At 40.8% G+C, this 1153433-nt stretch overlaps 6 protein-coding genes and 2 pseudogenes across 21 annotated transcripts; 3 read left to right on the forward strand and 5 right to left on the reverse strand.

The window, feature by feature from the left end:
- Positions 1–236456: 236456 nt before the first annotated feature.
- On the reverse strand, positions 236457–425727 carry DIO2 (iodothyronine deiodinase 2). 2 transcript variants are annotated; one of them, XM_081148465.1, is made up of 5 exons: positions 425579–425727; positions 369946–370076; positions 310320–310428; positions 249066–249337; positions 236457–240894 (listed from the first exon to the last, which is right to left on the reverse strand). In XM_081148465.1, the coding sequence occupies exons 4-5, from the start codon at positions 249285–249287 to the stop codon at positions 240319–240321; spliced, it is 798 nt and encodes a 265-aa protein (XP_081004591.1). In that variant the 5' UTR covers positions 249288–249337; positions 310320–310428; positions 369946–370076; positions 425579–425727; the 3' UTR covers positions 236457–240318. The 2 variants fall into 2 exon arrangements, with proteins under 2 accessions (XP_081004591.1, XP_081004592.1); XM_081148466.1 differs by lacking the exons at positions 310320–310428; positions 369946–370076; positions 425579–425727 and adding an exon at positions 249625–249987.
- A 21153-nt stretch (positions 425728–446880) lies between these two features.
- On the reverse strand, positions 446881–736066 carry CEP128 (centrosomal protein 128). Of its 7 annotated transcripts, none has more exons than XM_081118224.1 (25): positions 735908–736052; positions 733662–733817; positions 717598–717759; positions 715960–716046; positions 706082–706208; positions 704898–705016; positions 702106–702197; positions 698356–698428; positions 690207–690323; positions 667092–667175; positions 664520–664594; positions 662783–662915; positions 658046–658197; positions 641562–641912; positions 632524–633174; positions 626400–626564; positions 612403–612579; positions 608724–608783; positions 603658–603850; positions 511015–511064; positions 492763–492786; positions 470664–470741; positions 466643–466756; positions 455460–455568; positions 446881–447652 (listed from the first exon to the last, which is right to left on the reverse strand). In XM_081118224.1, the coding sequence occupies exons 3-25, from the start codon at positions 717742–717744 to the stop codon at positions 447525–447527; spliced, it is 3306 nt and encodes a 1101-aa protein (XP_080974350.1). In that variant the 5' UTR covers positions 717745–717759; positions 733662–733817; positions 735908–736052; the 3' UTR covers positions 446881–447524. The 7 variants fall into 7 exon arrangements, with proteins under 7 accessions (XP_080974350.1, XP_080974351.1, XP_080974353.1 ...); XM_081118229.1 differs by lacking the exon at positions 733662–733817 and adding an exon at positions 498779–498868 and having other exon boundaries at positions 446887–447652; positions 735908–736031; XM_081118225.1 differs by lacking the exon at positions 733662–733817 and having other exon boundaries at positions 446882–447652; positions 735908–736066.
- A 5525-nt stretch (positions 736067–741591) lies between these two features.
- On the forward strand, positions 741592–823807 carry TSHR (thyroid stimulating hormone receptor). The gene is made up of 10 exons (XM_081141332.1): positions 741592–741955; positions 783418–783489; positions 784793–784867; positions 790646–790720; positions 793328–793402; positions 794761–794838; positions 796679–796747; positions 803985–804062; positions 817554–817742; positions 818103–823807. The coding sequence occupies exons 1-10, from the start codon at positions 741765–741767 to the stop codon at positions 819508–819510; spliced, it is 2310 nt and encodes a 769-aa protein (XP_080997458.1). The 5' UTR covers positions 741592–741764; the 3' UTR covers positions 819511–823807.
- On the forward strand, positions 771263–771934 carry LOC308557347 (cytochrome b5-like; annotated as a pseudogene). Its single transcript has 2 exons — positions 771263–771568; positions 771836–771934. The product of its transcript is annotated as a cytochrome b5-like (transcript).
- A 22377-nt stretch (positions 823808–846184) lies between the features above and the next one.
- GTF2A1 (general transcription factor IIA subunit 1) lies at positions 846185–887528 on the reverse strand. Of its 3 annotated transcripts, none has more exons than XM_081141351.1 (9): positions 887032–887528; positions 882517–882618; positions 872817–873021; positions 870785–870849; positions 866737–866812; positions 865435–865568; positions 862999–863319; positions 861374–861463; positions 846185–851072 (listed from the first exon to the last, which is right to left on the reverse strand). In XM_081141351.1, the coding sequence occupies exons 1-9, from the start codon at positions 887059–887061 to the stop codon at positions 850965–850967; spliced, it is 1131 nt and encodes a 376-aa protein (XP_080997477.1). In that variant the 5' UTR covers positions 887062–887528; the 3' UTR covers positions 846185–850964. The 3 variants fall into 3 exon arrangements, with proteins under 3 accessions (XP_080997477.1, XP_080997479.1, XP_080997478.1); XM_081141353.1 differs by lacking the exon at positions 887032–887528 and adding an exon at positions 884883–885784; XM_081141352.1 differs by lacking the exon at positions 887032–887528 and adding an exon at positions 884604–884848.
- On the forward strand, positions 886081–890863 carry LOC308559104 (small ribosomal subunit protein eS27-like pseudogene; annotated as a pseudogene). 2 transcript variants are annotated; one of them, XR_014000614.1, is made up of 2 exons: positions 886081–886125; positions 888550–890863. The product of XR_014000614.1 is annotated as a small ribosomal subunit protein eS27-like pseudogene (transcript). The 2 variants fall into 2 exon arrangements; XR_014000625.1 differs by lacking the exon at positions 886081–886125 and having other exon boundaries at positions 888664–888766; positions 888848–890863.
- Positions 890864–908435: 17572 nt separating this feature from the next.
- On the reverse strand, positions 908436–1021346 carry STON2 (stonin 2). 4 transcript variants are annotated; one of them, XM_081141297.1, is made up of 7 exons: positions 1021203–1021346; positions 994602–994872; positions 992554–992829; positions 980133–980330; positions 923440–925278; positions 917578–917780; positions 908436–915896 (listed from the first exon to the last, which is right to left on the reverse strand). In XM_081141297.1, the coding sequence occupies exons 2-7, from the start codon at positions 994687–994689 to the stop codon at positions 915813–915815; spliced, it is 2688 nt and encodes an 895-aa protein (XP_080997423.1). In that variant the 5' UTR covers positions 994690–994872; positions 1021203–1021346; the 3' UTR covers positions 908436–915812. The 4 variants fall into 4 exon arrangements, with proteins under 4 accessions (XP_080997423.1, XP_080997424.1, XP_080997425.1 ...); XM_081141298.1 differs by lacking the exons at positions 980133–980330; positions 992554–992829; positions 994602–994872; positions 1021203–1021346 and adding an exon at positions 961627–961731; XM_081141299.1 differs by lacking the exons at positions 980133–980330; positions 992554–992829; positions 994602–994872; positions 1021203–1021346 and adding an exon at positions 961615–961731.
- A 17169-nt stretch (positions 1021347–1038515) lies between these two features.
- On the reverse strand, positions 1038516–1083572 carry SEL1L (SEL1L adaptor subunit of SYVN1 ubiquitin ligase). Its single transcript, XM_081135464.1, has 21 exons — positions 1083371–1083572; positions 1077981–1078018; positions 1076900–1077131; positions 1065911–1066078; positions 1063995–1064100; positions 1063035–1063197; positions 1060566–1060619; positions 1060414–1060473; positions 1058427–1058508; positions 1057909–1058063; positions 1055481–1055537; positions 1053127–1053195; positions 1051701–1051778; positions 1050586–1050648; positions 1048910–1048997; positions 1048444–1048592; positions 1047492–1047657; positions 1046863–1046937; positions 1045945–1046117; positions 1044678–1044806; positions 1038516–1042631 (listed from the first exon to the last, which is right to left on the reverse strand). The coding sequence occupies exons 1-21, from the start codon at positions 1083438–1083440 to the stop codon at positions 1042422–1042424; spliced, it is 2385 nt and encodes a 794-aa protein (XP_080991590.1). The 5' UTR covers positions 1083441–1083572; the 3' UTR covers positions 1038516–1042421.
- Positions 1083573–1153433: the final 69861 nt, after the last annotated feature.

Here is a 1153433-nt window from a genome sequence, read left to right on the forward strand (position 1 = left end):
CAGCATCCTTCTTGCCCTGAAAACAACAGGTGGCCCAGGTCTGCGGAGAAGCGCAGCAGCCAGGGTTACAAGCAGGGGGGACACTTCAACGCAGGGCGCCGTGAGGCCGAAGAGCTAGGACCTCGCGGGTACCACAGAGTCGTTTTCAGGGTCCCTACCTCACCCAGGAAACGTGCTCATGCGCACCCATGGGTGTGAGAGGCCCTATCGGCTGGGATATCAGATTTGCAATGCCAGAGCCAGGCTGGTTATTGCTCATAAACTCGGCGAGCGGGGAACCGGGGGCAAGCCGAGGGCAGAGCAGAAGGGCTGCTCCTGAGCAACCGAGAGGTTTGCAGTTGCTCAGAAGGTGGGTTCAGAGTTAGAGAACCGAAAATAATAATGAGGCCTCTCTCTCCCCCACCTCACTCCTCTTCCCCTCTTCCTCCCTCCCTCCCATGCCCCCCCAATTCCAGAAATAGTGTCTGATGTTAACAAATAAGCTCTGAATTTGCATACACTCTGCACTTCTTTTGTAAAAATGAAAAAGAAAAAAAAAAATAGGTGCCTGTACTGGTCTAGTAATAAGTTCTAAAATGCTTCAACTGTTGTGCTGGCCTTTCTAATTTTTTTCCTTTTTAAATTTAAAACATCCTTAAACACTGGTATGATAAACATTTTTTCCTAAAATATTTTATGGGACCGTGAGTCACATGTCTGTGTAGCTGAGCAGGCCTTCCTTCACTTCCTCACTGGGTAGGTGACAACCTGCAAGTGGATAACATATAAATGCACTAGAGCAGTAGCTTTTTGTTTTTTGTTTTGATGAATCCTATTTCTTTCCAGCTTTATCGAGATATACTTGACATGCAACATTGTGTAAGTTTAAGGTATACAGGTGCTGATTTGGTGCACATATGTAACGCAGGAGGATTACACATCCATCACCCCACATAATTACCTAAATTTTCTTTTGTGGTGAGAACATTTAAGATTTACTGTCTTAGCAACTTTTGAATATACAATACAGTATTTTAACCATAGTCACCAGGCTGTACATTAGGCCTCTAGAACTTGTTCATCATATAACTGTAAATATGTACCTTTAGACCAACATCTACCTATTTCTGCCACCATCTCACCCCTGGCAAATACCAATCTACAATCTGTTTTAATGAGTTTGGAGTTTTTAGGTTCCACCTATAAGTGATATCAGATAAAACTTTCTTTCTCTTTCTGATTTATTTCACTTAGCATAAAGCCCTCAAGTTTGGATTTCCTTCTTTTGAAGACTGAATAATATTCCATTGTATATATGTACCACATTTTTTTCCCATTTATCTGTCGGTGGACATTTATATTATTTCAATGGCTTGGCTATTATTAAGTATGTTACAATGAATGTGGGGATGCATATATCTTTTTGAGACAGTGATTTTATTTGTTTATATACCCAGAAGTAAGATTGCTGTATCATATGGTGACTCTATTTTCAATTTTTTGATAAGCTGCCATACTGTTTTCCATAATGGCTGTACAAACCTAAATTTCCATCAACAGTGTATAAGGGTTTCCTTTTCTTCACAGTACTTGTCATCTGTGGCCTTTTTGATAATAGCCATTCTGACAGGTGGGAGGTGATATCAGAAGACAAGTTCAGAATCAGAGCATCAGAAATAATGAGGTAGGTGAGTCAATGGGGAAAAAAGCGACATGTATAATACTTTCAACAATAAAGATAAATTTGAAATGAAAATAATAATGAGGTTTTTCTCTCCTTTCTCTCCCTCCCCTCACTCTCCCCTTCCCAAAATGTGTACTTTTATTTCCCTGATGATTAATGATGCTGAAACCTGTAATGTACTTGTTGGCCATTTGTATGTCTTCTTTGGAAAAATATCTCTTCAGGTCCTTTGATTATTTTTTAATCAGAGTATTTGTTTTCTTGACATTGAGTTGCAAGGATTCCTTATGGATTTTGGATATTGATCCTCTATCAGATATATGATTTGCAAATATTTTCTCACTCTCTAGGTTGCCTTTTCATTTTGCTGGTTGCTTCTTTTGCTGTGCAGTTTTTAATTTGATGTAGTTTTACTTGTTGATTTTTGCTTTCGTTGCTTGTGCTTTTGATGCCATAGTCAAAAATTTTGCCAAGAAAACAGCTTTTCCATGTTTTTTTATAATAGTTTTACAGCTTCAGGTCTTACATTTAATTAAGTCTTTAATCCACTCCAAGTTAATTTTTGTGAGTGAAATAAGATAGGGGTCCAATTTCATTCTTTTGCATGTGAATATCCAGTGTTTCCAACACCATTTATTGAAGGGACTACTCTTTCCCCACTGAGTATTTTTGACTCCCTTGTCAAATACTAGTTGAACACATATATGCAAATTTCTTTCTGGACCCTCTATTCTGTTCCATCGGCCTATGTGTCTGCTTTTGTCAGTACCATGCTGTTTTGATTACTATAACTTTATAATATAATTTGGAATCAGGAAGGAAAAGTTCCATTTATCTGTGTCTTTGTAATTTATTTTATCAATGTCTTATGGCAGTGTACAGGTTATTTCATCTCCTTGGTTAAATTTATTTCTAAATATTTTATTCTTTCTGATGCCATTGTAAGTGAGATTGATTTCTTATACAGATAGTTTATTGTCAATGTATAGAGACAGAGACTTGATGAGATGGAACTGATGAATTATTTAAGTCAATTTTGTTAAGCTCTGAGAAAGAGATTCCTGAAAGCCATACCCTCACCAAAAAGCCCTCCATATGTACATAAGCAAGGGAAAGTTTCCGTAGCCCAAGCCAATCAAACCACGTTCAGATAAAAGATGGATTTTAAGGGCTTCAGTTAACAAGACTTCCGGTTTCCCAGCCAGTGGGCATTCAAGTGTTGGCTTTGGCAGGCAGGAGCTGGATGACACACAGAAGGAGCCCTAAGAGGCTGTTTCCCCTTACACCACCTCAAAGAAGTTGGATTTTCAATTTATTTTTTAAAAGCAGATGCACAGTAAACATCGGAATGTGAGTTTTATGCTAAATACATTTTGGTTTCAGAGCAGTTATCTCTTGCTGCCAGAATAGCCCTAAGGATTAAGATGGTTTATTGGGATCAAATGCCTGGGAGATTTATTATAGTGTTTACGTATTCCCATCAAAATGCCCATTGTGCTTATTTCCCTGCCTCTCTCCCCCCTCCTTCCCTCCCTCCTCCACAACCCATATTCTATTATTTTATTTTCCTGCTTTAAGATGAATCTACTTTGATTTCTAATCTTTATCAAAATGGAGTCCTTGAAAACGCTCCAACTATATGCGGGCCAGGGAGTAGCAATGGCCCTCATGTGTAGCTCATTAGGTCTTGTGAATCCTGAGTCTCAGAGCAATAAAGAAAAAACCAAAACCCTCCACTATTTTCAGGGACTGTCTCTGATGATTCAAGAGAAGCATGCGCATTTGGATTACTTTGTCACGAAGGTTCACAAACACCCTAGATATAATAATCGCCAATTGAGAGCCATGTAGGAGCAAAGATAATTTGCTGCCAGGTACATGCTTTCCTTGGATAAAAAGGCAGATTATTTAATAGTCAAATTCTATGTAAAACATTCAACAAAGCAGATGAGTTTACATACAGTGTATCAATCAGTTCTCACGAAAACAGACATAAGACATTAGAAAATATGATCACTTAAGTAAGAAAGCTACAGCCCAGGAAATAATAGTAGAGGGCTTGACAATGCCTCTTGTAAACTAGAGTCTATTAGGCTGTATAGAATGATTTTATGAAAACTGTGGCAGGCTGGGCAAATGCTTGATGTACCCTAATAAAATCATCTTAAATACTCAGCGACTGTTACAGCGCCTGGCGTGGAAGAGACCCAGTGAACTTTTGTGGAATTAACAATGAAATATAGCCAGCCCACTACTCATGGGGTCTTCCAATACACTGCGATCATTTCCTTTTATTATTTCCTGGTACTCTGCTTATCGTAGCACCAGAAACATCTAGACCAGCTCTTGTCAAGCTTTAGCATGCGTAAGAATCACCTGGAGGCCTCTACAACAGAGATTGCTGGGCCCCACCCCTGGGGTCTGATTCAAGAGGCCTGGTGTGAGGCCTGAGAGGTCACACCTCTAACATACAAAGGTGATGCTGTGCTGCTGGGGCGTGGACCACATTTTGAGAACCGCATAGCCTGTAAAGTGATGAAAGAGCAACTACACACTTGAGAGCAAGGAAGTGCTCATCTCTGCTAATTTTAAAAAGCATGATGCGCATCTATCTGACAGACTTGGAGCAGTGACTGTTTGCTGCTCAGATTTCCACTCCAGATGCAAGAAAAAAGTGTCCTCACGCTTCCTGGGCACCTGTCCGAGTGTGGCAGCCAAGACGGAGTAGCGGAACCCAGGGGAAAACATGGTCTAACAGGGAAAACATGCAGAGAACTTCCGTAACTCAGAAACAACTTCGTAAGCAGCCAGTACCTGAGAAGAATCTAAAATCTGAGTTTAAATGAGACATGTTGGAAAACGATTCCCTTACACCTTCACCTTCTGGTTGATCCCACTTTTAAAAACAAAATGGTTAAAAGGAATTAAATCAAAAGCAAAATTTAAAAAGTTTAAAAGCCCCAAAAGCATGATTTGAAGTCTTTAGTTATCTAATAGCTCAGGTGCCTTCCAACTTGAAAATTCTTTGAGTCTCTGATGAATTATTTGGATTCCTGTTGACATGGTTAAGAAGGAAGCTGCTTTACTTGAGGCAAATGATAAAACATAAACTGAAAAGAACACTGCGAATTGAGCACTCACTGCTTGTGACACTCTCTGTAACCTCTATATATTCATTGCCCCATGCACTCCTCACACAATCCTTCGAGACCAGCACTGTGTCTCTCCCTGTGTCACAGCCGAAACAAGTCAAGTCTTGAGAGTTTAATTACTTTGCCCAAGGTCACACTGTATATGCCACCCTCCCGTTAGTCACTTAGCAGCCTTCTCAGATTTCAGATCCACTGTCATTGTATCTTAGTGTCTGTGTTCAAGTAACCCTTATTTTACTAACTAATGATCCCAAAGCACAAGAGTAGTGATGCTGGCAATGCAGATATGCTAGGAGAATATGTAAAGTGCTGGTTATGTATCATCAGAAGATCAACAGTAGCTTAATGTCGCATCACAGTGCCTATGTCATTCACCTCACGTCATCTCACTAGACATTTCATGTCCTATCATCACAAGAAGAAGGTTGAGTTCAGTACAATAAGATATTTTGATTTCTTTTAAAAAGTACATATTTTTCCTTTTTGTTTTATTTATTGGGGTGACACTGGTTAACAAAATGTTACAGGTTTCAGAAAGATAATTAATAGAGAAAGAAACCACATTCACATAAATTTTATTGCAATGTATTCTTACAATTATTCTATTTTATTATTTGCTATTATTGTTAGTCTTTCACTGTGCCTAATTTAGAAATTGAACTTCATCATAGGTATATATGTATAGGGGAAAATATGTATGCATATAGGGTTTGGAACTATCCATATTTCAGGCATCAACTGGGGGTCTTGGAACATATCCCGTGAGGATAAGGGGGACTGCTGTGCACGCTTCCTCTTTGCAAGGCCTTGTGCAAGGCCTGGTTCCTCCTTTTAAGGTGCTTGAAATTGACCACAGCAGATGTGATAAGAACTTAAACTATAATAGAAGAGAGAACTCATAATGACCTTATAAAAAAGTGTGACAATTCTTTAAAGGGAGATGAGGCAATTTCAGATAGGAAGATGAGAAATACGCTGAGAATGGAGGGTATCCAGTGAGTTGGATACATGAGATCATGGTCAAGGCAGCGAGGGAAGCTGGCATCTGAGGGGCTCTGAAATCTGAGCAGTTAGTAACAGAGTAAGAGGTAGAAGAGGCACCCATTCATAGGAAACAGGATGTGAAAGGCATACGATGGCAAAATAAATAGACCCATCCAAAATAACAGGCTGTCTGGGTCCTGGCTGACACATGGAGAAATAAGAGGAAATCTGAAGCCAAATGTGGCAAGCCTTGGATGCAAATGCGTTTGTAGGGGGTGATTTGTTTCAGTAATTTTTTTTGCATTTGCTAATTCATGTCCACCGGCCAGCTACTGTGAACCAGCCCGTCTGGGTGCTGGGGAGAGACCTGGAAGAGAAATTGCTCCCGCACTCAAGCAATAACTCTTGCGTGTGAAGGCGTGTGTGCTGTGCTTGTGTTTATACCTAAGTTCTCCAAAGGAAGTGTGAGTACGATCTATAAGGATCACTAGGAGCACAGGGAAAGGAGCCTCCTGATCACCCGGGGTACTCAGCATTCAGAAAAGGCCAACAGGAGATGATGCCACCAAGGAATCGGATGAGGTGTAGAAGTTTATCAGGGGCGTGGGAAGAGCACTCCAGGCAAAGAAAACGAAACATTCAAAAGCTCCGAGATAAGAGAGAACATGGCATATTCATTCACTCATTCACTCATTCATTCATTCACTCATTCATTCATTCATTCATTCATTCTACAAATTGTTGCCGGGTGCTCACTACGTGCTGGCCACAGGGCTGGCCATCCTCGGCGTGCCAGTGACCTTTCAGCATGGAGTGAGGTGCTGCTTCCAGGCTGTCAGCTCGTGAGAGTGAGAACTGTATGTGTCTTACCCGCTGCTGTGCCCAGTGGTTACTATCTGCTAAGTGAATGCATGCGGCAGCAGGGCCATGGATGTCCTTGGGTTCTCCATATTGCTCTCACCCAGCAGAGGACAGGAAAACAAATAGCCAATCCGCTAGTGCTCAGTAGCCAGAAAGCTCCTCAACTACCAGGAGCAGCTTTTATTTCTTATTGTATTTCCTGCAGTTCTTAGCTCAGAGTTTGGTACCTACTAGGTCACCATGCTCAGCAAATATTTGCTGAATAATTTCATGTATAAAGAACACATAAGTGATACGTTGGCAAATTCTGCTTATCGCAGAGAGTGTCACCAAGGGCAGGGGGGTAAAACAGTCACAGTAAAAGGTGGATACATCTTGGAGGAAAAAAGATGGATATATTTTGGAGGAAATGTTTTACTGTGCCACATTTCATACATAATAGCCACTGTGAAGATATATAAACCGCGGGTGATAAATGACTGAGTAACAAGTAAATGAATGAAACGTTAGGTAGAAAAGAAAACGTTCGACATATATTCAACTTTCTGAATTACTGGGTAATTTTCATTGTCAAAGGACCTCGCTGGTTGTTGCTGTGCATGCTTAGTCTGTGAGTCTGTGTATGTTTATCAACATGGGACCTATAGCCATTTGCTACATGTTTTGGGATGAACTTAGCAAAACTGACTCTAAGCCATCTTGAAGGTAAAATGCAAAAATGCACCTAGGAGTGGAAGCAGCAGGTCACTCTTCCCGCCTCACGTTTCCTTACCCAAAGGAAGTTGATTGTCAAAGAGTGTCACCTCTCCACTTGGGATCCTTATTATTCAGGAGAGGGTGGGGAGCATGGTGCCACCCAATGTTGCCATTCGGTTGACACACTCAGTAACTGTAGTAATTGCTATGTGGAGGCGGGCACAGATTGCCATGATTTCTTAACTTGGGTGGAAAGCAGTGCTTGCATCGTGTAATTTGCTTTGTGGGTTGCTGAAGTGATTGACACTGTGGGTTACATCATGTCATTTTACCTTTTGTGTGTGTAAGAGCACATAATTCTAGGCCTTGTGTTTGCCAGCTTACAGCACATGGCACTAGCACTCACCTTGGGTTCTCTTTTCTAAGCTCCTCCTCTTTAAAAAAAGTAGCAGCACCTCTCTCTCCTCAGCCACATAACCATTTTTGCTTTCTTTTCAGAAGAGAGTGCACTGAAATAAGTACCAAGAGAAGGGGATTCATTCTATTAAAAAAATAAGACCTGCTGTATGGACTGTAGTCGGTGTTAGTGTTTCCGTACTGTCCCTTATAATTTGTTTACTACAGCAGCCAACACTCCACCCTTGGACCAAACACAGCAACAGCTAACCCTCCTATAAAGAATCAAAATCATTTGTAGAAAAGTATTTTTTTCCCATGCAAACATCCATTTTATGTTCTAAAATATCATTAAAATTTTAGGTAGATGTAGCCACAAGGTCAGGAAATACATTCTCAATTGGAATTAACTATTATTATTTGGTAACTGGGTGGATAGTCACTGGTAACACGTGTCACTGATAACTCTCCACCTTGTGCTACCTTGGTGGAAAAGTAGACACTTAGGGATAAGTTTACTGATTAATATCTACAATGGTCTCCATTCACAGAAGAGGCAAGAGAGCCATTACCTGAAATGTTTCCTGTCTGATGGAAATACTCAGTTATGGCTACACCAATAGAGACAGAATTTCTAGAAACTAACTGTTTTCAAAACAGGGTTAGTTATTCCATCTTGACAAGGGCAGATCAACTGATTATTAAGAGTCTTTCAGAGAAATGGCCCAAGAATTCCAAATTGGGACACCGAGTCACTGTATTTTAGAATGCTAGGAAAAGTGAACAAATAGAGCGAAAATGAATGTCTGTAAGGATACTGTTAATATAAAACATAAAAGACAAAAGTTTGTGTACCGAGTAGGCTCCATTTAATGCTTAGGCATTTCCTAGGGATTTTAAAAACAAAGCCAGCTTGGAGAAAATAATACTACATAACTTATTTCAGTTTCCCTCTGTTTATAGAAATAATAATCTATTTTATATTTCCCTTTAGTTACTCAGAATATAGTTTCATGAAAATGACATACAATTTTTCCACAAATTTTTTACGTGTTCCCATTTTTACGCTTAGTTGAAATTCTCTCTTACAGGAGATAAAGCTGGTTGTCACGCAGATTATATGGCAAGGAATGAAGAAATAACATAGAAGAACTGTCAATAGCAAACTCTGATTTTTAAAAAAAATGTTTTTACAGATTTTAGAGAGCGAGGAAGGGAGAGGGAGAGAAAGAAAAAAACATCAGTGTGAGAGAGAAATATCAATTGGCTGCCTCCTGTACGCCCCCTACTGGGGATTGATCTCGCCCATCCCCGCCTTCCCTCTAGATCCCTCAGTCTGTTCCATGCTTCTGTGTCTCTGGATCTATTTTTGTCAATCAGTTTATTTTGTTTATTACATTTGACATATGAGTGAGATCATGTGATACTTGTCTTTCTCTGACTGGCTTATTTCGCTTAACATAATACTCTCCAGTTCCCTCCATGCTGTGCCAAAGGATAAGAAATCCTTCCTTTTTAGAGCTGCATAGTACTCCATGGTGTAAATGTGCAACAGCTTTTTTATCCACTCATCTATTGAAGGGCGCTTGGGTTGTTTCCAGAACTTAGCTATTGCAAATAATGATGCTATGAACATCAGGGGCATATATTCTTTCTGATTGGTGTCAGGCTTCTTAGGGTACATTCCTAGAAGTGGGATCACTGGGTCAAAAGGCAGCTCCATTTCTAATTTTCTGAGGAACCTCCATCCTGTTTTCCATAGTGGCTGCCCCAGTCTGCATTCCCCCCAGCAGTGCACTAGGGCTCCCTTTCTCCACACCCTCGCCGGCATGTTGTTTGTTGATTTGTTGATGGAGCCATTCTGGCATTTGTAAAGTGATACCTCACTGTGGTTTTAATTTGCATCTCTGATGGTTAGCGACGGTGAGCATTTTCTCATGTGTCTCTTGGCCATCCCTATGTCTTCTTTGGAGAAGTGTCTATTCAGGTCTTTTGTCCATTTTTTAATTGGATTGTTTGTCTTCCTTTGGTTAAGTTGTATGAGTTCCTTATATATTTTGGATATTAACCCTAAGAAAGGCTCTCTTAAAAAAACAACACAAAAATCAGTTGAAAATAAAAACTTGTCAAAATATATGCATTCTTCTGCTGATGTCTTAAAAAATTGGCATCAGTTTGGTTAATGTAAGTAGGATTTGACCCAAATTTACAGAGTTTTGTTGATGTTTAGAGAAAAGTAAAGGTAACAAGTGTCCTACTCAAAATTAACAAGATGCATGAGATGTAAGAAGATATCTAATACGTGAGATCGGTACATACACACTTAGAGATTCAAGGATCAATTATCCTTTTAACTACTCAGCACATTAGGAATCAGATCCCAATTACCCAGACCATGTAAGCAAGTCTTAATTCTTAAGGCAAAAACGATCTGGGTAGTTGAAATAATTAAAAAATCACAGATAATCCCAAACCCTTACAGCAATAATTCATTCAAGTCTCCTCCCTTAGATAAATGGTTTTAGGAGAACTACAAATCATTACAAAACTGTCTGGCTTCTGTCTCCTCTCCTCTTACTATCCCACCGCCATCTCTGGGGAAGGCCACTCAGAGCCCTGAACAGGCCCAGTGTCAGGAAAAGATGGGGAAGGGAAGGAGAGTCGCGGAGAAGCCACAGAACTCCTTATGGACTCAGGATAAAGCACAGGCTTCTGGAGATGAACCCACCCTGCAGACCCGCTGGAAGCAGAATTTGCAGCATTTTGTTTAAAACAGCGGTGACCAGCTAAGCGACGCAGGAGGGTGTGAGCAGAGCCAGGTGGCAAAGCCCCAAAGTGGGACACGAACAATTTCTAGCTTGGTAGCCTGGTGGCGGGATGACGTTTCTGTCCCCTCACTCTCTGCCCCCTTCTGTTCGTCTCAGTGATACCAACACGCCAGACGCTGACACACTCAAGCTAGAGAAAATGGCAATATCCACGTATTTACCTCCTTCTTCCTCCTTGCTGTTTCTTAACCCGCATTCCTGCGGCCTTGCCAGTCACAGGGCTGAGCTATAATTCATTACAGGCCATTTTTCTAACTTCAGGAAAACTTCTAACTTCAGATTTACTGAGTTTCTTGATTAATCATTACTTTCATGTTCAAAACTTCATTATACAAAACCTAGATAAATGTCTGCTAGGTCCTGTCTTCATGCTCTCTATGCTTTTTTATCATTATTGTTAAATTTATTAGGGTGACAATGGTTAATAAGACTATATGGGCTTCAAATGTGTGGTGGGCACATTTTCTCTCTGCAGCAAGAATCTAGAAGACTCTGAGCAGGCCTCACTGTTCTCTCATTTTTTAGCAGTCTGTCAGAATTTATGTTTGTGCATGAACTTGGCAGTCATTCTCATCAGGATGTTACAAATATATTTCCCATAATGAATAAATGAGATCATGCTTGGGGGTGCCAAATGAGCACAGTGATTCATAGGCAAATGACCCAGAAGGGGTTTCCTCTCTCAGAGGCGTTCTCTCCTGCCGAGCGTGCAGCTTGTAAGAGAAGCAGGTGTGGACAACGCACAAGGAACAGGGAGGCAGGAAGGGCTGTGGGCCCAGCTACCAAGATAACCATCTGGGCAGTCAGTACGCAACACGTACGACAATCTCACTGCTGATGCATTCTGAAACCTTGCAAAAAATATTCCCTCCCTCCCTCCCTCCCTCCCTCCCTCCCTCCTTCCTTCCTCCCTCCCTCCCTCCCTCCTTCCTTCCTCCCTCCCTCCCTTCCTTCCTTCCCTCTTTCCTTTGTTCTTTATTTGCTCCCCTTCTTAATCCCAAAGTACTTCTTAAACTCTACTCCAAATACTATGAGGAAATCCTGATCAAATAGTACGGAAGATAAACCCAAGCTTTGACCTGGAGCTTACAGTCCAAGAGGAAAGTCATACAATTACAACTAGGTTATGCGTGTTCTTGACGTTATTATGAGTAAAACATAACAAATGAGGGCCTTGTATGAGCCAGTGACAGCAAGTTTCATACACCAAGGATCATGACGTATTCAATTCTGAGCATATAAGGTCCAAAAGAAGAAAGAAAAATAATCTTAAAGGCTTTTGCAAATCAGAAGGTTTGGTTTCTGAAACAGGTGAGATTTATTTATTATTGACGTCTTAGTTATTTGCTTCACTTAGCAGCTTTACTACCCTGAGGAATCACAGGGATTCCATGGAGTAAAAGAAATCATTACTGAGAGCAGAACAAGAAGTTGCCTAGTATATGAAAATATGATCTCATCATTAATGCTAAGATGTTTAGATTTACACAGCCAAGGACTTTTCATTTAAGTAGAATTATAGGGTTTTCACGGATCATCTTAAATATTAATAAATTAACACATCCCATATTTTTCAAAAAGTCTGAGATAGAAAGATCAGTTTGCACGATTTGCTACTTTCCAGTCATTTATCTTCAGACAAAGCAATGATTCCCGTTTACTTGTGGGAAGTCTCAGTTCATATCATTCACCATTGCCTTACAAAAAATTCCTATAAATAGATCTGTTAGATCAAAGGACATTTTCAAAACTTATCTAGTACCAACTGTCACCTGGAAAAGTGTGTGCAAACGCACAGTCCCACCAGCAGTGAGAATGCTCCCACTGTAATCTTTAAAAAGAAACCATGGTGAAACAAACCGTCAGTAGCTGAGCTGCTTTTTGTCCAGATGTGGTTGGTTCTAAGGTACCATCATGTCTAAGGTTACCACAGAAAACAAACGCGTGAAGGCACTGAGAACAGAGCGCTAAGTCCTGCACTGCTGCTTCTAAGCATGGGAACCAGTACATGTGGAAACTGCCCGACGTTTTCTCTGGTTAGGAAGCTTTGTGGAAACCCCCAGGAGATAAAATCCCCACTAGTTTCCGTAGCCAAGGTAGAGTCAGGGCAGCTCCGAGTGGGACCGCTTTGCAATCATCACCCTTTGGAGACCGCTGCTGGTCTCTGTGGGTTACGTAATTTTTATATGAATTTTTCTCACTTTTAAAAGAGTTTACTTGCATTCAGTTCTATTTGTCTGGTTTTCCCATGTTAATGTTTAAATAATTTAAAAAAATTTCACAAAGCCCTTAGTTAACTTTTACGGAACTGTAGGGTTTCAAAAATTTAACCACACTATAATCATTTTTCATCTCTTCATTCAGTAAATCTTAGGAAAAAGGCACGCTACTTTGTTATTCAAAAAGGAAAGGTGCAACCTTTTTATCTTATTTAATGTTTTGTTTCATCGTCAATTGCAACGCATCTTTGCTTGGACATCCCTGGCTGAGGTTTTCTGTGACTGAAACACATTGATACGGTGCCGAGGGTGAGGGGCATAGAACAGTCTGGAACCAGGTACCTGGATTTGGTTCTCTCTTTATGAAGCTGTAGTTCCTTCATCTAGTGTGAGGATAAGAGTAACTGGGCTTTTTAGAGTTTTATAAGATAATATATCTAAAACACTTAACAAATGTGTATATATCACCAAGTAGGTGCCGGGTGCTGTTCATTTATCATCATATCACCATCACCAAACCTATGGTGGGAAATCTTACTGAGTCATTTAAAATGAGGATCCTTGGGCTCCACTCAGAGATTCTGACTTGGTATGTGTGGGGTGGGGCCCGGGGGAACCTGATGTAAGGGGGTAACTGACCGTATTTGAGTAATCCTGCACTTCTGACTTATTCAGGAGTCAAGGCAAAGAACTTAGCTCTCACCTATATTTTAAGTTCAATCACACAGAAGTGGAAACCATCAAAAAAACTTTCAACAAAGCAATTTGTTTCCAAATTGACTGTCCCATGTTAAATGTGAATACTGTTTATAGTCTATCAAATAGTATAGGTCTTTGGGGGTAGTTAGCCCCCTGGCTTTCCCTCCTGACGCTCTCCTTCTGGGAATCCCCATGCCCTGTGACACCCCGGGGGGCGGGGGGCTGGAACCGAGAGCGGGGTGGGCCCAAAGCCACACACTCACCAGAAAGCACCAGAGCAGTGGTCCAGACAGGAAACGGATGCTGCGCCAGGCGTATGCTCCAGCTTAATCACTCAGCTTCACTCTGGCTACTGCCTCATCTGTAAAATAGGGAATTACTAGTATCTAACTTAGGGCATTGTTGCAGATATTAACTTATGGGGCTTTGAAATAATATGATTAAAATTAAAGTGCATTTTAATTAATCATCTTTGTCCAACCATCTTTCCCCCAAAAGGTTGGCAGTCATTGATCAAATGATGTATCATATCTCTTCCTTTCCCCAAAGATGCCGCCTATGATACAGAATACAAATTATAAAAGGAAACTTGGAACACTGGTCAAGCAAAACGTATTGCTCTTTCTGCAATTTGCCCTTGCCTACTCCAGATATTAAAAACCAATCCTCTCAGTTATTCATTTGCTGGCAGAGGTGATTAATTTAATCTTTATAGATAAAGTAAAATGTTTGGATGAAAGAAGCAAATGCTCTGCTGAGGCTAATTGTAAGGCACATTCGGGTGAATATTTCATTGTCTGCAGTATAATGATATCATAGATGGTTGGCCAAGAACAAACATCAATTCTATAAAGAGAATTAAACCAAGACCAAGTCCATTTGGCAGCAGAAAATGAATATTGTCCTCGCAGCCAATGTGGATCTTGTTTTGGTAAATCCTACCAGGGCCCAAGAGGATTCTATTGTTACCAACCAATTAATGATAACCAATGATTTGTGCTTTTTTTTCTCTCAGTATTAGATTTTCCACATTAAGTAAAATAGGTAGAGTATCCCCTGGTGCTTAAAAATGTATTTGAGTAAGACAGACATTGGAAAAATCTCAAAGTGCTACAAAGCTTGGTGGCCGTGGGCATGTGACTTAACTCCCATGAATTTTAGTATCTCATCAGAAAAATGGGGAAAACAAACATCAAGTAGTTGTGAGGATAATATAATTTACATATGATTTATGTAAAGCTCCATTTAATATAATGCAGGGCTTATGGTAAATACTTGATCTGGGAGAAATATTGAGATATGTTATATGTGTACATGTGCATATTCGTATCTAAACATATACACATTATAAATAATATTTTTATCAATTTATTCTTTTATCATTCAGCCACTGTCACTCTCACCACCCAGCCCTGCTCATTTCTGTCTTTTTACAAGGTACTTTCCTTTCCTTTGCACATTTTATAATCTTCATCAGCAAACACAAAAAGAAAACAGATGGAAAGTTTCTTTTCCTCATTAGTAGTTAAAAATGCAAATTATAGCACCCTGGAAATGAGGATTACAAAGAAAGAAGAGAAAAAGTGCATGTGCTGATGTGGCTAAGATACACCAGCTCCTTGCTCACAATACTGTAAAATCTTTTTATGAAGCAAGATTGCAAAAGTAAGCCAGTAAATGTGCCCATAGCTAGCATCCCTTCTCTAAAAGTCTATCCCAAAGAAACAGTCTGCCAGAAGCAAAAATTTAGTAAAGCAATTAATATCTCCATGGATATAAATCTAAAATAAAATGTTGAAAAACTAACAGCCCAAATGGAAGGTTGTATAACTTAGAGCACAACCAAACAACAAAATGCTACATAATTATTAAAAATGGTAAAACACAAAATGTGTATAAATAAAAAAATATTTATGACAATGTAAATACAAAAAAATATAATAAGTTCTATATCATGATTATGACTATTTAAACTGTGATATATGAAAGGTAATTTTTTTAAAATGAGCTTTCAATGAGTAATTCTTACAAGCAATTTTACGATTACAATTTTAAAATGCATTTCTATCTTCACTTTTTCTTTACTGAAAAGTGAAAATTAACATCTGATCTGCGCGGTGAAATCATATGCATTTCTTTCTCTTTCTAAAAAGAATACAGTGCCCGTTAGTTGCAGTGCTTAATTCTGGGCCTTACATATAATGTTTTTATCACTTCTACTTCCCTCCCATGTGTTAATCTCTTCCCAGAAATCCTCTAAACCCTCTGAGGACAAAGGTTGGGTAATTTCCATTTTAAGACTATCTAACTATACCTAGCCTGGATCAGGAATTCAGTAAAGACAGGTTGAAGAGAACAGGCAATAAATGTGACTGAATCACAAAATTATTACTAATGTACAAGTCAATTTGGTCAATTTGAGACCTGTTAACCAAAGCAGATTGTTCAGTAGGTGCCTTCATATGGTTCCCAATATAGAGCATGGGTAGGAAATGATTTTGGGGCTCCATTCTCCTGATCCTGTAAGGCTCACCTTCCTCTCTCTGTTGAAACCTGGTGTCACTAACGCATTGCGTCCTGGAGCTGTTCTTTCCACCCTAGTCATTCCTTCCAGTTCCCCAAGCACCATTTATACCAGTCATCTGCATGGATATCAGACTTACTGAAGACCTGACAAAACAGATACACACACACAAGGGAAACTTTTCAAATTGAGCATTAGACAGTCCTTGAATCAGTCAGTCTAGTCAGGAAACCAGAAGCACACAAGATGTTTTAATAGAGAGAACTTAATATAGGGAATTAACTGAGCAGGCCCTGGAGGTGAGCAACCGAATGTGGAAATGGACTATGGCTTGTCCATTTAGGACAGTGGAACTCTCACCTTCAGCCTCTGTAGCAACCAGAGCCGAATGGCCACGACTTAACCCATGACTACCAGCTTCCTGACGCTTTTACCGCCGCCCCCGCTTTGGGGAGCACATCCCAAGCCAAATATGCTCCCCAAAGCAATCCCCTAAGACACCCTGCTTCTAGCTGGCCTGCCTCCAGCTTCCCTGTTCCAAACTCCTCCAAAGCAGTCAGAGCACAGCTGAAACATCTCCCTTTGACCACTAGGAAGATTCCCCACTCTCCAGTCTGCCTTTACTCCGTCTAAGGCAAGCGACGGTGGTGGCCTCCCAAGCTATAGAAAGCTCTGAATAAATAGCCTCCGTTTTATTGCTTGTTTGGTTTTCTTTTCAATTTTGGTCTTTTTTGTTTATTTCCACATTGGAATTTAAAAAGGGGAGGACAATATCAGAGCCCAGAAGCTCAGACCCCACGTTGTTGGGAGTGACCTTGGGGAGGGGCTGCCGGCAGGCTGAAGCTGTGGAGTCGGATCTGGAGGCGGCAGGGCCCGAGCTGGGGCTGAGGGAAGGCTGCCGGCTGGTGCTGGCTCATGAGGGAGGGCGCGATGAGGCCGGCTCTGGGAGCGCCCAACGGGCACCGAAGCCGGCTGCTGCCACTTGAGCGAAGGTCCTTGTCAGGGCGCTGGTTGTAAGGATAACAAATGGGCTCCAGGGACAGGACAGCAACCAAAGAGAAAGAACACGTCCCCGGACTCATTCTGGCAAAAGCTAGCAAAGGCAGCTGACAGAGGGAAAAGTCCTTGACAACATCCAGGCCTCAGCATCGCAAAGCGGGGCACCGAAGGGCAACAAAGGGGAGACAGTCAGGCAGTTAACACTTCTGTCCTTTAAAGAACGTGCCCCCCAAAGGCACCCTTCTGCTTTGTCTTCCCGAGTTCTCCCCTCATCCCTTCCCGGATCATCTTTCTTTCCCCAATCTCACAAGCAGCTCTGCTCTCTCTTTCTTACATCGTATCTGTCCCAGGGGTGCCCTGGGAGCCAGCGTTTGCCCCTGGATCAGCCGGGGGAGGTGCTTTACTTTATAAAACACCACGGGCTACAGGGGAATTAGGCCTCTCCCTTGGGGCGGCGGAGCAGCTGCTGCCTGTGGGGTTTCTAAGGGCGTCCTGCCCTTGTTTCCCCTGTCAGGCGTGTCCCCAGGGTCCCGCACATGAGCTGGCAGATGCTAGGGCGGCTGCAAAGGTGAGGTTTCTGGAAGGAGGTGGGCGTTTTGCAGTGCCCCACGGTGGGAAAGTACCTGTTTAACAAAGGTAAGGGCGCGAAGGTGCAGTGGCTGGGGAGGGGACATGGGCGTAGAGACAGGCGGTGAAGTCAGGGTGGGAAGCTCAGAGATCCCAGGCCTGCAGAAGAATGTTTCCTCCTACTCACTGTTTAAGGGAATTCATGCTCGTTTTAAAACAACAACAAAGCAAAAGAGCATTTTAGAATGGAAGGAGTGTGCCTGGCCAGGGTGGCTCAGCGGTTGAGCATCGACCTAGGACCCAGGAGATCATGGTTCGATTCCCGGTCAGGGCACATGCCCGGGTTGCGGGCTCGATCCCCAGTCGGGGGCATGCAGGAGGCAGCCGATCAATGACTCTCATCATTGATGTTTCTCTCTCTCTCCCTCTCCCTTCCTCTCTCTGTAATCAATAAAGTCATATTTAAAAAATAAATAAATAATAAAGACATAGTTTTAAAACAAGAATGTAAGGAATGTAAGGAAAGCCTCCGTCGCGCCCCATCCTTTCTCTAGCCCGGGTCTGCCCACCTTGTTGCGTGGTGTGTGCTCTTTCAGGCTTTCCGCGGGTCGTCCCATCCCACACCGACTCTGGGATGGGCCGCATGAAACGCTTTAGTCAGTGAGTTGACAGCAAATCTGACACAACTAGGAGCTTAAAAAGCACCCGTGCACTGGGATTTGCCTGTCTTGCTGCTGGTGACCTTTTGGCATCATGTGAACGAGCCTAGGCTGCCTTCCCGGAGGAGAGACCACTGGAGAGAGGCCTCGGTGGCCCTAACACTGCCCGCCGGTCCAGCAGAGGCCCGGACCGGAGGGAGGTCGTCCTAGGCCCCTGTCTTCAGCTGAGCCGACACCAAGCCACTGAATCATGAGAGTTCGCACATGTTGCTTTAAACAACCTGGCTTGGGAGTGGTTTGCTCGACAGTAGAAGTTAGTTTATAGACATAGGTAGGTTGACATGGAAAGATCCATACAGGGATATGAATAGATTTGTCCTAATGTGCATAGATAATAGAGGTTTTAAAAACATTTTTACTTATAATCACCTGAGTAATATATGAATGCATTCTTTCAGATTTCTAAGACTGCTCTTAAGGCGAGGGACTCCTTCCGCAGTACTGTCTGTCTGTCATCAGCGGGTACACGGCCCTCTGGGTCTGTTCCTGCTTTGTGAATTAGCAACTAGAAAATCTGACTTTCCTCACTTCTATTTTCTCCGCTCAACAACGCATCTCAGAGATATCCCCGTGCCAGTGAGCGTAAATCTATTTCTACACGCCCACACCATACCTGCTTTACCTCCTAAACCTTTATGATTTGAAATGTTAGATCAAGTTACTTAATTCATTCTTCTTCAAAACTGACTTTACTTTTTTCACCTTTTTTTTTACTTGAATTTTAGACTCAAAGGTCAAGATAGATGTAAAATATTATGGGGAGTTTTGGGGGATGACTTTAATTTATTAAGTTTGAAAGAATTGACAGCTTTATTGTATTTCATCTTTTCACTCATGAATATATTTCTCTTTTACTTAGATTTTTAAAATCACTCTCAGCAAACTTTTATAGTTTTCTATACATTACTATACATTTATTTCTAGATTTCTTTCACATTGCTTTGTATTTATTGTGTCGCTATCAGAAAAAAAGATCTTTAAATCTATTAGGTTTCACAGGTATATAGGAAAGCTTTAGATTTTTTTATCACTTATTTTTTATCAGGCCACAGTGCTGGACTCTCTTTTCATTCTAATAGAAAAACTAGGACAATCAACTGACAAACTGTATAGATAATCTTATCACTTAGAAATAACAACAATTTTGCATCTCTCTTTCAGTATGTATACTTTATATTTTTCCTATTAATTTTCAACTCCAAAGCAATAGTGAGTATTGAAAGCATTAGCAGGCATCTTGATCTAGTTCCTGACTTGATGGGAATGTTTTTAGTGATTCACTATTGACACGATGCTTGGTGTAGGTTCCTGGCAGAAATCTCATATTAAATTGAGCTGGGTTTTTGTGTCTTTTTTTAATAAAGACAGGTATTAGATACCATCAAATGCTTTTTCATCAACCATGGAGATCATCATATATTTTTCTTTTTTACTTATATGCTACATTCTTAATAAATTATAATATTAAACTCTTGCATTCCTGAGGTAAATCACAATTATGTTGTATTATTTTCAAATATATTGCTATGCTCTGTGATATTTTATTTTACATGTTGTACTTCTGTTCACAAATGAAATCATTCAATAGTTTTATATTCTTATTCTCTCCTTACTTAGATTTGATAAGAGATTGTACTGAGTCCTTTGTCCTTGGTGGTCTAAGTCTGAATATATTTCTAAATATAAGGTATTGTGTTTGTATGTGTGTTTATATATGTGTGTGTGTTTTGTTCTTCCAATGACATATCTATGCTATTAAATTCAGGCAAACTCTTCTATCTAATCAATCTATCATATATCATGTATTTATCATATATAAATATGTCATATAGACCATTTATCAATCACCTAGCTATCTATTTATCATCTATCTATTATTATTGCCTCCTCTGAGTAATTTCTGTTCTCATCTGCTAAAACAGCTACTGAAATTTCTAGTTCTATTTTCTCCCACTTTTCTCAGCTTTTGGAGGTAACATTTGATAATGATGGCAACTACTTCTATAGCTCTTTATATACAGGTGCTGTTCTCCATGCTTTATATGTATTAACTCAATTAATCTTCTTAATCACCCTCTTCTGGCTGAATATGCTAAACTATGTCAACCAGGATTAATTTAGAAAAGCAAAAGCACCCTAGGTATTTCAGCAGAGAGGACTTATATAGAGAATTGGTTAAGCAGGTATTGAAACATTGATCAAGCAAAATGAGAAACTGAGTTAACCTAGATGCACATGGAAGAAATTGTGGCAGAGGTGGCTACAACTTCTCTGTCTGGGGGAACTCATGGAAGATTATCAGAACCTAGAAACTCCATAGAATTGGAGTGCAGAACTATGAGGAGGGATGCCGCTCCAGGTCAGGTAGGGTTAGGAGGGGTCTCTGGGGGATGAGGCCGTGCCCACCACACTGATACTGGTGAGGGAAGGGGGAGAAGACTGCTCCGGGATCACAGGTGAAAACAGACTAGAACCACTGACTGCTGTTGCCAGGATTGCCTCCTGCTGTTAGGACATGTTGACAGGATCTGCAAGCAAACCAGCAGTTCCTACCCCTCCCTCCTACCTCTTAGTTGTGATTTTGTGCCCTCTGTTGGCATAACTTTATAGGAAACACATTGACAAAAGAAGTAAAATTTTTGAAGTGCTAACCTCAGCTTCACAAATTGCAGGATACATTTGGAATTTAGAGCAAAAAAAGCCTAATAAGGAGCACAAAGCATTTAAATATGTTTTCCCAATGTCACACAGCTAGTTAAGGACAGACCTAATTTTCAAACCTAAGCAGTTTGTTCCAGAGTCTTTGCTCTTAGCCACCACAAGGTGCTGCCTCTCCAGTGATCTAAATTCTAGAAAATTCCTTGGTTCTATATCCCAGCTCACTAGTTTCTCTTGAACTACGGCCTTTCTTCTGTTTTGCCCAACTACTGCGTTTTGTTTCAATCATGACAGTTTTTTAAAATTTTTATTGTGGTAGAAACACTTAACATGAGACCTACTCTCTTAAATTTTTAGGTGTACAATAGAATACAGTCATGTGCCACATGGCGGCATTATGGTCAGTGACAGACCGCATATATGATGGTGATACACCATGTAGTCTAGTTGTGTAGTAGGCTATCCTGTCTAGGTTTGTGTAACAACACTCTATGATGTTCCCACAAAGACAAAATTGTCTAATGACACATTTCTCAGAATGTATCCAGGTCGTTAAATGACATATGACTCTTTTGTGGTCAATAGGCACAATGCTGGACAGCAGGTCACTAGAACTTATTCTTCTTGCGTAACTGAAACTTTATACCCATTGAATAGCTCCTTCCCATTTTCTACTCCACCCACCCCTCCCCAGCCCCTGGCAACCACCATGCTACTCTCTGCTTCTCTGAGTTTGACTATTTTCAATACCTCATATAAATGGAATCATGAAGTATTTGTCCTTCTGTGACTGGTTTATTTCACTTAGCATGATATCTTCAAGATTCATACATGTTGTGGTATATGACAAGATTTCCTTTATTTTTAAGGCTGAATAAAATTCAATTTTATTTATACAACACTTTTTCTTTATTCATTAAACCATCAGTGGACATTTCCATCTTTTGGGTCTTTGTGAAGAGTGCTGCAATGAACATGGGAGTGCTAGTATCCCTTTGAGATCCTGATTTCAACTCTTTTGGGTAAATACCCAGAGGTGGGATTGCTGGATCATATGGTAATTATAGTTTCAACTTTTTCAGGGCTCTCCATACTGTTTTTCCATAGCAGTTGCACCATTTTACGTTCTCATCAGCAGTGTGCAAGGGTTCCAGTTTTGCTGCAATAGTGATAGCTTTGATTCCCTTTATATAGTAGGTTGATTTTATTATGGGTCAGATCTCTTCTTTTGTTTCTAAGGATATAAATTATACTTATTCTAAACCTCCTGTTATGCGTATTCTTCTATGTCTCTGTCCTCAAAATTAAGTTAATTGTCTACTGAGGGATAATAAAGCATTGGCTTTCCTCCAATGACTGGTGAGCCTTGATGTGCTCTCACCTTTGTGGCTGAGATACCCTGCTGGATTGACTGGTGTGTCCATTTTTGAGGAGAGGTGAGATGAGCTGCTGTGGCTTGTGCACTGAGCAGCTTTCTTTCAGACTAGGGAGGCTTAGGACATGTCATTGGTGCAATATTATAGCCATTAGCACTATCACAATTCTTGGACGCCCAGTTCTCACAACACAACTCCTCCCATATCACCTGAAGTCTGACACCCCTGTATCTGCTCTCTGCCCTAAGAAAGTGGGATGTTCAGGGCCTTATCTGTTTGGTTCACACTTCTGGTTACCCAGTTGTTTACTCTCGGGACCCCTTGACTCCAGTATCCACTAGTCTTCGTTATAAATCTCCCTTGGCTATAAAGCTCCCAACTTTTGTACCAGAAAAATATGTTCTATAGTTTAAAAACTTATTTTTCTAATTTCATTTCTTTCATTTCAATTCCTTCAAATTCATTCAAGATTTTTTCATAGGTCTGGTCCATCTGGGTTGTCCTTGATTTACATACTAGACATGAATTTTAAAAGAACAATACATGATCATATCTAGATATTTTGTATGGAATGGGGAAGCTATGACTGTGAAGTCTGCCATCTAGAATAAAAATATATCTTTTTAAAAACAAAATAGGATTCTGCTACTCATAATGTTCTGTAAATTGCTTTTTTTAATGCACCAATAGAACACGGGCCTATTTACATGAAAGTAGATAATGTTATTTTAAGGCTACAATAGTATTCCAGATATGAATATACCTCATAGACATTTCCCTATTGTTGGCAATTTTAATTTGTTTTCAGTTTTCACTATTACAAACAATACTATAATGAGCATCCTTGTACACTTTCAAAATTATTTCTAAAGAATAGATTTTTCAGTGTAAATTGGATTCATCAAAGGGAATGCTCCTAGGATGTGGTTTTCACAAAATAGGTAATCTTTCTTCTCCATGTTTTTGTTAACACCCAGTTGCATTGGCTCAAGGTTCTCATAGTTCTGGCTATTTCAGGCCAGGTCCATCATTCATAATTAGGACATGTCATTGGTGAACCATAAGGCCAAAAAGAAGCATCACTTATGTATTTCCTTAATATTAAAAAAATAATGCTACAATATCTGTTGATAAATAATTTTTTGATAAAAAATGCTTACTTGGAAATATGTAGAAAAATAAATAGCATGTCCTGAAGTCAAGTAATTTCTAAAAATCCTCAAAAACTTTACATACACCAAGAAACATTCCATTATGTTTGGCAAAGAGGTCTTTCCATCATATCCTAATCCTTTCCCTCAATAGACTCAAGTCCCAACATCTGTCTTCATTCAACTTTTAAACACTTTTTTACCTCTGTTTTGGACTTCTGTCCAACAATTAACACTTCGAAATTCTGTTGCCATATTTTATCCTCAAGTATAAACTCCAAAATGCCTGTGTCAGAACAAACATCTGGTAGACCTAGCAGAATACCAGGAGGGACAGAAGTTATTAATGTGCAGTGAGCTGATTCAGAGCAGACGACCAAAACATCACTAGAATTTACTAGAAATGTGCTCCCCACGTGTGACTTGCTATTTTTCATAGAAACTGTAAGAAAGCAAAGGAATGACAAAAGAAAGAGTAACAAAAAGAAACAATTACTGTGGTAGACTCCGTTTTCCAAAAATGTTTCACAGCCATGTTTCCCGTCCCATCATCTCAGAACCTTGACATTTCTTCTATGAAAAGGCGGAGTTGAATTTCCACCCCTAGAATGTAGGTCCGCCTTGTGACTGCCCAATAAATGAAATGCATAGGAAGAGACACCCTGTGACTTCTGAGGCTAGGACACAAAAGGTGATACAGCTTCCTTCTGGCTCTTTCCCTCCGGGGACGCTCACTTTTAGATCCCAGCCACCGTATTTTAAGGAGTCCCAAGCCACAAGGAGAGGCCACTCGTAGGTGATTTGGCTGCCAATCCTAGCTAAGTCCCAGCTGATAGCCACTATCCGTTACCAGACATGCAAGTGAACAGCCTTCAGATGATTCCAGATCCCAGACATCCATAGTATCTTCCAGATGCGGGTCAGAGACAGGCCATCTCTCCAATGTCCTGTTCAAATTCCTCGCACAGAGAATCTGCAGTAAATGGTTGTTTATACCACTAAATTGGGGAGAAGTCTTTTATGAAGTAGTAGTAGAAAACCCACCCGTATCCTTAGACAGTTGGAAGACTTGCTGTGTTCTACTGAAATCAATATTGGAAGATCCATGTTTTAAATTAAAGCATTAGGCGTGAGCAGAGCTGGATACATGCACACCCTTCCACGACCGATGCTAGTTCTAGTGTAGAATTAATTCTCTTACTAGAGGTGAGAATCAATATTGATGGATCTTAAAAGTTTCAGGTGGGCACTTTTTCCCATCCTTGAGCATTTTCTCTAGTCCATAGTTGGGAACATTTAAAATTGCAGTAGATTCTCCTAATGTTTATTTAAACATTTTCCTTCTTTTTCTGTCTAATAACTTGTCAGCTTTGACACTCCCATTGCATTCTATACACTCTTGGCTGAGATTAATTTCTCTTGCTTGGCGCCTGTATTTACTCACTGTTAGGCTTGGTAGAGTTGGATAAGAATTAATAATTTATTCATTTGGAAGAAATTGATAAGTTTATTATTTAGCAAGTATATTTCAGAATGCCTTAGGCTCGTCTAGTAAGGATTCCTTCTCCTTTAGCTTGTTAAAAACAAACATTAAGGGCTTTACCCAAGCTACTTATTAGGACATCCCTGCAAAGAAAAATGAAATTGGTTAAGACCTGGTTTTGTTTTTAGTTTTACTGTGGGAGACTTTTTTCTTGAATTAAAAGTTGGATGTAACAGTGAATGGTAAATTCTGTCTCCTTCTGATAATGCGCAAAATTATCGCAGAGTTGAGTGTGAGGCTTATATTCAATCAGAGATTAAAGTCCACGTTCATTTATGGTATCTTCAAACCTGTTTCGAAAATGAAATTTAGTACTTTAAGAAAACTTACACTGTAGCTAGTTCTAATACAATTGCTATCTGACTACATTTATAACCCATACCATAGCAGTTATGGATAAAATAATGAAATTTCACAGAAGATTAATTTAATGTTCTCAGAGGAATTTTCTATATCTGTTTTTCCTTTAATTACCCAATAGAGCTGTGTGAAGAAGCGGGGGAAAGACTTGGGGAACTAAATTCTATTGCATTGCTGGGGTTGGATCTAAAGCAGCTAAGAGATGTTTCTTTTCCAGGCTCATCAACTGGAAAACTTTCTATTGATGGTCCTTTCTTTCCCCAGAGGAGACACAGGTAATGGATACTGCTCCTCAAGTTGAAAATGGATATATTAGAGAGGTGCAAGGATCAAATAACAATTTGCAGTTTGTTGGGTGAAATAGTCTAGTATTACTTTTAAATAACTGCCACACAAATAAGAATGGCCAAAATGATTACACATGGGAAATAAGCAGCAATGATAATCTACTCACTTGTGTCTTGAAAGCCAGACCTGGTCACTGCTACCAGCTACTTTACGGTTTAGGTGTTATGTATGTATACATGGGCCTGTTTTTAAAATATAACAAAGACCAGAGAAGTCTATTGTCTGAGAGAAGTTTTATAAAAATAGAAAAAGCTTCTACCCGTGGGGTTATGTATAACCTGTTGGAAGATGTCGTTAAAAGGATGCGACCACCAGTTGACCTGAGAACTGTACCCAGGCAATCAGAGGATCCTTACCCCCACCCCTGCCCTTGAAATGTACACTCTGCCCACCGTCCCCACAGTGGGAGCCTTCTCAAGGACACAGCCTTAAAAGAGCAGTGTTGTTGAGACCATCTGGATTGAATATGTGGCTGAACCCAGTGAATGCCTCTATAGAATCTTTTAAGATTCTCGAGGGCAGGTGTGGAAATTTACAGGTCTTATGGCCGCACAAGAAAAGCTTCATATGTAAGTTCCTTTGTTTGTTATACCTGCCACCTAATGACCTATGACAGTCGCCTTTTTCTTTGTCTTCTCCTTGGCCTCTGTGTATTGGGGCCAGTTTCAGATTTCACCTGGGAAGCCCCTGGGGTTTTGAACTGACATAACCTTCCCTCTAGTCCACTTCAGGATGTTTTCTTCAGAGAGTTGTAGAGATGAGAGGGTAGGACAGAGCCCATAACAGGATGTTACACCTGCTTCTTCTTTTGTTTGTTCTTTAGTGCTCATTAGAGGATATTTTTTCCATTGATTTTTTTTTTAGAGAGAGAATGGAAGAGAGGGAGGAAGGGGGGTGGAGAGAGAGACATTGATGTGAGAGAGACACATCAATTGTTTGCCTCCAGAGCGCTCTCCAACAGGGGCTGGGAATCAAACCTGCAACCCAGGTATGTGCCCTTGACTGGGAATCAAACCCACGACCCTTCAGTGCATGGAGTGAGGCTCCAACCACTTAGCCACACTGCTCAGGGCTACACCTGCTTCTTCTGCCCCTTCAGAAGTAGACAGTCATAAGCTTCTGTTGGGGAGAAAGAATTTTCCTCTACCCTACAAAGTTTCTCTCAGCTAGTCTAATAATCAAATAGACATGAGACAGATTAACAGGAGAAAAAACAAATTTAATTTTGTACATACAAGAATCCCGCATACATAAGAGGTTCAAAGACAGAAAGGTAAAGTTAAGTATATAGGCTATCTTGTGCCAAGGAATGGAATAGGGGCCTGGGACTTTGGGGTGGGGATTGGGGGGAGAAGGGTAATTTACAGAATGAGAAGAGCAGATGTTCAGTAATTAGATGTTTGCCCTGACATACAGATAGGTTATAAAAATTTATTTTTGGTGATGACTCTAATTATGGCAAGGCCACAAATTTAAGTTTTTTAAGGGAGAGGTAAAAGTTTCTCTTGAGCCTGCAGTCTCAATTGCCTGTAGCTCAAAATAGTTTTCATGCCAAAGAGGCACATCTTGGAAGCTTGTTCTGAATCCCTTTGCTTCTTGTCTCTACCAGTCTTTCTCTTTGGCAGTTACCAACCTTTCTCCCACCACCAAGACACTATCATGTAGGTATGAGACACAGTGGACATGGTTGAACATAGTGGACATCATTGAACATAGTGGACATTGCTAAAACATCTTCATTCACTATATGCTAAAATATAGTGGCTCAAAACACATACATGTGCTCATGAAATGTGTATTTGTATTTGTATTTTGTATTGAACTACGTTTTCTGATTCTGGTTGAGCTTCATATTCTAGTCCATGGAAGGCATTTTCAAGGTGTTTTTATTAGGCAATTAATCCAGTGCTTTCTACTCATTGTGATAGAGTTTTTGAAATGGCTATGTATTTTTTTCTTCCTCTCTGGGCACCACTATAAAGTATCTTCCACCCAGTCAACACTTAACTGTGATCTGTGATGTGTGACTGAATCTATTGTTGAAGCTATCTGTCCTTTCAAGAAGTAAGTGCATGCAGACTTTGGAGATAATTAGTTTGTACGCCATAGTTACAGTTATTTTGTGTAAAGGAACTCACAGTATTATCCTCAGACCATTCAGGTGGCAAGTTTTTCTGGCATTCTTTTCATTAACAGCAATAACCACCATTAGTTCTGGTACCATCACTTTTTTTGTGGGTACCTACCAGGTGTCAGACACTGTTCTAGATGATAAGGATATGTTACCTTCTTAATCCTTGTGAAGTAGATATGAGCCCTGCTTTACAGATGAGGAAATCATAGTCACATGCATAGTAGAAATAGCAAAATTATTGGTGTCAATTAGATTTGGACTCACTCTCTGCTACTTTGGACCTATATTATGATTTTGTAAGCCATTGGATTTCTTTGAATCTCAAGCTAATAAAATATAACCATGTTAGCTTTGAGGCAATCTCATAGCAAAAATAAAATGAAACCAAAAACAAAAAAATCAAACAACAAGCATAAAAAATAGGTAACCTAAATTTAAAGACTTTTTTTTTTTTAAACTCCAGGTGCCTAAGCTATTGTAAAAATGAACAACAGTTATGTCAATGGGGTGAACATTAACTTCTGAAAAGAAATTTTTTGAATTTTAATATATTGGTCATTCTCACTGATATGCTGAGGCTTTCAACTAATCAAGGAATGAATTCTATGTGTGTGTTTTTATGTGTATTTAAATTCTAAACTGCCTAAAATATGATTTGTGCTCTCATTTTAAGCTTTCTAGAAATGATGACTGAATCTTTAGCTAATCAACAGTTTTGCTCTTTTCACTTTAACTCATTCTCTTATTGAAGAAACCTGAAGTATTTATTGGGTTGGGGTTGATTTTAAGTCATTGTGCCTCTTGGCACCTTCTTTTCAAATAAAGTTCTGTTAGCTTTTTCACTGACACGTTTAACTGACATTAATCCAAAAATAAAAAGACTCTATGGAAGTATGCGAAGCAATTTTTAAATCTCTGCTGTGAAAAGACAATATGCATATCCAGTCTTCCAGGATGAATGCATGGTCTGGAAGACATCAGTCCAGATGTACAGTGCTTCTTGGTAGGACTTAAAGCTTTCATGTGGCCCAGGGTACGAGGAATCGTTGAAGCTTCCTCCGGGGCAGAAATACATGCAATAAAAATATCACATCTGTCTGCCCACAAGAACTTCCTAACCTTCTAGTTTGGCCAGATCTCTGTAATATCCTGTGTCCAGAAAGGACAAGCTATGTATTGATGTATAATAAACACTTTCCACTACCAAAGAGACTTCTTATTTCACCTTCTGTTCTCAGAGGATCACAGTAATCCAGGGAGAACATTACTTTGTGCACAGGGAATCTTTCTCTCTGAACACATCAAAGAGAAACTATCATGAAACCTGACTGGCAGCCCTTACTTGCCTCCAAAACCCAAGTGAGCAGATGAGTGGTGACTGTCTAAATGGCAAAGGGCTTGGCCACTGACAGAACCTAAACTTGGATTCTGAACCTATCCCTTGTCGTGAGGATGACATGGGGATATATTTCATACTAGGGTGGTTCAGTAAGAGAGAGATGTTCTCCAACTGTGGTCAGGGTCTATTCATCCAAAAACACTCAACATGTACTTGTTGATTGTCTGCCTTGTGCAATGTTGTCCGTGAGCTAAGTCACTCTCTGGGAATTGTTCCTTCAGTGGAAACAATAAGCCTACATTTATGAGCAAGTTCTTAACAGCTATGACTTTAAAGGCTAGAAGTGTGGTTTTACACCAAAGTTTTCCAATTGGAATTAAATGCTGGAAAAGGCATGGGAGTCAAGGACACAGCTAATTCCATACTCGGTAGAGGGATTTAGAAGACTTAATTAGAAAAGACTTCACTAGGAACATGGCTCACCCTAGTCTGGAGTGTCTCAAAGGGAATTGCTCACAATTTCCCATGGAGCCCAAACCACAGCCTGTTAGAGTTGGTACCCTCCTGTTGCTTTGAATTTTAAAGACAGTGCATTTCTCTCCCTTTTCAAAGAACTCTTCACCTCCTCTTATTTCCTTCTGAAGTAAAGTTTATTCTGTTCTATTGTGATTTTCATGTAACTGGTTTGGAAGTTGATACCTAAACAATTTCTAAAGAGTTGGCTAAGTACCTTTCTTCCCATAGAAGGTACCTTGATGATGATCTCAGACCCACCAGAATGTCTGTGATTTATCACATATACATGAAGAATAAGCACATTTTTGAGATAAAACATAAGGCTGAGAAAGCCGTATTTAAATAACCCTGGGTGAGTCTCTTTCTTTTGTAATCAATTCTCTAAATTCTTCCCTTATGAAAATTTGAGGTAAATGAATGCACCAAGGTTTTCTGCCACTTTGGATCATTAATTATCTGCTGTCCTGTGCTATCAAATAAAAGGAAGGCTTCTGTCTTGGTTTTCTTTCATTTATCTATTGAAAGAATGGTTTGCCTGCATACCTTTGACACATTGCATTTCATATCTTGCTTAGACTTTCCTGTTCAAGAGAGCTTGTTTTTTTTCCCCTTAAAACATACATTTATTTACTTAGAGACAAATTATATAAAGTGATTAACAAATGTGGCCTTGAGTGATTAACATGTGCCTGTGCTATTCAGGTGCATGTCCTTCGATCCATTATAAATTAATTTTTAACCCATTAATTAAATCATTAGCTCCTTAAGGGCAGAGAGCATCTCTCTGTCTCTGTCTCTGTCTCTGTCTCTGTCTCTGTCTTGTCTCTGTCTCTGTCTCTCTCATGGTGCCAGTAGGGTGATTGCACCAAGTAAAGGGAGCTGGCTTACTTTGAAGACATATTAATACAATAATAATAAAATCTTCCATTCTCTTTTCTGGTCTCCTAATCTAAACTCTGTATCTTTCTATCAATCACACTTATGGTTCCTCTTAGCTCCCTTCATTTCAATTGCATTCTTTCTGTAAGAAAATGAACAAACCAATGTCAATTTTCAGGTGGCAATCTCATGCATTTCCATGGCTTTATTTACCATGTATGCAGGTGACAGCCAGCTCATTCCATCAGTCATGGAGGCAAGTTCTCATGAGTCCCCAAGACGCCTCGATTTATTACCCCTGGACTATTCCCTTTGAGAAATTTGTCAAAGAAAGGGTGTTTCAGAGAAACCCAACAATCCTTGAGTTGAGGTGTGTACTCAGTCATTCAGACAGTCTAAGGAATCACTTTTGTGAAGACTCTTGGTGTATAAGATAATGCAAAGAGCAAACAAAGCTCACCCCGATCTTGCACTAGTGGGGGCGCCAAGACTTGTAATGATTAAAGACACAGACTTTCAGTTAATTCGGTCCGGGTTCAAATCACAGCCCACCACTTATTGCTGCATGATGAGGACCAGTTCCCTAATCTCAGATTCCTTCTTTATATGTAAAAAGAAGCAACAATAATCTACCTCATAAGACTGCAGAGAAAGTCATATGAAACATAGTGCGGTGTCTGGAGTATGTTGTATTCTCCTAAAACTGTAACTATAGTGATCTTGAAAGGCCCCAAAATGGTCAATCTCGTTATGAGGAGGTTTGTCGTTTCCATCCCAGAGATCCTTGTAGTTAAATCACATCTTTCAAAGTATCTCCATTGTACACGGTAGGGTAGCACATTTTATCAGACAGCAGCAGCCCTATCTTGCCAGCTCATCATACTGTTAATTTGCCAGAGGTATTTAAAAAATGTATAGCTTGGATCATAAGCTATGTGTTAATCAGTGTAAAAGCCAAAGGAGTACTTGGTTTTAAGTTCAACTTGAAATTTTCCATTTATTTCTCAGTTCAGCGAAATAGTAATATTAATAACTAATATTAATGGAGTGATTACTCTGTGCCAGGCACTAGATTCCCCAGCACAAATATTTCTCAATTTAGGGGAATGTTCTGTAGAGTCCCTGGGACAATAATTCTTGACTAGGCATTAATTATCATGCTTTCTCCTCAAATGAATCAAAATTTAAATCAACTTCTCCTTTGACTTCGGATGTGCCAACATCTGGCAGCTACTTTGACATCTTTGTCTCACAAGGCCATTCATAACTCTCAGATTTTGTCTTTGCTGTGAAGGCCGTTTTTTTCATGAACTCCTCACCAATATATAAAGACTTCAAAGTTCAGTGGATTTTCATAGTCAGATGCAGATTTCCAGGGACCAGCTGGGCTTTCATGATGGTGTAACAGAACAGAAACTTCATTTTTTTAATATGACTATTTCTCCTTTCTTTCCTTTTGATTCAACTGGCCTCATCCAGCACCTTGACCCACCTGCCTCCTTCTCTTTTGCATGACCCTTCCCTTAATCATTAAGCACGCAGGACAGTGAGGCCCTTGTCAGCAACAAACAATCTTAGGAACAAACCCTCTGGTCTACTGATCAGAGACTGAGTTTCAAAGTAAAGATAACATCTAGGCCTCAACTGTGTTTTAGCTCCAGGCCCAGAAAAGCTGAGAAACCAGAAGAAATTACACCATGACTGACATCAGGACCAGATGCACTGATTAATGACCCCCTATCCTAGCTCCAACCTGTCAGTAGACACCACGACCCTGACCACAACCCTTACTCCTTTAGTCCCCTACATATCCCGTCTGTCTGGAGCTATTGAAGACAGGACCTCACCTGTGACTCTAGGTGTGGCACCATTTCCTCAAAAATAAACCATTACTTTCTTGGCTGCAAACTCCTGTTTGCGTTTGATTGGGCTTTGGTGCATGCAGGCAAATAGACCCCTTTAGTTCCATAACAGTGGTCATTTGCATCACTAGGGCATTCCTTATTGTCCAGTTTTCTCTTAGCAATAAAAAAACAAAGGAAATACTGAATAGTTAATACTGTTAACACTGAAGGATGAATCAGAACACAGCTTATAAACAGGGTATCAAAGGGATTGCCCAGGGCTGGAAGCAGTAACTTCATTGCAAGGAGAACATGTAAAGGTCTTATTTCAAATTCTGATGATGTGGCAGATCTACCCACCATCATTTGATAGTAATGGCTGAGCTGCCAAACAGTAACCAGAAATCACTGTCCATGACACAGGTGACGATCTATCACAGTAAATGTCACGACAGGGAAGACCTTAAAAGCCAAAAAACAATCAGACAAAGCTCTTCCAGTTGTACTTTTCACTTCAGAGGAATTAAAAATTCAGATTATAAGGGAGTGGTATCAGCTCTTTACAAGTTCTCAAAACATCCTCTAGCTCTGGGTGGTATTATGGCCTGCATGATTACATAGCACGTCCCCTTGCACAGAGGCAATCTTTACATGACAAAGAGATTTCCAGCTTCTAATGATGGCCCATGTATCTCAAGCTACATTCAAGTTGATAAATTTTCAAAGTAGCACCATTGATGGAATTAGATATATCCTTGAAATCAGTAGTAACAAAATTTAACTCTCAAATTTATTTATTTTTGCAAATAATAATCATCTTTCAAACCAGAAAAGTAGTCAAAAGATGTCAAGCTGAATATATAAGCTTTCCTTTTTATATATAATATCCTTATTTCTATCAATGACATGATAGAAATCTCCTATTCATATTTTTTAAACATAAAACTTAAATGCAGCACTCAACTGATTAAAAATCTTCTAGGACTCTTGTTCCAGAAATAAAGCCTAAATCATTGGCAGAATATGAAATCTTTCTAAATGACCCCAGCACTCAGAATGTCATTTGGGAGTCAATGGACAATAAATAATCATGTTTGTTCTGATGAATTATTCTCAGGGCTGCTGGGTACCTCTGTGCAGGTTAAACACAGCACAGCTCCGGGGGCCACAATTCAGATAGACTGTGATGCGAATGGGAGCCCTGCAGTTGTGAAGTGCACACCATAAGCAACCGTCCATGGCAGCCTGTCAGTCACCCCAGCTAAAATTTTTATATTCCCTCATGCTAAATTTTCACATGTTCTACTCATATTCTCCGCCATCAGTTGCCAAACTCTGATAAATCAGCATAAGCTAGGTTTTACTGCTGCAACAAACAATTCCATCATCTCATTAGTTTGACACAACAAAAATGAATTTTTCACATCCATGTTGAATACAGGTAGGGAGGGGAACTCCGCTCAACATTGCCTCTCGGAGAACTAGACTGACACAGGTTCCACCGTGGCCCATGGATCCGTGACCCCTGAGGCATTAAAACCAGGATGTGGCAGATCATGTACCGGCTCTTTGAGCTTCTGTTCATCTGTGACACATATCACTTCCAATCACATTTCAGTGGCCAAAGAAAATCAAGTGGCCATACCTAACTTTAAAGGGGCCAAAGGAAATGCAGTTCTACCACATGCTCTAAAGAAGGGGAACATGTTTATAAATCAGAGCATCTCCTACTTCTATTCCATAAAACTAGTTCAGCTACCTCCTACTTCATCCTTGGACTATCATGATAGTCTTCTTGGCTTTCCTGCCTTCTTTACTTTCCTCCAGGAGTCCTCAGCCCTTCTCCCTCTCACTGAGAGGCGAATCTCCCTAAAGCACAATTCATTCTTCTTCTTCCCAGAAGAGGTTTTTCATTAAAAACCTGTGTGATTTCCCACTGACTACCAAATTAGGCTCCCATTTCTTCACTTAATCCCTCTTCCTTCATTTATTTTACAAACAATGTTTGAGTGCTTAACGGGGGTCAGACATCACAGGAGAAACTGAGGAAGCAAAGAAAAATAGTCCCTGGACTTAATAGAACTTGCAGTTCGGCAGGGGAGCCAGACACAAGGAGAAAATGAGCACATTTCAGAGCGACCAGTGTGATGCTACAGTGGCACAGTCCAGTGGTACCATTAAGACAGAAACAACTTGGATAATAGGTGAGTTAGGGCATTTCCTTGGAGGAGGAGATTCTTAAGGTGGTTCTGAGATTTTGAATTCATGTTTTCCAAGCAAATACAGTTGGGAATGAGAACACGTGGGTGGGGAGAGGGCCCTTCTTTGAAGAGGGAGTAAAATGGATAAAGATGGAGCATGAATATTTGCTGTGATGTAAGAAATGTAATTGGTCCCATCGGCTGGAATAGAAGGTGCTCACAGTGTTGAAATGGGAGTAGTTCTGAGGGGCAGGAGCTACACCTGAGAGAGGGATTCCAGGTAAGAAATAGAGAAGGCTGAGAGGTTGACAGTAAGGAGTTTGGCCTTCTGTCTTGGGGAAATATGGAAAAATTGATGGTTTTAAAGCAGGAAATTATATGATATACTTTGTACTTAAGAAAATCCGTTCTAGTGGTGGTGTGGATGCTGAATTAGAAGGTGAGGGAAATTTATTTTTGGGAAACTCTTACTGCCTGTGATGGTTAATTTTGTGTGTCAGTTTGCTTGGGCCATGGGTGCCCAGATATTTGATCAAACACTGTTCTGAGTGTTTCTATGAGAGTATTTTGGATGAGGTTAACATTTCAATGGGTAGTTAAGTGAAGCAGATTGCCCTTCACAATGTGAGTGAGTCTCATCTAATTAGTTGAGGGCCTGAATAGAACAAAAAGACTAGCATGCCCCGAGCAAGAGAGAATTCTCCAGCAAAATGCCTTTAGACTTCATCTGCAACATTAGCTCTTCTGGTTCTAAAGCAGCCTGCCTTCAGACCCAAGTGGAACATTGGCACTCCGGAGTCTCCAGCCTGCCAGCTCACCCTGCAGATTTTGGACTATCCAACTCTTAATAGTGTGATCTAATTCTTTATTAAAAAATTAATTTCTCTCTAGATATATATAGATAGATGATATATAGATATAGATAGATATAGATACATAGACATAGACATATTTATATATACCTCTATTATCTATCTATCTATCTATCTATCTATCTATCTATCTATCTACACACACACACACACACACACACACACACACTAACATACATTCTATTGGTTCTGTTTCTCTGGAAGACCCTGACTAATACAGATTTTGGTACTGAGAGTGTTTCTAGAGGAACAGAACATTAAGGATGAGTTTTCTGAACTGGTCTGGGGTTGCCAGAATTGACTATATTATCTGATTAGATTTAAGGACATTCATGGTTCTATTTTGAGTAGTACAGAAAGCACTGATAGTCCTAGTCCATGGCGCTAATCTGGCAATAGAGATATGTATGCAAAATATTCGCAATGGAACATTTTTGTCAAAGTAACAATCTTAAATGTTTAGCATTTGACAAGTCTGGAAATAGTCTAAGAAATGTTAATTGATTTGCCCAAGGCAGCAAAACATGAAGTGGAACAGGTATGTCTTAAACTCACATTTGCTAGTGCAGTATCTTATCTGATATTTTCACCCATTACTCCCCAAAACTGAAAGAAACCCTTGATTTCAGTCCATGAAATTTGCATTTGAATGATAACTTGCTCTTCTTTGGAAATAGCTTGTACTTTTCAAGATAACCATAATGCAGATGCTGATGAATGATTTGCTAACAGCAGAGGTGGACTTAATCAGATGGGATTAATCAGGCGTGGGTCATATTGCCCCTTAAGTAGTTTTCATAGACTACGCAGAGAACCTAATTCTATAAATCGCTCCAGAAGTCCCCAACTGACCTTCTTGACAAGAACTAACCAGCAATAATGAGTGAATCATTTCCTCGGACAAATCCAGGGTTGACTCAAATGCTACTCGAACTTGAGTGCTGTGATGGCTGATTGGGGGCTATACCATATTGATTCAAACTCCTTGAATGGGCCGATGGATAAATTCACTAGGAAGTTAAGGAAAAAGACAGCTGTTTCTGTATGACCTAGCTTTACATTTATTAAAACTTGAAGTGTTTCTCAGTGTTGGTAAACAAACTTTAACTGGCAAGAAAAACAAAGTCACCCAGTATCTTCTAGTCAAGGAGGCTTAAAAGGCTGTGAAACTATATCCAAAGCACAAATGTTATAATTACAATAAATATTTGTCCTTTCTGTTTTCACCACTAACTCAAAAATCCTGGAGTCTGTGTTTGGCACATTCAAGAGATTACAGCCATCTGCCGGAGACAAAGCTGTCAATTATAAAACAATCTGGCTTTCTATTTCATTCCATTTCCAGGTTAAACATGGCCCAACTGAGGTAGGAGCTTTTTATTCTGCTTCTTAAAATAAAAAAGTTTTTGATGCCCCTCTGCCCTGCCACCCTAATCTTCGGATCCCGAGAGATTTGAAAATCTTTGAACTTGGAGATTCAAATTCAAGGTCATCAAGTCTTGCACAAGCCATTCAATTAGAGGAACCACCCTAAGGTGAGGCTCTGAGCTCTTTACCCAACTAGAACAGAAAATGGTAGTTTCATTTAATTAAAATACACTTCAGGCTAAGGACAGGAATTGTGGCAAGCAGAGACTACTGAAGGGAGATAGGGGTGTCTTCTGTCAGCCGGAGTAATGAACATTAAAAGGGAGGCTTTGAGGTTAAAGAGAAATAGCCTGATGAAGCATGGAAGGAAAAATGGCCAATTTAATGACTTAGGATTCAGCACCATTGAGAAGGGATGGCTCAAAACCATAGAAGAGACATTGTAATGGAAGAAGCAGTGGCCCTAAAATTGTGGCCATGAAAGACCTAACAGAAGTGAGTTAACCTTAGCTTTGGCCAGATTCCATGTTAGAGAATTCACCCTGCTTTCTTGGACTCTTCCTGCCGTTTTACTGGAAACAGTTATCCTGTGTTTTGTCTTAAGATACTTAAATTGCCTCTTAATAGACTGTTCAGAAGCTCTTCTATCCCTCAGCAGCTGTGGAGGAAGAATTGACTTTTAAACAGACACCTTATAGTATAGAATAAAATGCTTCCCACCTAGATCTGTGCATGGGTCAGAGGGGCCATTGAGAGCCTAGATTAAGGCGCTATTTACAGAATGCTGATCGTAGCATTTTCTGGAAGAGTTATTCCTCAAGGCCATTAGTGAGCAGAGGGAAGTAAAAATGAGTTTGAATTTTCCCAAGAACATCTGATTCCTCAACTCAATTCAACAACCATAGTTTGCATTTCATAGAGGTGACTCAATCTTGGTCAATAATTGCATCTACTAACTCTTGAAATCAAGGTCAAAAGAAGAGAAAAAGACTATGTTTTATAGATGAAGAGGCCACTGAAACCCAATTCATAAATTTGTGAAAACCTCTCAGTTAAATATAAACACGCTAACCTAAAAGGCTTCAGTTTAAAAGCAAACTGGGTAATATTTAAGGGCATCTGGCTGTAACCCGCAGAAGTGAATTTGGCCTCCTGGTTCAGGGAAAAGGTTAAGTTGGATTTCAGAGCTGCCTTCTTTCCAGCTGGCTGTGTCTCCCCTTATGATGACCACTTACCATAGCAGCCTTCCCATTGCTCCCCTTTCCTTTTCTCTTCTCTCTGCCTCTCTGACCCAGCCATCAGTGTTTATGTGTCCAGGGTCTCATTCTGTCACCTGGATTCAGTGTAAACCCCTTGTTAAAGAACAGTTGACTAATCTCACTGTCTAGTGCAGCAGTTCTAAGCTGCAGCATCATAATATATTACTGGGCCACAGTCACCAGTGAGGTTTATTATAATTAATTTAACACATATACAGAGAGACTCCCTACTTAAGGATTTTCAACTTCAGAACTTTTGTAGACAGAAAATTCCACTATAAAAGTGTCAGCTTTTCTGTCCTCAGCAAATGGTAATATATGGAGGATCCTGCAGATAGGTGTTGGTGATCAAGACACGCCACCCCAAAATATGCCATTTTGATATAGGAATTATTTTGAGCTGATAGCAATTAGAATCAACAGATGTAGGAAGCATCCTCTGCCCTCCCCGTATCTGCTTAAGAGCTGAGCCTGTTTCCCTTTGTGAAGGCGGCTCTATTGTACCAGAAAGAGAGCAGGGACTAGCACCCAAGAGGGAGAAGAGCCAACCCCAACATGAGTTTGCACAAACAAACCTCGCTAAAATAACTCTTACCTTCCATTAGCTCCCTCATATATCTTCTAGTCGCTTCATCACAATTTATCATCCTTTGAAGCCAAAAACCCCTTTCCTTTGTTAAAATGATGTTTAAGCCCAAGTCCAACCACTTCTTTGAGTGTCACTTCTGTTCTATGAACTCCTGTGCATATAACTATTAATAAAAATGCCGTACCTTTTCTCCTCCTAATCTATCTTTTATTAGTTTAATTCACAGATTCACCCTCCACCAAGACTAAATATAAGAGGGCAGAGGAAGAGTTTTTTCTCCCCACTAGTGTCCAGAAGTTAAGTTTCAACACTGTATGCCTCAAGTTGACACAGGGGGAGGACAGGAGCATGTTTGAGACTGGAAATCCTACATGTGGTAGCATTACTACTGATGCAAATTCTCCTGGGGACCATGGATGTTGGTTCCTACTCAAAGCAATTTGCATCTGCATACCATCAAGGTCAATGGTAAGAAGGAAAAGAAAGACACCCAACAGAGTTTGCGGAGCTCATTAATTATGTATGTGGCATCCATTCCCTGCTTGTTAACCTACAGTATCTATTTTCCCCTTCTTTTTTATTTATAAGTTGAATTTCTTATTTATAACCCTTAATTCCTTATTAGCTTTGATTTTATTCAGGGCAGCAGTGGTTAACTGTTTAGGCCAATTCAAAGAACTTACCATGGCCCTGGCAGGCAGCTCAGCTGGTTAGCGGGTCGTCCTGGTACACCAAGGTCGCCAGTTCAATCCCTGGTCAGGGCACCTACAAGAAGCAACCAGTGAGTGCACAAATAAGTGAAACAACAAATTTATGTCTCTCTGTCTCTCTCTCTCCCTCCCTCTCTCTTTAAAATCAATCAACAATTTTTTTTTAAATGAGTTTAGCACCTCAAATCTCCTTGCAACTAGGGGATTATGTAGCCCAGTTGTGGATAATGGGAGGAGTTTTCCAAGTGGTGATTTTGAGAATACTATTGTTTTCCTTTCAAAGAGGGATAAACTCAGCCTGTTTGAACCTATCGCCATTTCTTCTTCCCTTTTCCTCTTGCTGGAATAAAGATGCAATATCTGGAGTACAGCAGCCATCTTATAATCATGAAGTTAAGACACAAGCTAAGAATGGTGGGCCAGGAGGTAGAAGGCGCCTAGCTCTTTGGTGACTTCCTACAGCAACAGTCCCCTTGTGGGCTGCCCACCTCTGGAGTTCTGGTTATGTGAGCAAAGTCTCTGCTTGGTTGAGCCATAGTCAGGATTTCTTTTGCGTGGCACCATCACATTTCTAAGTGACAAACAGCTTTAGCAGATTTTAATATTGATGAACGTGCTCTATTTTGAAAAAAAAAAAAAAAAAATCGTGGAGAACTAGCTCACCCCTCTCTACCAGAAAGTGTACTGGATAAGCAGGTTAAATTTCTCTCTTTAACTACAGATTTACAAAAGGAGGGATAAAGTAAAGGACTTACAAACAGACCTTCTGCCTGTTCGCTTTCTTTAATCATCAAGAAGCCAGCACTAGTAAATCTTTTCTCTTTGTATGAATGAACATGCATTGGATAACATCCCTACAATAATGCCTCGCATCCTTGCTGGCCCACTGAAGCTCGCTGGTTGTGACGGAAGAGCCAAGTCTAAGGAGCACTCCTGGACTTGGGCACAGCCCAGGACACACCCCACAGCCTGTCCTCTATGAGAATTTCCTTGGGTCTGTTTGTCACAGAGAACTATTTAAAAGCCTCTAGAATGATAAACGTAGCTCTGTTTAGTTTCCTGAATTAACACACTCCCGTTTTAACAATTCTTTTTGAAAACGCAGTCTAAACGCAACGCAGAGAATGAGAAGGTGGGGCTGGGGGACTCGGGCCTTTCAGGAGTCCTCAGATCTGCTGCACCCCTGGAAGGATAAGCTGGGGAAGAACTAAAGGCACAGAAGAGAGATGGCACTTTGAGTATGGCCCTTGTGCTTTTCTCAGCAGGTCTGTGTGCAGGGCAAGATTTAGCCTCGGGCTCCCTCCACCAGGCAGATTCCATCGTCAGGTTTGCGACATGCAAAGGGGCCTGGCTGCCTGCCTCGCTCTCCCTAAAAGGGACCACGTGCATCAATCGCCATCACTTCCCCAAGGCTCTGTTTGCGATCAGAGACCAAAGGTTTCCTCGTTGACAGTGACGCCAGCGACACATCCCGCTCGAAGGGGATCCACATGGAGGCTTTGCCAGCATCACATCCTCGCCCCAACATCCATGTCATGAAAAATACACACTCGTTGTGTCGTGTAGAGTGGGGCTCGGCAGCTGTTTCGTGGCTGTACAGCAACCCCAGGCGGGACTGAAGAGCAAAGGGAAGAGCAGATGGGACCGAGCCCGCCGGGGGAATCCCAGGGGGCAGAATGCGAGTCCCCGAGTCAGGGTGCTGGGGCTCAGCAGCACCTCCGCTCTCCTAGCTAACCGGTGCCCAGGATCCTTACCAGCCGTCGATGGCTTGGATCTTAGCTTTATAGCCGGGAGCGGGAAGGAGGCAGCCCTCCAGCAGCCCAGCAGCCTCCTGGTTGGAGCCGTTTCCCATCCGGCAGCACCTGCCGGCCCCTCGGCCCCCGCAGAGAGGCCCCGCTGCAGCCAAGCGCGGGCCTGTGAGCGCGGCCAGAAGCGGCAGAAGGTGCTGGCTTCCTGTCCCCTCGCGCAGGCCATCTGGACCCTCTGACACACCTGTTTGGGAGGCTTTCCGTGGCTTGGTTTACAAATACAAGTGCAGCTCAGAACATTCCGGTCTGGTGCTGAGCACTCGCCTTTTCTTTTTTTGGGGAGTTAATTATGCAACAAAATCGTTCCTGTGCCCATTTCGCCCCTCCGTTATAAACTTTAAATGGCAAAAAGAGATGTGCTTCCCAGTATTGTTTTAGTGCAATGAACAGATGTAGAAGTGCTTTCAATTCCTTAATAAAGGTGACATTAGGCCAGATTTGATATTACACTATGTCTCACAGAACATTTAAAAATGAGTTTTTTCAACCATAAAATTACTAATTGATCTGTCTTGTAAAAAGATAAAGGAAATGAATGCCTGTTTGAGTTTCATTTCTGTCAGGCTCCCGATTCCTCATTTTATGTCGCGCAAAATGAATTTTAATGAAGCAGCCTCCGAATTTCAAAACAAGCCGTCACCCTTCTGGAGTAATTGGCATATTTGGCTGCCTCTTTCTTTCTCAGAGTCTGTCTGACTTTCTGATCTTGAAGTCAGTGTTCCATCCCACATGTTCCTCCACACACCATCTCAAAGGAACAAATTAATACAAAGGGAGGGGCTACACCACTAAGCATTCATTCACTTCACCATTCAACAAGTATTTAGGGAATTTCTGATGTATGTCAGGCACCATTCCAGGCGCTGCAAAGAGACTAGAGCACCAAGTACTCAAAAATCGCTGCTATGGTAGAACTTCCATTTTAGTGGAGTGAGACCATGTAATAAACACACAATATATAATATTCAGGTCATGATCAATGCTAGGAAGAACAATAATAAATGTTAATGGGGAGCGAAGGACAATGGGGAGAACATGCCTAGGCTGCTATTTTTATGGAGGAGCCCAGATGAGCCTCTTTAGGAAAATGGGGCAGAGATCTGAAAGAAGTGAGAGTGTGAGCTATTTGGGGCACGAGAATCAGCAGATTCAATACCCTTTCTTCTGTCTCCCATTGTTTGCCTACTTGTATACACAGAGGGAGGAAATGATTTCCTTAAAAAATACTTCTAGTTGCTTTGTCTAACCTGGAAGCTACAGAAGGGATGAGGGGGGAAGCCAATTTTGGTTATTATTTGTGCCAGAATATATATATTTCCACATTTTTCATCAATCTGTATGACAACCCTTTAGACTGATGTGATCCTCACTTTACAGCTGGGGGAGCAAAGGCTCAGATACATCAGGTAGCTTAGTGGTTGAATGGTCCAGTTACTTATTGGCGCATTACAGGCTCCTAAATGTTGTAGCTTAAAATAGCAACAATCATTTATTTTGCTTGTGCATATGCAATTTGGACAAGACAGAATTGTGGCATCAGTTGGGGAGCACAATTTAGTGCTGGGAGATTCGTATCCAAGATAACTCACCCATTATGGCTGGAAAGGTGGCGCTATTCACGCAATGACAGATCAGCTGGGTCTGAGGGCCTATGGGCGTCCATTTCTCTCCATGCAGACTGGGCTTCCTCACACCATGGTACCTGGGTTTCTAGGACAAGTGTTCTAAGAGAGAACACAAGACAGAGGAACATGACATGACTGATGCAGCCTTGGGATGCTCATAAACCCAGGTCTTCATCTTACTAATGCTGGGTCTTCAGCAACCTGGTGTCACAGGACCCCCAGCAAGGACATTTTCCCCAAATAAGAGATTTTTCTGCATCCATCCAGCTAGTCAACAAGCATTTTGAGTATCTCTAGTACAATAGTTAGAACTCCCTGCTCTGGAGTCCAATTGCTTGAATTTACATCTTAGCTCTCCCACTTGCTTGCTCACAAAATTTAGGAGATTTGCTCGATCTCTCTGTTCCTCAGTTTAATTAAATGTAAACCATCAGGATTTAAGGACAGCCCAGAGAACTGCCCATGCCCCTAATAAAACCACTAATCCCATCCCTCTAATATTACCACCTCCATCCTATTGCCTTAAAAAAAAATCAATCCCAAGAAGGAAGGTAAAATTAAAATTAATGCCCCACCTTCTCCAAAAAGACTGCCATTTCTTCTATCTCCACAAAAGGTCCAAGACCCGGATGCTGTCCTTTACAAGGGCTCTTGTTCCCCTCTGGTTCTCTATAACCCTGAATCTAACCAACCCAAGCCCTCATTCCTCCCCAAAGCACCAAACTCTTCCACTTTTCTCTTTGGAATTCATGGTCTAGCATCAGATAAAAAACAAAACACCCAGAAACATTTCCTAAGTGATCCCCTCACCTTCTTTCTCTGTGAGAAGATGAATGGTTTGCTAATGCTTTCTTCTGTGATAGCTGTTTCTTTCCACTACCATCACCCCACGTGCCACAAGGCTTTGTGGTAGGATAATTGGGCTGCTGCTTCTCTGTTATTACGTCTCAATCATTTCTTCTCTCAACACCCCCAGATTCAATGTCCTTAGAAGCAAATGGCATAAGACTACACTGCCTATTATCTCTTCAAAAGGATGATTTAAAGCAATCAAAAGAAAACTAAAATATTTCCTCATGATCACCTCTAGTCACCTGTCTGCATTTTTATGCGTATCTTGGCCTCTCCGCTCCTATTTGACTCTCCCTGCTCTAATTTAATATCAATCTTCCATGAACGGGCTCAGTCCCACCCTTTCTTGCCTGTTCTGTGATTTTCTTATTGCAATGACACTTGCTCCCCTGCATGCTTTTTCTCTTCCTACTTCATTGCTAACACCACCATATAAAAATGTAGAAATCTCTCTTATGTTAAAACACACACACACACAAGAACATCCCCCCTGGACTTAGTTGTGGTACAGTGCTGTGGCCTTACCCTGCACTGTGCCAGAATTTGCCGGGTAAGGCATAAAAACCTAAGGAAGTATCCATGCATTCAATGTTCAGTTCAATAATTTGAAAATATTAACAGTGACAAGCTGAAATTAAAGTTTTCTAAGTGAGTTCTTTTGGGTTTCCACATCAACTAGTAATTAATACAGATGCTTCCTTCTGCATCCCCACCAACCTGCTCTTAAATCCCATGAATTCCAGCAGCACTGCCCCATTTCTCTGCTCATCTTCATAGCAAAACTCCCCAGAAAGTTGTCTATATTTACTATCTTTGCCTATTTAATAGCTATTTCTTTTCTTCAGCCATCCCAGCCAGGCTTTGTCTCTATCATTTACTGATGGCCCACTTCTCAAGGTCACCATGGACCTCCAATATGCCAAATCCAATGAATAATTTCCAATTCTCAGCAGCATCGAACACAGTTGATGAATCCCCTGTTCTTAAGATATTTTATTTATCTTCTGGGTCACTTTACTCTCTAGTGTGTTCTTGTACTTGTGTCTGTTCTTTTTCAGCTTGCTTTGTATGATTCTCCTTCTAACTGACCTCTAAATTTTGGACTTCCTCAGGGCTCAGTATTCAATCTTCTCTTTTTTATCAACATTCTCTCTATAGTTGCGCTCATTAGTCCCAATGTTTTAAATCTCTTCTTTACGCTGGTGATTCCCAATTTTAGATTTCTAGTTCTGACCTATCTCCTGAGCATTAAACTCACTTACCAATTGCTTTCTCAACCTCTCCACTTCGTTTTCTAATAAGGTTCTCAAAATTAGCATGTCTAAAATAAAACTCATGCTCTCCTCCATCTCCTCTCTCCCTCCTCCCCACCACAATTCACCTCTCTGTCTGTTTCATCTTAGTCAATGTTATAAGCATTCATCTAGTTGCTCAGATAAAACTTGTAGTAGCCAGGGTTTTCCACAGACCAATAGGATGTGTAAACATATACAAAGAAAGATGTTTTAAACAATTAGCTCGTGCAATTGTGAGGGCTGGAAAATTTGAAATATGCAAGGAAGGCCAACAGGCTGGAGATGTGGGGAAGAGTTCATGTTACAGCCTGAATCCAAACACAGTTGGAGGCAGAAATCCATATTCCTTGGGGGACCTTAATCTCTTTTCTTAAAGCCTTCAACTGATTGGCTGAGGCCCATTCACACTATGAAAGGTAATCTGCTTTACTCAATGTCTACTGATTTGAATGTTAACCACCTTGTCTAAAGATATTTATGCAACATCTAGTCAAGCTGACATAAAATTAACCACCATGGTCCACCTGTTGTCAACCCCTGCTCATCCCCTTAAACCATATTTAATCTTCAAGTAAAGGCCACAACAAGGTCATACTTAGGGGTTTGTGACTCTCTATTTTTATGATCCAAGCTTGACTTTTGTTCCTTTAACCTAGAACTCTCTGCTTATACAAATAAAGTAAGAATTTAGTAGACTTACCATCTATTTTACTCCTAGAAATACCACAATCAACTAGCCAATCCTGTAGGTCTCCTGCAAGTCTTACTATTCTGATTGCCGCCCACATTATCTTTGGTAATTAAATGGACCCACTTGACCCCTGACACCTTGGGATCTAATTACTTTCATTGCATTTAGTTTTTCAATTTAGTGACAGAAGTTCCACTACAATTTATGACCAACAAAGAACAGTGATCACATGGATCTTCAAGAATGTTGGAGCTCCCCTCACAAATTTATTTCTCATGGTCATGGTTAAAGGTGTGTCCTCTGAACCCTCTTAGGGTGGGCAAGCAGATCTTAAATGATAAATCTGCCTAACATTCCAATCTCCCTAAGCTTTGGAATCTCCTCCTCTATAGTATATCAGGGCAGTTCTGGCATTTCAGTTTATTTAGTGTAGGCCACTTGTTGGTTCATGTTTCAGTCAGCCAACCAACCAAACTATTAGAGCTTTTTCAAATCCCCTAATTGCAACATTAAATTCAGATGTCTGTTTAATAGGCCCATATCAATAAATTCTGCCTGATTTAATTTTAAGTTTCCTCCACCACTGTGCCACACCTTTAATATTTACTCCCACACATTTATGTGTTGATGTGTGTGTATATAAACTGGAAAATCATGTGGCATGTCCTGTACTTCTTCATGGGTCGCACTGTATACTTCACCTTTGGGGGCCTACAGGAACTTGAGTCTAATGATAGGTCTGGAAGCAAAGAGGAGTTATGGGGGTGGGTTCTGAGGAGAGTCAGCAGCATCTCGCAAGGCAACTACTGCAGGGGAGGTCATTACAATTTCCTCAGGCAAAGCAGGGTTATTCCCCTCAGATGGGGATGGAGCAGCTGCTTCTACTGGCAAAGCAGACTCATCAGAATGGAAGGGTTCAATGTCCCCAGCTTCATCAGGATCTTCCCATATGTCCCCATTCCAATTTTCAGGATACCATTCCTTCCCAATCAATGCCCTCACTTTCAGCAGACACCCTGTGAGGACGGAAATTTAATTTGCATTGTAATTCAATCACTTGCAGGATGAGATTCTGGGCTTGGTTTTCAGCAATCTCAGCTCTTTGGCTACAGGTGATAAGAGTTTCTTTCAGGACAGACGCAGAAACTTGTAGTCATTTATGCAGCACATGAGCTGGGAGTTTGAGTCCCTGAGCTCATTCTTTTATTTCCCCACTCTGGAGCAACGTGCCAATCTCATATTCATTATTTTGACAAAAATATTCTAAGATATCAAATACATGGTTACTCAGAAACTTGCCTCTTATAAGTATTTTATTAGTATCCAATGGTGATATTTTGCAAATTTCTATTGCCAGTCACACCATAGACTGTTCAAACTACTTTACTAATGGAAATAGTCATCAGTGCCTTTAAATCTAACCAGATTAGAAAACTAATTCCAACTGGGTACTGTGGCAGCCAAGTTATCACATAAAATTAACCATATTAAAAACCGTCAAGCCATCCTTGATGTCTTTCACTCTCATCCCCCATCAGCTCCACTTTCAGAATATATCCTGCCTCTGATCATTTATTATCACATTCAGAATTATCACCTTCCTAGTCAGAGTTACCATCATCTCTCACATAAATTCTCTGAATAATCTCGTTTTGCTTTCTTTGCTCCTATCTTCCTCCTATCCCACTGGCCTCCTGCCCTCTGAGTCGATGATTTATGCAGCAACCAAAGTAACTTATTTAGGACCTAAGTCTAATCCCTCTACTCACCAGCTCAAAAACTCCGGTGGCCCCCATCAGTCTCAAAATGAAACCCAAACTTTCTATCATTGTTTACAACTTGTGTAGTCTGGCTCTGCCTCTGTCTTTCTCTGATTTCATTTCCACATGTTCCAGCATTTTATTAATTCCCTAATGTCCAACTGAAGGTGTTTTGGTTTCTTTTCTTAAAACCTTCCCTCTTAGATGCTCCTATGGCTCCATCTAGATCATTGCTCAGGAGTTACCTTTCAGGATCACCCTTAAAATGAACGCCATTATATACTATTCTCCTATCCTGATTAACTTTTCGTCATAAAAGTTATCACTGTCTAGCATCATATTATATGTGCATTAGTTTAATGTTAGCCTTCCCAATTAGAATAAAACTCCAAGAGAACAGGGGTTTGCATGCCTTGTTTCCTGCCAATCCCAAGGCCCTAGAACGAGATCTAATACACAGTAATTCGCAATCCTATTTGTCAAATAAATAAATGGCGATAATAATAGTACTCTAGGGTTAGTACTCATAAGGTTGCTGAGAGGCATAAATTTGATAATGCACGTATGCCGAATACTGCTAATTATTTCCTAATGTCACTTATTCCTTCCTTCCTAATAGAATCTTCAGTTTTTATTAGAGCACATGGCTTCCCAGAATAAAGACTCCATTTCCCACCATGCTTTTTAGTTAAAACTGATCATGTGACTGGTTCCAACCAGTAAGGCATAAGCAAAAGTGCCAGATGCAACTTCTGAGAAGAGATTTTAAAAGAAGTGGGTGGTAGGCCCCAGCCGGTTTAGCTCAGTGGATAGAATGTCGGCCCACAGACTGAAGGGTCCTGGGTTAGATTCCTGCCAAGGGCATGTCCCTCAGTTGCAGGCTTGATCCCCAACCCTGGTCGGGGCAAGTGTGGGAGGCAACCAATCAATGTGTCTCTCTCACATAGATATTTCTTCTCTCTTTCTCTCTCTCTCTCTCTCTCTCTCTCTCTCTCTCTCTCTCCTTTCCACTCTCTGAACAAGCAATGGAAAAAATATCCCCCATGAAGATGTAAAAATAAAAATAAAAAGAAGTGGGTAGCAGAGAGAAATTTGCCCCCTCCTCTTTCCCCGAGGCTGGAATTCGGGCGTGACGACTAGGTCTTCATAAGTTCCAGCTCCATCCCGAGACGGCCTGAAGGGCAGAGAGTAACCTCGGAGGATCGCAGAGGACAAACAGCCTGGGCTCTCGCTACACAGAGTGACAGACGCATCATGCCCAGACCTAAGGCCTCTGAACTTCCTCATCGGGAAGGAAAAGCAAACTTCTAGCATCTCAAACTCACTGTTGTTTTGGGGTTTCTGTTCCTTGCACCCATACCTACTGCTAACGACTTTAACATGTAAATTGCCCAAGACAAACTTCGGACCACTGTAAGCCTTCAGTAAATATCTCCTTTACTCCCTATTATTGTCATTGCTTTCATTTGTCCCTCCTGTGTCTTCTGGTTAGCACTGCTGTTCCTGCTGTGTGCAGGAGAAGTGCTGGGGATAATGGCAAGAATAAGACAGAGCTTTGATTTAAAGAACATTGCGGTTTGGGAGGGTAGATATAAAGTTACAATACAATGGGAAATGCCCTTTAAAGTTTTAATAAAAAACACCTAGGAATGAAAACACCTAGGAAGGAAGGAGAGCACATGTCTTCCAGGAGGAAAAGAGGTAGATTCATTGCAGAAGACAGGTACCTGGAACCCAGACTTGAATATGTATAGCAGACCGTGAGGACACGGGCAAAGGGAGGGCAGAGGGAAAAGCAAGAGGAATGACTACCTATAGGCTTCCCTGTTGGGTCAGCAGAAATTATTTGGATCTTACAAAAACATAACAAAATACACACACACACACACACGCACACACACACTCATAATACAAGGCTTTGTTGCCCCTAAGAGAGCCAAGACTTTTATCTCACCTAATGCTTCAATGCAAATGTAAGGTCACTATACTAAAAAAAATCATTAGCACCAAACACTGTGATTAATAGGGAAGTTGATATTTTAGAAAGCAACAAGGTTATTTCTAGGTAGTATACATAAAATCAAGATTATCAAAGGAAGGCATAATAACACATCTTGGGTGTGGGCTTGTTCAGGGGGATAAAAGTGGGGGAAGGGAGAGAGATGACAGGAAAGAGTATATAAACATATAAAATTAGAAAGGTCTCCTGAGGGAAAGATAGCCAGTTAGGAACTTACAGCAACAATTTTTAAAGTAGTTTCTAAAATTTAAACTGTAAGTAGTCCCTATTCTAAGCCTTACATTGATGGACAATAAGGAGCTTAGGATGGTATTCACTTGGCTTTAACTTTCAGAGCAATGTTTTTACATAAATTTCAGAATTTTTACCTGACCTCCACTATGAGTGTTTTTGTAGCGCAAGTTGAAGATCGAGGGAAGAAGCACTAAGACAGCAAGATCAAGATGGACACTTTGGGATTTCCTCCTTAGGGCCTTCCTTCTGCTTTCACTTCTGTGTTTTTGCTGATTTCTAATTTAGACCCTAAGGACTCTTGACTTTGTTTACTTAACTTCCTGAAACTAAACTGACCTTTGCGTGGGTCCTGAACTTTCCTTTTCCCTCTAACACTAGGCTTGGCATCTACTCGCAGCTTCTCTGTACTTACTCTTGATTTTCTATCTTGATACCTTCTAACATTAGCAATTATTTTAAATGTAATTTCTAGCACGTCTTAGAGCCAAGCGTATTTCTATGCAAACAGACCTCTGAAAATATAATGGAAGTCTATTGGAAAATGTTCTTTGACTTACAAAAATCTGATTTACAGATTTTAAATTTCAAGAACAACTGTGTGATAAAATAAATAAATAAATACAACAAACAAACAAAAATATCCTACGGAGCTAGTTCTATAGGAATTGACTTCTGGGACTGAAGGGGGAAGAGAAAATAACATTTGTTTCATATTAATCTATTATAACGTGTCCATCGCCAGCTTCTCTTTGCCACATTCTGAGGCAGCCACTCTTCTCACTGACTTAGAATAATTCAGAGCTTTCTTTGGAGAAATCCGCAATAGTCGGTAATCTCATGCATTCTAAAGCATCTCATTTTATGCCCCCCAAATGCATGATTTAGTGTGAATGATAAATGTAACTGTGAACCGGAGTGTTTCCCGCACTCACAGATCAAAGGCGACGGGGAGGAATAAGTCAGAGGCACCGTGACGTTTTCGATTCCCGCGCACTAATGTTTGCCTCGCACCGTGTGTCCCAGCATCACGAGGATGTGATGAAGGACAACAGCCCAGTGCTTTTCTCTTCCAGCATCTGGCCTTCTGGGGAAGTCTCGCACTTCAGGGATTCGTGCCTCAATGCCCCCATAGGTAGGGTGATCAAATGCCCTGGCGAGAAAGCAAAGGGAGTGCTGGAAAGTCATCTTTTCATCGCAGAGTTGGCAGCGCGGATACTGTGATTATCTCAGCGGAATTAAACGAACAGGCCTCGCAGCCCGCTGCGCCCTCCCTGAAAAGCCGCACACAGTGCCGTGCTCAGGGCAGCGAGGGCGACCAGATGACAGCCTTTTAAAGGAGGCCATCCGTCAAGCCTTCTGACCCTTCGTTCTGTCAAGGCGGCTGGCCCTGGAGACACCATAGCTACCTAAGGAACAGTGGCAGCACCGTGTCCCCAAAGCCCAAGGACCAAGACCAAGATCACAGCAGCTGAGCTTGGTCAGTGTCCAAAGACAGAGACCAAGGCCACAGCAGCTGAACTGACGGGATGCACAATGCAAGCTGCCTTGCCGAGCCTTTCAAAAAATCAAGGGAAAGACGTGCTTTTCGATTTCCTAGCCCCCTGCAGGAATAAATTGGCCACGTTTGTTCTCCATTGCCTCACACACTCCTTGTTTTGGACCACCCCACCGTCTCACAGACACTACCCACTGGGCTCCCAAACGGCCAACGGGTAAGCTAAACACCCATGCCCTTTTCCATCTTTATCTTGCTTCACCACAGCATTTAACATTATCAAATGCTCTTTTCTCCATTAGAACACTCTTCTTTTATTGCATTTAATGTTACATTTCTCTGCTTTTCTAATGACTTTTTCTGTTATATCTCTACTTTTTCTAGACCCTCAAAATCGGATGCTTGGTATCCCAAGTCTCGGGCAGTGACGCAAACATACACAGTAGGTATCCCACCAATATTTGTTCAATTGTTAAATTCCTATAATTCCTGTGCAGTAAAATTACACACCGGAGCAGGTAGTTCAGAGCTATGGGATGGGCCTTCATTACTGAAGTAACAAGAATACCTCCTTAAAACATGTTCTGAGGCTGAAAACCAAAGGATGATTGTTTTTTTGTTTTTGTTTTTTTAAAAATATATTTTAAATATATTTTTTATTGATTTCAGAGGGAGGATGGGAGAGGGGGAGAGAGATAGAAACATCAATGATGAGAGAGCCGTCATTGATTGGCTGCCTCCTGCACGCCCCCTACTGGGGATCGAGCCCCTGACCGGGAATCAAACCGAGATCTCCTGGATCCTAGGTCAATGCTCAACCGCTGAGCCATGCAGCAGGCAAAGGAGAGTTTTAATCAAGCACCACCACAGTCAATGTTAAATGACCAAGCAGGAAAATGGAGTAAATTTTCCATCAGAAAAATAAAATACTGAGGATCATTACTCAGATAGAATCAAACTTATTTTTAAAACACCATATCAACTCTACCTTGTTCCATTCACGAGCCCTTCAGGTTTCACCTATCTAAATAATAGAGTCCTTATTGTCAACAGGGACTTGAGCACAGGGAGTAGAAGAATTTGACTGGGTTTGCTGTCATTTTTAGTTATGTCAGAGGTGCCAGACAAGGGAGGTTGTTTAGTGCTACTTTTTGAGTTTATCTCTTCATAAGTCAAACCTGAGAGTTTCAACTCCACCAACAAAGTACTTCCTGAGTGAAGTTGAGAAGCCCTGTTAAAATTTTATGAACCTCAATCTAATTTATTGGTTCATTCAGCTTTCCTTAGAGCTCCTAAGGTTGAGGTAGTCCAGCTGAAGTATGGCATGTGGATTTCTTAATGAATAGTGAATTCTGTAAGTTTGTGGGTATGTGAAAAAGCATATCTCCTAGCCCAATTGCACGTGTTAAATTTAGCTAGTATCTTGGAAACCAGAATTTCCTTGCCATTTGGGGCATCACAGTTTGGCATTTCATGAATGAATTAGTCCTCTCTAATTAAATAAAGACTGGTCATGGTGTTAAAATGGTGAATATAATTTGCATTAAATTATATTCTGAATAGTCATAGCTAGAAAAATCAGCAGCCTGATATAACACAGTAGTAGTGACTTTGTACTTGGTGACATCAATGATCTGGTCCAATCTTGATTCTTTCGGTATAAAGTCACATATCTGACATTGGTGTGTGTCCTATGATATGTCACTAGGATGCTATCTTCAGAGAATGGAGAGTACTTGAATTTAGCCACTTGGAATAAGGCTTCTTTCTTACTACATGCTATTTTCCACGTCCAAGGCTTTAAGTGCATTTGATGTTTATTGTGTCAAGGATATCTCTATGATAGCTAAACCTTGCACATTTTTAAAATAATGAATCTGTCCACACCATGTGGCCACCTCACAAGTGCAGAAGTCCTCATACAAGGGCATAAAACTCTATCACCTCATCTGAACTGGAATTCTTTTTCCAAATGTGTTATTGGAATTATATTTTTCTTGAGCACTGCAGGCCCTTGCTCTGATGACTAACAATGCCTTTCTGCCATCACATGTGGCTTTACCCCCAGCTACACCCTGCACATATCCCCTCATGCTGTACCATGCTTCCTCTAGCCATGTACATAATACTCTTAGCTTTAGCCATTCAGATTCCTATACCGTACCATGTCATTAGCCCTGTAGCCAGATTTTCACAGTCCAAGAAATGGGAAATCGGATAATAATAAAAGAAGTCAAGTTTGCCTTGGGTGTTAGCCAAGAGCTCTCTGTTCTTCATCCATGGTCCCTTAGTACCCTGCTTTACAAACTCTTGGAGATATATTGATCCCATGATGGTTGCTCTTGTGGACTTCTAAGTCAGAGGTTCATCTTTTGCAAAAGTTTATAAATGTTACAGAATACTTTCTCCATCATCAAAATGTTTTATAATTCTCTCCCTGTTCCAGTCTCCCATTACCACTGAAATTAGAGGACTAATTAGTACCACTGATACCTGAAACACAGATTTAGAGATAATTGTCCTGGAAAATCTCTTGCAGTTCAATTTTTGTTTGAGCTGATAGAAATCTGATTTTCTGTTACTTGTAAATAAATGATTTCTAGCAAGTCATTAATTGAATGTTTCATCTCAAAGAACCTATGTTAAGAGGCAAGAGAAGGAGACAAAGGCAAGGGGTAAGGGTGGAAAAGGAATTTGACTGACTAATCTAGAATTTCTTGTGTCTCTGAAACACCAAAGTTGTGTCTCACAATTTTGTCACAGTAAATAAACATCCTCAGGTCCTGGTGTTTTCCGGTAGCTTGTCCAGGTAGCCATGAAGCAATCATCAAATCGAATCAGTATGAAATAAAATGATTGTTTGTAAAGATCCTTAAGTTGTCTTAATTCTGAGCATTTGGAACTTTTAAAATATATGCAAAGAATAAGTTGTTCTTGAGTTTTGATATGAATTAGGAGAAAAGAGACTTCGACCCTGACCTAACTTATTAACAAAAAGATTTGAGTATCAGTGAATAAAAGTGGAGGGTATAAGGATGTTTGTTATATTTTGAAAAGAAACACTTTTAATTCATTAATCTTTCTAAGCAAGAAACATAGTCAATTATCTCTAAAAGAAGGCAAAATTATTAATAACCATGACATTTTGAAGAATTTGAAAGAGAAAGAAAGCATTTTCTGTTGGAGTTCAAAATGCAAGTGAACTTGATCTAGTAAAAACATTATGAACTCAGGCCTTCTATAAATACATAAATATAATTTAATATTTACCTTTTAATAAAATATTGAAGGTCAGAGTGACAAAATACACTGTAACTACCGGTACCATAACTACCTTTAGGGGGGAAAAAGATCATACCTTTCCATGTTTTCTTTAGATGGACATTGAAACAACTACACAATAGTACACAAATCAGTATGTGCTATATCCATAGGCCTTGACACTAAAAGCGTGCTCATGGTTTGGTTGGTCAACATTTCTCTTAATTAAAAAAAAAAATAAAGCACAAGAAACACAAGCAATTTTCTCTCTTCAATGGTGACTTCCAAAATAACATCTGTATAGTGCCTTCAGGGAAACTTGGGAATTGGAACTCTTTTTCAATTAGCAAAGGAAAATCAAAGAGAATTTCCAGTAGTGACTCAGTTAATGCAAATACAGCAGGGAGTAAGTACATCCTGATAGTTGGAGTAAGAAACAGACAGAGGATGCCTAAAATACATTTCCAGTCCCAAAGCTTGAAAACTGAGTGACCTAAGGCAATTCCTCTTCCTACCTGCCCATTCGGTTTCCTCATTGTAAAAACAAGTGATATTCAACTTTGTTCCATCATATGTCAAATGTTTAGGACAAGTACATGCTCTATTAACAGTGTCCATGGAGCAGACCAAAAAAGGGCCTGGAGATTGACAAGGCTATTAATTGCCTGTTACGTCCTACGTCAAGTTTGTACTCCTCAGGTCTTCCCCGATGTCAAAAATATTTTCACACTTGTCTTCATTCCCAGATATTTCTACTTTTCTGGGTGGGGAGATATTTATCAGTGTAGCTGAGACAGCTTTGATAGTATCAACTTCAGCTTTCAATCTCTCTTGAGAGGCACTTACTTCTTGTAGGTTCGCCTAGGCTGGTTCCCAGGAAGTCTCTTGAGTAACCATCCTCAGGTCATATGCATGCATTTTAGCTCCTAGCTGAGATTCCACTGAGTTAATAGTTTGTTTAAGATTGCATTAAGAGAAATGTTCCAGAATGGCAAGGCTCCAGATAACATCTAAATTATCATTTGTGAAAGATGGAGGGGAATGTTGCTGTCTACAGAGCATCCTTCCCGTAGGCCAAGGCCATCCCTGACAAAGCACAGGGTGAAGCTGTCATCTCAGAGGAAGGACACAACACCCCCTGCAGCTCCATCCCAGCAGCAATATGGCCATGGAGCTCCAGGGTGACACAGCTCATTGTGACAGTGGATTTTTCTTGCTTCCTCTTGACTGATGAAACAATACCTATCTTTTCTTTTTCCAATCAAAATGCAGATTAAATTTCATCACGCACTACAGGTGCTTTGAAAGTAAAAACTTGTTCTAAAAAAGCCATACTAAGAAAGAACATTAGTCTATGTTTATTGCTATGTAGAAACAGCTTTTCTCTGACTCTTTCCACTGTTAGAAATGCCTTTCTCCTTTGCCACCTGGATAAAGCTCAACTCTGAAGGAGGGAAGCCTTCCTTGGGAAGCTTGCCACCTCCCAGGTAGGTTGAGTGCCCACCTGTGGGTAGCCAGGCCCTCCTGGGGCTCATTTCCTTCTTCCACTCTAATATGACGTTCAATTCCTTCTGGACACTAGACTGTGACCTCACTGAAGCAGAGGACAGAGGGAACCTCTTGGTATCTTCAGGGTCTTCATGTTCAGTGGCTAGCACAGAGGTATGCTAAAATAAGCATTTTTGTTGAATGAATATACCTAGCGCTGTCCAGCAATAAATACTCTCAATAACTAACATAATTTAGATTTACATATTCCACATAATTACTTTAGCACTATCAACACACACACACACACACACACACACGCAGATAATGGGCTATCTTTCAATGCTTACTTTTTCTAGGTTGACTTCTGACTCAGACATGCTTTCTGGAGCCATACTTTGTTCACGTTTGTCTTCTTTTTTAGACCATAGGCTCTTTGAGAAAAGAGGCTGTATACTGTTTCTTGTGACTAGCAGGCACAACAATAAATACTTTTTGAATAAATAAACAGTCAAGTGTGAAAAGGTGTCTGATGATATCCATGGCTAAGCAGAGGGCATGGCCAATGTGGGTGGACTCGGTAGCTAAGAAGCGAATCAACAGAGGCGATAACTGGAGTTGGGAAGGAGAGAGCAAGGCTGGATCTGGGGTAAGGAGAGCTTAGGAAAGGAACAATGAATCCCTTCCACAAACTAAGTAACACCAGCCACAGTTAGGGAAAAAGAAACTATCCCCTATATAAAGGTGCTGCCACAGAAATGGGGGATGTGGCTCTATGCTAGAGACGGGCTAAAACCTTGTGTACTAATGAAAGAGGTGTTTTATTCAGCTGAGGATTAGAAAAATAGTTTTCAGCTATCTCAATGCAAGGGATGGCAGAGAGCCAGTCTAAAGCACACATTTGCAATAGGCAGTTTCCCAAGTTACAAAATGTTGCTTCTGCCCAGAGTGGCTCAGCTGGTTGAGCGTCATCCCGTGTGCTGAAGGGGTGCTGGTGAGGTTCCTGGTCAGGGCGCGTGCCTGGGCTGGTTAGGCCCACAGCTGGGGCCTGCATACAGAGGGCCACCAATGGACGTTCCTCTGTCACATCAACGTTTCTCTCCCTCCCTCTCTCTCTCTCTCCCCCCCCCCTCCCTCCCTCCCTCCCTCCCTTCCTTCCTTCCTTCCTTCCTTCCTTCCTTCCTTCCTTCCTTCCTTCCTTCCTTCCTTCCTTCCTTCCTCTCTTTAAGCATTTCCTTGGGTGGGGATTAGGAAAATATATATATGTTGCTTCGACACAGGGCATAAGGAAAGACATGGGGACATGATCAGTTCTATTCATGGACAGCTGCCTGAGGATCACAGAAAAGTGAGATTGGAAAATCCCTTTCTACCAAACAGGTATATTAATTTCCAAGCATCTTGGCGTCTTTTTCAGTCCTGGCCCATTGCCTTTTAGAATAGGGAATGATTTCAGAGGCCCAGCGCACGCAGCCAGATGCTTTGCCCATCCTGGCATGCCTCTCCATTTCATCAAAAGACCAGACATCAGAGCATTTGTGTGGCATCAACTGGAGACCAGCCCCTTTATCCCGATGCTTCTGCATTCTTAGGATACACAACCCCTTATACACAAACACTTGGAAACCATGTAAGGGAATTACCGGCCAAGGTACCACATAATGCTGCCAGCCATGATTACCGACAGAGCCCTACTAATACCAGTACATGTTTTGCTGAGAAAAATTAAAAAGCTACTCAGCTGTGAAAGCCATTTCCCATTCGATTGTTGCCAGCCCCAGATTGCAGTTACGTAGACCCAAGTTAGCAGTAACACACACACACACCCTTCAGTTAACGCTCCGGAGCCGTGTGATTTAGCATTGAGTCCAAGTGAAGAGCTAGAAACGTTTTTTCTTTCCTCTCCTTTCAGTTGGCTGATTGAGCCTGCAGTCAGCTCCATCAGAGTGCGGATAAAAGAGCGAAAGACAGAAAGATGTTTGTGTCTCCTCAACAGAGCATCTCCCGGGAAATCGGCAAAGGTGGAAACCATTTTTCAGAATTGCTGGAATATACTATCCTTCATCAAAGGTGCTTATATGATAGAAATGTACTAACAAAATTTCCACTTGAAACTTTGGAGTTGGGATTGTAAAGTGTCCTTAGAATGGGTTTGTACAAGATTACAGAGCATCTATTGCCTAGATCATGCCGACCCAATCAATCATCCATGCATTGAACCTTTGTATCACCATATTTTTTTCTCTCTACAATCTTTATGACCAGAGAGAAGTCAGATCAAGCCTATGTTCAGGCACGTGCCTCTGCTCTCTAAAATTTGAGGGGCATGGTAAAGCCTATGGTGGTGATGGTGAGGGGTGGGGTGACTTCAAGGCCATAAAATGGCAAAAAATAGGAGTCTAAAAATTGAGGCGGTGCTATATAGTGGGAATCACTCATGACCTTTCTCATCAATGGGATTTTAGCAACAATGAAGAACAATGATCTGCCAAATAGTATATGCCATCATTCTTAATGAAGACATTAACTAACGTGATTCATTATTAATAGGTATTTAGGAAGATTGCTAGGTTTCAGGAAGTCAAAATCATCTGTTAGTCTTTCTCCCATCTTAAAAATCATCTCTAAATGGATAATTTCCTCGTGTGTGCCTCGGTTTCCATCTCAGTATTTTCATATGGGCATTTTCTGTTGCAACATTTCCTAAGCTCTGTGATGGATTCTGGTGATATGTGGTAGTACAGGTGGTCCTCCTCTTCATGAGTTGCCCTTGCCCGTTTTGAGCATCCCTGCCACACTGCACACACCTTTCATACTGTCCGGGACCCTAAATCCTACAGTACTGCACTCCTGGCAGCGGCTCCCACTGGACGCCTGCTCCTGCACGTCCTGACTGGGCCTCACTTGGGGATGAAACCCTCATCTAAGAAGAAGGTTGTAGAAGTTTCCTGATTGGGAAAAGAGGTGAGCTCTGGTATTACAGTCTCTTTCTTATTTCCTTGGCTGTGGCCATTATTTAACCAACTTTTGTTATTTTCTCTTTTTGCAACATCCTGTCCTTGTAGACCTCCTGCTATTATTTAGGTTGTCAAATGACACTTCTGACCCCTCAGAGCATAGATTCCAGAGCCAGACAGCCTGGATTAAATTTAGCTCTAATCATAAATAGCTCTGTGACCTTGGGTAAATTATTTAATCTCTCTCTGCCTCAGTTCCCCCATCTGTACAATGCAGTTAAATACACTATTTTTATTTCATAGGGTTTAGTATGAGAATTAAGCTTCCTGGGTTTCCCACAAGCCCCACATTTGTTGTGTCCTAGGCCCAAATGCTTCCCTCGTTACATACCTAGCCCCTAATGATATTTGAATTTATATTTAAGCATTTTCAGAATCCTCATTGCCTCCCATAAACTCAAGTCTAAGTGGTGTCATAGAAGACATTAAGATTAAACAGATAACCAGTAGAAATAGTTCTAAATACTAGAGAGTCTTCTCTCCAAGTTTATCATGAGAGATTTGGAACCAAAACCACCAGATAAATCTTCACTGTCCTCTCTGTGTCCAGCAAGGGAGACGGCAAAAATGCAGAGCTGGCCCTGGCAGACTTGTAATTCCATTTTTCCAATGAAGTATGATAAAGCATGCTTTTTTAAGGACCATAAAGACTAAATGTTTCAAAACAAATTTTATATTAGACTATATGAATAGTGTGAGTTCAGGTGAGAATAACCATGATGAGTTACATTGGCCAGAAAGTCTCATGGCCTCGCCCAAGTTCAAAAAGAAAAATGACAAAGCACCCCAGCAGAACAAGTATGGGGACGTCCAGGGCAGCATACATAGTCGTGCAAAGTTTTGGTCTAATTGAATAAACTTTTGCCCTCTGAAAAAAATGTATAATGCCTGCTAGTTCCAGATTTAAATTTGAAGAACTGAAATACACACACACACCCTTCAGTGCTTGCTGACATGTCCATTGAATATTACAAAAAACAAACAATGGAAATGCCTAAAGTTACAATATTTCACTTAGTGGCTGGAGACAGGTCTACCTTCAGGAATATCATAAATTAGAAGTTTGCGTTTTTTTTAAAAAAAACAAACCTGGCTGATGCTTTACAGACTCATTTACAGTTTGATGCTACCTGCTACGTGTCTCTAAGTGTTTCTGCTTTCAGAGATTTTCTACCCTTTATAAGTCTAGCATTGGCCTTTTCTCTCCCCTTTAATATTTATTGCTTTTTTGAAATTTTGCAAGCTAAAAGGATTTCACTTCAAACACTTGCAAATGCTTTTGCAAGTCATCAATAAAACCATTAAATAATTTAGTATCTAATTGAATTGATCTGATGACCTCCCAGGGAGCAGCTCCACTTTCCCCTTCAAGCTCCTTCCTGCCCCGTCCATTTCCCATTCCACACTCTGCCGTAGGTTGCTATTCATCAATGTTTATGTAGAAAACCTGTCAAGTTATGTTTGATTCATATGCTCACATATTTAAAGAATAGATATCAGTTTGAAATTACCTTGTAAGATTGAAGAGAGGAGGAGAACCAGAGAAAGCCTTTACCAATAGATTAAAAGAGACTCCTGAGGGTATGGACCAGCATTTAGACTGTACAGAGTTGTGGATGCTCATTGGGCATTATTTTGTGAAACAGGAAAACAAAACATATTTTGCTGAATTACTTATTACCACCTCTCCTCTCTCTTTCCATTTTCTCTTCCTTCCTTTCTTGGTTTTGCTTTTTTTTTTCCCCAGACTAAAACTCTCTAAACCCGGAACCTTCCTTGGAATAGATATTCATTATTTATTATGGTGATTTATAAGAGTGCCTACTCTTTGTGGCAATTATTCACTGAATTATACAATTAAACATAAACGATGCAAGTGAGTGGCGATGGGTAGGATCACGCTAACTGCTGCTGCTACCACTGTGCATAGATTGACCTGGCAAGCTGCTGGGAATGGGGGGAACTACCAACCAGCCAAAAGCTAAACCAAATAAATGTGCTTTGTCCTGGGACCCAGTGCACACAGGTTTCAACAGGAATGACAAAGATAAAGTGCTTTTGGTTTTGTTAAAAGGGCTAGAACCCTTTTTAGGTACCTGTGGCCATTTAATACCCCAGGATAACTCAAATAAGATAAATATTGATGTGTCTCTCAGAAACTTAAGGAATTACAACAATCATATGTTTTATACCATATAGGAGAGAGGAGAGCTATCTAGTTTATTGCATGCATCAAAGGCAAACTTTCCAAAAAATTATATGGAGATTTTGGCTTCCCAGTCACATGGAAGAATTATAAGATTTGCTCTCTGGTGTAAACAACTGGAAAAGTAAGCAAAATATATGAAACAACTATTTTCAGACACTGAGCACCAGGCAGCTCTGGACTGTAATTCCTGAGAGAAGAAAAACAAATCAGGTTTTCTGTTTGGAATCACCATCCAGATTTTGATAGGGAGAGATAGAGCTTAGACAGAGCACAATGTTTTTAATGTACTGAAGAGATAGGAATCAGAGTTCAGGGAGGATGGACATCTGAACTGTGGACAGTGTACCAGAGAGAAGAGAGCTACATAGAGGCAAAGCTTGAGAAATCTGCAGAGGGTACCTTTGATTCTGCTATTGAATATCAAGTTATACATCATTAAATGAAAATTCATAAAGCCAGACAAAGAGTTCTCAGGGAGCTATAATCAGAACAATTCCCAGAGCTCAGAGGAGGCTGAGGGATATTTGAATTTTAATCAGCCAGAGCGGGGGAGGGGGGTGGGAGACGTTCAGTAGTCAGGTAAAACTAGGTGTGCAGTAAAGACCACCATAGACTATTAATAACAAAGCTTAAGAAATGATGGAGTTAATATGCAAGTAACTCTGAGGCCTGCCAAAAATTTTCAACATTCTTTGTAGGACAAAAAAGAAAAAAAAAAAAATCAAAAAATCAGACCCTAAATAACAACGTTTATAGTGTCTAACATTCAAACCCAAAATTATTAGGCATAAATTTTTTTTTTTTAAATGTGAGCAAGAACCAGGCAAAAAAATCTATCACTGGAACTAGAAAAGAAAATGATGGAAATAATAAAATTATCAGAGGTTTTAAAACTGCTAGTATGAACATGCTCACTATGTTCACAAGTTAAATAAAGATTATAAAGGGACTCTGAAGGAAAAGGAAAAGATGTCATCAAGCTCCAAGAAGAAATTCATTTTTAAAAACAGTATTTTTATTCATTTTCAGGGAGAGAGAAACATCAATGTGAGAATGCAACATTGATCAGCTGCCTCCTGCACGCCCCCCACTGGGGTTGAGCCCAGGATGGGCCCTGACCGGAACTGAACCAGCAACCTTTTTGTGCGTGGAATGATGCACAACCAACTGAGCCCCACCGGCATGGGCTCCAGGTAGAAATTCTAAAGAAAAAAAATATAATATCAAAATAAAAAATTTGGTGGATGGTATTAACCTCGGATTAGAGTCTGGCAGAAACAAAATCAGTGAACTTGAAGACATTGCAATAGAAACAATCCAAACCGAAATGAAATAAATACAACCTCAGTGACTATGAGACAATATCAAGTGGTCTAGCTATGTCTATACAGAGTCCCAGAAGGAAAGAAAAAGTGTGTGTGTGGAGGGGGGTGGGGTGGGTGAAGAAATAATGCCCATCCCCATTTTCTAAATTTGATAAAAACTCTAGATCTATGAACTCAAGGAACTCAATGAACCTTAAGCAGGATGTGCGCACACACACACACACACACACACACACACACACACAGAAGTAAATCAAAGCACATCATAAATTCCTGAAAACAATGATAACATTTTAAATCTGCCAGAGGAGAAAAGACATAGCACAGAGGAATGAAGAAAAAAATTACTACAGACATGTCAAAAGAAATGAGATAAGCCAAAAGAAAATGAAAAACCACCTTATAGCTGGTAGATAAAAAACAACTATCAAATTAGCATTCTAAATCCAACACAAACATCTTTCAACATGAAGGCATAATAAAGACATATTCAGACAAACAAAAACTGAGAATTTCTTGCCAGCAGCCCTGAATGTTAAGAAATGATAAGGAAGCTTTTCGGGCTGAAAGAAAATAATTCCAGATGGGAACTTGGATCTAAAATAAATGAAAGGTACTGGAAATGACAAATTTGTGGCAAATATGAAAGGCTTTTTTAGGCTCATGTTCAACTTTCTTTACAAGTTATTGATTCTTTAAAGCAAAAATGATAACAATGAAAGGTAGGTTTTATAACATGTGAACTAAAATATTTTACATTAGTACAAATGATGGGAAGAAGGAAATGAAAACTTACTGTCATAAGTTTCATGTTCTATGTGAAGTGTTATATTATTTGAAAGTAGACTGAGGTAAGTTAAAGATAAATATTGTAAATCCTGAAGCAATCATTAAAAGCAAGCACACAAAGAAAACCAAAAATATTGGTGCATCTAACAAACCAACAAAGGACAAATGTTCTCAGTCATTCTCTCTGGGGTATCAGGTCTTCAGATGACCCAAGCTCTCGCCCTCTGTCATTAGCTTCAGTTATATAAAGTCTATGTGGATGGAACAAGACTTATGGAGATAAAAAGTGAGACAGGCGATGACTTTTAGATTGAAAATCCATGACACTTTAGACACCAAAGCATTTGGAAATAAAAATTTCTATCCAGATCAGTCTAAAGAAGCAAGTGAAATCTTTCATTGTTGTTATTACTATTATAGAGAAGCTGTTTTATAAAACAAAAAAAGTATAATTAAAAATAATTAACTTCATTGAACTTCCACCTACCCATCAAAGCCCTTACCAACTTCTTCTCATGGCCTTTCAGCTCCTTCATCCAGAAACCAGGTGATCTATGCTGTGGTTAAGGTAGTGGGCATCTCTTTATTGAACAAAGTGTTTGAGCTCCCAATTTTTACCATACAGCGTTATTAGGGGAGGTCCTTTCTCCATGTATGCATTTTCCATTGATTCCTCAAGCTCAACATCAAATGTTTTCTTCTGTAAGGCTTTTCTCTGGTCACAAGAATCCTCTCATCATAATGCCCCTGAGATCTATCCAAGTTGTATGAATAAATAGCCAGTTCCTTTTTATTGCTGTATAGTATTCCTTTGGATGAATATAACAATTTGTTTAGCTCTTCACTCACTGAAGGACACTGAGTTTTCACAGCTGCGCTAAACATGCATGTGAGTATGTGATAAAAGGTTTCATTTTTGCCCGGCTGGGCGCAGCTCAGTGGTTGAGCATCGACCTAGGATCCAGGCAATCGGGGTTCGATTCTCAGTCAGGGCACATGCCCTGGTTGCAGGCTCAATCCTCAGTCAGGGGCATGCAGGGGGCAGCCGATCAGTGACTCTCTCATCATTGATGTTTCTGTTGCTCTCTCTCTCTCACATCCTCTCTCTAAGATCAATAAAGATATATTTTTTTAAAAAAAGGTTTCATTTTTCTGGGGTAAATACTTAGAAGTGTTATTGCTAAATTATTTGGCATATATGAAATTTTATAATGCAACTTTCCATTAATTTTCTCACACTCAAATTTTTGTTTGTTGTTGTTTTTTACAAACCACATTTCCTAAATAATACCATGTCTGTATTACCCACCAGAATATGAGTCTTCCAAGGTCTGGGTCCTGTCTTGATAATTATTTCATACCCAGGGATTATGTCCACCACAGGGGAGATAGAAACTAATGTTGCTTGGTCTATCCCTCACAATATCCGAGGTTGCTCGAAGTCATACTGATGGATCAATCACTCGTATTTACCAAACTAAAAAAAGTCAATCACTAACCTTTACAAAGAATTTACAGAGTGAAGGGAGCCTGTGAGGTGCCATTCTGAGCAGCAATTACCTGGGGCGAGAATTCTCTGCCTCAAAGCAGCCCTTTCGGTTCATCAGAACCAAAGCCTGATTTCTGCCCAGTCTCCCTCTGCATATCAAGTATAGCCACCCGGTGGGGGGTGGTTGATTTTGAATCTTCTGTTAGAAAAGGCAAGTCTTTCACCGTATCAAGGGAAGTAAAGGACATGGTGCTGCCATAGAGAACAGGGAGAACACGTAACCACAAATGAAAACATCCCTAAGGGCCGTGAGAGAATTCAGCTCCTCGGAATGTGCCAATTGAATGAGTCATTTGATTAATAAAGAACATAATAAACTGATGAACAAAATAGATTCAGTGACATTGAAGCATGAAACAGGCTGAGGAATCTCAGACGGAGGTGGGGTGGGTGAGTGCGGAGAGATGAACTAAAGAATCTATGTGGTATGTGCATAACCCGTGGACTCAGGCAACAGTGTGGTGCAGGCCTGGGCGGGGGTGGAGGGGGTGGAGGGGGTCAACAGGGAAAAAAGGGGACATCTGTAGCACTTTCAACAACAAAGGTAAATTTTTTTAAAAAGGCAACTAATAATTTAATCTTTCCCTGGCTGAGTATTATTTTTCTTGAAAGAGCGAAGTGCTATCTTTTGCTCTTGCTACCTCCAAGGTTCCCTTGATGGCCCACCCCTTTGCCGAGTCAGGAATGACACAGAGGCTCCCTCCCAAGCGCTAATTTGGGGGGGTGTGGCTGTCTGCAGGATAAGAGGCCCTCATAGGGACGCCCCGTGCGCTGCACGTTAAGGCCCACTGAGCGTGCCGCGGACGCGAAGGGGCCCGGCCGCGGCTGCCTGAGCGCAGGGAGAGGCTCCTCGTGCCGGCTGAGATGACCCTGGAAATACTGCCATCACGGGACCAGTTAAAATGCCGCAGTGTTTCCTATGTGTCATCCCGGTGTGGGAGCTGGGGAGATGAAGTGGGCGAAGGGATCGGGGAAAGGAAAGGACGGCTAGGGACAGTGCTGGGAATTAGCATCTCGCCGTCCTTTCATAGAAGAAAACCATCTCTTTCTTTCTTTCTCTCTTTTTCTCTGAAATTGCATGTCACATTTCAGTGCCTTTTCACTTGAAGTGGGCATTAGGGAAGGGGTGCCATTGTCAAAATGTCATACAAAGGCAGGTTCAACTAGATTAAAGGGGAAGCAAATAAGAAACCAAAAGTGAACTCAAATCTTTCTATTTTTGAAAGTGGTAGTTTTCTCTCCCTGTGTCAGTCAGGTTGATTCAGACACAGAAAAGCAGACTTAACCTTCCACTGAAATCAGACTGATTCCCCTATGAACACCCCAAAGCTTGGGTGTGTTGTTAGGGAAGACTGGTTTTAGCTGCAAGTGACAGAGAGGCTCAGATAAGAGCGGCTTCAAATGTATTGCTCTCAGACACAAATGATTCTGGGGATAAGCATTTCGGAACTCATATAGTAGTGGCTCCGCGATTATTATGAGACCCAGGCTCCTTGTATTTTATGGTTCTACCATCTTCAATACGTAGCTTCCACCCTATTGTCCAAGGCGACTTAAGTGCCATGATGTCCACAATTCTGTAGCAGGATGGAGAAAAATCTTAAGAGTTCTCAGCCCCATCTTTTAAGAAAATGTTTCAGAAGCCACAGTGACACTTCTCTTTATATCTAACTGGACAGAAATGAGGTACTTGGTTATATCTAGTTTCAAGGAAAGCGGAGGAATGTAGTTCATATTTTGGGGGGTTGTATACCCAGCTAACATAGAGTGATTCTATTATGAAAGAAGAGGGGTGAATGAGTCTTGAGAGATCAATAGCAGCCTTGGTTACAGGTTCTATACAGTAGTGAGCTGTCCTTTAGGGCTGCCCCAAATCCTTTCAACATGCTGTTCAGTACTTCTTTTTTTTTTCTTTCTATAGTTTCCATCATTGCAAATTCCTAGTGAGAATGGTTGAGAGGCAAAAAATGAGACTGGAGAGGGGGCAGAGCTCTAACTGTGGAGGGCCTCATGCATCTTGTTAAAGAGTTTGGATTTTAGAGGGATTGGATTGGATTTAGGTTTATCTGGAATTTAGATATAATGGATGATAGACAGACAGACAGAAATATAATGCTTTTGATTACCAACTATTTTCAAAGCTATTTTAGTCTGGAGGATGGGATTAAAATAAAACTGACATTCATTGCTCTTAAGGAGTTTATCATTTTGTAGACAGAATATGTCCATAATTGAAATCCAATGCCAAGTAATAAAAGTTTATAGGTCCTTTTAATTTACAGAGAACTTCCAGATAAATGATTAGGTAAATGATTAAAGCAAAGAAATGGAGTCTGTAAAGGAAAGGATATTTGGGGAAAATAAATGGTTTGTTTTGTCTGAGTGGGAACATATATAGGGGAACAATAGGAGAGACCTAATAAAAGAAATTGAGAATATACTTAGGAATATATTCTCCCCATTTCTGATCACTTAGAAATAAGAAACATAAGGCCTGAAAGGGTTTCTGGTATGTACATTGAGGATTGCTTGCACTTATCAAATCTTTACTAAACTACATACTCTATCGGATGCTGGGGATTCCAAGCCTCAAAAGATCCACTGAGCCTGACCGGGTGTGGCTCAGCGGCTGAGCGTTGACCTAGGATCCAGGCGATCGGGGTTCGATCCCCGGTCAGGGCACATGCCGGGGTTGCAGGCTGTAGTCGATCAATGACTCTCATCATTGATGTTTCTATCTCTCTATCCCTCTGAAATCAATAAAGATATATTTAATAAAAAAAAAGATCCACTGAGCCCCAGGCATATACATCTCCAGAAGATCAGCTGTGTGAGGTCATAGGAAGCTGTGACTATACTGCTCCAGCCATTCCACTGGCTCCCAAGTAACAAGCTGGAATGTTTGCAGTCTGTCTCTAAATATGCCTATTGTTTCTGTTATCTATTACTTTGTAACAAACCACCCCAAGTTAGTGGCTTAAAACAATTACAACATATTATTTGTCAAGATTTTGTGGGTCCTTCTAATTCAGAGTGACAGCTAAGGCCGCAGTAGGACTAGAAGGCCCACAAGGGCCTCACTTACAGTGCTGGAAGTTGGTATTGACTGCTGACTGGGGGCTCAGCTGGGGCTGTCAGCCCAGAGGCTCAAGCTTCATTCTCTTGAGACTCTCCTTGGAGCTTCCTGGGCATCCTCACAGCTTGACAGTGAGGATCTAAGGAGTGTTCTTAGTGGCAAAGAGGAAAGTTATAGATCTTTTAAGGACCAGCCTCAGAAGTTACACAGCATAGTATCTGCCTTGTTCTTTTGTTCAGAAAATATCACAGGGGCATGCCAGATTTAAGGAGAGAGGAAATATACTCCATGGCTTAATAGGGGAGCAGGAAGGTTATATTACAAAGAAGTAAATGACATAGGAGATACTGTTTCAATCATCTTTATAAAAATAATCTATCATTATCCTCTGGCGAGAGGAATTAATATTTCTCCCACATAAGAAATATATCTACTCCATCCCCACCCCAGCCCAATTTTAGCCCACGTCCCAGACTTAAGGTCCAAGGTTTTTTCATCTAAAGCAGGCCCAGTAGAGAATGATTCTTCTTGGGTGCAGAAACCTATGAACTGTCTACCCCAATCTTCAGCCCAACAAACAGTGGGGATAATGTAATCATAATAGACATTCCAATTCTAAAAGGGGAAACAGGTAGCACTTAGCTGTCACCGTTTATAGAAATTCCAATATCCAGCCAGACACATGGTGCTAATCTCCGTGCTCTGGCATCAGGAAATGGACATTGATCAGTACCCAATTCTGCCCCCTCTGAATGATTTTCCTGGGGTTTTGGCTCTACCTTCTGCACTCTAGGCTCTCCCTACTAAATCATCCCTTTTCCATAAGGAATGGTCCATGTTTGTAGTTGAGAAGTTCTCTTTTCCTGCTTCCTGACCACAGAATGTTAGAGGTCCAGAAGCCTTGGTTAAATTTGAACGATTGCAGTCCTTTAGTCTAAGCCATCATTGCTTCCTTCTGCCAATTTGCTTACAAACTCTGTAGGTTTCCTATGACTCTTATTGGGGTTAACATCTTGGACAGAAGCCACACACACTTATTAGGGTTAGCATCCAAACCCACACACACTTAAAGATAGGGTCCTTCTCCCAAGCCATTATGGTCAGTTAATATTTGACAAACAAACCAAGAGCATACAATGGAGTAAAGACAGCCTCTTCAATAAATGGTGCTGGGAAAATTGGACAGTTACATGCAAAAAAAGTAAAAATAAATAAATGAAACTAGACCACCAACTTTCACCATACACAAAAATAAACTCAAAATGGATAAAAGACTTCAATATAAATCACAAAACTATAAAAATCCTGGAAGAAAACATAGGCAGTAAAGTCGCAGACATCTCACGTAGTGGAATTTTCACTGATACATCTCCTAGGACAAGAGAAACAAAAGAAAAAATAAACATGTGGGACTACATCAAACTAAAAATCTTCTGCACAGCAAAAGAAAACAGCCTCAAAATACAAAGGAGCCCCACGGTCTGGGAAAACATATTTGCCAAGGATGTATCCAATAAGGGGCTAATTTCCAAAGTGTACAAAGAACTCATAGCACTCAGCAAGAGGAAGACAAACAACCCAATTAAGAAATGGGCAAAGGACCTGAATGACACTTCTCCAAAGAGGACATACAGATGGCCAAGAGACACAAGAAAATGCTCACCATCGCTAATCATCAGAGAGATGCAAATTAAAACCACAATGAGGTATCACTTCACACCTGTCAGAATAGCTCCATGAACAAATCAACAAACAACGTGTTGGCGAGGGTGTGGAGAAAGGGGAGCCCTAGTACACTGCTGGTGGGAATGCAGACTGGGGCAGCCACTATGGAAAACAGGATGGAGGTTCCTCAAAAAATTAGAAATGGAGCTGCCGTTTGACCCAGTGATTCCACTCCTAGGAATGTAGCCTGAGAATCCTGAAACATTCATCAGAAAGAATATATGCACCCCGATGTTCATAGCAGCACAGTTTACAATAGCTAAGATCTGGAAACAGCCCAAGTGCCCAGCAGTAGCTGAGTGGATAAAAAAGCTGTGGGACATTCACACCATGGAATACTACGCAGCTGTAAAGAAGAAGGATCTTGTACCCTTTGGGACAGTATGGATGGACCTAGAGAAAATTATGCTGAGTGAAATAAGCCAGGCAGAGAAAGACAAACATCACATGATCTCGCTTATATGTGGAATCTAAAGAACTTAATAAACTGATGAACAGAATAGATTCAATGACATGGAAGCATGGATGAGACTGACAAATGTCAGAGGGAAGGAGGGGGGCAGGTGGGTGGAGGGGGAGAGAGTAACCAAAGAATTTATGTGCATATATGCACAACCCAAGGACACACACAATGGTGGGGAGAGGGACTGGGGAGGGGGGGAGGGGAATGGGGTGGAATGGGTCATTGGGGAGAAAAAGGGACATCTGTAATATTTTGAACAAAAATAAAAAATAAATAAATAAAATAAAGATAGGGTCCTTCTGACATTGAGGTGAAGATTGGAGTGCTGACAAACACTGCCCCCCCCCAATTTTGCAAATTCTTTTCTCCACCTGAAAGAGTCTATAAATCATGCTTTTAAAAACTTTTAGAGGCTTTTTTTTTTTTTTTTTTTTTTGTCTATCTGAGAGTATCTAAGAGGTACAGGCTTTCATTTTTATGAGGTCTTAATAATTTTATAGACACATCCTTGACTTGGCCTTGACCAGAGACCACATTATACAGGGGTTGGCACAAGTAAGTTTACAGTTGTTTGCACTGAACAATATATACAGGTTATGATGATTGCAATAGCTTTATTAACTCAAAAGAATGTCACAATGCAACTGTAAACCTACGTTTGCCAACCCCTGTAGTAGCATCACCCTGGGTTTGATCTTTTCCAAGTGTCATTTCTTATTTTGCCAACTTTCTGCCATCTGGAGAGGTTTGGAATGAGAAACAGTTTTATTGTCCAACCTGGAAACTTTTACATTGGAAAAAATTTCTCTAAATTCCGCTTGAAGTCCATGTTGTTTGTTTAGGCGGTCTCTCTCTTCATCAACCTATTATCAGCAGTTACAGCCAATTGACACTTTCAGCATTCTGCCTGGAATTGCTTTTGCCAAATCCACAAGTTCATTATTTGTATTTTCTGTTACCCACGTTACAATTGGTGACAGTATTGTCAAATCTTGTATCACTGTGTGACACTGGTGGCCTCCCGTACTAATCTCCTCATTGCCTTTCAGCCTCTACTAAGTCTCCTTACTCTTTAGCCCAATCTCAAAGCCAATGCCATGCATTTCAGGTTTATATTATGGCTGTAATGTAGTATACCGACTCCCCTCTATGCTGCTCTAAAATTAATTGCTTAAAATAATAACAATTTATTAAGTGTCAAGATTCTGTCCATTGACCGCATGGTTCCTCTGTTTCCTACGGTGTGAGTTGGAATGCCAGGGACAGTCCTACAGGCCAATGATTAGACTTTGATGTGATAAGAGCCATGATAAAAGTAAATACACTGGTAGGTACAAGGAATAAGGGATAAAGGAGAGATGACACTACGGGAGTGACCTCTGGGTGGGTGGCCGCTGCACCAGGGCATGGATGCAAGTGCCAATGGAAAGTGGAATAAAAGATGGCCAACGACACTCATTGAGATGAGTCACAGAAGTAAACGGGAGGAAAGTCCAAGAAGTAGAAAGAGAACCAGCCACAGAAGTCAAGGGAAGATGCCATTTCCCAAAAGGCACCCCAACTGTGGACAGAGACAGCTCTGAGGACTGAGAGGAGGTCGGGGGCTTTCATGGGCGACCGATGTAGGGCAGCCAAAGAGCATGAAGACCGAGAAGAGATTGTTTTATTGGGCTGGAACTGAGCTCTTTCTTTCTGTTTATATGGAAATCAGATACACTATGATAATTCAATCTTCCAAAGGCATTAAAATGACTCCCAGACAAACAAGTATATTGGTTATATAGCTCTGTGATAATGAGTCGTATCCCAGGAAGGGATAAATGAACTATAAGCTGAATGAGAAAGAAACACTTAGCTAAGATAATTAAGTTAGCGAGGCTAAATTGAGGGTTCAGAAGCTCCAAGTTTTGGAATGAAATGATAGAAGATAAGCTTATTTTCAAATATGGAAGGATAATTTCAGATTTAAAATGCAAGAGGCTGCCCTGACTGGTGTGGATCAGTGGTTGGAGCATCATTCTGCACACCAAGGGGTTTCGGGTTCAGTCCCTGGTTGGGGCAGGGACGGGAGGCAACTGATTGGTGTTTTTCTCTCACATTGGTGTCTCTCTCTCTCTTCCTTCCTCTCTCTCTAAAATCAACAAAAAAAACATATTCTCAGATAAATTAAGAAAAAAATAGCTAGATGTTTCGAAAGTACAGGACAACCATTCATTTTTAAACTTTCTGTTCTCCGTAAGAACCTTTTAACCCAACTATAAGGGCATTTGTAACAGCATGTTAAAACGGGGCTTTTCTGTCTCTGTTTCTGCTAAAACCCCAAAGACTGAGAATAAAACAATAGTTGCCAAATATCTCTACAATCTAAAATAAGAAGACAGGCCACATACGCAAGACTTGCAAAAGAAACATTCTGGAAACTTGCTTTGAAAACCCTTAGTATAATGACTGTCTCAAGAATATTTAGAAGGTTGGAAAGGCCAAGAAAGCAGCTATTTTTAGAGTGAATTTATTTGGAGAGAATTTTTGGAATGCTCTGGAATTCACCATCACTTCTGGCTCAAACACACACACCTTATCACCATGAGGGACAAGAGAGGTGTCCTTACCCCTTGCCTCAGGCCAAGTAAATGAAGATGAGGCAGACTGCTCGCAGCATTTGATCTCTGTGCCTAGAAGTCTGTGAAATACATGGACTGATACCATATCCATTTTAAGAAATGTTCAAGTGTGGGAAATGGTGAAGGCTGCCTTGGTAAACAGCAGCACTCAACCCTATGTTCCCTATGGATTAATAGCAGGGCTCCAACCAGGGCCCAGCATGGAACCCAAGAGGGCTTCCTGATGGGAAGACAGGATTCCAAGAGAAAGGCCTCTGGCTGTCCACGGTCTTGGGAGGAATTATAAGCAGACACCTAGAAAAGAAGCATTGCCCTAATCTTATCAATGTAGCTGGAGGTTCCCAGTGGGGAAATCGTTGAGAAACACATAAAGGCTCCCCAAGAGATAGAGTTAGCTTTGCCGGCTCACAGTGTGAGCCATGACTGTCTGACAGTACTGGCCATGCTAAACTCTTCCTGCCCTTAATCTGTCTTCTACCTCTCATTCTTCCCCTGCCCCTCCCTCCCAAACTACTCCCAAATTGGACTAGTCAGAGGCAATTTATTGTTGCAGGGTGGAACTGGAGTTTTAACCTCAACCGAAGCTTAGAATCTTGATTATGACTGTGGGCTGGTCATTTTAATTCGGAAATGGGATTGCTATTGCATTTAGATGTAGGAGAGAATTCTTTATATTAGCTAAGAGCCATGAGACTTGCCCAAGCTTTTATTGAAGGCCCAAGCAAGAAAATAGTCTACACAGATGTTTTAAAGGGGTAGCAGGGTTTTTGTTTGTTTAATGGTTTTTTGTTGTTGGTTTTTTGGGTTTTTTTTGCTTTCTTTTCACTCTAAGGAGTCTCTCTTATTCCTTGTAATGTGTATACCTAGATGGTGTCCTTTTTAGTACTATACATGTACTGTATGATTAAAATGCCACTTGTGAAGTAAGACCTTCTCGATTCAAATGCCATCTCTACCATCTACAAGTTGTGTGAACTTGGGCAAGTGACCTAGCCATTGCAAGCTTCCTCTCCCGGAAAGAGGGGATAATGATTATTGCTACATCATAGGGTTGATGTGAGGGCTAAATAAAATTATGTAGGTAAGTCACTTAGTGCTAGGCCTACCATAGTTAATACTCTGTAAGTAGTAGCTATTATTATTATTTTTTTTTAAACAACAGTCATAGTTAACCTCTTTGTCTTTGTGCCCAAGGGCTTATTAGTTGACATTTGTCTATATAGACTATTACTACTTTCCCTACTACTCAATAAATTCATCTTTTGGATATAAATTTCTAGCTCCCTGTGAAGTAAAAGTGTGAGGTCATTCCAAGCCCCTCAGCAACACTTTAGGATGGGGAAGGAAAAGTACTCCATCCAAGTGAAAACTGCAGGCAGAACTTGAGCGAGCAGAAAGTGATTACTTTGTCTGGCATCTCTCCCATTCCCTGCAGAGTGAAAAATCCTCTGCACCCCTGGTAGGAATGGCCCAGGATTTTGGAAATCTTCTGGGCTCATCATAGTGATTTTCTTCCACTTTTAAGAAACTCATTTTACTGAAATCATAGTTGCATGGGGCACATGGCATTCTGCTATTTTAAAAGATTTCAACTTATTTTATAAGGATGGTTGTCAGGTTTCTTCTTTATGGGTGGGGAGGGAAAGAATCAACATATTTTAAGCTGAACATTCCTGAAAATTGGAAGACACTCATCTTAAATAGCACTAGGTAATTGCTGTTAGGTGTTTATTCTTTCTCCAAAAAATTTAAGAGAAAATTGCTCATTAAAACTAACATGCAATAATAGCCAGGGGAACTTGCCCAAAATTTAAAAAAGAAGAAGATTGTCACAGAGGGAATAAATTGTGTGCATATCCAATAGCTATTGTTTCTTCTAGTCATATCTGGGCATCACTGTGCTACAGGACTTTATCATTAATAAATAAGAAAATTATTTAGTGATCAAAGGATAAATGCTATAAAGAAAAAAAATGCTAAAGTAAGGGGGGCTCAGTCAGCACAGCCAGGGGTTTAGTGTCCACCTTTGAACAAGGTAACGGTTGGATTCCCGGTCAGGGCACATGCCCAGGTTGCAGCCAGTATGGGGCTTGCAGGAGGCAGCCCACCTATGACTCCCTCATCATTGATGTTTCTCTCTCTCCCTCTTTCTTTCTCTCTCTGAAATCAATAAAAAAAACATATAAAAACTTTTAAAGTAAGGGGGATTGATAGTGAGGGGCTCCAATTTTATTTTATTTTTTTAAAAAAAATCTCTGTATTGATTTCAGAGACAGGAAGGGAGAGGGAAAGAGAGAGAGATAGAAGCATCAATGATGAGAGAGAGTCATGGATCTACTGCCTCCTGCACGCCCCTTACTGGGGATCGAGTCCGCAACCCGGGCATGTGTCCTGACCGGGAATCGAACCCCAATCGCCTGGATCCTAGGTCGATGCTCAACCACTGAGCCAAGCCCGGCCGGGCAGGGGGTTCTAATTTTAAATAGGGCGTTTGGGATTAACCATTTTTTATTGGTTTGCTATTTTATTTCATTACAGTGTAGGGTGAAACCTGCTTTCTGGGTCTTGAGCTTTCTAGGCAATCTGTTCCTTCCAGCTCTTAGTAACGGGAGTTTCCAGGATCTGGCCCAGACTTACCAATTCTCCACAGGGTGGTATATTAGAATCCTTGGGCTGCTTTAAGAAATAACCACAAACTGGGGAGCTTAAAGAAATAGAAATTTATTCTGTCATAGTTCCGGAGGCTAGAGTCAAAAATTAAGGAGCTGAGGGTCGGTTCCTTCTAGAGGTCCTGAGAGAGAAACTGCTCTGTGCCTCCCAGCCTCTGCTGGCTGCCAGCAATCCTTGGCTTTCCTTGACTCAGAGAGACTTCACACAAGTCTCTGCCTCCACCTTCACATCACTTGCTTTCCTGGATTTCTGTGTACATCTTCTTCGTTTTAAATAAGGAACTTGTCATTGAATTTAGGGTCCACCTAGGTATTCATGGGTGATCACATTTAGAAAGCTTTAACTAAACAACATCTGCAAAGACCCTTTTTCCAAATAATGTCACATCCACTGATCCCAGGAGTACATATCTCTGAGGGGGTCCACCATTCAACCCAATAGATGGGTTTTTCGATTATGGGATAGCTCCCTGCCGGCAGTAATAAATACCAGTAGTCATTAGTTGTTACTAATTTGAGGACAAAACTTGGCCTTCAAGATTAGGTCTCTCAATGGTAAAAAAGGAGGCCAATGCAACACCAACCTGTGACTCGACTCCTACACCATTGCTAGTCAAAAAGCTATTTGTTACATTTCTGTGAGATTAGGATAGAAACTAACATAAGCCTTTAGAAACGTCTATAAAAATTTGACATTCTGTTGAAGCCAATAATTTAAAAATGGGGCTTATGTTTTGTGTCTATTAAAATTTATTTTATCTTATTTTTTAATTAAGTTTATTGGGGTGACATTGGTTAATAAAATTATGTAGGTTTCAAGTGTACAATTCTATGATACATCATCTGTATATTGCATTGTGTGCCCACCACCCAAAGTCAAATCTTCTCCCATCACCATGTATTTTACCCCCTTTACCCTATACCATCCCCTTACCCTCCTTCCCTCTGGTAACCACCACTCTGTTGTCTGTGTCTATGAGTTTTTGGTTATTTTTCTTGTTTGTTCATTTCTTATTCTAGTAATTCATTGTTATTCTATTGAAAAACATATTGGCTGGTAATGAATTAAATAAATAAACCTGATCTATTATTACCACAGATTGTGTGAGAAACACTGGTATAGACTATTGTGGGTAACACTGTTTAGAAAATAATAATATATTTCCACAATTTTGTCTGTCCACAGGACTGAAAACTTTCAGCGCTAGTAATGGCGGGCTATGTGTCACAGACGATGTGCCTTACATCACAGATAACAGTTTCCAATTGCCCCCTCAGGTACTTCAGCCTCTAGCTTTGATGTCGTCACCATTACGGTACCCACGTGTCCCAGGCTGGCGACATTAACGAAAACCCCACATACCTACAGGTCGGGAGAGCTGGGCCAAGCTCTGGCTCAGGGGCTGCCAGCTCATGACTGTAGGCAGCTCACTTTGCCTCTCTAGTCAAGTTTCTCACCCATAACATGTATTTATTTTTCTTCCACATTGTATTCAGCACCACCACCATCAAAAATAAAGTGTAGGACAAAATGGGGACTATCTCAACTAGGGATCAGCAGGAGCAATGGGCTTTTTTTTTTCCCCCGCAAAATTTTTCATAAATGAGGCAAACTTGAACCAAGTTAATGATAAAATAGGAATTGTTCCAAGTTCTAAAACTGTTTGTTGAATTTCAGTAAATCCAAACCCTATCAAGATTTTAAACATTACTGTCAACCCAGAGACAACCCAGTCCTGACTTCTCTACCCTAGATTAGATATTCTAATTCTAAAAACTTCATATACAGGAAGCAACATGAGATGTTTTTTGTGTGTAAGGCTTTTTTTTTTTCCCTCTCAACATGATGGCTTTGAGATTCATCTATGTTGTCACATGTAGTAGTAGTCTACACTTTGCTCAGTAGTATTCCAGTTTATGACCATGTATGAGTACACCACAATTTTTGAAATTTATTTTCCGATGGATGGACTCTTCGGTTTTGGACTATTATGAATAAAATGTCTGTGAGCAGGCGTATACAAATCTTTTTGTGAACTTGTGTTCTCTCTCTCGATTAATTTGTGCTGTTATGTTAATGTCTATGATCTCTTTTGAGTTGACTTTTGTGTAGGGTACAAAAGTAAGGATAAGAGGGTTCGTTCTTTCCGTCCGGGGATCTAGTTTTTCAACACTGATTCTGAAAACACTTTCCTCCCCCTTCGCCCACTGAATTTCCTTGGCGCCTTGTTGACCGCTAGTGGACCACATATGGGTTTTATTTCTGGGCTTTCTGTTCTGCTCCATTGATTTCTAGGACTACTCTTACACCAATACCACACCGTGTTGGTTACTATGTCTTGATAGGAAGCCCTAATCTTTTTGTTTTTCTGTTTCACAATGATATTTTCACTCTTCTAGATTCTCTGCCTTTTTGTATAAATTTGAGAATTAGATTCTAATTTCTGGGAGGAAAAAAAGCCTCCTGGAATTCTGATAGGAACTGCATTCAGTCTACAGGCATGTTTGAGGGAAAATATCTTCCTAATGTTGAATTTCCATTCTGCAACTAAGGTCATCCGGTGATTTTAAAATTTCTACTATTGCATTTTTCAATTCTAAAGTTTCTATTTGTTTGTTTGTGGTTTTTTTTTTAATTTCTATTTTCATTTCTATTTTCATTCACTATGAGCATATATTTCCCTTTACTTTATGGAGTATAGTTTTGAGAAATGCTTAAAAAAATTGTCAGGTACCTCTGACATCTGAGTCAATCACCTTGGGGTCAGTGTCCATTCACATTTTCTGGCACCTTCTTATGTCAAGTAGTTTTGGATTGTATCCCATACGTTATGCAAATTGTGTTGTAGAGGATCTGGATTTTATGCTCCCCTAAAATGAGCTGACAGTTTCGCTTGTTGTGCTTTTATAGGCAATAAACTTGGTCAGATTTCACCTGCAAAGACTATCCTTTGGGTGCTAATTCAAATTTCAGTTCCACTCTTTTATTCTCATTTTATTTTATGGGCGTCCACATCGTACATGCATTGTTCATGCGTCAGGGAGAGCTTTGGCCAAGTTGATGCCTAGAATTAGCAGCCCTGCCTCTCTGCCTCTTTCCTTCTGGGGTCCCCTCCCAGCCCCCACACCACCACCCGCCTAGCTTGCCAGAGGCCGAAATCCCTCGACCTGTCCCCTGTGTTCAGGCCAGAAAGGCTGTGGCTCCCGTTCAGCTCCCTCCCGCCCTGCCTGGCCCCATCTGCCACCTGCCTTAAGCTAGAAACTGGTTTAAGAAAAGACAAAAAGGGAAAAAGAAGACAAGGGAGGAGGCGGAGGGAGAGGAGGCGAGGAGGAGGGGAGACTTGGGATTTATCCAGCGCCTTTTCTTTCCTCTCTAACCCTCACCTGAGGATACTTTTCCATTGCTTTTCAGAGAGAGTGGAAGGGAGAGAGAGGGAGGGAGAGACACATGGATTGGTTGCCTCTCACACGCAGGGACGTGCCCTTGGCCAGAATCGAACCCGGGGCCCTTCAGTCTGCAGGAAGCTGCTCCAGCCACTGAGCCAAATCTAGCACCTTTTGCTTCCCCCAGGTGCCGGCTCCCCTCCGGGCCTGGTTATGGTCATTCTCCAGGGCCTTCAGGTGCTTGGCTGTGAGCTTGTAGTTATCTGTGGAAGGACGCTTCAGGTAGCAGCTTCCCTGGCCTTACCAGAAGCGGTGAAAAAGAGCGAATTTAAAAGATGCCTGTTGTTAGAGCCTATTGATAAAAAGAGGGCAGCATTTCTCCTAAAGAAAGAACCCTTGGGGAACACTTGAATGGTCCCCCTTGCTTAGCTATGTGTTAATCCCAGGGCGAGAAGGGGTAAGAAGTATTTCAGCAAATAGGACCCAAAATTGTTATGAGTAATAAAATAACAGGAATCTAGTTCCCCGGGGGGGTGGCTAAGATAAGATAAGGACGGGGAGAAGGGTGGCAGTGGAGCACCAGAGCTTGGCTGCAGGCAGGCCCTAAGCAATGCAGCAGCTAAGAAAAGAAAGGAATCCCAATGAGCGAGGGGACTGTCTGACCCCTCCAGTTAAGGTGTATCCATCTCTGTTTTTGTTCAAATCTTTTTATCCCAAACCTGTGGTATATCCCACTGATTATAAAAGAGAAAAGGGAGAGCATATTCTACTCCTCACCTGATTACTTTCCTGTATTGATTAGGTACTATTTGTCTAGCTGGTATATTATCTGAAAAAAATCATCACTAAATTAACTCTGGGACAACAGCTTCCTAGAAAGATTAATGATATATAATTTACCTTTATGAAAGAAGCAAGCATCCAATAAATTAGAAAATGCATACCATCATCCAAATAAATTGTTAAATATCCCAAGTGCTTGCCTTATTGAGTATTTGACAAATGGATTTCACATTCATTCAATTACATCAGTACTATTTTCATGTCACTTGCTCTATTGTTTGCTTAAACGTATCTCTTTTCACTAGCAATGTTATGTGTACTCAACTCCATTCACACAATGTCTAGGAAGGATATTCAGCAAGGATGCTCATTTTGGGACATTGAATAGGCCTGGTCATGTGTCACTGAGCTACAGTTTCAGACTCCTAGATTTCCATGATAGTCTCATTCTATTGAGGACAATAAACGTTTAAATTGTGCTAGACCAAAAAAAAATTTCTTTATTTCTTACACACCCCATGTTTTCATGTTTGGAAATATTTGGTTCCAAGTAACTTTCTTTCTCATTTAAGTTGGGGGAAAAAGCATAATTGGAAAGCAGTTTCTGCCCTGGTAAGAACAACTAGATTGAAATAATTGATTGAAACCGAAACATTTGTGGTTTAGTTAATCCGGTCACAGTTTCATAGATAAATATTCACTATTTTCTTTAAAAATAATGAAAATAATCTGCAAAGCCTATACTAAGATACTTGCTTCTATGTCCTGCCTCCCCTAACTTCCATTCTTCTGGTGACCATAACTTCTGTTCCTTTAATAAAGAACCTCTCCACCTGTATTAGTTTTCTAGGGTGACCATAATAAAGCACCACAAACGGGGTGGCTAAAAACAACAGAAATGTATTGTCTCCCAGTTCTGGAGGTTAGAAGTCCAAAACCAAGGCGTCAGCAGGGATATGACCCTTCAGAAACCTGAAGGGGAGAGTCCTCCCTCGCGTCTCCTAGCTTCTGCTGGCTTACTGGCATGCGGTGGTGCTGCTTGGCTTGCAGCTGCCTGACTCCCACCTCCCTGCCTCCACCGTCATGGATGTTCACCAGCTTTCTCTTCACATTGTCTTCTTATGAGGGCACCAACCATTTTGCATTGAGAACCCAACCTACTTCAGTATGACCTAATCTTAATTAATTACATCTATAAGCACTTTATTTCCAGATAAGGTCACATTCCAAGGTACTGAGGTTAGGATTTCAATGCTTTTTTTTTTTTTTTTTTGAGACACAATGCAACTCATACAAGCACCAGTCTCAGTCTTTTGGATCTGACTCCACATTTGGCTCAAGAGACGGGCATGTGGCTGAGGCCTAGTCAATCAGAACATCACTTTCCTGCTCAAGCTGCTTGGTTCAGGTCTATGCATATGCATGAACAGAGTGAATAAAATACAATGGCCATTTTGCTGGTTTGTTTAGTTTTGTTTTGTTTAATTTTTTGTCTGTTGGATTGAAACCTGGTAGTAGAAAGCCTGGACTCACTACTAGCAGCACTTCTGCCATGAATGGGTGCCAATGCATGCAGGAGCATGAAGCTGCTATTAGTCAGGGTTCTCTACAGAAACAGAACTAATTGGAGAGATGATAGATAGATGATGATAGATGATGATAGATAGATAGATAGATAGATAGATAGATAGATAGATAGATAGATGATAGATAGATTCTATACATCTATATCTGTTTGAATATAGATTAATTAAAAGGAACTGGCTTATGCAATTACAGAGGCTAAGAAGTCGCAAATCTGTAGTCAGCATTCTGGGGACCCAGTAAAGCTGGTGGTGTAGTTCCAACCTGAGTCTGGAGACCTGAAAACTGGGAGAGTAGACAGTATAAGTTCTGTATGAAAGCTGGCAGGCTTTATACCCCCAAAGATTATTTTTTCAGTTCATGTCCAAAGGCAGGAAAAAACTGATATTCCAGCTCAAGTAGTCAGGCAGGAATAGTTCCCTCTTACACATGAGAGGGTAAACCTTTGTGTTGTAGTCAGGCCTTCAACTGATTAGATGAGGCCCACCTTCACGGAGAGGAGAATCTGCTTTACTCAGTCTACCAATCCAAACATTAATGTCATTGAAAGACACCCTCACAGACAAATCCAGAATAATGTTTGACCAATTATCAGGCACCTCATGACCCAGTCAAGTTGATGCATAAAATTAATCATCAAAGAGAGAAAGATCAGTTTCCTTTCCTATGGCTTGAGCTCCTAAATTCAGCCAGGCATGCATAAAGCTGTACCCTCGGCCTTTCCGAGTAATGACCAATGTATACCCGTATTTCCTTAGCCATTTCAGTTGTCCTCTCTAATCCAAGTCTCCATTATTATCTCCATAATATCAAAGAACCCAAGTGGGAATCACTGGCAAATACCCCGTCTGAGATTATATTCCCCGTCTGTCATCATCCTCAGGCTTTTGGGGCAAACTATAGCTCCAAGATCCACTTGGCTCTGGGCCAATAATTTGAACTATAGTCACCTGTTCCTTCAGCAAACAGAAATAACATGCCGTAGTGTTGCTTTTTGCCTCCCTAAGGAAAGAAACTCTTCCCTTTGTTTAGAATATGCTTGCTATTTGTGCTTTTCCAGAAGTTTTCTATTATTCATAGTTGTATCCCCAAACCAAAATACTTCATTGAAAGATTAAAAACACAATCAACTAACAGTCCAGGAGAGCAGCTAACCTATGTCTTAGAATAGAGCTTAGAGGATTTATACAATCCAAGCAGAGCTTCAGAATTCTCTGCAATTTCATGCAGCCTATAAGTTGATATTTTTCTAGCCCTTGAGATGTCTGCATTTATGACTCTAGAGAGAGAACTCAATCAACCAAGCAATACAATCAGACTGTTTGCTCTAACACACGCTTTCTGTAAAGTTTTCTGATTGCAATGACACACAAACATAAAAAAAAATAGCTCCTCACAAGACAGAAACTATATGAACTCAAGGATAAAATAAATCATCTAAAGGTAGTAAGAGCACCAAGGGTTGCTAAACAGATTCATTTTACTCAGAGGATATCTGGAAGTTTGCCCCACCCCGTGTGGCTTCATTCTGGGCCCTGTGTCAGCTCCTGCATGTTAATCTCAATAGTCAAGTACGGAGTTGAATTCCTGCATCATGTGATCTCTGCCTAGCCAGACATATATAGATGTTTCTGGAAAGTCGCTTATAAATCAAACCACGTCAGAGGCTCACTAGAGGAAATTATCTAAAGAAATTACACAAGAAACCCTTTTGTAAAAGCAAGGCACCTGCTTGGCAAAATAAAATGTCCTTTGATTTGATGTTCATGTATAAATTTGTTTTTTCTTATTTTGGACTTGCCTTAAGCAAGGTATGTCTGGAGTTGTCTGTTTTGAAATTCATCACATACCAGATGAAACTGAGCCATCAGAATACTGAAAAGCACGCAAGAGCAGACGGGGGTTGGACTTGGCCACTGCGAACGCTGTGTAAGTGAAATTAATTTCTCCCTAGCCTCCTTTTGAGGAGCTCAAGCCATAGGAAAAGAAACTATTTAAAACAGTTCCATTGAAATTTTCAATATGGACAGGAAGGGGAGATTTTCATTTTCATAAAACTACAAGAAAAGTTATAAGAATAAAGAAAATAATTTTACACGGGGAGTTTTCTACTTATTCTACTGCAAATGACGAAGCCCAATTCAAACTAGCTTGAGAAAAAACATACAAAAAATACAACATTTACTGATTCACGGGGATCCTTAGTCGGATAGGAATATCTAGTTGCTCAAACCCTTGCTGATGGTGAGAACCGCCAACTTTTCAACTTTTCGTCAATCTAAACATTTTTAAAAATTCCTTCCCTTGATTAGTGATACTGGAGGTTTTCTCATGTATTTATTATCTAATTAATTTATTTTCTTTTGCCTATTGCCCATTTGCTTTTTGAAACTGAAACATCCACAGCAGCCCCAGCGGAAGGGCAGAGGTGCCGAGGGGATCCCGGCATCGGCGCAGCTCGTGCTAGTCCACGGTGTCCTTACGAGCAGCGTCCTCGCGAGGCGGCCCGTGCTCTCGGGCTCTGCGCAACTCGCTGTGTGTTCAGCCACCTCCTCGGCGGGACTGAGGGTGTCCAAGCCAGTTATGTTCCCCAAATGCCCACCTAACTTTACACAAAGGCGGACACCCCATAAGAGCGATGACTCAGAGAAGGTTTTGTCACGAGGCGGAGGACAACAGCCAAGAGCCCGCACCCGCAGAGCGGGCCCGCAGGTCACATCAGCCCGGGCAGGAGCGCAGAGCTCCTAAGGGGCCACCAGCCCCAGGGTTCTGAGAACACAAGGAGACAGGCCCTTGGCGGGAGCTTCGGAAAGGACACAGACGTGAGAAGGATGGGATTGGTGACAGACTCTGCTTAGTCAGTATTTTGGTCAGGGGAAGCCCCTACTCATTTTCTAGAAGGTAGGAATAGAAGCTTTCACCTATGGTCTCACATTGGTGAGTCAGCCATGGCCCTGGAACTCATCTTCACTATATTAGAGTTTTCCAGAGAAACAGAACCAATTGTGTGTGTGTGTGTGTGTGTGTGTGTGCGTGTGTGTAGAAAGAGAGATGTTAATTGGCTCACGCAGTTGTAGAAACTGGCAAGTCTAAAATCTGCAGGATAGGCTGGAGGCCTAGGAAAGAGTTGCTATTGAGGTCTGCCGGCAGAATTCCTCTTCCTGTGGGAAGGTCAATCTTTTTTTCCATCAGTACCTTCACCTGATTGGGTGAGGCCCACCTACATTATAGAGGGTAACCTGCTTTATCAAAACTCTACTGATTTCAACGTAAATTTCATCTAAAAATACCTTTACAGGAACAGCTGTGGCCTAGCAAAATTGACGGGTAACATTAACCATCACATTCTCTGTGGCCGCTGATGGGGAAAAATCCAGTGGTTTTAGGGCCGTATCCTCTGACTCTGTCTTGCCTAACAACAACAAAAAGAGGGGAGAGAGGGAACTCTCAGGATGAAGTTTTCAGTTATTCCTCTCAAAAGCTTTGATCATAGAAATGTGACATGCAATGAAGATTTGGCAAGATGATGGCCTTTGTCTTTTTCAGGGCAGTTCACTGAACCACGTAATTTGAAGACATAAACTATTTTGCCGCATGTCAGAAGTAATTCAGCTCACACAGATGTCAATTTCCAGTCACTGGGGTACAATAATTAATGCTCAATGATCTGCTGACAGGCACACACCTTGCAGATTATCTGAAGAAAATGGTCGCTTTTATAGTCACATTTATTTGTTCGCTTAGTCAGTAAAAAAGGTTGAGTATCTATTACGTGCTAGTATGTGCTCTAGATACTAAATATATAGAGATTAATAACCTAGAAGTCCCTCCCCTCACAACTGAAACTGAGAGGCAAATCAATATGGACCCTTCCTCCCCACCGAGGGAAAATACGTGTTTTGGAAGGTCCTTGTTCCACTTTGAAGGGGTTAGGTAAGGGAATGATTTTTTGAGGTGATTCCTTAAATGAGGCTTAACTGAGTAATAATACTAATTAATAATGATAATAAAACCAGCAAAGATTCCTTGAGCAGCACCTTTTATGTGCTAGGCGTGATTACAAGCACTTTCCTGGGGTGGGGTGGTGTTCCAGGGGAAAGGCATCGGATGTTCAAACATGGTAGCCTGAGGGAGGTGGGCACTCTCTGGGAACTGTAACTTAGAAATCGAGCACAGGGCACCTATGCAGCGCATCGGTAAGCGAGCCTGAAGAGCCTGCCTCCTGGAAAGCCCTATCTGCAGGCATTGTCGCCTCTGCCTCCGGCTCCAGCCACATGCTCGGTGCGTCAGACCTATGCAGTGGAGGCCTCCGGGTGGTCACCCAACAGACCCGTTTACTCACGATGTCAATTGCCTCAGGATCTCAGAACTCTTTCCTTTGTTAACTGAGTCAAGTAGGAGCACCCAAAACCATGGCCACCATCGTGGCTGCCCTGTCCTTTGGTGCTTTGGGTTATGGAATCTTACTATCTTTCCTCTGTCATTTGGAGTCTCTCTACTTTCTCCCATTAAGGGATTCATCACAAATTTTGGGTTGGTGGTGGTACCTTTATATGTTTCAGTATTATTCTGATTTCCTCTCTTATCTATGTAATCTGTAAACATGTATATATCATATCAAAGAATTTGGCGTAGCAGAAGAGGTGACTACATGCTGATTCTACCATTATGATAATTTTGGATACTGGGCCAATGACTTAAATATTCCCTTTTTTCCCCTCACGTTTTCCTGATGGCTTTGGTTGCGCTCGCCTCATGGGAAATACTGGAATCCTCTTGACCTTGGAATTAATGACCCCGTTTGTGTCTTCATCTCAAGGCTGGATAGGCTGTTTATTCTGTCTCTGTAGTCTGAGAGGGCAGGGAGAGACAGCGAGCATCTGAATATGCTGACTGTCCCCCAGGACCATAAATCTTCCTTCTGATGGTGTTTTTCTAGTGTCCTTTCAGAGACTCTCCCTTAGTCCCACGCTGAGGATCAAAGAATATAACAGAGTGGCTTAATATGCAAACACGGTAGCTTATAAACTGCCGACATCCCAGGCGAGAGGCCCTTTTGGGTACTTTAATTCTTACTCTGCTCTATGTGACTTCATTCTTTGTCAAGGTCTGGGTGGTGGCAGGGCTAAAAAACTGTGCAAAAGCTCGAGGACTCAGATACATCCTAGAAAACAGAGGAAATTCTGAACTTAGAGTGAAATTCATAATGGAAAATTGGAAAAACCTAACTATGTAGGTCTCTAAGGTTAATTATTACAAGGAACAAAAGGTCTAGGCATTTGAAGTGGAACTACTTGTAGGATATGGCAGCAAAGCAGAAGATCAGCACAAAGGTCTCCGGTTTTTCTGAAGTGATTTGGGTTTTCTATTCGAATGTCTCTCTTTTTGCCTGAGTGTAGTGCCCTAGGGTTACTGAAGGACCCAGGCATCATCTCCCCTTTACCCTCACTTTTTTCTTTCTTTCTATGATTCCTGCTTATTGTTTAAAACTTTATTTTCTTGTCCTGGCCAGGTAGCTCAGTTGGTTAGAGCATCATCCCCATGCCGAGGTTCGGGTTGGATCCTTGGTCAGGGCACACACAAGAAAGAATCAACCAAAGAATAGAAAATATCAACCAATGAATGTATAAATAATTGATTGGAACAACAAATTGATGTTTCTCTCTCTCTCCCTCTCTCTTTCAAATCAATCAATAAATTTAAAAAACACTTTATTTTCTCTCCAAATTGTAGGAAAATTGCCTAAGTTTCCAGTAGTAGTTTTTAAATAAAACTTATTGCGATAGAATTCATATACCATAAAATTCCATTTTTTAAAGTATACAATTCAGTGATTATAAATATATTCACAGAGTTGGGCAACTATCACCACTATCTAGTTTCAGAAAAATTTCCTCACCCCAAAAGAACTGCCATAGCCATTAGCAGATGTCCCCCATTTCCCTCCTCCCCTCAGCCCCTGAAACCCCTGGGTCTACTTCCTATTTCTATGGGTTTTCCTCACTCTGTGCATTTCATGTAAATGAGTTATACAACATGTGGCCTTTTGTATCTGGCTCCTTTCCCTTAGCACAGTGTTTTTAAGCTTTATCCACATCATAGCACATGTTAATATTTCATACCTTTTTATTGCCCAATAATATTCCATTGTATCAATATGCCACTTTCGTTTATTTGCTTTTCAGTCGATGCAGGTGTGGACTCTCCCACTATTTGGCTCCTGTAAATAAAGCTGCCGTGAACATGAACACTCATGGGTAGGTTTTAGTGTAGACATCGGTTTTTAGGTATCGTGCGTTCATACCTAGGAGTGGCGCTGGAGGGCTGTACGGTCAGTCTGTGTTTAACCCTTTGAGGAACTGCCAGGCTGTTTTCCAAGGAGGCTGCATGTTGTACATTCCAAGCAGCAGTACCTAGATTCCTATTCTCCACATTCTTGCCAACGGTTCTTATATATCTTTTTGCTTATAGCCATTCTACTGTGTATGCAGTGGTATCGCTTTGTGGTTTTGATTCACATTTCCCTGCAGGCTAGTGATGTTGACCATCTTTTCATGTGCTCATTGGCCATTTACATGCCTTCTTTGGAGAAATTCTATTAAAAGACTTTGATGATTTTTTAATTGGGTTGTCTTTTTATTGCTGTGTTGTAAGTTATTTATATATTCTAGATACAAGTTCCTTCTCAGGTATATGATTTGCAAATATTTTCTACCAATTCAGGAGTTGTTTCTTCATGTTTTTAGAGTGTCCTTTGAGGCACAAAAGTTTTTAATTTTGATGACATTATGCTTCATATTTGGTTCTTGATATGACTGCAGGGTTGTTGGAATTTAGAAAAACCCGGTTTTCCATGTGTATCATCTGGCTTTAAAGATTGCTCTTTCATCATGGGCATATGAAGGCCAAACTCAAGGCTGATCAATGACCTCTTTGTACTAGACAAAGCTGCAATAATTCTTTATGAAACATTTTCTATAGGAGTTAAGAGATGGAAGAGATTGCTTCTTGCTCAGGCGGACAAAAGACATATCAAAGACATTTTTTTAACTGATGTAGGGTTTAGATGTGTAGAAAGATGTAGGTGCCTAGGGCATCACAGACCTACCCCAAAAATACAAAGTTGAAAGGGTTGGTTGAAATCTGAGTCAGAGATGTGGTGAAGCATTGAATGGTGAGCCAAGGATGAGTTATATTCTCTCATGGAGGAACCATTAGATATTTTGGGGGACATGATTCCTTCTGAGCTTCATGAATGTTCATCAGAATGTAGTTTAGAGAAATCAATGCAAAAAGAGGACACGGGGGAAGAACGCCAACAGGAATGTACGGCAAGAGACGAGGTGAGCTTTAGTGCAAATCCGAGCCTGGGTGGAAGCAGCAGGACAAGAAAGGAAGATGGAACAGAGGCTGTGGGTGGATCTGCCCAGTCCCTGGCAGGTGCTGTGGTGCAAGGTGGGGGTTGACAACAGGAGCAAGAAAACAAGCCGGTTTCAATGGGGAAAATCTTTCTGATTAAACAGATAAAGAACCATTTTGAAGCAAATGCAGAGCATCGTTCTGATGTACCAAAGGGCTTATAGCTTCTTCAATCAGAAATAATCTAAGCCTGGCCAGGCCTGGCTCAATGGTTGAGCGTGAACCTAGGATCCAGGAGATCGCAGTTCGATTCCCGGTCAGTGCACATGCCTGGGTTGCGGGCTCGATCCCCAGTCGGGGGCGTGCAGGAGGCAGCCAGTCAACGACTCTCTCATCATTGATGTTTCTATATCTCTCTCTCCCTCTCCCTTCCTTTCTCTGAAATCAATAAAGATATATTTTTTAAAAAATAATCTGTTATATTGTTCTTGAAAAATATTCCTGCAAATATTTTTTTGGTCCCCAAGACAAGATACTTTTGAAAATGGGAATTTATTCATTTTGCTATTTTGATGCTAGCTGTAATGGAGAGAGGAGCCTGAACTCTATTTTCAGCTCCTTGTGGAAACATCTTCAAATTCTCATTTCTCTATGCAAATTAAGTGTACCTTAAATGGCCGTATGTGTTTCCCTCTTGAAGACAGAAAAAAAATGTTTTATATATGTGACTGCAATAACACATGAGGTGGTGTTCCTCAGCATTATACTTTTATACTTATGTACTGCTCTACTGCAGGCCCTGGGGGTTCTAACAGATATTAAATTTGTACAGCAAATCTAAAGGAGTGGAAGTTCATTTTTTCTGGCTTTATTTCCCATAAACCCTAATAACGTAACCTCTAAAGAGCAAAGATAGCTAACCTAGCTTTGGGTTTAAGGAATTCAGGAAAAGATAGGCAATATTATATATATATATATATATTCTAATTCAATGAGGCATTATTTACCATATTTCCCACAAAGCTGTGTGATGAAATCTTCTTTAGAGAGAGTTCTAATTGTGTGTTAGGTGGCAGTTTTTTGTTTGTATGCTGGTTTTGTTTTGATCTACTTTTGTCTCAGAAATTTTAGGAAATGTGAAAGCTATGGACCCTTTCCCAGAAAACACACTACATTTTGCATACAGTTTTAAGGGGCATACAGATTTCCTGAAAACCCAGTCTCAGTCACCCCCAGTAGCATCACACCTGAGTGATGTGGACACTCTTAGATAATAGTCTCAAGGTGGTCACATTGGCGTGACTGTCTAAAACCATGAGTACAAACTCCATTAAAAGTGATAAGTAAAGCCTGGCCGGCATGGCTCAGCAGTTGAGCAGCAACCTAGGATCCAGGAGATCATGGTTTGACTCCCAGTCGGGCAGATGCCTGGTTTGTGGGCTCAATCCCTAGCAGGGGACATGCAGGAGGCAGCCGATCAATGGCTCTCTCATCATTGATGTTTCTATCTCTCTCTCTTCCTCTCCCTTCCTGTCTCTGAAATCAACAAAAATATTAAAAAAAAAAAAAATAAGTGAAATAATCACAGAAGAAAGAGGGTGTCTTGTATATCTTAATGTAAAGGGTTGAGTCAATAAGAGAGTGGGTAACTTCTCATGTTTTAATTATTGAACTAGAATCATGGTGCAGTCAATTCCTTATTATTCCCAATACTGTAATAAAGTTATATATTAGGACATAAATCACTGAGATGGGATAAGCTGTCCTACTTTGTTTGTCTTCCCAGAACCAGCTTGGTATAGAGTATATGCTGAAATCAAGATCTACCAAGTATGATTTTTTTCCCAAATTTTTACTTGTTTTGTCCTTTGGTTTGGTGGAATTAATTACATGCTTCAGCTCACTCAACTGCAGGTAGAAATAGTGTAAAAGTGCTGGCCCTCCTAGCCTAGAGTAAAATTGGGGTGTGTTTGATCAAGCCTTAGGTTCTCATTCTGGTGACAAGGCAGCCTGGACATCATGGTCGCTAGTGTTGTCCCAGGGTCTAGCTCACAGGCGTCTGATTAGGTGAGCCCAAGACTGGAGATCCCAGCCTGGCTCCCATGGCCTCTGATGTGGAAGGGATCCAGAAGCAGCACATACCCCTCCAAAGTGAGAGGCTGCTTCACTTGGAAGCAGACAACATGAAAATCAGGCCAAGCCCACAGCCGAGGTCATGGCAGCTCCCTTCTAAGACAAGACCCTACCTTGGGAAATGAAAAGTGGGGAGGTGGGTCAGCCCTGGCAGGAAATGCAAATTTGAATTACCCGAACATTTACCCAAATGAAAACGATCGACCTGAAAGGTGCGAAGTCCAAGGTGCTCAGCTGTCCAGTTTGTGTCCCTACTTCCTCCCCCGCAGACACGCACCCTGCCTTCGAAACCGGAGAGAAAGTTTCACGTAGGAGGCAACACAGAAAACACAGAACCCTACCGTCTTCGCGTGACTCGGTATAAAGTGTAACTTTTTGACTTGTGTGCCGCATTCCCCCTGTGGCCTGTACGCCTCTCTACCGCGTATTTACACATTTGTTCACATTTTCCCCGAAGCTCTCCAGAAGGCTCTGTACACAGAAGATGCTCCATGAATTTGCACAGGAAGTGTCTCACAAATAGCCTGGGATGTGATGAGGCGTGTTTATTTCTTCCACCAGAAGATTGGCTGCCTTTTCAGACTCCAAATAACTTATGTCTTTGTTTTTATCACATTTTACGTCTTTGTTGTCAATGTTTTGGGTTTTGGCAGGAAAAGAGAGAAGGCAAACCTGTTAGTTATGTTATCTGTAATACATACACTCAAATGCTGGCACATCTACAAGCTAAGCCTGATAGCAATCTGTTCAACAATCTTCCTGAATTAGTTCTTTAATCCCACGAAAGGGGAGAAATACTGGGAGGTGAACAGAATTCTTGGAAGACGCTGGCTTTGCAATTCTCAGAGCTAATTCTGAAGATTTCTCTAATCAAGCTGGAAATAGTGAGGCTTGTTCCTCCTCAGAATTCTTCTTTCCAAAGCAATAATACTACACTTGCACTCTTGGCTGTGCTCTGTAATCTCTTTAGAGGATGACATTAAGCTGTCTTCTAGCTTTTGTTTGTGAACGTTACCTGTGATCCATCCAGACAGAAAAAAGCTAGAGTAGGTACCAATATGAAAGCCTGTAGCGATTGTCTGCCTGAGATATACAACAGACCTTGACTGTAATACTTTGTTAAAATACCTTTTGAAATTTATTGATTTTCAAAAATTATGAGATATCTTTTCCTTCCAAAATGAAAATCTTTATTAGTCTTCTTTTTTACCCCCCAATGCTTACATTGGAACATTCAATAACTCATGCTATATAAACCGCACTGCAATTTCTGTTATTACATTTCTGTTTTTCACTGTGTATATGTAGCAACATGCCAGGGCCCACATATTGCCTTCATCTTTTTAAAAGGATGTCTACTATTACATTGTATAGGCCCCACATAAATGTCTATCAATAGAAAATGGGTTAGTGCAAATTTTACTTTTTTAGTGCTTTTTACAATCAGTTCTGTAATGAACATCTTGAACTTAAATCTTTGTGCATTTCCCAGTAAATTTCTCTGCGTTTCTACAAATAGAATCACCAAGTTAAATTGGATGTGCGTCTAAACTGTTGCTCTGTATGGCCAAGCCACTCCATATAATTGCATTGCTCCAGACACGAACCCCATCCTTCTCATCATTTTTAAGTCATGGCACAGAGAGGAAATGATAGCATTTGGATGGCATGAGAGTAGAGAGAGGAAGGTGCTCTCCTGGGCTCCTGCTAGGCCTAAGGCTGGACTTAACAGTAACTCACAGCCCATTTTTGAACCACCATTTAGGAAGTCTGTGTCCAAGGTTATTAGCACCATATTTAAAATCTCCAACTAATCCTCAATAATTTCTCATTTTTAATTTTGTTTTTTGATCATCTGTGATTTGAACACCTTTTTCTGTGCAGATTACTGTCTGTATTTTTCTAAAATTTTGCCCTATGTGGCTTTGCCCACGTAGCTCTGACATGAGCCACCTGGAGATCCCAATCTCCACACTTCTGAAATTCTCTCTCCACTGGTAATTTCCCTGCCCACACCTTCTGAACTATAGCTGCTGAGAATTTGGCACATGGTGGGGTCGGTTATGCTCGCTGGCTCATTCCCGGTGGCTGTTGTCCTATCATACACCGCTGTCCCCGACACTGGCCACCACCCTCTTTTTTAGTTCTGAACATAATGTTAACATAAGCCTGCTTTGAGTGGTAAATGTTTAAGGAATTTCGGAGACGATAGGTGCTTACAACATAGAACAGCCAATAAACCAACACTACGGGTCAGGCTTCACTGTTCCCAAGGTTCCTGCCCATCCCCACCCAGGGGAGACTTTCAGCTCCTGCCTGGCTCAGCCCTGGGCCAGGCCTCTCTTAGATCTTGGGCCCTTCTTCTGCCTGTTCCTGCCCTTCTCAGAGTGCCAGGTTCTACCATCTCTCCAGAAAACCTCCATTTCTGTTAGAGGACGTGCAAGGCAATCTTGACCTCACACCTAAACTATAGGCTAAACCCGAGGGTTTTTTCCTCAGAATATAAAGTCCATCAAGGGTTTTCCTGTACACCTCTGTGACAATGACAAAAGTACTTTTCTTCATTTCCATGGTCCTTTTAAAGAACATCTCTCATTTCTCCAGTGGGATGTTTGCTTTTCTTATCTGTAAACATCCCTTAGATCCCATTTCTACCATTTACAAGCTGTGGGTCTTGGATAAGCATTTCAGCTTCTCTGTGCCTCAGTTTCCCACCTGTAAAGTGAAGCCCAGAGCATGTACCTCACGAGGTTGTTGAGTAAACGATTTAATAGAAGCTTACTACAATGCCTGACACAGTAATGACTGCATATGTGGGTTCCGAATGTTACACTTATATCTAGGAATATTCAACTTTTTCATATATTTTAAATAATCTTTCCAGCTAGTAATGGGTATTTTAAAATTTGACAATGTCTTTTATCAGGTGAAAATTCTGTGTGATCTGTTATGTATTTTCATTATGGTTTTGAGCTTTAACATCAGGCTAAGAAAGACTTCCCGCACCCCAAGTTTATTTTCCAAGATGTATGTGCACTTTCTGATTTACTGTTATGTGATTACACAACCCAGAAATATTTGTTAAAAGGGCCAGAAAGGGGATACACCACCCCCACCCATCCAAATGAATATTCTTATAGCCCCAGACTCTAGGAAGGGGTTCCTTGAATTCTAGATTGAGTAGAGACCAAAAAAAAAATTCATCCTAGAACAGCTGAACTCATTTCTTATCCATGGCATGGGTGAAATAAGCCTAAAATAGGTCTGATGTTATAAACCAGTAGCTGGGTTCTTTCTTTAGCTCCCACGCCTCCCCCAGTCAGGTATTTGCGCAGCATGAGCCAGGTTGGCGGGGGAAAGATCTGCTCAGAGCTTTGCTTTCTCTCCTCCTGCTTCCCAGTTAGCATGACCCCCACCTCACCCAGGGCTCCCCGCTCTCTTAGTGTGAATGTAGAGCAACTGCAGCAGCAGGACTTCAACTCCTTTATGTTACTATAAAGTCCTTGATGCAAGGGGATAACTAGTCCATGCAGAGAAAAAACAGGCTCTTCCTCAAACTGCTTATAAAGACTGTCTCCCCGATTCTCCCAGCAACTGATCCCCCGATAATGAAACCTAAAGAGATGTATCTGTTCTTGCCATAAACTCAGCTACGTTCCTGCTGCGGCTGCCAGTTACTCAGAAACGGCTTTGGTTGCTCTGTGCTTGGTGTCTCTCGGTTTGCATGGGAAGAAATAGTAGGGGAAAAAAACAGTTTCTAAGCCAGCTCCCATGGCTCCATTCAGCCCTGCAGGAGCCAAGCCACTCTCTGGGTCACCCCCCCCCCCCGCATGGATTCTAACGCTTGGAGTTCACTGCAGAGCTGTCTGGTGCCCATGTGGGCTAGAGCCCATTCTCCTGTGCGGGGTAAAATTTGTACAAATTCCTACAGCATCAAACCCGGCCCTGGGTGCAGGCAGAGTGAGCGTCTCTGTAACGGAGAGATGAAAAATTGCTCTCGGATAGATGCCTGCAGAGTGTAGAACTCCATAAACATCCTTTTTAAAGGTGGCCTTCTTGAGAACACACGTGTTTGTGTTTAAGTTCGGTATAAATATTTTTAAATTGTAAATCAGGAAAACTTTGTTTATCTAGTAAATCTGTGCCTGTTAAAGCAGTAAATTAGTAAAAAAATATTAGGGTAGTGACCACAAGCAGGAGACAGGAGTGAAGGGTGAGGAGAGACAAGCTATAAAGTGCATTGAAAGAGTGCTGGGTTGTAGTTAGAACACTCAAGTTCATTCATTTATACAACAGGGATTTAATGACCACTTAATAGGTGCTGGGCAGCGGGCCTGGCAGGAATGGACACTGGTGAACATGACACACATGGCCTTGGCCTTTATGGAGTTTACACACTGGTGGGAAGCCCTATAAGAAGATACAGAATTATAAATAGCAATACCTGCCATGGGGGCAAAGGAGCAGGATTGGGGAGTTTTTCATTAAATAGGTTTCTCCGGGAAGGTCTCTCTCTGGAGAAGATTTTAATTTAAAACCCAAAAGATGATCCAGGACCAATATGTGGATGAGCCAGACAGAGAGAAAGTCCCATGAGAAGACCCAGAGAGGTGAGGTGTTTAGTGGGTTTGAGGAACTAACAGGGATCTGGTATGATTGGAAAACACTGGACACAGCAAGATGAACATAGGATAAGACTGGAGGGGTGACAGGGGACATACCATGAAGGGCCTTACTGGCTACCCCAAGGAGTTTGGGTTTATTGGAGGTGCAGTAGGAAGCCACAGGGAGGTTTTAAGCAAGAGAAGGTGTCATCTGATTTGTACTTTAGGATTATTTTCTGGCTGCAGGATGGAGAATAGACTTGTCTCTGCCTTAACTTGCTGTTAGATCCACATTGGTAGGTTGTAAATGTTCTCTAAGTTCCCTTTGAGTTGTAAGATCTTAGACTCTTCCTAGTGATGATAAAGAGCTATGACCAAAAGTGAAAGGAAAGAGCGTGTGCTCTTAATGGTGGGGGTTTGAAGAGGACACTTTAGGTGCTTCCAGGTGAGGACTTGTGGCAGGATGGAAGAGTAACAAAGTCAGAAGTCTGTTGCAGGTTTACCCAGAGTCTGTCCTGCCCTCAGGCCAGAGCTGTAGCACATACCTTTGCTTCCCACAGCTTGACCTTGTGTCCTCTATTTATGTTGAATCTAGTTCAATAGTCTTTTGTACACTCATTTACCAAATTTTTATTGAGTGTTTCCTGTTTACATGGTAAAGGGAGGGATACAAAGAAGGCAGTGTGATCTGATGGAAAACGTGGGCCTCAGAGTCAGTTCTGAGCTCGCACCCCAGCCCTACCATTTACTAAACCCACAACACCAGGTCTCGGAGCCCCAGTTCTCTCCTCTGGGAAGTAAGAATGACAGTACCAACCGGAATGAGATTTTGTGCAGGAAGAGGCTAATTTTGAAGTCTATCATTGAACAAACACTCAATAAATGTGTATAACATTTTAGGGTCTCAAGGATTGTTTCTTGCCAGGCAGGCAACTTAATATGCAGCATATTCTTCCTATATTATCAAGATTATAAAGTCGTCCCTCAGAAGTTCCTAAAACCCCGTATTTTTTTTTTCTATTTTTGAAGGGAAGCAAATAGTCACACTGAGAGTAGTCATCTGGCAATGCCCATTCCCTGAAGAAGGGTAGCCCTTCAATGTTTCTCTTAAGAAGTAGATGTACACAGATGGTTGCAGTTTTGTTGAAGTTGTGTATTGCCCACCCTCCCATAGCTCACGAGGCAAGTGCAAAAACAAAGGAGGCGCGAATGCAAAGCCCTGGATTATTAGATAAAGGATCCTGAAAGGTATTTTTACACTGGGACGGGAGTCTCTCTCTCTAACGAATTTCCTTAAAATCTGAGACCTTCTCCTTCAGACACAAGAATCAGAACCAACTTACACCGTTGACTATAGGAAATGGCGCAAGTCACTATAGAATTCTCCCTTTTCATTTGGGCAGAAGATCCATCAATTTAAGTTGGGTGCCGTAGGAGCAGCAGGACTGACTCCCCCTCTACCATTCCTCCTCCCTGATGCTAAGTTTACAAAAGAGGTGAGTTCTGAAAGTTGAAAGGAAACCTAAACACCCGGTTATAGCAGCAGAGAGACCGATTCCCTAACATGGGTCTGAATGTGAAGGTTTTATCATAAGGGTACAAACATCGTGAAGGAGTTGTGCGTCTTTGCAGTGCAAAGCGGCATCCTCTTTGAAATGGAACCGAAGCAAAATAGTCACTGCGCCAACACGCCCAAAGGGCGATGTGGCGGTGGGATGGGGGATTAAGGGCTCGATGGCAATTTCTCCTTAAGGATACGGCCATGGTCAAGAGTTAATGTCACTTCCACCTCAGCATCCACATACGGGGCTCTATAGCCCTGGTAATTCAAACGCAGGGGTAGCTGCCATGGCCTTAGCCTATCTGACACATTCTTTCCCAGGTGGGGTCCCCGCTGTGACATGGAGCTCACCCCGGCAGCAGCCAGCCTCGTGGGGGCAGCAAGCGCAGGAGCTGCTTCCCTTGCCTGCCCTTCCTTGGTTATAGAATCTAAAATTGAAATTACTGCCCGGCCGGTGTGGCTCAGCGGTTGAGCGTCGACCTAGGATCCAGGAGATCACGATTCGATTCCCGGTCAGGGCACATGCCCGAGTTGTGGGCTCCATCCCCAGTCAGGGGTGTGCAGGAGGCAGCCGATCAGTGACTCTCTCATTATTGATATTTCAATTCTCTCTCTCCCTCTCCCTTCCTCTCTCTGAAATCAATAAAGATATATATATATATATTTTTTAAATTGAAATTGCTGCTGGCTCCACCTGTGGTTGAGTGTCCTACATGTTGTTCTTTATAAGTTAAACAAAAAGCAGTTATGAAGAGAATTGAAGCCCTATCCTACTATTAACTGTATATAATTTAATATACAGTAACGTGTAAATGCAAAAATTCGTGTGAGGTGGACTGTAGTTCTGTGCCTTTCTTCCTATTCTTTATTATTTTTTCCAATTACAGCTGACATTCAATATCATATCAGTTTCACATGCGGTTAGACATTTATATAACATCCCCATTCTTGTGATTCTCACCAACTGCAATTTGTTCTTTTTGTGCTGAGGATCTTCACTGGTCTTTTAGCAAAACGCAAGTAATCTCTAGGATATTTTTATGAGACTATCAGCCAGTTATTAGTGTGCATGTACTTACTACAAATATGTTCACCAGATTAGCATCTCAGAGGTAGCTGAGGTTTGGGCAGGTATGAGATACAACATAGGTAAATTTTGATGAGGGTTGAAAAGAGTGTAAACAGTTTCAAAGCAAGGGACTGCCCAGAAAAGGTGGGGAGACAGACTCCTGTGGATCCCATGCAATTAGGAGAACACTGTGAAGGCCTTGGGGACTCAGTACAGGCAGAAACGGGGTAGCCTGGAGTAAGAGAGAGACTCTAAAAAGGCTGGTAGGAGTTTCCAACCTGCTGCTCATTTCTTCATAGTCTCAGATGTGACACTTTTGTTCCACGAGTGACCCTAGTTTGGCACATAGTCTGGAAAGGCTCTCTGGTCTCTGTCTCTTGATCTGTTATGTGACAGCACTAGAGCAGATGACAGGAAAAGTTACTTTCTACTTAGACATTCCATGAACTCAACCATCATTGAGGAAGGTGGAGGGAAAGGGAAGCGTTTTGCATTCGGCGTGACTACAAGGCCACATAGATAGCAAACTGCTTGCGCCGAATCAGTGCAAACTGCAGAGAAACCGGAGTTTCAAAGCTCAGGTTGGGAGACATGTTAGAATAACATTATTCTTTCAAGAGATCACCCCGATTAAGATGAGAAGTTACCAGGGGCATGGAAAGAGCTGCAGGAGAATATTTTTGTTTGTCTGTCTTGAGGCTCTTAGCTGGATTCCTTAGCTGAATTCTGATCGTGTGCTTAAGCTACAGAATCAGGTGGAAACAAAGGCGCTCTTGAGATCCTCTGCCTCAGAAAAAAATCTGGGGGGAGCTTCGTGGAGTCAGTCGTCACCCTTCCCCCTTCCCATAAAAATGACCGGCTATCATTGCTTCAGGATGTTGTCTCACCAGAAAACGTGTCCACTTCGGAACCGCCCACAGTGCCATACGGACGTATTGGGGGGATCAGGAATGAAAGGGAATTTTATCTCTAATTAACACTGACATCCGCACTCTCTTTTTTTCCTGGAAATTTGACAACTGCAGAAGAGAAAGATTCTTGAGGCTATGAAAATGCTGCTTAGAGGAGCCACCAACGACTTCGTTTTAATTCAACCCCTTCCTTTGCTCTTGAAACTCACTGTGAGCCTCTTCAGGGACAGAAGGGCTTTTTGTCCCCCGTCTTCGTTTACAGAAGCGTGCGTCACGCACAGGACCGCTGCGGAGAGCCAGAGGCTCTCTTTTGTTTGAGGGGAGTGATGACGAGGGTCCCCGACGGCCGAAACCAGTCCCCAAGTTCTCTCGAGTCAGCTCCAGGAATACCTCTTAAGTAAATGAAAACCAGTTTGGGGAAGGAGTTTCTTGGCTAAATTATAGGCTTAAAGTAGGAAGTCTTTTTTATTTTTTAATGAACTCAGAATAAAAGGAAGTTGGAAAACTTATTTGTTGAGATACAATGTGTCTGTACACACTAGCCCTTTGTTTCCCAGGAAGGCTTTCAGAAAAAAGATACTGAGGGCTTCAGTGCCCCGTTTTCTTATCACTGACAACAAAGGCTAAACGTTCTCCTGTTCCCTGTCTCCCTGGCAGTCAGGTCCAGATGGCCGTGTGCCCAACAGGAGGCTGTTGGGCGGCGGAGTGAGGAGGGTGCAGGCCGCCGAGTCAGACGCGCCTTGATTAGCATGCTAGCTGCTCCGTCCTCTGCTTGAGTCCTTACCGCTCTTAGACCCAGAAAAGATCCTGCCCTGGGCGCTTGAGTATCCGAAACATGCAAACTACAAAACATACAAATTATGTGCACTCACAAAGCCCCGGTTCCTCCGTCACTTGGGATCCTGCACTGGGCTCTGAAATCACCCTCAACCCCCGTTCTCACAATGAGCCCGATCGGGACCCAGATAAATGCTTCCCACACCTCTTGCCCTGTGTCCTCAAAGGAAAGTCACCTCCTCTTGAAACCATAAAGGTTTGCTGGTTGTGCCCCTGGGGACCTCAGAGAACATTGCTTTGGAGGGGAGGGAGGATCGGAGCTGCAGCAGAGGCAGTTAGATAAAAGACAAATTAATTAACTTGTCAAAACTTCCGCGCAGATAGCGTAAATGCAATAAAGTCCTAAATAATGAAGTGTCATTTGCAAGTTGTACAGAAACCAATGGCTCCAAAGGCACTCACTAATTAGAGCAGTTTCTGCAACGGTTCTGGGGAATACTTTGTAATATTAAACATTAAACAATTCATAGGACATTCAATGTACAAATATGAATGTGCATGTTGAGATGTTACCTATGAGGAATACGATGCCATCTCTTTACATTTGTGTTTAAATGGGTATGGACATTAGAAGTGAGAATGGCTTTATTTTTATAAAAGCATTTAATGAGATTCTATTAAATTTCAAAAACTAAAAGAAACATTTTGGCCTCATTGAAATTATTTTAACATTCTTTAAATATACTTTGTATTTGACTCTTTAAATTTAGTAATTTAAGAGCTTTTAGAGGAAAATAAATTTTAAAACAAGATTAATTTGAAACAATGTTTGATCCTTTATGTATTTTTTATGGTTTTGATTAAATATACTTAATATACAATATTTGAATATTGGTTAAATATATTCAAATGTTGCATACTTTCAATCCAATTATGCTTTATTTTTTAATTCTTTAGGTTACTCCAATTGATAGGATCCAAATTATGTGAAAAATCTTGTTTATCGTATCATATTACTGATGACAAAATGAAGACAAGAAAAATACATTTAAAGAAATATATATAGTAATAATTATTTATTTTTGACAGAATACCCAATTATGTACAAAATTAAACTTAATTCTTTTTAACATTCCATGACATTTTGGTGATTTAAAAAACAAAGCTTTCTACATAATTTTCCATTTTGTTTTTATGAAAGTACATGTGTCAGGGTAGAGGAATGGGTCATATTTATTCGCCACTCTGATGGCTTGAACTTTAACTATGAAATACATGTCACCATCGGTATGAAGCCCTTTCTTTAGACCCCTTTCCAGGCCCTGCAAGTTCAATGAGTGGGTCTGCATGGACGATCTTCAGAGTTAAACCTCTTGGCACTTTAACAACACCGGCCAAGATGTTGGTGGAGACGATGGGAATTAAGTCCACGAAGCCCTTAGCACAGCGAGAGGCGGCGAGGGGTCAGTGCTGTGAAAGCTCAGTCACGGGCTTTACGGTCCTTATGTGAAGTCACATCCCGCCAGGTTCGGGCACAGCCTGGGCAGGTTGCGTATTATGTAAGCAGCCTGTCGTCCTGCTACAGAGGAGCTTCAACATACTGGACGCTAGAGCTACACTTGATTTTACTTTTATAAAAATATTCAATGAGCTGTTATTAAATTTTAAAAACGAAAATGAACATTTCAGCTATAATTCATTTTGAAAACACTTCCTAAGATGATGGCAAAGATAAAATCAAAGATCCGCACACAGCCTGTAGCACAGGGAGTGCCTGAGGCTGCTGATAACTCAGCTGTGGAGTTTACTAGCCCCTGGCACAGAGCAACTTCTACCTACCCTACGAGGCAGCGCTGCCCTGATCAACCAGATGTCCCAGCCCAAATCAATATTTTTCTTTTTGCACAAATTATAATATAAAAAATATGTTTTGACAAACTTCAGCTGTTATGGGACATGGCTGTTTTAAACTGAGGGCTTTGTTACCCTTTCTTTGCAGAGAGGGAGAGCACAGGTGGGGATCTTGGCCTGGGGGATAATTAATTTTTAGAAACGCCTGCTTGGCTCCCTTGGCCCACTTTCCTTTTCTTTTCCATCATATTGTCGGCCACGGAGCTATGACTTTTAAAACACCCAGCACAGCACTAAGTGTAGGAGTTCAAGAAATATTAATTTTTGAGTACTACGAAGCACAAACTTTTATTTGGTTGAAGCCTCTTCTTTGAGTTGGTTAAAAAAGAAAGAAAGACACCCACTCTATGTTCTTAAACCCTTAAACTAAAGGCTCTACCTAGGCATCTCGTGGATTTCTGGTCGTGCAATTGATGGCTCTTGTAGTCCTCACGGTGCCTTACTGACTTAAAAAAATCATGTTAGAAATCGTAGAAATAAAACAGAGCTCAGAAACCCAAACAACTCAATATGAAAGTCAGATGAAAACAAAGCATCATAAGAACGATGCCTTTAGCTTACAAATACAATAACTTGAATAACTCTAAGGTTTTGAAAACATCACCAATGAGCTCATCTTCTACTAAATGATGGAACAGAAGCAACGGACACATGCCCCTTATGGGAATTGTCAAGCAGATGTACTACTTTATTAATAACAATGAAAGTCGAATCTAAAACTAGATTTACTATTCTAATTAATACCAAAGCTTGACCAGGAAGCTTCCCTAATACTCACTAAACTACCCAATCTAGGCCCAACTTTCTTATCATCTGTACAACTCAAATCCATTTAGTTCCAAATTCTCTCCACTCTGCTCCCATGGTCAATTTCAGAAAGTATATAGACTGTCCCCACAACCTCCCTTGACTCCCCATTGCCTTATTCTGATGTTTAAGATCATAAAAAACACAATTCCAATCATTCATACTATCTTGCTTGTATCTTCCATGTAGACATCCAATGATTTAAACAAACTGTACCTTTCTTTAAGACCTGAACATGCTGGGTCATTTTGCTTTCGATTTCTACCGGAGATGACAACCTGCGTCCTACCTCCTGCAGTAGAAATCCAGCCTATCCCCCGAGGTTCATCTTATCTTCCAAATCCCTAGCAGAGCTATTCCTCCTTTAAACCATTCCATCTCCATCCCCAGAACACTTTGACTATGCCTTGAATATTAGATTTTGTTTGTTTATTTTCTAGTTTTTGTTTTTCAGGGGTGAGAGACATTGATAAATTTACTTTCTGGATTGTTTCTACTTCAAAGCAGAAGCTGGGTGTTACCCATCTTTAGAACAATGGTAGCTCTCAGGAATCTGTTGAGTAAAAAATTTATATTGACTCCTTTTCCAGATAGAGGCATTCCTAGATATATCCGAATTTTTGAATTTTGGAAAAAAACACAACAAAAACTAAGAGATGCTGGCTTAGTTCAATAATTTGATTCCTTGTGTAGAAACATGCTTAAGGTTACTGCCCAAATTGTTTGTTGTAGTCTTAATACAAGGAGCCACCCACTGGGTTTCTCTTTGATTTCTGTAATCAGGAAAACATCACTGCAGCTGTATTTGCTTACTTATTTCCCCCAACATTGTAAGCACCTACTATGTGCTAGGTTCAACCAAGGAAAAATAAGAGAAAGTTACACATTTTGGTATATGTTCATTTTCGACACAAAACAAAAGCCAAATTCCTTTCCAACGTGACGGAATCTACTTAACACTGATGCCCCAACACCTGTTCTTTTCATTCTCACTGTCCTCAAGTGTCTTATTTGGCACTGTTTAAATCTGTAAGTTGTCGCGAGTCTCTGAATTTAGGCGAAGAACAAATAGTGAATACTAACGACTACATCTGCTAGTCATCCGAATGTTTCAAAAGTTCCCCAGGTCATATCGACACCTACAGAAAGCACTCTGATCTGTGTCCTGCTTCATGAGGAAATGCTGATAGATAAGATAACCCCCCGTTTCTTTCTTCCTCACTGCTGTGAAATATCAAGAATTTGGGCACTGAACACGCTTATTCATTAGTGGTCTCAGAGCACAAATTGCCCCAAACGCGATGCTCATGAGCAGACACCTTGGCCAGGCTCCAAGGTAAGGAAGGACATTCAGCCCCCTGAAATTCCCAGCGCAGTGAGAGCGGGAACGGGGTCTGTGTCCTGCTCGGCTGGACTATTAGGCGGCGTCATCATCTGGCCATAAACAGCTGTCCACTTCCGTCTAATTTCTCCCACTTTGAGCAAGCGGAATGGTTCTGTACAAAAGTTTTTGAATAGGAACTTGGACAGATAAGACCTAGAGAGAGATTCCTTCCTATTTCTCCAAGACTCAGGAATATTGATGCCAAGAAAATTTATTAGCAGAGTTACATAATCTCAACATTACAAAGAACCTAGTTGCAACATGCCATAGACATATTTAAAATCATCACGGGGAATTCATTTTTCATCATCTTCTTATCATCAAAGGAAAGTCAGTGGCATATTCCACAAAGACCCTTATTTCAGTCTCTTCAATGACAATTAAAATTTATGCCCCTTAGATGGAGCACTTTTCTTCATGTTATTGTTTAACCAATGATCCTAAACCTAGTGCATGAGCCACTATGCTGCCTGTTACAGGTGGTTCTTAGTAGCATTATAGTTTTTTTAATTTTTCTTGGTTTTAGGCCAGGATATGTTTTGTGTGTTTTTTTAACTTCTAGAATTATAAAATATTTGCCATTTATTATTAGATGTTTCGGTAAACTAGTATTGAGGAAACTCTTAACACCTTCCCTCATTTCTAGATACTTATTTTCTATTTTTAAAAGCTGCAAAAGAAATTGGCTAAGTCTTTGATTGAGCTTATTGGTGAAAGATTAAGAGAAAATGAAGCAACATCTCTCAAAAAGAAGAGTTAAAAATTGCTAGCATTTATAGGGGAACTTCCCATGTGCCAGACACTCCTGTCTTAGGGATGTATATGATCTCATTTAATTGTTGCAGTAACCCTGTAACGTGAGTGGCTTAGTGTACCCAGTTTAATGATAAGGTGAACCAGGATTTATAGATAAATAACTTGCTTAATATCAGAGGCAGATTGGGGTGGTGAACATATAATACAAGATACAGATGATATATTATAGAATTGTACACCTAAAATCTATATAATATTATTAAATAAAGTCAATAAATAATTCTTTTTAATTAAAAAAAAAAGCAATGACAAAAAAATAATATCACAGACCAGGCAGAAATTGTCAGGATCAGAATTTAAGTCAGGTAGTCTGACCCTAATTACATAATATAGATGTTCGGGAAATTTCAAACATAATAGTATCTTAGAATAAAAACAAAATTTATGAAATACTGTGAAAGAAACTAAACAAATCCCTCAAGCTCTTTGCAAATAAAATTGAAATTAAATGCCGATCTCAATTTTTAAATGGACAAAAGGACTAGTCACACACATCAATAATAATTTCTCTACCAAGGTTCCAAGTACAAGGGCACTTGAGCAACTTTGCTTCCCACAGCTGGATCAAGCAAAGTCTCTCTTAAACAATGCATTCAAATAATCTGTATTGTTTTTGTGCTTAGCTTTGAGCCAAAAGGAAAAAAAAAAGAAGAAAAAGAACAGAACTTATTAAAACAATCTTTTAGCGAATATTTCTTCATTACCCTAAAACAATCAGTAATACTTGGGATAATATAATGAGAAGACAGACAGCACTTGCTCTTGCAAAAAAGGTTCACTTTGCTTTGCTGAGACATTAAAGTGAGCGAGCAAATGCAATCAAACACTTTTGTTTGAACCCTGTTGAAAATCTAATATGTATTTTGTTTTGGGTTTTCTTTATTGTTGCTGCCGCTGCTGTTTAACTGTTAGTTCTCCAGGAAATTCATTATGTGAGATGATTTACTTCTTGGGCATCCAGTTAATTCAGGGTTTGTTGTATTACCCAGTGAAAGAGAATGGAATGGGAGACCACACTACCAACCTCAGAAAGTGCTTGTAAAGTGTACCCCTTCCCAGGAGATATCTGTTGAATGAATTAAAATGTGCCAGTGTGACCATCTTGAATAGAGACGCTTTTGACAAATGATTCAGATGTACAAATGATTCAGATACCTCCAGTCACTCATCACTTCTGGGTTAATGTCAAGCTGTGACTTTATATTTCAATCAGCAACTCCTCCTCTCCCCTTCTCTCCAATTTCCAAGGCTCGAAAACTGGGAGTCTTTGACCCTCTGTGCCTATAAATCACCCAGTCTTATGAAAATCTCTCTATCCTGGTCCAGGCCATATTAACTTCAACCTAGAGCATTATAACAACCTCCTATTCCGGGGCCCTCCCTTGTTTCTCTACTCTTTAATCCATTGAGACACTGTCACAATACAAATTTTCCTAAAGTGTCATTTGATCATGCTATTAACATGCTGGCAAACATTAATGACTCATGTCCAACTACTGAATTTAAAAAGATGCATATAAAACTATCACTTATAAGATATTTTTAATAGTAATAAAAATTAAAACTATATTATTTGCAGCAATTCTAACCCAAATCATTACTGACATTGGAATTTGGGGTCTTTTTCTAGCTTCTACAATAAATTTTATGTCTCCCCTATGGTACTTTTGCTACCAACCTTCTGGGAATTCCTAGGAGTCAACACCATGTGTTACATTTTGATTTACAGAAATTAATAAACTTGTGGTAATAGAATCAAACTCCTAAGATCACTCCCCCCCTTTTTAATGCAAAACACCACAGCTGCTAGTCTAATGAATTAGTCCAGCATAGAGCCTAATTTTTCCATGTGCTTTTTTCTCTTGAAAAATACTATTTATATTCACTTAAGAAATCACATAGTAAAAAGGCAACACCATATGAAATTAACTGTGACAAAATCTAACCATGAAAATAAATATTTATAAAAATCAATAAAACTTCTGGACAATTTTAAATAAATGTGAATCTCAGCTTAGCACTATGTTAGGTATTCCAAGAAATAGTGAATTTTCTCCCTCAAATAGGTTAGAATAATATGGGGAACAAAAGTAAGAGACACAAAATAAAAGACAATCTAAAACCAAGTACATACTGAAATCAAAACATACAGTACAAATGTGATTGCCACAGGTCATCCGTAGAAGGTGAGGTAAGAGAGCCTTTAGTAGCCTCACAAGTGGCTTTTATTGGAACAGCTGTGCTTTGCTATAAATTTTGATTTATAGATGAAAAGAGGACAGATAGAGAACAGTGGAAGTATTCTGGTTGAAAAAAATCTAAGCTAATAAGAAAGAAGTGACCACCTAGTGTTGTTGGAAGGGAGGAGAGAGCATGCCAAACCGAGGTTTAAAAGGTGGGTTCAATCCATCAGGAAGAAGGATGTTCCAGGGAAAGGTTATGACCAAAGAGCTGTGAAAACAGGTTTCACTTGGTGTATTGCCAGGCATGTAGGATGCCCAAAGCCAGTGATAATAAGAGGAGGCTTAGAAGTGAGACCTATTTTGAAATGCCTCAGATGTAGGGTTGCCAGATTTATTAAATAAAAACTCCTGATATTCAGTTTATGCCTTCACCTTGTACAGTCACCACAGATGCTCCAAAAAAGGCATGGCCATGAAGGGTTCACCATCTAGAAGGTGCCAGACTGATGGAGTAGCCTACTGAAAGCTCTCCCAAAGAGCCAGCTCAGAGGCAATACTCAGGGGGGATGGACAGCCACTCTCTAGGGAAACGTATCTGAATTATATCAAAGATGTTTATAGGGTATCATGCCCACAATGGGTGAAATAAACAGATCCAGGAACTGAGGGGCGGTAGCAGGTATGGTCCTACCTAGAGTTACTCCCAATGACCCATTGAGGGACTTTATACTTTTCATCCTCATGGCTTAAAGGCTCTTAAATGGAACACAATTTTGCTAGGGTCCCATTGAATCATAAGTATAACTGCCATCTGGACCCTTTGGGCTCCTTGAGCACAGGGACCAGCAGGTAGGAAGTAAAGTAGCCAATGTGCCACGGACAATTGACCCTGATCACTCGGAAGAAGTTACCTTGTGGTTACACAGTGGGGAGCAGGTGACCTCCTTGAGTGCATCACTGTAACAACTAACCCAGTTGTTACTGTAATTGGTCAGGTACAGTAACTAGGTCTCAGAAGGGCATGGTGACAAGGGATTCAAGGATGAGAAGCTGGGTCACACTACAAGGTAAGCCACCAAGCTCAGCAGAAATGATAGCTAAAGGTGGGAGAATATAGAATGGATAGTGAAGGAGAGGATTGGCAAGTATTATTCGTAGACTAAAGACCAAATGCAGTTGTGGGGGCTTGTCCCACTTGGCTCCTTCTTCTAAGTTTACTCGCATGAGGAGAAGCTATCGGAATCCTAGATCTCCCAAAACATATATGAAGAATGGACCTGAACAACACACTGGATGGATGTTGGTAGATAGGGAGATATGTTGCCTAGAGTCCTCTCCAAGGAAGGAATTGCCACTCAACTTTGAGCAAAGTAGCCACCGCCTCTGGTGTCTACTTCAGCTTCAGAGAGCCACCTTGTCCAAGGTCACGCTCTTACCAGGCAGCCCATATCTGGTGCCTAAATGAGGCATTGGCATAAAGGCCTGGGTATCTGGATCCACTGTGTGACAACTTTAATGCATAATATTCTCTCTAGAGGGCTCCATTGTGTTGGGTGAGGATTTGTCAGGGTGCATTGCAGTTTAATTTCTCCCTCTGCCCATTAATGATTCTCCCTCTTCCTACCCCAGAAGTTGATCCCTAATAAATATTTTGCATCCTAAACCCAATCGAGATAATTGGTAAAGGATTTGTAAGAATTTGAAACTGGGTTTCTAGAAATATTGGGACTTACATTCCCAATATTAAGTTCCCAATACATTGGGACTTATCTTCCTCCAGGACCAAGCTTTTGCTAATAATTAACAAATACGTTTGTACCCTAACAATCACCAGATGGAACAGTAGACAGTAATAATTAAGTCTCTCTTGAGCCAGAGAACCTGAGCTTGAATCCTGACTCTAGATCAATGGTTCTCAGTTGGAGAGAATTGCCCCCTTCTCTCTGAGATATCTTACAATATTTGAGAGCATCTTTAGTTGTTACAAATAGAAGGGGGTGCTACTAGTGCATAGAGGCCAAGGTGACTACTAACCATCCTACAATGAACAGAATAGCCCCTGCAGCCGTGAAATCCCATCCAAAATGTCAATACTGTTAAGGTTGAGAAACCCTGCTGTAGAGGAATAACTCTGTGGGAATTACCTACTCTTACTAAGTTCATTAGTTTTCTCTTGTCTCTGTAACAACCAACCACAACCTGGATGGCTTCAAACAACACAGACTGATCCTCTTACAGTTCTAGAGGCCAGAAGCCTAAAATCGGTCTCACTGGACTAAAGGCAAGGTGTTAGTAGGACTGGTTCCTTCCGGAAATTCTAAGGGAGTATCCATTTCCTTCCTTCTTCCTTCTTCCTTCTTCTAGAAGTCACCTGGGTCCTGGTCCTTCCCTGCATCACTCCAACCCCTGCTTCCATAATCACATCTATTCTGTGTATCTCGGCTCTACTGCTTTCCTCTTGTAAGAACCCTTGTGATGACAGCAAGACCACCTGGAAAATACAGATAATCTCTCCATCTCAACATCCTTAACTAAATTACATTTGCAAAGTCCTTTTTGTTATATAAAGTAACATATTGACAGGTGTCAAGAATTAGGACATTGGGGCCTTTGAGGTCCCTGTCCCTCTATCTATTGCACTAAACCTCAGTTTTCTCATATGCAAAGTGGACTTAATGAGAGCAACTGCCTCCCAGAGTCGTTTCGGGAATATAGAGAGTGATTGTATGCATAGCTCTTAGAAGAGTATCTGACACATAATAATCATGGCTAACATATCTCGCCCTCACAAATGTTACTTAACTAAGGGGTACACTATTTATATCACAGTGGACAAACTATTTATACCCTAGCACCACTGCCATGACCTCCAGGGCTTTATCCATGGTGGCAGGCACAGAAAATGCTTCCATGTTTCTAAGGGACTTCTAGCCTGCCTCTGCCTTTGGCAGTGTGAAAGATTTCAGCTGGTACATCTTATTACATGGGTGGTCAAGTTATTGAACTCTATTGACAAAAGGCTGGATTTTCCAGCAAGATGGAGCTTCATTAAAATTCTGCAGAGACTGAAAATTCAATAATCTTTCTTGCAATGCACTGCATGAGCGGGGCTGATTAGGCAACTTCTTTCTCATTCCATTTCTTTTGCTAAAAGCATTGTTACTTCTTGTTTGGTACAAAAAGACAATCATTAAATGAGCATTCGCTATAGGTAATTAGGAAGAAAGTTTTAAAGGTGCACTGACTCCGTTCTCAAGGCCTAATTGAGGGTTTGAAAGGGGAGGAAAGACAAATAATAAAACAAAGCAACATTACCATGTTCTGGCCTGAAATGTGGAAAGCATGACGCTAAGAAATACTTTGCAGCTTCTTTCTTTTAGGCTCTTGATAACCTGTTTACTCAAACCTGCTGCTTCTCTGCCAACCCATTGTCTTCTCTCTCCCACTGCCAACCCTCTTTCTACTCTACTTTTTCCCCCAAAAGAATGAACTCATGCTAGACATAATACACAATTGTGCCCAATGAGCCTCACAGTTCCCTGATGAAAACCACCACAATTATTGGAACTGACAGCAGATAACACCAAACACCTCTTTTTCTGTTCCCTATTAGTATCGAATATCTGATTGCATTAATGGAGTAGCTCTAGAAACGTACGTAAAATTTTAGGAGAAGACTAAGGAGCTTCCCCCTATCATTCATTCATTCACATATGATCTCTCTCTTTCCCTGTCTCACTCTCTCTCTGTCACTCTAGCTCTCGCTTTACATCTGTCTACAGTTTCTCTCTCAGTTCTCTTTTCTCTCTTTATTTTAGCATCTTAACAGAAATAGGCTTTGTCACAGTAGCTTTCTCTATAAAATATAACTGACTTTGCCATTAGAGCAAAATTCTTTTAAAAGAGTTTTCTTCGCTGATCTATGTCAAGCACTTAGCAGAGGGTCAAGCACATCGTTGTTCAATAAGTATTTGCTGGATAAATAAATGAATTAATCCTGAAGGCAATAACAGGTAAGACCTGTCCTGTGCAGATGCCCCCACCTATAACAATAACTTGATAGGGTTCTCCAACTGGAGTGTCTATAAAGATAGGAAAAGTATTAATTGAAAATACCAACCTATGCTGTGAGAAAGTAAAGCTATATGTGGGTTACTATCTATTATTTTGTGCTTAATTATATTTAAGAAAAATGTCAATAACATCTACTGGGGTTCTTCTAGAAAATCTCCATTGCTCTTACTTAAGGAGCCCTTGAGAGATCTTTACTAGGTACTTTTAGGAACTTCCTTTATAGTCCAGTCCGAAGTTCTCCTCTTCACTGTCCAAGTCCTGCTGGCCCTGTCAAGCTCAAGGCCACTCTGTTCCTGTCCCACAACAATTTGCTCTAATATGCCACTTTTTTATATCCGGCCTTTTATCCTCAATATTTTATGCAATAGTCTAAAGATCAGATTTTAAGTAAAAGGTCTTTATCCACTCTATGGCAAAGAATATTTTCATTCCAGCCATGCCTCTGTCAAATGCCTACAATAAATTACTCACCTGGCCAGTTTCCAGTAGGTTCCAGATGGACTCACTAACCCGTAAGGTCCTGCCCCTGTCTTGCAGGTGTTTCTGCAAGGGGAAGGGTATTTTATTCTGCTCCCTTTGAACAAAAGAGAAACAGGTATGTCCTATTACAGGTGAAATCCCTTATATCAAACTCTATGGACCTCCCAAAGCATTCGGTTATAGGGGAATTATAAAATAAAAACAAGCACAGGTCTTATCTGCAGGTCCCAGAGCTTGGTCTCCCGTGTTATGACTCTGCAGACAAAGGAAACTCTCCTGAAGGCAGCGTGAGAGCCGGAAGCGGGAAGGCACACCCCTCCCACTCCCTTTCTTCCCCAGAGCTCCTGAATGAGTCTCTGCAGGCTGATACTGGGTTCTGGGTGTGGCCTGAGACAGCTCCTGGGTGGACGGTATGAAATGACAAGCAGAAAGGGCAGGCTGGGTGGAAACTCATTACAGGACAGCTGCACTGCGAGCCAAGACGTAGAAATCGCAGGCAGGGAAGACAGAGCTACGCTTTAGATTCCCAGGGACTGTCTGAGCGCTGCGATGATGCCGCAGGCAGCTGGGAACTGCCACGGCTGTCAGGCCCTGACGCGAGCCCGGCCTGCGGGCGAGCTGAACCTGCTGCCTCTGAGCAAAGGCTTCAGGTCAGTCCTGACTACGGAAGACGGTGGAGAACACAGCACCGTGCGTGGGGGTGTCAGCAGAGCAGGCACAGAAGATGACTAATATTTACTTCATTTTAGTCCAGTCGGCTGAAAAGCAACAGAATCAGCAAACCTTCTGACTAAAGGACCCGAGCTCCATGCTCCGTGCTCTGTGCAAAATCATAAAAACGTGATCACTGTATTCAGCTCCTGAGCCAGCACTTTCATTCTCTTGGCCCATCTCCCTTTTCCACTTTGGGATTTCATATCCCCTGGAATTGTCCTCACCTCCCTTGAAAGTCCCCACTCTCAGACCGCTTATGAGAAGGAGTCGCCTATGCTCTGCGCGAGTGTAGCCTTTGCGTCAGCAGACAGAGAAGCAGATCGCCCGAGCCTCAGTTTGGGTGGGCACCGTCCAGCCCACTGAGAGCCTGAATCGAACAAAACTGCAGAAGAAGGATGCATTTCCTCTTTGTTTGACAGCTTAAGCTGAATATTGACCTTGTTTTGACCTGGTTCTCAGAACTTCGGACATGGAGACTGAACTATACCACCAGCTTTCCTGGGTCTTGGGGTTTCAGGTAGAAACTGTGGGACTTCTTAGCTTCCAACATCACTCGAACCAACTCCTCATAATCTCTCTCACTCCCTCATCCCTCTCTTTCTCTCCAAATATAAAATGTTATCAAAGATTTCTGATTTTCTTTCTTAAATAGAAAATACTGATCTTAACATTTTCCCTTTACTACTTAGAGACAGTATTATGAGCATTCATTTTCGAAAGTGTTCTGCAGTCATTTTTGAGACTTTCTGCCTTTTCCCTGAGGCTCATAGTCATTGTCTCTTAGAGATATGAGGATGCCTTTCTCTAGTGGAAATAGAGTTGACAAAGCTACAAAGACATGAAATAAAGCTCACAACTGAACTTTATCTGAGACTCAGTTTTCTCATTCATAAAATAAGGGTAATCACTGTCGTAAGAAATTAGAAAAAATAGACACAATCAGAACACGCAGTAGGTACTCAAAAATGGTAAATATTAGCATTATGATAAAGAGAAAATTGAAATAATAGCGTGTATAAGAGAAAGCAAGGGCATGAAGGATAGTTAAGGGGGTGAAAAGATAATACTGGAGCTCAGGAATATAAGAACTTCCATATCTTCCCACTGTCCAGTAGGCTCTACTCTGCCTGTTAACTCCCACACATCTGCTAAGGCATTGCTCAAACTCTTCACCACCAAGAATCCAGAATTAACCCCTATATCTCTTAGGGTTCAACCAGTAAAAGAGATGTAGATTACAGCGTTTATTGTAAGGAATTAGCTATCCAGTTTTTGAGGATTCCTAGGTAAGTCAGGAATCTGTGGTTTCCAAGGGCTAATGGTGAAATACTTCCAAAGATCTGTTGGAATGAAGAGTTGATTAACATAGTTACGGTTAACCAATTCTCCTGTCATTCACTCCCCAGCCCTTCAGATCAAAACCCTCAAGGGTGGTATTACACTCCAAGGAAACTGTCTTCTTTCACTGCTTTTCCAAGATCTAAAAGATGAAACCATGACCAGAAGAATTGACTAGTGGAGTGACAGCAAATGGGAGTGGTAAACAAAAGATCTCTGGTACCTGGAGATCTAATTCCATAGGTTCATCCCTTCCCCATTCCTTAAACCTATTAGGTACTAACACAGATTAAAATTTTTTGCTAAATTCTTCTCCAAATCTCATTAGCAATCAGAATAGCTGATGCCCCAGGGGACATGAACTCACAGTGATAACAACTAGATACCAGAGGAGTACAACTACCTCAAAAGGTACACAAGGTCTTGAATTATGTATATACCACATCAAATTAAAATGTTAGAGAAAAGATGAATCAAGATTTCAAACATTTCAGGAGACATGGAAAAAATAATCATTATAAAACAAGAAAACAAAATCATTGAAAAACCCACTGGAAATAATTGGTTTAAAAATAGTTTGATATCTCTATCTGGGCGTGGAGGAGTAAACGGAATCAATTTCTTTCAATGAGGAACAAACAGAGAAACGGAGTGTATATCACACACACAATCCTCAGACATTTAACAACAGGCAGTGAAGTTCCTAAGAGAGGGAAAAACGTTACCGCCATGATTTCCCCAGATTTCTACCATAAGGCATTTTTCAGACTATGGCAAGAAGAACATAACCGATCTGACTTGAAGAGTGGAGACTGGAAGCTGAGGAAGTTAGAATTTAGGGGCAGATATGTTGAAATGAAGAGTAGCTCCAGAAAATGGCAGAGAAGTCTACCCAGGCCTTCGGCTGAACACTGAGCTGAGGGTTAAACTCCATGAGTTGAGGCAAAGAGCCACCATAAGCAAAAGAATTCCCAGAGCTCACAGAGGGTGGGCAGCGTTCCAGCGCTAGCCTGCTGACCCGGGACACCGCACGAAGATTCGCAATACTTAGCATCAACCTCATGATTGTCGCGCTTTATTTGTAGGGCTAACCTAGACAGGAGCCATAGTCTCGACCGGCGGCCTGTGGAAGCCTATGGGAACCTGAGGCTCTCTCAGATGGTTCGTGACATCAAAACCATTCTCATCATCATCATCGTAATGATATCACCTTCCCTTGCACTATGCTGCCGTTTACATGAAAGGCACAAAAGCAATTGTGGGTAAAGTTACCGATGGTGTAGCATTAATCAAGGCGGTAGCACAGAACTGCATTCATTAGTCACTGTATTCCTCAGCTCAGCGCATGTGTGGTGGGGGAACAAAAGCAAGATTCAATTATAAATGTTCTTGATGAAGCTGTAATGTATTTAATTTTGTTTACCCTCAACTCTTGTTTACACTTATTTTTCCTATGCGAGGTGACAAAATGAGAGGTGCGCCCGCAGCACTCGCAGCATACGGAGCGTGGTAACTGTCTCAAGGGAAACCACTGCGCTGTCGTTTGGGTGACCAGATGATCTAGCCGCTGTTTTTTATGGAGGACAAGTAGTGATTTCTCAAAGTTAGCTGCAATGTGGAATCGGAAGCCGTATCAATGAACAAACGTTTGTACCCTAGGAATAGGAGGGAATTTTCTCAAGCTATAAAAACTACAAACCTACAGCCAACATCAACAACACACTGAACGATAAAATAGTAAATTTTTTCCCCTTGAGATTAGGAACAAAGCAAGAGTGCCTGCTTTCATCACTTCTATTCACTATTATGTTGGAGGTCCTAGCCATTGAAATAAGGTTAAAAAGGCATAAATATAAGAAAGAACTAAGTTGTACCTAATTACAAAATAAATGATTGCTTACATAGAAAATAACAAGAAATGTCCAGTTAGGCTGGAGTGGCTCAGTTGGTTGAGTATCACCCTGTACACCAAAAGGTTGCCAGTTCGAATCCCGGTCAGGGCATATGCCTGGGTTGTGGGTTCCATGCCCGGTCAGGGCATGTATGGAAGGCAACCAATACATGTTTCTCTCTCTCCCCTTATTTTCTCTGAGCATGTCCTGAGGTAAGGATAAAACAAACAAACAAACAAAGTATCCAAAAGAACTACTAGAACTAATAAATAAATCTAGCCATGTCACAGGATATGAGTTTAATATACAAAAATCAATTATACTCTTAAGTATTATGAAAAATTAAATATAAGATATTTAAAACTTGTGTTTTATAGTGCCATAAAAATGACACCTAGGAATAAATTCAATAAAGACACCCAAGGCCTCTACACTGAAAGCCATACAACGTTACTGAGAAAAAAATAAAGATGACTTAAATAAATGGAAAGCTGTTATCTTCATGAGTTATATAACTCAATATTGTGAAGGTGGCAATTCACCAAAAACAATGACCTATTAGTTTAGTGCATTCCTAATAAAGATTTCAACAGGTATTTTTATAAACACTGCCAAACTGATTCTAAACCTTATGTAGAAATTTAAAGAACCTATAATAACAAAAACATCTTTAAAGGACACAGAGGACTTAAAATATCAGATTACAAGACTTAAATATATAGTTGGTAAGCAATAGAGTTAAGCATTTGTCGAAAAAGAGAGAATCATAGAGATCAAAGAAATTGAGCCTATGTGTGTAGCCCCAGCGGGTGGTCCTGTGGCTGTTGAAAACCTGCTTCTTCATTCTCTGTTGTCCTGTGGGACTCTTGAATGCAAACCCTGTTGGCTATCAGAACTAGGTGATTGGGGGGCCTGTCCCTGAATGGCAGCTTTAAACATTGGGGCAGCAGATATGTGGTCCAAATCCTTCACTCCTTGGGGAAAAGATGCAAGTAGGGGGTTCCCTCCCTACTGAATGGCAGTGTGCTGGGGGTAGGGTGTATGGCAAGAGTGTATCTTAGCCTTCCCTCCCCATTTCAAGGTGGATATTTTCTCAGTTATCTGATATGTAGGAGTCACTCCGCTAGCTTCTGGATTTCTTTCAGAGAGAATTGCTCCACATGTAGCTGTACATTCATTGTGTCCATTGGAGAAGGAAAATTCAGGAGCCTCTATGTCGCCATCTGGGTCCTGTCTCCATGTCACAGTCTGCAACTATTTATTTGAAGAGACTTATCAACTAATCACAGTGTATAGTCTTGCCTCATTCTGATTTAAAAGAAAATAACAAGTCAAACAAAAAAATTATATAAGATATTTGATAAAATGTAAACACTGATTGTATTTTTGATGATATTGAGATATCTCTGGCTTTATCTATTGTGATAGTAGCAATTTACTTATGTGTAAAAGCAGAGTACTAATCACTTACTTGATCAACCTACAGAAATACTTAATGATAAAATGCTATATTTATTGGGAAATTGCTTTTGTAGTAAGGGAGAGATAAGTGGATGGAGATATATTTGAACAAGATTGGTCATGAATTGGTCATTACTGTACCTGGGTTATAGATGCATAGAGTTCATTATTCAATTATCTGTACTTTTGGAGCTCCTGTAAGACTGTCAGCTGACTTCTCAAAAGAAGTTTTGCAGGCCAGAAGGGAGTGGCAAAAAATATTCAAAGCGATGAAAAGCAAAGACCTATAATCAAGATTATTCTATCCTGAAAAGCTATCATTTAGGATCGATGGACATATAAAGACCTTCCCAGGCATGAAAAAGCTAAAGGAGCTCATCACCACCAAACAAGTATTATAGGAAATGTTAAAGGTTCTTCTTTAAGAAGAAGATAAAAAAATATGACAATAAAATGGCAATAAATACACAATTGAATCTACAAACAAAATGAGCAAGCAAGAAGAACAGAAACAGACTAATAGATACAGAGAACTTTTTGTTAGTTACCAGATGGGAGGAGGTTGGGGAGATGGGCAAAAAAGGTGAAGGGACTGAGAAGTACAAATTGGTTGTTACAGAAGAGTCAGGGGGACATAAAGTACAGCACAGGGAATATAGTCAATAATATTCTAATAACTAGGTGTGGTGCTGGATGGGTGCGGGATTAATTGGGGTGACAACTTATTAAGTTATGCCATGTCTGATCACTGGGATGTACACCTGAAATATATACAATATAATGATGCATGTCAACTGTAAATTAAAAGAAAAAATGATTTTTAAAAATTATCTATATTTTTGATAGGTTTAAAATTCTTTATATTAGAAGTTTTAAAAAAAAGACTTCCCTAAATGTTAGCTTACAAAAAAATTCTGTTAACTAATGTGTTTGGAAAATGCTATGTTAAACAAATGTGGATCTTTTTCTTAACTGCAGGATTTCTTAGTCTTTAGTATGTTCGTGTACATGAGTCATCTCCACTAGGAAAATGTACATATGGTTTTCCTAGGCTCATGTGTCCACAGAACCCCTTTTCACAAAATATTTGACAAGATGGGTGCTCTTTTCAGACCCACTTTGGGAAACTCATGGAATCTTGGGTCCTATCAGCCCAAGCAGAGTTAAACGGCCATCGACGTGAGTGGTCTGGCATGTGCACTGGCTCTGTCACACCAGGAAGAGTATATTCAGTTTCGGGCTCTGTACTTTGAGAGAGAAACTGGAATAATGAAGATAACTGAAATCAAGTCATAGGAGGAATTAAACATAATTAAGTTGGGGAAGACACATTAGGAACAATAGCATAAGTGTCTCCAAGGATCTGAAGGGCAGTCATGTGGGGAAAGTTTACATTGGTTGGGTAACCACAGAGGCTAAAGTAAAACTAATCAATAGAAGTTAAAGCATTTAGCTAAGCAGAAATACTTCACTAGTCAGAAAGAAGAGCTTTGTGTGAGCCCTGTTGCCCAAGGATGGAAGGGATTGTCCTGACAGGTAGTAAACTATTCGTGACAGGTAGGATAATTGAATTAATCAGGAGTTGGATAACCCTTTGCAAGGGCCTCTGGAAGTGATGGCTGTGGGCTAAATAATCTCTAAGGTCCTTTTTAATCCTCAAACTCTATGATTCTAAATAGATTTTGTCCGTGTATCAATAATCTTAAAACTAAGTTATTCCTGGGGTTCCCAGGCCTCCAAATAATCTTTTCCATCTCTGCACTGTCGTGTTTCAGAGTGCCTCTCCTCTCTCAGCAATGTCATTGTGATTGGGCACTAACTCCATCATGGTAGGAGAAGAGAAGCTTTAGAACAAAAGTAGGAAGCCTGTGTCCTGGCCACAACCGAAACCACATGGATGACTTTCAGCAGGCCAGGAAGTATCTCTTAGCCTCAGTTTCTTCATCCACAAAATGGGATATTTGGCCCAAATTATTTCTGAAGTGCCTTTTTCTAGTTATTTGAAGTACTATGCAGAAAATGACCAAATTTTATCTACCAAAAACCAAGGCAGGTGTTTTTTAATGGAAATATAAGGGAACTAATATTTTCTAAGGGCTAGCTCAATTTTAGATATTGTACTCACATTATGTGCTCATTTGAACTTAAGAAAAATCAGGAGTTTCATGATCTACATAAAGGTTACCAAATAGTTCAGACACAGAGAGGTTAAGTCAATTGGTCAGGGGGTCAGGGTCACACAGTTAAAAAAAGGTATTTTCTTTCCATTACATCATATTGTGCAATTCTCTAGTCTTGTTCCGCAAGGCTTTGGCCTCCTGGACTTGAATGTTTATTAATTATAATGTATCCAGGTCACTCATGTTTTGTATTATTGCTTTTTCTACTTCTCATTATTGTTATTAAGTAGGTATGAGACCTAGGCTTTGAATATATACAAATGGTATTTTCTTCATCTTTCATTCACTCCTTGAACCTCAAATTTATAGGATTATTCTTTCAAGAAATAATACAACTTTCAGAAGGAGGATTTTGTCATATCTTTTTCTTTGAAAAGAACATTTAGTATCTTCCAAGCTATATAATTATTTTTTCAAAACGAAGTGTGAGCTGTTTAGCAAGTACTTCATATCACCCAATTCCCTTAATAATCTCAGGTGCCTGTCTGGCTGATTTATAAATGTGCAAATTCTCTAAATTCTATAGTCCCTCACCTAATTGTTGCCAATAGCTATTTCGCGAGGATTTCATTATATCCTAATAGTTCAAATTTGTTTGCTTCATTTTTTCTGTTAAAACTAGAGTCAAGTAACACATTTACTCTCTCAGCCAGTTTAGAACCCTCATCAGGCTCATCCGCCCCTCACTGATTAGCAGCCTGCATTTCCCGAGGCCTCTCCAGTGCCCCGAGGATGCCGATGGCAGCTTTTTGGGGCCCTCCACAACCCATCTGAGCAACAGTCATTCCACCACCTTCATCTTTGTCTACCAAGTCTTCAAGTGACGCGGGCCATTTTACCCCACGCTCTCCTGCTGGTCATGGCAAGCGACAACCTTGCTCTCTGCTCAGTCCTCTGTGAAACTGCATTGAAAGTGTCATGCAATTGACATTGTCGTTTTTCAGAAGAATCGAAACACCGCCCTGGTCATCTGGGCTCCAGCTCCACTTCTGCCTGAAATGTCTGGCTAATCGTAGCCTGCGTGGTTGTGTGGAGTTTCCTTCTGCTTGAATTGTCCAGGTAAATGGCTTTAATTCTCCACATTGTTTTACAGATAGAGACCCAAACACAAAGCAGATCGAGAATAGGGAAGATCTGGGAAGCTTCGTGTGAGATCTTTATGCTCTGAGGGCTGTGATCTTATCTATATCACCTGCTCATCGGAAAGGGATGCCTGCAGGTGCCCCGGTGCCTTGCCTGCTCTCCTACGTGGAGTATTGCTCTCTGAGAGCGCCCATGGCTTCTCACGTAACCCAGGCTATTTTCCAGTTAACCTGACCTGTGCTTTTGATGAATCACAATGCCTCAGAATGTCTCAAAGGTACAAGGAGCCTAGACTATCAACCAGCCTCCCTCCACGGCCACCACCACCTTACAGGTGTAGTCAGTGAGACCCTAAGGGAAGAAGTAACTACACAAATTCCCTTAGCAAATCAGCACAGAGGGAGAACCGAACACGAGTTATAAGTTAACTGTAGACCAAAAAATCCAAATCAAAAAAGAACCTCAAGTTGGTTTTACTTAATTAGCTTTCTCTATGCTTATGAAACAAAACATCACAATGTAGTCATCTATAAAATATGATTTGGGGAAGGCTGGGATGAGTGGCATCAGAGACACCCCCCCCCAACTCATGTGTTCTCCCCCCTCTGCTGGGTAATGCAGGGTAGAAAAAGGAATAGGAGGGGCCCCAGTATTTCCTCCAGAAGTGGGCTTGTACAAGGGGGCAAGAGCTATGTTTCCATTCTCTTCCCCCTGCTCTGGAAGGTGGGGCAAGAAGCCAGCTGACACCTTGGAGTGAGCACAACACCCATTTTGGAGACCACCAGCACCTAAATTTAGGCTGGACATCAATGAAGAAGATGAGGCCTTCCTATGGCTACTTCCAATATTCCAATGACTGTGGAAAGAGGAAGGTGAGTGCAGCCATCAGGAAAGTGGAAAGGCTCTCTGAAGGGCACCCTTTTCTCTCACGCCTTTGTCTAGCTTCTGGGGAAGATTCCATGTTTCTACCAACGTTCTTCTGAACAGTCAGAGAAAGGTGCATTCCTACTTTCTCCAGGCCTGTTGCATGTGCATAGTGTGTGTGTGTGTGTGTGTGTGTGTGTGCGTGCGCGCGCACGCGCACGTGTGCGTGTGTCCCCATATCCTTCCCTTGCAACGACCCATCTTTAAGTGGCCAAGCAAATGCTTGGATTTTTCCATTTTATCCTTCAATCTGGAATCCCCGCAGAAGGAATTGCTGACAGTGAACACTGCCCACCACTAGAGAGCAGCCAAAGCCAACATTTTCCTGGGCAAAAACCTCTGTTGAATAAGTTCTTTTCAAAGGAGCCAGGTTCTTTTGGTCTTCTCTTCCTCTCTTTTACCTTTGGTCTTTCTTTAAGCAAAACACCCCACCAGTCTCCTTTGCCAGGGGACAATAGTGCGTCTATTCAGAGGGTCTGGGTACAGTCAACACTCTGCTCATTGGGCCAGAGAAGCCACTGTCAAAAAACATTTGTTCCTGAATTCTCCATGTTTTTTACCCCATCAGCACAATCAAGCTAACCTATGTGAATCATCACATCTTGAATATAGAGATAATTTTTCAGTAAAAGAATGAATCATCTCTATAAATTCAGGAGGAAACCAAATCAGATCCTGGTTGGTTCTTCCAAAAACCTCCCTGGAGGGTAGACAGCCTACACATCTAAGTAGGGTCCTTAGTGACTTATTCCTGTGGACAACACAATTTTCCAACTTCAAGGAAGATAGTAATTATGCCTCATTTCTCAGATTTCATTAGGTTCATGTCTACATTATTTAGTTTTGCTTTAATGAACAGTAATAGAAAATAACTGTTGGTGAGTTTGTCTCTGTGCAGAAAGCATCCTCTACTTTTCCAGATTGTAATGAAAACAAGAAGACAAAGAACTTCTGGAAGATTATGTGGCTGAAGATTCAGGGTTGTGGACACTGGATTCAGTTTTAGATTTATGTTTGAAACCCATCTCTGCCACGTGCCTGAGGCCAATCTTAGGCAAGTTACTCAAGCTCTCTCTAAACGTCAGTTTCTTTTTTTGTAAGGCAGGGGTCATAACTGTTTTTATCAAATAGGGCTGTTATGAGGATTAAAGGAAACCATGTATACAATGTACTTAAATAAAAGATTAGCTATTATTTTTCAAAGGGCTCACCATGTGCCAGGTTCCCTGCTGACCTCTTTCTGCCTTATTCCACCACCACTTTATCTCCATATAGTCCATTTCCATTTTAATTTTGTTAAATATTCATTAAACACATGTTATATTCAAGGTATAATTCTAATCCTCAAGAGGTTACAATGTAGTTCCGAAAAGAGATAAAGAAATATGAAGGAACAAAATACAAAGAAGACACACCTCACAACATTTGACTCTAAAGGGGACATATGAGACAGGAGTTGTATAATGTCAACATGACCCTCAGGAGTCCCAAGTGACCATAAGTCCAGCTCTGCCTTCATGAGGTCTTTTTAAAGTCTTTGCTGCCCAGTGTTTCTTTGGGTCTAAATTAACTCTCAGCATCATCCCTGATATTGGTATCGCCAGCAACTTGCTTGACCACTTGAATAAGTGGGACATATCTCAGTCAGGACAGAGAACTCTAAACCTATTCACACAGTCCTTCTGAAGGATTCACTGGCAAACTCCTTCGGGGTTGACTGCATTCATTGCCTGTAAATACAGATGATGAAAGAGCCATATTGCCCAGTGCCTTGGGTTAGATTCTTTCAGCCAGTGCCCTGAGCAATGTGTCTCCATTCTAAGTGCTAATGGAAGTTCAATCCACCCGTTGTTCCAGCACCAAGGAAAGTTTGAATGACTATCACATAGGGCATTTAGGGAAGGATACAGAGAAGATAGGGTTGGTCTTGAATGATGAGTTGGATTTTTAATAAACAGAGAAAATGATGAGAAAGAAGAGGGGAGCCTCCAAGACCAAGGACAGAGCATGATAAAGGCAGTGAGAAAGAAGGGAAAGTAGCATTTATTGATTAACTCCTAGGTAAACTAGTTAGACACCTTGCCTCCTTTAACTTGTCTCTTTGTCTCCATCAGCCTGAAAGGTTTATAGGAATAACCCCATTTTTTTTTTTACCAATTGAGGAAACATCACAGGATATACCCAAAAACAGCAAAACCAGGCTTTCTATTCAGATTGACAGAATTCCACCTATGTCCATTATATTACATTGCCAGAGGCATGAGGAAGTATAATTACCGAGGAGGAAATGCTGAAATAAAAGCAAAAACGATCCCATTGTCTCCTTAAGAAGCCATGAGCATTTTAACAGGGTTCTCTATTTTATTAGAAAGGGCTTGCTAAATATTAAAAATGATCACCAAAAATTTTCTGCTTTTCCCTCCTGAGACTGGGATTTGCTTGTAGGAAATCACTAGCCCTTTAACAACCACTGTTCCTTTAAGGGGCTAGCAAAGGGAATTTTAAAGTTAAATAGATTTTTAAAATCACAAGCTAGTTAGAAAATAATAGGTGCTGAGAGGGAAGGAAGGAAGCTGTGGGTGACAAAAGAATCCGATCATTATGAACATATAAAATGGTCAAATGTTACTGTAACTCATCTGTTGGAAATCAGTATATTTTCTTTCCCAGGCTGCTCTGCCAGTAACTAAAGTTTCCCCAAGTCTAAACTCCACCCCTTCCTGAAGTAGTGACAGAGATCTAGTTTTTCAAGACAGAGCTCAAAAGCCACTTCTTCCTGGAAGCCTTATTTAATCCCTTAGAGCTGGAATTCATCTCTCATTTCTTTGAATCCTTAGGAGAATTTGTGTTTGTGTCTGTTTTGAGTACTTATTGACAGTGTATCTTTCCTGCCATGGTAAGTATGATTCATGATCACATGCCCAAACCCACTTTATTGTAGTAAACACTCAGAATATTTGTTGGGTGGATACTGCATGTGCTTCGAATGGGTTAGCATCAGTTTTTCAAATCAAACATCATGCATGCATGAGTTATTTTCAGCATGTTTTTTTTTCCCATTAGTTTTGCATGGTTACTGAAGGAATCATAGGTACAACATGCCAGGTGTTAGACTATACTGCCGAAACAGTAAACTTACAAAGTCAAATAAAATAAAAACAATACAATTCTAATAAAAAAACAATAAAGCCAGAGGTGGATTTCCAAAACCAGAAATGACTTGAAAAGATCACAATTCTGCATTATACTTAGTTATAGGCAAAATATTCATTGCTTGATGGTCCAACAGTGATTGTAGCTTTTGTAAAAGCCACCTAATGAAACTTTTGGTCAAAATGGTTCCATAATTTCAGGCTTCAATACGCTCCTAGCAGTGACATTTAAAACATGAAAAAGAGAACCAATGGGCATATTTATGGTGAAAAACAAAATAAATAACCATGTGGAGAAAAATTCAAGCTCATAAGTGAGGCTGAAGTGCAAGACTCCTGAGGTTTGTGGCCAAAAGCAGACTGAGCCAGTCAGGGATCTGGCTCCCAGAAAGTACCAGTGACTGAGAGGGACACACAAGAATCTGGGAATAGGTCACTGCTTGGAGCAGGGAAAGGTGGCTTCACCTGGGGGAAGCATAGGTATGTGGATGTTGGAGGAGGCCGTGGCTACCTTGATATATTAGCTTTTTTTTTTGGACAGGCATTAACTATTTTGAGAGTTCCATTTTACAGGGAAATTATAAGAGGATTACATAGGACTCTTATATAAACTCCATTAGATTCCCCAATCTTTAACATTTTACTAAACTTGATTAACCATTCTCTCTAGATATGTAAACAGATATCACTAGTTTTTCTGAACCATGTGAAAGTTGCAGAAACATCTTTTTATTCCTAAATACTTGCATTTCCATAACCACAGTAGAATGATAAGCATCAGGAAAATAACAGATACAACACTATTCTATAATCTACAGAACTTATTCAAACTTTGATCGTTGTGCCAATTCTGCCCTTTATAGCAAATAAAGAAGAAATATGCTTCAGAATCCACATTGCATTCAGTTGTCATATCACTCTCATCTCTGAAACTGGTCTCTTATAGTCGGCCTTAAGGACATCAAGACTCTCCAAGAGTACAGACCAGGTACTTTGCGTATGTCTCTCAGTTTACTAATGCCTGAAGTTTCCACGTAATTAGATTGAGGGTATGCCCTCTTGGCAAGAACACCACAGAAACGATTTTCCATCATCTTTGAGTTTACATGTTTTTTTAATGAAAAGTCTGCTGTAATTCTTTTTTATTCTTTCTTTTTCTCACCAAAAAAATGTGGGTTTTTCCCTCTGGCTGCTTTTAGGACTTATCATTTCCTTATCACTGGTTTTCATGAATTTAATTGCCATGTTGCTTGGTGCGGTTTTCTCTTCGTGTGAGTTTATCCCTCATGGGATTATTGAGTTTCAGGAGTTTAGGGTTTTCATGCTTTTCATCAGACTTGAAATTTTTTATGCCAGCATTATTGCAAGTATTTTTTTTTTCTGGCTTTCCCTCTCTCTATTCTTTCCTTCTTATATTCCAGTTGTATATATGCTAAATCGCTTGAGGTTTCTAAGTCTCCTCATGTTTTTCAATCTTCTCTATGTTCTGTTCAGTTAGAATAGTTTCTATAGATACATAATTAAGTTCACTAATCTTCATTTCTGTAATGTCTATCCTGGTCTGTATTCCATCTAGTAAATTTTCCCCCCAGATATTATATTTTCATAACTATGTGATTCTTTCAGTGCTTTTTATATTGCCCAATTATCTCATCATATTCATGTTTTTCTTTAATTCCTTGAGCATGTTACGCATAATACTTATTTTAAAATCCTTTTCTGATAATTCTATTATCTCATTTTTTGTGTCTGTTCTATTTATTTATTTTCCTCTGCTTATGTCACATTTTCCTGATTCTTGACATCGAGTAATTTTTTTATTAAATATTGTACCTTGTGATTAGTGAGTCTTTGAGTACCTGAATTTTACTGTTTTCCTTTAAAGTTTGTTGGTCTGTGCTCTGGTAGAGACTTCATTTACATCGGATTAGGTAGATCCTTTTGAGGCTTGGTTTTAAACTTTGTTAGCACAGGTCTAGAATAGCCTTCCCTCTCGGATTTGTTGAGCCCTACTACTAAATGTGACCCTTCTAGGGTATTTATTGATTGTTCCAGTGATCAGTGAACACTCATATTTCTGGATGTTTGGAGCTTGAACATTGCACCACTCTCTGTGTGCTCCAGGAATATTTCAGTTTACAGCTCCATGGAAGTGATTTTTTGTTCAGTTCATGGAATTTCATCTTATATATGTAGGGCTTAATAATCAATAAAGGCTCAAGGGTGCCCTTACACAGATTTCTGGAGCTGTGTGTGTGTGTGTGTGTGTGTGTGTGTGTGTGTGTAAGTAGTAGTCCTAACAGCAGCAGCAGCTCTGTCCTTTCTTTGGATATCTGCCCTAATATTTCTGTCTCCCTTACCTCTGCTTTTTATTTCCATTTACTCAGTGAGACTGCCATGTTCTTCTTGGTATTTCCTTCAACTCACTGTGGTTTAGACTCTCCCTCCAGTCAGAAAATCAGGCTAATCATAGGGCTCACTTCCTTTATTTCCTTGTCTCTCTGGGTTCCCTGTCTTGTGCTTTCAATTGTCCAATGTCTGTAATCAGTTGATTCATATATATTTTGTTCCATTTCCTAGAAATAGAAAATGGTCCTTTCCTCTTTATTTTCTTGTCCCCCAGAAGCATTGCCTAACACAGTGTTCCAGGGCCCCACATACTTTCATGTCAGTGCTCTGGTCTACCAAGACGATTTCTCAGTATTTTTGCACTTCTGGTAAACGTTACCTTTCTGAGTATGGTTTTACTTCAGTCTTCTGTCTTCTGCACACTTCTGCTCTTCCCCTCTTGCTCTCCAAAAAGACTTGTGGAAAAGAAAGCACTAGCTCTCTTCAAAATTATTATTTATTTTTCTACTTACAGGTAACTTGAAGTTTGTAATGTTTTTCTGTTTTCTAGTTATAATGAAGTTTGGGATTTGTATGGTTTTCCTTATTGTTCTTGCTATTTTTATAGTTAATTTAGGATGTATAGGAAAAACATAGGTGATTGTCATTACAATGACTTCCTGGAAATTGTGGCTATAGGTCTAAAAATAAGGGGTGTTATATTAGGACATAGAAGGACAATGTAGAAGCCTGTAAAACTGAAATGATTGCTAATTAGATCAGCATTATTTTTTATGTCCCCAGAGAGCAGGAGTACCTAAATACCATTATAAGACCTAGACCTTGTCTTTAGGTCTTTGGAGGTCTAGGTAGAGACTATTAAAGAATGCCAAATCTGTACACATGCAGGAGTAGAGGGAACTTGCCAACAAAAGAAAGGCAGCCAACAAAATCAATAATCAAAACAAAAATTCCCTTTCCCACTCAAAAATAATTAATTTGTGGTCCAGATTGAGAGAGGCTATATGTTTTAGGATGCTCAAAGTAATAAAAGGAGGAAAATTTCACATTAAAAACATTTAAAAAACACAAAACAAAAACAGGGGGAAAAAGGAACATGATACCAAAAAAAGAAATTTTGGAGATAAAAAAACATATGCTTGGAAATCTGGACTGGACACTGTTGAAACCTACTAGCCAAAGGCTATCAGTCACACACCTATAGTCAAACAATCAGAAACACATGTCGTCAAAGTTAGGGTTATTAATTTTTCTACAGCAAGGGAAAGTGCACCCTGGAGGAATCTCTGTGAAGGGATTTATTTATTTTTTATTTTTTATTTTTTAAAAATATATCTTTATTGCTTTCAGAGAGAGGAAGGGAGAGGAAGAGAGATATAGAAACATGAATGATGAGTCAATGATGGGCTGCCTCCTGCACGCCCCCCACTGGGGATTGAGCCCCAGCCCAGGCATGTGCCCTGACCGGGAATCAGACCTCGATCTCCTAGATCCTAGGTTGATGCTCAATCGCTGAGCCAGCCTGGCCGGGCTCCGTGAAGGGATTTAGTGTGTGTTTGGGCATTGCCTAGATTATTCTAAAGAGGGATTAGAGAAGCGGGGACGACTTCTGAATGGCTACTGCTAAGAAGGAGGGACGCAGTTTAGCATCTGGTACGTCAGAAATTGATTTGTTCACAAGGTGGGAGAACGAAGCAGCGCTGTCCTATCATTGGGAAGAAAACAGCAATAACAGAAGAAACCATTGTCCCCCATTATTACAGCTACAGTGTGACCTTGTAGAGAAATGGTGCTTACTTGCCCTTGTCTATGAAAATATTGTTTACAGCCTATTACCAGCATTGCTGATTTTCATGGCCTCTGAGAATTAGTGAGTTAGAATATGGTTTAAAAGTACTCAGAATTTAACATGAAAAGTCAAAGATATATATATATATATCGAGAGAGAGAGAGAGAGAGAGAGAGAGAGAGAGAGAGAGAGAGAGGTGAAAGGCTGAGACAAAGAAGTTTGATCCAGAGTCTCCAAAGGAATAATTGAAGTGATATTTAAAGAGATCAAAGCTCTTTCCAGAGAATTTTTCTGGAACTGAGTAAAACATTATCCCTCAGATGAAAGACTAGACATTAATAACAAGATGAGAAAAGGATAGTCCATGTAATTTTAAAGAGTGTTAAGTTCCTTATCATGATTTGGAGTGAAAAAGAAACATGTAGTATCTTTAGATTTGTTAGAATAAATTACTATAAACAAATATATATGTAAAAAATTAAGATTACCATTAATATAGGGTGGGGCAAAAGTAGGTTTACAGTTGTTAGTATGGGAAACACAGAGTTTATTCTTGTATTATTACTTATTAATTGTTGTATTATTTTCCATATGAACGACTGTAAAACTACATTCAGCCCACCCGGTATAATAGAAACATTATAATTCCAAAATATGCAGAGAAAAAGTAAAGGAATCTTTTAAAAAATTATCATTTTAAGAAAAACAAGGAAATGAGAAAAATGAAAGCAAAGAAGAAAAGAATAAACATTAAGCTTAAGCTAAAGTTATAGAAGTAACTGCAAATATTAGTGATTATGGTATATGTTAATTTGCAGGTCAGGAGACAGAGTATCCAAATGGACTTCTAAAAAATATAGCTCAACAATCTCTACTTAAAAAAAAAAATCACAAAAACAAGTTAAAATCACAGGGCTATTAAGTTATATCAGGCAAGTAACTAATTAAACCAAAGCTGATGTAGCTATAATAATAGCAGACAAGTTAAAATTTAAGGTAAAAATCAATAACAGTGATAAAGAAAAAATCTACCAAGAACATTTAATCATCATAAATGTAATATGTACTTACCAAATTAAAATTGAAATACAGAAAGCAAAAATTGGCAGTTACAAAGAGAAACTGACAATCCAACAACTGAGCGGGGGATTATATCACTCTTCTTTCAGAAACCAGTATAGGAAGTCAACAGAAATTAGTAAGTGCACGAACCAAGGAGAGGGAGGTGAAAACACCACCTTTGCTGCTGGTAAAGCTATTGGAGAACCTGGCTCAAAAGTGGAGCCGTGACAGGCTCCCTGGTGTGACACCCAGGCTTACCACGCGTTCCCAGGCAGAGCGCCGGCAGCAGTGGGCGAGGGAGCAAAGCACCCAATGGGGAGGCAGGCTCCAGGGGAGGAGGGCGGGAGGTGGAGGGGCGGACAGCATGCTCACTGCACTCTTCTAAACGGATCAAGCAGAGAAGAGACCGTCTCTGAGCAGGAGTAAAAAAAGAAGGGGAGTTAGGAGTGGTACTGATGAAAGCTTTTCAGGTTAGAATCCAAATCTAATCGTTAAGGTGAAAAAAGAAACATCTCACTTTTCCGTTTCCTTTGGTAATCAGTAAGTATGAATTTATAAGTAAACTATTATTCTGAGAGTGCTTTGTTGTTTCAGCTCAAAAACAAGGTAACAAGTATTTAAACTCCCTCTTAAGACTCAGGGGCTGGGGTACTGGGCCTGCCTAGAGTTTCTGGAGGCGGAGCTGGGCAGTGTGGGGAGGGGCTAAATGGCATGGAGCTCAAGATCCCCACAGAGGGGGACTCAGAAAGCAACACAGTTGAAAATCCAAGAGATTACTGAGAGACTAAAAACAAAATATAAAGAGAAATTGTGCAGTAGACGCAATAGAGAGTTCTTGTAGCATGATTACATAAAGGGAGTGGATCTTTTGTGTAGCCTCATCTTAAAGTGAGAATGTTTAAGGTGCAAAGTCAGTTGGAAAAATATGGAAGACAAAGCTAGCTAAAGAGTGGAGTCTGGAATTCTAGTCACAGTCAGTTGAGGCGCTTTGAGAAACTACTTTTTTTCTCAAGATAATCTCAAGAAAATTATTTCCTTCTCAGTTTCCTCATTTGTCCAGGACAAATTCATCATAGGTTGGCTTCCAGTTATAGAATTTCCATGGACTAGTACAATGTTCAAAGGCCACAATAAAAACTAAAGACAGAATTTTGAACATTTACCAGAAAGATTATTGAAATATGCTTGCAGGAAGGATTCCATTAAAAGAAAGATTATTTTATTTAGTAATTTCCATAGCTATGTATTCCTCAGGGTCAAAAATTTGCCAGAAAAATTTTTGCATGTGTGCTCTGGGACAATGCTTTCAGGAAGGTATAAATGTGATTATATAAATTGCTAAATCTTAACCAGAGGGAAGACACCTTCTTAAAGAGACTATCAGTATTCCCAAGGTGCCTTTATAATTTGAAAATTTATTTCAATATTATAATTTTTATATAATTTGATTTGCATTTTGAAAACAAAAATAACAAATAGTCCGTTGAACTTTAACAAAATCTTGACAGGTAGGATAGACTGAATAAACACTGAATTTCAAATAGGAGTGTTTATCTTGGGTGGGAACCTAAAACAGATTTGGAGAGGGCCGAACTGAGGTTAAAAAAAGGTCAAAAACATATATGCCTTAGGCTTGGTTTTCCCTGAAAATAGAAACTGGGAGAGTACTCGGTAAATTTATTTAGGAATAATCCCAGGAATTAAGAAAGAGGAAGTGGAGACAGTGAGAGAAAGGTAAGAGAAAAAGCCAATATCAGGATGCTTTCAGCAACTGGAGCTCAATTCTGTTGTGACCTCCTGCTCGTTTTATGAAATACCTCTGGAGTAGGGGAGGCTGGAACACTTAGCCCTGGACTCCTTTCCCCATTGGCTAGGGATTGTCCCATGGGCAATAACGCCCCTTCTTTCTGGTGTGTGTTCCTACAATGATGTAAAAGGCCCTGAGAGAGAAAACCAAGAGAAACAGGATGTACATTTAAGGTAGGCTAAGTGATCATGAGGTGAGCTGAGCTCCCACAGGACTGACGACCACAGCTGCTGCACCAGAAACATTTATTGCAATAAGTACTCCTGGCCAATATTTACAACTTTTCCTGGTTGAGTGAAATGATTTACTGTAGAATCAGATTAGCTGGATAAATGTCTTCATTCTACCCAGGGGCAAGCATCCAGTATGTTTTTTTCCCCACAACTAAGCTCTAGTTCACTTTCCCAGTTGACCTTCCCAATCCCAAGTCTATTTTTTATACTATTTAAAATATTAATTTGCATATTTCTAAGATCCTTTGTCTCTATTTCATATATCTCTTCACTTCTTCAACAAATGTTTGCTTTCCTATTTTATGCCAGAAGGTGGGAGGCTTTGTGCTAGGCACAGCATTAAGCACTTTACCTAAGAAATCTTATTTAATATTCTCAACAATCTTATGAAAGAAATATTATTACATCATCACACTTTTAAAGAGAAAATTTAGATATGAAGATGTAAAGTAACTTTCCTAAGGCCACATGGCTATCAACTGCCTGATCCAGATCTATAAACAAGACACTAAGCATAGTCTCTGTGCTCAGGCTAATTTGGGGAAAGTAGTATGGAAGTTCACACTATTGTCCCCAACACTACACCACTTCTACATCTACACCCTCTGTCATTTCTGAGGACTGAGCTGATCCTTGGACTAGAGGCATGGCATATTTCTGCATCTCATGAATGTTGGGTCTGATCATATGATTTAGTTGGCCAATGAGTGGAATGCCTGCAGACATGATGGAAGCAAAAGCTTGAAACTGATGGAGCAGCTGAGCTATCAATTTGTCTAGCAAACTGATGGCACAGCTGAGCTGACACTTTGTCTATCACCATGAGAAGAACATGCCAAGGTAGCCCCCTAACCCCAGATCTGAACCTAACTCAGAACCTAAAGCCAAGCCTTGTAGACCCAGCCTGAATTAGATGAACCCCAGCTAACTGGCAAACACTTAGGTGAGAAATAAATGCTTACTTTTGTATTTATGGTTTGTATGTATGAGTTTGTAAGTATAATTTTATTTTGTGGTTGTTTGTTATGCAATAGCTTATCAGAAAATAGCTGACTGAGACAACTGGCAAATAGGCAAAAACAAAACAAAAACCCTTAATACAATGTGGTTGGTGGGTGCTGGTTGACCAGCGATCCTAATCTGTCCGAACTGAGGGATTTCCCAGGAGGTGGAAATTCAGTGCTAATACCGGGATATTTCTGGACAAACCAGCATGTTTGGTCACCCTAGACTGAAAAAATATATATTATAATGGTCAAGTAGACTGCTGTTCTTCATCTTTCCACTTGCTCATTTTATTTTCATTTCACATAAATTTTCAAAATTTAAGGAGAAATTAGTAGAACCTAGGAGGTCATGGGTGCATAAAAGAAAGTACATTGATATGTGTGTACTTTTGCTATCCAGATCCATGAAGGAGTTTCCCTTCATAAAAATTCCTCTCCTGCCCAGCTGGGCGTGGCTCAGCGGTTGAGAGTAAACCTAGGATCCAGGCAATCGGGGTTCGATTCCTGGTCAGGGCACATGCCCGGGTTGTGGGCTCAATCAATGACTCTCTCATCATTGATGTTTCTATCTCTCTCTCTCCCTCTCCTTTCCTCTCTCTGAAATCAATAAAGATATATTTAAAAATAAAAAAATTCTTCTCCTCAGATTATAGCTCCACAAATGTAATTATATGTTTTGCTCACCTGAACACACATTTCAAGGGTAGGGAACATCTCAGATAGTAAGAATTGCTCATATGGGCAGTGGGTCAAAATAGAGGAGAGAGAGGCATACAACAACCTAGAGAGAGGCTGGACTCTGATATAGCAGCATAAAAAGCTCAGTAAATATTCTGCCCACAAAAAAATTATAAAACTGGAAAAAATTTCAGAGTTGTGGAAATTGACCAAAATAATATACCAAATTAAGAAGTGTGTATTCTTTTTGAAAAAGGAAAAGAAACATGAACTTTGCGTAATAACAGTGAAGGCCTGTGACATTTCCCCCTGGAGCTACTCTCATCCTTCACCTCAGCCCAGTCTGCACAGTGATTCATTGTGATTAAGTGGAAAATTTCATCTAAATGTACAAGAGACTCAACAAATCCCAAGTAGGATCCAAACCCCCAAATTTTATACCTAAACACATTCTAGTAAAAGCATTGAAAGCCAAAGAAAAGAAATTGAATTAACAATGAAAAATCTTCTAAAAGCAGCCAACATCTGAGTATTGCCAATTTCAGAGAAAGAGAGAGAGAGAGAGAGAGCGCCCTGCATGGGAATGGCAAACCCACTTTAAAAACAAAAACTAAACTTTCCACAAAGAAGAGCGCAAGCCCAGATGATGTTACCAGGTGATTTCCAGTAAATATTTTAAGAAATAATACTAAATATTCCCAAATTTTTCTGAAAATAGAGAAAGAAGGTACAATTTCCAACTCATTCTATGAGGCCAATATTATCCTGATATCAATGCCTGACAAATCACAGCAGCAGAAAAGGCAGGCCAATGGTTCTCATAAACAGAGATGCAAAAACTCCTTTAAAAAGTTAGCAAAATGAATCCAGTAACATAGTAAGAAGGATTATCCACCATGACCAAGAGGGAGTTATCTCAAATTCAGTTTAACCTTCAAAAATCTCTTATTGTAATAAATTAATAGAATGAAAGAAAAAATGATCATCTCAATAGATGTATAAAATGGCTTTTGACAAGATTCAACCATCATTAATGAGAAAGACTCTCAATAAACCAGTGACAGAAAGGAGCATCTTTAACCTGGTAATGGGGTGGGAGTGGCAGCAGGAACTGACGTTCAGACAAGGGAGGACAGGTTTGGTAGATGGAAATGTTCTAAAACTACGTCATGGCTATGGTCGCACAACTTTAAATATTTACAGAAACTCATTGAATTACACACTTAAAATGTATGCATTGATGTTACATAAATTTTGCCTCAATAAAGCTGTAAAAATTAATAGCCAGCAAGGGGTAGGTGGTGAGGAGGCATAGATGAAACAAGTTAGGTAATATTCTGATCAGTGTCAAAGCTCAGTTTTAGATAATGGCAGGTTATTATATGATTTCTTAGACTTTATGTATGTTTGAAACCTATCATAATTTTAAAATTTGGGTTTTTTAAAAAAAAAATCAAAATATCAGGGATAAAATTAACTGGGGGCTTGGGGAGGGAGCAAGTGAAATCCAAAGCCACCTTCTGGGTCATTCTGACATTCTGTCTTCCACTCCTTTAGGAGGCACCTTCTTAGGTTTCTAGATGTTTTACATAGTTTTCCCATTAGTTAGTGCATTTGATCCTAATATTCGTAGAGAGAAAGATAGACATTATTATCTCTGCAATGTAGATGAAGAAAGCACAATCCAAGGTGACAAAAAGAGGATGGGGTAAAGCTAAGGACAAAGTCTGGGTGCTCAGTGCTCTGTCTATTTGCACACCAGTCCTAGGACAAGGCTAGACACAAATTAAATTGGGTAGCAGATACAAGTTGTCTTCAGTGTCATCACAATTGCCCACCCCTCTGAAAATTCTCTCTCCTTCTTTGGCCTCATTGGCATCTCTTAACTTAGCCCTACACACTTCATCCCCCAAGACAAACACACACATTCTATTTTGATAGTCTTTGAAAAGTAGTTCTTTCCAGTTAGCTTCCCACACTCTTTTCCATCTCACCTCTCCTACTCCATCAGCACCTGCTCTTTCAATTCTTGGTTGAAAAGACTTAATAAAATATTTACTCCAAATGATTATTAGATTGATGCTACTTTTATCAGAAGTATTTATACTTAACAGAGACCCAAAAAATCACAAAGAAATACTTGTCCTACTGATAAAACTTTAAGGTTCTATAGAATATTGACAGGGAGCATATTTGGGGGTTAGGAAGAACCTTTTTGGGTCCTGGATATTATTACCTTCTAGCCCATACATTAGGCCAATTTTATGCCACATTCTCATTAATAAACATTGATGATGATGAACAAATAAGCATCAGAACAGTAAGCCAAGATTCTATTTATTCACGGTGAAAAATAATCTTTCACTTTTTTAAAGAAGATGGAAGCAAATGGATCTGGTGTGGGCATAGAAAAGTAGTGGGTGGTGGGCAGTGTTTCGGATTTGTCTAATTTAGGGTCCTCCTCTTTAATGTGGGGATATTGAACAACACTAAAGATCACTTTTATCTTCAAATGTGTTTCAGTGAATCAGGACATTGGATATTTGGTTTAAGATGGATATTTTTCTCTGAATTCTCCCCACAATTCTTTCCAGTTGAGTCTCTGCCCTCTGATCCACTCTTGTGAATACTTCATTTGAAGCCACCACGTTGCACTGAATATGTGCATATTTGTTTATTCATGCAACAAACATTTTTGAGCACCTGCTGTGTCAATATAATTCTGGGTGCATGAGAAACCAGCAGCAAACAAAACAAAGGAAGACCTTGCCTTGTGGAGCGAGGAACTAGTAGATGGTAGGAATGATTAGCAGTGCAAATGCCCTAAGATTGGAGCATGCATGGGGTGTTTGAGAAGCTAGAGAATCATGAATAAGATGGGGAATGGGTGGGGAAGAGCAGTGGGAGATAAGGTCCCTAAGACTCAGGTTATGTGGGTGGTAGGCCTCTGTAAGGCCTGACATTTCCTCTTAATGAGATGGGAAACCATTGCAGGTTTTGAACAGAGTGGAATCATCTTATACTTAATAAGAATCACTTTGGTTGCTATGTTGAGATTAGGAAGAACTATAAAACACAGAAATTAATTATAATGTTTTTAGAAGAACCCAGGTGAGACAGATGGTCCAGGGTGTCATAGTGGAGGTGGGGAGAAGTGTTGTTATTCTGGATACAGTGAATATAGATTTAAGAGAAACTCCTTCACCAGGATATAGGTTTATCTCCCTCACTAACCTGGGAACTGAGCATTTCTGAACACACGTTGTGCTCAATGAATGTGTGATTAATGAACTAAGAAATGAATGAGTGAATGAATGAATGAATGTTGGGCAGTTGTGATCCATCTGAAACAGGGAATACAAAGCCATTTCAAGACAGCATGGCCACACTAAACATCATCTGTGGCCACAAGCTGATAATTGTTCTAAAGAATAGCTATAATCATCTTTGGGTACAGAGGCTACTGGTAATTTTCATTTGAAAATATCTGAAATAGATGTTTCCAGAATAGAACTGGAAAGTTTTCTGCCCAAGAGTTGTCCTCAATAAATGCATAAAATGAACCTTCCTTCATTCAGCAGCTGTTATTAAGGAAATATGTAGAAACAACATACAATTTTAAACTGCTATTAAGTTCTTAAAATATGATGAGTGGTTAACAGGCAAGAGCAATAGCCTTCTCACTCTTCCCTACCTCAGCCTTCCCTGCTTCCCTTGACCTCCTGGACCACTCCCAGGGCATCCTTTCTAAGGCACACTTCTGCTTAAAACCTTTGAACAACTTTTTAAAATATTCTGTTTCTTAAATTTATTGGGGAAACTTTGGTTAATAACATTATGTAGGTTTCAAGTATATAATTCTATGATACAACATCTGTATATTGCATTGTGTGTTTACCACCCCTTTAATTATCTTGTCACTTCAGAAAAATTTTCTTAGCTTTGGTATCCAAGGCACTTCAAAATTTCTAGCTTTACATATCCAACCATTACCTAAACTCAGGACACGGATACTTATTCCTGAGAGGAACTGAATATTGCATTAAGGGGACAAGTTTTGAAGACATGCTACCTGGGTTCATATCCCAGCTGAGAACAAGAATTAGCCTCTTTAGTCCCAGCCTCAGCCTTTGGGAAACTGAGTTTTCGTTAAGTCTTTCCTGAGTCCTCAACTGGTCTTGATTTTACTTTGCCTCCACAAGTCCATGCTGATACCTCTCTTATGGCTCTAATTAGAGTCTGCATTTGATTTATGCTAATTTATGTACTTCTCTCCCTTACAAGCTTTAGAGCACCTTTTAGTGCTTAGTGATATATCTTACATCATGGCTGTGTCTCTTACTGTGCCTAGTTGAGGGTCTTACATAGAGCAAAGTCTCAATTAGTATCTGTTGACTTGACTATCAAAGAAAACAGCCAATCAGCCAAGTACTCTCACCAAAGCCTGTTGGGGCAAAACTGGTCTCCAGTATTATTGCCCAGAATTACTTTGAGGCCATCTATTAAGCAACAAAATACTAAACGGAGGAATGCCAACTGTGACTCCCCACTTTGCAAAGGATGCTGCCAGCCTCCTAAATAACAACTTCATGGAGCAACCATCCAAAACACCATCTGAAGTACAGGCAGAGACTTGTATCTTGTTGACTCCCAGAACCATAAATCTAGAGCCTTGGCTAATCTTCATCATGGTCAATGATGACTGTGATCTATGGCAGTTCAAAGATAGAGATTCTGATTAGACATAGGAAGGAAATTAGATCCTGAGTGAATGGAAACATTATTCATTTAAATCACATTTGTTCTAATACTTATTTTATACCAGACACTGTGCTTGGCACTTAGGAAAATAAAAGTAGATGTAAGATCCAATCCTTGTTCTCGATGGTACTTTTCCATAGCAGGAGATAGAGCTGAAGGGAAAAGACACTGGTGGATGATTCTCTGTTCCCTCAGTGGGGAGAAGATATTATTTAGCTCCAGCATGGATTGCTGTGTGACCTTGAATTAATCAGCCCACATTCCTGAACTTCATGTTCTCTCTCTGGAAAAAAACTACTACTTCTTTTTCTACAAAGAATGGTGGATGGTTTCTCTACTTCGGAAGCATAATAATTTCTCTGCTTTTAAATAATTTGGGGCTTTTTTATTTCTCAGTTTTCAGAGAAATAAATGAATTGCATTTCAATTTGCAATTTGGGGAAGGAGAGAGGCACTGATGCCTCAATAAATGAACAAATAACTATAATTTAAATAACTAATTCATATATTTATCAACGATGATTTATTAAGCACCAATTAAGAGCAAGGCATTTTAGATTGTATAAACCAGTGGTTCTCAACTATCTATGGTTTTGCTTTCTACAGTTTTAGTTACCTGTGGACAACCGTGGTTCAAATATATTAAATGGACAACTTCAGAAATAAACAATTAAAGAGTTTTAAATTGCATGTTGTTCTAGTAGCTAGATGAAATCTCATGCCATCCTGCTCCATCCTGCCAGGACATGAATCATCCCACTGTCCAGTGTACCCATGTATACACTATCAGTCTGTAGCCACATCATCATCAGGTCAATAGTAACCTAACACTACATCACAATGCCTATGTCATTCACCTCACTTCATCTCATCACATAGGCAAAGTATCATCTCTCATCATCACAAGAAGAAAGGTGAGTAGAGTACCATAAAATATTTTGAGAGAGACCACATTCACATAACTTTTATTAACGATGATTTATTAAGCACCAATTAAGAGCAAGGCATTTTAGATTGTATAAACCAGTGGTTCTCAACTATCTATAATAAATCATTGTTGTAATTGCTCTTTTATTATTAGTTATTGTTGTTAATCTCTTACTGTGTCTAATATAAATTACATGTTATCGCCCGGCCGGGCGTGGCTCAGCGGTTGAGCCTAGGATCCAGGCAATCGGGGTTCGATTCCTGGTCAGGGCACATGCCCAGGTTGCGGGCTCGATCAATGACTCTCTCATTGATGTTTCTATCTCTCTCTCTCCTTCCCCTTTCCTCTCTCTGAAATCAATAAAGATATATTTAAAAAATAAAAATAAAAATAAATTACATGTTATCATAGGTATGTATGGACAGGAGAAAACCTAGTATATGGGGTTCTGCACTCTCCACAGTTTCAGGTACCCAATGAAGGTCTTGGAATGTGTCCTCAGAGATAAGAGGGAACTACTCTGTGTTGTCCTTTAAGGAACATGTGCCAATATCTGGAGATATTTTTGGTTGTTTTTTATATGTTTTATCTTTCTGACAAATAGGCATTTTTTTATATAGTTTCCTTCTCTTGGAAGATTTTTCTTAGAGCATCTATTCTTAGCCAACTTTTTTCTATTAAAATAACCATGACAGTTTTCAACTGGGGGCACAAAGGAGTCATGAAATTTTAGGCTGGATCATTTTTGTTGCATGCGGCCTGTCCTGTAGACTGTAGGATGTTCAGAAGCTTCCCTCACCTCTACTCATGAGATGCTGGCAGCACTTCCCTGGGTGTGAAGAGCAAAATGTCTCCAGAGCTGTCAAATATCCCTGGGGGGAGGGGCACAATCACATCCTGGTGAGGACTACTCCAGTAGGGGAATTAGAAAGAACTAGAGAGGGTGGTGACATTTCGTAGAAATAGACCCTGTGTTCTGGGGAGAAAAGCCATTTTGCATTCTTTATCAAAAACCTTATAAATGCTCATGACCTTTGAGGTGTTAATCCCACTTTAGGGAATCTATCACAAGGAAATATTCCTTAAAATAAATAAATAAATAAATAAATAAATAAATAAATAAATAAATAAGGTGGGGCAAAAGTAGGTTTACAGCTGTTCATATGGAAAATAATACAGAAATTAATAAATAATAATACAAGAATAAACTCTGTTTCGTGTACTCACAACTGTAAATCTACTTTTGCCCCACCCTGTTTGTGTGTGTGTGTGTGTGTGTGTGTGTGTATATTTAAAGTACCTAAACTCTAATTTCTCCTGTGTAAACAGGTAAGTAAACTTGTAAAATAGCTATATTATGGAATATTATACAAATACTAAAATGTGTGTTTAAGAAGTGATTTCTCTGATGTTGAGTGAACAGGGAAAAAAGCTGGTTGCTAAACCACAACTATGTAAACAATACCTAGTAAAAAGCAAACAACAATAAAACTTGAAGGTAATATATCAAAAAATTTAATAGCATTAATTTAAAATATGGGACAAAAATGGTTGTTTTACCCTTTTTATATTGCATATTTTAAATTTTTGTAAGTGAAGTCAACTTTTAATTGTAAATGTAGTCAGTTTTTCCCTTTGATAAGCCCAAGTCGATGTGAAACACTAATGTGGGTGTCATCGGCAATGTCTCCGGCAGGATGGATTGAGCATTACAGTAATTTCTTTAACCCTCTTATGGCATTGTTTTGAGAAAGAGATGTTGATTCTATTATTGGCATCCTGTTTTTTGGTAGAAAAAAGCAGATGATCTGTAGATAGTCCTTCTTTTGCCCCCAAATTTGGCATCCAAGGCAAACCACTGATGAAATACATTTGCATGTGAATCATGTCCACCCAACAACCAACCCCAGTGTCTTCCAAAAGTTTTTCATGCTCGAGGTAAGTTCCTGTTCACTTTGTATCAATAATGGAAGGAACTCTCTTCAGAAAAACGTCTTCTAGCTTAGCAGAGTGAGGAAAGGGCCTGCCAGGAGAAAGTAGTCACTTTATGAACAGAAAATGCTCATAAAAGGGTCAGCTTCAGCATCTCACTCCTCAAAAGAGAGGCTGGTGGGGAGACTCCAGAAACTAGGGTTCAGAGGTGTGTTTTCTAATGCTTGGAGCAGGCACCATTTCATCAAATGTGGAGCTATTTTCTGTAATCAGACATTCTGTTTTCTAGATGTTCATTTGTAAACAACTTGGAATCATGTGAGGAGATGTTTAAAAACATAATGTTATTGTGTGGGAGTTGTCTTTCTAATCCACCAAAATTTCTTTTCCGTATTAGATTAAGTGGTGGGCAAAATTACTTGAAAAGAATATGCACAAACACACTCACACACCCTTACACATACACACACCAGATGTGACCTGCTTCAACAAGCTACTCTTGAAAATACAACTTAGGGCTTTCTTTGTAGTCATGCCTCATTTACTCCTTGCAGTAGTCCTTTGAAAATGGATCTTTTCTTTAGCTATGCTGACTGTGTATGTGACTGGACACATCAAAATATCCGTGTTTTTCTTATATGCCACGTGAAAGTGACAACATCCTTCCTTTGTGGTTTTGGTTAACATCTACACGTCCTTCCCAAAACTCCACCAGAGAATGTTATTTCCCCGATGGGAATGCAGTGATATGCTTCACGTGTGACATGCTCTACTGAGGATGCGGCCCCAGACAATCAGAAAGTCCACTGTGAAAGCAGTAAGTTATTTTCAGCATGAAATTGCATCCGCTGCCTGGATTCGTCCCCTCTCTGAAACAGTCATGTGATTGCCTCTCCTTTTTCACATAGAACTTATTTTGAGGCCCATCTTTCTATCCAAAGACATTTGAAAGGTGTGTTTCAGCACAGGAATGAAGGTCAGAGTCATTTTGGACTACTCAAGAGGAGCATTACACACCCATCACTCACTGAACTCTTGCCTGTATAGCAATAAGCGCATTGCTAATCTGATGGTTTATGAGATTTAATCCGTGAAACAACTTCACAAAACTGACTCTTTTATCCTAGTTTTATATATTCAGAAACTGGCACAGAGACATCCAAGTTCTTGTAGCCATAAGAAATGGGATAAGCTGGAATTTTAAGAAAAGCTTGTTGGATCTCTAGGGAGATTTCTTAACCTTGCTGGGTCTCTGTAAAAAAATTCTGAAATAATCTAGAGTTTATAGCTATTCTGTGCCTCCAAAGCACCATTCTCCTTGGGTAAATTGAGTAAGGCCTTTACTGCACTTGGTTTTACATCCAAATGCCCTTTAGCTCTCTGAAAGGGTCCAACAATGCCCCTCCAAAGCTGCGGCTATATACCAAGGTTGTAGTATACATTCTACAAACTAAAGACGTGCCTCCAAGTAGCCAAAGAGGTTATACTGAAAAAAGAGCCACATCAGAAAAAGAAAATTCATGCCCACCTGGCATGGCTCAGTGGTTGAGCGTTGACCTATGAACCAGAATGTCAAGGTTCCATTCCCCTTCAGGGCACCTGCTCTGTTACGGTTAGATTGCCAATCGGGGGCGTGCAGGGAACAGCCAATCAATGACTCTCTCTCCTCATTGACGTTTCTATCTCTCTGTCTCTCTCCCTTCCTCTCTCTAAAATCAATAAAAACATATATAAAAAAAAGGAAAGAAAAATTCGCAAGTTTGAAACAGTGACTGACATCTGAGACATTGAATATTACCATGAGAATGTCTGTGACTCTGAGCTGTGGCTCCCAAGATTTATTCACAGTGCAAACTTTACCAAAATATGAAGTAGAGGTATGACTTTAGCCACCCATTCTTGTCTCCTCTTTCTATTTTAGTATTTTCCTATTTCCCAAATTATTCTTACCAAGACATGAAATTTCAATGGTGTATCACTTATACAAATATTTGCATTTTAAAAATGCATGTGATAAGGCACTTTTGAAACAAAGGAATACATTTTTAGCAGTGAGATTAGAGGCATCTGGCTGGCAGATCGGGGACAAGGAATTTCCTAGGGCTTTTTAAATTACTACCTACTTAGACAATGCAGAAAAGCAGAGATGACTAGACTTTCTATGTTCTCTTTCTCCAAAAAAATGGTCCTTAAGAAAGTTCTTAAGAAATTAATCAGCCACCATATCTTCATCTCCAGCCTTCAAACTCTCCTGAGCACCTGACTTACATGTTTAACTTCCCACTGCAAATCTTTACTTCAAAACTACATAGATGCCACACGTCCATGTACCAAAACTGAACACAATGTTTCTGCCCCTAAACCTGACCCTCTTCTTGTTTCTCATCTTCTGACCATGCCACACAAGTCTTCAACTCTTCTTAGGCCCCTTGGAAGACTCAAACTGATGTTTGTCAGTTCTACTAAAAAAATATCTTACATCCTACTGTTCCATTCGCATTGTCAAGTCTCTGATTTAAGCCTTCATCGTGTCTTGCTTGGATTGCTAAAAAGCTCCCTACATAATGTGTTTTCAAAGTCTCTTTCCTGCCCAGTGGCATGGCTCAGTGGTTGAGTGTCAACCTATGAACCAGGAGGTCACAGTTTGATTCCCGGTAAAGGCACATGCCCAGGTTGTGGACTCAATCACCTGTAGGGGGCATGCAGGAGGCAGCTGATCAATGACTCTCCCTCATCACTGATGTTTCTACCTCTCTCTCCTTCTCCCTTACTCTCTCTGAAATCAATAAAAATATATATTTTTAAAAAGTTTCTTTCCTTCAATTCATATCACATATCACTATTAGAAAATATTTAAAAAATAGAGCTGATCACATCACACTCCTGCTTGAAAACATTCTGTAGGCCACATCAAAGTCCAAACTCCTTCCTCTGAGTCAAAGCTGTTTAAAATCTGACCTCATTCATTTCTCTTTCTCACACTCTTTACTGTCTCAATAGTCCACAAAAACCAAGTGTGAAAAGTTCTCGGTTTTCTTTTTTTCCTATAACTGAATTTAGTTCTTAAGTGACCATTTTCACTCTGTACTAAGTCTTGAAATTTCAGAGTAAACTCAATTACTTCTGGGATTTTAAAAAATTCCATATCAGTAATTTCTTAGTCACACTCAATTTAAAATGTAATATAATTTGAAATTTTCTCCCTCCTCAGTTCCTTCAAAATGTTCTGTTTCCCCTCCTCCTGGTCCTGAATATAAACCTCTGGGGTGTTCAACAAGTCCCCTATGTTACTGTGTAGTAAGCAGCATGCTTTTGGGGCTCTGTGGTCATGCTGGCATTTGTATTACTGCATCTTGTCTATTTCCCAGCTTTGGTGATGTCTAGTGCTTGTTTGGCAGGTAGCCACCTACCCATCTTTCAAGACCCACTATAAATGTCCCTTCCTTTGTGGAGTGAAGAACCAGAGAGCTATAGAAACCTCTGGGGTTGATAAGTTGCATCAGTGGCCCCAATTCCTCATCCCTTCCTGAGTGCTCATAGTTTGCCTTGTAACCTTGTAGTGTGCTTTTGTTCTGACTTTGGACCTGATCATGAGACTTGCCTTAGACAATGAGATGTTAGCAGACCTGATGTAAAGAGAGGCTTGAAAAGTACCTTCATAGTTGGCTTTCTCCTCCCTTGACCTCTGCCACTGACATAAAAACACGTCTGACTAATCTGCTGCAAGATGAGAGACATATGGATCAGAGTCAAGTAGCCCAGTTGTCCCAGATGAGGCCTTCTTAGATCACCATCTGCCAGCAGACATTCAGACATGTGAATGAGCCAAGATCAGCAAAGCCACCCAGGAGACCTGCAGCTCACTGCAGATGCATGAACCAGCCTAGCCGAGATTATCAGCTTACTCCAAATCAGAACCCTGTAGACTCATGAACTAAATGATTGTTTATTAATGAGTACTAATAAACTTTTGTGTCAGTAGATCATTAATATAACCTAGAACTCTTTCTGTCTAACCAATATTAAAATTTCATGAATAGTTTGTTTTCCTTTATTCATTGTTTCTATCATGGCTTCATTCTTCTCTATTTTTCCAATCTTTTGCCACAACCAAGTCAACCCAAAAACCAAACATCAGAGGTCTAGAGGGCTCTTCGATGTAATCCACATGTCATTGTCTGGGGCAGAGTGAACAGCAAAGAAGCGCAAGCAGAGAGCATAAAGGGGCAAGCAGAAAATGGCCATGAAAAGCGGTCATGCTGTCACGAGGCCGCATGTGTGAGCCGGTAAACTCCTTTCTTCCGAGCATATTTTCATATGGCGGGGGGTGGGGGCTTGGAGTATGGATATTGCCAGAATCAGGCACCTTAAAATAGAGAAAATAGAGTGTGAAAAAAATAGAGGCAAAGAGGAACATGTCTCAGTCTCATCCAAGGAGGTGCCTTTTATATCCCTCTGGTCACATAGCCCAAACAGGCTGCATGAATAGGCTCAGGAGAAAAAGCCAAAAGACTATAACAGAACCCAGGTACAAACCATCAGATCGAACACTTTCTATAAACAGGGTATCCCTGGCCTGTCTCAGATGCTAGCACAGGGCTTTATTAATCACCAGTTAGCCTGTCATAGTCTCTTTGGGCTACTATAATAGAATTCCATACTCTGGTGGTTTATAAACAACAAATTATTTCACACAGTTCTGGAGTCAGGGAAATCCAAGATCTAGATGCCAGCAGATTTGGTGCCTGGTGAGGGCCCACTTCCTTGTTCCTGGCTCATAGATGGCTATCTTTTTTTCTTTAAGATTTTATTGATTTTTAGAGAGGGGAAGGGAGAGGGGAAGAGAGAAACATCAATGTGAGAGTGAAACATCAACGGACTGCCTCCTGCACCCTCCCTACAGGAGATCGAGCTCGCAACCCAGGCATGTGCCCTGACTGGGAATTTAACCTGCAACCTTTCAGTGCACAGGATGAACTGAGCCACACCAGCCAGAGTGCTATCTTTTCGCTGTAACCTCATGTGGCAGAAGGGGTAAGGGATCTCTCTGGGGTCTCTTTTATAAAACCACTAATTCCATTCATAAGTGCTCTGCCCTCATGACCCTATCACCTCCAAAAGGTTCCACCAGCAAACACTATCACATTGGGGCTTAGGTTTTAACATGAATTTGGGGGGGGGGGGCACAAACATTGAGTTTATAGCAGTATCTTGTATTCAAGATTAGCCAAAAGACAGAACTATGGCTCCAGGAACCCCCAAAATAAATATAGATTTGCAACAGAAAAGCTGAAATTAATTCTGTATCAACATAATCCAGTCCCCGAACCTTGGCTAACCTTTCTTAAGTACAAATCTCTCATCATCATTCTTCTTTCCACATCCTTTACGATGTTTATAAACAAACACGATAGACCCATAATAATTGGCCAAATGTCATTTGAACGGTGTTGAATGAGGACTCTGGCCAGCGGTTTGACTCATGTCTTCCCACAACCTGCTTTGAGTCATCCCTAGTTTGCTGTCCCATTCTTTCAGTGATCGTTTGACAGTGATATGCCAGCTAATAAAACAGAGGTGACAGTTAAGAAGCATCTCCATAAATTCTTTATCCTCACTTGAGGTGAGAATGACACTGTTGTTAGGAACAGTAGTAAGTGGCAGCCAGCATGTTGCCTATCAATGGCAAAGGCCTATGATTCTTGTGGCAGAACTGTAAGGTATACTTCTGAGCATGCTGAAGCATTTTGGGAAGAAGTCCAGTATAATTAAGAAGTTTTTCCTCTGAAATCATTCTGCAAAGTCAGTTGAGTTCTTAATAATGGTATATGTGAGTGTATATGTGGATGGATGTGTGTGTGTTTGTGTGTACGTGTGTGTTTGTGTGTGCGTGTGTGTTTGTGTATTGACCCTTTCTAAGAGAAAGACAGGTCTTTATCAGCCTGGCCTTTTCCACACACATTTATAGGCTTTTTTTGATATAAGAAATAATTCCAGAAATTAATTCAAATAAATGTTTCATTCCAGGAAAGATATTATGCACCTCTGTGTATCTTCACAGTTATCCCACCATAAAAAAAAATGCAGAGGCTAAGAGATCACTGCCCTTTTTAATGTTTCCTGTGTAAATTCTTAGGGCTCTTCATACTAATGTTAGAAATCTGTTCATTATAATTTGCCATCAATTGTCAAGACTTTTAAAGTGTACCCTGTTCCATGAAACATAGACATGTAGGAAAATGTGGGTTCTAAATTTGTGCTAATGTATTATTATTCAACAGTAGATTGAGTTGTCATGGAGAACCAACTTGTTGGGATCTTGGTGTCCTGTGGCATTTTAGAGCAACATACATTTCCAATGTTCCAAGAGGTGAGTCATGGTTAGAAATAATGGTTCATGTTTATTGTAAAAGTACTAGGACAGACTCAGAATTCAATAACTGCTTTTCATTCCTGAGAGTGCCACAATCCTTTAAAGTCATGAGTCAGTGCCATCAAATGTTTTTTTCTATTAGGTGGTGAAGAGGCCAGGGGCTTTGGATACTTGCTCCCCAACTGAAACACTCTTTCTTGGTCCTAAGAGCTTATAGAAAGTCATTGGATTAGGGATTGAGGAACCTGGACTCTTGGCCAGACTCTGCGTGTTCCCCATCTGCAAGATGTTTGGAAAGTCAGTTAGCTAGCTTTCAGATACTTTAGTCTCTCCATCTTAGAAAAAACAAAAAATGAGACTAACAAAATATTCAGTGTTTATTTCAAAAGGTTGTTATAAAGCTCTAAATAAGGTGATAAATGAGAAGGCACTTAACAAATTGAACAATTGTACTAATGCAAGTCATTGCATTGTAGCAGACGCAGGGGCACATTAAAATTCTCCAAGTGGTCAAGGGACATTAATGGTCAGAACGTGACAATACGTATATTTGTCCTGGATTGGATTAATGATTTACTTGTGACCACCTTCCTTGGGGTCATAGGGGGGAAAAAAAGGGGGAAAAAAAATAGTTTTATGCTCTCATGAATTCTGGCCAAATATTTTTTTAAGCCAATTTTTAGGAGCAAAGAGCAGAAGAAAGCTAGGACACTCTCCAGAGCCCCTGGTGCACATGACCTCCTTATCATTTTTATTCCCACCCTGCAATTCTGCTCTGTTCAGGTCACAGATCTATGTGCTCAAATGTCCTGGGATGTTGAGTCCTGCTAACTCTCCTTAGAACAAGATTGATCTCATTACCTGGAAGCCAGTTGAGAATGCAACAGATGAAAGAGGCTTTACCTTGTATTTCATTGGGTACTTTTGGATTTCCTATGAAGGTACTCACTTACTTTAGCAAGCCTGTCACCTCCCGGTCCTAGGTTATAGATCTATGGCCTTGATGTTGAAAGGGGAAAGAAGGGGGAGCTGTTTCCATTTTCAAAATGCCTCCCTTCATGAGGAATCCACTTGCACGGGGATGTACAGAAAACATTAAATCAAAAACAGCCAAATTGTCCTAAATAGGCAACTGTACAAAGTTTTCATGAAGGCCTTGGAGGCAGTTTCCTAAGATGCTATTCTCTTTTATGTGCATAATATTGAGTATTAGGTGGCTTGGATTTCCTTATTAAGTCAGGGGTTTGTCAAATTAATTCCCAGGGAACTATAATAAATTTATTTTCTTTCTTTTTTCCTCAACAAAATTTCAAAGTTCTTTCCCTCCCATATTTCTATTTGCCTGAGGAAGTGACTTTTTGCCCACACTCCCACTTCCCAAAGAAGGAGCTACTTTTCTTTATTATTAGCTGGCACTCACTGCTGTAAGGGAGACAGAAAGTGAGAACGTGGAGAGAATGGACAGGCATTCCAAAGACCACAACGAAGACAGTCCAAAATATGACCAGGGCTGGACCTATTGCTACTCTCAAGATGAGTAACATGAGAGTCCGAAGAGAATATTTGGTGACTACAAAAGTCAACTTTTGAGCTCATAAATGTTGGCCCAATTACATATTTCCCTTCAAAGTTTTCATATGTTTATACTGCATCTCATCCCAGTGGCCTGAAAAGATCTACCTTATTTCTATCCTGAAAAGGAGGAGTGGAGTTTACTATTCTAAGTCTGTATATGCTCCAAGTACAAGAAGACATCAGCCTCTTACAGTTTAATCTCGTCCTCCCACATCCACGCCCAATAGTAGTCATAGATAACCACTGAGCCACTTTCCTTGGAACTAACCCTGTGCTTGTGAAAATAAAGGAAACAAGCAATTAATGTTTTCTGTACATGGAGCAGCTACTGTTCCTCCTGATTAAGGAATATACATTGAAGACATGTGATCTGCTAATGCACATCTGCAAGTGTCCTGCCCACCCTCTCCCTAGCTGGCAGATTTCCTTGATCGATATGGATTTCTAATTTGGAGTTGTTTTATTTTTTTTCCTACCTTAATTCCCCACTAAGGAAGAGCAAACTTTTTAGGAAATAAGTCACCATGTCTTTACCTTTGACTTCAAAGTTCATTCCAAAATCAGAAGCATAAAATGTAGAAGTTCAAGCCAAACTAAAGCTACAGGTAAAGGTCAAGTTCACTGAGCTGCCTATTGGCAGAGAGAATAATCCTAAACGAATTGACCTGCCCGATAGAGTAGGTGCAAGCGGTAGTCAGACGGAAAGTTTAGTCCACAACAGGAGGGAAAACCAAATGACCAAGTTATCTACCCAAAAGTGGGATTCAAGATGTTGAAATTACATATCCAAACTATAGCAGCCTGAAAACAACAGCCATGGTGAGCACACAGTACAATATACAGATAGAGTATTATAGAATTGTACACCTGAAACCTATATAATTTTATTAACCAGTGCCACCCCAATAAACTCAATTAAAGACTTAGAAAAAACCACCAGCCAAAGTAAAAAGCACCAAGTTGATGATGAATATCAACCATTTTGTTGTTAATTAAAAAGCATTTCATACCTTTTTTTTGCTTTTATAGACTTTAAGAACCAGTTCTCTAAAAGGATTTATCCCTCACTCTCCCTAGTTAAAAACAACCAAAAAAAACACAAACCCATAACCCTAAACAAGCTATTTAAAAAATGGCCTTACAGTTTCCAAGACAAAGAGAGCACCAGCCTCCAGCACGGGGAAAGCTGGTGGAGGGCTTGGCTGCTGTGGTCCTGTTCCCTGTGCAGGTGGCAGGAGGAGTCCTTTTGCTTCCACTGTGCTTGTACCTGAGAACATCAAGTTGTTCCCAAGAGAGGACACAGGCACCATCCTCCTAGAAGTTCTTGGGATACACACCTCACCTAGACAACCCCGTGGAAGGCTGGTGGGCTAGAAGATGCTGGGCCTTTGGGGAGGGTTGGGTCCCCTAAGCTAAGTGTCTAGCAGTTGGGAGAATGGTTTGCGACCATTCCTCCTTTTCTCGGGTTCCAGGGTCAAAGCTCATTAGGGAATCCCACCCAGGCTCACACAGCCCTCACCCCGATGTCTCAGGAATCACCCATGCATTTCGGGAATGTGTACGCAGGAAAGGATATGGGATCTAGGGCACTCATGGGAAGCCTGTCCTGTTGCTATTTGAACGGTCATAGCTGTGTCACAGAGAGAGAGAAAGAGTGTAAGACAGTTATGAAGGGAGTTTTGCCCACAGAAAATTACATTAATCTACTAACATGTACATTTCCCTCCCTGTTTGAGCCAAGAGAAGCATCAGTATAGGGACGCTGAGGATGATACCTGCAGAAGACAGTGGATTTTTTTTAAATTATGGAGAACTGTGTTGGCCAACAAGGAGAGATCCGTGTGCCACTGAGAGAGAACAGCTCCCTTGTCACAGAAGGACAAGCAGCAGCTGCGAGCGCTGGGGCTTATGTAAGGCGCTGCTCTCAGCCCTGCGGCCGGTGCTCAGCCTCCAGCCAGGACCCAGGGGTCGGCGTGCCAGGTGAATGAAGTCCTGCCTTTGTTTGACTGCCCTGGAGTCTCTCGCTGGGACGTTCCGTGCAACAGAAACCCAGACACACTTATTATACAGAAACCGGGGAGGGGAAGAGGAAGGAGGCTGGTAGGTAGGTGCCAAAGGCAGTGGCAAAAACTGAATAGGCAAGAACTTTCTCCCGGCCAAGTCAGCAGAGTGTCCCAGCCTCAGAGATTCCACAGTCCCTGAGGATGGGAGAGAGCGTTCGAGAAAAGCAATCCAACTACTATAACACAGCACACACATTAAAAATCGTGCCATTATTAAACATAAAGTTATGTACAGAGGATTTTTTAAGTGTTTTAAAAACAGTTTTATATAGGTTTCTAATTGTGTTAACTACATTGAAAGTTGTTGGGTGGGTCCCTACTAAATAGACACGACAGGCTGTGTAACAATAATGATATCATTGATCCATCAAATTAATAAAATAAAAAAAGCAATTAAACTTTTAGGTGATGTCATGTAAATTGTATAATTATTTTTGTTATACAAGTAGTAGAGAAATAGAAAATAAAGGAACATATTACTTACAATATCACTAATCTACACCATTATCTACAAAACAATTTTAGGGAGAAGATATTTGCAAATGATACATCCGATAAAGGGTTAATATCCAAAATACAAAGAACTCCTACAACTTAACACCAAAAGAACAAACAACCCAATTAAACATGGGCAAAGGGCCTAAACAGACATATCTCCCAAGAGGACACACAGATGGCCAACAGACATATGATGAGATGTTCAACATCACTAATTATCAGAGGGATGCAAATTAAAACCACAATGAGATATCACCTCACTCCTGTCTGGATGTCTATCATCATTAAATCAACAAACAACATGTGCTGGTGAGGGTGTGGAAAAAAGGAAACCCTGGTGCACTGTTGGTGTGAATGCAGATTGATGCAGCCACTGTGGAAAACACTATGGGGACTCCTCAAAAATTAAAAACAGAGCTGCCGTAGCATCCAGCAATTCCACTTCTGGGTATTTATCCAAAGAAAACAAAAACACTAACTCAGAAAGATGTATGCACTACTGTGTTCATTGCAGCATAACTAGCAATATCCAAGATATGAAGCAACCTAAATGTCCATCAATAGATGATCGGATAAAAAGATGTGGTGTAGGTTTAGACAATGGAATATTACTCAGTGATAAAAAAGTGTGGAATCCTACCATTTATGACAACATGGATGGCGGTACAGGGTATTATGCTAAGTGAAATAAGTCACACAGAGACAAATATGGTATAATCTCACTTACATGTGGATTCTGAAAACAGAAAATAAACTCATAAACAATATATAGAGAACAAGCTGATGCTTGCCGAAGGTCCAGGTGTGGGAATGTGGGAAAGCTTGATTGAGGTTAAGCTGCTTGCATTTGAATTGTCTGTTCTCAGTCCCGACTCTCAAGATGTCAACAACAGAAAAGAGTGTGTTCTTGGTTTTCAAAAACACTCCCACTGATATAAATATGAGAGGAGGCATAGTGAAGTTTTAAATCCAGCAAAATACCAGATAATTTTTGAAATCCTGCTGCATGCCTGATACTGTAGCGGTATTATTATTATTACACATCAAATAACCTGTGGCTCCCACCTTCAAACAGAAACAATACGATAAATTCATATTTGCAAGGCTTCCCTGTTTTTTGTTGTTTCTGCTACGTGGTGGAATACCTGAAGATACACCCTCTCGTATAAGTTTATAGTTTCACAGGATGGGGCCGAGTTTTAACATGAGATGTGAAACTCAAAAGTCAGGCAGGCAGTAATAATATTTACCAAGTTTCTACCCTACGAACAGCAGGGGCCTGTAAATCAGCTGGTTAACAAGCGGTTTCTGACCATCTACTCACTGTGCAATAGACTAAGTGCTGTGGGAAATAAAAGAGAACATTGAAAGTCCATGCTCTTGAAGGATTTTCTTCTAAACACAAAATCCACACATGGGAATCGACTTAGGGGCACTTGACAAAGAAACATGGGAAATTAGCATACTTCAAACTGACTTTAGAAAATACACATAGAATACATCATTGAAGAGCCATCAAGGTCGGGCAGGGTTTGTCCCGTCTGTCAGAGAGAAAGGAGAGGGGGAGGGACTTGCTAATTTCATTGGGAAGTCACATGCTTCACTGCACTTGATTTCCGTATTTCAAAGGTTTAATTTTGTTTTAATTGCAAAGTTAAAAACTTAATCTGAGAGCACCATTCTCTGACACTGTTGGAGATTAGGTTCTGCGTCAACACCTGGAAAGAAATCTTAAGTGACAACACTGCTGGCGGTAATTGTCATTCCTCCTACATGGCTCCAGAGTGACTCAGGAGGCCTGTTTCATCGTGATTGGTGGCACAGGAAAAGAATGGTGGGATTTAAAAGTGCTAAGAAGTTTGTTTGGTTTTTTCCTCTGGGATAGCTGCCATTTTAAAATAAATAAGAAATTTGCCAGTGGTTTTAGCTTTAATTTAATTCTACAAGTGTATATTGAATTGGTACCATGGGCTCTGGAGGAGACCATCTGGAGATGGTCTGTGATCCATTCCAGCTCTTTGATGGACAAATCTCTAGTAAACAATACTGGGATTATCACAGGGCAGGAGTCCATGGTACCTAAGGTCTTCCTGGAGCCATCTGCAGAGAAGCTCTCCCTTTCCTTGCAGAGTAAGAGGACAAGATAGAGCCATCCCCAGATTGCTGAGAGGAGAGGTCAGACAGGGCAGGAGGGGTTGCTGGGGCCAAGGATGAGAACAGACTGGCTGTGATGAGCACCAGGCAGGGGCCCTGGACACACACTACTCAGCAAGGACTTTGTAGCCTGGTGGTTAGAAAGGCAGCACCACCAGTGATGTCACTGGCCCTGGACCTTTACAACCAAATGTCACAGTCCTTACAATAGAGGTTCTCAACAGGTTTTTCCTGTGTCTGTTTATTTTTTTACAAAGCACACACACACAAATGATATACTTCCATGAGTCTATTCATGGTGCTCACATTCCATTTGGAACTACATTTTTTTCAAAAGAATATTCCAGAAAATGAGGGAGAATGATTTATATCCTTGAATATGTTCTAATTTGATGTTTTAATTGAAAAATTCTTTTTTAGAGACATAAATTAAACTATATTATCATACATAAAGTTATTAACAATTATGTCCATAGCATGTAAAATATAATACAGTTGTTATTCTATGTTCAGTTACATATATAAAATAAAACACCACTTTTATATAATAAAGTTCAGTTATATAGAAATAAACTTGGAATAAACATTTTAAGAATTTAAGACTTTGGGTAGCAACAAAAAATAAAGCATACAGATGCTGTATTATAAAGTTGTATACCCAAAATTCATATAATGTTATTAACCAATGTTACCCCAATAAATTGAATAAAAATAAAATAAAATCTGTCCTAAAAATATCAAGAATATTAACTTCATCACTTCTGAAAACTACTTTTTTAAACAGTAAAAGCCAGTAACTGTTGAAATCAAATGAGGAGAGAAGAAACCTAAAAACCTACATTTTCTTCTTCCTAAACCTCCAAAACATCATATGTACCATTGTTTCCAGCTTAATTTGTATACTTCTGATTTCTCTTCACAACTTTGAAATAATTCCAATAAAGATTGGATTGTTGAATTACAAATTGTTTCTTCTCTGATAAGAAATGCAATTCTTCAATTCCATGCTCTACTTTAGACTCCTCTCATTTGCATTTTTAAAAGGGGATATTTACAATTCTTGGTACTTTATCCATTAGCAATTACAGTTGCTAATAGCTCATAAATAACAGCAGTGCACTGAGAACCACTGTTTTAGAGGACTGGGCTCCTCAGTCCTGTCCTGAAGGGCAGAAAGCCAAAGAGAAAGAACAGCGTTGAGAAGCAAGAGAGCTTAGGTTAGCCTGTTTCAGGAGCTCGGAAAAATATAGATGAGCCCAATGCCCTGAAAAGGCAGCAGGAAATATATGCAAATAGCATAGTTTTGTGTGTTTTTTCTTTTAGAAAAAGAGAAGTGACACCCTTTTAGCAAATTAATGCAATGTCTAGCATGTGTTTGCACATAGAGACAGAAACTGAGGTAAGGCAACAGAGTAATAGCTGTGATTAAGGCAGAAAGTGATGTATATGAAACAGAACGTAAATTAGAGTTATCTAGTTTCTTCTAAACCAATATAGAGAGATATGAACCCAATGGAAGAAGACTAAAAACATAGAATGAGCGTGGAACAAATGCAGCCAGATTGATATTGAAAACCTATTCCTAGGGGGTTCAATAGTTCCTTATTGAAGAAGGAAGGATCTGTGATTAAATTAAAATCACACTTCTATTATTCTAATTACAACTCGTTGCATAAAAGTTTATATCAAATGCTATATTTTTAAATCTAGTATAAGATTCCCTTATTTCCATACAGTATCTAATTTTCAAAGTCATAATATTTAAGGATTATAAAAACTCTTGAATTTAGGTGAGTCTAACTACCAATGGGTCAGACAAGTTTTGGTGCTCAGACAAGATATACACTGATTAAGTTTTTCATAATGGTCACTTATATTTATAGACTGAATTATATATTCATATACTCATTTACATTTTCATTCCACAGATATTTGGGGGAATGAATAAGGCAGGCAAGTTGTGCCTTTATCTGAACCCTAAGTAGAAACATTCCTCCATAGGGTTATGCCAACCCAGGTTGTTTCATCTTGCAAACTTCTGCAGTCCCCTTGGGTTGTAACTATCTTAGAAACATATCCCCATGTGTTAAATCAGATTTCCAACACAGACTTCGAGCCTGGGTATACTGGTTTTGTTGTTACATCTTGATTTTAGAAGAGAGTTACAATAAAGGTGTGAACAAAGACTTTCTACCCTCCTTGAACAGGGATTCACCCAATGCCCAAGAAGCAATTAGGTGGATTAATTCCTTCTGCTCTGGCTGGATAATTTTTTGTGACCTCAGAGTGAAAACTAGGAAGCCAGAGAAATGGAAGAATGCTGACTAGACATTCCCAAGCCAATCTCCTGCATGTCCTTGTTTTGTCTTTTTGTTTGGTTTAGTTTTGTTTTTGTTGAGTTTTCAACTGAAATCAGCAAAGGCAAACACTAAAGCAAGAAATATCAAAAAGTAAAAAAAAAAAAATTTGATAAAAAACCATCAGATTTTTATAAGTTTTCCATTTATTAACCATCCATAGTCTCCTCAAATAAAATATTCTCATTGTTACACGATAGTCCAGGTTCTGCTTTAAATTGTGGGCAAATGACCTTTCAAGGAATAAATCTTAGCAGCACATAATTTGGGCAGCATTTGTCTCAACACACAATTGGAATGGGAATTGTCTTCATGTTTTTGTGTTTTCTCTGGTAACTGGATTTCTTTGTTTTTTTATAGGCCTCAAACTTAGGGTAACATTAAAGATAATTGCATGTTCACCATTTTTGTTTGTATAATAGATTGGTGTTGAGTATGTCTCTGGAATGATATAAGGGCAAATCTCTAGAAATGAAAGTACTGGGTACTGAAATAAATATTTTAGACTCGTTATTGAGCCATAGAAGTAATTCCTTACAGACATTGTATAAGAAACAGACTTTGTGACACACATATAAACCAAAACTAAATAAGTACATGGAAAATAAAGTGCTTTTTCCTGGTATCATCTTAATAAATAATTGATTATCAACAACTTGATTTGTTCTTATCTTTGAACTACCTATCAGACACATCAACAATGTGTGTCAGAGTGTACTGAGGCTGAAATCCAAGCCCCTTCTCTCATAAGCAGATTATTTTCTCTCCTTATTGCCAAACGAAGGTTAGCAAATTCAGAATTGGCTTGCCCCCACATTCCCATACCACACCCCTGACAGCAGGAAGGAATTCTGTGATTGATGAGAGCCGTGCAAGCTACAACTCTCTGAGAAGATTTCAACATAGTTCTCTAGGTGGCCATGACCAATCCATTGGAGTGGCCATAGAGATGAACCCTTTTGTCATCAAACAAACAACAAACCAAATTGATGTGATGAGTTAATAAATGAGGTTGGCAAATGCTTCTGCCAGGAACATTCAAATAATTATAAATTAGTTATTTGGTAAGCATTTAGAATATCCTTAGACCTTTCACTAGTAAAGGCAAACAACAAGAACAACAATTTTTTTTTTTTTAAGTATATGTCTGGTCTAAGACAATAGTATTGTAACCTAAATGAGGAGGCAAGGTTAACATGTAAAATAAAAACGTGCTACCCATTGCATAGGTACAAAGAAGTGCTAAAGAAATTTTAAGCAGGCTGAAAGCAGCAAAGTCTGGAAATGTGAGTAAAATTTTCATCAATGAAATTTAAAATGAAATTTAAGCTGAATAAGTTTTAACTAGAAAAAGGGGTTAGAAGAGCTTCCAAGTCAGGGATAGGGAGAGAATCTAATAAAAAGCAATGATGTGGAACTATGTATGCAATAGTCATCAGCAAACAAAAAGACTAGAATCATTAGGGAGAAAGAGCATGGCAGGAAATCAAACGGTAGGTGGGAAGTAAGAGAAAATGGGTCTAAAATTGCACCAGAAACCCAAGCTGGTGTATTTAGAATTGACATAGGAAGCAAGGAGCCCTGAAAATGTTTTCCATTTCAAACGAACTTAATAAGTTTTTATAAGTAAACCCTGGTACATGAATTGGAATCCTGACTCCCCACTTATTAGCTCAAACTTTAACCTCTGTGGTTCAATTTCTTCATCTGTAAAACAGGAATCACATTATAACCACAGAATAGAGGAGAGGAATAGAGGACTTAATGTTTCTAAACTTCTTAGATCAATGCCAGACACGTTGTAGGAACTATACGGATATGTTAAGTAAATGCAAAGCAGAGGGGTTTTCAGAAACAAGAAGGGATCTGAAATGGACTTGATGGAGCCTCGCCTAGGGTCCATCACCTTTTCCCTGATTTTGTATATTTGTTTCCTACTCCACTTGACAACAGTGTCAGGGAAGCACCCTCTAGCTGAGAGTGTGTGACTCCTGGGTATGAGGACATAAATCAGGCTCCCATAGACAACTGGAGGGCTGAGGAATGGGACACCCCCTTACAGTGGTTTCAAAGGACACTCTGTTCCTGGAAAGGAAGGGGAGGCGTAAGCAAACAACCAACCAAAATAACCTTGGATTTCACTGAATTTGGAAATGAGTCTCACATACGCTGTCTCAGTTTCACACGCTATGAGATATCACCACACCAACCACAGAGTCTCACAAGGTCAAAAGCTCCTGATTTTTGTACAGAGTCTCAAAATTTAGAAATTAGTTTGCATTAAAAGTGGCTCAGAACAATCCCTGCAATTCCTGTGAGGCGAGTGGCGAGGATTCTCTTGTCCCATTTTATAGATTACAAAAACTGAAGCACAAGTCACAGGTAAGGGGTCAGGTCTGCCATCTCCTAAACTAAGGCTCTTATGTTCAGCCATTCTACCCCTTAGATCTAGTTCTTCTCAATGTATTCAACATGTGTTCTATTCCCTGTCACTTCCAAAGAGGTTATCTTGGGGACAGCACTGGGATGCCCTTCAATTTTGTCATCCACCTAAATTTAAAGGAAGCAACTTAACCTTGCAATAGTATTTCCATTTTGGCAACTTCCAGTTGGAAACTGCTTCAGAATCTTTCATCAAACATCTGAACCAAATGGACATGCCCACTCACATTGGGTGGGTGGACTTTTCGACTAGCTGTCATAAGACTATTCTGGGTCAGGTAGGGACCCACCTGGGGAGGCTGAACACGGTGTAGCATAGTGGAAGAAACATAGGCTTTGGCTTCAGATAGATGTGAGTTTGAATTCAGCCTGTAGCCCTATTATTTAGCTCTTTACTAGCTGTGTAACCTTGGTCAAGTTACTTTATCTCTCTGAGACTTCGTTTTCAAACACCTATCTTATGGGGTTATAGGGAGGAATACATGAGAAGATACAGATATACGGAGAGAGAGAGTTACAGAACCCTGGTAGATGCTAAATAGCTCTAGCTATTTATATTTCTTTAAAGCTCTTTGTCTGTACAAGCAAAATAAAAGAGGGTAGATTGCCAACAAAGAGGATCCCTGAGTAAGTCTATTCCAACCTCCCGTCTCACTGCTCAGTCACTGAATACCTAAAGCCAGAGTGACATGTGGTCAGAATTCTAGTTCCCTCTGTCCCCATTGCACTGAAAAGTAGCAAACATTTGATCAAATAAAACGTGACAAACATCTCTGCCAGTGGCTCGCTTCCCTCCTACACATGCTTGATTTCCCTCCCCATCAGCGCTCACCTGCCATTTGTGGAAGTGGCCAACTCAGTTATCTAACTGATTTAAAGGAAACTCTTACACTACTTTCTATCTTCCTGACCATTAAAGGGACAGGGCAAATAACCTCACAGAGAACCCAATCTCCAGTTTCACTTCAAGCTATAAAAGTCTGGGGCAAAGTACCAAGGTGGAACAGAGGAGTCCATATCCATCTAGAGCTTTGAAAAGTTGTTTAATCATGGAGGATCTGATGCAGGGAAAGACTCACCCTGCCCAGACCTGATGAGTTCAATTAGACAGGCAGTTTAAAATTTTACTAAAGAGAAATAGCTCTTTTTGGTAGTGAAATCAATTTGACAATTCCAAATTCAACAGATATTTATTGAGTACCTAATATGCACAAAGCAATACTACAAAGATACCATCCTTACTCTTAAGAAGGCTACAACCAAATATTGTATAGAAGACACTTATATCATAGACTAGGTTATGCTGGAATATAGGATCCTGATGAAAAAGTAATAGGGAATAAGCTTAGAGTCAGACTGTAGAAGGCCCAGGATACAGATAGTAACTCTTTTTCGAGTACATATTACCTAGTAACTAGTAGTCATTTAATCTTTGCACTGATCCCAGGAAGTAGTTATCATCACCTTCATCTCATAGTTGCAGGAACTGGGTTTTAGAGGAAGTAGGCTGAGCTGGGATTTGAACCCAAGTCTCTTTGATGCCAATGCTCATGGAATTTCCACAATGCTTCCTTTCCTCCCCAAATAACTGCCTAAGAAATTTTTATTAAAGCTTAGGCAATTAGGTATCATTGAAAATTATTCAACAGAGGAGTAAAGAATAGATTTAGGTTTTGAAAGATCAATTTGACATTAATTAGTAAAATAGATTAGAAACAGGGGAGAAATAATAAGGGAGACAGAAAGTTATTTTATTTGCCTGGATAAAGGAAATGAAGAGCTGATCTACATCAGTGGCAACAGAGTGGAAAGGAGGGGGCGGAGACAAGCAATACTGCAAAGTTTAATTTATTAGATGTGGTAAGTGTCTAGCTATGGAGGAATCCAAACTGAAATGAGATGAGTCACTGCTGGCTGAAGCCAGTACTTCTATGACAGAGGACACAGGAAGGTACACTGACCTTGTGCTTGACCTCCCAATGAGATGAGCTCCTTTTAAACTACGATGTTCCATGATTTTAAGTAGGGTCTAAATAGGGTCTATTGGATGAGAAAAGCATTGAGATGGACACCAGGGTCATCTCAGTTGGCCTGAATGCATGGTCTAGTTCTTCAAAAAGTTATTCAAAGAATAGCACTTGGTCTCAAATGTTCATTAACCCCAACTTAAAATATGTAGGACATGGTTGTCTTGTCACAAAGGGTCAAGGTGACTAGGGGTTCTGGTCCATTATCAGTTGAAGTTAAGGCCCTAAACTCGTAAGAAAACTTTCAAGCATTTTAAGATACTTAACTTTCCTTTTTTTTTTCAAACAGAAAAATTGGGGAATAGAGGCAAAAAGAGGAGCTGCGTTTCAAAAGACGCTGTTTTTCAAGACAATTGCAATTGGAAAGCTTTATAGACACTCATTTTAGGTGGCACTTATCTGTTTTTAAATTAACAGAACTTTATAGCTCCAAGAATATCTCTGGTTACCTTGGATTTTATTTCACATGTTGTTAGCAAGTGGTAATATATAAAAGACAAGATCTACTGTTCAAAATGTTTGTAATAGCAAAGTCCTTCCTGCCAATTTTAATAGCATTAAAATGATTGCACACGTCTAGTAAATCTGCTGGCTTTCAACAGCTGGAATCCGACCAGATTCACCTTCTGTCTGCTGCATGGAGCCAGAAGTCTGAAGACAGGGAAAAAAATCAGTGGTATTAACTCTGACCTCTTCATCTATTACCCCCATTAGACTCAATTCATGAAGCCCAACTTTTCTATCATTCTAAAAAAGGGACATCTGGACAGCAAACACAAAAGTATCTAGGGCCTTATAAAATCACCAAGATGAAATTTCAGAGAGTTATAAATGAGGCAGATGTCCCCTCTGTTATGCACATGGAAAAGAGATCAAACCTCATGAAAAGTAGTAGGTACACACTGAGAAAAATGTAGGAAAGGCCTTCCAGGGCACTAGAATGGAAACCAGATTATCTAGAATGGATGAGAATGCGGTGGATACCTAAGAGAAAGGACTAGAATGATAGTGGGCACCCAAGGTAGAATAGGAGGGCTAGGTAAAGAAGAGAGAGCCATTTCTCAAGGAAGAGCCTGGTCACAGCAGAGTAGGCTCCTTAGTTACCCATCCATACGAAGTCTGCAGCGAGGAAATCACAGAAAAGCAGAGAGCTCGTTGGAAATATAGTGGGATCCATGCTGAGGCCTCTGGGTGCTCATCCTGATGAGGTTAGTAATTAACTTGAGCATGTTGTTTAACTTCTCTACGTCTTAGTTTCTTAGCCACAAAGATGGTTCCCTTCCAACTTTATGGCTTTTTATGTTTAAGATTTAAAATCTATGAATTTCTAATATAACCTCTAGAAGTTCAAGAATTGGAAGAGTTTTTGAAATATTTGAGGCCAACTCTTATTTCTAAGACCTAATAAGGGCATGAAAGGGAGAATGGAATTTTGAGATTATATGATTTTCATTACTCAGTCCTGTGTGGAACATGTTCATAAGTATAAATTAATTTTAAAACTCTATCAACATGTATATATAAATTACCTTTAAAGTTTCTTTGAATATCTCTTAAGACCTGAATAAAAATTATACATGCATCTAGCTTTAGGAAAAATTGATGTGACAAATCTAAATTTACAAAACCAATAAGTTAAAGGGAAATTCCTTTACAAAGCAATTTACCTTAGGAATCTTTCACGTGGAAATTTTCTTTTCCTGGAGCATTTAAAACATTTAAAAACTGAATTTTGTAGAGCAAAAACAAATTCCAATAGAAAATTTTTGTATAAAGCTAAATGTCCCCAACATATAAATATATTCAGATACTGAGAGTATAAAATGTTTTGTTATCAGGGTCAAGTTCTGAAATTACAAAAACACATCTGCATTTTGTTATAAATATTTTACTAAAGATCAAATCTCACTGAGAGTAAAAGTCAAATTCCGTACAATGACCTAAAGCTTTACAAGGTCTCTCCCTGTTCCCTCATCCCACCGGGTACTATGCATCTTTTTCTTCTACCCCCGTCTCCCCTCCACCCAATCCTCGTTGTTTACTTCTCTCTGGTCACACCGATCTTGCTGCTCCTGTAATGTGCCAGTCATGCTCCCACTCCAGAACCTTTCCACTTGCTGTTCCCTCTGACTAAACTGCTCTTCCTGACAGATATGAATTACCTTTTCCTCTCGATGGAGTCATCCCTAGAGAACCTCTTAAAAATTTCAAAAGACTTTTACAGTTTTATTTTCTTTCCTTAGAACACATCACTATCTAACACAGTAGAAACTTATGTGTGATGTTTATTATAAGTTCTCGGTCGGGTGTTTTATCTATTTTGCTGCAGCTTCAACACCTTGAGCGGTAGTTGGCATAGAGAAGGTATGTGCCTAATAAATATTTGCTGAATTAATGAATAGTCAAAAAGTATGGCATTGTGGCCCTTGTTTATTTATTATTTTTTTAAAAGACAAAGAGATGGCTAAATGGCACCTCCCCTTTGATTTTATAAACTGTCAACAGTAAGAGGACATGGGTGACCTCATCTGAGGGGATTGTTGTGAATCATGATTAGAAAAATGCATATTTGTGGAGTCCTCTCATTTTTTACAAATTACCTATCTTTAGTCATAATTCAAAAAAGTCCAAAACAGACTTTATCATTTTTATTTAGACAAATGGTACAGTTAAAGACTAGCTGTAACTATAGATAAACTTTTATTAGTCACCATGTATATTAGTATTTGATAAGTTTAATTATTCTCAAGAATTCTGGGGAGTTGTTTTAAATGGAGAAACATCTCAATTTGAGCCAGAAATTTCTAGAGCTCTGGGCTTCTTATTTGGTCCCATAAAATTCCAGGACCTTGTGGCTTATTAAACATTGTTTGCTTTCCTTTCAATTATTTCCTCTTAAAACTTATCTCCAAAGATAGTGCCTCTTGCTCAATGATTGAGGTATATCTAGAGGATTGTCCCCATCAACGGCAGCTGAAAAATTTTCTAACTCAATTCAAACTGATCAAAGTTTGTGAATCTCTTCCGAAAGTTTTCATTTCCACCCTACAAAGTGATCCCACTGAACTCACTAGACTTTAACAATGCAAAATAAGGGCAGTCCATAGACATCAGCTTCCTTGACCCAGTATGAAAATGGATGCAAGTACTTGAATAAACCCAGAAAGCTCTTGGGCATGGGTTGGGTGGAGGGGCACAAAGGAGGGGAAAATGGGGGACATCTGTAATCCTTTTTTTTTTTTTTTTTTTCCTGAAAAATGAATCAGACCTTCTTCTTTTGAGAGATTAAAAAAACTCCATAATGTTCTGGATCTCCTTTCCCCCACTTTTTAAAGTTTTTTGTGTTTAGCTACCTTCAATGTCAACCAGAACAGAGAACAACAACTCTATAAAGACTTCTTTATTCTAATGTACATTGTTGGTTCAGGGTAGAAAACATAATCTGTCAAGCTGCTTCTTCATACGAAATAAAAATTTATATTTTTAGTTTGGCATCTTCCAAATATCCCACAACCTGCTGATCGTTAAAGATGTGGATATCAGGAAAATTCACAATCTTGATCCCTCCCTTTACCACATCTGTAATTAAATGAACTTGGGAAATTTAGTGCACCCTTCTGAAGAGGGATGTGAACAGAGCCAGGAAACCAACGTTCTTTTTGACTTCAACATTTGTAACTTTCCTTTTTCCTATTTCATTATTAAGCAGAATCAGTTTTTCTACGCTTAAGCTAAACATCTGAAATTCCTTACTAGTGGGGGGTTAGACCACACTGGTTCACATGCACCAGCTCGTCTGATAAAATCTTTTGCTGAATTCTCAAGCATGAAGCACCCTGGGGAAAGTACGTTGGATTGAATCTGTGGACTGAGTTTTGGAATAAACCCTGGGCTATGAGTCAGATGACCTGAGTTCCTGTCTTGTCCTACCAGGTACTAGTTCTGGGAGTATGGACAAGCCATTCAACCTCATTGATCCTCAGTTTCCTCTTCCATGTAGCAAAGGGGGGGAGGGGAATACTGTGTGTTCCCTTTTTATTTCATCATTAGAAGGCTATCTGAGAATTAAATAAAACAATGTAGTTACAGTGTTTTCTAAACAGAATGATGTTACATAAATGTGATAAATTATTACAGCTGTTCCAACTGTTGCCCTCTGAAGTTTGGTCCATGCCTCAATTCTGACTGGGTTCTGTCCGCCTTCATCACTTGGCCACTCCCTTCCACAATCCAAAAGCTGAACAAATTATTTTGCTGTATTGGACATTCATGATATTTTCTATTTTACTGAAAATAAATAGCTTTGAGAATGCTTTTTGCTCTGAGATATCCTTGTGATTTTTTTTTCCATTACCAATCCTAGGCAAAATTATGCAAAAGTATTTTCAGCACGACCTATTCCTTTTCTGGCAACACCATCTCATTCTTTTCAATGTCCTTCATTTTTTTCTAGAGTCTAATGTTTCATCTGGCTCTAGTGCCAGAAGAAAGCCTTAATCCAGCAACAGTGGCTTTCCAGCCTTGACTGTCCATGTAGGTAGCAGCCCACTGGTCTCCCATTCTCCAATACACGCTTCCAAGTGCCTCTGGCTAGAACTCCATTCTTGACACATAGAACCAATCTGATTAACTGATTAGTACTAACTGAATAATGAAAATAATGGCTTTATATGTTTTCTGTACCCAGGTTTAAATTTTACATTGTAATATGTAGGTTTTTTTAAATGCCTTACCTCAAAGGCCATAGGGTGTTTCTCTCCTTCGAGGGGGAGCTGCCCTATTGTCTTCCCCTCCTTTGCCTGGTTAACACTTCTTGTGCCTTCATTACTATGGGGGAAGTCTTCTCTGATCTCTCTTAAATAAATTAATTCCTCCCAATGTAATTTCTATGACATTATGTATTTTTTCTTCATGCCATTTATTATAGTTGTAGTTTTACATTTATTTACAGATTTTTAATGACTTTCTCTCAACTCTATTCTAAGGTCCAAGAAAGTATAGATCATCTTATCTTTTACTTTTCATCTTCACTCCCCAGGGCCTAGATAAAAGCAGGTACTCAATAAATATTAAATGAATTGATAGGCTCATGTATAAAAAATTCTTTTTTATCAGGGATATTTGATTTTTTGATTTCCTGTGAAAGGTGATTTGGGAAGGTCATTGGGAGTTCTTATCTGCAAGCAAAACTTGACACTCATTCTGGCTATTTCAAGTAAGAGTAGGTTTATTTCAAAGACTTTTGGGGTAATGGTAGCAGGTACTCATTGGCAAGTCAACTGGATGCTGGGAGATAAGGCTTGGAAACAGTAGAAAATAAGAGAACTCTAGATGTTTAAAACCAGACAAAACAAAACACAACTATCTCATGGGCAAGAAGAACTGGTCCAAATGTCCCTCTGTTGCCACCTGCAGTTTAGCCTCTCCTTCTACTCTATTTCTCTTATTCTCGTGTTGAAAAGAAACTCTTCTCCAAATACTACCATCTTCCTGTGTCACTAAGGAGTCAGTGTGTGTCCAGCCTGTCTGGGCTCATAAAAGCTTGGAAGGAACAGAGTGAACACTTCTGCCACACTCTGTTTAGCTAAGCTTAGGTCACGTGCCAGACAAGGGTCTTTAGACGGAAGACCATAGCAGACAGGTACCAAGAATTACAATCCAACCCAGATTGTTTCCATTTAAGAGAAAGAATTCCATGGCAAAATGAAGGGGATGGAAGCTGGGCATCTAAAAGCCTCACCAACATCAACTACAAGCACGTAAGCAGCAAAAATAATTCCAACTGTTTATTTTAAAGTAAATAAATCTGAAAAAATTGCAGAAAAAATAAGAGAACATTCAGAATCCTTCCCACGCGTCCAGGAAGAAGTGTGAAATGCAGAGCTGGTAAAGTCCCCACCGATTCAGATATTAAGATTAATACGGACAGTGCCAGTCTTTCTACATCAAAATAATCACTTAGGAATTAGAATTCCAGTAAGGCTCTCTGTTTGGTGGCTATAATCATCCACCACTAGCCAAGATGAAACAGTATCTTCCCCAAATAAACCTATTCCAAAAGTCAAAGGTCTAAAGTTAGAGCAACAAACAAAACTCCCAGCTCTCCTCATTTGATTCCTCTTAATGCATTCAGATTCTAGTCAGTTACTAGAATGCAATAACGGGATGTTACATCCATGTGTGCAATATGCTGGCCAAGAGAAACAGATTATTGACTGTCAGATGCTGCTCTAAAAAAACTTCCATAATTTCCCGACCCTTCCATTTAAGCCTTCCCCACATCCATACTCTGTGTGCTGTTTCTTTTTTCTTCTCACAAACATCTCCTTTCTTTTCCCCTTTTGTTGTTTATGTCTTTTCATCTACAATGTCCTTTGTATTCATTAGTTTAGCTATAAAAAAGGTAAAAACAGTCAAACAGCTAATACCAAGTATTAAGGAGGCACACTTTCTCCTAAGTCCTAATGACTCCTTTCTGCAGAGGGATCCAAATTCCTGTAACACTTGGCCTCTGCTTCATGACTCACTTGCCCCGGAAGGTTGGACTTATCTGGAAAACAAACCTGGCTGGGTTTGTTTCTTCTTAGGAGTGTGCTGCTATCCCAGCCACCTCATTCCCCCCCAGCATGTGCTTTCTGCTGCTCTTCCAGGGCAGAATCTTGCCCATGATCAGTGTTGTAAAAGACTCAGAGGTACCATAGTCCGGGAATCTGAGCTTTCATAATAAGCTCCACTGGGAACATGGATTAATTTTATGATGCTCTGTCTTGCTCCACTTGCCACTCCTTTGTTTCATTTTTAATTATTCAAAACCTAAGTGGGAAGAGGGATTCTATTGAGAGCCCTTCAAAAAACAACAAGCAAACACTTTTCGCCTAATTTTAACTGAACAGTATTTATAGCTCCATATTTGCCTCTTGCTGTGAAATCTAGGGGAGAAATAAGGTAACCAGGGCTCTTGTCTGAGGCTAGGGGATAAGGCGCATTCCTGTGGTCTAGAAGGTTCTTTTGTGCAGTATCAGTCCTGATGAAATCACAAGAAGAGAGTTTAAAATGAGAACATCTGCAGGTGGAGTCCACAGAGGTTGAAGAACTGGTGCTCATCCCACAAGTGCCATCACCGATGTTATGAGGAATGTTTATTATCTTGTATTCTCCAGCATGCACTGCAAGCAGGCACCAGGTGTTCCAGTTCTCTTCCGTTGCACAATTAGTGGCAAACCATGCATGGAGCACAATTGCTTGGCCCCTGAGTGATTCAGCTCTCCTGACTGAAGAGGCCAAGAGCAGGCTGGCACTTTCCCCACCACTCAAATCACAGCTGGCTACTTGAGGCACAGGACTTCATTCCAGCCTCATCTGCGTGTGTCCAGCCTGTCTGGGCTCATAAGGATCTTGGAGGGAACATGGGGAAACATTTTAAGTTAATTGTTTTCAGGCACAATTCACCACACTGATCATTTGTCTATAAAGGGACATGGCAATGGGTTCTAGATTTTATTTTATTTGCAGAGGACTTTTATACCAATAAGGTCAATAGCTCAAAATAATATTGGAAAGATGGATTTACTTTTTCCAGACTTTTAATGGCAAGAATTAAACAGGAAAAATTCTTATGTTGAATGAATGAATCAGAACCTAGGGCTCAGAGTGGCTTTGCCCATTCATCCACATGATCTCTGAAAAAATATAAATCGGATTATGTCATTCACTTGCTTAAAATCCCCAGTGGTTTCCTTTGTACCTAGAAGAATCCAAACTGTTTATATGTCATGTTCATTCCTGCCTGAGGGCCATTGCTCTGGCTCTTCCCTCTATGTTGGACTCTTGCTTCCCTCTCCCCCAACCCTGGACTTGATTGACTCATTCTTATTATTTGGTTCTCAACTCAGATGTGACCTCATCAGAGAGAGACTTTCTGACTACTTCATTTAAAGAGGCAAACTTCAACCCTGGTCATTCTTGAGCTTGGTTTGTTTCCTTTTACTGACTGTATTCCTCACTAAAGTATAAACTGTATGTGGCATACTATGTCCCATCATCTTTTTTTGTGTCTCAGTGTGCTTTTTGTTTATATATGTATTTTTTGTTTTTGTAAATATTGTTTTAATTTTTCAATTACAGTTGGCATACAATATTATATTAGTTTCAGGTGTACAATAAGGTGATTAGACATTTACATAACTTACCAAGTGATCGCCCCAATAAACCAAGGACCCATCTGACACTATACACGGTTATTACAATGTTATTGATTATATTCCCTATGTTGTACTTTATATCCCCTTGCTATGTCACATCATCTTAAAGTGATGCTATGAAACACTTAGGTAATGGCTATCCAACAAATTATGTTTCCATTTCTTTTTACAATTTCACTGAACTTTTGAATAATCTACTTAAAAAAAATCAGAAAAATAATTTTCATATTTCAGGTTTTTTTGGCTGTCTGAATTTTCCATTTTTTAATTCAATGTTGGTTTGTTTAGATTAAATCTTAAGTGTCATGCATCAGATTTGAGACAGGACCTATATTAAACTCCAAGTGTCTTTTAGCAACTGAATTATATCAGTATGTGTATGTATGCATCACATATAGATATGGGTTATTTTCATGGATCCTTAAAACACCTTTAGTAGACCATAGAAATATTTTTATTTTAGAGTTTCTCAAGTTGTATTAAGGCTCTTTTAGTTGCAAATGATAGAAACCCATGTAAAACTAGATTAACTTCATGCTGAAGGAAATGTATCAGTGCATATAACCAGGTAGTAAATCAAGATACTTCAAGGAATCAGGAAAAGTGCTCCAGGAACAAGAACTTGAGGTTCTGGAATGGAACTTGGAATCACAATGCTGTCAGGTCTTTCCTACTTTCCATCCTTCTACTATTCTCTGCCTTACTGTTTCTTTTTTATATGTTGGCTAAATTGTTTCCTATTACAGAGAAGCCTCCTCCATGTGGCAGTGAATGTAGCACCCATCAGCTTAAAATTAGCACAGAAAAAGAAGTCTTTTCTTTCTCCCAATGTCCTTATCTCGATTCCAGGGAAAGATTCTAATTGCTTCTCCTTTACTTAAATGCTGACTGTTGTGATCAACGTTGACAGAGTCCATTAGGAAGAAGGGAGATCTCATTGGGCAGCAAAAAAAAAAAAAAAAAAAAAAAAAAGCTATTACAGTAAAATTCAAAGGTTAAAAATCAAAGTTTCTTCCCTTTTTTATCATTTACTGAGTATTAGGCATTTGACCATGCATTGTCAACACAGATACAAGGCATATTCCCTAGCACATTACTTTACATGCATGCTTAATGTCTTTCTTGCATTGAGCTAGAATCTCAAGATACAAAATTAGTTTTTATTTTCCCCCAAGTTGACTCACAGGCCAGGCCATAGGCATTAAGTCTACTTGGGAGCCAGGCCATAGATATTAAGAGAGTCATATATGATAGCTTATAAGTACCAAATGAGATGTACAGTTAATTAATGCTATAGAATTTTTTAAGGGAGTCAACATTAATAGGGCTAAAATAATCTGGGATATGTTCATGGAAAAGATAGGACATGAGTTACTGGAAGATCTCAAGGAAAAGACAGAACCCAGATAAGCAGAGCCATCTTCTCTTCTAGAGCTAACCTTTCCATGTTATTTAGATGTGCCAGTTATGGCTGAGGTCTGTGAAGGAGCCAGAATTCTAAGGTCCTTGTATAGAATTTTCCTCTAGAAATTCAGAGTTGGCATTGATCCTCTAATCCAACCACTCACACCTCTAGCTTCAGGGTTCTGGCTAGCAGGAGATATACATAAAAACAAATTGTGAAATCAGAATCTGAGTATTTGCTTCAATATGGTCCAGGACAGGGCTCTTTCATAACTGCTAGATTGAAATGGGATAGAGTTGTTTTTTCCACCTTCACCTGTATACTAGTTTCCTAGGTCTACTATAAGAAATTACTACAAACTTGAGGGCATAGAACAACATAAAGCGATTCTCTTACAGTTCTGGAGACTATAAGTTCAAAATCAAGATGTTGATAGGACCACACTTCCTTGAAAGGTTCTAGGTAAGAATCTGCTCTTGCCTCCTTCAGCTTCGGGTGACTCCAGGAGTTCTGTGGTTTCTGGAAGTAAACTCAATCCCTGCCTCTATATTTACATGGCCTTCTGTTCCATGTCTCATCTCAAGTCTCCCCCTGCCTTTCTCTTATAAAAACCCTGCCGCTGGATTTAAGGCCAACCCTAAATCTATACTAGTTCTATTTCAAGATCCTGAACTTTATAACATCTACAAAGAGCTCTTTTCCAAAATAAGGTCACATTCACATGTTCTGGAGGTTATGACTTGGACGTATTGGGGCAGGACACTTTTTAATCCACTATACACTGTACTGAAGATATTTGGCTCCATTTGACTTATCTACCTAGCCTCATAAAAAACAAACAAATAAACACAGAGATTGTCAGCCCCTACTTCCACCCGAGAGAGCTTAATGCCTGGGAATCAGAAGAAAAGGAGAGAACTAGAGCACAGGTGCACCTTCTGGGTCTGAGCAGATTTTAATCCAAAAGATCAAGACAAAGAGACACTTTTATTTATGCATAGTGCTCTCCCTAGAGAAATGTGGCCCACAGGAAGTGGAGTTTTCACCATGCATATTCATGATTCCTGAACATTTGGCAACTAGTCCGAAAGGAAGGCGAGCCTGGATGTTCATTCCAAACTACTCCCCATCTCCTGGGGATGTAAAAAGTCAGTTCTCTTCTCTACAGAAATTTATAGAGAGAGAATATAGGCTCCTGCTCTAACATCTATTCTGGTGTTCAAAAATAGATACATTGGGATGAAGAGCTAACCGTGCAAGTCAGTCTAAATGTTTGAAAAATTGGCTCCAAACTGATACACAGATTTATTCATTTAGTCGTTTATTCAACAATGTAGACTGAGCACCACCTAGGTTCTGTAAGTACAGTGGTAAATGAGGCATGGGTGGTCCCTGCCCAAAAGGATGTATAGTGTAGTTAGTGGGAACACATACTATCTTATAGTTGCATCTTCCATTGTCTAACTAAGTGTTGTGATATGAGAGCATGGACCAGGGAGCATGTAACATTGTTGTGAAGGATTAAGGGAAATAGTGGCATTAAGACTTAAAATCAAAGAGAAAGTGTCTGGGTAAAGGGAAGCAAAATAGTGTAGATGACAGGTAAAAGAGAACCTAGAACTGCAGGCAGCTGGTGAGACAAACAGAAATTAGAACAAAGAGGCCTTGTAAACATGCTAGGTGTTTGGACTTGTTCTACAAGCCCTGAGGAGTCACTGAAGAGCTAGTGACATAATCAGATTTGCATGTTGAAATGCTCACTCTGACTGTAGCATGAAGAATTGATTAGTGACTAACAGAGGTGCAGGGGCCAATTGTGATAAAATATGGGTGTTTACTGGCATGCTAGATGCCAAAATAAATCAAAATCTCCTGTGGTCCTCTTATTCAGCTGTCCTCATCTATAATTCCCGAGTCTGTCCATGACAATGGCCAGTTTAGGGTAGAAGGAATTAAAGTATTGCTGCTTGAACTTCACTGAGATACATCTTGGGCTTCAAATCAGAAGTCAAAATAAGACATCGTTGGCCTTTGTAAGTAAAAATTCACTTCAGGGAGAGCTGGATCTAGGGACTCAAAGAATTTCATCAGGACTTGGTCTCTTTCCCTTTCTCCTTCCATTTAATTCTGCTCTCCTTCATGTTGGCATCACCCTTTTGGGCAGATCTTCTCCAAAGTGGTTGTCCCCTACATTAACTCAAGGTATATTATCTTCCTAGTTCTGTCATAAGTAGGAAGACTGCATTGGGTTTTTTTTCCAAATGGTTGAGACTAAAGTCTTCTGATTGGTACAAATTGGGTCATACACCCAACTCTGAACCAACTAGTATGATAAGAAAATAGAACAACTCATAGGGTTGGGTCTGGTTAATGGCCCAGCACTATTGTGGATCTCTGAAGGCATGGTGTTTTGGGGTTTTTTTCAGTTTACTGCTGTATAACAAACCATCTCCTAAAACTTAGTGGCTTAAAAAAGAAATCATTTTCTTTGTCCATGATTCAGTGAGTCAGGAGCTCTGTCGGGCACAGTGGGGATGGCTCACATCTGCTTCCCAATGTATGGAGTCATTAGTTGGAAGGCTCAAATGAGGGATGGCTGAACAGGAGCCATGTGTCTGGAATCTTGGTTCCAGCTACTGCTCAGGTTCCTCAGGTCACCCTCAAGGAGCCTCTGTTCATGGCTAGCTTGGGCTTCCTCACAGCATGATAGGCTCAAGATAAAGTTTCTTTTATGGCAACTGGGTTTCAAAGAAGAACATTCCAATAGAACAAGACATTGAATATCCAAGGTGCTGGTACAAGGGCTTATTAATCATCTACTGAATCATGGTTTCTGATATCCTTTCAGCCAAAGCAAGTCACATGGTCAAGCCCAGAGTCTACATGGAAGAAGATACAGCAAAAAGTCATGAATTTACTGGAAAATGAGATTCTCAGTGGGGGGGGTGGGCACTAAAACATCAAGTCTTCTGTAGTCTTGGACAGTGAATTTCTCGCGAAGATAACGAGCCTTCCTCAAGCTGCTCCTTAGAGACTCTAGGAAAGTGGTAATTCATTGATCAGGAAAGAAAAAGCATGGCAGCCATCAAAATGTTGTGGCAGCTAAAAGATTTCCTTGCAGATACTTGGGCACTGTGGGAAATAACTAGAGTTATCACAAAGAATACTAATTTTCTACTTGAGCTTAATGCCATCGTAACTTGGGTGTAATAGAAATGAAACTGCCTTTTCTAGTTAAAATCTGGGGAGTTCTGGGCTTCGGAATTACATAGAATAACAACAATTATAAATATGTGTGGTATTTTAAAGCTCAGACTATTTTCTTAGCTTTCACCCAATGTCCCCACATGATGAAACCACGTAAAAACTTCATTTTTTAAATATGACCTTTGCTCCTTTCTTTCCTTTCAATTCAATCTGGCCTCATCCAGCACCCTGACTCACCTGCCTCCTCTCCCTTGCTGGACCACTCCCTTAATTATTAAGCCCTCGGGACAATGAGGGTCTGGTCAGCATCAAATAATCTTAGGAACAGAGCCTCAGGTCTGTCGACCAGATACAGAGTTTAGGTCAAACTAGAGATAACATCTAGGCCTAAATTGTGTTTGAGCTCTAGGCCAAGAAAAGCAGAGAAATCAGATGAAATTACACCATGGCTGACACCAGGACCAGATGTACTGACCAACAACCCTCTACCTTAGTGCCAACCAATCAGTAGAGACCATGCCCCTGACCACAATGCTGACCCCCTTAGCTACCATGACTAATAATTTTCCCCCTATATAACCCGTCCCCTGGAAGCCATTGCAGAACCAGGTGTTTGAGCATTAGTGCACCTGAGTCTCTGGGCATGGGTCACTTCCTAAAAATAAACCCTTATTTTTTGCTACAAACTCCTGTTTGTGTCTTACTGGGTTTTGATGCATGCACACAAATGGACCCCTTTAGTCTGGTAACAATAAAATTCATGTCACATACAATCACTGGTCCCTATAATATTTTAGAGCAAACTAACCAATACAGTATGTACTTCTACATGAGGAAAAAGAAAATTTGACTTGTGATTTAAAAAATCATAATTACCAAGGGGGCTCAGCTATACTACAGCTTATCAAAGTAAATATCTTTTATCTTTTTTTCTCTTAGTTTAGACCAATGTTGGTTGTATTAGTCAGCGTTCTCCAGAGAAACAGAACCAATAGGATATTTATGTAGATATATAGAAAGAGACTTATTATGAGGGATTGGCTCATGTGGTTATAGTTTGGGAAGTCCCACAATCTGTAATCTGCAAGTTGGCAGCCCAGGAAAGCCAGTGGTTCTGTTGTAGGCAGTGGGAACAGCACCAGGTGTTAGACCTGAGGGGTCACACTGGACCTGGGTTTAGCAATCTTGGTACTTTAGTTCTGGCTAGGAAAGAATTTAGAGCAAAGACTCCAACTATAAGAGAACATTTATTTATAAAATCACAGAGGTAGAAGTGATTTCTAGAAGAAATGGGCTTAGGAAACAAGTTATAGAGGCAAATGAAGGGCCCTTGGTGCTTGGGAGTGAGGAAGCTAATGGTAAGGACTCTTAGGGGGGTGGGGGGAGGCACAGGTGTGCTCCCAGGAGGGAGAGGGAGAGAAAGCACACTGGGTCCTACACCCTAAGGGCTTTAAGAGCGGAGATTTTGGAGGAAGTCCCAGAGGAAGACATCAATAGAATGTTCAGCAGTTTTCCAGGTGTGTCCTTTTAGGGTTGACTAACTGATTGGTCAGCACCAGGGTGGGGTCATTATCCAATGCAGCTGGTCCTGAGGTCAACCATAGGGTTGCTGGTCTGGTTTTGCTGCTTTCCTGGGCCTGGAACTGAAATACAACTGAGGCCTAGATGTTATCTCTAGGGACAAAAGGTCAGGGGTTTCAAACTGCATGACCAGCAATATGCTAGAGGAGGAAAGGCCACTCTGGTGGTGAAGTGCCACCCTACAACTGTCCTTTGCTAGGCACCTGGGGCTTTCCACCCTGGTGACCTTCTGTATCTGGCCATCGTCCTTGCTCTGCTCCTGTATGTCTAACTGCCTACCACAGTTCCAGTCTAAATTTAAAGGCCCAAGAACCAGGGGAACCAATGTTATAAACCTGGTTCCCAGACCCAGTCTGAAGGCCTGGGAACTAGGAGCACTGATCTTTGAGAGCAGAAGAAGGTGACATCCCAGCTCAAGAAAGGAACAAATTTTCCTTTCTTCTGCCTTTTTGTTTTATTTAGGTACTCAATGGATTAGATCAAACCCACCCACATTGGTGAGGGTGCTCTTACTCAGTCTACCAATTCAAATGCTAATCCCTTTCAGAAACACACCCAGACACACCCAGATATTTACAGAAACACCCAGAAATAATGTCTTACCAGCTATCTGGGCATCCTTTAGCCCAGTCAAGTTTACTTATAAAATTAACATCTCACTGGTCAATGTTATAAAACCTGCTTTTCTAAGAAGAAATGCTTCCAAATAGCTTTAATTTAAAAGTATAAATGGTATTCTCACCAAAAAAAAAAGTGTTGATGTAAGAAACATCTAAACCTGTAGAGAAAGTTTATGAGTTTATTTCAGCCCAAACTGATAACATATGCTGGGAAGCAAGATCTCAAATGCTCTCAAGAATAACAGTTTTGTGGTTTCTTTTATGCATTTGAGATTAAGAAGGGAACATAAAGATTACATGAGGGTGGGAGAAAGCAAGGTGGGTATTGGATTACAGGATGGTTAACAAAATTATTTGCTCTCTTAAGGCTTATTTTGCTTAGTGCAAAGGTGTGTTAACCTAGATACACAGAAACAATAGACAGGGCTTCCTTAAGGCAAAGTTAAGCCTTTGATTTTACACAAAGAAGTTTTATGCCTGGGGTGGGACTACCTACCCTGACCTGCCCAGTTAAGAATTTATGATCAGATCACCCTGTCAGATTACTTCCCATAAAACCCCTTTTTTCTTTTTGTCTACAGCATTAAAAAATAGTCTTTGACTTTAGTCATCCCACACATTTCTGTTGCATATCTAGTATGCACTATGTACTAGGATTACAAGTGTGAATTACACTTGCTTAAGGACTTATGTTTATGTGCGTCAGAGGTAAAACACACAAGCAAATAATAAGATTTTATGTACCGATTAGTGCTATGAACAAAATAAAATGATGATATAATAGCAAGTGACTATGGGAAGGAAGACGAAATGGGATAATAACAAGTGCTGGAGTCAAGGAAGGGAAGGTTGCTTTAGCTAAGAGGATGGGACCCATCACTCTGAGATCACAGAGTTGGTAAATGACTAGTCTGAGGTCACAGGTGGGCAGGCTGGGACTACCACCTAGGTCTCCTGACTCCATGATATTTATAGTGACTATATAACTTATTGTTGCTATGACACTGTTAAATTAGCATTTGTTACGTGGAGCACAGGGGGCCGGTGATGAGTTCCAGTTCAACAACAACAACAAAATCACAAAAGATATTGAAATAGAAAAGTTATTTTTGTCACTCACAGGTCCTGGAGGAAGTAAATGGCACACCTCAAGGAGCTACACAAGGAGGTCAAGGCAGAGTACAGACAGAAAAACAACACGGGCACATGCCTTTATTAAGGTCAGTGGTAGAATGCTCTAGGTTTCCCAGGCTAAGACTAGATTTGTCCATTACAAACCAAAAGAGCAGGGTTTTAGTCAGCTCCACGGGGGTCTTATATAAGGGGCAGATCATGTATTCGGGCACTGGGAGGCAGGGGAGATTGTTCATCACAAGGGCTATTGCAGAAGTCTTATAATGGACTTAAATTTGCTTGTGACTCAGCAGGCTGTTATCTAGGGCCTGAGCTTGCCTGAGGGTGCTAGTGTCAGTTTAAGGTGCCTCCAGGATCCCTGGCCAAACAAAATAGATGCTCAGGGGGCCATACCATGAAGTAGTTTAGCTAAACTCTCAACAATTGTCCAAACTAGTACATTTCTGAGAGTGAATATGTTAGGGGCAGAGATGTTGATTATGCTCTGTTACTGTGATTGTTAGCTATAGTTATAAGAAATATTAATAATGTTCTCTTAACTGTGCTTATTCTGTTCTAATTAGAAAAAGCACTTTCTAACCAGGCTGGGAGTTGTATGCCCCAGGACATGAGAATTACCCTTGGAATGCGGTCCATTCTCCTTTTCCGAGAACTGCCTATCATCCTGGAAAGATTAACCACTTTGTTCCTGAAACAATGGAATCCTGGAGGTACCTGCCCTCTGCAACCCCCAGCCCATATTGCCTGTAATCTGGTCCTGGAGGCATCCACCCTGGAGTCCCTGGGGCACCAGCCCTTTGAAAGCCCTTTGGGACTCCCAGCCCACCTTGCCTATTTCCCCATGCCTGTAATTCCTACTTTCCCATATAACCTTTGTCCTTCTACCCAATATAAGCAGCTACCTTATGAGGGGTAGCAGAGCAGATTTTATGTGGACAAATCTTTCAGCTCTCCCAATTTGCCAGCAATATCGGAATACATGCTCAAGTATGATTCAGTCCTGTCTCTGCTTAACTCTAGTGGTGACAGGCACCTCAGACCCATTGTTGTCTGGTTTCAAATAGAGGATACTACTAATAATTACTCCAGGACAATAGGCATCATAAAATAGGATCATCTCAGGTGAACCAACACATGTAGTTCACACTAAATTTAGTGGGGAAAAAACACTTCATTGTCATTCATTATAAAATAATAGTGATAATAGCTTAAAAAGGGCATTTAACTCAGGAGGTATTTGGGTCCTTTCATGTATATTATTTAATTGATTTATTTGAGAATAAAAGGTCTTTTCACAAATAAGAGACCTGTTCTTGTTTGTGAATTATTCACAAAGATTTTAATAAACACCCTTACATTTTACAAATTTGATGTGAAAACTTTAGGGGCCCTGTTTTAATTAGATACAAAGGATTTCAAAGGGAATAAATATGAACATAAAACCAGTAAGTATTTGCTAAGCACATAAAAAACCCTAGGCATAGGGCTGGGTTCTGGAAGACAAAGATGAATGAAAGATCATGGTCCTGGAGAATCCCTGTTCAGCCAGCTAAAGAGTATTGCCTGCAACTAAAATACTTATGTCAAAAATAAGTAAAGACTGCCTGGCTGGTGTTGCTCAGTGGTTGAGCATCAACCTATGAACCAGGAGGTTACAGTCTGATTCCCAGTCAGACCACATGCCTGAGTTTGGGGATTGATGCCCAGTAGGGGGTGTGCAGGAAGCAGCCGATCAATGACTATCTCTCATCATTGATGTTTCTATCTCTCTCTCCCTTTCCCTCTCCTTTCCTCTCTCTGAAATCAATTAAAAAAACCCACATATTTAATAAATAAATAAATAATAAACACCATGAGTGGTTTCTGCATTTGCTTTCCCTGTTGTTGTATAATCCCAAAGTAGGAGGACTTTGGCTACCTTTGGGTGTGCACTGCTGACTGGCCACTTGTGCTGTTGTTCCCACTGTATCCATGTGTTTCTGCAAAAGGAAAAGAATGATTCCCATGACCTCCACCTTTGTAGCAATGTTATGAAGACAAAGGAGATACAGGGATGAACACTATTTTGAGAAATCTATCTGTGGGCAAACCTCGAGGATGACAACTTCTCTGGGTACCTCCAGCTTCTGGCTTTCTTCCTTTCTTCCTTGCTGTAGACAGTAACCAGTACCTATTTCTAGATTCCCTATCCACTATGAAACCCTGATTCAGAAATGAATTTGATTTATATCCACTCAAATCAATTGGCTTCTTGTCCCTGGGTATTTGTGTTTCCAAACTTATTACTGCCCTGGCTGGTGTTGCTCAGTTGGTTGGAGCATCCTATACACCAAAATGTTGTGGGTTTGATTCCAGTCAGGGCACATACCCAGGTAGCGGGTTCGATCCCTGGTGGGGGCATATACGGGAGGCAACTGATTGATGTTTCTCTCACACATCCACGTTTCTTTCTCTATCTACCTCTCTTCCTCTCTCTAAAATCAATAAAAAAATAAAAATAAATTTAAAAAAAAATTTAAACCTTATTACTAATTGCTAAAGAGAGGCTTTGTCTCTGGAATTTCATAAATTTTGACGAGAAGATGAACGAGGAGTTCTGAGAGGCAAGGTGCCTAGTCTGATGAAGTGCCAAGCCTAGAAAAAGGAAAAGTCAAATTTAAGATATTCCAGAGAAAAGAATATTCTAATATCCTAAAAGTGCTGAGAAAAAGTCATGCCTTTTGGGAGATAGGCATGGGAGTGATGGTGGAGAGAAGGTAAAAGGAAATCAAGGTTGACATTGTGAAAAATTTCATTTTCTCCCATTTGTGACCACTGTTAATGCAGTAGCTGGTTCCAAAATTTTTCTAAGTCACTCAGTAAGCTGGCTTGGCTAATAAATGAGGAGTTATAAAGAGCTAGTCTTTATTTTCCAAGAAAGCAATAGAAATCCAAATTTAGGAGACGTTTTACCCAATTCATTCCTTACTGACAAGAGATAATGAACTGAGACCTCCAAGGCAGCTGGGAGAACAGCAGCCTGCCCCAGCCTGTAAACCCAAAGGCTTGTGGTTCAAAAATGATCTGTGTCACTAGCCTGGCCTGACCTCCTGCACATTATATAACTCAGCTCCCTTGCACATAAGTTGGGGAAACAGTAGAAATCCAATCAGAGGGTGGTTGTAAAGATCTTGTTAAGCCAAGTGCAGCAGTGAACATGCACTGAGAAAAGTCAATATGCATTTGTCAACTGGCTTGAAATGAAAGAGAGTCACAGTGGGAAGACTGTGGTAAGTTGTAACCTGCCCAGTCTTTCATTTCTGTGAAGTAACAGACAGAACAGTGGGAGAGAGTGGTCCAATAAACACCCTGATGATAGCACTTCCTCCTTGTAAATCACTCCAGTGAGACCTCCCAGGTGGATGTAAATGAGAAGAATCTCATTGCCAAAAGAAGGGGGCCAACTTGTGGGATGGAAAAGGAGCTCAAAGCACAGCTCAAACATTACATTTGTGCCTCCATGACACCTACATTATTCATTCATTTTTCATGCATTCATTCATCAAAACAGTAAATATTGAATTTCCACTCTGAGCCAGGCATTGTGTCGGACATGTGAACTCCAGACCATGTTCCTGACCTCAAGTCTATGATGCAGTAGGGGAAGGCAAACAGTTCAGTGATGTAAGTATCTTGACAAGGAAAATGAAGAGATGCTGTGGGAGCTCAGTAGGCCACCATCCAGCCCAAACATCCAGAGAGGACCAGGTGAGGTTTCCAGAGGAGCTGATGTCTAACCTGAAACTGAAAGCTGAGTATGAGTTATCCTAGCAAAAGGGCCATGAATAACATAGCAGTGATGATGGGAGAGGCTTTCAGAAAGGGGAACAGTGTGCCTGGAGGCTCGGGGACATTCTTCCTAGATTTGTGGATTGGCCCCTACAAGGCAAGCAATATACTAGGTGCAATGTGATACATTAAGATGAGAAAGATGCTACTGCAGTAAACAAGGAACTTAAAACCTAATGAATAGGATGGTTTTGATGATAGTTACAAGGCAAGGTGTAATTTAGATGCAAAAGACTTTTTAGGCTTGGTCAGTTGAGTTGATTCAGTTCTCTAGTCTGCTCTCTCCCAGTATTCCAACCCCAAGAAACTAGTTAGTTGTTGAGATGTGTGTTAGCCAAATAACTATTTGATGATTTTCTTCTTCCAGTTTTCACAATATCATAAGAAGGTTGAAGAATTAAAGTCAGGCTGTTTTTGTACAATTACTTGAAAAACAGCCAATTCTGTGGTTAAAAGAAAGCCCTATCGCACCCCAATGAGTTGATATTAGTTTATTCTCATCAGTACAGTAATCTGAGCTCCTAAAGTTATTACCACCCTATCCTCTTTTTCAGTATTTATTCTCAGCTACCTTATGTTGTAATGGTTAGGGGTAACAACAATGACCTCTACCAACCAGAGTGCACTGAAAAGCCTTTATGAGAAGAGCCTATGGCCCTTAATTTCTGTGTTCTCAGCTCAGTACCTAATACAAGACTTCTAAATTTCAGGAAATATTTACTCCTCCATTAATGGCTTGACCCAGGACATAAAAGTGCCTGAAAATGAAGAAAGAATAAATGTTTGAAAGATACAAACACTAATGAGTAAGGGCAAGCCATTGGTAATAATTTAAGAACATAGAAGTCAAGTGGTATAATTAACCCAGGAATTGAGCTCCTGAATGTCTAGTAATGTTTTTAATCCGGTGGGCTGTGACGTTTTCTTCCAAGAATTACTGAAACTCTTTCAGGCCCTCTAGATGCTGCCTGGAGAGGAAATCTGAGGGAGTACTGTAGTCTTTCTCTGGCCCCTGGTAAATGAAGCAGCTGACTTGGTTTCATCTTTTCCATCTCAGATTTCAGTATGATTCAATTGGCCTTGAGCTCCAATGAAAGGCAGTGTGCCCTGAACTTTGGTGTCCTGCCTCATGGCCTGAGGTCTAGCTGCCAAGTTACCAGGGCAGCTCAGATTCCTGACCTTCTGGCTTTTCCTTGTCAGAATCTGGTCATGTAATGAAGTGCAGCCTCTGCTCTCCTGGCAGTTTCCAGTGTCTGTTCCATTTCACTTACATTTACCCCACTGGCTTTTGACAGGTCACTCTCTACGCGAAACCACAGTCAAAACTAGAATCTGAGGAGGCTCTGAAGGGCTCTCTCTGGGAATGAAAGAGAAGCCAAAGAGAAACACACAAACCCTTGAAGTAGAGCAATTAGGAACAGTGGTCCTGGTTGTGATGTTCTCTTTATGCCATGTCATTTTCTTTGCTCTGCTCATCATGACATCTTCCCAAGGGAATGCTAACTAAGCAGTGCAAAGAAATGTTAAGTACAGACATTGAGAGCTTGAGGAATATGCAACCTGGCGTATGGGCTCTGAATACACGGGAGGTGTTTTCATAGCTATATTTGAAAATTGGTATCATCTTGGTTGATCCAAATTCTCCTTTAAAGTGGAGAAACTAGGGGCTTTCAGATTCTCCAACTAGAAATTACAAAGTTATATCTCTGCCTATAACCAGAATGCATAGCCTTTACTTCAAAGTCAGAATGCCAGCAATGCATTCTAGAACACTCCTCAAAAGGGGAAAGTCACTGTCATCTTTACACCCCAGTCTCCCATTATTATTATGATTCTAAACATCACTCACTCTCTCTTGCCACTCCAGCAGTTAAGACAGAAACTAAATAAGAGCAAATCTTGGAAGAACACAGGATATTCTAGACTAGTTCCAATGCATACTGTTGAGATAACAGATTCTACCATTATAAGAGCAAGCTACAAAGGCACTTTCCCCATGATTATAGTTTCCCTAAGCTAAAGTTACACTTTAAAATACAAATATCCAAAATATAAGTGATGATTCTCTTGTGGCCAGGTTGTGAGAAGGGTAGTTAAGTTTGGTATTATTACTCTCTTTGGGGTTGTTGTGTCCTATCACTGGGGATGGCTGAATTGCTAAGCTCACTTAAGATTAGAAGTGTTTCCAAACTGCCTTTGTGCACACAGGTCAGAATTTGTCCCCATGGGACAGCTGGCTCTTAACTGCAACTCTTAATCAGGCTCCTCTGGGGGCACGGTCGTGTCACAGTTTCAAGAACATCATTATCAAGCCTGATTTTTGCCCTGTGGCTGCAACATTGGACTTTTGACCTACTACATGTTTTAACTTTCAGAACCAAGTCATGTTTTTCCAGGTGAAATTTTTGGAAACATAACATGGACATTTCCCCCAAAATCGTTATGCTAAAACATTGCCTTGACCTTCACCTTTCCTGAGAATATATGCTCTTCTTCTCATGGGGGGGAGGTGACCACCAGGCTCCCTGACATAGAGGAACTTTCTAGGTCAACCCTAGGAGCCTAGGGGTTGGTGCTTACAAATTGCAGGACTGTTCAAATCCAAATCCTAGGAAGGAGTGGGCAGAGGAAAAAGAGCTCCCTCCTCTGCCAAACTTATCCCTTCGACAAATTCTCACTTCTTAACAGCACAACACCTGGTTGAAAGGACGAATCCTGTTTGATCAAGGAATATAGCCACAATATCTAGTTCTTCCTTGTCTTCTAATAAGGACAACTACCCCATATATTCAGGCATATTTTCAATCTCATCTTTACAAAGATGGGAAGCTAGTGATCGGGCATCAGAGCAATGAGTAGCTGGGCTGGTGTTCAAACCATGACATCTCTGTCCTGAGATGGGAGAGTAAAGAGGTCAAGTTGGGGGCTGGAGCCCAGAGTTTTCAGTGCTCAGAAACTCTTCTCCAGCCACACCCCTGCTTATACACTTACCTGGGGAAAATGATCCAATTCTAGATAGGACAAAGCGTGGGGTGTCATATTGTTGGGAGCTGCTGCAGGTGGAGGAGAGGACAGTGGGGGAGGGAGATGTGGTGCATTGGACCACTCCCATTCTAAGAGCATTTAAGAACATCTGATGGCTAGCGATACCCTCTGCATCCCACCTCAGGAAAATGATCTGGCCGAATCATTGTTAGCAAGACATCTATGTAATGTATAGGAATACAGCCAAAATTGATTTTAAGAAAATTCCTCTTAATTTATAAAAGATACTCCAGGACTTTTGAAGTGGAAAGAAAAAAATAATTAAGCGAAAGTGGCTCTGCTAAGAAAGTCACCAGGTATGGGATAGCGTCTCAGACATGGACAGTTTGGATCATGTTAAAAGAGCTGTCTGTCCTTCCCAGAAGAAGATTAGAACAAAGGTGAAAACCTGAGAGTCCAAAAGCTGAGGAGGCTGCGAAAAATTATGATATTCCTTTTCTACTAAAGTACATATGGTCACCATGAGACTAACAGGTATTTTTTAACTTTATCACCAAATTTCTTCCTCTCTCTTGTCTTATCCTTATTTGGAAAATATACAGACATACTCTAATAATATCTCCATTTGAAATTAAAATCTCTGTGTGGTTATATTTCTATTTTCTGCTCCCCTCCAAAGGAAAACCAGAAAATTGCCCATGTGCTCTATTTCCTTACTACTTACATTTACCACCTGTTTTCCTCTTAGCTCGTAAGTCCAACCTGGCTTTAGTCCCATCATTCCACTGAAACTACTCTTGTCAAATTCAGCAGTGACCTCCACATTGCCAAATTCAAAGAACACTTTCTCTCTTTCATGAAAATCTCCTTCCTTGACTTCTGTGACAGTACCCTCTTCTGGTTACTGGTCATTTGTTCTAACTTACTGTTTCTTGCTTTCCTTCCATTACCTGCACTTAAATAACAGTATTCCTCAGGGTTTGGTTTTGGACTCCCTTCATCTATCTTCATACAGCTCCTTCTAAGTGACTTTATGCATTTTCATTGCTTTAATTATTATCTCTATGCTCAACACTCCCTCATTTATATTTTTGGCTGATGCCTCTTCTCTGAGCTCTAGACCTCTTCGCCCAGCTGCCTGCTTGACAGCTCTACAGCCTCATGGTCTGAGAATTAATATTCCCAAGGCAGAACTCTTACTTCCTCCCGCATCTCCCTTCTCCAAGTCAGTAAATAACATCATCAGCTATTTAACTGCTAAAGCTAGATATCTAAACGTCATTCCTTACTCCTCTGTGTCCCCGTCACCCTCCACATCCAATGCATCTAAATTCTGATTAGTTGATCTCTAACATGAATCTCAGCATTGTCCATGATTTTACATCTCCACTGCCACTGCCCTGTTCCAACCATCAGACTCTCCTGTCCTTATGACCACAGTAGCCTCTTGGCATATCGCCCTGCTTCCTCTGTCATCCATCTCCTACCAATTTTCTTTACAGCAAGTAAAATAATATTTTTAAACTCATAAATCAAATCACATTGCCTAATTCATTCCTTTTTAAGTTCCCAATGCATTTAGAATAAAATCTGGACACTTACAAGGCTCTAAATGATCAAATCTTAGTCTATCTCTTTGTTTTAGCTCATTTCAACCTTTGTCATCATTACCTTCTAGCCATCAAGTACATCCTCACCACTATTTTTCACCATACTTCTCTGTTTATTTCCTTCATAGGGCATGTGGTAAGCCAAAAAACAGCCCTCCAAAGGAGATTCATGTTCTAATCCTGGAACTTCTGAATGTTGCTTTTTATGGCCAAAAAAAAAAAAAAAAGTTTGCAAATATGATTTAGTTAAAGATCTTGAGATGGAGAGATTATCCTGAGTTCTCCAGATGATCCCTAAATGCCATCACTGGGACTCTTATAAGAGGGAGGCTGAGGAAGATTCTGTCACAGAAGAGGAGGCACTGTGAACATGAGAGCAGAAATTAGAGGGATGCAGCCGCAAACCAAGGAATGCCAGTAGCCATTAGAAGCTGGAAGAGTCAAGAATGGATTCTCCCCTAGAGCCTCCAAAGAGAGTGAGGCCCTCCTGACAACTTGATTTCAGCCCAGGGAAACTGATGGACCTTCAGAAGTATCAGGGAATAAATTTCTGTTTAAGCCACCAAGGTTGTGGTAATCTGTTATGGCAGCCAAAGGGAAATGATTCAGGCTTATCATAATTTGTGATTACTTTACCTATTTATTTGTTTAGTTATGCTCTCCCTTACTAGTTTGTAAGCACTACGAGAGCAGAGATTACATCTATCTCTATTGTTTGCCATTATATGACCAGTACGTTGCTACTGGCAAATATATTTTGAATGAATGGATTAATTTCTTTTTCAAACTACTAGAATCTCTTTCTGCACTAGTGAAAACCCTTTCTAACTGGTTTACCTACTTTCCCTTTTCCCCCTTTCTAACCGGAGCATTACACAGCCATCAACCATTAGAATGACCTTGTAAAATGGATTTTGTCACATAGGCTTATGTATAAAATCCTTCAGTACCTTCTTTGACCAAATTTCTTAACATGTTCTACAAAGTTCTTTACTATCTGTTCACTGCCACTTCTCCAGCCTATCACTACTACAACATCTACTTCCTACCTCTCTACAGTAGCACGGAGGCTTCTTCAAGTCCTCATTGTTTATCTTTCTCCCTTCTACCACAAAGCCTTGGCACATATTTTTTTCTCTATCTCCATTTTCCTTAGTTTTATGCACTAAATATTGGTGTCTGCCCCAAATCCATATGTTAAAGTCCTAAAAGCCAATGATGATATTTGGAGGCAGAGCTTTTGGGAGGTGATTAAGTTTAGATGATGTCATGAGAGTAGGGCCCCTGTGATAGGATTAGGGCCCTTATAAAAAGAAGAAACCACAGCATTCAAGTGCTCTCTCTCTCTCTCTCTCTCTCTCTCTCTCTCTGACACAGAAGAAGGCAGCCATCTGCAAGCCAGGAAGAGTGCCCTCACCAAATCTGCCAGTGATGTTGGATTTCTCAGCTTCCAGAGCTGTAAGAAATAAATGTCTGTTGTTTTAGCCACCTAGTCTATGGTATTTTGTTATAATAGCCCAAGCTGACTAAGATACTTGGTTCTTATTGATCCTTATTGCTAGACTGTGAACCCTAAGAGGGCAGGAGGGTAGAAACCATATATATTATTACTATATTCACAGAATTTTGCAAAGTGTCTAGTACTGCAGTAGACTCCCCCCAAAATGTTAAATGAATGAACTAATGATGATTTAAGTAAATTGTTATGTGACTTCAAATACTTCAAAGTGTTTTTACACACTACTGCATTTAATGCTTTTAGAGATCCTGTGATAAAGACAGAATAGGCAATCTAAATTTTTTCCATTTTTTAAGATGATGAATTAGGCTCAAAGTTTTAAATGACTTAGTCACAACCATATTGCCAGTAAATTTTAAAAGTAAGAAATAACCTGCATTTTATGCCTAAGCATATACATAAAACATCTTGGGTGCAGCATGTCAAGCAGTATGCTAAACATAGCAAATGCATTCATTCATTCAATTCAGAAAACAATTCTAAACGGTAGGTGCCATTGTATTTTCATTTCAAAAATGAAGAAATTGATCTTTGGTTATGTAACTTTCTCAAAAAACACAGTTATTACATAGGAGAACCAAGACTTAAAATTAGGTCTGTATTGGTCCCAAGTTCAGTTTTTAACTACTCACCTGGGAGATGCATTTTTTAATGCTGAGATGTTTCAGATGTACAAAAAAAGTATCAAAATAATGTAACAGAATCCATTGATTCATTCCTCAGCACAAAAATAAAATATCACAGGTACAAGTGATGCCTCAAGTTTCCTGTCATATTCCCTTCTCTCACTGGTAGAGTTAACTATTTACCTAAATGTATTGTATCATTTCCATGTGTGCGTTTATACTTTTACTGCATGTGTATGCATTCCTAAAGAACATGTGGTATTGCTAGCGTGTTATATGAATGTTATCCTACTACCTATCTCCTTCTACAACTTCCTGTTATTGTTCATGACATGTATCCTTAAAGATGTATTTGTCTTATTTATGCCAACAGTAATTTCAGTATAAAATTAGGTTTATACCAAGAAAAACCAATTAACCTTTTGAAGAAGGAAAATTTCTCTATTGATCTAGTCTCTGCATGACAAAAAAAAAAAAAAAAAATGTGAAGGGAAGAGTAGCTGTAGCTCCCACAGGCCCCCTGCTCATTAGACCAATGCAGCATTTAGGTTGAAAAATCAGGTAACTGCACTGTTCATTGTCAAGCCTCCTCCACTGCTCTTGGTCATGAGAAGGTGCCTTTAAGTAGCCCTTTGGAAAATGCCTTATAATTCAGCTACTTTGCAAGGTCCCTCTGATGTAACACAAAATCCCTCCTGGGAACAGAGTACTGTTTCTGGCATATCTTCATCTCGCAGCAGGTTAACTCAAACTTTGAGATTTGGGATGTGGAATTTTTCAGAATACTTGGAAACTAAACCTTTGAGAGAGTGAAGCTTCTTTGTCGATTAACTGGTTTTGGGAAAGAAGTAATTAGTAGAAATACCACACCACTTTTTTGACAAACTAATGGAAGTTTTAATACAAAGAAGACATGGTTACAGAATTCATTGAACACTATTCGGGCATCGCCCTATTTAACTTGGAGAAAGTTTGCAAAAAAAGAAAGAACAGCAGATGGTTGTTTTCATGACACAAATGTATAAAACATTTGGTCTTAAATGCTTTTTCAACAGCTGGTATTTTGAATCTGAGCTCTGGGTTGTATCATTAATTCAAAAAGCTTGTGATACTGTTCAGTGCAGTATCCTGTGGCCATTGGCTATAAAATTATTCCAAGTTCTGCCTGTTGGTGGATGCAACTCCTTCACAGGTTCTTCCATATTCTAAAAAATGTATACTGTTCCTACTAGGCCTATTTAATTGAATGATTATTACATGTCATTTTGTCAGTGAATTGGACTACGGAGTCACTCTGTAACCAGGATAGGTCTCTATATAGTTACACATTTGTAAAAACATAAAGAAAATGGGAATATAAAACAAATAGTGCCCTTGCTGGGTCCCTCAGTTGGCTGGAGCATCATCCCTATGTGCCAAGATTGTGGGTTTGATCTCCAGTCAGGGCACATACAAGAATCAACAAATGAATATAAGTGGAACAACAAATCTATGTCTGTCTCTCTCTCTTTCTCAAATCAATCAATCAATCAATCAATCAATCAATCAATAATAATGAGCAGTTTTTCTTAACTACAGGCTTAAATTGAAAACCCTGTTCGTTTTTTTTTCAAGTTAGTTTTCTACTCCTTTTACATAATAATATTAAGTTTAAGTTGAGGGCTGCTCAAAAGAAAAACAGAGAGAAACAGGAAAAAGGGAAATTTTCATCTATCCTCAGTAAATTAATACCAGTGTAAGAAAAGTCCAGTATGAATATTTCTCTAAGGAAACTTGCAAAAATTGCTTTTTAGTACATGTCTCTGGAAAGGCCTTTTATAAGAAGTTCAGGGCAGACTGACCATGGGAGTGGACAAGCCATTTTGGAAATGTCAAGTGGACCTTACTAAATATCCCCAAACCCAATAATGGGAGTACTTGGTTCCACACAGCTGCAATGAAACTGTGTTCTGACATTGGGCACCAGTGTTTGCTCTTGTCTGGGATGTTTTCACACTTAATTTCCTCCCTCCTTCCTCCCTCCCCTCCCCTATTTCTCTTCTTTTCCTTCCAGGCAAAAAAGATTCATAATGGAATGTTGACTTGGTGATCTCATTCCAAGGCCCTGTCTATTTAGACACAATAATTTGAAGGGGAAATAAAACTAGTCATATTGGGAAAGGAAAACTAATAAAAAGGTTTCAGTCAGTCATTTAAAAAGAAGAAACTGAATTCAATCTCTGTTTCATTCCCAAGCTGGTTTGGGCACGGAGGCCAAGCCTGGGTAATATCTCAAACCCACCGAATTAGGGTTCAGTTCCTGAGAGACGCAATATGCAGCTGAAAGGCCCTCATATCGGGGTCCTTCACTAAGAGCTGATTTTCAGTCATTTCTGGGATGGAATGTGGCAGCTGTCTCACAGCTGGCTAACATCATGGACTGGTGATGACACTAGGAAGTGACAAATAGCCTTTTGAATTTCAACTGTCAGGTTGATGAAGGAAGAAGAATTCAGTCCAAAAATACTTCAGGTTGGAATCTGGCTAAAATTTTGTATTCTACATTCTCAATATTAGTCAAAAGGGGTCAAGGAGACCAGTTAACCACAGAAATTCAAAGTTATATATTTACCCCTTCAGGAAACTGGAGTTGCTTCCCCAGTACATAATGTTAAACCAACAACTCGGGCATGATAACTTCTGACAAAGAACATATTTTTAAATGAAATGTAGCTTTCATATATATTTATTGGCAGTTTAAAAAGAGAAACAGAGAGAGGACTAACATTTATTTAACACCCACCCTGTGTCAGGCATGGTACTGGGAGATTTACATACGTAACCCCATTAAGTTGCCACAATAGTCCTATGAGCGCCTGCAAAGAGAAATAAAAGCCCTTAGCAGTGTTCCATTTTGGAGTCAAACACATAGAAAACTAGGTTACTTTCCAGCAGCACTAATTGAGATTAATCTTGGCAATAAAATGTAGTAGAGAATAGGTAGTTTTCTCATCTACCCTAGACAGAAAAGAGCTTTCGAACTTGAGCTGAACTCTAATGGCTTTGCTAGTGGGTGAAATACCAGGCAGCTTTGGAGGGACAAAAGGATTCTCCATAAACGGTAATAAGGAAGAGGTTATTTCCATGGAAATACTGCATGAATTAAGCAGATGGTCCCTCTAATAGGATCCAAAGAAGTTGATTTGGAATTAAACTAATAGATAATTCTGACTCCTAAAGATATTTGCCCTTTGATTTTCAAATTTGGATGAAAGTTCCATTCAACTAAAATTCATGGAAAACTATTTACCATGTGAGACAGTGGGATCTATAATTATCAAAATGTGGTGCTTTCTTTTGAATAACTTGCTATATAGCCATTTTTTATAGCAATGTGGGGAGGGGTAGAGTAAGAGGAATCTGAGGGAAGAACTCTTGACCACCATAGCAAATGTTAGAGAGTTTCAATCAGCTTCAAAGAAGTAACTTTTAACCATCCCAGTAAGTTTTTCCATTGAACTTTTCTAATCAAACAAGACATCCAGTAATAATCTCAATATTTAATAGATAAGGAAAGTAGGACTCAGAACCCTGAAGTGACTTGCCCGTTTTACATGGCTTGTCAGAACCAGGCTTCTCTTTGTTGCCTCCAATGTGATTTCTCTGATACCACTTGCCTCATTGTGCCAAACTATTTCTCAACCCATTCTGAAACATAATCAATTAGTTAAAACTATGGTTTAATGTTTTTATTTACTTATGGTTTTAGTGGGCTGACCAATTGTTTCAGTGACTGTCCAATGCAGCCCAAATGGTCAATCCTATAGCCTTAGGTAGACCCAAGTCCCAAAAGTTATCTCCTCATGGCATTAGGAATGATGTCAATGTGCAAAGTTGTTTGTCAAAGGTCAGCATGAACTGCCAATCAGCCTGTTTGGAAAGATTCTAGTGACTAAATCTGATGATGGTGTCAGTGTTTTGGCAGCATGGCCATGAAAAGTTACAGGTCAAATCCAGCCCCTTTTGGAGTTATTACCCCATCTAAAGTTCTCTGATGAGAGAGGGCATGTTGTGTTGCCATGCCCATATGAGATTAAGATAGTCATTTTAACAGTAAAAGACCAAAGGCATTGGGAAATATTTATTAGTTAACTATTAAGCAATTTCTACCTTGGATTTTGGCCCGAGTGTTGCATTGTCATTAAAGTATACCTGAATTATATTACTTGGATATTTTGATATTATCAAGACAGTCATGTATCTTGTATATTGTGTTGGGACCACTACCCAAAATCTATATATGTTAATCTCCCCCAAAGTATAGAGTGATATACATTTATAGACTGAGAATTCTGAGAAATGTTCAGGAAAAAAACATTTGGAACTCCACTGAGCGTCTCCCTAATATCCTTGAAACTTTTCATTGACTCATGGTTTTGGAATATAAACCAGGCAATCTTGTTCCAGGAGTTGATGCCTTCTGAATAAGTTGGACAGGAATTGTTTATCTTGGGTAATTATCTCAACAATTAGCAGCCTTTGATATCATTGGGCCTAAAGTCAAACTAAAGTGACTGTGGTTTTTGGAAGAGATGGATAGATTTAATTATAGTGGTTCCTTTTGAATTTCTTGGAGAAAATCTAAAATGAGTAGCTGGGAGATTAGTTATCTACCTAAAAGATCAGTTTATGCCTCTCATAACCATCACAAGCATGAAACTCTTAGGAAAGAGAATGGCACAGTGTCTCACTGAGTAGCAAATACAAAACTGACATTGCCACATAGGACTTCCTACCTTACATTCTGCCCTTCGTCTAATACACCATTTTCCTCCAAGTCTACCATATACAGTCACTTTCTCCAAAGATCACTAGAAATTTCATCTTTTCCATAAAGTCTATAAGTAAAGTGTGATGGTCCTGCTAGGTAGTCTCCTTGGCTAGATGAGTGAGCAATGTCATTTTGATTCTCTCTGAATAATAACTATTAAAGTATATATATTTTAAAAGTATTTAATTAAATATATCTTAATTAGTTATATTTTATTAAATATACTTGCTAAAATATAAAAGTATATTAAAACAAAATATTAAAAATATTTTAAAATATCTTTGTAAAAAATATCCTTAATAAACAGATAATGATTCCCTTGTTTAAAGTGCCTGGTTTCTCAAATTTTCCTGCCCTGAAGTGAACAGAGCTTTAAAAAGCATCTATAAAGCTAAATAAAATGGCAATGTGATTGCAATCCATGGTGGCATGTAAGGAAACACGATGGCCTCCTGAGGTTCCTTTAAGACACTTGTGTCTATGGGTCAATTATATAATCATGTTTGTCATGGATCAATCAGCTATTCAAGTCTCAGTTTTCATACAACTGTGGTTATTGATTTATCACTTGGCTTCCAGAGCCATATTGCCCGGAATTGAGATCTACTCCCTTTTCTTTATAAGCAACTGGTTTTAAGCAAGTCAACTATCATCCCTGTCTAGATTTCCTCTTTTTCAAAATGGGAATAATAGTAGTGTATACATTGGATTATTATAAATTAGATAATATAAATTATTATAAATACATATAATTGTATTAATACAAGTGACGTGCTTAGAATAGTGTCTGGCCCAAAGTCAAACTCAAAAAACAAGGGTTATTTTTCTCTTGGAACTAGTTCACCTTCACCCACCTCAGTTCAGCGCTTTTACTTTCCATCTACTTCATCTTGCTGCTAAATTCCTCCCTTGATTTACCCATGCCAACACCTCACCCTGACTCATAGTATCACAGAAACTCCTTAAAGCCAGAGACCACATCCTTTACTTCTTTGGGTTTCCATATAGCCTAGCATTGTATTCTGCATATTGTCGGTACAAATTAAGCATTTATTGAAATAATTTGCCCTGGCTATCCCCTGACAAGAAATTTTCAGCCAGGCCTACTTTCTTCTGTGGTGTCTTAGAGAGATAACTCAAAACCACTCTTGAGAATTATTCAAGAGATGGCCTGTAATTAAGCCATTAAAGTAAGCCCTCCCGTCCTATAGGGTGTGATCTGTGCCATATGCATTACTTTGTACTCATTGAATTATGGGCAAAAGCACAAAGGTCAAGAACACACATGAAGCTGGGTGCCAGCTAATACACTCTGATATTTAGGCTATGAACTATGATGATCAAGTGATTCTTTCTGAAAAGATAGCTATGTTATTAATAAGTGAGAGGCTGAAGAGGAATCAGTTTACAAATTTCACTGACACATCGCCAAGAAACTACCTTACCTACTTAGCTGCAAGACCTGAGACAATAGCCAAAGCTAAACGTTATTAAAACATATGGACAATTCAATCACAGCAAAAAATAAATGAAAAAATAGTGTTGCTCAGCAAAAGTTATGTCACTTTACCATGGTCTAGTTGTTGTCTTTTTTTCCCTTTCTCATTTACACAATGTGGACGACAAAGGGCTCTATAGAAAGTAACCACACAGGGTGATGTGACAGTGGGTCTTCAGGCCCAGGCCTATATAAAAGTTTATCTTTGTCTTAAACAAGGCCTGTCCAATGCTCTGGTACATCTAAGTTAACACACCTATGAAACGCCAGAGTAATCCTCTTTTCCAGGCACCTTGGAGGCATAACCAGCTTTGAGGAAACGCATCACCTTAACCTGTAACCTAATGCCCACCTTGCTTTTCCCCACTTTCATTTAATCTTCCTTATGTTCCCTCCTTAATTCCAAATGCATAAAAGAGACTGCAAACCCTCCTCCTAGGAAGCATTTTTCTCAGTTTGTTGAGGTCTTGCTTCCAGGAATATCCTCTGTTTGGCTCAAATGCAGTTTTATAAGAGTTCTCTGCAGATCTGGCCGTTCCCCAATCAACAATAGAAACAAGGAAAGGCAGACCACTATGCCATATAGAGGGTGCTCCTTCCAACTTAAGTGTTCTATGATTCGAAGGGGAGCAGATTATTCACCTCAAAATGTGCACTTGGGCGTGTAGATTATTTTGAGCTGAAGACAATCAAGACCAAGGAGAATCAAGAAAAACTTTTACTCTCCCTTAACTGCTTAAAGAATTTAGATAAGGGGCCTGGCCCAGAAAGGGAGCGATCTCAGAGATAACCTTCTCTGGGAAAGAATTACCTGTAGGGCAGGGCAAACATCTAATTATCAAACGTCTTGTTTTCCTGTGAATTGCCCTTTTGAAGCTCCAGGCCCCTACCTATTCCTTAGCTCAGGATGTCTTATAAGCCTCAATTCCCTGACTGCCTTTGGGACTCACACTTTTTATGGGGCTCTCATATCTACATAATTAAATGTTTTCTCCTGTTACTCTGTCTTATGTCAATTAATTGTTAGACCAGCCAAAGAACCTAGAAGGGTAGAAGGAAAAGAACAGAACCCTGAGTCACGCATCTAGTACAGATCTAGCAAATGACTTTAATTACACCGCCAAAAACAAAAATAAAAGAGGAAACCTCTTATTAACCTTACCTCTCTAAAGGTTAGCCAGGTATCTTTATGTTTAGTCCAGTTGACAGACAAATGTGAGAAGCACAAGGTATACAATCTTTAATTTAAAAAGGATAGCTTTTGAAAGTTTCTATCTAAATCCATATCTGATAAACTCAATCTTAGTTAAAATGTGGTAGAAGAGTTTCATGTTTAAAGGAACTTTATAATTTTTCCACATAGCAAATGACTTGTGGCCCGTGTATATGATTGATACATTCACTTTTTTCATTAAGCAGAGTCCATTTCTACCAGAAAATGAAGTGCCAGGGCTTCTTATCAGGTGTACTCCCACCTTTGTTTTGTGAGCATTCAGCAAGTTGTCGTAAGTAAGTCCCTTCGAACAGAACCTAACAAGTTGTAAGCACTCAAGAAACGTCAGCTATTGCTTCTCTTGCCGTTTCTTTTTCTGGTAGCATCTCCATAAATTCCCAACTATTCCCTAGTGGGGTGGGTTCGAGAAACTTTTCTTACTCCTTTCATATAAACCCCCCTCACTAGCAAATTCTCCCCCAAGCAAGTAAAAGCTCTAACTGGAAAAACAGGATTAAGTAAATTCTTTAGAGATTTCACAATCGAACTTAGCTCAACTAATGCATAATTCATCATACAGGGTTCATGTTTTGGCTAAGATAGAAAGTCAGCCATTAGCTGAGGTGATATTAACTTAAGTAGTAAAATCACACTTGGGTTTCCATTTAACCTTCTCCTGTCAAGTCTAATTGCTTATTTGTTTAAATAAGTTCCTCTGCCTTATCACTTATGAAAATTAGGTGTTTTGTTTATTTTTTTTCATTTTGTTCTAAATTTCACAAATGCTTTTGAATTTTGAAAATTTTACAGCTTAAACCCATCTATATATCTTTACATGCTGCCAGTTCTGAGAAAAGGTACAAAATGAGGATTATAATGTAAAATTAAAAGATGGGTTTTGAAATGAGACAAAATTTAGCTCTTCCTAGTTTTGAGGCACATTACTTATTTTCTTAAAGCTTCAATTTCTTCATTTCAAACATAGAGGCAATTATAGTTTAGAGTTTGTGAAATTATTGTGGGGAATTAAATAATTTAAATGCCAAGGACCTTGTACATAGCAAATTCTCAATGCTTATAATTCTATAAAAATCGCAGAGGTGGGCAGAATCTCAGAGGCCATTAGAGTAGCCTTTAAACAAAAAAATTATTAGCCTCAGCAACTATTCCTTTTAAAAAGCAATAAATAAAAATATAATACATACACTGTTCTTTATGAATATTTACTTGAATCTTGTCCATTAATATTCAGTGTCATCTAAGCACACACACATATTTAGGTAGCTATGTGTACTTTATATGTGCATTTATATAGACAACATGTATATTTTTGGTCTGTAACTTCTGTTGTACACAATTAAGGATGCATTAACTGAGTCTCTTCTGAACTCAGGATTGGCTTAGTTCTCATTGAATCTCAAATATTTTATGATCTAATGTTTTTCTATAGATTTTAAATACTTATCAATGTATATTCTTAATCCATTATCTGTTTGCAGTTCTTAGTACTTTCTGTTTAAATCTGGACCACCTATCAAAACTTCAGGAAGTGCATCCCCTTCTCATAACCATTTCCAACCCATCAATTTCCAAATACATTAATCATGTTTCAAAGTCACTTCCAAGACCTGCCGTGTTTACTTGGACAGTACCAAAACTCTCTTGCTAAAGATAGATGAAAATCACTCAGGAATAGGAAAGCATCCAATTATTTGCCCATTAATAAACACTGGTGTTTGATCATACAGGGAATAAAAGGTTGAGTAACTTACTGAAGTTTAGCAAATAACAATATTTTGTCCTTTGTAACAATGATGCTATCGACTTATTTCACAACACAGGTGTTAGTATTTCCAGTGTAGTGATGGATTATATGAACTGTGGATATTCTTTTTAAGTAAAATTTGCCCTGCCTGCTCCCCACCCCCTGCAACCTCCACTCCATTTCATTCATGACCAAACACACCTGGAATAGGAGTAACTAGGGTTGAGAGTACAACATGAATTCTCCAGTAGGTAAAAGTTAACTGGTTCATGTTGAGCTCCTGACCCTGACTTCATTAAGAGATTATACTCATTAATGGAACTAACTGGCCTACATTAATTGATACTAATTAGGTTATTGAATAAGTTGAATTAGCCCTAGTATGGTTTCAATGCCAAGTGAAGTTATATTAGTCACATGCCTCCCTGTTGCTGACACTGAGTTTGGGGGCTGAAATAAGACAGTCTCTGAGTCTCCAGGGTCCTATTTTTTCCTCTAATCTTTGTTTTTTTTTACATTTGTGTGTGTGTGTGTGTGTGTGTGTTAGCTGTCATTGCCTTTAGAATTATTTTAAGCCTAAATCACATTGTTTCTTCTTCCCTTTCTCTCTCGCCCTTCATCACATTATGTTAAATGTTTCTATATAGTATCACATTCCTGGATTTTCTATGAAGTTGGTTGTCTCTCTGTCACTTTTTTTGCCTCTCTCTCCTTTTAAAAAAATACTTTAACTTACCATGTATTTTCCCTTTAAATTTACTTTCCACTTGTTTCTGAACTTTCAGCTAAAGAAAATGCTATTAGGGTGAAATTAAGACAAAGGATGGGAAGATGTCAAAAATAACAGTGAAGAAAGGATTTAATGCAGTGTAAGGTATGTATTAGAGAGATCCACAGATAGACTATATCAGGCCAGTTTATAGTCTTTACCTTAAATAATGTAATAACTAATAATAAATTTATATTACTATAATAGCATAAAATAATGTACTTAGAATAATTGAAATCATTGCTATGATAAATAGTATAATAGTTTTATATTATTTATAGTACATATTTTCATACTATTGATTTCCTTATTTATATGATTAATTCCAGGTGCACTGGCTTTTCTGTTATGTTCAGTTCTACTGTGTTACTTGGCAAATCTGAGTAGGCCTGAGCAGATACCCATTCATTCATTAATTTATTTATTCATTCAATTAATAGGCATCGAATACTCTTCTGTGGGCCTCATATCTTGCTAAAAACTGAGGACACCGCTTAGAACAAGGTAGAGGAGCACCTTGCTCTATGTGAATTGCAGTCTCTGCAGTAATTCTTTTCTCCTCTGCAGAGATGGGGGACTTACCTGATTGGTGAGTCTAGGAGCAGGTCCTCAACATGCCTACCTCAAGCCTTGCATTTTCTTTCTTCCTCCTGGCACCAACTATCCTCCGAAAGCCCTCTCCAAACACTACCAGTCTAAATGTGGCGTTAAATACTAGGAAGCTCTTATTAGCGCACATCTAAGTCATTTCCTCCAGTTCAGCATTCAGTGATGAAGCTAAAATGTTGGTCTCCAGGATTCGTTTTGAAGTCTTTGTCTTATCACTTAAGTGGTTTCAAACTCAGTTGGCAAAAAACGTTGCCCTTCATTGGGTTTCCTCAAACACAACTCTGAGATGAGAAGAGACAAGGGGCTGGGTCTAGATGGGGGGGGGGGCAGGAGGGAGTGCTCCCCACCCGTGTTTCTAGACCTCCTCTTCTTCCAGACAGGAAAGTCAGTCGCACTTCTCGGCCCCTTAATATTTGGCCTGGCCATGTGCTTTAGCCCTGGCCAAAGAGTAGAGGACAAGCGTGTCGCTTCCACATGGACGTATTTAGGAGCTGGTGTGCCTGCGGATTCGCCACCTTCACTGTGATTGCAGAAGCACGTGGAGAAACGAGGCAAACACCTGCCTAGGCCCCTGAATGGCTGCGAGGAGCAGAGCTGTCCCCGCAGAGCCACTTGAAGTGTGAATGGAAAACAGACCTTTGTTGTTTTAAGCCACTGAGATTCCGAGGTCATCAGTTATGGCTGCAGATGGTCAGATCAAGGTACATCTTTCTGATTAAGTACAGTGACACTGAGGCTGATGCTAAAGATAAGAAAAAGCTGGCCTCGTGCATAGTAATGGGAAAGATTTTAAATGTAACCTGTAATTTTAAAAGAAACTGAAGAAACAGCCCACACAAGGGACGTGAGGAGGTAAGGAGCCTGGGATACTCAAGGCCCTGATGGAATTCCAGCTTGAACGGGGTCTGAAAGCGGAACACAGTGGCTCAGGTGTTACAGAGGCCACTCACCCTGTTTTCTCTCTCCTGCGAGGGGCACGGAAGAGACCATCAGCCCAGAAAGTCAACATCTGTGATCATTACTGACCTAGGGCACTACTGCTGGCTCCTGATTTCCCTGCTCACTGAGAAGGCAGAGATAAGAGTTTTAGGAGAAAAGTAGAGAAATATAACTTAAAGAAATCATTTTCTCCCTAGAATATCGTCATTATTTGACTCCATTATATGCTGGCCTTCCTACTGAGCATAGATATGGTCAGTCGGGGCAGAGCCAAGCTTTGTGGTGTCTGATGTACACACATTTTCCAGGAGGGGCCTCTTTAGGGCTTGGAAAGTAAAGATCTTAGGAGCTTAAGCTTCATTAACTTCACTGTCAATTCACCTCCACGTGTTTTTATTTTTCTGATTTGAAACCTGTGGTGGCTTCTTGTTACCTACTACAGCATTTCTCAAGCTTTTAAAAACTTGTTTCTTTTGCGATACGCAGAAATCTCATGCCTCTCCTCCCCTATCACTGTGGTTGCAATAAATCTCTCATGCTTTCCATCACCAGCCGCCCACCTCACAGAGGGCCAAATCACTTACATACAATTCAGACTTTGTTTTTTAAATCCTCACCTGAGGATATTTTTTCCATTGCTTTTCAGAGAGAGAGGAAGGGAGAGAGAGAGAAACTCATTGATTGGTTGCCTCCTGCATGTGCCCCAACCAGGGCCAGGGATTGAGCCTGCAACCAAGCGTCGTGCCCTTAGCCGGAATCGAACCCAGGACCCTTCAGTCTGAGGGCCGATGCTCTAACCACTGAGCAAAACCAGCTAGGGCAACTCAGGCTTTTTTGGAGCAACAGTATTGTCCTTTCACAAGTAGACCCCAGTCTTCAATTTCAGGCCGATTACCTGAACACCCACCAGACAGCAGAGCAGGTCCTTTGGTCAAAACTCATGGTTTACTGTGTACTTTTAACTCATGCTAAGCTGATTCTTAGGCTGTGAATTTCTAACTCCCTCATTTTAAATGACCGGCAAATTGATCTTTCTTTGAGATTTAGCTCAAATGTCTTCCACTATATTATCTCTAAACTTCCCAGACTTATTTGTTCCATTGATCAAATTCTTTTCTATGCTTCTAAATATTCTACTTAGCACGCACTAAACTACACTATTGTTGTTTGTAGCAGTGTCTCTCTCCACCAATGAAATATAAACTCCTACTGGGAAAGCAGAACTTGCTGGGGGTTTGACAAATGTTCGCAACTGGAAGGCTTGAAGGAAGGAAGGGAGGGAGGGAAGGAGAGCTAAAAAGGAAGTAGAAAGCCCAGCAGTTGGGAAGTGTATGATTTTTAAAATGAAATTTCCATCCTATAACTTGGATTTTGCCTCCTTCTAATAATTTTTTTTCTTCCCATTTCAAAAGTGATACAATTTAACTATAGAATTTTTTATATAATTTAAAGGGGAAAAAAACAAAAAACCTCCTGCAAGCCCCTTAATATTTCTAATAGTGTTTTCATTTTGGTCTTTTAAATTTCCTATATAACTTGAAAATTCATTTCTGTGCAAGATGTGAAAAAATTTTTTTTATTGTTGGAGATTTGTTCATTTAAAAAACCAAACAAAAACTGTAGAACATATCCTAAATTTTTACATGATTTGACTTTAAATTGTCACTGTACTTTTTGGTAAGAAAACATAAAAATGATGAACCTATGCTATGTTCTCTCCAAAATTTTATGAATTCGACTAGCTTAGTTAGAAAATAAAATTTGATGTGTTATGTTATTTTTAGCCATTGCTTTATAATTAATTATAAAATGATAGCATTATGTTTTATAGTGGAATGAAAGTCAAAACTTAGCAAAATTGGCTGAAAATATTCTTTTAAAATGAAAAGCAATTTTTATTTTTTAAGTTAATTTTAAAAGTTAAAAGTTAATTTTATATGCTCATGATTAAAATTCAGTCAGAAAGATATAATATGGATTGTATTACTCAGGATATAACTAATATAAACAGCTTATATCCTTTCAGAATTTTCTGTTTATAGGCTTTTAAAATCAATTGTATACTATTAAAATTATCTGCAATTTACTTTTCAAGTAACAGAATATTTTAGCCATCTCTACATAGCAGTGCACATACCTATATATCTCTATCTGTGTTAGATGTATGGGTGGATGAATCAATGGATGGATAGGCTAGATGATAGATTAGATAGGTAGACAGATGATAGATATCTTCTTTTTAATCCCCGTGGTGTGGATGGACTGAAATATGTTTTACCTTTAAACTAATTGAAATGTATATGTTTTCCTGGGTTTTTATATTCTAACAATATGGATTGTTTGTTTTTTGTCATTTGTTTTAAAACCAAGTTGAAAGTCCTTTTTGCTTTTAAAAGATAATTTTATTTATTGCAGCCCTTTGTGATAACAGGCAAGTCGGGTCTTAAAACCATTTATGTGATATGTATTTTAAAAATGTCTTTGTTTTCTATCTAGTGTTATATGGTGCTTCATCTACTTTGTTTTTACTTTTCCTTATAGGTTTTCTTAGTGATTATATTTATAATACAAGCTCTATTTCTTGATTTTTCAACTTTAGGCAGTATTTATGCTGTGCAATATTTCCAGCTATGAAATATGACAAGAGTTCCCCACCTACAGACTCTTCCACTGTCAGAAAGTTATGCACCATATTTTAATTTTATGCTGTTAGGGTTTTTAAAATTTACATTCAGTTTGTCATGGTAATCCCATTGTTGTTCAAACTATGGCCCATATTTAAATTGATTCTGTGATCCTTGGCAATTCATTCAACCTGCAGCCTGTCTTTCCATAGTCATTATTTAATATATCCCTTGAGAGGCTGGGATTTATTCATTAAGGAAGTGTTTTCATTTATGTTTTTGTTTTGTTTTTTCTATTATTCAAGAGGGGTTCATGAGTGCTCTATTTCATGAGTCCTCACTTGCTTGAAATGTCATTTTGTGGCATTTATATAAAAAACAAACATCTTGGCTAGCTGTAGAATTGTGTGTGTGTGTGTGTGTGTGTGTGTGTGTGTGTGTGTGTGTCAAACATCTTGGCTAGCTGTAGAATTGTGTGTGTGTGTGTGTGTGTGTGTGTGTGTGTCAAACATCTTGGCTAGCTGTAGAATTGTGTGTGTGTGTGTGTGTGTGTGTGTGTGTGTGTGTGTGTGTCCCCACGCACATTGCATACAATGAGGAAGCTCTAAGACCAGATCACACTTAAAGGTTAACTGCTTTTCTCCACAGGGTTAATCTCCCACCCCCACATCCTAGAAATTCTTGTTTTTTGTTTTTTTTTGATTTGTGAAGATTTCTATTCTATCTTTAAAATATATTTCTACTGCTGTAAGTTTTACACCTCAGATACCTCTTTTATCTTTCAGATCTAGCAGCTCTCTAATTATATTTTCCTTTTTGACATCCTTGAGCCTAAATATGATGTCACTGACCCGATACTTTTGAGGTTTGAAATGTTTTAATATCCATTCTGTTTTTTGCTGCTGCTCCTAATGTAGTTTCTATTTATGCAACAGTGTTATTTTTTTTAACCCCTTTCCTGAGCTTTGCCAATACTCTTTCTATCTTCTTAATACTGTTTTTCAATATCTTTTAATTTTAAAAACTTAATAAGATAAAGGTGATTAAATGATAAGTCTTACAATCATTTATCTTATTAAATTTTTTTTTTCCAAAATATCTCTGTCTCTAATTCTCTGAGGATGTAAAGAAATATTTGCCTGAAATTTTCAATTTCCTAGGAACTTTATATTTCTTCTAACATGTACTTTTTATCCGCCCTTTACCATAAATTACATTCTTTCACCCTCTTGTTTCTGCAGCAGCTGTGCCAAGTTCCTGTTTTGGAGCCCGTCAGCTTATCATTCATCTTTGCACATTAGCAATTCTAACCTGGCCTACTTTTTCCTGAAGAACAGTTTGAACAGGCAGGTGTTTGACCTGTGTCAACTGGTTTGTCATCTATGAACTCTTTCTCACTGAATCTGCTCTTTTTTCTGTCCTGGGGAGATCTTTCTGCAGCAGGTCACCCAGGCAGGTCCATGGGGCTTGCAAGGAAACATCTTATCACGAAGGTCTTTTATGTGGAGACTGAGTGTTTATCTTTAGTCAGCAGTACATGCCCAGCAATCATGTTCTTCACTTTTCTCATGACCATCCACACCCTGGCTCCTTATTGTTCAAAGTAAAAAACAAATCAGTAGACGAACCCATCAGGACCCTCACTGACTTTGAGAGGAATCTATACTCTGTAAGACTCAGAGAGGCATCCGTTGGTTTTCAATGGCTTCCATCCATTTGACCTAAGTCCCACTGTATTTGATGGATGGTTACAATTCATAAACTATGTTTGGGAATTTTAATCATTTCCAACTTTCATTGCAAGTAAGAGTTTACATTTCCAAATGAAAGTCTTGTGTTCATTAGGTTTCTGGCATGGGGCAGAGGTAGGAATTAAAATAAATATGCCTTTACTCTACCATGTTTTTCAGGAAGTCCCTTCCCTTTTAAACTGTGTGACAGCAGGTCTGTTTTAGGGGATTTCTTCTCACACATGTCAATCACAAGGCTGTTACTGAATTTAATTCAAAATGTAATAGTATGAATTACTGATGTCTACTATCTATATTATATATCCTATATATCCATATTTCTGGTTGTGAGGATATTTTAAATATTTCCTACACTTAAAATATCAACTTTTTCTCAGAATTTAAGTAATATATGTCAATTTCTAAAAATTTTTAAAACATGCATATATTATAAGAAAGATAATTTAAACCATGTATAATTTCACTACCCTATAACCAGTATATTTGATTCATTATAAGATGGGCATTTTCTAACATTTTAATATTTCCAAAATGGTGTAATGCCTTATCATTGGTTGCATGTCATAATTTAATTAGCAGAATATTTTATTTCTTAGAGGTATATGAAATTATGATTCATCATACTTTTGATACCATCTGAGATTTAATGAAATATGGTATGTTATATTTTCTTCTAGATATATGTACTATTTTAAACCACGTTTAGGGTCATATTTATATAATTTTTGGCCAACTTTAAATAAAATGCAACAATTTGAGCACCCTGTAGAATAAAATAAAGCAGCATCATGATGTCATGATCTTTTAAAATGTTACACAATTTTATTAGTGGGTGAATCTAAACACTTACGTAACTTAAAGAGGAGAAGGTATGTTTCAAAATCCACAGGTCACTTAACTTCTCTCTAAGTCTGAGTTTTGCTTATCTATGCATTGAACCTACTAATACTTGTGCCTAGAGAAAGAAACTGGGATAATTCAATGAAGTGCTCACCTAAACAGAGCCCAAGTTAAGCACGCAGGAAATATGAGTCATCAGTACTAATGTTACCAGTTGCAGTATCATTAGTGATGATCCTTCGGCCAATGGCCCCTTTGCATTTGCCTCAAAGGACAGATGGTTGATTTTGTTCTACTCAGTTGACCTGCTTACCTCATGCCAACACCCGCTAGGCCCTGGGAAGATGAGGCCAACCACAGCTCTTGCCCAGGACCCGCTATGAGCCAGTTTACTTTCAGCATCTCATTCACTTAATTTGGTTGAATAGATTGATTTTCTCTGAACATTCACTGCTCTTCACTGTCCACAGACCAAATCTCTTCCATGCACTCTATGCTCTCATGGAAACTTGCCATTCTCCTCAGACACCCTTTGTCACCCTATCGCTGCAATCCTACTATATATAGTTCCCTCTGTGTCTGTAATCATGCTCTTCCCCTTTCCTCTCTCCAGAGGCCCAAAGACCTCCGAACCCAAAGGATATTTTAGAGTTAATTAATAGGTTCCTTATCATTTACATTCTGGTCAAGTGGAAACAGAGAACCAAGAAATAGAGAAGAAACCGGCTCACACCGGGTATTGGGCAATGCCGCTCACATGCAACTTTCCTCGCATCCTTCCACACCCTGCTACTCTGACGTCTTGCTCCTTCCTCCATACTCCCCAGGGCACTATTTGCATGACTTCTTATCACGGTTTGCATCAGAGTGTTTGTGTGCAAGTCTTATGTGGCCTAGATTGTGAGGTCCTTGAGGGAAGTAATGTTATTTGTCTTTGTCTCCATAGCATCTGACACACAGCACATGCTTAATAACTGGTTTTTGAATTGAGTTACTTTAGTCACCTGACTCTTAATTAAGATCATTATGAGTGTTATCTCTTGAAGTAAATCACTCCATTCACTTATTTGAAAAGAATAACAATCGATGTCTGACATTTTCATATATATATATATTTTATCACATATATGAAAATGTCAGAGTTTTCCAAGGCTTTCAACAAAAACAACCCTTTGGTGCTTTTTTCCAGGTCTCATCCTCAGAAGTAAACATTTGCAACTCCTTTAGATGTTCCTTCCCACTTTTTTGTTTCTTCATGTCTCACAAAACATGTACAGTGCTTTCTCTTTTTAAAATATGTGGGTTGTTTATTTTTTAGTTTTCAGAGGGGGAGGAGGGGAAAGAGAAAGAGAGAAATATCCATGTGAGGGAGAACATCGATCTGTTGCCTCCCTCACACACCCCGACCAGGGACTGAACCTGCAACCTGGCCAGGAATTGAACCGGCAACCTTTCAGTCCATGGGAGAATGCTCAACCAACTGAGCCACACCGGCCAGGGCTACAGGGCCTTTTTAATGAATCCTGTGTCATTAAATGAAAGAACAATGATTTTTTTTACATGCCTTCCCTTCTCCCTGGCATATTTTGCCTCCTTCCAAACTCCCAATTTAGTGCAATTTAATTCCGCTGTGGGTCCTCCGCTGCCTTGTTCCATCCGGACTGTTAACCTTGAGGTCTGTTTCACTGCTGCTGTGCAGGGATCTTTCTCCACCATCATGTTGGCTAGTCCTTTCAGTCCTCTCCTGTGCTGGTTTCCAAGTTTCCTGGACCCCAGATTCTTGTAGTTTTGTTTATTTCTTACTTTAGTGCATCATATATTCAGCAGTTTTTCAAGAAATCTTTTACCAGCAATAATATTGACTTGTTTGGGGAAAAGTTACTGGAAGCTTGATGTATAATAGAATTCTAGGTTAGAGACGACTGTCCCTCAGAATTTGGAAGGCATCGCCTGCCTGAAGGGATCCTGTTGAAGTGCAGGTAAAGGGTCTCTAGGATTATGTCAAAGGTGAACTATTGCTCGTCTGTGGGATGCAAGACACAAGGTCAGGGAAGGTAATGGCTGAGGCAACATTGGAGTGGGGGAGGGGGAGACGGGGCTGAATCGAAAGCCAGGTAGATTTTCCAAATCATTGTTGATTCAATGACGACAGAACACAATAGAAAGTCTGCTTAGAGTGAAAGGAATGAAAGTAGAGACTATGATTTGGAGCCAGAAAAAAAAAAAAATGTCCTGCTACAAAAAAATAAATACGCTATCTCCAGCCACTTTCAACTTGGTGCCATCAGCTGGCTGAGAGGGAGCCTCTCCAGGGCCTGACCCAATTCTTGACACCCGGACACTCTCCTACTGTGATATCATTTTCTTAGATGAGGATTGCTCAGCTCTCGTGAATTCCTATATGACCCTGAAACATAAAATGCAGTCACACCGGGGCGCAAAGCCATTCATGTTTGCTTACAATTGAGGATCTTTTTAGTCCAACTGCTAAGGCCAAGAACAAAACAGCTCGAGAGCTTTTTCCAATCATCCTGCTGAAGAGGGCCCTTTAGTTCTACATCGTTAGGCAGCTGCTATCTCTGAAATGGGGAGGTTGGGGGTGTTGGCCAGGCAGCAGCAACTGGCTGGCTACTGAGAAGCCTGAACAGCCACCAAATGCAGAATTCTGAGGACACAAAATTCCATCTGAGTCAACACCAGCAAATGAGTGTACAGTGGCTTCATTATGTACTGCTCCACGCTGCTGGTCATTTTCCTCTTCAGCTCTGGTGCTAATGCACTGCCTGGCCTTCCATGGTAGTAGTGCCAGACCTTCAGGATCATTCCCTAAATGGTGCCTAAGGGTGCCCTCCCCATGCTCAGTGCAATCAAGTTTGCTTCTCATGGATGGTGGACATCAGATATTAACAGGCGGAGACTATGACTATTGCTATTAAGTAAGATATGCTTGGATCTCTTGCCTCTTCCAAAGCAGGTGTACTACATATCTACTCTGAGAAAGAAAAACCCTTGTATGCAAATCCCTCACTTAAACCTTTTTGCTTAGAAATAATACTTATTTAACTTTGGATATTTATGATGCTAAAAAAGCATTGGGGAAAGAAATGCATCCCTTTGCATCTCATGGGAGGTAAAGGAAAATCTGGAGGGATGAGAGTACTCTCCTGCCGCCCAACTCCTCCTTGCCTTTTCTGAAAAAGTTACAGGTTTCTCCTTCAGGCCTTGATTTGCAAAGTGTGGTCCACTTGACAGCGGCATCAGCTCATCAGGGATCTCACTAGGAACCCAGACTCTCAGGCCTCATCCCTCCTCAATCAGAATCTGCATGTTTAACAAGATCCCTACGTGATTTCTATAAATGTTAAAATGTCAGAAGCACTGCCTATAGGGACATTGCATAGTATTAAGGGACACAGTCTGTCAATGAGTTTTATTACTGGTGACGTTACCTTTCATCATTTGGATGAGGTGGTGCCTGCCAGGTTTCTTTACTAGAAAAATACTTAGTTTCCCTTTGCAATTAAAAAGCATTTTATGCTGAGATACTTTGAAACTACATTGAGTGTTATATTGCTCTTCATATATTTGCCCACTAATTTTAATATCTATTGACCATACGCAACAATTACTACTATAGTATTTACCAAATGATTTAAAAAAATTTTCAGACTATTTTTGAACAATTTAAAAATATACATATATCCCACACCTACTTTCCCCTATAACTAACATTTTACATTAATGTTTTTGTTTTAATTCATCAGCCAATATTGATCCATTATTAAGTAAAGTCCATAGTTTACTCAAATTTCTTTAGTTCCATCTACTGTCCTTTTCTGCTGCACAATCCTGCCCAAGATGCCACGTTACATTTAGTTGTCGCATCTCCTTAGGCTCCTCTTGGTTTGACAGTTTCTTGGGCATTTGTTTCCCCACCAGGCCTTCCTCTTTTCTTCACTGGAATTCAACTTAAAGAGCTGCCCCTTCTCCACCACTTATTTATTTATATCTGTATGGACCCACCGGTATTTATCTTAGGCTATGTATTTTAAGCTATTGTTACCATTACCTTGTTGGACCGCACAGATCGCCTCAGGTGTGTCACTAGGTGCTCCTTCCAGTCGACCCCTTGGCATGCCCCTGTCAGCTTTTGAGCACTTCCGTGTGACCTGGCATCATAAAAGGTTCTAGGCCCATCATGGACCTTTCCTGACCCCAGCCCTGGAATCAGACATTTTTCTGAGGCGTCTGTATCCTTTAACTGGTGAATGGTATTAAGAAACCAATATTTGGGGTCTGGGGTTCTTTCTACTGATTGAGTTTTAGAGAGAGAGGAAGGCAGAGAGAGAGGAAGGCAGAGAGAGAGAGAGAGAGAGAGGGAGAGGGAGAGGGAGAGAGAGAAACATCGATTCTGTTGTTCCACTTGATATGCACTCATTGGTCGATCCTTGTGTGTTCCCTGACGGGATGGAACCACAACCCTGGTGTATCAGGACAATGCTCCAACCAACTGAGCTACCTGGCAAGGACACAGGTGCACTTTTTGCTTCTGGGATGTCATTACTTCTAGGCTCTCTCAGCGGCAGAGCTAGAAATATGTGGATGTATTCTAACCCATACATACGTATACACCTATGTCTATTTCCATGGATGTTAAAACCCACAGTTCTCACTGTTACTCTGATTCCAATCCAAAAGTACAGCTTTCTCTCCAGCCTTCCCCTTCACCTATTTGCAAGTGCTTTTTTCTGACAAAAAGAAGCCTGGCTTTCACGATCATACCATTGTATTTACTTATTCAGTCCTCAAATACAGACAAAAAAGTTGCAGAATTGCTCGTCGATATCTCTGTGAACAACAAATTTACTAACTAGAGCACGAGACCCACGTGCAGCCCTTTCCCTCTTAAGCCTCACAGTTTTCAGCTGCAAGGCTGTTCCCCAGGATTACTTCTTCCCTCCCCCATCTCTTTACTGGGGTTACGTGGTTTGTTTGTAAGACGGCGAGGTTCATTTGTCACTGTTCCTATTCCATCTTGGGTCCTAGGGAAGGGGAATGTTTTGACTATTCAAGTTTCCCATCTTTGACAAAGAGTTCAAAGCAAAACAGAGAATATTCCACTATTCCCTGACCTTATAAGTATTGACTAGGAAACAAGGCACAGTAAACCTCTTTGGTCAGCACATGGTTATCAGTATTTTAAAATCCCTGTTTCAATACAATCCAAAGAAGCAAAGTACGGTCTAGTTCAGGAAAGAGAGATGTTCCTAACTTAGGTTTGCTCTAAAAACAGTGTGCCTTCTTTCTGTAATCTAATAAAATTTCTAACCAGAATTCATACATCCAAATAAAACTTGGGAGGGGGAGGAAGAAACGGCACGTCAATAAACCATTGAAGAGAAAACATATTAGGCACTTATCATAAAATAAGACAGGAGTCAAAAACAGTGTCATAGAGTCCACAAGGCACTGACTATATAGCAGCCGAGGCACAAATAAGTATATGTTAATAATTTATAAGAATATAATACTTTCCCTTTGGTCTGGACATCTAAACATCACTTTAACATTCTGCAATTTTTTTAGAAAATTCAAAGCAGAGGTTTAGGGTTCTAAGTCCTATCAAAGTATTAATAGAAGTATCTTCCTTCCCCCTCCAGGAAGGTAGAAAAACAGTCCTTAACTCGGGCCCAAGAGATAAAGAGCCATGTGACCCCCTGGCTCTTACCCAGTGCCTCTCAAAGACCTTTTCTCTGTGTTCTTTCCCACTTGCTTCTAAATCCCAATAATTTTTTCTCCTATGAGTAAAATTTATGGCACTTGATTTGTCCCAGTCTCCCCACCAATTGGGAGAAGACTATTTAATAGCTCTCTAAAAGCAAGTAAACAGACATTGGTAAAGACATTTTAATGCCGGTCTTAGTTGTTTCTGAAGGGGCCCAATTGCCTAACAGCCCTCCCCACAACTTGGTCAGTCCTTTTTTCTTTCTGTTATGTGAGCTACCCCAGTGTATTCAATGATTAATACTATTCCAAAATTTTAGTGGCTTAAAACTATATATATATATAAAATTTTACTCACACATTCCATACTGGTTGCATCTCTCCATTAGGTGGCTTTTCTTTGAGCAGTGACTCGGAGACTCAGGCACCACTTTTCTCTGTCTTTGGAGCTTTGTCCACTCGGGAATAAAACTGGGGGTGGGGGGATTAGAGTATTGATTACACATGAGTAGGATTCATGAGTCAGGTCGGGAAGTGGTATACATCACCTCCCACATTTAATTGGCAGAGCCCAGTCACATGGGCAGGCCCAGCTGCAGGGAGAATGGGAAATGAGTGCAGCTGAGGGCCCTTAGGAGCAATGCAATAGTTTGTTAACAGCCAGCCTGCCTCTACCACAGCCAGTCAACTCCCGTCTAATAGATTCCTATCTGTGCTAAATGTGCAACACATTTGATTTAATATGTTGTCACTTGACCACCAGGGTACAGACTAATACAAATCTTAGGTATAGAAATATAAGTTCAGACAAGAACAAGTCCTAAATCCCCCAAATGAGCATTCAGGTAATTGCGTTATAAATTTCATTGTTCATTTTTGTTGTAAACAAATAAGAACATAACGTAAGAGATGAAAGAGATGGTAAACACAGAGATCATCAATCTAGGTTAGGGCCTGTATTTATTTAATACCTTAAGGTATAGGAATAGATGTGAATCTTATCTTAGTAACAACTATATATTTCCTATAGTTCCCCAAGGTAGATTTAAAATTTTAAATCATTACAATATTGGGTCATAAGGACCACATGGAAGATATCCAAAAATATCTGTAAGAATAATTTCCATAAAACTGATGGTAGGCACTTTGAATTTAGAGATGTCCCTGGCTGACATGGGCTCTGCAAGCTTCATGGTGCAAAGTTACTTGATCTGAACCCTGGTAGGTAGGTGGACTCTGATGAGAGGAAGATGGGAGAGGCCATTTCAGATAAGTGGAAGCAGAACAAAGTCATAGTTGGGAAAGTACCAGGCAGAGTCAAGGGGATAACAGGCAGACCCAATGTGGCTGGAGAGGAAACAGCAAAGGAAAAACACAAGGCAGCACAACTAAATGTTAAAGTGTGCACTCGGAGCCGAAAGTGCTATGGAAATTCCAAAAGGAGAGTCATTTGGTTAGAACAGCCAAAAAGACTTCATGAAGAAAGCAGAACTTGAGCTGGGTCATGAAGGACAAGCAGGATTCCGTTAACAGAGAGGGAAGGGGAATCATGGTGAGCAAGGATTTGTTGTCCAAATTCTGCATTTACTAGTTGGGTGGTAAGTCTGCCTATTCTAGACTGTACACTCTCAATGTTGGTCTCCAACTTTGGCCCCTCTAGATGTAATGTTCATTTTCATTCTCAAGTGAAATTCAGTCCTTGGCTCTATTTTTACTGTTTTTGACCCAGCCAACTCCTGTGGTCTCAGCATTTTTGTTGTCTTGGATGAGGAGCCTTGTCTAGCTTCAACAATTAGGTTGACCCCTTGGCTGGGCCAGCCCAACTATCCCCAAGGTATAAACACACAACACAGGCAACTCTTGCAGGCAGTAAGGACTAGAACAGAACTGATATCAAATGGTAGGGCACAGGGGAGGGCTTGGAAAGCAAAGAGGATTGTCATATACATAATATACATTGATACATACCAAAGACAATACAGGTCCAATATCCTAAGATAACAATATGTTGAGATGGGTTTCAAACGAGATTCTATGAGTAACGTACCATAAGCAAATATAAATGCAAAATCCTCTCCACTTTTGTTTACTTCCTCAAGTTATTAACAAACAAATTATTTTCCAGGACAGGGAGGCACACATTTAAAACCATGCTATCAATTGCCCTGTATAAACAGAACCACATGGAATTCAGCCTCTTATTCCACTACTGCAGTCCTACTTTTACCCCCCAATCCACAGACAAGATCAGGTTTAGGATATTTTTAATTAAAGTGCTGTCAATAAATAAATAGACTGAGTGGTACTGGATGGTAGCAGGGACAATTAAAACAAAGTTACCTGGTGTCCTATTTATCTGTCATATGGGCTGATTTATAAGCTTCCTGCAAGAAGTAATTTAATGGCTTTTTAATAGAAAAAGGCTTGATAAAATGCCAGCAGATGGTATTGTGGGTAATGACCCAGCTGTAATGATTTTAATAATGACTTGTCTTATCTCTTTACCTGTGCTCAAATAAAGGCTGGAGTTGCATATATGCACATACATGCGCATACATTGTCTTATGGTGACTAGGCTGCCTAAAAGCCTTTATTAGAGAAATGTAAACAGACTTAAATGACTAAAATATACACAATTCAAGAAAAGAACAAACCTAGAGAAAATAACAATAATAGTAATAATAATAGATGATGATAATACAATCTAAGCAAAAACTATTTTGTATCCATTCTGACTTGCCTTGGATTTGCACCAAGAAACATGTGACATCTTCCTAAAGTGCATGCCTTTCATTACTGCCAGCAAGTTTCACAGAAATCTTGAGTTAGCTACTGCTAAAAAGAATGGATGGAAATGGCTTATATCCCTCAAATAGCCCTTTGGCATCCATATACAACACAGGCAACTCTCAAAAGCAGTAAGAATAGCACAGGGCTCAATGCAAATGGCATCTCTTCTACTGATTGTCTCTTGGTCCTGCTGTCTCATGTACAGATCTGGCAGCTATGGCCATATGCTAGATAGCTTTCCCTGAACTTGCAGGAGCAAGGGTATAACTGGGAACTTTCCTTAGAATAAAAGACCAGGTCAAGTGTAATGGCATCCTAGGTACTGTTTTACTTTAAGTATTGATAGTGTATGAGGGACATATGGGTACAAGTCAGAGGGTCAGTCAGGAGCAGACGGTTGGGTCATAAGAGGAAATATCCCCAGGGACTGGCACTGTTGGCCATCCTAGACAATGGCATCAAGGCACTTCCAGGAGTTCTTATGCCTCGAACACAGCTGAGTCAGTTTTGGGCATGGTCTATGACTGGTCTCTATGAGGGAAAAATAGCAGCTCATTATTTCAGGGACATTGAGCTCGTCTCTGACCTCTGCTCCTGGTGCCCCAGACAGCACTACTTGCCTCTGGCCAGGATGAGACGGTCCATGAGCTCATTTCTGGGCAAGGTTTCTATGAAACAGAGACAGGGTCCACTGGGGCTAATATGTGAGGGAAATTTCAGGGCCCTGTTTCCTAAGAGAGCTGGAAAAAACATTATTAAGTACTGAGAAGAATGGCCAGTGGGCTTTTTAAATCAAATTAAAAGGAAAGGCAAAATGAGAATTTTCCCAGGAAAACTTGACTTGAGCATACTTTCTGTGGGTGGAGCAGCAGACACCGGCATTGGCCTTGCTGGCCAGCCTTGGATACAATCAGGATGTAAGCAAAGCTCATCCTCTGAGCTCCTGCTGAGTACCCTGTCTCTGCCCTCTCCTTGCTGCCCCAGGGACCTTTCCAGGTTTACCCTCCCAGGGAGTAGCCCACCCTGAAAATTAACAAGTCAGTGGTTTTCTAACTTGTCCAGTACAGTAGCCAGTAGACACATATGTCTATTGAGCATTTGAAATGCAGTTAGCCTGAATTGAAATATGCTATAAAGCATAAAATACATAACAGAGTTCAAGGATTTAACACAAAATAAGAATGTAAAATATCACCTAAATGTTTTTATATTGATTACATGTTGAAATGACAATATTTTGGATATATTAGGTTAAATAAAATATAGTATTAAAATTACACTGTTTTTCTTTACTTTTTTTTAAAAAAAATATGGTTACTTTAAATTATAAGATTACATGTGTGTCTCACATTTTATTTCTATTGGATCACACTGCTTTCCATCCTTAGGGCTCTTATTTCTAATATGATAAATTTAACCTTGACAATGACAAGGGTGAGCTTTTTCAAATAGCATATTTGATTTTAACAGGAGTTAGTGGAGAAAGGTACGTGGGGGAACAGGTAATTCGTTCCCTTGTCCTGGAATGTGCTTCCTTTTCTTCATTCTGGAAAACTCTGTTTCACCCACCAAGATCCAATGAAATGTCTCCTCTACCAGGAAGCTTTCCATAACTCTCCCAGGCAGATCGTCTCCTCTGTGCTGTCTTGGCACTCCATGCAAATCTCTATGGAAACACTCTAAATCATGCCCTCATGTGTTTTTTTAATTTACATGTCTCCCCTACATTGTGAACTCCTTAAAAGAACTGCCTTATTAATTTTAATGATAATAATAATGCTTTAATAGTCATAAAAAAGTGTTTCTTGATACCTTAATTTATTCATTTATAAATTTATAAACTAATTTATAAGTTTAATGCATCCTTAAATCAAGCCTTCTGAGCCATTCAACCCACAACAGGGGTCTGCCCACAGCCCTTTCTCTTCACAGAGCCCTTAATTATTGACCTTGTAGTGAGTTTTCCCCTCATGAATTGCCAGCCTAGCTACTTCCATTGAGTTCACCTAGAAAAACAATCTCCGTGATAATTGAACACAGGGTTTCACCATGTCCTTTGACCGCCTATGTAAGGGTCCTAGGTTTATTCCTTGTACATCTTACACATGCTCCAACCGAGGCCAGCTTTATGCCCCGCTCTCTCTGCGCTGAAGGTGCTGCTGTGAGCTGTCTCCTTACCTCACCCCTATGAAAACTCTCCTGCTTCCAAATGCAGTGTTTGTTACATTGCTTGGGTGCTGACTCTTCTCAAAGCCAGTGGAATATGGGATTCATTAGGAAGTGATGAAACTGTGCTCCAAAGACTTAACGATTTAGAAGAAGTATATCCTTTCTTCCACCAGCTGCCAATCTGAGAGCTGACAAAGCTTTCTAACATCCAAACTAGGCTGCTGATTCGGTCCCACCTGTGACTTTGCTATTCCTTGTCATGAAGACAGGTGTCCTCTGTGCAGCAAAAGGAGTCAGAACTTTGCTCAACTGGTTGGAGGTGGTGTCCTTCTGCAAAACCACCCCACGGAACCCCCAGGAATGGGCCTTGCTCCTGTAGGCAGAAGCCCTCTTTCCAAAGGCCACTGCGTGGGCAACCCATCCCACTTGGCTTTCGAAAAAGTAGGCTCCAGCCTTTGTAAAGGGTGGCCTTGAGAGAGGAGGCGGCCACAAGGTTCTTGTGAAAGGGACACAGCCAAAGCTCTATCTTCAATTATCACAGAGATAATTTGCCACTATCATAGAGACATTGCCAAATAATTATCATTAAATTAGTGAAAAAACAAAGGCCATTTGAAAAGTGTCAAACTTTCTTTGCTCTCGAGAAGGCAGTGAGAAGACACTTAATTTGATTCTTATTAATTTGATCCTTAAAGAAAAAAGGAAATCTAATTGACACATATCTTCATATTGAAACAGGAGATCACACAACTGTGGAAATTCAGTTCTTAGCTTCCTTGACTAATTTCTACTTGTCAGGTCCATTGGGATACTTAGCGATAAAAATGAGATCTGCCTGGAATGCTCCCAGCCCTCCCACTTTGCCTGAATAACATTTACCACTTCTTCCTTCCCTTCTCAGCTGGGACATCACCCCTGCCCTGATCTCCCATGACGGAGAGGGAAGTTCACTACCGTGTGTCCAGTTCTCAGCACAGTGCCCAACCCACAGAGGTCCTAAAGAAATGTTCGCTGAGTGAAGAAATGAATGGTAGCAGGATGCAGGCCGAAAATATTTGACGTGGAGGTCAAGTACTAGCTCTACCATTTACCAAAGTCATTGACTTTTTTTGAGATTTCTGTGCTCACATGTAAAAAAAAGAGAAAATAGTATCTACTTCATAGAGCTTCCTGAGAGCAAGTAAGCTTGTGTGTGTGAAAGTAATTTATAAACTGAAATGCTTTATAAGATTTGACACTACAGCTTTTTTCCCCCCTTTCTCTACATATTTGCTATGAGGGTTGAAATATAGTGCAACATTTCAGCACATGAGCCAAAATCATTGAAAAGCAAATGCAATTCCACGGTGGACTGCATTTAACCCGTGGTTGATATGCGGATAATTCCTCCGGGCAACTTCGGCAGCCCCACTCAGAGATTCCTAGAAATCAGAAGAGGAACAGACACAGGACAAAGATGCTTTCATGCCTCTCATCACCTGTGACTGTCCACGGTGAGGGTCGACTGAGTTTGGAGACCTGAGATCAGGGGGAGCACTCTGATGTCTTGTTGAAATGTCCAGTGTTTCAATAGCTGTGCCAAATGATTGATTGGGTTGAATATGAAATTAAGTATAGTATCTTGCCTTCCCAGGGAGCAGTTTCAACCAGTCAGAAGGGTGAAAGAGATGTATACAGAAACTTTGCTCACCGACCTCTTAATTCAGCATAACATTCAGAATAAGCTAAGACCGAGGACAGACTGTAAAGTAGAGGAAAACTTAGGCAGAAAAGACTGAATTTGCACATTGCGCCAAGGGGAGTGTGGATATTTTTGATAAGGTGCTGATCCCATTTCAATTGTCACTATTTATGAAGTAGAACTGAATTGTAGAACAGAGCTTAGTAAGAGGACAGCCAAAGAAAGAAAACCAAGCCAAGGTTTCTCACCCAAATCTACTATCAGTTTTCTAAGTGACCCTGATAAGCTGTTGAACCTCTTGTGCCCCAACATAAGATCTTATATGAGAGATGAAAGGTCAATATGGCCAAATCAAATAGAGTCAACAACTGAAGCTTAAGGATCATGAATTAAGTTCAGTCAAGTGTGGTTGACATATGTGTCTTTGCAATGCTTTGTTACAAGGAATAGATACCTAGCATAGCCTATAGAAAATATTCGCACTGTAAGAAAGCACAAGAAGTTTTATAGGCAGCTGAGAAAAGGAAAAGAAAAGCAGGGCCACATAAGGGCAAGAACTGGAACTGGGAAGGCCAGGAGTGGGGCAACTATTCTGTTTCTCTTGAGCATCATGGGAGTTTGCATCTTGGCCTCTCTCCCCTTTTTATCTTGATTGGCCTCCTCTGGTTGCATATGGTCTGATATGGCATCTTAGGCAATCTATCATTGCTACTTTCTAGTATGTAGGAACATTGGCTCAAGTGCCTTCCCTTTGATCCAATCATCTGTGTTCATTAAATTCAGGGCCATATGATAGAAAAGGGCAGGAGGGCTCTGTGTAGAGGCAGAGTTTTCAAAAAGGGGATGGAGGCAGATATACAAGTCACTTAAGTGGCGAAATATACTCTTTGAGAACAGTTTGGGGCTTACAAATGGTGCTAAGGATATAGAAGGAGGCATAGATTGAGGAGAATCATGAGGAAAATGGTCTTCCTTTTTCACAAACCAGGCCAATGAAGCAGAAAGCCAGAGTAGGCCAAAGTGTGATCATCTCCTCTCTTTTCTCAAGTTTGCTCTCAAAAGGAAATGGTGATTTTTTCGGTCTTCTGTGACTCACAAAGGGAAGGGAAACTCTTCAAGTGGGACTCTAATTTTGTGGTTTAGAAGAAATGCCTTATAAAAAGCCTATGTCTAATTTTCCCCTTACCAGCCAGTATACTCAGCAGATTAGCACCAGTGACCAAAATATTAATAGATTTTAAATGCCCTTTATCTGTCCTGCACATGATCTCTGCTTGCCCTCTGCCAGGTGTATCGAGTGATTCAAGGCAAAAGTACAAATGAAGGCCCCATATTGTGGCCCTCTCACCTTCTTCCCCACATCTGCTTCCACCTTTCATCACAAAGAGCCTTAGCTATCTGGAGTATTCCTCCTCCAAAATAACCCATAGTCCTCCTTCACAGCAGTTGCCCCTTGGCCACCCCAAGTGGGTCAATGGAAACACAACAGCATAGCTCCCTCTTGGGGGCACAGAGTGGGGAAGAAAAGTGAGTCAGCCCTGAGAACAGCATCTCAGGTTCCCAGAGCTCTACAGGAGTGGGGAGGGGAGGTGTATTGTGGGGGAACACCCTCCCTCCCAGGCTCTGCCGACTTCTCACGCCCTGTGGGAGAGGCTGATCTATGAAGTGCCAAGTCCAATGCAGGGACATTAGTTGCCAAGGTCTAAGAGCAGATCTGGCTGGGAATGATAGCAATCACCTAGGGACTCTTTGACCTAGGTGGGATCTTTGCTAATGGGGATAGAGCTGATTCCAAATTCAAAGCAGGGGCAAAAGCTGGCACTTGTGTGGGTTGTTGGCCATAGGGGGCTGGGAGCCTCTGGGTCTTCTGCCATGTGCTGGCAAAGAAAGGAAGGATCGTTCAATGAGACTATTAAAGCTCCAAAAGAGTATTTCCTACCTGGGGTGCAGCCATTGAAACCCCAAAGCCGTGATGTCTCAGCAGCAACAGAAATTTATCATATTTGAAATCAAATTTGACATCTTTTTTTCTATACCGAACTCTTCCTGCTTCCCTCACTATCCTTTCCCTGCTAAGAGCATCAGTGTTCTCCCAATAACTGTGCCTCCGTATTTCTTTGGTTTCTCTCTTTCCCAAACTCTAACATTGAATGCTGTCCCCAAGTCCCCTGGACTGTTCCTCTCTATTACATCAAATGTCTCTCCTCTTTTCTATTTGTGCTACAGCGATGTAGTTCTGACCCTATTACTTCCTGTCTAGACCATTACAATAAATTCCAGTCAAAATTCCACTTGAATCCAATTTAAACAATAACAATTCTTCTGTCTTAATCTTCTCAAAATACAAATCTGTTCATATCACTTCCCTTCTTAAAAAACTTCAGTGATTCCCCATTGACTAAGAATGCATCTAAACACCTTAATCTGCTATTCCAGTCCTCCACAGCACAGCCCCAGCCAAGCCCTCAATGGCATTTGTTTGTTTTGCTATAAAAGTAACCCTAGGTAATTGTAGAAAACCTGTGCAAAAAATATGAAAAATTATATGAATCAATCTTAATTTCACTACTCAAAGATATTTTGGTCTATCCACATATGTCCTTATTTACAAAAGTGGAAACATGTTTCAATCATTTGTTAGTATAGCAATAGCACTTTTCCGTACTTGAAAATAATTTTTAATTACTTTAATAGCATTTGCTGCAGTGACTCAAAAATATCAATTATTTGTTCTTATCATGAAATTAATTTATATTTATTCTAAAATGTGTGTAAAATATAGACAAGCATAAGTAAGTAAACAAGTAAACTTATTTTATACTTAGAATACAGAACTAACAATCGTGGACATTTTAGTATATATAGTTACTGCTTATTTAATTTAATTATTGTATCATGACATTTATCTGAGGTGATCTCTTCTCTAGGGATTTGGAAGGTTTGCATCATGTTTTCTTCCTAGCAATGATAAAAAGGTTACCTTCTATTTTAAAAATATTATAACCTAGTTTCTCTAGTAACTAATATCAACAATGAAACTATCCATGTATTTTTGTGGTGTATGTTAAGATATAATTTTATTTTATCACTCTTTTATTTCTTCATCAGTTTGACAGGTTTTGTGTATGTAATCTGAATATTTAGACCAAATTATTATTATCACTTTTCTTATCATGAATATTTTTTCTTAAAGATTATTTTTTATATTCAAAATATTTTATCACCCAAAACGTAATTATTGATATTCAAGTAGTTTTATTGTTCAAAACCAAGCTTTGTTTTCTTAACTATGACTTGAGTTTATTATTCTTGACTTTGTTATTTTGTTTTAACTGTAGATTGTCTTCCCAGGATGTGGGTTCGAGTAATTTTTTTTTTTTTTTTCAGGAATGTACAGTGATGATATGCTTTCCTAGCCCCTGCAAATCTGAAACATCTTTCCCTCACCCCAAAACATTAATGACAATTTTGCTGTGTATAGAACTGTTGCATGACCATCTTTTAGAATCCAATGCTCTTTTGCTCAGTCTCCATTATTATTGTCTTTAGTATTTTATTTTGGAGAAGTTTGATGCCAGCTCCATCTTAGATTTTTGGTTGTGTTTTTTTTTTTACCCAATCTATTTCAATTAGCTTCTATGCTTTTACGTTTATTTATCTTTATTTTTTAAAATTCAACAAGTTCTATTTAGGTGTTGGTATGTTTCCATTAACCTTACCTGACAGTTGGTGAGACCGCTCGATCCAAGACTTGGATCTTTTTTCAGTTCAGAACAATTTATTTTTTTTGCTTCTTTGCTTACTTTTTCTATTCTTCCTTTCTATTCCTTGCTGATGTCTATCCTATTATATGTAGATTTTTGTCCTAAATCTGTGTTCAATTTTCTTTTTTTTTCTCTTAAGAATTCCTTTTTTTTAAATCCCACAGGTTCTTGGAGATGTTTTCAAAGTTTTGAACATCGGTTTTCAGTCTTCGGCGTAGGCAACTTTTCACTGCCTTCTTTTAATTAAGCATTTTTTAAAATTCCCATGAACTCTTTCATGCTTTCCGAATATCTCCCTTTCATAACTGCTTGCTCAGTTTTCACAGCTGTGACAACTCCTTTAATCACTTTAACAACAAGAATTAAAACACTCCTAGCTTTGCCTCATCCTCTTGAACACAGCATCATTTATGTGCTTGGTGATATTCCTGTTTCCATGTCCTCAGGTAAGGAAAACAATTCAGTCGTACGTGGCCTTTGCCAGAACAGGAGTGACCCAGTGAGATCTGGCCATCTCTCCATGTGAAACGTCCAGTCCTCTAGTTTTTGTTTCTGTGACCTCTTACCCCAGGCCTGCCGCTTCGCCGAATTAGAGTCCCATCAGCACAGTTACCAGAGTCTCCTCTAATCTCTACTTCCCCAAGCAGAAAGCACTTGCTCTTATAGGAGGAAAAGTTTTAGGTCACTCTTCTATGCTTTTTTAAAACTCCCCTTTAAAATTTTATTTAGCTAAACTTTCTTGACATTTGTAGAAGGTGGATTTCCCAATTTCTTGTTTTCCCACACTTTTTGCATGACCTTGGCCATCTCTGTTGGAATCTGGTGATGGGGGAGTTGAATGCCTCTGCTAACGGCACCATCTAAAACCTCTATGTCCAATATTTTCTCTTTTCTGTTCGCATTATATTTTCCACAAATATGTTTACTATATGTCCTATGCTTTTTGGAAAATATGCTTTTGCTTATACTATTTTCTTCCCCTGCAAGATATTTCCTAGCATCTCTTCCTGATACACCTCTTCCTACTGAAATGATTGACTCTAGGAATTTTCAATGAAGAGCATAATAAAAGCATTCACAAAGGAGCTCTTACCTATGCTCTCATGCCCTCTATTAATACACACACATTTGAGTCTACTGTGCATAATAGCCACATATAGTTATACTATATTTCCCTAATTTGAGCATTCAATCTTTGAGATCAGAAATAATGCTTATTCATATTTATTTTCTTGATAGGGCACAAAAAGAAACTTTTACAGAGGAGGGGTTCCAAAGAAGAGTATGTGAAATTTAGTTTAAGCTTGGCCATTATTTACTATGCTCCATATCAGTACATGTGTTATTTCTATTTCCCACAACAAGCATCACAGGTAAGTCTTATTTTTCCCTTTCTGTGGAAGAGGTATCTGAGGCACAGACAAGATGAATAACTTTAAGGTCATACAATTAGTGACTGAAATTAGGTTCACACCCAAGTCTCACTCCACTGTCCATGAGATTTTCTGCCACACCATTCTGATTCAGTTAAATTTTAATTAAGTTTAGATGACGTCACCAGACATAAAACTTGTAGAAGGAATATAATTGGGTTACATATGAAACAGCATTCCTCCCTCACTGAGTTTATGTTATGTCGTCTTTCTTTGCTCAAAAATGGTAAGGTAAGCACACTCCAAGGTTTCTACTAAATTGATGGGTGTAGTACTTCTGAAGCCCCTTGTAGACTTTTCTTCACCCAAATAATATGACAATTCTCTGATTAGGACCCATATGAAATAACTAGCCATATCACACCTTGGAAATCAAGTGAAATTTGACCAACCAAGACATCGTCTTCCCTATGTCATAACTACCGTGTCATCCTGGAACACTAAACCCACACATATTATGATCCAACTCTACTGGACTAGATCTATGGTTTGTGGAGGCAGCATGGAAATAATATGCAGCAGCTGTTGTTCACTGACAAGTAAAGGAGTTATTGAAAATAGTAAGGACAGAAAAAAATCCTTTAAAGCATAAACTGGCAGCCCATGGGCCAAACCCAACCAGCTGTTGTGTTTAGTTTGGATTAAACAGTGTTTTAAAGCTATTGAACTTTGTGGCCGATATTTCAAAGTTTGAAATTTTACATAAAAACCCAGATTTATGGTTCCTTTTTAAAAAATATAAAGGTTTCATCACACCAGACTTGCATTCCTGCATGAAAACTATCCACTTGGGCTGAGTAGCAGCAGGGATGGCCTGTGCCTCCAACTGTGGACCAGTGAATTCGGAAAATGCAACATATATGGAGTGGGTATCAAAAATGTAAGAATTTAGAGCTGGAAAGGACCTTAGCAAAATTAAACCAGCCTCTTAATTTAAAATAGGGGAACTGGACCAGGAAAATGATTATTACTCAAGGTCACAAAGCTGGTTACATACAACAAGAAGCCAGGTATTCTGGCCACTCAGGCCACCAGCCTGTTTACAAACTTCATAATGTAATAGGGCCTCTGATGAAATCACATTATTTGGTACTTAAAAAGTGAGGGCATTTGAAACCACCTGTCTGTTGTTCCCATGTTCCCTTAAACCCTCCCTCTTCTTAATTTGCATTAGCGCGTTGCCTTATTGAATGAAAAATAAATCCTTTGAGAAAGGGGTGCCAATTTATTTGAGTGACAATATGTCAACATAGTTCTTGAAAACAGGGTACTGTGCAAGGTCCAGCTTGTATAAACAGAACCTTCGGTCCTACATTAACCTTAGTATAAATATACATTATTTTGTTCATTTATTCAACAAATATTTATTGAGCATCTACCATGTTCAAGGAACCGCACTGGGCATTCACTGGGGATAAAAAGTGTAAACAAGGCAAATAGGATCTCTGCCTTCATAGTTATAAAGTAGCAGTACCATCTGTAACAGGATCTCCAGCAGTTAATCATCTAAATATGTGATTCTCCAGACCTAAAGGCAGAATTTCTTTATAGTAGTTCATAGAGAGAATAGAGCAAATATAACACACATAATCCATGATTTTTAAAGCTCATTATTCTCAGTGACAAATTAGAATCAGAGACTCAACAAAAGGCAATAAAATAATGGATTGAATGATAAATCGAATTCTCTGGAACTAGGTAAAAACATTCACTTTTAATAGTCCATATTTCTATCCAATAATTTGATTATTTGTTTGAAGCTGAATTTTAAGGCATACCTACAACGCAAGAATATTTATATCGGAAAAAAAGTCTCCAGTCACTCATCAAGTCACAGAGTAATTATCTTCTAAATTAGCGTGTTGAATCAGAGACGTCACTGCAGTTGGTGACAGATGTGGGTGGAATGAACTACTTTTCTGTTTATTTCTCAGGGAACAATCCTCTCTGCAAGATTTAGTCCAATAAACATGTACTGAGCACTAACTATGAATCAGGCATTATATGTATCACTGGGAGGTTGGAAAGATGACTCTATAATATTTACATTCCTATATAAACATTGATTAAAGATGGAGATTAAAGGAAATAGAAAATAGGTGATGTTTAGTTAGCACATATTATTTTATAAAGTTGTTCAAAAAAATAGAAAATGAATGTAACAGGTATCCAAAAATTGGAAAAACAAAATGAAATGGAGGATCCCACGCATACTTCATGGGGACAATGAGTCTTGAGAATTAGGTAGTAACTACAGAGTCAAGAAGGAGGGGCGAGTCTCAGGGCCCTGTCAAATCGAAACCTCACTGAGGGTGGATAATCAGGATTCTTTTTATTATAGAAATCAAACCTCAACTAGACCCCTCAAAGGAAAATGAAGGCTGGCTAGAATAAAATGTTAGATTTCTTTTTAAAAAGTGAAAAAGAGGTTAGCAAGAAGCATGTAAAGAAAGATTTTAAAAGGAAGGAGGGGACTTTCTTCACTTATTTAGCTAGACTATATGGCTAGATGTAGGTACTGAAATGATGTCGTCAGTAAACCATCTCTCTCAGCTCTGCTTTTCTTTATGTTGCCTTTGGTGTCATTCCCTAACTCCAGCAAACACTGAAAGCTCTTCTCTCTTGTCCCCACCCATACATGTATTACTTGATCCAGTCGATCAGGCATTATTACATTTAGTCAAAACTTAATTAAATAGTAATATATGTGAATTTATTTATTTGTTTTTAAATCTTTATTGATTGCAGAAAGAGGAAGGGAGAGGGAGAGAGAGAAACATCAGTGATGAGAGAGTCATTGATCGGCTACCTCCTGCATGCTCCCCACTGGGGATCGAGCCCTCAACCTGGGCATGCGCCCTGACCAGGAATCGAACTGTGATCTCCTGGTTCATAGGTTGATGTTCAACCGCTGAGCTATGCCGGCCGGGCAATATATGTGAATTTAGTAGATAACCCCTTTTATATTAGTTGTTTGAAACCATGACTCTCAAGGAAAAGGCCCAATAATATGTCTTTTGTATCATCTGTGGCAGCTTACACACTACATTTTACAAAGCAGATGATCAATATGTGCTAGATGCATTGAAATGATATCAAATTAATCTTAAGATGACTAAGGTCATATATTCTTGGTAGGGATTAGAAATTATAACTTATAGATATTGGGGCAAAAAAGAGAACATGGTGACAGATTGCATACAAATATGAAGGTAAAGTAATTATTTCTAGTATTTTCAAGGTTTATAGTAAAAAAATTAGGAATTATTTTGACTTGTTAAAGTAACAAAATAGAGAGGGAGAAACAAGATGGCGGCGTAGGGAACAGCTGCACCCGCCGCCTCCCGCAACCACATCAAAACTACAACTAAATACAGAACCACCATCACAAAGAGCCTCCTGAGATCCTGCTGAAAGAAGCCCCACAACCAGGGGACTGAAGAAGCGCCGAGACCGGGAGGAGGGGCGGAGACGTGGGTGGTTCGGGGCTGGATCACAGAGACGCGGCCTGGGGCCCACACCCGGTGCTGCGGGGTAAACCCGGGAGGGAATCTCGGCGGTGGGGGTTTCCCGGAGGAGGGGGGTCTCAGCCCCACAGCAGGCCCCCAGCCCAGGGCTCCAGGGCCGGGAAGAGACGTCCCCAACCTTCGGGCTGTGAAACCAGCGGGGACTGTCCCTGAGAGTCGCGGAGGCCGCGGGAGCCCCAGCAGCTCCTCTAAAGGGCCCGGCACGGACTCACTCGGACGCTCCCTCTGAGCCCAGCGCCGGGAGCAGCCTGAAAGGACCCGGGACACTCGGGGAGGAACTAACCTGCCTGAGATCCGGGCGAGAGGCGGAGGGCGGCTTCCTCCCGGGCAGAAGGGCTGGCAGAGGCCATGGCTCCTTTGGCGAGTCCTCCCCGCACACGGCCGGCAGGCAGGCGCCATATTTGAATCGCCAGCGCCTGACTCACCTCTGGCCCCGCCCCGTGATTCCCGGAGGCCCCGCCCCTCCCCACCTGCAGCTCATCCAGGCCATTTCCAGGGGCTTTTCTGTGCAAGTGGCCTCTTGAGCCTCATGCTTAGGACTTTCCTAAAATCTCTCAAACAAGCAGCAGCAGGCCCTACACAGCTTGATAAGTGGCCCCAGGCCTGGCACTAGCGGCAGCTGCACTGGCTCATAGCTTGGCCTCTCCTGGGCACCTCCAAGCCCAGCACAAGGAGCAGCCAACTACGGTTTGCTGTGTAGCTCATGCTGGGTGGCCCTGGGCAAGGCACTGGCAGAGGCTGACTTTGCCCCTCCCGGGAGGGCCCAGAGACAGTGCACCTGGTGGTCAGACTGGACCAAGCTGGATTACAGCCCTACCACATCCACGAGTGACACTCAAGGACGCACTTGGTGAACACCAAAGCTCCACTGAAGTAAACCCTGATCCATAGGGTCTCCAGCACAGCAGCTTTGTCCTCACTGCTGATTGGCCGGGGGATCAGCTCCTCCCAGTGACGCCAACAGCAATCAAGGCTCAACTACACCAGGACAGTGCACACAGCCCACACAGGGGAGCACCTGGAAGGCCCAGCTCAGGTGACAGGGGAGGCTGAGCCACTGGACTCTACAGGACACCTACTACAGAAAGCCACTCTACAAATTCCAGGAGACATAGCCGCTCTACCTAATACATAGAAACAAACTCCTGGAAGCAGCCAAAATGTGGAGGGAAAGAAACATGTCACAAAGGAAAGAACAGAAGAAATCTCTAGAAGAGGAACTAAATGAAATAGATCCAAGCAAGCTAACAGATACAGAGTTCAGAATTTTGTTTATAAGGATGTTTAAGCAGACTATTAGGGAAATAACTGAGAAAATCGATAACATAATAAAGTACCAATTTGACATGAAGGCTACAGGAACTGAAATGAAGAATAATTTACATGGAATCAAAAGCAGAGTAGAGGACGTTGAGAATCAAATCAGCAATTTGGAACATGAGGAAACAAAAAACACCCAACCAGAAGAGCAAAAAGAAAAAAGAATACAGAAATATGAAGATAGCATAAGGAACCTCTGGGACAACTTCAAGAGGCCCAACATTTGTATTACTGGGGTGCCAGAAGGGGAAGAAACAGACCAAGAAATTGAAAACCTATTTGAAAAAATAATTACAGAAAACTTCCCCTACCTGGGGAAAGAAATAGACTTACAAGTCCAGCAAACACAGAGGGTCCCAAACAAGAGGAACCCAAAGAGGCCCACAGCAAGACACATCATAATAAAAATGCCAAAGGCTAAAGACAAAGAGAGAATCTTAAAAGCACCAAGAGAAAAGCAATTAGTTACCTACAAGGGAGCACCCATACGACTGTCAGCTGATTTCTCAACAGAAACTTTGCAGGCCAGAAGGGAGTGGCAAGAAATATTCAAAGTGATGAAAAACATGGAACTACAACCAAGATTGCTCTACCCAGCAAAGCTATCATTTAGAATTGAAGGTCAAATAAAGAGCCTCACAGATAAGAAAAAGCTAAAGGAGTTCATCACCACCAGACCAGCACTACAGGAAAAGTTGAAGGGTTGAAAAGTTTAAGAAGAAGCTAATGAACAAAAGAATCTGATGAACTAAATAGATCCAGAGACATTGACGTATGTAACAGACGATCATATTTCAGACGAAAGAAGGAAGGGGGGTGAAGGGTGGGAAGAGATTAACCAAAGAAGTTATATGCATATATGCATAACCCATGGACACAGTCAATAATGAGGTGAAGGCCTGGGGATGGCGTGGGAGAGAAGTAGAGGAGGTCAATTGGGGGGAAAAAATGGGACACCTGTAATACTCTCAACAATAAAGATATAAAATAAAAAAATAAAATAAAAATAAAATAAAATAAAATAAAATAAAATAAAAACAAAATAGCAACATTTGATAGGGGAATCAATTTGTGGAAAAAATAAATTTCACTTTGTGGATACCTTGATTTTTAACAGCTGATGAAATATTCAAGTTGCTAGTTCATACTAGCAAATGCCCATGGGAAATAGAAAGCAGATGAGAGTTTAGGTCTGAAGATGTAGATTTGGGAATCACTGTCCTTAGCATAGAATTGATGATAATAATTATTAGAATGGATAACATTCCATAGGAATGAAAAGCAGCAAGTACTGCTTTCAGTAATAGGGTTGGCTATATATTCCAGAAAATACTTTTATGATTATCTCTAATTAATTCTGGATAATATAAGACAAAATAGACTTTAAAATGCATAGATGATCACTTGGCTGGCATGGCTCAGCAGCTGAGCATTGACCTATGATCCAGGAGATGGTGGTTTCGATTTCAGTCAGCGCACATGGCCTGGTTGCAGGCTCGATCCCCAGTAGAGGTTGTACAGGAGGCAGCTGATCAATGACTCATCACTGAAGTTTCTATCTCTCTCTCCCTCTCCTTTTCCCTCTTTGAAATTAATAAAAATATGTATTTTAGAAAATAAATAAATAAAATAAAATGCACAGATGATCAACCAAGAAAGTAAGATAAATTCAGATTAAAAAAAAAAAAAGAAGCAGAAAAGAGCCTGAAACTGAGTATAAGCAAGTATTGAAGTTGCAACTGCCCAGGGGCATGTCCTGACAACAGGTATCTAGATGGTTAGATTTTAATGGTCAAGACCAGGTAAGGTAAGAAATACCTCAGTTTGGGTCACAGTAAGAAATCAAACAAGAAGAGAGTTGGGTAACTGGAAGGGATGTTTCCACAACAAAAATGTAAGGCAGAAAAAAATTTCATGTACTGGGAAAGAGAACAGCAGAGGAACCAGTTTGCCTTAGATTTTGGTAGAAAGGAAAAATAATTCTTCCCTGGAAATGTATAACCAAAAAATTTATATGCATATCTGCATAACCCAAGGATACAGACAATGGTGTGGTGAGGTACTGGGGAGATGGGTGGGGAGGGGTGGAATGGGGAGAAAAAGGGACCTCTGTAATATTTTAAACAATAAAAAATAAATAAAATAAAATTTACAAAACAACAAAACAGAAGAAGAAAAAAAACCTGCCTTCACATGGGTTAGGGACTTGAACACTTATCTTTGCATTCTACTAAACTGCAAATAAAATCAATTTTTAAGGACTTTCAGGTTATTAGTTGCCCAGGACACTTGACAGAAGGAAATACTGATCCTATCTAGAGGAACAATCCTCTTAATGTAGATTCCTCATAATCTCTATAAATTAATGTCAGCCAGAAGGAAGAATATAAAATTATCAAAAATACAATTAAACAAAGCAGTAACAACAAGAGTCATACTAAAGGATATACTTTAGGAAAAGAGAAACTCATCTCACAGGGTACACCTGGTATTTAAGAAGGACTGGTAAGCAAATAAATTGGTCAACATGTAAGTATATAGAAATAAACAATGTGTATAAAATGGTAGTAATTTGAAAAAGACAGAACTAAAATGTTTTACCAAAATAACATGTCAGAATGTGTGAGATATTTATTGAGGAATTACAAAACTGTATTGAAAACCACTAAAGAATATTTAAATAAATGGAAAGATATACCATGTTCATGGCTAGGAAGAGGCAATACCATGTAGATGACAATTATCCCACAAAATAATCTATATTCAGCAAAATTCCTATTAAAGTACTAAAAGATGTTCTTTCTAAGAATTTGGCAAGCTGACTTTGAAATTATATGAAAAAGCAAAGTGCCAAAAAGTAACCAAGATGTTCCCTAAGAAGAAAAGTATGTGTGACAAAAGTAGGAGGAGAAATTTGTAATAACAAAGCTTACTATGAAACCATAGCATTAGTTTCAGATCATATGAAAATAACATTTTTATAGGTCAAAAACAAATATTGGTAACATTTCATGGTTCAACCTAATAAAGATCTAGTATACTATTGGTTTAGAGAAAGACAAATAGAAAATCCAGGAGAGAGAGCATAGGGACAGACCCATGCATGTATGGAAACCTATCAGAACTGGCACGATAGATCGTTGGGAGAAAAGGAATAAAGGATGCTGCAGTAATTATCTCATAGGAAAGTAAAGTGAACTTAGATTTCTTACCTAATGTCATAAACAAAATTAGCTCCAGTTCAATAAAATGCATACTTATGAAAAGGAAATATTAAAACTGCTAGAAGAAAATATAGGCAAGTATCTTTACAAATATGTTTTCCCTTTGTACTGTGATAGATTTTTCAGATAGGCACATGGGTGTGCAGTGTAAAGACTACATTTTCTAACCTTCTTTGCAGGTAGGATCTTCTTGTGACAAGATGGGATATAAGTAGAAATGTCCACAAAACAGTTTCTAATACTCTCCTTAAAAGATGGCTGGTAGACACATCTTTTACCCTTTTATTCTGTTCTTTCTTTCTTTCTCTACCCTTCTGCCTGGTGTATGAGTATATAAGGACTGTGAGGCATCATGAGGTTGGCCGGAGCAGAAAGCTGGAAGGAGCCTGGCTTTCTAAGGAGTGCACAGAACCAGGCTTCCATACCTGCTGCCAACTGCCTACCTCAGGCCTTTCACATGAGAGAGAAAACCAAGCTTCTTTCTTGTTTAAGGCATTATTCGTTTAGGTCTCTGCTCCTCACAGGCAAACCTAATGCTAACCACAACTAGTGCAATCTGCAATGACATTTCCTCTCTGCTTATTTCAGAAAGTGTACAAGAAAGAAGACAGAATACATAGGAATAATCCTATAGACACACCTACTTTTAATAGACTAAATGGGATGAGGGAACAGTAAAAGAGAGAGAAGCTGTAAGAGTTAGAAGTGCCAAATGCTGTGAAATATAAAGCGAGGACAGAAAAAATTTACCTCTGGAATTGTCTAGGTTAGAACGTCACTGGTGACTTTAAAGGGCTGTTTCCAAAGAGTGACTAAGAAGCCGGTGAAGCAACACAGCACTCAAGGGATTATCACCACTTGGATGTTTTTTGGAGGCCTCCCAGCTCCACACAAACCAGCATGAAAACACGTTTGGTGTTTCTGGGCTACAGGTGTAACTAGATGTACCTGAATCATTAAGAAACAGAAATAGCCCCTACCCTGAGTAATTTCTTTATGTCTTTTTCATAATCACGGCACACCCAGAAGGAACATGCCTAGTCTCTTCTACCTGGTCACTAGGATGGCAACTGTCAATTCAATTGGGGTTCAACCTGTCTCTCCCCTTAATTATATGAAGGGGATTCTCTTTTCTCTAGGGTTTAGAAGGTAACCATTTCATACCATGGAATGAACTACATAGATGACTATTAGTAATATATCTATGGATGGATACATAAATGTTGACCAGTAATATAAAATAACAAATCTCCTAAAGGTATAACTAAAACGAGAACCTGGTATCAATCACCGATCTGTGTGGAAGCCCTGAGCACCAGGACCAGGGATGAAATGGATGCAGGCCAGAACTTTGAATTTTCCAAAATATGAGTCGGCATTCCCTGATGTACCCAAGGGAGGTGCTTTTAACAAACACCAACTGAAAACACATATACCAAAAGAAATTTTTCCATAAGAAATGGTGGTAAAGAATGAATTTAAAGGGTTTCGGTCATTACAACATATAATAGCCTATACTTATACATCCTTAATGCATAATAGGGCGCACATTTAAATGGATAGTCAGTAGTGGAATAATTAGTGTTGGGTTTGGTGAAGGAAAGCGCAGCTATTACAAAAGCAAGGGAAGTTTGTCTCCATAGAATGATGACAGTTGTAAATGGGGGACTTGGTTCTCCTGGTGCCTTCAGAGAATGGAAATTACTAGAATTTCCCTTTGGATTTTATTCACTTTAAAGAAACTTTACTCTGTCAAACATTTACAATGCACTCCTTCCCCCATTAGAATTGGTGGAGCACCTAAACCTGAAACAGTTAAAAAAAGCAAAGGTAACCTAGGAAGCATAGGTGAGCAGAAAGACAAGAGGCAATGAAAACTTGGTGGCTAAAGCAGATAAATAACCTGCAACACTAAGTGGAGATGCCACTGCCTGTGGGAGTGGACTATGAGGATTCCTAGGGCTGTGGTCTGCACACATTCTCATAAATTACCTAAATTGCCTCATAGGTGTTGTCTAAAATGTATAAATCGAGATTTTTTGCCAGAACTACACAGACTTTATTAACTATACAATCTGCTCCACCCTATCTCATTTCCATGCTCACTGCATTCAGGTTAAAGTTCTTACTTTTTTTGAAGAGAGTTGGAAAATATGAAAGGGATGACAAAGGCAAGAGAGGAAACAGAAGTTCAAGTCCCTTTTCAGAAGCAGGAATGGGAATGAGTGGGCTCCTGGACCTCTAGCATTCCTTGGTCTGGGCCAGTTAAAATGAACACAAAAGATACCTGGGATCTCTGTCACTACTCTAGAAAACCTAGGCAGCTGCAGGACCCAGAATTGCTCCCCCTGGATATTAAAGCTACAAGTTGAGCCAAACTGTAGCAGAGCTATAGCCCACCTTGGTTCTGGAAGGTAGGCCCCTTGAATTCCCAATGTCTAGATGTGCAAGCTCACCCAGGATATCTTACTAACTTCACAATAACAGGTCTTGCATTTTCCTTATCACAAGTTTTTGCCCTAGTGTACGTTGGGGATTTATTCTATGCCTCTTACACTAGCATATCTTCCTTTCGGCTATTGCACAAACCTAGGACATAGCAGCTAAGATGACTAAGCCACAGTGAACCTTAACCCATGTGGAAATTGGAAAAGGGTTCTGAATGCCTTTGCAAAGTGCCCCAGTACAGTGCATTATCCTTAGGAATTTTATGGCAAATTTTCCTGGAAAATCTTTAAGGGCTCAATGCTCCCTGGAAGATTACCTTATTTTTAAAATACCCTTTTCTACATCCCCCCCCCCCACTCCAGTTTCTTCTATAGGTCCATCTAGACGAAGTTAAATGGAAAAACTTCAAGGTTCTAAGGCTCAGTACGTTTGGAGATTATATCTGGTACATTAGATATTATCATGTTTAAGTGTTTCACTTACCAACTAGACTGTAAACACTTACAGTATGAGAAACCTTCTCTTATACCATCTGTATGTACACCCACTGAATGTAGTGTTCAGGTGGCTAGTACTTTATTTATGACTTAATAGGTGCTCAAAACATTCATTAGTGATTGAACTTTAGTGATTTAAATCTCTGCTCACCCAAGAGAGGGAGAAACATAAAGAAATATAAAGCATAGCTCCTATCCTCAGTTCTCTCAACTCTTACTGAACTGAATTGAATTATCCTATCTAAGGATGATGGATATATTTAGTGTCTTATTTTTTGACTGATTTGGCCTCTTTAATCACAACTCATGGGCACTTAGTAAATACATACTGACTTCCAAAGTGGAAAACAGGCCATCTTCTTCCCTATCTAAATCCTGCCCATCCTCCTAGTTCAAGTTTGTTTGAACTCTACAAATCACTCCTGACAGCTCTATCTATACGGCCCCTTCTTTTCTGAACTTGTTCTTTTTATTTTTTAATTCTCACCTGAGGATATTTTTTCCATTGCTTTTCAGAGAGAGTGGAAGGGAGAGAGAGAAAAAGAGTGGGAAAGAGAGAGAGAGAGAGAAACATCAAAGTGAGAGAGACACATCGATTGGTTGCCTACCGCACATGCCCCAACCAGGGCCAGGGATCAAACCTGCAACCGAGGTATGTGCACTGAGCAATACTGGCTGCGACTGACCTTGTTCTTATTTGTTGTCATATCACTTATTGAGGTGCCCTTGTATCTTTATTTAAGTTTTATTATCAGGAAAATTTAAAATACTGCTCACTCAGAGGCTCTGAACAGGCATTTTTCCAAGGAAGACATACAGATGGCCAACAGGCGTATGAAAGATGTTAAACACCACTAATGATTAGGAAAACGCAAATCAAAACCACAATGAAATATCACCTCGCATCTGTTAGGATGGCTATTATCAAAAAGACAAGAAGTAACCAGTGTTGGAGAGGAAGTGAAGAAGAGGAGCCCTCATACACTGTTGGTGGGATTGTAAATCGGTGCAGCCACTTTGGAAAACAGTATGGAGTTTCATTAAGAAATTAAGAACAAAACTACCACATGATCTAGCAATTCCTCTTCTGGGTATTTACTTAAAGAATATGAAAACACTAATTAAAAAAGATATATATATATATATATATACATATATATATATATATATATATAGAGAGAGAGAGAGAGAGAGAGAGAGAGAGAGAGAGATAGAGAGAAACACTACTTAGCAATAAAAAAGATAAAGTTAGGGAATACTGTTAATAATGTTGTAGTAACTATGTGTGGCATCAGGTGGGAACTAGACTTATTGGGGGATCATTTTGTAAGTTTTACAAAAGTCTAACCACTGTGCTATGTGGATAGATCTTGACGGTACTTTGCCAAGTAAAATAGGTCAGATGGACAAGTACAAAAAAATACCTTCCACTTATATGTAGAATATAAAACAAAAAAGTAACAAATGAACTAAAAACACACACACAAACTTAGAGATTCGGACAACAGAATGGTGGTCAGCAGAGGGAAAAAGGGGTGGGGGAGGGTGAACGGGTAAAAGGGGTCAAATGTATGTTAATGAAAGGCAACCAGACTTTTGGTGATGAGCGTGCAGTAGAGTACACAGATATTGAATGATAATGTTATACACCTAAAATGTATATGATGTTATTAACTAACATCACCCCAGTAAAACAAAAATAATAATGGTCACGGAGTTAACTTCTGATACCTTTGTATTTTCCCAGCACCTCTTGCTCTCCTTCTGGTAACAGACCCTCCTCCCATGGCAACAGAGTGGGCGTGTAACACAAGTTAGTCCAATTCAGGTCCTTCGCTGCAGGTAGGGCCAAACTCTATCTGAGCCATCTTAGAGTTAGAATGCAAGTGAGACGCTTTGCCCAACCAGGTCAGCCAACATAAGTCAAAACCAGTCTGAACAAAAAAGCTGACACCCCAAAAAGAGACGAGACGAAAGACCTAGAAAGCACTGAGTGTTTCTAAGTCCCTGGATCCAGTTGTCCCTGAGGGAAGTTTCATCCCAGTCATTCCCAGGGTTTGGTTACATCGGCCACTAAATTTGCCATTTTGTTTTGTTTTGTTTGTTTTGTTTTGTTTTGTTTTGTTTGTTTTGTTGTAGACTCATTTGAGTTTGTCACTTGCAGTCTTGATGAATGGGTAACAGGTTCCTCGAGGAAGTCATATCTTTATGAGTTTAGTTTTACTGCTTTTGCTCATCCAATTGCACCTAGCACAAGGCGCACCCTACAAAGACTAGAAACTAAAGCAATAGTTGTCAAAGTCATGGTTCTTTAAATTTCCATTAAAATTCAGGAAAAGACACTACAAATATTAATGAAATTAGTATGTGAGGGAATCATGAGCAAGAGTCTCAACACATACTAATACTTTGTTTAAGTCACCTGTTTTCAGGAACAAAAGGCACATATTTAACCATGTTGCGAATATATCCTTGTCATTAACAGACCATTACCTCTGTAAACCATTCATATGCTTTATACCTTCTCACAGTGGAAAGTGCTTAATATAAATGTGTTCAGATGATGGTTTTTTCTTTCCACATTAATGTACTGACAATTATATAATAGATTATATGTGTGTATATATATATATATATATATACATACATACATATATACTTAACACACACACACATACATGCATACACACACTATGTGTGTGTGTTTTTTTTGTGTGTGTGTATTGCTTTAACCAACTTCCTGGAAAGTTTCTTTATTACACTTAGAGAACCTGGGGTGTAAATATAACCAAGTAGAAGTTTGCTGCACAGTCTCTTTAACAGGCGCCTTTCCACGAATTCTGTGTGCAACTTGTTCATGAATATGGAAAATATCTGAAGATTTTCTTTTAACTTGTCTTGATTTCCTTGAAGACTCTGGCACACAGCAAGAGATTAAAATAACCTGGCCTTGCTGGCAACTTTGCCCACAAATACCAAGGAATAAATATTAGAATGATGGATTCTCTTTCCCTTGTCAACCATGAATGTGTTCCAGCCAAGGACAAGGTCTAGAGGGTAACTCAAAAATAAATAAATAGAACCAAAGAGTAACTTTATTCTTTTATTCAAAGTTTATTAAAATACAAGAACAAATTGTAAAAGCACACATACCACTCAGCACCAATATAATTACACTCTTTCTACTGATAGTCTCCAAAGCATTTCTGTTTCTGCAACCAAGGAGCAGATACACTCATGCGTTCTCACCACATTTACCCAGTACTCCAGGCATCGTGCCCCGAATATTCTCCTTGCTGGGAAGACAAAGATGGGCAGAGGCAAACGAATGTGACTACATCCAACCACTAACTGAGTCGATGACTCTTTCGTCAGCAGTTATCATTCGCACACTGGCAGCCTTCGCACATCCCAATCTCCCGCTTCGGGGGCCCGATTACTTGGGCAAGTGATGGAGTCTGGTGATAATGTGATGCAAAACTAAACAAAACTGGCCAGCATTCCCTACCCAATATCTTTTCATTGCTTTGGTTGTAAAGTACTGGACACTTCTGCATTCACATTGCCCAATTCTCACACACGTGAAAACCACACCCACCAGTGACGTGGCCTGTAGAAGCCTTGAGAGAATTTTACTCATTTACCAACCCCTTCTGTGGGCTTCTTTCATTTCTGTGTTTACCTGTTTGTTTTTTGGGGGGAGGGGAGTTTTGAGCCAAAATAATGAGTTCATTAAACATCGCCTGGGTCTTCGAAGTCTCCTCAATAAATATTAAATAAACTCCCTGGAGCTCTGGTGCTGCTGCCCAAGACAGGCAGCGAGCCCCAACTTGCATGAGCAGTCTTGTTTGGATGTCTGCACATGTTTGCTTTCTGTTGGTTCAGACTCACTGTGGAACAGAGCTGGGTCTCTTAAGTCTGAGGCCTCGCTTCTGGTGCTATCCAGAATGTAAGGCCTTAGGAAGTGGCCCTTTGGCTCATCCTAGTCACTCAGTGACACACAGCCCTCCTCCAAAGGTGCGAAGCTTCTTTTAGAATCTTCCCAAATCAGCAGACCAGGCCCTCGGAGCCCAGGTCTTCCCAGTTAACAGCTTCCCGAGTCCCCCAGGCCCCGCCCCTTCTTTCCTAGAGGACCTCAGGACACTGCAAGAGTGCTAATGGCCAAGCAGAGGTCGGTCCTTGTGCCCCATTCTAGACTGGCACATCAAGACTGGGTTTAGCTTCTATTTTTAAGATAAAGGAGGAAGCAGGGAGGAGGTTTGAATATAACAAAAAACCACTTTAGCTCTGATTTTTGGCAATATCTTTTTTTTAAAAAACAAAAAAGCTCCTAGATTAAAAGGCTCATTGTTAATCTCCACTGCTGGGAGATACCACACTGGGCATGTTCTGAAAAGCTTTAAATGCTGGTAGAGGTTTTCATTAATTCTTCAATGGGACAGAAGTTGATGTCTGTGTTTTCCTCTTTGCAATGGCCACGTAATTCTAATTGAGCTTATTTTTCCAAACCATCTGTCAGAGGTCAAGTGGAATAAGTGTCCAGGTCGGCCCTCTTAGGATTTGCAGAATGGGGAGTCCTGTACATCAGTGCATTCCTCTTGCTTTGGGCATAGCCCATAGGCCATGCCGAGGCTACCTTGTATCCAGCTGGGCGTTTTCCCGAAGGCCTAGGTACTGCCTTTCACCTGCCTCTCTGGGGTTTTAGGCAGCCGGGCAGTACTCAAGCATGACCTCACAAAATTTCCTAATTTTTATTCAAGAGCCCAGCTGGTGAAATATACTCAAGCGAAATGAAAGGCAGCCGTCTTGTCTTTTCTCCTTGATCATAGAATAGGCATTTCCTGGTTAATGGCAGAATTTAACTAAATCAATACGCCATTTAGAAGTTGATATTGCCAAAAATCAGGGGTACATTCTATAAACAAGGTGAAGACATAGGACCGGAGATCCAAAATATAAATATAAAAAGTCAGATAAGTTAAATGACTGTCACTTTAGCTATACAAAGCAAGAACGGAGGTTCTAATCTGTTTCTAAAGAGGTCAGTTACATTTGAATGCCTGTATCAAATACGTCTACATTACTGTGCAGGCATTTCATTCATGCCCGTTTAAAAAAGTCGTTGTTGATTCCACTACTATTTTCAAATAAAATAAAATAAAAATAAAATAAAGTAAGTTTTGAATAGTTCCAAGACATAAGTCTTTCAAACACTACATGTTTGAGAGAATCCAGATGCTATGAGAATACCTAAAATAGCTTGGAAACTATTTCAATAACAGACGAGCTAATTCAGTTTAAAAGGCTAAACTGATAGCTCCATGTAAACACAGGGGGAAAAGATGCTTAGGTACTAAAAACAACTCAAAGCTTTCCATATAAAATTTTAAATATATACATATATGTAACATTTTGCCTTGTGAGACTAAGAACTACAATTTTCCAAAGGAACATTCTTCATAAAAGACAGGATTGGTTGGGTGGGTACTGACAATCGAATAATTTCTCTGAGCATATCAGCTAAGCATCGATTCCCCTCTATCTCAAATAATGAGTTCTTGTTAAGTTCATAAAAGATACATCACAGGAAATCATGAAAGTTCCTATTGAGATAAATAGGTTACACAATTACAGGCTTATCATTCTGATAACACCAAGCCATGCTATATATTGCAGGATTCCTGAGCTTTGTCAATTCACGTTCTCCTTGGCCCCCCAACAGTCCTTCTTCCAGTGACTCTTCTATGTTCTATCGAACATATCGTTTTCCCTGATATTCAGCCTATGCCTTTGTATGTCTACTTCCACTGCCTCATTTCTCCATGGGATTATCCTCAGAGAGAGGAACTGCACACATGCAACTTTCTCTTTCTTTAAAAAGGGATCACAACTGGGTGATTGTTTATTTGTCCTTTCCCCAGACGACCAGCACTAACTGCCTTCGCCAAATCTCATCCCCCCACCAGCTTCTCTAACATCCTGTTCCATTATTGCACATGTAGAACAAAGGGGGAGTTTAAGGACAACACGGTGGTGGGTTGCAACCAATTGTGCTTTTATGTACCACAGAAATCTCATCACCATTTTGAAGATAAAAATCAATGGGGCCCATGGATAAGCTTTGAGTTACAGAGTTTAACTATTTAACTCCAAAATAATCAATTATCAATGTGACTTTCCAGAAACTTGTTATATAGAGACCCATTTTCAAAATCTGCTTTCTTTGTGGGTATGTTTTGTAGAGTTTAAACTACTGAGAAGCTTCAATGTTGCTGTCAGTTAAAATGGTCCTTTAATACCTACACAATAAACTGACTAGTAATAGGATTACTATGTTATTCCAATTTTAAAAAAAATAGACTTCTGGTTTTTGCAAACTCAGTTCCAACATCTTTTTCATTTAGGGCAACTAGTTCAGAAAGATATTTTCAACTTTAGATAGCTTTTTCTACTAGTTTTATTTTATGATTCAATTACTAACGGAATGGTCATAAGAGCCTTTGTACATATAAACACAACCATACACCGTGACTTGATAGCATCCCTAAATTTATGATACAAAATCTGTAGGCCTATTCTTTTGGAGGTTATGATATTTAAATATTACTTATGTTACTTATAGGTAAAACTATCATGTCTTCATTTTAAAGAGAAATATGGTATAGATATATTAAAATAACTTTATATTAATGCACTATAAAGGCCTTAGATTACAAGACCTCAGCTAATAGCAAAAAAGGAAGACCCAAGTCCAAATTCAAATGTCAATGGGAATTCCATTTAACCAAATTCCATGCTACTGAGGATTGCCTCATATCAAAGCCTCCAAAATTACTGATGGGAATTATTTCAAATTAATTTTCTCTTCCTCTATTTTGCAACTGAAGAAACTGTGTTTGTTTGTACCAATCTTTCATTATAGTTCACCTACTTAGAAAGAAAAACAGTATTTCAGCCAAATGGGGAGGGCACATACCTCCCACAGCATCTGAGAGTGACTGTATACACATATTTTGAGCTGAAGAGCTCAGCATTGAGAATACACTTCTACAGAGACTGAGATCATGAGTGACTAGGGCCACACCATAATTGTAGGGATGGAGAGAGACAGACCAGCACTACTGGACCCACTGGTTTTACCTTTAATCAGTATCGTGGGGTGTAATTCACCCACTGAGAATATACACATCATAAACATGTTTGAAAAACTAATTATTTCTCAAAAAAACTCTCAGAAATATAAATATTAGAGTGTGGTTTTTTCTCTCCCAATCCCCCTTTTCCCCCTCAATGTAGGACTATATGATAAATACATAAATTTCCTATGTATATTCTCTATGCTACTTTTCATTGAGCTTCTTTTTTTTCTGGCTTTGTGTATGTTTCCATGTTTCTGTGGGTATGAAATAAGCCCCACTCTCAAGGTGACATTCTATGAAGCTTCCTAATCCTTCTGCCTCTTTTTCCTAGCTAGTCAACTTGGTTTTCTTCTAGTGCTTTCCTTGCCTGCCTCAAAAGTAACTCTCAGATTTCAGATGATCATTCAAACCCTCCAGGTAGGAATCGTTCTTGATACCTACAAATGCACCTGTGAGTTCTGGGATGTTTAGACTGGCAAAGAGCACTACATGGTAGAAACTAGGACATCAGAAACTAACATATTAAACACCAAGGTCCTAACCGCATGGCCTGGGTTCAAGGCCTCATTCTAAGTAGATATTTAAGGATTTTCTAGTTGAACTCTGTTCATGCTGAATAAAGCCTAGGCCATACCCCTCATATTAATAAGAACACTAGCTTCCCTAACATGGTAGTTATTCAGGTATGTCTTTCCTTCAGGCCCCAAAACATGCATCAGCTGTAGCAAGCAGGGTTTCTTCCTCTCCATCTTGGGATCCTTTCCATCAGAAATTTTTTACAGGGTTTTTTTGTTTTGTTTTTTCTAGAAAGAGAAATGATGGGGCTACTGCTTAGCCAAATGCCATTTGAGTGGTGAAAGAAGCATTGAGATGTTAGAGGTTTATGTTCTTCTGACATATAAGTTCCTATCTTTCAGAGAGGCAATGAGATTCAGTTGAAATAGTGGATTCAGTTCTTAGTTTCCTTCCCTTTCCATATATATATTTAAAAAAAAAAAAAAAAGCTCTATTGCAATCATACCTTTAACCAGCTAATCTAGATTTCATCTCTTGTTGAAATTCTTCTCCAGCCATCGCCGGACTTCTTGAAGGTTGTAGAAGAAAGGGCCCTTTCCTCCCAGATAAGCAATTTTCTGTCTCTGCACAATGCACACGCGTTCAAAGCCTACCCCATAAGCTACGTTGGCATTGTTGTCCATGAGGTCGGCCACCACTCGGCACTGGGGCGGCAAGGAGAACCGCTCCAGGAGCTGGTGGGCTGCCGCGCATCGGTCTTCCTGGCTCCGGTGCTTCCTCACCTCGAACGACAAAGAAGAACCCCCGGGCACCGCCCAGCCATCTGAGGGATGAGCCTCATCGATGTAGACCAGCAGGAAGTCGGCCACGGGTGAGAACTCCTCCACCAGTTTCCTGAAGGCCGGCAGCTGCTTAGTGAAGGGCGGTCAAGTGGCCGAGCCGAAGTTGACCACCAGCGGGCGCTCGGGGCTGGCGAAGTCCAGGAGGTGGCACTCGGCGCCATCCACTGTCTTCTCCTGGGCACCATTTTCACCGTTGTCGCCTCCTTCGGGATTGGAGACATGCACCACACTGGAATTGGGGGCATCTTCACCCAGTTTCACCTGGTTGCGAATGAAAGAAAGAAGAGAAGACCGCCTTTAGCGCATTGTCACTTCAGCTCACGCTGTATAAAAACAAGTGGCTCTAATAAAGCGTGGTGAACATATATTGATCGGAGCAAGGAGGCATCATGGCAGGCAAGGTAAAGAATGGCCCCACGGAGCAAAAACGTCTTTTTCACTCTGGGTAATCGCTGAAGGTAATTATTTTTATCATTGAAGGCACTGCAGTTAACTCTCCATAATGAAGTTGACCCTTACTTTGCTGTCAGTGCTTAGCACACGTTACATAACGAATGATTAACTGACTTCATTTAAAAAGCTAAATGGTCTACTTTAAGACAAATTATCAGAGTACCTCTTTCTGAATTCCCACTTCTAAATTCTAAAGTACTAAGAAAAAACCTTTACTTTCTTGCGTGACGCTAAGTCATTTAATCTCCCTCAATGGACAGTGATACCAATGGGCTCTGTTCCTGGCCAGAGCTAGAAAATGTGGGGCCCATCCTTTATAAAAAAGAGCTAGTCCCACTTAACCTCTTCAGCACCTCAACCTTCCCATCTGTAAAATGGTGACAATAATGCCCGTCTTCCTCATATGGTTATAGAAGGATACCATAAAGAAAATAGCTCTTTGTACATGATCAGTCACTGCGAAGGTGTAGGCTGTCATAATTAGATGCCACCCAAACAGAATTGCCACCTTTCCCTGGGCAATCGTATGTTTAAAAAAATGCCCATAGAAATCATCTGAGCTCTCATCAGTATGACACCCTTCCTGGAGGTTTCTATACCTACTGCCTACTTTGGGTTCACATGACTAGAACCTCACAATTTTCATTAAACAAACAAATGAACAAATGAAAGCATAAAACGATTCCAGAATTCTATTTTTAATTTCGCATTTTTCATGGGGTTTTTTCGTCTGTATACTTCCCTCTTTTTATCTAGGAAGTCACAAACCATTTACTTTTCTCTCATGCATTTTATCAATAAGCTCCTCCGAGTTATAAAATTCTCAGGCAGAAGAGCTACAGAAGAAAATTGCTCCATGTGTCCCCTTTGCACATGGTTTAAATAGTTGAACACAGACTGAAAGAAAGTTTGCTGGCCTTTGGGTCTGTACGTTGATAATAAAAAACAGGCAACATAAAAGAGCCAATTACTTCAGTTTGAATGAACACAACTGGATCTTCCCTTAGAATGGTTTAATCAAAGCCAATAACATCAGGGGCAATTTATGGAAGTACAATTGATTTTTCTACACTATTCTTAATATTACAAAACACTTCCAACTGGATTGACTTAGTCTCCTCATATAAATACAGCCACATATAAAACTGCTGTTAATTGCAGTCACTTAAAAGTGAATTGTTAAAGATTCAACAATCCAAACTGAAATAAAACACTCAAGGGCTTTTATTCAGAAGTTTCTATCTAATGTGAATGCATAACTCATTTTAACTGTAGAGGAAGAATTAAAGAAGTCCTGTCTCCCCCTTCTGAAAAATCTTAGCAGGCCAGGTTTAAAACAAGCACTATTAGCTTTTTAAAAGAAATCTTAGAGTAACACTTTTCTTTCTTAGAAAAACAAGCTGTCGGTGTGATTTAAATAGGTACATTTGTTTTCAGTCACTATCAGGGAAAAGGTTATTTTATTTATATTAATTTTCTTGGTTAATCTTCAAGTGACACCAGATAAAGAAAAAATAATCCCTTGAGATGGGTTATTTTATTTATTTTTAACTTTTATTGAATTTACTGGGGGAAAATTGGTTAATAAAATTATATAGGTTTCAGGTGTACAGTTCTACAATACATCATCTGTATGTTGTATTGTGTGTTTACCATCCCAGGTCAAGTCTCCTTCTATGACCATGTATCCCCCTTCACCGTCTTCTACCTCGCCCCACCTCCCTTTTCCTCTGGTAATCACCACACTGTTTGTCTGTGTCTATGAGGTTTTTTTGTTTGTTTGTTTGCTTAATCCCTTCCCCTTCTTCACCCAACCCCAAACCACCCTCCCTGATGACAGCTGTCAGCCTGTTTTCTATCTATCAGTCTGTTCCTATATTATTTGTTAGTTTATTTGGTTCATTAGATTCCATGTATGAGTGAAATTATATGGTTCTTGTCTTTCTCTGGCTGGCTTACTATTTTATATAAGCCACACTTGTCTCTGAGGCATTAAACTGGACTTAAAATTTAAAAATACACATTTTAAAGATATTATAAACCTATAATCTATAGGTGCCTTTTGTACTTTGTAGATTTAAGTAACAGGTATCATTACCATCACCTCACCATTAGATCTTTTCCACCTAAAAGAGCAGTAACGATTCTAGCACAGCGGCTTCTAACCACAGTGTTGTGCCGAGTTCCTCAACATACTTATAGCATCAAGATCTCAATGCATTCGATCAGCCTGAATCCATTAGCTGCTGCCCTTTATGTTAAGTGAGTAATCCATACACAGGAAAAAATTCATGTCTGGACTGTACACCTGTAGGTTCTTGGTAGATGAAAATATCCATCTGCCTTTAAGAGTCATTTTTAAGACCAACCAACAGTTGCGTGGTGTTGTGAAGCGGGCCTCTGGTGTCCTTGGCTCGCACCCAAGCAGCACTGCTGCTCCCTGCCTTATTCCTGCTTGTTCGACCGAATAATCTAATGTGATGCTTCAGCCACAGGTGACTCTTATTACCTGTAGTTAATTTTCTTGGAAAGTTAAAGCACTGTCTCTTTCTTCTTAGTGACAAGGTATAATTCCTTCCAAAATACAGGCACACTTAGTTTACCTTAGAAAATTTAGAACAAGTACAATACCTTCACTCTAAAATTAAAAATTAAGAAAGTTACCAAATACATAATGTTCTTGTGTATGGGGGGGCATTTTGTTAAGCAGGGAGATCATATATATATATATATATATATATATATATATATATATATACGTATATATATACATATATACACGTATATATATATGAATGAATTATTGAATGAATGATAGTTGTTATAATCCTAGGTAGGGCCCAGTGACACATTTTACACTTAGTAATAACCATGACCTGCAATGAACGTGACCGTATTTGGGTGTTGAACAAGCTCACTGAGGTAGGTAGTTTAGAAATGTAAATCCGGGCACCCCACCGTAGAGTTCTGCCATAATCAACACCCGTTGCTGTTGATCTGTTCTGGATTATCTCAACTGGTTACTGTATAAAATGAAAGTAGTTAATCCTCTTGATTTTGTTGGGCACCTATAGGGACCCTACGGCAGATTAGAATGTCATAAACAGACATCCTGTTCGTGAGAATGACCAGGTAAGAGAAACGCATCGGTAAGATCAATGCTATTAATCATACGACGCGGGGGAAACACACACCCAGGATTCAGGATTTTTAAGTAGACCGGTAGCCTGCTTTTATAAGTATCATATACTAATCGCAAAATTTGTCCATCTTGGCTAAAGACCTGCTAATGGGGGATAATTTAGCAATAATAAAGAAAAAAATTAGAAATTTAAAATATTCAAGTTTGCTTTAAACTACAAAGAAAATCTTTTAAAAGGACATTATTGTTCATTTCTCATTTTCCCATTTGGTCACCATGAAAATTAAATTGCTATTACGACCAGAGTTTCAAATGGAGAATTTCTTGCTTTGCTTGGTCAGGCGCCCTGCTGAGATGGAGCAAGAGCATCTCCATTGTCTTTGGGGATGGAGAGTCTTTGCTTTCCCCAGGAGCAAAGCATTCCTTGACAAAGAGCCAAAAAGATGAGGAAAATAAAGTTGGTCGCGTAATAATAACATTTAGGCAGCAGGGAAGAAGCTCAACAAAAGCAGGTTATCCCCTGATGCTCCCAAACTTTGTTTTCATTTCCCACAGTGACACAGAAAGTCTCCTGGCCACAAGTTACCTATCATCTTCATTTCTCCTTCTTAGAGGGTTTGCGTTTGGTTTTGTCCTTAATGAGACACATTTGCCAAAGAGGCATTCAAAAGGCATTTTTCACTCTTGCGTGAGAGTAATTAGGTCGGTACCTCTTTCCCTGCCAGCGTCAGCCGCTCTAAAGAGAACCCTGCCCAGTATTTAATGCCCAAACACAAGAAGCATCGTTTCCACTAATTGGTCTTGAAGTTCCGATGTTCCCAAAGGGTCCCTTTATTTTGCGACGATCAGAAAGGACATACGTAAAATGCAATATCGTCATCACTGACTTTTATCTCTCTCATCTACACTATCACAATGGCCCTTTCTCATGTTTTTTTTGTAATCAACGTCAACACAGCAGCAACAAGGGAGGTAAGGGGTTTGCATTTTTACAACAGGGAACATCTCTGGGCCAAGCTCAAATGTCCTGAGAGCCACGTTTGTAAATACGAGCAAGAGTGCAGCTACACGGCATGTTTATAAATTGGATTCCCTTGATGACGGGCTCCTTTCAAGGACTGTGTCCAGCACGCGGGGAAAGGGGAAAGCTGCTTGGGCATGAGGACTGTGAAATGCAGGCGAGAGGAACAAAGAAAGGACCGCTCGTCAAGTAGAAGCTGGACACGGGGCATATGCCACTAACCTTTTCGTTGTTGTCTTTTCCACAGCCTGGGAAAGGCTTCTGGACAGAATATCACCTCGCCTCATGATAGAAAGTAAAGCAAATGATAAAAATAAGGGGAGGGTGTGTGGCAGAGTAGTTTTTACACATCCCTCTTCTTTCAGAGCCCTGGGATGGCTTTATTGACTATCTGGAAATTTCCAATTCTTTGACATAACGACCAGGCTGCACCAACGTCCTTACAAACAGGGTAAGTAATTATTAAGCAGCGGTTTAACCGTTTATATTCAAACTGGCCAAATAAATCAGTCAGAGAATAAGCTGCCTACTCTTTCCTCTGAATTCAATTCCCTCGTGGCCATTCTCTCTTTGATCCCTACCTTGGAGAGGTAGCTCTGAGCTCTATCATTTCCCACCATTTTAACCAAGTGATGGGCAAGCTCTGGCTGTGGCCTCCTTTGTGTTCTTTTGAGAACGACGCTGTCTTAAAAGAGCCATTTTCCATTGTGGAAACGGGTGTCAAAAGCCTCGAGGTGAACGAAGAGGAGGAGGGGAATGTTAAAGAGACCCTTTCAAAACCAAAATGACATGTTCAGATGAGTCTGTTTTCTGTAGCACTGCCTGTTAACCATGAGGAGGCTAAGCTGCTCCTCGGCGGCTGTGTTGTGTGTTTATTTTTGCACTTCAATTAGGTAGGAGCTAGGCTCCCAGACAGGGCAGTGTGCTCACCGGTTGCACTTTAGTCTTTGAGCAGAAGGATGCATGTTAGATGCAAGGATGCTGACTAGAGAAACTTAAATGACAAATACCTATTAGTCACCTTAATCTCTCACAAGTTAATGTAGACTCACTTTTTCATCAAAACATTGCATGGAACTCCCTCTAACCAAAGCCAAATTATCTTTAAAAGCTTCCCTACAAAGTTCATTTTGAAATCCCATTCAACATGTCATTTTACTTTGTTCTGATTTCATTTCTTGGTTTCCCCTTGTCACAGCCAAACCCAGGGATAATAACACTTTTACTGAACTTTCTCTTAAAATCTTCCCGAGTGTCTGAGATTCCACAACGAGAATTAGAAATGACCTGCCTCATCGGATCACATGTGCACACACTCATCCTGGAAAACTCTGCTTCTGGGGCGGCAGCCTCAAAATAGTGCAAGTCAGGATTGTGAAACACTGTGATGCCATCTCAAACAGAACCAGCGTGTCCCTAGAAATGGCTACACCCTGAGACAGTGGCACAGGTGACAACAGCCTTCAGGAAAGGGATTCAACCTGCTTCAGGGATTCTGAGTGACCCTCAAATGCCACCCCAGCCACCACCACCTTTGCCATACTGGGAAACAGAAAGAGACCTAAATTCAGTGCCAGCTGTGTTTGCCACGTTTCCATTCATTACACACCCAGTCCAGTCATGTCTCTGGATATGTGGGTTCTTGGGTTGTTTTTTTCTCATGGGGGTAGCTATTATATAAATCATTAAAAGCAAACTTAATAACATCAGTCATGAACTTGGTCACTAATCAAATCAGTAGGCAGAAACAATACAGGGGAGGAATGCACAAACTACACACACACACACGCAAAGAAAACAAACCACTCATCCTTCTCAATTTCCTGGAATAGGAACAACAAAATATTGCAACACAATGGAACACTATACATTAATGAAAAGATAAATAATAAAGTCTATTACAGAGGCATTTGTTTGTTTTTCCCTTTTAATTCCAATAAGTTGCTTAATAGGAAAAACAGCCTCACTTATTATTTGTGGGCAACATCATAACCCTTACGTTTTATGTGACAGACAGTCCCATAAGTATACACGCATATAAGTAAAATTCTCCCAGGAGGAGACTTTTCTTTTATAGGCAAAGTCAATTCATTTTTTAAAAAGTAAGTTTAATAGGCTGAGATTAAACCACCGACATTGCCATGTCATCTCCTAAGACCTATAAATACAAAAACATAAACATTTCACATGCTATGTGTACACTTATGGAAATGAAATGATCCCCTCAATATCTTCTTACCACATCTCCCAATGGCCCCACATACACAATATACATGAGTTTTACTGTTAGAACTTTGAGCATCATTTCAGATTATTATAAAAGAGTTTTTCTTCATTGGCAAGAGTTCTAACTATTCTCTTGTCTTTAGAAAAAAAAATGCAAACCTTCTGCAAGTTACTCTCAATAACAAAGACACGTGTTATAGGAAAACTTCCCTAATTCACAGTGGATGTTTTCCTCTTGAACACTTTGATTTTCAGTGGAACAACCCTACTCTGGATTCTTCATGAGTACAAGTTACTTCCTTTCCTTTCCCGGTGCGCAGGTTTAGTTTTCTAGTGTTCAGTTATGGAGCTCTCATTTCTCCCCCCTCTTATTCTGAGTTTCATCCCCGGCTCTGAGGTGCTGCGTGCCTACGGTGGACCACTTCCTGGGCTTCCACAGTCCTCACAAACGCCTGCCCTGGCAACTGGGACAAGGTCCCCCAATACTATTAGGCAAAACCGAGACTTCTGCACTGATAGCAACTTTTGCCAAATGAGTCCATTCTTCTTGCTCAGGGACCTTCAGAAGTTATATGGGCACAGGGGGAGGGGACAAATTGACTAAGGGCCAATGTGAGCATGTTGCGCTTCGCTCCTTCAGATGAGCTGAGGATGCTCCAAGCAGCAAAACGCCAGCATCTTCCACTTAGAAACAAATCTCCAGACTCTGGCTTTGCGAGAGCAGCCCTGGGCCGTGACTTCTGCAGGTAAGTGAGGTCGCTGCTCCGGTGCTCGAGGAATGGGTTACAACAGCTTTGAAATTTAACGAACCACAGACCTATCTGCTCCTTCCAAGGCAACTCATTTTACGTCTGAGAACCAAAGCAAGTGGTTCCCCTCACAAAGCCTGTGGTTCTGACAGTCGGTGCTGAGATCTTCCTTTTGCAAACTGGTCCCTAGTAACTGGAGACATGGGGCCTGATGACCCCTTCAAAGGGGTTCAAATCAGAATCAGTGTCAAGGGTGACGCTGACCACGGGCTTGCTGACATTAACTCTGACCTCTCCCAGAAACGGCGCAGAGAGCACGGCGACCGCACCTGCTGTGGCCAGTTCGTGCAGCCTTGTCCTCTCCCTGAGAGCTTAGTAGCAGTTCCTTTCCTTCCCTCGCTTTGGCAGTGCCACCCACTGCGCTGTCCTTCCCAGCCCAGCTCACCCAGCGTCTCACCAGGCAGACCGTCCAAATCCCAGTGCACAACAAGAGCAGCTGAAACGCAGCAGCCTCCCCACGCCCTGCATCCCCAGGCTTGTCCCAAAGTCCTCCGCCGGCACAGACACCCTCTCCTCCGAAAGCGCAGCAAGCCATCCAGCGCCCCTTCTCAGAAAGACTCCTTACTGGGTCACACAGGGTCAGGAGGGCTTACCACCTGTCACCCCCCAAATCTAACTTGTGTGACAGGTGCAGAAAGTCAAGGCAGGAGCTCCCATGAGCAGAACCACCGGTCCCCCAGCTGGGGCTCCTGCAACCTGACCCCGGTGCTCCCCGGGGCGGCCAGTCCCAGAGCTTGCACCCCCCTGCCCGCTGAGCCAAGCAGCCCCTGGGCGAGCTCACCTGCTTGTAGGCGTCCAGGAGGAAGCTCTTCCAGATGCAGCGCATCCCCTCTGAGGTCAGCATGCGCCTCCACTGGCCGCGGGCGGCCTTGGAGCGGCTCAGGAGCAGCACCACGTGCCTGAGCAGCACCACCGAGTCGTAGAGCGCCAGGAACAGGCAATTGGAGAAGAACACGGGCAGGATCTGCAGCGCGATCAGCAGGTCCACGCTGAGGATGCCCATCTTCTCGGCCTCCCAGCCGGTCCCGTGTGCGCTGGCTTCCCCGTCACCCTCTTGTTTAAAAGGGGGTGGTCATGGGGGGGGGGGAGGCGAAGGGGAAGGGGGGAGAAGGAGAGAACTAAATTAAAAGGAAGCCCAAGACCTCTCCTCTTTCAAAGCAGCAGAAATGGCAAGACCAAGTGCAGCCTCTCCAGCCCAGCAGTTGGAGTGTGCCCATCAATCCATTCAATTCCGAGCTGCTGCTTTTTTTTTTTTTTCCCAGGATTTAAGATGTTAAAAAAAAACACACAAACACACACACACACACACATACAAAAAAAAAAAAAAAAAACTGGCGTACCGGTCCCTAATCCAGTTCCCCTCTGGTCTCAGAGTCGGTTAAAGTTAAAGCAGCTTCACTTTCATTTCCAGGCACCTATGAGCCTGTGGCAGAGACTGCAGGATTTTCTTTAGCTTTTCATTGTCTCTATGTTCAGATACGTAGCCTGTTTCTTTCTTGAATTGCCAGAGTTTTAAAAATGTGCTTTAAGGGTAGTTGGTTCCCCCCCCCTTCTTTACTCCGTTTTTACACACACTTTCTGTGCTCCTTCCCCCAGCCTGTCGCACTCTTTCCCTTCTCCTGGAGCGACTGGCTCCTCTCCTCTCCTCACTCCCTCTGCCTTGCTTCTTGCTATCTGTGGTGCAAAGTGCTCTCTCTGCAGCCCAGTGAGTCTCCCTGAAGCCTTTTATACATTCCCTGGCTAATTGCTGCAATAGAGAAATGAAAGCCTAATCTTGGTAAAGATCTTGACGTCATTGAGAAAGAGGGCTTTACTTTGGCCAGGACTGCAGTGAATAGAAAAGTAAAACTCAACAACTTTTTTTTTTTTTTAGACGTGGGGGGGTGGGGGGAGGGACAGTGGAATTTTGCTTTGTGATTTAAAGAGAGAGACAGGAAAAAAAATTTAATACCTCTGACAGTTTTCAGGAAATGCTTTCATGCTTTGGGAAAAGTAATTGACTATAATGTGTAGATTTGATAAGTTAACACTCTCTCCTCTGATTATTGTTGTGACTGCTATTATTACTCATTTATGAGAGGGGCTAGAAAGAAGGGATGCTGGAAGACAGGTAGAGAAGAGGAAGAATAGATGATCTTTGCTCTATTTATTGGAAGATGGGAATGCTTAAATTTGGTCTTTATACCTATATGCTATGGTTGTCTCTCATTAGATCTGTGACCTAGGTTCCTTAAATATTCTTCAATCAGGATTTTATTTAACAAAATTCAGAGTGAGTTATCAGACAGAAAACTTTTCAACTCTCTGAGTACCATTTCTCTAAAGTTTCTTGCTGAAAATTTATACAAGTATTCTTTTCAGTTTTACAGAAGCTTCCAATGCAAAAAAACGAAAGAAAAAAATAAAAAAAAAATCTTCCAGACATGAAAGCAAGCTAGGTGTGACCAGATCTCCTTTTAGTTCCATTTTGACTATATGCAGATTAAATTAAAACTTTCCATCAAATGGCATTAAGATGCCATGTGGCTGAGAAATAAATTCTTTATAAGAAAGCTCTTTGCGTTCTGCACTTCCCCTGCTTCTGTTAGCACAAATCCTAAGAGACCTGACACTTTAAGGGGATCTACCTTTTTGCTTGAAAAAAAAATTAATTAAATTCGTAGGCAGTTAGGAGCAGACTTTAAATTGGTTCAAGAGCCACACTGACCACTGCTCAGTGGCCTGCCTCTTCCATTGGTCTCCAGGACCCACAGGTATTCAGGCGGACAATGCTTTGGCAGAATGTCATGACCCCATCTCATGACATTCTGGTTTTCCTTCCTCACTTACCTCACAGATCACCTCTAGGAATTGTGTTTTCTTGGAAGAAAGAGTGGCAAGTATACACTCTGGAGTGGGGATATAGAATTGTAATTAAAAATGAATTAGCTGACTTGTCTATGTATGCAGAGCCCTCATTAAATGTGAGCTAAGTAGTGGGTGCTAACCTTCAGTTAGTACATTTCTGGGTTTTGTCCCTGCGTCTAAAATCTGCAAGATCACAGAAATGATTTAAAAGACTAGATAGAGCAGGGTCATGAATCGGTGGACCAAATTCTGCGTGCAGATGCATTTTATTTGGTTTGTGTGGTGCTTTTAGCCTTTTAAAAAATAACTGAATGAGAATGCTTTAGGTTCTTTGAGACCAGGTATCCCTGTTTGTTTTGTCCATTGCTGCTGCCCAGCAGTTAAAACCATGCCTGGCACACAGCAAGTTCAAGGAAGATGTACTGAATGGATGAATGGGTAGGGCATGCACTGCTCCACACTAGAGGGCACCATTCGCATACAATATGACATGACTGGGGTGCCCCAGAATTATGTATACCATGGTGGACTTGAGTGTGGCCCTCACCAGTGACACAGTCCTCACCACTCCCCAGTGTCTGAAAAATCTGATTCTTTCATTTTTTATCATCAGTTTAGCCCATGATGAGTTTTGGATTTGCATCCCATGGACTAAATTTTTAGAGAAGACTTTCAGAACTTAGAAAAATGAACATATACCCTATCGAAAAATATTTTCCCTATGGCTAGCATACATTGTTAGCAAAAGAATAGTATTCTTATGCATAATATATGTTTACTCCACCCATCCTCTAATTTTCCAATGTCTTTATGGAAGAAAACAAAGGATGGTGACAGCATGGCACTTTAACTACTGGTGATGGGAAAGCTACAGTGCCAGGCAAAGTCCCAGCCAACAATGACAGAAGAAGGTGTGGACCAGGAAATGATGCTTCCACTTAGTGCCCAAGCCTTAAAATCTCACTCCTTCTCAGGCACTCATTTTGTCCTGTTTGAATTAAACCAGTGTCGTTTTGAGGGAGAGACTTCAGCATCTATAAACCAATTCTTCCTCACTTATTATTTGCTTTCAAGGAGAGAGGTATTTTTGGAAGTGGTGAGCTAAGGACGGGGATTGGTAGAAAATCAGAAACACGCTTTCTTTTTAAATGCAAAGTTCAAGGCACACCCAGACTACAAATGGTTATAAATCAGAATGACATTTTTCTTCTTTTTTACTTTTCCTTTGTTGCATTTTTTTTTTGAAGTCAGAAGTGTCTGAGGAATTTTTAAAAATGGAAGAATAGGCACATAGCCATCCTGATTATGTCATTTCTCAGATTTCTTCGATCATTTTTTTCTAAATGAATAAATAAGTGAATCATAACACTGAGAGTCTTTCTTTACCTGTTAGACAATCTGTCCATTATAAAAATTACATTTCTCCAAAGCTACTTCTCCTTTTACATTTGGTTTGAAGTTGCTTGTTTTAATTAGTAATAATATTTAGCACTTTGATCTTCAAGTAACCTTATATGCATTAAGTAACAGAAATAACCCATAAGGTGGTGACAGAGTATGATTTGTCTCATCACATACATGAGAGAAAGTGGATCGTCAAGGTTGTAGAGTCAGAGCTGGTACTGGGATATTTTCCCCAACTCTAAACCTCACTTTTTTCCTACATGACTGTTTTGTGGGTCCTGGTCACTACTCTGAGATTCAAAACCCTTGCCCAACGTGGTTGTGCTAAGTAATTTTACCTTCTAAATTGCAAAGGGTATCTGGGATTTCACATCTGTTTAATATTGACCCAATTCAAGCTCCTCATTTAGATTTCATATGATCATTTGAAATATTTTGTTGGTCATGTTAAGTGTTCTTAGTAGTCAACACTGCAATGAGTTAAATGCAAACTGATGTGTGGTGTATTAGCTGAATTTCTCCAACAGTGTAGTACACAGGTTTTAAATTCCAAAGAGAGGCAGCCTAGGGCAAAATGCTCTGGGCTTCTTAATAAGTGCTGAACCACTGTAAAATTGTTTAAATTTTTTTTCTTTCCAATAGTATAAGAGCTTCATGTTCTATCATTGCCTCCTTCTGGTTGGAAAAAGAATGCGTATTATGAATGATAAGTCTTCCTTTAGTCCACTTTTTGACTCTTAAATTGAAACTGAGAAAATGAAGTTGGATAACTCGAAAGCAGTCTTGGACATTTCAAGGATGGAAGCAGCCACTACTATTTCCTTATCGTTTTCTGAAGGACCAAAGAGCATTACAAGAATTTGAAGTTAATAATCCATTCCGCATCCCCAGCCAGTATGGCTGAGTTGGTCGGGGGTCCTCCCCTGCAGAGAGGTTTCCAGTTATATTCCCAGCCAGGGCACGTGTCCCAGTTTCAGGCTCAATTCCCAGTAGGGGGCGTGCATGAGGCAGCCCACTGATGGTTCTCTCTCATTGATGTTTCCCTCTCTCTCTCTCCCTCTCCTTTCCTTTCCCTCTAAAGTCAATAAAAACATATTTTTAAAAATAATAAAAATATCCATGCCACAGATTTTCAAGCAGTCTTAGTGTTGTACCATTTTACTCATTCTAATTCAAGTGATTTTTTTCAATTTAATTAAAAATGGAGTTTTATTTCTATTTTATTAAAAACTTGTGAGATAGATTTTAAACCCCAAAAATGCTTGGTCAAGATAGGTGTGTTGATTTGGGGTTTGGGAAGATGACTGCCGTACATATCCACCCCCCGAAATGTCACAGAAGGGAATCTCAAACTGTACAACCTCCTGTCTCCAGCAACTCCTGGTTGTGCCCGAGAGGGAGTTATAATGAAGGGTTTATACCACAACTACTGAATCACTTAAAATTCCCCTCGGGCCCATCCATTGTACAAACACAGCCATGTTCCCTGCCTTGTGATGAAAGGAGAAGCTCCATGGATAAAATAGACAACCCCAGAGTAAACTCTGACACACCCTGAGCAAAGCAACTGAGGGCTGGGGCGCAGGCGAGGGCGCGCTGTGGGAGGTGAGAGTGTCCCATCCCAGGAGCCTTGGGCTGAGGTCCCTCTGCGAGCCCTGGCACAGAGCCCGGCCGAGGTGTTAGCACATTCTTCCCTCTGGAGCCGCTGCTGCTCTTTCTTTCTCTGGGCCACCTACTGGCGGAGGAAAGGGAAAGGGAAAAGACCAGAGGAGGAAAGCAGAAAGGAGCTGCCAGCAGGAGGGCCTATTCATGCCAATTGTGGCAGTGATTTCTGCGAGGAAGACAGCTGTCCAGAAACTGGATGGAAGCCACCACCTCCTTTCAGAGGCCACTGAGCAGCTGTTAGGAGACAACAGCCTTCGCCTGTTAGTGACCTGGTCTAGATCTAAATGGATGGCCGATCCCCCCCAGCCATCTGCCCACACCTCTTCGGGTGCCCTGAGACTCTCCGGGTGTTACTCAGTTTTGGGAATAGTTTATTAGCCTCCAGAGATGCCTGAGGTTGGGGGGAGGGAGGGGCACAGAGGAGAAAAACACTGTAAAGTTATATGTGGTGAGTTCCTTCAGGACAAAGACCCTTCAGAATAAACAAGTTGAACTCAACCTCTTTTTTCCTATAATTTGACCCAATGTCTTCATTCTCCCAAACTCTTCGGCCCAATGCGGTAGACCAAAAGAAACAGAGAACCCTGGTCCAAAACAGTCATCCTCTTTGGAAAAACTTTTCCTCTGTTTTATTCCACAGCTCGGAGGAAACCATCAGGTGATACTAAGTTTTAAAAATAAAATAGGTCATTCTTTAGAAATTGTTTTACAGGCACTTTTTTTAAAAAAACCACTTACATATCGCCTCACTCATATGCTGAGTACATGAACACAGAGCATGACAAAATATATTAAGATACATGCTGGTTCATGCCACCCGGAGGTAACAGTACAGTTTGTTCCCACTGAGAGCAAAGGATGTCATACCTCCTCTCTCAAGAATCCGTAGATACTAATGCACAGAGAAAGTAAGCTAGATATTCTATTCCAAACTCAGTGGAGATGGTGAAGCTAATAGAATTAACTGTAGGATAAAAAATCCATATTTGATACAGGGATAAAATACCTGCAATGAGGATGATTGTGCAATGAGATAAGTTACCAAGGGAGGTTATGAAAGTGTTATTAGCGGTGCTGTTTTCAAGGTAGGGAGGAAGGTTAATAAGATAATCTCTCCAAACCTTTCAAAGCCTGTGGTGCTATTAAAATAAGAGTTTAGAGTAAGTTAATATATAACACATACATAAAAACATCCAACTGAGCTAATGGCAGAATACCATAATCACAAATTATTGCTCTGTTTCCATTTCAATTCTGAAGACTAATTTTTTGTGCGATTAAGTAAATCTTTATGTGTTCCCAACAGGCAGTGGACAGGAAAGGATTAGCATGTGCTCCAGGGACAAAATATAATGCATGAAATTCAAATCTATTTTTAAAACAGAGCCTCATCCAGTAGATGGACGCTGGTAGTCTTCTACCAACACACAACCACTTAGCCAAATGATTATTTTAAAAGTAGATGTATACATTTTATATACATGGATCACATTTTCTTTATCTAATCATCTGTGGAAGGACACATCAGTTGTTTCCCTGTCTTGGCCACAGCAAATAATGCTGCAATGAACATAAGGATACATATATCTTTATGAATAAATGTTTTCAATTTTCGGGAGGGTAGATACCCAGAAAAGGGATTGCTGGGTATGGTACCTCTATTCTTAATTTTTTAAGGAAGCTCCATACTATTTTCCACAGTGGCACTACCGGTTGACATTCTGACTGTATACAACGGAATGCTACTCAGCCGGAAGAAAAGATGAAATACTGCCATTTGGGCCAACATGGATGGGTCTTGAGAATATCATGCTAAGCAAAATAAGTCAGGTGGAAACCTCAAGAACCATATAATTTTACTCATGTGAGATATAAAACAGAAAGCAACAAATGAACAAGCCAGACAAATTTAAAAAACCTCATAGACACAGACAAGAGTATGGTGTTACCAGAGGGAAGGGGGTGGAGGGGAAAAGAGGGGAAAAGGGGTGAAATACCTGGTGACGGAAGGAGACTTGCCTTTGGGTGGTGAGTATACAATGCAATATACAGATGATGTATTCTAGAATTGTACATTTGAAACATATATCATCTTATTCATCAATGTCACCCCAATAAATACAATAAAATTGAAAAATAAAATAAAAATAAAACAACAGAATAAATAAATAAAACAGATGTATATAAATTTATAAATAGTCTTATTTTGTTTTCTCACGGGGATTTTCTGTCATGTTTTAAAGACTTAAAATCCACCTTCCCAAAATAATGATTTTTGTATCAGTAATGAGCTAAAATTATGCACAAATCTAAGACCTCAAAATCCTCAGAGCAAATATATCTATTGCTTGCTGATAAATGTTAAATAATACCAGCTCACTCAGCAAGCTGGCATTCATTTTTTTATCAAGAGATGTCTTGTTCTGACAGACTTTAGTTATCAGACACGGAATCTATTTCTAGGGCCATACAGGCCCATATGACCAGAAGCAAACCTCTGACTTGATTTTTCTACCTGGAAAATGGAGCTAAAAATGTCTTCCCGTATTTATCTACTGTTAATGGCTAATGTATTCATGTTTTTAAGGAACGTGGTCTTGATATAACACTACTAAAAATAAAAAGTAATCTTGGCTAATTAGTTTATTTGGACCTGTCTAAGTCAATACATTTCCTATAATAAAACATTCTTTGGGGAAAAATGTTCCTGGCAGGCCAGAAATGATAATAGTACGAATTTTCAACCTGCTCCACATGACTTTAAGAAAATTTTGATTACTTAGTGGAAAACAGGCAAGATTACCAGTAATTGGGAATAGTAGGGATGGGCAAATTTTGCCTAAAGAAAAATAATGATCAGTCTGAATCTTTGTCCAAACTCAACCCTAACTGAGCCTGTTTGAGAGCCTGCTAGAAAGGCATGTTTCTTAATTGTAAATTATTCACCATGTAACACTTCTGAATCTTCCATGATTCTAGGGAGACTATAAAGAAAAGCTACCCAAATATCCCTGATCCTAGAAAACAATTTTTCTAATTTTTCTGTGACAGAATGACTCTTCTAGAGAAGTTAGCAAGCAATGGGGCAAAAAAAGCAAAGAGAAAAGCAAAAAGATGGAAGATGGGGCTGGATTTAGAAGAATGAAGATAATAAGGATTTGGAGGGGCAGTGCAAGGTCAATAGCATTTGATGGTTTTGATCACAAGATATGTTAAATAATGGGAAGACTGGGAAATATAAAGACTGTACAGGTTGGTTCAATGAATGGATATGGAATGGGAAGTCAGTAGGTAAAACACTTTCATTTTCTATATGTGGCCCCAGTGAAAGGATATGGGAAATGTAAGAAAGAGGGTTGGTAAAGCCAAAGACATCTGCTTACATTATAAAATTAGCTGGAAATTACTCAAAAGATTAGCCATTAGAAGGCATTTATTGAGTTAGCCATCCACTTACAACAAACATTTATTGAAACCTACAAAGAGCTAGTCACTGCTGGGCATTGAAAAGGATCTCTGGTCTAAAAAAATGTAGAGTCCAGTAGGGGGAGACAGACATGTAAGCTAAAGAGGGTGTTATAGGAGCTATAATAGAATTGCAGTGTACCCTGTAGTATAAAGGAAGGATTAGCCAATTCTATGTGTAATAAGAGTCAAGAAAGAGTTAATAGAGAAAATACACAGATCCCATTAATTATAGTACTGCAAAATCAAATTTAGAAATGTGGTACTTTATAAAGGAACAAGTTTAAAACAATGGTTTTATATACATCCATTTCTGTCTGTTTGTAATATTTTATCATTAATCTCTGTTAGAGGAACTTAAATAGTATTTTTTGACCTTGGGACATAAATTACTTAGGAAAATATAACCTTCCTTCAATAAACAAAGTTGTTATAGTTATACAAAATGAAAAATAAATTGCTTAAAGCTTTGTTTTGACAGATGTTGTCAGTAGCAGCAAAGGGACAGGGACCTGGATATATATATAGCTATATATATACATATAGATAGATATATAGATATATATTTCTTCTCTCTCCTTTTCAATCGACAGAAAGTAGTAGGTCCAAGTTCAATCCTAGCATCTTCATGTTATAGATAAACCATGAAAGCAAGGAAGCACTTCTTGGCAATGCTGTTCACTTCTAGTTAAAGAATACATCACTGGCAGGGACAGCAGTGGCCAGATTAATTCTAGTTCTTCAAAACCACATTTGTATGATTTGGGGCCATTCATTTCACTTTGGGCTCTCCAGATGCCTCACCAAGGTAAGCTTATAAAACACATTGAGATTACAAATGAGTAACTAATACAGAGTGGGGCAAAAGTAGGCTTACAGTTGTTCATATATAAAAGACTACAATAATTAATAAGTAATAACAAGAATAAACTCTGTTTCTCATACTCACAACTGGAAACCGACTTTTGCCCAGCCCTGCATTGTACACCTGTATACTGCCACGGGAAAAAACATGGGTCTAGTAATTCAGCAGGACTTGAATCCACATTCCATTCTTCCTGTTCTCTTCTGTCTACACCTTAGGGCATCTCTCTTGCTCCTTTATTTGTGATTTTTGTTACCTTTGTCATCTCAGGACAAATCACCTGACAGTATAGGGAACAGGGTTAGAGACGTGGAGGATGTTTGCTTGTTAGGCAATTTTATGAGTTTGCTCAAGAAAAATGTGTGAACCAAAATTTTATGGAAATAGTATATATTTATGAAATACAGAGCCTGTTGTGTAAGTGCACAATGAACATTCTTGTTTTCCTATTTAGAGTATTAACTCCTGCTGGGAAATAGTCAAATCTTACGATTTTAAAAAACTGTTTACTATGGAAAAATTCAAACATTTGCAAAAGTAGAGCAATGAGTAAAAGCAGAGCAATGAGGTATATTTGTTGGCCAGCTTCAACAAATATAAACTCAAGACCACTCTTTTTTATCTCTACCACTCCCATCCACTTCCCTGCTTCCCATGTAATTTTGAAGGAAGTTCTGGTCAAGTTTTTTGATTCTCCAAAACATCTACATTGTCTTTTGCCTACAGAAACCATCATATAAATTAGCTAGCTAATTTATTTATTCTCTTATATCTCCCTTTTTACTCACTCTTTGACTTATTTGTCAAGCCATGAAGAAAGAAAGAAAAAAAATACACATTTCTCCCCATCACTTCTGAGCTTGAATCCAATCTTTCATCTAAGTACCTTATGCTATGGCAAAGGTGTTTTAAAAAAATGCATGGATAGATCATAAAACTGTAACATTTTCCATAAATTACTGCACCAGAGTCATTTCCTTACTCTCATTTGTTTTTACTGGTATATAGTGCACATGCTGACTCAGAGTGAGATTGCTTTTTAAATTATGAGGTGGTCTCAGTTTACTCATTTACATCCATCCCCAGATGCAATGTACTACAAGATGTGACATGAAATAGCCAACTAGGTCATAAGAATCTGACAATTCTGACAGAACAAACACTCATAAGAATTCATGAAGGTGATCAATGACAAGCTAATGTGTTTCTTCATGTAAAATTTCTCATAGGGAAACTTCATGGATACAAGAAAATCATAAAATTTACCATAAAAACAGATATCATATAAATATAAAACTTAACTTCTTAGTGAAACCTATAATAATAGGTCTCTATGCTTATTCCCTGAAGTCATTCCCTTTCCTTGAGTCATCAAACATTTCCCCAAAGGTAATAATCCCTCCATTAGAGTTCTGGCATCTTCTTAACTACTTACCACTCCAGAAAGACCCCTAGCCTAAGAATTGATAAATGGATGTTTGGGAGGGTTTATGGAAAATATAATACCTTTCCCAATATCACTGATCACTAAGGGAGAGAGGATGGAGAGTGGAATGGGAGAAGTAGCTGCAGCTATTTAGTTCTCTGCATTTTCCACAAAAGAAAGTATAAAACCTTACCCGATGCTACTTCAGAACAGTGTACTTGAATATGCGTGTACATTAAATTTTGTAGGTGTGCTTTGCGATATTGGAAAACATATTCCAATAATAAATCTCAATACATGAAAATGACTTTCTTTTCCTACAGTACATAAAAACGCCAGGGCAATCTGCTTTCCCTGTTCAGACACCAAAGAGCTAAACATTGAGCGATATCCAACTTTATGAGTCACATAAAAATGAAATAAAAATGGGTAAGAAGATAAGCATTTAAAGAGATAAACATTGTCAAACAGAAATGATTACAAAGTTTGTAACAATCTCCATTTTTCATTGTTTTCTGTTTACCTAGCTTTTCCCACTATGAATTTCTCGCACTCATTTCCCTTCTTTTAATAATGTACGTTCCCATGATCACTGACATTAAAGGATGTGAACCATGACTCAGTTTATATTTACTGGAATAAATATACGTAACTTGAAAATGCAAAATTTCCTTACATGCTTAAATGTTTCATCTAGCTATTTTCATTTAATAGCTCTGGAAAACTGAGCTCCTTTGTCACAGGGTACTGTTTACCTTGTACCATGTGAAACCACCACATTCAACCTTTCTTGACCTACAAGAACAGCGATTTTAGACTGTTTAACCTAATAGTATTTTAAGTAGAAAAAGGTCTACAGATTGTCATTGCACTTGGGCTACGTATGGTTATTTTTTGGTGAAATGTACAGAGACAAATGGAAGTACTATTTCCATTAGTGCACCCATGACATGATTACTTGAAATTTCATTGTTTTAAAATCACATCATGTTGAAAATAAAAAACAAATTACTATTATCTTTCCATTTGGCCTGTCAACAACTCTGTCACTGGCCTAATGTAGCCCCTGGAAGAAATCACTTGCCCTACCAATTAGTGTGTACAATAGGCAGAGTAGTTGCTTCTTCAAAATGATGACACCTAAAAATGTACATTACAACATAGAATGTCAATATTTATAAAACCTTGTAAGACCTTTGAGTAAAAAAGGTTTTGTAGACATATTGATTTGTTACTAACAAACATGTTTGTGCTACAGTAAAGATGGGCAGGAGGACAATTTAATGTTTAAGAAGTAGAAAGGCTAACCTGAGTAGGAGACATGAAAGAAGTCAAGTTCTGTAAGGATAGTACTCAGTTTAGTAGAAGAGGACTTCTGTTAAATCTAAAAGTTTGAGATTTTACTTATGTTCATAAAAAGTTGAAAAGGTGACTAAGACATTTTTAGAACATAAAGGGAATAGTATGTCTCCGCTACTCCTGAGGCTATTATTCTTAATGGGAATTTTTATAAAACTTGGTTTTTTAGTTGCCTACTCAATTTTGGGGTTAGTTTAGTCTGCCCCTGTTGTAGACAAAGTTAAATAAACTCCACAAAGCAAATCAAATACATTCTTTGGACATCAAGTCACTACCTCAACTCTGTGACCCACCTTCATTAAATTTGTCAAAACAAAGTAAAGTAACAGTAAAGAAATGTAGATTATATCTTAGACCATTAAGCAAGTGCCAATTATCTTTTCACATAATCTTTCTTTTATATACATGATAATATCAACACAAACAGCACCAAGTAATGGTAGCTGACACATGTTGAAAATTTATGTACCAGCCACACCTCTAAATGTCTTAAATCATTTAATCTCCATAACAATCTTATGGCATAAATGCCATTATTAGACTTATTTTGTAAGTGAGAAAACAAAGGTTTAGGGAGGAGTAAAGCAAATTGCCAAAGGTCACAATCTTTGAATCACAAAATCCCAACATATCCATGAAGACCTCAACCAGTTTATCCCTCAATTTGTGTGCTAAACTAAAAATAATCCCCTCTTCCCCTAAAAGATAGTAAATCCTAATCCCTGGAGGCCGTAAGTGTTACCTTATTTGGAAAAACAGTCTTTGTAGGTGTGATGATATTAATGATATTGAGATGGGAAAATTATCCTGGATTATTTCGGTGGGTCTTAAATGCCATCTCTTATAACCTTCTAAAAGGGAGGCAGAGGAAGATTTCACACACACATACACACACACACACACAAATAACAACAAGGAGAAGGCAGAGCAAAAGGCAGGTGATTTGTCGATGCTGGCCTTAAAGACTGGAGTGACATGGTCACAAACCAAGGAACATCAGCTGGAAAAGGCAAGGAAAGGATTCTTACATAGAGACTCCAGAGGGAGCAGGATCCTACCAACACCTTGATTTTGTCTCTGTGATACTAATTTCAGACTTCTGGCCTCCAGAACTGGGGGAGAAAAAAATTTCCATTGGCTAAAGCCAACCAGTCTGTGGTAAACCATTACAGCAGCCACAGGAAACTAATACAGGCTGCAATTCAAAATGTATTTAAACTGTTGAACATAATTTAAATGGCTTTTGTATTTATTTATTTATTTATTTATTTATTTATTTATTTATTTTTAGAAAGAGAGGAGGAGAGAGAGAGAGAGACATCAATGTGAAAGAAAAACATCAATTGGTTGCCTCCCCAATCAGGGAACCAATCTGCAACCTGGGTATGTGCTCTGACTGGGAATCAAACCAGTGACCTTTTAGTGCATGGGATGGCACTCAACCTACTGAGCCACACCAGCCAGGGCAAGCATTTTTTTGTTTTTAAAAACTCCAAAGAAGAGACTTTAAATTTTTCCTTCTGTAAACACTACATTAAACCATCTCACTCTCAGGAAATAATCCCTTCTAATTTATAAATCTTTTACTTCTTTTTGCTCCATCTTCTAGAACAGGGGTAGGGGGCAGCTTTCTCCCAGACAGAAGTGCTGGCAGAGACCACTGTTCCTTTGATGAGCCCTTCCCCCACAGAGTCAGCAGAGGGGAGCCATATATGAGACCATCAACCTGGCTATCACGGTTTGCCCCACCCTGGTGATTCCCTGAGACTCTGCCCCACCCAACTTTTGGGCACATGCAAGCTGTTTCGATGGTTTTACTATAGGAATGGCCTGTCTCAGCTTATGCTTCAAATTTTTAAAAAAATCTCTCAAACAAGCAGCATCTGGCCTCAGTGAGCCCCATACCTCTCACTAAGTGCCACAGGCCCAGTACTAGCAGCAGCCACTGGCTGACCTTGGCATGCACTTCCCAGGAGGCCCCAGAACCAGCACACCCAGCGGATAGCTTCAGACCATGGTCAAAGCACCACCACCCAACTACCTTCAGAAGTAACACACTCAAGGGATGGACTCAGTGGGTACCAGAGCCCTGCTGAAGTAAGTCCTGCTCTGAGTGGTGGATCCCTGCACAGCTGATCCTCAAAGGTGGTCAGTGGTCACAGCCCATTCTTGCAGCTGATCAGCCTTGGTAAATCTCTCCCATTGATATGCCAACAGTAATCAAGACTCAATTACAGCAGAAGCATGTATAGCCCACATGGGAAGCATACCTCGAGTGCCCCGCTGGGGTGATCAGGGAGGCTGTATCACTGGACCCTACAGGGCACCTACTACATTCAGCCACACTACCAAGTCTAGAAGATGTAGCAGCTCTGCCTAATACATAGAAACAAATACAGAAAGGTGGCCAAAATTAAGAGACAAAGAAACATGGCCCAAATGAAAGAACAGAACAAAACTCCAGAAGAAGAACTAGATGCAGAGTTCAAAACACTGTTTATGAGGATACTTAAGGAACTTAGTGAGAACCTCAACAGCATAAAAAAGAATCAGTCAGAAATGAAGGATACATTAATTGAAATAAAGAATAATTGACAGGGAATCAATAGTAGAGTAGGTGAAGCTGAGAATCAAACCATCAATTTGGAACATAAAGAAACAAAAAACACCCAATCAGAACAGCAAAAAGGAAAAAGAATCCAAGAAAATGAGGATAGTGGTAGGAGCCTCTGGGACAACTTCACGTCTACCAACATTTGCATCATGGGGGTGCCAGAATGAGAAGAGAGAAAGAGCAAGAAATTGAAAACCTATTTGAAAAATTAATGACAAAAACTTCCCTAACTTGGTGAAGGAAACAGACATACAACTCCAGGAAGTTCCGAGAATCCCAAACAAGATGAACTCAAAGAGGCTCACACCAAGACACATGATAATTAAAATGCCAAAGGTTAAAGACAAACAGAGAATCTTAAAAGCAGCAAGAGAAAAGCAATTAGTTACCTACAAAGGAGCACCCATAAGACTCAGCTGATTTCTCAAAATAAACTTTGCAGGCCAGAGGGATTGGCAAGAAATATTCAAAGTGATGAAAAGCAAAGACCTACAACCAATATTATTCTGTCCTGAAAAGCTATCATTTAGAATCCATGGACGTTATAAAGAGCTTCCCAAACAAGGAAAGCTAAAGGAGCTCATCACCAAACCAGTATTATAGGAAATGTTAAAGGATCTTCTTTAAAAAGAAGATAAAAAATATGAACAATAAAATGGCAATAAATACACATCTATCAACATTTGAATCTACAAATAAAATGAACAAGTAGAACATGGGGGAGGGTTGGGGGATGGATGAAAAAGGTGAAGGGATTAAGAAGTACAAATTGGTTGTTACAGCAGAGTCATGGAGATGTAAAGTACAGCATAGGGAATATAGTCAATAATATTTTAATAACTAAGAATGGTGCTGGATGAGTACAGAATTGATTGGGGTGATCATTTATTATGTTAAGTCTAATCACTTAAACTAGTATAATGATGTATGTCAACTGTAATTGAAAATAAAAAAAATGATTAAAAAATGAATAAAATAAAATGGCCTTGCTTTAAAGGAAATCTTATAAAGTTTTAAGCAGTCCAACAAAGACCTTCCCTTAACAATAAAGATAGACTTCTTTAAAAGAGCGGCTGAGAGTTTATTTTTAATCAGGCCAAAGGACAGCTGGTTCATGTTCCATATCTCTTCAACTGTTTTTACTTTAGGTTTCTGGGAATGAGGATTTTAAAGTCAATGCTTGATTACATGGATTACACTGACACTCAGGGCAGGTGTGCATTCGCAGCAACTCTATTCATATATGTATCTGGAGCACACAGAGGTGATGTTCCTGCATTAGACATTACCAGTTTCATTAATTTAAGTGGCCAACAGGCATAATTTTAATTCCCTGGGAGATTTAGGAGTAGAGGTAAGGAAGAAGTCTTATGAAAAGGTCAACTGAGATGCCATCCCCATTTTGCTCAAAAAATAGTTTCCTGTTCTTTCCATAGCAGATAAAAATAAAAATAAGTGACATTGGTCATGAGGTTCCGAATAGTGATAACATGACTTTTAAGGGAATTAGAAACTCCTGAAACAATTTAAAGCCACTTATTTTCAAAATAAATATATAAGGACACAATTTTAAAAATTCTTCAATAGAATATATTTTTGTGAATATTTGTAGGAGTGACACCATCTGAGCTGTTAGAACTCTTAGAAGCTTCTACTTGCACTGTAATTTCTCTTCAAATCATGTAGATACTTGATATTTTTAATAATACGGGTTACATGATATTCCTTAGATATCTATCCCATTTGCTTTTGGGTGAAAACATCCCAACTCAGCTTTCAGATCTAAATAATCCTCACAACCCGAAAAGATAGTTCATTACTCTTCCTCCTGTTACCAAGTGAGGGCAAAGCTTAATGGCTGGCTTTCATCTCTAATATCTTCAGCCAGCAGTCCATTTCTGCCCATCCCACAAAGGTAATGCATGTACAAACAAATATTGGCATGCATTTATTGTTATTCTTTTTAACCAGACACCACTTGTGAGAATACACAGGCAAAGTTGTTTTAACCTTCTTGCTCTTGGCACCACAACCACTCCCTATGAAGGCAAGGATGCAAGCCCTACCCCAACTCTTGTACCAGCAAGCCAAGGGCTTCTGCTGAGGATCTCTTTCACAGTCATGCAGAAATGAGTACAAGAAGCTCTGTAGACTGAAAGTAAATGGGGCAAGTTCTTGTTGTCAGAGATGCATTCCTGCCCCTCCTTCTGATTAAGTGTTTTGCTCTTTTGACTGAGGGAGTTTCAGTGGGTGAGGAAAGCTACCCTTGAATTGTCATCTCTCACGAGGAAGCTGACAGTGTTAATAGTTCAAGCACGGGTTGATTGATGAGACTGTCCCAGCCTGAGAGGCTGGCAATCTCTGTCATTGTCAGGATCAGGTAAGCAGTTTCACCTGCCAAAATTCTGGTCTCCCCCCCCTCCCCCTATCCTGCCCCCAAAGAGAGAGGAGGACAACTGTTCCTGAAAATAGAAGTCTCATGTGATTTGAGTTTGTTGACTTTGCAGATCCAAGGACTTTGGCTTACAAATTAGGACAGTCCTCCACCAGCAATTCTTAGTAAATAATGCAACATAAGGGAGAACACAGGGGTAAATCCAGGTTTTATAAAAATCTCAAGTTTCTAAAATTTGGGAAAGCTTTCTTTACAAATAAGAATACGTAGTTATATGGGAATGAGGTACAAAAGTGAACTGCTATTCAGAATGCTGAAAAAAACAACACAATAAATTAAAATTTTTAGATTAACTATGATACATTTCTTACATTTTGTGACTATATTTTCTTTGATCACCTCTTCATAATACAATAATATTGTCATTTAATTTTCTGTGAGAGGATAAAAAGGTTAGTCTTTTCTATAAGTCTGCTAACAGAAATACAATTTCTATGATTATTGATTATTTAGAAGATTTTATTTCAGCTTTGCAACACATTTAGGTCAATGTAAAATTTTAGGAGGGATGTCAATTTTTTCTTCATATGAGAATTTAAGACTGCATTTTCCAGCAATGAACTTCTGATTTTATATATTTCCAAATTTATTTTTCCTCCACAACCACATTTCTCAGGCCTCTGGTCCTGCACCTTGCTGTCACAATACCAGTTGATTTGTCATGGAGGGCAGTATTCCTAAAAGCAATCCCGCAGCAGGACAGCTAGCGATAGCTTAACTGTGCACAGATGACTGCAAATAACATAAATACATCCCATTAAACCTGAACCAAATGCATTTCTACTGAAAAAAATAACTGCTGCTCTCCAAAAAATAAAAAACAGGATGTAAAGAGACTGGTTTTAACCAATTGTGGTTAAAACACTTCATTTGTGTAAATTTTGCAAAAATGTATACGGCCATGTGAAGACATTGCAAGTGAAGGGACTGTAGGTGAGTGTCATGAGCATCCCACAAATCTGCCGTGGGGAGAACTATAAAGCCTGTACCCTCGGCCCACACATTCCTATTCCTCCCTTATTTTCCCCTACATATTTCACAACCCCTTATGCCACAAAGTGATTGGCAAGAAAGTTAGTTATATAGCTTCCATCAGGGTAATGTCAAATACTAGAATGACTATATTAATTGTTAAAAAAAGATATCATGAAAATTAAGATTTTTTTCCTTCATTCTTCCATTTCTGTTTCTAATGAGGGTCCTGGCAGCCACCTCAGACCCTGTGACAAACCTGACAATGGAAACCATATGCAAAGTCTGATAGAACATAAACATAAAAATATCCTGGGTCCCAAATGACCAGGGATGTGCCAAGTAAACACTGGGTGAATAATTTCTGGACTTCTTTCATGTGAGAGAGATACATACTTCTCTCTTGTTTAAGCCACTGGTTTGAGTTTGCTGCTCTAAGCATCCAAATTTAAACTTTGCTAACACAATACTTATTTAAAAATTGTGAATCTAATGAACAAAATAAACTGATGAACAAAATGGATACAGAGATAAAGAACCATGAAGCAGTCGGAAAAATTTCAGAGGGAAGGAGGAGTGGGGAGTGGGGGGTGGGTGGGAGGTGAGATTAATTAAAAACCTTAGATGCATATATGCATGACCTATGGACACAGACAATAGTGTGGAGAAGGCCTGGGGGTGGGTGGATGCCAGGTGGAGGGGATCAGTGGGGGAACAAAGGGGACATCTATAATATTTTCAACAATAAAGATAAATTTTTAAAATTGTGTCTGGTGATATTGTCAAAAAAGGTATAGATGCCTTTGACTTATGATAGGGTTATATCGTAATAAGCCCATTGTAAATTGAAAATATTGTTAAGTTGAAAATTCATTTCATACAACTAACCTACTGAACATCATAGTTTAGCCTAGCTTAGCCTACCCTAGATGTGCTGGGAACACATACTTAGCCTAAAGTGGGGCAAAATCATTCAACACAATGAATACACTGTAGAGTATTAGTTGTTTGCCCTCATGATTGTCTAGCAGACTGGTAGCTGTGGCTCGCGGCTGCTGCCCAGCACCACGAGTGAGTATCCTACCACATGTTGCTAGCCTAGAAAATAGAGCAAATTTCAAAGTACAGTTTCTACTGACTGTGTACCTCTATCATACCATTGAACGCGCAAAAAATCTTAAGTCGAAGTCAGGGAAAATCAGAAAGTGAAAATCATCATAAATCAGGGACCACCTGTAATTCAAGCAAATCCTCCCACTGAAAATAGAAAAGTTAGACAAAGTATTTTTAAAACATTTATTAAAGATATGAGACCTGGCCCCGGTGGGTGTAATCTCTGGCCGTCAAAATTCAGGAGGTGGGAATTTTGTTGGTGTCTTGTTGGGGTTTTTGTTGTTTTGTTGGGGTTTTTGTTGTTCTCTTCTGTCAGTACTGACAAGCTAATGTTAAAATGAAGTAAATATTCAAAGGGTAAAAGTTGGCCAAGGCAATCTTAAAGAACAGAATTAAAGGACCCTAACAGATGCTGAGACTTATTTTAAAGTCCCAGTCATTAAGAGAGTACGGTGTCGCTAATGGAACAGATGCCTCGATGAACAGAACATAATAGTGGATTAACACCCTTCCCTATGCATGGGATCGGTTCATGACAAAGGTGACATTGCAAAGCAGCCCAGAAAGGACAGGCACTCCAATCAGTTATTCTGGGTCATATACAGAGGCACACCGAAACAGAAAATCAATGCAGAGAATAACAAAGGGCAAGGGGCAGGTTTTGGCAAAAAGAAACACCTGCAGGTAGCTTAGCCTTGTGGAGGGTGGGATGTTAAAGAGGGGGGTCAGTCGCAGATGGGAATGAAGCCGAGGCTGAAGGTATAGATCTCGGTCTTCCCAGCACAGAGCTGACAGTCACTGAGAGAACGGGGAAATGTGGAAAAGGAAATGGTACGGAAATGTGGATCGTAAATGAACGTGCCAACTTTAATCAAACATAAAAAATGTTGATATTAAGTAGATCATCTGCTTTGAGAGAAGCCTTTACTTTCGGATGTCGTCATTTTAATGTTTTCATTAACTACTGCAGAGGATGTACATCGCCCAGCACTCTGTTGCATACACGGTGGCTTTTAAGCAAATGTTTGATTAATCAAATAAGCTCTTACCAAAGTTTCCCATCGTACAAATCTAGGAAATAAAATAAATACATAAATGTGAGAGTCAGAACTGAAAAGATCTTAACAGGCTGGAGCGATGTAACTGAATCCCAAGATGAAACGTGAAGTTCCAAATGCCATTTCAAAACAATTAAGCTCGCACGTTTAGGATGAGAAAATCCTATGACGTAGGCCTTTCTGTGAAAAAGACTTGGAAGTTAAAAATGATGAGGAGCCCAATATAAATGAATGAGGTGTTCCAGGCTACGGAATCCCAGGTCAGCTCTAGGCTATGTCAATAGATGCAGTGTCTCGAAGAAGCGAGCGAGTGGCCTCATCAGACGTTTCACCCGCCAGGACAAGCTCGAATGTCGCGCTCGCTCCTGGCCGCATGTCCAGGGGCAGGGGGCCAAAGTGGTGAGGTGTCTGGAAGCCTGACTTAAGGATGGTTGGTTTTTGGAAGCGAAGAAATCTAAAGGGAGACAAGACAACTGTCTTGGAGTACTTAGAGAGCTGTCATTTTTCCCTGAAACTTTATAGACCAAATCAAGAAGTGCTGAATACTTTGGCTTAATGTAGATTATAAAGCAGACATGTCAAAGTTAGAATGGGTCATTCGTGAGAATGCTTTGTCACTGAATTTTTTTATTATTATTATTATGTTAAAACATTTGATAAAGTGGTACATTAAACAAATCTTAACACTTTGAACAATAATAATATAAAATTCCGTGTATTTAGGGCTAAGGTTAGGGCTACTGTATGTCAGAAGGGTTTTAGAAGCCACTTTGTCTTATAGTTTTACCACCCAGGCAGGTGGCCCTAAATAATGTATTGTTGGTATTGTACTTTGTAGGAATTAATCATGCTGCGTATATTATTCTGCCTCATGGTTTTTTCCCCTCGGTTTGAAGTTTTGCTGTTTATTGGTGCTGATGTCAATGCTCAGGGAGGTTCATTTATTGTTACTACTGCATAGTACTCCATTTATGTGGATATATCCCAATGTATCCATTGAGGCACATTTCAGTTGTTTCCAGTGGCTCTTATGCACGACCCTACTAAGTGCATGCTTGTTTTGTATGTTTCCCGGTGCACAGTGAGGGGTTTCTTGGGGTTCTAGAGCAAGGAGAATACACATGAGTTCCATAGGTGATGTCAAACAGTTCCACTGTAGTTGAGCCAATTTAGCTTCCTATCAGCATTGGATGTGAGTTGCCATTGCTTCAGGAATTTTCAGACTTTTAAAGTTGCCCATCAGGTATATGTGAAATGTATCTAATTGTGGTTTTAATCCCTTACTCCCTTATTATAAATGAGGTGGTGTGGCTTTCAGATGTTTATGAACCTTGTCTTTAATTTTCTGTGTAAGACCTATTTATTTATTTTTTACTTATTTATTTATTGTCTATTTCTCTATGGACTTATTTTTTTCTTTATACGCAGATATTAATCCTTTTTAATTTTATTTTGGTTGTTTTGTCTGTAGTCATCTCCTGAAATATGCCTTGCTTGTTTACATTCTTTATAGAATTGTTAATGATCATTTAACACCTTTAAATGTTAATTTAGTACCACTCATCAGTCCTTTTTTGTGGTTTACCTTAATGTAATTTTTTTAAAAGTTCATTTTCTGCCAGGCTGGCATGGCTCAGTGGTTGAGCGTTGACCTAGGATCCAGGCGATCGGGGTTCGATTCCCGGTCAGGGCACATGCCTGGGTTGTGGGCTCCATCAATGACTCTCTCATCATTGATGTTTCTCTCTCTCTCCCTCTCCTTTCCTCTCTCTGAAACCAATAAAGATATATTTAAAAAAAAGTTCATTTTCTGCCCAGCTGGCATGGCTCAGTGGTTGAACATCAACCTATGAATCCGGAGGTCACGGTTCAATTCCGGGTCAGGGGACATACCCTGGGGGCTCAATCCTCAGTAGGGGGCGTGCAGGAGGCAGCAGATGGAGGACCCTCTCTCATCATTGATGTTTCTATCTTTTCTTCTCCCTTTCTCTCTCTGAAATCAATAAAAAAAATATTTGAAAAAAATTATTTTCTACCTAAAGTTTAAGAATATATTCTTCTTGTCTCCTAAAGTTTTCCTTAGTTTGGGCTTTGACATTTAAGTCTTTATTCAACCTTGAATTGATATTTGTTTATGGTTTATGATAGTGATTCAATTTATTTTGTCATTTTTATGTAACAATCACTGATGTAAAAGATTATCATTTAATAAATTGTTTCCATATATGCATGGGAGATGTGAGTACTCTCTTTTCTGTTCCATTTGCCAGTGAGTCTACCCCTGCATGTGTATCATATTTTCTTAATTGTTAATGGCTTTTTTACTCTTAACATGTAGCAGGGCAAGACGACCTCATACACACACACACACTCTCTCTCTCTGGCTTTCTCTTAAGAAGTGTGGGGTTGTAGTTTCTTGGACATTTATTCTACCACATCCATTTTTGGACCAACTTATTAAATTCCATAAAAACAAAACAATATAAGAAATCTCACTGAGGTTTTGTAGAGGATGCCTTTTAACCTATAAATCAACTTGGAGAGAACTCATAACTTTATACCACTGAGTTTTCCTGTCCAAGAACAATATTTAGGATTTTTTATTATACCTAACAATAAGCTTATTGACTTTTGTATTTAGCAATATTGCTAAATTCACATTAATTATAATAAAATTTCTATAGAATTCTTAAAATTTTCTATGCAAACAATTTTTTACTTCATCCTGATCTAAAAGGGGATGCTTTCAAGATTTCAGTTAAATATGATGCTTACTATAGAATTTTTATAGATCTTTACATTAGATTAAGAAGTTGTTATTATTGACAAGAGTTTAAAATTTTTTTTTTATTATTATTGATTTCAGAGAGAGGAAGGGAAAGGGAGAGACAGAAACATCAATGATGAGAGAGAATCATCAATCAGCTGCCTCCTACACACTGTCTACTGGAGATTGAGCCCACAACCCCAGCATGTGTGCTGACCGGGAATCAAACCGTGACCTTCTGGTTCATGGGTCCACACTCAACCACTGAGCCACACCAGCCGGGCAAGAGATTTCATTTTAAATGGATATTCAATTCCACCAAATGCTTTTTAAAGCCTGTTTAGTAATTTGACATTTGATTTTCTCTAATCTATTAATGTAGTAATTATTTAATTGGTATTAGACTATCAATAGGATAAGCCCACCTTGGTCATGATTATTTCCTTTATGCATCACTTGATTTAAATTGCTATTATTTTGTGTCCATGTTTAATGATGAGATTGGCCTGGTGCTTTTTAATAGTCTTGCCTGGTACTCAGTATCAAGGTAATAGTAGCCTTATTAGATGAACTAGAGAATGATCTTTTGTCCTCTTGAGAGTTTTTGTAAGTTTACAATTATCTTTTCATTGAAAATTTAGTGTAACTTGCCCACCTGTAAAGATAAGAGCTTGGTGCTTCCTTTGTGGAAAGATTTTTATGCTCTAACTCAACTTTCTTAATGATTATATAATTAGTCATATAGTATATTTCTTTTTTAGTCAGTTTTACAAGTTGTATTTTTTTAGAATTTATTTACTTCACCCGGGGTTTCAAATACTTTGGCATAGCTTATTGATAGTATGCTGTTAATTTGCATAACATCTGTCCCCTTTTTCATTTCTAATACTAAAGCAGGACTGCATTTGAACATCAAGATGACAAAAATCATGACTACAAAAGAAATATAAAAGTTAGACATAAACAATAAAGATATTAAAATTGTTAAAGATTTTGCTTGCCTTAATTCTGTCATCAATACAAGCTGCAGCCAAGAAATCTAGAGAAGGCTGAGACTTGGGAGGGCAGCAATGGAAGAATTAGGAAAGATCACCAAGAACAAAGATGTGTCATCAGAGACCAGGGCTATGATTATCCACACCCTCATGTTCCTAATTACTATGTACGGATGTGAAAGTTGGAGAGTGAGGAAGGCTGATAGGAAAAAATTGACTCATTTGAGATATGGTGTTGCAGGGGCGCTCTACAGATATACTGGACCCCCAGAAAAACAAACAAGTGGGTCCTAAGGCAAATTAAACCTGAAATATCACTGGAGGAAAAAAATAAAATAAAAAATGGCAGAATTGAAGTTGTCCCACTTTGGGCACATCAGGAGGCAGGGTTCTATGGAAAAGGCAATAATGCTGGGAAAATAGAAGGCAGCAGGGAAAGAGGAAGAGCACATAGGAGATGGACTGACTCCAGAAAGAAGCCACAGGCACGAGTCCACAGGAGCTGAGCAGGGCTGTTGAGGACAGGACCTTGTGGACATCACTCATAGGGTCTCCAAGGAGGCAGAGCTGACTCAGGGGCACGTCACACACATTGCTTATTTGTGATTTCCACCAAATGTTTAAGGATTAACCTTCTCAGAGTTTCATCTAATTAATCAGTATTTTTCAAAGAATCACCTTCTAGTTTTGTTGATTTTCACTATCTTTCCTTATTTTTTATTTTATTACTTTCTGTCCTTCTCGTTTTCTTTCTTCTACTTTTCAGCATGATTTTGCTGTTCAAACTTTTACAATGGAATGTTTAAGATGTTTATCTCATTCATTTTGAGCCTTTCCTCTTTAAGGCTAATAACTTTGTCTAACTAGTTTGGCTACATAACAAAGTTTTGACAGTAGAATTTTCATTATTATTACATTTTAAGTATTTTATAAATTTATGATTTATTCTTTGATTCATGAGTATATTTAGTGACATATATTTTAATTGTCAATGTTTTATTTCTTTTTTAGGGTATTAATGATGTGTAACTTAATGGCATTGTAATCAGATAACGTGGTATTTATATTATTAATCTTTTGAAATTTACTAAGGCTAGCTTGTGGTTCGTTTTCAGCACATGGCCAACATGTGATCAGTTTTTATACAGTTTGCGCTTGAAAAGAATTTTGGTATCCAATTGTTGGATGCAATGTTTCATATAGGTAAATTATACCAAGATTTTGGGGTTCAAATCTTCTATGCACATAGATATAAAAGTGTCTTAGCTAGCTTGTATTGTGAGATAAGAAATATATCTCCAGCAGTAATGGTGTTTAGTACATATTTCTCCTTGCATTTATGTAAAATTTTCGTTCAAAATTTTGAGGTAATTATGTAATTATAAATTGAGAATGCTTTACCTTCTTGGTGAATTTAGCCTTTTATCATTTTCAATGTTTCTTGAAACATTGAATCTCAAGTAATTCTTTTTGTCTTTGCATTTATTTTCCATGATAATGATATTGCTGTGACAGCTCTCTTTTGGTTTGTATTTCACCTGAAGTCCAGGGTGACTGAACGACAGGCCCGAGTTTCCTCAGAGAGTTCACAGAAGTACACTAGGACCCAGACTTCCTGACTCCCAGTCCAGTACTCTTGCCAAGTGTCCTAATAGAATGAGATTGATGCGGAGTAGAGAGCAGAAGAAAGCCAGATGGAACGGATGACATGAGCAGAGGCACAATGGGAACTAGCAGATACTTCTATGGAGGAACACTGGCGGACAAGCAAAGCCAGGTACAGAGTTTGAGTTTTATGACAAGGTGCCATGACAAAATGGGAGTGAAGGGAGCTTATAATTTTAGTAATATTCAGGAGAGAGAAAGAGGAGAGGGAAACAAGACACTTTAGGAGGAAACAAGACTCGTGCTCCAAATCCCATATAATGTACTGAGGGCCTGACTCATTCATGGGAATGAAGAGGAAAAGGTAGAGTCAAGAGCCATTTTATGGAGCAAATGACACCAAAATAACTTAATGGATTTTGGAGATGAAGAAAACTGTAGAGTCAAAAATACTACCCCATTTATGTCTGTGGTACCTGACAGTGCCATTATTTCTTAGGTTTCCCAACAGAGTTGGGAAATAGTAGTTGGCCTAGAGGAGAAGAGAAAATAATGAGTTTTCTCTTCATGCAGTGAATCTCGTATTTCTAGTAGACAAGTGGAAATATAGGACTAAGAACAGACACAGATATGAAGACATTTTTATGCTGATAATGATGAAGGCAACTTGCATAAGTATGATAGCTGAATCTCTGGATTAGGCTCTGTGATTCTTAAACATATCTGTTTCTTAAACACCAAGAACCATTTTTTTGCCTGAATTTTTAAATTAAAAATTATCAAAATTTATTACTGTCATCTTTTAAAAGTCAATATCAGGGATAACAGCTTCATGAATAAACCTCTGGACAACCCAGAGAGCCTTCTTGGACACCCAGTGTACTCCAGGTCACTCTTGAGCCCCACTGTATGAAAAAGTAAGATTGATTGCTGCAGACCTTTCAAATTCCTTGTACCTTCCCCTTAAAGTATCGACAAGGCTCAACCCTATTAATTCACAACCGTTAAGATCAAAGCACGAAGTGGTCATCTGCTTGTGTCATTACCAGCCACGCCAGAAAGCAACTTTGTGAATTTGGTCACGATGAACTCTGAGGGAGTGTCTGGAAAGGCTTAAAGTGCTTTCTCCCCAGAAGTTTCAAAACCTATACTCAACCCAGTGAAGCTTTTTTCAGTGAGCTGGGCTTTGTTTTTTGTTTTTCCAACTGGATATAATAAAAATGTCTGAGATTTTGCTACATAATACGATCTTTTTGGAAAGGTCAACACTAATGTTTTAGGCCAGTTCAGCAGGCTTGAGTTCAACTCTGGAAGTGTATAAGTTCCAACAGGATTCTAACAAATCCACCCCAAAAAGCCAGCACTTGTCCATAGATTATTTATGTTGAGCCCCTCCGCTAGTAGGACAGGGAAGCCCTGGGGGAATCTCTGAGTTGTCTGAGCATCATGGTAAAATACTTAGAGGCTCTGAAATCATACATTCAAATACCCTAAGGCCCACTCAGCCTTCATTATAAGGTACATTCATGGAGTATAATGCTGTCTTCTCTGAGGGGGCCTTAGGCAGAGCACAGAGAACATTGGTTTTAAAGATTCCATGTCATTTTTGATATCAGGAGAGGCTTGTCTTAATGTTCTTAGCCAAAATTTCTGGCCTCGGCTGAAATTTTGGAGCCATTGAGTACTTGGCTATATATAGGTAATCTCAGATTAATAATAAAAGACATATTTCTTTATTTAAAATCTCAAAATGTAATTATATCTAAAGTAAACAAAGTGCTTCAGAAATGTCTCCCTCAAATACAACTAGAAGCATCTATAATGGCCAAATTTTCACCTCCGAACTTTATAAAAAACCATCAAGAGTTTCCAAAAATTTCTGTAAATATAAAGTTCTTTAAAGCTGTTTGGGAAAAGAGATCTTCTTGTGTTTGTTTCACCATGAAACCTGCTACCTGTCTATGTTCCTCTTAAAACACCATCTCTCGTCCTACTTTCATTCACTTTTCACTGGAGAATGAATGGGGTGTGAATGAGATCATCTGCAGTGCTCTAATGTCAACCTCTCTCCCTGCCTTCCTCTGTCTTCCTCTCTCTCTCTCTCTCTCTCTCTCTCTCCCTCCCTCCGCATTTTCATGTTGTCATGAGCAAGGGACAATCCCCGAAAGGAGTCACTCACACATGTGTCTTTCCACAGTGCCAGGTTTATTACGGGAGACTCACCCAAAAAACTGGCAGGTTACACAGAGAGAGAGGGAGCTTGTGCGATAGAAGCCAGTAGGACGAGACTCTAGCACAAAGTCCCTGTCACTGGAGGCACCAGCAGGTGGAGAGACAGAGATAGGTCTCAAGTCAGGAGGCTACAGTAGCAGCACACACCCGGGGGAGTGGGAGTCTGACAGGGCTCTGAGAGTGGCCCGTGGTAAAGCCAAGCTTGAGCACTGGGTGGTGGGAGCTCTGGGTGGTGGGAGCTCTGGGTGGTGGGAGCCCTGGGTGGTGGGAGCTCTGGGTGGTGGGAGCACTGGGTGGTGGGAGCTCTGAGTTCTTATAGGCCCCAGGGATGGCCGTCCCACTCACACCGGTGTCCAGGTGGAGTTCTTAACCAACTGTCAGACTTGTGGTTTTGCGCATTTTGGGCCCCTCCTAAGGGCGTTCCTGTTACTTCCCATTATCTTAGCCTTGACATAGCACTTGACATAACCCTCATGGCTGACAGTGACTCCATATCAGATCATCAAGGGTGTCCAAAATGTCCACTCTGCTCTTGCTCTATACACATGTGTAGCTCCTCCTGCATAGGTTGACCTTTTCTACACTGTTTTAGATCCGAAGAATCCTTTAGCACTCAGCAAGCTATCACTTCTTCCAGGAGTCTAGAAATTCGAACTGTCTTTTCCCACTTTAATCTCCTCTCCTTTGACTAGATTGGGAACCTTCCCCTGACTTCCATGGTCAGGGTGCTCCTTTTTGTCATAACACTTACCTATCTATCTTTCCTTCCAGTGAGAATCCCTCAAGTACAGACTGCCTAATTGGTACCTTTAATCCCAGGACCTAGTTTAAATTTAATAAATATTTATTAACAAGTGCATAATGGAGCTCTGATAAACTACTTTTTCATGCACTTGGCAGAGATACAAAACTAATGTGGATCTTTCCATTTAAAGATGTTAACAAACTACCTTTATTTATTAATCCATTAAAGATATTTATTGAGAAACTGTTAGGTATCTGGCGCTTTGGGTACAGAAAAGAGAGTGATAAACAAGCTAAAAATGGTTCCTCTTCTCTGAGCTTATATTCTAGAGGGAGACATACAACCAAGCAAAGCAACGCGAACAAGCTAGAAGTAGATCTGCAATATGATGCCAATTAGTGTTATGTGCTATGAAGAAAAATCACTCAGTCAGGGACAGAAAGTAAATAGGTAGGGAGCAAGTGGGGGGCTCAAGGAAGCCCTTTCTGACCTGAATAAATGTGAGTGAGAGCAAGCCATGAAGGGAAAAGCATTTGAGTTGGGGGAACAGTAAGTGCAAAGAATTTACTGTGCAAGAACGTCAGATATGCATGGAGACGTGCAAGGAGCCAGTGTGGCTGGAGCAGGGGAGTGAGGCAGAGAAGGCAGAGATGGGTCTAAAGGTGGGCAGAGTGTGACCATCCAGAGGCCTGAAGGGACTCTACATGGGTTACACATCATGCAAGTGTGAGGGGGGCTCATTGGGAGGCTCTGACAAGGGATATAACATGGTCTGATTTATGTTTTAGAGGGAATACTCTGTCTGCTTGGTAGAAATGGAACATAGGAGGGCATGGAATATTCTTAGGAAGTTCTCAGAGTTATCTGGGCAAGAGATGGTGGTGGTAACAGTGCAGGTGGTGGGTAGTGTCATATTTCAGATTACATTTGAAAGCAGAGCCTCCAAAATTGGGACTTAGCAATGTGAAGTGACATTTTAAGTATACTACAAAGTAAGTTAGGATCAGGCTAATCCTATTATTGATCACAACACCAAATATACACAAACACACACACACCAAGCAGGTATAGCTAATTACACAAAACACCTAAAGCCCTTGGTTCGGTCGGGTCTGAGGCTGAAGACACTATTGTTAGATGCTATGGGTGATTCAGGATTCACCTCACAACTGCTGAACAATTGCTCTAAACGAGCCTCCTCTGGCTGCCTCTCCCCAGCTCACTAGCCCACAACTAGGGTGCGTCAGCATCCACTCTGCAAACGTGTTTCCCGATCTAGCCTGAACGTCAGGGCGCCCATGAGGAATTACTCCTCTGCTGTCACAAAACGCTTAGGTGGTGCCTGCCCGGAAACACTGGGCTTCCCCAAGCTCCATTCCAGAGATTCACACAGTGGAAAGAGTTTGAATCTTGACTCTGCCTCTTACTGGCGGAGTAATCTTGGATGACTTACTTAACCTCTCCGAACTCATTTGTCAGAAACAAATTTAACAAACTTGAAGACAGGCAACAGCTCTTCCTTCCCCTACCTCCTGTGCTTCTGGACCTTGTTCAGAGTCTTATCTGGACAAGTATGACATCAAGGGTGCAGCAGTAAAACCACCAACAGGGACGCCCATGGCATGTTCAGTGTCGCAGCTGAGTGCAAGGTCAGAGTCTGCTTCTGCTCCAACGACCTTTGTTGGGATCCATTCCCATCCACAGTAGCACCACTGGGGCTGCTTGCGGTCTCTGCAACAGAATCCAAAGACAGCTTCCAGTCTCGAGTTCCCATTAAAATCCTTGGCACTCTTGAGGGTAATAATACTGTCGGCACGGCAACCTACAAATACAGATGATCATGATATCTCGGAAAGGAGGCGTCACACCGAGATGTTTTTCAAGATTTGGCAACTCTCTCTCTCTATGCCGCGCCTTTGGTCACTGAAGAGCTGAGGCCGCCTTCATTTCATTCATGTGAAAGTCCTGTTTTAGAATAAAAGCTAAAATTGCTTCAGTGGGAGGGAAGGAAAGAGAGGGCAGACAGGAGCCAAGGGTTGAGAGTGGAGCAACGTGTCAATACAAACAATGGAAATCGTCGGCAGACACTGAAGGCAAATTACTTTCATATATAGAAATTATACTGCAATAAAGGAGACTGATAGATGCTTACACAGCTGTGGTTATTAGGGTAACATAATAGTGTTTGTTCAAAGCAAAGAATGGAGTAGCAGCAGGTTCATTAGGACAGGTTTTCAGGCCTTCCCAGCAATAGAGATGGGACAAGTAGCAGATAAGGCCATAAAATAATCAGGGGGAAAAATAATAAAGATGGAGCCCTGGGTTGATGTGATGAAGCGGGAGTGATGCGAGGAGGGTGTCAACAGGCCTACTTCTCTGGTATATAAGGTTAATTTTAAATATCTAACAGGTTAACAGACACTTTTCAGACAATTTTACAACCTGCGCATAATCAGGCTGGTCCTGGTGAATTGCTCAGTTTCTTTCTAATTGAAATTTTGACTGTGTGATAATGGCTGTCAGAAGGGAGATGGAACATGCAAAGAGGTGGCAATTTTTCCTCTAGAAGGAGATGTCTGTGGGCCTCGGTCATGGATAATGTACAGTAACCTAAAAAATGATTTCTGCTTGAGAATATGTAATGTGGATAAAAAGTATTATTGGAAATGGTGGTAAAGAATGAACTAAAATAAGTGTGTCTCTTGTTAACATCATCTCTTAATCCAGTGTCTCAACTAAAACTTGGATCTCTGTCCTCAAGAAATAATATGCTCTCTTCCCTTCCTCGGACAAATTTCACCTGCGCAATAGCACTTGGGTTTGATAAATATACCCCTTGATGTCATCACTACCTTTATTTTCTTCTTGTCTCAACCTGAAATGCAGCTCTGGAATACTACTTGTCGAAGGTGCCAAGAACAGGGACAACTTTAGCTGTTACAGAAAACTGAACATTATCATAGAATGATTATTATATAGTCATTTTTACAAATGCGAAGCAAAAGGCAGAATCTGTAGTTACTGTTAAGAAAGAATTGGTGTTATCAGCCAACCAACTCTAACGCAAGGAATGCTGTAGCCCACTGATCAGAATCTCCTTGTTATTGCTTTTGCAAACTACGTGTCAGGCCCTACGACACACTTAGAAATGTCTTCTTTTTTTGAGCCTGAGCCCACTGGTCATGGAGGAGTTAATCATGTTTGTAAAGCTTAAAACTTCACAGTCTCATTTGTTTCTTTTTGTTCAACAGAAAAAAGCCTTGAGAAAGTTTGACTGACACTTATGATAATTACATTCTGAGATTAAAATAATTTAGGGCTGCGAAAGGTTGAAAATGTATCCACCGTATTGGACCTCACGTGATTATGACTTCCTTCATATCATTTTAGTCGTGGGTTGAAATCCATTTGATGTGAATGTAATAGTCATTTTAATGGATATTGTTAATTCCTTGTTTTCAGCACTGGAGATAAAGGGGAATTTAATTAAATTCATTGTGTGAGCACTTATCGGGGTACAAAGGTTCACAGAATTATTTTTCTGGCATGACATGTAAGGAACTCAGCAAAAAGCAGGGAAGAGCAGTGTCAGAGCGTAGCTGGCGTTAGAAGTCGGGCCAGTTTCATCTCCCCTGTAGATGACACAAAGGTCTCAAACCAACATTAAAACGGGGTGCCATGAAGCTATAGTTTTCATAAGGGACCAGCAAGATGTAGCAGCACTGTTTTCTTTCTTCTTCAAACCTGTCGGGGCTCTTTAAGGTCAGAGTTTAAGTTTCCCCAAAAGCCTCAATGGAGATTCAAAGCTTAGGTCCCATAACAGTCAACTAGAAATATGGTAAGAAATGGCAAGAGCTTTTGTCCCACGAGTTTCACCTCCTGTGCCAGTTCTGAAGACCAGAAGAACAGCTCTCCCTGGGGTTTTTAGGACACTCTGGGTTACAATCCCATCCAAAAGCCATCATTGGCCTGGATACGAAGCAGCTATGACATCATGGAGGGTAGCATTCAGGGAATCAAAGGCCCACCAAGAAATGCTGAGATGGTGAGTTTATTTTGGTAGGAAAAAAAAAGCCTGAATTATTTATTCTGTAAAATTTTTACAAAGTATTATTGATTGACCATCTCTTTTGGGGTCATTAAGCCAAGAACCTCTGCCCTCAACTTGCTCTTCAGAAACATTTGTCATAAATGTCTCAGTGTTGTTAGACTACATTCAAACAGCATAATCATTAAACATAGAAATATGTTGGGAGCTTCCACTGGGAAAAAATAGTTCTAAGCATTTCTAACCAGTTTAATAGCAAATGAACTCTACAATAAATGAACCCACTACACTCTTACCTAACCTCTAAAACTTTGAGTTAGGATGCTAAAATTAAGTTATGCAATAGGCATATTTATTCACATATGCACACATAATGTGGATTTTCTAATCATTTTCTCTGGAATTACATGTGATTTTCTTTTCTTTTCATATTATAATGATATACAAAGGAATTACATGTGATTTTCTTTTATTTTCGTATGACTATATTATAATGATAATGACTGTGCATTACTTTAAAAATCTGCAAACGCCTTGAAAAATTGAAAAAGTAACTAAGTAACATATATTAAGGTCTCTCTTTGTGTGGACCTGTGTGCCTGTGTGTGTATTACTTTTCCCCAACCAAACCCAGGTGGATGAAAAAGGGTCACATACTAAATCCGAGAAGCTGAGGGAGGCCTGCATGGCGGCCTTACAAACCCAGAGCCTGAAAGTAACCCCATGGGGTGGTCTGAACATAAACATTCCTAACTAAAAGAAGACATGGAAGGTAGTCATGCCCTAGGCCTATACTTTCTTGACACAGGCCAACCTTTACCTTTGCAATTGTCTATTGTCTTTGTGCACCTAGGGTAACATACCTTTGAAATGGCAGGGTGCTTTCTTTCCCAGACCCCTCAGTGCACAGCCGAGGCACCAGAGCACAGGGCCACACTGTGGCCTTGTTGCCCACATGCCATCTCCCTGTACCGTAAATGTTTACTATCCTGTACCCACCAATGCAAAAGATACATGTGTTTTATTTTTTACCCAATCTCAGAGGTTCCCCCACTTTGCTTTTTTTGCCTGCCTCCCTAATCTATCACCAATGGATTTCATATAACGCCCCCAACATCATTTCCTTTGATTCTAAAAATAAAAATAAAAACAAATTAATAAATGAACGAATGAAGCTGCAAAACTGCCATTCTCAGGAGCATTTTCTCAATCCGTTGAGATTTTGTTTCCTGGCAGTTGTCATCAGTTTGGCTCAAATAAACTCTTGAAAGATTTTTTCTTAGGCTGGCCCTTGTTTTGTCAACACCCAGTTCCTTCCACACCCGACATTTATCTTAATCTCTCCAAGATGCAGAAGTAGCTGGTGTGGAAAGAAATGTGCAAATGGTAACTACACCACCACACTCCCTACCCTTCCCAAAGTAAGTGGAAGGGGTAGCAGTTTTAAGACGCACTCTTTGGGGAATCAAGGGGCACCATTCCCCTCTCCTCTGCCCTCCAGCCGCTCACGTGAACTCCGTGACACTCTTCCTTTCGTGGTTAAACTCCCAAGGGGACTTCTTGCCTCAGCCTGCTGGCCACACATTTCTGTGTTTGTCATGTGGCTTCCACCTCCTGACCACTAATTTCTTAAAACTCTTCCCCCAAAAGTTACTACTGACTTCCTAATGGCCCAGTTAAAGAATCGTTTCTCTCTCGCCTCCTCCCCCGTGATTCTTCTGCTTTATCTGAGTTCCTTCTGCTCTTTGAAAACCAAAAGCAAACCGGTTTTATTCCTCGGCGCCCTTGTCGTTTCCCCCCCTTAATTCCAGTGTCTGCTACTGTCGCCTCCAACTTGAACAGCCACCCTTTCTTCCTTTCTTTCCATCACCAGGGCTCATCCTTTCCCTGGCTCTGCCTTCTCCTCCCACTCCCCATGTGCAAACCATTTCCAAGTCTGTTTCTAATCTTCATGCCACTTTATTTTGGCAAACATTAATTACAAACCTGTTACATATTTGACACTGAGGGAGGCACTGGGTGTGGACCGAAAACGGAGTAATGCACAGAGGAGAAAGTGGCAGATTCTGCTTGAGCATCGTAAGGGGGAAGAGGGACGAGGCAAGGGCGAGATTTTGCATGTCCTCGTAGGCCACGTGCAAGAGTTTCGATTTTACTCACCCAGCAATTAGAAGAGAGTGGGGATTTTAAGCAGCAGAGTTGCATAAGACTAACATTTAAAACAAATTAGAAAACCTAAATAAATAAAGTCACCCAGTTAATACTAAATGGTAGAGCAAAAGATTAAATGCTGGGTCTGATGCCTGCCATTTGCAGAAAGTTTACAATCTCAGTCCAAGTCTGTTAGCATAATCTGAAAGGCATGGTCACCCCGGCTGGATTTTGGGTGTTCTCAGTTCAAATTCTCCTGCTTTTTGTTCAAACTCAGAGACTTAGCTGAGCATCCTGAGTGGCATAACTTTCTCTTTGCCATACGGAACCCTAGGGCTGACTGTCCAGTGATGGGTGCCTTCTACATGAGCCTTTAGCAAAGGCAGGCTTGTCTGCCTTTCAACTCAGTGTCATCCCCCCGAATGACAACTGTGGTTTAACAAGGTGTTTGGGATGGTGCGGCTACTGTTAAAATCAGGCCCATCGGTATTGCAGCTTACTAGAAACACATCTTAGCTAACCAAAGTCAGGTTAGGGAGATGGAGCCCGATTGCCTACGTTCCAAATCTGACTTCACCATTTATTCGCTGTGTAACCCTGGGCTAAGAACTCTGAGCCTATTTTCTCATCTGTAAAATGGGGATGGTGATAATAATAACAGTTCCTAACTCATACACTTGTGAGGATTAAATGAACTATTAAATATAAAGTCCTTGCAACAGTACCTAGCACAGAATAAGTGCTGTATAAATGGTATCTGTTTACAATAGTTATGAAGGCATTCATAACGGGGGTGTTTCTTAGGAAAAAATGCATATATCTATTTGTAATCATTGTTTATAAAAACACTGGCCTTTGAAGGAAAAGTATCCAAAGCAAACAGACATGTTTTTTCACATGTCTGATGCAAGATGTACAGCTTGGGCTTGCCAGATCCTTCATGACCACTTGTGCGCCTCTGTCCCTACCTGAGAAGTAGAAAAGCCCAAGCGGGTGGAGTCTGTTGCCATCCAGAGTCTGTCGGAAGGTTCACCTCAAAGCGCCACCTCTGAAAACACAGTGCTGGCAGCATTTGAAAGCCACCCAGGTACCTTCTAAGTCTCTTTCTCGTGATGATCAACAGCCACCACTAAGGAACAGAGACAAACCCTAGAGACCATGTCGGATTGAACACTGCCCTAAGGCAGTAAGTCCTCAAGGCTTCTGGACTAGCTACGAGACAAGGCACCTGAATATTGACAGCTGGTCTCCACGCCTGATCCCGGCAACAGAGAATGCAGAGCTGATAGGAGAGGGCCCCCCTGATCCTGTCGCGACATTGAAGGATGAAAGGCTCTGAATCCACTGCTTATATAAGTAGAAGGGGCTCCCCCGGTTTATCGCTGCCCTGTTTTGCCAGATGTTGAGATCTAGCCCAGGTGTCCTGGGTAATCTTAGTTGGGGTTGGGGAAGGGGTCGTCCTGAGGAAGGGAGGGAAAATAATGCATAACTAAATACAAACACACAATTTTTACATATTACAGTTAAAAAAATTATCTAAAGAACAAGGAGGGAAAGATGCTGGGGAAAAAGAGACAGGCGATTCCCCCCCAGGTTCACCCACTGCCTGGGCGAGGAAGGGGGAGATTAGAGACTGGCTGATAAGTCAAGTGTGAGACTCTGCTTCCTGCTTCGGGAGTCCAACCTCCAGCCCCCAATTTCAACTTCCTGCTTGGAATGTGGACATGAAATCTAGAATTACAGCTGCCTTGGGATTATACATATATTTCTGGCATAGGAATAGAGTAGATGGCAAGTACATATTTTTGCACATTTAAAATATTTTCTAATAAAAAAAAAAAGTGTTTGGGAGGGGACTGAAGTACCATTACATGAAATATACCCATCAATTACAAGATGTTTCACAACCCCAAGAATAGTAACACAAGGGGGGGGAAAGTCTGAAGTACAAGCAAGAAACACAGTGTTTCTGGGCTGCCTCAAGCACTGTAACAGTGAGCACAGCAACACCTAGAATTGTGTATCTTTTTAAATTAGTGTTTGGGTTTTTTTAGAGAAAGAGGCCTCGGCTCATTCCTCTTATTGCCTTTATGTCAGGCAGCTTCTTTCAAACATAGTTAAGTGGTGAATGAGTTTTCCTCATGGTTAATTTGGAAATCTGATACAAGTTACGGACAAAACATTGAGCTAAAAAAATCAGAACACGTGTATTACAACATCTAGTCCAAACTAGAAACAGGTTGGAAAAGATGAGCTGGAAAATGCCGGAGGATTCAATTCCTTGTGTGATTTGTTGATTTTAAATTGGAAAACATGTTTTAAAAATTGCAGTCTTAATATTTTTAATTACTTATTTAGACCACAAAGCAACATATGTTTATTATATAAACTTTGGCACTCCAGACAAAGTTGAGGAAAAAATTAAAATCTTCATTAAAACGTCAACCCAGATGATCATTGTTAACCTTCTGACATGTATGCTTCTATTTTTCATAGATTTATGTAAATTTAAATAAAATTGGAATTATACTTTATACATTGTTTTGTAAAATAACCTTTCATTTCAAAGTCTTAAACACTTACCTAAATTATTACTTTTCTAAATAATGATCTTTAATGGCTGCATGTAATCTGCTCTATGACTATATTCTAAATTACTCATTCAGTAACTCATTGTTGGTAATTTCAATTGTTTACAATTATAATAATGTTGCAATAAACGTCTTTGACATAATTTGGAAATATATCAGATTATTTCTTTAGACTAAGTACAAGGAAGGTGAGTTATTAGATAGAAGGGTATAAACATTTTTAAGATGAGATATATATTGCTAACTTGTGCCCATTAAGGTTGTACCAATTTGTCTTGCCACTAATGTCTAAATTGACTAAAAAACAAAATATAAATCTTTAAGTCAAAGCTAAATAGGAATTTCTGCTTCTAGCTAAAACCAAACAAGAAGAGGGCAAGAACAATAAAATTATAATAATTAAAAGAAGGAATCCTACCTTTTCTTAAATTAGTGAGTATATAAAATTTACATATTTATTCATAGGTTCATTCTAATGCTCTCTACACCTTTTCTAAAATCTCACATAGCCCTTTAATAACATTATAGAGAATAACTCAGACACCCTTTAGAGTGAGAGAGAAGTGAGTTCAAGTCCTAGCTCCCTATTTGAAAATTGTGGGTGATTTACTTGAATTTTGTGAGATTAAATTCATTCATGTGTAAAATGAACATAACCAGGCACCTCAAGACTACTGGGAAGACCACCTGAGATAATGAATGGAAGTTGCCTAGCACAGTGCTTGGTTCTTAGTAGGTCTTCACTCCTAGAGAACCTTTCATCTTCTTTAAACATGTTCTATTCATGGCATTTTTTTTTAACATGTAATGGGAATATGCTGGTAAGTTGTTGAATGAATCTAAAAAGTGTTATGCCCTTTTTTGTTGTTGTTAATTTGGTTCCTTTCAGCAGAAAATATTAAGAGATAGGCCATAAATCCTGACATGAATACTTAAAAGAAAGCTTTATTTGTTCACTGTTTTAAAATTTTTAAATGACCAAACTGGGGAAAAGCAGGATCTGTCCAGCAAATGCAAACTGCGCAGGCTACATCTATTTAGGTTCCTCTTTCTCCACAGCATCTGGGTACTTATAAAGGCTTTTTCCTCAAGGGACCCACCCACTAAAACAGACATTTTTGTCCCTTTGTTCTCATTGCTTTCACATGTTTTTCAGATCTTCTCTGATGAACAATCTTTCCCATAAAGCCCAGGCATCCTGATTTCTTCCTTTCTGCTCCATTTTGTGATTTAAATTCCATCAGGCAGTAGAGGTGGGGGCCAAAGAGCTTATAATGAGAGACACTAAAGAATAAAGTGGTAGAGACTTGTCTGATACACTGATGAATAGCTGACATAATTGACTCAAGCATATAACAAAAGAAAGGCAGGGGAACTAAAAATGTGTGGGCACTGAAATGTGTCATAAAGGGGGGGATCAGCCCAGGGAGCCACAGAACCACCCTGTCTGAACATTAGAACATGGGTCAAGAAAGGAAAATAAGTGAATTTCCACCTTTTGCTCTGGAAGTTTCCTTTTCTTCCATTGTAAATAAATGAAGCTCTCACATTTTTGGAATCCTGATACAGAGAGTGAGTGTACATGTTGACTCATGTCATCTTGTCCGCATTCAGTGTTCACTGCAAAGTTACCCTCGTGGGTCGGCACCACTGAAGAAAGCCATGAAGTCACCAAATGTTCAGGTTGGCCTCTGTAATGGCACAGGGTCGAATGTATATCGAGGGAGGATGCTGAGCTCTTCTATCCTTTAGATTTATAGGAAATTAAGGGATTTTTTAAAATAGAAAATTATTAGTTGTTGCTAGAGATGGAATGTTTGTTCTCCAGCCCCTCCCCCCCCCCCAATTTGTACGTTGAATTCTAATCCCCAGTGTGATGGATAGTATGGGGAAATGGGGCCTTTGGGTGATAATGTGGTTTGGATAAGGTCCTGTGGGTGGAGCCTCAAGGATAGGATTAGTGCCCTTATAAATTCATGAAGTCCAGAGGAAGAAGAGAGCTGATTGTGAACAGGAGGCAGGACTTAGATTCTTCCCTGTAATATACAGGGTGCCTGTCGGTTTGTCTTCCACTAGCCTTAACTCCTTACAAATAAGGGCTGTACTTTGTTTCATCTCTCTTTCCTCAGTACCTAGAACATTGTCTACTTGGTTAATTACACTGTTGGAAAGAGGGAGTTATGACTCTAGAACACATCCCCATTATTAACACAGCTTCATGGCTCTTACATTTAAATACCCTGATACCAACAGTTTGGACTATTCACTATTTCCTCTCCAATGTCCTTTTAATTTAAATACAAAATGAATCACTTATATTTTTTAAGTAAATGAAATCATCTGTACAGTAGTCCAATATTTTAGACTACTGCCATTAGAGCATCTGCCATGAAAAGAAAATTCTCAAACTTATTTGGATAAAAATCTATGTATTTATAATGAGATATACAGAAAATTGTTGGTCCACTTTTTGAGCAGGTTTGTGAGAAGAGAAATTGAGTAAAGAAGACACTGTGAGCATTGTTTAAAAATAATAACAAGAAAGGGACATCTGTAATATTTTGAACAAAACAAAAAGCAAAGAATATCATACTATTAAAAAAATAATAACAATAGTAATAATAACAAGAGCTTCATTTCAGTAAAGTCTAGTTTGAGAAGGTGCCAGATATTTTGGAAGCAGAATTCACAAAAATTCATGACTAATCGGAAATAGGTAGAGAAAGGCATAAGGAGAATACATAAAGATGCATTAGGGTTCTCCAAAGGGATGGATGGATGGATGGATGGATGGATGGATGGATGGATGGATGGAAGGAAAGATGGATATTATACAGAACTAGCTCATGCAATTATGAAAGCTGAGAAGTCCCAAGCTCTGGAGTTGGCAAGCTAGAAATCCAGGAGAGCCAATGTGCAATTCCAGTCCAAATGTTGGCAGGCTTGAGACTCAAGAAGAGCTGATTTTGGGGCCAGAAAAGACCAATGTGCAGGTCAAGCAGTTGGCCAGGAGAAGTTCCCTCTTACTCAGCTTTTTTGTTCTCTTCAGGTCTCCAATTGATTGGATGAAGTCCACCCACATTAGGGATGGCAATCTGCTTTACTCGGTCTACCAAATCAAATGTTCATCTCATCCAGAAACATTCTCACAGACACACTCAGAATAATGTTTGGCCAAATGTCTGGGCACCCCTGTGGCCCAGTCAAGTAGACACATAAAATTACCCATTACACAGGATTCCTTCATTTAACAAATATGCAGTCAGTGTGTTAAATGTCTAGTCCGTGTTTGGAATAAATCTTTCTGTCAACATCCCTGTAATAACTGAGTTTTCATCTTTCATCAAACTATTTTAAAAATAAAGTGATCTTAGAAATTATGTTGTCCAGTGGAATCATTTATACAGGTAAGAAAAACAAGGTCCAGAGATACTAAGTGCCTTGCTCTAAGCAACACAATTTTACTGGAAAAGGCAGAAGTAAGACTAGAGCCAAAGTCAAGAGCAAAGCTCTTTCCATTATACTGCGCAGTTCTCCATTTCCTTCTCAGTATTTGAATGTGAATCTCAATCCCAGAAGGGAAAAGAAATGAAGAGATACACATATAGCCTTGTAGGGTGTTTATCTTGTTACAGACACATACACACAAGCATTTATGAACACAGGGAGAGATAAAAGCTTTATTATAGCTTCCAAGCAATAGTAAAACACTTTTTAGATATAAGAGACAGGATTCCCTTAGATAAAAATGTATCCTTTTCTAGTTTTTTATCCATTAGAGAAAAGTATAATAAAACACCCAATTTCTATTCCTGAATCAAGCATTTCAGGAGTTTAATTTTTCTTGCTAGCATCCAAGTAACCCAATGATGTTCACCTAAAAATAGGGGCAAAAGGTATTAAATTCATCAGCATATAAATGACTTTCCTAGATGTAAAGATGGATCATAGCAAAAGATATCCATGATTTCAAATGTTATTAACTTGCCAAGGAAAAATAAATAAAGTCAAGTTTTTCACACTATCACTTACAATCTATTTCACAGAACTGTTCTTGATGTTATCATTTTCTGTTTTATTATTTCCCCCCAGAGAAACTAACTTTAAAATGATGTGTGTAACTCAATATTCTTCAGATTCTTAACACATTTCTTTTCTCATTGTTGCTTTAAACAATGCTGTTAGCAACAACAACAACAAAAATCATTGGTAATTGACCCACACCAACTGAGTCAAAGTGGCACCAGCTCAGAGTGAATTTAACAAATCTGTCATCTACTTTCCATTTCACAGGAAATGTGATGGAATCACGAAGACAGATTATAGTAGGAATAAATGCCAGCAAATGCTTGCATACTCTAGCTGCTTTAATTTTAGTACACAGATAGTTCTGGACTATTATTTTATGATCTCTCATGAACTGTTAATGAAAAGCATGTGAGCAATTAAAAATCCCTCATAAATTGAGCAAAATTTAATTGCTTATTTACTCATTCAACCATTTACTCTACAAACATCTATTGTTAGTCTAACAAGGGCCTGATGCTAAGCCTGGTACTATATTTTGGAAGCTGAATTCATAAAACTTAATAACCAATTGGATATGAGCAGAGAAAGATAAATTGTATGCATAATATATGCTCCTACCTTTAAGAAAGGCACAGTGTATGGGGAGGCCTAAGCAAATAACAGAGTCCAGGGTTATTACAATAACCTATAAAAGCAAGGTGAGAGAGTAACTACGTGCCTGACAAAAGTCAAAGCGGCTACTCAAAGGAGATGACACCTGAGGCCTATCTTTTTCCAGCAGTGAAGAGGGATGAGGTTATTACTGAGAGTGTGACAAATAGGACAAGGCCTGGAGGTATAAAATAACAATATAGTTTTTGTTGAACACTAAGAAGGTTTGTTCAAAAAGAAAATAGTGTGTGTGGTGAAGGAGACTGAAGTTTCGCCTCCCCAAAATGTGGCTTTCGGGATATTGATTTTTAAGCTGGTTGTTAAGAAACAAAAGGCTCAGAAAGAACCTCGGACCCTCCCCCTTTCCTGTCTAAGAGATTAGGGTGGAAAAGCCTGCTGCAGGAAGGGAATTTTAGGATGTTCATCTTAGCATTAGAGAGGAAGAGTAGCAAGGATCCTGGCAGGGGCCTATTAGATTCCCCACTCTGTCCCATTGTTTCTGGTTGCCTAGAAAGAATTGGTTTGCCACATGTTCAGCTCTGAAAATTGCCTATTTCCCCTTCAAATCTCAGACCCCTGCCTCCCTCTTTTCACCTTTGTTCAAAATGGCATATAAACCTCAACTGTCCATTGCCCTTTTGGGTTTTCATATTCTATGGACCCCAAAATATTTTTTTGTATAATATCTTGGACATTTTTTCCTGTTAATCTGTCTGTGCAAATTTGATTTTTAAACCAGGTATAAGAACGTAGAAGGGAGGAGAAAATTTCTTTTTTTTTTTTAGGTCCACATTTTGGAATGAAGGATGGGACTGGAAAGGTAGGTTGGGGCTAATCTATATGTTGTGCTGATTCATTTAAATATATTTCTTCACCAGTGAAGTCAACACTGAAAGGTTTTATATTGCAATGTGAATAGATCAATGATGGCTTCTTGAAAACAGTAGAAGGCGGAATTAAAGAGAGATGTGAGTCAATGATAATAGTTAGGCAGATACTATAACAACTCAGGAAAAAATTATGAGCATCTGAAATAAACAATGGAGCTGAAGGAATGAGAGTTAGATGTACAGTTGATCCTACTTCCAGTGTCTGCATTCGCAAGCGTGCCAACTCACTAAGAATTTTTGGTAAACCCCAAATATATACATGTGTCACTTGTAGTCATATGCAGACATGCACAGAATGGTGAAAAATCTGAGTTGCTCAATGTGCATATTCCCAGCTGAGGTCAGACAAGGCAATGCTCTGCTTTCCTGTCTCAGTTTTCATACTGAAACCAAGTGTCCTTTCCACGGTCTCTTTAGTGCCATGTTTTTCACATCTCTGTCATTTTTTTGGTGATTTCACTGTTTAAAATGGCCCCCAAATAGTGCTCCTAAGTGTATGAAGGCTGCGATGTGCCTTATGGAGAAAATACGTGTGTCAGATTACTTTATTCAGGCATGAATTATACTGCTATTTGTTGGCTATGATTCTAATGGTAATGGATCAACAATATATTTTGATTAAGGTGTCTGTAAACCAAACACCCAAAACAAGGTTATGCATTAATCACTCGACAAAAATGTCATCATGACCAGAGGCTCATGGGAACCTAACCCTATATTTCCCCTGGGAGCAATGATTCACTATTCACCAATTTATTGCTCCAAGTGACTTTGTGGAACATAACTACTGTGAATAATAAACTTGACTTTATTTTAGAATTTATAGGATTCGGTGGCTGGCTGGATGTGGGGGAGAAAGAAGAAGTCAAGAATAAACATTCATCTTCTCATTTGAGTATCTAAGAAGATGGTAATGCTTTTACCTAAAATAGGGAAAATGGGAGATGGCATTCAAAGAATTGACATTGACTTACATTTTGAATAGGCTGAGTCTGAATATGTTCAGTCCTAAGAATATAAAGGTAAAAATATTTGGAAAGCTTTTGGGCATAAAGGTGTGGGACTTGAGGGTGAGGTTTGAATTGGTGATGTAGACTAGAGTCAGTAATATGGAGACTATTATAGTCAAGAGAATGAATGAGTCACAGGAGGAAAGATATGTAGTAAGAAGAGAAGTGGGGTTGAAGAAGACCAGTTCTCCCTGCAACGGTAAGCAGAAAGAGGTCAGAAGAGGATCCCATAAATAAGTAATAATTTAAAGGAGAATCAGGGAAAAGGGAGAAACAGAAGCCAAGGAAAGAGTTGCTCAAAAAGGAGCAGACTGAGGGCTCTAGGAGATGAGAGAGAGAGGGAGTGAGGAGAGAGAGGGGGAGGGAAGGGGAGGGACTAGGAGGAAACCATTGGATCTTCTAAGTAGGAGGCCTTTGGTGACATTAGGGAGAGGAACTCCAGGAAAATTGGCAGGTTATAAGCCAGACTGCAATGGTAGGAGGAGGTAAGGAGGCTGATCCATCAGCAAAAAAGTAGAGGCAATTTGTTCTTTCAAAGAATTTGTCAGTAAAGGAAATAAGAAAGGTAAGTGCTCAGCTTGAGGATTAGGTACAAAAAGAAGAGAGGAGTTCATAGGGTTTGCCTCCTGTGATTATCTGGAAGTTTTAAGTAAAATAAATGTATCCCTCTATCAAAGATATCTAAAAAACTGGATTTAAATTACTATTGTTTAAAATTTATCTTTAGCATTGAAAGAAATACAGATGTCCCCTTTTTCCCCCCATTGACCCCTTCTACGCCTTACCCACCCACCGCCCCAGGCCATTAATTTTATTTTTTAATTATAACCATTACCAGAAGCTTAAATTGACATTTATTGTTCATTCAGTCAGTCATTCAACAAATTTTACTGGCACCTACTGTGTCCGGCATTAATCTAGACTCTGGGGATATAGCAGTGAACAAAACAGAAAAGTCCCTGTCCCTGGGAAGATGACATTCTAGCATACCATGGCTGCCAGAAAGAGACATGGCACTACCCAGGTCTAATGTAAGCCTGGAGATGATCTATGGAACTCAGAAAATTAACATGGAATGAAATAAAAAATAGAGTGTCTTCTAGAATCATATTAGGAATAGGAATGGAGTTTCTCAAAAATCACAGTAAGGAATAACAAGAATGGCCTTAACTATAACAAATAAAAATAGCAACTGATGAGCACTGTGGCAGGTTTCTGGTGAATGGAATGGCAGGGAATGTTGACTCACTATCTGCTCAATTGAAAACTATAAAGTATAATTTTCAACTGGTACACGGTCTTTTGAAATATCAACTATGTATTATATTATTTTGGTAAACACCCATCTAGTTAAAGACCTAAAGGGCATCCTTTTATGCCCCACAAGGATACCTAAATAATAAGAAACGATGGTTCTTATTTCAAAATAAGAGAGATTTACCCATCCTACCGTGGCATGGCTCTGGGCTTGAATTCTAGTGTAAACATGAAAATGTATCCTCAATCTCTAAATTGCTTGTCCCTAAAGTGACAGCTGAGACACAAGACTGACAGACCTGCTAATGGATTTTGTAACATGGTTAAGTATCTAAAAACACATTACTAATAGTGTAATGCTGTTTGGCAGTTATAGCAATGCATAATGATGCTTAATTGATTTGTAGAAACTTAAATCGATTTGCACATGTTATCAACCTATATAAATAAGTTGATAGGCAAATAATTGTTTTGTTTAGAAGCAGGCAGTTTTAATCCTGGGAATCTCTGAAGATTAAAGTGTTACCAAACATTTTATTAATTAATTCATTAGCTACTCATTTTGAATTTGTGATAGATGAGAGACTTAAACAAAGGGGAGATGGTACATTAAGTCACTAATATGCACGGTGCTGTAAATTTTATGTTTGACTAGAAAAAAATAAGTTTTATTTTTTTTATCAATCCTTAAACAATTAATGTATTATGAATTGTTCTTATCCATTCACTTTTTTAGAAATTTAGCAAATTCCTACATGACCTCTGACAAATACTTTAGTGACCAATTGTGTAGTATATACTCAGAAGATATAAAATTAAAATTTTAATAGTAATAATTTAACCTTATATGACTCTCTCAATAAATCTGAATTAGTAAGATTTAACATGATTTTTATCTAGCTGCTAGTTAATAGGGCCCTATTTTTCTATACATCCTGGAATCTACTAGATACATAGTTAACTTTTATTAGTTAATATCAGTAATTTTACTCATTTGAGATCTCAAACTATTTTGACTTTCCATCTCCAAAGAAGCAGACTGTCCAAATCACTTATATTAGTAAGGCAGTTTTCAAAATAACTCAAAATCATTAAGCTAGATTTTTAACTCCGCAGAGACAATCATTAATTTTTTAATACCAGGACATGGGAATCTTGATGCTTACCGGAGCTTTTGAAGTGTTTGCCAGGAAAACAAAAGTGGAACCCGGACAAAAAATCTACTATTTTATTTATGGATAAAAATGTAAATGAAGAATTTTGATGTAAGGTAAAAGAATAAAGGGAATTGTGTGTTGTTGATTTTTAACATGAGCATCAACCTACCCAAAGGCAAGGACATCTAGACACACATGGCAGAGGCCACTGAGAAACCATTTAAAAAATGATACGAATTGATATGGCTACACTTACTACCAGGACAGGTAAAATGAAAAGACAGAAAAATAACAAAATTGGTGAGGCTAATGAAGATGCAGAGCGATCAGAACTCACACGCACAACTAGTGGTGTGGAAATTGGTACAACTATTTTGGAAAACTGCTTGACAGTATCTACTAAATCTGAATAGATGCTTACCCCACGGCTAAGCAGTTCTTCTCCCAGGTATAAACTCAACAGAAAGGTATCCATATGTTCACACACAAAAATGCACTATAATATCCACAGAAGCACACTTCATAACTGCTCCAAATGGGATACTCCTCAAATGCCCATCAATTGTGAAATGGGTAAATAAATTACAGGGTACTCACACAATAAAATACCACATGACAATGAGAAGGAACTACCTACAACTACAGGCAATATGGGTGACTCTTACAGAACAAAAAACAAACGAAATAAGCTAGTGAAAAAAGCCAGAGACCAAAGAGAATATATTGTATTATTCTGTTTGTATCCAATAAAAAGGAACAACAGGAAAATCTAACCTATGTTCTTAGAAGCCAGGATAGTGGTTAGGCACGCAGGCGGGTAGTGGTTGCAAAGAGTTACATGGAGGGGGCTGGTTTCTGGTATGGGGGTCAGGTTCTACTGCGTAATCTGGGTGATGGTTATGCAAATGAGCTCAAGTTGATGAGAATTCATCAAGCTATATAATTAATATAATTATGATCCGTGAGAGTTTTTAAAATGGGAATTTTTAGAGCAGTTTTAGGTTCACAGAGAAACTGAGGGGAAAATAGAGAGATTTCTCATATAGCTCCTGATCCCACATATGCATAGCCCCCCCCATTAGCAACATCCCCCACCGGTGCGTGTGGTACTTTTTCACAACTGATGAGCACGCATGGACACATCATTGCCACCCAAAGCTCACAGTTTACATTAGGGTTCACTCTTGGCACATTCTGTGGGTTGTGACAAATGCAGAATGACAAGTATCTATCATTACAATATCATATAAAATAGTGTCACTGCCTGAAACATCCTGTGCTCAGCTTATCCATCCCTCCCTTTTCCCAGCCCCTGGCAACCACAGGTCTCTTTACTGTCCCCACAGTTTTGCCTCTTCTAGGACGCCATATAATTAGAGTCGTACAGTATGCAGCCTTTTCAGATGCGCTTCTTTCACTTAGCAACATGCATTTAAGGTTCCTCCCCGTCTTTTCATGGAATGAGAGCTCGTTTCTTCTCAGCGCTGAACGATACTCTGTTGTCTGGATGCTTTGCAGTTGATCCATTTACATACTGAAGGACGTCTCGATTGCTTCCGAGTTTCGGCAATTATGAAAAAAGCTGCTATAAACACCCTTGTGCAGGTTTTTCTGTGGAAATACGTTTCAGTTCTTTGGGATAAATACCGAGGTGTATGATTGCTGGATTATGTGGTTAAGAGTATACTTAGTTTTGTAAGAAATGGTCAAATTGTCTTCCATAGTGACCATACCATTTTGAATACCTCCCAGCAATGAATGAGAGTTCTTGTTGCTTCATCTCTTTACCAGCATTTGGGGTCAGAGCTCTGGATTTTTACCCTTATACTTATTTGTTTTTTTAAACATATCTTTATTAATTTCAGAAAGAGGAAAAGAAGGGGAGAGAGAGAGATAGAAACATCAATGATGAGAGGGTCATTGATTGGCTGCCTAGCCCGCAACCCGGGCATGTGCCCTGACCCGGAATCGAACCCAGATCTCCTGGATCCTAGGTCGATGCTCAACCACTGAGCCACACCCGGCCGGGCTACCCTTATACTTAAATTGGCGCATAGTGATATCTTACTTTTGTTTCAATTTGCATGTCACTGATGATATATAATGTGGAGCATCTTTTTATATGGCATTTGTCATCTGTCTTTTTCTTCATTTTGTTTTATTTTATTATTTTATTTTATATTTTTTCCATCACCTTTTATCCCTACTATGCATATTTTATTTGGTGAAATGTCTTGTAAGGTCTTTCACAGGTTTTTAAATCAAGTTGTTAATTTTCTTATTGTTGAGTTTTAAGAGTTCTCTGTATATTTGGGATATCTTTATCAAATATATCTTTTGCAAATATTTTCTCCCAGACTTATCTTCTCTTGCTCGGGAATCTCCATATTTTTCAGTGCTCACATTATGTCATTTATTTTATATTTAGCAGTTTACTATAGTTATTGTGGTATATGTACATGACACAAAATTTAACATTTAACCTTTTTTAACGGTACAGTTTGGTGGCAGTAAGCACATTCACACTGTTATACAACCATCTCCACCACCCATCTTCAGAAATGTTCCATCATCCCAAACTGAAATTCTGTGCCCATTATAGAAATACTCCCCACCCCCCTTGCCCTCCAGTCCCTGGCAACCACTATTCTACTCTCTGTCTCTAAGAATTTGACCAGTCTAAGTATCTTATATAAGTGGAATCATAATATATTTGTCCTTTTGTGTCTGATTAATTTCACTTAGCATAATGTTTTCCAGGTTCGTCCATGTAATAACATGTGTCTTAATTTTATTTCTTTTGAAGGCTGAGTAATATTTCATGGCATGTCATCATTTTTAACTGTCATCTAAATGATCATTACATCAAAGCCATCAGGCCAAAATCCTTGGCCAACCAGCCGATAGCTTGTAAAATACCATGAGCAAGTTGGCCCAAATCCTGTCTAGATGATGTACATGGTCACCTCCATGATATTATTTAAGGGAACTTAGAGTGTTTCCTGTGCCTGCAAATGTCTCCCTTTCACACCTCTGACATGTTATTTAAAATTCTACACAGGCTATTTCTAAATTCAAAAATTCCTGAAAAGGAATAACTTAAGATGATAACATCTTAGGGTGGTTTAAATGTATTGCTTTCTTTTATGTCAGGAAAGACCTTAAGAGGAAAGGAAAGGAAACATATTTCTGTTTCTAGTACGTTATTACATTGTGTCATTGCATGCTCATATCAGCTCCATAAAGTAGGACTGATAACCCTCCTCCCGAATGTGAGGAAATAGAGACTCAGACAGGTTCAGCAACTGGGACCAGACAAACAACTTCAGTGTGGGAAACTGGATTTCATTTTCAGGTCTGTGCTTTCCTAGTAAACCATGCTGCCTACCAGGAAGAGAGAGAATTCAGGAAAGAAGAAAAAAAGAAAGAGCACACCAAAGAAAAACCCTATCGACTTTCTAATTTTGTCCAAAGTTGGCCTCGGTTGTCAACCCCAACTGATATATTTCACTTGAAGTTATTCTTAATCATGAAATGACTGATGTGAAACACATCAAATTAATTCTATTATTTAGACTATACTGTGGTTCATTTAGGGAAGTCCTCTGTCTCTGGCTATTATGCCCACAGTGACTCACTCCACAGATTGCTTTTTTCCCCTAAGGATAAGAGAACACACCAGGCTTACATTTGGTAAGTCATTTCAGTGTTCGAAATCCTTGCTCTCAGGAATCCTCAAACAGCAAAAAAATTATTCTTGCTGGTCTTTAGAGGTACTTCTCAGAGTAGATGGAGACTATCCTACAAATACTAGAAGATTCTCAATAAGCTTTCTTTCTCCAGGTGAAATAATTCTAAACCCTTTCACCCTATCTCATAAATTAGTCTAAATTTTCTTGTACTTTAATAAGTAATGTCAAGACTGAGAAAGCAACAATTCATCTGAGTCTATTCAGTATCAGCTATGATCCATAATTGCCAAGTGTGTCTGTTAATATTGAGTGTAAACATGAAAGTGGTTTTATTAGCTTAGTGTACATTAAACTAAGCCTGTTCAAATCCTTTGCCCATTTTCTAATTAGGTTGCTTGTCCCAATATTTAATAAAACAGGGGAAGAGCTAACTATGTTCCCCAGATTTTAAGACATATCTTACTATTGTGTTTTAATTGTATAGACTGAATTATACAGATATACATACGAATAGAGACAGAGTTAGGAAGTGGTAGATGTAAAAATAGATGTAGAAACAGAGATGGAAATCACAAAATTAGATATATTCAGACAATTTCTGAAGAAAGTATGAAGCACAGATGCTAAAGATCATTATAAATACAATCATGAGAAATACTCAAATGCCACTTCGTTTATTGCATTTTGGAGATTACCTCATTTTTAACAGCTTTATTGATATATAATTTACATACCACAAAGTTCACTTGCTTAGAATATATAATTTAAAGGATTTAGTATATTAATAGAATTGTACAATCACCACTGTTATCTTATTTTAGAACATTTTCATCACTCCATAAAGAAACTCCACACCCACTAGCAGTCACTCCCCATTCCTTACGCCTTACCTCTTCTCCCATCCCTAGGCAACTGCAGGAGTCCTTTCTGACTGCGCAGATTAGCTCATTCTGAGCATTTCTTATTAGTGGAACCATACGATATGTGATCTTTTATCCCTAGCTTCTTTAGCTTAGTGTACTGTCTTTGAGGTTCATTCATGTCGTGGCATGTAGCAGTACTTCATTTCTTTTTAGGAATTATATTACAATCATGTGCCATTGTATGGCTATACTACCCTTGGTTTTCCACTCATCCATTGGTGGGTATTTGGGTTGTTGCTACTTTTCTGTGATTATGAATAATGCTGCTGTGAACATTTGCATGCACATTTCTGTCTGAAGATATGTTTTCATCTCTCGGGTTGATACCGAAGAGTGGGATTGCTATGTCATATGTGACACTTGACACATGAGGAACTGCTTAACTTTTTGAGGAATGGCTAAACTGCTTCTCAGAGTGGATGTAATTTTGACAACCCCATCAGCGATGTATGAGAGCTCCAATTTCTCACAGCATCACTAACAATTATTATTGTCTTTCTTTTTTATTATAGCCGTTCAATGGGTATAAAGTGGTATCACACTGTGGTTTGGATTTGGAATTCCTTAATGACTAATAATGTTGAGCACTTTTTTCATGTACTTATTAGACACTCCTAAAAAATCATTTTTGGAGAACTGCCTGTTCAAATCCTTTGCCCATTTTCTAATTAGGTTGCTTGTCTCATTGAGCTGTAAGAGTATTTCATGTATTCTAGATTCAACTACCTTATCAGATATGATTTGCAAGTATTTTCTCCTATTCTGTGAGATGTTTTTCACTTTCTTGATGATGTCCTTTAAAGCACAAAAGTCTTTAATTTTCATGAAGCACAAATTACCAGTTTTCTTTTTTATTACCTGTGCTTTTTTGTTATTCCTAAGAAATCACTGCCTAAGCCAAAGTCACAGAGATTTAGTCCTGTTTTCTTCTAAGAGCTATTTAGTTTTAAATCTTACATTAAGTCTACAATCTACTTTTAGTTCATTTTTGTGTATGAAGTTAGATAGCAGTCTAAATTATTATGCATATGGATATCCAGGTGTGCCAATACCATTTGTTGGAAATCCTTTTTTCCTCTATTGAATTAAATCGGCCCCTTTGTCAAAAATTAATTGACCAAAAATGCTAGGGTTTATTTCTTGATTCTTAATTCTATCCATTGATCAACACGTTTATCCTGTGCCAGTATTACGTTGCATTGATTACTATAGTTTTGTAGTATGTTTTGAAATTGGAAAGTGTGAGTCTTCCAACTTTGTTCTTCTTTTTCAAGATTGTTTTCACTAGTCTGGTCCCCTTGCATTTCCATATGAATTTTAAGAACAGCCATCAATTTCCCCCCAAAAAAGCAGCTGGCATTTTGATAGGGACTGCATTGAATCTGTAGGAGGTTACTCTTTAGTACCTTTCATTAGGTACAAACTATCATGATTAATTATGCAATAAATGAGTAATTATTGCAAATTTGATGAAAAGTTAAAATTATGGTTACTCATTATAAGCACTTATCAGCAATAACAGTCACACGTTAGAGAGAAAACAATCAATTGTGAAACATGGGAGAGATAGAAGGAAATAACCTTGGATTTTTTAAAATGTATTTATCTATTGGTATAAGACTTGGGGACTACAAAAATGTTAAGGATAGCCCGGCCGGGCATGGCTCAGCAGTTGAGCGTTCACCTAGGATCCAGGTAATCAGGGTTCGATTCCCGGTCAGGGCACATGCTCAGGTTGTGGGCTTGATCAACGACTCTCTCATCATTGATGCTTCTATCTCTCTCTCCCTCTCCTTTCCTCTCTCTGAAATCAATAAAGATATATTTTTTTTAAAAAATGTTAAGGATATAACAAAAAATCTATTGGCTCCAATATATGAAAAGAAAGCTGAAAATTTTAAATGTATAAATGTTCCATTTAATATCCAAAAATGTAATTTTATGTTGAAGGGGTTCAGAATAAGCGTTCCCAAAATGCACCTCTTTGACTTGTGGATTATTTTGAGCTGAAGGCAATCAAGACCCAGCAAACTCAAGAAAAACTTTTACCTCTCCCTTAATTATCTAAGAGAATTGAGATAGGGGGCCTGGCCCAGAAAGAGAGAGAACTTTTATCTAAATGATCTATCAGTATAGCAGGACAAACACTTAATTACTAAACACCTTCTATTCTTATCATTCTGTAAGTTACCCTCCTCCTCTTTGAAGGCCCAAGCCCCTATTCCATTCTTGTGCTCAGAATGGCATATAAGCCTCAACCGCCCAACTTGTTTTTGGCTTTCATTTTCTTTGTGAGACCTCATATGTGTGAAATTGAACTTATTTTTTTCTTGTTAATCTGTCTTAGATAAATTTGATTATTAGACTAGCCAACAAAACCTAGAAGGGTAGAAGAAAAAATTTTCCTCCCCTACAATGACGACTAGTCAGTTGCAGCTTGATTCTTGAAATGGTTATCTATCAACATAGCAACATTGTCATAATAATATGAGTTTATACATGACAAACCAAAATTATAAAAAATGTAAAATTTGAGTGTTTGTGATAATTCTAATTTTAATACATTAAATATTACTTGAGGCAAGACCTGAAAAAAATCAGAAAACTCATTGTCATTAAATGTCCTAAAACACCCTTGGAGTCAACTGTAAAGGAATCAAATGATTTCTAATTCTGCAGAATGAAATAAAGTATCTTATGTGTCTCTTTGAAATATAAACAACTCACATGATATCTTTGTTGTATTCTGTTACTCTACAATATAGAAGCCAAGCAATACTAGATCATACAATATTCTAAGAAAACATACTTTTCCCTTGGACCTAGTTTCAACAGCATTTTCCCATGGTTTTGAAAATGACTAAATATGCTTGTAAAAGTGCTGGATCAGGTCGTCTACTCTTAGTAATGGATTTTATTAATTACCATCTTGTCCCTGTTAAAGTAATTTTTAAATTCTACTTGGACAAAAATGCTTTATTGTATAAGCCTTCTAATTTCTCTTTGACTCACTAAATGATTGTATATTGGCTGTTCAGGGAGGTCTCTAGTTATGTTCAGCTTTTGATTACGCCTTTTAATAGGAACAGAAACTTTAAAGCTATTCCCACAGCTGAACATGTATCATGAATTAAGAAATTTGTAATTTAACTTTCCTTGTGACACCCTTAGTTATTCCAAAAATATTTAAATTCTGGAACAACCATTTTCTTTAATAAAGACTATGTTTGTTATGCAAGCAAGATTTACAGAAGGTAAATTTTTGGCCAGCAACAGCTGAATGAAAAATGTTAGCCATAATCCTTAGTTCTATTAAGACAGAAAATATTGGCAGAGAGATGGTGATTATTTCCTTTTTAAATTGGTTGGCATTTCCAAGCTCCAGATGCACTAGAAATATGAAGCAGACTGGGGAGAAGAAATAATTTCATGTTCTTTATCTAATAAAAGGTTCAGTAGTCCTCCTCTTAGAACTTAAACTATACCTTAAGTTGATGGGCTAATTGAATAATAAAAATCTTAGGGATACATTTGCAAATATAGTATATTGCTATTGCCATTGCTATTTCGTGTTGTATATATTTGGTGTTGGAAATGCTAAATTTACCAATATCTAAAAGATTATACTGAAAGAAACTGGTAAGTTGTTTATCCTCTTGGTAGTTTAATAATAATAATTTTTAAAAATTGACTTTCATACATAGGCAGTCAATAGAAACTACTGGTATGAATATCTGAATCTTATGGAAACTTATCAGATTATTCGCAATTAAAATAAAAATTAGAATATCCACACACTTCATTGATTATTACGAGTATTTCTTATGAAAGAATAAACAAACGTACTTTTATCAAAGCATCTTCCTTTTGGTATATTGTAGAGCTAACCATGTTCTGTAAAATATTAAGCCAGGAGAAATATTACTTCATTAAAATCAAGAAAAATATTAGCTTTAATAGGCAGTGCTGATTTCTACCGGACCCTCTCACCCTGTTTCTCTCTCACCTCTTTCACCTGTCTCTGTGGGTCTTTCACGATTCCCCAGGGAAAGGGTTTAAGGTGAGAGCACCTAAGTTTCAGGGAAGTTATAAAAATTCACTGAACTCACAGTGCAAACAATGACAGAACCTTGACTCAAGTTCAAGTGGCTCTAACTCAGAAATTTTATGGACCTCCCCACTGTACCATGATTTCCTCCATAGCCAGTAGCAATTACTGTCACTGCCTTTACCACCATCCCTGTGACTTTGCCTCCTTCTTGAAATGATAGATTGAAACCCTCACACCAAAGTACTGTGCATGCCCTTGGGCAATTTAAAGTAGAATTCGGGGTTCTGGGGGTCAAAGCTTAACTTAAAGGTGACTTCAAAGCTACGGATGAGGACGCATCTGACAACAATGGATGTCAGAGTATAAGGGACGAGGAAAGCCAGAGCATGGCCTAGATGTTCCCAGACGCACCAGCTCTGGGCTAGCTCTGTGTCAGTGGTCCCTCTCTACCCCATAGTTCTAAAGACTTCCTCTATACCAACACATTCATGAACTGCACATCCCTCCAAAAACCTTTGAAGGCTTCCATTAGACTTTTTTTTTTTTTTCCAAATCGCTACCAGGATTTCCCTTCCTCTTCTCCTTCACTGCATGTTGCCCAAACTTGCCGACTCTCCTATTCCTTCCCTAGTTTTCTCTGGATCTTCAAATGCCCCTCTCCTTTAGAATGCTGAAAATTTCAGCTCTGCCTCAGGTATTGCCCTCAGATTGCACCCCAAGCCCATGACGCTCAGACAAATAAAGGCCTTCTCATTTATATCACCCACCTTCCACAGGAACCAATGAGAAATGATAGTATTTTTGTTTGTTTGTTTTTTCTTTATTGTTGAAAGTATTATAGATGTCCTCCCCCCCCTCCTTTTTGGCTATCCAAAATCACAGTCTATGGAAATTATATAGACTGATGTTACTGTCTATATGTACTGTGCCTGTTCCCATGTTAATTCTCGCTGCCCTCACCTCAATCCAACTCTCACCCTCACTTTCTGTAAATCTTGAACCTCAGGTGTGACTATTACCAAAATCAGAATGGGCCCTACTTCCAAAGACATTCTCAATAACAATCTAGCACAGTCCCATTTAATTATCATTCCCTATGCACTTGGCAGTGTGGTGAATACTTTACAAATAATTGCATCTAAACCTCCCAACAAGTCTATCAAGTGGATGTAACTTTTTACACTTGCCCCTTGGCCTTTCCTTTGTCATGAAATAAAACTTTATCTTGTTGGGAAAGACACTGTGCTCACTAAGCATCCAGGAACGTGTTGCTGAACAGCTGGGGACAGGGAGGGAAGAATTATTCAGTATTGACCTTGATCTCACATCAAAATGATTTAATGAGACAAAGAAAGCATACCATATTTAAATTTAATTCACTGAAGTTATGTAGTGGTTAATAACTTCTCGAGTGGTGTCACCTGCATAATCTTCCCTAATTTTCATAACAACCCTGAGAGGCAAATATTGTTATGACCCCATTTCCACAGATGAGGAAAGGAGACTCATATGATTGAGAAACCGACACAAAACTCGCTAGCAAATGGCAGATGCAACAGCTGCCTTAATGTCCTTATCATTTCCCTCCAGACATTACGTACTTTGAACAGTATCATGACTATATGTAAAAATGTATGAATATATATCCATACACACAAACAGTAGTGTGCATATCACAGTATGTGTGTGGATGTGTGTGTGTGATTGTGTATTTCTTAAAGAAATAGCAAGTGGCTTCCATGGTTGAATTATTGAATGCAGAGACTAATACCTGCTCAACGGTTGCCCCTCTAAATAAATAAGAAGTTCAGGGACAGTGAATTGATTCATAAATTTATAATCATAAAAAATTTTTAAAAAACTAATTTAATTTCAGCACTTAAAGCTCAACTTTCTCAGCTGTAAACGAGAGGTAATTATTACAGGATTCGGGGTCATTTCAAAATATACTATGTTGTTTTGATTTGAGTAGGGGCTGGTATTGGGGATGATGGTACCACAGTCTTTTCAGAGCTGAGGGCTTCTAAAATTCTGAACCTAGACCTGATAATATGGAATATTCCTTCAAGTTACTTGGCAATAAAAGGAGGAAAATAGACTGGAAGCTGGAACAGGACGGTGTCAGTGAACAGTCGAGTGGGTGGGAGCACTGAGACCGGGACAGTGTAACACACATGACAAGACTAGGACAGTGTAAGACACATGACATACATTCCCAAGCAGACAGGAGCTACGAGGCGCAGACTGTGTTTCAAACACAAGAGAGGTGAGAAGGGAAGTGGTGACAATCATAACAACGGGCCACATGTCTTTAGCACACACAACATGCCTAGAACTTGACAAGCATCGTCTTGTTGAATCCTCACGCTGACTCCATGAGGTGTTACGGTCATCATCTGCGGTCCGCAGATAAGAAATGAAGATTTAGAGAAGCTCCGCAAGGGTCGAGAGTCACCAGCTTGCGAGTGGCTTTAGCCGAGGTTTCCAAACTGGGGCCCCCGCAGCGTCTTCTCAGGCACGAAGGGCAGGTGGCGAGCGAGAGGAAGGGTAGGTTCTGGAGCCGCCAACCCATGGGATTTTACGAAACCAAGGAATTAGGGTCGTTTCCAAGTAAAATGTTGAAAAAATTAATTTATGGCAGCTCATACATTAAAGATTGAGGAAGTTCTGTAGCAACATGGGCGGAATAAAAAGAATGAAATTGACTTCATGAAGCAGATAAAATGTATAATTTAGCAAAGGTGTTCAAGCTGCTTCTTCCTGAGTCGCAGCTATGTGATGGGGGGACAGGAAGAGGGGGGAGGGGAGGGGAGGGGAGGGGGGGTAATGGCAGAGAAGAAAGGAAAGCCACTGACTCATCCTGAGAGTAATGCCAGGGAAAGGGGTTCTCCCTGAAAGCTGTGACAAGAACACAGGCAAAGCTTAAATGTCACGAAAATCTACAATATTCGGGCAAGCATCGGACTTAATCGCTTACGGTAAACTGTGGAAAATGATTCCTTAGCTCATCCCTTCTTAGAAAAAACAGAGCAACATTAAGGCAGTGGGGCACAATCATCACAAGAGAGGTTTACACAAAATCCCGTTTCTCAGAGCCCCACTGTCCCTCTTGCCATTTACGTTACCAGGGCTGAGCCAGAGCACGGAAGCCAAGAGCGGTGCGGAGGTGAATAAACAGTAAACACGCGTGCTGGGTTTCTTCCCCTCACCCAGGGCTTTCCGAGGGTGTTCACGATGGGAGTCGCGGCACACAGTCAGTGCATTGCCCGTGGGCCGACTGTGCGCCGCCCTCCCAGGAAAGCTCCCCTCCCCGGCACGCTCACCTCTATTTCCCAACCCTGAGACCCATGAAAGATTCATGAGGACGATGCCAGTGGAGAGGTGTGACGTGTGAAATCCCCAGGGGAAGATGAAATTATTTTCATTCATTGCTCAATCACCGTGTGTTTTCTATAATCCAGGGTGGCAAGCTGCATACATGATCAAAGCTCTATCTTTACAGACGATGGCACCTCACACTGTACTTTTCATCTCTACAGAGACGCGAGTAATAGCTCACCCGGGCCGAATGCTGATGAGAGGCAGAGGCGGTCAGGCTCTGAATAGCTCCCACTCCATTATCCCCGGGCTCAGACCGCAGGCTCCCACATTTCATTCCGAGAGGAGTTTGTTAGACTCTCACTCAGAACATTTGTACCTTTATTTTACACACAATTCTAAGAAATCTGGTACAGTACAGGATGAATCTAAATCTAAACTTCAGGCTCTTCCATATCGGAGCTCCCATGCATTAGCTGATAAGGGATTGAATTTTTCAAAGCCTCTCTTTTCTCACTTGTAAAATGGGCCTATTTTATAGGATAGGCATGAAGATGTAATCACATTCACGTAAAGTATAAACACAAAGCAAGTGCCCCAGAGTTTAAATACAGATTGTTTTTTTAATAGAACCTGGTACTGCATTGTAAAACCAACTCCCTTCTCTGAGTCTCAGTCAAAGAATGAACAATTCTTTCCAGTAAAAAAAGGAAAGTGGGCTATTCTGGAATTGCTAGAGAGAGGGATTATACACTCATCTCCATAGTGGTAGCTTCCTAGGGGGCTTAAAGGGTGACTTTAATTTATCTCATTGTCTTTTGTTGCTACATTAATATCTTCCTAAGAATTCAAAATGCAAAGTGCTCGGAACCTCCCTCGCACAGGGATAAACAGCCCTTCCCAACCTCAGTGCACCACATTCTAGCAACGTGCAATAATCAATGTTCCTAATGATGAACTGGGTCACCAAGAAAGGATTGTATGTATGTTCTCGAGTGCTCTGACAAAGAAGACGAAGTAAACACAAATGTTTGGAAAGATCACATATTCAAAACTAGAATTTTTAAACAAAATTTTTTCTGGAAACATAGGCATGGCCACTCAGCCAGTCAAGGAAACTCATTTATTCAAAAGAGAGCTAATCACAATGCTCCAATACAAGACCACAGTCTTCCGATTCACATATAATACTTTCAGCACTTGGACTCAAGAATACCAAAGCGAGCATTCAAGTGAAAAGAGTGAGCCACCTTTCATGACCTTTGCTTATTGTACTAAGTCATTTATCTTTCCTTATTGATTTGTAGAAGCTCTTTACAAAGCTACATAAGGATATTAAGGACATTAGCCTTTGTTTCTGAATTGTAAATAAATTTCTACAGTTTACCCTTTGTTTTATGGTTACAATTTGGGGGGGCTGTATTTGCTTGCTTGTTTGTTTGTTTGTTTGTCAAATTGAGGTCTTAAATTTTAGCATAATCAAACGTGACATTTTTCTTTTATGACCCCCTTGAGCTGTTACCATAGGAAGAAAGCCTTTTCCCAATCCCAGATCATTAAAATACCCCTCCATACTTTCTCTGACCCCCTCTGTGGCTTTAGTTTCACATTTAAGTCATTAACCCAATTGTAGCTTATGTTTGTACATTATACAAGGCAAGCAAATTTCCAATAAAACACCATTTTTAAAAATATAACTCCTGGCCTCTTGATTCATGTCAATAAAAGTATGGATTTTTATACTACTCCTAGGTAAAATAAATGTAAGAGATATTCCATGTTACTCTAAATGATCAAACATTCACACCTGTTGAAATGAGTAAACATTGTGGTGGTATGAGAAGGAAAGGAAACTAACAAAACTTACCTAACGTGGGCTAAGCCCTCTTCCGGACGCGCTGTGTGTGCATTCTGCCCAATCCTCATGAAGATGAGGCGCAGGGAGGGCAATGACATACCCCGCAGTCACACAGCTGACGTGGAGCAATGCTTCAGCCCACTTTGTTCTAACTTCTAAGTGCATAGTATTTCTGCAGAGAGACACTGAAGTCCTACCACATGTCTAAGGGATGCATGATTATAATATTTAGGGGTTAAGGTTATTTTTCCCCAAATGCTAAGTAGCCCATTTAATGCTTTGAACAACAGTTATTATCATTATGTTGTATCTGAGGATAGAAACTGAGGGAAAGTGGTAATATAAATGGACCTTAAGTACTGGGTAGATGAGGGCTAGAAAATGCACTGTATTATCTTTTTTTTTCTAATTTTGCTTTCTGAATTTCTAGACTAGAACTTAGTAAAGATTGACATGATAATCCACTCAAGTTCTAGGCAGATGGAGAATTTTGTACTTCTCAGTATAGCTCCCAACCTGCTACACTCATCTAGAATGATTAGGGACCTAGATATAAACAGAATTGTGAAATAAAATCAGAGAATAAGTCAATCCTGCTCATTGCTTTCAAGTAGAGCCCAATAGAAAATTTTATGTTAATGTTATGCACACTAATTTTCCTGTTATTACCATATCAATACATAAAGCTTATAGCAATATATCGCATTAAAAACATCACCACATGTATCATCACAACTGGTTCCCACAGTCACCACATGAGGAAAGCAGCACAGGCATTATTTCCCATTATTTACTACAAGGTGACAGGGCTGCACTACTTACCTAGATCTGAAGGCAGGGAAATGAATGAAGGAATGAATGAATGAATTAGCAGGGGCTACAGCTCAGCTCTTGGCATTCCTAATTCAGTTTTTCCCACCATGCTGTTTTCCTTTAAAAAAGAAAAGAAAAACCTGCCTTTAATTTTAAAATGCAATGAAAGCCTAATAAAATAGTTTTAAAATGATTTAGTTTATGAACAGCTGCTCTTAGACCTACCCTGTTGTAAAAAGAGATGTTGTAATCTCTTCCCCTAGTGCTATTTAAGTTAATAGGACAAGTATCTGTCCTTGAGGATTGAAAAAAATAACAGGTAGACCAGAAAGTCTGCTGGATTCTATTCTAAAACAGTAATTAATATTTCTAAAAGATTTACAACCACTTTCTTGTCTTCTTGGAAAGGTTCGATTTCTCAGATGTAGAGCATGACTACTCTGTGCAGGGCATTCTGAAGGGTACTAAGGAAATACAATGGAAAGAAAGATGCTTATAAAAACCAATACTTATTATGGCTATCTCTAAGAATGTGAGATTTTTCATGTCTCTATTTCCAAATTTTATGTAATTAGCATGCATTTGTTTGGGAATGATAAATAAATAATAGAATGCATGGAAAAGGAGATTGTGCAGTGTTTTATTTTCTCCATGTCGATCTCCTTTGAAAATGCTATGCCGCCATGCTGAAAGATAGGGGAGGCCCACATTGATTGAGCAATTACCTATTCAGGTCTTTATTAGATGGTTAGAAACATGAATCTTATTTACATCTCAACACAACTTCTCAAAGAAAATATTATGATGATTTTATAGATTTGAAAACTGAGTCTTAAAGTGAGGCTATATGACTTTCCTATGGCCACACAACAATGTGTCAGACCCCAAGTACAGCATTCTTTTCACATTGACATAATACCTTTCTTTTCAATCCTGCAGACATTAGGCTTATCCTTTGCTGAGAATCCCAGTCTGATTTATGACAAAAATAGAAAAAATTTATGTGAAGTCCCCAATAGCTCCATATTTATTTTTATTTTAGCTCCCTAATATACCAAATCTCAATTCCTGTTGGCTTATCCCTAGGTCCAATAAACTTCTGCTTCAAATTCATTATATCCAATCAATTGTTTTGCTTGTTGACCAAGTTTTCACAATGTATAAAATGGAAAAAAATTGTCAAGTACTTGTTTTAAGCTAATGTAACTCAAACAATTGCCCTGAGTGTTTCATAATTGATATTGACTACTTAATACCATCCTGAAATTTTAATTTGTACATTTCAGATTAGAAGCAAACACAGAGTACACAGAAATGATTCAAGTTGAACCTAAAGAATTTCACTCAATAAAAGAAAAATTCTAGAATTATAAATTAGCAAAAGGAAAATGTCTTTTAAAGGTCAACAATTAGTCAGGAAAGTTCAAATTGAATAAATATTGATCATCAACATGCTAAAGATTCCAATATATACAGAAAGACTAATGTTTACAGAAAAAAATAAGTAAAGTGAGTAGATATTTAGACATTAGCTAATTATTTTCTCTTTTGAAAGGTTTAGTGACTGGAATTAGAAAAAAGAGGGACTTCTCGGGTATCAGTGATCTCAGTATTGGTTACATGATGACGCTCAGTTTGTGTATTTTCTGTTTGTCTATTACAGTTCAGTAAATATTTCTAAGAAATGACATTGAACAGTGAGGGCTAAAACCACCCTGAATGGTTTTTAAACGATGATTTCTGCATCTTTCCATTATAGCTTTTTTTAAATGACAATGGTCATGAGAAGAGCTTAGGCAGAGTAGATATCTATTCTTTTTCAAAAGAAAAAGACAAAGGAAAATTTCTTAAAACCATTTCACTAATGAAAAAAGAAAGACAAAGTCTTTTCAGTCCTCGTATTCCATAAGTACTTGACCTGGGATACGAAGGGGTGATCTAAAATCCACGTACACAACAGGCCCCCAGTTAAGTCTCCTTTATTCTATACACATGTGCATATAGACACAAACACACACACAGCTATTCTAAACCATGTAAACCATCTCTGAAAATAATTCTCTGTCCTACAAAGAGTCACTATTGCGGACTCATAGACTTACATTTCTAAGGGTTAACTGTAGGATAATATCAGTAGCATCATAGCTGAGAAGCCAAAAGTGGGTTGTAAGATTATTGCTGATTCATAAAATCCTTATCTTTAAAATTGGCTATTTGAATCCCCTATTCTATTTAATGCCTATGAAAAATAATTTAAGAATTGCACACTTAACTTCCACAGAAGCTAATCGTTCTCAAACTTTAGAATTCATAAGGGTCACCTGGAACATTTGCTAAAATCATGTACTCTTAAACTTTATGCCGGAGACTCTGATTCAGTAGATTTTTAGGGACAGCCCCAGGAACCTATGCTTTCCACCAGCCTGCCAGGTGCTTCCGAAACAGAGAGTCAGCACACCGCACCTTGAGAAACACGGCGACTATGAGAGCCTCCACTGTTCACAAGTTCCAGGCAAGCTCGGCAGGAGGTTCCAAGAGATCACAATCCAGGCCGTGCGCACGGACCTGAATAACCAGTTGGTGTTCATCCTGGAAACCTAAGGATCAGTGAATTAAGGCCGTGCTAGAATACAGCAGGGGGAAAGGCACCGCGGGACAGGTGACTTCACCGTGGACGCCCAGTGAGCTTTCACAGGTGTGCCCTGGCTGACGTTTTATACATTTGTAAACCTCGGCCAGTGCTTTTGCAAACCCTCATCTTGTGAGACGCAAAGGCTGATGTGAGGACGAGGGCACAAGTCGCCCTGACCCACAGTTGGCTAAGGCCTAACAAAGACGCTGGCTAACTCGCAGGCAAATCTTCTATTCTCAGACCAGCGCCATCCATGGAAGTTGTGACTCAACCTGTGACAATGAGCGTACAAACATTACATCTGGACTGTCATGGGCTGTCACTCACAGGGTGGCTTACTAATTTTTCCAAAACCCAGAACCTCATGGTGCCAGAAGCAGCAGCTACCTTGTTTACCCTCTTCATTGGGCAATCTTTCTCTGCATTATCGTTTTGATCATTAATGTGCTTGCGTTGACAAGAGCCAAAGAAAATTCAAATGCAACCCAGAAACAACAGGAATGTGTCATCCTGAAACAGACGTGTGAGCCGCTCAACCAGGCACCTGCTTCTCGTGATGACTAATGCCAGATGTGTCAGGGAAGCGTACAGCCTCTCTTGCACATCTGCTTCGAGCAATTGTGCAATGATCCATCACGAGGGACTTTTCTTTCTCTGACCCTGAGTTAGCCATCAGTTGTTAGTCATCAGTTGTAGCCTAATATTTCAAGACATCAGCCCTTGAACTCATTACCCTTTCATCCTTTCCTGCACTCTCTCTTCAAAAACACAACATAAAGAAATTAGTATTTGTCCAGTATGTTCCCTTGTCAACTCTGGACCAAAGCAATTATACTTGTAGACAACTGTATCTACTTTCCATTAAGAAGATGGCTGGATATTTGACATGAGGGCAATATTTGTTGGTTACAGCAGGTAAATGAGAAATAGCTCACATCTGCAAATAGCTTGGAAACAAAAATCACTACACTAGTGATGCTGAAAGTTGGCATTAGGAGGCTTTCAGAATCTGTATGGCTAACTGAACATAATTCAGGTAAAACTACAAATAACTAGCAGTAATTACAAGGATTATAAATACTAACAATTTCTCCTTAATTATATACACCTGAAAAAATTCAATAAGCAAGAAGCGTAACTATGTTTACTCAATGGCTCAACAGATATTTATAGAGTATCTTCTCAGTGCCATTCACTGTTAAGTACTAGGGAAAGTCAAGGGTTTTACCCTTACACAGTCCAAGAGGGGAAATGGACCTTGGAGGACATTGTATGTTATTGTAAAGAGTTTGGGTTTTATTTTAAGTGAGATGGAAGCCACTAAAGCACTTAGAGTGAAAAAATGATATGAGCATACATTTTTTAAAAACTTTTGAAAAGTAAACTTTTTATTTTAGATAGTTTAGATTTATAACAAAGACAGTTCAGGAAGTTCTCCTATACCCAGCTCCTCCTATTATTAATATCTTACGTTAATATGGTACATTTGTCACAATGAACCAATACTGATACTTTAATTAACTAAAGTCCATACTTTATTCAGATTTGCTCAGTTTTTACCTAAAGTCCTTATTCTGTTCCTGAATCCCATCCAGGATATACATTACACTTAGTTATCATGTCTTCTTAGGGCAACTCTTGGTTGTTTCTCAGGCTTTCTTTGGTTTTTGTTTTTTAATTTATCTTTATTGTTGAAAGTATTACAGATGTCCCCCTTTCCCTCCCATTGACCCCCTCCACTCCCCCCACCCCACCCCCAGGCCTTCACCACACTATTGTCTGTGTTCATGGATTATGCATTTGTAAAAAATCACACTGAACGTAAAGGGAGAATACAGTGAAGGAGGCAAAGAAAGTGTGAGCGCTCTGTCATCATAGGGATCTTCTACTTTAAAGTGCACACAAATATCTGGGGATCTTGTTAAAATGCAGATTCTAATTCTCCAAGTCCAGGGCAGGGGAGAGGTTCTGCATTTCTAGCAAGCTCCCCGGTGATGCCGATGCTGTGGTCCCCGGACCACACTGGGGATAGCAATATATGAGAATACTCTTACAGTGGTCCAGACTTTTGCCTGTTGCAAGATGGTGCCTTGAGCTAGGATGAAAAAGATGCTGATAAAGGCAATTCAGGTTCAAAATATATTTGGGACTTAGAACAAACAGATTCTCTGTAGTATGCCTCTTAACATTACAGCAGAGGGAATATGAAGAAAACCTCTAAAACCAACATTTCTGAAAGCAAGGGGATCCTGAAGTTTGTGCTCCAGCACTGGGTATGGATGAAAGTAACAGCCGGGGAATTAAAGGCAGAGGTAGACACTCTCAATGAGTCGGCCAGAATTTAGCTCAGGGGATGAGAGAGGGTTCAAGGTGGTAGTGGGTGGAACAGAAACATTGCCTGTTTGTCTGACAGCCAGGGAGTTAGCAGCAGTGTGCGAGTAAGAACAGAAGACTATACAGATGCTCGGGAAATTACCTTGAACCTCGGAGTCAGGAGCTTCAAGTCTTAGTTCTACAACATTCTGTGTCTCTGAAAAACAACAGCAACACTAGTCTCATAGCTTTTTCCTCATTTAATAAACATGATGTGATGAGGTCGTGCACGTGGAAACACTGAGCTGGTGCCCATTATAAGAAGGTATCAATAAAGACCAATCAACTTACACTTAGGCATCTTAGTGGGGGACCACTTTCTGCTTCTTCTAAAGATATAAAAAGAAAATCTTTGATGTAGTCACAGGAGGCAGTGATTTCATATCATGCAGTGTGCCCCTATGCAAGCCATGTAACTTCTGCTCCACTAAAGATGTTTACTGACAATAAAGTTGGAAAGCCTTTTCTTACTTAGAGACAATAAAATCACACTTATATTCAATATGGCCTAAGCTTCTGCAAATGCCACAAAGGTAATTTCCAATTAAATGTAACAGCAGGTTAAATACAGAACTTAAAGAGCTCATCCAGTTCCTCAGCCACACCTGAAGGGATCCCTACAAGGTAGTAGACTCTTATTGAAACTCTTAGGAGAAAAAAGAGTTTGGCAAAACCGAGGTGGGCTTGTTCAAGTCTCACCACAGTAGCCACCAAGATTGTTTCTTGATGATCTGATATCAGTCTTCTACTGTTTGTCTGTTTGTTGTATTATTTGTACCACGAAAGAGGCTCCCTTGCTTTATCTTTCCTGGTTCCATTTAAAGTCATTCCTCTTTCCCACACTCACAGAGGGAATGGAAAACAGCTGGTCATACTTTATAACTCAGGTCTGGTGTGAAGTTAGGCTGACTTCAATTACTCCTCTTTTGTAATTAACAGGAAATATTTGCATACAAGCAAAGTTCCAGAAGGCCCCCAAAGCTGTTTGATCTCTAAGTAGGTGAAACATGACCCCTGTAAATGTAGTCTGCATCATTAATTCATAGTGATTATAGACTTCCCAGCGACACAAAGGCATTCTCAGCCTTTCAAATGATAAATTCAAAACAATGAGCTTCTTTACTCTATAATCTTAAAAGTCATCATGGGCTTTATAGCTTTCTCACAAAAGGGAAGAATTTATAGAGTACATCTCGTATAGCTCTGTGGGTTTGTTTTCTTGTTGAATCCTATGCCTGAAATGATCAACCAGCATCTTCACCCTAGCCTACTGTATCTACCCCAGGCAAGGTTATGTAGTCTCAGTCTGTCTGTCTGTCTGTCTGTCTCTCTTCCCAGGAGAGTAATTCTCAAATCCCTGAACAAGGTCTCTAACACTTCCCTTGGCAATCCGCTCTGGTAGAAATGAAACAATAATTTTGGTCGTCATCACTGTGCACACACTGTTAGGCAACATTTAGGATCATGCCCAAAATGTCATATGCAGCTCTAGCCCTCTGTGAGAATGTCTCACAAAACATTCCCGAGTAAGCAATTTCTCAACTGCACCGAATCCCCCAAACTCAGAGGAATCGCCCAGGTATTCCCACCCCTGCCCCATGACCCTGTCTTCCACTCACAGCAGGACACACCATCCGGGAACCACACAGGCCATTCCGGCCACACAGGCTATTCAAATCCTGCAAACCGGCCACTCCCTCCACCTGGTATCATGAGAAATAATGCCAAGTGTTTGGGTTTCACAGAAGAAAAACCAAACCCTTCGAAGGACTTAGGTATTTATCTCTTACCTGCACTTCTGCAACGGCCTTGCTCAGGCTCTTCCTGCTTCTAGTCCAACCCACTTAAATCCATTCTACACACTGACCCCAGAGGGAGACATCCAAGATGCAAATGTGATCATGGCACTTGGGGCCATGGGAGAGCTTGAATTTAATACATCAGGCCCATTGATATTCTTGTCTGACTCCCTCACTAACCTATAAAACCCTTAAGGCAGGGAACAAATCATACTCAACCCGTTACTCCCACAAACCAGCACCAGGCATGGTATTTAATAGATGCTCCATAAACGCTTGTTGAACTAGTAAGTACTCGTTTTTTCAAAATCACAGATTCCCAAAAATGGAGATCAAGGAAGAAAGTGGCAAAAACATAGGACATGACAAAGATGCCAAACTACAGAACTTCTGTTACATCTTCTTGTTCCCCAGAGTAGTTACATTAATATGTGAAATAAACACTTTATGTCACAACCACCTGCCTCATCCAGAGCCTCTAGATCACCATCACATCCCAAATGAGATGCAGGGAAATTATACTTCACACCAACACATTATTACTGAAACCAAGCAGAGCTGTGCTCTAGGTTTTATGTAAATGGAACAGAATGATGTTTCTAAACACAGTTTCACTGAAATGGATTTGAGTACGTATCTTCCAGCAATAACATCTCAATACCCACATCTGTCTCCCTGTGCCCACCACACACGCACAGATGCTACAGAAACACATAAGGTTTGTGATACGGCAAATCTCACTGATATACAGGGGGTGAAACTTACCCTTAACTGCCATTCCTCCTCGCCCCCCCAAACTGCATTATAATCACAGTCATTACTGCCATAATAATAGTAATAATGTTTTGTGCTTCTACAGCACTTCTCAGATGATCTCAAAGCATGACTGCATCATGGCTGTAAAAATTAAGAATGTTCACCTCCTCTGGAGATGTTTATAATAAGGGCGGTAGCTCAGACTTGCCTGACACTCGCAAGTCAAAATTATGAGGAGGCCTGCACAGATTTGTTTCTTTTATTTAGCTACAAAAGGGTGATTTTATGGACACAGGTCAAGACAAGTCTCCAGAGGGGCCCATTGAAGAAAGACCTATTTCCTATCCAACATTCGCTGACCTTATCAAATACTTTTTATACTGATAAGGAGGAAGAAAAATTGTAGTGATTCCATGGTTTAAATATGCAAAGTGCATTTCAAGCCATAACAAAAAATTAACCAGCTGCCCCATCTAGTCTTGTTCTCTAGCCTCAAGCCAAATTTTCTGTATGACTCAAACTTTTCCTTGTCGCCATTTCATGTGATTTTTAACAGCTTCCCCAATATATCCCTGAATGTACTTTATGATCATTATTGTAATTATCTTCCCACGATCCCAGAGAATCACCCAGGAGGCTAGAAAATAGAAGGAACTCATTTCACACTTCATGGGAAAAGACCCACCTGTAAGACGTGTCCTAAGTCATGTGAGGCCGAGGTATTTCTGTCGCAGTCTAAATTAGAAATTTCCCTTCCCCACCCTTCCAGAATATGTTCAATATCTACCAAGTAGCTATGACAGACCAGGATAAGGCAAAGCCCTGGGAACTATATGTAGAGATGGTTTCTCTGCCCTTGAGGAGCTCATATTTGTTGTAGGCTAGAGATTATGAGAGGGAAGAGATAATTAGTCTTGCTTGTGCACTGTGGCTGACCCAAGAAATTTAGTCTCTGCATGGCAGCAGAAAAATGAATTGAAAATACAAAGCAATCAGATTGCTCACCTGCTCAAAGCCTTTTTATAGCTTCTCATCACATTTAGAATGATACCTAAATTCTAACCATGATGATCTCCAAGGGGAGGGCAGGGGGAAGGGGTCCCTGGTTCTCTTGCAGCCTGTTTCTCCAGTTTCATTCTCTTCCCTGTGATCCTTCCACATAAGGTACAGGGATTTCCTTCCTGCTTCTTTAAGAACCTACAGTTTGATCCCACCTCAAGGTTTCTGTACTTCCTATTCCATCTTCTAACACTGTCTCCCATACCATCATCTGATTTGCTTTCTCATTTCATTCAGGCTTCTCCTCCAATGTCAGCTTCTCAGAGAAGCCTTCCTTTATCACTTCTAAAATGGCCATTCCAATCTGTGATAGTTTATGTCTATCTTTATAGCCTACTATACATTGTTTTACCATACTTATCCATATCTGACATTATAATGTATGTTTATCTGGTTGGTTGATCACCATTGGTCTCCACCAGAATGTAAGTCTCACACAGACAGTGATTTTTATTGTGTTCATCACTGTAATCCAAGCACCTAGAATAATATATGTTGATAAATGAACAAGTAGTGGAGAGGTTCTCTATACCCACACTTCACCTAATAATACCATAGGATTACATATTTGCTCCCAAATACCCCAGGAATTCTTTCAGTTCTTCAAGATAAGAAAAGAGAAGGGAACGGGTTTTTACTTGTTAAGCTCAAACACACCAATGTGGGCTTCAAGTATTATCCACGTGCCTGAAGCCATCCTCTACTGCCCGTAATCTCAGGTTTCTCTCTCCTTAACACAGTAGGTATTATAATTATGATTTTATGACTGGCGACTGGCTGTCCAGTCATCAGGAAGCATCCTTCGTTGCTGTGTGTTAACCCATGGACATAGATAAGCCCAATAACTCTGCTTCTTTGTCTACAACTGCTCTTATTTCTCTTGAGGAGACTTGGACTTGTTACATTTGCATATCCCAAGAAAGTTTCCCCACGGAAGCAATAACAGGAACTAGACTGTTTTCATAGAGCTTCATGTCAATCTTTTTAGCCTCTAGAGGCCAAATTTTAGTGTCTTGCTTCCCTATTGGGTATTTCAAACTATCAAAACAAGCTTGTGCAACCAAAGAGCTAGTCGGTTGAATTCACCAATAGTTTGGATGCTTATCTATAAACACAAACAATTCTCTGTGCAAAATGTTAACGAGCAAAATGTAAGGGCACAAAAGTTCAAGTCTACCAAAATGAGCACACAAATCATGAGATATGCCAAATTGATGCTTTTAAAATTCTGACAGGTTCAAATAAGTCTTTGAACTTGGTGTCAATGTCTCATTCATAATTGCCCCTAATTCTGTATGAAGCTGCCTCCCCAACAAAGATTACTCATTCCATTCTTCCTAATACCCCCCAAATGCCTAATAAGAACATTGATTCCCACTGCCAGCAGGCACCACAAGTGCTCACTCTACAACATCTGAGAAAACAGGCTGATGGCACAGTCTTTAGACCTTTTTTCTGCTTTAACAATCATTTAACAGTTGGCTCAGTCTCACCCGGCTGACTATAATACTAATTTAGAAAATGTGGTTTCCAATCACACAAAACAAGCCTTGTTGTCTCAGCAAGTATTTCATGCCATCATCTGTCTTTCTAGAAAATGAGGCAAAACACTGCATGTTTTACCAAAATGTTTAATAAAAGTCATTATGTTGTGTGTGTGTGTGTGTGTGTGTGTTTTTAAATGTACTGGGCTGAGCTAAAGAGAATATCAAAAACTGCTTTTCCAGCCCTGGCTGGTGTGGCTCAGTTGGTTGAGCGTCATCCTATGCACCAAAAGGTAATGGGTTCAATTCCTGGTAAGAGCACATGCCCAGGTAGCAGGTTCAGTCCCTGGTCTGGGTGTGAACAGGAGGCAACCATTCGATATTTCTCTCTCACATCGATGTTTCTCTCTTCCCCCCCCTTCCTCTCTTTAAAATCAATAATAATAAATAAATAAACATATATTAAAGAAAACCCTGCTTTTCCATTTCTGAACCTAAAAATTCATCCACAGCTATAAAGCTACACATCCGTATGTTCATTCATCTGCCCCCTTGAACATACACTGGGCAGATAATCTACTCTAGGGCAGACTCCTCTAGAACTGGAGCTGTCAGTGCTAACAGGACATGATCCTTGCCCTGACTCAATTATCTAAGTTAAACCAAAGTTTTTATTTTCAACATAACACTAGCTTGTAGGTCCAAACATATGTAGTCTAATGTTTCCCCAATTAATTTCTCCTTCATGACTCTCTACCAAACCTTTCATTAAATCCTATTTCCTTGATTGATTACTCATAGCCTATAATTTACAAAGGACTTTCACACATAGCCTTTTGCTAATCCTCACAACAATCTGTGCGGTAGATGTCATAAACCCCGTTTTATTGAAGCAGCAGCTGAACCTCAGGGATGCTATGTCACTTTCCCAAGATCGTCCATGGTCTTATTAGCAGAAATGACATTTCTGACTCTGCATCCCTGCACTGTGGTTTCCAGTTGTAAAATCTAACATCTCCTTCTAGTCTTTGGTCAGACACTCTAGTCTTTGGTCAGCAAATATTTATTGAGCATCAAGTCACATATTCTGTCCTTGCCAGTTTGGTCAATTTCTTCAGTTCTGAAATTGATCAAAAGAAGTTGTTCCTCTCTGTGTTCCCTGAATTTAGAACTAGTCTCCTCCACAATTTATAAACAAATGTTGAAAACTATCCCATGGAGCCTAACTTTTCAAGTACATGCTCATCTTAGCCCCATATAAAAAATCAAAGATTTCTCCATAACTAATATCAATTTTTAAATTCTTTTTATTTCGAATAGTAGTTCTTATCCCCAGCACCTTTCCACCATGCCCCACATAGAGAGAAAGATGAGTAGATTAAAAGAGAAAGGGATAAGTAATATGGTATTTCTTGTGTGGTATTTGAAATGCACAGGTGGCTGAGCAGCTAGATGCACTGGGGCCCACGGCACATGCAGATGGAAATCCATCAATTCAAATGACTCCACCAAAGCCCAGGTTACCTAGATAGTTCTGTAATTTCTGTCACTTTTTAACCAAAGTCACTGCCCTCATTAGCTTCATCTCCCATTTGCTAGTTGTTGAGCTACTTTAAACCCTAGTGCAGAGAGAGATGGCCCTTAGGATAGAAAAAAAAATGTGAAATTAAAAGCAGATGCTTCAATGTACTGGGGTCATGTCTGGGTCTGGAAGTGGAAAGAGAGACAGCAGGTTTTTATATTCTCTTGATCAAGTCCAGGACATTCTTTAAAATGAAACAGTCAAAAAAAATATAAATATTTCCATTAGTCAAAGGACACCAAACCAAGGTTCATCAAATCAGTGACTGTGAGAACGTCTCTAAATGGAAATATTTACAAGAAGACTGAGGCAATCATTGTTACCAAGAACTTTTGTGAGACATACACACCCTTCTTTCTCAGATTCCAAGCAGACAATATCAGGGCATGAAAAGATAAAGAAAACAAGAAAAGAATTAAAGGGCACAGGAGCTGAGCAGAAAAGGATAGAAAACATGAAAAGAAATGATAGAGGGTGGCTGGTGTAAAAGAGAACAGGTTTTGAAATCAGATGAGTGTCGATTTAAATTCTGACTTTGCCATGTGTCTTTGCCCAAGTTGTCTTATCCCTAAAGGGCAAATGATTATACTTACTTTGTAGAATAAATGTGAACATTAAATGAGTTATTGGATGAAAAGATCCAAATGGTGTTTGACAGAGCATCCTCTCAATAAAGAGAGGCAGTAGTGATAGCTATTGTTTATTTTAGAGTAAAAGATTGAAGAGAGAAAAAGTGATATTTTCACAAATAACATTTCATTCTCAAACCAGATTTTTTTAAGTTTTTTTTTTAAAAACACAGATTTTTAAGAAATTTCTATTTTAAAAAGTCTATCTGGATATGCCAGAATTTTTAAATTGACTACTAATTGGACTATTCTGATAATTCTATAACATATGGATAGAAAGGTAAAGCTGCCCAAAATAAAAATTGAAATTTTATTTTGAGTGCACTGTGATTCTCAATCCTGGATGCTTATCAGGATCACTTGTGCAGCTTTTTAAAAAATTCAACTCCCCAGGCCTCACCTCCACAAATCTGTTTTCAGTAGGTCTTAGATAGGGCTCAGACACCTGTATGGTTTTTAAGTTCCACAGATCTTCTGATGCCCAAACAAGGTTGAAAATCACTGTCATAAAAAACTACATAAGGGTGGGCATTCTGGAAATGTAAGGCTCCATCTCACCACTGTGCTGAATCAGTGAAAAACAGCAGGGAAATAAATACACATTCAACATAGTAGCATTCTTTATCAAATTAAAACCTGCGGTTACAAGGTCTTTTATTTTCCGCAGCTATTTACCGAAACTTCCTCTGCATTCATATCCACCTGTACAACCAAGACGTGCCCTATAAGAAAGACAGTGGAAACACAATAAATGCTCCTCTAATATGGGCTCCCGGTTTTAACCCATCCTGCACGGGTCTATACCATGACGTTGATAATTCAGTGACGTCTACTTCACATGTGTGAAGGAAGGGGTGGTAAGAACGTCATGTTCTCTACAGCGATGGGGATAATGTTATGTAATTTGACATTTTGCTTCCATTTGCTTGGTCACCTTCCTCTGCACAAGCATTGATGGGTATAGGGAGATGAGTTACTTCATTTCAGTTAGGTCTACAGGGAATTAAAACAATCAAGTGAGAACTTATTTGTGAATCAAGGCTACAACGTACCAAGTTCCAACAGAAGACCAGTCATTGTCCACCAGTGCTTTTGAGGTGCACTTTCCATTCAAGATTACAGCTTTGATAGTTTAAAATACCATCACTCCCACCGTTTCAAAAGGAAAATAGTTAGAAAAATACAAAGCTTTTGTTCTTCTATCACAAAGTTAACCACTTTGTAAAGCTTTGTTTGCAAAACCTAAAAGAGCGCACGATGCCTTTGTTTTTAAATATTCAACAAAAAATTTGTTCCAAATAAATTTTTAAATGAAATGCCAGAAACTTGGGAAAATGCACGCAGTGGGCCAAGAAAACAAAAACAGTGGATGGTGATGAGAGTCTCCCTTCTCTTTCATCAGGTTTCACTTAGCTAAGGTCAGTCATGCAATTGCAGATAAACAAACAAAGGAACTTACATTTAAACATGGTACATTCCTAACAGGACTTCTCAGCATGGGGGACATAGGCCATCTCAGGGCCTCCCTAGCTCATGGAAGCACCAGCTGCTCCTCATTGCTTGGGAAGCAAGTGTGAAGAACACCAGTGACTTATAATTAAAGAGAAGAAATTCCATTCAGATGTCATCATAAAGGGAAATGACAGAGACACCAAAGAAACGAACACATTAAAAAAATATTAAACCCACTAAACCCTTGAAGGCCTGAAGTGACCTCCAGTTATAAGGAAAACAGATTTCCCTTAAAAGAATTATCTTTTTGATAGGAAAGTCACATAAAGGGAAGTGAATTCCGGGGGGAAAAAGACCTTGTTGGTTAGAAAATAACAGATAGTCATTTTAAAAGCTTACCAGTGTAGATGAGCTGGTGAAAGAGGAAGGGGAGCTCTCAAATCCTCTAACTACTTACCTCCTTTAGAACACTGGGGCTTTTATAGGAGTTTCCGACACTGAGTTTCCCAGACAGTCTTAGTCTTATCAAATAAGTTTAGATAAAATCACTCTGAGGTGCCCTGGATATTTTCTCTTTCTTATAAACATTTAGATATGATGAAAGTTCCTATTGGTTCACTTATTTTTATTCTTTTTCTCTTTCTTCCCTCCTTTCCCCTCTCTCCCTTTCCTTCTCCCCCCCATCTCTCTTTCTCTCTTTGCATAAAGAGAAAAGGTCCAATGTCTTTTTCACTATGTTCCCAAGACATCTAAACAGAAACATGCCCCCTGAAAAAGATTAATCTTTCATTGAAATAGTCCTTTATAGATTTTTGAACCTGAAAGGAAATTACAGAAAACAGTCCAGCTCCCATGGGCATTGTGATTCAAACAGGGTGCCATCCCAAATATTTGCCTGGGCTCTGAGTTGAATTTGAGTTGAATTGGTACAGTGTGGGCACATGGCAAAAGAGTAGCCTGCAGTGGAAAAGCAGAGGAAAAAATCATGTATCAAAGATATGTGTACCATTTGCTTGCCAAGTTACCAAAGTATTGGCCTCTTATAGGCAGCAGAGACATCTGAGACTCTTCAGCTTCAGCTTTTATATCCCCAGACCTAAGTCACTGCTCCTAAATTGACTCTTACCACAGAGGGGTAACTTTACATAATAAACAGCTAGTTCTATAGTTTGAATACTTGGAACCTATAGCAATGCATTCAATGTATATATGTTACTGAAAGACTATTAAGAATTTTTTCTTTTTACCAGATTCTATCAGCTTATTCTTAAAACAGCATGTTCATTAGCCTCACTCTTTAGAAGCAGCATAAAATAGTGGAAAGCACATGAATTGAAGGACTACAGAGGTCCCATTTTAGACTCTGCTCCACCACCGGCCATGAGACTTTGGAAATGACAATTACTAACATTTACTGAGAATTTAGTATTTCCAAGGCACTGTTCTGAGCACCTGACATGTATCAAGCCATGCAGTCTATGAAATAGTTCTATGAATTAGATATTATTATTATTATTATTATTATTAATCTTAAAACAAATACAGAGTGGTCAGATGGCTAATTAGTGAAGAAGCCAGTATTTGAACCCATGGTGCCAGCTCTTTGGCCATGCTCTTGACCTCTACACTATACCTTTATTCAGCATTATTTAATTTCTCTGTCTGAGCCTTAGTTTACTCATCTGTGAGAATGAAAAAATTGTGATAAAGATTAAATAATACATGAAATGACCTTAACTTTTAAATAGTACTATCTTTAAGTGGGTAACTTCTAATACCAGTCATGATGAGGTAATGCAGACCAAATGTCTCTTCCACCTTAAACAACAATAAAACTTGATGGTGTTGGGGGGGGGAGAGGATGTGAAATAATGATATTCAAATATTTGACAACTGGCACCACAGGCCAGTGATTCCTGAGAGAAGAGAAACAAAGTGAGCTCTATAATTGCCCCAGATTACTTCCTGGAGAGTGTCCAGGCTGCAGTGCAGAAAAAGGAAACCCAAATAGAACCAGAGCTCTTTCTGAATGAAGGAGACAGAACTTGGAATTTCAGGCTGAATTAAGGAGACAGAGTTTGGAATTTGAGAAGGCAAAAGCAGCTAGAGTTAGTGAGGCAGAGTACAGTCGAGGAAGGAGTTCCACAAAGAAATATCCCCCAGAGGCCTGAAGAGAAAGAGTCTTTGAGTTTTGGGCTGAGTACTAATGTGCATGCGAGTGAGAAGAAACTACCCAAGGCCAAGGAAAGAACAAGATGAACAATTCCTGAAGCTCTCACAGGGCTGAGAATAGTTCTGTTTCAAACAGACTGAGTGAAAAGACCTCCAAATACATGGGAAATAGGTAGAGTCTTCAGTATGGCATTGCCTAAAAAGTGGGGCTAAATTAGTCTTTGGCTAAAGAGAGAGTCTAGGTCTGCCCTAAAGAAACTTAAAAGCAAGCCTCAAAAGGATCAGATTGATTCCAAGTAATTTAACTGCAACCCAGAACAAAGTCAAATAATACTTAAAGGATAAAATAAAAGTCAGCACCGAAGCACATAAAAGTTACAATGTTGTCATCCAGTCAAAAGTTATGAGGCAAAATTAATCAGTAGAAAAAGATCCAGAAATAAAAAGATGACAGGATTAGTAGACAAGGATATTACAACAGCTACCTTAAATATGCTTTGTATGTTCAAGAAAAAAGAGGAAAAAGCATGAGCATGATGGAAAGAAAATAGAATATGCAAAAAAGAACCAGTCTCTAATATGGAAAAGTCACTGGATGGGATTGACAACATGTTAGATAATGACAAAGGAAAAAACTAATGAACTCGAACACATAGTGAAGGAAAATATTTAAAATAAAACAGAGTGGAAAAGAGTACAATATGAACAAAGACTAAGAGACAGTGGGACAATACTAAGTGATAAAACATGCACAAAAGGGGAGGAGAAATGCTTGAAAAAATAATGGCAAACATTTTTCAAATTTAATTAAAATTTTAAACACATAGATCCCAGAAGCTCAACACATCCCAAGAAAAAAAATCACGAAAAAAAATCAGTCTAATTCACATCATATTAAAGTGGCTAAAAACTAGTAATAAAGAGAATCTCTTAAAAACAATGAAAAATACATCACATATAGAAGACTGAGGTAATGAGTATCGCAGACTTCCTTTGAGAAATTATGAAAACAAGAAGACAATGAAGTGACATCTTTAAAGTACTGAAACAAAAACACTTTCAATTATTCTACACCCAACAAAGATATATATCAAAAATACAGGTATTGTCTCAGCACTCAATATATATCAAATTATTTCACCCTCTCAACAGTCCTATGCAATAGGTACCATTTTTAATCCTCATTTTTATAGATGAGGAAACAGAGACCCTTTAAGGTTACATGACTTTCCCAACATCACACAAGATTTAAAACTACACCTTGTGATCTGGGGTCTCAACTCTTCACCACCACACTACATGGCCTTTTACCCCCAAATTTAGGAAGCAGAGCTCAGGAAACCACAGGATGTCAGCAGGCAACAAGCACATCTAGGACCTTTCAACTCTTGCTTTTCATGTTCCCAGAGCTAAATTGCTGCCTCTGTACTAACTAATATCACAGGCAGGGAACCACATCAACAGCTGGTCCCACTGCCTAAATATTCAGGAATACAAAAGAAAACTCAGTTGACTTATGGTTACCTAGGCTCTTCATTGGCAGAAAGAGACACACAACACACACACAGATCCTTGGAGTGCTCGTGAGAGTTCATTCCACTTGTCAAGAGAGATTTGTGTGGAAAGCGAGAACACTTGGATCACTCAGGCTTGTGCCCCTTCTTCTCATTCTGTCTTTGCAGTCACGGGGCCCCTGAAAGCATGCCACTTTGGAAAATGGTCTCTCTGTTGAAAGCTTGATGAGTACATCTTATTTTTAATGCTAACTAATTCCTGCTTGCAGATAATCCTCTCTGAGTGATGTTTACATAAGATACAGAGAAATGACAGGGTAAAAATAGTTACTATGAAATTCTCTCCAGGCTACACACATTTTAACTTTTGGCAAAAGGACTTTATTATTTACATACTCGGACAAATATACATCACATTCTCCTCGAATTATTAACGTTGCTCTGCAAATAACTGACATACAGAGTGTGTAAATATACCAACTGAACCCCTTCCTGGGTCTTAATTAATTCTAGCCATCTTGCTCAGAGTCTTGTGTTTTTGGTTTATCTTAGGATCATCATTAATATATGTTGATAATACTGCAGTCAAAGATCTTTCCTTGCCGTCTTAAAAAACAAACAAATACAGTCAGAGTGATTTATTTCCAATGATAGATAATGTCTAACTCCAAAGTCTCAAGATTCCAATCCCCCACCGTCAAAATATCCATAAACTTCAAATATATAACATCGACTTGAACACCATAATCCTAGTGGAGGGCACAGTGGCAAATTCTAACTGAAGTGAGGAGCATACTGGTTTACATTAAAACAGTTCTTTCTCTGTCAAATCCTCACAGCAAGAACGGAATCTCAGTTCAACTTTCTTAGGCCAAATGAAGCATCATGTTTATAAATAAAGCCTTCAGCCCTTTTCCTCGCTAAGCAGTAAATTCTTTGCAACCTCTGGCATTTGCAGCACGAACATTTGTCTGATTTAGTCGCAGGACAAAGGCACTCTGTTATGGAAAAAGGAGCATTTTGGCTCTCACCCATATTCCAAAACATTCCTAAAATATAGGTGCCCTATGGGGTCTGTGGTCGGTGGAATAATGATACCCAAATGTGACCAAGTCCTCGCCCCTTGAACCTGTGACAATGCAACCTTATGTGGCAAAGGGGACTTTGCAGATGTGATTAAGGTTAAGGGCTTTCAGATGGTGAAATTACCCCAGATTATGAGGTGGGTCCAATCTAAGCATATGGGTATTTAAAGCAGGAGAAACCTTCTGGACTGGGTGTAGAATCAGAAAGAGAAATGCGAATCCAGAAGAATGTTCAGGGAGATACAGTGTTGCTGGCTTTGAAGAAAGAAGAAGGGTAAGGAACAGGAACATCCTCTAAAAGCTGAAAAAGGCAAGAAAACTGATGTCCCGTAGAGCCTCCAGAAAGGAATGCAGTCCTGCCAACACCTTGATTTTGGCCCAATGACACCTGTGTCACACTCCCAACTTACAGAGCTGTATGATAATAAATGTGTGCATTTTAAACCACTGAGTTTGTAGTACTTTGTTACAGCAGCAACAGGAAAATATTTTCAACACCATCAACTTCACAAGGAAAATGATTTCACCTTCAGAACAGGTACCTCTAGCATTTGTTCATACCATAGGAAATGTCCTGTGATGGTTAATTTTATGTGTCAAACTGACCAGCCAGGGGTACCCAGATTAAACCTTATTTCGGGGGGGGGGGGGGGTTTGAGGGTGTTTCTGGATGAGATTAGCATTTGAATCAGTGGACTCAGTAAAGCAGATTGCCCTCCCCGGTGTGGGTGAGCCTTACCCATCCCATTGAGGGCCTGAATAGAACAAAAGGTGAAAGAGAAGAGAATTGGCCTTTATTGCTTCCTGCTTGCCTGCTTGAGTTAGGACATCTCATCTCATCTTCTCTGGTCCTCAGGCTGAGATCTTTACTATTAGTTTCCCTGGTTCTCAGGCCTTTAGACTCAGAATCAATTGCGTCATGGACTTTCCTGTGTCTCCAGTTCATAGATGGAACATCCTAGGACTTCTCAGCCTCCATAACCTTGTGAGCCAAGCCAGTTCCTCATAATATATACATATACTGGTTCTGTTTGTCTGGAGAGCCCTAGTACATGAACTTTCTTCCCTTTACACAGAACCATGTATGCTATTAGGACACAAGAACTTCATTAATCTTCTATTTTCCAGAAATAAACTAAAAGATTGTTCTTAGGTACTAAAACCAAAACCACTGAACTGCTGACCTCAAACTTCAGCAATTTCTCATGTCTCTAAGGTTCAAGATCCCCAGAATTTCCTAACAATCAGCAACCTCTGATTTTTCTGAAATTTTGGGTTCTCCATCTTCAGTTAGTCTTCAATTGGTTATTCAAGATGATTGTTCTATAGTTTTGTTGTAATTCCAGTTTGGTCCTGGGAGGAGGTGAGTGTAGCTTCCACCTACTCCTCTGCCATCTTGGGTTCTCTCATCTCAATTCAGTCTTTCAATAAATGTTGTCTTCCTAAAACAGGGTTTCTGATAAAATGTGCACAATGATCTCTTAGTCCTTTTGGATACACTATCAAAAAAGTATTTCTGTAGCCAAAACTATTGGGAAAACACAGCAAATTATATCTTTTTTTTTTTTTTTTTTGGCTTTACAATACAATACATATTAGCATATTAAGAGTTATTTGAGCCCGGCCGTGGCTCAGCGGTTGAGTGTTGACCTAGGATCCAGGCAATAGGGGTTCTATTCCTGGTCAGGGCACATGCTGGGTTGCGGGTTCAATCCCCAGTCAGGGGCATGCAGGCGGCAGCCGATCAATGACTCTCTCATCATGGATGTTACTATCTCTCTCTTTCCCTCTCCTTTCCTCTATCTGAAATCAATAAAGATATGTATATATAAAAAAGAGTTATTTGAATTATTGCAGTAAAAAAAAAAATAAATAAAACCTATTTAACTTTGTTTAACCTAGCTTGTCCCAAAGCGTTTAGCTTTACAATACTTATTGGTATATTGAGTTATTTGAATTATTGCAATAAGACAAAACAAAAACCTGTTTAACTTTGCTTAACCTAGCATGTTCCATATTTGTTTGAAAATTAAGCTGTTGGTGCCATTTTTCTTATATAATACCTACCAATACTCTAAGAATAAGTGTTTAAAGAATGTTTTTTAGTAAATGCTCCCCTAAATCACAATGTAACTTTACTTTTCCTCTCCTTCAAAAAATTGATGGTTCAGATCTCTGGATTCAATCTTTGTTTTGAGCCTGTGTTTCTTGCACTCCTCACCCCCAATCCACCAAACCCTCATGACTCAGCCACTGTGGACTAGTGTCCTTGACTCACAAATACACTTACCTCCTCCCCTCCTTGCTCTTCCCCTCATGCTTACTTAATTCCACCTATCTTCCATATCCAACCCAATACAGCATCATCCATGATGAGGTACCATTCATTTCTTTCAGAAAACATCAATTAAATATCTACTAGTGCTAGGCCCTGGCATCTATTCCAAGAAAGCTCCAGTTGGAAATAATCTCTCTTTTCACAATATTCCAATAGCAAGCTTGGCCTGTTATTTTTTGCCGACGCTATGTTTTATGTCTACTAAAGCATTCACGTCAAAAGCTAATCCACAGATAGATGGGGCCCTCCTGCCTGAAGTTCACATTTGTTCCTCCCTTTCCCGGACTATCTGTATGACTGCTCCCTTTTGACTTAAATAGGGGCTTCTCAATAAGGCCTCCTCTCACTGGTCTTTAATATTGCAGCTCCCTTCTCCCTCTTTTCATCTTATTTTCCTTCGTAATATTTACCATATGGTGCAATGTAAGTTTTACATCAGTCTTGTTCACTGTAATATGTTCAATGCCCAGAAGAAGGCCCACCTCTTAGTGGGTGCAATGGATACTTTCATGTGCCAACTTGTCTAGGCTGTGGTAACCAGAAATGCGGTCAAACACCCACCTCGATGTCACTATGAAGGTATTTTTTAGAGGAGATTAACGTTTAAATCAGTAGACTTTGAGTAAAGCAGATGATCTTCTATAGTGTGGGTAGGCCTTGTTCAATCAGTTGAAGATATTAAGAGTAAAAACCTGAGATTCCCCAAAGAAGAGGGAATTCTGCTTTCAAATGACACTCAAGCTGCAGCATCAACTCTTCTCTGGGTTTCCAGCCTGCTGACCCGCCCTGCCAGTTCCATACTTGCGATCTTATAAGCAAATTCCTTACATTAAATCTCTCTATACCTATCTATCTAGATAGCTAGATATTTTCTGCTATATATGGATATAGATGTAGGTATAAATATTTATACCCATCTATGTCTATATCTCTATCTATTTATTTATCTCTCTATCTTTCTATCTAGAAAGAAAAAGAAATATATCCTACTGGTTCCCTTTTTTCTGGAGAACCCTGACTAATACAATAGGCACTCAGTAAATACTTGTTGAATGAATTTAATGAATAATAATGATTTATTAATAATTATTTAAAGATCCATTTCCCTTACCAGACTCTGAGCTCACTGAAGGGGCTATAACTTTAACACTTATCTTTTGTTATACTTGGCTTTCTATTTGTTCGGTGCCTAACACCATCATTCACTCATTCATTCAACATATATTAGTTGATTGCCTAACTAGTATGACGCATTGGGCCCATGCCACAAACATGCCCATACTTCCTACCCTCCTGGCTTTAGAACCCCCACCCCTTTCCATTCACATATTTAATTCCAACTACACTTCAAAATCCAGCTCAAGTATAACATTTTCCATAAATAAGAAGCCATTCATCTCTTCAGCGAACATCAATTAAATACCTACTATGTATAAGTACTGGGTCATGTTTTGTCGAACAAACATATGAGCTTTTAAAAAGAAAGAGTTATATGAAGAGAAATCTGGCATCATTAGGAGGCATATACCCATTAAAACTGAACTTGTTAATGAGTCTATACATTAATAGCATCACAGACATCAAATATAAATTGATCAATTAATTGTAATCACTTTGGTCATCTCTGAAATACAGTCCCCAGTCAGCCAAAAGACCACAGTGCTAGAGCATTTAGTACAGAAAAGTAGCACAGTCCTATGAAATCAAAAGGTCATGTAAATGCAGGCACTGGGGAGTAGACAAGTTGAGACCGAGCACAGCATGCTGGGGGTAATAAGAAGGAAGTGGCAAAGGGTTTTCAAAGGAACATCATTTTCGCACCTCATCCATATTTCCATCACCCACCCAAGGTGATTAGTTCAGGTTGAGTGTCAGCACCAGCAAGTTAAAGCTTTATGTATGAGGTGAAAATAGTCTTCTTGGCTCCTGCCTTGCACTGAAATGATTTATGAGTATAACAGAGATTGACACATTAAAAAGGTCACTTGTCCAGTCAGCTCGCCACACCTCATCTTGTTTCCATGTCATAATAAACTTTCCTTGCAGATCCTGTCTGAGAGCACATCCATATGCCTCGGATACTCCAGGCGCTCAAAGGTCATTTTGGAACTGAGTGCCTCTCAGTCACTGTGGGTGCTCCTGGTCTCCCCTCACTTGCATATTTTTGTGTTTGAAGCCACAGGCAGGTAAGTCTCAGTCTCTCGCTCAGCCTGTCAGTCTGGGTCTTCACAATAAATTACATTTTTCCATTTTACAGTCAGAAAAATCTCTTCGATGATAATAAAATCAACAGACCAGATTCTGCCCTTCGTTACTAATGTGCAAATCCTGCTGAAGTCAGCAGAATTTCAGGGCGTGCAACTTGGAGCAGAGTGTATCCCAAGTTTGTTTTTTTTTCCTTGCTGGATTTTTATTACCTGACATCTTTCTGATTCCTCTGGATTGCACAATAAGGGAAGGGTGGCCCAGTTTGGGTAAAATAAAAAATGACCCAAACCACTGACCTAAATCCTGCCTTTGAAATTTAAAATTACATTTACTAGGAAGGAAAATAGTTTTTTTGAGTGTGTGTGGTTTTCTTTTTCAAAACCCATTTTCAAATGTTGACCTCGTGAATGTTATCATACCAGTTTGGATTGGAAAACACAAGGGTAGGTAAACATTTTTTTTAAACCTTGGTGGGGGAGGTCATACTGTCTGAATTCATTATCTGCAAAGAAGCAAGAAATACCAGGAAAATCCCCCCCCCCCCAAAAAAGATCTCCTAGTCACATTACCAGATTTGACTCCAAAAGAAAACTGTCCCATTTTGTCAACTATAGAGACTTTCTGTTTTCAGTTTCTTCAAAGGTGAACTCAGCTGGTGAAGCAGCACAGGTAGGGCAGCTTTGCTTGGGACAGGGATGAATGGAGGTCAGGAAGGTTCATCCTTTGTGCAAATAAAGGGGCGATATGCACAGTGGCCACAAAGATGCCAGCCCATGTGATTTAATGTAATAACTCAAAGACTATCCCACCCTCAACCTCTCGGCTCTTTTCCTTGTACCTGAGATGCCTACAGAAGTCAGTCTTTTCAGATAAGATGCCACCTCCAGAAGCACTCTGTAAAATTACCTGGATATAGAACTCCAGCACATTGTAACCATACATCTAATTATTTACCCATCCCTGTCTGAGATTAGAGCCCTGACCACAAGGAACATGACACCGACCAATTTTAATGAGGGAGGAAGGATAGACTTGATAATGGAAGGAAAGATTTGCAGTAAAGCTCTCTGTGCACTACATTAACAGTCATCCTACTATGCTATCATTCTTTGCATACATAACTATGCTTGACCTAAATTCATCTCCTTGAAATTGGGGCCTTTTGCCTCATTTATTTTTGTTTCCCCACTTCTTGGCACAGGGCCTGATAACGTGGAAGCAGTCTAACATAGCGCTTTGACTTGATAGTCCTTGACTTGAGTTCAAATTCTGCCAATCACAAGCTAAGTGACTTGGGGCAAGATATTGCAACTCATGAAGCCTAATCTCTAAATGGGCATAATTCCTTCCTCCAAATAGTCTTCTGAGGATTAGATATACTTCTAAGTGCTTTTCACAGTACTTGGCACAGAGTTTGCAATTAGTAAAAAACCATTATTATTATTATACATTCAAAAAGTTTGTTGAGATATGAATCAATCTACCGACTAATGAAGAATTAACAAGGGAGCAGCAGGGAGGGGTGTATGAGTGCTTGGTCACATGAAGATACGTAAAGGGTGGGGGTGGGCAGTGTCTGAAGAAAGCATGAAGCTTTAACCTCAAATTTTCTTTGTTCTCAGCACATTTTTTAAAACTCATCACATTTGGTGGGACATGTGAATAGAAAATCTCAGAACAGCAGTGTAGCAATAATTTAGAATAACAGTGTCCCACAATGTCAACAGCCTACACTGGCCACCTTTGTAGTTGTTTCTGTATGGCTGTGTGCTTGCTCTCTTAAATTCTCATAGAGCAAAGTCACCACATGTTTCAGCAAACACCTACTCTTTTTCAGGCTGACATGAGGTTAATTGGGCCTCTGACCTCATTTTGATCATGTTACACCTCATGCTACATCGTAAAAAGTAACGGTTATTGAGAGCTTGCTATGTACTCAGCACATTTCTAAGTACTTTACATGAGTCAATTTATTTAATCCTCACAAGTCCACGATGTAAGTACTATCTATGTGGAAATTAGCATTACCTTCTTCATTTTACAGATAAGGAAACTGAGGCACATGGACTCAAATAACTTGCCAAAGGCCGTAACGGTAGTAAGAGCTGCAGTGGATATTTGAACCCAGACAGGGAGACTCCAGAGCTCCTAACCACTATATCATATGCCCCACAAGACACACTAGCTCCAGCTACCTATTACAGGCATCATCACAGCAGTGTTTATAAATGACATTCTATCTAAATAAATTTTCACATTTCAGATATATGGCTGTATACCTGGGGATGCTCTGCACACAGTATGGGACCTGCTGGCAGAGGTACTGTGTCCTACAGACATATTATGTTTAACTCACAAATATGCCAGGGGCCTGCATGCCAAGCTGAGGAAGTGGGAAGCATGGACCACCTTCCCCAGTATGGAATTCCCAAAGGAAACACAGCCCATCCTGTGCTCTCAGCAATAACTCCTGTTTCCACACTTTCTAAGTTTTCTGTCAATGGGCCAGACCTACAGATGGCATCTGGGCAATTGTGAGGCATAGCCCGAGCTCCCTAAAGCCTCCCAGCTAAAACCATAATTCACCAGCAGTTCCTTTCTCATGGTAATCTCTGCTTAATAATAAACTTGAGCGTGACAACCACTGCAAGGAAGGGTAACGATTATTGAAGCTGGTCACCAACATGGGGAACATAGAATCTTCCTTCCTTTAGCCTGTCTTCTGGGCACCTATACACCTGTAGGTCCTCTCAATCCTGTTCTATAGCAAGTTACTGCCCTCGGGAATTTTGCTCACACATATTTTTATATCTGTGCATGAACTGGTTAATCGAACTCTCTACTTTGATTTGTTGCCCTCGGATTGATTGTATCTAGGTGTTAAGATTCAGCAGGGACATCCATGTTCCATTTTCTGGACAATAGCAAGATTCAGTAACTCCTGTTGAACTGAAATTTTTAAAACCGTTGCAATTGTACACTGTATTGCATCCAAATAAAATGTTAGTTCTGTCCTAGAACAGGAGGATTGGATTACATATTTATTAAAATTTGGAAAACAGTCCAAGGACTTGGGGGAACTCAACTTTGTCACCCCCGGGATCGTTAACTGTCACAAGCTACCTCTCTCCTCAGCTGGAACAGTCTCAGCCAGTAATGGAGAACCCGGAGGCTCCTCTGAGAGCTTCCAATGAAATGTTCTTAAATAGTCCTTAGAGAGCTTTCCATTCTGCGTATCACCTTTCATCTCTAGAGCGGTCCCTGCTGGCTCACTCATCCTCTCCTCTGTCTCTAACCCAGAAGAGGCTGTGGCCTGGGAAACGAGAGCGCCCCCACTTGGCAGGTGAAGAAAATGGGCATCTGATTGGTTCGTCGCCTGCCTGCAGAACCAGTGATCCAGAAAATTATGCAGCGCAGACAGGACCCATGCGATGAACGGGGAGTGCCACTCACAAACGACCCTCACCCTCAGGTCCCACTAAGGTTATCAGCTAGACTAGGAATAGTATTTCTGGTAAAATAAATACTGTAGGGCTCTACGATTGTTACTAAGCTTCAAATATCCTCACACTGCAGCCCAGGAGTGGTGGCTGGTGGAGAGAAATGTCCTTGGACTGCCACCCCTCTTACAGCTATGTGCCCTTAACAGTAATCTGCTAGGTAGTCAGCGGTGGGTAAATAAAGTCAGGAGAGGACATCAGTCCCAGTTACCATCAGCTCTTACCTGGGCATTTATAACACCTTCCCCGCCACCATGCTTGTGCACCCCAATTCTTTCTCTTCCTATAGACCAGGGTTCTTTTTTAGAAATACTATATCAGATCACATCCCTGCCCTACTAAAGGCCTTCGATGGAGTCCCACTGTCCAAAGGGGAAAAAAAGCAAAGCCCTTAGCATGATCTCCAAGGCCCTTCATAACTGGCCCTGCCCACCTGCACGACCTCCGCTTCGGCCCTCTTCCGCTCCCATATGTTCCAACCGCGCTCGCCTCCCTTGCCCTCCTGGACCACGTCGAACTCTTTCCCAAATCAGAACACACACTTCTCCCCCTTCCCCGACCACATCCCTCCCCTCCTCCTGCCCCCACAGGTGACTGCCCTCATGCCGATTCTTCCCACAGTGTCTTATTTTTATGGTCTACATCTTATTGTTCATCCCGAGACAGGCCTTTTTTATTAACCTAGGCCAGCAATTTTCAACCTTTTTCATTTCATCGCATGGTACACAAAAAGTAACTACTAAAATTCTGTGGCGCACTAAAAAATACATTCTTTTTGCCAATTTGACAAAAAAAAAAAAAAAAAAAAAAGAGCTATAATTTTGATTCATTCACACCAGACAGCTATTGTTGTGTTGGCTGTTGTCATTTTTTAATTTGATGATCTAATTAAATGAGCTTAGAAGCGGAATCTTCTCCAGAGACTGCAGATACCCACCCTCTTGGGGCCCTATGCAGAGCGCGCAGTCGAGCCCACCTGGACTCTGGCCTAGGGCTGTGAGATGCAAACAGCTTTGTTTCAAGCCACTAAGTGCACAGTCATATTATACACAGCAGCAGAAAACTAGCATAATATTACATTATGGTGAGAAAGGGCAGGAGAGACTGGGAAGAAAGACAAGTGAGAATGGAATGGAGAAAGCAGCCAGGTGAAAGCCAGGTAGGAGAGAGAGCTACCCAAGGAGGAGCGAGGAGAGACGTGTGAAGCTCTCCTTAACCCTGTCTCCTGGGCAGAGCTCCGACAAGCTGACATCTCTTCAACTGTCCCGTTTGCCCAGAGTGATGACAGTGGACTTGACTACAAAGTGCACAACACTTTATACAATTGAGTGGAAATCATGATCCAGATACCTAGGAAAAGACAACCTAATGAAAAGGGGAGGGTGGGAAGGGAAAGGAGAGAAGGGACGGAAGCTATAAAGGAAAATGGGTTTTGGAGGAATATAAAATTATTTATTGGAAACTGGACCCGTGTGTGTCAGAGACAGTGGGGTATCAAACTTCTCTTGAAACTACAGAAGCAGGAGAGAAAGTGCCGTTTCCATGCTGCCTCTTTGGCCATTTTGAGCCTCACGAGTCGCCTGGCTGCTTACCCGGCCTCCGGTGCCACCAGAGGAAGCAAGGGCTCCACAGCCATGACATTAAAAAAAAAAAAAATGCCTTTACCTCATGTAGGTATTTCTGAGTCCAGCAACTATGAAAATACAAAATCACATCTGTTTCAAAGAGATGGGAAGCCAATAGCAATGTTAGACATTTCCAATAAAATTCAGTAATTGAAAATAAGTTTTATTAGGAAAACATCACTTTCTGGACATTCCCTCAGCAAGGCAGAGAAATTACTCTGACATGGGCAAATCCCAAGCAGTTTTTTTCCCCAGTGTCCTTCATGGCTCTATGGCTCCTTTATAGGACATGGGGACAGTTCACCCCGCTTTCAGTGCCCAGTGACCCAGACCAACATCAGTGTGTTGAAATCAAACACAAAGACCAACGTGGTGTAGAGTTTATTGTAAAAAGGACTAGTAAGGGAGCCGAGGGGCCAGGCAATGAAACAAGCACACACACACTGTACACACACGAGCAAAAGCTGTGCGTGGAGTTCCACGGCTAGTTTCATATAGGAATTCCTTTATTTTTCAGTGGAGCTATTAAACACTAAAAAACAAAGAATTGAATACCTAGGACAAAGTTAAGCTATACAAGCTGACATCCAAATAACGTATTAGAAGAAGGCAGATATTCATCTAGCAACTTATGGTCTGGGTTCCAAGGAAATATCAGCTCTATTTTCCTGGGCTGTGACTACCAATACTATTTACAACACATTCCCCACAAGTTGGTTAAGTAAGATCTCTTCCAGCGGGAAGACAGACCTCTAATGGAAGTATGCCTTCGGTAGCTCCTCCGGCTACACTCAGGAAATTCTGCATGATTATCACCATTATTTCCTCCATAGATGACTGTTATATAATTGTCTATTCTCTGTCTTGTGGCCTTGGGAGGACTTCTGATGTGATGGTTGATGACTAGCCAAACCCCGAGACTGTCAAATGACCCAAAGAGTTGTTTATGCCAATCTCAGGGAGGAAAAGTACTACATAATTACAAAATAGCATATTTAGACAAGGGGCGAGCAAACATTTTCTGTAGAGGGCCACAGAGTAAATATTTTAGGATTTATGGACCATATGGTCTTTGTCACAGCTACACAAATCTGGAGTAGTGTGAAACAGCCAAAGAGGATACATAAATGAATGAGTGTGGCTATGTTCCAATCAAACTTTATTTGTGGGCAAAAATTTGAACTTCTTACAGTTTTCTTGTCATAAAATATTATTCTTATTTAGATCTCCTTCAACCACTTAAGAATGTAAAATCATTCTCAGATCACATCTATTCAAAACAGGTGGTGGGCTAGGGTTGCCAGGATGGTCATAGTTGCCACTCCATATGTATATGATTTTATGTGTTTCCAGAATATATCACATGATTATACTTTTAGATTAAATATCTGATTTAAAAAGCATAATAAAAGTTGATGATTAAAGTTATATACAATCGGCACCAGATGCACATTACTGAATTTTGTAAAATATTAATAGAAGCTAACCTTTTCTAACATACTATAGTTCTAAATACTTGACACTTTTAGAGCTTCTAGTCCATGAATAAAATACAATGCAGAACATCGGAAAGTCCCCAATAATTTGAATACCTACCAGTAACTATTATTTTGACACTGAAATAGTGAGTAATGTCATAAAACCCCAAGATTTGTTGTCCAGAAGACAGAAGTTATCTCAGAATTATTTGGCTGAGAACCGATGACTTATCATGCACAATAACACAATTACCAACAACCTATAGGCAACATCTGCCTCGCCCTTCGTCCCCTGATATCAGTGATCAAATTCAATGACTAAACGCAAAGAATCAAGCTAAGGTTGACTCTAATCGCAGGCCGTTAGGGGTGACTCCAGTGGGAGCTTTACTGTAATTATCACTACTGTCCACACAGTGTGATTCAGAGCCCAAGGCAACACTAGCCAGTGTCGCTACGGCACTATCACACATATGTAGGCTCTTCACGGTGTATGGCCGCACATTCTTCGTATTAATGCTGAAGAGCTTTCTTTCTCAGTCCTATTAATTCATTAATCAGCAAGTATCTGCCAACTCTGTGATTTATCCAGAGCTTCACGAATTCCCTTTATGCCTGCTTTCCTGTAACTTATCACTGAAGTTATCTAGACTTCTGTTCAGTGGATCTGACAATTACTTTTTCCAAAGCATCACTTTCCCTTACAACATAATTGAATTTAAGTTTTAAGAATGTGGTTAGGCTCCAGTACCACACGAACATGAGTGAAGTGTTTCAAAAAGAAGACAAACCCTAACTCAAGGCCTTCGTTCTCAATAGGAGCACAGACATTCTCCTTGGCTACCGAGAAGAAGTGCCATCATCTTTTGTCTTTAATTTCTCTCATTTATTTTCCTCTTCCCTTCTTAACTGTCATTTACTTCCTTCCTCTATTTTCCTCCCTTCTTGTGCAGTTCCCAGTTTTTTTCTTTCCTTTCATATTTCCCAGTCTTTCTTCCTTTCTTCTTATAGTCACAAGTTGGCCATGAGGTCCTGCGTTCGGCACCAGAAATACACTGCTAAACAAGACACAGACTCACGAGATAGATGGGGGCTCCAGATGCACAAGGAACAAGGTGTGGCACGGGGCTCAAAGCCCGCACCCCTCTCCAACTCTGAGACCCTATATGCCACATTTTCAAGAGGCTCCTGCTTTATCCCCAGTCTCTTGAGAGCCTTTAAGCTCTCCCTCTGTTTAAGCACCCTCTAACCTCAAATACAATTAGGCCTCCTCAAATTGAAAAACAGTCTTTACTTTCACTTCTATGCTTTAATAAGATATTCTAAACTTATATAAAACAGAGTAAAATAACCATCCACCACCTAAGTGAACACGTTAGTGTTTTGTCTTATTGGACTCAGACTTAAAAAAAATAGAGCATTCCAAGCACAGCTGAAGTTTCCCATTCTGACCAACATCTCTTCCAACCCTCCCCACACTGTGTAACCACCATCCTAAAGCCTTCCCAGTTTTCATGTACTTTTGCTACAGATGTGTGGGCCCATGTAGTTTTACTACATGTTTATGTAGTTTTTTTAAAATAGTGTTCTCTTGAATGTTTTTTTAAAGCACATTATATCACACTATCCTATTCTAAACTTTGGGCATTAAAAATATTCTATATATTATTTATATCCTTGAGGTGTATCCATATTGATGCATATGGTTTCATTTAGCTTACCCAATGAGTACTATTCACCATATAAATAGGACACAAATTATTCATCTTTCCCTCACTGATGGACATTCACATTATTTCTAATGCTCACTACCAAATATAATGATGTCTAAATGGACATTTTATTAGGGTGCATCTCTTTGTGGACATGGGAAAATTTCTCCAAGGTACTTAGCCAGATGTGAAGTTTCTTAGGTCAGGTGCCTTCTCACTCCACTAGAAACTGTAAATAGCACCCACTGCCTCTCCACAACAGCTGTCTCAATGCGCTCTCTTGCCATGAGTGGATGAAGGCTCCCCACATCCTTGCAGCAATTGGTGTGTGGGATTTTTGCATTTCGTACTGCCCGATGGGTTTCAACATATTTTATCATTGCTTTCCAATCTGGTTTCCATCCTTGTTTAGATGTAAAACTGTTCTATGAACATCTAATAATCACCTTCTTGCCAAATCACAAAGACTTGACTTGCACTCATAGTTCTGTTTGACCGCAATTGCATTGGAGTACTGATAAGGTCCAAACCCAAACTTTCCCCTCCCTTTGCTTCCACTGAACAGTATCCTGAGAAAGAAGAGGCAGAAAATAAGCTGTCCCCTTAGCAGCTCAGACTTGAATCTGGTAGATGACTCGAGGAAGGTACTCTTCAGAGAAATACATTTAATAATAGAACTTCAAACTTGGAAAATTAAGAAAAAATACTGGTAGCTTTCACAATATGAAATATATGAAATTAATATCAAAACAAATACTCTTAGGTTTGGGGGTTGTGCAAGAAACAGCATCAGAACACATTCATAATAAAGCACCACATTTAATGTAACATATAATAATTATTTCTTAATTATGTTCAATGTAGTTTATGTGTGTGATGTATTTTATATTGATAAATGTACTGCCTATTAAAATATTACAAATGTTGTGTGTTTTAAAAATAAACATAATATTTGAATCTACTAAAATGTCAAAAATGGGACTATGGGTCTAATGAAAGCTGTTAAGGATGCATTTTCCATTTCCTTTCCCATAGTTCATTTGACTATGCAAGCTACAATGCAGATTAAAAACAAGGCCATTTGGCTCTGACCCTAGGAAGTTTTTAGTGGGTCTAAATGGGTAGCTATGGCCAGAAAATTATCTAAAACATTGCTGATTGCAGCTCAAGCATAACAGAAGTGGTCAACCCCACTATTCATTGCCCACCATTGAAGTCACTGATGATGTTAAACAAATATTCATTGAAGAAATTCACCCAACAAATATTTTCTGAGAATTGACTCATTGATTCTTCTAGGTGAAAGGATTGAGCAATGAATAAGAAAGTCTCATCCCTCACACAAGTTAGATTCTAGAGCTCTGTGATGGTAATGCCAGGCTCTGGTCAGCAGCTCCTGCTTCTATGTTTTTTGAGAGATGAGGAATGGGGTGTTTTTTTTGGGGGGGGAAAGAATAGGGTAGCTGTCAATGTTGGCAAAAATAAAATTTCAAAATGTGATAAGGCCGATGCCAAGTAAAGGGTCACAAACATTGTAAAAAGATGATGTCCAGACTTCTCAGTATCACCCAAGTCTAAAAATACAAAATAATGGCACTCTTGAATGACATTTAAGTAAAAGAATTTAAATAAAAAGCATACAAATCTTTTTTTTTAAAGGCTGTTCTCTGCCTCACAATTTAGTTGGAAATTACTAAAACCTATAACCAAGATTCTTCAAAGCCTGTAAACATTTTCTGTGAAATAGCCCCTTTAATTGCAAAAAGTAAAACCTTACTTCCTTTGGTGACTCTCATTAAACCTTGTATGTTCCCAAAACTTGTATTAAAGAAACCCTATGTTTCTTTACGGAAGAAGTCATGTTCTTCATTAAATAACTTTATGGTGTTTCCTTGTGTAATTTATGCAGTTAATCCTCAGGCAGATAGCTCAGCAGAGAATAACATATCTGAAATTTGGCCAAAAAAAAAATAAAAAAGCAATCATTATCTTTGATTTTCTTTGGCTGACTTGGGATGGCTCTACCAATGGAAGAGTCTATTCAACTGTTCGTTTATTCTGAAATTTTAGCTAAATATTTTATGGACTAAAAATGTTCTATTTCCAAGCCTTGGAAATTACCAAAAGGATGAATTATCTTTATGATTCTGTCAAAGCTTTTCTAAACAAAAGAGCAGAATTAGGAGGAGGAGGATTGTAATATAAGCTATTGCTGTTCTTGAGATATTGGGTTGGTGACCGAGATTGCTAGCAAAAAATCGGGAGAGAAAGAAAAATCATCAGATGTCCTGTGCCATTTGTTTCCAAGCCATGATTTTTCAAATGCTGCCAAGTTCTCCTAGAGAAGCATTCACCTCACTTATGACATAATCAATGATGAGACTAACAGTATACAAAACACTAGATTTTTTTTCTTTGCTTTGTGAGGATATGTATGTGGATCAAAACATGCTTGTGTTCCATGGTGAGGTTCTTTGGTTCTCAAAAGGAAATGTGCTGGGCTAAATTTATGAGCTGAAAGGCCAAGTGACCTATTTTTGGCATACCAGAGAAAAGACCAACTGTGTCAAACTTGAAAAAATTATAACTGTCAGTGGGTCTTGGCTGTTTGGCAGATCTACTTTAGGCATTGCATATACTGAATCTGAAATTTCAAGAGAGAATTTCCAGCCTCATTTCTCATTATATTAAATTGTAAGCATTTATAGCCACAACCCAGATATGGGTGCAGCACAATAATGCTAGAAAAAGTAATTGTCTCAACTTGGTGAAGATTTCAAGGACGATAATCTTAAACATTATTTAAGTGGAAAATACTGAGTCTCATCCACTCCAACTGCAAGAAAAATATGGATGGCATCTTTCTTATTTGACATTGTGGCAAACATCCCTTTTGGAAACTCACAAGAAATATCGTCTAGGCTTGGACTGTACACAACTGCTCAGAATAGAGATTTTTAAAATTACGTTTCACTCAGCTTCCAAAATTAATTTTTATATTATGGTGAGTGGAGTAAAATATCACCCCAGAGGAAGTCAACTGGCTTTACTTGTCACTATTCAATGTTCATCAGCATACACATGACACACATTTCCTTCGCTTTTGGCAAACAACGAAAATAACTGTACAGTAGATTTGCTACTTAGGCACTAGTATGCCTTTAATTTTCCTCATAGCCTATCATATAAACGTTTATAGCAACCAAGTGTACTCAACTCTCAGATAATCAAATTTTCAAAACTGATTATTTGAGGATTCAAGAAGGCTTTTTTCTTCTAGAACTACCACTGAAATGTTATTTTCACTGACCATTTTAAAACTGTAGAAAGCGTATGCATCAGAGCTACTACCTTTCTGATCTGTGCCATTTCATTTTGGGTTCCTGGTCTTATTCCAATTCCTCACTAGATGTTCCAAGATTTGGCTCTTGGTCATTTTCCTTCTTCCTTTCTTTGTGTGTGTGTCACTTATTTAAAAAAAACAACAAACAAAAAACACACAAAAACATAATTTCCACAATTTGAACTATGACCTCTGGGCAGAGACCTTCCAAATCTGTGTTCCCGACATTTAAACCAAATTTTTTCTTCCAACTCTCCAACATATATTTTCCAGAACAGCCAGACCACTCTCCTCACTGGTCACAAAACATACTGAAGCCTCCCCACCGCTGTATTCCACACCTCCTGGAACCTTCCCCCACCAGTCGCCCCCATTTCTTCTCTAACTGGCCAGGCTTCACCCAGTTGAATGCCAACCTGCAGTACCACCTCCTCCTGAATTTTTCTTTAACTCTTCCAGCCAACATTTAGACCTCTCAGAAAGCATCATGGCACTTATCACGTTTCCATCAAATGAGAATATTTTATCTCATTTAGCTTTTTAAAAAATGAGTGTATTTTAGCCCTGAAACTAAGTTCAATTTCTTTAAAGCTGGGCCCCTGATTTTTTACCTTTTCTCTTACAGCTCCTGACATGATTGTGTCTGTCTGAAGGTTAACATTTTAGAATGACTTGGTCTTGGACAGATTTAGATGTGCCACAGTCTAATCGCATCCTCCGAAAGCCATGCACAAGTGAAGCATCACGGGAGATGAACCTTTTATGAAAAGCACAGTTGCATCCCCTTAAAGCAATGTTTTAATGGGATTCCCCGCATGACTACATTCCTTCTGTCTGTATCAGTTCTCAAATCAAAGAATAACTTGGGGCCTCCATACATACCATTTACAGTGATTTAATCAGTAGGGCTTCCCTGTCAATTGTAAAAAATTAGAAATTATTTCCCATCTTTTAGTGACTGCAAAGCAAATGCCAAGAATTACATCTTGATTTGATGTTCTCTTTGTAAGCGACACTTTGGCATTTGGATCTATTAACTGAATTATTATGTAAAAAACCTTTGGAAAGATTGGCGATCCAGACAAGTTTATAAACATCATTTGCTTTCTGCACAAAGGAGCAATGGGGAGAGTTATAGATTAGGAAAAAAACATCAGATGCATTTGCTGTGACTAACAGCACTAACACGGCCCGGTTCTTGCTCCATTACTGTTTATTATCTGCTTTCAACAGTGCTCTGCATTTTTTCCAAAGATTCTGTTTTAGAGACGAGCAAGCAAGGACGTGCTCAATGTGCAGTACGTCGATAGCAAAGTGCTGATGGACATTATTCAAGAATTTCCATACGTCAGGAACTGGACCCCCGTGGCTCATAAACGGGAATCAATGCAGCTATTGGATTGATTTGCCGAGTCCACACTTCACTTTCTCGTCTGGATGACAGTGCCAGAAAAGACAGAGGTCCTCAGCCAGTGCCTGCCAATTAATGTGTTTACAGTCCCTGTCATTCTGCTAAGCAACTTGTGCCTGCAAGTCATAGATAATTCTGTGGTCAGAGAAGCCCCACCTCCCCCTGCACCATCTTTCCAAGGAAAATAGGTGTCCAGTTGGCCAGTAATGCTTCTGAATAGACTCCCAAGGATTTTTGAAAAGACCATGGTGTTAAGATCAGCACGATCTAAAAGCAGAGAAATCTGGGCTGGACCAGAGCAAAGACAATCCCTAAGATACAGGTTTTCAAGAATTTTACATTAAGGAAAAACAGGAAGCTTTATTAGAAGTTATTTTTTTTTTCAACAGCTTTATTGAAGTATAATTTATATAGCATAAATTCACCCATTGCAAGTGTACAATTTGATACTTTTTAGAAAATTTATAGACTTCTGCACTCATCACCACAACACAGTTTTAGGACATTTTCATCACCTCCAAATGAGGGGCACCGTCCCTTTGTGCCCCTAATTTGCAGTTAATCCACTGCCTAAGAACCACTGATCCGATTTGTGTTTCTATGCATTTGTCTTTTCTCAATGTTTTATATACATGAAATTATATAATGCATAGTCTTATGCACTTGGATTCTTTCACTAAGGAAAATGTTTTGCAGTTCAGCTATGTTGTAGCATTTATCAGTAGCACACTCTATTTTATTGCTAAGTAGTATTCTACTATATGTCTATCCATTCACCAAGTGATGGTCATGGATTATTTCCAGTTTGGGGGCTATGTTATTACGAATATTCATACGTATGACTTTGTATGGATATAAGTTTTCACTAAAATTTAAAATAATCTTTCTCCCTCAAAATTAGTTTTTTTCCAAAGTGCCATAATTCTAAACTCTACTGGAATAGTCAATAATCATAGAAAATAGCAACCCCAGCAAGATTTTAAAAGAATGAAAAGCTGGACCTGATTCGTTTCACTCGGCTAAATTCTTTACCTGACTGTTTCTCAGCTAGATTCTGTGTCCAGCTACATGTATACAGAGAAATGACACAAGATCAGCGCAAAATGCTAGAAAAGGTGGCCTTTATCAAAGGTTACGAACTTTTTTCTTCCAGATGTACAATAGTCTAAAGAACACAATAAAGACTTCTCTGATATCAAGTCTTTCAGTGCCATAGATCTTGATATAAACAGAACAGCATATCTATTAAGACTTGATTCCCAGTTTACATAATGTATATTCTAAGAAGTACTCACCAAATACTCTTTCACTTAAAATAGAAAAATTTGCTACCCACTTATAGATATGCAGAGAATTTTCCTGGCCGGTAGACGATCCCTCTTACAGATTAAATGCTGTGTCTCCCCCAAATTCATATGTTGACATCCTAACTCCCAGTGTGATAATATTAGGAGTGAAGCTTAGGAAAGTAATCAGGCTTAGATGAGGTATGACGGGGATTAGTGCTCTGATAAGAGGAGACCAGAAAGCTTGCTCTGGCTCTCTCTCTGCCATGTGAGGACACAGCAGGAGGGAGCTATCTGCACGTTTGGAAGAGGGTCCTCACTAGAACCTGACCATGAAGGCACCCTGCTCTCAGACTGTGAGCCTCCAGAGCTATAAGAAATAAATGTCTATTGTTTGAGTCACCCAATCTATGGTATTTTGTTATGGCAGCTGGAGAAGAGTGAGATGATCCCTTTCAATGAGCCTCACCCCACCCTGAACTCTTCCTTTCCCAACATAAAACAATACAAGCCCTGGCTGGCTTTGCTCAGTGGTTAGAGCATCAGCCTGCAGACTGAAGGGTCGTGGGCTTGATTCCAGTCAAGGGCATGTACCTCGGTTGTGGGTTCATTCCCCGGTGCGGGAGGCAACCAATCAACGTGTCTCTCTCACATCGATGTTTCTCTCTCTCCCCCTCCCTCCCTCCCTCCCTTCCATTCTCTCTAAAAAAGATCATGGAAAAGATTCCTCGGGTAAGGATTAACAACAACCAAAAAGCAATACAAATAAAACTGCAGAAATTAAGATGAACATTAGCTTGTTGTTTGATTCTATTATATCTTATCCTGAAACATGATGAAATTTTAAAAAGATTCCACAAGGTATTTTACTTATTCCTGGTATCTTGTGGGTAATTTTTCAGAGGCCCTTCTTTCATAATAAATATGTTACTGCAGAGGTTTTCACATTAAAGAATGATTTTAATTTGCTTTAGTGCCAACATTTTTAATGAGGGCACACATCTCTGAAATGATCAGGTTAATCACTAAGAAAATGTGATTTTCTTTACAAAATGTGCTCAGAATGATCCCTGAGATGCATAACCCTTGGTAAACTGAAGTTCACCCACAATGCACGAAATCGCTCTGGTGTGTGTAGCTTGAACTGAGGTCTCTGATAAATGTCCCTTGCTTAGTTGCCAAAAGATGCATAAGGAAAAAAATATATCATCATCATATGCCTCTTGGGACATTCTGCTTCATGATCCTCAATTATGACAAGCATTGAAAACACGGTGGCCATAGCAATGATTTTGTATGTGATAAAATAGAGAAAAAGCATATAGAATATTTTCCACATGACATATCTTTGGGACAATCAATAATAAATAACTCGAGATGGTAGGAATACCTCTTATGAAGACATATGGTCAGACAAAAGGGTACTGGACTTCAGTCATAATGAGCAGATTTACCTTTCAAAAACTATTCCTTATAATTACAAAAGGCTACCATGTGTCTGCAACCAGAGAACATTTATCTGAGGAATAGAAGTTGAACAAGGAGATACATCTGGCTACCGATGCCATCTTCTTCGTTGTCAGAAAAACAAATGGCATCCTTTTTGTTTTGCTGGTAGAGAAGCAATGGGGGTTCAGGTCTTATTGAATCTGAGGGGGCCGTAGGGTATCAGGTTTGGTATCAAGATAGTTGGAGATACCAGTATGGAGTTCGAAAGAAAAATCTGGCTGGAGAGTTGAAACTTTAATTCATCCACATCAGGATGCCAACTGAAGCATGGCAATGCATGAGCCAGTGAAGGAATGACCTGCTGACTGAGTAGAAAGCCAGGAGAACCTAAGTGCCCATGTACCGTATAAAGATCATGCAGAGGATGGAAGGTGTGCAAAGCACATAGGCTGTCTCAGAAGCCAAAGGAAATGAGCATATAGAATGCACAGATGAAGAGGGTATTCCTGTGGTGCTATATGCCACAGAAAAGTCAGGGATGAAAAATCCTGAAAAGTATCTTTTGTTATTTTTAAATATGTCTTTATTGATTTCAGAGAGAGGAAGGGAGAGGGAGAGAGAGACAGAAACATCAATGATGAGAGAGTCATTGATCGGGTGCCTCCTGCACACACTCTCACTGGGGATCGAGCCCACAACCTGGGCATGTGTCCCAACAGGGAACTGAACCTCGATCTCCTGGATCTTAGGTCGATGCTCAACCCTTGAGCCATGCCAGCTGGGCCTAAAAAAATATCCTTTTGATTTAGTAGTTAAGAGGTCATTAGTCATCTTAACCAGATCACAGTGGATGGAGACGTGGAGAAGCCAAAGAGACACAACCAGTGGGGATTATTTTTTCAAGATATTTGACCCTAAGAAGAAGGAAAGAGACATGTCACTAATGAAGGAACAAAGGACATGAGGTTCAAGAAACTTATTTAGTTATTTATTTAGGTACCTCAATAAACTAAATGAGCTTTGGGTACTAATGAGAAAGAAATAGAGGGAAAAATAGAAGACTCAAGAAGAAGAGGGATTCTGATGAATTTTAGATACTCTGCCAGTAATGAGCTTAAGAATGAGTGATCCAGATTGGCACCGCTCCATTTCAGATGCAAGGATCCTAGAATTAATAGACATTAGTTCATTTGACTAGTTATGCTTCTAATAAGCAGCAAAAGCAAGGCTCGATGATGGACCTACCATTTTACAGCCTTTGCATTTCCCACTGCAGTCGATTTAATCCTAAAGATCTACCTGGTGTATCTTCCTGTTGTGATATGGTGGATTCAGAAATGTCAGTAAGATCTGAGGAGGACACAGCCCAAAGAACCAAAATTCCTGGTTCCTGATACAACCAGGAGATCTAACAGCTCACCCTTTCTGAGACAGGTGTCTCCTAATTTTCAAGGTCTTCTTACCCCAAATCATTGTGTCAGTTTCTACTTGCTCCTCAATGTGTCTGCCTTGGTTGGACCCATGGCTCTGCCTTCACATCTGCCCTTGTCATATTCCCAGGGTAAGGTTGTTAGATAAAATGCAGGACGACCAATTAAATTTGAATTTCCAATAACCAGTAAGTTTTTATCTAGCATAGATACGTCCCATTCAATCTTTGGAAGATACTTATGCTAAAAAGTTGCTCATGTTTATCTGATATTCAAATTTGACCTGGCATCCTGTTTTTATTGTTTGTTTTTGTTGGTGGTAGTGGTTTTGTTCTGGTTTTTTTGTGTGTGTGTGTGGGTGTGTTTTTTCTTTTCTAAATCTGGTAACCCTACCAGATAGCAGTCCTTCTTCCCATCATTCCTACTCTCCCTTTTACAGTAGTCGGCCCTAATCCTGTTCCACAAAACTGTGACCTGAGGCCCTGACTGAGCAGTATTCACATGCTCTGCTGATCTAGGAGTCTCCAGATGCCTGACAAACCCTAAATTAGATATTTGTCTTAAAATGCAGTGTAGGGCTGTTTTTCTTAGATTTGCTTCCTTCATCATGTGTAGTCCCAATAAATATCAAAACTGCCTAGTATTCCATGAGCAAACACTAATTAATGACAGATAAAGCCAGTAGAAATTGGAGGGAGGAGAGAAAACTGCTTCATATTTTTATTTTTCCTTGGATTATCTACAAAGCAAATAAGGAGCGATGGTCACATTTAATTTCTCCTAATTGGTGGATACATAAGGTGCAGTTTAGGCAAGAAAATCTGGGTTGTATCCACCTCATCTTGTCTCAGATGACTGCCTGGAGGTCAGCAGCTGTGAGTTGCTGACCCAACATGATGGCTTAAATAATAGATTCAATGAAATAAGGGCTCAGTTAATTTGTGCAACCCTGCCCTGATCTGCTAACCCAAGTGTATACTAAGTGCATATGGGAAAGAGTGGTAGCCCATGGTATTTACTCTTCAAAAAAACCAAAAGCACATTTTTCCCCAAGTGCTTTTCCCCTTCATTTAAAAGTTAAATGGTGTTTTCAAAGATAAATCTAAGCCATGTGTCTCACGTTTTTCCTTTAACAGCTAACTGTTCTGAAAAAAGCTCCCTGTCATATCAAGGACTTCCAGGTCATTTTCATTCCAAATGAGAAAACCACATTTTCCCTAAACCACACAACATTTAATCTCAAAAGTAATACATATGGTTCCAGTTCACATCTCGTGAAATATAATAATAATCTATCTCCAGCTGATCAATTTATACCCTTTCTGAAGATACTTGCCATCTGATCAATACCATAAGGAGTTTAACATTTATGAAGAGCCTACCCTGTGCCAGACACTAGGCTATGTCCTTTGCAGTCTAACCTCAATGACCCTGGTAGGGACATATTACTAACTCATTTAATAGATGTAGATATTAAAGGAGGTCATGGCATGTGTGAAGCCAATAAAAGGCTAACACAGGTTCCGCCTAAGACAGAAGACCATGGTCTTTTCATTTTCCCGAATAGTAATATGTTCCCATATAGGTAAGAAAAGCTAAATCAACCCTATTTTCTACAAGTCAGTGGTCTTAAAAGACAAAAGAAAAGCATATTGACTGACCCGTATTTAACTCAGTGGAGGACAATGCACTAAAATGGTACATGAGTGGGTCTAAAAAAAATCCATCTTTTACCAAAAATTAGATCGTAAAATTCACAAAAACAAAATACCCAGATTCTCTTCGTGAAGAGGCATATAATAAATCCTGTCTCCAGTGCTCTCAGCTTTTTTGGAGGGCTGGAAGTTAAACATAGATTCTAGTATTTGCCACTATGGTGCACACGATACAGGGAGCCAACAGGGAGGAGGCCCTGCAAATACGGGTTCTGGATTCCGGCACTCCTCGGTTCCAGACCAAGTTCCACGGCTCACTTTTGGTCATTCAATTACCGGGCCTTTGCTTAACTCCTCTGCACCTCAGTGTCCTCACTTACAAACTGGACATAGTAACACCTATTTATAGGAATGTAAGAACAATTAAGTGAGATTATATTTGGAAAATAGTTGGCCTGGAGCCTGGCTCATAATAAGCATGCTGGAAATGGTGGTTGTGGGATCAAGCAGAAAACTTTGGCAGCCATAGCAGAGCCATGGAGGCCAAATGAGGCGACATTTTCAAACAATTACAGGCCAGGGTAGGAAAAGGGGAAACCTAACTAAGGGCTTGGCAGCGTGGGAAGGGGAAGGGGGGGGAGGCGGCTGTCAGAACTGGCACGAGGAAGACACCAAAGGGCTTGATGATAAACCTGCTATGTATCACAAAGAAAGGCAGGCTACTACATTTTTTTTTTTTTTTACCATAAATAAACTCTGTCTAAACGTTTCATACAAGGAAAAATTAAAGACTAAAACACTAACGAGATTATTTTTATTGGATTAGGAGAAATAAAAATTAGGGGATTCAGAATTGATGTGGCTTAGCCGTAGAAATTAGCATTAGCCCCTGTGCCTCTTGACTAAAAACAACTATATTATTACTAACGGGAATCTTTTAAAAAGTGGAAACAACAATTAATTGTCACAATATTGTGTTTGTTTAGTGATAATGGGAATCTGCCTTTGAGGACAAAGTCTAAATAAATCCGCTTTAAGTGATTTTTGCGTTTTCTTAAAGTAAGGGCCTGCAAACTACAGCCTATGAACAAAGATGGCCCTTGGTCTGTTTGTTTTTTAAATAAAGTTTTTTGGGGGACGGGACCTCATTCACTTTTTTACAGACTCCCATAGCTGCTTTTGTGCAAAAGACTGCATGCACTCCACAGCCTAACATATTTACTCCACGGCCCTTCGCAGCAGAAGGGTACCGACACCTGTCTTACAGCAGCGAGGTAAGTATTTTGTCTTAGTCAGCTTGGGCTGCCTACAAAACATCGCAGACTGAGTGCCTTGAAAAATAGACATTTATTTTCTCACAGTCTGGAGGCTGGAAGTCTGGGTGCCAGCATGGCTGGTTCCTGGTGAGGGCTTCCCTCCTGGCTTCTAAGAGGCTGCCATCTCCCCGTGTGCTTACATGTGGGGCTTTGGGGGACAGGGAATGGGCGGGAGGGGGAAGAGTGGGCGCGGCTCTCCCCGAATCTTCCTTAGGACACTAATCCTGTTCTATCGGGGCCCTGCCTTGCTGCAGGCGTGCCTCGTTTTATCGGGCTTTGCTTTATTACGCTTCGCAGACATTGCATATTTTACAGATTGGAGGCAAGGACCCCCACCAGCAAAAAGGCTACCGCTCACTTTGAGATGCTCGCTTCGTGGTAGGAGCCTGGAACTGACCTTGGCCAGACTATGCCTGTAGCGCGTTTAACCTTCTCACAGGCCCTGTCTCCAAACGCAGTCACACTGGGGGTGAGGGCTTCAGAATAAGGATTTGGGGGGGGGCACATTTGGTCTATAGCATATTTCAAACCTACAAAATATGACTTAATCTATGATATCCAGGGCATTTTATCCCCAATGCACCTCCAATGTGCCTTTCCAAGCGCGTCTGGAAACAAGGTTGGAAACAAAGTACAGTGGAAGCCTTCCCCTCTGACTATGAATAAAGAGGCCATCTCGAAACCCTCCCTCAGTGTTGCCCTTAGCAAAGCATTTGAGCCTGGAGGAAAATAGAGATGAAATGGCTTTTGGAGGGCGGAACAAACTCTGCCATTGAGAAACTGCAAGGCACCTATTAATCCATTCCCCAAATGGTAGTTTTCATCACGCGGATGCCTTTTCTCTTGCTGAGGAAAACAGCAGCAAAAGTACTTGGGAAGGATCGGTGACCAAGTGGGTTTACAAGATCCAAATAAGCACTGACGGGTCAAAGTCAAGTTGTACTGTTTGCAAAGAGAATATAACTCTATTTCTCCAACCACCACGGAGTATTTTAAGAGACACTACCTCATTCATCTCCTGAGTGCCCTTTGAAGTAAGTGTCCCATATTTTATTTCTGTTTTATAAATGGAAAAACTAGGGCAGGGAGCAGTTATATGCCTCTCCCCAGAGTGAATCAATCACTAGGGGAACTAAAATAGAACCATTTTAAATCCCCTGTTCTCCATGCATTCAACCACGAGCTGGTGTCATAAAGGCCTCTCCATAAATACAGCGCCCTCCGCTCACCGGGTAAGGTATCACCTCGCCGTGTGGACGCGGTGTGTCTTTCCTGCTATGCCAATATGGTGCGTGACGCTCCAACTTTGGCACTTTTAAGGATCCCCTTTCCCAATTATAAGGAATATGAATATCAATAGGAAATAAGTGTTAAACCAAAATAGGTTATGGTCAAAGCGCCAAAAGTACTACTGGATTGAGGTCCTGGCACCATAGTGGGTCATGACATAGCAACAGGCTTTAGCACCATCTAGTGGGAGGCCAAAGTAACTCACGGGTTACTAAGAGGGTTGTTTGTCAGGCTTGGGGTTCCCTGCGTTGAGAGGTTGGGATTATTTCTGGATTAAAATTTCCTGAGGCTTACTCTTGTATAGGCAAGTATATCTTTTGTTGAAGTCAACGTGGAAGTACACCGAGGGTCGGACTTGGGTTACCTGTCATAGTTTTGTTCCCAATGACACAGAATAAACAAGATAAAGACTAGACGTGAAAGAGATGAGTTTAAATCTATTCCACCAGCAGCTCTTTGGTTTTATACAAATTACCAGATCTCTCCAAATTCCTATTAAACTCATCAGTATGATGAAATTAAGGGTAGTTGTGATGATTAAGTGAGATCTTTAGTTTATTTATATCTTTACACAGTGACTCTCAACAAATATTAGTCTTCTCTTCCCCCTCAAAGATTTCTGTAGGATTTCCATAAAGCACTGTATTAGTTTATTAGGGCTGTTCTAACAAAGTATCACAGATTGGCTTAAACAATAGGAATTTATTCTCTCACAGTTCTGGAGGCTGGGAAGTCTGAGATCAAGGTGTCAGCTGGGTTGGTTCCTCCTGAGGACAAGAGGAAGGTCTGTCCCAGGCTCTCTTGGCTTGTAGATGAAGATCTCCCCATGTCTCTTCATACTCTCCCACCTCTGTATGTGCCTTTGTCCAACTGTCTCTTCTTATCAGAATGCCAGTCTTATTGGATGAGAGCCCATCCTAATGGCCTCATTTTAATTTAAGTACCTCCTCAAAGACCCTATCTCCAAACACAGTCCCATTCTGAGGCACCAGGGGTGAGAGCTTCAACATACGAATTTGTGGAGGAAGCACAAGGTAGCCCAGAGCCAGCACCACAGGCAGACGACCATGCGGCAAGCAATTAGCGGAGACAGGATAAGTGCCCAGCACTCGCCCCGTGCAGCCCAGCCATGCTGCCTCCAGACAGTGGTAAGTAGGGAGATACACTTTTCTAGATCAAGTGAAAGATCCCATTTATTTTTGTTTAAGGCAAACTATGAGGTCTTTCCCCTCTGGGTTCATAGGTTCCTGAGATAAAAAGGACTCTACAGGTACAACAATGTAGAGTTAATTACAGCAGGCCCCTCGGGTACCCTCCACAAATAAAGAGGTGCAGTCAAAACATTGATTCTATCCCCTGAATGGATTGAACCAACAATTCCTGAGTTATTATGTGACCTACCAGTGCTATTCAGCTGACTCAGGAAGGGCTTTTTGTAACTTCCAGCTAATCTATAGTTCAATTCAAAACCTTCAGCTGCTAAAAAACTGCTCTCTCCAGTTTTTATTCTGAAAAAAAAAAAAGTGTCTGCCAGCATTTTCAAAAAATGTATTTTGTGAGGTGCACATATGTTAATGCAAGTATAGCGAAGATTGTCTACCTCGCTCTCCTATTAAGCAGATTTCCCTTTGCAATCTCCCAAACAGCCAGCCCTGCCCTTCAGGGGGAGCGGGACTGGAATTGCAATGCCTTCGCTGCCTGCTCTACCGTGACTCTCACACTGTTTTCCCCTCCAATTTCTCCACCGCAGCTATTTGCATGCCTGGGATCCAGTCCCTCTCTGCCTGGGACAAAATAAAAAGTCATAATAATAAAACACAAGCAGGAGCTTCAGAGTCCCAGACAATCGCGCTCTCTGGTTATCATTATGGTCATTACCTCCGCCCTCAGTGACTATCTGGGTTTGCTTTGTAAAAAGAAAACTCGGTGCAGAGAGAGCAACATCGCGCACTGTGCGGTTCGGGAAATCTAAAGGAAGCTGGGTCTGAATCAGCTGTGGACTTTTCTAGTGAGATCGCAGATCACGCTCAGTGTCAAAGGTGGCGTGTTATATACGTATCTCAGGGTTTCATCGTCAATTTAAAATGCCGCTGTTGAGTCGCGGTGCATAGTCACGTACAGAGCTTCACATGGGTGACCCAGTGGGCGCCGTGGTGAACTCCAGCTTCAACACATTTAACCCTGAGCCATCATCTGTCCCAGTCCCTTGGTTCCTTTCTCCTTTCTTCCACTTGGCAGATCACCCCTTAGTTTCCCTCAAGCTGACACATTCCTACTGTATCAACATTACTGCTTTCACATCCAGCACCTAGATCTTGGTTTCTAACGCCATTCTCAAAAAACAAATAAACCAACAAACAAAATCTGGGGCAGATTCTGGCCTGGCACAGGGGGTGCACAAGAGGAGCCTGGAGCATTTTGTAGTGCCAAAAAGTAAGAAAGTGCTCAATAAAAATGTTTTCAGCAGTAAAAAACGATGGAGCATGTCAAAGGAACAAAAAGACCAAGCTTACAAGAGCTCCAGGGACCAAAGCTGGGACAATGAAATGACATAGAATTGGGGTATAACACAAATATGAAATAAATATCCATGAGTCCATACGGATATCAATGAATGATTGATTGAATAAATATGTGTAAGAGAAGAGGCAAATACAAAAAAGTTACAAATAATATCTATAGATGCTCTCCCCTCATTGGGGACTGAATGTGTCCCCCCAAAAGTCATATGTTAACATTTTAGCCGCCAATGTGATGGTCTTAGGAGGTGGGGCTTTGGGAGGACTTGATGGAGCCTTCATGGATGGGATAAGGCCCTTACAGAAGACACTCCAGAGATCTCTCTGCTCTCCACCACGTGAGGACACAAAAAGAAAACAGCCGTCTATGGCCCAGGAAGCGAGCTCTCACTAGACACTTAATCGTCCAGTGTTTTGATCCTGGGCTTCCCAGTCTCCGGAACCGTGAGAAATAAGCATCCACCGGCTCCTCCCACGCGGGCCCCAGCCCGGTGCTGAATCGGCAGCCTGGGTGCGTGCCCTGACTGGGAATCGAACCAGCCACCTTTTGGTGAACGGGACGACACTCCAACCACTGAGCCAGCCGGCCAGGGCTCCACCAATACTTCAGATTATCTTTTTATGATAAGCATCCTAATGGGCATAAAGTAGTATCTCACTGTGGTTTCCCTTCCTTTCCCTGCTGGTGAATGTTCTTGAGCATCTTTTCATGTGCTTAGTAGCCGTTTCCATATCTTCTTTGGAGAAATGTCTATTCAAATCCTTTCCCCATTTTTAATCAAGTTATTTTTCATTTTATGGTTGGGACATACGTTATTTTATATATATTCTGGATACTAGACCCTTATCAGATGTATGACCCTCTCATTCTGTAGGTCACCTTTTCACTTCCTCGATTGTGTCCTTTGATGCACAAAAGATTTTAATTTTGAAGAAGTCTGTTTCACTTATTTATTTTTTGGTTGCCTATCTTTTGGTGTCATATCTAAAAAAAAGTATTGCCACCTGTGAGAATGGCTCCATCAACAAATCAACAAATGACATGTGCTGGTGAGGGTGTGGAGAAAGGGGAGCCCTAGTACACTGCTGGGGGGAATGCAGACTGGGGCAGCCACTATGGAAAACAGGATGGAGGTTCCTCAAAAGATTAAAAATGGAGCTGCCTTTTGACCCAGTGATCCCACTTCTAGGAATATACCCTAAGAATCTCAAAAAACTAATCAGAAAGAATATATGCACCCCTATGTTCATAGCAGCACAATTTACAGTAGCTAAGATCTGGAAACAGCCCAAATGCCCATCAGTAGCTGAGTGGGTAAAAAGCTGTGGGACATTCACACCATGGAATACTACGCAGCTGTAAAGAAGAAGAATCTTGTACCCTTTGGGACAGTATAGAAGGACCTGGAGAGTATTATGCTGAGTGAAATAAGCCAGGCAGAGAAAGACAAACATCACATGATCTCACTTATATGTGGAATCTAAAGAACTGAATAAACTGATGGACAGAAATGATTCAATGACACAGAAGCAAGGATCAGACTGACAAATGTCAGAGGGATGGAGGAGGAAGGGTGGGTGGAGGGGGAGAGAGTAACCAAAGAATTAATATGCATATATGCACAACCCGAGGATGCAGACAATGATGGAGGGACTGGGAAGGGGGATGGGACAGGGTGGAATGGGTCATTGGGGAGAAAAAGGGACATTTGTAATATTTTGAACAAAAATTTAAAAAATTAAAAAATAAATAAAATTTAAAAAGTATTGTCTTATAAAGACAATTACTCCAAGGTGATTACCTCATTCTCAGCTGGAGTCCTGTTGGTGCCAAGCTTCCAATAAGCCAGGGACTGTTGGGCTGGGGGCACTAAGTAAAGCTCTAGCTTTACTCACAGTATAGTCACTTTTTCACGAAGCACTCATGACCACAGAATAAACCAAAATAACCGTGAGACAGGGGAAGAGTGAGAAGGGAAACTACCACATCCTATTTGAGGTTTTGTTAGTTTTATTAATTAAAATATTCATGGGCTCAGATGCATTGTAGTAAGTTTTAATTTTATTTAACTGAAAATTAGTAAAAATTCTAGTAATATACAAAAGACAAAACTCAGCAGCACAGATCATTCATTTATAAGATCCAATGTCCTGGAATTATTTGCGTTGGAAACCTTCATAATACGACAGGGTTGACTTCATAAAAGTTTTGAGGAAAACAAACAGAATATTTTCCAAATCAAAGAATAACAAAAGAAATGGAATTTTTTGAGTACAAGTAAAGAAAATGCTGAACCTCACTTTTGCCCAATTTATGAATCTTACCTTCACCTTGTTTGGGAAAAGGGTCTTAAATTTATCGAATGGGTGAAGACACTAACTTGCTATTGGTCTAGGGCCCACTAGGAGGCTGAAGTAAAGGATATGACACTCACATCCTTCAGGCGATACTTTTAAATACAGGATTCTTCCTGCCTTAATTTTTCCAGCCCATTGAAGGCTGGAGTCATGCTGACTGAATCCCCATCAGCCCTATACCTACTGCCAAGACCCCGCCTTGCTGGACCACTTTGACACTGACTGGCAGCCGAATTGTCGTGTTCTACAAAAATCACGTTTCCCTGCTTGGCTGGACATCTTCCCCATCTGTTTAGAAAAATTCTAAAATGCCAGCTCCCTGCCCATCCACCCATACACCTGGGTGGGCAGATCAAGCAGTAGGAACTTTGGAGCTAAGTCGATTTTCCTGGTGCCTAACCCTCCTGGCTATCAGGCTGCCTCCTGAGCTCAAAATTTCCTTTTCAAATGTAACCCACACCTACAGGCACAGGCAGAAACCCAAATGGGATTACCACTCCAAACTCAAGAATCCCCTACATAAGCTCAGTTACTGATTCTTTTCCAAAGTTTATAACTTTCTATCTGGTAAATTTAGCATTATCTAAGTAAATGGGTCTTAGAACTTTTCACTATGGTGACATAAAAGTAATGGCTATATTCCAATTATTTCATTGAATTAAATTTGAACATGTGAACATGCAAAAAGTATTTTATTCAATTAGTCATGTAGTATTCAGAAGAGAGGTTATTCCTGAATTCTGGATGATGTTAAGAACAAATGTCAGAGTAATAATCCAATAGCTGTGGCCTTGTCAACTGAAGACAGGTTCTTGGAGGTCAGGGTTGAGGTATTTTGGCAGCCAATGCCCATGGGCCCAGAGATCACAATCTCCCTGCCCAGGCTTGAGTCACTCTGGATAGAATATTAAAAGAGTAGGGGATGATGACAGGTATCTAAACATGAGTCTAGAATGAGCCAGTTAATGATTGTGTCTTTTCAGTAAACAAGAACAATTTATTCATCTTCTGAAAGACAGTAAGATGGGACACTTCTTCAGAATCCAAATGTTTGTCAAAAAATAAAAACATTTGTCTTTCAATTACCCTCCCATATCCACACTCCTCTCCCCCTTCCCAGTTTTGCAGGCACAGCAAGAAGTTTCCCTTGACTCATACTTTGGTAACCAATGTAACGTTGCCAGAGAGAGAGCAAGGGGAAACCAGAAGGCTAACTGGACCAGTGTTTGTCAACATAACCACTTCAGAATCCAGTTTGTGAAATCGTTCCCAAACTCCATCTGAGACCAACTCAGTCCATCAGAATTTCTCGGGGTGGGTTTGAGGAGGCTATATTTGGGGGGGATGGGCTTCAGGAAGCAAACCTTGCTGACTCTAATAGTACTATTATTAGAGTGCTAATAATTAGTAATAGATACTTTAGAAAAGACAGACGGAAGCCCCAGAGGTGGAGCTGGAGTTGGCAGAAGGTAACTGACCTTGGCAGATAGAAAGGTTCAAGAAGAATTTAATGTTTGAACTGAGAAGAAATCATAATACATCATCTTCTTCAGCCATGAAAAGGGGCCTTTTCCTCATATGTGCTTCGGAGCCTGAGGAAGTCATGTACACAGTACCAGAAGCCTCGCCCTTGGTTTAGAGCAAGGCTCCTCAAAGTCAAGGTCACCAGAGAAGGCCTGTGCTGGGAGAGGGCAGGAGGGGGCACAAGGAATGGCGTCAGGGAAAGAGGGATGATCTAATAGAATATAAGATGTATTTCCTTTGTGGCCATAAAGTGACTACCTAAGGAGTAGACAAATATTGGGTTTATGTGGCATCAATGCACAAGCCACATGGGAAGAACGCGAAATGAGAAGAGCAAGCAGAGAAAGGGGATGTGTCCTGGGCGAGGCAATAAGCCCGCCGAATGCTGTTCAGAGTGGTCACGGGCACCAAAGTCAGGGGTCTCCTCTTGGTGTTGGCAGCAGGGACGGGCTTCCACAGTGATGTGACAACGCTATTGTCTATTGTGCAGGCAAGGTGACATGCATGGGGGGGGGGATTTTTCAGTGTGTGTTAATAATTAACCCGCTCATTAGGTTTATTAGGCAGCATGAGTCCTTAATTGGGACAGAGCAGCCGCGAGGCAAATTATTAAAATAACAGATAGAACTTTCTTGCATAAAGAGTTTGGCAGTTGCTGATGTTTCTCTGTCTAGTCGGAGAAAAGGGTGGAGAGTTTGGGGTCTTGAATTTAGGAGGTGAGGCTGCTTCGATGCACTCGAGCAAAGCCGGGATTCTCTGAGGACTGGAGCGGGTTTAGCGCAGGCACCGTGGAGAGAGGATATTTTTATATTCTATATCAATATTTTATATCAATAGATATGTTTCTCTGGTGGGAGATGTTAATGATAGCATGGTTGTGACATGGGGGCAGAGGGGCAGGAGTATATGAGAAGTCTCTATTTTCCTCTCAATTTGGCTGTGAACCTAAAACTGCTCTAAAAAGAAAAAAAAATGTCTTAAAAATCAGGTGTGTTTCTGCATTTTCTGCATTTTCACATAAGAAATCCTCTACCCGGCACATGGGGACACCATGTGGCTCGTCACTACTGATGCCACATTTGTTAAGAAGACCGCAGCTGTGTGTATGGACATGAATACATTTATGCAAGTGAACTTTTTAAAACTACATTTGACATGGCTTTGGTGTCTTGAGGTCCTACAGATTTAATAACTAAACGCTATCTTTCAAAAAAATCCATATTTGAAATTTTAAGCTAGGAAATGGAGGAAGAAAAAAAATTGCCAAATATACAAAGAAGTGATTTTAAAGATGATTGCATCTAATATTTTACCTTACCTTGTCACGCCCATCCCAAATATTAACAAATACCCTTAAAGCATTATGAACTATAGCCCAGCACGTTTTTAGATTCTGGGATAGCTTTGCTGATTTACATCCTAGAATATTACAGGGAGGAAAAAAAAATCCAAATAACTCTTTGAAAAATGCCTAGCTCCATTGATTTTGTGGAGAGGCTCTTGCTTGGCTGAATTTAATTTAAATGTAGTTCTTTGTTATTGCTTCAAGAGGACGACAGTCATTTCTAACAAGCACAAATTATTCAGAGCATGACCCTAAATGCTGTATTTCAAATAGCAAAAGAAAACAAGCTATCCTCTAACCTACTTCGCTTCTCAGGAAGAGGAGCTGTGTGAAAAGAGCTGAGAAAGGACAACCTGACCCAGAGAGATTAGCCCTCACCAGGGCCCCCTCCCACTTCCAGTGAGTCTCTCTGGATGGGCCAGTTGCACAAATACAAGAAGATCAGGCCAGCATCCTGGAAGGGGGCGGGTGGGGGGGTTGGTATCACCCTTCTTGGAGAACTGTGTGCCAAGTTCTAGTTAACCCAGTTACAGTAAAGCCATTGTGGACTCTTTAGTAGAGCAAGCCTCAAATCGACATGGCATTCACGATTTTTCGATGGCCATAGCCACAGCCAGTAACTGCAATTTAGTGGCTCATGCATTCTCATGGAAGGGGGCGGGCAGAGGCTCAAGAGTGTATTTCATGGCAATAGGAAACGGGACACATTTTGTGCAGTCGCCAACTCCTTTGCATTTCTGAGGATGAAATGCCCCCTAGATCAAAGTGACAAAGTGGTTAGGATATTCACGGGACAGGAGACAAAGGGAGTTCATTCACTGCCAAGAAACAGCCTTCTGTTAAGTATTTAGAAGTTTAATAACAGTACTTACATGAGAAGCAGAATGTAGGAGAGTAGCTGGAAAGTGTGCACAGCTGAGCAGAAACTGGTCATTCTTCTGCACAGAGGCGGGCAATCGTGATGAGGCTTACCCCCATTCATTCATTCACTCACTCATTCATCACACAAGCACTGAGTGTCTGCTGTAGCCACTACTGACCTCCTACTACCCAGCACCGAGCTCGGTATCATCAGGAATATACTATGCTTAACAAAAGCCTCTACCTTTAAGGAGTTTGCAGGCTAATTAATATACTATAATATACAAAATATGCACAAATAGAGGTGTCAGGCCACCTCTACAGCAACTGCAGAGGAGATAGGTGTATGTAGAGCCTCATCAGAGTTAATTTTGTTCTCTGCGGGGTTCCCATCCCACTAGGGTGAATGGGTCCATGTCTTTCTAGGAGCCAGTTCTAGATGAGAGTCAAGTTCAGCCTAGGCCTCACTCTGCCATGTTCCAACCCCACACCGGTGCCTGCAGGCCTCAGCAGAGGGGCCTTCCTCTGAAAGCAGGAAGCTGAACAGAACTGCTACTAAAAGAATCTCCTCCACTTGGCGACACATTCCTTTATTTGATCATGGAGATAAAACCAAGTAGCTCCAATGAAACACCTACCTGGTTACCCCCTGCCAACTATGCTTTCAATGGCAAAAAAGCAATTTTTTCCACATCATAAATAATAAAAAAATATGTACTAATGAGATTTATACAATATTAGAAAGAAGGATTATGAATATGTAGTTACCCTTTTAGGAAATTTACAGATTTCAACCAGTTAAGCCCCCGAGTATGATTATCTCATTAGTTCTGTGCATCAGAATAAATATAGAATCGATTGTGACTAGTGAAAACCATGCTTTGCCAAAAACTAGTGAAGACCAGGCTGTGGATGCAGAAGGGTATGTACCAAGTGTTAACCTAAGTGGAATTCACACTTATGAAAGGCAAGCAGCACCTGGCAGAGCCAGCTCCTCGTGTCCAGAGCCATTCACATAGCTGCCGCGTTGCCAGGCTCCCAAACAAACCATGTTGTCTTATCGCCATCCTGGGCCTCCACTTCTCAGAGTACTCCGTGTTCTTTCTATACCTCATTGAGACTGCTGAGCTCCTCACCCTCAGGCCTCCTCCGTGGCCTGCTTCTCTAGCTGTCCCTGGAAATGGATTTACTCCCATCCACTCTGACTCCTGGCAGGCACGCGAGCAATGTGGAACTCAGACCTGCTGTTCCAATTTGACCCTGTTCTTAAAAAGTGCTCGTCAAGATTGAGAGCTAGGCAGGGCAAGGGGTTCTGCTTGAGAGAAACACTCACTGAGCAAAAAGAGTGAAAAAAGAAGCAGCAGTTGGTCAGAACATTGCCTTTATCAGTAATGACTAAAGTCAGCCTTGGCGGGTGTGGCTCAGTTGATTGAGCATGTACCAGGAGGTCTCCAGTTCCATTCCCAACCGGGGGGCACATACCGAGGTTGCGAGCTTGATCCTCAGAAGGGGGCGTGCAGGAGGCAGCCAATTGATGTTTCTTTCTCTCCCTCTCCCTTCCTCTCTCTTTAAAATCAATAAAAACATTTTTTAAAAATATATCTTTGCTGATTTCAGAGAGAGGAAAGGAGAGGGAGAGAGAGAGAGAAACATCAATGATGAGAGAGTCATCGATCGAGCCCACAACCCGGGCATGTGCCCTGACCGGGAATCGAACCCCGATCGCCTGGACCCTAGGTCGACGCTCAACCACTGAGCCACGCCCGGCCGGGCAATAAAAACATATTTAAAAAAAATAATAATAATGACTAACATCAAATGATGTTAAATAGCACAGGCACTGTTCTAAGAGCTTTACCTGTATCAACTCATCTAACCCTCTCAACATTCTCAGGACACAGATGTGCCTAGACACTCCACGTACACATAGGCAATGGAAGCACAGAGAAATAAGGCCAACCATTCAAGATTAGAACGTTGGAGCCAGACAGTCCTGCTCAATAATCATAATAAAATTAATTGGACGCTCAGTTGGGTCCATTCGTGTTAGTTCTGAGCCAGGCGCTGTGCTACATGAGTTACATGTATTGTCTTATTTAATCCCTACAACAACCCCTTGAAGAAGGTAGTATCATGATGTTTCTTTATACATCATCCTATTTTCCATCCAAAGTGCAGAAATGTTAAACAATGGAGCCAGGATCTAAACCACAGTTAGAAAAAAGAAACATCTGTTTTTCCTCCTCACTATTGCCTCTATAAAGTTATCTACAGCTGGTGCCTACAGGGAGTGGGTGGGACGCTTAAGAAGACTTGAAGCGCCCCACCTTTGGAAGTATTCAAACAGGGGCCATTTACTCGAATGGGGCAGCCTGTTAAAGTCGTTTCTGTATTTCCATATACCTGGAGATATATGTTTATATCCATTCACATTTTTTCCCGTCTTTCTTGTCTTCTTTTCCTACCAGGTGTCTATGTATTCACATTGAGTTTGCAAACTACTTTTCCCTTTTCATTTTTAGTTTCTCACAATATCTGGTGCCATATTCAATAATTCTTACCATTGCTGCTGCTGCAGCGGAGGAGTTCAGGATTATGAAAGGCTCTGAAAAACAAGCCTGAATTGTCTTCTTACAAAACAGACATTTCCTTGCTGCATGTTTACTGCCCAGAGCGAGGCTCACACTGTTCAGACTTGCAATGGACTGGGTGCTCCTAAGACGGCAGCACCACCACGCCCATGTGTTACCTCGGGGATGTTTTCTTTCTCTTCAGATCTGGATCTGCAGGGTTCTGGCATTCTTGGAACTTCGTGATCAGTCACAGATTAAGACAAAAAGGGTTCCATGGTGATGGAAAGTCATCGGATTCTGAATCCATTAGTGCAATGGATTCAGTTTCTCCGAAAGGGAGCACATCAGATAAAGTATAACAACAATTACCTGATGTTTATTAAGCATCGACTAGGTGCCACTTTACCAAGCACTTCACATCTATTACTCTGTGTAAGCCTCATACACAAAAGAAAATTGGAACATGAGATCCATCAACCAGGTTATAAATAGGAAACTGAGGCTGCAGAGTCACACAGTTGTGAGAAGTGGAGATAGTATTTTAAAACCACCACTGGACTGTGGGAACCACAATCCAGCATGACCTCCAACTATCCAATATGATGGATTGACACAGCGTCTCAATGTTGTGCCAACACAAGAGCATTTAAGGATGCTGCTTCCTAGAGCTTTTATGAGGACTTTCCATGTGGAGGTAAGATCTTGCCTGAGCTACATTCCTGCCACACTGATGGCTTGTTCAAGATGGCCTTGACCCAACTCGACATTTACTGGATGAACTCCTACTATACTTCCAAATGCCATCAAGTCCATACACTGTAGATTTAAATGCACAGTGTGTGTCTTGAAGCTCATCTTCCATAAGAACTTCCTCTCTCCGTATGTGTTTATTGATTTATGTCTAGGATCCTCTGAATTATAGTTTGAAGAACTGGAGGTAGGATCTTACATATATTCAACCAGGGTCTTGCTTTAGAATACACTGATCTTTGTTGTTGTTGTTGTTGTTTGTGGGGAGAGGGCTAATTTTATTCTATGCCATTGAGGCTTATCTTTTTAAGGTATTTAGCTTCAGAAACATAACAAAATCAGTGTGCGTGTGTTTTTAAATTTTGGCCACTTGCTTTTTATAAAAACATTTAGGGTACATTTTGTGGCACTGACACCCTAAAACCATGGAAGTGAGAAAAAACTTTAAATTATATATAAAAACACAAGAACCAATTAGATAGAGGTTTACACATATAAAACACTAAGACTATTGAGGCAGATGCAGGCACTAAAGGTATAAGGAATTGAGACTCTACATTGGCTTGAAATGACTATATTATGGAATTTTGATCCCAAAACTTCCCTAGATCTGAATGACCCCATTACACACACTTCCCCATGAGTGTGTGGGGATATGTTGTTTGAGATCATGTGGGTTGTCAGGACTAGAAGCAAGGCCACATTTGGTAACCCTTTCTCAGGCTTGTCACTTAGCCTTACCACTTGCATTTGGTGTTTCCTATTTAGTTTCACCCCTGATCTTCTTTCTTTCCTCATTTACCAAGTGATATTTTTCCTTCACATGCACTGTGGCCTATTTGGCAAAAGATCCACACTCAAGGTCCACCCCTGCTGCTAAGTCACCTTGAGCCAAACCATTCTCCCTGGTGCGGACCCCTTGCTATAACTTCTCTCACCTGCTTCTCTCTCTGTCTCCCCCATCGAACCCAGAACAGTGGCAATGACTGCACCCCTGATGGGGGTACCCTGGCGCACAGGCTGTGTCAACATGGACTACTGACTCGCTCCGAGTTTTACAGTTTGGGAAGCCCACGTATCTTGGCCAGTTACTTTCTTAAGCACCTGGAAGTCCTAGGAAAGTGATGTAACATGTTCTGCTGATAACATGCCAGAGATAAGATTAAATATTGGTCTTTCTCATGGACATCCAGCCAGAAGTCAAATACTGCCTTCCTCCTTTACTATGGTGAAGTGAAATATTTGGGTTGGATGGTTCCAGTGTGTTTCATCACCCCGTTTTTGTGTTGTGTTTTTTTCCATAGGAACTCTTCTGTCAGAACAGATCAATGGTGCTCATCAGCTGATGTCAGGGTTCTAAGTAGCCAGTTTGAGATATTTCCCTCAATGCTCCTCTTGCCTCCGCTCACTGGGGGCCCAGAGGGGGACTGCTTTGCACGTGCCAGTGAGGAGGGAAGTTTTTGCACCCTCTGCAGACATCAGAAGTCTTCTCATACTGTTTCACACAATGTCCCTAACTGCCACTAGAGATGGCACGGGGAGGGGTGCCAGCTGGCAACCTACTTGCTGGCTGGCTCTCTGAAACAGGTTTAACTAGTTAAATCAAAATTAATCACCAAGCCAAGATCATCCTAACCCCATATCAGAGAAAGAGTGAAACCCTGCCACTGAAAGGAGTTGCCAGGGAACACGAGGAAGTGCTTCTGGGCACAAAGATTCTGGGTGAGCCCATGTGTCTTTCATTCTATAGAGGTGTCCATTCAAGACTCATCGATTGAAACCCTAACCCCCAGCACCTCAAAAAGTGACCTTATTTGGAAATAGGGTTACTGTAGATGCAATTAGTTCAGATGAGGTCATACTGGGGAAGAGTGGGCCCCCATCCAATATGTCTGGTGTCCTATAAGATGCAATTACACAGGGAAACACCACGTGAACATGAAGGCAGAGAGTGGGGTGATGTTTCTACAAGCCCAGTGATACCAAAGATTGCCAGGAATCACCAGAGAGAGGCATGGAAGAGACTTTTCTCTCATAGTCCTCTGAAGGAACCAACGCTGTGGACACCTTGATCTTGTACTTCTAGGCTCCAGAACTGAGAGACAATAAATGGCTGTTGTTTAAGTCACCCCATTTGTGGTACTTTATTATGGCAGCCCTGGCAAAACTAATACCATAAAAACATAATATAAAACTCTAGCAACCTGTAGATCACAGTAATAAGTTTCTAGACTAGAAGAAGGTTTATACAATTCATCATAGTTAATATTTCTCCTTATTGGGTGATACATAGTCTATTTCCACCCAACAAATACCATCACTTGAGTGTCTCAAAATAAACTAAAACAAACAAAAAACCAAACTCATTAATAAAACTTAGGTCTTTCTGCACAATCCTTCCCAAAGCAGAGTTCCATTTCCAATACGTAGTTGAGACCAGCTAAGGCCTGTGTGTGAATCAACTGGTACACTGGAGATGTACACTCTTTCCTTCCATACAACAAATATTACTATGTAGCTGCTGGTACCAGACACTCTGACAGGCATTTAGAGACCCAACAGTGGGCAAACAGGTAGCCATGATCTTCACCGTGGCCTGTGTTCAGTGAGGAAGACAAATACTGACCAGACAATTACTCGAACGTATACAGCTCTTAACTGTGAGGAGCGCAACACAATGCAAAAGTATCACCACTCTTCATAGGCAGCTATTCTCACTGAAGACCTGTGGGCAGGCAGAGCTGGGCTTACTCTGTATTTCATATAGAGGCTGCAATATATGAGTTTTCTCCCATCAAAAGAAAACACCAAATATTGCATTCAGGGAACCAAACTACTGCCAAAAAGAATCATCTTAATATAACATAGGACCCTAAAGAAGGAGGGGATCAGAGCTGAAAGTGGTAAAGAAGAGAAACAAGAGGCAAATGGGACATGGTGAGAGTTAAAGAAACAGGAAGCTCAGGTCAAGATGCTGACATCAAGTGTCCCTAGCCCCTTTCAGGATTCCAGAAGAAGAGAGTGAAGACACATGCCCAGCGCCACGAGTGTGGCAGTGGTGAATGGCATGTGGCCGGGCATGAGATTTTGTGCAGTTGAAAGGATAGTACCCAAAATAAACGCCTACCTTTGTTCGCAGCTCTGTCCCTTTAAACTGGAACATCACTGTTGAGAACGCTCCTTGCTGTGTGCAGTGGTGAGCGCTGGAGCCTGCTGCCAAACGACGTAGCTGGTCGCCAAAGAAGCTGCTGGACGCTGCTGAAGATGGGGAGAAAATCCATTGAATTAGCCCTGAGCCTTGCAAAGGCAGCCGCCTCTCTCAATGACTTTCTCAAGTCCATTATACTTGTAGCTCTGATCACATGCAAGGATTTCCCACCTCTAGGGACAGAGGCAAGATCGTCAAAGTGCTGGCATGTATCCCCCAGGCCACTATGGGCAGATCTGCAGCTGCTGTGTCACTTGCCCTTGATGGAATTTAACAAGATAAACTGCTTCCTTGGCATTTATACCACACTTAGCATGGGTTATATTTACACCTCTTGCCTGTTGGTGATGACCAACTTGATGATCTACTTTGAGATCTCCCAAACAACGGAGGCATAACTGATTTGAAACGACTTTGGAGACAATAAATGCCTCACTGTATGAAAATAGGAACCCTGCTGTTTCCCCAAAACAAATGTTCAGGGAACACCTCTACTGATAGCTGGAGGCTGGGTTGCTGAGCAAATGACACCATTGGGGTGAAACACTCCATAGTGGAACAGAAATAAGCTTGGTCCCCAGAACAGAATTCTACCATGACCGTGGACTTGTCCTTGTCTGTTTGAGCTGACATAATTCACAACTGGCTGTCATCGTTGGAGATGACAAACCATTCTGAGGAAACCAGTTGCATCATTACAATGCCCAGGTGAGTAATATGAGAGGAAAGCTATGTATTTTGAAAGTTATTAAGTTACATGGTAGGCTTACGCATGTTTGGCGCATTTAGCACCATATTTAAAAATGAGAGGGGAGCCCAGCAGGCGTGGCTCAGCAGTTGAACATCGACTTATGATCCAGGAGATCATGGTTCAATTCCCGGTCAGGGCACATGCCCGGGTTGAAGGCTCAATCCCCAGTAGGGGGTGTGCAGGAGGCAGCTGATCAGTGACAACTCTCTCAGCATTGATGTTTCTATCTCTCTCTCTCATTCTTCCTTCCTCTCTCTGAAATCAATAAAAACATAAAATAAAAAAAATTAAATGAGTGGGGAGAGATGATCTCAATAGAGGAAAAGAGACTAGAAAAATATTGTCTTCAAACAAAAGAAAAATGGAATGTTCTGGAATGGGTGGGTGACGGTAGTTGGTTAGAGCAGTAATTCTCAAAATGTGGTCCTGAGACCTGCCACATCAGCCACACCCAGGAACTGCTTAGAAACACAAATCTCAGGCCCTGCCCCTGACCTACTGAATCAGAAACGCTGTTGGAGGGGCGGGGAGCCCAGCAAGCCATCGTTTCCCACGCCTTTCAGTGATTCTGAGCCGTGCTCACATTTCTGAGCCACTGAGTCAGGGCATGAAGACCAACACACAAGCAGGTAATCCTGCTTCCCCTGAGCAGGGTTATCAGAGCAGAATTTCAGTGTCTCCAGGAAAGAAACTCTGCTCCCAAATCTGTAAATTATTAGAGGGTCTAACAATGTAACCAACGATGATAAAGAAATAAATAATTTACTAAAGTAGACTGACTGTTAAATGGTTCTTCAGCTGAGTAAGTGACAGACAATGATTCCTGTCCTTGTGATGTTTGCAGACTTTCTACGAGTTCACTACAAACAGCATTTTCATCCCCAAGCCCTTAAGCAACTGAAGTCACCCTTAAAAGCCCAGGCAGCTGAAGTTTTTGTGGTCTGGCAAGTATTTGCTATGACTCCCTTCACCTGAATCTGAGCATTTTCCTTCTGAATCATTCACTGAGTGAGGAGCATTTGAAAGGGAATTAACAAAGCACATTCTTTGAGGTTGGAAAATTACAATCTCCCATGATCATAGAACAAGCAAAGGACACACAGATAAATACAGAATGCTTCTACATTGTGCACTCTTCCTAATTGCTATATATACCTAGGGAAATTCCTACAAGGTCACTGGTCAAGGGAAATGTTGAAAGGATTGAAAATCTGGGAAAGGGAAAATGCACTATCATAAAAGTATAGAGTTAATGTGGTTTGTGCAACCTAAAGCTAAATGCCAGAAACATTTCTCCACTCTCCTCACCTCCCCAACACTTAACTCTGGGATATTAACGAAAAAGAGTTTTATGTGAAAGGAAGTGGGTTTTGTGTGTTTTTCCCTTTAAACTCTTTCATGTAGCATACACCAAAAAAGACAATTGTGTGCTTATTTTTAAAGTGACATCCATTTGCTAGTTCAGTTCCCTCAGGCTAAGAAAGCAAATGGATGTTTTGGCAAAAAGTCCTAACTAGCACTCAGGCTGGGTATCCCAGCCATGCCTAAGGAACATTTTATTTATTCAGTGTTCCACCATAATGGAAAAATGGTGCGATATTAATTTGGAAAATACTAGGAATATTCTAATGAAATTTCTCTTTTGATATGCCTAACATTTTTTCAAATATTATTTTGAACCTCATATCTCTACCATAAATAAACATTTCAAAGGATCCTTTTAAAAGGATACCCAAAGGTATTAGCCTCAGAGCCATCAAATCAATTTAATTCCAACTTATAGAAATTATTTCACTGAAAAACTAACATTTGCTCTGCCAGACCTGACTCTATAAGTCCAGATACTGAATTCAATTTTCTCCTTTAAATACTCTCTCACTCTCTCTTTTTTCTACAGCAAGGGCGGCAGCTTCTATTCATATCTCTGCCAAAACTTTTGAGGGCATTAGGAAGAAAATTACAAAAATAGTAATTTAATATTTTCCACCTGTAGCTATAACTCTCCTTTAAGACTCATTGGTCTCATACAAAACTCATAACGCTTTGACGTGCTTGAATTTTGGAACTTTCGCAATCTCCTTTTACTCACCACCAAGAATAGACTAGATGGTGCATCTCCTGTTTTAAGACAATGCAGTTTTAGTCTGGGACACCATATCAGTTCTACAGATCATCCACCCAAGGTTAGCCTAGCTCACCCACCAGTAGTTTTCAAAGCTAAGATGTAAAGGAAACTAGTTCGCCTACTCCAGACCTCATGACTGCTACTGATGGGAAGAACCCCTCTAAGAAGCACCAGCCCAGAAGGTGTACAAAAGAGTTCAAGCGTTTGGCTGAGGCTCCATTTCCTTGGGCTTTAAAAGCCGACCAGTTATTTGAGCTGATGCAGCCAGCTTTGCTCTGACCTGTTCCTTAGACTCAGTAGGCAAGTAGCTTTGCTTGACGTTAAGGAAGTCAAACACCTCAAGCAAAGACTCAGGTAGCCAATGAATCAAGGTTCTGCACACACACACACACACACACACACACACACACACACAGCCTAGGAACCCAGATTCCTATGGTGGGGTGTTTCACAAAGGCAAAGGCACGGTGCCCTTCACTTTTGTATCCCCTTCTTTCCACAATCAACTAAACGGGCTTTGACAGTAATTGGAGTCATGTGGATTTTATGCTTCAGGTTTTGTCAACTGTATAAAATCTATTTTCCACTCCTCACCTCCATCTAATTTTTCACGTATACCATGTACAAGATAGATGTCAAACCTCAGTATAGCCCTAGCCAGTGTGGCTCAGTTGGGTGAGCGTCATCCTGTGCACCAAAAGGTCACTGGTTCGATTCCTGGTCAGGGCACAGGCCTGGGCTGTGGGCTCGATCCCCAGCAGGGGGGTGCAGGAGGCAGCCAGTTGAAGTTTCTTCCTCACACCGATGTTTCTCTCCCTCTCCCGTCCTCTCTCTCTAAAAATCAACAAAAACATATTTTTAAAAACTCATTATAATAGAAATCTTTGAAAGACAGACATTTCCAAAGCTCTTAACCATGATTAACATCTTTTTTTCCTCAGATAGCACATAATGCAATTGGTTTTTCTTATAACAAAATTATCTGGACAGTCCTTGGGAGTTAGTCTGAATGAAATTGATAACTACAAGTAAACACAAATAATTTAAGATACCAAGTCTTGTCATTGTACTCATTTTCTTAATATCATTCCATAAATTCTGATTATTATATACTGATTTACTTGGAAATAGAACATACAGGAATGCTTTCATGTACACTGCATGTTGCCCTCCAAACAGTCTCCCGGTTCCAACACTAGTTTATATACATTGTTCAGTCTGCCTGGTGTAAAATGAGGTGGTTTGGCCTATGTAGTCACTAACCTCCTTTCTAAGCCTTAAAAGTCTCTGAGTCTCCTCTCAGAGGCCAAAGATTCAGATTCTTCAGGATATTTCAAGGACTTCCCCTACCAAGCCCAAATTACTCTACTTAATTTGGTTTAAGTCGGTTCATTCATTTAGTCATTTAACAAATATATACTGAGCACCTACTGTGTTCCAGGCAGTCTGCTAGACACTATCCTTAAGAGGCTCATAGTCTAGAATTTTACATGTCAACATATAAAATTTGATATTTGATACATACTTATTTTTTAAAGGGCTACATATACTCTTATGCAGCACATATTCCATATTTTCCTGTGTGTCAGTGTAGATATGCCCAGCTTGGTCTAGCACCCTTGAAATTAGAGACAGCTTCAAGTCTGGGAGAATACTTGATCAATTTTGACCCCTTTAAACAAAGAGGTTAAGAGAAAACCTATGTAATTAGTGTAAAAACAAAACGATAACAAATAGTTTATTCGAACAAATTAAGGAAATACTATAGATATTTTTCTTGAAATTTCCAGATAAAGTAGAGATCAACAAATCAAATCCCTGGTTGTGAAAACAACTGGAATGAGACTCAAGTGAGATTTGAGGAGTGTTTTTACCAGCAAGCTATTTCTCACTAGTCCTTAACTATTACCAATTATTACTTAAACCTGTATAGAAAGCTAGTATAAGGTTCGATCGATTCAGCAAGTAAATTTAGACTTCTTTCTGATAACACCTTTATTAAATTCTATAGGCCTCAAAGTACACTACTTAGATTTAGAATTCTATTTTGATAGCTATAAACCCTGTGCAGTGAGCCTGTGAGTTAACTGATCAGCACTCCTAAGTTTGCCAGAATTTTATTTTTTCCTTGACCTCTGTGCTGTATCTTAGGAAACATAGAGCTGTTCATAGGTATAGAAATTTTAACTACACCAGATTTAGGAAGCACTAGACAAATTGCCACACCTTGGAATATCTCCCCAACTGACGTAAAATCATCTGAATTTCTCCATTAGATGTGCCTTCTTTTGGGTTCAGACACTGCATCACCAAGAGTGGCCTGATTGCAATAATGATGTCCATTCATTGAGTCCCTAGTCGATTTGAGACACTGTAATAGGTGCTTTACATAGTTATTCCCCAAACATCCCTGTGAAATAGAATTCTCTCTTTTCCTCCCCGAATGAAGGAGTAAAGTTAGGGTGGTGACAGAGTTGGTAACCAGGAGCAGCATTTCATCCCTGTGCTCTTGCACTCTGCCACCATGGGCACTGTGTGGAGCCATCATCACTTTTGGTGGTCCATCATAAAAACTGATTATATTACTCTCCCAGATGGCTGAAAATTGTCAAGCCAATATTTGTAATAGCAGAAAAAAATCAAATAACCCATCTGGGGAATGGTACATTTCTCAGGGTGATAATAGAACAAGCTATACACACAAGGCTGCAAGATTTAAAGAAAATTAATATAACAATAATTATTATGGCTAGCATTCACTGAGGACTTAACAATGCACATTCACTATATTAAGTGCTGCATATATATTAACTGATTTTAACCCCCAAGATCAGATTTGGAGAAATCACAGGGAAACATGGTGATAGGAAAAACAAGATTTGCCAAAAACAAACAAACAACCTTTGTCTCAAGGACATTCCTTTGCATAGATGGCTACCTTGAAAAGCTACCTAGTGATGATCTGGACACATCACACTGTTCTAATCTAGGACCTAGAATCTTAAAATAAAAAGTACTTATGTGATGAACAGGGACAGATCCAGTTTTGTTAGGCCTAAAGATTATGCAATTTACAGGTCCTTCTTTAAAAGAAAGAATACAAAATTGATTGCAAAAGTACACAGTGATTATAACTAACTGTTGTTAGATTATCTTATATTTTCAAATATTACAAAAAAACACGTGATCGTGTGAACACATTACAAGAGCTCTTGCCAGAGAGTTGGAAGAGGCTTGTGCAAGTGAGAGGCCTAAGAGCTTGAATTTCATTTGATTCACAGTACACCTGCCTCTGACAGTGAGCAAGAGCGAAGCGGACACATTTATCAGGATGTGGGAAAAGAAATCCTCGATGAAGCTGAGAATTGAGGATATCTTTCACATTAACCACCAACAGCCCAACTATCAAACTACAGAAACTTTATAACGTGGAAACAACCAAGGCGCCACGGGTAGCTGACTGAATTCAGAAGGTGTGGCACATGTATGCAATGGAGCACTAGTCCGCCGTAAGAAAAGAGAGCATGCAGTGAAACGAGTCGGGCGGAAACAGTCAAGAGCCATGTGATTTCATTCGTAGGTGGAAATCAAACTGAAAGCAATAAATGAGCAAAGCAAAGAAACAAAAAACACGCATAGACATGTCAGTAGTATGGTGGTTACCAGACGGAAAAGGGGGCATTGGGGGTGGTAAAGGGTAAAGGGGGTCAAATATATGGTGACAGAAGGAGATCTGACTTTGGGTGGTGAACACACAATACAATATACAGAGGATGTATCTTAGAACTGTACACTTGAAACCTATATAACTTTATTAACCAATGTCACTCCAATAAATTTACTTTTTTTAAAAAAAAAAGAAAGTTCATAACTGCTAGATCTCAGGAATTGAAATAAACCTCCCAACTGATCATCCAACAGGAGACTGAGATATATGTCATCAGGTTCAATAGCGAGGCTAAAGGTCCTTGCCTGGCAGAAGGACAGAGTGGCATATTGTTACACTCCCTAAACCCCTTCTGGGAAGCAGCAACCACCTCTCCCTCCTGGATGTGTCAAAACACATCAGAGCGTTAGACAAACAACTCAGACATGCACTGCATTTCCATTCTTGTCTATTGACCCAAGGGACCGGGAGGGGCAAGGCCTGGGAGGCAGTGAGCATCCTGTTACACATAATCCGCCCAATGGTACAGAATTCATTTCTTGAATTGCTATCACACCCTGGGCCCCTTTGTTGCTCAATAATAGACGGTCTCATTTTACTTTCCACCTTGTAAAATCCACTTAGAAGGAATTTGATGCAGAGAGCATTAAAAAATTCCTGAGTGGGACCACCCATTAAGAATGTTACCCTAGAAGAGATAAAGAAAAATAAAGCGAAGATAGAGAATCAGAGCGATCAGGTGAGCAGGAGCCTAATGGTTTTCACAGAGAATGAGCTAATGAAATGAACTGGCATGGTTTTCCTTTCAAAAGCAATCTTGAAATGAAAGGAAAATATCTTATGTGGGATAACACATACATTTTTAAATGATAGACACAGACTGGCTTCCTTATTTGCACCCTTAGATTTTTCAGAAGGCTGGAAAGATTGAACCCTTCGCCGATGTTTGTTTGATTTGGTCTGAGTTGAAGCCAAGAGATGTGGTGATGGAAGCTTGGAAAAACAATTTAAAAGAAGTGTATGCAGTGTTTTTTCCCTGGGATCCTAATTAACTGACCCACTTCAGGCTAACATTAGGGAAGTTGTGGGCAGAGATTATTATCTCTTTAAAGTCCTAATTAAAATGTCAAACTGTAAGGTAGAATGTCTTCAAAGCTGCGTGTAATTTGATTGTGTTGGCTTATTGGAAAAATGGCCTTGGAAATACAAATAAACCAGCCACTAAAAAGATCCCAGAAGTCCAGGCTTTATTCCAGAAGTATAATCTGTGGGACCAGTAGTATTTCATAACTAACCGCTCACCAAATGGTAGACATCCAAATGTCAAAGCCCGTTTCATAACATGGTAACAGAGCATGCTGCACAGGAACGCCTCGCCATGGCACCCTCGGGCTCCGGGGGGGTTCAGGCTCAGTTTCCTTACACGTGCTGATCGCCAACTTACAGTGTTCTCGTTCGATGAGTTTCAGCAAGAGCCGGCACCCTACCCACTCTCTAAATTCGTCCGCTAGAACTTGGGAGCTCTGAAAGAATCCCCGCACGCGATGGCCGACTTCTGCGACCCTCGGCTATCAAGATCCCGGTGGGACAAAATGCCTGTCACATCTGCGCGCGGGCATCGGTCAGGCTGCCCTTTGCTGGAGAACGTGACACGGGTGTGATACTTTCAGATGCAAGTAACAAAAGCAAAAGCCAACCAAAACATGACTTCAGACAGACATCTGCTGTATAACAAATACACTGGTAGATTAATACAACCTCTCGATGACATCAGCAATGACCCCCCTTCTCTCCATTTCTCCATGCTGTCGCTCTCGGTGCGCCAGCTGCTGCGCGAGCTCCAGCATCGTCTCCTCCTCACCGCATCGAAAGAGAGAAGCAGGGCTATTGCTGTCCGCGCATCGTCTACTTTTATCTCCTCCTAGACACCCCTCAGCAGACTTGCCTCTGCCTTTCATTGACCATAATTGGTCACATACCTAAACCGTCACTGAAGAGAATTACCAAGGCCGGATTAGCTTTAATCAAGGCTCACCTCCCACCCCACAGCTAAGGGGAGACCCAGTCTCCCCTGATGTACGTGCCATGCTGTAAAAGAAACCATACTTCTATTTGCAAGGAAAAAATGAAAGGATGGTTGCTGAACAGGCAACCGACAGTGGCCACCCAAGTAGATGACGGTCTACTGCACCACTGTTGGTAGGTCCTCTACGCTGAGTTGCTTTTCCGATGGTGAGCAGATCTGTAATGAGACCTTTCTACACATTCTCTCTTCTCTCTCCACTTACGGTAGCATTTATGTAAAATACCTGCCAAGACCCCTGGCTATGAATAAGACGAAAGACTGTTTCCACCTTGGAATTCATACATTTCTTTGAGACGCCACTGCGTGCCGTGGATTACTAGTAACTAATTTCAGCATTGTGTTCAAGTCCAAGAACATGCCTAAACCAGTCCTCAGATTCGCATTTGGAGTGTCCGTTTCCTGGGATCACTTGTGGGACCAATTTTTGGATCAGTCAGTGTCCAAGCAGGAGAAAGAAACCATATCCATTATTTGAACAGAGAATCTAACATAAAATTTTTTAGTTCCATGAAAACTTGTTAACTAAAAATGCAAGAATAGAGCACTGTGACAGGGTTCAGGAAACTGTATGTACACGTAGCCAGAGAGTAAATATTTTCAGCTTTTTGGGCATATGGTTTCTACCATCACCTCTTCCCTTATAGAATAAGTAGCCATAGACAATAGGGACACAAATTTGCCTACTACTGCATGGAGCTATTATGGAGGTATCGATTGCAGAAGGCAGCCACACTCCTTGGCCAGGGAGAACAAAGGGTAGAGGGTGATATGTTTAAAACTTAGAGGTCTGGAGGAAAGACCCAGCGGAGCTGAAACGCGAACTTCTCAGAAGGGTGTGCTAGCTGGTGCCGATCCCTCTGAAGTGGTGCCATAACCCAACTCCGCAAGTGTTGGAAAAGCTGCAAAATAAATTCTGCTGTTGTTAGAGGAAAATACTGCTGATGCTAAGGTGAAAAGGTAATGCACAGTCAGAAGAAACAGGCAAGAAACAAACAGGAAGGAGAAAATCCATTCTCCCTCCTTCAGCCTTGTGATCTCCATTGGCATAGCTCAGCAGGGAGCCAGGTGGCCATGCTGAAATGGGGTTTGCAAAGTCTTTGCCTCAGCATCACAAACTGGACTTTAGAAGAGTGGGCTTGGAGTTAAGAAACAATAGCTTTCTAACTGGCACAGAGGTTGGTTTATTCGTTTCACCGGAATACTGAAGGATATGCTGTACATAAAAACAAGTTAAGAAAGAACTGGCTCCATTTTCATTTTTTTGAGGACCCTTCACACCAGTGATTCCACTTCTGGGGATTTATCTGAAGAAACCCAAAACACTAACTCGAAAAAATACATGCATCCCTATGTTCATTGCAGTATTTATGATAGCCAAGCTATGGAAGCAACTCAAGTGCCCATCAATAGACAAGTGGATAAAACGCTATGGCACATATATACAATAGACTATTACTCAGCCATAAAAAAGGAACAAAATCGTATCACTTACAATAGAATGAATGGACCTAGAGGGTATTGTGCTAACTGGAATAAGCTAGTCAGAGAAACACAAATACCATACGATTTCACTTATATGTGGAATTTAAAGAACAAAATAAACCAAAAATTGAAACAGACTCATAGACAGAGACCAGACTGGTGGATTGCCAGATGGGGGGGGCTTGGGGGACTGAGTGAGAGAGGTGAAGGGATTGAGACTACAGATCGGTAGTTACAGAATAGTCATGGGGATGTGAAGTACAGCACAGGAAATACAGTCAGTGATATTGTGATAACCATATATGGGATCAGGTGGGTACTGGAAATATCAGGGGGAACACTTTGTAAAGTAAATGATTCTCTAATCACTATTCTGTATACTTGAAATCAATATAAAATAATCTGAAAGTAGGCTGTAATTAAAAAATAAATTTTTAAAAAAGGAAAGAACTAGCCCAACTTTTCATGAACTCGAATTACTACATAAACCCATTAAGTAGTCTACATAAACTCTTTAGTAAAAATTCCTTTTTCACCACATTCTAAAAAAGGATTGAGAAGTATCATCTTCCTTGTTTTCAGTTAGTTTGAAAGAAGATAAAGAACTGTAACTAATCAGTAAAGACAAGGACCCCACCCACTCAGGTCATTTCTGAAACAGTCTCCAAAACTGAGGCAGGTTCTCCTGCTCTTACTATTACTGCTTGTGGGCATGCACAGATGGTTCCATAATCTCTTCAAAACCTACTGGGAAATTAAAAAGAATACGAAACCAATTTAGCGTTTTTAATAAAATAGTAATGTTTTTTAATGGAGTCCTTCATTGCTATGGGTGGCAGGAATGGACTGGAGACAGAAGAGATGATAATTAGTAAGCTATTTTAATTTTGGAAACTAGTCCCTGGTCAAAAGGACCACACATTCTTTGCCCTTGGATCATCTCCACTATTAATAAGAACAGGGATTCTGAGGCATCAAAGAAAACAAAGCACCCTCCAGGTCGACCTGCCATAATTGGAGGGCCCAGCAAATATTCCAGGTTCCATTTTCCCAAGGGGGTCCGTACCAAACAGCACAGTGGACCAGGTAATATTCGGAATTTTTCTTTCCTATTCCTTCCTTTCATTCTAAGTCTTTGAAGAAAGAAGACACAGAAACCTCTGCAAAATTATATTAACCTTCTTTGGAAACGATCTCTGACAAGTGCCATGCGACCTTTGATCGCTTCCCTGTACTTTGCACCCTTGTAACATTTCATCTCACTCAGCGCCACCTCCTCGGTCACGAGCACAGCACGTGCTGCTCGGTGACTGCCCGGTGCCCAGGCGGCCCCGGGGGCTGTAGGATTCTCAGAATGGTTTCCATCATCGAAATGCTTGCTCTGTGGTCAGGGACGCAGAATGGAAATCTGAGACTACTGCACTCAACAGAATGGTAAATGAGGCCATGTCTTCCTCAGCATCTTAGTTCATAGACTTACACCTCGGCAAAGAGAAAACAAAGAAATACCCGTGAGCTGAGGTATGTAGCCTAAGGTTTCCAGTTAAACATAGGAATTAGGTTGGGCCTGGAAGGACGAGCAGAACCTCAACCACTGAGGGAAGGGGGCTGAGAAAACCGCTGAGCAAAAGCACAGAAGCAAAGATGGAAATTTTGAGCGAGGTGAGGCAAGGGCAAAAGATTTGAGAAACCAACTGTGTGAAATGAAGCTCCTAAGTGTTTGTGAAATAATTAGCAAAGCGGGAACTTGAAGCAGGAACTCCCAGCGGGCAGAATCAGACAGGCTGAAAGTGGGGGCTTGAAAAGACTGATCATCAGAATAAAGAGTGGTTAAGCAAAAGGGGGAGAAGGCCTTGTAAGGGAGGCCAAGCAGGGGTGCTGTGTAGTGGCCCAGGAGTAGGTAGGCCGTAACCCTGCTAGACGGGAAGCCATGATAAAGAGGAAGGCTCTCGGAGACCAGAAGCTGACATCAAAGTGGAAGATGCACAGCGGTACCTGATCACTTGGACAGGGTCTTTCTCAGCCCCCTGGGTCCCCTTCTAGCCCATCAGTCTTTGCTATGTCCCTTCCCCGCCTTTTGTGGGGACTGCAGCAGGATCCAAAGCCAGCACCATGCTCCTGGAGGAGAATGCCCTCTTTTGGGGGTCATGCTGATCCACAGCTTTCAGGCCTTTTATTTATTGCATTTCTCCCCCTACCCCCCTGGCCCAAATACAGTGTTTATAAAATCTTCCTTTCCCCCCCCAAATGGAGGGACAAATATGCTTCCTGCTTTATCACGTGAGGGGGAATAAAGGGGCACTGGAGACGCTATCTGACCACTTCCAACTTTCTCCTCAAGCCCCCATCTCATCCAGAACATTTGGCTCTTTGCCCAACAGGATACATTCTTGTTTCAGCTGACTTCCCCAGCCACTGCCCGGGTAGCTCCTCTGCAGGACCTCCACCTCTTACACAGGTTCTCGATGTTCAGGTTTGGCCCAGATCAGACATACAAAGCTGTACAGTAGACTTTTATCCTGCCTGACAGTGAGCTTGTGCTATTTTATTTTTATCTCAGGACTTGGAATCTAAGATCTCCAGTCCAGACAGCATTGCCATCCGCATCTCAGGAAATAGTAGTCAAATGAGCAAATCTTCTGCAGGTTTGCATTCCTTGCTAAGAAGCTGGGGACGCAGATGGAGATGTCTTGATAAGAAACTCCAGAATTTCTAAACTTGAACAGGCATGGGCTTTGCCAGGTGAGTAAAATTTCACGAAAGCATCTTTCCCTTTTAATGCATGAGAAAAATCATATACAGACATGAAACTCAGGCTTTGAAATGTCACAGTGTGAAACAGCTCTTAGAGCATTCCTTGGAAAACAACTTTGAAATAAAACAGAGCCCAGTATGAGGACGATCTCTCTCTCTCTTTTTAAACAAAATGTCATTTATTCTTTAGCACAGTGATCCCCAAACAGTAATTTATAGTAAACTAATAGCATGAAAGCTCAGACTATTCACAGTTAATAGCCATTATCTTTTCCTGTTTGATTCAGCAGGCACAGGTTTTCATATATTTTCTTTGGCCCCTTTCCCATTCTCGCAAATGGCTCTTTCCCTCCCATTCTGTAACTTAAGTTGTTCCGCATGGTCTTCTACCTCTCTACGCTGCCTACTAAACACACCTAATTCCTCAATCAACTGGTGTGTATCTAGTTGCAACATTTTATTGTTATTACATGTGATGATTGTTTAGACAAGTTAAAGATACTCATTCGATCCAGCTATAAGCTTAAACTAAACTTTTTACTCACTATTTACTCACCAACCCTGCACTGTTTAAACACTGTATTCTGAAGGGCCAAGTTCCTAATACCCCTTCTCTGCCTGGAGTAGAAAGAGATGGGGGAAGAAAAAAAAAGATCTGAACTATCTTTGATAATTAGACGCTAAAGTAGTGAAAAGTGAAAAATAAACTTGGATAAAGAGAACACAAAAATAATTTCATGTTATCAAAAGGTGTGTGTGTGGTATTTTATATAATAAAAAGCATCTGAAAGGAAAACAATGAAAACATCTTAGATACAATGGGGAAGTTTAAGGGTAAATGATTTGTTGCAAAGAGATAGCCAGTCATTTAAATATTTTCCCTAAGCATCTTCAGGTGAACAGTACATTTTAGGTCCTATGGAAGATACCCAGAAGTAAAAGCTGAGCTCTGCTCTAGAAGGAGCTGACAATTAGTTGGAGAGAAAACATAAGTATAATACATATTCAATTGAACTGGAAAAATCAATGACAGGCCCATGCCTTTTGACCCAGATATATACTTCTCCTATTTTAGCTTGAATGAACAATCATGGATATAACAACATGCATTTATAGAATAATTTTTAGAATAACTAACCTCAGAGAAACGACAAGAGAATCGGGGTTGAAGATGGCCACATGCAGGAGAATGGGGTGCGGTCATTACAGTGGCATGCAGAGACTGTGTAAGGATGTGGAGAAATGTTTGTTATATATCAGGTGGGAAATCTGGCTAAAAATTAGCAAGCCTGGCGTGATCGCCTTGGTGTTAAGAATATATTACCAAAAGGTCACCTACATGAAACTCACAACTAACATCTATTTGATGGTGAAGATCAGAAATAGACAAGGGTGTCCATTCTTGGCACTTCTACGCAACACTGTAACCAAGGTTGGGAGAGAGATTAAAAGCTTCTGAAAATTTACCTAGTTGAATTTTCATTGCACCACCAATCCAGAGGACTGGGGTGATAGGCACAACAAAAATATTGTAGAATAGGCTAAATATTATAAATGGGTTGCATTATTTGTCCAATAAAATGAGTCCCTCAGTCACTAATTCAGAGGGAATTCTCTAATTGGGAATTTATTTTTTTTCTAATAATAATTTACTTACCATTAAGGTTGTTGCTCTCCAGCAAGGGAATGCCTCAACCCGAACAAATCATAACTAACACATATTTATATCTTTGCAACGGTGGCATTTGGATACGATCTAATGGCTATCCTACAAATGGATTGAAAGGAGGAGGGAAACGCCCTTGGGACCCGTGGAATGATTTTCCAGGGTTTTATTCTGAACACACAGAACATTTGCTATATACTTTACAAGCTACACTAGCAGTAATATTGTTTACTTCATGAAATCATCTTTTTTAGGACCCCACTGTGTTAGCTCATGTACATGTTAAAGCACAGGCAATTGAGTGCCTAGAGGTAAGACTGGTTTCTGATTGGGACCATATCCTTTTTGGTTGTCACATCTTCTCTTCTGCACTTGCCTGTTGGAACTATAAGAGTCTTTTATTGATTTAATAGAAAACAAGGAACATTCCTGGGTCTGGATAATTTGGCTGTTTAATGTTGCCTGTCTAGATGCACCATCAGCTAAATAATTCCCTTTTGCTTCCATGGTGGCAGCTTTAGAATATCCTGGAATTTTAATAGTTGCCAATTGTTTCCATTTTTGTATGACATCTAATATAATTCTGCAACCTATTTTCCATTCTTTATGGGCTTCCCTGAGAACGTTAAGGAGCCTCCTGCTTCCACAACATTCCAGAGTTCTGAACTACACCAAGGGCATAGCTACCACCAGTGTAAATATTGGCTACTTGATCTTTGGCCAGTTGACAAGCCTGAGTTAGAATGATGAATTCAGCCTGTTGGGCAGCTCTTATTCAGGTAAATAAGAACCTTCAACTATGTCCACCATGGAAGTTACTGCATATCCAGTTCAGCAACATCCCTGTCCATCTTTCAAGGATCCATTTGTAAACCAAATTAAGTCAGTATTATCAGTAGGAGTTTCCTGCAAACTATTTCTAGGAACAAGAAGGTGGTCAGTAAGCAAAACGTAATCATGGATAGTTTCATCCTGCAAAGAAAGTAGCCAAGTTGCTGGGTTAAGACTGTTACATCGAGTTCAAGCAATAGTAGGTGCAGAAGGCAAGAGCCAATCGACTGACAGAAGTGCTGAATGTGATGAGAATTCAGTGGAGACCCAATGGAATGAGGAACGTAAACAAAGGAGAGCCCACAACTATATTTTCTGTTTGTTTGCATAGCGTGCCTAAAGCAGAGATGGCTGTCATGCAGGGAAGGGGCCTCCTGGACACTGAGTTTAGTGCTGACCATAATCTAGCCTATCGTCTATGATGATCTTTGTTTTTGAGTTAAAACTTCTAAAAATATTTCCTTTATTTTTATGTATAAAAAGTTAGAAAGTTTATAATGAAGGAGTCTCAGAGCAGGAGCTTTAGATACTTCTTTAGAGATTTTATGGCTTGTTTCCCTTCTGGGTTCCACTGAATTGGATCAGGTCAATTTGATTTTAAGATGACACTGAGAGGCTAGGCCATTAATAAAAATTTAGAATGCAATTGTGACAATATTCAGTGAAACCCAGGTTTTTTTGTTGTTCATTTTTAGAAGAAAGGATACAATTTTTATGAGGTTAATTAGGGTTAACTAGTAGCCCATCTTTAGATATTAGATAACCAAAGTATTTTGCCTGGTGTGAACAGAATCAGAGCTGGTCCTTTGATATCCTATGTCCCTTTATGGCTAGCTGTTGTAATAGGTAAATTGTGTCCTCTCGGGAGCCTAATTTGTCCTACAGCATAAAGGTAAAGCACCTACATATTAAATTAGAGTGAAATCTCTAGAAAATTCAATACCATTCAAATCAGCTTTTAGTATCTAAGACAATAGGTGGGAGTCTCCATATATCCCAGGGGAATTACTGTCCAAGTAAACTTGTAATTTTCCCAGGTAAAAGCAAAGAAGTATTTCTCTTTTATTTATCTATTTTTTTACAGAAATGCTGAAAAAGGGACTACATAATTCTAGCACTGAAAAACATTGGCAGTCCACAGGAATAGCTGATAGGCTGTGTGGATTTGGAACCACAGGATGTCTGGAAATAACTATTTTACTTATAGCTAGGAGATTATGTACAAATCCCTATCCTTTCCCATTGAGTTTCTTTACTGGAAGGATATGAGACTTGCAGGGGCTTGTACATGGAATTACAACAGCCTTTTTATAGTAACCTTATATAATGGGCTTAAATCCAGCTGGTTCATAAAGGATATTGGTGACTGGAAAAGGCCTAGAGTTGCAATGGGACAACCTGTAACAAACGTTCAGTCAGTTCTTTTTGTGGACGTTACTTTAAAATCATTATTTTCCCAATTGGCTCAGTATTGGATTTCTTTACTTCAAAATGCATTCCACCCTTCTGGAAAAAGAATATGTGGGAGTCATTAGTTTCAAGAAAATCTCACCCTATCAGGTGAATTGGAGCAGATTTGATTAGCAAAAATATATATTGCCCTGTAACATTCCAGTTGTAAGGGAACAGGCGATGATTTAAAAACAGTCACTGGTTGATTAGATAGCCCTACTGTTTGCACAGAAGCTTTACTGTGAGGGAGAAGGCAACTTAGTTGGATGTGATTTAAGAACAGGTAAGGTTGCCCCAGTATCTACAAGGGCCTTAGTGGTTTCTCTTTTTTATGGTAATTTTAATTTCTCCTAAACTATTAGTAAAAAGAAGGGGAAGTGCCCTCTGATATTCCTGGAGCAAACATATGCTTGCCTCTGTTTCTTTCCTCTTTCTAAATCCCACTTGTTTCCCATAATCCTTCTCAAGATGAAGAGTCTCCTCTAAGGGAGTTTCTCGGCAAACTCTACCTAGTAATTCTGTTACTTTTGCTCCCAGAAGCCAGTAGGTCTATTAATTGGAATAGTCAGAATACCCAAGATCACATGTTCTAAGAGTTAAATTAAATTCCTTTGCAAACCCATCAGCATCCCAGAGGAAATTGGGGAAGTCTTCATTCTGTTTTAGACCAAAGAACGTATACAACTGCTGGTTCCCCTGTGCTGGAGACCAGCTTTTCTCCAGAGGGAGCTGCTAGAATTCCTGGGCTATCTTTGTCTGATTTCCTGTTTTCATTTTCACCTAGGTCAGTAGGGAGTGGTAGTAAAGGAGATATAGAGGCAAGAGAAGGGGAAAGAAGAAGGGAGGAAGAGGGTAAGTCCAGACAAGGAAGCTCAGAGAGCAAAAGATGCAGCGGAGGAGCAGCAGAAGAAGAAATGGGGTGTTGCCATTTATTAGCTTCAGAAGGCTTCTTAAGTTCAGAAACAGTCTATAAAATTTCTTATTAACTTCTTTTAAAAACAGAATTTATCTGTGCTCCTCCTAGAAGCTTCTCATTTCCATCACAATATGCTTCCCATTCATTCAGTTTAATTTTAGAGTCGGCATTTTCTAATTTTGCATGGAAAAAATTAATCTAGATGCCAAAAGAAACTCCATTTGGGGCATCTTAAGTTGGTATCATTTCTAGTTAATCTTTCCATTTCTGAAAGTAGTTATAAGTAAAAGCTTCTTATTTATTGTGTACTATCTGCAGGGGTATTAATGGGGGCAGGGGCTGGGAGTTTTGAATCTTGGAGGCATGATTTCCCATGTTAATTTTAGTTTTCTTTGCATATCTGCAGAGTCTGAACAATTTCTTGGGATATTGTGTAGTGAGTTGAAGTGTGCTGCTTATGAGTTGAGCTCCAAGGGGCCGTCACCTCCCGAGTCACATTCAACCATCTTAGATGTCTTGGTTTCTCTCCCGGGCTGTCTAACACTGTCGTGAGGATGCAGAGTGCTAGGTAACCAACATTTATGTGCAAATCCCAAACAAGTCAATTAATTAATTACAGTTGAGTTGGAATTCCCTATGGGGCTCCTACACTTCATAGGGTATGCCCCCTGACACCTCCACAAAGATTCTTAGTCACCTAAGAAGACCCGAGATTCAGGCTGGAGGAAGTGCCTCTTATCTTCAGAGCCGAATGAGCTTAGGCTCTCATTTATGCAGTAAAGGGTTTTTGTTCAGACCCTCAGAAAGAAATTCCAATTGAAAAGCCATACTTAACAACCAGCCACCCATTTTTCCTCCTGCCTCGTCTTAGCCTGGATTTTTCTCAACCCTTAACTCAGTTAAATCAAAGATTGACCTTTGTTAGGGAAAAATAAATTACTTTGATATTTCAAAGATATGTCATCAGGTATGTAATCATAGATGCAAAAAAAGACAATAGACAGGCTCAGTTAAGGCAAAGATTGACCTTTGTTTGGGAAAAATACCAGCCTAGGATACGACTACCCACCATGAACTGCTTTTAGTTAGTATGTTTCAATTTCAGACGATCCCATGTGGTTACTGTAGGTCTCTGAGTTTGTAAGGCTGCCATGTAGGCTCCCCCTGAGCTTGTTAGGTTTAGAATGTGGCCCCTTTTTTGTCCACACTATAAATATACCAGCTAATTCCTTTGCAGAAATAAACTGCTCCTAAACTCATATGGAAATGCAAGAGATGCAGAGTAGCCAAAACAATCTTGAAAACGAAAAACAAATTTGAAAGACTCCCATTTCCCAATTTCAAAACCTACTATAAAGCTACAATGGTCAAGAGACTGTGGTGCTAGTATAAGCATAAACGTATAGACAAGTGGAATAAAATTATGAATTTTGAAATAAACACATATTTTTGGTCAATTTATTTTCAACAAGAGTGCCAAGGGTGACTATCTAGCATCAAATACAAAAATTAAATCAAAATGGATCAAAGATCTAAATGTAAAATCTTAAGCTATAAAACTCTTAGAAAAGAACATAAGTGTAGCTGAGTGGAGGGAGGGAAAGGAGAGGAAAATGGGGGACATCTGTAACACTGTCAACAATTGATTAAAAAAAAAAAGAATCACACCAAAAAAGGAAAGAAAACGTAAGTGTAAATATTTATGAACTTAGATTAGGCAATAATTTCATAGTTATTAAACCAGTAACAGAAGCAAAGACGACAAAATATATAAATGGAACATCTGTCATTTTTAAAAATTCTGTTTATTCTATTTTTTGTTTCTGTTTTCTTTTCCTTGTCTTGTGATTTTTTGTAACCATTTTTAGAATTCCATTTTAATTTACCTACAGCATTTTTTAGTTTCATTGTTCAGCTTTCTTAGGTCACTCTGGGTATCACATTGTATGCACATAACTTATCACAGCCTACTTGGGATGATCGTTCTACCAGTTTAAGTGATGTGTAGAAACATTACCTGCTTTCATGTTGCTTTACCCTCCCCCACTTATAATTGTAATAAATATTTCCTCCACATATATTTAGAGTTATATCAGACAGTGCTATCATTTTGTTTCAACCATCAAACACAGTTTCTGCTTAGAAAAACTTCCTTTAGTCATTCATTTAAGGTAGGTCTGCTGCCAACAAACTCTCTTCATTTCCCTTCATTTGAAAAACCTTTTGATTTCCCCTTTGTTCTTGAAGTATATTTTCTGCAGGTGTGCGATGTGGGGCTGACAATGCAGAGTCCTAGGCCCTGAGAGTTGCACAGGAAAGAGCAACACCACCCCAGGACTTTCAAGCAGCGATTTTCAACCCCTGTGCTGCGAGAATTTTTAAAACACACAACACCTGACCTCTTGTCCCTTAGATCGTCAAATAAAAAAAAAATGACAATGACTAACACGACGTTCATTCAGTGTGAATGAATGGAAATTATACCTTTTTTTTTGGTCAGATCAGCAAAAACTATTTTTTTGGTTGTGCTGCAGAATTTTAGTAATTAGTTTATGTGCGCCATGAGATGACAAAGGTTGAAGATCACTACTTTAAAGATCATGGACTTTTAAGTGGTCACCAGAGTGAAGCCCTGAAAAACCTACTTGGCCAAAGATTTTTTGGCATGATGCTCATAAATAGGGAGGGGGCCCCAATAATAACCCAGAGGGAATTTACCCTTATCTCTGTGGAGTTGAAGCTTGGGGTCAAATTTAATTTGATTTAAGAGAAATATCACACGCCTTGCACACTTAGCTTTGTAAAATAGAATGTCCGCCCCTGACTCTGCACGGTTTTCATTTTGACCTCACTCTGGCAGGGAGCCGGAACTCTTGACCCCAGAACAATTACACTTGCCCCTTCCTTTCGTATTTTTTCTAATTTGCCATTTCATTTCCACGTCGCTGCAGCCCTCTAACATAACTGTGTGCTCTTGGGTTTTGCTTTTGTTTTAAACACCTGCGATAAGCCAGCTCTTCGCATGAAGCTAGCAGCACACACTGAAGAACTCCTTCAGCCCCAGGGCTCAGGAAAATTTATCAAAGAAAACAAGGGGTGCTTCCCTCAGCTTGCACTGGGATGTCACCTGTCACTTTACAGGTAAAAATTCCTCTTTTTGTGCTCTCTCTTCCGTCTGTGGCCTGGGAAATGCAGACGTTTTTTAGACAATGCGGGTCTATCTTTGTCGTTTCACAGACACAGCGGACTTTATTGGTTCGACTGGGGGTTTCGGGTGCACCGTGTCCCCTCGCGGCTGCATCTTCTACTGCTTTCTGCCGGGTCCTCCTGAGACCTCCATTTTCCTCTCCCACTTCGAATCCTTTTAAGCTATTTTTTTGCTCTCATTTTTTTCCAATTATTTTCTCAATTATTAATTTTAAAAATGTGGGGCACCCAAAAGATGCTAGAGTTGTTAATACGCTCTTGACTATCAGATATTTATCTCAAGGCTATGTCTGTCTCTGCATCCCCAATGTCAGACCGTTGAGCCTCTCCTACCACGTGTAGGAATCTCCCTGGGGAGGTGGCAGAAATATCTCCAACTCAATATATACAAAACTGAGCTCCAACTTGCCCATTAAAATCAGCAGCTCTTCCTGTGGTCCCATCTCAGGAAATGGCTGCATTGCTCATCCAGCCAGGTACCCAAGCTGTCTTCCCACCCCCTCCTAAATCTAACTGTAACCAAGACTTACGACCTCTCCTTCCCCACTGCTACCTCCTTAGTTCAGCTTCCAATCATTTCTCATCTAAACATGATATTACCTGCTACTTCTACTGCTAAGACTGATAAGACAATAATAATAACCAACGTGTATTGAGCACTTTCTATGAGCCAGGCACTAATCTAAGTGCTTAACGTTATTCGATTGGTTTAATCTCCCTTATACAACCTTAAAGGGAAGTTAATTCTACTTTTATCCCCATTGTACAGGCAAGGAAACTGAGGACACTGAGAAAATCATAGATTTTACCCAAAGCATTACAGCTAGCAAAAGGAAGATCTGGGATTCAACCCCACGACATCCCACAGAGCCAGGACAATGAACGACTGCTCCATTGTCTCCAGAAGAATCTTTGCTCCTGCCCATCTCCAATCCCTCCTCAGGCCACAGTGATGATTTTTAAAATGGAAATTGGATCATGCCACTCATCCATTTAGAATCCCTAGAGCCTAAACACGGCATTAAATGGCTTCCTGTGTTACTGAAAAATGTTCATCACCTGCAACACTCAGGCTCACATCCCAGGGCAAACACCTCCCCAGGGTGCCCCAGTCACGTTAGTCACTCGAGGGATCCTTTGCAGATTCCTCTGATGTCGCTGCTCCTCCCGTTTCCCTCCGCTGCCTGTAGTCTATTCTTAACTCCAAGAAGCAAGCGGGTAGGTGGTAACCTGTCAGCCGTCCCCAGAGCAGGTGGCTTCCATCAGCCAAAGGCCGGTCTCCAACAGAGGTGACAGGTATAAGGCACGAGCTCAGCGCTGGCCGCGGAGGGGGCGCGCTGGCCAGAGGGGGGCCGGGGCAGCAGCGGCGCCACCTGCGGCCTCTTTCCCGTTTCTTGCTCTGCCTTTTAACTGTCTGTTGTCTTCACTGCCACACAGGGACTTTCCTGAGGACAAGGATTACAGTTTTTACTCTGGATCTCATTTCAAGCACACTGTCTGGTAAACTGATAATGAATGAATGAATGAATGAATGAATGAATGAATGAATGAATGAATGAATGAATGAATGACATACAATTCCACAAGGAAATTCCGCCCTAAGTGGAGAGATAGACTAGAATGTATAAAACAAAGTGAGCAGTGCAATAGACATACAATGGAGTGACTTGCTCAGTCTTGGGTTCCAGGAGAACTCAAGAGAGCAGGATTTCTGTCACCCTTCCTCTAGTGTCTCCCCTGAGCCTAGCAGAGAGAACTCAATAAATACTTGTGACTAGATAAAATAATTTGTGTGGACTGAATTTCTGAAATCAAGAGTTGATAAAAATTAGTGACAATTTCTATTAGCTTATACACATCAGAAAGCAGCAACTTCAAAACAGTTCTCAAAGTGAGGTCCCAGCATAAGCATCACCTGAAGATTTGTTTAAAATTCAGATTCTGGAGCCCCATCCCAGACCCAGAGAGTTAAAAACTCTGGTGGCGGTGCCCATCAATACGTTCACTAGGAAGTTCTCCAAATAGTTTTGATGTACACTAAGGGTTGTAAAGGCTGAGAGCAACTGTCCTAAAGCATTGGTTCTCAGACTCGGCTGCACATCAGAACCAACTGGGTGGGGGGCTGTATTATGGACTGAATGTCTGTGTCTCCCAAAAATTCCTTTGTTGAAGCCTGAACCTCCAATGTGATGATATTTGGAGGTGAAGTCACTGGAGATAATTCAGTTTAGATGAGTCCATGAGGGTGAAACCCATCTTCAAGAGGGGTATTAGTATCTTTAGAAGAAGAGAAAGAAATATCCGGGTGACTATTTTTATAACTGGCAATTTTAACCTCTTAATTCCTTCCACTTTTTTACCCATTCTCCCAAATCCCATAGGGACTATAGTTAATAATATTGTAATAACTATGTATAGTGTCAGATGGGTACAGAACTTATCAGGGTGATCACTTTGTAAGTATGTAAATATTTAATTACGTGTGCACTTGAAACTAGTATGATATCATGTGTCAACTGCAACTGAAAAATAAATTTTAAAAAAGAAGAGGGAGAGATACCTCTGCCTTGTGAGGACAGAGAGGGAAGGTGGCCTGTCTGGCAGCCAGGCTGAGGGTTCTCAGCAGAACCCAACCATGGCCGGTACCCTTATCTCTGACTTCCAACCTCCAGACCCTCGAAAACGAAATGTCTGTTTGTTAGGACACCCAGTCCATGGAATTTTGCTATAGCAGCCTGAGCAGACTAACACAGTGTATGTGTACCTACATACACAGATACATACATACATGCACATGTACCAGTCCTCGGTCTAGCCTCAGAGAGCCTGATTTAATTTGTGCTACACAAACACTGGTATTTCCCGGTACTTAGAAGGCTTGGGGCGAAGTCTCAGGACTTCTAGGTTTTCTCAGCCCTAGAAGGTTTTCTAGAGCAGGTCTGTGTTCTGAAGCTCACAGGTCTTTTCTTTAGAGGATGTTTTCCTCAACGACACAACACACAGAATATCTGCAGATTCATTAATAAATAGTATTAATCTTGACACTCCAATTATTAAAATATCAAGTGAAAACAAAACCTAATATAATATTTTTAATAAAGGGTTTTAATAAAGAGTCTGAGACATGTTCCAAAGACACACACAAAAATATGCTTTAAGACAGTCTTACTTCCTTGGTGAATTGAACACATGAAATTACATTTTATGGTTATATTCCCCTGAGCTAAGGGAAATTTTGAGAGTTTAATTTTCTTCCCTTTTGTCTTCTCACTTTGCTTCCTCAGAAAGGGACCAGAGGCATTAGGCTACGTTCCTAGTGAAAGGGTAAATTACTCTCGCTTTCATGAGACAATTTAGCTTTCTTTTGCAAATTTTTTTAAACCTGCTTTGTAAGGTATAATTCGTCTAAAATAACTTTCACCAGTCTTAAATGAGCAATTTCATGACATTATCTAATCAAGTGCCCGGCTGTATAAATGCCACACAGCCATGATACCAAATGTTGTCATCGCATCAGAAAGTTCTCTCTCCTTCTACAGTGAATCCTCCCCCAGAAACTCTGGGCCTCCAAACCCGCTGGCCCACCTTCTACCACTGTAGTTTTGACTTTTCCAGAATTTCACATAAATGGAACCAGTCTTTTGTATTGTGCTTCTTTTATTTAGCATAATACTTCTGATGGCATTTGATTTGTTTCTGGTTCCTGCCTCTTACGGACAAAGTTCCTGTGAATGTTTCTGTACAATTTATCGTGTGGATGTGAACATGTTTCATTACTCTGGATCTTAGGACTGGGATGCTGGGTCACGGGCTGGGTGTATGTTTAACGTTTAAGGCAAAGCTGTGCCAGGTGTCTGTGCCATTTTATATTTTCACAGCAAATTGTGAGTGTTTGTGTCCTTTTGCATCCTCACTAACACTTGGTATTGTCAGTATTGTTTTTTAGTCATTAAATTATACCTGTATAGTGTCCATTTGTGGTTTATTTTATATTCCCTGATAACTAATAATTTTTCATGAAGCATGATATTTCATATTAAATAATGTAATTATTTAATATTTTAATGTTAATATTTATATTATATTAATTTAATATATTTAACATGCTAAATTAATTTAATGATGAAATTAATTTAGCAATATTATATTTAATCTTTTCCAGCAAATATTAGTCTCCATTGTCTTACAATTTGAAATATGTCTTACACATATTTTACAAATTTATTCCTAGAGAGTTTCCTACTTTTATTGCTATTATAAATGCTATTTTTTACATATCAATGTCTAATTGTTTATTGCTCATATATGAAAATACAATTGATTTTTGTGCCTTGATCAGGCACCCTGCAACTTTGCTAAGTTCATTTTAGTCAACAATTTTGTAGCATTTTCCTTAAGATTTCAAGATAAACGTATTTGTGGTCCGAAAATAAGGCAGCTTCACCTCCTCCTTCCAGGAGTCACACTTAGCTCTCCAGGAAGTCTTACCTCATACACTCAACACTCATTACAATTCTTCCCCAGTACAGCTCTTGGAAAGTTAAACCTTATTTCCCCCAGAGTAACATTTTTAACCAAAAATACACCAAATAAACACACAATAACAGGTAATATTTTGAAATTATAGACTCACTAATTTTCTTGACACAAGAGTTTATAGTCAGGGAATATCATACGGAAACAGATATAAATCGTGGGCCCATATGGATGAACCCAGAATGTTCTTCTTGCAAACAGATGCACACAAGTGAGAGGAATGCAAAGGTACATCTACCACTCTTCTGTCTGTATTAGAGGTCTGCTACTTTCCCTTGTTTTTAAGAACTTATTCTTTGTCTTATCAGTGATTTTCTATGCTATAACATTTTTTATTGATGAGAGCGAGAGAGAGAGACATGGATTTGTTGTTCCACTTATCTATACATTCATTGGTTGATTCTTACATGTGCCCTGAAGGGGAATCGAACCCGCAACCTTGGTGTATCAGGGCAACGCTCTAACCAACTGAACTACCCGGCCAGGGCACTGTTAACATTTTTAAGTGTAGCTTGATTGCAAGATAAGAGGGAGCCCCAGAGTATTGCACTGGTTTGCTGTAGGATCCCTGTTTGCTTCCTAGCTGTGCTTGCTCCCCTGAGCACCCCCAAGCAATGCTGCTCGCCTTGGTAGCCTCGGTCCCTTCCAGGAACAGCAGCTGAATCTAGTTTTTCATTTTTCCAATACTGGTAGAATCATCCTCATTGCCCACACCCCCCCACACACACACACACACAAGCTAAGCAGAGCTACTTCCTCAGAAGTCTGACTTTCAGCACCAAAGCACTTTTCCCAGCTCCAGGGTTGAAAATCTCCAGCCCCTCCCCTCCCCCCAGCCCCAAGAGTAGAAACAGCTTCCTGCAGTCCCTACCTCTGTGACACCTTAGTGTTCTCTCTCTCTCTCCTTCTCTCTCTCTCTCCGCTTTGTCTGTAACATAAATAACTTCAGACATAGTTAACAATTCATTAAATTAAATGATTTCCGTTTAAAAAACTGACATGCTTTGCTTTTGATGCCCCTGGCTGATAATTTATTGGCAGTAGGCACAGTGCCATGAAACAGACCATGAGCACAGGACATTACCGTTCCCGTGGTCACTCCGTGGCTGGCCTGAGCGTAGAGCTCCTTATCGACGGGCAATGGGCTGCCAGTGATCCATGCCACCCACTGGCATGTGATTAATCAGAGCATCTCTCGTGACTGATTGTGGAGAAATGCGACTGAAGCAGGGCCTTGGGAAGCCAAATGGCTACTGTCCTTCATACTGTGGCAGTAAAGGAGACAAGGGCTGTCATGTGGGATGGATTCTCTGAGTGCGTTGGAACATTGACAGAGAGAACATGGGGAGTGCTGCAAGTGCATCCGAAGGGTGTTAGACCAAGAGGGACGGAGGACAGTTCTGGAAAGGACCCAAATTATTGCTGTTGATGCATTTAAGAGTGTTTCTGGATCGACTGTGTGAATCGGAAGTGGTTCTAATAGTTTATTTTGGTTGAATGATACTTGACTCTGATAGTCTGCATTTAATGTGATTGAGATGCCAGAACATTCCTGGCAAAATGTGACCATACTGTCTCTGTGCCTCAGTTTCCTCTGTATAAAATAAAAATAACTAACAGCATCAATCTCATTGGAGTAGTGCCTGACATTTTAGTAGTGCCTAGTTTTTCATACTGGTTAAATAGACTTTTGTAAAATAAATATCATAAAATAACAGTAACAGCCCTCAAGGTTGTTATGTGGCTTAGATGATACAATGCAAAGGAAGCGCTTAGAGGGGCACCTGGTACACAGTGAGAAATAAACGGTCACTGTAACATTTATTACCATTATCATTACTAATATGACCAAGCAGTGATACTTTCGACTGTTATTGCCCTGAGTCAATTACTTGAAAGTAAAATATTTTCCAATCCCCTAATCCAAATGAGCTTGTGTCACTTGTAAATATTGGACATTTAAGAAGCCTGGGAGATTAATATTAATTAAAATGCATTCTGATTTCCCACCAAAAGTGTTGATTTATATCCGGCCATTAAGTATGTTTTCTTACAACATTTTAAGACAACTCATTTTCTTTAAAACACCTACAGAGAGAAACACACCTAATATTTTAGCCCAGTGACAAATGTGTTCACCACATGGGTATTATCTGAGAGTTCATTTGACTCCTTGATCAGCAATCCCTGCTTTACTCATTCGGTTCAGCCAACTCCCATTTCTTTTACTTTTTTCAGCACATAATGTGATAAATGTTTCCACTGCCATGTGCCTCCCAGGGTAAGTGTGAGGTTGCCAAGGCACACACCTATAAAAGTCTCACCAGGAGGAGATGGGGGGGTACAGCAAGGCTGCCGTGGCGTTCTGGAATTCCTCACGGCTAGAGAGGCTTGAAGGCTTGCTATTGAGCACGGTCAGCCTCATGGTCACTTCTAGTTAAGTGCTTTCTTCCCCATACATCTGATCACAACCAGTGATCATGGGCACTGAGCTTAGACAAGGTGGGGACCACCAGCTGGGCACATGCCTTTGCATTTCACATGACAATTTAAAATTAGCCTCGCGAGTGGCCTCTTCCCCATTCCAGCTCAGATTCAGTGCAATGACCTCTTCTAATGGGATGGCACACACTCCTACCTGGAGTCTTATTCTGAATTGTCGCTCCCAGTCCTACGACTGAAAGAAAATCCTGTGGGCTGCTAGCACCAGGCAGCCAGAGAAGGAAGCTAAGGTAGGAATTCTTGGCTACAAAGCTACCCTTGGCTCTTTCTTTATAACAGAACAGAGCTGGAAACACTGTCTAGCCTTGTGGGAAAATGAAGATGAGCCTTTGGCAAGCTGTCACTTGTAGCCATCAAGTCCTTCTCAAATATCTACATGGAATACGGTTTTCCTCATTTCAGCCTCTCCTTGGAAACAAGAAAGAGTTAGAAGGGACCTTAGTCTAGATCCACCAGCTCTTCCTTTTAGGTTGACTGCCCCCAGTGATCTACACTGAGGGTCCCTCGCATCGCACCTGCTCTGGGCACACAAACACAGAGCCCTCGATGCCATCCAGCAACGCCATGAGGTCTCCTTTGTTGACTCACCCATCTCTTTGTCATACGTACTATGACCCACTCTCTCCGCTCCTGAAATCAGTAGCCTCTCAGGCCTGTCAGCCAGTGACCTTGTCCTCCAGCTTCACAGAGAAAACCGAAGCCTCCACACACAGCAAACCTAAAAGGTACACGCCTCAACACATGTTGTGTCCTTCCACCGTGATGAATGGGTGACCTCTTTAATTAAGAGGGTAACCCACCTGTCTGACTATGAATCCTCTGACAGTCCTGCCTTCTTCCCAACCTACTCCCATGGGTGGCCCCACCTCATTAATTCACTGTCACCCTTTTCCTCTCTGTGGCCTCTTTGCCATCAACATTGCGCCATTCTCAAGTTTCTCACCTCTTGGCCCTGGCCAAGTAGCTCAGTGGGTTAGAGCACCATCCTGATAAGTCAAGGCTGTGGGTCTGATCCCCAGTCGGGGCACCTACGAGAATCACCCAGTGAATGCACAACTAAGTGGAACAACAAATCCATGTTTCTCTTTCTCCCTCTCCTTTTCTCTGTCTCTAAAATTAATTTTTTTGAAAAAATTTCTCTTCTCTTAAAAAGAAAAATAAAAAATGTCCTTCAACTGTATTTCCCCCACCAGCTACCTTTCTTTCTCTGATTTTATTCACAGTCATTACTTCTATTTTAGTTCCTTTCTATGTTTTATTAGCTTCTCAGAATTTTGTGTTCCACCTTACCACAAATCCCCTAAAACAGCCCCTGCCAAGGTCAACAATGACCTCAATGTCACCAAATTTGGTCTAGTTCTGTTTACCTTTCCTCTCCAGGGTATTCAACACACTCCCTCCTGCTTGAAACATTCCCCTCTGTTGATTTCAGGACAATCCAATCACCTATTTCCTCCTATCGCCACCTCTTCTCAGTGTCCCCAGCTCCTGCTCTGCCTCACAGTAATCGATGGCGTTTTCTCAAACTTAGTTCTAGGCTCCCTTCTCCGGTAAAACTATCAACTCTCTCCCTAGATGATTCCAACTTCTCTGCACATTTTTATTTACTGTTAATATGTGAATTAAGCCAAATTAACTTTGTCACTAGCTTTCTATGATGTCCATATCTACAGATATAACTACCTATTGGTCCTTGTTCATACATTTCCAAGGCACCTTCAATGTAACTTCTCCAATACCAATCTCAATCTATTCTCCCAAAAGTGGTTCCCCTGAATGTCCCCCATCTGATAATACTATTATTTGGACCCTGTCTCCTCTCCAATCAACCATCATGTTCTCTCTAGTAGACAGAATCCTTGTTTTCCTTTGGTCATGTTGCCTTAAAGGAACTTCTGGTCCTGGGAGATAACTGTATTGAATGAACACTTCTAGTTATCTTTCCATCTCTCCTCTCCCCACCCTCATCAGAGGAGAAATGAATTGTCTTTTTGGTAAGCTTAGGAGAAGGAGCCCGGTCATTCTGTATTTCCCTCTTTGGCTGTTTATGCTGTAATAGAGGGTGCATTCTAAACCACATAGAAATAAACTTAACCAAAAATAAATGAGACAGATTTGTAAATATGTAAACTACAAAACATTGAGAGAAATTAAAGATCTAATTCAACAGAAAACATCCCATGTTCATGGACTCAAATATTTAATATTGTTAAGATTTGCCTGAAAATGACCTACAGGTTCCCTGTAAACCATATCAAAACCCCGGCTGATTTCTTCCCAGAAACTGACAAGCTGATTTTAAAATTTATATGAAAATGCAAAGGAGACAGAATAGTCCAAACAACCTTGAGAAAAAATGAAGTTGGGAGATTCATACTTCCCAATTTCAAAATTACTAAAAAACTATAGTAGTGGCACAAGGATAAAAATAAAGCAATGGAATTACTCATTCAAATTAAGAATCCAGAAATAAACCCTTACATTTATGGTTGATTGATTTTCAGCAAAGGCACCAAAACAAGTCAATAGAGGAAAGAATCGTTTTTCTGATAAATGATTTTGGGACAACTGGATATCTTCATGCAAAAGAATGAAACTGAACACCTACCTCATATTATGTATAAAAATGAACTCAAAGTGGGTTAGAGACCTAAATGTAACTGATAGTTTAAAATGAGTTTAATAAACTATAAAACTCTGAGTAAAATGCAAAGGCATAAATCTGTATGATCTTGGGTTAGCAATGATTTATTAGGTATTATTCCAAAAGCACAAGCAGAAAAAGAAAGGCTGGATAAGTTGGACTTCATCACTATCAAAACTTTCACAATTCAAAGGGCACCATCAAGAAAATGAAAAAGACATCTGACAAGATGGGAGAAAATACTTGCAAATTATATATATTATAAAGGGCTTTTACCTAGAATATATAAAACAATCTCTTACAACTCAGCAATAAAAAGATCAGTAACTCAATTTAAAAATAGGCTAAGAGCCCAGTCAGCGTGGCTCAGGGGTTGAACCTCGACCTGGGATCCAGGAGATGGAGGTTCGATTCCCCGTCAGGGCACATGCCCGGGTTGCGGGCTCGATCCCCAGTCAGGGGCGTGCAGGAGGCAGCCGGTCAATGACTCTCTCATCACTGATGCTTCTATCTCTCCCTCCCTCTCCCTTCCTCTCTTTGAAATCAATACAGATATATTTTTTAAAAAAAAATAGGCTAAGAATTGGAATAGTTCTCCAAATAAATTACACAAATAGCCAACAAGCACATGGAAAGATGTTCAACATCATTAGTCAGAGAAATGCAAATTAAAATCACAGTAAGATACTACTTCACACTAGGATGAATTTAGTAAAAAGAAAAAGAAAGACAAGTGTGGGTGAGAATGCAGAGAAATTGGACCCCAAATACATTGCTAGTAGGAATATAAACTAGTGCAGCCACTTCAGAAAACCACCTGGCAGCTCCCAAAACGTTAAACAGAGTTACGCATGATCCAGAAGTTCTACTCCTGGTTATGTCTAAGAGAAATGAAAACTTATGTCCACACAAAAACTTGTAAACAAATCTCATAGCTTAAGAGGGGAAAAAAACCAAATGCTCATCAACTGATGAACAGATAAGCAAAATGTGGTACACCTATACAGCACAGTAATATTCAGCAACAAAAAGGAATTAAGTGCTAACACGTGCTACAATATGGATGACCCTGAAAAACATTGGATTATGTGAAAGAAGCCAGTCAGAAAAGACCACATATTGTATGACTTCAGTTATAGCGAATGTCCAGAACAGGCAAATCTGCAGAGACACAATTATAGCATGTGTAATTACACCAAAACCCACTAAATTTCCCACTTTAAGCAGGTAGATTTTATGGTATGTGTATTACTTTTCCTCCCCATCTTCAAAGTTAGCAAGGTCATATCTCTCCGCCCCTTAGCACACTGTCAAATCTTTCCTTCTAACCCAACCAGAAAAGGTTTCCACTTTTCAGAACTCAGGTCATGAGATTGAGCTCTCCTGCTTAACCCAGGATATCATCCCCATCTCAAGGTCCCTGACCTTAATCACATCTGCAAAGTTTCTTTTACCAAGAAGAGGAACATATTCATATAGGTTCCAGGGTTAAGTTATGGTCATCTTTGGGAGGCCATTATTTTGCCTACCGACACTAAATAAATTATATCTCAACAAATATGTTTTTCTTTAAAAAGAGTGGATGGCCCTGGCCTGTGTGGCTCAGCTGGCTGGAGCATTGTCCTCCCGTGCACTGAAGGATCGCAGGTTCGATTCCCAGGCAGGGCGCCTGCCTCCGTTGCAGGTTTGGTCCCTGGTTGGGGTGCGCGCAGGAGGTAGCTGGTGGGTGTTTCTCTCTCCCATCGGCGTTTCTCTCTCTCTCCCTTCCTCTCTCTAAAGTCAGTGAACGTGTCCTTGGGTACGGTTTGAAAAGTAAATAAACTAATTTAATTAAATACAAAGGAGTGGCCGCCTTCGCTCTTCTGCCTCCAGGAGGGCGCGCAGCGGTCGGGCCCAGCTCGGCTCCAGAGGCGGCTTGGAAGGCCGCACGGCGCTGAGACAGCCGTCCTGGGAAAGCGGGGCTCCGGGCGACAGCGCTCCCTTGGCGGGTCGTTTCACGTTCCAGGCTTGGACAGAAAGCCTCAGGAAAAAACTGGTCACACACCTAAGCTTCCCTTGAATGATGTCATTGTCTCATGGGGTCCACTTTCTTCAATTTATTCCAAACTCAGAGGCTAGAGAAGGAAGATGAATCCCTGTCCCCAAAAGCTCAAGCGTTAATTTTGTCTTCTGGATGATGCTCACACGCATCAATTTTACTCCATATTTACTGTCACCACCTTACTTTAAGCCTCCATCATGGCTCAGTGAGATTATTCAAATGACTGTGTTGCATATTTTTTCTCCTTCAAATCCATTCTCCCAGACGCAGGCAGAGTGACCTTATTAAAATGCAAATCTTACCATGTCACTGCTGATTAAGCCTTCACTTTGCTTCTCATTACTGTGGGGATAACAATTTTAAATGTCCCACATTCTCTGGCTGCCAGCCACAGAGCCAGTCTCCGCGGGGCCATTCTTCCCCGGATCAGGGGTCTCAGGGCCCCGTGTGCTGCTGTGTCCTAGGCGCCCCGTCCCCGCTGCCCCCAGCCCTCACCTGGCTGACGCCAGCGCCAGCGGCCCACAGCCTCAGGCTAACTCCCTTCCCAGGCCGCGCTCAGGAAGCAGCCGAAGCATTACGCACCTGTCTTCAGCACCCTGCCCTCCCCCTTTGAGGCACTTATTACAACTTTAATATTAATTAATAGTGTCCGTCACTTCCAACCCCAGCTGGTATATTAACCCTCCATGACAGTGCAGGGGAGAAAGTAACGGAGGGTCCCACTGTCCCAGGCAGCCCTGTGTCCACCGCAGTGACTATATGATGAATGACAGAGGAATCACCCTGAGAAACACGGCATAACCCAAATGACCTCTTGATCTAACAATTTCCTGTCACTTGACAGGTGGTAGAATTAATAAGTAGAATCATGAAAAAAAAAAGCCCTATCATAAAAGTTAATATATAATGACATATTTGTTTTTCTTCTACTTTCATAACAGAATGATAAACAATCCATTTTTTTTAAATTAGTGAAATCACGGGGTTGGAAAAGACTGTTACTAATAATTAATAATAAGTATTACTAATACTTTTAAGTAATTTATGTGGGTAGACAGTAAAAAAGTCTTTACATTTTAAGTCTTTATGCCACCTACTAGCTCTGTGATTTCAGGTAAATTATTTAACCTCTCCTAGTCTGCATTTCTTTATCTGTAAATAAAAAGAGATAACAATACCTAACTCAAATGACTGGAAAAAGTAAATTATGATATTTTTGAAGCAAATAGCACAGATTGTTAATATTAAGTGCAGTAATCCTAGACTTGTAGATTTCATGGATATTTTATATATATATGAAAGATATGCACATTATATAAAACTATATTTGTATAAATATAATATATAAAATATAAAAGTAATATATATTAAAATATACATATTTTGGTTTAAGTAAGACCCACATGATGTGATGTTATTTTGTCAAACATCATTGTGAAAAAAAGAAAAATCAGAGATATTGTGGAACACAGCTTGTAAAACATTTTGGAAAGCAAGCTAGTAATAGCATCAGGAAAATCTTTAAATATTTTATACCTTCCAACTTGCATAATAATCCATAATAAAAGTTGGGTATGTTTTTTTCCCTCACCTGAGGACATGTTTATTGATTTTAGAGAAGGGAGGGGGGAAGAGAGAGAGGGAGAGAGAAACATCAATGTGAGAAATATCGATCAGGGTGCCTCCCATAGGCCCCTACAACCCAAGTATGTGCCCTTACTGGGGATCAAACCCACAACCTTTGGTATACAGGACAACGCCCCAACCAACTGAGCTACCCAGCCAGGGACATAATAGAAGTTTTTATGAACAAAGATGTTCATCTTAATTTTAATGATTGAAACTTGGAAAAATCTTAACCCAAAAATAAAGAAAACCAGCATACACACTATACACATACACAATGGAATATTATAGAATTACTCAAGTGTCCATAAAGAGTTTTTAGTTACATGGTAGTATAAACATTTTCTCATTTACAATAGTTCCCCTCATCTTCAGGGGATACGTTCCAGGGCCCCCAAGGGATGCCTGCAACCACAGATAGTATTGAGCCCTATAAATACTGTTTTTTCCTATATATACATACCTATGATAAAACTTAATTTATAAATTAGAAGCAGTAAGAGATTAATAAAATAGAACAATTAAAATAATATGCCACAATAATATTTATATAAATGTGGTCTCCCTCCCTCCCTTCCTCTCTCTCTCTTTCTCTCTCTCTCTCCAGTAATTTATTTTCTATTTTTTTAGTGAAAACTTATTTCTGGATCTATGTAACCATCCCTTCTTGCAATAAATGGCTTGGTGTCACTCACTTTAGGGGAGCCCTTGCTGAACTCTGTCTATGGGCCCAATGCTTTCTAGAGCAACACACTGACATCAATTGGAACACGTTTCCTGTTCATGTCTTCCACCCACAAATTTAATGTTTTTAAAAAAATCTTAACTAAGCACTTATCATGCACTGTGGCCATAACTTTTGTACTTTGAGGTGCGAGAGCAAAACTGGCATGATTTTTTTTTCTTTTTTATTGACTGATTAATTGGTTGAGAGAGGAAAGGGGAGAGGGGGGAGAGGGGGGAGAGAGGGAGAGAGAGAGAGAGAGAGAGAGAGAGAGAGAGAAGGGGGGAACACACTGATTTGTTGTTCCACTTATTTATGTATTCATTGGTTGATTCCTGTATGTGCCCTGACTGGGGACTGAACCCACAACCTTAGTATATTGGGATGACACTCTAATCAACTGAGCTACACAACTAGGACTTCTTTGTCACAATTTCGTGAGTAGAAAATCTATTCTTACTGTAGATTTTAGCAATCTCAGCATACAGGTGTTTTTTGTTTTTTTTATTTCCTCATTAAGTCAAGAACTTTCACTTAAAAGCACTTTCCAGCTTCTTTTGGGGGTATCTAAATTACCTGCAGCACTACTCTCTCTCTTTGGGGCCATTAGTTAGTAGAATACAGGTGACTTGAAGACAAGCACTGCTATGCCATGACAGTCAATCTGGTAACTGAGATGGCTATGCAGTGGCGAATGAGCTGGTAGTGGATAGAGCTTAGATCCTGTGGACAAAAGCATGATTCGTGTCCTGGGCAGGATGGAGCAGGACCCGTGAGATTTCACCACACTACTCAGATGGCACATAACTTAACACTTATGAATTGTTTATTTCTGGAATTTTCCATTTAATATTTTTCAGACCAAAGTTGACCAAGGGTAACTGAAATTGCATACAGCAAAACCATGTGTAAGTGGGGACTTCAGTATTATGTTCTATCTAGGTCAGAAGTCAGCAAACCATGATAGCTCATGGGCCAAACATATTCTACCATCTATCTTTGTATGGCCCATGAGCTAAGAAATAATTTTTACATGTTTTTTATGATTAAAAAAAAAATCAAAAGAAAAGTAATATTCTGCGAACCAAAAAATATATATACAAAATTTAAATCCCAGTGTCTATAAATAAAGTTTTATTGGAACACAGCCAAGCTCATATGGTTATGCATTGTCTATGGTTGATTTGGCACTACGACTGCGGAGCTGAATACTGTGACAGAAATTATACGGCTCACAGAACCTAAAAAGATTTATTATGTGACCCTTTACAATAAAAAATTTGCTAAGCCCTGTTCTGGGAAACGGTGCTATTTGAGGTTGGTCTGATTCCAAAGGTCCTTCCTCTATGCCATGCTATCCCCATGTGCACAGGGGGTGGAGGTGAGAGGCAGCCCAGCAAACTGTTAACAGTGGAAAATCATCTCTGAGCGAACGGCATCTGGCCCGTGATGGACACTCCATATTTTCTGAGCGAGCCAATGCGCAGATGAATACAAATGCAGAGGGATTTATGTGGAATCAGTGCTCTTAAAAAGCCCCATATCATTCTGTCCCTTGCCATTCTCTACAAAGAAGAAGCCAATCATTGCTTGAAGGGGCTTTTGGGGTCCATACTATAGGGGGATGCCTGGATTTAAGAATTTCTAGAGTCATAGAATAATGGGGAAAGAATCTTTTCCCCCTGAAGTCTGGTTTCCGAGAGGCCTTTCCTGACCCTTTGAGTTCGCATGACAAGCCAGCACGACCGCTGCAATTAACCGTGCTCAGAGCAGGGACCATGAAATAGCAACTTCTGCTGTATTAACTTGTCTCTAGACTTGTGCCGCTAGCCACATGTGGCTACTTAAATTTATTTATTTTTATTTATTTTTTGGTTAATCCTCACCTGAGGATATTTTTTCCACTGATTTCTTTTAGAGTGGGAGGGAGGGAGGGGAAAAGGGGGACAGAGAGAGAGAAAGAGAGATGTGAGAGAGACACATGGATTGGTTGTCGCTATTTAAATTTATATTCCAATTATTTAAAATTAAATAAGATTAGTATTTCAGTTCCTCAGTCACACTAGCCATGTTTCAAGTGCTCACTAAGAGCAAACGGCTGGCGGCTTCTGTTTTGGAGGCTCAGACAGATCATTCCCATCATCAGAGAACATTCTATTGAACAGTACTGCTCCAGACAGTGGGACAACTCTTATGCAACTGACGCATGGAATTGGGCCTTTTTGCCCTACATCATCTGTGCGATTTGTCAAGCTAAGCTTCTGGTCCCAGTATTTTCTATGACAACACATCTCTAAATATAGAAATCACTGGGAGAAAATTGTCTTCCAAAATTCTGTTTTCTACATTTCAAGACTCTGTGGGTATCTCTCTCACCTTATGCTTGAGATCCAAAAATTAGGTGTGGCTCCTCCTATCACATGAGAAACTCAAAGGCTGGTTTTTCACAGAGTGTAATTCTTACTATGCAATTACAACATATTAAGGTCTGTGGATACGCACTGGCAATCATTTATCTCCCTTCCCTACTTCTCTGTGATGTGTTTAGAGCCCTGTGGGCTATCAGTCAGGTCATCGTTGTGTGTAGACTGGCTTGCTGCTTTCCTCATATCCTTGCTCTCTACACCCAGGGCCTTCTTTCCAAGCCTCTGAAAGTACTTTGAATCTCTGTACTCATTAGAATGTCTCATACTCTTGGATGGGTGCCGGGGTTTAAATCTGCTCACAGATGGAGAGACCAAGGGAAAGGGAATTACAGGGTCGCTGAGTGACATTGATCAGTCTACAAACTGAGCCCACTAACCCAGCAATAACTGACCCAGGGCTCGCGGTGATGATCTGAACTTTGAAGAACATTCCAGATCCAGAACTTCTTTACTTTACAGGCATTTCTTATTCCTGGAACCATTTTCGGCATCTGTGGAAAAGAGCAACTTTTTCCTTTCTATTTTTCTTCCTTTAGTAACTGTAAAGGTAATGAATCTCCTTTTGTTTGTTGTTTTTTAATTTAGCAAGTGTAAAGTGTAAAGGAAGGGGGGAGAATCCAGCAGCCAGTTGCTAGCTAATTCTAGTTCATTCTTTTTTTTTCCATTCAAGAAATAATTTAGGAAATGCTTACTACTACATGCCACACACTATTTGCCTTGAAGACAGCTTTCCACTTGTCCTCTTGGTGCTTTTTCCCTTTTATATGAATCTGGGAGATAGCATAACACATGGGAAAAGCTTGATCTTCTGCATCAGACTGGCCTGTGTCCGAATCCTGGCTCTGACCCTTCCTGCGTGAAGTTGGGTAAGTCACTTAAGCTCGCTGAGTTCCATTTCCTTATATGTAAATCAGTATGTTAACAGCAGCTCTGTAAGATTCAAATAATCTTCACTCTGTTGGGCACTATCTCAGCTCTTTGAGACACAAGCCCACGAGTCCCATCCAGGTCTTTGCTCTGCACCAACCTGGAGCAGCACAGATGAGGGGAGTCTTTTTTTAATCATAAAAGGAAGGTTGGAACAGGGAACTAGGGAATATGGGCCACTGGGAATAGTGGCCAAGTTTTTCCAAGATTCAGGGAGGGAAGGCGGATTTTTTTTCCTGGACCAAGCTTGCAAAAATCCTCAAGTATGTCACCAACCACAAAGCACTCCATGTTAGCACGCCATTCAGAGCGCTGGCTTTAGATGCTCAAGTAAAAGTTGTAGACTCAACACAGAAGAGGGTGTATGCAGGGCAAGTAGGGCTGTGTAATCTTAAATTAGAGGCAGTAAATGGGAGCCTTTGAGAAATGATTAGGTTGATCCATAGTATTTAGAGGGCTCTCCTGCCAGCTCACATACTGCCGCCACCATGGGAATGAAGGAATCCTGGAACCTTCTATACAGCCTTGCCAATTCTCTTTTTTTCAGTAGGAAGCTGATTATTCAGTTTGGAAATTAACCCAGATTCCTTGTTCCTCTTTCTGCTCACTTTCCTCCACTGTTTTCTGATCAGTTCACTTATTAGAAGCTCTGCCAGAGGGTAGAAAGGAACATGTTCAGGAAGCATTGAGTCAATGTTCCATTGTTTTCTGGTAACACAGATAAAAGTTACTTGGAAGACTCTACTTGAAGACTGTCCTTTACTCCTGATTATGCAAATGACAGATCAATCAAAGCCCTGGTCGAATTATCTTTTCTACACCAATACTCCATTCTTTAGAACTGGACATTCAGGGGCTACCATCTCCTTTTCCCCCTCATTAGCATGGACAAATTAAAATCTCTCTGAGTATACCAAAATTCTCCCAGAAGTTTTTTTTAATTCTCATTCTAAGATATGTCTGGGGAGAGAAAGAGAGAGAGACATCAATTGATTGCCTCCTGTACAGGCCCCAATGGGGGATTGAACCCACAATCTTCTGGTGTTCACGACAATGCTCCAACCGAGCCACCCAGCCAGGGCTCCCAGAGATTTTATATTTATTTTCAACTCTACATGTTGATCCAAAACTAGTTTAGAAAAAAGAAATAAAGTGAATTTTATCTTTGAGCTAGTAAGAAGTTTATAACATTGAATAACTTAGAGAGTTTCCATTATATAATAAAGTCAACAATTGATATAGTTTAGTCTCCTGCCTTATAACATGATTTTATGAAAAGTATAGTTGTTCAGAAAATGTTGAAGAATATTATTTTCTAACCACCTCGCTACCATGCAATATTTATTGTTACTACAGAGGTATTTTTCCCCCTTAGCCCCAGCTTGAGATCATTTTATGTCCTGAAGCCCATCACCGTATGCCCTGGAGCATATCTTGGGAATCAGAGTGAATCTTTAAATCACCTAATTTTACATCTCAGCAGCTATGGTTTGGTCAATATCTGCACAGAATACACACTGAGGCAGAGGTTAAAAACATGAAGACAAAAGCCCAAACTGAGCGGAATAAATAACTGGCCTTCAGGCAGAAAGAGTATTTATGTTCAGTTTCTCTTTCACAATACTTCTTTCCAAAAAGATCGGCACCCTCAACATCCACAAACCAACACCCTCCTCCCACCAAAGTATTTTTAAAATAATTAGTCACTGTGCTTATTACATGCGAGCTGTCAAATCGAAGAGATATGCCTGTGGAGTCTGCTTCTAGCTCATATATCACTTCTGATCTTTATTTGTTCAATTTGAAGATTATTGCTTTTCATACTGCCTGTGAGCCCTTGGAAGCTAAAAATGAGATCCACTTATTAAGATATAGGCAAGCTACCTATTCAGAATTTTTTTAAAGACTTAAGTATGCAGATCCAACTATGACCATAAAAATACTTTTATTTTAGTCTTAAAATTATAGAAGAAGGTACATGGACTTTGGAGAATGGCAAAAATTGCTGTGTGACAGTCATCAAATTAATTAGGTTCAGCTTTTTGCTCTGCAAAATGGATTTAGAAACACACTTCATAAGATGATTGTAGTCTATCGCAGGTCTCAGTGTAAACCTCCCAGAGTGTTACCTGTCCTATAAGAGACATTCAAATACTCACTCTTTTTATAAGCAAACTTGAAAAGTTAATTGAATATTATCTTGTGCCCGGCCAGGCGTGACTCAGCGGTTGAGAGTTGGCCTAGGATCCAGGACATCGAGGTTCGATTCCCGGTCAGGGCACATGCCCAGGTTGTGGGCTCGATCCCCAGTTGGGGGCGTGCAGGAGGCACCCGATCAATGACTCTCTTATCACTGATGTTTTTATCTCTCTCTCTCTCTCCCTTCCCGTCTCTGAAATCAATAAAGATATATTTAAATATATATATATATTATCTTGTTATGTTATAGCAGAGAAGACCTTATTTGGAAACAGAAATGCCTCCAGGGGACATCAGTTTTTCTGAAGTGTCCAAAGAAGGAGAGTTGTTCTGTTTGTTTGGCTTTGGTTTGGAGTTAGTTGTGTTTGAGGTCCTATGTACACCACATACTATGCTAGGCATTGGGCATTTGTTTCCCACTGGACTATAGCAGTAGGGCTGACTCCATTCATTGGTCCAAGTAAATACTGACAATTCCATATCTTCTGCCAGTGATGGGTTCGAAAGTAACCATTTCTGGTCAATGAGGCATGGGCCAAATTTAGAAGAGAAGACACTTGCTAAGGACTGCCATGTGATGTAATAATTTCTCTCCTACCTCCAGACTGGGTCATTTTAGGACATAATACTCAGAGCTGAGGCAGCTATCTTGCGACTAGCAAGAAGATGAGACAAAATCCAGGGATGGCAGAAGTCACTCCTTGACAATATCATTAAGGGTTTGGTGAAAGAACAAACCTTGGAGTCCGCCCTGCTACTGGACTTCCTATATGTGAAATAAAACATGTCCTTGAGTGAGGCAGTCTGGGTCACTTGGACTCAACCAATCAAAACACCATCCTTACTAGAGAGAGTAGCCTCCACCTGGTCCCCTGGCTTCTCCTCTTTCCCTACACGGTCTATTCTGGACAGAAGCCAAAGTGATCTTTTATACTCATATCTTCTCATTCGCTTGCTGAAAACCATCTGGTGGCTTCCTGTCATCCTCAGAATAAAATCCCAAATCAGGACCAAGGCTTGCAGCCTTCTACAAACAATATTATAGGGGCTTCCAGTAGGAGGGACGATAGCATCCAATGTGACCCGACCCTTTCCCACTCTTCCAGCGTCACCTCCTCTCCTCCTCACCCTCCCTGGCCCTGCTGGAGCCACAGTGCCCTTCTTTGTTCCTTCAACAGCTCGTTTTCACTCCACCCCATTCTTCCCTCTGCCTGGAATGGTCTTCTCCAAGTTCTTATTTTATGGTATCCTCAGCCCAAAGTTGCCTTCTCAGAGAGACCGTAATCAACTCATTAAAAAAAAATAGCTTGCATACTCACCTAAACCCAACTCTCTACTTCATTATGTTGTATTACTTTCTTCGTAACATATGAAATTATATTATTTGTTCCCATGATTTGTCTGTCTTCTAACTAATATGAAAACTTGATGAGAGCAGAGAGCCTGTCTGCCTCGTTCGCCTTTGCATCTCTGATGCCTCGCATGTGCCCAGCATGTAATAGCCTTTGGATGAAGGACAGAACTGCTAGGGGGCCAGGGGTGACTCAGCCTGAGACGGAGAGACAAAGCAGGGAGAAAATCAAAGGGTCGGAAGGAAATACTCAAAAGAAGAGTCTTGAGAGAGTAACTAAAATGGACAAAGGACAAATACAAGCATGTAATATAAAACAAATGGACCTAAATACCAATGGCTAGATGTCTAGCTCCGAGAAAAATAAATAAATGGCTGTTGCTTAAGTACAACAACAATCTGGAAATGAAGAGGAAGACATGGTGCCCAGGTCCCAAGAGGAAGTCACCCCACCAGCCCACGAAGTCAAAGGAACCCGAGAGCTAATTGGAATAGCCCACAGCTATCGATTTAATTGTAGTTGCTCAAAAACAAAAAGTTTTGAAACACATAATTTCTCCCTTCTTTCTGGTTAAAATAAATAAATAAATAAATTTAATTAAATATATATATATATATATATATATGAAAGATTTCAAAGAGATAAGAGCTCTCTCTAGGAAATCACTGAAAATTTAGAGGAATATGAAAACAAAGGAGGGGCACAACCTTTTAAAAGCACCTCTTCAAATAGGATTGGGATAACATGCTCTGTGGAATTAACATAAAAAATGCGTGAATCAGGAAAATTAACAGGATCTACAAGGAAAGCGGTATGAAGCCATATGAAATGTAAAGAGCTATCTTTTCTGTTCACACAATTGTCTTCCGAAGCTGAGAAACTTGACGGCTATGCCAGAGTGGAATAAAGGCGCCAGCGGGACAGGAGGCAGGGGACACCTGCCTGAGGGGCGCAAAGGCGGGGTTTGTAAGGCGCTGAAGGGCGCGGGGGAAGGGGGGCGCAGAGCACGGAGCCACCCCATCCACATAGGCAGTTGGAAAGAGAGAAGAAAAGTAAAATTCAGACTTCGAGCAATATGGAAAGACTAAAGTTGGTTTAAAGAAATTTACAATGTTTCTCAGAACAGTTGGGCCCCAACCAGAGCTCACAACCTGTGGCTCTATTATTACATAAAAGTTTACCAGTAAGCCAAGGATGGCAGCGATTACAAACGAATCAAGGAAAAAAATTATGAGTAACAGTAGCCTTCAAAAACAGACAAGCAAAAACCTTAGAAAAATGGACTTACCTGCCAGAAACAAGAAGAGAGGAAAATAGTGAAGCCACCGGGGCTGACCAAGGCTCCTGCCTCAGCCACCCGGGGCAGGCTGAGCTGTGAGCGGGATGAGGGGCCTGCCAAAGGCTGTGCAACTTGCAAATTCTAATCTCTTTCTATTACCTAAAGCACTTGAGGTTATTTTGGCTAAAATAATAGTAACAGCTAACATTTGTTAGTACTTACTGGCTGCTAGACACCCTCCTAAACATTTTATATATAGTATCTTATCTCTCATAACAACACTACAAAGTAGTTCTCTTCTTTTATGAGAGGAAAAAAGAGCTCAATTCAGACTTCACAGTCTGGGAATCAGTAGACTTCAAAATTACATTATTTGGGGATAAATTAGGAATGAGTGGAAAAGATTCAGAAGGAAGTAAGGAAAGAAGGAAGGAGAGATGAGATAAGATAGAGAGGGAAGGAAGGAAGAGGGGGCGAGAAGGAGGGAGGGATGATCCTGGAATAGTTGGTAATGACACAGATAAAACAAAATTAAGGCAAATTAGAAAACCACAAACAGAAGAGGAAGAGGAAGTTCTGAGAATCTCATTGGGACCCTTCAGAAAAACAAGAAAATGACAACAGGAATAACTGCATCAAATGCACCAGGAATCTCAAGTGGCTGTAACAATGTTTAACATGTCGGGCAGGATGCAAAAATACACGAGTCTAAGCATTTGAGGATGCTGCATGCACCTTGGGCATAGCTTAGACAAACAGAAGTCAGCCAGCCTACCAGAGAAGATGGAATTCTTTCTTCCAAGGTAAATAAACTACAAAAGGAAAAAGAGAGAAAGAGAAAGAAAAGGGGGAAGGAAGTAAAGGAGGGATTGCAGAAGGGACAAATTAAGGAAAGAAAGGAGGGAGAGAGAAAGGGAGGGGGAGGGAATGAGGGAGGGAGGGAGGGAGGGAGGGAGGGAGGGAGGGAGGGAGGGAGGGAGGGAGGGAGGGAGGGAGGGAGGAAAATTAACGTCATTATATTTACATTGACTCCTGAGACCTGGCCATATTCCACAGTATACAATTATGCTCTGAAGGAAGAGTCAAGAATAAAGGTAAAACTAAACACACCGAAGCACACCTTTTTCTACTGTAGAAATTTGTATGGAAATTAACAAGAAATATAGCCAATATCATGGATGTTTGTTCTGGAAGAAAGGACCGCCATTCTTATTAGGATTTTGGCCTATTGAAATAGCTCCTCACGGCAAGAGCTGGGAAGGCTGAGATACCTCCCAGTGTTGTACAGAAAGACAACAAACAGGGAGACGAAGCTTCCAAACTATGCTAAAAGGGTACAGAAGAGTAGCCAGAGAGAGATGAGAGGATCACACCTCTGAGAACCTGGTAATGTGTTGAAAAGACCGGTTTTAAGACATGATGAAAGGAAATATTTAGAATAGCACAAAGACTGAGAGAGACGCCCAGAAGGTTGTTAGAGAATGACACAGTGATGCCCACCTCTCCGTGCCCAGGCTCGATCCACCCAAAATCAGAACTGCACTGAGTGTCTGATGTGGGGTAGTGGAAAAGACTATCTCACATTCAAGATGTCCATTGACTAGTACCATTTCTATGAACAACTAGTTATGTGACCTTGAGCAACTTCTATCACCTGTCTGAAATTCAGTTTTCTCATCTGTATGAGGCAGGAATTATACTAACTGACCAGAGAGATTGCTTCCAGTTCAGAAACCAATTCTATAGGGGCCTTTAGTAAGAACTGGAACAGTAACTTCTGCAAGGAAGAGCATGAAACAGCAAATAGGACAAGTTCCAGTGAAAAAAGTCAATTGCTGTGAAGATGAACAACTTCAACATAAAAATTTCTGCGTTCCATGGTGGTCCCTTTGCAAAAGTGACTAGTGATGAATTTCAGAAATATCTAAATTATTATGAGATAAACACCATGGCCATTTTGAGTGCCTGTGAATTTTAAGTTTTTGCCAGTTTTAAGAATTATCCTCCAACCCCTTCAATAGTTTTCCCTCAACCTTAAATTACAACAATGATATAGTGACTTAAGATAGGATTTCTTTTTGCAGCAATAACACCGTCTAGCCTAGTTTTAACTGTTTCCACACAAACTTTGATATTGACCTTGAGTTGTGGGGAGAGACATGAGATAAAGCCCATCAGCTCCAATCGGCTACATGGTTGAAAAGCAGCATTATTATTAAGAAGAATGCTTTTCTGAGCAGACACTGTTTTTGTTTCCCCAGCATCCCTTCTTTGGAGAGTCACTTATCCCTCATGACATGAGGTCCTGCAGGGGCAGGACGCTGATCCCTTTACTTCAGAAAGATTGTTTTCCTTCTCCCGAGAATATGAACCTTGATCAGAAACAATCACATAAGCAATATAAAAGAAGTAATCCAAAGATGTACCTGGAAGGAATATCTACATATTGATTCTTTGGTTTTTCCAGCTCTTCCTCGTCTGTGAGCTACTCTGTAACCTAAGCTAACCAGCGTCAGTTTCGGTTGCTTACAACCAAGAAATCCTGATGCCAAAATGCAACAGGGAAACGTCAGGGTGATGTTGCATTCCCCAATCATTTGCTAAAGGAAAGAAAAGAGTGGCTCAGAACTAGAAGAGCAGAAACTCTCTGGCTTAAGTTATTTTACTGAGAAAACTGAATTCCAAAGAGCAGAAACTGATCTGAGATCACACAATTAGTCACTGATGGACCTGGATTCAAAACACCTGATGCTTTTGTCTAACACTTTTCTCCAAACAACAACAATTTTCACCAATAATCCACAAATGAGTAATTATCTAGCAACTAAATGCAGGCTCTATTTCTAATGAAAAAACAGCGGCGCCTAAAAGTGATCATTTTGTTTTTAAATATTTTAATAGGAAATACATTAACACAGCTCAAAAATATATTTTAAAAATATGCAGTGTAAGATCTTTCTCCCACACCTGCCTCACTACCCTTTCCATCCTCGGGTAACCACATTTATTCACTTCATGTGTGTGCAAACACAAATGCATTTTTTCTCCTTTCTCACACAAAAGGGATCATACTCTACAAACTTTTTTATATGTTGCTTTTTATCCTTAATAAGATATCTTATAGATTTTCCACACCATTAAATAAAAAACTGTATTGTTTTTATTTTTACAGGTGTATAATATCCCATTTTGTGGTTATACCATAATTTATTTAAACCCTTTCCAAATGACGAACATTTAGGCTGTTTCCAATCTTTTGCTGTTCAAAAAAAAAAAAAAATACCCTTTTAAATAACATCGGTTGGTAGCTAAGCCATATTTTGGGAGGATAAGTTTCCAGAAATATGCCTGTTGAGTCAAAGGGGATACATGCATTTGAGAAGGTGGCAAAGATCAATAAATTGCCCTTCCCAGGGGTTCATGCTGGTTTGTATGATATAGCCGGGAATCATCATGCCCGTTTCCCCCCAGTTTCTCTAACAGCTTGTTACAAAAAAATCACTGTCACTTCAGCTGTTTGAGAGAAAATAAATCAGAGTATTTTTTTAAGTACTGAAAACATGTTTTGTAGCCATGTTACCTGTAGGTTTCCTACCTTGAACATGCAACAAAGAGTGAGATAGACATACCTAATTCGTGGTTTTAAAGAGTCACACACTCAAAGTTTTCCTCCGGAATCATTTCTGTTGCATGAGAATCCTTTCTTTCCACCAGCCATCGCTGTAATTCTTTAAGCCAGTGCATCTCCAAGGAGCCAGACCCCAACTGATTTTCATCGCAACTTCACCTACCTGGCAACCAGACTGCTGGTGGCCCGGCCACCCCACCTGAACGTGGCACAGGCTTACAGCGAATAGCTGTTCCCAAACCAGGCTACTTTCATCTCTGTAGACACATCCTCAGGGCAAAGTGGGGGCCTGGGATGCTGGGATGCTGGTTTCATTCACCTTACAAGCTCAGTTATCTGACTCCCCAGAATGCTCAGCGGTAACACCAGCATCCAGGGGAATCTGGTTAAAGCTACAGGTCAGCTGTGTAACCTTAAGCAAATCCCCAACCTCTTTTCTCTTCTCTTCGATATAGAAAACGAGCTTTTTGAACAGGGACTTTTTGGGTGTGAAATTCTCTTTCTCAGGCCGTTTCTCTGCTTCCACCCATCCTTTGACTCTTCACATGTGTTCGTCTCTAGCACTCAACTCTTCTCCCTACACTCTGTCTGTCTGAGAGTTCACCCATCCTTCCAGCTTCAACTATCAGCTCCAGGCAGATGAAAGTCATCATTACAGACCTTGCCTCTCTCCCTCTCTCCTGGCACATTGCGTAGCGAGCCTAGAGTGCTGGCTCTGAGTTGTTGGCCAGAGGGAAACTGTAGCCACCCTACCACCTCTTAGCCATACCACAGCCAAGTGAGAAAAGACCTTCTCTTGATGACTGGAGGGTGCCTGTACAAGGAGGAGGCGAGGGTTCTTATTCCCTGTTTGGATGGCTGCCTAGGTAGCTAACTTATTGGTCTCTATTATGCTTTCTTAAATAAAAGAATTGGTGAGAGAGATTATATTGGAGAAAGTAGGTGGCAGTGGAGCTCCTGGAACCCTACTTTATGGTGTGGCAAGGATGCTGAGTTTCCTCTGGGGCGTCTAGCTGGGCTGGAGCTATTCTTGGAGGTATTAACTTGGGCTAAAGATTTTCTTGCTGGCACCCCAGCCAAGGGGGCCCAGGATCAAGAAGTTATAATGTATAACGTTGAGGGTGGGGGCTGGGTGGGTAAGGTAGAGCCAGAGCTGGAACTCCTAACTCAGGTATAAGATAGTGCAGAGAGTCCTATTCCCAGGATACTTATAAAGAACTTATTATACATGTGACATTCTATAGAATCAGCATTTGGACACCTGCTATACAGACAGCATAGCAGGCCAGCTTGTGTTGGCCAGAGAAGCAAAGTCAGTCAACAGAAAGGGAACCACAACCTGGGCAACTGACTCAAGAGCCAACTGCCATTCCTCTATTGTTTTCTCCAATCATCCCTCCACAGCAGAGGTCATGGACCTTGAAAAATGAGTAAAAGAGCCAGATCATGATCCCAATCCCCACTCTAAATACACTCACTAATGCCCCACTTTGCCAGGTACAGGAGTGGGAGGGGAGTGAGAGGAAACCAGCACCCTTTTCCTTCAGTTCCCTTGAGCCCTAGGTCAAGCTGTTGAACAAAAGGGAAAGATTTGAGGCAGAGTTGAGATTGAAGTTTTAAAATGGATAGTCTTTTAATACCTAAAAGTGACTGGGAAGTTATAAACCTGGCTAAGATGTGGCAAAGAGATTTTCTACCAGGAGAGGAAGGAGGAGTTGAGATAGGACAGCTGGGGAAAGTGTTTACACAAAAATAATCCCTGTCTCCCATTTGAGCTGACCTAGTGAACACTGTTCAATGAACTGCAGTTGTCAATCGTGGCTCTTCAACTCGCAGCTGTTGACTTGGGCAAGTTACTTAACTTACTTTTGCCTTACCTATGAAATGGGGACTCATGAGACAAGACAACTTGGACACTTAGAAGAATCCCTGAACCCAAAATAAATGTTCTGTTCATACTGGCTATCATCATTATAATTCACATATCTCATTTTCACCTTACAATCTATGTACCTGGGGATAAGTAGAGATGGGGTAATGAGGGGACAGAAACTCAAATGCATTCAAAGGTATGGAGTGTGAAAAAGAAGAGGTCAGGAAAGTTAAGAACTTGAGAGTATTTGACTTACCTAATTTGACATTTGACATTTGACATTTGACTTACCAAATTTGAGAATTTGACATTCAAATTCAATTTTTTTAAAAAACAAAAATCTATACTGGCCAAACAAAACGATTCTGCACACCAATTCTGCCTTGGAGATTGCAATCTCCAAAATAATTTCAAAATCTCATTCAGCTTTAACATTCCATGGCTATGGAACTAGTCCATCCTGACTTCTCTATTTTAGCCCATGGTGCTAGCATCCAACCTGGACTTGACCACTCAGTCATCTTTGACCCCTTCCCCTTAGCCTCTTTATCCTGCCAGCCACCACATCCGGTTCATGCCTCCATTCAGTAACTCCTTAGCCTCTTCTCCAACATAGCTTCTGAATACTCTTTGTCTTTGCCTACTTTCACATATGTGCTCATCAGCTCTTGCTGCAAATCTAGGGTCTTATAACAATAGAGTATATTTTTCTTGCTCACTGGTTTCAGGGTTAGCTTCATTCTGTAATTGGCTGGGCTCCAAGTTTTGGGTCAGGAACAAGTGACATTCCATATCTTTCATCATTTTGGACCAGCAACTATTTGGGGACAAGTTCTTTTAAAATTTTTTAAAATTTAGTTTATTGGTGTAATGTTAATAATTCTTTAATGATGTTATATGTATTATATTGTTTAATAACATTACATATAAATTTCAGGCGCACAACCTTATAATACCACATCTGTAAACTGTATCGTGTGCCCAACACCCAAAGCCTAGTCTCCTTCCATCACCATGTATTTGAGCGCAAAGGGCAGAAGCACAAGAGGGTGAACAGAAAATCACAATGTCTCTTGAGTTTTTAGCCTAAAACTGGCACTCTGTGACTTCTGCCCACATTTCATTAGCCAAAGGAAACCACATGGCCAATCCCAACATCAAGGAGGCTGGAAAATATACACCATTTACTCTAGTGGGAGGTATTGTAACATAATATGGTATACATGGGTAATTCTAACATGGATAATTGTGAACAACAAATAAATCAATAACCAAAGCCCATCACAATTATTCATGTCCCTCTCACACCTAAGTTACACTTATCCCCTACCTAAGACAACACAGGCATGGAGACAACTGGAGCATACCTGAACCCAACCACATTCTGGAGCCAACCCAAACTCAAGTGACCTGTAGCCTAACACAGAGCTATTCAGCCAACCCAGCCTAAACCAGTGCACCTACAAGTGTAAATTCAAATTTTTCTTGTTATAAGACACTGAGTTTAGAGTGGTTTATTTGGTAGCATTTACGTGGCACAAGTTGATTAATGCAATGCATTTTCTCATATTTTTTCTTATAGCTTTGATATGACTTCCACATTTTCTTGATCTTATTATTTTTTAGTTAAATTTATTGGGTTGACATTGGTTAATAAAATTATGTAGGTTTTAAGTGTACAATTCTATAATACATCATCTGTATATTGCATTGCGTGTTGACCACCCAAACTTAAATCCTTATTTAAAAAGATGTTTCAGATTGACGCAAATTCTCCTTTTGGTACCTGTATCTTTATCTCATCTCCAAAAGTATCTGTAGAGTTTATACCACTAACTTTAAATACAGTCACTCTGTGCATTTTTTAAAACATTTTATGCATTCATTTTCAACAAAGATTTTTGAACACCTACTATGTGAACAATGACAGGACCTGGGGAGACAATAATGAAAACAGACTTTGTAGTCTAATAGGACCAAAATATTAACAATGAAAAGGAGACATGAATGCTCTAATTTCCAAAATACCAGTCTTAGGTGCTTAAAAAAAGTTTAAGCTAGGACAAAGGATTAGGGGCAAGGATTATTTTACTGCTTCTTGACCACTTGTAGTACCAAGTAACAGAAGTCTTTTAGAGTAAGTGTTCAATAAACAGTTGACTGCTTTGTTGTTAAATGGCCACCGCACCACAACTGCCTTTGTGTGATGTCTAGTAACTGAGTCTTTAGTTCACTGTTCCCAACCAAACATTTGCTGAGTTATTATGTGCCAGGCATTGTGCAAGGCCCAGGTGGTCCTGGCTATCAAGGAGAGCATAGTCAGGGTAAGATGGGCATGTAAACACATCATTATGATAGCAGTTAAGATACACAAGAGTACTATGGCAGCAAAGAAGGGTGATCAACTTCATTTGAGGAAGTAATTTTATAATTACAATTGGATCTTTCAAGTATAGAACATTTTCAGGCATAAAGACATGGGAAAGGCTACTCTAGGTCACAAGAACATCATGTACAAAAGTACAGAGGCATGAAAAAGCAGTTGGGTTTGGAGATTAGCAAAGCATGAAGTATGGCTAGAATTTAGGTTGGGTGGGAGCTGAGCGATGAGAGATGAAGCCACAGCTGAACTGAGAAGAGCTTTGTATGCCAAAGTAGTGAACTGAGATATTATTCTATAGAGATCAAAGAACAAATGGAATGTTTAAAGGATGGAAGAATTATGATTAGATGCTTTTATTTATTTGGGGGTGACCATCTGTTGACAATGTGGAGATTTGGATAAGTAAGGATAACTTGATTATGGAAAGACCCACTAGGAAACAGTTCCAGGCCCCAAATGATAAAGACCCAGCTTGGCTAGACAGAGAATTGGAGAGATGTTTCTGCAATAGAGTTGACAGGATATGCAGAGTCAGTAGATGAGAAATTTAGAGACAAGGGGGGTAAACCAAGTCTGCACTGTGTTTAAGTTAGGAGCCCAAGGGAAATACTAACTTCATAAAATAGAAGGGAAAGCAAGTTATGAGTAGAAAGTTTTGTAGTATACAAAAACTACAAACTACTTTCATATCTTCTCATTAAAAACAAAGCCAGTTATACAGCTCAATCTTTGTGTAGAGTATAGGTGATCTGCATAACTTTTATCCCAAAGAAGCAGTACATAGACTGAAAAAACTTGAGAACCATTATTTTCAAACAACCCAAATACTACCAGCATTAACTCTTTTAATCATTCGAATGCCTTTGATGATGCATTATTCCTGCTTGAATGAATGCATTTTACTTTGTATACTGTGGCTGTGAAAGACACTGCTAGATGTTCTCCAGTATTCCTTCTTCTCCACTTTGTTAATAATTGAACCTGGCCCTTTACCCTCCAACATTCCTCCTCCACTCCATTTTATAGGAACATGGCCTCCCAGCAATGGACTACATTTCTCAGCATCCCTTAAAGCTAAGTAAATTCATGTGCTAAAGTTCCAGTCAATGGGAGAGGTTTGGAATTGATATCTGTCATTTCTTTTTCTTTTTTTTAAGTTAAATCATTTTTTATTTTTCAATTACAGTTGGCATACAATATTATATTAGTTTCAGGTGTACACCCCAGAGAAAAGCAGTTAGTTACATACAAGGGAGCTCCCATAAGACTGTCAGCTGATTTCTCAACAGAAACTTTGCAGGCCAGCAGGGATTGACAAGAAATATTGAAAGTGATGAAAAGCAAGGACCTATAACCAAGATTACTCTACCCAGCAAAGCTATCATTTAGAATCAAAGGACATATAAAAAGCTTCCCAGACAAGATATCTGTCATTTCTGAGTCATTCCCTTAAAGATATTTGAACTCTTTTCTATCCCTTCTTCCATGAACTATAGCACAGACCCTACTTTGGTAACACTGAGCATGGCACCAGGGAATGGTAATGCAGCAGAAAGGAAGAAACTTCCTCCTCTGATGACCTAAAGAAGTCAACCTACTGTGCCACCTGGACCTATGGAAATGTAATGTGGAAAATACATTTCTATCTATATAAGCCACTACATTTGGGTTTTTTGTTTTGTTTCGTTTTTGTTTTTATAACAGCTTAATCTCTACTCCATGGAATACAGGAGTTTTACCTTGTTTTTCAAGAAAAAGACATTGTTTCAATTGTGAAAACTGACTTTAGGATATTATGGGACAAACAGATTTTTAATTACAAAACTCTAGTGTGTCAGGCTGAACTTTCTGAATACTCATTGTCACACCAAGGGTATTACCAAGGGCTTTTCCATTGCTGCTGCTTTGGTAAAAGTATTTTGAGTTCAAATGGATAATACTGTACTTAATTGTCAACATGGTTGGTTTTGATTATGATTATACTGTTGTTTGTAATGAGGTAGCAGTTTTCCATTTCTTTTACTAGCCCTGCCAGTGAGCACTGGTTGAATAAACTGAAGAACTTTCAATCTGCCTTATCTCTGTTATTAGACATAACCGCAAATTATATAAATGGAGGTCTCAAAAGGGAATGTCTAAAAGAAATGGTTCACCACATTTTAACCTTGAAATGAGTGTAAATTTGTATATTATGAATACCAACTTCCATTAAAATTTATTTGACTAAAGGGAAGTATTGGAAATGGAATGTTATTTTATTGCCACTCTTTTGGTAATTGGGTGAAATATGATTAAAGATTCTAGTTTTGTATTTTCAGTTTTAGGGTATCTGGCATCAGCATTTTTATTACTAGTGTAATGGTTTAGTTGTCAAAAAGGGCAATTAAAAAGACAGGTAACAAAAGAATTAAAGCACCAGGTGATGGTGGAAGATAGCATAACATAGAACATATCAAAGTTATCACCCATGGCCACTTACACAACTTGACTCAATCACACATGGGACTGTCTTCGATCAGCTGACTTGGAAAATAACAGCACTGCTGATCTTTCTGTCACTATCAATAATTCTTGACTTTAGAGAAGCTAAATCAGCTTCTTCCCCTTGCCTTCCCAGTAACCAGTGACAGCTGTTGTAGTGGAAAGAACGCTTGGCTAGGAATCAGGAAACTTCATTGCCAGTGCTGGCTTTCCCACTCACTAAGTGTGAATCTGGGCAGGTCATTTAACCTTCTACAGGGTGATTACAAAGTTCAGAATAAGATCATCTATGGGAAATATTTTGGAAAAGACAAAGCTTTATACAAATATACAACAGTATGTATATGTGTGTGTGTTATGCAAGAAAATATAACATTATTAATAATATAAAGCCACCTATGGCTGCTTCTAAAAGAGTCAAGGCAGTTATAGATTAACACACAATGCAATGGTGCAATGAGAAGCTTTGAAACAAAATAAAGTCCTTGTAGTTGACATTTAAGAAGTATTTTTAGGGGAGGCTTCCTGCTCTTCATTGATGGCTGAAAGCAGAACAGATAAGGAGATTTTTAAATAATAATAATGGGTTACTCATAATTTATTGAACACTTGTGAATTACCTCCCTCCAAATAAAAGTTAGAATCTTGACAATGACGTACGTCTAACTATAGGGTTTCACCCCATCCCATCATCTGTCTACCCCTCGCTGGGTGATAAAGTTAACAGGTCAGCTCTACCAGTGCTTTCAGGAAGTAACATCTGGGAGGTGTCAAGTTCTCTTAGTGGAATAGAGGCACACGTTAGGCTTGTACTCTAAAGTAGGGACTGTGATTGTACCATTTGTTTGGGCTTTTTTCTTAGTGATCACCTTTAATCATGGGATTAAGCAATAAAATGACTATTGTGAGAATAACTAATCTTTCCTTTACCTAGTCCCATACCAACTAATAGTTGAGGCCCCAATAATCTTCTCTCCTAAAACAATTTTAAGTTAGCTACATCCAATCTACTTGTAAATAAATTAGGGATTAATTTTATTGTGAGGTGAAGAATAATACAAATACCTTGGATCATAAGCTCAGACAATACATTGCATTTTGAAACCATCCATCATAAAGGTTCCATCTTTATTTTACAACAACCCAAAGGTAAGCATTGCATTTTATGGTCTCAGCCCTCAACCTGAACAACAATTACATTAGACTCTATTTTTATTGCATAGATTCATATTGATGGTCATCTATCTCAAACTGAACTTCACAGAGTAAGCACTAGATTAACATTGGGACTAGCAAAGATTGGCACTTGAGATTCTCTACCCCAAACCCTCTGTCTTTAAAAAAAAAAAAAAAAATGATAACATGTAAAATAGGTTAGAAATCTCTGCACAGATGACATGGAAACAAAGAGTCAGAGCTAACCATTGGATTCCATTGCCATACTTTGCTGCTGTGGTTGACCTCATCACTTAACCAAAACATCACTCTAGGAGCGTCTCCAGGCATTAAACTATGCTCACAACTGAGACACAGGTCTTCCAGAAGTTGGAATATCTTCTCTAGGCTAATATTTCTATTTTCTGATATTCACAAGAAAGCAGTTTCTAGAGAAACATTCTGCAGCAACGTATTCAAAGTTCAATACCTCTCTTCCAAAGGAGATCTTCCAAAAGCAGACTCGTTTAGTATCACAGTGTACTTACCAAAAGGCTGCAGAGAGCACGGCCCATTTTACAAATGGAGGCTTGAATGTCTCCCCGGCCTCTCCCAAGCAGAGAGAATGAGAGGAAGCAATGACAGTCACATATTCCACTCATTTCTTGAATGTGCATTTGTGAGCTCACATGTCAATGGCAGACTCCTTAAGCAGGTGCAGAGTAAACAAGTAAGAATACATTGGGAACGCTGGTCCTTTTGACTAGAATTTAACCAGTCTCACAGGGCAACTGCAAAATGTATGAAAGTAAACGTGGTCTAGTTCACCCTGGACTCACCTGATCCTTCTTGTCTTCTTGGAGTGGTAAATACCTGCCCTCAGAAGTCTGCTAGAACAGAGACAGGAGAGAGAGAGGGAGGGAGAGAGACAGAAGAGAGACAGAGAAGCTCCAAACCCTTAGTCTTTATATGCCGGCCCCTCTCTCTCTGTTCAAACATCCTCTCACTCTGATTGGCTTTTGGTTCTCTCACTGACCTTGCCTTTGAAATGTTTTCCACTCAGCAGCACTCAGAGCAATGTCTCCAGCTTCCCCAAAGCACCTACGCACGTCCTGGACATGTATGTGCATTTCCAATGACCTACAGTGTCAGGAGGGGGTAGCTTCTTGTAACTTCTTTTTCTAGAGGCTTGTCTCTCACTTGATTGGCTTGTCTTGGCTCTTCCAAAGGCTAAGGGAGGTTATCTACTCTCTTCACCTGAGAGTTATAAACCACAATGCGGTTCTGTTTCAGAAGGATGGTCTGCATGACTGGCGTGTCACTGCCAGAAGGTAAATTCAGCTTCCATATTTGAGCCCCTACCTCAGCCTCCAAATCAAGCACCTCCAAAAAATTATGAGCACATTTTTCCCTTTCTCTCTGTCATCTTTCTACCCAGAGCAGCAATATTTTTCACTCTTAATGTGACTTTTTTCCCATTTTCTTTTTCATAAAGTTTTCATTATAAAGTTTCTTCTGATACAGTTGAAGCTATGGATTGTTTTTGTTGGAGGGGGGAGAAAAATTCATGATTCCTAGCTTCGCACACCATAATGTAGAATGAACACGTGTCTTCCAAGGAGTAACAGGTTACTGTATGAATTTGTTTGTCATTTCATCTTCGTTTCTTGACTGCACAAATGAACGTTCAGGTCAAATTCTGTCGTAATAGGACAAGGACACTGTTTGCAAGTTCCTTGTTGGAGGTCACACTTTATTGTACCCATTATTGAGAGAAAACAGAAGAGCTTAGGAATCATTCAGCTGTGTGGAGACTTTGCTATTATACTGGGTTTTGCTGAGATGGCAGATACTCCAATATCCCATTCTTGACTTTCACCACGACCATTTCTGATAACCAGAATGTGACAGCATGAATGCCTAAATGTAACAAAGACTGCAAAACCATCCTTTTAAAATCATGCTTAATTGCATTAAATTGGTTTTGTTTGACAAAAAGATGAATATTAGCATTTCCTGAAGTCTTTATTTTGGTCAAATCTAGTTAGTAATGAGATTTAAATTTTCAACAAATAATTGATATCATATCAAACATAATCTCTTGAAATCTTGACACAAACTAACAAATCCCTCCTTCCCAATTTCTCTGGATGCAGATGTACTGAATGTCCTCTCAGAATTCTCAAACGTTGAGTTATTTTTGATTCAGAACATTTCCACTGGTTGCCCTTGAGTAGACACGCCATATTATCACATTACCTTTGGAATCTGTTTAAACTGTGACCCACATTCTCAGCAAGGCAACTAGATATGACACCTTCTCCATCGACTTTTTTTTAATGACCTCTCCTCACAAGGTCCCAATCTGTTGAGTTGAGTACACGTGCTACATATTATTATGAATTGTAAGCATTTTTTATTTGCTCACTTTAGAAGTATCAAGAACTTTATTAATATCTTCCCATATTTGAGTTGTGAAATTCACAATATTGCCATAGAGAATTACATTCCTCAATATTTCTTGTAGTTTCTTTCTTCCCATCCTGCACCTCAATTATATGTGTGTGTGTGTGTCTGTGCAAGTACATGCTCATACAACTACAGTTTTTAAAAGTTCTAGGGTAAGTCCCATCTATCTAAATCACAATTCAGATTTTGATAAAAGAAAAAAATTTTAAGGGGGTCAAATGGTGCAAACTTCTAGTTATAAAGTAAATATGTCATGGGAATGTAATATACAGGACGGTGTCTAGAGTTAATAATACAACATTGTGTATTTGAAAGTTGCTAAGAGAATAGATCTTAAAAGTCCTCATCATAGGGCAAAAAAATATGTAACTATGTATGGGAATGAATGGTAACTAGACTTATTGTGTTGATCATTTTGCAATACATACAAATACTGAATTATGCTGTACACCTGAAACTAATAGTAATGTTATATGTCAATGAAAATTATTTTCCAAGCCAAGAAAGAAAAAATTATTAAGCTCTTAATATTCATTACTGTTCCCTGTGAATACAAATCAGGGATGCTGTCTTTCACAATAATCTTTTTCACGTGGTCTATCTAAAAAATCTTGTGAAGTCCCTGTTTCCTTGTCTTCACCTCCCCTCTCCGGTGCCCAAATGAGTCTTTGATAGTGTCTGGCTAACAACGTCTTCAAATGTCTTCTGTACTCCCAATATATCTTCATCTTAATCAATAATGAACCTTAATGAATTTCTCAATGGCAGGTTTCCAGATATCCTTGATGGGGATAGGAAATATTACAGTGGAGACATGGCTAGTGATTTCAAAGGAAGGAAGGAAGGAAGGAAGGAAGGAAGGAAGGAAGGAAGGAAGGAAGGAAGGGAGGGAGGGAGGGAGGGAGGGAGGGAGGGAGGGAGGGAGGGAGGGAGGGAGGGAGACGAGAGAGAGAGAGAGAGAGAGAGAGAGAGAGAGAGAGAGAGAGAAAGAGAGAAAGAGAGAAAGAAAGAAAGAAAGAAAGAAAGAGAGAGAGAGAGAGAGAGAGAGAGAGAGAGAAGAAAAGGCAAAATGCATAGCTTGCAATTTTAATGAGCGAAATTGTACCAACCAATAACACTATCTTCATACGCTATTTCGAATCTTTACCCTGCAGAGTGGGCATTATTATTAGCCCCATGTTTACAAATAAGGAAGCTGAAGCTCCTAGTTATGTCATTTGCTCAGGATCTGAGAGCAGCAAAGTGGCAGAGCTAGGATCCAAACCAGGTCTACGGACACCCATGCCCGCCCACCTGTGCCTGCGTATTTTACTAAACTCTGTCAGAAGACTTCAGGGAAGGATAAGTGACGGCTCAAAACCTCTAAGTATCAGTTCCAGGTAATTTGGAATTTATAGAGGAAAGGAGGTTGGACCAGAAGATATATATGAAGCACCTAAAAATGCCCCTCTGTCCATCATTTTAAAACCCAAGGAAGGTATAAGAGTAAAATAAAGAGAATATGGGCTTAGAAGTCAGAAAGCATTGGGTTAAATTCTGTTTCTGCCAGTTATGATACTGGCTCTTGCCTTGGGTAAAATTTTGGAGCCAAGTTCTCCCATGCAAAAATTGAATGTAGCAACGTCTACTTAATAGGGCTACTGCGAGGATTAAAGGAAATAACTCACAGTTTGCCTTCAATCAATGGCCTTTCCTAGTCCTTTCACCCATTGTTACAGTTTATTTACAGTCTTTAAATAGCTGCAGAGGAAGACACTTTTCGAGTCTGGAACAACATATTCTTAAGTGAGCCCTGGACAGCAGCTGCACCGTCGTGGCCAAGAGCGTGAATTCTAAATCCTCACTGCTGCTTCGAACCCAGGCTCTACCCTTTAAAAGTTGTGTAACCTCAGCATATTTGCTCAACACTTCGGTGCCTCAGTTTTCTCATCTGTAAAATAGGGATAATAATGGCACTTCTATTGTGATATTTTGTAAGATTCAAATTTATTAACACAAGTGAAGTATATGCCCACTTAGTGACTGGCACTGTTAAGTGCTCTGTAAGCGCTAGCTGCTATTATTCACTAAGCCAATAATAGAGCCAGAACAGAGCTTCTCGATCGGGGATGATCTTACCCTCTCGGGGGACATTTGGCAATGTCTGGAGACATTTTTGGTTGTTACAACTTGGCAAGAGGTTGGCACCTAGAGGGAGGAGGACAGGAGTGCCGCTAAATATTCTAATATACACAAGACAGCCCCCAACACAGGATCATCTACTCAAAATGTCAATAGTGCCCAGGCTGAGAAATACTGAGCTGAGCTAAGCCACTCCTGGTCAACAGAGATTCTGAGAAAATTTCCAAACCAAATATCCTTATAGAAACATCATCCTATTTAATGTCAAGTAAGCTAATGTGGAAAAGTCAATGTGGTTATTGGATATATGGGATTATAACAACACAGTATGTCTTAGAATAATGTTAAAAATGCTCTTTTAAACGAGTAATGTTTATTTCTCATTAGAACCACTATTCTAAAACTCACTGAATAAGAATTCTGAGAATAGGTTTTGCAAGGATGCATAAGGGCTTCGGAGAATGCAGGTCCTGGAAAAAGTAATGCTGAAAAATTTAACTGGATTCCTTTCCCCAAAGGGCCTAGCAAGAGAAAATTGTATGCCTATGGTCAATACTGGGTAGGAAAAAAAGTGGCATGAATTTTCATGCTCTTTTATGTTTTCACCCCCCTCATCCTCGCCCAGATACTTTGTGGGTGATGGGATTGTGTGAAGAAAGCTAAATGGGAAGGGCTCGAAGCATCTCTTTCCTCGAAGTCTCAATGTCTCCGGTGAATTTAGCAGAATCTCTAGCTGGGAGGACTCCTTATCAATCCTCTCTTTGGGATTCTCTATATCTCCTCAGTTTGAGTTGAAGAGGGTGTGTTGACAACTTGAACTAGAACTTACAAGATCAGGGGAAGGCCTTTCCTTACTTAAAAATAAGCTTCAAAATCTGAGGAGGAAAATAGGGAGCTCTCCATGAGGCACACACTCTTGGTCCTGACTGTCATTATTTGGGACTTGATGGTTAGTAGCCATGGAACTAAAAAGTTAAAATGAGGTCCCTTTCGACACATGAAGAGGTATGACTCCTTTTTCATGCTTTTCAGTGAGATCCACCACAGAGGCTCACAAGTGTTTAGGATAAACTCAGTGTTGCCTGCTATGTGTCAAGGAAGGACTCTGTATTATTCTAACTGCAGTGGGCTGAATAATGGTGCCCAGCTATTCTAGTCCTAATCCCTGGAACTTGTAAATGTTACTTTATTTGGAAAAACAGTCTTTGCAGATTTTATTAAGTTAAGGCTCTTGTGATGGAGAGATTATCTTGGGTTATCTGAGTGGCCTTAAATGTAATCATGACTTCCCTTAAAAGAGGGACACACTGAGAAGGCCACATGACCTTGGTGGCAGAGATTGAGAAAAGGGATGTGGCCTCAAGCTAAGGAATGCTGGCAGCTACCAGAACTTGGAAGGGTCAAGGAATGGATTTTACCCTGGAGTCTCCAAAGTAAGCACAGCCCTTGATTTCTGGGCAGTAAGAGTGAGTTTGGACTTCTGGCCTCCAGAACGGTGAGAGAAGACATTTCTTTTACTTAAATTATCAGTTTGTGGTCATTTGTTTCAGCAACCACAGGAAACTAATACACTGGTCATGACCATGGACTCTCTTCTCACAGGCCTCCAGGAGTCTAAGAGGGAAAGAGAAAGTGAAGGAAGGGGGAAAAGAATGAAGAGACAGAAGGCAAGCAAGAGATAAGAGGAGAAAGAGAAGACAGGAGAACTAGGAAAATGTGGAGGAAAATAACTCACTGAGTGGCGAAGGTCACGTGGGAATCATATTGGAGAACAGTGACCACAGCCACTAAATTCCACTTTGATCTTCAGGGTGGACATGATGGCTCTGCCTAAGTCTTTAAAACATCTTCATGATTCACCCAGTGATTATAATGTAGCTTATTGTATTCTTATCAAGGTTACCAATGATCTTTTGGTCAAAAAATAGTAACTCCTTAGTCATCAAGCTCTTTGACCTGATGTGCCAACACTAAACATCCCTCAAGACCCTGCTCACCCACTTCCTATAGAAATCGCCCTTAACCTTTTCTGAATTTCCTGTTACACTCACAGGAAGCATGCCTGTTATTTCTGCTCTGCCCCCACCCCCCAAGAGGCCAGAAATGCTAATCATCCTAAAATGCATAAGACCAACTCTACAACAAAGAATTATGGTATCTTTATACTCCATCCAGCAATTGGCACAGGGCTGGTCTCTACTAGAGTCCCATGGTGACTCACTACCTACTTCAGTGAGCACAATAATACAGATGGACTCATCGCCTTCGCCTTCTACCTACTTTTCATATTGTACAATGATGATTGATATTGAGAATTATGTCCCTGAGGCAAGCTAGGTCTAAATCATGAAAAAGAATAGATTGACATAATTCATTGTTTTTCTGGTTAAGAAAATCTACTCATATATTTTAGAAAAATTTCCAACTGGGAGAGTTGAGGCCAGAAAGCATTTCTCATTCATCTTAATTTAACCCCCAAGTGCAATAAACGGCAACCCCTCCAGTCCCAGATATTCACAGCATCTAAGGATTTACTTTATTACCAGGTGTTACAAGTTTGTCATAAAATATACCGAAGGTACCTGCTTTCTGGCATTTATTTCTAAATATGTGGCAAGTCTTAGTGTACATCTAAACTGATCTGTTTAATTGATTATGTGTTCCTGGCTTAAAATTTCCCAAAGAAAGGTCTGCATTTGGAAGCATGTTTATATTTTTCATATTGCTCATTTGCATCCAGTGTAACTGAAATTTAAGTTCGGTTCAGCAAATTACCCTCCAGTAAGTAGTCAGATAACTGCCCACGTGTAGACCATTATGTACACACACAGCTAAAGAGCCTAGTCAACGACATACACTGTTTGCGAGCGAGCATCCCTCATGGTTTCACATTTTAACGTTTAGTTTGTATTTTTGAGCATTAAAAAGTCCAAAGGCACGTTGTGGCATTTCCATCATGTAAAAGCAGTGAATATAAACCACATCATACAATTAAGAATCACAAACATACAGAGAATAGAAATAAATTAAATAAAACAAGTAAACTAATTAACACTTCCAAAACAGAAAACCAAGACTTAAAGTATTATACACCTTCATGAAACAACAGCTGCTCTTATTAAAAACCATATGTTCCATTAGTACGGTATTTTGTAATTTATTGCTTTTCCCACCTTGGAAAAATTGTTACAGTTATGTGGCCCATATTAACATTTCATTGGCCTTTTATAAGTAACAGCTTTTAAAACTGGACATTTAGCTACCCATTAAGTCAGTTGCCTGAGGAAAGCTTTAATTTTTTTTTTTTTCTGGCTCTTTTAGATAGCTCCAAAAGAATGATTCCAAAAATCATAAAAGAATTAATTTATAATGATGAAATTCATAAAATGTAGATGCACTCCCCCAACCAGTGTGTTATCTATGCGTCCACGGCATGGTGCAGTCACCTCACTCATGGGTGCACAGATTTCTATTTTGATGATCTTAATTAGTCCAGATTAATGACTCGGATCAAAAGGCCCACAAGCCATGAAAAGTTTAGAAAGGTTTTAAGTGGGAAAAGGGTCCCTGACCAGGCTGACATTACCAGGTTCCCTTTTCCCTCTTTCCACAGAGAATATGCTATAGGTTAGGGCCACATTCAGGTTTGGGAATGATAAATATTCTTCTAGCACTTTCTGAAGCCCTGAAACTTCACTGTCGTCCTGAGAGAACTCTGCCCCTGAAGGGGAAAATGGTTTTCTTCACCCAGGGCCTTTTTCCTTGTATTAATATTAATATCCCCTGAGAATATTAGCTCTGGAGGAAAGAATTTGGTGGCAAAATTCCATATTTACTCATGAAATCCACCCCCAACTTCCACTCACACATTTTAATAGGACGGTCAGAAAAAAAGCTCCCGTCCCAACGGTTCTTTCTTCACGCTTCCCCTCAGCTCTCCTGACGCCCACTCTGGTTTTTGTTTTGTTTTGTTTTTCCTGCTGAACCAAAAGTCACTTTTGCTAGCAGAGGCTCTTCTTCAGGGGGAGCAGACCTCGTATTTACTTAGGGCAGAAAAGTATTTGTTAGAAAAAGAAACAACTTACTTGGCACTGGCTAGAGCTGGAGCGGGAGCGGAGCTCGGTCGCCGGGCTCCCCTGCACCTGGCCGCCCGCCGCAGGCCCGTCCCCGGGGCTCGCCCGAGGCATCGCCCGGCCTCGGGAAGCCTGGCAGCCTGCGGGGTGGACAGCAGTCGCCTCTCCTTCCCTTCCTGTTTAAAGGACTTGCTGAAAGGAAAGAAACTCCTTCATGCCAATGATTCTTTAACATGATTTTTAAACGGCTGTTTGCACATGTGGCCAAGTGACAAAGCCCGTGAGCTCGGAAGCCGCTCTCCGCAGTCAGCTGTGGGCTCCGCGCTCGCTGATGTGCTCTTCCGCCGCTCAGTCCCTCTGTGCCTCGGTTTCCTCATTTGAGATTTATTCTCCAATGAAAGTGATAAATAATACCAGCCTCGGAGGGTTGTTGCGAGGATTAAATGAGTTTAAATATGCAAAGTACCTTAGGATAGTGTTGGCACATAGTACACAGTATGTGTTAGGTATAAAGTATCTACATCTCTTTCCCAGGCGCATATGACTTGAAGATAACATCTGAAAATATAAAAATATGTTGTAGCAATATAGTCTGTCTACCTATTTATCATCATCTATCTATCATCTATCATCTATCTATCACTTGTCTATCTTTCTATTTAATGAACTGGCACTCGGTAAATATTTGGTGAATTAATACCATCTAACAGAAAAAAATAGGTTAATTCTAGAGTCTGCTTAGCTCTGCCACTGACTGTTGCATATTTTGGGTGATTTGTTGCTGTTTAGTAAATGAAGACAAGAACCCCAGAGTTCATGGAGATTTTGTGGATCAGACCCAGACGGTAGAGAAAAGGAAGGAACATTTACGGAGAATCACGTGTGCCACGTCCTGAGCTTAGCAATTTTCACGTGCCATCGTCAACAAGCTTCCTGACGGTTCTCTTACGGTAGACACAGCAAGTTCCATTGTGCAGATGCGATAAATGAGCTCAGTGATGTTAAGTAAATTTTGTGCAGCTGGAAACTAGTGGTGGAGGTTGAATTCTAAACCTACGCCGTTCTTTAATTAAAACATCACACAGGGGAAGGAGAAAGGTGGGCTGTGTAAGCTAATTGATTTGAAAAAAGGGTCGGTAATGAGTAAATCATTGCCAATCAAGGCTTATAATTCAAAGATGGTTTGGTATTTCTTAGATTAGCTTTGGGGTAGAAATTTAGACTACATGCTGTCCACTTTTAATCCAGTGAAGAATGCCGTTGCACATCCCCTTTGCAGACTTACAGACTATCAGAGCTGGAAAGCCACCCAGAAGCCCACAGAGTCCACCTTCCTCAGTTAACGGCTAAGAGACATCAGAGGTGAAGTGACAGGCTCGGGGTCATACGGGCAATTAGCAACAGAAGCAGCCAGGGTTCCTCTGGCCCCGACACTCCTTCCCTGTGAGCACAGAGGAGAGCCAGCTGGGATGCCAGGGTTTTAAATCCACCCCTATAGATGCATGGACATCTGAGTTCACTTTAAATACCCTACTACATCCTATTTTAGCGTCTAAACCTAAAAAGAATTTTTAAGGTGATTCTTAAAATTCTTTGGGAAAATATAATAAATAATAAGAATATTCTCTAGGGGAAAGCAGGTAGAGTTTATATTCAGGAGCCTCTATTTTTAAAACCTGACCAAAATTCTGATACGTGACCTGCCAAAGAACAGAAATGAAGTATTACCTGGGAGGGAGACCAGCCTTTTAAAGGGAAAGCACTGCTTTTCTTCATGCAGACGGTGAATTCAGGGAATCTGAACTACTTGTGCTAGATTGCGTCCACTCACCAAGTATTTAGAGCCCCGAACAGCAGCAGCAGCAGGGCCCCCGCTCGGTGCAGCGCTGGGGTTCGGGCAGTCACGGATGGCTTGGTGGCGCCTCCTCCTAGTTCATCTATTAGATGGCTTCAGGACAGGAGTCACTGAGGGTGTGCCAGCCACTACCGATGTCCTCGAGGGAGGCTGACGGAGGAGCTGGCCCGACTGTTCCGGGGCGCTTGGTACTGACCGGGCGGCGGCGATGCCCAGCGCCAGGCTCGCCTGCCCTCGCCGTGCTGGGCCCTCGCTGAGGGTGGCATCACGGCGTCGCCCCTCGCCGGCTGACAGGCATCAGGCCGCGCGGTGGCACCCGCAGTAAAGCCCGGGCCGCTCGCTACATCACGGCCGTCACTGCACCCGGGCCTGGGTGCTTCGTCACTGCGAGTCATGAACCACCACCTGCATCGCCACGGGTGGAACAGAGCAGCTGGGGACCCGCGCCCTGGAAGCTCGAGCCTCCCCAGCCTCCCGTGGCAGGCAGGGCTCGGGGCTGGAATAACAACCGGGGGAGAGGAAACGCGAAAGGCGAAGACGAAGCAGGCGGGGCCCACCGTCCTAAGTGGTGTTTACAGCAGCCGCTCAGCCCCGACGGACAAGAAGCTGGCATGGGAACTAAGCAAGCTCCTCAGGCCGAACGCCCCGAGCTGCGGGGATGCCAGCGGACGGGCAGGGAAACCACGATCGGCCCCAGACTCTCTGGATGCCGCCAGGCCCGCGAGGCCCAGAAGGACCTCCCGCCGCGTGATCTCCCCGCACAGGTTCTGAAGGTGAGCGTGGAGGGACCGATGTTGCCTCACCGCACGGGCCCTGCCCTTCCTTCGACGGCCGGAGTGCAAAGCCTACTTGGATCGGAGGGACCGGCATTACAATTTCAGGCGTTCTGTTCCACGTTTACCATCCAGCGCCAAAGTCCTGGGGGACCCTGTGGTGATGACAGGAGTCTACAAAACCCGACAAGTCCGATGGCCCGCACACGCTCAGGCCCAGCCGTGTGCTTACGGAGACACAGGGGCAGGCGCAGGCCGGGACGCCACAGGTACTCTGCCCACGCCCGTTACGGGAAAATCGGCACATTTCACGCTCAGTAAATTAGCCATTAATATGGGTGACACAGGAATGTTACCTGATCAGTGTGATTTCCATGCCATTCTTGGTTTAAACCCTCAGCCAGGAATTCCAAGAACAACACTGTGATTTGAATTTTCATGAATATGGCCAGGCGACCCGTTCGTGCTAAAAGACACTGAAAATTTGGCTATAAGATCAGTTAATAAGCACCTTTTGCTCACGACAGTATGGAAAAGTGGCTGAGTGTAGCTGTGGCTAGTTCAGTTAGCAAATGCATTTTGAACACTTAAAATACTCCAGCCACTGAGCTAGGAAAAATGCAGCACCTTCCTACAAAGAGCTTACTGTCTAGCAAAATATCTTGAAATTTGAGAGTATGATCATCATATTTAGAGAATCTTTAAATAATGCATCAAATAAAGATGCTTTCTAGAGACCAGTGGTTGCTTTCGGCAATTTTCTATACAGCTTTCAAAGTTTCTGATTCTGGATCCAATACTAGTTGAAAGACTATTCAAGCTATGATGTTCGATCTATGATGAAATAAATAAATTTTAAAAACTAAATCTTGGTTCCTATGACACACATTTCCCTATATTTTGGATCTTTGGCTAATAATTAGAAAAGTGCACTGGAAATATTAAAGTGGCGCTGATTTATTTTGGCCTGACCTTCCCAAGTCCTTCCTGGATTCCACACATAATCAAGTGGCTCTCCACGCAGGTTATGGGTAACCGGGACAGGAGCTCCCATGATGTTACCAGTAAAAGGTAAGTCATTAATCTGTCAGTAAAAGACAGTGCTGCTTTTGTAAAATTAACCAAACGCTTGTATAAAGTTGTATAACCGTTTGTATAAAGTTGAAGTCAGTACCACAATGAGCATGGAGCTCACTCTGGTGGGTGCCACTTTGATGAGCATCAGTTACCGCATCGGGAAAGCGGGGAGGTGTCAAAGGTGTTGTCTGCACACGTATAAGGACAAAAGATCCCTTTCCCACTCCTGCTTTCCACATATTTCAAACACCTGGGTTACAGACCCCAGAAAGTTTTAACTTAATCTCTTTCCTATTTTGTTTCCAGTCACTTGTTATCACTCTGAGAAGAGCAATAAATACTAAGCGCTTCAGGGGAATGAAAATCTAGCCTGAACATCTACTTGCATGAACACCGCATGGGAAAGTGTTTCTTCAGCTGCTCTCTGGTACCAGTGTCGGAGGCTGCATATCCCACTGAGAGGCGTAAAGAGTCCCAAAGGGCAACATTTAGGGTAGAGAACATCTGACCTCAATCATGGGCGTCAGGATAAGAAATGCATAACACATGGTCCCAAGTCAAAAGCAGTGATCTCAAGGTTACTGCCGAGGATGGCAGCTGTTCAGTGGGACATCTGGATCTCCGTGGCTCCAGAACTGGATTGTTCTCACATGAGATCTGTCCACGAGAAGCTCAGCCCATCTTCGGTAATGGTTCTGAGAATCTGAATATCCTCCTCATGTAGTGCCCGACAGTAAATTTTCATATATACACAAGATCCTTGTTTCTGGAAAGTAAAGGTTGCCCCAAAGCAAAATATTAAAATGTGAAGAATCATTTTGGGGTTGTACAAACTGTTCCTTCATCTTTAGGGTTATATTCAAGAGAGACCAAGATTATGCAAGGGTCTTGGCTGTCTTCCTGTATTATTTGATATTATCTAAATATATAAAACTTTTTATCTACTTTTTAAAAGCTCAGTTTCAATCCCTTTTCTGAGAAGAGCAATAAGAAGCAAGGCGTTGATGGGTAATGGAAGTCTAGCATATGCAAGTCTAGTTGTATCAATTTCCACTAGTGTATTATGTAATTATTATAATTTTTAACTAAGTATTATGAAGTATATATCTATTTAAACATATATGTGTTCAGCTAATCAACTTTACCTGTGCACCAAATGAAGGAATTATATTTAAGTTCTTAAAAATTACAAGGTTGAGATTGGTACTATATACAGAAGGCTTTTGCAGCCAATTAAGCAAGACATAATAGGCCTACATTAATTGATTGATGAATGAATAAATGGGTAGACAACTGAATAATGGAAATAATGCTTTCTTGGGTGGATGGCTGCTACTGCTAAGTAACTTAGGAATGTAAGTATGTTGTTGGCAGAGTCCCTGTTCAGTGGTAGGAAATTTTTCCAAAGCAGATAGCAGCATGTGTAATAACATGCATTTGTATATCCATGCAGGCTGTTGTTGCTTTTAGTGGTCTATATAACCACTTGGAACAAATCCCAAGGCATAAAATAATTGAAGACATTTTAAACACAGTTTGAGGGGTTGTGCTGCTTGCTAGAGTCTCTTGGTATTGGTACTTGCGTAAGACCTGTACTTTTATCGCTGGAATTGGCTGGAGGAAGGGGGTGTCCTGTGCAAAGACGCTGAATGAAACCTATCACACTGTAGTTGCACAATAAATAAGCACTCTTCCAGAAAAAAAACAAAAAACACTTCCTTTAATGTATAACATCATGTAATATTTAAATCAAGTGTTCAGAAATTGAGAGTTCCTGGAAAGATTTAGGTAAGATACTTTAGGATGGGAGAATTCTGTGTAGATTCTAATTTAGTTCATTCCCATGCAAATAAGGCTAAGGGGAAGCAACCTGATTTGAAACAAATATTTAAAATTATTAATTGTATAAAATGGGTGGTACAAAACGTAAGATAAAAGGCCAAAACAATGAATTACCAGTCTTTCACGGACAAAGAGATGGAATGATGCAATAAATCCCAGATCTCAGTTGCAGACAGAGAGGAAAAGCTGGATGAGATTTGAAATGTGCAGCGGTCATCAAATCGAAATCTTCCTTGAGATGACAATGTCAGAGTCTGGAAGTGTTACTCTGTGGATGAGTGTGAATGGCTGGCATAGACAGGAAAAAACAAAATTGTACGTGAAATGGAAACAGAACTAAGGCCCTAAATAGGGTTGCCCCCAATTCCCTGGGAGGGAGGAAAATAGGCTAAGAACTTAGCCCTCAAGAGGTTCACGTTTTTTTTGATAATCAAATACTCTTGAAACCAGAGAGGAGTTACACCCATAGGTCCTGATTTAATTGAATGCCTGATGATAATGCTGGTGGAGTCTGGCTAATGGAAGCCAGCTGGGCGGAGCAGGTGGGACGCGGCCTCTGGTAGGAACTCAACCATCTGCAGAAGCTGCTTTAAGTTCTTTACCTGGGTCACCCTTGGGACTGGAGTCATGACATTGGACGCCAAATTTTAAAAGGGAACCCTTGTACCCCACCTGAAAAAGAACCCATGTTCTTGGTTTTTGTTTTGTGATAGCCTAAAACTCACAAGAGGCTACAGTCAAATGAAGGCATCACCCTTGAACTTGAGCATTGATCAGAATCACCCGAGAACCTGTCGCACCGCCCATTGCGGGCCCCACCCGCAGGGTTTCTGAATCGCTAGGTCTGGGGATGCTCAACGAATTTGTAAGTTAACCAGCTCCAGGGGGCTGCCACTGCTGGTTTGGGGCCACTCTTTCGAGAACCGGTGCTTTAAATACACGATAAAGGGACACGCATCTTCCTCAGAGAAAACTGTGATTTGCTCTCAGCGGAATCTAATCAGTAGGTTTACGTGCTATTAAAATTGAAAACTGAGCACTGACCGTCGCTGTTAATTTGGAAGCCAAGCTAACCTCACAAAAGGCTTCTCCAATGGAAACAATAGGAGCGTCACCCACGGACACGTTGCCTTTCCTGGCTGCGGGCTTAGTGAAAGCCCAGAGTGAACCCCGGCCTGCAGCTGTTGGGGGGACGCCGCTGCGCCAGGGACTCTGGGCAGGAAGTGCCTCATTTGAACCGATGCAGCGATTTTATTCAGCTCAGAGAAAGGAAAAAACGGCAACAATTCCTAGGTTTCTCCCAACGTCTTTTAACCGTCCAACCTCCCACAAGCCACCAAGGCAGATGGCTCTGCTCAGCGGGATGGGCCGTTTTCCACACGCTAAGCCCGGAATCCAGCCCGAGTCTCGCTCGCAGGGGGCTCGGCGATCGCAGGAGACGAAAACCCAGGACGGCAGCAGCACGTGGCTCAGCCTGACGACGGCCTGAGAGGCGGCGCTCCGCACCGTCGCTGCCGCCCCAAGCGGCCCACGAGGACCCGAGGCTTAGTGCCGCTTGCACCAGGGAGAGGCCCTCACAGCGCACACCGAGCGCAACGGGCGCCTCACGACGCTGCTCCCAGGCCCGGGGGCCCGCAAGGACGGGGCGCGGCCGCAGGGTCGCCTCTCAAGTAAAGCGTTCCCAAGGGGAGCTGCTGAAGGCAGCCCAGCTCCCTGTGTCCCTGTCACTTTACAGAGCTCCGGCCACCCTTCGCCTCCGCATCCAGCTAGTGCCCGGCAGCAAGGGGCAAACGAATCTAAACAGGCACTACCACTGCCCCGGGGACAACGCCCGAGAGCCACGCAGTGGAAGCAGACAGCCGGTGTGCAGTGGAAGCAGGCAGCCGGTGTGCAGTGGAAGCAGACAGCCGGTGTGCAGTTAAGCAGACAGCCGGTGTGCAGTGGAAGCAGACAGCCGGTGTGCAGTGGAAGCAGACAGCCGGTGTGCAGTGGAAGCAGACAGCCGGTGTGCAGTGGAAGCAGACAGCCGGTGTGCAGTTAAGCAGACAGCCGGTGTGCAGTGGAAGCAGACAGCCGGTGTGCAGTTAAGCAGACAGCCGGTGTGCAGTTAAGCAGACAGCCGGTGTGCAGTGGAAGCAGACAGCCGGTGTGCAGTTAAGCAGACAGCCGGTGTGCAGTTAAGCAGACAGCCGGTGTGCAGTGGAAGCAGACAGCCGGTGTGCAGTTAAGCAGACAGCCGGTGTGCAGTGGAAGCAGACAGCCGGTGTGCAGTGGAAGCAGACAGCCGGTGTGCAGTGGAAGCAGACAGCCGGTGTGCAGTGGAAGCAGACAGCCGGTGTGCAGTTAAGCAGACAGCCGGTGTGCAGTTAAGCAGACAGCCGGTGTGCAGTGGAAGCAGACAGCCGGTGTGCAGTTAAGCAGACAGCCGGTGTGCAGTTAAGCAGACAGCCGGTGTGCAGTGGAAGCAGACAGCCGGTGTGCAGTTAAGCAGACAGCCGGTGTGCAGTTAAGCAGGCAGCCGGTGTGCAGTGGCAGCAGACAGCCGGTGTGCAGTGGAAGCAGACAGCCGGTGTGCAGTTAAGCAGACAGCCGGTGTGCAGTGGAAGCAGACAGCCGGTGTGCAGTTAAGCAGGCAGCCGGTGTGCAGTGGCAGCAGACAGCCGGTGTGCAGTGGAAGCAGACAGCCGGTGTGCAGTTAAGCAGACAGCCGGTGTGCAGTGGCAGCAGACAGCCGGTGTGCAGTGGAAGCAGACAGCCGGTGTGCAGTTAAGCAGACAGCCGGTGTGCAGTGGCAGCAGACAGCCGGTGTGCAGTTAAGCAGACAGCCGGTTGCAGTGGAAGCAGGCAGCCGGTGTGCAGTTAAGCAGGTAGCCGGTGTGCAGTGGAAGCAGACAGCCGGTGTGCAGTTAAGCAGGCAGCCGGTGTGCAGTGGAAGCAGACAGCCGGTGTGCAGTGGAAGCAGACAGCCGGTGTGCAGTGGAAGCAGACAGCCGGTGTGCAGTTAAGCAGACAGCCGGTCTGCAGTGGAAGCAGACAGCCGGTGTGCAGTGGAAGCAGACAGCCGGTGTGCAGTTAAGCAGACAGCCGGTTGCAGTGGAAGCAGACAGCCGGTTGCAGTGGAAGCAGACAGCCGGTGTGCAGTGGAAGCAGACAGCCGGTGTGCAGTTAAGCAGGTAGCCGGTGTGCAGTGGAAGCAGACAGCCGGTGTGCAGTGGAAGCAGACAGCCGGTGTGCAGTGGCAGCAGACAGCCGGTTGCAGTGGAAGCAGACAGCCGGTGTGCAGTGGAAGCAGACAGCCGGTGTGCAGTGGAAGCAGACAGCCGGTGTGCAGTGGAAGCAGACAGCCGGTGTGCAGTTAAGCAGGTAGCCGGTGTGCAGTGGAAGCAGGCAGCCGGTCTGCAGTGGAAGCAGACAGCCGGTCTGCAGTTAAGCAGGCAGCCGGTGTGCAGGGCTGAAGGGAAGGGCGCAGACACCTTGAAAGGGGGTGGAGGCACGGGCTGAGCATCCCAGGGGCAGGTGCCACGCGTTTCGGAGCGAGGGAGAGCAGGCGCTCCGATGGGCGCTCCCGTGGACGAAGGACGCGCCACTGCTCGGAGGGACAGCTGGCATGAGCATAAGGGACGGACAGAAACAGTCTTGCTTTACCCAGGGCAGCCCTTCACGCCCGGCCAACACACCAGCCCCCGCACCACAAGAGAAAACGCGTATTTCGTGCACTCATCTCTCAGCCCTCAACGGCTCGGGTGTTTCCAAGGCCTCCAGGCCGCACGCTGGCCCAGAAAGGACACGGCGTCGCTTCCAAAGACCCCTGAGCACACGACTGTGGGGCCCAGAGAAAGAAATGAGAGAGACACTTGGAGGAAATATTTCCGACTGCAATTCGGTATTTCAAGGACAGACATGTACTATCTCGAATTGCCAGTTTGCACATCGACGGCCTAGTGTCTGGGGCTTTTAAGAGCCATTTGAACTGCTGGTGGCCTCGAGGACTCAAAAATACACCTGACTCTGAATTTAAAATTTTTTTAAGGAAACTGCAATTTCATGGAAAACCTGATACTATAAAAATCAGACTTGTCCTTTTTTTAAAAAAAACAAGTATGATTTTAAGGAGACTGTCAATTAGTGACTAACTAATGAGAATATAATATTATCTTCCTTTCCCTCAGAATAAGATATTTTCAGACTTTTAAATTATAACATCTGAACTGTTGGTAGTTTAACATCCACTAATTTTGTTTTAAAAAAATATTGCTCCGAGCCAGTTTTCTGATCTTTTATTTCCAGTGAAGTATACAGCTAAGATGACACAGAGTGCCAATGTTTAAGGCTAAACTGTCACTTCTGTTTTTATTTAAATACTGTCAGTCAAAACGTTTTACTAACGCATAAAAAATGAGAGGGTGTCAAGTTGTGGGAATCTACTGAGAGATGATAGAAGGCAGTCTGGGCATGAAAGTCATGCATCTGCTAGTTTGAGAAAAACAGGGAACAGTCATTGTGCAACTTTAACTTTTTGAAACATAGCACATTGTTAGAATTGCTCTTCCATTGTAATCAAGGCTACATGGCTTTACTTTGACTATAGAGGCATTTTTTCCCCCCTTGTTCTCACTTCCACGCTCAAAGGCATGAGAGTCTACAGTTTGAAAGGTAGAGACCATCGGATTGTATGTTGTTAAAAGCATCCTCCTGAAAGAGAACTGATGGGACACTATGTTTAGAAATGCAGGATATTCCTACAGCGAGCAAGGCAGCGAGTTGACATCACAGTTGTCACATGGCTTTGTACCCATAGGAGTGAAGCTGTTATGGAAGAAAAGATACCCAGCCACAAAAGTATTGTTTCAACCATGAGAGTAGTCAAAGGCACGTGACATTTAATTCCTTTTCTAACTGGCTGGTCCTGGAAGATATTCAGATGCTACAAGCCTTGGCCTGTGCCTGTGGGCTGTAGAGTTGCTAGACTCCAGGGGTCAACAGCAGGGTTGGCCTGGGAGAGCACAGAGCTGGGCTGGGTTCTGATCTCGGTAGGAAGTGAGCTTAGGCGTGGACAGACCTGGAGAGACTCAGATGGGGGCAGACGAGGTTAGAACTTGGAAGGTCGGCAGAGCAGATCGGTTTACTCCGTTACTAATCAAAATCAAGGGCGACTTCTCTGAAATTGGTTGGGGGCTTGGAACCTAAAGTTCTGCTTCTAGACGTAAGCATTTTTTCCTAGCCTTTAAATTAGATGGGTCCTGTTTTGTACGGAAGTGAAACTGAATGGAATCTTTCATGGCTTAAATTTATTTTCTCAAATAGGGATAGACTGATATGTTTTTATTGCTAAATATTTGAGAACTTAAAAGTTGAAAGATGTAGCTATTTTTATATTGAACTTGAGTGCGTGAAATGTCTTTATATACAAACTTTCCCCAATTTACTTTCCAGCTTAAGGTTCATGGTTTAGTTTTGATCCAAGAACACCAGATGCTTTTGTGAGAACAGCTTCCTCATTTTAAGGCCATGAAAATCACAAATTTTGTTTTGTTTTGAATGGAGACAAAATACTGGGACAGTTTGAGCGTAAGAAGCTTGGAAAAGGAGTCACTTACTCAGTGACCATTCATGTTCTTGGCCACCTTCTCATGCGTAGTTGGGTTTATAGTACAAATCCTGAGTAAAACAACTTGAGATTATTTGCTCCTTCCTAAAAAAGGGGCTTGCTAATTAAATATACCATTTAACTCTATGTAAGAATTTGTTGCCATTTAAAACAGTATTTGTTATTTAACTGTAAGATTCAAGACTCTAAATACACTTCACGCATCACTGACCCGAACCTCAGAATGGAAGATGCACTTACCATAGTTGAAGGAGAAAAATGAAGGAAAATAGGCTTAATTGTTTTCTTAGCTAAGTAGGTGGGTGGATTTTATCCGTGTAACCTTTAAATCCAAATGCCTGCTGCACACCATTTTGTTATGCTACAGGTTTTATCTCTTTATTAGAACTGTGTAAACTATAACAGTAAGAAAAGTCGTCGGTTCTGGGAAACTGGGTGCATAAGATGTGACAAAACTGGTTTCCAACCTTCAAATCAGACACTGCTAAGCAAGGACATAACAATGGCCTGAGCCAACGGGAACAACACCCAGCCAGGTTTCTCCCAGCTCGCTCCCCATGGCGGCCTCAGTACCGTCACTGGAAGCTTAGTGTGTTCAGGGAGATTCAAAATTATTAAACCAAAAAAGTCAGTCTTCAAATGAAGTCTCAGATCGGGCTCATGGCCAAGAAGAAGGTTTCTCCCTGCCAGTGCCCCAGCGCTGGGCAACACGCTGACCAGCCACAATGCTTCAGGCCGCTGCGCTGTCCCGCCAGAGGGGTGAGAAAGGAGAAACACTTGCTGGCTCTGAAACGTACAAATGAAGCTATTAGTGTTTTCTTAACATTCCTTTTGATTTCAACTCCAGCTTGACTCCAAGAGATAGGAAAAATCTTCAGGGGAGACAGATCCTTGGATTTAATTCCATATAAATGGAGGGCCAAGGAATTTCGACAAAACTGTTGCTCACAAAAAGTTTACTTTGCCTTTGAAGTTCTTGTGTGTCCATATTTAAAGTCAGACACCTCCATCCATCCAACAGGAGCCGAGGGCCTATAATATGACATAGTAGCTTTATTTATCTTCTTTTTTTTTTTTCAGATTTTCAAAGGCCTTCCATAAGATCTCTCCATTCTGCTATAAAACTGCCAGCTAATGTTGTCAAGGATTTGCCAAGTAACCAATCTGAGTTACCTTAAACTTTCAGATCTAACTGCCTTGATGTAATGTTTTTTAATGACCCTAGATGTGCTGATCCTGGTTTAAATCAGTTCCTGTTAAACAGAATGGACTGCACAAAGTGCCTGCTAATACATTACCGGGGAAGCTGTTTAACCCTTGTCTGCAGGATTTAAATAAAACCTGTTCATTTCCCCCCTTATTTTCTCCCCAAATCCAAGGAGATGAACTTCAGATCCAAGGAGTTAAAATATCATGGTGCTGGTCAAAATAGCATTGCAAATTCTGACATAGTTTCTTAAAACCCCAGATATTACTATAGAGTGAGAGCACCGGGACCGTGAACTGCTCCTTCCAGAAGGGCTGTTCCCACTAATGCCTCACCGTGCTCACCAGCACACTAAGGTTAGACCAAACCAAACCAAGCCTGCCGAATGTTGTCCAACCCAGAATTTCTCCAGCTAGCCTCAACACATCGCCTTTCTTCATGTAATTCCTAAAGTCAAACAAACTGGGACATGGGCACCTGCCTCCACGTTCCTGTTTTCCTTCCTAGCACAAGACTGGCCATAGGAGGAACTCAACAAGAGGTTTGGGGACAGAATAGAAGATAAAATGCACGCTGTACTCCCGGAGGTTCTGAGGTTATATCATGTAATTTGGGATATGAAACATCTTCATCTTCTTAGTAACCGTAGCATGTATGTTCATGTCTTCTGCACATTCAAATATGGTACGTTAGAAAAACATATCTTGAGTAGAAATGGAAGCATCTTTATGAAACATGGGAAATCTAACAAACACAGGAGGTGATGCGCATTAGGAAGGTATCACTTTATTGTCCTTGTCTCTGTGTAGAATTTTCCCATCGTGACCCAGTGGGGATTTAGTTCCTGGATGTTCACCAATATTTGGCGCTTAATAGAAATCTTTCTCCACTGGTAGATCAGCATGTAGAAAACAAGTTCTTAAAAACACGTTGACGTGGGAAAAAGCTGAGGTGCTGAAAGTAGATAGATAGCGCCCGAGTATATGAGAACTCCTGCTGAGCAAACCTCACCGGCATAGGAGCTGGGTACTGTGATTTGGTCAGAGTAAACCAAAGACGGTGCAGGGTACAACTGGTGATCGCAGTGGGATATTTGGCCACAAAAAGACAAATAAATAAATTGTGCAATGAATTCTTTACAGGGCTCTGCAATTCAGATAGCACTGTAAATTCTTTATTGCTATTTAATACAGATGATTGGCAATAATGTTAAGATACTGCGTGTAGCAATAGACTGCTGGATGGATTTAACAATCCTGAGCATTTATAAAGTGAACAAATATTGTATTTGCATATCTCCATGACATGTTATAACACATGATAATTTATTAGGGAGAAAGCATTTTTTTAAAAATCAATTGTATATAAATGCTCCCTGAATCTAAAGCGCTGGCAACCTCTGCCTCAAGGGGAGCTCATTTTCTAGCCAGTCATTTTTGAAAGACCTCAATTATAAATTCAAATTTTGGTTGGAAAAATGAGACTGACCACACCTGAGAAAGAAAATGCGAAGTGAAAAATATCACTTTCTCTGCTGGTCTAAGTTGCCAGTAAGTTAGCTGTGAGTCGTTCAGGAGCTGACAGTGTTTGGAGTGGTTTCACATGCATCATCCACAAGGACCGACCGTATTGTCACTGCAGTCGGTGTCTGGCAATGCTGGAAAGCACACACTTCCGCTATGCCTGCTGGGTAACGCAGGCCAAACTGCAGCCAGCGTGGATATGCTATTATTTGCAATACACGCATGGAAAGCAACAAACTACATTTTGCTGTTTTTGCTTTCGGGTTCCTCCCTTTTGGATTGTGCACTTGTTCCATCCATTGGGAAACCTCTGGCATCTTCCTTGATTGAAGTCGTATCGGGAGCAAACGGTCTTCTGGTAAATGCTGGCAAAGTACAAGAAAAGAGGAAAATCAACCTAGATGAGCATAACACCTGAACAGAAAAATTGTAAGTAATCATTGTATTTCATCTAGTTCTCTGTAAACTTTACACAGCTTAACAGACCTTCAATGTAGAATAAATTCAATCAGTTTACTATATTTTCAAAAACCATTCATGTGATTTAGCTTGGGGGAGGTGGACTGGAAGTATCTCAGAGTGGGAGGCTGGTGTGTGGTCAGTATATAATGAAACAAGGCACACAGACTTTCCGAGGGAGAAATCTTAAGGGCCTCCTATTACAGAATATTCTTTGTTACACAAAAGGAAATTAAAACTAGATTTGAAATCTATGTTTAATGGTTTTTTACTACGTCTTAACACCTACTGTGAGCTCCAGTCACCCATATCCAACTATGTGAAACCTTCGGGCCTGAGTTCTCACCTCCAATGCCTGCCCATCCTTTCCAATGCTTCCCCATCTTAGAAAATGATACGCTCAACCGCCTAGTTTCTCAGACTTTGGTTGCTTCCTTCCTTTGCCCTGCCCGGGTCCCCCATCCAAATTAAGAGTAAAGTTCTGATGGTTTTGCCCCCAAATTCACCTGAGTTCTTCTGCTTTACACTATTTCTATCACTATCATCTCCACACAAGCTACCATGTTCTCTTTCCTGTCTTCGTCTTGCCCCTCTCTCCACACCACAACTAGAGTTACCCCTTTTTTTTAAATCCTCACCAGAGTATATGTTTTTATTGATTTTAAAAAGGGGAAGGGAGAGAGAGAGAAACATTGATGTAACAGAAACATCGATCGGTTGCCTCCCATACACGTCCCAACCGGGGATTGAACCCGCAGCCTGGGTCTGTGCCCTGACAGGGAATCAAACCAGAGACCTTTTGGTGTACAGGATGACACTCAACCAACTGAGCCACACTGGCCATGGCACAACCACAGTTATCTTTTAAAAGGTAAAGCAGATTAGGTCGCTTCTTCTGCATAATCGTCCCCCCCAACCCCCACCCAACACACACACACACAATGGCCTCCCAGTGAACTTGGAATGAAATCCAAAGATCGGATTTTGGTTCCACTGGGGCCTCATCTCTCCATCTCTCTCCCTCTCTGTCTGTCTGTCTCTCTCTGTCTCGCTCTCATACTTGCTCCATCCCTCCCTGTCTCACTCACTCACTGGCTCTCACTCACTCAGTGCTCCGTCTCTCTAGAAGACCTGCCCTTCTTCTCTGGGTCTTTTGTGCTTTTACTGCTCCCTCTCACAGGAAAATTCTCCCCACTCAAGTTTAACTCAGCGCCTCTTCTGCCATCCAGGTCTCAGCTCAGTTGTAGCCTCCTGGTCAATAACGTAAAGTTGCAGTGCTGTTCCAGGTGCCCTCCGTCATTTCTCCTTTATGCCACCAGTCAGCACTCTACCCTGTTCATTGTTTACTACCTATGTCCTCCATGAGATGAGGTGGCTTTTCTGTCTTGTTCACCACTGTGTCCCCAGAGCCGAACAGAGAGCCTCGTGCACAGCCTCTTAGCAAACGTTGTTTGCACAACTGAATATACTTAAGGGATTTTATTTTATTGTATTTTATTTTATTTATTTTATTTTATTTATTAAAACATATCTTTATTGATTTCAGAGAGAGGAAAGGAGGGGGAGAGAGAGATAGAAACATCAATGACGAGAGAGTCATTGATCAGCTGCAGCCCGCAACCCGGGCATGTGCCCTGACCGGGAATCGAACCCCGATCGCCTGGATCCTAGGTTGATGCTCAACCGCTGAGCCACGCCCGGCCGGGCTACTTAAGGGATTTTAAAGAGCCAATTTCGGATTTTCCAGTTGCTTTCTAGAAAGCACCTAGAGAGTACCTTGTCAAATTGCAATAATCAGAAAGTATCTTGCCCTGGCTGGTTTGGCTCAGTAGATAGAGCATCACCTGTGAACTGAGGGGGTCCCGGGTTCGATTCTGACCCAGGGCATGTACCTCGGTTGCAGGCTCAATCCTGGCCCTGGTCAGGGTGTGTGTGGGAGGCAACCAGTTGATGTGTCTCTCTCACATCAATGTTACTCTCTCTGTCTCTCTCCTTTCCACTCTCTCTGAAAAGCAATGGAAAAATATCGTCAGGCAAGGATTAAAAAAAAAGAAAATACCTGGCCCCTAACTGGCCAGTGAAAAGATAGTCACAAACACACAAAAATCCCTCTCATGTAAAATGAACCTATGAAATGGAGAGACAGAAAGGCTGGTGCTTTCCTAAAATACAAAAAAATACAAAAATCCTTTCAAAACCAAAAAACTTTTTTTTTTTTTTACCTTATCAGTACTGCAATATTTTTACTGTCATAAATCCTTGGCATTTTACCTGCAGGTTGGAGGACAGACTACATATGAGGCATCTATTCAGTTAACCAGTGGATCCTGAGCACACCCAGAAGTGAAGAGTGTGCTCTCTTGCTGTACAGAAACTGTTTTCCACCCGAGGGACTTAAGCTCCGCTACAGGCACCTCAGCGCAAATTGAGAATACTTAACTTTTCCTTTTATAGCAACACAAACCGAGGTAAGGAAGTGAAAGAGGGTTCTTTCTAGCAACTTCCATTGATTTGCTTTTCTAAGACTATCAAGTTAAATTAACATGCATGATTCACTTCCAACGCCTTTCATAATCCTCAGATAACATTCTTCCCTGTGAAAAACCAGTCGATTCTTTTATTTATTTAAATAAACATGATTTACAGCAGTTTTAGAACTTCAGAAAATTTGCAATCCGCATGTATTTTTAAAACTTAATTTAGAGATAACAGCTCCACAGATATCAAGCATTTTAATCTCAGAGGACTTGAGATTTTGAGAAGTCATCTGATTTCTACAGAACTCACTCAAATCTGGCCTGGTCCCGGCCCAGGAGTTAAGGCCTGTCCTGGAGTGTGCTCCTTTAGCCTAAAAGGAGCTATACATGGAGACTAGTGGTCAGTCACTCCTTATAAAAAGTAAAAATGACAGTTTCAAAAGCTGGCATTATGAGTCTCACTTACTCACTAAGCCCCACTGTCTACGGACTGAAGGTAATGGAATCCAAGTCTTCTAAAAGAGTGTCCTGAATCGAGGCCATAGCTCCGAGCCAGCCAGGATAAATTTGGTCGTAATCATGGCTCTAAATAATGGATTTCTGTGTTCCCATTTCCAATGGTAATATAAACTTACAATTTATACATTTCTCTCCTTCTTCCTGGCAGAAGGAATCTACCTTTTCTTGAATTGACCTGAACTACACAAAGCTGACATAAATTACTACTGAAAACAAACTTTCATTAATGCTGGATCATTTCAGAGACCACAAATTATGCAGCATTTTCCCATTTCCTTTGTTTTTTCCACGGTCAGTGGTTCTTCGCTGTAGTTTGGTCACAGTTTGACAGGGCACCTAAGTCAGCAGAATGAACGTCTTAGCATCTATAGCACAGAGGGCCTCATCCAGTACAGATCCCCACTCCACTCAGAAGGAGCCTGTGCTGTGGGCTTAGAAACCCAAGTCCTCCTCTGCACCTATTCACGGCCCATACAGGTCCAAACTGCTCTGAACTCCAACCTCCAGCTTTCATGTTCTACTCAGAAGTTAAATGAACACTTGATAGTCAGACATAAAAGCTGGGGGTTTCTTTCTTTCTTTTTTAAATATGTTTTTACTGATTTGAGAGAGACAAGGAGGGAGAGGGGGAGAGAGCGTGAAACATCAGTGAGAGAGAGAAACATTGATGGGCTGCCTCCTGCATGCTCCCTACTGGAGATCTAGCCCAAAACTGGGGCACATACTCTGACCAGGAATCGAACCCGTGACCTCTCAGTGCATGGGGCAACACTCAATCAACTGAGCCACACAAGCCGGGGCTGGGGTTTTCTTAGTAACATTTTATTTGTGTAAGATTCCTCTTTAGCCTAAGTGTACATACACATATCATACAGCATCAAAGGGCTACACAGAAAGACTGCCATCTCTTGCTCCATCCCTCCTAATCCCACAATCCTGCTCCCTAGGGTCAACCACAATCAACTCTTTCAGCTTTATTTTCTGTATTTACTTCAAGTTTTGTAAATAAAAGCAGCTTATATTGCTATTTTCTGATTTATCATTTTTAGACTTATCCACACCCACCCACTTCTCCCTACATAGTTACATCTGAACTTCAAGTTATGTCAATAGTGAGTATTTATATTACTATGACTATGCAAATATGGTTCACGTAACCTAACAGGTGTACTACGAAAATGTTTCTTTTCCTGCTCATTTTTCCCTCCTGGAATTATTAATTGACCTATGTTTTTATTTTTGTTTTTTATTTGCTCTTTTTCTTAATTGTCTCTAATAGCTCAGTTAGATCAGCCATATTCTATTAGTTTTTTTCTGAGGTGCTCAACTGAAGCAAATCATGTGCCAATTCTTTTGTTTGTTTATTTCCTAAAGATTTTCCTGATGGAATCTTCCTTTCTTCCTTCAATAGGAGAGGACTGAAGAACACGAGTGTCCGGATGAAAGGGGCCCACCCAGCAAGTGGCTTGTAAAGTAAGACAAGACCCCAGGGAGGCTTAACATCATGAAACTCGGTGGGGTTAAAGAGAAGATCCTACAAGCTCTGAGTGGGGCTGAGTGGGGAGTTAGAGGTGAGGGAAAAGATCACTTCAAAGGCACAGGAGTTAAAACAATAAAGACATAAAGTTTTCAACAGCAACACTGGATTTGGGAAGATAATTGTGCAATGACTTCAGAAGGAGTCATTTTCAACCTAAAATTTTATACCCAGCCAAAGTTTCAGCCAAGTATGAGGGGGAAAAATCCATTTTCAGAAACACAAGGACAAAACATTCACCTCCCTTTTTTTTAAACGAGCAGAGAACGGCCTGGGATCTGAGACCTATGGACATCAACTCAGGAGGAGGGCAAAGGGAAGTCTCCAGAAGACAGCAGTGCACCAGGTACTGGTGGGAGGGCCCGGTCACCCGCCCACTTCTGGCCTTTCTTCTGTTTCCTTTGTTCTCTCATCCCAAGACTCTCTCTAATCAGGTATTGTCCCTCAAGGATGAATTTTCTAAATACCTTATCTTTTCTTTCCTATCGTCACTATTTTCCCTTCTACTTTCTTTGTGATTTTCTCACCTTCCTTTTCCACCTTTCTAGTTTAACATACTTCCAATTTATGAGATCTCTTACCCTGGGTTCCTTTTTCTTAGCATCTTGCTCTTATTTTTAATGGATGCAATGTTTTTCTCTCATATATCTGAGGGCATTAATGATACTTTTAAAGGCACCTTCAGTTCCCTGGATTATGAATTTACTGTAGGCACTGTTTTTCTCTTTGTTGGTGTTGACATCTCTCCTTTGTAATTTTAGAAGTTTAAAAGGAGGTTATAGAAAAATCACAGAACAATTTCCGTAATTAAGCTGAAATGCTTTTGTGCTACAAAAATGGAAAAATATTCAGGGTGATCCTAATCCACTTCTAAAATATCACATTATGAAAAACAGAAAATTCAAGGTTCATTAGAAAAGCAAATAATAATAAATGTGATTTCTAGGAATAAGTTTAATTCATTAACATAAAATGTTTAACAATAAGGCTCCTATGATTACATTTTTAAAAGTATCCTTCAAAATATTTAGTGTGGGGGGAAAAATCATAAAACAAACTTGTCTAAAAGAAGAGCAAAACATAAGGCTATGAATTAATAAAATAATTACATAATTTATCAATAAGTTAAATAAAGAACTTTATTTCTGTAAAATTTTTTTTATTGATTTTTAGAGAGAGAGAGAGATGTGGATCGCCTACCTCGGGCACACCCCCTACTGGGGATCAAGCTGGCAAGCTGGGCATGTGTCCTGAATGAGAATTGAACTGGCAACCTTTCTGTGCATAGGATGACACTCAAACAACTGAGACACACCGGCTGGGGCAAGAGGTTTACTTCTGAAGCTAAATTTTTCAGTCAGATTTTACAATATAGTCAATAGTAAGTATTTTTAATCCTAATTATGTTCTCAGTGATCTTTTGTTCCTATTCTTATTTAACTGTATTTCCTTTTAAGCCAGATCACTTATATAGAAATAAATGACTGCCTGTGGAAAATATAACATATCTTGGAAAAATGACCATGGCTGGTCATGAAATGCTATTGAGTGGAAAGCTGAATATAGTTTCTCTCACTGCCTGTCATAATATTAAATAAAATTCTAAAAGTCTTGACATTTTCCCCCCTATGTCTTCTAAGCACTTCCTTCTAGCGCCTGTCTGGGGAGCCTGATGAGAGTTATATGGCAGAATTAAGAAGCGGCAGAGCAGTGACCTGCAATCATGTCACAGAGCTGTTTATCTGTGGCCAGGTGTATGAGTGCCTTAATGGATGGGACAGTATGTGTGACGGTGCTTTGACCCACCCTCCTCCATGTTTATATACATCACATATACCTGAGGAAAATATTCAGTTGCTTAATATGAAAAATAAAAAATGTGGCCTATGTACATCTGATCCTGAGGTACCATAACTAACTTGAGATATCACCCATATTAAAGGTGACTGTCAGATTAGAATAGCAGACGGTTTACGCAGATACATCAAATCACTTGGTAAAATGGTTAAGACAGGAAAGAGGAAATGCTTAGCTCTTGGAATAAAATAATGATGACATAATGGAAACCAAAACATTATCAGAAACTGATAAATAATTATTCAATGGATTCATAAATATAAATCAGCAAAAATGAGAAGAATTATCACTTTTGGATTTGACCTACTTCCTACTTCCTTGTGGTTTATTTTGGCATTTTATTTCATAGCAACCTAGATTTTTTAAAATAAAAGGGTTGTCAGATTTAATGTACAAACTCTATGCCCATGATAAATTGAAGAGCTAAATGATTATTTAAATAAGAATCCATTAAATAACACTTGAGTCTCAATGGTTTGGATGAAAGTGAGCTTAAAGGTAACAACTCATATATGCAGGATGCTGAAGGAGCGGTGGAGAACAGAGCAGGCATGGCACCTGGCACGATGGTTCCCTCTCTGGTGAACAGAGGACTCAGAAAAAAAATAAGTCATTCAAATAACAAATAACTCCATAATTATTCTGAAAAGGGTTTTAAAGAAAAATTATGATGCACCCTGGGCACTCATAACAGAAACCCTACTTAAAACTGTAAGTTCCGAAGGCTTCTTTAAGGACTTTACATATGAGCTGACACTTGAAGAAGGGGAGAGGTGGGTGGTAGGAGATGGTATCCTGGGTCAGCAGACTCACACCTTGTTGGTGTGGATGATACTTTAGCAACATTTACAGTGTAGTCACAGAATGAAAACTAGCCTGTAATATCCTTAATCTTTGCAAAATAGTATATGCTTCTGAAAAGTTCTATGCAAAGATTTTCCATTTTTGATTATCTGAATTTTAGTATAATACCCTCTAACTTCCTTTACCCGTTCATCCGCATTCATCAGTGATCTCCACACACAAAAGTTTGTTTAAGATTATTACCTTAAAATTATTTTAAAAAGATTATTACCTTGGGTGATTTAAGTTTTTCTGATAAGGGCAAGGTCTATGAAAGAGGGATCCCATATATATTTATAATAAATTGGGTAATATTGCAAATGTACTTGGGGGGCATTATTTGTGTGATTCATAATGAAATTTTTTTCAAACACATATCCTGAATATTACTATCATGTACTGGTCTTGCATTTTAATCCTTCCCTCAGTTGCATTTTCTTAAATCCAATTGAAAAACTGGTACAAGACTTCATTACTTACAGGTCAAGTGTGAAAACCGTGGGCTAGCCAGGAAGCGACTGTGATCCTGCCAAGGGGATGAGAGATCTAAGCCATGAGCATAGGAACTTTCGGCAAAGGCTCGGTCATCCTGAAAAAGACAGCGCAGCATTTCCGTTCACTGATGACAAAATGCAAGAACCTCGATTCATTTAAATGTACTAAACATGAAACTGAGCCTTAATATAAAACTTACGTTATACATATGATTTTAACCCTTGTAAAAAATAAAATCTGTGCACGTACAACAAAATATGAAAAAAAGAGAGAAGGAAATCACCCATAGCCATTAACAGCATGACATATTGCTTTCCAGTCTTTCTTTCTGTGGGCAGGATTTGTAAACATTGTTATAAAACTCTGTGTTCATTTATTTACATTCCTACTGTAATCATTTCTGAAGTCATTCTATTATCCTAACCTTTAGCATGTGGGTTACTCAGATACTATCTAGTGGATAGACTATACTTAGCATAGCGTGCTTTGCTGAGCATGTGGGCGGTTTCCAGTGTTTTACTCCTATAAATAACACTGTGAGAAACATCTTTAAACATACGACCTTTCCCATATTTATGCTACTCCTTATGACACATTCTTAGGTGGAAATCTGGGTCAATAAAAACAATTTGATGCTTTAAATACATTGAGCTAGACTGCTTTCCATAACGATTATATTAAACCTCTTACTCATTCAATAAATATTTAATACCCAAACAAAATGGGCACAGAAGAGTCCCTTTCCTCATGAATTATATGAATGTGGCCTTTTCCCCAAATCTTAGCTGAAAACGGGATCATAACTTCAAGTAATTTTACTAATCAGATTAAAAATAGATGCTTTCATACTTTTCTGTGATAGTCAAATTGCAACTTTTTTCTCTTGAACATTTTCTAATTATTTACACAATTCATTTTTTTCTTTCACTCATTCCTTCATTCAACAATAATGCGCACCTACTATGTGCTGGTTAAATAATAAACGAAACCTCGAGGTATGTGGTCATGCAACCTTCCAGCTTGCAGAGGAAAACAGCATTAAACAAATAAACTAAACAAATGATGATAAAATGAAAAACTGCAAGTGCTACAAGAAGAAGAATAGGAGATAACAGGAAGAACTAAATTCAGATTTGTGGACCAGAAGCCCCTCTGGGAGGCGGTATTTAAAGCAATATTTGAACGCTGGGCATAAGTCAATACATCAGCCAGATGAAAACTTATGGGAGGAAGGCGGGAAAGTGGAAGTAAGGGAAGCAGAAGACAAGGTCCGGGCATGATGTTCCAGACATGTGGGAAGGTGCTGAGGTGAGAAAGAGCTTGGTGTGTTTGAAGAACTGAAGGGAGGCCCCACAGCTCAGGAACACTGAACCTGGGGGAAGTGGTTACAATGAGGTCCAGAGATGGGGTTTGACTTCGGGATTTTTTTTTCATATATAAATCAGAAAGTCAGTCAAGGGTTTTCAGGACAGGAATGACATACTTTGATTTATATTTCTCAAAGATTACTTTGGTCTCTTTATGGAGAACAGATTGGAGTGGCTCAAGTGTCGATATGGGAAAACAGCTGAAGGACTGTAATTGAGGATAACTGTGGGGTCAAGGGAGAGGAAGGGATCAAGAATGTTGCCAAAGATTCTAGATTAAGCAACTGTGGGTTAGGGGCCCAAACAGAATCCTCAAAACTTGTCCAGCACATAGAGCAGGGCCTCCTATGAAATGACAATCTGATGAATTAGGTGTTATCCTCTCCACCAAGGACCAAGTTTATATTTTATTTCTTTGTCACATATGTATTATGCAAGTGCAAAAGAAAGGCCAAAAAGAATGTATTTATATACATTTGTAAAAGGCCCATTTACTCTGAGCTAAAACCATGGACATAATCCTCAGATAGGTCAAGATCATTAGCCTTCGAGTACCAAAAAGGAGTTCAAGTCTATTTAAGACGAAGGCCCTGAGGTTTTCAACCAAGTGATTTATAGTTTTGACTAGTTATGGGGATTTCATAAGAAACTGGAAGTCATTCACTACAGGTTTTGGAAAGGAAAGGACATATATTGTGTCCCAAACATATTTCAACAGCTACTGTAGAATGAGCTGACACTGGGCAGCTAGAGGCTGGGCAATGGACTTGGCTCTTACAGTTCAGATGTGAAGTACTAACGGCCTGGGAGGAGCTGGGAGATGCACAAATGGAAAAGAGACTTACATTCTCAGCCAGTGTAGAAATCTCCAGTCAATCATGGTCTTTACATGAAGCCTGGAAAAGCGCAAGAAATGGTTTCCTGGTAAAAGATGCTTTAACGACTATGAGCCAGTAAGAGAAAGAAAAACTTCAGGGGACACGAACACACTGGCACTTTCCCCATTGACACTGGACTGAGAAAGACAGAGAGGGGACAGAAGTGGAGACGCAGGTTTGGGCTGAACGAGACAGGCGGTGCAGAGACAGCCTCCGAGCGCGCCCAGCGGGGCAGGATGAGTTCACAGGGTATTCAGAGCCCACTCACTCTTCCCCAAAGGCCTGGTTTTAAATTTCTAAGGCAAAATCAACTGGAATCAAAGCACAGGTTTTATCTTCTCTGTTCACAGAAAAACAACAATTTATATTTTTAAATTATAAAATTTAAAATGGCATATGACAGTTAAAATATGGCACTGACATTTCCTTTTTAGCAAATTTGGAAAATACAGAAAAAAATTAAGAAGAAAATAAATAATCTAACAAGTCATGTAAGGGTAAATTTTTTTTTCCAGTTCTCACTTATAAATATCTTTATAAATTGAGATCACCATTTGTTGACAATTTTGCTTTCTACTTTTTCATGTAACATATATGGAAATTTTCTCTGTCATCATCATCATCATTATGGTTAACCAGTTTATTTTACTAATCTATTTTTGGAAATTTAAGGTTGATTTCAGTTTTCTTCTATTATAAATAACCATTTGATAAACATATTTGTGCATAAAGCTTTGTCCATATTTTAAATTTATTAACTTAGCATAGAGTCCTGGAAGTAGAATTACTTGGTGACACATTTTTAGGCTGTTTACTTGTACGCATTTCATCTGTTATCAAAGTTATTGGCAGAATTGTTCATATATATTTCCTAAATATCCCTTTAAAGGTCGATAGAAATTCTGGTAATATCCTTTCATCCCTAATATTGAAAATGTGTACCTTCTCTCTTTTTTCCTAATCAATCTGGATAGAGGTTTTTAAATTTTATTGCTCTTTTCAAAAATCCTGGTTTTGATTTCACTTATTTCCCTATTTTTATAATTTCCATTTCACTGATCTCTGCTCTTTATTGTTTCCTTCCTTTTACTTAATTTAGGTTTAATTTGCTCTCCATTTTCTAGTTTCTTAAGGTGAAAACTTGGATTATCTATTTGAGACTTTTCTTCTTTTGTAATATACACATTTAATGTTATAAATTTCCCTCTGAGCACTGTTTATCTGACTCTCACAAATTTTAATAAACTGCCCTTTCATTTTCATATAGTTAAAATATTTTCTAATTTTCCTTTGGAGTTCTGCCTCGACCCACCCATGGGTTATTTAGAAGTATGTTACTTAGTTTCTAAATATTTGAGGCTTTTCCAGATATCTTTCTGTTATTGATTTCTAGTTTCATTCCACTGTGGTTAGGCAACAGACTTTGTACAATTTCAAGCATCTTAAATTTATTGAGATCTGTTTTATCGCCCAGAATGTGGTGTTTTGGAGAGCGGGCGCCGTGCGCGTCAGCTGCTGCTGGGTGCGGTCTCGGGAGCGCGGGCCTGGCGGCACCGCTCCGTCCCCGTGCCCTCGCTCCGTCCCCGTGCCCTCGCTCCGTCCCCGTGCCCTCGCTCCGTCCCCGTGCCCTCGCTGGCTGGCTGCCTGCTGCTCCCTGGGCAGGTGAGGGGCGCTGCAGTCCTGGGTGCCATCTCCTCCGAGTCCCAGCAGCTCCGCTTCAGACGGCGTGGCGCTCGGTTAATAGGTGCATGACATTTAGGGCTGTTGTCCCTTCCCTTTAAAATTGTTGACTTATTTACCTCCTCGCTTTTTTTTTTCCCCGTATAGAAAATGAGGAAGCTTACCTCTGATACACCTTTAAGTTGCAACATTTTATAAGCTTCGAAAGACAGTTGGAATCCCCCATATTTCCCCGAAATACAACTAATGAAATGGAGCCTGAAGGAACACCCTGAAAGAAGGTTTCACAGCCTTTTGAGCAGTCGGCAAAGTAGAAGATGAAAAGATACCTTCCCGTCCTCCAAGTACACCGGGTGTCTCATTTGCGGAGTTGCGACATAAGTGCATTTTACCAGGTGACCGTAAGATGAGTTTTTTGTAATTCCTACCTACCCTTTAGTCAAAATACTTAAATATTAAAAAGAAAGTATTTGTCAAAAAGCAAGGTTTTTTTTGCAATTTTAGTAATCCTAGCTTTTGCTTTTTGCCAATTCTTATATCCTTAGCACAAGGACCTATTTTTATTGCTCTCTTAAGTCTCAACAAGTTAGTTAGCCAGAATTCCCTGCAAAAATTCCACTGTGTGAAGGGACTTGCATTTTCTAATATTTTCCCTGGGTTTCTTCCACTTCTCTTTCATAACCCACATTGTAATTGGTTTCTTAAAAGCTGTTCCAACCTGACTAAAATGTCTTTGCTAAACTGATCTCTAATGATTAATATTTAATGACGCCCACCAAGTATTTTTCTCTCAGGAATATTGTAAGTTCAAAGTTTATAAGACAAATGATACATTTAATTTTTTTAAAAAATTTTAATTTATCCAACCCTTCCCCTGGAGAGAAGGAAAAACACTCATGTGTTTCTGAGTCTGAGGCAGGAATGTTTTCCAGAACTTGTCTCCACACTAACAATGCACTGTCCCTCCGTCTCGGTCCCACTCGTGCCTCCCAGGTCCCCATCAGTGCTCGAAAATGCCTAACGTCTTCCTCAGGAAATGCTGCTCCCGTCTGAAAGGTAAACTGGGGCAGACACTTTGCTTCCAGCCGGCCCTGCACATCCCAATTTGATGGCTGCTATTTTCGCTTTAACCTCTGTGAGGGGGAGGCTTTGTCTTTTCACTCCCCCATCCCAATAGCTCACCATTTAGCACAGTGCTATTTGCATTAAGGAACTGAAAAATGGTCCCATCTGATCATTTCTTGACCAAAGTACAGAATGAAAGTTTGCTGTGGTGGAAGTTGGGCCAAAGGAGGCTGCCACTCTCACAGCGTCCCTGCGTGTGAGGAAGCGAGGGTGCGGGGCCAGATCGCCTCCAAGTCCCCTCAGCACTAACACTTTATGATTCGAGCCATCTGAACAGAACCACTAAACAGCCAGAACGTCTAACGGGGCAAACTACCTCTGTCGCAGGAAACCAAATGTACACCACAGCCTGCAGACCCAAAGCCACACGCATCCACAGGTGAACAGGCCCGCGGCGATACCGGGCTGGACCAGGCCATCTGACAAATGCACCTCTATCCAGTTGATATTTCATTGCATAAAATTCAGTATTCCTAGCAACTCACTAATGAAAAGGATCTACTCAGTTTTTTATTTATTTTTCCTACTTCAGACTTGGCTCCGCATGACTTTAATCCATTTTCAGGAACCAAATCTACTCACAGTGGATATGAATTTGCCACAAATGAGGATACTCGAAAGAATGTGCCGCTGACTTAACCAACAAAGGGAAAGGTGCAAAGATGTTTTAATAATGGTGCCTCATTGGACTCAGTGCTTATTCTCCTAAAGTGACTATCTTAAAGAAAACAGTGACTGTTTGCATGAACATTATGACGTGTTTAATAAAACTAGTAAGACATTTACTTGGTACTCTTTATGGCTTTAGTATCTAAAATTCTAGATACTAGTAAGACATTTACTTGGTACTATGGTTTTAGTATCTAAAATTCTAGATACTAGTAAGACATTTACTTGGTACTCTTTATGGTTTTAGACTAAAACCATAAAGAGTACCAAGTAAATGTCTTACTAGTATCTAGAATTTTGAATTTGAGATGATTAAAAATGACATCTTTATAAATGAATTTCTTCACAATCTTTCTTAATGCTCTTGAGTAAATTACTGGGATGGGTGAAAACATGTGGCTTCTTAAGGGAACTGAGTTTGGTAGAGGGACCAAGCAGGTTAAAAAGTTAATACGCTCATCTAAGAACCCGTATCGATTCCTAAATAAGCACTTGTGATCCATTGCTATTTTCAGATTTTACAATAAAGAAAAATCCCAACTCACTTGGCAACCTTCTGTTTAACTTTTAAAAGAGCAAAATGAAATCAACTCGTTAAATATTATGGCTGGCAAGCTAGCCTTGGTCACTTCAAAGAATCAAAATCTCTTCAGGTTTCAGCATGATTTCACTGCCTGCCAGGTTTCATATGTGTGAAATTAAATTTCTGTTAGAATTCTAGAAAGGCTGAAGCGAGAAAAACATGTTTGTCCCCCAATTTCACATGTGCGTGTTTTCTGTGTACTCTGGAGTCAAAGATGAGGCAGGCAGTGTCTACCCTTGAAAGTCATACAATCTAGTAGAACAGCATTTCCCAAATTTCAGTATTACCTGTAGTTACACTTACTATTTTCTTCCATGTTAACTTATAGATTAATTAGCCCTGCACCCTACGTCTCTGTAAGACAGGCTTAATGGATGGCAAGTTGGTTGAGGTTGGGGGATGCATAGAGCCATACCTGCAGAGCAGTTTATATATGATTTCTTATCAAAGCATGAAGAGAGGTGGTTATAAATGAGATAGTCGGGTATTGTGTGGTCAACTCCCCCTTAAATCCCCCCATGGCTGCCACTATTATTCTTGAGCAATTTTTATAAATTACCTGAATAATATACTAGTGATATATTTTAATAGTCATTAAATAAACACCACCTAGAATCTTGATTTGCACCTGGAGTTACACATAGTATTCTTTAGAAGCTACTATTGTAAAAGATTCAAGGTATGCCAGAAATAGCTGACCTAAGAGAGAAAGTCTAAGAGCCATTCATTGCTATGAGCAAAGTATAAACAAATCAGGAAGAGACTGGAGGAGGGAGAAAGGGCTCCAGGAGCAGAGCCCAGCTGAATACCATAGACGCGCCTGTGCCGAGCAAATATGACAAAGGGCTTCGGCCAACTCTGCTCTCATAAACTGCTGAAAGCCATTATCAGCACTTCCTCACCCAGCTCCTCTTATCCCATAAAACATCTGCTTCCTTAAAAAGAAGTTCCACACCAACTCTTCAACTAACAATTGGAAATCGAGAGTTTCCTTTCAGGAGGAGGAGGGATGGGAACAAAGCCTGCCTTCTGTGATTTTACTGAAAAACCCACTGCTAATTGAAACCATATATTTAGTATGGGTAGAGAGCAAAGAATGCAGGTAGCAGAAGGGGATTTCTTGAAGAAAACCATGCTCCTCCGTGAGTTCAGATTAGCAGTGCTATGCTGTTGGCTGACTTTTGGACATTCGGTTCTATCTGAAACAGCTGGGGCAGCAAGGAAGCGTGTCTGACAGAAACCCAGTTAGGCCGGATGAAAGAGAGGCCATGAAATGCTTCTGTTGTCTCCACAAAGACAGAGAAAATGTGTCAGATTCAGCTTTGATTAAATTCTAAATATAAACTTTTAGATCAGACTTTGTCCAGTTACTTGGTCTGCTTGGTACAATGTGACATTATGCTTTCAGCAACTGTGGATGTTGGTCCTGCTGAAAATCTCAGTGGATTTCTAGAAATCTGGATTGTTTTTGTTCCGGTGATTGCCATGAGAGCAAATCGCAGGAGATGGCTCTAGCCTGGCTTGAAAGAGAGCCTGACGTATTTCCTGCTAACCCTTCCCTCCACCAGCAGTGTGGTCACAGTGGACGTCTCACTGCCTTCCTGTAACAACAACGACATGAGAAGCCAGCTGCCAACACGGTTCTCCTATTCCAACAGTTATTGGTCTGTCAACAGCAATATGGTCAAAGCTGTACAACTGTAATGCTGCTAGCTGCTCTCTCCAAAGAGATGAGATGGGGATAGAACACTTGCTTGTACTTTGTCATCACAAACCTTTTTCAAAAGACCTTGGACTCCCACTGCAGTCTACTGAGGTCTCTGGAATAGCATTCATCCCTTCCTCCTTTGCACAACAGTTGTTTGTGTGGAGGCTTTGGATTCCTATGGATTGGTAATGATTTTTCTTATTATACCATTCTCTTTAGCCCTAGCAGAGTGCCTATACACAGTAGAAACTCAATAAATGTTTGTTGAATTTTGTATTTAAAACAATAACAACAAACATGAATATTTTACAATTAGAATGGAAGCTCCAAGGAGGCAGAGATCTTTGTTTATTTTGTTTAATGACATGAGTTCCATGCATCTAGTAAGTTCCTGGCACACAGCTGACACTCAATGAATATCCGTTGAATAAACAGATAAATATTATGATTTTCCAAAGAGCTTGAGCAGTATTTATTTGATTGGTAAATAAAGAAAAGGAAATATTTTATATATGTGCAAAGGAAGAAAGACCAAATTGGTAATTTCTCCTTTCTTAGACAAGGAGTTGGCAAACTTTCTATAGAGGGCCAGAGGGTAAATATATTAGACTTTTTGAGCCATGCAGTTTCTGTTGCAACTACTCCACTCTACTGTTGAATGTGAAAGTAGCCAGAGACAATATGTGAATAAGTGGGTGTGACTGTATTTCAATAAAACTTTATTTACAAAAGCAGTCAGCAGGCCAAGATTTGGCCAAGTGTGCTGATTCCTGCTCTAATCTGTAAGGATGAAGGCAAATTGACAGTCATTCCCTCCTGTAAGACTGTGCCTCCTGCCTCTTTATACATCCTGCATCACCACCTGGAACAAGTAGCACAGCACTTTGCAATATGGTAGCTGCACAGTATGTTTGTTGAAATCAACTAAATCCTTCAGTAACTAATTTTCTAGAACCAGTTTTCAGTAGAACCAACAAATTCAGTCCCTGCAACGTGCCCTTTTCTTTGAACTCTGTCCTAGCAAAACACAGAGGAAGTTAATAGCTACTGAAATAATGTCTTATGAGAGTGGGGCACATACTCTCTTGATAGAAAGAGTCCCAATGCCTCTTACATGAAGCGTTTTCTTCAAGATGTCAGTGACTCATTAGAGGTAGCTTCTCTGATTATTTATGAAGCCCAGAAATAATTAACAACTTTCTCATAGCCCATACGAGCTCATGCTTCTTTTGAAACCGCCTCTCCTCTCAGTCTTTTTAAATAAATGATTTTCATAAAAAGCATATGAGCAAATGATCACTGGTATCTACAACTGGCAAGAATGTTCTCCCACAGTTCCATCTCTAATGACTACAAAAAAATGTGATATTTGCATGAGTTTTGTTAGATTACCTCACTACTTCAGGCCAAACATGTGTTATATATGGTGACAGTCTACACATTTGTCACTGAAATTAATCAATGTTTTGCAACGTTTAAGTAGTGCTGATGTAGAACAAGTCACCATATCATGTGCTCTCTGGCCCTTCCTGGACTCGTACTACCTATCTGCAAAACTTCTTCCTCATTTGGCTAAGTGTTGGCCTCACAAACCAGGCCTGATTTCCTCTTCAGCTGCAAATGTAAGCCAGGCAGATTTGGGTTTAAATTCTGATTCAACCATTTAATTGCTCTAAAACCTTGCTGTCTTCAATGGTAAAAAAGAAAAAAAACATGGTGCCAACCCGGCAGGCTGCTGTGAAAATTAAATGAAATAATGCATATAAAGTGTGGGACACCTACAAAAAGAGCAATTTCAGGTGATTGGCTCAATAATGAGTAGTTATTATTATTAGCTATTATTGTCTAAACCTTGTATTTCTGTTTAAGGCTGGCAGCACCCCTGCTTGAGCGTATGAGCCTGATGGGATTGCTGCGAGATGATTTAGTGATCTTCAAATTTTCTATATGAAACAACAAGGTCCCTACGACAGCCCCTAACACCAGCTTACAAAAACAAAGGTAAATGGTGTAAAGTCACAGGATTCCCTCTTCCCAATAAGGTATCAATAATATGGCATGGCAGTGTTACGTTTTTGGAGGTGGGGCAGTGGAGTGCTCATTTTAGCACGCTAGGGAGGACTACAGAAAGGAACACTGTCTTTACACCCACGGAGTGCTCTAGCCAGTTACAGTCGGAGGTCGCATCTGTCCGTAATAAGTAAATATATACAGTGCGATGAATATTCATACATACCACAGTTTATAAAACTATAAAAAAGCCTGAGGAGCCTTTAGATTTTTTTTTCCCCCCTAAATTGACTTGGAGTGCACATTAGAATACAGATGGATTCCCTCCAGGTCAGTGTTCTCAATGGGGGTCAGTTTTGACCTCAAGGGACAGCTAGCAGTGTCTGGAGACGTTTCTGGATGCTGCAGCTTGGGATGGGAGATGCTAATGGCATCTAGCAAGCAGACATTAGGGATGCTGCTAAATACCGTACAATGCATGGGGCAGCCTCTACAGTAAGGAGTTATCGGACCCAAGTGGTAACAATACCAAAGTTGAGAAGCCTGCTCTAGCTAATACCTGCCAAGAGTCCAGTGGGTTTGAAATCACCCACAGCCCAGGTAGATCCTGAGGAGAATCTAAAGAATGGTGGACCTTTGGTCAATATGATCAAATCTTTCCAGTGCCCTATGTTGGTTCCGCCTTAACGAACCAGAAGCTTCAGTAGTAGCAGCGAGTTCATATCCTCAGGGAAAGAATGCTGATGACTGTAAAGGCCAAGATTACAGTTCACAAAGTTCTCTATATGTTACTTTACCTACTGGGGACTTCAGCTCTGAGAGTAGCAACCAACACCCACACTTAGCCTTTAACCAACCAAGAGGCCAGGGTTTCCTGGCTCAGGATTTCTCAAGCAACATCAACTCTGATGGACAAACAACACATTAAGCAACAGTAGCATATCCGTGAAGATTAGTTCCCGAGTAACATTATAGGCGCTATTTTTTTATTCTCTGCCCCTACAAAATTAAACACCTATTTCGTGCATCGAAGGATATCTCCTCTTTTACAAGTGCTCTTACACGAGCCCTGCAGGAGCTGCTGAGAAAGCTGTAGCCACAGACATGGGAAAGGCTCAAAGACCGAAAGTGTAAATAAAGGACATTACTTTGAAGCTTCTGATTCTGTACTTGGGGTCGTCTCGGCGCTGCTGGAAAGACTCCCGGGGAACCCTGTGTCTGGAGTATATCCCATCGATTCTCTCGGATGAACTGTGGGAATCCTGGAAAAACGACAAAACGTCTAAATTGGTGGACAAAAGGAAAATCAGTACTTGAAATCAGAATAAGCAAGTACTGACATGTAGAAAACATAATTACATGAATTATGTAATTGTATCATAATTATAAAACTTTAAAGAGATGCTTAGGGGAATCATATGTCCCTAAGGACAGAGAAGAAAGACGTCACTTTCGAATGACACAGTAAAAATAAAACCAGGGTCCCACGTTGGTTATTTGCATTCTTTTTACAGCTAGTCCATGTGCCAATCTGAAATAACTGACACCGTTTAGTTAAAAGGAAAAAGTTTCAAGTAATATAAGTGGTCTGAAGATGGTCGTTAATGACATCGTGCCACTTTTGGATGTGTGTATTGTCCCTTGTAGTATCGGTAAAACGAGAGAGTTACCTTTAAAGCTAGAGCCCATTTGCTTCAGCAGTTCTTAAATAACATTCTACTTTGTAACTATTATAGCACATAGTTTTTATTTATTTATTTATTTTATTTTTTAAAAATATATCTTTATTGATTTCAGAGAGAGGAAGGGAGAGGGAGAGAGAGATAGAAACATGAGAGAGTCATTGATCGAGCCCTCAACCGGGCATGTGCCCTGACCGGGAATTGAACCCCGATAGCCTGGATCCTAGGTCGATGCTCAACCGCTGAGCCACGCCCAGCCGGCCTAGCACATAGTTTTTAAATGTAAGGACATCTGGCGTGGCTCAGCGGTTGAGCATCGACCTAGGATCCAGGAGATTGGGGTTTGATTCCGGGTCAGGGCCCAGGCCCGGGTTGCGGGCTCAGTCCCCAGGTGGGGGCCTGCAGGAGACAGCCGATCAATGACTCTCTCATCACTGATGTTTCTCTCTCCCTTCCTCTCTCTCGCCCCCCCTTCCTCTCTCTGAAATCAATAAAGACATATTTTTTTAAAAAAGGAATATCTCATCTCATCTCAAAAGCATAAAAAGATTCAGGTAATAAAGAAATTCTAAAAGCAAACATTTCCACAGCTGGGGTCGCCCCCTCTGCTTTTCCCTCACCTCGGGTTTGGGGGGAAAGGGTAAAACACGGCAGTCACTGTGGCCAGCGACTTAGACGCTAATATTATGGATTAGAGAGAAACTAGAACACTCGTGTGTGGGAAAAAACATCTATGGGATTTAGTTCCCCAAACACTCCCAAACTAGAAGGAGAATTAAAATTCCAAAGCTCTCATTTTTAGGTGAAAAAAGCTGTAGCGCCCGGGCAGCCGAGAATGGCTCGCCCAAGGCCAGGCAACTTGCGGCGGGCGGGGCTCCGAACCAAGGCGACTCCCTTTCACTGCAACAAACGCGTGGTGTATAAACGTGGGATTACAGAGCCATCCGCTTCTTTCAAAATGGGGTTAAAACAGGAGAGAGAGCATGACACACTTAAAGAACAGTGAAGTCAAGACTCAACGGGACGAGCTCATGTTCACACTTAGAGACTACAGCGTTATCAAGATGACCGCTAGTGACAGGAGCAAGCTCCTCATTTTATGGATGACAAAATGTCCCCTGAGATGTTAAGTGATTTGTGTGGTGCAGGACCTTGGACCAGAACCTAGGTCTGCAGACTCTTGTCCACAGCACACTGATTTTTAGAAAAGTTTGGGAGTTTGAGAACTGTAATCTGCAATAATCTACGTCTAATGACCAGAAGGCTTACGCATTTTTATTGAAGGCTATGTCTAGTTGTTTCCACTAAATTGATTAGAAGCTCGTTTTAATCATATAGAGGGGTTTACAGTATATATAGAATGGGTTTCAAGCTAGAGGCGGTGGGGCAAGCAGATGGGTCTTGCTGTTAATAAAGAGAATTAGACCCCAGTTCCAACTAATGCACACACTCCAAGCTTCAGTGTCCTCAGCTGTGCGATGGGGGAAATAATGCCTGAGGATTTCAGAATATGTAGTGTTTAGTACTTGGCCACTGCCCGCCACACAGCCGCGCACAGTCCTTGCTAATGGATTCCTTTCCATTTTAAAGCTAAAGGTTTCCCTTTTAATGACCAATACTGGAGAGTAGGATTCTAAACTTTGAAAAGTATTCTCCCTACACATTTCACTATATAGCATCTTCACATGTGAGTGTGTGTGTATATATGAGCTAGACGTGTATACAATCACTAGCCTATATGACAAAAATAATTTTAAAACTCTGGTAATAGTAGAGAGCAGAACTTTTAAATTGTACTAATGAATATTCTGTTCAAAGTAGACCACTGGGGAAAAGGCGAACTGTCACTAAAGATTAATCTTTGTATTTTGATGCTGGTATAAGGCAGGCGTTTGTTTCTCAGTGACAAATGCCACCTGTTTCCAACACCTTGTCAAATGCCACCTGTTTCCAACACCTTGTCTTATCTGCCCTCCTTTCCCATAGAGGACTTCTGTTAGCTACAGAAAAAGGTGGGAAGGATATGGGTGGCACATGTTGCCTGCTATCCACACTGGGTAACATAAGAGTGGGTAAAAATCACATCTTCTTGGACACTGGTTTCATAATTCTTTGATAGGGATTTAGACCGCAAATGTACAAAATCATAAAAAAGAATAAAAACTTTAGTAAAATATCTAGAAGCACCGGGTTTTGTTTTGTTTGCGATAGTCTAGATTTCTGGATGTCTCAGCTCAACCCTGGATGCCACCCCAAAATGCTGAGTAACTGAAATACCAAAACATGCTTAATGAGAGGTGATCTGAGGTAGTGCAGACCTTGAAAGCCTCATCATATGAGAGCCTGCAATGAATCAATATGGCGTGATCGAATGGTATTTCCTACTCATTATATCCTCAAATAGTACATTAGATTTTAAAAGAACTTAAATATAATATGTTATATTTTAAAGCCAACGTGAAATAAGAGGTCGATTGCTTTTCAAGAGAACTCTCGCCATTGTTAGCCTGGGCCACACAGGGCCGAGGTACCACAGATCACGAACACTGCCCGCTGCACCGCATCCCTGCGAGGACGTGTGGAGGCGCTCTCGGCCTGGGCCTCGTCTGGCAGAACTAGGTGACAGGGTTTACTTGCTTTGCCTCTCTCTGTGAGGAACTTTATTTTTTATTATTATTTCTTATTATTTTTAATGCTCACCTGAGGATATGTTTTTATTAGTTTTAGAGAGGAAGGAAAGGGGAGGGAGAGAGAGAGAGAAACATCAATGTGAGAGAGAAACATCAACTGGTTGCCTCCCATGTGAGCCCCAACCAGGGATCGAACCCGCAACCTAGGTATGTGCCCTGACCAGGAATCACATCTACAACCTTCTGGTGCCCAGGACGATGTTCCAACCAACTGCGCCACCCAGGCAGGGCTCTGTGAAGAACTTTAAATCCATAAAGGAAATTAACTGGATTGTTAATAAAGTGATTTATGGTTAGAGTTCTATCAATAAGTGGCATGGGATATAAAATCTAAAACTCTATGTGAGTTCTAATTCATATATCATAGTATAGTGATAACCAATGCATTATTGCTTCTCTAAAACAAACAGTACTCTGGAAATTTGAAATTCAAAGGAGATAATTCATAAATTAAAATTGTTTATCAATGATGTTATCTATTGTCAATATAATGTATAACCTCTTTTAATTCTTAAGCATTTCTAAATCATAATTAAAGCTTTAGAGGGCCAAATGAGCCTCTAGGAGTACAGTGAACGTCTCTCTCTATTTCCCTATATTGTGCTAATATATAAGTTCCATTATTTTCAACCCTGACATCACAAATATGCGCAAACTCTGATAAGATGGACCGTTAAGCATCCCCACTGTTTTTCAGTCTTTCCTCTCTCCCTACAATTTTCTTTGCACATCAGTGAGATGCCAAGTGTTCTCACTCAGATAAAAATACTGAAAGGAACAAGCCAACTCTTTCTCACTCTGAAGTCTTTGAAACCTTCTAGTAGGCTCAGTTTCTCAGGCACAGACTCCAGATGGTCCAAGGCCACTCGAGTACTCTGGAAAAGAAAACAGACGGAAACCAAACATTATAAAAAATTTATTAATACCCTCAGAACCCAACTACGAAAATTCAGTTGTACCACTGGCATAAGCAGCTCAAGCTGTAGATTTAGAGAAGCAAATAAGAACAGAAAGAATAGTATTTCTAGGGTAAATATATCTATTTAAATCATAAGAGTGATTTCCTTTTACAAAGTATATGAGATTCATTTGCAAGACTGACTCAGAAAAGAAAACTCTTCCTGGACAATTGCTTTCAACCGATAGTCTATGAAACTTTCTATGGAGCATTTCATATTGATATTAATTTGCAAATCTGTTTCAGTGAATACCAGAAATAAACCACAAGGTAATACCAAGAAAAAGATGGGCTTGCAGTTACTTATCTATGAAGCACGTTAGAGATTCTCGCATGTTGCCATTATAAAGAACAGTTCGCAATGATTATTTTAGTTAAAAAGGAAAAGAGCCATTTTCAAGACTTGGGAGAAATATCTGAAATTAAATATTTGAGACAGGAACACAAGATACTGTTAATGATATAAATCAATTACTCACACAGTCTTTTCATTAGCTGGTCACCGATTTACACCTACCAATATAAACACTAAGAGGAAATGATCTAGAAGTTATTTTGAAGCCAGTGTAAACTAAGAGCTTAAATGGTAGAGTAACCCTGAGACTGGAGACTGTATCATATGCATTGCTATATTCTCAGCGCTCTCACGGGGCCAGCACCTAGTAGGTGGGCAACAGATATTTTAAATTTAAAAAGAATTATAACTATTCAGTGAAATAAATAAGCCCCATGGCTGGCGCATGAGAAGAAAGTGAAGGGTCTTACAAGAACCTGGACATGAGTTTGCACAGTGTTGTCGAGAAGTTAGTGGCCACTCAATATTCCATGCGCTCCCACACATCTCCCATGTGAACGGTTCTGAACACTACACTGGGGCTGCAAATGGCACGTGTCACCTCCGGGATGAGACGGTGAAGAGCCTGTGTGCTGGGCTCTTCCACCTGAGTCTCTGCCACGAGGGCCTCGGCGGCCACCTGCTGCAGATGGCACAGCCGCAAGAGAGGAGAGCCGCCGACCACACTGGGCTGGAGGTGAGTGAGACATCACCCTCGGCTGCATTCAGCAGTGAGATTTCAGGGGCTGATAGACACCAGTGCGGAGCAGCGCATTAATTATTGCAAATAATACCTGAGAGCTACACAACTAAATTGTAGGCTAATAGGTGGTCACTGGCTTTTTTTGGGTGGGGTGAGGTGGAGGCTCCCTTCCTTAGGGGAAGTTCAGTGTTTCTGGAACGGTGCCGTGGTCACTGGTACACTCCCTTGCACCTAAACTTCCTATTTTAAATCCCCTATTTCACCCCAGTGCCTTCACCTTCAATCCAACGTTTCCCAGAGAGTGCCCCCGTCTCCGCAGGCTGTGCGCGGGGCCAGGCTGGAGGCCCTCTGCAGGGACCGGCACCCGCACTGCGCAGCCTTGCGGCGTCCTGCGCGGTGAACGGCACTCGCTCTGCGCCGCTGTCCCCTCGGCGGGCGGGAGCTTGGGCTGCGCCTTCCCGGCCGAGTCATTCCCATCTTCCTTTCAATGTCCTGCGACTCCGAGTTACAGGTGGCCTCTAGCTATCCGTGTAAGGCGGGTTTCTGTGGCTTCAGATTCTAACCTTTGAGAGAAGAGGGAACCAGCCTGACTTCACCGTTTCGAAACTGGAGTCCTGCGTGCTGCTCTGTGAAGTTCCTAGAATCCTCGATTTGGATGTTCCGTTGAAAGTGTTGAGGCCTTTGCTGCTCCTGCTGAACATTACATGACTGTGACTCTCTCCCCCACGTGCCCTGGTCCTAAGGCGTCGCCCAGCTTCTCGCAGGACGGGTTCCAAAGGGCACGTGTCAACACGGCCCCGCCCCAGAGGCTTAGGCGGGCAAGGAGCTCCGGCCGCCAGCTTCGCCACATGCACTTAAACGGGAAAACTCCGCATTTCCTCAAGAATTACCTTGGCCCTTGAACAATATTATACAAGTCAATGCCATGGTGATTTTAGAGCAAACCTTATGCCTTGAGTAAAATTTTCATAAACAATAATTCTAATAGGCTTGTCATTTTAAAACTTTATTTCCCCTTTTTATCCCATAATTTTTCAAATTTGGGAGTGACCCTCTGAACCGGGGTTAAATATGTTAATCTCGTTTTTTAAAAAATGTTTTTATTGATTTGAGAGAGGAAGGAACCAGGAGAGAGAGAGAGAGAGAGAGAGAGACCGATTGGCTGCCTCCCGTATGCACCGGGCTCCTGCCCTGATGGGAACTGAACCGGCGACCTTTCGGTGCACAGGGCGACGAGCAACCAACTGAGCCACGCCAGCCAGGGCCACTTTGTTATTAAAATAAGTAAATGACCTCTTTCCCTACTGTAGCATAATGAAAACTAAGCCATAGAACTGAAATTCGATTTTGCACATATTCATTAATCCTCCCGCTGCCCTTGGTGTAGATCCTGTTGCTGTCCCCTCATACAGACGAGGCAACTGAATAGCCTCCTCGCAGCCACGAGCTAGCAAAACTCTGATGAGGGTCCAGAGTTTTCTGATGGAGATGTGACAGTTTCCTTATCATATAATATTTTTTGTGGTAAGTCACGGGCTAAACAGGACAGCAACCCAGAAGCTGTAACAGTGAGTGCTTTGGGTAACTCCCGATCCCTCTCCGGGTCTTAACTCCCAGCACCTAGAGTGCTGGAGATCCGTCCTTCACGGACTTATTTCCAGGAGAGAAGTTTTAAGATGAATCCAGAAGAATTTCACGTTGCCAGTGCTAAGGAATCTGTGCTCAAGACCGTCACCCAGGAGTATACACGCACATTCTTTCTATTAGAGGAAACAGCATGAGATTGAGTTTTATGATACTAACACCGTCTTTTCTTTCCTCTTTTGTAATATTTAGCATTAGTATAGCGCACTACCTGGCCACAGGGGCTTCGATAAATTTTGGCTGAATAAAGACAAAGGCAGAGTTACCACGTTCTGAACCACCGACTGAATCTTGGCCTCTTTATTAAAAACCCAAAAGCAAACGTTTGCTGTTGCATTTATTTTCTCTAGACTGAGGGCAAGATCAAGTGCTGGAAACAGCAGTGAAGCTCAGAAATCCTGTCTATTAGCCCCGTGGCCCTTACACCTCCACGTGTGTTTAGGTGTCTATTGAAAAGGCAAAGAACAAGCTGGCACTATCCCAAAATCTTCCACACACACGCGTGGACTCGGGCCGTCTGCACTGGTCCGCAGTGTATTTTTCGCCAGTTGTCCCTTTGTTTCAGGCTGCAGGGACACTGAATGACACAGCATGGCAACACAAGTGGCAGCAACTGGGAACGAGAATGGGGTTTCACTGCAATTCTTAGATTCTCGTTTCTTGTAGAGAAAGCCTAAGAAATGGATTTAACCATAGGAATATTTTAGTTAAATACACTTCTTTTTGTAAAAATGCATGTGTTTATTTTCTTATGAACATGTAACAACTGCTATTTTCTTATAGTGCTATTGGAATCATATGTTTTGAGGTTTAGACGATAAAGAAGATGCTGTCTATATTTTTATTTTAAAGTGTGTGCATTTTTGGCACTACACAGATATTAAATAAACAAGGCTATGGAGCAGTTTATTTGGGTTCAAAAATGCAATTCTATTTCATTTGGAAGGAGATCCACTGCAAAACTTTCTTGACAAATGGCTGAAAGATGGTAAAAGGACCTGAGTAAACAAGTTTCAAGGAGAGGAAGGGTGAGATCATGAACAGGACAGACTGTCTGACTTTTCGCTGTGGTGACTGTATCCAGCACAGCTGTACTGGCTGCACAGGGCGATCTTTTCATCCAAACTGTGTAAGACACTCACTGGGACCAAACTGAACAGTAGCAAGAACAGGATGGCAAAGACACTTTGCTGATGCGCATCCTTCAGACAGCCCCAGGGCTCGAGGTGTGTGGGTTCCCTGGAGAATCAGCAAAATCTTCTATTTCTAGACTGTGCACTTTAAGAGAGTTCTAAAGATCAGACACCCACTTAGAAGTGTTTACATGCATCTTGGGCTAAGAGATGCATAAGGCTTACTAAATAAAACACCAGTTAATGCAGCAACATGGTATCAGTGACTATATTTGAGCTAAAACACAGAAGAATTTTTGTCAACAAATTCTATTTGTCTTCATACGACATAATTCTAGTCAAATGTGGTATATAAATCTCTTTTAAAAAGCAAACATTTATAAAATTTGTGGGCAGCTTATCTTCATTGGAAAACTTAGATAAAGGTTTTCAAGGCATTTTATCTCATTCATAATAACTTCTTAAAGTGATAAACTACATGAACTATACAGAGCTGGCCATTCCAGATGATTGCTTTCTAATTTTTACACATAACCAAATTATAAGTTATAGACAACTCATGGCCTTATTGTTAGCTTAATTTGGGGAATTTTTTGAATGAATGAGTTGAAGGAGAAAGGAGCACAGAAGGAGTAAAGATACATATCTCTTCTCCATGAGACATCTGAGATTCCCTCTTGAAACATTTTTCTTGCCACTCCCTAACATAAAGGAAAAACAATGTCTCAAGAAAAATGAGGCCTAGTTTAGTGCTCTCCGCCTACTGACCAATGGGTTAGGCGCTTACAATTGGTCTACAGAGAGGAGCGTCGTGAGAGCCACAATCTAATTTCTGTGGAATCACTCACAGAAATTTCTTCAAAAGGAAAATAAAACATGCTCACAAAGAAAGATATTTAAAAACATTTGCCCCCAAAATATGACTGCCTGTTAATAATGGCAAACAGTATACGCAAGGGTTTCCTGGAGGAGACCGAGTTTAGCAAGTTCTGCTAAGGTGGCAGGTAGGGAAACGATGCTTCTGAACGTACTGGTCCCAGACGTGAGTTCTGGGGTGGACGGTATGCTGAACTGGAATCCGCACGCCTGCCTGTGGACAGGCACAGTCCCAGAAATGCTACTTACTTGCATTTTGTGGTTTGGGGAATATCACTTTTCCCTTCCCTGCTAAGCTTCAGCCTCATTCATTCATTCATTCATTCACTCATTCATTCGCAAAATGAGAAGTCACGATGGTCTTTATTAGTCCATGCCCACAGGATAGTTGTCATTACCAAGTAAGAGCGTGAATGTGAAAGTGTACTGAAAATTGGCACGTACTTTCCAAACAGCAGGTATTAAAAGAACGCTGGTTCCATGAGGTACTATCAACTCTAGTAACTCTCAAATACAGAGGGGAGGTGAGTGATGATCTAAAATTATAGCTAATAAAAATTAGTTAACAGAGTATAAAGTAGAAACATGGCAAACTTAACACTGTAACCAATATTTAGAAACTTACTTGCTGTTCTACAGATGTCATCCAAAACAAAAAAACAAGCGTAATGGAACATAAATTACTTTTTAGTCTCCTTATCTGGTTAAAACTCCCTAAGCTCAACATGAGCATTTTCAAGTACACAGGAAATCTGAAAGAAATTTACAGAGAACACCCATATACCTACCACCTAGATTCCACTATTAACATTTTGTTATATTTACTTTATCACACATTAATCCATCCATCTATCCCTACATCTATCCATTAACTGAACTATTTTTTGGATACATTAGTACACTTTTTCCTAAAGATTTCAGCATGCATATCATTAACTCCACTTGAATATTTATTTTTAAATGTAAGATTTACATCTAATGAAATGTATAAATCTTAAGTGACTGGTTAACTTTTACTATCTTTCCTCACTTCTTCAGCGAAGGCAGAAGTCAAGCAAGCCCTCCCACTGCAGCATGAGACTTCCCTTTGTAACACTTTCCAGAGTACCGATGCCACATTTATTTGTGTGGTTATTTGATTAGTGTCGGTTGGCACTGGCGGTAAGCATCAGGAGGGCGGGAATGTCCGTCTCGCTCACACAGTGCCTCCCTAAAGGAGATCCTACTGCTTCCTGAGTGAACGAATGAGTTACTCCACGCAGGAGAGGTTTCATTCGATCATGCAGCCTGCACACACTGACGAAACGCCTGCTCTGCGCGGACACTGCTCCGGGCATGGTCTGGGTCAGCTCGCGGGTGCTCCCCGCGCCAGGCCTGGCTTGGTCACACCTCCCCCAGCATGTCAGCGAGCAGCACGGCTCGTAGCAGGCAGGCCGGAGGAGGAATCCTAGTTTAGTCACCGACTGGCTACGTGTCCCTCGAGAGGCTCCGGGACACCCGTGCGGCGGGGCTCCGCTGCCTCATCTGTAAGCAGGGGTTCCAAGGCCACCCACAGCGCAGCGGCCCAGGGGACCAAACACACGGCGCACGCAGCGCGGGGCGGGTGGGGCGCGGGGAGCCCGAGCTCGGCTGTGACCCCCGAGCCGACCCGGGCGCCTGCTCTGTACAGCTCCCCAGTCGGGAGGCATCCTCAGCGCTTCCTGGGCTCCAACGGGTCGCCCCCCGCGCCTGGCCGTCCCCCAGCTGTGCGCTTACTTGTCCCCTCCAGGAGACAGCGACGTCCTCGGGGGCAGGGCTGTATTTCCCCGGTATTCCCAGCGCCGAGGACTTCCTATCACACCCAACAGGTTCCAGTTTCAGGCACAAAACCTTCTCAACACAACGATCAATACAGACACACTCAGAGGGTAGACATGTGAGAAGAAAAATATAGCACAAATTATTTTTTAAAGGTAGAACTTAAAAACTGTTTCGAGGGACAGAGGATGTTTCCAAATAGACTCAGGATTGAATAATAATAGCAATAAGAAATAACTGGAAGAAGTGTGAGGGAATGTAGGGTTGCCTCGAAATGGGGGGGGGAGATGGGAGGGGAATCTGCAGGCGCAGGGACAGGGACCGGCCTCAGGCGGACACTGGAAATGCCAGTTGCGTCCCAAACACTGCAAAGCCCTGGCCCCAAGGCGTCAAGACACCCACAGGGAGGCCACCGCCCTCGCCTCAGGTCACATGCGTCCCAGGCCCGAGGGGCACTGAGAGGAGACCCCGTCCTGGCCGAGGCGGGTCCAGGCTGGCTTACTGGACAGCACCTCGCTGAGGCGGCCTGGTTAACCTTCCAGTCCTGGAAACTAAACGAGGGGCTGCTCCTTTCTCCAAGATGCCCGTGCCCTGGAGAGTGACAGGACAAATTAACCGTTTCCTTCCCCACACACGGCCCCTGGAGCCGAGCGGCGTGCGAGCAGTGAATCCCCCCCAGGGATGCGTTTCTGGCGACGGGCACATCACATCTAAATGGGAATCGGGCAGGGATTTTATTCTTATCAGTGCGGCTTTGAGGTTTCATTCAAACGTGACTGAGATGCAATCTGCCTGTACTCACAGTCTGCTTCATAATCAATCCTCTTTTGAACGCTTAGAAACACTCCTCTGGATCTTCTACAAAGAATCTTCCTGGCCGGCCGCTGCCAAGCAGTGACTATGGAGAATGTTTCAATGCCGTTGAAAATTCGACTGAACTACCTGCTAAGGGTCCCAGCCGCCAGGCCACACTCGTTCAAAGAACCAATAATCTGAAGCTGCAGCAACACATTTGGTAGACGGCTCACTAAAATTGAATTTAAGTATGTGAGTTGCTCTGTGAAGGTACGTCCGGAACGGCTGAACAGAAGGGCAAGGGGACGGGGGAGCACATGCAGTATATTTGAGTAAAGTGAGCCAGTTTCTGAGCTTTTAGCCATGGCTGAGAAGGGCGGGCCATGAAAGCCAGTGGGGAAAGCCAGCTGACAGTACTATTTGGTGAGCAGATTCACCGGACATTTGCCACAACCAACTGTTTTTCTGAAACTTCGATTGCTAGAAAGCTTTCTCTTCTTTTTTCTAAACGAAAGCCAAGCATTCATTCAGCTGGACAACAATGAAGCTTTGTGCCCTGGTGGTTAGTAAAAAAGGAGCTGGTCTTGCCAAAACAATTTGAAATTTTGAACTGAGGCTCCCTGCCCTACTTCATTTTAACAACTAAAATGAGCCAGTTCTGTAGCCTTTATTAGAAACATAAAGAAAAAGATAGACAAAACCATATGACTTTGGATATTTAAAGTACGTTACGAGAACTAGAAAACATGCAATACTCCAGAAATTAGGCAGGACTACTCCGCGCTTACACAGAAACTGGACAGGATGTTCCGTCTGTCTTTCCTTTATTCAACAAGCAGTGACTAAGCACCTGCTGTGTGCAAATCAAACTGTAATATCACTCCCTCAGACTTCATCGTGCTAAAGCTGACCACGTTTAGATCAAGCATATTCTTTTGGTTCCTGAATGAAAATAAATTATTAAGGCAACAGCACGATATATAGATATTACACTGTAATTTTTCATTAACTGCCTTTCCCCCATTTAACTGGGACATTTTAAGTAGAGGGATTATGCCTTACTGCTCTTTGTATCTGTGGAACTAACACATAAGAACTACTCAATAAATACTGAATATATTTGATACTACAATTGCTTCTCAGTCACCCAGTAACTTCATACATGCACTGCTACTTTAAAATTTGCTAATGTGAAAGATCGGATCACTTGCATGTGATCTGGGAATGATCCCACATGCTGCCGAGTGAATCTGGGTGTGTGGGGTGGGATACATTCTGAGATAATGAACTGGCGACAGTAAGACTGAATTACATGAGGACTCCTGCTCCCCACATTTCTTGGGATAGTCTAGGACAAAACTTCATTAGAAGTACCAATTAGAAAGACTAAAATTGAAGTCTTTTATACTGTTTTCCCTCCCATTTCCCCCCATCCCCCCATCACCAAACTTCAGCTGGAGGCCAAAGGTGAGAGCTTTGCTCTGTATTATGTTTTTTTCTTTTTTAAAAATATATCTTTATTGAGTTCAGAGAGACGAAGGGAGAGAGAGAGAAACATCAATGATGAGAGGGTCATTGATCGACTGCCTCCTGCACGCCCCCGACTGGGGATCGAGCCTGCAACCCGGGCCTGTGCCCTGACTGGGAATCAAACCGCGATCGCCTGGGTCCTAGGTCGATGCTCATCCGCTGAGCCACGGCGGGCCGGGCTGCTCTGTATTATTTCTAAGAAGATGCAGACATAGGTACGTATCTCAAAGTCATGCAGAGGCCCACCTGCAGTAAATATGCTCTCTCCCTCAGACTCAGGCAATCCAGCGCTTTAAAGAGCTTCCTGGGGATGCAAACAAGATGTCTGTTGATAGTGAAAGCTGGGCCTATCAAATTTATGGTACTATCACCTGAAGTTAACTGTAACTTGCAAACTGTGGGAACCACAGGAGATTCATTTGTAACAAAAACAAACAGCATAACACAAACAAAAAGTGGGGATACAGAATGACAGTTTGCTCCCAGATCTTGGAACACAACAGTGTGCTTTTGCTTAATTTGTAATATATTGGGATGATTAGTCAGCATTTATTATTCTGGTCCAATGGATGGAGTTTAAAAAAATATTTGTGCTGCTGATAAATAATTTAGAGAAAAATAGAGACTAAAAAATAACTTTATTAGAAATTTTAGTGAGAATTTAAGCATATTATATATCCTCCTGGTTTGGAAAGTATGAATGCTGAGTAACTGTCATTCACAATTCCGGAAAATACTCGTCTTGTAAATACTGATTCCAGACTTCAAATATGTTTCCAATGATTTCTAGTTTATTATCACTTCTGGTTCGTACTTCTTGCACTTGCATTTTCAAAACACAGTATTTCTAAAACTGTGACAGCTCCTAATATTTTTAAATTGGTAAGGCCATCTTCTTTACTGCATGACTGCAAATTTTTCACTTTTTAGATTTATAAGCATAATTGATCTAATGGAAATTATCACTGCTATATCATCTTTTCTTTCCAATCACATTTTTATACAATCTGATTTAGATATCTGCCCACTTAGAAACCCTATGAAGTTAATTTTGGTGTGCAAACATAACAAAGGACGAAAGAATGCTGTCCCACATTCTGTTAGCCAAATGGGCCGGTTCAGGTTCTTATTGCAAAATACTGCATGATGAAGTCCTTGTTGTTGAATAGCTAACTGGGTGAGAGTTCCCAATTTCCCCTTTGTTCTCAGAAATATAGTTCATTCACTGATTCTTGAGTTTGCAAAAATTCATCTAGGACATTATCATCTGAAGACTCACAATCTGACTTTTTGCTTATATAACCAATTTCACCATCATCATTAGTATCTAGGGTACCACTGCCTGTCTCTTTATATTCATCTTCTGATTCGTCTAATAACTGTGAAATGTCTTTCTCTGTCAGTTTCCTTTTCTTTGTCATTATGGGAGAAAATGAGAAATTCTGAATTCTCAATCTGAGTTCAATAAAAGTAATAATGATGAAAAAGATTTTAAAACTTCTTCTTGCAAGATAATACAATGTTTTGTTGGAAGGTACTACTCCATTGCTAGATGTCTTGCGATAGCTTTTGTCCCAGAATAGCTGCTCAGGATGTTTGTACAGCAAACGGACTTGGAAAACAGAGATAGTGACTCTGCCTGGAGCAAAGGCTGGGTAGGGTTTTCTGCAGCTCCCTTTATAAAATCAGGGGTTGCATAAACTCAGGACTCTTCACATACAACACAAATCCACTGTGTGTGCAACACCATCTGGACTCATCCCCACATTGGCCCTACAGGACTTGGGGAGCAAAGGGAACCAATGCAAACATGTAGCTCATGGGGCAAGCTGTCCTATGAACAATGAAGTCTTTGTCTTGTGTCTTCGCCAGCACCCACAAAAGTGTGGCCAGCAAACTTGGTAACTTGCAAGTAGGGTAAAATCTGACTCTTCAGTTCTTGATATACACTGGACTACACGGTAAGAAAACTGAAACATTATATAATAGTTCATTTGCCGTAAGGACCTTCTATGTGATTCCATTATGCCTTCATTTTCATATTATTTTATTCTTATCTAGCATAGTTCAAAACAATTGATGGATAACAATGAAATAATTTCTAGGGTGACAAAATAAGAAAATGTTTCAAGAAAAGAAGATCATCAAGATCCATTATTTACCTCAAGTTTGTAATAGGGTTCAATAGACCCATATGGATTTTGCAAGACAGAATGAGTTTTTTCCTATTTTAAAAAAGGAAAAATTCTCTTTGTTCTTTGAGAGATCTTAAAGAAAAAGAATAAAGTTAAAATAAAAGTGACCCTTACCAAAAGAAATTAAAAAACCAAGACTGTGTCCAGTTGACCTTAGGGTATACTGAAGATTAAACCACCCTTAAAAGCTCTTTCTTTGCCTTTTCCATCGCCTCTAAAACCCTCTTCATCTTTGTAGCATCAAATTTCTCCTCTGTGAGCCCTCCTAAACCACTTTTGGGGGTGTGAGATGAAGTCTGAGAGTTCATGGCGTACTTGTCCAACACGGCCTTGCTAGAGGAGCTATGCTCCGTACTTTGTCCTTTGCACGGAGTAGCTGGTCGTCACATGTTGAGTGGAGAAATGAATAAAGTGTAGGAGTGCTGGTACAGAGCGGGTTAACACAGAAGTAGCAGAGGAGAGATGAGAAAGGAGAGCTGAGGGAGTCGGGTAGTTTGCATAATCTTAGTCAACACACCAAAAGCAAATCTACTAAACAGCCAATTTATCCAATATATGACTGATTTACAAAACAACTTATTTGTTTTTGTAACTATTCACATAGTATCCAAAGACACTGTTTTTGTAAATTGGTCAATTTATTAAAATCAGAGGATTAGTGATGTGGTGAATTCATGACTGGGCAAATGTGCCTTTAAAGTTAGGTATAAGAAATTTTAAGTTTTAATAAGATGCTAAAATTAAGCACCCTAGATTCTTGAAATATTAAGGAAAATGTTTGAGGAAGAATCTTACAACTGTTGTTTTGATAGATTAGAAGAAAAAAAATACTGGGGACAGAATACACAATGGTATCAGCCGAAATGTCAAGAAATTAATTCACCGGAAATAAACACCACTAAATTCAACAGACATGAAGGAGTAACAGGCTCTAGGGGATGGTCCTTCCTAAAAGGCAGAGAGAAGATGACCGAGCTCAGTGATTCTCAACCATGACTTCTCATTTCAATGATCTGAGAAGCTTTAAAAAATACTGGGACTTAGCCCAGGTCAACTGAACCTGGAGTGGGAGTGTGGTGAACTGAAATTATTAGGATTGCTAAATAAGGACTGCAAGTCTAAATTTCTCAGAGCCTCAACTTGAAACATGTGAATTGACTTTTGGAGGTAAAAGCTGTGAAACAGAGAGTGCCAAGACACATAACCATTGTGGCAAAATTAGGGTGAAAATTCAACACGTCCGGAGTAATGAGGCAAAACCTTCCAGTGAAGGTGATGCACACCTAAGGGGGAGAATTTTTAATTTTTAAAAATTAGAAGATGACTTTCCCATCCACTATCTCAAGTACTGGGCCCATTTCAGAGATAACAGAAATGAGGCTCAGAGAGGTGAGTGAGTTGCCCATGTTGCAGTGTCAGGACTCACAACCAGGTCTTCTGACTCCCAGGCCGCCAAGTCCAGATCATTCTCTAGGAACTACGGCGTTCACTAATCCTCCCACTCGACCCCCACATGTCTGGGAACAAATGCCCTCTTCTTCAAGGACAAAGGATGTCTCAGGAGGAGCTCTGAGGTATTACCAAGCAAAGCGAGTTCCGAGAACTAAGGAGTAAAGACGAAACCAGGCAGCTCTCCGAGAAGACGTAAAGGGAGCGCTTCCCAGGACCCAAGGGTTTTAAGTCAGAGTCGGGACTAATGTGCGCATATGCTTAATGTCTGAGGACAATGAAGCGCGCCAGCCAAGGATGCTCCCCTGGCCTCCGCTGTGGATGCCGGAGAGAGTGAGATGCGAGGAGAGGAAAGCACTGAAGCAGCTCTAGAAAATCATTTATGGAACACCAGCTGCGCGAAACAATTAAGAACAGAGCCTGAAGAGAACAGTGGGAAGGGAAGGGCTATTTTGATGGTTTGGCCTTTTACTCTTTGATGTTTAAATACACTGTAATTGGGGGCAATGATAGGCTAAATCATTTACTAATGTTAATATTAACACAAGACTACTTGGGATATTTATATTAATAGTGCTATAGTGACAATTTATATTCTCCCTAGCCTTTCATCTGAGATCAAAGTTTATTGAAAGCCCTTAAACTTTATAAACACTGTGTAAGTGGAATTAGAACAGGTATGCAGATGAATTAAAAAAAAAAAAAGATCAACTGAGGCATTTAATATCACTGAGCAAGCTCAAGACAGAGCTAGTAGTGCAACCTAGGGGCACGCCAACTCTTCACATCAACATGCAGGAGCCAGATCAAAGTGGCTTTATGGTCTCCACGAGCCATTACATTGAGGGGACGTTCCGACAGTTCTAAATAGGGTCCAAGAATGTCAGTGTCCTTCATGCCTCTACTTCTTGTCCTGCTCGAGGTAAATACGGAATCTGGTTGCTAATTACCTTCCTCTTCCCTTGGTATCATTCACTAGACACTTGTACAGTGTTCCTTGCTTATGTCTCCATTACTCTCACCAGTCACAAGCGGAATGTGTAGAGTGAAAGGAACACTGTGTCCCTAATGAGGACACTTGAATTCTAGCCCAAGTTTTGCCACACTTGGCAATTCAAGAAATACTCTGGCCTCCAGACTTGTCACCTATAGGGTGAGGGCTTTTCACAAGAATCTCTAAGAATCCTTCAAACTGTAACATTACCTGAAATGTGAGATCCATGGCAGCAGGGACCTAAACTGCCATGCCCTAGGACACTATTGAGACATGGTAGGGATGCAACAAGTATCTGTTATATAATATTATATGATTAAAGCAGTTGAGAGCAACCATTGGCAGAGTGGAAATTCTGTGAAGATCAGATGTTCCTCCTAGATTAGACGATAGCCTATTAGGGAGAGGGCCTTTTAAATATCACCTAGCCCAGCCCAATCATTAAAAAAAAAAAAAAGAAAAGAAAATGTAGAGAGTTTAAGCAACTTCCCAGGGTCATGTGCCTGGCTATGGTAGAGATATGACCAGAACCTGGCTTTTCTAACTCACAATCAGGTACTATTTTTACCATATCACCATCTTTTTAAACTAGGCATATAATAATAATTTTCAACTGAAATTTATATGTAATTCATTAAAATAAGATGCACACATTGAAAATTCCCCAAATCAGCTTTTCATTTAAAGGCTACCTCAAAACTGTGTAACATACACTCTTCCCACCAACTATATGCATATTGAGGGTGTAATACTGATATTTTGTTTTATAGTTAAGTTAGGATCTTAAAAAACAACTTAATACACAATTACTTAGATTTCACTCAGATATTCTCCCTTAAAGAGAACAGAAAACATTTCTTACATATATAATATTTTTCAGAAAGATACTTTCATTGTTTTATAATATACACTTATATTATCTTCACAATACAAAGTAAGAGCTTTTCACCCAGAGAATGCATCACGTTACTGATAGTGTTTAGAGCAGAAATATTAAAATACATTATCAAGCAAGGCAGTTAGACAGGCAGTAGGACTACTTATCAGCATCAAATATGAAGCTGTCAGTCTGACCTCCAAACATGAACAATTCAATAATACTAAATCCATCTGCTAGGGAAGCCACATTCATTATGTAATTTCTCAGTGATACCTTCCCTGTGTCACCATGTTTATGAAAGATTGGACAGGGCTGTCAGAAACCAGTTTTGCAGGCTGAAGTAAGTCTTACATTTTTTCATTGGTCATCACCCTTTGCCACAAGGTTGCAACTCTGAATAAAGAGCCTACTTGTTTTAGTAAAATTTTCTTCCTATGACTGTAAGCACGGTCCTGGTGTAGAAATTTAACCCTTTGAAGATGACACCATTATTGGAAAACATACACATTTTAATACTAACACAGAATACAGGCTCTGTGCTTCGGGACAAGGTGGCGAAGGAGAATGTCCAGCTTGTTGCAACCAAGGTCCCTCATGAGAGATTCATGAGGATACCCCGCTCGCCCTCGCTGCGCATATACAGAAGGTAGGCTAACACTGGAGCAGTGGGAAACTTGGCAGGGCGGGCAGGACAGGGTTTGTGCAAAACCCTTTTCCGGTTTCAGTTTGAATGGGTTCCCAGGAAGTGTCAAGTTCGAACGAATCCAAAATTTTACAATGTAGCCCAGCCAAGACTGCTGAGATTCACCTGATTCTGGGTCAAAACTGTACAGAGCACACTGCGTTTTATTTGGTGGCAAGCCAACCTGACCGAACCGCTCAGGAACCTCAATGAGAAGCAAGCAGCCTTGGCAAAGTCAAAATGAACCTAACTTGATCTCTGGTTTTGAAACAGTAGGTTCTGGCTTTATAAAGAGATAAAGGCAAGTTTTACTTAGCTTCAAGATTTGTACAAATACGTCGAAGAGGCAGTGCAAATAATTAACGGTTATTGGGCCAGATTTACATACTCAAGCCAGTTATTTCCTGAGCGTAATGGGGACACTGCAGCAAGTACATTAACTCTATTGGGTCCATGTACCCGTAAGTGCCCCAGAGCAGTACTTAGTGTCCTAACAGAGAATAATGGCCCTTCAATAACTCCTGTCCCCGCAGAGCACACTGCACGTGTACTAGGATGAGGCGCAACTGGTAGCTAGATCCAGGGTGGGAAGGAAAGCAAACTAAAAATAAAAACCCCAACAGCCACTGTCTGTTCTAAGGGCAGCTACTTAGTAACCTCCACAGAGGCCCGGCACACTCCCGCCCTCCCGAGATCCTGCAGGCAGCTGGCGTGCACAGGCCAAACCTGCTCCCGCTGACATTAGCCGAAGGAATCCTTTAGAGATGTGCAAAGACTCTAATGGGTTTTCTAAAATAAAAATCATAGTTCTAAAAGTTTTCCAGTGCTTTGTAATTTTTCTCAACACAGGCAAATTTATGCATGCTTTTCTCCATATAGCTACAGGTTAGCATTTATCCCATAAGTAATATTATCTCTGTAAGTATACACTGAAAATGTAGAACATCAGATTGTTTTAAGTAACTTTGTTCTGAGGAGCTGATTAAGCACTGACAAATTACAAATATATAATTACACATTTGCTCTAAGTCAATGGTTTTCAAATATTGGAATAGATATTACCTAGTTTTTCAAACTGCATCTCCCTTGTTCCTCCCCGGCTGCCCCCCCCCCCATTTTTAAGTTGTCTAAATGTTTTCATCATAAGTTCAGGTAGTTGCAAAGGATGACATTTCCGTAATGCTGTAAATATTGATATTTTCAAGTAAAACTCTCATATCACTCATATGAACTTCCTCGGTGCATTTTAAATAGTTCAGTAATATGTTATTACCATTTATCCACTTAGAAAATAACTAAGACCCTCTTTTAAAGACAGAAATTTTATCTTGTCCCTTTTCCCTTTGAATTTATTTCCAATCTTTTCCTCTTATAGACTTTTATTCTAATATAAAATATATTTATGCTTGCAAGACTTTTTATTGGCTATCTTATTATGCCACATTCTCCTCTGTAAAAAAAAAAAAAAAAAAAAGGTATATACACAGAGAAAAACTGATTTTTAAAACTCCCTATGGCAATAATGCTCTAAGTGCTGTACAATTTTTATGGATTAATTTATCATTAAAATTAATGCTAGGTAATAAATGTTGAGAAAAATTATTAAATGTAAATGTTAAAACACACACCCAAATTTCCCAGAAGTATACCCTAACGGAATGGATGCGGCTTCCTGCTCTCCTGCACGGAATTAGCCCATGTACCCACAGTAAATGCTAATTTTTGCTTAAAGACGACAGTTCCCTTTCACATACATTTTTTGTTTCTATAGATTTAATCACTGAGAATCTTATTCACATAAAACGTACATGAGAATAAAAATAGATCTGTTATAACAATGTCACTCAATTTCTTGAATGCCTTCCTAGCTTTATGCAAAGATTACATAGTGATCTGTCATCAAAAATTAATTTTAATGATCTATTAGCTCATTTAGGCCCTCCCTTCAATTTTGTTGAAAGCAAAGAATTAGAAACCACTAGGCCTGCCAAAGGACTGTAATGTAGTTATTAAAGTCATTCACTTTCTGTTTCTGGAAAGTGTATCAAAAAGACTTTATTTACCAAGACCTGTCAAACGACAATAACTGTTCTTTCACCTCCAGGCACCTCGTAAGAACACATCTGCAGAGCCCAAGGACACAGGCAACACTGTGGGGAGGGCAGGGGGGCTGCGTGGAGGTGGGCAAAGGAGGGGAAATGGGGGCATGCGCAGCAGAGTCGGCAATAAGAAAATTTTTAAAAAGAACAGAGGAAAATATAAATCTTGGTAATTTTAATACCATTTTATCAGCATAAACATTTTAATACATTTATTTGATATTACATTAAATATATTTTCTTTCTTATTCTTTTAATCCTCACCTGAGGATATGTTTTTATTGAGTTTAGAGAGAGACAAAGGGAAAAAGGGAGAGAAACATCAATGTGAGAGAGGAACATCTATCAGTTGCCTCCCACGTGGCCACAGCCTTTTTGGTGTACGGGACAACGCTCCAACCAGCTGAGCCACCCAGCCAGGGCAAATAAACATATTTTCATCCAAACCTTAGAACTGCAGATTGACAAAGCCAGTCCTCACTGGCAAACCAACCAGCCAAATCAGACTACTTTCCGGCAGAAAGTAGTCTAACTTCATTTTCTGGTTTGATAAAGCGTGTTGATGTGCCCCTGTGACCATGGTCTCACTTGTGGATTATACTTCTAAGACAGATAAATAGATAAGGCATGGGGCCAGGTCAGAATTTGTCACCTGGATGAAATAAAACACTGCTGCTTTCAATGACGTCTTCCCAACACTTCTTAGTTTTGTTTTCTGGAGCTATATATTCTCTGACTATACTAGGGGGGTAGAAGGTTAGCTAATTAAATAAAAATTGTCATTACTCCCTTTCAACACCAATTAACAACATATGTCAATTTTAGAGCATCCCCATATGTCTAACACAACTCTTTGTTCTTATAAAAAATATATGTATTCCCCCTGGCCGGTGTGACTCGGTTGCACCAAAGGGTCGCCAGTTCTATTCCCAGTCAGGGCACATGCCCAGGTTGTGGGCTCAACACCCAGTCAGTGTGCATGTGGGAGGCAACTGAGTGTTTCTCACATCGATGTCTGTCTCTGTCTGTCTCTCTCCCCTTCCCTTCCTCTCTCTCTCAAATCAATACAAACATTACACATATATGCCCGAGGACAAGAAGCTTTACCTTAGTGGCTTGGTTAAAGGAGGACCGGAAGGCACCAAAATCTTAAAGCGCCTCCTGTCTGGCACCCGAGGTAGAAGTGTAGGGGAATTTGCCATCCTGGGGCCCTGGAGAGGTGAGAAGGCCTTTCTTTTGTGAAGCGGGAATAGATTATGAAATGTAACAAGGCCCCTCACAGCAGAGATATTTTCGGAGAAAGTGCATGTGGACGCTAAGGATGTAAAAAGCAATTCTCTTAAAGCGATCTGCTTCTGAATACCCCTTGGAAGGCCCTGGCACCGCCTGGGGACATGCTACCCTGGTCTGAAGGCCGAGCCCTAATCACCAGGGACAGCATCAATCATCTTGCTGTAAAATTTTTTTTAAAGTTGTGTTACATATTTCAAATTCCTTCCATTTGTTTTTTAGTGAAATGGGTCATAGATATAAAAGAGTACACAAGCTACAATCATACAGTTTAAGGAAATGACAATTCTCTGCGGTGTTAATTAGCGTTTCCCGATCACTGATGAAGCTGAATATGTTTTCACGTTTCTTCTTTAACTGAAATTCTTGCCTATTTCTCTCCCCTCCCCTCCCCTCCCCTCCCCTCCCCTCCCCTCCCCTCCCCTCCCCTCCCCTCCCCTCCCCTCCCCTCCCCTCCCCTCCCCTCCCCTCCCCTCCCCTCCCCTCCCTCCTCTCTCTTCTCTTTTTCCTGTCTCTCCCCCTCCCTCCCTCCCTCCCTCCCTTCCTCTCAGAAATGTGGGTTAACTGTTTCTAATGACTTTGTTGGCAGTAAGATTTAAATACAAATTGACTTGGATACAAACTGCTAGTCAGTTATACCTTCCAAAACATATTTTAAGGGTAGCTTTCCTTTTCATTTTTTTATGCTATCTTTTGATTTATAGAAATTCTTAATATTACATTAATATGGTACTAAATCAGTCCTTTCCTTTATGACCTATGTTTTCAGTGCCTTTCCGACTCTCATCCTCCCAAATCCTTCAAAGTCCCGAGGTCGTGAAGATATTAAACTATACTGTTTTCAAGTTTTACGGTTCTGCCATTCACATTTAGGCTTTTGTTCATTTTCGCATCGGAGATGGGGGTTCAATGACATTTGTTAATACCACCTTTCCTCGGATAGGGGGTGCAGGTTGTATCAGGCCTCCAGATTCCATGCACACGTGCTTCTGTTCTGGGTTCGCTACTGACCTGCTGACGCACCCCTGGGCCTAGACCACGCTGCCTCAGCTTCCGCAGCTTCGGCGGGGCTGGGAGTCCGCTAGGCAGCCCCCCACCTCTTTCCTCTTCAGAACTCCCTTGGCTGTTCGAGAGGATTTTCTCTATAAAGGGCTCGCATCCTTTTGGTTGTTGTGAGATTTTTTTCCTAGGTACTTTGCATTTTTTGTCACTTTTGTAGTCATATACTTGAATTACAGTTTCTCAGTGCTGGTGCTGGAGTGAGAAGTAAAATGGACTTTCACATACTGGTTTTTATCAAACATGCAGTTCAGTATTTACTATTTCATTCTGCAAACGTTTATTGATTGTCCGCTATGTATCAGGAATTTTTGACAGGCCCTGGGGATGCATTTGCAGGTAGAAGCTTCCAACCCAAGGAGCTCCCCTGCTAAGGAAGGGGGAAAGGGACACGCTGAGGAGGCGGGGAAACGGCCACGGTTGTGACCTAAGCACACAGGCAACTGGGGACAAGACAAATCAAGTTGCTCATTATGATAAAAAGACGATCTTATCTTTTATAAGGTCCTATAGTTACTGAACTTTTAAAAATCAATCTACTGGAAATACTCCCAGCGGAACGACGGGATTCCAGGCCTTTCCGTGGAGCGCCCTGTGCACCCTAACCGCCGCCCACCCCCGTGCACACCGCCCGCACTGTTCCGAGGGTTAAGTGCTGAGCAGCGAGAATAATAAATGACCTTCTGGGCGTTTTCGGCGTCTGATTTTATGAACTATAAAATACTTCACCAGCTGAACAGTCCACCAAGTGCATTAAATCTGCTCCTTATAATGCCGTGAAGTCAAAGGACTTCATAATATTTGAGCGTTAACGTTATTACTGAGCGTTTTCATTTTTACGGTTTTGCTTAATTACTTCAAATTAAATCCATCTTGAGAAAGCTGCCACTGTAAAAAACCTACTTCCTTTAATTAATTTTATTTTTCTCGTGATGACTTTTCATTTTTACCTTTATTCCTAAAGGACTCCTTAGGATAAAGCGTTTATAATTCTACTCCATAGTACTTTTAGTAAAGAGATTGTATAAATAAAAAAGACTGACAAATACTAATAAAAGTGACAGGCCTTTGTTATTACTGATGTAAATTTCAGCTTCGTGTGACACGTTGGTATAACTGAAATGTTTCAATAAGAAACAGCAATCACATAATGACAGCAATAACCTGACATTTGTTTGGTTCTAGGTATTTTCACAAATACTTTTAGTTCTCATGATCTGATATAATAAGTTTACTTAGAATCATATCTCCAGATGAAGGCATCGAAAAGCAAGTGACTTGCTAAGTTGCATAAGTGGCATTTCTGTACGCTGAACTCAAGTCCACAAACTCAAAATTTCTGTTTTTGTTCATACTTTCAAACAGCGCATTTAGTTCATAAGCCAAATCCTGTTGGCAAGACACCCCCTTAAGGTTAAGTAAAATATATGTGGAGGAACACTAAACATTTTATTCACCTACAATGTCATCATACTGAAACTGAGAAGGTCAGTGTACTTTCCAAATGGCCCAGTTAAATCTAAGGGATAGATTATTTACCCACGAGGGTCTGGACACTGTCAATCAAAATCACTTGTTTACATAGGACTAAAATGTGCTCCATTAGCATCTCTCCATTCCTCACGCTCACAAAATAACTATTTTATTCTTCATTGGCCTCATTGTTTAAAGGTTTCTTAATTTTTTCCTGTTCGTTGAAAACATAAAAAAGATAAAATAAAAATCACCACTAGTCCCAAGTCACTCTTAATATTTTGTGTGTTTCCTTAAAGTTTTTTTTAACACAAAATAGAAATATTCAATACTTGCAGGCCAGTCTCCCTTACAACTCCATATACTGCTATTTCCCCACATGGCAGGGTGGCAACATTTACTTTTAAACGTGACTTTCTATGGTGAATTACATTTCGTCGCCTTCAAGAAGCCTTTAAGCAATAAGGCCAATTAATTGAAAGCATGTACTCTTTACATTCATGTGCTTTAAAAAAATTATTTCTTAATACTAGATTCCTGCAGGTAAGACTCTGAGAAAAAGGCTTACCAGCTTTTCTCAGTATCTGGATATTGTTGAAAATGATGTAAAATACATTAAATTGAATATCTGGACTTCAAAGTACAAATTGCATTCTGCCCTCAGCTTTTTATCCATCGGTCCTTTTCGTGACTGACAAATACAGACACAAATACACAGGGTTCTGATGACATTTCAGCTAGTTACGTTTTCCATAAATCAGCACATCTTGGCACCATCGGACTAGAGACCAGTGGCCACTTAAATAGGCACATCTTTGTTTTTTCTATTTTTCATTTTAAAAGTCTATATCCACATACCTTTCACGTACAGTTTAGCTTATTTCCCCCTTTGAATCTTAGGCACAGTTTGAGAAGTGTTGTCTGGAACTGCTTCCTTTGGGGAATGCTCTGAAATCCCGGGACGGGCAGAAATTCTGACAGGAGAAAGAAAACGCCCCAACTTACCGTTTCTAACACATTTACACGGTCCTGCAAATAAAGCATAATATACAATTATAAAAACAAAGCTACTAAAATCATTTCAAGTTCACTTAATTGTCAGATTTCCTTTTTATTCTTTAGTGGAATCATTTATTTTTTAAATGTAAAAAATGAAAATTCAGGATGACTTCAATAGAGTTCATCACAAAAGGATCACTATGCCTTTTCTCATCTCAGCAGGAGTTAAGGCTACGGGGTTTAATTTAACAGTAAATACCATATATTCGGGTATAATTAATAAGTGGAATAGATTTTACCTCTTTTGCATTGATAAAATTATTTATATACTTAAGGGTATATACTATTACATACATTTGAATATATGAACCATGACTAGATAATACTAGTGATATAAAAAAGCAATTTAGCAATAAATATATCAGCTGTCAGATGTACAGCACAGTTTGATCTCACAGGAAGGTAAAGTTCAGACATAAAAATACTTAAATAAAATTAATAAGCAAATTGTTCATTCAAACAAAGCAGGAAATAAATGAGAAATGTATGTCACCTGCAACCAATCCTGAACCCAGATGAGCCTTCATTGCTTAGAGCATCTTAGAAGGTTTCATATAAATAGTGGTTTTAAAAAGGGTTATCAACAATAATGCTTAAAAAGTTAAAGGACTGAGAAAATGGCTCCTTTCTGCCATGTAAGGACATAATGAGAAGGTGGCCTTCTCCAAGAACCGAGGCTGCCAGAACCTTGATCTTGGACTTCCCAGCCTCCAGAACTGTAAGAAGGAAACGTCTGTTGTTTACACCCCCAGCCTATGGTAATTTGTCTTTCTCTGAGCTAAGAAGACATGTGCCTAGTTTATAAGACTGTGATCACAAATGATCCAGAAAACTGCATTTGGTTAAAGAATAAAGATCAATAATGATATATTTTGATTCAATTTACTTACGTCTATTTGTCTATAACCCGCTTTATTCCAAATCAATGAATAATTATTTTGAAGCAATTTATTTATATCTATAACCTGCTTCATTCCACACGGTACTAAGACAGCTTTCCATTAAAAAAAAATGTACATGTTCAGAAAAAGAAAATTCAGGAAATAGAAAAATTCTGTTTATTAACCTAAATTTAAATAATTCAAATTGCTAATCAACGACAATAGGATACCAGCATTGCAGCCAATTAGTGAGCTTTGTGTAAAATTGTAGGTTTTTTGGTCTTAATTTCTGTAAGACTATAAGTAAAAAGAAACTATTCCTAGTCTTTATAAACATATTAACTTGCTTTTAAAATTTTTTAAATGTATTTTGAAATTTTAAGTAGTTGTAGTTGACTTCTTTTTTTGGCAGGCAGTACTGGTTATTATAATTCTATATAGAAAAGAATTAGGCTACTGCACATACTTATTCTCAAACAAAATATCTGCAAACTTCCTCTCATGTTATTATTAAAATAGAAGTAACTTAAGCCGATACAGTGTCATTAACATAATCTATACAAAATGCCAGAATGTGTCCTAGAATGAACATATAATTATACCAAAATAAATTATATTCTTCTTACCCTTTCCTACTCTTACTAGAACTGCAGTTGAATCTCCATTTCAACAGATTTTACCTTCAAGCTCAACTCAGCCTTCAGGTTCAACACTCTCCCAACTCCCCCATCACAAATACCCACCAGCCCAAGCTTGGATTCTAAAAAGTACCGTTAGGACACTGAAAGGGGGCTAGGGGGTGGGAGGAGTAAGACAGCCTGCGGAACTAATGAAGCCATTCTCACTATAATCGTGGTGTTTCAGGTGGTTGCAGTAAGTTAATGCTTCTTATTTTTGTAGTCATGGACTTGGAGAGTCTGATGAAACTTGATCTTCTCTCCAGGACTGTACATTACCCACAACACACAAATAATTCTTCATATACTTTTAGGGAACTGCAGACTCTCTGAAGCCTACCCAGGGGCGTTCAAGTCCTTTTACTCTACATAAAAACATCTGAAATAAGGTGTAAGAATATTATGTAAATAAATTATTAAATCAAATCTATTTATTTCTCCTGTATGAAATATTTCTATATAAATAACACCAAAAAGAAAGGGGAAAAAACACACACATTTGAGAGTGAAAGGTCAAACAACAATCAAAGGAAAAATTTCCTTCAAGTATTTTTTTTGGGGGGAAAAAAAAGTTCTTGGGGAAAATAACCTGCTTTTTGCTATTGTTTTGTGTGTGTGTGTTTGGATAGTCTCTTTTCCACTGTTCTTTAGTTCAAAGGAGGGAAAGTCTATGAAACACCTAAAAGGGCAACCATTATTTTAATGTTTCCTTGTAAAGATAATTCGTGTAGTCACTGCACAGTCATTGAGTTGCAGTGGAGAGTGCCAGCTGCTCTCACCAATGCAAATACGAGGTACGCTTGAATCTCTAAAGGAAAATGCTGCTGCTAGACATAACATTTTATGTCCACTTGACAGACCAAAGAGCTGTATTTTGGGGGAGGCCTATAGCATATGTACTGTAAAAGTATGTATTTTATTTAAAAATAGTCAAAAGAATGTAAAGTACAGCACAGGGAATACAGTCAATTACACTGTAGTAAGTACGCATGGTGTCAGATGGGTACTAGACTTATGGGGAATCCCCTCATAAGGTATATAAATGTCTGAACACTATGCTGTGCACTGAAATTAATATAGTGTTGTATATAAGCTAAAACAGGAAATTTTTTAAAGTTTTAAAAAATATGTATTTTAATGTTTTGTGATGAGGTGAGTAACTTGCCTCGAGCTATACATATTCCTTCGCTACCTGGTCATGAACGGGTATACACTGGAATTCCTAAATGAACCAAGGCAAATTCATTAGTCTCACTGGAGATGGGCAAACTTAGGAAATGAGCACTAAATGGATCTTTGGCATCTGAATCTCTGATCATTACCAGTTTATTTAATTCAGCTGAGCCAATCACACATTGATTCATCCATTCCATCTAGGTGATGAACTAGAGGCCTCATAGGTCTAAACAATCAGAGCTCTTCTGCCTTTGGGAAATATAGTTGAACAGGCCTAACGACTTCATTTTATCAACATAATGCACCATTTTCCAAGAATGCTTTACTATATTCATCAGTATATAGGAAAGCACAATACTGGCATAAAAATATAACAGGAGTTTCTATCCCTTTCAAGTCTAAGAAGAAGCTTTACGAGTACAGAGTAATGGTGGAACTTCTCTGGGACTACAGGTCTATGACAGACATATAATTGGGAAAGCACAAAGCCTCTGTCCTGGAAGAAAAATCCGCCTGGCTTCACCCAGGACAACCCCTGCTCGGCATTCTTTCTTCCTGTCCGTGCTCACCCTGTCTCATCAACGCTCACACTTCACCTGCTGCTGCCTACATGAACCATATAACATGAAATGCAAATATGTACCTTTCTCCTCGATGCATTTCCAATAGCAATCCATTGCACTTAACAAACTGTCAAACATTTTTTAATAATTAAAAGAGCTAGTAGTTATTTCAAATGTATTCCTTTCCAAGCTTCACGCTATTAAGTGAAAGGAAAGGCCTTTATTAACCACCACACACAAAAAAGGATCAGTGTTTGGTGATTTAAAATAAATGAAAACAAAATAAAGAGATAAAAATCACAACCTCAAAGTTGCAAAACCAAAAATGCTATAGAATGCAGCATAAGTTGGCTTTGAATACACCAAATGAATCAACAATCTATACATAAGATTGTATTTTATCTAGGAGAAGTCAGACAAAATTACTCTAGACTTTAGGATGGGTGGCATTAGGCAGCCTGCAGTGGATTCCCCATCATCCAGTGTTTGATTAGGCCATCATCAAATACTTGCAGTCAATCTTTGTAAACTCCTTTCACTGGCTGCTTATGAGCCCTTTCCAAATAATCTACTTCAGGGTCCAAAATTCTATTGAAAAGAATACCACAGCAAAGCATCAAGATTTTGTCTAAAATTTCAACATTTTATAAAAAAAAAAAAAAAAAAAGCCAGTTTTAAAAGGTGCATCATTTCTTTGCATGGAAGGAATATCCAGTAACGTTCCTTGTTATCTGCTTTTCACCCAGAAAGCAAAAAACGGAAGCAGAAAAACGGAAGCAGAAAGGATCACAAGATTTACCAAGAGAGTCAGTGTTTTCTCTACATTCCTGACCTGTTCTCTCATCCACTCCTACTGCCGTGACAGAGCCCAGAGGCACCCAGCTGTTCTTCAGCTTCCTTCTGCTATATTCCCAGGTGGGCATTTTTGGTTTGTGACCTTGCTTGTTATGAGGCCATGACTGACCACTATACTTCAGCTTGACACCGTTCAGGAAAGGCTGAGTTTGCACTTACACTGAAGTGGGATATGTGATGGGTTCCTGGGTGGGGAATGCAAGTTGGGTGGAAGAGAAAGATGAAGATAAAGACACGCAAATGTGTCTCTGGGGTCATTTCATAGGGTTTCCTGCTGGAAAATGCAGCCAGAAGTTAGGTAAGGATTTTGCTTGAAGTCCCTACAAACACTTCCAGTCAACTGTATGAAACTAATACCAAAAAATCGCAGATTTACCCTCTGTATTTCAAACCACAAAGCAATGAAGGAGGTTTTTTGTTGTTTTTCCTTGAAAACGAAGAATCGCTTTAAGATTCTTCTTTAAAGCACGGATGTAATGTGATGCGTAGAGGTGGGCCTATAGGGTAGGACTGCAACCAAATGAAGGGCAAAAGACACAGAATTATCTTACTCTTGCTCAGTTCCACAGTGAAATTGCTGGTACCAGGCAACAGGAGTTCAGTCAACGACATTTGGACTGGGGAACAACTAAAAATTATTTGCAGGTAATATAAAGGCTATGATGGTGGTTAGGGGCAATGCAAATGACAGCCAATGTAATTTCAAAGATTGACTGTCCCCCAAGAGAGATGCAGGAACTGGAATTGAGTAGTGGGGGGAGAAAGCCAACAGCCCAGAAGCCAACACACCATATTATTTTTTCAAGGATTTACATTCTGAGAAATAAAGTGCATGTCTCTAGTTGTGAGGTGAGTCATATATCAGGTGAACAGGCTCTGAACTCTTATGCAAATCACAGTGCAGCGGTGATTATGGCTTAATTTATGAGTAGGTTGTGTCATGCACAACTTGGGGAAACAATAGGGTGTGCTGTTTTTCAGGGTGTGTATCTCACTGCCACCAAAAACAGCTCATCAAATGAGACTCCCTGAGGCTGACATCTCCTTCGTGTCCCTCAAGGGCAAATATCTCCTGGGTTTCTAGGTGAAGCATGTTCACAAGGAAACCCATGTAACCACAGAACCCTTTGTCCCAAGCTCCTTCCTCCTGAATATCTGAATCTCAGCACATGATGGCTGGCTAGCAGGCATGTCACAGAACTGAGTCATTAAATGGTACAGGCACTCAGTCCACCTCGGGAATTAAACTGCTTACCTTTGAGCAATTTCAATAATTCACATCCTAATTTACACGCAGAGCCGTTTCTTTTCGGGAATTAAAGCACAAGGAACATTATATTAGGGACTCTCTTACTCCCACTCCCACTCCCATATTCCTCTGTGGGCTTCTGGGTACAGGTAACTCTCACCAGCTATTCCAGAGAGAGCGATTCGTAAGGGTAATCAAGGCACAAGCAGCTGGATTTAAATAACGGATTTGGCTGACATGAGTTAGGTTTTTCTTGCTTCCTAATTCAGTTTGACTATGATTAAACCTATTATCAACCTCTATTTCCTAACATACAAGCACAGGTAGGAAGGTGGTTAAGGATTTAAAATTAACCTTAGATTATCTGTACTCTGAAAATCAGTGGTGCATTATTCTTAGTAGCTAAGAAAGGGGAAAAAACCAACAAACTTAGTTTTTAGTGGCACTTCTCGAAGGCATACCTGAAGACTGGCTTATCCTCTATATCCTAAAGTACAGTAAATGTATTTTCACTATTCAGTCTTAAATATCCTAAATACTTCTACCTATGAAATACTTAACTGCTTTTTCTTCCAATTGAGCTTCCTTCTGATTTCTCACTGCAGTCTGACTAGCATCTTCCCAGGGTAGAATTTTAAACTGTAGCTTTGGCTGTTTGAGAGAGATGTGAGCAAAGAAAAAGAGTTGGAAAGCTCTACTGTCTTAAACTCATTGAAAGCACTATACATAGTAAGAGCTATAAAAACACCACCAATAGGACTATAATAATTTCAATAAGCTTTTAATATCCGCATGTGAAGAAAATGTCACGTTGTACTTTTCAAATGTTCCCCAAAATAATTCCTTACCCAACTTAAAGTCACAAATTTTAGGAAAATCATTCCTTGAAATTTAAAACTTTTTACTCCTTCAGATTATAAAGAGTCGTGATTGAGTTCAAAGTAACCACAGTTTAGTCTTGCTTTCAAAATCATTCCTGGAAGGAATCGATCCTCAATTCCAGAGTCCACGAAATGAAGGGGTAAATGAGACGAGAGCTCATTAGACACACCCGGGCAGTTTCAGTGGGCGATGAAACCACCCCTAACACTTACAGCCTTACCTGTGGATAACAAAGCACTGGTGCGTGCGATTTTAGGAGTTCAGAAACGTCTGGTGACTCAAAATCATACGTTCCTACCATTTGCAGAATTATTTAAAATTCTACCAGTGGAAATTTATTCTTTGAGGGAGAACTCAGAATGTATTCTCTGACTGCCCCCCATCCTTCCAGTTAACCTTTTAAAAGGCAAACATCCTTGAGCTAGATAACCACTGAACTAGTTCAGTCCAAGGCAGGGTCAGCAAAGGGGGACAGTGGGTCAAATCCCGCCCACTGATGGTTTTCATGGGTCCATGAGCTAGGAAGGGTTTTTACATATTTATTTGGCTGAAAAAATATCAAAGTAAGAACACTATTTCGTGACGTGAAAATTTCATAAAATTTAAATTTCAGTTTCCATAAATAAAGTTTATTGGCGCACAGCCCGTCCATCTCTTTATACGTGGCCTCGGGCTGCTTTCATTCCATGATGGCAGAGTTGAGTGAGTTGTTGTGAGATAGCACATGGCCTGTAAAACTGAAAATATTTAGACTTTGGCCCCGCACAGGAGGTACGGCGACCCTCTGTTCTCAGGTATTGGTGTCCTGTAAAACCTACACCCCACCTCACAGAGGCCACCCTGCGGCAGACCTGAAAGATTCGGGAAGGAGAAGATAAGGTGAAACACACTGACCAGGGAGAAGAAAAGAGAACAGGGGCCAGAAAAGTTTTATCCAACTTGTAGACTTTGAAACAACATTTACAAGTTGTGTACACATAAATACATACACCCAGAACATAAACATTCCTCAGGCCAGGTAAGTTTCTTCCTTTGGTCATCACTTTTTCTTTCATTCCAGTGTCCGTCCTTCCTTCCTTCCTTCCTTCCTTCCTTCCTTCCTTCCTTCCTTCCCTCCCTCCCTCCCCCCTCCCTCCCACCCTGTCTCCCACTCACTGACTCATTTAATTAATTCGTCCCCTTGGCCCTGCACACACCGGGTCGGAGGCTGGGCACAGTTACTGACAAGGAAGATGCAATCTCTGCCATCACAGAGCTCAGGCTGCAGGGAAGACAGAGGCGGAAACAAGCTCAGCCCGGGCCTGGGTGCGCGGGGCAGAGGCCTACTTCAGCAGGGGGTCAGGTCAAGTTCCCACAAAGAGATGCCATTTGCGCTGCAACAAGACGGTGAAACGAGCCATTAACTGAGAGACCTACAGAAACGCAGGGACAGAGCGCAGCCAGGCACAGCCCCGGGACACAAAAGGGTTTGTCTAAGTCCAGGAACAAAAGGACCGGGACTGCACTGTACTGGCGGCTGTTGGCGAAAACATCCCTTTAAATTACCAGGATCATAAAGAGCAGCATTATTTAGTAAAAGCTGATTTTTTGCCCCAAATTGTACCAGGTGCTCTCACATATGTTCTCATTTAATGCTCACACAAACTCTCAGTAGGTGAACATTATTAATGTTGTTCCTTTAAAGTCTAAGGAACAGACTCAAAGGGATTAAATGTACTGAATCCCACACTTGGCTTAATGTCGGCGCTTAGAGTATAATCCAGGTCCACCTGACTCAAAGGCGTCTCTGCTAACTCTCAAGAACAATTTAAAGGTCACATTTAAATACATATATTTAATAGCTCTGCGAAATGAAGCTAATGGAAAGACCATATGCTAACAGTGCCGTTTTATGAGCAAATAGACAATAAATGCCTTTTTATTACCACCGGGGCTACTTTGTGTGTGTGTGGAGGAGGTGAGGGGATACACTGGGAAACTGTTCTGGAGCCTCTCTCCCAAAATCGCACACGCCAGGACAGCATTCCAGGCTTATTTCTAACAGATGTCAGGTGTCCGCATAGCAAAGCACAATAAAATTTAATGTGCAAATAAAATCCATTATTGGTACACATTTTTATATTTATTTACTCTACAGTAAAAGGGGTTATATTTGTGCCACATGCCTTTCCTAAGGAAGCTGCAGCTCCCCTGCCTTCTGGGTCTGACTTGGGCAGCGGAAGCAGGCGGTCAGCACCCCCAGGGCGCTATCAGGACAAAGGAAAGCGAAGGCCTCAGCTTCACCAGCGGTGCAGCTGCAGGTAAATGGCAGCTCCACTGTGCTGCTCTCCCAGCTCTTTCGGGGCTGGGCTGCAGGAGCTCAGATCCATCATCTGCCTCAGAAATGCAGCCCCCGCCCCCCCCCGCCTGTCTCATTCGTGACAAACTTGTTAGTTCTTTTACAACAGTGAAATGAGAGCTTGGAATTTCAATTACACCAGAATGTGGCGAAGACATGGTCTCTCGTACGTGATATTTTTCTATTTCATTTCATGAGCAAATACAGAAATATTGTTAGCAGACATTAAATGTTATTTATTAGCTTGCTAATAAGCCTCCGCACTTCTAACAGCAAACATTAAACTCCAAACAGATTACATTTAGGGCAGTAAGTGGAATGCAGATGCTCTAGAAAATGAATGCACTTCAGAATCAATCTTTTGAAACCAAAATAATCACTGATTATGATAAAAAGACAAAGATGCAAGAGATGCTTGTTAGCCATTCTTGTAGCTCATTTTAGTTTTATCACTTTTTGCACAATTTAAAATTCATGCAAACATTTTCAGTGTTGCCTTTAATTTTTGCCAGAGTATCCTGAACCTGGTTTAAAACTGAAATTGAAGACGCCCGAGGAGGGCTTTAACAACAACTTTCTTCAGTCTGTTTATTTAAAACATGATGAGTGAGCAGAAAGAAAAGGTGCCGAATGGAAAGAGGAAAATGATCCCTCTCTTTCCTAGAAGTGCTCGAGATTACTGCGTCGCCCCTCATCTTGCCCCAGGAATTAAAATCGTCCTCACATGCCAAGGGCCAAATGTATACATTTATATGACACTGTCCCAGTTGCCACGGGTACGTAAGCTTACAGCCTAGGGCTTTATAAGGAGCTTTAAAGTTATAGAAAGGCAGTGAGGAGTGTCACTAATTTTAAGTCCCTGGTAGTGCCTTATTCAAGGCACTTTCTTAAAATTATTTAGTCTCTTACAGTCTCTTTTTTGAGGAGGTAGAGGGTCAGTGAGTATTTTACCAGACTTAATATGTTGGCTAATGAATCATTCTCGTAGGAAAAAAACAAAAGGAAGAAATTAAAAGAAAGAAAGGCCAGGAACCTAAACAAACAAAGTGTAGAAGTTCAGTTCCCCATAAGCCCGTGAGGCAGTAAGTACACGCAGTTAGTGGTCCGGAAGCCGGGCAGATCCTTATACAAATCCTAGCCGGGCCACTTACTGGAGGTGCCAGCTACAAGCCTTCGTAGATTCTTTATCTGCACAAAGAGAATAACAGTATCTGCCCTACAGAATTGTTGTAAGGAACACACGACCTATACTGAGAAATCTGAGCACAGTGCGTGACACAAAAAATCGGTCATTAGCTATTAGTATCATTCATTAGCAAGTCAGAGGGTGTTTATTTCCTCTCCTTTGACGCACAGACCGTCACCCTTTGGGGCCGATTTAGCGCAATCTTGACAGGAATTAAGAAGTGCTAAGTAAGTATTTGTTAATAGAGAGAAACATAATCTTAGTGAATTTTCAAGACTCCAGCTTGGGGAAATCTTCGGCAGTATTTCTTTATATTCTGGAAAACCAGCCAGAGATGGGGCTGGGTGACAGTCCTGAAGTGAGAACTATAATTTCTTTCAATGATGTTCTACTGATGTTTCAAACCTCAAAGATTTGTCTTATGAGTCAATGGAAACTGTTTCAACCAGAAGTATATTATTGATGAGCACCTGCTTCCGAATTTGTTGCACACTACTGTTTCATTACTTAAAATACTGCTTTTCACAACTGTAAATGTTATCAGGAAATAGAAGACAAAAGGGAGAACCTGGTGTTATGGCCTAAGGTTTGTATGTCCCCAAAATTCACGGGTTGAAATCCTAACCCCTGATGGGATGATATTAAGAGACAGGAACTTTGGGGGTGATTAGGTCATAAGGGTGGAGCCCTCATGAAAGAGACAGAGTGCTCTCTCTGCTCTCTGCCATGTGAGGACAGGGCGAGAGGAGGGCTATCTATGAATCAGGAAAGTGGGCCCTCACCACCTACCAAATCCATCAATGTGAGTACTGAATACAGGCACTGCATCTGCCTTGACCTTGGACTTCTCAGCCTCTAGAACTGTGAGAAGTGCCTAGTTTAAGCTGCCCAGTCGAAGGTATTTTTGTTACAGCAGCCTGAATGAACTAAGACGCGTGGTTATCTGTACAAAGCTGCAGGCCTGTCTGGGAAGGTGGAGTGAGAGCAGGCGGGTCCGCGCTATGGAGAACAGTCTTCACGTAATTTCTCACTCTGCAACGCCACTGAAGCTGCCCAGACATGGCCAAGCTCGCAGACAAGCTCTGCACAGCAAACCACCCTAAGGCGCTGACATCCTTCTCACTTCCCGCAGGTCAACGCAAGCTGCTCTTTATGTCAGCCCCGCCGCTCAGGGGACCCAGAACTCGGACCCTGACAAAGGCACCGAGGGATGTTTTATGGAAGTGCTGCTTTTCATGGAGTCAACTGCAAAGGGCATGGTGTATGGAGATAGATAAAATAATTTCCCACTTTGTGGGAGCAGTTTACAAAAACTGTAACACAAACTTGGTTCATTTCCACTACCAACTTTTTGAAACTTTCTGTCACAGAGTAAAATTTGGGCTTTTGAGCTCAAAGGCTACACTTTGTCTTTGCATTTTTCAGTGTTTCCAAATGGAGTCTATTTTTTTAGAGGTTTTTTAATAAGCTTGACTCAAGGAGACTGCTGACCGCTGAATGCTGAAGACCTGTGTTTCTCTTCCCTCTGGATAAACAGAACTAGCCACGTTTTTATATTTTTTTACCCTCCAAAGAAAATGATCTAGTCAATCAGTTCCAATACATTCAGACACAAGACTAGTTCACTCTCAGGGCTTTCTACTTTCCAGTTTAATTCTGTCATAAATTTAAAATTAAAATTAATTTGCAAATTTCAGGTAAAAGAGGGTGATAAAATTTAATGACCATTAACATTTCAAGTGGAATCTATTTCACTGAGCTTGGTTCCCCGCTCTCCTGAGGCCTCTGGACGTAGTAAACTGAAGTGTGCAGATCTAATTGGTGGAGACCCTGCTTGACCCTGATACAAACTTCTAAAGTTTCATCTCTGTTGAGACCTCACGTGGAATGTGAGTCTTGGGAAGCCTCCTCACTTCTGAGAAAGGAGATTCTAACGAGCCATTAACTCACTTCTCCCTGAAAGTGGCAAAGTGTTGCCAACCCTCCCATCGCCCATTATCACCCATTTTCTTATCGATGTCATTGGTTAGGACAGTTTTTTTATTGGACAAAGAAATAGGTCCATAGTGACTTGCCCGTGCTCCCGGGAATGCAGTTTGGGGAGAGTAAGCAGGTGTGTATTACGTTTTGGTTTCCACAGTTACGTCAGTTCCACTATAACTCCTGGGAATCATCCTGGGGATACTGCTGCCTTTTAGTTTAACAAAGCTTTAAACTGTCAATTTCATATTATCAATTTATTTAAATTAGGGCTTCTGAAAATATACTTTAGTATCTCCCAAGCAAGTCAGAATTTCTGCAGAAACTTAAGGACTGCTTTAACTAATCCTTTAATTCTCCTGGAGACCTGTTGTTAGAGCCCAGCGCCCCCCTTCACCCTCACTCTGCCTTCTCGAGTAACTCAGGGACTCTTAGCTGCCCCGTCCTGGCATTTCTCCCACAACATCTATAATCTCCAAACCACTATGTGGTCTGAAAGGACAGGTTATGGGCATTCCACAGTCAGGCAGATACGACTGACAGCAAAACCACGGAAATTACCCATTTGGCCTGTCACTGGTCCAGTTTATCATATGGTTGGTTACCAGGAGGACCTGCCATCCGCTGGGACTATTGAGATGTTAATGTACTATACTGTCAGCCTCTGCCAGGGCAATTTCTTTGCCCATGTCAGTTTTTCTTCTTTGGTGGTTTTTCTTGCCCAGTTAATCTCCAAAGACACGTCTGCCAACTCTACAGTAGAACGCTTTTCCATATTATAATACCCCTATATTAATATTTATTAGACTTGTTCCAAGAGAACTGAGAAGTTCGAGTTCTATTTTTTCCTTAAAAACACCATGCTGCCATATGCTGGCAACTCCATAAGTAGCTGACGTGAAGTCAGGGCTGAGGAAAAGGTTATCTTCTCCCTCCTGCTCTTCCGAATGTTTCGGCCTAAGCACCATTTAGGTAACAAAAACAAAATGAAACACCTGCCCCTCCACACCCAAAATATTTCCCCAAAATAATGAAATCCTTCTAATGGAAGATTCCAGGCTATTTTAAAAGCTACCTGGGGGAGACATTAAATATAATTATGGGTCGTCTGAAAAACATGTCTATAATGCCATGTGATATCCTTCATGGGGATAGATTCCAGAATGTCTTAGAGAAAGATGTGTTACTTTTTTAAAAACCATAAAACCATTCTTTAATTAAAAAAATAATTTCATTCGTTTCTACTTAAAATTCTAATACTGAAGAAAGTGTCCAGAAATATTTGTAACATTTAGATTATAGATCTTAAAGCTAAAATGTTTCCTTTTTCCTCTTAAAATAAGTGATGTATACTCATATGTAGCCCATATTGACCCAAATCTGAATTTAAAATCATGGTTGCCCATGAAAGAGAGGAGGGTAAAACAGAGGGAGAGGGTGAAAAAAGAGAAAGGCAGGGAAGGAGGGAAGACAGGGCTCCAATAGGGCAGGGAATCAGTATCTACGGAGGCCCTGCCAGGAGCCAAGATGTACACCCTTCTGTCCAAGCTAATCCCCCGCTATGAAGTCAGGATTATTACTGTCACCAGTTTATAGACCTGGATATTGTTTCTAGTGAAGAGGAATATGGGTAAGAAAAATCACATTCATAATAATCTAGTTTTATCTCATTTAAAATGAAATGAAGAGTGAGATGACTGTAGTGTACATGGGAGAAGGGCCATGTGCGTTCTCCAGGTATCTACTGTTTAGTGACTGTCTCAAGTAGCTCTTTAAAGCTTTTCTCCTCTAACCATGATACTCTTTTTGTATGATTTGCATTCCAGGAATCACAAACCAATGCTGAGAAAAGCAATAAATCAATGAGAGGTAGTTTGGTAATTTTAAAATGAAAACAAAAGCAACAGCAGCACCTGCCACTACAGGCCATCACTGGTAAAATGTCAGCCCCTGGATACTTCTCAGCTAAACAGGAAAAACGGATTGCCCTCTTACGTCTCTGTAAAATGCTTCAGCTGATCTCCGGCGGGTTAAAGAAGGGATCTGCTTGTTCAATGTACCTCAAACCCATATGCAAATAGGACACATGCTGCACCACACATTTATAGTCAAAGCCAATACTCTGTTTTTAAGAGCAGCACACACAATGTAACTAAGAGCAAATGAACTTCACACAACACACACAAAATAACCAGAGCCAGACAATGTTAAGCTCCAGTGAAGAATCTGAGGAATTACCAGCTGCATTGTGAAAATCACTGTCAAATACGTTTGACTCCATTGTTTGTGGTTCTCAGAAAACTGAAAACACTCCCCTCCCTGCTGCCCGTCGCCCCCATTTACCTTCTTTCATTCCCCTAACTTCTAGCACTCGCTGCTCGACCCTTTGTTTCCACACCACGTTCAGAGAGGCAGGGAAAAGGGACAGCAGGGCAGAGAGCACGGGGACTGGGGTGCGTGTGTGCCCAGGAACTACAGAATCTGCACGTAGCCCCCGAATTTTTTAAACAAAAACTGAACTCTGGGGCAGAGATGGTTGTTTTCTAATAGGCAGACCTTCGAGAGAAGCAGGAATAGGTGCCATGTAAATAAGGCCTTGGCATGGGGGCATTTATTTGTTTATTAAGTCAACAAAAACTTACAGCGTACCTACTAAGGTGAGGCACTGAGCTCAGCAGTGGATCTTTGCGAAAAGAAAGGCATGCGAGTTGCCTCACAGGAAATCACAATTCATCACCTGGTAAACTTTTATTCTAAAGCCTAGACCCCTTAGCCAAGTGAATTCAGGGATTTAACAAAAATGTATTCAATTGTATTGATTGTTTTCCTATTGAAATATTCTTGGCTAAGCTTCATGGCTCCATGCTCTCCTGAAATTATTTTCTTTCCATCTTAGGCTTCGGGGCAGGACTTTCATCCTTGGCCTGTCCTTTGTGTGTCCGGATCCTGAGGGCCCTGGCTTGCCCTTTCACCTCTTCATTCTGCGTATTTCCCTGGGAGTTCCCCTTGCTCCTATGGCTTTCAGTGTCATCTACATGGTGTGAAAACCAGATCTGATGACACCAAATTCTGCTTGTCCAGTTCAAACTCCTCTGAGCTCACACACGAACCCCATTCTTGACCCTGCCATCTGACATTTCAAGGCACCAAACTCAGACTATCAAAAACTGAATAATCAATTTTCCCTTATCTCGTCGTGTAACAACCACCCATGAACTGCCCAAAAAACCCCTAAAAGTTATTCTTAACTCCTTCCTTTTTACGTCCTAAGAACCAATCTCCAAGTTCCAAAGATTTTTACATCGTAAGATACGACATGGAGCCGCCCCCTCATCTTCATGCTCTCCACCTCTACTCCATCCAGGTAACCCCATTGCCTGCCACATTCTCACAAATACCTGCTCACTTGGTCTTCCCGATTTCAATCTTCCCTGCCCCCAGTGATTTTACAGCCAGTTATATATTAAAGATGCAAATTTGATCATACTGTTCTTATTTCAAACCCTTTTCCGTTCCCCCACATACTAAAGGTAAAATCCTAACTCCTTTAGAAGATCATTTAGACCTCTGTTTACCTCGCAAGTTCCTATCTCACCTCTGCTCTCGGTCACTACTTTCCACCATACAAAACTTCTTTCAGTCCCTTAAATATGACACTGATGTTCTCTTACCCTGGGCCTTCCTGCATCCTTCACATGGCCTAAAACTTTTCTTATCTTCATTCCAAACTTGCCAGTGCTAACTCATGGTTATTTAAATATTGTCCTCCTCTGGGAAGCCTACATGGATTGCCACTCCATCCCAGCTCATCCTTCTCACCTTCGCCCCCTACATTTACACCCAGACTACCATTATCTCCACCAAACAAACACAGATCATCTTGTTATATGCTCCCACGGTGACTTATGCGTTCCCTCTAGTAGCATTTTTCAACATTTTATTATAAACGCCTATTTAAGATTCTTTTTCACTAATCCAGGTGTAAGGGGCAAGAAGCTATCCAGTGTAAGCAGCTTACCTTTGTGTCCTGAGAACCTAGCACAGGGCCTGGCACAGAACTGGTGCTCAATAAAGATTTGTTCAAGGAGCAAGTGGAGCACCTTTTGGTTACAGGAAATTGGAAAGGGTTTAGAGATAAACGCCCACTACCCTTAAGGAGGAAACCATGAAATACAGTAACACTGACTCCTATTTGGATACATGGGGATTTGCAAACACTGTAAACTGGAATCACATATTTAGCTCTCCCTTCTGGGATAATCTAATCCGCACTAAGCACTTCTGGAAGACAGTTTTGTGATTTTATATCTCAGATGAGAAAATAGGCCCAGCAAAGTTAATTGAGTTACTCAAGGTTACCCAGTGAGTCAGAAGCAGACCAGACTTAAAGCTCAAAGTTGTCAACCTCTAGTCCTTAGTGTTATCATTTTTTTTAAAAATTACTTTGTCTTTTTCCCCCCAAATTCTATTGTGTGACTGTAGGACTTCAACCTACATTAATAGTCTTCTCAAATTATCGCCTGTGATACTGACATTTGAACATGGAGACTTGGGACTGAGGCCCCTTTGACAGGTCTCCTCTGGTCTGGGACACGGAAGTCTCTGTGGGGTGTCTGCTCCTGTGCTCTCTGAGTGCCAGCTCCCCTCAGATCTGAATACAGTATTAGTATTAGGCAGCAGTTACCTCTACAAAGTGCCAACACTGAACTTGTCTGCTGCTGGACATCATACTGGATGATAACCTACATTTAAAAATGCCCATAGTTAGTTGGCTGACACATTCTAGTGCAGTCGGTGGACGTTTTGGTAGAAAATCTGCCAGTACTTAATAAATATTTGAGAAGCATCATAGGCTATTAAATTTAACAGGATTACTGGTTCCAATATTCATATTGTGAGAGAAATAAACTCAAAAAGGTTTGTGCTTCCATTTCAAAAGGCCAGATACGTACTATATACTCAACAAATATGTTTATATGTGGTATTCCAGGGCAAAGACGGTGCCTAGCCAAAATGCCTCAAAAAGTCTTTATTACCTCTCCAATATACACATTTAGTGCACACAGAAGCTTTGCTGTTTATAACAACAGCACTGCAGATAATTATTTCTCAGAGGTATGCAGGGCGAGTATGCACTTGAGATTTTTCCCATCCCCAGACTAGATCAACCAGGGCTCTTTCTTTTTATAGCTGAATGTAGCTCAAGATATTAAAGAACTTAATCTGTACAAAATTGTGGCTAACATAAGCCATTTCTGTTAGATACACAGAACTATACTACTCCTGATCATTTTCAGACCAGTTATACAATTTTCTCCAAACAGATTTTGTACCAAATAGAAGAATCCCCAATTATAGAACATTTCCCTTGCTCTTTGGGCTTTGCTTAACCCATCCTTCATTCGCCAGAAGCAAACATCTCTACCCCTACGACACTCAAGCCAGCTCATTACATCACTCTCTAGCCCTGCCTTGCATCTCCAGGCCCAAGAAGAACTTTAAATGTCCAAAGTATTTACTGTTCTTAATCCACAACGTTGACATTAAGTGGACTGGTTCTGTCATATGAATATAACTGATTATGTTTCCCCTAGTAAAGACAGACATTTGAGTTACCCATTTCTAAGCCAGCCCAAAGCAAAAGGAGAACTTTTGTCAGACGCCAAGTTAACATCAATTGCTCATTCCATGGAAATGTCAATTAAAATTCTAGTGCAAACTGTCAAACAGAATTTTCCAATCCAAGCTATGTGTATAAATCCATCGTGAACTGAGAGGCATACGAGGTAAGTCTTAAGGGCCATATATGTGTTCATATTCTTGGTTGGTCATTGCTAGATGACATTCATGGAGTCAGGAAACTTTTGACTTTCACATGAGAATGCAGGTTCCACAAATTCATCCTTATTTATCAACCCTGTGGGGGAAAGGACTTCGCAAAGATGTTCCTTTCATTTCCTAATGCCGCAGTTCCTATTAAGTAGACGGAGGAATCAAGGCTCCGTTTAAGAGCAGCATAGAGGCAGAGTTGGCTTTTTATTTTTGAACTGATTTTGGGGGGGGGGGAGAGAAAGAGAGAGGAAGATCAATGGGTTGCCTCCTGCACGCACCCCAGCTGGGAATCAAACCCGCTACTTTCTGGAATACGGGATGATGCTCCAGCCAACTGAGCCATACTGGCCAGGACCTGAGTTGGTTTCCTGCTTTAGGAGATTGTAAACGCTCTCAAACACTTCTGAAGGAAGCAAATTCCAATGTGGGTTTTAAAGTTCTGCCTTTTGTTTTTTACTCCACAGTGGTCTGAATGGGATAATATTAAAGGCTAACAGAGAAAAAAAAAACCCAACAAAATAAAAACACACAAATGTTTTTATCCCCAGGACAACTGTACTCCTGGAGAATCTACTTTACCTGCAGAGATTCCATTTCTTCATCTTTTCTGTAGGTCTCCTCCAGCAGATCTACAACAAGAAAGTAAAATACCCATCAAACTGCAATGTAAAATTTGGTTGCCTCTTATTATCAAACACAATTCAGTCACTGGCTTGTATAAACTGTTGCCTGGAAACAGAATTTGATGCTTAAATGTGAGAAGCAATGTAAAAGAAATGCCGTCTCATCCCAGAGGATGAGATGTGGCAGAGCTCAGGGCCCTGCCAAACCCAAGCTCACTGAGAAACGCTGGGAGGTCCCACTCTGGTGGAGATACCAGAGCGTGAGACCAACTCGATACAAACCCAAAATCACACCAGGATTTAGAAATCTGGTCCAGTTCATACAACTCAAATTTTAACACAAAATTTTCCTTAAAAAACAAAACATACACTTTTTTTCTTTAGAAAGAAAAATGAGAAACAAACCATTTGCTCTTAAACTTCCAAGCCAGTAAAATTTTATAAGCAAATTAAAATACCGTGGAATAATGGGTTAGTTATTAATGGAAGTAGAATACCACCTTAACCGTACAGTCACATTAATTATCATTTCACACTGAAAGGGTGGGACGCATTGAAGCTGCATCTGACCAAGAGCTTGGCACCATCTCAGAGAAATCAGTGGCTGGAAGGGGGGAGTCACTGAAGAGAGTTCTGTCTGAATGCCTGCGCACAGGCACAGAGTCTCGGTGCCCGGCATTAATTTATGAACCTGCTGTAAAAATATATATGCATATATTTGGCAAGTAGAATGTTCTGCCTGCAGCTATACCACCCTGTGCTGTGATCTTATTAGAACTCACAAACCCAGAGAGGGCTGGGCTGAGTCAGAACTTGGATGAAAACTGGCAATAAACACCTACAGCGGTGCACATTAATATTAGCATTTGCCTTACGCTGTGATTGATAGAACTTACCAAGAGGCTGTGCCGCATAAAAGGAAAATGTAACCTCCAGAAATTCAATATAGATCCCAGGAAGGCAAATGCAAATGTTTTTAGCAAGTGCGATGCTAGATGCAGCAGGAAGCAATAGCACAGTGGGAAGCCAAGTCATGCTGGTATACAGCATAGCTGGGTGGGCAATACACTGAAACTTCAGGAGAGCTGGTAGGTGCTATCATTGACGGCGATGGCCCTTTGAGACTGGAGGTGAGAGAGATATATAGGAGTGGCAAGCAGTCCTCTCAAGACACAATGCACTGGGATGAAGGATGAGGTAGTTTTTGCTTTGTATCCCACAGGGGAGCTGACTTTGGCTCCCAGATCTCTCATAATCAGAGTTACGTCAGTAAGTTAGAGGAGCAGGGAAATGTATTAAGGCGGGTTTCTAAAGGGTTTTTGGTTGGCATGTCAAGTTCTTTAGCTATCTGGTGCAGAAACCAACGTGGGGTGCGGCAGACTGAGTGCCCTCAATCACTCCTCTTCTTCTGTCCTTACTCTTTGCATTGTGACACTGTAGCTACTTCCATCAAGGGGTCACAAGCACGACTTTCCCCATCGGGCATCTAGGCTGCATCCTGACTGATTTGGTGAAGAGCAAAAGCAACTCTGTGCCAATCTGCGTTGAGGGTTCAAGAGGCCTTACACATTTTCACTTTTCCACTTGAAACCCTGTCACTATCATCTGAACAAGCCCAGTCCAGCTTGCTGAGATGACAAGAGACATAGTCCAAGACTCTTCCCACCCCTGAAACTCTGCAGGTTGCTCCCACCAGCAGCCAGCAAGTGCCCAGAAGCTGAGCTGCCCAGCTGAACTGAAGATGACCACAGATGACGCAGGCGGGAGCCCAGTGCCAACTCCAACTCACAGAATTGTGACCTTAAACGGAATTTGGAGATTGTTTGGTGCCTTGTGCCTGCTCATAGATAGCAACCAGCTGCTAACTGAACAACAAGCATTTAGAGTTTATTGGAAAGCTGGAGGAGTAACAGAGACATGGGGAAAAAGGATCCAGACTCCGGGGAGAATAACCATTGGCCTGGGTGGGTAGGCATGCAGGGAGCTGAGCTAACGGGCATTTTATCCTGGGTGCCTCTCATCTTTGTGTCCCTCCCCTCAAAATGAAATTCCATAAGGAGAAGAGCCAGTGAGCCTAGCTTAGCTCTCTTGCCTACTGCTCAGCCGGGGGAAAGCATCAAGTGCTTTCACTGACAACCTCAGCAGGAGGGGATGAAGAACAGAAAGGAGTTTCCAAGTGCAAACTCAGCGTTCTGCTACCAGAAGAAAGCAGGGTGGACAGGCAAAAACAAGATGCCTACTCACTGGTTTCAGTAAACTCTTCCTTCAACACAACTCTCTTCAATGTCTGTGAGATGTAAGATCACTACTCTGCTCCTATGTGATGGAGCCATTGCGTTGCACTACTTACAGATATTAGGGGTTTCTCAAAGCTGGGCCCTGTAATGAACTGCACTGTGTAATGGTACTGGAGTGATGGACAGAGGGGCCCAGCACCCATTAAAGGAAACTGATCTTATTTGTCGTTCAACGTGATAAGGCAAACATCACACGCGTTAGCTAAGACGTACTAGACAGATAACGGATACTGACTCACTTACAGCGCCAAACTCAACCCACACATCTGATAAAATATAGATGGGAGTTCAGTTCACCCTCAGAGCTTCATAGAATAACTGCAATTAAAAAACTACGTTCCCAGTTTTCTCCAAATACATAAAGGTCATGCTGCTCTTCCAACAAAGCTGACACCAATAGCAGTGCTTGATTTTGGATGGCTGACCAATAACAACCTCAAAAGAATCCTTACGGCTGGCATTTAAAATACAGAACCCCCTTCTGCTCACCCCCACCCACCTCCATCCTAGCTTTCACCAAGAGTAGAAGTGGGCATCTGCTTCTGTTTTTTCTCTTTGCCACATCCCTTCCCTGTGAGAACGTCCTGTTCCTGTTCCTCATGTGATTTCTGTGAAAGGTTCAGTCAAGGGCCCAGCTGAGCTCTTCTGCCACAGAAGCAGGTCAGGATCCCGGCTGGCCAGTCAGAGCACCTGACCTCCCGGGGCACATACACTAAGAACGGCAGCAGGACTCCCGTTTCAGGTACTAACCTGGATACTGAGAGAGAATCCCTCCCCTGCAGAAGCTGCAAGCTTTATCAGCCTGTATTTCCTACGATGTAAAAGAAACCAGTACAATAATGAAGCTGGCGAAGAAGTAGCAGAGCCCAGAGACAGAGAGAGCTGGCTGAGGACAAGATCACCCCTGTCTGGAGCACACTTAACTCTTAGACTTTATTTTCTTTTACTTAAATTAGCTTTAGTAGGATTGCTGTCATTTTTAAAAGTCTATGGGGATGCGTATTATTGAAGCTTTTTATCTCTATTCAGAAACTTAGACAACTTAAGGGTAGGCAAGGACTTTCTATTCTACAGTGAAATGTTTCATTCTACAACAAATAGATAAAGACATGAGGCGCAAAGAAGGCAGATGGTTTACCTGAGATACCTAGCTGGTGCTAGAGCCACAGCCAGAGCTTTGCTCCCCTATCTTCCTGCCCTTTCTATCACATCATGCTCTCATTTGTGCCACTCAGTACCTAATTGTACCTCTTCCATACTGTTTTTCTAAAAAATGCACGTTTGTATTCCTCTCGCTTCCTTTAGTTCTCTGATGTCAACAACCGGCTTCAAGGTCTTTATATCCATACCCTCCTTAACTACTATTTCTCTACCTTTTCTACTTAACTTACTTTCCCCAAATTGCCTTCTCTGTCTATATCGCTACTCTGTGCAATTGCTCACTAGAGTTAGGGCACTGTTCAAGCACACGCGTTTGGAATGATGAACAGTTAGTAACCTGTGCAGATGAAATACGGCTACTGGGCATTGCTGGGAAGCGACTGCTCTACTGCAGGCAGACGGAAGATGAGAGAACACAGATGAAACCTCTGGACAACTGAAGTGACATGATGCTTTGACAACCGAGTGTGATCGGTGCCCCTTGCTATAATGAGCAATCTTGTTGTTTGTTGCTGACCGACTTTAGAACAAATGATCAGCATGGAGAAGCTAAAGGGCCGCTCTGCTCCCTCGCTCACCACTGGCATGTCCGTGTTTTGCTTTATTACTCTCTGGTTTGCTGTTCAATACAAATAGCAATTCAACTGCCATGCAGATTGCTCTGGCTAAATGTGCTTCCATCAACGTTAGTTAATGAAAGATTTTTTTTTTGGTGAAATAGGCTGCAGTCCTGTGTATTTTCTTCAAACTGGCTCTAATTCTTTAGAGCTGATGCTCACTATTATATATGGTCTTTAAGAGGTGAGGGGAAATCTCATTTAAAAAAAGGACACCAGCCCTGGCCAGTGTGGCTCAGTAGTTAAGAGAGTTGGCCCGCCCACCAAAGGGTCACAGGTTTGATTCCCTGTGAAGAGCATGTACCTTGTTGTGGGTTCGCTTCAGGCCCCTGCTCAAAGGGGTGTGGGAAGCAATCAGTCGATGTGTCCCTCTCACATCCATATTTCTCTGTTGCTTTCTCACTCTCTCACATCAATGTGTTTCTCTCTCTCTCACTCTCTCCCCCTCTTCCCCTCCCACCCACTCTCTCTGAAAAGCGATGGAAAAAATATCCTCAGGTGAGGAGTAACAACAACAAAAGGACACCACGAATGGGAATTGGAGAATCAATTTGTTTCATTTTTTCCACTTTGCATTTCTCTGGAACATACTCGAGGTAATAGATCATGACCATGTTTTTGGCTAAGAAAGTCTTGCACCGCTTTTCTGCAGTCTTTACAACTGGTGGTCTGGTTGTTCAAAGGAGGCTTGACACTTTTTTAGGTTGATTCTGATTCCTGGTAGCCAAGGAAGCAGGCAGGTTGTTGGTTAGTTTATTTGCTTTTGAAATGAGAAGCATGTCAGGTGTGCAGGAGCAACGTGCTCACCTAGCAATCTGACCCTTCACGGAGAGGCTGGAGATCACGTTTAGAAATTAGTAGGTTTTTTCCCTTTAACCTTTACTATAAAACATCTCCTCCATACTACAAGTCGGCCCATCTGGTAACAGAGAGAAAGTTATAGAAACAGGGCATCAACCACAGCAGCATTCATCACAACAGCACTGGGCAGAGTAGCACTGGCAGCCGAATACAGTGAATTAATGATCACAATTTAGAGAAAAGCACTTAGTTACCTCACTTAATAATTCAGTACTCCTGTTCAGTGTTACTCTGTGTGTCCTGACATTTACCGAAAACAATAGATAATGTAAATCCTCCAAAGAATTCAATACTTGCTAAAAAGTAAATGTGAGCCATCCTTCTGTGGATGGCAGCTGCAGTATAATGAGATTGATTAAATTAACCAGTGCTCCACAACCCTGAGGAGGTCATGAGTGATGGACCCGGCCTCCCACAGCTGTGTACTGGATACTGAGGACGCTGGCTACATGCAGAACACAGTGACAAGTCCCCTTTTTCTTCCTTGGCTCCCCAGTTACTAGAAACATTGACATTTTAGGGACAGAAGGGACTGCTGGGACCAGGGTTTTTTCTTTTTTTAAAAAGAAGTAGAGTTTTGTCTTATGAATAAAATCATGCGCTTTCAAATGCATATTATAAATACACAATTTAGAAAGCTGAGAGGTAGCTGCTTTGGTGGAAGCAAAAGTGGAGGGTGTGGGGCCCTGCCTGATGGACTTCCTTCCTATGCTGGGTAGGCCCTGTGGTGCATGGCGGAGCTACAAGGCAACAAATTATGCTGACTGAAAGCCACTCATCTCATCCAACCTCACATTTTACAGATGAGGACTGAGTTCTGACAGATAAAAGCCACTGTCAATGTCACACGGCTAGTTAAAAGACGTGCATGACCCTGAGCCCAGGGCTTCTGAATTGAACAGGTGCCAGTACTTTTTACAAAATAGTGATCACCCTTCTTTGCCTTCCAAAATTTGTATTTAAATTTTTTAAAATAGGTTTTTATTGATTTCAAAGAGAGGAAGGGAGAGGGAGAGAGGGGTAGAAACAGCAATGATGAGAGAGTAATCGATTGGCTGCCTCCTGCACGCCCCCTACCGGGGATGGAGCCCACAAGCCGGGCATGTGCCCTGACCGGGAATCGAACCATGACCTCCTGGTTCGTGGGTCTAAGCTCAACCACTGAACCACACCAGCTGGGCTGAGGTTTGTATTTAAATGACATAGTATTCCAGCCTCTACCAAAAATGCCTATACACTGCTGCTACCTTCCCAAACCTAAAGGAAACTTTGCTGAAGCACTTGTGTAACATCAACAATATGTGAGAAGTTAATAGTGGCCATAAAGGAATTCCTCAACTTTGGGAGATAACATAAAAAAATGTGGCTCTGACCCTGGCCGGCTGGATCAGTTGGTTGGAACGTCGTCCCATACACCAAAAGGTGGTGGGTTCAATTCCTGGTCAGGACACATACCTAGGCTGAGGGTTCAATCCCCAGTTGGGGCACATACTGGAGGCAACCAACTGATGCTTCTTTCTCACATCAATGTTTCTCTCTCTCTTTCTCTCCATCTCCCTCTAAAATCCATAAACATATCCTCAGGTGAGAACAAAAAAAGAATATGTGGCTTTGATGAAAAGCAAATACCTAGACAGTTGAAAAGGCAGTAAGTTTTTGGCAAGGTGTGTTCAACATACAACATACAGAATTTCTCACAAAATAAAACAACATAGATTTTGTTTAAATGAATGAGTGACAGTTGAACAGTTTCTCATCTTAAAATAACATTTGTCAGTAAATGTTCTTCCTATTCTATTACATTAGTTAAGGTAATTAGGATAAATGAATAACAATATGACTCTACATTAGCCAAAATACCTCAAAAACAATAAAATGTATTGGTTTTAAATTAATACATGTAAAACACTTAAAAAAGCATCTGGTACATAGTAAAAATTATATATGTGGGCTCCTATTATTATTTTTCAAAAATTACCCTTCAGTATGACTTAAAATCAGGAAAATGTTTGAAAAATAAACAGATACATTTTAAAACAAGCAGGAAAGTCCTCAAGTATACTGCTTTTAGACTCCATCTATGATTGGTAGCTACATTTTTAGAACTCTGCCATATCTACTGCCACCCACTGGTACATATCTAGACATACCACAGTGAGTTAAGAGTCTTCCCATCAGGCCTGACCACAGAAAACACACAGGTTCAAATGAAGAACAACATTAAAAAGTATGGCTACCCTCTGTGGTTTGTCTCAGACGCTGAAACAACATGCTGGTCTACAGATGGAGCCCAATGGCCCAATAAATGAGAGGTTTCTAATCCACTGTCTGTCTCTTGGGAATGCGGTAAAATACCCAAGTACAGGTACTTGTATTTTATTTGATGTCAACTCATTTCTGGTAAAACTTTCCATCTTGACAGCTTGAGAGATTTAAAACCTCATCTCCACAAAACTGCTACACAACAGAAAACGACACAATAATCTACCCCATTCCACCGCATCTTTGGCTCTGTCATGGAGAAACACCAAGATATAGAACAAAGGTTCTGACTCCATCAACTATTAAGAGTTTTGTCATTTCTATTAGCAAAACAGTAGAGAAAGTAAGAACAGATTCATTAGGAAACAAGTCACTGTCCTAAGCTGGTTTAAGGGCTGTCCTGGTCAAGGGACTACAAGTGGCCATCAGCAAAATGAACACGTTTATGATCTATCATAAACACCACATAAAGAGTAAGTTTCAAATGCTCAACCCCAGGAATGAACTCATGTTTCTTCCTACATACACTATCTCTAAATTGTGCTCATCTAATAGAAAGTTGTATTTAAGTTCCTTAGGTTGGAAGGCAGTTTATCATGAACTTTGTTTTGGTTCGAGATTCATATGGTACAGTTTTTATGAAATCCAAAATGGATATTGTGAGGGAAAACGTTGTTTACTAAAACTTTAGAAAAGCAATGACAGCTTCCAGTTCTCTACATTCTAATTTAAAAAGGTGTCCTGAAATTCTCACCTGTATTACTACAGTAGCATTCTGCCTGTGTTCCTTCCCTGTCCCCGCCCGTCTCTCTTATCACTCACTCATTCCCCTGCAAGAACTGAGTCTGAATCTAAATTAGATACACACTTGTCATTCTTTGAACTGCTTATAGAATGGGATTCCACCTGTGCTGCCATAAGTGACTGACTGATGACAGCTTCCTGGAGTGTGTATGGTCAATACGCCAGGGATATGCCTGAACTAAGTGGAAAGAAGTTCTTAAGTTCACTTTTTTTTTTTTATAACTATATCTTTATTTATTTCAGACAGAGGAAAGGAGAAGGAGAGAGAGACAGGAACATCAATGATGAGAGAGCCATTGATCAAGCCCACAACCCGGGCATGTGCCCTGACTGGGAATCGAACCCCGATCGCCTGGATCAAGCCCACAACCCAGGCATGTGCCCTGACCGGGAATCGAACCCCGATCGCCGGGATCCTAGGTCGATGCTCAACCGCTGAGCCACACCCAGCCGGGCTAAATTCACTTTTGATGTCCTCCATGGATACAGGGGCAGGAGAGAACAATGAAATGTGTCTAGTACTTCCCATGCTGAGATAGATAAAGTCCAAACGCTTTAGCATGTCATTTATAAAGAATCTGTCTACAGATTTACTTCCGACACCATTCTCTTCCATCATCACTGCAATATCTCCCCACACTATCTGTAACATCTTTCCTGGGCCTCACTAACTAGAAAATATCTAACCATTCTTCAAGTCCTAGCTTAAAACAAATACCCTCTGTTGACTTTCACAAACCATCCCATGCCCAAATACCATTCCCGGAGACGCTGCTTCTGCTTCTGGATTTCCAAAGTACTTTGTAATTTTATTATACTGTTTATTCTATTATAGTTAATTGTTATATATTTGGGTCTGCTATTAGATTCAAACTCTTTGATGCCCTGGCCAATGTGGCGCAGTGGTGAGAGCGTCAGCTGGTGCACCGAAGGGTCTTGAGTTAGATTCTTGGTCAAGGGCATGTACCTGGGTTGCGGGTTCAATCCCCGGTCCTGGTCTGGGTGTGTGAGGGAGGCAACCAGTCGATGTCTCTCTCTCACATGGATGTTTCTCTCTTTCTTTCTCTCCTCCTCCCTCCTCCTTTCTACTTTCTCTAAAAATATCAATGGAAAAAATATCCTCTGATAAGGATTAGCAACAACAACAAAAAAACCTCTTTGAAAAGTACCAATTTCAGGAGCTTTAGCTCAGAATATTGTACATGCTAAAGACACATTTACTGTGAAAATAAATTTTTAAAAGAACAAAAAAAGCTAGATTTCTTACTGATGTTCACATAGTACTTGGAGAAGTGTGGAAAGGAAACATTTACTCCTACTTTGCTCTACTCTGGTGTCTACACTATACCTGGTATCTGGAAAGCTGGAAAGGTCAAGTGCTCACCATCCTAAGCTGATAAGAAACATCTCAGACTTGAAGATAAGAGCATTAGACAATGAACCAGATGATAAAAAATAGGTAGACACTACAAGCATTCCAAAATGATTACTCTGAGTTATAACTACAGTTTATTATACTTCCTCCTACTCTTTCTATATTGTACCATCCTAATCTTCCTGAAACGGCTGGGCTGGGACTCCCATCCCACAAGGAGTTCTCTGGCAAGAGTCCGAACAATCTAGTCAGGTTTGAAAACTGACGATTAGGGCAATAATGGCAAAGCCTATAACACCACAGGCCAACGGTGGTGCTCAAGTCAACGGCCAAGTTTCTGCTACAGCGCATTTACTCAGCACGGTGGAAAAACAAGAATGGGCGTCAGGAGGCCTGGGTCTAGTTCTCCCTCTGCTATTAGTTAGCTAACTAAATTTGTAAGCACCGTCCAGTAATCATCCTTTCACTTATTTGTTTTTAATCTTCACCCAAGGACATGATTTGTTTTGTTTTTTTAATTGACTCTTAGAGTGAGAGGAAGGGAGAGAGAACCATCGATGTGAGAAGCATCAACCGGTTGCCTCCCATTTGTGCCCAGACCAGGGATTGAACCTGCAACCTAAGTATGTACCATGACCAGAAATCCAACCCACAGCCTTCTGATGTACGGACGATGCTCTAATCAACTGAGCCTCCTGGCCAGGGCACTTAATCATTGTTGACCGCAGAGATCCTATCAGCAAAATAACGGGAGTGGAATAGATTATTGTGACGGTCCCTCTAGCGCTGATATTTTAAGTACTGTTCTTTGGAAGGTTGCTTGCTGCATGGTCTCTAAATATTAGTTATAGTGTGTTAGTTGAGTGACTCAATCTGTGCTAGTAATTATTCAGAATTAATATGGATGACAATCATCTCCCCAAAACTTTTTAGAAACCCAAACAAATTCTCACTTAGTTTAAATAATTATTCTTATTGTTAGGACTCTTTATAGATAATAAAGACATGTGAAAAATTCATTCTCATTCACCTCTAATATCTATCTGTGTGGTGTGTTTTTTGCACCCAGGGTAAATGCACTTCAGATAATTATAGATCTTCCCTTTTTGTTCTTCAAATCCTCACAATTACAATAATTTTTCTGTTTCTTCTTATACGGAGTCCTTTTTAAATTCAAATAAACAAATCAACTGTTTCATCTGGATGTAGAAACAGCACAAATGGATTTTCACAAAAGTGGCTTATATAACACAAATATTCTCATTTGTCATATCGGTTTCTTTTCTTGTCAGTTGCAAGGCAAAAAAAAAAAAAAAAAGACCAAGAATGGCCTCAAAAGACAGCTTTCCCCCAACCAGGCATCAGACGGAAAGGGCTGCTCATGACAGGTAAGACTGGGATTCTGGTGGCTTTAGTCTCTTACTATTAATGAGAATTAAAAATGTGTCTCGTTTAAACAGAAGGATTCAAAAATTACCCAATTAACTAGTAATGGAAAACTAAAAGTAAACCACACAGTTTCCGATATAAGATTACAGCACGAAAAGAAACATTTTAATGAGTGTTTTCTTTGGGGTTATGTTCAGATGGCAAATGGTTTTCATGGATAATCTCGCAGGTCATTGCTTCCTTTAATTAGTAACTTTTGCTAAACATAAAAAAAGCCTCAAGTAATTTTTAATAGTGATTACAACTGCCTAGTCCATTAACAAATTGTCATATTAACATCGGCCACATTGCACTGCCTATCTTTAAAGGTTACTCATTTCATTTTCATAGATTTTAATTAACTTTTCCTTTCCCACTAGACTGATCGTTAAACAGCAACAGAGGCCTCTTGCCTTTTTTGTGTCTGGATTTGCAGTTTTGACTGAAAAAGAGGTCCAGAAAATGCAAAAAATGTAGATCCCAAATTAAATGGTGGTGGTGACTTGTAGATATATTATTTTAAAAGGTGGGGGGTCAGTGGGGGGGTCAAAAGGGACACCTGTAATACTTTCAATAATAAAGATAAATTTAAAAAATAAAAAATAAATTAAAAAGCCAGGTTCTGTGAACAACATTGGTACACTGATTGGATCAATTTCATGTTACCACAGCACTTCTGGAGTCTCTTTCAAATTCCTCTTTGCATCAGCAGCTTCTCTTATTGGCATTAGCTGGAAACTATACACAATCGTAACTGACAGGCTGAGGGAGTTTAGGCTTATAAAACAGGGGGAGAAAAGAAGATGCTCCCTGTTTAGATTCCCTAAAGTAGAAAGTGTTATCTTTGTTTGGGACACAGAATGTGCTGTACGCGTAGTCTTGTCCCAAGGCTTAGGCAGGTCTACAAGTTTACAGCGGATCTCCAGGGTTCTATTCTCAAAAAGTGACCTCTCATCCCAGCCCTCTCACACACAGTGGACCCTGCAACCCCGGGGCGCGGGCACCGACGCCCAGTGCAGTCAAAATTCACATGTAACTTTCCATTCCCTAAAAATTTAACTAGTAATAGCTGAATGCTGACCAGAAGCCTTACTGACAACATGAACAGCTGACTAACAAACATATAGCATATATTTTATGTATCATATACTGTATTCTCACAATAAAGTAAGCTAGAGAAAAGAAAATGTTATTAAGAAAATCATAAGAGAAAATACATTTAATTATTGAAAAAAATCCAAGTATGAGTGGACCTGCGAGTTCAAACCTGTGTTGTTCCAGGGCCAACTGTATAAACAAACATGTAGAGAGCAAAAGAGCTGGCTCTTCAACACATGTTATTACATACATATGATCTCGGTTCAGATATCACTTATCAGAGAGGACTTCCCTGATCTTAAAAAATCTAAAACAGTACACGTGCTCCTCTCTGCCATCATTATGCTCCACATTCTTACCCTCTTTGATAGTGATGTATATGTTATATATAAAATAGATACATTTTATTTTATTATTATTATTTTAAAATATATCTTTATTGATTTCAGAGAGAGGAAAGGAGATGGAGAGAGAGACAGAAACATCAATGATGAGAGTGATCGATTGGCTGCAGCCCACAACCCGGGCATGTGCCCTGACTGGGAATCGAACCCCGATCGTCTGGATCCCAGGTCGACGCTCAACCGCTGAGCCACGCCCGGCCAGGCAAAATAGATACATTTTATATAGATATTGATCAATAATATCAAAGACTGTATCTAAAGGCAAACGCAGGCGGCTCATTTTCAAAATAAATACGTATTTTAAAGAAAAGAATATACTAAGCAAATACTGAAGCTGCGTAATACCTGTGGCCAATTACAGGGTGACCAAAACAACAGTCATTAGAGAACAAGGAGGGAAAGGAGGGAGGTGGGAACAAAAGCCAACCCCACAGGGGAGGGGCGTAGGCTGGCCCAGCGGCTCCCCTGTCCCTCTGTAAGTTCTGTCCTGCACGCGCTGGCTCTCTCTGCTCTCATCTGCGGCAGCCCTGCCCCTCGCAGGCTCCGCTCCAGCCCTAAGGCTGCGCTGCTCCTCTGGGAATCTGCCATTAGCCCGCCCCAGGGTGTCTGCCATGCCTGACTCCTCTGCCTGGGACACTCACTCCATTCATTCCTTCACTTCATTTAGGTTTCTGCTCAGATGCCACCATACCAGAAAGAACTACCCAGACCTAAAAAGGTCTAAGGTGGTGGAGGCCTGGGGCCGGGAGTGGGTGCAGGTGGAAGGGGTCAATGGGGAAGAGAGGGGACAGCTGTAATATTTTGAACAATAAAGAAAAATAAAAAATAAAAATAAAGAATAAAAATATCTAAGACAGTACACATTTAATCTCCACCCCTTCAAACTTACCCTGCTTTGATTATTTTCATAGAACTTTCTGACATGTGAAACATTGTCTGCATACTATTTGTTTTACTGTTTATTGTCTTTTCCACTGCACCAGAATGTAAACACCATAAAAATACTGATTTTGTTTGTTCAGGTAGCTCAGTATCTCAGGCACTTAGAGAAGTGCCAAGCACATACATAGCAGGTGCTCAATAAATACTTGCTGAATAAATGAATCTAATTCTAGCCTTCCTACTAATGTAAAATTGAACATTTTACACCATAAATTAAATCTCATTTCACATCTTCATTTTCTCTAACACCAGCCTCGCTTAAAACACTGTAATCGCTTCCCACTGCTTTTTAATATACTCTGTGTTCCCTGTACACGCTGGGCTGTTTAACTTCCAGCCTTATCTTCCATTACCCCTTTCCACACTCTCAGTTCTGGTCCCCTCAACCTCTAAATCCACGCCTATGTCTTCTGTGCCCTGTCTACCCCGTTTGCCCTGGCTAATTCTTACCTGTCCGTCAGGAACCAGCAAAGCTTTCACTTGGGGTTAAACACTTTAATAACGCTCTCACAGTCTCCCCGTGCTTTGCTTTAACACAGCACTTTGACACTATTTTTTAAAAATAACAAATTTTTAGAAATGTATCCTTATTTATCCTCCCCGCCTCCCTCATTACATGAGGGCTGTTTGGAGACCACAAAGGGTCTCTTTGCACTTATTCAACACAGTGCCTGGAACCCAGTAAACATTTAATGAATATTGACTAAAGGACTGACAAACGTATTCTAGTTTCTGAGAGTTGAGAGATTTCTGAACCCGATGGAGAATACTGCAACATAACTATGATACTGCAAGGACTAAGATCATGAAATTCTGCATGAAAGCCTTCATTTTCAATAACTTACATAATCAAATATTTGTTATATGTAATTTCAAATATAAGACTGAGATATTTTAAACTTGGTAAAGCATTTGGATAAGTAAATATTATGTAATTGGGAAGGGCTAGGCATGACTCATTTTTTTTAAAGTAACTTTGGTTAATATTTTAAGATTTGCCTATAAACTGAACCTCCTTGCATGTAACTGACTTTGAACCTTTTAAAACCAAAACATTAAGTCACATATCTTGAACTCTACAGCATAAGTGATATGAATTTAGAGATTGCATTAGGAGAGTCTCCCTCCCGCACACTCCCCTCCCCGACTGGCTGGGTGGGCATCTGGGTGTCCATGCTCCCACATGCAGATGGATTTGCACTTTGCTTCATCAGGTCTCCCTTGGGCCAAAAACACATTTGAGACATAATTATGGGAGCAGCCTGTGGCAGTGGAAAACCAAGTTAACTGAACCACATGGAAATAAAACCCATGTCTTTGGTGTCATTACCAGTAGACTCTAACCAGCAGAGCTAACCTCAATGTCAACAGCAGGCAAAAATAGCACAACAGTCCGTCCTCTGAAGAAATCAGTCCTTCTGGAAAGAATGCAATAAGAAGAAAACACCTGGACTCATATTTTTCTGGGCCAAAAGAGGACACAAGTATTAATTTTTTAAAATTATACATGTAGGTGGGTTAAAAAAAATGTAAAATACGTTTGTTGAAAAAAAATTTACGTGAAAAATAAGCTTAAAGAATCTACACACAAAAAGGAAGAGCACTGAGGAAGGAATAAGTGAAAGTAAAATAAAAACTTTCATTTTTCTCATCCTTAGGTGGCGTAACATTGGTTCAAAGTAATAATAGCAACGATGACTTCAACTGCATATGTCTGTGTACATATCTTGTGTATGTGTGTGTGTGTGTACTTATGCTTATGTGTAAGTGAAGTGAATGACAATGACAATATAAGGGACAAGGGGAGAAAAATTAGGTTATTTTGTTATTATAAGGTACTTGCACTATCTGTGAAGTGGTACGGTGTTATTTAAAAGTGGACCTGTATTAGTCATCATGTATATTACAATCTCTAGGGCAAACACTAACAATAAAATTTATAAAAGGTATAACTGATATTCTAAGAAAGAGAGAAAATAGAATCAGGGTAAAATAATAAATTAGAATCACAAAAGGCAGAAAAAGAGCGAAAAACAAAAGAGGAACAAAGAACAGGAGGAACTAAAAGAAAACAATAACAAAAATGGTAGGTATTCGTCCAACTATATCAACAATCATTTTGAATGTCAATGGTCCAAATGCACATAGTTAACTGATCTTTGACAAAGAAGCAAAGGCAATACAATGAAGCACATAGAGACTTTAACAAATGATGCTGGAACAATTGAACATCCACATGCAAAAAAAAGAATCTAGACAGATATTACACCCTTCACTAAATTTAACTCAAAATGGATCGCTGCCCTGGCCAGTGGGCTCCATGGTTAGAGCATGGGCCTGCACACCAAAGGATAGTGGGTTGGATTCCTGGTCAAGGGCAAGTTCTCTGGTTAACACCCAGAGCCTCTGCAGATCAGGCTCCAGGACAGGGCTTGCCTAATTTCAGCTTTCCTGACCCGCCCCTAACCACACAGAGCCCTGTCCCTCTAGGTGCGCTGCTTCATGAGATCTTGTTCTCACAATGTTCTTTCTTTTCTGAGTGTCTTTCTTTGCCTGAATAACTTCCACCTCACCTTTAAAACTCAGGCACTGTGTCTTCTCCTCTAAGAATTTCCTCACAAATTCCTCATATAACATGACTTTTATTTGTGCTTCTGCAGAAATCTGCTCATGTAATAGGTGTTAATCACTGCTTAAAAATAATAATTCACCGTCTGCTTTCCTACTAGACAATACCACATCTTTTTTTAAAAAAATTTTTGTGCTAAGAAGTATCAGATGTACACAGAAAAGGCTACCAAATGCACAGTTCAATGAATTATCACCAAGCGCACACCTGTGTAACTACTCTCATGAAGATCATACCTTATATGAATGTGCATCCTCAGTAATTTGTCTATAATAAATAGTAACAAATGACATTAGTCAGGTTTGGAGTATATTAATCATTGCCAGAAATCATCCCAGTGCCATGATCCAAAAATGAGATTTTAGATACAAAGATCAATTATCATTTATAACGGGGACACTCTATAGTCACGTAAACTAGGGACAGCAAATAACTGAAACCCAACAATTATGATGTTAAACAACAACCTTGCCAGAAAACCAAAAATATAGAGAGTTTGGCATCAAAACCCAGGGAAAAATCCGGTTCTATCAAATATTGCTTTTGATCTTCTGGGCTAGCCAGTTCCATGGGATAGCCACAGATGATCTCTAACAGTAAAATCCAGAGATGGGCAATTTACCAGCAGCTAAGCAACTTGGCTTCTTAGCACAGAAGACGTCAAGAGGATTGATGAAAAGGGAACAGCTACCCACCTGCCCCGTGGCGAATGGATGTTAGAGACTGCAAGCAAGGTGGCCACGGGAAAGGCTACAGGGACGTGGAGAGCACAACTGTAAGAGTCAATTGCTTAGAAGTGACAGCAGCAGACAGGCCCACTGGGGTACAGAACTGAGAGATGGATTGTCTCAATTTATGTAAGAACAGTCTGCAGTTGGGGAGGCTAAACAGCAGAAGTTTAAATACAGAAAGGCTAGACAAGCAAGAGCGGCAGGGGCTAACCAGTGGGACTAGGTACAGACGTACTTCACTGAGAAAGGCTGAGGCCTCCTGTGGCCTGTTCAGTTTCAATCTTGCTGATGGGAGCAGCATCCCTACTAGACTCAAATATTTAACAAAATTTAAAAATTTGCATTCAATTTCAGTACTACATTTTTACTTCCCTGGTGGTTCATTCAGTAAGAGCTATAATATTAAGCAAAGATGCTTAATAGGAACAGTCACAGTGATAATAGTAGTAGCTGAAGCTTACGAGTGCTCACTGTGCAGTCAGCATGCTAAGTGTCCATGCAGTTTCTCCTTTAATCCTCTCCCTGTTATGCAGAGGCTATTATTGTGCCCATTTTACAGAGGAGGAAACAGGCTGAGGGAGAAACTTACCTTCGTGACTAGGAATTAGCAAAGCTGGGCAGCTAATCCAGGATGGATTTAAAACCTGCACTTTTCTCTGTTATGCTAAATTACCCAAATTCAAATGATTTCTTTCTGTGATATAAGTATTTTAAAAATCAAGTGTTCAGCCCGGCCAGGCATGGCTCAGCAGTTGAGCATCGACCTAGGATCCAGGCGATCGGGGTTCGGTTCCCAGGTTGGGGCACATGCCCGGGTTGCGGGCTAGGCGGCCGATCAGTGACTCTCTCATCACTGATGTTTCTGTCTCTCTCTCCTCCTCCTTTCCTCTCTCTGAAATCAATAAAGATATATTTAAAAAAAAAAAATCAAGTGTTCACACTGCTAGTCATGATGACGGATGCTAATGGGATTCTTAAGAAGCAAATAGCTGGAGGGTCATGTAAGATGTCCAAATTTACTTCAGTTCACCTGACATCAGTTATGAATGTTTCAGATTCACATTGCTGCGCATCACAAAGTACTACATGGAGTCCCACTGAGGAAAAAATGGTTGAATTATGAAGACCTGTCTATAGATTTTAAAACTAAATTATTATGACTACTGATGTTGAGTTAAAATGTCAGAGCTATAAGAACGGTCAGAGATGATGTAGTTTAAAAACAAAAAAGAGAAAACTGAAACCCAAGGAGAATCAATGACATGTGACATATGAATGGCCCCACTGTCTAGTCAGTTACAGAACAAAGACCACAGGCTTCTTAGACCACAGTCCAATGATTCTTTCTATTAATCACAGGGTCCCAGAGGAAATTACTCAGTCCCCTGAACAAAAAACTTCCAGTAGTTGGGCTGGCAATTTGCAAACAATTAACCATATTATAACCACAGAGGAACAAATTTCAAACTAAGTAAGCCAGCTCAGTTACCATATGGAAGACACTTTGGCAGTAAACAGACTTGGGTTAAAATTCAACTCTCTGTTTCACTGGGGCAAAATTCTTAACCTATGTGAGTATTGTCTCTAAACAAAGCATCAAAGGGTGAAGTGATTGGTATAACTATTCAAAGGATGTTGTAAACATTAAGCAGGAAATGGTTGAAAGCACCTAGTATGACACACAAAACATGTTTTTCATTGTGAAGCTGGAATCCTCTCTAAGACCATTCTTCTCTCAAACTTTAGCATCCATAAGAATCACCTGGATGGCTTATTACCCTGATTCCTCAATCCACCCTCTGAGATTCTGACTCAGCAGGTCTGGGAATCTGCATCTCCACCAGTTCGCAGGCAATGCTGATGCTGCTGGTCCAAAGACTGCATAGCACTGCTCTAAGGGCCACATCATTAATGAAAAGGATCCTGAAAATGATCTACCCTGACCCAGGGAGATGACAATAAAGCCTGCCTCTAACTTGGGCTTCTATGCGATGTCCTAGTTTGGAGTAAAGAGGTAAACTGCCTCCATTGTTTATGAGTGCTATGCCTAAGGAATTCACATTTAAAAAGTGGTCCTGACTGGCTGGGAGTGGCTCAGCGATTGAGCATCGACCTAGGATCCAGGAGATCACGGTTCAATCACGGGCAGGGCACATGCCCAGGTTGCGGGCTCTATCCCTAGTCGGGGGCGTGCAGGAGGCAGCTGATCAATGAGGACTCTCTTATCATTGATGTTTCTATCTCTCTCTCACCCTCTCCCTTCCTCTCTTTGAAATCAATAAAAATATATTTAAAAAATAATAATAAATAAAAATTTTAAAAAATAAAAAATAAAAAGTTGTCCTGAGTTAGAAATTCCTCAGAGGAATATGAAAGAAAATTACTCCCTAGGGAAATTTTCACACACCAGATTATGTAAAATTCCCACTTAGATTACTCATAACCAATAATTATGAAACACACAAGTGCATATTTACCATGAGCAAGAGCCTACAAAAATAATAAACGAGAAGATTGGCACCCCTAAAATTTAAGAGAATATTTGAAAGAACCTATAAAATAAGTTTTTGTTTATTTAAAGACACACACACACAGAGGAATAAAAAACAAAACAAAAAAGAATTTCTAGAAATGAAAAATAATAGTCATTGCTAATACAATTTCAATTGATACATTTTAGATTAGACACTGGTGAAGAAAGAACTGGTAAACTAGAAGAGTTGTCTCAAGAAATTACACATAATGCAGCACAGGCAATAAAAGATACTAAATAGTAGTGAAGGTACATTAAGGATAGAATGAGAAATTCCAACATGTGACTGATGGGAGTTGGAGCTGCCTAAAAATAGAATACGGTTAAGAATCTTGTAGAACTAAAGAGAATTAAAGACTGAGAGAGAGAACCAAGCAGAATACATAAATAAATATAAGTCTACACAAAATACATAAAATAATAAAAACTGCAAAACACCATGGGCAAAAGAGATCTTAGAGGGATGAAAAAAATAGGATAGTTTATTTGTGAAGAAATTACACCTGGGCTGACAGGTGGTAACAGCAGCAAAGCAAAGACTGGAAGATAAATATATTTCAAGCGTTGAGAGAACAAAACTGTCAGCCTACAATTCTCCACTCAGGTAAACAAAAATTTAATAATGAAGGCATATAAAAGATATTTCCAAGATAAAGAATTTACCATTCATTGAAAGAACTACTAAATTATACGTTTTCAGTAGGAAGGTAACTGAGCCCAGAAGAAAGGACTGGAATCTTAGGGACAATGATGAGCAATGAAAAGGGTAACTGTGGGTAAATCTAAATAAGCACTGTGATTAACAACTAATCTGAGAAGGTTTAAAAGTAATATAGAACTAAAATTACATAATTCTAACATTGAAAATGAAGTCAGCGAAGAGAGTGAAAGGATTTGTTTTTAAGTTTGAGGCTAGACACACTGAGACACTGTAAACTTTAAGTCAAGTAGACATGTTATAGTTTCAAAGGTGTGTATTAAAATAACAGAAATAGGATAATACTTCCAAACACGTCCGGATGAAAAATGTCAAGAAATTCAAAAAAGCTATGAATACATACATAAATAATAAAGTATAAATATATACATAAGAATAATATATACCAAGTTCAGGATAATGGACACAACTAAAGGCTGAGAGAAAGGAAAAGGGATGTGCTTCAGATCCTAACATCATACGACAAAGTTTTCACACTAACATGGCAAAATGTTACCATCTGCTAAACCTGAGTCCTGGGAACATGAACTTCCATCATTCTGAAATGTGTATACTATGTTTGAAATATTTCACGATGAATTTTTTTTAAGTTAACATGGCAAGGTAGTTAATAGCTACACTGACATAATAAGAAAGACTTACAAAGACACGGACAATGGTAGGGAGAAGGACTGGGGACGGGGAAGGGACGGGGTGGAACGGGTCATTGGGGAGAAAAAGGGGCATCTGTAATATTTTAAACAAAAATAAAATAAAATAATAAAATAAAATAAAATAGTAAAATAAAATAAAACCTTATATGTTCGTGATCAGCATTAAAAAAAAAAAAAAAAAGAAAGACTTAGCTGGAAAACAAGTAACTTACCAATCAATGTATTTATTATCTAAGAGAAGTCAAAGTGGGTTAAACTAATCAGACAGCAGGCCCAATAAAAACCAGGTTAAAAATGTTTAATATATATTGTTTTCTCTTGAATTCCTACCTATTTGGTTTGTCTAAGATTCTTTGATTGTGGAGGAACTTATAATGAAAATTTATATACCAAAAAGTTGAGCACTCATTCTAATGATGGTTGCTTTCATGGTCAGAATGAGTAAGAGATGATGCTGGGTGAGATTTAAAGCAAATTCTACAGATCAAGCAACAATACTGTGAAAGTATTTCAAGGGTGATAGTAATATACTTACCACCTTGAAACACACACAGAAGAAAATCAGAAAGACTAAAAATAGGATGCATTCTAGATTAGTCTTTGAAATCCATCAGTTTCAAATTTCTCAAATGTCAGGCTCCAAATCTACTGTGAGATATATATATATGTATATATACTTTTTTTTAATCGGCTTCAAAGGATCTCTAACAGCAGCATTTTTCACTGATAACTTAATCTCTCTAGTATGCGTACGCGGTTTCTTTTTCCATTCAACGTCATATAAAAATCATGCTTCTTTTTTTAATGACTCATACCTTACAGTAAGTATGCTGTTTATTAATCCCAAACAATTCCTGTCAGTGCTGCGGTGGCACCCCCAGGAGGGTGAGAGGTAAAATTAGACCTTTGGGCTTCCATCTCATACACGGGCAGGTATGCGAGGCCTCGGCCTCACGCCCTCCAGCCACTCGTTTCTTACGAGGCAGCACCGTGCGGGCAGAAGTCAGAGAAATGAAATTGCCTGCCTAGCTTTCCAAATTAAAGCTGACAGGTACAATGGGGCAAAAGAAAAACATGTGCACACAGATGGGGTGATAGACTTTGGGGAGCTCTTTATGGTATTATCTACACAGCTAAAAATAGGTATATGTATTGGAGTGTGTTTGTTTTTGTCTGTTTGTTTTTGCCTTTAGATAAAGATAGCATCTTCAAAATATTCATTTTTCACTGAAAGGGACCACACCCCTCCAAGCTGTCCTATTCCTTGCCAATCTCATTTATTAAGGTTTAAAGTATTGTCTGTTTGTTTCAGGTCTCATCAGCTCTGGTTATAATATAAAATGTTACAACTTACATTTGTATTTTGTATAACAAAAACAAGATATATTTCCATTGTCATGAAGCAGAACAGGAAACTAGAATGCCACATGACTCTTAGCACATAGGAGGCGCTCAATAAACTTGTGGTCAATTCAACGATTAACCACAGCAGAGGTCAACAAACTTTTTCTATAAATGACCAGATAACAAATACTTAAGGTTTGCAGGCCATCTGGTCTCATTTTCAAACCCTCAACTCTGCCATCGTAGTGGGAAAGCATCCTTAATACATAAACAAATGTAGCTATAAACTCTATATTCCAGGAAAACTTTATTTATGGACACTGAAATTTGAATTTTATATCATTTTCAGGTACCATAAAATATTCTTCTTCCTTTGACTATTTTTTTTTTTTTTTACCTTTAAAAATGTAAAAATGACTTTTACTTACAGTCCACACAAAAATGCAGAGAAGCCAGAATTGGCCTATGGGTTTTAGGTTGCCGACCCCTAAAATAAAGTTTAATGATTTTCATGGGCCATCGGATCTTATCTTCAAAATTACATGTAGAATATAAAGAATTAAACTGTCCAGCATAAATGAATAACAACTGAAAGCAAAACACTTAAGCCCATTAATTCATTTAAAGAGTAAACGCAATTACACATGTATTTTTCTTTTTTAGTAGCTTCACAAGAGACCCGTAACTTTGGATTCACGTCCCTGCAGGTAAAAAACAACACTCATTTTGAAACTATAGATACACTGATTTGAGCTGAATTTTGTAACAGTACAAACCAAAGGACATATCTAAGGCAGGAATTCTTAATCTGGGAACTAAACATCTACTCCTAGAATCAATGGCTATCTTCAGGGGTTCCTTAAATTCTTGATTTTTGAAGTTTTAAATATTTGTTCTATGTGCATTTTTCTGTAGAGTTAATAGAAAAACATCCAATTTTCAAGGGGTCAGTGGGTTCAAACACCAGTGACCCAGCAGACTGGAACTGATTACCTAATAGGTCCAATTACTACTATTCCTTTTAATTTTCAGTACCCAAAAGCAATATATTTTTTGAATAAAAGCAAATATCTAAAAACTTGATATTCTAATTAGCATTAAATGAAGTACATTTTTTAAAAAAGCATTTCCTTCTAGAGTGATTTTAATGTATAGTAGTCCCTCTTTTCTGTGAGGGATACGTTCCGAGATCCCGAGTGGATGCCTGAAACCACCGATAGGACTGAACCCTATACATGGTTTTTCCTACACATACATAATTATGACAAAGTTTAATTTACAATCGAGGCACAATAAGAAATTAATAACAATAATGACTAATAATAAAATAGAACAATTATAACATATACTGTAATAAAAGTCACATGAGTGGCTTTGGGGCCCATTATTTAGTAAAATAAGGGTTACTTATTTTGTGACTTTTGTGATATTGCAACAGTGGATCTTATAACCAAGATGGCTAGTAAGTGACTGACAGGCAGGGAGTATATACAGCATGGGTACATTGGACAAAGGGATGATTCAAGTCCCGGGCAGGACTGAGCAGGATGGTATAAGATTTCATCACACTATTCAGAACAGTACAATTTAAAACTTATAAATTGTTACTGCTGGAATTTTCCACTTAATATTTTCAGACCACATTTGACCACGGGTAACTAAAGCGTAGGAAGGGAAACTGCAGATAAGAGGGACTACTGTGTCAGATTAGTTTTCTCATTTACACCAAAATCAAGTGGGCCTGCATTACTCTTAAAAATCACAAAATACTGTACTAAATAGGAACCATGCTTTCTAGGCTGAAAATAACCCATAAAGATACTTCCTAGAACCTATGAATATGTTACTTTACATGGTAAAAAGATTTTATGGACTTTGAGATGAAGATGTTATCTGGATTACCCAGGTGGACATGAAATGTAATCACAATTGTCCCTGTTAAGGAGGCAGCAGGGGGAGATTTGACTACAGGAGAGGAAAGGCAATGAGAAGACGGAAGCAGAGATCAGAATGATGCACTTTGAAGATATGAAGGAACTAAAAGCCAAGGAACAGAGACGACTAGAAGCTGAAAAGCGCAAGGAAATGGATTCTCCCTCAGAGCTTCTGAAAGGGACTAGCCCAGTGGATACCTTAACTTTAACCCAGCAAAACTGATTTTGGATTTCTGATGTCTAGAACTATAAGAGAATAAATTTGCATTGTTTTAAGCTACCAAATTTGTGGTAACTTGTTATAACAGCAATAAGAAACTAATACAGAAACTATTTATTTCTGCTTCTCCAGTAGGTACTAACTGGTCCTGTACCTTTCACTTTAATTCTTATTGACTTTAATTTTTGGCTTCTAAGAAATCAAGATATGGACAATCTGATTTTGCATTTTATGTTTATATGTTTCACAACTAGAGAAATAAACAAACAAAAATAAACAACAGGTAATAAGCGTCTAAATCCAGCCAACTATTCTTTCCCTAAAGCGAGTCCTATAGATGTATTTGCTGAATAACTATCAAGAACTTTCATATGTCTCGATTTTTATACTAAAAATATTCATCTAAAAAGGAAATTTTTAAAAATCAATAAAATGCACCTAAGCCAATAAAATAAAATAAAAAAGGAAATAATTTTAAAAACTATCACAATACCATGAGCCCTGTCTAAGTATCTAGTGGTCTCAAATTCTAGAGTGCAGTCATGAAAAGACAGCAATATCCTCTCTCCAAAGACATCCCATTTTACCTTTTCCCCACCATATATACATGAGTGGGTTTGAGGGACAGGGGGGATGATATGAGTGGTCAAAATAGATGCCCCAAAGTCTATGCATCCAAAATAAAATCATACATTTTAATCACAGGTAAATTCATGAATGAATAATACCTAAATGAATCATTTCTTACAGATAACTGATATAAGTACAATAAATGATATGTTTATTTAGATTATATTTAAGAGAAATATTTAGGAAGTATCTAGTTCAAGAGAAATTTTAGAAAAAGGAGAAAATTAGAGGAATGAAAACACTTAGAAAAATAATTTGAAGTCCATTTCAAAAAAGCTTTAATCAAGTCAACAATAGTGTCTGCTCACTCATGTTTTTGGTGTTGGAGATAATAGAACTAGAGCAATAACTGCACAAGGCAATAAAATGAAAGTCCTATATCAGAGATTGGCTTCTATTTCCCTTAAGAGTTTTTCAAGTAACCTAACACATTTACCTTGCTCAGGCTGTGTGTGTGTTTAAGCCATGTTCAAAATCTCCTCGGCAAAGTGCTATTGAAGGCAGTTTGGCTCTCAGGAGTAAGCAGACTACTGAAAAAGCTTAGATTGCAATGGCAGAAAAATCAGAGAACTTTACACTGTTTTAGATCCATATGGTGGCTTGACAGATCACACTAACCTCCACAGGAAACTTTCCATTTGAATTGTAAGTAGATGATCACGGACATATGCTTCAGGTTTTATTTGGAAACACAGAATAATGCATCTGTTCACCTAAACAGTGAGTGCTCACAATAAAGGTTTCCTCTGCCACACTGGGGAGCACTGTAGATACCTGTTTATCAGTAGCCTCGTGTCTTTTTCAACATAATGTGCATTTTCTTTAGCGTGACTGCATGTCTTTAGACATAGCATCAAGAACCAAATTGGGAAAAGCACTTGGCAGAAATGATTACATACAGTAGAAGCAAAAGAGAAGAGACTGCCTTTCAACATATTTAAACCAATTTCAAAATACTAACTGACACAGCTTCATGTAACAGGGTCCGTGACCAACACAAAATAAGGCTACAATGGAAGCCTATTATTTTTGCCTGTCCAGCATCTATTTTCCTCTTTCCCTAAAGAAAGTGCCCACAATTTGCTCTGGCCACCACCCTTCCCCAAACTCATTCTATGGAGCTCTACTAGGGGTAGCCTCCTGTCTGGCTTTCGCTTTGGACAAGGACTGAAGCCTGCTCAATGAGAGTGCCACACCTGGGAACGGCCTACGAGGAGCAGAGCTGACCAGGTAGATTAAGGTCAAGGAGCATCAGGACTTTTACTGAGGTTCCTGGGAAGAGAGCTTTTGCTTGCTCAGGCTGCAGGATGTGGGCCTGAAGCGGCTGATGCCATACAGCCGCTGCTCAGAGCCTGCATGAGAATGGAGTTAACAGAGAGAGAAACTTTAAATATGAAAGGGCGATAGGTTTAAGATTTTCTTGGATGCCGCAGATGAATTTTCTTTTGCCATAGTTAGATGACACTTGTATTTTTAGTTCGTAAATTAATAAATAACACCCCAGTCACCCACTTTTTTTGCATGAGACAGTTTTTTACCAGGTTTAACGTCACTTCAGCCAAGATTCTTGACTGATACAATTCACTACTTTCTTTCCAAACTACTTTGCCATTTTTAAATTTAACAACAGTAGAAAGAATTGGGCTTTTAATTCTCAATAAAGCCTGAGTTCTAATCCCCATTGTCTAAAGAATCTAATTTCTACCTATAGATTCATTATCACTTCCAGTGAGAATCTGATGAACACTAAGGATTCTTCACCCTAGAAATATACATATTTGCTTTACTTCTATAACACACACACACAAACACACCACACACAGAGAGAGAACATGATATAAAACTGCACTGCCATCTAACTTTGAAAACTATTAAAGTTGTCAATAACAACTTTATAATGTACAGGAATAACATCTAGGATTATGGAAAGAAGCGAATGCCAAATTCAGTACACTTAATACTGAAATTAAAATGGTCTAAAAACTTAGAGGTAGCAGATAAAATTTACAAATTAAAGACTGCAAAGATGCTTATATACTTACTATTAACAATGTTTGTCCACATCTATTCTTCATGTTCAAAAACATTACTACCAACATCAGATTCTCTCAGGTTCAGTGACTGCTAAGATCAATGAGTGAAACTCTGGAAGGCTGCTCTAATTTCAGGTTGTAGCTGATTGACAAAGCCTGGAGCAACTGTATTTCTCTTGTTCCAAAGAAGTACAAAGCACAATGTTCATTTATTCATGCAATTCAATGCAATCACATAAACATTCTCATCAACTCTACTTCATACGCATTCCTACTATGTGCCAGATTGACGTGCCAGATATACCAAAATGCCTAAAACACAGAACCTGTATTCCAGGGAGCTCACCATGTTAAAAAGAATTTGTAAAAATTTCTTTCCACCAGAGAGAATGTAACCTGCGTGAGAACAAGGATTGTTGCCTATTTTGCTTAGTGATATATCCCAAGTGCCTATAACAATCTCACAGTTAGTTATTTTAAAAAAAGGAGGCAAAATTTGAACGAAGGTTTCTCTGACTCCATAGTCCATATTCTTAGCCAGCATGTTATTGACCTCTCCTCAGAGGCGGATATGGCTTCTTCTATAATGTATAGAGTTACACATCTGAAACACAGCAGCATGCACATTACATAATATGAACCCAGAAAAGTCAAAAAAATAACCAGAAAAGATGCTATAATCACTACCATTTAGAAATGTCCTTTATAGTTTTCCACATAGTACATATCTCTAACTAGTATATTGTTTTATTTTCTTGTTTTTAGCATTACATAAATATAATTATACTATATGTGTTCTTTTGTGACTTGCTGTTCTCACTCAACTTTATACTTTTGAGACTACTATGCTGGTGAGTTAATATGTATAATGCATTCATTTTAACTGTTTTTTGAATTCCAATTATACGAATATACTAGTTTTTCTATTCTTCTATGGGTAAGCATGTCAGTGTTTTAGATTTTTTTGCAATTACAAATGGTGAATATTTATGTAGGTAATCTCATGGTTAGGTGCACTGGAGTTTCTCTTGGATGTACACCCAGGGGTGACCCTGCTGAGTCATGTAGCAAGCATACATTCAACTTTATAAAACAACACTGAGTTATTTTCCAATGTTCTTATACCAGTTTATTAAATATGCCCTAAGAATGAATAAAAGTTCCATTGCGCTTGTCCTCACCATGTTATTACGCATTAAAAATTTTCTAAAAATGTTTCCTAATCTAAGCCCCCCCAAAATGGCTTCCTTTATGACTTCCCTCTAGAGGGATGATCTATATTGGCACAAGAGGTCTGCTATGTCAATAGTAATACTTTTCATTGTAAAAGTTTTACTGTCAAGTCTTGTATCAGTATTAAGATACAAGTCTACTCATATTACTCTCCTGCTTTAAGTATAAAAGGTGTCCCAGGAGGGGGCTATTCCGGTCAGGACCTCTTGCTTGGCTCACAAGCTCTCCTGGCTCTGTGACTATCCCCTGCCCGCTTCTCAAGCCTCTTCTGTCACCATTCTTTCTCTCCCTCCCAGAAATGCTAGTGACAGGGTGAACGTCTTCCAATTCCTCCAATGAAACTTCCAAGGCTAACAACCAGTCAAGCCTCTCTGCCTCCTGCCTCCTGATCGCTCACCTAGGAACAGGCAGGACTTGCGGCTCTATGTGCCCACCCCCAGGCCCACTCTAGGTTTTACAAAGTTAAATCAGCTCCACCTCACTCACCCCTGCATCCTCTTTGCCCAGCTCACTGTCTGATTCAAATTAAGTCCTCAATAAATATTTACGTGAATGATTCTATGTTCCTAGTTAAAATAAATCTATTCCTTATGAGAGGCACCCATCCACACTTGGTGTGAAAAAATAATCTGGATCCATAAGTTTGAGTATCAGACCCAAGATGATGGTGAATTTATTAAGGTCAAAGGCTACCTGTGGAGCTCTCTTGGGTCAAAGAGTCTTTCCTGGGTGTGCGTGTTTAGAACAGGAATGCCTGTGCCACATGACTTCTTTAATATTTAAAATATTACTAACTTCCCATGGCTGGAGAGCTGCATATGAAGAGGGCAGGAGATGAAGCTAGAAATGCGAGTCACTAAGGGTCCTGCATGATGCATTGCCGAGCTCAGATTTTGTCCTACAGAAAATGGCAACCACTGCAAAATGTAAGCTTAGGTTAATTATAATTTAGTGTTTCAGACAAACTTCTTAGGACTGTTTATGGAAAAATACAGTTAGAAACAAGGTTCCTTGTTGGAAACTCATGATGCCAGCTTTTACTTCATACTGACTCTATTCTCCAAGTGAGTGAGTCCTTAATTTTTTCCTCTTGGGGACACGTTTTAGACTTTGATGCCACAGGTTCCCGAAAGGCATTTCTGGGTAGGAATTTTTAAAGCAATGAAAATGTTCTCCAAGGGCATTTATGACTACTTTAGAAGATTTGAAAGTGGCATCAGCATCAATACGGAAGTTCCATGGAGACACGAATAGAAAAGAAAAGCAGAGAAGACTTTCTCAGTTGGTGAGTTAGGCTGGGTAGGTGCTTTCTCCAGACTGCAGAGACTAGAAAACAGAATTCGCATGGTTACTCTCCCTTCTCCTGGCCGTCCCTTCTTCCTCACGTCAGGTTCAGAGAAGCCAACCTCATGGTCTTAGTCACCTTTATTTCTCTCCCTCGTCCCTACCTTTCCATCTTCTCCTACAAAGTCACTCACATCTTTTTTTTCCCCATTTCACAGTTTCAACCTTGGTCCACCTCCCAATTCTCGGATTATAACAAAAGCCTTCAGTGTCTTTATCTACATGTTTTCTCTACTCCAGTATACCTCCAGCACAGTCAACATGAAAATCTCCTTCACACAACTTTCATAACGTTTTTCCTCTTAGGTAAGATCACTGGTGAGTGGCTTCCCGCAGCATAGTTTATCAGTCTGCACACACCATTAATGTATGGCTCTGTTCCCAAGCCTCTAGCCTTTTATGTTCATAACTCTGTATTTTCTAAATTGCCTCTTTTCCTAGAAGCTGATTCCCTCTGATCAATTCCTTTTTCGGGCCTGCTCATCCTAGATACCTACAATGCCTACCCCTCAACGGCCTTAAAGAAAATGTTCCTGGCCTTGCTTCAATGTACCTCTGATCACTCACTTAGCCTATCAATGGCAGTTCATTACAATGTTCTCCTTGGAGCCCATACTCAATTACAACAAGACACTTACTAATTGAATTTCCCCTTGATTTAGACCTAGAATAGATATGACACGTTGAATCCAATGCCTAGTACGATATAGGGAGATGTGACATTGTCAAATCTTCTGTGCATCCTCTCCTCACTCCCCAGATTTCAACTAACATCAGAAAAAAAACTAGGCCTTTGCACTGTCACCCACAACACCCAAACATGACTATTATACATATTTTTTAAAGTTGTTAGTCCCTGAGACTAAAATTTAAGTTTGAAAGCAAGAACAGTGCCTGATCATTGTATTCAGGTAATAGAATGCTATACAACACCACTGACTGATATTAGTATTTTCAATAAATTAATCAACCTATCCACTTATTGAGTTCTCATTATGTGGCAGGCATTGTTTTAGGTAATGCAGATTTGTCAGTGAGCAAAGGGACTTAATTCTAGGATCTTCAGAGTAAATAAAAATGCATCTTCATGTTCCTGCTACTTATCACCACTTGTCCTCATTTCCTGAAATATTTGATGGCTGTGACTGGGTCGTTCACCTTTATCGTGTTACACTCTCAGAAAGGGAGCTGTGTGCATGTGTGGTAGTCAGTGACTGCTTGCTAGATGAGTGTATAGAACATCAGAAAATTACTGACTTACCAATACTTAATTCAGAATGCTACCTCCCAGCTGAACAATCATTCCCACCCCCAACATCATGGTTCTCCAAGAACATGGTTCTCCAGGTTTCGTTTTATAGCATAAAGATATAGTCCCTCGCCCAGTTGGCGTGGCTCAGTGGTTGAGTCAGCCCTTGAATCAGGAGGTCAGAGTTTAATTCCCGGTCAGGGTGTATGCCCAGGTTGCAGGCTCGATCCCTACCTACTAAGGGAGTGTGCAGGAGGCAGCTGATCAATGACTTTCTCATCATTGATGTTTTTATCTCTCCCTTCCTCTTTAAGAAACCAATACAACGTATTTTTTTAAAAAAACATATAGTCCCTCCCTTCCTATTTCTCATATGTAGTTGCCAACTAGTGCCAATCCTTACTCCAAAATGTCTCTTCAAGCTTTTTTCCTTCTACTATTGTTACCTCCAGGCATTACACAAACACAACATTATTCTTTCCCAAAAACCTGCTCTTCTTCTAAGTGTTTCCTCTGACAGTGAATAGCACTAGACAGTTTTTTGGTTTTGCATGCCAGAAAAGCACCCCTTATCTCTAATCTCTTGTAAGGTTCCTCTGATTTAAACTCTCTCTCTCTCTCAAATCCAGCTGAATCTCACCACTTCCATTTCCACTACTCCAAGCTAATATTATGTTTTCTTTGGGACTGGAATAGCCTCTTAAGTGGCCTCCCCACTTGAATTTTTGCTCTTCTCCAAATTTAGACAGAATTATCCTTTCAAAACACAATTCTCACCATCCAGTTCCTGCCTGCTTAAAACCCAGCAATGGACTGTCGGTGCTGTTAGAATAAAACTAAGATGCTTAGCATGGTCTATCCTACCTGTGCTAGGCTGGAGTGTCGGTGCTGTTAGAATAAAACTAAGATGCTCAGCATGGTCTATCCTACCTGTGCTAGGCAGAACAGGCAGCCCTCCAAGGATGCCCAGATCCTTATCTGAGGAACCTATGAATATGTTATGCTATGTTGCATGGCAAGGGGGAATTAAGGTCACAGATGCAATTAAGGTTGTTAATCAGCTGACCTTAAAATAAGGAGACTATCCTAGATAACCCGATGAACCCGTCATAATTGGAAAAGTCCTTAAAATAGAAGAGGGAAGCAGAAAAGTGACAGAAGGAAATGTGAGGACAGAAGCCAGGTTGTCAATGTCATATAACATGAGGGGGACTCAATCTTCTCTGGGGGCCATGAGCCAAGTATTGTGGGAAGCATCTAGAAACTGGAAAAGCCTAGAGCCTCCAGAAAGAAATGAAGCCCTGTCAACACCTTGATTTTAGCCCATTTTGGACTTCTGACCTACAGAACTGAAATTTACAGAAATACATTTGTACTGCCTAAGCAACTAAGTTTGTGGTAATTTGGGACAGCATCAGTAGCAAACTAATACGTTACCCAACACTACCCCTCTCCTTTCTCAGAGGTGTCATGCTTCCGCTGCCACAAGCCTGAGAGTATCTGTTACACCTACTTGTGTATCTTTTGATTAACAATACCATGTCCCACCCAGCCGGGCGTGGCTCAGCGGTTGAGCGTCGACCTAGGATCCAGGAGATCGGGGTTCGATTCCCGGTCAGGGAACATGCCCGGGTTGCAGGCTAGGCAGCCAATGAATGACTCTCTCATCATCGATGTTTCTATCTCTGTCTCTTCCTCTCCCTTCCTCTCTCTGAAATCAATAAAGATATATTAAAAAAAAAAAAAAGTTAAAAAAAAAACCAATACCATGTCCCTAACTAGATGGTACTGGAAAAAATGGCACCAAAAGACTTGCTTGATTCAGACTTGCCACAAACCTTCAATTTGTTAAAAAGAAAAAAAGAAAAAGAATACACAGTAGCCTCAGAGCACAGTGCCCTGGAGCACGATAAAACGAGAAGTGCCTATACCCAGAAGAGGGGACAGCGGACAAGCCAGGCCTGCAGACACCAGGAGCTGGAAGAGGCAGGGAGCAAATCCTCCCCAGAGCCCCCTGCACCCCCAAGAGAACGAGGCCCTGTTAACACCTTGATCTGGGCTCAGTAAAACTGATTCTAAATTTCTGACCTCCAAAACTGTGAAAGAATAAATTACTGTTGTTTTAAACCAACGTATTTGTGGTCATTTGTTACACAAGCCACAGGAACTAATAATATGCTCCTCTTTGGATTTCTGATCCTATAGCCTTAGGTCCTAAAATGCCTATCTTCCTTCTCTTCATGTGTCAGTAGATGTTCAGTAAATAAACAATAACAAATAGCCAAATCCTTTAGTTCTTTCAAGGGTTACTTTTCCACAAAGCATTCTCTGAGTATTTCAGGCAGTGTAAATCTCTCCCATCTGTGTATAGAGATAATAAAGTCTATAGAATTTTGCATTCTGGGACTTGTACTCCCACTGGAATATTTTTAAAATTATCCCACAGAAGCAATTCAGTGTTTACTTTCTCCTGGTATCCCTCAGACAGTACACAAAGCCCAATTTATGGGCACAAAGGGCCTGGAATGCCTTCCTCCCAGAAGTCCACAGGGCTCCATTCCTCCCTTCTCTGGAATTTTCTCCATTGTCACCTTAACAGAGAACTTCTCTAACCACCCCTCCCCCATTCTTCTACTTCCTTACCCTACTTTATTCCCTCTACAAGACTTTTCAGACCAACTGATATATTTTTTGTTTATAATGTCTCTTCCCTTTCCACAATGAGACAGTGAGCCCCAAGAGTGTAGGGATAATGACTAGCACATAGTAGGAACTCAATAAATATTCATTAAATGAAAAACTGAATGCAAGAAAATCCCTAATATTCATCATTTTAGTACCTTTAGGAGACTAAGTGGTCTGAACACAGGTGATCTGTAATATTATCTCTGAATTCCACCAAGGCCTGGAATTTCAACTCCAACAGCCCTTTCATTCAGTTCCTTCTAACGTCAGTGACCAATTGCAAAACCATTGAGAGGTTAAAAATATACATAGTCCTTCTTTTCTCTTCTCATTCCATTATGTGGCAGCTCCGAAAGTTGAGGTATAAAGAAAAAATTATGGAAATGTAGTCCCCCCAACTTTCTGATGCATGGCTGGCTGATTATATTCCATGTAAAGGTCCAGCAATGACAAACTGACCATTTTTCAGTGGAGTGAACTGTGCCAGAAAATGGTATTAAACCAAAGAACCAAATATATATGAAAGTTATACCCATTTATCTATTTCACAAATAAGATTTAAACTCATTTTACCTTCAAATAACCAAAATGTTTCTGATTATGAAGTGAACTGTATAAAAATAATTTAAACAATCTTCATCGTGGAAGATATATACAAGATATGGTTCAGAAGCTGAGTTCAGACAAAACAGTTTTATACAAAAGCTAACAAACATATGGGATGTTACCAAAGAGAACTGCTGAAGCAAAAAACACCAATATGTTCCACTGAGAGCAAGAAGGGTATTTACATAAAATTCAAATGAAAAATGAGGGGAAGAACAAAATACAAGTTTAAAAACTGGAATTCTCTCCAGCAATGTGTGCCTGAAATAAACTCATTGTTTTCATTATAACTAAAATACAATAAAGTATTATATGCCCTTCTTAAATATGTTTATTGTTGACATGCTAGATCCCTTATAAAGAAAATCTGTGGACCACCCAAATCTTTATTCTAATACAACTGTCTAAAATTAACACATTACTAGAAATAATATTCTTAGTTTGTACGCCTTAGATCACCATCTTTCAATATTAATTAGTCTTATCTAGTGGGATAAAAAAAGAGTTGTGGAGATTATGCAAACTTCCCCATCCCTTTGAGTAGGATTATAATCTTATGCGGAGCCACAGTTTGTTTTGATGGAGGGTGGTGGCCTCAGACTAAAATAGGTAAGAAGAGCTAACAGTAATTATCACATGCTGTCAGAACCCAAGAACAAAAAAACAAAATTTAACTCGGTCTATCCGACTACAAAAGCAAATAACACATAATGAAATTCTTTCTTATAGAAAGTCACTTTCCATGGACAGAGACCAGTGAAAGCACTTGTTTAATGAAATTTATAGTAACCTCAATAACAAAGCATTGCTTCTAACCACTGTCTTTAGGAATATAGAAACATCTTTGTTATTTTACTTTGGAGGGGTATTTACAATAACAGATTTGTATTCAAATGTGATAGATCTCTCTGTGATTAGTCAGTTCAGCTAGCCAGATCACAGTACAAATAAGTCCAGGTATCATTCAGGTGTGCAGGAGGATGCCCATCTTTCTTTTCTATATTATCAAGTATGTCATTAGTGACAGAAAGGATCAAACCAGAGACTGAAGATACTTTTTTTTTATTCCACCATCACTATTGGTAAAAAACAAATTTCATGACCTACTAGTAAGTGAAGATCACTATACTCACACATGGAGGACTCATATCATTTCTACCATCTCATCTATTAACTCCTCAAGCTACTGAAAAGGGGCTCTCAACCCTTCTTCACACTACTACCAATTCTCTGCCAAAGCTGAGTCTAATAGACATATTAAAGGACTTACCTATTTTGACCCATAAGATGTGCTGGATACTATGGACAAATTTCCTCAGTTTTTTTTTCTATCCCCACCCCGCCCACACACATTCTCTCCTTTTCTTTCTCAGAATCCTCACCTCTCTGCATGCTTCCCAGGTTCTGCTTCTTTTACCACTCTCTCAAGTGTTGACACTCTCCAGGATTCTCCATCTAAAACTCTCCTCTATTCTCACTCTAGACTTGGCTCCTGGATGATTACAAATATGAATGTGGCTTTGACAAGTGCCCGTGTGTAAACAACTCCCAAACTGGAGAGTGCTTTCTGGGTGATCTAACGTGAATGACTGGTAAAAGATCAAAAAAGAATATTTTCTCTCTACTTAACTATTAATCTCAACAATAAATAAAAAATATATTTTTTAAAAAAGCTCTACTGCTATACTATAATGAAAATAGCCATGTCAGAACAACTTAGCAATATAATTCAATTCAATTTAGTACTACATGTGTGGGACAGGGGAAATACAAAGAAATAGGTAGCTAGCCCTACTTTGAATGCTAGCTGCAAACTACTGATGTTCATGTCAACCGAGAGATATCTGAGCAGTAGGTAAACAGGGGCCTGCCAGTTACCAGTTTGCTTGAAAAATGAGAGTCTCTTGGAAAGACCGAACCTAAGAAAAGAGGGGGTCAGCTTTGTCCTGTAATAAAGCTATAGCATTAGTGAAAACGCTAAGTAATTCTTATACAACATGGGATGTGTAACTAGGATTTAGTATTATAAAACTGAGATGAACACCCACGTACATAAATCTTTCATTTATTTATTTTTTTTCCTAAGAGCAATTTCTTAGGAGTAGAATGCTGGGTCAAAAAGTACTTTCATTTATAAGGCCATACACACACACACACAGACATATATATACACACACATATACATATATGTATACAGGGTGGGGCAAAAGTAGGTTTACAGTTGTTCATATGGAAAATAATACAATAATTAATAATACAAGAATAAACTGTTTCAAGTACTCTCAACACACACACACACAGATTGCATTCTAGAAAGACTATATAAAATGTTTAAAAATGCTTACGTCACTACCTCTTGCCAACACTATGTAAAATTAGCTTTAAAAAAAAATCTGCTAAATTTCCCATGCAATTTGCTTCGCTCTTTCTGATATCTTTTCACTCCATTTTGCTGTTTCTTTCTCTCAGCATGTCTTACTTATCCCATTTTCCAACCCCCTTCATTTGAGGGCCTTGCATTCTGTTGAGTACATCAAATAGCCTAAGACTTATTTTCCTCCTTGAACTTGAAGTACATCACTTTCAAAGTTGTGCTTTTCCTCTGAGCCTTCAGGTAATATTTTCTTTCCCTTGAACTATAGTATTTTAAAAATAGACTCTATATTGATTTCTTCTCCTTTACTGATCCTTAAATGAGGCAGTAGCTATCAGGACTCAATCATCTATCCCCCTTTTCAGATCTGCTATTGCAATTTTGCCCACAGGGGACACTTGAAATGTCTGAAGACATTTTTGATGGTTGCAATTGGGGAAAGGAGCTGTGCTACTGGCTTCTAGTGAGTAAAGGTCAGAGATGTGGCTAAATGCACAGCCTACAATGCACAGCACAGCCCCCAAAACAAAGAATATATAGTCCAAAATATCAGTGGTGCCAAGATTGAGAAACCTTGTGTTAAAAGCCCAGCTGATAGTCACTTCTTCGTGTCTAATTCACAGTATGATGTTACAGCCATTCATTAGCATAATGCAGTTCTTCTGAGGTGGATACTGCTCCTCATCCTATTGTTTGGTTCTCAGCCTCTCTAAGCTAGCAGAGCATATGATAAATTATATTTCCCCATTTCACAACTTTCATTTTTACAGGCTAAACTATTGAGAACATAGATCAAAATATGCTTGTTGTCACAACCAGTCCACCAGTCCACCCCTTATGTCCCGATGAAATATTTTCTGGAAGTTTTGCTTCTAAATAGATATAGAAATATGGCTACCTCAAAAATCATCAGCAGTAACTTTTTGGAGTGAGAGTTGACTGGTTTATGGTTGCTACAGAACTTAGGTCTCTGAGTCAGAGAAAAGTGGGGGAACGCCCAAAAGTGTTTTTCTGCCTCTTTTCAGGGAGTTTGTGATTAAGGAAGTAAAGCTGATTCAATTTCCTCAATTCCGATTCACCTTTTATGTTGATGGAGTTTAATTCTAGATGTTGGCCTTAGGTTACACATTACTCTTGGTTCTTAGCATTACTGCTATTTTTGGCCTTGGTGAGCTGCATGATAGACACTTTGATGGGATTTTTGGAAGAGTCTTCAATAGAGGCTACAATACATGATTATGAATCAAAGCCTAATCTATGCTTTTCAGTTATCAACAACAGAGACACTAAAATAAAAGACTATTACTAACCCTTCTTTGCCATTCTTCACTTACTTTATTAAGCTAACTTCTATTTCAACTTCTCCCTAAAAGAGATCACAAGATGGGTATAGAAAAGTAAATGTGTATTAATGAAAATAACCATTAGTAAAGAGAGTCTGTAGAAGAGTATCTACATATTGTAAACTTTTACAAAAGTGAATGACATCGATTTTAAGAGTTCATCTGCTTACTCTTTCAGCCAGCAATATATTAATCATTAGCTTAACTAGAAAACTGTATTAAACACTAATTAATCAAAGGAAAATGGACAGCATATTACTCGTCTCTGGGACCTTAGGGTTTCTGCAAGGAGAAATGTAAGCTCTGATTCAGCTAAGAGAGAACAGTGATAAAGCTGACTGAGTTGGTCACAGTACAGAACAGGTGGCATCACGGGGGTTCCACCAGCACGTAATTTCTATGAGAGCTTCAAAGTGTGTTTGGGTCAAAGGAGCCTCAGCGAATCTAGCGGATGTAAGGACCTGTAAAATACTGACATGAAGCACAAAGAAGAAGGAAAGCTTAACTCTAAGGTTAATATGAGCTTGTGGAAGAAGGGGCCTGGCAAGCAGGTGAGATGCTGCAGTTGTTTCCAGAAAATGTACAGGGTTGGGGAGATGGAAACGGGCTGGATGGGTGAGGAAGGTGGGCTCCAAAGGCAAACATAAATGACCGGGGTTCAGGTTGCACTCCCCAATTTCCTTTCCTCCTCCTCAGCCCCCTCCCCTGCAACTGACAGGTACACAAGGGAGTGGCAGGTGCTACTTCTGAAGCCACCCATCATCTTACTAGTTCCACTTGGTACTAATCTCCCTGGTGGAGGTAAAAAGTGAAAGAAAAAAAGGTTGAAAGAGCATGTTTCTAATTTCTTGCTCAAGACATAGGATGTCATATCTAAAGAGCATAAAAAAGTTAAATAACAAAGCAATGAAACTCAAAAGCAATAAAGATGCTAATGCAGTAGAGATAATGCCAGCCCAGTGAAAAGAATGAAGTGCAGGTGGGTGACAGGAAGGGACGAAGCTGAAGAAGCAGGGCCTGTGTGTCTGCAACGTCAGGAGGGAGGGGGGTTGGGAGCTGAGTGAAGGGATTAAAAAATATATATATTTAAAAACATGGAGATATATATGGACATCTACAAATCATTACAGAGAATATGGGTGATAAGTCATGTGAACATAAGAGTTTAATAGATGGAGATAAATTCATCGTTTTATGTTTCATCAGTAAGGCTCACTTGCTCAACAGGCACTCACTAAGTCTCTTCTCTTGTTTAGGGAAGAAACGGGCTTCACTCTGGAGAAAGTTCTACTTTAGGAAAAGAGGTACCTAACACATAAAATCATGTTAATAGAACATGGTTGATTTTAAAAAGATGCAGATAAATTGCAGTGGGAGTTTAGAGGAAAGACAAAAGACTTGGTAGAGAAATCAGGGAAAGCTTTCCGTAAGAGGCAGCTTATTTTGAAATAAGTCTTATAAAAGGAGTTGGACTCAAAAAGCATGTCTGGCATGCGATAATGGAATGGTATAAACTGTGAGAAACCCAATCCAATGAAGCAATCAGGGACTAGCAATATCTTCAAATACATTTATATACTTATTTGTATATTTCATATATGTGTATTCTTTGATCATAAATATGTATACAAATGTATAAATAAAAATTAGGAAGTGCAGTGAACACCTTTTTCATGAATAAAGGAAAGAGAAATAAATTGATATTTCTGAGGAGGATACTATATCCTGCTTGTTAAACATATAACACGAAAGATGCCTTCTCAAAACTATCCTAAAGCCAGAACACAGAGCAAGATCTAGTAGCGCAGGAAGAACACAAGTATTATTAACACAAGGTCTCACCTTCTCAGCAACTGTCTCACTCATCTCTGCATTTCTTATATACGCCACCCATCCATTTATTCCCTTCCCCCTACCTTGAATCACGCACAGTAAAAATTTAAGTATTTGCTGACAAGTAACTAAAAGAATTAAAACATAAATATGAAAAAAATAATAAATGAATGAAAGTTTCTAAAAAGAGAGCACTTGACATATTGTCTACTAGCTGAACTGGGAGAACAGAGGACATGGTCAGGAAACAGCATGACTTCCAATTTGGCTGGAATACTGGGAGCCTGTAGAAGAACACAATGTTCACCCAGGGGATTGGTGAGAAATTAACATGTGAAAGTTAGGTTGGCTCTGGTTGATGACTTGAATCCAGGCGTCACCACTTGGACTTTGTACATTTACTAATGGGAAGCCACTGAGGATTCTCCAGAAAGGATGTGATCTACAAAAACTGTGAGAAAATTAATGTGGTGATAGGGAATAGGCTGGATTTGGAGAAATCTGGGCTAGTGTGAAGGATTTGAAAAATCACCATGGTGGTTGAAATTCCAAAGTCCCTTGGGAGAAGTAAATGGCAGAGCTTTGGAGATCTCCTCTCATCAGGAAACTTCCAAGAGTAGACAGCACTAGATGTCTCCATTTTCTTAACACCTATTCAACTTTTGTACTTTGGCTTGAAATGGTGTCTTGAATATGAATAATTACCTAATAGCCAAATGCAACGTCCTTTCCTTTTCCTCAATCTTCATCTTTAACTTTCTTGAGGTATTTATATGAGTCTCTCCTTCCTTCTTAAAACACTTTCTTTGGGTTTTGTCACTCTCCTGGTTCAGCCACCTCTCAGATCAATCTTTTCCTGCCTCTTTTGGCTCTTCTTTCTACTTCTCCCCACATCTGCATGTTGGTATTTTTCAAGGTCTTCTTCTTAACTCTTTACTCTTTGTAAGCTTTTTTCCCCCTTTCATCCACTCTGACGTTGTGAACTAAATCTCTATATGCATGATCTAAATCTCCATGGGCTTTAACACACCCACTACAAGCTGCAACTGCTCTTCTCAAATGTGGATTTACCGTTTTAACTTGTGTTCTAATTGTTCTGAGAATATAATCTGTAAGTAAAATCTTTTTTTCCTACATGTCAACACAATTCTCAGTCACAGAGACTAAATAAATGTGCCTTTGCTCTTTCACCCTTTTAAATGAGTTGGCAATTCCTGTTGATTCTTTGTGCACATTCACTCACATCCAATCCCTTAACCAATCTGTATTGTTTCTACCTGTTAAGCCCTTATTGTTCCGTATTTCATATCAGGACCCTGATTGTCAAATACAGGCTAGGGGAAGGGGGGGTATACAAGATTATATTTTGGAATTCAAAAATAAATTATAACTTCCATCTATCTATCTATCTATCTATCATCTATCTATCTATCATCTGTCTATCATCTATCATCTATCAATCTATCTATCTATCTATCTATCTATCTATCTATCTATCTATCTATCTATCATCTATCTATCTATCTATCATCTGTCTTCTTCATATTGCTACCAAAGTGATCTTAATAAATATAAATCAAGTAATGTCATACCTACCCCTTGTACATCCTTCAATTAAAACTTTTAAAATAACGTGCAAAATCCACAGCTAACATGAAAGACTGGCCGTGATGTGGCTACTGTTTCCACTCCTAGACTAGTCGCTCACCACATGCCCTTGCTATAATCACTTGTATCCTTTGTAATTCTCCTATTCTCTCCTTCCCTGTCCCCCTTCTTTGTCTGCCTGGCATCCTCTGAAGGGGCTCCAGGGGTAAATACATAACCCAGGCCTGGCCATTCAGAGAACAACTTCCTCCTGGCCACAGCGATTGGCTTCCAGGAAGACATTGATTAAAGCTGAGATAAGAAGGAATCTCTAGGGGACCTTTGTTACAATATTCAGGAAAGAGGCACCTTACCCCTGGGTTGTTTGGCTGGTAGACAGACAGATGGGGGATGCTGATGGTTATCTTTACCACCACCTGGAAGAAATCTGCCTGAGAAACAGAAGAAAGTGGGAAAGTGACAAAGGCAGATGCCTGACAACAGACCCATGCTGGGCTTTGGGCTACACAAGCCAATGGAAATCCTTCTGTTTAAGACGGTGGAGTCTATCTTCCTTTGGTCAGCTGAAAGTATCCTGTTGTGAGACCTAGTTTAAGGGGTCCCTGCTGCCCTCTGGTTTGTTCTCTTCATCCTTCTGTGTCACACGTTGCTCTTTCTGAGCCCCAACTATCATGCTTCTGGCAGCAGAATTAGATAAACACTGAAGCCTTTCAAAACCTAAGGAGAAATTTTACATCTTTGGCAAAATTCAAAGTTAATTTTCTATAATAAAGCTCTGCACTGAGATTTAATGAGTAAGGGGGGAAAAGGTCAATATAAATGTGAAGAATCCTCAAGTATTTCTTGAAAAATCCAAGTTTAGAAAAGGAAGCTCACTCAGCACAGCAGCTCCCCTGCTTTCATATTCTTCTTCCGATAGCTGAGTTTCAGGTGGCACTTAGTCAACTTCACTGAAAGCGAGGATGGACTATCAGAGCACTGGGTAGAAACAAAGAGCACTGAAGAGATGGAACTCCTTTCCCAAGCTAAGAAGTGCTTACCCTTCTTAATCATGGAATTATTCAGAAAATAAATGTGCCTCTGGGGAATATTATTTAGCTCTATTCTGCCTAAATCTTATGGGAAACCCGTAATAAGTATTTTTAAAACAAAAGTCAAAAGAAAATCCAATCCAAATTTGACTTTTGGTAACTAAGAAAAAGACCAGAATTAACATTTAGAGGAGGTAACTAAATTCCCCTCCTCCGGCCCTCACCTAATATCTAGGTTCCCATTTCTTTTTACTGGCCCTGGGTCCTCCTACGCTCACTCATACAGCTCTTTCCTGTTCTGAGCTATCCTGGCCTAACCTTAATGTGGTATAAACAGAACCGAACCAGGTATATGAATAGAACACCCAGCCAGGTTTGACTAGTTAGAAATCTATCCATTCATTCTCTAAAAATAAATTGAATTTTTTTTATTTTTTATTTTTGGCTTTTAATGGTGGGATCTCATTTTACTCAAAAGGAAAAAAATCAACTTTGGCCTTATATCTGGTGACCATTACATAGAGATTAAGACTCTTTCAGGGAAATGACATAAAGAAGTAGCTACACTTAATGTGTGAAATATACACGTAATTGCCATTAACATTAGAAAGCAAACATATAAAAGCTTTATGGAAGGAAGGGAGGGAAACAGGGAAGTCTGAAACTATTTTTAGTAAGGCAGCCAAGGGTCAGTTTTGAGCAAGAACAAGAAATCTTTTGTAACCAAAAGACTAACAGGTGACACATACTGATGTTAGGCAGGACGATAGAATGTACCTTTAAAAACTCTTTTTGAGGACAAAGACTCTTGAGCAAACCAAGTTTAAGTTGAAAGTCCCATTGAACATTCTGTCTCCTGTTATTGTGCATACTTTCAGTTTTCAAAAGCTATCACCAAAGCCGAGTACTTCAGATTGATAATTTAGATCTTCCAAGAACATAGAGAAAAAATTAAAAGTTAATTGGTTTTTAATTCACCTAGTACAAGTTTAAAAAAGGTAATTTGTCATTTTTGATCTGACATTGCTTATGGGCATGGCAACTATAGAAGAATTATGGCAAGGGATACAGAAAATGATAGGGAGAGGAAATTGGTTTTGAGTCTTCTTAGGCTTTTGTATCGGCACGCTTTTGTTGTTGTTGTTTGCAAGCTTTATTGCCCTATTCATATTTATGCTTGTCAGCAAATTTCCCTTGGCCACATTCAAAAGGCAGCTGTTCATCCGTAGTCCCCAATGAATAACAAATATATCAAAGCCAATTCTTGGCCCAGCGACATGATCTGATTTCTAGAAGAGGTGCCAGCTTCCTCCTTTTAAGAGACTCACATTGTGTCACTTGGATCCAAGCAGCTTACATACTTATTTATTTTTCAATTAACTATTACTGTATTCCAAAGGCAATACTGAAAAAGGATAATCATTGCAGAGATTTGAAGGCTCAAAGCAACTAGTAATGCAATTATTTACACATTTCTATAGATATAGGTTGCCCATAACACCTTGAAATCAGTATGATGCAGATTCTTTCCTAAAAGCTTATATTATGTACAACAGATGTGGTACCCTTGTGAGCAAAAGAGGTAGCATGGTCAAGAATTTAAAACAGGCACAAGCAACTGATAGAACCTGGTTTGTACAGTATATCAAGAGCTATTTCAATAAGGGAACACCATGGGCAAAATCATATTAGCTATAAAGATTCTCTATGACCCAAGATGAGGATTCAGCTCCCAAAGTAATGCTTAAAGTTACATACTGAGACAGCTGACAGAGAGCAGGGAGCAACCAGACTGCACAACAAGACTTTTGTTTCCATGTTAACTGACCCACGTGAACATAAAGTGTAAACATGGCCTGTGAATATTTGAGGAAATGAATTTGGAGACATTTTTAGAAAGACAGTAAACAGAGTATTGCAACAAGTGTTAAAATGATTTCAAAGGACAAAGTTATTGAAAAACTGTTCCCTTCAAGGAAATGGCAGATCTTTTCATTGAAAATAAGCTTTGCTAAGTAAGACAGAAGTCATAAAGTACAAATATGTTGCAGTTTTGTTGGAGAAGACTTTCTAGAGAGAAAAGTGGCAAGATTTGGTAATAATTTTGCCCCATAGCAGGAAAGGATTTAAGAAAACTATACAGATTCCAAAATGCACCTCTCTGCATCAAAATAATTTATCTTAACATGCATTACAATTCATTGTTACCTGCGAAGGGTCAATCTTCTCCTTGGCCCGTACGCTTCCCGAGGGCATGGGGCTGGCCCCCAAGTGCACCCTAAGCGTGTAAATGGGTGAGCATATGCGTGCATGGGTGTGCATGTGGAAATCACAGCGCAGCTGCCACCACTTAGGTCTCTCCTTCATGGAACACGCTTAGTGGAGTCTCCAGTTCCCCAGTTTACCCAGTTGAGAGCTCTACCACTTTAAAATTTTGAAATTATTATACTAAGTGTAGTGAAAAGTACTTGCTGTTCTAAATAGTTATGGCATTACTACTGGAACAATACGGTGATATTTATATTTTCACTAATACAACAGGTCAGGATCCATCTGTTACACTGGAAACTACTGAGTCAGGTATGTATTTCATTAGCAACATTTGCTTTTTACAGGTTCCTGTAGAACTACTCTGAATAATGATGACACCCATTTTCCAACTCAGATGTACAATTATGTGACAAATCAGCAGTACTTATGATTCCTCAATTATTCTGATGGATTCTGACTTCCCAGGTCCCTTATCAGGTGGCATGAGAGGTCTTTCACTGAAGTACAACCTTGAACTTTCCTGGAATCCAGCCCTTTCAACTTCAATGTTCCCAGAGCCAGACAGTGTACACTAAAGATTGAGTTTATCGGAAATCGCAGATTTGAGGCATGTGGCAAATGCTTACAAATGGATGGGGAGGTCTTTTATGCACACTAAAGATACCGTGAATTATCAAGATTATAACATTTTCAATCTCTCAGTAGCTTATTTTCCCATCTTTGCCCATCTACCCTAAATCCCTCAATGATAGAACAGAACCTGGCTTTGAGATACGAAGATTAAATGACAGCGCTTCAAATACTTCATCTACAGTTTTTCTTTGTAAAATCAAGTCTTCAGTTTGTACATATTACCTGAATGAACGTGCCAACTTATCATCTGTTAAACAGTCTTTGCTTATTGTACCATATTAATTGGTTGTGAGATACAAATGCAATAACTGACACCCACATAATAATGGTTAACCTTGAGTGAGTTATGTGCCATTTTCTACATTAGACAGACTTGCCAATTATACAGAATATAAAATTAGTTCTATCAGATCTCTTGACTACAGTGAAAACCTGGAAGAGTCCATCACTGACATAAACTTGGCCCACACTGAATTGAGATATAGATAGACACACACTAAACAGCAGTTGAAAAGCATTCACGGAGCTTCGCCATGTTAAACTGGAGTCCTTCAATACTAACATTGACTGAATTTGTTATTTTAGGTACCATGTTAAATATGGTTAATCTTCACAACAATCTTATGAGGTATACAGTATTATTTTTATCATGATTTATGTATAAAATGAAACTGAGGGTCAGAATGTTATATGACATTCCCAAAAGCCATACTGGAAACAGTAAAGCTGAGCCCGCTTTTTTTTAGCCATTTGGCTATTCTGTGTCCCTAGCACATTCTCCTTAGTCTTGTACCCAAAAACATACAGAGACATTTTATCTAAATTATCCATTCTACCTGGGGGAACAAAAAGTTCTACCCAACATACGTAGCTGAGTTTTTTCTTTGCTTGGGAAAAATAAAATCCATATTCTTATCCACTGTACTTGTGACCCTCTTCAGAAAACATGAGTACCAGGAATCCCATCAATCCCCCCATCCCTCCCCACACTGATAAGAGCAGCCAAGCTTCCTAAGCCACTCGTCTCCCCAGTGGTCTCTGGAATCCCTTTGTATTAGGGTCTTGATTTGAGGGGATTTATTTCTTTGGGCAGCCCATTAGGAAATGTGAGCCCAGGAATGTCTCTTGGATAGTGCCACAGTGTCAAGTGGCACTTGGCTGATAAAATAGACTTGTTGTCATCATTAATCATTTCGTATTTTGCTATGGCTGTCGAATGAGCCTCTCGGACCCTTCTTGTAAAAAAAGAAAAAAATAGCACTGTTGAAAATGGAGCAGAAAAAGAGGAAAGACTGATGCTACTGCTTCGATGGATGAGAGTACGCCTTTTATTTAATACTATGTTTATTACACTTACTAGTTCCATTTCACGACTATGGGAAATGAGTGTCTCCATTATTCAGTTTAAGAACCAAATTAAAAACTGGGCTCAGGTAAAAATGAATTAGTCTGGGGTCAAGCTGATGACAAATTCAGTATCAGGGGTAGAGAAACTGTTTACCAAGTTAAGAATTTTGCATACCACATCTGAGAGAGATGTTATTGATTTGAAATCTGAAGCTATGGAGGGAGAGTCACATATTTAAAACATTTTGATATGAAAATGGCCAGGAATCCCATAAGACACTAAGCAAGGTTCAATGTAGCTTAATTGCTGATTGAAAATTCATTTGCCTGAACTTAGGCTCAGTCACCCACTGAAATCAAAATATGGGGTTAAGAACTAGAACTAGTAGTATTTTTCCCCCCAAAAGTATTAAGTAGAAAGTGCTTCCACATCAGACAAACATTGCAATAGCATCTGTCTTCCCTCTTCTGCTCCATTTTCAACAGTGTTATTGCATTATTTCCATCTGTTTCAAACTGAAGTCTCCTGGTTTGTGGTGCCAATACATGTTATTGGTAGGACCACTCTGAGATCTCAGAGCCACCTTCAGTTACTTCAAATATACAAGAGGTTTGGACAACCAGAGGAAGTAGGAAGTTGGTCTGCCTAAATGTCTAGGGCCGTAAATCTTTTTTTAATTGGAGATATATTTCTGCTTGTGATAGGGGCTAAACTGAAGTCTAACTCATAAGATTAACAACAACAACAAAACAGTGCAAATTGTTTCCCAGGGGAATATTTATATAATTGAAAGACCACACTGTTTGCAAGAACTTCAGATGTGCTTGTTACCTAGATACATATAAATAAACTGTAAATATTGTCCCTTAAAAAGCTACCATGAAGTTAAAATTCTTATCTTTTCGTTACAGAAATTTTTGCCTGGGCAGTTTGACTTCAAATAACTATATGTATTAAGCAATATAAGTACATTTCTCCAGAACGCTTAATGCTTTTTCATTCAAATTTTTCACTAATGTTGCCTCTCAACTCCAATTAACTAGATTTAAAAAATGATCAGCATAACCAACAAAACATGAATTCAAAGTAGTGCTGGGGAGGGTGAATGAAATTGCTTAATGGACTGGAGAACATCAATTGCTTAATTATACAGAATACATTGGGCTGAAACAATATCACTCAGTTTCTATCAAATCTCCCATCAGCAGAAATAGAGGCTTTCTGGCTGCTTAGAAAAAAGCTTTTTCCAGATTTGGTAGAACCACAAGATGTTTAGATATGAGCAATTTGATCTGAGCTGAATGCATAAGAACAGCAGTGACGGCATTTGGAATGACCCCAGTATCAAAGGGTAAATTTCTTGAAACATTCAACAACTAATTAATGAAAAATGAGTACGCACATCATCCGTGGGCACTGAAATATTTAGGGAAGTTAGTCTAAATAGTTGATGCCATGGAAGGTGGCTGATTTGTATGTTTTATAGTGGTAACTCTGATTGTTTCTGTTTACAATAGAAAAAATTAAGCATACTTTCAAACATTACATTTTAAAGTCTAAAATTAATTTTATACCTAAACAATAATATTGCAGTCTATAGAGATGGTTCTTTTACTAACTTTAATTAATGACCTATTATAACTTTAAAAAAATAAACGATCTTTAAAGAATTATTATTCATTCTGACCTTAGTCTTTGCAAGCTCAAGATGGACTATCAAAGTCACTCTCCTCCATGTCTACTCAACAATATAAAGGCATGTGTCCAGCCTTTAATTTGACAGCACACAGTTAAACAGAGGATTTGCAATATGGCAAAGAAAGAAAAATGGGGGGGAAAGTGGTAGCCTATGTAATATAGCCTATTATTTTCCCATATATATAATAATTACATGACAGATGATAGGGTAATATTTTTTTAAACCACTGAGAGAGAAAAATAAAACATTAGACATGTTCCTCTAGCTAATCTCAGATAGGTCTTAGGGACCGCACCGATATGTATGCCACCACTGTCCAACAGAACTTTCTCTGGTGATAGCAATGTTCTAGAACTATAAAAGCCAAGAGCCACCTGTGCCTATTGAGCACTGAAAATTTGGTCAGTACAACTGAAGAGTTGAAAGTTAATTTTATTGAATTTTATATGACCACATGTGCCTAGTTGCTTTTTTATGGAACAGTTCTAGACTTCTCTTTTTACTATTCTTGACAATGACATTCTTGAGTGTCTGAAATACACAGTATGAGAATTCTGTCACTATGTTAGGGTTTGTTGCATAAACAAATAATCCCAACACTGTGAGTGACTAAGGATTACTTTTTTATCATGCACCATGCTATCTTCACATATGCTCCAGGCTGAGGGGCAGCCTCTCTTTAGGACACTAGCAGCCTCATGACAGAAAGGAAGAAAAGAGAAACTGGTGACTGTAATCTGGCTTTTAAAGTTTCTATTTCAAAGTAATTCATGTCCCTTCCACCCAAAATTAGCATGGCGTCTCTTGGTTTCAACAGCATCACATGGTCAACCTGATGTCCATGGGATAGGGCAATGCAATCCTCCTCCAGGGTGCAGTGGGAAATTTTTCCACACTACTGTATTACAATCTAGCACAAGAATAAAAGTTTGATTTTGGTCAGTGAGCTCTATAGGTTGTAGGACATTTTGCTTTACACTGTTCACCAGACAGTCGGGGTTAAAATGTCATAAATCTTATAAACAGCTCTTTCCTAGCCACCTTCCAATAATAATCATAACAACAACAAAAGTCATTAAAAAACCAACCCCAGCAGCAGCAGAAATAAGAGCAGCACTAACACCAGCACTATCTGAGCCCCTCCTCTGTGCCAGGCACTCTGCTGGCATACATGGCTTCACCGAATTCTCCACCAGCTCCAGGAGGTTGATGTCATTTCCCTGAGCCCCCTTAGAAGAGAGAATGCTGAGGCTCAGGCCTGAAGTCAGAGGTCTACGAGGCTGCAGCACTCAATCCATCGTAGGTCAGACAGGACTGACTTCAAATCTCATCCTGGCTCCCCATTGAAGCCCTGGTAGCCCTGTGCCTGGCATCAAGGTTGCTCTTTATTAACTGTAATGTGAGTATTTAGAGGTAGCTCCAGAGCAAAATTTACCTGGTAACCCCTACCCTGCACTCCCCACCCCACGCCCAATATTCTAAACAGTTAAGCAAGAAGAAAACGTGATAGGATATAAGCAATTCCCATCTTCCAAATGACCAGAGTTACTGTCTAAGTGATTGTTGTTTGTTCCCTAATCTCTCCTCAGAGAAAATCAACAGACTCAGGCACCTTATGTTATGTAAAAATAGAAAGGTCCTTATCTTAGAGAAAGGGGAAAGTAGGAGAATTAAATCAGATGGCTGACTGGGAAAGTACACCTTTCCACTCCAGGCCCCAGTCAGGAAGTGACAGTCAGGACGTAAAATAATTTAAAAGGATGAGCTACACCACCACTAGAAACCAGAAAGTAATGCACAGACTAAGTACAAAATAATAAAAAAAATATTGAAACGTGTGAAGTAGATGGAATTGGGGTAATGAAGATGAGAGGAGCAAGTATCGCCTAAAAGAGGAAGAGAAAATCCCCTTGGAGGCTGAGCAATTTTTAGGGCCTCCCACAGCCGAGTAAAGCAACTGCTGACACTCAGACAGGGACAACCGCCAGCGCAATTAAGTTTACAGCTCCACTCAGCTGGTTCAATCAAATTGCCTACAATGAGCAGCAGAGGAGAGTGATATGTGGCCCCGGGATAAACCCCCAAGTAATTCTTTTAAATAAAACAATAGTACAGTACAACAAGGAAGAAGGGCAAGCACAGATTAAACTTTCAAGTTCTGCTGACACTGCTGAAGAAGCAAGAGTACCTGACTCTGGCCTATGGGCCAAGGACAAGGCACAGAGTTCCCCATTGGGACTGGAGTGCTGACACCTGAGTCTGACGTATTTGATTCTGGGGCAGGACAAATAAGGCAGTGATAAGTAATATATAAAAACAAGAAACCAGAAAGCCATTTCCAGGACTCACAATAAGGCAACCATCTCCATGATCATGAAGCCCCAAAGCTTCCAATGATGAGCATCGCTGAAGCTCCATGATCATGAAGCCCCACAGCCTCCAATGATGAGCACTGCTGAAGCTCCATGATCATGAAGTCTCACAGCCCTCCAATGATGAGCATGGCTGAAGCTCCTGATCATGAAGTCTCACAGCCTCCAATGATGAGCACTGCTGAAGCTCCATGATCATGAAGCCTCACAGCCCTCCAATGATGAGCATGGCTGAAGCTCCTGATCATGAAGTCTCACAGCCTCCAATGATGAGCACTGCTGAAGCTCCATGATCATGAAGCCTCACAGCCCTCCAATGATGAGCATGGCTGAAGCTCCTGATCATGAAGTCTCACAGCCTCCAATGATGAGCATGGCTGAAGCTCCATGATCATGAAGCCCCACAGCCTCCAATGATGAGCACGGCTGAAGCTCCATGATCATGAAGCCCCACAGACTCCAATGATGAGCATGGCTGAAGCTCCACGATCATGAAGCCCCACAGCCTCCAATGATGAGCACGGCTGAAGCCACACACCTGTTTTGCTCCAGATCATGAGTCAGGTGGTAGACACGGAGTTCACTTCCCACAGGATAAAGGGTACATGAAGTACTCATTCAAGATACGGATTTGGGCCCAAGATCTTTGTTTGAAGCCAGAATTTTAGGCTACTGCTACAGGCATTAGAAAGGAAGCTGAAGAAAAAAGCTGTCTAATGCTACCTGAGACTATTTTGCCTACTGAAGTCCAAGGACAGACACACATTACAAATGGGGGGGGGGGGACAAAACACAGAGTAAAAGAGGGGCTTAATAACTGGATACAGTTTTAGCCATTATCTTCCCAGGGCAAGAACCCAGAATCAATTATCAGACAGGATATGAAGTAGAGGTAACTAAAAACTGTTAGATAGGGAGTGGGAAATCTAGAGGGAGAAAGTGAGAAAACAAAAGCAATAATCAACCAATCAAAACTCTAAAACATTTGAAAAAAAATTTAATGTTATAAAACTGGCGAACAAAATCAATATTCGGAACACTAATTTCCTTGTGATTAAGTGATTTTATAGAGCACCATGACCAAGACTTTAAAGTAACAACATTTTTTATGTACAAAGAAATGATACTCATCATGATAAAGATGATGATGGCGGTGCTCAGGATGCTGTCACTATTGATAATGATAGTTAACAGTCATTGAAAACTTACTATGTGCTAGACATTGTTCTAAACATGTTATATGAAGTAACTCACATATTCCATGCACAACCTTGAAAACAATCTACATGGTAAATATTTATGTTACCCTGATTCTATGCATGAGTAAACTGAGGCATGGTCAAGTTAAGTAACCTTCCTAAAGGAAAACAGCTGTTATGTGAAGAGCTGGAATCCAAACCCATGCAGTCTGCTTCCACAGCCTATAAATTTAACTATGCCATACTGTCTTTCCAAAGGAAGGATTAAAAAGCATTGGAAATCCTTTTAGAAAGAACAAGAAATTGTGAAACACAGTGAGGCAGAATGCCAAAATTTTCTCTTGAGAATGGAAAAATAATAATAAAATAAACAAGCTGATAAAAAATATTATAAAGGTAAAAAGTATATAAAGAAAAGAATTGGGGAAAAAATTGAGGGTTCCAGTTAGAAATGCAGTTAAGGTTCTTAAACTATCAAGAGAATACTATAACCAAGTTTATGATAATTAATTTTTAAAAAGTATAAAGCCTCAATAAATGCATAATCATTGAAAGAAATAAGTGAGCAACCAAAGTTTTCTTCCCCACTCCCCAAACAAAATACACCAGGTCCAAACAAATATATAGGTACATATAGACAAACATTCAATAGGCAATCCCTAATTTATAGAAATTATTTCAGAGAATAGAAAGAATGAAAACTACTTAACTACAAAAGTAGATAAAGGACATTATAAACCAATTTTACTTATGAATCACAAATAAAGTATTAGCAAATAAATTCAGTAGCAGCATATGAAAAGATAACTTATCAATGCCAGATGGTACAACAATCTAAAACCACCTGTATCACATTAAGAAATTCATAAAATAGATATATATGTATGTTTGTATATACATAATAAATATCAAATATAAAGCAAACTATAGCACATGTGCGTACATAAATATAAAATAAAAAGCAACTAGAGCAAATACCCTCAATGGTGAAATTTTAGAAATAATGGACTTCTCTTAGTCCAAAACAAAAGCATTTATACACCACACTGCACTATATAACTGATCAATGTAATAAGAGAATGGCCTATTGTCAAAGGATAGATAAAAAGAGCAACAAAATAGAACATCTACGAAACAGACTCATTAATGCAAACACTACAAATGAGTAGGGCAAAGATGAGCTATTCAATAAATGGTAACCCATTACATATCGTTTTACTCACAGATGTATATGTAGCAAGAATACTAAACCATGCAAAGGGCTAAGAAATGCCAAAGTCATAAAGGTTACCTCCAGAGAGAGAGAATAAAAGTGGAATTAAGGTGAGATAATAACAGGTTTCTTTGACTTTTGTAAAAAGACTGCTACAGTAATCCATAAAACTCAATTGTTGTTTTTTTAAGACTAATTAAAATGGAAAATTATTTGGCAAATGTTTACTTCCAAACACACATACATAAAATCCAGGAGAAATAAATATAATAATGGGAGAAGCAAAAAATTTCACCTTTTATTAGAAAATACAGAAGATTATAATGACCCCAGAGCAAAATAAATTACAAAAAAAATACTGTTACGTAACTGAAGCCATAGCAAAATTAAAAAACAAGTCATGGAATAACAGAAGACTTATAGTGCATATAACCAAAATAAAATTAAACAAAATATGTGTGTGTGCCTGTGTTCCAATAGTCAACTAAAAAGACGATTTTTAAAAATGGGCAAAGACATGATCAGTTCATTCACAGAGGAGAAAAGAAAAATGGCCAATACACATGAAAATGCTGTTTCACTAGAGATCAGTAAAATGAAAGGTAAGGCAACAATGAGATACCATTGCCCACCCACCCCATCAGACTTCCTGAAAGTAAAATGTTTGCAAATGCCAAGTACTGTATTAAAATGTAAACCAAGAGAGTGATAAAATATATATCAAACAACTTCTCTGCACAGCAATTTGACAAGGAGTTGGATTATCAACAACTTGGCTATGACCCAAGAATTTCAGGGCTAGGAACCTATCTTAAAGCAATTATCTCACACACGCACAGGGAGACATAAGCAAGGATGTTCAGTACAGAAATTGCTTTAAAAGAAAAAATCTGCAAGCAACTTCAGTGTTCATCAACAAACACTGGAAAAATGAGTTATGGTATAATTGCAGTTAAAATGAATAAACTGCATGTATGGCCAACTACGTATGGCCAACAGAGTAAAAATCTTAAATTAGTTTACAGTGTGAAAACTGTCATCTGTATAAAGCTTAAAAACCCACAATCAATAACATATGTACTTTGTGGGTACATTACAGGTAGTAATAAAAGTATATACTATGTTTAGGAGGGACAAACCCCAAATTCAAGATAGTGGTTACCTCTGGTTCTCTTCTCAGAAAGAGTAAAGGCAATAACCAAATTTAATCATATTTGGCGAAAGAGGCATCAGCTGCCTTCTTTAAAAGTAACAGCATGGTAAATCAGTAAAACACACAACTGTTTTTATTTTAAACACCAACAAGTAGAAAGTATTTGTCAAATCTGATTAAGAAAAAAGGAAAGCAGATGAATTTAACAACATTAAAAGACAGGAGACCTAAATATTTGCCTACGTCCCAAGGGCTGTATTGTTTTCCCCAAACTGACAGGATGAAGTCCTAACCCCCAGTCCCTCGAATATGACAGCATGTATTTGGGTAGGGCCCTTAAAGAGGGAATTAAGGTAAAAGGAGGTCCCGAGAGTGGGCCCTTATCCAATAGGACTGTGTTCTTAGAAGAAGAGAACAGGACACAGAGAGGTGAAAGGCTTGCGAGGGCAAACGGAGAACGTGACGTCTGCTCGCCGCAAACAGTCCTCAGAATGTTCCAGGCCTGTCCAACCTTGACCTTGGACTGCTGGACTCCAGAATTACGGTAAAATAAATTTCTGTTGTTTACGCCCCCAGTCCACGGTGCTTTGTTATGGGAGCCCCAGCAAAAGAATACAGATGGGCAAAGGAAGTCCCCTTATTAATTAAGACACGAGTTAGCTCTTCTGTCATTTTGCAACACTCATGAGTCCTAGTATATTCAATCATTTTATTCTGGCAGATTTTTTTTTAATTCTTGAAAGGGCATTTAATTTACTACAAAAGCACTTCAAATTATTTGCAAAATTTATAGTATGTGAGAAAAGTACTAGAAAAACTTTCTCAGAGGTTCAAGTATTATTCATAATTGAAGAAAATACAGAAAGTATGTGTAAGTTTATTTCAAGCCTCTGCTTCCCTGAAGAACTGCAACCCTGGATTGACCAACATCGTTGGTGGGATAACATTTATTGATAATGTAAAGTCTAGTGTTTATTTAGGATTTCTTTTGGGAAGACTGAGATGATCAATTCAATTCAATTATTGATTATCTTCCAACTTTATTATAATACAAATCTAGAAATTAAAGTTTTATTAGCTTCAACACAAAAACATACAAATCCAGAAAAAAAAATGGGCTGCACATTGTACCTTAAATATAATGAAAACAAATTACTACAACAAATTATTATTATCTCTGAGTACCCCAAGCTGCAAACATCTTAAAGGGGGAAAACCCCACATATCTTCAGAATGGCAAACGGCAGTTTAAGGGTAGATAAACATGCATTTTCTAGACATCTCTTCAAAGTCTGTGGGACTGAGAAAATTTTTAAAGGCAAAAACTTGGAAAGAATCAACTAAAAATGAATATAAATCTAATTAATGAGGTCAATGCTATTATATTTATACAAAGTCTCACTCCATCAAATCGGAAATTATATCCTGCTAGGCTGTGCTACAATATTTTTATTATATTTTATTGTGAAAGGCATTCTTTTGTACGGAAAAAAAAATCACCCTGGTGCTGCTCTTAAATAAAGGAATGTAACTGGTCTGCTCTCTCCAAGGTTCTCCCTGCTTTGACTGCTTCCTGGTACTCTGATTTCTACCAATACAAAGTACTTTAAAGTAGACAGAAAATTTGGAAGAACATAGTTACGGCACATAATTATCCATTTTCACTGTGAGGTTAAGGGAAGGGCACAGGACTAAATGCTTCAGTGTGTCTAACCTACAGATGGATAAGAAACTAAAGTCCCAGATAGGCAGTGGTATTAAAACAGATCAATATGTCAAAACCCAAATCCGTCACACTTCATTTATCAGCCACTGGTGCATACACTCACCTTCAACTTTCAGTTCATTTTTATAAAGACCCATCACCATTAAAAAAAACAAAAACCTTAAAATTGTTATTTAAAAATATTTTTATCAATGATAAAAATTCTATGCTTTTTAAATAAATTTGATTCATTGATAGTTATTTTGAGTAGTAAGAGAACTATCACATTCAGTTGCTTTTTACCTTCTTACTTTTAACCTCTACTAAATTAGAGAATCCTTACTTAAACCAGTGGATCATCAAAGAAATGACTCCAAACATTTGGTAGCTCTTTAGAATGTTGGAGATAATCAGATCAAGGACAGACCCAGAAAGGGTGTAGGAGTTTGTCACAGACAACGACTTCCAGCATTTTATTAGATGGTAAGTTACCAAATATAAATATTTCCGCTAGGGAGATAAAAGCAAATACATTTATAAAAGGTAGTCTATTAAATGGATTAAGTCTTTTTGAATGAAAAATAAAGAATGAGAACTACCAGCCACTGACTGCTCTATAGTTAAATGACCTGGGACTGTAGGGAAGGAAGGCACAGCTGGTGTCAGACGATCCTTAACAAATAGCAAGTTCTTGGACAGACTTGGCCATCAGTTAGTTACATATGGCTCATCATTAATGAAAATATCACAAGACAGACTCCTAAGATCAGTTCAGTCATTCTCAAACCTTGTCTCCAGTCAACCAGCACACAACAATCACAGCCTCTACAATGAAAATAAGGCCCATAGATCTTTTCTGTATCTTGTAAATAATTAAAAGATAAAATCTCTTTTCTGTGCCAAGATAAGCTATGGGGAATGGATACAACAAAGCAGGCAACTGACTGATAACAAACCAAAATGAGTTTGGATATGTGAAAAGTTGGAACTGAAATTCACCATTCTCTTTGCAAGCTGGGCAAATTGGATGCTTTACTTTAATGAGCCATGGAGAAGGGCTGATTGATTATAGGGGACATTGCTTTATGGTTTACTGTTTGCAAATCACTGATCTCCTGATTGTATTGTCTATATATGGTAATCTGTTTTCTCCTTGCTTTTGGGGGAAAGAGCAGGGAGGACAGGTTGGGGAGAATTTTACATCTTCGAAATTACCCTCACATATCAAAACTGATAGGCCCTTGAAGTTTTAAAAGCACCTCTCACAATTCCAATTTAGTAAAAGCAAAAACAGAGATTTACACCAAAGAGATGACACATATTAACTGACCTTGAAGCCCAGTGGCCTGCCAATTATAAATTACAGTTTTATAGGCCTATCTTTCTGTCACTATCAATAGGACATATAAGTGATTTACTGGCTGTAAAATAAAAAAGCCTATACAATTTATTACAAATAAAGAAATTCAAACTAGGGAGAAATATTGTTTAAAATAATCTTTACAAGAAGCACAGAATTCTTTTGTTCTCTGATATTAACTTCACATTATCATTAAACAACTTTTGAGATACTTATTAAGCAACAAAAGAAAGTACAATGAAAATGAATAGGAAAGTGTTTTTAAAACAAATAAGATCACAATTACTAATACTGTAGTAATATATTAAGATACTTGTTCAAATTGGTTTCTATAAAAAGGAACTACAAAAATAACAATCAAATAAACAAATCTAACAGTTTTTTCAGGTAAAATATTCAGCTACAAAGTGTAGGTGGGGGTGGGGGTGAGGGTGGGGGAGAGTCATAACAATTTTGAACCAAATTCCAATGTTTTTAACACTTTTTTTGGTCCTCTGTTTTTTATTGCCAATTATAGATATGTATTTGTGCCCATTAAAGGCACACCTGTATAGTTTACTTCCCCATTTCTTCTGAAATTTGACAGTTAAATCAATTGATTAGTTTCATTTCCCAAGAACAGCCCTATGCTTTCTAATTCAAATGTTTATTTTTTAATTGAGAAGTACTATGGCGTCAGGGGAAAATATACTATCACATGAAAACTAAGTAAAATTGAAAGATAATACTTCTCTGAGTAATTATGCCACTAAAGTTTGTGAAATGAAGTAAAAATCATCAGTGGCAATTTAATTCTTGTGTTTACCCTCTCAAAATAATTTGTTTAGAGAGGTTGTGAACTTTTGTCTCTAAGATATTTGGGGTAAAAAAAAAAAGTGATGGTTAGAAATCTTAGAAAAGAGGGGTAAACATTTATGTATACTAAGACCTGTATAATGGCATTGTCATATTCAGAGTATTTTTCTCCCCCCGAAATCTATTTTAGGACCATACTTAACAATAACAGTGAAATTTACAGTTGTAGCAAAAATCAAAAATTACCACTTTATGAGAAGATTTACATAATTATAAGCCATTTTAAAACAACCCCACTGTAGCCCTGGCTGGTGGCTCAGTTGGTTGGAGTGTTGTCCCTTACACCAAAAGGCTGCAGGTTTGATCCCAGGTCAGGGAGCATAAAGGAGGCAATGGGTCTAAGTTTCTCTCTCACATTGATATTTCTCTCTCTCTCTGCCCCTTTCTCTGCCTCTTAAAAAAAATCAATAAAAACATATCCTTGGGTGAGGATTAAAAAACAACAACTCCGCTTTTAAATCATAAAGGAATCTTTTGAGGTATTTATTTGCACAATTAAAGACAGAATATTCATTAAAAGAAAAATATTGTCATTTCTTGCCTCATTCAAACTATCATTTCATTAATGAGCTGATAAGCATTTTTAAAATAAGTGAAAGCAAATGAATATCATATGCAGAAATGTAAACTGCTTAAAACTATAACCCTGGCCTACCTTTGGTTCTCCTCGAGGAGATAGGTATGCCTTTTCTTTCTTACTTACTTTTTTAAGCATCAAACTCTATAAAGGCTTTCATAAACTCCCAGAAGTTCATTAATAAACCCAACAATATGCTATCTTCACAGTAAAAAAAATAAAGGAAGGATTCTGAATCATTGGTCTTTTATAGGAAATAAATAGTTGGCAAACTTTTAAAGTTATTCAGTGGAGAAAATAAATAATTCTATAAATAGGATTATGAAAAAGAAGCCGATTTCCCTTTTTTTCCCCCTCAGAGAAAATAATTTTTTAAATGTTTCTTGAATACTCATTCTTTCTTTTTTCCACTTTGGAAAATGTTCACATTTTTGCTAGAGAAATGATAAGGAGGGGTAAGATTTTAATCAGAAAACCTGGGTTCCAGCGTGAGCTCTGACACATCTGTTGTGTGATCTCTGAATCTAAAAGGATAGAAACCTCTAAATCAAAGGACAACTGAAAACATGACTAAGAAAACACTCTGCTCAAGTGCACAGGAAGCAGTCCACGGATCTAGCCATTACTCCCTACCACTGTCATCCTGCTCCTCACAGACATTTGGAGATCGCATGATTATAAAGACTTCCCACTGCTCCGCAACAAGTGACCCTACAGTACTCAGAGTCTGTGGCATGCCCATGGTTTCCAAAAAATGGACTTGAGGTTCTGAAAATATTAAAAGTCAAACGCAAAACATATTTTAAAATAGACTAAAGAAAATGTCTAAGGGCTTAATTCTCTTTTTATAAGAAAATTTCTTCATTGAGCTCTAGAAAAACTCTATAGTTTTTTGTTTGTTTGTTTTTTAATCTTCACCTGAGGACATGTTTATTGATTTGAGAGAGAGGAAAAGAGAGAGGGAGAGACATCGATGTGATAGAGAAACATCAATTAGTTGCCTTTTGTACTTGCCCCAACCAGGGACCGAACCTGCAACCTCGGTGTTTGCCCCGACCGGAACTGAACCCGTGATGTTTCAGCGAACGGGACCACGCTCCAACCACTGAGCCACACCAGCCAGGGCTCTACAGTTTTAACTGAAGAAAAAAATGTCTCAAATATGTATGTGTGTATATAAGTGCATATACGTATGTAAACCAGTGTATGTGTGAATGAGATAGAATAAAGGGCTATATTTCATACCAACTTGCTTTATTTTATTTCCATAAATACTGCCAATGAGCTACCTCTATTACAGAGAAGACACTGAGCTAAAACAGTCACAACTGGTTTAACCACCAGAGAATTAATTTCACATTCTGCCCTATAAAGTGACCCAATACGCTGCTCCATTCCATGAAATATACAGACACAATTCTCCATTAACCCACTTCCCTTCCAACAGTTCATGTTGTTAGATTTAAATGTACGCTAAATGAGTGACAAACGGGATTCTACTGAATTAGTAACTTCAAGTTATCTCATTATTTCTTCATGTTTGTTGGATCTGCATGTCTTTCTTTTAGTAAATGTTTATTAATGTATTGATTGAGTTGTTGCCTTTTACTTACTGATTTGTAGTTCATTTATTCTTGATATTAACCCTTGGTTAAGTTTTAGAACTAATATCTACATCTTAATCTGTAGTATGTTTCTTTGTCTTCTCTGTTTTATAAATATCTTTTGATAAACAGAAGTATTTAATTTTAAGGTAGTCAAAACTGTCAGTAAGACGTGATGCTTTTTAATTTTTCCCATATGTATTAACCATTTTTCCTTACTACATTTACTAAAATAGTCCTCCATTTCCCCCCAAAATGCCATGTAAACTGTCATACTACAAAGTTTTATATTTCTGTTGCTGGGGTGGCTACTGATTTGTTTAACCCTGAAGCAATACCACACTAGTCTTGATTACTAAAGCTTCACAATAAAGTCTGACATCTATTAGGATAAGACTCCACCCTTGTTTGCTTCAGAAGTTCTCTAGGCTACATTTGTTCATTTACATGCCCCTAAACGTTTTAGAATCAGCTTGTCAAGTTATATTAAAAAGATTTGGGTATTTTTATTAGAATTAGTATCATTAAATCTATGGATTAATTTGGAACAAACTGAACATCTTTATGATAAAAAATTTTCCTATTCAGAAACATGAGATATTTCATCATTTATATATTATTTAAAGTATCTCAATAAAGTTTTATAATGTATGTGTGTACAAATTACACACCTTTTCATAGGTATATTTGAAAGTACATTATCATTGTGTTGTTTTTATAAATGAAATCTTAAAAACTATGTTTTTAATTGCTCACTGCTAGTAGAGAGAAATGTAATTGATTTTACATCCAGATACTTATTTCTTCTATCATTTCTAATAATTTGTCTGTAGATTATTAACCTTTTAATAATCATTACCTACAAATCATGGCAGTTTTATTTCTTTTCCTATCCTTATATCATAAATTTCTTTTTCTTATTTTATTGCATTGGCTAACAACTCACACTAGTATAAGGTTGAATAAAAGTGGTGATAACGAGTATCAATCTTTGTACTTGTGTGGTTTTTTTTAATTATTATGTTCCTATTTCAAATGGTGTCTTTAAGGGAACTGTTGGTAGATATCCTTTAATTTACTAAAAAATTTTTATAATATGAATTTGTGGAGAAATTAATCAAATATTTTTGCCTATGACTACTTATATAACTGTGGCTTTTCTCACTTAATACTAATTTTAATATGGTAAGTGACATTTATAACTTTTCTAATATTAAATTAAATCTTTGCAGTTCTCAAAGACAACTTGACCATTATAAAATATCTTTTTCACACACTATTAAATATTTGCATTTATATTTGTAAGTAAAATGAGTCTAAAATACTCTTTTCTTATACTCCTTTTGTAGCTTTAGTTTCAAAATTATAGTAGCCTCATTTTTGAGGACTTTGGGAGCCAACAGGAAAAGCACCAAGTCTAAAATAAGGCTTTTATATATAAAGTAGTTCTGTCATTAAATTGCCTAAAAAAAAAAAATGTTTACTTCAACATTTCTTCAAACTTGCAGTGTGTGTTCATGAGTGTATATTTCTGTCTGCTTCTTGTATATTGATAATTAGTTCCTTATATATACATGTGTTAGCCTTAAAAAGACCTAGAATGCAATTTTCCCACCCAGGTAGTTTTAGTCCAAAGAAAGTAAATGTAACCAAAAATATGCAAAAAAGAGTAAAAGAAAGCAAGTGTTATTTGGTTTAAGAAAAACTTAAATAGCAATGCAAGAAAGTAGCTGTAGTTTTACAAAAACTAGAATCCTTTGTATATTTAACAAAAAAAAGTATTCTTTCTCAAGTAACAATCTAGAGCTGATGAAATGCATAACTTGTCGAAGTGTGATTGAGCCCAATGAAAAGAAAAAGTGAAAGATTTAAATAGATATCAAAAGAAAAACAGAGCAATATTATTTATCTTATATTAAAATCACAAAACCATTGTAATCGAGTACTAGATTGGCAATAAAACAAACAATTTAGGAGCTTTAGCAAGAAAAATGGATGCTCAAAAACATGTAAGAGACATCTTTCATATGTTTTAGAATTATATAGTGGAGTCCCTAATACAGAAAGCTAGCATGAACTAATCTATATTTTTCAGATTTTCTTGGCTTAAGAAAAGGCTATTTGTCAATCGTTATCCACCCTCTATTTTCAACACGGACAGTTACTCTTTAAGAGATATATATGCTCAAGGGAAAATTACAGAGCAGCTGAAGTCAAGAAGAACGGCCCATCAGTTAAGCACGGATTCCCACAGGTGACCTGAGAGCCCCAATTCAATTAAAATGAAATGGAACAGCATGTATACAGTAGATCCAGACTCTCTATCACTTTTTTTCTTGGGTACAATCATTGGGGATAATCTGTAATCCTGCTGTGAAAGAAAATAAACTCAAATGCTACTTTCACATAAAAGATGATCTATCAAAAATATAAAAAACACTTTTATATTGCTCAATCCAAACTGTTCTAACTCCATTCCTAAATTAAAAAATAAAATAAAAAAGAGGAGTCTATGTATGAGGTTATTAACTAGTTAGAAGCTGAAAAGGTTAAGTGTAAACTCTCCCCAGATATGAGATTCTACTCATGCTTGAAAATAAAACAATTCAGCTCTGGCAGGGTGGCTCAGCTGGTTGGAGCATTGCCCCATAACACCAAAAGGATGCAGGTTTGATTCCCAGTCAGGGCACATACCTATGTTTCCGGTTCAATCCCTGGTTGGGAGACAATGGATCAATGTCTCTCTTTTACATCTGTTTCTCTCTCTCTAAAAATCAGTAAGAATATACCCTTGGGTGAGGATTACAAAATAACAACAATAAAAAACAAAACACAAAAATAAACAATAGACCACCGAATACCTGCTATTACCTGATGATATGTCCTATTTTTTAAAGAACATAAATACATATGTTTTTCCCAGATGACAGATATAAAATATATAGTCTAGCAATTAATACGATTTTTTTATCCCTCTATAAAAAGCCTTAAATCATTTATTTATCTCTTCCCCTCTTTCTGATAGGTACTTTACCTTATTCTGGCTTGACTTTAAAAGACTTAAGTCTCTATCTGATTATGTATGTCTAGTTCTCCCTCAATTCTTTTATAAAATACAGACTTGCCAGTATTTAAATTTAACTACATCATTAAATATTAACCCTCTTCCAAAGTGCAAGCTTCTCTACACTCTGTGCTGGTTAGAACAAGTATTAAATATTATGTTAATTTTACTTAAAAAAAAAAAAAAAGTTTCTAGATCATCAGTAACCCCTTCATGAGGTCTTTATTTTCTTCCAATCCTTAGGCTACTGGCTTCACTTGTCTGGTCTGTAATCCATGCTGACCTTAATTGTCAGCTCTCTGCTATCTGTTCTCACTGTAAAAACAGCCTTGCCAACAAGTATGCATAAACCACTTATTCACTAGCCTATTCTATATCCATGTAATTTTTAACAAGTGAAATCAACATTCTTTACTCTGACTTAAAAAATAGCATTAGCCCTGACTGGTGTGGCTCAGTTGGTTGGAGCACCATCCCCTACACCAAAAGGCTGTGGGGTTTGATTCCCGGTCAGGGCACATACCCAGGTTGCAGGTTCCATCCTTGGTCGGGTGCATACGGGAGGCAACCAACTGATGTTTCTCTCACATTGATGTTTCTCTCTCTGTTGCTCTCTCTCTCTCCAAACATCAATAAGCATGTCCTCAGGTGAGGATAAATAAAAAATAGCATCAGTTTTAGCAAGAAGCTCTTTGCAATAGTTCTCAAACCTGGATAAGGAATGGTTTCCTACTAAACAAGCTTTTATGTTTGTTTCCTATTGTTTCCCAGTAGTTAGATAAGATTAAGGCATCACAGGGGAAGCTCACCAGAGCCTCCCATTCACCTTCCTATTAGATGATGACAGTAAATAGAAGGGTATTAAAATACTGGAGACATTCCCCAAAGGTGGTACAGAAATAACAGAATTACCATTCTGTCTCTATTTTTAGAGGAAAATGAGAGGAGTTCATGTTTGTTTCATAAAATTTTGGTACAACTAAATCAGATAACTTTAGTAAAAGTATTAATTATCTAAAACGTTACTTTTTTATACTTCCACCTATATACTGTTTCATTTTATTTAATTTTTATTTATTGATTTTTTTTTTAGAAAGAGGGAGGGAGGGAGGGAGGGAGGGAGGGAGGGAGGGAGGGAGGGAGGGAGGGAGGGAGGGAGGGGGGAGGGAGGGGGGTAGGGAGGAGCAGTGATGTGTTGTTCCACTTATTTGTGCATTCATTAGCTGATTCTTGTATGTGCCCTGACCAGGGATCGAACCTGCAATCTTGGCTTACCAGGACAATGCCCTAACCAACTAAGCTACCTGGCAGGGCCACCTACACTGTTTCTTACCATCAATTCTGAATTATATCAACTCCCTGAGGGCAGCCAACAGATGGGTACAAGAAAAAAGACCAAGAGTAAAAGATGAAGAAATAATACGGTAGAGTTTTTCTCAGCAAAATAATTATCCCAAAACATCCATCAAGAAACTGTTATGATACTTCACAATACACCAAGCACTTGAGATACAGGGATAGAAAAGAAATGCTTCTTGCCCTCAGACTGCTCAGAATCTAAGCAGGAGGAGATCAAGGTACAATTTGGAAGCATCAATAATATGAAATAAGCAAGCAAATTCAGAGAGACCTTAAGTAGAAGACAGAGCTGGAGTTAAAGAGGGCAAGAAGAGTGACAGGAATTCTTGGTGGCTCAAATTGCTACATTTTTAAGCATTATTTCCAAACTCAGCTATACAGGAGATGCAACTGTACTTAAATAACAAAACTGCTAAGAAATGTGTTAAATATGTTAAACTCTTAGAATACATACATTAAAAAGACATTACACTTTGAGAAGCTTAAACAACACTTGGGTCCTATTGTGAGTTTCGTGTGCGCATACATATATGTACATATACACACATACATATATGTTATGCATAATATAAAAGGCTTATTATGTTAAAAGCCAAGAAAGTTCTTTTATAAAATGGATAATATGTAAAAATATTTTAAAGGGAAGTATTTTTAACTTATGTATCCATGGTTTAAAATTTATACATATAATCATCAAAAGAGTAAAAAAATTATAGGTTAATTTTAGTGATTTCCTAAACTATATCCCTTTTCAAAAACTCATCTAATAAACTGAGGAAAAGAACAAGAAGACAGAGAAAATGTCAAAACAGCAGAGAAGAATCCTGACGCTGACTACCAGCACAACCACCTGCCTCTGCTATTCCTCCATCACTCTAACAGTAGAGTATTAAATAACCCCAGGAAATGTTGTATGTTCAACTAGAACATGTATCACCACCTACAAGTACATGTAGTATTATTTCATTTTGAAACCAAAATTAATACAGAAATTTTATATTAAAATACAGAGACCAATAAATTTAGATACAATTCCTTCTTAAACTCCTGGCCTTCCCAATACATTAAGAATAGCTTTGCCCAGCCGGGCATGGCTCAGCGGTGGAGCATCGACCTATGAAGCAGGAGACCGCAGTTCGATTCCCGGTCAGGGCTCGATCCCCACTGTGGGGCGTGCAGGGGGCGGCCCATCAGTGACTCATCATTCATGTTTCTCTCTCTCCCTCTCTCTGTCTCCCTTACTCTCTCTAAAATCAATAAAGAGATATTAAAAAAAAAAAAAAAAAAAAAAGCGCTTTATTTTTCTTCCCTAAATGGGGCAAAATTTATTTTAAAACTTACAAGCTAACAAAGAAATTAATGAGATATATCAATTTTCTGTTTAGTGAGAATCATCATCCTGCAGGTATCTGGGAAAAGAGAATGTCATGCCTCACATAATCCCAAGTCAGTTAAACCGCAATCTCCTCCCTTCTCCGGGTCACACTCCTGGGGCGGGTAACCATGGGCGAAGGGCAGAGACCCGTGTAGGACACGCTCACCTTACTCAGAGGCTTCAGCAAATAACAGCTGACTGGGGCTGACTGCCTGGCAAGGAGAGAAAAGGAGAGCAAGCTGTTCTCTCAAATAGTCTACACTTTCTTAGGTTTACAAAATTCCAAGTTAAAAAATATTATCCAAAGCAAGGGGGAAAAGTAAATTACTCTCTAAATCTTCATAAACAAAGGCTAATGGACTAACTGCGCACCTCTAGCGTTGGATCAAATGAAATAGCAGTTTTGTGGGTCAAAGCAGCTCAGCCTACATTCCAAGAAGATTAAAAATTAAAATATGATCGTTAAAACCAAATAAGGTTTTTTAATATCTTGCATTTATTGCTAAGATATAATAATTTTAAAATATTCTAAGCCCAGAAGAATTTAATACATTTTTGTAAGTGTTGAATCAAGGTGAGTCATCAAAAATTGTACAGAATCTGACAAGACAAAAGGTAAAGAAAATATGCAATACAAATAAAGTAAGTAGGACATTCTTCATGGAAATATACACGGTGGCTGCAAAAGTCCCCCAAAAGACAAAGTGCTATAACTAATAGCCCACTTGGGTTTTTAGACAAAAGGTAGCAATTAGATTTGGGGACTTGACAGTTTGTCGAAACAGAAATTGTGGCTAGTTCTCAGGGGTGGGCAGGATGTAAGGTCCAGCGAGGTGGAGGATAAGCATGTTATGAAATAGAAAGGACACTGCAATGCCTATGAGGGTTGGTAGAGTGTGCAAAGCAGTAGATGGAGAAACTTGGTTGGGTAAGAAAGGTTGAAAGTGCTGAAGATGGTGGTTCTGAATCATATCCAGGAATCAGCTTTCATCAGGCATTCCTACACTGGCAAATTAAAAAAACACACAGAGAAAAACTCTGCCTAAAAAGTAAAATTAACCTACTAAGTTCAATTATCCATACAAGTGGCCATTGTGATGATGCCTAAGATAGAATGTGGACTCTAAATATTAAAAAGTATAAACAAGCATAATTTACATAAAACTGTCATTAAGATAACAGGTATAGGAGAATGTCCCCATGACTTTCTGATAATGAACTTTGGAAATAGGAAAAATCTCCACAGGTAAAGTTAAAAGCATAAGCACAGAATGTCCTCCTATATATCTCATTAAGTGGTATTAATTATTCTAGGCTATGCTATAGACACAGTAAACAGACTGCGATCTCAGGCAACAACAGATTTTACTCAATAAATATTTAACTTTACCTTTGGGGGACTTAGATTTCTAATTATGAAAAGATAGGGCTGAACTAAATAATCTTTAAGGATCACTCCGGATTTAAAGTGACATTCTTGGATGGACCTCCACAGTCTTCTGCAAACCAGCTCATTCATACCCTGGTTTTCCATGAGATAAGGGAAGTTGGCTCCGTGTGGTGCTATAAAACTAGCCCTGAGCCCTTTCTACAAGGAGGCTCCAGTATTGCTCCAATTAGGGAACATAAGATCCCACTAGTCTAAGTCAGTGCTTCTCATGCTTTCATGTACCCTTGAATTACGTGGAGATCTTGTTAACATGCAGATTCTCATGCAGGAGCTCTAGGATGGGGCATGAGATCCTACATTTCAAACAGGCTCTCAGGTAATGCAAATGCTGCTGGTGGTCCATGGACCATACTCTGAGTAGCAAAGGTATCAGTATCTGGTATCTGGAGGTATCTGGAGGTATCAGTAGCTTTGAAAGAGCAGCAGCAGCCTAAACTAAATTCCTTGACTCTGTAGAGCAAGAGTTCAATGAAATATTCATATTTTAGATGAAATCTAGGGCCTATTTACCAGTTTCAACTTGCTTTCAAGTCCCCTGTAACAAAGGTACAATTTCTTTTCCACTGCTAATATTTCAATTTAGGGCCATAATTTAATGCTGTCAGAAAGAAAACCACATCTACATGTCATTTGTGCAGTAGTTCTCAGAAAAACAAAACAAAACAAAAACACAGGTTTTAACAGCTATGATCTATTTCAGAAGCAAGAGAACTGACTTTGGGGATTTATTCACAAAAATTTGACTTTATCCTATAATGAGACACAAAGTAGTCTTTCAACACTCAAATGAAATCCAATTGTTTCTATGTGAAATTTATTTTTGGTTATTAGAAATAAACTGGTATATTACTTGTCTGGAAAAAAACACAGAATCATCAAATACTTTAAAGGTGCTTTACAAAACAAGATTAGAGGACATACTTCTTTTTAGTAGAGGACATTCAGACCATGATTTACCACTTAAAAATGGTTTTGTCCATAAGATAGGTCACAATGCATACTCAAATTAGTAATTGGGTTGAAATATTGTTTGTATTGTCAAAATAACATACATCTGAAAAACTCAGTAATATATTTTTAAATACAACTGAATAAGAAATCATTTCAATTTACATTAGTAGCTCATGTTGCAAAAGGGACATTTAATTTAAGAATAAGAAGGGATATAGTGAGCACATCCGAGTTTTCTCCACATGTGATTTGGATTCTTCCAGATACATGACTTTAATTCAAGTCACTTTCCCTTATGACAGATTTCTCTTAGTTATTTGCATCACTTCTGCACATTAACTATACCTAAGGATTGTTTGCTGCTTAAACTATTAAGCTGATCGTGTTATTAATAGTTTATGAAAGGGGAGGTAAACAAAGGAAAGGGAGATGTTTCTGAGAGCAAAACTTGAAACAGAAAGAGAACGCTTGTTGCAGGGGTTGCGTTTGTGCCTGTAAGAAAGAGGTGCTGCCCCAGCTGGATGGCTGAGTGGGCTGGAGCATCATCCCATACACCGAGAAGGTTGCAGGTTGGATTCCCCAGCTGGTCAACGTTTCTCTCTCACATCGATGCCTTTCTCTCTCCCTTCCTCTCTCTGTAAAATTAATAAACATATCTTTACAAAAAAGAAAAGAAAGGGGTTGTCTACAGTGGAAAAAAGTGGAATGTAAGACAGAAGAAGCTGAAAGCATAGAAATACATGACCTCATAAAGAGAAGATATGGCTTAAGAAACATTTGGTCAGAAATGTCTTCACTGGTCCAGAGAGAGTTGGAGGAAAGGGCAGGCAATATTTCAGAGAGTAGGTGACACCTAATGTTGAGCTTTGAGAAATAATTAGTTCACTAGCAGTTGAAGATGAAATTTAAAACATAGAAAAGCATTTCCTAAGGGTCAAGTTGTGAAATGGCAGGATGTGTTCAAATAATGTCAAGTAGTTGGCATTGCTAGAGGGCAAAGTGCCTAGGAGAGTAAGAGTATTAAAAGGTCTTCAAATCGTCCATAAAAACAATTTAATGTCCATATAATATACCCCTTGTGCAATAAAATACTATAGAAAGGTTTTAAGCAAGTATAAACATCTTCAGATTTCTTTATGAATCAAACACTCTGGCATTATAGAGAATAGATTGGACAGTGCAAAGATTTAGGGACAGGGAATGTGCTATGCACAGAATATGAAAATTTTGAACCATAGTTCAGTAGTACCTGGAAAAAAAACAAAAAGCAGTGGTGAAGCGGGGAAGGGGTATGGATTTTTCAAGCTATGAAGAAGATAGTGAAAACCACTTTGTGATAGCTTGGTTATTGGGGTAGGAGGGTATTGGGAGAAGACTGGAAAGACCGGGAAGTTTCTAGATTGGCTGAGTGGGTAAAGAGGGAATCAAGGAAGACAAGTAGTACGTGAAAGAACATCATTCCTTAAAATACTCAAGTAACACTCGGGTTAACACTCAGACACAATGCAGCTGAGCTACTTGTATGATATCCAAGCAATCACATTTGAGAGACAGTAAGATACCCAAATCTGAATCCTACGGGAGAGGTTTCAACTAGAGATCATGAGCATTTGGATATTTAAATCATGAGATGGGATTAAATCTCCCAGGGAGCACAGGAGGCATGAACAGATAAGAGGGTCTAGAGTCAATGTTTAGGAAACACCAAAATGTAAGAAATGGATAGAGTGTTGTCAAGAGAGTTCACTGAGATGAGAACAGCCTTCAACGTCAAGTGCTACAGACAGCTGAAGTCAGTTCACTGAAAACTGGCCTTTGGGTTTTACAATTAGGATATCACCACTGATTGCAGTGAGAGTGGTTTCCTAAAAGCGGGATGATGGCAAATCAGGTGTTGGCAGGTTGAAGAAGGCATGGTAGAAGTGAAAAAGCTATGAGCAGAACAGGATGGTTCTCCAAAGGCCTGTGAGTAAGAATGAAATAAAGTTGTACCGAGATGGAGCATATAATTCAGAGACGGCTGTCTGGACAGGACAGACTTGAGCACATTAATGGAGTGACGGTAAGGAAGCATCACAGAGCACGAGTGTGAAGACGGAGGAGAGTGAGGGTAACTGAGATAGGAGATGAGGATTCAGGGCAGAGAGGGGAGGCTGGTTTCAAGTGGAATCTTCTCTGTGGGCTGTGTACATTATCTGCATTAAACAGGACTCCTTGATATCAGCAGTTTCTTTGAATTTAGGTCACATCAAATTACCAAATGCCAGCAACTGAAATTTGAGAAATGAGAAAGTTTTCTAAACATTGAAAGGAAGAAACTCTATAAATCAATGTGACCTTCCAGAGATACAAGGTTTCCATCTCTTATTTAGCTCTACTCTAAAACATATCTTATCGATGAACTAGAAGTATAACGGTTATTTTCCTTACACAATAAAAGGAATTTAGAGGTACTAAGAAGCAGGTAATGGATTTTCTATTTTCATGCCATAATTATATTTCCCAGTCATTCAACTGAAAGTCTTTAAACACACCTTTTAAAATATCTGAGATTAGGGATTTTTAATGAAATACTTTCTAAGTTGCCTATTTTTTCCTCTCTAAATTTAATACTATTAGAATCACATTTGAGAAATCTTATTTAATTTATCTTATTCTTAAAATAAGAAGGCACGGCCACTTTCTGTTTTGCCTGTTCTTGCATTCTGTTTGTAATAACTCCGGCTAACTTGGAAAATGCAAAATAGAAAGTAGGCTAACATTCTAAAATAGAAATGAAGAGGAAGTCACACTGTAACATCTGTTCTACCCACTCACTTCAAAATGTGGCTACGTTAACCAGGTTCTGAATGTGCTTTGTTTTATTTTATTAAATAAGAGTTTACTGAAGATTATAAAAAGATTCACTGAACAAAGGGGTTGTTAAGGCAAAAGCTAAAAATCCAACACACTTCAACATTTTGGGGATAACATTAGGGCATCAAACACGACCAAAGTATTTCACAGGCCTGTGCACTCGCGTTTACCAAAACAAAACAAAACGAAGACCATGATATTTCAGAGACTATAGGTACATGTTACAGTTACAGAGTTTTAAATTGTTTTTCCTTTTGTCTTGCTTAGTATGTAGGCTTTGTCCTAGTCATTCCAAAGTACCTAGCTGACTGAGTGAAGGTTAAAGTTGGTAGCTAAAGGTTTTGTTTTGCATTAGTAACTTGGGACTTTGTGACACAAGGGATTTACCAGGAAATAACAATGTAATATTCGGCTTCTTTCATGCAAAGGAGGACTTATGGGGCCAGATAGCTTGTTAGCCAGAACACCAACTTGAGAGAAAAGACTGTTTGTTTCCCACTTTAGCAAACCAAGGGCCAAGCTGGTCTAGCTGACCCTATTTAATACAAGGGCTACCCAGGCAGGAACAGGGTATGATACACGAGAGAGTCTCCCCTTTGGAGTCTCCAAGGAGGGCAGGAAGAGAGGAAGCCAAACCAGACAGTCTCACATGTGAACAGATTTTCCCTTCTCTGTTCTCTGCCTAGAGAGGAAGAAGCTCATTAGACTAGAAAAAATGAGGGCAGGCAGGGCTCTAGCCTCCGAGTCCTTGTTCAGGACTCTGGGAAATGAGAGCCTCTCGGGCTGCTCCAGGCAGCAGAGCCACATCACCTTGGCAGGAGAGTACTGTCAGGTAGAAGGAGGGCCCAAGGCTGAGCTGCTGGTTGACCTCTGGTTCCTATGGCATCTAAAAGGGAAGCAGAAGCAGCTGAGAGTCTGGCTAGGGCACCTACCTGAAAAGCTGCCATAATGTAGGGAGGCTGCAAAGCAGAAGGTCCTGTGGAATCAAACTGCTTTCAGAGGAGCTGAGGGGAGTGAAGGTGAGGTCAAGCTGGCCAATGCTGCGGGGGACTCTGCCCAAGAGGAAGGCAGCAGGTGACAGGCTCCAGCCATGAAATCAATGCCAGCAGAGAAGCAACAACCACATGGACAAGAACTTCACTCAGCGACAGAGCCAGGGGAGCTGAGCCTTCTGCCGAAGATGCATAAACTCACCTCTCCCGGGATGTCATGGAAGTGATCTAGAGACTAAGCTTTCTTCCCCTAAGACAGACGGAAAGGGACTGTTTTAAATTTTAAACTAGATCTCACATTTAGTTCACTCTTTCCCACTAACTTTCTTTCCTGCTCTACCATCAGTCTTCCCACCTCAGGCATAAAGAATTCGTTGTTTCAGCTATTCAGGCTAAAAAACTCTATCGTCTTTGACTCCTCTCTTTTCTCAAACTCCACTACTACGCTCCCCTTGGCTCACTCTGCACCAGCCGCACTGGCTCCTTTGTGGTTCCGCAAATATGCTGGGCCCAGTGCTGCCACAGGGCCTTTGCACTGGTGCTTCTCTCTGCCTTCAATGCTCTTCTCCCAGATATGCACAAAAACTGTTCTCTTTCATTCCTTGTTCCAATGGTACATTTTTACTGAAAACCTTCTTTAAAATTAAACTTTGCCTTTCCCTGGCATTCCTCAACTCTCTAAGCCTCCTCTTTTGCTTTTTCCGCATAGCAATTATTATCCTCTAAAATACTCTAGAATTCACTTATCTGTTTCTATGGTCCATCTCTTGCCAAAAGAATGTAAGCAACACAGCTGTGGGGATTTTCGTGTATTTTATTCACTGCTGTATCCCCAGTTCCAAGAACAGAAACAGCATTATAGGAGGCTTTCGACAATTATTTGTCGAATGGGTATTTAATCAAAGTGTCAACAGTCAAGAGTAAAACCAGATTAGCTATATGCCCAATTGAGGAAGTCACATTTCCGTGTACATCCATTTGCCCTCGAAATTACAGGGGCTCAAAGACGATTCATTAAATCCTTACAGATGCCCCTCACCGTATTCCAGTCGTCACCCTTGCCCGTTCCCCACTGCAGCCCCTGGGTGAGAGATGCCTAATAAGACTAAAACCAGAACTATGAGCCCTGTTAAAAGAGCAGTTAACATTTATCGAGTGATTCCTAACTACTCTTGCAACTAATTTGTGTGTGTGTGCATGTGCGCGCACATTAATGCAATTACTCTACCAGGTAAACAATATATTAACACCACTTAACTAGGGAGAGAGGGTGAGAAAGTTTCCCAAGGTCACAATATGAGAGAAGGATTCGAACCTGGACAGTGGGCCTTCAGAGCCCATGCTCTCAACAACTGCACCCCACAGCGCCTGCACTTCCATAGGCTGCCTGAATGCCGTGCAGCAACTGCCTACTTATTTTGTGTACCAAGCTATATTAAGAGCTACTTTCGTAAAATCAGCAAAAAAAAATTTCTAAAAGAGGTACAGTAACACAAAGCTAAACACTGACCAAAATATCCATACACAACAGGGTTTTTTAATCATATAAATGCCACCACCTAAAAATGTATGTTCTAAAAAGATTGTCTATTTTACTATTCTTATGGTAACTTGGAGAGAACTGAAGGGAAAGTCCTGAAAATACACAGTGGAAGTTGACAAACTGACAGAGGAAGCAGGAAAAAGAATGGAGATAAAAGGCAGGCAACATCCATCACCAGAGCCTTGGAAAAGTCAGCCTTTGAGGATCCGTCCTTTCCTTGGTAATAGAGACAGTTATAAACAAATAAGGTATAAAGGGATGCTCCCAGTTCTCGAGACAATTACTGTCTCTTTCTCCAAATTAAGTTGTGTACGTTTGTTCTCTGCCATCTACCCTAAAACTTACTCTCTCTACTCTCCCAACCGGTTAACATGCCTCAGCCATTGAAGACTTGCGTAGACTTCTATGTTTGTCAAGGTACATTTAAAAACCTCTTTGCTAAACAGTGTCAGTTTTTAAGAATTTATTCAGGTCCTATTCTAATTTAAGATTTTAATCATTCCAAAGCTAAAATGAAAGAAATCAGAAAAAAAGTGTGTTTACTATTTTAACTAGATTTGATATCTGATTTTAGTAATTTCCAACTTAAACATATTAATGTAATGTATATTTTTTCCAGCTTTTTGAAAGGTGTGAGGTAATTATAGATTCACATGCAGTTGTAAGAAATGACAGTGACGACTCCACCCTTCTCCCAGCTTCCCCTGATGGGACCCTGGGTAAGTGTCTTCAATACATCACCCAGAGAGCTGCCAGACACAACCACAGACTGTATCCAGACGCCATGAGCACTTACCTGCACTCGTGCGCGCGCCGTGTGTGTTTAGTTTCATGCCATCTTATTAACTCATCACATGTGCAGATGCATCGGAATGCCAACAAGGTCCAAACACAGAACAGCTCCTGCATGAGAAGCCCTCATCCACCCTTTTTAGACACAGCTACCACCCTCCCTCCCTATGTGCTTTGAAAATAAAACCAGAGAAACTGTCTGCGCAATAGTGTCTTAGTTTAAATTCAACCCACAAAATGATTACTGATAAAATTTTAAACTACTAGAATTAAGAAACTATTTAGGCTACCAAGACATATGCTCATGTAATGGGGAAAGCACTAAAAATAATTCATTTGTTCCTTACAACACAATTAAATTTAGAATGGCAGTTAATATCTCTGGGAAATAATATCTATAGGTAGCCCTAGATCATTAGAAGATCTTATTAAGATTAAATTGTGATTCAGGCAGCCTGTATTCATTTGGAGAATGAAGAATATCAGAAAATTTCACCTAGACTGATCTGTCTTTTCCTCTCTCAACATTTTCCTCCGTGTCCATCTCCCCTCCCTTGCCTCGCTTTAATCCTTCTTAAACCTTTTTACTATGGGAAATGTCAAACCTATTCAAAAGCAGAAGGACAGGTCATTATAGGGAGCTGACACGCACATTACCAGTTTCAACTTTACCAATACATGACCAATCTTTTTCATATATACCCAAAGCTACTTCTATCACCCCATTCCAATTATTCTGAAGCAAATATCCAACTATATCACGTCATCTGTAAATATTTAGTTAGAGGCTGCTTTGGCTAAAATAAAATGGTTGTTACCTTTTAAACATAACTGCAACACCTATATCACACCTAAAAACTTAATTATTCTTCAATAGCATATCACCAAATGCTATTGTGCAGTCAGTGTTCTTATTTCCACACCTTTTTAAATTATGTTTGTAGGAAGGGATCATGCGATGCAATGTCACGAGTGCACTTACTGATAGGCCTCTTAAATCTCTCTTAATCCACAGATTCTCTCCCCAGCTTTTTAATTCTCCTTGTAATATTTGTTGAAGAAAGCAGACCTTTTGCCCTGTAAAATTTCCCACGGTCTGAATTCTGCTGAGTGAAATGATTCCTAGATATTGACTACGAATTGATAATTAGAGCCTTGGCGGGGTGGCTCAGTTGGTCGGAGCATCGCCTTGTGCACCAAAAGGCTGCAGGTTCAATTCCTAGTCAGGGCACATACCTTGGCATTGGGTCTGATCACTGGTCAGGGCACGTATGGGAGGCAACCAATCAATGTTTCTCACATCGACGTCTCTCTCTCTCTCTCTTCCTCTCTCTAAAAAGTCAATAAAAAAAATATCCTCCAGTGAGGATTAAAAAAGAAAAGAAAGAGGCTATATCTATTCTCATCTACTTTGGAGTTGACTGGATTCATACACATCTCTGCACCACCTACCAAAATAATAGTAATTTTTAAAATGTTGTAAAATATAACAATCGCTGTTATAAAACCTAATGTCTTGTACTTTTCCATGTTATTTTGGAATGTTATAAATACTACAGGAATATTTTTATTTACATACTTTCATTAAGTACTGTACAACTGAATATAAAATAAAGCAAGTCACGTGTCATGTAAAGGTCTCCTAAAAAGATGATTTACATCAACCTGCCCAAATATGGCCCATAACTAGTTGGGAATTTTACAACATGCACATTCCATTGACTTTAATTGGATATATTCTTGAACAGAATAAAAAAATCAAAAGTGATTTAGAATAACCAGAACTGACAATGTACAAACTCCAAGAAAACATTTACACAGGACAATTTTAAGACAATAATCTGATTTTGGAAATAAACCATCTGATATACAAATTGTCCAATAGTTTTCTTTAAAGTGACACAAAAAATGATAGGGTAAAATCATTAACTTTCACACTCTAGAACATTAAAGTAAATCTTGATAATTCACTAAATAAATAAATATTCATCCTCTTGAGAAAACAAAATTGGCAACTAAAAATAAAACAGCTCTTCTGACATACATGGGAAGCTATCTAATTTTGTTTGTTTTTCTGATCTCGAGAAATAGATTTCATTGTTTCTGTAGATTGTGTTAAATGCCAGACTGAGGCAACATAAATCCAAAGAATCCACTTAGGACATTTTCCTGTAACTTCTCTAAATCAGTCCTTTATTACTGGTTCTTCTTTCTAATGAAAAAAAAGAAAGGACACTCCCTTTAAAGTGCCAGATAATGCCCTGACCTATCTGGAAACAATACAAAAGTGTGTGTGTGTTAATACCACACTAATATGATACTTACAAAGCATCAAATAACACATGAAAACAATCAATTTCCCTTCAAACAAACATAAGCAAGAAGCTAGCACAAGAGAAAACATATATCATCTTAATTTCTATCATAAAGACAACCTAATTATAAAAAAAAAAAAAGAGAAAACATATGAAATTGCAGTAGTAATATATTTATTTTCTTCCTAAACTGGAGTAAAAATAATTCCACAGGCCACCGGTATTTACTTATTTAACTACTTGCATTCCAATTCACTTTGGATTACCTTATCCTACTACAAACATAAGTACATAAAATTAGTTTGTTCCTTCTAGTCTAATTCTAATAACTATACACGGCCATCCTAGGGAATTAGTGCATAATAGCATAATTCAATAATCCTCTTTAGAAAGAAACTTTTTAATTTGCAACTTTCTTCAAAAAACTGAACATAAGAGAGTAGAAAAGTTTCACTAGCAATAAGATCTGCCTCCTAGCCTGACCAATGTGGCTCAGTGGTTGAGAGTCGACCTATGAACTAGGAGGTCATAGTTTGATTTCAGTCAGGGCACATGCCCAGGTTTCAGGCTCAATCCCCAGTAGGGGGCATGCAGGAGGCAGCCGATCAATGACTCTCTCTCATCTCCCTTCTAGCTCTCTCTCCCTCTCCCTTCCTCTCTCTGAAAACAATAAAAACATATTAAATATTTTTTTTTAAAAAAAGATCTGCCTCCTACACAATAAGGGATTTGAGACAAAAAATCGCAAGAACTTCTCCAAGCAGGCTCTGGCAATTGGATCAGGGAATTCTGGGGCTTGGGTACCCAGAACATGGTGTAGAAAAGAGAGATACTGTGGCTATGGGGGGTAGCCATGTATCCAGGGCCCTATATGCTCCTCATCCCAGAGAAGGGTACTCAAAAGTATGTGGCCCAAGGCAGGCACTGGGATGTACTCTCAAAAGGTAGCTTAAGATCACAATAATCATCAGGATCCCCATCCTTGTTCAACCAGGACCTTTCTTAAAGTCTGCCAATCAACCTATCTCTATCAGGAACACATCGGTGATCTCGTTAATATTGTGAAATGACAAATAATCAAGTCAGTAGCCAGGGTGCTCTTTCCTGGAGCCTTGAATTCCCCCTTAGATCCAGCTCTGGCTGGACCAGCATTCTACTTCCAAGTGCCATATACCTACAAACTCCGATCTGTTACATAAAAGGGTGAACTAACTCCATCTTTTGCCAGGTAATGTCCTGACCTACCTGGAAAAAATACAAAAGCTGCATTTAATCTTATTATAGGGCAATCAAAATAAACCCAGGCAGGTTACCAAGTTGAACAACAGTGTAGTTCTTTGTTACTACTACTAATAAAATAGCGATCAAGAAAAGCACTTTGAGCATTTAGTATTACAAGTAAAAGCAGTTTTCCCACTGCTGCTAGCATTATCCTATAACCAGGTCAAATGAGTCATCACACACACTCACTAGAAAACATCGGGTAGTTGATATAAAACACTCCTCATAATCTGATATCAAACCACATTTCCAGGTTCATCATATTTCGTTCTTCCTCTCCTGCTTTCCATCTAAGGATAACGTTTTCTCTTCTTGCCCTGCTTTATTTCCTTCTATTTCCGGAACAAGCAGGGCTGTTCAGAATTCCATGACTATGGCGAGGTTGTTTCCTTTGCCTACTTCTCACCTGGAAAACTCCTATTTACTTCAGAGTCCAACTGAAATATTGCTCAGACCCCAGGCCCATGCAGGCAGAGCTGGCGCCTTCATTATGTGTGTATATAGGGTTTATTAATATCTATAACAATATATACAAAGGTACATTGAAGAGAATATCTAGACTGCAGGGCTATAACCTCCTCTATGGGTGATGGTCTTATTAGGGACATGGTCTTTTTATTCTTCAAATCTCCCCAGTTTTGCACATAGTAGGTTTCTTTTTGTATGTATTGAAAGCATGAAATGTTTTTAAATATAGTATCTTCTGTTTACCATTACTTACAAGTATTAAGTAAAAGAGGTTGACAATAATTAGGGTGATTTTGTTCCTAATTTTATGTAGATAGTATTCATCATCCTACAACTGGCCTGTTTGCACAGAGAATATAGTCAGCTGCATGGAAAATCTTGGTTATTAAAACTATGTAAAAGTAAGTGGATCCCAGCCATTCCATGCTGCAGTTTCCTATTTTATTTTTCAGCACCCAGTGTTTATCTCTCCCGCTCTGCTGAGTAGTAAAAAGTTAGAGAATTCAACTCTATGAATATTATTCATGCGCACAGGACCCAATTTTAATATTCTGAAAAATAAAGCTACTTATAAGAATATACTGAATATTGCATTCTTTCTCAAAGTAGCCGAGGCCTGCAAAATATCAAAACGTCGATCTCAGACACCTAGTTGTACAATATACTTCTCCCTAAACAAGCCCATGTTTTCTTTAGGATGTGTGTATACAATTAGAATTTTAAAACTTCCTCTTGAGAGTACTTGGGTTGCACCACCCATTTAAGGAGTAACACACACACACACTCAAAACTATTTCTCTCATCAGGAATATAACACTATCATTCTGAGCTGGGAAAGAGGAGAGAAGTAACAGAAAGGGGACTATTTCTGGAAGGCCATTATCTAAATTAAGGTATGTTTCTGTGCATGTGCATCTGTGTATGCACACATGAGCACATATATATGTGTTTGTCCAACTAAAGGATGGAAGGCATAACTGATACAGCTGGGTTCCTCAATGCTACCATAGAATCCACTAATATCAGCCAAGAACAGACCTAGAAAATTACCCAAGCTCTCTAATATTTTCTCCATGCTGAACAAAGCCAGGACTGCTCCCCGGACCCTTCACACTCTCTACCCACGCCCCACACTTGAGAATAATAAAACCACATTGTATTAGATCAACACTTTTTAATAAATTGAATATTTTAAGAACAATACTGTCTAATCACTCATATCATCTAATCAAAGGTCAGTCGTCCCACCTTAAACCAACTGAAGGCCAATGGCATTTGGAAAAATATATAGATTACATAGGATTATTTTATCTTTAAAAAAGTAATTATAATAACATGTGAAAAATATTCTTACGAGAAGTTATGAAGGCATAAAAATAGTCTTGCCCTGACTGTGCTCACAGAGAGGCTGACTGTCCGCCTCCTGCCACCCTCACTCTGGTCTCTGCTGTCCCTTCAGCTGCGGCTGCTGCTACTCTCTGACCTTAGCTAATGGAATAGGACCAGCTGATTTCCCACTTCCTTCTCATGCCTCACAATCTGCCTGTTTTAGAGGCACTAAAACAAGGTGGTAAAGAATGTGGCCTCTGGAGTTCATGAGCCCTGGGTTCGAATTTCCTAACTGTGTGACTTCGGGAATTCTGCCTCTCCTCTTAGGCTCTGTCTCCTTGTGCGGAGAATGCTACCTTAGAGAGCTTGTCTCATGGGGTCTTTGTAAAGGTGAAAAGTGGTAAGTACTGAAAGTGCTCAGGAAGAGTAAGTAAATAAATAAACGTCACCTATATTTTATCCTCACCTGAAGGTATATTTGTTGATTTTAAAGAGAGGGGAAGGGAGAGGCAGAGAGAGAAGGAAAGGGAAAGAGATTGAGAAACATCAATCGGGGGCCTCCCACAGCTGCCCTGACCAGGAACCAAACCTGCCGCCTTTTGGTGTACTGGGTGACAGCCAACCAACTGAGCCACCCGGCAGGGCAAATATCAACTATTTTTTAAAAAGTCTTCCCACGTGCACTTTATTCTCTGAAAACTGGCCTCAACTATAATTTGAAAAATATATAAAATCCTATCTTCCCACAAATCAGTAAGCCGGTAAGCAAATATTTTTTGAGCTCCTGGTCTTTGTCAAATATTGTTCTACTGGGCAGGGGCAAAGCATATACAATTAACAATAAGAATTTCAAACACTGATCAAAGCAATAAAGAAAACATGAAAATGTGAGAGCAAGTTGGGATTACTGAAGACAGACTCTGTGAAGGTGAAGTCAAGGGCGATGGAAAGAAATCATAGTCTAGGAGAAGAGCATCCCCAAAAAAGAAACAAGGACAATGCAATAATGAGCCTGGCAGACTAGAAATTAGTAAAAAGCAGGAACAAAGCTAAGGGGTGTCTTTATATAATGGCCATTTACTTGCTATATGACCTCAGGCAAATTACTTAACCTCTCCTTACCTGTGTTTCTCCATCTATAAAATGGGGGCAGTTATAGCACCTACTACATAGAGTTGTGGTAAGGATTAAATGAGCAAACATTTTATTAGCACTTAGCGCAGTGCTTGACACAGTAAATTATGAAATGAGTTAACCACTATTTCATTAGCATTAATATTACATATATCATCATCAGTTAAAAAGCTATCACTCTGGCTAGTATGAAAAAAATAACTGCATAAGTGCAAGAGTGGAGACAGGTAAACCAGCTAGCAGGTCATTACAATAATGTCCAGGCAAGAGCTGATTCTGAATCAATATTATAGAATGGAACCAATTCGGAATATAGTTTAAAAGTAGAGCTGATAGGACTGCTTGGTGTATCAATAACATCTTGCCATCCTCAGTCTAAGAGAAAAATAAGTTACTTGAAGCATTTAAATAGAATTTCCATATATAAGCAAATAACTTCTTTAAAAGTTGTTTCCTACTTACAAATGCTTTTGTTACTGAGCAGGAATACCAATCTTGGTATTCTTATCTGATTCCTAACTGACAAGCAGAGAGGGAGACAGATTTTAAAAAGAACAAAATGCCCTTCTGTCATTTGTTAACAGGGAGGTCACTCTTCATTCCCTTTAACCACTGGAAAGGATACTGCCATTCTAGAATGGCATGGTGAGCAAAAGATAGTCACCACTCAACACAAAATGCCAGAATCTTTAAAGGAGCAGTGAGTCTAACTACCATAAATAGATATGAAGGCTATGAAATCCTTAAAAATGTCATATCATACTTCAGTGTCAAACCTCTGCATCTCTCCCACCCAAATCAAAGAAAGATCCTTTGAAGAACTCACATTCTAGAATTGTATTTGGGCTTGAGGCAGGGGTGCTTTACTTCATGCTTATATCTAAGGTAGCAAAGCTACTTGCCTCAAATATAAGGGTGTAGTACTCTTTCAGAATGCCTTACTACCTAACTCAATTATCTCTGTAAGAAGTAAAAAACTGAGAACCCTAAATTATGGAGGAAAATCTAGCATAATGGTGGAACAGTGTCCAAAAACTGATACCCTTTTTGCATTAAAATATTCAGGGCTAATTGTGATTTTAGCACTGGTTTTTATCCTTGCTTTGTTCATTGGCCAAACTTAAATAATTCTCATCTCCTTCAATGAAAAGGAGCGCTATTATGTTCCTGGAAGCATGAGCGGGGTTCCTCAAAGCCTAATTTTAAGGTCTTAATTGGCTGAGGCAATGGGAGACCATACAAAGCCCACTTCACAGAAAAGGGCAAGATTGCCAGGTCACTTGAGAACAGATGAAGAGCTAACTGGAAGCTATTGCTGAAATCTTACAGTGTTCTGGGAAGTTTTACCAAATAGCAATTTACACAGAATGGAACACAATCATCCATCATGACACAGAACCCAGAGGGGTTGAAGTTAGCTTGTAGAAACAGAACAATAAACCAGAAAGTCATCTTCACTTAATAATTGAATTTTATAACAAACCAGGCAAGCTTTATGGAGACTGGACACTGTGATTGGTTCTGTGGTGTATCGTTGATATCAAATATTTCGTTATATGCCCCCACAACCTAAGACCCAGGAACCATATGCTTACAATTCAAGGTTACCACGTACTAACACATTTGTTCATTTAATACTACTGGGCCTGTCATCTACATCTAACTGCAAAGATGAGTTAGTTATTCATCCATCTATCCATTACTCACCCAGCATTTGTTGTATGTTATGCAACAAAAGACACTTAAGATAGTGAATAAAATTATCTTGGCCCTGAAGCAGTTCATTATTTATTTAACTAATAATAATTAATAATTCATCAACATACACACATTATAAGAACATACAATTTGGAATAATTTTAAGTTAATTAATTCCTTTATCATCAACTCGAACCACTGATGACAGGTTCCCAAAACAAACAAAACCAGAGAAAACCATTTTTACTTACGAAATTCAAGACTATATGGAAAAAGAAAAGTTAAAGGTCTGAAATTAATTTATAAAAAACTTTTAAATTACTTTATGTTCAGATTAACAATAAAGACACATAATTAAAAAAAATCAAATGACATTTTACACTTTTGGCATTGATAACAGTGAGGATGTACTAACGATTTCCATATACCATCAGACAGTCCTTTTGAAATTTCAATAAAGATGCTTATAAATTTGTTTTACTTTGCTGTTACAAAGAAATACAATGAGAGTCTCTTAATTGTCTTAGAACAGCACCCTATACAATTAATACTTTTTACTCTAGACTACTTACCCTAGTTGTTTGCCCCTTAGTTCATTCACTCGTTAGTTTATTCAACAACTATTTATTGAGTTCCTACTATATGTTGCTGCAAAGAACGAGAAAAACCAAGGTGCCTGTGGTCATGAAGTTCTACCTCCACCTGCCCTAATTACAAACCAAAGGTGTTTTGTTAATTTGTCTGATTTTACTCTCTCCCAGCCACTGCAGTTCCATTCTTCTGTGCAGGTAAACTCCACCTCACTCTTACTTTCCTAAGACCACTTACTGTAGAAAACTGACCCTTTCTTTATTCAGTGTCTATTCAAGAACACTAGTTCCCTCTTTTTCAAATCGTGTCAAACAGGAATGACTGACAATGGATGAAAATTGCATATATAAGCAAAAAAAGTTCTATAACTCCAAGAATTATAATATGCTAGAATTTCATACAAGAGAAAGTGCACACTGATCAGAGGATACTGTAATTCACTATCAAAATTAAAGTATAGCCTGGCCAGGCGTAGCTCAGCCGTTGAGCATCAGCCTATGATCCAGGAGATTGCTGTTTGATTCCCGGTCAGGGCACATGCCCAGATTGCGGGCTCGATCCCCAGTCGGGGGCGTGCAGGAGGCAGCTGATCAATGACTCTCGTCATTGATGTTTCAACTCTCTCTCTCCTTCTCCCTTCCTCTCTCTGAAATCAATAAAGATATATTCTTTTTTTAAAAAATTAAAGTCTAAGATAAAAAACCCATTTTGCAGAAAATATACAGCACTAAAAAAACTAAAAATCTTAAATAATATTATTCCAATTAATAAACTTACATAATCAGGTACTGGTATTTTTCAGCTACATTTGCAGATCTTTAGAAATTATAAATGAGGCAAGAGAGATCTGAAAAACACTACTGCCCTCCCCCAAGTAAATCTTCCCTAATAAGGACTCTAACCGTTCACTTATTCTGTCCCTTCACCTAGAATAAGAAAAAGGAAGAAGTAGTGTAAGAGAACATACATTAAAATAAATAAGAACCCTGGAAGATCCGTTCTGTGCACAATTAGCACCTCCCCCCTTTTCCTTCCCAATCTCTAAACCCCTCCAAGGTGCTTCCTTCATTCCCTGTAGCTAGAAACCCACAGACAGCGCTCTCCTGTTACCACGACAGCTATGATGTTTCTGATTTAGCCAAAGCAACAGGTGCTAATAACATCTGACTAGTAGGGAAACTTCCCAGTAATCAGAGTCACACAGAAAATGCCTCTTTACGAGTGCTACCATAATCTACAATTCATATTCCCTCAGGGCATTTATAGCATTTGATAGTCATAGAAGGCAAAAAATAAAATAAAGATCCCTTTCAGTGGCTGCCTCTTTGGAGCACCAAACCCACATGAGAAAAGGAAGTCTAGAAGCAACCAGAGCCTCCCCATCAACACTTCCCGTCTGTAAATACACACACAAGGACTTAATCCTTGTTGCAGCTTTCTACGTAAACTTTTCTATGAATCCTTATCTGGATTAGATTTACTAATTATTTTACTAAAAGTAAAAGGATGTCTCTTTCACATATGGAACCCAAAGAAACTAACAGGCAGTCACTGCAGATAAGCTGACGTTCGACTGAGCAACACCAGTACTTTCATCAGCACAAACTGAACTGAAGGAGAGAAAAGTAAACCAGGCACCCGAGTGTGCATCATCCAGCCACAGGTCCCTTTAACGTTTCTACCCAGGCAGTAATAAAAATAGATGGATATTTCAAATAGAGGGTTTTTTAAAAAAGTGAGCACAGTCAATGACTCCATAACAATTTCTTACAAAATGACCTTTGGGGTTGAGATGCTGAAAGGTGAATAAAATACTTGAGAACTAGAAATTTAAAGGAGTGACACATCTCAAGGTACTCTTGGAGGGAAAGTGAACTGAAGAAAGACAGCAAAAAACCCCTGCAGATGAAAAACAAAATGGAGCTATAGAAAAGTAATAGGGTGCTCAGTCACCTGGACATGGTTACGGAGGTGTGGACATCGAAGGACCAACACAATCCCACTGTGAGAGAGTTCAGATTGGCTCACATGGAGACGTGCACCCAAGGCCAAACACTCACGTCTTGTCTAACGTGACCTCACAGCAAGACATGAGGTACATTAGTTTAAGATGAGATAAAGACCAATTTACAGTCAAGTTTGAAAAATCAATCAGTAAAAGAGCTTTTCATAGCGAAGCTCAGGAGGAAGTATGGCTCTCCACCCAAGCTTATTCCAGATGCCAAGGGCAGCTACACAAAGGCAGAGAGCAAATCCTAAAGCAACCCTCCGCCAGAAAGGACATTTTAAGAGTTTGCCCCACAGATTCCATAAGGAAAGGAAACGGGTGCACTTCTACGGGAGCTGTGCAAAAGTGTTAGTATTGCATTCGAACCCAAAAAGCAGATATTCCAAATTCTTATTAACTTATTCTTACTGTATTTACATCAGAGCATCTTTATTCCCTTTTAATAGTTAGTTAATTAGGTTATTTCTCTGCCTGAATAAAGAGCAGGACAAAAAGGTGAGTTAAGTGCATTTAGGTAGAAAATCAGCATAAACAACATGCAGACATCAGAACTGCAGGCAGTGTGAGTGTGTTAGACCAGTCTTGCATTTACTTAGATTTCCAACTGGAATGTAACCACATATGAACTAGCGATATTATCCCTCCTTTAACAGTTAATGTTTCAGAATGACTTTTACATGAAGAACGTTTGCTTGGAAACAAGGTATTTCACTGAAATTGCAATTTGCCTCTCCTCTCCTCCCTGAATGAACACCACTATGATAAACATATTTAAAGAAATACTGTTAGAACTGGTGTGTTTAGGGAGCATCTCTGAAGGCGTATTATACACACAGCAGCCATTTTCTCTCCCCTGTACTGTCTTAGATAGCATTTTAACCTTCCCACAACAAAGGTGTAAATATTAAAGAGAACCTCAGAGGCCTTGCTGATATGGAGGAACGAGACTGTGTTACTGAGATGCATGCGTCTGTGGAGTGATCACATTAAGCAGCCCCAGCCACAAAGTGCCTGGAAACCAAGATCAGTCCCTTATTTAAACAAGTTCACAAGTTCAGCTACAGAAATTAACTTCTATATTTGTTCATAATCACTAGCATTTCACTGCAACTAAATCATACTACAAAGGTGTCTCCACTTCAGAAGATCTTGGAAGAAAGGTCTCCTTCCAACTGCCACAGACATTTCAGTTTCTAGCAACCTCATAGCTTCAAAGTATTCTTCCATCTTAGCTAAATCTTACACCTCCTTCCTCAAAATGAACGTGCTATGTACTACTGGCAGGCTCAGCTGCGGTTCTAGTGGGAGATATGGCTGTGTTAAGGGGGAAAGGAGGAAGAAGCTGTGGGTCATCAATTGGATATTCACCTGTCCTGACCCTAGTGAACTTTGAAAGCTCTGTGAGAGCCGAATTCTCATGACCACAGAAGTGAGTCAGACAGAATAGTTCCTAGAAACAGTTGTCCCATGGGATTGTATGTAGACGGATATGAAAACTAATTGGTTGTCCTAAGGGTCTAACTGGTTGTCCTGGGGTACAGGGAGGATAAGTGGTAATGGAAAAAATAAAACAAAATAAAGAAAAAAAATTAAAATTAACTGATTAATAACATAAGGAGGCGTGGTCTCGGGTGACGGATTAGGAGGTAGATATCACTTTCATGGGGAGGCACACATAAGAAAACCTTTGATCTTTGTTTCCTATTTATGGGAGAATTTGTATATAATATTAAAATTAGCTTCATTACTTGGGCCTGAGTTTGAAGTTCCTGTGAGCTACTCATGAAATTACAGGCTATCACGTACTAAGATAATGTGAAAGAAAATCTTAGAAATATTACAGCTCTCACGAGTAAAGAGTTTATATCTAAACAGCTAAGCTGACCATTTTTTTCTATATAGCATTTCTAGTGGTTCAGTTGTTACAGTAGCCAAAAAGACTGAGATTTTGACAGGGCAATTTTCTTTCTCACACTTTTAACAAAAACTTGATTTCTTTATAACTTCAGGGAATGGATCTCAACAAAATGAGAAGGACAGGTTGTTTCCAATTTGTGAGGTCTACTGAAGTTGATTGAGTGGTATTGGTTCATTCTGATATTCAATATGGTAGCAAGAACACAGCATGACTTTCATGAGTCCTCTCCCATCTGTAATTCACTCTCTAAACTTATGAGAAACAACCTATCCCCACTTGCCTCCCTGACTCAGTTGCCTGACTGTAAAATTGGATGAACACCTCAAGTGGGTGTTTTAAGGATTAAATGAGATATTACACATAAAATTAGCAAGCTCTTGAGAAATGTTAGTTCCTTCATTCTCGTAAGGCCACCTCAATGACAGTGAGGGTGAACAGTTGAGCATATAAGTCTACCATAGCCTGTAGGGGACTGTGGTGAGGAATCTTTTCAAAATGTGACATGATTAAGAAGTGAATTTTAAATACTAGAGTACAAGGGCAATAGTCTCAATAGGAAATAAAGCAAATCTGTAATCTCTCATGGTTGACATGATGATCAACTGTGATGAACGATCAAATGATTCATCTAACCTAGAAAGGGGAACTTGTGTATCAACTGTCTTTCCAAATACGCTTAGGAAGAACTTGAAGGACTATACTCTTGAAAGATATATAGGGGAAGGATTCTCTTATTGCCAAGTATCCTAGTTTCAAAACAAACAGTGAAAACAGCTTAGCTAATAAAGGGCATCATCAGAAAGTTTGCTGAGGTAATTCTGAGTTATGTAATACTTTATATTTGTTCCTATGTCTTGAAGAAGCAGAAAAATACTAATCAATCAATGTTGATGCTTTTTGTTTTCTTTTTTATTGCTAGAGCAAACCTAAATGTCTAGTGTAGATAAGGTAAGGAGATGTGGCTTCTGATGAAGACACAATAATAAATGGGATTAAAGGGGCAGGAGGCTAATTTGTGCTATCCATGTATGTATGTATCTATCCATCCATCCATCCATCCATCCACCCACCACCCACCTGTCCACCTATCTAAACATACAACGAGTATGTTTATTTCTTGTTTAAATATAGAACAAGATGCAATGGAAAAATAATAATCTATAAAACAAGAGATTAAAACAATATAAAAAGATATATATGCAGATACCCAGAGGAAAAGGCAGTAAGTGGCAAATGTCATGTAATTATATCCTAAAGTTTTAGTAGTAATGGAGTGGTAAATGGAACAATTTCGCTAGCAAGGGTGATGATAAGGGTAGTTTTCACAGAAGGAGAGAGGGAAAAAATGGTGAAGTTCCTGGAAAAATTTGAACTTGATTTGTTCAGCAGTGAGAAAACCACTGAAGGTTTCTGAGCTGAGGAGTCATGGGCTCAGCTCATGGCTGTATCTGGCGGAACTAATTAGAACAGCAGTTATGTGTGCACACATATGTGTGCGTTCTCTAATGAAATGCTACTGGATAGAGATCAACTTCAGGGGGTGCTGCAAGTAATTGATTATAAAAAATAAAAAAACAAAGTTTAAGAATGATTTACTTTCTTGTATTAATCTTAGCATATTCAAGGTTATTTCTAAAAGATAACACCTTTACCAAATGCATTATCAAATAGTAGAGAAATGCATAGAGGATAGCTGGGGCACAGGAAATGGTGGGAACTTGGACAACCAACCATAGTGTTCCTGCTTGGAAAAGTCATCTGTCTCAGGGTCTCTGACAGGCTCAGAGTTAAAGATCAGTCAAGTGGAAAGTAGAAACAAGAGGTCAAGAAGATATTCAAATAAGACGCTTCTGCAATCCTTTAAGATATGAAGTAATAAAGAACTAAATTAAACAGAGATAGTCTAACTGGAGAGGGAGGAGTCGATATGCGAGAAGTGACCAAGGAAAACTGTAAAGTCACCATTTGTAGGGGACAAAGGAGTGCAAGAAAGTAAGCTTTCCTTCAAGTCATAGGGTAAGGATAGGTTTTAAGTGCTCTCTTAAGTTATAGATGAATAGGTGAGTGGCAGGAAAGCTAAATCAATCAATCAATAATGTACACACAGAACATAAACAACGCAACACCACATCTAGCCCAAGGTTAGGAAAAATGTCTACAGTTCGCAAGTCCCTTCCTGGACTCTGTCCTACAAATAAATTCTAAGAAAGTATTCTCTGTTCAGCCACCCACCAACTGCGGAAGTGGTACAGAGATTCAAAGAAAGCAAGGAAAACAGAAAAATCAGCTGAAAGGAGTTTCTCGGAACACTACCAAAGGAAAACCCTTGAAAAGTTGAGATCACCATTGTAGAAACCAATCAGGTACATGAGAACCTTTTGAAATGCACAGTATATTTTTCAGAGTCAGTGCCTTGAACAGCACAGCAACTTGATAGCACTGAAAAAAAACCATGGGTCAAAGAAGAAATTCTAAGAGAAATATTTTCCACTTCAAACTAAATAATAATGAAAATACAACTTAGCAAAATTTATGGAATGTACTTAAAGTATTGCTAAAATGAAAATTTATGACTTTAAATGCTCATATTTGGAAATATAGGCATTAAAATAAAGCTTCTAACTTAAGAAGCCAGATAAGGAGCAAATAATACACTAAATAGAAGAAAATAAAAATAAGAGTGGAGAGCAGTAAACTATTAAAAAAAAAGTAAAGAGTAAAAAGTTGTTTCTTTAAAATAGCAATAAAAACTCAGCAAGACTTATAAAGAACAAAAGATAGAAAACAAATGACTATAATCAGGAATATAATAGGAGGCATCAATATAGATCTTACAGAAATAAAAAGGATAAAAAATATATTATAAAAAATTATGCCAATAAATTTGACAACTTAGATGAAATAGACAAATATCATGAAAAGCAAAAATTAATAAAACTGACTCAAGAAGAAACAAAAATTCTGAATAGCCAACTATCTATTAAAGAGTTTGAGTTCAAAATTAAAACCTTCCCCAAATGAAAATTACAGGCACAGAGGATTCACTGATGAATTCTAGCATACATTTAAAAAACTGTAATATAAACTTGACAAAATAACAACAAAAACAAGCTAGAACTTATAAATGGGCTTAAGGTTGCAGAATACAAGGTTAATATACAAAAAAAAAAAATCAGTCGTACTTCTATATACTAAAAAAGAATATGGAAAATTCAAATTTTAAAATGTCATTTAATATAACATTATAAATGAGAAAAAATAGGAATAAATCTTTAAAAGATGTGCAAGATCTTCATTAAAAACTGCAAAACATCCGTGAGAAAAGTTAAAGAAGACCTAAATAAATGGATCAACAGACCATGTTCGTGAATTGAAAGACTCAATATTAAGATGTCCATTCTCCTCAAATTAACCTAAACATTCAACATAATCCTATCAAAACACTAGTAGATCCTTTTTAATAATATGACAAGCTGATTGTAAGATGCATAAAGAAATTCAAATGCTCTATAGATAAAAAGCAAGCAATAAATTTTCATTAAATTCAAAAAGTAGAAATAAAAGCAATTACCTTGAGAGACTACAAACTTGATAGGCATACCTTCTGAAGCTTTTATGAAAAGTTGAGCATTTGAATATAATTATCTAAATGCACAAATATTCGGTTCTTTTGGATTTCTCCCCACTTACAGTTTTATGTATTCTTATTATTATTGATTTCAGAGAGAGGAAGGGAGAGGGAGGGAGAGATAGAAACATCAATGATGAGAGTCATAGATTGGCTGCCTCCTGCACGCCCCCTACTGGGGCTCGAGCCTGCAACCCAGGGCATGTGCCCTGACAGGGAATCAAACCGTGACCTCCAGGTTCAAAGGTCAGTGCTCAAACACTGAGACACACCAGCCGGGCACCGTTTTATGTATTTATAATACACTATGCATTAATCCATATCCAAAGAAAGAAATCATTTACAGGGTGACAACATTAATAATGTTTACTAAAAGAAAAACTGGGTTGCAATCTAGTGCTAATTAGTGAATATTCCTTAACATGCATAGAGAATATATAACATTTAACTATAAGTTTCATAATTAGATACCACTGTACTGCCCTTAAGAAAAATCACAAGGGCATCATGTGCCTTTAAGTACTGGCACATTTTACATCTTTCCATTACACTAGAGCATCAATGCTCAAAGAGTGGTTTGGGGACTGCCCAAGACTCTTAATAATCCCACTAACACATAATTTGCCTATTTTACCCTCAAATTCTCATAAATATAAAGTACCGTTTTCCCAGAGGTTACATGACATATAACAACAGATTAAACGCAGAAGCAAAAATGAGAATCCAGCTGTCTTCTAAGACAGCACTTAAAGAGATTTAAAAAGTACAAAACAATGCCACTTTTCAATATTTTTGTCCTGGAAAAGAATCAAATTCCATTAATTTTTATGTTACATGTAATGGCTTTATAATTATTATCTTAAAGGAATATTTTTAGATTCTATTTTAATTTTTAATATGGTAAGTATTGATAAACATAATGCACAATAAAATGTTTGAGAACTCGAAGAGCTTCTATGAATATAAAGTGGTCCTGATACCAGAAAAATTGAGAATCACTACAGTACAGTAATAAACAGTACACAGAAATACCCTGATTACTAAAATGAAGAAGAAAAAAAAATTATTGTATAAAGGATTACCATATGTCAATGCTTAGTTTTTCTTAGTGGGACCCTATATTAAGTCTCTTTTGGGGCCTTGAATTAATAAAGTTCACTAATAAAAGGCTTAAGGCCAACACAACATGAGATACACTTAGGATCCCCATGTATAACTTCTGTTTTTCTTCTTCCCACCATGATGCATCTCTACTATAACCAAACAGAAAAGTAGTTTTCCAAGTCTCTTGTCTAACTTTTAAAGTTAAGTATTGCCTACATATTAAACACATTAAAGTCTACCCCTGCTCTCCCAAACTCTCCTCCCCTTATTCTGTTGGTTTCACCGCTGTGCCCATAGCCTTCTAGCATATAATTTACCTATCTGTACTTATTTTCTGTCACCCCACTCAATATAAGGTAAACAAGAGTGGGATGTTTTCTGATTTATTCATGAATGTATCCTCAGCACCTGTAACAGTACCTAAGACAAAATAGGAACAAAATAAATATTTGTTGAATGAATTAGTAGATATCTTACTAAAGTAAAATATAAATTTTGGCATTTTACCAGGAAGAACAAACATGTCTTACCAAATTAACACTTTCAAATGGCCAGTAGACACAAGAGCTATGCAGACAGGAGGGATGTGGTAGCTGATGGAAAGACTCTCAGGGCGGAACAGGTTTCCCTTCTGGACCCAGAAATGAAGGAGAGAGAAAGGAAAGCGAAGACTATGGAAATAATCTGAACTAGAGGTAAGAAAGAAGCTTCTTTCCACTCCTAGATTCCAGGAACACAAGCAAAGAAAAATAAGAGTGAGAGCAGCTAACACACCTCTCTTCTCCCGATGTATTTCCTCCAGAAGCTGTTCCTGCCTTTCGATCTGTTCAAAGAGGCCCTGGAGCTCAGATTCCTTGTTCTCAGTCATGTTCCTGAGCTGCTGTCTGCACAGCATCAGCTCGTGCCGCAGGCTTTTCTCCCTGTTTTCTCTCTCTTTCAGTTCCTCGCAGAGCCACTGAAGTTTAGTCTAAAAAATGACATTTATAGCTAATTAAAAAAACAAACAAGATAAAAATCTAGAAAACAGAAGCATTTCAAAACAGTAGGAAAAATAATATCATGATAATATGAACAAATATAGACAACAACGAACAAATATAAGTGAAATAAAAAATACACAATGGTTCATATCAGTTAAAAATTGGTGTGAAATTAAGCCATGATTTTCTTGGATTCTTATAAAAATTTGGTATAACCTATCATCTTTGGATAGGAAGTACTACAGAAAAATTTGGCCTACTAAACTTCTAATAATAACACAATTAGCCCACTAAAAGAAATTTAGTAAAGCATTTAAAAATCAGAACCACCCTGGAATAGAACTAGAGATTTGTTATAAAAGGGGGTTTTACTTCAGAGATTTAAAACAAAAAAAATCTAGTTTTTCTTCCTAAAAGTGCATATCTCCAGACAGCTAATCAGGTAGAGAGATTCTCTATAGGCTTAGGGAGAGAAAGCCCACCTTTCCCCACCTGGAAGAGCTGAGGAAATTTGGTCAAAGCAACTCTCTTTTCCACAGACCAACCTCACCACCTTTAATATTTAATCTGTTCACACCCAGTGACTGAACTACAAATTTAGAAAACAACTTCACATTTCCCTTTTCTCAGTGCTTTCCTACCTCCTTCATCCCAGTCTTTGGCCTGTGTTAAATACCATTGCTAAGAAGTAATAATGGAGAAATAACAAATCTGTTTTGTCATAGCAATAATCCCATTGGTTGTGGTAAGAACAAAACAATACTCCCCCAAAAAAACACCCTCCGGGACAAAGCACTAATCAGGTTATTTATGTGTTATTATGAACTGAATTGTGTCCCCTCAAAATTCACATGTTGAAGCACTAAACCTCCATGTGACAGCATTTGGAGATAGGGCTCTTAGTAAGATAATTAAGGTTAAATGAGGTCATAAGGGTGGGACCCTTAATCCAATAGGGGAAGTCAAAGAAACTTAAGGGCTTATAGCAAGTTTGCACTCCCTCACCTTTCTCTCTGATTTCCAAGCGCCACCCCCAACTTCCCTGAACCGCCCCATCCCACCCCGCCGACACATGCATGAAAAGGTAGCATTCCACAAGCCACCTTCATCTTGGGCTTCTAACTTTTAGAACTGTGAGAAAATAAATGTCTGTTGTTTAAGCCACCAAGCAGTCTGTGGTATTTTGTTATGGCAGCCTGAGCAGACTAATACAATACAACCTCTGGCTTTAGTTTATTTGTATGAAGCTTTTATTCCACTGCCACACAAAATTTAAAAACAGGTTATAGTTAGATGCTTTTTATGAACTGAATATGTATTCAGAAAATATTATTAATCCTACAAAACAAAATACCAAGTTATGGAAATTTAATCAGCCTATAATCAATTATGAGAATCAGTATTTGTTAGAGAAACACCCAGCATCTTCATTAAGTATGTGGAGAAACAGCTTGAAGCACAGTATAGGAATAACTTTAACAATTCCAAATAACAATTAGCTGACAAGGCTATTAATCACAGTGCAAACACCATTCTATTAACCACTCACAAGAGCATTTTACAGATTACATAATAGGCTCATTCATTTAACTACATCAACAAGTATTGTTAAATAAACCAAAACAGAGAAAGAATTTCCCAATAAGGCAGTTTTTACCTTCAAAGCTGACAGCTTGCAATTAGGTGGGAATATTTATAATTATCTAGTAAAACAATCAAAATGGTAGTTTTAATCTATAAGAATATCCTACTGAGATTTCGTGTAATAATATACTAAAATCATAAAGGACTCAAAGCTAAAAGCCAAGGGAAAGAGAAAATTTGAATAAAAATACTATAGTTGATAAAGTTAGCAACATTAGGACCCTTAATTATGGTTGGCTAGCTTCAAAATTCATCCGAGGCAACAGCCTCCATGGCAGCTTCTGTATACCTCTACATCAGCTCTTAAATAAAATATTGAAATTATTTACATAAGTGTCAGCTTTTCTAGGCAAAATATGATCCTCAAGAGAATCATTTCTTGATTCATTTTTATGTCCACAGCATACAGCATAGTACCTAGGACACAGTAGTTTCACAGTAAAATCTGTTAAACTGAATAAAATCTGGTCTCTACATCCCATCAAGATTTATGACAAAAACAAATCCCTAATCCCTGGGAGCCCCTTGCCTGGCATTCCTTAACATCCATCTCAAGCCTCTTCCACCCCACAATGTCTTATTCTTAACATTCACTGGTTATTTTATCCGTGAGCCTGGCCCAACTCTAAGTTGGACTTCGTGTGTATATTATGCCAACAAAGCAAAAGTGACAAAATCCCCACTCAGTCCTCTAGTTCTTTTAGGATTAACACTAACAGAGGAATTCATGTGGTGGATTTACAAAAACAATTACCAAAGGCCCTCAGAGGTCCTTCTAATACCGCAAGATGTCAGCACAGACAAGCTGAATAGCAATTCTACTTTCCATAGTTTTTGTCCTTTGATTTCAGATCTTATCTTCAAAACTTATAGAGCTGTCCCCTCATCGTTCATGGGAATTACAGTATTGTGGCCCATCAATAACCTAAGCCATCTCTCCAGTAAATAGATTCAATTCCTCCTTAGTCAGTTGGTCAGTGTGGGGCTGCTTATCAGAGCCCTTTTACCCGGTAGAGGAACAGTTGTCTCATGCAGTATTAAAACTCGTCTGATCAGAAGTTCAATCCCATTAAATGATAAGGGAAAACTGCTCACTAGCTCCCAAATTAAAGAGCTTTGATTAAGAGTCATCTCTGGCTCTCATAATTTAGCTGAACAACAGCAGTGAAAGCTTTCTGTTCAGAAATGATAAAGATTTCAACTTGAAAGAAAATTCCAAGTACATTGCTCTTGTCAAAACTGTGGAGTTGTGGAAAAGAAAAAAAAAAAGAGAGAGAGAGAGAAATGCTTTATTAATGCACAACAGAAGTTTCTAGTCAAAAAATTCTGGGACAGCAAAGCATATATATTCTAAATTTCCTGTGCAGGTGGCATAATGCAAATTTGCATTTAGTTCTATCAAAAATGGTTAGGAATGCATAGGGTCACTCTTCTTAAAGCAAGACAGAAAATTTTAGACGGTTGGGTAAATTTCTATGTGTAATCATAATACTCTTAGTTTCTTATTAAGAATTATTTTGGCCCGGCCGGGCGTGGCTCAGTGGTTGAGCGTCGACCTAGGATCCAGGCAATCGGGGTTCAATTCCCGGTCGGGGCACATGCCCGGGTTGCGGGCTCGATCAATGACTCTCTCATCATTGATGTTTCTCTCTCTCTCTCTCCCCTTCTCCTTTCCTCTCTCTGAAATCAATAAAGATATATTTTTTTAAAAAAAAGAATTTTTTTGAGGGGGCTTCTCTAATGCATACCTGGCCTTCAAAGGTGAACCTTGTCTTTCCACCACCTCCAGTCTGTACCTTACGCACCCATCTCGGGCATTATCTGTATTTTCTCAAATATTCTCATTTTCTTACCATTGATATACCTATAATTAACCAACTGCAGAGCTTGGGCATATTTTTTGTATGACCAAGTTTAAGTACTGCATTTTTGCAGAAGCCCTCTGACATGTGGGCAGCATCACAGCTTCCCACCCGCCCAGCACAAACATCATAGTTAGTGCTTCCTCCATCTGTGTTCTTCTGTCAATGTTGACATATTTCTACAACTATATAACACGCCTTAAGGAGATTTAAAATTTGTTTACTTCATCATTGCCCCCATTAAATTCCATGGCTTGCCAACACTTATATGCCCAGTGTCTATAAACGAAAAAGTACACAATCAATACATTTTGGCTGCAAGAAGACGTGAGATGGCAATGCACTTGATGGTAAGAACGTTAACTGTGAGTGGACATAGCATGTAACCCATTTTCCCATTCTGGAAAAGGCACACCCTTCTCTGAACACTCGCTTTTCTCATATTTTTAAATAAGGACACTACAAACTCAAAGGTTCCTTCTTGTAATAAAATCCTAACTTGGTCCACAACTGATCAAGTTTACAGTACACTCGGTCTTCTTAGAGAATTTAAATGGGATGGAAGGCTTTGCACATTATTTTAAAGCTGAAAAAACTAGTCTAAAAAGGAATGCAAGTGCTTATGTACTAATACTTGATTAAAGAGATATCTACATCTTACGTGGTCATAATTTTCTATATATTTTAATTTCTATATACCTAAATTTCTATATATCTGAATTTCCAAGTTGATCTATGAAGATAGCTGATAATTATCCAAAGTGTAGAATATTAGCAAATTGCTCAATTTTACTTACATTTGCTTACCTTCCATTAAATTTGAATCATAATGCTAAAAAACCAGGAAGCATGAAAGTTTATCTTCAGAACTTAAAGTCAATCCCTCCAATTTTGTAAATGAGGAAACAAGACACCCGGAGAGGTGAAGGGATTTGCTGAGGCCACACAGAGACTTGGCAGCCTTGGAGCTTACCCTCAGAAACCAACATATAATAAGTATATATGTGTAATGAAAGGCGGTAACAGCTGCCTTGACTTTTGTACCCCTCAGGGACATCGCCCACCCCAAGGAAAAGGCACAAGAATCTGTCTCTCTGACAGTCTGTTTTTAATATTTCAACAGTTTACCTTCCTTTTTTTCTCATCCTATCCCTATACATTTAAGCTAACTTTTTAACGTTAAGCTAAAGGAACATGGAGGATTCCTAAATGCGTTACAACAATATCTTACCCAGCAGCAAAGTACTATAGCTTCTCATGCTCAGTTATGTGACAAAAATATGTGGCTGGCTCAAATAGAACACCTTGAAGCCCATAAATACTATGATAACTTTAGGATTCAAAGATTATTTACCTTGCTTTCTGCTAGCCAGCGATGTGGGTCATAATTAATGTCAGGGCCAGATGAAAAAAACTAAAAAATGAAAAGAGAGAGAGAGACAGAAAATAGTCAATTAGAAGTAGATTTTTCTCTGAAATGAATTTACCTAAATGAACATTTTCACCAGAACATACAAAAGTTTAGTGCCTAAGCTATAGGATTTAGAAAGAAGACAGTTCCTACCAAGTACTCAACCAATTCCAAAGCACCATTTATTTAGCATGTCTACTTATGTAAGCTTACACATGTATATGTAATGTATGTCTTGACAGTAAATGTTTAGCTCAAATACAGAGACGTGTATCAACGCTCAAGTGCCATCGCTGTTAGAATCTCTGGGGGCTGATCCCAAGCGGCCTTGATTAAACCAGTTTACTTCATTTTGGGGCTTCTTTCTTTTCCTCAGTCCTGCTCCACGTAATGCACTGCACAGTGGGCTAGGTGTAATTACACGGAAACTTAATTCTTTGTCTCATTCATCCTTCTTTAATTTTATACTCTGAGGGCCATTTTGTCTCATTAATGGTTGTGTAAAAATGACAGAAACGAATCATACAGTCATTCCTTTATATCGCATGATGGTAACCAAATCCCACAATAAAAGGCTGTCTATGCCAGCTGCCCTGATTTCCTTCACACCCATTCATAAAACCACCGTCATCTGGTTCTGCACTATTACTGATAAACTGTACTAAAGGTTGTCAGTGATTTTACAATTGTAAATAGAAACTTTTTTCTCAATTCCTACTGTTGTTGAACCTGATATTTTTGCAGGACTTCTAGAAATGTTCTCTTAAAACTCTCCTGTCCTTCTGCAGAAGACATCTATTCCTATTCAATTCTTACACACTTCCTGATGTGTGTGCCCATCTCTCCCTTAGGGAATGTCATTAGGAAATTCACTGAGACGTGAAAAATGCGGAATGAGTGCGGCCACATCCACATACAGGAATGTTGTATTCTCATACCCAACCTTTCTCTCATCCACTTTTTCACTACCTGAATCTCATCCAACTCTCATGCCCTCTCTCCCTACCTTTTCAAAGAAATTTTCCCGAATCGCTCTAGTTCATAGCAAACAAAATGTGTCTTGATCCAATGCCTGTCCTCTTTATGCTCTACAAATAAACGAATGCTCAGACCAAGTGTTACGGGAAAAGCTCTTGAATTATCAAAGACTGGTCTGGGAAAATGATGTATCTTTAATTCAGACATTTCCCTAATTGTTTTATAATGGTGGTGGTGATTCATTAAGTGTCTATCCTTAAGTTTTCAAACACTACAAACATTTACTAAGTACAACAATAAATATGGTGGCTGGAAAAAGATAATAGTAAATAGAAATAATACCAATATCTCCAAGGACTTTTCCCAGACTTGTTTGTTACGTATCTGTTACTCAGTTCGTCCCACAGCACAGTCACTCTCTGTATAAAATGGCTGAAAATTTCAGCAGGAATATTTTAAAAAGTCAACAAATGACAGGGAATAATGGGAATTCATCCATTTTAAAAAACACTTTACAAGGACCACCACTCTCCCAGAGCTCTCTGAACTATAAAGCAAAGAATTGATTTTAAGAAAGGCCCAAGGGTGGTTTCTTTGAGGTGGGAACAAATGTTTTATTCTTGGGTGTTTTTTTTTAAGTTTATAGAAGTAAAACAATAGAAGTTATGCACAGAAAGACACCCACAATGAAAAAATATGTACTCCTAAAAAAAACTGAATAAAATTTCCATTCTTCTAAATGTATTTCTACTCATCACTTGGACTGAATTAGTTTCTCTCTAGGGGAAAAAGTGTAAAGACCCATTACTATGATCACCCCATTCCTAGAAGCCTATTAAAAAAATAAGGTGCTTTTCAGAATAGATTTGATGGAAGAATAATTTAAGCAATCTGCTATGTGCACACTATGTTTTAGCCTATAATTACCCATAATGAGGTATATATACCTTATAGCATAATCCAAATGTTTCCATTTTTACATCTCTACTTGATCGAAAACAAGTTGTCCTGACATACATACTTACGTATAGAATAAATATTGCATTAATATGTGATTCTTTTCGATGAAATTAGGATTTCAAGGCCACACATCCTTTAAATATACGTAAACATGAATCGTAAATAAATACAGCAGCATTAGACAGAAAAAATAAATAAACCAGCATTATAACAGACCCTATAACAGGACTAAAAGGGTCAGTTTTTCCCTGTGGCCAGTTACTTCTTATATTTGTCCTCTTAAACTGACACCTGATTGGTTTTAAAATTGTACAGAGAAATACATATTTTAGAAATTCCATGAACTCCACCAAATTCTATCAGTTGAAATATTTTCATTAAGGTCAAAATCCTAAGATACCTTCCACTTCATGAGTAGAACTATAGTTTTATTTTCTTTAAAACACCACTTAAGAAAGAGAAAAGCCCAGGGGGGCATGGCCCAGCAGTTGAGCATCAACCTAGGATCCAGGAGATCGCGGTTCAATTCCCGGTCAGGGCACATGCCTGAGTTGCGGGCTCCATCCCCAGCAGGGGAGCGTGCAGGAGGCAGCCAATCTATGACTGTCTCATCACTGATGTTTCTCTCTCTCCCTCTCCCTTCCTCTCTGAAATCAATAAAGACATGTTTTTTAAAAAGAGAGAAGAAAACAATGGTAAGGAAGAGCAGGAAAACTGGAAAGGAGTGTGAAACGCAGTGGTTACTTTCTGAGGAACAGGATGAATGGCAGAATGAAAAGAAATACCTGAAGCGCATTTTAAAAGCCTTATGCATGATACTATAATTTAAGCACTGTCGCATCATCAAGGGAAACAAACACAGGGGCAAATGAGAGCTGTGTCAGGTTATACCATATCAAAGCAATCCAATGCTCTCTGTCTGTGACACAGCGGTACTAGAACCTAGAGTTAATAGAGGCGATTACCTTCAAGAAAGTAACAACACCCATGATTACTTCTGTTTTTATTTACCATTTCACTAGGACTATAAATTGAGTAGCAATCAATATCTCATTTTAAAGATAGAAAAGCTAAATTAAATATTCTTTGTTTAAATAGGGAAGGCAAATATCACAGTGGTTACTTGATTAGGCTCTAGAGTTAGACTCTCAAGACCTGAAGTCCTAGTTGTAGCATTTAACTAGAGAGATGGTCAGGGGGCAAGTTACTTAACCCCTCCAAGCCTTGCCTTCTCTTGCCAAAAATGGATTTAATCAGAGTACCTATAGGATAGGGTAGTTTTAGGGGTTAAGGGAGAGACTGCATGTACCATACTTACCACAGTACCTGTAATATAACTAGTACTCAATTGATGTTAGCCAGTAATATGCCAACAACAACAAAAATGGCCTATGATTATTCAAAACCCAGGTCTCTTGACTCCAAGGATGTATTTTAGCCGGAGCTGGTGCCTCTCTTGTAAGACATTTTCTTTTACAGAGTGAGACACAGGCAATCCAGTGGAATCCCAGCACGTGTTCCCTCACCCTGACTGTGCAATAGATATAGCACCTCATTCTAAAAATGCAAGATGTTATTTTCTTTCCTAAAATTTTCTGAAATACCATGTAACCATGCATTAAAATCTTACTATAATTATATATTAGGAAACAAAGTGAAAGGTACAATGAGAACTCATAATTACTTTGAATTTCTCCATCGAGTCCCTGGAGAAGGTCTTACAAGCTGTGTCAATTTCCTTCCCTATCATACCAAGAATGGACTCCTGCTCGGTCTCCAGAGAAAGGAGTTGGTCCTTGAGCTGCAGCCTGGCCTCTTCCATTCTCCTTAAGTGCTCCTCTTCATTGCTTATATGTTTCTCCTGCAGCAGGCATGAGAAATAAAACAATTATTAAATGGCAGCAAGAACCACCTGCAATATCTGAACAACCAGCTCAAAGAAGTGTACCAAAGACAGATCTGACTCTGTCAGTCCCTTTACTGAAATAAAACATTCTGCCTACTCACTAACTGAGGTCAAATCATAGAGAATTCAGAAGGAGGGCACTGAGGGAACTGGTGAATGGACACTTGACAAATAAAATTATAGTTGATCTGTAACCAAAAGAAAAAGTTGAAACATATCCTTTACCATTTTAATCATTTAATATCATTAATGGATCAAAGAGTAAAAGCTGATACTACAAACTGACTTTGAGCTTTCAACAATTAGTAAAACACTACAAAATTCAAACTGCCAAATAAGATAGTGTTGGCTTCTTCATTTCAGAAAAAAATAAGTGTTACTACTTTAATGTCATCAAAACATCGTTTTTAAAAAGTCTAAGTTTTCAAATACAGTCATACTGCATAAATGCTTCCAGCCACAAAAATTTGATAAAAGCAAGATGGAGGCTCTTTTCAAGTAAGCAAGTAGTATATTTAACAAAAGGGGATTCTAAGGAACCCTCTAAGAGATTACAAGGACTTGGGGGCCCCCTGTAGGCAAAACAATCTTCAATCATGACTACACAATTTCATTCCTAGAGAAATTCAAGTCGTACTGCATAAGGCTTGGAGGAAAAAAACAGAATCACTAAAATTATAAGCGCAAACAGTGGACCAAAAGTTATGATGGCTGGCTAGTTTCGCCCCTAGGCTTTCCAGAGTTGCCTAATCATCTTTACCTACCCTAGTAAATGCAACACAAGCAGGAAGATTATGTGGTCAACAAACCCAGCTTGAATTTAAAATAACAAAGAGATCTGCTCAATGAAAAATAATCAGAAAAGGTAGAACAGTATTTTAGCAAAATAATCACACATATTTCCTTTAAATACAACTTGCTCTTAAAAACCAATGAAACACCCTCTGTGCAAGAGAAGTCCTTTCACACCTGTCTACTGCCCTCCTTCCACCCTCCTTTCCACTCTCTCATACTTGAACCTCTTGCAGCTTCTCAAATATGCCTACATGCATACTGGTCTCTTCTGACCAATCTGACGTGTTTAACTCAACTTCAAGTTGCACTGTTTCACATGGAGCTGGTAGCCAAGAGACAGCATATATCTTCATGAGTATATCAACCTGGTCTGGACCTCAGCTTTGTAACTTAGGCACTGGGTTTTCTTTTCTTTTTTCTTTTTTTTTTCTTTTTTGTACTATAAGTGGAATCACCTTTTAGCAGTAGAGTAACATTAAGATCACGAGAGACTAATGTACAAACTAGAATGCCACTCAATTAACGACATTAGTTTACGATGAGAACCATAACTGCCATATGGATCAGAATGCTCCTATCAGCATAACTAGTACATTTTCTCCCTGTAGACCAATCTAGATGAGAAGGCAAATTATAATCAGAATGTTGCTTAATGAATGAGAAATCAGAGCAGGGGGTGGCAGCCTGCCGTGTCCACCTGCACATCAGGGACAAGCAAACCATGATAACAAGAGTGCTCCATTCTCCCGGGCAGTGTTTGGATGGAGACTGCCCAAGTACATCTCCCTAATTTTCTGCTTTGTCCACATTCGGGTTCTGACACATTCTCCCTCCTGATTAATATAGCATTTCTTTAGCTGTACAGATATCTTCGCTGAGTCATAACCTCATCTAGGAACCTTTATGAAAAATTAACATCCTGGCTCTTAACAATATTTGATGATTTTTATAGTTTACTTAGTGGAAAGCAACCTTACTGTCCAGTCTCATGGCTACCAGCTCCTTTGAAAGAGGGCAACTACAAATAGTTGTATGGGAGGAGCCACATGCAGACATACCTGCCATCTATACTTTTTAGCCTTCAAAGTTCATCCTCAAGACTCCTTTCTTTCTTAATCGCCCAAGATAGAATATTTCCACAGCTCATTATTTATATTATAGTTTTAAAAAAATGTATCAAGCTGTAATGTAATTGTTTTTGCACCCATCTCCTTCAATAAACTGCTTATTTCAGAAACCCACAAAATATATTTATAATTATCTTTAACTTTGCTACGTAAGTTATTTAAACTTTTTTTTGAAGACTCAAATTCAACACTGTTAAGATCATTTCATCAATTACCATGCAGATCTATATACTCCGAGGTTACACAGGTGTGTGAGGAGGTTTCCTCTACACGTACACAGGCCCCCCCAGACTGCTGCTCTCGCGCTGGGGTGATGTCAGTAAAGAAAATACTCTATCACGGGTTACTGACGTAGTTCGAGGACAACTGCTCATAATCTAAATCCAGGCAATTCACAGTAGTGTTCTACTGGATCTTTCTGTTCTCATTTCCCTCACAGCCATCTTTCTTTTACCAACTATCACTTTTCTGTTATTTGACTCTTGTTAATAAGAAGACAAAACTACTTCTATATTTTTATATTCTTAAAATGTTGATAATGCCAGAAAAAGCTCGATAAATTCAATCTCTTTAGCAAAGACTGAAAATTTCATTATCCAACTCGCTGTCCCATGTGAGACAGTTAGCATGCCATGTCTAATCTCCCTTTGAAGTGAAACTCAGAATGATGAACTCACCTGGACCTTAGAGATCAGCCAGTTCAACCACCTGCTGTTTCAGAAACTTCTTCTTTTACATTTCTGATAGAAGGCGATCCAACCCCTATATGACCAGCTCAAGTTTCAAGGAACAGAACACTTGACAAAACTGTAAAATCTCATTAGTCTAAGTGCTATAGTCAAGAGTTAAAGTAATTAATTGAATCCTCCACCCCTGCTAAATTTTCTAACACTCCAGGTAAAGATCCCTGTTCTTTTATTTAACTAGGTTTCAGATACGGAACCATCCTCTGCATGTGATGCAAGACCCTAAACCCTAAGAGTTAAGTAAGCTTTTCCATTCTGGACTTACGGAATTGCAATTTCATTTATTCACTCACTCAACAAATTTCTATGGCAGACTACCATGGTAAGACATTCTTCTGGGCAAAGGGACAGAATGAATGAGACAGATGAAGCCCCTGCCCTCACAGAGCCAAAAGATATCTCCATTAAATTGGATTTGTTTTATTTGTGGCTTGAGAATATTCATTGGTATACTAATTGTGACACCCAATAAATTAGCTCTTTCTCTCCCAGCTTCATGTTTCAGAAACAGCTCTAGCCATGAAACTGGCTGACATTAACCCAACCATCCTGGCTGACTGGAGGCATATAGATTAACAAGGGCAGATGAGAATATTTAGGTACTATCCTGGCTACTCCCTGGGCTTCCAGTGAATTCAAAGGGAGCAATAATTCTGCAACAAAATCTACCACATTTCTAGAGAACCAGAGGTAAGACAAGGTATTCTGGAGACTGCTTAGAAATGTGGAAGATACAGATAGTCTGACTTCAATGTTTCAGGGTGAATGGACACAGACACCTGGGTCTTGGGGATATAAGGACCTTCTTTGTGGGGATAGACACAGACGCTGACCAAACCGGTTTGTACAATCCAAGAAGAGAGAGATCCTAGACCGAGGCCGAAATTGAATTAGAGAATAAACCGAACACTTAATCTTACAAATGAGAAAACCAAAGTTCAGTCAGACTAAGTAACTTGACTAAATTCAAAGAGCCCACAACCTATAACCTGAGTCCTCTGACTCCCTGGCTAGTAAAATGCTAGAAAGGTATTTTAAAACTGGGGTTTAGAAAGCCAGTGTGAAAAACTCAGAAAAGCTATCAGCAGGTGCAGCGGGAACCAGCGCAGGGCTAAGGCAGGAGGAATAGCGCAGAAATATTTCTGAATGAGCCTCAGCATTAGGGAAAATATGGCATGTCAGCGAACTCAAAATAAGCCACAAGAGGAGGAAAAACCCCGCCTGGCCCGTATGGCTAGTGGATTCACCATCGTCCCAGGCACCAAGAGGGCGCTGTTTTGATACCGATCAGGGCACAGGCCTGGGTTGCGGGCTCAGTGCCCAGCAGGGGGCGTGCAGGAGGCAGCTGATCAGTGTTTCTCTCTCTGTCCCTCTCCATTCCTCTCTAAAAATCAATTTAAAAAAAATATTTTTTTAAAAAAAAAGAGGGAAAAAAACCCAAGCATGCACAGTCTCCTAAACTTTTGGGGGCTATCCGTCTACACGGGAGACCTACCCTATGTACACATAAAACCTGTTCTTGGCAAATTTTAATTAGTAAGTATTCTAATTATGTAAGTATCCTAAGTATACAAGCACATGCAGTTCCACTGTCAAGATGGGAAAGGTTTTATGGGGCCTCCATTTCGGGACAGGAAAGGCTTTTATTATTGACATTTTTTTCTAAAGGAAATAAAAAATTATACTGCTCAGAATCTCATCTCACACGCACACACACACACACACTGCTGACTGGCTTGATCATGAACCTGTAACTCAAAGGATAAGAAATACTCCCCTAATTCTATATTTGTGTTTCAGCTCACTCTTCATTAACTCAGAACATTCACTTTCCCAAAGGCTGTGAAGATTATAAGGAGACATGATCTTAATGGAAACAGAGTAAGTTCAATAAGACTAGAGCATGTCCACAATGTTATCTCTTTCGTAAAAGCTTATGAGATTCTTTCAATGTCTTAAGAGTTCCAGAAAAGCGGCTTTATTCCCACTATGGTTATTACATGAAATGAAAACAATTCTTCACACACCTTAACAGAAACATAAAGCACACTCACCCAACTAAATAAATCATTCATTTACAAAGTTAATGTTTTTCCTGTACAGAAAACTACCTTGAATAACTGAGTGTGGCAATACTGCAGCCCCAAGGCCATCTTTAATAAGAGGTAGAGAGAGATCAAATAATACGGGGCAGGGCAAAAGGAGGTCTGCAGTTGTTCTTATGGAAAAAATGCAATAATTAATAAATAACATAACAATAGACGCTGTGCTTCAAGTACTCACAACTGTAAGCCGACTTTTACCCCACCCTGTATTAGGGGCTGAAATAAAAACCAGCACAGCGTAATCCAGTTATTGGAAGCATGGCTTGCTGAAACTCCAGGCCTGCACACACCACCTAAAAAGTTCTGAGAAAGAGTATCTCTGTAACAGAATATAACTGTGTGCCTAAGCCTTAAATCCAGGACACTAGCATTACAAGGCAAATAATGAAACTATCCTGAACAAAAATTGAATCTGTCTGGAAGCCATTTATCTGGCTCTCTAAAGAAGGGTCACATTACTTATGCCAACAGAGTTGACTCGGCTGTAAGGAAGTAAAGATACAATATGAAACACCAACAAAAGCAGAAACAGCAGCACTACTCAACGAGAAGGATCTGCTATGAGTGTTATAGGAGATTTAAAAAGAGTTTAATCTGGAAAATTACCACACTGCAGTTCAAACTGTCTTGCAAAACAGCCAAAATAAATAAATAACACCTTAAGTGCTGGTCACATTATAACTACTTTTTTCAAACTTATTTCTTAAAATTAGATGATTTTATATGATGATACATTTCTGAAATTGAAAGTACGGCTACCTACTAAACACTTACATTGGTATCAAAAATAAACAAAAAAAACAAAAGTAACAACAATCTAAAATCTACAGTTCTGACCAATCTGAAAAAGTCTCCGTGGATTTGACCGATGCACATCCCTTACCCTCCGTGAACCCAACACTACTCAGGAATCAAGAGGACCAGGAAAGTCATGAGACTGAATTTGTTACAAAAGCCCAATAATACACACCTCCTTTCTCACCCACATGGACGCTATAACAAGATGAATACCTGGGCTCTTAGGGAGGCTGGGCGCCCCTCTGTGCCCGGCTGGCGCTCTATATGAGCTTCTGCTACACCATTTACTACTTACTATGTGTGCCTTTCATATAGGCCCCCTAACCAGACTGAGTTCCTCTAGGTTAAAAATCTTATCCTTCATTTAAACATCTCAGCACCTAGTAGAGTGTCTTACACATAGCAGGCAGTCAATACATTTTCTGGAAAATAGATATTCTTTTATGTTCCTTTCATTCCACAAACATTTTTTGAGTGGATTCTCTATGTGCCAAGCATAATAGATCTCAACTATAAAAAAATTTAAAAACACACACACACACACAAAAAAAAACAATCTCTGAACTCAAATATCTTTCTGCATTTCAGTAAGTTGGTTGTTGCAATAAATCAATTAGCAAACTCATTGAGGGCAATCATCCTTTCAGGAGCAGATTGCTGTGACTGTCAAGGCAGGCGGATGTCACAAAAGTGAGAGTGCTGCCAGGGGTGAGGGGTAATCAGGTGCAGGAGAGATGCTGAGGCTAAAACCAAGCAGACCTGCTGATGAACTGAGTACTGGTCCGGGTGGGAGAGAATGAGGTTGTTCTTTACAGGTATTTAGTGAGCGAAGGACATTGTAAGTACTAAGAGAAGGTTGGTTTCCTAAAATAAAACTGCTACTGCTTTGTGGGTTAGATACACTCTTCGTCTTCTGAAAGCAGATGCTTTGCACTGTTTCCTTCGCAGAAGAACAAGGTTACCATCAATAGAATGTGAAGAGTAGGGCTGAGAGCACGAGTAAAACCGCAGAGCTAACAGACCGTAAAGACAGAGTGAGAACACCGCGTATGACTGTGACGCATGTTAAAGCTTTGATGTGAAAGGCTTTCCAATCTATAACCTACCTGGTATTAGGCAGGCGTAGAAAAGTTACCCATTAGACAGAAACAAAAAGTGGAAATTCAAATTTAAACTTCTAACCCCATTTAAATAAGTTATTTTTGCATCAGGCTTTTTAGTATCATTTTCTAAGAGAATATTGAGCAATACAGAGATCATTGGCAGCACAATCAAAAAGGTGTTAGGATAGGTATTGGATACATTCCTAAAAATTAATATTTAAAGTTGGAAACAAAAATATCTCTAAAGGTTACTTTATGCATTTATTAAGTTTTAGGACCGTTTTATAATTATTACATATTTCTATCAAGTCAAATGCCTGGAAACAGAAATAACATTATTTCAAATCAGCCACATTTGATGCATTTCTATTTCTGAAACAAAATATGGACAAGGAAACAAACAATGAGAGTTTCAAATTATGCATTTGGAACGAACATTGTTTACTTTTCAAAAGAAAAAGGACTGTATCATTCATCTTCAGAGAAAGGTTGATAAGCAGACGCATCTTTAAAAACCTTCAGCATTTCTCCACCCCTCTTTTACCTTAAGCGTGCATTTACTCTTATGAAAGAACATGATGGAAACGTTTAAAAACAAAGCTCCAAATAATGCAACTCATGCAGCTATCAACCAGCCACTTGGTGAGGTAAGGGCTCTCAATCAATGGCAGGCCTCTCAATCAAGTTCAAGCTGGAGACATAAAGACCCAACTTGAAGTTCACTCCTTAAATTCACATAAAATCAACCTCTTTGGTTGTCAGTGGTTGGTAGAGAAGTCATTGCCAAAGGAGCAGAGTCTGAAAATGGCTTTTTCACAACTGTTTCATTTTAGAAAACAGAGACCAAATGTCCTTCTGTACACCTTTACTTCTTGCCCCGCCCGCCACCGCAGCTGCGTGTGTAACCACCCCGGCCCCCGCTCCCCCCACCCCGCAGCCCCTTGACCTTCGCATTCTAAACGTGTTTCTCACTGTAAGCACTCCGACGGTTCAGTCAATTCTCTGTAAAAGTCAAGGACTACTCTGGACTTAATGACTACAAGTGGTTCAATTAAAAATGCTTTGTAAATGACAAACACAAAATTTATAAGTTTACCTTTAATTGGAACATTTTACTATTTTCACTATTGTTTTTTAAGATGACAGAAATCTGACAGGAAATTACTTATAACATCCTAATTAGTGTTTATTTAGAGTATTCAACTTAAATTTCCCTCCTAATTAATCTGTGATAGCTATAACTTTATTCTACTCACACAATTTAAAATATTCAAAGCACCAAAGAAACAGTACAGTCTGTCTAAAAAATGGCCTAAAGTGTAAATATGAAAGTAAATGTTAGAAATCAGCAGCTCATTTGCTTTCTTCTTTCTTTTTCTTACGAAATGAATTTGAAATCAGAATTCTGCCTTCTACTATCAAAGAGTTTTTAGAAAAAGTGTGGAACTGTGATTTTGCAAAGTAGTAAACATATTACAGAATAGACATATGACAATCATATATAGTTTTCCACATCATGAAAAATGGGAGTTCTAAACAGAGGGTCAAATTAGAACTGAAACACAGAATTAAGCAACACTGATTCATTTTTTCCTGTCACAGATATCTTTTATGTGGCAATATCAGGTTTTAATTAGAATTTTCTAACAAAATCATTGATGACTCCTTTTCCATAATTTGTGTCAAGCTAAAAAAAATCAAAGAGTATACGGTAATCTGTTGAATATAATAACCCTAAATTTAAATTCAACATTAAGAGGGCAATGAAAAGACACAAATGTGAGTCATTTTACTGGCAGCAAATAAAGGGCAAAAATAAAAAGAATTTGTGTTCACATCCTGTTTCCACCACAAGCTATGCAATGTCCTGCAAGTTACAATATACTCTCAACCTCAGTCTCCACCTTCTGTAAAAATGGGAATTATAATTACACTTGCAAATAGAGAATTACAATGATCACTTTTCAAAGATCCACATTTTGTACAAGAAAACTATTTCCTAAGTGTTTTTATCCAACATAGCCATAGCCTTAAAATATGATGCTAGGTACCACTTCTCAAATGATTTTAAACAAAGAATTCCATGGGAAGGAACCAAAGTACATTTCTATGAATCCTAATGAATTCAGCACTTAAGTTCTTATGAACTGCTATAGCTTGGATGTCACAATTTATGGTGTTAAGGTATCTCCTAATTGTTTCATGGTAGTTACTGTCATATCCTGAAAGCACTGATAACAGAAAATAAGGTCCTCTAAACAGAATTAAGTATAACTATGGAAAAAAAAGGAAGTATTACATGAGATAGCTAAGCATCACAGATAACCTTCATCATCTATACACTGGTCAGAAATGGTTCTCAATAGACTCTGATACAATGAAAAAAATAAAATTGGTAAACCGGAGTCCTTTTTCCATTTCTACCAACGGACAAGTGGGAGGAAGTTGGGCAAGTCAATTAACTCTTGGGGCCAAAATTAACTCATCTATAAACGAAGATGTTGAGAGTAGGAATTGTTTAAAGTCCTTCTACACTTTAGAAGTACACCAATGACAAATGTTTTGGGAAATAAAACCTTTGTACAACAGTTCAGTGCAACCCCGTAAACTTTGAGACAATGCTTGTTAAAAATAAAAGCTAACAAATAGATTTGGGGAGAGGGTGGACAAAAAACAGAAAGTACTGAATAATCTTTCTACATTGCCATGGCTAGCTGTAACTACAAGGTGTGTGTGCCCACGTAACAGCATCTCCTGTAGCAGAGGAAGTTCTACATGCATATGGTTGTGACTACTGGTGGACTGAAGGAGAAAAGTGAAGTGAGCAGAGCAGATATCCAGCCTCTGGCTTCCTCCAGAGTTGGGTCTCTAGTGACAAGGAGCTTATGCTCATAATTCTGCTTAGAATTAAAACAGTAAAAATACAAATGAGAGTTCCAAATATGGAAAGTACTGACTCACATAGAATAAAAATTACATAAGCCCAGCCAGAGTGGTTCAGTTGGTTGAGTGCTGTCCTTGCACCAAAGGGTTGCCGGTTCGATTCCCAGCCGGGCGCACACCTGGACTGTGGGCTCAGTCCCCAGTCAGGGAGCGTCGGGGGCAACCAGTCGATGCTTCTCTCTCACATGGGTGTCTCTCTCTTCCTCTCCTCTCCTCTCTCCCTCTCTCTAAGCAGGTCTTTGGGTGAGGATTAAAAAAATTACTTGATCTATAACTTTAAAGTAGAAAAAAAAAAAAATAATGTCGTCAACAACAAAAATGCAGCAGCATTTACCAGATAAAATACTGGGGGGCAAATAAACTTGATTTTGAAAAATGTTCAATGACATGTAAATTCAGAGCACACTGCTGTGCACAGGGCATGTTCCCGAGTGGGCTCTGTGTACCTGCGTGTGTAGAAATGAACCTCGAAAAGAATTTCACCAGAGCGTAAATTTTTTAAAAGTTAGGCGGTGATGTTACATGTGAGTTTCTATATCTTCCTAAAAAATATCCTGCATTTTTCACAATGAAATTCTACTGTTTTGTCATTTTTAAGTGTTCCATTTTGAAGACAAAAATCTTCTTAAACCTATAATTTCAGAATTTATACAAATGAACATTCAATAAAATGATATTGTTTCATTAATATTTGAAAATAAATGTGTTATTATGTTTGCATTGGACTTAGGAAAACAATTTCATGTCTATCATTTTCTTTATACCATGTTTCTCATTAATTATAAATATATCTGCCCAAAATGCTGTATATATTTTTCATAAAACATCCATACTTATAAAAAGTAAGGACCAAGAAAATATAGAGTATAAACAGAATACTTTACCGAATAATGTTTTCTTAATTTTAGCACCAGCTTTGTCTAAAATATTATGTAAACATGTTCAAAATTAAATCAATCTTTCAATACTTATATGATAAAATCACTTGGAAAGCTCTAGAAAGATGGCTAGTATCATTAATAAGCTGATACCTGTGTTAATGAAGTTTTTTAATTATATCACATGTGGGTCTGTATAGATAAGACATTTAAAACCTTTACCATGTAAATCTTGATGACTTGCTGAGCAAAAATGATTTCATTATACACTAACTCTTTCAATGATTCACAGATTCCAGTAAAACCAATAAAAATATATTTCTCATATAATAAAGAGCATTATGAGTTTTGAGGTAAATGCCAGAAGAATAAAAAGTTTAATATTAATACGATCCTTTTAGAACAAAAGAAGAAACCAACTATTTTCCTTTAAAATTTTAAGCAAAAGGTATAATAAATTTTAATGATACTATAAATGGGATAAAATTCTATCTGTATCGTTTCACAAGAGCTTTTCCCTGCTAAGAAGCTCATAATAAAGTCTTAACTGCATATGTAAAAAGTCTGTGGGTTGCATAATACTTGTTCCCTTTGTCATGTAAAATTGAAAAATAACATTTGATGCTAAAGCGAAATCAGATGTTGGAAAAAATGGATTTTATTACCACATATCACCACTGAATACATGAGGAAAATATGCTAAAGTTAGTTATTCTGTGCATATATTTGAACAGCATCTTCTACTACTGATTAAGGTTGCTGGTACTAATGCTGCATATGAATTCTGATGCAGTTTTAACACTTCTTAGCTTACCAAATAAAAACACAACAAGAAACAAAGACCTAAACCAAAGTACAGAGTCAAAATAGTAGCAAGATTAAAAAACGGGACGTGTGTGTTAGTGGCATAAGTAGCATCCTGTGTTAGGGATGGGCCTGCAAGACTATGGCTTTGTTAAGTAAACAAGAAAGGCTTCCCTTTGACTACAGAGACGTACCATTACAAATCCCTTCAATCCATAAGGCCTCACTTGTCAAGTACATTGCACTGCTTAAATAGTAATCTTTGGGCTACAAGTCATATGGCCTTTTTTCACTGAAAATGTATTTTTATCTTGTGTTCTTATTTTTATTTCTCAGTCACACACACACGCACACACACACACACACACACAAGGGGTGTGTGTGTGTGTGTGTGTGTGTGTATATCACTGTTGATATATATATACAATGGAGACATATCTCCTTATCTACTTATATACATTTATATGTATGTGTGTATATACACAGAGACCTCTTTATCCACAATTTACTTATAAATTACTTACTGTGTATCTGGCTCTATATCTGATGTCTCAGGTGTAGATAAACAACCAACATTTGGTTCCTGTCTTCAAAAGCAAATGTAAAACTGCCCACTTGCTTGGTTTAACATATGTGGCTTTAGTATCACTTGCTGACAGAACTCTTTTCAGATGATTACCTCCTTTGTAGACCATCTGTCTCAAGTGATTCAACAAGGTCTGACTTACCTTCCAATAAGCATAGTTCTGCAGTAATTCTGACTCCAGTTCTCTGGCTCTTAACACATTATTACCTAACACATTATTAGAGGGACCAAAGGCAGTCAATCAATACTTACTGATTGGCTGATCGCTTGGTTGAGCCATTAATTGGCATATATTTGGAAACAATAACAAAATAATGCAGCTAATAGTTGATAGCTTACTAGATATCAGATACTCTGCCAAGCACTTCATACACATTTTCACCTTTAATTCTATAATAGATATATTATTATTCCTGTTTTATGGGTGGTAAAAGTAAGACGTTAATTTTTAAGCAACTTGCCTACAGCCACACAGCTAGAAAATGATTTACACTCACAATTCTGCCCATAGCCACTATTGCTATACTACCTCTCAAAGAGAAAGGCCCTATCTATAAACGGCTTGACTCAACATTTGATGCCTAGCTAACTATACTAAGTAACGGGTGAACACAAACAGCTAAGTAAATCATAAGTACAAAACAATCATGTATACAAAAAGTAAATATTAAAGGTAAGTAAGCATATAAACTATATATATTTATGTGTGTCTGTGTATCTTTAAGATTATTCAGCATTACAGACTTCAGAGACATCTTTTCTCTATACTCACACCTATCATTGGAACTCAACTATATAGTTTTCACAACTGAAAGGGATTTTGTTTTTAATGATCCCACGCTAAGTGTTCAATCGCACATCTTTATCTTATCTGTATCCTAGCCTCAGCATTCAGCAAAATGCCTGCCACATACTAGATGCTCAATACACAGCAACAGAATACAATCATTAACTCTTGGAACTCTATGGGGAACGTTCCATTTATATGTTATAATGCATATATGCCTGAAACATAACAAACAGAGCCAGTGAAGAAACATTTATTTTAAGCAGAATAAGGTAAACTTTACATTTTCAACATATCAAAATTTTCACCACTATTTCTTAAACGCAAAAAAAAAAAGTAAGTATAAAACTTGTTAATATACCTTCTGGCTAAAATTTTAATTATGAAAAAGTTGGAAAATTTTGCATTATCTCCACAGCAACTACACCCTGGCAACAGATACATTAAGTATGTGTGAACATGAGACATAATCAAAACAAAGCATGACTTAAGTAAATTGCAGTGGTTGTCAAGATTGTAGGCCTAAATTTAGCAACTGAGCTCATTTAATCATAAATCACAAACTAATTGATACTTGATTTTGACAGTTACTAGAAAGCTAATACACATAGCATATGATGAGCAATTAGCTATTATATATTTTATTTGGAGCCTCAGTTTCCTCATAGGTTAGAGGATTGATAAAATCTAAGCCAAAGAGTTGTGAGAATTAAGTACACATATTAAACCAGTTGACATATGGGGGGCGATAAGGGAATATCTGTAATACTTTCAACAATAAAGATAAATTTTTTAAAAAATCAGTTGACATAAATGCCTCACATATAATAGGTCCTCAACAAACTGTAATTCTTTTCTCTGCTACCTTGCCTCTAAACTCCTGCTTTAAGATCCAGAAGAAATTCAAAATCCAATGTATTAGAAGATTACTGGTTGACTGAAAGAATAAAAATCTCAGCATTCTAATAAACTTCTATCATTTTTTTCAGGCACCAGTACAACTTTCTTATGAAAGACTGCAATGCGCATTTATCAATACATAAAATATGTTCTAGAAGAAGTTCAAATAAGTCTTTTAAATTAGAATTCATTCACATTTTTACCTTTTCTTCTAGATGGTCCTTCAAACTCTGATATTTTAGCTTCAGTTTTTGGTTCTCGTTTTCATTCTGGGCTAATTCCTCTGTGAGCCTGTCACACTGCAACCTCAGCTTCTCCAGCTGACAAAGATGGGCTCTCACCATATTCTTATCTTCTAAGCTCTCTGCCTGGGAAAGAGAAGGAGAAAAGAGAAAGTCCACTGGCCACAGCCAAACTGCACACCAAGCAGATTACACATCCCATCAGCAGCTGTCTCCAGGGCCCGTCCCCACACAGGACACGGGCAAGGCCCTTCGCATGCGTCCAGTTACTGCTCAGCACTCCCTGGGCTCTGCTACGGGAGAGGTACTGTGCTGAGTGCTGATAACGACAGGCGAGAACAGAGAAAGAGACGGATGCCACAATCAGTTTCTACAACGATGAATGAGAGGTGCTTAATAAAGGTGTAGGTGGGGTACTGCGACAGCCCAAAGGGCACCAGCTCCACTGGGAGGGGAAGGAGTGATTAGACAAGTGTCCCGAAAGGAAAGTACTGTGAGCTATTACTGACTGACGGGTTTTCTCACTTATAAGAGGAGCTGGACAGCATTAGTATTCAACCTGAACCTCCTGATTTCGGTGAAAGAATTGTGCGCTTTTCGTACAATGTAATTACTGCTACCACTCCTGTGGGGCTAAAATAATCATAAATTGTAGCAGCCAAAAAACTACAAATAACTGAATATGAAAAAGAATTTACCAGTGATTATTTCATTATGAACCCTGTAATAATGTACCTAGTTTTTCATCTTTAATTGAAATATAACCAGAATCAGCTTTTAAAAATTAGGAATAATATATTCCAGGTATGGAACTCAATAATCATGTGCCATGGATGTGAACTTAGAGACTTTAAAATAACAAAGTAACCACTGTATGTCATGCACTTGCTTTAAGACCTTTGGTGTAGTTTTTCCTCATTTCGCCCTCACAGCAACCTGACCAGGACATACTATCAGTGCCTCCTTTTTGGATATTAAAGCACAGAGATGCCAATATCTTGCCCATGGGCAGTAGTGATTAAATGCAGAGCCAGGATTTGAACCCAAGAATTCTCTCCAATATCCATGCTTTCAACTACTCTGCCACACTGCTTTTCAACAGGTACATACACCACAAGGTTTTAAAAACCAGCTGGGCGCAACTTGCAAAGTTAACTGGCCACACCTACCAGTTAATAGCCTGTAAGCAACTACATATAATCTGTTTATATGTTTTAGTGCCTAAAATATATGTTTCTTTTCTTTTTATAAGTTTATTATATGTTTTAATCAGGTATATAGGAACACAATTACTGAAAGCAATTGCCTAAAAGAAAGAAGTTTTGTGAGTTTTATACAAAATCTGTATTTTAATCATCCCACAAATTCACCTAAAACTTGATGCCACTTAGAATTAACAAAGGAATTCATTTTTTATGAAGAATCGTGTATTCATAACCCAAAAATAAACTTACAAAATAAAATCTCTCATCAGAAAAAGGTGGTCAATTATGACTTTAAGTTGCAGTAGAATGCTTTTGCATTTCTTTATGTCTTATCAAAAGTGTCCATATAGCCCCGCCGGCATAGCTCAGCAGTTGAGCATCAACCTATGAACCAGGAGGTAATGGTTCGATTCCTGGCCAGGGCACATGCACAGGTTGAGGGCTCAATCCCCAGTAGGGGGATTGCAAGAGGCAGCCAATCAATGACTCTCTCTCATCACTGATGTTTCCAGCCCTCTCCTCTCCCTTCCTCTCTCCAAAATCATCAAAAACATATTAAAAAAATATTTTTTTAAAGCATCCATATAGAAGGTTCCCCTAAAGCCAGGGTGTGCTAGAGCTGGCTCATAGAGACCCTCAAGAACCAGCTGTGCTCATCTCTTTCCAACTCTGTCCCTCTCCTGTGATGTCTTGTGTGATAACTTGAAATCAGCCAACAGGGGTATTTACACCACTGAACTTGGAAAATGCTACAAATCAGGGTTCCTCCCCACCACCAGAGAGCCTATCTTAAAACATTTACCAGCACACCGATGCCTACATTTGACTAAGAACTAGCTTCTTGTTGTGGTTTTATTATTACATTTACATTTCATTTTATGGTTTGTAAACTGATGTCACATTCACAAAAACCCTGTGATAAAGACATTACTGTTCTCGTTTTATTGATTAAGTGCAAAAAGTTTAAGTATCTTGACCAAGATCATATGGCCAGCAAATGAAAAAAGTAAAGACTTCCAATCCTTGGTCTTTTAATTCCAATAAAGAGCTATACAAAATTATTTTTGTTGAAATCATAATGAATCGATAGCCCAATATCTTTCAAATATTAATAGCAGCTATAGTATTTCATTAAAATATTGTATATTTAATTTTAAAATAAGCATGAGAAGGATAGTTCTAGATGGAGAAAAACTGTAATTTGTGCAGTGGGAAAATATGGATAACATATCAGAACTTATTAGACTCAGGAAAGTAATAAATTAAGGTGAAGCTGAAAGATAACGAAACATAACGTTTATAGAGCTACTGTCCAAAGCACTCTTGTTCATAATTCAGTATACTAAATATTCTGTGATGTCCATTGTTATCAACTCCTTTTAATTAATATAAGTAAGTAAAAAATGTAAGATTATATTAATGAAATAGCATGAGGTGAAGGTTGTTCCTTACGGGTAACTTACTCAGTTTAAAAGCAAAATGCTAGGCTCTCACAATCTCTGGTTCTTCTTTTAAGCTTTTGTGTTCCTTTTGTACCATGTTAAAGAGTAGCTGCAGAACCCCTCCTAAATCTCAGTCTTTCAAATTAAAAAAAAAAAAAAAAATGTCTAACAGTTTCAGGAGACCTACAGAATACTTCTAAATTATATATTCTTTTCATACAGTTAATTCCAAAGCTTATTGTCATCTCACTACATGAACACAGAGTACTTCCTAAAGGAAAGATGAGGAAATCAATTTTCCCACATTACAGGGAGAAATGCAAGCCAGAAAGACCACAGAGCAATTCAGGAACTAATCTTCTGACTTCCAGCTTTTTAAATATTCGACCCAACATCAACTGAATATCTTCAGTATGTCTCAAACATTGTTAGACACTGTAAGGAGACACAAAAATGGCTAAGACACACTCCCTGCCCCTCTGGAGACTTATGAACACACAGCAAACCATAATATGAGGCAGCCTAAATATGCTTGCTATTCTAAAAGGACCAACAAAGGGCTATGGAAACACAGAGGATCGGGAGATTCATCCCAACTTCAGTGAAAGAAAATTAACTGGCCCTTGAGGAATCCCTTGACGCAGCATTGGGGGAAAGGACAATCCTGGAAAGAACCATTTCTCAAGCCATAACCTACCAAATCACTACATACTTGTCCTCAAGCAAAAACCCCGCCTTCCTTGAGATTCACACTATTTCTCATCAACTCTCCTTTTCTTGCTCTTAACAGCTGACTGACCAGTCATCCTTTTTGGCATGTGATTAATGCCTTCACAATAGCATCATAAATACCCAAATATCTATCCAACAAACTAACATCAAAGTTATCTGACATGTTGTATTCCAACCACCTTCACTGACATTCCACAACAGCAACCAATTAATTGCATTATCACACCTTGGCAATGAGCTCTGAAAATCTACTCTAACATAAGAATTCCTGACCAGGTTAAGCAAGGGATGGTGGTAGATTCTTAACCCGCCACTCTCATTGCTTTGCCCACCATACTTCTTCAGTGTTAGCCACATGGGCACATTAAACTCTCCCTGCTGGCCTCAGGCAGCTTCTCCCAGCCTTCACAGCAGTTTAGGTCTTCACCACTCACAAATTACTCACTGCCCTGCTGCTCTGCTCTGCTTCAGGGGAGGAAAGCAACTGGTCAAGATTCACATCAATAACCCCAGGCTCTCTCTTGGCTTCCTCAGGCTTACTGGTTTCTTTCAAAACCTTCATAGGAACATATACCCTGCCTCCTGTTGAATGTATCTACTCTGTTTCTGATCCAACCTCCTCTTGTATCTTCATGGACCTCCTCTGCCAACCTCTGACAAACAGAATGAGCACTCTTTCAGTTCTTCTTTCAGCCTGTCTGCCACACTTGACACTCTTGACTACACGCTTCTTAAAATGTCCCGCCTGGTTTCCAAGACACCATTCTCTTCCGGTTCTCTTCCTGCCTCACACGGTCCTGCACTTTTATCCGCCGAGCCTCTTCCTCACTGCTTCCCTTAAACCTGATGCCCAGGGTCTGCACCCTCCTCTTTCTCCCTGCTTGACCTTATTCAAGTCCCGTGATTTCAACGGCCACCAGTGGGTTACTGGCTGCAAATATTTAACTTGAATTTCAACTTCCTCCTCAACATCTGACCCATTATGCACTAAACTGTTCTACCTGGACTTTTATGGTTAGGCTTAAGTTTCCTTCATCCTAACTCAACATACCAAACAACTGGATTTGGCATTTCTCTCCAAATCTGCTGTTATGTCCATACTATCTATCATGACAAACAGCCTTGTTATCCAAGCCTATACCTAGTCATCCTTAATAAACTTTTTCCAGTACAGCAGTGTAGTTAAGAAAAAGGCACTTGACTACCTGGGTTCAGATCCAGACTCAAGTACTTTCCAGCTGTAAGACCTTAGACAAGTTACTTACTCATGTCTCAATTTACTCAACAGAGATAAAATAATATCATGTAAGCTGCAGGGATAATGTTAGCATTAAATGATTAACACATGTAAAGTTCTTACAGTAACGACTGTGACAAACTAAGAGCTAAAAATTGTCTTCTACTATTACGATTGTCACAGCCAATCAACCAACATAGAATCCATCCTGTGTTTCTTTAGGGTCAGCGCTTCTTCATATCGGATTCTACTTTCGGTCATGTCCTCATCTACTCTGAAGGACCATTATGCCATATTTAACCAACACTAACATACTTTTTAACATTTTACCACTTCTGACTTGGGATGTTGTCTTACAGTTAATAGCATGTCATGTTTTCAGAGGCAGTATATATTTTTTTAGTAGCATCTTACAACTAATGGTATTTTTGGCTCAATGAAATATAGTAAAGGCCTCTTACCTGTTCTCCCAGACTCCATTTCACTCTGCCCACCCCAGTGCATGGCCCCAAGTCCACTACTGCCAGTAGGCTATATAGGACTGGGGAAGAATTCACAAAATAACAGAAAGCGTTCCACAAGTAACTGTGTCAGTATCATTTCATCTTTCATCATAAGCATTTTTATGGTTGTTGCATTTCAAGGAATTTGGAAAAAAATTATAATTAACTTTTTGAAGGTTTATCCATTTATTCACTTATTCAAGATATTAACAATGTTCCAGGAACTCTTCTAGGTACTTGGGATATAGCTGTAAACTAAACAGACTTGAATCCCAGTCCTCATGGAGGGCTCATTCTAATAAAGATTGATTAAAAAATAAATAATATGGAGTCTGTATGATGGTAAGCACCATGGAGGGGGAAAATGAAGCAGAGAGAAGGGGTAGATTTATCATACCCCTGACAATCATGTTATGAAACTATTCCCCTGCATGGTGATAATGCTAATACCATTAGACTTGGAAACATTTCCCCAAATGCAAGATCTCAACTATGCATTTACCCAGGCAACTTGGATTTGGAAAAGAAAGGGTAAATCTCAAAAACATTGGGTTTACACAGCCCATAAGCTGATCCACTTTAGTTACCAAACTAATAAGGGCTGTGGTTATAGCTTCTATGGCCTTGATAAGTCTTTGCCTTTTATATTTTAGGAGGTCATAAATGTTGAATGAGGGCACATTTCAGGCCCACAACTTACTGCCACCTCTGCCTCTCCTGAACTCCCAAAATAGCTAACAGTTCTTTTTAAAAGGCTTCAGTGCTCTGAAATAGGGGCTCCCAGGTGGCTGCTATAACTCATTTCAACCTGGCCGAACAGGCATGAATAAGCCTCTTTACTGTGAGTTTTAGCCTCCCTGCAGTGCTTGGGAATACAGGATGATCTCTAAAAGTTTACGCTGTATTAACTTCATGAGCCACCAGAAGAATTCCTTCAGTATCATCAGGATAATTCAGCGCAGGTACCTTCAGTGTCCTAATATGATTCTCGGCTTCAATCTTTTCTTTCTTGAAGTGCTTCATCAGCTCCTGGATATTTTGTTCGTGTTTGGTTTTCACACTCTGCAGTGATGATGTGAGATCTTCCAGCTCCCTCTGGTGAACATCTCGTTCTAGTTTTAACTGTGTAATGACTGTAGCTGTTTCTTCATCTCTAGAGTCCGCCTGTGTCTTGAGGTCAGAAAAGTTCTTAAGCGCCTCCTTCCTGGCTCTCTGTTCCTCGGCCAATTTATTAGCTAGATCTGCCCGGATGGCACTCAAGTTCTTGATGGCCTCTTGCATCTCCAGGAGTTGAGCTTTGTCCCTGGCCTGGCTCTTCTTCAGCTCTGTAATTTCTTCCTCTAGGCGAGCTTTCTCAACTTTCAGCTGGCTTTGAAACTTACTCTGCTTTTGCAGTTCAGTTTCTAGTCTATGGATGGTGTCCAGGGAATCCTTGACTTCTAGCTCGAGGTCAGCTTGATGCGCCCTAACATCACTTAGTTTCTGCTCCTTACAGTGAAGCTGCTCCTCCTGAAGGGCACGCTTGGTGACAACATCGTTCAGCTCCTTTCCAAGATTCTCTACTTGTTGTAATGCTGCGCCCAGCTGGCTTTTCAATTCACCCTTTTCTTTTAGGATCTATCAGGTTACAAATAAAAAAAAAATTTTAAATTATTACAAAATTTACCATAGACACTGCCAGAAAACAAAATAAAATTTCATCTACAAAGAGAAAAAAAAAAGTCTTTGAATATTTTTGATTTTTTAAGGAACAATATTTTTAGCCTAGAAAAGGAAACATACAATTACCCTGAAGTAGCACCACACTGGAATAGGTTTCAGATTGTCATCACCAAAACGCATCAATCCTTGATCACACAAAATTATTTAAATCTAAAATAAAACTGATCAAAAGAATGGGGAAAGAAAAAGACTCCTATTATAATTTGCCAGAGGTTGAAATAACATGTACAGTTTACTGAAAATAACAATGTTTTGCATTTCCATGCCATGTTTTTAAAAAGGAGAAACCTCAAAACAGGTATGGAAGATAATACAAGGAAGCACAGAGACACAATCTAAGGAAGGTGATGGTATACTCAGCCAGTATTAATAAAATAATGTCAGCAGTGACAAGAAACAAAACAGTATGTAACTGGAAGTCTTGAAGCTCCATAAAAGTAGAAATGAGATGAATTTAAGATTAGGAGAGGTGGGAAGGGACTCAAGGGAAAAGTCAAGGGACCAGACAGCCATTACCATCTGCCAGGCTCTTCAGGGGGTTAGGGTTTACAAGTGAGGGACAGAGACCAAGAACTAACCCCCTAATACTCACCAGTCATCAATGCAAATGAAAAAGCCAGCAGCTAAGGAAGCAGAAATGCCACAAACACCCCCCAACACCGGCACCAGGTACAATCTCTTACCTGCTTACGGGTGCCCACCAGGGCTTAAACCAAGAAAAAAGTTAAGATTCTCATTTCGAATTTGAAATATGAGTTAAAAATGAAAATACTATTACTGGAAAGGGGACCTGGCCCTGAGTGGGCCAGCCTCGGGCCCACTGGTAGTGTGTGAGTTCTTGATCTTGTGCAGAAAAAATTTCACAGCGCGAGTCCAGGTGAATTTTAGAGGACATTTATTAAAGCTGGGGACAGTGAAACAAGGAAGGGCCTCGGATAACAGGAGAGGGACTAGGTGGAATGAGCCTAGGCTGGGCTGCTCTGGCTTGCTCGGAAGTCAGAGGAAAGGGGTCCTTGGGTACCAGTTCAGGGGGTTTGCCCTGGACTAACTGCTGCTGCCCCTTGCTGCCCTGGTTGCAAGCCTCTGTGGGGTTTCTTAAGTTTAGGGGATGCAAGCCTGTGGGGAAAGAGGAGGGAGATGCGGAGGGGAAAGGCGAGGATGTGCTCAGGGGAGGGAGAGCAATAGCAAGGACCTTAGTTTTGAGGGGTTTTAAAGGCTGGGCATTTAGGGGAGGTCTTAGGCGAGGACCTCAATAGAACATTCATCAGTTTTACACTTATGTGCCAAGTGAAATTCATTCCCTTAACTTCATCTGTCCTTGGGTGTGGCTGGCAAATGGCACTAATTAGACTTCCGCTATCTGTCTCCTGAGTAGGGTGATTTAAGCTATTTACCTGGAGAAATGTCCTTGGTTTAGGGAAGATAGGATTTACTCGATGGCTGCCAACTGCTTGGCATCTGGATTTACTGGATGGCTGTGAACTGCTGTTTAACTACTTGTCTCGGTTTCCCTACCCACTTGCCAAGGAATTTTCCCGGCTTCTTACTCTCCTGCCTCAATACTTGCAGGGCATTTCCACACTTCACATTTAACCCAACAGTATGAAACAGTTCATGATAAAATGTAACGAGTCAATCGCTCAAAAAAAAAGTTTCCTCAAATCCCTCTCAGTTCAAACAGGGAGAAACAGCAGGAAGCTGACACTAGAAACAATGAAAGGAGGTGGGTGGGTGATCACGCAGCTGTGCTCTGAACAGAAAGAACTGAATTTGCTTCTCAGTCCAGTAATAAGCAGTTCTACGGCCTTAAGGAAATTATTTATCTTTATAAAGATAACAGTAGTTATATAATAGGGCTGTGAAGACTACTGGGAAAGGAGAAACAAAAAGTGGGGGTGGGATTTAAGTTTAAGGAGAAACCAGGATTTCAGAGAGATATAAATGCAAGAGTGTGATCAAAACTGTGAAGAGAGGGGATAACTGATAAATCAGTGTCCCAGGATTGCAAAGAATGGAACACAGATAAATGATTTCACTTTGGAAAGATTGTAAGGCAGGAAAAATGGCTAGAAATACAGATAAGCCTAAGGGTAGAAGTATTATTTTTCTATTGCAGTGTAAAAAATTCCAACAAATTTAGTGGCAGAAAACAATATCCATTTATTACCTCACTGTTTCCATAGGTCAGAATTCCAGGCAAGGTATTCTGCTGGGAATCTCCTGAGGCTAAAATCAGGGTGTCAGCTGACCTAGCCCCTATCTGGAGGCTTTGGGGAAGAATCCACTTCCCAGTTCATTTGTGTTGTTGGCAAATTTTAGTTCTGTGAACTTGAGTCCCTGTTGCCTTCCTAGCTTTGGGCCAAGGGTTGTTCTGACCTCTAAAGGACACCTGCACTCCTTGGCTCATGGTCTCTTCTGTCTCTGACGCCAGCAACACCACAATAAATCTTTCTCATAGTTTTGCATCCTTCTAACTTCCCCTTCTCCCAACAGATAGAAAATTGTATCTGCTTTTAATGGCTCCTGTGATTAGATTAGGCCCATCCAGATAATCTCCTTATCTCAAGGCCAACTGTGCCATCTAACATAACATAATCATGGGAGTGATATGTCACAGGTTCCAGGAATTAGAGTGAGACATATTTGGGAGGTCACCATACTTACCACCCTAGAGAAGACAAGAACTGTTAGAATCAAGTCTTTTTTTTTTTTTTTTAATTAAAGTCTAAAGTTTTATTTTCTGTTTGGTTTTTTTTTAAAATACAGTTTCTATTGATTTCAGAGGGAGGAAGGGAGAGGGAGAGAGATAGAAACATCAATGATGAGAAAGGGTCATTGATCGGCTGCCTCCTGCACACCCCCTGCTGGGGATAGAGCCCGAAACCCAGGCATGTGCCCTGACTGGGAATCAAAACATGATCTCCTGGATCATAGGTTGATGCTCAACCACTGAGCCACATTGGTCAGGCTAGAATTAAGTCTTGGCTGCAAGGATACTAATGCCCAGCAGAGAAAACGGGGAGAAGGCTTAAAAATAGTGATTAATTTTTAGAACAAGTAACATAGCTCCCTGGCCATGAGTTAAGAGACTTCCATGCAACCCTGAAGGTAAAAACCATATTTTCAAGATGATGCTCAAACGGGTTAAATGTCTCTGACTTAAAATACTATCATGTCTTCCTAAAGTTGGTTTAAACAGCAAGGACATTTATTTTTCCCACATAGCAGGAAAATCAGAACTTGGGTGGCTCAGGAAGAGTCCTTCAGAGTGCAGGCTCTGCTACTCTACAGTTCTGCAATTCTGTAGGTTTTACCCACTCACATCACATCAACTCATGACAAAGGCGACAGTCACAGACTATGTTGGTCAAGTTTGGAATGTCTTTGGCAACATAGATACTAAAAACTTAGTAAGTTCTGTCCATTTGTTTTTGGTGAATTACTTGCCTAGTAGCCACAACCCAAGATTTTGTCTAGACATTGTCTCTGAGTCTGAAAATGTCAGTATCTTAACCACTACCTCAATATCCTAGACACTCCCAGGAGCCCTCAGTGGAACAGCCTTTATCTTGAGGGAACTCAAAACAAAGAACTTGGGGCTCCTTTGTGTGGCCAGGAATGCTTAAGTAGAAGTACTTGAAAAGGGCCTGAGATCTCTGTCTTGTTTTTTTTACCTCCCTCTCTTGCTTGGACTGACTTCAGCATGGGTAGATACTTTGACTTTTCCAACCCTAAAAGACTCCAAATTATCATACTAAGAAAATTCGGATTACACATTACAGATTTTCAGTTTCCCCACACCAAAAACTCTTCTTGCTCTCTGCTTTTAGACAGACTGGCTTCAACCCATACTTGTCTTTCTCTTACAGGACCTTTCTGAAGGCTGCAATAAGTACATAACACACTCTAATATCCTAAAGTTTTCCTACTGGGCACTTTGCATACTCTGAGGAGCAGCATCAATGCCACATGGTATGCTTTCTGATGGTTTAACCGACTACTTCCCATAGCACAGTAAGGTTTGCCAACTTTCCCTTTAGAAAATGTATGATCCTCCCTGTTGCCACCCCACTTCTCCACTTAGCCAATCTTATATTTAGGTTCTTTTACTAATAGCTCCTTACTCCTAGAATTGATGTTTCACATCAGCTACTGAGAATAAGAGAAAACTACAATCCAAGCTGGCTTAAATCAGCAGGTAATTTACTATCACCCCAGGCAGGGCTGCTGCGGACACAGTATGTCAAGCTCCAGGTCCACCTCTCTGCATTTCTCCCAGCGATACCCCCTCTGTATGAGGCTTCATTCTCAGGACTATAGCAAGGCAGCTTCGTCCATTCCAGGCATCCCAGCCAAAACCAACAATATCCAGAGAAGGAAAAAAGCTCTCTTCTCGTACATCTTTTTGAGGAGAAAATGTTTACCGGAAGCTCCCCAACAGACTTCACAGCTCCTTCTTTATTGATCAGAACAGGGTTGTGTGCCTCGTAACTGGTCCACATTAATTTTTAAATGGAATGAAATGGAATGGATTGGAGGTGGGGGGTAACCAAACCACTACAGAAGCCACCTTTCATTTCTAAGTTTTGCTGGTATACTACTACTCAGGTGCAGGAATGGAAAAAGTGGACAGCTGGGCTGATTATAGACTGAAGGCCAGTATAATGTGTGAGGTGCAAGAAGAAACCGCGGATGCCAGCGAGCACGTCATCAGCAGTGTGACAGGAAAACGTGATTGCGGGAGATGGCTGACCAGCCAGAGGAATGTGGGAAGATGGAAATCAGATGGCAATGGTTCAAAAGAAAAGGGATATAAAGGAAGCGTGTAAGATCAGAGACTGAAGTTTTGGAACTAAAGACTGAACATACAGAAATTACAAATGACAGTCAATTTTAGCACAGAACTTAGCTGCTGAGTGGGTTGAAGGTAAAACAGGAAATTAGTGAAGTATGAAGATACAGAATTCAATGCGTTGCTGACTTGAACTTTGAGGTCACCAAAGATAATGGCAAAAATTACACATAATGAAACAGGCTGAGGGAAAGCCAGGTGTGAATATCAAGGCAAAATGTGGAGACAGATGGAAACAGGAACAGCCGTCAGGGAGAGAGGGGAGAGAGTGTTCTAACCAAGCAGACCCAGCTTCTAGGGAAGAACAGCTCTCAGGAAAGACTATGAAAGGGTTGAAAACGGCTGGGTGAAGCCAGACGAATGATACTGCCTAAAACCACGGCAGACATAGGAGTAGCAACCACCTCCCCAACGGCCTGACAACGAAGTATACACAGGGTTTTCGGAATTCGCTGAAAGGCAGACAAGGAGGTTAGAAAATAGTAAGTCATTTCTTGGCATCTGAGGGACCATGCAAACAGATTGCTAAATTATACTAATATAGGATGGGGCAAAAGTAGGCTTACTGTTGTGAGCACTCGAAACACAGAGTTTGTTCTTGTACTATTTATTAATTATTGTATTATCTTCCATATACACAACTGTAAGGCTACTTTTGCCCTACCCTGTACATCAGCGATCGAGCCTTTCTGCCAGTTCAGAAAAAACGCACACACACCCTGATGGGCATTCCCATTATCCATGTCAAAAAGAAATATGCATTTGGAAACATTCAGAAAAGCATACACTATGAGTAGAATCCATTGTTTACCCTTCAAAGCATATATAAAAGCAATGACTTCAAATAGTACTCTAAAAGAAAAACAAAGTTTCTTCCTTATTTTTGGCTGAGTAATATCCCATTGTTTATGTTGTATACCTGAATCTAATCTAATATTTTTTGTCCGCTATAATTTTAAAATAAATTATTAAAAAATTAAAACTTATGAGTAGATTATTTGTATCTATAGAATTTTAGGTCTTCCAATATGCACTCAACTACATATCCTTAAAGAACATCATGATTCCCTGATGTATACATCATGACACTGTCTTTTAAGGAAACAGTATAATCTGATTTCTGGGGGAAGGGGTTCTGCAATGATATGCTATTTGTTTGATATTCCAGATCCTTCAGTAATTAAGTAGCTTTTTAATATGATATATATCTGGTAATCTACCAAGATTCCAAAAATGTAAACAGCAAAAAAGTAAATAAATCAGAGCAATTTGTAAAAAAGTAAAAACCTTTAGCCTTCTAATGTATTTTTTTAATAACAGTTTTTTTTTTTTTAATCCTCACCAGAGGATATGTTTAGAGAGAGAAGAAGGGAGAAAGAGAGAGTGAAGCATCTATTGGCTGCCTCTTGTACACGCCCCAACTGGGATCCAATCCGAAAGGTTGTGGGAATCAAACCCTAACCTTCTGGTGTACAGGATGATGCTCCAACCAACTGAGCCACGTGGCCAGGGCCCCTGTAATGTATTTTTAACTGGAAAATCTTAAAGCAGAAAATAAGTTATTCTGGAAAAAGACAGATGGAAGTATGCACAGAACTATTTTTAAAATGCAAAGATAATGTCTTTTGACCATATAAAATGGCTCAACAATGCTACTTATTAAACAATTATTTTTTTCTTTAAACCATACTGTGTCTTACTTGTCAACCAGTATCATTTTTATTTTAATATATACTTCCAAATATACCCTGGAGGCACTTTTTGAAAATAATTAGTCCTAAAAACCAAAAAAGAGTAGGCTGTATTACTAATGCCTTACAGTGGCTTTGGGATTTTACTAAGAATCAAATACTCATTAGAGGTATTATTCAGTGAGATGTAAAAAACAACACTTTTTCCCCAAATTATTTACAATGTATTTCCACATGGCAGATTTCCTGGACTCTTGCATTTGCAGTGAAATACCTGTTACCCTTTCTTCCCTGATTAACCATTGCTCTAACTGCAACGCGCTGCATTAATTTTAAGGCTTTTAAAGTGGAAATTACAATGCCTGCTGTGATAATTGTGATACTATCCTAACTATGGCAATCACTTTAAAACTACTTCTTTGCTTATCATTAGCAATGCTAAGTGATAAAAATAATTATATCAGGAGTATTCTGGGAAATGATTGTTTAATAATTTTTAATATTCTGAAAAGCTCAATCTAGAAAACTCTCAGCACCGTGGATTCGGATACCGTCTGACAGCATGGACACTTCTAAATTTCCTCTAATTAAGTAAAATCCCCAGATGGCTCTCAATCAATCAGTCCCCCTAACCACTCTTCTCCCTAGCAACCTCCCTTATAGGCAGGCTCACTGAACCAGTTGCCAGACCCAGCTAACAACAGAATAATCAAGGTTGAGCAATTTCCTGGGATCAAATCAATTCAGATTCAAGTCTGAAGGCTTTAGAGCTGCTTTACTTCTGGAGAAACTCACACATAAAAGGTAAAGCATCTACTCCGTGACAGCTCATATCAAATAAGGACCTGTCACTCTTATGGGCTAACAATTGATTTTATAAATGTAACTGCCCTATATTTTTTCTTTTGAAAGTCAACTTATCGAAATGACTATTCTTCTGGAATGTTCAGAGTTCTTGACAAGTGACAAATAGCAAAGCAGAAATGATAAACCAAGACTAAACACAAATAAAAATCAATCATGACTTTCCTGCTTATTATCTTATAAACATCTGGGTTTAATTCAACCCAAAGATATAGTGGAGAATCAACACAGGAGCATAAAATCCATTTAAAGTAACTGATTATACAAGAGAAAAGATGATGTGAAATGCATACATAGATCGGTGAAATGCTTTTTGTTGCTATCAAAAGGGCACAAAAGCAGAGTCTTAAAGAGGCTTGTGATCTGATAATACTGTTCATTCCGGGTCAATGTTATTCATTTAACTAAACCCATTATAGTGGGTGCCAGAAAATGGTCCCATTAGTAACTACTGCATTTTTAAATGCTTCTTTCTAACAAATACTTAAGTTGAAATATATCAATAAATGAGATTCTAAAATGCATGCCTTGGGTGAAAAGTCACATAATTGTTAAGAAAGATTTCATGATTTTCTTACACATGACTACAACAGAATAATTTCAATTTAAGGAACTAAAAACTAAACTGGGGCAGGGGGTAGATCTATTTTAAGGGACAACTCTGAAAAGTCATGGAATGAAAAAGGCTTTAAAAAGGTTTATAAAAAACAACACTAAATCACTCTTTACTTTGAAAGAGTCAAAACATAGACACTCTTCTATCAAGGACGTCTAGCTTATATGCACAGCACGGCACACAAGTGTTTGCTCATAGGACAGATGAATGCATGGCTGGTCACAGCAAAAATCATTCCTGAGCAATCTGGCTTTTATACCTGATTATTCTTGTCTGTCAGTTGATCCAGAGTTTCAGATTGTTTCTCCAATGCTCGCTCTAACTTCTTATGCTTGAGCTTCCACTGCCTAATGGACTCCTGAGCCTTCAGTTTCAGCTCCTCTCTCCTCTTCTCTGCCTCCTGTCTCAGGGCCTCTGACTGCTGCAACTCCAGGAGGTACTGCTCGGCCTGCTTGGTTGCATCCTCAGCGTGGTGCGTGAGCTCAGAGATCTGGAGGTCAGTTTGCTTACGTTTGGCATCACATGTCTCAAAGTGAGTCTGGATCTCCTTCAGTTGATCCAACATCTGTAGCTGCTGCTTTTCCTTCTTGTCCAATTCCTGTGTTAAATTCTAGGAATAAAGCAGGTGAAACATTCAGAACCTATTCTTGTCAAAAATGGATGCATAATACATCAAACAAGAGTCTCTAATGTCACTGAAATGGGAATCATCTGTATTAAATTTCACTAGCAATCAATCTAGAAAATATGAGCCCTTTTCTGTGTATTTTATAATCTCATTATCCGGAAGTAATTTTTATAAAAATATTTTTTCAGAATACTTCATTATCCAGAAAGGAAAATATGTATTTTCCAAGTGACCATCAATAAAACAGATAGAAAGCCTTGTTGATGAGAACAACAATGTGAATTATTTAATAAGACTTAGCATTTTGTCCAAATAAATATCAGTGTTTTAAAATGTGTCAGATTGTCATAGCAATCATGCAATATTTCACTTCCTAAAATTTTGTTAAAATAAAAATTTGTAACAAAAAAATGAGCACTGACAACAGAAACACCAGTATAAATAATACTATATTTCAAAGTCCACTTAAAAAGCTCTCAATAAAGGGTTTTCCAGCTAAATCAATATAATGTTATAAGTTGATGATTTTTCCTCAAGCTTACATGAATCAGGACAGATTTTTAAATAAACTGAAATTTATTTGAAATACTTATCTAATCCAGAAAATAACTCAAACTCTTAAAATCTAGCTTTCCTAATGCAGAGTTGGTCGATAATACATTTGGAAATTGCACTAAATCATCATGGTTCATATATATTTTTAATTTGAGTGGAACGGGTGAAGATATACTTTTTTTAAATTGATTTGAGAGAGAGGTGGGGGGTAGACAGAAACATCCATCGGTTGCCTCCCACATGCACCCTGACCAAGGGCAACCTGGGTATGTGCCCTGACCAACTGAGCCATACAGATCTACTTTTAACTTCAAAAATGAGAGGACACTGCTTTTATATAACATTTTATACAAATAAAATAATATTATAATCATTAACATTAAGCCACTATTGTAAAGCTTTGGAAGGGAGTGACGAATTCAGAAATAAGGGCTTATACTGGGGCCCAAAAGCTACCCTTCCTGCACCTTAGTTTCCAAAAACCTGGGGTGACAAAGTTAACATGAAAAGGTCATGTGTCCAAATAGTATTTGGTTTGGGAGGCTAAGATGATGCTTCAAGCTGAACAAACAATAAATATCATCTACACTGTACTAAGGCACCTACTAATGGAGACTGGAAGCATGTACCAACTCCCTCGGGCTCTAACAGCAGATTGTTCAGTTCCAGATCCCATTATTCCTGAACTATGGCTTAAATAGTTAAATACAATTTCTCTCTTGATTAATGTTATGATTTGACATTATGGCAAAAATACAAAAATAATGCCTCGAAAACAAGCTTCATTTTCTTAGTAACAGGTCTGCATTTGCTCAGTGTGCTAAATTCAACGCAGCCTGGAGAGATGAGTCAGTAACTCCTTTATCCATGCAAACACAACAATAAATTGAGAACTGTGCACTTATTTATGTGGAAAATTCTAACATGAGATCAGAAAACCCTCGTGATGATGGTTTACCCTTTTACCCTTATTTAAAAGTTTTACCACTATGTTATAAATCAACCTTATTAACAAGCAGTAACCAAGAGAAGTATCCATTTTTTTTCCCAACAAACCCTTGGAGAGTGGTTATATTTCCTCTCTGTTGGGCATGTAGTTTACAGAAAGGTTAATAAGACCTGGCTTCAACACCAAAGAAGCTGATAACCTAAATGGGGAGGTATTCACACTAACAGCTAAATTACAACATGGACAGTGCTAGGTGCTGAAGTGTGATGACAGTTACCTGAAAGGATCTATATTCTACAGCGTGGCTGGGGAGGATTTCTCTTATGAGGTGACGTATGAGCTGAGATTTAAATGAAAAGGAACTAATAATAATAATAAAATTACGACTACTACTGAAGTCTACTGGGTACTTGAGTTGTGCAAGGAGTTTTGTAAATGCTTTATAATAATTATCTCATTCAATCCCACCACAAAACTGAAGGAAGGCAGGATAGCATGAACAAGAGCCCCGAGTGGCCCATCGGCGGCTGCGCATGAAGCCGGAGGTGAAGAGGGCTACGGACACTGGAAAGCAAGGTCAGGAGTCAGGAGGGGCTGCTGAAACCCAGCGCCGGCTGTCAGAGGTTTTTCAGCACGGGAATAACATGACCAGATCCGTGCTTGAGAAAGAATAATCACCAAAGGACGTTATGCTAACACTCGGATATTAAAATATTATGGCAACATTAAAAATAATTGAAAATCATCCTTTTAAAGCAGGAATGGACTTTAGAACCAATTCTTCTCTTATCTGAATTCAATTTCAGCAATCAAATTCAATGAAACTGGCTTATAACAGATAAGAACCAACTGCAGCATTTAAGAGACTAGAAAAGAAAAGAAAAAATCCTCGTCAGTCTTTCTGAAGAAAATACAGGAATGTTTCCATTCAGTCCAATAAACATTTACTGCACTGAGCCACCTCCAAGCTGCTGAGACCCGAAGGTGAGCAAGACTGACGGTTCTGCATTCTCCTGCTCCAGAGAACCATACGGCCCGCTTACGGAGACGGGCACGTAACAGTTATTTTTAATAACGTGAGACATATGAGCAATTCTTTCTTCTCTATCTCAAATTTTGCCTCTCTTCCCAATGTATACAGACTAATCTATACTTACATTTCTTTCGTCAGTGTTTTTATCTGATTTTATAATGTTTTCTAAGAATGATTCTTTGTCCAAAAAAAAAGAGCCCAGAGCTAACACCATTAGGTCATGGCTAAGGGAAAAAGAATTCAATAGTTTCTACTGAAAGTGAGAGAGAGAGAGAGAGAGAGAGAGAGAGAGAGAGAGAGAGAGAGAGAGAGAGAGAGAGAAAGGGAGAGGAGGGACAGCGAAGAGAGACACAACAGAGATAAAAAATGAACACCCATGCCAGCCAATCCCAGGACTCACACAACAATCCACACCACCCGACGCAGGTGCGGCTAGCGCCCGCCCTCTGATGCCCTTTAATGCCTTCTTTCTTGATTAAAGTGCCCCTAACATTGGTGTTGGGAGGAAAAGGGGGTTGAGAATGGGGAAGACAGAAAAAATTAACAAGAAAATCTCTTGTTAATAGACAAGACACCTCTCCCAAACATTCATAAAGTCTTTGGTAAAAATTCAAAATAACCTGATTCTGCAATGTTTGAAAAAAATAATCCAAAATTAGGGCAAAGCCAAATGGAAAAACAATCATTTGTGGAGCCTCTATTTACTAACGAAAAATTGGTGAAAAGTCACTTGTTCAATTTTCCCAAGTAGTTTAATAATATCTAAGAAAGCCCCCGCTTCTAAATTCTAAGGAAAAAAATATGAACTTTCAATTTCTATTTTAATGTTTTAATAGCTAACCTTCATTTTTAGATACATTGAATGTAATGATACAATAGATGTAAAGACACACACATACATACATTTTTTTAGTATACTAGAGTAAACGTGCACTGTAAAATTACGTGGGTGATTGTATTATACTCATTTTACTGAAAATAAAGAATTTCAAAGTGAAATTCTCCTTGGTTGGAAACCAATTTCAAGTGAAAACTCCTTGGTTGGAAACATAATTCTTAATTACAATATTTCTCATATAAAAACATACAAACCACAACAGAATGATCTGGTTTACCATACAGTTTCTAGAAACACAGTACAGTGAAAAGCAGCAACTGTCTGAATGTACCAAAATGATACACAGATAAAAATGATGCTCAAAGCATAGGCATATAAAACTGGGTTCTTTACAAGAACAAAAACAGTGATATAAACAACAAAAGTTAATAAATAGCAAACAAGCCTCAAGTAGAACACCATTTGAAATAGAATTAAATTAATCATCCTTAATACTCATTCTGTGAACCAAGATTAGACCAATTCTAGCCTAAAATATGAGTTCCTTAAAACAGGGACAAGATAACAATACTGACTGAATAGGAACATTATATCCAAAATGAGATGCAAATATCCCAGTGAGGAAGATGACGGACTCTTGTACAGGACAAAACATTAACATTTTGTTTATATTATTTGTATTTATTGAAATTAAACTTTTTCATCATGTTGGAGCATTTTAGTTCCCATGTGGCCAATTAATTGCATTTATAGATTATTTAGTTTTAACTAAACTATAATGGGCAGAAAACTTTTTTTAAAAAATCCCAGCAAAAAGAACTACGAAATGAATATAATGTTACTAATGGATGGACATGTATTTATAAATGTGATAACAGGATTAGCATGAATTCAACCAGCATTCATTGAGTGTCAACTACAGACACAGGCCAGGTTCAAGGGCTATGAAAAATACAAGGCAAGGTCGTTTCTCAACTGAAAGGAAACTTGATTACTGGCACTGCTGTGTGTGACCCAGGACATGACCCAATAGCCATCAGCCGGTCCCTACCCCCACCTCCTTCTAATATGCTCTCCTATGTCTTGGAGGCTGCAGAACCAAATGCTCAGCACTCCCTTGAGCTGGGTTTTGAGGCCAAATTAGACTCAGGGTAGAGAGATTTAGCATGTGGAAGTGAGGCTGGGACCATATACTTGCTAACTGAGCCTTTTGCTGCTGGCCAGCGAGGTCAAAGGAGATACAATTTATTTTGTCCTGGAGTGAATCTCCCCCTTTGTGCTATCCTTTCTTGGAAGCCTAGGCAGGCTTAGCTCTGCCAATAATATAAACAACTATTGCATGAAATACCTAGAACAGTCCTATTTCACACACTAAAAGCTAAACATAAAGTTTTGCTTTTACTGAGTAAACAAAAGAACTAACAGATTTAATACAATTTCACCTGAAATTCTCAGGTTCTTAATTAAGCCATGCCCCACTCACTCTACTGGGAAATGAGCCTGGTACAGTCTTGAATGTTTTGATGAACTCATTCATTTAGGTGTTTTATGAACTGATACTGAGAGGGTAACTAATCAGTTTCCCACAGTCAAGAGAACTATGGCAGGTCTCTTTGAACAAAAGAACTCAAATCAATCGAAGCGTGGTAGTCCCAAAATACTCTGACCTGTAGCTGAACTAGGCCACCATTCATTGAGCTCATTCTATTTAAAACTTTTTTTAAAGTCACTATTGGTTAAATGTAGAATATATGCTAAAAATCTGTGAGTCAATTCTTTTTTAACGCATGCAAAACACATATTAATAATCTTTAAAAACTGATTCAAACCCTTAATAAGTTAGGAATCAGTCACATAAAACACTGCAGTAACCACATCGCAAATATTCTTCCTTTAAAAATATAGCCTTCTGTCCTTTCGATCATACCAATTTTGACTACATATACTATAATCACTTGTTTGCCAAATGTGAAGATACACAAAGAATATTAATTTCAAATAACAGGTTCTCAGTCTTCCTCGGTGATTAAAAATAATTATTTCTCCACAAATCCTATGAGAACATATCTGCTTCATACAACTACAGTTTCCTTGTACTTTTTAATGAAACATAATATTAAGCTTAAGCAAAGTACAGAAAATAATGTTCAATTAATTAGATCCATTCATCTCTTTGTGAAGAAATGAAATATTAACTTCTGTTTCATTAGCCATAATGTTCACTATCAGAAACATTCTAAATACACTTTTCTTCAGAGAGTTTAACTTAAAACACAAGGGGGCATGTAATTAACATCTAGGCCCCAGCAACACACTAGGGAAACTGTGACCCTGGCACACATATCCCAAAGTACATTTTTGTTTTCTTAATTTTTCTCACACTCTATTAGACTGTTAATCTTAATTCTGCAACTCCAATGTTTAACTAAAGTAGGCACTTTAAGAGGAGAAAATTTGAATATAAATAGGGCAAAACTGCTCTACTTTAAGCAAACTGGTATTTGGGACTGCTTTTCATAGAGGTGGAACATCTTGCAGTTATACATTTGCTATGAAATGCGATAGGCCAAAGCAGGTATCAGTGAAAGATATATGCCTGTGTCTTACCAATTTTGATGTGGTAGTTGACAGGACTAAGATAAATTATGTGGTTCAACTAAAGAATATTATTTTATTTCTAATTACATGACATAGAGTGAGGACAAGAGGCTAAATATCACATATCATGGCTTTATATCATTATAGAACAGCAATTTTCAACCTTTTTCATCTCATGGCACACATAAACTAATTACTAAAGTTTTGTGACACACAAAAAATATATTTTTGGCCGATCTGACCAAGAAAAAAGTAGGTATAATTTTGCTTCATTCACACCAGACAGCTATTGTTGTGTCAGCTGTTGTCATTTTTTTTTTTTGGCAATCAAGGGAAAAGGGGTCAGTGCCCCTGACTAGAGTCAGATATCACATGTTTAAAAATTCTTGGGGCACACCAGTGTGCCTGCCATGGCACACCAGTTGAAAACGGCTGTTATAGAACATCAGTTTATTTGAAACAGATCAGATACATTATCTTAGATAGAATAATCTTGGAAGAAATCAATTTTTCTACTTTAGACAGGAGGAGAAAAGTGAAACTAAAGAAGGCTAAATGAGATAAAAGAGCCCTATTTTTTAAAAGTAAGGATTGTTTCAAACAAAAATAACCATCCCTTAAAACACAACCTCACACCTATTGGATGGCTACTATTAAAATACCAAAAAAGTGTGCAATATACTACAACACAGATGAACCTGAAAGACATTAGGCTAAATGAAATAAGCCAATCACAAAAGATAAATACTGTACGACTGCACTTATCTGAGATAGTTAGAGCAGTCAAAGTCATAAAGACCCAAAGTAGAGTGGTGGCTGGCAGGGGATGAGGGAGGAAAATGGGGAGTTATTGCTTAGTCGGTACAGAGTTTCAGTGGGGATGAGTGGTGGGGATGGCTGTACAACACTGTGGGTGTATTTAACACCACTGAACTATGCACTTAAAAATGGTTACGATGGTGAATTTCATGTTATGTGTATTTTACCACAATAAAATAAAAAAAGAATAATCCAGTTTTGGACTCCAGTAGCTATACAAAAAGGATAGCTTTGAGGGATGTTTCTTTAATCAGTCACTCAGTAAAGCCTAAGAACACCAACCCCCACAACACAGCTATGCCATATTCAGACAAAATAAAATCATGTGCTCTCTATACTAATGAGAATTCAAGACATGGCTCCGACCCAATTTCACACCATCCAATCACATTGCCATTGTCGAGTTCTACATTATGTTAAAATTAAAATTAAGCCCGGCTGGGCATCAATCAATGGTTGAGCATCCAACCTATGATCCAGGAGATCCCAGTTTGATTCCGACTCAGGGCACATGCCCAGGTTGTAGGCTCGATCCATAGTGGGAGGGGTGCAGGAGGCAGCCGATCAATGACCCTTTCTCATCACTGATGTTTCTGTCTCTCCCTCTCCCTCTCCTTTCCTCTCTCTGAAATCAATAAAGATATATTTAAAGTAATTAATTTAATTTAATTAAGTAAAATTTACAATTAAAATGAAAAAGTCAGTCACACTGATGTCATTTCAAGTGTTCAACAGATACAGATGGCTAACTTATATTGGACAACAGTGATGTAAAACATCATCATTGCTGAAAGTGCTACTAGACAATGCTAATCTGGAGCAACCACTAATTAATATCAACATATTGACTTGATTTCTTTATAATTTTTCTTCTCCTTTGTATCTACACATAGAGCTCCTTCTTGTTCCTAATGTTGATTATGTATATTTTCTTTTTTTAATTTAAAAGTAAATTGCATAAATTTTACTTGAGTACAAAAAAACCCTTTTTGTTCTCAATAAAAATAAATACTTAGGACCATATGGTTTTTAGGAGCAATTTAACTAAATATGATTCATTGGTTACTTTGTTTTTTTCTTTTGTTCTTTCAAATAAATATATCTTTATTGAGTTCAGAGAGAGGAAGGGAGAGGGGGAGAGAGAGATAGAAAAGCCAATGATAATAAAGTCATCACTGATTGGCAGCCTTCTGCATGTCCCCGACTGGGGACCAAGCCCACAGCCCAGGCATGTGCCCTGACCGAGAATACAACCGCAATCTCCTGGATTCTAGGTGAACATTCAATCACGGAGCCACGCCCAGCTGGACGGTTACTTTAGTTTAGCTTTCAAGGAAGGTCTGATAAAGTTCATTTTATTTTGATTTTTGGTTTTAATTGTTGTCTCAGCTGAAATACATACCTTACTTTTTAATAATTTATCTGTAGAGAATGTTGGATTTTTTAAAAAATATCAATTAAAAATAAAGACAGCATTATTAATTCCTTTCCAAACTGATTCCTTCCTTTTTCCTTTCATTATTTCCTGGACTAGGACCCAATACATTGTTGAACAGAAGAAAAGCGCTTATTTCATTTACAATCAATATTTCGCTATTAAGTATAATGTTTGTCACAGGTTTTTAGTAGATATTCTTCAGTATCAGGAATTTTCCCTCCCTTCCTTTTTACTGCTTCCCTATTTGTTGGATGTTGAATTTTCATAATGTTTATATCTATTGAGATAATAATACGATTTTTCTCTTACACTAATTATTTTACAAGCGTTAAACCAACCAGGCACTAATATATGAATAATATATAAAGCTGATGCCAGTCCTTTGTTAGAAATATGTATTGAGCCCGGCCGGGCGTGGCTCAGCGGTTGAGCGTCGACCTAGGATCCAGGCGATCAGGGTTCGATTCCCGGTCAGGGCACATGCCCAGGTTGCGGGCTCAATCCCCAATGACTCTCTCATCATTGGTGTTTCTATCTCTCTCTCCCTCTGCTGCCCTCTCTCTGAAATCAATAAAGATATATAAAAAAAAGAAAAAAGAAACATGCATTGAATATTTTCTCCCAGTGTGGCTGATTTTTTTTTTTCTTCCTAATGATGCCAAGTGTAAAGCACAAATTTCTAACTTTGTTAAAGTCCAATTTACAATTTTTTTTGGTTTATGATTCATTCATGATTTTGGTGTCCTGTTGAAAAATCTTTGTTTATCCAATATTATAAAAATTTTCTCTTATGTTTTTTAGAAGTAATATTTTAAATTGTTTCAGTTTTTTACCCAATATTAGTTATATAGTCATTACTCTTCTTTTAGTGGTTACCCCAGAGATTACTACTTGAAACATTGATTTATTAACATATAAAATAGATTAGTAAAATAATAACTTCCTTCATCTTAGAACCAAGGACTTTAAAAACACTTTGACTCAATATACAACCTCCCAAATTAAGTAATATTCATGGAATTTTAATTTTATAAATAATTTAAATAAGACATTTATACTGTGTTAGTCAATATTTATTTAGACTTTTCCCAAATTTTACCCTACATATTGGCCTTCATTCCTTCTTGATCTTTGTTCTATATTTCTTCCAAAAAAAATTACCTTTAGCTTTTTCCTTAGTTGCTGTTCTGTTGAAACTGAATTCATCAGTTTTTGTTGTATAGCAATATCTTTACTTCACCTTCCCTTTTTACTGGGTATGGATCTAGATTGGCAATTATTTCCTTTTAGCACTTTGAAGATACCTTTCTTTTCAGGTTTCTATTTTGATCTTTTAAGGTAAAGTGTCTTCTTTCCCTTCTAGCTGCATTTGAGGTTTTTATCTTTCTCTTAGGTTTTACTAATTTCACTGTGGCATGTCTAGTTGTGATTTTCATTGCATTTGTCCTGCTTAGGACAAAGTCCTCAGAACTTCTTAATTATGTGAATTGATGCCTGTTCTCTTCAAATATTGCTTCTGCTCCATTCTCTCTTCAGCTTTTAGGACTCCAATTACATACATGTTAGAACTTCAGACCTTTTTACTATGTCCCATATAGTTCTTACAAACTTCTCTGTACAACAAGCCCTCAAATACCATCATTTTTTTCAACATGTTTTGTTATAATATTGATGAGATGCTATGGGAACTTAACTCCTATTTATATCAATTAGCCTATGGTAAAACTGATTTCATTACATGTTGTTTCACTTAAAGTCACAAAACCTACCGACAACATTAAGTGAAGTGAGGTCTTTCTGTACTTTCCATCTTTTTGTCTTTCTGTGATTCAGAGTAGATATTTTCTTCTAACCAGTACACTATTTCTTCGCCAGAGCAAGACTTCCAGAATGGCAGTATAAGGAGTTCAAAAGATCCTATTTCTAGCAAAACAACCATTTAACTGGTAAAAATTATTTAAATAATAAAAATCATGTAATGCATCTGGAAATTGTCCTAAAGGCACAGAACAAATGGAGAAACAATTATTTAAGAAAATCTATTAAATCTTGGGAAGAATGAGAGTCCTTGGCATCTGAGCTACAACCTGTTCCCATATCCCCCTCCCCAGAGCAGTGTGACTGAAACCACTCCAGGCTGGTATATAGCCAAGGAGACAGGGCTTACTCTGTCCAGCTCCCAGTCTAAGGCTACAGATTCACTGTAGAGGAGCAGAGCCCCAGATCACTGTTGCATAAGTTCTGTTCCAAGCAAGCACAGCCAAAGGACTGAGGTTCCCTTCCTCTAACCAGCCCCACTTGTAGGGCAAAAGGCACAGATTGCCCTGCCCCAGTTCACTCATACAGTGAAGGTTCCATAAGAAAAAAGGCAAGCTGAGCAGGTCAGAGACTACCATCCGCACCCAGCACCACATCTGAAGAGCCGCAGTGTCTCCAGAGGGAAGCAGGCTACTGTCCCTGAACTCAGCTGCAGTGCAGTGATGCAGAGGCTCTGCTGAGGAAGAGAGGTAGTCATACAAACTGAGAAGAGCTCAACAGCTATGCCTAAAGGGACTGACTGTCTTTGTAACAGAGGATGAAGAAATTCATGCCTAAGGCTGATATCAAAAACAATGGAGATTTTGGGGTTGAACAGTTAAGAGGCTGGTAATTTCCACAGTACTAGTAGCAACAAGTGAAATGACAGATCAACTATAATTTTAATAGAGAAAATCCAGGAAAGAGACAGCTAAGAAGAGCCCTTTTAGGATCAGAGAACACAGTCCAAAACTGGTAATACCCTACTCCAGAAAAGAAACCCAAGTTTAATTGAATCAGACTGCAGAGCAATTTATACCCCCAGGGCATTGTCAAAAATAAAAAAGAGCAATAAGCAAGCAATTAGCAGAGAGGCTAAAAACTAGATGAGAAATCAACAGACTCAGACTAGCCAGAGGCTTAATTGGGAGATCAGTAAACCAGACAGTCAAAGAGAATCCAGCTAATACCACAATGGTCCCTCGTGGCCATGGAGACTGTGCACACACCCAAGGCTGCTCCCTCCGAGGGGTGACTGCAAACTGCAGGAGAAAACAGGTTTTCACTGAGCTACTCTAGGCAATTCACCGAACTAATAAAAAAGCAAACAGGCCCCAGAAAATGGGGAGTGAATCAGTATCCAGACTTAATACACTACATTGCGTTAGCACGAAAATCTCTTCTCCACTAGGTTTGACAATTTTAGCCTGTCTATAAAGTTGTGCTGCCAATATTTGTTTTCTTTATAATTTAATCTGCTTAAAATCTGATGAAAATTACTTAATACCTCATTTTACAACATGCACCTGGATAAGGAAAAGATTATTAAGAAAAAAATAAGTACAATAGGAAATTGCAGACAGGGCAATTAAAATCAGTAAGGCCAGAGGTCTTTTAGAAGGGCTTAAAACAGTATTGAAGGGGGCACTACTGCATAGTAAAGTGGCCAGCTTTATATAAGAAATGCAAGAATCAGAAGATTTAACCTAAAAACATGGTAAAAGGAACTTTCCTTCAGTTCTGCTATACTAATCATCAAAAAAACCCACAGAAAGTTATTATCGATTACCATTTCTGTTTTCCACTCCCCTTTCTCCTTTTAAAAGTAAATTCTGGCATTAAGTCCCAAGCTTATGCTAATGAATAATCATGTCAGTTGTCACTCAATTATCACTTTCGACAATTAATCTAAATTATGTACAGCACCTTGTCTTTTTTTCTTTCTCTGAAGTTCTTCATTGAATTTAAAAGTCAAATTTTTTTTCCAAGAAGAATAAATTGATGGAAGATGGAGGCTGAGATTAAATCAGGGGGAATCATTGATCAAGGATGCTTGAAATTCTTATGAATACAAATAGCCTATCAAGGTTAATGAGGTTCAACTCAAGTTTAGAAGAAAAAAAAAATGCACTTAGTATTTTCTATGCACATACATATTTAAAATCTTAGGTACAATTTGAAAGGTAAATTATGCAAACACAAATGTAGTTTCATTTGGGTATTTTACCAGGCATTTTCACTGTTTTTCCCCTAGTGTAAAATAACTACTTAAAATATATATTCTGGATCAACAAAAACTAATGCAATTAGTGAGAAAGAGCAAAGGTCCCCTTGAATACTGACAACTCTTCAAGAAATTCATGTCCTTTTAAGGAATGACTGGTAACAATGTTAGCTTTAAAATATAATGTAAAAATGTTCTACAGTACTTTATTTCAGTCAACAATCATTAATTCAGTGCCTAATATGGATAAGACACTGAAGGGGGACACAAAGGGATACAGAGGTAAGATCTGGTTCTTAACCCACACTCACCTATGATCTGAAAAGAGATATGTCTTTAATTCGTAAGTGGCTCCCAGAACGCCACAAATTTGAATTGTAATATCAATCATACTGGTAAATGCCCAAAGCAAAATCTGTGCACAGCAACATATCAAAAGAAAATGTAAACAGAAGACTGAGCATCAGAGTGAAAAGCAGGGAAGGCTGTAAGAAAGACCAAAAGAAAAAGTCGGTTCACCACGTTCCAGAAATGAAGAGAGTCTGGAGAAGTAAATAGGATTTCCACTTACAGGAACTCTTGTTGAAGAAAGATGGAGGGTGGAGAAGCCTTACCATAATCATGAACAAACAGTCCTTTAGACATCATTATTCTCTGATTCTGTGTTTATCAAGCAATTTTCTTGGTTTCTAATTCAGCTTTCCAAAACCTAGGAATATAAAACTGGAAGACTGATGCTTTGCATAGGAGAATAGAGTTTAAATGTCAGTATAGGTGTCCCACAGGTATATAGATGAACTGGCACTCATATACTGCTCTCGCAAGTTTAACTGTTAATACAAACCAGACTCCCAGGTCACACTAATTCTAGGACACAGAAAACTCAAGTTTCCAGGTGTGAGGACAAGACCTTAATACATGATGTCTTCACTAAGGTAAGAACATTAGAGTTGACTCTGTCTTGACAGGGCAGTCTTCTTCTGCAGCCCCCTTTCTCCTTTATTTCAACCCATTTTGAAATCTTAAAGAAATATACCCAGGTTACTTTAAGACAGTGTGAGAAAGGCCCCATAAGAACACTAGTAATGTGGGCAAAAGGATGGTTCAGAAGGAAGGATTAGGACTTGAAAGTGATATAATCCAGGAAGGCTTCAGAAAGAATAAGTTTAGGACTTGCACAAAAAAAGGACACTATAGAAACTGAACAACTTGAACAAAGAAAAACAGATGGGATTAGGAAAGATTAAAGGGAAAAAAAAATGAGTTGACCAGACTGTATATGAGGTTCTGTAGGAGAGGTGTTAGAAAGTCTAGTTAAGGAGAAAGACAATCATCAAACAAACTGTAAGAAATGTGACTATAGCCTGGTCGGCTTGGCTCAGTGGTTGAGCATTGACCTAGGATCCAGGAGATCTTGGTTGGATTCCTGATCAGGGCACATGCTCTGGAGCCAGGCTTGATCCCCAGCAGGGGGTGTGCAGGAGGCAGCAGATCAATGACTTTCTCTCATCATTGATGTTTCTCTCCCTCTCCCTTCCTCTCTCTGAAATCAATAAAGATATATATTAAAAAAAAGAAAGAAAAGAAAGAAAGAAAGAAAGAAAGAAAGAAAGAAAGAAAGAAAGAAAGAAAGAAAGAAAGAAAGAAAGAAATGTGACTATATAAATGTTCTTGGGCCTGACCAATAATCTCATTTTGCACATCTTATTTATATTTGGTCTCTACAAAACAACTAAAGAAGATTAATTTCCATTTTTTAAAGCAACACCCCATATGACCTAAAACTTCCTAAAAATAAAGCAGAGGCTAAATGTTTTTCAATTAAATGGCAATAAAATTCCCAACTGTTGGAGGTTAAATTGAGTGATCCATGATTTATATCTCTCACAAAATCTACACTAGATTTCACTTTGATAAAAATACTCACTGGGCCTCCACAAGGTACGAAATAGAAACAAGCCATAATCACAAGTGTCACTAAATCCAAAATAACTAATGTACATTTAATTAATTATTTTATTTTTGAAAATAAGAAAACCAGAAAAAAATAAAACTGGTTAATGGTAATTTCTTCTGGGATGAATGATGTCTTTCTGTGACTACCTTTTTCAATGGCAACTGGGAAAAAACTCTTTCATCATCCAAAAGGAATTTGAATTACACTTGAGACAAAGTCAAAGAATTTTCTGCATCAGTTTTAGAATGTCACCTGCATAGGGTCAAAGAAATCTGCTGGGCTTTTGTTCACTATGTCACCAGCACCTAGAAAAGTGCCTAGCACATAATAGGCAGTCATTAAGCATTTGATTTGTAAGTAATGTCCAACCTCTCTCTCCAATTGGCTTTCACATTCAAAGATCTCTTTTCAATTTATTCCACAAGTGGTAAATAAAAAAAATAAAAAAACAATGAAAAGAAGGAGGGAGGGAGGGAGGGAGGGAGGGAGGGAGGGAGGGAGGGAGGGAGGGAGGGAGGGAGGGAGGAGGACAGACCAACAGGTGGTTATCAAAAGCTTAGCAAAGGGATTTTTCTACCTTTGATATTTATTTCCATCATTTTTTTTAAAAAAATTTTAATTTTGGCAAAATCATATTTTATCACCTTTGTCAGCAGGATCAAAGGCTAAAATGATATCCATGAAGCAAACTTTAAAAGCCCTACAATTACAACTGCTCTGAGAATATTTCTGATAAGTAATTATTAAACATGTAGAGGGCTTTGTAAAGAGCATGTCAATATTCCATGATCTTTACAAGCTGAATCTTGAACCAAATCTCAAATACATTTTCTATTGACGCACTGAGAAGATGAAAGAGAAAGTCAGACTAGAGTCACATTAAATATTTCCTTTGGATGATATAAAGTTAGATACTTTTAACACCAATTTTCTAACTTTTATGATAATTTAGGAACTTCTTCAAATGTGGCAACTTATTACAAGGAAAACAGCTTCACTAATAAAAACACACAGAAGAGGAACGATGCATATCTATCTCCAAGTGTGTCATCCATGCTTTATCTAATTTGCATAATGATAACTGAAATTAAGCCATTTCTTTTTTATGAAGTTCTTTCCTTTGATTTTAATATTTTCTGATAACTACCCCATCTGTGCTAGAAAAAAGGTGAGCAGGAAATGGTAGCTGCCCAGTTACACTGCATCCATGGTTACGTTACTCATAGTTACTACACACACTAAGTTAACACAGGCATCACAGTTCTACCTCATGCAGAACAGCTCGAGATTTGAAAACCTGTACGGTTCCAAAGAAGAAATGTCAGCAATACCTTTCACTGCACCTTCAGCCAGTTTCACCCCCCAAATAAATGATAATTCACTGTTCCCTCAGAGAAGAATGGTCCCTTCCGATTGTAGGAAGGGCTCGACTGTTATTAGGACAAAAGTATTTTCAAGTTTAATAGTTTCCTGGCTTTGAGGTCTGAATGAAAGAGAAATGAATCCACAGAAATTCCTATATATAATCAGTCATCTACATAACTTTACATTATCTATACCCAAACTAGAGTTCATAAAATATATCTTCATATTAAAATTTCATTAAGCAATTCTATGAAATAAAACTAAAGTCCTTTGCCCGGTCGGTGTGGCTCAGTGGTTGAGCATCAACCTAGGATCCAGGAGATCGAGGTTCGATTCCTGATCAGGACACAAGCCCGGGCTGCAGGCTCAATCCCCAGTCGGGGGTGTGCAGGAGGCAGCTGGTCATTGACTCTCTCATCATTGATGTTTCTCTCTCTCTCTCCCTCTCCCTTCCCACCTCTGAAATCAATAATGATATATTATGAAACAAACAAACAAAAAACTAAATTCCTTTGAATATGGCTTAAAACTAGCAGAGTCACCTCCACTTGTGCTGCCAAGCGTGCTTTCTCCCTGTCTTTCCGCTCCACGCACCGCTTTGCTTCCTCTAGCTCGGAGGCCATGGCACTGAAGTTCAGCTGCACTCTCAAGTTTGACATCTGCTTCTCCAGGTCGTCTTTCTCCCGCTCAACGCCTTTAAAGAGAAAATGCAAAGCTTGATGGCTGTTCTTTATTCACAGAAGAATGTCTTTTCAGATGGTACAAAGCCTTGATGTTTTAATATTCCAGCTAACACAATCCACTTATTAACACTGTCACTCAACAGACTTCAGAATTTCCCAGTCTATTGTTTCAAATCTCCTTCAGTTTTCTACAATATTAATCCAATTTGATACTAAAACTTAAAATGGTATCTGATTTCTAGTACAATTTACTGCAGGAAAATCCTGCACATTTTTTTCCTTTTAACTTTCCTTACATCCCCTCATTACCTTCAAAGTCTAACAAGAATTCTGAAAAGAATTTTCAACTAAGCTACCCCCAAGTGAAGTTACTGAAGTTCACACAACAAAATGCTTCTCTTGCAACATAAGCACATGATTTAACGACAGTTAAATCTCTGGCTGTGCGTGACCACTAACTTACTAATTCTGGAGACTACTACCTGAAATTATGTCGCTGAACAATAAAATTGACTTAGTATTTAACTCAACATGAGATACTTGGTCTATGATGTACGGCACACTTTAATACCATCTTCCTCAGAGATAAATGACACAAAAACCCTTTCTCAATGAGCTTGCACTCCAAGAATAGAAACAAGACATAAATAAAGTACTTCCTTGAATCTAAGATGTCAAAAATTGGAACATATAAATTTAAACTTACTGTTTTTCCAGTAGTTTCCTTTCCAGAAAAGGAAAAACTGAAAGAAACACTACCAAATCAAATTTATAGATCATTTATAAGACACACTCCAATTTTGGAAATATCGAAGTGTTTCAAATAGAAATACCAAAGTGCTTAAAATATCACATGTACCTTGGATAGAAGGTACATAGGCATTTTAATAGCTTGATAAGAACACCGACAAATACTAAATAGATATTCCTGTAGAGCATAATGCTTAATATGCAGAAATAGTCCAAAGAATAGAGTGATTAACTCTACCTTGGTGAGAAACTGAGGTAGGAAGAATTGGGAACTAAGTTAGATTTAAAGAATCGATACAAAATTCCACTACACAGAGGAGATGCAGTTGGGGTGATATTTCAGGGAAAGGAAACAGCATAAAGCACTGAGATACAAAATTAGATTTAATATTCAGGTAACTGCACACATAGTAGTTTTATATAGCTGACACATATGAGGGAGGGAAAAGGGGAGTCAGCAAGGAGTTTATGCATTGCTAGAGAGCTCAGAAATAATGCTCTAGACCAGGAATTGGCAAACATTTTCTGTAAAGGGTCAGATAGTAAATATTTGCCATAGACCTCTGTCATAATTACTCAACTCTGCCATTGTATTGCAAAAGTAACCTATACAGTGCATAAATGATTGGGAGTAGCTGTGTTCCAATAAAGTTTATTTACAAAAGTCTGGATTTGGCCCATGAGCTGTACTTGGCCTACCCCTGCTAGGTCTACAACCTAAAATTATTCATATTTGTTTAAGTGTAAATGTATTTATTCATTTTATAAATATATGCATTCATTCATTTTATAAATGTCTAATCTTAATATATATGTATATGTGTGTGCACATAACATATATATCTCCACAATATATAGAGATATATTTCATAATATATATAACATTCATATATATATAACATTCGTATGAATATATATTATATAAAATATGGAAATAATACATATGAATGCATATCTAAATATATATACATATATGTATATGTTATGAAGTGTATATATATATTTGGTGTGGAGACATATAATATTTTGCTATGTTTCATAATATATACATATAAAATATCAGCATGGCTATATACATATAATACATAGATATATACATATACCTACATATATAATGAAGCATTAACAAAATTAAAATACTTAAAACATAAGGTATAAAATATAAATAATGTCGCAAACACTCTCCTCCCACATCCAGAGGATTTTCTCACACATTCAATTTTGAAACACTTGCTACAAACAGTAATGGGTTAGTCAAGGATAGTAGTTAAAAACTCAAGTTTGGGGGAGAAAAAGATTTAGGTCTGCTACTTCCTACAAATGTGATCTTAGACAAGGTACTCAACCTCTTTGTTCTTCAGTCTTTTTTAAAAAAAATGATTAAAACAGAAACAAAAATAGTACTTTTCTCAGAGAGTAGTTGTAAGAACTAAAGGAGACAATGTAAAATGAGCAGCATAATGCCTTATATGTAGTTAGAACTCAATAAATTATAGTGAGAGGTTTTAATCAAGAGGGTAAATTGAATGGTTTGTGTCTTAGACTGGTCCCTGTGGTAGCAGTATAGAAGATAGACTACAGAGGAACTAGAAGAAGACAAGAAGGTAATTTAGATGACATGAAGCATGCCTACACTGGGGTAGTGGGAATAAAAAAGAGGGTAGGGAAAATTCAAGAGATATCAAGATCTATAAATAGACGAGGTATCAGGATGAATTAGATGGAGCGGAGAAGAAATAATTTTGAATTTTCTTTGTATTTTAGGCTTGGATATCTGGATAAAGGATGATGACATCAATTGATATAGGAAATAAAACAGGTTTCGAGGAAAGAATGAATTCAGATTTAAATCTGTTGACTGAGCAACTGTGGAACAGCATAGAGAGATGTCCAATGAGCAACTCCAACTGGAGGGCTGAAGGGTAGGACAGCGAGTGGAGCTAGATTTAGGGATCATCTATAGGCGACAGTAAAGCATAAGATTAAGTAACAACCCCTACAGAGAAGTAGTAAGAAAAGCTATAAATGGAGTTCTACACAACACCAGCATTTAAAGGACAAACTGAAGAAAGGAGTGGGAAGGAACGGAAGGAAGGGAAACCAAGACAGAGGGCGCAGGAAGGAGGAGCTCTGCAGGCAGCGGGAGGCCCGAACAGGAAGGCGACTAAACGGGTGGGTGAGAGGGAACGGCAGGCGCCTTTCCGCTGGCTGCCGAGGACCCTGTGAGTAAGCGGAGTCCACTTCGGAAGAAGGCAGGAAATCACTGTGGACTGGGTGGGTGGAGGACAACCAGCAGCCAGAGTGCGACACTGAGCGTCACTTCTTACATACAATTTTTAAAAATAATAACACAAGTGTTTTATAAAGATGAAAACTCTAGAAATGTTAAAAGAAGGCGAAGAAGTCCATTATCATATTAACACATTGTTTGCGGGTAGTTTTTATCGCTCGCTCTACTACCAGTCAACGTAAAACGTATAAATACGTTTCCCGCATACAATGTTTAATAAAAGAACTTTTCAATTCTTTTAAACCTCGTAAATAGTTCAGAAAAATGAGATTCTTCTAGTTTTCAAAGGCACCAAAAATAACTAGATTTTATGAGGAAGCAAAACCTATAACAAATGTACCACAGAGTCTTTTTCCAAACAAAATGAGAGTTCCTATGTGCATCATTATGAAAATTTGGTGAATAATCTCATACCTTAGGATTTTACTTTTAAAAATAAATTTTAATATATTTGGCATTTTATATATTTTTAAAATTTATATAATTTAAACATTTAAATTACAACATCACATGAAACTTAAGTGAACTTAATGGCATGAAAATATATTAAGATAGCCCTGGCCCATGTGGCTCAGATGGTTGGAGTGTCATCCCATACACAGAAAGGTTGCAGGTTCCTTTCCCAGTCAGGGCACATACCCAGGTTGCAGGTTCAGTCCCTGGTTGGGGCCCATACAGGAGGCAACCTTTCGATGTTTCTCTCTCACATCACTGCTTCTCCCTCTCTCTCCCATCCTCCTTCTCTAACATCAACAAAAACATATCTTCAGGTAAGGATTAAAAAAAGAAAATGTATTAAGATAGGTATGTTACAATTTGCTATCCAGCGAAGACATTCTGGCAATGTGTAAATTCTAACTCAGGCAACATACTGAGTTATGTGTGGGAAACATGGGAAAATATTTACCTTCCCTGACTTTAATGTACTACAAATGCTTACAAAAATTTATCCAGTAAATTAGGCATTGGAGTAGGAAGCCTCATTATTAATGTAACTTATAAGCTGAACAATAAGGACTAGAGTATTAGAAATCATTATAAAATCTCAATATCACTATTTCTGTTAACCTGAAAGTAAAAAACATAGAGGTATTTTAAACTTAAGTATAAGAACAAGTACACACTCACACACACACACACATTTAGGCACAGAAATAGGAAGCTGGAAAAATTCCACTACTGGCTTTGCTGGCTCTTTCTAAGAGAAAGCTCCATGACATAAACAGGTCTGACAACTGAAATGTGTTTAAAAATCAAACACAGAAGACACTGAAATTGGATACTAAATACAGCCGACCAGGTAGCTCAATTGGTTAAGGCGTCATCCCAATAAGCCAAGGTTGTGGGTTTGATTCCAGTCAGGACACATAAAAGAACCAATGAATGCATAAATAAGTGGAACAAGTCAATGTTTCTCTTTTTCAAATCAATTAAAAATAATAATAAAAAGAAATAGATAAGATGACAAAAGCACAATGTAAGAAATGCAATTCTGAAAATGGGAAGTATTTAAGAAAGATTTTTAAAAAACCTACATTCACAAATCAAAATTATACCTCTCCTAAACCTCCAGTCATCTCCTTGTTCATCCTGATGGTTTGCCTGTGGCTTGGAAATCTGAGATACTTGATGTTGTAAACCCTTTCGATCGCCCTCTGCTTTCATAAGTTGTGCACGGAGTTCTTCTACCTGAATACATACAGTCAAAATTAAACTTACATAAGTTTTAAAAGTAAAGAAAAAAGTAACTGAACTCACAAATTATTACAAATTATTTTCCTAGGGGAAAAATGTACTTCTACTGGGCTACTGCAAGCACAAGTTGAAGCCAAGTTACTCTCCTTGTCATGCCAAACACAGTGGAACAGTCAGTCTCCTGCTCGTTTCTTTATCCCTCCCATTCCCTCCACAAAGAATGAATGTCTTTTCCCCTCTTCTGTGTCTACTTGGCAAAAATTTGACCGCATTAAAAAAAATCCTTTATTTGGACCTTACTACTATTAACCCAAACTACCTCCAATTAAGTACGAGATGTTCTCATATTTTTCACTTAGTTCTTTCATGTAAACATGGTCTACTGATTGGTAAGCTGAAGAAAAATGATCATGAGTTAGCATATTTTGATATCAAAATACTGCTTCAAATAAATAAGCAATAAACACTATTGAATAAACTATAAACTCCTTGAGGTCAAGGACTATTCTATTCATCTCTGTATTTCTAGGGACTAGCAAATTGCCTACCACATACCAGGTATGTCCCCAATGGGCATTAAACAAGTAGGCAGTGGCAAAAAAACTCAGGTGAAGTCACAATAACTGCATAGCAGCCAAACACAGAAACCTCTTACTTCAAAAGGTGACATTGTAAAGTACAAGTCAGAGTTCCAAAAAAATCAGAGTGGAATTAAATACAAATATAAACTTCCAAAAAAGAAAGTCTGAACTCTGCCAACATTAATTCCAGTGGACCACTGGCTGCAGAACAAAGCCAAGGAACATTTTTAAAGGTTTTGTAAAACAGGTGCGACGGGGTATTTTCAGCACTAATTGTCAAAATGTAATACTCCTTCTAAACATCTATATGATTTCTGACATCTTTGCCTACCTAGCATATTATGTAATGAGTTATGCAACCCACATCTCAAAACAGAGGAAGGTACGATTGCATTTTATATTAAATACAGGCAGAAAGGCAGTTAGTTGGAAAACCATAAGCCCCTATCCAACGTATGTAAGATGGCTATTTCAAGTTATCGAATTTTAAACACCAGAAGCACCAAACTCCCACTATGGTCTAATGGGCTGCAAAATGTTATGCTTTAAAAGTAAGCCTTTGGTTTGGTTAAAAAGGGGCAGGTAGCATCTTGAAAATGTGAATACAAGGCAATAATGCATTCAAAGTAACCTGAAAGTGCAAAAGTCTGTTTTATGCATTTTGCTTCCTCCTTCACCCTCCAATGCCTCCTTGAGGAAAATTAAGCCCCTGGGAAAATTTTATCTTCCACATCCAGTCTCACTTTTACACTGGTTATGCTAAGAGAGGGAAGTCCTAAGCTGGAGCAGCCATCAGCATCCACACTGTCACAGTGGAAACCTGGGCTGGTGTTTTTACTAGCTTTCTCTGAATCTTCCTGAAAGGATTTCATCTTTTACTTATGGATGCTGATACACATTCCTTGGGAAAAAATTATTCTAGACCTAGGTTTTTCCTTTCAAAAGACAGTTAATAGAGAAGGAGACTCAACCCTGATTTAATTTAAAAGCAGCTTATCATAGCTTGCATAGACTTACCTGATGCAAAAGTGTTTCTCGGCTGCCCTCCGACTGATTCAATAACCTTCGAGATAGCTCCAATTCCTGTTCAAGCTAGAGTTTCAACAAAGGATAGAGAAATATCCAATGGGACACAAGTTCACTAAATTATATGGGCACAGCTTAAGAGGAGAAAATTGGAAAAGTTTTCAGAAGATAATGTGGAAGGATAAATATCTTGCTATAAACACATTAATGCTTCCATTAAGATAATGTTAACTGCATAACAAAAAGTGACCCACGGGCTCGATCCCCAGTCAGGGGCGTGTGGGAGGCGGCCGATCAATGACTCTGGTCATTGATGTTTCTGTCTCTCTCCCTCTCCCTTCCTCTCTGAAATCAATAAAAATATTCAAAAAAAAAAAAAAAGTGACGCAGACCAGACTTCAAGAGGGCTGGGTTCTAGTCACTTCCATCTCAGCTATGGCCTCCTTAGACCTCCTTTCTGTTATCTCTAAAATAAGTTTTTTATATTAAACAACCTCTGAGATTCCTTCCAGTTCTAAACCATTTTAATCCAAATTCTAGAGCAATTCTGTCTTTAAATTAGTACACGTAGTATCATATGAACTGAACTAGAATAAAAACTTCAGAAACCCAATGACTCAAAATATATTTCATCCAACTGATGATTTTATATATTCTTATATCCCTAATATTGCTAACATCCATAATATTCCTAAAATTTTTAAATACTTAGGTTCAGCCCTGACCAGGTGGATCAGTTGGTTGGACTGTCATCCCATACACCAAAAGGATGCGTGTTTGATTCCCAGTCAGAGCACACACCTGGGTTGCGGGTTTGGTCCCCAGCAGGAGCACATACGGGAGGCAATGCATTGACGATTCTCTCTCACATCAATGTTTCTCTCTCTCTCCCCTCTCTCTAAACCAATAAAAAACATACCCTTGGGTAAGGATTAAAATAACAAAATAAGTAGTAATAAAATATCGAAGTTCAGAATAAGACATTTAAAGTTTCCTGAATAATACAGCTATTAGATAACTAACTGTGAAAAATGTGCCCGTTGGGTGACTGAACACCCTGCAAAGAGTAAACATGCTGAGATTACTCCGAGTAGAGAAAACACCAGGATGCGAAGGGAGCAGAGCATGCCGCCACCAAACACACTTTTCTGGCACAAGGATTATTCTGAGCTGATGGCGGTCAAGACCCAGCAGACTCAGAAAGTTTTTACCTTCCCCTTAACTGGGTAAAAGAACTTAGAAAGGGGGTCTGTACCAGAAAGAAAGCTTTTTATTACCACAGATAACTTTCTGAAAAACTGAAGTGTACAGCAGGGGAAACATTTGTTCTTCTACCATCTATATCAGTCCTTCACCAATTGCACGTGTGGTGGGTGTTGCTACCAGGAGTAGCAGGAGGGAGCACTGTGGTCACAAACAGGTCTGACCTTGACCATGGGGCAGGAACATGAATCAACCTGAGATTAAACTGTATAGAACTACACACACACACACACACACACACACACACACGAGTGAGTGCACATAAAGCTGCATAAACTGTGAATTGAACAAATGGCAATTTCCTGACTTGAATACTGAATGACAATTGTGCAGAATTTTACCAATGAGGGAAACTGAGGGAAAGGTACATGTGACCTATCTGTAGATTTTGTTTTGCAACACCCTATGAATCTATTTCAGTCCAGTTATGTAAATTATTTTTAAATTATACATGTGGCTCATAAAATAAATGTCATATTTTTTAGAAAGTAAAGTATATGTGAAATTATAGAATCTACACAAAATATTTTCTGACCTGTTTTCTTGTTTCTATGGAGACATAAAGAAGGAAAGAATCACACTTCAGCTAAAATGGTTTCAAAATCTACCAAGGCCCATTTCTCATGATCCCTGGGTAATATCAACTGTCTTAATTCCCAAAAGGCAAACCTGACAACCTGACATACCGTGTTTACAGTGAAGAAAGCATGGACGCATCATTTAACTTGACATTGGTCCGCAAAATAAAATAATGGAGGTAACTTTAGATATAAAAAGCAATAATGAAGAAAAGAACATTACATTAGAGGCAAATTTTCACTTTATCATTCATTACTTTGTGCTCATCCTTAAATCTATCCATTTGCAAACTGAAAAGAGTCTGTGGCCTCTGAATTCCTTGCTAATTCTAACATGCCAGGCTCCACAGGGTCACAGACATGAATGTATGTCAAAAGTCCTTAGTGTTAATGAGAACAGAGGATTTTTTCCTCTAGGCTGCTAACTGTGACTAACTCCTGTCATGAAAACGAATATCTAGAAAACGCCCAGCTTTTAAACAGGTCTTTCCTAACCCTGCAGCAAAGGCCAGCTCTTTAAGTGTTCCCCAGATGATAGGTAGCAAACAACCTGTCCATGTTTCTAAGAGCAAGAAGCAAAGAGGCAGAGCCTTCAAGCCAAGTGACGCCACATCAATCCATAAAGCCTTCACTGAGCTCTAACAAATGATCTCAAGGCACTCAACAAACATCACCGGTCCCAAACAACACTGCTCTTTCAAAGATAACTTTCAAAATCTTACTTGGCTCTTCTCAGTTTCAGTTTGTCTTAGCTTGTTTTTCATTACTCCCTCGTCATCTGCTTTAGCTTCTTGTTTCTTCAATGCCTAGAATGAAAGAGATGGGAAAATACGTCAGAAGTCCTGCACATGTTTCTAAGAGCAAGTACCAAAATACATCCAGCATTGAAAGACACTACTAGGACCTAACCAAGAAAAGGCTGAGGAACATGAATATGAGTTGTACAAAGTATTTGAAGGGACTACAACCTGCTCATTCACTGAAGTCCTAACATTTCAGATGGAATCAAACATAAGCAACTTTGATCTTCCTAATCAATTTCCACTTAGTTTCACTCTTTTCCCATCTTTGGGTATTTTGTTACACAATTAGAAAGTATGGGCAGCTAACAGTTTTCTTAGAAACAAGCAAAGCTTACTGCCTGTTGAAATGATGGTACTTAAAAGTTATATTATCTGCTCAACTATTTAGATATAATACTAAAAACTAGCTCATTAGTTTTCCAAATTCTGAAAAAAATCTCATCAAAGTAGAAACATGCTTGTTGCATCATTATTACATATATGACATTTTATCACAACATGTAACTGGCTTTTCAAACCATACTTCACACAGAGGGAGGGAAAAGCATTCTTTTCTACATTTTTCTCTCATTAATAAAATGGAAAAAAACTTTAAAAAATACAAATTTCAAAAGTCAACCACAAAAGTGTTTGTTTGGGTTTGTTTCTATGCTAAACTTAAGGAAAAATTTATATTTGGAACAATCTTTCATGACATCTAAAAGGCATTCCATTTGTTCAAAAAAATGTTTTGACAATCTTAGCATTTAGACTTAGAAGGTGTATGTGTAGAGGCCATCCAAACTGAGAAAAGCCAAATTGTCAGAGTCTTTTCCAACAGGATCTATGGTGCTCAATAGAAAGCGATTTTTAAAAGAACACCAGGACATGTTAAATACTGCTTAGATGTAAGTATAATCAATCATATTCAAGTTCATTTACTTACATATCCAACAAATAACTTCTATGTGCATTTATAAAATGCCAGGCACCATGCTAGGTGTTACTAATATACATGTATATAAAATAACCATGGCCCCCCATCCATGAGATTACAGCTCCCTCTGCCATGGCTCCTACTCCCACTAATAAAAAGCAACTGAGGAAAGAGACATAACCAGAATAAAAAATAATTTTGGTTTGGTATAGTAATAAAAAAACACTTTTAGAGTGCTTACCAGGCGTTCTGCTTCTTACATATATTCAAAAAATACATTACATATGTTGAATACAACATTTAATCTTTATGATAATTCGATGCATTACTAAGCCCATTTTATTAAGGGGGAAGTTGGGGTACAAGTAGTAGAATAACTTGCCCATTCTAACTAGGTCATTCACCTAGTTACTGACAGAGATAGGACATAGACTCAGGCTATCTGCCCCTCCATGTGGAAATAATAATGTCAACCTTACAGGGTGGATATGAAGACTAAATAATTTGAAACTTATAAAGCATTGAAAGGTACAATAAAAGACAACTATAACAATTACTGAATTGTTAACATTAATAAAGTATTACAATCATAATACTTTCAGGTCGTTATCAGGTGATTCTGATGTTTGCTTTTGTTCTTTATTGCTGGGTAAAATTTGTAATAATATTTAATTCTATATGCATAATCTATTCATAATCTATTTGACTTGTTGGAAAATTCTCCAGTGAGAAAATTTTTCCATTTTACTAACTGGAATTAATCCATTTCTGTCCCTTTCTTATGATTTCCCAAACTCACATTTTTAAAATCCTATAACACTTTACATTAAAAAAAAAACAAGGACGTGCCCGGCCAGGCGTGGCTCAGCGGTTGAGCAACAACCTAGGATCCAGGAGATCACGGTTTGATTCCAGGTCAGGGCACAGGCCCGGGTTGCGGGCTTGGTCTCCAGTCAGGGGCGTGCAGGAGGCAGCTGATCAATGACTCTCATCATTGATGTTTCTTTCTCTCTCTCTCTCTCTCTCTCCTCCCCTTCCTCTCTCTAAAATCAATAAAGATATTTTTTTTTTAAAAAAACAAACAAGAAAATTACATTAACATTTCCCAAGTGTTCACTGACTTTATTTTGATTAAATGCATTAAGAATATGTTTAACTCACATTTATATGCTTAATTTTACTTACTTAGATAGACATTCAAGAGAATCTTGTTTATCCAGAGGCTTACATTTCCAAAGAGTAATACAAAATATGGTGTAAGCTTCAGATGGCCAGAAACCTCAGCTGTCATGATCATATTTTACTTCTAACACAGTTCTTGGCACATTTTAGGTGGCAAACATATGTTATTGAATAAATATGCCTTTATAATCTCTGAATAAAAACTTCACTTTGCAGTTGGCCAATGCTGTTCATCACATACATGTAAGTTTTCCAGAATTCTCCCACCTTTCTTAATCGCCATATTTTCTCAAGCACCAAGTTGTCTTTTTTTCTGGGGAAATAATTATCATGGTGGAGTGATACTGGAAAATAAATATTTATTTTGGGGTTTAAGTCAAAGAGTTAACCTTTTGCTGTTTTCACAAGTCATCATTTTAGTCTTTTCTTTAGAAATCTCACAAATGGGTTTAATTTTTTTTATTAATGAAATAATTTAGGTTTACAAAACAGTTGTAAAAATAGCTCAAAGTTACCATATACCCTTCACCTAGTGTTCCCTAAAATTAACATCTTACTATGACATGGTATGTTTATCAAAACTAAGACATTAACATTGTTACAAAACCATTAAGCTACAGCCTTTATTCAACTATCAAATGTTCTTTTTTTGTGCCAAAATTCAATTCAAGGTACTATGGAGCAGCTTCCGAATGGTGAAAGTTTCTCTCAGTCTTTCATTGTTTTTATGACCTCAACAGTTTTGAAGAGATACTCCAGGTAACTTCAGGTCAGGTATTTTATAGAATGTCCCTCAGTTTGGGTTTGTCTGATGTCTTCTCATGATTAGACAGGGCTCATAAATTTGAAAGGGGTACAGGGGATACAACAGGGCTAAGTGCCCTTCTCATTGCATCACATTGCAGGGTGCACAGTATCACCAGGACTCAGGAACGGGGATGTTAACATTGAGCGCTCAATTAAGGTAAGGTGGTGTCTGCCAAATTTCCTTACCATAAAGTTAGTATTCTTTCCTTCCCATACGCTATGTGTTAAAAAGAGTCACTAAGCCCAGCCCATACTCAAAGAAAAAAAATTAAGCTCCACCTCCCAGAGGGAGATTTTCAAAGAATGTGTGGAAATATGTTAAAATCACTAAAGTAACTAACAAATATTTTACTAGATTATTTCGAGGCTATGCAAGTATCATTAAAGTTTCACCCACCAATTTTAGCTCAAAGCCAGACCAACTATAACACTATTAGTTCTTTTTGGCCTACAAAATTTTCCCCCATCAAACCTTAGAGTCTAATGTAACCCAGATTCCTAGTAAGTTAGCTCCACGCCAGTGCTCACCAGTAAGCAGAATGCTGAACCTCTTTGTATTCACCCCAAGATGACCTGCTCACACTAAAAGCACTGAGTGATCTAGAATTTACATAAGACTCCTTAGGTGTACTCACACTCATCAAAGCTTCATCAAACACTGGTATTCTCTAAATTCTCCTGGGCAACTCCACCAACCAGGAATTACCCTTCTTCCCTGGTCCCTACATCCTGCCCAGCCTCATTAGTTATTTTTTTGCAGCTTCTGGACCTTCCCCACATGCTTCTGAATCTCCCTGTCCAAGTTATGCAGAACAATTTGCCTCTATTCCAGTTCTCAATTTTGAATCCTATACTCAAAACCATGCCCAACACTCCCACTTGCCCCACCCTGTAAAGAAAGGATCTGGCAGTTACCAGGATCCATTCCCCTTAAAGGGTAATATGGGAAATAATTACTCCCATTCTCACACCAACAGATATTTAATCTTCATTTCCTAAAATTAATATAAATGTTAATAATTTTACTTGATGTTAAAGGAATAAAAATCAATAAGCTGAACTTTAATTAATCGAATTGTGTTTTTTTCTATTTCCAGTCCATGAAACTATACCCTATAAAAACAAAATTCTTCTGGAAGTCGACTGGCTGCTTTTTAAAAAATCCAAATTTCCATATATGACCTTGTTGAATAAGAGAACCTCTAATTCTCTTGGATACCTAGGAATTTGCAATAAAATTTCCTTTTCTCCTCACTTTCCATCCTCAACACCTGACCAGCTAACACTTTTCCAAAATAATATATTTTTCTATTGTAGCTCTACTTGGTGCCTAAAATATTGTTTAGTACTCTTTTATTTCTCCTTTTACTCTAAGGATATGGATGCAAGTCCTAGAAAATTCAGTCAATGAGAACTTAAATTCTATTGTTTTCAGCAAAGGAGCAAAAGTGAGGTATTAAGGATCAGCCTGAAGCGAATTACTGCATTTCCAAGATATCATCTAGAAATGCCATTAAGCTTGAACGTTATTTCTGCTGCTTCTACACCATGAGTGAGTAAACAAGCAAACACACAAGCAATATTCTAGCCCAGGATACTGGCCCTGCTTTCTACATTATCTAGTTTAAAATGAAAGACGAAAGAGAATCTAACTCTTAAGACCTGGTAAATGTATATTAATGGACTTTACAGTTCTGCAAACCCAGACAATACTCAACGAGAAACATTTTTAAAACTAACTGAATCGAAATTAGAAGCCATTTCTTTAAACCTTAATAATAAACTAACTCATTTGCCACCTTTTTAAAATGTATAAGCCTGCAATGGATTTCTTTTCTATTTGACTTAGATCAAGCAGCTTAGAATTATATTAAAACTGACCCAGTAAAAGCAGTTATAAAAAGAGAAAAAAAATCACATGCCAATGAATTTCTATTACCGTTATTTTGCCCTTTAAAGCTTGTGTGTGTGTGTGTGTGTGTGTGTTTCATAAAAGCAGTTTAGCTATAAAGCTATAGTGCACACTGCTCTAGGATTCAGACTGTCTTTTACATGTTTAAGATCACAGCAACAACACTTGAGCCTTAATAGAGGGTCCCTGGGGCACATTTAAATCTTTAATAACAACAGTTTTTCTTCTTTTTCTTAAGTGTGCCTATTTCCATTAAAAAGACTAACACTGAGTATTATCCTACTGTAGTTCTTTAGAGGTACATGATTCTGAATTCTCAGTTAATTTTTTTTTTATTTAAAAAAATGCAACCTTTCCTCCTAGAGAGGGGGGGGGAAGAGAAAAGGGAAATGTTTGTAGATGTCTCATCTGACCATAAAACTCCCACAACTTTGACAATACCCATGTTTATCAAGAGACTCTAAAAATAAAACATGCAAAAATGTAGAACAAACAGGGAATTAAAGGTCCTTTGTCTATTTTAAATGGACCAGCAAGCCTGGGTAAGAATGATGGAGTTGGAATGAAATAAAGGTCACATCTTAACTCCCACACGGGCCACTGAAATTATGAAAAGAAAAAAAAAATGAACATACGCTCCCCTGTCTCATCCCAATCACTCAGCATGCTACAGCTGCTGCCTTTGGTCACAAGGGTAAGAGCATGTAGATGATTCACTGGTAAACCAACAAGGTTACAGACAAACAAGTCTGTGCTCATATCCAACAAAAGGCCAGTAACATTATACTAAAAGGTATAAACTTTCAAGTCAGATTTTTTCTCCAGTAATAAAAAAAAAAAAATGAAGAAACCATGTCACTGATAATTAGAAAAATAGTTACTCTTACTATATACACTTTTAAAGGCCTTTGGGGAGAGCAGTTTTAGGTTCCCAGCAAAACTAAGAGGCAGGTACAGAGTCCCCATATACACCCCAGCCTCATACACGCACAGCCTCCCCCATTAGCAATATCCTCCTTTGGATATTGATGTACAACATAGTACATTTGTTACACATGATGAACCTACACTGACGCATCATCATCACCCAAAGTCCATAGTTCACATTAGGGTTCACTCTTGGTGTCGCACATTCTATGGGTTTGGGTAAGTATGTAATAGCCTATATCCATCATTATAGTATCATACTATAATGTGTCTTCACTGCCCTAGAAATCCTCTGTGCTCCACCTATTCATTCCTCGCCTCCCTACCCCATCTCCTGGTAAACTGATCTTTTTACTGACTCCACAGTTTGTATTTTCCAGAATGTCGTATAGTCAAAATCATGCGATATGTTGTCCTTTCAGATTATCTTTTTTTACTCAGTAATATGCCTTTAAAGTTCCTCTATGTCTTCTTATGGCTTCATTGCTCATTTGACTATATTTTTAAAACTAAATTCTTCATGTAGGTACAAAATAAAAGTCAGCAAAAATAAAATTTTAAGCATCAAAATATAATATTTTGACCCAAATCAGACCCCATGAGCTATAAAGGGAAGATACTAGTTGTTAGTATTTATGTATATTAAACATTTTAAATATCCTTAAAGATATTTGTTATATTTTAAATCAAGATAAAATATTAATTACTTAGTATGTATAAAACCTTAAAATGAGAACCTTATTTAATTGGAATTTTTTTAAAAGATGGAAATCTGGTGTCTATTTCCAAAATTCTCTTTTGGAAACCTAAATCACAGCTCTAAATCCATCAAATATCAATAGAATATTTTGAAAAGGAATATATATACATAATACAGCAGGATTTTATTGCCCATAACCTGTACTGCTCATTTAAATTAACATCGATTTTATTTCTGTCAAGTTCTAAATTTCTAAATTTTGTTTTTTCCTAAAGCATGTTAGAAATTCCTCCTGCATGAGAACTAGCTAAAGTCATGGAAAATTTTAGCCTTTAAGTTCATCCAGTTGGGGATTATCTGTGCCAATGAAAACCAAAACAACAAAAAAACGTTTCTTTTCAAGGCAGAAAACAATGCATTCATATTCTAAATCCCTTATCCAATATCTAATTCAAAAATAGCTAGATGGATTTTACTTAAATTGTTCAAAGAAATTTATTTTTCAGCCATAACCAAGGAACAAAAACTTCATACCAACATTTACAATTTTAAAAACACAAAACAAAAAACTTTAATAAATGAAAGTAGAATTGCATGATAGAGGTCCGAAGAGGATCCAATAGTGATCATCACTATTATGACACCATACAGATTTTCAGGATATCAAAGTAAGGGAGAAATTCTAAAAACTTGCTGCCCGTTGCACTATGTGTATTTTCCAGTTGGAAGTGGTAAGCGCAGTGAGTTCAGTCACAAGATCCAACCATTTTCAAAGGCTAGAGTAGTTATCCAGTATCATGTACTTAATAAGTTATCAAGCATCTTGTAGTTAACTAAGATTTATCAGTCGTTAAGGACATTGGTATTATTTTTTATGATAATTGTAATCCTTAATAATGTTCTTTAAAGATATCTGAGGTTTTTGAAACATAAAACTCAAAAGCTTCTCTTTGAGAATGGCCTACATGTCCTTTTTTTTTTCAGTCTTCATATGTATGATAAGGTGTTTATTATTTCAGGAATCCAAAGAGCTTTTATAGGAATTGTTATGGTAGTGGACACGTGGGCACTCATTACTGACCTATTTTCCCCAATGAAGGCTAAGCAAATTTATTGGTTTCACTGTATCTATATTTATGGAGGCTGACTGGTTAAGGCACCCTGTGCCAATAAAGCCAACCAAGGTCATGGGTTCAATCACCATAAGAGCCAATTCCCTTTGCTCTGTTCCCATGGTCACAGTCTTTACCCTAAAACCTTAGCCAAAGGCTACATGGAAGATTAACTAGGCCAGAGGCTATGGGTGAATCAGCAAAACCCACTACCATGACTATAAAAATAGCTCAAAAGCAAAACCCCTACTGAATAGTGTCAGGAATTCATTCTTCAAATGTTATTAAATTTGCTAATCTGCGAAACAAAACCTTAATTACTGCCTATAAAGTTGGTATGCTAAAAAGACATCCAATTCTTTGACTTGTTTAATTCAAAAGCAACAATGGTAATGAGTATTATTCCCTAAAATGCCATTGCTTTTACTGGAAAGGATTTTATTTTTATGCAATCTTTGACTTAATAAAAATCTTGCAAGTAAAGTTAAATGTGAGCCCAACAAGAGCACTTTCCAGGATTTCCTTCAAAATCAAAAGGCAAATGCTCTTGTGGAGGGTCTGTTTTTATCTGAGTAGTTTCCTCTCAAAAAAGAGACTCACAGTTTTATTAGAAATCCCAGAGCAAAATGATACTTCATTTGACTTTCTAAACACAAGACCACTGGGTTAGAATTGTTGACAAACAGAACATGATAGATAATTATGGAAACTGAATTTAGAATTTCTCAAGTTTTATACGTATTTGAGCAGAATGCCCCATAGATATACAACATCTTTCATTGTTCAGAGTTAGAGGATGTTATTTTATGCCTTTGGATTTGGGTGTTGTTGTGTTTTTTACTGTTTTCTAATCAAAATACAACAGTGCCAAGTCAATGAATAAGTCTATCTGTAGCAGAGTGGTCTTTGTTTGCACAATATTACTATGCACTCAGTAGCTGCCCAATAAATATTAATTGATAATGACGGAAAAGGGCTTTATAAACAGATGGTGTAGGATAAATTCACTGAAAATGTAGACGGAAACATTCCACTCTTTAAGAAAAGCATAAAGTAGAAACTAAACAAGTTCTGCACTCAGAAACTCTCCGCCTATTGCCAGGCAGCTGTTCAGTCAACAAGAACACAGACACTTTCCATCATCATCATAGCATTAACAACATTAAATGTTTATTTGCATATGGTGCCGCACAAGGGGACTAACACAGATTTATGCTAGCCTTGTTAGTTATAATTTACAATGACAATATTGGCAAGAACAAGTAAGTACGCACAGTAAAATAAATGTGATTAAACAATACTTTGAGATCTAGTCATAAGGTACGTACATAAAAGATATGTCAGATTTAAATGCAACTCACAGGAGCAATAAGAGTATTTGTAAAGTAAACCTCAACAATTTTCAAACAGAATTTGATGTGCTTTACAAGAACACCTATACATATGCTTAAGAATAAGTGAAATAGCCCGGCCGGGCGTGGCTCAGTGGTTAAGCATCGACCTAGGATCCAGGAGATCAGGGTTCGATTCTCAGTCAGGGCACATGCCAGGGTTGTGGGCTGCAGCCGATCAATGACTCTCTCATCACTGATGTTTCTATCTCTCTCTCTCCCTCTCCCTTCCTCTCTCTGAAATCAATAAAGATATATTTAAAAAAAAGAATAAGTGAAATAAAAGAGTCACAGGTCCTAATAGAGAGGCCTCTTCAGCAGCCTAAAGAGCAAACCACCAGAACAAAATGGTGTGGTGTGGGGGCAAAAAAATTGTACAAGGACTAACTTCAATGAGACTAGGAAAGAGGAAGCTACAAGACAAAGGACTAACCCAGGAAAACATCTTGAAAGACACACAATATTCAAAAACATTGAGTAATAATAAAATATAAGTTAGTATATATAAGAGAATTTTGGAGAAAGATAGTTGAAATGGGGAGGTGAAAGGGGAATAGAAAGTATATTGCGAGCATTTAATAATTAATGGCCTTAGGTAAAGTTTTCTTTAAATAAAGTCAAAAGCCTGAGGAGACATGACATAAGTGCTAATTATTTATAAATGAGGTTATAAGGTTTCAGGACAACTTACATCTACACATCATCTCATAAAACTGTACCCTTCAAAGGAATCCAAAGGCCTTAACTTGAGAGCTAACGGTTTACATGTTATTTCTTCTACCACGTAGAATACATGTATAAACTTTCAACTTAGTTCTATTAATATGAAATAGTAGGATCCTGAAATATATTATCAATATGGAATATTCTTTAATCCAGCCAGCTATTATTCTCAATGTTTCTCAATAAAAGAAAGATACTGTGTCTATGATATCCATGAACCCTACAGGGAGTTTGCTCTGTGAATGGAAATTCAAGTATTGAGTGAGTACAAGGTTAAAACAGACAAAATCCAAAATCTCTTCTGCCCTGGCCAGTTTGGCTCCGTAGTTAGAGCATTGGCCCGGTCGGACTGAAGGGTCCCAGGTTCAATACTGGCCAAGGGCACGTACCTGGGTTGCAGGCTCGATCCCCCATCCTGGTCAGGGCTTATGCAGGAGGCAACCAATCACTGTGTCTCTCTCACATCATGTCGATGTTTCTCTCTCTTTCTCTCCCTTCCACTCTCTCTGAAAAGAAATGGAAAAAATATCCTAGTGTGAGGATTTAAAAAAAAAAAATAGAAGGTCTCTTCCAAATTCTCTACCATAAGAAGTTTGGCGAAAAAATTATTTTCCACATAAAAAATATTACAAGTGTTTTAGTGTCACCTGAAATGATCAATGCCTAATAAAATAGACTATGAGTTAAATACAGGGGGAGGGGCAGGCACAGGAGGCAAGAAGGGAAATCAAGATGACAACTAAAGAAGAAAACGGAAGAACATGGTGAGTCAGTGAACTACACATTTCAAGCTGTGCCCAATAGTGCTCAACCGGCTTGAAAGACAAAGCCCATGGTAGCCAATCATTCTTTTCCATCTATTTCCTTTCCATTGGCATGCTGACATTAATGGTTCTTTCATAACCTTAGAGAACACAGTGTTTATTTTACCCTTGCAAAAATAAAATAACTTATCCACAGGTAACAGACATAAAAAAGAGAAGGAAATAATTAGTATGATATAAAATGATAAGACAAAGAGCAGTGCTGTGAATTAAAAGCATTGTGAGTCAGAATTTACATAAGCATTTCAGCCACAGACTGATAGAGTGCTTCTCATCATGTAGCAATAAGCAATGGGGTAGAAAATCTCATTCATAAAAGAATTGCCTAAAATGATTTAAAAACCTAAAGTCTCAGCAAAAATGCCACCCCTTCCACCCAAGTTTTCCCAAAGGACCAAAAACGGGTAACTCTCTCCCCCTGGGGCTACTCTAGACCTATGCAAAGCTGAAATAACATCCTTACTGAATTACAGTGAATGTTAACATTTCTATTTCCTCAACTCAACTGGGAGCCTCTAAAGGACAAGACAGCATTTTAAGTATCTTTAAACTCCTAGTCCCCAACACAGTACCTGGCACACAGCAGGCACATGAGAACTGGCTGAATGGTATTTTACTACACATAGTGCTGACTATAGTACGCAACACATTCATTCCTTCAAGAAACACTCACTGCGACCTTATGCCAGGCCGACCACTGCTCTAGGTGCTGGAGACACAGCAATGAACACAACAGGCTGAGTGCCTGCCTTCATAAAGCCCACACCCGGGAGACAGACGGATGACAGGCAATGAAAAGCATTATACAGCGAAGCTACAGCAGTGGAGGGGGCTCAGGCATGCAGAAGGGGTACTTTATCTCGGGGAGCTGTCAAGGCCTGTCTGAAGTAGAGCTCTGAATGACATGAGGGCATAAGCAATGCAACTGTTTTCAGAATTGAAAATCCCGGGCTCTGGAAATGGAACACGCAAATGTCCAGAAGCAGGAGGCTGCCTGACATGTCCAGGAAAAAGCAAGAAGGCCATGCAGTTGGCCTAGAGTGGGCAAGAGGGAGAAAGACAGAAAATCTGGGTGATGGTGCCTGTAGGAACCAGATCGAAGGGGTCTTGTAGGATGAGGACTTTAGATTTCATTCTGAATGTGATGATTTTTTTTAATTTTTAAGGGTTTTGAAGAAAGATGTAGCATTATCTGATTCTGTGGGGAAAAGTCTGTAGGGAGGTAGGAATGGAAGCAAGGAGGCTAATGTACTAGCCCAGACAGGAGACGATAGTGGCAAGATGATAAAGGAGAGCAGTCCTGGTAGAGGGGAAGAATAGCTACCAATTTACAAAGTATTTTAAAAACAGAGCTGACAGAATTTAATGATGGACTCGATGTGAAATATGGGAGAAATGGAGAAGGCAAGGACATAAAAGAAACATAAATCTTCAAAACAAAATTAAAGTTATTTTATCAAGATGAGTATCCATCTTTTTAAGAAGAAATAAATCGTACAAGCTACTTGTTAGGGTGAAACACACACACACAGAGCTTCAGCACCTGTACAAGTTCACAGGTGAGAAGGGGAAAGAACAGGAAATGGAGCCCCAGAGACCCAAGTCTGCCCAGGCTTTGTGGCTCTGAATCATGGCATCACTCTAGCTTATTCCCACCCAAGACTGATACTGGCCAGCAATGCTTCAGGATCTCAAGCTCAGATAATAAACAGGATACTATGTAACTTTTTCTCACTGCCCTATAAGGCCCATTAAATAACTACATAATAAAGCTGCAGCTGTAACTTGACCATAATATCGAAAAAGATGTTAGGAAAACCTAGGTTTCCCATGCCTTGAGAAATAATTAAAGCCAAACAGTATTTAAATTTTTTAAAAAAAGGATCCAGTGTACAGACTAGAAATGAAAATTAACTAGAAATGCAATGAGTCATAGCAGAACTTTTATATTAAGTAAAGAAAAACAAACAAACAAAATTAGCCGAAGGAAGAACACAGCACAGTAGGAACATCAGTAGGAAACAATCATAAGTGGGGTGGGTGGACAACAGGGTACAAAGACAGTTCAAGAAAAAGGAAATAAGGAGAAAAGTTTGTATGTATATATGATACAAGTTTAGAGGAATTATCTCCGGGACACTTCTGTATAGCTTAGAAATATAAAATGTGGGAAAGGACATGGAACAGGATTCCAGTGAAATAAACTCTCATATCACATTACAGATGCTAATTATTTTATTATACTGTATGTAAAAAGATTCTTCCATGGGGGCGGGGGGAGGCGGAGAGGGAGGAAGGAACTGTAACCCTGAATAGAAAGCATGAAAGAAACTCTAACAACAAGGCATAGAAATGACAGTTTTACTGTTAAATATAACAGATGTCTTAATATGTAATAAGTGTGTCATAATTTATTTTTTAATAGTGGAGAGGAACACTGTTTCAAACTTAAAATTTCAAATAGCTATAATTAAATAATTAGATTTTTTTCACTTGCAGTGTTTGTGCCAAGTACACTTTCAGGAAGCCCTAAGAGTTGAGGTATATGTATTATAAAGAATCATTTTTCAACCAAGTTTAGCAACTTGAATAAAACATCCCTGCTGGGTCACAACCGATGGTTCAATACTGACGACTAGTGGTTGAAAACCTGTAGTAATTCCCTATTAAGTAGCCTAAGATTTTTATTATCTGAATTTGAAACAGGTAACGGAAATTCTGTAAAAAACTAAGTTAAAAGACTTCTCTTCCCTTGCCAACATTCTGAAAATTACAGTAGAAAAAAATTGTATCTGCAGTCTTTTAAAGAGTCTTTTCTGTCCATTATTTGCAGTGTCCCCAAACCAACGTCAATCAGCATTTGCTGTTGAGCCATAAGAAGTAAAATTCCATGAAGAGTCAATTTATTCACATATGCGTGGCTGAATTACCATTCTTTCCAAAGTCCGTAATTAATATTTCAATGAGTCATACTTTTAGAATTCATGTGTCTGGGCTGTTCTGTTCTAATTTTTTTTCCTAACTTTGTCTAAAGACACTAATATATAAGAAATCTAGCTTTCTTAAATTTTTGATATAAGTTGAAAAACAATAACCTACTATGTCAAAATGTTCCTTTTATAAAGTTGAAATATTTAAAATTAAATTGTGATTGTCTGACTTCTTGAAGAATGTGGGATTTTGGATAATTTCTAAGAAGTTAAAATTAGTTACAGTCAATTTCTCCTCTGCATGAATAAGATCAGAATAGAGCAAAATAATACAATAATGTGTACAAACCTTTGAGAGAAAAACATTTTTTTAACCAAAAATGTTATATGCAGCTAAATGGTCATCGACACGTGAAGGAGCACCCATTCCTGAACAGTTGCTCGCAGAATGTTGCTGTATGGTAAACAACGCACGACACGCCCCAGGAACAGGCGCGGTGGACAAAGTTCCTGCCAGCCGAGCTCACTCTCCAGCGGGGAAGACGCACAGCGACGTAAGTGAACAAACAAGCCCCAGTTATAGACGGCGCTGAGTGCTGTGGAAAAGCTAATACGGTACAGAGAGAGCAGAGGGGCAGAAAGGGGCCACTGCAGCAAAGGGGGGCAAGGAAGTTGTCTCTGAAGAGGTGGCAACTCAGACTGAAGGATGAGAACCGAAAAGTTATGCTGTGATCAGAAGAAAAATTTCCCAGGAAGACACTGAGAGAAATCACTGAGGCTAGAGCACAGAATTCTTAGTATAATCTGTAGTTAAATATGTAATGTTTACATTTTAGAATAGCCATCTAAAGAATGGAAATATAATCTACAACTTCAAGGCCAGCAATAAGAATAAAAGTAAATATACAACACATTTCAATACAATATTAAGACAGAGAGGGTAGGGAAAAAAACAAATTAAAAGAGATCTTCAAAAATAAAATGATAAAAATATTTCCAAATGTATCAATAATCATAATAAGTGTAAACTCACTAACCCAGACACTAAAAGACAATTCATCAAGTGAGATTTTTTTTAAGTCCAACTATAAGATGTTTATAGGAAACACACAAAATTAAAACTACAGAAGGATTAAAAAACAGAGGGAAAATCATATGCCATGAAAATAGCAATTCAAAGAATGCTAATATCCAGATAAACACTAGTTAATAATTTAAAAACTAATGGACAAAGAAGTAATTATATCCATGAAACCACAATCAAAAGATAGATACAGCAAAACTGACAAAAATCACTGGGATAAACTGACAATCCTTACCATGATGGGAGGCTTAGACCGACGTATTCAGTAAGAGTACAGAGGAACGAACAAAGTTTACAAAGGTGAGAGCTAAACTCACATGCTTGTGCTATGTAGGTGTATCGGGCATACATAAAACTTTGTAGCCAAAACCAGAAAATATATTTAATTTTTTTTACTTGGTGAATACTTACAAAAAAATTGATGATGAGACTAGGTCAAAATGGAAGTTTCAACAAATTTCAAAGGGATTAAATTTAAAATAAATAATGAAGTTTAAAATAAGTAAATACACATAATTGAAAATTCCAAAAGGAATCCATAAGTTTTAAGTTATAGAGAAAATCGTGAGAAATCGTAAACATTTAGATATAAACTAACATAAAAGAACAGCACATGAAACATATAGTAATTTGGTGATAAATTTGTAGTATTAAGTTGAAGAAACAGAAAAATCAGTGCTCCAACTTGTAAGTCTAAAAAATAAAAGCAATCCTAAAAATTAAAAAAATAATAAAGTTAAGAGCAGAAGTTGATGAAGAAATAAACAAAGATAGTCAAAACAAAAACTAATAAAATAATCATACGTTTAGCAAGACAAATAAAAAAGGGGAAAATTATAACTAAATAATACTCAAGGAAAAGACTGAAAAATGATAAAGCAGGTCTATCACTGCTTCTTTAAATTCATTTTAAAACACAGACAAAATAGTTAATAGAATCACAAATAATTGTCAATCTAGATTAAAAAATAAAAAGGCTATATAACCAAAAAAGATTGAAGAAACTGAAAATTTCAACCACCAAAAAGATAACAGGTACAAATGATTTTATGTGTGAGTTTTAACAAACATTCATGTAATAGACAATCCCTCTCTTAAAAAGTGCCAGAGAACAAAAAAGAAGGAAACTACCTAATTGACTTTATGAGATTAATGTTACTTTGCTTACAAAAGCAGAAAGAACAACTGATCTCAATCATAAACATGAATATAAAAATCCTGACAAAAACACTGGCAAATTAATTCAAAAACGTATAAAAAAACACATCTAACTAAAGTTCTCAGGAATGCAAGGAGAGCTCAGCATCTATTGATAGCGTCAACCACATTTAAATATCGAAAGACAGCTTTAAGAATATTTGATACATTTCATAACCCATTCATAATTTAAAACACACACAAACACATTAAAAAAAAAAAAAATCTCTCTTGGCAACCAAGAAATAGAAGGCAATGTTGTTAATCTGATTTTTTTAAAAATAACACTTAAAACCAGGAGAAATACCACACAACAGAGTTAACACTTTCAAAGCATCCCTATAAATACAGAAATGACAAGGATTCATGTCATCTTTTTTTTTATTCAACATTGCACTTGAGTTTCTAGCCAGTGCAATAAAACAACAAAAAGAATTATAAAGGGACTAAGTTTCCTTTGATTTCAAATTATATGATTATCTATACAGTAGATATGTCAGTAAAGCTACTAACAAATTATAAGAATAAAATCATTAAACCAAATTGTTGTATACAAGAGCCATATATAAAACCAGTTACACTCCTATTACACTACAAATAATGAGAGATGCAATAAAAGAAAATATCCCATTTACAAAACAAAGAAAAACCATAAGGTACCTAAGAATAAGTCCAGAAAAAGAAGTATAAGACCTTAATATGGACAGTTATAAAACATTATTGAAAAACATGTTCTCTTCAAATTAATCTATATTTAGTACAATTACAACCAAAATGCCAGCAGGATTTTTCATGAAACATGACAGGAGATTTTCATTATCATTTATCAGAATGTAATAAAAGCTGTAATAATTGAGACAAAATGATAACAGTTCAGAAATAGACAAACACATCAATGCAATGCATACAGAACCCAGGCAGAACTCACAGTGGCATTTGAATCAGAGGAAAAAGAACAAATTATTCAAAAATGAAAACAACAAAAAACAAAAACATGATGCTGAGGTAACTGAATTGTCATATAAAAACCAACGATTCCTTTCTACTACCATTAAAAAAATTAAATTCCTGGGGGATCTGAACAGATAACCAGGTGATCTGTATAGGCACAAAGGAAAACTGCGACAAACATGGGAAAAGATGCTCAAATTCACCAAAAGAGAAATGCAAATGAACATTAAAAATGAGTTAACACTTTATACCTATCATCCCAGCAAAAATAAAAAGAATTATAATGATTACTACTGGTAGAAATGTGAGGGAAAGGGCCATTCTCAACTATTTTGCCAACAGAAATGTGATGAGCTAGAACCTTTTGGAAAAGTAACCTGGTAACCTCTATTATAATAAAGGATCCATCCATGATAATAAATGAATAAGAACCATTATCAGCCAGTTGAAGAAATTTCCAGAAAGTACAGGTCAGAGAAAAAAGCAAGATGCATATATATATATATGTTATGTGATCCTATTTTATTAAAATAAAAGCATACCAAAAAAACAACAACCCTGTATGTCCTGGCCAGGTAGCTCAGTTGGTTAGAGGATAGTCCTGATATACCAAGGTTTCGGGTTCAATTGCCAATGGTCAGGGCACATACAATAATCAACCAATGAATATATAAATAAGTGGAACAAATTGATGTTTCTTTTTCTTTCTCTCTCTCTATCCCTCCCTCTCTCTTTCTCTCCCTCTCTCCCTTTCTCTCTCCCTCTCTCTAAAAAACAAACAAAAAAACACCCCTATGTATGCAAAGGTGTATACAGTTTCTATATATGTCTGTCCAAGATAATTAGAAGCACAATTAAAAATAGAAATGAGTATATCCCAGGCTATTTACACTGTTTTATTTTTTAGGGAGTAGGGGAAAGGTTTAATGATGAGAGAACACAGGAAAAGAGATGGGGGAAAATGAGCCAAGTAAATAATAAAGCTACATTAAAAAAGAAAATGTTTGTATGATCATTTGTTATATGATCACATGTAGTTCCGCATTTATTTAATTAAATGTGAATACTTTTTATAATAAATATTTAATAAAAATATTAGGAGTATGGGAAATAAAACTAAACATTGGGTCAAAACAAAGTATTAATATGGTTACTACTTAATGCATTAAGCAAATGACTCACTTAATTTGCACTTAATAAACGCTAAAAATGCAAAATGCTAGAAATGCAAAATACTCAAAACTAGCACAATTAAAAGAGACAACATGTCAAGAAATGGTAATTAACAGTAATAATCTAGGACAAAAAAAAACTTCATATAATTATCACTTTCTAGAAACTGGACAGTCAGGAGGAAAAAAGCCATCTTTGCAAAAGGAGGAGAGAGAAAAATAGTCAATGGGATTAGGGTTTATTAAAAGAATAAAAGGTGTAGCTCAAAATAAGGCCCAGACTTATCCTACACACACAGCTTCACTCATGAAGAATAAACACTAGAGCAGTTTTCAAATGTTCCCATGCAGCACACATTTTCCTTCAGAGCAGTATCTGTGTGGCTGTCCCACTGTGATACTCGGTGCCTTCACCGCCTTGGTAGTCAGGACCCTGTGTGTGTCACCCTGCCTGTGTTCCTCTCTGCCCACTACACACCTGATCACGGGGACTAGCAAAGAGTTGAATTCTAGAGCTCATATCCCAAGGAGTGGGAAAATAATGAGCATTGCTGTGCTTTCCACAGAACTCTTTTTTTGTTAATCCTCCCCCAAGGATATTTTCTCCAATGATTTTTAGAGAGAGTGGAAGGGAGGGAAGGGGGGAGGGAGAGAGAAACATCGAGGTCTTCGGTTGCCTCCCGCAGACCAGACCGGCTGGGGATCTTGCAACCCAGGTAAGTGCCCGTGACCGGGAGTCAAACCCTAGATCCCTTGGTCTGAGGGCTGACACTCTAACCACTGAGTCAAGCAGGCCAGGACAGAACTTCTATTTATTTTTAAACTTGCATTTTCTTGTAAATGCCATCTGTCTTTTCTCAAAGCCCAAGGAGGCTATTGGGATGGTCAATGGGAGGGTAATTTAATGGGCATTTATATAAAAGATATCTAATCAATCAATGGGGTAAGGGAGGCTTGTGCCATTAAAAAAATAAGTGAAAATGTGGGAGATAACTACCAAAAAGAGGGCACTGACTATGGGACCAAGAAGAGGGTAAAGGGAATGGCCAAGCAAAAGTTCCAGTTCAGCCCTGGAAAGGTGAGCACAACATCTGTGTCTCCAAATCAAGTAGGGTAATCACCAAAGGAAGTGCAGGAGAAGGGGCTGATGCGGCCACCTCAGAACATTGGTCTTACTAGGTTCCCCTCTGATTTGACACAGAAATCTCAAGGGCGATGCTAATGCCATTAAGAGGGCATTAGGAGAACACTCTGGCATCCTTGGAAACTTCTCCCTTAATGAGTCCAAACTAAATACATTAATAATAGTACCCAAGGCTTTTCTTACATGAAGTGTTCATTTTACTCAGTGTCTCTGGAGCCACAGTTACATTTCGGGGAAGGAATGAATAGCTACTCCTTTATTACGTTTTTCATAATTATCACAGTTGCCAAAAGATGAAGAAAAATACTAAAAAAAGCCAATATTAATTAACTTTTCTGCAAATGGCATTATTTTATTGATGAAGCTCACATAATCTGATTTTCCAGGTTGAGAAACCACTGAGCTGAGCTCCCACCCTGCACTTAATTCCTCACTTTAATCTTCACCGTCCTCTACTAAGACCCCATGCCTCATTGACTTTTCCATGAAGCACCTTTAACCTTTAAGGCACTTCAATCACCCTAGGTCATATGCAATATTCCTGATGGGGGTGGATGAGGGAACTAGCATTTTAACATGCTCTGAAATGCTCTGAAAAGCATATACAAACACACACCCAGCATTTACCTCCTGCTTTTCATTTTAAGTAATTCAACTGAAGATGAAGGAATAACATTCAATTTATAAGAAACAGCTAGTAAAAACCAAGTCAGAAATTTCCAAAATGCCACAGTCAAGAGTTAGAAATTTTATCTAGGATTTTATGTAAAGTTTGAACCTGTAAAAAAGTTTTGACTTGAGATTACAGTCAAAATACTTCTTCCGTGACCCTAGCACCCACCACTCCTCCCCACTCCACTAAACTTAACTAAATCGAGGGTACCTTACTATTAAGCATCTGATCAACAGGACTCTGCTACTATGATAAATCTACCTAATGTTAAACAGACACTGTAGTGTTTGCACAATGGCTCCACAAGGAAAGGCTGATGGCGGTTACGAGCTTAAGGATACTTGAATCTGATCAGTAAAAGTTCGGAGTATTAAAACCACCACTCAGAACTGAAAGATACATGAAAAGGACACTATTGCAAAACTAATACAAAACATTCCTCCCTCTAAAGAGACCTCTGTTGAGATACCAAAACAACGCTGTTTAACCTGCCATCCCTGAGGTCTGAAGGGCAGTGAAGATCCTCAGGTATGAAAACCTGACGTGCATGTGACAGCAGCAGCAATAAGCAGCAGAGGCTCAGACAGGGAAGCAGCCTCCAGAGGACGCACAGCCCTCTGGCTTAGACCAACAGGAGAAAAGAAACGAAAAACAGAGGAGTCAACAATTCCTGAAAAACTCTAAACAAGAAAAGGAGAGTGGCTTTCCCTCAACTGATTTCCAATGATTAATAAATACTGCTTTTAATTAAATGGGAACAGATAAAGCTCAGAGGACCTAAGGACCTCACTAGGTCACTAAAAAGAAGGAGGTTTTTAGCCCAAGCCACAGATTGCCTCCTGTAATACGACATTACGCCTAGAAATCTCTGATATATACAATTCTTAATCAATGCCTTAATCTCTTAACAACTTTTAAATGTCATAATTTTCACTAACATTGAATTATACATGTTAGGGAAGTAGAATGGCTAACAATGCAGGTTCAGTTTCTCTCCATAGCCAGAAACAAAATATACCAATTACTTTTATCAAACAGTGTATTTCCACAAGTATTTTTTAATATCGAAAAGAAAGCAAAGTGTTTCCTCTCCTTAAACATGACCTTTCCAGAAGAGTCTAAGCCACTTAACCTGGCATAGGAAATGCATCAACCTGAATTAATCCTTCCCAGTTTCCTCTGCACTATTTAATCCAAAAACACCTTTTAAAAGCATATAGGTCACCGCTTACATTAAAGTGACAAAATATGAAATTAAACATTTCTTATCAATAGTGATCCTCTATTGTATTGTCAGAGGTGGAATTCCAAATCACAGCTCAAGCTTTTAGTCAAACTGACAATTACAATGCAAATATTCAGGCTCTGGTTTCTCAAAGGGGGTGGGAAGCAATCTTCCTCTCCCTCTCTCTTTGTAATTTTGTGCATTCTGCAAAGAGAGAAGAAAATAAGTACGGAAAATTCCTCTAATTTTCTCTTGCAAAAAAGAACAATTGTCTCTTCAGTACTATTCTTATGCTCACCAGATGCAATTTGCTTTGAGAACAAATGTATAAAAATCAAGGTTTTAAAAAAAGGCTACCTACATGCTGTATCTAATTATTCAACAAAGTATCATTTTCAAAGTAACTACCAACTAACAAGGGTATGCCTCCTTTTGTGAAATGAAGGAATATGGAATTTTAGAAAACAAAAGCAGCTTTTCCTATCAACTTGCATTATAATTTCAGGGTTGCAATTTTTGTTCCTAATTTTCAATTGGCTGTGTATTTACTTAAATTTTTTTAAATCTGTCAATTAATAAGGGTTAATGATCTCCAAGCACACATGAGTGGATTTGTAGAATGTCACTTTTGGAGAAAACTGTTTGGTAAAAGAAAAAAATTCCTTTTGTTTTTAATCCTTTTGTTTTCTTGTTGTTTCTAATTTTATACCTTATGTACAGATCTAAGAAACATTTTAAGGGAATTTTAACAAATTTATCTTCTATAATAATAATAAAACATAACCAATACAATGAGAATTCACAAATCTATACCAATAAAAATGAATGAACAGATGAAGAAAAAGGCAAAACCCTTCCTTACAGTAGGATTTCAACTAATAAATTTGGACAAAATGATGGAATTTTTTAAAAATCGCCATTTAGCATCACTTATAGTAATAAGCGTTTCACACTAGAATCAACAATAGATGCTAAAATTCATGGGTATGATAAGAAATAGGTTATTTTCAAGTCTCAAAGCATCTCACCATAAAACTAATAATTAAAAACATATAACAGCAACTTTATGGTGAAAAAACTTGGCAGGCAACACCTTAACCAAAGGTTGTTTTCATCAGTAACGAGACAAATTGACACTACACACCTCCTGACATGATATCTGGGGAGGCCTCAATACCAATACTCTGGGTTTCCTGCCAAAAGTCCATAACTTGAATCTAGTTGTGAGAAAACATCAACAAATCCAAAATGAAAGACATTCTACAAAATAACTGGCTAGTACTCTACAAAGCTGTTAAGGTATGAATGACAAAGAAAGACTGAAAAACTGTTCCAGATTAAAGGAGACTAAAGAGACACGACAGCCAAATGCTATATGTGACCCTGAACTGTATCCTGGTCCAGAAAAGAACATTAGTGGCACAATTTGAATAAAAAGCTATAGGCTAAATCATAGTATTGCTCCAATGTTAATTTCCTGTGATTAAGGAAGAGATCACACACACCATATTATTCAGGTGTAAATATATTGACATAATGTGCACAACTAACACACACACAAAGTGTGTGTGTGTGTGTGTATGTGTGTAGGCTTTGTGGGCCATGCAGTCTCTTCCATAACTACTCTTCTCAGTCGCTGCATCACAAAAGCACCCCCAAACAAATTGGGAATGAATGGGAATGGCTGTGTTCCAATAAAATTTTATTTACAAAAATGGGCAATGGGCCAGATTCAGTCCATTTGGCCATCGTTCGCTGACCCCTGTCATGTCAAGGAAAATTAATCAGAGGAATTATACTTTCAGTTAACATTTTTTGAGCTCATGCCAGACACTATGTTAAGTGCTTTGCTGGCATTAACTCATTTATCTTCGCACCAATCTGACTAGGTTAAAACTATGATTATTTCCACTTTCCGCAGAGGAAATGGGTCAGGGGAGTTAAGGAACTAGTCCATGGTCACACAGCCAGCAAGCAGCAGACTCTGGGTTTGACGCAGGGAGGGTTGACTTCACCCACTAAACCACAACCAATCTGCTATACTTCTCATGTGGACTGAATTACACTGTCACTTGCAACAACTAAGGAACTAGAACCATTTTAACCACAGCTAAACAGGTATCCAAGCTCAAGATGAACATTCTGGAAGGCGTTTGTCACAAACCTCTTGTAGCTGCATAGAAATAAGTCCCAGTTGGTCCTGGCGTCTTTCCACCAGCTCTCTTTCTGTGCGCATCTCCTTTTCTATTTCCTGAAGCCGCCGCTCCACCCGATCTGAAACCTTAACACAACAAACAGAAGAAGTGACATTACAGAGCTGTTAGGCAAACAAAAAAAAATTTTAAAGGCTAAATTGAAGAGATATTTTATACCTGAAACATTACTACCTAAAGCATTTAAGACTGGCTTGTTTGTAGAGACCCTTTTCATGGCACAATTAAAAAACTGATCACACACACAAAAAAATGAATAAAAGTTATAAAAGAAAACAATCATTAGTCTCCAAATGATCCAAACCTGGATCCCAATAAAGGACTTACAATTTTCAAAGTATAAAATATTAATTGGATAGATCAGAGTTAAAAGTTATAAACTAGAAAAGAGTGCCCTCTGGTGAAACAGACGGAAAACAGCATGCTTGCAAAGCCACTGCATTTATTACTCTGATGATACACTGTTCCATCTATTAGTTCTTTATCATTTTAATATCTATAAGCATGACCTGCCTAGGAAGGTTTTGATGTTTATGTGCAGTAAATAATTGAAAGGGCTTTTTATTAGCTTGTCAATCTTGTCTACTGTGATCTGCTAAAAATAAACCAGCTGAAAAGATCAAAAACTAAAGTCAAACTGAAAAATACTTAATTGGGACTCTCTAAAATAAACATGAAAGAATTTTTCTCTCTGATGCAAGATTTTCCTTGCTAAAAGTTTGGAAAATTCAAAAACACTTTATGCATTCTCATCACATAGTCCCCTAAATAAAATTTACACTATTTGGTGATATGTATATTTGGTGCGGGTGAATGGAACATATTTGCTTTCCTTTAAGAGAAGCAATAAATACAGCCCTGTTGTAAGAAATCTTTTGCCACCAACTCTATGCAGCCAAGAAAGGTCCTGGTGACCAGGGATCTTACTCGATGATGACAATGCTCCAAACTGAATGATGGTGATGGTTTCACTACTTAGTACATCTGCTAAAAATCGTTGAACCGTACACTTAAAGCAAGCTGTTTTTTAAAAAACATATTGGTAAACATAAGCTTAAATACTCTCAAAAAAATCAGCAGTTACTATTTACTTAGACTGATAAGTCTGGTGTTTCCACATCTAGTGCGTAGAAACAGGATATTTACTAAAATAGTCACAGTTCTTCACTAAAAAAATCAAAATACCCCTCAGCATCAAGCTTCTCATTTATCCTAAAAATCAGCCCTAATATCCCAACAAACAATTTACTACTGCATCAGAAATAAATGCAGTGCCTACTATAAGAGAAAAAATATTGAATAAATACTAAACAGCAAAAGTTGTTAATTCATTCAATTGTTACAAAATAGAAACAACTTTATTGTTAACTATAAACATAAAAAGTAATTAACAGCAACACACCAAAAAATAAATAATTCAGAACAACTTCAAAATCATTAGCATGGCTACTACCAAAAAAATAAAAGTGGGGGGAAAAAAGTGGAGAAAGTAGAACTCATGCACAGCACCATTGGTGGGAATGTAAAATGGTACAGCCGCAATGGAAAACAGTGTAGTGGTTCCTTAAAAATTAAAAATAGAATTACCTTATGGTCCACCAATTCCGTATCTAGGTATATGCCCAAAAGAACTGAAAGCAGATATTTGCACCCCCATCCTCATAGCAGCATTATTCGTAATAGCCAAAGGATGGAGGCAACCCAAGTGCCACTGACAGGTAAGTACAAAACCAAATGTGCCTCCCACATACAGTGGAATAGGGCTGGGCTTTAGGAGGGAGAGGGTTCTTACACATGCTGCAACGTGGAGGGACCTGAAGTCATTATGCTAAGTAGCGGGGCGCCAAGAGTAGTCACATACATAGACAGAGGCAAAGCAGAACGCGGCTGGCAGAGGCAGCATGGCTAGGAAGGTTCTGATGCTTTGAATGGGGACTTGTTGCTTAACGGGTATCGTTTCGATTTTGCAAGATGAAAAGAGTTCTGGATTTGGTCATACAACAGTGTGAATGTACTTGAACTGAACACTTAAAAATGGCTAAGACGGTAAATTTTATGTTATATATATTTACCACAATTAAAAATAAACAATACAGAATTATAAAAAGAAATAAAAATACCATCCACCAAGAGGAAAACATTGTTAGGTATCTTGTAGTATACTTCCAGAATTTTTTCCATGCATATGTGCATGACTAGTCAAACACATATCCACTTCATTTCTTTTTTTGAACAAAAGTTGGGTATTTCACATAGTGTTGTATAAATTTTTTTCTGTTACATATCATGGACAACTTTCCATGACAACAAATAATCTACATACTCATTCTTAGCAAATGCATAGTTTTCCATAATTGATTAAAATAATTCCCTACTGATAATGGGATAACATTTATTTTTACTAGTACATGTAACAAACATTCCTAAATAAGATTATTTTTGTAAACTAAAGATACAATCTTTAAGTGAAATTGTTGAATCAAAAGACATGAATCTCTGATGAAGTTATTAATTCAGGATCACGCAACTAATTAGTGAGAAAAATAAGCCCAGCACTGCTCCCCATTTCCAGCAGTACCTTGTAACCCCCAGGTCCATTTTCACTCATTCACCCAGTAAGCATACACAAGCACTAATTCATTCCAGTTATTATGCCAGGTAGAGGTTCAGGATATAGCAATACACAAACTGTATCCACAGACCCTGCCCTCTAATAGCTTGCTACCTATTGAGGGCTGACATTGAGTAAGTAGGTAGGATTTCTCTAATTAAATTCAATGAGTTGGATGACTTGTATATTTCAGGAAAGAAGATCATGCTTATTAGCATCCTATCAAAATTAAACCAGTTCAAATAACCAAATACTGAAATCAAAATCTAAAATTACTTAGACATGATCTACTTCACTACCATTACCAGGACATGTGATGATTTGGAGTCACTGTATTTGATGATTGTCTCCCAGTTTTGAAATGATGTTTGTGTTAGGCAGTCTCTGACAAGGTTTCAATGGTCCCTGCTTCTTGGTACTCATGCACTTGTGTAACCCCCTCCTCTTGAGTGTGGAGTGGCCCTAGTGACTTCCTTCTAATAAACAGGATACAGAACAAGCGATGAGATGTCACTTCCATAATTAGGTTACAAAAATTGTGCTTCCATCTTACTAACATGTTCTCTCTTGCTGGCCCTCTCTCCTACCTTCTTGCTGGCTCGCTCTAATGAAACAAGCTGCCACATTGTGAGATGCTCTATGGAAAGGCCATGTGTCAAGGAAACAAAAGAGCCCTCTGACCAACAGGTCATGACAAACTGATACCTCAGTACAATAATCTACAAGGAACTAAATGAGCTAGGAAGTAAAGCCACTGGAGGAAAGATGTGAGATGACTGTAGCCTGTGAGAGACCCAGAGCCACAGGAGCCAGCTAAGCCAGGCCTGGACCCCTAACCTACAGAAACTGTCAGTCAATAAATGGTTTAAGTCAGTGAAATTAAATTTAGTACTCAGATATCAAAAAGTCCAAAGTCTCTATATTTAGGTATAAAAATACTACAATAAGAATAAAAATTAGAATAGCTTTTAAAGCTAGCCGTTAAGGAATGGAGGTGAAACAAAAGCAAAGGCCTTCTATTTATGGGGTTGTACACTGACTTTCAATATGTTGATTCCTCAGATCTTTCACAGCATATGCTGTTGTAAAATACATTTCAATAAATATTTGTTGTGCATCCTGCTTTTGCAATCTATACAGTAACTGTGTTGTTCTAAATCCAGGGTTGAGAATTCTTACTTCAATTCATGACCAACTCATCCAGAAACAGCTGGATCCATGGTCACATTTTTAATTAAAATAGTGACACTTCTATAGAAAACTACAATAAAATGGACCTTTTCCTCTATGAATAATCAAACTTTAATATGCACTCATATCAGACCAAACTGGGTAAATTCTAGACAACGGATGTCCTCTGTGGTATAAGGTTCATGCAATATTAATTGTTTATTACCACAGCTAAGTGTTAACAGAAAATATTTTCCATAACATCATGCTATAAGTAATAACTATTCTCTTCCAACGGGCAGCTTGAAAAACAAACAAAAATCTATGATTCACAAAGGATTAACAAATCAGATCTTGGCAGGTATGATAGAAACCAGTACCTTTTGCCTCTCAAAGAAAAATGTGTTCTATAAACTTTCAAGATATATTTTAGTTACTGAGAAAACACACGATAAACAACTGCAGCCTCAGAATAATGCACAATAAATGAGATTAACAGCGTTTACCAACAGAAAATGAAATTGGTGGGAGATAGGGGCAGTCGTTCATTTTTCTTTGTATATTTGTACAATATTTAAAAGTTTTCCACCATGAACATGCATCATTTTGGAAATTTTATTCTCAACTTAAATCTGGAGGGGGAAACAGCTGCAGCTCTGAGAAGTTTAACGCTCAAATAACAAAACCACATCTTTTCTGACAGTCTGCGATCATGAATTCACAAATACAACACAATATGTCAAATAGTTATAAAATGTAAATGCTGACTTCAGTTGGAATAAGTGACTCACAAAATCTATATTAAGCCTTGTACAAACTGGAAGTAAACATCATGTGGCCTTCAGAAGACCTTCTGAAATTCAACAATATCACTTTTAAGTTTTTGCCTCAGACAAGTGTTTCTTAATCAGGTCGACACACGCACCCACATGAGGTCTGAGAAGCCCTTTACACAGCTAAGAACAATCCTACTTGAAAGCACATTTACAGAAAGCACCAAATGAGCTGTAACATCACAACTTGATGTGAGGAACTGGCGATGAGCAATTCAATCGAGTGCACAGTTAGGTGTGTTTAATTTTCCAGGTTTAGACAAACTAGAAGAATGTGTCCTGATGAGCTAAGCACACTGGGCAGCTGATACAAACTAGCACAGTGTATACACCAATTACACCTAGTGAGGTGTGACATCCAGGTGTGCAATCATAGCTTTATCTGATGTGGAGTAATTCCAATCAACGGTAATGATGATATGAAAGGATTCAGGCTTTCTTTAAATTAAGCTAGTTATTAACTTTTGGCTCAGTAGTTACACTTTAGACCCACATCAACACTCTATAGTATGTAGACAGTACTTTTTAGCTTTATTTGCTATCTGAAAGAAAAAAAATGAAATCACTGTTCATTATGGGTTCTCTTTAACATGGTTAAAGATGAAGCTTAACAAATGTAACGTGCACAATGCAATGAGTATTTTCAAAAAACTCAAACCACTCCAAATATCTAACAATGTCAAAAACAGGACAGTTCAACTGGATATACCCATGGCTTCTCAGGTCTACAAGGATCTCAGCAGAGCACTGAGGATATTCAAGTCTGGATCAAAGTCCTAGTTACAAGCATGCTCACAGGTTGTATACCTACATAGCAAGTAAAAGGAGCATCATACAACAGCTGAAAAACTCTAAAATCTTACGCATTAGAAATAGCAAACCTAGTAATTAAATCTGATATAAACAAAAAGATTGAAGGAGTTTCATTTCCAAAAAGGACAGGCTAAATAATCCAGACCAACCCTTCCAATGAAAATAACTAAAAAACCAGAAATAATATTTTAAATAAAAGTCTGGAAAACTAAAATGACATAAAGACATATAAGACCAAATGCAGAAGAAACTCATAGAGGTCAGTCCATATTTTCAGGCTACTTTCTCCCTGAAATATCAGCCCATTTCAGAAAAGGCAGCTGAGACACTGAGAAGCTGAATAGTGTTTAACAGATATGTGGGGGGAAAATGAAGTTAAGAGCCTTTCCAAGGAAGGAGGTACCTGGTTAAACCCCCTACCAATCCCCTAGCCTTCGGGTTGGAATCTGAAGGACGATACACTAACAGTAAGGGTGGACCAGAAACGGTTAAAACCTGGCACTGAAGTTTCATATTGAAATATCTCAACAAACAATAAGGTGATCCATGACTGCTATGGCCCCTAGTCTATAACACAAAGCAAATATGTCCTCTCATACATAATAATTATCTAAGCAACTTTTCTTTGCAGAGAATGAAATATATTTTCTGTCATCAACAGAAGGTCCCATTAAGAGACTTTTAAAAATGAGAAGAAACAGTTGTAGAATGGGAGACAATATTTGCAATACATATAACTGACAAAGTGATCATACACAAGATATATAAAGACCTCCCACAAATCAATAACAAAAAGACAAGCAACTAAATAAAAGAGTGGGCAAAAAAGCAAACTGCAGTTTCAAAAACGAAAATAGCCAGTAGCGAACAAACACATAAAAAAAGGTGCTCATCAGCATTAGTAATCATGAAAATGCAAATTAAAACCACGATGAGATACCATAAACACCCAACATAAATAATGGCTATTACCGAAAGACTCAATAGTATCAGTGTTGGAAAGGATGAGGGGCAACACGAATTCTCACACTGACAATAAGAGTATAAATTAGTGCCGCCACTTTGAAAACCTACTTTTCAGGACCTACTGAATTGGAAGGCACCTAGCAATTGCACTGAATGTACCTACAGAAATGCAAGCGCAAGTGCACTTAAATAATAAAATCAGTCACCACAGCATTACTCATAACAGCCCAAAATTTGAAATAATTCAAATATCCATCATGAAATGTTACAATATATTACAGTATATTCATACAATGGAATACTAAAGAGCAATAAAAATGAACTAACTGCAAGTACATGACACAACACCCAGAAATATCGCAATCATAATGTCTAGCAAAAGAAGTCAGACACAAAAACATGTCCTGAATGATTGCATTTATATAAAGTCCAAAACAGGCAGAATTAATCTACAGGGTGAAAGTCAAAAAAACAGTCATCTTTAAAAAAGAAAGAGTTAGTGATTGGGAGGGCAAACAAGGAGGCTCCTGTGTGCTGGTGATGTCCTAGTTCTAGATCCGGTAGCAGTCACATGGGCACGTTCACCTTGCAATAATTAATCGAGTGCATTATACCCCCAAATTTTAAAAATTATAAAGAAGAACAAAGACAGAAAGCTTCAGCAGCTTTCGCTGTCAAGTGGCAGGCTCTGGTCTAGAGAAGAGCCAGAAGGCCAGTTAGTACGGTATGGAGGGCCTTAGAGCTACATTCTTGAAAGTGCACATTCGGCTCCTGTGGAGAAAGGGTGTACAGCAGAGACTGGCATAAATTTCTTTCTGTGTGAACAACTGCAAAGAAGACAGGCAGCAATCTGTTCATCTCAAAAAATACCTTTTTGAAGTAGATATTGTAAATATTTTAGACAGCTACAGTGTAAATTAAAGGTGCCCTTGGTATGCCTGGGAAAATCTAGGACTTTATGTAAGAAAATAAGTATCCCATGTCCTGATCACACATTAGATGCCACACCACCATGCACAACCCGAGTTTGAGATAATAAAACTCGAGAATCAGGGGTATTTTCAATCAGTACTACCCAAGACAAAACAGACAGCAAGGTCTCTAGCAACTATGTACAGACTTACGTGAGATAACCTGAAATACTTAATAGGAGTGCTACAGAACCACTACCAAAAATTCTGTGTTTCTCAAATATCATTTATATCATTTAACAAAAGCTATAGAAGCATAACTGACTCAATACAATTTAAAATACTCATAATAAAACTCTAACAATTAAAACAAATGATAATTATATCTCTAATATACTACTGCTGTAAATACTCCAAACTTAAATACTTAAAATTCACGAACATTTTATAAGAGCTGTAAAACATATTATTAGACAAAACGACATATACCATCCAAAAAGTTAAAATTTACTAAACTTCATTGCCAGTATAGAGTCCAGCCACCCTCTATACCACAGGTGGGGAAACTTTTTTCTGCCAAGGGCCATTTGGATATTTATAACATTCGCAGGCCATACAAAATTATCAACTTAAAAATTGGCTATGAAAAAAGCTCCTAGATACACTGAATTTTGAGTCCTGCCTATGGTTGCCTTGGCCGGGCCAGACCAAATGATTTCCGGCACCAGGCATCCCTGCCCCTGCTCTGTACCATCTACACAAGAAATAAAACTTTTTATAAACAAACAGTCCTCACCACTTCGTGTTTTTGGGTTTCGCCAAGTTTTTCAGTCAATCTTTCCAAAACCCTTCTTGTTTCAGCATCCGACCTAGGCAACAAAGAAAAATATTTTAAGTTGGCTACTTGAGAAAATATATACCATTAATAAAAATTACAACATAATAATGTTATTACATGATATTCTACCACAGTGGCTTTCAAATGTTAGCAAACATATAAAACACCTGAAGGGCTTGTGAAAAACACAAAGTGTTGAACCCAACCCCCAAAATTTCTGAATCAGTACCCCTGGGATGGGGCCCAAGTAGCTGCATTTCTACAAATTCCTAGGTGATGTTGACGCTGCTGGTCTGGGGATTACACTTTGAGAGCCACTGCTATACCAGACCATTACCTTCAATAAATAGGCTGCAACATCTTCCATTTTAAATTACGAAGGAAGAGAGGAAAAGAGGGAGAACAAAACTCAGTCTCATATCCTTTCTAGCAATTCATAATCAAATTACATCAAACTGGGTCCTCACTAACTTATCTCCCATTACCTTTTCCCATCAAATCAGTAATGTACAGGATCAATAATAAAATAGTACAGAAAGACTTACAAAGAAAAGCAAGGCCTTCCTCTCTCACACCTCCTCGCCTCTAGCCCACGCCCCACCGGCAACCATGTTCCACCACTTCCATTCTTAATTCTTTGCTGGCTACTTCCATCATTTTCAATTCAACATTTTAGATTGGCTCCGTTTTGAAACCTTTAGCTCACTCACACTCCTCTCCAATTTTGGATGAATGTATTGCTATTTTCAGTTCTTTATTAGTTATCTGTGTGACTTGCATAGTATACTTATACCTCTCATCAAAATTCCATCATACAGAATCGATGCTTTTTGGTTACCTTCTGTCATGCTTACATTTTAGTCACCTTCTTACTTGGATCATTCATTTTCTTGTGCTTTGTTTTTTTGCAAGTTTCTCACCTTCTGGCCTTCTATGGGCTTTATCACATTATTGATATTTCTCTCCCACATGTTACTGAATCATTTATTAGAATCAACTCCATTCAACTCCATTACTCTCAGGGACACGTCCTTCCTGCTCTAATTCAGAGATAATGGTTCCTAAGCCAGCTATGTGGCTCTCATTCTGGGGATTATTTTCACTGAATTTCTGAGTTAGTTTTACTACTGTATTTTTTATAACCTGTATCTTCCTCTTTCTTGGTAGCATCTATTTTACTTATATATTCTTGCGTAATTTCCTTAGAAAGAAGTTACCTTAAAAGGTAAATTTTCTAAGTCTTTATATCTCTGAAAATGTCCTTACTTGTACCTCTTTTTTAGCTTTTGTGGTCCCGTGTGCTCCTGGATTTCCCACTTCTCACTAGCTGATGCTTCTGGGTCCAGTTCCTCTTTGTACATAGCTTCTGAGTATTACAGTGTCTTAGCATTCCACCCTGTCTTCGATGCTCTCACTATCGTTTCCCTCTAAATATCCTCCATTTCCACAGTTCCAAATGCCACTTCTACATACTGACCACTCTTAATATCTCTAAAAGAGACTTCTCCTTTGAGCTCCAAAGTAAATACCTAGCTGAGTATTTTACATTTCTATTTGATGTCTCACAGACATCTTAAACCTAACATATCCAAGGTCAAACCCTAATTCCTACACCCCCACCTACTTCCACCAGTCTTCCATATTTCAGAAGTGGAATTACCATCTACCCAGTTACTCAAGTCAGAAATCTGGGAGTCATCTTGGGCTTATTCTCCCTTATCCCCTCCATGTCCAGCACACTGCTAAATCCTACCTCTTCAATATGCAAAAAAGTACCTTGAAACACACTCCTGTCCAGCTGCCCCTTGCCATAGTCTGATCAAGCCATGACCATGCGTCATCTATTAATGCAAAAACCTTCTAACTCGCCCTCCTCGAATCAATTCTACATATGGCATCCAAGTTAGGTGAATTATGGATGAAACTTTATTTAATCCTTTCTAAAAGCTTGCTTTCCAGTGTACTTTTTACAATAAAAGAAAAAATTTTTAAATTAATAATTGAATGAGCATATCAACCTTTCTAAATCAGACAGAAAAATAAACCTAGCAACTTACTACCCAAGATAGTTTTATAAACATTAATTAAAAATTTGTGGTAAAAATAAAGCAGAACTGGATCCTAAAGTCTTCCTCATCCACAAAGTTAAGCCACCAAGTTTCAGAAGAAATATGACTCCTGTTTTGGGTTAAATAAAGTTTCTCTTCCTCACACATACCTCCAGGTCACACAAACTATTACTAAATGGTACCAGCCCATGGACCAGTAGATTTCCAGTCCACCACTGCACATCCAAATGTTCATTTAAACTAACCAAATAAGTCATCCCTGCAACCTCCCCTGCATCTTCTTACAGGACAACTACTTCTAAACTCACATGCCAGGGCTTAACTTATACCCCTCCTTCGAGTGGGTAAAAGCTCCATCATAGAGCCACTCCAGGAACATACTCTATTAGAATGTTGGTGCCGTTCTGTTGACTTTATCAACTTGTCAAAAAAAAAATCTAAGTATTAAATTAACTAACCCTTATCAGTTTAAAAGATTAATGATATAGCTCAATAATATAGCTCAAAATTCAGTAATTTAAATGCCTCATTCCTATCAGCTAAATATGAAAATGACCTTGAACCACAGTGGGCCTTACTGCCTGGATTTGAATTCTGACTCCATCACATCCCCATCTGATCTCCAGCAAACTGAGTTATCCCACCTCTGTGCCCATTTCCACATCCAAAAAATGGAGGAAATAATGACTACCTCATTAGGATTTTGCAAGAATGAAACCTAAAGCTACCTGGCATGATATATATGTTCAATAATGTTAACTAGTAGTATTAGTAATAATAGTATTAGTGAGGTCTTTAATTATTACTAAACTTCCTGCTTTCTTCATATAAAAGCAGGTAAGTTATACAAAATATAGTTGATATTCATAGATTTAACAGTTATAGTTTTGACTCTTTTTGCTATAGCAACACCAAATTGGTGTGTGAAATGATTTCATTAGCTGGAGTGGGAGTTAGCAAGGGAACTTGGTAAACAAATTTTAATTCAGCTCTGCTGTTCCCTAATCATTGCTGCACAGATTGTGACCCTTGAGAAGGGATACAAAATCTTTGTTTCTTGTAAAAACTTGGCCTCCAAATGAAAGCCAGCTGTCACAGCTGATGAGGAAAATGAAGAGACAATGAAGAAATTTTAAATAAAGTAACACTTCTTGGGGACTACCAAAAACTGACAAAACTGCACAGACTGGGCAGATATAAACCACTGGCTTTTGAAGATTTCAACTGAAAGCTGAAATATCAGATACTACAATGGGCCACATTCATCAATCAACAAATTCCACATTATGCTTTTTATTTTATAGCTCCATTGTTAGTCAGGTGGTCTCTGTGTCTGTCTGTCTGTCTCCATCTCTCTCTCCTCAACGTATTTGTAAATCTACCTCTTTGCTAACATTCTACAATGTATGTCTCTGCAGTGTCAGCATTCCATTGTAATAAGTTAAAATGTTTTGAAAAATATGAAATTAACTTCTCTAACATTGAGTCATCATGATACATTCTAAATTCAAAGGTCTTGAATGTCTTACTATAAAAACGCAGCATAGCTTTTTAAATTCATGTGAACATGTCAATTATAGACCCTACTTTCTTCTTCTAATAACTTGTGCCTCCAGTGAAAACCATACTCTGCTTTTACCTGCTTCTCCTGGCCAGCTCCCGGTTGAAATCATCTCCAAGGCGAACTTGCTCACTGCTGAGGTCTCGGAGGGACTGATGAAAAGCATGTAGCTAGAAAAGGCAAAACATAGTTATCCACTTAGGATTCTGCTGAATTCTTCCATGAAAATTCACTGAGGGTAAGAATAAGAATTTGTTCTTTATAATAAGGCCAAAATTTTATAATGTTATTAAAAATGAGAAAAAAATTAATATCTACTCTGAAAGAAATAAAATATTATTTCCAAACAAAAGCAATTTTTAAAAAGTAATATTTAATATTAACCATCACATCTCTATAGTACAATAATTCCACTCCTTATAGATAGCCTAGAAAAGGGGTCAGCAAACTGGTACAACAGCAAATATTTCAGGTTTTCGAGTTATCTGGTCTCTGACAGTCATTCAACTCTTCTATCATAGCACCAAAGTAGCCATAAACAAATGAACATGACTGTGTTACAACAGAGCCTTATTCAAGTAGACCACCCCCTGCAGCCTGCCAACCCAGACTGCAGAGAAACTCTCCCCACGTGTACCAAGAACCACGTACAAGAATGTTTGGAGCAGCCTGTTCATAATAAGAACACTGAAAACAAACAAGAAATCCATTAAAAATAGAATGGAAATAAATAAATTGTAATATATTGCTCCAGTTGTGCATCCTATAGCAGTAAAAGTGAAATGATCAAACCTACCTACACATTAGTAAGACTGAATGTCAAAAACATAACATTAAATGGAAAAATCAAGTTATAAAAGGTCTACAGTATTATTCCATTTATAGTTTAAAAGCAAGCAATCCTAAACATGATTTAAGTAGTAAAAATGATTTTTTTTAAATAAAAAGCAAGATGATTAACATAAACATCAAGACAAGCGATAACACTTGGGGAAAGAAGGAATATAAGAGGCTTTGAGAGTATAATAATGATCTATTTCTTGGCCTGGGTGGTGGTTACATGGATTTTCATTCATATTGTCGTACTTTTAATTGTAAATATTTATATATGTATGCATATGCTATAATTTATAATAAAAAATTTTAAGCTATACAGACTTGCAGAAACAACAAATTGATTTGTTTCAACAAATGTACATTGAGCAACTAATCAGTGCCAACAATTGTGCTGGGAAACAAGTAGCTAACAATTCAACATGGGAGACAGATAAGTAAACAAAACCACAAATGTCTCACCGGGGCATTAAGGAGTACACAGTCACGTGGAGCTAGAGGGGATCTTTAAAAAATGGACTTAAAATGAGGAAGAACAATTAAAGAGAAAGGAGTGGAGGTGATACAGTGGATGAACAACAGACCACTCACTTAAGTGTCATCATCGTAATTTTCCCATTTTGCAAACCAGAATCCTAGGACTCACCTTTGACAGCCCCATTTCACTCATTCCCACCCTCCTCAAATGGTCATCTGATCTTCAAGACCTTGCATTTTTTTCCACCAAATAGCTTTTAAGTCTATCCCCTTCTTTCCAACTCCATTTCTCCTAATCCAAGTGGCCATTATCTCACACCCGGAATACAGCAATCTTTTCCTAATTTTCAATACTAGAGCCAGAGTGATCTTTTCACAATAGTTCTCACCCCCTTACAAGGCAGTGCTCCATATTTCTTTAGCCCCATGGCCTTCTTTAATTTACGCATACATGCTACCCTCCTTCCTGCCAAGGTATTTGTTCTACCTTGAATGACTCTTAGGGAACCTTTGGATCTCAGCTCAGCAGCCATGCGTTCTTGGAGAAGCCTTCCCTGACTGGGGCAGGTCCCTCTCCTATATATTCCCATAGCCTTGTGCTTCTTTCTGTTAGAGCATGCATCTCTGCACATAATTATGGATGCATTTATGCACTTATTTGACTAATATCTAGCTCCCACTCTAGATTATAAGTTTCACGAAAGGCAAGGATTTTGTTCATCACTGTTTCCAAGCACAAGCACTTTCCCAGGACAGAGGAACTAAACAAATGGAATGAAAGGGTAAGTGAGTAATGTTAGGATCTTGTTCTCTGCTCCAGGTTTAATCCTATCATTCATGCTAGCAAGTTATAACTACCAAAAAAATAACACAGTCAAGGAAAAGTTTCTACAAGGTGTCTTGCAATGCACTCGGTCCTGTTACCTCTTGATCTACGCTGCAACAAGCGAGAGCTGCAGACGAGTATCCTAACAAACTCGGAACCCTCAGTCCTCAAGCTACCAAAACAAAGATGTCGAAGCCCCAGCCCTTATCCAATTAATTTAGCTGACCAAGGCAACAACATCTGTTCAGCTCTTGAGGGAAACTCTAAAGAAGCAGAAAAAGAAGTATGTCCATAGAACTAAAACTTCTGAAATCTTTAGTGAATACATAGAAAAATATGGAATTTCTTGCTTAATAGAAAGAAATTCAACAATCAGAAAGACACTAATGGGAAAATCAATAGGTTAACCACACAAGGACTAACTTAGCAAAACAGAAAGTGGCTGACTTGGCAAGGCTTACGGAAGAGTGAGCCGCCGGAACAAGGAAACAAAACATGTCCAAATAAACTCACTTAAATCATTCTACAAAATACTATCCTTGATAACAAAATTCAAAATAAATATATGATGATAATTAGTACGTTGAAAATAAAATAGTTTACTTGGTTTTTAACAACTTAGTACAAAGTTACTGACGATGAAACTCTTGGTTAAAATACAGCCATAAAATTCAAGTGTCAGTCATTTATACAGGAATGTAAGGCATACAGGGTACAGAATGGCACCAAGTACCTGGCCCACGTCATCGGTCTCCTGAACAAATCGAATGCCAGCTCTGGATCTAACTCGTTTACTACCCTGTTGATCCCCATAGTCCTTGAGAGGCGAGGTAGGTGGAAAACGGTGGCTTTCTTTACAAATGAAAGAAAAGGGAGAGGGTAAAACACCGCATGAGAGGAAACAACCTGAAGTTCTGCTCAGTAAATACACAGCAGATGTGAGTATACACGTGTGCCCTCAGCCTGGACTATTTCCCACATACGTTACTGTGGCCATAAAATTCCACAACATTGGCACTACTCTTGCTCTTAAAGCTGATAAAATGAATAGAAATAAGATGGAAATAAAACACATCAAAAATTCTAATTTGCTGTACTTTTCACAGAAGCAATACATTCTCTCTCACATAAAAATAACTGCTAAATAAAAATAACTTTCATGACTCCTAAAATAATACTAATATAACAGAAGTTTTCAAATAATAAATTAATCTAAAATATCAATGGCATTTAAAAATCAATACAAACTAACTCTATAAAGAAGAGTAGCTGATTTGCTCAACTTGTAATCTTTATTATCATGATCAATAGCAATGTTAACAATGCGAGCTACTCAAGCTCGCTCTATCTAAATCACCTCTCCTCACTGCAGACTCTTCTATTCTTTTCTATTCTAAAGTCTTTTTTATTCAAACATAAACCTCAGTGCTGTAGGAAAGTACAAGATTAATTACAGGCAAACTACGTGTTTTCACTTTTAATCTAACCATTGAATTCTAGCTGCACACCAAGGATGAAGTTCACCTGTTCTTAAGTGTCATAGGATATTTCACTCATAATCAGATTTTTTTTAAACTACGAAACTAGTACTCCTAATCCAGAAACTATATCACACAGTAAACCCTATTTTTGTGTTTATTTTGCTTGATGGCAGATGCTTAAATTCAAGTTTTGTCAGGTAAAGCTCTGTGTGGTCTATAGAGTCCAAGAACAACAAAGTAACACACTCGTAAGAACAGAGAACTGTTAAATATATTTTTAAATATTCACTATGAAATCCTTGACTGCATCTTTAACACCTTATTTGTATGATTTTATCTATGGACTGTAATTATCCAAAGATTAAATAGATTCACTATGCACTTCGGGACTATTTTTAAAACAAAAAAGGGTTTTCAGAACATCTGTAGCATTTACCTGTCACAGTGCCACCATCAAGGTCACTTGCACTCAGACTTGTAACAGAAATACTTCTCCCTCCTGAGTGTCTCAATAAACGTTGACTCCGCAGTTGGCCTATTGATTGTTCCAAGCTTTCTTTTAACTAAATTAAAGAATATAATGAAGGGAGATTTATTCTCTTTCAACAACTTCCAAATACAAATAGACTAGACATTTTAAAAGCTCTTTTTAAAATATCTGGGTTCCCAAAGAGAATTTATATCAGAGAAAATTCTTAACTCAGTTATGTTAGAAAATATAAAAACAGTAAACATAAATATTTTAAGAAGCAATTTTAACATCTGGTTTTAAACAGCATCTGTCACTACCTATTCCATCTTTTTATTACCAGAATGTAAAAGTGACGTCTACTATCTAAGGGTTTACAAAACCAGATTGCAATGTCTAATTGACGTCCCACCATGCTTAGAAACATAACAAAGCCCACACACCTGAAAAGAGAGAAAGCCGTCCTCCTCCCTTCCTTCAGAAACCCCAGATCTGTAACAAACAGGAAACTCAACAGCTGTCCCAGTGACACTGCTCTTGAAACAACGTGTACTGCCCAACTTCATACCAGACCATCTTTCACTCATCCAGAGTCTCAAACCCCAGGAAACTGCATGCTCTGATGTTGGATTGTTAGTACATACTAAAGATTACAGTTGTCCAAATGCTCCCCTCAGATTATTAGGGAGTCAACCAGCAGGAGAGAAAAGAAGAGATCTTTTGAGACCTAAAGAGCTACATTAAATAAAAACACGCTAAGTGCTAAGGTATTACCCACACTTGTACACAGCTATATACTTACAGAGAGGATTAAACTAAAACCCCAGGGAACAAAATACAGGAGGAATAACAGATGTTGGAAATTAATCATTTCAGAAATCAGATAAAGAGTTAGTCAAACTATTTGGCAACTTCATTTTATAAAGGTATATCATAAGCCACTAAACAGATGAACACGCTGATAAAGAACAAAAAATGAAATGTGAAAAGTAAGTAGCGTAAAGATATTTTTTATAAATATCATGGCAAAAACAGGTCCTCCACCTAAAATACAAACTAAAAATGCAACAGAATTAAAATCTACACTTAAAGTAGCAATAACACAACAGACGCTGCACAAAATCACAATGTATGAAACCAATCTGATCACTCCTAAAATACAAAAACAGAGAAACAAAGAGATGAGGTATAAAATAATGCAAGTTTTGTGAAACGTTCTAGGATTATAACTCCTAACTAGGTGCAAAAGCAAACCACACTTGAAATTAAATGAAAATGAAACACTAATCAAGCTCAATTTAATATGAATTTAGTGTGCTATTTCGCTGAAACTAAATCGATGTTCCACACAAGACTATGGTACTGATTCCAAAGTGCAGATTCTTGGAGGCTAGCCTGACAGCATCACCAAGGACCAAGGGATGACTCCATTCTTCCCTTTCCCACATCTGAAACACTGTAAACCAGCTTCACAGAACATGCAATGAGATATTTTCACAACTTAACATAAATGCATCACTTACATATTAGATCTGTTCTTTCACCTCTGCTCATTTGACATGAGACTAAAACAGCTGAAGCATTACTACTATGTACCAGTACGAGTACAAATAAAACACAGGGACTGAAACTGAATGGCAGTACTTGTTTATAAGATAGTTATCCAAATTGCTAAGACAGGCTTTTAAACTTAGAAGTCAAGTTGAGTAGGCTCCCTCTATCCAAAGATGAAATAATTTGCACATCAATAAAAATATTAACTACAATGGGTTAAAACACTTCAAATATGCACAACCTTGTGAGTTAATAATCCTCAAAGAGAAAAAAGTCATTGGTTATCACTAGAAAATGCTAGGAAACCAACTCAATTTTAGAAAGTAGTAAATAAATGAATTTTTATAAACTGTATAAGCTTTCAGGTTAATATTAAAATAAAAATACCAAATTTTAAAATTCTCATAGGAGATCTCTGAAAGCCCTGTGCTGTCTCTATTTGAAAAAGTCTTATTAGAGACAAAATATAAGTCAAGCTCAATGAATTTTTTCTTAAATTTATAACTCCAAAAGACAGACTACCTTGCTAACCAAATCTGTAAAAGGAGCTCAGCCACGCAGCAATGGGTACTTCAAATAAGAGACATGATCAGTGAAAGCATATGCTGCTTTCCCTGCTCCTGGCCACATCTTTCACACTGAATCAGAGAATAACTTCCACACATTTTATTTTGAGGATAAAATAGAACAAGGTAGGTAAAATAATTAGAACAATGCCTAGTGAAGATTAGAATATTCAGGAAAATGGTAGTTTTTATTGTTATGAATACAGAGAATGAATATAAGAGCAAAAAAATAAATGGAATAAAGAAATGAGATGTTCTAATTTGGAGAAGCTCTTGAGAAAAGTTTGTCATCCCCTAAAAATGACTTCACTGAATTCCTTGGCTGCTCATATAAAGACTCTTGATCGGAGGCCGTGTCAACACTCCCACAACCAGCTATTTCTTCTGTAACCCCACACATCACTCCTCCATAATGTGATTCAAATTTCACTTCCAGCACTACCATTCTCATTTCCTCACTGCACTTCCATCTTTGCGAGCCAATTCCTTTTTTTCACTTTTTATTTCTGTAATGCAGCATGCGGAATCATCACTGGGACAAGGAGGTATCACAACTATCCATGTTCACCGTCTGTGACCAACCAGCAACAGACTTCAAAAGCAGCGATCTGTGATTCACAGAGTAATGCGTGGACGCAAGAGCTAGCAGCGAAGTTAGTGCTTCACGTAGTTACTCACAGTCACTTACTGTGCTAACTGAAACTTGAATTGTATTGTTTGGAGACTGGTGCTGACTGACCATATGGGGGAATGAACGTCATGCACACTGGAGGCAGGCCACAGGACTGCTGTGCTTACTTTAGAGTCCTCAAAGTGCTGCCCCGTGCATTCACAAGAGGTTTTACAGCCACACTCAGTGGAAGGGGATGCTAACTCCACCCCGCCTGAGATCAGAACTCCATTTTTTGTTTGTTTAAGTAAAAACCATAATACCAAATTTCATAAACTGCAAGTTTCTTGACCACTCCCTGGAAAGCAAGGTTTCCAAGCAGTAGTAAACAGCTAGGAAACTAGGCACTAGCTCCACGGTGTCAGGAATGCTAAAGAAATAAATCATTCAATAAAATTTGGCTTCAATAAGACAAGATGAAAAATGGCAAAAAAACAAAACAAAAAAACCATGCATAAACTTCCTTGGTCAATATATAACATAAGCAACTATTTCATTAATAACCAGTGTATCTCACAAATTCACAATCTCAACAAAACTAATCCCATCCTTGACTAAGCTCATTGTGAGAGGAAGAAAAAAAATTACACTAAAAAAACCACCAAGAAATTCTTAAAAGATATCTACCAATATTCCACAAAGAGACAATGATAGAAATAGTGACTATGTACGCATAAATACAGTAGCTACCACATATTCATCAAATAATTAGCTTCCTTACAAATGAAAACCATAACTTAAAAATATATATATACACACAAAAACTCAGCAACAACCTTGGGAAAATTCTAAATGGTACAATTTAAAGTAGTCTTAAATTTTGGAAACCATTTAAAGATCCCATTTAGTTTCTTCAAATACTTTCCTACTCCAAATTGTCCCCGGTTTTTTAAAATCCCCTAGCACATATTTTACAGAAATGCATGCACATTTGGACATGATTAGATAACTGTACTTAGCTGCACAGTTGTGCAGAAATTGGGAACATCTAAATATTTTGTCTAGTCATTTGGTCTTGTTTCACCTGACACTAAAGAGTCAGTATTTAGCAAACATTCACAATGTATACATCACTGGAAACCATGGAGACAGTTTTGTAAGTTTAGATATATCTATATGTTGACCAAAAAAATCCCAAGTACTTCGATTTATAAATGTTAAGGATCAGCTTGGCAAAATCCATGGCAAGGAGGCAGAAAAGAAGTCACTTTAAATATTCTGTAGGGGATAATACTGTCTGTCATCCACAGGTGCTTTGATTGTTAAGTGCCTTAGGCTCGGCTTCCCTTCACTGCCTGCTTCTCTACAGAATGCCAAGGCCGACCTAACAGGGACTGCAAGACAGATTGGCTGTAGAGCTAATTTATCAGCTCTATTTTGGCTCCTTACGATCTATTTATTTTCTACTATAAAACAAAAAGGGAGAGGAAGAGGAGGGGGGAGGAGGGGGAGGAGCTTTATAAAATTAAACAAGAGTGCAAATTTATGGTATGCACACTTTTCTGGTCCCACCATCTGTTACTAAAATGTATTTTTTTAAATGGTTGCTACTATTTTTATTTACCAAAAAGTCATTAGCTCTGGCCTAACCTCTTCATATGCTGATTTATGGCAACATAGGCCCATAATAATATTCCTGAAATTTGAAAGTTCCCTTTCAAATAGTATCATTTTTATTTATATCACTATTTTATTTTTAAATGAAAACCCAAATATTCAAAGCCATGTGTCACATTCTAACCACAATTTTAAAATAATTTTTAAAATATTTCCACATAATATTTTGAATGTGAATAAATGAGCAGTCGTGGGAAATGGAAGGCACTCTTAATAGTACGTTAGTGTATTTTGGGTGGGCGAATCATTTACTCATGAGGAAAAAGCAATACTGCGTATGCTATCTAATTTAGCATATACTTTTATATCAGAATAATCAGATACACATATCACTGTGAATGGTGCAACAGATTATGTTGTTTATAGTCACAGTGATACCCTCAAGAAACTGAAGTTAAACCCAGTGAATTCAAGGAAAGAAAAGCAACATGTACTGAATGCCTATAACATTCCAAGTACAGTATTAACAGAGCAAATGCTGAAGGTAGAGGAATTATTGGATGGGTTGAAGAAATAGTAAGAACATAATTGTTTAACAAGTATCTGAAACAGTGTGACCACTTCAATAAATGTTATAAGGAGGGTTATATGATTACGCCCATTTTTCAGATGATGAAACTCAAGTTCAGAAAGATTTAGGAGCTTACCCAAAGCAACGGAATGGTTTCTAGCAGAAAAATCAGGACTCAACTTGAAGTCTGATTCCAAAATCTGCATTTTTCCACTAGAACCAAAGCAAAATTCTGTAAAAATTATTCTCCTGTCCAGGAGTTTCATGAGAGACTTGGTAATAAAATTTTAAACACAGAACTCTAAGAACCTAACTCCTAAGATCTGAAAAGAAGCCAGCAGAATTTAATTGTGATTACAAATTCTTACTCTTAGACTCTTACTACTTTAAAGTTATTAAAAGACTATGACCAGTTCTCACCTTCAAGACAATTAGTAAAACTCAGCCAGAGAGAAAGGGGCAGATACCTTCAGCTTTGAGATATTACAGGTGGCTTGTGCCTGGCTCTAAATCATTAACATTATCCTTCTGGGGTGTCACTAAGTATGTTAGACAACTGAAACCCACTGAATAGAAGAAAAACCTGGAGTTTATTATTCAACATTTAAATTCTTCCAAAGTTCATGTGCCAGATGGTAACATCCTATTACTCCCAAAGGGAAATTTTAAACAGAGCATTTAATTAGGAGAAAAATTACCTATTAATGGAAGCCTCTAAGGCCTAATTTGATATTACTATATTTTAACCAATCTTTACCTTAAAAATGAATAAATCAGCTAATTTGAATCAAGGGAACTGTATTTTGCTTTTATACCCAATATTAACTACTTTAGCCTCATCAGCTGCAGTCCACATTTCCACTGCAGAAGGCATTAACTTTTTATGTTGAATATTCTTTCTTGAGGGCATTCCATTTTTATAGCATTAACTCAAAAACAGACCCTGTTGTCTCATGAATAGGAACACAGAGTTCTAGAAATATTCTAAACACTAAGTTAATAAACTGCACTATTTAACACTGGAGTATAATATGTTCCAAATGTTCAAAACAAGCTTTCAAATAAAACCTTCCCCACAGGTCCTCTTTGGCCCAAATGTTCTTAGACCTCCCAAGAAATTTACAAAATGAGAAATAATGACACTTCCTTAAGGTTATGAGATTCAAGGAGCCCAAAGACCCTAAGTCATACTATCCAACTAAATATGGCTCATTGGCTGGCAGGCTCTAAGAAAGGCAAGTGGAGAATCAATGGGTGTTCCTTAGGAAGAAGGGGAAACGGATGCTGGAGAAGGCAAGCTGCAGAACCCGCCACACTGCCCAAGCGGCAGCCAAAGCTGCCAACCCTGACAATTGTCAATGACAATCCTAGCTCAGCACCAGATTTCTTCCCAATTCTGTTTCTGTATTTGTTCCATCTAACTCTAATTCCTGATATAGTATCAGCTATAATACCAATGACTTGTGTGACAATGGGCTTCTGTTTTTCAATCAGTTAAGACAATCTCCAAAATCTAGTTTATTAATGTAAATTATATAACCCTTCAAACTTTGAATGAAAAGTCCCAATTTTCAGAAATATAGATTCACATCACAAAAATGTGAGCAACCGTGAGGTAAATGAGGTAAATGAATTACGACGCTGGATTTTAGGATAACACCTTATCGTTGGCTCTGTCCCTGACTAACTGGGAGCCTGTGGACCATTCTGTGCCTCAGTTTTTTGTCTTGTAAATGAGGATTATAATAGTATCTACCTAATAGCATTGTCGAGAGAATTAAATGAGTTGATATTAAAAAAGCACCTGGGATATACTAAGCATATGGGGAAATTCCCAGAGAGACTGTGAAAAGGCAGGTGTTGCTTCTCCACAAAATACCACAGGACCCCCTGCTGATCCTCTCACACAGCTCAACTCCTCACAGAGAGGGCTTCAGATATCATCAGCAAAGAATTAAATTTAGGGTTGGAGGTTATAGAGATTCAAGGGAACAATAATGAAATTATATACATTGCAAGGAAAAGTAGTCAAAAGGGTGACCCAGCATGACTATTGACCCTTAGGCCTTATAAAACCAACAGCAATGATTCTCATAGTTCTCTTGTTGGGGGAGATCTCAGGAGGAAAACACTGTACCGATTATTTATATTCCCCCTCACCAACTGGCAAATTATGTTCACAAAATTAAACCCCAATAAAATAAATATTTAAATGCATATATAAAACATACATTTCCTGAGGTTTAGCAATAGAATCATTTATAAAATCTGTTAATAATAAAAGTTCTTGTCTTCCCTAGAGCAAAAGAGTTGATCTCATTTTCTAGGAAATCTCTTATATTTTAAATAAAAAATGCTAATTTCAATGAGGCAAAAGCTATTTAGCAGAGAGAAAAGTTTTAACAGTTGAACACTGGTTAAAATGGATTAAGCTGTTACAGGATTTTTTTTAAAAATAGCAGGTTTCACAGTAAGAGGACTTGTATAAAATGAAGCATAGTCTCAAAAATAAAAAACATCAATCTCCAGGGTTCCTCCCTAAATAGCACACACACTGATTTAAAGAAAATAAAAAATGGGTAATACTACCATGTACTTAAAGGACATCAAGAATATAAATAGAAAGCCTGGCGGTGTGGCTTAGTGGTTGAGTGTCGCTCCATGAGCCAGAAAGTCACATCAAGGCTCGATTCCTGGTCAGGGCACATGCCCAGGTTTTGGGCTCAGTCCCCAGTAGGGGGCGTGCAGGAGGTAGTGGATCAATGACTCTCTCTCATCAATGACGTTTCTATCTCTCCTTCTTCCTTTCTCTGGAATCAATAAAATCTTTTTTTTAAAAAAGAATATAAGTAGAAAGATTCATACAAACCACATATCCTTGGCACATTAAATATACTCATTTTCAGGTATAATATACTCCATCGTAGTAAATATTTTAATGCTAAGAAAGCAATTTTCATTCAGGAGCCCACCAGAAGCACTTGATGAGAGAAAGGCTCTTGCTGAGTTGCACATCTCCCCACAGATGGCAGGCGCTGCCCCAGGGAACTTACGGGGCGGGATGATCACTGCTCTACCAAGTGAGTATGACGCAAGGCAGTGAGTGATACTATTCTTCCGGTGTGCTGGTGGGGAAAATCACTGACAGTCAACTGTTTTAACAGGACAAGAATTTCAGGAAATTAAGGAGGAGACTCTAGACCAGACTAAGGAAGTCTGAAGCCAAAGAAAGAAACAGTGGCTCTCTTGTGTCTTATTTTTTATACAAGTGGCTTTGCATCCTATGTACTCACAGCTCATATGGAAATGAAGTACCTGTTGAATGCATTTACTTTGCATATACAAAAGCACTCTGAGAGTTCAGCATTACTCAACTCCAGGCCTACCACAAAGGCTTACTGCCATAGTAGAACACAGTTTGTGTTTTAAACGCTTATCTGCACAGAATTTTCTCTAATACATAATTTCATTTCCCAATTGCAAATTCAAAGAAAATTTGCTACCGTAAGCAAGTATCTAATATTCAACATGACAAAGTAGGATGTTCTCTGCTATTAGCTAGTGTTTTTAACTTTTCACTAATAAATTAAAAGGGAAAGTATTCATCCCATTATTAATAAGGTAGTTTAATCTACAGCATTTCATGAGCTATCCAAATATACAAAACCTATAGCTCCATCTATCAAATACATCATAAATCATAAAAATATTTTAGCTGCAAACAAGTCCAAGTTTCTTTTCTAAATGAAAGTAGTAGAAAACCTTATGAAGAAGCTACGTTTCCCTGTGTACAAGCAAATAATGATAACTGCACTTCTGTTTTGTATAAAGAAAACCACAATCGTCAATTATAACTTGGAAGTTCTGTGACAATTCAGTATAGCAGAGATATATATAAATCATTATAGTACAAATATAATACTAGTCTTATTAAAACATACACTCATAATTAGAAACATGAAGGAATAAATTTAACTGGGTTTCCAAGAGTTTGCAGACGAATTAACAAATTTCTAAGGAAGGAAATAATAGAAATTAAATTAATAAAATATTAATAAACAATACTCCTTTTATCCCAGAATTCTTGAGTATGCTTCCTTCTTACATCCCCATGTGAAGTAAGTACAAATTGGCACATCCATGAGAGGGCAATTTTGAAATATCTAGCAAACTGTAAGTGTACATATCCTTTAACCCAGCAACTCTGCTCTCAGGAATCACACATGATTATAGGAAAACATGTGGACCACAACGGTCATTGGTGCATTATTTACAACACTACCAAAAAAAAAATACACACACACACACACACACACACACACACACTGTATACACCCATACTACAGAGTATTATGTAACTGTTCAAAAGAATGAGGTATGCATCATATGGAAAATAATACAAACATATATATTACTAAATGAAAAAAGCTGCATAACATTACATATATTTCCAGTTTATAAAGCAATCACATGTATGCTTATACATGCATAGAAAATGTTTGGGAAGATATACAATAAACTATCAAAACTGTTACCTCTTTGGAATAGGATTTAGAAGGGCTATGAGATAGGAGATTTAGTATTTATTTAAACAATGAGCATGTATTATTTTAAAATAAACCTCCCTTAAAATTCTTAACTCCCCATGAGAGTTATCTGTAGCCCAAATTTAGTAAGTCTCAGTGTAATTCATGTCCTGAATTCTTCCCTCTCTGACTTAACACCTTCAAATTCTATGGAATCTAATCGATATAAGCTAGTTGGCAATCCATCTGATGAGCTAACTGAAATTTAAACTACACAACAGTGAAGCAGTCTAAAAGTTAAAGCTGTTCACAGTGATCACCTCCTTTAGATCACATCCCTGATCCTCAGTTCTGCATTTCCAAAAAGGTAAGAGAAAATACAAACATGCAAACATTCTTACGTGTTCTATAGCACCTGCCTGTCCATTACTATAGTCTCGATACTGTCCAAGCAAATGGTCTACTTGTCGCAGGTTCCGACTGGTGTCCTTGAGAAAGAAAACGGAGTTTATTAATTGTTCCAAACAACATTTTCCCAATCAGTCTTAGTAGTATGTCAAACAGCTAAGTCAACCATTTGTAAAGGTACAATTTGTATCAGAGTTAAGTCAGATATCGATATACTTCATAAATATCAAATAAATCTTAACTGAGAAACTAAAATCCATCTGCAATTTACTTGTGTGAAATCTGAGGCACATAATTTAAATCCTTACCCAAGGTACCATAAGTCGGCAACAAAACCATAAGCTGAAAAAATGCTCATTATCAATTTGTGCACCTCAACTAATTCACACCCTCTTCATGAAAAGAATGCTAAAAGAACTAATCTAGTAGGTTGTCTACAAGAGAAGCAAGCCATTGGGATTGGGATCCATGTTATTTCAATTATTACTTTACCTCAGAACTTAATTAGGAGGGGAAAAAAAGTATCCTTTAACCTTTAGCTATAAACAAAAAATTTAGTGCCAATCATAACAAAAATGGTTTCTACCTAAATATGCTAGGTTTCACCTGAGAGATTAATGGAGGTATTAATCTCTGTGCTAACCCTCCCCCTACCTCTTTTCCCAAGCCCATTTTATGAAAGGATAGAAACCACCCCAACTCACACTTCCAAACAGTTAAGGTTAGCCTGTAAATCAACACTGCATCTCACTATTATTCATCCATGAATCTACCAAGCCACAATATGACCAAATTCTCTGAAAGCACATGTTCACAAGAAGCTAAATAATGGTAATCCCTAATGGTTTCACTCCTAATATATATATATTGAGACATATAGATTGGTTGCGCCCCACATGCACCCCAATCAGGGCCGGGGAGCGAAGCCGCAACCCAGGTATGTGCCCTTGACTGGGAATCAAACCTGAGACCCTTTGGTGTGCTGGCTGATGCTCTAACTGCTGAGCCACACTGGCTAGGGCTACATTATCTGATTTGGAAATACTACCTCATCCCAGAACACTTTCCACACCTAGCATATATTTCAAATATCCTTCCTGACTATGGTAGGCAGAATACTGGCCCCCAAAGATGTTCAAGCCCTAATCCCCGGAACCTTACATGGCAATGGGATTGTGCAGATGTGATTAAGGACCTGGAGATGAGGGATTATCCCAGATTACTGGGTGCACTCAATGTAATTACAATGGTCCTTAAAAGTGGAAGAGGGAAGCAAAGGAGGTAGTCAGTGACATGGTATGAGAAGGATTCAACCACCCCTGCTAGCTGTGGAGGTGCAGGGACCCACCAGACAGGAAATGTGGGCAGCCTCTAGAGACTGGAAAAAGGCAAGGGTTCAGATATTTCCCTAGGGCCTCCAGAAAGGAGTGCAGCCCTACCAACACCCTAATTTTTGCCCAATGAGACTAGTGTCAGATTCTGACCTGCAGAGCTGTAAGAAAATGAGTTCCTGTTAAGACATTAGTTTTGTGGTAATTTGTTATGGTAGCAAAAAGCTAATACACTGACCAAAACTATTACTCAGCTTGAAGTATTTAAAATAGATTTAATGCAACCATTGTTAAACTAACCTGTAAAGTACTTGTTATAGTGTTGACCTTCTCGGTGACATCTACTGTAGGACGATTGTGAATATCCCTGTGTATTGACCTCGCAGCCCATCGACTCAATCGGTCTCGAGAGCGGAAGTGGTCTGAATCGCTGGAGGATTCTGCCATTGATGTACAGGAATCCTTAAAAATAAATCCAGGTCATGGTCAAGCAAATGGTCAAGGGCATGGGAATATAGATTAATTTAACTATTCACTTTTTGATCTTTTGAAGTTTATTACATTAGTCCTTTGGCTTATCATAATATCAACACACAGTCTGAAAATGTAAGTCACTTCCCCATGTAATTCTCCCTCCTTTAAAAGAGCAGTTCTTAAATATTACTTTATTCATGTTTATAACTCCAAGTAAGAAAAATCTCATGGTTTTGCACAATGTTCCTAAATTTTTTTCTTTTGAATATATCTTTATTGATTTCAGAGAGAGGAAGGGAGAGGGAGAGAGATAGAAACATCAATGATGAGAGAGTCATTGATCGGCTGCCTCCTGCACGCCCCCTACTGGGGACTGAGCCAACGACCCGGGCATGTCCCTGACCGGGAATCAAATCTCAATCTCCTAGATCCTAGGTCCATGCTCAACCACTGGGCTACGCCCAGCTGGCAATGTTCCTAAATTTTAAAAGCACTTTCACATACGGCACTTCACTTAATACTACTAGCAGGTAAGTAGGACAGATAGATTGGTATCTTTGCAATAAAATAAAATAAAAACCCAGATTCTCTAGGGCCTGTAGGTCTCACTATTAGTCTGATGTCCATCCTACTGAGCTATAAGAACAGATGTATCTTTAAACAAAAATGCAATGTACACAGAATGCACACAGAGTGACCTAAAATAAGAGAATCCTAGTATACAGGGAATACTCTCATGCACTAAATTTACAATATAGTAGAATTAAGCAAATGCTATAACAAAGGTACAAATCCTATAACAACAAATATGAGGGAAGATGGCATCATCTCCATCAAAATAGAAAAGCAAACATCCTGAGTATAATTTCATCAGTGAATAATTCTCTAAATATGTTTTTTCCCATCCTTACCTCAATTTTCTATTTAATGCAAAAGAAAATCAGCCCAGCCGGGCATGGCTCAGCGGTTGAGCATCGACCTAGGATCCAGGCGATCGGGGTTCAATTCCCGGTCAGGGCACATGCCCGGGTTGCGGGCTCGATCAATGACTCTCTCATCATTGATGTTTCTATCTCTCTCTCTCCCTGTCCTTTCCTCTCTCTGAAATCAATAAAGATATATTTAAAAAAAAAAAAAGAAAGAAAATCAGTTCATGCAAGACAATCTCAAAAGTTTCAGAAAACCTTTAATAGAGGTTGAAGAAACAAAATTTATTTGGGACAAAGAATATCAGAGAAAACTCAATTATCAAAATTGAAAGTTTATTGAGTATTCTAATAATTCTATTTTCTGCTAATGGAGGGTTAACGTAACTTTTCACATTAATTGTTATACTCTTCCTAAAAGCTATATGGCCATTTTTTTCTGGCTTATTAAGTCCAGTGTGATGAAACCTTTACTTAATGATCTAGAATATTCTGGACTTTTTGATCTTTATTCTGAATGCATCTGGGAAGTATGTGACCATACATCTAAAGAGAAGATAAAGGGGGTTTGCTAAGTGTGTATAGATCCTAGAGCATTAAATGAAAGCAGTCAAAATTTTATTTTTATTATTTTGTTTTAATTTATCTTTATTGTTTAAAGTATTACAAACGTCCCCTTTTTTCCAGTGATCCCCTCCCCCCTGCACCCTCCCAGGCCTTCACCACACCACTGTCTGTGTCCATGGGTTATGCACATATGCATATAAGTTCTTAGGTTAATCTCTCCCCTCTCCCACCCACTCCTGCCTTCCCTCTGAGAAAGCAGTCATGTTTTTAAAATACTAGATAAAATAAAACTAAATATACAAGCAAAGAACCTTTCTGTGAGTTTAGGTTTTTCCAAGTGAAAGAGTCTGACCTTGAAGCATCAGAAAAAGAATCAGTGGAAGGTCCAACCTCTTCATACCAGCTGAGACAGGGCTAGAGGACAACACCCTGTCAGGCTCATCCTCTCCTCTGCCCAAGACTTTCAACTCCCTACCACACCTGTCTTCTCTGGTTCTTGCCTCACTTCTACCTACAAGTACAAAGGTATAGTGCCCATGATGTGGCTCCCTCCCACATCAAGAAACACCAGCAAACAATTTGATTTCAACTTGACTACAAATAATTACAACTAATAATTTTATGGTTTTTAATGGTTTAGAGAAATGTTTAAAATAAAATAGTAGAGACAGATATAAGAAGCATGTATGCATCTACCACCTATAATAAATATTATTTTTCTTTTTCCTATTTCTATTATTCTTATTCTATTACCATTTATTTCTATTATTTTGAGAACATATTCTTAATATTATTTTTATTATTCCCCATTCTGACATGAGTGCTTCTAATATTTTCAATAAAATATTCAGAATACTATAAATGAAGTCTTAGTACCTTCCTACCCTACCCTTCACCCAATGCTATTCCTGCCCCACCTCCCCAGAGATAATATTAACATGATTTTGCAAATAGCTCTCCATGTTTGCATACTTCTACCATAAGTATATGTACTGCACAGTCTTTCTCTTTTTTTAATTTATTTATTGATTTTAGAGAGAGGAAGGGGGCAGGGAGAGAGAAAGAAACATCAATTTGTTGTTCTACTTATCTATGCATTCATTGGTTGATTCTTGTATGTGCCCTGACCAAACCTGAAACCTTGGTATATCAGGACAATGCTCTAACCAACTGCGCTACCCAGCCAGGAATGACACAGTCTTTCTTAATGGAACAAATGTTACAATCGATTAATAAATAGTAACAAGTAGAGATATGGGTTATTTTAAAATAGAGATATGCTTATTTTAAAACAGAAAATCTTAGCAGCATTAAATAAAGAACATTAAATTATGTCTGTCACATAATGCCAAAAAAAAGACCTATCACACCAACTAAAGATTACATAATTTTAATAAAATAGAATCACACTTTCCAGCACGAATTTCACTAATATACACATAGTCTCCAGCTATTAATTTCAATTACTTTGAGCAATAAGAGATGTTCTAACTCCTGCATCTGATGGAACACTTGTAGAAACATCAAGATTTAAGGTGAGATGTAGATAAGAATTTTGTATGACTGTTTTTTAATAGCATATGAAACATTAGCAACCATCTAAGGATTTTACTTTATTTTATTTATTTATTTATTTTTACACATAAGGATTTTAATTACAGAAGTGTAAAAAATGTTGAACTAAGGGAAATTAAAGAATCTGATTATAATACAAAATAGAAATTAGATTTTTATTGTTGATAAAAATTTAGCACTTCCTTCGACTATTCCTGACAATTCCAAAGGTCAAACATGACTCTCGCAGCTGGCTGAAAGAATGCCTAACCTTCCGTGTCGCAGTGCAGAAGACAGCTATGGCAGCAGAGGTCCAGCCTTACCAAAAGATGCCAGTCCATCATCAGCCAGCACTGCCACTGTGCAGACACAGAGTGGAAGGAGGGAGAAGGAGACGAATGAGAAAGAAGTGACCACTGGAGATGTCAAGAGGTTCCATACAGTAAAATGTAGGGAGGGCAATGACAATTGTTCCTGAGAGCCCCTTAATATAACTGACTAAAGAAAAGCAAAGAGCAGTAAATGCCAATTATACACCTTGTTCAACATTAAGAATGTATCATACTACAAGTAAAAATTTGTAAAAAAAGTACTGTATATCCTAATATCAGTGGCATTAATGAAATTGACCAGGCCTCTGAAAATCTCCCTAAAGAAATTGTACCCATAGTAGTACATTCACTCCAAGTTGATAAAAGCTTACTGAGAATGGTCACATAGAAAACAAATATGCATGGCCATTGAAAAAAACATTCTTCCTAATAACCTAAGAAATATAAATTAAATAATAAGGTACTTTTCTACCCTCTTAAGTTGTTTTCCTTTCAATAATAATCTTTATGGTTAGCCAAGCTGTAGGGGAAAGAGCATTCGTATGTTGTCCTAATGGGAATGTACAAGTTGATATAACTTGTCTGAATGTGAGCAAGCCATATATACCAAGATCAATTTGTACCTTTGACCAAGTAATTACACTTCCAAATCTTTTACCTAATAAAATCATGCACTGGAACATTCATGTACTGGAATAGTACACAGACATTAAACACCGTTTCTGAAGACATTTAACAGCAATGTAAGGGATAAAAGTATGAATCCCAACTTTTTAGTAAGCATTATATGTTGTCTGTATGTGACTATAAATTACCAGTATACAAATGAGAGGAGCAGGAAATGGCAACGATAAAACAGGGAAGAAAATATACCCAAAGTATACTTACCATCCATAGTTTACAGCAAATTTCTATTTTTTTAAACATTCCTATCTCTCCTAAAATTTCTACAATGAATGTATTATCAGAAAGAAAAACTTAATGTATACTTAAAAGAAAAACAAATATAAAAATGACCTTTAGGGATAATAGATTAATAAAAGGCTTACCACCTGGAAAATGTGTTTAAATAAAAGTTATACATGAGAACTCGCTTCTCTTGGTAGCTGTTTCCTTTTCCTCCCTGACAACTTCTTGACTATACTTCCTAGTCTCCAGACATTTGCTTAAGGAGAGTCATGCCACTAGTTCTCACCAACTGATGAGCTGAAGAAAGGGGATCACAATGCCAATCTCTGTTTCATAATGAAGAGTATTAACTGGACAAAGGAATCATTTATCATGAGTTTATGAGCTAAAAGAACATATTTTTAAATTATGTATAATTCTCACTTTGCAATTTTGCCAAAGGACAGGAGTTACTAGATTCAAAAACAGACTCTCAAAGAAACATTCTTTTTTTAAAAAAATATGTGTTTTTATTGATTTTTTTAGGGGGGGAGAGGGAGAGAGAAACATCAATGAGAGAGAAACATTGATCAGTTGCCTCCTGCACACCCCCTACTGGGGATCCAGCCCACAGCCCGGGCAGGTGCTCTGGCCGGAACAGAACCCACCCCTTTCAGTGTATGGATGATGCTCAACCAACTGAGCCACACTGGCCACGGTTCCAGCAACATTCTTAACACTGGAATGAACTTAAAAGTTGAAGGACTGTGTGAAATATATTAATGTGTACTGACATAACTTATGCAATCAAATTCTGCTTTGGAAAACAAATTAAAAATGGTTCGTGAATGATATTAACCATAATTACAATTTGAAGCCCAAAGAAGAATTAACTGGTAGGAAAACATCTATGTATACTCAAGGAAAATCTTCATCATTATTTTTAAAGATTTAAAAGGAAAACGTTCAGTTGGATTAGAAATCCAATCTCATTATCATGAGAAGTTTCAGCATGACATTTGTTAGAGAGAAAAAAGAGTTGCTAAATTTGAAGAATGACTGAAGAACTCTTAAGGAACAATTTTAAAGAGCTGAATTACCTAAATTCTGGTTAAAGGCGAGAAAGGCATTTCCTTCTGGGGAAAAAGCAGAAAATATTCTCTTACTACCACCTACTGGTACAACAAAACCTCTCATTTATGAGAAAGCAGTAACGTTGATGCTGTCTGCTTTTCAGATGCTGAACCTTCTCCAAGACTACAGACCACAGGTGACCTTCGGTGAAAGTCACCAGAGTCTTAGAGGAAGCTCTGGGTCTGAAAACAGACAGTACATTTCTTAAAATAGTTTATTTAGCTGTTTCCAATACATCAGTATTTAAAGGCGTAAGTATTGTTGCTTCTGCTTTAATGAACCTTATAAAGAAGACATACCACCACCAGAGCGAGTAATGAACCCTCAATTCGCTCCCACTGAGGATCCATCCATCAAAAACAAACGCCCATACGCAAACCTAAACACTGTGACCAGAAGGAGGAAAACTGCACTTGGCTCTGTAGTAAGAGGACTGGCGGTGAGTCTCTACAAACTCAAGTCCACCTCTTTGTTATCTGACCTAAAAAGCCATCAGATTGTCTTCATTATAATGATGCACATTTGTATGTATGAGAGCTGTAATTTATTGATTCTCAAGTCTCTTTTCCTCAGAGCAAGTTTAAAACAATTAGGATTTGCAAGCTGTTCCATAAAAGATAAGCACCCAGCACCAGGGGTGACATTTCACAAAACCTGACACGTGCATGTTAAGTAGGTGATTGCTTCTGCAGCCTCCGAGTGTCCCAGCCGTCCCCGTCCAAGGCAACCGTCCTCAAAGAACACGTTCAAGGTAATGATGTTGATATTTAAGGGGGTCGCAGGAGGTGGGGAGTGTGCTTTAAGCTTAATCATTATCCAAGTTCAAATTTTAGGAGGCATTTCTCGCTGCTTCAACAGCTGTGGGGCTTGAGAGCTCTGCCTCATGCTTCGAGAGAAAGGTTATCACGGACACTTTTCAGTTGGCCTCACTTCTTGATATCAATGCTCCTCTGTAACTTAATCTCCTCAAGCCCTCTTGCTAAATTCATATAAGATCAAAATCAACAGCCAATTCTCTGTTAAGTCAGTAGATAATGTAAGACACAGGAAACAGAATCAAACAGAAACGTAAGACCAGGCTGGGTGGCTGAGATGGTTGGAGCATTGTCCCGTGCAGGTTACGGGTTCAATTCCCAGTCAGGGCACATACCTAGGTTGAGGGTTTGATCCCTGGTGGGGCACATGTGGGAGGCAACTGATTGCTGTTTCTCTTTCTCCCTTCCTCTCTCGCTAAAATCAATAAAAAACATATCCTCAGATGAGGATTTAAAAAAGAGAGTGAGAAACAAATTCGTACATTCATCACTTAATGAATTACACCTACATTAGAAATGAAAGCTGAAAGTAAGTGATAGTCCTTGCCGGGAGAGAGAGAGCTGTAAAAGAGCTGTCTACAGGGAGCTAAGTAATACAACAAAATGCCAGGGGAGTGGGGTCTGGATCCTTCCATTCATCTGGAAGGATGAGCAGAAGTTTGACAGCTGGATAAGACAAGGATCCAGGATCCAGTTAAAAACCCTCTGTCTCAGGAGAACCTGAGAAGGTACAAACAAGCAGAGCGCCGGCATCCTTCCACCAAGGGATGGGTTTAAAACGGCCACCAGTACCGCTAAATGTTCTCCGGGGCAGGGGGTAAAACCATCCCAGTTTAAGACTTCTAGTATACACTAGAGTTGATTTTTTTTATTGTGTTGCACTTATTCCTATTGCTGTCATCCATTTCCTCTTTCCCTCTCCCCCACAACCTCATACACACACACCCCTTGATCGCATGGGCGAAGCGATCCCGTGGGCGAAGCCAGTCAGTCTCAGCCCCCAGCTGCATTTTGCTCCTCTTGCTCCAGCTCCTCAAAGTACAAGAGCAGAGTGACATGAGCCACTACCCACCATGCAGGGAGCAGGAGCATTTCTGGAGAAGGCCGTGTGGTATACAAAATGACTGTTTATTCAGACATGGAGAAAAACTTAGCTGCTGCTCAGATAATTATATATGTGCCACTTGTTAAAGATCAGTGCAGTTTTAAAAGAAAGTTACTTAATAACCCCCTCCTTGTCTCACAAGCAGAATGACAGAGATATTTTAGACTCATGCACCCACACACATTTCTAAAATAAATGAGGCCGTTTACAAAATTAAATAAAAAGTAAAAAAAAAAAGTAAAGATTAAAAGCAACAAATAAAGACTCAAGAATATAAAAGAAAACTTACAGAGAAATGGATGCTAAGAAACCCAAGATAGATTTATTATTTGTAGTTATGCCCTGGAATTGCACTCTTGCACTTGCTGACAGATTAAAAACTAAATATATAATACAACATTCCTAAAATAGTAGACAAGAATGAAGTCATCTGGGTGTACAGACAACCTCTACTGACTGTCCAAACTGCCCTAGGTTGGACAAGAGATCAGCCTGGACAAAGAGGGAGGTAGAATCCCCGTTTCTGACGTCATTTTGTTTAAACCAGAGGATGAAAGCTGGAGGACTGACTATAGACCAAATCCAGTCAACTAACATGTATTTGAAAATAACCCTCACTGTTATTTTAAAACATTAATTTGAAAACAAATAAATTTCACATAAAATTCTAATTTGCAGCTTCTTTTGAGAAACCCAAGGATCTGGCAACGCTGGGGATGAATTTTCCCCATGGCAACCTGGACGTAAACAATGGCTGCCAGAGGGTCCTGGCATGCACCTTCCTGGCAGTCCAAATCCCCACCCACCTGCTTCACCAAGTGTGTTACCTGACTGGCCCCACTTACTAGTTGAGTTCGTAACCCTATTTTGGATAAAGAACCAAGATAAAGGAAGTTTACCTTTTTAAAGGAAGCGTTCCCTGTTAAAAATGAGCAATTTGATTGGGAAGAATGAATCAAGGTTAAATGCTTGTGAGATAATGTTTTCCTCTACAGACCACAAGGGAAACTGGGAGATATAGCTTTGATATTCGCCCTGCCTACAGACTCCACAACCAGAACAAGATACTACTACAAACAAAAGGGCTTGATTTTAATCCAACTATTCAGAACGTTTTCCCACTATTGTGCATCAGAAACGAAATTCGGAACAAAAGTGTAGTACCTTGTATGATCTGGCTCCAATTCTTCACCTCTCCCTATACGCACTAGCTGAGTTTCCTGCCCAGACCCCTTCCTTTGGGTCCAGCTATGTGACCTGCTTTGGCCAATAGGAGTGTAGCTAACATGGCACAAGCAGAGTCTTGAAAAGGGACTACACACTGGAACATGCTTCCCTGCACCTCTCCCATCACGAAGAGAGCATGCCCAGGCTATCCTGTCAGAAGGGGCGTGATACACAGTTGCACCAGAGGCTTCTGGCTTACATCGGCAGAGGAGGTGACCAGCCAGCTGAACCCAGATAAATGAGTGAGTCTAGTCATAGCAAGCAGATAGTTTAGCTGACCCACTGTACAAACAAAACACATTTATTGTTGTATGCCTTGTACGTTTTATTTGTTATGCAGCAAAAGCTAAGTGGTATATGTATACTATGAACCCTGAGAAAGAAGATACCTACTAAGAAGGGCTCCTGGTGGCTAACTATTGCCACCTACTTAAACTCCACTCATCTTTCCAGGCACAGCTCAAATAATACAGTCTCAGAGAAGCCTTCCATCTCCAGCCAGACTTGATCTTTCCTTCCTTTGCATTTGTATCGCTCTATAATTACAGCAAGACACTTATTAAACATCTTCATGAAATAGGATTATTTGTGCCACAGAATTTTTTTTAAATGTTTTAATTCTCAGCCAATGATATGTTTTATTGATCTGAGAGTGAGAAACAAGAGGGGTAGAAAGAGAAACATTGATGTGAGAGAGAAACATCGATCAGTTGCCTCCTGCACGAGCCCAGACCAGGGAGGGAACCCGAAACCTAGGTATGTGCCCTGATCAGGAACAGAACCTACAACCTTTCGGGTATAGGAGACGATGCTCTGACCAACAGAGCCACCCGGCCAGGGCTGCCTCAGAATACATCATGCTCATCTTGCCATCAAACCGACGCTGGATTCACCACCTGGAGCATCCTTTCCACTCCTTTCTCCTGGCTAACTTCTACTTTCCTTCCATCTCAGCTCAAAGGAAATTTCCCTTCCTTCACTGCTCCCACCTTCACTCTAGGCCAAGTATCCACAGGAGATACCAACTCACCACAGCCCAGAGATTGCTAACTGGCTATTTACTTGTCTGTCTCCCCACTAGATTGGAAATTTTACCAGAGACTCCATTTATTTTATCCATGGTTGTATTTCAACACCTGGCATAGTACCAGGCATGTAGCTAAAATATTTTTTAAGGAATTTACAATTAAATTTTCTTATTATCCTATCTGATTAATCCAGAAACTAATTTCAAAGTACAGGACTTTTTAATTAGAAAGTACTAATTAAATAATTGTTGGGTAAAAGGATTCTTGTGGGAAATGGTCTAGATTAATTATCTTCCATCTTCAAACAATATGGATTAAACTGCAAAACAGTAGAAATATGAACACCTCATAATATGTCTTTTATAGAGAAAACAAGGATAAACATTTCAAATCCATTTGAATAAATGTGTTAAAACAACGGAATCAAACCTAGAAGGCTTGTTTAAACTATTGCAAATCATTTTAATTCATTATTGTGATCTGCAGCTACCTGCATTCCTCAACTATTATTCATCTGTGTTATAAAGTGCTACACTCCAAATTACCTAGGTTCTTTATTGTCTGGGTCCACTCTCAGTACTCTTTCAATGTACCAACTGCTGCTCATAAGCAAACTTATTTTTGCCAATTTAAAGCCTTCACTCTCTCACCATCAGCTTTTTCCTTCTTTCTACAATCTATAAAACTGCTTATCTCACCTAGAGGGTATTATGCTAAGAGAAATAAGTCAGTCAGAGGAAGACAAATACCACATGATTTCACTTACATGTGGAATCTAAAGAACAATATAAACAAGCAAACAAAACAGAAACAGACTCATAGACACAGAGAACAGACTAATGGTTGCCAGATGGAGGTGGGGAGGTGGGGGACTGGCTGAAAAAGGTGAAGGGGCTGAGAATTACAGATTGGTAGTTACAAAACAGTCATGGGGATGTAAAGTACAGCTTAGGAAATATAGTCAATGATACTATAATAACTACGTATGGTGACGGGTACTGGAAATATCAGGGGAAATACTCTGTAAAGTATATGATTGTCTAGCCACTAGGCTGTACACCTGAAACTCATACAAAGTAATACTGAATGTAAACTGTACTTAAAAATAAAAATAAAAATTGTTTAATTGTGTATCTCTTCTTCCTTTAAAATAATCATCATAGCTCACTTCTTCCACAATGTCTCTCTTCCTTCAGAAAAGCCTAGTTCAGGCTTAGCTTTAATTCACTTATCCATTCATCCATGACCTCATTCATTCCTGAACACTCATTCATTCGTGAGCACCTGCTTCATGGCAAACCCTGTGCACATTGTAGATTCTAAATGTTCATCAGTTAAATGGATTCATGTAACCACAAATATTCCCATCTCCCAAACACCCCAAGCACCAGCATTGTACTGATTAATGTTAAGGGTTATATGAATTTCAAGGAGGAGTGAATATCTGATAGGGGCCTGGTAAGCCTCTTAGGATCATTCATAATAATTGATAAAAAGATACTAGAAACAAGATTAGGAAAAAAAAAAAAGACAAACTCAGAAAAATATTTGCATTATATTGAAACTAAAGAATTCATCATCTCTCTAAAAAAATTTTTAAAATAACAGTCCAGTAGTAAAAAATGCAAAGGATATATAAACAGGCACTTCACAGAATACAAATGGCCCTAACAAATATATTAAGTACTTTACTTTCCTAATTAAAGAATTGCAAATTAAAATAATAATATGATAATGTGATATTCTTGTTTATCTGTTTTATCTGTTATGAAAAAAAGAAAGCTCTCACCTCCAGGGTCGACAAGGGCATACCTTGCTGTAAGAATATTAACTAAAATAGATAGCTTCTGGGAACAATCTGGTAAGACAAGTAAAACAAAAGTAATATGCATATGTTTTGACTCAGTCTACTTTCTATGGACACGGTGGGGCAAAAGTAGGTTTAGAGTTGTTCGTATAGAAAATAATACAATAATTAATAAATAATATTACAGGGGAGATTAAAGATACCAGCAGACTGAGTGGAAATTACACTGACACTCTCCTGGGATCAAACTGGAATTACAACTATAATATAGAAAAAACCATCCTGAATAATCAACTGCAACTGAAGATGAGCTAGAGAGCACCCTCATAACAAAGAAGGAAAAATGGAGACCGCATAGAGTCTGGTAGGAAGTGCAGAGGTGCAAGAGGGCTGGCTGGGCTCCCACAGGCAGCAGCTGAAGGTCCGGAGGGACATCTCAGCTGTGGAGGGTTCCCACTGAGAACTCTGGGGCCTAAACCCCAGGCTGGGCTTCCCAGCCAAGAGCAGCAGAACTGACAAAGGTGCCCACATAACACCTGGCTGTGAAAAGCAGCAGGGTTTCTGCCTGCCAGGGAGAGATGGCTGGAAATGCAGGCACCCTCTTAAATAGCCAATGCACAAAGTTTCATAGGCAGCCACTCCCCTTGGGCTCCAGCAGAGGGAGAGAAGAGTGGACTAGAGCTGTGTGAGGAGAATCTAGGGTTGTGGCTCTGGAGACAGAGCTCAGAAGGCACCCCTCTGGATTCCTGTGCTGAGTTATTCCCCCATACTGCAGAGGACATCTTTCATAGGAAGACATTTACCTTCCAAGCAGCTTTTGTCTGACTGGGAAGCAACTGCCCTACCCAGCTGGAAAACCTCTCACCCTACCCTGTGGAGTTTCTATAGCTTGAGGCTCATTAAGAGAATCAGATTAATCAGCCTGCAGGAAGAGGCAGACCTCAGAATGCTTTGAGTCTTTGCCTGATCTGCTTCTGGGCCCAGGCTTTGGAAAAGCAGACTTTGGTGTGCATCTTGGTTCTGTCAAAACGCACCCAACCCCAACAGAGGGGACGTCAAGCCATGAGTTGTTGATAGCTCCAAACAGGGTACTCAAGGTCAGCCACAAACAGCATCTGACACTGGCCTGCACCAGAGACCTTCCGAAAAGACTGAGAGTCCTAGCAGGCCTACCTAAAACATAGAAACAAACCCAAATAGGCAGCCAAAATGGGAAGACCAAAAAAACAAGCCCCAAATGAAAGAACAAGAGAAGTCTCCAGAAAAAGAGCTAAATGAAATGGAGATAAGAAATCTATTAGATATAGAGTTCAGAATGCTGATTATAAGGATGCTCAACAGCATGAAAAAAACATATGGAATCTATAAAGAATGACTACTCAGAAATGAAGAATGACAGAGCAGAAATAAAGAACACACTGAAGGAATAAACAACAGATCAGAGGAAGCCAAGGATCAGATCAGTGATTTAGAAGACAGGGTAGAAAAAAATCACTCAATCAGAGATCCAAAAAGAAAAAACAATTAAAAAACAGGAGTAAAGTTTAAGGGAGCTGTGGCACAACATGAAATGTAACAATATTCACATCATAGGAATGCCAGAAGAGGCTGAAAGTAAACAAGGGTTAGAGAACCTGTTTGAAGAAATAATGGCAGAAAATTTCCCTAACCTGGTCAAGGAAAAAGTCACACAAGTTCAGGAGGCACAGAGAGTTCCAACCAAGAAGAATCCAAAGAGGCCCATGCCCAGACACATCATAATCAAAATGCCAAAAATTCAAGACAAAGAGAGAATATTAAAGGAAGCTAGAGAAAATCAACCTGTTACCTACAAAGGAGCTCCCATAAGGTTGTTGGCTGACTTCTCACCAGAAACTCTACAGGCCAGAAGGGAATGGCATTCAAGGCAATGCAAAACAAGGATCTGAAATCAAGACTACTCTATCCAGCAAGGCTATCATTCAAAATAGATGGTGAAATAAAGAGCTTTCCAGATTGAAAAGGGCTAAAGGAGTTTATCAACACCAAACCAGCACTGCAGGAAATGTTAGAGACTCCTATAAAAACAAGAAGAGAGAGACGCCTAGGCATAAAGAATTACAATGGTGCCTGGCCAGGCGTGGCTCAGTGGTTGAGCACAGACCTAGGATCTAGGATAACACGGTTCGATTCCCAGGCAGGGAATATGCCCAGGTTGCGGGCTCTATCCCCACTCGGGATCAGTCAGAAGGCAGCCAATCAATGACGACTCTCTCATCATTGATGTTTCTATCTCCCTCTCTCCCTCTCCCTTCCTCTCTCTGAAATCAATAAAGATATATTTAAAAAAAAAAAAAAGAATTTAAATGGCAATAAATAAGGACCTATCAATAATAACCTTAAGGACTTTAAGGGAGAAATCAACAGCAATGCAGTCATAGTCATGGACTTTAACACCTCACTGACGTCACTGGATAGATCTTACAGGAAAAAAGTCAACACAGAAACAGTTACTCTATTGGCACCCTAGATCAGATGGATTTAACTGATATTTACAGAACATTTCACACCAAAGCTGCAGAATATACATTCCTCTCAAGTGCACATGGGTCATACTCAAAGACAGACCACATGTTAGAACACAAAATCAGTCTCTACAAGTTCAAGATTGCTGGGACAGAGCAAAAGTAGTCCTAAAAGGAAAGTTCATAGCACTACAGCACCTCAAAAAGCAAGAAAAATTTTTAGTAAACTATCTAACCCTACAATTTAAAGAATTAGAAAGCTCCCCTGTAAAGCCGTCTGGACCAGGGCTTTTGTTTGCTGGGAGTTTTTTTTATTATTGCTTTGATTTCATTAGTTGTTACTGACCTATTCTAGTTTTCTGATTTTTCCTGATTCAGTTTTATATGATCTCAGTCATATGTGGAATCTAATAAACAAAATAGACTGAGGAACAAAATAGATACAGAGACATAGAACCACGGAACAGACTGACGAATCTCAGTGGGAAGGCGGGGGTGGGGGAGTGGTTGAGATTAATCTTATATGCATATATGCATAACCCATGGACACAGACAACAGTGTGGTGAAGGTCTGGGTTGGGGACCGATGCAGGTTGGAGGAGGTCAATGGGGGGAAAAAGGGGAGACATCTGTAATACTTTCAACAATAAAGATAAATTTAAAAAATAAATAAATAATACAAGAATAAACTGTGTTTTATGTACTCACAACTGTAACTATACTTTTGCACCACCCTATATATTATCCTAGGCAAACAAAAGGAGATGTATGCATAAGATATATGTACACATCTCACGTGTATATGTATGTATAGAGTTTTATTACAGAATTACAACAGTAAAAAAAAATAGGAACTACAAATCTACTGATAAGGTTTACATTAAATATAGTCATTTGGGATATTATGTAGCATTAAAAGAGACACTGTAGAATTTTAGGTGCTGACATGTAATACTACATTATTACAAGAAACAAAAACATACTATAGAATAATATGAATATATTGAACACTTCATATTAGAACCAACCATTGAATCTACTCTAGATTATTTTTATATTATTCCCAAATGTGTCAAGATTGAGTTGAGAATTTGTTGTTATATGATCCTATCAGGCTCCTCCAGCTCTAAAATTCTTTAATTCTAAGAACTCTGTACAGCATAGATTTTGGACAGTGTTATTATAAGGCCCAAATAGGTCTACCCTATATGTTTAAGTGTTCTCTATCAAAATGCAACATGAAAATGTTCAAAAATGCCCAGAATTTTAAATCTGCATTGCAAAATTTGTTTTTAATACTACATCCTTGATCATCAATGACAATTCATGTTGAATATGTTCATTTCACAGAAATCACAAATTATAACACATTTCTTACCTCAATAATAATGTAAGAACCATTATATCTTGAAAAAACTAAGAAAGATAATAGAACCCTTTGAACGTTTAAAGAGATAAATAACAGTAAACTTTGCTTATATGGAACTCTTAATCTAAAAATGCTGTCAATCAAATCCCAATAGAAGGCAATCACAGACAGCAACAGAGTCTCTTTGCATTGGGCAGGACTGAGATTTGTAGTGAGAACACCTAGGGATGAAAAACATTCTTTGGGCTCCAGAATCCTAAACAAATCACATAAGCTATCTGAGCTTCAACTGCCTCATTTGTATAATGAATAGCATAATAAAAATATATTTATATTTATATACATATATATATATAAAACACTAAAAAGTTCCTATTACTGTGCCTGGGAAAAAATATGTTCTCAAATACTTGTCTAATAGAAACAGTTGCATCACTGTTGCTTTTGTTAAGGTACCTAGTTTGTTCCCCTTAATTTTTATAACATTCCATGTGTAACCATTCTATTTAATTTTTACACTACATGTTAGAAAGGGGGTTCTTGCCCTCAAAAACCTGTGTGTTGACATATTCCTTTCCACTATAAATATGCAAAAATTTGTTATCTCAGAAACACAGGGAGAAAGCATACTTACAAAGCACTCCCCCAAATCTCCGTGTTGCTCTCCACTGAGCTCAGTGCTCCTCTTAGGCACATATGTCTGCCTCCTATCATTTCTTCATGAGGTTCAGGGCAAAAGGCCTAGGCAAGCAGATGATCTTTGGTTGCCCCTACACTTTTCCCAAACCACCTACAGATAAATGAAACAAGGGGTAAAACACACCTACAGCCTTAAATTTTTTAAATAATAAAAGATGAAAATAAACTCATCCTCACTGTGTACAGTTTATGGCATATCAGAAAACAGAGAAAAACTGCTCCTTGGATCATGCAAAAGCCCCTGAAGTCAAAGGGATTCTTCATATCTCAGCACCCAAGCAGCATTCTCCTCCCTGGTTACTTCCACCCATGCTTGGTAATCCCCTGGGCTGGCCAGATCACGCAACTGCAGCCCACATCTAGCTGGAAGTACTCTCTCTCAGCACGTCCATCAGTGTAAACTAAGTCGAGTAATGATTTTAACATGTTACTTCTGGATTTAATGACCCAATTGAACTTCTAAGCCAGTTAATGAACTATATGCTAGTACACCTAAAGGAAATACTTTATAAGCTGCTCAGTTCTTCCCACATTTAGTATTGCAATTGAGTGAATAAAAGCAAAAAGTGTTTGGTTGTAAGAAAGACTGAGGACAGAAATATTTTCAATTCTTTGTGGCTGCTTTTAAAGCAGTCTGTAGGAATCCACAGAAAGTTATCCAGAGAACTGGTAGTTGTCCACATATAAAGATCTGGGACTTACGTATATAAACCACTTCAAGAAAAAGTGTTCTGGAAAAGTTAATCAACATAAACGTGGAGCCCAGCCAGTGTGGCTCAGTGGCTGAGCATCCACCCAGGAACCAGGAGGTCACCGGTTTGATTCCTGGTCAGGGCACATGCCGGGGTTTCGGACTCGATCCTCAGCAGGGGGCATGCAGGAGGCAGCCGATCAATAATTCTCTCTCATCACTAATGTTTCTCTCTCTCTCCCTCTCCCTTCCTTTCTCTGAAATCAATAAAGACATTTTAAAAATAAAATAAAAATTTTTTAAAAATAAAAAATTTAAAAATAAAAAAAAAACTGTGGAGAGTTCAGAGTGACACAGGCCCTGCAACGGCAGCGAGGACACGCTGGGAGCACACAGGTTTTACGCTCACTTCACTCTTCTAACAAGACAGTAACTTTCACCCCCTGAGTTGAGTCGCCAACACCCCCCAGTTTCTCTGCGTCGATAGGAAGCTGCCTACGTTTTAATCTTGACTCTATACTGCACAACAGGGTGGTCGTGAGCCATATGCGGCTACCAAGCTCTTGAAATCTGGCCAGTCCAAATTCACATGTGCGGTAAATGTAAAATACAAGATATTGAAGACTTAGAACCATTTAAAAAAAAAAAAAAACACAACAAAAACAAACAAACAAAAAAAACCTTTAAGGCTGTAAAACGCCTCAATAAGTTTCCATATGGATGTCGAAATTAAAACGTTTTGGATCTATCGTGCTAAATAAGTTATTAAAATTAATTTCCCCAGTTTCTTTTTACTGGTCTAATGTGGGTACTAGAAAATTTAAACCTGGGTGTGTGGCTCACATGACACTTCTATTCGTCAGCGCTGTTCTGCACAATTAATAAAAACAAGTAAATAACGAGCCCTGAGCACGCCGAGGCGCCAGCCCCGCGCTGGGTACTCGGCTCAGTACTTGGAACAAAGTTGCGACGCGGTCCCGCGAGAAGCCGCGGAAGTGACTGCGCCGTCGGGCTGCGGCTGGAAATGCAGCGCCGGGAGTCCCCACGAAAGAGCCCAGCCGGGCGGCTGCTCACGTCGGGGCACCTCCCAGGCTGGCACAGGGCAGGCTGGTACAGAGCTGCCCGGGGAGCAAGCTCCTGAGACTGGGGAACAGGCACAAACGGCAAGTCGCAGCCCGGGCCGGCCAGGAGCGCCCGCAGGCGGCCGGCCGCCCTGACAGCCCAGGCGTCCCGGCCGCTCGCCGGGGGCGCCGAGCCTCCAGTTCCCGGGGCGCCTGGCGAGGACCGGATCCCGCGCCGACGGAGGGGGTACGTGGGGCCGGGCACGCCGTCCCTCCCCACCCGGCACACGCTCTCCCACGCCGCGGCCCCACCCCACCCTACCGCGCGGCCACTGTCCCCTCCCCTGGGACGAGGAGAAGTGGGACTTAAAACGCCTACAAGACAGGGAAGTGGTCAAGAAAGGGCCAGGGGCGGTTGGGGGCAAGTACCTGAGACAGAGGAGAGCCCCAGGCCCTTAATGCCGGATCATCACCGAGGCCCCACCCGGCTCCCACGGCCACCTGCGACCGAGAAGGTGCAACTGCCCCGACGCTGCGGCGCAACCGACTGTGCTCTGCCCAGACTCGCAGCTATGGCAACTTGAACTAGCCGCCGAGCCGCGGTGAGCATACAGGACCCCACCGGGGCCGCTTGGCCCTCTGGGAGTTGTAGTCCGTGTCCTCCTCTAAGCAAAGAGTTACTAAGGGACGCGGCCCTAAGAGAAACTGCAAATCCCAGGATGCCATACGACTGTCTTTGGGTGACTTTCCCGGAAGAAGCGGCATTCGTTGGCACCTGAGGCCCTAGGACGCGCCCTCTTGCCTTGTTCTTTTTTTTTTTTTTAAAGGGCCAGAAGCTTATGTACAAGACAAACATCAGACAGTAAATTAGAGAGCTGCCTTGGCCCAGACTGTAATTTAATCAGAAAACTCTAAAATATTATTTTACTTAAAAAAAAAGAAAAGGAGTTGCAGTACTAACATAGACTATCTTTCTGTTATTCCTTAGGGAACAGGCAGGTGTAGTTTCCCGCAGTGAAATGTAAAAGTCCCCTTAATACCGAAGCCCAGTGTCTTCTGGTTCGCAGATTCTTAGAACTGGAAGGGAACACAGAAGACCCTCTAGTCGGGTCTTTCAGGCCTGGAAAAAAGGGTGTGTCTCGGCTGAGATCTCCCGGCTCATCAGTGACAAACCAGAAGCAGAATCTGAGGAGGTCACTTCACAGCTGCTGCCGGGGGGGGGGGGGGGGGGCATCTCCTCCCTTATTTGGGGACGGGACAGAGACGAGGTCGGTGTCAGTCACGAAAAGGTAATTTTAAAAACCTTACATTAGACTCTCCGCCTTTCAAACAGGACCTAACCTTTTAAAATTCCCTTCATATCTGCCCCTTTCTCCCTCCCCCTCCCTCCCGCTCACACACGCACGTGAATAATGATGATCTATTATAATTTGATATAGTAGAAGCATTCAGATATTTCCTCTGGCCGGCCAGCGCTGTGAGGTGGGTGCTATTTTATAAGCAGTTTGAACATAATTATTCTGAGGGCCTCCCTGTGCCCGTGCCCGCCGTCGGCCGCTGACCCGCGGCGGGGTCAAGGTCACGCTCCTGACACGAGGCCCGCAGCTGGGTCAAGGTCACGCTCCTGACACGAGGCCCGCAGCTGGGTCAAGGTCACGCTCCTGACACGAGGCCCGCAGCTGGGTCAAGGTCACGCTCCTGACACGAGGCCCGCAGCTGGGTCAAGGTCACGCTCCTGACACGAGGTCCGCAGCTGGGTCAAGGTCACGCTCCTGACACGAGGTCCGCAGCTGGGCCAAGGTCACGCTGGTCCTGACACCAGGTCCACTGACAGGAGCAGCCGCTGGCTGCCCCGCGCGTGCGGAAGCATTAGAGCAACGTCATTTATTTGTTAGCATTTTAATTTCTCGAAACAGCTGTTCTCATTCATTTAAGTCAGCCAACGGACGCTGAGTGTGTCTAGGGCCCAGGCGCTGCCTTAGACACTGGAAATGCAGCAGAAACGCGGAGACAAGCAACATAGTTTCAGCCCGCGCCTTGCTCAGTGTCAAGAAAACCTGAAGAAGAGCAGTGCCCAAGAGGAACGGGGATTCTGGCTGGGAATGTGATGAGAAACAGAGAGGAGGGTCCCCGAGTGGGGAGATGGGGGGTCTGGGGGGGGTGGGAGGGGTGCAGGCCTGAAGGTGCTGGAGGAAAGCCCATGTGGGCAGAATGCTCAGCCTCGACTCAAGCACCTAGGAGTCATCGCCTGGACCTAGCTGCCCTCCTGTTGGCACGAAGGGGGCAGCCTGTGTTTCGCCTGGCGATCGTCCAGCAGAGTAATAACCAGGTGTGCCATTCGGCATTGCTCGGTTCCATCCAGACACCACAGGTGGTCAAGCCTCCCTGAAGAATCACCGGACAGCTGGAAGTGATAAGAAGGACAGCAGAGCATCCACGTGGGACATAGCAGGCAGGGCTACAGAGAAACCGCCAACATCCTGATGGGAACTGCTCAAAGTGCTCTCTGAACCAAGGCAGTGGTGAAAGCCACTCTGTTTACACCAGCGCAAAACGATCATAAATGCCTGCTAAGTCTTCCTGCACCCACTCTTCCAGCTAACTGCAAAATCTATGAGAGGCCAAATAAAAGACAAGATGTTGCAAAGATGGAATTGCCCGCTATTCAAGGAATCATCGTCGGCGACTCACTGTGTGCCAGGGATCCCTTAATATTCTTCCAGCCACATACGTACTAATTATAGGTATTTGGGACTGTCAAGAGCATCCCAGATGTAAGGCACAGCAGTTTGTTTAGGTCAAAATGAACAGCTAGAAATACACAAATCCAAAGCCATAAAATATTTTTACTGTAGCTAAGTCACATAGCCTATGCTCCACTTAAATAGGTATACCGCTGGAAAAATAATAATAATAAAATACAAAGGAATTCACTGCTAAACGGTGCTTTCTGATATCTGAACCGTGCTAATGATACTTCTACCAGAAGAAAAATGTAATATTCGTAGCCATTCTCATTCATCTGCTATATTTAAAAGCATTTTTTGTGTTTAATGGATCTGAGTGTGAACACTTTTCTCTTTATTTAAACTGATTGATCTCATCTCATGCATTTATTTGCCCCACTTTCAAAGTTATGGCTAAGGAAAGAAAATTGCCTTATTGATCACCATAGCCATTTGTTAAGCAGGTTATGAGAACACGGTTATCCTGAAGACTTGTTCCACTTCCCTGAACTGAAACTGGCTGGCATAGAAGATTTTACCTACATTATGGTCGCTACTAAGCCAATTTCATGCTGTCTGAATCTTGATTAAAATGTTACAGATTTTGGCTTACCACTTATGTTCCCAGCAAAGATGGAGTCACATAGAAACAGAGAGCAGACTTTCTTCCCACCGGAATTTTTTTTAAAAGAAAAAAAAACAGACAAAATATATGAAGCAATGCTTTTCAAGACAATAGACATCAGATAAAGGACAGCGATTCCCTCAGAGACAGGAAACGAACGAGGTACGCCTATGATTTGCACAACTTCCTGCCGTGAGAGAATTTCCAGGCCTTGGCTCAAGGAGAAGGGACCCAGGCAGAGCTCCGTGGATGCTTTGAATTGAGAAGACAGGGATGAGAGTTTGGGAAGATCAGTGTAGCTGGACAAAATAATAGAGAAAAGAGAGCTCCAGACAGAGAAGACTCTGAAGAACTATAGAGGGTCTCCTTGGAGCGTTTGGCAAAGTATGTGTAGAAACTGAGGCTGGAGAAAGGAGCATCTAACGAGACGGGAGGGGAGCGTGCCTGTCACTCACACAGGACCAGGAATAATGATTATTTCCCCCAGCCAGACTGAAGCACTTCATAATTCACGGAGTGTTGTGGAGAGTGCTCAGATGAGTCCTGCCTCAGGAGTGCGGAATAATTAGTCCTAGATTAAATGCTGCTCTCGTCCCACCTCACAGGCCTTGAAAGCAAGATCCAACAATATCAAACTGTTCCCAAGTCATTTAACCACATCTGATAACAAGTCTCAAGAATATTTCTATGAAAACAAATAACCCAGTACCAAAAGAGGTGAAATGTACAGTGTCTGCAGTCCAAATAAAGATTATCAGGCATGCAAAGAAGAAAAATGCAGCTCATTTTAAGGAAAAAAAAATCAACCAATTGAAACTTACCCAGAACTGATAAAGATGTTAGAATTATCAAACAAGGACATTGTTAGAGGTTGAATTGTGTCTCCTTTCAAAAAGATATCTTGAAGTTTTAATACTTGGTACTTGTGAATGTGACCTTATTTGGAAACACCAGAAAGGATAACTAAGTGAAAAATACGAGTCTTTTTTTATGATTTATATTTCTTTAGATAACAATGTATCACAGAGTTTGTAATTTATATTTGGATAAAATATATAGCAATAGAAGCATAAAGGCGAGGAAAAATGGAGGTAATACTATGGTAGTGTTCTTAAACTATACATAAAGTAGTGTAATATCAACTGAAAATAGACTCTGACAACTTAAATATGTAAACTATAAACCCTGAAACAACCACTATAATAACCAAAGGTTTATAGCTAAGAGTCCACAAAAAAGATAAAATGGAATCATAAAAATTCCTGAGTTAACCCAACGTTTAAATAACAGAAAAAAGGCATCAAAAAAATAGGTGGGACAAATAGAAAGCTAATAGCTCCAACCACCTGAGCAGTACTGGCCAGGGCTATTTCTTTTTTTATTGCAGAATAGTATTGCACTGTATGGATGTATCACTTTGTTTACCCATCGCCTAGTCAAGGAACACTTGGGTTGTTTCCAGTTTGGGGTAAATACAAGTAAAGCCACTAAACACATTGAAATACACATATTTTAAGCATACAGTTCAATGAATTTTGAGAAGAAGTATGCATTCCCTTATCTGCAGTCTAATTAAGACATCGAGCATTCCCATAACCCCAGTGAGCTTTCTCTGCTTCCTAATCAGTCTCCCCTAAACATTATTCTGATTTCCATCACGATAGTGTCCCTCTACTGCCCCAGAAAGTCATATAAATGGAATCACACAGCATGTGAAGAAATTGATGTCCTTTTTACCCCAAGAAGAATTAGTAAGCAATTGAAAGTTCTTAAGAAGGAAATTGGGCCCTGCCCGGTTGGCCCAGTGGTTAGACGGTCGGCTGCCAACCCAACGGTCCAAGTTCGAATCAGGCCAAGGGGGGGCGCTTGCTGGAGGCGACCCATCGATGTGAGGTGCTTCTCCCTCCGCCCCCCATCCAGTCTCTCAGAAAAGCAATGGATTAAACATCTCCTCGGGTTAGGATTAAAAGAAAGAAGGATATGGGCACCATCTGATTTATATTTTATTTATTTATTTTTTATAGTTTTTAAATGTTTTTTGGCCTCTGTGTGAAGAATGGTGAATAGGTGAGTTACCGCTTAAGAATTCTTTTTCTTCCCATCTTTTGTGGGGAAAGGGGAGCTCTATGGCTCAATAAAACTCCCGGGCATGCAGAATTTGCCCGCAGGCTTCAAACCCGCGTCGCCCTGCGGGTAGAGGTGCCCCAGGCGCGCTGCCCCTGCCGTGCCCCGTCGTCCCAGCAGGTGGCGGCAGAGCCCCGCCGTGCGCCCCGCCGCCCGCCGCGACGGGAGCCCCGCGCCGCCAGGCGGCTCCGCGCCCCGATTTCTGCGCACAGTGGTCCGGGTTCGCGCTGAAGTTGGGGAGCAGTGAGGACCCGCCAGGGGTGTTGCGCCCCGTCTTTGGCCCCACCTCAGGCTGGCATCCGCAGAGGCGCCTTAGGCCAGAAGGAGCTTGACCCCCGTCTGCCCGGGACGGTTCATTCCGCGGGCACTTTCTCTGGATACAGAGTGCGGGGGGTGGGGGGGTGCTGGCAGGCAGCGCTTTTAGGGGGCTACCACCGGGAAAGGGGGCCCACTGAGTTTCGAGACAAGGAAAGGAGGGGGCTTGTAAACCAGGCTTGGGAGAGAGCTAAGGGCGGAAGGCGCGGGTTGGTTGGAAAGCAGGGCGGGGACGGCCGGGACGGGTGTTAATCGTCAGGGAACAGACGGAGCGGGCTGCGGGGCTCGGGCTGGGAAAGTAAAGCCGACCGGCTTGTTTGCGCGCAGTTGCCCAGGGAAACGGAACACTCGAGAGCCTCTTCTCTCCTCTCCAGCCTCCCCTGTGGTGCTGAAGTCACAGCCCCGAGGAGTCCTCTTTCCGCCACCCCCTCGCTCCTCCAGCCCCGGGAGCGCGGCGCGCAGACGGCGGGGGATGAGCCGGTAGCGGGGTGAGGAAATGGCCCTGGGCCCGCGCAGGGCGAGGCCCGTGCCCCTGCTGCAGCTGGCGCTGCTGCTCGGCCTGCCCGGGAGCCCGGGGGGCAGAGGGTGTCTCTCTCCGCCCTGCCAGTGCCACCAGGAGGACGACTTCAGAGTCACCTGCAAGGACATCCACCGCATCCCCAGCCTACCGCCGGGCACGCAGACCCTGTGAGTACCTGGGAGGCCAGAGGGCGGGCCCGGGGGCGCAGGGAGCTGGCAAGGTGCACAACCGGAGCTGGAGAGTGGACATGTGTGCGTGTGTGTGTGCGTGTGCGTGTGTGCGCGTGTGTGCGCGCGTGTATGCGTGTGTGTGCGCGTGTGTGCGCGTGTGTGTGCGCGTGTGTGCGCGCGTGTATGCGTGTGTGTGCGTGCGTGTGCACGCGCAATGAATAATTGGGATTGCTGACCCCATGGTCATTAATAACGCAGGACAAGGTAACAGAACTTCGGTACAATATGAAAGTGAGCGCGGTTCTTTCTGAAAAGCTGTTCTGCATTTTCCCCACTCCTTGCCCAGGCTGCATCTCAGTTTACCTCCGAGATGGATAAGACCCCTAGCAACTCAAGAAGTGACTCTTTGATCTTATGCTGGGCAATAAAAAATTGCAAAAATGTATTTCTCCTTTTAGTCTTTCTAGATGGGAAATTATCTTAGCTTGGTCTGCAGATTCACCAAATAGTTGACAAAAATTTAATCAGGGGCTCTATAGTTTCCACAGAGGTAGGTGTGTAGGAAGTGTCTGAGTTACTTTCTCAAACGTCAGCTGCCCACTGACATAGTGGATCCAGACACTTCCTTTGAGACAGGCATGGTAGAGGGATAAAGAGGTGACATTTCATAAGTGGCATTTTATCTGCATATTAAATGTTACCAAAAATTGTCAGATGGTTACTAGCCTTATGGGGGTGATCGCTTCATAAGTTATATAAATGTCTAATCACGATGCTGTCCACCTGAAAATAACATAGTATTGTATGTCAACTGTAACTGGAAAAAAATAAAGTGTTTTAAAAAGTTACCAAATTAGAAAAAAAAATGTTAAATACGTTTTATGTATGTTTGTTCTTTAACAGACATTTCAATCAATGACCATTGAAAAGATAACTGCAGGCAAAAGCCAGGGGGGGAAAGAGTGGTTAAAAAGAGAACACAAAGGAAACATGGTAAAACAACCTGGGCTGGCTAAACCCAGTGCAGGTGAGAAAGTGCAGGTTATTAACGTAGGTCGGTGAAAGCAATGGTGAAGTTGTACTTCAGGATTCTCTCAAGAACCAGCTCGTAGGGACATCACACAGTGATGAACGTTTGCTGGGTGGTGAGTGTTCCGGGGCAGGCATGTTTCTGTGCCCTGGACACCTCAGTTCCTTATCTCCGCCTGGTTAATTAGTGCAGTAACCTCCAAATGCTGCATCATTCTCCACGCTCCCAACACGGAATAAAACGAGTCCGTTACTCTTGATTCAACCCCTGCATTGACTCTCCATGGCCTCCGGGGTGAAGCTCTTTTGTACAACCTACGAGATCCTTGAAGACCTAGTCCAGCCTTTCTCTCGAGCCTGTGGCTCCTAATCTCTCTGCCTTCACTCCTGCTGATCAGGCCCTCAGAGCTCTTTGCCCTCACCTGTCTTTGCCTTCCCTCCCACACGCCATCCCTCCTGCTTAAAGCAACTATTGCCCTGTCTTCATCTGGCTAACGCCTACTTCAGCATCCAGACTAGGGAGGGGTCAGTTCTTTCCAGAAGCCTCTCTTGACCCAGGACCCCTAGACTGGGTGAGCCCCCTCCCCCAACATTCTCTGCAGAGCCCCTATCCTAGCCCTTACCGTGGCGTGCTTTTCTGTAACTTATTCTTTTGCACACCTACCCAAGGAGGGCACGAGCTCTGCGAACACAGAAACCCTGTCATTCAACCCTGGAACTACTTTGTTGTCCAAAAAATAAAAAGCGTAAGTGAATGAACATAAAAATATGCTAATCTCCTTATGCATGTGGGAATCAAGAAGGCCAGAGATGTCACTTCTTCAGAGTCCTCTTTAAAGGTGGCAGAATTTCAGGTCACTGAAGAGAAATGAGGCTCTGACCGTGGGAGGGACATTGGATTCCTCCTGTTATTTCCACCAAATGATGAAGAGAAAGGGTAACATCAAAGAGCAATGGAGCAGGAGGCAGGAAACTTGCAGGCTTTTCCGCCCCCTCTCACTAACTGTGAAATTAGGTGAGATAATTGATTTAGGAGGACCCAAGCTTCCTTCTGGGTAGAACAGAGGGTTTAGGTAGGTGCTTTCTGATGTCTGTGATGCTAGAGGGAATCCACTGAGTCACAAAGGCTAAGACCCGGAGAAAGACAGGAGCAAGGAGAATCTGACCTTGAAAACAATGGGGGAGGGGGCTATTCTGAAGAATAAAATTATTCTGAGATAGGGAAGAGATTTAAAAGTACGGGTTGAATGGAATGCTAACTTAAACAATGAGCACAACCACCTGCAACAGTAGCAAAGTGATTTTTCAGAACTTTGGCAGGCAGTAGAACTCTTTTGTTAAAGGAAACTGAGATAAGTCAAATATATAAAGCTATACTGTTACACTGTGCCTGTTACTGCTCTCAGCCCTTTACATAAACTCAACCCATTGAACCCTCACAAGACCCAAATGAGTAGATGGTTTTATTATTCTCATCTGATAAAGGAGAAAACTGAGGAATAACAAAAATGATGCAATTTGCTCAGTGTCTCACAATTTGTAAGCGGTGGTGCCAGGTCTGAGGTTCCAGGGGGCTGCACCCTCACAGCACTGCTCTCCCGTGACGGTGGGCCTCACCCTGGGCGCTTCCCCCCAGGGTTGTCACGGGGGTTAGAGAAAGAAGGTTGAAAACGAGTTATGTTCAGTAATTCACAAATGACTTCAGGGGCTGTTGGCCCAAGAAACATGCAGGAACTCGGGGAATAGGAGGTCAGGGGAAAAGCAAAGAAGGGGAGAAGGGAGAGAGAGAGGAGGGGAGGGAAGGAGGCAAAGAAACGGGATGTCTGTGTTAGAGACGGCAGTCCCTGCCGGAACGAATCAGGTCTCGGTCATTAAAAACCTGTTCTGGGCGGGAACTGCTTTTCTGAATCTAGGTGCTGTGTAACCACTGCCTAGCCGACTGGCAAGTGGTGCTGAGGCTGAGGGCAGTTTTTCCTAAGCCTTGTGCTCGGCCCATGTATTATGGTCCTGAAGGTAAACAGATCGCCTCTCTCGGCACCACCTGGACACCGGCCACATGGCCGGGGGCGGGGGCTGTGCTGTTTATGGCTCTCACTGACACGGAGGCTCTGAATCATCTTCTCGACTCCCCCCTTCCGACGGGCATGAAGCACTCATTGTAACAGTGGTTCTGACTAGGTGGTCGGTGAGGGGTGGTGTCCCTACCCCGCCGCCCTAGGCCCGTGGAGTATTCTACAGTCTTCGATATACAGAAAATTAAAAAAAAAAAAATCTCTCCTTTAATTGATATTTACTGATTTAAGGGAAATTAAATGAAGCATACAGAATAAAATTTAACCCTTTGCGGTCATATTAAATTTGGACGTGGGTGTCGTACTGGTCGGAATTAAGAGCTTTCAGAGAAATTATGAACTGATACATGAGTGAATAGAGTTAAGATTCGTACGGTTCCTTGCTGTGGTGGCTGAGAGCAGACATACGACAGGAACGGTAAAAAAGCTGTGGTGGCTGAGAGTAGACAAACGACTGCAAAGGGTTAAATCTGAGTATGTCATTATAATCCTAACACCTCAAAACCAAGGATAGCAAGACTGGCCCAGCCCTCTCATTCAGAGTGTTGCCATTGCTGCCTGTAAGCAGGACTGGACCTTCCCTTCTCTGAGTGGAAAGGTGGATGGGGCTTGACAGCCACTCCGGGTTTGTGTGGATTCCTCCTCAAAGTGCTGGGTTATGGTGCCTGCCCTTTCGACCTACGTGCTTTCAGTTTCACGATGGCGACGATCTATAATTGCCACCTCCCTGCCCCCCTCCAACCCCCTGCTGCCTGGGGTCTGGGCTTCCGTGGAGCAGGGTTTGTTCATCACACGCCTGTGCGACTCAGAAACGTTTCTGACGGAGGCGCTGCGGCTGTTGTTTTGGGGCTCTGGTTTTTACTTCAGTTTTTAGTCATTTGCATTCTGCATCCCTGGCTCTAACTGATGGACCGTCCCAGTGTTTTCTAAGATAAAAACAGTCACTCGCCATCATCAGGACTTTTGCCCTGTTCCACCTGTGCTGTTATTTGCTCAGTATCTTCAAGCCGACTCACTTCTTTTACTGAAATTTATTTAGAAAGTAATATGACGATAAATGGAAAATTAGCGTGACTTGCTATAAATAGGAGGTAACCAGAAAACTAAATACAATGAAAACACAAATGTGGTTCAATTCTAGCTCGAGATTATTAAGGGGAGAATGCTCTGAGTAACAAGTGTTCAGGAAACGTTGAAGAGATACCAGCCCAACACCGTGTCCCTGGTGGTATCAGAAGGACTGAAAGGCAATGGGGAAAAGGGACTCACTTTCTCACTGTGGGATTCAATGTATTTAATGCCATCGTGGGCTTGCCGCCTAGAATGGTCTTGTATATCTCCAAGTCATACCTGTTCCACATTTCCCAATCGCTTTAGTCACAAGCAGTGGTCATAACCTGGGTAACATTTGGTTTTCAACTCAAGAGAAGCCCTCTGCCTTAGCACCTTCATGGTGCCCAAACACTTTGTGTCTGATAAAGGCGGTTTCACTTCACGCTTCCAGGCTCCATGGTTTCTGCTTTATTCTCTATGTGTGTGTGGGGGGGGGGGGGGGAGAGAGAGAGAATTCAAGTTTTTCATAAGTAACAGAAAACCCACTTTGTCTAGCTTAAGAAGGAAAGAAATATTTTCAAAGAATAACATGTAATTTACAGAATCATTGCAGAACCTGGCATTGAATATAAGCCAGGGCCCAGGGCAGGCAGGAAGTTGGCGCCACAGCCAACCATCTGGTTGGAACAGCTCCATGGACAACACCTCAGCCACAGCCACGGCCACTGGACCTCTGTGGCACTGGGGTCCCAGTTCCGTAGCTGCTGAACAGTCTATGTGCTGCCACCAACACTTTCTCAGCTATCCCTGCCTCTCTGAGCCACTAGCCAAAGGGTAATATCCTACAGGAGAGCGCAATTGTCTGGCATGTCACCTGCTGTGTCCTAGCTACTGGGGGGAGAGAGAGGGAGGAGGTCCCCCTGTCCCACATTTGGTGTCTGCAGCGGGAGATGCAGAACTGGGCCCTTCTTACGTTCCACACAGTGGGGAATTTCCCCAAAGAGGGGCCCTATGCCCTCAACATTGCTTATCACTTTCTTCACTCTGCAGATGTTCATTAAGCACTGGCTATATGCCGGACACGGTGCTAAGCTCTGGATTTGGTGAGGACACCAACATTGTCCCTGTCCTCAGGGATCTTACAGTCTAGCATGGAGGCTGGATATGAATCACATAATCAGGCCAACATAATTATAATGGTGTAAGTGTGCCGAGCGCGTCCCTGGTGGTGATGGGGGCGGGGGGACTGACTTAAACTGGGGCTCAGGGAAGGCTTGAGCCACATCCCGAACCAGTGGGAGTTGGGCATAAGGAGCTTCATGGGGTGGGGGGCGTGGGGAAGTGGCGCTCAGGAGATGGAACTGCGCTTTGAAGGGCTTTGAAGAATTCCAGCCTGAACAGCGAAGGGGTCTGATTCACTCACTTGAGACGGAGATATTGATGGGCAACGAAGTTTGTTACTGCCTTCCTAACACACTGCAGGTCAAGGGCAGTTCTGATGTCCATGGGGGCAGCTCTTGTGCCCAACGAGACTAACTGGGGTTAACCTCTTTTAACACATACGACGGCAGGCACTGGAGGGGGCCATGAGGAAAGGGGCAATAGGAGGCAGCCTGTGTGTCCCTAAGAGCCCAGCGCCACCAGCCAGGCCCGCCCTGCAGAGGCCATGCCCATTCAGTCCTGCACTCAGACCCCTGGGTCCAGAACGTCCAGTTACGTCACCTGTGCGAACAGGCCCTGGCTATCCTGGAGTCGACTGTCCTGCATCAGCTCTGATAAAGCAGTGCACACAGCAACACTCAGAATACTTAAAACGTATTGTGCAAGGAGCGAATTTTATCTGGCTTTACCAACCCGTTGAAAGAGGTTTCTGCACACACACCCCCACACACACACCCCCGGGAATCTAGGATGAAGTGAAATTTTGAATACAAATACCTCAGGGCACTGCTGAGGGGATCTATAACCTTCCTCAGAGTTTCAGAGGTGTCTTTGACCCCCACAAAAAGTCAAGAAATTGTGTTTTGAAATAATTTGGCTTTTTTGTTTGATAAGTGTATATTTGGTATTAATTAACTAAACACAATCTTTTTATTTTATTACAAAGAATGCTAAAATATATTTTAAAAATAAATAAAAATGTCCTGACCTTCAAATGTGATATTTTTTTCTCTGGAACATATTATTGCTTCATTATGCTTCATACTTAGCCTTTGAATAGGCTCTTTACTCAGAAATTCACTCATGTATTGGAAAGTAGTTCAAAAACAGGTTTTACAAGTGTCTGATGCCTCGTATCTGACATTAAATCCTTTATACTGACCCTGTTTCCATTTTCACGATGGTTGGGTGGGATGTTCAATTACTATGTTGCTAATTCATTACTGCAATTAAAACATAATTGAAGGAAATGTTAAGTATGGGCAAAATGGTCCTATTTGTTCAAGCTACAAATTGGATTTTTAAAGGGTTCGGCCTAGATATCAGACTCTACTTGCTTGACTTCTGCTGGATCCTTAAGAACATTCAGGGTGTTCCAAAAATTTTCAAAACCAATTTTTTTCTTCTTAAAATGACAGAGCAGGCATTTGTGATTTTTAAATTATATTATAAATGCTGTCCTCTTACATGTAGTGACATGTAAATATGTCTTGGATTTTCCTGCTCCAGCTCTATTTAAAATATTTTACCATCGGGATATTCCCTGAAACTTGAATATTTCATCATCTTAACTAGGCTTTCCACACCCCTTGCACCTGGAAAGAGCTCCCCATGCCCCAGTTTTTCTTTGAAAAACACAATCTCTGTATTTACATGATACACGAAGCCTCTGGCTTACATCCTGTAGGCATTAGCTTAATTTTACCCACACCCGAGTGTTATACCAATCACTCAACTCCAGAGAGGGGTTGAAACAGTCTCTTCTTACTTCCAGCTACTGTCACTCCCTGTTTTGTTATTTCAGTCTTTTGTGAACTGGAACTGAGAAGGCAAACTTTGGGGAAAGGATCTGTACGTGACAATGAACAGGACCTAAAAGCAGGGCGTCAATGAGGGGCTCTCCTGTGACAGTGTTCAGTGGGCCTTGTGACTGTTCTGTGACCTTCTCAACCCCCTTCTCAGTTATTTCTGGGTACACGGCCATGGTCCAAAGATCTGAGATGACCAGAAATCTTACCTCTAGGTAGGTGGCATTTTGTCGTAGTTTTTCATCCCACCATTCTTCTTTCTTTTTTACAATAAATATTTATTGATCACCTATATATGCAGGTACTATTCTAGGCATTGGAAATATATGATACATGACCTCATTGATCCTACATTCTAGCAGGGGGAAATAGCCAAAAATAAAAGCAGCCCTGGCTGGTGTAGCTCAGTGGTAGAGCATCATCAGCCTGCGCACCAAAGGGCCATGGCTTGGATTCCCAGTCAAGGACATGCACCCGGGTGGCAGGCCGATCCCAGGCCCTGGTCAGGGCGAGTATGGGAGGCAACCAACAGAAGTCTCTCTCACATCGATGTTTCTCTCTCTCTCTCTCCTCTCTCTCTCCCCCTCCCTTCCACCATCTCTAAAAATCAATGGAGAAATTACCCTCAGGCAAGGATTAACAACAAACAAACAAAACAGAGTAAAATACATAGAACGTCAGATGGTGATAATAATGAGAAAAACTAAGGAAGGGAGAGGAAGAAGGAATTCTGGAAGTTGTATTTTAAATGGTCAGAGAAGGCCTCACTAAGAAGGTGACATTTGAATATCAATCTTGGGAGAGAAAATTCTGAATAAATGCAAAGACACTGAAGTAGGAGTGCATGGGAGGAACATTCATAGTACGTTTAAGAAGTAACAAGGAGAGCCTGGCCGGTGTGGCTCAGTTGGTTGGGTGTCATCCCGTGTGCCAAAAGGTTCCTGGTTTGATTCCCGTCAGGGCACATGCCAGGCTTGCAGGCTCGATCCCCAGGAGGGGGCGTGCAGGAGGCAGCCAATCGATGTTTCAATCTCACATCGATGTTTCTCTCTCTCCCGCTCCCTTCCTTTGTCTCTAAAAATCAATAAAAATATTATTCTTTTTTATTTTTTTTTTTCTTAAAGTAGTAACAAGGAGAGAAATGTAGCTGAAGCAGAGAGGGTTGTGGGAAATGAGATCAGAGAAGTTACAGGACAGATCATGTTGTACTTTGTAGATCATTATAAGGCATTAAATATGTACACATTCTAAATGAGATAAGAAGCTATTAAGGATTTTGAGATACCCCCCCCCCAAAAAAATTGCATGAACTGATTTACACGGGATCATCCTGGTGACCGTGTGTGTTAACCGGGTAAGAGATGCCGATGGCTTGGACCTGCATAATAGCAGGGAATGGTGAGAAATGATTGAATCCTGGATTTATGTTGAAGGCAGAGCCAACAGGATTTCCTAACAGATTGTGTGGAGTGAGAGTCAACAGTGTCTTAGTCCGGATTCTCCAGAAAGCAGAGCTTGTGTGAGAATTCTTGTGGTGTGTGATTCCTGGGAACAGGAGGGCGGGATGGGGAATGAAGCTGGCAGGGAGGGAGGGTTTGCTGCTGCTAGAAGCAAGTGGTTGCTGATCCCATGGGACCCCTATGCATTCTCATGTTATGCATAGCAGGACCCTCGCTAGAGGAGAGAGGGAAGGGGAATTACACCATCAGCTTTTATTCCCCCAGGGTCAGGGCGCTAATTGCACCAACCTCCCACGTTTCCTGTGTATGGATGATGAAAGAACTCCCAGGTAGAAACAGAAAAGCTCCAGAGTGGAAGGAGAGACCCTGAACAGACTCACCAGTAACTCCCCCTCCCTGGTCCCATTCCCCTGGCAACCACTAATCTGTTCCTGTCTATGGATTTACCTATTCTGGGCACTTTATATAAATGGGATCACAGGGCATGTGAGCTTTGTGCCCAGCTTCTTTGACTTAGCACAGTGTTTTCATGCGTCATCCACATCGTAGGGATGGAAAGAGCTTGGGCAGTCAGGCAAGTGGCCCAAAGGGAAGACAGGTCAACGGGCCAAGCTTTAGGTTCATTCCTAACACGCTGGTGTAAGAGCAGCCCCACCCGGGTCTGAAAGCCTTACACCTTAGATCTAATCATCTGAACACCAAGAATGTCCATGCATATTCTGAGGCTTAGAGCCATGAAATTACTCTCCCATGTCAACGGTTTTAAGAGCCCACGGCCTGTGAAGAAGAGTGTTTCTAGCCAGCTGGCTGGGGAACGCTGTGCTCCTATCCCTTCTGGATCCCAAGGCAATCTCGGTCAACACTTCTAGAAAGCGGAGACTTGTGCAAAGGGCTTGTCTCTGTTATAGGAAAGCTGCGGAACTCAAACAATATCCTATTTGTAGTGGTGTTTCTTATAACAATATTGGCTTCTATATCTTATTTCTCCATTAAAAAATTTAACCAACATGCCGATAAGGAAAATTTGCTAAGAGTTTTTTAAAAGGGTTAAATGAGATGCCCGGCCTGCGTGGCTCAGTGGTTGAGCATTGACCAAGGATCCAGGAGATCGCAGTTCGATTCCCGGTCAGGGCACATGCCCGGGTTGCGGGCTCGATCCCCAGCAGGAGGCAGCCGATCAATGACTCTCTCATCATGATGTTTCTCACTCTCTCTCTCTCCCTCTCCTTTCCTCTCTCTGAAATCAATAAAGATATATTTTTTAAAAAGCTTACATGGAAGAAGTAGATTATTCTTCCCCTATGTTTACTGTAGCTTACTACTCAGCCATTCTTTCCAACCCACTCACGACTTGGGCTTTGAGGCAGATGTGTGGTTAAATTCGAGCTCCACACCAGCGTGCTGTGTGGGAGACTATACGCTCAGCTCCCAGGATGAACAGACTAGTGAGATCTGCTAGTGGGATCATGTGAGGTAATATGTGAGACACCCGGTATGAGCCAGAAGAAAGGCTTGATCCCAGGTGGCCTATCATCACTAACGCAGGAGCTGCTGTGAGCCCTGTGAGATCGGCCTGCTTTAACCCTCAGCGTGGGCGCTGCGTCTGTTTGGACAGGGCGAGCCTCCAGCCAGCGACCATTCGGCAGCTGTTAGGCTTGGGGCTCTGCAGCCTTCCTAAGAAGAGCCAACACTTGTCTATTATGCAAAAGGGACATTTGAAAGATTTACATGACTTCCTATCATCTTCCAGAGACACTCGTCCCTGGGGAGTCACTGTTTGTAGGGTAAAGTGGCCAAAATTCTGACTGCGGCATCTCTGTCCCAACAGGGCCCACAAATCTGTAAGAAGGATTTATCTGTTCAGTGTCAGACTTTGGCTGAAAAGCCCGTTAGTGTTTCCAAACTCTCCAGATGCCCCTATTTAATGCTTGGCTGGCCTTCTTAGGTAGCATAACCGAGTTGCCCTTTCACAACCACCCTCGACCCCCGGGATCTAACACAACAAATCCAGAAGCTCCAAAATGTGCGCTATGAAGCATGAAAGGATCTGTTAGGTTCTGTCGGATTCAGTTCTGTGCGACAATAGACGTTCTAACGTGCTTAGGAATTTCCTTAACTCATAAGAAACTTGGCACTTCACAGAGAGTGTGTCTCTCATGACCAAGAAAAGTAGGGTGACCTGGGGGCACTGTGCTTTCTTTTTATAGTGTACCCAGCATCTTCATTTTCAATAGCAGCAGAGTAGGGTGGGGGAGTGTCTTGGATAACGCCATGTGAGCTAAAAGCCGTGGTGAGGAGAAGCGGGTGGAGGTTCCCACACAGTAAGGAAATGCTGTGTGACCACACGAAAGGACTATTTATATCGTGAGAGTGGCCGATAGCAGTGGAGAGCCGAAGTCAGGAGCCTTCAGCAAGTCATGAGCGTCTTGGCAAGGCACTTCGTCTTTCTGTGTCTCATCTTCTGTACCTGTTCAGTGAAAACCATAGGATGGCTCTGCCCTACTTCCAAAAACGACCGGGAAGACCAGGGAAGTAATTGTTCAAGTGTACAAGGCGGTCTTCATTATTCAGGGACACGCTTTCTCATTCAGCAGAGTAAGAGTAGGGGGGTATGCTTTTATCAAATATTTTGGGGAACAGAGATTTATAATATAGGGATTTTGAGGGAATTAGACTCTAAAAAACAAAAAACAAAAAAAAGAAAAAAAGAAAAAAACCTAAATTCTTAAACACATCTGGGGATGGGGAGAGGTGGAGGAGGGTATCGGGGGTGTAAATTATAATAGAAGGAGACTTGGCGTGGGGTGGGAACATACACTACAGATGATGTATTGTGGACTTGTGCACCTGAAACCGGTGTCACTCAACAAATTAAATAAAATGGGGTCGGGGGGAAGCATCTACACCCATCCTTTGCCCCTCTGAGTTCCTCCTGCATCCATGCTCTCTGGTCTCCCAACCTTGACTTTCTCCCTCTCTTTCCTTCTTTCCCAGATCCTTTCCAGTGTTATCTAAACATACTCAAGTCTCTTTCTGCTAAAAAAAACAAACAAAAAAAACCTCCTGCCATAGTTCTCACACCTTAGTCCATCTTCCCTACCTGTTTCCTTCCTTCACATAAACATTCTCAAGTTGCTCTCTGGATGTGCTTACTTCCCACTCATTCTTTTTTCCCCCCACATTGAAAATATGTGAGTTTTATCGTATGTAGGTTATATCTCATAAAAACAAACATCATCTAATATCCCACTCACCCTCTAGCTTAGTGCAATCTGGCTCCTTACCCCCATTATTCAATTGAAGCTCTTGCCAAAGTCACTAATGACTTTGGACAAAATCCAGTGGAAATTTTTAGATCTTTTCCTAGATTGAACCTTTGGTAGACTGTGTCAGTGATGACCACTTCCCTCTGTCTCCTCCACATCACACTCTGTGATTGCCGGGTGCCTCAAACCGGGTCCCTGGTCAGCACAGGAGGTAGGGCTGCTGTTGCACAGCGAGGGCAGATACTGAGACACTGAGCCGGTTAGGCGCTCTCCTCCACAACCGCTGCGGCCCAGCCCTTGCTCTGGGTAGATCTACTTCTCCATACACATTTGGAGAATAGGTCATCCAGATTTCAGTGGGTCTATCTTCCTGAGGGGAAGTTTAGAAGAGAGGTCAGGGGGATGGACTCCAGCCCCTGTTGCTGCACTTGGTCTCAGGACCACAATTAGTACCTATCACCTCTGTCCGATGCCCAGTCTAAATTCCCCTCATACTCAGTTTTCACCACTGCTGGCCTTGATGACTTATCCGGTATGACCCAAGATCTCGTTCCTGAGGGCTCTAAGCCTGTGGTAACCATACTCTTCTCAGGCCAGAGTTGCTGGACTTTTAGTCCTAACTGAGCAAGTACTATGACATGGCCAAGTGGACTCCTGAATTCCACACATATTCCTCCTCACCATCATTGTATAATGACTGGCCTACCTCTTCTTACTGATCGGGATCAGTTACTCCTGTCGGGTATTCCTATCCTTATGTCCCTGGACATAAGGAGTCCAAAACATCCAGGTAACAGTCATAGTTTGTAGTTCCCTGCAGAGCCTAGAACTGTAGGGAGGGGAAGCACAAAATCCCTCACTGGGTCTTTGGCTATTAAGGCAACTGGGGCCACTCTTGCTTCTACCCCTTGGTTCTCAGACCCATATATTCGTCCTAACAGGACACAACATCCAAATAGTTTGCGATTCACTGTGTAACCTACATGATGGTACCCTATCATGGCAGAAGTATTGTCTATAAGTTGGCACTCCAGTTGTGCCTTTGGCAGGCTGTTTTATTGCTCTGGATTGTGTGGTACTTGATATGACTAGTGGATCCCATGACCACCTCCCTATCTCCTTCTCTGTGAAGTAAATCTCATGGTCAGATGCTATGTTATATGAGATTATAAGCCTAGATCAGACACTTTGAAATCTCCCAGACATTGGTGCTGGCTGAGGCTCTAGAGGCAGGAAAGGTAGGCCGTTGCCAAGAATAAGTGTCTAACTACTATGACAATAAACCACTGGCCCTTCCTGGAAGAAAGGGCTTGAAGTGGTCATCTTGCCACCACCAAGTGGCCGCATGGTCCCCTCAAGTAACAGTGTTACATTGATCTCTCTTGCAAGCTGGTTGGACTTTCAATGGTGGTAGCAGCCAGATCAGCCTTAATAAGTGGGGGTCCATGCTATTGACATGTAATGTTCGCTCTGTTAATGTGCCAGTCATGCTAATTCTGGGGTGGCCAGTGACAGAGTAGCTACTGTCAATTGATCAAGTCATTTTGTCTTGGCTATTCGATGCTGCTTCTATGGTGGCTACTTTCTGGTGGTCATTAATATATGATCCAAAGATCTTCGCACTTCATACCCACTCTCACCTATTCATCCACATGCATCTAGCTCAGACATTTTTCTCTGCAAAATTCGTCTTTCTCTTCCCAGACCCCTGACCTTCTGGGCAATCCATTTGCTTACAATTCCCACAGATATTCTTATCTCAGGCTACTTTTCCATGAAATCCCCTGATTGTAAAGATTTTTCCTTGCTGCTGTCTTTCAAGGCCAGTTCCACATGCAGCTGATGTCTGTTTTAGGTGGACATACTGAACCAACATCTACATACCAAACTAAATGATCCTTTAACCAAGTTACGGCTTTTTCTTTTCCTTAGACTGCTCATAGGGGATGCCTCACACAGCCATAGGTGTGAGCCAAGGAAGGAATGGTGCTGCGGTCTTGGTGACTTAGGCTTCTGTGTTACCTGCTCATACAGTTTACTCACGCTTGGTAATCCTGCCTGGTTTGATCTGTATGTACCACTTCCCATCTGATTAATTGCTGCTGAGTCTGCTTGGTCTTATGACTTAGTCAATCCTACAGATCCAAGCTGATGACGGGCAGTTTAGGAAGCACGGTTACTTGGTTTCCATGGTCAAATGTTTAGTCTCATTTGACCCAGTAGCATACCAAGAACTGTTTTTCTGCACTGCAAGTGGTGTGGCCTTGCTCCAGAACTCCATGGGACTGCATTATGATTCTCCTGTGAGGGCTTACCTTAAACTCCACATCACGCTACCTCTTTTCCACTATGGACACCTCCAACACAACAGGGTCTACCAGATCATATGGCCCAAGTGCTTGTTCCACAATCTGGTGTGCAGACTCCTGCTCAGTTCCTACTCTAAGCTGGTAGGCTTCTATGTCAGTGGATACAGGGGCAGAGCAATCCTTGTACAGTTGTCCATGGAATGAATAAACCACAGTTTGTCTGTCCATTCTCCTACTGAGGGATAAATGAAAGCATAACTCTTAACTATAAGTCCTGAGTTTGGTCTCCAACTTTTTCTGGTTTTCCCTTGGACTAGATTAGGGCCTTTACAGATAGTTTTGAATTGTCTGTTCACTGCTCTCCACGTTACATTGTCTGTCTCTAGTAGCTTTAATACAACTTAACCAAAGCCAGCTAATTCCTTGGATGCTCTGCTTTCTTTCACTTCCCTCACTCCCACCCCAACTCAACTCGGACGCATGTACTTTCTTGAGCATGAATCACTGCACAAGCCAGGGCCATTCCCTCTGCAGGCCATTTTTCGAAGCCATCACTGGGAGGAGTGTTAGGAATTAGGCTGCCTTCTTGTGCAGGGCCTGTTTCCCAGGCACGACCCAGTATGGGATCCTCATTACCAGCTGACAGAAAGTGGTTCATGTTACCTCCTGCTTTCTCAGACCTCTTTGGTACCAACTGTATCGGTTCAGTTATTCTGGGACAAATGCTGAGACAGAGTTGGTAATGCTTGTGTTTTTTGGGGGGGTAACATCTGTGAGAGATAAAGGGAGAGGAAGCAGGATTTGGTAGGGACAGCCTCATACTCTATTGTACATCTGACCGTCTTAGCCGACCCAGTGGGGAGCTCTTAGCGAAGACTGCCTGTGAGAGGGGCCCCACATTGGGCATAACAGCCAGGCTCTAGTGCCCCTACCATGCCCAGCCATTGGCCATGGGCTTACCAGGAAGGTCAGGACCTTGGTTCAAACATGTGACAGATCCCAAATATGCTACTGATGGATGCTGGCAGCAAATGTCCCGTTGTCAGCTAAACAGAAAGCTGTTTCTTAGAGGGAGACCAGAGTGGCACATCTCCAGGGCTGCCACACACTTTTTTTTTTTTTTTCCATCTTTTCAGTTTGCACTTCCTTGACTTGTTCTTTACAAGCTTCTTTTCCTCTACTAATACTTGCTTGATGTTGTTTCTTAGGTTTTCTTCATGTCACACTTCACCAGCGACCTTGTCTACTCCCATTCACACATCAAACGAGATTCTCATGAATTTCTCTTCCAGATCTTTAGGCTAGGTCTCTTCTGAGCACTAGGCCTGTATCATCCAACTGCCAAATTAGATATCCTACTGACTCCTAACATTTAGCATTTCACTATCTGCGTAGCCAAAACTCTTTCTGCATACTCATCTCGGTGACTAGATCCCCATTTACCCAGATCCTCAAAACAGACAGCATAGAGTTATCCTTGGAAGGCTTCTCTCCCATTCTTAATATCAAATCCATAGTCACTACCAGTCTAAGAATGCCTTCAATCTCTCTCCTTTGCACTCTTATTATTCCCATCCAAGTTCACAGCACCACTGCTTCCCACCTGAGCCACTATAAATGGAGATTCTTCTGTCCTTATTAAGCACAGAAGTCAGAGAGACAAGTATAAAGTGTACTGTGGACGGGGTCTCAGTTCCCTGTTTCACACAGGTCATTGGCTGCCGTTGCTCTCAGGAGAGCCTCGCTGTACTGGATTCCTTAACAGAGCAATGCTGCCTTGGCAGTGGCTTTAGCTTCTCTTCTAGGCTTTTGGCACCTGACGTTGGAGACTGAGTTTGACTCACCTTGGCTTCCCTTATAAACCCTAACCCAGCACCTTGCACATAACAGGGCCATCCAATCATCTGGGACTGAAATGAGCCTTCAGCGTGCTGCCCAGCACATATTTTTAACCAGTTGCCATCTCCTCCTGGGCTCCCTGGAACACGCAGTTTGAGGCAGAGGTTACTTGCTAATGTGAGTGAGGAACAAGGGCAGTAAGGCAGAGGGGGCCTCTGCTTCCTTCCCGACGAGCAGTGAGAAACCCAGCAGGCGTGTGGCAAGTGCACCCGCAGAGCCCCACAGGCGTCTGCGGACAGGCTCAGCGGGAGCCACCTGCTAGGGTGCACAGGAAGGAGCTCACCGGGCCCTCCCGCCTCATTTCTCAGGGACCGCAGTCACTCCCCGCACTCCTTTGTGTCCTCCGACACACCCCCCCAATGGCTCCCTGAGAAGCTCGCCCCCAGGCCCTACATGGGGAGGCTTCTCCTTTGAGTCCAGAGTGAACTCGGACGCCTGTGAGTTGTGGGCAGCAAACTCGCCCTGGGCCTCAGCCTGTTGGGACTGTCACTGTGCCGGGTTTTGAAACATACTGATGCTAGAAACACAGCACAGGTGGTGGTTTTCTTTACGAGGGAGGCCCAAAACAGGAATAATTGTTAAATGCTTCATACAAGAAAATGGTGACAGTCATGAATAAGAAGATGAAACACAGATTGAACAAGTCCTGATTTTTCCCTCTCTCTCAGTCAAGAACAATTTGCACACCCATACATGGCTTTTTAAAAAGCTGTATTTTCTCATCTGATGTTATGATTCACAATTAAAAGACCTATAAACCCTTCTTCCCATTAAGTTACTCGCTATGGTACAAGAGTCCATCTTTTAACCTGTCACTCTTTCTCCCCATAAGTAACTCCTACAAAGTTGCTCACCAGTGCACATGACAAAAAATGCTGGAGTTGGGGGAAGAATTCTTTTTTCAAACAAGTGGTTTTACCTACTTACAAAAGAGACTTGAGAACTTGGACCTGCCTCAAGAGCCTCTGAATGTTTTTGTTCAGCAGAAATTCCAGCCCAGATGTTCAATAACCCAGGTTTGTTTTCAAAGAGGAAATAAAGAAACAAATTTTGTAAAGACAGGCCGGGATTTGAAAGCAATTGATGATGACAGGTCCAAGGATTCTGCTTCATTTTGTTATTAACCCTACCACTCATTCCAGATTTTAGTGTCAGGGAGTGGAGAAGGGGAAGTAAAAAAAATCTGGGGTCCTAGCCAGCTGGGCTCAGTGGTTAGAGCATCGGACCAAGGACTGAAGGGTGCCGGGTTCGATTCCGGCCAAGGGCACATACATACCTCAGTTGCAGGTTCAATCCCTGCTCTGGTTGGGGTGTGTGCAGGAGGCAACCGATAGACCTGCCTCTCTCACACCGATGTTTCTCTCTCTCTCCCTTCTAACTCTCTCTGAAAAGCCATGGAAAAAATATCCTTGGGTAAGGATTTTTAAAAAACTTTTTTTTAAAGTCTGGGAATTAAAGATAAAATTCAACATCAAGGGGACATTTTGAAGTTGTGTTCAGAGTAGAGGAAGAATAATTGAAGGATCAGCCAACTGCTAGGGGACACTGTGAAGTTCCCAGATGACAACAGGTGACAAATAGAAGCCTAAAGAAGGTCTATTCATAGACTTCAAATTTTGAAAGAAGTATTGCAGCCCAAGATCAGCTGACATAGTGGAGGAGAAGCTGCTTTATATCAGTTCACACCAACAAGCCCATAGGGTGCTGGAGCGATCCACTCATAAATCTCAGAAGTCACTATGTAGAATTCCTGGGGAATCTTGGAAAGTAAACGTGGGGCCAAAAAGGGACTTATTTGCTGGGCCATTTAACTGCTCTGAACCTCTGATTCTTCTGTAAATTGAGGATTATCCATCAGAATTGTTTTGAGAATTAAATAAGATATGCACACTAATCATAAATTCCAAATCAATATAAAAATGTTAGCAATTACTTAAATCTTTTTCTTCTTTTCACGTTCATTGCCCTTTACCCCTGTTACGGACTTTAACATGTTGCGTGATGGGAAAGTTTAAGCCCAGTTTCCTGACTAGAATGTGAAGTACTCGAGAACAAAGGCTATGACATTCTTTCATACCACACAGACCCCACAACCCCAAACACTGGCAAGCACTTAATGGGTGCTTAATAAATACTTGTTGAATGAGGCAGGATTAAAAAATAATCTCAGAAGACTGTGCTATAAATAAAAATGTGTGGGATATTTAATTTAGATAAATGTAAACCCTACATTTAGTTCTAAATAATAAATTGCACAATTACAGTGGTAACTGTGAAAGTAAATTGGTAAAGTCCTAGCCCAGAGTTCATGGTAAAAACCTCTGGGAGCTGTAACTCACTATCAAAAGAGCCAAGAAACATGCAAAATTTCTAAAAAACGTTAATTTTATTCATAGTAGATGGTATCAAATCAAGAGAAATGATTGTCTCACACATTCGGCGCAACTTGAATCACATTTTAAAAGGGAATTGACTAACTAGAGTAAATCCACATGCTATCCAAGAAGTAAACAGTACCCCATGATACAGTGAAAAGAGCTGAAATAGCCCAAGTAGGGCTCTGAGGAAGAAAAAAAAAAAAGATGAGCTTGAGCTGTTATCAGATATTCAGACTATATCCAGAGTTGCCCCTGGAGGTGAAACTTAGACCAATAAGGCTGCACTTCCAAATTCTCTTGTCACATGTCAGACGTAGATTCAGTATAGAAAGGAATGCTCTAAAGATTACAGCTGTTCAACAATGGAATGGACTCTTCTGGAAGGTGGAGAGACTGTCATGGGAGGCATTTGGGCGCAGGCTAAATGCCTGTGGCTTACACATTTCTTGTGGTCCCATCTGTGCCCACCAGGGCACTGAGCTCACAACTCATATTCCTTACATATTTTTCACAGAGCGAGGCCAAGGGAAATAATCATATTTAACTACGACTATATGCCTGCTGTGCCCAGTAGAGTTTGGAATGGGCCAGTCTTTCAGAGAAGTGATCTTCAATTTAATTTATTGTGTATGCCTATCAGTAAAGTTTTTTGCACATATATTCCTAATATACACATTTATTTATAAATTCAATACTAGACTAATGTGCTCGTTACCACATCTTTTACATGTTTGTAAAACACACATGAAGGTGAAAGGTGGGAGATAAAGAAATGTTAATGTGTTTCCTTTCTGTACCCAAGGATCATTATGAGTGCTTAAGAAATACTTGCTGAACCAGGCAAGATTAAGGAGCTTAACCTACTTCCATCTCCTGATATTTCAGACCCTTCCTGGTCTGAATTACCTACATATCAATCTTAATTTTTTCTATTTCCCTTTTCCCATGTAGATAAAACTAGTTAGGATTTTCTTTTTTTAAGAAGACAAAGATTAAATGATTTTTTGGAATTTCTGTATATGTTCTTAGTAAGCCTTTTATTTAAAATATTCTTAAGTCAGTTTCCTGTTGATCCTGTATAATTTTGATCCAACTTTTCTATCTTGTGTCTCAAAAACAGGTGTATTCCCTTATAAATACAATAAATTTTACAGAATTGCAGCTGCACGGTGTTCTGTTGAGAAACTGAAATGAATGCATCAGCAGGAACTGAACCAATCATTCTTACTCCCTTCTGTCAAGCTTTCAGTTAAATCCCTGTGTCCCAACATAAACCCAGCTGCCTCGTTTGACTATTTAAGATGCTTTTTGCTTCCCCAATATCTTCTCCATTCCCTGGGAGATTTAAACTATTTTTAAATGAATTATTATGCAATGCAATGCCATACATGACCATAAGTCTTCTTTATTCTTGGAAACTTTCTTCTAAGACCTAGGAAGTGACTACGGTCTGTTCATTGCAGAATTTTCTGAGTCACATTGCTCTGTCGTAGTCAACTTTCAGCCAACCAGCAGAGGAAGCACCAAGAGACAGCAGATTTCATCCCGGAGGTTTACTTCCAGTTGCCTAAGGGGCCAGAAAACGCCCACCATTCAGATTTGGACCTCAGCAGGGGGAAAGTGTTGTCCTGGTCCTTGGGGAAACCTGGGCTTTAAGCAATGGCACCACTGAAAATCCAATCTCTGGCCTAAGTTTCTTGGGATTCTTACAGCAGTAAAGGAGGGAAGTCTCTTTTTGTACTGGTTTCTCCTTGGGCCTCCAGTGGCTCCTGTTTTCTCAAATCCTAAAGAAGTAGACCCTGTGGGCTGAGGTGGATGGGGCAGGTGGGATGGAGAGAAAAAGAAAAAACTTCCTTCTCGTGCAGCTTCCACTCACTAAATCTGTTCTTCCAAAGCATGCAAATACAAGACTTCACACTGGTTTACCGAGTCTCTGCTCTGCTCTGCTCTCTGGGTTCCCTGAAACCAAATCCATAAGCTGCTAAATCTCAGTTTCTTCAACTATAAAGAAAACATTATTATTATTTAAATTATTCTGCTACCACCAGTATCATCCAATTAGTAACTACTATTTTCTGTACTTAATCTTATTTAAACCGCATGTCGGCCCCATGAGGGGGGTTTTATTGTTCCCATTTTAAAGATGAGGAAACTGAGGTTTAGCGAGGTTTAGGCAAAGTTGTGGCTAGAAAGGAGCGGTGCTGGGACTCTCGGACTCCAAAGCCCCATTTTCTTCATCGGCATTTGGAGGTATTAATGTTCTTAGAGTAATACAGCCTCGAGGTTATAGTATACCTTACAAAGTACTTAAACATTTATTTCTCAGAATAATTCCATAAAATGAACAGGACACATATTGACATCTGCCCCTGCCCATCTCGCTTTACCTCTTTAGCCCCCATTTTAAAAATGTTTAAAGAAAACTAAAGCTCAAAAAATGCAAAGGATTTTTGTGAGGTTACATAGATAACAAATGGAGTTGGAATTACACAGGCTTTAGTCCTGTGATTGCTACACCACACTGCTCTGTCTCCTACAGGTAAGACCCAGCATTGCCTCTAACTAGCACTTCACCCTAAAGCGGCCGTTTAAACCCTGCAGTTTTTGTAGATGCCAAGTAGATGGGAATAGCAACAGTAGCAATAATACCTACGTCAACTGCCTCACAGTATTATTACAAAGATCAAATGAAATATTATATGTAGGTGTTTATGGAGTAAGTAGACAATATACAAACTAAGATAATTTTATTATTAGGACTATCCTGGGGTAGAAACCAGATGGCCTCGCTTCTCGTAAAACTGCAGGGCAGGGCAGGTGAGAGTTTAACACCGCCCGTCGCCCCAGTTCCCCGTTCCCCGGCCACAGGCTCTCCTGCAGCCTTTGCGCGCCTCTCAGAAAGAAATGCTGCCCGCGAAGGCGGTCAGAGGTATCCAAGAGGCAGGAACCTTCCACATTTACTTACATTTTACGATGAGGCTGCTTGTCTCGACTGCCCCATGAGTATACCTCTTGGGGGGCCACCCACAGCTCCTTCTCCCCTGTGTGGGACTGGAAGCAGCATTGCTGTGCTTTAGAGGGAAACCTGGAAAGCCAGGTGGTTGTCGTTATAACACTATGAGCCGTCTCGGTGCCACTGATATCGCTGACAACAAAGGTGAACAAAGTCATTTAAAAGGGAAAATCAGAATCTTTGCACTAGTCCAGGACATGGGACAAGAATGTGCTGCTTTTTATATGCAATTTATGAAACAAAAAGCACACTGTTTCTATTCTTCTAAGAAACCCCGTGTGTGTGCTGATGTGGAAGGTATAAAGAGCATTGAGGGAGCAGGTCATCGTTTCCTTGCTAGATTTATTCTTTCAATTCGCTATTTTTTAGTGCTAGCACTAAGCTAGCTAATGGAAATGGAGTGCTGAACAGGATAAGCTGTCCATACTCTCACGGAATTGCATTCCAGACGGACGGCCAACATTGATCAAAAAATTACACGTGTGGTGGGTTTATAAGGAAGACGAGTAGACTTCCATCATGACTTCAATTCTGAGCACACTGCAGTGTCCTGATGTTATTACTTATAAAGGGCAAGCAGAGGCTACTGCCACAGATTAGAGAACTCCAAATGATCTCCAACAATGAAAACTTCAATTTCTTAAATAAGAATTATTCTAAAAAGAAACTAATCTTGGCTCTCAGTCTCTCTAAAGCCAAAATAAGGGCAATGAGATGTATAAAACATTATCTTGACCTCACTGACCACTAGACAGCGCAAGAAACAGCACATGCAATATGGTAGAAGGAAGAATCAAAGAACGTGTTTTATAAGGATAATGAATTCTGCTGACTTTTCCCCTTCTGGGCTGCAATAATTTCGGCCTCTTTTGTAATCATACCCTGTTGGAAAGCCACATGGCTTGGACGGATTTTTGCCTACTACAGATTTTGGTTTCCAAAAGTACATCTCCATGACTAAGGAAATGGGCAGTCCCAGGTTGGCTGGCTCCATCAAGAACGCTTAAAACTTGATTGCGCAATTGTAGGACCAACTGGGGACTTAGCATCACTTGCATTTTCTCATTGGCATCCAATTTTGAGGCTATCATATTGCTTGGGAAAGAAAGAGGGAGCAGTTATTATGATTTTCACGAACCTGTAGAGTTTTAGTATTGGAAGAGGGACTTACAGACCATGTATTTTAACTTTCCACCCAATGACCTGTACTTCATTCATGATATTCATCTTTTGGATACATATGGTAAAGGAACTTACTATCTCATTTTGAAGAATTCTGTTAACCTTTCCCACATTGGAGAAAATCTCCCCCCATTGGTCTTAGATGTGTCCACCTGGACCCCATAGACCGAATCAGGAAGAATGCCACTTCTGTTTAATGACTTTCCTCCTTCCCAGGATAATAAGTCTTTTCTAAGCTAAACATTCTAGTGTTTTCCTCCATTACATACACAAAATGATCCTCTGAACTGTTATCATTGTGGTTTGGGGAAATCAAGGAGACGGGAGAGAAACAGAATGTCCGTGTCTCTTATTGAACATGTGTGCTTTTCTCTCAGTTTTGTCACATCAGCAGGTTAATCAGCATACCACCTGGGCCCCCGTTCACACCGAGAGTCAAGCTGCGCACAGCTACTTTAATTGTAAAGATAAAAGCACAATGTCTCCATGAATATTGCCAGATGGGGTGGCTTGCCAACTCATTCTCTTTGGTTCTACAAAATGCCCCCCAAAATAATACTGACTCTAAAATTAAGCTCTGGGTTTGAAGATCTGCCATGCTATTCACTTATAAGAATATATAATTTTTTGATTTCTATTATGCTACTAATTTTAGTAAGTTTGGCAAAGGTTTCAAAAACAGGCAGTCCCCAACTTGCAGGGTTATGTTCCAGAAGTCTGTTGTTTGGAACGTATTTTACACACATATTAAACTTTCTGGCAAGCCTACCAAAGACTTTTTAACCCCTAAGATGCCTGGCATCTAGTACCATCCCAAAAGTCAGCTGCAAACCAGAATTCAGCCTCACGTTTTGGTTTAGCATGTACCCGAAGCACCACCAGAAATATTCTAGCATCCAACACTACGTTAACAATGTTTTTCTAGATGAATACATCCAAGCGACTACTGAGAACCTGAGGAATATTTTCATGCTTCCCCTCTCCCACCAGCTGAGTGAAGGACCCCCTGCCCAGTCAAGTGAACTCAGAAACCTGGGCCTCCTTGTGGCTTGAGCCTGGCGGTGGTTGGGAAGGTGAGATGTAGCAACAGCTGCTACAGACCTTCTCGGGGAAAGCATACTGCTCAGCTGCTCTTCTCAGCCTTCACTGGGCCTTCTCAGACTCCCACTCTTTTCTTCCATGTCAGCCTGATTCGTAGACTCTTCATTTATGTTCATTCTCAATCTCTCCCCCGCCCCCCCCCCAGGGGTCACAATAAAGTCCTTCAGTTTTGCTTCACTTGTCCCTTTTGCAAGGAGAATATTAACAGGTATACATGATTGCAGACACACTGGGGTGTTTTTTTCTGATGAACACATTCACACAGGATTCATTAGATAAGAGCCACAGTGAGGAACATTGTGGCTCCAAAGATAAACATAACAGGCCCTGTCTTCTAGGAGTTTTCGAGCCAATGAACTCGTATAGCCGCTCTGCGTTGTCTGTTACGAGTCAAGGGCTTCCCACCGGCTTCCTGGGAGAGGAAGTGACGGGCCTGGGCCTCACGGCCGCGGAGCCTGTGCTCCATCATCCAGAGCTCGTTCTTCACACTGGACCACACATATGCCCCAAGGGGCAGCATTTACTCCACCCTTTTAGAGTCTGAGAAAACATCGCTTGGTGGGCTGGCATCGTCTATATTTACTTGGCTTCATTTGGGATAGAGTATAATCCTAGTTCTTGATGAAAGGATTTTCTTGCATTAACCTTATGGGTCATGATATTTGTGTGGTTATTTCCACTCCTAGAGTGATTTGTGGAGGGGGGAATGTGTACTAATCTTGTACGTTTTTAATCCTTGCCCGAGGATATGTTTTTATTGATTTTTAGAAAGAGAGGGAAAGGGGGGGAAAGAGAGAGAGGTGAGAGGCATGGATTGGCTGCCTCACAGATGCACCCTGACTGGGAATCGAACCCGTACCCTTTTGGTGTACAGGACAATGCTCCATCCAACTGAGCCACTGGCCAGGGTATATACTTTAATTCAGGATTGAAATGAATATACCAATAAGAGATGGGCTGATACAATTCATCTTAATTGGAGAAATGCAATAAACAAACATTTCTGAGCTATCTAGCTGGTTCAATTATTTTAGTCCAAAAGCCGGCAGGAGATCTGTTCTGTATCAAGGCTCCTCCGCAGTGAGATGGAGCTGTTTTCATTTGCTTACAGCCTAGAAGAGGAGTGAAAGCAATGTCAGGGTGGTCCTCCTCAGAGCCCTAGAGGGTCTGCCTTTATGGAAGTGTTTGTGTCCCCAGGGGGAAGCCAGATGGCCTGAGCCTAGGGGTCAGGCGAGAGAGAGTGGTTGGATATTAGCAGCCAATCCCTGACTTAAGAGGTCTCCTGGCTGGGCCACATGATGACCAATAATAAATACCTTTCTGTTGGGTGTTAGAGTCTGGAATGGGGCAGGGCTAGTTTGTATCTAGGGGATTTAAAGGACAATAAATGAGATTATGTATATGAAAAGCCAGCCAAAGTGCCTGTTAAAAAGAGCCTTCAGTAGACGCCTTCCCCACTTCCTCCTCCTCTTGATCTCACCCTTCGCCCCTCTCTGGCCTTGTCACTGCAAGCCCCTAAAGGTTTCTTTGAACAATGACACTACACAGTTAATGCCACTAGACTCTTTCACACGCTCTAATTGCCACAGTTTCACTGGAAGGGAGCAGAATTGGCAATCACACTGAGGCCAATGGATTTGATTGTAGAACTCCCACACCAAGTAGGAGGCACAAAATGACTTGGAGACCTGGTCATAGTTCCTGCTGCTATTAGTCACGGTGTGATAGTGGAACACAGTCTCAAAAAGTTATTTCCTAAAAGCTTTCCAGAGAGCTGGTTCTTCACAGAGAGAGGATTGGCCAACTGTGATGACCGGGAGAAACTAGAGTATCAGGGAGAACAGAATTTAAGCCTTAAGTTTCATTTTGTTTTGGATCAGATGTTCCTTAAAAGTAAACCTTCACCTGATCCTAATTTTCATTTCAGTTCCTTAGACCGGTGATTTGAGTGTTGGGGATAGAGTTCTTAGAGTCTGTTTATGTGGTATAATTACAGAAATGGTCTGGTTCTGCGTATTAGGATCATAATCGATGTTTTGATATGAACTTGAAACCTCTCTAAGTCACATGTTATTTTTTGAAGCATAGAAATTGGACCTCGCAAACAACCTAAATCCCTCTGTTTAAAAAACTTTCAATAGCATTGAGTTTTCTTGCCATAAAGTTCTGCACTGCATCTAGGAAGCTTCATTAAAGAGTAGCTCTGGGAGACTCTGATCCCGGAGCCTGGCTCATGTCTTGTGTGGGGTGGTCCCTACTCTAAGGTCTCAGAGATGGAATCTCCTTTCTCTGAGATTCACCTGTATAAATTTAATTTTAAAAATTAATTTTAGCCCTGGCTGGTGTGGCTCAGGTGGTTGAGCATTGTCCCATGCACTGAGAGGTTGCAGGTTCGATTCCCGGTCAGGGCACATGCCTGGGTTGCAGGCTCGATCCCCACTGGAGGGTGTGCTGGAGGCAGCTGATCAGTGGTTCTCTCTCATGGATGTTTCTCTCTCTCCCTTGCCCTTCCCCTCTCTCTCTTCAAAATCAATAAAAGCATATTTTTAAAAATAAATAAATATTAATTTTAAAAAGTAGCTCTGAAAACCTGAGGCTGGCAAAGAAGTTGAATAGTTAAAGGCGCGCATGATGGAGAATTCTGCTTTGTGGTAAAGGGGAACAAGAGAAAGGGAATAAGTATTGTCAATTTAAATTTTTATATTAAATTTCTAGCACATAGTTTTCAAGACTCCAAAAATTTCAGTTTCTTATCCAAACACAGTTACAGGGTTAGGCGTGTGTTAGAAATCCAACACATGAAAGTCACCTCCGTAAATTTTAATTGCACAAAAGATGGGAACAGCAGGGGGATACGGAAATAAACAAAACACAGGCCTTGAGAGTCACTGGAAAACTGAGGGCACGTGGGGTCACAGAGGTAAGCGAACAAGGGAACTGCGTTTGGGCAATGCCTCGCTTTCACCCACATTATAAGTTTCAGCTACATGGGCAATAGTGGAGCTTCTAAACATGTGTGAGTAACCCCTGAGTGAGTTTATGTAATGAGCAGAGAAATCAAGAATTGACACTGCTTTACCATGCTGATCATGATGTTTATCAACCCAACATCCTTGATCTCAGAGTGATGCTCAGAAATGTTAAGAAACATATCCCAAGGTCACAGCCTGTAAGTTAGAAGGCTGTCAGGAAGCCCAGTTTCCTTGATTCCTAACCTGCAGCTCTTTGTCTATACTAGTTGTTCTCAAACATGAACATGCTTCAGAATCACCTAAAGGGCTTGTTTAGATACACATTGGACCCCCAGCCCCAGATAAGGGCCCAAGAATTTGCATTTCTTTCAAGTTCCCAGGTATTGCTGATGCTTCTGGTCCAGGCATCACACCTTGAGAATGACAGGTCTATACAAAACCTACTACTTTTAATGTTTCTTCAGTAATAAATATGGGATACAGTTAATTGCCAGTGCACATTGATAACTTACTACATGCATGATTCCTTATTATTTAGCATAGTGACGTCAACTACAACACCATGGATTCAAGCAATCAAATTAGGACTCCTTTGGGTGCATTTTCAGAAACTTATTGCAAAAAAGATAAAGATGGGAGTTAAAGATATCATAGGCCTACCTGGAGATCACAAGGCCAAACCAGATTTCTATATCAGATAAATGCAGGTGATTGTACCTTACCAGGCACTGTTCTAGGCATCTTATGTATGTTAATCCTCATGAGACAAGTAGGAAGCGAGTAACTTGCCCAAGGTCACACAACTAATATGTGGCAAAGCCGGACTGCAAGATCAGGCAGTCTGGCTCCAAAAGCCAGTATCTAATTTACACACTGTAGTCTAACCACAGTACTGCAGGAGTACCCGTGGTATACAAGTCTACCCTTGGCACATATCCTGGCGTAATGTCAGAAGACCCAGAGCTTACTGGGAGCTGCTGGTATACAGAGCTAATGAGTGAGAAAGAATTATCCTAGTAACATCCACAGCTTCTCCACTGCCAGTAATTCTACAAACAGCCATCATAACCAAACAAGTTTTCAGAATAACAAGGGCTGAGAAAGACCCTGGAAGCTGGAGCGTGAATCCATTCACTCAAAGAGCAAGACCAGGAGGGCAGGAAATGGCCGCGGCTCAGAGTTTGGGTAGTTTGGTTGCAGCCCACAGAAAGCAATTTGAATGCCTTAAGAAAAAACATATTAAAAGACTACAGGCTACTCGTGCCATTTAATTAATAATTGCGTCTAGAATGTGCCTCTTTGCCGATGAGTCTCTGATCGACCTTCGGGCCCAGTTTACCTGCCTCCCCAGCTATAAAATCTGCTGTCGGCATAACTAACCTTTACCGCACCAGAGAGCTCATCCCGTCAGCTTACGAGTTAGTTGTTCCACCTGCTTCTGCATGCCTTCCTTACGAAGACAAGAGCAAAAAGATCCTGTGGTTTTTTGCATCTTTGTTTTCCTCAAATGACACCAGGGAAAGGGAGAGGGGAAAGGAATAGGGAACGGAGAAGAAAGGGCAGGAAGGGAGGGAAGGAGGAGAGAAAAAATGAACGAAATCGTGTTCTCCTGCCTCGAAGGAAATTACATGAGAGATCAAGTAGCCTGGGTTTTAGATAATCCAAACCCCCAGGCTCCTGGCCATTCACCCTCTAGTCCGTCAGCCCTCGGTTGTCAGGTTATTTACTCTCGGATTGAAAGCATGACGGCAGAGCTTGTGAGACTTTTTGATGAAACTGAGTCATGACACTAACCATTGAACTAAAGAGAGGAGCACAGGTCCACGGGACAACCACAGGCGTAGCTGCCAGCGGGGAGCTGTGAGGGTGGCCCCGAGAACCGAGGGCCTGTACAGCTGCAAACACTGGGTATTCGAGGAAATAACATCTGATATTTATTCTGCCAGGCATCCTAGCTCGGGTGCATTACCCGTGGATGTTGAAGCGAAGGTGAAATCTAATTAAAGCGAAGCTGCTGCAGGTAGAGGCTGAGGCCGAGGGAGAGGAAAGGACGTGGGCAGGGCAGAGGAAGAGGGAGGCCTAGGCGATAATGTCCCTCAAGGTTACGGCTCAGAGTGATACATGATTTGGGATATTTTCTGTACAGGTTTTGTTTGTTTATGTCAGTTTTTAATAAACATAAATGTAGGCCAAAAAAAAAAAAGCCCACCTCCAAAAACACTGTTGAATGACATTAATAGCTCTACCACTCTGGGGAGAAATATGTAATTTTAAAATTTTTTAAATCAATTTTTTAAGTTTACTATGTGTTTTGTAGCTTACTGAAACCACTAAGCACAGTTTTAAGTATGTGAAATATACAATCAGACTCATGATAAAGAAGGCATTTTCTAGATCATAGCATCAGCGAATGTATGGCTGTACTTTCAATGCTGATCTTTTATTCTGTTCTAAGCTAACAACCTCACTTCTCAAAAACTGATGCTATTCAGTAGCTGGTACATTGTGTTCATTCCTCTGAAAGTGGGCTTTAAAATTGCAGTAATTAGCTCTGCCCGGCTCGCTGGTATCTGCAGGGACTGAGGCTTGCTGTGTTCCCAGATGGCTGAGCATGAGGACAAGGCCACCAACTATACACCCTGGAAGAGCCCCAGAAGCACAGCCACAGCAAGAGCACCTGGCTGATCCTGCACCACAAGGTGTACAATTTGACCAGATTTTTTAGATGAGCATACTGGTGGGGAAGATGTCCTAAGGGAACAAGCTGGAGGTGATGCTACTGAAAACTTTGAGGGTGCTGGGCACTCTACGGGTGCTAGAGAACTTTCCAAAACATGTATCACTAGGTAGCTCCATCGAGACAACAGATCAAAGATAACCAAGCCCTCAGGAACTCTTATTACTAGTGTGGATTCTTTTTATTTTTTAATCCTCACCTGAGGATATTTTTTCCATTGCTTTTCAGAGAGAGTGGAAGGGAGGGAGAGAGAGGGCAGGAGAGAGGAACATCCATGTGAGAGAGACACACCGATTGGTTCCTCCTGCATGCGCCCCAACCAGGGCCAGGGATTGAGCCTGCAACCAAAGTATGTGCCCTTGGCCAGAATGAACCCGGGCCCTTTGGTCTGCCTGCTGATGCTCTAACCACTGAGCAAATCCTGCTAGAGCACCAGTGTTGATTCTAATTCCAGCTGGTGGACCAATTCAGTGATCCCAGCCGTCTCAGCACTGGTTGTAGCCCTGATGTATCACCTCTACACAGTGGAAGACTAAATGCATCCTCAGAAGCCAATGAAAGAAAAGACTCCTTTGTATCAGGGAGAAAGAAGCCAAAGTTATCTGCTTTGACTGACAGACACCTTCACCTGAAAAGTAATTTTAATACACTTCTTCCCCTTTCCTCCTATGTTAGAAACAAGACAAACCCAAAAGAACCATTCTGTTCTCTCTACTCTTGAACTTTTACAGTGTGCCTTGTTATTCATTGACTTTATTTTGTTGTTCCATGACTATATAATTTATTTATTGTAGGCAAGATTTCTTGAAAATACATATCTGGCTTTTCAAATATAAAATAATTGTAATTACTAGTATCGGTGTGATGGTTAACTTTATGTGTCAACTTGACTGGTCCATGGAAGGCCCCAATATTTGGTCAAACATTATTCTAGGTATGTCCATGAGAGTGTTTTAGCATGAAATTAACATTTGAGTAAAGCAGATTGCCCTCTCTAATGTGATGGGCCTTGCTCAATCAGTTGAAGGCCTAAATAGAGCTAAAAGGCTGACCCTCTTCCAAGTAAGAGGAAACAACTGCTACCTGACTGATTGAACTGAGATACTGGTCTTGTCCTGTCTTTGGACTTGAACTGAAACATCAGCTTTTCTTGGGTCTTGAGATAGCCTACTTTTGGACTGGAATTTGTAGCATTGCCTTTCCTGGTTCTCAGGCCTTCGGACTCAGACTGTAACTACCATCAGCTCTCCTGAGTCTCCAGCTTGCCAAATGCAGATCTTGATATTTCTCAGCCTGTGCAATCACATGAGCCAATTCCTTATTCTAAATCTTTCTATGTACACACAAACACATCCTGTTGGTTCTGTTTCTCTGGAGAACTCTGACTAATACAATGCGTAAATCAGTAGAAATATGTACTTGTGTTTTTAATTGTAAGAAGAGGTAGAAAGTTAGGTTTGGACAAGTTCGAACTTGTTTTTCACTAATCAATCCCTAATATTGATTTTTTTACTTAATACTTATATATCTTTCAGATAAAATAAAATATAATGAAAAAGACATCAGAGCCCTCTAGGCTCAACTTCCCTCACTTTAAAAGTGAAAAGATGTAATGTGTAGTTTCAGGAGAGTAAAGATATCTAGAGCTTATATGGCTCTCTGGAAGCCAACCAAAATCAACAAGGAAAATTAGCAACAAATCAAATGGAGCAAAAAAATATTCAAAAATATGTCAAAAAACTCATGAAATAAAAGAAGGCTTGAATCTATAGAATCAAAGGATACACAATATTCCAGCAGGCATCAATATTCAGTAATACCCATGTACAACCTAGAAAGGGGGGACATAAAGATCTCATCTTAAAAGCAAAAGAATGAAGGTAGCCTCAAACTTTTCCCATTCAGTGCTAGGAAGAATAAAATCATGTCTGAAAAGTTATCAGGGAAATAAAGTGTGACCCCCAAGTCTTATACCCAGATACATTAGGCACCTTTACTAATTGCTCATATACTCAATAACTTTTTCAAATATGCAAGAACTTAGAGAAATACAGATTATGTAAGTTTGAAAAAAATAATTAGCAAACATAAGTCAACCAAGATATAAATGTATTACCTATAATAAAAGGACCAGCTGTGAGCATTGAGTCTTTTATATGTAGAACTAAGGTTAAAATAACTTGGGAGAATTATAGTTATAGAACAGAATACAAATGTAATAAATTATTACTCTCTAGAGATGATGTAACTAACAAAAATCAGCATCTAGAGGGAAAAGAGGATGGGAGATAGTGCAAGGATACTGATTTCCTCATTTTCAAAGTTTATCATTTAAGGCTGATCTAAGATCAAGTACATAACTAAACAAAATAAATATAGCAGAAAAGAAAAGCAAGGAGGTGAAGGAAACAAAGTATTCCAAACATACAATCATTCAGAGTGGGGAATTACTAGACACTGCTTAAAGAAAAAGAGAACTTACTATATTATATAAAGTTATATTTTAGAATTGACAAGAAAATGACTAGAAGATCTAAAATTGGACCATAAAACTTCCATTTTATGGAAAAGAAATATGCACACATGCAAAATGAACCCAAGAAATCACAGATCGATGGTAAAATATTAAAAACAAATTGTGAAGGACTTCTGCTTCCAGGAATATTTTAAAAATACTTAAAACATGCACATAACATAAACCACTCCTGCTGAGAAAAATTAACAAAGCAGGATAATTTTTTTTTAATCTTGTAGCCACCAAGATAGTAAAGAATTACGAAACAAAGAGGGGAAAAGGAACCCAGAGAGGTGAATCCTAGGAGTGGCTGATGATTCTAGAAGAAATAGTTAAGGGAGAATTTGAGCAGAGGTTTTGGCAGCCCCATAGGGCTAGATGGTTAAAAATAAATAAGTAAATATAAAATCTAGCAAGAAATCCAAGTTCTGTTAAGGAGTGATCTCTGGTAAATTCCCACACATCGAGATGGGATCCCAAAGGGCTCCACCTAAGAGTAAGGAGTAACTGGCAAAAACTTGAGGCTGAAGCACAATTTCAAATCATGCCAGTCCCTATAATTGGATTAAAGTGATCTAAAATTGCTGGGGCCCCTAACTGCCTACCAAAGGCAAATGTAAATTCTCCCTGGAGGAAGATAATTCTAGGCCTCAAATTATTTTAACATTTTTTTCATATACAATGTTCTGCACACAATAAAAAATAACCTGACAAATGAGAAAAGAAGATGTGGTAAAAAAAAAAAATCAAGAGAAATAACAGCAATAGAAATGGATATACAGGAGATTCAGATAACAAATTATCAGATGACAACTTTAAAACGTTTAATAGAGAAGATTTTTTAAAAACCCAAAGTGAATTATTTGAAAAGACTAATAAAATTGGTAAGCCCCTAATGGGGCTCATCAAGAAAAAAGAACCAGAAATGAAAAGGGATATATCACTACAGAGCCTATAGATATTCTTTAAATTATCATAACATCATTTAGTAATATTATTAACAACTTTATGTTCCTAAATTTGAAAATTTAGATAAAATGGACAAGTTTCTAGGAAAAAAATACAACTTACTAAAACTGACATAAAAGGAAATAGAACATCTGAATCATCCGATAAACTTACAGGGATGAAAAACCATAACAAAGGCACATTGTGATTTCCCCAGAGTACTCCATTCACTTTTTCTACATAAAACTTTATTTTCATATTTTTGAAAAGGAATTTCTTTACTTGGCTATTGGGATGTTTTGGGAATTAAAAAATATATCAGTACCTATTTCTCTTCATCTTATTTTACTCAATGTTATCAAACTCTTGTGTGATTTACTTTTGAGTATGATATGTGCTAGCTCCTCAATTACATTTTAAACCCTAGGAGGGCAGACCATGGGGCATAGAAGGAAGAAAGAGAGGAAGGAGGGAGGCGTGGAAAAAGGAGGGAGACAGAGAACTGCTGTGAGTCGGATTTTTACATTCTCTGCAGTCTGTTGATAGCCTCTGCCATAGATAGACTAGTCATAGCTAGTCATGGACAGTACTACATATAAAATGTATTCAGAGAAGCAATATGACAAAAAATGGTTAAGGTTTGAGTGTGTGTGTGTGTGTGTGTGTATGTGCGTGCTTGTCTTAGGGTCCTTGAGCAAGATCCTTGGACAAATTACTTAATCTCTCTAATTTTCAGTTTCCTAATGGATAAGAAAAGATCACTGTGATACACCTCACATATCAGTGTAAAGGTTAAATGGGAAAATACATGGAACAGTATTAGTGTAGGGCCTAGGACACAGAAGAATTCCATAAACAGCAGTGACCATTTATGATTATGATGGAGAGAAAATAAAATATATATAACTCAATTTTAGTTTTTAATATGTGTTGATGAAGAAAACCCCAACTCAATCAAAGTCTCTTTATGCTCACTTTATTCAAATAAAAATTTTCTGTACTAAGTAGTAGAGATAGGTATGGCCAGGCTGGGAAACTGTTCAAGTTGGGCTACCTGGCAGCCTAGAGTTGAGCAAAACATTTGACATTTTTCCTGAGGAAAGAAAGTGAAATAATAACTTGGTTTCTCTTTAAAAAATATACCATCTGTGCCAGTTGTCTGTTCTGTAGTTTGTTGAGACTGTCCAACATTGTCTGGAATTTCCCAAGCTTCGGGACTATAAAAATAATTCACCAGACTGCCTCCAAATAATTTTATATTGTGTAATTACTTAATGCTGCACTTTGGACTACAGCGTGGATGGATGTTCTGGGAATCACGTTGGGTTTAGTGAGCCTCCTGCATAAAGCCTGTTTTGTCACAAAAAGTATCCCCTTGATGTTTAAGGAATGGTGTTGATAGGTTCCAGACACAGTACCTACAATTACTGGAACACATTTATCGAGGCAGAGAGGGCGGTTGGAAATGGCTGATACAAACTCTGAACAAACAAGGTCATTGACATTTCAGTGTGAGCCCTCAAGAGCCCTTGAGGGGGGGAAAAATTACTTTCACAGGGAACTTTCAGTGAGTTGCCTGCTCTCAGATGTCTACAAAGAATAGACCGAGTTCTTTTTTTTTCTTGTCTGACCACAGAAAACTAATCCTTCACTTAATATCCAGAAAAAAATATCGTATTGCTTTTGGTAAAGTTCTTTTTTTCATCTCAAGGATAGAGCTCCGGATGGTCACATCAAAATACATTTTCTTTAAACATCTGAAATTTTAATTCTGAATTTTATTGAAAGTAAATTCTACTTTAATTATGAGATGGAATGAAATATTTTGCTACTGATCCTTTTTTGGATAAATTAAGATATATAAAAGCACAATTTAAAATCATACTGGAAGATAAGTGGTAATGCAGTCATTTTTCCCAATGATTTTTCATTTTGGGAAACCAGGTTTTCCGTATCCAACACCATGGCTCACAAAAGGGCGTTACTGAAAAGTGCTCTTCCCTGTTCCGAGTGGAGCTGAGTGCGGCCTCCCAGCTGCTGATGCACGTGGCTTTCCCACCCACTTAGATTATTTCATTCAAAATGGAAGACCATGTGACTACGTTTTTATTGTGTGTGTTTTTTAACTGAGAGGATTGTGGGGAGGAAACGTGTACGTGGCTTTATCGTCTGTTTTGTTTTAATCAAGAGGCTTGGAAATAGAAAATGATTTCGGTAGACAATACGCAAGGAACAAATGGACCTTTGTGGTCGTGGCATTCTTCCTTGGTGACACGGGAGGTTTTTCAGGGCACACACCGCATTCTGCTGCCCTTTTCCTATAAAATTATAGCGCCATGAGACGTGAGGCCTGCCAGGGAAAGCTGAAGTGTCCTGGGAACCAGGAAGCTCTGACTTATTGGCATTTTGAGTAAAACACAGAGGAAAGCTCTGCCCCCCTTCCAGGGTCTGAGCACCCAGGTAGCTCTGGGTCTCACAGGCCCGTCCACACTCACTCGTGCAGCTGGGGACAGGGGAGACGGAAAGCTGACCTGTCCGTGACATACACAGCATTGCGCGTCCCTCCACCCTGCCACTCTGCTCTTGGCGTCAAATCACCACCTCGTTTGTGTCCCTACCGTCCAACAAAGGAACTCACAGGAAGCAAAGTGGGTGCGGCCTCTGACTGAGTATATTCCTTAACATTTCGATGAATATGTTTATCAAAAGAACCTGTTTTTAGTTGAATAATAATTGGAGTCATGGTAACAATAGCAAATGTGCTGTTCGGGAAAAACATTAAGCTTCGACTTGGAGGAATAAATATATTTTAAGGGCAATTCTTTCTCCATTGCTCCTTATTGCTTAATTGCATTCCAGATACAGTAATAATACTAATAACGGCTGTCCCGAAGGTTGGAGTGACAAGGAAACGGTAAGTCATTTCATGGGGGCCCTTGAAATGCAGATAACATTAAACAAATGAGCCGGATGCAAAAATCACAAAATATTCTCAGCCTGATTGCCAAGGGACCAAAAACTGTGACACACGATGGGAAGTTTGGTCTTTCTGGACCACACGAGCAGAGGAGGTCAACCAGGGTCCCAGCTCAGTGACCTCCAGTCACGCTCAGCCCCTCACGCGCAGGGCTGGGGTGGGAAACAGGCAGCACTGATGCCAGCCCTCGCCCAAGCACACAGTGTGGCCTCCATTCCAGAAGCCCTGTAAGAAACAGGACGTGGGAATGTTGCTCGGATTTACATGTCGATAACATTTCAGTGAAATGAGCCGACGATCGCGCAAGGTTACCGGGAAGAATTTAATTGCACAGACTGCTCTGGCTGGAACAGAGGAGCGTCTGCTCCCTTTCCCTGCAGTCACCAGGTTCCCCTCCCCCACAGCTGCTGCAGGAACAAAAACCACGGGACTTAAAACTGGGCCCTATTCTGCAAAACTTTCGAGCCAATCAGTGGCGTTTCACAGGTATTTCTACTTCTGCATCATGTCTTCCAAAGGATGATGTTTAAGAAATATGAATCTTGCCCCGGCAAGGCTCAAAGGCAACAGTTGACTCTAAGTCATATTCTCACTGATCATTCTTAGTTAAATAAGTCATAGAAAAAAAATTAATTAAATCGCATCATCAGCTTAAATATTTATTCTCTATTCTCCCTTATAATTTTCATATCCCAACGCCAACTTATTTAACTATTAAATGCACGTACTCCACTTAGGATAAGAAACGTTAGCTGTAAACTGTTTTTTCCTGATGAGTTATATGTGATGCCTTAGTTAGTAATAGTGTTACTATTTTTTTTTTTTACTGTTGACACTGATACAGATGTCCCCCATTTTCCCCACCTTTGCCCACTTCCACCCAGTCCCCTCCCACTCCCTCTGGCCTTCCCCACACCATTGTCTGTGCCCATGGGCCATGCATATGTTCTTTGGCTAATCTCTTCACCTTATTCCACCCAGTCCCCCCTACCTCCCTCCTCTCTGGCAGCTGTCAGTCTATTCCATGAATCCATCCTTCTGGTTCTATATTGTTCATCAGTTGACTTTGTTCATCAGATATAAATGAGATCATACGGCATTTGTCTTTCTGTGCCTGGCTTATTTCGCTTAGCATAATATTCTCCAGGTCCTTCCGTACTGTCCCAAAGGGTAAGAGATCCTTCTTTTTTACAGCTGCGTAGTATTCATGGTGTAAATGCCCCACAGCTTTTTCATCTGCTCTCCTACTGATGGGCATTTGGGCTGCTTCCAGATCTTGGCTATTGTAAATAATACTGCTATGATCATAGAAAGGGAAGGGGTGGGAAAATGTGATGGGACTAAGGGAAGTACACTAGGGGAAACTTAGCAAGGCCTGTTAGTTCAAAGTCAAAAGGTGTGAACACTTGAATTAAGTAAAATGTTGGTCATCTAGTTATCTAAGGTGACAATAATATTTTAAAGGCAAATATAGGAGTTACATGGCTGTGAACAGAACCCTTTTGATATTAAGATTAGGTTTTCTCTAACTAAAAGATCTGATAAAGACAACAGAAAGCACAGGAAGTTATTTTGATAAAGCACAGAATCCTAAGTGAATTACTTGAAAGGTAACTGGCCACCTGCACACCCCAGCAGGTAACAATCCAAGCCAAGCTCTCAGGGCACAAAATGAAACAAACATGAAAGCAATAGCTGCCCCTGGGATGGAAAGGATCCAAACCAGTGGGCACTCAAACTAATTTCACAAGGGTCACAATCCAAACAACTAATTCTTGTAAATGTTTTTTTCCTGCTAAACTGAACTTGGAAAGGAATGGGCAAAGAGAAATGTTTACCTTCTTCTCTCGACTAAGCACTAAGACAGAGATTCACAAAACTAGGATGATTAGAGCTCTTACCTTGCACCGGCTTTTTGTCAGGAGACCCAGACTTCAGCTGCAGTCTCCAAGGAGAGTGGAGTATCCCAGCCTTCAGCGTCCCGTCCTCGCCACCAGAAACTGTAGGGGAGGAAAATACATATATATTTCCCTCCTACCCTTGTTTACTAGCTGGAGCTTCATAACAAAAGATAGACTGACAATAGAAAAGCGTATAACTTCATTTCGTATAAGTTTTATGTGACATAGAAGCCTTCGTAGGAAAATGAAGAGCTGAATAAGTGGTTAAACCTGAGAGTTTTTGTGCTAGTTTAATGAAAAGTGGGACATCATGGGAAAATATGATAAGACAAAGGGGTATGAGCTAAGGGTAGGAAGCTGGTGGAAACCTAGCAAGGCTTCTTCATTCAAATTCCTCTAGCGTCTTCAGACATGAGGATGCTCCATTTCTCTGGGTATAGGGAAGACGCCTCTTACATGAGGGTTTTATGACTTGCTCCAGGGCAGGGGGGTCAGAGGGTCCTTTCTGCACCGGCCATTTCTCAAATCCTCCCTGCTTAAAATAGTCAATATGCCCAGGTGCCATATGTGGGGAAAGTGTGTCCTGACCCCATCAACTACAACTAACTCAGTAGTAGGAGAAAGATCTTCTTTCTAACTTAACGTGTGTATGTGTTTATATGTGTGGAAGAGAAATTCAAGAAACACGTATTATATATTTCAGGAATTCATACATTGGGAAAGGAAATAAATAGTATTTTATATAACCCAAAGTCTATTAAATTGCACTTAGATGCTATTTCTGTTCCAAGTCAAACATCTTAGAAACCATTACTCTAATTTTATTTTAAATTAAATGTTATTTAGTTTTGAACATAGAATAAACCCATACATTTTCGGCCAAGGTAAGCTGTAAATTAGGTCCACATTACCTACAAGCACTGTGTGCAATCTTACAATGAGCATGCCCTGAGATCCATGCCCTAGGACATGCTCTTTATAGACTCTCTCTGAGCTTAAGAAACTCAATCCCTTTGGGTGATACCCAACAGGTGTTTAGCTTATCCTTTGTTTTCCTTTGTCATGGCCCAATTTTTCTTAGAGATTTTAGTACAACAACTTGTTATTCTCATATTTTTGTAACTTCATAATCTTGGGTCTGGACCAACAGGCTTTTAATCAATCCAATTAAGGGAATGTAAGCGTGAGACCTCTGAGGAAGGGGAGGTAATTTGCAGGACCTGCACTTCTGAAATCATATTAAGGCAACATTGGGCTTCGTGCTGAAACACCAAGGTTTGCAAAGGGCTGACAGCCTCCACTTTTGTCATTCACATCACTCCCTGCCCTCCAAGTTAATAGGTCCTTTTATTTATTTATTTATTTTTATTTAAGTATAGTTGATATACAACATTATATTGGTTATAATAATTTCAGGCGTACAATAAAGTGATTCAACAGTTTTATACCTTACATTGTGATCACCCCACTAATTCTAGTAATCATCTGTCACCGTGCAAACTTATCGCAATATTATTGGCTATATTATTGAATAGGTCCTTTTATTAACTAATTTGGGCCTGCTGAGGCTTTGATTTGGTAAGTTACAGATATAATTCTTAATAAGCAGATATGATATACCAAGTAAAGGAACGGCTGTAAGTAGGCCTTTAGTAATGCGGTGGCAAGGTGTCGGGGAGGGGAAGTCTTCTATTGTCCTGTGTTTAGGTCTTAGTCATTTAGCGAGCCTGTGCCTCTAAACTGTGAGCTTCACAAGTGTTTCTCGGTTCCTTCCCCTCCCCTCTGTAGGACGGGATGGCTACACTGGGCTGGAGTTGGGTGTTTCCCTTCCCCAGGTCAGCTAGGCTTGGGTTAACTAGTTTCCCCTGAGGGCCGGCCTTGCTAAGTAAGAACAGAGTGATCTGTGTATTTCCAAATGCTTCCTTTTCCCCTCTCTTTGCCAGAAGCACAAGGGGGATTTTTCTCTGATATTTACTCTTAGAACCTGGTCAAGATAATAGAGGGAAATCTCACAAAATTGTGGAGGTCCCTCTGTGACTGGGTCCCACTGGAGTTTTCAACTCTCAGAATCGGCCTCCAGCAATTCGTAAATCACATTTCAGGTTTTCCTACCCTGGAAACTCAGGGTTTCACTCATGAGTCTCTGCTCTGAGGAGCCGGACTCCCTGCATCTGGCTCTCTCCCCAGCCATGGGGTCAGCAGTTTGCCTAATGTCTTCCCACTCTTATGGGTACAAGAAGAATTGTTGATTTTTCAGTCTGATCAGCTTTTTATGTATTGTTAGGATGGAGGGATGACTTCCAGGGTCCTGACCGGAAGAACTGGAAGCTGGAAGTTCTAAATACAGGGGTGGGCAAAAGTAGGTTTATAGTTGTGAGTACGCAAAACACAAGCGTTTATTTTGGTATTATTATCTATTAGTTATTGTATTATTTTCCATACATATATTCCCTGTATATTTCAATCACTGCAAAAATTAGTAGTTCTAAGAATGCACAGATCATGGAAACAGACTGCTGAGAAATAACCTTGCAGCCTGGACAGGAAAATACATAATTTCCATCTAAGTCTTCAAATATGGTAATAAATGGACAATGCGCGATTGCCAACATTTAAGTGGCAAAACAGCCCCATGGAGAAGATGGTAGGTGTGATGGGCTGTTCCCTTTTTGCAATATGACTTAGACGGTAGGTGCACCTTTTCCCATAAGGACTCTATCCAAGCAATTGCTATAGCAAAGAAAGGAAGCAAAAGTGAGCTCCTAGGTGGAGAGACACACTGGAATGCATGAAGGTGTCTCACTATCTATAAGGAAAACAGTCTCAGACTTCTGAAAAGTATCCAAAAAAGCAAAGCGGAAAAAAAGCCACAGCCTTTAAGTTTCCAATGCAACAAAGATGTCACCGTCCTAAGGAGAACTAGCTCTTGTCAGTCATCTGTTTCCAACCTGCAGCAGGTAGATGATTTAATAAGGTAGAAACAGTTGAAGAGACCAGGGCTCAGGCAAAATTTTTTAATCTTTAAGATATATCAAATACTTTTTTAAATCCCCACCTGAGGGTATGTTTTTTTATTGATTTTAGATAGAAGGGAGAGAGAGAGTGTGAGGAACATCGATGTGAGAGAGAAACATAGAAACATTGTTTGCTTGCCTCTCATATGCGCCACCACCAGGGATCAAACCCCCACCCTAGGTATGTGCCCTGACCGGGAATCGAACCCTCAACCTTTTGATGACACTCCAGTTCAACTGAACCACCCAGCCAGGGCTCAAATGCTTTTAATTCCTCTTAATATTCTGGTGGCATTCCAAGACATTTTCACTGACAAGTGCATGGTAGGCGTTCTGTAGTCCCAGTAAACTTATGAATGTACTGTGTTGCCCTTTCGCTAACAGACGGAATATCATGTTAGACATGGCACACCAGTTCACTGCTAATTCAAAGGCAAAGTTTGAAGATTTATTTTCTGCATTCGAATCTCACTCTTAATTCCTTTTTGTTGGAGAAAAAAAGTATGTTTGTTTTTTCATTGAGTATTATTTCTGTGGATTATGTATGATGAAATATATATTGTTAAGGAATATCATGCTGCTAGTAATGTGTTCTGTAAAATTAAGGTGAATTATTAGAAAATTCCAGTGGTTAAAACTCTAATCCTGTAATTTATTTTTATAGGAAGTTTATAGAGACTCATCTGAAAACCATTCCCAGTCATGCCTTTTCAAATCTGCCCAATATTTCCAGGATGTAAGTTTACAATTGTGACATATTATTTTTTAAATGTGTTCTGTCCAGAAAAATGATCTACATATGCAATGTGTATGAGAATTTTATATACAAAATGCTTATTTGGTTTTGCTACATCTCCATTCCCTAATTCCTAAATGATTTTCTTAAGCTAAAATAAATTTAGCCTGGTCGGTGTGGCTCAGCGGTTGAGCACTGACCTATGATCCAGGCGATCTTGGTTCAAGTCCCAGTCAGGGCACGTGCTCAGGATGTGGGCTTAATACCCAGTAGAGGGCGTGCAGGAGGCAGCCGATCAATGACTTTCTCATCATTGATGTTTCTATCTCTCTCTCCCACTCCCTTCCTCTCTCTGAAGTCAATAAAGAAATATTTAAAAAAAAAAAAAAAGAAAATAAATTTAAATTCATTTGGTCTTGAAATTTTAATAATTCTTGACATATTTTAATATGTATCTTGGGATGTGGCAAAATCTTAGCTGGGAATCTCACCCATAAACAGATTTCTCTCTCCATCTATAATTGATCTATCCTAATTACTGAATTTTTTTAAAATTTATCTTTATTGTTGAAAGTATTACAGATGTCCCCTTTTCCCCCCCATTCATCCCCTCCATCCTGTATCCACCTCACCCCCAGGCCTTCCTCATATCAATGTCTGTGTCCATGGGTTATGCTTATAAACATATAAGTTCTTTGATCAATCTCCCCCCACCCACTCCCCCCTCCCTGCCTTCCCTCTGAGATCCCTCAGTCTGTTCCTTGCTTCTGTGTCTCTGAATCTGTTTTGTTCATTAGATTCCATATATGAGTGAGATTATGTGATACTTGTCTTTTTCTGCCTGGCTTATTTCGCTTAGCATAATATTCTCCAGTTCCCTCCATGCTGTCCCAAAGGATAAAAGATGTTCTTTTTTACAGCTGCATAGTATTCCATGGTGTGAATGTCCCACAGCTTTTTTATCCACTCATCTACTGATGGGCACTTGTGCTGTTTCCAGATCTTAGCTATTGTAAATGTTCTAATTACTAAATCTTGAATCATTTTTTACCACTAGTACAAATGCTTACATATTTGTAGCCAATGATTTCAGATTTCACTATTACCTAATGCAACTAATTTCTAAATATCTCTAGCCCTGAACTGTCCTTAACAGTTCAGGCCTGCATTACAAGCTCCTTCAAATATCATCACCTTATATGATCTGGGAAACCCCTGACAAAAATGTTATATCAAAACAGTGTGTCTGGAGTCCGTGACCCTACTAACTTTTTACTTTGTCTCATATTTTTGTGTTCTTCAGCTACTTATCAATAGATACAACTCTGCAGCGGCTGGAATCACATGCCTTCTACAATCTGAGTAAAATGACGCACATGTAAGTACAATGAACAATGTAGCGTAGACCCGAGCCACCGCCACCCTTGACTGCTAATTTGGGGGTTCCAGATGGCAATGACAGTCCAACTATGGCTGACGGGGAGGTCCTTAGATTACATGGCCATGTAGAAGGGCCCACTGAGCCTAGCCTTCTAGCAATCCCCAAGCATAGAACCCTCCAGAATAACCCAGCTGAATACAATCAGTGATCACCATGGACCCCGCATGGAGCAGAAGAATCACAGGGGTTAGCACTGCCTGCAATCTTAATCCACAAAGTTGAGCTATAATACAATGGTTGTTATTTTAGCCACATTGTTTGGGGTAGTTTTATAGCCAGGAGAGGTGACAATTATATATCCATTAACAATGTGTAAAAGACATTGAGGACTGGCAAGAGAAAACTGCAAGACCGGCAGGTTTCTTTGTCACTTATTAGGGTCCTAGGTGGATACAAATCAGTTCTCCTGGGTTTTAAACTTCAGCTGGGATACTGTTTGGACCCAAAAGTATACATCAGATAAAGATTTATTCCTGTAAAATGAAACACTTCACTTCCATCTTCTATTTCATTTCCTCTATAAAGAAACCAATAACACATAGGGGGTTGCTGTTGTGGCTCCTAATAGCTACCAATTACTGAACATCTTTTATGGGCAAGCACTCTGCTGAAAGTGCTTCACCGGTACCATCCCACTTAAACTCACTGAGCCTCAGTTTCCCCCATGTAAAATGAAGATGGTAACACAGGGCTGGCAGAGCTCTTGCCCAAGTTTACTCAGCCAAGAGATTACAGTCAGAATTTGAAACCAAGAGTGTCTGCCTCCAAAACCAATGCAAAACCATAATACCTATGTATCTTCTGGGCAGTTTGAAAAATCACCTTAATAAAGTTCCATTTCCAGTGGAAAATCTGCTGGTAAACTTACATTTTCCTCAATCTGCCTCAAAAATCTGAACATTTACAAACGATTTGAATTAACATCTATTACTTTTAATTCCCCAATAAATTAGAAGATGCATCGAAATCATGAATATCACCTTTGTGGTTACAGATTACTCTCCCCCAGTTACATAATGAAATGTTAGTGGTAAAATACCTCATTGATTATCAAAGTGGAATAACCAAGATTCCTTTCATTGAAAAGCCTTGATAATGTGGGAGATAACGTACTCTGTGAATTTATAGGCTGTTACTGAAACATGAGTGCGAGTTTAAAAATCAGGACTTTAGAAGCTAAGGATCTAGCATATTCCAAGAACTCTGTCAAATGTTATACTTTTTGACCCAGTAATTTCAAGTCTATAAATTTTCCCTAATAATAAACAGAGTGAGAAAAGTTTACATGAAAAGCCATTTGTCTCAGAGTTAATTTATAATAACAAAAAATTGGAAACTACTCAAATGCTTAGCAGGAGAATAGTTTAATACGAAACACTGAGCAGCCATTAGAAATCTGTCGTCATAGACTATTTGGTCCCAGAGGAAATGCTTTTGACATAATGCTATTTAAAATATATATACTTAGGAAAAAACACCTGATTTTCTTTGAATCATGGAATGATGGCTGATTTCACATTTTTTTATTTGAATGTGTTTAAAAGTTTTTACAGTGTATATGCATTGTCTTTATAGTCTGTTGAAAGAAACTTTTTTAAAAAATTAAAATTTCCTTCAATATGCATTAATCTTGAGGTTGACACTTGATGTTAAAATACATGGGTGATTTATTGTGTAATAAAAGCCTATCATGAAATGACACTTTAAAATTAATTTACCTAATTCTAGTCCCAGTTTTCATCTTGGTGCTGTCCAGCATTTAAAGTATTTAAAGTAACACAGTGATGGCTTGGCCGATATATACACATCTTTTTAAAGCCATCAAATGAGGAGTGTCTACTTCCCTATATCTCCCGAGCACTCGGTAAAGTTGCACACAATAGATGTCCAACAATTATTCATTTGATGTTAGTGGCTCTCCCCGCTCTGCTCCCAGAGCGAGCAGACCTAGTAAAAGTCAGAGTGGCCTGCCTCCCCTTTGTAACCATTGGCACTTACAAAGCAGACTAGGAAAAAATTGAAAACCAAAATAAAGTAAGAGCTAAAAAGAAACTGGGGACCGGCTGAGAGCTGGGTTGTTGGCTAACGGTCTCCTTCGGTTTCTTGTTTTAAATGCCGCCTGGCCCACTGCTGCATTTGTATTTCTTTAAAGTGCAGCTGTGCCGACGGGGGCGGCCTGTCTTCCCTGCAGACACGGGATCCCAGCCCGGTCTCCCTGCCCTGAGCAAGCCTGAAGCCTGTGGCCGCCCCTGGCCCCCCTGCCGCCCGCTGCAGGGTTGCCCCAATTCCTCTCCCGGCCCGGCGGCTCTCCTCTCCCGGCCCGGGGTGTCTAGGGGGTCGGCAACTCTCTCCGCCCGAGCACTGCAGTCAAACGCCCTGATCAGATGCTGTTGGGTTACAGTGGGAAGGGGCCGCAGGACAGTGGGAGGAAACGGGTGGTTGGAAAGTTCCTTCATTAGAAGGGTTTTAAGGCTCCATCTCCCCTCTTTTGCCCCCGTCCCCCCAGCCTGAGAACTCCCTCCTCTCACCGCGCTGGTTTCCCGTGTTCTTTGGGTTTGGGCTGGGCTGCTGTGTCCTCCACAGCGCCAGTTGTCTTGAAGAAGCCAGTTTCTCTGCTCTGGGCTCTTGTTGAGACTTAAATGTCTCTCAGAAAAAGAAAACAACAAACGGAATCCAGGCATATGGCCAAGTGAGCCCAACGTGTGCGAAATTATTAACCTGCGGGTTTGTGAAAACACCGCACAGGCCATCAAAGTCACGCTTTTTATCTAAATGTCCATTTTATTTGAAATCTAATGAAGGGAAATTCAGCAACGATGAATATTTAAATTTCTTCTTAGTTCTGGTGGGTGGTTTCTTTTAGACATTACTTTTTTTTTTTTTTTTAAGCTGAACTTGGAGTTAGAAGTCCTAGACCAAGGCCCGGGGTTGCCTCTGTTTAACGGGAGACCAGGCACCCACCTCTCTAAACGTGTCTCCACTGTTATTGCCTCCTTTACTCTTCCAAGGCTGGGCTTTTCTAATCAATGAGCTTCGAGACCCTCAAATATCCCCTTGACGCAGCCGAATCGCCCCCCTCCATAGAAGAGCACACTGAAGATGGGAGCGGACGGCCTGGCCCCGCGTGTTTAAAAGCAATCTTGATGCAGACTATCTATTGCTTTGCTTTGTTGTTGTTTTTAACTTGAGGATTTTTGCGTACCTTTTATTACATTTGTTTCTTCTTCTGAACAAGGTAAAATAAAACGTGAAAAATCACACACTCCTAGTCTCCAAACCTACCTACCAGAGGTGACCACTATTTTAAGAATCGATGCTTATTGTATTGGTTTGGGTAGGCTCATAACTATAAGAAACAGGCAAATGTAAAAACATGGGGCAGCCCCAGGGTAACTGAAGTTTGTTTCTTGCTCGTGGGACAGTACTGGTGGAATGAGAAGGTGGGCGGGGCAGCCACCCAGGGATCCCGACGCCCATCCAGAGGCCCCTCCACCGTCAGCGTCTGTTCACACCTGCTGCGGAGGACACCTCCACTCCCGCCCGCTGTGGCCCGGTTACACGAGGCTGTCCTTCCCTCGGTGACCCCGGCTTCCTGGCAGCACAGCTGCCCTCCTGGGCACGTGGGCCACAGTTGCTTAACTCAGGATCGTGTGGTTCCAATTCAGCCTCCCAGGCATGCTTGGAACCCATCAGACGTGGACCCCTCTCCCACCCTCGCCCGTGACCAGGGGTCCCGTGGTTCCCTGCTCCTCCTTGCTTGCTTTCTTGGAAGCGGTTACACCAGCTGCATCCACTCCTGACACTGTCTCCATTCAGCTAAACTAGACAGTCCACCCCCCCCTTCCTTGCTTCAGAAGAGATTTTATTATAGGTTTAACGTACAAGGTGTCCATTTGATACACTTACATATAACACCTCCATCCTGTCACATAATTACCATTGCTTTTTTCTGAGAAAATTTAACATCTCTCTTAGCAACTTCCAAGCGCATGATACAGGATCATTAGCTGTAGTCACCACGCTGTACATTAGAGGCCTAGAATTTGTTAACCTTGTAACTGGAAGTTTGTTCCCTTCGATCAATATCTCCCCACCCCCCACCCCAGCCTCTTGTAAGCACCACTCTGCTCTCTATTTCTCTGAGTTCAGCTTTTTTAGATCCACATACAAGTGATATCATACAGAGTTTATCTTTCTCTCAGCATAGATTTTTTTTTAAGTCACTTGTGAGCAAGTGTTGAGCTGATTTGCCTTCTTACCTCAGAGAGCGGCTTCCTCGCCCTGGTGCTGTCCTGTGGTCTCTCTTGTTCCTTTCCTTGAACTCACGTTTCCCCGCAGAAACCACCTTCTCTGGCGTGTCCCCCTCCTCTCCCACCTCTTTCTCCGCTCACGGCAGCCGTGTCCGCTGCAGCCTCGTGTCATCAGCCGTAACCCCGGCAGAGCCTTGCCTGCCCCGCTCGTTACGGGGACGCTGACTCAGGTGGCTGCCGCTCCTGTCACTGTGACATTCCCCTGGGTCACTCGCTCAAGTCTGCTGAATCATTGATGGGGCTTTCAAGAGGTTCCCATAATGAACCATAAAGTTATTTGCCCGGGGTAAAGTTACGGTAATGAAGACAATGGGCCCATAAATTTATATTAATATAGACAGTAAACCGAGGCAGGGGAAGGGGTAGATGGCTTCTGTTCTCAGAGTTAATTCCATTCTCTCTTCAGCTTCATACTCAAGATCCTTAGTCAAATTCCAAACCCAGTGTTTTGTTCTTTACATTTTGTACAAACATTGCGGCACCTCCAACCCGAGGTCTTGGTGTCTGCTCTGGCTTTCATTCTACGTAAGAAAATAACAATAATAAAATGACTGTTTACAGAGCCCTCAGTGCGTGCCAGGCCACACGGGGATGAACCTCGCAGACATTAAGCTAAAGGAAAGAAGCCGGGCATAGAAGGCCACATATCTGTGACTCTGCTGATATGAAATGGCCAGAGACAGCAACTGTGTAGAGCTAGAAAGCAGATCCGTGGATCCCAGGCCCGGCAGAGGGGGTGGGAGTTAACTGCAAGCGGGCTCCTCCACGCTCTTCACGCGAGCACGGGGAGCGAGCAGTCTCCATACGCTGACCACATTTAAGCCCGCCGGCGAGAGCCTGTTTGCAGCAACCGCTGACTGCCTTTTGATTAGCACGCATAGCAACCCGACCTCGCACGGTACAGGCCCCCGCGACCCCCGCCACACGTGCCCAAGAGCCTTAAGCGACGGCCACAGGAAAACAAGCCCAGGGGCACTGTGGAGACGCGACATCCCCTCCCCCGAAACGGCCGTTGGCAGAGAGCTCGCTGCCCTCTTTCCTTGCTGCCCAGCCGCTCCGCTCGCCTCCCTCCGGGCCGGACGCCTGCTCCTGCTGGTGAACAGCACTGCCCTCTGCAACCCCTGAAGGGCTTTTCCTCCTGTTCACACCCACGGGCAGTTAAGAGAAAGGTTGCCCATAAATCCGAATGGGCGGAACTAAGCGGCGTGAGGGGGTTGAGCCCCGATTGTGTCCCTTCATTGAGGAGCCAGGAGCCCTTTGCTGGGACTGAGCCCCGGCAGGGACCGTCCGGGGGTGCCCTTCAATGTGTATTCTTCTGATGTTAAACCTGATTTATGTGGTTCTACCTTCGATAAGAACAGAAACGGGCGCGTTACGGCGAATGTGCTCCTTGTCGTTTTTATAGAGAGATTCGGAATACCAGGAGCTTGACCTACATCGACCCCGGAGCCCTGCGGGAGCTGCCTCTGCTGAAGTTCCTGTACGTATCCACCCCACTCCCACCCCATGTTTAATTTTTTCTATAGAATTATAATGTTATTGTCCACAGGACTCTCCCTAGGGTGATGTGGGCCTGGGCCATTTGAGTGGTGTCGGTCCCGGGGCAAATCGTATCCTGTGACGTATTCCCCACCCGTTCCCATCAGCAAGGCGTCAGGGGAAATGACCCACATTTAGGAAAACCTTTCACAGGTCAGCACGTACGCTGGGGCCAGAGACCTGCCCCAAGAGACATGACGGAGAAAGTGCCATCAGTTTTATATATAGTCCTTCAGTGGAGTATAACCGAAGGGAAAAACCTCTGAGAGCCCACTGGCCAATTTTATTAGAAAATGGGCATCGAAACAATAGTCAAGTGGCTGCTACACAGCAAAAATTAAAAAGCCATAAAGGGTAAATCCAGTCTCTCGGAGGTCGAGGGGACAAAAATGGAAGGGACAGCACTCACTGTTTAGCTTTGGTGGCACCTCCGTCATGTCCCTGTGAGAGCAGGAGCCCCGTTTTGGCTGCGGAGCACAGAGTAGGTGCTCAACAACAACGCGTTCCCCGGGCGTGTGTGTGGCCTCAGGTCCTCCAGGCTCCCGCTGGGGGAACCCCCCTCATTTTCCCTCTTCCCTGCTCACAGGCACTGGAAAAAATAATTATGAGAAAAAAGTAAAAATCAACCTTAACCCCAATGCCCATCCCCCCCAAAACAATCACTATTAACATAGCTCGTGTCCACCTAGGGGCTTTAAATAAAAGCATCTAGCCATACATATTTGACGAGTGTAGTCTTTAAGGATAGACGTCGTCCAGGTAAAGAAGGGGTTGAGCTAGAAGGGAAATACAGTGGGTGGGAAGGCATGGGGAAGACACAGAGGTGTGGGGCCACAGGGCCTACGGGGGGAACTCAGAACAGCTCAGCACTGACGAGGCGGGAGCGGGAGATGCTGGGAGAATAGCAAAGGGTATTGATGGGTTATGTGGCTGAGGGGCGTCTGAGGAGCGACAGAAACGTATGGGACGAGGCAGTCACTCCTGTAGGGACTTGGTGTTTCCATCAATCAATCACCTTTGATAGGATGACCCCTGCTATGTGCGAGGCTCTGTGGGGCACACAGAGGATGGGAAACGTTGCCCTGGCCTTCAAGGAGCTTACAGTCCAGCTGGGGAAGATACTGTATGTGAAACTGAGAAGTTCCCCCCGCCCAGGAAAATAATGGCAAGCGGGAAATGAGAGGTGCATACGTTATTTGGGGGTACAGGTAATTAGAGGAGACATCAAAAAGGAGATGGGCTTGTCTAGGGTTCTGAAGAATAAAGCGGCCCTGACCCAAGTCCCGGATCTGGCACTTCGGCACTTTCCTGTGTGTCCCCCGCTCGAACCCTGGGCCCTTTCCCCCTGCTCTTCCACACGAGCTGCTATCGCAGTTGGACCGCTTGTTTGCTGTTCCTCAGATAGGCCTCGTGGAATCTCACGTCTCTCCTCGGCCACCGCAATGCCCCATCTGCTCTCCCTGAGACCCCGGGCTCCTGCCTCCTCTTCAAACCCTGCGTCTTCCCCTCTCGGGGGAGTCGGGTCAGAACGCTCCTTAGAAGGCACCGCAGTGGGAGCGGAGTTTCTCCGCTGGAAGACTTTCCTTGAAGCTTCACCGTAGGGTCTAGGCCTCGCCCCGTCTGTTTCCACTCCCTGCATCCTCGTAGCTGCGACAGATGTGAAATCCGGGAGGCATCCAGAGCCTGCGCGTTTTTGTATCCGTGCTGTTCATGCACATCTTTTCATTTTGACGCTTGGCCCTGATGACACAAACTTCGGAAAGTGCGGACGTCTCCGACTGCTGGATGCAGTTCCTCCCTTGGCTGGATGCAGTTGTTAGATGGCCCTGTGGCCACGGTACTCCCCGCGGCGGCCCTGGGAAACCGTTCTTGGCAGGATAATGAACGCAATGTCGTGTAGGGTTTGACAGAGGCTCGGCTTGGGTATTATATCATCTTCCTGCGCCATCCTCACCTTACTGCATTGCCCCAGAGACGCACGGGCACATCCACAATGTCCTCCAATTAAAACAAGGCGATCAGCCCAGCCGGCGCGGCTCAGCGCTTGAGCGTCGGCCTGGGATCCAGGAGATCGGGGTTCGAGTCCCGGTCGGGGCACATGCCCGGGCTGCGGGCTGCAGCCGATCAATGACTCTCATCATTGATGTTTCTCTCTCTCTCTCCCTTCCTCTCCCTGAAATCAATAAAGATATTTTTTTAAATTTTTTTTTAAAAAATAAATAAAACAAGGAAATCACGCTCACACACAAAGAGAAACCTGAATTCCCTTTCCTAAGAATCTTACTTGGTTCAAACAATCCCCGGATTTTTCTAAAAAGAGCACGTTCTGGCGCTGGCGGACTGGATGGGACTCTTGCCCCTTGAGGGAACATCGCCTCGCCCAAGGATCAGAACTTGCCCGCGGCCGCTCAGGTGTTTAGTGGAGGAGCCGGACTTGGCTCCAGTCTGACCTCAGAACCCAGGCTTTCAGCTATTACTTTATTCGGCTTCCTACATGTTCATTTTCTTAGCTAATTTCTGTTTTTTTTCTTCCTTTTCATTACTTTAGTGGCATTTTCAACACTGGGCTTAAAATATTCCCTGACCTGACCACAGTGTACTCCACTGATGTGTTCTTCATACTGTAAGTAAGCGCGGGCGATGCTGGGCACGAGGCCTTTGTCACTGGCGAGGGGTCGAGACAGCCACTGGTGTTGCTCGAGGCCAAGGAGAGCAGTTGTTTCGAGAAGGAAGCAGCGACCAGCTGTGGCAAATGCACTGAAGAGGGGTGGGAAGGATTGAGGAGGGCCACTGCTCTCAGGGAGGTGGGGCATGTGATCCTCACAAGGGTGGAGCAGTCTGCTTAGCGTGGGCTAGAGGGAGAATCAGAGAGACTGGTCATAGCAAACTCCTTGGGGAGGTTTTACTGTTAAAAGGGAGCAGAAACCGTCGCAGTAGTTGGTGGGTATTGGGTCGGGAGAAAAGGTTTGTCGTGGTTCTTTTTAATGGAGAAATTATGGCATGTTTGCTGATAGGAAATGGAAGAAAACTTTGATGATGATGATGACACTTTATATTTCACCTAGTGTTTAAATACTTCTTACACACTTTCCAGTACATCCAGGCTTTTCCCCTTACCTGCCTCGTTAAGTCATAAAAGGAAGTTACAGTTTTTCCGTTCTACAAATGAGGAAACTGAGGAACAGAAACCCGAAGTGATTTTGTCTGAGCGGAGTCCCCAGGAGCAGCCACTAATGGTGCTCAAAGTACTGCCTGTGACTCCTGCTCGGCCACATGCTCTTGACCAAAACCTGCAACACGCTCGAGCGTCTTAGCTAGTTGTACAGGAGTGATAGGGCGGGAGCGTGCAGAGAGTTACAGGTTAGTCTGCACTACAGAGGGAGCAAAATGTGGAGCGACGGGATCCAGGCTGTCGGAATTTTGCTAGAAAAAAACGACCATGCTTCCTCGCCACGGAAGAGCTCAGTTCAAAATCCAGGCCGCCACTAGGTTGGCACAGACACGCTTTCCGGGGCAGCAGCCTGGCAGCGTATTCCGAGTGAAGAACACGTTAGTAATATTCATGAAATGAACTCCATTGATCCCATTCCACTGACTCTTTTTAGACGTCCCATATACTTAGAAAACTCTAGTTGCTGTGGGCAAAGCACCTGTCACAGCTTCTCATGAAGCCTCTGAGACGCACCAGCTCCCCATGCAGAGAAGGAGCACCCCAGGGCCTCAGCCAAACCCAAAGCTCCCTCACTGACTGTACCTGTGGGGCTCTGAGTGCATGTCTGTCTGTCTGTCTAGGATAGCTCTCGTCATCTCACTCCACCTCTGAGCCACCAGCCGCTCAGTCAATGAAACTTAAAAGAAATAAGAGTAAGCTAAATTGTGTCTGGTTGTTTATTTAACTGCAGATGCGCAGCAAGAGCCTAACTCCAAAAAATAAAAAGAAAAGCATTGTTTTCACCAAGTGTTTTTGTCCCTCTCTTGCAGGGAAATTACAGACAACCCCTACATGACTTCCATCCCTGCCAATGCTTTCCAGGGACTGTGCAATGAAACCTTGACACTGTGAGTATCGTGATGACTTTTCCGTTCTACAAATGCCAACAACTGAATTTTGATATGAAAGTCATCATAGTTTCACAGCCCCTCTAAGAACCACACTACCTTATAGTAAGTGCTCTATGGTCTACCAAGGGCTTCACATAATTAAATAAAGAGTATTGCCTATGGTATGGTACTCTATAGGAGACAAAAAGGTCTAGGTAACAAGACATCAGTATTCCCTTGTAGAAGTAGCCCGCACACTTTAACTGTAAAGGGCCACTTAGGTTTTGGAGTCCACCTGGCCTTAGTGGCAACTGCTAAATGCTGCCATTTTAGCCATGCACAATATATAAACTGTATAAACACAGCCATGCACAATATATAAACTAGTGAGCATGGCTATGTTCTAATAAAGTTTTACTTAAAGAACAGGCAGTGGGCCAGGTTTGGCCTGAAGACCTTATAATATTCTGTATTCTGGTATCTTCGAATGTATAATTCTCACATCTTCATAAACTCTAGTTCACACAAAATATTAACCATCAGTGCTTTCTCAGCCTCTATGCCCAGTGTCCCTGTGCGCGGCCGTCTTCACTTAGGACACCTTAGTAGCTGGAATTAAACTCCTTGTGTAATTATTTAAAACAAGCAAAGATTATTCTTAGTTATACGCGTAGGATCAATCCAAGTTTTCAGGGTACTCATTTAACGGTCGTCTCATAAGTGTTTCTCGCTGTGTTAAACATGTAACTATTTCATCGTCCCAGCAGCCTTGTGATTGGTACTTTTACAGATAAGGAAAGTAGGGATAATAGAGGTTGAGAAACTCTCAGGGTCACCTACTGTGAAGTCAGAGCCAGATGTAATTCCCAATCTGGAGTCTCTTTTTCTGCTTCCTAATGTGTTCCCAGAGTGTACAGGTGACGGACCACGATAGTGTCCCAGACCCCCCCAGTCGCCACGAGCTGTGCCTCACTGTGGTCATGGCTGCCTTCTCTTACCTCAAGCCAGTATCCCCAGTCACCCCCAAGCATCCCATTGTGGACCAGAGTCCCCACGGCTGGGGCGCCTTCAGCACAAAAGGTGTGGGTTTGGTGAATGGGAAGAATTGCTTTTGAGGTCAGGGCTCCTGATTCCTGACAGCTCTGCAGCAACATGGCTCCGGCAAGTCACCTCCCTGTTGCAGTAATTTAACTAGGAAATAGAAGTGATAACACTTCAGCCCAGCCTCTGGAATCATTGTACAAATTAACTGGTTTAAAAAACATAGCAATAAATTAAAACATTAAAATTTCCACAAAAGGGCATGGCCTATCTACTTTCTTGAATTTGTCTTTAGATTTCAATTTAGTTCAGCCACAACAATTAAGCACTTAATCTATGATAAGCTCTGAGAATAAAAATATAGATAAAATATAAAGGTGAAATAGCATTTTAAACAGAAAAATACAAAGCCTGTGCATTCAGATGAATGATGCCTTTAAAAGGGTTGATCTTAAGAAACTGCAGTGGTTCTTCCATTATTGACATTGGGTTAACTATTAACTGAAACCCCTGTTTTTTTTAATATATATGGAACATTTTTTTAAAGTCATTAACGATGGCAAATCTTTGTTCCTCAAAGCTTCTGAGAAATAGCGTCAAGTTATCAGAAGCTAAGTCTAGAGAATGGGAACTCGAACTGAGAAATAGTATTCTACGTCCCAAATGAGATATACTCTAAAGTCCCCTTGTGGGCTCAGATATGACACCTGAGAACCTTCACGCACATTTCTGACACTGAAGTATTGAAGCCCAACCTCGGAAAAGGGCCAGCACCACCTCTAATGGGTCACTAATTTCTCCTCTCTGTTGATTGCAGGAAACTGTACAACAATGGCTTTACTTCAGTCCAAAGACATGCTTTCAATGGGACAAAGCTGGATGCTGTGTAAGTCCAGGGTAGCCATGGAAACCACTATCTTCCCCCACACTCCCCCCCCCCGCCCCCGGCACTCGAGCCTCAAGACGCAACCAGAAGTTTCAGAGAACAGTCGCATTGAGCACCGGGGCCATTAGTCAGTGAGGACCTGACTACCCATGCAGCGAGGCACCAACTCGGCGAGCTCCCAAATAAGGTCCTTCAACCTTGATGAAAAGGTTGGCAAACAGTTGTTACATTCAAAGAACTGGGGCTGAAGTTGGGCCACGTATGCTGACCATTCTGCTTCAAAACATCTCATGCCTGCTTGTAATTGGCTTCAGTCATGTCTAGAGAGCTCCACAAAGACTTCGAGAGATTTCCAGAGTGATCTTCTATAATTAGGGGACTGTTGGGTTAAGTGGATCTCAGTGTAACTCTGGCGGCCTATTATTTTATGGCTTTGGCCAGAAAATCAGCTGCAGAATATGAAAGGCATTTAGAGACATTTTCTATAAGAAAGAGAAAAACTATTAAGGAAATAATAATTTCTGTCCCATATTCTCTTTTTCTGTGGCAAGAGAAGAGATGCAGTGGGAGGGAGTGTTCCCAAACTGTTGTTCCTTAAACTTTCTTTCCACGGTAAATTGATGAGTGTTGCTTTTAAAAAGCTATTCATGACCAGGCTGGCTGGGTGGCTCAGTTGGTTGGAGCATCATCCTAAAGACCAAAAATTTATGGGTTCAATTCCTGGTCAGGGCACATACCTAGGTTTCAGGTTCGATTCCCGGTCCAGGTGAGTATGGGGGACAATCAATAAGTGTTTCTCTCTCTCTCCTCCCCACCTTTCCTCTCTCTAAGAAATCAATAAACATGTCCTTGAGTGAGGAGTAAAAATAAATAATTAAATAGTAAAAAATGAAAAGCCATCCATGTCCTTACAAAGTTAAAGTACCCAGATGGACTACCCTGGTCATTTAATAGAGCGAACTGAATGGCTCGTATTCAAGAGGGGGGCACTGCATGCAGAATTCCCCAGGGAGCTCTTGGTACCAGGAACATTTCTCTGGTCTTATGGGGTAATGCTACTCAAGAAGATTCTTTTCATAGCCACCTTGCTGTGAGGCGGGTACATTTAACAAGGTTTATTCTAGAGGCGGCCTGTGTCGAATCTAAGAGCTCATAAGAGTTTCGGATCGCCTGGTGGTCTTCTGAAACTGAACCTATGAAGAGATTATGTAGGGAGGCTCAACATTCCCACCAGCTTTCTCCTCAGACCATCTCACGGACTCTGTGAGAGGCCTGGCTGATGGCAGAGAGTCATTCTGTTGGAGACGATGGATTTTAATTCATGGGTTCCCTGAATTACAGTCTGTTCTAGTCATTGTAACCAACCCTTGAAACACAGGATGGAAATCAGTGCACCATTTCCACCATACTTTCCTGGCATTTTCATGTAAAGTATTAAAGTTATTTGGAGGAGTTTAATCAATGTGGGAAATATTTCTTATTAAAAAAATTCATGTATTTCTTGATTTCTAAAGGTCTAGATGAAAGACTAGCAAACTTGTTGTGGAGAGGGCCAGAGAGCAAATATTTCAGGCTTTCTGAGCCATAGGACCTCAGCTGCAGCATCACCTCTGCCACTGTAGTGTGAAAGCAGCCACAAACAACACATCAAACTGCTTGTGGCTGTGTTCCTGCAAGACTTTATGTACGGAAACAGCCAGCCAGCAGAATTTCACTGGATGGGCGTAGTTTGTGAACCTCTGGTCTAGGTAATGGTGTTCAGGGAGAATGGCCACTGTGTGATGAAATACGTAGTCTATTTCTCCCAATTCCCGGTAAAGGTTAATGGGCAAGCATGGGATAAAGATAAGAAGTATCTGGATAAAAATACTTGGGGGTTTGAAAGTTCAGATCCAATCATAATAGAAAACAAAGATGTTTTTCTTCCAATCACTGTTTTGAATCCAAACTTGAAACTATACTCCTGTTATAAAACAATGTTCCATCGTGTCATTGTTCTACCCTAACTTTCTGATTCCTGGTTGACAGAAACTTATTTTTTTCTTTGCTTTAAGCACGTCAGTGAAAGATATCATGTAAACCCAAGGTAAAATCAAGATGGTCATGACAAGGAGGCCTGGGATTAGAGGCAGATGGGGCTTGACCTGAAGATGGAGGAAACAGAGGTCAAGTTTCCATAGTAGTAATCAAGTAGTATCCACTTTGTCATTTTAACACAGGACTGATGCCTCTGGTCTCAATGCTAATTGTGATCTTAAACTAATATAAACACATCAGTATCCCATAATTATCCTGACAGTGTTTAAAGATCTCACCTAGCACGTTAGCAATTTGTCAGATTCTCCAAAAATGTGTTCAAATATCTTTAGGTTCAAATATCTTTTACACAATATGTCACCCAAAAGAACAACTATTCCCCATCTTCCACCTCATGCCAATTTACAGAAATTAGCAGATTTGGCCTCGCTGAGACCCATTTTTGTTAGTATAACTGAAGAACATGCTTGCAGCCAAGTTGGACAAGTTCCACATTGAGAGCAAGCACTGGTTCCTCACCAGCACTTGGGTAATTAGTTAAAAGTTCATGAAAATTATGGCAAATGAGTAAGGGCACATGGTCCTATGATTTCACGTGGAACCGAAATCACAGGACTGTCATCACTCAGTGCAAAATTAATAAAAACACAAGCATCCCTTGTTCCACAGAAGTTGAATTGCTCTCAGTCGCAAGTTAAAGTCACACATTCATCCTTTGGAACCTCTTTTCCACCCTCCCTTGCCACACAATCTGGTGTGGGAATGTATTGCTTATCTCAAAATGTCAAATTCTCTGCATTGTATTTTCTGTTGTCAAACTGTACTAACTAGCTACTATCTGACAGTAACCATCTGGAGGGGCGAAAATACCATTTTGATGCGCAATGTACCAAATCATTATGAAGAGGGAAGTCAACGCAATTTATGTGCTAATTCGTATCAATTATTAGCTAATTAGAAGCAAAACGCTGCAGCTTGGAGCACTGGGAAAAAGATGACCATGACCATAGAGGAGGTTATAGGATTAAGCAGGCCATTATTTTTCATTAAGTCTTTTAGCAGCTTGTGGGATATGCTCCAAAGCTGGCTTTCTCTGTGACCCTTGTGCATTTTCTCACCTGTGACTGTTTACAGACAAGTATCCTGATTTCTGCTACCAAAGGATTCCCCTAGAGCAATGAGGGCTGGGCAGGGGTTCCCTTTAATTTTCACTATAGCAGGGAGCCACCGTTCCCCACAGAAGTGTTCCCAGGAGGCTCTCACAGCATAAACAGGTGCCAGCCAAAGTGTCCCTGAAAGGGATTAAGGAGACACAGGCTGAAATTCCACCTTGGAGCCAAAATGTATCCCAAAACTCCCCAGAGAGCAAAGCTCAGCAGCAACCGCAACTTTTCTTGCCACAGTGTCATACCCCTCTCTCTGACATAGGTCACTTCCCCATCGGAGCCGTAACACAGAGGGTGCCTCTAGCTAGGAATTACCCGGCCACTGACCTTCTTTATGCATCCAGCATGTTTCCAGTGAATGGCTGCTATGTCCCAAGAGTGAGTCCAAGGGGGAAGGATGTGAGCCATAATATTGTATCCGCAGTACTGAGTTCTTCAGTTGGATATCTTTCCCCAATTATTCCTGACCATCGCCACTTTCCCGATCACAGTGTTCTTCCTTAACTGTGAGCTACACGGCATCTAAATCAGGGCAGAGTTTCTTAACAATCCCCACCCTGAAAAATCTGACAAACCTTTTTTGGAAGAACTTCACTTCTTCCAAGGAATTCCCGAAGAAGCTTACATCTCCCAGAGAATGAAAAGGCATAGAGAACACATGTGGCAGTGTCTGTCTTGTTTATAAGGGAGATTCTAGTTATTTTCTCCCAAGACCTTCCCGGTTTTTGTGTGCAGAAATCCTAAATTTCAGAAAGTCTTTCCTTTCAACTCTGACTCCAAGACTTTTCTACTCTCTTTTAAGTTCATTTATGTTCATCTCAGAAGAGTGTTGAAAAATCACACACATCCTTAGAAATAGTCACTATCTGGGGTAGTTGCCCATATAACCTACCAAGATTTGTGAGTGCCTTGCCCTAGCTGGTTGACAGAATGTGGATTCCAGGGAATCAGGGAAAGTCATAGTCAAGGAATCAGTTTAACTAGACTGACATTCCCAGGAAACACGTGGTAAATGGGGCCCATGGAAGCACTTCCTTCCCGCTATTAAAGCTTCTGTGGATGTTCCCCCATCTCACCCCCTTAGATTCAGATGGAAGGTATATCAGCAATCGGAACCCAAGGTTCAAAGCTAAATAAGGCAGCCCTCCACACTGATGGCTTCATTTCTAAGCACCTAGTTATTCCTAAGAGGCAATGTGCCTAAACAACGGTGTTGGTGTGAGAGAACGCGGCCTCCCCCAGGACTCAGTTCATGTCCGTTCACCGGGCTGCGCCCTCCCTCCATTCCCTCTCTCCCTCCTGGACTCTGGCTGCCTTTCCCGGGCTTCTGCAGCATTTCCGCCAAACTGCAACACTTATCAACCAGCCTCCTCCTTGGGGGCGTATTGAATGTCAGACGAAAACACTGCAGAATTGGACCAGCAATTATTTAGCTCTGCAGTCATTTCTAATGATAAGAGCAAGCCGGTGTTTGCTCATGGCCTTGGAGATGATGAAGAGGAACTTGAATGTCATTGCTTGATTTTCAGCAGCCTGGGAACAGAATGTGATCTGTAAGCTGCATGGTCCAAAGAACACAAAAGGAGACACAAGCCAGCCTGGCACTTATGCTGAGCTTAGCTGGCTGTTTACGAAATCATGCTGTTCAAGATCTCCTCTCGGGTTGTCTTCTCCAAGGTGGCTCTTTGCCGGCTCTAACTCACCGAGCAGGGGAACTCTGCGGACACAGCAAGCTGAAGGGTCAAACAATGACCGGACGGAGCCTGTGATGGAGAGCCTTAGGCGACGGCCAGTCACCCAAAGGCACATGTCAGCGGCTACAGCGTCTTAGTTGGGCCCGGTACATGTATTAGAATAACTGACCCCTCCATTTCAGACTTAGCAATGCCCTAGAAGTTTGGTGTCCAGCCACTGGCTGAAGAGGCCATGTCTGAGCCATCCCCCTGTGGCCTTGGTAAACCAGCTGCCCCGCTTGGCCATCAAGAAAGTCAGTTGGCCACCATACCGCACACTGAGTCTTCCAATCCTTCATGTCCCACAATTTTTCCCTTAAAGCGGTCGTATGTGTCACACTAGGAGTTCAGCAGCACCCACCTCACTATTTTGGAGGACAGTTGCATTGACTTTTTTTTATTCACTCATTTACACATCCATTCAACAAACAGTTATGGAGACATTGAACTGGGCGCCCATGACACAGCAATAAATAGGGTAACTTCTACTCTGGTTGGGGAGACCGATGCCGGACAAATAAGGAGTGCGAAGAGAAAAACTGGTGGTAGCCACCTTAGATGAGGGAGCTTACAACCCCAATTTGAGAAGAAATGGGAAGGATCAGGAAATCTACACCAATGTATGAGACCTCGCTGTCCTTGGGTGAATCCTTCACCCTGCCCAGGAGAGGGACACCGCGCCGGGGGTTGGTGAAGCTCTCCTTTCTCCAGCTGCTCTCGCGAAGGCGCACCCCTGGCCCTGAGGCTGCCATCTCTTATTCCAAGTGAGTTCCAGCCCCTGCAGAAGACTGGCGCTGCTGGGCCAGGAGAGGCTGCGGGCGGGAACCACAGGGACACGCGGCTCCTGCCTTTGCCCCCTGAGCAGCATCCGAAGCCGCCTCCCCTCGGGTCACCCTTGGTGCATGGGTCACCCTCCCTCTCCTCAACCCCGACCCAGAGAGAGAGGACAGCCAGTTAGCCAGGCTTCTCCACGAGGGCTCTGGAAAAGGAATCCTTCTGGCCAAAAGTCCTCATAGCACGCTGTTGTTATTAACCACCGTCCCTGAGAATGTTCCATCATGGACAGCCAGCGCCCTATGCAGAATGATGGGAGCACCGTCCGGTCCGCACCCAAGCAGACCTCCTGCGGGGCTGCGCTACCTTCATTTGGCATCAACAGGGGGCGCTCGCTAGCTCTTCCATGGCCTAGGCTATGGGGTGAGTTATTCTAAATAAATTTAGGTCACTTATGACAAGGACGCACATGTGCTTTGTTTCTTTTTAGACAGTTCTGTTCTCTAAAAAAACTAGGGGGGAAGCCAGTTTTAAAATCCTTGGAGGCTTTTCTCCATTTGGAGATAACTTTCTGTTTCAGCCTCACTTTGTGACTTAAGTTGCTTCAGAAATATTTTACCCTGTACCCTGGATTGTGTGGCTCAGTTGGCTGGGCATCATGCCATGCACCAAGAGGCTACTGGTTCGATTCCTGGTCAGGGCTCATGCCCGGGTTGCAGGCTCGGCTCAATCCCAGGTGGGGGGCATGCAGGAGGCAGCCAGCCTTTCAATGTTTCTCTCTCTCAACCTCTCCTTTCCTCTCTCTCTAAAAATCTATTTTTAAAAATTTGTTAAATATATATATTTTTTAACCCTCAAATGACCAATGTGTTTTCAAAATGAAAAAATCAATGTGCTCATCAAACCCTTTCAACAATAGATATATTCTGTAAACTTTACATAATTAAAATAGAATTAAAGAAAAGACAGGTTATACCCAATTAAATTTGAATTTCAGATAAATAAATAACTTTTAATATGACTACTTCAAAAATTGCATGGGGGATGCTTATACTAAGAAAATACTCATTATCTGGGCTGTATTTTTATTTGCTAAGCCTGGCAACCCTGCCCCAAAGAAAAGATCTGAATCCCTGACAGTCCCACCTCACCACCTTCACTCCGTTCCTGACTGAAGCCCAGTCTTCAAAAGTAAATGGGAATACTGATCAATGTTGAGAAGAAAATTTAAATCACTTGGTATTGAAAAGGGTGGAAAAATACAGTTGCCACTGGCCAGGTACATAGGGAATTAGGCAACTTGTGTGAAATCTAGACATGCAAATTAGACAACCACCATGCTCATTTTCAAAGACTTCTACCTTGCACAATTGAAACCTAGAATGTTTGAGTGCTTAAGCCATAGAAGGTAAATCTTAAATTTCCAGAATCTTAAAATAGCTACGGGGGACCACGCTCACATTTTATTTTCGTATTTCTACTCATTTGCTTAACCTTACCTAATCCATTTTCTCTCTTTCCCTGCAGTTACCTGAACAAGAACAAATACCTGACAGTTATTGACAAAGACGCGTTTGGAGGAGCACACAGTGGGCCAACCTTGCTGTGAGTGAGACGAACAAAAGAATATGTCGGTCTAATTTTTCTTTTCTTTCTCTGGAAGGGAGGTGGGTGTTAGGAGGAGCAGCTGATGCTCATGGGTAGGGCACGTGGTTGGCTTGGAAAAAGCCTCCTGCTAGTGCTTTTCTGCCCAGCTGCAGAGGCTGCTGGTTGGAAGCAAGTCCTGGTTCTTTGAGGCTCAGAAGGCCCCACCCCACGGGGCCATCCCGGTGCCTCACCAGGCAGCCAGCTTGGTGTGGACCCGCATGGAGGCCCTCTCAAGGGAAAGACAGGCACTTCGGAACAGTTGCTATTTGCAGAATTCTGAGACGTGAGGTCTGCACGTAGGTGGAAGGCACTCTAGTCTGCGCAGAAAGCGTATGTGAACGGTGCCTGGCGCAAAGGAGGAAGATAGTTGTATTCCTGTCTGGAAGAACTTATCGCTGGGGAAGATGGGATGTGGCCATTTTTAAAAACAGCATGGAAAGAAGTGCCCATGTGTGCATTTCCCCTGATGTACACCTCCCGGTGCAGTCGGGGATCAGGGCCTGTCGATCCCACCTCCCTCCAGCCTCTCCTTTGGTTTGGCCTTGGCTTAGAATCTCATCGCTGAGCATCTAGTCAAGTCCTTGCCAACACGGAACACAGCACCCTGGAGAAGCCTGAGCCAATCCGGTAGCGGCAAAAGGAAATAGTAGAGGCTCTAGGTATATTTGTGTTTTTAAAAATAAGAATAAATTAAGTTTCACTGATATTTTATGCACAGATGGCAGCTATCCCTCAAGTGTCAGGGAAGGAATGGATGCATCCCCAGGGAACGGTGGATGATTCAGTCTCAAGGACTTACTCTCACTCTCACTTTTAACGAATCTACTTCACTTTTAGGACAAATTGACCCACTTACTTGGGTTTATGGCCATATTCTCTCAATACATAGGATCCATGTAAGAGGGCAGAGCGACCCTGAAACTCTACTGAATCACATGGAGACTCGTTGTAAATTCATGGCAAATACTTAAAAAGTATTTTGCATTCTTCTTTCTCCAAAAAGGCAGATGAAAGAAATGTATGTTGACCTTTTCTGAGATTTTTTTTAACCTGAAAGATATATATTTTTAATCCTCACCTGAGCATATGTTTTTATTGATTTTTAGAGAGAGAGGAAGGGGGAGAGAGAGAGGGCACAGACTAGGTATGTGCCCTGGTCGGGGTGCGTGCGGGAGGCAACCCATCAATGTTTCTCACACTGATGTTTCTCTCCCCCTTCCTCTTTAAAATTAATAAACATATCCTCGGGTGAGGGTAAAAAAATAAAAATAAAAAAATAGGTCCATGCATAATTTTAATAAAAATTAAAATCAAATTTAAAAGGAAAGCCACAAGCATAGGAAGAGAGGACAATGGAGAGGCCGGTAGGAGGAAGGCAGGAAGTGACGGAAGACGAGCCCAGGCCCGTTCTGCAAATTCCAAGCAGTTTCCTTAAAATGCATTTGTTAACTAATTAGGCACCGAAGTAACATCACTTTAATTCTTGTCTTGAACTCTTGTCAGAATCTGTGTTACTTTATTTCCTACATACCTCCTCATAACTAGATCCTAAGATCCTAGAGGAAATGGACTATGTCATATGCTTTTTGTGATTCCCCCCCTTCAAAACAGAAGAAAGCAAATGCACAATAGATATTTAATAAGTTGTAACCGAATATCAAACAGCCACGATCAGGTTGTGACTTGACGTAAAAGCCAAACTTGGAAAAGCTTAAACTTCATCTAGAAAGAGAATTGAGTGGCATATGTATTTCTGCCTCCTAAAGGTATTTATGAAAAAATACAGTCATCTCTAATGGTTGGCAAAAAGAAACTTGCCCTCTTAGTTTACCACCTTCAGTCAACATTATTTCTCAGAAAAAGATATAATTTTAAATGGGCATCACATCTAAAGTAAGATTTATTCTCCAATGTTTGCTATTTTTTTAAAAAAGCCTTCTTAATTTTGTTTAATAACATTTTTACTTACTGATTTTTAATCAAGATGTGCAATCTCACTTTCTATTTTTATACTTTCTATTTTTTCTTGTCTTCTTTTCTTTTAATCTTATTTTGAAAGAGAAGCTCTTGGTGTTTATAATCCCAAAGAAGAGAGCACCCTGAAATGCAATGCCTTCCATAAAAACCAGGGCTCTCTAAGGTCTAAATTATGTAACCCACACTAATAAGTATGAACTTACTGTTAAAAATGACTTTATGATGACAGTCCCCCTTACTATTATAAGTATCTCCTAAGGAGGAGAAATTTCTGATAATATCCTTGAGTTTACATTACATGTATCAATAAAAATAAACTTCAAAATGAACTTGTGTTCTTTGAGCTGATGAATGGAATCATTTGAAAATCTAAGGGTCATGGCACTGCCACCTTGGTTTACAGAAAAAATAAGCCTTTTAGGTTTTTCTTTCTCACTCTTAATGATCATCACAGGATCATACAGTTAGTTAGATGACTGAAAAATTGTGGCTGGGTTCTTTTGGGCATTCCAACGTGCACAGGTGTGTTAAACACATGATTTCCTCGGTTGCTCATTTTTTATTGAAGTATAATCTATATACAATAGCATGCGCAGTTTTCAAGCGTACAGTTTGGTGAGTTTTAACAAAACTATGTTACTCTACCTCAATCAAGGCTTAGGAAACTTTTTTCACCCAGAAAGTTCCCTCGTGCCCCACTGTTCCATAGACACCTACACATATTATTTTTCTAGTGTGAAAACCTAAGAGTAAAATTGTCAGGTCGCAGGATAAATGTGTGTTTAACTTTATTGGAAATACTGCCAAACTTTTCCAGAATGGCTGTCCCATCATCTGTTCACGCCAGTGAGGTATGTGAGTGGCTGGCTGGCCGACCCATTGCATTGTCCGTCTTTTGTGATTCTAGTCATTTAATGGGTATGAAGTGGTATCTCATTTTTGAGTGGTTTCACTTTGTGTTTCCCTGATTATTAATGACAGTGAGCATCTTTTCCTGTACGTATTAGCCATTTGTATATTTTCTTTTGTCAAGTGTCTGTTCAACTATTTTACCCATTTTTAAAGTTGGGTTGTTTGTCTTTTTATTATTGAGTTGTGATCCTGGGTAAAGTTTCTGGCCTAAATAAAATCAGTTTTCGTCCTAACTACCAGCTCTCCCCATCCCCTCCCCCTTCCCCTTTCTAAGAAGAAATGGCTAATCTGCAACAAACTTGTGCAAGGTGTTCATTTACTCACTTATTCTACAGGCATTCTACTGAGCACCTACTGAACACCAGGAAAGTTAGAAGGATACCACACAACCTCAGTCAAATTCAGGAGAAATGTGAATAACTAATTGCACTACACGTTTAATGTACAAAGAGCCATCAGAGATATTAGAGAATGAAGATACCATTTCTGGTTAGGAGAACTGGCAAAGGCCTCATTTAAGGAGGTGATATTTGAGATGGTCTTTAGGTGAGGGGTAGAGTATCAACAGAGAGAGAGTTAAGAGAGAAAGAACAAAAGGTAAATCTAAGGCAAACATGGGATATGTTCAAAGAACCACAAAAAAGAGATAGAAAGAGAGAGAGAGAGGGGGAGAGAGAGAGAGAGGGAACAAAACAAAACGAAAAAGCCTGGAATTTCCAAAACAGTCACAGGGATGTAAAGTACAGCGTAGGGAATACAGTAAATGATATTGTAATAACTATGTATGGTGCCAGTTGGGCACTATATATATCAGGGGAATCACTTCATAAGTTATAGTAATGTCTAACCACTGTGCTGTACACCTGAAACTAATATTATATTGAATGTCAACTATAATTGGAAAAAATAAAAAGGAAAACATAATTTGGGCCAAAGGATATAGTCTAAAAGTGTGTTGTGTTGAAATCATATTTTGAGGAATATGACCTGACTCAGCAGGGGGCTGAGCCATTGAAGGGTTACCATGGAAATATTGGTAATGGTTGCAAAACCCGTTACAGTGCGTGGCTCTCTTCACCTCACCGCCATGCCTTCTTCCCTTCGCCTCTGCCGGCGCTCATCCCTGACTCTGTCAGTTCTGGATACCTCTGTCCCAGCACCGCTCCAGGACTGCTCGTCTGTACCTCCCGGCTAACTGGCAGGCACTGGACCTCCCTCAGGCAGAGGGAACTCAAGCCTGAAGACCTAATACCTGGAGTTCCCTGTCGTCCTTTCTGTGCTTGCTGAGCGAAGCCTTCGGAGCAGCTGTCTTGGAGAGGAAGGGAACCTCCTAGGGATGGAAACCAGAGGAGGTCTCTCTGCCATGCTGCTCTGCTCATGGACTGTGAAATGAATCGCAAAGATAAACAGACTTTTGCAGTTCCCCTTTGGGCACCAAGCCAGACTCATGCCAAGGGGCCAAGTTGCCGAGGAAGCAACCAAAGCAGGTTGTCATCCTGAGTCATGTCTTCAGAGGCACAGCAAAGGAGAGGGCCTACAACCATTTCGTGGAGTCTTGGAGAGCTTCGGGGGCATCAAAGAAGAATTTGCATAGAAAGAACAATCACCTTTCCAGCATTGTGTGCATGCTGGCTTCTTGCTGGGAACAAGAAGATGGTCACTCTAGCCCTAGGAAACTTCAGACCAGAGAAGTTTTGTCAACAGCTGAAGATAATTGATCAGTAATATCATTTACTACCATAGCCGATGTGAGAAAAATGATTAATACTGTTAATGATAAGGTTGCTTTTTATAACTATAGAGAAATTTGCTGAGCATTTCCCAATGAGGGGGCTGGCTCTTGATGGGAGAGAGTTATTGCAAATATCAAAGTGATACAAACCTTTATGATTCTTCAACTGACTCAAAGTGCAATTAGTATCATCCTCAAAAGTTTTTTTACTTTCAAAAACAGAAGTTCTCCAGAGCACTGGTCTTCTTTTTATCTGTATCTCCATTCATTTCCTTGGTGATCTCATCCAGACATATGACTGCATAGTGCCCATGCTACCCAAGTAGAAATCTCCAATCCAGATGCCGGTCCCAAATTCCAGATTTATAACACACTGCCCACCTGACACGGCCATCTGAGCATCTAATGGGCTTCTTACACTTGATCAGTCCGAAACCAAATCCAAGTCATTACTTCTAAACCTGCCTTGCCTGCAGCCTTCCCCCCTCAGGAAATGGAAACTCCATCCTTTTAGTTGTAGATAAGAAATCATGGGGTCATTCTTGACTTCTCTCTTTCTCTTCTACCCTATATCCAAGCCATCAGAAAATCCCATTGGCTCTATATTTTAAAGATGTACAAACTCCAACCATTCTCAGCATCCCACTGCCACCACTCTTGTCCAGGGCGCCATCCTCTCTATTGTTGGTATTCTTGTTTCCACTCTTTGCTCTATTTGCTTTACTTCCAACCCAATAGCCAGATTGATCCTTTTAAAATTAGTCAGTTTATACTGTTCCTCTGAAGGCTTATGATCTCACTCTGGTGAAAAGACAAAGTACTTTCGATGACCTACAAGGCGCATGTGGTACGGCCCCCCATTACCTCTCTGACTTCTCCCACTTTTCCTAACCCCCACCCCCTACCACTGTCTCAGCTCCAGCCACCCTGGCCTCCTTGCATGCTCACACATACCAAGGGACACTCTCACCTCAGGGCCTTTGCACTGGCTGGTGTCTCTGCTCACAGTGCTCTTCCCCAGATATCAGCATGGCTCTCTCTCGCCTCCTTCAGAACTTTGCTCAACTATCTCCTCAGCAAGGCCTTCCCTGACAGCCTCCCTCATCTCTAATTGTGCCCACACTTCTGGGCTCTCCCTTTCTTCATCTCTCTAATTCTTTTCCCCATGGTACTAATACCCATCATCTAACATACTGCAAGTTTGACTTTTTTTTTAATTCTCTCTCCCCCCTAGAACGTACACATGAGAAGAACAGGAATTTCTGCATGTGTAGTTTACTGCTGTAGCCCTAGTATCTACAATTGTACCTAAGATATAGGAAGCAATGAATACTCATTGAATAAATGCATATTGTGTTACTTAAATTCTTTTAAGCAAATAATTAGATAAGCTCACTGTCTTGAACTTACAGCTTTTACGTCCTTAAGCTATTTTTAATTTAGTATTAATACATTAATTAAACTGCCTTATAAGCAGGAAATTAATCTTCTTTCTGCTCTTAGATGCACTTTATCTACCAGTTTACAGATGTGGCTACACATTTATAATGGATCTGCTTCTACACAATAACTTTTAGAAACCCCCCATTCATTACAAGCAAGCAGAAAAGGCACTTGCATTGCTGCTGAAACATGGGCAAGCCAATCAGTGCTTATTTCATTTGCAATACAATTCATCAAAGGTTAATCTTAAATAATAATCACAAAATATCTCACAAAACATGGAAATTGTTCCAGTGTTTGGGGATGCTTCTGAGGAGCGATTTGTTCTTCCTGTGACATCAAATATCATTTGGCTCTTTTTTATTTCCTAGCATCATAAAATTGGGTGATATTCTTGCCTTGTATGTAACCCGATAGGACTAACTGTCTCCAAATTCAGGGCCCTTTGTTTCATCAGACACTTAACTTGGGACGATTCCCATGACCTAGACAATTAGACTTCAAACTGTCTGCCCAGCTCAGCTCAGCTGTGTTCTGTTTTGTGAGTAAATACTTGCTAGAGACAGATTCTCATGAAGCTTCATGCCCATCACTTAATGAACTCTGTGGAAAGTGCCAGTCAGTAAGAGAGAGGGAGGCCCTGCAGCTCGTAGGTTTCCATCCACTTGGCTACATTCACGAATTCAAGATCCCTTCACTGCTGATAGCTACTCTCCAGAGTCTTTTCATTCTGAAAACAAAATGTAACTACATTTTGAAGATGTTATTTTATAAAAGAACATTTTGAGAAATTCTGGATTCAAGGTGGTCAAAAAATTTAGATGAATGAAGAAAGAGAACTGCTTCAAATAACTTAAAATGATCCCTGCCCTGTCCAATTTTAGGATTTCTCCAGACTGGGGCTCTTCTTCCATCAATTCCAGAGTTGGGAGACTGTGTAGCATGGCTCAGTTCTCAGCAAGTATTTGTTCTAAGCTCTTGCACAGTTTTGTGTGCTTAATGAAGTAGTGATTAAAAGTTAAAGATGATGACATATAGTCTGGGGCCTGTTTCCTGGAGCAGCTCCCTATTGCCAGAGAAAGAGAAAACTGCCTGGATCCTTTCAGGGTTAATTTATTCAAAAAGAAAATAATAGAAAAATTTTGAACATGCAAAAGTCTTGTGAAGAAATTGAGGGAAAACCACAGGAAGTGCAGAGGAAGACCGCCCTTCAGAAGAAGGTGGGATCCGGGAAGCAGAGGAAGCCTTAGGGGGGCTGACTCGGCCTGCCCAGGGATTAAAGAGGCCTCTCCCGCTAGGCTCTTGGGCCCTGGGGAGATGCTAGGAGGAGTCAATGAGCTGGAAAGGCCTAGGGGAGAAACGAGAAGAGTAGGGAACAAGTCTGTGATGACATTCACGCAGCCCTCCTTACTTGTCCCATGTGCTTTAGGTCTTGAGTTCTCGTGTGTGTGTGTCAGAGAGAGAGAGAGGGAGAGAGGGAGAGAGGGAGTAAAATCTGGCCCCTGCTAACTTTCTGTTAGCATTTTCTGATGTAGCTTTGAATTTTGTTTTAGGTAGAGTCCTTGTTACCAGCATCTTACTGGATTTTGTATTTTGACCCATTTTCCAGATCTGTTTTTCAATTGGGAAGTTTCACGCAAATGCATAAAAATATGTTCATTCTATATTGGAAAGTAAAACATAACAAATTATAAAGCAGCACATTTAGTAAGAGCTCACATATGTGGGATGAAAATCCCAAACTGTGTGTGTGTGTGTGTGTGTGTGTGTGTGTGTGTGTGTGTGTACACATGTGTATACACATACACATGTATATGTACATACATCAAAAATTTAACTGTGCTTATTTCTGTGTAGTGTGAGTTTTCTTTTTGCTTATATATATTTTTAATGAACATGTGTCACATACAGAATTAAAAATAAATTTTAATAAGTGAGAGAATCAAATAATTTGCAACCAGCTTATAAGGGAAATGGAGGCACCTAAACTCTTGATGAAATAACTATTAAAATATAAACCTCAAATCACTTCTGGATCTCCTAGCCAGAAGAATGGAACTGGCAATTATTACAGAAAAAAAAGTTTAAAATGATACGTTAAACATAAGCTTTTATTTCCTCTGCCTCCTGAAATCTCCCTAAAAAGAGAGAAAAGGAATTTTTAATCTACATAAATTCACAAAGACCAAGAGGACAGGCGAGGGCCCATTGATAACGTGGAGAGCTACAGAATTCTCGGGGGGGAAGGCAGAGGACAGGAAGGTGACACTTAGAGCACCCGTGAGAGCAGTCAGAGGCAGCCGCCTGCCCTGCAGAGCCTGAGGGGTGCGGGGTTTAGAGGTGATGGGTGTCGCGTGTGGCAAGGGTTAGACGTGGGGCTAAAAAGAAGGATTTGTTGAGGGTCTATAGCTGGAAATGTTAACCCTGTACCCCATTCATACAAAATGCCAGCAGCCAAGTACATCCCCTCTGGGCTGAGATTTGAGGTCTCTCTTCTGAAGAAGTTGAAAAATGCTAAAATGAAAAAGACCTCCACGTTGGCCTTTTAGGTCCAGCAGCACAACGGCCAGCTCCTCACGCAACTGTCCTAAAGCCAAGTCTGCCGGTGGACAAGCTCCCAGCTGGCTTTCCAGTGCCTCGCTGGTAAGCGTGAATGTGCCACCGAGGATCAGTAGCCAGTGATTGCTTCTAATGAAAGACTGAAACCAAGATAAACAAGTGTGGGGGGAAGAGGGGTACTCTTCCAAGGAGCTTGAATTTCATTCTGTAGACATTTGAGGAACCTTGGGTTTCAAACTGGGGAACAATAGGATGAGATCCAAGTTTTAGAAAGAACATTTCGTTCTAAGTCGGAAAGTGGGATCAGTAGACTTTCTGGGAGACCAGTCAGGAAGTTTTTGGAAAACTCAGATGAAATGCAAGTCAGACCTAAACTAAGGTGGTAGTAATGAGAACCGTGAGACTGTAGGCATATAAACAGTTGAGCTGACATCTGATCAGGGGATTTAGCCCAATTGCATTTTACTGTAAATATTTATGGCAAGGGCAAGAGAGAACCCATGAGGATACAAGCCCTGGAAGAGGGTGGACAGAATTTAGGAAATAAATAGCAGTAGGCTTGGAGGCAAGAGCCAACCCACTGGGCTATTTTGAGTGGGAGGCCACGCTACATCCATTGGGAAGCATACGGGAGCTCCTAGCTTCCTTTCTGATAATCCAGACTCTCTGATTAAAACTACAGATCTCTGCAAAGGAGGCTAAATCCAAAAAAAAAGAGGGAAAAGCAATTGTTCCCTTTACTTGACTCAGTCAGTGCCTGAGTGGCAGAAGCAGAGCAGCACCTCAGGGGCACTTCCCCAGCAGCAGGCCTAATGGTTACTTAGAGCTACGTCAAGTGGCTCGTGCCAGTGGGAGGAAGACGGCTCCAGAGAGATTCCAACTGGCCTGTAAGTGGCCTTAAGCCCCTAAGATGAGGTTGGAGAGAAAGGTAAGGGCCATATCTATGGGCACCGTAGGAAGAGTAGATGTTACTCACGGTACATCAGGAAGTCACTGCCAGGCTTTGAGCAGGAGCGTGACCTTTCTCACCTGATGTGTTAAGCCTGTTCTGGCTGCTGTGTGGAGAACGGACTGGAAGAGATTAAGGGTGGACCAGAAAGCTATTGCAGCAAAAGGTGATGTTAGCTTGAGCTGGAGATCTTACATTAGAGATGCAAATAGATGGATTCAAGAGCCTTTTGGAGTTCAAATCCACAGGTCTTTTGCCAGATTAAGTGGGGAAGGAGCGGGATTAGGTGGGGTGAGGAGATTGAAAGTTTGAGATGGGCCTGGTAAGTTGGAGATGCCTCTGAGGCATCTAGGTGGAGATGTCAAACAAGCAGCTGGATATACAAGTCAAGATCTTGGCTACGGCTATATTTCCTGGGTCCCTCTGCTTCTCTCTTGAGCTCAACAAACTCCAAATTGAGGCAGTGAGGGAATTGCATTCACTGAACACTACTATATGCCAAGGACCCAGTATGCGACAGATGTTTCTGTCTAAGGCTTATACATATTTTCCATCACCTCCTTTTTCCATGCCTGCCCAGGCACTCTCACTGGGACCCAACTAGAGGCCACCTGGGATACACTCATTGCAGATTCTCAGACAGACCATAGAATTCCAGATTCCAGAATGAGTCCCTGGAGGGTTGCTGTGTCTGGATCTGTGTTCAGACTCCAGAGACCTGAAGACAAGAGGTAGAGAAAAGCTTCTAGGACACAGAACCTAAGGACTCTAAACCCAAATGACAGCTATGGCTCTGCCCTTGGACACAACATGCCTTGTTTCTTTGTCTTAACTCTAGTATCCACCTGTTTCATAAAAATGCTGATAACTCAGATGAGATTCTGAATTATCCACGGAGCACTGTAAATAATGCTGATTCCTGGGCCCCGCCATCAGAGACTATCATTCAGTTGCAGGTGATCCTGACAGTGGTCCAGGGTGGAGGCTGAACTGGACACACTGATTTGTAGAGTGGTGAGTTACCAGGTTTCACCGAATATCTGCCTCAAGGAGAGCCCCACCATGTAGATCACTATGGCAGTTTTAAAATCAGTCATCAGATTCTTTGACACTCCTCCCATTGAGAGATGGGTCCTGTGTCCCGTGCCCTTGAATCTACCAGTTCTCTTGAAACGCACTTTCCAGATGCTCCCTCTCAGAACCTGGCTGCCATGACGTGAGAAACCCAAGCCACATGGAGAAGCCATATTCTCAGCCCCAGCTGAGCTCAGCTTTGAATCATCCCAGTGCTGGCACCAGACATGCAGGTGAAGGAGCCTGCAGATAACCCAGCCCCCAGCAATGGAGTCGCCCCAGCCTTCAAGCCTTCCCAGCTGAACCCCAGACACCACAGAGCAGAGACAAGTATATCTCTCCATGCCCTGCTCAAATCCCTGACCCTCAAAAACTACCCTTAGAATACAAGGATTGTTGCTTGATGCCACTGAGTTTTGGGATGTTTTGTCACACGAAAACTGGAATGGTTATGAAAATGTTTTCTCAAAAAATATCTATTGCCCTAGCCAGTTTGGCTCAGTGGTTAGAGCATCAGCCCGTGAACTGAAAGGTTCTGGGTTTGATTCCAGCCAAGGGCATGTACCTCGGTTGCAGGCTTGATCCCTGGCCCCAGTCGGGGCAGGTGCAGGAGGCAACTAATTAATCGATGTGTCTCTCTCACATCAGTGTCTCTCTTTCTCTCCGCCCCCCTCCTTCTACTCTCTCTGAAAAGCAATTGAAAAAATATCCTCAGGTGAGGATTAAAAAGAAAAATAAAGAAGGAAATATCTAGTAATACAGAGAACAGACTGACAGTTGTCAGAGGGGAGGGGGGTTCGGGGGCTGAGTGAAAAAGGAAGGGATTAAGGAGTACAAATTGGTAGTTGCGGAACAGTCACAGAGACGTAGGTTACAGCCTGGGGAATACAGTCAACAGCATCGTGATGACTGTGGGGGGGCCCGTGGGTGCTTGAAACATCCGGGGGACCACTCTGTACACCACTCTGCTGTACATCTGCAACTAACACAGAATGACAGTGAATGTAAACTGTAATTGAAACATACAAAATTAAATTAAATTTTAAAAAATCTAATAAAATACAAACACATTACTTGGAAGGGTAAACTCTTTCAAATGGATACACACAGTCAGAGCATCCAACACGGACATAACACACTAGCTGCTTCCAGAAACGGGAGCCAGAATGATGGATGGCCACACCTCGAAGGGGGCTTGACCAAAGGAGCGCGGCACGCCCCAAAAGGAGCGGTGAGGCAGGGCAGCGAAGTCAGCTTCATCTTCGTCCCGGTTGTGAAAGGCCCCTCAGCTCTCTCGCTAACGGCAAAGTTGGTTGTTTACGCTAGTTTTTTCCCCAATGTACTTGCTTAATGTTAAAAATCACCTGGGAATCAGACAGTAACAAGCACCAAGGGCAATTCTTACCATCAAGCAAGTTTGGGAAATACTGATTATAGAATTTTTAAATTAAATGCAAAACAAAACAGCGAGAGTGGAGGCCTTCTCTGAGAACCACCGCTCTGGGGTGAGAATGGGGTGAATACATGAGCTTCGTGTTTATAAAAACTGAGCAGTAAGTTCTTGCAGCCTTGAACCCTGAGAATGTAAGGCCCGGTGCAGTCCAATTGCAATGGTATGGAGGAAGAGGTGGTACATATTGGAATTCACTCACTAATCAGACACTACAATTATATTAAATAGTTTTAAGTGGAATTGTAAAAAATGATAAAATAGCCTTGGCCGGGTGGCTCAGCTGGTTGGAGCATCATGCTGTGCGCCAAAAGGTCCGATCCCTGGTCGGGGCGTGCGCGGGAGGTAACCGATCGATGCTTCCCTCTCACATTGCTGTTTCTCTCCCTCTCTCTCTCTCTCTCTTCCTCTCTCTCTAAAATCAATAAACATATCCTCAAGTGAGGGTAAAATACGTAAAAATATAAAGAATAGTTAGCAAATATTTTAATTGGCAAAATATAATATTAAGTTAAATATTCATGGTCTCATTTCAAGCTATTATTCAATGCAATTAAAAACGATGGAGCAAGACGTGTAAGCTGGACCCTCTGGGACTGAGGAAAGGACTAGAAATGTCACACAAGACGCCACACGTTAAGTATACTCTAGTAACTAACACTGATGTCCACACTGTCCCCAGTCTCAGCACCTTCGCCATTTCTTTCAGAGAGACTTGGATCTCATTTCAGATTATTCACTTAAATACTAAAGTTTTCTCCCCAGGAATACATTTACAGCCTTCTCAAGAAACCACGGGCAAGCTGCTCTGAGTCATGAATTCAGCATGGAATTGGCATGACTATCAACTTCTGCATCTTTTGGAAATTTTCGCAATACTGGTGTTGATCCATATCACTGAGCAATTTATTAACCCAAACTCTAATCCCCACAGAGACTGAGAGCACTTTTGGCCCCATTGAGCATGTTCAAGCATATTTCTCCTGCCTCTTGAGACCCGTTAGTAATGACAAGTATAGTTTTCCAGAGTAGAACTGATGTCTGTCTCTGATTCCAAGAGTGTGTATGCATTACAATGGATAAAATAAAATGCCTGCTAAACAGTTACTTGTATTGATGGATACTGGAGTTCCAAGCAATAGAAACGGGAGTCCCTTGTAACCTATCATTTAGAGCCTAATATCCTTTCTTAGACCAGTGGCTGTAGATAAAGGACTCAGAGTGCATATTCTATAGCAGAAAGGAGCCTGTGATCTCTCCGTTAATCTCAGGCCTGTTTGACTTTCTGGCCAAGAGCAAGAGGCTCTGGCTGCTCACCACAGCTCTCTGTATTACTCTGTTCTCTCCCCGCAGGGATGTCTCTTATACCAGTGTCACTACCCTGCCATCCAAAGGCCTGGAGCACCTCAGGGAATTGATAGCAAGAAACACATGGACTCTAAAGAAACTTCCAATTTCCTTGAGTTTCCTCCACCTCACACGGGCCGACCTTTCTTATCCAAGCCACTGCTGTGCTTTTAAGAATCAGAAGAAAATCAGAGGGTAAGTGGCAGGTGTCTGGAATAAGAGACAAAAGACCTTGGAAAAAGTTGAATAATTTCTGGGTTTGGGGAAGAAGCTTTGTGGTTTGAAAACCATGTGGAAAGAATTGGAAAATCCATGGGACACAAGGACAGCAGACTCAACATAGTTGCAGATGAGACACAAGGCCAAGGTCAATGGATCATAGCCGGGGAGGGGAGGAGACTAGGAGAAGACATAGGAGAGACAGGAATGACCAGGTCATGTAGGATCTTGCAGAATCATGTAGATCATAGTAAGTATTCTGCATATTTTGCTACCTGCCATGGGGACCATCCGTGGGTTTTCAGCAAGCAGCGTCCTGTTTCTGTTGTCTTGCAGAATCCTTGAGTCTTTGATGTGTAACGAGAGCAGCATTCGGAGCCTGCGCCAGAGAAGATCTGTGAATGCTTTGAATGGTCCCTTCTACCAGGAATATGAAGAGGATCCGGGTGACCACAGCACCGGGTACAAGGAAAATTCCAAGGGCCCGGACACCCACTCTCATTATTACGTCTTCTTTGAAGAACAGGAAGATGAGATCATTGGGTTTGGCCAGAAGCTCAAAAACCCACAGGAAGAGACCCTCCAGGCCTTTGATAACCATTATGACTACACGGTGTGTGGGGGCAATGAGGACATGGTGTGCACCCCCAAGTCAGATGAGTTCAACCCCTGTGAAGACATAATGGGCTACAAGTTCCTGAGGGTGGTGGTGTGGTTTGTGAGCCTGCTGGCCCTCTTGGGCAATGTCTTCGTCCTGGCCATCCTCCTCACCAGCCACTACAAGCTGACCGTCCCGCGCTTTCTCATGTGCAACCTGGCCTTCGCGGACTTCTGCATGGGCATGTACCTACTGCTCATTGCCTCCGTGGACCTCTACACCCATTCGGAGTACTACAACCACGCCATCGACTGGCAGACGGGCCCCGGGTGCAACACGGCTGGATTCTTCACGGTCTTCGCGAGCGAGCTGTCGGTGTACACGCTGACGGTGATCACCCTGGAGCGCTGGTATGCCATCACCTTCGCCATGCGCCTGGACCGGAAAATCCGCCTCAGGCACGCGTGCGCCGTCATGGCCGGGGGCTGGCTCTGCTGCTTCCTGCTCGCCCTGCTCCCCTTGGTGGGCATAAGCAGCTATGCCAAGGTCAGCATCTGCCTGCCCATGGACACCGACACCCCTCTTGCCCTGGCCTATATAATCCTCGTCTTGCTGCTCAACATAGTCGCCTTCATCATCGTCTGCTTCTGTTACGTGAAGATCTACATCACAGTCCGAAACCCCCAGTACAACCCAGGGGACAAAGACACCAAAATTGCCAAGAGGATGGCTGTGCTGATCTTCACTGACTTCATGTGCATGGCCCCCATCTCGTTTTATGCTCTGTCAGCTCTTATGAACAAGCCTCTTATCACTGTTACCAACTCCAAAATCTTGCTGGTTCTCTTCTATCCACTTAACTCCTGCGCCAATCCATTTCTCTATGCCATTTTCACCAAGACCTTCCAGCGGGACGTATTTATCCTGCTCAGCAAGTTTGGCATCTGTAAGCGCCAGGCTCAGGCGTACAGGGGCCAGAGGGTTTCTCCAAAGAACAGGACTGATATTCAGGTCCAAAAGGTCACCCCAGACACAAGGCCAAATCTCCCCAACATACAGGAAGACTATGAACTGCTTGAAAACTCCCATCTAACCCCAAATAAGCAGAGCCACATCTCAAAAGAGTATAAGCAAACGATTTTGTAAGCTGGCCCTACACTACTCACAGTGGGAGGGCGACTTATAAAAGGCTGGTTTCTTGAACATGCATTTCAACCCCTTGACACACAAGCCAGCTTACCTAACTCTTGTGCAGGAGACATTTCATGGGGCAAGAGTTCATCTCCCGAGAGGAACTAGCGTTAAACTAATCATCAGCCCCACCTCCCAAGAAGGAAGAGAGCCTACCAGCATGTCTGAACCCCCAGTGACATCAAAGTCATCTATACTTTCTGGAAGGCTTACTTGATGCTAAGTGCAGAGATGACATTGTGTAAGATGCTCCACAAACATCAGCTCCACAACACTGAGCTTCTCACTTTTACATAGCATTTCATACTGAAGGTTCAGCAAATGGCAAATGGGAAAGGATTAACTTGGTTAGAGGTCACAAAATAAAATCAGCCACATGTTGGCTCAGTCCAACTTCATGTTTCCTGATATAACCAAAGAGAGTTTGAGTTCCTTGAAAGTGAGAAGTCACACAGAACATCACAGAAGGAATGGTTATTGGGAGACATGAAGGAGGGGGAAGGCTTAGCTTTGAGTTGTTTTTTTCAGACTCTGAAACTATTAGTCATCTCTTCACAAGGACCTACCTGATGTGACCCAACTGTTATGTGTTGCCCAGAAAAACTGGCAGGGTTTCAGCTTATGTAGCCAAGCAAATTAAGAATTGCGCATCTTGGCTACTCTCATAGCCTAAAAGACGTGAACTCAAGAAATATTTCTAAGTAGCAACAAGTGGGAATTATGAGCAGAGCACACTAAATCACCCATTGCTTAATAAAGCAGGCTGGATACCAGGTAGCTGTTGAACCTTGGGCAAATCCCTGGGCCTCAGAAGTCTGTAGAAATTAAGGAGCTTGATGGCTTTGTCCAGTTTGAAAACTCTATGTACATCTTTTTCCCTTAAAACATATGTTTCTATGACAAAGAGAAAGGCAAGTATTAGAAGACGATTCTGTTTCTACTATCTTGTTGGGCTGCCATCTTTTCTCTTTGGAGCCTAGACATATGACCCAGAAAATGTTTTGTTTCATTTTTGTTTGTGATATCTATACCAAAAATTCTATTGAGTGACCATACTGGGCTGGATCTGAATTGTTCATCTAATTACTAGACCTACACAGCTATAATTATCAGGCCAAGAACAGATTGGCCTTCGTATAATAGAATAAAAGAGAGTTTTGCAAATTTTGGTTATTTAGAGTTACTGTTTCACTGTAGAGATTCACTTGAAAACATTTAACTTGTCTTCAGAGATTGGTTTCTTTACTTAGCTGTTTCCAACCCACGATACAATACTAAAGCTATCAAGAGAGGTTTCTTCTCTCAGAAACTACCAGCTCTCTCCCAACCTTGTTGATCACTGGACATAAAATTCTATTCCCCAACAGTGTTCCCTTACTTAATGTAGTCAGGATCTTCATCTAGAGGTGTACTCTCCAAGTTATCTGTCAACACAGCCCCTTCATTTCTTCCCAAGCAGAGATGGCATTTGGTTCTCCGTGCTCATGAACCACCCATGAATTAAAACCACACCATGAGTTAAAAGCTTTTGTTGTTTTAAGTCTGTGGAGTACCATCAGTGGGCCCAGTGGACCCCCAGAGGTGATCCTCTGATTCACCTGGAATCTCTCCAGAGCCATACCCATTTCTGATCACTCCTGAGACTTGGATATTTTAATAGAAATATTACACACACATAAAATCATGACTTACCAGTTCACTTGTAACTAGTGAAATTAGACAAATGTGTTTTTTGGCAAATGGTTTCTCACCTGTGACATTTTGAAATATTATATCCTGATAAACCATATGTTTTATCTTGAGTAGTTGAAATAATGCTTTGATAACAGTCCTAGAAAAGTAACTTCAACAGAATTGTTATTAAAATTTGCGTTCACAACATGAAATAAATTTTCTTCGTAGGAGATGACTGTGTTGGGTCCTAGAGTATTGATTTTCATAATTTGTGAGCTTCTTTCAGGGTCACCTTTTTATGTGTTAAAACTAAAAACAGGAGGCCCTGGCCAGGTGGCTCAGTTGGTTGGTGTGTCATCCCATACACCAAAAGGGTTGGGGGTTTGATTCCTGGTCAGGGCACATACTTAGGTTGCAGGTTTGATTCCCAGTCTGGGCACGTAGAAGAGGCAACCGATTGATGATTCTCTCTCACATCGATGTTTCTCTCTCCCTACCCTTTCCTCTCTCTAAAAATCAATAAAAACATATTCTCAGGTGAGGATTAAAAAACAAACTAAAACCAGGAAGAAGACATTTACTAATAAATCCATATTAATAAATCAATTATTGACTATCAATAACTTCAGTATAACATTGTATTCTCATTATAAATGGTCTTTATACGAAAGCTTATACTGAATTATGATGCATTGACAGGCAGTGATGGCTAAAGGAAAAATAGGATTAGTATCAACACTAGGAATATAAATAGCACCCTAATAAAGATAATAAATCTATAAGACCTAGTCAGAGTTTACTTTATCTCATTGCTTTCAACTATCTGAAAATAGACCCAAATTAGTGAGGACAAAGGACCTGTCATAACAGATGTCACAAAATCCATGTCCAAAAGTATATATGTTGCTCAAAAGAATGTCTTCTCAAAACACTCTCAAACTTTATTGACTCTTGCTTTATGGATAATCTACTACATATTAGAAGCAGCCAGTCAGAAGGAGAGAATGTATCACAGGGAGTGCCATGAGAGTGGCAATGGGCAAAAGATGAAAACCGTAATCATGAGAATTCCCAACAATAGCAGTCTGAGAACAAATACTCTTAACTGCTTGAAGTCTTTGGGGGAAAATAATGTATTGTAACACAGAAGAGTGATTCTTATTTGTTCTGAATACCTAAAGGTGGGTTGGGGAACCTTTTTTCTACCAAGGGCCATTTGGATATTTATAACATCATTCAAGGGCCATACAAAATTATCAACTTAAAAATTAGCTATGGAAAAAGCTCCTAGATTTATTGAATTTTGAGTACTGCCTGCGGTTGCCTTGGCAGGGCTCCTAGATGTAATGATTTCATGGGCCATATATGGCCCGTGGGCTGGACGTTCCCACCCCTGACCTAAAAGGATAAGAAAATCTTGTTGGCAGCAATGTATTCTGTTTTAAAAGATATAAAAGTTCCATCTCAAAGTGGTGGACTTAGTCCCGGCATCTACCAACCTTCCTCTTTCAAATTGCACTGAAATGACAGTGAAGAAGTATAAGATGGGATCGAGTCAAAACCACACTGTGAACAGGAGGGACGGCACCAACGACAGACCAAAGTCTCTGATGGCTTCTGAGAGGTGGAAAGTCTATGGTGCTGAGTTGATGGATAACTTAGGGGGGAGAAGGCTGCGCCCGAGAACACAGGCATAAAGCAAGGCTACGGCGACGGAGCGATCCGCTCCTCCCAGCAGTTTCCCAGGGAGACCCCACAGGACTGAGGGGCTAGTGAGGGTCATTCATTGTAAGTCTTTCTCACTTGACCCCACCCCCTCTCACTCCACTGAGTTAGAACAACAGGCACACCTCAGAGTTGGCCCCAGGCGGAAATCAACAAAGTGATCTTTAAAAAACTGTGACTGGTCGGTGTAGAGAGAGCTAAGTTCCTATCTGGGGCAGAGGGCAAAGGGCAGGAAACCCAGTCCAGTTCCCATTTCCTGCTTTCACGTCATAAAATGAAGCCTGGACATTGGCACAGAGGCGTCATCACTGCCCCATCAGGGAACGGTGTGTTGGGGAAGAAAATATGTAACATGTTACTGCTCACACTAACCATTCTCATTCTTTATTCAAAAATATAAATGAACCGAAAGACCTACCAGACATTTGAGGAAAATAAACTGCATGTCAAAAGCACACAAAATAAGACCAAACTGAACAACAGAACATTTTCCCAGAAACAAAACAAAACAGAACAGATAGTTCAGAAACGGAATATTTTTAAAATTCTAATTAGTAACATCAGAGAAACTTGAGAAAATACTGGCCCCAAACAATAGCAAGCTACTATTTTCTAAAAAGAAGTAATAAAAAATGAAATGGAGTTTTGGCAAATTTAAAATTGAATTGCCAAAGCAAGAGCTTTAATAGAAGGACTGATAATTAAAGTAGAAGAAATTGCTTAGAATGCTGAACAACTAAACAAAGATGTGAAATATGGGACAAAAGTTGGAAGATATAGTGGATTATTCTCAAATCCCATCATCTATCCAATAGTTCTAGAGAAAATGTAGAAAACACAATAATCAGGAAAACAGAAGAAAAAAAAACTTGAGTTGACAAAGATTGGTAGTGTCTCCTTCATGCAAAGGGGATAAATGAAAAAGACTCACTTGTAAAACAACTCTTACAAAATATCAGAATCCACAAAGTAAAGGGAAATCTAAAATGCTTGAGAGAGTAGCAAAAGAGAAAGAATACTCAGGTATCAGAAAGGATTAACAATCTGACTGATTTTTAATTTTGTGTTAACAACATTGTGTACTAGAAGATAATGGAGCACATTTTCAATGCCTTGGGGGAAAAATACTTTAAATCCAGGATCCTATACCCAGCCAAATTATCACCCAAATACATACAAGGGTGAAATAATGACATGTTTATATAAGTATGTAAGTACTTAGGAAGCTTACTTATGTCAGACAAACTATTCAAAACTTGGAAATAAGCAAAAAGGTAACCAGGTGTTTTGTGGGTTTGTTGTTTTTGGTGCAGTGCTGGACTTGACTTCTTATCTCTGAGGTATTTTATAGCTCTATAAGGACAGAGGTTATCTGACAGAGATTCAAATGACTTCTGTGTGGTTTAGGGCCCTATCAGATATTAACTAGTTTGTATTTAACCCAGCAGTCTAATCCTAACACTTGTAAAATGCTTAAGTGTTTTTCAGACCAATTTTGCTGCTTTCATCATTAAATTATAATTTGAATAAAATATTTGATGTGTTTATTTTAAACTTACATGAGAGTCATTTTTTTAAAAGTTAGCAATATGCACCTTTCTTAAAAAATTTCTTGAAATTGTACTTCAGGTATAATTTAATTTCCTTTTCAATGGATCCTAACACACTATTAGTTTTATAGTTAATAATATTTGTATGCCATAATACTGTAAATACTGTTGGTCTTTCATTTTTAAATCAAATTATATGACTAATACTTATCATGAAGTAATATCATAAACCCTGATGAGTCAAAGTAATGGTATTGCTCATAAAAGCCAGGAGAGAGGGGGAAGCAGAGAGATGCAGAGCATGGTAAAGGGGCGAATTTCCTATCTCACACAGTGGGGAGGGAAGGGAAGCTGCCGCAGTTAACAGACTAAGAAATGGAAGTTTTTTTCTAAGGTTACAAAGCCTACCAGTTGAAAAAGTTAAAATTAATACTGGCCCCCAAAAATGTGAAAGCTGGGAGCTAGGAGGTAATGTTAAGCCAAAGAATTTCCTATCCTTAAAAGATACATTGTCTAAATACCTATAATTCAAAAAACAGGTGCATAAGTGTATAACAGTGTAAAAACCATCAGAAAAACTAAAATCAGAAAATGGCTAAAAATGGTTTTCTCTGGAGATTGGAACTGGGGATTGAGGTGTTATGGACTGAATTGTGTCCCCCTCAAATTCACATGTTGAAGCCCTAATCTCTAATGTGACTCTATTTGGAGAGAGGACCTCTATGGAGGTAATTAGGTTAAATGAGGTTCTAAGAGTGGGGCTCTAATGCCACATGACTAATGTCCTTATAAGAAGAAGAGACACCGGAGACTCTCTCTCCATACATGGCCAGACAGAGAAAAGGTCATGTGAGGACACAGCAAGAAGGACACGTCAGCCAGCCGGGAAGAGTGCCCTCACCAGAACCGAATCTGCCAGCACCTCAGTGTTGGACTTCCAGCCTCCAGAAACGTGAGAGAATCAGTTTCTGTTGTTTAAACCACCCAGTCGGAAGTATTATGCTATGGCAACCCAAGCAGACCAACATAGACGGAAACTTTTCCAAAGGTACTCCTCTGTACTGCTGATTTTTTTTATCATGCATATACTTCTTGAGGACATTGGAATGGAAATTATTATAATAATATTAGGCTTTAAGATAATTAGCAATAAAAAATGTGGCATTTAAAAAAGGGGGAAGAATGGGTAATTTTACCAGATTGTTGACTTTTATGCCTTTAGAGTGATAAGAGGGGGAGGCAGATGTCACATTGAAGGCGACTTAAACAATAATGTAGCCATTATGAAACTTAGATCCTTAGAGTGTAATAAATCTAAGCCAGTGAGTTTTAAAGTTCTTACTGTGTAGCAACACATCTGGTAAGCTAAGCACAAAGAAAGTAAAACCCCTTTATAATTTATTCTATTGTACAGCCTAATCATATTAAATCAGAATTTTTGTATCCTATATATACATTGCTCTAAGTTGCATAGGGAAAATTAAGCAACTAACTGTTAGCCTGTCATACAAATTTAGTAGGTAAAAAGTAAAGCTTTGAACAAAGAAGGGAAACTAAGATTGTATAAACAAATTCAATTCCATCACCCATTTAATATAATTTGGGGAATTTGGGCATTTGGGAATATTCTGTTTCATTTATTGAAGTATTTTAGATGGAGAGATATTAGGAAGGTGATGGGCAATTGCTATTTGATGGCATACAATAAAAAGTTTAACTGTGTTTCAGTCCTGTGTCTCCCAGTTAAACCACAACATGATTCTTTACAGCTCATTTTGGGGAAATTGCAGTCACAACACACTATAAAAATAGCCCATCATATGGAAACCATGTAATGATGTATTAGTAACTCACCACAATGGGATTTAAACAAAGAGTTCTAATCATTAAGAAATTTACAGTCAAAAACAGGATTATAGATCTGCTCATTAGATGGGAAGTATTTTGACAAAAGCCTATTTATAAGGTATTCCTGTGACTCCATTTTCTTTCATCGTAGCCATTATAATTTAAAAACTAATCCCAAAGGGAGCTGCAAAAAAGGCCAAAAGAGCCTCAATTTTCTAGGGACTTTTCAAGTTTCTCAGCAAGGGCCATATTAAATAGATGAGGTAAAAGTTTGAGAAAAATAAGACTACCATAGTGTCATCCCTGTCCTATTAAAAAAAAAAAAAAAAAAGGCATTAAATTTTATTGCATTCCACCTAAGTTCCCCAGACAGTATGCGGAAAAAGCTTCTGGAGTGACAGGGGACAAATTTAGATAATGTCAAACTGGATATTGGCAAGTGATTTGTGGATCTGTGGGAATACGGGACCCCTAGGATTTGTTGTTAGTAACAAAGAGAACCATTTTTCTATTCGCTCTCAGATATTTCTCTGATTTCTCAAACTGTTCCTTAAGCACTCTGACAGAAGAACTAGGGGAAGTAGTAATAGCTTCAGCAAATGTTGGAGAAATGAGATACCCTGACCATCTGATGCCACCGTCCAGATGAAAGAGGAGATGCCTGACATCACGCCTGTTTTCCCCATCTGTAGGCCAGCGTGGAGAGGGGAAAAGTGAGCACCACCTCTGGCACCCGTAGGTCTTCCCAGGCATCCAAGTTGCTACTAGATTTTAATTAATTATGCAGCTGAGCCACTAGAGGGAGCACTACCTGAAGGACGTTGGAGTCTTTCCTTCTGCTTCTTTGACCGTTTGACCACCCAGCCTATATGGCACCTGTGAGTTGCCTCCAAACCCTGCAGCCACACTCTGTCTACCATCCGGATGGCCCTCAACCTACACCAACCCTTCCATCCCACCCTAGTCCCAGTACCCTCTCTCTAACCATTCATGCTATTCTATCCCTCTCTGAATCCTAAACATGACATGTCTATGCCCCCACCCTCATGCCACCATTAATAAAGGGAAGGAGGTCAGTGGTGGTGATGCTGCATCTCGGATATATTCAGAACCTTTTCAAGAATCCTCTTCTTAGACTGGGAATGGAGACAGTGAGAAGGGCAGAGTATAGCAGCAGGAATGGTTGAATAGCTCAGGAGTAGAGCTGGTAATTATATATGATGAGAAAGAGAAGCAAGACTAGCAGAGTGTCATCCCTGTCCTTTAAAAAAAAAAAAAGCAAATCCCAGACTTAAATTTCATTGCATCCCACCTAAGTTCCCCAGACAGTATGTGGAAAAGGCTTCTGCAGTGACAGCGGACAAATTTAGATAATGTCAACTGGATATTGGCAAGTGATTTTTGGATCCGTGTCCCAGTTCTTATCATGTGTCCCAGAGAGCTGCAAAGGAAATGCAGGGGCTAGTAACTTCGTACTTATATGGCTGCCTCTTAGAGCAATTAGTATTGGCCACCATACCCAGGGAAAGATTCTTTAACTTTTACTATGTTAATAACAACCACGACAAAATCAATGTTTGGAGGAAATGTCCAGGAGCACCTAACCCACCTACTTGCTTTAAGGTGTGTTGTTGTTGTTTCAATCCTCTCCTGAGGATATGCTTATTGATTTTTAGAGAGAAGGAGGGAGGGAGAGAGAGAAACATCAATCCATTGCCTCTCAGACACACCCCAGCTGGGGACCGAGGATCCGCAACCTAGGTATGTTCCCTGATTGGAAACGGAACCCGCGACCTTTTGGTATAAAGACAAAGCTCCAACCCAGCTGAGCCCCACTGGCCAGAACTAAGGCTTTATTGAATGAACCCTCTCAAACATGCCCAAGGCAACCCTCAGCTTTGTCTTGTACAAAGTACGCTTATGCACTAAGAGACGTCCTGATTTAGATGATAACTGATTGAAAGACAAAGCTCAATTTATTCATTTATTCAAAGACTGAGTTTAGGGAGATACCAACAGGCTGGAATATCACATTTTGAATGTTGGTCTTAATTCCACAGAGACGTTTGAAACTTCTTTTTTTCTAATCCTCGCCTGAGGATACTTTTTCCGTTGCTTTTTCAGAGAGAGTGGAAGGGGGTGGGGACATCGATGTGAGAGAGACACATAGATCGGTAGCCACACACACTCGCCCCAACCGGGCCAAGCCTGCAACCGAGGTACGTGTCCTTGGCCAGAATTCAACCCAGGACCCTTCAGTCCAAGGGCTGACACTCTAACCACTGAGCCAGACCGGGGCTGGAAACTTCTCTTGAAAAATCTCAGCTAGAACCTGATACCTGTTCCTATGACTTTGGCTTTCCAATTACAAAGCCCTCTGAGAGCTGGCAACTAAGTGCTCATGGGAACTAGGACATGGGCAGCCACTGATTTGTTTCCCAGCACTGCTCCCTCTGGCTGTGCTTGCTCGGAGTTGGTGAAGAAGGGAGGGGAGGGCAGAGGGGAGAAACTGGTATTGGCCTCGACATAGAGAAGTACTGTTCCAGGAAACAACTATCACAACTTTGTGAGATTACTGGTAAGTACGGTTAGTGATGATAGGTCTATGGTCAGTGAAATATTATAAAATGCTTCTATTATAGGAAAATTTAATAAAGAGGAAAACTGGGCATCAGCTCAGCTTCCTTTTTAAAAGAAATTATTTCTTTATTTGTTTATTTATTTATTATTTATTTTAAAGAGAGAGGAAAGGGGGAGAGAGAAACATCGACCTGCTGCTCCACCCATCTACGCACCCATTGGTCGACTCATATATGTGCCCTGACCAGGGATCAAACCAGCAACCCTGGCACGTCCTGGCGATGCCCCAACCAACTAAGCTACCCCTGCCGGGGCGTCAGCTCAGCTTTTTAGAAAGAATTGGGTCATACAATCTATCACAAAAGAAAAAGTTCTTCTAAATTCTAATGTGGCAAATGAAACTGTCAATTAAGCATCAAAAAGTTTTATAGGTAGTTATTCTAACTAAATTAGAGTATTTTTTGTTATCTGTATATTGTAAACCTTGTATAATTATAGACAAGGATGCCAATTTTCTAGTAAATGGAGTATAGATTTTCCTCTTTAAGTTATTATAAAATAATAAAGTTACCATACTTTGGCTTCTCCTTCTCTACTGGTACCCTGATCAGCACAGAAACATGACATTGTTTTTCCTGTGTTAAAAAAAAACAAATCTCGCCTGGCTGGGCATCACTCAGTGGTTGAGCATCAACCTAGGATCCAGGAGACTGTGGTTCGATTCCTGGTCAGGGTACATACCCGGGTTGCGGGCTTGATCCCCAGTCGGGAGCATGCAGGAGGCAGCCGATCAGTGACTCTCTCATCACTGATGTCTCTCTCTCTCTCTCTCTCTCTCTCTCCCTTTCCCTTCCTCTCTCTGAAATCAATAAAGATATATTTTTAAAAAAAAACAAAAACCAAATCTCCTCTGGACTCCACTTCTTCCCCATCATTTCTTTGGTTCCTTTGTCACAAAACTAGAAAAAAAAGAGTTGCCTTTACTCACTGCTGCAAATTGCCTCCCTCCCGTCCTCTGTTAAATCCGCTCTAGCTAGGTTTTCCACCCCACAGCTCCATGGAGACCGATCTCATTAAGGTCACCCGTGAGTCCATGTTGCTAAACCCAATGGCCACCTTTCTGTCATCTCGCCTGACCTCTCGGCTGCACTTCATCCCTGTTCACCGCCTCCTCAGTCACGCTCTGTCTTCCCTTTGCTCCCAGGGACACCCCGCAGTCGCTCAGTGACCGCTGCCTCTCAGTGGCCTTGCTGCTTGCTCGCTTGTCTCAACCTCGGAACGCCGTGACGCCCTGGGGTTTAGTCCTTGGTTCTTCAGTCTTTTCGTCCACACTTGTTCCCTAGGTGATCTCATGCAGGCTTTGAATACTATCTCTGTCAGGTTTCCCAAAAGCGTATCCCCAGACCAGACCTTTCTCCAAACTCCAAATCTGTCGACCCATCTGCCTCCTCACCATCTCCACTTTGATGTCTCAAAGTCAGCATGTCCAAAACTAAGCTCTTGGCCCTCAACCCCAAAGCCCACCTCACCACCAGCCTTCTCCATCTCGGGTGATGGCAATACGTACTTCAAAGTGCTCTGATCACAGTTGTGGGGTCTTCCCTGATTCTTCTCTTGCTCTCACAACCCCCCCTACAAATCAAGTCTTTTTGGCTTAACCTTCAAATTATATTCAGAAAATGGCCGCTTCTTAGACCATTCCTGCTATCATCTTGGTCTGGATTACCACCATCTCTCCTCCCTGGATTACTAAATGGTCTGCACTGTTCTTCTCTTGTCTCTGACAGTCTATTTAGGGGGTTGGCAAACTACTGCCCTCTGGCCAAATTGAGCCCACTGTCAGGTTTTGTACTTCCTAAGAGCTAAATTATTAAAGAAATCAAAAGAAGAAGAGCATTTTAAGGCACATGTAAACTGTATAAAATTCAGGTGTTGATGTCCATAAAGTTTTAATGGAACACAGCCACACTCATTCATTTACATATTGTCTGTGGCTACTTTTGTGCTACAACAGCAGAGCTAAATCACTGTGAGATAAAATGCACAGCCCGTGGAACCTGAAATATTTAGTCTCCAGCCCTTTACAGAACAGTGTGTCATCCTCTGGTGTATTCTCAACAGATCAACTAGAGTGGTCCTTTTAAAACTTAAGTCAGATCAGGTCATTTCTCTGTACACATCTCTTACGTGGCTCCCCGGTCCTCTCAGAGCAAAAGCCAAAGTGCTCACAGTAGCCAACAGGGCCGATTGCTTACTGTTTTCATTTCCTATAACTCTCCTCCTTGCTGACTTTGTTCCAGCTGCTCTGCCTTCCTGCTGTCCCCCGATCACACCGACAGACTCCCTAACCAGACCCTGGGCATTGGCTCATCACTGTCTGGACTGCTTTTCCCCCATATAGCTCTACAGATAGATCCCTCACCTTTATCAAGCCTTTGCCCAAGTGGCATCTTTTTAGTGAGTCCTGTGTTGACCACCCTACTTAAAATTCTAACTTGTTTCATGTTGTAATGGTGATCCCCTGTATCCTGCTCTATTTTTCTTTTTTCTATTGCAGTTATCACCTGTAAACACACTATGTAATTTACTATTTATCACGTTGTAATAAACATAATAGAACACAAGCTCCACAAGGACAGATATCCCAAGAGTCAAGAACAATTCCTGGCACATTGTAGATGCTCAATAAATATTTGTTGGATTTGAATTGCATTTCCGATATATTACATGATGCTGAGCCCCAAATATAACAGCATATCTGGTATAGCTTAACTATTTGGCAATTATCTGCTTTATAATATAGCATCCTCTGCAGTTAAAAATTAAAAATGGCCTTATATACATTCTTTTTAAAAATATGTATTTCTATTGTTTTCAGAGAGAGGAAGGGAGAGGGAGAGAGACAGAAACATCAATGATGAGAGAGAGTCATTGATCGGCTGCCTCCTGCACACCCCCTACTGGGGATCAAGCCCGCAACAGGGGCATGTGCCCTGACTGGAAATTGAATCTTGACCTCCTGGATCATAGGTCAATGCTAAACTGCCAAGCCATGCCCGCCAGGCCTTATATACATTCTTAATAACCATGAGAAAAGTTTCTACAACACACCCTCTCTCTGCAAAAAGTCCATTTATTGAGGCATCAGCCTTACAGTAAGGACGCACTTGTGGTTACAAATCACTGAGATTCAGGCTAAACTCCCCTTTTAAAAACCGAGCAAACTGCCCATCCACAGCCAATAAGAAGCATTTGAGTGGAATTATTTTTGGCTCAACTCATACAATTATTGAGTACTTACTACATGCAAGATATGTAAGTCAGAGATTTTTTTTTAAACTACACCCCAGTCTTTAAAACACTTAATATCTAGAGAGGAAGACAGATGTGTTCACAGCAGTATAAAAATTACAGAGAATTTCTGGGTGTTAGCAGAGAACGGTGCTGCCCAAAAGACAAATAATGCAAGTCACTATATCACTGTAAATTTCCTAGTAGCCACGTTAGAGGAAGGTGGACAGAGCACACTGTATTTGACCCAACATACACAAAATACAATCATTTTGACATGTAATCAATGTAGAAATTATTGAGATGTTTTATGTGCTTTTTGCTAATCACTAACTCTTCAAAAGTCAGTGTGTACTCGTGGCACTTTGCAATTTAGAAACTAAATTTTCTTCAGAAAAACTTGATCAATATTTGAAGTTCATGCCCAGCCGGGCGTGGCTCAGCGGTTGAGCGTTGACCTAGGATCCAGGCGATCGGGGTTCAATTCCCGGTCAGGGCACATGCCCGGGTTGCGGGCTCGATCAATGACTCTCTCATCATTGATGTTTCCATATCTCTCTCTGCTTCTCCCTTCCTCTATCAATAAAGATGTATTTAAATATATATATATATTTGAAGTTCATGAAACATACAGCTGGAAAAAAATACATTTGCATACCCAAGCTGTTCTAAATGGACTTAAAGGTTTTCGCATAACCAACTGAGTATTGGTTTTTTAACTTGAAATTCAGTTAATTAAAATGTAAAATTTTGGTTTTGAGTCGCACTGGCCACATTTCAAGTGTGCAAGTCGCATGCGGCTCCTGCTCCCACAGTGGACAGCGCAGGTTTGCGGCGGGATTGTCCACTTCCCCTGCAAAGGGCCAGAGAGTACATATTTTAGGCCTTGCTAGACATACGTACCCCCGGCCTAGAGGATTCTGCTTGGGGGACAGAGAAGTCTGTAAGAAGGTCACCTTTAAGCTGGGACTGAAAGAAGGACTACGTAGGATTTCCAACATAAAAATACAGGAGCGTGGTGAGAAGGACACTCCAGACTGAGGCCTAAGCGTAAGCAGCGTCACAGAAGTGTGAGCTACTGTTAAGAAAAGGAGCCCGCCTTCCCTACACGCAGCATCAGAGGGCTGGAGGAGGGGAGGAGGGTGCTAGGTATGCTCCCCCAGGAGTCGCCAATCTTTGCTACCCTGTGGAGGTGACAACCATGGACTGCGTCACCCACGCTCTGTTGCCCTCTGGATTCCAGTTGATCTGGCAACGGGGCCCCTAGCTTGAGATCAGAGAGCAGGAGGAGAGACAGTTGGGGCGCTCATCCCCAGGTTCCTTTGGCCTCTTGGCTATTCTGGTAGTTACAGCTCCTGTATGGGATGACTCTCTTCTTTGGCCCCAAGTTCTCTCCAGAGCCTGGTATCACCCATACTTTCCCTGCCCATTCAGCCCCAGGGGTGGTAATCACTTTACTGTGGCTAACTCCTGGGCGCTTCCCTCAGCCTTACCCATCGCTCTGTAAATAGTCCGTTTATTAAGTTCTTGGTTAATCTCTCTGAGTGGGCCATCTATTTCATGCCAGCATCTTCACTGACCCAGGCAGACTAAAGCCAGATCATGGAGGGTCTTGTGTGTCAGACTGCAGAGGGTGACCTCTGTTCAGTAGACAGTGGAGAACATCAGGGATCTTGACTGAGAGCTGTCTGGGTTGTGCACTGTACGTGGAAGCCCTTCCCCTTAAGAAAGGGGGATAGGATTAAGGAGGCTACAAGAAGGAGGTTGGCCTGGGAGGTATTTCAAGAAGAGAGTGAACGTGATGATGTCGTCGATAGCCCAGGTGATCACAGGTGCACGCCGAGAACACCAGGAAGTTTTAAACAGAGACTGTCGCGGCTACTTAACTCTGAGCTGAACCGTTCATGTCCACTGCGACGTCTCGAGTTCATCCTCTGCAGCAACCTGCGCCCCTTTCACAGCAGCACGCCTGGCTCAGAGACCAGCTGTAGCCCACGGTCCCCACTTCGTCATCTTCTGATACTAGTCTGTGGTGGTTCTGGGAACCAGATAACCAAGTATAAGAACAACTAGACATTTCCTTCAAGTTGTCAAATCCAGGTCCTCTGACAAGTGACACCTTACGGCAGGGCTCCGCAAACTTGTTCACACCACGGCACGCTGAGAATATAATTGCATCGCATGCACACTAGGTAATGGGTGAGGCTGCTCTCAGCCAGGGGTGACCAACACAGAGGCTCTGGTGGCCCCAGACCTTGGCCAGCTTCCCTAAGGGTTAAGTGGTTCAACACTGAGGCACACTTGCAACACACTTGAGACATGGTAGGTGTGCGGTTCTGCCTTAGAGCTAGAGCACCAGCTCCATCTGAGCAAGAGTCTCTTCCTCTCGGGGGCTCTCATGAGCTATCATCAGCCTCATGCAGGGCCTGGTCCTCTAGCACTGATCTAATTCACGTGTGACTCCTCCCTTGGTCCTCTGAAGCACAGCCAGGGCCACAGCTAGCCCGCAGTGGACACTTATACAAATCAGAAAACAGTGCCCTTGCTCTGGATGGACACTGCCCAGCACCAGAATGTGATAGCAGCCAGCCAAGATCAGGAATATTTAAAGAAGGTTTTATGAAAAACTCGTGGGATGGCCCTGGCCAGGTAGCTCAGTTGGTTAGAGCATCGTCCCAATAAGCCAAGGCTGAGGGTTTGATTCTTACAAGAATCACCCAATGAGTTTATAAATAAGTGGAAAAATAAATCGATGTTTCTCTCTCACTCTCTCTCTCTAAAAATCAATAAATAAAATTTTTTAAAAAAAACTTATGGGACTATAGATATAAAGATTTGACGGCACTCAATAATTGGCCTTACAAAGCACTGCTTACTCATGTTTAACTCAACTTGGGCCCCACAAGAGGGCTGCCTCCTTACTTTGCTGGGGACATTTCTAGCTCTCCTGCCAGTCACTCGGTACTTGTGTCCCTTTTAGCTAGGAAATTGACTGTCTGGTCCTATTGACTGGCTATTCCGTAGGTAGCATGACCTTCTATGAAAGCCACACTTGCTTATAAAATATTGTACAAGATAGAGCTTTAGGCTCTATCTTGATGATCCCCAAGTTCTCAGGGAAACTGGGCCAGTTATATGATCTTTCCTGAAGCTTCTACTCCTATTTCTGAATCTGGGCCACCCAATAGCTAGGCTAATCCCATTAATCCAACCATGTAATCCACCAACCATACTGCACATCAACTACCTTATCAAAATCAATCCCTTGCCTTCCAAGGTTGGCAATAGAGGAGACCAGGAGAGAAAGAATAGAAGCTGATGCTTTAAAGTTCAGGTACTCTCTTGCGGAAGGTCTCGCTCCTTGGCCAACTTGAATTTAGGCTTGATTTCACCAAGGAACTGACAGAGAATTTTAGCTTTTACTTTGTATAAAGTAAGCATAAGAGGGTCTCCCCCATGAGTCAAATACTCGTGCTTTCACTCTGGGACCAAAGGGCCCCTGGACTAGTCACGTGACGTATTTGTGTTGATCCAAGTTCCCACATGTGTCCTACGGTCACCGCAGTTGCTGGACAGAGGGGCTCTTCAATAGTAGCCCCAAATGGATCTGGCAGGCTCAGGCTTGGAGTGAAAACAAGGAAAGGGACGAGCTTTTTTCCAAATGTGGGGAAGGTTAACATGACCGAAAACCAAAGCTCCTCTGTTCCTTGCCAGATACAAATGACCTTTTTGTGAGGAATAAAAGAGAACCTTAATGAAACATGCCTGCGTCACTATACTCAGCCAGTCTGTCAATCAGGTCAGCGCATGACGTCAGGAACTTGCCAAATTGAAGGGTCATTGTCAACCAGCGGAACAAAAAGAGGGGGAGGAGGGAGAAAATGCAGTAGTTTTGAGCTGAGACATGAGGCACAGGCTCTGACCTAGAGCTGCCTGAAAATGTTTTTCCCCTTTCCTCTTGTCAGAGAATCGGGGCCTCTCAGGGCGCTCACAGGTGACTGGTGGGTGTCAGACACCAGACTCTCACCAGGACAGCACTCTCTCCCGCTGAAGCACAATGAAGGCACCTCTCCTCAGCTGTCCCCAAGTGGGACTGACAGGTGTCCTGTGCCCCTCACCCTTAGATGTCATTCTCACAACCAGCGTATTATGATCATGACTAATGGCTCTGCTGCTGGTTCACAGGCCAGGGAAACAAAACCATGGCCGAACAAGGTGTGGGCCCGAAATTCAGTTCTGTTCTTTACCTTCGGAAGCCCAACTTGTTGACATCTGAAACTCATTAAGGTGCTTCTTAAAGGGCCATCAGTTTTTCCTATTTCCTAGCCCACCCCCAGCACAGCAGAAGCTGTGACCTCAGTCTCTATAGGATCACATTCCTGAAAGCGGCTCCCGCGCGCATCAATGTCTTCATGGCGGCCGCAGTATAAATACTCGCCCATCCCGCTGTAGGAACTAGGCCGCCTCCTCCTGCGATCTCCCTCGAAGAACCAAACGAAACGACTGCACTTCACAATTCACACTGTTTCACAGTTTTATATTTAAGCACAAATAAAAATTCCCAGTGGTCATATTGAAGGACCTAATTAAATAACTAAATTCTGTTTCCTTCCTTACCATGGTTGTGCTCCAGCTGCTTAAACACAGAAATATATAGTGTGTCCCCCCAAAATTGACAGCTCAATTTTGAAAATGAAATGTATTTTAATAAACACTGCCTTTATAACTATTCAAAGTGTGTGTATACATTTTGGGGGGACACCCTATATACTGCCACAGAGTTGGATGCATGAGCTGAGCCCTAAATGAATGTGAATGATTCTGAACCCATGGGAATGTACTACTGAAACAAACAAGTATGGCTATGACCGAGTGTTAGGGTCCAACTGTATAACTGAGAGGTGTCCAGATTAACTTCCATACTGAATGCAATGTTTATATAAAAATATGTATGCTTTTGTTATTGTGGTAAAAACACACAATATAACATTTACCATCGTAACCATTTTTAAGCATACAGTTCAGTAGTCTCATCTACATATATTCACGATGTTGTGCAGCTAAGCTCCAGAACTTTTTAATCGTGCAAAAATGAAACTCTCTACCAATTAAACAATAACTCCCCGAGGGGGAAACAAGCTGGCGGCGTAGGTAACAGCTGCACCCGCCGCCTCCCGCAACCACATCAAACTCACAGCTAAAATACAGAACCACCACCACTCAGAGCCTCCAGAAATTCGGCTGAACAGAAGCCCCACAACCAGGGGACTGAAGCAGCACCGAGAGGGTAGGAGGGGCGGAAACGCGGGTGGATCGGGGCTGGATCCCGGAGACGCAGCCTCGGGCCCACACCTGGTGCCGCCAGGTAAACCCAGGAGGGATTCTCGGCGGCGGGGGTTTCCCCAAGGAGTGAGGGGTCCCAGCCCCACAGCAGGCGCCCAACCCAGGGCTCCAGGGCCGGGGAGAGACGTCCCCACACCTTCGGGCTGTGAAACCAGCGGGGACTGTCCCTGAGGGTCGCGGAGGCCGCGGGAGCCCCAGCAGCTCCTCTAAAGGGCCCGGCACGGACTCACTCGGACGCTCCCTCTGAGCCCAGCGCCGGGAGCAGCCGGAAAGGACCCGGGACACTCGGGGGGGAACTAACCTGCCTGAGATCCGGGCGAGAGGCGGAGGGCGGCTTCCTCCCAGGCAGAAGGGCTGGCAGAGGCCATGACTCCTGTGGCAAGTCCTCCCCGCACACGGCCGGCAGGCAGGCGCCATGTTTGAATCGCCAGCACCTGACTCACCTTCGGCCCCGCCCCGTGATTCCCGGAGGCCCCGCCCCTCCCCACCTGCCGCTCATCCAGGCCATTTCCAGGGGCTTTTCTGTGCAAGGGGCCTCTCGAGCCTCATGCTTAGGACTTTCCTAAAATCTCTCAAACAAGCAGCAGCAGGCCCCATAGGGCTTGATAAGCGGCCCCAGGCCTGGCACTAGAGGCAGCTGCACTGGCTCACAGCTTGGCCTCTCCTGGGCACCTCCAAGCCCAGCACAAGGAGCAGCCAACTACAGTTTGGTGTGTAGCTCATGCTGGGTGGCCCTGGACAAGGCACTGGCACAGGCTGACTTTGAACCTCCCGGGAGGCCCCAGAGACAGTGCACCTGGTGGGCAGACTCGACCACGCTGGATTATAGCCCTACCACATCCACGAGTGACACTCAAGGGGCCCACTTGGTGAACACCAAAGCTCCACTGAAGCAAATCCTGCTCCATAGGGGTGTCTCCAGCACAGCAGCTCTCTGGCTGTAGTTGCAGCTGGTCCTCACAGCCGATTGGTTTGGGGTTCAATTCCTCCCAGTGATTCTAACAGTAACCAAGGCTCAACTACAACAGGACAGTGCACACAGCCCACACAGGGGAGCACCGAGAAGGCCCAGCTCAGGTGACTGGGGAGGCTGAGCCACTGGACCCTACAGGACACCTGCTACACAAAGCCACTCTACAAATTCCAGGAGGCATAGCAGCTCTACCTAATACATAGAAACAAACACCTGAAAGCAGCCAAAATGGGGAGGCAAAGAAACTTGTCACAAAGGAAAGAACAGAAGAAATCTCTAGAAGAGGAATTAAATGAAATAGATCCAAGCAAACTAACAGATACAGAGTTCAGAAGTTTGGTTATAAGGATGCTCAACCATGTTATTATGAAAACAACTGAGAACATCGATGACATAATAAAGTACCAATTTGAAATGAAGGCTACACAAACTGAAATGAAGAATAAATTACAGGGAATCAACAGTAGAGTAGAGGATGCTGAGAATCAAATCAGCAATTTGGAACATGAGGAAACAAAAAACACCCAACCAGAAGAGCAGAAAGAAAGAAAAAATCCAGAAATATGAAGAGAGCATAAGGAGCCTCTGGGACAACTTCAAGCAGCCCATCATTCATATTATTGGTGTGCCAGAAGGGGAAGAAACAGACCAAGAAATTGAAAACCTATTTGAAAAAATAATTACAGGAAACTTCCCCTACCTGGGGAAAGAAATCAACTTACAAGTCCAGGAAGCACAGAGGGTCCCAAACAAGAGGAACCCAAAGAGGCCCACAGCAGGACACATCATAATTAAAATGCCAAAGGTTAAAGACAAAGAGAGAATCTTAAAAGCAGCAAGAGAAAAGCAATTAGTTACCTACAAGGGAGCACCCATACGACTGTCAGCTGATTTCCCCACAGAAACCTTGCAGGCCAGAAGGGAGTGGCAAGATATATTCAAAATGATGAAACACATAGGACTACAACCAAGATTGTTCTACCCAGCAAAGCTATCATTTAGAACTGAAGGTCAGATAACGAGCTTCACAGATAAGAAAAAGCTAAAGGAGTTCATCACCACCAAAACAGCACTGCAGGAAAAGCTGAAAGGTCTTTAAGAAGAAGCTAATGAACAAAAGAATCTGATGAACTAAATAGATCCAGAGACACTGACACATGCAATAGACGATCATATTTTAGTGGGAAGATGGAAGGTGGAAAGAGATTAACCAAAGAAGTTATATGCATATATGCATAACTCATGGACACAGTTAATAACAGGATGAAGGCCTGGGGAGGGGGTGGGAGTGAGGTGGAGGGGGTCAATTGGGAGGAAAAAACAGGACACCTGTAATACTTTCAACAATAAAGATAAATTTAAAAAAAAAACAAAAAACAGAAAACCCAATAACTCCCATTTCCCCCTCCCCCAGCCTCTGGCAACCACCACTCTACTTTCTGTTTCTAAGAATCAGATACCTCCTATCAGTGGAATCATGCAGCCTTTGTATTTTTGTGATTGTCTTATTTCACTTATGTGAAATGTAGAAAATGTACAAATATTTTTTAATAAGATATGTAATATGAGTGAAGCTACCAAATATTATTAAAACTGAACACTAATCGTGGTATTGAGGCCAATTAGGACTTACACCAAATGATACTTCTTGTAAGAAGTGTTTTATCATTGACATTCTTTAGGATTTCCTGGTCCATGGTAAAAATAAAAACACACTGAATTTCATCAGCTTTATTATGGTGTTTAAATGCTCTGCCAACGGTTCTCCCCTTCCTGCCTGCTCTCTAGACTGCGCCTTGGGCATGTCTCTGCTGCAAAATATACCAAGGAGGGCCGCGTGCAACAGCTCCACCTGGAGACAGGGGCTATTGTGCCCAGGTACTTAAACTGAAAAACAAAAGTGGGGCCCTCCAATGATCCCAGGCTGTCAGCCTCTGGGTTTCTACTTTCCTGTTGCACCCGATGAGACTCTGAAAAGCCAGGGCCACTCTGATTGCATTAGGGAGCCCTCTTAGGAATAAACTTCCAGAAGAGAAGTGGTGTGAGCTGAGGGTAGACAACCCTCCCTTAGGCAAACAAATATAGATTTTTTTTCTGAAAATACTCTTTTCCTTCAACTCATTTAACTTCACACTATTTGTGGAAGGAAAAGCCATAACTGACCACTTTGCTGATCCCCAAGTCAGCATAGAACCACTGTCCAGAGCGACCTCACCATCGTGAATCCGGCGGTGTATTTATTTATATCCCTGTCTTTGCTGAGTGTCCTTTTAGAGTGGTAAATAGAGGCAGTGAAGAGTCAGGAGTGTTCCCAGAATGCCTCCTCTGAGCGGAAGCAGGAGGCCAGGCTGCTGCAGGGACCACGGCCCCTGGCAACAGGTCTAAGGTGGAACCACTCGCTCCTGCAGTCTGAGGGGATGGGACACCTACCTCATCCTCACTACAGTCCGCATTCTACCAACCGGCCCAAGCTGCACTATTGCTTCGCTCTATGATCTTAGGTAAAGTACTTGACCTCCATAAAGCTCAGTCGACCATCTGTAAAATGCAGATAAAAATAAACACTCTCAAGGCTGTTGTGAGAATTAGAAGATCAGGCAAAGCATTTGGCACTCAAGAAACACTCACTCCTAGTCTCTTTCCCTTCAACCAAACCTGTATGTCCAGACTTTTTCTTTCTGCCCCACTAAGAGCTGTGTCTATAAAATCTGCCAGACACCTTCTCCTTCCGTCTTAAATGACTTCCTTATTTGAGAACAAGAACTCCCCACACAAGATCTTTTTTTTTAAAATATGTTTTTTATTGATTTCAGAGAGAGGAAGGGAGAGGGAGAGAGAGAAACATTAATGAAGATAGAGAAAGAAACATGGATCAGCCGCCTCCTGCACGCCCAGTAGGGGTACTGGCAATCGAACCATGGCCTCCCGGTTCATAGGTTGAGGCTCAGCCACTGAGCCACACTGGCCAGACCAAGGTCTCTTGATTGTAGGGAGCAGAATTCTATGGGGAGGCTCCAGAATATACGGAACATGTCAAAAAGAGGGTCTGAAGAGCGTGAAAATAACTTCGGTATGCATCACACACACAGTCCTTACAATACACAACATGTAAATTAAGTGCCACCTCAGGATAGGGCACAGGGTCCAGATACATGTTTATACCAAAAAAAAAAGAGAAGTTTTGGAGTTGAGGGGCCCAACGCAGGCTGACTGGTGCTAGACAGGCTTGGGGAGATATCGATAGACTGTGAAACCACCATGCTCCTTCAGCTCCTACAGATGGGCCTCCAGTGGCCTCACGCAGGGAGGCCCCAGCTTGGCCAACAGAAAGCAGCTATGCTAGGGATGAGGCACCTTACTTGACTCTGCCAACTCTCCCAACTCTCGGTCACGCTACCAAGGTTGGATTTTGGGTCTAACTCTCATGGTACTCATAGTAGGTACTCAATTTATGAATGCCACTATAAATAAAGAACTAAAATGTAACTGAACCTCTTATACTTAAGGATAATTAGTCATCCAAGCACAAATGTAACTGATGCTGATAAACAATAATATTAATAATAATAACGTAAATGCACTGCTGTTTTGTGTATCTAGTGAAGACTACAGGATATTGAATGCCTAATAAAAAGAAGGGGTCGATATGAAGGTTGAAGACACTTGCAAGGAAAAGAAGGTGATTTTTAAGACATGCCTTATTGTTTCCACAGTTTTGCTGAATCAAACCTTGTTTACAGTGGCTTACCAACAGATAAATGTGGAAGTATTTGAATACTGTGTAGATGTGCAACTGAGCATGAACTCTGCTGTTGAGCCACGCAACAGACTGATTTGCATGATTAATAAAGATTTTCATCTTTATTGCTCAATGCCCAAAGTGGCTTATTATCAGATGAACTGAGCTGTACTATCAGGATTCTTGTTGCAAACAACAAAAACAGACTCTGGTTAATGTCAGCAGAAATCGAATTGATTGAAAGGGTAGAATAGTCTGCCAATGAATGGGAAGCCTAGAAAACCAGGCTCAGGCAGGGATCAAGCAAGGAAAGGAAAGCAAAACCACAGCCCTGTCCCAGCAAAAGGCTGCAACTATTACCCTGACCCAGAGAGTCGGTCACATCACTAGACCTCATCGTGCGTGCGTGTGTGTGTATGACCTCTTATATTGCAACCTCATTTCATTTCCTCAAACTCAAAGTCCTCTGATTTGAAAACTTACTACAAAGCTATAGTAATTAAAACAGTGTGATACTGGAATAAAGACAAACTACAGAACTATGGAACAGAGAGCCCAGAAATAAACCCTCACATATATGGCCAAATTATTTTTGACAGGGGTCACAAGACTATTCAATGGGGAAAGGACAGTCTTTTCAACAAATAGTGCAAAGAAAACTTGACCTCAACATTCAAAAGAATGAAATCATACCCTTACCTAATTCCATATTCAAAAGTTAACTCAAAATGAATCAAATATCTAAATGTTAATACCTAAAACTATGAAACTCTTAGCAGATAACACAGGGCAAAGCTTTACAACATTAAATTTGACAATGATTTCTTGGATATGACACCAAGGACACAGGCAACAAAAGAAAAAATAGACAAAATGGACTTCATAAAAATTTTTAAAATTTATGCATCAAAAGGCAAATATCAACAGAACAAAAAGGCAACTGACAAAATGGGAGAAAATATTTGTAAACCATGTATCTGGTAAGGGATTAATGTCCAGAATATATAGACAACTAAAGCTCAACAACAAAGAACAACCTGACTCAGACATGGGCAAAGGGCTTCAATCGACATTTCTCTAAAGAAGATACACAGATAGCCAATAAGCACATAAAAAGGTGTTCAACATCACTAATCATTAGGGACATGCATATCAAAACTACAATGAGATATCACTTTACACCCATTAGGATGATTACTATTTTTAAAAATCTAGAAAATAACAAGTGTTGGCAAGGTTGTGTAGAAATTGGAACCTTTTGTACTGTCAGTAGGAATGTAAAATGGTACAGCCGCTGTGGAAAACAGCATGGCAGTTCCTCAAAAAATTAAACATACAATTATCATATGATGCAGCAATTATACTTCTGGGCATATACCCAAAATAATTGGAAGCAGGGTCCCAAAAAGCAGCATTACTCACAGTAGCTGAAACATGGAAGCAACCCACTGAGTATCCATCAATGGATAAATGGATAAGCAAACTGTGGTGTATACATCCAATGGAATATTATTCAGCCTTTAAAATGAAGGAAATTCTGACACAGGCTACAACATGGATGAACCGGAGGATATCATGCTAAGTGAAATAAACCAGTCACAAGAGGACAATATTGCATGACTCTACTTAGTCAAAATCATAGAGACAGAAAATAGAATGCTGACAGGGGCTGGGTGAAAGAAGAAATTGGAAGTTATTGTTTAATAGGTATAAAGTTTCAGTTTTACAGGATGAAAAGAGTTCTGAAGATGGATGGTGGTGAGGGTAGCACATTATGAATATATTTAATACCATAAACTCTATACTTAAGAATGGTTAAGATGGTAACTTTTATGTTTGTCTATTTTACCTTGAAAAAGATTTTGCCCCCCGTTTCTGATCCAGCTGAGGGAGCCTGTCCCACTGCCCCACGGTTTCTCTCTTCATATGAAAAGTGAAGTTTAACAGAGCAGCTCTGTCAGACTGGTGGATGCCAGTCTGGTTTGGGGTTGACCTACACCAGGTACTAGTGAAAATAAAAAGAAGTTGTCAATGTATTGACAGTAAAACCAGCAAAACTTGCTGGCTGGGTGTGGTAAAAATGAGGGAAAAGAAGGGAATCAGGGATAACTCCTGGATTTTGTTTTGAGCACCTGGTAGACAGTGAAGAATCTTACTAGGACTGGGGAAGACTATGGAAGAAACAGGTTTAGATAACATTAAGCTTCAAATCCCAGTGACTCAAACAGTAGTCACGGATACATAAGGTTTGGAAATGGGGAAGGAAGAATAGGAATGAATTCCAATTCTGTCACATCATGTTTGGGAAAGTAGGGTATTCCAGAAGCGCTCGAAGGTAACTAGTATCATTTCAACTCAGCAACCTTCAGAAAGGTGAAGCTTGAAGAAAAAGGCTCAGAACGTTCTTGATTCAAGAACACAAAACTCATTTCCAATGTGAAGACCACAACTACAGTTAAGCTTCTAGAATTGTCTGTTTCTATTGACAAACTCAGTGATCTCTAGAATTGCTAGTACTGAGTCCTCCGATCCTTCATTTGAATCTGCAGACACTTCATCACAGGCCATGAACCCGTTTCTATTAAGATAGGAAAAAGTAAACTCACATACGTAACCTGGCAAACGTAAGATCTTTCCTGTGACCATTATTTCGTCCTAAAATGCATTTATTGAGCAGTTACCATGTACCAAGGATTTGCTAAATGCAACCTATGTATTACCTCAGGTTTGGTAACATGCCCAAACTCACACTGCCATTAATCCAATCGTCACTGGGATTAGAACTCAGACAATCCAACCTAACTGCTGTTTTTTCACTTATTTTATTCTCACCCGAGTTTATGTTTGATTTCAGAGAGAGGAGGAGAGACAAGAGAGAAACACTGATGTAAGAGAGCAACATCGACTGGTTGCCTCCCATACGCACCCTGACTGGCGATGGAACCCGCCACCTAGGGATGTGCCCTGGCCAGCAGTCGAACCTGCGGCCTTTTGGTGTACGGATGACGCTCCAATCGAGCCCCCGGCCAGGGCCTGCTTTTGAAAGGCAGCCACTGTCTTACTCGTCTCGGGGTATCCAGTGGTACTGATCACAACGCCTGGCCCCGGGAGAGCGCCAGAGCAAGCTGAGTGACCGAGTCAGTATGTACTTTGTGCTCAATTTCCTATTTAGCTAAGAAACACTGTGCTTCAAAACAGAAACTGAGGTGTGCGACTACTCATACCTGCCCCTTCCTCCTTGGCTGGGGAGGGGGTTGGCACAAAGGCCATTAGCCTCCAGAAATAGGGCTGCCAACAGTCACCAGGAGAGGGACTCGGGTCTGAGCGAGGTAACCACAGCTTCAGTGCCTTTAAGTAACAATACGGATTTCAGTATCTTTGTTTTTCTCCATAAATAAACTAGGCAGAACCCACTGATATTTGGGAAAATCGTGTAATTATTAAAATGTCCTAGTTCTACTAGTCTTAGCTTTGGGACAATTCAACCTATTTTAGACAAAATGCCGGAAATGTTTACTGCAGGGAGAAGAGCTGCGAGCCGCCCGGCTTCAAGGCCCTCTCCTGTCCTGCTGCGGCCGAGCTGCTCTCCCGGCCCAACTCCCCTCCCAGGCTGCTTGCTTGCTTGCTTGTGACCAAATCTCTCACTGCCTCCTCTTAATCAGACCATGTTCTCTTTTGTTATTTTTGACCACTTAAATTTTTTTTTTCGGTTCCACGAGTCATTTTAAATTATGCAAATAGAATTAAGTGCTTAAGCATAGCGAAAACCATTCTAAGAGCTTCTCATGTACCTCACTTAATCCTCAAAACCATATACATTACTGACAGAAAAACTAAGGCCAAAAAGGTTAAGATCTTCAACGTAGGAGCCTGTATTAAACTGCAAAATTACAAGATTTTCTGGCAATAAAATATCTTTATTATGATTGTTTTAATGGTTAAAATTTGCATGTTTCCTAGATATAGTAGTCTGTAACAGGATAAAAAATTACAAAAAGACAAGCTTCTTAATGTTTCACTTGAATTAACTATAAAATTAAAATGCCTGCTAATTATTTAATACCATCAAATATAACACAAAATATATTCAATATGTAATATAGAGCTCAGAAATCTGATTCTATTATGCAATTATTTACAAACTGAACTAAGAGTAAAAAACTTAGCTAAACAGTGAAATTAAAAAACAAGTATGCTCTCAAATAATTTTATCCTAAGTAATCTATTTTCGGAGTAGAAATACTCATTTAATACAGTATGTTAATTACATCAAAGTTACACTTTGTTGGTGTGAATTTAGCCCAATTTAAATTCCTGTGTGCCTGGGAAGTATAACTATTCTTTGTTTAAATGATTAAGAATTTGTAACAAAGTTTAATAATTCAGACTGATACCTCACCCTACTTAAATTTAAAGGTATAGAATATGATACCTTTTTTTTGATAAATGGAACTTATTCTCATTAACAATGTAAAGCACTTTCCTTTCTAAACTGTATAATTTTATTCAGTTATCTATATAACAATATTATACACTAGTAAGCAAAGCAAGCAACATTACTTTTTTAAATAACATCTTTAATTAAAGTTTTTGCAAAGGTAAAATATTAAACTTAAAATAGGTCTTAGTACATCAAAATACTAAGTTCTCTAATTGTATTCCAAGATGGTCTTTAAAACATAATATCCCATATATCACAGAAGAGCAACCTTGATCTGCAATTGTACAGATGAATTATACAAACATAATAAATATATTTACGCCCTTACACATAACAGTATGTACAACAGCAGTTGACAATAGTAGCTCAGAACAGCAAAAAGGATTAGTCCCTCCCCCAAATTGTAGCCCTGACGCATACTGGACCGATTTAAGGAACCTCGACAGAAACAGTTACTAACTAACTAGTAACTTACTAATAGTTAGTAGTTACTAACTCAATGAGTTCTTCCCTTAAAAGAGAAGGGAAAGTTTCTCTTGTTCCTCAAAATAAACAAACATATTAAGTTTGGTGTGTTCTTTCTTAAACTATAAAAAATGACAAAAGATAGACTAAGGCAGGCTTAAAGGGGGAATATAAACTTCAGAATAATTTCCATAGCATAATAGATTAAAATGCAAAACTATTCAACATAAACTCATGAGGAACTATATATAGCAACTATTTTTTAACCAATGAATTCAAAATCTGAAATAGCTGACTCAGACAGGTGGAAGACAGACAAATGAAATAAAATGAAAATGTACAAAGATGGATCAATAAAATATTACATTGCACAAAATCTCAAAAAAGTTCAAGATGAAATAATCTGAAAAAAATAGCAATTTTCTAAGTGGAAGAAAATGTTAAGTTATAAAGAAAACTCCCAAGAGGAAATTATGTCTGTTTTCCTGTACAAGGCATATTTACCTTTGAAAAGAATGGTGGCATTATTGCTATAAGATAATCAAAAATTAGTCTTAGAGGAGACAACCCTTTTCATTCCTCCATAAAAAGCAGAAAAAAGTAAGAAAACCAAATCCTTGATTTTCACTATAGCAAAAGAAAACCTTTATACAAAAGCTATTATATTTTTATGTTCTTGATGTGTAAAACCAGTCTATTAGAATATGCTCTTCAAAAAACACATTTTAATTACTATACACTCCCCTCAAATCCTGATGTATTCCTAGAAGGACAACATCAAGGTAGCTTTGATTTTAAGAGAGGCAACAATATAAATGTGATGTTAAGATGGCATTTAATTAACAGAAAGAAATGTGAACATTAAAAAAAATATAAAAGCCCAATATAAAGATCCCCCTCATATAACAGACATTTTACTCTAGAAACTAATTGCACATTAAAGAGTTGTTTTAGCCAAATGTGGCTCTCCACAGAAATTAAACGTGCTCTCAGGCATTCATGTGGTCTGATTATCCCACTGACCACCAAAAAAAAAAAAAGAGTACATATAGTGAGAGGCACACATTTCCACACTTTATCAATTAATTTTGTGAAAATTTTCCTTTGCACTGTTGATTAAAGTCAATCTTTTCTTTAAATAAAAGGTGCCATCACCATCTGTGCAAATCTAAACAATTCCTCTTCTGAAACCTTTACCTGTTTTCATAAAACCAAGTCTGAACTATTTCCCCTCTTTGAATAAACATTTTCATTTTAAAATTCTGAAGTGGGAATCCTTGCCTTTTCAAAGGAATGACATTTTTATAGAACTTAATGAAATGATTTGTTAAATACAATGTTAAAAGCATGATTAAGAATTCAAGTACAATAAAAGATAAGAAAGTGGCATTCTTATAGTAAGCCACCATAATAAAACTAAAACATGCTATTCGATTAAAAAGGAACACAATGCAGTAATATATAAGAGCACAATTTGGTATGCAGTGTTGTTTGGACTGGCTTTCAGAATTTTCACAGGTAAATGAAAAGCATTTGCCAAGTACGCCATAATTAATATGCAATACACAGGTGCAAATACAAATAGGTATTAACCCTAGTGAATCACTCTGAAAGCAGTGGTTTCTTTCATGTTTGAAAATAACGTTATAAAAACAGGCCAGAATACAATTCTACTATGAATGCAAATGTTTGTCTACATAGAGGGCCCCAAACATGAGCTAAATATCCTTTAATAATACAAGGTTCAGTAGCGTAAGAACTACTAGACAGTCAAAAGGTTGAATCAACACTGCAGCACTGCTAAACTTCCATAGGTAGTTCAGGTCATCGACTCTTCACTGGGTAAATACCAACCTACCATCAACGATACTGAAGCACAACTGAACAAAAGGACTTCTGTGACTCACTCTCTCCCTTCTCTTCTCCCAGTCTCAATCAAAAACAGAAAAACCTGTGTGTGCTTGAGAGTAGTGGGGTAAACAAATAAATCTCCCCTCCAAAAAACTAAATTAACATAGTAAAAATAAAAACCGTATTACCAGTTATGGCATCTAATAAAATCTAACTACTAGCATGCTAGAAACCACCATTTATACCAATGTTCAGAACATAAGTTAAAGGGACCAAGTTGGTACATGGGGTGGCAAGTAGGCAGAAAAAAATTAGCCTTTTTGAGAATTTTAAAGATTTGTGTTAAAAAAAGAAAAAATATATAATAAGCTCACAGTTTTTCTTTGCAATGTACTTTAAAGTGTTTCTATGTTACTTCTGGAAACACAAAGGCAAATAAGACAAAAATGGAAGACTTTTAAAAAAATCATTATACAAAAGTAACTTAAACACATGTGAATTCTGTCAAGATAAACCATGAAAAGAATTAGCTGTAAGAACCAAGGTGAAGATCAGTGTTCCTACAGCTCTCCCGGGCAACTAGCGCACACTGAACACAGCACTGCCATGTTGTATTTTAGAGCCCCTTATAGAATACAGAGCTATGCATTCTTAATATACATATTAAGTTTCTATTATTTTTAATATAAGTCAAATTTATATGCTTTTTTCCCCGATGTGCAAACTAAAGCCCATGTTTAATATTATCAATGGCCGAGAAGGGCCACCAAATGAAAGAGGTAAATATGTACTTAGTGGCCCACCCCCCTCTATCCCCAAAATTGCCCTTCAAATTACAAAGTTGCATTTTAAAAAATTTGTTCAATTAAAATAATAGTTTTATAATTCTTTACTAGTAAACACAAGAAACTTGTATAATTACTAAATCGTTTAATAAAAATCCAGGTCCTCATCACCTGTGCAACGCTTCAATGAACAGAATGTTATATGAACGTGTGTTTGGCTTAAAGACTAAACACGTATATAAGCATACACTTCAGCCCAACAGGAAAAAAATCTGTATCCATTCATGTGTATATAATTTCAGCTTAATGGTACCTTTGTGAAATAAAACCGTATTTCTAAGGAGCCACTTTAGGGTTTCTTTTAAGGTGTGGGGCTAAAAGAAACAATTACAACTTTTCTGCAAGGAAACTGAAGTTGTCATTTGAATTCTGCTTAGATAAGACCCTAGTTTAATGAGTACGAAAACCTAATTAAAATAAGTATCAATTCCTGGGTCAAATTCTGTCTCCAAACTGTGGTCACTGATTACTCCCTTTAACTTTTAAATAGATGTTTCATAAAGCAGGGAAGGAAGAGGTATATATTACTGAGGGGAACAGCAAGTAAAAACATTTAAGACCTATTATGAGAGTTCTAATTGTTTCCTTACACAAGTGAATTAAAATTCAACACCATAATTCTTGCCCTTTTGTAAAAAGCTCACACGCAATTTTTACCAAATATAACCACATACAGTAAGGAGTTTCATTTCAATCTATGAAAAGGGAAGTTCCTTCAGTTCATTCTAACCAGTATTTTCTGATTGAACCCAAGTTGGAGGAAGGAATATAGACAAAGCTTTACATGCTAATTACCAGTGGCAGGTACCTGTATTTAAAATTGACAATTAGGGTTTTCCTACACAAAATGCCAACCACCCTTTCCCCCAACAACCCCAGGTGCTACAGTTCCATGGCTTGCCAGTTAGAAGTAGTGTCTATGTTGTCAAGATCTCTTTGTTCCAGTAGCTTTGCTTCTACTGCGCTTTTTCTGACATGCAGAAGTTAAGTTTTGGTTGGATTATGTCCCAAGTTTCAAACTGTCCACTTTAATTTTTTTTTTAAGTTTCTTTCATTTTATTTATAAAAGAAATGAACCAACTCTTCACCATTCTGCATCTCCAATGGCTTTGGAAAATATATAATCTCTTCCATTAAGATTCATAATGCCATCCTTGAGATGAAATTTCCATTTGTTTTTACTTCTGTGTATCTAAGTAAACAAATAAAAAAGAATGTAAGAGATACAATAAAAGAGGAAACAAACACAAAAAAACCCCACTCATACACCAAAAATACCTGTCTTGTACATTACTGCATTTGCAAACTTGTTTCTTTTAATTGATATGTAATTGACATGTGACATTCTATTAGTTTCAAACATAATGATTCATTATTTTTATATATGGAGAAATAATCACCACAGTAAGTCTAGTTAACATTCATCACCAGTTACAACTTTTTTTTCTTTTGATGAGAACTTTCAAGATTTACTCTCCTAGCAACTTTCAAATATACATCACAGTATTATTAACTACAGTCACCATGCTGTACATTATGATCCCTTGACTTATTTACTTTATAACTGGAGCTTTGCACCTTCTGACCACCTTCGCCCATTTCACCCCTCCCTTCTGGCAATCACCATTCTGTCCTCTGTAGCTATGCGTTGTTTGTTTCAGATTCTGCATATAAATGAGACCCTATGGTATTTGTCTTTCTCTGACTTACTTCAGTTAGCATGATGCCCTCCAGGTCCATTCATGTCACAAATGGCAAGATTTCATTCTCTTTTTCTGGCTGACTGTTATTCCATTTTATGCATCACCATTACATATATATATCACTATTTCTTTATTCATTCCTCCATCGATGGACACTTACGTTGTTTCCATATCTTGCATATTGCAATGAACATGAGGGTTATACATATTTTCCAGTTAGTGTTTTTGTTTCCTTTGAATAAATACCCAGAAGTGGAACAGTGGAACTACATGATAGTTCTATTTTAAATTTTTTGAGGAACATACATACTGTTTACCATAGTGGCTGTACCAATTTACATTCCCATCAACAGTGCACAAGGGTTCTCTTTTCTCCACATCCTTGCCAAAACTTGTTACTTCTTGCGGGGTTTTTGTGTTGGTTTTTGAAAATAGGATTTATTGATTTCAGAGAGAGAAAGGGAGAGGGGGAGAAAGAAACATCAATGATGAGTCGTCCCGGATCAGATGCCTCCTGCACACCCCAACTAGGGACAGAGTCCACAACCAGGGCATGTGTCCTGACCAGGAACCGAACCACCATCTCCTGGATCCTACACGTTGATGCTCAACCTCTGAGCCGTGTCTGTTGGGCTTTTTTTTTTATACATATGTAACAGCCATTCCAACAGGTAATATTAATGAGGTAATAGCTCACTGTGGTTTTGGTTTGTATTTCCCTGGTGATTAGTCATATCAGCATCTTTTCAGGTATGGATTGGCCATTTGCATTTCTTCTTTGGAAAACTATCTATTTAGATCTTCTGCCCATTTTTAAACCAGACTGTATTTTTCCTATTGAGTTGTATGAGCTCTTTATATATTTTGGATACCAAACTCCTTATCAGATATGTGATTTGCAAATACTTCCTCCCATTCAGTAGGCTGCCTTTTCACTTCGTTGATAGTTTCCTTTGCTGTGAAGAAGCTTTTTAGCTTGATGTAGTCCAACTTTCTTAGTTTTGTTTTTGGTATCAAAAATCCAGACCGATGTTAAAGAGCTTACCACCTAGGCAGTTTCAGATCTTTTTTTTTTTTTTAAATATAGATTGATTTCAAAGAGAGGAAGGGAGAGGGAGAGAGACAGAAACACCAATGATGAGAGAGTCATTGATAGGCTGCCTCCTGCACGCCCCCGAATGGGGATCAAGCCCACAACCCGGGCATGTGCCCTGACGGGGCACCGAACTGCGATCTCCTGGATCCTAGGTCCATGCTCAACCACTGAGCCACGCCGGGCTCGGCGGCAGTTTCAGGTCTTAACAGCCAAGTCTTTCATTCATTTTTTGAATTGATTTTTGTGTACGGTGTGACAGTGGTCGAGTTTTCCCAATACCATTTATTGAAGAGATGGTCCTTCACCCATTTTGTATTCTTGGCTATTTTGTCCTAACACATATGCATGGGTTTATTTCTGGGCTCTCTTTTCTGTTCCATTTATCTATGTGTCTGTTTTTATGCAAATACCATATTGTTTTGATTACTATAGCTGTGTAATATAGTTTGACAGGGAGTATGGTGACTGAACTTATGTTGTTCTTTCTCAAGATTGCTTTGGCTGAAGGGTCTTTTGTGGTTCATACAAACTTTAGGTTTCTTTGTTCTATAGCTGTGAAAACTGTCATTGGAATTTGGGTGGGGACTATACTGAATCTGTAGACTGGTAGTATAGACATTTTAACACTTAATTCTTCTAATCCATGAGCACAAAATATCTTTCCATTTTTTTGTGTCTTCTTCAATTTCTTTCATCATGTCTTTATAGTTTTTGGTGTACAGGTCTTTCACCTCTTTGGTTAAATTTATTCCTGGGTATTTTATTCTTTCTGATGCAATTGTAAGTGGGATTGTTTTTCTTAATTCCTCTTTATGACAGTTCATTATTAATGTATAGAAATGCAACAGATTCTTGCATTTTGATTTTGTATCCTGAAACTTTACTGAGTTTAATAGTTCCAAGTTTTTTGGTGGGGTCTTCAGGATTTTCTATATATATCATGTCATCTGCAATAGTGACAGTTTTACTTCTTCCTTTCAAATTTAAATTTCATTTCTTTTTCTTGCCTAACTGCTCTGGCTAGGGCTTCCAATAGTATGTTAAATAAAAGTGGTGAAAGCAGGTATTCTTGTCTTGTTCCTGATCTTACCAGAAAAGCTTTCAGCTTTTCACCAATGAGTATGATATAAGTGGGGTATATATGTCCGTTATTAAGTTGAGGTTATGTTCCCTCTATACCCACTTCATTGAGAGTTTTTATCATAAATGGACACTGAATTTTGTCAAATGCTTTTTCTGCCTCTGTTGAGTTTATATGACTTTTCTCCTTCATTTTGTTAGCGTGTTGTATTACATTTATTTACTTGAGGATGTTGAACCATCCTTGTATCCCTGGAGTAAATCCCACTTGGTCGTGGCATGTGATCCTTTTGTATTATTGAATTCAGTCTGCCAACATTTTGTTAAGGATCTGTGATCACCAGGGACGTTGGCATGTACTTTTCCTTTCCTGTGGTGTCCTTGTCTGGTTTTGGTAAAATGAGTTTTGAAGTATTCCCTTTTATTTTTTGGAAGACTTTGAGAAAAACTGGTATTAATTCCTTTTTGGATGCTTGGTAGAATTCACCAGTGAAGCTGTCTAATACTGGACTTTTGCTTGTTGGGAAGTTTCTAATTACTGATTCAATCTCCTTAAGGAGATCAATCTGTTCAGATTTTCTATTTCTTCATGATTCAGTTTCGAAAGGTTATATATTTCTAGGAATTTAATCTATTTCTTCTAGGTTGCCTAATATATCAGCATTTAATGGTTCAAAGTAGTCTCTTATGATCCTTTGTATTTCTGTGGTATGAGTTGTAACATTTCATTTCTGATTTTGAGTCCTCTCATTTCTTGGTGAGTCCAGCTAAAGGTTAATCAATGTTTTCTTTTTAAAGAACCAGCTCTTAGTTTTACTGGTTTTTTCTATTGTCTTTTAATTTACAGTTCATTTACTTCCACTCTGATCTTTATTATTTCCTTCCTTCTAATTTGGGGCTTTGTTTGTTCCTTTTCTAATTCCTGGAGATGTAAAGTTAGGTTGTGTTTGAGATCTTTCTTTTTCTTAAAGAATAGCTTATTGATTTTGAGAGAGAGAGGAAGGAACAGAGAAACATTGATGTGAGAGCACAACATTGATCAGCCGCCTCCTGCATGCCCCCCGCCATGGATCAAGTCTGCAATCCGGGCATGTGCCCCAACCAGGACTCGAACCAGCAACCTTTCAATGCACAGGATGACGCCCAGTCAACTGAGCCACACCAACCAGGGCAAGATGTTTCTTATTTCTTAATGTAGGCACTTATCTTTATGAACTTCTCTCTTAGAACTGCTCTTGCTGCATCCATACATTTTAGCATGCTATACTACAATTTTCATTTGTCTCAAGGTATATATTTTAATTTCTCATTAGACTTCTTCATTGACCCATTGGGTTGTCCAGTAGCATGTTGTTTAATCTACAAATACTTGTGAATTTTCCAGTTTTCTTCTTGTAGCCAATTTCTAGCTTCATGCCATTGTGGTCAGACAAATTGGTTTTTAAATAAAGTTTAATTTAAACAAAACAAACAAACCATTGATTCACTAGATGGATTTTTAAAAAAATAAATCATAATTAGTATTTCTTACAGCTCTTAGTACTTTTCATTAAAGCAGTTAATGATATTTCTCTGCAAAACCTGTTTGCAAAAACAGGTTTGCATATACATGTGTCCTTTTTTCACAGGAAATTTTATACTGGCAAACATTTAAACAGGAATAACCCTTCTTCTCCCTGGTACTTCTAGATCATACTTTTGCCTTTGCTCTAATAACTCCTTTTATATCTATACCACTTACTTAACCTTAGGGTTTTCTTCATTCCTCTTATCTACTGACCACCAGAACACTGTCTTTTCTCGATACTAGTATCATGTTTACAACCATTCTTTTCCTTTTCCTCACATGTAGTAACAACTTCCACATTGCTGACCCTTCTAATACTATAACCTTGTGGTATTAATATTCATACTAATATTAGTATATTTAAAAGATTTTTTTATTGACTTTTAGAGAGAGAAGGGGGAAAGAAAGAAACCAACGTGAGAGCTAAACATTGATTGGCTGCCTCCTGCACACCCCCTACTGGGCATCAAGCCTTTAACCAGAGCATGTTCCCTAAACTAGGACTCGAACTAGCAACCTTTCAGGGCATGGGACGACGCCCAACCAACTGAGCCATACCAACCAGGGCTAATATTAGTAGTTTGAACCTCTATTTACATTATCTCTAATTCTACTTTAGTTGCCTTGAGGACACTTGGCAACTGTTTTCTCCCAGGCCACCAATAATCTTCTAGTTACCACATCAATAGCCTCCTGACATCTGATTTATCACAATAACCTTCTGAATTCCATGCCTTTATTCTCCTCTTCCTTCTAATCATCTTATTAACATTGCCGCCGGAAGCACAATTCTAACCAATCACCTCTACTTAACTATTTCTATTTCTAACTGACCTGACAATAACTCACCTTTCCAAGCTTATTTCTACCTCCACATTACTCAAAGACTTTATTTCAATCAAAGAAATAATCATCCCTTGTTCCTACTTTTACAAATTCAATTCTTATTTCAAGTTCCACCTCAAAACACTATCCTCCACAAAGCTTTCCCTAATCTCATCAGCTAAAAGTACTCCTTTCCTGCTGATTAATTACCAATGGCCCTCTCAAAGACATTTCTAGTATTATTTCTAAAGTATATGCAAGCATGGGCTGCTTTCTTCTACGAAAATAAAACTTGTTATAGTTTCATTTTCTCAAGACTTAAACACATAGCAGCATTTATCAAATACATTTGAAAGAATGCTAATAATCTAGTCGCTCACAGAAGATTTCAAAAACTATGTACAGCCCAGCCAGGGTGGCTCAGCAGTTGAATGTCAATCTATGATCCAAAAGATTGAGGTTTGATTTCCGGTCAGGGCACATGCCTGGGTTGCAGGCTCGATTCCCAACGGGGGATGTGCAGGAGGCAGCTGATCAATGACTCTCTCATCACTGATGTTTCCATCTCTCTCTCCCTTCCTCTCTTTGGGGAAAAAAAAAACTATGTACATCTACAGTTAAGCCAAACAGAGAAGGACAGAGTTCAAATTGGGCCAGGCCCTGGGCACTCCCATCTTTGCCATCATTTATAGTTTTTAGTTATTTGTAACGCCATGGATTTGGGGGGAAAAGGAATTGTAAAACTTAAATCAACTAAAATGACCTTTTTTCCCTCTCCTGCCAAGTCCCACTCATTATTCAATGTTCAGTTCAAGCTCCACATCCTCCTCAAAGGACCCATGGTTCTCCCTCCTCTCTAACCTAAAGGGGCCGCAAATCAAGTAGTTCAGAATTTCATTTTCAAAAGAGGAAATTACAGCCTGCAGAAGTTATAGGACTTGACTACATTGCTATTAAGTGACAAAGACGATTCTCGAGTCCAGGTCCAGTATACTTTCTACTCAATCAGGCTGTTTCATGTAATAATGCAGAAATGCTCATGATGTATAGATATTTTCTGAGGTCCCATTCCTAAAATTCCAGTCCAACCTCCCAGTGCAAACATCCTCCATGGCATATTCTTGGGAAACTGTTTTCAGTGTCTGCATAAATTAATTAAAAGTGAGGGACAGCCCAGCCGGGCGTGGCTCAGCGGTTGAGGGTCGACCTAGGATCCAGGCGATTGGGGTTGGATTCCCGGTCAGGGCACATGCCAGGGTTGCGGGCTCGATCAATGACTCTCTCATCATTGATGTTTCTGTCTCTCTCTCCCCCTCTCCTTTCCTCTCTCTGAAATCAATAAAGATGATATTAAAAAAAAAAAAATTAAAAAAAATAAAATAAAAAATAAAAGTGAGGGACAAAGAATTACAAATTATGTTATTCCTTTTTGAGATGGATCTTTTATAAGTCTTCATAATTTACCCCTTACTGAAATTTGCTTCCTCCAAATGTCTACTTATTAATCTTAGCTCTGCCTTTTGGGACTTAAAATAAAAAAAAATCAAAGAACTCTTCATATATTTGAAAAGCACTCTCATGCTCTTCCTCTAGATCACTGACTTAAACTATGTACACATTTAGCATTTATTCAATTTTTCTTACCTATTAAAAACAGAACACAAAAAAGTTAAAACAGTAGTCAGGGCAGAGAGTCTTGCATTAATTGGCCTTCTAGCTCTGGTCTAAATACACTATGTAGATATTTAACTTAACATCTTAAGATGAATCATCTGAACGTCTAACAGACATTCCAAACTTAACATGTCCAAAACTGATCACTCTTGTTTCCTAAACCTTCTCCATCTGCAGACTTTCCCATCTTAGTAGATGGCATTCCCATTCTTCTTTCTGGTTACTCATCTAAAAATCTTGGGAGTCATTCTTATTTCCTCTTTTTCTTTTCTATCACACATCTAAAAAGAGTCAGGAGCCCTACCCGGTTTTGCTCAGTGGTTAGAGCGTCAGCCCAGGTTCAATTCTGGCCAAGGGCACGTACCTCAGTTGCAAGCTCAGTCAGAGTATGTGGGGAGGCAATCAATCAATATGTCTCTCTCACACTGATGTTTCTCCCCTACCCCCCCAAAAAGCAATGGAAAAAATATCCTTGAGTGAGGATTTAAAAAAAAGTCAGGAATTACTGTTAAGTCTTCCTTCAAAACATATCCAAGATCCAACTGCTTTTCACCTCTTCCAATACCATCACCCTAGCCTGAGTCAGCACTCTCTCTCACTTGGATCACTACAATACCCTTCTATTAGTCTCCTTGTTTCAACCACTGCTTCCTCCACACACTCTGATCTCAACAAAGAAGGAAAAGTAACGCTTTTAAAATTAAAGCGTGATATCACATTTATCTCTCTGAAACCTTCCAATAGTTTCCCAATCCAGACAAAATAAGAGCCCCTGTCTTCACAAAGTCTCACACCCTCTGCCCTCACTTACCTCTGGCTTAATCTACTACTATGCTATACCCCTCCCACCCCCCCACACCCCCCAAGTCCAGCCACAGTGGCCTTCCTGCAGATCCTCACACACAACAGGCAGGCTCTGCCACCAGATGGTGACAGGGCTAACCCTCTTTAAGTCTGTTTAAATGTCATCTTCTCAAAAGATCTAACGTGACTACCCTATTTAAAACTGTAACCTGTCCCCTTTCTCTTTATTTTTCCATACCAATTATCAGCTTCTAACATGCCATATTAATTCATTTATTTATGTTTTAGCATCTGTCTCCCTTGACTACAGTGAGCTTCCCAACAGCAGGGATGGTTTTTTGTTCACTAGGTATCTCAAGCTCCTAGAACAGTGCCCAGGACATTAGAGACATTCAATAATTATTTGTTGTATGAAACTATTGTTTGAAAGGACCTCTGCCTCCTCTTTTCTTTGGCACACTGTAGAGAAAGTATTAACTATCCTAAAAATAGGTATACAAATTTATTTCCAGCATGAACCGAGTGGATGCAACCTGAAAGATAATGACATTATATAAACAAGAAAATGGTAAGGAGCCAGGAAAAAGGAATTCCACAAATAAGTAAAACAATTGATTGCCTTCTGCTGTGAGACAACTTGCAAAAGGCAAATGTAGAAACATTTCATGGATCAAATTATAGTCTATACACTAAAAATGAAGTCCTATTGGGTAATAAATGGTATTTTTATTTGAATAAAATCACAAAATACAACTTGAAAAACAATTATTGGCCCTAAGCCCTTCATGAAGGAATGTCCTGAATGCAGAAGGGCCTCTTAAATTTCCTAATGACAAACATATTAAGTAAAGTTACCTATAAATAAGGTGGAAGCCTCGACACCTAATACCATCAGTACTCATCTACCAATACTTAAGGGAGAACTCCGCTTCATTATTGGGTTGGCTAGGACTCTGATTTGATTAGCAACACAAACTTCATTATCCTTTCTATGATTGCTTCCAATACTGGCTCACTATTGAAATTCTGAAGTTTAAGCTTCAAAAATAAACTCCTAAATTTCAAGCTGGCTCAAAACATATCCAACCCCATTTTAATAAGTCATAGAACACCACCATTCCTTATTGTTGACTAAAATAAAAATTAAAAACATTAAAAATAAAGCCCCCAAACCCCAATCTCCAGAACTCATTTAATTCTAAAAATTAGATCTCTGCAAACTTTAAAGTTGTTTATCATTCAGCACACTATTTAAAACTATTTTCAATTTCTTAGTTTGGAACATTAAAATAATGTCCTTGGGAGCAAACCAAACCAATTTTAACATTTAAAATATTATGTGTACAATTTGCAACAAAGGAGATTACAACCATTCTCTTATAATATGACAATACTCGGAAGCATATTCTTCAGTCAGGTAAGGTAAAGGTCTTCTCTTGCCCAATAAATCTGACATCTTGTTACCATGAAATTGTATTCTGGATAATTTGGTTGCAAGAAGTTCCCTTGAGACTTCCTGACAATAAAAGTTTATTAGTATCTCCTGTATTAACCTAAATACTTTTCTCCTATACATGAATGTAATAAGAAATTACATTTACTGTATTACTGTAATGTGACTGGTACAAGGTATTAAGATGACTCATTCAAAAGTGACAGTCTACAAGAGTGAATGTTCTCATAACTCTGAATGAGTGACCTCATGGACCTTATTCTATAATTTCACTAGTATATAAGTGGCTTCACTTTTTCTTTAGAAAATGACAAGACCCATTGTCTTGACATTTTCCCTATAGATCTGTTTGCAATAAGCATGATAATTGATAACATTCACTCCTATAAAAGCAACACAAACTTAAGATTTTTATCATTTATGAAGAAAATTCATGCAGGGCACAAACTTTGTATGATCATGACTACTGCTCCAGAGCCTGGCAACTTCAGATACTTAATAAATATTCATTTACTAAATGAGTAGTGCTTGCAAATAAAACCCAACTATTTCTGTTAGAGAATCCAGTATTTGGTAAAGACCTCTGCTTAAATTAAATTATAAGTGCAATATAATTTGTAGACTTATAAATTTAATTATAGTCAGAAAAAAAATTTATTCTAAATTAAATGTTTCAATAAATAACAAATATCTCAACAATAATGCCAATAACTATAACAAAAATACTTGGAAAGTAGCACTTTTTTTAAGAATTAAGAAAACAAGTCAAGAGCCAATTCTCATAGAACTTAGTTTAAAAATCCCTTAATATCAAAATACAGCAAAGCTAGTAATTTTTAAAATAATTTTCAGTAAAAATGTGTCTGTTTGTTAGTTATCAGTCTAATTACCTTAGTTCTCTTCTTAGTAATAAAAGTTGCAGAGATTCAATTAAAGCCTTTCAGTTTTGAGGTAACTGAGGCTAAAGAAAAGGTAGGGATTATCTCACTGAGTTATTACTGATGTTAGAGGACAACTCAAAAGTAGTTCTGTTTACTTTGTTAACAAGTTAGGACTTAACTCTCCTCATGACTTCATCATAACTTATTTTTAAAATGTAAAGATACACAAATTAATTTCTCATTCTATTAAAATAATCTACTAAACTGTAACGATGTTTTCATTCACACTGTTTATACTGAATATAAAAGACATCAATCAGCTGCCCAAATATTTGAACAAGGCAAAAAGGATGGTTTAGGGAAGAAATTACAACAGAAAAGATGTCGGAAATGTGATGATAAAACCTTACCTTATCATATTGGCATACAACAACATTTTCTGTATCAAAGAGTTCCTGTCCTTCCTCATCACTCACATCATCTTCACTATTGAGGGGCTCCTACAAATAGAAAGGGAGAGTTTATTTCTTTCATACTTCATGCATTATTGGAAAAGGGCAGTTGGCATTTTACTGGAAAGTTGAAGACGTGCACGCCTTAGGACCTAGCAATTCAGTGTTTAGATATAACACCTAGATAAACCCTTGCGTATGTGCCCCCAGATGACACACACTAGAATATTTTATAACTGTAATAGTAAACAGGTAGACACAACCCTAATGCCATCACATCAGAAAAATAAATAGATTATGGTACATTCAACAATGAAAATAATTACAGGTATATGAACCTCAGGGGAAAAACCCAAAAACTTCCTGACTAATAATCCTTCTTCCATTTATAAGTATGCAAAACTAAACAATATGCTCTTCAGGAATATAAATGCATATGGTAAAATGTAAGGGAAGTTAATGATAAACGCACGGTTCATGGGCATGGTTATTACTCTGATGACAAAAGGAAGAGGACTGGGGAGAGGGGACTTTAAGTAATGGGATTTTTTTAACTGGATGTGGACACTGGGTGTTTATATTTTAAAATATTTTTAACTCATTTGTATCTATTCAATATTTAATAAAAATAGTATTTTAAAAAATATATTACTTAGTTTAGAACTTTGTACTGAGATAAGCAAGAAGATTACATCTGAGGCTGAAAAAGGCAATTAACAATTAAAATTGTGGTAAGACAAATATCTTGAACACAAGTAAATAAGCTGGAACACTGAGGAAAACAAAGATTTATATGCTTCTAATGTATAACTAAAGACAAATAAGAGCCCTAGCTGTTTTTGCTCAGTGGTTAGAGCGTGTTGGCCCTCGAACTGAAGGGCCCCGGGTTCAATTGTGGCCAAGGGCACATACGTCGGTTGCAGGCTCGATCCCTGGCCCTGGTTGGGGCGCGTGCAAGAGACAACCAATCATGTGCCTCCCCCACCCTCCACTCTCAGAAAAGCAATGGAAAAAATACCCTCAGGTGAGGATTAAAAAAAAAAAAGATAAAGAAGAAAGAATGTTCAACTGAGGACAGACACTAAGAGTAGATTAGGTTATCAATGGAAATGGTATGGCATATGGACCAAAAGGAGATTCTGAAAAATATCTGTCACATTTAGCTTTTTTCTCAAGTTTCCTCTCTTCCCAAATGTTGCTGCCCCTTTAATTACTGAAGCAAAAGGTTAACCACATCTATCTGTTCTACCAATGTCTTATGTTTAAGCCTAATCATGACTTCATAAGCCAAAGAATTAGAATTACTTGCACTGTCTCCACCATCTTTATAAATACAACTTAATTTGGTATATACATTCATTTTTATTAACAGCTTTATGCACAATATTTTATGAAAATAAATGCAACCAGAACAATCGAATAACCTTATTAAGTTAGAACAATCTAACTCTATATTTAAAATCCTACATTGTATGGCACCCTGACAGCCTCTGAAAAAATAGGATATAATTCAAGTTTGGCACCAAGTAAAGAAAGAAATGACTAAGTAGCTTCTCATTTCAAGTCTTTTACTAGAAACTTACCTCTTCTACCTGCCCGTCTTCAGCTCCATCTTTCTCTTTGTCTTCCTCCTCATCATCATCATAGTCTTCTTCTTCTTCTTCATCTTCTTCAGATGATGTATCCCCAGTTCCATCAACTTGTAACACCAACGGAGCCTGCTGCTGAGTAGGCTGGGCCTGTGGTTGCTGTTGGCCAGTTGCAGTTATCTGTGCTTGTGCTGGTGTAGGTGCCGCCACTGTTGTAGGTATAACTTGAGTCTTATTTCCTGTAAATAAGATTTGCTGAGGCTGGATAATGACACCTGTCTGTGGTGAAATCCCTCCAGGAAGAGGAGCTAGTACCTAAGGAAAAGAAAGCCAAACATTAGGAGCTAGCTAAAAGGATCAAGGAGTTGTTTCATTACTTGATAACACAAAAGTAGTCCCAAATGCTGAAGAAACACCAAAAATGGCCATATCCCATACACAGTTAAAACTAGAAAGCACAAAGAAATGTTTTAACTAGTGTACTGATCCACTAAATTTCCATTTTACGATTCAAATTTCTATGAAAAGAAGATTTTTCTGAAGATAACTGCTTCACTTGTTAAGCACTTGCTATGAATATGCCAGATTCCAGGCCAAAAGTTACACAAGTTAATATTTATTTTCTTGGTGAATGGAGAGGTTTAGTAACTTTCTAAGCTTATAGTCACCAAAAGACAAAATGTGAACCTAGGCTTTCTACTTCTGCTCTTATTATGATGCTACACTGCCTCTCTATGAAGAACCCTGCATGAAAATCTGAACTTCTGAGTACTTATAACTATAGTTAATAAATAAAAAGCAGCCAAGCCAGTGTGTCTCAGTGGTTGAGCATCGACCCCATGCACCAAGAGGTCACCGGGCCTGATTCCAGGTCAGAACACATGCCCAGGTTGCAGGCTCGATCCCCAGTAGGGGGCATGCAGGAGGCAGCTGATCGATGTTGATGTTTCTCTCTCTCCCTCTCCCTTCCTCTCTGAATTTAATAAAAACATATTTTAAAAAAAATAAAATAAAAAGCAGGTAACTCCTAGTGATAAATAAAAAAGCACTGAATGGCAACTACTTGCTATTAGGTTCAAAGAATGCAAAAGTAATGAGATAGTATTTCCCTTAAGAAATGTACAGATTAGTGGTGCAATAGACAAAAAATAACTAAAAAAGATAGAAGACATAACAGAAGTATGATACGGTGTTATGAGAACACCAGACAGGTTACTAAATTCAGCTTGGGGATCAAGGCATGGTCGGAGAAGCCTTCTTACTAGGTAATTTCTGAGTGTCCATTTGTGCTTTGGGAGATTAGCCAGGCTTGTCTGTTTGGTTTGTTTGGTGGGGATAGAGGGCATTGCTAGAAGGCCAAAGGCAGCATTCTAAATAAAACAACAACATCAAGTGAAACCCAAAAGGAACAGCAGGACAAAATTTGGAAAGCTGTAAATAGGCTGGATTAATGCTCCTCCTCTGATCTTACTGCTATCATTGTACTATTATGTTGATATTGTCTGTTTATTGTCTGTCTCTATTTTCAAAGTACCTAAATTCCTCAAGAAAATAACAACTTCTCTTTCATCTTTGTCCTCACAGTAATAACAGCAAACAAGTAGGTGATTTGTTAACTAATCTAAGCAGCAGCTGAAGCAGATAATAACTGGAAGTATGGCAAAAAATAAACCTGAAGACATCAAAAAAACAAGAGCCCCAAGAAATCTAATGAACCATGCTGAGGAGTGGACTTTTTCTAACAGGCAATGTTATTAAAAGATTCTCAGATTTTTTTAGAACAATGACTATAAATATAAAGTGGCATAGTCAGGTTAAGAGGACACAAAATTGGAAGCAGAGAAATTAAGAGGATATACAGTATTTTAAGTGAGAAATTATAAGAGCCTGAACTAAGAAAATAACAAGAGTCTGAGAAAATTAGTTTTAAGCATATTAAGGAACTGTAAATATGTTAAAATTGCAGTCTGAAAAGAAGGAAGTATAAAGAATTGGTAAAACTTCATGGTACTTTGGATATTGGAGGTAAGGGAAAGAGAGGATTCCACACACTTCCTTCCAGAAAATACCTAAGTATCATGAAACTAGACTCATGCCTGTCTTGTTCACCCCTAACTCTTCAGTCCCGTGCAGAAATCCTCCTATACAGCCACACAGTAAAGGCTGGTTGAATGAATGCTGAGTAACGAGCTTAGGGGCTGGACGGAGAGGGGTGAGTAGGGATTAACATCAATTTAGTCTTAAACACACCAAACATAAATTAAGCTGTGAGCTAGACAAGAATTTAGAATAACAAGGTGTATAGTACTCAAGAAGAATCTAACAATTTGTGTAAATAAAGCCATAAAAAAGGGAAGAAAACCACCCAGGGAATTCATACAGAAGAAGGAAAAAGAGTCCCACACTGATGACAACTTCAAACTCTTTTACCTGCTGAATAACAGGAGCCTGTACTCCACCAGGCTGCATCTGTGGTATCACCTGTTGCTGCAGAACCACGGACTGCTGAGGCTGAAAGATGTACTGAGCACCGTTGGCTGCTCTGACCACTTGAAGAAGCTGGCCTAAAGCAAAAAGTATATATTCCAAGTTACCATCTCAAATGAATGAATTCATAGTGAATGTCTAACCACCAAAGGCCCTAGAAATGGTCAAGTCAAAAGTCTAACAGTTTTAAGGGCTGTCATCTATACAGAGTAAACTGCAATCCTTAACTACTCTTGACTTCCATCCGTGTTCAAATACACTGCCTAAAATGTTTTATTTTCCTTATTTATCATTCTTACAAAGCTGTCTTACAACAAAGTTTTAACAACAGATTATGGGAGTTGATTAAAAGCTTACATTGTCTTTGCTAACATGTTAAGAATCATGAGAGAGCAATACGTCAGATCATACATTTCAGGGGCTGTTCATTTTTAAAGCTTTAAAAAAATAAAAGTATAATAATTGATTAATATTTTTAATCAAAGTACCATAGTACTTAGCGTCCAAATTTTTTAAAACAATAAAGGTTTGCTGAACCAATTATCACTGACACATAACATTAATTGTATGACCGGCTTATACATATAGAACTGTGTCGCGCTTATATGTTGTTTTAAACAACCCAGAATCTTGAATTAATTAAAAAGTGAACAATTATATTTTATTAAAATATGTACCAAGGTAAGCCCCTAGTTTGTTCTTCACAAATTTAGAAATTAGCAAAACAATGAGAAATTATATAATTAAAATTACAGAGAAAATACTTAAAATCCATGTAAATTTATCAAACATTAAAATGCCAAAATCCCAGTAAATTGTGTCAGTCTATACAGAGATACGATGTAAAACAGTACACAATAAACTTAATCTTAAGATACTATGAGGATTGTTGTTTGATATCACAAACTAGTTCTAATGACTCAAGTTTAACTTATTTGGCAGGTTAAATGTTTTTATCAAAAAATTAAGTATAGAAGCATTTCTAAACAATTATACTTCATTCAATAATAGAATTCTCATTCATAGATCAAAAGCTCAAGTGCAATTCTCATCTCTACTGAGTCCTCAGCAATAATTACAATTTATGTGCTATAGATAGCCCTCGAATAATCTTATTTTAATAACCTAAGCCAAATGGTAAAAGAAATATAAAGATTTTCTGTCTTCCAATGAAGACAAAACAAAGGCTAGATGGTACAATTTTCTTAGTTAGACATATACGATGGTTCCATTTTTTCTAATTACCTGAATTTGTTAATATCTGTTGAACAGGAGTCACACCTGCAGGGAGTGCCAAGGTAGCAGCTGTAGCAGCAGCACTCTGAAAAAACAAAGGGGGAAAAAATCAAAACCACCTATATGCATAACAGGACCTCAGTTTACATCTCGTGTATTTTAACAGTATTTAAAATTTATCATTTAGTATTTATTAAAATGAAAAGTTCTAACAGTAAAACTAAATCCCATTTTATAAAATGGTACAATAAAGACAACCTAACCTAAATGCCCTACCTAATTATTTCAAGCAATTAAGTAAAATATAATGGTTTGTTTTTCCCCCAAGAATGTGCTCTAAAAAAATCTCATCCACACTAATAATGCCGTACAATATATGAAATATCCATTCCATTATTTCCTTTCCTACTGATTCCTTACCCCCAAAACCTTATTGCAATTTAACATACTTGAGGCAAAATTGTAAATATCTTTATTTTAGAAATTTTAATATTTTTAACTTGTACTAGAATCAACAGGTCTGTATAGAAAACCTTGTCAGAAGACTGCACTTTTGAGTATAGCTGGTAATTCTAAGATGCCATAAGGTGACAACGCCGGCATTGTATCTAGGTAAAACAAACTAATAGTTTTTATTCATATTAAAATACCTTACAATCTTAAAAAACTCACAAACCTTTTAACTTATACATTTTAAAACAGAGTTAGTATCTGACATTTAAGTTACAAAAATATACATGGGCCCTGTCCGGGTGGCTCAGTTGGTTTGGAGCGTTGTCCTATACACCAAAAGACTGCAGGTTCAATTCTTGGCCAGGGCTATACCTAGATTGCAGGTTCAGTCCCCAATTGGGGCACGTGTGCGAGGCAACCAATCAATGTTTCTCTCTCACATTGATGTTTCTCTCTTTCTCTCTCCGTCTTTCTCTCTTTAAAAAAAAAAAATCCATAAAAACATATACTCTGAGTTTCCAGGATAAATCCTTGATTTACTTGCTCCTGGAGACGTCTTCCCTTCCTTCAAAAGAATCACACCACAGTCTTACTGTTTTTTAATTCTATGCTCAAAGCATTTCTATGTATCTCACTATATACATAGGTAGTTTTCCCCTCCTCCCTCAATCTTTTTTAAGGTATCAAGCCTTCATATAACTCAATCTAATCTATACATTTTTCAGGAACACTTCTATTTGAATAAGCTTCAAGAAATAAACAGAACTGTGCTTAGGAGATGCTAACACGGAAGTCAACAAAATTTGGAAAATTACACTCAAATAGGTTAATGATACAACTACTATCTAGTCTAGGCTCTAGGTATAGTTTTCCAAGAAAATATGCTTGTTGTTGCCACTTGACAGGCCTAGGTAATTTTGACATCTTTTTTTTTAAATATATCTTTATTGATTTCAGAGAGAGGAAAGGAGAGGGAAAGAGAGAGACAGAAACATCAATGATGAGAGAGTCATTGATTGGCTGCCTCCTGCACGCCCCCGACTGGGGATCGAGCCCGCAACCTGGGCATGTGCCTTGACCAGGAATAGAACCCCAATCACCTGGATCCTAGGATCCTGGAACCTCAACCGCTGAGCCACGCCCGGCTGGGCAATTTTGACATCTTAAGCCTGAAATTCCCACTGGTTCCCCAGAATCCAGCAATAGCCCTCCAGGCTCTGTTTATGAAATACAGGACACCCAATTTCAAATAAATCTGGCCTGTAAAGGCAAACAAAAGGTAATCTACATTTCAGGAGCTTAACCACTTATTGAGAAATATTACTTAGAAATATTAATTTCCTATAATTAATATTTTATAAGGATAATATATCTCCCTTTATGGGCAAATTGACATAGTGGTTTCTATATAGGACATGACAGAATCACCATCTGCACACACCTCTGCACATTCAAGTTGCTACTAATAAGTATCTGCTGAGTGAGGTACCATACAGATACTATCTTTTATCGATGTCTGCCAAAAATTTCTTCTTGCATTTTATGAAATAGCCCTACTATAATTAATGCATTAGAGTAATCATTTCATTAAGAAACTTACAAAACTGATTTGATATAAAGTACTATTTTCTAGTTCCTTGAAATAGGCCTCTACCTAATATCACTATCCTATATAATTATAAAATTACATGATTTTTATTTATGTTCATTTTCAAAGCATACAGAGCTATTAAAAAATCAAAACTGTTTTAATGGATATCTCTAAATCAGAAATAATTATATAAAAACACAAAAACTTTTATTTGTAAACAGCTTATACTGATGTTTCAGAACATGTGAAATACATGGAGCAAACTATGAAAACATCAAGTAAAATGTGGAAATACACATGAATACTAATACATTTTACTGATTGAAGTTTCTGACCTCTGATCTGTTAAATAAATATGCTCTTTAGAATCAAGGAGATGTAACAAATAAGTAAGAGATAGGCTACTGACTTTGCCTAGGTCTCTCTAAACACATTCTCTCCCACAACACTTAAAATTCTTCAAAACTGGATGGGCCTATACTATACTACAAGTGATTTTACCAAACTTGTTTTAAAATGACACAAGTTATTCTCTAGGAAACAGTCCCAACAGTACCAACTGCAATATGAATCCTACAGTGAGACATTTATTTTTAAGAGTGAAGGTTAAAAAGGAATGAGGAGCCTTAGATTCGAAATAAAAATTTTTGAATATTAAAACTTCTTGTGAGAAACACTAGGCATGGGTATTTGTGATTTTCATACAAAAGAACTGATTCCAGCAACTTGAACTGAAAACACAAATAGAGATCCCTGATTTTTTTGAGAATTTTAAAATTTCAATTTCTACTTCCATGTAAAATTTGCACTTCTGCCCAACTATTAATTTGTAAGGCTGGTATACATAAAGAAGTCATTTGTCTAGTAGGTGAGCCCTGCTTCTTGTCTGGCTATAAATCATGAATGAGTTCTGAGATTCACTGCTCATCACTCACCAAATATAAGTGATTTTTTTAAATATTGCTTTTTTTCTTTAAAAAACAAACTGTACCTGAAAAAAACCCTCATTGCTGGCACTAGGTTAAGAGATCTTTTTAAAAATAATGATTCTTACCTTTAAATAAAAGATTTGGCTGAAATGAAGAATAAAATGTCAGAGCTGATATACCACTAACAGTCTATAAATTTAAAATAGAACAAAGAAAAGCTATTTATGAGAAAGTGCTAGAACAAATATTATATACACTAAGTAAAATTTGAAGACTTGACTATCTTTGAAGTTCAGTGGATATCCCTTAGAAATATCTAAAGTCTAATGTATAATAAATACAACTGGTTAAAATGCGTTTTAAATATATTTTTATTTATCTCAGGTAGAGAGGAAGGGAGAGGAAGAGAGAGATAGAAACATCAATGATTAGGGAGTCACTGATCAGCTGCCTCCTGCACACCCCCTGCTGGGGATCGAGCCCACAATCCAGGCATGTGCCTTGACTGGGAATTGAACCTCGATCTCCTGGATCATAGGTCAATGCTCAACTGCTGAGCCGTGCCGGCTGGGCTAAAATGCATTTTAAAGTAGCAATTTATGTATTTTAATAAAACTTATTAGGCTATGCTATCATTAAATCTTGGCAAATTTTTTTAAGTGTTTGATCTTAAAAACAGTTAAACTGAAGTACTTGCACATTTTTTCAAAGTTGTTAATCCTTAGCATTCCTGACCTCTTGCAATTAATAGATCTTTTGCAAATGAACTATGCTTGGCAAAATATGTTTGGTAGGTCCCCTAAACCTCTTTTCCAAAAATAGCAGGGACTGAAATAGCTTCCACAAAGTGTCATTCTTTTTGGTATTTTCAACAGAAAATTGCATGATTTTTATGAACCTCAATGTCTTAGTATCAAGCTAAACTTTAGATTTGCTTCTAAATCCAACATTTAGGAAATCAAATAAAACAGTCATTTTGCTTAAGCCCTGAATAAACTTTGCTAATACACAATCTACCTAGCTATAATCACAATTTCAGTTAGAATAAATTTAGCCAAACACAGTGCTATGTTCTGAATCTTACCATGTTTGATGCATTCATATGCTGTATCAGCTTAGAATCAGGAACAATAACTTGGGGTGCTGCAGCTATTAAAAACAGAAGCACACATGCAAACAAGGAACCATGAGGCCAATTCATGATCGTAAAAATGCCAGACAAGGCTGAAAACTTTTTTCATGCTTGCCACATTTTCTTCATTCAATTATACTCAACCATCTGATCTTAGAATGTTATAAATTTCTATGGTGAAAAACAGCTATGAAAATACACACCTTCTACTGGGAAACATCAATTAAAAAAAAGATTTGAGTAACTATACCTAAGGACTCAAGGAAACCTGGGAACAAGAAGCAGTGAGATAGATACCTATTACCTAAACATTATATACATTTCTGTGCATTCTTAAACTGGAAATTGTCTTGCTAACTTAACATTAATAATTTTATTGACATAATATTACTGTTGGCGTGAGTTATTAACCCATTAAAAGTGAGCTCAAAAAGTTAAAACTAGGTGTGTTTTTTAAATCTACACAGCCCTTTTCTCTCAATTTGACAGTGGCCAGACTCTTGCTTCCATCAACTTCTGAAAAATACAAATCAAAAATAATGGCAACATTACTTAAATGTAAAAGGAATTAAGTGTTTGATTCCGCAAATTTCAGAGAATAAACAGATAATCCCATTATCCTAATATTCTCTGAGTGAAGAAAATCAAATTTTAATTTATGATGACCTAAAATCCTAGTGCCAGGCCTGAAGGCAATAGGAGGAACAGTCATCAAAACAGATTAAAAGGATAACATTATTTGATGCAAGGTATAAAATAAAAACAAATATTAGAAGCCTTATTTGATATAAACAACAAAATAACCAAAATAGACATTTCTACTGTGCATCACCAGCTATATACTCTCAAATGAGGCAAATAGGTAACTAAACAGTTACCCTTAAAATAATCTTTTCATCTACCTTCATTGCCCTCTCCAATAAGATTTACAAAACTCGAATGCCCAGGAAGTTCTGTAACTGAATACAGTAGTCCGCCCGTATTTGCAGGGAGATACGATCTGGTAACCGAGAGGGCTACTACATATACAGATATACGACATGGATCACTGGATTAGGAATGATTCATGTCCAGACAGGCTGAAGCAGGACAGCTCGAGATTTCGTCATGCTTCTCAGATCGGCACACAATTTAAGACTTGTGAGCTATTTACTTCTGGAATTTTCCATTTAATATTTTCAAACCACAGCTGACCAGAGGTAACTGAAACTGTGAAAAGCAGCACTGCTTATAACGGAGGACTACTCTAGGTGTTTTGTCATGACATAAATACTTACTATATGTAACGAATCAAACTTCTTAGCCTTTTCAGGGCCCAGATATTCCTCAGCTTTGAAATGTTGTAGGAGCTACTTCATAAAGCCTTTGTAAGGCTTCAATGAAACAAAACCTATAAAACGACTTGCCGAGTACAAAGCAGTATGGACAGTCTTTAAATACTTGTAATACAAATACAAGTAATGTAAATTAAGATGTGTTATATATCCACTCTTCACTTAAAAGAAATCTAATTCAATTTAGACTTACATAAATTACTAGGGAACTGCAATTTCAGATTGCCAAAGAATAGTTACAAAAATCCTCCAATGTTTAAGATATATTCATAAAGACTAAACTCAAATATGTCTTTGAAGGAACAAATCAATGTCATAAAGAAAGCAGACAGTGATTTTACTATATAAAACAATGAAACACTTACTAAATAAATCTTTATAGATCTGACTTATTTTAGGAAATCCACCATTATGTAGCCTTTTCAAAAGAAAGTATCAATACACTTATCTGAATATGTTAGGCTGTCAACTAGTGACTTACTTATTTATCATTACTATACAAACAGGATCCACATTTTATACAAATTTGTATGTTAATACAAACACATATACCCACCTTAACCAATAGAAAAAAGAAACCCAGAGTATTTCTCTTCTTTGAAAATGACAAATTTCATTTTGAAGTTGTAAGAAAACATATCCAGCCTCACCTTGCTGAGACGCAGGAATAAGGACCTGCTGAGTCTGCGCTTGCTGAGGTACCGTAGGCTGCGGTTGAGCTTGCTGGTGGTGGTGGTGATGGTGATGCTGCTGCTGCTGGGTTTGATGCTGCTGCTGAACTTGCAATAAAAGCTGCTGCTCTTCTGAATGAAATCCATCTACTGCCCTAGACTGCATTAGTTTATTCTCCCATAGCTAAGACAAAGAACATTAAAGATTTCTAAGTGAAAGTCAGGGAAGATAACTCCAGACATATGGACATAACATGATTTGTTTATTTATTAGTTTGTTTATAAAATCATTCCATCTTCAAAACTGATATAACCACAACAAGCAACCAATCTCTAATTCTTACCCAAGTGTATGCAATAATAAAAACTAATTTTCTAAGTATCTAACTTCATTTTTGCTACGTTAGAGTACTAAAGAATTTTTTGTTTCATTTTGTATCTTCAATAAACTTTTACAGTAATTCCTTAGTTATTTACTATAGGCAGATTTTCATATAAGCAAATTTTTAGTAATCAAAGAAAACCCTTTTTTATACAAAATCTATTATTAACTATTTTTATGGAAATCTTTCCTTAATACAATGTTTTCTAACTTTTAAATAACATACAAAACATATACACATCCTCTCTTGATCTGATCAATGAGAAACATTACAGAGGCAATCCTCAAATTAGAAAAGCCCAAGTTTCCATCTGTCCAATCCTACATAAGGGAAAAAAACCCAAAAATGCCTAATGCTTTTAGAGGTATTCTCAACCCTCCACACTTCAACTTCCCTCCCCCTTCCATTATGACAAGGACTGACAATCCTTTTCTGCTTAGCCACTTCTGTTTTTCTCATTGCACCCTAAGAGAATTTCTGTGACAAGGGGGAAAAATCAGAAGTGGGCAAAAGGAAGAAGGAGAAGAAAATATTTACAACTATTTCAACCTTCTCCCTAACACGTTCCTTCTCCACCAATGGGTGTTCAATCTAGGGCCTTAACCCTTATAAGAAATTGCCAAAGAAAGCCACAAACTAGCCCTGGCCAGGTAGCTCAGTTGGTCAGAGCACTGTACCAATATCCCAAGGTTGTGGGTTCAATCTCTGGTCAGGACACATATAAGAATTGACTAATGAATGCATAAATAAGTGGAACAACAAATCAATGTTTCTCTCTCTCAAATCAATAAATAAAAAAAGTCACAAACTGTTCCTTAAACATAAATAAAACTTAATTCATTTCTGTACACAAGGATCTATATATACTTTGTTTTCTCCCCCAGAATCTAATCTTGAGATTTACCTAAATCACCTGAGGCTTCTCTCAGGCCCTTCAAAAAGCTCCCTTTGCCATACTTACGGGGATTTTTATAATCTCTTGACACCTCCACCTGGTTCTAGATTTGTATCTACCTGCTACTAACAATTCCAGTATATCTCTAATGACTTAATAAAAAAGTAAACTAAAGGTCAATTTCCCAGAGCAACCATTCCCCTAGCAGGTTCAGTATTTAGCGTTGCCTGAAGACTAAATACATGAGAGGATAACACTATCTCATGAGTTGTTGTGAGGCCTAAATAAGATACCTATGTAAAACATTTATCACAGTCTAGCATAAAGTCAGTGATTAATAAATGTTAATTATTATAATTACAGTTATGGTAATATTATAGCATTACACCAGAAGTCGGGAACCCAGTTAGTTCTGGTTTGGCCACTAATTGGCTTTGTGGACAAATAATTGATCTTTCTTGGGCATTTTCCTCATCAAAAAGAGAACAAGTTGACTTAGATTATACTTCTAAACTCATTTCCAGCTAATAAATCTAAGTCTCTGCAAATCCCAGACTAAAAACAGCAAGGGTTGTTCCTAGGGTTATAAAGGACTACTTTTTGAGAGCCCATGTTGTGCCTGGTTCATCTCTGTAAAGCACACAGTACCAAACAGGCACTTAATGAGTTCCATAAAACCTAGCTTTTGTCCCACTGGTGTAGCTCAGTTGGTTCAATGTCGTCCTATGCACGGAAATGTTGCCAGTTTGATTCCTAGTCAAGGCACATGCCTCAATTGCAGGTTCAATCCCTGGTCGGGGCACATACAGAAGGCAACCGATCAATGTTTCTCTCTTACACATCGATGTTTGTTTTCCTCCCCCCCGCCCCCACTCCCCAAGCATGTCAAGTGAGGATTAAAAAAAAACAACCCAAAAACAAAAAACCTGGCCTCTTGTGAGCCAAAAATTAAGGTGAAAAAAATGTACTAATTGCTTTAAGAAACATTTTCTAAATTTAATGCTCAATTTTATCACCTCCAATTGGTCTACCACTGCAATATGACCCATCTCATGAAGCATCCATGGTAACGGCAAATTCTAAATGAATTACATATTATGTACTGCTAAGTGCTGGATACCACCACTCACCTGACCTTCCAAGTCAAAGACCAATGAGTCAGAATCCACCCCAAATCCCCATGATTACTGTCAATTTCTCTTCCGAAGCACTGTTCCACTCTACCCCTGTAATTATGGCCCTGGTTCAAGTCCTTTCCTCCCGTGGCACTACTGCAAAGTAATGACTGAGCTCACTGAGCGCCCCACATCAAGTAACACATTCTAAAAGTTATTATTGAGTATGTCCCATATGCTAGACACTGTTAGTGGCATTGAGAACAGAGTATGAACAAGTCTAACAAAAATCCTTGTTCTCGTGGAAATCTGTCCTTCCAATCAATCTTCTACAAATCAGTGACCCTCAAATGCAATCCTGGGGCCAACAGCATCAGCATCACCTAAGAACTTGTTAGACATGCTAATTCTCAGGTATCACAGAGACCTACTGAATCAGCAACTCTAGGGGTGGAGTCAGTAATCTCTTTTAATAACCAGTCCAGGTTATTCTGATGCAAGCTAAAGTGAGAATCGCTGCTTTAAAATCTAAACCAATGCTTTCCAAACTGCAGATTACAACCCTTTAATGGATTATTAAAAGCGAATTTGGATTTTTTTTGCAAATGCAATCAAATAAAAATATCAGACTGTACGCTTATCAAGTCAGACTCTCTGGAACAGTAGTCCAAAAATCTGCCTATTAACTAGCACCCCAGATAATCCTTCTCGCTCTAAAGACCAAGCTTCACATGGTATATATCACCTGTCCAACAGCTACTATAACTTGCACTCTAATTCCTAATGGTGGCAAACTACTAGCAGTTCCCTGAATACAGCATACGTATCTCCTGTCTAAACCTTGGAAAACTACTCCTTATGATAGGCAGTCTTTCCTCATCATTCACAAAACAATGCAAATGTCAAAGCTACATAGTCTCAAAGAAATCTCTCACTGCCTCTATACCTTAGAGATATCTAATTTTTAAAAATACTGTTATACTTTTCAAGTTCTGGGCTGAGTAGCTCAGTTGGTTAGAGTGTTATCCCAATACTCCAAGGTTTCGGGTTTGATCCCCGGTCAGGGCACATACAACAATCAACCAATGAATGCATAAATAAGTGAAACAACAAATCAATGTTTCTCTCTCTCTAAAATCAATTTACAAAAAACTTCAAAAATAAAAATATTGTTATACTTTTCACACAAACTCTACCATCTCTATTAAAGAACTCCTTCAAGGCAGAGACTATGTCTTATTCAGGAGCAAAGAAAACGACCAAGAATTTACCAGACATTTAATATTAATTCAAAGTAGATAAAAGAAAATAAACTAATGTTTTCTAGAATAGTGTTTCTCTGTAAGATTCTACTGGCATTTGGGGCAGAACAATTCTTTATTGTACAGGGTGCTATCGCTGGGAAGTGTACAGAAAATGCAACATTCCTGGCTCTAACCTACTAAATGTCAAAGGTGTCCACTAGTCATTACGACAAGCAAACATGACCCCACCCACTTTCAACTGCTTTAAGGGGAGCTAACGGAAAGGGGTGTTGGAGCAGTCCATTGAGAATCGATATTTACTAAGTACCAAATACTGTTCTAAATAATGTACAAAATACAAAAGTAGCACCATACAAATATTTAGCATTAAGCTTGTATTATCAAATAATGTAAAGTTCAAATTAGTTGAATGTTCAATTTCATTTTTTACATCATTTTATCAAAATATTCTATTCTTTAAATATTAGCTATTTAAAATAACAATGTAATACTATTTGGGTAATAGTAATCATATTAAAACTACTGAAGACCACCAAGAATACGGAATTGTTATTTTGCTTAGAAAATAGGAAAAACCCCTTTTCCTCCTCATTTTTATAGTATTCCTTTCCCCAACACAGTAGCTATTGTTTTGGGCAGCCCTACTTCAGCAACTTTGTCAGTTCTCTGAAATTAGACATGGAGAAAATTCATTTTCCTTTACCCAAATGATTCAGATGTGCATCTGTATACCATAGTAACTAGACTAATACTAAAGTCTTACTTTGTAAATACTTTTACATACAGACTCATTTTTCAAAAAAAATCCTGTTAGATTATATTTTTACAGAAAAAAAGAACCTAAGGAACATGAAGTTATGTAACTTATCCAACATCGCCAATAGCACGCAAAACTGGAACACAATCCAGGCAGTCTGACTCCAGTGATGGCAGTCAGGGCTAGACCCTGAGAGTGAAGAAGGAAGGTCCTTTAAATTTCATATCCTGTGCATCTCACCTGTCTCACCCTAATCTGAACTTGGGTCCAAGTCTCTGATCTCTAAATTGTACTGCTGCTATCAGAACAGGTCTAGTCACAACTCCGGCACCTTCCTTTTTACTAATAAGTAATATGTATGTCATCTGGTGATAAAAGGCCCAAGTTCAAGTCTCTATCACTTGCTAAATGACCTTATCAAAACATATTCCCTCTGAGTCTATTTTCTGACCTATTAAAATGTGATTAGATCTACTGCTTCCTGGCAGTATGCTGGGCTAGAAATTCTGAAGGATTCTCCTAATTTCACAAAACATCTAGCTCCTGGATAAAATATAAGAGAACTGCATTTCTTGGCTCCGTAGAAATGACGTCTGGGAACAGAGCTTTCTACAAAGGCAAATGAAGTGAAATAACAGATTATTCAACCTATGGTCCAAGTATTTATATATAACTAGAGTATATTTAGAATAGTAGTTCTCAATCACGGGTGGTTTTGACTCTCAGGAATATTGGGAAATGCCTGGAGACATTTCTGGTTTTCAGAACTGAGGGATGCTACTGGCATCTAGTGGGCAGAAGCCAGTTACGCTGCTAACGTCCTCCAATGAATAGGACAGCCCTCTCCAAAATAAAGAATTAACAGGTCCAAAATGTCAGCAGTGCTACGGTTTAGAAACCTGATCTAGAGGCAGATAAACTGAGTTTCAGACTTGTCTCCAAACTGAGGAAGGTCTTCTCACTTTGTTTTACTGAGAAGAAAGGCTATGTTTTATACCTCCCATAGCGCTTGCTGTTTGGATATGGGTAGGTCTGACAGTCTAGAAATCAGGATGATTTTATCATTCACTTTAAAGAGGATTTCTAGACTATCATTCTCACCTATAGTCACTCACCAATCTAAAACATAATTTACATTCAAAGATAGATTTACTGAAAATGAAGACTATGTTTTATGTCTTTTCTATCTCCCATAGTTCACACACTAAAGTAGGCTCATAGTGTTTCAAGAGATAACCTCAAGAACGAGGTTGAACTTTTTAATCACTTCTCTTCTTGCATTATCTAGATAAAATTCAAATTACATGCACTCTCACTACTCATTAATTCATAATACAATTCACCACTGAACCCTTATGAAACCATATGGAAGTTTTTGATGAGAGTTTGGTGAAATGGCCAAAAAGGAGGAAGGGGATGTGGCTAACGACAAAGTCCTTTATAAACCATAAAATATGAAATTAATGTTAGTTTTATTAGCAAGAATGTCTAAACTTGCAGGGTCCAGTAGAGTAGCCACTAACCACACATGGCAATTTAAACTGAAATCAATTATAATTAAATAAAAATTAATTTCTGTTCCACTAACCACATTTCAAGTACTTAAACAGCCACATGTGGCTAATGGCTACCGTAATGGAGAGCACAGATATAGAACATTTCCACCACCACAGTAAGTTCTATTAGAGAGTGCTGGCTGTCAAAATGTTAAAACTAGGACACATTCTGAAAATTCTAATGAGATCCTGAAGAAATCAGTGCAGAGAATTAAAATAACTCATTTTAAACTAACAGGTTTATTTAATCCACTTACAACCCAGAATAGAAAAAACTATGCCCCATTTAAAATTTAAAAAAACAACAAAAACATTAAACTACTTTGTTCAGTTAGGTTCTAGAGTCACATATGTTATTAACCAGTTAAATCAAATGTTTACTGAATGCCAATCACATGCCAGGCATTATGTTAGAAGCTGGGGATTCAGAGTTGAGTAAGTCACAATTTGTGCTATTAGTAACCATTAAACAAAAAAATCAGTGCATAACCTATAAAACATATATAAATATATTTAAATATTCTATACTGTATATTATACATATGTGAGTGTATATATATGTGTGTGTGTATGTACGTATATGTGTACATACACATATATTTAAAAAGGCAAATGTAGTAAAAATGCAGGGGGAGCTATTTGGTCTCAAAGACAGCTCATTCTCTTTGGAGTGAATGCCTTGATTCCACTGGGACCAGTAGGAAAAATCAATTCTCCAGACTGTGAAAAGCAAGAGTAATTAACAAACAATCTGGATTGACCACTAGTTTTACCTGAGATAAATTAAAGTCTTTGGTATTGATTTTCTACACCTAAAAGTGTCATACCTTCTACATAAGGTCACAGAAGAAGGACAACTGAAAAAATTATAAGAGTGGAACATAAACTGTAAAATATTCACTCCTGTAACACAAAGGAATCAAATTAAGCTTATTCTCTTCTTACTCATTTCCCTGAGATACCTCATGCTGTCTGAGCAGTTTACACTGCTCTTCTTCCAACTCACGCCTCAAAGCTGGCATTCCTTCACTTGTATTTTTAGATCTCTACTCTTCAGCTTTAGTAACCATTATATTTCTCTCAAGATAAGTATCTCTATAAATTTGTTAAAATGTTCACAGAGACACCTTTGTAATTTGATCATCAGTTTTATTCTTTCGGTCAAGCATGTGCTGGAAGTATTTTTCTGGTCTTAAGTTTCTACCATTTCTATAGCTGAACTAGTTGTTATTTTGATTTATTGCACACTTTCTTTCCCACCTAGAGCATGCTATTCCCTCACAGACTATCTAATCTCTCCATCTCCTTAATCAAAGTGTGAATGCCTACTGTGCAGAACACAAGAATGAATTTTTCACGGTCCTGTGGACGCAAAAGAAACCACCCTAGTATATAAAAACGCTGTTTCTCTTGATTCCCTTCACCCATTTTGCACCCTCCACTCTGGGTATTTCTTTTTTTTTAACTGAATTTAGTGGGGTGACATTGGTTAATAAAATGGCTTCAGGTATACAATTCTGTAACACATCATCCGTACATTGTATAATACTCTATTGCATATTTCAAAGTTGCTAAGAGTAAATCTTTCAAGTCCTTCATTACCACAGAAGAAAAAAATTTTGTAACTATGTGTGGTGACAAATTTCTATTTTTGTGGTGATGATTTCACAACAGCATACAAGTATCAAATTACTATGTTGTACACCTGAAACTAATACAATGTTGTATGTCAATTAGTCAATTATACCTCAGTAAAAAGTAATAAAGAAAAAAAAATTAATTAATAAAAAGAAGATAAATATATGCTCATTTCACTTAAACCTGCATATTTTTCCTTCCTCACAGGGGCAGATTCTTATTGAAAACTCTACAGAAGTTGCCAGAATAAATTGCCTAAACACCCTAAGATATATTTCATTACCATAATAAAGGTGAGATTTACTTTTAAGTTTCTAAATTACAGCCTCCACATTTCCATTGAATGGATAAATTAGACCACAACAAATGTTCCTTAGCATTCATTAACTGTGATTAACTTATTTGAACATAGCTCTAAATGAGCTCAGTGCCCAGTTTCTAAGCCAGAGTTTTAAAATGTTTTGGTCTCAGGATCCTATATCACTTTCAAAAATTACTGAGGACCTCAAAGAACTTTCATGAAATTATAACTAAGGTTTTTTAAAAAATGTTTACTAGCCCCAGCCTGGTGGCTCTGTTGGTTGGAGCAGGCTTCAGGTTCGATCCCCGGTCAGGGCATGTACGGGAGAAAACCAATCGGTATCTGTCTGTCTGTCTCTCTCTCTAAAAATCAGTAAGTATATCCTCGGATAAGGATTTAAAAAAATTGTTTTAAATGTTTATTAATTCATTTAAAAATAATGTAACCATTACATGTTAACATAAATAACATATTTTTAATGAAAATAACTGTATGTGACATATAAAATTTAGTGAGAAATGGCTTAAAGAAAAATAGCTGGAGTCCTATATCTGCTTCTGTATTCACTTGTCTTCCCACAGCTAAGAAACAGGGAAAGGAAAAAGTATTTTAAGTGATGGTTTCTTAAAAGTTAGCTGCATTGTAAAATCTGTAGCCATATACCAATGAACCTGACATACTCTTTGATTAAAATCCATTAATTTATCTTTCACTCTGAACCAATTCTGCAACATCATGCACTGGTCCTTTGGAAACATGAGTTCAATGAATTGTGCAGATATTCCAAATGTTAACACATTTCATTATAGAATATCAAATACTTGCCATTTCTTAATATCAACACTGATCTCATCTTGACCTTAAGTAAACACCTTTTTAATATTCAACGCACCAAATAAGGAACTTTTGCATAAGGAACATGCATAAGTAACTTTTGCTCCATATGAAATAGTTATCTCAAGGAAAAGCACATGTGCATTTGAGTTGAGAGCTGAACTAAGCATTTTTCATGGAACACAACTTTTAACGAAAATGTGACAAACTATGATTATTTGGACTTGGGCATTTGGTCAACCTCATGGACCCCTGAAAGAGTCTGTGGGAAAACCCAAGGAGTCCACGGACCATACTTTGAGAATCACTGTCCTAAGCAATAAGGCAAAGATATTACACAATTTCACGAGTCATTACACTACCCAAAAAATACAAATGCTAAATTAAAATATCTAAATATTTCTGCTTAAATCCAATGAAAGACAGAAAACCAACAACCAAAGTAAAATATATGATAAACCTCACATCTGACCAATATTATAAAGAATCAAACTCAAGAACATGAAATTCTTTTTTAAGCACTTACTCAGTCTCCACAATATAAACATGTTTTGGAATACAGTACATTATAAAACCATAAAAAAAGAAAACTTTTAGATATGTCAAGTAATTAGACCATAAATATAGGTTATTAACAACAGCTAATGCTATTGCCAGGCACTGTGCTAAGCTTTATACGATTATTACATTTACTCCTCAAAACAAAACTGTATGATAAGTACTACTAATTCCCACCTCACATATAAGGAACTGAAATAGAAATAGTTTGCCTAAGGTAAGAAGAAGAATGATGGTAGAGTTGGGATTTAAAACCAGCACCCTTCACTTAACTATACTCCTGCAACAAAGTCAAATGTGCACCCTATGGAGAAATTATGGATTAGTCTCTGGCTAAAGAAAGTATTTTTTTTAAAAGGGGAAGAGTACAAACTCACAGTTTTTAGTTCCATCAGAACTTGTTCATCGACTCCATCATCCAAAAAGATGTCTCTCACATCATTAATAACATCTTCAATCACAGATCTGTATAATTTAGGCTTTAAAAAAAAAAAAAAAAAAAAAACTGTTGGAAAAGATCATTTTTCACATATTAAAATGTATAACACATTTTCGAAAATTCAATGTAACACAGTAGTACTTTTTCCAACTATCTACAACTTATTTTAGAAGATACAACTTTAAAGATATGGCAGTCCTAGAAAACGTCATTTGCCTTAAACTAGATTATTTGGTGAATGCATATTTTCATAAAAGTTTTAAGACTATTTAATACAATTCATATACAGAAAAGGTCCTTACACATACCAGGTCATACAATTTCCAGTTATAATTTTCTATGTTGTAGTCAAAACACCTAATGTGATCCAATGCTTTATGGGTTGCTATATCTAGTTCCTAATATTTTACTTCGTGTGACCCCTATTATATCTCATAACCTTGTCACTAAGTCTTAGGCTTTAGAGAACCTTTTATGTACTAGAGTCATTTGCCTGGATATAATCTGAACCCAATGACTATTTAAATTTTAAAATCACCCAACTTCTGTTTTTGTTGCTCAGTCTGTACTTTTAAGGTTATCTGATTAAACTGTTCATATACCCATAATAATAGGCCTCAGAATCCCAGAGGAACAAGGCACATTGATCTCTTTCCCAAAATTTCTCTCATTCTACTACTGCGCAGTTGATGCTATGGAAGAGAATCATGAATAATCTTCAGGCTTAGTTTTTAAATTATTACTATTACTATTATTGGTATTTCTTGGGGGTGGAGGGAGAAGCTGGCTTCTGGAAGGTTGCCAGAAGGCCAGCATGAGAATACTGTGAAACACTTTCAAAAGTACAATATACAGTAGCCCCCCTTATTCACAGGGATGTGGTCCCAGACCCTCAAGGAATGACTAAGCACATAGGCGATACTTACTCCTATATACACTACGTTTTCTCCTATACATACATGCCTGATAAACTTCTAGTTTATAAATTAGGCACACTAAGAGATTAACAATAATAAAACAATTACAACAATATACTGTAATAAAACTTATGTGATGTGGCCTCTCTCCCTTAAACTTAATTTTTGAAAAATTTCCCAAAAATTCCACACAAATTTGATGCCTTTTCCATCTTCAATAAGCAGTTATCACGCACTATGGCCATAACTTTTGTAGTTTGAGGTACAACAGCAAAACCAGCATGGATTTCTTTTTTCTTCCCCACATTTCAGGGACAGAAGATTCATTCTTATTGAAGATCTCCAGCATACAGGTGTTTTTTTTCTTTTCTTTCTCATTAAGAACTTTCCCTTTTTCATTTAAAGGAAGCACTTGCAGATTCTCTTTGGCGTGTCCAGATTGCCAGCAGCACTACTCTTTTGCTTTGGGGCTGCTATTTAGTAAAATGAGTATTACTTGAACATAAGCACTGTGATACTGGGATAGTCAATAACGGAAGAGTAGCATAGACGACATGGATACTGGGCAAAAGGATGATTCATGTCTCCGGCAGTGCAGGGTTGGGGGAAGATTTCAAACTTATGAATTATTTCTGGAATTTTCTATTTAATATTTTCGAACCACAACTGACCACTAGTAACTGAAACTGCTGATGGGGGAGGGGAGCTGGACAGAGGAACTACTATATTTTTTTAAAAACCAAAAGTTGGACAACAGAACAATTTGCTTATATCCTAATTTTTACATGTTAGACAAAAGGAAGTCTGCATGTCAGTGATAAAACTTGAGTTGCCTCAATATAAATCCTATCCACTATCACACAAAGTTAAGGATAACAGCCCTTTGTTAATGCTTTGTCATTATTAGTGTTCTGTATCTTGCTTAAGGTAAAAGTTACTGGCTACCAATAAAACCAATGGTTTGCTCTCATAAACAAACCTGAAACAGAAATAAATGTTTCATTAGCATCACTATGAGCAACACCCTTATCACAGGGGAATCCTCTAATAATAATATGTGCCCCTGCCTAGCAAAAATACAAATAATGAGTTCCCCCATACAACTTACCTCAACCATTAGGAATTACTTGTTCCTTTATATTACAACAAGAAAAACAATTCATTTATCTGGGTTCTCGCCTTTAATGTTCCACCACAAACTTGCTTTTCTATTTTGCCAAATCTGCCTCTGTGAACTTTAACTTATTCATGTATAAACTGTGCATCTCTACAGTGCCTCATTTTAACATTCTGATTCTATATACAAGGAAGAGTACACCTATGAGTAGCACCTTACCCATAGTGATTTAACTACTAAATTACAAAAATTCATTTATAAAGTACTTACTCAAAAGGTTACCCACTAGTGGTTATCCTCAACTTGACCACTTAATGGATTCAAGAACACTATAGTTGAAGAGGAATGTGTATTCTTCATGAAGCATATGCATAAAGAATAATTCAGCAGAATTGTTCCCAAGCTGAAAAGCTCTCACACTATGTTTTTTAAAGTATGAGAGTTTGTAGGCACTATTTGAAATAAGTAATTTCCAAATTATTTAAAATGCTAAACTTTACTTGAGCCAAAGTTTCTACCTTTTATGAAAAACAAAGTAATTTAGGATGTTTGTCCTGGTTTCAATGCACAGATATTCCAAGCACAAAGGGCCATAGTGCTTTTATCTAATGATTAATTAGAAGGTTCCTTTCCAAAGTGTTAGCCCCCTGGTGCAATATTAGAAAATAAATTGGACTAACTTCTATATTGCATATCATATTAATTTCCAATGCAATAAAAATACCACCTACTTAGAATTTTAATTTTTTTAAATCCAGTTTGCACCAAGCCACCTCCCATTCATCACTCACAATTTCCGTATACATAAATGTATTGTGGACGTAAGATCCTACGTTGAAGCATTAGGCAGTTAATCCATTTCTCTGAAAAGCCATTTTTCTGTAATTGATATTACAGAAAAGCATAATGAAATACTAGGAGTTACATTTCTAACATATTCCCTGAATACTCAATGAACAAAATACTACAAAGTCCGGTCCTCCGCACTAACAGTTAACGTAGAAGGCAGTTTTTAAAATTCCCGACAATAAGGCACCTATCTTCTCATGCAAACACCATTAGACATCTGAGCTAAAAGTCTCCTTAAAAAAAATAAAAATAAAACATAAAGGGGCAGCAATTTTATTTTCTCCTAACAAGGGCGGCAAATCCCAGCCGCAGCATCAGAACAAAAACTTGGAGCAGCGCGAGCGGCCCGGGCGGGGTGCGAGGTCCCGGCGCGGGGAAAGGGTCGGGACGCGGCGAGCTCCGCACGCCCGCCGCTCGCCGGGAGCACGCACCTCCCAGCCCCGCTCGCAGCCGCTCTCACTATTTAAAGCCGGATCTGGTGTTTAAATGGAGAGGCGGTGACGTAGGCCTGAAAAGCACCTTCCCATCCTGGCAGAGTCTATATTAGAGAGCGGCAATGGCTCTATATAAACAGGGCAGCCAAAGGGAGGAGGACCACAAGGCGCGGGGACGGAAAGGCAGGGGAAGCGCCGCGGCCATGATGGATCGACCCGAGTCGCCAACGGTACGGAGTCGGGCGGCCGCGGCGTTCGGGACCGGGCGAGAGCGTGTTTGATTGTCACAAGAAAATTAAGAGTGGGGTGGACTAGTGATCGCACTGCGGTGGTGACTGAAAAGGTCATTTATGTGACTGCTTTTTGCAAACCTACGTGATCGCAAGTAACCAAAAAGGGACAAACGGGGAGAAGGAGGCAAATTTCAAGACGAAAGCGGGGGCACTTGGACCGCTGCAGGCTTTTTTTTGTTTGCTTTGGTGCTTTTGCTAGTCGGAGATACCGTGGGGGCTCTGCTTCCCCTTCGCCATTTTACCGATTCGGAAGGAACCGAGATAAGTGCTTTTCAACCTTCGTCCTCTTTTTTTTTTTTTTTTTTTAAAACATAAAATGGCCCCAGTGAAGGCTCCCTAAGCACGATCGCCAGAAACACCCAAAGGAACCCCCAAAGTAGCCATGAGCCTTCCACCGCGCTAAAGTGGACCGCGGTGGTCTCGGGAACTCGCCCAATTCCCCAGGCGCCGTTTTGGCGCTGGGGCTGCTCGCGGGGCCCTTCTCGAGCCGCGCGGCCGGGCCGACTTCGGGGGGAAGCGGCGGCTCCCGCCCGCCCTCCCTCCCGGCGCCGGGGCCGGGGCCGCGCGTCCGCCCCTGCCCAACGGCCTCCGCGGCCCGGACCGCCCCGCGGCGGCCCCCGGTCCCGCGGGCGGGCGCCCCCCGCCTCCCGCCAGCCCTCGGCGCCCCCCCGCGCCCGCCGCCCGGCCCGCTGCGCCCGAGGCGGGAGGCGGGAAGCGGCGGCGGCCGCGCGGGCAGCCGGGGAGAGCCGAGGCCGGCAGTCGCCACCGTCCCCACCCCCGCCCGGTCCGGCCGTTGCTGCCGCCGGATCGAAGCCCCCGCCGGCCACCGAACCACGTCCTTACCACGGTGTTTGTATTTGCCGAGTTCGCCATTTCCACACACAACACAAACAAGAGGGGGGCAACCCCGAGGAAACAAGATCAAAACAAAATAAAAATTAAAAAAAAAAAAAACACAAAAAACAAAACACCGGAGGGTGACCCAAGCAAGCCACCGCAAGATTGGGGGGAAAAATTTTAAAACAAAACCGGATCCTCAAAGAGTAGAAGGGAGCGGTGAGAGGAGGAGGAGGAGGGGGGCAGTCCTCCCGGAGCTAAAATCCTCGGGAATCGCCCTTTAAAAAAAAAAAAAAAAAGCCAAGACCCTTAGGGGGTCCGGGGGGCGTTGCCCGCTCCCCACCCCGCGCCCAGGAGGGAAACCACCGCCGGTCGCCGCTCCCCACACCGCCGCTGCCGCCACCGGCTGCAGCCCCAGCCGTCCGGTCGGCCCGCGTCTTCCCTTTATATAGCGAGCCAACGAGCTGCGCGAGCCGCCGCCGCCGCCGCCGCCGCCGAGAGACAGGGCGGAGGGGGAGGGAGGGGCGGAAAGGGCGGGGGCAGAGGTGGGCGGGGCCGGCGCGAGACACCGCGAGAGCCGCGGCCTCGCGCGCCGTGGAGGGTGCTGGGCGCGCGGACTCCGGGAACTGGAGTAGCGAAGGAGGACGGCGGCCTCCCTCGAGTCTCGCGATCACGTGGCTGTCACCGGGGCGGAAGTCGCCGGTAGCTCTTTTGGAACGAGGGGCTTGCAAAGCAGTGATGGGAAAGGCGTGAGCTCTGGTGACGCTCGAGTTCAGCGCCGCGGGGACCGCCTCCTGCCAGGCGTTTCTGCACCTTCCCCGCAACGGAGGAACTGGGACCGTGGAGGGGGTGGCGGCTGCCTCGGTAGGCATGGCGGCCGACCGCAGGTCACGTGGCGCGGCGTCCGGGCCCCCGCGCGCGCCGGCCGAGGGCGGGTTTTAAATGCGGAGTCATCGCCCGGGCGGTGAGCGAGGTTGGGCTGCGCGCTCGGGCGCTTTTGCGCCTCTCCGCCAGCTCGGGCCTTTCGCTTGCAAACCTGTGTCCATGTTCCTAACCGCGATGAAAGCGGACGTGGGCCCACTTGCCAGAATGAAATACCCCGAAGTCGGCCGAGTCGTTTGTCTCCATCGGTGCAACTTAAAATCTCTCGGGGCTTAAGTGTCTCCAGGGTCTGGCCCCTACTCTTAAATGATTTCTCTGGGTGGTGGCAATGCCAAGAAAAACCAAGCACCCGCTCCCGGATCACGACAGCACGGTCACTTGCCCTCGTTTTTTAACAATATCGCTGAAATACTGTGACTCCCCATGGCCGGCGCGTACTGACTAAGGTCTGAGATACTCGCCTCAAGCCGCCGGCTCGCGCGGCCTCCGCCGGGGAGGGCTGGCGGGAAGTGTCTATAAATTCGAGCTCATTTGACCTACTTCGCCCGAGCTGCACCCGCCTTCACGTCAGCCTGTCACGCGGAACAAAGAACGCTCTGCTGAGAAGGCGCAGCTCACAGTCCCTAATTTTCGTGCCCTTAGGAATTGAGAGACGTGGAATGTAGTCCGGACGAGGGAAAGAATTCATCCTTAAAAGATAAGACAAAAAATATCAAAGCCCCGTGCTGCTGAAGCCAGATCTGAAGAAGACGGACGGACGTCCTCCTAGAGAGAGGAGCAGACGCGACCGCCAGGCCGCGACGGACGAGGGCAGAGAGGGCAGAGCCGGAAGTAGTCAGACACGGGCAGTTGTGGACAGGTATAGAGAATATCTATTAACTTGAGATTTCTTTCAATGATCGTTCATTCAACTTTTTTTTTTTCTTCTAATTGATTTCAGGGAGAGGGGGAGAGAGAAACATCGATGGGAGCCATTGCCTGGCTGCCTCCTGCACGCCCCCTGCTGGGCATGCAGCGGGCAACCCCGCGCCGCCCCGCGCCAGGATCGGAGGGAGATCTCCTGTGTCGCAGGTCAGGCGCAACCGCTGGGCCGTGCCCGGGCTCCAGTCAGCTCTTAGCACGCGTTTGCTTCTCAGTTCCCTGCAGAGCTGCCTGTTCCTGGGCACTTTTTCAAGGAGCGTTTCTACCAGCGACCTCCCCATGACAGCATCCCTCTTGCTAGGGATCTCCTTCACCCCTCTCCAGAAGAGAGAACACAAGAAGTGCCTGGTGCAGAGCCCCGATTCCTACTTCATGGATATGAAATGCCCAGGATGCTGTAAAATCGCTGCGGTCTGTAGCCCTGCACAAACGGTAGTTTTGTGTGTTGGTTGCTCCACTGTCCTCTGTCAGCCAACAAGAGGAAAGGCCAGGCTTGCAGAAGGATGCACCTTCAGAAGGAAGCAGCACTAAAAGCACCTCAATTCAAGATGAGTGGGGAACCATCCCAATAAATACATTTTGGATTTTTTTTTTTTTAAATGCACAGCAAATTATAGTGTTCTTAATATATAAAATTTTGATTCTGTCAACATTTGTAATTCAGTTAATATTCAGCTGACCATCAGCCTGGAAAGTTATACCATTCCTGGTCAATTTCACTGCAGTATTTTAAGAGGTCTTCTTGTTACTTCCTTATATATAGGGAGGGTGTCCCCCAAAAATGTATACACACAGTTTGAATAATTATAAAGGCAGTGTTTATTAAAATATATTTCATTTTTGAAATTGAGCTATCAGCTGTTAAAGTGCCTGTGCATTTTTGGAGGACATGGAATCCCTCACCTTCCACTTTGTTTTCTTCCCTACTGATACCATTGTAATTAGCTAGTTATTAGTAATAGGAAAGGAGCAAAGAGGGAAGGTGAGACATTATAGGCATGTCATTTGGGCAGCTTCATCAGAAAGCTGCAACCTTGCACTCCTCAGGGAAACACCAGCATGTTCCCTGTTGATCTCTGGTGGAAGGGAGCCAACAAAGGGAAAACAGGCACATCCTAGTAAAGCTGGGGTAACACAGGGAAGGTACTTGTCTGTCAATCACACGTGGGAACAGAGATGGTTGGCCAGAATGGGTGTGGGCACTGCAAGCCTGCAAAAATTTGGAAATACATAATTACCTAAACAAAAGAATTCTCTCTCTTGTTGATCTTTTGCACTTGGCTTGTGACCCTTGGAACTCTTGGCTCCTTGCATTCTCCCATATGGCCCATGGCCGTGTGGACCCCACATGCGATTGGTTGTAGTAGAAAACAAGCTAAGCTGGCCCGATGCTGGACTGGACCTGGCTCCGGCTCCAACATGGAAAGGAACTCGGGACACTAGCCCTAATTTTAGCTCTCCTGTAGCCCCAGCTACACTTCTGTGACTGAAACAAGGAAAATGGGACTTTGGAAACTGGATTTTCAGTTTGTGAACTCATGCTTTGTAGCAGCCATATACTTAAACAGTAATAGTGCTCTCCTTCTTTGTGATGAATTCTTTTTTTTTTTTAACTTAAAAATGTTTTCATTTAGCAGATTAAAAAGTTACTTCTTTCTCTTAATATTAATATTAATATTCTGCCTAAGCATGGAACAGACTGAGAGATATCAGAGGGAAGGCGGGAAGAGATTAACCAAAGAACTTATAAGCATATATGAACAGCCCATGTACACAGACAATGGACAGGCGGGGGCCTAGGGAGGGGTGGGAGATGGGTGGAGGGGGTAAGGGAGGGAAATGGGGGACATCTGTAATACTTTCAACAATAAAAAAAATACATATTCTGCCTAAACACGTGGTAACTGCCAAACAAAAGAAAAGGGAAAATATCACTGCATAAATTTTAATATAATGTAAACAAAATAAACACCAACCCTTATATGTCCAAACATTTGAATGTTTACTGCCCAAATGACTTTAAGCAACAATGCTAAGAAAAAAGAAAATCTACCTCCAGCTATGAAGGCATTTCTCTATGTGAAGGATTAAGGTCTATTGAGGCAGCTGTGAGAATACTTTAGGATATTTTTTACCTAAAAGTTTCTCCACTTTTTTGTTTTTAATGAAAGAGGTGCTGAGTTTTGTATTTCTTTTTGAATCCCAATCCATGTTTGAGGGATAGTGTTCCCCAAGGGCTGCTTTGGACCCCTTGGTATAACCAACATTGAGGATTTGAGGGGTGTAGGGTATGAAAGAAGAGAGGATGTGGCCATCTAGTGATCCTTTTGTTACTAAATTTAACACACATACCCCCCCAAAAAAGCAAATCTAAAAACACTGCTCATGGAAATTGACTTAAACTAAAATCTCATTATACGAGTGCCCTTCAGCTTCCATATTCTTAAATAATAAATGAATGAGTAAATAAAGCTAATTATCTGGCATATTTAGGCATCTTGCAGTCTTTATATGTTCAGAAGTATTAAGCACTTTGGAAGATACAAAAGTAAAGAGGAAAGATCTTATGTCTCAAACTTACTTATCCTAGTGAAAGTTCCTATTGTAAAATGTAATGTACAATTACAACATTCATTCAAGATATTAAATACTAATGTATTTTAGTCCTACAAAAAATTACACTGCACCCAGATTTTACCTAATTTTTAGGCCTTTACCAAAAAAACCAACACAAACAAAAACAACAACCTTGACTTCCACATGCAACAATGTTTTTTGCAGTCTATAAGAAGAAATTGCTGACCACACAAATTACTTCTAAGATTTAAAATATATATATATGTTTTAATGTTCACTTCCTGCCTTCTAACATACTTTGAAATTGCTACTCCATGTCTTAAAATAGCAACAAACTTGCAGTTATTTTCTGTATGCCAAAATGTAAGCAGTTTCTGGTGACTTAGTACATATAGAGTGCGGAGTCCTTGTGGAATAAGGCTTGACTCTACCATTACTTTGCTGTGTTACCTTCTGCAGTAACTAAACCTCTCTGTGTTGACAAGATGGAACTAAACCCACCACATATGATTGTTGGGAGGATCAAAGTTACCAGAAAGTGCTTTAATAAGTATTTGGTGGGTGTTTTTACTATTTATGGTAACCGTACAATAGCTACATCAACAACATCAAAGCAGGGGCAAGGTCTTTCAAATTCACTTTATAGAACACTACCATTACATTTTAATAATGATGCCAATGGCCAGTGATTTATTTATCCATAAGAAGTTTGGCTAAAGTTTGATACCTCTGGAACAGACTGATGAATCTCAGAGGGAAGGGGGAGGGGAGAGAGTAACATAAGAATTTCTTTGCATATATGCATAACCCATGGACACAGACAATAGTGGGGTAAAGGCCTGGGGGGATACACAACTTTTATATATAAATGTAATAATTATATGCTATCATGAGATAAGACTTCTTAAGCTGAATGCTGATTGATAGGTTGGAATTCAGCCATTTATCAAGCTGCTTAGTTACACATGTGCCCAATTATATTTAGCAAAATTCATATGAATTTGTCCATTGACCCAACAATACCAGTTTTAGGACTCTATCCAACACATATAGTGGGAAAATATGAACAGATTTATGCCCAGGACTTCATTGTGGAACTAATTGTAACACTAAAATAATAGAAATACCCCTCACATGTGCATATAAGGAGATTGGCTGAGTGAACTGTAATTCTTGCAAACAGTGGAGTACTGAGAAACTGTAACAAGGAATGAGGAATATCTATATACCACTAGTGAATATCAATAGGATAGGACTTGCAGCAAGTTGAACCAGATCAAATACTTAAATCTATTAATTTATAATGCTGCTAAAAAACAAAACATGAAAATTCTAATTGGTCACTGTTGGAGGATGCTAAGGAAGCAAACTCATTATTTTGAAGATTGGTAAATAAAAATTTAAAAAATCAAGCATTTATCCAGCCTTTCCTACATGAACTATACCACCAAGTACCAAATAGATGTGGTGAGTTGAATGATGGCCCATAAAAGATATATCCATGTCCTAATCCCCTGAACCTGTGAATATTACCTTATATGGAAAAAGGGTCTTTGGTAGTGTAATTAAGTTAAGGATTTTGTGATGAGATCATCCTGGAATATACACTGGTAGGTCCTAAATCCATTGACAAGTTGTCCTTATAAGAGACACTCAGAGGTGAACAAGCAGAAGGGGAAGAGGAAATCTATCCAGAGGTAGAAATTGGAGTGATGCAGCCACAAGGAATGCCAACAGCCACCAGAAATTGAAAGAGGCAAAGAACAGATTCTCCCCTAGAGCCTCTGGAGGGAGTACAACCCTGCTGACACCTTTATTTTGGACCTCTGGCCTCCAGAACTGTGAGAGAATAAATTTCTGTTGTTTTTAAGTCCTGAAGTTTGTGGGTTTTTATTACAACAGCCTCAGAAAACTAATACAGTACTTGAGAGGAAGTTTCTATTTGAAAAAGTATGGCAGCTAATAAGTAAATAAGGAATGAAAGAACATCACCATTTTGCAACGGCTAATGAATTAAGAGATGGAGGCGTTAAACACTGACATCTGCCAACATCACAGAAAGGGAAACAGATATTATGTGATTCCTGATGAAGACTATGCTACCACCTAGCAGCTAGTCTTACCCCCACCCCTACCACCCAAAAATATAAACCCTGAATATGATCAAACTTCTAGATCCAACTAACAATTTACAAAAGATACATAAGATGCAGGGACACGGTAAGCTACATATCAAGAATGCAATCAACAAAATCCAGACCCTGGGAAGCGGTAGGAAAAATGATCCAATTTCTTCAACAAATAAATTTAGGGAGAGAGAATCTACAGATTAAAAGACATTTAATAGACTTATCAATCAATCACAACATGGGGAACTTATTTGGATCCTAATTCAAACAAACTATAGAACAAAGATGACAATTATGAGACAATTGGAATTTGGAATACTTACTGGATATTTGATGAAGTTAATTAAATTAATTAATAAATTCAGTAATTGAATTAAATAAAATTTTCCATTAAAACAGTTAAGAATAAACCCAGTGAAGGCTTATTTTACAATCAGTATTAGTTCTTTATCCACAGAGCTTGTCTTCTAGTTGAAAGAGAGTTGGTATTCCAAGAAGGCCTGGTATTGTGTTATAAATGTAATTAATATTAAACACCGTGTTTAATTACATGGGTTTCCTCTTTCTCTGATTCTTGGCTCTCAGCTACATATGCCTTATCTTGATTCACAGTTGAACAGCTGTGATTTGGGACAGTTAAAATGGTGAAAATTAAAGTGCTGGCCCAGACTTGCTTGGAGTGTTATTAAAATATTCTTCTAGTGCTCGAATTATCTTTGATTTAACTGCCAACTTTATCTTCTTACTCATATTCCTTCAACTTGATAGAGGTTTCTGATATGACAGATAAGTCTACATAGACAACTTTCTAATAAAATACATCAGAGAAGGTCAATTATATCTGTGGTTAATCTACAAACTATATCTTAGAGAATTATTCCTGAAACTGGAACTAGATGGACCAATTTCATTTCTTTTCCAGAACCTACCTTCCTCTGGTAGTAGAAATAGTAGAGATTATACAAAGTGAGGTGGCAGAAACATTGTTATAGATTCCAGACCACAATGGAAGTAAGGAATCTGCATAAATACCAAAGGCTTGTCTTTGCTTAAACCAGGGTTTCTGTAAGAAAATCAAGGGATGCAGTTCAAATACCTTCTTGAGAAAAGGATCTGGATTAATGTTGTAGGATGGTTCTTCAAAGTAATGAGAGCACCAGTAGCAAAAAGAATGGATATTTAAACAGGAAAAATGGAAATTTAAAAAAATGAGAAATTTGCCATTTTGTATTTTCCTGCCAAATTGAGAAACAACAACAGCAACAATAGATTTACAGTGGTCCCTCGGTTTTCTAATGCAATCTGTTCTGGAAGCCGTTCGAGTTCTGAAATGTTGGAAAACCGAGGGGTCCACAGCCGACAGCTGGGCCTCGGGATCTTGCCCTCAACGGAGGCCGTGTGGCGTGTTCGACTCCCAAGGCCTGTTCGGAAACCGAAGCATTTCCTCCGGGGTTTAGGGCGCTCGTGAACCGAAATGTTCGTCAACAGAGACGTTTGAAAACCAAGGTGCAGCTGTACTTTAAAGCGTTAATCACATGGCATCTCCTTTGAAGCTTGTAAGAGTCAAATGAGATAAGTAATATTATCCCCTTTGTATGAATAGAAAACTTGAGACTTAAGCAGTGACTTGCCCAAAGTCTTATTGCTATTTGTGAAATTTTAGAGTTACAAATTCAAGGGTCTTTCCATCTATCTTAGAAATAAGCTATCAATCCAAAAGAATGTGCAGGCTTTATTATTATTATTATTATTATTTTATTTTTTAAAAATATGTTTTTATTGCCCTAGGCGGTTTGGCTCGGTGGTTAGAGCATCGGCCCGTGGACTGAAGGGTCCTGGGTTTGATTTCGGTCAAGGGCACATACCCTGGTTGCAGGCTCCATCCCTGGCCCAGGTTGGCGAGTGAGCAGGAGGCACCCAATGGATGTGTCTCACATCATTGTTTCTCTCTCTCTCTCTCTCTCCCCCTTCCACTCTCTCTGAAAAGTAATGGGAAAAATTTCCTCGAGTGAGGATTTAAAAATATATATATGTATGTTTTTATTGATGTTTAAAAAGAGACGAAGGGAGAGGGACAGAGAGATAGAAACATCAACAAGAAACATCATCGATCGGCTGCCTCCCGCACGCCCCCTCCTGGGGATCGAGCCTGCAGCTGGGGCACGTGCCCTGACCCGAACTGAACAGGTGACCTCTTGGTTCCTGGGTTGACGCTCAACCACTGAACCACACCAGATGGGCTGAAGGTTTTGAATCAAATTATGTTGTTCCTTAAGTTTGTCAAATATATATTAATTATATAAGGTGTTCAACTTCATTTGGGAGAAGAGAAGAAACTCTATAGCATGTACAAAACTGATTAAATATAACTGCCTTCATAAAAGCATCATCAAAAAGCATTTATTAAATCATTTAAGTAACTGATTTCTCTGTTTCGACATCAGTTGAAAATAATCTATTTCCCATTCCAAATAGCATTCACTCAATTATTGAATTTGGCAAGAACAGCCATTTTCTAGCAAGATTCTCTATAATCAAAACATTTCTGCCCAGCTTTATAATTATATTTCAAAAGCTTTCATAAAACAAGAAAATTAAGGATGACCATTTCTAATGGTAGAACATTGAGAAGGTAGGACATTAATCTTTTTATTTTATCCAATGTGTCAGTGGCATAACTCCCGTCCTGTAAAGTGGCAGTTAGTCATATTACCTACTTTAGAGAGTTGTGTGAGAATTAAGAGATAATCCATGTACAGCCTCTTAGCACAGTGATTGACATAAAGTAGGTCCTCGGGATATAGTAGAGACAGTAACAACAATAATCACATTGATGGCCCAGAAAATGAAATGGGTTCTATTTTGTCTTTGTCTAGATCACGTGGAGCCTCGGAGTGGAACAAACATTAGGAATCAGAATGCACTTCTGAACTGAGTTCACCAATTAAGAAAACCCTCATCTGTCTTTTGGATGTGTAAGTTTTTTCCATCTGTGAAATTAGAATCAAAGGAAAGAGCAATTCCAAATTTGAGATAAAACACATACTACACTTAGATTAGTAAATTTTCCCCAATTTCTTTGAGGTTAAGTCATTTGAATAACTGATTGCTCTGTTTCTACACCAGTTGAATATCATCAGTTTCCTGAAATGATTCAGATTGTTTAAAACTAGAGGCTTTATATAAATCTCTAGTCAAGAGATAATTGTTCATTTGTCAAGTGTAGAAGGCATTACCATTCCCCGATAAATCTTAATTTAAAATGATCGATTTTCAGCCTTCAGATATGTTGTAGGGTGTGATAAAAATCTATACCATTATCTGGCCGCAGAATGGCAAAATGCCCCTGAGCCCAGAAAGAACACGGGGCTAGGAAACCACAGTCCCTAGAGTGGTGCTGGATTCCTTCTTCATCCAAGTCATACCCTCCTGAGTGATACTTACCACTAACAGTAGCTTTATTTTCAAAAGTTAGAATTCATCACATATCTGCTGCTTAATTCTAACTTTCCTGAACAACGCAATCAAATCCAAATCCCTTCCTTCTAATTTGCTCCCTTCCCCCTTAATTTACCTTTCTTCCTCCCCATGCTTCTCTTCCCATTGTCTCCGTTTCTTCCTTTTATTTTTCCTTCTAATACAATATTTACAGAATACCAAACGCGGCCTCTTTTCAGTGACCTTAATGTATTTTCATCTTTTTAATACTGGCTTAAAAAACCAAATCAGAATTTCTGTCTGACTTTTTAAAAGTGCAGTTAGATAACGATTATCCAATACAGACCGTTTTCAAAAGCTTAGTATGCTCTTAGCCCCATATTTAAGCCTGCTTAATTTTATCCTTAATTAACCATGACATTTAAAAAATATTTTATTTGGGGGACAACAAAATAAGAAAAGTTATGTTGCCAAAAGCCATCAAATAAAAATATATGAAATAAAAATGCAGCTCATGTATTCCTACTCTCCACTCACGCCTCCCAATCACACCTGTTTCTCCCATGCTTGCGACACGGCTCTAGATACATACGCAGGCAAACACAAGTATACACTGTTTTTTACAAAAATGGAATCATGCCTTAGATTTTATACACAACTTGCTCTTTTTGTAGGCCCCGTATATCACAGACCCCCTTTTAGACTAGCACATTTCCAGCTGTTTCAGGTGTTTTCAAGGGCTGCTTGGAATTTCATCGCGTTACCAGGCAGGGACCACCGAGCAGGGCTGCCTCAGGCGGCCTGCCGTGTGTGGGGTCTTGACCATGTAGGAAAGGTTTTGCATCACGAGTCCAGGTGGGTTTGGGAGTATGTTTATTAATGCTGGGGACAATGAAACAGGGGAAGAAATTAGGGTAGGAGAAGCAACAGGGGAGAGCCTAGGGGGGCTCTGCATTGATCCCTAGAAATGTTATAGGAAAACAAGGAGCCGAGGCGGGGCTGCTTGAGCTCAGTGGGAAGTCAGAGAAAAAGGGGCCTTGGAGCCTGGATCGGGGGTGAGCACGGGTTGAACTGCTGCTACCCACGGTTCCCCTGGCTGCAAGTCTCATGGGGACCCTTAGAAATTAGAAAGAAATCAAAAGTTCCTGTCTGGGATAGGGCAAGGGCATGCTCTAGAGTGAGCCCGTATCGAGTCTTTGTCCTGAGGGCTTTTTATCCATTTTTTCCTGTAGGTGAGAATCTTAGAGGAGGGTTTCAGTAGAATATTCATCAGCTTTCCAGGTGCATTTTTAAGATGCTGATGCATCAAATTGAGTGTAAAGGGGAGCTTTGTATAATTCTTCCGTCTGTTTTACTGTTTTACTTTTATCTTAGGTCTGTCTGGCTTTCATGGGGTTTTGTTATTTTTCCCTCAGGCTTCATCTGTCCTTGGGTTTAGCTGGCACAAATGGCACTAACTGGGTCTTTGTTCTCTATTTTTCCAGGCCAGGGTGATTTAAGCTACGTATTCTCTGGTTAGGGAGGAGGGTATGAACCATTTGCTCTCAAGTGTCCTTGGTCAGGGAAGATAAGGTTTTGTGATTCACTAGCTGACTATAAGTAGCTCAAATTGTTTGGCCTTGTTTAATCACCTTGTCTCAGTTTCCCCACTCCACTTGCCCAGGGATTTTCCTAGCTTCTTACTATCCTGCCACAATAGTATGAATATACAACAGCTTATTTAACTCTTCCCCTGTAAATGCAGTTAGGCTGTTTTCTTTTTTGTTACTTTAAACATTGCTGCAACAATACCCTGTGTGTGCCCCTTTATATGCTTTTGCTGTTATCTTTGTATGATAGGTTCTTAGGAATGGAGTTGATGGGTCTTAGGAATCCCACATGTTAAATACTAATCGATAGTCACAAGCACCCAGTAGGTTGTCCGCTTTCTCTTTAACTTTAAAAAGGTCCCACATAGCTGTTCTATAAAGCTGAGATCAAGCTCCTATCTCATGCCTCCAGAAAAAGGAGTTCCTGGTCTTTTAAAACATTTCCGTATCTTTCTTCACACGACACACCTATAATGTCTTTCTCCACTCACCTTTATCTTTTCTCCCTTCCTGAAGAAATCCAGCTCTCGAACCTTTCATTCCTTCCACCATTTCCCCCATCATCATTTCTTTATATTCTCTTTCAAACTCATTTGGAAAGTGATATAATTACTTGCGTATTTTTGTTTAAATGTACATTTTAAAGAGAAAATTAAGACAAACATTTCACCCGGCCGGCGTGGCTCAGCGGTTGAGCATCAGCCTAGGATCCAGGAGATTGAGGTTCAATTCCCCGTCAGGGCACATGGCCGGGTTCTGGGCTCAATCCCCAGCAGGGGGCACGCAGGAGGCAGCCGATCAGTGACTCTCATCATTGATGTTTCTCTCCCTCTCCCTTTCCTCTCTCTAAATCAATAAAGATATATTTTTAAAAACTCAATAATGGTTGTGTGTTTTTTTAAAAAATGGACAAACATTTCACAATGTTCTTTCTCCTTGTACTTATTTTTCTTTCATACCAAGAGGACTAAAACTGTCTTGACCTCCCAACGTCTTCCAAGGTCTAGAAATACTCTCTTTTCTAAATTTTGTACATATTCCCATCTTTGAAATGTGCTGTAATTATTTTTTGCATGTATGATTCCCACTAGACTTTTCTGCCATTCATTCAACAAATGTTTGTGAGGCATCAGGCTCTACTCTAGGCCGTGAGGGTAGGACACAGAAAAAAACCGACCAAATTCCATTCACTCATGAAGCTCGTGAGGCTGGCAAGACAGACAATAGACAAGATAAAAAAGTAAAATATTATGTAACGTGTTAGGCAACTGTAGAAATCCAGATGAGAGGAGTGGAGAGAGAAAGACAACAGATTCATCGTGTGTTTTGAAAAGAGTTCCGACAAGGCTTTCTTTGAATAGAACATGGGGTTTTAGAAAAAATGAGCAATCAAAGATGCTTCATAGGTTTCTTTTAAGTAACTGGGAGGGTGTCGGTGCCCTTTACCAAGGGGGGGGGGAATTGGGAGAAAGACAAGTCTGGGTGAGAAAAGTTACGCTTTGGTTTGGTTTAGATGTTTGTTAAACATTCAAGTGGAGACATCAAACAAACAGTTGAATACAAGGATAGAGCTCAGCATGCCGACCTGGAGATAAAGACCTGGGAGTCATTTAGTCACACAGGTATTTACAGCGTGGAATGTATGCGGTCACGTGAGCCGTGTAGGGTCCTGTCAGCCGAGAGGAAGGTGTAAGGAGCAGGAAGGGACTGTTCAAGGTTCAGCAACAGAGAAGATATGTGTCATTTTCTTGTGAACACATCGAATGTAGTGTGTAAGATTGTTATGTAGAATCAATTGCTTTTTTGAGATTTAGGATGAGAATCATGGCCTGTGCTTCTCTCTGGTCTCAGTCAGCTACTTGTAAAAAGTCACAAAATAGGTAGGTAGTAGCATTAACTAATGTGACAAAGATCACTGTCTCCAAATATCCACATTGCCCTTTTCTTTTAGTAATAGAATGGCCCGGGTTTTAGCTGGTCTTGCCCAGTAAGAGATTGCATTTCTGAGCCTTCTTTGCAGCTGAGTGTCACCCAGTGGTTAAGTTTGACCTCATGGATGTGAGGTGTGATGTGCCCAACTCCTGGCACATCTTTCTAAAGAGGAAACCAGTGGCCTTGGACCTCAGTGAGTGGCTCTGATAACGGATGTGTCTGCAGGGGTAATGGATAGTGAAAAAAATGATAGACTTGGTGAATTGGAAGTTGTAATGGACTTTGAAAATTTTGATGTAAAGTATTTGACAAAGAGAACACTTGAAAGATAGGGATGGTGGTCAGAGAGCAGGGTGCTTGTTATTTGTAATTGTTGGGCAAGCATATGGCCATAGCAGTTGGCCTTGAAGTGAGATAAGGGGGAAAAATTGAGGAGTATAAAGAACTAAGAGGCCTCAGCACTGATTTGGTCAGACATCAAGAAAGGCACCAGGAGAAGGGATGAAGAAGGTGGACTGCCAGACGCTACAATCTTCAGTGAATGAGGGGAGACTTGGAGGTACGTGGGATAGCAATATTTGGGCTTGTGGTGTCTGATCGCGTGAACTTCAAAGGACCTAAATTTTGAAAAGGAAGAACAATTTTTGAAGCTGCAATAGGAAACAAGAAGGATGTTGCTTTTGTCTCTCATCTTCAAGTCCAAAGGTACATGGGATAGATGAAAAAGCTGCACCCTTTTGAGAGGACTGCAGGGCAGGGGAAGGGAATGTTCAGAGAGGATGTCATAAAGAGTACTATTGGTGACAGGTCGTGAGTCTCAGAGGGCTCAGGCTGGGTTCAGGTTGTTATAGAGGAGTAATCTTGAGGGCCAGTTAGAGGAAGGTCAGGAATCGGCTTAGGATAGGAAGAGTGGGCGACCCAGCACTCTTGTGGTCTGGCAGCTAAAGGGGTGAGCAAAGGTGTCTTCTGAGAGTTTGGTCTGTTAGACAGTTTGATGAGAAGCTAAAGGAGCACCCAGCGGTCTCCCTGGAAGCCCCATGAACTCTGTTAACTCACATTATTTAAAGTCTCTGAGCCTCCGTTTGTCAATTAAATTATGAAATGGAGATGATGCTTAATTGATAATTATGAAAATTAAATATGTAGTAGGTGGAATTAATGGCTCCAGTTCTTCCCCCGCCCTCCGTGCACACCCTTTGCTTGGGACTTTGCAGTATGTTAGCAGGTGGAATCTGTTTTCCCGTCTCTTTAATCTGGGCCTGACCACGTGACTCGATTTGGCCAATAGAATTTGGTAGAAGTGACGGTGGCCCCAAGAAGCCACATGTATTTCCATTCTTGTTCTTGTGCTGCTGCGTCTCCCTGAAAATGACATATCCAGGCAAGCCTGCTGGGCCAACAAGAGGACAAGACACACAGAATGGACCTGTCCCAGCTAAGTGGCCCCAGCCGAGCCCAGCCAGCCTAGGGCAGAGCTCCCAGCCAACACTCAGACACGAGAGCGCCCAGCCCAGGTCAGCCAGTCCTCAACAGACTCACACATGTGTGAGCTGTGATAATAAACTATTGTTTTAAGTCACTGAGGTTTGGGGTGGTCGGTCACACAAATAGCTAAGCGATATAAAATATAAGGCATCACACACTGTACATGGAACCATGTAATCCCTCAACTAATGTTGGTGTTCCAGGTACCAGAGATATGCAACAAATTACCCCAGAAGTTACTGGCCTGAAACAATCATTTAGTGTGGTCAAGATCCTGAGGATCAGGAATTTGGACGTCGTACAGCAGGGACAGCTTATCTCTCCTCTGTGACATCTGCTGCCCCAGCTGGAAGGCTCAAAATCTGAGGGCTGGAATCACCTGAATCGTTTTGCAAGTATGTGTCTTGGTTGATTCCAGTTGTCACCTGAGACCCTAGCTGGGACTGTCGACTGGGACACCTACATGTGGCCTGGGCTCCCTCACAACATGGTAGCCAGGGTCCAAAGGTGAGTGAACCGAGAGTCAGGTACAAACTGTATCCTTTTATGACCTAGCCTGGGCAGTCACAGAGTATCACTTCCAGTGTGCTCTGTCCCTGGGAGCAGTCATAAGCCCACCATTCACACTGCACATTCTTGGGCTGCAGAAACAGATTCCACCATCTGATGGGGACTGGAAGTATCGCTATTCATTGCATTTATTTGGGGGAAATGTAGTCTGCCATAGCCATTTTTATTATTTCTACTGTTCCCATCAAACAGACTGATTGTGTCTAAATTCACCACTTACACTTTCTTCTGCCTATTTTACCTCCATAATGGTGTTCCCCCTACGTGGTACGCACTGGCCCTCCTTGTCATGCCCTGCTTTGCCTTTTGAAGTGGCACGCTTTCTTTCAAGAGCTCACTCTAAACACAGCCCTTCTCCAAATCTGTCTTCTGATTGTAATAGCTCATTGGATTTCCTGCCTCAATTTCTAAAATCCATCATGTCAGCACCACTTAGCCCTTGCTGTACATACCTTGCATTGTTCATGATCTTCCTATGTAGAATTCTTTTTTAGAGCAAGAATCACAATATTTTAAAGACTTAATGTACTTAGTAGCTAAAAAAAAAACAATTATTTTTTGAATGCTAACAATTCCCTAAATAGGTCTTGTTTTGTTGTTGTTGATGATGATGATATCAGGGAGTGGGCAAGAATATTCTGGGGTCTGGGGTCTGTGGCAAATACAACTTACATGCAAGTGCGCTTGTGCTGCACAGCCTGGGTAAATGTGGCTCAGCCTCCCAAAGCCATTCTTAGGAACGTTTCTGCATGTGCATGCTTAAAATATTCATGTCACCTTTTCTTAAAGCTTCAAGATGAAGGATGTGCTCATTCTCTGTAGGCCCTTCAACCATCCCCTTCATTGGTTTTGGTTTTTCATTTGTTGCTCTTTTTCCCCCTTTAAATCCTTTACACATCTTTCTTTCTTTTTTAAAATTTTTATGTTGATTTTAGAGAGAGAGAGAGAGAGAGAGAAACCACATCAATTTGTTGTTCCACTTTATGCATTCACTAGTTGCTGCTTGATGTACCCTGACCCGGATCGAACCCAAAACCTTGGCGTATGGGGACGACACCCTAACCAACTGAGCTGCCGGCCCAGAGCACACAGCTTTCTTGTTTCCTGCACGCTCACTTCCTTTCCTACCTTTTACTGACACTGGGATTAGAATGAGATATTAAAACATTCAGTTACTACTCCTAAATTTCCTTACATATGCATTTATGTTTTTGTAAATTCTAGGCTTCAAATAAGCTCATGTCTATCTTTAAACAGTGTATCTCCACAAGCTCATAATTTGGGCACCAACTATAGAACCGAGGACACACATTCTGTTGTGTAGTTTTTACACGGCATGACAGGACTCTTCTGAGAAGGCAGAGTGAAACCCAGTGTTTGATCTACTTGTGATACTCTCTACGCTCTGATGTGGGCCTTTGTCAGCCCAGAGGGCAGGGTGTCCTTTTGTGACTCAAATCAAATGGTCAAAGGCATTGCCCTTGGCCCTGAGGGTGCATCTGCTATCAAAACCACCTTCTGAATTGAGTATTTCTGGAGGGCTAGACCACGCAATTACCTCTGCATGGTTTGAACCTAATAGAACACGGAGTGGGGGCTTCAAAATGCTTCTTGAATGACTACTATATCGATTTGCAATTATTCCTAAAGAAAATAGTTTGGTGACATGTCATTGCTGTCACCTGGAACCGAGTGGACCCACTCACAACCTTCCTGTAGGTGGCAGAGTAGAACAGCATAGCTAAGATCTTGGACTCTGGAGTTAGACATGTTCCACCACCTATGAGCTTTATGAATCTTGGACAGTTTAAATGGCCTCTTTGTGCTCTGCTTTCTTACCTGTAAAGTGAGGACAGTAAGGAAGAGGACCAAAGTTTTGCCACCCCGAAGTTCACTTTGGGGATACTGACTTTAAGCTGTTTATTAAGAAATAAGACTCAGAATCTTTGACCCTCCTGCCTTCCCTGCCCAAGAAATTCAGACAGAAAAACCTGCTTCAGGAAGGAAACCTTAGGATGTCTGCCTTAGCCTAACTTGCATGAGGAATGGAATGTGAGAGGGTTTCGGGCGGGGGCCACACACCCGCTGCACCCCATTGCTTCTGAGCGTCTAGCGAGAACTCCCTTGTCCTGCGTGTTCCACTCTTCAGCTACTGGAAAATCGCCCACTCTCACTCCGAAATCCAACACCCTGTTCAGCCTGCCCCCTCCTTTGTGCAAAAAACGTCTTAGGCACCCAATGTTGCCTCGCTGTCTTTGGAATTTCATGCTTATGTGATTTCCCCGTGGGCATGTATTAAAAACTTGATTTCCTCCTGTCACTCTGTCTCTGCTAATTTGATTACTAGCCTAGCTAGGAAAACTTAGGCGGGAGGAAAAGTATTAAATTTCTTTTTAGACCCTCCAATATCTACTTTATAGAGTTGTTGTATTAAATGAAGAAACACATTTGAACCACATAGCAAAGTGCTAGCCATTGGTGTTACTGTTGGGTAACGCAGAGGGAAGCACACTGAGCTGGCAAAGGAATTTATAGGTTAAATGTTAAGCGCGTGAAATGTACCTGGTAAGAGGCTGTGTAGTAGGAAATATGTATTTAGTTTCTTAGGTTTAGTTAGTAAAAATAAAAAGTGTTAAGAGGAGAGACCAGGTAACAGGGTCAAAAAATTGCTATGCTGATGATGTTTATTGTTCAAACAGGCCAACTTTTGGAGGAACTGTCTCCACGTCTCCCAGGGCACATTCAAAACACTTGTAATCAGAAACAAGGACTTGAAAATAGTACCGCCAGGACCTGGAGGATGTGGGGTACATCAGTCCCCGCTGGACTTGGGTCTCTCTCCCCTGAGGTGGGATTCCGGAGAAGGGACAGGGTTGGGAAGGCGAATTGGCTTTGCCATTATTGAAGCATGAAATGGTTTATAAAGAGAAGTCTCGGAGCACGAAGAACTTAGTTCTGGGCTTGAGAGATAAGGAGCTCACTGGCTTCAAAGTTCCAGCCCCCACATGATCACGCCTTGCCAAAGGAAACAGTCCCCCAACAGCAGCATTGCCTCCCTGCGAGTAGGAATCCCATCCCCGCAACTTTTGTGAGAAGGGGTCACAGACGTTGAGTGGAAACCAGGTCTATTCATTCACTTGGAAGTGAGTGTTCACGCGTGTGGACTGTCATTATGTTCTGCTCTTTTTCTTTAGTTATGCAGTTTTATTTCCTGCATATGTTTTTCTTGACAAATCACATCAACTTTCTTGTTAGCTTTTCCCCAACTGAGCCTGAACCTGATGTCTTGAGTACTCTTTAAATTCATAATTTAAAAATCTCAGGAGTATACATTGGCATTATAAGCTTGTTATTTGGTATTTTTGTAGCAAAACAAATAGCAAAAAAATTTTTTTTAACCGTTGGGTTCCTGAGAGCCCACATGCAGGCCTGCAGGATAAACACCACCGGGTTCGGGATTTCTAAATTGTTGACCCTCTCTCCTTAGTCCCACCATTTAGTCTGGTTGCTGAGAGCCTGTGTCTTCCCCCTTTGCACTGAGCCTTTCTTTTTCATTGCAATTGCCACTCCTTTATTAAATGTGTATTAAGACAGTAAAAGAGGGTAGATTTTGTACAGTCTGGTGAGTCAGAATGAAATGTTCTTGAAGCATTTCTGGCAGTGATAACCTCTGAGTCGGAAGAAAAGTAGAGAGAAGATTTTCCAGGCTACAGAGGCTCAGAGGGAGACGGGGAAACTGCAGTCAAGGGATTACAAGAACATGTCACTAAAATACAGATTGAATTTTGGTCACGTTCAATTGCACGATTTATGCTTGCTGACTCCTATTGCTTTGGGTGCACTTTTGCCACATCCTGAGAAAGCCAGTTCTCTTAGTCACCTCTTGCTTTTTATGAGGACAAGCCTAATAAATATAGAACACTGAAGGGCATCTCACAAGTGCTAAAGGCAGCAGATGAGATATGCAATGGCGGTTTGTTCTAGAGTCCGACATGGGAAGAAATAATTGGAAACTGTTCAGTCTCTGAGACACGTCCCTTTCTCGGCCGCTGCCACCAGATCAGTCAAGGCTCTCAGGACCTCATGCCTGTTAGTGGAAAGACGAGAAGGGAGGCAAGGAAGACGGAGATGGAGGTGAGAGAAGAGACAAAATGTCCTAAGCCCCGGGGTTTGCTCTTGACCGGTGCAGACTAGACTTCATCCTGTTCCCTTCTGCTGACCAGACTGTTGGGAAAGTGAAGCAGAGGCATGTTGACATCAGCTCCACCTGAAGGTATTATCTGTAACTTTTGAGGCCTCTAAAGAAAAACTGTGAGTTTATGCAAGTTCTTCTTGACGATCTAAGACAGACTTCTTTTTGGTTTGGAAAGATGGGGTGAGGGCCCACGACAGGATGCAATGGAGTGGAACTAAAATTCGCTTTGCATAATCGTGTGAAGTGAAGACTCATCACGCTTCCATTCAAGTTATTTAATCTGCCCTCGCACTCGGTGGGTCCGCGAGGCAGATGAAGGATACGGTCACGCCTGGAACAGTCAGTTCACGCAGGGAGAGCTCGGGAGAATCGTGGGGCGCATATGGCCACGAGCTGGAACCCATTACTCAGGTGGCTGGGATTCTGGGCGGTGATGACTGTCGGTATCCTCAGCGAAGAAATTGAAAAATTCATGTAGGGTCACAGGGAAACTTCTATTAAAGAAGACTTATGCCTTAGTCTACTTTATTTTATGGGCAATTTAAGTGATTTTCAAGAGTGTTGACTTTAGAACTTAATCCCCACTTAACATGGGATTTTGAGAAAAGCTTTCAGTTTCCTCTTGGCAGTCAGACAGATAGTACTTTGGGGACCTAAGGACTTGGCTCCATTACTCAGGGTAGAGCCAAGGGAGAAAGGTGCTTCATGAAGGTTCCCTCCGTGGAGGATGGGGAATGAACTTTAGGAGCAAGGATGTCTGATATTCAGTTTTAGATTCTTTCCTGTTTGGGGCTGTAAATACTCCCCGATTGCTGACCCTCAGTAAACATCAGTTGTACCACCAGCCTTGAATTATTAGTGCCTTGTAGAAAAGTGAGAGGGGGCTGCCTTCATTAAATAATATAATGCATCTAAAATACTTAGAATAAGTGGTTGCCCAAAGTCGAAGCACGACATAAACTGATATTATTCTGATTTAGGGATACCTAAAGCTGCCCCGCATGGAGAAATAGAGCAGAGTTAGTGGGAGGTAATCAAGGAGAAGCTGGAGGCATTTAGAGACACTGAGGACATTTAAATTCTCATTTTCACCTCTTATCATTCTCAACTGCCCTCCCCCAGATCCTGAGGAACATTAGGGAGCAAGCTTGGCTCCCCACAGTTACTTAAGTTGTTCCACTTGGCTACCAAAGGGAAGGAGGACCTGAGAGGGCTAAAGCCTTGGGACAATGCGGGACCTAGGCAATTAGGTGTCAAAACTGTTCAAGAGGACTTTGGGCAGATAGGGATGGAAGAGTAGTGAGAAAGAGTAGACTATTCTGCAGAATCCCCAACGTATAAAATGTTATGCTCTTATCTGGCTATCACCCTTTTTGTGCACCTGCTATCAGTCACTGATATCAGTTGATTTCATACTGACCAGACTATAAAATTGTATGTTCTGTTCAGGAGAGAGTTCTCTCCATGGCAAGGAGTCATGCAGAGAATTGGGCATGAAATAGGAATGTAATAAATATACCTTGAACGGACTAAATTACATATGTGATGAACTTAACTAGGAACATTAAACAGGTCACTTGTAAATTTGTCAGCTTATGGTCACTAATCATATTAATTGGGTACAGTCCTTTTTTTAAATAAACATTTTTCATTACGCCTAACCTCATTAAATCTTGTACAGTGAAAGATGTTGCTTAAAATTTTTTATTAACAGCTCATTTTCATAGTTCAAATAAAGGTTTTACAGATGATAATCAGCAGAATAATTAAAAACAAAATCTTACCTCTACAGAGTTAGCCAGTGTGTAGACTTTATTACATAGGCACATTTTTTTTTTTTTTAAAGTAAACCAGTTTTACATAAAATCAATCACGATAGTACAAAAAGTTTCATCAAGTAAGGATGGATGATGAATGAAGGAAAATACAAGCCTTGGATCAGCTGAGTCATTCAATGGATCTTGGGTCCATCCATCTTGACACACTGAAATTCACTATGGACATTACAAAAATGCAGGGTGAGGAGGATGCTCTCTTACCACTCCCTGGCTAACACACCGTCTGTTTAATTTCTGGAACATAGTGAAATTTTCTCCAGGCTCTCTTGGCAGCTGGACACAAAGGTTGAATGAAAGCCGGCTTAGGGTCAGAGGAGTTCACAGTCTTCCGTCACCCACATGCCTTAAAACCCTTGAACACTTTGATCCAACAGGTTGCTGTCAGAATCTGCACAAGTTTCCCCAGATCCAGGTGGGGTCGCCGATCCTGAAGCACGTGGTACTGGTCACAGTGTGGCTAGATGGTGTCCCCAACTAGCACCGACAGTTTGATCAGAGGAAGAGGGGGCTGCAATTTCTTGCTCTGTCCAGTTCGAATGGAACCATTACATTTGACCAACGCTAAGTACAAGAAACTAAAATCATACTAACACATACCACAGAAGAGATGCTATTTTGTAGTTTGTACATGTTTGAAAAATTTTACAACTACATTTTTATGTTACTAAGAGACAGTGTGGACAGGGAGGACTGGCCCTTTCATCTCATTTCGCCACAACTGTGTGACGACAGTCCCAGCACGCTTACTCCCTCGATGTCTGCATCTTTTCTATAAGAGGACACACCTATGTGAATCCTTGACTGTCCTAACGTGCCTCAGTACCTTGGAGGGGCAGACCTCCTCGACTCTAAGTAGTGCCCAAATCCAACATCTGCTTTGGAGATCTCTCTGCTCTGCAAACTCACCCCCTGCTGTGCGGGGCGATTCCAGTTCAGAGCAGCATCCCAATCGACCTTCACCATCCTTTGGCTCTCCCATATTTATCTGTTTTTTTAAAGGCCACTACAAAACAGAGGATTGCAGGGTTTCTGGGCAGATGTCTGAGCAGATGGTAGAGAGTTGAGACATGAAAAGGAAAAAGATGGGCCAGCTGATTTTCCCAATCTTCAAATTTTAAATTTCTTGGTTCTTAAGACTATATGAAGAGTCCTGTTGACATGAAGTATCACTGACAATGGCACCGAAGGGTATTTTGTAAAATAATCCGTAAAACTGGAAAGGACCTGAGGGAACGAGTCCAGCATCCTCACTTTCTTAGCTGAGGTTACTGAAGTCCAATTGGGAAAATCGCAAGTCACTGAACATGGTGATTGTCTCCACGACTATGTCCTTTAAGATTCACAGAAACTCCAATTTTAATCCCGCCAATGAGTTTACACCAAAATCCTCAGTGTCCTAGTGTCTGGCCGTAGCTCCCTTTAGGGGGGCTAAGCTGGCTCAGCACCTCAGCCAGGGTACACACGTGATAAATACTCGTTGAACTGAATTAATTCTACTGTTCATCCCTGCTATGCAGCCCGTTAATTTTCCTAGAGCCCCTTACTTTTAAGGGCCAGCCTCCAGTTCAGGTATTTTGAGGTTTGAGGGCCAGCGCCGTATTTCTCATCCCTCTATTCCCACTCATGTTCAATAGCAGTATCTTTTCATATTGCAAGTCTGCTTTTTGGAGTCTGCTCTTTTATAGCTTTTCATTACATGCGATTGTTATCTGCCTCTCTCCAGGCCCTACCAAACTTATTACTATGGATAGTTTCTTTACAGGCCAGGAATTGGAAATTCAGAGAGATTTTTTTTTCTCCAATTCTCAAAACAAAAACCAAGGACTAGACTCTCAATCGGATTTGCTAAGGCACACCAGAAGAAATGCAAAAATTCTGCATTCCTGCTTGAGCTAATACATGGGAAAAGATTACTGACACACACAGCTATTTTCTATGTTTATGTCTGCCTTATACATCTCATTCACTTTTAATTCCTTAAACATATAAATATGAGTCAGGATATCCAAAACAAGTTTCATTTCCAAAGAGCATAATGAAGAAATGAAGGAATGGTGATATGTAGGGACTTGGCACTTAGTTCTTGCTGATGTTTAGAAAACGTCTTTCGAGCTCAGGGAAAATGCCGTGCCTGATTTATATAAAGCGCTGCCATGGTTTGGATGGGCCTTGGGAGTGAACTGTTAGAGATGATTTGTTTCCTAGAGGACAGTTGATGTGGATTTACTTTTTTTGGGGTCAGTTTCCCTTCAAGTTCCTGTTAAATTGCACTCTTCACATGTCCTAAACCCTCGGATGGTGCTAGAATTAACTTACCACCATCCTTTGTAGAAGAGCTAAAGCTACCATTCCCAACAGAGAGAATTTCTAAGAGTAGGCTGGATGGCAGTGCTTCCGACTCAGATCAGTTTAATATTCCCAAGGCTGTAAGAAAACATTTCAGATCATTCTCTGCTTTCCTGCCACTAAACTTAGGATGAGACGTAAAGCAGCTCTGAAATCATGATCTCATTTCACAGGTTTCGGCCTTACTATCTCAGACCTCCACCTTACTACGGTGACAAAACAAATACACAGTAACCTTGGCCAGTGGCTACTGCTGGGGAAACACCTAGCACCCCACGGCTGGCTGTGTCATCTATCAGATGTCTTCTTCTCCCACTGACCATTCGAATGGGCGAGGCTCAGGCTCACAGATCTGTCTGACTCACGGGAACAAAGCTGAATCAGTAGTCTTGACCATGGGCTATATCTTTGAGCACAACAATGTTTTTTCAATATGATTAAGGTACATTGTAGTTTAAATTCAGCTGCACATTAAGTGCTTAAGTGCTGACAATGTTCATTAGCTGACAGTAGAGGCAGGAAAAGAAGGGAAGGAAAATTATTCAGTCCCCCGGGAAATAAAGCATGCTGGCTTACTTTCATGTAAGTATTTGATAAGAGTTAAGTAGAGTCTTGGGGTCAGTGTTCATCCAGCAAACACGTTTTGAATACCTAATAACTTCCCTTTTTTCCATTAATATATGTTTGTCTCATCGGCAAGGATTTGAGGTGGCTGAAACTATTATATTTTGAGCTTTGTGCTAAGTACTGGAAACAAAGATTAAGATACATTCCTTGGGAATGTAAATTTCTAGGGAAATAAACCCCTGCCTTCACCCACTCACTGGATATGAGTAGAAATTACTCTCATTTCAAATAAGAAATATTTTACATAAAAAAAAATGTTCTCAAGGGCTTTGAGCCTGCCAATAATGCTGGAAGGTGGGGCGGGGGGGGGGGGGGATAAAAATTATAACTGTCCAGATAACATAAGTGAAAGGCAAAATGTTGATAAGGAGTAGCTAGTACTGTATTTATAAGAGTGGTGAAGGGATTAATGCCCCCCATGAAATACCTCACATTCTCTTGTCTGACATATCATGAGTACATTTCTACCCTCTTACTATAAGATCACAAAGCAACACACTAGACTCCAAAGAAAGCACAGCTCTTGGTGTGTAGCATCTAATTTATGTCTAACAGTAACACTATGTATTGGTAAAATGAATTCACTTTTAATATTCTTACATTATTGATAACATAGACAGAATTATTTGGGACCACACCCACAAAATCCAGGTCCAGATGACAAATTTAGAACCGGCATATCAAAAAGGTAATTTGCCCAACTGTGTTTTCTGTGTAGGCGATTAACAAAACACTTGGTCTGGAAATGTACAATATTATACTCCCCAACCCTCTAAATGCTACCCATCATCAGTTTCCCCCAAACAGTACACGGAAAACAAATTTGATGAAATCAAGGTGGTAGGTTTTAAAAAATTAATAATAATTTGCTTGCTGACTCTAACTGTTAGAGGCGCCTCTCACAGACCCCAAAGAGGTGTTACTGGAGAGCCCGCCTGAGTCAGAGGGAGAGAGCTGTCCCCAACCTCGATTCCTGTCTTCTCATATAAATGGATTTAAATGAGAAAACTCCAGATGACTGCATTGTGATGAAGCCAACTTATTAAAGCAATTAAAGCCTGTGCATTTATCGAAGTGGCAAGCAAATCTAATCATCTGGCTTATGAAGCACAGACGGGCTCTCCCTAATCTGAAGAGGGAGCTGGGTGGGGGTCCGAGGCGTTATATACCTCCTGTCTATAGGGCTCAGAATTCCTCCGCCGAATATTTTGGTACAGATTAATTCTCAAGGTCCCTTTCTTACTCTGTTGTGGCCTTCCCAGAACTCATGAGAAGCACCTGGCAAGTTTATCTTGCCAAACCTTGAGACTGCCGGCCTCTCTGTTTAGGGAGTTTTCCCTTCCCCCTTCCCCCTCCGTCCCTGCATTCTCTCCCGCGGGAGGCTTTTAACCATTTGCTCTCAAGTGTCCTTGGCTGGGGAGGACAATGGCTTGTTATTTGCAGGCGAGCTGCAAATTGCCCACAGTCTGGCCCTGCTTGAACTTTCCTGCCTCAGTTTCCATAGTCCTCCTGCCCTGGGATTTCCTCGCTGCTTACTGTCCTGTAACATTGTGACAGCGCGGAAGGGACTTTCCCAGCCCTTGGTGCCCAGGTGAAAGCACGGAGGCGGCAATGAGAAATAACAAAGTGGGGACAAAGGCCCAGCAGGCGATACACACGCGATGCTAAGAGGGGAGGCAGAGACCTGAGAGGGTGTGTGGATGCTCGCCTTGGGCAGGGAAGGTGCCAGAATGACCTTCACTTTGCCAGCTCTTCAACTCATCTGGATGTTTCCCTGGGGAGTCTCATGTGCCTTTCGTACGAAGAGGGGAAGGGAAATGCTAGGAGCCCTCGCTTGACAACGCTCTCTGGGGGACCCCACCATATTTCAGAGCATGAAAAACCACTCACCAAAGAAAAACAACAACTAGAGTTAGAGAGACTAAGACTACTGAGACTAAGCCTATACACAGAAGGGATCTTGGTAGTCTTCCAGCTCAAACCCAACGGAAGAGTCCCTTTCAGAGAATCTGGGATAGACCGTTATTTTAACCTTTGTTTGGGCCTTTGCAGGAACAGGAAATTTTACTACCCGAGTCCGTTACTATTTAAAACAACTCTTATTAGAAAACTCTACTTACATTGAAGCAAATATCTGCCATGTATAAAGTTCCCCTTTGTTCCTATGTTTGCCCTTTGAAGCTACATAAAGTAAGACTAAGTCCACTCTCTTTTTATAGCTCAACAGAAATTTCAATGCAGCTACTATGTAATTTCCTCCTTTTCTTCACTCCCTTTCCAGCCTTCTGCTCTTCGGGGGACCTATCCCCCTGTTCCTTCTATAATCAGACCCTTCCCAGCCCTGACCACCTGCCTCTGGACGCAATCCATTTATTAATGTGTCTCTTAAAATATGGTACCTAGAATTGAACCCAACCGTCCATCCAGATGTGGACCTACCAGTGAGTGCAGCATGCAGGGCTCCCTGGACACCTGTTACCACAGGGTGAATGGCATAGCTTTGTGAATAGCTGCGATATACTCCTGATTCACAACTGAGCTCCTATTTCCATAGAAAACATTTCTACATGAACTGCTGTGAAACTAGGACTTTCCAACACCCTTCCCATCAACACACACACACACACACACACACACACACACACACACACACACACACACACCATGCTATATACTTAGAGGGCTGCATTTAAGAAAACTCAAAATATAGCTTCCCATTAATGCCTATTCAATTTCATCTTTTTAGTTTCAGTCTTATGCTCAGGTATTTCAAAAAAGTATAATAGTTTCTATAGCTAGTGTCAGTACATAGTTAGAATTCAATGAGTACTCACTGAGTAAATCAATCCTGAATCCACCAGTCAGGAGACTGGACGTATGCCTATGTCTGTGTCATCTGCAAATCTGATAAGCATGCTCTCTGTCCCCCTATTCTGTTCTTCGTGGAGATGCAGAAAGGCAGACGGAAGCTGCCTTTCAATTGTCGAGCAGGTATCCCCTTTGGGATGACTGATGTAGTTTCTTATGTGGTAAGAAAACTCCAATGTACAAATAAGAAGCAGAGGTACAGAATGTGAGCAGGGAATGGATGGAGGGAAAGAAGATTGAGTGTCCCAGATTCTTCTAATCAGGATTTAATAATTATCCCCATGTTAAAAAAATATGGTTCTCCCGCCATCTCTACCTTAGAGTCTCTGCCTGTTAGATCTATTACAATACTGTGATTATCAAACTCTGAATTTCTGGGAAAAGCTCATACAAGCTTAGTTTTGAAACAGCTTTTAAACGATTTTTTCAGCATACATTTCCTGAAAAGTCTGAGTTACAGAGACATGCGCTATGTATTGGCTACGAGGTATAAAAAGAGCTCCCAAGTGCCCCTACAAGTGCCTGAGGTATCATATATAGATCCATTTGTTTCAGGAATCAGGAATAGCCTGCATTTTTCAGTGTGAATTTGGGAATTCACAGAGCTTGAAGCTGTCTCCTGAATTGAATATAACTTTACAATGAATGTCCCTTTTCCCCAGAATGAAGAAAAATAAACTCAATTTTGCTTTCCCTTCAACAGCCACCCTCTGCAGAACGTGGGGCTAGTCACAGAATAAAGAAGTATCTGACTGTGCCTTTCTTCCCATTGTCTATGGTGACTCAGGGAGGTGAACCCTGTGACTGAAACCTTAGAGAGATGGAAAAAGCGTTTCCATCAAAACAGTCTAGAACCAGGCGGGAAACGTCTCGAAAACCTCTGTTGCATAGTGTTCATATTTAAAGAAAGGAGACACCTACAAAAGGACTGAGAAACCTAACGAGGAAATCTGTTTTGTACCTTTTCTAGGGGGACTGTCAGAGATGGGTCCTCAATGAACTAACTTCTCAATGCTGTGTTTTCCAGAAATGCAGGTAAATGACAGAAGAACATCGGAAGGAAATCATGCCGACACCCATGGGGAGGTTCTTCCCCGACTCTCCCAGTCACGACAGACCGCACCCAGGTGCTGGGAGACAAGCGGAGCCTGGAGGAGGCCCCATCGACAAGCTCCGAAAGTCAGGCGGCCCAGGTGCTTCGGGCAGTGCCAGAGCCCCTCCGAAGCCACCACCTCAGGGTTTCCCGTTCAGACATAGGCAACTACAGACAGGGGGGTCCAATCCACCTTTGCCCACAGGGAGTAGCCACGGCAGGTACTGACTTGAACTTGAGCTATTCAGGAAGATATCCTATGGGGACTCGGGTCAGGGCCCCCTCCGCAGGGCTTCATCACTGCACCCCACACTCCTTGGGGTTTTCTACTTCATCTCCTTCAAAGTCAGGCTTCAAACTCTTCTTCTGCTCAATCTCCACCTGCCAAGAATAGAAGTTGGGGAGAAATATCAGAAGAGGAAAACATCCCAAGAAATAAATCAACCAAAACAGAATATCTTCCTAGAATTAGGTTCTTTGGGATTCCTGGTAATTTTGTCACGCTTTGGGTTTCAGCCACGCCCGAGCCCCTGGCCCTGTGGTCTGGAGTTCCCTCTCCCCCACGGGGCACCTGGAAAATTCTTATTCTCTGCCTCGCACAGTTGCTCAAAGGCCATCTCTTCCGTGAAGCTATTCTTGACTCTAGGGAGCGAGGCGCTCCCCTGTGCATGCTCCCACTGTACCTGGCACATCACACCACGGGCTCCGCAGGGCAGGCCCCATTCACTGCTGTACCCCAGTAATGTAGGCATGCAGCAGGCAACCACAACGGTTTACAGATGAATGAATGCCTTTGCAACTGGCTGTTTACACTCTCATTTTATCTCTTTAAAAAAGAAGTTTCCAAGCTGATAAACGTGCTTACAGTCCTACCCATATCGTCTGCAGAACACTGTGGCTGTAACTATCAAGGAATCGGAACTTAATCTTGCCTTGAAAGTGACACACTTTAGCTGGAGCCTTGGTAAGTCAGGCAGGGAATCCTTCAAGCTGGGGAGTTTCGTAGTTAAACCTGCTCCCCTCCACACCAATGTGGATATTTATGACGAGGGGGGAAATTCAAGACAGAGCCGTTGACTAGAGCAGCGACGTTTCCATGGGTGAGCTGCAAGAACGTTTACAACATGCAACACCTGACTATCTCATCAGGGCACTGGCCTCTTTTCCCTTAGATTGTCAAATAAAATTTAAAAAGACAACAGCCACACAAAAAACACTGACTTTTGTCAGAGCAGCAAAAAATGTGTTTCCTGGTGTGCCGCAGGATTTTAGTAATTAGTTTACGTGTGCCACGAGACAAAACCAGGTTGAAAATCACTGAACGAGGGTCGTCTCAGGAAAGCGCTGTTTGTTCTCTGGCCACAAGATGGGGCTTTTGTTCTTTTTCGCAGACCACACAACTAAGGGAGCAATTAAAACACACTAAATCGCCATACACTCTAAGGATATTATTATGAATAGAGAATTATTAAGCCACTTTGCAAAACTGTCCTCCAGCAACCCCATTTCCCACCTTTGGCATTAATGCGCTGCTACGGGATCGCTGGCTCCTCGGGGTAGAATCAGACTCGTGTCAGAACACCCCCGCTTGGTTTCCCCCTGCACAGCCCGGCCCCGTCACGGCTCCAGAAGCCGGTGTGGCTTTTGAGTTCTGCCCCGTAACAGCCCAGTGACCAGGTCAAATAGGTCCTGACTTTACTCAGACGCGTCACCGGCTCCTGCAGCTGAGATGCACGCTTTGGGTCAGCACTTTCCTGACACTCCCAGTTCCAAACTCACTGCCCTGCGACATAAGTTACATTATGAATGAGTGGTAACAATCCCGTTACCCCATTCTCTCCTTTATGTTGTGTATGGCGACCGAGGGACATCATTTCCCCACCTTTCCCTTGCCCGGGAATAGAGGCTATTCCTTCACACGGGCAGACTCGCGGCGAGCCGCCTCCCGGGCGGTGGGAGCGCACTTCGCACCCAGGGCAGGCACCGCTGCAAGGAGAGAGCGGGAGGGGGAGGGGCTGAGCAAACGGACTTGGGGACACGGGCCAGGGGCGTGCCAGGCTACCTGGTAGCTGTAGTGTGCGGAATAATTGACCCACTTCCTGACGCCGGTCTTGTCCTCCACAGAGATGGACCGCACAGCGGCTTTGGAGGCAGAAGTTGTGGGCATGCTGAACTCCACGTCCACGTGGCTGGCAAATCTGGAAGGCACTTCCCGGTCAGAGCCGAGCTCAAGGTGGCAGAAGAAGCAGTGCGGGTGACCAGAAGCTATGAAACAAAGACAGAAGAACCTACAGATCAGGCTCTCCGGGGAGGCGCTGGGAGAAGAGCCCCCTCGGGAACAAAGGAGAGCTGGAATCTTCCCGAGGGGCCAGCCCTGCGCAGGGGACTCCCTCTGCAGGAGCCACGCTGCACGTGCCTCGGACCCTTCGATACCACACTATCTGATTACAGTAGCCCGGTATCCTGGCAAGGGAAACAGAGGTCACCCTGTCTGCTCAGGTCAGGGTGATATGCGAGCACAGCACAACACTAAGAAATAGGGGCTGTAGACTGGCAGAGAGGAATGAAAGGGGCCGGCGCTTAGCACCCAATAAAACATCAGTGACAGCCACCTGGAGCAAAATCATTGATTTCCTTAGAAAGATACACTGAATTTTCTTAATAGCGTTCCATTTTTTTTAAAAAAATATTTTTGGCCTAGCTGGGGTGCCTCAGCGGTTGAGCATCGGCCTATGTGATCCAGGAGATCACAGTTCGATTCCTAGTCAGGGCACATGCCAGGGTTTCGGGCTTGATCCCCAGCAGGGGGCATGCAGGAGGCAGCCGATCAATGACTGTCTCTCATCATTCATGTTTCTCTCTCTCTCCCTCTCCCTTCCTCTCTCTGAAATCAATAAAGACATATTTAGAAAAAAATGTTTTGGGCATGTTTTTGTGGGTGAATGGCATATGTAAATGGCGGAGTCTTTATAAGCACATTTATATTCCGGAAGCACAGTACACACGGGAGAGCAGACAGACTAACAGTCAGCATCCCTGGGTCTGACTTCCAGCTCTCCTGCTAAGTAGCAGAGATCCTGCACCAAAGTCCTTCATTCTCTCCAGGCCTCAATTCATCTGTGAAGTGGGGGGTGGGGGGAGGGCACGCTGGACAATGCCAGGCATAGCCCCTTCCTGTTCTTCGAGTCTGTAAGTCTGTGGCTCGTTTTACTGCGCCCGGATGGCCACCTCGACCCACTGCTGAGTGCTCTGTGCCAGGGTCTGTGCTGAATGCTTTCGGTTCCACAGATTCTCTCCCCGCCTCTTTGTAACAGTCTCCGGTGGTCATACCATTACATTCTGCTACAAACTGACAGAGCTGAGGCCTGAACCCAACCATCTGACCCCAAATTGTTTTAACCACTTTGTCTGAGTCATAACTTCTTGGTTCCCAAACCTCAAGACCAGGTTTGCAGGGTGACAAGGTCTGCAGGGGAAGTCAGCTATAAGAACTCCCACATAGCAGCTGGCCACGGATAAACAATGTTACACAGCTTTGATTTCATTATGTAACTGAAACAGCCCTTAGTTATCTGAGTTTTCCCAAATAAACAATTCCAATTTCCTTTATTGGTCTGGGCAGGACTTTTTAATCTCAGTAAGTGAGGCCCTACACACCCTCTCTCCAAGGAAAACATTACAGAATGAAGTATTTGTTTTGCTCTGTTTCACAAGTGTGAGATGTTTCAGTGGTTATTTCTGAAGAGTAAAACTTTAGGAAATTAATTGCAAAATTTTGCACTGGTTTTAGGAAAGGAATTTACAATACATGTAAGAGTAAAAATTACATTATTTAAAAAGGAATCCATTCCATTTTTTAAAAAAACTGTGTACCACAGATGCAATTTTACAGCTATCATATATTGAGCATTTATTACTGGCCAGAGACTGTGCTCAACACTTAAGAGCATTATCTAATTTCATTCTTAATGAGTTAGGCATTAATAACCCTATTTTATAGGTGAGGAAAATGAGATTTCTCTGAGAGGTTTAAATAAATTGCCTGAGGTCACAGCCATTAAGTTGTAATACTGGGAATAAAACTCATATCTGACCAACTCTAAATTATGCCTAAACTTCTCTCAATGCACGGCTATAGATTTAAATCACTACAAAGTATACAAAGTATACCAAGAAGAGTTTCTGAATTTAATTCAATAGCAACCTGAAGAACAGTTGTATCTAATGACCCTTATTTACACATTTGGAACACTGAGAAATCATTACTTTCCACAAACCTGACCCTCTCCTATCACCCCACCAAGGTGTGCGCACAGCTGACTCTGGAATCGGCAGTCTGTCTTGATGCCCAGCACCAACTGACGGGAGAGGGGCGCGGGTGGACAGAGGGCAGGCCAGTTTTGAGAGCTCGTAGAGTTTAATTTACGGTAATGAGCTAATGGGCCCACGCACTGTGTCATCTTCCTTGATGAGTTTGAGAAAACTGCACATTAAGATTCAGATTTCCATTTCCCATCAACGGGGAACCATACTGGAATTCTTTTCTCTTCACCGGGCCTAATGAGAACTGGAATTCCAGCAAAGGAAGCTACCTGTGCAGGGCAGAATATTCTGTTCCCTGGCGGAGGATCGGGGGACGCAGCAGGACTGGTGCTTTGTCCTGGTGCCTTCTAGGGTTAAGAAAACCTCTTGGGATCAGGGCGGGAGGGGTCCTGGCAGAGTGCGGGGGGGCTGCACTCACGCATGGCCGGGCTGGGTGGGCCCTGCTGGCAGGAGCCTCGATGGAATCCAATGGCGGCTTGTTAGTCTTTTGATGGCTGGGATGGGACGCACCTGCGGTGGCTGCAGGCCTGGGTGCCCGCAGGGCCAGAGGGGCCGCCCTGCGGGCCCATGCTGCCCGTGGTCTGCCTGCCTTGCCTGCTGGGGACTGGGGATGCAGGGCCACTGCAGGTGGGAAGGCACGCGGCAACTCAGGCCTCCTTCACCGAGAACGGAGCTGGGAGGATTATGAAAAATAACCCAGAAAAAGTACCTTCCCAAAGCTGTCTAAAGACCAAGACAGAAGAGCCCAAGATAGGGGACAATGACTCATAGGTCATCATCCAGTCTCTGGTTTCTTGGCACCCGACGGGGAGGGCAGGGGCTGGGCACAGTAAGCACCAGCAGCGGTAGGAACCCGCTTGCTCCCTGGAATTCAGACCCTGCACACCCCAAGGCTCCAGAAAAGGGTGCTGCCCATTTCCTGAACTGATGCAGAATTGGCCAGAAGTATTGTAAGAGGCCCTTTTGGGGGGGGGGGGGGGGTCGTCACTTCTAAATCTATATAACCATGCCAGCAAAAGCAGTAATTGGGGTGGGTGGGGGGAATTTAAGTGAGAAATATTCCTACATATCCTTATGCTTTCCAGTATTTCAAAAAAATCTTTCACAAATAAGGTTTCAGTCATCTGGAAATGCATATGCAATATATAAGCTGCACTTACTTGGCCTTGAGCCTACTGAATACCACCCACTGGGAAGCATTAGGAGAGTGTGTGCTGAAGACCAGTGTTTTCCCCTGTCCTGCATCCACTTTCCTTTCTTCTGGTGCCAATCTCCCCCCGCCCTCTGGGACATAATCTTCCCCTGCACTGTGTGTCATCTTGGTGGTCACGTCAGTCAAAATGCACCGACCTCCTCGGCTCGAGCCAAGCGGCACAAGGACAGAAACTGACTTGTGATTAGCCCCAGTGGCTGCAGAGGAGGCATCATAGTCCCTCCTATCAAAAGCTGTCCTTCCTTCAATTCTGAGCTGCCCACATCCTTCCATCAGCTTTCTTCAGTCAGCCTTTGCTGCTTATAACCAAACATCCCCCAGGTAATGCTTTTAAATATTTGAGAGAAAGAAGTCTGAAACGAGTGAGGCATGTGTGCACAGCCTGGGAGAACTGCACATCTCTGGCCCCACGTGGCACTTATTTCAGGTTTGGGTCTCTTTGGTGTCATCTACAAAGAGGCAGCTGTGGTACTGAAAAAAGACCCCTGATGTGGCTTTGTGACTTCAGATGAGTCTTGTCACCTCCCGGCCTTAATCTTTTCCTAAGTAGAAAGAATAGGTTGAAGGAAGTTATCCTCAAGGTCCCTTCCACCTTGAAAAAGCCAGTAGCTCCAAAATAAAGTTACCTGAATCCATGCTTCTCAGTACACTCAAGAGCTAGAACTCCCAATAAACATAAACCTGAAGTCTTGTTTTTTCCCCATGTCACGTGTCTAGCAAGTTGAACAGTAATTTTCTCTCTGTCACCTTGGTTTTCTTCCCAAGGCCAAAGAATCCAGGGTTTCTCCCCCCCTCTCCCCCCCCCCGCCAATTCAGAGGGGCCCCGTGGCTGAGGTAGAAACCACAGAGCTCTCGCCAGGAGAACACAGTGGTCCTTCAGGGGAAATGAATTAGGAGCACAGAGAGGAAGACTCTGTTTTTAAAATTCTGTCAGTTTAGAAACAGGGTGGCAAGCCCAGCCCCAGACACAGAGGTCCAACTGTCTCCCGGTCTGGGTCTGCACTGCTACGCCCGGCGTCGGGCACAGGCGGCCCTGCTGGGCCCACGGCCTCGGGCGCCTGGAGAGCGGACCAGGCCGACAGCCTCTCCACACAGGACGGGGAGTCACGCTGAACACGCCGTTAGGATTCAACGGCGAGAATGGAAACAAGAATATCTGCACAGGAGAAAATGTTCCAGTCAAGAGTCTTCCCAAACCTCATTCTTCCTGCTGGGCTAGGAGAGCCACTTTTCTTAACAGACGAGCAAAGCTGATTATAAGCAAGAAGTGGTTTAAAAGAGCAAAGGATCAGGGGCTTACTGCCTGCCACTGGGTCACCAGACGTATCCTAACAAATAAGGCCGTCAGAACTGGCTGGATGCTCACTAGTTCTGTTGTTTCGCTAACTCTCACGGGAACCGCGAGGGAAGTCATTGCCTTCTGGGCTCACGCAAGCACAGAACCGCCCCACTAGCTGCGAGCGGGCCAGCGAGGGCTGGCAGGCTTCAACTCTTTGTTTAAATCCAACATCCCTTCCTTAACTTTTTGTCTGATAGAATTTCAGCCCTTTTGGACCCTCCTATCCTGGCTGCATCTTCAGTTCTGACCTGAGGCCATTTCTCCTCTTTTCTATCCCCAAACCCCACCCCTGAGCTCAGATGTGATGACTGACAGGCCTTTCCCCCGTGGCTGGGGTTGTAAACAGACTCCTCGCCTGTATTCTGTATAGGACGAGCCGTAAGAACCCCACCCCTTTGCCTCCACCAGGGCACACTTACGAAGACACCTCTTCAGCCCTGGCCAGTGTGGCCCGGTTGGTTGGAGCACCATCCTGTGCACCAAAAGGTCAAGGGTTCGATTCAGCACATGCCCAGGTTTTGGGTTTGATCCCCAGCTGGGGTGGGAACCGACTGGTGTTTCTCTCTCACATGGCTGTTTCTGTCTCTCCCCCCAGCCCCCTCTAAAAAAAAAAAAAAATCAATAAAAAACATCCTTGGGTGAGGATTGGGAAAGAAAAAAAAAAAAAGATCTCTCTTCAGAACCCAGAAGCCTTCTAGGATCTGGAAATGGATGGCTTCCAGCACCACAGATAATATTTTAATGAGCCAGGAAGGAACAGAAATTCATAAGCTTCCCTGGAAGGCTGCTTGGCAGCTCAGCTGAGAATAATGCACAGCGTTATGGAAGACGTGCGGCCACTCAGGAGGTGAGAGGACGGAGGGAAATGGGTCATCGTGTTTGTCGCTCGCTTTGCTCAAATCTTTTTGCTTTCCTGGCCCCACTGCCCCTCCACCCCCCGCCCCGTCCCACGTCAGAGCTCAGCACTGCGTCGGGAGACGGGGTGTGGAGCCCTGGTCCCGCTGCTCAGCAGCTGCGGTGGTTTCCACGGTCCACAAACCGCCACCTACCTGAGTTTTTGTCAGGCAGGCGGCTGATCCTCCACACGATGGAGCTGAAGGCGTGTTCGTACTTGGCAGTGCCCAGGGTCACCCTCATGACGGGCTCGGAGCCAGACGCGCTGGTGGAGCCGAAGCTGGCGCCCCGGTTCACTTTGGCTTTCAGGGACTTCTCCCCCAGCACGCTCTCCCTGCGGAAGTTCTTCACCCACTCACTGGGCACGGGGTAGCGAACCATCACGTTCTCGCAGGGAACCTGCGTGAGAGGGTCGCAGTTGGAGGAGAAGCCGGGGGACATCCTCAGCCAGCTCTGCACCTCCACCTCGGCCCCGGAGATGCTGGCCGCCGTCCTGAGCGTGAAAGGCAAGGTCTTCTCGGCGAACACGGTGCGGAACCGCATCAGCTCGAAGCGGCACGCGTCCAACGGGTTGAACAGGATCACCCGGGAGCTGCTGAACACGTCCTGGTCCACGCACCCGTGGAAGCGGCACTCGTGGAGCCGGATCCACTTGGTGGTGGTGGTCGGCACGATGTCCTGCCGGGAGACGACTTCGTTCCCCTTGACCAGGACGTCGTTGAGGCCCAGGCGGCACTCCGCGAGCCCCGACAGGAAACTCAGGACGTGGACCCGTGTCAGGACGCGGTGCTGGAGGACCCGGTTGTCGCCTTTGCTCACCACGGCCGAGAACTCATCCCTGACATCCACCGTGATCTCCTCCTCCAGGTAGTTCAGGCCGACGGTGCTCAGGTCCGTGGACAGCACCGGCAGCTCCATCAGCCGGTCCTGAACGGCGCGGATGAAGCTCAGGAAGTCGTCGTAGCTGGTGGTGCCCAGCTTGATCACTTGCTCCCTCTCCGCCGTATGGGCCACAGCAGGCTTCGGCTGGTATTTCTTCTTCTCCTTGTAGGTGACACGGTCTATCCGCAAGCTGTGGATCCTGCCATTCTCGTCGTAGTTCTGGAGCCGGGGCTCGGAAATCTCGTGGCAGATCTCCAGCTTGAGCTCGCGGAAGGGCTTCTCTAGGCCCTGCTCGTAGTACAGCTGCAGGTAACCGCTGTCTGTCAGTTTGATGTAGATGGGTCCCCAGTGCCGGGAGGACATGATGTTCTTCTTCTCAGGGATCCTCAGCATCATTGGCCACCCATCCCTGGGCTGGGACGGTGCTGAGCCGGGCGGGCGGCCATCCAGTTCGCACCAGGCTAGGGGGTCATCGTCGGGCAGGGTCGCGCTGCCCAAGTGGTCAGGGTCGTCGATCTGCAGCCCTTTGAGTTTCTCAACAGCATCAGAGTGTGACTGGGTTTTGCTCGAGTCGTCAAAACTGATGGCATCCTGGTAGATGACAATGAGGGAATCTCTTTGGCTTTGGCCTGTGGCGCTGGACGTGGAGTTGTTCTGGGAGCGCCTGGCCTGCTCCTCAAAGAAGGCGCTGAACGGGTTGATCGGGGACGGCTGTACATCCTGCAGCGTCTCATTCAGGAAAGGGTTGGTGGCCCTCCAAGGCGGGGCCTCCGCTATGGAAGGCGGGTGGTTTAAGGAGGAAACGTCCAGCTTCTGGACTTTGGAGAAGTTCATCAAAGTGCTCTTGGGACGCTCCCTCTTCTTAAATGAGCCAGTGGAGCTATAAGGTACGTCGGGGGTCACGGGCGCAACGGGTGGCGTGCTCGACTTCAGAGGAGAGGGGATGGGTGGCAAAGGGCAGCTGACTTCATTGTCATCAAAAGTGACCCAGCTGGGGAAACGAGCAGAGGTCACTGGAGTGGCTGGGTGGCCATTCACGACGGGCCTGCTGGCCTGCTGGCCGACGGCCGCCATGTCTACCCCTTCGTCGTCCAGGAGTGAGGAGGAATTGTCTAAAATGGAAAGGAGAACACGTGAGGGCTGCTATCAGGGCGCCCGGAGGCAGGGAGCGGAGGCGTGGGAATGAGGGATGGCTAGACTTGCATCTGGAACCCAGTGGATTCCAAAGCAGCGCATCACCTGTCTCAGGCTTGGTCTGCGCGCAGATCTCAGAACTTTGTAATAAGCGCTCAGAGGGGTGCATCCAACACAGCGGGGACACAAGTGAGTCTGCGGACAGAAGCCCCGGCAGGACCGAGGTCCCTTGCAACTGGATTCTTATACCTTCTCCCCTTTGCAGTACATAAATTTACAGAACAGATGTTTTCTTTGCTCTAAAGTGTGTATTCTTAATTTTTCTTTTTTGTATTCTTAATTTTTGAACATTGAAAACCACCTCCCGCATAAAATGATATGAAGCTGATCTCAAGTTATCTGCTCTACGTGATAATATGACTGCAAATAATATAATTGGAGGGATTTTTTGCCCAAATGGGATCAATAAATATTAAAGACAAAAATGTTAATATCCTTAAATATGAAAAAGTTCACACAAGTAAGTAAGAGAAGCACAAAATGTCCAATAGAAATACAGGTAAAGGACATATCCAGATAACTCAGGAAAGAGACACTAAAAATGTCTAATAAGCGTGTAAAAAATGTTCAACATCACTAGTAATAAGAAAAACACAAGTTAAAAAACCAGTGAAGATTTAAAGATTTTAGTACTGCATGAGGGTGAGGGGGCCATGACAGGAGCAGTAAACAGACCTTTAAGGAGACTGTAAGATGCTACAAACTCTCTGAAAGTGGTTTGACAACTTGTCTGAAGGGCCTTACCAATGTTCATAAACAATGCCTTACGGAAACAAACCCAAACTGGGACCCACGTTTTGGGTGAATGTTAGGAAATTGCGGCACACAATGAAATAATACCCAGCCATTAAAATGTTTAATAGTATGCAGTAACGTCAGAAAACGCTCACGATATAATCTCCTCTTTTTTCTCTAACATACTTTTCTATCTTAGGGTTTTATTTTAAAGGGGGGGGGGGAGGTTTTTACAAATAAAGCTCCTAACCCTAGCAGAGCATTCAAGGAAGGAGATACAGGACCTGAGTTTCCATGCGGGAAGGATCCAAACCTTTTCAGTAGGGTAAAAACCCTGTATGTCCGCTGTGGGAAGGGGAGGAGGGGAGAAATGAGGCCTTCAGCAAGGAGGAGTGGATTCGGATGAAGGAATGACACAGAAAACCAATCTGAGTCTGGCATACAGTAGATACTCAGTTAAGGTTTGTTGACTGAATGAGTGAGAACAGAAACTCTGCCTTGGAGCAATTCTCTCAGTCTCTAGAGGAATGTGTATGGGGATCTCTGCCACTACTCCGCCCACTGTTTCTACTGCCAGGAATTGGGAATCAGAGAAAAACGGATACTCAGATGCTCAAGTCAAATAGTTTAGTCTAACCGCCTCGCCAAACCTTCATGAATATCATATCCAACCATAACAAATCAGCAATGCCACCCACGATTGCAATTGTAATTACACATGGATGGGAAGGCGGCTTGTCATCTATCTCTCCAAGTATATTTATTCAAATAGCGATTCCCTCTACTGAAAATGTCAGTCTGAAAATGTAGGCTACAGACAAGAGCATGCATACGTGCATATCCGCACTCACCCCCGAAATATAAAGAGCAGAAAGTATTTCCCACACCAAAAGGATTTCAAGGCATTTTAAAATCAAAGACAGCACTATCCTTCACATTAATCAGCAACCCACTTTTGTAGATGCCTATGTGACTTATTTTCTGGAACACAAAGGGAAGAGAATCAAGAAACAATCCAGGTTTTAAATTTATATTTTATGTATTACTACTACTAAGGGAGCAATGTGGCCCTGAGTAAAATATAATCCCTTTCTTGGAGCTGTAACCAAGCCCCCCTAGAGAACTGGGGAAGGAGTGAACCTCGAAAGGCATCAATTTCTAATGAATCGGCTCTATGGAGCTTCTGTAATGCGGCGTTTCCACCCACCCAGTCTGGGACTGACTTACCCTTGGGCCAGGGACATCCTTTCTCCTTGCAGCTCAGCGCCACTCCCTGCTCTAAAGCAAGCGGGAGGCCTCTGGAGGCTGGCTTTCTGCCTACACTGCCGAAGGATGCCCGTCTGTTGGGAATCTTGTCCCCAAAATAGCATTTCTCATCTTGCTCTCCCAAGCCAACAAAGAAGGGGGGAAAAGGCCTTTGTCTCCACTGAAGATACTTTTCTTACAATAAAATGTCTTTCAGTCAATAATAAATGAAGCAAAATTAAGGGCTTACAAATAGGGAAGTCAGTGTTAATAAAGGGTAATTTAAAACCAAGTTATAAACTAAGTTATTTAAAACCACACCAAGTCCTAGCTGGTTTTGAAGCATTAGACTCATAATACAATTTAAATGAAGTGTCTCTATATTTGGAGGGAAGTTTTTAAAATTAATTTCTAGACATTCTGTGTTCTCTTGGACAATCAATAAAAAGCATCAAAAGACTGTGTTACAAACTGTCCCCTCCTTTGGCAGTTTCATCTCCCATGATTACAACCTGTTTCAAAAATCTGTCCTTTGGGATGGTAGTGGGTTATAGGGCAAAGCCCTGAAAATAAGAATGTTTTCCTACAAAATCCATACTTATAGAGAAAAAAATATCTTAATGAAGACACTTTATGGATAAAAAGCAAAAGCAGTCCATAGTTCACATGGAAATAAAGCATTTGTTGAGGTGAACTCAAGAACTGCCAAATATTACTTTAAAAAATTACCCTTTATTAACACTGACTTCCCTATTTGTAAGCCCTTAATTTTGCTTCATTTATTATTGACTGCAAGACATTTTAAATAGCTTTTACAAAGGTTAGGCCACATTTTCTGAGCTTCTTTTTAGTAAAGGTTGTTTGGAACTTTCACCTATAAAAATAACTTACCTGTATGTGAATTTCCTTGGGGGAAATATTTGCATCGCACATGATAAGAACCTACGTCCTTAATATATAATGACGGTGTATCCTTAATAAAAGTGGATACATCCTCACAAAAAAACAGGATGAGAGCAGAAAACTCACTAATGAAGTTTTCCCATCTATAAATATAAGTTTCTAGTAACTACTTGGGAAAAAAAAAAAGAGTTTAACCTCACAAAACAATAAATACAGTTCTCCCCAGGTCACAAAGACAAAGACTTAAAAAAAAAAGAATAACCATTATTGGTGACATGGGGAAATTTTACATTCTGATAGAAGTGTTCAGAAAAAAATCTTTCTGGAGGGCAATACGGAAATTTATATAAAAGGCTCACAAAACGTGATCTAAAATTCTGCTTAAAGGCGTTTATTCTAGGCAAAGAAAAAGAGGCATGCGATGATGTCCAGAGTGTATGTTTATCAGAGCAATGTTTTATCACAGAAAAACTGGAAACCACCTAAATGCTCAGTAACGGGAAATTGGTCATATATAATCGTTATACCCATAAGATGGAATTCCATGAAGCCCTGAAGACGATGCCTTGATACACGTTTACTCACATGGCAGCTGACCAGGACAGACATTGTTAGTGAGTAATAAAAAGAGCCTACAATCTGGCGTCAGCTTGCCTGGGTTTCCATTCCATATCTGCAGCTTACAGCTACGTGACTTAGGGCAAGTTGTTTAATTTCTCTGTGTCTCAGTTTTCCCATCTACGAAATTAGAAAAATCCTAAATCCTACCTGACAGGGTTGTTGGGAAAATTTAATTCAGATGCCAGTAAAACTGTGCCTGGCAAATAATAAATGTTTAATAGTTGTTAGCTACCATTACTGCTACTGCTACTACTACTGCTAGAATGACTCATTTTCATGATATAAAGTATATAGGTGTTTAAAGCTTTGGAATATAATATTTCACAATGTTTAATGTGAAAAAATGTCTCATATGGGGTAAGAAGTGATTTTTAAAATTTTAAATCTGTATTCTTTCTTTCAAAAAATGTGATATTGCTTACAAAATAAGGAGGTAATAAAAAGTCAAAACATATCCTTATTACTCCTACTAACGAACTTTAGGGAAAGAACACAAACAGCTTAGCTGTGGCCCACGTGGATAAAGCAGCGGATGGATCCTTCCTAAGACTCTAATATGACTGGTGCGGCTGATACTGGAAACAGCGTTGGGAGAGGCAAGCAAATGTCTCCAGTAAGACATCGGCAAAACCTAATTATATTCAGAACAGAATTAGCTGTCACCCACAATTCCATTTTATTAACTCATTAAAATAAAACCCAAACCAAGGCTTTAATTCCTATGTCTTCCTATTACTTTAATTCCTATGTCTTCCACGTGCCACCTCCAAATTGTTTTTATTATGGGCTGGGCTGCTGCCAAACAAAAGCCATGGATGAAAATCAGGTTCTCCTTTTACACCTCAGGGAGACTTTCCAGGGCCTGAGAGCTCCCTGGTTGGTGTCTTTGCTGACGCAAACCAAAGAGAAATGGTGGATTCTTTTAATGTTAGGCCGCACTCTATTTTCAGTTCCCATAAGATTAAATTAAATGATTACAATGGTAATCAAAGCCACCAAACTAAAGAAAATGTAAAAACTATGGGGGGGGGGAATCCCGTTTCTAGGATATTTTAAACACAGCAGACACTCTGCCATCTTGTTCCCCTACTTGGGTAACATAACTTGTTAATGGAATGGCAAATGCAAAAATCTCACTGAGAGCTGTTCACTGGAATTCATTAGCAGTGGCAAGAAGAAATAATCTTAGATTATTGCCGTTTTCTCAACATGACAGCAGTCACTATTAGACAAGAGCATATACTTAAAACGGTACAACCAGCCTCAGATGCACTGAAGGCACTTAAATATTTGTGGAGTAACCTGTACAGTGAAATGCCAGCACGTGCCCTGACCGGAAATCGAACCTGTGACCTCTTGGTTCCTGAGTCGAAGCTCAACCGCTGAGCCACACCGGTCAGGCCCATTGCTCTTTATGTGGACTTTCCAGCAATAACAACAAAATAACCAAACTGTCCCAACATGCAACAAGCCACTTCTTTCCAATTGAATTTGGAGTCGGTAATTAGATTTCACTTCAGTACTTGTCCAGCTCCTGTTTAATTACCAAGACCAGAGAAGACATTCCTAGAGCCTAACGGTAGATGCAATTTTATAAACTGTAAACATATCGAGTTAAAATAATCCCTTAGAAAAATAGGAAAACTAATTGCTAGCACGACGATAAATGTATTGTAGCAGGTGGAGATCTATTTGTACTCTCAAATCTCTCAAATTTTTCAGAAACCTCATAAAATAGGTAATCTACAGACAAACACAGTAAAAAGCTATTTCCAGATGATTCATATACTTAGTACTTTTCCTGACTTGCTAGAGCATCCACAGCATCCAGCCTCTGTGGATGGCTCCACACTAGTGTCTCCTGGGTGGACACAAGTCCTGTGAGGGAAAGGCTAGCTTACAAGTGGTTTGAGCTAATGCTAGATGGGGTTCCTGCCCCATGCTGGTCTGCACCACCTGCTGTGTCACCATACACAGGCAGAGGGTAAAGCTTGGGCTCTGGAGTCAGGCTGACCTGGCCCGGCCATGAGAAAACTGTGAGATGTTGGGCACATCTTAACCCTCTCTAAACCTTAGTTATTTCTCAGTTTTTAAGGCGAATAGTATACCCACTTCTAGGGTTGCCACGAGGATAAATGAGATCATCAACGGACATTGAATTCACCTGGCTCACTGCTCAACAGCTATCACAAAAAAAGAGATATGTAAATGTTATTATTTCAGAATTCTTGAGGAAGCAAAATAGAGGGGAGAGGGGAGGAAGGGGGGAGAGAGAATGTCCTTGAAGTTATAGCGTCATCCATCCGATGGAGGGTGAAGAATGGAAGGAAGGGAAAGGAAGCTGGGGAAAGAGACAAATGTTTGTCCCAGGTTATGATTCCACGAGTCCAAATCTTTCCATAATTACTGCAGAGAGAAATCCCCAAAGGCTCAGGAATCACAAGGGATAGAGAGTCTGCACTGATAGAGAGTCTACATTCACAAAGCCACTGTGGCTATAGCAAAGCAGGACTAGATCTGTCACACAGGGGAAGAGGTAAGTCCTGAGAACACTTGGGTCAAGACAGAACCCCCAACTTTCTATTATCCCTCTGGTACTAAGAGCCGCCTTTGTAATTGTTGGGCGGGTCTAAGATGTTTTAGTATTCCAGACAAGTACTTCCCAAAGTGGGGGGGGGGGGGTGCACCCAAGGAGGAATAGAGAGGTATTGCTCCTCTCTACTCTCTCTTGCTGTTTTCACTAGGAAATAGAACAGTATTCTTATTGCTTAAATAACACAAGACACATAGTCAAACTCTAGAAGTTTGGAGAGAAGAAATGCTGACTCTTATTTAAAAAACTGCCATCTTTGGCCTGGGTCACCCTGGGCATAACAGGTGGAAGTGGACAGGCCCTGCTGCACTGTCACGCAGCCAAGAGCATGGTCTGGGCCTCCAGGCTGGTTCGTATATCTGGCTACTTCTCATATTAGCTTTGTGACCTTGGGCAAGTTACTTACATGCACTAGGCCTCAGTTCCCTCAACTGTAAAATAGGTATAATAATAATAGGTATCCCTTATGTTGTGGCGAGGCCTGACTGAGCTAATGTATACAAAGCTGATATAGCAAATATTATATAAGTGTTAGGTATTACGATGATGATTCCTTAGAGTCCAGGTACCTTTGGGGAGCTCTTAGAAGGAGACATTGGGCACTGTGGAAGCTTTGATAAAGCCCCGGAACAGAAGGTTTTATTTCTGGTCCTGGCTCTGCCACACATTTGCTGTGGCTTTGGGCAAGTCTCTTTCTGCCATTACCTCACTATGACATAGGATAACCAAAATTCCTGCTCTAGTTTGGAAGCAAACATGAAATCACACATGTGAACATGCTCCAAAACATTCAAAACTGCTCAACTGCTGTTTGGTAAGACCTGCAATTCCTTTTCAGGTTTTTAGATAGTTTAGGTCTCACATGAACACTGTAATTCCTCACGCTGTGTGAGTGGGTCCCAGGTGAGCAGTTGTTGCATTTTAGACATAGAAGAGCTTAAAAAATGCAGAAAGCTGCCTTGGAATAAAGACTTATTTACAGACATATTAAATCAACACTTGTGTGTTGAGTTACATACATTTCACATATTAGATCAAAGAGATTGTGGCCTTTTCAAAAATTTCCCAGAGACCGTGTTTCTGAGAAAGGAAATGAAGTCAAGTAACCAGAGGGGAAAGTGTAAGGGCCTGCACACTCTCCCAGCTTTACACATCCTGAACTGACAGGTGCCACTTCACTGACCTGTTCCTTAACTATGCCTAGGACTAGGGCTGAGTGTTCACTGCCTCAGCTGGGACAACTCAGGATTTGAAGCCCACTGAACCTAATGCATTCACATGTGAATTCATTTTAAAGCACATTTAAAGTTTTACAAATGTTTCAGTCACCAAGTTGTAAAATAAATAACAATTTGTTTCTATAATGTAAAGATTAAGCTTTTTGATAATTTTTTTTTAATACTTACCCGAGGATATGTTTTTATTGATTTTGAGAGAGACGAAGGGAGAGAGAGAGGGAGAAACATCGGTGTGAGAGAGAAACATCGATCTGTTGCCTCCCAAACGTGCCCCAACTGGGGATCGAACCCACGTCCTAGGTATGTGCCCTGACCAGGAATCGAACCCATAACCTTTTGGTGTATGGGATGATACTCCAACCAACTGAACCACCTGGCCAGAGAAGACTTTTTGATAATTTTAAGGGAAAATTTGTATGTTAGAAAATTTGGAAGGTGCAGAAACACATGCAGACAATTAAAAGCACCTGAATCTTGCTGCCACCTGAAATGATTGATGTCACCATCACCGTGTGTTTCCTCCAAATGTCTCACCCTGCACATACACATTCATGAACACACTTATTTAGATAACAAAGTAGGGATTATTCTGCATATACAGTTTTGCAGCCTACATTTTTCCCCCCTAATATTCTTAGATGAGAATTTTCATGGCGCCACATTCATGGGGCAGCGTGGAAGACAGGAGGTGCCATTAGAGGCTGGCTGTGCCTGACCGAGCTGTTAGCTTGAGCTCCGTGCGTGCTAACAGCTTCTGGAGGGCAGAGCAAGAGCACACGTTCGTTTCCGTACATCTAAGCAATGTCTGGGCCCCGGTGGAGCTGTGCAGGACATGTGAAAAGCAGGAAGAGTGTGACACTGCATGAAGGACGGTCAGTGCTGATGCTGTTTCATTAAATAAATCTGACTCCTGTTGACATTCAGAGTCAGGGATTTCATTAGGCAGAGATAAGGTAATGGGATCAGAACATCTGTTTTCAAATCTCAAGTGTCTTGCTCGGCTGTGACACATCGTGAAATGTAGACAAGGCGCTGTCTTCCGGTCTTTAAAGATAGTAACCTTTGTGTCCCACATCGAGGGCATTTCCTAGGGGCCAGCGTCTCCTCTGCAGCTGGACTCACGGCGCACTGGCCTGTGCGGTTACTTGTTGCTGTTAGGACCTCAGGGCGATAGAATCCTTAGTGGCCATTTGTAAGTTTCCCGCCACAGGAGAACAAAGAGCAGGAAGGACCCCGGGATGGCACCTGAGTTGCATCTGCATCCCACGCCCGCGCACCCAGCCCCAAGGCCCGCTGCAAGAGCTTCCCGCAAGGACCGCTGGAAGGATGAGACCCGGGCTCCGGGGGCTGCCATCTCCGACCCAGTACCCCCTTGGCTCGGTGCTGTGCAGCCCTTCCCCTTGGCTATCCCATCCCCCATCCCCTTTCCTTAAATAAATTCCATTTTTCTTCAGCCACCGCCTGAGATGGCTATTTAGCCTGCCCTCGTGCCGCCGGGTTAACCTTCAGGTGCCTTTTCTTTGCATACATGAGAGAAGTCAAGCGAAGGACACAAAGGCGGACTCGTGGGCCCACCTCTAAGCAAGAGCCTCAGTTACACTGCAGAGCAGCCTGCACGTGGCACACAGGGGTCGGCTTCCTCCCAGACTCTCGAGAGCACGCGCTGTAGGGCGCAGGAATTTCTCTCCCGTCTTCAAGAGCAGGCGGTGGCCAATCCACTGGTCGGCGTGAGTCAGATAAAGGTTGTGAGCCAATGAAGAATAAATAGTCCCAAAAACACTTCGAGAGGGAGAATGCAGCTACTCTACCTGAAACCTTAAGATTTCTGGTTCAGGTTAAGAGGGGTAAGGGGAGCATAAGAGGCGACAGCCACACAGTCTTCAGAATCAGGGCAGAAAGCAGCGGGGAAAAGCTACCCGTATGGTGGTGGTGTTCTTTAAAGTCTTTAACTTGGGACTGGATTCTCTAAGCCTGCAGTGACTTCTGAAGTGTGTCTGGAGTACTCTGGTGACTTCAGGAGCAGACTTCAGGATTTAGGGCGGAAGAGGTGACTGGAGGAGGGATAACAACCCATCACCTCCTCCCCCGCATCACCACCTCCACCTCCACCTCCAAGACAACGGCCGTGGCCAGGCTGCTGCTCACCAGCCTGATCTTAGGCCGGGTGCTCCACCTAGAGCTGCTCCGAAACCATCTCATTCGATCCTGGAGACACCGACAGGCAGTATGTCCTACCATTATCCCTGTTCTATTGCTGGGGACACAGGTCAGGTGCCTTGGCCAAAGTCACAGACTAGTCAGTGGTGGAAATACAATGTGAACCCAGGGGTCACAATTCACAGCCCTCAGCTGGACCACTCTGGAATACCTGGCATTGAGACTACAGCTCCATGTCTTTAGAACCATCTAATCCCGAGCAAATCACTCCACTTCTAAGCCTCAGTTTCCTCACTTTTGAAAAGCACAATAATATTCCGGTCTACCTACTGCAATATGGCTGTGAGGGCCAAATGAGACACGTGAATGCCATCTGTAAAATACACATGCTATCCAATTTAAATCATTTTAATTATTACTGATGAAGAGAAAGAGGGCACTTATTTCTTCATTTCGAAAGTTTGGGGTTTTTTTGCTTAGCATTAAAGTTTTAATTTTTTAAAAAAATATATCTTTATTGATTTCAGAGAGAGGAAAGGAGAGGGAGAGAGAGAAATAGAAACATCAATGCTGAGAGAGTCACTGATCAGCTGCCTCCTGCACACTCCCGACTGGGGATCGAGCCCGCAAACCAGGCATTTGCCCTGACTGGGAATCGAACCCTGATGGCCTGGATCCTAGGTCAAAGCTCAACTGCTGAGCCACACCCAGCTGAGCTAAAGTTTTAAATTTAATAGTCAACATAAGGCAATGAAAATAGCTGATATTCACTGGTAGACACATAAAGTATTGAGAGAAAGCAGAAAACTTTGCCTGCATCAGAAACCTGTGATTAGAAAGAAAAAAAATAGTGATTATTTTGACAAGACAGTGACTTTAAATGGCTCCTTGGGGGGCTCCATAGCTCCAGTGATAAAGCCACCTGACTGCTGGCAGGCAAGTGACACTTCCCTTTCCTGAAGTGTTAATGAACTCTCAAGGATCTGTGGCTCTCCAGATAATGACTTCCTGTTTCAGGAAAGCAAAGCATAGCAGCTGGAAATAACAGCTAACCTCTGGTCCCTGTTCCACATCCTAGAGCTGCCATTCTCAGTCTAGCCTGGAGAAGGCTTCTTCAGCCATTTCAGGTGGACAAAAATGCCAGAAATTAAAAGCCAACATTAGAAAGAGTTACCTGGATTCAGACTCGGTCTGCGGGAAGACATTTAACTCCCAAGCAGGGCTGAAGCCCCTCATCCATACCTCTAGCTCGGCACACACAGGAAGGATCTCTTTGTGTTTATTTTTTCACTCTGGACAGTAAGTTCCTGGAGAAGAGAAGCTATTTAAAAGCCTTTTGAACTGAACTGTGCTGGGAACTCCACTAGGAATCCAAAGTTGGGAGCGAGGGAAAAATAAGCATCTTCTGAAATTAAATAACAGGAGGATTATCAAAGAAGGGTTTAGTCAGACACCATTAAATGGTTTATGAGTGTGTTGTATTAAGACATTGCGGAAACACCCAAATTGAATCAAAGGTGACTTGGATATAATTTCAAAAAGATCTGATAGGAACAGGCCTAAAGTCTACTAATCTACAATGTGATTACTTATGTAGAAGTTAAAAACATTTTTTAACACAAGTAATACACTCACTGATGAAAATGTAGAACATATAAACAAGTGAAATAAATAATAAAAAGCACCCAAAGTCCTACCTTTACCATCAAAACAAGAGATACCTGTGCTGTTATGAAGGTTGATGACAGAGAAACTGAAGAGAACAGTTGAAAGTATCCATGAGTTAACTGTAGGAATTCAATAGGTATCATGTGACACTAAATGGTATATGCAGTCAGGGTCTGGCACTAACTTTAAAATACATGCCTGGACTTCTCCCTCTCAGGCAACTCCTCTGCACCTCCCAGGAATATTATGGAAGTCATCCAAATGTACAAAGCATAATGAGTTGTACAAAAATATACTGTGAGACCATCTCAATAGATGAAGAAAAGATATCTGGTAAAATCTAACACCTATTAGTGATAAAAACTCTCAGAATACTAGTGTAACCTGCCCCACCATTCTTCTGATGTTGTTTCTGTAAATGCTGACTCTGACTAATATGTATCTTGTACATAAACAACGCAGTTTGTATAAGAATCCTAGGAACTAACTTTAAAAGATGCACACTCCACCCTTCAGGCATTCCAGCTCTGGGAAATTTGCTGACCTTCAAGCATAAAACCACAGTTGACGTAAAACCAGATGACCCACATCAGACCAGTTTCAAGGTCCTTATCAGAATAGACTGTGTTGGTCCTCACAATGCCCTCCCCTTGATCTCTTTGTTCTGCTTTCCCTCTCACTCCTTATAAAAACCTCTGCCTGCACTGAAATGTTAAGGTGGGCTTTGGGATGTGAGTCTGCCACTTTCTCAAGCTGCAGGTGCTTGAATAAACCTACTTTCCTCCCACCAGCCCCTGTCTCTTGATTATTGGCTTTCGAGAGGCAGGGAGCCAAATGCGGGTTTGGTATCACCAGGAATGGAAAAGAACTTCCTCAACCTGATAAAGGGAATGTATAAAAAAACTCAGCTAACATCACAATGGTGAAATACTGAACACTTTCCCCCAATCTGACCACTCTACTCAATATTATACTGGAGTCTTTAGGCACTGCACCAAGGTAAGGATAGAATATAAAAAGCAAAAGAAAGAGGTAAAATTCTCCTTATTCACAGGTGGCATGATGGTGTACTCAACAAATCCAAACATATCAACAAAATTATAGTACCGATGAGTGAATGTGCAAGGTCTCAGGGTGCAAAGTCATTATTTGAAAACCTAGATACTTAAATGCTACTAACAAATAACTGGAAAATAAAAATATAAAAATTAGGATGTATAATAGCATAACAATATCAAATACATAGAAGTAAATTTAATAAAAATGTATAAGACTTCTGCACTGAAAACTGTACGGCACTGCTGAGAGAATTAAAGAAAGCCTAAACAATGGAGAGATTTCACATTCATGGATTTGAAAACTCAAAATGTTAAGATGAAAGATTTATGACATTGATTTGTACAGTCAATGTAATTCCAATCAAAATTCCCAGACTTTTTGTATAAATTGATGAGTTGTCAATTTCTATCAAAGCTTGTCAATAGCCAAGACAATCTTGAAGAAGAAAAATGTTGTAGGGCATACATTGCTAAATTTCAAGATTTACTACACAGATTCAGTAATTAAGACAGAATAATAGGGGAGACAAATAGGTTAGTAGGACAGAATGGAGAGTCTAGAAGTAGACCCAAATGTATACAGTCATTGCAGTTTTGACAAAGGTGCCATGGAATTCAATGGGAGAGGAAGTTCTTCTCAATAAAATGTGCTGGAGCAACTGGAAACACATAAAAAAGAAAAGACCTTAGCCTCTTCTTCTCTCCCTTTATATATATATATATGTGTGAGTGTGTGTGTGTGTGTGAAAATTAACCTAAGAGGGATCATATGAAAGCCAAAATATAAAACTTCTAGAAGAAAACACAGAAAAATACCTTCATGACCTTGGGGTAGGCAATACTTTCTTAGGACACAAAAGGCACAACCATGATAGAAAAAAATATAATAAATTGTACTTCATTCATTTATTTATCAAGATATCATTTAAAGAGTTAAAAGGCACACTACTGATAAAAAGACTTGTGTCCAGGATATATAAAGAATTCCTATAAATCAATAATAAAAAAAAAGAACCCAATAAAAAAAACCAAGCCATTCATAAAAGTAGCTATGTCAATAGTCATGTAGCACATGAAAAGGTGCTCAACGTCATTAGACTCCAGGGAAGTGTATGTAAATTAAGCTACAATGAGATACTACAGCCCCACTAGAAAGGCTACAATTAGAAAGCATAATAAAATATCAACTGTCACAGGATGTAGAACAACTGGAACTCTATATATTGTTGGTAAGAGTAGAAAGTGATAAAATCACTTTGATTCCCAGTCAAGGGCATGTACATTGGTTGCAGGTTCAATCCCCAGCCCCGGTCAGGGTGCTCGGGGTGCGTGCAGGAGGCAACCAATCAGTGTCTCTCTCACATCTGTTTCTCTTCTTCTCTCTCTCTCTCTTCCCCTCCCCCTCCTTCCCTTCCATTCTCTCTAAAAATCAATGGAAAAAATATTCTCTGGTGACGATTAGCAACAATAATAAAAAGTCACCATCTCACCATCACTCACCCTGATTTCATTTCATTCATTTAATCCCATACCAACCCTATAAAGTAGATGCTATTATCCTTCAATTTTAATACTGAGAAAGATTTGTAAAGAGAGAATAATACCTAAGATTGTTTTTATTCATTCATTAATTCACTCAATAGTTACTGAGCATATACTGTTTGCCGACGGGCAGCGTCCCACGTGTTGAGGATATAACGTCAGCAAAACTAGACACAAGATTCAAACCCAGTTCTTCCACCACACAACACTGCCGGGTACAGTGACAGAATCTAGCAGCAGAAACAGGCTGATAAAAGCCAACTATAATGCATAAAAGCAACGATGATACACAGAAAGCGCTCTTGCAGGTATATACACAGTACTGTGTGAACCCCCAACACATAGCACTGAGTGAAAATTCTGGCTGAGTTGATTGAGGTCAAAGTGGCAAAGGGGTTGACATCTCAGTTGGTAACGTAACAGCAGACAGGATGCCTTAAGCACTGAGGAAGAACAGAAGGCGTTCAAGATCTGAAACTAAAGACACCTGGCTGGGAGGCAGGCTCCGTACTCACATTTGTGGAATGTGAGTAATTAGCCAGCATCACGAAGGGCTGTGGTGAGAAATGGAAATAGTACCTGTAAAGACGGAAGCACATGCAGAAGAAACGCAGTTTACAGGAGCTATTAGTTTCTGGACAAATAACTGGCTTAGTCATATCGCCAATGTACATTTATTGTAAATCTGTGTCAGCCTCCAGAAACAAGAATATGACTAACTTTCTGGGGCCGGCAAGCTTAAGACTAGATCCTAAAGCCATGGTGATCTGCTGGATTTTGCCCTCCCTCCTCACTTGAACACGGCTTGAGCCCCAATATATACCATGAGACTGTGGATTAAGTAGAGTTGGCTGCCAGTCTGAGTGACTTAGAGAAGCTCAGAGGCCAGGGCCTGAAAACATTCGGACTAGTGGGAATCACAGCCCCTCTACACTGAGCCTCCTTGTACAAAACCACAGAACATGCACTCTCTCAGCTGCCTCCTCTGTGCCCAGCTCACAGCGTGGCTCACTTTAATCTGCATCGGATGCTCCTGGCGGTCTACACACTTCCAGAACAGAGGCTAGCAGTAAGTATTAAATTAATTCGAGAGAGACAGCCCAGTCAGGCAGGCCCAAATGGCAGAACTTTCCCGATATGCGCAGGCTCTTCCTGAGGCGCCTGCCTCCAAGATTTTAATATAGATAATGAAATAGGCTCAGTATCCCTTCTGATGGGACCAGTTACTGTGGCTAAATACTGAAGCATTTGCAAAACAAGAGCTCAGAAGCTTTGCAAGGCTGACCAGCTCTTCACTGAGATTTTCAGTCAAACTAGAATAATTATAGCAAGAGTGGCGATGGCGCCAACGTCTCCTAACCACAGAGGTTTCTACGTGCACAGTTGACTAATGAACTGATGCAGACGGGTGTTTACCTTAACGGGTGTTTACCTTATTAATCATCAGAGCAAACAGCTCTACAAGGATCACGGCACACAGAGAGGGCAGGCAGGCTGCGGGTGACCTGGGCAAATGAAGGAAGCTCCCCAGGCCTCAGGCTTCCCGCCTATGAAATGGGATGATGGCCGCCTGCAGGATGTTGTGAGAGTTATACATAAGGTAGAGACAGTTGCCTGGCACGGAGCCCTGCATGTAACAGACACCTAATAAATGGTTATTTCTGTTACCGTAATTAACGTGAGGCACAGTCAGTTATAGTTTCGGGAGAGCCAAGGAGAAGATATATGCTATGAGTTGATTGCTTTTGTTGGATAGGGGCCATGATAAATGGCTTTTAGCCTGCTCACACGGAGTGGAGTTCAGTGAAGGGTGAGGGCTGGGAGAGGGAGGGAGTTAGAACGAGAATGAATATAAGAGGGTATGTGCTGGCTGAGTAGAAGATATCAGAAGAGGGAAAGGGGGGGAGCAGCTTTCAGAAAACACGCGGCCTTGTTGACTCTACGTATGCGAAGGCAAGGCCTGTGTTTTATTTTATTTTACTTCATACCCTGTTTTTAGTTGTTATTACAGGCTCCGTCAGAGTCTAACACAACACCTGGCCGGGCAGACACAGTAAACATGTCCCGAGTGCACACCTGGATCAGGCGCTGCACTCTGACTCGCAGGTGTGGCGGTGACTAAGCACAGGAAAAGGAAACCAACAGTGCTGCTGCGGGACAAGTGTCAAGCAGTAGCTCTGATAAGCAGAAGTGCCCTTTGTCCCAGGGGCTGAGTCACTGTGCCATCACACTGACTCGGTGTGACGGGTCCCATTCACAACACCAATCACGACGGAAGGTCACTCCCCCAACAAAGCAACCAACCCCAGATGGAGGCCCCACATCTTCACACAGGAAAGGCCTGTCCCAGTGTGTTACCTCCTGCCCCAGGGAGCAGATCAGGAGCATGAAGTGATTTAGTGTCTCATCCTAGACTAGTTGTTCTACATGCACGGCTCTCATTGATCCTGGTGACAATCCTATGGGAGACATCAGTTTTCTATAAATTAAGAAAATTAAATTCACAAAGGTTAAGTAACTTGCCTAAAGTCAAATATCAACCACGCTTCCAAACCAATGCCCCTTCCATCTAGCTGAAGTGTGATTCACACGCAGAGAAGCGCACATATCATAAGCGTGTAGCTCCACACATTTGCACAAACTAAGCACATTTCCGTAACCAGCACCCAGATCCGGGAACAAGTTCCCCGTGCTCCTCTCCCATCACTCCCCCGTCCACGGGCAGCCACTATTCTGAGTTCTCATTACTCTATGGGTTTTGCCCAGGACACTCTAATCTATAGTACTCTCTCCTTCCATTGAAGTCATAGGTTTTTCTTATCTGTACCACCCATTTGGAATTTCCCAATACTCCCTTACAGGGTCAACTATTTGTGTGTGTGTTTTTTTATATCTTGTCTTTTAAATTAGGATTATAAGCTCCTCGGGGCCAAGGTTTTATAATTCTTTACATACCCCTAGTACATCAAGTATGGAGCAATTACTCTAAAACATATGTACTGAAACACTTATTTCCTACTTCCTGTGTGTCTGACACTGTTTTAAGCACTTTTCCTGGATTATCTTATTTAAACCTTCCAACAACCCAATGAGGTAGGTGCTGCTATTATCTCCCTTTACAGATAACAAAACTGAGGCACAGAGACGTTAAGTCGCTTGGCCAAGGTGACACAGTGAGGAAGGGATGGGATCAGAATTCAAAGCCAGGCATTGTTAGTCCAAGGCTTACAAGATCAGTCACACGTAAAGGCAAGAAACTCCATGTTCCTGAAACTCAGTCCTGTTCCTTTCATGATTTCAGGATAGTTTTTAAAAACTATGAGCTTCCCGACATCCCAGAGCTGGCTCTGCCTTGACACTTGTCACATTAGGAAAAACAAGGGCATTTTTAACTCATTGACTCTTAGGGGAATAAAGAAGGGGAAACCTAGCTAAAAGTGAACATTCTGCACTAAAGCAGACAATCAAAAGGTACAACAGGGCACGGGCCCCTTAACAAATTGTCAAGCGAAGGCAGCTCTGCATCTGTGCCTAAGCGTGATAATTACTACCTTCTCCAGCTGGCAGCGAAAATAATGAGCACCCATAATTTAAATAGAGGAGTAAACAATATTTTGGCTAGAATATCATTTAAATAAGGAGTACCTCTAAAAATCAAATTTATCCTGAATAGTCAGCATGGGGGAGGTGACAATCTATAGAAACACTGAGTGTTATAACTGGAAAGGTATTTGGAGATTCATCTCAACAATCGCTCTCTCAGACTCTTCATGTTTCACAAAATATGAGCACAGGCCAACATTAACAAGGGAGACTTAAAAAACGACAATAGAAGTTACACCTCCAAAGGAGTCCAAGCTGGTGCGCCACTCATACTGCAGTGATGCGATTATGGAAAACATCAGGCATCTGGATGACACCTTTCGGAAGTGTTTTCAGAACCTGCAGTGTTGTCCTGACCCAAGTGGTGGCAAATCTTCTTTCCTTGAGGTCGACTGAGTTTGACTTTTCAAAACAGTCAAAACTCACTTGGAGTCAAAGCTGGTGAGTCAATTTCTATAAATTTATTTTCTTTTTTAAAAAAAGGGGACAATAGAACCCAGCTGTGCAGAGCAAGGACTCCGGAGTTAGAGAAATCTGGGTCCTAACTGACACAGGAGAGCAGATTTGAGCCTCAGTTTCTTTATGCGTAAGGAGGGACTAACAGTCCATCTGATGGGAGTGGTTGGTAAATGTATCAGAAGCTTTCTATCTTTAGCTTTCATTACTATGACTAAGGAAGGAGAACCACTTTTGTCTGTGGAATGCAAATTGGTTCTGAAAGCACTTCCCAAACAGAAGTTTCTAAGTTTCAGGCACTGTCATAGTCATTAGTGAGTGTCACGACTTACAACACCTGGGGACTGATGCAATCCAGCTTAGAGCCAGAAATTATTTTTCAAGGGACTCTCAGTACACACAACACAATCACAGAGCCCATGTACTAAGTCGGGGCATTAATTTACAGGTGTGCCTCTCGGTGCTGGACAAAGCCTAGCCAATTATGCTATTTGGACTCCATCCCTAGCAAGTCGTGGGAGGTGGAACGGGCCATGAAGAGGGCAAATGAAGGAACTGAAGGAGGAAAGATAAATTCTCAAGGGACCACCACATTCACCCCAAGGACATGTTCCACCCATGAATATACACCGAGGGACTGTGGGAGGATTAGGGACAGAACGGCTGCTTCCATAGGCAAAATTTGGAATTTCAAAATTCAGAAGGGTGGTTTCTGGGGTAGTGCTGGCCAGGTACAACAGGCTGGGCTTCTGATAGGATAGCTTTATTTGGTTCAGCGATGGGATTAACAAACTTTCCTTGGTGTTTGCCTAAGACATGTCCTGCCCTGCTTCTGTGGGCACAGAAACGGGTCATCAGACACCCAAAAATCTGGTTATCTTGAATCCTGAGCCTCAGTGCCCTTATCAGTAAAATCAGCAAAATCACACCTGCCTCACAGTATTTATGCAAGTTAAATGAGATCTGATGAAAAGCATCTTTTACGGTGTCTGGCACATATCAGTTGCTTGATAACTAAGTTATTATTAGTGGCTCCAGACAAAAAAAAAAAAAGGAGATGACAAATATGGGATCTGAACTATTAAGGAGGTAATTTATAGATTGAGAGAAAAATTTAGTCAAGTCTGATAATTCTAGAATTTGCTGAACCTTGAACAACTGTTATTACATCTTGTATGTATATTTTCTCGTAATACTTTCAGCATTGTTGTTTATCTACATATACCTCACAATTTTACTGCATTATGAGAATAAAAAATAATCAGTTAATCAATTATCCTTGAGGAAACCTATTCATCAATATCCAGCCACTCTGCAGACCCGACGTTTCTTGGTTGCTAGAGGATGTGGTTCCACTGTGACATATCCTTCCAATCAGTCCCTTGGACCGGGTGTCCTCAGGTTCTCCGTCTGTTTTGATCATGACTGTCTCTAAGGGCACAGAGTTAGTGGGGGGCTGCCCTGCAGAGCAGAAAAACAGGAACTGTTCACTCTGTCACCGTCGCCTCTCTCGCATAACAGACAGATGTGTATTTCCTACGGAGAGTCAGAGAGAGTGCCCAAAGGCCGGACGAGGCTGGGTCAAAGGTGTTCTCTGCTTTGAGAACCCTCCAGACAGATGACCGCCCTTACATTTCAGAACAATGACTCTCAAATTGTTTTACGACCATGGTCCCTCTGGAAGGTCAATAAACCAAAACACCACATATCCAGGGCCCTGAGCTAGGGCTGAATGACCTGTCCTTCTGCCACTTGGAGAATTCATTCAATACCCATGGGCCTCAATTTCCACATCTGGAAAGTCAGGGGTTAGATCAGATGATCTTGAATTTGTTCCGTCTTTAAAGCCCTGTATTTCCTATCATTCTTCCGCTTTTTTATTCTGAAGGAAAACAATGTGACCCGCCCCACTCTGACCAGAATGAAGAATATGACTTCACTTTGACGGGACACAAATGAGAGAAATGGTAAAACATGAACTCATGTTAAAGATAAAGTTATGCACAGTACCATCCTGAAGTCATTCCCGGAGAGCTGCCTGCTCGTCCTGCGATGTGACTGCTTCTCATACACGCTTTCTCTCTCACCATCTATAGTAATGATTGAAAAATATCTGTGAACCCTCAAAATGGGTCATGTAATTCTAACTCATGAACTGTCAAGACTAACCAGAGCTGCAGACAGACAGAGCACCTCGTCCCCGCTCATCGTGGTCAACAGGTGAGCAACAGCAGCATCAGGGGCAGTGCTCGAGTCTGAGTGACGGAGGACTGCCGGCCGCGGTGGCTCAGCAGATTAAATGTCTTCCACGCACCAAGAGGTCACCGGTTCGATTCCCAGTCAGGGCATATGCCTGGGTTGCAGGCTCAATCCCCCCAGGGGAGGCAGGAGGTAACCCATCCATGTTTCTCTCTCATCAATGGTTCTTTCTCTCTCCCTCTCCCTTCCTTTCTCTCTAAAAATCAATAAAAACATATTTGAAAAAAAATAAGTTACGTAGGACTGAGAAATCTAATTGGCCTCCAAATAGCTGAGTGTCCAGGTGCTATTCAGGAGCTAATCACAGGTAGTATTTATTGAGTACTTACTACACGCCAGGCTATAAAGCTATAGGCTATGTAGACACATTGCTTCATTTAATGTTCGATTATCACCCCTATTTGAAGGGTCAGGAAACCAGGGTTACAGAAGCTCAGGGTCCTGGCCATGCTGCTCAGCCACACTGTGTTGACAGTTCTTCCACAGCGGAGATGGCCAGGAAATCTCCCGTTTCCTTCCCCTGTGCCTTCTTTCCAGGTCCAGTGATTCACATCCTTCCCTCTCAAGCCTGAAAATCCTGAGAGATTGGATGGCTCGGAAAGTTTGACACCTGACCTGCTCTTTGATTTTTTAAATGTTTTCTTCTAAGCGCTGTTATGTTTCAACCACTACCTCTGTCTCCCATGGTCAAGTTAACTGATATCCCCGGAGCCCTTGCTCTGGGTCAGGCATTAGTTAGCTCTGAGCTAGGATTTGAGCTGAACAGCAAGTGCATGCGAAGGACTTGGAGAACAGGGGAAAATGAGCCTGGAACTTCTATTTCCACCTCCTGGAAGATAGAGCTGAATGCGTACTCCTTTTGGGTCGCACCTAGTTTTGTATCCGGCCATCAACGGATAAAGAAGTAGCATGGTGCATGGGCAAGAGGGATGGAAAAGGAGCCACAGGTCTCCATCACCTCACTCTTTCCCAACCACCTCTGCTCTGCCCTCCTCTCCTCACTGGTGGGACACTGAGAAGTACCAAATGTCGAGGGGTGTCTCAGGAGGCGGGAAGGAGACAAGAAACAGCCGAGAAACCTCCTTATTGTATTTAAAGCAACAATAACGCTTCAGTCTGTACTATGTGCCAGGCACCATGTAAAAACCTTTTCTTAGGCGATCTTGCTTCTCATAAGAATCCTACAAGCAACATGTTAGTAACTGTACGAACGGAGGGAGAAAATGAGGCACAGAGAGGTCAGATAGCAGGCCCGAGCTCGGAAGTGGCAGAGCTGAGATGTAAGAGGCTTTGCCAGTGGAAACGAAGGGATTTCCTTGGTAAAGAATTTTGTTAAAATGATATTTATTCCTGACAGGTCTAGAAAGAAGCACAGCCCTAGGAATCCAAGAGGCTGCGTAGAGGTGACTTTGGAACTAGCCAGGGGACAGGTAGGAAAGCACCATATTCCCGTATGTTATCTTTGCTGTATATCTATTTTCATAAATGAAGGAGTGACCAATTCCTATTGCCCAAGGAGACACATGAGCCTTATGGCTACGCTACTTGAAAACCCAACACAGTTCTTCCCTGGCCTTTGGCCAACATGGCATAGCATACGTCTCCATCTGAGCAGGGGAGCGAGCAGAGTAGACGCGTGTGCGTGTGCGTGTGTGTGTGTGTGTGTGCTGGATTTGTGGCAGTGTAGGCACAAAGCCCGAGGCACACCTTGCATTCCTGGCTAAAATTCCTTCCCCCTCACGCAGAAAGGAGATTATGTGATTGTTTTAGTCATGCTCTTCCTGAAGTGGCTTTGAGTGGGATACAGTCCGGTTGGGGTTGAAGCTCCCAAACAAGACCAAGCATGAAGGCAGGCTCCTGACACCCTCTGTGTCCCCCACCGGAGTTGGTGAGAAAGGGGAGCAGGCAACTGGCACAGCTGGCTTTTGCCGTTAAAGCTGAACTTTCTAGGGAGAGGGGTCAGAAGACAAACTTCACCTGTCTCACCTGCTCCCACCCTCTAGGCCTGTCCTCAAGATACACTGAGGCTGCGTTGGCTCCTTGAAGGTAGAGATTTCATACTTGCTACTGAAGCTGCCCCCAGGCCTCCCGTACCTGGCTGATAAACACCCATCATACCTCCTACCTAAGGAATCCCTGCTGTTCCCCCCTGGTTTCTACACTGGGCTTGGTGTTTAAAATCAGATGGCCCCTCACAGTTTAAATGTGTAACACCTAGCTCAGGTCTCATGATGCATTTGCCTGTATTGATCCTACTATGCTGATTTACAGGAACCTGGCGACTGTTCTGAAAATCGGTGCTTTTCCTGCTTTTAAAGCAGAGAGGTTTCCGGAGTCCAGCCCGGCTAGCTTTCGGTGGGTATGTCATCAGTCATCCTTTGGGTGCAAGCGCTTTGTGCCATGACTCAACACGTCGGGTAAGAATGCTTTCCAAGAAACATGCCCTTGCTTGTAAAGCCTGGCAGCCAGAAAAGAAGGGCCCTTACAGGCAAATTAATTAAAAAGACAGAGCCCCATGCTTTCCCTACTGTCCTCCCCTCCCCTCCCTCCCTCTCTCCTGCTCTCTATTTTCTGCCCACCACTTCCATTCTGTAAACTACCTGCTGTCCTTCTATCCTTCCTGGGCCTTGCTTCAGTTCGTGGATTCTGTCACAAAAGGCTAATCCGCCCAGTCAAGGAAAATTAAGGCCTGGCTGCCCCGGCCGGTGTGGCTCGGCTGGCTGAGCGTCATCCTGTGCACCAAAAGGTCGCCGGTTCCATTCCCTGTCAAGGCACATGCCCAGCTTGCGGGTTCAGGGCATCGGGAGGCAACCGATCGATGTTTCCCTCTCACATCCACGTTTCTCTCTCTCTCTCTCCCCCTCTCCCTTCCTCTCTCTAAAGCCAATGAAAACATATATTTTTTTTAAACCCGACAGAGGCCAAAGTTTTGCCACCCTGAAATATGACTTTTGGAATATTGATTTTTAAGCTAGTTATTAAGGAACCAAAGGCTCAGAAAAGACCTCTGACCCTCCCCCCTTACCTGCTGAAAGGAATTCAGATAGTAAAACCTGCTTAAAGGAAGGCAGCATCACCTCAGCATCAGAAAATAAAGTGGCAGACAGGGAGAAATCTAGCAGAGTCCCTGGGTCCCACTGTTTCTGGGTTACCCAGCAGGACTTCGTTTACCACGTGTTTACTCTTTCTGGTCTACCTGTAAATTACCTGCTCTCCCTTCGAAATCCAAGACCCCTGGCCCCCTCTCCTTTGTCCAAAATGGCATATAAACCTCAACTGCCCAATGTGTCTTCAGATCTCATATGCTTATGGCGCCCCTGTCTGTATATCTGTAGTAAATCTTGGATATTTTCTCATGTTAATTGGTCTCATGTTAATTTGATTATTAATCCAGCCAGAAGAACTTAGAAAGGTGGGAGAAAAGTTATTTTTTTGACCCCCACAAACCTAGCTAATGACCAGATCAGCCACCAGAATCCAGGGTTTTGGTTTTGTTTTCATTTCTTACAGCATATTTTGGGTGTGAGCTGGGATGGTAGAAGAGAAAGGGAAAGGGAATCTTAAGATCCTTGTGAACAGATACTGTGATGTAGTCATCTCAGCCAAGGCTTACTGAGTGCCCCCTATATGCAGAATCCAAGGTGAGCAAAGAGTTTGGGTGCTTGCCTCACAGAGTCCTCAGTGTCATGGGCATGAGAGAAAGTTGATTTAAGAAAACCCCAACAAACAGATAATTACAGACTTGGATAACTGTGATGAAAGAAAGAACACACTTATCAGAAAACAGAGGCTGGGAGTCCTGATCTAGTCTAGGGGGTCACGGTAGGCTTCCTGGAGGAAGGGACACTGAAGTGAAGATCTGAAGTATGAGTAGGAGTTCAGGGAGTTACACTTATAAAACGTTCAACAAAGCAAAGTGTCTTCTGCTTGAAAACAACTGGAGTACCAATTTTTGTGTGTGTGGTAGAGGTGTAAAAGAAATCCTAGACATGTCATCCAAATCTTTCATTTTATAAGTAATGGGATTAAAATCCCCGCATGAGCTGCGCAAGGCCAATTCGGCTCCCAGCCCAGAGCTCTTGGCAGCACGCTTTGGACGACACCACAACTAGAACAGCAGTTTCCGTGGCTAAAACAGACTTAAAGGCAGTGATGACAGGACACTGGAGACATCAAGACTGAAGGGGACCAAAGTAGTATCGCCCTGAAACTGCCTTTGGGGATACTGAGTTTAAAATGGTTATTAAAAAAAAAAAAAAATGGTTATTAAGAAACAAGACTCAGAAAGAAACCTTGACCCTGCCCCCTTTCCTGCCCAAGAGATTCCGACTGAGAAACCTGCCTCAGGATGATCTTAGGATATCTGCCTTGGCCTAATGTGAATTAAGTATGGCAAACAAGAGGGCCTGGGCAGATGCCCGGTAGCTAGATCCCCGTGTCCCACTGTTTCTGAGTTGCCTAGCAACAATTTGCCTGCATGTGTCCAGCTCTTCCTGAGCTACCTGTAAATCACCCATTCTCACTTCCGAAATCTCACGGTCTGTCCCCCACCCCCCAACCTTTCCTCCTTTGTCCAAAATGTCATATATACCCAAGGCTGCCTCACCGTCTCTCTCGTTTTCATGCATATGTGAATTCTCCATGTGCATGTATTATAATTTGATTTTCTCTTATTAACCTGTCTCTGTTAATGTAACAGCCCAGTTATAAGAACTTAGAAGGTGGGAGGAAAAGTATTCATTTTTTTTTAGCCCCCACAAGATCAAGGGCTTATCCCATATGCAAATAGCATGTAGTGGGTTGGGAATAAAAGGTTTTTTAAATTAAACTTTTAATACAATGCTGCTTCTGAAGGATGGCTCAGTACGTTTAGGTATTTTTTTGACCAAAAGGTATCTGTAAACCAGGAACAAAGAGTGAACCAGGCAGATTTCCCTATCTGTGCGCAAAATGAAAACACGATGGAGAATTGACAGCGCTAAGGTGGCCATGTGAAAAGTCAACCCAAAGTGACACTGAATGCCTCCTGAGTTCATCCATGAGCCCAGCAAGAACTACAACGAGCCCTGAGCTCTGACCATCAGCACACCTGACACCACACCGGACAGCCCTGAGTAGTAACGGCTGGGCATTTTTTAGGAGCCTGCGAAGCCTCCTGGGAAGTGAACACCTGAGCAACTTTCCCCAGCAGTGTCCTTCCTCATTTCCTTTCCTCTCTTTACGACACTGCTCTACCCAGTAAAAAACTAACACCCCATTGCACTCCCGGTGAGCTGTCCTTCCTTCTCAGTGAGCAACACAGGTACAGAGGTGATTAAAAGAGCTGGTGACTGCAGGGGCAAAACCTACGTCCTGCTCCATTCTGGCGTCTCCAAACTTAGAAGTGAACATGGGCAGTAATCCAGGCATGTCACTGTCACTCTATTAGTTAAGCAATGATAGTGAGAGAAAGTTTTCCAAGTGCTGCCAGGGGGAGTCTCCCAGAAGAGAGGCCTCATCAAGAAGGGAGGAAAAGATGCTATTGACCAGGGATTAAACCTCAATTCCTTCCCCACCTCACCCCACTTCAGGGGACAAAGGATTGGAAATGTCCCTCCAATCAAAACAAGATCTCTCTCTGCCTTTCCATGATTCTCAACCCCTGCTTTGTGCTGGCCTCTTTGTCTCTGCAAAGAGGCTGCTTCATTGAAACATCATAGAAAAAAGCAGTTGTCCCCCAGACAATGAAGTCGCCTGCACACAGGCATTTCCAACGTAGGCCGGCAAAATTCTCAACCTGTTGCTATAGTAGCAGAAAGAATGTGATTTGAGCGAGCAGCTCTGTGAGATCCATATCCAAATCCCTCCAGCTCCCAGAACATTAACCCTTCAGTGCCCTTTCTCAGGGGCACAAACACCTAGGGGGAAAATCCTTAATTCTGCTTAAGAGCTGGACGTTGTGGTCTTAGCATTCAGTCACTCATTCATTCATTCATCCAACAGCTATTAATTTAGACTCTGTGAGGTTCTCAGGGGTAAAGAATGCAGACCCGGCCCTTAGCATTGAGCAAGAGGCGGGGTAGGACATCAAGTAATTTCTAAAAGAACAATGCATTATGCAGCATCGGTGTTGTATGGGAGACACGTGAGGTTTTCAGCAAGGCCACCACCAGAATGGCAACAACCTATCCAAGATAACCAGCTTATACATTAAGCAGAGCAGACCCTATATATTCGGGGCCACTGCAATCATTTGCTTGTTTGCATGTGTTCATTTGACCAAAAAAAAAAAAAAAAAATACCAATAGAAATGCCAGCTCCACTCATATCATGCCTCCTACAAAGCATTAGTTTAAACGAGTTGTTTAATCAAATCAGTTTCCCACGTAAAATAGAAATAGCACTGTTTGTCAGAGAACAGTTGCAACCCATTGCTGAATAGTCACCAGGCAACAGAAATGGCAGGTGAGGGCTCAGAAAATACTCGAAAGAAGCAGAGTAACGAGGAGGTCTTCTAAATATCCCCATCCCCACTGATTTCTGTGGTCAAAATAGTAAACCTCAGGAAATACAACTTAGAAATTACCTTTAATCCAGCTTACTCCCCTTAACACTGTGGCGGGGTAATCTCATTATTATTGGCCACCTCCCTGCTAGCATCAGTACTAGGAGGGTGACATTTCTTAGGGAATAAGCTCAGCTGGTAATGATATCCTCATAGGCTGTTTGTGAAACGAGGCGGCATCCATCAGACTGTGAAACACCAAGAGGACAGGCTGCTAATCTCGGTTGGCCAGTAGACGTGGTCTCAGGGAAGGTACAGAACCCTTTGTACCCCCGTTTCCTCGTAGGTACATCTGATACATCACATAGTTCAAAGGCACAGAATGATCGAGAGCAATGCTTATAAATCATGGCCTATAATAAATTTCTCCATTATTATTCTCAGTAAAATGCTGTGTAACATGGGTTTTGCCCTGGAGACTGAGAACGTCAATCATTGTTTAGAATACTGGTTTCTTATCTGAACCAGAGGCACAGGCTACAAGCCTTTCATAGAACAAATCAGGGAAAGATAGGCCAGCAGGGAGGGACATTCACCAAAATCTCTTTCAACCACAGCAACGCTGGGCTAGGGTTCTGGAAACTGTCCCAAATGTTTGGACGAGATGGAAACTGGTTTCTTTTCACCCTAGAGAGAAGTGATGATAGCAAAGGGATGTTATGTAATCTGAAGTAGAGATTATAATACTCATCCTGAAAGTGGGCAGTGGACAGCCAAGCCCAGTGACCCATGGCCTTTGCATTGCAGAGGATGGGGTGAGAATGGAAACGGAGGCATTCTGTTGAGACTCCAGTGCCATCTCCGTACTATCAGGTCTGAGTACTTGCAGGAATTCTTTTCCCTTTAAAATTCCGTTGGATAGACCACAGTAGCCAAGAGTCTGACACTTCTTGCACATGAGAAGGAACAGGCTGGTTCCATACGATGGACACTTTCCACCTCTTGGTTACTCTGGGATCCAGCTATGCCCTCACCAACTTTTCTAAACAGAAGAACATGAGGCTCCCTCGCATGCCCCTCTCCCGTCACGGAGGCTTACCTTCATGGTCCTGATTCTTCACCCCTCTCCATGTCCATGCCCTCTGCCCCATGACTTTATAGTTTCTCTCTGCAAATATAAATGTCCCTGCCCTTTAACAATGGACTTGGCTATGTGACTTGCTTTGACCGGAAGGATGTTAATAGATTTATGACATAACCAGAAGCTTGAAATGAACTTGCTCTTTGTGGCTTGTGCTCTTGTGTCTCTGCCACCACCTTGAGAAGAACATGCCCAAGCTGACAGCTGGCCCCAGAAGGAGCATGAGGAACATGTGGAGTAAAGCCACCCCAGCTAATCCCAGCCAAGATCAGTTGGCTCTCCCCACGCCAACGTGTAGACATGTAATGAAAGCCTATTGTTGTATTCAACTGAGATGTTGTGGTTGTTAGTAATGCAGCATTTTTGTAGCAACAACTGATACACCCACTAACAGAAAGATCTACCATAGTAAAAATTCACCTGCAGTTTAAGGGTTAAACACTGTTTGCTTTGTTTTCTTAATACATAGGTAATGGATCTCTGATTCCCCCCCATTAGACTATAAGGTCCTCAATGCTAGATCCTATTACATCCCCAATGCCCAAGATTTATTCATGGAGGCCATACCATGTTCTAACTCCCAGGGGATACAATGGTAAACCGTACACAGTGCCAGCGTCAGTCTGCACCTGTGAATTTTTTCCCATCTAGGATCAGGTCAATGTGCTTTCGCCCAAAGGTGATTACAAAGTTTATTTATGCAGCTGGAAGTGTACCAAGTCAGAAATGAACTCTGAACCCCCTGAGTGCTATCTGCCCAAGTAAAGATGAACTGGAATCATTGCAACTTTTAGTAATGGAAGGGACTGACAAGAACACTGGATTATTGGTTTTCAATCCTAGTGAATCACCAGAACTTTCTTTTTCCTTTTTAAAAAAAATGTTTTTATTGATTTTAGAGAGAGAGGAAGAGAGGAGGGGGGAGAGAGACAGAGAGAAGCATCGATCGGCTGCCTCCTGCATGCCCCTCCCTGGGGATCGGCATGTGCCCTGTCCGGGAACTGAACCAGTGACCTCTCAGCGCAAAGAATGATGCTCACCGACTGAGCCACACTGGCCAGGGACATCAGTCGCCAGAACCTCCTAAATGACAGATTCCTGGTCCCCATCTGTATTTAGTTGAATATTCTGGCACAAGGCCCAGGCCTTTCTGTGTTGTTAAGATGGCTCGAAGCACTGCTGATGACATAGGAGTTGCTCCTCCGCAGTAGAACCCCTCCGTCCCAGGGCTGAATCTCACCGAGTTGCACTAAGCATTTGTGATGACATTAACAGTCCCAAAGGTGAACACAGAGGGACCATCTCCAGGTGACCGCACGCATCCGTTAGTTATTGTTAGCATAACAAACTATTCCAAAACAAAGTAGCTTAAAGCAATAAGCACTGATTATGCTCATGGGTCTGTGGATCTGGATCAGTCTGTCTGATCTCTGCTGGGTGCACTCATGTCTGCGGTCAGGTGGCTGGTCTGGGACTGCCTCACTCACACACGTCTGGTGGAAGACAGATGTCACCTGGGGCAACAAAGGTCTCTGGGCCACAGCAAGTCCAGGAGTGTCCATGTGGTGCCTGAGCTGGATTCCAAGGGAACAAGCAGAATTGTGGGCAGCTTCTTAAGACCTAGGCCGGGGTTCAGTACAATGCGTACCTTTACTTCCACATTCTATTGGCCAAAGTAAGTTACAAGGCCAAGCTCAGGTTCCGGGGCCAGGGAAAGAGTCTACCTCTTCAGAGGAGGAGCTGCAAAGCCATCTCACAAGGGACTAGGCTCACAGAGGGGAACCACTGGGGCCATTTTGGCAGCCAGTTTATTACATACCTAATGCAATGGGAGCAAAATATCACCTGCAGCCAAACGTGATTTCTAAACACAGGCCAAAGTTTTCACCCGAATCTCAAAAACATATAAAATCCTCAGATTGACGTTTCACCAGCTAACCCCCATTCTTTTTTTCTTTTTTTTTTTTAATATGTTTTTATTGATTTCAGAGAGAGGAAAGGAGAGGGAGAGAGAGAGATAGAAACATCAATGATGAGAGAGTCATTGATCGGCTGCCTCCTACACGCCCCCTGCTGGGGATTGAGCCCGAAACCCAGGCATGTGCCCGGACCAGGAATTGAACCCCGATCTCCTGGATCCCAAGTCGATGCTCAACCGCTGAGCCATGCCCAGCCGGGAGACCGTCATTCTTAATCCTGCCTGCACACATACGCATCTTACTCAGCCCTTAAGATCTCGGTCTCAAACTAAAGCAAAAGAAATCTATTTACTCTCAGCACTATTTTATATTAGCCTCCAGGGTTTTTTAAGGTGATGATGACACGCCATCCTCATGAGGATCTGGTTCAGGGCAAGTGTCTCTGGGATGTCTCTTCCTGGCTTAGGATGTGCCTGCAAATGAAATGTGGCCCAATGATCATCAGGGCTACACATCCTCCAAAGGACCCCACAGCATCAGCATGAGGAGCACCAGCGTGTCATAAAAAATATTACGGGGAAAATTAACACACGAGACCAGCAGGAAACTGGAGCTCCCTGAAGACTGCAGGTTGAGGCTAATTATATTTTAGCCACCAGCTGCTGGCGAAGCCCTCTTCACTCCACATCCCTACTTCACTCACCCTTGGCCCAGCCAAGGACACTTGGGAAATGAATAAACCTACGGTGGCTGAATTCACGGCTATTTTCCCTGGCCCAGGCCCTATGTTGCAGCCTGGCTGTGGTGCAGCTGTAGTTACTACAGCATCCCTACAACTAAGGTGCTGCTTTCTGGGTGTTTTTTTGTTTTTTGTTTTAAATCACCATGATCTTTTGGCTAGCTCCACTCAAATTCTCTAAACACCGACTTGTGAGGTCTGGGACAGCAGGGGGTGGTAGAGAAACCAATTCCAGAAACCAGAGAACACAGGATGGCAGAGAAGTGGCTGTGGCTGGGGAGTGCCTGACGGCTCTTTGGAAGGGATACAGAGAGTGGGAGGAGAAAGCGTATGCTGCTCAGAGGCAAGGTTGTCCAAAGCACCCCGTTTGGTTCCCATTTGTAAGGCCCGTTTTCAATCTGCTTGGTAGGATCACTGCTTAAAAGACTAAACAAAAGGAGTGGATGAAAACACAATGAAATAAAAAGAAATGCTAAATTCACCATGGAGATGCCTCAGAAAAGCCAAATTGAAGAAGAAACTGCATTTAATTTAGTTTATGAAGAAACCCCAGGGAGTTCTGAGACTGTGCCGAACAGGCCATCAATAGCAGCTGTTGCCCACCTCCTCTGAAGCCGATGCTGTTCCTGACCCTATGCTGTTCCTGCCCCTATGCTGTTCCTGCCCCTATGCTGTTCCTGCCCCTATGCTGTTCCTGCGCACAGGGTCTGGGTTTGGCAGGGACAACAATGCTTCTATACCGTTATGCATGGAAGCCAACGTGCAAATGCCTGTGAGGCCAGGCGGTTAGCAGTACTGTTACCCCCATGGGTGGCTTGGAGTGGCTTCCATTTGTTTTTCAATCATAACTGAAGAGTTTACAAATTTAAACCTAATGGCTCCCCACCCCCTTGCTCGCTTGGCAACAAGATAAGGGGTATTCTTAGATGGTCTCCTAAAGAGCTGGCGGACTGGGCTGCAGTCAATCTATGCTTTTGGTTTATTAGCCAAAGGGAAAGCTAAGCTATAAGGAAGCAGACTGCTGGTGTTTTCACCACAGGACCATGATAATGGCAGTGATGACAAACTGCTGATCTCAACAAGAAAACATACCGTACTTTCCTGAAGCTTAGAAGAGGGGTATGCCCCTCTCAGATGCGGATCTGCGCCCTGCCTGTGCCCTTTCATACCCTTTTCGGCACACCATTTTTTAGGGCCATTGTCTATTGCTGCTCTAAGAATCTAGATATGCTAAGTGTAGGTTGCTCCTTGTAGAGAATCCTTAAGTTGCCGGAGGTGCCAAGAAAGAAGCTGTGCTGCATTCGTAGAGATACTGGGCACAGGCCAACCTGCACATGTGTCATGGGAGTGCCTCTGGTTTGGGCAGTTTCCTGCGCCACTCTCCTGTGAAACCCCTTAGCTCAGCATCTTCACTCTCGGATGTCATCAGGACATAACTCCTCGTGTCTGTTAAAAGAACAGGGCTGTCTCAAATGGACTACGTCGTGTAGTATCAAATTAACATTACACGCAGCCTTATCTTTCCTACATTTTTCTTGCGCTCTCCCCAGGTATGAAAGTCTGAGCTCAGCCAGCTACCAGAGGCAGCAGTTGTATTCCTCCACATGCCTATGCAATCAGTAGCCTGTGTTTGGAAAAATATAAACATATATTTTTTACTCCTCGAGGATACTTTTTCCATTGCTTTTTAGAGAGAGTGGAAGGGGGAGAGAGAGAGAGAGAGAATCAATGTGAGAGAGACACATCAATTGGTTGCCTCCCACATGAGCCGTGGCCGGGGCTAGGGATCGAGCCTGCAGCCGAGGTACATGTCCTTGGCTGGAATCAAACCCAAGACCCTTCAGTCCACGGGCCAATGCTCTAACCACTGAGCCAAACTGGCCAGGGCTGGAATAAATATTGAAATCAGAAGCCTATTAACAATGCAGCGCTTGATAACTGTGAATTGCTCTCTCACCCACGGCAATTGAGGGAGAAGGTCTTGGCACCAGCACACGCAACGAACCTGCTCCCCAGCCTCTTCCATGCGCCTTCCAACCCGCCTCGCAAAGACTTCTCGGCACACTCTACAAAGATCCCTGTTTTCTCCCTTAAATACCACACGAATCCCACACTGAGCATCTGACTGTTTTCTTCCCAGAGCACCACAGACTTAACTCAATACGTCCATGTTCATCTATATTTAATTAGACCAACTTATCTTTAAACTTTTACTCCAACCCCTCCACTGGCATCTTTCATTCAACGGGGAAATCTTTTAAACAGGGTTTTCTGTTTACTTGGCTTGTTTTGTTTTGAGACAAAAATGTCATCGTCTATTTTAAAGCGATGGCAACAATTTATGCTACTTTTCAATTAGTCATAGATGCCCAGAAAATGCCCACAATCCTCAGCACTTTTCCTTCTTCAAAGCCGATTTGATAAGCGATGTAGTTTTAGATTGTTTCTCTCTACCTGCAGGGCCAAAAGGGTAAGTTGTACTAACCAGGGGCAATTAGTGCATTAAGTTTTGTTTCAAGGCCAGGCTATCAGGTTACGGGTTCTAATAAATCCTGCTGGGAAGAGACACTTCTTTGTCTTGGGGTGGCCGGGAAGGCGCCAATCAACCAAACAAAACACCTTCAATTCCATCAGAAACGCTCCCGTCTACACATAATAGAAAAGAAAGTCAACATCAAAGCACATACAGCGGGTGAGGTGGTCCCACGGCTGGCAGCCCTTACCACAGGGAGGAGGTCCCCTCCGGACCCTCGCAGGGGCTCTGGCTCCTCCTGGAGGGGGTGAGGGTGGCGAGGGGTCCAGGGCGTGGGTGCGAGTAGAGGTGTGCTCCCTGCAAGCCGGAGCAGGACTCACGGCCGCCCGCCTGCCCGCCTGCCACTCGGTCCTCTCGTCTGGGTGGGAAGGGCCAAGATGGAAAAAAAAATGTGCAGGTTACTCCCTGGCCCTCCCGGCGGGCGGGTGGCGGGCACACCCAGGAGGAGGGAGCGGCAGGCAGACAGGGAGATTCTCGGGGGCAGGCTCTGCTCCTGGGAACACTTCCTGAACTTTAAACCCGATCTGCACAGGCACGGGGACTTTGGGGAGGCAAATATCACTTGAGTAATGAGATTCCAGGGCTTACGCAAAGGTTACTTTGAAGAGGCAATGCTTTAGCACACGCACTTTAAAGTGTAACTCCCGAAATTGGTTTCCACTGTGTTTGAGCGTGAACCCGGGCCCAGGAGACGAGGGGAAGGGGCTACCTAGGTGCAGGGGCCTGGAATGGCCTGGAGCAGGCAGAGCCGGGTGTGATTCAGACAATGAATTTCTCTGTCTTTGGGGCTCTGCGTTGTAGAGAAACAGGATTCTTTGCCTTGCATAAGAGGCAGGTTCTTGAAAGAGGTATCTGGAAATCAAGATTTTAGAAATGGATTCACACCGTAGGTGTGAAGAAACCGGCTACCAGAGACAGCCTGGCCTTCGGTAAGCCCTAGGTGAAGGCTTTCACAGATGGAGGGATCCTTCGGTGGTTTGTTTTGGGAGGTGTGGATGTTCATAAGCAGAGGCATGGCAGTGTTACCGTAGAAAGAGATGCGCCAGTGGAGCTGAGGGCGAGAAGGGGGAAACTAACCCTATTAGTACCACTCAGGACCAGGTTCTTCTCTCATTTAACCCTGAAAATGCCCTTAGGAGGGAGGCATTGTGGTTTCTCTTGCACAGGTGAGTGAGCACGCTGAGACCCAGAGGCTAGATAACCTGCCCAGGGCTCTAGGTTTGCCTGAATCTAAGACCCAGTGTGGAGGCCCTATGCTCCCAGACAAGTCTTCCAGCATTCCTGAGGAACAGTCACTTGCGTTTGGCCTAAGGCTAGGTCACCTTTTCTTAGCTATGTAAACTGTTTCCAAAACCCATATGCTAAAGAATATAATTCTAAAGGATAATAGAAGACATAATAAAAGTAAGAAAAATGTACTGTACAGATTTCTTCACTGTAGCCTCTCACGATCTTTCATATGCTAATATCTTTTGTGAATTCCCCAGCTCAGGGCTTACAGAGTGCCAAGTTTCCTTTCCCCAAAGCTTTTTTGCTCAGGAGGAGGAAATCTTGTGTTTGGGAAACACTGTTATAAAGATGGGTTACTGTACTTTTCTCCCCCTCTGCTGTGGTCTGGGTGTTTGTGCCCTCCCAAAATTCACGTTGGAATCCCAATACCCAATGTGATGGTGTCAAGAAGAGGGGCCTTTGGGAGGTGATTAGGTCTTGAGGGTGGAGCTCTTGTGAGTGGGATTAGTGCCCTTATAAAGAGATCCCACAGAGCTGCCTTGGTCTTTCCACCATGTGAGGATACAGGAGTCTTCAACCAGGACCCCTACCTGACCATGCTCACACCCTGATCTCAGATTTCCGGCTTCCAGAACTATGAAAAATAAATTTCTGTTGTTTATAAGCCGCTTAGGCTGTGTTATTTTTTTATATATATAGCAGCCTGAAAAAACTAAGACGGCTTCCTTTTCTGTGCTTTTTTAAAAAAAAATTTTATTTTCCGAACTTATAAGTCAAAGTCTACCTATTCTAACTACCAGTTCCATTCCCCAAAGGTAAGCACCGTTAAAATTTCTTATGCATCTGCCTCAGAAATTTTTATGCATATAACGCACATATGAATACCCTTTTAAAAATAACACAACTGGGATTGAAGCATAACCATGATTTTTAAAAAACAACACTTACTAATGTATTAGAGATTTTCCATATCAGCATATAGACTTGCCACCGGCAAATCAGAGTGAAGAAAAGTACAAGGTCAGTCTATAACAGGGGCTCGCTGCTTTGGAAAGCGGGCCATGCTTTGTGATTCTGTCAGAATGCCTGGCCTTCCTCTCCAGCTCTGTGTAACCGCCATACTGGGCACTCACGTATCGGACGGCGAGGGTCCTAAGACCTAAATCACATCACAGGTAGTTGTGAGGATCAGCAACAATGCCAATGACCACGACACCTCAGCACCACTTACTGAACATTTACTCTGTGCCAGGTACTTTCCTTAACACTTTATACGGACTGTTTCAATAAAGCCTTACTCTCAACAACCTTATGAAGCACCTTATTAGCGCCACTGTGAGATTAAGAGAGCCATCTCCGAGTGCAAGCCCAGCACACAGCGCACAATAAATGCTTGAAGTTGTACCAGCAAAGTCAGCAGCAAGTGGCAACCCTGACCTTTGCCACAACGTGCCCCTCACAGGGGCACTGGAACAGGTTCCATTTTCCCTTAGGAACAATGTTGCAATTGAGGGTTTTGTTTCAAAACCTCACCTGGGTTTCCCGTAAATTCCAGACATAATCAATACGATCTTGTAAAAACAAAGATACAACAAATCTCATGATTTCACTTATATGTGGAATCTAAAAAAGTATAAAATAAAATAAAAATAACAGAAAAACCTCATCGATGCAGAGAACAGACTGATGGTTGTCAGAGGGGAGAGGGGTTGGGGGCTGGGTGAGAGGTGCAGGGATTAAGCAGCACAGATGGGCAGCGACAGGACAGTCACGGGGATGCAAAGTGCAGCACAGGGAACAGTCAATAATGCTGCGATAACTCTGCCTGGTGCCAGTTCGATGCTAGAAATATCAGGAGGACCGCTCTGTAAAGTATATGACTGTCTAACCCTGATGCTGTGTGCCTGAAACTAATACAGAACAATACTGAATGTAAACTGTAATTGAAAATAATGTTTTTTCATTACTGAAAAAACACTTTTTTAGAAAAAAAAAATATCTTTATTGATTTCAGAGAGAGGAAAGGAGAGGGAGAGAGAGACAGAAACATCAATGATGAGAGAGCCATCGATGGGCCACCTCCTGCACGCCCCCGACTGGAGATCGAGCAACCCCGGCATGTGCCCTGACCTGCAATCGCACCTCGATCTCCTGGATCCTCGGTCGCTGCTCAACCGCTGAGTCACGCCGGCCGGGCAGAACACCTCTTAATTAGCTTCTTTTTTCAGAGCACTGACCAGGACCTCAAGTGCTGTGTCAAACAGTGTCAGTGACAACAAGCATCACCTAGCGCAGTGGGTTGAACCACGCCCCTCCCCCGAGTAGGCTGAAGCCCTCACGAGAACCTGGACTGTGACCTTTTGGAAACAGAGTCCTCGCAAATGTACTCGTCCTTCAGATGAGGTCACTGGATTAGGGTGGGCTCTAAATTAGGGTGAGGGTGGGCTCTACGTCCAATCACTGGTGTCCTTATAAGGGACAGAGAGACGCAGACACACAGGGAAGCAGACAAACATGGGAGTTATGCTGCCGTAAACCAAGAAATGCCAAGGATTGCCAGTCAGCGCCAGAAACTGGAAGAGGAAGGGACAGTTTCTAGCCTCCAGAGCTGCGAGAGATTCAGTTTCTCTTGTCTTAGGCCACCCGCTTTGTGGCAACTTGTTACCACAGCCCCAGGAAACTAACATATCCAGGGAACCCAGACGAAAGGTATGGACCAGCCAGCCTTCCTGTGGTTTCACTGTCCGGTGGGAAAGGGGAAAGGCGGAGGGAATCCCAGACGAGAAGCTGAATCAGTTTTCAGGTCGTCTGACATCAGCCAGGCCTGTGGCGAACTCTTCAAGCTGTGCAAGCACCAACAGGTGAGCCTGCTTTACCTGAAAAACAGGTAAGCAGAAGGCTGGGACTTGTCTGGCACGAGAACGCTTTGTGGAGTCTGGTGGGGAGGAGGCAGGAGGAGACAGGAACGTCCTCCTGCACACGTGCCAAGGGGAAACTGCCGCAAACTCTGTCCTAGGCACCTGCCTCTCTGTCCTCATTGTGTCTCAGGAAGGCTCGGTGGTCTGCGGAGACAGATGCTTCTAGGCACTGCCCCAGCTGCCTAAGGGCGCTGCGCCTGCATCCCCTCCCACTGGGGGCAGTCCGTGCAGTAATGCAGGAGAGACCCTGGGGTGCAAGAGGTGCCGGTGTGGTGCCCTTTAGAAAGCGTCTGTCTGGGTATCTGTAGCAGTAACTGGTGGTGTTGGCCATTCACATCCTGGACACTGCAGAGCCTAAAAATGAGCTACACTCTTTGATAACTTAATTGTCTTAGGCATGTGGGATTAGACATGGCTTCTTTTATTTATTTTTTTCTCTTAAAATGTCTTTTAGTGTTATAATAATGTTTTATAAGGAAATGCTTAAAATTAAAATTCTGATATTTTTAAAAGATGTGGAAAAAGCTGCCACATTTATTTATTTATTTATTTCCCACTGGCTAACCCGTTTCAGTGCCTGCCACCTACGGGCAGAGGCCAGACAATGGTTCAAGGCCACAGCTTGCTCTGGCATGGGGCGCTATGAGAGACCCAGGGGGATGGCCCGCCATAGACAGAAGTTATTTTAATGTAACAACATTGCTCAGTCCTTCAGCAAGGCAGAGCACTAGGTACCGAGGGAGACTGTGCCACCCTCTAATTTACCGTCACCCACACTGCACTCCAACACTGGGTCAGCAGCACATGACTTAGCACTTAATTGGTGACTAATTATTTCAGGTGTGCTAGTTTTATTTTCCCAGATAAGCTCCCCCAGGGCAGGAATTACCTCCTTCCACCCCATCTGTTAGCCCCTACCAAAAAACCCTCCCTGCCCCAAGATTGGCTGGCCTGCCAGACAGAACTATGCCATAGGCCTCTCTCTACCTTTCTGGAAAACGAGCCATAACAAGCTGCCTAATGGTTATGTTAGGGCAAGGAAGAAAGCAGGAGAGACTGCGACCAAGAGCCCTGCTCCCATTTAGGGTCTGCTTCATTGTTCCTATTGGTTCACCCTGACATGGCACCACCGAGACCGCAGGGCAAAGCATGCACGCAGGACTGAGATCCACGGGGGGCTGAGGCCCACGGGGGAGGCACCCGCGCCTGGAAACCGATGTGTGTGTGCTGTGCGCTGGCACGTGGACCCCACTTGAAGGCTGAAGCAAATGAAAGCCTCGGTGACTCCTAGAATGTTACTGTCCCTTCACGACCCCCACAGATGCTTTAAACACAATTATATTCTATAAGCAATTTATTTAGTCAGTATCATGGTTTTAGTTCAGTAAAATAAGGATGCCTTTGGTAACTTTGAACCAAAAATGATAGTAGTCTACCACAAAATGGAAGGCATTTGCAAAAGTGACACTAGGTTGGTTTCGATGGACTGCTTTGATTGTGAATAGATGCATCATTGTATGATATTTTAGACAATAAAGAGACATTAAGAGGAAAAAAGAAAACACTTGCAGGAGGCAACAAGGAGAATTCGGTGGGCCCCATCCGTCTTTGGAAACGTGGACAGACACTGTGTCAGACACTGTGCTAACTTCCTTACATCTGCTCTTCTATTTATTCCATTCAGAGGCTCTATCGGGTGGTACTAACCCTGTTTCGGTGGCTGGGAAACAGCCTCGAAAGGGCAGAGCTAGGGTGGGATCTCGTGTCTTGGTGACTCCAGCACGGAGTTTCTACATGACCACAGTTCAACACGACTGGGAAGGCAGAGAGAGAGCCAGCGAAATGGTTAGTTCCCCGCCATTTCTCTCCCATGCCTGCAGCCACGGCTCACGAGGTACATAAGCAATGGATTTTGATCAAAGACCCTCAAATGGCTCCCCAAAGCCGACCTCCACGCATACGTCTAGCCTTGGACAGAAGAGAAAAGGAGAACTGCCTGGAGGCCACCAAACTAGGATTAAAAACTGCACCCTCCCTCTTCTCGGTGCAGAGCAGCTAATTGAGGTTCGAGTCCTAGAAACCAAACAAAAGGCTCCCAGGAGCCCACCTCCCAGCCTCACTGCTTCCAGACCCTGTGGGAAGGGGAAGGGAGCCCGGCCAGCCTCTGTTCCTCAACAGCTTAATGAAGATCTGGCCTGTCATCTTCCCAGGGAGCACACTCCACGGCTGTCGGAGAGATTGATTTTTCTTCTCAAACAACACAGCAGATCCCCCTTTGAAACCAAAAGTCAGCAATAAAATGGGTCATAAACATGTATACGGGGTTATAGCCCCCTTAGATTAGGCAGCGGGATTTCTCCCAGCCCACTGGCCAGTCAAAACCAAACCCCTGAGCAAGTTCCTGGTGTCACCACAAGGCGGGGGCAGGGGAGGCTGTGGTCACACTCTCACTCTGGCTGCCATGGGCGGCCCTCCTTAGGCCAGATGCTCCCCGGCCTCCAAGTTACAGGCTTATTTGCCTGATATCATCTATTCGCAAAAGAGGATCTCCCGCTTGCTTTGCAGATTTGGGATGATTCTGAAAAAAGTTACATTCACACGCTCTAAGATGTCCGGTATATAAATGACCAAGCACAGTTTTTGAAACTAGCAAAGAAAATTGAGCCATTTCCTTGTTAGACTTATTTATGCTTTTTAAAATCTCTCTTTTGGGGATAGAAATTCCAGGGAAGACATCATTATGCAGATATTAAAAATATTTTACTGTTGAGGTCTCCAAATGGGCTTGAGTTTATTAAACCGACTTCAGTGCCTTGACATTATTTTGTCTTTTTTTTTTTTTTTTTTTTGGTAGAACTAGCTGAACTGCAAACTGTTCAAGTAAAGAGTTTACAAGTAAACTCTCTTTTCGGACTGACGATGTTTAGCTCTTTTCAAACAGGCAAGAAATTGTCATATGGAAAAGAGATTAGATTTATTTTTTTTGGATCCAAGACATGGTGATGATAATAATTATAATAATTATTATCATCTATAATATCAATCCATTTTCTAAGAGCAGTAAATATGCTTTTATTCATCTTCACAACTCTATGAAATTATTACCATCTAATTTTGTAGATGAGGGTACTGAAGCTCAGGAAAGTTAAGTGTCTTGTGCAGGGTCAAACGGCTAACAAGTAGGGAAGCCACTGCTCAAACTGGGCAGCTGCCAAAGGACAGCGGGTAGAGAGTAAACTCCGCTGGCACGTGGGATGGCAGCCTCCCTAGAGGGCACCCTTCAAACTGCAGCGAGAGCCCCGGAAACATCAGGAAGGGGAAGACTTAAGGGCCACAGTCAGCAAGGCGACACGCTCGACCTGGGCAGAGGCCGTGGAAGTGGACCCTGGAGGTTTGCTTAAAAACGCGGGAGGAGAGCAGCTCAACCGCGGCGTAAGAGTAACCAAGGGGAAAGGAGATTATGCCCGACTCTAAGGTTCAGGAAATCAGGGCCACAGGGAGAGGAGGAGATGGCAGACTATTTTAGGACAAGGAATTATAAGCAGCATAGCTATAGAGAAGGTGGGACTATGTTCTCGCCATCAACAAAGGTTTGAAAGATACAAGCTAGCTGGGGGTGGAGGGAGGGAGCGGGGCGAGGAGCTGTGCCCGCAGGTGGGTGGTCAGCAGCAGCAGCCGGGCTGAGGGAGACGTGGGTCGGGAGCGATGGGGCTGCATCGGTGACGGGAAAGGAGGTAGCTGTTGGAGAACATGGGGAATTTTCCCAAGGTTTCTCGTCCTAGTCCCACGGGTCTAACTGGAATATTGGTGCGAGAATGTGGAAGTCCCTGTGAGCTTGACACACTGTGCATAAAAGTATCTGATGGTGCCTGGCAGCTATAGATGCTCAGTAACCTTAGGATGAAACTGAAGTTGAGTCATGTGGACCTTGAAAAAGTTTCTCCTCACTGTTGACTTTTGTTTTTCAGCCAAATATTTACTATACACTATGGCAGGCAATGTGTTTGATGGTCTAATATAAACCAGACATTGACATGGCTTTTACCCTCAAGGCACATCCACAGATACAAAGTGTAACCTGGTGGGGAAGATTCACCGGCTCAGCAAATAATTATCGAGCATCTACTACACTATTGCCAGGCACTGAGTGATACACTAGTGACAACAGAAAGTCCCTGTGCACATGGGTTTCATGTGGGCAATCAATGAACAAACACTCAGAAACAGACTGCTGTTATCATGTGGGGTTACATGCAATGGAGAAAAAGAAAGCAGGGTAGAGAGACAGAGTAAATTGGGCATGGGAGGCCCTGTGTTAGATGGGGTAATCTGGGAAGACCTCTGTGAGGAGGTGATAAATGGGCAGTGAGGGAGTGCCTTCTAGTCAGAAGGAAGAGCCCTGAGGCAAAGAACAGCAGGTAGGCTAGTTTGGTATGACCATGATAAAATAGAAAGTGGTAAGTGATACCGTAGACCTGCTGTGATAAAGTTACTCCCACCTTGGGGGCAGGGGGGAGGGGGTTGGTATATTGAGTATGTGGGGAGGCATTGTGAGGAATCATGGAAGGCTTCCTGGAGGTGCTGGCATCTGAGCTGGACCTTGATAAAGGGACCACATTTGGACCCATGGCAAATGAACACTGTAAACCAAGGCCCAAAGGTATATAGGAGGAACAGAGAAGAGTTGGCTTGGATGGAGGGCACATTTGATAGAGGCAAATGGCTGAAAAGCAGGCGGGAAAGGTAAGTGAAGACCAGAATGTGGAGGGAAGGAGAAAGGCAGAAGGAAAGAAAATGTATAATCTTTGCAGAAGGATATGTTTGTTTATTTTAGAGAGAGAATGGGGGGAGGAGAGAAACATCGACAGGTTGTCTCTTATAAGCACCCCCACCAGGAATGAGCCCTGACCCGGAATCAAACCCACAACCTTTTGGTTTATGGAACAACGCTCCAGCCAACTGAGCCACACTGGCCAGGGCGAAATGTATAATATTTTAAAGTACCATCCACCAGGCATTTACTTATCCACTACCTCACTTAATTATTATTTATCTCAATAAATAACCATTTCTTTCATTAAATAAACATTTCGCTTAGTAAACAGTTCCCCGACACACACTGTAAACTCATGTTATAGATGACAAGCCGAAGCTTAGAGAGGTTAGGCTGCGAGTGAGTCACGGATGTCATCAGGGCGAGGAGGTCAGAGTTAAGGCAGGGGAAGCCATGGGGGTGTGCGAACACAGGAGGGACCCAGGCGGCACACAGCGTGGACTGCAGCGCCGGGGCGGGCCCAGCGGGCGATGGTGCGGAACTGGGATACTGGCCTCCATCTGCTGCTTTTGCATTCCCCCAAGGCCACAGGGCACAATCCAGGTCTATCTCAGGTAGCCAGTGCCTGGTTAATAGTCTACCCAACTTGAAGTTCAGAAACAAGCAAAACACAGCACCTGCTCAATCTGGTCTTACTTTTCTTGTGACCAGGGTTATGAATGAAAAACTTGGGCTGTTCTTCTTGACCTGTCTGAAGGTCGGCATTTTTAGCCTTTTCAGAACTGTAAGGCAGAGTATCAAGTAAGAGTGGCTTACGGGTCCTCAAACATTGAAAAGTTGCATTTGTTTGTTTTTTTATAAAACAAAATAAAATAGCCCAGCCGACGTGGCTCAGTGGTTGAGTGTTGACCTATGAACCAGGAGGTCATGGTTCGATTCCCGGTCACGGCACATGCCCGGGTTGCGGGCTCGATCTCCAGTAGGGGGCGTGCAGGAGGCAGCCGATCAATGACTCTCATCATTGATGTTTCTTTTTCTCTCTCTCCCTCTCTCTTCCTCCCTCTGAAATCAATAAAAACATTTTAAAAAAATAAATAAAACAAATTGCTGTGTAATAATACAATGAACACTACTCATCAATAGAATGAATTATTGATACACGCAATATGGATGAATCTGCAGATAATTATGCTGAAAGAAGCCAAATTAGAGAACCTACTGTATGATTCCACTTATACAAAATTCTTGAAAATACAAATGAATTTGTGTAGGCGGAGTAGTGGGAGCCTGGGGCGTGCAGTCGGGCGGCGGGGTCAGAACAGTGAAAGTCAGCAATTACAAATGAGCACCAGGAACTGCTGGGCATGGCAGATATGTTCATTATTTTAATTATGCTGATGACTTCTCAGGTATATACACGTGTCAAAGCTCATCAGCTGTACACTTTAAATACATGTAGCTTATTATATGCCTATTACACCTCAATAAAGCTGGGCAGGAACATAATAGTCTACAGATCTTAAACAAAGCCCCTCTAATCAGGGGAGATAAACACTGTAATTTCTATAACGTGTGTGGCACAGATTCCTGGTGTTCATGAATATGTGTGTTCTCCTCTTTTGGGGCACACAGCTAGGCCGCAGTTTTCAGCCTCTCTGGCAGTAAGGTGAGGCCAGGCCCAGGGTTCTGGCCAACGGAACGTGCACCTCCATTTCCCACCTGCCACCTGAATGGAGGACACTCTGAGGATGCAGAGTAGCTTGGGTCCCTGAACTCTGGAGCGCAGCACCCTGTCTCCACCCTGCGCTCACAGTGGTTGAATGAGAAACGAACCTGAGCTGTGCTGAGCAACTGGAATCGTGGAGCTGTTACAGCAGGAAGCCTCCCGGCTAAGGATATGACATAAATTATTCCTATATAATTAACAGATATTAATATGCAATTAAAGTACATTATATGTTATATTAATCATTAATGTGTGTTATGCAATACATGTTAATATATGAATCGGTATATTAATATTCCTAATACCAACATTAATTTTGGTAGCAGAACAGAGGGCAGATCATTGAAACAAGCCTCCGTTCCCTCCCCTGTGAAAAGGAAGGACATGTTTCTGCTTATGACACAAGCTATAATAAAAAATGAATAAAACTATGTAGTTGAAAGCTTTCCGAAAGCAAGTGTGTTTTTTACCTGAAATATGGTTTTCAAAACTGTATTATAAATGTCTGCATCTGATTTCCTTAGGCCAAGTTCATGGTTTTACTTCCAGTGAGGACCAGGTGACTGTTCTTTGTTCCCAATCAAAACGAAGCACCTGCATCATATTTGACATGATCTGAACAGGAAGGACCTGAAAAGCATCGGTTGGGACAGTTCTTTTTGGCACAAGGTGGGAGATGGATAGGTGGTAGATACATTAAAACATAAATGCATAGAAAATGGATACACTGTTTAACATAAAGATGTTAGATCTTTGTATTAAAGGCCTTTTGCTTTCCCATTTCATCTTTCTTTTCTCAAGGGGTGGCCTTGAATTCTATTTCCAGAGGGTCAAGGGACGTGAAGCCTGACGGATGTGTCGATGACCGAAGCCATCGCGACCAGAAAACGGGCCTGAAGCGTGCCGGCTGCTGTCAGTGCAGGCGCGGCAACGGGAGACCGCGTGTAACAAGGCGCGGATGCGCCCACTCGCAGCTCCGGCCGGCTCCTGGGATTTCTTCCACGCTCCTCTGGGCAGCGCTACTGTGCTCCCAGGAACAAACATTCCGCTGATACACGTCTAAAGTGGGTGAAGTCAGGATTTTCAATGAGCGGCCCTAATCTAAATAAATTCTGCCACAGTGACAGATAACCCAGCACCTCGGTAGCTGACAACGACAAAGATTTCTTTCTCCCATTATGTCCACCAAGAACTAGCGGCAGCTCTGTCCGGGCACTCCAGGGCCCAGGCTGAGAGAGGGGCCCCTGTCCAGAACATCAGTCCCCAGCCTTCGTGGGCTCTGCCCTAAGCCTCCAGGTGCAGGCTCACGGAACGTATGTCTAAGTATTTAAAAGTATAGACCAAGCTGAAACTGTTAAATAAAGGCGTGCTACCCTGCTTGACCAATATCTGTTCATAACGCAGAAGGCAAGATGGAACTGCGGCTTCCTGGCCTCGGCGGAGCCGGGCTCAGAAACATCACCATGCAGGGAGAAGCGGCCCGCCCGGGGCCGCTCCCTTCCCTCTCGCCTCCCCACCCCACTCCATCCTGTCCATCCTGTACGAGCAGGGTGGCTGCACTCAGGTGCCCAGGGGCAGGAGGGGCCAGAAGCAGGCTGCAGCTGTGTGTGCAGAGGGCTCTGGAGTCCTGGGTATGAGGACTGGGGACAAGTGGAGCCAGAGGAGCACGTGGACAGGGTCCAAGCCGGGGTCTGAGGGCAGCGTGGGGCCGTACGGGTGACTTTGACAAAGGGAAAAAGGACTGCGGTGGAAACACGTGGAAACTGGTGCTGGGAATGTTCCTTCCACCTGCATTTCACCGGCCACAAAGTGAGTCACGTGGCCAAGCCTGACGTCCAAGGGGCAGGAATGTCATCCTGTTGTCAGGGGGCCTACACCATAGGAAGGGACTGTGAAGGTTTTGACCAGTAATATAATCTTCTTTCCTTAGACACCAGTACTGAGGGTTGAAGGAGGGATGGAAAAATCCAGGGCTGGCAAATACAGATACGAGCTCACAACTGGTGGCTTTCTAAATGCAGTAAAATGACACAGGGCCTTGCAAATAGCCGGCGCTCAGTGAAAGGAACAGGACTGAAATGTGACAACGTGGAAAATACCCCCACAATCCCAGCATCCTCTGTGGGAAAAGGGCCGTCACCTGGCAAAGGGAGAACAGTGAGTCTCCCGGGATACATTCTGGCTCAAACTAATAATGCGTTGCTTGAGGCGACCAATTTGTCCAAACAAACCAATCCTGGAGAGGAGGAGGGGGAGGCGATTGTGAAAGTAAACCTAGCAGCTGCTCCCTGCCCCCACCAGCGCCCCCTCCCACCTCTTGGCAGGAAAGCTTTCTCCCTGACTCCAATTCTGCAGAAAGATACCGTAGACACAGAGGTTCCCCAAAGCGTGCTGAGTGAGCCCACCCTTGGCTCAGCGAAAACTGAAAGAATAAAAGAAACTGCCTTTCTGTAAAGGCGGTTGACAAAAACTGGCCAACGACATCAAGAACTTCTTTTGGGTTCAATGTAGCTGTTTTCCCACAACTTTAAGACATTTTCTTCCCACAGACTAAATCCTAGCTCTAAAACATGCGGCATTCTGAAAACTGTCGATGCTGCCGTCATCCTCATGGCTACTCCTATTTACGTTCCAGGACTTCACGCATCTGGTCTCACAGAACCCTCAAAACAACGTGCAAGCGCAGGATTACCCTTAGTATTTCCGTTCTACAGCTGAGGAAACTAAAGGGCATTGAGGTTAAATAATTTGCCGACTGTCACAGAGCAGGGAGCAGCAGGGCGGGTGTCTGACCCTGGTCTGTCAAACTCAGATTACTGGAGCCTTCTGTTATAGCATACCCACTGCCTGCAAGGACGAGCAACTAGCGCTATGTGGTGCAAGGCCGAACACAAGCACGTGGGTCTTTCACGGAGAAAAGACAGCAATGCGGTTTTGAAATACTAGCCCCCTCAGCCCAAAGCAAACTGGCCAGCGCCCACCCCTCAAATGGGCCAGCACCCAAGCAAACACATCTAGCATGATAGGATATTTTTTTAAAGTTCCAGTAACATTTAATTTTTTTTCTAAATAGAAATATTTTTGTTCTTACTTTTTTTCTGAGTTTCAGGGTGATCCCATGATTACTGTAAATAATTCAGATCCTATAGAAATAAATGTGGTAAGTAATGAAAGTCCTCTATGTCAAGATGATCAATATAAGCAGTTTAGGATATAGCCTATCAAACTTTTTTCTATATATTTAGAAACAGAAATGTATGTATATATATCTGTTTCTTCACATGGTCTCCTTGCCTTTGTGTGTTTCTGTGTCCTGATCACTTCTTCTTATAAGGACAGTCATACTGGGTTGGGCCCATCCTAATTACCTCGTTTTAACTTAACTTCCTTTTTAGAGATCCTGTCTCCAAATATAGTCACATACTGAGGCACGAGGGGTTGAGATTTCAACATGTGAATTTTGGGGGTACACAATTCGGCCCATCGCACAAGGCAAACACAACTTAGGGAGAAGTCCCCTCCTTCCCTGCGCGAAATAGTCACAATGACACTGTAAACCGTCTGTATTGTCTTTCTGGAGGCATCATTAGCAGTGCCACTTGCTGTAGAAACTGGATTTTGGATCTGACACTCCACGGTGAGCCTACTTCCCACAGCTAGAGTTAGAAGAAAGGAGTTGCTCCTGCTGAATAACCCCCTTGGTCAGCCTGTTCACCTGCTTATCTGCAGAGTGGCTTGCCGGTTCACCAAGGGACTGCCTCATCCTGCCGGACTCACTGGCTCACATGACAGTTCAAAAGTCAGAAAGAAGAAATGCAAAGAAGTGATATGAAAAGGTGATTAATCCCCATATCAGCTGTGCAGGTTAAACAATGATGCATATTGGCTTAGTTAAGTTTAAAGGAATTAGCTACCCGGTGTTGGGGTGGAGAGTTGGGAATTTGCATGCAAGGATGGTGGAAAGACCTTTCTGGAGGGCATTCTGGCCATCGGTGCCAGTTTAAATGTCCTTGGCTTAGACTGTTACCTTACCCCAAGGAAATAATTAGGCACATGCCTATGTGCATAATGCAGCACTGTTTATATTAGCAAAAGCAAACAAACAAAACCAAAACATCCAACTGAATATCAATTAAAATGGAACGCTATGCAGCCATGGCAAGTATCCCAGTTATACTGTGAATTGAAAAAGGTAGGTTGCAGAACAGGATGTATAATTGTTTTGCTATATTGGCCGACACACAGCACTCCACATAAGACTAAGGAAAAATCAATTGTCCTTTTCACTGCAAAAGGGAGATGACACTGGGAAGGGCTGACATCTAGTTGATGTTCACAACCTGTGTAGAGCACTGATTTGTGTTTGCAGATGAACCACAAGGTGGTAACATGAACTTGTCCTTGAGGCTCATGGTGGATATGAATTCTACCAAAGACAGCTGCCCTTTTACCTGTTGCCTCACTTGACCCAAGGTTAAGTTGTGAACTAATTCTCTCCCTTGAAACAAACATGAAAAACTAACTCCCATCTTTTGAAGAAAGCTATATTAATATAACATTAACCAGGAGCTTTTTATTTTAAGATTTTTAAAATTGATTCTTAGAGAGAGAAGAAGGGAGAGGGGGAGAGAGAGAGAGAAACATCAATGTGACATCGAAACATCAGTCAGGAATTGAACCGGCCACCTTTTGGTGCATTGAACGACATCCAACCAACTGTGGCACACTGGCCCGGGCAAGAAGCTTTTTAAAGCTCTAAGTATTTGTGCCCTGGCCGGTGTGCTCGGTGGTTAGAGCATCAGCCCAGTCAAGTGCATGTACCTGGGTTGCAGGTTTGATCCCTGCCCCAGGTCGGGACACATGCAGGAAGCAACCAATTGATTCACAACAACAAAAAAAAGCTCTAAGTATTTGAGAATGGAAGGAAGAGATCTCCTGAGGCAAAGTCAGGTGGGTGAGAACAGATCCCCAGGAAGATGGACCACAGCTCACTGTAAAAGAGCCCCCACAGGGAATCCCAAAGAGCCAGACCTTGCCCCACAGGCTTCGGGGCCAGGAAAATAAATGTCTGATCTGAAACACATTAACTTCGGTCAAGAGACTTTCTATGACCACATCTCATTAATGTGTCAAACTTACTATTAAGAGAAAAAAAAATGTTTTCTTGGCTCTGAAGGTTTCCATCTCCATTGGTTCCACTGCTTTTAACTTTTTCATAAATGACCTGAACCCTCAAGAAAGAGGCTCTATTGTTTAATTTGGGGGGGATAGAGAAGGAAGGAGATGATTAAAATGTTCAAAGAGGAATGAAATGAAAAATAACCAGTTGTGCCTGGCCAATCTCTCAGGTTTTTAAATGAGTCAGAGACTGGGAGTGGGACAAGGAATTACAAGGCATGGCTCTTTGGCTAAAACTCTCTAGCCTCGGCTTCCTCACCTGGAAAACAGGAATCCTACTAAATAATCTCTCAAATTTCTTCTAACTTTAAAGGTCTGTGATAGTTAAAGAATTCAAGCCAATCACTATGATCCTAAACCAAAAAGGCGGCACCTTTTTCCAGAGGCTTCAGGGACAATGACAGTAAATACTTGGGAAGGGAGCCAGGCTTTATGGTGTGAGCACCTCTGTCAGCTGATATTTTGTTGAGTCAGAGTTAACAACTTATTATCGAGAAAAAGGCACAGCTCAGAATTCTTTCTGAAGTCTGAGTTTTCTGGGTGTTGAATGGTTTGCACAAGGGCTTCAGTGAGGAAACCCTAGTTTCATAGAAGCAGTGACGTTAGATAACTCACCTGGGAAGCTACTTAAAGTGGGAAACCCCACCCTTCACAGGGGAATTTGATGACCTACATTTAAAATACTCAGCAGAATAATTAAAAATTATGACCAAAGGATCTCATTTCTATATTTCTCAATTCCCTTTCCAGACGGGAGTCCTTGGGAACCAAGGTATTTTGAGGCAAGCTCTTCTTTTTTTCTGAGGTGGGAGGCAAGGGCATAATGCTGATGTAATGGGATCAGAAGAGGAAATATAAATAAAAACATTTATTGGACACCTCCTCAGACCCAGGCATGGTGCTGGAGACCAGACTGTGGGGACAATGCAAACAGGAGAACCTGTTGCCCTGCAGGACTTGAGTTTGATGGGGAGATGACGTTCCTGCAAAGAACACTCCTCCCAAAGTTGGAACTGGTGGTACAGGGACCGTGACCTAGAGTAAAACTCAGGAGAGAACCTACTCAGGGGTGTAGCTGGGGGAAAGAATTTTTTAAATAATTAACTTATTTTTGTCTCCCAAGCAAAATATAGTCAAAGGTAAAAATGATCATAAAATACAAATGTGCTTTAAGAACAACAAGAATCCCCTGTAACCCATCCTGCGTGTGATAACTACAGTTTACTGGGAATCTGGGCCCTGGAGTCTGGTCTAATGCTCTTGCAGCTGCAGTAGGATTATGACAGGACAGCAGATGCACATGTAACACATGTTACACCTTGTAAAGAGGCGTGTAGCCGGGCGATGCTCTCATATCATTACCCTTAACCAGCAATGACAGGGGAAACCATCTGAGCATCTAAAAAGTTCTTACAAAAATTGGGATCTCGAGTCCACAGCTTTCTACTCAGCATAAACACTTGTTTCTGCGGGAAAAAATGAGTCCAAAATCCCTGGGCATATTCTACTGCTCTGGCAGAATTCCACTGTGACCAGTTAAATGCAAATGAATTGAGAACATCTGATCTATATTTGTTTTCAAGCCCCTAAGGGTTTAAATACAAAGAAAGTTTGGGAAAATGTAGTCTTAGGCCTACTGAATCTAGAATTAAAAAAATAAAAGGCCAAAAGGTATAACAGAGCCTGAGACAAAGTAAGGCTAACTTTGTAAATCCAGGCAAGTGCGGCAAAATATTTTTTTTGGTTTCCCAACACTTTAGCAATGGCCTGCCCTTCCAGGTGAACTCTGCCAATTGATGTGTGTTTGGGTTTCTGTACCAAGTGACCAGGTAGACAGTATGGGTTAAAGAAAGACTAAATTTACCTATATATGTACATATAGGTAAATTTACATATATACCTACATATACACATACATATATACATATATACATACATATATACACACATGAGTATAAATTATACATATACATACATATAATTTCAGGACTTTTCAAAGTCTTTAATAAGCTAATAGATGCTATGAATCTCCAACAGAGGGGACACACCAGGACCTAATGCACTGGCCCCAGCATCCTGGTTTCCCTTGGGCGGCTCCATAGGACACACTTGGGAAAAACGCTGGACTCTAAACCCAAACACAGATGTCTGCGATGCAGATGACTCACCACCTGCAGCTCCACTCTGCTCATTCATGGACCCATCCACCAGACACGATTACACCTGCTCTGTGCTTCACCCAGGCCTGTCATTCCTCACCACTGCATATACCCGAGCATTCTAGTCCCACACTGACATCTACACTCGTGCTTAAAAAAACAAGCCAGAATGGAAGCTCCCACTTCACAGCAGCTTGTGCTACTGCAAACATTTCTGGGCTCTTTCCTGGCTGCAACAGTCTTCAAAGGCGGAAGGCTTGTTTCATTCCCTCGATCCTGTCTCTGTTTTTCCACTGTATGAAACTAGTGGCATTACAGAGCTACTCCGACTGTGAAGATGACAGGGGGTGCCTGTCATCTAGGGAAAGGGGACCCTGGGGAGGCAGGGGAGAGAGAGGAAGTGGGTGTTATTAGCAACCTTGCTTACTCCCAGACCTCCCGCCATTTGCTCCCAGCTAGGCCCCACATCCTGTGACTTAGCCAAGGTGCAAGGATTTGTTTGCCTTCCTCCTAATTACCCCCTTGGTGAGCAAATGAGAAAAAAGTGTGGGCTGATCACAGTCTTTCCCTCCACAATTATGCTGGGAATCGGGATGGCCGTGTGGGGCTGCCAACTCCCTGCAGATCTCCTGCCTCAATTTCAGGGAGGAGCTGCGGCTCCCAGGGCCCGTGCCTTGCAATAGTGCAGAGCAAGGGCCCAAGGTAAACAGGCCGGCGGGGCCTCCGTAATCCCGCTCCGCACGGAGATGAATCTCGGGTCACCTGTCCCAGGGGCTCCCTCACACACATCGCTGCCAGGGAAAGCCTGGGACAGCTCGGCTGAGGGAGCAACTCTGCACCCCCTACTTCCCTCCACAAGGCATGGGGGTAGGGGCAGATAAGTGAAAACAGTCTCCCCAAGGCAACTCCCCCATGGGCCCCCCAAGCTGTCAGCACAAAAACCAATCACACCAAAGCCCCTGCAGGCCTCTGCATTTACCTGTGGCTCTCAGCTGGGAACTGCAAAGCCCTTCTGGTACCCCATCCCACCATGTGTTTCCCTGACAGTGCTGGTTGGGGCAAAAAAGGAGTAGACAGCAACTATCTTCCTTTCCCATATCAAAGGGTAACGAAGCCCAGAGCTATTCAATTGGGAATTTTCTTTTAGTCCTACAGCACTTTGCACTGTATGAAGCACCTTCACACACTCATGTCACCCAACCTGGACAGGGACACCCAGCCCCATCTCCCAGAGGAGGAAGGGAAGCTCTGGGGAGATGATGTGCCTGGAGGAGACAGAGACAGATGAGAATCTGCTCCACAGCCCCACAGGGGTGCAGTGTACCCTGACCGAGCCCTCCTACCTCGAAGGACGGCTCTCCCGGAGCCTGGCCACTGCCACAGGCCTGAAGCCGGGTTTCTCTGAAGCTCTCAGTACCTCAACTGAAAGCATTTATGAATCCCCTCCCCTGGGGTAGGTGAATAAATGCCAGAGGTTTAGAGGCACGAGGTCACTCTCCTAAACTGTGTTCTATCCTGGGACGCAGGATGAGTTACAGGCTTTTCGAAGCCAGCGCTCCACCCTGATCGCACAGGTCAGGATGCTCAGGAAGAGCCTCACTGGGTTCCCACAGCTGGGGCTGCATCCAGACTGTCCACACGGCCCGGGAGGGCTCTCTCCGAGCCACGCACCTCATGGCCTCTCACTTTCCCAGGGCCCTGGAGCACACCACTGGCCACCCCTGGGCCTGGAAGAGTAGGTGGAAACGAGATTCAGAGGATGACTGTTCCATCATGAGCAGATGGAGGCCTCCCTAGCACCTGGGCCCACCTGGACCCTTGCCTTACTGAAGAATTAGGGAATTTCATTCCACGACGCATGTCTAGAAACTTTTTTACATGACACAATACAGTGGGCACCGAGCAGTTATCTGTAAACACTCATATCTGATAAGGAAACATCAGCTTACTCCTCAAACTTTCCTGCTACTCATCTATTTAAAATCCCTTTGATCCTATTTAGGTTAAAAATAACCCCCAAGGCAACAACAATACACACACACACACACACCCCCTCTATACCTATCTATGTGGAAGGTCTGGGAGTTAACACAGGAAACTGATAACCATGACGACTCTGGGGACACCACCAGGCTCGGGAACTTGGAGTGAAATCCAGGTTCGTCCATGTCTCAGTCGAGCTCTCTTAGGCAAGATTCTTAACCTTCCGCAGACTCCCCACTTTGCCAAGCCTCCGGCAGCGGCTGTGTCCCTGCTCTCACCGGAGGCCTGTGGGGCAGCCCCCCTTCCGTGAGTCCAGCTCCCGCTGCCTCTATAAGCCGTCCTCTCATTATGCTCTTTTCAGATAAACCCCTCGGAGGGTCCCAGCTGCTTCCTGCCAGGACCCTGACTGAGACAGCAGGGAGGAGGCTTTCTCAGTGCCAACTGCAGCGCTGTTAGAAAAGAGACTAAAAGTAATGGGAGACAATTAAAGCTTTGGAGACAGAGTAACGATGTCCAGTCCAGGCTAGGGCCCTGACATTCACCACTGGCACCTCCAGGAATTAAGGCAATTTTCACCTAAGTAGAGAGGCCACTGAAAACAGAGCCTGAACCAAGACAGCCTGACTTTTCCTGCGGCGAGGAGCCCATCTGCCACCTCTCTAAAGCAGTAAGATCCCTGGGGCAGGCGGGAGAAGAAACTGCATCCTTGGTGATCACTCCAGAGCCTGCGTGCCCTTAACCAACCCATCGTCTGCGTGCTCCCCGGGAAGGCTTGGGAAGCGGGCTGAGAGCAAGGAGAGGTGAAGGAGACCAGCACAGCCTCAGCTCCTGACAGTGCCCTCCCACCCATGAAATGCCCCCCACGTGGAGATGGGGGCGTGGGGAGCAAATTTCAGCCGCTGACAGGATCATCAGCCACAGGGATCAACCAGAATTGAGAGAGCGTCTGTGAAAACAAAATGCCAGAAAGAACCGTAGCTTATGAAGACAGAGAGAGAAACTGTGATCAACTAGAACCCCCTGCAATATTATCAAATACCAAACCAAATCCTGTTTTAACACTTTCTCCTTGTAGAACCCCCACAGCACACAGCATGAGGGCGAATGATACCCAAGTCTGATAAATGATCCAGGGACAAATTCCTAAACAACATCTGAGAAGGAAAAACAAATATTATTGGACACACTGGGTAATTTCACGCACAGATAAACTACCAGTAACTCCAACACCTTCAGAGGAAAATAATCTCTTGGGCCCAACAACCAAAACACCAAGAACACACAGCATCCTTCCAATGCCGTCCTAACCCTAACACACAGCACGGTGCCTGCTGACAGGCATGTATTCCGCCCAGAGCCAGCCGGCCGTCCACCCCACCCCTCCTGGAAATGTAATCAATGAGGCCGGGGGTGCTGCGCACTGATGCACGCAGCTCAGTTCAGGCGCCAGAGAACAAGCGCGACTGCAACGGACCCGTCTAGACACAGTGGCTGAGCCCCGATTCTCACTCTGCTTCACATGACGTGCACTTTTTCTCTACTTAAATCCACCTCCCTCTTGGGGAGGAGAGAAGATGTGTGGGTGGTCGGATGACAGAGTCAGCCTGGTGCATATAACATATAGTTGTTATCCAAGGAGAAGCGCAATTGGCAGGGAACGGTCTGTGTACCAAACCGTCAGAAAACAACACATTAAGACACAGTGTCAAATGGTTTCCCAATATTGACCATCTCCCAGCCAATCAGCCAATCTATGTATGTTTTTTTCTTAACGCAACTTTGAAGCACTCGGGAGTCTGGATGGCTAAATCTGAACTCATGCAAACAAAGCTGGCCACAGAGATTTGAAGAGCGGCAACAGGTCACCAGGAGTGATTTGCAGAGCCCTCTGGCTTGGAGCTCCGTCTTACCCGTCGAGTCAGCCCCAGAAGCCCGGCCGCTCATCTGCTCCTCCGCGTTGATGAGCTGCAGGTCTGTGTACGAGGGGCCGCAACTAGGACTGCTGGTGTCTTCAGAGTGCGTGGTCCAGCTGCTCTCGGAGGTCAGAGGGCATCTCCCCAGCGAGTTGAAGGAAGGGCACGTCCAGCAGGGCATGGTCAATGGTAGGCCTGGGGGCAGACCACAAACCAAAAGCATACACTATAAATAGTTGTATTTTTGTTTACCTTCAGAGCTTGTCTTACTTTGACGTTGCTCAGACCCTATGAAATCTCAAGGGCAAGGAAGTATGTAGAACTACCCCTCATGATACACAACAGGGAAAAGCAGCCAACCGAGACCCCACTGTGAGTCAGCGTCAAAATCAGTACAGCTGAGGACTCATGACCCTCAAATCAAAACATAAAATCTTACTAAAGAATATTGATGACATTAGGGTCTACTTTTATTTCTAAACTTAGATTTCAGCTTCATTCAAACCCAAACTACACAAGTCTTACAGTTTCACCCTGACCCTCCATTTCCTCCACTGCTAGTGGCAGGCCAACAATCTCAAGAAAACTCACCAATTTACACTGTAAAAGTAGGTCTGCACCGGGTTAAGGGATAAGAGTGGATATGTGAATACAGATGTATTTGCACGTGCATGGGACATGCCTCTGCACGCCTTGAGTTGCACCGTAACTGGAGGTGCTGCACAACGTTACATGTGCCGTTGGGCATTTACCAGGGCTGCTGACCTGTGATACAATGGAAAACATCTCTGAGGGGAAAATGCAAAGGGTTTGGCTTTAACTCCTTAACCCTGAGCACCAAATTCAGCCTTTCAAAATCACTTCAGAAAGTTTCTCTTTTTTAAGTCAAGTTTTCTAATGTTTGTAGTTTGTCCAGTTCATTGCCTTCCACAAGGTTTTTCCACGGCGCTGCATAAGAATCTTATTGCAAATTTACTGAAAACAAGTGCTGAAAAAGGAAGATTAAAAAAGAGAGAAACTAAGGTTTATCAGTAAATACCCATGAAATGTCAGATACCTTTACAAGTGTTACCTCACCCCACCCATTCATCCTGAGAGACAGGCAGTGGTCTTAGTTTACAGGGCAGGAAGGAGACTCAGAGGTGAACTCGCTGACCCAAGGAGACTGACTCAGTTCTCCTGGCTGGAGAAGGAAAACTATAGAGTTGGGTTAAGAAATAGGAAGAGAAAACTGAGATTTAAGAGGGGAGAAAGATTAAATAGTAATAGTTGTGGCACAACTATTACTCTGTAGTATAAAAACTACAGAGAATTTTCATTCCATATTCTCTCGGGCATTTATAAGACACATAGGTCTTCCCTCTGTCATGGTCCAGCATCACTGTGGATGGAAAAAGGGGGTTCTATGGAAAGTAACCTCACAGGGTGTGAAATATTTTACAAGTCGTATAGCTAAATATGCTCATGACTTCAGGATAGGGAAAGATCTTCTTTACCAAGGCACAGAAAGCACTAAGCATAAAAAATAAATAAATTTCATGTCATTAAAATTAAGAACTTCCTTTCGCCAAAAGGCACCATAAAGAGAGTGAAAAGACCATCCGCAGGGTAGAAGGTAATACCCACCATATATCAAATCCACAAGAAACTCCTAGAAATCAGCTAGAAGAAAGGGAGAGATCGCAACAAGAATAAACTTGAACAGGCATTTTATGAAAGGAAAACTCCAAATGAAAACAAAAAAAGATGCTTAACATCATTAGTAATGTAAGAAATGCAAATTAAAACCACATGAAGTACCATTACTCTCTCCGTTTCCTGTTCTCCCTACCTCCACAGGACAAAGATAGAAATGGCAATCCCAAGTGTGCCGCAGCCTTTTATATATGTGGCTAATAAGAGAGCAAATTGGTGTTATCTGATAAAGATGAAGGTAAACACATCCTACGGCACAGTAATTCCCCTCTGACTTTTTTATACAACAGAACCACTTATGCATGTTCACCAGGATTTATGTTTAGAATCTTTCCAGAAAAAAAACAAAAGGAATGCTCATAGAAGCACATTCTTAATTCCCAAAAAGTAGAAACAACTCAAATATCCATCAACAATATAATTGATAAATGAATTGTGGTATGTTAATATAATGCCATTCACAGCAATAAAAACTAAAGGAACTATCCTTACAAGTAAAAACATGGAAAAAAACCTCACAGAATGTTGTGTTAAAAGAGCAAGCCATGAAATAATACATACAGTATTATTCCATTTATATAAAGTTCAAAAACAGGTAAAATTCAGTCATATCATTCCAAATGCATGTGTAGATAGGATAGCTGTTAAGAATCTTAAGTAGTGCAATTACTATCACAAAACCCAAAAAAGTGGTGACTCCGAGGGAAGGAAGGGGATATCTGGAAGGAGTGATCAGTAGGGAAACCCAAGGGCTTCTGGGTTATGACAGAATCCTATTTATTAGGGTGGGTGATGGGTTGTGTTATTATTCTTTATAATTTAACATACATTTAAAATATGTTCCTTTTATTAAAAAATAAAAATTTAATATATACATTTAAAATATGTTCCTTAAAATAGTGAAGGCTTATTAAAACCACATATCAAAAGACCCCAATGACTTAGAAAGAAAGCTATTTTAATTATTTATATTTTCACATCAGCTCTTTACATTTCTTAGATAAAATTTTAATATTTCCCTTGAAAGAAAAACAAAGAATAATGCAGCTGGGAGAGGCGAAGTCCCTACATCTCACAAACTGTCTCATTTGGTCTAATATACTTTAATTACCCACTTAGAAATCTTGGATGAATCATTTTATTTAGGTTCTGAATTGAGTACCCTCAGGCCATGAAGTTAGTTGAAGCACTGAGCCTGAACCTTTCTCCCAGGGGCCAGGCCTCTGACAGCCAGGCCAGAGAGCGGCAGGTAGCCCTCGTCCCAGTGCTTCCCAGCCCCATCCATCCCTTGAGGGAAAAAGTGAGGGAAGAGAGAAATCTGCCTCTGCCTCTCCAATGAGCAAGGATCCTGGATCCAGCCCTACAGCCTGGGGCAAGTTACTTAGTCCACTTGTTCTTCTGTTTTTTCACCCGTAAAATGGGGCTAAAAATAGTACCCACCTCATAAGGGGATTAGGTTCATAATGACAAAAGACTTGGGAAAGTACTTGGCACAAAAGAAGTCCAAAAGAGTTAAGTGGCGGCTGTTATTATTTCCAGGCGTATCCTCGTGTCCAAATCTACCTGAAATCTCCGCTTGGGCCTAACATTACATGCCAGAAACTAAGTCCCGGCTGCCCCTCCACGCCAGCTCCTTCACCTGAGTCGTCTCACGTTTGGTGCATCGCCACTTCTGCTAGTTCCACCTTCAGAAAGCGCCTGGAATCCCATCACTTCCCACCCTCCCCCAGCTACGCCCGGTGCCAGCCCACCCTCCCCTGGCTGGCTCATCCCAAATGCCTCCCACCTGGGCTTCCCGCTTCCCCACTCAAGTCTGAATAGTGTTACCTGTTCAGACTTAGGTGGAACCTCAGCACAGCTCTGCTCAAAACCCTCCAGTGGTTTCCCCCCTCACCCATATCCTCACGGTGCCCTCTGAGTCCCCAGGACGTCCCCACCCGTCTCCTTCTCGTCTCCCCAGTTCCCTGCCTCCGGTCACACCCCAGGAACACGAGGCCCCAGCGGCTGGTCACCTGCAGTGAGCTCCTTCCTCACTTGCAGGTTCTTCGGCCTGGCAGGCTCCTCCCTAGTTCCTGCAGGGTCACTCCTTCACTTCTCTAGCTTCACTCACAAGTTACAGCGCAGAGACTCCCTGACCCGTAAAATCTCACACTGTCCCTCGCCCTACCCCTCTTCGCGCCTCACTTTCCTCTCCTTCCCACTTACCACATCCTCTAACACACTTACATCGTGTCTCCCTCTTTACTGTGTTTCTGGAAAGGCCCCCAACAGAACGCACGCGCCATGGGCAGGACTACTCGGCCACATGCCAGTGACTGGCGCTTAGTGGGGCTCAGAGCACCACTGGCTGAATGGAAAATAAGTGTGTAAATTGTCAGCTTACACAGTTCAGCAAATACAATACTTCTCTTTCTTTTTATCCTTTGAGATCCTGGGTAGATTAACTTTTTTTTTTAAGTAACTAAGACATTTGGTTTCTTTTTTTGTTAATTTTTTTTTTTAATCATTATTGATTTTTTAGACAGAGAGGAAGGAAGAGGGAAAGAGACAGAAACATCGACTGGCTGCCTCCTGCGTGCCCCCCCCCCCCCCCGGGATTGAGCCTGTAGCCCCAGCATGTGCCCTGACCGGGAATCCAGTGACCTCTTGGTGCATAGGTCAATGCTCAACCACTGAGCAACACCGGCCAGGCCAGATTAACATTTTTAGTACTTACATACATTTTGATGTTGTGTCCTTTATTTACACTTTGATGTCAACTCACTAGGGCTATGTGATATATCCATGCCCATCCATGAATCCAAAAGAGATCGAATTCCGGGCTTCGTGCGTGGCTCCCCTGCGATTTCGGTCAGCAACGAGAAGCGGCTGTCCCAGGGCTGGCTCAGAGGAACTCCTTCCTCCGCACCCCAGGAGGCTTTGTGGGTAACAGCTTGCCCAACCGTTAGGCAGCCTCAGCTTGGAGAGAGCAGGGACTGTGGCCAACTTTCTCATAATTGCTTTCCCAGCACCTAAATATTTGTTGCATGAATGAACTAGTTAATGAGTGCGTGCTTGGCTAGTCTACTGTGTTGTGTCCCACATGGGGGGTGAGAGGGGCCACAAGTCCCGCCTGGGTGAGCTAGCACATTGTCTGGGAAAGGATAATATTGTCATTCTAATAAAATATTATAAGGTCCCTGTTAGATAACTGTAAAAAGCCACCTTTGAGAGACTCCTTTTCCCTCATGGTGTGATGGTAGCTTCAAATGAAGCAAAAATATAACGGACCGTTTTAAGTGTGTTTTTTAAGGCAGCCCCCAGGAAAATGTATGCATATGTTTGTACACCTACAGGGTGGGGCAAAAGTCGGTTTGCAGTTGTATGTGAAAGAGTTTATTCTTCTTATTATTTATTAATTACATACAAACAACTGTAAACCTACTTTGCCCAACTCTCTATATATGTATATATGTGTGTACATATGTACGTGTATATGTTATTTTATGTGTATATGTTATGCCTGTGTATGTATCTGTGTATATGTATGTGGCATGTGATTGCATATGCATGTGTGTATATGCATTGTGTGTATAACAATGGGAAATCAAAAACTGATAATAAGCTCAGCCGGGCATGGCTCAGCGGTTGAGCATCGACCTAGGATCCAGGAGATGGCGGTTCGATTCCCGGTCAGGGCACATGCCCGGGTTGCGGGCTCGATCCCCAGTCGGGGGTGTGCAGGAGGCAGCCGATCAATGACTCTCATCATTGATGTTTGTATCTCTCTCTCTCCCTCTCCCTTCCTCTCTCTGTAATCAATAAAAATATATATTAAACAAAAACTGATGATAATAGTCAGCTGATAAGAAAAGGGCATGATGAGGAAGAGACTGGCTTGGTTTCCTTAGCTATTTTGTTTAAAAAAAAAATTCACTTTACTAAGGAAGCCATCCTTCAACCTAACAGCTCATTTGCCCCATAAACAGGAGTCACTTAGTCATTCCATAGTAGGTTTCATGTAGTACATCTTTTGACTTTTCATTCATTAATCCATCAAATGCTAAATGAGCACCTACTAAGTTTCATGCACCATATTCTGGGATAAAGAGTGAACGAGGTAGGCAAAGTCCCTTCCCTCTACCGGGGAAGAGAGACAATAAACAAAGCAACAAATAAATACGTAACCTAATTTCAGGTAGAACATGGGGTGTACACATTTAAGGCAGGAAAAAGCTGGGAAGGAAATGCTTGAGCAGAGCTCTGAGTGAAATATGGAAGAGCTCTAGGGGCCCAGGGGACACAAGAACAGAAAAGATCTTGCTGGGAACGGCGAGAGAAGTGGCGATCAGAGCAGCGTGGAGCCCTGTGGAGACGTGCAGAGAGGCACTGGGCCCTAAGGAAGACGGGCTCTGTTAAAATTCATTCCTGCCTGGCCCGCGTGGCTCAATGGTTGAGTATCAACTTAGGATCCAGGAGATCGCGGTTAGATTCCTGGTCAGGGCACATGCCCAAGATGTGGGCTCGATCCCCAGTTGGGGGCGTGCAGGAGGCAGCCGATCAATGAAAACTCTTATCACTGATATTTCAACTCTCTCTCCCTTTCCCTCCCTCTCTCTGAAATCAATAAAGACATATTTAAAAAAAAAAAAATCATTCCTGAGGATGTCACTGTCCAAGATGGATTCCAGAAGGGTCGTTAATTACATTTTAAAAAGCAGAAGAACAATTCAAGGTATTAAAGGAAATAAGACCTCCTCTGTTGAGGAGGGAAATACATATGCATGGCAAATGCAGTGGGCCTTGTCTACAGTCACCAAATATCTGGGATCTCATCCCACCCCCACCCACCACTCACCCCGGGAAGCCAGAATGAAAAACAGAATAGAAATTACCCTCTGGGCTGGGCTACTCTTCTTGGGGATTAAGTCTCTTGGCTGTCACCCCTGCCTCCCTCTTAAACAGCTGACATCATCTCTGGTCCTCCCCCAAACAAGTGGCTCTTTCTCTGGTCCGAGATAATTAGCTTCCCCAGACACAATGGGAAGGCCTCAGCCCAATTTTTTAGGGAAGACATTTGAAGGACAAGGGAATACGAGTGTATTGCTTGGGCTGTGGGACAAATGTTCCGGAAATAAAAGAGTTTTTTTATGTTTGTAATTATGCACATCCTGCAGTATCTGCATAATGGGTCCAATTCAGCCTTGGCCTTGCTGCCAAATGGCCATGTCCGCAGAGGAAGGTCAGTGCATAGCATGACCAGTGAACAGGAAGCCTCATGCTGATAATAATGCCTTAATTTTTTTAATTTTAAGGATGAACTTTGCTCTTCCAGTGAATTTGTCTGCATGCATTTGCAAACATATTCTAAGCGCACACACACACACTTGTAAAATGCACAAACCACAGAAATTCAGCCTTGGCTGAGAGAATCTTTGTAAAGAATGACCATGAAGCTCTTCCTAGTGCACAGTGGAGTTTTAAAGCCAGACAAGGCAAGATACTAAGCTAGGAAAACTTTTGTTTTGCAACTAAGAAAAATCTCAGAAACACTATTACCAAAGGCCCCAATGTGAGTAAAACACTACCTGGGTTTAGGTTCATTTTCAAAATATTTTTAGAGAGCAATATAAAGATTCAATTTTGATTTGAACAGATTCACCAGAAGCTTTTTTTTTTTAAATGCCTTCATTCTTCTCAGGGTTTAGCAGAATAGCTATGCATTTAGTTCAAGATTCAGCAAATGAGTTTTCAGTTAAATTTCTCCATATTTTCCACCATGTAACCGAGCAGGATCGTATGGCATCTTCAGACTGGAGATGTGCCTGATCTAAGCCTTAAGTATTTAAAACTCTAATAAAAATCTCCCTAACGATAATATTTATCAACATAGCCTGAGCCAAAGTGGCCTTGTTCAGTCAAAGAGATACAAATCTAACATTTGGCCTCCACCAAATTTCAGGAAACAGGGAACAATTTTTACCAAAGATTCAAGGGGAAAGATTTCATATGCGCTCTCACCCCAGTACCCTCAGGTTCAAGGAGCTGATGCCAGTTGTCTTTCCTATATGTGGCTACAGAAATTGCTTTTAAGAATATTTTTCCTGAGGGAGATCTGCAGCTTCTTTTCCCCAGACCAACAACAATGGCACTTACTCCACTTCGAATCCTGCCCTAGTTGAAATCCAAAGGAAAGTTGTTCCCTTGATGGATTTAAGCATTTCTGGAGTTGTTTTCCCACCAGCTGTGGCTCCAGGTTACCCAATCAACCTTGATATGCTTCTGTGAACAATAAAATAAGTAGCCAGGTCACCAGGGTAGGGACTAACGACTCCCTGGCTTTCCTAAGCTCCCCAGCTCAGCTTCTGGCATTTAAATGCCACAAAAAATAAGAGATTTACCACTAATGACAGTCTCTTTGTCCCTGACTCTACCATGCCTACAGCCTCCTTGCATTCCAATTAGGGCCAATAGCACATCCCCATTCCAGGCTGAAATCCAGGGCTCCCCAGGCTTTATTCTTAGGTGGCACAGCTTAAAAGATAAATTCTTTTCCTTTTTTGCGCTTCATCTGCCTGAAAAACTGTGAACAGAGGAGGCATGGGAACTGGGGGGAGGAAGAGGAGCCCCCCAGATAAATACTGTTCCACCTGACTACTCCTTGTGCGTGTGTGTGTGTGTGTGTGTGTGTGTGTGTGTGCGCACACGAGCTCGCACACACTTTCCTAACTCCCCTTTGCAAGCCGGGACGTTAAGGCACCGAACAGCTGGCTAAGCAAGGCTCTACTTTCTGCTTCCAGAAAGTCAGACCAGGAACGGCGCTAATTAGTCCCATTTCTTCTCTTTTTAGTTTCTCTTCCCACCTATTTCTCTTAGGCCACGATCACAACCTTCTCATAAAAGGATATTCACAGAGAAACTGCATGGGACGGGTCCAAGACATACATTTTCCCTTTCTCCTGACACAGTGACGTCTGATCAGAAGTGCTGGGCACTTAATACAGGCAAACAGGATACAAGGAATAAAATGGAAAGAAACTGGGAAATTGCAACTATATTATCAGAAAGGGTCAGTTTGTTCTGGTGACACTTACGTGACTGGGAAAATGGCTGAAGCCAAAAATCAGTTCCCAGGGAGCCCTTTTTGTCTGGCTGAACTTCACTACCTGCTGTGCACAGAGGCACACCCACATACTCCACAATTCACGGCGGATTCCACAGTTTTGCATAATTAAGTACAACAGAGCAAATATGTTGCTTGCTCAATTCCATTTCATCCGTGTGTTATCCATACTAACAAAATGCTTACTTGATATACTGAATATATATATTCAATAAGAGAAGCATTTTTTTCAGAATGGATGGGAAACCACTAAACAGTTCATTTCTATATCGTCAGATTAGACTAAAAAGCACCAGAGAGTCACTCATTTTATATAAGCTGGCCACCTAATTTTCTCTAAGTGGGCACCACTATTCTAGGGCAAAACTCAGAAAGAGTTTTGGGGGAGACTTATAAGCAAATGAAGGGAGGCCTACAAAACAATGTTTTATTGCATCTAGGGCTGGGATTAGGATGAGATGTGTGTGGCAGTCATGCAAGTATTGGTGGGATCTTGTTTTTAAAATACTGATATTTTATTCAAGATTTTTTTTTGCATTATTTTCATTCTAAAAATTTAAAAATAATTTTGACTTTTTAAATTGATTTTTTTAATTAAAAAAAATTTAAATCCAATCATTTTTCTAGATAACCGTTTTTCTTCAAGACAACCATTATAGTTTGGTATGGAGCAGAAGTATTTTATGCTTATTTCCCAATTTGTCACAGAGAATATTAAAGAGATATACTGGAAAATTGAGATTTAATAAAATTCATAATTTGTACCACTTCATCAAGGATATTAAGTGAAACTGACTTTTTTTTAGCATAAAGACACAGTGCCAGAAGTTTCACTAGCCATTACTTTTGTACCATCGATGCAAACCCCAATGCAGTAAAAAAGGCAAATGACATCTTAGAGTCACTATAAAAATCATTCTGACCTCACAGACCCCTTGAAAGGGCCTTGGGAAACCCCATGGACCTATAGGACACTTTGAGAACTGCTGCCTTAAAAGATGTTTTCTTTTTAATCTTCACCTAAGGATATGTTTATGTTTATTAATTTTAAAGAGAGAGGAAGAGAGAGAGAAAGAAACATTGATGTGAGGGGATAACATGGATTGGCTGCCTCCTGCATACCCCCTACTGGGGACTGAGCCCTCAACCAGGGGATCAGGCCCGCAACCCGGGCATGTGCCCTCACCGGGAATCGAACCTGGGGAGCTTTCAGGGCACAGGTCGATGCCCAACCAACTGAGCCACACTGGCCATGCCAGGGGCAATAAACTTTTAACACTGGGTCAAAACCATTATCCACAACAAGCTAGGATCCTCAGTCAATGGGAGCAACATAGTGATGGCTATCGCCAGTTAGTCTGGCAAAAATAAGTGCTGAAGAGTCGAAGCGAACTGACTCAGCTGTCATATAAATAGTTCTGAGCAATCCCTGAGGCCAAACGTAAGGTATGAGCATGATGTGAAAGAGTCTGAATGCCATGAGTATAATCGGTGACCATTTTAGGGCAAATGAGTGGAGAAATACCACCCCACCCCTCCCTCACCTCCTGCCTCCCAGGAATGAGGGAGCAGAGGGAACTACAGCCGGGCAGAAGGATCCACGGAACATGTCCAGGCTGTTCCGAGATCCTGGGGCCGGCCTGCCTGGGGTCTCAGCTTTCCCCTGACACTTCCTGGCACAGCCTTAGGCAAACTCCCAAACCACTGCCTTATCAGTCTCCTCAGGGGTAACATGACTATAACATCCATACCTTAGTCATATGATTGCGGTAAGGGGAACCTGAGGTGATGTACAAAGCGTTGAGCAGGGTGCCCGAGAGGGTAAGCGTTCGGTAAACGTTACCTTACAAAAGAAGAAACATACTTGTGCAATGATTCACTGCCCAGCGTCCAGCGACTTTGGCTGCTCGTATAAATGCTCCTCAGCGCCCTGTCTTCCAGTGTCAGGCGTTCAGTAAAGGTTACTTCCTCCCTCCAGCTAGTCTGGGAGCCTGTCTGGACCTGTCACTGCATCCAGGCTGCTTTGAGTGCAGACGCTTTCTCACCAACAAGAGAAATCTGATGCTTAAATATGAAAAAGCATACATCTGTGGGCAAATTAGCACGTAAACGTGGAAGCGTTTATTACAGGGGAGAATTATGCTTCGTATCTTCCTAAAATTGTTTTTACTGACGTGAAAAACATGTTTGAAGAACAAAGGAATTGTTTTTGAAAAATTGAAACTAGCAAAACGTTTAACTCACCAACAGAAACACTTATCAACTTTGTTTTTTTTGCTATTCTCTGTGGCAGATAAAATAATATCGCCCCCCCCCCCAAAGAAGTCTACAGCATAATGCCCAGAACCTGTGAACAGATAGAACACCTTATGTGGCAAAAGGGGCTTTGCAACAGTGATAAGTTAAGGACTCTGAGATGGGGAAATTATCCAGGATGATTCTGGGGAAGCCAGTGTAATCACAGCGTCCTTAAAAGTGGAGGGGGGGCCGAGGTCAGGGGAAGATGGGACCACAGAGCAAAGACACAGAGAGCTCCAGACACAGGCTGGGGCCACGTGTCAAGGAACATGGGCGGCCGCTAGAAGCTGGAAAGTACGAGGAAACACATTCACCCCTAGAGCATCCTCAAAGCAACGAAGCCCTGACCACACCTGGATTTGTAACCAAGTGACATCCACGTCGGTCTTCTGAACTACAGAATTGCAGAATAATGAAACTGTGCTGTTTCAGTCCCTAAATTGGTTGTAATTTGTTACAGCAGTGAACAGAAAACAAATACAGTCCCAAAGGTTATCCAGTCGCCCCTGGTGTGCTTCCACGCATGATAAAGTAAGTAGCCAGGTCGCCAGAGGGAGGACTAGCAACTCCTCTGGCTTCGCCAAGCTCTCCAACGCAGCTTTTGGCCATTTAAATCCCACAAAATAGGATACTTACCATTAAAGACAGTGCCCACCCTTAAAGATTTGGATTCCAGAGGTTTGAGACACAAGAATATCCGTATTTATCGGGTTATTGTATTAGAGATGGTTTCTATTAGCGGTGGCTGGTGGCCCACACTTTGAGAAGCATTCATTTCTACTCATAAGGAGTTGACAGTTTAAAAATATATCTTTATTGATTTCAGAGAGAGGAAAGGAGGGGGAGAGAGAGAGACAGAAACATCAATGATGAGAGAGACATTGATCGAGCCCGCAATCCGGGCATGTGCCCTGACGGGGAATCGAACCCCGATCGCCTGGATCCTAGGTCGACGCTCAACCGCTGAGCCACGCCCGGCCTAGCAGGAGTTGACAGTTTAGGTGCTGGGTAAATGTAAATTCAATCCGTAGTAGATAAATAAATATGCATATTTCCCAGACAGGTCAACAACCAAGGACAAGGGGGCAAGGCTGGAGATGGACCAGAACACAGTAATCCTCCCATATACTTGTTTTTAACAAAAACTACTTGCAGAATTAAGCCAGATAAGATCTCTGCCCGCTCTCTCCCCTGTGGCCAGTGCTTCGGGCTCTGGAGCAGGTCAAGTAGAACCCTGGCAGCCCTGCACACCTCTCATGGAGAAGCATCCCCGATGAGCACAGACCTAAGCCAGAACCCTTCCCAGCCTCCCACCTGTCCCACCTGTTTCTCTGGGAGGTGGTGACGTGCTGGCCCAGGGCGTGTCATCTTCAAATTGAACCCAGCTGCTGATGGCCGAGGCCAGGTCAGGGGGGGGCGGCACGGGGCTCCCAGGAGGAGAGGCCGCTTCAGAGATGAGGCCCATCTTCTCAGAGGAGTCATCCTGCTCCGAGTGGGAAAGGTCCTGAGAGCCTCCATCGGCCACATGGTTCTCCCCAGAGGAGCTCTCGGACTGGTCTGAGGAAGATGACAGTCCCGGGAGGTGCTCTTCGGTGCCCCCTGAAACAGACACCAGACAGCACCATCACATCGTGTGCAGAGGGCCACTCTTCAGAACTGTCTCATGGTGGAAAAACAAAGGATGGGCAAGGCGTGATCACAGGACTCACCATTACAGCGAGTGGGGGTCAAGAAAGAGCCATGCCCATCTGCCTCTATGCCCAAGGAGTGTTTTCCTAACAGTGTGTGAAAACTAGAACCTCAGGGTGACCACAGCACTGCCCAGGCGAGGGGAGCCTGGGGTAGTCCTACTCAGCATTCTTATCCCAGCATCTACTCCAGCGCTTAGGGGTCACACACAAAAATGCCTACAGAGGCCACGCAAGAAATATAACTGAGTCAAAGGAGAAAAAAAAAGGCAATAGGGACTGGTGGAGAGTATGGCTAAACTGGAGAGCTTCTGTCTGGACTAAATTCATTTCAGTTCAGACTTCAACTCCGTGTAGTCCTAATTACACACGCCTGCAGGCTGCCAGGGACCAAACCTGCACCAACAATCAGCTGAATGTGGCAGAGGTGCTTCCCCTCACTTTGTTTCACTTTATTGGTTCTGGAATATTTAACAAACTTCAAATAACTGTGTGTTTTTTTAAAAAAAAAACCTATATTCTGGTTGTGGTGGTGATTACACAAATCTATATATGGAAAGTTCTTTAAAAGTGGTCCATTTTACTGTATAAAAACTTAAAAAAAAATTCAAACCAGCTAAAAAACTAATCAAAGCCTTTAGATTAGCACTGTCCAAAATATAAAAATAAAAAGGGAGCCACATGTAATTTTAAATGTTCTAGTAGACACATACAAAAAAGTAACAAGAAACAGGCAAAACTACTTTTAATAATATATATTTCAAAATATATAATTGGAAAATTTATAATTCCAACATGTAATTGATATAAAATTTGTTAATGAAATATTTAATTTTCCTAGGTCTTTGAAATTCAGTGTGGGTATCTTACGCTTATAGCACAACTCAGTGCAGGATAGTCCCACTTCCAGGACTCGCACTGGAAGGACACTTGGGAACTCACACTTGCCAGGTGCTGTAAATGGAGCAGGTTGGTTTCGGTCTAGCCGAGGCAGCCGCAGTAGAACAGAACCAGTTGACATGGCTCTGCAAATATCCCCCATATCCTAGCTGGACCTTCGTCCCTCAGCACCAGTTCCCTAGAAGTCAGTTTAGCTGTCTTCATCATGATCATGGGTGACACTTACTGACCTCTTTTCAAGTGCCAGGCACATGTATTAATTCACTGACTCCTCACAACCACTGTGAGGGAAGCACCGTGATGATCCCTACTGCACACACAGACAGACTGACACATAGAGATGTTCAATAAATAATCGATCCAAGGGCACATCACTCATCTCTGATGGAGCCGGGAGCTGAGCCCAAGCCATCTGGCCCTAGAGCCTGTCACTCTTAACAATTACACTTTAAAAATTGAGAAAGCCCACATTGCTGTTGGGAGTAACAACCAAAAGGGCTGAGCATTAAGTACATCGTAAATATCAAGTTGATGTTCCTTGGACAAAAGCAGCCAATACTTTTGCTGTTTCCAGGCCCTTCTTTGGGGCCCCAAGGTTCCTAAGATGCTACCTCCAGGTTTCTAAGTAGAAGAATCTGCTAAGTAGAAGAATCTCAGGAGAATGACAGACTGGCTCTTTTTTCCATATGAAGATCCCACCCAAAGAATAATCCAGTGGAAGCAGTAACAAGCAGTGGGGTTCTTTGCCAATCTTTTTACTTAGGAAACGAGAGCCCTGCTTACCCTCAGAAGGGACAGGAAAGAGTGGATCCTCATTGAAAGAGATCCACTCTGACTGCTGGGTAGCGATCACATGGTCCAAGGTCGTCATGCTAGGAAGGTGCCAGTCATCTTCACACAGCTGGACTCAGGCAGAACCCAGAGCCATGTCTGGGGTAGGGTGAGGGGATGGTGGCGGGGTGGACTTGGGCCTAAGGGTGGTCTTGCAGAAGGCAGCACTCAGAATGTAGACAGATTAGCTCTTCTTGCCTTTGGTTAATCTCCAACCAGAAATCTGTTTAAAAAATAATAATAATACTATTTAAAAAGGATACCATCACATAATACCCAATCCACACAGGTCTAGGGCTTTCAACACTACACAAGGAGGTCTGGGTGCTGTCCACTGCCCTTACTTTTCCGTGTCTCTGTCTTGTCTCCACCTTTCATAGGGAAACATTTGCCTTTAGCATCAAGACCTCTGTGTGTGCCTTCATATCAGACTTGTAAGTAATCTCATAAACTTAAGCAGTCAGATCCCCCAGTTCCCCCATTATTATATTTTGGAAAGATATTGTTTTATATTTTAAACTATAATGTAATGTCATCACTGTAAAACAAATATAAAAACTGTCCAAAGTACCTTCCTGTTCTTTTACCAAGTGGTGAAATAAAAGCAAGCTCTTTCCTATTAAGTCAGTGCAGTTTCTTGCCTTGGGCAGGTAGCTCTTTGCAAGCCCGAGTTAAACCGCTGGCAGAAACCCAACAATCTCCAGATGGTATCTCCAACCACAGTTTGCCAATCAAGGAAAACAGAAGTAGAGTTATTTTGTTCATTTCAAGTAAGGGGGTAGGGCATATTTGCTTTAGTGACAAATGTGAGTTAAACACTTTTTTATTCTAGGCCGATGTGAATTAGTACATGAAAGTAGAGGCCTTACCTTTACTGCAATTATGTTCTATGTATGTAGAAGGATTCTTTACATATTTATAGTTTTGTTTGTAGTGTTAACGCCCTTTTACAACTTGAACCCAGCTCTTGTTCTTATAATGAATAAAATCTGAATTAGTGCAAAATTAATGTGTTTCTGTAAAAGAGCTACTATCCACCTTGTACAATATTAGTTCTTACTAACTACTCACGATATTCATTTTAGTCTACAACAATTGAACTCATAGCCTTCCAACTGGTGCACAATTAAAAGAAAATGTTGAGGAAATTTTATTATAGGTTATTATCTGCAGTAAATAATCTATGCTGGTGGAAATCAGCATAGAAACATTAACAGCTTTTGTTCTTCTGTTTTTGGTAATTAAAACAATTTGTTTTGTTGTATGATGCTTCCTAAAAACAACTAATATTTTATAGAATTTATAATTTTTAGAAACATATTTTCATACCATAATTCATTTAGTGTAATAGTCATTTTAGTTGGGTAAGACAAAGATTAATATCATTCTTTTACAGATGATTTCGAAATCTAGGCCGGATGAGTGATTTATCCAACCCTTCTGTTATTTCCAGGTCCTTGTTTGGTTCCTAAGCTCCTAAGATGTTTCCTCCAGGCTTCTAAGTGAACTAATTCTCACATTCCAGCACACTGACAAATTAACTCCTTTTTTATCCCCATAGATCCCACCCGAAGAATGCTCAAGCAGAGGGCATAACAAGCAGGTCTGTTAGATGCAGCAAGCTAGGAAGTGATAGTTGCAACCCTTGAACCCAGGTCTTTTGATGCCCAAACACTCTAATCTTTAGGCCACAGCCACAAAAAAGTACTAGAGAATATATAAAAACTATCACCCAACTGAAGCACTTTACAAACATCAATTAAAATGGAACCATAATGAAATGATCTGTGAAGCTCCCCATGTGGAAACCCACCCGGGTACCCACGCTGTACAGAGAATGCAAAACCCAGAAATCTCTCTCCCAAGTCCCTCTCCTAAGATCCTTACCAGCCACAGACCAGAAATGTGCAAACCATCTGGAGAACGCGGTGCTCCAAACCAGATCTCCCAAAGAAGCACACAGAGCCCAGGCCCAAAGAGCTGATTCCACAGGCTTCTCCCAAAAAGCCTTTCTCACGCCCAAACGTTCGAGTCACTCAATGTGGTGATGGCCGCAGGCCAAGAGAAGACAGTAAAACTGAAGAGTCAGATGCCTCCTTTCCCAACAACAGCAACATGCAAACCAGGTCCAAGAACAACAAAAGGGCCACAACACATGTCCATGTGCTGACACACGCAGCGTCACAGCTCAGTGGGGAAAACATCCTGCAGATCCCGTGGCAATGAATCCACTGAAATTTGCAGGACTGGGGTGGGGGTGGGAGAGAATCTGGGGAAGAAAAGAAGGAAAAGAGTGAAGGTTATGGGGGAAATAGCTGGAAATTTTAGAGCTTGAAGGATGTAAAGACCAATAGTCCAGCTCTCAAGTTTTACAGGTGAGAAAACCAAGGCCTAAGGAAATACGGTGTAGCAATGGAGCTGGAGGGCATGGGCCCAGGACTTAGACTGTCCAGGTTTCAGTCCTCAGTTCAGCCCTGCACAGCAAGAATAACAAAACTCAGTAATTCTAAGGATTAAGTACAGTAATCTTCACTGGTGCTTAGTACTGGGAGTAACAAACCCTCGGTACCAGTGACAATGGTAACGGCAGGGGATCTCACCGAGGGCTTACTATGTGCCAGGCCCCATTCCAAGCTTTTCATTAATGTCAGCCACAGCCATCGCTGCTGTTGTTAAAGGACTCGCCCGTAGTCATTAGTGGAAGTCTTGGGACTAGAATGCAAATTTCACGAAACCACGCCACTCCCGTCATTTACACATTCTAGTTTCAGTGATTTCCCTTTTCAGGCATTTTTAGAGCATCTCTCCTAGATGCTAAGAGGAGTCAAGCATTCAGCCTCCTCTTTACAGACATAGGCGCCTGCTGGCTGAGGAACCAAGACTACAAACCAAAACGTATGAATGAAAGAAGGGCCCCAAAGATCTATCTACCCCCATACTCGTCCATCTCAGGTCCAGGCATGGGCTGGTTAGAGATGATGAGTAGTCCCAAGCCTGGTGGGACAAATTTATTATAGAGAACCCCCTATCATAACCCCTTGAAATGGATTCGGGGTATTTGCCATGATACGGCCACACCATCCATTAAGACATCAGGCGCCATACCTTGAGGAGTGCTGTGCTAGCTGCTGGCGACCACAGAGGGACCCAATAATTGTGAGGCTAGGTTCACACTGGAGTTGGTTTCTCTGTGGAAACCTCACCCCATTTTTAGAACGTGAATCACAAAGTGAGCCTTAGAAGCATCACCGCAAATGAACAGTGACTCAGTCCCAGCAGAATTGACTGAGAGACACTAAATGGTTCCCTGAAGTCTCCAGGTTGCCTTTTCAGAGAGTAGCTTCTTTCTCAGCATCCCTTACACACTAAAATTCAAGGGTGGAGAATGCAGTTGTCGGGTAGGAGTCACAGAAATAGATTGGTCTTCTGTCAATCCTGTCATAGGCATTCATGAGCCCTGCGTGTCCAGAAATGCGCCAGGCACCCTCTGAGATAGTGACCCTCAAGCAGTCTGCAATCTAGCTGGGGAGATGAAAATACACAGAAGAGCAAACACTAGAAATCCAGGAATAACTGCCTGTTGGCAGATACACCGGAAATCCTGTTGAGCCACAGAGAGATCTGCAAGGGCTGGACGCATAAGGGAGTGGGCAGGTTCCTTGGATTTGAAGGACATCCTTGGGACAGAGGATCAGCATAACTGACAATCAAGATTCAGACCTTTGCAGGGCTTGTTTCTTGTTTCTTGGTCAGTGAAAAGATCAGTCTGATGAGAGGTGAGATGTCTAGTGAGGAAATGTGGGGACAAAGGATTGATGGCCCTAATGGCCAACACAGTAGGCACTAGACACAAGTAACTACTGAAATGTGGCTAGTCCAAATTGAGTTGCTTTTTAAGTGTAAAAAACACACCAGATTTTGAAGAGTACAAACATGTGTAAAATACCTATTTAATAATTTTTATACTGATTACATGTTGAAATTATACTTTGGATATATTAGGTTAAATAAAATATATTGTTAAAATTAATTTCATATGTTTCTTTTAACTCTTTCTTAATGAGGGCAACTCGATAGAAAATTTAAAATAATACATATGTGGCTCACACTATATTTCCATTGGACAGCATTCTTTATCTCATCCATGATGCTGAAGGATAATTTTCAATAAACAGAATTTGATGTTGACTTTTTCCCTCCCTTAGTGTTCTGTCTTCTGGTCTCTATTGCTTCTGAAAAAAGAGTTGTTTGTAATTCTTATTTCCTCATTATGATGTTTCTTTTCTCTAACTGCATTTGAAATTTTATCTTTGGTTTTCAGCAATTAACTATGGTATGTCTATGTATGGTTTTCTTATAACTCATCCTACTTGAAGATTGTGCAGTATTTTGAATATGTCAATTTTTTTATTAAATTTGGAAAAATTTCCCCAAATGTTTTTCTCCCCCTTTCTCTCTTTTCCCGTCTGTCTTGAAGAGCATTTATTCTACCTTCTATCATCTTCAGTCTGCTGTTAAGCTCATCCCATAAGTTTTCCTTCTGTTATTCAACTTTTCCATTCTAGAATTTTCTTTTCTTTTATACTCTCTATTTTTCTGTTGAAACGCCCTATATATTCACTCATTATGACAATATTTTCCTTTAGTTCTTTGAACATATTGATAATAGCTGCTTTAAAGGCTTTGTCTGCCAAGTCCAACATCTGAGCCATTTGAGAGTTAGTTTCTATTGATTCTTGTTTTTCTTTTTTACTATGAGTAATATTTCCCTATTTCTTTGTATATCTAATAATAGTTGAAGACTTTCTGCATTTGATCTTCCTCTGCAGAGACTTGGTTTTTGTCAGTAATCAATCTGCCTGCTCACCTTGAACTTTTGTAGGCTTGGTCTTCTACTTTGTTGGATGGATTTGTGAAAAGCCAAAGATGTTTCCAAGCCCCTCTATTGCACGACTCAACTTCCAAACTCAATTTCCCCTGCAGATCTCAACGGCCATTGGTTCTAGGCTTTGCTTTGGTGGGTTTAAAGTATGCCTTACTCTAGAGTAGGGGTTGGCAAACAAGAGCCACAATCTAAGCCTGGCCATCTGCCTTTTTTTGTAAATAAAGTTATATTGGAACAAAACTAAGCTCATGCCTTTCCATATTGTCTGCGGCTGCTTCTGCTCTACAATAGCAAGTTGTATAGTTGTAACAGATGCTCTGTGTCTCACAGTACCTAAAATAATTATTATCTAGCCCTTTGTTTTAAAAAATTACCAAACTTGCTCAAAACACACAGACTTTCTGTGTGTTTTCTGGATGCTTGAGATGTTACTAAAGTGTTAAGGAGGTCTTCCATTGTAGCTGGGCTAGATTCCCAGTGTCCCCCAGGACTGCTTGACCTGTGTCTCTGTCCCATTTTCAATCCTGAAGACACCAATTTTCGCAACTTTCATATGGTTTCAGTCTGTACACGGGCACTCCAGCCTAGCCAAGGATTCCCTGGGCACACCCAGACCCACTTCTGTTCCCCCTTCCCCATGTAGCTCTCTCCTTTCTAGGGCCCTGCTCTGCAGATTCCAGATGCTTCGACTGCCCCAGGCTCTGATCTCTGTTTCTTTATCTCAGCAGGAATGCTATGCTCTGAATAGACTCCAGCATACTGAGCTCTAGTCAGAAAACATCCCTGGAAGAGAGCCAAGGTTGTGACCATTGGGCTCTCCTCATGAGTTTTCCTTCTCTCAGGATCAGAATAATGTGCTTTCTGTTGACCGGTACCTGGAAAGAGTTATATCACACGTTTTATCCAGGTTTGTGATTGTTTACTGCAGAAGGACTGGTTTGTTGCCAGTTACAGCCAGAACTGCAAGTCCTCCCATGAAACATTCCTTTCTGACTTATGTTCATTTAAAGAAAAGAAAAAATCAGTTCAGATCATCTCAATTAGGGTGATTTAATTTGAATATCCTGGAAATCTCAATGAGAAGTTTTATAGAACTTTCAGAAATTATATCATATGAGAAGGAAAGGAGGGTTTCATATAGCTATAAGAATTAATTCCATCCTTTCATAACTGGGACAAGGTTTTATTTTGTGTTATGCTACATAATACCATAACATAATTCTTGTTTGGTTAGTGATCCAAAGGGGGTTATTTAAATCTGAGAATTTAGCCATCTTTGCCTTATATCTCTTTGCCATATGTATTCAACTAGACAGCTACTTTTAAAATTTCTGCACCCAATTATTGGGTTTTGAGGCTACTGGCAGACACTATCCAGTTGTCTGTTTGGGGTTTATGCAGAAACATCTTAAACTAGATCTAAAATTAGATCCCAGTGTCAATTCCAAACCCCAAAGCAAGGCCTCAGCTTTTTCCTGATCAAGAACAAGCATCTAAATGTCAAACGGAAAACTGGGAAGAAATGAAGAATGTTTGTAAAAAGGAGGCTGCATGGATTCTGTGTATTTCTTTAGAGCTTTCTTCAAAACAAGACATTCAACAAGCTTACTGAGCATCTACTATGCGCTCAGAATTGTGCATGGTACAATGACACAGAACATCAACCGTGGTTTTATATCCTGAGGCCTCTGTCACAGCAGGCTACAGAAATCATACAAGTTTAATCAGGAAGTTCAAATAACCATGTTACTTGCTTCATAAATTCTCAGAATAAACAGGAGCCTGGAAGGCAATCACCCAGGCCAAGGACCTAAGTCAGATTAAGGACTTGAAACACTGCTCCTCTACCTTCTTCTTCCAAATTATTTTCCCTTGTGAAACAACAGCGTTCCTGTCTACAGAACCTGAACAAAGCTCACTGGAGGACAGATACACACTCGCAGTGCACAAGCAGGCACATCCACCCGCGCGCGTGCGCACACACTTTAACTTACAGGGGCTTTGATGTTCCTGAAAGGGAAAAATTGAGTGGCCCTGGTTGTTTGCTTTTCCTATCTTTTTACAAATTTTTTATTTAAATATTTCTTTCTTTAAAAATAAAAAAAAGACTGACCACTCTTCTTCTATTGGAAATTGGTGAGTAGAATGAACACCTCAGCCTCAAATCAAAATATGTGATAAAGAACTACAAAAGGAACATGTGGCCCGGCCGGCAAAGCTCAGCAGCTGAGCATCACTTAGGATCCAGGAGATCATGGTTTGATTCCCGGTCAGGGCACATGCCCGGGTTTCGGGCTCGATCCCCAGTCAGGGGCATGCAGGAGGCAGCCGATCAATGACTCTCATCATTGATGTTTCTATCTCTCTCTCCCTCTCCCTTCCTCTCTCTAAAATCAATAAAAACATATTTAAAAAAAGGAATGTATAGTATTTCAACTATAATCAGTATCTACCCATCATTCTCCATAAAGTAACTCTCCTATCTCTCTTTCAATCACACACAATCCCCTATCTCTAGATGTCTGTTCTTGCTCCCTCTAGTCACATCATTTGTGTGTGTACACATGCACACACATAAATACATACATGTATAAACACGTACATATATGTACATGCATACATATATGTATATCCAAGGTTATAATTCCAAATACTCTATCATGTGATTTTTCTCTTCAAAATAAACAGTTGTGATGGCTGTGCTATCCAACAACTCTACGGCTCCACATTCAGAGCCAAGGATCTGAGTCACACTTGGCTGGAAAAACAGGCTCTCTGATCTTTGGTGGATTCCTGAGGCAGTGACCCTGAATGACATCCCCAGCACCTGAACAGTGTGTCACATACAGTGAATGACCGTGGCAGGAGGTCAAGCTTTAAAATCTGCAGAACACAACACTTTCCAGTACCTTGAATTCTTAGAAGTTACCAGCTTATTCCATTTTTGCAAACCCATCTGGGCTGACTTCTGTTTCGCATCTGGAACAGGGATGCTAACCTTTTGCCTGTATGAAGGTAGAGAGTTGGTGTGGATAATTTCTTTTCATCTACATTTTAGAGTCATGAGAGTATCACTCTGAATGCTCCATCAGGAGACTGTCAGTTTCCTAGTAGATGATAGGAGGCTTATGGGTCCCAATGGTGGCCATATTTCCAGGGCATAACCCTAAGACGTTCCAAGAAGTTTAACAAAATGTTAATATTATATTTCATTCAAGTTAAAATGCCATAGGTTATAAAATGCATCCAATTTCAGAGATTATAAAAAATTCAAAAATATGTATATACATACATACATATAATTCTTAGAATTAATGAAATACATTCTTATTTTTATACCAAATACTTAACAAAATTAAAATTAGCATATATTTCCAGAATACAAAAAAGTTCATGGATTTCAATTCATTTTTATAATAACCCTGAGATAAGTAAAGCAGACATTTCTCTCACTTGATAAATAAGGGAATTGGCTCGGAGAAGTTGCCTCACTAGTCTAAGGTCACACAGCCAACCATGATAGATTTGGAACAGGATCACAAGTCTCTATTCTATTATACCACATTCTGCCTTCCAGAAAACAGGTATAACAAATGTGTTAGCTGTGTCACCAACATTCATTTCCTGTCGTCATCTGGTACCAGGAGACCTATCATTATCGGTTGAGTCAGTCACCATAATTCCTATTCCTGCTTTCCCAGCCTCCCTTTTACCTCGGGGTAGGCACTTGGCAAAGTTCTGGCCAATAAGACATAAATAGAAGTACGATGAGAAATGAAGTTCTGAGAAATGTTTTTTGTCTTAGTTTTGTTTCACGGATATTGCTCATGCATCCCTAAGCCTCCTCACTTTCTCTTTTGTCCTGTCTTGAGAATGGTCATGATGGCTGGAGATACATTAATCATACTACAGCCATGAGGAAAGCCTAAGGGAATCAGAGTCGTGGGCCTTGATGTCACTGAGCCACTGAACAGGTAACAACAATCATGTATCTCTATATTTATTAAGTGAAAAAAATTTTTTGGTTAAGCTATTTTAATCAAGTTTTCTACATGCAGGTGAATGCAACTCTAATAAAATAGGAGAGAGAAATTGTGGCAAGCAGAATTCTACAATGACCCCCATGGTCTCCACGCCCTGGTGTTACTACTGTGATTATATCATAATGCATGGCAAAAGGAAATCTGCAGATGCAATTAAGGTTAGTAATCAATTGACATTGCGATTACTATCCAGGCGACTATCCAGGTAAGCCTAACCTAATCAATGAGCCCTCGAAAAGCAGAGTTTTCTCCGCCTGGTAGCAGAGGAAGAAATCAGAGAAATTCAAAGTGTGAGAGGAAGGCTCTCCACTGTTGAGATGAAGGAGGCGAAAATGGAGGGCAAGGGTAGCCTCCAGGGGCTGAGAGTGGTAACCGACAGCCAGCAAGAAAAGGGGAACTACAATCCTACAACCACAAGGAACTGAATTCTGCCAACAACAGGCATAAGCTTGGAGGAGACCCTGAGTTCCAGGTGAGGACACAGTGGCCAATCTTTAATTTCACCCTGTGATATTCTGGGCAGAACACTCATCCATGCTGTGCGAGGAGAGTACTATAGTTTTAAAATAATTACTCTAGAACTCAATATCTTGAGGCCTAGACACAGACTTCTTTGAATAATTTTTCCTATATATAGGACTGAATTTCAACTAAATCAACAATTACCCATAGTACTGAGTAAATTAAAAAATAATGAAAAACAGTAAAAAACACACAATTATACATGTAGCACTTTCAAACATATTGTATGTCATTCTCTCTCTGGAATTTTTTTTTTTCTGCCTCGTTTACTGCAAAATCAGCTTGCCTTTCCAGAGACATGGGGCGAGGCTGGAAGGGTGATCACTTTTAGTGCAAAAAATTGAAGAACAATTCTGGGTATCTTTCCTTTGAACACTAGGAGGCCAAAACAGTCAACCAGTTCTCTGGAGATGAATGGTGGTGATGGTTGCCCAACAATGTGAACGTATTTAATGCCACTGAACTGTGCACTTAAAAATGGTTAAGACGGTAAATTTTATATTATATGTATTTTAACACAATTTTAAAAAATCATTTTCTTAAACAACGACCATGCAAGCTGAAGTGTGCAAAGCATCTTCATAATCAAAGGGAAAAATATGACTGTTCTGTGACCTTTAAAACTTGTTGCCAAAATATTAAAAACTCTTACTGTTGATGTTATGGGTTGAGAAACAGATAAATTTTAAAAATCATAAAATATTATTTAGTACATTGTAATTTAAAATATTAGAAACATTAAAAATTAAAGTGGTTTTTTTCTTTCATCTAGAAATAAATGATAGTGTCTGGAATCAGGATGGGGCAATGGAGACGGAGAGGAAGTGGTAGCTAAGATATATTCTGGAGGTACAATCTACAGGACTTACTGATGGATGATGCCATATGGAGGGAGGGCAAAGGTGGAATGGTGACAACTGAGTAGACAATACTGTCACTGACTGGGGTGGAGGGAAGAGTCAACATTTAGGGGTAAAATAAGCATTTCTTTTTAACTTTTTTTTTTTTTAGCATTTCTTTTTAAATTAAAAGATGCATTTGGGATGCTTCTGAGACATCCAAGTGCGGTGTAAAGTAAACATCTGGGCATGGGAGTCTGGACTCAAGGCTGGAGATACGAATTGGGAAGTCATCATTCCACAGAATGGACCTGGTCATTGAGGGATACTGTAGCAAAAGAGGGAGTGGCCGATGCTCTCCCACAGGCGCCTGGTCCGTGTGCAGGCAGCCCTCACTGAGGCGCCATTCCAGGATTCACCCCAGGACTCCAAATGGACGGGAAAGAGAAGAGATCCCTAGCTGGGGAGTGCTGCCACGTTCCGCCCTTCACCAAGGGGCACATGGGAGGCAGAGGTCTGAACCAAGAAGGCCACTCTGGATCTGGCCACTTGGAAACAAGAAGAGTTTGAAATGGGGCTTTTCACCATGAGAGTCTTTGAATCCCAGTCTTGGAAAAAAATGAACACGTTGCTAAAGAACTCATAGACAGGAGCAAATATCCTAGGTTATAACTGTCAGCAGGAGAGGGGAAGGTACAAGTCATGCCATAACAAGGGCAGGAATTTCCTGAAACTAGAGGCAATGTTACAATTCTGAGTAATTATTAAAGGAGAGAATGTGGTTGAGAGTGTTCTGTAGGCTGCAGAGCATCACTCAGAAAGCAAAGTCTGCACGCTGTTGTCAATCAAGTAGCAGAATGTGGAAAGGGATGGGGCCCTGAGAACAAAGTCGGGTGCTCTGGAGACTCTCCAGGGCTAGGAATCACTATCTCTGTGACTGGTCAGGGAGACAACGGCACATGAGGGGAAGCAGCTGGAGTGGCTCTTGCTTTATTAACAATGATGTCCACAGACCTCCCTCCCTCCCGCCCTTGGCTCCCAGCCCTGTGCATGTGGAGGTGTGTTTTGTTTTTCTGTGGATGAGGCATGTCATCTCCTCTGCTCCTCCCATCAACCTTCTGAGTTAGGTGCTATTAGGAATGTCACCATTTTAAAGATTAAAAAAAGCTGAAGCCAGAGAGGTTAAGTAACTTGATCAAAGAAAACTAGTAAGTAGTAGTGCTAGGATTCCAACCAAAATTATTCTGACTTTGGAGACTGTTCTCAAACAATTCATTGACTCATTCGTTCAACCAACTAAGAGGTTTAAGAGGCAACAATGGGCTAAACTCTGACTCTGCTAGATGTTAGAGATTGAGAGATAGATAATCCAGAATCCAGAAAGACCAATTAGCTTCATACTCATGAAGGATTTTAAATATTATTAAAAATGAAAGCACACATTTAGTCATAGGAATACACAAGAAGGATTGAAATATGTGCCTCTTATGAGCTTAAATTCTTGTCCCATTACCAAAGTGCTCTGCATAGAGTTCAATGAATATCATTTATAACTCCAATAGTTATCTTGTATGTAGCAAAATTACATTACATTGTGGGTTTCTATTTGTATGAGTATATGTTAAAGGTTTTGATTTGGTTAATTGCAAAGATACAAAAAAGTTCATAATATTTTTCTAATCCTGTCTTGGAAAAAAATCATATAATCATCTCAATAGATGCAGAAGAAGCATCTGACAAAATTCAACATCAATTTGTGATAAAAACCTCTCAACAAAGTGGGTATAGAGGGAATACAGCTCCATATAATAAAGGCTATCTATGACAAACCCACAGCTAATACCATACTCAATGGTGAAAAGCTGAACACTTTCCCTTAAGGTAAAGACCAAGATAAGGACTATTTCAATTTCAATTGAAATAATTTGATCAATATAGTCTTAGTCACAGCAATCAGACAAGAAAAAGAAATAAAAGGCATCGAAATTGAAAAAAAATAAGTAAAACCATCACCATTTGCAGATGACATGATACCATATATAGAAAACCCTAAAGATTCCAGCAAAAAAAACTATTAGAACAAATGTATTCAATAAAGGTACCGGATAAAAAGTTAATATACTGAAATCCACTGCATTTCTATACACTAATAATGAATGATCAGAAGGAAATATTAAGAAAACGATCCCACTTAAAACTGCATCAAAAAGAACAAAATACCTAAGAATACATTTAACCAAGGAGGTAAGAAAAACTGTACTCTGAAAACTATAAGACATTGAAAAAAGAAATTGAACAGGACACAAATAAATGGAAAGATATACCATACTCATGGATTGGAAGAATTAATATCATCGAAATGTCCATACTACCCAAAGCAATCTATAGATTCCATGCAATCCCTATAGAAATACCAATGTCATTCTTCTTAGAACAAATAGTCCTAAAATTTATATAAAACCACAAAAGACCCAAAATAGCCAAAGCAATCTTGAGAAAGGGTAACAAAGTTGGAGTTATCATGCTCCTTGATTTCAAACTATATTACAGAATTTCTTTAATCTTTACTATACTGGAAACCTCTGAAAAGGGAAGGAGCATCTCTCTTCACCACCTCTAAGAGGCCCTGAACTTGAATGACAACATAGGATACTATAAGGGATGACCAAAAGTCACAGGGGTGGGGTGGAGGAACCTAGGGAGGCTTCTTGGAAGAGGCTCTATATAACCTGGGTCTTAGGAAGATGAACAGCACACTGATTCAGAGCACCAATCTCTGCAGTCAGGCAGGCCAAGAGCCTCACTATTGTTAGCTATAATTATGGGAATATCTCTTAAACTCTCCAAACCTGAATGGCACCTAATAGTTTCAGAGATTCCTGTGAGAATGAGAAAAATGCTGCATGTGAGACTTTTAGCACTGTGACGAATAAGTGCTCCATTATTATTTCTAGAACTTGCTAATTTTATTCCTGTGGTCAAAGCATGCAGGAAGTGAAAGTGGAAGAAAAGGGGAGATCTCAAAAATTTGGGGGGAAAAGGAAGTAGTAGTGTTTCAGTCTGAGGCAGGAAACAGCCTGGGCAGCTGGGTGCCAGCTGGCAGAGGGCTTGGAAATGCGTTGTGAGAGAAGGTACAGGAGGCAGGGACCCCATTTGTATGGTCATCTATGTGAGCAGTGTCCACTGCACAGCCAGTGCAGCTGAAGGCAGCAACCTGCCTGGCTGGGTGCTCTAAGGGTCCTTGAAGAGAGGATATAATGAAGGAGTCCGCCCGGCCAGGCGTGGTTCAGCGGTTGAGCATCGACCTGGGATCCAGGAGATCGCGGTTCGATTCCCGGTCAGGGCACATGCCCGGGTTGCGGGCTCGATCCCTATTAGAGGGCGTGCAGGAGGCAGCTGATCAATGACGACTCTCTCATCATTGATATTTCTTTCTCTCTCTCGCTCTCCCTTCTTCTCTCTGAAATCAGTAATAAATATAGATATATATTTAAAAAACAAAACAGCCCAGCTGGGAGTAGCTCAGCGGTTGAGCATCGACCTAGGATCCAGGCGATTGGGGTTTGATTCCCGGTCAGGGCACATGCCCGGGTTGCAGGCTAGGCAGCCGATCAATGACTCTCTCATCATTGATGTTTCTATCTCTCTCTCTCCCTCTCCTTTCCTCTCTCTGAAATCAATAAAGATATATTTAAAAATAATAATAATAAAAAAATAAATAAATAAAAAAACACAAAGGGGTCCCACTGCTGAGATATCCAAGTCATCTCTGCTGTTTCAGTAAAAGGTGGGCAGCAGTTATCACCAGCACTATCACGGATCCCTTTGGGCCATGTGGAAACCATATCTAAAGGACTCCAATTGTAACAAGAAAGTCTGGGACTGTCCAAATTTATCAGTACAGCTGCAGGAACATGAAAGCTCATTTGAGAAGCTCCTGCCAACACTCCCTATATCAAGAGTAGCAAGAAAAATAGAGCTCTAGGCCACAGATCTAAAGGTTGGTGGGTGGCTCTACTATAAAGTTAGCTTGATGTAGATTTGTCTAGAAAACACAGAGCTTTCTTCTCCCAGGCAGATGAGAAAGAGAAAAACTTTTCCTCCATCCTTCCTTCTTTCAAAGAAGTAAAACTTTCCTCCTGGGTTGAACCACAGAGCTAGAAAAAGAATGTCTGTTTTGTATATGACCGAGAAGCCTGAAGTGTAATAGTTTTTGATAAAGCCCCATGCAAAACAGCTGTAACAAAATGAAATATGTTCACACAAAGACTAGTTGCTGAATAAAAGCACGTTGTGTTTTCGGAACTGTTGGTAATTCAGTTCCCCTGAAGCAATCAGCCAGAGGGCAGTAGTAAGACAGGAGGCCAGGAAGGTTAGGAGTCAGGTCAGACAGGGCCTTGTAGACTTTGCCAGAAGGTTGAGTTTTGTCATAACGACTGCATTAAGGAGATCAATTAAACAATTTTAGATGAGGAAATAACATGTATTTTAGAAAATCATTCTGGAAGCTATGAGGAAGGGGACTGGAAGGTGGGAAGACCAGCTAGAAAATAGAGTGATCAGACATCACAAGATGAGGGGTAAAGATGAGGGATTTTTTTTTATGAGCCATTTAAGATGTAAGATCATTAAGACCGGGGATAAAGTCTAGTTGGGGCTCATTTAGATTGAGGGAGTAGCGATGTGGCGGGTGGATGAAAAAGATCCTTGGAAAACAGGATAGATTTTGATGCTGTTCACCAAGATAAGGGCTTCAGTGGGGAGAATGGTGGAGGCATGGGAGGAATATAGAGTTTGGTTTTAGACCCAGAGTGTTGGTGGGCCTGAGGGTGACTTCTACGGGGCCTGTTAGACAGGTAAAGAGCTCAGAAGAGAGACAAGTGCTGCCAATACAGATTGACAGGTTATCAGGAGCCATGAGTCTGGACTAGGTTACCCAGAGAGAATGTACAATATGAGGAGAAAGAAGAACTGAGTGTGCACACAGGCTAAACCGATGCTCAGAAGTTCAGCAGAAACACCTGCTCTTGTCATCATCATGAAGCCTGGGCCAAACTCAGCCTTCCAGTGCAGGGAAAATCAACGGTTTGCTTGGAACCCAGAGGAAAAGCAGGTACAAGGGATACGAGGGTTCAGTTCAGCAGTGAACTCTTCAGGTAACGCAGAGTTGCAGGAGCTCTGCTGAGGCTCAAGGTCAAGGAGAGGACGGCGAATGGGAAGCGTCAGACTAAGTGCAGGGGTTGGTGCATTCCTGGGTTCCGGCACTTGCAGACGTGAAACCTTCTTCATCTTTCTGCAGCGTGGGATTCCCTGGGCACCCACAGATGTTTTACACAGTTACACAGACACTTCCACGGCACACAGGTCATCCATCAGGAGGCCCTCTCCTGCGAGGGCCAAGGCCAAGATGCACAACTCCAACTTAAACACCTCCCCCTAGAACTGGGTCTTAATCTTATCTTAAAATGTATAAATCTCTGGATCCCTTTGAGATATAATTTAAGCCAGAGACCCTCATCTCTGGGAAAATACACATACAGGGAACATTATTTATAATCACTTGAGGTGCTCCACACATCTTTCTCAGTCTCTTCGCAAATCCCCTGGGGATCTCGGGGCTCCCTGTTGAAAGCTCCACCCTAGAACAATTTATCCAGCTCACATCACTTTCAGATCTTTCAAAACAAAACAGAATCATCCCAGAGGAGCAGAGCAGAAGGAAGCCAGGCCCTGTGACTCCTGCTGACCCTGAACTGATAATTCCTTGTTTCCGTTTTCAGGACTGTAGAGGCTATCTCCTTCCCTTTTCTAAGGATCCCTCCCCTCCCTCCTCCCCCAGCAAAACAGACACACAAGCATAAAACCAAAACAACCCAGCCAGACACTAAACCGCCACAGTGGGCCTCAGGGCTGCAGCTGTAGCAGGACCGGGCTGATCTGGACCTTATCCTCAGGAGGCAGGCCCCTCCCAAACAAGAAACATCCCAAGTTCCTGTCTGCTGACCGAAGGCAGGGCACGTGGGTGTCTCCAACTGCTAGGGACCGCGGCCAGGAACAGGGACAGACTGGGTGGGCTTGGCACAGTGTGAGAGTCGAATAAGTATGTGTTGACTGAGGGCTGGCTCTGCTTTCCTAGAGCAGGGTCTTGGGTTTTGATGGGTGACAGGCGCTGTTGACACTGGGTATTTCTTTATAGATCGTAAATTTAGAGAGTAGTTATGTTAGGAAGTGTTACGACTTTAGGACAAAATAATCCTCACATTATAAAACAAAATAGTGACAATTCACCCATCTCCATACTCCTTGTATATTTCCTTCTTTTAAATTTATTTTTCTAATAGTATTTGCATATATATTTGAATTATAAAAGGTGTACGCTCTCACTAAGGAAAATTTGGAAAATATAGAACAGCACAACCACCAGTGTATTTTTGAAATGATTTGATTTCTAAAAATTCCCTTTGCCTGTACCTTTTCAGCTTCCCAGGGACACTTCTATTGTTTAAGGGTGACGTGTTCCTTTGGGGGGGCAGGCTGTCACTGCAGACAAAATGGGACAGGATCCTTTGACCTTGTGACTCCCCGGGCTCTCACCTTGTGGCTCAGGGTTATTTATTCTAGTTTTTCCCCAGTTGATGGAAATTTCCCACAGTTTGTGCCCATTCTCTTTACTTCCTCAACCTGAAAGACCAGAAAGAAAATCACTGGAAGTCCTTCCCTAGTCATTTGTCTGCTTGGGTGTATTTCTAATGTTTTCTTTCAGTCTTCCCACCTCCATCTGGAGAGGGCTGCTCCAAAAGTCTAGCAGGGATTGAGAAACCAACCGCACCGTTACACATATTTGGCCCTGCCACCACTAAGAGCAGTGTTTCTTTTGGTAGACGCCTCCCTGACAGTAACTCCTGCAAAACAGACAAGCCACAAATTCAAAGCACACGAACCATAAATGCAAACACGGCAGACATACTAATTAGAGAATTGAGACACCAGACGTCAGAATTTGAGTCTCCATATCTCTGGATTGGAGAGGGAGGCTTTTAGCTTGGAGAGGGAGACTTTTTACTAAAAGAAATAGATTCAGAAGCATATTATTTGCTGAGTGAAACCAACTCTCTTAGGTGCAGTTTCCAACCAAGTATAAAACTTGCATCTAAAGCAGTGGGGAGGATCAGCTAGTTTATTAGAAAAGTAAGGCCCCTCTGACCTGGCACATCGTGGTGTATGTAATATGGAGACACGGTCATTGCCGGGGGTATCTGCTTTTTCTGGGTTTCAGCTTTCAAGTCTCTGAATGCTTGTCATGTCTCAACTGCCACATACACAGACCAGACTTGATCGCTGGATGTCGTGTGTCAACTGTAGAGGAAGCGTAAGTGGCTGGCGTATGTGTATGGAATTTATTACAGTACCTCCTTGACCTCTGTCCTTTATTTTTAATAAAAAGAAGGAAAATAGCAGCAGTGTGGGCTGAGTTAAAATGCGGTTTCCAGTTCAGGGAAAATCCAAAGGGCCTGAAAATGTGTGAGCTGTCACCGCTCCTCGCTGCTCACACATTGGCATGAGCTGTGGGAATTTTACAGGAAGTAGATGGGGAACAGCGTCCTATGATTAACACAACTGCTCTCACCGAGCCCTCGAACCTCTGAAATGGGCATTTTTACTACCAGTTCCCATATCAAGATAAGGAAACTGAGTCTCAGAGAGTGAGTAGCTTGCCTAAGGTCACAGAGCTAGGAAGAGGTCAACTGGTATCTGACCCCAGTCTCCTGACTGAAGTCTAAACATCACAGAGCTCAAATGATCAACTATCCAAAGATCAGCACCAGCAGATCCACACTTCATTTTACATGAGAGAAGCAGAAAAAGAACAAACTAGAGCAGCTTGACTTTTCCATGGGAGCTGGGATGCCCCTGGTCCAGCCCCAGGACCCCTACCCTTCTCCATCCACTCTCATGCCTTCATGGCTGTAGATCACATCTATAGGTAGAGTCACCACAAGGATGTTTCTAGCCCTGGTTTCTCACCTGACTCCAAGGTTGCCCACTGAGCACCTTGTCTAACGCATCCAAACTTGACCTATAACTCTCCCTCCCCCAAGGATGACGCCACCAGAAGCCTTCCCCACCCAAGATGAGGGCAGCTCTCGTTCCAGTAGCCCTGGTCAAAAATAAAGTCATCCTAGACGTCCCTCTTCCTCGTAACTGTTTCTCTCATGTCCACTCTATAAAAGGAAATTTACAAACATATTTCTCATATGATTCTTTAAAATGGCAAATTCCCCATATTGTAACAACTACATGTGGTGCCAGCTGGGTACTAGACGTATCGGGGGGATCGCTTTGTAACTTATATAAATGTCTAACCACTATGCGGTACACTTGAAATATAATACTGAATGTCAACTGTAATTAGAAAATTGAAATAACTAAAATAAAATAAAATGGCAAAGTCCCCTAGTAGAGTTAGTGAGGTTGCATTTGCATGACAGGCATCGTGAGCACCTTTACTGACGTTATGAGGAGATTCATCTGTCATAACCCTGTCTACCTAATATGAAGCTTACCCACCACTTTATTTTTACGGACTGTTTGAGGCACACCACACAGCACTTCTCCTTCCCACAGTGATCTCACAGTGCTTTACATCTCGTTTCATTAAATACCTCACGTATCCTCATTAGATCCCTATGAACCAGGTGCTATCTTACCCCACTTATTCAGATAAAGAAACTGAGGCACAGAGAGGTTAAATAATGCCTAAGACCACACAATTCAAACCCAGGCGGTCTGGCTCCTGAGTCTGCACTCAGCCCTTTGGCAGCCTCCATCCGTGAGACAGACTTTCCCCCCGTAAGTGAATAAATGAACCGACAGTCTTATCTTCCTTTCTTATAGCCAGGACCCACTCCTGCCAAGTGCCAGCCAAGACTGGAAGCACATTCTCGGTCCTTGTCACAGGAAAGGGGAACCAGATGACAGGTGATCGAAGCCCCTGGCCCCATGAGCACTGTGCTGTGACCAAGTCACCCAGCTGAGTCTAATACGTGACAGCAAATGACTGATTCCCTGGAACTGCCTTCCCAAGGCCCGCTCAGGGACTGGGAACTGAACACCAACCAGCAGCAGAGCAGGTGAGCTCCGGGGCATGGGAGCGTGCCAGATGGCACAGCTGGACGGCACAGCTGGAGGGGCTGCTGCTGAGGGCACGGCCCCCATGTGCCAATTAGGCTGATGGTGAGTGACCGAGACATGCTGAGTTCACTCAAACAGATCCCCACTGCCCAACTCATCACTTTTTTAGATTCTTTATAACAAAAATATGAAGGAGGAAGAGACAGGGCACAGAAGAGAATGAAGTGTGAATTGACAGCCAAAACCAGGGCAGTTTCCCTCCCCCAAGGGACCCCTGTGGGTGTGGCCCGAGTGGACAGGAGCCTGTTAACTCTTTAGAGCACCTTTCCTTCTGTTTGCAGATACAGTTGCCAGAGTTGAGATTAGAAGAGGGGTTCAAGGCCCAGGTCTACTACAACCTTTGACAATTTACTTCAGTCCGGCCTCTGTAAAATGAGCCGCTGCTCTCCCCGACCTCACGGAGCGAGGTGGAAATTCAGTGAGATAATGTAGTACCTTACCCAGCAGAGGACCTGGAACACAGTAACGCTGGATGAATGGCAGCTCTGAACAGCGACTGTGATCATTTCAGTAATAAACATTTCACACCCTTCAACTCTTCAGAGTTTAAAGTCGAGGGAAATGTAGGGACAAGGAAAGATGCAGAAAAAATAATACTTTATGTTTGGCAAGAGCAGGAAAACACACAAGTGAAGCTGGTTGTTGATGGCTGCGGGCTGATCCAGTGGGCAACGTTTAAACAATCAATACGCTCGCCATCTGTGGGTCACCGCAGCCTCATTCACTTAACCGCGGCATTATAACGTTTCTCTTTTAAACGTGTAGGTCAGAAAGACAGACAAATATATTCAGCTTCTAAAGCAGAGAAATAAAATTTTTTCATTTAAAACATCTCACTTTTTTGGAAAAGTAATTAGCTAACTTCCAAAGGAAGGCAACCAGTGGAGTGATCCTACCAAGCTGGCAGGGTCCAATGTCTCACTTCCAAGTTCAGGCAGATTGAAAGCCACCGATAGCCCTTCTGTGTTGGTCAGCATTTGGCATGAAAAGTGCTGACAATGCCATTCACTCGGATGGCTGTTTGCACAGACTCGAAGCACTAAAATGGTGCCTTCTTTCAAGGGGAGCCAGGGTTAAGCCTGAATGGGAAAGGTGTAATTATCTCACCCGCAAATTAAAAGTAAGGAGGACCTTTTGGAGTTAGAGTGGAGGGCCTTATGGAGTATGATGTCGGAGAAAAATCCTAACTGGAATTCAGGGGCCCCAGCTCTCAGCACCACCCTCCCTATGGACATCTATGAGGCAACTCAAGCTGGACACCACCAAGTGTCAGGAGAGGTGGGACTAGTGAATGCAGATGTGCCAGGGGATTCCTGCATGACTTTAAACAAGGTACTTGACCTACCTAGGTCCTTTCGCAAGTAGAAAGAGACCTACTGCCTGCCAGTTCAACAGAGCTTATGATGGGATTAGGTTTTATTTATAAAGAGGTCTGACATCCTTAGCTCCAAAGTGTGTTCCTATTAATAAAAGGCGCGTGTGAAGGTCAAATTAGAGTCCGGCATTACTCATCCACTGATGAACCCTCTGGCTTCACTGGTCAGGAGGTGATGCAAGCAGGTAGAGTATCCCAATGAGATAGTCAGATGGCAGGAAAGAAAGGAAGACTTTCAGGAGCTCAGACTTCCCTTCTCCTCTCCTACTTGACCCCTTCACTCCAGGTATCTCGTCACAGACCTGTAATAAATCTGTGATGACCACCAGAGCCGCAGGAAATTCAGGCCCATTCCCTAAAACCCTCTGCTCCACCTAAATTTTACTCTTCAACCCAGGGCGACTGCACCTCCATGAACCTTTCCAGCCCAGCACAGCCCAAGAAAGAGTCTCTGTCTGAATCCACAGCATACTGGTGTGCCCTTCGATTATCTGCCTCCTGTTGGCCATGTTGCTATTTAACTGCTACTAATTTTGCATAAACATAATGCCCGTTCTCTCTCAGATTAGAGGCTATATCAGGAGACTAAGCATCATACTTCTCTGAATTCCTCACAGCCTCTCTTCCTCAGAGCCTTGCACCCAGGTTTGCATGAAGCCACCTTCCAAAGATCTTACTGGGCCATTAGCGAGCAGCAGAGTAGCTTCACACTCCTCACTGTGACTGCAAAGAACAATGACCCTCTCTTGCCTGTTAGTGAGGCCACCTGAGAGCACAAGTCCAAGTTAATGAGGAGTCGTCAGCTGGGGCGACAGAGGTATACACAATGAACAAAAAATTCAAGGGACTTGGGGTTTTCAATCCTGCCCTTCTATTATCTGTCTATACAATTTTGGCCAACTGTTTCTAAATATAAGGAGACAGCAATAGCACCAGAAACCTTCCTCCTGAAATGGCTAGAGATGGAAAAATATACATATGGTAACATTTAGCCAATATAAACATACTATTTATTTGGTGATTTGATATGTATATTTCTCACGTATCACATTGCTGGATAAATGCTACCCAACAGAAATTGTAATACTTTCTAATGAATACATTCAGCATTTTAAATCCCTTCTGGCTAGTGTCAGTCTTTCCCTCCCTGGCTCTCACGTCTGTCTTGGGTTTCATCTGCTGCATCTTTTAAAACTTTAGCCCAAGTTTCCTGCAGATCTGAGATGGAGGGAACCATGGTAGTTCACTGCAGAACTGACCAAGAGAAGGTACCACTAAGGCCAAGCCTGCAGGAGGAGAGGAGACGTCATGCAAAATTACCCAGAGAGGGAAACAGACAGATCTGATCAACAGAGTTGGCCTCAGGCCTCCCGGACAGTGGGTATGGTTCCAAGCTTCCTCACCGACCTCTGACGGTACGCAGAATCCTAGGGAATTTTCCTTTCTCAGACAGCACACCTTTTAGGTGTCATTTTTCTGTCAAATCTCAATCAGGAAAGAGATCTTTTCAAATCTCACCGACTTCTTTTTATAGCTCGGGCCCACTAAGATATTTCTTATTTTATGCAAACTTAACATGTGTAGAATTTCTAGTATATTCTATCCGCACCCCAATGGACCAGTTTACAGTCATCCCACCTTGAAACAAATACTGTAACCCGCTAGCCAGCACTCGAAACAATGTTGACCCTGAAAGCATTTCATGCATTCACACGGTGCCCACTGGGCAGGCATATCGCTATCTGGACCCTGGTGAAGTTCAAACTTCGGCCACATCCAGGACTGAGAAAAATACAGTAAGAAGAAAACAAACCCTCACTATGTTTTGTTTCTTGTGTCATGTACACACCAACATATTTTCTCCTTAACGTCTACTCTTGGAATGCTCTCTCATTACAGAAGTGGTGAGTCACAGTTAAGAGAATTGTTGGAACTTGCTCCACCCACTGCTGTAAGCCAAACCAAGGACGACTTGGTTTCTCATGGGGGGTGGGGGGTTGATCACAATTTGCATGATCACATGGTGCAGATGTTTATTCATGAAGGTGACCTCAAGCGAAGTGAGAAATTTCTTGGTCTGACTTTTTAAAAATTCAGTCAAATGTCCACCCAGTGGGCTAACCTGGCTCCAGATAGTAAAGCGAGGATGACCAGCAACGTGATGGGTCAGGATCGGAACACAATGACTGGCCCCAGTGAGGTCCGGAGACAGGCGAAGGGTGTGTGCTCAGTGACAGAGTGGGGAGTCGGGCAGACCGACAGAGGGAGGGGATAAAAGCAGCACTCACCTCTTCCTGTACTCAAAGTCCACAAAGTCAAGCTCACGACTCTTCACTTTCCAGGCCCCACTGCTCGTGGGCAGAGCCAGCCTTCAGCAAATGTGCCCCATGGAGACTGCTGGGACCTTCCTGACTTTCCCCTTCCACGGGGTCCTTCTATTCAAGTCTTTCCCTCCGCCATGTCTCAATATATCCTTTCAGTTCTGTGATCTTCAAAGTGTGGCCCTGGAACCAGCAGTATGAGCATCACCTGAGCACTTTCCAGAAATGCTTGCTCCCAGGCCCACTCCAGACCTCCTGACTGAGGAACTCTGAGGATGAGGCCCAGACACCTGTGTTTTCTCCAGGTGATTCTGATGAACACTGAAGCTTGAGAACTGCTCCTTCCGGTGATATTATCAAATAACGACTCTCAGATGAGAGAACATGTGCATTTTAGGAGAGGGCTCGTAAACCAGACGAACCACTGAAGTGCCAACCAAATCACTTTCTAGTACTGAAATCTCAAGTCATGGGACAGACAGTGAGCGAGACTGCTGCTGGAGAGGCATACGGGGCCTTAAAATCTGATGTCAAACCCTAACTTCAAACCCTTCAGGGGCTGCTCCCTGCCCACAGGATAGAGTCCCAACCCCTGGCACTGACCCCGGCCTTCCATCATCTGCCTCTGGGCCACTCCCAGCCCCCATGTTTCCTTCTGCACTTTGCCTCCTGCGTGGCCACACCTCACTGCCTGCAGGAGGCTTATACTTTCCCAGGCCACTGACCGCAGGTTTGGCCATGTGACTTACTCTGACCAATAGCAGGAGAGATGTAGTGACATCTGCTTCTTCCGAGCAGACATGAAGTGCCCCATTTGCTGTCATGTTTTCTTTTTTCCCTTTCCCATAAGTGAAATCTGTATCGTCCCAGGAAGAAGCTGTTTTTTAAGCCTCAGTAGGTCCCAGAATGAAAACAGACCAGCAACAGAACCACACTGATCTACACTGGACAATGCAGCATAAGAAACGAACATCAGCTGTTGTAAGCCACTGAGATTTGGGAGCTGTTATTTAGCCTCAGCTGACTACTGGAGTATTTTTGATCTCCCATATCCTCCCCGTCTGGAATATCTTTCTCTCCTTGGCTCTACCCTTCCTTCCAATCCCACCTCCCTCCTGTCTGCACAAGAGATTGGCTCATGATTCTACACTCAGTTCAGGTGTTATCCCCTCAATCAAGTCTCCTTTTCTTTCCCAGGTATAAATGATCACTCTTACCTTCAGGACCTCCTCTGGATGCTACAGACCTGCAACTATGTCCCTGGACCTATGCTAGGGGCTTTCCATTCGTTACAACAACCCCTCTCAAAAAAAAAAAAAAAAAGAGTCCTCATTTTACAGAATGGGAGACTTTGGCTCTTAAAAGCGAACTTGTGCAGGTATCATAGCTATCAGCCACAGAGACACAGAGACAGAGCTCCCACCAGGTGCAGATCTGCTCTGAACTAAGCAGCCTTTCCTCTGCCCCCATCCCTCCCTCCCTCCTCCAGCAGCAAGCTTGCAGATCCGCCCACTCTAGTAGAAACAGTAAGTCTAGGCATCAACAACTGAAAGAGCTGTAGGATTAATTTGACACTTGAAAGATCTGCTTCTGGAAGTGGGCTTCCTACCCCTGAGAAGATAATCACTTTCTCTAAGGGGATGTCTCCATTCCTAAGGCTCCTGGGAAAGGCCCTGGAGACCCTCCTAGGAGAACTGGGCCATTTTTGTCTGTGCCTTTCCCCAGGCTCCAAGCTATGGGCTCAGTGTGGTGTAACAAGACCTGAAGATTCCCACTTACATCACCCTAGGAAGCTTTGGGAAGGAAGGTCCTTTGGGTTTGTCACAGGGTAGGAAGTTAAGTAGCAGAAGGCTCAGAATTCCAATCCGCTACATATTGATACTTCAGGTTTTAGAAAGAAAAATGAATGGCGCCAAATGTTTATCTGACTCTTCAGATTAAACAAGAAAAGGAAAGTGACACAGCGGCAAAGAACTGACCCAGACCACCCAGGTCAGACCTGTGAAAAACCGCCTAAAGTGGCCACGGGGCCGACTGCAATTTACATTCCCAGGAGGCATTTTGTTGTGTGGTTGGGCTTTGTTTTCTCTCTCTGTCTGTGTCTCCTTTACTTGTTTGTTTAAGGGAGGAGTAGAAAGTATAAGAACCTTCTAATTTCCACCCCCCAAAATCAGCCATACTAGTGAAAGACAAGCATTAAGCAACATTGGTCTGGCTTCACGCAACAGTCATACCCATTTTTTCAAGGGTTTTCTAAGACACTAGCTGGAATCCACTTAACTCTCACCATTCCAATGGAGCAGCTTCTTACTCCCTCAAGGGATACATTACCTCTCAGTGATACCATCAGTAACATTAATAGCATGTTTCTCCCTCAAGTGCAGAAAGCTCTTCAGAGCTCCGAACGGTCGCTGGGCTAGTTTAGACACCTCTGACTTCTCTTTAAAAGACCATCCACCCCCTGCAGTAAACAGTAAGAGCCTGCAATAGCTGAGCACTTAGGGCAGTGCCCAGGGTTTTCCAGGCTTTAATCCTTAAAACAAACGCTCTCGGGCGGGCGGGGGCAATCTTTACTGCGCCTCTCAGATGCGGGGCGTGAGGCAGGAGAGCGTGAAGGGCCTGCGGGGGGGGGGGGGGGCAGGCGGGGCCAGTCAGCCGCCCCGGACCACAGTTAATGATTCACTCCCGCCCGCAGGCAGCTCCCTCCCGCGTGTGCACACGCGCGCACACACACACGCACACACACGCGCGCACACACACACGCACACACACTGTACACTCGCTGGCTCGCTCGCTCACAAACACGCTCTCCTCTTCAGCTCCGCATCCCAGCCGGAGGAGGGCGGCCGGGCCATTGCTTGGCAACGCGCGGAGGAAACTCCATCCAAGCCCGGGGTCCGCCGGGTCCAGGAGGCCTCTGGGCGCTGTCCAGCGGGCAGTGCGCCTGGGAGTCCTGGCTGGGGTCCTGCCTCCGGACACCCCGAAGGCGGGGAGCGGCGCCAAAGCGGGTATTCAGAAGTGGAGGCGGGGAGCGGGGACACCTGTTGTCGCCTCCCCACTCGGGACCACGAGAACGCCCCGGGGACCCAGACGCTGGGGCAGACCCGCGCCGGCAGGCAGGGTCAGAGCAGGACTGCAGGGTCGCCGGCGCCCTGCCCCGCACCCCGCCCTCCTCCCACGCCTGGCGGCCCGCGGCGTGTGGAACCGCCGCGCCTCCCCGGGACACCGGCTCAAGCGAGGCACCGGGCGCGAGCGGCCGGGCAGCACCCGCGGCGCTAGGACCGCGCGGCCGGCCCGCCCCCTGCCCGCTCCACCTGCGGAGCCCCTCGGTCGCCCGCTCGCTCCCCCTCCCTCGGCGGGGCGCGGGCGCGGTTACCGGAGACGCCGCCCGCAGGTCCCGAGTGTCGGCGGGAAGGTGGCCGCGGCAGAGCCGGCGGGGCTGGCCCGGGGATCCCCTCGCGGCCGCACCGCTCTGGCCGAGCTCGCCCCGGATCGCAGCGCCGCGGCCGCCTCGGGAGTCCTGGCGCCGCTCCCGCCGCTCCTGATTGGCTGCGGCGCGCGCCCGAGCCGCGCCCTGATTGGGCGGCCGAGAGCCGGGGCGGAGCGACGCGCCCGCGCCGCCCGGACCCGCTCCCCGCGCGCTGGCGCCGCAGCCGCGCACCCCGGCTTCACCCCGAGCCCGGTCCAGGCGCGCAGCCCGTCCAGGCGCGCAGCCCCGGCCCGGCCCCTCTGCGCCCAGGGGGCCTGCGGCTCAGCCACGGGAGGCGCGGAAGGGCCGCTGCGAGTGGCCCGGGGTGGCGGGGAGCGGGGATCGCCCCGCGCCGGTGCCGGACCGTGGTCGTTGCTCCCCGCCGCGCTCCCACGTGGGGTGTTCACCTGTTCATTTGGATACCTGGACTGTGAAAAGGGCGGGGGACGCACGGCGGCGGCTTGTCCACGGTGGGTACCACGTTGGGGCTGTGAACGCAGGTCGGACTCTTGCACACAACCTGTATGTGGTCCAACCGGGGCTCGCAAAGGGAGAGCGGCTTCTGCAAGGTCCGGACCACGTTAGCAATTTTTTTACAACGAGAAAGATGGTAATATCTTCATTTACAAGGAACTGACACCTAGCTGGGGAGATGAGGCTGAATAATAATAATAATAATGATGATAATAATAACGTTTCCATGGTGCATGAAATTTGCTGGGCACTTTTCCAAGCGCTTTCCATATATTAATTCAGAAATGCAGGAAACAGCTGTCACAAGGATGTCCACTTGTCCGGTGAAAAGTGTGGACAAGCGACCTCAGTTCTGCGTGTGGAGAGATTTTCATCTGGAAGACGCACTCCGTCACCCTGTACTGCAGTAAAGAGGTTCCGGTTAGAGTGGAGAGGGGTTGTCAAGAATTAAAGTTGTTCACACCTCCCATAGTCTTCAGTCCCCCTGACATCTCCTCCCATCTGCACTGAACCTGTCTAAAGAATTAAAACAACCCCTGTAGGTGAGGGCGCCACCAGAACTCTGTCCCACCACTCATAAAGGACCCCCACTGAACACCGCGGCAGACAGTGAGCAGTAACAAACAGCACAGTTTATATTTGACTTGGGTTGCACTCATGTCTTGAAAGCAAGTATGTAACCACTTTCCTATAGGTATTCCCCCCTAGTTTTAAAATTCTTGTGGTGCCCTGGCCGGGTGGCCCAGTTAGTTATGTCCCCATAGGCCAAGGCTGTGAGTTCCATCCCGGATCAGGGCACATACAAGAAGCAAGCGATGAATGCATAAATAAGTGGAACAACAATCGATGTTTAGCTTGGTAAATAAGACCCCAGTGAAAACCAGCTTGACCCACTCTGAACCGACTGATGATTGCCCTAGGGCAGCGATTTTCAACCACTGTGCCTCAAGAGTTTTTAAAACACATAGTACCCGACTATTTAGTCAGGGGCACTGACTTCATTTCCCTTAGACTGTCAAATAAAAAAAAACGACAACAGCCAACACAACAATAGCCATCAGTGTGAATGAATCCAAATTACACCTTTTTTTTGTCAGAGTGGCGAAATATACTTTTTGCTGTGCTGCAGAATTTTAGTTATTAGTTTATGTGTGCTGTGAGATGAAAAGGGTTGAAAATTGCTGCCCTAGAGCAAGCTTAAAGTCATTTATTTTGAGAAGCCCAAGACCCTAAAAGGAAATTACCTCAGTTTCCCCCAGTGTAAATCAATGGACAAGCAATCGATTTATTTCTTATTGAAAAGATGGACTGGGTGTAGGTGGAGCCTGACCTGGTGGGAACACCAGAGCACACAGGCTGTGTGAGGATGGTTCTTCCACTAGCATTCCTCTCCAAGCCTCAGAAGCACATGGAGACATCAGCCCCTCATTCCAGTTGCTCACCTTCCATAGCTGTGGCTTTTGCCAATACAGAAGTTCCATTAAGGTTGGTCACACCATCACTCCAAAGAAGAAAGGCTGTTTCAGCCAGAGAACTAGGTTGACCCAAGATGATTTAAATTGCTCAGCCCTGGTCACATCACACTAAATTCAGCCCTCTGGAAGGGTGAGGAGTGAAAGAAGAACCTGGACCCCATAGCATCCACTCTGGAACCTTCCTGCAGGTGGGAACTGTTAACATATCCGTCTGCCTCCTCACCGGCAAGGCTTTGCTTCCTTCTGCCTCCTGAATCACATTTCCTCTCCGGCAACTCCTACTTATCACTCAAGACTCAACTAAAGTATCCCTTCCTCCACGAGGCCTTCACTAACTCTCCCAGGCAAAGGTAGTGATCCCCTTTCCCACATAGCACCCTCATTATGGCACTAACAACAGCATTCTAATGACCGATTTACATGGCTGTCCCTCCGACTAATTCTCCCCCATGCCTGGCCTACTCATTGAAACACAGTAGGTACTCAGTTAAACTCAAAAGGATTGACTGAAATCCCTAACAGGCTAACAGGGTGCATTAAGCAGAGTGGGGCCAAACTCCTGTCCTGGTCAGCAGGGTATCCTGCTGTTCCAGGCTGGATGAATGTTTGCTGTCTGTCAAAGTGATCATCCGTCCGATCCAACAGTGAAGAAGTTGTTTCCATATGTCCGGCTCTGCCAGGTAAAGAGAAAATAAGCTCTGGTTAGAAGCTGTGTTATTCTACCTTGATAAGCTCTCTCTTAAATACACACGAGATGAAATTGTGCAGCTGATTTAGAAAAGTTTGGCAGTTTCTCAAACAGTTAAACATGGAGATACCATATGACGCAATAATTCCTCTCTCAGGCATATGTTGAGCAGAATTAAAAACTTTTGCGTACACAAAAACTTATACGCGAATGTTCATAGCAGCATTATTCAGAATCGCTGAAAAATGCAAACAATCCAAAGGTCCATCCACTGATGGATAAATAAAATGTGGTTTGGCCATACGATGGAATATTATTCAGCCATAAAAAGGAGTGGATACTGATACATGCTACAACATGGATGAACCTTGGAAACATTGTGCTAAGTGAAAGAAACCAGACACAAAGGCCACGTACAGTAATTCCATCTAGATGAAATATCCAGAGCAGCTAAGTGCATAAAGACAGGAAGCAGACTGGTGGTTGCCAGGGGCTGGGCGAGGGGGAAACAGGCAGCGACTGGTTTAATGGATATGGGGTTTCCTTTTGGGGTGATGAAAATGTTCTGGAATTAGATTGCGGTTATGGTTACACAACTTTGTGAACTGTTAAAAAAACAAACCACTAACTCGTTTTTAAAAAATGCACACAGCCTGCATTCTGAGAGTGTGGAAACCTTCATTGAAGGGCACGTCAGTTAAATCCTGAGCAGTAGCTAAAAGTATGAAAGTGTAGAGGGACAGAGAAACCTATAAAAAACAGTCGAAAGTTGCCTTGTCCCTCTCATGCTCCCACCTTCAGCAACCTAGAGGGGATGTGCTCCTTAGATGTGCACTGTCGCATTGAAGAGTCTATGGTGATGGGAATATTCTTTATCTGAGCTATTCAGTGTGGAAGCCCCTAGGCACCTGTGAAATGCAATTAGTGCAACTGAAGAACTGAATTTTAAATTGTATTTAAATTTAAATAGTCACATGTAGCTCTTGCTGGTTTAGAGGACTGGAGCCATCTTAACTGGCAGCTTGAAAAAAATACTGGAGGGCATGGGAATGGGACAGTCTCTGTCTTTGTGCCCCACAGCCCAGCTCAAACCTAAATCCACTAGAAATCCTTCAGTAAGACCTCACTGCTCCCACCCCTCTCCTTTCTATGAACTCTTTAAAAAAAAAAAAAAATATATATATATATATATATATATATATATATATCATTGATTTCAGAGAGAGGAAGGGAGCGAGAGAGACAGAAACATCAATGATGAGAGAGTCATTGATCGGCTGCCTCCTGCACGCCCCCGACTGGGGACCGAGCCCACAACCCGGGCCTGTGCCCTGACCGGGAATCGACCCCCGATCTCCTGGATCCTAGGTCGATGCTCAACTGCTGAGCCACGCCGGCCTCGTTCTCTGAACTCTTAATGAACTTTAGTCAACAGTACAGTGTTTGCTTTTGTCCTTATGGCGAGGTGCTCCCATTCCACACATATCTGTGCACCAAGCGCTCGGTGGAATTCTGGAAAGAGCAAGGATCGCAGACAGTGTCAGCCAAATTCCACAGGCCGGTCCTGACGAGGCTGGAAAGAGGGGAGAGGAATTCCTCGGGAGGACCTGGCCCCTTCCCTTGTCCCCCGCAGCACCCCTCGCACACATCGCATACGCTTCCAAGTGGGAAATTGCTGTTCAGATGCTGAAGTGATACTGAAGAATCTTTATTTAGATTTCCTGTTTCCAGCTCAGGCCTCTTCACGTCCTTAACTCCTTCGGGACACCTTCCCGTTCATGTTGCCCCTTCCCTCCCGTGACCTTCCCTTGAACTTGAAGTTGGTAGGCTGCAATGACTTTCTAAGTGTTCTCCTGCGATGGGGTGTCCCCAGAGCAAGATTCATTGGTTGTCCAGTGAATACTTTGTGCCAGGACATCGTGTGGGTAGAAACAAAAGCAGGGCCACAGAGCAGCTCAGAGCCTCGTGAGGAGGCTCAGGAATTGTTCCACGAGCGAGCCTTCGATGTGGAGAGGGCTCGGGGACAGCACAGAGCAAGGAGCCGCTGAGTGTACCGGGCAGAGACCCTCTGCTCTGTGCAGTCACCCCAGCCCCCGTGGGGTGGTCACACCCGTGAACTCCCAGGGCTTCCCAGCCCTTCGCTGACGCGCTCTCCCGGGCCAGGCGTCAGCTGTGTAGACGAGGGATGGACACCCTGTGTGAATGAGGCCCCTCTTCCCCTCCCTCCGCCCTCCCCTCTGGTGGCGGAGTGTGGCAGGTGGGGTGTGGCATCGAGAGAGGCCACATTCTGGGGATGCAGTGACGAGAGCCCAGAGACGACCTGGTGGTAGGATGTGTTATTTTACCTTGAGCAGGTTGCTGTGAGATTCCAATGAGATCATACGCCTGAGAATCCTTTGTAATCTACAGTTATACACAGAAATTAGTTATTTTTATGGGTCCCTTTTGACAGATAAGAAAACTAAAGAAGAGGAAAGTCAAAGGACATCCCAAGATGAAGAGGCCCCGGTGGAGTGTTAGTGGGAGGAGGGCTCTGATTCAGAGGGCCTGGGGCGACCCCAGCTCTGCCAGCTCCCGGCGTGTGACCCTGGGTGGGCGGCTGAGCCCCTGGTCCATGTTTATACACCTGGGGCTAATAATACACCTACCTCAGGGGCTTTGGTGAGCAATGAGTGAGGAGATGTCTGTGAAGAGCTTAGCGCTGCGCCTGGCACGCAGCAGGTACTTGATAACTAATATTCTCTATGGTTATTACTTTACTACACATACATTAGTTTACAGGCCTCCTGGGCCTCAGCTCTCTGTGCACTAGAAACAAGTGAGAAGACAACTTTTCAAAGTGAGGCTGCCGGAGGCTGCAGTGATGTTAGAGTTTCCGGCACTTCACAGGTGACGTAGCAGGTGGGTAAGAGCACAGACTCGGGAGCCGGGAGGCCTGGGTTTGAATCCTGGTCCAGTCACTTAATTGTTGTAAGACCCTTGGCAAGTTACTTAGCCTCTCTGTGCCTCAGTTTGTTCCCCTCTAAAATGGGCTCACGTGGGGAGGGAATGAGTTCATGAACATCAGTGTGTAGGACAGCGCCTGGAGCAGTGTTAGGAATTGTTAAGTGCTATTGATGTGATTATTTTGGATTCATTTAAAATTAAAAAGAACGTTTTTCTTAAAAAACCCACTTGGCTTTTATTTCAAGGGGCCTGCATCTTAGAGATTGGAAGAAAAAGAAAAGGGCACAGAGATACACGGCTTTGTGCTCTCGCCTGTGACGGTCCCTTCGCCTGAAATCCCTCTTTTTGACCCATAAAGCCGCCACGTGTTCTCCACTGCAGCTCCCGTCCCGCAAACAGGACTCTCGGCCCTTTACTATCGGCATATTCCCTGACGTCCTCAGTAGATGTGCCTTCCATGGAAAGGTGACAGAGAGTGACAGGGATGGTTTTAAACCCTCGTAGTTTGCTGACAAGTAGAGAACTATAGTTTCCCGTGGGACTGATGGTGGAGGATTTCGGAAGATGGGGCCCCTCAACACTAGGAGGGAAGAAACACCAAGAATAACAATCCATCTTTAACTAGAAAGAGCTGCAGCCCCATGGCCACGTCCCCCGGGTTCGGAGAAACGATGAGAGTGGGTTTGGACCCGGGACAGCCTCTGCCTGAATCCCAATTCCGTCATTCAACAGCTGCTTGGCCTTCGAACCAAATAACTGAGCCTATTTCATCACCTACAAAGTGAGAGTAATACCAGCGTCAAGGGGTGGTTTTGATGATTAAATGAGATAATAGTACAATGCCTGGCGCTTAGAAAATGCTCACTGTTTAAGCGAATGAAAAGGGCTTTAAAAAACAACACAGTACCATTGTTGGAGGCGGCTGTGGATCCTTGAAAGCACAGCATTGCTTCAAGCTGTTGTCCATGGCTTGTCATTAGGCTCGTCCCATCCCCCGAACCCTCACGGAGGCCTTCCCAGGGCTGCCAGGCTCGCAGCCTGAGGCTCCTCACGACCCCGCCCCGCAGGCGGGTGGGGATCTGGCCCAGCCCTTCCCAAGCCCTTCTCTCTCCAGCTGGCACACACTCCACAGCGGCCGCTTCCCCGGCCATCACGAGAACCTACTCCCTTGTATTGTTTTTCTTTTCCTAACCATGGAGCAATCACATGGTTCCCACAGGAAAAACAACCCTGGAGTCGGAGACCGTCTGGACTGAGCCAGGACTCTCTGGTCCCCATGCCTGAGCCCCTGGAGAGAAAAGACATTCGATGCTGGCGGCTGGGGATGAGCGGGACGCGGAGCATGGCCAGGGCGGGCTCGTCCCAGGCTGCCCCCCACCCCCAGCAGGCTGCGTTTCAGGATTAAAGACGGGGCGAAGCTAACAGGTCAGGAGCTCACGTTTGCTGAGCTCCGAGGACCAGGCACTTCAGGGTAATCATCACCGCAACCTAAGAGGGGGTTTACCATCTTCATTATGTACCTCAGTGAGGATGCTGAGACTCAGAGAGGTTCAGGGGTCTCTCGGGAGCACACAGCAGTTGGGGCTTTGCTAGCATTGCACCCCCTTTGCAAGCCCCCAGAGCCCCTGTGTTTATCTCCCAGCCCCTGGTACAGCCATGCTTCCAAACCCCGGGATCCTGTAGAAATGCAGATTCTGATTCCCTGGGCCTGGGGTGGGTGCTGACGCTGCATTTTTAACAAACTTCTAGGGGATGGTGCAGGTCCAGGGGCTTCAGTTGTAAGGGTGAGACCTGTGGTCTTGGCCTTGCCTGCACATTGGAATCCCCTGGAGGCTTTTAAAATGCTGACACCTGAGCCCCACCTAGAGAGTCCGATTTCGTGGATCTGGTGTGTGGCCCCCACCCTGTTCCTCTGCAGGAGCTTCTAAAGCTCCTGGGGACAGGGTGACTGAGTGACCGAGTGTGCCACCAGGGCTGAGGCCGCCTTCTGAAAGGAGGCAATGTCTGCAGGCTTCTGAGGACACAGGTCACCCTGCACTCCCCTTTCCCAACCACAGAGGCTTAGATGGCTGGGCTCTGAGGTCGCCCTGGACAGGCCAGAGCCGCCACCTGTTTCCTTGAAATAGTTCGCAGCTGTGCCGGGTGACCTCACCGCTCTGGCTCTGCAGGGGCCAAGCTGCCATCATGAAAGTCCTCCTCCCAGGTCATTTAGTCACATGGGCGTCGGGCACCCTCGTGTGTCCTGTCCAGACAGCGGAGGGAGAGCCGGGCTCAGCAGGGCCAGGGCAGAGCCCACTGGGCTCCTGGGAAGGACCTGGTCCCACCCACAGGAACCCCATGGGCTAAGAGCAGCTGACGGCCCTTCAGTCCTTGCCTCCCTCTCTACACTTGGGAGCTGATGGAATCAGAAGTTCTCCTGCTCTTCCCTTTAAATGATGTATAAACAAGCAGCCTTCGCACTGGCCCGTTGCTCCGTTGGTTGGGCCCCACCCCATGTACCATAGGCACTGCTGGTTTGATTCCCGGTCAGGGCACAGGCCCGGGCTGGGGGCTCGATCCCCAGTTGGGGGTGGATGGATGTTTTCCTCTCTCTCTTTAAAAATCAGTAAACTATTCTAAAGAATAGTTTATTCTTTAGAGACCTAAAGGTCTCTCTTCTTCCCTTACACTTCCCAGAGGCAACCAGAGCTAGCAGCTGGGCTCATATCATAGCCTTACAAGTCTTTTTCTACACATAACATGTATATTTATATTTGCTTTATAAACAAACATCATCACGTAATATTATTCTGAACACTATCTTGAGTACCTTTTCTATGTACTAGTTACACACACTTACACATTATTTGAGTGGGTCTCAACCTTGGCTGGAAATCAGAATCTCTTGGGGGCACTTTTTACACGTACTCACCCCAGACCTGCCGAATCAGAATTTCTCAGAGAGAGGCCTGGGAAGATTTTATCAATTTGTATTTTTAATAACTCTCTCAGGTGGCTTTTACAAATTCTTTCTAATTAAAAAAATCTTGAGACAATTGATGTATTACATTGTGTTCCTTTTATGTGTTCAACAACTCATCCTAAATCTAAATTGTGCGCCCTTCCGCAGACTCCTGGGTAAAAACATGCTCGCTAGTGTCCCCTGGTGGACAGCGAAGTTATTGCAAGCCGCTGGTGAATGCATCTGGGGCCTGCCTAGTTCATATACTCATTAACTGAGTATACAAAAATATGGCAACTATTACACAGAGGTCCTTGAAATTAAAAATAAAAAACTATTCCTCCTACTGAGAAAAGTTGTAAATCGCTGCAGTAGATTTTTCCATCTTTGACTATCAGAGGGACAGTCACAAACAGATCCTAGTGGCAGGTTCTGTTCTGTATCTGATATGTCTTTTTTTTTTTTTAATTGAGCTATAATTGACATATAACATTATACTAGTTTCGGGTGTACAATGCTGCAATGATCTGATATTTGTATATATTTCAAAACGATCATCACAATATGTCTAGTTAACATCTGTCATCATATATAACTACAAAATTATTTTTTTCTTGTAATGAGAACTTTTAAGATTTATTCTATTAGCAACTTTCAAATGTGCAATACAGTTTTATTTTTTGTAATATATATTTTTTAATTATATGTATTTTTTTAATTGATTTCAGAGAGAGGAAGGGAAACGGAGAGGGAGGTAGAAACATCAATGGCAAGTCATTGATCAGCTGCCTCCTGCATGCCCGCTGCTGGAGATCAAGCCGGCAACCTGGGCGTGTGCCCTGACTGGGAATTGAACTGTGACCACCTGGTTTGTAGGCCAGTGCTCAACCATTGAGCCATGCCGGCTGGGCTGCAATACAGTTTTATTAACTATAGTCACCATGCTGTACATTATATCTCTGTGACTGATTTACATTATAACCAAAAACTTTTACCTTTTGACTCCTTTCACCCATTTCATTCCTACCCCCAACCCCTCACCTCTGGCAACCACCAATCTGTTTGTATCTATGAGCTCAGTTTTTTCATTTTTTGGTTTGTTTGTTTGTTTGTTTTAGACTCCACATATAAGTAAGAGCATATTACAAGTTATTGCAAGCCACTGGTAAATGCATTTGGGGCCTTCCTAGTTCATATACTCATTAATTGAGTATATAAAAATATGGCAACTATTACATAGAAGTCCTCTGGCTGACTTATTTCACTTAGGATAATGCCCTCAAGGTCTATCCAATGTTGTCACCAATGGCAAGATTTTATTCTTTTTTATGGCTGAATAATATTCCTCCGTGTGTGTGTGTGTGTGTGTGTGTGTGTGTGTGTGACATCTTCTTTATCTATTCATCCATCAATGGACACTTAGGGTATTTCCATGTCTTGACTATTGTAAATAATGCTGCAATGAACACGGGGTGGGAATATCTCTTTTTTTCAGCATGTATAATTGTACTTGGTTATATCTCAGTTTCTAAGTTTACTTGTGGGTATGTTAGTGCGTCTGTTGGGTTGTCAGCTGCTCCAGAGGGAAAGACTCGAACCCCTAAGTGAACCCCAGTATTTAACACACTGGGCCCTTGAATGAGTATTGCTGACTGCCTGGGGAAAAAAGTGGTTTAAGAGCATAAAATGAATATTGTGTTTGTAATGAAATCTATTGAGTTTGCCTGCTCAGAATCCTTTCTTTCTCCCCCAACCCACACGGTTTTATGAGGCTGTTAACCAAGTCCGTGTCCCCTGCTTCCCCCCACCCCCCGGCCGGCCTAGAGATCTGAATCTTTATGGAGTGACCGAAGCGCTACTTCTCTCCAGAAGCTGGGCTAACGATTCTAATTAGCTAGACTATTAGAGCTGTGTGGTTCTGAGACCAACCCCACACCTTAATGATAAATTCCTTTTTCATTATTTCCAGAATAAATCTAAAATATAAGGCATTACCTTTACACTGAATTCTCCTTCAATTTGTAAGTTTGATCAAGTTTTCTTAAGCATCAAAGGAACGGAAGACTTCCAATTGCTAAACGTAAAACTAGCTCCTTCTGCTCTGGCCGGTGTGGCTCTGTTGGGCATCATCTGGTGCACAAAACAGATGCAGGTTTGACTGCTGGTCAGGGCACATGCCCAGGTTGCGGGCTCTCCCTGGTGGGGCCCTTGCAGGCGGGTGGATGTTCCTCTCTCCCTCTCCCTCTCTGTCTAAAAGTCATTTTTAAAAAAATCTTAAAAACAAAACAAAAAAACTAGCTCCTTCTCTCTAGAGCATAAAATGACAACCAACAGCTAATTTGATAAAAACTGTCTTTTAAAACTGTTATACTACAATTTGGTCATCTCTAAGGGTTTGGGGCACCAGCAAGAGTTGTTAGGCAAGGACACAGAGAGGCCCTTTGTACAGAAAGTGAACCGGCTTCCAAGTCTGCAGTCCTGGTGTGTGTGTTGGGGGGCACGCTCCCTCCAGAGGCTCCGGGGGACATTCCTTCCTGCCCGGCAGGCCTTCGTTGGCTGTGGCTGAGTCACTCCAAGCCTGCCTCCGTCTTCACTGGGACTGGGACTCTTCCCCTCTTCTGTCTGTGTCAAATCTCCCTCTGCTTCAAAAAACATAAAAATGTCTTGTTGGGGCCACCACTGCACCCAACCCACTACAAGGACTAAAATATTTCAGGTGGCAGAGGACATGTCACTTGTGTGACACAGGCAAGAAAGCCTGTGTACATCTCACGGCTCCCGGGCCGGCCCAGTGCACTTAGGAAGCTCTGGCTGCTTCCAGCGGCTGCAGCGGCTCCACTGTGGGGCGCCCTGGGGGGACCCCCCCACCTTCCCGCCTGTGCAGCCCTTTGGTGCCATCTAGTGGAACTTACGGTGACACACAGTCCTATTTTCAGAGGAAACCATTGAAATGTTTGGCTGTGTGACAGGGCAGGAGATAAATCAACAGCAAAAGGAACTCGGAGCATCTCTGTTACCAACCAGTACAACTCACGGTCCACCCTCGAGAGAAGCAGTGCTGCTCAGAGTAAAAGGGGACCCCCTGGGAGCAAAAGGGGACCGCCTGGGAGCGAAAGGGGACCCCCTGGGAGCGAAAGGGGACAGCCTGGGAGCGAAAGGGGACCGCCTGGGAGTGAAAGGGGACCTCCTGGGAGTAAAAGGGGACCTCCTGGGAGTGAAAGGGGACCTCCTGGGAGTAAAAGGGGACCATCTGGGAGTAAAAGGGGACCGCCTGGGAGTAAAAGGGGACCGCCTGGATGTAAATGAAGACCGCCTGGATGTAAAAGGGGACCCCCTGGGAGTAAAAGGAGACCGCCTGGGTGTAAAAGGGGACCGCCTGGATGTAAAAGGGGACCACCTGGGGGAGGGAAGTAGAATAAAATAGTCACATGTCTCCCTGTCACAAAGTCCCAAGAAAGGAAGAGATGCTGAAAACGCCTCAGTTGTCCGCTTTGAATGGCAGCATTTACTAGGTAAGACCTTTGGGAAAACCTAAGCGAAGTCCCTGACTCTTCCTGGACGGTTTCTCATCACTGCTCCCACGACAGCTCAATCTACCGGATGAACAAAGATATGCGTGGGAAGGCCCATCTCAGGCAACTGCATACTCGCCCAGACGTCCAGCAGCCCTTCCAGGTCCAGCAGCCCTTCCAGGTCCACCTGCGCCCGGGAACCGCCACCTCCATCAGTCCCCCCTTTCCTGGCACAGGGTCTCTCACTAACAAGCCTCCAGGCACTAGAGTGGAATTGCCATGCAGAGGTTGTCTTGGTTTCTTTTCAGCGGTGGCTCATGTACTAGTGTTTCCTGCTTTTTGGTTTGCAAAGGGCTTTGTCACTTCAAGGGGCCCCTCTTTCTGGGTTTCAGCCGTCCCTCTGTGGGGCGAGTCTTCACTCCTGAGCTCTCCATTGGCCATGAAAGCAGCTGCCGGCAGCACTCACTGGCCTCGCCCTCCCCTAAGAGCTGTTTTCTCACAGGGATTTCTCCTGGGGGGTGTGTGTGATATCTTACCCTAGGCGGGAAGTCACACAATAGTAAACCCTGCCAGTATATCTGCATTTAAGCAGGATTTCTCAAGAGCTGACTCTGTGTCTTAACTGCCTTTTATAAATTTCTAAGTCCACCCGCGAATTCAAACATTAATCGAATTGATTTGTGTGTTGGGCCTCATGCCTAGCTCTGGGCACACACTGGTGACTAGCACAGAAATGTCTGTCCTCAAAGGATGTACCACCAGGGAGACCACGATGAAACAAATATTGTGAATAATCAATGATAAGTGCTATCAAGGAAAAATACAGGGGGGAGCATAACACATGGACCTGATCTAATGTGGGAAGGGGAGTGAGACTGGCCAAAGGGTGGGGTGGAGGTGGGGGACCCAGCCGGTTATAATTGACTCTGCATCTGCACAGATGCCTCCTGGAGCTCTACTAGCCTTTTCCACTACTTCAGCTACTTCAGGAAAACGGACATGGGATGTCTCGTGCTACATTTGTAGACAGGTTGGGTTGCTAGCATTTGGAGTTAAATGAGGAGCTCCTACACACTGAACCCAGGAAGAGCTCCTGGAGGCCACTGCTAACGGGAATCCTCGCGGCCGGGCTGGTGCTGGCTCGCGGGCACCCTCCTGGCCCACACTGAGCAGCAGGAGCTGTGCACAGTGAGAAGCCATCTAGAAGCAAAGCAAAGACTGAGGATGTCCACAACTAACGGACTGCTGACTCCCTTCAAAGGCGGCTGACCCTGCGCAGATAAGCGAATCTGTGAGTGGCAGCCCGCGTCCCAGACAGTCACCATCAATTCCTTCCCTCCTGGTGGCCAGCAGATCCTCCTCTGGGAGGTGGGGTCCATTCCTCCACCAGCACCCCTGGAACCTGGGCTGGCCTAAGTAATGTCCTGCCCAGCCAGAGGCAGCGGGAATGATGTTTGGGGCGGCCAGGGCCAGGGCCCAAGGAGCCTGGCTGGAGCGCTCGCTGCGAGGGCTTGTGGCAGCCGCTGAGGCCTCCGCACCCGCAGAGGGCGCTGCTGGCCAGGCAGCTGGCGCCGGGGAGGGAGTGACTGCACGTTCGGAGCCTGGAAGGTGCCCGGCAGGCAAATGTCCAGGCTCCAGCCACCCAGCAGAGGCCCCAGGCGGGGTGGAGCAGGGAAGGGCCACCCTCGGTGTGCTCTGGTGCCTTTCAGGCCTCTGAAGTTGCAAAGCAGCAGCAGATGCCTGCGAGCACTGCTTTAGCGGCTCGTGCTGAAAACAGAACAGGGGTCAGGGGGCCAGAACAAGGTGGGCAGACGTGTACACCGGGCACGCGGTGCATTTTGTCGTCACTCTTTCCTGTTCCCCCACAGCACTGCGCTCACCCCTCCGTTATAAACCTCACTTCTGGCAATATACCCAAAGAAACCCAAAACACAACTTGTAAAGAATGTATGCACCCCTAGGTTCATTGCAGCATCATGGACAATAGCCAAGGTTGGAAGCAACCCAAGCATCCACCAACAGCCGAGTGAATAAAAAAGTGGTACATATAGAGGGTGTCCCCCAAAATGTATACACACACTTTGAATAATTATAAAGGCAGTGTTTATTAACATACATATCATTTTCAAAATTGAGCCATCAGCTGTTAAAGTGTGCATACATTTTTGGGGACCATATATATGTTATATATATAATATATATCTAATATCTATATTAGAATATTACTCAGGCATAAAAAAGAATGAACTCTTATCTTTTGTGATAAAACGGACCTTTTTAACACAAAGGGCTGCTTTACCAGTAACTTATTTGGAGACAAGCATTTTAGGACAGTGGAGCGTGTCATCACCAGGAAGTCCTAAGTGAGAATAGAGTGTCAGTGAGAAAAAAAAGTCAATTCAATTGCTTTTGGCATTCAAGACCTCCAAGGGCTGCCCCACTGGTACAGCCAGTCTTGACACATGTGCAAAGTGACTTGCCCAAGGCCGTCCACTCACCTGAGGACCAGAGCCCCGTCCAGAACTCTTTACCCCCTTACTATGGCATCCTTCCCTTCTTCCTTTGTGTTTCAGGGTCAGTCAGTAGGGTCAGGACTGATCACTATTCTCGTACACAAAGGGATTGGGCAGCTCAGGAGAGGCAGTGGGAGAACCTGTGAAAATGCAAGACCCACCTGTAGGCCGCGGAGGTTGTGTGTAGACCTTTCCCTTAAGCACCTATCCCACGTGCCATCATGACTCTTGCACTGGGATGGTCACCCAGCTAAAAAGCCCCTTTCATTAGTGGTTTTAGGTCTAATATAACCTATGCAATTTCACTTTTCTGTAGTTCAGGTTCATGGTTTTATCCCAGTTCACAGGCCTTTCTTGTTTCACTGGTCTACGGCATAAACGTGTCCTGTTCCTAACTAACTTGACTGTGTTGGGTGAGAAATAGTAGTTTCTTCTTTGGTTTAGTGAACATGGGGTACACAATGTCTCAATTAAGTAAGTTATGCAGTTTTAATTATTTTTAAGTCTCAAATGAGTGATGAAATATAGATACCAATCAAGCAAACTTCAGGCTTCTTCAATTCCTTCTTTTGTTTCCTTCGAAATAGTAAAGGCTGCCATTCACAGCTCCAGTGTGGACAGTTCCACTTAGCGGCATTTCTCTCTTCTAGAGTCAAAATAGGGTCCGCAGGAAAATAGTGCGTGGCTCTCACCTCTCTGTCCTGGCAGTACATTTCCATGCATTGCGTAAGATGTCATCAGCCAAAGAACGTCGTCCAAATAATATGCAAAAGACGACAGATGTGCAGGCTGGAAAAATTCAAGTACATTTTTTACTGGTGATAAGGGGAACAAGGCCAGCTGGGGCCTTCCCTCTTCCTCCCCCTCCTCCCTGTACAACCAGGACTCGTTTCTACTCATTTCAAAAGATTTCATTTAGAGCCAAAAAAGTCAATTCATCAAACTTCCCTAAGAAAAAACAAATGACAGGCAAGGGGGTGGGGGAGATTGGGGAAACCCAGATGTGCAAATTCTGAAACTCGCAGCTGTGCGTCCACACCTGGGTACAGCTGTTTCCAAGAATGGCGGTTTCTGTTGTTCACCTTTAAATCTGGAACCGGGCAAAACTGTGACTCAGTCTTTATCTTCGAAGTTAGAATCCTTGCTTAGGATACCTGAATCTCATACCCAGTACTTACAAGATTTAGGAGAAATTCTTTTGAATCCTGACAGGCTAGTTAATGGAGTTTTATGGGAGGTAGAGAGAAGGTAGGAGGACACTGGATTGAGCAACAACTGAAAATATTTATATGAATTTCTGAGGTCAATGAACTCACCACATTCTACTCAACTTACATGAGAAAATAATTATGTGGGATTTAATACACAACTCAAGATTAACACTAGGTCATGTTAAAAAGAAGTTAATCCAGGCAAAAAGTATTTGGCCACCAGGAAAAGTCAGTTTTGCTCAGAATGTGATACTAACAAAACAAAACAAAAATTACAAGGCTGGTAGGACTTTCAGGATCCAATCATAAGGTTGTTTAACCTGATGGCTTCCACAGTAGCGGCATAAATGATATGGGAGGAAACATACAAGACCCATCACAGCTGCACTTCCTGTTGAACTGGAAGATTCTAAAGCTTGTTTTATTTTTACTTGACTATTCAAGTATTTGGAAAATGTCCAGAAAGCAAAAAAATCTTTTTTCCTGTCCCCACCCACACCAGTTTCTACTACAGAAATTACTTCTAATTTTTTACTTGCATTTATCCATTTATTTGCTATAACATAGTATAAGCAAATTTCAAGGCTAGTAAAACCAATCAAAATTAGTGTCATAAAGGGTTTAAGGAGAGAGGCTGTTTCTCATCAAGTCACGTCCAATGAAGACAGAGGACTCATTTTAATGACTTGTCAGAAAGGGGCTCAGTGGTAAACAGGCATCACACGCAACGGCAGGTTGAAGAGCAAACTGCTGATGTGAAGGATCTGACTTCCCCACAGCTTTTATTTTAGCCAAGGTCAGTCGAGGACATCTGGGGTGTCCGGTTGTGCTCCCAGAAGTAAAATTTGAGATCTAATTTCTCGCTTGCCACAATCTGCATCATCAGACTTTATATCTAACAATCCGATGTTTCTAAGCTGGAACAGTTTAGCTCAATTTCCTCTTGAGTTAGCTGCTGGGAAGTCAGGGCCAGATTTGCAAGCCTACTTCTAACATGCATTTTGTGTACAGAGTGCACTCCTGTTTTAATATTTTTTTGTTTCCCCTTTATTTAGACCACATGGCTTATTCTACATAAATTTTACCTTTGCATTACATGTGGCTCTGTAAACCCTCTTAAAACTTTCTGGGTCAAGGTAATGCATAAACCAACCTGAGATACATTTTGCTGTTATCGGGATTAAAGTGGATCACGCCTACTATGTACCATAGGCTGGTTCAAGTCAAAGATCTGAGATTTAAAAAATGGGAACATTTCTTAGCAAATTCATATTCTCCCTAGGGTAAGACTCAACTTACAGAAACCTGAACTGCAAGAATTAAAAGGAAAGATGGGTTCAAAGTTCCCCAAAAAAATGTTTCCAGAGGCTTCTGAAATTCCCAAGAGGTTCATTAAAAACAGAACCACTCATGTTTAGAGCACAGTCTGACTTGGCCGTGGTACAGTACAGCACACAGGGTAACCAGAGGTGGAGTCTTTATTTCACAAGGTTCAAGATACAGTACAAAACGAATCTGTACATCTCTCTATTAACAGGGTTTGTTTACACAATTATATTACACTTCACCAGCCTTTATACTGTATTTAATTAAATACAAAATAAATTTACAAAAAAGTCTACCATGGTGTTCCTCCCAATGTCAGCTTATGGTCTTTCAAAACTTTTCCTGAATATTGATAGTGGTTACACCTTGATCATATCGACACTGATTTCTTTGAATCAAAGAGAACAGTGCCAGCTTGCTCGTCGATCCAAGTAGGAAAATAGCACATGTGAGATGTCTCCTTGCACGTAATAACCAAGACGCCCTTCTCATGCAAACAACATCAGATTTTTACTTGTGCAAATAGTCACTTTAAAATACAAATCATTTTTATTTGGGACATTTTAAATTTTCTTGAAATATCAAGTGGAAGGAGAAATTTAGTTTCTTTTTGATGACTGCTACACATTAAAAATTAGGTAGTGCCTCAGATCACATGGTATTCAGAAATTTTTTATTTTCATTTATATTTGAGAGCAATGGCTGATAAAAAACATCTTCATGAAAATAGAAGTTTCTTTTGCTTTATTTCTTGCACACCTCTAGTCATAATATTGTGCAACATGTATTAAGTTCACTTTCAAAACAAATACGAGATGTCACTGGGGCAAATGTAGTCCACGTTGCCCTTCCTGGCAGGTAAAGGGTCTGCTCTACTGGAAGCATTTTATTTTCAAATGTGGATGTGAAATGTCAGTCCAAACCTCTATACAGGAAGTGTTTTGCAGATGTAGCCAGACAATGATACACATGCTACACACAGAGGAGTTGTGGTCTTCATTTACAGGCCTGCATGCACACCTCCAACATACTGGCCCGAAGAACAAACATGAGGAGCCAAGGAAGAAAAAAACAAAGCAAGGAAAAAATCCTGTACGGAATACTTGTTTCCTGGAGGTAACGGCAGCCCTTTAATTAAATAAAGCATCAGATCACTGCCAGATCACACGTGAAAGCTTTTACAACTTCCCAATGGTACGGAGATAAAACAGCTCAGCAGTAAAACTCTCACAAATTAACCTTATGTGCACAAGGGTAACACACCGTCAAGAGTATTAAGATTAATACACGTTAATCTCATTTAAGTGTTAATAACAAACTTTGAAAAAGGAGTTTTGAATTACTTCTTCTGTGCCTTTGAATAATAACCAAGAATAAGATACACCTCACTAAGAAATTAGAAATGAAAACTTCAAACACAAAAAGAAAAAAGCAAACCCAAACACCAATGCTACCTTCGCACCACAAAATGGAAGCAAAACGGAGTCTCAAGACTCTGAAACAGTCGAGTGAACCACCACCAAACGCACGAGCGAGTGCGAGCTAAGCGGACAGACTAGAAACGGGACGGGAGAGAGGGGCTACCGCGGAGAAATGAAGCCTCGCTCCGTCTGCTAACTCTAAATGCTACCATTAGAACTCCTGAATCCTGGAGTTAGTTTCATGTCACTGACATTAACTAGCTTTAGTTACTGTCATTTTATTCAAATGGATGCCATTTGATTAGGTTAAAGATTGAGTATTATTTTAGGAGAAACACCAAACCAGTTCCTATTGGCTTGGGTACGGGGAGAAGGGAGCAGAGTATTCTGAGATAGTCATAAGGACTGATGACACGAAGCCATAAGAACTAAGTTCTTTTAAATACACTGTTCGAATTTCCAGCAGCAAAAGAGGGTAAAACAGGAAGTGGAAAAAAGTTAAGAAAGGGATATTTGAAATATTAATAATAAAAGGACAGGGCAAGTGGTAAACTGACTGCCCTTTCCCATCTAGCTTTCGGGAGTAGTTAGTGCACACTGTTGTATGACATGCTTTTTCAAAGGATTGATGGAGGTAAGTAAAGATAGAGAGAAAAATGCTGCTAAAGGAGAAATTAGGTGGATGGCAGAGGGGAAAAATGGAAGTTTGGTCGTCTCAGAGGTTTTTAAACTTTAAATCAATGAAAACCGTTCCTTTGAAAGGAAGTGTGGGTCATACTGACTCTGCAGAGTGGGGGGGAGGCAGTAGAGGAGCCCACAGATCCCATCCACTGCACTCGAATCTCTAAGTGTAAGAGATCCAACAAGTCGTGATATTCACAAGAGCTGCCCAAAATGGCACTATACTTCTTGAGGGTAACATTTCCCACCTTTCAGATATGCTTTTAGACACAGGGTTCTCGCTGTGACCACCTCTTCAAAGTTGAAGGCGATTATCTGGGAGGAAAGATTGCTTACCAGCTTTCTCCTAATACTCTAAACAAAAAAAGCACACAGCTTCACATTTAAAGCCCTCATGTTCATTACAGACTAAATCTGTTCTAAATACAATCCCAACTTCAAGAAGCAAAGTCTTACCACTCTACAGGTAATAAACTCTTCAGGTTTTCTGGCAGATGAGAGGTTGTGGAAAGAGAGTATAAAGGTTAAGATAAACAGACTGAGGTCAGTGGGCCTAGAAAGTTTGCTTAGGTATAAACGTAGCCTCAGATATAGGCTGGTGAACACCACCATGTGACAATGGGAAGAAATACAAATTTCCATTTAATTTTTTCATTTGTAGGCTATGTGAAGTTCTCAAGTTTTCTTCGTTGGAATTTTCCATACAATTTAACCAGACAATTCTCAAGTGGAATAGCCTTGATTTTCCTCGTGTCCACAGTGGGAGGGTGGGGAATAGGAGAGCTAAGCAAGAAAGAGGCTCTTTCTATTGGAACGTACAACTGCAGAAGTGAAAATCTACCTGAGCAGTGCGAACAGGCTTTGGCTTTCCTCAACCACTGAGTCTCATGCGTCCTAGATTCCCTGTCTCAGTTTTAGTATTATCATGGTAGTCACTGTATGCCACATCCGGCAACAACATTTCATACTTAAAGAATTCAGGAGGATGATCTGTTCCTTTGCAATAAGAAATGCAAACTAAATAAACCCTGGGAACAAATGCGTCAACTTTGGGGGAAGAATCTCTATGACCCTGGTACCCCAAGCAGAGTCCTATAATACTGCTTTCTAATTTCTCCCATTTAGTCCATCCTCTGGCTTCCAGATCAAAGCTCTGTATACTCAAAACAAACAAGCAAATTACATTAAGTGGGTGGGGCAAATGCACGTGTTAGCTCAAGGACTCGGTTGACAATGTTTTATAGACATTCCATTCCAAAGAAATGCAGCTCACACACAACTCTAACAAGGCCTTTCGGTCTTTGAAGGAGAGAAGTGTGGTATAAAGTATGACAATCACCAGCATTCAGAAACCTCCCTTCCTTCCCTTTTAAAATAACAAGTGTGCTAAAAATGTATACTTGCATGTGGATTGGTGAAAGTTTCTCCTATGGCCGTTCCGAAACACATTGAAGACTTGTTTTGTTTTGATTTTTACCTAAAAAGCAAGTTCTGTTTCCAGACTTTCAAACATTTTAAGGTTAAACTTGCGATTAACTGGGTTTTCCTTTTCACAGGGATCAGTTTTTAGTGTCAATGCACAAGACGTTAAAGATGGTTGATTGGAGAACTGATGCACACTGAGAATGACTGGAAGGACCCAAGAAAGATTGGATACAGTAGACATTACTTAGAGTGTCTCACATATGTTTCCAGAACAAACAAAAAAAGGAAAGCCACTGAGAGTTGTTATTCCAAACGGCACTGAAATTAACTCAGTTTAGGTAAGAGTCACTTATCCCTGAAAATAAAGGCATCAGATTCTAAGCAGCTTTAGGAATTCAACCTTCCTTGTGCCTCTTCCAGGAGGTGGCCACGGAGCCAAAGTCCCAAATCAGACGCCGGCGTTGACGCAAACGATTCCCTTGGTTGTCACTGACCGAGGCTGGGCACGTGCTGTTACTGTGGCGGTGGCTGCTCTGGGGGCACGTCCTGCGGTGGCGGTGCCGGCCGGGGCCCCGGCGGCCTGGCTGCAGGCATGTCCTGGTGCTGCCTCTGCCTGTACGCTATCACTGTTCCCAGCAGCAATGCAATGATAGTCATGAGGTAAAGGTCCCACTCAGGTCCCAAAAGCTGGTCCATATCAAGCTGGGTGAATATATCTCGAATCTTAAGGGAATGACATAAAAATCATTATGGTCACTAAAGTGTCAGAGAAGGAATCAGGAAAATTACATCACAAGTCAGAGATAAATACAGAACTGATTAAAATAATGGGCTTTAGGGACATTTTACAATGTGTTTTTTTTTTTAAAAGGTTTTAAGAACCTTGAACTGAAACTCAAAAAATAATGTGTCTTAGGAACTGAGCTATTATTTTATAACAGTTGATTATAGGAAGCATCTTTCCATCGGCAATCTAACGCACTCATTCCCAACCATTTTTCATGGGAAATACCTGAAAGGAACACTGGGGACAATGGAGGCTCAAGGAGAAAAGTCAGTGTCTTGGCACACCTGTAACCTATGTGTAGTAATGCACATCAGCTAAAGCTCTGTGCTAATGACAGAGAGGCTACTTTATCACTTCTCTCATGTACCTGAAGATGGCAGAGCTCAAATGTTTAATAGAGGAATGAATAATACTTTTTAGTTAGGATTTAACTAAATATCTAACACCTCTATGATATTTTAATGGTTATAGTGTCACTTAAGTGATTCTGTTATTTTCTGACTGCCATTTATTCACAAAGTAAACATGGGGTATAATGCTTGTATTTAAATAAAACTATATTTAAAAGGTCCCCATAATACACACACACACACATATGTATATATATATATGTAGGTAGGTACAGCACTACATTTTTCTGGAAAGAAATTATAAGAAACTATTAACTGTGTTTCCTGGGCAGGGAACAGTGATGGCAGATTTCATGTTTCTCTATTTGACTTTCTTGCCATCAACACTTACTACTTCTTTTTAAGTTAGAATATCTACATGGTAGGATTATGGGGCACTTTATTGTCTTTATATTTCTGTCTTAATAAAAACAATAAAGATATAATGTCCTTGTTTTGCATGACCAACTCCTAGACTGTCAATAGTCCATCAGTCTTAAACGTTGTGAGACAGGATCTGGAGCAGCACTGACAGAGAAAGAGCATGTTGCCACACTGGGAGCTCTTAATTGGAGGAACGAAGATCCTTTCAATTAGCAGGGGGTACAGCATGCCCTGGCTCATGCTATCACACAATTATAAACTTGCCATTACTAACGCATAAGCTATCGGGAGGACAGAGCCCAACGTCTCCAGTCCTCTGGAGCCCTGTATGCGGAGGCCCCCAGCCGCACAGGCTAGGGCTGCGAGACGGGGAAGTCAGCTTTCGCTTTACAGACGCAGGAGCGGCATGGACTGCATTTACATCTGCGTAGCCTAGGAGGGAACGCGTTCTGGAATCCGGTGCTGAGAGAGGGTACATGGGTCCTGAAAGCTGTTAACTAAAGGTTGCAACATCTCCTTCTCTCATCCGGAGTGAATTCGAGTTAAATAGCCCTTGTTTCTGCATACATTTTAAGACTTTCAGAGTCAAATGCTGCACTAGTTAATCCAGTAAGAGGAGCTATAGGTATTGGAAACAAAATGTACAGCTGGAGAACCCAAGAGCACCTACATCTAAGTACTGTTAACTAGTCGGTAGTTCTGAAGAGAATGGCTAACCCATCTCCTACCTAGGTTCTACCTTTAGCTTATTTAAATAGCTCAAGGTATTTTTAGGGAATGAAATCCTGGTGGCAGTTTCACCATGTTTCGCCCTCACAAGAATGTGAAGCACAACAGCTTGGGCAGGTTCTCAGGTTCTACTACTTTTCTAAACTCCCTTTTTAAGGGAGGTCTGAGGCACTGCGAGGCAGAGTTTCAGATTGCCACGAGGTAGTTTCAGTCTTCCCCAAACCACAAAACATTTGCATCAATGCAAAATACTTTGGCACTAGGAACCACTGGTCAAATGCCACCTGAGAACTGTTAACTGCTTTGTGGCTATGTTCACCCCTGGCCTGAGAAGGTCTGCAAATACTTCACCTGGGGAAAGAAGGGAAGAGCCCTGGCACTTGCAGGACACTCCTCCCCTCTCCCACAACATTTAAAATGCAAGCTTCCGAATGAGCTTACATCATTTGTATTTAACTGAAAGAGGCATAGGCCACTTACATTTGTTTCTCGTATGTACTGCAAGAAATAGACGACACCCAATTTGCAGAGTGCTAGGAAGACTGGTACTTGTGCATCTGGGCTGGCCTCGGCTGCCATGTCATAAAAACGTTTTGCAAGGTGAATATCCTATAAGATAGGAGATAAACCAAAATTCATTTCTTGTTAAAATAAGAATAACTGCTTTTCAGTTTATACATTGGAAAAATTTATTTTGCCTTTCAAGTTTCATTTTAAAATTTCCCTCACCTAAAGAAGAAAACCCATGTTTTAACTGGGTAATAGTTCTTTAATAACCTAACTGCTTAATTTGGAAAAATTTAACTGAAAAATGTTAAGTCTTCACTCATGCTCCCCCAATCTGACATCCACTTGCTGTGTAGACTTTCTGAGTTAAATGCTACACAGTCTTACATCTACACATAACTCTGTTAACCTGGGCCATTCCCAGGGGTGATCTGTAAGTCGCAAGTAAATTTTTTCCTACTTAAAACCAGTCAATTCTGGGTTTCAGTTTGTAGCAATGACCTTCAAACTGGAGTAGACATACTCAAAATTTCCCAATGGACACTGTTAAGAGATTTGAATCCTGTGTTTCCCTGTCTGAAACATATTTCTGTGAAGGGAGCAGAGCGGGGGACTGGGTGAAAAAGGTGAAAGGATTAAGAAGTACAGATTGGCAGTTATAAAATAGTCATGGGGATGTAAAGTACAGCATAGGAAATATAGCCAATAATACTGTAATAACATGTGTGGTGCCAGGTGGGTACTGGAAATACCCAGGAAAACAGCTTGTAAACTATGTGATTGTCTAACCACTATGCTGTACACCTGAAACTAATACAAAATAATATTGAATGTAAACTGTAAGTGATAAAAAAAAGTTAAAAAAGAATCAGAAATAAGTTTATCAATAGCAATCATCTTGATTCATTTCAAAGTAATTTAGAAACAACAGACTTTGTCCCATTGTCAGTAGACAGTTTCTCAAACGAGGAGTTACCAACAGAGGCTGCAGTGCATTTCTGTTTTCATGAATCTGTTTTTGGCTTAATATCCTTAATATAACAGCATGGAAATCAATATGTATGTGTGCTGGAAGATGAGAGAATGCGAGGGTAGTCTTTTGAAATATTACAAAACTATCTCATAACTTAGTATCTAAAATCTAAAATCTGAGTACATTCCAAAGGAAGCCTATTTTCTATAAAAATGGAACAAACCACAACTTATGTTATTCAACCATTTACTCTGAAGCCACGCTCACCTGTTTAATGCCCAGTCCTTTCTCATGCATATATCCCAGATTAAACATAGCTTGTGCACTGTGTTGCTGCTCAGACGCGAGGCGATAATGAATAAATGCAGTCTCGTAATCTACGTCGGTGCCGAAGCCATAGAAATGGTAGTCTCCAAGCTTGATTCTAGCCACCGTGTACCCTTAAACAAGAGTTAAGTGCAAAAGTGCCAATAAGTAAAGTGTTTAAAACAGGCCACACTGTTCTTTCTCTTCCTGTTAACATGCTTACATAAAACAGAATTTTAATTTGTAGTAAACAAACTTTACAAGTCCTTCAGCCAAGCTATAAATTCAGTAAAAATTTAACTAGAAGTACTGCTCTTCTGAAGAAGGCTCTGTAATAGGGAGAGGTAAAACAAGGTAGGTGGTACCCCCTAGGTCTCCAGTAATACTCTTTAAATGATCATGCTCTATTCTGTGATGCCATTTACATCCTAAAGTAGTTTAACTGGGCCACTGCTTATGCTTGGAGAAGGGGTGATAGGCACACAATTGGAAAGTAGTGTGCGTGAGGAAGAAATAAACACAAAACGGTGGAGAAAGGGTATAATCTTTAGGGTTTTAGACTAATATTCGATTCTATATTCTATTTAATTCTCATTTACACGATATACTGGGCTCAAATGAAAATCCAGACAGTGAACCGTAGCATGACATAAATGTCCAGTACAAGCACCTTGCAATTCAGTTTAGAAACCCTGGGACTAGAACTTCCAGTATAAGAATAAATACTAATCACGATGCAGACAAGTTAAGCAATAATCTCTCTGCTTAATTTTAAGGCGATGAATGACAGGATTTAATTTTTATGGGAGATTAAATAAAACCCAGAAAATAAAGAGAGGTCCCCAGTTGAACGCTTATCCTTTAATATGAACCACTCACCTTGAGAGGCGGCCCTGTTCCAGTGCAGCAAAGCTCTGGGGTACGTTTCATTCTCACCTACAATGGTTGCTTCTCCTACAGGGAAAGGGGTAATACAAACCAAGCACTGAAGGAAAGGCACTAGACTTTTAGGTCTCATTTGGAAACTAGGGTGAATATGTGCAGTAGAATTTAAATAAGAATTGGGATATAACAAATATTAAATGGAACAAATATTGTATTAAAATCAAATATTAGAATAAAATACTGAGTTCAAAGGAATCACTGCATTTAGGACAACACTGTGCCCTGAAACATGTTTTATCCACAGCACCAATAATGAGACTGACTACTGAACCACTCTGGGATCTACATCCTGCTGGAGAAACAATGTTTTGTATCTAGTGTATTGTGAAAACGTATTTGCTGAAAGCACTCAATTTTATGATGGATGTCAAGTCGATTTCTACTGTCAACTCTATAAAACTAACTTGGATGGCTTAGAGATCTGAGGAAAAATAACTTCAGCATGGGTGGCAAGTTCTGTTTACAGCAACAAAGAGGTTTCTTTGTGGTTTTTCTTTTTAAACAGGTAACCTGATGCGAACTCTTGCATTCTGAACCTGAGGCGGGACTTGGGTGAAACTTACTCTGGTCGAGAATGAAGGCTGCGTTACTCTGTGCCACTTCATAGCCTTGTTCGGCCAGCAGGAGGTACTGGATCACTGCGGCGTTGTAATCGCCATCTTTATAGCTGTTATAGGCAGTCATAAGCCTCTCGGACCAACGGCCCCGTTCACATACATTCTTAAACAACTGTGAGAACAGAAAAGAAAAAAAATCAATAAAAGAGTAAGAAAGATATGCCAGAAAGTCACTTTTCACATTGGCCACAAGTGAGTGTTAAGCGTGCTCTTTGAAAGTCTGGAAATTTTATTAAATATTTATAAAAGTCTGGGATATATATTTGAAGCTCTCACTTAATCTTTAGAATAGGTTTATACAAATAACAGCAAACAATTATACGCCATTTACACTGGCCAGATGGCCAGTCACTGTTCTCGTGATTTATATATAGTACATATGTTAATTCACTTAACCCTCCCATGAAGTCCACAAGGGAGCACTCTAGCAGGTGAGTCCTATTAACAGCCCCATTTTACAAGTGAGGAAACTGAAGCATAGAGAGGTTTAGAAACTTTGTAAGCATGTATCAGTGTCACTCTAAAGTGCCAGTTATTAGAGCACTAAGGACGAAAAGTTCCAATTAGGCAATATTAGCGCTCCTCTTCGCAACATTCATTTAGCATCCAAGCCTACATTTTTTTGACATTATGTCTCAGATAGCGTCTTATGCTCTAGAGAGACAGCAGACATAGTATCTGCCCTTATTAATAATGATTCTAGTTGGGAGGGACAAATGAAATAAATGTGATGGTCACACACAGACCCCCAGAGACTTCCCTCAGTACACCAATGCTAGTAGGCTGAGTCTGTTTCTACTATAGAAGAAACTGCACACAGAAAACCAGATTAAAGTGGCAGACTTTCCTACTGGGCGAACAAAATTTCCTGCACAGAAGTTGGTAGAACAGCCCTTACCTCCACTGCATTGTGGCACGATCGCATCACACCGGTGCCACTGGCGTGCATCTGTGCCAGGTTATAGAAAGCCAAGATATGGCCTCCCTGAGAAGCCAAGTTAAAATACTTCAAGGCCTGTTTATAATCCCTCTTGACTCCAATGCCATCTGTAAGGAAAATCACACGAAAGGTCAAAAATAGTCTCAAATAAGATTTAGCTGAAGCATCAGAGAAGTAAAGGAGTAAAAGAAAAGAAAATTCAGAATTCTTACTTAGGAAAAATGTAAATCCTATTAATACAGATCTGTACATTAATACATATTAATATAATTCACAATAAAAAGCAAGATGCACAAATCATTGAACTGGGAGAACATTAATCAGCCAGTATTCCATAGTTCTCATTTCCCCATCACAGTGACGTGAAGTGGAAATGAGTAATTTAGATCTTGGTGTATTCATCATTAATCCCACAGTTACTTACTATAATACATAGAGCCAAGCTGGAGTTGCCCATCCACCCAACCTTGCTCAGCAGCTTTCTGGAAGTACTTCAGTGCCAGATCATAATTCTGTAAAAAAAAGATTATCTCATCACATGTTCACATGAAGAGAAAGCTCAAAAGGCTGAAGTACTCAAAAGTCAGGAGATTCATTCATTAAAAAGAATTAATAGCCTGGCTGGGCATGGCTCAGCGGTTGAGCATCAACCTAGGATCCAGGCCATCAGGGTTCGATTCCCGGTCAGGGCACATGCCGGGGTGCAGACTCGATCCCCAGTCGGGGGCATGCGAGGGCAGCCTATCAATGACTCTCTCGTCATTGATGTTTCTATCTCTCTCGCCCTCTCCTTTCCTCTCTCTGAAATCAATATATATATATATGTATATATATATATATATATATATGAATTAATAAAGCACACAATATAATTCTCGAAGAGCCATTAAAAGAAACACCTTTTAATTTTTATAACAGATAATAACATACTTGAAGTCATAGGGGGATTAATATTTATGACTGAAGAACAGGAAATCGAGTTTTTGTGGAACAATTTGCATGTTCGCTCTCAGAAAGCACAACCACCACCAATGGAACACAAGGACGGTGTACGCAACAGTCATATATTTTCTATTAATCAACCAGTCCCTCTGAAACCCCAACTCTCCCAATAGTAAACAAGAGTAATTATTTGCTCCTTATGTGTTTCTTCCCTGCGTTATAGTGAACACTACAGGATTATTAAATTTCAAATATCATCTGTATATGCAGAGAAAAGTTGAAACAAAGATCACTACTGAATTTTAGTATCCTCAAATGACTAGAAGGAATCAAAATGAGACATTACTGACTCTTGTGCTGGGGAATGCCTAGAGAATCCCAAGCCTAGCTCTTAGTTTCAGGCCCAAATGAAAAGAACATATTGCTTAGAGATACCCTACAGAAAAGAGAGGAAAGCAAGGAGAATTCAGGGCATCCATGTGAGGAAGCAGCACAGAAGAATGAGAACAACGGTCCACGCAAACCAAGAGAGCCTGCAGAACTCCAGGGAAGAGAGCATTCGAGCAACATAAAACCAAACAATGTCAGCCGGAGCTGACACTCAGGAGGTTTCTGGTTACCTATACAGAGCAGTTACATGAGGCAGAAGCCTGACTGCTTCAGCTAGAGTGAGGGCAGCAGCTCGTATAGCTGATTCTTTGGAGGAACTTGGCTGTGCAGTGAAGGGCCGCAGAGAAGAGAGGTGGCAGGTAGAAGGGCAAAGGGTAGACCAGGAAAAGGGAAGACCAGAAAGCTTCCCTGTTCCTAAATGGGAGTGACCTGAGCATTTTCTTGGACTTGAGAGAAGTACAAGGGAGATGTTTCAGTCTTGGAGAGACGGAAGAGTGGGCAGGGTAGAGAGCATCGGTGGAAGGATGAGAAACAGCTTCACACTTTCAGGAGAAGGTGCCAGAGACAGAGCCATCCTAACAAGGCAGTTGGTATGGCGAGTACAGGGTGAGGGGTGGTAGGGAACCAGGCTCAGGGCAACAGGAAGAAGTTCAGGTTTGGTTATAATGAAATGGCCTGCCTAGGCTGACGGGAAGCTGGTTAAGGACTACTTCCCTACCTCATCAGCTGCCTACTTGTTAAACTCAGAATGTCAGATGGGAAACTTACAACTTGAACTCCTCTCCCATAGAGGTAAGCCATTCCGAGCCCACTCTGTCCAACTGGGTTGCCCTGCAAACCAGAGACAAAAGAGTGAAAGAATTCATTACAAAGTAGGCAAGACTAAATGCCTGCGAAGAAATAATTTACAAGCATATTCAAAACATGCCTTAGCACTTTTCAATTCAAAACAAAATTTTCTCCTTCCCAGCGGGCTAAACATAACACTGACTTTTAGATATTTGGGGGCTTTCAATAATTTGCTGAAAAGAGTAAATAATAAATTCATTTAGAATTAAATTTTGGTGACTTACCTTATGACCGTCTGTTCCATGCATTTATGATATAAAACATAACTAACGTTATCTCATCTTTTAAGGACTAAAGAGCAGGTCACTTTTTTTCGGTAGTTTTTTTTATTATTACCCTCCCTTCCCAATAAAAAAGGAAGATGCCATGGGGCAGAGTCAACCACCATGTAATAACAGCAATACTGAGGTCAGGAGACAAGGATATGCTTAAGATTATTGGAGTGTCGCAAACCAAAGATGATTGTTTTGAGACTTAAAAGAGAAAAACCTAGAATTCACCTAAAGTCAGGGGAACAGAAGACATCTTCAAAAAAGTGGCACAGCATTCCTTTGGGAAATACTCAACTGACACTTAGAACTACAGTAAGAGGTAGTTGGCAAAGAGATAAGTGTACATACTGGAGGCGTATAGGGTCTTACGTATTCATAGGTCTATTTCTTTGCACCAGAGAAAGCCTAAAATATGTGCTGTGATTATCAAAAGTACCCAACTGTGTAAGTATTAAACCTCAAGTTACAACACAGATAAGGTAAATTATGTAACTATCAATTCCATTACTAAAATCACATTTCCCTGATCAGGAAATTTCTCAAAATTTTGAGAGACTTAATATACAATAATCTGATCCCTAAAAAAAAACCTGTTTATTGGGAAGATTTCTCCTAGTCAATTCATTCACATGAATCCTGCTTACATAACTGCTTTCAGTAATCTATGGCACGACGGTGATATTAGCCCTTTAACATACATATTTACTATTCAGAATAATGGTAACACAGCACACATTGAATGCACTGAGCCCCAGGTCTTACCATGTCAGCCGCTTTCTTAAAGTAGTGAAGCGCTGTCTCATTGCTCTGGGGCACAGTATCACTTCCCTCTGAGTACATCTGGAAGGCAGACACCAATATTAAGAGCAGTAACCCTTTCTCCAAGTTCAGTTTTCTCCTTTCTTGTCTCATTCTGGTTTATTAGACCTCAAGAAATCTTTCAACAAAATTAAAAATTCCCCATAGGATATTTTAGAATTAAAAGCAAAACCTTAAAAGTAGACATTTTTTTACATTAGTACACATTCTATGACATATCAAATGTATGACTTACCTATAAACATAAATGTATAAAATCAGTTTATAGATCAATCTCAGGAGAAGAAATCTTTAACCCCCAGAGGAATCTTTTTTCTCACTCTATCCCAAGGCAGTTAAATGGGTGGGCAAGTTGCTTGGGATCAGTGATTAAACGAGGAAAGGAGAGTTGTCAGCAATATGTTTTCCTTCCCCGTCTACCACTACTTTCCCTGGGCTGAGATCAAGGGTAGTCAAAGTTCAGGAAAAGAAATAACTAAATGGTTATTTTAAAAGGTTTCAAGGACCAAATGGTTAAGTCTCAGGTATAGAACATGATGAAAGGCAAAGAGAAAGAACAGAACGACTGATACTGTTTTTATCCATGTACGCATTAACGACAAAGGACATCATTTTTGAGATAAGGCTAGTTAGTAATTAGAGCAAAAATGGAAAGAGCTCAAATGAAAAGTTCTTAAATGCTTAACAAGAGTAGTGAGGAACACCACCACTGTCTCAGGCCCCAATTAACTAATTGTGATCATGTAGCAAATACTGATTAGATTTTTCTATTTGGAAAAACCTTTGAGGTATGTTCTATCTGAGCCTAACCTTAGGATTTGGTTATAGATGAAAATACTGATTGGCTTACACTAGAAGAGCTTTCACAGTAATGAAAATGGAAGTTATGAGACTGCACCATGACATATGGAATCTATTCATTAAGTCTCTAGGCTTAAATGTTCTCTTGAGAAAAGGACCGCACTGGCAGGTGGGTGATGGCTCTCCCGTTTACGACAATGAAAAGGCCTGCAGACAAATTCCAGCTAAATCTAATTGCCTCTACTCAGCATGGAAGTTAAGAGGCAATTATGACAGACTAGCAAGAAACTGCACAAGGTGAATTCCTCGTTATTATGTGTAACACATGAAAAGCAGGAGCTTGGATAGTGGAAGCTCATTTCAGTGGAGAATATACTGATGAGCAAATGCTATGTTACCTTTAAGTCACCTAGGAAACTGCCTCAGAATGGCAATGCCTTAAGACAAGAGACAGTAACCTGGCACTGGAGATTTTATTTCCAGTTTGTTTTTGGTAAACTGTAGATCTTGGGGATACAATATGTACTCACTCTGCAAACACCTCTTGCTATTACGCAATGTACAGTACCTTTCCCAAGAAGGCCATAGCATGTGAGTTGCCAGCATTAGCTGCTAGACTGAAGTAGTCAAACGCTCTCTGCGAGGAAAGAATTTATTAAAATAATTAGTTTTTAACAGAATCTGCCCTTGGCTTTTAACCAAAATAATTATTTCAGAACATTAAAAAATCTTGTTATGTGGCTGAATCTCAGCCTAAGTCAATGGCAACATGATACCTATTGGTTGCTCTCAGATACCGTCCCCCCCGCCCCCCCGTTCCCTCTCATATCCAATTCATCACTAAGTCCTGTCACCACCAACTACATCCTGAATCCACCTATTATCCTCCGTGACTGTAATTCTGGTCTACGTTACGTCATCTCTCACTTGAACTTCTAAAACACTCTCCGCCCTGCCATCTCTCTGCCTTTTATTCTGGGGTTACCCAAAGCGGCTGTTCTTAAATCTCAGCATGCTGGTCCTCAGAGCGCCTGAAGTGCCGCAGGGAACATACTGCCGCAGTCAGACAATGCGTATCTCAGTACTGCTTCCCCTTGCTCTCTGCACTCTGGGCACACCAGCCTTCTTCCTTCCTGCTTCAGGACCTGTGCGAATACTGTTCTTTTCTGCCTGAAATAATTTTACCTCCAGGCTGAACTTGAGTGTCATCCATCTCTCCTCAGAGACAACTGCCACCTCCCTCTCATGAATCTGTTATTGGACCCTCTACTTCTCCTTAGTAACAATAATCACAATTTACTACGTGTTTTTGGTGTGATCATTTTAAATACATCAAATGCTTCTATTAAACCTTAAAGCTCTGTAAGGACTCAAGGACCAAAGCTATTCTGTCCAGCATTGTATCTGGAATGCCTAGCAATGAATGGCACACAGGAGGTGCTCAATTATTTTTTTAATTAGTACAGGCATGTGCTGGGAACTCCTTTCCTCCCTCTCTGAAGGTTGTGGAATTAATCACTGTGCAGCTTCTCCCCAGGTAGGCAGCACACACCACCAAGAGTAGTTCAAACCTTGTTGTGCAAAAGTTATGCAGCAAACTTACCTAGAACTCTGTCCTCTCCTGACAGTTTAATTAACCAGCTTAGCTGATGCTTCACTGGCCTAATGACATATAGTTCAATGACTTGAGGCAATAAAAGCTATCAAAATGCCATATGAATTTTTTAAAAGCATAGATATCTGGCATAGTTTTGTTGATAAGTGTATTTGGTTAAGATCTAATTCTTAGAGTTGACGGGATATGGTATATGAAATAACCCTCATTAGAATAGTTAACTGGCATGGTAGAAAAACAGAGCTTTATGAGCCTGACAAGCATTCACAGAGAAGTTGCTATGTGCTAGGCACTGCCAGGTGCTGGGGAAAAGTGGCAAACAAGGCAGACACAGCCCATGCTCTTTTGGACCTTATGTTCTAGCAGAGGAATCAATTTAATTAACTAATTTACACAGTTAACTAATTCACAGTGGATAAGGAATACAGATTTTTCAGAAATCCTAACAGAAAATGACCGATTCCTGGAGCAGGGTTGGGTCAGAAGAGATATTAGAAGAAAATATATTGCAGGTGAGTTCTGGAGGATGACCAGGAATTAACAAGGTGAAGAAGGGGTTGGGGCAATATTTACATTAGACGGACAGGCTAGCATTCCAGAAGCCCTGAGACAGAGAGGTTCCTGATATTTTCAAAGACCTGAGAAAAGGTCCGTGAGCCTGTGACTGAGATAGCAAGGGGCTGGTGAGATAAACAGAGATGGATACAGAGCCTTGCAGGTCATGTTAAAGGTCTGGTCTTTAAGCTACTAGAAATTGTGGACCACTCAAGAGTTTTAAGCAAGGGAACCAGAGATCAGATGTATAGTTTACAAAGACAGGCTACTGTTTAGGAAATTCAAGCAGCAGATAATTCACATGAGTGATGGGTGAAGTGATGGAAAAAAGGGAAGAGATGGTGACATTTAGGAAATAAAGCAGACAAAAGTTGATGACAGGATATAGACCTGACCACTATAGTTGTATACTCCTAATTTCTCATAAACTCAACAATGAATTTTCCTCAGTTCTATGAAATACTTTCTAATGGAAGTTTTAAGACATACTTCAATCACATATCTATAGAAAATAAAGACATTGCTTATATATTTTTGGCAGTACTGAAACCTAGGTTTTAGAATTAATAAAATCTTTGCCACCGCATACGAGGTATAATCAGCTTCCTCGGGTTGATAGATCTCTAAAGTTCTTTCTGATAGCTGTCTTAATAACACCAGCTTGATACTGTCATTGACTTAGCAAGAAATATATTTGGAGAATTATCTCTACTATAACAGGTAGTGTAAAATCCTAGGAACAGGAAAGTTACCTGATGATTCTGTTCCACTCCACGCCCTCCATGCAGGTGCAGTTGTCCCAGACCGACCTGAAAATGAACAAAAATGAGGCAAAAGTTAATGGCAGCCTCTGGCATATGATTACATTAGACCCACAAGAAACCACTTGGTCATAAAGAGGTTTCTGTTTATAACTCAAAAAATAAAAGATTTAGCCTTAACTCCTGAAGATATTACACTACTTTAATCTACATTTTTTTCAACTGAAAATGTCTGCTTTTAATATAAGGTATCTTACTGAAATGGAGGAGAAATAAAGGCATTTTCAGATAAACCAAAACTGAATCTGCCACCAATGAATCTACTCTAGAGGATGTTAATCAGGAAAAAGGAGAATTACCCCGGGAAGCCTGAAGATGCAGCAAGAAATAAAGAGCAGTGGAAAGGCACATTGGTGAGTCTAAATTATATGGATTACATAAAATAACAGAATCTTGTGGGGTTCAAAAATATGTAGAATTAAAACACACACACTCAAACCAAAAGAAGGTAAGAAAGAAGAGAAAGCCTGGCCGGGCGTGGCTCAGTGACTGAGCATTGACCTAGGAGCCAGGAGATCACCGTTCGATTCCCAGTCAGGGCACATGCCCAGGTTGTGGGCTTGATCCCCAGCAGGGAGCATGCAGGAGGCAGCCGATCAATGACTCTCTCATCATTGATGTTTCTCTCTCTCTCCCTCTTCCTTCTTCTCTCTGAAATCAATAAAGATATATTAAAAAAGAAAGGAGAAAAAAAAAAAAAAAGGAAAAGTAAAATAAAAGATAGCAGTAAGATAGGAAATTTAAACCTAAATATATCATTAATTACTCCAATTAAGACTGTCGGAATGGATTAAAAAAAACAAAAACTAGTCATATGATGCTTACAAAAGACATACCTTAAACATAAGAAGGCTGAAAGTACAAGATAGAAAAGGTATTCCATGTAAGTAACTAACCGGAAACAATAGTGTCTCTATGCTAGTAAAGCATTTCCAGAAATAAGAGGACATTTCATGAAAGAAAAGTCAGTTCAACAGAAAGATAACAATAGTAAGTCCATATGCTCTCAACATGGCCTAAAGTACAGGCTGGGGCAAAAATAGATTTATAGTTGTTCATATAGAAAATAATGCAATAGTTAATAAATGATAATACAAGAATAAACTCTGTGCTTCAAGTACTCACTACTGTAAACCTACCTTTGCCCCACCCTGTATACAAATCAAAATTGACAGAACTAAGAGTAGAAAGAGACAAACCCACATTCAGAGTGGGAAATCTAAACAATACTGTCTCAGTACTGGACAGAAAAAGCAGACCAATTCAGTAGGAACTCAAAAGATTTGAACGACAGGATTAGGAAACATAACTCAGTTGACACACATAGAATACTGTAAACAATGACTGTAAAATTCATATTCTTGCCTGGTCAGTGTGGCTCAGCGATTGAGCATCGCCCTATGATTCAGGAGATCTCTATTTGATTCTAGGTCAGGGCACATGCCTGGGTTGAAGGCTCAATCCCCAATGTGGGGCCTGCAAGAGGCAGCCGATCAATAACTCTCTTATCATTGATGTTTCTATCTCTCTCCCTCTCCCTTTCTCTCTCTGAAACCAATAAAGATATATTAAAAAAAAAAAAGTATCTATTGCTAATCTCTGTATTCCTGAATCAGAAAGAACTGTAAACTTAATAGAAAAAAAAGATGTTGAAGTTCTCCTTTTTATTATGTCATCAAAATATCCCACGAAACAACAAATTATATGATACTTTGATGGATATCTACATTTACAATAAACACACCTATTTCTTTCTGTCTTTTTTTAAAATATATCTTTATTGATTTCAGAGAGAGGAAAGGACAGGGAGTGAGAGAGAATCATCAATGATGAGAGAGTCACTGATCGAGCCCGCAACCCGGGCATGTGCCCCTACTGGGAATCGAACCCCAATCGCCTGGATCCTAGGTTGACGCTCAACCGCTGAGCCACGCCCGGCTGGGCTTCTTTCTGTTCTTGACTTTGAGAAAATTATGATCTAAGATAAGCAAAAGGAACATGAACAGTAAGTAGTTCTAAAGAGCATCTGAAACTCCAGATGTTCCAGAGACTTTTTGTTTAGAGAAAGTGACAGTTTCTGTCCTTAGTGACTCCATGAAGAGCCTTTATCATCATTGTAATGCTGCTCCCATCAAGCAGCGGTTTTCAACTGTGGTGCACAGCAGAGACACCTGCTGGGTTTTAGGAACCATGAATGCCTAGTCCGCATCCCAGAAGAATCCAAATGGAGTATCTTGAGAGTGTGGGACTAGTGTGTAGCTAATAATAATGTTCTGAGTAACTGCTGAGAGCAATAGAAGTGTTACTTACAGATGTAGTGCTTGCCCCGGGACCGTCATACAATGCATTAAGCACATACCTGTGCTTGCACATCCCCCTTTTCAGCCAGGAACTGGTAATACTGAATCAAATCTTCCTCTAGCATCCCACTGTTCATCCCTGGGTTTTCCACCTCGTCTGGCAGCCGTATTCTCTGTACTACGGAGCCTCCTGTCAGCGAGATGTCACTAGCAACTGAAACAGAGGGACAAGGGAATGATGTGGACGAAAGTGAGGACTATCCCACAGAGAAGTACAGTTCCAGCTGCCAGGTGTTGACAGACACCATGGTACAGGAAACTGTTCCTACAGCCGTCTACAGAATACAAAACAGTAATCTAGAGTAAATTTAGCTTTTTCCACAAAATATTTAAGTAGAGCCCATAGCAAAATTTAAAGAAAGGTATGTACTTCTTAGTCAAGTAGTGTAAAGATGATTCCACTTGAAAGAGCCATTTATTTCAAGTAGTACAATAAAAGTAGATGCACTTAAAATTAATTGGTTTTTTTTTGGTTTTGTTTTTTGTTTTGCAAGGTGAAAGGCAAAAAGATAGATACCATGATTGGCGACGAGACGGTAATGAGTCAGTGCGGATTCACAACTCTGCAGGACTCCAATGCCGGCCCAGTAGCGGTAACCCTGTAACACAGCCTCAGTAAGAAGACGGCAGTTTCACATGCTTCAGTGCATCCTGGCTGGAACAAACACAGCTAACCATCCTCACAACGCAATTCTGCTGTCCTCCCCTCCAAGGACACTATAGGACACTATCACCTCATTTGTCCTGAGTTTTAGGTCATGAGGCAATTTATTTAGCCACTTCAACAATCAGACTACAGCTAAGAACTAGGAAATAAAAAATAAACTTCCCAGAGTAATCAAAATAGATGCAATGAACTTTATGTGTGCAGTGTACGCATTTACCTATAGAAGAAATTACAGACTTTATTCTTAGTTTAGACACAATTTTAACAAAAAAGGGTTAATCTTCCAAACTAGCAAAGAAGCAACAAATCAGCAAAACAGTGAGGTCAAGGGACTACTAGAAGGAGCCCAGCAATAAGTGACCTCAGAATAAGGGGAAAGATGGCTAATTATAAAGAGCAAGGAACAGAAAGTAGAGCTCTCTAAAGTCATTTAGCACAGACTCAAAATAACTTTACAAACTTTAACAATCCTTAGGGAATTACTATATAACAGCATGTATGATATTTAATGTTCTTATTCCGTAGCCACTGCTGAAGACTGGTAAGTAACTAGAACAAACTCTTATATTTCACTTATTTAAACTCCCTCAGCGATTGAGCCTTGTAAACAGGACCAAGTCCATGTAAACAGGATAAAGTCCATACTGCTTGGCATGATGCACAGCTGCTTATGTGATTCCTGTCTACCTACCCTGCTCACAAACTACCTGGCATTCTACTCTCCAGCCACTTAGGTGCTTGTGTTTTCTTGCAAACACCACGTCCTTCCTGTTGCTGTCCCTCTGCATACTATATTGCTCATGCTGGCCTGGACACCCTCTCCTTCTTCACTGACTCACTCACCACAATTTATCCCATAAGAACCAGTTTCTTTCCTCAGAAGAACCTCCTTAAATCCCTCTCCTTCCAATGCCAGTGCGGGTTAGACGACTTTCTAGGCGATTCCCTGACATTCTCATGCTATACTACAATGGGCTCCTTACTTATGCCTTCCTGTCTCAAGTTTGTTGCGAGCCAGAACTATATCTTATTCCTCTTTGGAATCCCAACAACATGTACTCAATAAATATTTTTGGAATATACAGGTAAAACTAGTTAGGATCCACCCAGCTGGCCAGAGAAATAGATTTTCCTTCTTTTTAAGTCTCATGTCTCATCAATGACCAAGCCTATAGACCCATTTCCAGATTTTGGACTGGTTTTCCTGCTTTCCGTCTTATTTCTGCTCAATCTACCCTTTATATTCCTGTAAGAATGAACTGACATATTCATTTGAAACATAGTAATGTGGGCTAGAGGTCATGTGACTTAGCCACAGTCAGTTTAAAGTACAAGGCACATTAAACACCCCAGCAGTAAAAATTTCAGTGGAAAGATTCTCCATGTTACCACTAAGCCACTTAAGTGATCAATTTATCAGATGACACATAAAAGATACTCTGTAATGAACTTTATAGGACCACTAGTTCTTTATAGTAAGTCCTCCATCAATTTCAATGTAAAATCTATAACAACCAATCTAAAAAAATGACTCTGTTAAACAGTTCCAACTTACAAAAAATAATTTAAAAAAAGAGTGGTTTATCAGATATTTATTTCAAGGGCAATCAGCCAAACTAGTCATTTTCACGAAAAATTGTGAACTCTTACCAATTTTCATCCACAGATAGATTCAATTATTGTATTTATTAATAAGAAGAATGTTCAATTGAGTATTTGGTCATAGTGAATATAGGTTAACCTCAATCATGAAAGAAAAGAAAAACCATGGCCATTTGTTAACCAAAACTTCTTCTGCTACTCAATATTACTATCCTTCCATTTAAGTCTTACTTACCAAAATCATGTGGGCTATTAAGTTGCCTCCAAGAGCTCCAAAAGTATAATATACAAGGGCCTGTGAATGAACAAAAGATGCTTAACTGAACATAGGAACATATATTTACTCAATTCAAAATGTCATGTATAATGAAATTTTAATAATATTACCTTTGCCTGACTTGAATTAACACCAAGTCCGGAGGCATAGAGAAAGCCAAGGGCCTGAAATAAAATGATAAAAGAATTCTTCTTTGATGAAGGTTTATCCAAGACAGGCATAGTTTTATGAATTATGAGAAGAGAAAAGGATCTTTAAATGCTAAACAATTTGAGCTGTTCCAAGTATGTACAGCTTGGATTAAAGAGCCTCAGAAATGCATTCAAGGTTTTACAAATTACACAATAACAATGAAATATAACTAAATAAGTCATACTGTTTAGCTTAAAGATTAAAGATAGTTTAATAAATTATTAACTAGGAAGACAAGGCTGAACACAAGCATGGCTTTTACTTGATCTTGATGAACAGCTGTTATGAGAACAGAACAATTCCTATATCATTACATCAATGCAAAGGGGCACACACAATGAAAATGGGTAAGAGATTGCCAAGAGGCACTATCCCAGGAACACAAATAGGCAGCCAGGGGTTAAGTTGAAGCAGTAAGGAAGAAAGGTCACTTTACAATGCTAGAGCACATAATTTTCTAAAAAAAGTCAACCAACCAAACAATGCACTGGTCAAGTCCTACTCTGCTCTCTGAGGGTCTTCCTCAGTGACATCAAACTATTAGCAAAAGTTATAAAGGCAGGGACTAGTCTCATCAAAACACAAGCTCTCCTGCATTTCCTGGCCTCCCTTGTAGTTATGTAGGGTTATGTGCCTGGGATGTGGCCAGAAGGGATGTAAGCCATTTTTAGACCTGGCTTTTAAAAACATCCCAGGAAAGCCTCCAGCCCTCTCTTCATGGCCTAGAAGCCCCATGTTCCAGAGGGTGTAGTGATATGCAGGAAGCAGCCCTTGACCCTCGGTCACCATTTAGAAGAGAGGGATGCAGGCAGGAGAGCTGCATGGAACCCGGCATAAGAAGAAACACCTGTAGGGTTAAGACACTGTGATTCTGGTGCTTTGTTCCATCAGCTAGAATTAATTACTGCAGAGAGAGTGTTTTGCAATATATAAAGCACTGTGGCATTGTAAGGGTCTATTATTAGAGGGAAAAGATGCCTTAAAAGTATTAAACTATTCTCCAGACCAGAATGTGTCTGAAGATAAAGAATATATATGTGAATATTATATAAACTGATTTATACAAAGAAGAGAAAAATGCTTTGAAAACAAAAGGAGCATTTAAGACATAACCTGTTTATAAACTAAAACCAAGACTACCTAAGAGTTGCGGTCTGTTTAGGTGTTCAGTCCTACAGAAAACAATGGTCACAATTCCTGTTAATGTTGAAATAGCCTGAAAACAGGCTTCTTCTAGCTGTGACGAGAAATTTTATCTTTAAGCTAATCCAAGACCTTCAATAAACCTGAATTACTGAAGGCATTTTGCATAAATAAGGTGGCCTCCTAAATCCAGGTGTCAACCTTACCATTGCTAATGGGGAATCAAACAGACATTATCAAATGGTGTGACGTAATACGGAAGAGGAACATCCCCATAATGCAGTCTAACCAGAAATATTTTACTTGAGTTACAGCCTTTAGCTGTGACATCCAGTTTATAGGAAATATAGATGACGAAAAACAAACTAAAGGACACCATGAAGAAGTAAATAGATAAACTGAGGTAGGACACTCTACAGAAAAACTGGCCCTTTATAACACAGAAAAAAAGAGAAAGGAAGTGGTTATGCTAGAAATAACAACCAAATATAAAGGAAAGTCCTGGACTGGATACTGGTTTGGACAAAACAGGTATAAAGGAAATGTTTTGTTCAACAGTGTCTGAATATGGTATGAGTATATGATGTAAAAAATTACTAGGATGAAAAGGTGAAGGTTGATGATTGAAAAGGGCACATAATGGAACAGTAGGGCACGTAAGGGCACGTAATTTAATTTATTAATTAAAATAAACTCCTTATTTTAATAAAGAATTTGTATGTATCTACACACAAAGAGAAAGGTCTGGAAGGGTGTGCATGTACTAACATATTACCAATGCTCATGTCTAGCTGGTACATATGTGATGTTTACTTTCTTAGCATTTTTAGTTTTCTAGTTTTTATAATGGACAGGTACTGCTTCTATAATAGGTATTTTTTTTAAACACCAAATTAGTAAGAGCTGGAGCATCTGAACTTTGGAAAGTAATGCAATGGTGAGTAATTTCAGGTAAAAGCCAATTACCTTCATGTTTCATTCTCTACAGATCTAATTTGGAAAACTACAAACATAATTGTGGCAAGATGCAACAGCAAAACGTGTTAAGTGACCATAAATGTTCTCAGACAAAGGAAAAAGATTGTCTAAGAAGATTGGTAAAATCATCTGCCACAAAATTAATATTTAAAGGTATTTTACCTGCCATTCTTATTTGTCAAAAGAAGTCAGGGCATAAAGAGTAAACTGCAGTTAAATAAACAAGTGCTGTGTCTGAAGAGATTCTCCAATGAAAGTACACTTACAGTCTGTCCCTTGGGAGAGCCTTCCTCAGTCAACTTCTCAAACATCTGTTTAGCTGCCTGGATGTTCTGTGTCAGGTAATCACCAAACAAAAGAGCATATGACACTCTCTCCAGGGCCTTGGTATGGTTCATGCTTGCTGCCTTTTGAAGATACCGATATGCTCTTTAAATGTAAACAATTAAAAAACACATTAGCAATACTTTGGAACCTTCATTAAATTTTTTAAAGATCTACTGAAATGCAACATAAATGATTTCCTTATTCTATAGTCATATTAGTTGTGTATATAGACAACATTCTGGCTACTTTGTTTTTACATAAAGTACCAGTACTGTCATCCTAATATCCTACAATAATCTAATTACACTAATAGTAATTCTCAAAACTATTAAAAACATTAACTACATGTGCAATGAAAGAAGTGTAATAATATGGTGTCCAGTAAATAATCCAATGATAACCATTGCAATTTTCTTTTTAAATATTTGCACAGACTGTAACAGAAGTCGGCTGAAATTGAAGGGACATAAAATATTAGGAGATAGTCACTTGTTTTACGTTCTTTCAAAGTGTAAATTCCTAAATTCTAGTCTTTGTCTCCAAGAAAATTACAAAGCAAATACAAAAAACTAAACACCTGGCAATTCCTTAGTTTTATTTTATGTCATTTTAAATTCTGAATAGCGTATATATTCTTGGTTCTTAGGAACTACAACGTTAGTCAATTATCTCCATTTTGCTCACTGTTCATTGTTGTGATCAGTATTTACCACCTTTTTCTCCCAACAAGCTAAAATCTGGTCAAAGCAATGCCACTGAGGTCCATATATGGTATTCAATTTTTTGTACTGCAACTTAAGAAATCCTGTTTTGGCAAAACGCTTTTTAAAAAGTACATAGTTTTTTCTCTCTGTGACAGCCTATCTGAGGGGAGGCATGGACTCCGCAGTGCTACCTACTCTCTTTTTTGGCTTTTCTTATTGCTTCCATTGAGGATTTTCATCCCAGTCTGGTACATCATTTCTGCTTCCTGCATTTGCCGTCTTTTAGTAGCCTCTTCTTCAGCTAAAAACAAAATGTCAGATGCACTTAAATGGATTTTAATTCTATACCAATTATTTATCACACACCAACATGTATTCTGCCTTTTGGGTAGTCATACAAACACAATTACTGATCTTTCACTCTTTACAAAGCTGACTCCAAAGACACATGATTTAAGTGTGGCCTTTTACCTGACAAAAGATAAGACTTAAAAAACACACAACTCATTTAAACCACTTTCAGAGGAAGCAATATCAACCTGCTATTGGGGGTACTTTTTTGCTAGCAATTCTAAAACTTTTAATGTAATTTAACCAAAATTTCAGTAGTAGCTTATGATTATATGCCAAGGTCAGCTAAAATGAGGACAGAAGGATACTGATAAATAGAAAAATACCATTTTAGTCAAAGGACACTTTAGCCTCACCTGAAATGCTATATATCTTTGTAAGGAGAAAGTATTTAATGAATTACATAATAAAAAATTTGCAAAAAATTGACTTTTATTAAATATATTTCTTGACTAATGTTCTCTATTTTTTTCTATGCATTGATACAATACTGAAAATCACAGTGTTGTTACAGATTTCTCAAAAATTACTTTGCTACTGTAATATAGTACTGTACCAGAAATCTAGAACTCATTAAAAGACATCTGAATATTTCATTAGGATCAATATTTCTAGAAACAGAAGTGAGTTCTTGTATATTAAAAAATCTGATTGTATTACACCAAGTACCTAATCATACTGGCCTACCTCCAAGGATGGGCTATATCTGATGTTATCTTCTAGGAATGCCTAATTATCTATCAGAGCCATTATTTTGAAAGTGTTATTTGGAACCAAGGGAGATATGCTCAAGACTTTCTGTTGTTTTTTAATAGTTATAAAGCTGTTCCTGAAAAAATACCTTTAGAGGTCAGCCCTTTCATACTGACATTAATATGCTGGAAAGTTAAATATACATAATTTGTCAAATGTTACCCAAGCACAGCACATCTTACTCAAAGTGTTTTTTAAAGATTTTTTAAAAACTGATTTTAGAGCCCGGCTGGGTGTGGCTCAGCGGTTGAGCATCAGCCTAGGATCCAGGAGATTACAGTTTGATTCCTGGTCAGGGAACATGCCTGTGTTGTGGGCTCGGTCTCCAAGGGGGGCGTGTAGGAGGCAGCCGATCAATGATTAATCATTGATGTTTCTATCTCTCTCTCCCTCTCCCTTCCGCTCTCTGAAATCAATAAAGATATATTTTTTTAAAAAAAATTGATTTGAGAGAGAGAGAGGAAGGGAAAGAGAGAAACATTGATGTGAGTATGGAACATCAATGGGCTGCCTCCTGCGTGCTCCCTACTGGGGAATCAAGCATGCAACCCTCGAAAGTGCCCTATTACTTTAACAGGAAACCTCTTGGTACACAGGACAGCGCCCAACCAACTGAGCCACACTGGCCAGGCCTCAAAGTGTTTTTTAAAAGGTATTATTTTTCTTCTAACCACTCTTAACCTTCCATAATGCTGTTTCCTTTACTGTTAAAAAATGTTTTACATTTAACAATTTAGCAGCCTGCCTGAGGGTTTGCAGAACAACTTGTGCATGTAACAGAAAACCATCTCTAAATAAGACACAGTGTGATAAGCTGCCCGAGTGACAGGCTGGAAATAAGTACACTACATGCTTCCTGTGCTGAAGTCCATTCTTTAAGGCTGTAACCACATTATCAACGCTGACCATGTCTGTCAAGGGTGGGAAACAGATGGCTAGAGAAGGCCTTAAAGATGCTGTCTGAGGCATCAGCAATGTGGACATGCCTCCTACGGATCAATACTTACTTTCACAAAAGCCCCACTTTTCATCTGCCTTGTAGTCATAGGTTGTAGCACACCACAGCCTGCCATCTTCCCTCCCATCTGAGGTACACTCGTCATATTCCTTATCCAGGAAAAGAAAAGGGAAGTGGCAGGGTGCCCCATGTGCTGTGCCTTCAATGGCTGTCAAAGCTGGAAAAATAAAAAGAAATCTAAACATGAACAGCATCTGTGGTATTCTTGTTTAACACTGTCAATTTTAACTACTAGAATTTAAAGACAAAGATACATGATTTGGAATGGGGAACATAAAAAGCCCAGCACCAAGTCCATTCGGGGATGACCTGAAGGTGAGTCAACTTAGCCGACTACCCAGCTCTGTATCTAGCTTAGGATTTCTGACGGCCTTGAGATACAACAACTTTAGAAGGCCGTCTACCGTACAACTTCTGCCTAACTAGTGGGCAAAAGGTAAGGCAAATGCGAATGAATCAATTCCACTGCTCGGCACAACTCTCCTCTTTTCGATTTGACTGCCGTAAGTCAATTTCTTCAATAATATAAAGTTATACGGGAAAATGATCCCCCAGGCAAAGTTAATCACTCATGTACTCCTCTGTGATCCTAAGGCATTTTATCAGAGCACTTACCATACATACTGAGGTTCTTTCTTTACCATACACAGCTCCCACTAGACTTTGGGCTTGTTAAGGTTGGAGACCATGTCTCCAATTTGTTCCCTAAGTTCTGAGTATCTCCTAGATGCTGGGAATGAGGTGGAGCAGAGGTCTCTGCTCTACAGAACTTACTGTCTACCAAGGAAAAGAGACATTAAACAAAAGTGTGACCCATGTGATGGAAAGGAAAGCCTCCTGTCAGGAACTGAAGTTTACACTGAACCTCACGGATGTATAGAAGCACGAAGTGGTTGAAAGGCTGCAGGGTGGGGCAGGGAGAAGTATTATAGGCAGAGGGAACACGTGTGTTAAGAATCAAAAGAAAATAAGCATGGTACATTAGACAAAATAAATAGAGTTCATTGTTAGGATGGTTTACCTATGGCCTGTTTTACTCAATAAGCTTTATTTAACATTTTCGTCCAAGCATGTTTTTTCTCCATAGTTTGGGGCCACTGACACAAGCAAGCCCATCTGCAAGCAAAGACAGGACCTGACCATTCTGCTTGACCAAGGCTACACCCGCAAAACATCCTGTTATCCTCCAAGACATCCTGTTACTCTGACAATTCTTCACGGCTGGCGCCTGCAACACTGGCCCTGCACTGTACCCCATCTTAAGCCCCTATACAAGAAAGCCTGACTCCACTTGCGGGGCTGACACCGTATTGTTGGTCTCAGCCCACTGTGAGAGAGTGCTTCAATAAAACCTTCGAAAACCTCTCAGTGCTTCTCGGCCTGGTTCCTCTCGGCACTGACCTAATATTCAGGAGGCCGGAACATGCAGCATGAGTGCCACAGCGGAAGAGAGGAGAGGCTAAAGAAGCATGAAGAAGCCTGATTAGGGAGGTCCTGGCAAATCTTATTAAAGAGTTTGGACTTTACCTGAGAACAATGGAACTCACTTAACAGTTTTAAGTAGAAGTGACACGCTCATACTTGCATTTTATTAAGACAGCGGACAATGTAAAGGAGGCAAGCAAAGCTGGATGCAAGGTGACTGTCTAAAGCTGTGACAGTAATCTAATGAGAGGTAATGAAGCATAAAGGGGATCGGGGAATGAAAGAAGGGGAAACACTAGTGATCCTGAGGAAGTAGAAACGGTACTATTTACTGACCGACCAGATGTGCAGATGAGAGGAGAGAGGCGGCAAGGAAGGCTCCCAGGTACTAGGTTTCAGGAAGCGAGTAGAAGGTCATCCTCACTAAGATAGAAGCACCACCCTAACTGATCGAAGTGACTCACTGTACCTAAACAGTTTGGAAAAATAACGTGGTTTATGCTCAACATCTGTTTTCCTTCTCAAGTCTGTAATTTTGGTACATGTTAGACAGAGAGTGATTACGAGATTAGCCACCATTAAAAACTTAAAGTGCTGGGTCTCTAATGAGCTTCCCTGGAAGGTAGCATTTCACGTGTTGTCACATGTGCTAAGGGATTTAAGTGCGTCCTGCGTGGCTCCCCTTGGAAACTTGCACCTGGATTCCTTTGAACCTTGCCCCATGCTGATTTTGCTTTGTATTCTTTCACTATAATAAATCACAGCTGTGAGTACAACTATATGCTGAGTCCTCCCAGCAAATCACTGAACCTAGGCACAGTTTTGGAGACCCCCAACATTAGCTGGCATCAGACGTGGCGTTTGCTAGAATGAATGACCCTAACTCACTAAAATATGGTGGAATCGTTTAAGAAAGGAAGGACAGGGGCAGGGTAGGATGGATCTCTGGTGCCCGGTGAGTCACCGTGGTTACGGAGTCACCGTGGTATGCAGCAGCAGCTGAGCCGCTGTGTTGTGAGAGGTAAAAGTTACTTGCGGAATTTAAGGACAGATCCAACTCCAGGAGAGCAGGCTCGCTGGATTCCTCAGCTGCTTTGGGCCATGCTGGCTAAAGTGATAGTGCCTTTGGGTATGTCCTCTCCTCCAGATGAAGGAGGAAGGACTCCCAAATTCCCGAAGGTGAATGGGTCAAAATGTTAAAAACAGTGGGCTGGGGGCAGTGGTGAGGGGAAGGGAGTTAAATCAGGTCCCAGGGCTGGAGGCAAATTGTAGATAAACCAGAAAAAAAGGGAGGAAGGTAACATTCCAGCAGTTTTTTCCCAGCCTAGCTGCTGCTGCAGTAGCCTCCCCCTTCCTCCTCTGCATTCCAGCTGGATCCCTGGCAGCTGTGAAGTTAACAATGCAAATACTAAAGTCACTGCAAGGAGCTGAAGTAAATTTGCAGTGGGGGTGGGGGAAGGAAATGACAGTGGCTCTGTACTTTGTGGCTATCACATCTGAATGTATGGTAAAAATTGATATAAAGTGTTAAATGCTTGTAATTCCATATATGCCAGGGGAATCATCCTGATATCAGGGAAGCTGCACTAAAAGAAATGTATCAGGGGGACACATCTCCCATGCTTTTTGCCACTGGTGGGCACGGTGGAAGTTAAAGTCTTTGTGTACTGGAAACAGATCAAGTTTCTGTAACTGATGGGTTTTGCTATTGAGGAGGAGCAGAGTTTGCCAGCCAAAAATATGCCTTTTTGAGATATCATTTATTTTAAGCTGGTTATTTTTTAAAAACAAAAGGCTCAAGAAGAGCCTTTTACCTGCCCCTCCCCCCTCACCTGCCTAAAGGAATTCAGATTTTAAAAACACCTGCTCCAGGAAGGGAGATTACCTTAGGGTAGTATGAATTAAGTGTGGCAGACTGAAAAACCAGACTCCTGGTGTCCACTGTTTCTGGGTGGCCCTGCAAGAATTTGTTCACCAAATATTTTTTCCTCCCCACCTACCTGTGAATTGCCTATCTTCCCTTTGAAGCCCAAACCACTATCCCAGGCTCCCTTCTCCTTAGCTCAAAATGGCATTAAGTCTCAACTGCCCATTTGTCCATCCATCCCACAGTCTTCCAGAACCCCATATGTGCATATGTAATAAACTTGGTTACTTTCACCTGTTAATCTGTCTCATGTCTATTTTATTATTAGACCAGCCAGAAGAACAATGAGGAAAAAGGGGAAATTTCCACTCCCTCACACTATGGATGATAAAGAACTTTTGCTTATTGAAGCCTCTGGCAAGAGGGAGACATAAAGAAAGAGAGGTGATACACAGATGGAGATAGACTTTTGAAGTTCTAAGAAACAGATTTTGGTTTGCTAACAAGTGCCTGTGAAAGCAGAGGTCTGACCCTTAGAGACTGACGTGCATGTCTGTAACTGGTTCCATTTGGACTCAAAGGCAGACAAGAAAAAGGGGTGGAGGAAAGGGTTGGCTGCCACCTGGACTTCCTGGCACTGCAGCATCTTGTCTTTGCTGCTGCCATAGAAATGTCTCTGGCTTTTCAAAAATCTTGAATTTACAAATCCTAATTGCCTGGGCTTGATTCTAAGCTACAAGCTGATACTGTCTGGTACAGGCTCCAGGCTCCGCATGAGCTGTGCTGAAGTGAAAGCAGGCCTGGGCTCGATAAACAGAACTCACACACTGTGACCTCTGCACATGAGGTTACCTCTCTGTGGGCTACACTGTGAGGAAATCATGAATGTTGGGCTAACCTGTCTGAGTCACAGACAAATGCCCACAGGAAAGGCCTTGTTCTTTGCTGGGACCATCTGGAATCACACTGCTGGCTAGCTGCATCTCCTGACAGAGACTCACTGAACCTGTGACTATTGCCCAAAGCTACAAGTTGGGAGAGGATACCTCACAGGGACTGTGACCCTCCACTCACTGCTGACAGATGGAGAAGATTCCTGACCCCCTCTGGAACATGTCTTCCTGCGGCTCAATCCTTGTGCCTGGCTCTCCTGATTAGCTGCTGTTTGCAACAATCGACTGATGTCCTGACTCTGCTTCCCTCACCTTTCTCCTAGCGTACTCACCGCAGTGCAATCTGATTATTCATTGCAGCGCTCCTCAGAAAGGGCTTGACCTTTCCTAGGCTGCTCACTGGCCATGCGGAAGGAGGTTATGTAAACTGATTTTGAAATTTTTTGAAAATTCAGGATTTTGTCCTGATCAGTTCCTCAACATGATGTCTTTCTAGTTACGTTGTACAAAAATGTTTTTCTGTGAAGATGTTTCGCTCCTCTGGCACACAACCCCTCCAGACGAAAGGTCTGGATGAGAGTAGGGGATGATTGAAAAAATATAAAATTATGATTACTGGATGGAAACACTGATTTTGCAACAACCAAGGAAAATAAACCCAAACCCCTGCACCTAGAGAGGCACAAGAGAGGGCGAACAGTTATGATCTTTGTTTTCCAAACTTTTTCCAGGAACTTCGCCCTTTTCCTAAAGGAAAGCTCTCTGCACCTTTCCAAGCTGTTTAGAGTACTCTGAGTTCCAACAGCTGAGCCCATGATCACACCTGACAGGGCTGACTCAGGAGGTGGCTCAGCCCCTGCACTTTCCAAGCCAAAACCTCCAGATGTTGTCCACATTGGTGAGGTGGATGAACTGCTGTCATGGACAACAAAACCGTTTGGAACTGATTGGCAGTCTCTCTGAAACCAAGAACCAAACTAAATTATTTGAACTGGAAACCCTAGGATAAGACACCCATGGTGGGAGGCCACATCCTACTGCTTAACATGTGTCCTGCTTGGGATGTCCCAACGATTGCGAACTCTCAGTTTCCAGTGTTTCCACGCATTCCCTCACTATCATGACACCACCTCAGCCCTTGAAGGCTTTCTGGTCAACTAAAACTTCCTGGCCAGAGTTGTGCTAGGCCTGAACTGATGCTTAGGGCTAGGTAAAAAAAAGTTAACACAGAAACTTAAGGAGGAAGCCACCTTTATGATCAACGGGATTTGTTAACTGGCTAAAAGTCCAAGACCTGTGAAGGGCATAACTGAAATTAATACTGCAGGTTGGCCTTGCTCTACTGTCTTGTCCCAACAATACAAACAATGCAGTTTATGCTGAACATCTGCTTTCCTCCTGGAAGTCTGGCAACTGGTAGACATGGAGTGCCTATGTGACCAGCCCCCAATAACAACTCCAGGTACTTGGTCTCTAACAAGCTTTCCCACTAGACAACATTTCACACGTGTTGTCACTTGTTGCTGGGGAAATTAAGCACGTACTGTGTGACTCCCCTGGGGGAAGCTTGCATCTGGTTTCCCCAGACTTCACTCCATGTACCCTTTCCCTTTGCTGATTTCACTTGTATTCTTTTGCTGCAATAAATCACAGCTATAAATATGACTATATGCTGAGTCTCTCTAGAGAATCACTGAGCCTGGTGGTGCAGTCTTGGGGATTCCCCCACACAACTGGAATAAGCATAAAACGTTGAAGACACAGCAAGAAGGCAAGTGTGGCTGGAGTCATGTGAGTAAAGAGGGGTGGTAGAAGATGAAGTCGGAGAGGCAGGTGGGGCTTGATCATGGAAGGCCTCATTAGTACAGGTAAGGAGTTGGATTTTATTCTGCATATGGTAGGAAGCCACTAGAGGCTTCTGAACAGGAAGAAAGATCAGACAATGGGGCATGGGGATAGGGAGGTTGAAAGCAGGGACACCAGAGAGGAAGCCGACTTCTTTAGAAGCAATATAGCAGTGACACGGTTGGGAGGCTGACAAAGGAAGCAAGTCTAGAAGCAAATGTCACATAACCCAGTTCTAATGTAGCTGGAACTGCGCTCACAAAAAGCCATGCATATGCAATTTATGTTACATGAGCCTTTTCATGCACTAATAATAAATTAAAAACAAGTCCAAATAAAAAGGAAACAATAAAGCAGTTATTTAAAAACTAAGACAAATCAAACAAGTGAATCTAAATTTGTATAAAGTTATTGGTATAACCACACAAAATTATTCAAGTGACTTAAAAATACCATATTACTAATATCTAGTAAAATATATACTAAAAACAAAAAGAACCACAAAGAAATCTTAAACTACATTCAGAGATCCTATTGTTATTGGTAAGGTGGCCACTGTTATAAACTGTATATACATAATTATGGATACATATATATCAGGATAAAGCAATATAACATTAATGTCATTAGGTACCAAGATTTTCAGCATCAGGGAAAGGAGACACAAGGAAAGGAAGAAACAAAAACCCTGATGGGTAGAAACGGCTAGCAGCAGACCTGCAATCCATTCTCTCATTTTACTGCCCAGGAAACAGAGACACAGAGAGGTGGCATAATCATATCATCTTAGAAACTTGATAACAAGAGACCTCTGGCAAACATGCTAGAGGTATTTACTACCAGGAGAGTCCTTACTTATGGAATGCTTTAGGCAGGATGGTCTTGGTCTGTCTAGACTGCTCACTGTACATGAACCTGAGATATATGTATTTATGAGGCATGAATACTTAGAAAATTTCACACAAGCCATGCAGTTATTACAGAATAAACTGGAGATGTTTCATAACTGAAATAGCTCCCTTTGGCAGAAGTCACACTCCATACACATCACTTAGGAGGCTCACTTGTTGAAATCTGGGCCAGAGTGCACCTTAATTGAGGCAAGACAGGACCTGGGAGTAGTTCTGGCAGTTACGGACTTCTGGACATTTGCCTGTGTGTTTTGATCACTGTATCTTTGAAAATATTAGTAAAGTTTGATAGTGCTATGATGACTCCTGTGAGTCCAATTTGTCAACAGAATGAAGCATAAGAATAGAAAACCCATGGATTTGTAATGATGCTTGAAAGCAAAACAAACACACAAAAACACACTCACTGGTCTCCTTTGGATGTTGCTAGGATACCAAATTATTATTTGAAAATACTTCAAGGAAAAGAATCAAGCATTTACCCTGCTTTCCCTGTATGGACTGTTTCAGAGGAACCAAATAGTTGATGAGGGAAAGTTCTTTATAAAACAATCCTGGGTAACAAACGGAGAAATGATAAATTAGAAAATCATCACTTTGCAACTCCTAATGAAGTAATGGATCTAGACAACAAAACAGTTGCCAAAACCTCTAGGTGAAAACTCAGTGAGGAACTTCTGAATGGCTGGATCAGGTTGACACCACCCAACCTCACTGATCAATCTCCAGAAGTGGGGCAATCAGACCCTATATGCCTCCCAATGTAAGGCGATAGTAAATACAAACCACTGTCTATGAAATAGTCTCAATAAAAAAATAGAACTGGCCCAGCTGGCGTGGCTCAGTGGTTGAGCGCTGACCCATGAACCAGGAGGTCATGATTCGATTCCCAGTCAAGGCACATGCCTGGGTTTCGGGCTTGATCCCCAGTAGGGGGCATGCAGGAGGCAGCCGACCAATAATCTCTCTCATTATTGATGCTTCTCTCTCTCCCTCTCCCCTCCTCTCTCTGAAATCAATAAAAACATATTTTAAAAGTTAAAAAAAAAACCAACTAAATCTACCCAGGCTTCTAGAGCTAATTTCTAGTTTACAGACTAGACAGTAGAGTGGAACAAGTTAAATGATATTACATGGATATGACCAGCTAGATCCAGAATGTGAGAAACTGATAGCACGAAAGTCATTGTTTCTTTAACAAATAAAATGACACTTAAAAACAAGGGAGGGAGAATTGTCACAGATTAAGAGAAACCTAAGATCTAAGCATGGATACTGATTCAAACAAACCAATTCTAAAATGACATTTGAAACGACTGGGAAAACTGAACAGAATCTGGGTATTGGGAGATAAAGAAACAATAGCTAATTATGTGGGTGTTAAAATACTACTGCAGTTTTGCTGGAAAAACTTATTTTTAGATATACACACTTAGGCAAAATAATACGTGGAATTTGTTTTAAAATACTCTAGGAAAGAAAAAAAGAGTAAATGTGTGGGGTGGTAAAGCTGAAAGGAGAACAAGAGTGCTGAAGCTGGGTGATGGTGGGGACAATGGGGGTAATTACACCCTTACTTTTAAGCATGTTTGGAAATCTCCCTGATAAAAAATAAAAAAGGAATAGCTTCTGGGACAACTTCAAGTGTACCAACATTCACATCATGGAGATGCCAGAAGAAGAGAGCGAGCAAGAAGCTGAAAAGCTATGTAAAAACATGACAGAAAACTCCCCTAACCTGGTGCAGGAAATAGACATACAAGTCCAAAAAGCAGAGAATCCCAAACAAGATGAATCCAAAGAGGTCCACACCAAGACATATCATAATTAAAATGATAAAAGTTAAAGACAAAGAGAAAATCTTAAAAGCAGCAAGAGAAAAGCAGTTACCTCCATGGAAGCTCCTATAAGACTGTGAGCCAATTTCTCAACAGAAACTTTGTAGGCCAGAAGGGATTGGCAAGAAATATTCAAAGTGATGAAAAGCAAGGACCTACAATCAAGATTACTCTACCCAGCGAAGCTATCTAGACTCGAAGGACATATAAAGAGCTTCCCAGATAAGAAAAAGCTAGGGGAGTTCACCACCACCAAACTGGTATTACACGAAATGTTAAAGGGTCGTCTTTAGGAGGAAGAAGAAGAAAAATAAAGATAAAAATATAAACATTAAATGGCAATAAATATGTATCTATCAACAATTGAATCTAAAAAACCAAAACAAACAAACTGAACAGAAACAGACTCATAGATACAAAGAACATTTTGACGGTTGCCAGATGGGAGGGGGGTTGGAAGGATTGGTGAAAAAGCTGAGGGGATTAAGAAGAACAAATTGGTAGTTACAGAATAGTCAAGGGGATGTAAAGTATAACATAGGGAATATAGTCAATAATATTCTAATAACTATGTATGGTGTCAAATGAGTACGAGATTTATCAGGATGATCACTTAGTACAGCAAAAACTTTTTTCATCTCATGGCACACATAAACTAATTACTAAAATTCTGCAGCCCACCAAAAAATATAGTTTTTGCCAATCTGACCAAAAAAATAGGTATAATTTTGATTCACTCACACTGAATGGCTATTGTTGTGTTGGCTGTTGTCATTTTTTTATTTGACAATCTAAGGGAAAAGAGGTCAGTGCCCCTGACTAAATAGGTGTTGCATGTTTTAAAAATTCTTGTGGCACACTGGTTGAAAATGGCCACTGAGTTGTATACCTAAAACTAATATAATATTGTATGTCAACTGTAATTGAAAAATAAAAAGGAATGAATTAAACTATAACACCTGGCCCAAATTTAAAAATGATAATACACATTTGGCAGAGGTACAGGAATAAAAGGTAGTTTCAAAGGAAGTAAAAGGACTTGCTTTTCTGAAGAACAATTTAGTAATATGTATCAAATGTCTTTTAAAAATTTACATTTAGTCCAGCAAATTCATTTTTAAAAACCAATTCTCAGGAAATTTTCATAGATGTGGACAAAGATACAACTAAAATGATCTCCCAGCAATAATAATAATAATAATAATAATAATAATAATAATAAGTAATCTATTTCAAAGTTATACATGTAAAAAATTTTCAAGACTTAACCATCAAATTGTAAAAGAATACTAAATTACATGGGAAAATGGTTAAGATAAACTGTTAAGTGCAAAATGCAAGCAATAAAATAGTATAAACATTCTGACCCAATTTAGTCTTAAAACCATACATCTAGAAAAAAGCCCGAGAGAGTAATTACCCAGGATGTTAACAGCTATGATTCCCTGTTGATGGGATTAAAGTACTTTTAATTTTTTTAAATTGGTTTTTGTATTCATGAGTATGGAATATTTGTAATAAACAATTTTATTTTTAAAAGGTAAAATCTCGATCAAGTCCTGAAAGTGGCTAACAATGGAATAATAAGTGGGTATAGCAGTGATCTTTGAACTAAATGACAGAAGGGTGGTGGGACAGGGCAGAATGGACACATTAATAATTTATTTTTTAAAGGATGGGTATTTAACACACTCTATTGTGAGAAATAATGTTTTAAATTTAAAAATAGAGGGTGTCAAGGTGAAAGTCAAAAGAGGATTAAAGTTTACATAAGTTTCAATTGGAAGGATAAACACCTAACTCAAATTACCTAGGATGATCAAAAAGGTTACTGCAGTAAAAATCCTAATGCAATTCAGAAAATAACCAAAGTAGCATGGTAGACAATCCTTACTGAGCTTCTATCATGCATACTTCTCTGATGGATTATTACATACTGGGGTCCAAAAAGAAATGTTAGAATATTAACATAATACAAATGCAATTTTGACTATTAAATTTGGCTTATGTAAATGGGTGAAATTTAAGCGAATAACTTTGATATACTAAAATCTAGAAAATCTGTAAAACTACATTCTATACATTACATGTAGTTAATAATCAGTAAAACCAGACTTGTGCATCTTTTTACACTAGCTTTAAAATTTCAGTTGTCTCCTTTCTTAAATCAGGCAAAAGCAAAGAAAATGTCCAGACTACCTGGTTTCTGTACTTTCGTTGGCTCTTCATAATCCTTGTTTTCTGGATTTAAAGATTCTAGAAAACTGATTTCTTCTGTGCCACTTTCCCCTTCTTGGCTCCTGGGGCTGTCTTCCTCCTCCTGAACAGGTGATTCCAATTCTGCTTCTTCTGAATCAAGAAATATCTGACCAGCGACTACTCTGCCTGCTGTACTGTGGTCCTTTACCGACTCATCTGATGGCAGAGAAGTCTGAGAACAGAAAGTATTTCAGTTACTAAGAGTACCAAAACTTGCTTTACTCTAATTGACCATTACTTTTACAATCGAGATCTCTCTCAGCTCCCTGAGTGTGCCACACTTGCTCATCTCTACAGGCTTTCGTACATGTTCGTCACACTGTCTTCATCACCTGCCTAACCCTGACTCTTTCTTCAAATTTCACCTTAGATGTTACTTCCCCCAGGAAGCCTTTCTTTTTTTTCTTTTTTTAAAAAAAAGTTTTTATTGATTTTTTTCTTTTTTTAGAGAGGGAGGGAGAGGGTAAGAGATATAGAAACATTGATTGGCTGCCTCCTGCATGCCCCCTACTGGGATCAAACCTGAAACCAGGCATGTGCCCTGACTAGTGACTTCTTGGTACATGGGTCAACACTCAACCACTGAGACACACTGGCCGGGCAGAAAGTTTTATCCACTCAATCAACCAGCCTCACATTAGAGATGAGTTAATTAAATGTTTGACCAAATATAGCAGGCTAATTTTTAAGTTGATAGTTTTGTATGGCCTGCAAATGTTATAAATATCCAAATGGCCCTTTACAGAAAAAAGCCTCCCTACCCTTGCTTTAGGCTCTTACACACACACACACACACACACACACACACACACACACGCAACATTCAAGGTAAAATTAAACCGAATAACCAACACTCTTAATTGGATATAATTACTATTTTCTCTCCTGTAGGTCAGTGATTTTTTTTCCTACAGAAGAACTAGAACTAATATTGATACCAGCTATCTTTTCTTTTTCTTTTTTTAAATTCCAATTCTGTTGCTCAAAAGATGTATGAGTCAGAGTAAATTTTAGTACACACCTTGGAATCTAAGGATTCATCCTGGCTGCCTTCTTCATCTGTAAAAAAATTTTAAGACAATTTAGTCATCTTTCTTGTTGGGAAATCGCAGGTATTATTTTTAAAAAGCATTTGATAAGTACAACAAGTAATAATCAGACACTGGATAACTAAATCTAGAATTATCTAAAACTGTCTGTAGTCAGCAACTGTTCAGAAAAGATGAAGCTAAAGGAGAAAAGGGGGTTGGGCTGGTAGTGTTTCCTCTTATTCCAGGAAAGACAGTAGCTTCATCTGTTAACAGACAGGAAGGCCAGCTTCCACACCACAACCAGATACCTCGGATACCATCCAATTCTTCTGCACATATTTAGCCTACTACTGAGAATGAGTTACAAAATTTATAAAAATAAATTTCTGATTTTGTGGTTCAGGATTCTACCTATTTTTCCCTCTGCTCAAAATGTGGAGTTACACTAGCTTATGTTAGTGCTGATTAGCACTTTATAATTCACTAAGACTACTAAAGATGGACACTAGGAATTATTATTATTATTGGACAGCAGAGTTGCTAGAACTGAGATATTTAAGATGTGTTCTATTGTACCGAAGAGATAACCAGATACAGGTAAAAAGTAGCATCATACTATCATGTATTCATTCACAGAAGATATAGTTATTAAGAAATCAATAGCTATATTAAATAGATGATGAAGCCAGCCACTAATTACACCTTTCTTCCAAATTCACACCTGCTGCTTTTCTTTGTCCGATTACATTAATTTTATCTCTATTATTCTTTCTGTGTTTTCCTCCTATTACTTCTATTCTGGCTGCTTGTTATCCTTTTTACTTTTCTTATATAAGCACATTTGATAATCCAATGTCCATATGCATATGTTTAGTCTTTGTGTTTCTGGCCAGTTAACAAATACTCAGATGATCTCTAAGTTTCCTTCTTACTCTTAAAATTACCTAATTTTAGCTAGGAGTGAGCTTCAGTTTTGCTGTTCTATAAGTTATATGAGAAATTAACCAGTAGACAAAATGTTATAAGACCATGTGATTTTTACTAGAAAATTTGGGGTTATGGTAGCCATTTATCTTTACTTCTCATACGGTCAGATCCTGGATATTATTTAACTTGTAACTCCCTACAGTATAACAAAAACATGTTTTGGATTTGTATTATCACTGCACTAAGCTAACTTTCAAGAAGTATAACCAACTCAAAATTATGTACAAAACACACAACTCTATTTCACAGTATTGGTTTCTTTTGAATATTGGAAAAAAAGTCTACTAGTGAGGTTTTACCATATACAAAAGTGCTGTCAATTCAAAGAAACTTATATTATAGCTTCTTTCATATTCACTGCTTTTAGATTATCTTCCAAATATGTTTTAGTTCTGGTGGGTGAGGAGGAGGAGGGTATAGCATGTATTAATCCATAGTGCCCATATATTTAGGCAGTGATATCAATTAATTAATAATCCTCTTCATGGTAACTGCTTCACAAGTATCACCCAAAGCCCAAGTTCTGACATATGGTTCAAACTCCATTCTCAACAAATCTTTGGATAAAGGGAAAAAATTAATCTCTATTATATATTGAAGTTATATTTAATGAATCACAAACATTAACTAGTTAATATATCATGAGCCGACATAAATAAGCAGATGTATATGGTATATCCCAAAATAATGAAACTTTATATTATTTGGAACTCTTTAATCACTAAATTTAGTACCCTGCCACAACAGATCACATAGGCAGTTATTTGGTAAATAATGTAGATGCCTATAAATAAATTTTAAGACATGTACATTTGAGACACTACAAGCTGTTAGGTATTAATGTGTTTCTGAACTCCAAGAGACATGGGAACCTGTGACATCAGGCTTATTTCATGTGAATTGCATCATGCTTCTCTCTCTTTCTCCTTTCTCTTCACAAACTAGGAATAGATACTAAGGTTACTGGTAAATAAGAGAATTCTTTCTCATTTACCAAAGTAGGAGAAGCTACCCCAGATGGTAGTCTTAAAGCATAAGCTATTTTCTCTTTCAAATTGATATATCCATTCACACAACACATTTAAAGAAGTTGCTTACAACTTGAAACTTCTGATATGTAGAAATCAGGTAAGGATTAAAGGCACTGAAATTATGCATAAACAAACAGAAAATAGCAATGCCTTTATCAGGACACAGACATCAAGCAACAAGAAAAATGCAAATGGATTTAATGAGGAGTTACGGATTTCTCACTCAACAGTATCACATCCAAAATATTATAGTTTGCATTACTTTAGCAATCGTACACCTTCCTTTGAAAAAGATCAATTTTCATTTTTATTTTATCAGCTAACAAAACTGCAAAGTACCAGGGATATTCTTTCAGGGAAAAGTAATTATGACAAATTCATTTTCCAACTCACCATGTAAATTACACTGATACACCTTCAAACACAGAATCCTTAAGAGTTTGATGCAAAGAGAAATCCTGTCTTCTGCTTTGCCCCTGAATCTGTGCAGACCCTAGGATACTCCAATTCTTAATTACTCCAAATCTGAGGCCTGGAGAGCTGGGTTCAAAACCTGGCTTCATTATATATTAATTTTATGTATGTGGTTCAATATGGCAAACTTACTCAGCCTTCTTTTCCTCAATGTATCAAAAAGGAATAATACCATCTGCCCTGTTGGCTCAATGTTTTTTAAGGAACAAAAGAACAATGAAATTAAACATCCTCCACAATCTGAAATCTACTCTTTGAATATATAATATCAACATAACTATTACTTGAAATACCTACCAGTGGACCTAATTTAAAAGATTTTGTAACAGTGTTTGGCATAAAGAGAGAAAAGTAAACCATAAGAAAACATGTATTTGTAAGTGAGAAAAGTTACAGTATTTTCACTATTATCTTGAGAAAATGAAGGAGAAATATCTTTTTAATCTCCTCCTTTAAATTTATTTATTAACAGAGAAAATAAATCATTTCCAACAAAAGTATCATTTTTATACATGCCTCTAAAACAAGATATTAGAGAAGAGTAACAGTGATATAATCAAAACTCTCTTTGATCATATTATTCCTGCTATAAATGCAACTTGCTCTAGTTAACAATTAACATTCAAACTTTAAATCAACACAAATTATTACCAAAACCCAGGTTTTAAATAGGAGCAAATCTTTAAATCTATACTAAAAATGAGACTGACATTCCATATAAATAAGCAATTTAATGAACAAAAAAGTCAACTGGAAATCCACGTTCTCAATTTATAAACCCTATTTCACGTGTTTTATGATATTTGCACTTCATGCCAGCATAGTACTGCCTTTATCACCTGTCGGTGTGCAAACCTATACTCTTTAGTTCTCTGCCTCTCCCAGAGAAATGTTTTGGCACAAGTTAACTATGATGCAAATCACAGCAGACATTTCTTGAACCTAGTGCTCTGCTTACATCAACACAACCCAAAGGTTTAACACTTCAGTATTAATAGTCTTCTATTATAACATACTGAGAATCCCAACTGTTGATTAAATGACTTCACAGGTCATCTCCATGGACAAGAAGCTCTAAGTATATAATATTTAGTCAAAGGAAGATGCAGAAAAATGTTTGTATGCTTTAATTTTCTTTATATTCTGCAAATTGACATCACAGGGATATACCATGTTCTTTAACTAGTAGCTCTCACAGTTTAGTGCAAAGAATCACTTGTGAAGCTTGTTAAACTACAGACACCCTGACCTGTTCCAGACATAAACCTGCATTTTTAACAAACCTCTAAGAGCAATTCTGATGCAGGTGGTCCATGGTCCATCAAGTACTCCACCTCTACACTCAGCAGTTTCTTTTCATACGTCCTTTGATCAAATAACTGCTAGCAGTGCTTCAAGAGCTATGCCAAGTTTTAAAGATTTGGTCATGAACACAAACTATGACTAAAAGGGGAGGAGGGGGAATCAGACCTCAAAGCATGATGTTGGCTGTAGAGTAACTAGCACATGCTTGTTGCTTTTGAAATGGTATCTCAAACCACATTATGGAGAGAATTTTAGGTTTAGACCTCTTATTTTAGAAGCAGAATGACGTTACGGCATTGACTTATAACTAGGGCAGATAATTTGGGGAGTCAAATAACCATCTGGGAAATTTTCTGTTAAAAAAAGAGAGTTGACATTTATACGCTGCCTTGTTCTAAAAAAATTTAAAGCCACAGAACAGTTGTCTTGTTAACGAAAACTGATTAAAATTCAAAAGCTTTACTGTACTAATTGTTTCTTTACCAACGATTAGAAACACTAAGTGCTCCTTTTCCAACACTCGCAATACAGAAGCTGTCAGCTGTAAGGAGACTAAAGTATTAAAAAAAAAAAAAAAAGTAATTATTTTTAGAACCAGAGTATAAGTCATTTAATCATAAAATCAATTCAAAAGCACAGGAATTTCTATATATACATAATAGTTAAAACTAGGCCCTGGCCGGGTGGCTCAGTTGCTTGGAGCCTCGTCCCATACCCCAAAAGGTTGCAGGTTCGATTCCCAGTCGAATCCCGATCAGAGTGCCTAAGGGGGGCAACCAATGGTTCGCTCCCTCTCTTCTCCCCCCTTCCTTCCTCTCTCTCCAAAATCAATAAAAACATATCTTCACGTGAGGATTAAAAAAAAAAAAAAAAAGTTAAAACTAGTTACTATCCTTTTAAAATCTATAGGACCACGATTTTCTCACAAATCATAAAATTACCGTCAACAAACACGGGGCAACTCAGAAACACTGTGATAGAGGTAAAAACCACTTGCTTAGAAATACTTCTTAAAAAGGGGGAAGGGCATGAACACAATCATATCAAAGGTTTTCCTTATTAATCAGACGAAGAGACTGGGGACCATCTCAGGTGTCAAGCAAACCCCTGTCGCTGTGGACATCCTGGTTTTGATTGACCTGGCTCCGCCTGGTGACAGCCCCAGGTGTGTCAATCGCCTCACTTACAAATCCCAAATCCGGAGTTTCAGACCCGCTGCAGCACAAAACCCACATGAGCGCCGGGGAAGGTCCCGGGGCTCCTGGGTCCCTGGGTCCGAGGCAGCTGTGGAACTCACTCCCAAGGAGTCCATTCCTCCTCCGGGGAAGGAGCCCAGTAAAGTTTGTGAAGTGAGAGAGGTGTGGGCACGGTGACCGCTTCTTCTTTTCCTCCCCTCTCTAGTCCCCTAACCACCCTCTCCGGCTCAGGCCAACCGGAGCCCAAGAAATGACAGCGAGCGACAGGTGGGTGCGAGATGTGACCAGAGAGTGGAGCCTCCGGCTTGAGCCCCCGAGGCCCTGCCCCTGGATGGAGGCCGGGGGGCGGTGGCTCCCGGCCTCCAGTCCGAAGGCGCGGATACTGACCCGAAGACGCCGAGGCCGTGCCCAGCAGCACCGCACAGAGCAGCAGCGTCAGCCCGACCCGGACCCGCATCCTGCGCCCGGGGCCGCTGCCACCCCCGAGAGCTGTCGCTTGCGCCTCTGCCCCTATGGACTCAGCCGCCGCCGCCTAGCCGCTGCTCTTCCTGCTCTGTCCTCCTTCCTCCGCCCCTTCCCAGGCCTCTCTGCCCCAGAGCGCAGCCAATCCCCGCCTGCCGCCGGCGCCTCCTCGCCCAATCGCCGTGGTTTTCCCGCCCTCCTCACAGCCCCGCCCACGGGGTCATGCATTAGCCAATCCTTATGCGATGCTTCCACACCGGCTTTCCCGGTTGGACCACGGCGCCACCGACATGGCCCCAGTTAATTGGTAGCTCCGGAGTTCCACCATCCCGGAATCAGAGCGTGATTCCAGGGCTGGGAAGCGACCCGAGACTACAAGTACCACAATGCACTTCGCGGCCTCCTCTCGGCGCGCGCTCTCGGGGCGCGTAGTCCACCGCGGGGTGCGCTTTAAAAGTGCCGGCGGCGGCTGCAGTGAGAGCTCAGCTGACACCTGGGCCGGACGCGAAACTGCTCTACGGCCTTGAACCCTGCGCTGGTTTTTCTATTTGTTTTGTTTTTGAGCCAAAATAAATACCAAGAAACAAGCAGTGTAAAGTTAAGAGTTTGTAATGTGTTAAGCTCTTTCTCTTTGTTTCATTTAGAAAAATTTGAATTGGAATATATTAGCCCTGTGCAAAAAACACAAGTAGGCTGAATTCGAGGTATTTTTTTTTTAAATTTAGATAAAACAGTACCATATCTATGGAAACTAGGATGGACTCACTCCCCGTCCTCGTTTCCCCAACAAAGGAAAATAAACCCCACCCCGTGCAGACCATTTCAGTGCTGGTTTTCACTTTTACCAGGGCCCGGGGTAGCAATCATCTAGGAAGAGGTGCCAACAGCCTTTGCAAAACCCTTTCTTTTTGTAAGGTGCGTTGTTTGCGTCTGCATTGACTAGGCTCGGGAGCCCAGGCTGATGATTTCGGAGATAAAGGGGCAGCGAGTGCCCTGGAGGAGCAGGAGCCTCGTGTGTTAAGCGCCAGCTCCAGGCCGGCCGCGAGGCCCTGGCTCGGTGGTCCTGCCCCTCATCAGACTGTGTCGTGGGCTTTCTCTAGGGCCCATGCACAGCCCTTAGGCCTGGAGCCCAGACAGCCTGAGGTCAGGGTTTTGGAAAGGCCACGCTACATATTTTGATACCTCTGGGGGCCTGACCCATTTCCTTCGATAGAGCCCTCTGTTCCACACCCACATTGGAGGGGGTGAAGAAAAACATTGTCCGTGAAAAAGAGTTCTCTTTCCTACTGCTACTTCCTTGACACGCACCTCTTGTTTGCTTGTTTGTTTTAGATTTTATTTTCAAAAAGATCCTTTATTTCAGTTTGTCTAAAAGATTTACATAATTAAGGGGTTTTAAAAAAAGTGTTAAACAAAGGAATCCCACTTTCACCTGCAAATGGTAGTCTATGCTTTTAGATACAGCCAAGATTATAACAATACAAATGTCAGTAAGTCTACTGGATCTTGAGAATTATCCACCCGCACTCACAAGAAAACGACAGACATTGGTGATTACGCCCTTACAAATGTATTTTCACACAATTTGTGCCAAGTCAGCGAGGAGTCAGCAGGCTTGGTGTCGGCAGGTAAAAACACATCCCTGCACACCTGTTGCTGTTCGTGGTGACATTTGGAGGTCCCAAACGGCAACCCCAAAGGCTCTTCCCTTTGCATCCATACAGTATACATACACCTATGAAGGGTATTCCCACTGATATTTAAAACAAGCTCACTTAATACTGCAAATCACATGTAGCATAGAATGATCAGATGTTCAGTCTTAAACTGTGTGTGACAAAGCCAAAATAACCCACCGTTCAAATAAAAAAAGAAGGGGAATACCTTTAACACACCATTAATTTACGCGGTTAAGTTTTTCTAGTGAAAGACAACAAGCCCATACAAAATTTGGGGACAGAAGAAAACTCAGATTTCAGCCACTGGTACCTTTCCAAAGACAAATCTGGTGTTTCTATACCCTACCATCTGGAAAGCTGACCTCCTGCTCTGCCAAACACCTTCTAGTTGAGCATATAATGGTCATTCCAATCATTGTGCACTCAGAATCCCATTGCCCGACTGACAGCCCACATCTGAAACATCTGTCATGCCTACATGGCAACACGGGCCACGAAGGAAGAGGGTATGGAAGCGTTCCCTGTGAGAGGTTATTGAAAAAACAAAACAAAAAACCCTTGCACCAATCCTCTCAAAAGTACTTCTCCTACATACTATTCAACTACATCCAAGGAACAAGAGGGGAAATAACTAAGAATTACGGAGAATCTAGTCAAGCTGTTCCTGCAAAGAGCTGCGGAGAAGCATGTAACCCAGCTCACGTCCTATGTGCTTCACGCTTAGACCCCTTCCCTCAAATGGGCCTTCTCTGCAAACAGGACTGGTTTTCAAGTTTCTGAGTCTCTCTTTTATCCAGGTTGCTCAAGCTACTTTTAATCTTTCCCAGCAGGATCTAGTCATAGATCTAATGCAAAGCTTTTGGAACACGGCAGCAAAGGAAATAAGAAATACACAGAAACAGGGAGGCTGGGAGAAGCCCTCCTGCTATTGATTTAGAGAGAAAGGTCCCAGGCTGCTGCCAGCCACGGGGTCACCAGCAGAACTGTTTTCCCTGATGCACTCGTCCCATCCATTTTGTTACACCGGTCCTCCGGCAGCAGTTGTACAGTAGCTCCATCTTCCTTAAGGCTTTTGAAACGTAGTTGAAATTGCAATGATCAGACCTCCACCACTGGTAATACGATTGTGTCTTGGCTTTGACGGAGAGACACCCATCAAAATGATGTGAACAGCTGGAGGTGGCAGTGCAGCTACCGCCTGGGTTAAGACAAGGTTAGCACTTCAGGCCATCACCTGAATGGCAGAGGACAGGCAGGGTGAGCAGGAGCCCGAGCAGGGTGAGCCTTCCTTTGCTTCCCTCTGTGACCACAGAATCTGACTTTGCCCAGGGTCCCGCTTGCAATGCCACCCCCTCATCTGTATTTCTGTCACTAACAATGTTTCCTTTGAGTTCCTCTGATTTTAAATCATAGAGAAAAATCTGGTCTATCTCCCCCCCTTTTCATTTAATCGATCATTGAGTTCTATAAATTGAACTATACCGGGTGGGGCAGAAGGAGGTTTACAGTTGTAAGTGCATGAAATACAGTTTATTCTTGTATCACTATCTATTGATTATTGTATTATTTTCCACACAAACAACTGTACACCTCCTTTTGCCCCACCCTGAACAAGTATTCTTTTATGTAACCGTTTTTCTTTCTCACTGAAGATCTTTCCTACTGGCCCTCACTTTCCCTTGCCCACCTGATGCACCTGAGTCCTGGCCGTGTTCACCAAACGTGTTCCCTCTCCACAGTAACCGAAGCCACACACTGGCCAGATTGATATTCCTTTAACATGCTTTCATATTCCTATTCAAAGTTTTTCCGTGGCTGCCTTTGTCATAAAGTAAAAAAATATTAGAACTTCTGGCAAAATAGGAATTTATGCCGGCAATTTTACTTTCTTGGGGGAAGTATTGGGGAAGAAACGTCTGCCTGCTCCAGCAGAAGCAGGGGTGAGCTGATTGATGAGACTGGGGACAGTTCACCTCTTAGTTAAGATGCAACTTCTTTTTTCATTCTTTTCTCTACTGAGCACTTCTTGTGTTTAAGGCCCCGTGCTAGATGCTGCCTGGACAAATGAACCACTCCTGTTTCACTGTTTTCTAGTGTAGGAGAGGCAAAATAATTTTTTCACCTTCTAAGTCTTTTTCTTTGGCTGGCCTAATAATCTAACATGAACTAGATGAATAGGAGAAAATAACTAAATTTATTACATATGCACACATGGGAGGCCCCTAAGAACATGGGACCCCAGGAAACACTGGGCAGATGAGTCTATGTGCCCATTCAGGACTACGGGGGGTGGGGGGTGGTCTGGGATTTCCAAGGGAAAGTATGCAATTCACAGGTAGATGAGAAATAGCAAGAATAAGATAAAGAAGCTCTTGCTGGCCACCCAGAACCAACGGGACACAGAGGGGAATCTAACACACACTTTTCTTGGCTTCTCCCTGTCTGCCACACTTAGGTCATAGGATGATGCTAAGGTGATCACTCCCTTCCTTTAAGCAGTTTTTTTCTGAGCGTCTTTAGGCAAGTAAAGGAGGAGATTCCAAGGTCCTTCCTGAGTCCTTTTGTTTTTTAAGAACAACCAGCTTAAAATAATCAACGTCTTTAAGAAGGCAAACTCTGCTTCCCCTCCCCAGATTTCCACATTAACAAGCCCTCACCTTCTCGTGGGCTCCCCTACCCTCTCCCCACTGCTCTTTCTTCATCTCAGTCACAACGTTGGCACTTTTCCAGTTTCACTTGCATTTAGTCTTGGCCGGGCCTTCTCCAACCAGGCCAGTCCTCATTAATCTTCATTGTCCTAAGTGCCTACAGAACATTCACAAACTTGTTTTATAAATGCGTTGTAAGCTCGCTGAACCCAGAGACAATGATGTAATTCTGTGTATAAGTACACAGCATTGGAGAAGTGGACAGCACATGTAGGTATACAGCATTGCCACCTACTAGGACTAGATAATTATTTATTGATTGGCATATATGCCTTACCTGTAAAGTGTTTTAATAATAAGATTTTCAAAGTACTTGTTACCTACTGTAAGTTTAATCTTACAATATCTCATAGGAAAATATTAAGGAGCATTTGTATCCCAATCACACAGAAAATTTACTTCATGGACCTGCACCACATCTATAAAATGGGTATATTAATGAAACCCGCTTCACCAGGTCTGTTGTGAGGTTCGAAAGACATATGCAGAAAAAAAAAAGTTCTTTCTTCATTATAGAACATTCTACAAGTAGTACGCCTTAGTGATTGCTTGGTTGAAGCAGAGGAGCAGAGCAAACCGAAACGTTAGTTTTAGTAAGACTAACCATGTTAGTTTCATCCCCTTCGTTTCAAAAGCATTTGGCACTGCTGGAGCTACTGCTTTTACACAGCAATGAGTAATGCACATGTTCTGAGAATGCTCATAGGACCTTGACTTTTGCAGGGCATTTCGAGTCTCCAAAACAGGTCTCGAATACATTGTGGGGAAGCCAGATCCATTGTATCAGCTTGCTGCGCTGCACGGTGATTCATGAGTGGAAAGGAAAGGTCGTGAATTCTCCATAGGCTTTGGGCATATAGTCCTCAAGGCCTCCTGTCAACATTCCCAGCTGAAAGTTCTGTTCTCTCTCTACTAGTACAAAGTGTAATATTATTTATTACTTCACAGACCCCTTTAATATTTGCTCAGCTGTCTGTACTCTGTTTGACTTGTCCATATCAATGTTCTGGGTCATTGTCATAGATTACCAAGTTGCAGAAAACCTGTTTTCTCTGCATGACCACACAGTGTAAGGCCCAGTAGAGGTAGATAATAAGTGCCTTTTATGCAGATGACACTGATCTGACCTTATTACATTGAAATGAATCAGGCAATCAGTAAATATTGAGGCCCTCCTAAAAGTCTTGAGGACTTAAATCCAGCTTGCACCTCACTTAAGGATGATGAGAAAAGGCCGAGAGCCTTGTCCTGAGAACGGGGTGATTGTCATTAACTCCAGTCCATATATCCTTTCCCGTGCTGTTCTTGGGGATCTATTTGAGTTGGCAGTGTGGGCAGGCTGCCAGCGCTTGTATCAACATACCTGCCAGGGCAGGAGAAGGGAGAGGCAAGGAGTAAATTATTTCCCCCTCAGAGCTTGGAGAAGAGTGTACTTTCTTTAATATACATGAAGTGAATTAAAGTCATTATTTTTGTGTTCCTTTTTCATGGATAAATGAAAGTATAAATCCTTGCACCATATCACGAGATAGAACCTGGCATCTCCTCGTGTACACTCAGAGCTCCTTGAATAAATGGACAATGGCTTTATACCTCATCGTATGAATACTGTTGTAATTAACCCAGTTATTTAATTAACTAACAGGAAAGTAGCAAAGGGAAGGCCGGAAAATATGGGCATGCCATTTGGGCCAGGAAGCTGCAGCTTAACACTCTCCAGATCCTGGGGGAAGGGACTGGACAAAGGAAGAATAGGCGCATGCCCGATAAAGTCCGGGTGACGTAGGCAAGGGTGCTTGCCTGTCAGGCACACTTGGGAACAGGGCATTGGCCAGAGTAGGCGTGTAGGCATCGACACTGCAAGGGTGTGAAATCTGAGATACATAAGCTCCTGAACAAGGGGGTGCCCTCTCTTGCTTGCCCGTGTTCCTGGCTCTCCTGTTGCAGGGGGCATGTGCCCTTGCTTTTCGCCCACGTGGCTCACAGCCATGTGGGCCCCACACAATGGACTAATGGGCTGTGACTAGCCTGACGCTGTGCCAGACTTAACTCCACCATGGAATGGAAACTCTGGACACTGGCTTTGCTTTTAGCTCTGCTGAATCCCCAGCTGCACATTTTCCAGGACTGGTTTAAGGGAAATGGGACTCTAGAAGGCCAGGGATATAAATACACACAAATAAAAATCACTCAGTCTTGGGTGCGAGTCTTAGAAAATTCTTTTTCTCAAGATGTCATAAGAACCCAACCCACTTCCACCAGACACCCCCTCTCTTCCCCTAATAACAGTATCTATCACCTGTAATCTCAGCTACATACGGTAATAAAAATAAGTAAGCTTTGAATGTTTATGTCACTTTCTGTGATTATCAAGTGCCATAAAGGTCAGAGTGTACATCTCAGGTTGTGTAGCCGTGTATTTAAAACACCTAAGCTTTTGCCTGGCTGGGTGTGGCTCAGCTGTTAAGCATTGACCTAGCATCCAGGAGATCGAGGTTCGACTCCTGGTCTGGGCACATGCCTGGGTTGCAGGCTTGATCCCTGATTGGGGGCAGCAGCTGATCAATGACAGACTCTCTCATCATTGGTGTTTCTCTCTCTTTCTCTCCCTCTCTCTCCCTCTCTGAAATCAATGAAGATATGTTAAAGAAAAAGGAAAAAAGAAGACGCCTGAGCTTTGAAGCTGAGAGAATGAATGAGGTGGTGTGTGTGTGTGTGTGTGTGTGTGTGTGTGTGTGTGTTCAGGCTCCACTTACCAAATTGCATCCTGAAGTGATATTTACTTTGGAGATACTTATTCTTTCTGAGCAGTGTCGATTCATACCAGATCAAGGAAAAGCCAGGATACCTTCACACCCTGAATAAATGGGCAGGCATTCTTCGGTCTAATTTTTTCATAGATTTGTTAACTATTGGTTCTGGAGAGGGACTAGATTAAAACTAAATTTCAATCAGAATTTGATTAAGAGAACTTTATAAGGTGGAAATGCTCGACTCCTGAGTAGATGGCAATGTACTTAATGAGGGAATGTTGGGTTAGGAACATGATACAGTCATGTGCCTGCTTAACATCAGGGATATGTAATGGGACGTGCCTCATCAGGCAATTCTGTAGTTGTGAGAACATCAGAGAGCGCACTTACACAAATCTAGAAGGTATGGCTACTACTGTAATGGTACTTTTATAGGCTGACTGAGCAGCAGGTTTGTTAGCACCAGTATCACGACAAACACTGAGCGACGGCAGTGTGCGCCCGACAGCGGGCTTTCCTTTTTGTAACGCAAGTGCCTGAGCTAAGCTTTGATTGCTGAGGCGTCCACTTCAAAGCTGGCATCCATTTCAAAGGGGCACCCCTTTCAAGGAAGCCTATCTCAGATAAACACATTGCCAGCGCCAGGCTAGATAAACATCCAGGCTGCCTTCCCCCAGGGGGCTCCTTTGTTCTAGAGATCTTGGTGGATTTCAATAACTGACCATTTGAACTACTTTTTCTCTTCCCTCGTTTTAAATGTTCTCTTTTATGTTTTAAATTCACATGAAACCCTAGAATCCCTAAAGCGAGGCTCTTCATAATTTTGATTTGATTTGTAGTCTTAGTTTTAAAAATCGTTTTTCCTCTGTACATTTCACAGACCTAGCCTTTCCTCTTGTTAATAAGCAACCCCTAAGGCAGCAGGACACAGTAGCCCTGTCCTGACTAATGGTCACAAGTTTTGAGCCCCTGGCAGGCTAAAGATAACAACATCTTTACCTAAGTTATGTTTCATCTCCAGAGCCCTAAGGTTCACTGACCCCCTCGACTACCTCTCTGTGAAACCTGACAGAGTAATGTTGGAGCGGACCCCAGAGCTGTCCTCAAGACCCCAAGAAATGATTTACTACCCTTATCGCATCTTTGACCAGTCAGCTCCTAACACACACCCAACCCCAAATCCATGGTGTCTTGTGATGTTGCCCTATACAACCTGTTAGTTACTTGCCATCGGGAAGCTGGGTCTTTTAGAGCATGAGCTCACTCGAATTGACGTCAACCCAAATAAACGACTTCCTTTTTCCACTGAAACTCGTTCATCTTATTTTGGCCAATACAGGAAGGCAGATGGACTCACATATTGGGGTTTGATAACACCCCACAACTGACCCCAATAAAAACAGAACCCCAGGCCTGTTCTCTCTCTTCCCTCCCCTCCCCCACCTCACTGTGTGCCCCCTAGTGTGCCTTGTATGCTCCAGGGCCTGTCATAAACTCTTTTTCCCCCCAAAGTTTCCTAATGCTTATCACTGAAGGGTGTCTTGGAATGTAATGAGAACCACAAGGGTCTGTCCAGTAGTAGCAATGGTTTAGAAAGGGGAGATGTCTGTGTGAAGCTCACATGTGTGGGGGGCAAGTGAGCGCCCCCTGACACTTCTAGCCTTATTGATAGACTGAGACCACACGAAACAGTAGTGCATTGAGCTAAGACTAAGACTTGACAATGGCTACAATGTCTTTAGATGATAGGAATTTTTCAGCTCCATTATAATCTATGGGGCCATTGTATAGGAGGTCTGTCATTGACTAAAATGTTACTATGTGTGCCTGACTGTATTCATAGTGTTATCCTTGGGGAGCTCTCTGCATCCCCACCTGTTGCTGGTGGAAGTGGGCTTCTTGCGATATCACAAGAAAAGCAATTTTCTGAAAACTCCCATGGGAGAAAGAGTGGCATTAATTTATGTGAAATTACCTCCCTGAGTTTCCAAGATCCAATTTCCCTTTGTCCCACCAAATAAGTCCAGCTGTGTCTAGTAGGGCTAGAATTAAAGCTGTTGCCCAGAGTTTCTGTTTCATGTGTGTGCAGTTGACTCCAATATCAGGCTAGCTCAGCTTGTGTTCCTAGCTGCAGTCCAACAGTTCATTGTGTGTAGGGTCCTCATGGCCCATGGCCATGCAGCTTTTAGGACCATGTGGCTATGGAGGGAACACGGGTAGGAGCAAAGTCAGAGGAACAAGAGAGCAAGAGCCAAGAGCCAAGAGCCAAGGGGGCAAGCAAACTCCTTTGTCTGGGGGATTATGTATTCCTCAATTTTTGCAGGCTCGTAGTGGCTCCCCACCCCCTCTAGTCAATTATCTTTGTTTTCAGGTTAGATTGACAGGCACCTTACCCACATCACCCCAACTTCACTGCGCATGCATCTCTCTCCCCCTTTGTTGGATCCCTTCCCCCAGTGATTTGTAGGGAATGGGCCAGTGGTTCCCTGGGGAGTACAAAGTTGCAGCTTCCTGGTGAAGCTGCCCAGATGGCGGTGCTTATAATGTCTAGCCTCCCTTTTGCTCCTTTCCTATTAATAACTAGCTAATTACAATGGTATCAATAGGATAATCCTTCCTTGCTTCCTTCATTAGGCAAATATTTTAGGGGCACTGTCAATGTCCTCTGGCGGAAGAACACTAGGAATAGACATGAATTTCAACACATTGGGCTAATACTTATTGCGATGAGGAAGGACACAAAGTATGGTATCCTTCCTCATCTCAGTCAGGAAGCTTTAGGAAAAAACCTGTTACAGGATTTGGGCTTTGGTTGGGTGGTTTCTGTGAAGGCCCAGGGAAGCCAGGTTTGCTCTACATTGGATGCTGTCCGAAGTATGCATGATTTCTATGATTTGGTAGAAATCCATCGATAAGCCTTATCTTAAGGTAGAGGAGAGCAGAATAAGAGTAAAACTGTCACTGGTGGCGAAGTCGCAGTTACTCATTTTGGCTAAGAGAGGGAGTGTTTGGTCCTCTGTGAGTGGCACAGGGAACTTGTTTTGGTGTGTGTTCAGGAAAAATTATGAATGGCCTTGTTTTGTCTCATTTATATCTTGGTCTCCAAGTAAACTGTCTGCAGCTGGTATTCTGCGTGACTGTTTATTCCCACTAGGAAAAGAATGCAGCCTGGCTGTGAGAGCCAGGCCAGCTTCTGAATGTCAGCAGCTGCTCTCAATTTTTATTTTTTCCCCCTCAGCATCTACTGTGAGGGACACCAGGTTTTTTAATGCTGGGGATTCAGCAATCAATAAAACAGGCGACATTTTATAGCCAGGGGGAGAGACAGAGTAAAACAAATAAGTAAATTATAACGCATTAGAAGGTGATCAGTGCTATAGAGAAAACACACGAAGTAAGGAAATGGACATAAGGGTACTGAGGGAAGGTGGGGTTATTTAAATTTAAAGCAGGGAGGTCAGGGAAGGCTTCCCTGTAAAGCTCACGTTTGAGCAAAGACTTAAAGTGGTGAGGGAGCCAATCACGAAGCTGTGGGAGGGAAGAGCCTTCCAGAAAATGGGGAGGAGCCAGGAATAAAGGTTACGAGGCAAGTGTATAATTGTTATGGTCTCAGAACAGCAAGGATCCCTGTGGCTGCAGAAGAGGGTGAAGGAGGGGATCCCAGAAGGGAGGCAGGGGAGGTCAGAGAAGCGACTGGGCCAGGTAGCTAAGGGATTTTAGGTCACTGTGAAGGGTAATCAGAATGCTACTTTTTATGACTGTCTTGAAGTGTGGTTTAGATAATAGTCTGGAGATTCTCCCTCTCCTGCACAGGAATGGCCAAATTAATTACACAGACCTCTCTATTAATCATTTGGATGTAATGCTAAAGTAACCAATTAAACAATTGTACTCAAAAGTTTGATTCAGAAGATTATCCACTGGTTAGAACTGAGATGAATAAGTGCAAAGTAGCCGTTATCAAGATAAGGATCTTTAAACAAAGACCTTGGAAATATTCAAATAATATATTTGTAAATGAAAATCACTGGGAAGTGGATTTAGAAAACATTTATGAAGTCATGAGGATGCACAGTACAGGACAGGAAATGCAGTCAACAGTACTGTAATAACTATGTATGGTGCCAGGTGGGTACTAGACTTATTGGGGGAATCGCTTCCTAAGTAATACAAATGTCTAACCACCACCATGCTGTGCACCTGAAACTGATGTGATATTGAATGCCAACTGTAGTTGAAAATTTTAAAAAATTAAACAAGACAAAACATACATTTTGAAAATATAAATCTACAGTGTAGTTCCCATAGGTTTTTAAAAGCAGATAAACATTTTCTTTTACTAAACACATACACACACACACACAAAGAAAACATTTATGATGCAAAATAGGGGTTTTGATCACTTCCTGTTCTCAAATTAGCTCCCAGCTATGCCACATTGACTTCATATAAATCCAACTTCAAGGGCTGCATTGACAAAAATATAGTATATGTATTACATATACACTAAAATATACATTGATAAACATGTTTCATATATGTCTGAAAAAATGTGTGTATACATAGGCACACACAAATGTAAAACAGTTGGGAATAAGCTGTGTGTCCTCACATGGTAAGGAGCGGGACTGAGCAGAGTCTCTGCTTCTGGTTTCTCTTCTTATGAGGGGACTAATCCCACTGAGGGCCTCACCCTCTTCGCTGCATCTAAAGCTAATCACCTCCCGAAGGCTCCATCTCCAAATACCATCACATTTGGTGTTAGGGCTTTCACATGTGGCTTTCGAGGGTGTGCGTGTGACATGATTCAGTCCACAGCACCTATTTTCTGCTTCAGAGAGGGTGAAAGCTGCTTGCACGCCCCCTGCCCTTCCCTATATCTTTCCTTCAGCTGGACTTCTTGCCCTTATTTTCTGATAACCTTCCTTTTGAAAACACAATTCTAAATTCTAAGAAGCATATGTCGAGTTTAATTCTCCTTTTGCTGGTCTTTCTTCCTTTTCATAAAATATTTCTTTGTGCTCTCTTAGTTTGTATGTATTTGATCTTAAGCATTTTGCTACATATTTTATCCCAAAGTTATAATTGGGTTGCAGCGAGGCAAGTGCCGCATTTTGCAGAATAAATACTGCTACAAAGAGAATCTCTTTATTGTGAAAAGACTTTGACAGCCTAGCTGATGGGTTACTTAACTTTAGCAATACAAGACTCCATTATAAGCAAGGGGGAAAAAAACACAGTGACTCAGTTTATTGTGGCAAGATTTAGAATCATAGAATTTTGAAGCCTTTATCTCTCATATCACATATTTCAAAGACTCCATGCCTGAAGAGGTGACTTGTTTAAGATCATATAGCTAGATAATAGTGGTGATATAGACCCAGGTCTCGGGTTCCAGTCTATTTGTACATTTCACTCATTAGAAACCTAGTGGGTTGCATTCGTTTTCTAATCATGCTTAACAAATTGCAAACAAATTTAGCAGCTTAAAACACACATTTATCATCTTACAGTTTCCACAGGTCAGGAGCCCTGGCACGGCTTGGCTGAGACCTCTCCTCAGGGTCTCACAAGGCTGCAATTGAGGCATCTGTGACCTGGAGTCCCCCTCCAAGCTAACAAGGATATTGGTAGGATTTGCCTCCCTGAAGCTATAAAACTCATGGCAGCAACTCATTGCTTCTTCAAGGCCAGCAGGTGAGAGAGTCTGTTGCTTCGCATCTCTGGACTGTAAACCTTCTTTTAAAGGGCCCATCTGATTAGGCCAGGCCCTGCCAGGATTACCTCTCCTTTTATAAACTCAAAGTCAACTCATTAGGGATCTTGTATTTGCGAAAAATCCCTTCATCTTTGCTGTATAATGTAATCTAATCACAGGAGTGACATCCATCATATTTGAAGATTCCAACCATACTCTAGGCCGGAGGATTATACAGGGTGTTCACATTGTGTTAATTTTTAAAAATTAGGAAAAGCTGCCCAGCCGGTGTGGCTGTTGGTTGAGCTTCGTCCCAGGAGGTTGCCAGTTCAATTCCCGGTCAGGGCACATGACCGGGTTGCAGGTTCGATTCCCAGCAGGGGGCCTGCAGGAGGCAGCTGATCAATGACTCTCTCATCAGATGTTTCTATCTCTCTTTCCCTCTCCCTTCCTGTTTCTCTAAAATCAATAAAAAAGAATTTAAAAGAACATTAGGAAAAGCAGCAACAGGGAAAAGCAAAGTTACTTTTTTTTCTTTCCCCTTGCAAAAAGCTTTATTGTATCTATTTAGTCCACTGTGTGGGAGAGGGCTCCAGGGTAGTTCAAAGGCTGCCTAGTGGCTGCAGGGAGAGGCTCAGGCAGAACTGGGGGACTCAGGGGCCCCTCAAAACCCTCAGGGCTCCAGAGGCTCCTAGTTGTGCTTGAGGGTGAGCCTTCTGAAGAGCCGCTCGGCCAGCTGTGCCTGGGGGGTCAGCCAGCCTGGGGAGGTTAGACAGGTGTCGCCCATCTTCTCGATGAGTTGCACCACCTCACCCAGAAAGCCCTTCCCCAGGAGGCTGCCGAGATGGACGCCCGTGAGGACAGAGCCCAGGGCGTGCAGATCCAAAGGGGCCTCGTTCAGGATCGTCTCCGTGACCATGGAGCTTCTGGGGCGTCCTGGGTTTCACCCCCTCGGCCTGGGACGGCTTCTGCACATCCTGGAACGGGAGGGCACAGCCTCTGTGCTGGTTTTGCATCTTTAAGAGACGCTGGGTGCTTTCCTGCTTCTGCTCTGCCAACTCGAGGAAGAACTGGCCCCACGCCCTCCACAGCCACGCGGGCCAGAGAGAGGTAGGTGCAGGAGGCCCACAGAGCGGCTCACCAGGCGGCTCCCCCAGCCTCCCCCCGGGTGGGATGCTTCTGGAGCATCTGGGAGCTCTTTTTTGCTGGTTAATAAGCTCCCCACTCTGCCCCTCAAAAGGTGTTGGCAGGTCCAGGCCCCTGCAGGTGGCTGAGCATGTGGTTTGTAAGGTTTTGACTGGAAAAAAGGTTGGAGGGTCGTGGGAGGCAGGCACAGGGGGTGTCCTGGGTCCGATCTGTCCAAACACAGATCTGCAGGGCCGCGGAGTGCACTGCCAATCACTTGTTTGATTTCCCGAAGGAAACACCACCTTGAGGTATTTCTTTCCAGTCATTTGTTCTTGTTGCTGTTCCCTACACCCCCTGTTTTTAAAAATATATACTTAAAAAATAGAGGCAGATGACAGACACAGCACAGAAGGTCTTCGAATGTTTTGCTTCATGTCGTTTCATTTTAACATTGATCAGATAAAAAACTGATTGCCGGTTGGGGGGGCACTGTGTGGAGTTCGCACGTTCTCCCCAGGTCTGCGTGGCTTTTCTCTGGGGACCCCGGTTTCCCCCCATCATAGGGATGTGCAGGTTGGGTTCGTTGGTGTGTCTCCATCGCCTGAGCGGGTGTGGGGATGGCTTGAGGGGCCCTGCAGTGGAAGGGCATCCGGTCCCCTGCTGGTCCCCGCCTGGTCCCCTCAGCTGCCAGGAGAGGCCCTGGCACCGCAGACCCTGAACTGGAGTAAGCAGGATAGAAAGTCATTCTCTTACTTGCTTTAATTAATCTTTGTTAAGCGTATGCATAGCTCACATTTATTTCACTCTTTAATAGTAGAAGTATTTTGGTTCTTTATTTAGATGTTTGGTGATGTCTTTGCGACCGGAAATATGTCATGGGGACTTTCCTCTTGTTTATATCTATTTGCTTACGGTGACATAGCTTTGGTCAGACCTCATTTCGCTTCAGGTGGTAACTCCCAAGAACCTGTGATGACGCTGAGGACTTCACGTATATAAAGCTAAATTTGGGACTTTATTCACTCGGCAGTATTTTGTAAGGATTTTTACATGTGGTTATGTATCACCCGCACAGACATATTTTTTCCTTTACCGAACATGTCTTTCCAGTGGGAGGAAAAAATAAAAAATATAAATTAGCAAACAAAGGAAATAGCTCACATTGCAGTATTCGGAAGTAAGCCCTAAAAACATTTTCTGTTAAATACTTCCAGATTTTTTGTCTTAGTATTTCTTGGTAAATATATATATCAAGGAGAAATTTTTCCCCCCTTATCTCTTGTCATCCAAATTTCCCTTTGGGGGAGAAGTTACATTGTTTAAGAAAAATGTACTGGTTAGAGTGTCAGCCCGCAGACTGAAGGGTTTCGGGTTCGATTCTGGCCAAGTGCGTGCAGCTTGGTTGCAGGCTCAGGCCCCGGCCAGGGGCGTGCGGGGGGGCAACCAAGCAGTGTGTCTCTCTCACATCGATGCTTTGTTTTCTCTCTCTCTCCTCCCACTTTTCACTCTCTCTGAAAAGCAATGGAAAAAATATCCTTGGGTGAGGATAATAATAATAATAATAATAATAAAATAAAAAAAGAAAGATATATTGATAACTCTTTGGGGTATAAGATGGGATCCTGAGTTTCAGGATGTGGGGTGATGTCAAAATTCCAGAGAAGGGGGAAGCTACTCCGCAAACTAGAGCAGAAAAATCTGGACACGGGGGAGAGGTGGGAGTGGAGAGCAGATGGAGGGAGAGGGGAGGCGAAAGAGATGATGGCCGGCTGGGCACTGTGCGATGGGACTGCCCAGGTCCCTTTCCTCAGCTCAGCTTTCTTTGCATCCGCTACAATTTTGAATTCTTGAAATTTGTTGTAATGCAGCGTTGCTAAGCCTTGGGACTATTCACATTTTGGGGCTGGATAATTCTTTGTTGTGGGGCCCTGAATGTGAGATTTCCCCCTGGGATGGGGGTGAATAGATCTTGGATTTGTTCAGTTTTAAAGTGGAGGTGACAAAAACAACCCTCCCAAGTCCACCCCCTAAATTTGTTTTATTAGACCGAAGAAAACTTGACCCTTAATAGACTTAATTAAATTGTCCGCCATCAGCGAGATGCTGGCACAAAGTCCAGAAATTAAAATGAGTTGTATTGCAGTTTTTTCAGGGCTCTGACTGTGGAAGTGAACACCTGTTATATCCTCAGTCACCCTTGCTTACAATCCGTACAATGACCTGAAGTCCAATGCATGGGTCTCCTTTGCCTGCTACCTTCCAGGGGAACAGGAACCCAAACCTGACCCCCACCCCCCCAGGTCTGTGTCCCAAACTGCTCAGGGTCCCACGCTGTGCCTGCAGCTCTCCATGGCCTCCGGTGCCCCCTTGTGGCCATCAATTGACATGGTTCCCACTCAGTGCGGGAAGGGGGGAGCTCTTCACTCAGTGTCTGATTCAGTCAAGGTGGCTTATAAGGAAAACAGCCTGAGGTTCCCAGGGTTAAGGCTCTTGGTGACATACACATGGCATTTCCTACAAAGTGTGTCTGTGGTATCAGGATGACTGAAGCAGGAAGGTTCCGGAATCAGTGCCCTGCTGTGCCCAGCCCAGGTGCCTCCTAGGACAGTCTGAGCCTGGGATGACTGTCACAAGAACCAACCCCTCCCTTTCTGTAGTGTCTCTCTTGCTAGATCTTTTTTGTCCTTTGAGGTCTCTTTTGTCTTTCTTACATGTTCTCTTACATTAAAAAAAATAAACATTTAATCTTGGAATAGTTTTATATTTGCAGAAAAGTTGCAAATACAGCACAGAGTTCCCATACACAGTACTCCACACAGTTTCCTGTATTGCTAACATCTTCCATTCCTAAGGTACATTTGTCACAATGAATGATCCAGTATTGATACACTACAATTAACTCAAGTCCATACTTTTTCAGCTTTCCCTGGTTTTCACCTAATATCCCTTTTCTGTTCCAGGATCTGGTCCAGGACACCAAATTGCATTGAATTATATCTCATTAGGCTCTTCTTGGCAGTGATAGTTTCTCAGATCTTTCTTGTTTTGGATGAAATAGACAACTTTGAGGGGTCCTGGCAGGCTATTTTGTAGACGGTCCCTCAATTGGGATTTGTCTGATGTTTTTCTCACAATTAGCCTGGGGTTACGGGTTTTGTGAGAAAGACCACAGAGAAGAGCCTTTCTCATCACATCATATCAAGGATACACACAATCAATACGACTCATTACTGTTGATGTTGACCTTGACCACCTGGCTGAGGTCATGTTTGTCAGGTCTGTCCACTGCCAAGTTCTCTTTTCCCTTCCTGGTACTGCACTCTTAGGCAGGAAATTACTCTATGGAAAACTCTGTCACTTTTGAATCTCAATGAGAAAGAGCCTGCGCCTCCAGCAGTTGTGTTTTCCAGAGTCATTCCATAAGCAATTTATTATTTGTGGTATACAAGGCACATTAAAAAATAATGCTTGGCCCTGGCCGGTATTGCCAGTGGTTAGAGCGTCGGCCCATGCACCCAAGGGTCGAGGGTTCGATTCCTGGTCAAAGCTAGGTACCTGGGTTGCAGGTTGAATCTCCGGTCCCTGTCAGAGGATGTGTGGGAGGCAACCAATTGATGTGTCTCTCACACATTGATATTTCTCTCTTTCTTCCTCCCTCCATCGCTTCCACTCTCTCTAAAAAGCAATGGAAAAAGTATCCTCTGCTGAGGATTCACAACAACAAAAATGCTTGGCCTCATTTTCATGTGTAAATATTCTCTGAAGGATATTGCCCTGCGAAGAGAAGACTGTGTGTTTGTATCAAGCTAGACACCAAAGTAGGGAGGGGGAAGCTTTCTGCTGGCGACGCTGAGTACCAAGCTTGTGTTCTTCCACCAAAGGACACCAGCAGACGCACCCACCAGGCCTGTCCCTAGCCCTTCAGGGCTCGGCGTAATTACAGAGGGAGGCCTGTATACCTGCTCCTAACTAACTGAGTGTTATAAAACAAGCAAACTGTTGAATTATGATCTATCCTCCTGCCAAAACAAATATACCTTCACAAAAAATGCGCAAAGTGACAGCCTTATGTAACTGTAAATCATCGGCAAATATCAAAGACAGCTGAATTTAATGATTATTGCACATGCCTGGGTGTTCTGTTGATGATCATGTTAGGGTGAGTCATAAAGTAAAGACATGGAATTTACAAATTACACATTTATTCCAAGATTTTTATTTTTCTTTCCTTAATTTCAGCAGTATCTCTAATTACGTTGTTTAATCAAGATTTTTCACAAAATTTCTGACAAGTTACATCATTTTCATTGAGTTATTGAAGTTCTTAGATAATTTATTAATTCCAATTGGGGAAACCACTTTGCTAAGGCTATGGTAATTTGAATTTCAAATAAAGTTCTTAAAGGATTACTTAAATTCAGAGACAAATCACAAATATTATATAGCATGCTCAAATATTGTAATAGGGTTGCATGTGATAAATTATTTTTATTATGGAAAATATTATGTATCATAATTTCATCATAAAATTTCTGTTTTTTTAAAATTTATCTTTATTGTTGAAAGTATTACAAGTGTCCCATATTTTCCCCCAATTGACCCCCTCCACCTCGCTCCCACCCCCTCCCCAGGCCTTCACCCTGTCATTGTCTGTGTCCATGGGTTATACATATATGCATATAACTTCTTTGGTTAATCTCTTCCCACCTTCCAACCCCCTTCCTCTTCCCTCTGAAATATGATCGTCTGTTACATACGTCAATGTCTCTGGATCTATTTAGTTCATCAGATTCTTTTGTTCATTAATAAAATTGCTATTAAAAAAAAAATTATCTTTACTGTTGAAAGTATTGCAGATGTTTCCCCTCTTCCCCCTCCATTAATCTCCTCCACCCTGCATCTACCCCACCCCCAGGCCTTCCTCATACTAGTGTCTGTGTCCATGGGTTATGCATATATCCAGATAACTTCTTTGATTCATCTCTCCCCATGCACAACCCCCCCCCGCCCGCCGCCTTCCCTCTGAGATTCGTCAGTCTGTTCCATGCTTCTGTGTCTCTGGATCTATTTTGTTCATCAGTTTATTTTGTTCATTAGATTCCACATGTGAGTGAGATCATGTGATACTTGACCTTCCCTGACTGGCTTATTTCTCTTAGCATAATACTCTCCAGTTCCATCCATGCTGTCAAAATTGCTATTCTTATACCATAATTTAAATTGTTCTTTAAAGCAATATCTAGACCTATTCATGGATCTTCTTTCAAACTTTTCAATACTGAGGCATTATCAAGAGAACTTAAAAATAACAGTTGGATACTCGATTTGTTAAAAAATTGTCTTCAATTAAGAATATACCTTGATCTATGGTTTATCAGAATAAACTTTTCTAAAATTAGCCTTTAGAAAGGCTTTCTAAAATTAATAGTCTTTCTAAACTTTTTTTTGGAAGTATTTATACATGAATCTTCCACTTTTAGAGTCATAAAACCTTTTTCATTTCCTTTTTCTAAATTCTTTATATTTTATTAGGATATCACCTTTGTTGCATATGTTATATCAATTTCTTTCAATTTAGAAAAAATGTTTTAAATTAAAAAAATATATTGTTTATAGCTTTGGAAGTAGAATGTCAAACTAGATCTGTTTTGTCTCCTTTTAAAAATTAAAAGTAAGCAATGGATTATTCTAAATAAATGTGAATGGCACAAATTCAAAATTAATTTTATTTTTGATGACCATTCACTCTTTTTTGGGGGATATTATGTTGTTGAACTCTCCTAGTGCATCTTGGATCTTATCTAAGTGGAATCTACTTGCTTTCACAGCACGTAGTCTTCATTCCCACTGTGTGTCAAATTATGGTGTAGGGTCAAATTTCATGTTTCATCATGATAGTCCATCTTTAGCAGGATCCAGAAAATACCACAGTTTGTCTTTGAATTATCCCAAAGGATAGCACTGCTCTCCGTGTAGATGAGTCCATTTCTCCCAGCAATAAATTCAACTCCGTGTCACATACAGCATAAAGAAATGAGTTTAGGGTAAACATTCTGGCTTAATCATCTTTTTATTTTCCAACTATGTTAGTGAGATTAGGCTAGCTGTTAAGCTTTCTCACCACCCTCTTAAGTCAATGCCTAAAATTGAAAGTTATTTTTTCATTTATTTATTTATTTATTTTTATTTTTACGAAAGTCTAAACCTGTTTTCACAACTGATGTACAAACAGCAAAATGCGTGAATGTTGGCTTGTTTTCCTTTTCTGGTAATTCAACAACACATGGAATGCATACAAATTTCTCATTATGACTTTTGAGCCTGGTACAACCTGGTTGAACTGAGTAATAATAACTTTTTAAACTTTATGGGTGTTTTCTTCCCTCACCTTATTACTCATTAAATTAATGTCCTCATTTTGAATTTTCTATCATTGAGAGCAATTATTTGATTCATTATGTTTATCTGTAGTACATTTTATTCATTTTAGCTTTAAAATTTGAAACCGTTTATATTAAACCTAGACATTTTCCATTATTTGTTATAAATACTGTGCTTTTAGTGACACAGATCTTCTTGGCAAATTTTGGGTACAGAGTGTCATCCTTTTCAGAACATCTCAGTAAGATTCTCAATTGGCATTCACTTATCTTAATTGAATATTGTCAATCTTCACCCATCCTATTTTCAGTTCCAGTAATTACATTTGTGCTATTTCTGTGTGCACATTTTGTTTTCTGATATGTAATTGCATCTTCATTTGGTAAAGGATATGAGGCTGCAGGAACTTTATCTGACCTGTCTGCATTGTGAGTTGATGAGAATAATTTGCTAATTTTCATTTTAAAATATAAATGTAATCGTTATTAAATAGAGAATATATAATAAATTGGTCAGTCAGGAATTTTATGAGTCATGCTTGACAGAAATGTGTTCATTTCCTTTGTTTTTAGTTTAAAGATATTTAAGCAGTATGCCTCTTTGAAGAACTGATTTTCTTTTTGAGTTCCACTTTTATATATTTTCTTTCTATCATGATCTCAACGAACTAAAAGCATTAGACAACAGAACTCAAAGTGTACATAATTTGGACACATATTCATCTAAAATATAAGTAAAGCCCTGGCCAGTGTGGCTCAGTTGGTCGGGTGTCGTCCTGTGCACTGAAAGGTTGCCAGTTCAATTCCCCATCAGGGCACATGCCTGTGTTTCGGGCTTGATCCCCAGGAGGGAGCATGCGGGAGGCAGCCGATTGATGTTTTGCTCTCACATCGGTGTTTCTCTCTCTCTCTCTCTCTCTCTTTCCCTTTCCTTTCCTCTCTCTCTAGAAATCAATAAAAAAATCTTTAAAAAATATATATAAAATATAAATAAAAATAAATTTTAAAATAAAAAATTGAAACATTTTTTCAAGAATTACTTTTCTTTTGACATTCAAAATTATGTAATAAAATTAAAGGTAAGGTATGAATTATAATGAATGAATATAAACTTTTAAAATAAGAATGAAAGTTGAAATATTTTAATTTGCTTTTAAAAAAATTTAATTAAATCACATTTAATATCTTATAAAAATGAAACTATATGCAATTCCACATTCAATGCCCATCTAACTGCCAATGTAAAGAATAATATCAGTCTATACCTGTTATATCTAAATCTGTGTCTACAAATTTAAAACTAATATAAACTGTCAAAAACTGCAAAACATCCCTTTACTGCCATGTGCAACTGCTACAAACATCACAAAATCTGTGGGAATCTCCCGAGCTCTGAATTGGAACATGACTAAACCAAGAAAAATGGACACTTGGCACTCCTCGAAAGTGATTGTTTATTGTGAAAGACTACCTTAGTCTGGTCAGGCTGCTATAACAAAACAGCATAGACTGAGTGGCTTATGAACAACAGAAATTGAATGCTCACAGTCCTGGAGGCTGGAATTCTAAGATCAGGGTGGGCAACGTGGTTAGGCTTTGCTAAGGACCCTCTTCCAGGTTGTAACCTGCTGGTTTCTCCTTGGGTCTTAACGTGGCGGAAGGGATGAGAGAGCTTTCTTGGGCCTCTTTTATAAGGGCACTAATCCTATCATAGGGGTGGGGCCTCCTGACAATCACCTGCCAAAGGCCCCACCTCCTAATACCATCACCTTGGAGGTCTGGATTTCAACATGTGAATTTAAGGGGAACACAGACATTCAGACCTTAGCAGAATCTATTACGTTTGTGCTCTCTGAGAAGAACAAATTACTTTTTTGTCTCTTCCAAAGCAGTGTGTACCTCTCACATTGGCAGCAAAGCTTTTCAGAACATCTGGACACAGCTGCCTTCTGTTTCAAGGGCTTAGGGCAAGAGATATGCAGAATCCTTTCCCTAGCCAGGATGGTGTTAGTCATGAGTGATGTTTAGGTTCAGTTCACCCTGAGCCAGAGTACATTCTCAGTGCTTGCATGTGTGTGTGTGTGTGTGTGTGTCTTAAAATATAGGGTCCAGGGCAGATGCTGTTTTGCTCAAAACAGGGCAGTACTGATACCTGACATCAGAGCTTGGTGTGTAGAAGAATAGATTTAGAATTAAGAATTTATTTATTTATTTATTTTTTTAACTTAAATTATTGTTCATTAAATACAAACATAGGCTTAAATTCTTATAAGGCAATAGCCAAAAACCAAATAAACGAAACAACCCCCCCAAAAACTCCACCTGAAAACTCTAACCTCCAAAATATTGTCAAGTGAGGAATAATCATATTTTTTTCCCTAGACCACCAATGTTTTTTATAGCTCAGAGTGCGTGATGAATCAAAAAAATGTTCATCCAAAAATGAAAAAGAGCTGTGCATAATATCAACAGCTCCCTGGATGGGATAACAGAAAAAACATACCTTGGTCTCTGCCCTTGGTTCCTGACACAGGGCTCCATGAACCCTTGTAATCTCCTGGGTGATAGGAGTGTCTTTAGTTCTAACAACTCTGGGTGGGCTCCTGGATGGGGGCTGGTCCCCAGAGAGACCAAGCGACGATTAGAAGCTTGGAATTCTCAGTCCTCCCTTCCATTTTCCAGAGAGGGGAGAGGGCTGGAAATGGACTTAATGATCAATCATGCCTATGTCATGAAGCCTCCATAAAAATCCCCAAAATACGAGATAAAGAGACCTTCCAGACTGGTAAACACATGGAGATGCTGGGAGAGTGGCAGAGTGGTGTACCCCTTCCCACATACCCTGTCCTTCAAACTAGGTGTTCAGCTGCATCCTTTATCATATCCTTTCAGAGAAAACTGGTGAACAGAAGTAAGCAGTTTTCCTGAGTTCTGTGAGCTGCTGTAGCCAATTAATTGAACCAGGAGAGGAAGTCGTGGGAACCTTTGATTTACAGCTGATTTGTCAGAAGCACAGGTGACAACCTGGACTTTCTGTTGACAGCTGAGGTGGGAGGGGGAGAATCTTGTGGGACTGAGCCCTTAACCTGTGGCATCTGACGCGAGAGTGTCAGGATTGAGCTAAATGGTAGAAAACACAGCAGGTGTCGCAGACTTGCTTGGCATGGGGAACCCGGCGCTGTGGGTGTGATAGTGTTATTGGAGAATTGCATGGATTGCCTTTCTCCATTGCTAGTGAAAGTGGGGTTCTTGGGGTGCTGCTGGAATAAGCATTTCTGGAGGCCCCCAGGAGAGGGTGAGATGTGGCAGAAAGCTTTATTTGTGTGGAATTATATCCCTCAGTTTGTAAAGTCCCACTTCCCTTAAATGAGCCCTGGAAAAGGTGCAGCTGGGGATTCAGCAGAGCTAGAAGCAGAGCCAGTGTCCAGAGTTTCTGTTCTACGGTGGAGCTGAGTCCCATGTAGCATCAGGCGGGCTGTAGTCCGTCAGTCCATTAGGTGGGGCCCACATGGCTGTGGGCCACGTGGCAAATGCAGGAGCGTGAGAGCCCCGCAAGCCGGGAGTCAGGTGCGAGCAGCAAGAGGGCAAGAGCAAGAGAGAGGGAACTCCTTGGTTCAGGAGCTTATGTATCTCAGATTTCATGCCCTTGCAGTGGCCGTGCCCATCCTGGCCAAACACAGTGAGGCAAGATGAGGTCTGTCTGCCATTCTGGACTCAGGAGAAGGGGGTAGGGGTCTGGGACTTCCCAGGGAAGTCAGGCAATTCACTGGGAGGTGAAAGAGTTAATGTTTGGTGAACAGATGTCTGCTGGGTCATCTAGAAACAGTGGGCCACAGAGAGGCTTTAATCCAATGGGCCCTGCTCGGTTCCTGCCCTCTGCCACACCTGGTTCAGGCTGTCCTATGGCTATCCTATGGCTATCCTATGGCGATAGTTCTTCCCGGAACACACCTTCTATCTTAAGTTCTTTTAGGCAGTTTGGGGCCTTCTTCCTGAGTCTTGTTTCTTAAAAATAAAATAATCCTTATGCCAGAGAGACACACTTTGGGGTGGTAATTTTTGCTTCCCTATATCAGGCAGGAGCATTCTCATTAGGGTTTAACTCACAACCAAAGCCATCTCCTCATGGCCTCCCAGCCTCCAGAAAGCGGCTTACCCTCCAACCCCCAAGATAAGACAGAAAGACACAGCCTGGGACATCACGGGGCTGAGGGCTTAGGGAAACTATGAAGCAATGGTACCAGCTTTCCTTCCATCTCAAGTTCAGCCCCGGTGTGATGCTAGCACACTAAGCATTATTCAACAGATCTTTGTTGATTGATTGAATGCATTTGCGGTAACAAGAAGATTAAGATTTCAGAACACGGTGGGGTATATTTAACATTGATTCTCTGACCTCAGAGGAAAGAAAGCAGAAAGGCAATTTTTTTTTTTCTAATTTCAATCAGAATATTTTGCAGATAAAACGGGTCTTAGTGATTATTCAGTTCCCTTATTGCTGGACAAATAGGAATTTAATGACTTGCATTTTTCATTGTCTCAACCTTGGTTCAACAACACATACTCAAATATTTTCATTTCTGAATTGAATAGAATATCTATTGGGTAGAGATCCAAACTGCTTTTCCCTTAGATTTCCCATTCCTTGCTCACGTGTCCTGAATGCTTGGCTGTGGAGTGGCTCATTAAGCTGGGAAACAGGCTGTGGCTCTGGGGTCTTTCTGCTTTAATCCTGAGTCTTGCCATTCTGAAACAGGCCCCTTGATAGCAACAAAACTGCCCGAGGTTCACATTTCCAAATAGTGACAGTTTTGCCAAGGCTGTCTTGATGAAGGCAATTAAAAAACACAAGTCTCCCCTCCTCACCCCTTCTTCTTCTTCTTCTTTTCTTAAAAGCTATTACATGCTACTATTAAGTAACTCAGATTATCTAGGATGTTAATAATAAAGGCCCATGCTCCAAAACACCACATAGAAAATAGATGCAGAATTGAGGTCCAGTGCCAGCTCTTAGAGAGGTAACGGGAAAGGCAGCAAATGAGCTATGGGGCTTCAGGCACAAAACTCAAACTGTTTAAGCCTCAAGGCAACTTGAAGCATGTTCGGCACATAGTAGGTTCTAAATAAATACTTCTCGAGTGATGGATGTATGTATCTGTAAAAAGAAGGTGCTTAAATGCTTTTAAACAATGTGCTAAAAAATATATCAGAACAAGTCTTAACTTTGCCAAGCTTGAGCATGGTCAAATAGTATGTGTGCATGGCAGGCAGTCAACACTTTTTGTATTATATATATATTACATATGTATATATACATTATATATAGCAAAATCTTGCTAACAATAATTTTTATGATACAGGGGAAAGCATATGGGCTTTGGAATCAGGCACTCCTGGTTTGAATTCCAGCTCTTTCACTTCCTCCGGAGTGAACTTGGGCATGCTAACGTCTGTGAGTCTCATTTTTCTCATCTGTAATGCGTCTATCTCAGTAGTATCCTTGAAACTAGGGTTGTTATGAAGATTAAACGAAATAAACGGCATCTATAAAGTTGACAAAGTCACAGAATGTGGTCAGTACACATTTATTATTAGTAGTTAGTAGTGTAGGAAGTTTTCCCCCAGAATGTTTCAGGTGCTTCTATGGCATTTCACCACGAGAGGGCGGTACAGCCACACTATTGGAACCTGCCTTTCTCCCCACACAGATGGCTCTCAGCATCCAACACAGCATTACCCTCGCATTGTGAGTTGAATGCAACATTTAAAGGCCTAAACAGCTTAGCATAATATTTTAAAAGTGTCAAGTTCTAACCTCAAGGCTTCTATTCAACTGGGTATCGATAGGAATGATCAATTAAGTATTCTACATTCCAGATGTTGAGAATATTTTTGCAATTAGGAATCAGCTGGATTTGAATTTTTGAGTCTTAAAAATTAGGCCAAGTTATCTAAAAGCATCAGGCTGTCTTTGGGTCTATCTGGAATTTCATGGAGAGCCAGCCAAGCTGTTAAGCTCAGGCCTCCTGGCAGTCATTTGAAGTTTGCATAAATTCTTTACTCTGTATGAGACATTATACTAGAGAGAGGACTCAAAGATGCAGTCTTTCATTTAACAGATATTTTTTGAGGACCTACTATGTACCAGGCACTATTCCAGGTTCTGAGTATTCAGCAGGAGGTTAAAAAAAAAGACAAAAATTAGGACATCATCATTGTCATGAGGCAACATATGAGATTTATCAAATTCCTAAATGGAAAATAACAGACCAGGAAGAAGCAGCATCATCTACTAAAACAATAAGCAGGGCCACGGGCCTCCAGCTATTGTCCCCTCTTGTTTGGAGTGGCCCAGCACAGCCTTGGCTCCTGGCTGATGGGCTGGCCTTCGCCAATGATGTCCTAGCAAGGAACATTTGTATCAGTGATTCTACACCTTTGTGCCACAACACACAGGTGTATTCCAAAGAACTGTAAGAAGTACATAGGGGAAATTGGCTATTATAAGCATATCTCCCTTTTATTGCACTTTCCTTTATTGAGCTTCACAGATATTGCATTTTATAACAATTCACTCCACCAGCAAAAAGATTATAACTTGCCAAAGTCTCAGATGATGATTAGCATTTTAAAGCAATAAATTATTTTTAAATTAAGGCATGTACATTGTATTTTTAGGCATAATGCTATTGCACACTTAATAGACTATAGTATAGTGTATACGTAACTTTTATACGCACTGGGAAACCAAAAAAAAATTAGTGTGAGTTGCTTTATTGAGCTATTTGCTTTATTGTGGGGGTCTGGAACCAAACCCCCAATATATCTGGGGTACGCCTGTGCTGTGAATCTCAGCTGGAAATCAGGGAATCAGAATTGCAGCCTGCTCTATCTGCCTATGAGTCCTTCATTCTGTGAGGGTGGCAGACGCTCTGTCTTAGTCGGCTCACATCTCTGACTCTGGGGTGGGTGGTGCAGCAGGGGGAGGGGGAGGGAGGACCCAGGTGTGTGCACGAGGCCGTCCTTGCCGCTCGATGTCACCGAGCTGCAGCAGCCGTTGGGAAGTCCGTTGCGCACCTGGGCCTTGGTAGCCAGTTCACTCAGGTTGCTCGTCGCGCTCCGAGAGGCTGCCCTGGCCCCGTCGCCGTCCCAGGAACACCAGGCAGCCCTTCCTCGCTGCGTCTTGCCGCCCCCTCCCTGGCTCTTCTCTGAGAATGGGATCGCCTCCTTCCTGTCCCAGAAGCCGCATCTCACACCTCCCTGGGGATTTCAGTGCCTCCCTGGGGTTGGCCCCCAGCGGCCAGGACCGCATTGCCCCCCCTTAGGATTTCCGTCTCAAGTTTGGGAAATTCTTTTAAATCTAGGAGTGGCAGCTGGCCTTGTTCTTTCGTTCATGCTTTCTCTCTTCTCTCCAAAAACCTGCACCCCACAGTCTCTGTTTCACCTAAATTCCTAGTCTTTAAAAACCCCCACCCGGCCGGGCGTGGCTCAGCAGTTGAGCGTCGACCTAGGATCCAGGCGATCAGGGTTCGATTCCCGGTCAGGGTACATGCCCGGGTTGCCAGCTCGATCAATGACTCTCTCATCATTGAAGTTTCTATCTCTCTCTCCCCCTCTCCTTTCCTCTCTCTGAAGTCAATAAAGATATATTTAAAAATTAAAAAATTAAATAAAAAATAAAAACAACACACCCAAAATTGAGTCTTGAAAAAACCCCCCAAGGCCGAGTCCTGGAGGCCGCCTGACTTGCTCCCTGCTGCGCCCGCCCGCCTCCCCGCACGGTCAGCACAGGTGCACCGGCTGCTCGGGAGGAGGGGAGACAGGCGAGGGAGAGGAAATGCAGGGAAAGGTTGGTTAGTGCTTTAAATACACTGCCCTGCCATAGAAATAATAAAGCGCCAAGGTGCGTGAGCGATGTACCCTTGTTGTAAACTGGAGCGGTTTCCGGGTTGTCCCTCTGACAGCCCGCATCCTGTTCCTGCGGGTTCAGCTCCATCCTTTCCTCCTCGGGGAAGCTGTCCCGCCCTGCACCCATCTGTGCCTTCCTGGCACTATTTGTCTCCCTCTCGCTATACGCACGCTCGTGGTTAACAATTGCGGTACAAGGCACCTCGCATAAAATTTGCCATCCCAAACAATTCTGAAGTGGATGTTTCAGTGGCATTAAGTACACCCACCTCCTGCCACCATCACCACCTCCCATCGGCAGAATTATTTTTATCTGATTAAACTGGAATTGCTTTAACTTGGTTATATGTGTGCTTCTTTGATTAACGCCTGGCTGCTCCACTAGGCTCTGAGCTCCGTGAGGGCTCAGACTGTGCCCAGCTCTCCTCATCGCTGCTTTATGCCCAGCACAGCACAGTGTGTACCGCAGAGCAGATGCTTAGCCGGTAGTGACTGAATCACTAGGAGGCTCTCACTGCTTTCCTTACATGCATTCTTTTTTTTTTTTTTTAAGATTCTTAAAAATTGAATTTTAGAGAGAGGGAAAGTGAGAGGGAGAGAGAGAAACATCGATGTGAGAGTGTGACATTGATCCGGGCATGTGCCCTAAACGGGAATCGAACCAGTAACCTTTTGGTGCGCGGGATGACGCCCAACCAACTGAGCCACACCAGCCAGGGCCTTATATGCATTCTTGCGTGGGAGAGAAAGGAAGGAAGTGCAGCTCGTGTGCCAGAAATTTCTCACGCAGGCATGTGGGAGTGTGTTGTGCAATTTGACATCATCTAGAAAAATGGGAGGACTTTGGGTTAACAGGAAGATCTAAACTGCATCCTTTCCCCAAACTCTAATTAAATAAGAAAAAAAATCATAAAAGCCAAAAAATTCATAAACAGTAACCAAAGGAGGAAAGGAAACAAACCATAGTACAATACCCTTAAAACACTAGCTGCTACGGAAAAATTTGGAAGATGCTGGATCAGAGTAGATTCCTACCCTTGCCTGGACCTTCCAGACGCTAGACTGGTGAGAGAAAATTCTGAGCATTTTCGCTGATAGCCCCAAATTCGAAGAGAAACACGGTGAGCAAACTGACCTCACATTTTTCTTTGTCTGACTGAGGACCAGTGGGAAGGGACACTGAGGGAAAGATGTGAGTGGGGGTGGCTCAGTGGGTAGGCACAGACGTGGAGAAACCTACTGACGCCCAAGGTCATGTAGCAATGGGAGTGAGACACACTTATTGCCGTTTGCATTAGGTGGGGTGACCCTTCGTGCAGCATGGATATCAGAATAGTGACAGAAAGAGCAGGATTAAGTTTTCTAAACAAATCTGCCCTTTCCACCGTCTCCGGTGAGTTCTCCCATCTGGACAGGAAACTAAACTGGTCTCAGATACAGTGGGAAGAGAGCCAGGCAGCAGTCACTGGATCAGACCAGGGGAAAGTCTACGCAGGGCCATCGAGCATGAGCAAAACATGAACAGCGCGCTTTCCATGCAGACCTACTGCGGGAAAGGAAACACACTCCAAACCAAAGTGCGCAGGCAAGAAGTATATTACACCTACCCCCTTGTAGAAGAAAACAGAACTCAAGGAGCAGAAGGAAATTCCTTGCAATTGGTTTATGTTAGAAAACAATTTGACTTTATAAGAGAACAAATATAATAAGATCAAAGCTTGAAGATAAAACAACAGAGTAAAATCAAAGACTCTGGAAGGGCTACGGAGTTAACTTCAAGAACTACACTATGTCACTCTAGAACGGGTAGTTGGTAACAGCAACAAACTTTAAGCATTGCTGAAATTCCAATTATTGATGTAGAAGAAAGGCTCGAGACAATCTTAGTAAGTGTAATTAAAAAGATAAAAATTAAAGCTATTAAATGAAAGCTTGTATATGTGAAATGCAAACAAAAAAAAGCTGACATAAAAATATAGGGCATTTTTGAAGACGTAGTCAAGGAAACGATGGAGAAACTGTTCTCTGAGTTAAAGAGAAAATGGAGTTTGCAAATCCAAAGGGCTTCTAGGAAAATTAGAAGCATGAAGTTCAACCCTGAGGCGTGCTCTGGTGAAGAAGCTGAACTTCAATCATAAAAAAGGAATTGTTTGGGAATCTAGAGCGAAAAAGCAAGTCCTCTACAAAACCAAAAAAAATAAAGGAGAAACAGGCTGGTCTCAGATTTTCGCCACAACAATATTTAATAGCAGAAGACAAGGGAACCAGAGCTCTAAAGCCCTGAGGGGGAAACATTTGACCTTGGACATTCAGGTGTAAAGGGATTTTGAAAAACAAAAGAACTTAAAGAATGCAGCACCCTCGGAACTTGTAGGGAAAAAAACAAACAAACTGCGTGCAGGCAAAAGGCAGCCATTTAACATGAAAATCCAAATACAGAACACAGGAATGTAGACACCCTGGTAAATAGTGATGGGGAATGCTGAATTCATATACATGTAGAATTAATAGTAAGCAACTCTGGGAATTATGAATAAAGAACAAAAGGTGAATGTTGTGACCATAGACAGTGTGAAAACAATAATGTAACCAACAAACGTCAGAAAGAAAGGGGGAGCGAGCAGGAAGGATTGTGAAAATATGCAGGTCTTCATCTTTCTTAGCAAATAGCTGGAGTGGAGAGAAGCGATCCATACTGAAATACGTAGTTTTAAAAAATTGTAATCCTCGATGTTTTTAATACACTAGTTTCTTTTTTGTTAATCCTCACGCAAGGATATTTTCAACTGATCACTTTATTTTTAGAGAGAATGAAAGGGAAGGAGGGGGCAGGAGAGAGAGAGGAACATTGATGTGAGAAAGACACATCAGAATAGAACTCGCCACCCTTCATTGCACGGGCCGATGCTCTAACCACTGAGCAACACTGGCCAGGGTAATAAACTAATTTCTTAATTTCAGAGATATCCTTTTAAAAAGTGAGGAAGCATTTATTGAATGTTCAACAGTTCCTTCTATTTCACTGTAGTTTCTTTTACTTTTGTAAAAGTCAAAGTAAATTTGAAATTAATACTTCTCAATGGAAAATGCATATAAAAGAATAAGTTCATTTTATTTTTTTAACTTCATTTAAATTAATGTATTTTTATTCTTTAGAAGGATATTTTTATTTATTTTTAAAATTTATTTTTGAGAATATTACAGATGACCCCAATTTCCTCTTTTGCCCCCCTCCACCCATCTCCCACCCCACCCTAGGCCTTCACCTGTCTATTGTCTGTGTCCAGGGGCTGTGCATATGTGCTTATAAGTTCTTTGGTTAATCTCTTCCCGCCCTCCTTCCCTCTGAGATCTCTCAGTCTGTTCCATGGACCCCTTTCTTTTTTGCTATTTATCTTTTCTTCTTCCAATATTTATGCTTGAAAGACACATGATCATTTTTTTACTTAATGTGAACACTTATTCCTAGCTATGGGATTTTTATTTATTTATTTTTCCCTTTGGCTTTGTGATTTTCTACATTCTTTACATTCTAATAATAGACATGTGCCATTTTTAAATCAAAAGGAGTGATTTGTTATTTGAAAACCAAAGAAAAGATTGGAAATCAATATGGCATATTATAGTGGTTAATTCTAGGCAGGTGGAAATTGGATAATTATTAGATTTTTTTTCTTTGTACTTTTCTGTATTTAAATTTTTTTTCCCTAAACATTTGTAGAGAGAAAAATAAGAGGGATAAGTTGAGAACATCTGCTTTCTAGCAATCATGCCAGCCTCATTTATGGGCTGCCTAAGAAATTCAAGGACAGGGTGATAGAAGGACCGGCTGGGCAGAGTGGGTTGTTGGATCTGTCCTAATAAGCTGCAGGGCGACAAGCTGGTATGGCACATGGCCACTCTTGGGTGGTCCAAGAGAATGGTGACAGTGTCTGGGCACCGGGAGTCTCTTTTGAGGCACTGGGAGAATCATAGCAATTTCAAGAGAACACTCAGACCTATTCATCATCACATTTGCTTAAATATGCTATGACTCAATTTTCCCCTTGAAGCATAACACCTAGTAAAGTCTGGGAACACTTATAGGTGTTAATTTTTTCATTGAGTTTTGTAATGGAATTTTATTCTGCTTATTAAGCATGTGATACTGAGGGAACTGTGTCAATGGAAACCAGTGGAACAGAAGTTTTACACCAAAAATAAGAGCAGATTTTGCTATATTAACAGAAAGGGGATGCGATGCCCAAACAACAGGTAAAACATAGGACGAGCAAGGCTAAGGCCTTGAGGCTCATTCTCAGCATCCTAACAGCAGTGGTCTCACCCTTTCCTGAGGCTCCAGATGTGGCCAAGTAGAAACAGCGTCAAGTTTAAAGTCAAGTACTGGCTCCTCTGCCTACAGCGTCCTACTCTACTTATATTACCTTTGAGTTTCTGTCTCCACCTACAGTTTCCTTCTTTCTCTCTCTTTTTAAATCCCGCCTGAGGATATTTTTTCCATTGCTTTTCAGAGAGGGTGGAAGTGGGGGGGGGGGGGGAGAGAAAGAAAGAGAGAGAGGAAAGAAAGAAAGAGAGAGATAGAAACATCAATTGGTTGCCTCCCGCACAAGCCCTGACCGGGCAGGGGATCAGCGTGCAACAGGGGTTTGTGCTCTTGGCCAGAATCGAACTGGGGACTCTTTAGTCCACGGGTGCTCTAACTGCTGGGCCAAACCGGCTAGGGCCGTTCTCTTTTCTTTGCTGGGTTTGATTCAGGTGATGTATGTGTGAAGAGTGGTACACAGCTCAATGGAGGAAATTGCTATGAGCAGGGAATGCCCCTGGACATGGAAACGAAGGGCAGTGGGGCAGTGGAGGCCGCACAGTCAGGAATAAGGTGGGTCCCTGCACACAGCTGTTGAGGTCTGACCTGTGGGTTTATTTCAAGACCCTGGGAGTGAGAAGATCCGTGATAAAGTGGTGCAGGGATAAACAGCTGGGTGCACAGAGGCTCAGGAGCAGACGGGAGTTCAGTTACTGCCCCTTCCACCTCCTTGCACATAGGCGTTCAGCCTGCAGTCAGCGGATTTGGCCAACCGTGAATTCCTCATGTGGGGATTAAATGTATCTAGGAAGCTTGCGCTTCCTTCAAGATGAGACCCTGGCAGACGCTCTGACAGGCCCGGGGCTGAGATCTGTGTTCTGCATTTTTTTACCTTCATCCACCTGCCCCATTCCCTCCTCACTCTTTTCCTTTCTCCAGGGTCTTCCCAGTTGCAAAATCGAGAAAGCACACATCTAGAAATTGCAGGAGAACAGAACAAAAATACTTTATGAGAAGGAGACATGATCTCATAGAAGAGGGATGTTTATTTACCCAGCCCTGGAGAAGTTCATTCCAAGGGCACAATTTTAAAGCTGGGAGTCAGACACCTGCGAGGGAGCTGCATAAGTAAAAAAAATGGGAGTAAAGAATGGTCATTGCTTCGGGGCCCTAGGATCCTGAAAGGAACAGATTTAAAGACTAACTCTCAAAGTTACCTTTTCCTCCCCCACTAACTTTAATTTAAAATTTTTTGCTGTTTTTCCTGTATTTCTTTTTAAATTGAGAGAGAGAGGAAAACAGGTCTGTGGATTTTGGAGAACTGGGTTTAACCTGGTAGCTACAGACATCAGGTGTTAGTCGTGACTCTCAGAGAGAGGAAGTCCCAGTGGAAGAAGGTAGATATGGAGTTGGGGTATGGACCTTGTTTGCCTCCAGGTCCCTTTTCCCAAGAACCTACCTTTTCCTTACCTTGGTCTTCTCTGGCTTTTATATGCTGAGCTAGAGTTTCCATAAACAAGGTTGCCCTTCCACCCCCTTGCCCCACCCCCAAGCTCTCAAAGTGAAGGACTGTGATCAGATATTCATCAAAGCAATCAATGAATAAGTTCTAGGTTTAACACAAACAGGGGAGCTGAGGCTCAGAGGCCTACTCACTCCCTGTCCAAGGTTGCTTTAAGTAGCAGCACTTACAGCCCGGTTGAAGTCCAGGAACATGCATATGAACACAGTGAATTAGCAGACGCGGGGGATTCTCAGTGTCCCGTGGTTAGTACAGGGCCTTCATTCATGGAGTCACAGGAGGAGGGTGGTGTGAGCTGGAGCCATCAGAAGAGATGGGTCTTGGGTTGAATGAGAAACAGTGAGAAGAGCAGGGTATCCCAGCTGGGAAACAAGCTAGGAGCCAAGGCTGAGAGGCAGTGCGATTAGTGGGTTATTTAGGGAACACCGGGAAACCAGTTGGCTGAGAAATCTGCATAGAGGCGCAGTGGCAGACCAGACTGGAGAGGTCAGGAGATGCCAGGCTGGGAAGCTCTGGTCATCTTTATCATTTATTATCTTCCTGGCTCTTGATTCCTATGGGTGACATGGACACTGTGGCACATGCTCTGCCCAGATGCCCCCTTCAGGACAAGCGTCTCCCGAAATGCCAGGAGTGTTGCCTGCTGAGTACTCCTAGCCAAGTAGCTGCCCCATTCAATGTTGTTATGCCCGAGATTCAATGACTATTTGCTGTTGGGGTACAAAGGCCCAGCTCTTAAGAGCCACCTCAACTTCTGTGCTCCTGTGGCATGGGCTGAGGTCTCTACCCAGTTCAACGCCTTCCTCTGCCCAGTGCTGCTCCTTCCTCCCTCCCAGGGGTGATTCGGAGAGCACTCCCCAGTATACTTTCCGCATGGAAATCTAGTGTCTCAGCGTCCGTTTCCTTGGGAACTGACCAAAGCCAGCGGAGACAGAAATAGCTCTAGGAAGCAGACTCAAAAAAAGCTGGTTGCAATGAAAATGCCATTGCTGGTGGCAGGTGGAGTAATGCCAGCCCTCGGCGTGCAGTAATGGTGCAATCATTAGAACTTTCATCAGTGGTGACCTGGGATGAAATGCCAATGAAGGAGAGTACACTGGTGGGTTCAATAGCTCAGGCATGGGGAGGTTTGGGAGAAGTGGTAATTATAAGACAACTAATTGAATAGTCCTTGCTGGGGGCTATCGATGCTCCATGAAGGGCTGAAGGTGATCAATTTAAGGCCATTGAGTAGTGAAAGCTAGAGGTCCTCCTTGGGAGATATAAATATTCTTTTCTCTTGCATCCAGAGGGCAGGAAAAGCTAAAGAACAGGTTCAGTATGTAATTATAAGAACGGCAGATCTCCGGCTAAGGTTGAATTCACAAGCCAGCAGGTATTCCTCTCCAGGTCAAGACCCTGATAAGGAGGGCAGAGGGGTCTGAGACTTGGAATGGGGACATGTGAGTTGATGCAGAGTTTTTAATCCCCCAAACCCCTTTAACCCGGGGGCCTGCAGAAGTAGGCTATTCTGCCCTGCTGTAGTTGGGGGATAGAGGTGCTGAAGTCTGGGACTAGGCTGGTTATAGTAAGACTAGAAATGAAGGGAAGGACGTGGCAGGTGATGGGGAAAAATGAGGTTTGTGTTCCAGTGGTCACTAATGTTTCATGGCTACTGGAGTAGGAGGCAATTTAATACATTGATAAATAAGGTATTGTAATAGAAATAAATGTAGTGTGTCTATGTACAGGTTAGGCATAGTAAATGTTACATGTCCTCCAGAGAGAACGTATTTTTCTCTTTCCTGTTTTCCAATTTCCATTTTCAGTTGTGCCATGAAATAATAATAAAGATTCTCACAGCAGTGATTAAACTAATAAATAACATTGTGCATTAATGCATGAGAATGAAGAATGTACATTATAAATCATAATAGTTTATTTACGATACCGTCTCTACTCACCCTTTCTATTCTCCCAGCAAGGTGCTTGGGGATCTCAAAAGCTACCGAATAAATACACCTGCACACACATATGCACAGTTATATATATGTATACAATTTTATCACAAATAAGAAACCTTCCAAAGAACAGTTCATAAAGAAAATGGAAATCCTAGAATAAAAATCATTAGAGATGGTGGACAGTTATTAAATTTATATTCTACCGAAACTTGGTTGTATGACTCTCAAACTTAATTTGGACATTTTTGGAATACAAATAGATAAAAATCTTAGTAAAACATTATTGACTCAGGTAGTAAAATACATTCACATGGCCCTTTTCTGGCAAAGCTATGCATATTCTGTCAATTTCAGTGGTTTATAGATGTCTGGATATTTGAACCAGTACATTAAAGAAAAAATCCTTTTGAAGAACAACATGGGACTGCAATCTATTTTCCCAATTTAGTTTATTTGAGAAAAAAAAAAAAGCCACTGTTCTTTTACTGGCATTATTTCATATAAAGAATGAAGATTTAACAGAAGATAGGAAGGATATAATCTCATAATAAAGACTTTTAAATTTATTTAACAAATTAAAAAATTAGCTTCATGAAAAACTCTTGGTTGTTTCATTTATCTCATTTCTCTGGGGATCAGTGAAAAATTTTGTGAAGACAGGCATCGATGCTGCACATGGCACAAGTCTAGGAACCAGTAATGTAGTACGTTTCTATGAATTAGGGTTATGGAAGTTTCAGTCACTTTCACTGGCGAGATGCAGAGAGCTCATCACAGGATGATTTGAAGTTACTTGCTCTGGGGCAGCTGTTCTCCCACTTCAGCATCAACATTCCCTGAAGAGCATCTTAAAACACATACTGCTTCCCAGACCCAGAGTTTCTGCGTCAGAGGTGGGGGGTGTACACGCCGCTGGTCTGGAGATCACACTTTGAGAACCACTGTTCTAGATTATCGAAAAAGGCAATTGCTGAAATGTGTTTTCTGTTTTTAACGACTGTTGCCCTGATTCTGCAGTCTTCCTTTATCTTACTACTCAAAGAGCAAGCCCTCTTTTATGAAGCAGAAAATATCTTGCCCAAGTGTTCCCATGGCCAGGAATGCCTATATACCTTGTCTTTTGGGTGAATGCTGACACACCTGCCTAGAACCTATTTATCTATCATCTCCTCTTTCCTCAACCCCCCAGGTAGAATCTACCTCCCCTCCCTTGCCCTTGTAGTTCTCTGTCTTTCTCCCTCCTTTCTTTCCTTCTGCCCTCCCTTCCTACCTTTTATGAAAGTCCCCATTAGATTCTGGCCTTGTGGAGGGTAGGTGCTATAGCCATTTGTCTTTGAATCCTAGTAGCTAGCACCATGCCTGCTGTGGATTTTTGTCCATCTGTTTGGTGTATCATGGCAACAACCAAATTAGTGACTTGAGTAATCATCTAATGGATTTGCTCTCTCTAGATGGTCTGAATTGTTCAGGTTAAACATTTTGTCTCTTTTTTCTCACCTTCTGCCCCCTATAATCTAGCAAACATATGGAAGTCCACAGTCCCCCTATTTGTCAATTGCTAGCCTAACTGGCTTTCCTAGTCTCAAGTCCTATTCAATATATCCCTGGCAAAAATCTGCCTTCTTATTCCTACTCAAAATAGGATGTATTAGATACTCAAGTTCTAAAACTTTGCAAGGTTCTTTTGAATATTAAAAAAATAAATGGAGTAATAAATATGCTTTGGGTATTTCTCCAAACTCCATAATTTAAATTAAAAGCTGGGTCTATCTAGAGTACCTAGGTGGTCCAGTAGCTCAATGCCCCTTCTCCCCATGACTTATACACTGCATTTCTTTTGAAATCAAGGGATAATATAAAGGGATAGCAAAAATATTAAGAGGTACAAAGACATGCTAACTGTAGATGATTTTTCATCTTTTATTTCATGGATTTGTTTTTTTTCCATTCTGGCTAAATTGTGTGACCCAGGTCTACAAGAAAAAGCTGAATGACTCTGGAAAAGTTATTACATTGATCACAGTTTCCAGTTCCATGAAGACAGGGATAAGGGAAGAAAGCACATGTGGGCTGTAGACCTGGACTGAGGAGCAGAAAGACATGCAGGCAATAGAATAGGATGGACTAGATAAAGGGAGTGGGAATCCCAGAATTTTTAAGTCATTTCCTCTAGCTAATGTAAACTATAATACTTCTCTATATACATAGATTAAGTGAAATAAAAAGAGAGAACATTTTAAAAGCTAACTTTTGTTAAGAGATGCCATTTTCCATAATCCTTGGTGAAGGAGAGTTACTCTGCACTTCTTAGACATGTTTAGATTGCTCGAACTCTTTCATTTAAGAAACGGAGAATGTCTCTCTCAAACAGAACTAATGAACATTTGTTTAAAGTGCTTTGTTACATTTCATTCAGAGGTGCCTACGAAGCACCACATGCTATTAGAAGCAGCAATCCTTGTTTTGTTTGTAGACAATTCAATTATGGAGAATACCCAGGAAGAAGGTGTGAAAAGAATATTATTAAGCAACCAAGTAGCTTTGCTCTGCTATGTATGTTTAAAGAGGGACCCAGCTTGTGAACTTGCTGGTAATTGAGTGCAGAATTGGGTTGTTCATTGAGCCAGCATTTATTGAGATTGTAAGGGGGTGAGAAGTGATGCACAGGAAGCTCCCTTGTAAGAATACCTAGAAGGTTCCAGAGAAGGAATGGAGGGAGCAAATGTATCTCTGGCCTTACTGGACACAAATGGACGCTTCTGTGTTTAAGGCAAGAACAACTCTGTCAAATTATATCCTATTACCTCTTTTATTATTCTGGCCCAAAGGAAATTCACTCTTCCTTGAATTTTATAGCATTTTCTGTCTGCCATTTTCTTATCAACTAATGAGACATTATTGCTTCATATCAGCATAGGGCGAAAAGAGGAAATTTCCATCCCTGACATGGGCCATGTTTAGTGGTCAGGGCAGCTGGGTGATAAAAAGTCTCCCACATAGGAACTGCCTCCCCTCCGGTGACCTCAGTAACTTAACCAGCACTTGGGCAGGCTGCCCCCTCGGCAGCCCAGCCAGCTTTACTCGCTCCTGTGGGTGCTCAGCGTGTGTCCAGCAGGCACAGTGCCTCCAGCTAGAGGATGGTACAATTCCAAGATTTGGATTTGGGTTTAGAAGGAGGACAGAGACCCATTTGACCTTCAGGTAAGATACATGCACCCAGCAGGTCATCAACCAGCCCTCTACAGGAATTTAGAGCATAATTCCAGGTCTTTAAAAATAGCACAGTCCTTCATTTCCTATATGTCATTGTCACTTGTGTGAGGGACATTATGGAAGGGAGCTGGCTGAGGCAGGATTTGGAAATTCTTAGGTGTCTCTGACAATAACATCTTAAACCTCATCAAAAACCTTGACTATATATATATTTTATTTATATAACACACTTTAATTGGGCATCTACTAAGTTTCTCTGTACTAGATTCAACTAGATGGTAAATTCCCTCCTGGAAGGGCAGGGGCTACACTTCAAACTTCTTTGTGGCTCACCTCTTTTCTCCCTTCTAGCAAAGTGCTCTGCCCTTTGTAGGCACTCAATAATTATTTCTAATTAAATGAAGCACTAAATAAAGTCCCAGCTTCCTGAGAAGATTTCGGACAAGAAGAAACATATTAGGCATAGAGGGGAAAACGTAGCAATAATTGAATACTATTTGCCTGTGACTTTTCTGGATCTATTACCCAACAGGAGAGAGAGCCCAGGGTCTAGTTCCAGGGACTTGGAAAGAGACTGCCAGGCACCTCCATGGGGATATTTCACAAGGGAGCGCATTCTGAGTCCACACCAAGTAATCGCTCCTGGGACGACAGGCCATATGAATGCCCGATTCCAGAGCCAGACAGAAGGTAAAAAGGTTCTGGGGACTCCAGGGACCATAGGAGGGCTGCAGTGAAAGGCCCATGGGAGAGTTGCATGCAGAGCCTGCTGAGAAGAAAGAGAGAAAGGTGGCTTGAAACAAGTCTTATGTTTCCTAATACTTTGCGAATCAAGGAGAGGAACTATTGGACACACAGGAATTAGCATTCTCACCTCGATCCGGGTCAAGAGTGGTCCAGGATACATCTAAGGCTGCTAGTGTGCAAAAGACTGAAGAAATGCCAGAAAAGTATATAAAAGATATACATGTTTTAAAAAAACCTTCATATATATGCTCAGATATATATTTATATGTGCATTTACACAAACACACACAGATTTTACTTGAAGACAATGTAAACAATCTAAATGTGAGACTCTTAAATGTGAGCCAACTGTCCCCCATGCTCGCTCTGCGATAGCCCCCTCCTCATACTGTGGGTAGGGAAACAGGCTCAGAAAGAGTGAGCCATGTGAAGACCGTCACACTAGTTAAGTGGCAGAGACAGGATTTAAACATGAATCTTTTGGATTCTAAATCCACCCCCACCCCCTTTCTAAAACTACACCACGCCGTCAAGGCAGGCGTAGGATCAGACAGCAAGAGCCGTGTAGCAGGGCCAGGCATCCGAACACCCTCTGGCTGTACCTGCGGCTTGGCTCCTGTTTACAGAGCCCAGGGAATGGTGCCTGTCCTCCACCAACACGCTGCCCTGCTGCTTGTGCCTCTTCTTTTTGGCAGATCAGATGAGAAATGTGATTCATAGTCTTGTGGAGTTCGATTCTGTCTGGTAAAAGGAGATGCCACTGCCCCTAGGCAGAGGAAAATGTTTCCAAGGGCCACATCAATGTCTTTAATGACTTGATAATTAAGACAATACTACATAAGCACAGTTTAAATGTAAGCCAATTACTTGGAGAGGAAAAAAAGTGTGCAAACTCTTTCAAAGGCCAGCTATTTGTTTAATTAGAATAGAATCTTTTTTTTTTTTTTAAAGCCATTGACAGTGGAATCCTAGATGAAGTGATGGAAAACAATAGTAATCAAAGATATCTTCTTTGATAATAGCCCAGGAAGAAAAACTCAGCATGAGTTGTGAAGTCAAAGGATCCTTCGCATGGGTCCTATAAAGAAGAACTGTAAAGATGTTTGGGGTGATTTCTTAGTTTGGGTCCCTTGAAGGAGCACTCTACCACTCAGGGTCAGGGAGTTTATTTGGGAGGTAACCCCAGGAAGCATGAGTGAAGGAAGGCAAGATAGGAAAGGAAGAAGAGTCACTAAAACCTGTGTTAATGAGGAAGCTGTCGGCAACTGGACTTCCACCCAGCTGGGCACTCTCTGAGACACTGTTTAGAACCCACCCCAAAGTGGTGGGCACTTATTTACCCCCCCCTAGTGACTGAGAGTTGCTTCTAGGAGCATGAAATTCTGGGCATTTCCCAGCTGCACTGAGCAAGCTCCTAGGGCTCTGGAGAAGGTCTCCAGCTGAGCAGCAGACAGATTCCTCCTTGAGAAGGGAATCGGGAAGCCTCACCTTGGAGGCTGCTGGTGAACTCAGAAATAGGCCCAGGGGACATGATGTGAGGCATCAGCAACCACTGCTCCAGATGGGCATTTGCAAGATGTCATCCTTCCAGACCAGCACAGTACAAGAGAAATATAGTGTAAGCCGCAAATGTAAGCCACATATGTACTGTTATATTTTCTAGTAGCTACATTAAAAGCATCAAAAGACATTTACACCATGGAATACTATGCACCTGTAAAAAAGAAGGATCTCTTACCCTTTGGGACAGCATGGATGGACCTGGAGAATATTATGCTAAGTGAAATAAGCCAGGCAGAGAAAGACAAACATCACATGATCTCCCTTATATGTGGAATCTAAAGAGCTTAATAAACTGATGAACAAAATAGATTCAGTGACATAGAAACATGGAACAAACTGACAAATCTTGGAGGGAAGGTGGGGGTAGGTGGGTGGCTGGGGAGAGATTAACCAAAGAATCTATATGCATATATGCATAACCCATGGACACAGACAATAGTGTGGTGAAGGCCTGGGGCAGGGAGTGTGTGCAGGGTGGAGGGGATCAATGGAGAAAAAAGGGGACAGCTGTAATACTTTCAACAGTAAAGGTAAATAAAAATAAATAAATAAAAGCATCAAAAAGGGATGTGACCCTCAGGTGATTGCACTGTTCCCCAGAGGAACAGTTTAGAAGGAATTTTCCAAACATGAGTAGTTTATAATGGTCCATTTTGCTTAATATCTACTTATACTGTCAGCCCAGAGAAGCCTACAAGCTGGATGACTCCACGTAAACTTCAGAGAAATCACTACAACAGCTCATGTATGCACAACTTCCAGGCCTCTTACTCAGAAAGTTCTGCGAGCACCCGATGCCACAACTAGACATTTAAACCACAAAACAGGACATCTGTCAGGCTGCAACTGCCACCCTCATCCCACCATTTAAACCTGCTCTCAGCTCAGATCTAGAAATCTCAAATAACATCTAGGAACCCTAATTAATGGCCTAGGCCTCTCTCTATAGGTGATACGAGTAACAGATACTCTGAACTGACTAACCTTTCATTTCCAACCTCTCTCTCTTTTCTGCTCCTTTTAAAGAGGCTGTTAAAACAACAAAAAAACCCAAACAAACATCGATTTCCTAATCTTCCCTAAAGTCAGCAGTAGCCATTTGATAGTGTTGGCCAATGAGGGATAAACGGAAATCTGCTGGTGTCTCTTCTCCCTCTTCTTTCTTACTCCTTTCTGGAGCTCAGACATGATAGCTGGCAATGTGGCAGCCATTTGGCAACCAGGAGGTGATTTGCATGTGGACGAAAGCCAACACACTGAGGAGGGTAGAGAGAAAGACGTAAGATTTGATATCTGATGGCAATTTCAGCTTCTTGCCAGTCCTAGAAGTACTTTCAGACTTCTTGTTACGTGACACAAATACCTTATATATTTCAGCCACTATTAATTAGATTTTCTTATACTTATGGGAAAAGGAAATTCTATCTGCTGTAGTGGCCTTGCCAAAACCACCACTAAAACAAACTCAGTATGCATTTGCTTTCTTGCTGCTTCCTACAAGTGCTTAATTAAGCAGTCAGCCAGAAACACAATTAAAAAACAAATACACAAAACACTGCAATTCTTTGATTGTGTCTTTATAGCTATGGTGACATTGAATTGGGATTCTTAATGTCCAGAGAAACCTCATTTGTATCTAGTTCTGATACAGATGTGTATCTAGGCCTGAACAGCAGGTGGGCTTGGCAGTCATGGAAGAGCAAAGTTGTTGAACATTTTTAGGGGTGAGAAAGTGTAGCCTTTAATTCAATCAGGACTTGGGAGGAGGAGGAGGGGTTCTTTGTTTAGTTTCAACTAGTTTACCCTGAGTCTGCAGCTGGTTAGAATTTCTAAGAGGCTGTTAGTTCCAATTAATTTGGTATACATTCTTGTAAGTGTGCTTGATGAATTAAGAGGCAGCAATAAATTTATCTGTGCACCAGCCATAAAATTTCCATTACTTTTCCTAATGAATTTTACATTTGATTCTGAAAGCTTTTTAAAAAGTTTCTCATTTGTTTTTCAGGGCTTTCCCCTCCTCCTTCTATATCATTTGTGTCCAAATAAGAACTTCCCTTGGAGAAAGATTGGACATTTCTATAAGGCATTTTGCTTTCAGGGCCAGGGAGACTGCCCTTCCCCATGTCTGCAAACTTCAGAGGTTGTGTATCATCACATACTTCTTGGGCTCCAAAGTAGAGCAACCTGGGAGGTCCCTGCTAAAGAGGATAGGTATGGATTTTTGAGAAAATTCAGTTATCAATTGCTGAGGGAAAAGGCGATGATCGATGGAGCAGGGCATGGGGGAAGAGAGCAGATATTCTGCTGTGATAATGTGAGGCCTGAGTTGCAGTACCTGAGCTCTGTGCTTCTTTTCAGCAGAGAAGCCTGGCAGGATGAGAGGCACCAACTGCTCTGAGTCTGATTCTTGGCTAAAACCTGACTTTATGATTCCCAAAACATGGAGGGGAGTGACGAAAGCCGATCAACCTTGCATTTCAAAGCTTTAGGCAATTTTCTGTCTTGCATGAAATAAAGACTAGAGTATACTTTTTTTTAAAATCCTCACCCAAGGATATTTTTTCCATTGCTTTTCAGAGAGAGAGTGGAAAGGAGAACACGAGAGAGAGAGAGAAACATCTATGTGAGAGAGACACATTGATTGGTTGCCTCCCACAGGCATGAGGCCCGGGATCGAGCCTGCAACTAAGGTACGTGCCCTTGACTGGAATTGAACCAAAACCCTTCAGTCAACGCTATAACCACTAGCCAAACCAGCTAGGGCAGGACTGGAGTATTCTTTCGAAGGAGCCTGTTTCTATGTTCAGGAAAGAGCCCAAATATACACTTTTATTAGGTCAGGAAATGCACATCATAATCAGAAATTGTGTCCGAGGGGCTGTGACTCTGAGGAGCTAGACTGTGAGGGTTTATGTTGTTGGCTTCTTGCATCTCTGAAGACTTGCATCTGCTTTAGAGAAATGCTCCTTTCTCTGTGTTAATTTGGAATGGTCTGTGGCTAAAGAGTGTTCCTTGTTCTTGTGGGGGGGTGAAGACTGGAGGAGGGCAGGAGGGACAGCAAGACTGGTCTTCACCTTGCACCAGAGTGAGGCAATAAGAAAGGAACAGGACGAGATGAGGGAAGTCACCCTGGACTGTATCTTCAATACAGCTCAGACCTAGAGGTGCAGCAGTCTTCCTGCGGTGACCAGGGGTCAAGTTCCCATCTTACTGGGTAGCAATGGGATTCTTTTGGAGGGAGTAAAGGTTTCCAACATTCCTATCATCATTTCTCATGGGAAACGGTAGAAACTTAAACGGTAGGACTTAGACTGGGACCTTTCTGGATTTGTTCTTCAGGCTGGTTGTTGACTAGCCTAGACGCGCTGAAAACACTCTAGAGGGAAGATGACCTTCCTGAGCTGGGAGGAGCCCCCCATGGGGGATTTCTGAGAATGGGCCAGGCTTCGAGTCCTTGAGACAGCCCAATCTAGGAGTTCCAAGTCATTTCCTGCATCTAATTTTTTCTATTATCTCTAAGCCTAGAATAAAATTGTATTAAATATTGCAGCTGACTCTCCAACATGTTGTGGAAAATTTGTAGTCATTTTGGTTCAGAACCGTAAAAGAGAGTAGCTATTCCTACAAGTAGGAGGAGCCAATAGTGGGAGGGGCCTGTGAGTGGGTGGGACTTGGGAGTAGAAGAGCCTCAGGGAGGGTCCCAAACTGAGTTTATAAATTCCAAGTGGAAGTAAAGTACATTTTGGAAAATGTAAGTTTTGACCTGATTCTTGAGAAGCAGAGAGACACGGTAAAAAACAACCCCCCCCAAAAAAAAAAACAGTAGTGAAGAGATTGGAGCAGAAAAAGGAGGCAGTGAGACCAAGAAGGAGGATTTGTCCCTGTGTTGTAGAAAATAAAAGGAATGATCTGAGAGAGACCCACAGACTGGGGATCAGCCTTCTCTGGAGACTGCTCTACTTTCTGTGCCTAAAAAAGGACATTATCATCTCTGACAGCAGGGCAGGTAGCCAGTGCTGCCTAGGTGCTTGGCACATTCTAAGTGTTTCCAGTGACCTATGAAGCAGGAGCTGTTACAAATAAAGAAACTGAGGCAGTGAGCAGCAGAATAGCTTCTCGAGGCTCTTACCATCACTCTCTTACACCCACCTGTCACACTAACATTCTTCTTTTCCCTTTTCTTGGTAATCTCTGTAAAAAAAAACCCACCAAAGTAATAATCGTGAAACTTACTTAATCGTTTTTGGAGGACAAATGTGAAATAAGTCTCTCTTATTATCTGCTGAGCCTCCCCCAAAGTTAAAAAGCATATACGAAATTTGAGCCCCATCGCACAGAAATTCTGCAGTGTGACACTATCCTGCAGTTCCCCACCTCCTGAGTCTGAAGTGACGACATCCCAGCACAGAGAAGATACGAGTCAGCTACCTGGGGCGAAGGGGAACATGCTGATAGACACTCCATTTACGAAGTCCATTCACGAATGTCTCAATGTGCCTGATAGCTTGTGAGGCAGGCAGCGTTTCCCAGAGAAGGTGACTCTCCCAGAGAGACTGATTTGTCCAAGGTCTGACCATGTTGGTGCAGAAGACCAGGTCTCTGACTCCCTCTTTCCAGTCCTCTATCCTGACCTGTCGAGGGGCTTTTGCTGCCAGTGGAAAGTGCTGAGAATGTCTTTGTCATCCCTTCCTACTTGATTTGTGGCATTTGCCATATTTCTGTGTGGCTGTCTGGGTAGAGGTTGTGAAGATGGAGGGGCTACTTCCTGCTGTTCAGGAAGGCCCCTCTCAAGGCCCCTCTCAAGGCCCCTCTCAAGGCCTGTTGAGATAACACATAGTGCGAAGGGAAAGAGTCCAAGGTTGTCCATGAAAGCTGTGCTCCCTTGGAGCTACAGGTGAGGGGTGCTGGCATTCTCCCCTGCCCAGCCTACTGGCACTTTCCTCATCTTTAATTTCTACCCTGTGTGTGAAATCCTTTGATTTAGATCTCTGTACAAGGCCATATTCCCAGCGGGATCAGCCTACACCACCTCATTAGTCCTGTCTGCTGATCGTCACCAAGGGCTGTAGGTAGAAGGACCACATGGGGCCCAGGGCTCTGAGGGGCCCTGTTAGCCTTTAGATGCTGGGTTGCTCCTTGACCTCAATCTTTCCTTCTGAGAGCAGGGCTTGGGGGAGAGGGGATGGATTATGCAGACATTGGCATCCCACCATCCAGAACTGTGGGGAGGTGGGAAATCACTCCACCTCTGAGCCATCAAACAAGCTTTTGGACAAGTGGGGTGTTAGCATTAAAGCAGGGCTTGGAGGAAGGGGAAATGATACTTTGCGAATAATACTTGTTACACAGCTATAGCCGAGACCCCTCTGCCCATCATGAAAGCCTCAGGCATTCTCTCTCCTGCTTCATCATAATTGCTCCATCTCTAAGGCTTAATAGACCTGCAGTTCCTGTGGAGAGTGGGCTCAGATTTGCAAGCTAGATCCCTTGACTCAGGCCGTCTGAGAGTTGAGTTCCAAATGTTAATGTCTCATTGAGTGACTGACAAAGGCCTTTCAAAGGATGACTATATTTCAATTCCAGGGGGAGCCGTGAAGACCCCGTCTCCTGGTGGGGTTTTTATTCTGGTGCCTCAGATCACTGGAAAGGCTGTGGTTTGTGTAAGTGAGTCCAGTGTGGGCTTCTTTGGAGTCCTGCTTGGGAAAGTATTGGACATCTCCAAGGATGGGGTCTTTCCTACCCCACTCATCTAGCTGGGTAGTTGCTTATTTCATTGCCTGGCTCTCTCTCAACCTCTCTAGACATAAGGTAAGCGCCTGGAGGGCAGGGCTTACATTGTGGACATCTTTATATCTTCAGGGTTTGGTAAATAGTCACCCTTGGTATATATTTGTTGACTAAAAATTTTACTTAATTCATTTTAAGTGGTAGATTAGCCTCTATTTTTATTTTCGTTGTAAAAGCAAAGCAAGTCCATGGTAAAAATTTGAAGAGTACAAAAAGGGTAAAAGTAAAAGTGAAATTCCCACTGTGCAGAGAAAAGTCACTATTAGAGGTTTCCAGGGTCTCTTTCCAGAAATATCCAATGTGTCCGCATCTCAAGCACATGTTTATTTTCACAAATGAGATCATACTATACCCACATCTCTGTAACTAGCCTTTTTATGGTTAAGTATCTGCCTAGGACATATTTTTACAGTACTGCATATAGATATACTCCAATCTTCATAATGGCTGCAGTCTAGTGTATAGGTTTTCCATAATTTATTTAACCAATTTCCCTATTGATGGCTGTACAAGATGCTGCCAGAACCTTGATTGTTGCAAATAGCGCTGCGGCAAATATCTATTTATGTTCACATTTGTATATCTGTGGGATATATTCCCAGAGGTGTAAGTTTATTGGATATTGCTAGTTGCCTTTCAAAAATTACACCAGTTCCCCTTAGTGTCTGTGACTGCCCATTTCTTCACAGCCGTGGGAACATTGAGGATTAATTAATGTTTTTAACTTTATCAGGATAATAGGAGAAACTAACTCTTTTTTTCTCCTTTTTTTCAAATTTGTGTTTCTCTAATTATGAGTAAATTTCAACCTTTCCAGCATTTAGGAGCTATCTTATTTATTTTTCTTTTATTTTCTATGAACTATTGTTCAGGTTCTTTACTGAATTTCTTTTTTTCCCCTTATTGATTTTCTTATTGAATTGTTTCTCCCCCTCTCTCTCACTCTCTCTCTCTCTTTCTCTCTCTTACGGGCTTGTAAGGAATCTCAACTTATTTATGACATCACCTCTTTGTCACATTTGATAAAAAATGGTCAAGGTTTGTCACTTATGTTTTGATTTTGATTGTGATATCTTTGTCATAAAGACTTTTAACATCTTATGTGGTTAAATTTACCAATCTTTTCTATTATACTTCTGAATTTTATGTCATGTCTAGAAGGGATTTTGCCATTAAGATTATAAGCGAGATTCACTTAAGCTTTTTACAAATATAATTAACTATATTTAAATGCTTGATCCATCTGGAATTTATTTTGGTGCAAAGAGCCCTATAGGCATCCAGATTTATTTTATCAAAAAAAAAACCACACCCCACCAGTTGTCTCAACTCTATCTTTTCCTCACTGATTTAGAACTGACACTTTATTATACATTAAGAAATAAATATTTGCTTTTCTTATGAACCTGTATGGCAGTTTTTAAAGGACATTAACATGTTTATTTCCAAATATATATATATTTCCAATTTTCCTAGGTGAGTTCTTTGGAATTATTCTCAAATATGGAGTCAAAGTTTCTATGTTTTAGTTTTTTTATAAAGCCAACCTTTTCTTCAAGATAAGAAATGCAAAAAGGGTACATTGTGAACAGTTGGGGTGGTAGGTGAATTCTGCATTATAAAAAGCTCCCTTGGAAAGGGGTTGGTGCCTAGGTTCAGATTCTGGGGCAGAGCTACAGGTCTGTTGGGTTCCCCTTCACTCTGATCCAGTCTCACCCTCAGTGCATCAAACACACCGGTGTGCCACTTGCACACAGCTCCAGGGTCGACCTGCCCCTCCCTGGGGTGGTGCAGGAGTCACTGGAGCTGGGCTCAGTGGAGGATGCTTCCTCTACCCACATCCTTTCATTCTCAATAAAAAGGCTTTTGATCCTTGCATACTGCTGTTTACCGTCACTTGTCTGCCTCCAAGCACAGGATTTGGTTCCCTGAGAAGTAATTAAATTAACCCCAAATCCAAATCCTAAAAACCTCCCAGATATTATGCCTCAATCTCAGAGAAGGGACCCTCTACTCAGGAGATGTGTATTTTAGGGGGCGTTTCCTTTCATAACGCTGCTAAAATTTAAACCCAAGATCTCCTAGTGGAAATGGTAACTAAATACATGAGTTTGGGCAGGTTTCCCCTTTGCTCAAAGGATTCTAGGTCCACAGACAATAATTTGATTATTTACATGCCACAGACCCATCATGGAGAATGTAAATTTAATTGTCCTGCAGGGGGTTTCAATGTGGCTCTTCCATTTACAGTTAGGAGAATAGAAATTAAAAAAAAAAAAAAAAATCAATCTTTGTATCATACCACACACAGGCACATCAGTAAAACCACAAAGTCTACTTGTGAACCTTAGCTCTTTGTTAAAGCTTTCTAATTTTCCCATGTCTTCTGAGCCAAAATGAAGAATTTCCCTCAGGATTTCTCGAGCACTCTCATCTGATGCTGTCAAAGCACTTTACGCCCGCTATCTAATTAAGACTCTGAACACCTCAGCCAGAGAGAAGCATCAACACCATAAACCTGACAAATAGGAGCTGGATTCCCTGAAAACCCAACTAAATAAAATAGCTTTGGGTACATGACGAGAATGCACTGAATTTAAAGCATTGGAAAGTTTGCATTGTGTTCACTTGTAGGCTCCTTAGCGTCTCCTAGAGCATCCAGATCATTCCACTAAGAATTCTATGTTGGTGGAATATTTGGTAGAGTTTCTGAGAAATCCCTTAGGCATTAAGTACATGGGAAAAGGAATTGGAGGGCAAAGACCCCCAAAGGAAGGACTTAGGGAGCACGCCTTTCGCGTGATGTAGCTCCCACTAAGTCAGTGGAGCTGTTGCCAGGAATGGCTCTTGACCAGCTGGGAAAGATTCGGGGGGTGGGGGTGTATGGGAGACTCCAGAATCTGTCATGGTGTAGGGATTCTTAGTTGTAAGTAGCAGAAACCACCTCTGGCTAATGTAAGCAAAAAAAGGACATTTACTAGAAGGATATCAGCATCTCTCAGGTTCAAGAGGAGACTCAAGGAGCGAGCTTGGGAAACAGGGAGGGTCCGAGTGAGCTCCCGAGGGCAGGAACTGAAGTAATGGCCTTGCAGGAAGAACAATCTGGCTAGCTTCTTGCCGCCACTTTTGCTGTAAAGAATGACTTCAACTGTTTCGATGTGTTTGTGACACTGGAGTCTGCATTTTGGGAAACAGCACCCAACCAACCTAGCCCAAGTCACTTGGCCACCTTGCGTCAGCAGGGGCAGGAAGGAGGGAAGGTCTGGCTCCTTCAGCTGCCATAGTGGGGGCAGTATCTATGATATAATGGGGGCCTGGTGTATACCCCTTCAAGCATACTAGGACGTGGAGGGTCTGGAATGTGGTCAGCCGGAAAAATTAAGTGTCCACAAGCGTCACCCCTCTCTGCTAGGCTCTTCTTGCTTGGGACTGGAGCCTATATATTTAAAGTGTATTATGTGTAAGGTGTGCGGATGTGTATGGATATGCATGGAGTCTGCTCTGGCAGCAAGGTCGCTGGCTCACTTCTGTCCTGGGAATAGCAGGGGATGCATCGCAGACCAGGTCTGTGCTTGCTCCATGCTCCTTCCCCCAACCCTCTCCACCCGTCCCCTGGCTGTTACTAAATGCCCACCTGGCAGGGCACTCTAGCTGAGCAAGGTGCATGTAGATGCCACCTCTGGCCCTTCTGTTTTCCTTTGGTCAGTAAGAACGACCGTGACCTTGGGCAGGAACAGAACTGTACCGAGATGGCTTTCCTATTTGCACTGATATAAACACGGACCAATCTGAAAATCTGACTCCAGTTCTCAAACCTCCTCCTGTCCTTTCATCCCTGAGCCTAGAATGCCTATCTGTCACCTGGTCCTCTAAATTCCTGTGGCCCACGTATGCCCTGTCAGACAACTGAGGACGCTGCTTTACACGGTTGCTTTGTGGATGTTAGTCTTATTAATTTCTTCTTTTCAGCATCTGAATTGCTGCTGAAACGCCATCTGCTTTGAAAAACTGATTTTCAAAGTGACATGTTTGGATGAAATCCAGGCCAGTCGGTCAGTGATCCAGATATTTGGATGCCTCTCTTCTGAAAACATGGCAACGCTGGGTCGTCGGCTGTGGCGTCCAGTGTTCATTCATTCTGTGCACTTGGTGCCGTGTACTGTTTTAGTCTGAAAACGGAATGCCTTCATTCTCCACCACTCGATTCTTTCGATCCTCAATTTGTATTCCTGGAAATTGCTTATGCTGGTCCAGGTTTTTCTGCTTGATGGATTTTTAAGTCTATTGGTGTCAGTGAGCGAAGCTAAGGTGGTAAGATCCCACCAAATTGAGACCCAGACCCCTTGTTCAGTGTCCGACGTGGAGTGCAGATGACTTCTGGTGAGGGTGGTGCTGAAGACGGTGAAGGTGATTTGCAAATGGACAGAGAAAGTCTGTAGCTCTAGGCAGATCAGAATTAAACAGCTTTTATTGCCTCCCGGAGAAGGCAGACCATTTATGTCTCTTGTCAGAGCCTGTCTTCCACTATCTGTCACCTATTCTTGAACACTGTGTTTCACACTAGCTAAATCTCTACGCACTGGGAATACAATGTCCTGCTTCGTGCTGGGCTCTGTCTAAAGGCTACCATTTGCTTCTGTTGACTGAGTTTTTGTAATAGGTTAAAGGATTTCTGAATGTGAGGCTTACTGAGCACTTTGGTTGTGTGGGGAAAACAGGTGCAAAGTTTCAGCTATTAACCTGAATTCTTGTGCCACTGAAATACTTTGTTTTATTGGGGGTGCCAGCTTGGGTTAGCCACAGCACCAGGAGGGGCAGCAAAGGTCCAGAGACATGAGAAATGCCTGTCACATTAAATACTCCACACCATGGCCATCTTTGCATCTATAAAGCCCCCGATACTGCAGGGCAGTATGGGATAGAACGCGTGGAGAAGGTGCTGAGTATTTGAAGAACAGCATCCCATGACACTGCTCAGGAGGTACAGTTGCATCCTGAAGTAGAAAGGTGACACGAACGTTGCATTCATGTGTGAGATGACAAATACGAGCTCCTTTCTGATTTTAAAGAACTTCAATTGCCAGGTACAATATTCAATACTAAATCCATGTCCCCATGTTTAGGAGATGCAAACATGATTAAAACTCCCCAGGCCCCGTTTCCTCCCCAGGCACCTAGCCTGTGACCTTGGCAGAATTGTTCAGATTGCGCTGTGCTGCCGAGGTGGGGAGCCAGTGGTGGACAGGTTCATCGCTGAGCCCACCTTTATTCTCATGCTGACCTGGATCACTATTCTTTTTCATCTTCATTAAGTCACGTCCTATGATTTCTTTTAAGGTCATCTCAAGGTCATGCCATCCTTTCCCAAGATGCCTCCCTTCCTTAATTAACTCAGATTATAATAATTTTCCCCTCACGTTGATTTATTTGAGCACAAATGTGTCCAATTTACACTACATTATCACCTGATTACTTATGCAGGCATACCTTGGAGATACTGTGGTTTTGGTTCCAGACCACTATAATAAAGCAAGTATTGCAATAAAAGAAGTCGTAATCTTTTTGCTGGTGGAGGGTCTTGCCTTTTATTTGTAAAAAATACAACAGCTGTGAAGTGCACTAAAACGAAGCCCTGATAAAGCAAGGTATGCCTGTAGGGAATTTTTAGGTTATGAATGTATCCAAGTTTTGTACCCTGAAACTCTACTGTAGGGCATTGCAGACAGTGGTTAGATCTTCTTAGTCACTGTCTGTTCACATCTCTTCTACTTCAGTGTCTGAAATATTACCCCCAAACTTGGAATAAGCAAAATATATCACTGCCTGTTTAAGCCTAGGTCTGGGCTTGACTTTCTATTATTGACTGGCCCTATTTTACAACTCAATGTGAGCATAGATTAACCTGTCAATTTTTTGTCCAGTAGAGATGCAAATAAAACCTGTCTATTGGATGCCATAACCCAAGAGGTTATGGGTTACTGCCCTGTAAGACATTAGTCAATTTTGTATGTAACCCAGCAATCTTAACATTCACTTATTAAATTTGCTATGTATCTCTCACATGTTCCCTCATTAATTGAGTCGAATAAAATCTGTGTTATATACGGTTTTGAATACGAGTTGTGATTTTACCATGCTTTAAAATACTGACATGCTTAAATAGGGGTTTAATCAATGCATGGTAAAATTAATTGGACCGAAGAAGCAAGTGATAAAGTTTCATATCTGAAAAGACAATACTTCCTGCAAGAATAATCAATATATCAAATAACATGTGAGAAACCCTGCATAGGAATAATTCCAAATAGAAACAAGGCATACTTATTTAGATGCTATTAGTCATGGATTATGAGGAAGGTCATTTAGCAAATAGTTTTCAGCTATTCCCCTGCCTTGAATCAATGAAAACAGAGGTTCAGAATGGTCAGACAATAGTGGGAGGAGCGATAGCCATGAACTTAAACCATCAGTTCAAATCTTGGCTCTGTTAGTAGCTGTGCTCTGCAAACTGGGGTTAATTAATCCCTGTGAGAAGTGTCTAGTGCATAATGGGTGCTTAATAAAGGTTAGTGCTCTTTCTTATGAGCATCTCAGAGGTGGACAACTGCAGCCTAGATTGGAAACCTGAGTTATGGAGAAAGAGTTAAAATGACTTAATACTGTTTATATAGGGCCATAAAAGCACCATCTGCTGGCTCTAGCCAGTTAAGCTATTACAAAGCTGACATGCACTAATGCTGTACCGATAGGAGAGAAATGGGCAAGGTTTTGCTGTTTCTATCATTATTCGACAAGCTGCCATCTCGGGACCAGTCTCCAGTTTACCCATCACATAACCTGGTTGTTCAACATTTAAAGATTTATTTTAGCCCTTAAATATTTATACTCTTCTCCAACCTTTTATTGCTGTAGTTACTGCTGAAGAAAAAACAAGACTCAGGAGGTTACTGTGCGGGATGTCAGCAGTTCTAGACTTTGTCGTTAAGTTGAGTATGTTTTACATTGAATTAGACTCAGATGAGTGGATTAAACTCTCATTTTGCATGATGAGGCTAGATGTGCCTGGGAGAAAAGGGCCGAGTCTATTCCTTTTTGTACTAGCAGTCAGTGAAGAGAAGACCACTTGCTCTGCAATACGCATTGCTGAGCCAGAAGTGAACAGTGGCAGATCCTAGACCTTAGGGGTGAGTGGGGGTGGGTTGTCTCCAATAAAGCCTGCAGCTGGAGGTTGTCCCCGTGGTAGGAAGGAACTCAATGATTGTTCCTGCCGCTGTGCATGACACCTGTGTTTGGATCCTCAGTACCCATTAGACATAATAATGGGCTGACTTCACATCCCTGAGACATTTGGACTCACTTGGATGATTAAAGAGAATGAAATATATGTCCCAGACACCTGCCAACTTGCAATAATAATAGCCTGTATTTACATAATGCCTTTCTCTAAGAATCTCAAAGAGCCTTGTCTTTGAAAACCTGTTTCTGATTGGGAGGAAGATATCATCTTATTTCCTCTTTGCAGAGTCTTAGGGCCATGGTAGGATCTAAACGTTTGATTGTTTTGGTAACCATTCTCTATTTCAAACTTTGCTGCCTATTGAAGTAACCTGGAGATCTTGAACAACTGCGGAAGCCTGACTCCCTTGCCCAGGCGTTCCCATGGAATTGTTCTGGGGGATGAGCTGGGCATCAGAAGCTTTAAAAGCTCCTAAAGTGGTTGGAATATGCAGAGGGGCTTGGGGACCACATAAGTAGAGGCATTTATTCTGGAGTGTTTCTGTGAAATATTATCAGTAGGATAATACTGTGGATGGCAGAGCTGTGAAAATTACTCTTCCTCACTGGGCTCTCCATTCTTATTGCTGTTTTTTCACTCCTAGCCAATGCCACTAATAAGGAGGAGAGACATTTAAAATACACCTAATTGCATAATTCTTGGGAATACCCCATCCCATCTCCAACCAGTATTAAGTTAGCTCAGATTGCTATCTTCCTGCAGGAATTATATTTTGGTGGAGTGTTCAGAGAGAAGATAATTAAATCGACATATAACTGTAGCTTTAAAAGAAAACAACAACAAATTTATCCTCAGGGAACTCTCTCTCAAGCTTTGAATTAGTAGAACATATTTGAGAAATCGTTTTCCAATCTGTAAAGTGGGTTATGAAGGAGGGAAAATATGGAGAGTCTTTCAGCTGCAGTGAGGAAAGGATTCTATAGGTCATGAATGAGTATCTTGTGTGGGTGTGGCTGGGAGCTGTTATCATTAAATGCTTGTCATTCCCCGACTTTCACAGAGATGCTCGGGCAGTAGGGCGGGTTGGAAAAGACAAGGGGTGGCCAGTGTGTCCTGAGTCCCTGCATCACTGCTGGTGACTCGGCCATGACTTCTGGTGGGGACGAAGTTTGCTTGAAGAGGTGTGGATCCAGCTGACATCTACAGGGCTGTTTCATGGAAGCGGCTGTTCCTGGGATGCGGGTGAAGTGTGATCAGCTTCTCAGATATTGAGCTGCCCCTCCATCTCCCTGGGTGAAAAGAGGAGGGAGCAGGAGTGAAAGAGAAAGAGAACAACTATGAAAAATTGACCTGCACAGAGACCATAAGAAAGAGGGGAGACAATTAGAGAGAAGGCAATAAGACTTTAATAACCTAATAGTAAGAGTTCATTCTCTTAATGTTTTTGGCATTAAGAGGAAAGCCATGTCTTCCATTGCCAATAATGGAGGGGAAATGAAGTGATGAGAAAATGCATTAGGAAGCCTGGATTCCTTCCCACTAGGCCCCTGGAAGGTCCTAGATTCTCATGCCTCTCCAATGGTGTCTCTTTTAGCAGTTGCTTCCTTTCTGTAGTCCTTTTGAAGTGCCTCTAAGTGTTAGGATAGTCTCAGGTTATTTCTGGAGGCACAAGAACATCCATGGGCATTTAGGATATTTGAACAATTATTGGATTTATTGGGAGGGTGTATTAGTTTCTTGGGCTGCCACAAAAAATTACCACAAATTGGGTGATTCTAAAAACACAGAAATTTATTCTCTTCGTTCTGGAAGCCAGAATTCCAAAATCAAGGTGCGAAAAGGGCCATGCTTCCTCTGAAGGCTCTAGGGAAGGGTCTTCCCTTGCCTCTTCCTACTTAGTGTTGGCTACAGGAAACTCAGGTGTTCATTGACTCCAGTCTTGGTCTCCATCATCACATCACCTTCTTCCCTGTGTTTCCCTGTGTCTTCTTTTCTTCTTGTAAGGACACCAGCCATTGGATTAAGAGCCCATCCTGCATTTGGGATGATTTCATCTTGAGATCCTTGGCTAATTCCCTTTGCAAATTCCTTTCCAAATAAGGTCTCATTTGGAGGTTCCAGGTACACATGAATTTTGGGGGAGACACTTCAACTCACTACAAAGGAATAAAGAAAAACAAGAGAAGGAGAAGGGTGATGGATGGATTGAGAAAAGGGCCTAGACCAGTGATTCTTAACACCAGTCGTTTATTAGACAAACTGGGAGAGAGGGGGAAGCTTTAAAAAAATATCCCTATCCTGTCCCCACCCCAGATAATCTGAGTGAATCAGTCTGGAGTAAGACCTCATCAATATAAAAACTGTCATTTTGGGGTCGGGCACATAAGGTATATTGATGAAGAGGGATGGCCTTAGGTAATAGGGAGGGATGGGGACTCTGGGGGACAGGGAGCTTGCATGCAGCAATGTAAAGCATTCAGATTCAATTTGGCAATGTCTCACAAACCAAATGGGCTTGTAGGCCGTGAAGGACAGGCTGCCAATTTGAGATGACAGATCAAAGCTCTTAGGAGTTCTGTAGCACCTTGGACCTATGGGAAAGGTAACTTAGCCCAAAAGCGTGTATGGCAATATTGACACTGATTATTTGAGATAAATCCTGAATATGGAATTGCCACACCTAAGAGGACCTTTCCAATGAATGTTCCTACCCAGGAACCAGGTCGTGTTCCAAGCACCCTTTGCCCAACTGTACATGCTCCGCTCTGGAGCGATTTTGCCGTATTATATAGGGCTCTATTCTGGGGCCACTTGGCAATGATTCAGGGCACTTTTCAGGTGCTATTATGGCAAATCATTTTCATTGTCACGATTCTAGAATTGTTTCCATTCTTTATTCTCTTTAATTGCTTTCTTCTGACAAAAAAAAAAAATGCTCTATTTTTACATTCTATCTTCCTTTGTTCAGTAATCTTGTCTGTGCTTTCAGGCTCCTCTCCAACACCCTTTCTTCACACTTAGTACTCTAACATTTTTTCCCTACCTTTCTTGTGGTCTGTTAAGACACGTTTAAGTGTGCATGTGCATGTGTGTGTGTGTGTTAGGGTTAATCCTCTTTTATACTGTAAAGTCCTGGAGGTGCCATGTAGTAAATGCTAAACTGTCAACCCTGTAATGAAGGGGACACCATGTCTGTGTTGTTTAACATTATTTCTCCTGAGCCTACCCTTGTGTTAGGTATGTAGCAGGCATTCAGTAAGTATGGGATTGAATAAATATGAAATAGGCAGCGGGTAAAGGTTTGCTGAATGTTGAAAAGTTTTAGTCACCCTTCCATTTTCTTTCTGTTCCTCTGTAATTTCTGATTATTTGAATTTATTCCTAAACATTGGACCAGATGCCTGCCCTTACCATCTATAAAGGACTGCATTCAAGTACTTTTGTGGTTGACTCCTGCCACTTTTTCAGTTTCAATTCCCACCACAATGCTACCTTAGCGCACACCTCAGGTCCCTAACTCATTGGATCATTTCCAAATTCCCAAATAAACTCTCAACTCGTATTTCCATGAGCTTTTGGCCCTGCTGTTCCTTCTGTCAGAACATCATTCTTCCTATTCCCAACCACCACCTCCTAATAAAAGACACATCAATGAACCACTGATCCCCTCCTGTTCTCCTGCAACAAATTCCTAGTACCTTAAATCAGCCTCTATTTCATTCATTCTTAATTATACAAGTTAGTTGTTTATATACCTTCTATACTAGAGGTCCTCAAGCTTTGATATGCAAAAGAATTACCCAGACAAATGCAGATTCCTGAAACACAGTCTCCTGTGCGCATCACCATTACAGTGTTGGTTCAAGTTCAGTTCGGGGGTTCACAATGAAGATCTGCAGGACCCATCTCAAATGCACATAACGGGCCCCCTGACCAGAGCATCTTCATTTGTAACAGGTATCCTCGAATTGTGCTTGGAGCAGTGCAGGGAGAGTGATGATCATGTTGAGTTTCCAGAACCTCACAGAGTTTGGCACTCACAGGCCTGCAGTCAATGAAGAGGACACGTATGAATGTCCCTAAGTCAAGCAACAAACTTATGTCTCAAGACCTTTGCCAAATGGAAAGAGATTTCTAACCACTTGAGGAGAGGAGGGAAGTCACTTTGCAGAGGAACTGGAGACAGGCCCCAAGCCCAAGTGAAATGCAGACTCACTTCATCAGCAGACTGCTCTTGCTCTCGGCTACTTAGAGAAAAAGAGGACCGGGCCAGGTCACGCGGTTAACGGGAAGGCTAATACAGGCGGCAGTAATTGATGATTTACTCGATCAAAGGCCTTTAAGCCAGGCAATAGAGAAGACCCTTGTTTATTGGTTACCATCCAATAGCTTTAAATTATCCCCAGTGTCCTCCAAGACGGACAGAGAAGGGCTGGTAAGGAAAGGGGCTTAAGGAAAGTCAATAAGTCATCCCCCGGCAAGTTAAAGGCACGAAGCTTGGCCTGCACATTCCTTTCAAGTATACTTACAAGAGGGAGAAAAGAAATGAAATAGGCCTCTAATTATTTAAATTGGACCCACACTCTCTGCTGAACGGTGCACTAGCTGGCATTCTTCCTCTAAGCAAGCTGTCGTTAGGCCAGGAGCAGGAGATTAAACATGTCAGCGATAGGTGTGAAAATAATTGGGGGCAGTAATTGGGAGAAATCCGGGAACCTTGATTGCGACGGCTGTTGAGTTCCCTTTCAAAATCTGAATTCACATTAACATGTTGATGGCCTCATCCAAACTGGATAGAATTGATTAACAATAAAAATAATTACAAAAATGACTTGCATTTAGGTAATCAGGTAATGAGCCACAGCCTTGATTCTGGAGTGGCTTTACAAGTGGATACGCCATTCCTCCTGCTCCCAAAGAAAAGTCCCTTCTTTGTTAGTTTTTAATTTAATTAAAAAATTTAAGTTGAATTCAGGCTCAGGTCGGTATCTGGTATCATCTGGTTTTTTAATCTGACTGTGTGGATTCCCCCCAACAGCTGGAGTTATTGGGCGGCAACAACTATACTTACAGTTTGTTTGGGAATGTTTGGTATGTTTTCTATTCAGTAGGTATTCAATAAAACTTAGTTTAATTTGAATATTTTCCTACATAAAATTCTGAAGAAGGTGGCATATTCCTTTGGGGCATCCAACTTAGATTTTGTTTTTTAAAAAACAATACATATTGTTGTTTTAACCTCATTGTCAAGGCTCAGGATTCTCCCCTTTTGAAATTTCTTCCAGGAGGAGAATTGGTACCCATGATTTGCACTATTTGAATATTTAGAATTATACAAGGTGGGGCAAAAGTAGGTTTACAGTTGTGAGTACCCCAAAACAGAGTTTATTCTTGTATTTTTATTAATTACTGTATTTTTTTCCATATGAACCACCGTAAACCTCCTTTTGCCCCACCCTGTATTTAATGTGAATGGAACCTCTATCTTGCGTTACAGAAGTTCCAAGCATTAGGATTTAGAAAGATGTGCTATTTGGGGGACTGGGAGGATCTTCCTAGCTAAAAGTGTATGCAGAGTGGATTAGCCCATCTCACTGTGGGCATGGCACCTGGCTTCTGCGGAGAAGACACGGAGGGGATGTCTAGGCCCTATGCTAATGATCATGCTCTATTACGTCGGCCTAGTACTTTCCAGTTACAAGTTGAATCTGCACTGACGATCTTGTTTGAGCCCTCCCTTAGTCCAGGAGGAAGTCAGGGCACATGTTTTGGGCCTTGTTTGGCTGAGGAGGAAATGAGGCTCAGAGGGGTTGTGACTGATCAAAAGTCAAACTGTGGAACTGGAACAGTGATCTTTCTCATCAGAGGCAATCCTACCCTCCACTTTCTCCTGTCTGTGTGACACGCCTACTATGTGCCACACTTTGTGCAGGCACCAGAGAGTTTCCTGTGCTTCCCTGGAACCTCGCACAGAAAGCACACTTCCTAATCTAGAGAGGCCTACAATAAAGTAAAAAGGGACAAACATAAAATCAATGAAGGGCACCACAGTGTTAGAGAGGCTATATATATATTAACAGAGAGTCGTGAGAAGATGGGGAGTACTGGTCAACCAGATATGGACGGTGGGAATGGGGTCTGTGATGCCTTAGGAAAAGGCATGAGACCGACTAGAAGGTCAGCAGTAAGAGGAGGCACCAGACAGACCTGAAATTAGCCTCTTGCAAAGTGTATTTCCAAGAGAAACTCTGTGCAGAAAGGGTTCTACCACCAAATAATTTTGAGAGATACAGCATGCCCTATTCGGAAATTCACGATTCTTATTAGGATATTGAGAACTTAGAGGCCCTTCCAAAAGAAAACTACTTAACTTTGTATCTTCCAGCCAAAGTGTGGGATTATAGAAGTTTTACATTTTCTTAAAAGAAAAATTTAAAAATTTGGTAGTGTAATGTGTAACATTGGGAAGCACTAACTTAGATCCACTGGTAGGCAGATCTTCTCAGCAGGCAGCTGAGATTTGGCTGTGTGCTGTGAAGAGCTAAAGAGCAGTGGAGACCAGTCCTCTCAGATGGGCAATGAGCCCTAAACCAGGAAAACCAAGACACTGAGAATGTTGCTGTTTTATATGAAACACTGAGCCATCTGAGGAGGGCCCTCAAGGTCCCAGCAGAAGATGGGAGAGGGGGAGGAAGAAAGCTGGATGGGCATCCTGATTTTTATTTCGTGTTTCTGGCAGCGTGGTTAACTCGGATGCAATCCTGAGATGGAATGCCAGTCCCTGGAATGTCTACGGAGAGATCGCTGGGGGAAATGGTGTGGAGGGCTTGATCAAGGGCAGAGACCACTCATCTTGGGGGATGAACACTTTCCCTTCTTTTATTTATTTATTTATTTTAAAAAGATTTTTAAAATTGATTTTTAGAGAGAGGAAGGGAGAGGGGTAGAGAGAAACATCAATGTGAAAGCAATTGGACTGGCAACTTTTTGGTGCATGGGACGACACCCAATCCACTGAGCTACACTGGCCAGGGCCACCTTCCCTTCTTTCAGATGATGCTCTTGGTTTCTCTCCTTTTTGGGCTGATTGCTCCCTTCTGTCTTTTAGGAGAGCATTGGGAATATTTCTTCATTTCAGCTTTGGTCTCTCTCTCCCTCCTTCCCTTGTCAACTCAATCAAAATCTATTCTGAGAGGTTCTCCTTCCCACCATATCCAAAATAGACCGCAATTTCTCATCATGCTTTGATACTGTGTTATTTTCTTTTAATATCCTCTCATATTATAGGTTAGTTCCTCCAGGGAGGATTTGCCTGTCTTCTGAACCTAGAATGGTGTTTGGCACATAGTAGGGCCTCCTTATTTACTGAGTAAAAAATTGAATGTTGACTTCTTAAAGAAACAAACACTTGAGTGTCTCATTCTCATTTGGTAAATGAGCAGATGAAGGGGAAGGAAAAGCCTGGAAGAAAGAACGACCTTTGATTGTGCTAAACCATCGGGTTCTATGCTTTTCCGACGCTACCTTCTTTAGGGTTCATACTCTCCATGAGTGGGTGTTGTTATATCATCACCGCCATGTTGCAGATGAAGAAACAGAAGGTCAGAGAGGTGTCCCTTGCCCTGGGTCACCCGAGCACTAAGCACAGAGCTGCAGTGTGCTCCTGCACAGCAGCTTCCACCCGCTTAGGGTCACAGAGAGGGTGCTGAGCCCAGCATTAGGAGTGGGGAATCGTTTGTGGATCTTATCACTAATTAGTATTAGGTTCTTGTTATTTAACAGTTGACTCTAGAGAAAACTATGGATTTCTAATTTCTTCATTTTATTGATGTGGCTTACATTAAGATTCCTCCTAAATTTGGCAATCTCCAGTCACGTGGGGGGAATTTTTTGAGGGCTGATGATACAGCGCAACTTCATGTCATACCATTCCTATTCTGCACTGGGGCTGTTTGGGTAAAATGTTTGAATCTTGGATTTAAGATGAATCCACACCCGTTTGAGATACTTCTCCTTCACTAGATGGCACTGTTGTATTATCTTTACCTATTTCCTAGTCTCCTAGTGAAAACATTAAGGAGTCTGTTTTCTGTGATACTAGAGCTGCTGGACTATCCAGAGTTTCCAGGTGTAAGTAGAGGATCAGGGTGGAGATAAGCAAGTGGTATGTGTACGTTTAGTATGGATCCTAAATCCCAGCTGAAATTTTAGAACCCTAACAAAATTGTAGTTTTTGTGACAATATACTAATAACTGGGCCCATTGACAGACTGAAAAATAATACCTTGCTGGATACTATGGGAACAAAAGAATGATTTTACTGGGTTATTGGAACTCTGTAGGGGTATCAGTGCGGATAATTTCTGACAGATGCTAGAGGCAAAGGCAGAGAAGGGTAAGTAAGCCTGAGTATATAGCAGATGCTCTAAACACGCGGATAGTGGAATCGCCATTTTAAGCTAATTGAATTTACCTCCTCCCTTGAGATCCAGATTCCCTTGTAACTTCCCTATTTCCGCCAGTGGTACCATCCTGTCCCACGTCCCCTGGAAAATGTAGTTCTTGACCACTTCATTTTCCCTGTCCTTTTTCGATACCCCAAACTGTTTATTCTCCAAGATCTCTCTCCCAGCCATTGTGGGCTTTCCATTCCCACCATCAGAATCAGAGCTGAGGTCCTTGTCATTTACCCGTGTTTGCAATCATTCCTCCCTTGAATCTGAGTCCCCTCCCTCTACTGAACTTGCAGTCTTTGATGGGAATGCTCTTCATATGTGAGTTCTGTGCTCATAGGTCAGCAATGATTCTCCTGTGAACAAGACTTCTTGGCCTGGCATCTAGGGCCTCCCCAGGTCCAGTCACAGTTTACTTTTTAGTTACGTCTCCAATTCTCCTACTTACATAAGAAATGAATGGAAAGCATACAACCCACTATCTTGCACATAGTAGGTACCAAGTTATAGGTAGCTGCTATTATATCCATGGACTCTGTTGAGGCCTTTTTTTCTTTTTGCTAGGGAGGGGGAACACTCATTTATAAAGCCTCTGCTAGATACCAGTCAAGGATCTAGGCATGTTGCATCTATTATCGTATCTGATTATCATAACCTGTCCACCCTTGGGACCTGGCAAAGTGGCTCTAGGTCTTGCTCTCTCTTGGCTGCATCCCTCCCCCTGGAGTGGTGGGTTCTTGGGCTAAGCATGCCTGTTCATCCTGAGCCTGCTTCCACCCTGGGTCACTGGGTCCTTGGAATCCCTTGCTCAAGTATCACTGAGCCAACTTTCAGGGCCTGCATAGGCCTCTTCTCCAGGTCTTTCCTCCTGAGGGGCTGCCCACTGACCCAAAGGCACAGTTGTTTGCAGGGGGAGGCATAGCAGACAGAGTTTGGACTGTGGTGGCCCTTCACAGGTATGTGGGGTACCAGTCAGTGTAAGATGAAGCTGGGGGTGCAAGGAGAAGTCAGGAGAAGCAGGACCCTCTCTCCCTGTGCTGCATATTAGGGTGAGTTTACTTGTGGGAAACCCATGGATTGAGGATTATAATCCCTACTCTATTGAAAAAACTGAGGCTCAGAGAGATTTAGCACAATCTGTCTCACACATCTAATATGCATGTTTTCTTAGACTTTGATATTTTTGAAATCAGGATGCATCTTACAAGCCATGGCCTCTACATTGTGTTTAACCAACATTGTTGCTTCTTTGTTAGCGATACAGTAAATAGGGGTGTGTCTTAATTGATGGTATCCTAGATAGGACAAAATCAGTAGCTCTCTGGTTCACACAGGTAAGTGGTGGAGCTGGGATTTGAACTCCTGTCAAGCTGATTCCAATGCCCATGTTCAAGCGCATCTTCCTGACAAACTTCACCTCTATTTCCACTCTCCTGCCCATGTCCCCTCAGCCTTTTGATACAGTTGGAAGGATGCTACAAAGCACATGCTTACAAGTTGAATTGGAAATTTGTCCCATTGGTTTTAATCAGATATTTCCTGACTCTTCATTGTGAGCTCCCAGGGAACAGAGGTTCATATGTTTTCTAGATGCTTGATACCATGCTTAGTGATAAGAGCAGAGAATTCTCAAGTTAAACCTGAATATCGGTTTTCTCTCTGCTCCTTACCAGCGTGGTGATGCAGGGAGTTGCCTTATCCTCCTCGAGCATTAGTTTCCTCATCTGTGAAATGGGTCTGAAAGTACCAATCTCGGAGATACTGGTGAGATGTAGTAGCACTCAGCAAATGGTTGGTTCTCATTACACACCAGATTCCTTCTCCCTTAGCACAGTGAAGGCAAAATAAGTGAATAAATTCATAGCTTCAGCTCCACATGAGCTTATGTGTTGGACTTTCGTGAACTTGTGCCCTACTCAAGTATTCAATCAGCCACTCATTCAACACATGTTTATCAACCTCTTCCATGTATAAAGCATTGTACTGAGCTATGGGGATAGAATAGTGAAGGAAGGGGTCAAGATCTCTGTGCTCATTATAAATTGAGACAGAGGCTGGGAAAGAAACAAAAGGGGAGCTGAGAAGAGGAGACAGAGGTCAAGGACCCAGGGAAAGACTGGCTGAGAAAGTCGTGTTTGAATTGATTTGCAAAAAATAAGAACAAAGCCTCCATGTAGAGTGAGCGGTGCAGGAGGCTGGATGCTTCGGAGAAATAGTGCACACACGCCCGCACAGACGGCCGCGCACACAGCCGTGCACACACACACACACGAGATTCATTAAAGGGAACTAGCTCACATGATTATGGAGGCTGAGAAGTCCCTAGATCTGTAGCTGGCAAGACGGAGACCCAAGAGAGCCTATGCTGAGAGTTCCAGTCTGAGTCTGAGTCTAAAGGCAGAAGACCAATGTCCCAGCTCAGTGACAGTCAGGCAGAAAGAGATGATTCTCTCTTAATGCCACCTGTCTGTTCTAGCCAGACCTTTAAATGGTGGATAAGGCCCACCTACATGGGGGAGGGCAATTTGCTTTTCTCAGTCTACAGATTCAAATGGTAATCTCATCTAAAACACCCTCACAGACACGCCCAGAAGTAATGTTTATCCAAATATCTGGGCACCCCTGTGGCCTGGTCAAGTTGACCCATAAAACTGATCATCACCAGGGGGAAGTATTTTATCCCCTGTGGTTGGGCCTTAGAATTTCTAATATGAAAGTTCCTAGAAGTCTCACTGTTCTTTCTGTGATGGGAAGTTGGGTGGTTTATGGATGGCAGCCCTCATTTAGGAAAGTATCTATCCTTTGACCCCCTTCTCCCTCCACCCACCCTAGAAAAATGATGTAGAAAATGTAGTTACCTTATATAATAAATACCAGCTCTTTGAAGGCCTCTGTGATCTATGTTACAGACCCTCACACCAGCCATTGCCCTCTTTTAACTTAAAGGCCTTTAATTTATGTGCTTGAGATCTCTAATCAAGGGTTTTTCAACTTTGGAACTATTGACATTTTGGGTTCAATGATCCTTTGTTTGGAGGGGACTGTCCTGTGCCTTGTACATGTTTAGCAGCACCCCTGGACTCAACCCACTAGATGGCTGTGGCACTCCCTTCCTTCAAGTTGTGACAACCAAAAATGTCTCCAGTCATTGCCTGTTGGGGACCTACCCAGTTAAAACCTCTGCTCTAATCCCCATGGAGATTTGCCACATGGGGTCTTTGCTTGGGGACAGTTTTCTCCAGGACAGGGAGAGTGACCTTCATTGACCTGACATCAGGCATTGGGAGTGCACGGTCTCTGTGTCTCTGGAGTTTCCAGAAGACCATGGGCCTGCCAAGGTGATTGGATTGCATTTCTAATGAGTCGAGCTGCCAACATCTGTTTGCGGTAATTGAGGACAGCTGCGATGCCGGCTTGGCTGAAACCTCCGCAACCTTCCCCTGCCCCTCCAGGTATTTGAGCTGGCCCCGGCCATCCTGTCACATCAACCTCTCGCAGGAGGATGCTGGCAAGGTCAGGGCGTTCGCTGAGAGAGAACAGCATCAATCCAGACGGCGTCTTAGGTTTGACACTGTTGTGTTGATTGGGATGCAGGAGCAGTGTTCATTACCGTAAACTGTCTTTGAGGCACAGAAAAATATATGTGTATAGTATAAAAAAGCAAATCCTAACCAACAACAACAACGATGACTGCAACAATAGCAACTCGCATGTATTCATCCCCCAGCACTGTGTCCTGTTATAAGAGCTTTACCCGCTACACCTACAGTATTTCACTTATTCCTTATAGGAGCTCTCCGATGCAGCTGCTGTATTCACCTGTTACAGCTGAGACACAGCAAGAGGTGGAATTGGGCAATCGATTCCAGAGTTTCTGCTATGTCTGTGCAGTGTGGACTCAATTTTTCAGATTCTATTTTTATTCTATTAAATGACATGCACACACGTTTATTCTAACATAACATGAAAGTCTGGAAGCAGACATACTAAAGTGTTAACAGTCAGTCTCTCTTTGGGTGGCTTCCTTAGGGGTGATTATTATTATTTTTTTGCCTTACTTAAATTTTTAAAATATTTTCCAAGTTTTCTATATCAAATATTATTTTTAACTGGAAATTCTGAGGAGTTCTTAAAATATATGGATTGATGAGGTGATGAGAAGGGGAGCAGGGAGCTAAGAGGATATTTTAGAAGCCGAGTCCTCCCTGAAGGAGTGTATTCCGGGGAGAGGGGCGGCAAGTGGACCACCCTGGGGGTTGATTTCTTCATGGTTATGCCAAATAACTGCATTAGCTGAATTCACGTTGAATCACATAACTTATCGCAATGCATTTCGATTTTTTGGTGGGACTCCAGAATTTCTCTGAATCAACTTGCTATTTTTAATGCAGGGACGTTTCCTCCAAGGGCAGCCCTCTGGCAGCCTGTGTTCAGCTGTACACTCATCAAGAGAGGCTAAACTGATGGCTGGTTTGCAGACCTTAGTCTGTGAGGACTGTGAAGACCTGCCCTCCGGCTGGGCTCTTTAGAGAAATGTGACAGGCTGCAGCTGCAGTAGGTGCCGCCCTCCCTCTCCCGGGGCAGGGTGGAGGCCCTCAGGCGCATCTGCATAGCTTGCCTGGGAGTGTGGGCCAGTGTGTGGGACCACCCAGAAGACACAGCCACCCAGATCACACTTTGCAGAGCCTTCTCCTGGAGAGAAGCTGCCTTGGGGGTGAAAGTAGCATTCTGGTGAGTTTAAGATTCTCACACTCCCCCCCCCCCCCAACCTCACCACTTACGGGGCCAATCAGAAGCAATTACAGAGTTGGCTTTGCATAGAATGGAAATTGCTCTGTGTGTCCTGCTTTGCCTCATTCTTCTGGGGGTGGCGAGGCTTCTGTAACTGCCAATTTGGCTTGCGCTATGGAGCAAAGGGATGAAAGAGTCCATCTCCCCTCCCCATCCCATCTCCTTAAAAGGGGTGGGAAAGGAGAAGTATCATTTTGCTCACGAAACGCAGGGGTGACCAGAGAAGCCAGAAGCTGCTGGGAGGCAGTGCTATTCTTTACATTTCTGTTTACATACAACCCCAGCAGAACTCCAAGTGGCTCCAGGTGTCTGTCTTGACACTGTGCCTTTAAACTCAGCCAACCCACCATGTCCCTCATTAGTGCTGGCTAATTTAAACCCTGAGGCCCCAAACCCTATTCTTGCTGATTTCCTAGGCTACTTCCTGCCCTTGATCTTCTCTAAGTTGTCACACACACAGCTCTACACACATGCACACACGTGTCCAAGGGTCCATCATCTGCCTCTGGTCTCGTATGCAGACTTGGGCTGGAGTAGATGCAGCATATCTAAGATGCTGATGTGGATACTGTAATTGCTCTATTTGTATGTAAGCATGAAACAGGATATCCTTTTATATCTCATAGCATTGTAGTGAAGTAGAAGTAAGATAACAGGTGAAAGGTACTTTGCACACTGATACACTGGTATTTATGAATATGAAATAGTATCCAGAATGACCCACGCTCTTAGTGGGCTGAATAATTAAATAACCAATTAAACACATTTTTATTGATAGTCTACCATGTGCACGGGATGTGTTGAACTCTCCTATTGAGGACATGATGGATCAGGTTGAGATCTGGCTTTTGAGGACTTTGCAATATTGTATTTGAGCTACCTATTTATGAATAACTGTAATAAAGATACAGGTTGATATGTATGAGGAAGAAGTTACAGAAAAATACTATAGAAGTTCAGAAGTGAGGAATCCTTATGGACAGGAGGTTACCATGGAAGGTTTTAGAAAGAGAGAATTTTTTAGGTAAACTTAGGGAATGGTAAGATTTAATCAGTAAGGAATTCTTAGTAAAATACACAGAATGATTAAAATATGTTCATTAGAAAATTATATTAACTTCGGTGGGTTGTCCAGCAGAGGGTTTACCGAAGAATAAAAGATAATAAGGTTGAACAAGTGGGTTAGAATCTGAATATGGAGGCCATTGGATGTCAGGTCATGGAGTTGAAAGTGGGGAGCTTTAGACAGGTTTTGAACAGGGAAATGTCATGGTCAAAGCTGTCTCTTTGGAACTAGTAACCTGGTCACAATGTTCAAGATAAACCAATGTCATATGTGGACCTGGAGTTGACATACATGGTCTTGTCACCTCTATGGTGGCCATGGTTATGATTCAGTTGTAGTCATGAAAGTCTAAATAACATATGATAGTAGTAATGAGAAGGAAGATATTTTAGCTAACACATCTCTCTAGTTTCATGAGGCATTTCTTTCTTTTCACTTACTCATTAATTCTTTCAACACATACTATCTACTCAGTGGTTACTGTATGCCAAACAAAGTTCTGGATTGGAGACAAATTACACAGTGCCCTGGTCCTAAAGATTATTGTCTAGTAGTGAGTAATGAGTAAGCTGTTTGCCCAGAAGATAAGAGATGGGCTTGAGTAGGAGGCTGGTTCAGGCTGGAGGAGTCGACACATGAGAGTGTGTTTAGAATTGCAAGTAGTTCTTGTGTATAGTCCTCCAGGAGGGTCAGATAAATAGTCAGGGGTGAGATCATAGTCTTGTCAGGCAGATTAAATTTAATCTTTATTCTATAAGGATTGAAGAGTCTCCAAATTCCTCTAAGAGGAGCAATAATAAGATACACTTTGCATTTTAGAAAGGTTGCTCTAGTGGCAATGTGGAGGAAATATTGGAGACCCGGGGACTGAGAATGAGCGTAGTGGTAAAGGGATTATTTAGGAGACTATGGCAATGGTCCAGGTGGGAGGCGAAACGACCCTGAGGTAAGGAACTGTTAGTGGGGATGGAGACAAGGAGCAGATATGGAAGACATTAAGAAATAGAGTCAAGAGGATTTGGGCACTAATTGAATGTAGAAAATGGAAAAAGAATTGAGACTAACCCTAGGATTTGTGGTTTGGGAGCTGGTTGCCTGCCAAGGAATGA

Source organism: Miniopterus schreibersii, assembly GCF_964146895.1.
Source record: "Miniopterus schreibersii genome assembly, chromosome: 1".
Classification (NCBI taxonomy): domain Eukaryota; kingdom Metazoa; phylum Chordata; class Mammalia; order Chiroptera; family Miniopteridae; genus Miniopterus; species Miniopterus schreibersii.

Coding starts and splice junctions, on each gene's coding strand:
- GTF2A1 (XM_081141351.1), bottom strand. CDS start 887,061: ATGGCGAACTCGGCAAATACAAACACCGTG. Junction 882,619..887,031: donor CGGCAAATACAAACACCGTG/GTAAGGACGTGG, acceptor TTTTTTTTAAAG/CCTAAATTATACAGATCTGT. Junction 861,464..862,998: donor AAGACGGGCAGGTAGAAGAG/GTAAGTTTCTAG, acceptor TTCTATTTGTAG/GAGCCCCTCAATAGTGAAGA.
- STON2 (XM_081141297.1), bottom strand. CDS start 994,689: ATGACGACCTTGGACCATGTGATCGCTACCCAGCAGTCAGAGTGGATC. Junction 925,279..980,132: donor TTCTGGGGCTGACTCGACGG/GTAAGACGGAGC, acceptor TTTCCATTTTAG/ACAATTCCTCCTCACTCCTG. Junction 917,781..923,439: donor CCTGCCTGACAAAAACTCAG/GTAGGTGGCGGT, acceptor TTTGTTTCATAG/CTTCTGGTCACCCGCACTGC.
- TSHR (XM_081141332.1), top strand. CDS start 741,765: ATGGCCCTGGGCCCGCGCAGGGCGAGGCCCGTGCCCCTGCTGCAGCTG. Junction 804,063..817,553: donor CACAGTGGGCCAACCTTGCT/GTGAGTGAGACG, acceptor CTCTCCCCGCAG/GGATGTCTCTTATACCAGTG. Junction 817,743..818,102: donor AATCAGAAGAAAATCAGAGG/GTAAGTGGCAGG, acceptor GTTGTCTTGCAG/AATCCTTGAGTCTTTGATGT.
- CEP128 (XM_081118229.1), bottom strand. CDS start 717,744: ATGGCAGAATCCTCCAGCGATTCAGACCACTTCCGCTCTCGAGACCGA. Junction 702,198..704,897: donor AGACCGATGACGTGGGCCAG/GTACTTGGTGCC, acceptor TGCCTTTTCTAG/CTACATGCTTTTCATCAGTC. Junction 603,851..608,723: donor GCTGGCTAGCAGAAAGCAAG/GTAAATAATCTT, acceptor GTCATTTTTTAG/ACTAAACTTCAGTGGCTCTG.
- SEL1L (XM_081135464.1), bottom strand. CDS start 1,083,440: ATGCGGGTCCGGGTCGGGCTGACGCTGCTGCTCTGTGCGGTGCTGCTG. Junction 1,058,509..1,060,413: donor TAATAGCCCACATGATTTTG/GTAAGTAAGACT, acceptor GCTGTGTTACAG/GGTTACCGCTACTGGGCCGG. Junction 1,047,658..1,048,443: donor CGTGCCACAATGCAGTGGAG/GTAAGGGCTGTT, acceptor CTGTTCTCACAG/TTGTTTAAGAATGTATGTGA.